Source organism: Schistocerca piceifrons, chromosome 2, assembly GCF_021461385.2.
Source record: "Schistocerca piceifrons isolate TAMUIC-IGC-003096 chromosome 2, iqSchPice1.1, whole genome shotgun sequence".
NCBI classification, from domain to species: Eukaryota; Metazoa; Arthropoda; class Insecta; order Orthoptera; family Acrididae; genus Schistocerca; species Schistocerca piceifrons.
The window spans coordinates 137,113,449-138,017,709 of NC_060139.1; the positions used below are offsets into that span (position 1 = coordinate 137,113,449).

The window sequence follows — 904,261 nt, forward strand, 5'->3', positions numbered from 1 at the left end:
GCCCAGATTGAAGACATGACACAGGCTGCACCGCTTCCATGGAGCAACAGGCGGCTCCAACTCAACGATTTTCTGAATGACCGCACCCCAGTGGTTCATGGAAACGCATCCACATTTAATTTGCTCTACTGTTCTGGAACATACGATGACTTGTTGTATTGGATGCCTTCAATCATTTTCTCTTTGCAGTTCCAATGAACTCTAGGACATCGGCCAGTGCTATCAGAACACTTACTTCAATGTTTTGCATTGAGGGTCTGCCGAAAGTGTTAGCGTCTGATAATAGACTGCAGTTCACCTCATAGAAATTTGAGCAGTTTTGCACGACCAGTGGTGCTGAACATGGGACCACAGCACCATTCCACCCACAACCAAATGGCGAAGCTGAATGTTTCGTGCAAACATTCAAAGTGCAGATGAGTGAATTCTGTGGAACTCACTCACTGTGGCAGGCCTTGCAACTATTCTTGTCCACATACTGTGCGATGCCTTGAGATACATCTATTGATACGTAATTAGCATGGTTTCAGAAAACATCGTTCCTGTGCAACACAGCTAGCTCTTTATTCGCACGAAGTAATTGCCGCTATCGACAGGGGATCTCAAGTTGATTCCGTATTTCTAGATTTCCGGAAAGCTTTTGACACCGTTCCTCACAAGCGACTTCTAATCAGGCTGCGGGCCTATGGGGTACCGTCTCAGTTGTGTGACTGGATTCGTGATTTCCTGTCAGGAAGGTCGCAGTTCGTAGTAACAGACAGCAAATCATCGAGTACAACTGAAGTGATATCAGGTGTTCCCCTGGGAAGCGTCCTAGGACCTCTGCTGTTCCTGATCTATATAAATGACCTGGGTGACAATCTGAGCAGTTCTCTTAGGTCGTTTGCAGATGATGCTGTAATTTACCATCTAGTAAGGTCATCCGAAGACCAGTATCAGTTGCAAAGCGATTTAGAAAAGATTGCTGTATGGTGTGGCAGGTGGCAGTTGACGCTAAATAACGAAAAGTGTGAAGTGATCCACATGAGTTCCAAAAGAAATCCGTTGGAATTCGGTTACTCGATAAATAGTACAATTCTCAAGGCTATCAATTCAGCTAAGTTCCTGGGTGTTAAAATTACGAACAATTTCAGTTGGAAAGACCACATAGATAATATTGTGGGGAAGGTGAGCCAAAGGTTGCGTTTCATTGTCAGGACACTTAGAAGATGCAAGTCCACTAAAGAGACAGCTTACACTACACTCGTTTGTCCTCTGTTAGAATATTGCTGCGCGGCGTGGGATCCTTACCAGGTGGGATTGACGGAGGACATCGAAAGGGTGGAAAAAAAAGGCAGCTCGTTTTGTATTGTCACGTAATAGGGGAGAGAGTGTGGCAGATATGATACGCAAGTTGGGATGGAAGTCATTAAAGCAAAGACGTTTTTCGTAGCGGCGAGATCTATTTACGAAATTTCAGTCACCAACTTTCTCTTCCGATTGCGAAAATATTTTGTTGAGCCCAACCTACATAGGTAGGAATGATCATCAAAATAAAATAAGAGAAATCAGAGCTAGAACAGAAAGGTTTCGGTGTTCGTTTTTCCCACGCGCTGTTCGGGAGTGAAATGGTAGAGAGATAGTATGATTGTGGTTCGATGAACCCTCTGCCAAGCACTTAATGTGAATTCCAGAGTAATCATGTAGATGTAGATGTAGATGGACCTTCCCCAGCCAAACACATGCATGGCTGCCAGCATTGCTACCAGCTTCATCTACTGCACCCATCAACTAGTAGTACTGGTCAGTGAGGGGGGGGGGGGGCCTCCTCCAGTGTACGAGACTCCAATTCTGGGTGTAGGCATGAACCCTCCTGTGGATTTCCAGGCGTTTCCGTGGGGGCTCAGGGCAAATGGCCAGGTGTGAACAGGAGCTGGTCGCTGGCTCCAGTCCCAGTTCCTGTCCCATCTGGCCCCACACCCAGCCGCAAGAAGTTGCAGCGGTGGCACCACCAAAGAAGTGATACTTGCCAGCACCACAGCAGAGAGAGCAGTTCCAAGTCAGCTCAACAACTGAGAAGACCGCCTTTTACTTGTGTACTGCGCGCCATATCACTGCTTGTAGCTAGTCCACACCAGTCAGTCTTCAGTGAACATTCTAATGGGACAAGAACTGTTTGCCAACCAGCCTTCGCTTCTGAATAGTGGTTGAACTTCAGGATCTGCTGTCTGAGCCCATTTATGCAAAGTTCAGTATTCGTCAATAAATGTGGTGCACTTGTCACTAATTATTATCAATGTTTCAGTGTTCTCCTCGTTTTCCTCTTATAGTGTTCCCCATCAACCCACTATAAATAGTTGAGAGAGGTGACGAGTAAAATCTCCTTCTGTGGTTGTATCAGAAGTATGATCCAACCGCTGTGGTTTCTTTACTTTCCATTGACGTATGGTATGTTCGAAGAATTATGGTTTAAAAATGTCTTGGAGTACTGTAATTAGGCCAATTTTGTCCTTGTGATCCATATGGAACCGATAAGTGGAGGCTTGCAGTTTTTCCTAGATTCATCGTTTACAGCTACGTCTTGACATTTTTTATGCAGGCTTTCTCGGAATAGTCTGCTTCTATCTTCAAGCATCTGCCAGAGCAGTTTTTTCAGCTTCTGTTTCGGAGATTGCAGTAGCTCAGAGTCAGCTTGAGTCAGTTCTTTTCATTCAGTTATGTGTTATATCATAATATACTGGGACAATATGGAATAAAAAATCCGCAACGCATATAAGAGCACTTTGAAACATGAGTGTGCCCCTTCCTCCCCATCCTCCTCCCCTGTCTAACCGAAACTCATACTGTAATCTCTCCATACGACTCAGTATAATAGCTACAGCATATCAGCATATATATGCACTGCACTGTTCTATTATAAACAACTCAGCTCAGTATGAAACAGATTGCCAGTATCATGACCATAACACAAGAAGGAAGGACGGTCTCTACTCTTAGCTGAAGAATATGGTACTCATAAGAGCACAAAATGTGCTGGTGCTAAAATTTTCAATTCACTAGAAAATAATATCAATGGTACAAGAAATAACATATCTTTACTTAAAACTGAAGTACCAATATTTTCTGAGATATTTCAATCACATGTGTATGGCCAATTAAGCAGCTATTTTCAGGCACATAACCTTCAGAGCAACAGTCAGTCTGGATTCGAACAGGGCAGAAATACCACTGCGGCGTATTGGAAACTATTGACCAGACATTAACAGCTTCCGAAAATCCGAATATGGTGTCACTTGTCTTACTTGAGCTAAACAAAGCATTTCACTGCATTCCCCTTGACATCCTGACAACAAAACTAGAATTTTATGGGGTATGTAATCCAGCATTAGCAATAACAGATTCATATCTTCACAATAGAAGATCTTTTGTCACAATTAAAAATAAACAGCCCCCTATAGCAGTATTTAGTACTGGTGTTTCATAGAGCTCAATTCTTGGACCATTCTTATTCATCGTCACTATCAATTACTTACCTCATTGCATAAATTGTACTGTCATGTGCTGTGCTGATGACACAACACTGCTCACCTTACATCAGAACATATCAGCTTTGGATAACAGTACACAGGAATCACTCATAACTATTCTCCACTGGTTCTCATCAAATAAATTACTCCATAGAAAACACAACACCTTTTTTTGGGTTGTCCAAAACAATAGAAAGCAAATCTTTAAAACTGCTAGAAATATTTTTGATTCCAAACTCAACTGGGAAGAATATGTAAGTCTGTGAATAACCACTGACCGCTTGTTGGCTCACGCAGGGTGCGTCACGTCAGTAGCGCAGAAAAAGTAACTGACTGTCATCGTTCGTTGTGTGCATTATACAATTGTGATTCTCAATGTATGGTGTTATTTCACGACTTCATAAATGCATAACTATGCCGAAACCACAAGATACACAAAACATAAAGAATTTCAGTACAATAGTTTGCACATTATAATAGACGTAAAACAGGTTTTGACAATATGTAACTTACATTTATTAAGTGTAATAGTTAGCGTATGAAGTTTTAACATTTTTGTGAAATTTCTATTTTTTGCAAATTCATATAACATGGCCGAAAAATATATGTCCATGCGCCAAGATGGCGTAGAATTTCGAGATCGGACAATTGAAGTTCAGGCGCCATGCATGCCTACTGCAGAAAGTTTAAGTAGATCAGAGATGAGTGTGGCAGGAGTGACAAATGATAGCAATGCTCCACAACAGAATAAACTTGATGACACAATGTTTACAATTGACAATACAATGTCACTCATCTCCCAGAGCGACATACCGCTCATGAATGAAAGGTCAGAGAGCGATCTAAATATCAATCTTGACAACTTATTACAAGCACCACTTGGTCACAACACAAACATTAACTTGCGAAGTACAACAAGCAGCAACCACAGTAGAAAAACTGACGCACTGCTATGGCAGTTATTACATAACATAAATACCAGTCTCAGTGATATGATACAAGATATGAATACCAAAATTGATAGTTTGACACAAAATCTCAACTCCATCACACAAGATATGAACACAGTAAAACAGCAACAAAACACTGTTACACAAGATCTAAATACAATGATGCAAGAACAAAAACAACTATTCAACGATTTGCAAGACATGGTCTCACAGAAATTCGATGACTTAGCGAAACATTTTCGCACTGAAATCGACGAAAAATGATAAGAAAACACAGGTAAAGCATGAAGTACTTTCTGAAGTTAACAGTAAAATTACAGAAGTAAAACAGAAGGTAGATTCTTTTAATGACCATCACGATATAGCTGAACAACAGATAAAGAAAATCACAGAAGCAAACACAAAGCATGAAGCCACACAAAACCAGTTGTTTTGGACAGTAAAATAGGTAACCACTGTCGTTAACAAACCAAATAATGACTATGAAGGTGTACTTTTAGCTGTAAAAGACCTCACTTTAAGGGTGTTGACATTAGAAGTTGGCTCAGCATGTGCTAAGAAGGAGAGAAACAGGAAAAATTTATTTTTGAAGCTATTACTGCTACATTTTGTTTCATCTGGTAATTTGTCAAAAAATTTTATAGCAGCATCTGTGCGATATCAGTTAGTTAGATTGGTAGTTGGTTGCATGTTCCATTGACCAATCACACAGTACAGAAGCCATTTTGATGTGGAACATGTCAAGTGCACAAGAAATGCATATACGATACAAGATATATATATATATATATATATATATATATATATATATATATATATATATATTACAGTACAGTGTTAAAGATTAATATTTCCATTATTTACCCCATGCCCTTAAATGGCGCAACATGCATATACTATACTAATAGATTTATTTATTTCTATTCAAGAATTCATCTATGACATAGAAGGAGTTGTCAAGGAGATATGATTTGAATTTATTTTTTAAGCTATTACTGCTACAGTTTGTTTCAATGGTAATTTGTCAAAAAAATTTATAGCAGCATATTTTACCCTTTTCTGTGCCAAAGATAGGTTGAGTAAGGGATAGTGTAAGTCTTTCTTTTTTCTGGTATTATAATCATGAAAGTCACTGTTTTTTTTAAACTGGTCCATGTTATTGAGAACAAATTTCATTAGTGAGTAAATGTACTGCTAGGCTGTTGTAAGAATTCCCAATCTTTTAAAAAGATGCCTACAAGATATGTGACTATGTATCCCAAATATTATTCTAACCACTTTCTTTGGAGCAGGGAATACTTTCCGTCTAAGTGTTGAGGTACCCCAAAATATTATTCTTTATGACATCAGAGAGTGAAAGTATGCAAAGTATGTTAGCTTACTAATATCTACATCCTCAAAATTGGCAGTTATTCTGATTTCAAGAGTTACTGAACCTAATATGAATTTTCCAATTAAGATTCTCATCTATATGTTCACCAAAAAACTTAGTCTGCTCTGCCCTGTCTACTGACTTCTGTTGATATGTTATATTTATTGAGGGAACTGTACTTTTCAATTGGAGTTTCTTTAACTGGATTAATAACGATTCTTGTATCATCAGCAAACAGTGTCAGTTCAGCTTCTTGATTCAGATAAGTAGGCAGATTGTTCACATATATCAAGAACAGAAGGGAACCCATGATTGAACCCTGTGGAACCCCTAATGTAATTTCACCCCAGTTAGATGAAGTGGCAAACTTACTTAAATCACTTGACCTATTGGAAGAAACTTTTTGTTTCCTGTTCTGTAGATATGACTTAAACCACTCACATGCTATTCCATTTATACCACAGAATTGTAATTTCTGTAACATCGTAAGGTGACTATAATTTCGCACCTTACAAGCACTCATCTACATACTTTGGCGTGATTTGCAACCGGAATTTGGTATCATTTGGTAGGTTGTACATCGAATATAGGAGTATTTAAAGAAGACTGACATTGTCACGTGCACCTTGTAAGTAGTTGTAACACTTATTGCATGAAAGGTGATGGAGTGTATTTATTATCAGAATGGTGTAATGAATGATTACCTATACTAATAGAGATTGGAACATCAATGGAAATGAAACAGCAGGCGTAACTCAAGCCCCGGGTGGAAAATCCCTCACAGGTGTGTTGGTCCTGCTTCACACAGGAAGTGCCAAGACGGACAGTATGGGTACCTGAGCGTGGAAGCACAATACAGCGGCGGCCAGCCGGTATTGTAGTGGGGCTAGAAGGCTAACCAGATAATACTTCAGAAACTCTGAAAATGTTGGAAGCAGCAGAGAGGAACGAGGAAGCATTAGCTCGGGAATCACAGGGTAGGTTATTTCCAAGGATTTTTACTCTGAGAAGCATACCATTCTATGCGTATAGGTATTTCCTCGCAAACTTTCAGCACTGGACGACAAAAGACTAAAATATGGTTGGTCTGCGTACGGAAGAATCTGTAGAGAGCGTATGCTGTGGTTTCAGGTACAGGGTTATTACAAATGATTGAAGCGATTTCACAGCTCTACAATAACTTTATTATTTGAGATATTTTCACAATGCTTTGCACACACATACAAAAACTCAAGAAGTTTTTTTAGGCATTCAAAAATGTTCGATATGTGCCCCTTTAGTCATTCGGCAGACATCAAGCCGATAATAAAGTTCCTCCCACACTCGGCGCAGCATGTCCCCATCAATGAGTTCGAAAGCATCGTTGATGCGAGCTCGCAGTTCTGGCACGTTTCTTGGTAGAGGAGGTTTAAACACTGAATCTTTCACATAACCCCACAGAAAGAAATCGCATGGGGTTAAGTTGGGAGAGCGTGGAGGCCATGACATGAATTGCTGATCATGATCTCCACCACAACCGATCCATCGGTTTTCCAATCTCCTGTTTAAGAAATGCCGAACATCATGATGGAAGTGCGGTGGAGCACCATCCTGTTGAAAGATGAAGTCGGTGCTGTCGGTCTCCAGTTGTGGCATGAGCCAATTTTCCAGCATGTCCAGATACACGTGTCCTGTAACGTTTTTTTCGCAGAAGAAAAAGGGGCCGTAAACTTTAAACCGTGAGATTGCACAAAACATGTTAACTTTTGGTGAATTGCGAATTTGCTGCTCGAATGCGTGAGGATTCTGTACCGCCCAGATTCGCACATTGTGTCTGTTCACTTCACCATTAAGAAAAAATGTTGCTTCATCACTGAAAACAAGTTTCGCACTGAACGCATCCTCTTCCATGAGCTGTTGCAACCGCGCCGAAAATTCAAAGCGTTTGACTTTGTCATTGGGTGTCAGGGCTTGTAGCAATTGTAAACGGTAAGGCTTCTGCTTTAGCCTTTTCCGTAAGATTTTCCAAACCGACGGCTGTGGTACGTTTAGCTCCCTGCTTGCTTTATTCGTCGACTTCCGCGGGCTACGCGTGAAACTTGCCCGCACGCGTTCAACCGTTTCCTCGCTCACTGCAGGCCGACCCGTTGATTTCCCCTTACAGAGGTATCCAGAAGCTTTAAACTGCGCATACCATCGCCGAATGGAGTTAGCAGTTGGTGGATCTTTGTTGAACTTCGTCCTGAAGTGTCGTTACACTGTTATGACTGACTGATGTGAGTGCATTTCAAGCACGACATACACTTTCTCGGCTCCTGTCGCCATTTTGTCTCACTGCGCTCTCGAGCGCTCTGGCGGCAGAAACCTGAAGTGCGGCTTCAGCCGAACAAAACTTTACGAGTTTTTCTACGTATCTGTAGTGTGTCGTGACCATATGTCAATGAATGGAGCTACAGTGAATTTATGAAATCGCTTCAATCATTTGTAATAGCCCTGTATTGTTTCCCCTTCTGAGTTACGAGTGAGGGGACCTGAGCTTTGCTGAGAAGCCAGCGGTGGAGAGAAGATGTATTCTGTTTTGAGCGCCCGTGTTTGATGGTCGCTCAGTATCAGCGTTTGTAGGTACAGACGGACTTACTGTCTGCTCTCAGGAGATTCTATAGTTAGAATGGTTAGGCACTGTACTGTTGCGAACTTATACGATTCTGGACTTCGCCTCTGGGCAGGGAGTCGTCGTTGAGTATGCAGCGTTCAGTGTTTGATAGCACTTCTTCTGTTCATACTCATGTACAGACGTTATCTGAATACCATCCTTATGGCTGTGAGTTGGTGTTTCTTGTCTATAGAACACAGAGAGGAGAAGACAGTACTAAATTATAATAGTCAGAGGACCGCCTTCTGCTGACGTAGTGTTTGAAAGAGTTTTATTTTGTGGCTGGGGTCCTTCAATCGTCGCAGACGTGTACAAGAACCATCAGCCCGACACACCGGATGCAGTATATGCGGTGATATTGCTAATTGCTTCACCTTATTAGGGCTATAAAGCTAAACAGCTGTGATCACGTATTTCCACAGTGGTTGCACACCACTGTAGATGATCTTTGAAAGTAGTGTCTTCTAGTGTTTGGTACACAGATGATGTCAGTCGTCTCATGTTATTTATATTAGATCGCGTAGCCATAAAAAGGGGCAGATTTGGGCAATTGGTCAATTGTATTAGTTAGGAAATTCATTTGTATCTCTTTATGCCCATTTGACATTGACATATAATCATTTGTAATATAAAGGGGTTTTAATCTACAATAAATGTATAAGGGGAAACAGCATTTATCATTTAGTATTTACTAGTTACCTTAAACATTCATTTATGTTTATGTTGTAATTCATATATTAAAGACCAAGAAGGAGATAATCACCATTAACAGATCCTATGATCTGCTTCAGGAGTTGGTCAAACAGGGCCAAATCTTCATTTTCACGTTCAATATTTCCGTTGCGCACATTCATTTTACACCTGCCTGGAGTAGCATCGTGGAACATAATGTCATGTTTCACGCAATCAAATGCTTTGGAGAAGGCACAGAAAATTCCTATTGGTGACATTTTACTGTTTAAAGACTCTATTATGTGGACAGTAAAATTGTATATTGCTGTCTCAGAGGAACAGCATTTTTGAAATCCGAACTGTGATTTACTAAGTTTCCAATTACTGTTGAAGTGGCTAACCACTCTTACATACATCATATTGTATATTGCTGTCTCAGAGGAACAGCATTTTTGAAATCCGAACTGTGATTTACTAAGTTTCCAATTACTGTTGAAGTGGCTAACCACTCTTACATACATCATTTTCTCGAAGATTTTTGAAAATGGTGTAAGCAAGGATACTGGCCGATAATTATTGACATCTGTGGTGTCCCCCTTTTTATAGAGAGGCCTGACAAAGATATATTTGAACCTGTCTGGGAAAATACCTTGAGCTAGTGATGCATTACATATGTGACTCAGAATATCAGCTGTAATTGCTCCACATTGTTTTAATATCTTATTAGAGATGTCATCCACTCCAACAGAACATTTACTTTTCAGAGGTTTAATAATTTTACTTATTTCACAAGAGGTTGTTAGGTGAAACTTAAACTGACTAAAATTTTTCAAAACTGACCCTTCCATGTACTGCCTTGCTCTTTCTTTTGAACTATTCCCACCAATTTTTTCTCCTGCAATTAATAAATGGTTGCTATTACATTAGCTACTTGTGTACTGTTGGTTACGATATTTTCATTCACTTTAATAGTAATACTTCCTACCCCAGTGGTCACTTTTCCTGTCCCACTTCTAACAACATTCCATACTGATTTGATTTTATTGCCAGAGTTGTTAATTTCTTCTCTGACATAAATATTTCTTGATTTCCTTACAACTTTTCTCGGTATGTTACTATAATTTTTATAGTGTAAAACTACTTCTAGATCTTTACTAGTTCTTGCTGTCTCATAGGTTTTCTTCTTCTTTCTGAAGACACTTTAATACCTGTGATAATCCAAGGTTTCTTTGAAAAATGTGTGGTATTACATTTAATAATTTTCTTTGGGAAACATTGTTCAAAAAAAGGGTATAAATTTATCAAGAAATATGTTGCATTTATTATTAGCATTTCGCTCATTACATACATCTCCCCTTTTAGCATTTCTTAAACTTTCTCTGAAGTGCTCTATAGACACTGAACTGTACACCCTGTTAGGTATTGTAAGTTAATCTGTTGTGCATCATGTTCTGACAATCTGCTTACCACAGGCAAAGCATCCTCTTTCTGTACAAATACATTATCTTTTAGACTGCTGTTCTCTTGAGCTATACATGTAGGGAAATTGACCACTGATTCTAAGTTATATGTTGTTAATAACACATCTAGTTCACCTTTCCTATCAGAATTACTTAGAAAGTTTGCATTGAAATCGCCACAGATTAATAACATCTATTTTTTGTCTGACAGATGGCATAATAGGACGTCAAACTTTTTTTATGAATAGCTCCCAGTCTCCTAATGGGGACCTGTACACTGTTGCTAATATCAATACTGCATTATTTAGCTGAAGTTCACACGCACAAACTTCAAAGTGCTGATCAACACAAAATTTGCTTACTTCTACAATTTTGTATTTATACCCTTGTTTTATGAAAGTGGCAACTGTCTCTTTACCTATCCTAGATCACAAGTGTCAGATACTAAATTATAGCCATTTATACTGACACTATCCATCTCCACAGTTACATGGTGTTCAGATAGACAGAGTATATCAATCTCATTTTCATTTTTGAGATCATCCAAACACACTAATAGCTCATCTACTTTATTTTTTATGCCCGTGATATTTTGATGAAGTAAGTTGAAACTGTCCTTAGCTTTGCCCTTATTTTCTGTACATGAAGTTTGTTTTATTCTATTTATCTTGATTGTTGTCTGTCTGGACTTTGGCTTTAACCTAAAAAACCTGTCAGCCTGGATCCATTAACCACATTAGTCAAGCTCAAGCTGGTATGCTAGATAAGTGTAACACCAGTGCAGAGAAGTTGGTAAACGATTATAAAAATAGTTCAAATGGCTCTGAGCACTATGGGGCTTAACAGCTGTGGTCATCAGTCCCCTAGAACTTAGAACTACTTAAACCTAACTAACCTAAGGGCATCAAACACATCCATGCCCGAGGCAGGATTCGAAACTACGACTGCAGCAGTGACACGGTCCGGACTGCGCGCCCAGAAACGCGAGACCACCACGGCCGGCGTAACCGATTATAAGTTATACACATATGTAGTAGACAAAGCTATTCAGAAAACGAAAAAGAAATCATGAACGAGGTAAACATTGACATACAACCCATAGAAGATAGGATCTGCAATCTTTTAGAAGAAAATATTACTGGATCTCGAAATATGCATGTAAATAGTAAAAAGCTTACAGTGAACAAACCACAAGTTGTTGGTATCTATTTACAAATTGTCACGAGTCCAACAGCAGGTATCAGTGACAGTTATAGGTTGCAAAATGTAAACATACACACAACTCCAATACCTGAACAAATACTAGCCGGAATTACAGGTAACTACAATAACAACATAAATACGATCAAAAATGCCACGAGACTATCAACTATTTTTGCAGACGAGGCTTTGCTGACACATCGACAGTTTCCTACATTCACTACCTGAGGCAAAAGAATGAATAGGGTAGTATGTATCTCTGCTTTTCGCCATGTATTTCCATGCAACTAGCTGGAAGCACAGAAAATCAAATTTGTCGTGGGGTACAAGCAAGGTGCTGAACTTATATGTGCAACTGAAGTGGCCGAACGTTGCAGCACTTACATCCAATGTGAACGAGCTTTCCTCGACAAATACTGGTCTGAATCAGTTTAAGAATGACTCAGATGCGAGGTTTTCAACCATGCAATGGCAAATATGGTAGTCTACGTGGATACTTTAAAAATACCTGAACCAGACGCGCTACTGGATAAACAGGAAGACGTGTTAAAAATTTTGAAAAGTCGTTTGGCATCGCACATTAGAGAAAAATCAGTCACAATGCCCAAGTATGACACTGAATATTTTTTGTCAGTACTTGATTCTATCGACTTAAACTATGAGGAAAGTCCTGTACCCCATAGAGCAACAGAAAATCAGGAGCTACGACAATATCACTACATAAATCAGTCAGTAAAACGTGATTTAAACACACAGCAAGGCTGGTACACACAGCAGCAAAATTACATACCCAGAGGAAATGAGTACGGTAACGTGAATGAAGAAAACAAACCATTTAAAGGAAATTTCCAGAACAACAGAGGTAATTTCAAAGCATGAGTGAATTACAATTCACTGTCACAAGGCCCTGCGACGAACATGAATAGAAACAGTCAGCCGCAGCAGTGGCCAACGCGTGGCAACAATGTCATGCCTAACGTTGTACCGGAGCCGACCTTTGGGCAACAATATAACTGCACAGCAGCTACCGACACAAATTGGCGAAGTACACACACAGTGCAACTGACTGAAATTTCTCCAGGTAATGAACTAAGTCACGCTACGCCGTCGGAAAAACACTAACCAGTTGTAGTTAAACCACAGGCTATTGACCTCTCAGGGAGTGGGGGGAGGCAGAACTACAAACATGTTTCATAAGATTTGACAAACGAGGTGACATCAAGGATGATTTGTATCAGCATGCGTTAGATATAGTAGATAAAGTCAAGGAAGAACAAGAACAAGCAATTATTAAGGTGAAAATATTTAACATTGACACACAGGTAATTTTAGATACAGGTTCAACTATCAACCTAATGTTAAAGAATTTTTTTGTGAATTGAAGAAGAGAGGCAAGTTCTCAACATTTCCTGTACAAAAAAGGCAAGGTGGAAACTGCGACAGGCAGTAAGACTAGATTGGTTGAGCGTCAGACACTTATTCCAGTACAAGTTGAACACTTTATAGTGGAGTGCAACTTTCTAATAACTGACAAACTTATTGTTAATTTTGTTATTGTCATGGATACATTTAGAACGTACAAAACACAGATTGACATAGGTAATGGTAAATGCCAGTTTTATGTAAAGGGTCAGATCTTTTCTATTGATTTAGTCAAAACACCTGATGAAAGTAAGAAAACAAACCAGCGTCAAATGTCGTAGTGCAATATTTTGTGTGTTTCACAAACAAGAAGCGAACTCTGAGGTTAGTTACGAAATGGTAGAGCAGAAACCAAGTGAATTACAGGTAGTAAATGAGATGCAACGACAAGAACTTTCTAACTTGTTGTTTAAGTATGCCAATGTTTTCAGTAAGGAGTCAGGAGTAATCAAAGACTATGAATATAAATTTGAAGTCTATCCACATGAGACATTTTGCGTAATATCATATCCTATTCCATGGGCAAAACGAGAGGCAGTAAGGGAAGAGATCAATCTCATGATGAAGTGGGGAATTATACAACCTTCATTTTCACCCATTTGTAGTCCAATATTACCAGTAAGCAAATTAGAGGGTTCTGTAAGATTGGTTCTCGATGCTAGAGGTGTCAATAAGATTATAGTACCAGCACCCATAAGGCCAGACAATTTGGACGAACAGCTTCTAAAGTTTTACAATACAAGATATTTCAGTATACTCGATCTCAAAATGTCCTACTCGCAAATAAAGCTCCACAAGGAAACTCGAAAATATATTGCATTTGTTTGTGGGGGTTGTGGGGCAGAAGTTACGAATTCTGTGTTCTACCTTTTGGACTGAACATTAGCGCAGGAGTGTTTATATCTGCATTGGAGAAGGTTTTAGATCCAGAATTGCTTAGCAAAGTCACTGTCTATGTAGACGACCTGCTAATAGCCACACTTACTAGGTTAGAACATATGAGGCTCTTTGAACAGGTGCTTCAACGATCTGTAGATTACGGAGTAACAGCCAATAAAAAAAAGTCTAGTTTTGGTAAGGAGTAAGTAAAATTTTTAGGACGTGTTGTGTCAGAACAAGGTATATTACCTGATCCGAAAAAACTTGATGCCATACGCAGTTGTCCAGCTCTAGTGAATAAATAACAACTAAAAGCATTTTTAGGACTAGCTCTGTATTCTCGTAAATTCGTACCACAACAACTGATGAACAGTAATGCATTGCTCAACTTGTTACGAAAAAATAGGCTTTGGTTATGGGATGATAAGTATCAAGAGATCTTTAATAACATTAAGCAGGCATTGGTAAATGCAAACATTCTTAGCCACCGTGACATGTCCAAGGGTTTTTGTCTATGCACAGATGCCTCATCTCAAGGGCTGGGGGCATGCTTATTCCAGATACGAGAGGAAGAAGGTAAGGAAGTATTGGGTCATCAATTTTGCTAGTCGCAAGTTATCAGAAGGAGAAAGTTCTTACTCAGTGTCAGAATTGGAAAGTTTAGCGGTAATATGGCATTTAAAAAGTTTAAATATTTTTTGTAGGGAAAGAATACCAAAGTTTACTGTGATCACCAATCACTGTCATTTCTTTTAACATGTAAACTATTGCACCATAGATTAACTAGGTGGTGTCTATATTTACAAGAATTCAATTTTGAGACAATTTATATTAAAGAAAGTCAGAACATTATTGCAGACGCCTTGTCTAGGTTACCACAGGATTAGATGAATTTAGTGAAATAACAGAGCAAGATGCAGAAATCAAAACGTTATTAATGCAGGGTACAACACAACAGTCTGATTATCATGAGTTTTGTAAGCAAATGAAAATTATACAACAGCAAGGTCACAGATGTAGAAAAGTCATGCAAAACCTTAAGCAGGATGAAGGTGGAAAGGTAAGTAAATGGTATCAGGAGTTCAAGGGCGTTTTGTTTCATAGGAAGCATGAAAAATCTGATCATTGGTGTGTGTGTGCGCGTGTGTGCGTGCTTGTGTGTGTGTGTGTGTGTGTGTGTGTGTGTGTGTGTGTGTGTGTATGTGTGTGTGTGTGTGTGTGTATTCCTGAAGATTATATCGACGAATTTATAAGACACACACATGAAGGTTGGTTGGTCGGTTGGTTTGGCGAAGGAGACCAGACAGCGTGGTCATCGGTCTCATCGGATTAGGGAAGGATTGGGAAGGAAGTCGGCCGTGCCCTTTCAGAGGAACCATCCCGGCATTTGCCTGGAGTAATTTAGGGAAATCACGGAAAACCTAAATCAGGATGGCCGGACGCGGGATTGAACCGTCGTCCTCCCGACACACATGAAGTATGGGGGCTTTATGGAGTAGGCAAATGTACTGAAAAATTTGCAACACTTGGTTATTTTCCAAATTTGAGAAGGCGATTCCTACAGGTATTACGAAAGTGTGAAATATGTCGAAAGTCAAATCAGTCCAATGTGTCAAAATATACTGAACTACAACCAATACTCAAAAGAACCCTCTAGATATTGTATCCCTGGACATAGCTGGTCCATATCCATGAAATCAAGGAGGAGTAAGAAACGTAGTAGCAGTATAAGATATTTTTTCGAATCATACGAAAACGTATGTCATTAAAAATGCAACAGCTACAAATATTAGAAAAAGAACTGAGGGAAACTATTTGAGAAGAGTAGGTAAACCAAAGGTACTACTAACTGATAATGCTTCATATTTAATTTATGCAAAAGTGGAATCAATTTATGACCTCAAAGGGCTTAAAGCACATATTAGTAAGCCGTTTTCACCCAGAAGTAATCTCAGTTGATCGAGTCTTTAAAGATTAGGGCACACACCCCTCACAAACACATCCGATGGGTAGAATACGTAACTCCTCTCATGCAAGTTGTAAATAACCTTCCACATTCTTCAACAGGTTTCACACATAATGAATTGATGTTCCACACAAAACAAATGAATGAGTGGGAGCAGCTCATACCAAAGGTACCCACTGCAGGAATGACACTACAAGACAAAATCAAACAAGCCATAGTTACACTAGAAAACTGGGCCGAGTTTAAAAGGAAAATTTATAGCAAGAAACTGAAACATGTTACACAACTTTTTGAAGGCCAACGAGTCCTCTTACGGATGCATCCTAAATCGTCACAAATTGGCAATCTAAATAAGAAATGGCAGTTACTCCAGTCAGGACCATATGTAATTTTCAAAATACCATACCCAGGGATGTAGAGATAAGCCTATGAGAAAAGAGGGAGAGACAAGGGTCTCCACCCTCACAAAGATGTAAAAGCCTTTATAAAATGATGAAGCATGGTAACATTTATTTTTTATCGCAAGATAATTGTACATAGTGTACATAATTCTAAGTGTAACTTTTCTTCTGGCGTTTATTTTAAGATAAAGTAATGTGTATGGGCATAAGTAATTCTTTTCATTTGTACATGTAGGCATAAAATTAACAGCAATGAGAAGTGATACAGTGCTTCATGTGAAGCGAAAGTATAAACAGAATTAGCTTATGGTTCAGTTGTCACGCGCTCAACAATACGCACTGACCTCAGTAGCAGGACAGGAGACATTGACCTGTGCACATATGTGACAGACTGGCAGAAGGTGCAATCAAAATAGGAGTGCAATGTGTACTTAACTTAAATACAAAGTAAATGGGAATACTACGCAAATACATCTAGTGTCTAAGAACTAGGGAACCTATTGATATATGTAAACAGAGATTTAATTAAATACCAAGCTATATACAACATATTTACAACTAAACGGAAGCATTATGAAAACCTGTATGAGACATGTATGCTATGGACTAATGACAAAATACTGTAAGAAATGTCAGATAATTTTCTTTGCGGGGTAAATGATCATAAAGCGTAACATAATAAACGAATGTCTACGAATTTAAACAAAGTATGGATGTATCTGCAGACGAATGTAATGACCAAATGTATCAGTGGCCACCGAGTTATGAAATGCAATTAGTTTTCAGTTTTTTCTTTCAGCGACCAGTGCATCGTCTCGGCACAGAAGAAGAGAATTATGCCGAGAGTAGCTGGTACCAAATGAAGGAACAGGCTGCACCTCCACTAAACAATTTAGTTATAAGGATAATTATACAAAGGTCATAAGGCAAATGAAATATGCATTGTTGCAGTGTGTCTCCCTGACATACCTACTCGCTGCAGAGTACAGATAAGCATTGAAGCATGAGATTATTAAAAAACCGATTAAATTTTTTTATTGTGTCACATGAAAGCATGAATAATGGCATGTCTAGGTATTTGAGAAAGATAAGTATACACACGTGAACTGAAGTAAACAGCACTAGCACATGAGGAAAGAACATGACACTTCGTTAGTGATTAGTTGGTACGCATTATTTCAATGAACCAAAGTTTCTTAGCAACTAATCCATGATTGTATGAGTAACATTTCCACATAAATCCTTGAACCAGTAGATGAGTATTTCTCTTTTTCCCTCCCAAACAAAAGATATGGCTCCGAGCACAGTTAGGCCAGCCATGCACAATGTTTTAGTCCTATTTCGAATGTTTTTCTTCCTCCTCTACTTAAGATAGAAATGAGCTCCCATAAGTGATAAAGACCTATCTATAAAATGAAGCAAAAATGTATCATATGCTTGTTTTGTGTTATAAAAATGTGATATGTAATTAATTTGTGTATGTGATGTGAAGAAGATAAGTTGAAGCTAACGAACAAGGCGCTACAGTCTGGAACCGTGCGACCGCTACGGTCGCAGGTTCGAATCCTGCCTCGGGCATGGATGTGTGTGATGTCCTTAGGTTTACGTAGTTCTAAGTTCCGGGGGACTGATGACCTCAGAAGTTAAGTCCCATAGTGCTCAGAGCCATTTGAACCATTTTTTTTAACAAACAAACTGTAGTAACAGGACCCAGTTAATGAAAATTTTATTACTTTTTAAAACTTAAGGAATTTACGTTCCTAATATAAACAATGGATGGAATGTCAGCCATAGGTATAAGCTGTCATGTTATGTATACTGTTGTTACTCAACACTTGTATGAATTTTCATTGGAAACCAAACACTATATGAAGAAATGAACTTCAAAGATAAGCAGTTTCTGCAATGTCTTGGACGACTTTATGTGTATTTCAACAAGTGCACTCTCAAGTGTGGTGACATGAACATGTGTGTGCAACGAAATAACTTCTGAGTATCGTGGCTCACAGCACTTGATACATTGACAGGTGAACTATAGCCAGCCGGTGAGGCCAAGCGGTTCTAGGCGCTTCAGTCTGGAACCGCGCGACCGCTACGGTCGCAGGTTCGAATCCTGCCTCGGGCATGGATGTGTGTGATGTCCTTAGGTTAATTAGGTTTACGTAGTTATAAATTCTAGAGGACTGATGAGCTCAGATGTTAAGTCTCATAGTGCTCAGAGCCATTTTTTTGGTGATCTTTAGTTGTTCTGGCAGGTAATCGCCTCATCGAAGGATGCTGTTGGTCAGGGTTCTCTCTGCTGAAAATGCGAGTACGACGGGTAGTAAAGACTCCTGGACCGTAAAAATGGAGATCTTCTGACACAGCTTCGCATTTTGAACAATAAGCACACACCCATTGCACCCAGCATGAAGACGAACGACACAGCAATTCTTAAGTATGTGACACTCGGGTGAAAGTGTGACACTCAATGTGACATAAACACTAAGAAAACGCACACACCCACTGCACCCAGAATGAAGACAAACGACACAGCAATTCTTTATATGGGAAAACAGTATAAAGTATTTTTTATTTATTGAAGTAAGTGAAGAGGAAAACTACAAGAAGAAGGTCTTCGTAATTACGACAAACACCGGTGTTCCCGGAGTCCGCTGCCGCCTGCAGCTTCAACTAGAAGGTCAGCGAAGTCCGATTGCCAAGAAAAATTAAGATAAGCACAGACATTTTAACAACGTAATTCATTTAAAAATTTTATGGGAGTAGGGGCATTTTCATTAGTGGTTTCCTGATGGTTTTTGCACTTGAAACTGGTGGGGAGCCCATTTTACCCATTGGCAACCCTGCATATGACTTGCGGCCTTCTCATTTGGGGTCAAACTTCTTACGCTACCAAAAATTTGAAAAGAACATTACACATAATGTCCAAAACAGGCCCCAGGGAGCACTGTCGTCCTCTACTTACCAGGCTCAGAATATTGCCTGTTGTAAACTTGTACATATACGTCAGTGTACTATACGTTAAAAAAAAAAGTAGCATGAAAACTGCTGTTACGGAAGAAATCCACTCCTATAATACTAGAAAGAAGGAAGTTTGTGACACACCAAGGTGAGTACTTCAAAAATCTTCAACAAACTATGACAAACTGTTCAGACCACACCATTAGTATTTCGTGGACTATGCAACTGGTTATTTGACAACGAATTTTACTTTAAAAAAGGTTTATGATATGAGTAGTGCTGAGATCAGTTTCTCTTTATGACATCCTATCATTTAACAAAATGGTGTATATTGGTTATTAGCATGTAAGATAATAGCTATATTCACTTGTCTAAATAATGTCGTGCATCAGTTACATGAATTACTAATTGTATTTAAACATTGTGTTCACTGTATGAATATACTTTGTTTGTGTTCACCAAGTTAGTAAGTGTAGTGTGGACTAAACACTTTATTCACTGTCTTAATATTATGGAATTTACAAATTTCTTGTTCATCAACTCTGTCTGTTCAATATAAGTTGTGTCAGTATGTATTGACTCGTTCCACATCCAAGCGGCTTGCACGCACTTAGTGATTAATGGAAGACAATCAGTACAGCGTAAATAAACTTTATTTCACTTGAAAACCTCTGTCCTGTCATGTGGATGTTTTTACAAAATAATAACTCCATTTATTATTCCGTTGCTAGCAGAATTCTATGGTTTACGGCCACATATCCCAATTCCTATTTGTTAGAAAAAATGTTATGAGAAGTGTGGTGTCGAAATTGCGATTAATCGAATCTTCAATCGATTAATGCAATTTCCCGCCAAATGCAATTCTGGCGCGCGGAGGGTGTGTTTACAACTTGTGTGTGGTGACAGGTTTTGTTGGTGTGTCAGTAAGTGGAGTTTCGCCGAATTTAAATACCACAGTGAAAGTGCGAATGGCAGATACAACACGTAAGAAAGAAAAAGCTATAAGGTTTTACGTTTATTGTGATTTGTTTATGTGTAAACTTTAGTGAGATTCTACGCTAAATGCAACTGGAAGGTTTGCTCTACACTGAAGAATTATTCAAGTGCAAACACGGCGATTGTGATTTTACTTGCAAACTCCACCCCATTCCTTGTCAGTAGACATTTTTCACGCTACTATTTAATGCTATGAAGTGATGATTCAATTTTTCATCCGTTGTCACAGAACGATGATCCACATAATGCCAACTCGTTTCTTAGCCATTTCACGTGCCACGTTTCGTTCTTTCTAATCAAACAGAGCTATGTATTGTAAGGCAGATAGGAACTGATTGTAGTAGATCTGTTGTCAAGTAGAAATGGTACTTCAGTTAATATCAACGAATTTAAATATTCTTTGTTTTTAAAAGTAATATGCAGATGAAAATCATTTGGCGGAGAACTGATGCTAATTCAAAACATTCACTGCCAGCGTGTTTTCAGAGAGAACTCTCGTCAGAACTCTGAAATTTTAGGTACGACATCCTATACATCGAAAGTAGCATATGATAATTTGGCCAGGGCCATGCCTTGGAAGTAGATTTATGTTTCCCCTTATGAGCAGCCTTACAAACTATTAGGCTTTCAAAATGTGGATGGGCCCAAATTCACACTGTCATTTAGTGACTTCCTCATTCTCAAACCCCTATGTGCAGTGATCTCCCACCATTGTAAGTGCAGCCAAGAAACTAGCAGTAGAATAAACTCCCAGATAAAAGTTTCATAGGACTAATAATGAATTGCAAGCAGCCATAATTGCGTTGAATAGTTCATATCCTCCCAAAGGCTTAAGATCTCATGAAAAGTGGTCAAAATAAGTAAGATGTAAGAATTTTTTCTAGTTCTTTTTCTGTGCAATGTGTTAAACATGATACGAGCGCCTAAGTATTGATTTCAGTGATATTTTACCATTGATTTTGATAACATTTCTAATTCACATCAATATAAAGTATTGGAAAGAACGTTTTTGCGTGTATTTTGCTTATTGTGGGTTTCCTATATTTACTGGTGGTATGATGGATATTTTTATCATTTAGCTTCTGACAAGAATAAGGAAACATGGACCCTCATCTTTTCCCCAGTCCTCCGCATGTTGCAATATTTTACCTGTCGTGTCCTTTCTCTCTCACCACTATCTTGTGATTTTTTTCCTTGTTTGACTATTTGTCATTGATCTCTTTTACCATCAGCTCGTTGTTAATACTGTTGAAATTAAATTTTTAGATATTAGTCCATTGATAAAGTCTTATTCCTATACTTCTATACTTAACATCTATACTCTGCAAACCATTGTGCAGTATATGGCAGAGCGTATTTCCCAGTGTGCCGGTTGTTAAGGCTCATTTCCATTCTGTTCAGGTATGGAGTGTGGGAAGAATAATTACTTAAACATGTCTGTAAGTGCCGTAATTGCTCTGCTCTCATCTTGGCAATCCCTACAGGAGCTGTAGGTTGGAGGTTGTAGTGTATTCCTTGGTTTCTCACTTACAGATGGCTCTTGATACTTTGTAAGTAGGCTTTCATGGGAAAGTTTGTGTAAATCTTAAAAGTGTGTGCTGTTCACATTCGTGCTGACCCTCTTAGTGGACATTCAATATCCTGTTTTAGTTCTAGTACAAATCACACACTTCAGCAATATTCTAGGATGGGTCAGATGAGTCTTTTGTAAGCAGTCTCCTGTGCAGATTGACTGCTTTTTCCTAGTATCCTACCAGTGAACTGACATCTGCCGTGTGGTTTCTCTCTGAGTGAATGTATATTATATATAAGAACTTTCCAACAGCATTTTTTGTAATAATTCCATTTCACACCCCTAAAGACTGTTAAACCCAGATATTAATATGAGTTGACCGATTCCAACTGTGCCTTTTTGATATTGTTGTCATAGGATACTACATTTTACTATGTTGTTAAGTACACTATTTTACACTAACTTAAAACAATTTACCAATTTTTGAACAACTCTGAAATCTTATCAAGATCTGATTGAATATTTGCGTAGCTTTTTTAAAACAGTAAGTCTACGTCATTATAGATAACTATAGCAACTAGAAAAAAAAATTAATGTGTGTGGAAGAAGGTCATTCTGTTTGGGAGATTTTATTATGTTTTAACTGAGAATATGTTATGTAATATTCTGTTATAGGTGGGTGCCAGGGATATTGGACGATGATTTAGTGGATCACATCTGCTGCACTACTTATATACAAATGTGACCTGTGCTTTCTTCCAACTACTGGGCACAGCTCTTTTGTTTGTGGGATTTATAGTACATTATACTTAAAATAAGAGCTACTTCGAAGAGTAATTTCTATATAGAGTAAGACAGTAGTTACTTCAGTTCCTGGGGCCTGTTAGCTATTTCACACTACCACTGTAACCAATATCTACACCACTCCTCTTTGTAAGGTGTGAGAAGTAACCTAGGGCGGTTCACCTGTATCTTCATAGTAAAGGAGCATTTGAAAATAGAGCTCAGCATTTCATCTTTTGCTTTGCTATTCTCAGTTTCAAGTACTGTGTCATCCGTGAGTGTCCAGTTACTAATTTTGTGGCCACTGTCACCCTTTACTTACGACCAGAATTTCTTTGGGTTTTCTATGTACTTGCAGAGACATTTGAATTTTTGTAGTGATCACTTGATCAGGTCTTTGTTGAACTAGATCAGCAGCTGATGAACAGTTTTCAATCCTATCAATATGTCTCAGAATCATAAGGCATTTAGCAAACAGTACTGCTCCTGCATTAACATGTAAGCATATTCCAGACTCGTGTGCATAAAATGACAGTTGTTTCGCCTACACTGTTTTTGATATATTGCTGTTTGTAAAATGTAACACACCATAACTTTTTTCTCAACTGTTGTGGTGGTGATTCATTAAGCTATTGTCACATTTTATCTTGGCTGCTATCAGTTCGCTGTATGCCTACTACATATTGTTAATGGATTATTATTGAGACAGTCACAACAGTCCATGCATTGTGTGATTTTAGTGTTATACTTCAGACTTCCAATTTTCTCTATCTTTGCGCTTGTTTATGCACGTGTCCTCACTTTCCATCTTGACGTTTTTTTTCCCCTTTTTTGTAATGTGGCACAATCATATATAGGCTAGATTTTTGTTATGCATGCAATACTTACTTTTCACATAATATTATTTATGTTCCTTTCAGAATCATTAACCTATTGGAAGTAGAATTGTGTGTCAGCAAATAATACCTAAGATACAGTTGAACTTGGATATTAATTATTAAGAGTTGCACAAGCACTGCAGGAACAACATACAAACAGACTGACTGTTCACACAAGTGTAAAACACACATGCACAAACAAAATAGGATCACCAACACAGCACAAATGATATCACTGAATTAATGCTGAAATGAGTTTGTGTTTGTTTCAAATATTTTAACAGTTGTTAAGGCAGTTTCTGACAGCTGCTTCACTTTGGCTCATTCTACATCACTAAAGATCTCCTTTATCGTGGGATCCATGGATTACAGTGATATAAAATGGTTGTGTTCTATACTGTTCCTTCTGAATTCCTCATAACACATCATAATGTTGTTAGATGGTATGCCACTTCAGAATTCACATAAATATAGGCTGCACCAGCGTAGTGACCCAGATAATGCCACATTATTGAGTGATCCTGGTAGCGCCACATTCTTGAGTGACCCTGATAGTGCTGTGTTCTTGAGGCATGCCCAAACTCCCGAGATCCTTGTCATAGATCACACCATGACCAATCCTTACCACAGATTGTAGTTGATGACGCAAAGGAAGCAGCTCACATCCCACATTTCAACCTTCCTACAAGAAATTGGATATTACTACTTTATTCAAAACACTAATTTTAGTAGTTTTAGTTGTGGATATCATTTCATTTCCCTTAGCATCCTAGTTCTTTGTGTGTGTGTGTGGGGGGGGGGGGGAGGGGGGGGTCTCCCTTCATGCTTGCTCCTACTGATCTAACTTTGTCCATGCACGTCTTACATTTTATTTTATTGATATTCTCAGTTCACTGTTCTCCATAAGTCATTTCTTCTGTGTTACTGCAAAACTCTTATATTGTCTTGTTGATTGTGAGGTATCACACTGTTGGGTTCTTTGTAAAACTCATTCATCACCTTCATAATTAGAAAACGTTTTGTGTTTCAAATCATAGTCACCTTGTAGGTTAGGGAAGCATATCTGTGAATAAATTCTCAAACAAATCAATGTAATGTATACTTGTGATGTTAGGAAAAGGATAGATTGCTATTACTGTAAAGGTGACCTGCTGAGTTGCAGATGGGCATAGTGGAAAAACTGTTACACATTATATCTTTCAGCCAAAGCCTTCTTCTTGTGTTCTTTGCTGTGCTACTGTGTAAGTGTCTTTTTGTTGTGCTAGTCTGCAACGCGATGGGTCATCTTTATGGTAAGTAGTAGTCGTATCCTCCTAACATTGTTGATATTCCAAACTAAAGTTTCCATTGTTTCATGTAGATTTGTTGTAGAAAAGTTCTGGTAAAATGCAAATGTATATTTGATAGTTGTGACACAGACAGTGGTTTGCACTGCTGCTTGTGAAGCTACTAGGTAATATGTAAATATATATTTGATAGTTGTGACACAGATGGTGGGTTGCAGTGCTGCTTGTTAAACTATTGGATCCTGCCCCATGCCCTGCAAACATTCGTCTTCGGTCTGTAAACTCTGACTATTTAGAAAAAAACTTCCATATATAATACTTTACCAGGGCATGTCAAGTGCATGCTACCACATATTATGTTAGGATTTCTTCCTATTCCAATTGTGTATGGACTGTGGGAACATGACTGCATAAATGCCTCATCTTCACGGCCCCTGTGGGGACGTTGTTTACGGGGGCAAGGAATATCTCTTAAATTCCTCAGTTAATGCTTGTTCTTGAATCTCAAAGTAGATTTACTCAGGATATTTGGTGACTTTCTTCAAGAGGCCACCAAATCAGGTTTTCCAACATATCTGTGACACACATTCATGAGTCAGACTAACCTGTGATCATTTGTATTGCTCTTCTTTGTATACATTCAGTATCTCCTATTAGTCCTGTGAGGTATGGATCCCTCACGCCTGAGCATCGTTCTGAGGTGGGAAAAACAAGTTAATTATAAACTGTCTCTTTTGTTGACTGCATTTTCCCAGTCGACATCTACATGATTACTCTGCAGTTCACAGTTAAGTGCCAGGCAAAGGGTGCATCGAACTACCTTCAGACTATTTCTCAATGACCCCACTCTCAAACAGTGCTTCGGAAAATGAACAATTAAATCTTTCCTTTCGATCTCTGATTTCTCTTGTTTTATTACAATGATCATTTCTACTTACGTACATGGGTGCGAAAAAAATATTTTTGCGTTCAGAGCGGGAAGTTGGTGATAGAAATTTCATGAGAAGATCATGCTGCAATGAAAAACATCTTTGTTTTAATGATTTCCACCACAATCTGCATATCATATTCGTGGAACTCAGTCTCCTATATTGCGATAATACAGGGTGACACAGAAAAATGGGAACATTCTGACAATACAGTAAAACTAGAAGTGATGAAGGAAAGAAAATGCATTCATAGTAATTGAAACCTTATAGCTTTGCCATTTACGAAACACTGATGGCATTTATCATTTTAAAAAAATTACATCCTTTAGATGGCATCCTCCTGTACCAATACATTCGTGAAATCTGCTGTTGAGATTCCTCATTGACTACAGCAAGATCTCAGCTGGGATACTGTGAATTGGACCCCAAATTCTCTGTTTTAACTCGTTCAGGGTTCTTGGTTGAGTAATGTAGATTTGATCTTGAGGTAGCTCCCCACAAGAAAAAAATCGCAAATGGATAAATCTGTCGATCTAGGGGCCAGAGAACAATTCTCGCACATATGCCATTGATTGCCCTGGAGTGTGTGATGTTGCTCCATCCTGTTGAAACCAGGCTTTGTGAACATTTGGAAAGTTGTCCAATGCAGGTGTAATGAAAGTTCGTAACATCTCCACGTAACAATCGACATTGACAGTTATTGTGTTTCCCTGTCTATTTGTGAAAAAATATGGTTTGATAATCCCATATGATGAAACACCACACCATACTGTCACTTTACTAGCGTGTAAATGGTGGTCATTAATGTCATTAGGATTTGTGTTTGCCCAGTAACAGTAGTTCTGTTTGTCCACATAACCTGTGAGGTGAAAATGTGCCTCATCTGACATACACAACTTGTTTAGAAATTCATTGTCATTGTTTATTTTAGTTATCATCTGTTGACAGAATCCTGGTCATAACCGGTAATCACTGTCCTTCAATTGGTGCACCATCTGTAGTTTGTACAGATGGCATTTTAAATCAAGATGAAGAATTCTGCAAACACTCTCCCGGGACATTCCAACCACTGCTGCTTTCTTACGAATTGAACGCTGTGGGCTCCGTAAGACGGACTCGCGTACAACATCAATGTTCGCTAGAGAACGTACACTTCTTGGTTGTCATGTTGGTTTCTTCTTGACGGCAGATCCAGTCTCTTCAATGTTATTAATCCAACATTTTATCGCATGTTTCGACAGAATATCATGACGTCCTAAATTGTAAAAACATCGAAACTCCCTCTGCGCTGCTACCAAACTATCTTTGTTTTTGTAAAACATTTTTGTGGCTAATGCACACTGTTGCCTGTTCCACTGATCCATGATTACTGAAATGGCGGACTGTTTATTCACGAACTGTCATGAACCTGCAGTGCTGCCACCTGCCCATGGCTGCCACTACTCGTTTCAAACATACCCATTATTCTGTGTCACCCTGTACTAAATGAACTGCCCTTCTTTGACCTTTTATGGTATCCTCCATTAGTTCTACCTGTTGCAGATCCCACACTGTGTAGCAATACTCTAGAAGAGGATGGAATACTGTAGTGTAGGCAGTATGCATCATCTTAGTGTTCTGGCAATAATTCCCAGTCTTTGGTTTGCTTTCTCACAACATTATCTATGGCATCATTCCAATTGAAGTTTTATGTAATTGTTATTTCTTGAGTATTTAGTGGAATTCACAGCCTTTAAATTTATATGATTTATTGTGTAGCTGAAATTTAGCAAACTCCTTTAAGTACTCATGTGACAGTCTTCATACTTCATTTAGAGTCAATAGCCACTTTTTGCACCATGCAGACATTTGTCTAAATCATTTTGCATTTGGTTTTGATCCTCTGATGACTTTATGAGATAAGTGACAGCATCATTTGCAAACACTCTATCCTATCAATGAACAGAAGTATACTACCTACAACTGAGCCTATATCACAAAATATTAAATTTTTTAATTATGTGAAGTGCACAATATTTCATTTCTGAACATTTTAAACAAGTTGCCAGTCTTTGCACCACTTTAGACCATTGTCAAGACCTGACTGGGTATTTGTGTTGTTTTATTCAGATAGTATGGTAGATCATTACAGATACCTGCGTTATCTTAAAAAAAAAAAGAGGATTACATGTGGCATCCTCCATACCGAGAGATCCTCAATCGAGCCACAAATTTTGTGTGATACCCCCTATAACTGTACTTTTGATAATAAGTGTAGGTGTGGTACTAGCACAAATGCTTTTCGGAAGTCAAGAAATACTGTATCCATATGATTTCTTTGATCCGTAGTTTCTTGGGGAGTTATTTGTAGAAAGTGCAGGTTGGGTTGCACATGACCAATGTTTTTAGAACCCACAATGTTTAGTGTGGAGGAGATAATGCTGTTTGAGATCAGTAAGTTTTGGGATTCTATAATGGGTGTCTGTCAGGGAGATTGGACTATAGTTTTATGGATCCTATCTGCTATCCTCCTTGTACCCAAGTGTGACTGGTACTGTCTTTCAAGTACTGGACACAGATTTTTGTTAGAGGTATCTACAGTATGTTATAATTAAAATGAGAGCTAAATTCAACTGAAATTCTGTATAGAACTATCAGGGAGTTCATCAGGCCCTGGACTCTCATTTAGTGTTTGCTGTTTCTCAATGCAACTATAACCAATATCTGTACCACTCATCCTTACAGTAGTATGGAAAGTAAACTGAGGCAATACATCTGTCCCATGCTTAATAAAGGAACATCTGAAAATGGAGCCCAGCATTCCTGAGTTTTGTTTTTCTACCTTCAGTTTCACTACCTGTTTCATTCTTAAGTCTCTGGTGTCTTTGACATTCATTTGACCAGAATTTCTTTGGGTTTTGTGAGAGATCTTTCAATAAGGTACTGATGGGGTGGCCGTTAAAGGCTTCACATGTTCCTTTTCTGTTAGCCAATCATGTTTCATTCAGCATCTATCTATAGCCCTATGTTTTGGTTTACACCTATTTTACAGAAGTCAGTGTTTCATTAGAAGTTTCCTTATAATGGTTATATACCTTGGAGTATTTCTCCCATCGTAAATGTGAATTATTGTAGCACCCCCACTGGCAAATGTTTTGAGTTCCTGTATTAGGTAAGACATGATTGCCTCTTTATTTAGCCTATTGAACATGTAAATATTCCTACTAGTTTTAGATATTCCTTGTACTTTAGTAATCAGTATTCCTACTTGTTTTGGATGTTGTGCTTTAGTATCAGCAAGAGAGCTAGTATTCCTAATTGTTTTAGGTGTTCTGTGTGTTTTAGTAATCATTGTTGTGACAACTACCTGTGTCACTGATATCAGTTTCATTAGGGGCATCCTCAGAGGTCTGATCTATTTGTTGCAATTATGTCTGTTATATTCCCATCATGAGCAGGCTTCGTAGCTATATGTTCTAGGTGGTTCCCAGAGAAGGTGTTTAGTAATTCTTTTGTGGAAAGTCATGTCACATCCACAACACAAAACTGTAACAATTGATTATTGAATTATTAATGTCTTCTCCAGTTTGATAGAGAAACATGTGTACTAACAAACTGAGATTTTCTGTAAACTACTTGGTTGTATCTGGGGGTGACTCTGGTGATCGGTAGAAAGACCCAGTTTTAACTTTATGCCCACTCTTGATACTGATTATGGGCCAAACAGTATCACATGCAACTACTCTTTGTTGGTCAATTTGAGTTGATTATCTATTGTGGCAAATCCATCACCCATTTTGCATAAGCCAATCCTTCCACATGAACTTAGACTTTCCCAAAGAATCTCACTTCTGTTGATTTAGATTTTTAGCCATCTCTCTCTAATTAGTGTTGTATGACCTCCACCTCCTTTTAGGATTGCTTCTAAGTCTGAGACTTCGTTGCATATGCTTAGTAACTGTTGCTTATTCCACTGTGACCATTATTTTGCTCGTGAGAAGCTAGATTAAGAATTAACACAGTCATCTGAATGTTACTAAATGTCTAATCAAATTTAAATGTTGGACTTACTAATTATATCTTCACTTCTAGCTCACAGGTCCCGGCGACAAAAAGCGGATCGTAATGGTCGTCTCGCTGCACTTGAAAAACTGAAACAGTTGAAAGGAAGCAAAAACAAATATGAAGTGGAGGACTTTGAAAATGTGTATGAGGAAGTGGATGAAAAAGAATATTCGAAGAAAGTGCTGGAACGTCAGGTTGATGACTGGATTGTTGATGACGGTAATATTTATGTAAAAATCTCACGTAAGGACTTCTGAATTTCAGTCATTGTGTTCTACTTCTTAACGAGATTGTTCTTATCACGTATGGTAATGTGTTTTTTTTTTTTTTTTTTAATAACGTATGGTATGTTTTTTTTACTTAAAAGCTCTTTCTTTGTAGATGGCAGTGGATATGTTGAGGATGGTCGTGAAATATTTGATGATGACCTTGATGATGAATCAATTACTTCAGCTTCACGACAGAAAAACAGCTACAGTGGGAAACACGTTAAGAAATCAAATAGTAAAAATGATGCGAAGAAAAACGGTGATGGGTCAGCGAGTATTCGCAATATGCTTATGAACATGCCATCACGGAAGAGGAAAAGAGAAGCAAATGTGAAATTGGATGATGATGATATCCTAGGTGACATTATGCAGGAGTTACATGGTAATAACAGCATCAGCAAGAAACAATCATTAGACACAGGATTATCTCCACAGTAAGTAATTTTATTACCGATCATATATTAAAGGTTCTTAAGATATATCTTGTAACTAATTTGATTAAATCCAACGTTTCTTTTATGGTGGCAAAAGAGTTCATTACATGTCTTTAGTAATGGGAAGTTGTAATTTTAATAAGAATCCAAATTTTGAAATCAGAATTTCAATCGTTTAGGAGTGAAGGAGACCACTTGCTGAATAGTAGAAGCATTGAGTTGTCAACAGGCACTCCAAGCAAAAAAAGAATAAAAACACGGAACACACAGCAGGAAATCTATTTGCAGACTATAATTTGGGTCATAGTGTCTGCCTGTGAAGATCTATGTGAGACCTTGAGCATACTGGGCAAACTTATAAATCTGTATTCTCGAGTAAACCAACAGCCTTTTTATATGGTCACGAGAACCTTTTTATATGGTCACCAGAAACTGAATTAGTGACATCTGTTGCATTGGAGAGTAAGTGCTCCTGCCACTGTGGCAAATGAAGTCGTTCAGTATGTTGTGTCTGTGAAACCTTGTACTTCTGTTGTCATTACAGAAGAATGCATCACTACTGGTTTGCAGGCATTGGGTTATTCATGGACATGTGTCAAAGGTGTACTTGCGTGCCTTGATTTGGGGAAACTGCTTCTGCCAGTCTACTGCTCTGGAGAGAGATAGGTATTCTCATGTGGGTGGTGGTGGTGGTGGTGGTGTGGGATGAAATGGATCTGTGATAATGTCTGCCATCACCCCTCACTGGAAAGTCATATGTGAATCCATTGTCTGATTTGCTGTATCCACTTGCTTGCCTACAACATTGTGCAGGTGAGTAGGATGCTTACAAAATTGAATGGTGACAGGATCACCAGATGTGGGGTTACTTTGCTCTTTTCCCTCCCACTCCATCTATGATTCTGTGATCTTGTTCCTAATGAGCTCATCTGGGATGTAATTGAGTAAGTTGTGTGCTCACTGGACCTAGATTTTGCCAGTCCCATTAAGTTGTGGGTGGCAGTTGAATGATGACAGATAAAGATGGGTCCTTATTCCTTACAGTACTTTTGAACCCATGCAGTGATCCATCACCGCTTGTACTAGAGCAAAGGAGTTGGTGTGTGTTATTAGGTAGATGTTTAATTAAATTGGTCATGGGTCCATGCTAACAGCAATTTGAAGACATAATGTAAATTATTCAAATTAGAATATTCCCTTAAATCAACATAAAAATCTTTTATTGTGCACTATTCTTTTCTTTCTTTTAATGTTTGTTTTCCTTGTACCCATTCATATCGACTCACGGTTATCCATATTTTCTCCACCTGTATGTAATTAAGTGTGTATTTATTTATTTTATTTTTACAGTTATCCACCACTTCAAACATCATTCCCACTTTGAGGCAATTATCATGTCTAGAAACAAACAGTTTATGAGTCAGATATAATATTCCCCCACGAATAGTGGACCTTTGTGTGTTGGGATGAGTTGACTTCCCTCAGAGATAGAGATGTCCGTAGCACAGATACAACTTCATACATCTGTGGAGAGGCCACATTTAATGTGTGTCTTCTGAAGATGAATTGTTATAGGAAAGACAGTATGTAAAATTAATCTATCCAGAAGGGGGGGGGGGGTTAACATAAGAAAATATGGCCTTGCTACGTCAGTACTATTGAAAGCAAGTGGACTGTAGCCATTATATTTTGCCATGGACATATAGCTCTGTTGTATGATTGTGGGTAAAACATTCCAGAAGTAAAATAGTCCCTCAATTGGGTGTCTGGGCGATGACTACTCACAGCGATTTTATCATTAGTAGAAACAAATATGGCAAACTTCAGGTCAGTGTGTGGTATGTTGCATTCCTTAACCCTTTAACTGCTCTGGACGTGTTAACGTGTGCTCCTTTGTACCTGTCCCTATGTGCTTTGAACGTGTTTATGCGCGCCACCAGTCCTTCTACATGGTACTCTGAACGTGTCTAAACGTAGACACATTCAGAGTACCAGGTAGAAGGACTGGTTGCGTGCGTAAACACATTCAGAGCACACAGGGACAGGTACAAAGGCACACATGTTAACATGTCCATAGCAATTAAAGGGTTAATTGTGTACATGGTTTAGAGAAACTGAAAAGGTAAGTAGGTAGGTTGAAGTTACATTTAATGGGGATTTGTGAAGTGTGATGGCAAGAATACAGGACTTCTATCCAGGTGAGTATAGAATTATCAATACAAAATCAAATAGGAATAATGAAGTATGGAGGTGCTGGTCTAATAACAAACGAGAAAATAGGGCCACAGGTAAACTACTGCGAACAGCATACTGAACAGATCATTCTAGAAAGATAGATTCAAAGACAAGTACCACTACAGTACCCCCCAGGGGGGCTCACGGTTCTTTCATCAGTACGTGCGTGGCGAACATGGGGCCCCGAGCTATTGCAGCCCTCCTTCTTTCCAGGGCTGCATTTCCTTGCCCTTCCCCCTCCTTTCCTCTCCTTGCTCCTTCCCCCTTGCCTTCTCCTGTCCCTCTCTTGGTGTTGGTGTCCTTGCTTATGTTGACCCCGCTGTCCTCCTGGTTATGTTGGTTTTGTAATTTAGTTTTGTTGCGTAATCACCTCCTCCTTTTGGCACTCCCTGGTCTCCCTCTGGGGTTTGACCTCCACTACTAAATTTCTCTTCCGTAGTGTGAGCCATTTGGGGAAGAGCACCTTACCTTGTGTCTCCAACGTGTGCCCTCCTAGTTCATTCCATCTTTTCTTTCACGTCATTGTCTGACAACAGGGTGCATAACCAGCACGTTAGCCAGCCCGTGTGGTGGGGTCACTATGTACCCTTTTGGTTGAGCCCCCTGAACATATAGGGATCACACTTCTGATACCTGAGCTGTGACCACCTCATGTAAGCCTACGAGTGGTTGCTTGTCATCCTGGAGCATCGGAACTCCTGGCAATGGCCGTCATGCCAGACGACCCTTGCTGTGGCTGGGTGGCGCCCGTGAGGAAAGCCCCTGATCAGAGTGGGTAATATCAGGGCGGACACTATGCAAATGAAACGTATATGGGTCCAGAACTCTGGGCGTTCTCCTGTGGCTGTCTCTCTGTGTGGAACTGATTCTTTTAGTGCTACTTCTCCTGCCCCTTCGGCCTTCCCTTCCATGGCTACCCTGGGAGGAGGGTCAGGCACGTCGGCTAGGGGCGAAACCTTTCCCCCCTATCTGGTTTGCACCAGGACTGATGGGGATACTTTCACCAATACCAAAACCTTTATTCTTTGTGGAACACATTGAAGACAAGTTTGGCGAAGTGGACTCCCTGAGCAAGATGTGGTAGGGTTTGTTGTTGATGAAAACTGCTTCAGCTGCCCAGTCTGCGGCCCTTCGTGCCTGTAACCATCTTGGCACAATTCCTGTGTCCATTACCCCCCACCAGTCTTTAAATATGGTTCAAGGTGTGATTTTTCACAGGGACCTCATCCTTCACACTGATGAGGAACTTCGGGACAATCTCAGACAGTGGGGTGTTCACTTTGTTCGGCGTGTTCAGAAGGGTCCGAAGGACAATCACAGTGATACTGGAGCCTTTATCCTGGCCTTTGAAGGGGATACACTCGCTGAGAAAGTAAAGATTATGGTTTATCGAAGAGATGTGAAGCCATACATCCCACCCCCTATGAGGTGTTTTAAGTGCTTGTGTTTTGGACACGTCTTCCCGCTGTTCCAGGCCACTCCATGAGGGGAGTTCCTGTGTTCCCCCTCCTGTGTGTATTAATTGTCATGGCAATCATCACTCATTCTCCACGTTCACCAGATTGCCCAGTATATAAGAAGGAAAAGAAGATACAGGAGTATGAGTCCCTTGATCCTTTAACCTACACTGAGGCTCGTAAGAAGTATGCAAGTCTTCACCCTGTGTCCATGACGTCTAGTTATGCTTTAGTTACATCTTCACCCCTTCCTCTCCCTTCCTTACCCCAGTCCCAGGCCCCTCTCCTCCCCCCCTTTCCTGCAGCTCCCCCACCTTCTCCTCCGGGTGCTGCTCCCCCTCCCCAGCCATAGAAGTGTCCCACTCCTTCGGCGTCTGCCTGTCAAGGGCGCCCCTCCCGGGATGCCTCTTCCCGGCGCCTTCCAGGCCAAAGGTCTGCTGCCACACGAGAACCGTGGTCTGTCAGCCCCCAGGTCGCACAATCTCTTTCTGTTCCCGACCTTGCTGCAGCTGGCTGCTTTATGCCACACAGCCCTCCTCGATCTCAAACAGAAAAGAAGAAAAAACATAAGTCCCGGGACAAGGAGCCTCTGGTGTCCCCAGAGGTCCCATCCCCGGCTTCACAACCAGATTCTGACCTGTTGTTCATGGATGTCGCCCCCTCCTTGTCGGTGACGGGTGGTGACCCGGCGGTATGACTGGCTTTAGCCTGTTCAACCCCCATTTGAATCATTGTTCTGTGGTTATCCAGTGGAATTGTAATGGATACTACCTTCACCTTCTGGAATTGAAATCCCTTTATTTCGTCTTATTCAGCAGCTTGTGTGGTTCTACAGGAATCTCATTTTACTGATGATCACTCACTGACCCTCTGTGGGTTCCGTTTTTCTGTTGAAATCGGGTCGGACCCCTGCGGGCTTCTGGTGGCGTTTGTGCGTTGGTTCATACAGACGTTGCTAGCACGTGGATTCCTCTTCAAACTACACTGGAAGTGGTTGCTGTTAGGGTCCACCTGGATTTTGAGGTCACAGTTTGCAATCTTTATCTCCCTCCTGATAGGACACTTACACCTGCTGCCTTAACTGCCCTTCTTCAGCAACTTCCTCCTCCCTTCCTCCTCCTCGGGGATTTTAATGCTCATCACCCCTTGTGGGGCCTTCTTAATGATGGCTCCCCTCCTCATTTCAGTGCCGGTCATGGTACCTTTTCTGCCATTGATCTTTCTCTTTCTTCTCCCTCCCTCCTCCCTTCATTACACTGGTTGCCACACGACGACCTTTGTGATAGTGACTATTTCCCATTGATTCTCTCGCTCCCATCCCACTCCCCGTTGGACAGGTTACCCCGTTGGTCTTTCCAATGCCCTGATTGGCCTCTATACACTGCACAGGTCGTGTTTCACCCCTCTTTCTCGGGTTGTATTGATGACGTCCTACGTGACGTGTCTGACGTGATTGTTCTCGCTGCTAGCCTTGCTGTACTGCGCTCTTCTGGACCATTTCGTCGCCGGCAAGTCCCGTGGTGGAGTACGGCCATTGCCATCTGTGATCGCCGTCGAGCTTTGCAACCCCTTAAGAGGCACCCATCCGTTGCCAACCTTATTACCATTAAACGCCTTCACGCTAAAGCCCATTATTTAAACAAACAGAGCAAATTGATATGTTGGGAATAATTTGCTTCTTCCCTCGGTTCTACTGTCCCTATGTTACGGGTATGGGCTACACTTCGCTCTCTCCAAGGTTGCCATTGGCAGTCCACCCTTCCAGGCCTTCAACTCCCAGATGGCCTTTTTACGGACCCGTTGATTCTTGCGGAACATCTTGTGATCCATTTTGCAATGGCATCAGCGTCCTATCTGGCTGCTTTCCTTCACCGGAAACAGTGGGCCGAAGCTTCCACCTTATGTTTCACCCCTTGTCAGTCAGAATCTTACAACGAACCTTTTACTGAATGGGAATTTCTTTCCGCACTTTATTCTTCTCATGATACAGCCCCTGGCCCAACTCCATTCATAACCAACTGCTTCAACATCTCGGTGCTCCACAACAGCAACATCTTCTCCAGGTGTTTAACTGTATTTGGCTCCAGGGTGACTTCCCTTCTCAGGGGAGGGATAGCATCGTGGTTCCTGTCCTTAAGCCTTGTAAGAACCCCCTATTTGTTGAAAGCTGTCAGCCAATTAGTCTGACAAATGTTGTTTGCAAGTTACTTGAATGGATGGTAGCCTGTCGCCTCAATTGGGTCCTCGAATCTTGGGACCTATTGTCCCCTTACCAGTGTGGCTTCTGAGAGGGACAGTCTCTGATCGATCATTTACTTCGCTTGGAATCTGCAGTTCGGCAGGCTTTTTCCCAGCGCCGCTATTTGGTTGCAGTTGTTTTTTGACCTTGGCAAGGCCTATGACACGGCTTGGTGCCATCACATCTTGCTTACACTTCATCAGTGGGGTCTTAGAGGCCCACTCCAGATTTGTATCTGCCAGTTCCTGTTCCATCGGTCATTCAGGGTTCGGGTTGGTACTGTTTTTAGTTCTCCACGGACCCAGTAGATGGGCATCCCACAGGGTTCTGTATTGAGTGTACTTCTTTCCCTCATTGCTATCGATGCACTTGTGGCCTCTGTCGGTCCTTTGGTCTCCCCTGCTGTGTATGTGGATGATTTCTGCATTTGGGTTCCTCTTCGATGGCCTCTGCAGAGCGGCAGCTCCAGGGAGCTATACGGTGTGCCTTTGAATGGACCCTCTCACACGGGTTTCAATTCTCTCCTTTAAAATCGCGGGTGGTCCACTTCTGTTGCCATACTACGATCCACCCTGATCTAGAGCTCTATCTCGATGCACAATGATTGCCTGTGGTCCCACAGTTTTGTTTCCTGGGTCTTCTTTTCGACAAGCTCACTTGGCTGCCCCATATCAGACTTCTGAAGGTAGGATGTTTCTGTAAACTCAATGTCCATCGCTTCCTTGCCCACGCCTCTTGGGGTGCGGACCGCTCCCTCCTCCTCCGCCTTTATCGTGCTTTAGTTCTGTCTCGCTTGGACTATGGTTGTCAAGTTTATGGTTCAGCTGCTCCTTCCACACTGCATGTGCTGGATCCAGTCCACCATTGTGGTATCCATTTGGCCACCGGTGCCTTCCCTACTAGCCCTGTTGATAGTCTCCTGGTTGAAGCTGGGATCCCCCCCCCCCCCCCTTTCTGTTCGGTGGTCCCATCTTCTGGTATCTTATGCAATCACTGTCCGTTCCTCTCCCACTCATCCTTCCTATTCTATCCTTTTCCAAGACCATGGACGTTGCCCACCTGATTCCCACCCTCGGGCGGGTTTACCAGTTGTGCTCCTGCCTTGCATCTCTTCGCTGTGATTTTCAGCTTCCTTCTTTGTCCTGTCTTCCACACTCCCCCCCCCCCCCCCCCAGACACACACACACACACACACACACACACACACACACACACACACACACACTCCCCCCAGTTAGTTCCTCAGCCCTGAATTCGGGTGGATCTCCACCGAGGTCCGAAAGATTCCATCCCCCCGATGGTGTTCCGTTCCTTTTTCCACCGAATTTTATGGGAGTTTTGGGATGCTGTTGTTTTTTACACTGATGGCTCTAAATCTGCTGATCATGTGGGATATGCCTTTACGTCCTCTGTTGGAATGGAAAATCATCTGCCGCCACCTGCATGTGGGGTGTTTACTGTGGAATTGATGGCAATTTCCCAGGCCCTTGCCTTTATTACAGTCCCAACACAACCGCGTTTTGTTATGTATGGACTCAATGAGTGGCCTTTCGGCTATTGACCAGTGTTTTTCGCACCATCCCTTGGTCTCTGCCATCCATGACCATCTCGTTGATATTCACCATGCTGCTTGTTCCATTGACTTCCTTTGGTTCCCTGGCCATGTGGGTATCCCAGGTAATGAGCTCGCTGATCGTTTGGCTGGGGGAACAGTCTTTTACCCCCGTTTTCTGTAACCCCTCCTGCAGCGGATTTACGGCTTCACATCAAATCCCACTTCGCACAATCATGGGCCAACTCTTGGGAGGCTACTTCCCTGTCTAATAAACTTCGTGTGATTAAGGTGACACCAGGCCCGTGGCATTCTTCCTTTCACCTCTCCCGAAAGGACTCAACCACACTGTGTCGTCCTCTGCATTGGCCGTACCAGGCTGACCCATGGTTTTCTTTTGCGTGATGAGCCCCCCCCCCCCCCCCCCACTTTGTGGTTGTGGAGCCTTCCAGTCAGTAGCGCACATTTTGGTTGAATGCCCCCTTCTTTTGGCTCTGCATGCTGAGTACAGACTCCCCCCCACTTTACCTCTGATGTTGGCTGACGATTCCCAGATGGTCTAACTGGGGTGGTTTTTATTCTCAGTTTTAAGATTTTTAATCTTTCTCTGATGTTGGGGCAGGGCGGTGAGTGTTGGGGTATCTCCCACTGTAAGCCGTGTTTGGAGATTCCCGACTCCCCTCCCTGGCCGAGATCCTCTTTTCTTCCCCTTTTACTCTGTTTTTATCACTTTTTAGGATTGGTTAGTCTTCTTTTCCCATACACACTTCTACATCCTAGCAGTTGCACGCTTTTAAGTCGCAGGTGGTCTTGCCTCTACTGCTTCAGAGGTGGGATATTTCCTGTCTCTTGCATAGCGTGGGGTTCGCTCTCTTGCTGACTTACCTCATTTTGTTTTTACCATTGATGTCATGACTGCACTTTTACATTTTTTTAGCCTTTTCCCTTTTGTTGTTCTGACTTGTCTGAGATGTCACACTATTGGAATGGACCACATTTGAAACAAGGGGCTGATGACCTTGCTGTTTGGTCCCTTAAACCCCAATCAACCAACCACTACAGTAGTAAAAGTTTATATGTTTACTAGTCCAGTGCTCTGTCTTGCTTATTGGGCCAGCACTACCATAACTAACTTTCATAATGCAGTTACAGATTGTTACTTTGTGATCTAGTTTCCATTGATCCGATTTTTACTGAATAGTCTCAGTGTGTTAGCTATTTTTAGTTTTTTTGGGAAGATTTTTAGTCTTTTTCCTTATTTTAAACCTTAAATATTGATATGCAGTCTGTATTGTGTTATAAATTATACTTGTGTCCTAAAATGCTTGGTAACTTTCATTTCTGACCCTTATAAATAATCATGGCTTAAGTCATATATATAATTTCAACTTTCTCTCTGCCTGTAGAAGTTACCTGAAATCGTTGGCAGAAGCTGCTCCTGCAAGGTGTTTGAAGGCTCCAGAGGAAAAACAACAGTCTCCTGTGTGAGTATGCATCAAAAGAAGAAACATTTCTTGAAACATTTTTTAATTTTGTATGTTATAGTTAAGAGCTCTAACTGTGTTACTTTTGTAAAGTATAGAAGAAACATTTACCTTATATTGTTATTTCATTCAAGATGCAATTTGAGCCCTAGAGGGTTATTCACCATCAAAGAAGAAGTCTCCTAAGAAACAGGAGCCTGCAGTGGCCCCTGCCCCACCAGTCCCCCACGGCTCTGTGTCCAAGCACGAGGTGGAGATCCTGGCCTTCCCTGAGGACCTAGGTCTTGCTGACGCTTCGGATGCAATGGTACTTGATACCAACACTCAGCGGGTGGCAGCAGATGATGCTGAGGCCTAATTTGTCTCCTTGGTCACTTCATGCCTTCCACATGACAGAAAGTGTCATTTTCCAAGGGAACTGCGGTCGTTTATTCTAAGTGTTACACCTGCTTTTTGCTTTGTCCTTCAGGAAAGCTGGTTTCCCGCAGTACAGACCCCCACCCTTCATGGCTATCGGGGTTACTGCAAAAACTGTCTTGCCTGTGACAGACCATCAGATGGAGTTTGCATCTTTGTCCTTACCTATGTCTGTAGCGAACCTGTGCCCCTTCAGACACCTTTAGAAGCCATGGCTGACAGAGTGAGACAACGCAGGAAACTACCATCTGTAACATCCACCTCCTTCCAGATGGTGATGCACCATCCCATGTATTGGCTGCACTCACCTGACAACTCTCCCCACCTTTTCGTCTTCTGGGTGATTTTAACGCTCATAACCTTTGGTGGGGTGGATCTGAGGTTACTGGCTGTGGCAAAGATGTTGAGGATCAACTAACTCAATTTGACCTTTGCCTTCTAAATGCAGGTGCCTACACACATTTCAGCATTCCAGTGTGGCACATGGCACATATTCAGCCATTCATCTCTCTGCCTGCAGTCCTGGCCTTCTCCCATCTATCTACTGGAGAGCACATGACGACATGTGTGGTAGTGACCACTTTGCACTCTTCCTGTCCCTACCCCAGCATCCCTCATCTCGACGCTAGCCCATGCGGGCTCTTCCCAAGCCTGACTGGGACACTTTCACCTCAGTTACCATTGTTGAATCTCTGTTGCATGCCACCATCGATCAGGTGATTCACACCATCACTAATACCATTATTACCACAGCTGAATTGGCAATCCCTTGTTCCTCCGGTTGTGACCTGCGGAAGTCAGTGGCGTGGGGGTTACCAGAAATTGCTGTGACCATTAGAGACCATAGGTGGGCCCTCCGTCATAAGTGCCACACCTCCCTGGAGAACCTTACTGCCTTCAAATGGCTCCATGTCCAGGTTCGCCTCCTCGTCAAATGAAGGAAGCAGAGTGTTGGGAACGATATGTCCCCACCAGGTTTGGACCAAGTTCCGCCGAGTTTATGGCTATGAGTCCCCTGCAGGTGTACCTGGAATAGCCAAAAATGAAGCTGTATCTGCTGATCCAGACATAATTGCAGAATGTCTTGCTGAGCATTATGCTCACATCTCTGCGTCTGAGAATTACCACCCCACCATTAGTCTCCTCCAACACCAGGTAGAATGAGAACACCTCTCTTTTGCTTCACGCCACCCTGATTCACATAATGCTCCTTTCAGTGAGTGGGAATTTGTCAGTGCCCTTGCTGACTGTCCTGACAGAGCCCCTGGCCCGGACCACATCCATTTCCAAATGCTCAAACATCTGTCAGCGGATTCCCAGTGCCAGTTCCTTGCCATTTCCAACCGCATCTGGAGTGATGGTGAATTCCTATCGCAATGGCAGGAAAGTATTATCATCCCAGTGCTAAAGCCTGGTAAGAACCCACTAGATGTTGATAGCTATTATCCTATCAGCCTCACCACCATTCTGTGCAAGCTGCTTGAAGGTATGGTGAGCCGGCGGTTGTGTTGACTCCTTGAGTCACAGGGCCTTCTGGCTCTGTCCCAGGGCGGTTTTCACCAAGGGTGCTCGACAATCGACAACTTGCTCCACCTGCAGTCTGTCATTCAGTCGGCCTTTTCCCGGCGACAACACCTTATTGGCATCTTTTTCGACTGACGAAGGCTTACGATACCACTTGGTAACACCATATTCTCACTACTCTGCGTGAGTGCGGTCTCCAGGGCCCGCTCCCGATTTTTATACAGAACTTTTTGTCGCTCCGCACTTTCAGATTTCTCGTCGGTGCTTCCCACAGTGCACCCCATGTACAAGAGAATGGGGTACTGCAGGGCTGTGTCCTGAGGATCCCACTCTTTTTAATTGCTGTCGATGGTCTAGCATTAGTAGTTGGGTTGTCAGTCTCTTCTCTCCTACATGCTGACGATTTTTGTATTTCCTTCTGCTCCTCTTCTGTTGGTGTGGCTGAACAGTGGCTGCAGGGAACTATACGGAATGCACAGTCATGGGCCTTCACTCACAGCTTTGTTTTCGGCCACCAAGACTTGAGTCATGCACTTCTGTCGTCGTCGTACTGTCCACCCCCATCCAGAACTTTACCTCAATGACCAACTACTAAATGTAGTGGAGGCTTACTGCTTTTCAGGACTGGTCTTTGATGTCCGCTTAACTTGGCTTCCCCATCTTCGTCAGCTTAAGGCCATTTGCTGGTGGCATCTTAATATTATTCAATGCCTGAGCCACACTGACTGGGGTGTTGATTATCCTACACTGCTGCAGCTGTACAAAGCCCTCGTGCAGTCCTTTATTAACTGGGAGCCTGGTGTATGGTTCAGAATCACCCTCACACTGCATCTGCTGGGCCTATCTACCACTGCGGAGTTAGGCTCGCGATGGGAGCCTTCCGAATGAGACCCGTAAACAGCCTCCTTGTGGAGCTGGTGTTACTCCACTGCGGCTCCAGTGGCAATTGCTGCTTGCAAATTATACCACCAACATTCATAATTCCTCATCCAAATTAATGTCTCCTTTTTCCTAACATGGCGATCCATCTCCCACAATGGTGGCCCAGAACTGGGAATCCACTCGCTGTCTGTGCCTGGTCCCTTCTTACAGAACTCAAAGCTTCCCTTCTACCATCTTTTCTGAGAGTCCACTTATGTACACCCGTACCTCAGCCACAGCTTCGGCTGGACGTACCACAAGGCCCAAAAGGCTCTGTTTCTACATAGGCCCTCTGCCAGCAATTTCTCTTTCTTCTTGGCGTTTTCGAGGGTTCAGAAATAGTCTACACAAATGGATCAGTGGTTGACAGTCCTGTTGGCTTCGCTTACACTTATGTTGGCCATACTGAACAGTGCTCCTTGTTGGATGGCTCTAGTGTTTTCACTGCAGAGTTAGTGGCCATCTATTGTGTTCTTGAGCATATCCGCTCCTGCACTGGTGAGTCCTTCGTTATCTGTAGTGACTTCTTAAACAGCCTCCAAGCTCTCGACCAGTGTTTCCCTCGACATCATATCCTTTGGTAATGGCTACCCAGGGATCTCTTTATGTCCTCAGGAACAGTGGACATTAAGTGGCCTTCATTTGGACCCTAGGACGTTTCAAGATACTGGACAATGAACTTGCTGACTGCCTACCTAAACAGGCCACCAGTAAACCAACTGTGGAGATTAGCCTGCTGGAGATGGATTTGTGATTGGTCTTCCACCGCAAAGTTTTCGGGATTTGGGATACTGACTGGTGCACCTTTAGTGCACCAAATAAACTCCATGTTATCAAGGAGATAATGAATGTATGGTGCTCGTACATGGGTGCCACTCGCAGGGGAGTGTTGTCCTTAGCTGGCTCCGCATGAGGCGTGGGTTTTTTATCATGCAATCAAAGGGTGGGTGTCTGGCCTTCTCTCCAAGGCCTCCACCCTCTCTAAATTTTAACTCGTTTTCACCTTTTCATTGCACTTTGTTTGCCATGGTGTTCATCTTTTCCCTATGTGTGTTCATCTCTCCTTGACTTTTAGGCTAGACATTTTAGTGTGCTGCAGAGTGGCTGGCTCATCCTTTCTTATTCCTGTGAACAGCCGGCCCAGACCATCTGCTCTGTCATTTGCATAACTTCCTGTACTTTTGCTTGTGGTGTACATTTTCCCCTTTTTTGTTTGTTTCTTTCATTTTCTCTTTCGGTGTGGTTCCCCATTCCTTTTATGCCCTTTTACTTTCCCAGACTAATTGCGGTAGTCGTTTTACCTTGAGCCTTGTTTGCGTGAGGAGAAAGGAATTGATGTAGTTTGGTCCCTTTATACCCCCAACCAACCAATCATTCATTTGCAACTTGTGTACCATATATGCCATTATGAAGGAGAGCCAGCTGCTGTTTTTGTTAATATTTCAAACTTCTAAGACATGCGGAACACACTGGGCTGTCTGTGTACTGGAGAGGTAATAACATTGTTTAATGTGAACATTTGTGTTAACTAAAATTCAAATCTCCTATTCCAAACATAGGTCTCCACAAGAGGGACCATTCCCCCCCACCCACCCTCCATCTCCCATAAATGCCCCCCCCCCCCCCCCCCCCCCCCAATAATCTGTAGTACAGAGTTTTTGTCACAGAATTCTCACACACTTAAATTAGTAGATAAACATCAGTTCTTTGGGATATTTCGTATCACTTCCTTCGGCATGAATGTCTCGAAATTGACCAACCCATTTATACCAAATAGGGCAGTGTTAGTGTCTTGCCATCTTATCTCCATTCCCCTCCTGCATGAATTTTTGCAGATGTATATGAGACTGAACATTCTGATTAATTATAGAAGGCATCCCCCCATGAACCATGGACCTTGCTGTTGGTGGGGAGGCTTGCATGCCTCAGCGATACAGATAGCCGTACCGTAGATGCAACCACAACGGAGGGGTATCTGTTGAGAGGCCAGACAAATGTGTGGTTCCTGAAGAGGGGCAGCAGCCTTTTCAGTAGTTGCAGGTGCAACAGTCCAGATGATTGACGATTCTGGTCTTGTAACACTAACCAAAACGGTCTTGCTGTGCTTTTACTGCGAACGGCTGAAAGCAGGGGGAAACTACAGCCATAATTTTTCCCGAGAGCATGCAGCTTTACTGTATGGTTAAATGATGATCTCGTTCTCTTGTGTAAAATATTCTGGTGGTAAAATAGTCCCCCATTCGGATCTCCGGGCGGGGACTCCTCAGGAGAAAGAAAACTGGTGTTCTGCAGATCAGAGCGTGGAATGTCGGATACCTTAATCGGGCAGGTGGGTTAGAAAATTTAAAAAGGGAAATGGATAGGTTAAAGTTAGATATAGTGGGAATTAGCGAAATTCAGTGGCAGGAGGAACAAGACTTCTGGTCAGGTGACTACAGGGCTATAAATACGAAATCAAATAGGGGTGATGCAGGAGTAGGTTTAATAATCAATAAAAAAATAGGAATGCGGGTAAGCTACTACAAACAGCACAGTGCACACATTATTGTGGCCAAGATTGACACGAAGCCCTTGTCCACCACAGTAGTACAAGTTTATATGCCAACTAGGTCCGCAGATGACGAAGAGATTGAAGAAATGTATGATGAGATAAAAGAAATTATTCAGATAGTTAAGGGAGACGAACATTTAATAGTCATAGGTGACTGGAATTCGATAGTAATAAAAGGAAGAGAAGGAAATGTAGTAGGTGAACATAGAATGGGGGTAAGGAATGAAAGACGAAGCCACCTGGTAGAATTTTCCAGAGCATAACTTAGTCATAGCTAACACTTGGTTCAAGAATCATGTAATGGTAAGGCAGAAATTTAGGAACCAGCTTTTAAATTGTAAGACATTTCCAGGGGCAGATGTGGAATCTGACCAAAATCTGTTGGTTATGAACTGTAGATTAAAACTGAAGAAACTGCAAAAAGGTGGGAATTTTAAGGAGATGGGACGTGGATAAACTGACAGAACCAGAGGTTGCAGGGAGTTTCAGGGAGAGCATTAGAGAACGACAAGAATGAGGGAAAGAAATACAGTAGATGCAGAGTGGGTAGCTTTGAGAGACGAAATAGCGAAGGCAGCAGAGGATCAAGTAGATAAGAAGATGAGGCCTTGTATAAATCCTTGGCTAACAGAATAAATATTGAATTTAATTGATGAAAGGAGAAAATATAAAAATGCAGTAAATGAAGCTGGCAAAAAGGACTACAAACGTCTCAAAAATGAGATCAACAGGAAGTGCAAAATGGCTAAGCAGGGATGGCTAGAGGACAAATGTAAGGATGTAGAGGCTTATCTCACTAGGGGTAAGATAGATACTGCCTACAGGAAAATTAAAGAGACCTTTGGAGAAAAGAGAACCACTTGTATGAATATCAAGAGCTCAGATGGAAACCCAGTAATAAGCAAAGAAGGGGAAGCAGAAGGATGGAAGGAGTATACAGAGGGTCTATACAAGGGCGATGTACTTGAGGACAATATTATTTAAATTTGAGAGCATGTCCTTGCTTTTAAATGTCTCAGTGGTAAGGCTTGTTACATTATTAACCAGAGTAAAAAGGAATAGTGGGGACATATGCCTTTTCATCACAGGTTTGGTTCAAGCTCCGTAGTCTTCTGAGCCACCAGCGTCAGTCAGCTGTCCAGGGTCTTAATCTCCAAGATGCTCTATGCACTGATTCATTGGTCCTTGCAGAACACCTTGCAATACACTTTGTGACGGCCTCAGCGTCCTCTTCCTGTCCTACTACCTTCCTCCAGCAAAAACCCCGAGTTGAGCAGACTCCCCTCTGTTTCACCCCACACCATGCTGAACCATATAATGAACCCTTCACTGAATGGGAATTCTTGCTGGCTCTTACCTCTTGATGTTACACAGCCCCAGGCCTGGATTTTATCCACGACCAGATGCTCCAACACTTTGACATTCCCCAGAGTCAACATCTCCTCTTCAACTGCATTTGGCTCATGGGTGCTTTTCCGTCACAATGCTGAGCTAGTATAGTTATCCCCGTCTTTAAGCCCGATAAAACCCAATGTCTCTCAACAGCTACCGCCCAGTTCGCCTGATGAATGTACTTTCTAAACTGCTCGAGATGGTTAGCTTCAGATTATGTTGGATACTTGAATCTCGAGTCCTTTTGTCCCCATATCAGTGTGGCTTCTGGGAAGGACGATCTCCGACTGACAATGTGTTCAGATTAGAAACAGCAATTCGATAGGCTTTTACTAACTGCCGGCACCTTGTTGCGGTTTTCTTTGATGTGCGTAACATACGTGGCATGGCTTGGTGCCATCACATTTTAATTACCATCTGCGACTGGGGCTTCCATGGTCCCTTTCAGATTTTTGTCCACGAGTTTTCATCTCACCGGCCCTTCTGGGTTCCAGTTGGCACTTTACTCAGCACTCGTCGGATTCAGAAGAATGGTATCTCACAGGGTTCTATGTTAAGTGTCACACTCTTCTTCATAGCCATCAATGGGTTTGTAACCTCTGTTGGGCCTGTGGTTACCCCGGCATTGTATGTCGACAATTTTTGCGTCTTGTGCAGCTCTCCCCCCATAGCATCTGCTGAGTGCCTGCTCCAAGGTACCATCCGATGGGCCTCTGTGTGGGTCTTCTCCCACGGCTTTCAGTTTTCTCCCTCCATATGTAGGTTATGCATTTTTGTCATCTACCCACTGTATACCCCAATCCAGAACTTCATTTAGGTGACCTGCTTCTCGATGTTTCAGCACAGTCCCATTTCTTGGACCTCATTTTTAATAAAAAGCTGACGTGGCTGCCCCATATTCACCACCTAAAGATTACATCCTTGTGGAAGCTTAATGCTCTGCGCCTCCATGCCCATACATCTTAGGCTGAAGACCATACTCTCTTCTCCATCTTTACCGTGCACAAGTCTTGTCCAGGCCTGATTATGGTAGTCAGGTTTATGGCTAGCAGCTCTTTCCACTCTGCAGATACTTGACCCTGTTCACCATTGTGAGGTGTGTCTGGCTATTGGTTCCTTTCGCACTAGTCCCATTGGCAGTCTCTTCGCAGAAGCAGGAATTCCTCCTCTACAAATACGACGCAGCCAACTCCTGGTTTCTTATGCAATCGCCATTCACCAAGTCCCTGACCATCCTGTGTTTGAGAGATGTCTCCCTCCTGACAACCACCAATGGGTGGGATTGCCTGTTGGAATGCGTCTCACTTCCCTCTATCAGGATCTCCATCTCCATTCACTGGAATGCGCCCCATGTGTTTCTTTCCACCCCCACTTCCCCCCTCTCTTGGACACCGCCTAAACCATGGATTAAAGACATTCCAGGGTCCTAAGGTCTTCTATCGCCCCTATAGTTTTCAAGTGTCTCATACGTGCCATCCTTGCATAGTTCTAGGTTAATACCATATTAAAACTTATGCTTCTAAGACAATAGATAAGGTGGGATACGCTTTCACGTCTCCTACTTTGGTAGAACACCATTTATTGTAGGGGTCATGTAGTGTATTCACAGTAGATCTCCTAGCCATTCATAGAACCCTCCATTTTGTTTCTCAGCCCTCTCTCCACAATGTTTTAATTTGTACCGACTTCATGAGTAGCCTGCAGGCTGTCGAACTGATGCTACTCTCATCACCCTTTGGTCTTTGCTATCCATGACCTCTGCCCTTGGCCGTGCCGCCTGCTCAGTTGTCTTTCTCTCTGTCCCAAGTCTTGGGCATCATGGGGAATAAACTGGCTGACCATTTGGCTAGAGAAGCAGGTACTTAAACCCCATTCCCTTCCATGATTCCAGTTGTGTATATGTGGACCTCTGTCAAATCTCTCTTTGCCCAAAAGTGGAATGACGTCTGGTGCACTACTGCTCACAGTAATAAATGCTGTACAATCACGGAGTCTATTGCAGTGTGGCACGCTTCCTTCCGCTCCTCACAGAAGGACAGAAGGAGTCTACTGTTTCATGCCACTTATGCATTGCTTATATCAGGCTCACCTGTTGTTTCCTTCTGTGTAATGAACCAACCAACCACAATGTGGTTGTAGAGCCAGACTGTGACCGTATCCCACGTATTGGTGGAATGTCCCCTTCTTTTGGCCCTTCGTGCTTCTAGATTCCTTAATTTTAATACTAGCAGACAATTCACGGACAGTTTTACTGGTCCCCAGTTTGCTCTGTGAAAGTGGTTTTTATTTACAGATATAAGGTTTTGCTTTCCTCCTGGACCAGGGCAAGGTGGTTGTGGTTGGGACCTCTCTTCATGTCTTCTCAGTCTGGTCCCCCATGACCACTCCCCCATGAAAGAATGCTCTTTTTTCAGGTTTTTTAATTTGGTCTCACTTTTATGCCTTTTACTGTGTGTTTTAACTTCATTATTATATAATTTGACTCACCTGACTGGACCCATTCATTTTTAGCCGAAGCTCTTTCTTCTGTTAATAACTTCAGAATTGCGAGACTGATGACCTTGCCATTTGGTCCCATAAACCTTCTCAATTAATCAATCAATCAAAATTTTTATCTTTGCCTAGGCCATTTTGGAAAAGTCACTAAATTCATCACAAAGTTCACCTACCCAGTCTTTAGGCATAGTGAGTTTCACAGAGAGAATATTGTCTTGAATGTGCAAGCCAAACAGATCAAAGGAGTCCATACCAAAATATTTTCACTTCCACATGAGCACAAAACTGGGAACAAAACTGTCTTTGTCATGTTATGAAATGTGACAGGTAGGCTGCAAATGTCCACTGTAACAAGAAAGAGTTGACTATGACTTATGTAGCTTGGGGCTTGGCTGATATTTCTTATGGGCCTCTGTTGAACAAAGTCACTGACACACCACTGCTCATGTGCAAGCATATTTTGTGCTTGGCAATCTGCAGAGTGAAAAACAGCTGGGCAGTGAAACACTAGTCTGTTGCCTAACACACTGATTGTTTACATCACTACCCTTGCTGGGATTTTGGGTGCTGTGTATTCCTGAACTGTTATCCAAGTACTGAAGCTCCACTAATTCCAAAACTTCTTTTACATCCCAAACTCTGCCCGGGACATATTTGCCCCACTCTTTTTTTCCCTACAATTAGATCACCCTAGCTTGGCAACTGATGTAGATTTTCGTTGACTCGGACAATGACTGATTGAGTATAAGTTATTTCTTTTCTTTTGAATGATGTTGTTTATATCAGGACAATGGACAAAGCTTTCAGAAAACAACAGGACGACCATTAATTATGTGTATTTGTTTACCTTCTTACAAAATTTGAACTAGTTTGCACAAGTTTGAAATGTAGAAATGATTCATATTAAAAAACACTCAAAATGCATTTTTTTGCACTAGAATATGAGTAAAGCTGAATTTTTGAAACCAAGTTTTCAATGTTGTTGTAGTAACCCATATTTTATTTATTTTATTTGATTCATTTTAAATGGTTTTCACGCATTCAATTCACATAAGATGAATTTTATGTGCTACATTTAGCTTGACTTTAAACCATTATATCTCGACAACAGATAAAGATTATTGGATAAAAAGAATTCGTTTTGACTTTATCCATTTATCTACCTTTGTGAAAAGTTTGAACTGATTTCGTACAAGTTTGAAGTATACAAGTGATGTGCTTCAAAAACCTCCCATAAAAAAGGTGTTTTTTAATTGCACGGAAACTCCAAATGCAGCACAGCTTTTTCAAACTGTCAAAACTTATCTGATTTTGATACCCCCATTGGTTACCGTCATGTGACAGTGCTGCACACCTCCTCCATGCTCTGCCACGAGTGCTTCACTGTATCATTACATTTGAGTGAGTGAGAGGAGCAGATCTGCATACTGACTAGTAGAAAACTGCACAGAAAAGTGCTAACAATAAAATGACAAGTGTTCATTGTAAAGTGTTATGCAAAGCACAATTCTTGGAAAACGTGTGTGGGATTTTTTGCACAAACAGAGTAATATGGAAGTGTTTTGGCGATACCTCCAGCAAAGCCTGTAATGCAAAAGTTAGTGGCAAAATGGCATAAAACCAGCTCTGTAGCAAATAAAAATTGTTAACTCTCTGGAAAGTGTTTAAACACCATGTCAGTCTTGTAAATATTTCCTGTGTCAGTTTTATTTGACCCACCTAATACATTTTATATTGAATTTATAGTGAAACTGGTATCTCAGATGGAAACTGTAATATAAATTATTTGGTAGATCATACTGTTTGATGGGGAATAGGTTTAAATTGTTACAGTTTTTATTAATTAAGTCATAGAATAGGTGTGGAGAACTATAGGGTCTTATTACTGCTGTTGATTAGTAGTATTAGGACTTTAGTTGTGTATTTGTAATATTACCTTACTGTCCTTCAAGATGTAACAGTCTGCTTGTTGTAGGCATGAATATGCTAATTTGAACCCATTTAAACATATTTTATGAGTAATCTGAACTTTCTATGTGCCTTTAGGAGCCATTTGAAATCATTTTCTGAAGCTGATTCCACAAGACGCCTGAAGTGTCCAGAGGGAAAAAAGCAATCTCCTAAGTGAGTATCGTTCAAGATCATGAAAACATGTATTTTTTGTGGGTTATCCATATATAAGTGTTTTATATACAAAAATGTCAGTTATTTAGAGAGTAATTTTTTTCGCTTCTGCTTGCTGATACTTCCTCTATAATTCCATTTGTGTTAAGATTATTGGTCGTAGGACATGATATTAAATTGTATCCAAACTTTAGGCCCAGATGTTTACTGCATTAACTCCTTGAGTTTACAGTTCTGTTCAAGTGAGTATTTTTTTCACTGAATAAACAGCTGTGATTCCTCATAGAACCAACTTGTATGTTACACGTAGGGACCGGAAAAAATCGCATTTTGTTATAAATGCGAAATACATGCGAGTTCTGCCTCAAAATGCGGAGATGTGAAATTACTTAATACATGGTTTCATAGCAAATTGTATCTAGATGAGCTATTTATCAGAGATAGTTTGAAACTGCTTTATTATCTGCGTACAATATTGAAAATGTAAGCATTTACTGGCATCGTACATCATCTGGCGAAGCACAATTTGGAAAGATAATATGTGCCAGAACCTACTTGCAAAATAAAGTGTATGAATGCAATGATGTATCAGTGTGCTCAATGCTATAGTGCCATGCCAATTTGGATGATTGACTGGTCTGTTTAAGTTACATATCACATGATGCAACTTAGTACTTAACCATGAGACCTAGCATTTTATAAGAAGGAAACACAGATGTTTGTTAGCTAAAGCTCAAAAGATTGTGTAATATGGTCAGTTTTAACGTAGTAAATTAGGTAGTGGATGTTTTGTTCTGCAGTGCATAGAATACGGCTAGAAGTCGGGTCGTAACTGTGTTGTTAACAATACTCTGCTAACTTCAACAAGCAGTTGCACGGCACCTATCCCAGAATGCTTTGTGTTGTGTGTTGCTCGTTGTTTTCTTTTCTTCTTTTGAAATAAGAGAAGTGACTAGTCCTGGTCCGTCAAGGATTTCATTTATGACTTACAACACCAGAAGAGATTGGTGATTCCTGTGACAGTGTGTCAGTTCCTCTCTGGGCTGCTCCCCAGCAAAATGGAGGTGGGGTTTGTTTCCCTGCACTGCATCTTCCTCTGTGCTTGTCAAAATTCTAGTCTGTTTACTCTTGTGGCCACTTGCAACTGTAGCCTATAACGCTAGCTGTCTGTACTATAGCGACTGGAAAACAAACTGTGACATTTTTCAACGGTGCCGAAATTCTTCCCCTAACGTTAAAATCTAGTTGCCATATGTTCCGTCCTACTTGTATGCTAAGTGCCACATCAGTTCTGTCTGTAGCGTTGTGAAGCATGTGTCATAGGGCTATGAATGCCCATTAAAGGTTGAAATTAGTAGTCTGCAGGCTTTTTAATCTTCAAATACGGTGGGAAAAGACAAATAATGCTCAGAAACACCTTATATCGGAGACGCAGTCACTTAAATGGAGGGAAAATGCTGCTGCTTTTCAGCATAACAATCATTTTCGAAAGCTTAAATGCAGCCAAAGGAAGAAAAGAAAGGCCATTTTGGAAGAAATAGGTGTTGAAGTTTTAGCAAATGCACACATTCCAGCAAAAAGTTCCCAATCAGCACTTTTTTTAACATTTTCAAAGAACTAGTAATTTGTTTGTCTTCCACTCATCTAGAGTGACAACCTTTTAAATTTGTGCATCTAATCATTTACAAAGAAAGAAAACATGTGAATTTGACAAAAATAGAATTTTGCAAAAAAATAGAGACGAATTTTTGTCAAAAATATATGTTATGTTTTCTGGTCCCTAGCCATCAGCAAACCCAGTTTAGAATAAATTGTCCTTTTAAAGTATAGATATTTGCAATAGGTAGTCTTGAAATTTTGTCTGTGGTGCATTTTAATTATAAAAATGTCATTAGGGAAGGCATAATGTGGACAGAGAGTTGGTATGCAAACAAAAATGAATTTCAGTCCTGTAGGCATGTGCTCGACACACACACACACACACACACACACACACACACACACACACAGTAAGGGGCAGAGGAGCAGTTTTTAAGTCCACATTTAATAATCCCTATTATAGATGCAGCGTCAAGATGTGTCCCACGCTTTTTTCCTGCACATTCTGTTACATTCCAGACATGGTGTACACTGCACCATTTATAGCAGCCCCATGATTACAAAAACCCTGATGTAGCAACTGTGTAATCTTTTATGTGATTATCACCCATCAACCTTCTATTTCCTCATTTGGTCATCAGTAAACAATAACACATTTAATGGTCCACTGGCAGAACACGGTGAGCTTCATTGGTCCTGCCTTTCTTCTGACCTCAGTCTCCACTTCTTCCAGACATCACATCTCTGTGAATAATGTTTTACTTGTTGTTCACATTCCAACCAAGAGTATCTGGTAGCATTCTATAAATGCAATTGACTAATAATTTTATTTCCTTTTTTTTCCAGGAAAGCTCGTGTTATAATTCCAGCCACACCTCCTGTGCATGAAAGGACTGACAGGATTAATCCTCAGTTGTTAGAGAAGATGACAGATGAAGAAATTGATGATTTTGATGATGTGAGTGTTTTGTGCTGTTTGAGTTACAAGCTTTACATGAATGAAACTAAAGCAAAATTAAACCTAAAAAAGATATGTATCCATTAAGTGTAACTGGAAAGGGAGAGGGTGGCAGGCTGTTCTGTATATTTGTGAATTCTGGTTAAGACATGGCTTTCTCCAATAGTGTTGAAACCTAGAGTCTGCTAAGTTAATCACGTATCACAAATGCAAATCAATGACATTCTCAGCTGAGTAACCCTTTTGAATTCTTAGCTATGGTTTGCCATGTTGTTGTTGTATTATAAAAAACACAGATTCAACACTAAAAAGTTAAAGTTCAATGAATCAGTATTGCATGATACATTCCAGGAATCAATTCATATTTAGTTATTTATTAACTAAGTAATTTGGACTGGTATCTGTCTGAATGTTGTTTTTACTTTGGTTTAGTTATTTTAGTACCTGTTGTATGAAAACTGGAACAGTTGTACAAAAACCATAACAATTGTAGATGTGCCAGTGCTATGGTTAAAATTTAGTGCTACTGCATCAGCTGATACCTTTCCAGTCAAGTTTTCATGTTGGGGTGTGATTGACGTATTCCAAAATCCTTTGAAAATATCTGTGAGTGCCACTGATCAAAATGTTTTACCTTTTCAAAATACAATGTTGGAAATTAGAACACACACACACACACACACACTTTTCAAAATACAATGTTGGAAATTAGAACACACACACACACACACACACACACACACACACACACACACACACACACACACACACACACACTTGTGCTGCTACATTGTGTGGGCCGAAAACACTGTGCTGGGATGAGTAGTTCTGTCAGTTGGATGGGATGACGGGACAGAGGAGGCGGTGAGCAGCAGAGAAGGTTGGCTTATGGTTGTGATGACTGATAGATAGTCATTAGGTGCAGGGGATAGAATGTGGCGTGTACACAGGATACGAATGGAACATGGCCCTGGCACTGGTGTGTTCATTTAGCACACGATGAATATGACATGATGATGTGGAAGAGTGAATTGGGAGGGGGGTGACGAATGGAAGGGAAGAGGGTATGGGTGCAGGATGAGTGAAGTTAGGGTTCTGGGGCAGGGTAGATGTAGGGCAGGCAGCTAACAAAGCTTGAGCCCAGGTGATTTACAGGAATGTTCCCTCAATCTCTGCTAATAGCCTGCCCAACACCCTCTACTTTGCCCCAAGACCCTAACTTCACTCATCCTGTACTCACACCCCTTCCTAGCAGCCTCTCCTTGCTCTGTTCTGTCATTTTCATGGTTTCTTGTGACAGTGTATTAAAAAATCTACTTATTTGAGCCTGCCTTACAGAATATGATGATGAACTCTGTGCAGTGTTAAGAAGATGCCAAAGACGTCATATGTACGGCCAAAAATTTTAGTGTAAAACATGTACTATGGAGAGGAGTAGAAATCAAAAGATTGCCACAACAGGACTCCACTAAATGGCTAAGTACCTATTAATTTTTTTCAGGACACTACAATTGTTGATGCTTCCCAACTAGAGTCACAGCAAGAACAACAAATGCAGTCACAGATTATTGAAGACTTTGATTCAAATGATGGTTTCCCTGACAGCAGTGCACTTGCTGTAAGTATTTTTCACATACAAATATGTGTATAATTTTTGGTTGGATGTGTTGTTGTTGTGGTCTTCGGTCCTGAGACTGGTTTGATGCAGCTCTCCATGCTACTCTATCCTGTGCAAGCTTCTTCATCTCCCAGTACCTACTGCAACCTACATCCTTCTGAATCTGCTTAGTGTATTCATCTCTTGGTCTCCCCCTACGATTTTTACCCTCCACGCTGCCCTCCAATACTAAATTGGTGATCCCTTGATGCCTCAGAACATGTCCTACCAACCGATCCCTTCTTCTGGTCAAGTTGTTCCACAAACTTCTCTTTTCCCCAATCCTATTCAATACTTCCTCATTAGTTATGTGATCTACCCATCTAATCTTCAGCATTCTTCTGTAGCACCACATTTCGAAAGCTTCTATTCTCTTCTTGTCCAAACTATTTATTGTCCATGTTTCACTTCCATACAAGGCTACACTCCATACAAATACTTTCAGAAATGACTTCCTGACACTTAAATCTATACTCGATGTTAACAAATTTCTCTTCTTCAGAAACGCTTTCCTTGCCATTGCCAGTCTACATTTTATATCCTCTCTACTTCGACCATCATCAGTTATTTTGCTCTCCAAATAGCAAAACTCCTTTACTACTTTAAGTGTCTCATTTCCTAATCTAATACCCTCAACATCACCCAACTTAATTCGACTACATTCCATTATCCTCGTTTTGCTTTTGTTGATGTTCATCTTATATCCTCCCTTCAAGACACCATCCATTCCATTCAACTGCTCTTCCAAGTCCTTTGCTGTCTCTGACAGAATTACAATGTCATTGGCGAACCTCAAAGTTTTTATTTCTTCTCCATGGATTTTAATACCTACTCCGAATTTTTCATTTGTTTCCTTTACTGCTTGCTCAATATACAGATTGAACAACATCGGGGAGAGGCTACAACCCTGTCTTACTCCCTTCCCAACCACTGCTTCCCTTTCATGTCCCTCGACTCTTATAACTGCCATCAGGTTTCTGTACAAATTGTAAATAGCCTTTCGCTCCCTGTATTTTACCCCTGCCACCTTTAGAATTTGAAAGAGAGTATTCCAGTCAACATTGTCAAAAGCTTTCTCTAAGTCTACAAATGCTAGAAACGTAGGTTTGCCTTTCCTTAATCTTTCTTCTAAGATAAGTCGTAAGGTCAGTATTGCCTCACGTGTTCCAGTATTTCTACAGAATCCAAACTGATCTTCCCCGAGGTTGGCTTCTACTAGTTTTTCCATTCGTCTGTAAAGAATTCGTGTTAGTATTTTGCAGCTGTGGCTTATTAAACTGATAGTTAGGTAATTTTCACATCTGTCAACACCTGCTTTCTTTGGGATTGGAATTATTATATTCTTCTTGAAATCTGAGGGTATTTCGCCTGTTTCATACATCTTGCTCACCACATGGTAGAGTTTTATCAGGACTGGCTCTCCCAAGGCCGTCAGTAGTTCCAATGGAATGTTGTCTACTCCAGGGGCCTTGTTTCCACTCAGGTCTTTCAGTGCTCTGTCAAACTCTTCACGCAGTATCGTATCTCCCATTTCATCTTCATCTACATCCTCTTCCATTTCCATAATATTGTCCTCAAGTACATCGCCCTTGTATAGACCCTCTATATACTCCTTCCACCTTTCTGCTTTCCCTTCTTTGCTTAGAACTGGGTTTCCATCTGAGCTCTTGATGTTCATACAAGTGGTTCTCTTATCTCCAAAGGTCTCTTTAATTTTCCTGTAGGCAGTATCGATCTTACCCCTAGTGAGATAAGCCTCTACATCCTTACATTTGTCCTCTAGCCATCCCTGCTTAGCCATTTTGCACTTCCTGTCGATCTCATTTTTGAGACGTTTGTATTCCTTTTTGCCTGCTTCATTTACTGCATTTTTATATTTTCTCCTTTCATCAATTAAATTCAATATTTCTTCTGTTACCCAAGGATTTCTACTAGCCCTCGTCTTTTTACCTACTTGATCTTCTGCTGCCTTCACTACTTCATCCCTCAAAGCTACCCATTCTTCTTCTACTGTATTTCTTTCCCCCATTCCTGTCAATTGTTCCCTTATGCTCTCCCTGAAACTCTGTACAACCTCTGGTTCTTTCAGTTTATCCAGGTCCCATCTCCTTAAATTCCCGCCTTTTCACAAGTAAAAGACCAAATGTGATTATTAATATAATTTGGTTCGCTAATAAATTCAGATCACCCAAAAAATCACTCTATTCAGACGTTAAATTTTTGAATGTAAGTGGAACGTTCTATTTTGTTATTCAGTGTGTGTACATTGTAGCTCATTGCAGCGATTTTTTTCCCTTTAAATACAGTTGGTAAAATGGAGAATCCTGATTGTATTTTTATTTCCAGCCACTCTAATCTGCTGGAAGGGGATGTGATCCGCAATGTTGACAGGGCACTGAACACCTATTTCCGTTCTCCTACTCTGTTTTCCTTACTTTAATGCTCCTCTTGATGCTTTTCCTCATTCCTTTTGTTCATATTGTTTCATTTAAATAGAAGTGGTGGTAGGGTAACAACCTGCTGCAGTGGCCTTATATAGCCCACAGGCGGCACTTGATTGATTAGTAATTAGGTAATGCCATTGCAGAGGGTGTCAGTGTCTGGGCTGCTGGTACCACCACTTCAGTTGTCGCGTAAACATTGCAACGAATGTCTGTGGCTCTTCTCTACATCGAGAACTTGCTTCCATGCAGCGCCAAGATTATATGTGCTGTCATGGTTGAAAATCTTTTCACACATTCTTATTCTACAGCCTCTTTAATTAATAATTCCAGTTTGTAGAAGCCTGGGACAAAATGACTGTTTCATCAAAAAGTATTTTATATTTGTTAGTGAGCCTATTTCAGCAACTGCAGATTTTTCCAGTTCTCAATTTCTGATAAGCTGCACAGCAGTCAGAAATGGTGTTTGTTGACTAACCAGTGTAATTGCATTCGTACTCTTAAGGGATGTTGTGAATCCCAGGGGTCTCAAGGCTGACAACATCACTTGTGAATGTGGAAGCAATTATATCGGTCAGTTCATCCGCACCATTTCTGACTGCTGTGCAGGACATCAACAGCATATCAAAAATTGAGAACTGGAGAAATCTGCAGTTGGTGAGCACAGCCTCACAAACAAACATAAAATACTAATTAATGAAACAAAAGTTTTGTCCCGGGCTTCTACGTACTGGGACTCTGTCGTTAAGAGGCTGTAGAAATAAGATCTTCAACCATAATAGTGGATCAATCTAGTGGTACATGGAAGTGAGCTCCCAATGCAGAGAATAGCCAGAGAAATTAGTTGCAATGTTCACACTATGGCTGGAGTGATGGCACTACCAGCACAGATGTTGATACCATCTGCTATGGCATTACGTAATTACAACCAATCAGAAACCACCTATGGGCTATATAAGCAGTTTTGACAGTCAGTTGCTCGTGACGAAGACGATGGAGGTATTGTTGAAACCTTGAAGTTTACACTGTATTGATGCAGCAAGAAGTCTGAGAATGTGTTATAAAACATTGATATTGCTGCAATCTCTTAAATCAGTCAGTCAGGATCTTAATAATGCTGATAGACACACAGAGGATTACATAGCATAATCCCACTTTTTGAAATTATTATTTCCTTTCTTAATGATTGTAGTTATGCGGGCATTACAGTATAGACTAAGAAATATTTTTGTCTCCTAATACCGAAGATATTGTCAGAGGCTATAAATACCTTTTTTGTTGGTTTTTGAACTTGACAAGCTGACCTGTTTTTATGTAGACATGGAATAGTGGGATCATTAGATTACGGTGTTGGCATTGGCATGTGTTATGGAGCTGGAAGTGTTGCTCTTTGTTATATTTAGTAGTAAAGCCCATATAAGTAAATTCAGTCCAAGGATGTAAATACTGTTCATGAAAGCCTGCAGTTGCATTTGTACTTTACTTGAGGAGGAGAGACAAATAGGTATGGGGACAGGTATATTCTTCCCTTAGGCTTCATTGGGGTAGTGACAAATTCAGAACTGAAAGAGGACTCTGGCAAGAAAATTACTTATCACTAAAACTGTTATCAGAAATCTTTGAGAAAATTATCAAATTATTAAACAAGGCAGTTGTAGGTTGGGCCATATATGAACCACTTCCATTTCACTAATGATGTTATATTGTTTGCCTGTAATGGAGATAAACTTAAGCAATAAATGGAAAAACTTAGTAGTGCAAGTTTGCTGAAAGCAGGCCTTAAAACCATTAATAACAAGAATAAATAATGTAGAATGAACACATTAAAAGTGAAATATTACAAATTAATGGTGAAGTCATAGAACCAGTCAATGAATTACGTATTTAAGGCATTTGAAGACAAGCACTAGATGAACTGCAAAAGAAATTAACAGCTGTAGGAAACTGACAGGGAGTTCTTTGTGGTAAACCAAGTCTTTTCAAAACCAAGCTTGTGATCAGTGTGTATTACCACTTTTTATTTATGCAATTTACAAATGTTACCCTCTTATGTGAAAATTAAAATGTATTTCTTTCAATGGTTTATTCTTTATTTCTCTTCTACATGTCCTTGCAAATGTTTCCATGAAGTGTCATTGCCCTATGATCAATTGTTTTTCATGGGTCCCTCTTAGTGAAAGTTTGATTATGACCAAGATGTACATTGTGAGAATTACTAGGGCAGACAGCAAAAAACATATTCCACACAATGTAGAACCTAGTTTAATGACCTATCACAAAGCTCATAATATGTGTTTTATGTCTTAATGCCACTCAAACATATGATGGTAGCAACACTTTCAAATGGTAGTGAAAAGATGAAACTACTGACTCAGTCATATTGCTTGCTAGTAGCTGACCTACAGAGGTAGGGGTGGTAATGCTTGTTGCACTCAGGGTGTTTTTGATGAAGCCAAATGCGTGCACCCCTCTCACCCCTGTGACCCCCTCTGACGCGGCCCCACCCCTCTGACGCGGCCCCACCCCTCTGACGCGGCCCCACCCCTCTGACGCGGCCCCACCCCTCTGACGCGGCCCCACCCCTCTGACGCGGCCCCACCCCTCTGACGCGGCCCCACCCCTCTGACGCGGCCCCACCCCCTCTGACGCGGCCCCACCCCTCTGACGCGGCCCCACCCCTCTGACGCGGCCCCACCCCTCCGACGGCCCTCTGTCTTTCTAAATGGCAACCACCCTATGGAGCTAAGCCTTTGTTTGCTGGGGCGTGCTTCAGCGATGATAGTTTGGCGTGGCGGTGAAAAGTTGTATGTCACCAGGTGCAAGAATCTTGGCTTAACCGCTCGGATCATGAGGTTGGCAAAAACCTGTGTTGAGGAGGTGCATGGCTGTTGAGGCTGAACAGTAGTTAGCAGTCAACTTCCGGCGAACCTGCCACATCTCAGTTATATAAGGTGTACCCAAGCAAGTATGGCTCTAAGTGGACCGTTATTTGCCTAGCTGCTCGTGGAACTGAGATGGACCCCTCAAACTTAAACTTACCAACTCCTAGTGATATAGGTGTACTGCTTGTGGGTATCAACAACAAACCTAAAAAGGACTATTGTAGCCAGTTGTCCTGACACAGAGATTCTTCGAATACTTCTGTTAATAGTAATATTTGGTAGAATGTAGAGAGCATTGCTGGAACTTTAAAATCCATAAATCAATTAAAAATAGGACATTGTTGGTTGGAACTTGTAGTTCCCAACAATCAACAGACCTTAGTTCCCAACAAGCAACAGACCTTCAGACTGCTAAATGCCTCGGGGAATATGCCATTGGAATAGAGCTGCATGACACCTTGAACTAAAGCAAAGATGTCGTATTGTTCGGAGATCTACAGATAGTACCAAAGAAGAAATGAAAGATGAGTTGACTCAGGAAGAAGATGTCACTGACATGCAACATGTAATGAAATGGGTAGATGATGAACTGAAGTGGTCACACCAAATTCCTTTATTCTTATGTCAGTAGAACAACAATTTAGAGCATATAAAGGCAGGTTTCTTTCACTTAAATGTGAGGCCTTGTATGCACTGTTTCAAATGCCAGCTCTTTGGGCACACTTTTCTGGTATGTAAGGGAGAAGCCACGTCTGACAAATGTGGTGAGGCAGCCCATGAAGGAGTCATTTGTTCATCTCTGTGCTCTGTGTAAGTGTGTGGGGATCACATGGTCTGGAGTAGAGACAGCAGTATCTACCTCAAAGAAATGAAGATACAAGAGCTAAAAACAACAAAGCATATTCTGTAAGGTGAGGCAAAAATGTAGAGCATGCTACCTCTCCCTTTCAATTTTTTTTTCCCCCTTGATTCAGATCTCAAAAAGCCTATTGCGGAAGTTGATGCCTCTATTCAAATGGAGGTTAATAGTGATGTGTCCTGTAGCTATGTGTGGGTTCTAAATGCAAAAAGAAGAAATGGGACAACAACAGTTATTTGAAATGCATTTGTGTAACTCAGTGAGCTGTCGCATACAATTTCAGCCAGATCCCAAGTGAATTTTGTAGAGTGTCCTGTTCCATAACCAAGTCCATTATATTGTAGTCACTGATAGAGATAGTAGCAGTGTGAGCTGTGCTGGCATGAATATATATATCTGTGTGTGTGTGTGTGTGTGTGTGTGTGTGTGTGTGTGTGTGTGTGTGTGTGTGAGAGAGAGAGAGAGAGAGAGAGAGAGAGAGAGAGAGAGAGAGAGAGAGCACGTGCACAATTTCAGGAGAAGGACTTAATTATATGAAAGCTTACATGATTAGTAGTCTTTTTATTGTGCCTGTCTGCAACCTTATGCCTCTTCAAAGTGATTAGCAATCTGTCCTTTTCATATTGTTGTTATTCCATCCTGGACTTTTCATTGTTTGATTAAATTTAACAATTGTTTTGTTACAGATGATTGATGATGGTGATTCCTTTAATATAAAAGAAAATGGCACTGAGAAAGGTTTTGAAGACAATATAACAAGTAATATTGCAGCATGTGAACCTAAAGTCCCTGAGCTACCTTTGGAAAAACCGGATTCAACAGACAAGAATTTCAGGTTTGTGGCTGATGTACCTTTTGTTGCAAAATGGACTTTTGAAGCATACAATTAAAGGTATTAATTACATAAAAAACGAAAAGAAGTGTCCGTGTAACTTGTTGTGAACGTGCAATGGAAAAATTGGTAATGATGGAAGATGAGCAACTTACAGCTCATATATGCAGCAGGCTTTGACTGTAATTTGTGTTTAAAATACCATTCATAAGCATGGCTTCACGTTTGTACTCGGTTGTGTTTTATTACGGAATATTTTAACAGTGAAACATGCTGAAGTTAAACAGTGCTTGGTTAGTCAAAATTTATGGCTTTTAATTTATTCCTCACTTTGTTTCTACACGGGGCATGTATTTTACATAAAAAATAATTAGAGTAATTTTTTTTGGAGTTTTGGTTTAAGGGATCTGGTGTGTTAATCCATGCATCTGTGTTGAATGCTTAATATTTATCTGCCTCTACTTCTCCGGATCCCATTTCACGTACCGAAGGGCCCACCTGAAGTTATTTTAACATATGTTGATTACTCTCCATCAAAGGTAACATGTTGTGTCATCCCTACCAAGAAACCCTCAATCCATTTACAGATTTTATCACGCGTCTTTCCTTCTCGTCCGTATGATAAAGTCTCCCTGACATTGGATTCTGGGCAACTTTTCTCATCTCTCCCCATTTCGTAAATCTTATTGATCCTTTTCCTCCTCCTCTTCTTTCTCCTTCAACCCTGCTGCCAGAAGAAGAAGAAGAAGCCACTGTCTTTGGAAGCTTGTTAATTGTAGTTTTTTTTACCCCTCTATCCAGTTACATTATATTTTCTGTCACAAATCTTGTTTGGTACCCCATACAATTATTATTTTGTTAGTAAATACTAGTGTGGTACTCAGATTATTTTTGGAAGGCAAGAAATACTGCATCCACTTAATTGCCGTGACCTGTGGTGTTGCCTGAAAAAGAATGAGTTGGTCTTCACATGATTGGTGTTCTTGAAATCCATTCTCGTTGGTGTGAAGGAGGTCATTTTCTTTGAGATATCTTAATGCACTGGAACCCAGAATATTATCTCAGATTTTACACCACATGGATGTCAGTGATGTTGGATAATAGTTTTGTGGATCAATTCTGCTACCCTTATTATAGACAAGTGTGACATGCGCTTTCTTTCAACGGTGGGGCACAGTTTTTTTTTTTTTTTTTTAAGGGATCTATAGTATATTTGGTTAACTTCTGTGTTGAATTTGATAGGAATTAAGTCAGGACCGTGGCCCATGTTCAATTTTAGTGATTTCAGCTTTTTCTTAGCGCCACTGACAGTAATATCTGTACAGCTTATTTCTTTAATGGTACAAGAATTAAACCAGGGCAGTGGTACTTCTGTATCTTCTTCTGTAAAGGAACATTTGAAAACAGAGTTCAGAATTTCTGCTTTTGCTTTGCTATCGTCATTGTCAGTTTCTGTATAATCCGAGAGTGTCAGGACAATAAGTTTTGTGTCTAGCCTTCACATGTGACCATAATTTCATTGGTTTTTGTGAGATCTCTTTATAAGATTGTGCTATGTTAGTCATCGAAGGATTCGTGCGTTGCCCTTCTGACAACTAAATATGTTCCATTCAGTGTTTCTCTGTTTATAGTCTTGTTTTTTGTTTTACAACTCTTGTTAAGTAATCATTGTTTCTGTAGAAGTTTACTGAACACGCCAATCTTTCAATTTCTTTTAGTTATCCCTTTGTACCGTGATAATCATTGTTGCTACAGCTGCCTCACGGTCACCGATACCAGTTTAAAACATCGAAAGGATCGGGTCTTTTTGCTGCCATTAAGTGTAATATACTTCATTTGTGAGTGGGCTTCTGAACTATTGTTCCAAATAATTTTCAGAGAAAGCATTTAGTTAACTGATTCCACACCACATCTTGGTAGAGCAACTTCTTAATTATAAATGAAAGTCATTCAGTCTTATTTCACAGGATATTGTCGTGCCCACCTCTTACAAACTACAATTATCTTCACTGATCTTTCAACGTTTAAAGTCTCCTACAATAATGGCAATATGATTGAGGAACATACGTCCTAGCAAACTGAGGCATTCTCTAAAGCTTTTGGTTACATTTTTGGAGTGAGCGATGGTCAATAGAAGGACCCAGTCGTATATTTAAGGTCACCATTTCTTGGCCAAAAGGTCTGCATATAGTTTCAATTTGTGTCTCTTGTGTATTTGAGTTACTTGCCCAACACTGCAAATACACCACTTCAGTTTCCCATTTGTATATACTTTGATTTATCCCATAAATCTCACTACTGTCAATTTGGGTTTTAGCATCATTTTTGAGTTTTATGTGAACTACACTGCTTTTTAGGAGCGCTTTGAACTGGGGCACTCAGCCGTGAATGCTTCAAGAGTTAAGAACTTGGATTTTAATAGTCTCATCTATGTGTGCCATTACTTTGAGTCTTACTCTGATGCTAATACAAATTCTTATTTTTCATAATGGTGTATAATATAATTGTCTGTAGGTGCAGTTTTGTGATTCAATTATGATTCGAGGTTGGTTTATATATAACACAGAGCTTCCCATTTTAACTTTTTCAGAGGAATATCATGAAAAATAAACCTTAGACAAAACTGTTTTTATACTTATTGCAGATTTGGGGGGCATGCAGGTTACTAAATTATTTCATGCTATATGGATCTGTAATGTGTGAAAATGGGTCACATTTATTTTTTTAAAATGGGAAGCCCCTTTTCTATTTCATGTTATGATTCTATGCTAGAAAGCAATTAACTTTTTTGGAAACTTGTTTTCGTTATTACCATATTACTCCATAATCAATAAAAATGGAGTATATTTAAATTTTATATAGAGGCCCATACTTTATGTTGCACATAGTGATTCTGTCAATACAAAATTGTATGGAACTGCACCTCTTTTACACTGATGTTCTTTGGACTTAGCTTTACATGATGATGTCCATTATGAGGAACATCATGGGGACTTTTCTAAAGACATAACTATTTTTGACTATGTGAGCCTTCTTCTGCACATTATTACTGGTTATTAAGATGAGTATGTGCTGCAATGACATCAGCAGTGTAGTAAGAAATTGGCAGAAAATTTTGTAGGGGGACTATGTTTGTTCCGCATTAAATTATGTGTAATGCAGCAAAATATAGCATTTATTCTGATGAATATGAAACTGAAGTCTTATTTTATCATGGCAGCATGTGTTAAATGTGATTAATTAATTATCCTGACGTTATGATTAAATATTAATAATTGGTGAAACTGTTTGTACTGAGTTATTTTGACCTCCTGCTTTACCTGAGAGATAGCTGTATTACTTCAGGAAGCTGCTTATAGAAAGTGATATTAAGTTTGCAGCGCTTTTGCGTTTTAGGTTTGTTGGGATTTGCTTATGGAAGCTGACTACTACAAACTGTATTACCTTACTTTCAATTAATGGTGGCCTTGACTGTCACTATATAATAGCAATTTCGGGTGTAAATTCAAAAAAGGAACCAGTTAACTGATATTGCATGCATAAGTGGATACCGTATTTACTCGAATCTAAGCCGCACCTTTTTCCGGTTTTTGTAATCCAAAAAACCGCCTGCGGCTTAGAATCGAGTGCAAAGCAAGCGGGAGTTCTGAAAAATGTTGGTGGATACCGCCACAACTAACTTCTGCCGTCGAATATATGTAGCGCCACACAGGCATGCTTTGTAGGCACAAGATAAATACTGGCACCAAAATCTCTGCGTCAGTAAATAAATTAAAAAAAAAAAAAAAAAAAAGTGGAAGACGAGCCTTTTTCCTCCGCCCAGAATTTCGACCACTGCATTTTTTGTACATTATCCAACGAAGTAAATACAAATTCTGTATTGTTGATCTTCGAATGTAGCAGCATTTCAATGTACTACGAAAATCCGACTGGCAAGGCTGTTTGGGATGTTTGTCAATATGGCCAACTCTACATTCTGAATTTTTTCCTACCTGTGAGAAGAGATGGTTGTTAATAGGAGCTTTTATGAATTGTGAATCACATGTAGTATTCTCTTCGCCATAAGATTAATACGAATATAAACATTTTGCCATGCATTGTTTCGTGTTTGCTACTATCTCATTTAAATCCTGTCTGCCTAATAAACTACGAAACTAGAGTGAGACAACAGCAAACGCGGAAGAATATACATATCATGTCGTGTTTATATTCGTATTATTCTTATGCCTGATAGTGATACAGTCAGAAATGAAGCACGGCAACTGACTAGATTTTTAAATCTAAGATGACTCTAATTTCTGTGCAGAATGTAATGAACTAAAGAGGCGCCTGCAAAGATTTTGGCACGGAGAAAAATTTTCGCTAAAATTTCGTTCAGAACATCATCTATCATACGCAATCTGTTATTTGGTTCTTGTTGATCATTATCAAAGAAAGCAGTAGTGTAAGTAACAACAAATGTTTCGCTAATGAGACGACTCCTCTCTATTTTTTATTTGTAAAAGGCGGTAGCGCGCACAAAAGCAAGCCACGCCGCGAGCGGCAACAGGCCGTAAACACGCACTATCAGAATGCGACAAACAATGCATGACACAGTGCAGTAATGCATTTTCAGCTTGGAGTGACGTAAACACCTATAACAAAGAGAACGGGCTTATCAGATCAAAGAAAAATAAGTAATCAATTCAAACCACACAAAGCACGTAAAAAAGGAAGGATATCCGTATAAATACGGACGGAGCGCGTGACGCGTAGCAATGGCTACCTGGTAAACCGTAACTGCTAAGCTTACGACTCAAACCAAACTACTGCTGCTGTATCGTCATTCATTCGACCTAAATTGTGTCTCATATTACAACTAGACGAGCTTTGTTTCGATTTGGAGGTGCGACCTAAAACTTTTCTCTCCGCTTGAATTCGAGTCTCAATTTCAGGTGCGGCTTAGATTCGGGAAAATTTTTTTCCTTGATTTCGAGTCCCATTTTTCAGGTGCGGCTTAGATTCGAGTGCGGCTTAGATTCGAGTAAATACGGTAATTGTGTAAGTAAATGTATGTTTCGAATAGAAGTTGATTGTATCATACCATACAGTTTCAAGTCATTGACTTAATGTACAGGAGACCACTCAAAAAAAACCTGGTTACCAATTTTCCTTATATCAGTAATGTAATACACAGTGCTGAATAATTAATTAATCAATTGTTAATTCTTTGTCAAAAGTAACAAACTTTTTACTAATTAACAATCCTAAGTACTTGCTCATTCCTGCTCAAATTTTCAGATTGTTATTCATGAATTCTTCTACTGAATAGTAACTTTTCTTTGCTAGTTTCTCATACAAGTTTTTTTTCAGTTTTTTCTAAATTTATGCTGAGCAAGTCTCTTCCTTTCACTTTGTTATTAATTTTCATAGGAGTACACTGTGGAGTTTGAGCATGAAGTTTGAAGCGGTGAGTGGGCAGCATAAAATTATTTTCATTTCTGGTGTTGTAATCCTGTTGAAAATAATGTGCTACAAATAAATTAAGATTACTATGTATAAAGATAATTAGGTCATAGATATGAGGGAACACTTTATATACTTAGATTTTATAGGACTGGGCGACATGATTTTATTTGCCCTACATTGTCCATATTTCCTAGGATGGTTTCCATGAATGGTTTTCTGAAGTTTTAATATTCGACACACATGGTTTGAGTTACCCCAAAATTCAATTCCATGCCTTATTATAAGTCCATATGTGTAGCATTGCACAATATCCTCACTGCAAATGCTAGGCTATTTAATTTATTTGCAAGGTACTGTATATGTGAGCCCCATGATAGATTTTTATCAAATTACATTCTTGGGAATTTCACACAGCTAGCTTCCTGGAAATCCTGGTTTCTGTGACTGATCTGAATACCTTTCAATTTTGCTTGTTTTGTTTTAAGCTGCATTAACTGAGTCATTTCCATTTTTAATTTTTACCTGTTTAAATCAAACTAGGTATCTAATTATTCTATATTATTTAATACAGTTTGGGTAATTTTGTCAGTGCTGTTACTTTCAATGATTACAGATGTCATCTGCAAATAAAACTGAGTGACAGACAGTATTAAGTGGTAGATCATTTACGTAAAACAGAAACAGAATGGGACCTAAGACAGAACCTTTTGAAATGATTTTCTGTTTTGAAGCGTAATTTCCTCTTTCTGACGATATAATCACTCTTTGTCTTTGGTTGGTTAGGTAGGACTTGAAACCATTCTAATACTGTGCCCCTAATTTCATACTTTTCCAGTTCACAAATTAGGTAGGAGTGGTTCACACTATCAAGGTCCTTTGATAGGTCACAAAAAATACCTGTGGCTTGCAGTACGTTGTCTAGAGGAGAGTTACTTTTATCTATAAATTGGTGTGTAGCAGATACTGTGGTTTTGTTTTTTGCAATCCATACTGATTTTTTGATATTATTGTAAATTTTTCTGTGAAATTTTGAGTATGTATGGTGACTACCTTTTCAAATAGTTTTGACAGTGATGGAAGAAGAGAGGCTGTTCTTTTGTGCCTTTTTTGAATAGTGGCTTAACTTCTGCCTACTTAAGTGTGTCTGGAAAGTAACCTTCTTGAAGGAACTGGTTAACTATTGTAGATAGTGGCTGTGCAATTATTTTAGAGACTGTTTTTAACACTTTTGTTGGTGGCCCATCCCATCGCATCCTGCTGTTGTTTTACTTTTTAATGATTGTATTACATTTTCTATATCTTTCACAGTAGCTTTGGTAAATGTACTGAAAAGTTCACCATCAGATTGATCTCTTTTAAAGAAAATTACCCTGTTGGGAAGGTACGTGCAGTCAGGAGGTTAGATGCAGAAGGGGGGCGGGGGTGGGGGGGGGGGGGGGGTGTAACACGGAAAAGGAGAGAAGAAAAAGATGGGTGCATTGGTGTATGGATAAGGATAATGACTAACAAAGGTTAAGGCTAAGCAGTAGACGTGCAACCCACATAAAAAAATTATATGTTTTCTTTGACCACTTAGTGGATTCGCACAAATTTCATTTGGTTTTTGCCTTTCACTATCAATGTACTCCGTCAGATTTCATCTCGTTTCCTCTTATTTCATTTGTTTCATCCTTTTCGTGATTTTTCCCATGTATTTGGGTGTATTTTTGTGAATCTTTTCGGATGTAATTCTGTGTTATTTGAGTTCCCCCCCCCCCCCCCCCCTACCACCTTGGATCCTTGAACCTTCCATCTACATCATGGGGGTGGCTAACATTGCTATACGCACCTCTGTCAGCAAAGGGACTTACGGAGTTAATCAGACTCCTTATTTGTTGTGGAGAGTCAAATAACAATTCAGGAAATACAGAAATGTTCCCTTATCCCTAACCATAAACCAGTCCTTCATACTGTTCCTGCATTTTCGTTTGGCTCATGGAGTCCCCCCAAATGGCCTTACTGTCAAATACCCATCTCCGGCTGCCACCCTTCCTTCCACGATGACCTCCATCTGTTCAGAATCCATCAGTCCTTAGCCATCACCAACATGGTCCTGAAAAACCGGATCAGTTCAGTGCAAACCTCCTTGCAGTATCTTCTCTCCATCCATAAAATTCTTCTGCTATGCAATCCCAAATTTCTGGATCCCATAACATACACTGAAACTCTTTCCCTCCTGGAACTAGAGCAACATGCACAATGGCACCTCAAAAAACTCTTCCTAATCCCGCCTTGGACTGAAAGTGTCCACCGCCTCTACAACAACCACTAAACCTCCCCCACATCCCCTCATAACTGACAAATCCTGGCTTGCAGACCTGCTACATTTACCTCACCCTCCAAAACTCACTCCCACCACCACACACAATCCAGAACCTAAACAGACCCGAAACACAGTCAAGAAATTTCCCTCCAAAAGTTTTAGCCTTGCAGAAATATCAGTCCTTTCCTAAGGCCTCACCTTTTGCCTCACTCCCAAATTTAATCATACAGGACTTGTTAAAGACCTTCTCTCTTTCTTCTGGCCCCTACAGAGGAAGCTCTTTTTTCGCCACCAACCCTACAAATCAGACTCAAAACCAAAGACCAACCCTGCCTAACTCGGTTGCTCCTTCATCCGAGCATGATCGACCCCCCCCCCCCCCCCCCTTGCCCTCAAATCACCTTCCGTTAATTTTCCAGAATTTATTAACCTCAAACCTTGCCTCACCGTCATTCACCAAATCCCTCAACATGCAAACTAACCTTACTTCCGCAGAAAGAACCGTAGTGCACCATCTTAAAGCTGATCCTGGTCTTATAATCCTGCCTGCGAATAAAGGCTCCCACCATTGTTGTTTTGAATCGCAAAGATTATCTGAAAGAAGGACTCTGTCTGCTGTCGGATACATCCACCATACAAACCTTGCCACAGTGACCCCATTCCAGAAATCCAGCAGGATCTCCAGTCACTCCTCAAATCCTTAGGCCCTTCCCAGAATCTCTGCCCGGAATCCATCTTTCTCCTCACCCCTACCACTCCCTGCACTCCTACCTGCTACATGCTACATGCTTCCTAAAGTCCATAAATCCAACCACACAGGATGCCCCATTGTGGCTGGTTACTGTGCCCCTACTGAGAGAATCTCTACTCTCGTAGACCAACATCTTCAGCCTATTACCCACAACCTGCTCTCCTATATAAAAGATACCAACCATTTCCTCCATTGACTCTCCACAATTCTCCATCTACATCTATACTCTGCAAACCTCTGTGAGGTACATGGTACAGGGTAGCGTAAGGAGTACAGGAATTGTTGGAATACCTCTGTGCATGCAATAATTATTCTAACCTTATCCTCAAGACCCCTGTATGGGCGATATCTAGGGGGTTATAGCATATCCTTAGGGTAATCATTGAAAGCTGGTTCTTGAAACTTTATTAATAGACTTTCTTGGGATGGTTCAAGAGTCTGCCATTTCAGTTCCTTCAGTACCTCTGTGACACTCTCCCATGGATTAAGCAAACCTGTGACCATTCATGCTCCCCTTCTTGGTATACTTTCAATATCCACTGTTAGTCCTATCTGATTTGGGTCCCAGACACTAAGTAATATTCTAGGATGGGTGACCCTAGTGATTTGTAAAGAATCTCTTTTTGCACTTCTCCAGTATTCTACCAATAAACCGAAGTCTACCATCTGCTTTACCCATGACCAAACCTATGTGATCATTCCATTTCATATCCCTACAGACTATCACACTCAGGTATTTGCATGAGCTGCCAGATTCGAACAGCGACTCACTGATATTACATTCATAGGACACTACATTTTTTGCATTTTTTGAAGTGCACAGTTTCACATTTGTGAACATTTAGAGCAAGTTGCCGATATCTGCACCATGTTGAAATCTTCTGATTGAATATTTATGTAGCTTTTCACAGCTAGTACTTCATTATAATACTGCATCATCTGCAAAAAGCCTGACTTTTTACTATTAACGTTGCCTGCGAGGTATTAATACACAACATGAACAGGATGGGTCCTATAACACTTCCCTGGGGCACACCCAAAGTTACTTTTACATCTGACGATGACTCTCCATCCAAGATAACGTGTTGTGTTCTCCCTACCAAAACGTCCTCAGTCCAGACACAAATTTCACTTGGTACCCCATATGATTATACTTATGACAATAAGTGTAGGCGCGGTACTGAGTCAAATGCTTTTTGGAAGTCGAGAATCACGGATCTACTTGGTTGCTTTGATCCAAAGCTTTCAGTATGTTATGTAAGAAAACTGCGAGCTGGGTTTCACATGATGGATGTTTTCGAAAACCATGCTGGTTGGCTTTGAGGAGGTCATTCTGTTCCTTTACCTCATGGTGCCCTGCTCATCGCTACTGTTGCCACCTCTCTTTATACTAACATCCCTAATGCTCATGGCTTTACCTGTATTGCTCACTATCTTTTCCCAATGCCCGATAGATTCCTGTCCGACAACCGCCTACCTAGTTGCCATGACCAGCTGTATTCTCGCCCACAATTACTTCTCCTATGAAAGCATTACCTACAAACTAATCTGGGGAACGGCTACAGGCAGCCGCATGGCATCATCCTAAGCCAACCTATTCATGGGCCGTGTAGAGGAATCCTTCCTAAACACCCAGAGTCTTAAACCCCTCACCTGGTTCAGATTCATCGATGACATCCTTGTGGTCTGGATCGAGGGTGAGGACACCCTACCTACATTCCTCCAGAACCTCAACCGCTTCTCCCCATTTACTTCACCTGGTCCCACTCTACATCTACATCTATACTCCACAAGCCACCCAACAGTGTGTGGCGGAAGGCACTTTACGTGCCACTGTCATTACCTCCCTTTCCTGTTCCAGTTGCGTATGGTTCGCGGGAAGAAAGACTGCCGGAAAGCCTCCATGCGCGCTCGAATCTCTCTAATTTTACATACTCAACCCAATAAGCCTCCTTCCTAGATGACCTCCACCTCAAAGATGGCTACATCAATACTTCCGTCCATATCAAATTGACTAACCACCAGCAGTACCTCCACTTCAACAGCTGCCACCCATTCCATACCAAGAAGTCCCTTCCACACCGCCCAGCCACCTGTGGTCATCGCATCTGCAATGACAAGCGGTCCCTCTCAAAATATGCTAAGGCTCTCACTGAGGACTTTACAAACCATAATTACCTTCCCAACCTCATACAAAAACAATTCTTCTGTGCTTTTTCTATCCAGTCACGCACTACCTCCCAAAGTCCAACTATCTGGCCACAGAGGAGCATTCCCCTCGTGACTCAGTACCACCCAGGACTGGAGCAATTGAATCACATTCTCCGCCATGGTTTCAACTACCTTTCATTGTGCCCTGAAATGAAAAATGTCCTACCCCCTATCCTTCCCAGCACTGCGCAGTGCGCAAGTAGCAGCAAGTGGCTTATTTAGCGTTCATGTAAGTGTAGTAGTCAAGTTGTAAATTTGTTTGAGTGTTCTTAGTGAACTTGTTTATTTAAATCCATCAAATCATTGTGCAGTTGTGCAATTAGCAGGGGCAGATTTGCATTTTAATATCTGTGACTTGTAAAGTCGGGTAGTCGTTTGTCATTTGTTTATTTCTTTCAAATAGTCTTTGTACGTTACTGACAGTACAGTTAGCCTTCTGCCGCCGAGCAGTGTATCAGCAGTGCGCAAGTAGCAGCATTACTGCATTTACTAGGCAGTCTTGTATTTTAATAACAGTTTAAATTTTGTGTCGCGTTGTTTGTGCTCTCTGTAGATTAGTTCAGACATTCTTTGCACAACAGTATTTAGCATGGATAAGGACTGCAACTGCTGTGTTCGGATGCGGGCTGAGTTGGCCTCCCTTCGCTCCCAGCTTCAGGCAGTGTTGGCTTCGGTCACACAGCTTGAGGCTGTTGCCAATGGGCATCGCTGTGTGGGTCCGTACGGGGGTTTGTCGGGGACGGCCAGCTCGTCCCACGCATCTCCCGATCGGACTACGGCTGTGGCTGCCCGGGATACTGCCTACATTAAGGCTGACACCTCACCCATGGTAGAGTGGGAGGTCGTCTCGAGGTATGGCAGGAGGCGAAACACATTCCTGAGGGCTCAACGGAAGGCCTCTCCAGTTTTTCTGACGAACCGGTTTCAGCTCTGTCTCTGGCTGATACTGATCTTTGGCCGGAAATGGCTGCTTGTCCTGTTCCAGAGGTTGCCCCTCAGTCTGCAAGATTCGGGTGGTCGCAGAGGGTGGGCTTACTGGTAGTCGGGAGTTCCAACGTCAGGTGTGTAATGGGGTCCCTGAGGGATATGCCTGCAAGGGAGGGGAAGAAAACCAATATGCACTCCGTGTACATAGCGGGGGAAGTCATTCCAGATGCGGAAAGGGTCCTTCCGAATGCCATGAAGGGTACAGGGTGCACCCATCTGCAGGTGGTCGCTCATGTCAGCACCAATGATGTGTGTCACTATGGATCGGAGGAAATCCTCTCTGGCTTCTGGCGGCTATCTGATTTGGTGAAGACTGCCAGTCTCACCAGCGGGATGAAAGCAGAGCTCACCATCTGCAGCATCGTTGACAGGACTGACTGCGGGCCTTTGGTACGGAGCCTAGTGGAGGGTCTGAATCAGAGGCTGAGACAGTTCTGCGACCGTGTGGGTTGCAGATTCCTCGACTTGCGCCATAGGGTGGTGGGGTTTCGGGTTCTGCTGGATAGGTCGGAGTCCACTACACACAGCAGGTGGCTACATGGGTAGCAGGAGTTGTGTGGCATGGACTGGTCGGTTTTTTAGGTTAGATGGCCTCGGGCAAATACAGAAAGGGCAACAGCCTCAAAGGGTGCGGGTCAAAGTCAGGACATGCAGGGACCAAACAGCAATCGTTATTGTAATTGTAAACTGTCAAAGCTGCATTGGTAAAGTACTGGAACCTCAAGGGCTGATAGAAAGCACCGAAGCTGAAATCGTTTTAGGTATGGAAAGCTGGCTAGGTACTGGAACCTCAAGCGCTGATAGAAAGCAAAGCTGAAATCGTTTTAGGTATGGAAAGCTGGCTGAAGCCAAAGATAAATTCTGCCAAAATTTTTACAAAGGCACAGACGGTGTTTAGAAAGGATAGATTGCATGCAACCGGTGGTGGCGTGTTTGTCGCTGTTAGTAGTATTGCATGTTTGTCGCTGTTAGTATTAGTTTATCCTGCAGTGAAATAGAGGTGGATAGTTCCTGTGAATTATTATGGGTGGAGGCTATACTCAACAACCGAGCTAGGTTAATAATTGGCTCCTTTTACCAACCTCCCGACTCAGCAGCATTAGTGGCAGAACAACTGAGAGAAAATCTGGAATACATTTCACATAAATTTCCTCAGCATGTTATAGTCTTAGGTGGAGATTTCAATTTACCAGATATAGACTGAGACACTCGGATGTTTAGGACGGGTGGTAGGGACAGAGCATCGAGTGACATACTGAGTGCACTATCCGAAAATTACCTCGAGCAATTAAACAGAGAACTGACTCGTGGAGATAACGTCTTGGACCTACTGATAACAAACAGACCTGAACTTTTTGACTCTGTAAGCGCAGAACAGGGAATCAGTGATCATAAGGCCATTGCAGCATCCCTGAATATGGAAGTAAATAGGAATATAAAAAAAGGGAGGAAGGTTTATCTGTTTAGCAAGAGTAATAGAAGGCAGATTGCAGACTACCTAACAGATTAAAACAAAAATTTCTGTTCCGACGCTGACAATGTTAAGTGTTTCTGGAAAAAGTTCAAGGCAATCATAAAATGCGTTTTAGATAGGTATGTGCTGAGTAAAACTGTGAGGGACGGGAAAAACCCACCGTGGTTCAACAACAAAGTTAGGAAACTACTGCGAAAGCAAAGAGAGCTTCACTGCAAATTTAAACGCAGCCGAATCCTCCCAGACAAACAGAAGCTAAATGATGTTAAAGTTGGCACAAGGAGGGCTATGCGTGAAGCGTTCAGTGAATTCGAAAGTAAAATTCTATGTACCGACTTGACAGAAAATCCTACGAAGTTCTGGTCTTACGTTAAATCAGTAAGTGGATCAAAGCAGCATATCCAGACACTCTGGGATGATAATGGCATTGAAACAGAGGATGACACGCGTAAAGCTGAAATACTAAACACCTTTTTCCAAAGCTGTTTCACAGAGGAAGACCACACTGCAGTTCCTTCTCTAAATCCTCGCTTGAACGAAAAAATGGCTGACGTCGAAATAAGTTTCCAAGGAATAGAAAAGCAACTGGAATCACTCAACAGAGGAAAGTCCACTGGACCTGACGGGATACCAATTCGATTCTACGCATAGTACGCGAAAGAACGTGCCGCCCTTCTAACAGCCGTGTACCGCAAGTCTCTAGAGGAACGGAGGGTTTCAGATGATTGGAAAAGAGCACAGGTAGTTCCAGTTTTCAAGAAGGGTCGTCGAGCAGAACGCGCAAAACTATACGGCTATATCTCTGACATCGATCTGTTGTAGAATTTTAGAACATGTTTTTTGCTCACGTATCATGTCATTTCTGGAAACCCAGAATCTACTCTGTAGGAATCCACATGGATCCCGGAAACAGCGATCGTGAGGGACCCAACTTGCTTTATTTGTTCATGAGACCCAGAAAATATTAGATACAGGCTCCCAGGTAGATGCCATTTTCCTTGATTTATGGAAGGCGTTTGGTACAGTTCCGCACTGTCGCCTGGTAAACAAAGTAAGAGCCTACGGAATATCAGACCAGCTTTGTGGCTGGATTGAAGAGTTTTAGCAAACAGAACACAGCATGTTGTTATCAATGGAGAGACGTCTACAGACGTTAAAGTAACCTCTGGCGTGCCACAGGGGAGTGTTATGGGACCATTGCTTTTCACGATATATATAAGTGACCTAGTAGATAGTGTCGGAAGTTCCATGTGGCTTTTCGCGGATGATGCTGTAGTATACAGAGAAGTTGCAGCATTAGAAAATTGTAGCGAAATGCAGGAAGATCTGCAGCGGATAGGCACTTGGTGCAGGGAGTGTCAAATGACCCTTAACATAGACAAATGTAATGTATTGCGAATACATAGAAAGAAGGATCCTTTATTGTATGATTATATGATAGCGGAACAAACACTGGTAGCAGTTACTTCTGTAAAATATCTGGGAGTATGCGTACGGAACGATTTGAAGTGGAATGATCATATAAAATAAAATTAATTGTTGGTAAGGTGGGTGCCAGGTTGAGATTCATTGGGAGAGTGCTTAGAAAATGTAGTCCATCAACAAAGGAGGTGGCTTACAAAACACTCGTTCGAGCTATACTTGAGTATTGCTCATCAGTGTGGGATCCGTACCAGGTCGGGTTGACAGAGGAGATAGAAAAGATCCGAAGAAGAGCGGCGCATTTCGTCACAGGGTTATTTGGTAAGCGTGATAGCGTTACGGAGATGTTTAGCAAACTCAAGTGGCAGGCTCTGCAAGAGAGGCGCTCTGCATCGCAGTGTAGCTTGCTGTCCAGGTTTCGAGAGGGTGCATTTCCGGATGAGGTATCGAATATATTGCTTCCCCCTACTTACCTCCTGAGGAGATCACGAATGTAAAAATTAGAGAGATTCAAATGCACACGGAGGCTTTCCGGCAGATGTTCTTCCTGCGAACCGTACTCAACTGGAGCAGGAAAAGGAAGTAATGACAGTGGCACGTAAAGTGCCCTCTGCCAAACACCGTTGGGTGGCTTGGGGAGTATAAATGTTCATGTACCACAGTGGTATTCTGATGCCCACTGTACCTACACAATAATCTCGTCCATCCGTACACAACCTCTGCTCACAACCCCTTGCTCATATCACTGTAATAGACCTAGATGCAAGGCCTGTCCCATACATCCTCTCACCACCATCTAGTCCATTCCGGTGACAAACATATCCTATCCCATCAAAGGCAGGGGTATCTGTGAAACCAGTCGTGATCTACAAGCTAAGCTGCAATCGCTGAGCTGCTTTCTATTTGGGCATGAGAACCAACAAGCTGTCTGTCTGCATGAATGGCTACCAACAAACTGTGGCCAAAACTGGACCACCCTGTTGCTGAGCACACCGCTCAACACAGCGTTCTACATTTCAATGACTGCTTCACAACATGTGCCATCTGGATCCTTCCCACCAACACCAGCTTTTCTGAATTGTGCAGGTGGAAACTCTCCCTGCAATATTTCCTATCTTCCTGTAACCCTCCTGGCCTCAATCTCTGTTAGTTATTGTTCTTACCCATCTAGCCCCCATTCCTGTTCCCATTCCAGCACTACACGGCCCTCTGTATCTCACTAGTGCACCCAGTCTTTTTGCTTGTCTGCTTTTCCACTAACCCTCCCCCCCCCCCCCCTCCATCTAACCCCCCGACTGCACCTATCTGCCCTACCTTCTTTCTCTCCATTTTATCCCCTTCCTTGCTATCCCTCCCTTTCCCTGTCCCTGCCTCCTTCTTACCCCCATCCGGTTGCCTCTGATCATACACACCTGCTCATAGTGTGACTTCAGGTGCCATAGACTGTGGTCATTTGTGTGCGAGCTACATATGTATTTGCTTTGTGTGTGTGTGTGTGTGTGTGTGTGTGTGTGTGTGTGTGTGTGTGTATTGTCTACTTTCTTTGAAGGCCTTGTTGGGCGGAAGTTTATTTTGTGAGAGTCTTTTTGTTGTGCCAGTCTGCGACTCAGCATCTCCAGTATATGCTGAGCAGCAACTATTCTTTTCATAATAATGTTACTTTCCATCCTGGAGTTTCCTTTGTTTTATTTTACAATAGACTTATATGTATAGTAATGAAAAGTAGGCAAAACAAAGTTTCCTTTGTTTTATTTTACAATAGACTTATGTGTATAGTAATGAAAAGTAGGCAAAACAAAAACTTTAATGTTATCTTTGACTTTCACGCAGTAATTGTATAGTTCTCTGTTTATCATTGGCGTAAATTTAATTTTAGTTACATGATAGTTTAAGTATATACAAAGAGGGTACTGTTAAAATTTTATTTATATAGTACACCTTTTACTGTGTATCTGCATCCCCTGCGTGGGACATTTTCTTCGTTACAAATACATTGCTGCTTACTTTTGAGCAGATTATTTCCATATGATTTTCCCAAATCATAAGTCTTGTCTGTCAATGCCAAGAATGTGCTACTGTCAGTTTCTGTTAGAGGCACATTGCGAAGTTTCATGTTTAGTTCTTCTACATGTGTTGTTCTCTTTGCATTTATTTCCATGTAAGTTGTTCTCTTTTCATTTATAAATAGACTGTATTCACTAAAATATTCATTTGCCCTTTCTATGTCCATGATAGTTCTTGTTTCTAAATTGTTTTTTGAGCTACTACTTGCAATGAGGGACAGGCGTATCATCTGCATACATGATGAGTTTTCTTTTACTGAGGCTGCCATGTTATTCACATACTATATAAACATTTGCAGATCAAATATTGAGTCTTGTACTATGCTACACTTTACCACACGAAAATCAGAGTGAAAAAATTTCCTACATATTGTTTCCCGTGTATCTTAATTCTACTTTTTGTTTCCTGCAGATGATTTTAATACACTGGCTGCATTCCCTTGACACCATATTAGTGCAACTTACTGAACACAGTACTATGGCACACACATAGAGATCATGAAATATGGTACAGACATTATTCTGTTCTTCCAAACTCTGACTGTGTGTCATGGAAATTGCTGCTGCTGTTTTTTTTGTACATTTCTCTTTCCTGAACCCATGCTCTGCTTGATCCAGGATAGCTTATTTTTCTATGAATTTTATTACAATGTTTTTAATAGCTGTTTCTACAGTTTTCAGTAAGGTGGGTGCAATTGTTATAGGTCCATAGTATCCAGGATCCCCTTGTCACCATCCTTATAAAGTGACATTAATTTACTCTTTTTCAGTCATGCTGGAGGCAGACCCTTCTCCATTACCAGTTTCGCTGTGAATGTCAGAGGCATAGTTAGATACTGTGTGCAATGTTAGATTATTTTTGGAGATGTTTCACATATGCCATATGTGTCTTGGTTTCATAGTGATCTGATCACATTTGTAAGTTCAATTTAATAGGAGTGCTTATTCTGTTGTTTCTGGCGAAACTATATGTTTTTTGAAGTCAGTGCTTCAATTTATTTTATTGGCTTCTGTACTATATTTACATGATTGTGATTTAAAGTGGAACATACTTCACATGAGCCAGTCAGTTCGTCCCCTTGTGCTTTAAGAACTCTGTTCCTACTTCCTGTCTTATTTGATTCATTCCTATTTGTATATATGTCTTAGAAATATTTGATGAAATTCTAGTTTGATGTTTGTAATATCTAGTTTTTGCATGCATTATCATTTTGCTATATTCTTTTCTCTTGTGTCTGTATATTCTACCATCTGCTTGACTATTACATTTCCTACATCTTTTAAACAAGTCTTTTAATGTTACTCTTCAGGCTTTCCCTGCAAGATCTTGAAATGCGGAGTAATCGGGTCTACTGCCAGATGTTTGTGTCACTTTGGCACCGTATTTTGGTCACATAACTCATTGCCTTCTTCAGGTGCTACCTGAGACTGCCGTATTGGAGGATCTTGTCCAGTATTTATGCCCAGAGAGTGCTGGGCGCTCTGTTTGCCGTCCGTGCCCGCCTGGCACTGCTTGTAAGGTGTTTTCTCTTCCCCAGTGCTCCCTCGGATGTCCGCACCCGACTTGGTCCTCATCTGTGTCAGCTTTCTGAGGCTCGTCCTGTGTTGGGCATTCTGTTTGCGGTCCGTGCCCGCCTAGTGCTGCTCCTGAGGTTTTGGCCCTTCCCTGGTGCTCCCACGGATGTCCGCGCCCGGCTTGTCCACCATCTGTGGTCGTGGCAGCTCTTTTGGGCTGGATCTGCGTTTGGCATTCCATTCGTGGTCTGCGTCTGCTTGGCGCTGTTCCTGAGGTGTTGACACTTCCCTGGTGCTCCGACAGATGTCCGCACCCCCCTTGTCCACCATCTGCAGGTGTGGCAGCTGTTTGAGGCCCGTCTCGCATCGGGCACTCCGTTCGCGGTCCGCGCCCGCCTGGTGCTGCTTGTAAGGTGTTGTCTCTTCTCTGGTGCTCAGTCAGACGTCTGCGCCCGATTCTGTCATCATCTGTGGTTGTGGCAGCTGTCTGAGGCCTGTGCCGCGTTGGGTGCTCCCTTTGCGGTCCGCACCCGCCTGGCGCTGCTCCTGAGGTGTTGGCACTTCCCTGGTGCTCAGACGGTCATCCGCGCCTGGCACGTCCATCATCTCCAGTCGTGGCGGCTGTCAGAGGCCTGTCCCGTGTTGGGAGTTGTGTTCGCAGTCTGCATCCGCCTGGTGCTGCCCCTGCGGTGTTACTACTTCTTGAGGAGTTTCTTGGTTCCTTTCGTTGGGCCCTGATAAGCTCCAGAGCCAGACTCCACGCCGAGCTGAGCTGGTAACCGCTGTCTCGGTTTATTATGTTGTCTGTGACCTTGATCTCGATGGCCTCCTTTATGACACTGTCCCAAAATCTTGGCGTCTGTGTCACAATTTTGGTGTTGTTGTAGTCCATTGAGTGACTGAGCTCCAGACAGTGCTCCGCTATGGCAGATAACGCGGGTCCGGCCCCAGACAGCTTCCACGACCACAGATAGTGGACGAGCTTGGTGTGGACGTCCGTGGGAGCACCAGGAAAGGGCCAAAACCTCAGGAGCAGCACTAGGCGGGCGCGGACCGCGAACGGAATGCCCGATGCAGGACGGGCCTCAGAGAGTTGCTACAGATGACGACCAAGTCGGACGCGGACGTCTGAGGGAGAACCGGGGAAGAGAGAACACCTTACAAGCAGCGCCAGGCGGGCGCGGATGGCAAACAGAGCTCCCAGCACTCTCTGAGCATAAATACTGGACAAGATCCTCCAATACGGCAGTCTCAGGTAGCATCTTAAGAAGGCAACGAGTTATGTGGCCGAAATATTGTTCCAGAGTGACACAAACATCCGGCAGTAGACCCGATTATTCCGTATGTCAAGTCTTTTAATTCTTCTTTGCCATTTACGATTTCTTTCGTGATCCATTTCCTAATATGTATTACATTTATCTCTCTGCGGACCTCTAGACAAGCAGTGTTTAGGTGAGTTAAGGTTGAACTGAAAGTTTTCCTGATATCTTTTCCATCTTTGCTTATCTGAGAAACATTTCCAGTGTGTTGAAATTTTTAGTGTTGTGACCAGACAAAGCTACTTCGTCCGGCCATAATTGTGTGTTCTATGATTCTTGGAGAAGTGCTCATCTAGAACAGATGAAACATTAGTTCACTTTGTTACGTAACTGAATAAAATATTTACTTAATTTTCACACACTTATTTGCCACAGTAGGACTGGATCATTTACAACTGTCATGGGCTAGCAAAGCATCACTTGATGCACTAATTAACAATCTGTTCTCTTGCAGTACAAAATGCGAAATTTACCAAAGTTCGTCAGAAACTTCAACTGTCACTGTCCTACACGATGATGTTGACTGCTATAGTTTAGGTCTTGAACATTGGGGCTGAGCTCCTCCAAGCTCGGCTCTGTATTGACCTCAGTGCAGGGCACTAAAGTGCTGGGGAACAGGCATGGACTTCAGGAGCACTTCCCATACGCCATTGTGGATTGCCGTGAGCCCCATCTAATGCCTGTGGTATCTATGCATTGCTGACTTTTGTGTGGCACTGTGATCTTTGGATGATACCACAGCCAGCATTTGTCAGTCAACAGTCTACAATTACATTTCCAGTTTCAGTATTCTTTTTTTGTGTTTCAGTTAACTGACGTTGGTGATCTGAAGTGAACTACTATTAAGCATGGGAATTCTTTAATATCTTTGCTAGGTAGTGTTTCAAGTTGTATTAGGAAATCTTTTATCCTAGATCTTGGAGAGCAATATATACCTAACACTAAATGTTTCTCCTCCTGAAAATTTGAACTGCTGCTGCTTCAAAACACTTTTTTCTATGGTTCGCAACGGCCACAGAACACATTTGCTTGTACTGCTATCCACATACAGTGCTACCCTACCACTTATGTATGTTCAGTTCTATAAAAATATGGCTTTTTATGATAACACTGACAATTGTACGTTTTTATTTCATTTTCAGTCAGTTCATGCTCAATCATTATGAAGGTGTTTGGTAACTTTGTATAAGTGTTCAAGACATCAGGCATGAGTCAATAAGCTCACAATTAGTGACACTGTCTTCACTTGTATATGTAGTGATCTTTATAAGCTGTGAATGGACATTCAGTGTGGTTTTTTTTCCCCCCCTTCTATTATAGGAATAAGCAATTTGACAACAGAGATGATAACATATTAGCAGCATGGGCATCAATGACAGATAATATAAAACAAGAATCAGAAGCAGCTGCAGTCAGCATTTCAGGCTCTGAATTACCAGTTGTTGGAAATGGCAGCAACAAAGAGGTAAGTTTTGTGAAGTACCAGAGATAAATATCTTTTGAAGAATGTTTATTGTGATGAGATGGGAGTACAAGCTGTGGAGCCTCTGGAGATAACTGTGTTTATTGTTGTAGATCACAGAATTTAAGGAAGAGTTTTTTAAAATATGTTTTACTGGTTTTATATTCCCAAATGTTTATAAACTCACAGCATCTCAAATTCTCTGTCACATTTGCCAGTATTTAGTAAGTCCCTAAGCCCCTTTAAACTATAAAATTTGTTCTTACATGATAAACTAAATTCTGAAAACGGATTTGTTTTAAATACATTGTTTAATTTGCAGGTACTTCGTTTCTTTTGGCTGGATGCCTATGAAGAACCATTCAAACAACCAGGTGTAGTGTATCTCTTTGGAAAAGTGTTCATACAGTCTGCAAAGACATATGTGAGCTGCTGTGTCAGTGTCAAGAATATAGAAAGAAAAATATATCTCTTACCTCGAGAAGAAGTTAGTAGTATTTATGAATGGCATTTCTGTTTTATTTGTTTAAAAATTCCTCCTCATCACATAAGATACAAGACTGCTTCAGTTTCTAAGGAATTATTTGTTGTAAAATATAAGTGTGGAGCTGCTACCTGAGCTTGAACTGTCATTACATGTGACATGTTTGATTAAAATTTATCAACTCAATGTCAGTTGACAAGCAGCCAGAATGCAGAAACTGCACAGCCCATATGGAGCCCCATGGAAAGGACATTCATAATTGTTTTTGAAAAGTGGGAGGAACAAATGCAGAAGTCTGTGGACTCAAATGATGCTTGCTTTGGGGGTAATTGCCACCAACTGAACTGATGTTGTAAGTACACTACTCTAATTTGTGGCACCAGTCTTGTTTCATTTGTCGGATGCTCTAGAGAACATTTTTAAACAGAGCGTGAGACTATCTCCGTAGTAAAATGCCTTGTATTGCCACTGAACTGACTGAGTAGTGTAAAACATGTTAAAGCATAAAGACCGGTTTAAAAAGTGCCTTGACAAACAGTAACTTAATAATGTGAGCAGTCATGTTCCTTTTGTGTTGAGGTGACATCTCATGATGATGCTTAATTTATTTTGTGTGGTAAACTGATTCTGAATTGAACTGTCACAAAAAATTAAATCATTGTGTAACTTTGTGTTTGTGTGGTTGTTAAAATGTAAAAGAAATAATGCATCCGTTATTGAACTTCGATAAGGACATCAATGTTGTGCCACAATATAAAACATTTCTGTGGTCTCAGTGACACTTCATGTTCCATATACCATCATAAATCATCTTTTTACTGGTCTGTGTAGGTAGGAAGGGAGGGCATATGGAACTGGATGTCTTTCAGCTGAAAGGGATGTGACATTTTGGGGAAGTTGTTTCATAATGTATACATAGAACATGTTCATGAACTGATTTAAGTATTCCTCTTCAATTGGCATGCTAACTACATTCACCCTAATTCCTACCAAAACCTCCAAATTAGAAGATGTCTCATTGCCTGTTCCGTACAGATAGCATGCTTTCTGCAAATTTGTACTGATTAAAATTCTGGGCTATTATGCCATGGCTGGTTGAATTTCTTGATGAAACCCAACCTTTCATATTCGTCCATTAGGGAACTCTTGAAGAGTGTACCCATTTTAGAAGATTTAATGCACATCATGGCTTCCAGTACTCCCGCACAGAAGCACAATGTCAAATGTTTTGAATACTCCAGTGTGCTTGGCCAGTATTGAATGCTGTTGCTGCTACCCCATGGTGAAAGAATGGTACATTTCTTCTTCCGCACCAGTATCCAGATGCCATTTAGTTTCAGACGATGCTTTTGATAGAAATTGTGTAGGTGTTTAGTAATCTCAGGGGCTCTCTGTATCGCTTTTCATAGTGTTCACATACAGCCGCCAGTACCTTAAGTCTTATTGAATCAGATCCCTTGGTCTCCTGGCTGCAAAGCATGTCCCGTAACAGCTGATCAGTCTGTTTCTCTGTTTCTACAGTTGCTTTTGTGTTCTAAGTCATTTTTTGGCAGTTCTTACAGTAGTACGCAAGTACACCTCCCCCCAGAGGACTCACCATTTTTTGGTGAGTTCATACTTAGCTACCACGGGGCCCCAGCTTTTGCAGCACTTTCTCCTTTTCCATGTGTCTTGTCTCTCCTCCTGCTGTTCTTTCTCCCCTCCCATGGGGAATATGTCTGGGATGTTTCTGGGAATGTGTTCCGCATTTTCAGTAACTGACATTAGAACAGTCTAACCATTGTTTTTGTCCCTTTTTTCTTTCTTTGTTCATCTTCTCCGGTTCTTTCTCCGCTTCAGCATTGAGGTTCCTCATTTTCTTCTTCCTGCCTCTGTGCTCCTGAAGGCAGGCCCATGCGTTTGATGCATGACAGGTGGCTGGGTAACGCATAATTCCCAGCCCAGGCTGACAGGTAGGTAGGGTATAGGGCAGGACCATGGAGGGGTGATTGCCTGAGCTGTTATATCCCTAAATTGGCAATTGGTCCGCTTGTCAGGAGTTCAGGAGGTGTGACCTGAAGCATAAACGATAACCTAAGAAGGGTGGCCCCCCTCTGTGGGGACCCTCAGTTGGGAGGAGCATGCCATCGGATCCACTGGCAATCCTGGGGGATTTTTTCGTAATGAGCTAATCACCATCTCAGTCTACATCTACTAAATGTAAATGGAATGAGGCTAAAGATTCCAAGAATATCCCAGTTGCCCTCGGTTCCTTGTGGTATCATGTACTGAAAAGGTCAGTCCTTTGCAGCATTAATCTGCTTATTATTCAGAAAGGTGTTGAAGGAATTGCAGGCCCTGTGAAATAATGATCTCGTTTACATGATGGCACTTTGCCTTTGGAGACCAGTTGTGATTTTCAAGTCCAGCAACAGCTTGCAACTTTGCTCCACCATGACTGTTTGTCTGTGTTGAGACCCATCGAATGCCGAATTCTTTGCATGGTGTTATTTACACAAGACTGCTCAATGGTCTGACGAGGGAAAAATCCAAACTAACCTCTCTTACCAGGGCGTTGCTTTAGTCCATCGGCTAATGAAAAAGATTGATGCAATCTTAGCGCCTACAGTATTTTTTTTCCCTCATGTTTGACACAGTAGTGCTTCCATCAAATATCAAAGGAGGCTATGAAGTCATCACAGTCTGACCGTACATTCCAAACCCAATGTACTGCCACCAGTATCAGTGTTATGATGACACTCGCATGTCCTGTTGAAACTAGGCCAAATGAGTTAGTTGTGATAGGTATGCTCACGAGGGGGATTGCCTACCTCCTCCTCCCCACAGTATAAATTGCAATAGTGGCTGTGCAGCCTCATCCCGAGAATCTTTCATGTATCTCAATGAGTGGGCTGTCCAGGTGAAGGAAAAAGTGTCTTACCCTGTCGTTCGCAAGTTGTTGGCTGATCGAAAGCCCTGCATTTTACAATCTGGCACATACAGTACTGTTCTTGCTATGCCTCGCTCCACTAAGGAGATGCCTACCCAGACTTGGGACATCAAATTCAGCACTGTAGTTGTAAAATCACAGAGCATCACGGTAACATCCCTGTCTTCTTCTCCTCCAGCTGTGCAACAAGCCAACAAATCTTTGCCTCCAGTGGCAAATCCACCTGCTACACAATTGGCAGGCCAGAAAGAACAGAAGGAGTACTCCTACGAAGACTTTTTAGATCCCTCTAGCCAACAAACATCTGAGTCTTCACCTGCCAATTGCAAAGGCTCTAAGAAATCAAGCAAAGGAAATGGTCTTCTCCTTTCCCAACTTAGAAATGCTCTTCAAGCGTGGCACTGCGTGATCCCCTCACCTGGCTGACCTCCATTTTGCCGGTGCACATCGCCTACCATTTTCCTGCATTGGATTCCGCAGGCTCACCCAGTGAGAATACCGATGCCTCTGTAGATCTTCCAGCCTCTGCGCTCTGTGGCAATGAGTCTTCGAAGGCTGACACTTGGCAGCTGCTGACATGACTACCCTTCCTTTGTTTCCTCCTCCCCAATTGCCTTATGACACCTCTCAAATGGTATGTTTGTGGCATTAGATCCAATAAGGGGAAATTATGGCTGGTCGTGGAATTGCAGTGACCACTTGTTATCTGCCTCCAAGAAACAAATTTGTGCCCTATTGACCGCTTTGACGTCTCATATTTCCTTCTGGTCTACTTTGACCCCTCCCCTCCAGGATGGCATTCCATCTCGTGGTGGAGTCATGCTGCTGATCAGGGATGATGTTCATAGCTAATCCATCTCATTTAACATGCAAGTGCAAGCTATTGCAGTCCGCATTATCCTTCCTCACTTCACCCTCTACGTCCGTCCATCATTCAGTGTTGCCAGGGCAGACTTCTTCCAGCTTAGAGATCAACCCCCTCACCCCTATGCTGCTCGGTGACTTTAACGTCCACCATCCCCTTTGGGGCTCTTTGAGGACCTATCCCAGAGGTATCTTCTTAGCTGACCTTCTCAGTCAACTCAACCCCTTTTGTCGTAACACTGGAACACCCACACTCCTATTTGGACCTCTCATTCTGCACTGCCCAGCTTGCCTGTCGTTTCTAGAGTGGTCCGTTCTCTCTCTCTCTCTCTCTCTCTCTCTCTCTCTCTCTTGAGTGACAATTTCCTGTGTGCTATACATTTGCTGACCCCACCTATGTGCATACCCAATTGGCAGTTTTCTAAGACTGACTGGAGATTTTATTCCTCGCTGGTGACCTTCGGCGAACATCATTTCCCCAGTCATGATGACCAGGTAGGATACCTCACAAACGTTATCCTTGCTACCGCAGAATGTTTCATACTTCGCACTTTATCTTTACTGCACTGTGTCCAAGTCCCATAGGAGACTGGGGCTTGCCACGATGCGAATCACGTGAGGGGATGTGTTGTCCACATTTTTAATCGTCTCCCTATGATGGGAAACTGTATTTGTTATAAACAGTTGAGTGCACAGTGTCTTTGTGATAACAAAAAAAAAGTTGGATTTCGTTTACTAGTTCTATCAACAGTTCCACTCCCTCTCTTCCATTGTGTGGGGCAACCCCTGTCAGCTCTCGGGGACCAAGGTCCATTCCCCGATTTCCGGCCTGACCATAGCAGATGATGTCATTGTGGACTCTGTAAATTGTCCAACATCTTGGGCCACAATTTTGCTGAGATTTCAAGTTCCACCCACTATCACTCTGCCTTCCTCCCTCGCAAATGAGTGAAGGAGGCTCGGGTACTACCCTTCTCTCGGAATCGCAAATGCTACAGTGCTGCTTTTACTATGAAGGAACTAGATCATGCTCTCAGTTCATCCCGATCTTCCATTTCAGGGCCAGACAGTGTTCACATTCAGATGTTGCAGAACCTTTCTCTTACAGCAAGCACTTTGTCCTTGATATGTACAATCACTTTTGGACAGATGGTATGTTTCCCAGACTGGTGTGAAGCAACTGTCGTACCTGTACCTAAGCCCAGCCAGGAAAATGTCTTCCTTCTAGCTACTGCGTCATTTTTTTCACTAGCTGTGTTTGCAAGGTGATGGAACATATGATTTATAGCCGGTTGGTATGGTGGCTAGAACCTCTGTCTACTAACCACTGCACAGTGTGGATTTCGAACATGCTGTTCTACAGTTGACCACCTCATCACTTTGTCAACTCATATCATGAATAGTTTTCTGCAGAAATACCAGAATGAGATCGTGTTTTTTGATTTCTAGAAAGCCTATGACACCTGCTGGAAGACTGGTATCCTCCATACTCTATGTAGGTGAGGCTTCCCAGGTCACGTGCCTCGTTTCATTCAGGAATTTTTAAAAGACTGAGTTTTCAACGTACGTATGTATTCAGCCTTGTTGGACAGCAAGAAAGGGTGTCTCAAGGCTCTGTCCTGAGTGTCATCCTCTTTGCTATAACCATTAGCCTGTTATGGTCTGTCTCCTGCCAGACATCTCCAGCTCTCTTTTCATGGGCAACTTTGTTATCTGTTGCAGTTCTCCATGGACTTGTGTACTTGAACAGCGTCTTCAGTGATGGGCCGATCATTTGTGTACTGACAATGGCTTTTCCACTGACAAAACAGTTTGTATGAATTTCTGGCCGGGTCAATCAGTTTTTTCCTCCATCTTTACATCTTGGGTCTGTTGCTCTTCCCTTCACTGAAACTGTGAAATTACTGGGGCTCATGTTTGATAGAAAGCCTAGTTGGTCCTCTCGCATGTCTTACCCGGCTGCATGCTGTACCCAGTCTCTGTGTCTCCTGCATGTTCTAAGCAGTACTTCCTGGGGAGCGAATCGGATCACCCTCCTCTGTTTGTAATGATCACTTGTCTGTTCAAAACTAGGCTATGGGGTGTTTTGTTTGTGCATCTGCACGTCCATCTTGTGCTGTCTTAATACAATCCTCCATTGTGGAATCCGTTTGGCTACTATCACCTTTTACATTATTCCCATGATAGTCTCTATGCAGAGGCTACAAAAATACTGCTGTTGTACTGGCATGATGTTCTCCTCAGTGGATATGCATGCTGTTTTGTCTGCTATGCCTGCCCACCCATCCTATGCCTCATTCTTCGATGACTCCTTTGACCTCCAGTATGGGGCTCATCCTTCTTCTGTTTTCTCCTGGAGTTCGCTTTCGGTTATTGCTCCAGTGGCCTAACTTCAAGCTACCTGCCACATTCCCGATGGGAACACTTCATAACCATGGCTTTCTTTGGCGGCAAATGTTCGTCTTGGACTTTATTCACTTCCTAAGGAAACTAGTCTGCATTCGATCTATTGCTGTAAGTTTCTCGACCTTCCCATTGAACTTAGCGATAGTACCTTTGTGTACACTGATTGCTCGAAGGCTGACAGTGGTGTCGGGTGTGTTTCCATCATTGGTGCAGACCATTTTTGGTCTCAGTTTCTAGAACACTGCTTAGTATTTACGGCGAAGCTCTTTGCTATCAGACTACCCAGTACATCTGGCAACACAGGTTTTTTAATTGTCATATGCCCCAGTTCTCTCAATGCTCTTCAGAGCCTCTGTGTGCTGTATCCAGTCCATCCCTTAGCGCAATGGGTCCAAGAAAACTTCAATTTTCTCGCCGTTGAGGAAACCACTGTGATGTTGTCGGTACCTGGTCACTTCAGTTTTATGGGAAATGAGGCTGCTGCCAAGGCTGCAGTCCTCCTACCTTGGTGCACTAGCACTTCCTTCCTTTCAGATGGTCTTTTTGTTGTTGTCTGTAGGCACGTGGCATCACCTGTGGTCTTCTCTTCACGGGAACAAACTCTGCGAAATTAAACCTTTCCCAGTGGCTTGGCCGACCTCATCTCAGCCTTGTCGCTGCGAGGAGATCAGTTTAGCTAGATTTCATACTGGGCGTTGTCGTTTTAACCGTTGCCATTTGGTGGTCTCCTGCTGCCTTGTGTTCATTGTCATCAACCTTTGACTGTTTGTCACTTCCTGACCAAATGCCCTTTTCTTTTAACTACTTAAGTTCTCAGGTATGTTTGCCATCTGAGTTGCTGGGTGTTTTAGAGAACGACACGTGGGCTGTCAACCATGTTTTAATTTTTATCCATCTTAGCAGTATGGCAAAAGGACATTTAATCTTTGATTTGGGAATTCCACTGTCTCTACAGCATATTTCGTGGATCTTCCTCCATGAGGGAGTCCTTGTTCTTTGCTTACTTTCCTTCCATCAGTTTGACTTAACATATAGTCTTTTGGCTTAATGTATAGTTGCTTTTAAGTTCTTTTACTTATTGGTGATCTAAGGTTGTGATATGGGTGCTTATGACCTTAGTTGGTGTTTTGTTTCATCTAGATTTTTGTGTGCAGCCACTAACATCTTTAATGAATGACAGGAAAACCCTTGATTTTGCAGGCACCTGTACATCACCAAGATCTTTTTGTGACTGTCTTCACGTCACTTTTATCTCAGTGGGCAAATATCAATTCTTTAGGAGCACATTGGTGTGGTACTCCAGTTCCATGTTGAGCATCTCCGGTTCATAGATGTTCTTTGTTATATTTGTGTACATTTTTATAATATCTCACTTTTGTTGTTGGTGGTAATATGAACCCGATGTAGGTAATGTTCCTAGCGTGTGGGTCTTTGATATACCATGTAGCCCAAGCCAGCATCTTCAAGGAAATGTTATCTGCTGTGTACTTCCACTTTTGTAGTGAATTATATCATTGGTTTAATCTCACTGAGATATTCATAAAAATGACCTAATTCACCTCTTTCATGTCTCCACAACACAAACATATCATCTGTGTAATAGTTCTTTGTTGGCAGTTCTTAACGCCTGTTTTTTTGAATTTTTCCATTAAAAAAAATTGCTTTCACTAGGCTTAAGGGGCTCCCCATAGCCATACCATTCACCTGTTTGTGTAAGTCCATTTGAAGCACATGACAGTGAGACAATTTGGCAAGTAGTTCTGCAACATTGACAGAAGGTGTCCTTTGCGGACAACAAGACATTCATTTGACTATGGCATAATAATGAAATATTTTAATGAGTGTAACATTTCCAGGCATGAAAGTTTACTTGTTGATGTTTATTTACCTTTGTGACAATCACTTCAATTGCCTGGCTACTTATGCATTTTTCCACAGCAGTATGATTTTGTAAGTGTTCAAGGTGCATTTAGTATGGCATTAACTTGAATAGATGGAGTTAAGGCCAGAATTTAAATGTGATAATCTTCATGTGAGCTCAAATTATGTAGCCCAGTGTTCAGTTGTTAGAGACCTTTTTCACACCTCTAGGTTTTTCACCTTTTTTGTGACAGTCTCATGAGGTTCAAACAAACATGTCATCATTTGTGTTTCCCTTCTTTGTATATATTCAAAAATCCTGTTAGACCTATTTGTTATGTGTCTCACAGACTTAAGCAATATTCTGGGATGGGTCAGGCCAGTATTTTATAAGCAATCTTCTTTGTAGACCAATTATTTTCTCATTATCCTGCTAGTGAACTGTAGTCTATCACCTGCTTTATCTTTACACTAAAGCTAACGAAATCAACCCATTTCATAGTCTTTCCTTCCAGTGCCCAATGTCCAGCCACTGCTGGGTTGGGACTGGTATAGGACTAATCCAGCATCTGCATATAGGCTATTATTATGATAGGGTCACCACTCCAAGGGAATTTTAAAGCTGCTGCCAGCTCTCCCCCACAACACCCCCCCCCCCCCCCTTCCTCCCAGGAAGAAGTCAGTGTACCCCATCTGTGTGCTTCTAGTGTACCCCACATGGTCAAATGTGACATAGTTTTCCAAAATGTTTGCACATTGTTTAACTGAGATTGGTATGTACCTAGATGAATGTGCTTGGCTGTATGGATGGATCAGTCGTTTCATATCGTTATAAGTTGTTACACACAGATATGTCCGCCCCCTGGAAGCTGAATGGTCAGTGTGATGAATTGTCAATCCTCTGGGCCTGGGTTTGATTCCCAGCTGGGCTGGGGATTTTTCTCCGCCCAGGGACTGGGTGTTCTACGGTCATCATCATCATCATCATCATCATCATCCTATCATCTTCATCGACTGCAAGTCGCCGAAGTGGTGTCAAATTGTGAGACTGGCACCCGGCGAATGGTCTGCCCGGCAGGGGGCCCTAGCCATACGATTAAATAAATTTACAAATATGAGTTGACTTGTTTCAGTTGTGGTTTGCTGATATTGTAGTCATCAGATACTATGTTTTTGAATTATGTTAAGTGCCCAGCTTTACATTTCTGAACATATAAATCAAATTGCCGATCTTTGCACCACTTTGACTTCATTTGAAGATTTGACTGGATATTCATGCAGCTTTCTTCAGGTAGTAATTAATTGTAGATAACTGTATACTTCAGTAGATATGAGGGTCGTATTAATATTGTCTGACAGATCAGTAATATGCAACGCACTTCTCTGGGGCACACGTGAAGCTACTTCTACATCTGTAGATGAATCCCCATCCAATATAACATTGTCCATCCTCACTAGCAAGAAATCCTCAGTCCAGTCACAAATTTCAACTGATACCACTTTGCAAACTGAAATCCAATTATAATGAAATTCCTGATATTTTAAAATTAGTTCCATTAAATTACTGATAAAGAAAAATATCAGTAATTCACAATCAGTGGGCAGGTCATAGCATCTGGTTAATAAGTTCGAACTCATGCCAATTTCCACATGCGACAGGATGTCATAGAAAACTTTGCCTTGAGGTCCTAGTGTAAAAATTGATTATATTGTGTTGTTTATAAAACAGCTGAATTTTGTACAGTTAAAGTTGTCTAGTTATGGATAGCAAAAGAAACAAATTCAGCAGAGGCTGACAGTTACTTGTTATGCTGAAGACAATTGAAATGTTAAACTCTTTGACATAGCAAAGGAATATAATTTGGTGCCATCTCCTTTGTGCAATACATACTGAAAAGTAAACAGGCATTTGCAAATGTTGAAAATCATTATACTTCCGAATTGAAAAGAGAGAACATTTGTGCTTCATTGTGTAAAGACACCTACACACCATCCAATTTAATGCTCAGTTATCCAAACAAGTCAAAATCTGAACAGTTATTTAACTGGAACTGTGTAGGCTATATTCAGTTGTCTTGCCAGGTCTCTTAATTCTGTTATTCCTGAGGATAAAGTGACAATGGGGAACAGAGAAAGTAGATCTGTAGTTTACTATGTGGCAGCAGCTATGTTGCTTCTTTAATTCTTTCAAAAAAGAAAAGTGGATCAAAAATTATTTATTTGCTTCTCTCCATGACAAGTTGTGTCATACCCCAGAAAGTTTCAGAGATTGAGGGACACAATATTGTGGTATTAAGAAACATTTGCCTTAGCTTATTTGGACGCTCTTCATGTTTCTTAAAACACTTCAACCCCGTTGCTTCCTTATTGGACATAACATTTTCTAGCAGGACAATTATCCAATCCCTATGACTAGAATCATGATCTTCTGTATTGAGGAGTATGACTATGAATTGGATAGTGCCCTGATCACCTGATTTACACAATACCAGCGGTATCAATTGCCTGTTAAGAGTTGAAAAACCACCCTCTTGTAAACTTTTGAAATGTGGTACCTACTGATGGAAACTGGCAACCTCTGCCTCTACATGTATCAAAACTAACAGAATTCATGAAATAACTTAGTAGCAAATTGTGCCGACTTTCAAGTCAGAGATAGCCAAACATACTATTAGGTAAGTAGCAGTGGCTGATTTAATGAAAATCTGTGATTTTATAATTGTAAACGGTCCTTCTAAAATTATTTCTTCCATATTTGGTGCTCGACAAAACCATGTGCTATATATCCAAGTAAAATATACATTTGGTTGCTTGCAGATTTTCACAGTGAATTAGTCTATGTCTTTAATGTACAGGATGTAATTTATCTTGTGCTATACATACGTAATACATACGTAAAAGAAAACCTCCTACTCAGTGACATTGTATGGTCCAATTGTCTAAACGATTTGTAGAATAATACTTGTGTTTTGAATATGCAGCGGTGGGACCTTGAAGGAAATGTCAGCACAGGGCAAGAAGTAAAGTTTCCAGATGTTTATGAGGAATTTAACAAGAAAATAGCAGAGAAGAACAAGATTCTGCAGTTTAAATGCCGGAAGGTTGAACGTTCATACTGTTTCAGTGAGCCAGGGGTCCCATTGGTGTCAGAATATTTGGAGGTGAAATATCCTGTAAGTAATTTATGTATTTTGTAACTTTTAATTTACTGTATTTATAATTTCTTAATTAATTTAGTTTTTTACACAGGTTTTATTGTAATGACGATGTTAATATCGATTAAAGGACAGAAATATTTTTTATAATTCGGAGTAATATCTCTAACAAATTGAGAAGTATTTCATTATACAGTGCATGTTTTTTAATGATCTCTGTATAGGTCATTGATACACAAGTTGACTCAGAAACTGAACTGAGACCTAATTTCTAGATCTGGCAGTGTAACTTATACTCGTTGACCAGTTGGATAACTGTTGTCTTCAATTTCCATTTTTGTGCTTTTCTTGACACACATTGGGGGAAACAGAACTGTGTGAAATGATGATCCCAAATTGATTCTTGTTTGAAATCTGTTAACTGAACTATCCCCTATACATTTTATTATACATGGGTTTAGGGGTATAAGTGCAGATATTTCTGCTGATAACTAAGAACATTGTACTGAACAACATTGCATTATTATTTACTTCATTTGCAGACCAATAGTTACAGCTATTACGAGTAGTATGTTTTTAGGGGCAGCCTGATTCTGCTCCAGCATGAATGGGCAACCTGACACCATTGGCACCTGCTGGGATTATATGTGGATGCTCAGACCTTCATAATCTCAGTGGTCAAATGTGCTCCTGTCATGTGATTACTGTTTGTGTACTAATATTCTTGTTGTCACTCTGTGACCCAGTAAACCTAACAGTTAGTTATTTAAGACTTTGTGTTTCCTCGTGTCCCTAGTTAGAACAACTTGATGGTAGGAAGATTGTCTGTTACTGTAGAATTACTAATGACAGAGAGCAATGTTTATGCAAAGAAGCACTGTGATGCAACTGACACGTCTCCATGGATGACAGCTGATTAACTGAGTCAAGGCTGCGCGGGGTAGCCGCGTGGTCTGAGGCGTCTTGCCACAGAGTGCATGTCTGCACCTATCAGCAGGTTCGAGTCCTCCCTCGGGCATGTGTGTGTGTGTGTGTGTGTGTGTGTGTGTGTGTGTGTGTGTGTGTGTGTTGTCCTTAGCATAAATTAGTTTAATTTAGAGTAAGTAGTATGTAAGCTTAGGGACTGATGACCTCAGCAGTTTGGTCCCATAGAACTTACCACCAAACTGATAAAACCATTGTACTAAAAGCATCTCCTTTGCCAGCTGGAAAGGACAGTGGTTTTGTATTACTGATTTCAGTAAGATGGGTATACGAAAGAACAGTGCAGTCAAAGATCAGCAAGTCTGTCTTCCAAGAGGATGTTGCTAGCACTTCGATGTCATATGGTGAATCTAAGAAAGAATCAGAAAATTTGGAGAGGAGATTATTGATAGCTTCTAATTAAGATAAAATGTTCTGTTGGAATAAAATGTTCTGTTGGACTAATATTTCTTTGTGAGTGGAATATTTCCTCTTTTAAAGACCAAGAGTGAGTGGCAGTACTCTTTATCCATATGTAGATGAAATTCATGAAATTGCATGATGATCAGTAAATGTAGACATTGTGTGAGGCATTATTTGGGGCAGTGGCGGGGTAATTTTTGGAAAGGAACTAATCTGAGGACATCATCAGTTTCTCTGTATTGTTTGTTCTTATTTATGAAAAATATCTTATTTGGTGGAAGAAATACAAAGCTGGATTATTGCTTTATTTTTATTGTTTGCAAATTGTATATATGCAGTATAATGACAAACTAATTTAGTGGAAGGGAATTTTCAGGCCCAGTATCCACCGCTGCCATCTGATCTGAAAGGTGAAACATTTAGCCATGTATTTGGTACTCGTACATCATCACTGGAACTGCTATTACTAGACAGGAAGATACGAGGACCATGTTGGTTGGATATCCACGAACCACAACCTGTAGCAAACCCAATTAGTTGGTGCAAAATAGAGGTTTGGGAATAAAAATTGTTTTCTTTAATTTGTTAATAGAAAGTATGAATTGCCTTTCAAGGCATGTATGTGCTCACACCCAATTACTAAAATATGCTGGGTTGGTTTACATTTTGAATGAAACAGTTCCTTCGTAGAAGCAAGAATAATGAGGCAAATGGACTTAATTATGTATGGTTGCAGTAGTGTGTGGCAGCTAGCACATGTTTTTCAGTCCACAGATATAACTTTTAAATTAAAAAAAATAGAAAAAGAAAAGAAAATGCCTGCATTCAATAAGCTCAGCTCAACATTCATAGTTTCATTCAGAATGTGCCGACAGTCCGATTCCTGGTGTACATGTTTGTCGTTATTGTCCTCTCTCTCTCTCTCTCTCTCTCTCTCTCTCTCTCTCTCTCTCTCTCTCTCCACACCTGTGAGTGAAAATTTCATGATCACTGAGACTTGTTTTCAGTGTGCATTCTCAAAGCGCGCGCGCGCACACACACACACACACACACACACACACATACACACACACACACACACACACACACACACACGCGCGCGCACACACCTGCGTGCACATCCTGACAGCACAGCACAATATTCAGGAAATTTCCACCATTGCCAGGAACACATTTCAAACAAAGTACAAGAAAATTAAAAATTCTGCAATGTCATCACTGTATACCCATATAGTCTCATACTTAGGTGACAGATGTACATTTGTGTACTACTCGTGCATAACTATGTACAAAGACTTTGTGATGATTTTATTTTTTTCAGATACATACACTTGTAAAGGTGTTCTACTCCATGTGTACGTGGCACTGATGCAAATGCTGATATTCATTGGTAGTGCAGAATAAAATATAAATATATATTCTAGCTCAAAAGCCTTTGTGGATATGATGTCCTGAAAGCTTATTGGCACTGTGGTGTCTGACTGCAAGAAAACAATTAAGCGTAGTCGGAACCCATGTGTAGGTTGTGGTTGAGTTGTTTCAGTCGAGGGTGACATTTAACAGTGAGGATCTGTTCATTTTCAGTTGGTTCATGAGCTGGTTGAAGGATTAGGAGTATCTGTGGATATGGCAATGGAGATCTGTTATGGATTAGGTTTTGTCTTTTAATGCTGTGTGATGTTCGATGGATCACTTGGCATAATCACGCCAATGTCTGGCGAAGTTGTTAGGCGTGACATGGTAGGATGATTGTGCCGGTGCCATTCATGGCAGATTTAAGGACTCACGTGGACTGCCATATTCTCACTTGTCAACCACGCGCTGTTTACATCAAGCTCTCAGGTGCACCTTTCAACAACCACCTTCCAGGACTGTGGTTTGAAATTTATCTGATGACAATATTTGATTTGCACACAGATTTGTTCAAGTGTGATTTGAACTTTGTTGCTACATAATGGCAACATTTGGTTCCTTTCTTATTAATGTGGGGCTGTCTTGATTCAATGTGCAACTGACTGCTGTGTTCCCAGTGAAGTGACTGCGTGTGGGATGCACTGAGAGCATGAATTGTATCTACTCTCAGTCGAACCTACAGCAGGGTTTTAACAGTTTGGTAAAGGCCATAATAAAATCGTCAGCCTATTGATCAAGGAATTACTCATCATTGCTAGTGTGCTATGCATAGGTTGTAACTTACCAGGCTTACCTGCACAGATATCCTTGGTAACAGCACCTCCGTTGAAAACTGGCTGAAAGTAGGCTACTGTCAATAATGTAGTCCACACAAAACTGATTTTCAAACACTCTAATTGCACTTGAAGCTTGTCAGAACTCATGTTTATGGCCAGTTTGTCTCTCACATACTTCAGTTTCGTGCAGATAAATGGATAATTACATACTACCTTCAGTTGATGTTCTAAAATGTAGTTCAAGTGTAATAACCTAACATCTGCATAGTCAAACAGTTCAAGTGTGAAAAATAACAGTCACTTAAGATATCACCCAATACACTGTCCTTCCACTTGTATAGAATTATTAATGTTACATGTGCACAGCAATACTCTGTTCTCATTAATCAACTCTGTTATTATAAGTCATTGTTAAGAATTAAGTCTTTTGTGTCATGTATATGATCACACATGTAATTATAAAGAATTGCCTATGAATTATTGACTTATGACCTAAGATGTTGAGTCCCATAGTGCTCAGAGCCATTTGAACCAACCTATGAATTATTGAGTCATAAACACTAGAACATGGAACATGTCACAAACATAGGCTATTTTTGGGGATAATATATCCACAGGATCCTTCATACAGATGGGCTTAGATGTTTCTCCATTGCAATCTCACTGCAGACTTAAGTATTTCATGGTAGAAGTGGATCTCGTAAATGGTGATGCCGACGCAAACTCTTATTTTGAAAACTACATAATGGTGGAAAATTTGGCTTGGCTCGAATTTACTGTTTTTAATGGACTACAAGAACCATTAAAATCGGGTTATAAAAAATGTTGCTAGTTACAAATTTAGAAAAATGCACAGTTGTGAAGAAGCCCCTTATTTACATGAAAGAGCACCATATTACAGTGAATTATGTATTTTGTCTTCATTGTTTTTTGGCCTGTTTCTTCTGCACTTACAGTGACCACTGAAAATACTTTAGAATAAAGCAAAATGCATTTGAACTTAATATGACTTTCATTGCAGTTGCAAAAGACACTATTTAACCTATGCAACTTAAAGTGAATTACATGTAATTATTAATTAGTGGATTAATGAGTCACTGCTGTATGTCATTTTGTATAGAAAAATTGAACCAACGAAACTTTGTAGTCAGTCTAGAAGCTCACAGTAGTTTTGACAGAATTTACAATGAGAAGTTTCAGCCTCTCTGAACTGGAAAGTCAATTAATACACAACATAATTAATTTCAGATAAAATAAAATGCATTACAATGAAGCTCGATTCTTGTACTGTTGGATAGCATAGGTCCCAGTCTCCTAATCTCATCTCAAATTTGCATGTTCATACTGCATTAATATTTTCAGTAAATGATATTTTCTAATTAACATGCCCTCTAGCCATACTAATTATACTGATGGATTCAGAGTGATTGAAAGAGTGCACTGAGTGAAAATGCTTTGTTAAATCAAATAGTATCTATATGGAAGTTTAATAAAATTTAGTTCCTAATGCACTAAGGATTGTTTCTAAAAAGTCTCTTATTGGTGATTATCATGACTAGTTCCACATTCCGAAATTTTCTCTCATGATGGAATCTATGAAAAAAGATGAAAGTGATTAAATGCATGTGACATTGTTAATAGTAATAACTGTGTTTTGGTATTTGCAGGCTGTATGCAGTAAAATGGGACATTTGGAAGTGAGCCCTGTAGATCAAAAGCCACCACCACCACTTGTTATTCTTGCATTGAATATACGCACAGTGGCTAATGTTCGTACATCTCAGTCAGAAGTGGTAATGGTTGGCTGTCTTGTTCACAATAGCTTTCCCCTTGACCGTGGTGCACCACAACCACCATTCCAGCAACACTTTTGTGGTGAGTATAGTAGAGCTTAAAAATCTGTTACAACAAAATGAAGCTAATTCCAGAGAAGTAAAGAATGATCTATGGGTTCTACTCCCTTTATGCACATCACGCATTTTAATCATAAATGCAATAGTGTGTAGTAGGTCTGTAAGAAAATTACTAGTTGTACCTGGAAATATTGTATTTGGTCTTAATGCAGTTGGTAGTCCTGAAACACACTAGCCCTGTATTAATTCTGTCCTGACAAAGGTAAGTCATTATCATGACAGTAATGGTTTCTTAAGGGAATATTAATGTATTTGGTACATGTATTACTAACTGTAACGGTCAGGCACAACAGAAAGACTGTCACAAAATAAGTGTTGGGCCAAAAGGTCTTTGTCAAAAATAGACCACACACACACACACACACACACACACACACACACACACACACACACACTCCAGGTAGTCGGCTTCAGCTGCCAGAAGAGTCTGTGGTCATGTGTGTGCAAGTTGTATTAGTATATATATATGTGTGTGTGTGTGTGTGTGTGTGTGTGTGTGTGTGTGGTCTATTTTTGACAAAGACCTTTTGGCCGAAAGCTTATTTTGTGACTGTCGTTTTGCAGTGTTTGTCTGTGATCAGCATCTCCGCTACATGGTGAGCAGCAACTATCCTTTTCATAATATTGTTACTTCCATCCTGGATTTTCTATCATTTGATTTTAACTATTCCAGTCCTCTTTGTTTAAATATTTCATGACAGCTTGCTCAAGACCCGAAGTTGTGTAGTCAAGGGATAAATTTGTTTCAGTTTTAGTTAAAACAAACCAGTTCATTACTACTCTAATTCCAAGGTAAGTGGGTAGTCCTTCATCATTTTATGTAGAACAAACAGTAACATGTTTCTTAGGAACCCTACTGCTCCTTGCACTTTTTATTCAGAGACAATAAATTGCAGAACTTAAGAATCCAGCAATAGACAATGGCACCATGCCTCTACAAAAAGCTACAGAACTGATAACTAACAGCAAATCCCAATAGCAAATTGGTACAGAAGATGGATGGCAAGAACAAAATGGGACTAGAAATCGTAATCCTCCTAGCCGGCCAATTTCTGACTCACAGTTATTTCATTTTTGAATACCAAATCTGTAAACAAATTCGTGATACTATCAGGGGTGTTCACTTGGCAGTGTCTGACACCAACTTATTTATGGGCCATCTGGAGGAATCCTTCCTATCCACTCATCACCTGTAACACCTTGTCTAGTTGAGATTCATTGACAACATTTTTATGATGTGACCTCATGGCAAGGACAATATTTGCTCTTTCCTCCATAACATCAACACCTACTCCCAAATCCACTTCACCCAGTCCTCCTCAACTCAGTGAGCCACCTTTCTAGATGCCGAACTTCACCTCTCAGATGGTTCCATCAATATGTGTGTTATATTAAGCACACCAATAACCAATAGTACCTCCACTTCGACAAATATTATCTTTTCCATGTCAGGAAGCTACAGTCTCATTTCCAATGGTCGTTGCATGTGCAGTGGAAAGCAGCAATTGTTGAAATATACTTTTAACCTTGCCAGAGCTTTTGTTAACTGACAGAATTCTAACCAGCTCATCCACGAACGGAACTCCCATGCCATCTCGTCTTCTGACACCAGTAACCCTTTTAACCAGCTACCAACCAACACTTCTCTAATAACCCAGTATTACCCTGGCCTCTAAAAGTTCAACCACGCCCTTCACCAGGGCGTCAACTATCTCTTGTTGTACCCAGGGGCGAATTTAGCTGTTTGCTGCCCCAAGGCAGAGAAAAATACTTCCACTCCTCATTTTGACGTTAATATACCACCAAGTAACTTACATCTGTACGTAACTGAATACTACAATTGCTGCTGCTAACAGTAGTAGTAGTAGTAGTAGTAGTAATTATTATTATAATTATTATTATGATAAATACATGCATATTGAACGTAGCACACTCAAATCAGGCAGAGCTATTTACAATGTGGTTTCTTTGTAGCAAATTAATCGATCATATCTTCCTCTAGTTACTTTGTCATATCAGAATTCAGGACTGTTGACTCGGTCCTGCGACGTGGGTGATCTCAAATAGCTCGAGTCTTTCGAGGAGAAGTAAAGAGCACTTGGATGAAAAGTTGGTTGCTGCGATTGACAAAAATATTCATAGTTCAATCTGCAAATTTGGAAACAGTTTTTGAACGATGTTTTCTTGCAACACACTATACAAAATAGTTAGGGAGTAGGTGTTTATTTTGTTGCTCTATATGTATGCTATAAAATCAACAACCTCATCACTAAAAAAAAAAGTTATGTTGCAGTTTTTAGCACATTACAATAGTTCAGTGTTTTCTTGTCCAGGAAAATTGATTTTTTTCTTTTCTCCAATTCAGTTATCGATCTGACCATAAAACCAGAAATGTATTCAACTGAAAATCTTCCTTTCTTTCAAAAGTAATGTCAAGCTTGGCTATTTTGTCCACTTTCAGTTTTCATGACTTTTTACTTTTTGTGACTGTTTTGTACATATTTATCTTCCTCTTTTCAGTGTCAGCTTTTTCATATGTGTCATACATACACTGATTCCTCAAATATATTCAAGTAAAGAATTGTTCAACTTTATTACTGTCTCATTATCATCATCAACTTTTTCCAATAGTTTATTTGTAGCATTAAATCTCTTCAACATCACTAATCACAGAGATGTCAGTATCACAGTTTCCAGACCCTGCAGACTGCTCAGCATTCCAGTCACCTTGCATCTTATTAAAGCCTTTTGAGTTTCATCATCCTGAACAACTTCGAAGCTAATATTATTTTTGCCAAGTGCATATTGAGACTATAGCAGGAACTGTGACACCCTGACCAGTTTGTTTTTGAAGTTCATTTTATGGAATCTGAAGTATTTCATTTTAACGCCAAAATATTCTAACCGCTCATCAAAGCAGAGAAGAAAGCATAAAATTGTTTCAACAAATGGAAAAATAATGCCTGCTGAGGAATTGCGTCACAAGCAGCCTTCAGTTGGCTTGAGGCAACTGACATTGCATACTTCAGCATCGGCTATAACACGACGGCAGCACTTGTATTGAATTTACACACGCCGTGTTGGGAGGTGCTCTGCCCTCCTGCCCACCACCGTTCTTCACCATCTGTTGTACTGCAGTGATGGTTGCCTTGTAGCAGTGAAGTTCGACGAAATTGGCCTGCCATCCAGATAGGGCCTATTCACTCCGCTGGAATGTCAGGTGCACTGGTGTCCTATCCTGGTGGGAAGGAAAGACTTCCACTTCCTCCCACCTGCGACAGAGGTAGACCGGTGTTGAACTCTGCGACTGTTGATTATGGCAAGGAAGCCATCTCTTCCTGTAGCGGTTATTGTTGTGTGTAGCATGCAGGAAACCTACAACAGACTTACGCCAGACGTCACTTCGCTGCAATCACGGAATTAAGTGCGATTGTCATTTTCGCCATTGATCCGTCCGACTGACTGCCTTACGAGCTAAACTACTGGGGTATTTATGGAGTGAAGTAATAGCTAACATTTACCTGACATCACTTGTCATGACTGCATAGATCTTGCCATTGCAAAGGTATCAGTGGTTTTCCTTTTGCTGTGCTTGCTTAACGAGTTTGTTATAGTGTAGAACTGGTTCGTAAAAGCTGTTGATACTGTTTGTTGCACTTTGCTTTAGCTTTTCTTTTGTCACAGAATGAAGTTGACGTGACCCTGTTTTGGTACTCTCACCCACTACATTGTGCTGAAGTCTGCAGCCTGGCTCAGCAGAAACGCCAATATTGAGTTTTGCTCTGATCCAGTCTTGGTGGCAAGACATTTCCATCGCGGGTGCCTAGTTTCGAAATTGCTGGAATGTAGTGAGATAGCATTGCTCTGGAACATAAAAATTTTTACCCATTTTACTGCACCATATGAGGTTGGTACGCAACATACGTATCTTCTTAAAAAAAAATTGGCCTGTATTTTTAGAAAAAACAAACAAACAAAAATCGTAATCTTTAATACAATAATCGTACTCCATTTATAAAATTCTTTATCAACTGTAACTATGTTACTATTTCTACCCCCCACTATATCGTAACGACCTCCTTATACTTTGGTGCATTCATATTTCCCAAGAATAGTTGTATCTCACATGATCAGTTATCCTTTTGAACTACTCATTCAGGACGAATAGTAATACAGTGTTTCAAAAAGGACTGTACAACTTTGAAAATTCGTATAAATTAATTCATAGTATCTACAGAGCATTTGCATTAAAGATGGCTGCCTTCACTGGACCCAAGTGTGCTAGCTGTTTGTTTTGGTTTGAGGAATCAGTCGGTGACAACAGTTCAGTGTAATTTCCGTACTGAGTATGCTAAAGGTCCTGCTAGGAAGAGGAAAATGACTAGAGAGGTCTTCTCCAGTCCTTTTTCCTTCAACCCTCTTCCTTTCCTTCAACCCTTCTGGCTGAAGAAGGAGCCACTGGCTCTGAAAACTTGCCAATTAAACCAAATATTGTGTGTGTTTTCTGCCGCCATTTGATGAGGAGATTTTTTATCTGCCCAATTAATTAGTGAACCAGATTTATAAAAAGGGTGAAAAGTTAATGTAGAAAATTACTGGCCAGCATTTCCAAAAGTTTTTGAGAAAGCATTGTGTAGGAGAGCAGTGGTACATCTCAGTACACACAATTTGCTGTCAAACTCTCCTCTGACTTCAGGAAATGAATTCACAGAAAGGACTATTTGTTCTTTCATGTGAGAGGCAGTAGCAGGGCTAGAAAATGGATTGAGGACAGTAGGTATTTTCCTCGATTTAACCCGCGACAAGCTCATTTCAAAGCTAATGAACTGATGATGTAGAAATGCTTTCTTTCATATCCCGTGCTTCAATTAATCTGTGACTTGACAGTTGATTTCAACAATAGCTTGCTAGTTGTGCCATTATTTGAAGTGGTGTGCAGTGTTAGATTTTTTTCTAACACGGGAGTCTTTATATAACAATTACTTCTCCTTCCGTGGAATACCGCCTTGCTTAGTCTTTACGTAACAATTACTTCTCCTTTCATGGAATACCGCCTTGCTTCACTTTTAGTCTGTTTCTTGTACTTGTAATATGCAGCTGTGTTAGTTTGTTTTCTTCTGAAAGTGTTCAGCATATGTTAAATCTTTTGTAAGAGAAGTCAGTATTCTTATTGGGTTTTACGAATTGAATGAAGCAATTGTTTATACAGAGTACATGACATTCTCTGTCGGATATGGAAACATGTAAAACTTGATGTGGCTGGATGAACCACTAGACTAGGGTATTTAAATAAAGGGTCTGTCATCAGATAATGACGCACACTCTGAGCATGAAGTGATCAATACCATAATAGATCAGTCAGACAGCGAATATGATGCTTCTGATACAGCTGTTTCTCAATATACAGATCGTGAAACCTTTCTTGGTAAGGATGGAATAACAGAATGGTTGAAGCAACACACTCCTCCATCAAAAACTGCCTGTCAGAATATTGTAACACAGCCTCCAGATGTGAAGGGTGTTGCAAAAAATTCGAAAACAGTTTTGGAATGCTGAAAATTATTTTTTCCAGGTAGTGTAATGGGTCGCATTGTGGAATACACAAACCAAGAACTTGACAAAATGGCAGTATCTTACGCACGTAGTGTTCATTACTGCCCACAGACATATTTTGAAGATTTTTTTTGCTTTATTTGGTGTATTATATCTCGCAGGAGTGAAAAAGGCACAGCATCTCAATACTGATGAGCTATGGGCCACTGATGGGACTGCACTGGATTTCTTTATTGCATTGATGAGCAAACGGAGGTTCCACACATTTCTCCAAGCTATATGTTTTGATGACAAATCTACGAGAGCTCAGAGAAAGGAAACAGATAATCTGGCACCTATTAGAGAAATATTTGACGAATTTGTGGATGTTTGCTAGAAGAGATATAGTTCTGGTGCATTGACAATGATAGATGAGATGTTAGAACCGTTGTGTATATGTTAAGTCAGGCAGTATATAGCAAACAAGCCTGAAAAATATGGCCTCAAGGTATATGTATTCTGTGATGCCAGAATGTTTTATACGCTAAATGTGGAAATATATGCAGGCAAACAGCTACTGGGCCATATCAAGCAGCCAATGATGCTGAGCATGTGGTGTTAAGATTGATTCGACCGATTGACAAAACAGGCAGAAATGTGACGATGGACAATTATATTTCATATATACCATTGGCTAACCTAATGTATGACATTCATCGACTCACAGTAGTAGGTACTCTATGGAAAAATGAAAGACAGATTCCACCGGGACTTCTGGGCGTAAAGTGTAGGCAACTAAACAGCAGCCTATTCGTATTTTGAGAAAAACCAAGCAACAACTGCCTGATTTACTCATGCACAGTGACGATGCTATTGACACTGACAGTGGCAAAGTGAACATACCTGAAGTCATTACATTTTACAATGTCACAAAAGGAGGTGTAGATGTTGTCGACTGTTTGAAATCAGAATAGTCTGTTTCAAGAATATGCAACTGCTGGCCTCTTACACTGTTTTTCAGCTTTTTGAACATCGGAGCAATAAATGCTCAAATAATGTATAAGGTGAACACAGATGACTTAATTCCACGGAGAAGATTCATCACAGAATTGAGTATGATGCTTACAAATGCCCACATGATCAAATGCCTGTCGATTACGAGGATATCACTTCGCTTGAAGGAGAAAAATAAAAGGTGTTGTACACATTTTTGTAAACTGCCATTAGCAAAAGAAGAAAATGAATCGAGAAAAAACAAGATGTCACTACTGCCCTAAAAGGAAAAACAGATTCACACAGCATCTCTGCCATGGTCTGTAAAGAACATACAGCATTGAGTGTTCTTAATTTACCAGGAGTGTATGTCACAAGAAGCCATATCTGAATCTGATGAGTAAAAGGAGTGTGGTTAATTCATCACTTGCTATAAATATTACAAACTGCTGTCCTATAAATATTATGAACTGCTATTCACACAGATGTGTGCAGGGACTGCAACTGCTGTGTTCGGATGCAGGCTGAGTTGGCATCCCTTCGCTCCCAGCTTCAGGCAGTGTTGGCTTCGGTCACACAGCTTGAGGCTGTTGCCAATGGGCATCACTGTGGGGGTCCGGATGGGGGTTTGTCGGGGACGGCCAGCTCGTCCCACGCATCCGCTGATCGGACTACGACTGTGGTTGCCCGGGATACTGCCCGCATTGAGGCTGATCCCTCACCTGTGGTAGAGTGGGAGGTCGTTTCAAGGTGTGGCAGGGGGCGAAAGACATTCCGGAGGGCTGAACGGAAAGCCTCTCCAGTTTGTCTGACGAACCGGTTTCAGGCTCTGTCTCAGGCTGATACTGATCTTCGGCCTGACATGGCTGCTTGTCCTGTTCCAGAGGTTGCCCCTCAGTCTGCAAGATCCAGGCAGTTGCAGAGGGTGGGCTTACTGGTAGTTGGGAGCTCCAACGTCAGGCGCGTAATGGGGCCCCTTAGGGAAATGGCAGCAAGAGAGGGGAAGAAAACCAATGTGCACTCCGTGTGCATACCGGGGGGAGTCATTCCAGATGTGGAAAGGGTCCTTCCGGATGCCATGAAGGGTACAGGGTGCACCCATCTGCAGGTGGTCGCTCATGTCGGCACCAATGATGTGTGTCGCTATGGATCGGAGGAAATCCTCTCTGGCTTCCGGCGGCTATCTGATTTGGTGAAGACTGCCAGTCTCGCTAGCGGGATGAAAGCAGAGCTCACCATCTGCAGCATCGTCGACAGGACTGACTGCGGACCTTTGGTACAGAGCCGAGTGGAGGGTCTGAATCGGAGGCCGAGACGGTTCTGCGACCGTGTGGGCTGCAGATTCCTCGACTTGCGCCATAGGGTGGTGGAGTTTCGGGTTCCGCTGGATAGGTCAGGAGTCCACTACACGCAACATGCGGCTACACGGGTAGCAGGGGTGGTGTGGCGTGGGCTGGGCGGTTTTTTAGGTTAGATGGCCTCGGGCAAGTACAGAAAGGGCAACAGCCTCAACGGGTGCGGGGCAAAGTCAGGACATGCGGGGACCAAGCAGCAATCGGTATTGTAATTGTAAACTGTCGAAGCTGCATTGGTAAAGTACCGGAACTTAAAGCGCTGATAGAAAGCACCGAAGCTGAAATCGTTATAGGTACGGAAAGCTGGCTGAAGCCAGAGATAAATTCTGCCGAAATTTTTACAAAGGCACAGATGGTGTTAAGAAAGGATAGATTGCATGCAACCGGTGTTGGCATGTTTGTCGCTGTTAATAGTAGTTTATCCTGTAGTGAAGTAGAAGTGGATAGTTCCTGTGAATTATTATGGGTGGAGGTTACACTAAACAACCGAACTAGGTAAATAATTGGCTCCTTTTACCGACCTCCCGACTCAGCAGCATTAGTGGCAGAACAACTGAGAGAAAATTTGGAATACATTTCACATAAATTTTCTCAGCATGTTATAGTCTTAGGTGGAGATTTCAATTTACCAGATATAGACTGGGACACTCAGATGTTTAGGACGGGTGTTAGGGACAGAGCATCGAGTGACATACTGAGTGCACTACCTCGAGCAATTAAACAGAGAACCGACTCGTGGAGATAACATCTTGGACCTATTGATAACAAACAGACCCGAACTTTTCGACTCTGTATGTACAGAACAGGGAATCAGTGATCATAAGGCCGTTGCAGCATCCCTGAATATGGAAGTTAATAGGAATATAAAAAAAGGGAGGAAGGTTTATCTGTTTAGCAAGAGTAATAGAAGGCAGATTTCAGACTACCTAACAGATCAAAACGAAAATTTCTGTTCCGACACTGACAATGTTGAGTGTTTATGGAAAAAGTTCAAGGCAATCGTAAAATGCGTTTTAGACAGGTACGTGCCGAGTAAAACTGTGAGGGACGGGAAAACCCACCGTGGTTCAACAACAAAGTTGGGAAACTACTGCGAAAGCAAAGAGAGCTCCACTCCAAGTTTAAACGCAGCCAAATCCTCTCAGACAAACAAAAGCTAAACGATGTCAAAGTTAGCGTAAGGAGGGCTATGCGTGAAGCGTTCATTGAATTCGAAAGTGAAATTCTATGTACCGACTTGACAGAAAATCCTAGGAAGTTCTGGTCTTACGTTAAATCAGTAAGTGGCTCGAAACAGCATATCCAGACACTACGGGATGATGATGGCATTGAAACAGAGAATGACACGCGTAAAGCTGAAATACTAAACACCTTTTTCCAAAGCTGTTTCACAGAGGAAGACCGCACTGCAGTTCCTTCCCTAAATCCTCGCACAAACGAAAAAATGGCTGACATCGAAATAAGTTTCCAAGGAATAGAAAAGCAACTGGAATCACTCAGTAGAGGAAAGTCCACTGGACCTGACGGGATACCAATTCGATTCTACACAGAGTACGCGAAAGAACTTGCCCCCCTTCTAACAGCCGTGTACCGCAAGTCTCTAGAGGAACGGAGGGTTCCAAATGATTGGAAAAGAGCACAGATAGTCCCAGTCTTCAAGAAGGGTCGTCGAGCAGATGCGCAAAACTATAGACCTATATCTCTTACGTCGATCTCTTGTAGAATTTTAGAACATGTTTTTAGCTCGCGTATCATGTCATTTCTGGAAACCCAGAATCTACTATGTAGGAATCAACATGGATTCCGGAAACAGCGATCGTGTGAGACCCAACTTGCTTTATTTGTTCATGAGACCCAGAAAATATTAGATACAGGCTCCCAGGTAGATGCTATTTTTCTTGACTTCCGGAAGGCGTTCAATACAGTTCCGCACTGTCGCCTGATAAACAAAGTAAGAGCCTACGGAATATCAGACCAGCTGTGTGGCTGGATTGAAGAGTTTTTAGCAAACAGAACACAGCATGTTGTTATCAATGGAGAGACGTCTACAGACGTTAAAGTAACCTCTGGCGTGCCACAGGGGAGTGTTATGGGACCATTGCTTTTCACAATATATATAAATGACTTAGTAGATAGTGTCGGAAGTTCCATGCGGCTTTTCGCGGATGATGCTGTAGTATACAGAGAAGTTGCAGCATTAGAAAATTGTAGCGAAATGCAGGAAGATCTGCAGCGGATAGGCACTTGGTGCAGGGAGTGTCAACTGACCCTTAACATAGACAAATGTAATGTATTGCGAATACATAGAAAGAAGGATCCTTTATTGTATGATTATATGATAGCGGAACAAACACTGGTAGCAGTTACTTCTGTATGATATCTGGGAGTATGCGTGCGGAACGATTTGAAGTGGAATGATCATATAAAATTAATTGTTGGTAAGGCGGGTACCAGGTTGAGATTCATTGGGAGAGTGCTTAGAAAATGTAGTCCATCAACAAAGGAGGTGGCTTACAAAACACTCGTTCGACCTATACTTGAATATTGCTCATCAGTGTGGGATCCGTACCAGATCGGTCTGACGGAGGAGATAGAGAAGATCCAAAGAAGAGCGGCGCGTTTCGTCACAGGGTTATTTGGTAACCGTGATAGCGTTACGGAGATGTTTAATAAACTCAAGTGGCAGACTCTGCAAGAGAGGCGCTCTGCATCGCGGTGTAGCTTGCTCGCCAGGTTTCGAGAGGGTGCGTTTCTGGATGAGGTATCGAATATATTGCTTCCCCCTACTTATACCTCCCGAGGAGATCACGAATGTAAAATTAGAGAGATTAGAGCGCGCACGGAGGCTTTCAGACAGTCGTTCTTCCCGCGAACCATACGCGACTGGAACAGGAAAGGGAGGTAATGACAGTGGCACGTAAAGTGCCCTCCGCCACACACCGTTGGGTGGCTTGCGGAGTATCAATGTAGATGTAGATGTAGTTGTTGTAATTGTAATCAAAAAAGTTTGTGAAATCTTTGCATGTTGAAATATTTTTAAGTTTAGCAAATTACATGTTCCACACCATGTTTATACTAATTTATAAGGCTTTGGTAATAATAAAGAAATTATTTGTTGTATAAATGTGTCTTTGTTGGGCATAAAGGGATAAAAAAGGAGCAAGATCTCATTGTTAGAAAAATGTAACACCGTAGTTATTGCGTGACAACAATATACCCGAGTGACCGCAGGTTAACACAAGAATTTGACTGTGTGGAACTACAATATTTTTGCATAAGTTGGAACACTATGGGATTAGGGAGAAAGCTCGACCATTGTTCACTTCATATCTGGAAGGTAGAAAGCAGAAGGTTGTCCTCTAGTTCCAATGAACAAGGAAGAGGTTCAAACCTGGCTGGGTTCGTGTAAAGTGAGTGATTGAGTGAGTGTGTGTGTGTGTGTGTGTGTGTGTGTGTGTGTGTGTGTTTTTTGGGGGGGGGGGGGGGGAGAGGGGTGGTTGTTACAGGTTACTGTGCTGGGTCCATTGTGTCCCTTGATGTGTATCAATGATCTGCCACTCAACATGAGAGAATATTAAAACATTTTTTACTTTGCTGATGGACACAAGGGTTGCTGTGAAAGACATTGGACATATATTAATGATGTCGCTAACAGGATAGTCAGTTACAACAGCATATGGCTTTCAGAAAACAGATAATGCTTAACTGTAACAAAGCACAATATGTATAGTTTTTGAATTGCAACTTGTCCAGAAAGGGAAATTTTATTGGCAAAAATGGTGAAACAGTCAGTGAAGTTAATCATTTCAAGTTCCTATGCCTGAGGGCAGATGGAATGCTTTATTGGGAGTATCATGTGCAACGTCTTGAACAGAAACTGAATGATCTCCACTGTCTGTCACACTGAAACACAGGGGCTTGTTTAGTTTGCTTATTTTCACTCTAAAATTTCATGTGGTGTTATGTTTTGGGCCAACTCTGTTTGCAGTCTAAGAATGTTCTTAGCCCAGAAGCTGGTAGCCAGCCTGATCAGAGGTGCCAGTTTGTGAACTTCATGTAGATCATTGTCAGGTGTGTCTGAATTCTAATTCTGCCACCTTTATACATGTATTTCACCATGGAATTTGTTGTTGACATTATCAACTCATTTGTAAGAAATTGCAACATTCATTCAATGAACACTAGGCAGAAAAACAACATGCAGTTGGACAACATTTCCTTGAGCACTGTATGGAAAGGCATGCACTGTTGAGCAGGTAGTGTCAAACCCAAGTTAAAAGGTTCTCTTGTGGCGTTCTGTAGAGGAGTTCCTTGCACTAATTGAGATTTTGTGTTTTATTTCCTTTATATGTTGTTTATAAGTTTTCTATACAACATTCTGTAAACTATGCACAGACTCATTCCATGGCCAAGGAGCTTTGGCTCACATGGTCCCACAGAATCTGATAGATGAAATAAATAAATAAATAAATAAATAAATAAATAAATAAATAAAAAATAACTCAGCTGACAAATTTTGAGACTCTGAGATAACATGGTCCCTATGGACCGAGGTACTGAGCACCCTTTCGCTCTAAGCCATATGATGACGACTAACAGCCTGATGTTACAGGTCAGTGTGGATTGGTTTCCTGTAAATTGCATGTTCAACATACCACATTTGCTGCTGACCGTGTCAAGGAAGGGAAAGCAGCCATCCTTTTCCTCCTCCATAGTGAACGAATATTCTGGTGGATTGAATTCAGATGTTCTAAAAAGCTGCTGAAACTTTTGCTTACGAGAAGCCAAACAAAAAAGGTATCATCTAAGAAAGCACACGGGTTTCAGTCGTGCAGACTCCAGGACACATTCCTCAAAATATTCCATAAAAAGATTGGCAATAGTGGTTGACAGAGCACTCCTCATTGCAACTATGTCTGCTAATAGAACTGGTCACTGAATAAAAGTAAGTGAAAGTCAATAGGTGTTGGAAGAGGTTAGTTATTTCAGTACCAAAGCTAACCTCAATTTACCATAATGAATCAGACAGTTGAACACTAGGGAGGAATGAGATTACATCAAAAGTTACTAACTTATGAGAATCACTCAAAGGCAGTCACTGTAATTGATGTAAGAAATCTACCAAGTTCCTAGTGTGATGTACACACATACCTACTATTGGGTGCAACAGAGTAACAAAGTGATTCGCTACTGACAATAAGCGTCAGAGGAAGCCCTTCTTGTGGATATTTGGAAGGCTATACAATCTAGGAGGGACAGCACAATAAGAGTTAAGATTCTTAATATTCCCGTGTGAGAGATCTTTTATGCAGAGGATTGTTAGCCTTCTTCTGAACCTTTTATGTTGGATCAGCTCTGTGTCTGTGATACACTGAATCGGATAGTAAACATGGTATCTTTTGAGCATAATCCTGCTTGTCCAACACAGCACTGTCCTTGTCTGCAGGTAAGATAAGAATATCAGAATCTACCCTGAGTGAACACAGAGCAGCCTTTTCATCTGTTGTAATATTACTGTTGGGTGAAAATGTGTAGCTCAGGATGAATGTTGAGAGGCCAACTCCCCCTGCTTTGTATTTTCAGGCTGATAGTTGTCACCATCCAGTTAAGAGTGAAGAGGTACTTTGTACCATGGTTCATAGGACGTATATCAACTTAGATGTGAAAGCTTGTCAGCTGAGTTAGCCCACGTCAAAGTCACGTATCACTAGAAGGGTTACAGTGAAAGGCAGATTGGACACAGGTTGCACAGTCAAGTAAATGCGAATCAAGTGAGTGCCAAAAATAAAGCCTATGGCACTATTTCCTTATGCAGGAAGCGGTTTTAACAGGAATGGTCATATTCTGCGGAAAACATGATGTGAAGTGTGTATTTTCAACCACCATATAATAACCCTTCTTGGGCCTGTAAAAGATAATCTTGATATGTGTAAAATGGATGTTTAACATAGCCCATGCAGTTGTGGCATGTTGTACATCGCTCAGAGCATCAGGACTATGGAGGGCACACACACACTTACAGCAGCATTACCTTGGTACCAGTCATTCCATAGAATGTAACAACACAGTGATTGTATTGTGTGTTTCCAGCTGTTGGGATAGTATTATTAAGGAAGCGGTTGAGGAGGTTAAATTAATAAGTGTCATTTTAAATACAGCGGGAGATATTTCCTTAAATTCTGCATGGAATCCTGCTCTCTCCCTGGTCAAACAAAGGAGGGGTGGAGTTAATGCTACCTCATCCATTGACTGTTGATATTCACTATTGATAGTTTCTGATGTTGGTCATTTTTGGTTGTTTGATGGTGCTAGTTGTTTACTCTCTCTCTCTCTCTCTCTCTCTCTCTCTCTCTCTCTCTCTCTCTCTCGTGTGTGCGGGTGTGTGTTTCTGTATATGATGTATTCTGGTTCTTGGTCTGCTTTGAGCCATTTCCCAAGGGTTCAAATATTCTTGTGCAACGGCATCTATTTGCATCTGTGCTTAGGAAGTAACAGTGTGTTCATCTGTCAAAACGCCAGCAGTTGTGAAAGATATCAGCCAGCTGCTTTTCTCCGTGTAGTTTGAATATTGTGTTTGCTGAGAGATGTCTCAATTTCACAGATAAAGAATGTGTGTAGGATAGGATACCCCTAAACCAATTTAAAATTGTTAGTGATCATAGACTTGTAAGTCACAGACTAAGAAGAGATTAAAACAATGGTAGAATGGGGGGGGATCCTCAAGTGGTGGGAAGTCAGAAACGTAGTTTCCATTATTTAAGAAAATGGGTATGTACCTTATTAAATTCAATAATTCAACAAAAAGTTCAAAAGGAAGTGTATGCAGGCATGGATGCGTGGGATACTTAGTTAACAGAGGTACCTACACAAACAGACAGAGATGTTGCAGGTATGAAGAAAACAAAATAAAAGATGATCTGGAATGGAGCAAGGTAACTGTTAGAGAGATGGAAGAAGTTACAGTTTGATGATAACTGGAAATGACCGAATATTCTGAATCCATCAAAACTGTTCAAAATTGCTATAGAGAGAATGTGAGAGCAATAAAAGCATGTAGAATATAAAACACGAGCGTAACGTTGCGTAGGCCTTATATTTCATAAGTTAACATGGCATAGTAACTTACAACAGATGAAAAATATTAACAAGCATTAAATGTTTGTGTGGTTGAGGAGGTGAATCAAAAACACAGTAAATAATGATGTTAATGACATTTCGGAAGAATCGCCATTGGATTGGATTGAGATTTTTCTGTGTTTACTTTTGGACATTTAGTTGAGCCTCTGCTCCTGTGGATATACTTACGTTAGTTTTCTTTTCATCTAGAGACACTGGTCGACAGCTTAATCTGGTACCTGAGATTGTATTGTGGTTTGAATAACAAAGAAAAACTTTTTGGAATATTTGTTTACTCTTTTCTTCCAGCGTAAGTATAGTATTCCCCCCCCCCCCCCCATCCCCCATCAACCATGGACCTTGCCGTTGGTGGGGAGGCTTACATGCCTCAGCGATACAGATAGCTGTACCGTAGGTACAACCACAACGGAGGGATATCTGTTGAGAGGCCAGACAAACGTGTGGTTCCTGAACAGGGGCAGCAGCCTTTTCAGTAGTTGCAAGGGCAACAGTCTGGATGATTGACTGATCTAGCCTTGTAACAATAACCAAAATGGCCTTGCTGTGCTGGTACTGCGAACGGCTGAAAGCAAGGGGAAACTATGGCCGTAATTTTTCCCGAGGGCATGCAGCTTTACTGTATGATTAAATGATGATGGCGTCCTCTTGGGTAAAATATTCCGGAGGTAAAATAGTCCCCCATTCGGATCTCCGGGCGGGGACTACTCAAGAGGATGTCGTTATCAGGAGATAGAAAACTGGCGTTCTACGAATTGGAGCATGGAATGTCAGATCTCTTAATCGGGCAGGTAGGTTAGAAAATTTAAAAAGGGAAATGGATAGGTTAAAGTTAGATATAGTGGGAATTAGTGAAGTTCGGTGGCAGGAGGAACAAGACTTCTGGTCAGGCGAATACAGGGTTATAAATACAAAGTCAAATAGGGGTAATGCAGGAGTAGGTTTAATAATGAACAGGAAAATAGGAATGCGGGTAAGCTACTACAAACAGCATAGTAAACGCATTATTGTGGCCAAGATAGATACGAAGCCAACACCTACTACAGTAGTACAAGTTTATATGCCAACTAGCTCTGCAGATGACGAAGAAATTGAAGAAATGTATGATGAAATAAAAGAAGTTATTCAGATAGTGAAGGGAGACGAAAATTTAATAGTCGTGGGTGACTGGGATTCGAGTGTAGGAAAAGGGAGAGAAGGAAACGTAGTAGGTGAATATGGATTGGGGCTAAGAAATGAAAGAGGAAGCCGCCTGGTAGAATTTTGCACAGAGCACAACTTAATCATAGCTAACACTTGGTTTAAGAATCATGATAGAAGGTTGTATACATGGAAGAACCCTGGAGATACTAAAAGGTATCAGATAGATTATATAATGGTAAGACAGGGATTTAGGAACCAGGTTTTAAATTGTAAGACATTTCCAGGGGCAGATGTGGACTCCGACCACAATCTATTGGTTATGAGCTGTAGATTAAAACTGAAGAAACTGCAAAAAGGTGGGAATTTAAGGAGATGGGACCTGGATAAACTGAAAGAACCAGAGGTTGTACAGAGTTTCAGGGAGAGCATAAGGGAACAATTGACAGGAATGGGGGAAAGAAATACAGTAGAAGAAGAATGGGTAGCTTTGAGGGATGAAGTAGTGAAGGCAGCAGAGGATCAAGTAGGTAAAAAGACGAGGGCTAGTAGAAATCCTTGGGTAACAGAAGAAATATTGAATTTAATTGATGAAAGGAGAAAATATAAAAATGCAGTAAATGAAGCAGGCAAAAAGGAATACAAACATCTCAAAAATGAGATAGACAGGAAGTGCAAAATGGCTAAGCAGGGATGGCTAGAGGACAAATGTAAGGATGTAGAGGCTTATCTCACTAGGGGTAAGATAGATACTGCCTACAGGAAAATTAAAGAGACCTTTGCAGATAAGATAACCACTTGTGTGAACATCAAGAGCTCAGATGGAAACCCAGTTCTAAGCAAAGAAGGGAAAGCAGAAAGGTGGAAGGAGTATATAGAGGGTCTATACAAGGGCGATGTACTTGAGGACAATATTATGGAAATGGAAGAGGATGTAGATGAAGATGAAATGGGAGATACGATACTGCGTGAAGAGTTTGACAGAGCACTGAAAGACCTGAGTCGAAACAAGGCCCCCGGAGTAGACAACATTCCATTGTGATTCTTGAGTTTCTCCCGGCGTATTTAATAATCAAAATATCCAGCTGTTGCGCCACCGTAGATGTTGTTTGCTAAGTACTCTTGCCTTTCTAAAGAGATGTCGTTCCGAGAATGTTGTTCCAAATTTTGCTAAGGTTCTGCATCACATCGATTCTGCAGCAGCTAAGAGAATCAAGAAACGAGCCAGCCTCGCATTGGTACGTGAGAGAGTGCAATTCACCCGCCGGAGCCTTGAGTTTATCTCACAGGAATTACTCAAACTACATTTGCAACTGGCTAGTAAGCTCACTTCTTGTTCCTGGGATTGGATTGATGGTGTCACCTGGGTGTCAGCTGATTCCGCCCATAAGAAGGCTATGGGACGTCAAACAGCTAAGTTCTCATGTCTCCTTGACAAACCATCTCTGCAGGTTCTGTGCAAGACTGTCATCAATTTGAGTGACATAGTGTTGAGTGATGATGCGGTCTCGGTTTTGCAGAAAGGTCTCAACTTCGCTCCCACCCCCAAGTTCTCTCCGGTCGCAGAAATTGTTAGTGCTGTTGAACAGGTTGCAGCTCGACTACCGCCAGAATCAGCCGAGGAAATACGTCGTGAAACTTGTCGTGCGTTGACGAAATCCAAGCCGATGAAGTCAAATATCAACAGTAAAGAGAGGGCGGCCATTCGTGATCTGAGGGAGCGCTCTGAAATTGTTGTCTTACCGGCTGACAAAGGCAATGCGACAGTTGTTGTCTCCCATAAGGACTACACTGATAAGATGCAGAGCCTGCTAAATGACGATTCCTACCGTAAGATCAGCGTTGACCCTACAAAGAAGGTGGAGAACAAGATGAGGGCGCTTCTCAAGGACGCAGATTTACCGGAGGGCGACGCTAAGAAATTGTTACCCCAAGGTCCGGTACCGCCTAGACTATATGGACTCCCGAAGGTTCACAAAGAGGGGGTACCATTACGCCCCATTGTCAGCAACATCAGGGCACCTACATATTTGTTGGCCAAATACCTGACGGGAATATTAAGTCCTTATGTAGGTAAATGCCCTCATCACATCCGTAATTCCGTGGATTTTGTTAAACGCCTTGATAGCTTCAGGTTGGATGAGTCAGATATCATGGTGAGTTTTGACGTCGTTTCCTTGTTTACGAGGGTACCCCTGCGAGAGTCACTAGAATTGATTAGTCAGAAGTTTGATGAGAAGACCACTGAACTTTTTAGGCATGTCTTGACTTCCACGTATTTTCTTTTTAATGGAGAATACTACGAACAAACGGAGGGAGTCGCCATGGGTAGCCCACTCTCACTGGTGGTAGCGAATTTGTACATGGAGAACTTAGAGGAGGAAGCCGTGTCGTCATCCGTATGGAAACCTACTTGCTTTTTCCGTTACGTGGACGACACGTTCGTCATCTGGCCACGTGGTATGGATAAACTCCTTGACTTCCTTACACATCTAAACTCCATACACCCCAACATCAAATTCACTATGGAGACTGAGACAGGGTAAATTACCTTTCCTTGACGTCTTGGTCAAGAGAAGGGCTGACGGCACCCTAGGTCATGGGGTGTATCAGAAGACAACGCACACTGATCTGTATTTGCACGCAGACAGCTGCCACCACCCTTCACAGAGGAATGGGGTACTTAAAACTCTAGTACATAGGGCACGCACTATCTCTGACGCAGAGGAACTACCCCAGGAATTGGAACATCTGAGAACTGTATTTCGAAAAAATGGGTACTCAGAGTGGCAGATTCAACGTGCTCTCCGCCCAACCACTGCAGCGCAACCTGTTGAGATGGATGAAGTCACGAGGGAGGAGGTAGGCACTGCATTTATTCCATACACAGGCGCACTCTCGGGGAAAATTGCCCGCATTCTGAAGAAACACCGGGTCGGAACTGTGTTTTGTCCTCCAAATAAAACTCGTGCACTGGTGGGGAGCGCCAAAGATGACCTCGGTTTGAGGAAGGCCGGCGTGTACCAGATTCCGTGTCAATGTGGCAAGTCGTATATTGGTCAAACGATGCGTACCGTCGAGGATCGATGGCGTGAACACCAGAGGCACACTCAACTGATGTATCCGAGCAAGTCGGCGGTCGCTGAACATTGTTTGTCGGACAATCACGCCATGGAGTATGACCGCACGAGGATTCTGGTACAGACGTCGAGATACTGGGACAGCGTTGTTAGAGAGGCCATCGAAATTCGCACCAATGACGACCTCATAAACCGTGACTGTGGCTATAATCTTAGCAAGGCTTGGGAACCAGCGATCGGGTTAATCAAGAGTAAATCGAGCAAACGTATAGTTGTGACGACCACGGCAGACAGAGCCATCACACCGACGTCATCTCAGACGCCGTCGCAATCTGTTACACCGCGCGACCGTGGCGCGGGGCGCGGACGGCGGAGGGAGCGCGCTGCGACCGAACCCAGTTCCCTCTCAGCAGCTATAGCGTACGGATCTCCGTGCCGGCACGTTCACAGGAGCTCAGTCCGTCAGTTCACCTGATGATGGCGACATGTATGATCGCCGAAATATTGTGCCCGTTGGACACTATAGACCGGCAGCACACCCGTAGATACACTCCTGGAAATTGAAATAAGAACACCGTGAATTCATTGTCCCAGGAAGGGGAAACTTTATTGACACATTCCTGGGGTCAGATACATCACATGATCACACTGACAGAACCACAGGCACATAGACACAGGCAACAGAGCATGCACAATGTCGGCACTAGTACAGTGTATATCCACCTTTCGCAGCAATGCAGGCTGCTATTCTCCCATGGAGACGATCGTAGAGATGTTGGATGTAGTCCTGTGGAATGGCTTGCCATGCCATTTCCACCTGGCGCCTCAGTTGGACCAGCGTTCGTGCTGGATGTGCAGACCGCGTGAGACGACGCTTGATCCAGTCCCAAACATGTTCAATGGGGGACAGATCCGGAGATCTTGCTGGCCAGGGTAGTTGACTTACACCTTCTAGAGCACGTTGGGTGGCACGGGATACATGCGGACGTGCATTGTCCTGTTGGAAAAGCAAGTTACCTTGCCGGTCTAGGAATGGTAGAACGATGGGTTCGATGACGGTTTGGATGTACCGTGCACTATTCAGTGTCCCCTCGACGATCACCAGTGGTGTACGGCCAGTGTAGGAGATCGCTCCCCACACCATGATGCCGGGTGTTGGCCCTGTGTGCCTCGGTCGTATGCAGTCCTGATTGTGGCGCTCACCTGCACGGCGCCAAACACGCATACGACCATCATTGGCACCAAGGCAGAAGCGACTCTCATCGCTGAAGACGACACGTCTCCATTCGTCCTGTCGCGACACCACTGGAGGCGGGCTGCACAATGTTGGGGCGTGAGCGGAAGACGGCCTAACGGTGTGCGGGACCGTAGCCCAGCTTCATGGAGACGGTTGCGAATGGTCCTCGCTGATACTCCAGGAGCAACAGTGTCCCTAATTTGGTGGGAAGTGGCGGTGCGGTCCCCTACGGCACTGCGTAGGATCCTACGGTCTTGGCGTGCATCCGTGCGTTGCTGCGGTCCGGTCCCAGGTCGACGGGCACGTGCACCTTCCGCCGACCACTGGCGACAACATCAATGTACTGTGGAGACCTCACGCCCCACGTGTTGAGCAATTCGGCGGTACGTCCACCCGGCCTCCCGCATGCCCACTATATGCCCTCGCTCAAAGTCCGTCAACTGCACATACGGTTCACGTCCACGCTGTCGCGGCATGCTACCAGTGTTAAAGACTGCGATGGAGCTCCGCGTATGCCACGGCAAACTGGCTGACACTGACAGCGGCGGTGCACAAATGCTGTGCAGCTAGCGCCATTCGACGGCCAACACCGCGGTTCCTGGTGTGCTGGTGTGTCCGCTGTGCCGTGCGTGTGATCATTGCTTGTACAGCCCTCTCGCAGTGTCCGGAGCAAGTATGGTGGATCTGACACACCGGTGTCAATGTGTTCTTTTTTCCATTTCCAGGAGTGTATTTTGATTAACATTCCATTGGGACTACTCACGGCCTTGGGAGAGCCAGTCCTGACAAAACTCTACCATCTGGTGAGCAAGATGTATGAAACAGGCGAAATACCCTCAGACTTCAAGAACAATATAATAATTCCAATCCCAAAGAAAGCAGGTGCTGAGAGATGTGAAAATTACCGAACAATCAGTTTAATAAGCCACAGCTGCAGAATACTAACACGAATTCTTTACAGACGAATGGAAAAACTAGTAGAAGCCGACCTCGGGGAAGATCAGTTTGGATTCCGTGGAAATACTGGAACACCTGAGGCAATACTGACTTTATGACTTACCTTAGAAGAAAGATTAAGGAAAGGCAAACCTACATTTCTAGCATTTGTAGACTTAGAGAAAGCTTTTGAAAATGTTGACTGGAATACTCTCTTTCAAATTCTAAAGGTAGCAGGGGTAAAATACAGGGAGCGAAAGGCTATTTACAATTTGTACAGAAACCAGGTGGCAGTTATAAGAGTCGAGGGACATGAAAGGGAAGCAGTGGTTGGGAAGGGAGTAAGACAGGGTTGTAGCCCATCCCCGATGTTATTCAATGTGTATATTGAACAAACAGTAAAGGAAACAAAAGAAAAATTCGTAGTAGGTATCAAAATCCATGGAGAAGAAATAAAAACTTTGAGGTTCGCCGATGACATTGTAATTCTGTCAGAGACAGCAAAGGACTTGAAAGAGCAGTTGAATGGAATGGATGGTGTCTTGAAGGGAGGATATAAGATGAACATCAACAAAAGCAAAACGAGGATAATGGAATGTAGTCGAATTAAGTCGGGTGATGTTGAGGGTATTAGATTAGGAAATGAGACACTTAAAGTAGAAAAGGAGTTTTGCTATTTGGGGAGCAAAATAACTGATGATGGTCGAAGTAGAGAGGATATAAAATGTAGACTGGCAATGGCAAGGAAAGCGTTTCTGAAGAAGAGAAATTTGTTAACATCGAGTATAGATTTAAGTGTCAGGAAGTCATTTCTGAAAGTATTTGTATGGAGTGTAGCCATGTATAGAAGTGAAACATGGACAGTAAATAGTTTGGACAAGAAGAGAATAGAAGCTTTCGAAATGTGGTGCTACAGAAGAATGCTGAAGATTAGATGGGTAGATCACATAACTAATGAGGAAGTATTGAATAGGATTGGGGAGAAGAGAAGTTTGTGGCACAACTTGACACGAAGAAGGGATCGGTTGGTAGGAGATGTTCTGAGGCATCAAGGGATCACCAATTTAGTATTGGAGGGCAGCGTGGAGGGTAAAAATCGTAGGGGGAGACCAAGAGATGAATACACTAAGCAGATTCAGAAGGATGTAGGTTGCAGTAGGTACTGGGAGATGAAGAAGCTTGCACAGGATAGAGTAGCATGGAGAGCTGCATCAAACCAGTCTCAGGACTGAAGACCACAACAGCAACAACAACAACAAGTATAGTATATCAAAATAGCTTCAATATGTTTGTCATCAGTGTTGCCACCACACCATTAACCAAAAGGAAAATACAGTGCCTATCCCCTCCCTTAAGTGACACACAGCATGTACATTTTAAGGGGAAAAAAGCGCCATGAAGGAATTATCCCAATGGAATGGAAATTGAAAGATGTCATTTACATTTGCAGACAAACAAATGTTTACAATTTCAGAAAAATTGTATGATTTATTCAAGGGAAGTGCTTCATAAATTGGGCAAGTCAATAAGCCATTGGTCCATCTCTGGCCCTCCATGCAAGCAGTTATTCAGCTTGACACTGATTGATAAAGTTGTTGGTGTCCTCCAGAGGGATATCGTCAAAAGCCCAAGCTGGTTGGAGGGCCCTGCCCATTATACTCGAAACGTTCTCAATTTGGGGGAGAGCCAGTGACATTGCTGGCCAAAATAGGGTTTACCAAGCACTAAGGCAAGCCGTAGAAACTCTGGCTTTGTGCGAGTAGGCATTATCTTGCTGAAATGTAAGACCTGGATGGCATGCTGTGAAGGCCAACAAAATAGCGTAGAATATCGTCGACATACTGCTGTACTGTAAGGGTGCCATCATGACAACCATAGAGGTTCTGCTATAAAATGAAAAGACACCCCAGACCATTACTACTGGTTGTCGGACCATATAGCGGACGACAGTGAGGTTGGTATCCCATTGCTGTCCGGGGCATCTCCAGAAACGTCTGTGGTCTAGAATTTTACTTATTGGAGCAGAATTGTCTGCATTGATGAGTCCCGCTTTGAATTGAGCCCTGAATACCAGCAAAGACGTGTCTGGAGATGCCCTAGACAGAGTGCCATTTCATTTTATAGCAGAACCCCTTTGGTTGTCATCCGTGGAGGTCTTACATAAGAGTCGTATGTCAACGATATTCTGCATCCTGTTTTGTTGTCTTTCGTGGCAAGCCATCCTGGGGTTGCATTTCAGCAAAATAATGCCAGCCCGTGCGTGGTCTACTGCTTGTCTTTGTACTTGCCAAACCCTACCTTGGCCAGTAACATTGTCAGATCTCTCCCCAACAGAGAACATTTGGAGCGTAAAGGGTCAGGCCCTGCAACCAGCTCGGGATTTTGATAATCTAATGCACTGGTCAGGAGCACATCGGACATTTCTATCAACCAATGCCAAGCCGAATAATTGCTTGCATAAGGGCCATAGGTGGGCCAATGATTTGACTTGCACAATTTGTAGACTACTTTCTCTTGAATAAACCATTCAGTGTTTCTGAAATTGTAATTTATCTCTCCTGTTGCTAAGAGACCAATCACATAACCTGTCTGTCGCTGTCTGATACTCTCTCCCCACCTTCAGCTGAGGCAGCTACCATTGTAACGGTGATTGTGATGTCATTGTTATAGCACTGACTAAGCTATATGTCATAACTACGAAAGGTCTTTTAATTAAAAATATTTATAATAAGATTTCAAATTAAGTGAAGACCAATTCAGCAGAATGTCAAAATAAAAGTCTGAGTCCTCTCACAGATAGCTGATTATGATCGTATGCAAATCCTTTTTATCATACGTTAATTGCTCTGGGTTGACATTCAGGTTTAGAACATTTAACAAAATCAAAAATCATAATAAAAATTCAACAGAATGTTTTTGTTATGTTTCAAATGACTGCGTTTGATAAGGGGAGTATGTGAAATCGGATTTTGCCAAGGAAAAGTATTTTGGAAGTTATCAGTACATTTTTATCACTGCTTCAATTAATTAACATTAATTACAACAGGGTCTTTGAAGTGAAACTTAAGTCTGATTTAAACTAGTTGGCACAAAACATTTGAGGTCCAAAGTTGCAACGTTGTTGCATGAAGTACTGTCTGGAGGCAGCCACCACAGCACATTGCTATTCGCAGCAATAGAAAATTGCTTTCAACCCCTCTGTCATGCACAAAAACCAAGTAGATACATCTGAAATTAAAATAAGATATAGATCTCTATAATGTGTCTCATAATAAATAAAAAAATTTTTCTTAATTTTAATTAGGGCAGTCTTTTGTTAATTTTAATTAGAGCCAGTGTTATGTTGGTTAATGAAATAGGAGAAATGTTCATGTCCGTAAAAGTTTCCTACTTTATCATTGCATATCTCAAACACTATTACAAACTGAAATAAGATCTTGGTGTGTCTGCACAAAATGAAATATATTTAGAATGCAGTCTAACTTACCATAAGGAGATAATGGGAGCTTACTGAACAGTATTCTCGAGCTGGATCTTGCTGAACAGTATTCTCAAGCTACACAACAGGAAAGTGAAATCGTTTAAAACAAATTCACAAACACAAGATTTAATTGAAGCAAGAGGTCAATTAAAGTGCACTGTACACTAGTCAGACAGTGGGAAAACACTGCGTAATTCAAAGTTGGTGGAACTGTCCGTTTCGCTGCTCACGGTGACAGGTATTATAAAGTCTTCAATACACTGTTGTAACACACTTTCATTATTCCATGTTTCCTGTATCATTCATTTCACATGATTCGGTAGCTTTTGCCAATCTTATGGTGTCACTTTTTTAATTGCCTCCTTCAAAAGGTGTCCCACTTCACTCAATGTATTTAGTTATTTTTATTTTTTTGGCAGTGTGATGTTTAACTTAGCACAAATCACTTCTGTTGTGTTGAAATTGCAGTGGTGGGGAGGCACTCTGCGCACTTTGTACCTGTATTTTTGATGTTGTTTCATCCACTATGTAAACTGGGTTCTTTGGTTTGTCTTGAGAGACAAGATGTAATAATTCTGCCCTTGTCAAGCTACTGTTAATACATATCTTAGGTTTCACTAGACATAAATGTCTCTTTCTTCATTGCCATTGTGGGTGCCTTATCTTGTAAAACAGAATGATATGGCATGTTATCCAGAACAATAGTGGAGTTTTTCATTAAGTTTTGAAGCATAGAGTATTGTGGTTTGTCTGTCTGTGGTATTTGGAGGTCTTGCTTAAACTGAATAACAGCAGATGATTAGAAACGAAACCTTTTGAATTCCTGGCATTTACTACAATTACTCTTTTCCCAATTGGAGCTGCCAAACTACGGCTTGTCCAGCATTTTTTTCCCTTCTTCTTCTTCTTTTTTTTTTACCTGTGTCATACACACTCATGTTTCATCAAGCCAAATTATATCATCAAAATTTGCCCTACCAATTCCGTAAGAATGCTGCAATATCTTCATGTTCCGTTAATAATTTGTGACCAGAAATAAATTTATTGCTGAATCTTAACTTTTCACAATTCATGGCAATGATGATTTCCTACCCTGAAACAGGCTGCTGCTACAAAGGTAGCATGTAACTTTTTAAGTGTTGGACACTCCTTCCTGGAGTAATACATTGAGGTGACCAAAATCACGGGATACCTCATAGTACAGCAACTTGACGTGGCATGTACTCAACAAGTCATTGGAAGTCCACTGCCGAAATAACAAGCCATGCAGGCACTGTAGGCATCCATAATTGCAAAGGTGTTAGCAGTGCAGGATTTTGTGCATGAACTGACACCTCAGTTATGTCCCATAAATGTTCGATGGAATTCATGTTAGGTGATCTGGGAGGGTAAATCATTCACTTGTTGTGGCCTGGTGACATGGCATATTGTCATCCATAAAAGTTCCATTGTTATTAGGGAACAAGTAGCTGAACATGGCCATTTCCAGTTAATGATTAGTTCTGTTGTACCAGAGGATCCAGTCCATTCCATGTAAACACAACCAGCTTGCTCAGTGCATTGTTAACAGTTTGGATCCATGTCTTTGTGGGGTCTGTGTCACACTCAAACTCTACCATCAGTTCTTACCAACTGAAACTGGGACTTATCTGCTCAGGCCACAGTTTTCCAGTCATCTAGGGTCCAACTGATATGATCATGATCTCAGGAGAGGTGCTGCAGTCAATATTATGCTGTTAGCAGAGGCACTTGCATTGGTCACTGCTGACATAGCACATTAATGTAAAATTTCGTTGCACTGCCCTAATGTATACATTTGTTGTTTGGCCCACATTGATTTATGCTGTTATTTCATGCAGTGTTATTCATCCGTTAGCACTGACTGGTCTACGCAATCGTGGTTGCTCTCGGTCATTAAGTGAAGGTCACTCCATTGCCTGTGGTGAGAGGTAATGCCTGAAATTTGGTATTCTCAGCATAGTTTTGACTCTGTGGATCTCAGAATATTGAATCCTCTAATGATTTCCGAAATGGAGTGTCCCATGTGTCTAACTCCGATTATCATTCCACGTCCAGAGTCTGTTAATTCCCGTCATGCAGCCATAATCAAGTCAGAAATCTTTTCGAACGAATCACCTTGAGTACAAATGACAGCTCCACCAATACACTGCCCTTTAAAAATACCTTGCGTAAGCGATTCTGCCACCTTTTGTATATGTGCTTATTGCTATCCCATGACTTTCGTCACCTCAGTGTATGTTTATAGCTCACACGACAAATCGCATTTCATGAAAAGAGTCAAGTTTTGTGACACTATTGTTGATGTGCCTCCTCTTCCCCAGTGTCACCAGTGTAGATGACTCGCCTGATACCTTCATGAAATTCTCCTTCCAAATTATCATTCACTGGTTTGTTGAGCAGCTGCAGTTCACTCCTCTGCTGTATCCAATCGAAAAAGATGTTCTCCAGCATCTCTCTCTCTCTCTCTCTCTCTCTCTCTCTCTCTCTCTCTCTCTCTCTCTCTCTCTCGCTCCCTCCCCCTCCCCCTCACCCTCCCCTGTCCCTCCTTCTCCCCCTCCCCCTCCCCTGTCCCTCCTTCTCCCCCTCCCCCTCCCCTGTCCCTCCTTCTCCCCCTCCCCTGTCCCTCCTTCTCCCCCTCCCCTCCCCTGTCCCTCCTTCTCCCCCTCCCCTCACCTGTCCCTCCTTCTCCCCCTCCCCTGTCCCTCCTCCCCAGCTCCCCTGTCCCTCCTCCCGCTCCCCTGTCCCTCCTCCCCCTCCCCTGTCCCTCCTTCTCCCCCTCCCCTGTCCCTCCTCCTCCCTTTTCCCTGTCCCTCCTTCTCCCACCTCCCCTGTCCCTCCTTCTCCCACCTCCCCTGTCCCTCCTTCTCCCACCTCCCCTGTCCCTCCTTCTCCCACCTCCCCTGTCCCTCCTTCTCCCACCTCCCCTGTCCCTCCTTCTCCCCCTCCCCTGTCCCTCCTTCTCCCCCTCCCCTCCCCTGTCCCTCCTTCTCCCCCTCCCCTCCCCTGTCCCTCCTTCTCCCCCTCCCCTGTCCCTCCTTCTCCCCCTCCCCTCCCCTCCCCTCCCCTGTCCCTCCTTCTCCCCCTCCCCTCCCCTGTCCCTCCTCCCCCCCTCCCCTGTCCCTCTTCCCCCCCTCCCCTGTCCCTCTTCCCCCCTCCCCTGTCCCTCTTCCCCCCTCCCCTGTCCCTCTTCCCCCCTCCCCTGTCCCTCCTTCCCCCTCCCCTGTCCCTCCTCCCCCCTCCCCTGTCCCTCCTTCTCCCCCTCCCCTGTCCCTCCTTCTCCCCCTCCCCTGTCCCTCCTTCTCCCCCTCCCCTGTCCCTCCTTCTCCCCCTCCCCTGTCCCTCCTTCTCCCCCTCCCCTGTCCCTCCTTCTCCCCCTCCCCTGTCCCTCCTTCTCCCCCTCCCCTGTCCCTCCTTCTCCCCCTCCCCTGTCCCTCCTCCCCCCCTCCCCTGTCCCTCCTCCCCCTCCCCTGTCCCTCCTCCCCCTCCCCTGTCCCTCCTTCTCCCCCTCCCCTGTCCCTCCTTCTCCCCCTCCCTGCTCCCCTCTCCCTGCTCCCCTCTCCCTGCTCCCCCCTCCCTGCTCCCCTCTCCCTGCTCCCCTCTCCCTGCTCCCCTCTCCCTGCTCCCCTCTCCCTGCTCCCCTCTCCCTGCTCCCCTCTCCCTGCTCCCCTCTCCCTGCTCCCCTCTCCCTGCTCCCCTCTCCCTGCTCCCCTCTCCCTGCTCCCCTCTCCCTGCTCCCCTCTCCCTCTTCCCCTCTCCCTCTTCCCCTCTCCCTCCTCCCCTCCGCCCCTCTCCCCATCTCCTATCCCTCCGCCCCTCTCCCCATCTCCTCTCCCTCCGCCCCTCCCCCATCTCCTCTCCCTCCGCCCCTCCCCCATCTCCTCTCCCTCCGCCCCTCCCCCATCTCCTCTCCCTCCGCCCCTCCCCCATCTCCTCTCCCTCCGCCCCTCCCCCATCTCCTCTCCCTCCGCCCCTCCCCCATCTCCTCTCCCTCCGCCCCTCCCTCATCTCCTCTCCCTCCTCCCCCCATCTCCTCCTCCCCTCCTCCTCTCCCTCCTCCCATCCCCTCTCCCCCTCCCCTCCCCCTTCCCTCCCCTCCTCCTCCTCCTCCTCCTCCTCCTCCTCCTCCTCCTCCTCCTCCTCCTCCTCCTCCTCCTCCTCCTCCCATCCCTCCCTTCTGCCCTGGCCCCTCCCTTCCCTTCTCCCCCTCCCCTCTCCTCTCCCTCTCCTCTCCCACCCCTCTCCCACCCCTCTCCCACCCCTCTCCCCATACCAAATATTCTCCCAAATTCATGCAACTGGCTGTGTATGATCACGCCATGTCTGACTCCTTGTGAAAGTTTCCTAGAAGTGTGCAAGTCTGCTCCTCATTTGACAACTGTCATCACACATCTTCAGGCATGCAAAGCTAAAATTCACCCAAATGTCACACTATGATGTCTCTCTGAGGACTGGCAGACACATTGCTTTAGGTAGCACAGCACAGCGGAAGTGGCAACACAATGAGAGCCGACTGTGCCAAACTCCCATTGGCATATTGGTGACTGTAGCCATGCAGTCTGCTACCTGTCAAATGACAAGAAGTGTAAATGCAACTATAGTTATCTGGGCCATGTTATTTTGACTTGCTTCAACTGAGGTTTCCTCAGTTGTACAGGGTGTGGTAGATAAGTAATGAGACCGGCCGCCGCGCGGCGGCCCAGTCGCTCGCAGGGCAGTCTCCACCTGTACGTCACGTGCTGGGGGATCTGAGCTAACAATAGAACCGGTTCGCAGTCGCGTCGGATCTCTGGTGCAGTGAGGGTCGAGCTTCGCGTATTACATTGTTTGTGTGCCCATGACACTTGTGAAAACGCTGAAGATGGATCGCTCGATAGAACAGCGGTATGCAATCAAATTTTGCTTTCGCTTGGGCAAAACTGCTTCGGAAACTTTTGCTATGATTACGGAGGCCTACAAAGAAGACTCCCTATCAAGAGCTCAAGTGTTCCGGTGGTTTAATGAATTTAAATACGGGAGGGAATCTGTTGAAGACATGGAACGATCTGGACGCCCTTCAACGAGTTGTGTGGATGAAACGGTGGCCAAAGTGAAAGAACTCCTGGACTCCGACCGTTGTTTAAGTCTCAAAATGATCGCCGATGAGGTCTCCGTGAATAAATTTACGGTTCACCAAATTGTTACGCAAGATTTGATGATGAGGAAAGTTTGCGCAAAATTGGTTCCCCGAGTGCTCACCGCCAAACAAAAGCAACAACGAGTGGACGTTTGCCGTGAGATGTTGAATGATTTGGAAAATAATCCACACTTTTTAGACTACGTAGTAACAGGCGACGAATCGTGGACATTCCAGTACGACCCGGAGACGAAAGCCCAGAGCTCGGAGTGGCACACACCGGCATCCCCGCGGCCAAAGAAAGCAAGAATGTCAAAGTCCCGCATCAAGACAATGCTAATTGTGTTTTTCGACAAGCGGGGGTTAATTCACAAAGAGTATGTCCCTCAGGGGAAGACTGTCAGTGTCGAATTCTACAAAGAAGTCCTTCAGCGATTGCACAGAGCCGTCAAACGGAAGCGACAGGACCTTGCTCAACGCTGGCGTCTCCACCACGACAACGCTCCGGCGCACCCAGCGTTCCTCGTGACCTCCTACTTGACCCGAATTGGAGTTGAAGTTTTGCCACAGCCACCATACAGCCCTGACTTGAGTCCTCCTGATTTCTTCCTATTTCCGAAGGTCAAAAGATGCCTGAAGGGTCATCGTTTCGACGATATTCCGAACATCCAACGTGCTGTCACGAAGGCACTAACTGGGATAACTCAAACGGACTACAGTGGGGCCTATGAAGCTTGGAAGACGCGCTGGCAACGTTGTGTCGACGCCCAAGGGGAGTACTTTGAAGAATATTAACGTTTTGTACAAATTGGATCAATAAATTTGTTTTTCTAGACTGAGTCTCATTACTTATCTACCACACCCTGTATGACAGGGTGTTCCGAAAGCGTTGAAAAGTAAGTTGACTGTCATTCATGTCGGGCCCGGTGAGTCCATGAGAGGTGATTCTGTCATTTCAATAAATGTCAAGCATAATTTCCAAATCAGAAACCAAATGCGAATATTTGAATCACTCTTGGAGAGCTGAAAGAATAAATATAATATCAGAAGAGGAGGACAATTTCAAGCCATTTTGTGTCACAGCTGAAAGTCTCTCTTATGTTACATCAGAAGCAAGTTTTAGTAAATGAAAATTTAGGTGATTGTGAAAAAAGAGCTTAACAGTTGAAACAGCCAGTCAGATCTAGATTCAGTGCTTGCTGCCGTATACTGCTACTAGTTTATGTGAATGGGAGTAAGCTCAGTGTACTGTCATTGCGTGCATGTACTTAAATCAACTGCCAATTGTATCAGGGCAGGCTGGTCAGTAGAGGCTGCCAGTAGGAAGCATGCACAAAGCAAGATCTCCACCACGCCATCCACTGGTGACTCGTGCCTATATACGTGCGGAGCAGCGGTGACTCACTGCCACTACGTTCTTTTAGCTTGTACCGCTCACATCTGTTGTCCTGTGTATTGCCTATGTTGCACCCTATGTATGATTCTTTTGTCTTGCAATGTGTGAAGTTACGTGAGGCTTATTTCCATTATTGTTCAGTGGTTTATGAATAAAGCCATATTTATGTTACAAGGATTAGTTTCGTGTATTACTCGGTTGCTTCACTTGCAGTTGATCTTAGACTGATGAAAACTGTGGAGAATTCAACAGAATTATATAACAATAAGTCTGCTTCTGTGGTATTTCTGTTTTCTTACAAGATATTGACCATTTGCTTTCCGCTTTCTTCTTTCCCATGCCTCTTCATTAGTCTGCTGGTAACTGTCCACTTTTTATGTCACCCAGAATTCAAAGTCGTTTTCTTCTTCTTCTTCTTCTTCTTCTTCTTCTTCTTCTTCTTCCTGTCCTTCCCTTCCTGCAATCTTTCTTTCAGTGACTCCTCTTGTATGCAATTTGCTTACAGTATACGTCCCAGTGAAGATATTTTCACCCTGTTTGTCATTTATACTAGTTTTCTTTCTGTTTTTATTTTATTTTTATTTTGGGAAGGATTTATTTATTCATCTCACTTTTAATATTTTCCCTCACAAGCTCATTTCAAAACTAGCCGAGTATTTTTATGTCCACTGACACACCTATAGCTTTTAAAAGTGGGACGACCATTACTTCACTTTAGGAAGGTAAACAAGACTCTGCCCATAACTTGGCTGGCTCATACCATAAAATGACACTGTTGTTTTCCGCCAATAAAATCAATCAATTGGAAATTAAAAATCCCATAAGCACATGAGACTCCACATCACGTACAAGTAAAGCTGCATGTAAGCACTAATTAATCTAGGCACCTTGAAATAAAAAATATGTAATGTATGTAATAAGGTACTTCTGGATGACAAAAGAAATAAATCTAAAATTGTAGGTATTTATATAATATTAAATTATATGATTAAAATTACAATATTATTACAGCATTTTTTGTTTATATTTAGGTTTGTGAAACTTTGTTATTTGGCTGTAACTTCAGCTCATAAGTTACTGTAACTTATTAAATAACAAAAATGACTTTAAAAGTATTATATTTAGCCTTTTACATCTTATTGTCACCTTATTTACAATTTGTTTGGAATCTAATTGCACTGCCAGATCGCAATGAACACTCATTAGAGGAAGACTAGTAAGTCTGTCATTTCCCATTTTATTTCTGATGTATGTTTTTAGCCCCTTTAGAGCAGAGAAACATCTTTCTGGCATCATCATAGATACTGGAAGTGTGGCTATGATGAGGAGCTTTTTTTATGAAAGGGAGAAACTGTTCATTGCACTGACCAATAGCTTCTATTTCAGCGGCATGTTTATGATCTAGAGTTTTCCAGTGATTGTGCCACATCTCATATTCACCCAGAAATACTGTGCCTTCATTTTCACCCAGAAATATTTGTGCTGTCTTTGTGAGACTTTTTTGTCCTGGAGTCATTATTATTATTTTTTTTTTTAGGCAAGAGCATCTGAATTCCTTTGATCATTTCTTCATGTGGTTTAAAATGAGCATGGAGTACTGTAATCACGTGTTCAGTAAAAGGGTAAATCACATGTTCAGTAAAAAGGTAAAATACGTTTCTGCAGTGATATATTTTGGCAGTGTCTCCTGGTACATTGTTGCACTGGGTTTGCCTTCCAGTCATTCTTGGAACAACTATGTCACTTGGCCTCATCTGTTTTGCCTGCTCAAAAAGGAATGAGAATTTACTTTCGTTCCAAATATTTTGCAAAGTAATTTTTATTGTTTTCGCATAGTTGCAAGTGTTGGTAAAGTCCATATAGACCTTCTGCTTTGCTTTGTCTAGTTTCACTAGCTATGAAAAAACTTTTCTTACTCTAACTAGGGACACAATAAAGTGGCTGTTTTCTAAAGTGGTCTGCAGTTGGTATGCTTGAGTGTTGATATAGCAGCGCCTTGAAGAGTCTCAAGTGTTGCTTGTACTACAGGCAGCATTTCTGCAAATTTTTCAACAGCCATAAGCTTTTCTGTCCACCATGTCTCACAAAGGGAGATAAGCATCAAATGATAAGAGTTAATTAGTTCTGCAATTTTCTTCAAAAGGTTGTCCCGAATTGGAAATTGTCCAAAAAGGTTTACTGTAATTTTTATAGTTCTGATCCATTTCCGTATCATAGCTATCTCACATGAAGGCACTAGAACTAAATTAAGAATGTGTGCCACACAGTTTATGGTATCGTTCTGCAATATTTGTTCTCACACCTCGTAACTGGCTGCTCATCACTGCAGCACCATCAGAGCCTTGTCCAATAAATTTATTCATATCCAAATGAGATGCATTATAATTGTTGTTGGCAGTCCTTGAGCTGAAACATCTTCTACACAGATAAATTCAAGAAAATCCTCCCTGATGATTGATTTTCCAGATGACGAATCTACCTATCGTAAAAATAACGTTGGTTGCTCTTGCCATGATATGTCTTCTGTATTGTCAACCAGTACAGTAAAAAAAACCTGCTTCTTTTACTCTTTTAAGTTCTTTCGGTTGAATGGCATTACCACACAGTTTGATAATTTTATTTTGAGTTCTGGAAGAGGTATACATGGCCTTATTGTGACTATTTTGTGTAAGCAAGTGATTCTTACGTGTTTTATGGCTGGATCGAGAACAAAAATGAAGTAGTGCTCTAAAATTACCGTCTTATCTGCAGGTTCTTATAACTTCTCCAGAATCATGGGATCCTCTGAGGGTAGTTTCCTGTCTTCCGCACAAAAGAATTGTTTCCGTAACAGATTTTAATCTTTTTCTGTTCTCTTAAGCAATTTTACTATTTTCCATATTGATTTACTCAGTAAAATCAAATACTGCGCCTTCTGCAACTTTACAAAACCTCCTGTCTGCTCGGCAGCAGATTTATGATATTTCGTATCTGAATGGTGATCAAAGCTCTCTAAAGCTTTCATCCAGTTAGGAAATGGCTTGCTAACAAAGGCCCAGTGTTCTTGATGACCGTGACCACCTTGTATTTTTCCAAGGAAAATACATACTTTCCAAAATGCTCCCTGCATGACATTTGAATACACAAACCATGAGTGCCTGGTAGTCCAATGACGTTGAAAAGAAAGGTTTTGGAAACTTGAAGATACCTGATGGGGTCCAAGGCTCTTTTAGAGCTCTCAGCTTTTCCTCATCGTTGGTTGGAGGATGACCAATATACTTCCCAGTATCATAATCCATGGATGGAGACACAGATAAATTCACCCTGGTTGAGTGAAAGAAAGGTATGAATTAAAATCAAACACTAGAATAACACATCCATTTTTGCCGATGTACAGCTAGCTAGAGGAATGGTCGATAAACCACAGCATGCTGCTTCGTCCTGGATATTTTTGTGTATCGAATATGTCTGCAACACACTTCCTGAAATGCGTGCAGCTCTTTCACAGCATAGTGCATAGCTGTTACAGGATGGCCTGTGTCAAAAATAAAGCCTGTGACTGAGTGGTGACCAGTTGTAAATGTGACGGTCGTACAAGTCCTCCATTAACATCCACCATTAATGTGCTTTTGAGTTTTATTGTGAAGATCACCCAGAGTAATCTCCACAAAACTGATAATGCAAATGGCTGTTGAGCTCCTCTTAAAGAAATAACAATGATGGTATTACGATTTTTTATATATATATATATACTGAAAATTTACATTCCTAGCTTTCGGAACTTTGTTCTTTCATCAGGGAGGAGAGAGGGGGAAAAATGGGAAGAAGGGAAAGTGGATTCAGTTACTCACAACCCAGGTTATGAAGCAACAGGGAAAGGTAAACAGGGAGGGTAGCAAGGATGGAGGCATGGTTGTCAGAGGGTATTCATTTTTCTGTAAAGTATTGAAGTAATTTGTTTGAATGAGTGTTATTAATTGTTCATGATTCCCTATTCAACAAAAAAGAGAAAGTCTGCTTTCTTTCTTATGTACAAGGATTGCAACAAAATTATGTGAAAGGGCAACATTAAAATTTTGGTAATGTTGGCTTTAAAAAAAATTTTAATTAGTTTTTATACAGTGTGAATTAAATAAAAATAAAATTTTACATAAACATATCAGAATTTTAGTAACTTCCTCCTACCAATGCTGTAGATTCCTAGATCTCAAAACAGGCATTTTAGAGAGAACATACATGGAGAATCAACGCAAAATCAGTAAATTTTCTTTCTGTGTTGCTTAAGATTAAACTGTGTTAAATACGGTCGTATCATCTACAAGCAGTATTGCTGACGTATTGTGTGATCCATATTTATTAAGGCCTGAGCTCCATAGTACTGCTCAGGCTTCACCAATACAATTCAGAAGCTTTCTTGAGTTCTACTGCTATCAATCTACACTTAGTGGTGCGGTGTAGCCATTATGCAGTGAACTCTTACTGTCTGATTTTTTTACTGTGGCCTTAATTTAATTTAATTCCAGATTTAATCTTCACTGAAACGACTATAGCATGTTGTAGGTGAATGTTCCACTAAGGACTTGTTTGGCTCTGTGCCTGAGGGGTGAATGCCACCTTGCTTCTTGCCCTAGTCACAGCATCCGCTGTTTAATCAATAGGTTTTACAGGCAAGCACCAATCACACGTAAATAAAGTCAGGTAATAAATGGCTCTGAGCACTATGGGACATAACATCTGTGCTCATCAGTCCCCTAGAACTTAGAACTACTTAAACCTAACTAACCTAAGGACATCACACACATCCATGCCCGAGGCAGGATTCGAACCTGCGACTGTAGCGGTCGCGCAGTTCCGGACTGAAGCGCCTAGTACCACTCAGCCACACTGGCTGGCAAAGTCGGATAATAATGCAAATAAATAAATAATTGATAAAACACTTCTAATAAACTTGAAAAAATAAATGGACACATGTTTGAATAACATAGTCAGCACAATACAAAAATTGATTAAAATTGGAGTACTGTATTGCCAAAAAAAATTCCACCCTAAGTTGAATGATGAAAGCTGTAGTGAGTGTTGTTATGTCACGTAAGATAGCAAACTATGTGGCAGAGCCCCCATACATTGCAATTCCACTAACCCAGCTGTAATCTCAAAGTCTAGATTCCAGTGAAATGCTACAGGGAACCTGCCTCACTTATCTGCACTACTATTAGTAAATCTTCATTACGATATACAACCCAACATACGAAAGATGTGTGATAACGACACCATCCAGTGTTGGAAGGGTGCAGCTGTACTGCTTAGGAAAACCAAATCCTACTCCCATCAGAACACTATTCAGACTGTGTGTCAGTGTTCTGCATCTCCATTGTATGCTGACAAACAAAAAGACCCAGAGGCACTCCATTGCTGCCTATTTCAAAGCTTGGAAACCAGATCACACTGGTCATATTCACGATTTGTTACTGAACTGTTAGAATTATTGTCATCAATTATTACATTGATTTCATTTTCCATAAAACATATCATCGTGGGCATCTTCTCAAGCTTATTACTCTCACCTTGCAGATCAATCTAACATGAACATCATAAGAGTTATCAACGAAAACACTGATGATGGTGGATTCGTGTGGCAACAGCCTTTTGAGTCGTGCCATCATACATTAATTTAGAATGAATAGAACATAAAGAAATATGTGCATGTAAAAGATCATGCCACATCAAAAACGAAGACATTCTGATATTCAATATTGAGATACACTCAATTTGTAGGTAACATACAGATTTGAATTATTCATTGTAAGTTCTCAAAGAGATTCTAGAACAATACGTATCTGAAAATGGTTTTAAGTTTATTTGTCAGTCTGCTCTTTCATTACAGTTGCTGATGTACCTCATTACTTCCAACTTGAGCTGATAGATTTAGAGTGTAACACCCCACTCAACGACCAGTTGTCCAGTCCAGGAGTTTACAAGACTTTTATAAAATGATGCCCCAGGAGCAATATCCTAGACTGCACAGACTATCTGCTAAAGTGTATTCAATGTTTCATTCAATACATTTGTTAAAATTTTTTTCTGTTATGAAATTGAGATAGTCCCACCAGCATTTGGGTTTATAGGGGTTAACAGATTTTTAGCTTGCCTAATTCCATGCGTTTGACTTTATCACTAACCACAGTTACTGATGATGTATTGCATATTCCAAAATGGAAAATGTATAAATTAATGAATATCATAACTTTATGTTAAATGCCTGTATGTAAAGCTTTCCACAGCTTGATCTTAAATGCTTGTATGTAAAACTTTTTATAATTTTGCTTACCATATTGGTTAATATTTAGTCACGTAATAAATGTTACTGCTTTGGTAGAAAAATAAAAAGATGAAAATAAATACGCATGATAAAATCCTGCTTATAACAGTGTGCTGCAATGTTCACCTCTTAGAAGTAGTGTTGCAAGCACATCTGCCCTAGTTTCCTGCATGCGCAGCCTTCGGCATGTGGGCATCTCAATCACACATCTGCCCAGAATAGTGCAGTGGGGGGAGCTGGGGGTGCTTAGCAGACTCAGCTGCACTTGCAGCTCTTAGAATGAAACACATCCTGATGTCATGCTACGAGTTTCTGTGAATTACTTTGAGCCTTGATTCTATTTAATCATATTAATTAAAGTCATCTTTATTCTCATATCTTTTGAGTTTCATATAAACCAAGTTATAGTGTATTCACAGGATCTAAGTGTTACAATATGGCTTATCAGGGAAGGCTGTTGCTGTACTGGTTTGCCAGTATGTATTTACAGGATCTAAGTGCTACAATATGGCTTATCAGGGAAGGCTGTTGCTGTACTGGTTTGTCAGTAGTTCAACTTAAAATGTTTGTCAAACCATAGTTTAAAAAAGCTGTGTTACTCGTGAACTAGATGTACAGCTGTGCGATGCTGTAATGAACTTGTGAATTCAAGATGCGTAGCTTGTTATGTGTCATGAATGATTCCGTACAACTCTTGGCTTCAGTTGTAAAGTTTTTTACCTCTGCAAACTAATGCTGTGGCTGTGGCAGTAAGCCGTCGCACGATTACCCTTTCGTGGAAGGTATAAGATTTTTGTTGCTGAAACAGTGTTGATTACTGTTGCTGTTCTGTCTTTCTCCACCAACTAGCCTCCTCTCAAGCAGGGGTGGCTGTTTTCTCTGTTCTGGCTCTCCTCACCAATCGGGCCAGCCGTTCCCACCTCCCATGCAGGCTGTCTATCCTGATGTCTTACAGTGAACATTGTTGCAATGCACTGTCAAGAAACCTTGTTATTTCCACTCATCATTCTTAACATAGCAAGTGGTCAGGGCGTATCACCAGCTTCAGAACTGAGGAAGATACTCCCTGACCCCACCACAACATTCATAGCTCTAAAATTTCTTATCACTCCCCTCTCCACAAAGTGCACAGCTTATGTGTCATCTCAAGAAAAGTTGAATTGACTCTCACTTAACCAGCCTGTAACTTTGTCACAGATATTCGGCATTCTTGTGCAGAGGCCTTGTCGTAGAAAGCACGGACCTGCTTTAACACGTTCCAGTGTTCACACGATGACTCTTCAATATTACTTTTCACTTCAATATTACTTTTCATGTAATCCGTATCACACTGTACAGTCTTAGTCATTGTAATTTTCAGATTACCACGAAAAAGCATTTCAAAGCAAAACCATGCCTTCTGTTATACCTTTGTACTGGGCTGGGAAAAGGTTGCTTTAGAAAAATTATAAAAGCTGTTTCAGACGGCCGAAAAAGTCTGTAAGTGAAGATTTGCACTACCAATACATGTGCTTATAACCTATTAAAGTTTCATTGACACCAGACTAATACTTTAGAAGATTTCAGAGTGAGAAGCTACATTCGTAGTTGCCAAAAACCTACACTGTCCTTGCAACAATCATACATTGAATATGAAAATCAGGTTGTCTCATACAGCCTAATGCAGAAGTATAAAAGAAAAATATTGCTGTAACTCATTTGCTCATAATTAAAGCCTAAATTCCAGTGTCCATATCTGTAATACAACAATTCAACAGTAGACAGCAAACCTCCTTAACACAACCAAACTGCAAATGCAGAACAACTACTCTGTAAAGCACTCAAAAAATTAGTCACAACTGGCAATACCTATAAACAACAGATCAGATGAAAAGGTAATGGAGAAATAAGCTTTTTTCTTACAAAATTACTGTGCAAAATGAAATAAACCTCTTCTACACTTGATCCTCAGGTTTTCTGGAAGGGCCTGCTGCCACTAATTCTTCATGGTGTGAAATTCTGCACCAAGTAGAACCACACCACAGTCTTCTGAAGCAAGTTCATTAGAATCCAGTCGCTCTCTCTCTCTCTCTCTCTCTCTCGGAAAAAAAAAGCCTAAGCTTGGTTGATTCATGCCACCCTAAACTCTCACCTTTAATAGTTGACTGCCCAAAGTGAAGCTACACATCTGACTGGCTTTAGTTTGCGACGCGCATAGCAATGGGGATGGGGAGGGGTGTACGGGAGAACGGTAGGGGGGGGGGGGGGGAGGGAGACAAACCCCAATTCAGAGCACAGCTATCGATGTTTATGTCCCATTTCAAAATTATGTTGTACAAACTGACAAGGAAGTTGGACACTTTTGTTTAAAGACAGACAAAATTCAGAACAAAGCTTGGTGTTTCAAACCTGAGTGAAGAGTGCACTGTTTCATCTCTCATCCACTGTCAAAGTCAGATATTGGCCTGTAAAACAGCTACGTGTATATGCCTTTAATTTATTTTATAAGTAATTGGGCTGTCCATGATTTGCTGTCGTATAATTACTGTCCAGACAAACGTGATGAATCTATTTCTTATTTCTGCAAATGTAGTATGTGGACATGTTTCACAGAGTTCGTACTTATTTTGAGCATTTAACCTGTTAGTCAGCCTTCAGTTCATCCTTAACATTGAAGTTGAGGCTACACGATTTTCTAAGTTCATGTAATTATTTCAGTTTTTTTGTTTTCAACAGTTGTTACGAGACCTTCTGATGGTGCTTTCCCTATGGATGTGAAACAGTCCCTGTCTCGATTCCGAGCCACAAGAGTGGAACACGTTGACTCAGAGCGGGCTTTGCTTTGTTACTTGGTGGCGAAGGTTTCGAAGATTGATCCCGATTTAATTGTTGGGCATGATTTACATGGATTTGCACTGGAGTTATTGGTGCATCGCCTGCAGGTGCACAAAGTTCCACACTGGTCAAAGCTTGGACGACTGCGACGTGCAAATCTCCTATCTATTAAGGTAGATTATTTTTTTATTTTAAGGTGATTATTTTTTTGGTACGAAGTGCCATTACATGTTTTTTGTCTGGGTTCCCAAAACGTAAGAAGTTTGATTGCCTCTGTTAATTTGATTGACAGTATATGTGGATTGTTGGCTGTACAGTTATATGGCAGAGTACAGATCAAGAGGTATGAGTTTCAAATTCCCAATTTGTGCTAGGATTTTTCTGCCATTTAACGTATTGTGCACTTTTGGCACTGCTGTGTGTAATAAAATTTGGCGTGGATTCAACATTAAACTGTACGCGAAATTTCTAACGTGGCTAGATGAGAGGGCTACCAGATTAGAGGAATAGTGACTTGGTAAAGTCATCACTTCTATGTGAGAATAAAACTTGACATAGGAGCAGTGTCCCCTAGTTAAATGCTTGGTGTAAACTTGTCTAAGATATGTAATTATAGTCATTGCCTTCAGTAAAATGGGAGGGGGCAGGCAGTTTTGGATAATTAAAATTTAACTTTAGATGGATTAGGGTCCTACGGTAGCTTGCAAAAAAAGTGTTCCCACATTAGGTCTTCGCATTTCAGTGTAAATTTGTTCACCATTTGGTGCTGAGTGGTCCATATCTGTGTGTAGTATAGGGTTGTTATAGTTAAACTTTTGCTATTTGAGCCAGTGTAGACAGAAAACTATTTACCATATGGGTATTCAACTTTATATGAATGATGTTCAGACTGTGCACTGCAGGATCTGTGTAGTTAGAAATATATGTCACAACTTGCCGTTAAGTGCCAGTACTGGTACAGTGACGGAGGATTGAAACACAAGCCTCAGCATGCATTACAGTTGCAGAACATCAACATGGGTCTGGACAACATGAGTATGGCTGCACTTGTAATGATGTTTTATCAAAACAACAGCACTAGTGCTGCTGCTCTTCACAAGCACTGTCAGATTGAAGGAACACGGGGAGGTCCTCCTTCTCACATCATTGAAGAATATGATTTAGAAGTTTGAATTAACTAATGTCTTGGAAATTGCTCCTGGGAGAGGTGGACAAACAATGGTGCCACAAATTTTTGAAGAAGTTGCTGTTGCCATGGCTGAGAATGCTAGACGCAATGTGCAATTTTTAAGCAGTGCGTGAACTGTGTGGTGACAGCTGAACATTACATAGTCCACTTTTTGAAAAGTGCTACAAACAGTTGTGAAATGGCATCTTTACTGCGGTTTCAGGCTGTCATGGATGCAGATTGTCTTCTCATTGAGCAGCATTCATAAACTAGAACATAAACGTGATACACAATTTGCAAATATTATCCTCTCATGTGGAAATTAAAATGTGTTTCTTTCAATGGGTTATTCATTATTTCTCTTTTGTATGTCCTTAAAAATGTTTGCACCAAGTTTGTGTCCTATGATCATTTGTTTTTCATGGGATCACTCTCGGTTAGTGAAATTTTAATTATAACCACCCTGTACATGATGAGAATTACTATCTAGGGGAGACAGCACAAAAAACAGAAAGACATTTTGCACCCATTCAAGGCGATTTCACTTGAAATACAATTATTGTTTTTGTATTAGTCTTGTCCAGGTCTGAGTATCTTTTGCATAAACTAAATTCCCTTCTGGAACCTTGTTCATTGAAATATGACAAAACTCATAATATGTGTTTTGTCTCCAAACACCACTAAAACTTATATAGTGCCAACACTTTTTAAAGGTAATGAAAGGCTGAAACTACTGGCTCAGTCACATGTGCTTGGTCAGTCACATGTGCTTGGTCAGTCACATGTGCTTGGTCAGTCACATGTGCTTGGTCAGTCACATGTGCTTGGTCAGTCACATGTGCTTGGTCAGTCACATGTGCTTGGTCAGTCATATTGCTTATTGATAGCTGGCCTTCAGAGGTAGAGGCAGTAATGATTGCTGCACCCATGGGGTTTTCAATAAAGCCACATGTGCTCCTCCCCCCCCCCCCCCCCCCCCCCCACTCTCCCTTTTGTCTTTATAAATGGCATGGAGACAAGCCTTCATTTGCTGGGCTATTCTTCAGCAACCATAGTTTAGTGCAGTGGTGGAAAGTAGTCAACTTCCAACAGTATGGATGTACTTATTTTGGGTATTAACACTGATCCTAAAAAGAGGTATCCTGTAGTCCTCTCAGACAGTGAAGATTTAATTATAATCACCCTGTAGTATTTCCTCAGGCCTTTGTGAAGGGAACATCAAAAACTAAAATATTTCGGGAACAATGGTGCACACTGTGCAAGCAATTATACTCTCTGTAAGTCTGTTAGACAAATTTCCAACAGTCATATTTTTATTAGAAAAGTCAATGTTTTCAAATATTATGAGACATTTGTGAAATTACTGTTGGTTATTCTATAGACTTGGCATTCTGACTGTCAAAGGAGGCAGAACATGTAAACTCAATTAATACATCAAAATCTGAGCATAGAGCCCATAGAAGAATTTTGGCACAAAATATATATGTGTGTATGAAACATTTCAGTTTAATACAACAATTAAACATAATTAAAAGTTAAGAAACATAGACCTTTCTAATTATTTACAGGTTTAATTAATTACACAACTAATGTTACTCTATCTATTCACTTCCCATCATCAGTAATTACACACATTGCACTCTATGCACACATTACATTCTCATCCTTGTGGCTGAGATCTGGACCATATCTTTGTATGGCAAAATCCTTCCATAATCAAGATGTTGATCTCAGGAAGGTGAGAGAAGTCCGGCATCTGACATCACAGTTCTAAAAACCTACAGTTGTCCATGCACATGGCATACATACTACAAGTGTATTCTGAAATGATAGAGATCTTTTATTTTGTAATTTTTACCAATCCCAACTTTTTTAATCAATCCCCTGCTTTGCATCATTTAAATAATATTTTGGTGTATAGCATGTAGTATTTAAGAAGTAAACATGTCGATTTTAGTTATATGTTTCATTCCTTGGGCAATTTATTACAGATTTATGATTCCCGGGTAGAAAATACTGTTTCAGTCTTCTGTTTAATTTTTCTTGGTATACAGAAGTAAATCTAGCTCTTGTTCCATGATTATTAATAGATCTGTTAGTAAGATAATTACTAGAGACTGGATTATATGCATCATAAAAACCCTAAAATATTCATGAATAGTGAAGATCATCCTTTCTCCTAGTATTGTAGTTATGCACACTGCTATTACTTTTGAATTGGGTTTGGTTGTTAACAACAAATTTCATAAGAGAGTATATATACTGAGAAGCTACTGTGAATATCCCTAGATCCTTAAATAAATGTCTGCAGGATGATCTTGGGTGGACTCCATCTATTATTCTGATTACACGCTTTTGTGCAATAAATACTTTATTCCTCAGTGATGAATTATCCCAAAATATGATGCCATATGAAAGCAACGAGTGAAAATAGGCGTAGTAAGCTAATTTACTAAGATGTTTATCACCAAAATTTGCAATGACCCTTATTGCATAAGTAGCTGAACTCAAACGTTTCAGCAGATCATCAATGTGTTTCTTTCAATTTAATCTCTCATCAATGGACACACCTAAAAATTTGGAATATTCTACCTTAGCTTTATGCTTCTGATTAAGGTCTATATTTATTAATGGCGTCATACCATTCACTGTACGGAACTGTATGTACTGTGTCTTATCAAAATTCAGTGAGAGTCCGTTTACAAGGAACCACTTAGTAATTTTCTGAAAGACAGTATTGACAATTTCATCAGTTAAGTCTTGTTTGTCAGGTGTGATTACTATACTTGTATCATCAGCAAAGAGAACTAACTTTGCCTCTTCATGAATATAGAATGGCAAGTCATTAATATATATTAAGAACAACAAAGGACCCAAGACTGACTCTTGTGGAACCCCATTCTTGATAGTTCCCCAGTTTGAGGAATGTGCTGATCTTTGCATATTATGAGAACTACTTATTTCAACTTTCTGCACTCTTCCAGTTAGGTACGAATTAAACCATTTGTGCACTGTCCCACTCATGCCACAATACTTGAGCTTGTCTAGCAGAATTTCATGATTTACACAATCAAAAGCCTTTGAGAGATCACAAAAAATCCCAATGGGTGGTGTTCGGTTATTCAGATCATTCAAAATTTGATTGGTGAAAGCATATATGGCATTTTCTGTTGAAAAACCTTTCTGGAAACCAAGCTGACATTTTGTTAGTACTTCATTGTTACAGATATGTGAAGCTACTCTTGAATACATTACTTTCTCAAAAATTTTGGATAAAGCTGTTAGAAGGGAGATTGGACGGTAATTGTTGACATCAGATCCATCCCCTTTTTTATGCAAAGGTATAACAATAGCATATGTCAGTGTATCAGGGAAAATGCCCTGTTCCAGAGAGCTATTACACAGGTGGCTGAGAATCTTACTTATCTGTTGAGAACAAGCTTTTAGTATTTTGCTGGAAATGCCATCAATTCCATGTGAGTTTTTGCTTTTAAGCAAGTTTATTATTTTCCTAATTTCAGAGGGAGAAGTGGGTGAGATTTCAATTGTATCAAATTGCATAGGTATGGCCTCTTCCATTAACAGCCTAGCATCTTCTAATGAACACCTGGATCCTACTATATCCACAACATTTAGAAAATGATTATTAAAAATATTTTCAACTTCTGACTTTTTGTTCGTAAAGTTTTCATTCAATTTGATGGTAATACTGTCTTCCTGTGCTCTTGGTTGACCTGTTTCTCTTTTAATAATATTCCAAATTGTTTTAATTTTATTATCAGAGTTGCTGATTTCAGACATGATACACATACTTCTGGATTTTTTAATAACTTTTCTTAATATAACACAGTAGTTTTTATAATGTTTGATAGTTTCTGGGTCACTACTCTTTCTTGCTGTCAGATACATTTCCCTTTCCCGGTTACAAGATATTTTTATACCCTTAGTAAGCCATGGTTTGTTACAAGGTTTCTTACGAGTATATTTAACTATTTTCTTGGGGAAGCAGTTTTCAAATGCATTTACAAAAATGTCATGAAATAAATTATATTTTAAATTGGCATCAGGTTCACGGTACACCTCATCCCAGTCTAACTGCTGTTGGCTTTCCCTGAAATTTGCAATTGTTGAATCGTTGACTGAACGTACTACTTTGGAGGACTGTTTAGTATTGCTGAATGGAGCTATGTCATATATTGTAACTAGCTGTGCACCATGATCAGAAAGACCATTCTCAACAGGCTGAGCATTTATCTGGTTAAACTTATCTTGGTCTATAAAGAAATTATCTATCAGTGAGCTGCTATCCTTTATCACCCGAGTAGGAAAATCAATACGGGTGTCAAATTGAAAGAACCGAGTAATACTTCAAGGTCATTTTTCCTATTACCCTCTTTCACAGAATCTACATTGAAGTCCCCACAAATAATAATTTGCTTCCCCCTGTCTGACAGATAGCACAACAAGGAGTCCAAATTTTTCAGAAATAGATGAAAATTTCCTGATGGGGACCTATATACAGTTACAATTATAAATGTGCCTTTATTTAATTTAACCTCACAGGCACATGCTTCTATATGTTTCTCTACACAAAACTTTTTTGTTTCTATACTTTTTGCACAATGATAACTTTTGACATATATGGCAACTCCTCCTTTCTCCATATTTTCTCTCATTACATGTGCAGAGAGCTTATATCCACTTACATTTACCTTATCCATATCAGTAACAATGTGATGCTCAGACAGGCATAGTATATCTATTTCATCCTCAGCTTCTAAATCTTCTAAACAAACCAGAAGCTCATCTATTTTATTCTTTAAACTTCCAATATTTTGATGAAATATACTTACATTATTTTTAATTATACTTTTATGAGAACCTTTCCTTATTCTAACATTTGCAGTACTCTCCTGTCTGAGTTTCTCATTGTGCTTAGGCCTAGTTGCTATACCAGTGGTCACATGGTGTTCAGAGAGGCAGATTATATCAACTGGGTTGGGTGACTTTAATTCATCAATGCAATTACCTAGGACTGAGATACAACTTGGTGGAGATAAAATTTCTGGTGATTGGTGAAAATTTATAATTGACAGCTGTGATTGGTGATCCAATGTGCTAGAATTGTGCTGTTTAATTTCTTTCCTAAACTGAAGATTTGTTTCAATCATGACCTCTCGTAGAACTTGACATCTTTCTGTCTTACCTATCCTAAAAAAGGTGCTGCTCCAACACCTGTAACCACTGGTATTTTACCATTCATGGCAGTGCCTCCCCCCCTTAAATTTCCTGCTATTACCCCAGCCAGTTTCCCCTTCCCTTTCCTGTTGAGATGTAGGCCGTGCCTGGTATAGTCCCACCTACTGAGAGAATCAACAGGAACCACACCGATATGAGCCCCCGCACCCGACCCAAGCAGCCGTTCCAACTCCAAATTAACTCTCCCAACAGAAGAGTTCAAATGAGGCCGGTCATGGCGTCTCAGGACAGATACAAACTCAACATTGGTGTGTCTCGATGCCGACGCAATCTTTACCAGGTCACACTCTATACTGTACCCAGGATCTCTGTCGATGCTGTTCCCTGGCTCTCCCACAATAACCACGGTGTCTTCCCTGGTAAAACCTCTACAGAGTGAACCTAAATCCTATGTCAGCTGATCCAGACTAGCACTTGGTTTGAAAAAATTTGTGACCTGGTATTCTGGTCCTAATTCCTCCTGCAGAAGTTGGCCTACACCTCTGGCATGAGAACTGCCTAACAACAAAACTTTCTTCCTTTTCAATTGCTTTCCTACATTCTTTTTCAATTTCCTATTGAAAGTTTGTTGAGTCTTTTCTACACCTACCTCTGCTTGAGGCTCATCAGTTTCTAACTGAAGCAACAGGTCAAACTTATTTTTGACATTCACCACAAAACTGTCAGACTTAGTTCTAGGCCTGTTCCTTCTGCTACCTGTTGCCACTTCCCACCTCTCTTTGCCCTTCTCCCTCCTTAACCTATCCAGATCTTCCCTAGCCTGATCTAGCTCAGCCTGAAGGGCAGCAATTTTCGCCTCCTGTTCCACTATCTTCCTATCTCTGCTGCAAATCCTACATAACCACTGATGAGCCTGATCCACTTTCCCGACACCCACGCCACTGCAGTCCCCCCCAATGAAAAAAATTACTGCATCCATCACACCAAACCCCGGAACTAACAATTCTACGGCAAGTCAGACACTTCTCACTCATGGCTAAAATAATACTTTAGCTACAATAAATCAATTAAATTACCGAAAATCAAAAAAGACGTTACAAGAATTAAGCCTATTCACAAATGTATATAAGCAAGTTTCTGATTTAAAATTCCGCTGTTTTTCTGAGATCTGTATTAAAACAATGAAGGTATATGCTATTTATTTTATATTTCACTCGATGGAATGAAAAAAGGACAATTAAACGAGATACTTTAACGTTGATTCTCCAAAAACGTTACGAGAATTAGGCCTATAAACAAATGTATATAAGCAAGTTTCTGATATAAAGTTACGCTGTTTTTCTGAAATCTTTCTTTGTGGATGAAATCATGTGCATGTGGTCAAATAATTCACAAATGTGGAACGTGCTTCTTCAGCAGGGTGATGTACTCCATGAGCAAAGCATGTCACACAAATCAAATTGGGATAAAATACTCAGAGGGCTTTGCCTGCTTTGATCATATAGGATGCAGCATCTGAAATAAACGCAAACATCCTTTCATCTGCAGAACATTCTGGAAATATTTTTCTAATACCATCATTCACAAATCTGGCGATCATAGAATGATTTACTTTTTTAGGTTCTTTGCAAGCCGTCAAATAGGAAGAAGAAGGCTCTTCTTTTAAAGCACCAACAATTAAATTTGCATCGCATTCGGGAGGACGACGGTTCAATCCCGCGTCCGGCCATCCTGATTTAGGTTTTCCGTGATTTCCCTAAATCACTCCAGGCAAATGCCGGGATGGTTCCTCTGAAAGGGCACGGCCGACTTCCTTCCCCATCCTTCCCTAATCCGATGAGACCGATGACCACGCTGTCTGGTCTCCTTCCCCAAACCAACCAACCAACCAATTAAATTTGCAGTGTAGCGGCCACTAGAGTGTAGTTTCGTCAACTGAAGTACAGATAACACTGTCCTTGAGTTCATTGCATATTTCTTCCAGAACATTTACGTAAATTGTCGGTTTGTAATTTTTACACATTGTTGATTTGTCTGGTATATTTTGATTTAAGCAATATTTGCACAGGAAGCCTTTGATGATAGGGACTGTTAAGTGTGTAAAGAGGAATATTGCTTGCAATGAATGCTTGACATAGATCCATGCTAAACTGACTTTTTTGGTTACCTTTGGGCAAATTCCTGCTACTGCAACTTGCTGTTGTCAGAAGCTGTGATCCTTTCTTCTGCATTCCTGTGATATGAAGACTTGTCTGGATATACTGGTCTATTTGAAACATTTCTTGCATGAAATGTTTTTCTTGCAAACTTGACAGTATAAAACAATTCCGTCATATGTAAATGTTCCAGGATGGTCAGCTATCCATGAAACATTTCTTTTTTTGGGTGGTATGGCACATGAGACTTTACACACTATACGTCGTAAACATGTTCATACATGTTCAACTGTGTTCAGGTACACAGTTCTCTAGAGAACCCCAATGGCAGTGCGGAGAATTTCAGCGATGTTCCTCCCAAAGTTAGAGAAGCTAAACTCACACATTTTGGAGAAACTAAAGCAATGGATAAACGAATCCTTTGGAAACAAACTATTGACGATAATTCTGACTTGTTCGTTCTAGAACTTTTTGTGTTGTAAAGGAAAATATACTCCATTCTTAACAAAGTTAACTATGGATGGTATTTATGCATGTGTTGTGACTCGCCGATCTTTGAAAGTGCCGCTGCGCAGTTACGCGTGTCCTCTACATGCGGCACTGTCTGCCAGCCATGCAGCAGCAGCGCCACCTAAGCGGCCAGCTAGCCAACGGCCGCTAGGCTTGGACTCAGTTATGATTTGACTGTTAAAGTGACACACGACTTACTCTGTTTACTTGATCTATGACTTTCATGTATTGCGTCGTCCGTGAAATATATTTGTTCAACTTGAAGCTATAATAGCATGTAAGGCTTTTCTATTTGGCATTGTATGCTTGTCAAAGTTGTTGACATGATTAAGACAGTTTTGTGTATTAAAGACAACATGCAGCATGAGTAACTAAGAGCTCTCTGTTTGAGAGCCAGTTAACAGATTTAAAAACTGTCTGAGGGCATGGAATTTTCTTTCCAATCTTTAAGTGCCCAGGCTTTATATATTTTCATCTTCTTTAATGACATAATTAGCTTATGGTTTGAGTCTCCTTTCCTGTAACTTCAAAAGGGTACAAGTGGTCTATGTCCATGTCCTTTACTAGACAAAGCTGTTAATCCGAAGGTTAACATTCCTGTTAGTAAAACTTGCTATACATCATCGTGCCTGGCACAACGCAAGCAGTTTACCATAATTGTGTTTTTTGAACTGGGTTGTCTGTTTTGTTCCATTCTCTGATGTTAAATTACTTTATTTCTTGCCAAGTGTTAATGCTGACTATTAATATGATTTAACTCACGTACAGGGCAAACAAGTAGGGCTTGAGCGGCAAGTAACGAGTGGCCGACTTATATGTGATGTAAAACTGTCAGCAAAGGAACTGATTAGAGCTCGTAGCTATGATCTTGGAACACTGTGCAAGCAGGTAAGTTTTTGCATTTGAATATTTCTTCAGGTTTATTTTACCGATTAGATTCATGTGTATCATTGTTACATAAATGGCATGTAACTGTGCTGACCCGTGAACATTTTTGTGTTTTATAATCATAACTACTTAGAGTATAAAATAGAGGTATGGCAGCATTGGTGTTTCCATCAATCTATGTGCTATTGCACACATGAGAAATAACTTAGTGTAGTCAGTGCCAAAGTCTGTCAGAACTATAACACTGTTAACTGGAAACTTATCCACTTACACAAAAATCCTTAACTTTAAGTTCATATAAATGCAGTAAGGGCACTGTAAGAGTGAAGACAGGATGTTTCACTAATCCTGTTACAGACTTCTAGGGGTTGTAGAGAGGACTTACTGGATGTAGTTTTCATAAGGAACCTATGTCTTGAAATGCACCATTTGTATATAAAATAAGTTTGAAGATTAGATCACTTTCAAATCTCCTGCTTCATGGTAAATAGTTAAATTGAGAAGAGGGTGCCATCATCTATCTCTGTTGTAGTTATGACATCACATACCATTTTCATTTGACAACAACAACAGCTGCGAGACTCTCATATGCTCACAAGTGGAAGGGTTGGCGGCGGTGCTCCGCAGACATGCCATACTGTTGACTTGGAGGATAGGACATCCTTTGTCATGTAGAAGAGAAATTGGCAAGTTACTCAAAACAGTGTCCATGCTATGGGCATAGGTTCCTTATCACAACTTCATCTGTTATGTTCCCTTTACAACCTCTAGAAGCCTGTATTAGGGACAGTGAAACACAATTATTTGTATACGTCTTTCAAAGGCAAGTGCTCTACCAACTGAGCTTCCCAAGCATGACTCTTGACCCATCCTCACAGCTTTACTTCTGCCAGTACCTCACCTCCCACCTTCCAGACTTCACAGAAGTTCTCTGCAGAATTTGCGGGGCTAGCACTCCTGCAAGAAAGAATATTGTGAAAACAGGGCTTAGCCACAGTTGGGGGGGATGAATTTTTTACACCGCAGCTGTGTGTGCACTGATATGAAACTTTTTGCTGGATTAAAACTGTGTGGGAGACTGAGACTCATTCAGCCCTTCAGCCCTTGTGAGGCAAATGAGGAGCTGCTTGAATAAACAAACAATGGCATCATCATGATTCATCTACCAGCAATAACAGCTGGAGGGTTTAGTGACAAGGCCCATGACCATAGATCGCTCCTTGTACTGCTTTGTAGGCAGCAGCCTGTCAGTCAGAACTGGATTAAGGCCAAAGCTGTGAGTGGTGTTTGTTTTCACATTTTATGTTATCTCGTTGAGGTTTAAGGCTGATTTCAGAATCCCCTTATTCGTCCTTTGGACAATGTTGTAAGTCCTCAGAATTTGAATGCGTACTTCTCATTTCCAGAAAATGGGAGGGTGATTGCTCCATGGGCTAGAAACTTTTACAAAATACATTGCTTTATGTGATCAGAGAAAATTTTCAGCTATACATCTGATGAACAGATATTAACCACTTTGTGTCTTCCTACAGAAGCGAAATGGATTTTGCAGGATCTCTTTTGCCAGCTCTGCCATATTGATGCTCTCCATCTCTGCCTTCATTGCCATTGGGCATCCCACATTATAGGCTAGCTCACTTTCCCTCACCTATTTCAAGGCAGCAAGCAATTCTTCTCTCTTTCATTTGGATCACTGGGGTTCTGAGCCACCCTGCCACTGGCAGGCCTAATCCATCATGGTGAGGTGGGGGGTGGGTGGGGGTGGAGGGGGGGGGGGGGAGGAGATGCTATTGTGTTGGAAGAACAACAGTTTTTTAAACTGATTTGATAGGGGTTGGTTCTGCTTGCATTTAATCACAGTGACCAAAGGGTTTGCTTGTACGAAGCCTTATTTTGGTGGCAGTCGCAGGATAAAACATAGCAAAATTCTTATACTTTTACTGAGAGAATCTGTTATAATAAATCCGATTCCTGTGTGGTTCAAGGTTATATAAGAGAATGCTTAACTTGAAACGAGTGGCACCTGTCAGTTGATGATACGGCTTCTTAAGGGGACATGTATGTCCTATGCCGCCAATGTTAAATTATCGAATTTTGTGACCCATTGTCTTGGAAACTTTTTAAGACACCAATTTACAATTTTCCATAATTATTGAATGTGCCTTTCTGGAGACACTGAGCTGGAATTATTACTAAAATTGCATTGTGGGGCATGTTAGATTATTTTTTATTCAAACACTCAATTTTTTGACAGAATTTTGTAAATAAATGTACATAAAAACTAAACAACTCAGGATATTTTAATTATTCTAGTTCCATATGTGTTGAATCTCACACTTGTCATGCTGTGAAAATTTCATGTCTCAACCATCAGTACTTTTTTAGAAATCGAGTCATTTATTGCAAAAAATGTAGTTCAGAATTATTGAGGTTTCAAACTTTTTTATTACAAATTCTTATACAGACCTATATTTCAGCAACTTTTATGAACTAGAATTGCCCTGGCCCATAGTCTGTGTCTTCTTCAGTGTCACAACAGCCCAGTGCTTGCCGCCTCCTTTTCTTTCTTGCGTCTTTTGTCATTTGTTGAGCAGCTAACTCTGCTCATCCAGTTCCTGCAGTCCTTTAGCTGTGTTCTGTCCAGATCTTACCTTTAACTTCTCCAGAACCAGAACGCTTAGTCATTTTATTTATGTATAAAAGGCAATAGAAGTTAGCTTACTACAAAAATAGCTTTCAACGAAAACTATATCGCAAACAAAGGGCTGATTTGTTGATTCATAATGCCAACTTTTGAGACGTAGCAGTAGACACAAAACAAAGCAATTCACAGCCTTCTAGACTGTGTAGTTCCAAGATTGCCAAGATATGACTGCTCAACTGTGGCAGTATAGGTGTGGCTGCAAAATTTGACAGTCACACATCAACATTCAAAATACTATTTGAAGATCTCACATTTGTCTGATTTTAATGTATTATATGCCAAAATGTTCAGGAAAGTCCAAAGTTCATTATGGAGTAGAAAACAGAAAATGTCAAATCTCACGTACAATGTCCCCTTAATGTGTTTAACGTGAACATAATTTGATGTGACCAACGTGAGAAATAGTGAGAGATTCGAAGAAAACCTTTGTACAATTAGAAGAGAGGAGGGAATTAGCAGTCTCTGATAATTTAGTAAATGACATTTGTTACGAGTGTAGATGGCAAAGAGGATGATTATGAATGTGAACCACATCTCAGGCCATGATAACTTTAGAAAGCACCGTATAAACTGTCAGTCTGATTCTCATGATTGAAACCTGAAAAGTGAAATAAAATTAGTCAAAATGATGTTGCTTATCATCAAGAAATGTCTTGGGCTTGCTATCAGAGATACATGAGGAAACAGTTACTTGGTAGCAGGCATTCCGTAGCAGGCATTCCATTCTAAAACCAAAGGATAAAACAGTAAAAAGAATGGAGTCATTGACAGGCACACAAAACAGAATGAAAACTTATTGGGGGGGGGGGGGGGGGGGGGGATGTGCACACGGTAGCTCATCAAAGGATTTGAATTTGGGCGAAACCCAGCAAAGTTTACATTCTTTTTGTGTGCCTGTCAGTGACCCAACATGTCAAGTACTCGGCGAGTGTTCTCCTTTACCCTAAATTATTTACATTCTGTCATAACTTTCCTTACCAGATTTGTGCTATTTACTTTGTTATTTGGTTCCCAAGTAGCTGGCCTTTGTCATTGGAGATCAATTTTCATGTGTGCACCAATTCCATAGACAGGTAGCAGAGTGTACATGTCTTTTTGAAATTTATTGACAGGAAATATTGACATTTACAGGCAACTTGGTATGCATGGTCACAATTTACATATTTTTATGAATTTAGTTATTGCCTATGTGCTATTTTATGTGCATGTGAAACAGTTGTATTTGTATTTGTAATATTTGGCTTGATTTATAAGTAACACACCATATTTTGCCTATGATTAGGAGTTTTGGAAGAATTGTAATTTACAATTAAAGCAGTTGTTATACTATATTTTATTTTTTGCATTTTATGATGTGTTACCAATAACACAATTGAAATACAGGTTCTAAATGTTGATGAAAGTAAACGTTGGGACTTGACTGCTAATGAAGTGCGTAATCAGTATAATTCATCGGAGTCACTGGTACGCCTTATATCTCTCACAATGCAGGATGCTGCTTTCATCCTAAGGCTCATGTGTGACCTAAATGTTTTGCCCTTGGCACTTCAAATAACCAATATTGCTGGTAAGTACTGTGAAAAAAATTATTATATTTTGTGGACTCTGGAACTGAAGTTTTAGTCAGAATAATCCGTGAAATAAATTGTACTTCAAATGCTTAGCTTTATAAGAAAAGTTGTATGTGGCTGTCTTACATCTTACAAATATTCAGCCACAAATATTAGTTGTGAAAATAATCATTAAAAAAGGGATGCTGTTAAACATTGGAAACGCTAATTCAGACTTTTGTTCCTTTATTTATGTCATACACAGTTTCGTTTTATTTGAAATTATTTACAGTGAAACTAGTTCCCTAGTATCATAAGTCAGCAGTTTAATTACCAAAAGTATTTGATTCTGTCTGTCCAAAGGACGTTTTGTTGAAGAGACTTACACTGCTGGAGGAGCTTTCGTGTAACCTTAAAAATCTTTATTTGAAACAACCTTGAACTGGTTCATCTCAATGATTAGAACACTTGCTACAACTGATGATGATGATCAATGATAGGAATTTTGGGAAGGCAAAGGTTGATCGCTCACTAGACAAATGGGTCTTTGATATTGACAAAATACTGTAAGTGTTCAAAAAAAATTATTGTTGTTTCTTGCCACAACAGTTAGTGCTGTGATTAAAATTAAAATATTTTGCCGTGTGCTATTTGTCGTCTGCGGTGGTGCAGCAGTTGCAGTCACTGGCTGTCAAACAGGCCATAGTTTGATTCCCACCTTATGCAGTTATTTATCATTTGAAATTTATGGTTTAAGGAGGTTTTTGAGACTTTGTTATTCACGGAACATTGGAATTTGCTAGAACTTTCTTCCGTGTGAAGTGTTAGTTCTTGTTGACAGCCCTGGCGTCATAAGTGGTGGTCAGTTCTGGATTCTATGCGAAAATATAAAACATTAAAGGTAAAACTCTAAAGCTAACAAATCTCCATAGATTGGGGGCCAAAGAGCAGTAGACAGACACATAGTTACAAATGCTAAATCTGCTTTGTGCAGCAGTATACCGCTAAATCCTCAACTAAATGGTGAATGATTATCTTACCTGTTTTCATTTTTTGTGTTCCTCCCACGTTACACTTTACAAATGCTGTGAGCACGCGTAACAGCATAACTGGTAGAACCGGAAGAAAAAAGATTATTTGGTCAGTTCTCTAAATGTTGTGCAAAAATGGAAATAAAAACTTGCCTGAACGCCCGTAAGTACAACAATAATCAATTGCACTGAGAAAACCATGGATTAATGGGTGCCATATCCATGGAATTCGATAAGCCACTTGTGCTCCCCTGGCCGTGCTAAATGGTGAGCACTTCAGGGAGCTCAGTGTTCATTTGCTGGGTATGGGTTTAGCAAACCAGAGTTGCATTACCTGGGGACTGGCAAACCCTGCCAGTCCTCCGTAATCGTGAGCTGTGTGCGTACTTCAGCGACTGCCACGCAGTGCGGCAGTGGGACATTATGCGTCACAGCGATTGAGGATCTCGACTTCACCTCCCAGATCGCGATGATGGTATAATTGTCTTTAATATATGTAAAAATGAACCTCAGTCTCAAGGTATGCTGCACACTAATGAGATGCATTGCTGTTGAGGAGGAACATTCATTCCTGGGCAAACTCTGGGGATGTGCCTCACCTCTGTTTTGTAAGGCGTACCCTGCCAAGCTGGGCTCTGTCTGGGTGGATCTTCATATCCGTAGATGCTCGTGGGAATACCATGATGAATCCCCAACTTAAAAACCTTCCCAACACAATGGGTGCACCATTGGGAGTACTCGCAGTCATTCTTCCAAGAGACTGTGGAAGGCTAGTCCTTCCGATTCTCTGGTTGTCTGTAGTAACAGGGCTCAAGAAGTCATAAATCAGTATCTTTTTCTAATGATCAACAGGAAGACGGGGTCATTTAAGAAAGTGCCCCTTTCTATATCCATAAATGTTTAGAAACATTAAGTGGTACCTTAAAATCCATTAAAACGTCACCAAGTGGTTCCTTCTTCATTGAAACCAACAGATCAAAGCAGGTGGAACTCCTAATGAATTGGGGGGGGGGGGGGGGGGGAATTGGGTGATTATGATACGGTTGTTGAGATGCACATCTTTCTCACCAAGGATGTAGTCATATGACGTACTGTTGTGGACAGGGATACCTAATCCTATGTGATGGTGCAAGTGCCAGTGATTTGGCCACACAGTACTGAGCTGGAGACGCGAAGCAACTTGTAGGAAATGTAGGAAGGCAACCCATGAATCTGGCACAGACTGCCTGTGCCCAGCTGTATACATCAACTGCTTTGGGAGTCAGTCAGCCTGTGGAGCCAAGCCTGGGCAACATTTGCTGAAGAGCGTAAAATATAGGAAATACAAACTGCCAGCTTAAATGGTTTACCCTTAAAATGTATGGAAATTGCAGCATTTTACGGTTTTACAGATGGACGGTGTCATTTTGCAACTTCACAAAAAAAAATATGAAAAGTTAACATTCGATGTCACCCCACTTCCATACAATTGATTATTTGCTTGGGTTAAAGGCAAGTCTACGATAGTTGACAACTCGTTGTTTGTAACGATTGGTACTTATAACTGTGTGATGTTTGTGTCTTCATTGGAAAGGAATTTAAAGCCTGGATAACAGTTCTTCCATGTGAATCTTATGTGTCTACAGGCTCTGCGCTGCAAATTCTTTGTTCCGCTCCATTTGCTTATTGTTATTTAATCCATATTCTTTGACCACATATGGACTAATTACATTCATTTCACATGTGTGTGTGTGTTTGTCTGTGTGTGTCTGTGTGTGTGTGTGTGTGTGTGTGTGTGTGTGTGTGTGTGTGTGTGTGAGAGAGAGAGAGAGAGAGAGAGAGAGAGAGAGAGAGAGAGAGAGAGAGGGGGGGGGGGGGCGGGGTACCATGTGCATATTCTTTGTTCACAAGGTTGACGTCACGTTTTAACCTTTTCGTGACCAAACTATTTTTTGCTCAGTTTTTTAAATGTTTGTTTTGTATTTTGCTTAAGGAATAGCTTCTAAAGTGAAATGTATAAAAAGTGTATGATTGCTATGACCAGTTTTTTTAAAATATTTTAAGTAGGACTTACATGTCCCATTGGTCATTAGGTGGGAGTATTGCATAGGTTTGAATAAAAACAGAGCATAAGAGAGAACATTTAATTTCAGCTGCAACTTTTACAAAAAAATAATTAATTTTTGTGACAGTTTAAACAAATACAAGGGTTATATTACAAATGATGTTTGATGTTAATTTTACCAATGCCGATATCAGGAACATTTATTTTCTATGAAATTTTTCGAAGCAGGGATGTGCACGTAGAGGATCTTTGCAGTGTATGCACATCATGTTGGTTCGTACTTCCTTCTGCTTTGTGCTGCAGAACCTGCAGCGTTTCCTCGTGTCTTTTACTGGGAAATGTTTTACAGCTTGACACCTGACTTGTTTCTTCTTAGAAAATTCGGTGTTCCTCTTCTTTTGATTTCATGACCCGCTGTTAGTTGTCTGATAAGCGAACTGTGAAAGGATAACTGGTTATGACCTCCTCCGTGCTTACAGTTCCACATTATGAAACTGTTAACAATTGCCAGGTCAATTACGAAAAAGAAAAGACGATGCCACCACTTTAGAGATCGTCTTCTAATTGCATATCTCCCACACATCTGATCAAAGCGATCCACACCTCCCTTAAGTGTATTATACTCGGCAACTGCTTTAGGACAGAATACCTCTGATGAAGTACCATCTCTGTTTTTCCTATTGAGGAACGTTACAACTTTTGGGCTATGATAAGTGCGTAGTATTGTCACAGTCTTGTCTTGCCATTTTATTGCTGAGACACATCCCTTTGTTTTGAACTTAAACTGCCCCCATTGCAATTTGTCTTGTTTCTTCATCATGCCTGGAAGTCCCTTCCTGTTTGTCCTCTTTTCATTTGGTGACTTCATCAGGTTGTATGATATGAAAAAGTTATCAAACACAATTAGTCGGTGAGACTGCAGGTGTGATTCAGTAAGATGGAGCACAACATTTTTTCCCAAAATGAACAATAGTCTTGGGTGTGCTTCTTTCCGGTATACACCTCGAACTGGGTTATGAAACCTGTTTTTGAATTGGTGAGACACCAAATTTTGTAACCTCGTTTTACATACTTCATTGGAAGCTACTGCTTTATAGAAAAGCGCCCTTTGAATGGGACCATACTTTCATCAAAAGCCATGATACTTATGGAGTGTGTACTTTTTTCAAATTGTTATTGATAGTGTCACTTATTGGGCGTAATTTGTGTAGTCCATCATAACAAGCTCCACCTCTTGGTACTGCTGTAGCATTGTCATTGCAATGAATCTTTTCAGTCAGTTTTTTTAAACCTAGTTTTACTCATTAGTTGAGAAATTGCACTTACACCTAAAAGTGGTCGGTGGACGGATAGTGACTTGGCTCAGGCAGCCTATGTATTCCCATTAGAATGTGAATGGCAATAAAATATTTTATCTCTTCAACATCAGTGTCTTTACAATTGCAGCTGGCCTGTCTTACCCTTTTACCTATAGTAATGTTGTCACAAATTTGAGTTGCATAGAGGTTAGTTTCATCTTTGATCTTCCTCAAACAATCATCAGTAAAAATTGTAAAAAAATAATCTATTTCTTTATCATTTTGTCCAAAATCAAACTTCATATCTGCACTTCCATAAAGAGATGCTGATAAGCTTTCAAAATAAGTTATGGTGTCAGTCCACTCTGTTTCAGTTTCATTGGCATGTTTGGCCCCATTCTCTTGTTCTGCACACACAATAACTTCCTTTGCAGTGTCATTGGTAACTTTGACGACATTTTCTTTTACTGCACACGCGATACCATCATTTTCTGCCACCTCCAGTCTAGCACTGTCACCATTGTTGTGACGACCATAGCTAGGTGGCTCAGCCAATGTCGTATGCGGTGTAGTATCAATAGATGTACTATTGGATGCATCAAGATGGGTGAGTTCATCTGCAGCTTCATCCTCACTTGCTTCGTCTGAAAATTCTTCATTATCAGGAAGCGAAAAGTAATACTCAAGAAGTCCTTCATCTTTCAGACGTGACATTTCTAAAAAGAAAACGGAAGTAAGGTCTGCATTGTTGTTGTTGTTGTTGTTGTTGTTGTTATTTGTATTATTATTGTATGAATACTTTACTGTGCCAAGTGATGTAGCATTGCACAGAGAAAGAAATAAAGCCAAAATGTCGAATGTATAACGAAATTATAAATAATATGTGGGACAAATATGTCCCACTGACCACGTGATTGATATTTCATGCAGTCAAAAACTAAAACCTATTTACCAAGTCACTGAAATACATTTTACACTGAAATTCCATATAATATTTACAAATAAATGATAAGAAACACAATAATTACAGTTATTATGCTTACCTTGCTTATTTACAAAAGAAAAGTTGAAAAATATGCAAAAACTTTCACAGAAGTGATCAAACAAGTTCACTGCATCAAACAACTTCCAGCAGAATGCAGCTGTTTGGCGGGAAGAAGTCTATAATGGTTTCAGATAGTAGCAAAGGCTTCCAGTAGATGGTAGCACACCACAGATGTGGGTTTCTGTTGTCCCGTTGGTTATGAAGCACGAAAAAGTGAAGTGGGACACAAATGTCCCATGGGTCATGAGAGGGTTAATGGTTTAAGACTTTGTTTGCTTTGACATGTTTCTTTTGATATTAATATTGCACATGGTCGAAGAAACAATTTAAGTAGTCATGTGAAGTGCGGTTAACAAGTAAATTATGTTAATCAAAGAAAGATAACAAGAAAGTCAACACCTCTTTTGCCAGGTCTGGAAACATTGACAGTGATGTAATTAGGACTGAGTGTCTGGTTTTACTTCCTTTTTGATGGAACACAGTGGCCCTCAAGTCGGGTGATCATGCTGGTGCTTTATTTCAGATGATATTTCCCACATAAGAAGTTGTAAAGAAATATAGGTGTGGTTGCATGAAAATTATATGTGTTGTGAATAAAATGACCAAAAAGGCGTCATCTGAAGTTGTTAATTGCCTTCGGAACAGACCATTTTCTTTGGCAGTGGCTGGGAGCAATTATACAAATGCCAAGTTGTATCCTGTTATTACATCCTGTGATATCCCGCGGGACCAAACAGTGAGCACTGTGCTATCCATACCAACATTAGATGGGGCTCAACAAGGCAAAAGATAGGTTACATGATCTTACCACAGCTGATTTCTCATAACATACCAATTGAAAACTTCGGTTTTCTGCTCTGACAATGCTCCTGTTATGATAGGACACAAAAATGGGGTTTCAGCAGTTCTGAAGGACGTTAAACCAGGTATTGCCATCATAGGTTGCATTTCCCACCTGATTAATCTAGCAGCTGGGAAAGATGCTGGAAGATTACTTGTGAAGTGGATGAGATCCTTGGTGATATATTTTATTTCTTAGAGAAGAGTATCAAGAGGAAAAAACACCTTCAGAAATTTCAGAACTTGCACAATAAAGAGGCAAAGAAAAATCTGAAGTATGTGCATACTAGGTGGTTATCTTTAGGCAGAAGTTTGTATAGACTTTTGGACCACTGTGATCTGCATCTTTGTTTTTTCAAGGAGGAAGTAATATTAAGGACCCAAAACATTTCCACAAGCTTGACGTCTTTCAGAATACCTAGAGTTCAACAAAGTGGGTCCAAAGAGTATCAGAAGAATAGAATTCTTGATTCTGCTACTACTCATGCACCTAAAAGAAAAATATATTCTTCCAAATGTGTCGAACCTATCCTAAAAAGTAAGACTTCTGCTGCAGCATGTGATGAAAAATTATTTATGTTCCTTTACTCAGACTTGGACAAGGCCTTTTGCCCTTTGCTTCTTGTGACTATTCCTGTATTTGACAAATTGAATATTGCCCTTCAGACTTGTTCCCCACAAGATCACTTTTTATTACAGCTCCTAATGGATTTGCTGAAGCAGTTGTTCACCAGGTTTGTGAAGCCCAAAATCGTCAAAATCTCGTCATTGCTTGAAGTTGAGTGCAACTTGATTCAAAATGAAAGAACTCATGACATCAAAACATAGTGAATGATCTCCAGGATACAGATATATTCCTTTTCTTTTCATCAGTGAGATACTACTTTTGTACTGCCTGTAACTATGTCATCAACAAGTTTCCACTCAAGGATGATGTGTTAAGCACACTCAAGCTACTTGGTTAGAAAAATTGAAAATGTACAGTTTTCTTCCATTTATGTTTTCTTGGGATAGTTTCCTATCATGTTATGCAAGGAAGAGAATGAAACTGCAGATGAGGTGGTGAATGGGCTTCAAAGGAAGTTAGAGCTATTCAGGTAGGTGACAATTTGGTTACTTATCAAGGTGATACAAGTGATTCCAGTTGGGAACTTGGAGAGCGGATGAACTTCATAAGTATAACCAAATTTTTAGAGTAATGCTCTCTATTTTCACCACACTCCATAGCAATGCAAGATCTGGACGCATTTTCAGCCTTGTGAAGAAAAAGAGAACAGAGTTCAGATCACCCATGTCCATTGACTCTCTTGAGTGTATTTCTGTTTTCAAGACCAGGAATTCTGGTCCCTGTTATGATAAATCATTTTCTCAAGACTTTTTGCAAGAAACGAAAAAGGCCATGACTATGACTTAAAAGTCGAACTAGCATGCGATTTGCAGCGTCCATTATATTATTTCTTGCCCATTTTACATTAAACAAGTTTTATTGTGTAAAGCCTCTTTCAGTTTTCATAGATCTGCTTAATTTATAAAGGAAGTTCTGTTGTGTATGCTCCAAACCAATATTCACCATGCCTGCTGCTGTTTAACACGGATTCCTTCTTGATTGTTATGTCCATCTACAAATCATTGGCCTGTGATGTAAGTAAATGTGATTTCATTGAGGTATCCTGTTTAAAACATGAGTTATTGTATTTTGTAGCACAGAACTATTACTATTTTCATCAACCCGGGGTATGTCAAAAATCATTAGATTTTTGGCCGTGCGTGAATTTTACTGATAGTCCAAGAAGTTGGCAGGTATGGAAATAAATGTGGCAATGTCCGTCTCTTATGCAGAAGCCAAGAAAAAATACAAGGCATATAAACACCCGGTCTTTGCCACTTATTTTGCTGTTCCACCATGTTCTCTGACTTCGTTCTTAGGATTGGGCTCCCAGAGCAGTTTACAGATTCTTATGCAGAATTGTTTGCTATCAACAGAGCACTGGAGTAGGCGAGAAGCATCATGGCAAGAAATTCCTTATCTGCTCAGATTCCCTAAGTGCCCTTCTTGCTATGCACTCATCAGATAGCTTGTGCAAGAAGTCAAGGACGTTCTCCTCTTTTTGCGGGATGAAAAAGGAAATTATTTGCTGCTGGGTTCCAGGGCACATCGGGATCCGGGGAAATAAACTTGCTGATGCCAAGCACACATGTTCCTTTTTACCTTCTAATCACTGTTCAGTTCTCGTGCAGGCTGTTACCACATATATGACTGAGAAGACAATGAGTTACTGGAAGGCTCAATGACTGGAAGTACAGAGTAATATACTGTGTGCAGCGAAACCTTCAGAGTGACCGTGGTTTACTTCCTTCCATCCATGACGAGCTGAAGAAGTAGCCCTTGCAAGGCTTCAAGTGGAACATTTCCCATTGACACACCTTTCTTTTGCACTGTGAGGGACTACCAGTGTCTCACAGATGTGGAACACAGTTATTGATATTTAACTGCTTGTGCATGACAACGTTAGGACAAATGTGGGTCTCGCTCAGGATCTGCCCTATATTTTATCTAATAATGAAATGAGTTTGGTTTGTGTTTTAAGTTTCTGTGCGATTCCAGGACTCCTTCCCGAAATATTGGGAGATTTTAATGTGTTGCAGAATGGCTTTGTCATCCATTATTTCTAAGTAGATACCACACCACAATAATCAGGGCCCCTTTTGATGTGCCTGTACTGGAATTTTACCCTTGATCTTATTTTGTTATTCTGGTGTGATTTATCTGCATTTTATGGTTGCTTTTTTATTAATCCCAAAATGTCAGTGTTGTAATTTAAAATCATGCTTGTTGATGTAGCTGGTTTAAAACATAGTGTTCTTTTTTAGTTTATAGTCATCAACTTCATCCCTCTTTATTTCATTTTGGATGCTGGTGACCTTGCCATTAAGGGCCTTACAACACAAATAATGATGATGATAATCCTCATCCTCATCACACCCGCCACTGAGAAAATGTGAGAGATCATGTAGCATTGATAATGCTTTCAATTTAATGCATTAAGAGTGACGCTATTTTCATCAGTTAGAGAATACTGACTACATGAAATTTTGTTGTCTTTTCAGTACAAAGTTTCTGCAGTGAACCACATGTGCTGTGGCCTCCCTACCCACCACTACCTTTTTTATAACTGTTTATTACAGATACTGTAGTTTTATTGTTACATTCTACACAAAACATGATTTTAACACTTTTGTTATGTGCTTGTGTAAATACTTTGGTATTCGCTTGTTGTAGGAAATGTCATGTCTCGAACTTTGCTTGGTGGTCGATCTGAACGGAATGAATTTCTCCTACTCCATGCCTTCTCAGAGAAGGATTACATTGTTCCGGATAAAGAGTATGGCAGGAAAAAGGTTGCACATGTAAGTATTTCACAGTTAAACAAAAACTATAGGAGTTCATTGTTATAAAGTTAATACTCTTATTTGTAATGTGGATTTAGTTAAGAAATCATGTTCGTATAATCATTTGCTCAGAAATTCCCTAGATCTTCTATTTCTGAAACTCTGTTCCAGTTTTCATGTATTTTTGGCTGTGACTTTTCCAATGTGAAATACATGCTAGTCATATTTACATAAAGACTTCTTAACTTCATCCTCTGTTTGAAAGCTGTGTTGACTGATGTGAAAACTTCACCAAAAGTCTCCTCAATTTGGTGTATTCTATAAATTTGATAGTATGTCATTACAGAAAGTAATAAATCTTTGGGTAAATAATTGCATTGTTTTATTTTCTGAAAACATAGATGTTAATTTCTAAATAAATTGTAACTTAGTCACATTCAAGTGAAATTAAACAACTGAATGAAATACACAAAATGAAAAAGAAATCGAGAAGCATAAAATTAACTTGCGACATCCATCCCTCCATATTGTAGAGCCTGGGGTAGATAGCCTCTACAATGGTAGTGTTGATGATCAACAGACACACATTTTATTAGAAAACAAACTGCAGCACTCATGGCATTGTTCCATTGTGCCAATGCCCCTTTGATGTGTGATGACAGCAGTGAGCATGGTGTGCTGCTGCAGCGGATACTCAGTGGCCTGCTGGTAGCTGCTTCGGAATGCTGATACATGGCATGATTCTTCAGTTTCTTATGGTGTATTTGTTGATTGAACAGTCCACGGATGTACTGCCATCTCACAGTGTCCAAAGGGCACAATATTTTGGCAGTCAGACATGTTGCCATCATCAGGTGCGCTGATGAACTGAGTTTTTGAGGGCAAGTAGCTGACTCACATCCCCTGCCTCCATGAGCTGCTCCCTCCAGTCTGTGCCCGCGGGTCGCATGTCAGCAGTTGTTGAGACGATTGCATTGCCATCTATGATAGCGTTAATGCCAGTTCTCTGTCCACCGTGGTCACCAGATCATGTTGTTTTCTGAGAGTCTTCTTAATTAAATTCACTGCTGTTTCCCAAGACTTGCGAAGATCTTAGCTGCGATCATGGTCGATGAGATCATCCCTGGTGTGAATTTCTGACTCCTCTAGAAATTCGCATCAGGGATGATCTCATTAGCCAAGATTGCAGCTATAATCTTAGCAATGCTTGGGAAGCAGCACTGATTTCAATTAAGAAGACTCTCAGCAAACAAAATGATCTGGCGACCATGGTGGACAGAAAACTTTCATAAGTGCTGTCACAGTCATCAACGATAGTGTATCCATGACTCTCCACGTGTGGCCATGGGCACAGACCACCGAGGGACTAGCTTTTGGGGCAGGAGATATCAGTTGACCACACACCCTCAGGAGTTGAGTTTGTTAGCGCACCTGACGATGACGACATGTCTGATTACCAAAATATTCTGCACATTTGACACCCATGGCAGTACACCCATGGACTATTCTGATAGGTGATGTCCGTTCGCCAGTGCAACTCAGGGCAGGGCGCCCCAGATGCAGAAGACTGTCATAATTCTTGTATAGGAAGACAGCTACCAGTGGTGGTGTCCACCTTTGCTAGTAGAGGCATACATCAACAGTTTGCTGCACAAGTGCAGGCGGTGAAATAGCTGCACTGTGCTGATCACAAATGGTTGCTCTCCAGGGTGGGAAGCTGGCTGCAGCTGAAGTAAGCCCAGAGGTTGCCCGCCAGCTGGGAGAACCAGCAATAGGCTTGTCGGTGGTGGAGCCCATGTCTCGTAGTGGCTGCAGGCGGAACAATGTCACTTGATCATCTGGTGTAGTCCTCCCCTTGTTGGTCGTGCTACCATACTGTGCTGCTTTTGCTGGGCTATTTGTACAGGTTCGGTGCCAACTTGTTGTGCCAGGGCACCGCTTCCAACGACACACACCAAAACATGGCGGTGGCTAGAAGGTTTAGCAATTGCCCTGTTGTTCCTTTGCCTTTTTGCAGTGTTGTCGGCACTGTGGGTGCTGGCCCCTGGTCTGCAAAGTGGAAACAGGCTGGTGGTATTGCTGCATCTGACATGTAAGTGTTTTGCTCAGTTCTGTGCTCAATGACAATCAGGGCCCTTTTGCAACAGCTGTGGCAGCACTGCTATTTCGTTACTTAGAGCTGAAAAATAGTAGCGGTGCTACATATCTCCCCTCTGATAGATCCAATCCTTGGATCATAGCTCAGAGCAATTCTGCAAAGACACAGAATGCATATGTTTGTCAACTGCATGTTAAGTCTTAAGACACTAGGCCAGTATATTTCCATTTATGTATGATCTGCAGTTTCCGTAAGTGACTACTTATCAATGAAATCATATGACTTTTCCCAATTTTTTCCCTCTTTATGACGGGGTATGAGGGTCTAAAAAATATTTATATTTTCTTGGGCATTTCATTTGCTATACCAAGAATGGCAGAATTTGACACTACTGTAATATCTTTTCTGAATACATGTAAATAATCCAACTAAGAGTTGTAAATGATCACCAATCACACAGACTTACTGCTGTCCATTGTTGTGTCCTGTCACTTGCACATTCCAATCTACCAAAGTTTATATCGTCAATAGACACTGAAGTGCCAAAGAAACTGGTATAGGCATGTGTGTTCAAATACAGAGATATGTAAATGCGGTGCTGTGTTGGTAGCACCTATATAAGACAGCAAGTGTCTGTTGCAGTTGTTAGATCGGTTACTGCTGCTACAGTGGCAGGTTATCAACATTTAAGGGAATTTGAACGCGGTGTTATAGTCGGCGCACGAGCGATGGGACACGGCATCTCTGAGGTAGCAGTGAAGTTGGGATTTTCCCATACGACAATTTCACAAGTGTACCTGAATATCCGGAATCCGGTAAGACATCAAATCTCTTACATCACTGTGAGTGGAGAAAGATCCTGCAAGAATGGGACCAGCAACAACTGAAGAGAATTGTTCAATGTGACAGAAGTATAACCCTTCCGCAAATTCCTGTGGATATCAGTGCCAGACCATCAACAAGTGTCGGCATGTGAACCATTCAACGAAATGTGGTCAATATGGGCTTTCGGAGCCGAAGGGCCACTTGTGTACCTTTAATGACTGCACAACACAAAGCTTAATGCCTCGCCTGCGCCCATCAACACAGACATTGGATGCTGATGACTGGATACATATTGCCTGGTCGGACAAGTCTCATTTCAAATTGTATTTGTCAGCAGGGGACTGTTCAAGCTGGTGGAGGCTCTGTAATAGTGTGGGGCATGTGCAGTTGAGTGATATGGGACTCCTGATACATCTAGATGTGACTCTTACAGGTGACATGTATGTATGCATCCTGTATAATCATGTACATCCATTCATATCCATTGTGAATTCCGACAGATTTGGCCACTTCCAGCAGAAAAGTGTGTCACCCCACATGTCCAGAATTGCTACAGAGTGGCTCCAGGAACACTCTTCTGAGTTTAAATACTTCAGCTGGCCATTAGATTCAGAAGAACTCCCCCCCCCCCCCCCCTCCCCCCCTCCCTCCTCCTCCGTACTCTTACAGATTTATTGTTTATTGACAGCCCTACAAGGAATCATGATGTCAGTTCCCTCCAGCACTACTTCAGACATTAGTTGAGTCCATGCCACGTCGTGTTGCGGCAGTACCGCGTGCTGGTGGGCGCCTTACATGATATTAGGCAGGTGTACCAGTTCCTTTGGCTCCTCGGTCTAATGTAAATGGATAGATAGAAAAATCTGCTCACCAAGTGGCAGCAGAACACGCACGCAAACAGGTTTAAATTTTATATTCTTTTGGAGCCAGTGGCTCTTTCTTCTGGTAGAAGAATTGAAGGGGAAGGAAGAGGGGTAAGGAAAAGGACTGGAGAGGTTAAGGGAAAGGGGTAAAGTTCAGAACTCCAAGGGAGGCTTGCAGGATGGGATGAGAAGGAAATACTGATTTTCGGGGACTTATTTTCAGTAACGGTTGATAGGCAGTCCGTTTAGTAACACCCAAACCATATGATCTTTCTGTTCATAATGATCACTTCAACTTTCATTATGCACTGTGATGGTAAGCCCAATCTTCAGCCTTTAAGTTCCATGATTCGCAGTCCCGACAAGTTCTTTTTCATCTCAAATCAACAAACGCATGTCTTGCCACATTGTTGTACAAGCACTCACTAACTTTCCCTCACTGTACAAGGAGCGTTTTAATAGTTCATGCAAAGTCCCAGAGACGGCACCACCGGCCCGTATCAAGGTCATGTTTAGTTAGTAGCATCTTTGGAAAGAATGTACACCAAATTTCAGCCATATTGGTCTATTTCTTTGTGTTTGGCATTCGTGTGAATCAAGGAAGTCGAGTGCTTGTCAAAAAATGGATGGAAAAGAATTTCGTGTGGTGATTAAATATTACTTTATGAAAGGCAAAACACCTCAGGAGACTAAAGAGAAGCTTGATAAACATTACAGTGACTCTGCACCTTTGATTAGAACAGTTTATAAGTGGTTTCCAAAATTTCAAAGTGGCCATATGGGCACAAGTGATGCTGAACGTTCTGGACGCCCTGTGGAGGTTAATACTCCAGAAATCATTGATAAAATCCATAATATGGTTATGGATGACAGAAGAGTTAAGGTGTGTGAGATTGCTAGAGCTGTGGGCATCTCGAATGAATGGGTACATAATATTTTGTATAAACATCTGGACATGAGAAAGCTATCCGCAAGATGGGATCCGCGATTGCTCACGCTTGAGCAAAAACGGAATCGTGTGAAGTGTTGCGAGGATGATTTGCAGCTGTTCAGGAAGAATCTACAGGACTTTAAACGTAGTTTCGTCACTGTGGACGAAACATGGGTACATTACTATACTCCTAAGACCAAACAACAATCTAAACAATAGGTTACCAAGGGAGAATCTGCACCAAAAAAGGCGAAGACCATTCCTTTGGCTGGAAAGATTATGGCGACTGTCTTTTGGGATTCACAAGGGATAATCCTCATCGACTATCTGGAAAAGGGTAAAACTATTACAAGTGCATGTTATTCATCGTTATTGGACCATTTGAAAACCGAGCTGCAGGAAAAAACGCCAGCAATTGGACCGCAAAAAATTCCTTTTCCATCATGACAATGCACCAACACACATCTGCAGCTGTGGTCGCAAAATTATTGGAAATAGGATTGCAACTCGTTTCACATCCCCCCTATTCTCCAGACTTGGCTCCCTCGGACTACTATTTGTTCTCCAATTTGAAGAAATGGCTGGCAGGACAAAGATTTTATTCAAATGAGGGGGTGATTGCAGCATTTAATAGATATTTTGCAGACTTGGACAGTTCCTATTATTCGGAAGGGGTCAACAAATTAGAACAGAGTTGGACAAAGTGTATAAGTCTAAAATGAGGCTATGTCGAAAAATAAAAAAAGGTTTACCCCAAACACGTAAGTAGTTTTTATTTTTGCACAGACTTTTCAAATACCCCTTGTATATCACTGCTCAACTGTGTTTCTGATATTGCTGTGTGCGCTTTCATGTCTACGATTTACCTACCAGTTCATCACTTCATGGTTAATATAGCAGATGCAAATAAAATAAGCAAAAAAATTTAAAGCTTTTTCATATTCAGGTAATAATAAGAAAACAGATTTATCCTTTAGAGAAAAAGAAATATGTTTTAACATTATTATCGATCATAACTATGCTACACCATCTAAGATAAGAATACTAAAATCAAAAAAAGTGAAAGAAATGACAGAAAAAAAGACAAAAAATTACCTATCACTAATGGCTTTATCTTAACAAGTTCCATTTTTATCGTCCCTGTAATCTCCCTTCCTCATAGTAGTTCAGTGCTACTACTACTTTAGCAATGTTACCATTGTATTGGAGTAGATCCAATGCAGCCTTGCCCACTGAAAATACGGCTGTGACTCAAAGATACCCTTTGAGCATCTCTTACTGTCTGCTTTACCTACAAATAACTGTACCTCACCTGTGTCTGGCAGTCTGGACCACATGGGTTGGGTATATGGCCACTTTTCCCCTCTGACAGTGACAGAATTCTTATGCTGATATTACCATGTATCTTCACTCATCCTCAGAGATTAGCACATATAGGGTGGGACAAATAAGTGTCTCAGAGGGTACAAAAAAATGTAACTTTGGAAAGGAAATACAGTACTAACCTGACTGTAACAGATGTTAAGAGACCGTTCGTCTCTCAGAACTTTTGGGCCCTGGTCAGCAAGTTGCTGAAGGTGGATCAAAGCTGGACTGTTTTAATTGCTGCAACACAATTTTCCAGAGCCCAAAATGATCTTCCCCAAGGTCACCTTCTATCAGTAAATAATTTGAATATACATTTTGTAACTATGACTTATCAATACCGCCGCCCTCTGGAATAGCAATTCTTGAAGTCTGAGGGTAATTCATCTGTCTTAAAAAAATATTTAGTTTGCAGTCAGGACTAATTAATCTGACGATTCTGTAATATTCAATCATCAGCACCTACATTTTTAGAAGATGGAATTATTTAGTTAGAACTCATTACTGTCGTGTATTCCAGAAATATGGCAAAATGTTTTATGTCATTCACATTCTCTATGACAGCTGCAGCCCCATGCAGCAGCTTTTCAGGTTTCTAATAGGTTATTAGCATATCTATTGACATCAGTAAACTCTGTGCCACAATTTATGTATTTCTATACCAGTAAGAAGGTCCACTGAAAGTAGCCACACTTAACGATGTTTACATGTGGCGCAATGACATGCCACACATCGGGTCTACGGTAGGTGAGTGGTTGCTTTTCCCATAGTTTTGCATAGAGTTCCATCCGAGAGGTTCCAATAATGGTTATGATGGTTATGGCCAATTGTAATGTATCTTACTTCTCATTAGTTTATAGTTCAAGAGCCATTAAGTTCTTAAGCCATCATGAACATCTAACTTTCTCTGTTTCCCTTATGATGCAAAAGTTGGTTCCAAACCTATTGAGAAACTTTATGGCAGTGTTATCTTCATCTTTGTACTTTCCTTCCTTTTGTAGGTACAAAAAAGGAGCCAACATTTAGTTAGTAAAAGAATTTTTAGTGGTCAGTTAGACAGAACACAAAAAATCAAAGGAAATAGCTTTTGAAACTATGTGCTTCATTTTGAAATACATTTGTTCTAATAGAAGGATACATTACCAGTTTGCTCTGTATATACTTTTTAAGTTTTTGTTTAATCTTACCCTGAATAAATATGAATTAATATCAATACAGGAGGATTTTGATGGTGATAATGAAGAAGATGGAGACGGGACAATTCGTAAAAGCCGAAAGAAGGCACAGTATGCTGGTGGCCTTGTTTTGGAACCCAAAAAGGGCTTTTACGATAAACTGGTGCTTCTGATGGACTTCAACTCCTTGTATCCAAGCATTATACAGGAGTACAATATATGCTTCACAACAGTCAAACATTCCAACTTGAGTCATGAGGTACGGTTATTTATATCCTTGTCAGAAATAAGCACTTATGTGGCACATATACTTTTGATAAAGAAAAAGATATACTTGTGTGCTGAACAGCACACATCATGCATTCTATAACATATTAATGGAAATTTCAGGCTGAAAACAACAAACAAGAAATTGGAAAAATACACTTAAAAATCCCCTCCCCCCATCCCACACTGCCCCCAACTCCCCCCCCCCCCCCCTCCCCCGCCACACACACACACACACACACACACACACACACACACCTGCGCCTCTGTGGCCAAGAAAGAAGGGCGAATGGGTAGTATATATGTAAGGAAAAGGGATAAAAAAAAGTCCTTTTGTCAAAACAGCTTTGTGTTTGTTGTTCTTAATTTTCTCCAGCATATTTGTTGATAGAATGATAGAATAGTCTGCGGAGTGTTGTCGGTTCATGGTGTCCAACAGGCACAATATTTCGGTGGTCAGACATGTTATCATTATTTTTAGGTATTAAGTTGAATTTACAGCCTTTATATTTGTGTGATTTATTGTGTAACCAAAATTTAACGGATTTCATTTAGTATTCATGTGCATGACTTCACATCTTCATAATTATGAGCTCAATTGCCAGTTTTCTTGTGGAATAAAACAACAAATTAGCCAGTGTTTCACCCCAGGCCAGATTCTATCTAACATTGGCAGTTTCTTGGATTCAGTCTCAGAAAAGTAAATTTCTTACTCAACACGGGCAAAGCGAAATGAAGCAACACTGCACAACTATGCTTGATGAATAGAGAAACAAGTTGCAGTCATATTGCCACACATCTCTGCTAACCGGAAAGGCAGCCATCCTGCACAAATCACGTGTGGTTCATCAGATTGCCTGGATTTCCACGTGACCAGCGATCAGTGACTGACTGCTGTGATTTGTCCATACATGCTATCTATGAAGCGATTGGTTGCCCATATAATGGATTCCTGTGAAGCGATGCTTGTCTGTGGGGCCTTTTGGAAATGTAAACAGTTGCGATTTCACACTCATCAAAACGAGGCCCACAAGAAAGACGCAATAAAATCAAATCAATATGGAATGTTGTTAGAAGGGAGACAGGAAAAGTAACCACTGAGGTAGGTAGTATTACTATTGAAGAGAACGAGACCATCTTAACCAACAGTACACAAGTAGCTAATGTATTTAACAACCATTTCTTAGCTTTAGGAGAAAAAATTGCTGAGAACAGTTCAAAAGAAAAAGCCAGGTACCACATGGAAGGGGGGGGGGGAGGGGGGGGGGGAAACAGTACATCCAATTTTCTGCTGCAAAAAGTACAGTTCCTTTAATAAATGTAACACATCAACAGAAGTCAGTAGACAGGGTAGAGCATACTAAGTTTTTGGGTGTACATATAGATGAGAATTTTAATTGGAAAATTCATATTTTGGATCTTCTAAAGCGACTAAGTTCAGCAACTTTTTCAATCAGAATAATAATAATAAGCGGTTAGAATAATGTGTGGGGTTCATAGTCGCACATCTTGTAGGCATCTTTTTAAAAGATTGAGAATTATTACAACAGCCTCACAGTACATTTACTCACTAATGAACTTTGTTCTCAACAACATGGACCAGTTTAAAAACAACAGTGACATTCACGAGTATAAATCTATAAATATACTATATGCATTTTGTGCCATTTAAGGGAATGGGATAAATAATAGAAATATTAATCTTTATCTCTGTGTTGTAAGATCTTGTTTCATATGTGCATTTCTTGTGCACTTGACATGTTCCCCATCATAACGGCTACCGTACTGTACAATTGATCAGTGGAACATGCAACCAACTAACTAACTAGAAGTGAATCAGGAACAAAACCACTATAAGAACCTGCGTGGACCACATCTAGCTTCTTTTCCTGTCGGCTGATGACCCCTACTGCTTGGAGTGTCATCCATCCAGCATTTACTGACAACTTTCCTGGCATTAATCCACATTTCATCTAGGTATATTATGGAATGAATTCCCTTGCCCACAATTTCGTACAAGAATATGCTTCGATTCTGTACGGTATGTGCCTTTTCTGACAGGACTTCCCGTCCATCTAGAGCTTCGTAATGGAAAACCATACTTTTGTGTATAATTTTCAGTGATGCTTTCCCACCCATGGAAAGTTCACTTTTTTTAACAACACTAGCAACTTTGCTACAGTAGGATACTCTTTCCTGCAGTAGTAAGCATAATTGTTCCTGCAAATAGCATCACTCTGGAAATAATCTTAAGTCGGTGATGGGGTGAGACTGCTTTTTCTTCTTTCTGGGAGTTGCTAAAATGACATTATCTGATCCAAACACCTCGGAATCATTATGGTTCACATCTACATCTTTCAAATTTTGCAGTAAGACTCTCTTACTTCCTGGTGTTCTTGCACTAAGTCCAAGAATTTTTTATGTGTGTTCCACTACTTTATCGGCAGGAACCGATGGCTCTCCATGAATACTCTTACATTCTTTCTCTTGTTCGTAAAACTCAAGATTTCTCTGTAATAACTCCAGTGCCTGACTGCTTAGCAGCACACGTCGAAGCAGCATTGTCAATAGGCGAACTAACTCTTTTTCTGTGACATTTTTCACGTATCAGAATTTCCAGAAGCACAGAACAATGCAAGTGCATGGTGGAAACTGACCACAAAGCACATTGTTTATGTCAAAAAAAAAAAAAAAACAAAGCCAGCGATGCAGGAGCTTTGACATCACGACCGGGAGCAATTATTGCACTGTGATTGGTTTGTGCCACACGCTTGGTGCCCCACACTTCTCATTCTTCACTTGTCAAATGGTTCTGCTGCCAACTTGAAACTCATGCATCGAGTACAATGTATTACAGGCCCTTGTATTAGAAGTGTGTGTTGATCAAACCTACGAGTAACAAAATCTAGCAGTCTGCCCCTGTATTGCTTCGATGTCTTCCTTTAATCTGTCCTGGCGGCAATCCCAAACACTAAAGCAGTACTCAAGAATGGGGTAGCACTAGTGTCCTATATGTGATATCCTTTACAGGGGATCCATACTTCCCTAAAATTCTCACAATAAACCAGAGTCGACTATTTGCATATCCTACTACAGTCCTTACATGCGCATTGCATTTCATATCATTTTGCAACGTTATGCCTAGATATTTAATCAATGTGACTGTGTCAAGCTGCAGATTACTAATACTGTATTCGAGCATTATAGGATTGTTTTTCCTCCCTAACCAGGGCATGTGTCACAGTGTTGGCCTGTTGATTTCAAAAGAACTATGATTTCTGTGTAATGCGAAAAGTGATGTATTATCATTACCACATAATGATTCCTTGCCGTGTCTTCCCAAAAGGACCTAAGATATCGAAACCAATCTGCTCAAATGATGTGCTGGCCTTTGGTTATCTCTGCAGCGGAATATGCTCGTGACTCAATTTGACTTAAGTGTATGGTACATTCTTCTTTAAAGATTGTTCTATGTCCTGCATATATGTTCACCACCAATATTATTGAGATATGTCATTCTGTTGTTCTACAACTATCAAGCCTTGCTAATGCATGATCAAGCACCTGTTTAAATACTTCATTTTGTAACACAGTTAGTACCACAATTTGAGATACAAGTGCATGACAATTTTTGGTTGTGTTACAAATAGCGTGCAGTATGCATCAGCTGCTAATGCCTTCTGCCACACTGCACAGATGGACCCCACTCATTGCATCACACTAACTTTCTGACTCAGATTGTTGACATTTCTGTTTGACTTGCCAGGGTTTATGAATCACCTCAGAATTGAACTCACTGAATACTAGCACCTAGCATGTTAACCGGATTGTCATCCTGAATTTTCTCTAATGCAAATAACATCAAAAACATGTTATACAATATATGAGACACAGAATTTCTTTCCTTCTCTGTTCAGGTGTGCTGATGCATAGGCAACCAGATGTTTTGCCCCATCCATTTCCTTACTTAATACACAGCTGCGGATAGCTCGCTTCAAATGAAGGACAAATTCCTCCTCCTAATTTATGAAAACTAGTATCAGTTTAGTTGTTAACAATTCTTTCAGCCAAATGAATGAATCTTTGCATTTTGGTGACCAGTGAAACTTCATTGGTGTTTTCAGTAGGTGAGTTAGTGGCTGTGCTGTTTCCACAAATTTTGGATTCAAACTTCCAGTAATCATTTGCCAGGTCCAAGAAATACTGCAATTCTTTTTCCATGCATGGAGCCAGAAAATTCTCTATACTTTTGTTATCCTGGGGTCTGTCTGGATTCCTTTATGACTAATTATATGCCCAGAGTACTGTACTAGTTCTAACACAAAATAGCACGTTTCTAAACTGAATGTTAGGTGTGTGCCACAAGCAGCCGATTAAACATCTCCCTTATCCATATTGCATCCTATTCCATGTTCTTCACAAAGATAAGTATATCATTTAAGTACTCCATACGTCCCCACAATACCTTGATGGTGCTGAAATGTGGACGGTGCATTTTTCAATTCAAACAACAAATGCTGATACTGATAATGTTCTTATGCTGTCTTGGGTGATCCTCTGGTGCTACCTGTATCTGGTGGTATTCATTCCATAGATCTGTGGTAGAAAAATATCTGCATTGCCCCAGATTATCCAGAGTATCCGTATATTCAGGGTTGGATAAGCCTGTGATGGTACCGATACAACACAAACAATACTCCTTTGTCCATCTGCACTTATCTTCAGGTTGGTTAACACTGGTGCTCCCCAGGTACCTTCCTCAATAACACTATCTCATAGCTGTTGGTTAATAAATTCTTCCATCACCATTAGCAGGTAATGAGGTATAAATACGGCTTACAATAAACAGGCAGTTTGTTCCCATTTGGGATTCTCTGTCATGTCACTAGCAAAGATGCACAAGAAGTAAACAGTTCAGTATTCTAGCAATATTCTATACTCCTGCAGAGTCGCTACTTTCTCCTGTTATGCAGCTAAACTGGCAGCTTACTTAAGCTTAGGGTGCGAATTTGCTGTGCCTAAATCATCTTCATGCAAGATCTTCAAATTTGCGACTGTCAATCCCTGAGACAGTTCGACATTCGCGGTCCCAAAATTCTTATGTAGTTCCTCATTTTCCTTTGGTGGCTCTGCTACGTGCAATAAGTTTATTGGCTAGTTATTTCATATGCTCACTCACAGTAGTTTCCTCATACCTTGTGGCACATTGTAGCACAAATTGATACTTGGTGGCCATGCACACATTCTTAAATGGTTCCTCTTGCACCAGTGATGAACCTTGCATTATCTAGCTTTGTCGGCATTTTCACCCAGATGGAAATACATGCTGTCAAGTTCTATCATGCTCTGATCAAGCTCAATTTTCGCTTGACATTCAAGCAAGAAATCAAACCTTAAGATTGTGCAGGAAGCATCACCTAAATGGAACAACAGTTCCATACAAACCTGAACAGTTTTTGCCCCAACCCGCAAGCTCAACACAGCTGAACCTAGCAAACACGCATCATTTACACCAACTCCACTTAATCTACGTTGTGGCTTTGGCTAAGTTCTTAGGGAACCCTGATTGTACTTTTCTTAATATGTTGGGTGGCAACATCTATAGGAATGTATGTAATGTACTCTATTCTGCTTCTTGCAGAAGGACTGTGTTGGAATCATTATTTCTGTCATCTTGTTTGTGCCAAAATTTAATTTTCTAACCCTCTCCACAAGTTTTCTATAGACACTCTTGAGTTTTTGTGTTACATAAAACCTAGTTAGTTTTTTGTGTGTTTCTGCACCAAGTCCAGCCTCAGAATTTCAAATGTCCATGCATAACTTAACTGCTCATGAACCAACATTGTGTAAGCCTTTCCATCGCCACCAGATGTAATTTGGCCATCAGTATATGCTGTTCACATTTATTGAATTCAGAAAAAGTCCTTTGTTTGTCAAGATCACAATTTATTATTTTACCAATAAAGGATTTCTTCCTGAATCCAAGAAAAGTAAACAATTACAGATCGTGTATCTCCAATTTGACCGTATCAGGTAACAACATAGAAACTGTTTTGCTGACCAACATTCCAGCTTAGAACCTGTTAACAGGTTGTCTATGAATGCTAAGAAATCCTCTTATGTCTTACTAGAAAAAGGAAAGACCAGGGTGGCATCACTACCACCTTGGACACACAGTGACATCCTGATTGAGGATTGATCCCTCCTGTCCTCCCTCAGTGCATCTAACTGCTTGTGTGGCTGTGTGTTATCTTCTTGCATTTACTCAATCTGATTCAATGAGCTCTGCAAAGCCTTTGTTGTCAATAAAAGGAAAAATTCAAAAGGAAAGTCATCAACACAAACACCTCAATTGTATTTCCTGCCACTGGGCACACCTAATTCTTACATCTGAGTGCTAATCATGAGCATTCTTTACATTCCCTGGCGTAATATTCAGGCCTCCCATTCTTGGAGATTTCGGATAGCGGAGCACTTGCCCACAAAAGACAAAGGCCTCAGGTTTGAGTTCCAATCCAGCACACAGTTTTATTGTGCCATGATGTTTCGTGTCAACAGTGGTGAGTGAAGAACTGCGACAAGTGAGATGCTGATTAACCGTATCCCTGTGTAACATAGACTTAATGTGCATATCAGGCAAAAATTTGTACTTGTCATATTTCAAAGAGGGCTAACATTTATCTCTTCCCATGTGGCTGAGCATTGAAAGCTGGCTTCTGTAGTTGTCTTTAAGATGATCAGTATCTTGAGATTTAAAAAGTCCCTGATGTTAAATTTGCTGTTCAGTGTTCCCCTCAACACTACGCACTAAGGTAACATGTTCTGTTCGATGCTTCCAAAAACTTATATTTGGCATTCATTTGTTATGCCACTCAAGAATGCAGTCAGTTATATTGCATTATCATGGTACTATGTAACTCATTTATGTCATCACCACCATAAGACAATTTAAAGTAGTATTCATTCGGAAGCACCAGGTATTTCCACTCTGCATTCCAGTGATGATGGTATTCTGTGCTATTTTGCTGCCTGAGGTGTTTATGTAGTTTCTTGGCAAAAGAAGCCAACTAAGTGGTGTACAGTGCACTGTTCCAACCTGTGGCTGACTGCACTAATGGTTTGAGATTTTTGCCCCAGTGTAGATCAAACTGTGTAATCAGTTACGGTCATGCGTACAAGAATTCTGTAATCCTGTGCCATGGTCTCATTGTGTGATCAAGTATTGACTCTTGATTTTCACATCCTTTGGTTCAACGCACACCTGTCTCCCACAACACACTCTATACAAGACAAAATGTCTCAGTGTATCAAACCCATTTCATGGAGACTCATTAGTCTGGTGCATTTGATCTCACAAATTGATATTATGCCGTTTCATGTCAGAAAGTATACTGGCACTTGGTTTTACATTCCACTTTATATGATTTATATGACAGCCCTTTCTTGAGTAAGTTTGGTGTTACATTAAATTTTCCGTGACTTGAGAGGGTTTCGCTGGGACACTACAGTCTTAATTATTTACTCCTGGTACCGAACTGTACATATCCTCCAAAATTAGACTCATTGGGCCATTCTCTTTTGGAATTAAGTATTGGGTACATTGGCACCCTTAATATGTATGAGTTTTCCATATAATTCCTAATAAAGCTTTCCCTTGACCATTTCCTAATCAGTACATTTTATTTATCTTTCACTTTTTTGAAGTACATATAGTGGAAATAAAGTAGCATGCTAAGAGAGAAGGCCTGTTGCAAGTCCTGTTTATTCATTACTGATTGTTAGTAACAAATATGCCATAGGACATGTAGTACCAATTCAGTACTTCCTAAAATGCTTTGTTTCTCTTATCTTATATGTCCTTATTGCTAATACATGCTTGGTTTGGTTGAGTCTGTAAGTTTTTGTGTTCCCTCAGTTCGTCTCAGTGAGCCAAGCCAGTACTAAGCAAGAACACATCACATGCTGTTTGTGCCCAATTCCAGTCAAGTTGTAAGCAACATGGAGTAATGAGTGTGTCTTCCATGTTGTTACTCTTGATGAATTTCTGTACTCTTGTGACTACTCTAGCCATGTGTACACCTTGCCATCAAAATGAGGGTGTTGTATGGGTCAATGTGTTCATGTAATATGGCAAAGTATTGTTCCAAAATTGAATCTCATTTCTTTTCTACACACTGTAAATAGCAACAGTGTTGACACATTAATCATAATGTGGTTTTAAAGAATCAGCAATCTTAATGCAATTGTCAAATTCAACAAGTAATATATGCATTATATATACAGGGTGAAGAAAAAATGACACACTTGATGACCGGCCTGTGATTCCTCATCCCAGTTCGAAGAACAAAGTGTATCCAGCAAAACTTAGTCCCACCGATAAGTTTAATACAAATGCAATTTAAAAAATGGACTCTGTCAATGCTGTAAATGCCTGCAGCCTGGGCAAGAATAGATAGCGTGAACTTTGCAGTGTTGTGGGGCTGTCTATTTGCTCAATGAGATGAGGCAAGTCCATGGGGAATGGATATCCAGACTCGCTGATGTTTGAGTCACGTTCATGCAAAACGTCCCCCCAGCCAGTTAAAGCATCGAACTGTATCCAGTTTACACCTCGCCGATGTAGTATTTGCATCTTTCTTTCTGTTGTTGTTACCTTTATTTAAAGATTGAGAAGTAACATGAACGTCTTACACGTGTAAACAATCACTTTGTTTCATCCATGACATAAATAAAGCCATTAGAACATAATGGTGGATACTGTAACGTCACATGCATCCATTGAGGTACAAAAAAACACAATAGGCTACACTAAATTGTACACCATGCCACATATGGTAATTTCATTCTGTACATTTGATGTCCAGGCTTATCTTCACGGAACCGATACATACACCTACGAGCAAAATTCACTTTAGAGATGATGATCAAAGCAACCACCCAGTTGCCTAAGCGGCATGCACGCTGGCTATTAGGTCATGTTTATCCATGAATAGAATACTATAAATTTGTTCCCTTAAATATCCCCTTAAATAAAATCTAGCGGGTTAAGGTCTGGGGGCACGTGGAGGCCAGAACAGTGGATGTCCATGACCAATACATTTCCTTGGAAACACTTCATTTAAGTAGTTACATACATTCATTCCAAAGTGTGGCAGTGCACCATCATGCTGAAACCATAGCTGTCACCAAAAACCAAGAGGGATATTTTCTATTGCTTCAGGCAAAGTATTGCAAAGAAATGTATGCTAGAGGGCCGCATTCAACTAGTCTGGCAGTAGGTAAAGGGCCCTAAAGCACTCCTCCCTACAGGTTTATCGAAAGCATACCTGAAAGCCACATTCATGGTTGATGTGGGTTGTTGGGGAGGGTGAAAATAACTTCACTAGTGAAGCTAGTGCGTAATGATATGCATGCAGTTTTTTATCTTGAAATACTTCAAAACCCAGTTTTTGAGATATGATGAATACTTTGCCAAGGTGATGGTGAACAGTTTCAAGAATTGCGACCTCTGTTTGTGGAGTAAGTCTAGTCCTTGGATGCCTCTGTCCGTTACTTGTGGATGAAGATTACCTGTTTCTCGACGGTGTTGTTCCAGCCAATGAAAAACATTCTTATCAGGATGGCACCTTTGAGAGAACCATACAGCATATGTACGAACCGCAGGAGCAGCTTGATTATCGGATACACCCCGCAAAAAATGCATATTGATGTATTCATCGCATGTGTACTCCATTGGGAAGCCGCCCATACATGAACGTAACAGGATCAGTTATGGTTGTGCAGTGCACGGTTGGTAGACACATGCATGCAATTTAATGGATCCTACTGGCATGTGACAAAATGATGTCCGGCATATAAACAATGAAAACCAGGAAACACGTCTAAAAAATAAAAAAGGAACCTGGTGGTTCGAAAAATAGCTCCATGGTGTGTGTGTGTTTCATGTCCCAGCAGTCTATTGAGTGAGCTATGACGGCTGGTATGATAGTGCAGGGTGCTTCTCTGTACATTCCAGTACACTACACGATGTGACAGTGTTGCCATCTCCCCGTTTTCATGCATGTGTTTTTAAAATGCACCCAATCTGATTTTGCTAGATAAACTTTTGTCTTGAAACTGGATGAGGACTTGCATGCTGACTTCCAAATGGGGCATTTTTTTTCCACCGTATGGGAACAGAGGTGTCTAGAATGAAAATATTGGACATTTACACAACAGATGTAAAAGTTAAATTTGATAATATCATTAATGTTTTCCAACAGTGTCAGCTATTTACAGGTGGATCTTTGCTTCTGAAGAAAAAAAATGAGCGTGTAGCTTTGAACCAGTGACAAGAAGTCTGTGAACTACCAAGTCATCCTTATTGTAAGAAGTATTAATATAAAAATAATTACACAGAACTATTTGAATGTGTGGTAAAATATAATATACAAAGCAATAGCTTATCTCACATTATAAAATTTAACCCCCAATCTACAGCAGAAGAAATTTTCCATAAATTGAACTGTTATTGAAACTTGACTTAAAACTTTATTGGTTTAATTGCAAATTGAAATACACACCCAACAGGTCACTGATTTTTCTCATTGTTTACATTATGGTAGTACATCCTTAGACGTAACACAATTACTGCTTTAGTCGGAGCACTTTTCACAAGTTTTTGAGAAATCAGGTTCAGAGGTTTACAAGCCTGCCGAATATTATACATGAGCATAAGCCACCAAGCAGTGCTGTTAGCACAGCCAGATAAGACAGCAGGTTAGAAGACTGCCTGCGCTATGTTCAAGTCACATCATTTCCTATTCATGACTGATGCTCTTGTGTGGTATTCAGAGTCTTATAAAACTTTTAACCTTGTTTTCTCAAATAATGATGCTGCAGTCACGCAAAAGATGGGTAATATTGGTTAACCCTTGCATATATGCCAGCAGAATGTTGTGCAGACATCACATTATTTTAGGTTTTTTTTTCACTGGGCTACACCGCTTGCATCAGTTAGTAGCAGAAGAAATAAAGCTTTGAATTTTGCCTAGTGTAACCACGTAGCATATTAGTTCATACTTGCATAGGCACTTCCTTACAATTCTGGTTTTAATAGAGCCTTGCAATATTTCATGTGTGGCGTACGTCGGCCCAACATAATGCCACCCCCAAAACAGCAGGGAACCTCCACCTTGCTGCACTCGCTGGACAGTGTGTCTAAGGCGTTCAGCCTGGATAGGTTGCCTCCAAACACGTCTCCGATGATTGTCTGGTTGAAGGCATATGCAACACTCATCGGTGAAGAGAATGTGATGCCAATCCTGAGTGGTCCACTCGGCATGTGATTAGGCCCATCTGTATCACGCTGCATAGTGTCGTGGTTGCAAAGATGGATCTCGCCATGGACTTCGGGAGTGAAGCTGCGCATCGTGCAGCCTATTGCACTAAGTTTGAGTCGTAATACGACGTCCTGTAGCTGCATGAAAAGCATTATTCAACATGGTGGAGTTGCTGTCAGGATTCCTCAGAGCCATAATCCATAGGTAGTGGCTATCCATTGCAGTTGTAGCCCTTGGGCGGCCTAAGCGAGGCATTTCATCAACAGTTCCTGTCTCTCTGTATCTGCTCCTTGTCCGAGCAGTATCACTTTAGTTCACTCAGAGACGCCTGGACACTTCCCTTGTTGAGAGCCCTTCCTGGCACAAAGTAACAATGCGGATGCGATCGAACTGTGGTATTGACCGTCTAGGCATGGTTGAGCTACAGACAACACGAGCCGTGTTCCTCCTTCCTGGTGGAATGACGAACTGTTTGCTGCCGGACCCCCTCCATCTAATAGGCACTGCTCATGCGTGATTGTTTACATCTTTGGGCGGGTTTAGTGAACAGTCAAAGGGACTGTGTCTGTGATATGATATCCACAGTCAACGTCTATCTCCAGTAGTTCTGGGAACTGGGATGATGCAACTATTTTTGATGTGTGTAAAAAGGGTGAAACTGTCCTCAGCCCAAAGGTTGGTTTGCATACCACAGTGATTCAGTAGACATGGTACTTTTGTAGGTGATGTGCTGTTGCCTTCCTCCAACCTTTGAACTAACTTGCAAAGCCAGTTGAAAGTGGCCCAGCAGTATAGTGTGAACTCCGAATCATGGTGCAGCTTGACATTTCTCACATTAACAGTACATCTGGTGTGATGAAAGGTGTAATAATGAAAAGAGAAAGGAAAACAAAGTGACTAAAAACAGTCTTTGAAAGACAGGTAATGGAAGCCGTGACGTCTGAATTTGTAACCGCACATTTACTCATTAAGCTACTGTGTAACCTAGTGGTATGCATATTATTTTGTGAAATTCTACTGTAACTGTGGTGCAATCCCTAAGATACCACAGTGGAATGTTGTGTATAGAGTCATTTTATTTTAACAAATTGTAGTAAAGAGCCATTGTTTTGATGGTTCAGTAGTGTGTCTGTGGCTAGAAAGATTTATTTATTTATTTTATTTTATTTTTTATTTTTTTTATAATTTCAGGAAATTTTATTAAAAGACCAAAATTAGAACACTTTGTTTTCAGAATATGAAATTAAATATGGAGCATGTACTGTCTGTTCTTCATCAACCAGTCAAAGCACAGTGGTAATGGCTTGTCCGTGGTTAGATGCAATTAGTAATGAATACTTTGTCACGGAAAGGTAGCTCAACAGTTCTGAATATGTAGGTTTTAAATTTACTTTTATAGGACCATAAGAGAATTTGCCATTGTTCTTTTTGTTTTGGCTGTCTGAGGACCACACTAATTTCCCATCAGTTTCACTTCTTCTGGTATTCATCCTTGTCCAGTATTCTTTCATTCTCATACTTTGCAACGTTTCTTTCTCTTCTGTCCAAAATGATAGTGTCCTCGGTCTAAACCTGCCCTGGAAATGTGTGAAAGCCTCAATTTTTTAAATGAAAATCATTGTGTTAGAAATCCTTGGTTTCTGTCTTCCCATTTCTTCCAACTCTCTTTGTACCTTTTGTATCCAGTGTACTTTGGTTCTCGTACAAGAAACTGTATCATTTGCTGTATCACACTCCCTGGTCCATGCTAAGGTTATGTTTGGGGAACATGCTTCGTCTTTTACTGATTATGTCCATCCTTTATTCAGGTCATGAACAGTTTTTATGCCTTGCATGTGTATGATTTTATTTTGTGTTGCAGTTGCATCTGGTTCAACTAACTGACCTATCTTGAATTTTAAAAATAATTTTGTTGTTGACCAATTGTGTGTTCTGTTATACATGGCCTGATATTTGGCTACAATTGGTCAGTGTTAATACATAATATTTCAGTTCATTCTTTTTTAGAAACTCGTACCTATAGTCCATTTTAAACTAGTTTCACCTTGTCAGTGGTAGCAAACTGGAGAGCTCCTGCCACCAATACACCAATGGGTGTCTGGCTCTGTTAGCGCCCACTGTGTTGCCATATCCACTGTGCTATCCTGCATAAAGCATTGTGCTAGCGAGTCCTCTTTGTGCTTGTGAGTCCTCAGAGGTCAGCTGTTGTAAGAAATTCGAGTTACTTTTAGCTTTGCATACTTTATAGTACATGGTGATAGTAGTTGAAAAATGGGCAGATCAAGGCTGCATACTCCTAGGACACTCAGTGTGACTATACAGTCAGTTGAGTCTGTTCCTTGAGCGAATATTTTGAGGCGGAGAGGAATCCAGGCAGGTTTCGTGTTCCTTTGGACAAAGTGGTGTAAAATGCAGCTGCTCTGCAAATCGGTGATCAGTAATAAGAATTATCAAGGAGAAATTCGCAGAACAGCGATTAGGCAAGTCATCTAAATTGGGGAGACCAAGTAACAAGAAGCGCTGCAACAGGACAGTTACAAATCATGACTCTTTCCAGGAAGATGTGATTGGTTGGGTAATATATGCATATTATTCGAGGAAGGAGAATCCAACACTTAAAAATCTACAAACCACTCTTGTAGAAGTGGACTTGCTCAGCGTAGTAAATCATCCTTGCTACAAGATGTGAAAAGTCATGATTCCACTATAAATCTATTTGAGGCCAAAAGTTATTAATGGCAAGCCAAGCTGTAGCTGTGTAGTGCAACAGTCTTCTGAGGGGATTGTTATGGACAAATTTGATAATACTGTTTGGCTTGATGAAACATGGCTCACTGTGGAACACTGCTTAGAAAAGGCTCGACAGATGATACCGCCACTGGTAATAATGGGATCTACAGTCAGCAGAAAGGAAGATAATAATTGTAGCACAAGGCAGATCTTCAAAAGGATTCATTCCTAATTGTCTGCTCTTATTCATTTTAAAGGAGATTTGCTACTACCACAAAGAGATGAGCTACAGTACTTAAATGAATTTATGTGTGATTGCAAGCTTTCTCAGCGTATTTCAGCTCTGAAATCTTCACGGGTTATCAGCCGAGTGGCGTCGTCTTCGAGTCACAACATTTCAATGGATTGCGTATCTGTCATCTTTAGGCGAAGTGTCAGGATGCCGTCTGTCATGCGCCTTTGTAGACTCTGGACTGTTATCAGATTCTGGCCGCCGACCAATCGCATGCCAACGGAATCGCACCGGGCACTTGGTGCCACTGGTGGTGGTGGGGGATGCGCGTGCTGCCGTCGATTCCTGGTGTCTGTTCATATCAGCACTGGCCGCAGTCCCCTTCAGACTGGGGCGTTCTTGCTAAATTTTCCTAATTGCGGGATCCCAAGCTGTACTGAGATGGTAACCACTGTCTCGATTAATTAAATTTTGGTGCAAACGAATCTCTACTGCTTCCTTTATCACCGAATCCCAAAATATGCTGGCGCTGCATAACTTCTTTGTTTCTTCAAATTCGAAGGTATGCTTTTCGTTGATGCTGTGTTCCACCACTGCGGACTTGTCAACCTGTACAAATCGCATGTTTCTTATATATCCTGTACGGTGCTGTGTAATGCAACGTTGCGTCAGTCCTATGTATTGCATTCCAAATTTACATCTAATTCTATAAGCACCCTGTGTCATTAGTCCTAGTGGGTCTTTGGTCGATCCAAGAGTATCCTTGATTTTCTTTGGTGCGTGAAAGATGGCCTTCACTTGGTGCTTCTTAAGGGTTCTGGCTATCTTCGCCATTGGTGGTCCCGCATACGGCAGGAATGCACAACCTATTGCGTCGTCCTCTTCTGGTCTCTCTCCTCCTCTCTTCTTATTGTTCCTCAAAGCTCTTCCTATTAATTTCTTGCTGTAGCTGTTGCTTCTGAAGGTTTCCTTTAGATGTTGTAATTCACTCAGTAAGCTCTTCTTGTCACAAATGGACTTCGCCATGTGTACCAAGGTGTTGAGTACAGAGCTGCATTGTGCTGGATGGTGACAGCTCCCAGCATTGACATATAGGTCTGTATGTGTTTCCTTCCTATATACTGAATGTCCCAGCGTGCTCCTGCATTTCTAGTAACCAGGATGTCAAGGAAGGGTAGGCTGCTGTTTTTCTCTATCTCCACAGTAAACTTGATGCTTTCATGTATACTGTTGAGGTGCTGCAGGAACTCAAGTAGTTTATCTTTACCATGTGGCCATACCACAAAGGTGTCATCCACATATCTGTAAAATGCTTTCGGTTTCAGTGGAGCCGTGTCCAATGCTCCCTCCTCAAAGTATTCCATGTACAAGTTAGCCATGCTTAGTGCTAAGGGGGAATCCGTAGCAACTGCATCTATTTGCTCATAGAATTTCCCACCATATTTGAAGTAGGTGGTGGTTAGTACATGCTGAAAGAGTTTGACTAAGTGTACCTCGAGCAGTGCTAGAGAATCTTCAAGTGGCACCCGTGTGATTAATGACGTCACATCAAAGCTGACTAATAGATCTTCTTCATCCAAGCGCACTTCTTGCAGTGCCTTGACGAATGCACCTAGTTTTTCACAAGGTGGGGACAGTTCCGTATGAGTGGTTTTGGTAGCTGTGCCAGATGTTTGGCAAGGCCGTATGTCAGCTCGTTTATCATGTTTAAAATTGCACGTAATGGAAGCTCTGTCTTGTGAATTTTTGGTAGGCCATACAGGCGTGGTGGTGCTGGTGCCCTCAGATACAGTCTTCTGATAGTGTTCTTTTCTAGTCCTGAGTTATTGAGCAACTCGATGGTCTTGTATGTCACTGATGCAGTCGCATCTTTTCCCACTTGTTTGTAAGCAGGATCTTGCAGGAGGTGTTGATTTTCTGCCAATAATCTTCTGACTTCATCAGCACCATTGCATTCCTGTTGTCCACTGCTAAGAAGACCACTATATCAGTCCCCTTCATACTGGAGCGTTCTTGCCGAATTTTCCTAATTGCAGGACCCCAAGCTGTACTGAGATGGTAACCACTATCTCAATTAATCAAGAAGAAGGCCACCGAAAAGCAGTGCAACAAGTTCCTTCGCCTTCCAGGTGTGCGACAACAAGAAGATAAACTTGTACTGACAAGGTGGTTATAAATGTGATGGAAAGAGAACTGGATGAGTGAACTGTTTCGGTGCTGTCAAAAGGCGTAAACTTCGCCCTGGTTCCAAAGACGTTGCCAAAACACGAAATCATCAGTGGTGTGGAACAGGCCATAACAGGACTCCCCTCAGAGGCGGCAGAAGAAGTAAGAAGAGACATTTGTAAAGTACTTGAGAGAAGGCAAAATTGCCGAAGAACAACATTTCGGCTGCAGAGCACAAGGCACTATGGGCACTGTGCTGTGTCTGTCGTCTATTTTCGACAAAGTTCTTGTTGGCCGAAAGCTTATACAGGGTGAAAAGTATTTAAACCGACAAACTCTGGGAGGTTGTAGGGGAAATCAAAACAAATATTTTTTCCTAATGTCATTTTTTTCCTATGAGGAGTATTTAAACCGATAGTGGATGATTTATCTGGTGGCAAATTAATTAAACTAACAAACACTTTTCCATTTTTTTATGACCAAGAGACAACACATTAACGCAACCCAATTTCAATTACAGTAGATTTTCAAAAATGCCTCCGGTGACACGCAAACAAAGGTTACACCGTCGGATCATGTTCTGTCTGACACGGGCAAAAACCCCAGGAGTATCCTGAACTGTTCCTGCTGCTGTTACTATCCGGGCAACCAGATCCTCTTCTGATGCAACAGTAGATGCGTAAACAAGGTTGCACATCTCTCCCCACACAAAAAAGTCCAGAGGTGACACATCTGGGGATCGAGCAGGCCATGGTACAGGACCACCTCTGCCAGTCCACGTTTGTGGGAACCGTTGGTCCAGGAATCGACGCACACAACGACTGAAATGTGCCGGTGCCCTGTCATGTTGGAACCACATGCGTTGTCTTGTAGGGAGTGGGACGTCTTCCAGCAATTCTGGCAATGCTCTGGCGAGAAAATTGTAATAGTGCCTGCCATTTAATGGCCTAGGTAGCAGATAAGGCCCAGTTAAACAGTCCCCAACAACACTGAGCCACACATTAACGAAGAACCGCAGTTGATGAGCGCTAGTGACTGTGGCATGTGGGTTATCCTCACTCCAAACATGCGAATTGTGCATGTTGAAGGCTCCATCACACCTGAACGTTGCTTCATCGGTAAACAATACAGAGGATGGAAATGTAGGATGCATTTCGCACTGTTCCAGGAACCACTGTGAAAACTGTGCTCTGGGTGGATAATCAACTGGTTCCCGATTGTGGACACACTGTAAGTGAAATAGACGTAACAATTGATCTTGAAGGACTGTTCTTACATTCTACATTCGTCTGATTCGTCCCTATGTTATGTGCAATTGGACGAGTGCTGATTGAAGGATCCTGCTCCATATGCTGCAAGACAGCTTCCTCAAATTGCAGCGTTCTTACTGTGTGACGGCGTCCCTGTCCAGGTAGTCTGCTAAATGACCCGGTCTCACGCAGACATTGGTACACAGCAGCAAAGGTCGTATGATGTGGGATACGGCGATTAGGATATTGTTGTTGATAAACCCGCTGTGCAGCTCATCTGTTGTGGTGTGCTACGTAGTACGCACCAGCCATATCAGTGTACTCACTCCAGGTGTATCGATCCATTAGTAAACAGAGACAGTGCACTACTACACTGGTGGACAGCAGTTGTCTACAACTGAAGAGTGTATGTAATACGCCCTCTGAGAACTGAAGAGCATAATATGGCCTCCACTGGTTTAAATAATCCTCATAGGAAAAATGACATAAGGGAAAAATATTTTTTTTGATGTCCCCTACAACCTCCCAGAGTTTGTCGGTTTAAATACTTTTCACCCTGTGTTGTGACAGTCTCTTTGTTGTGCCTATCTGCAACTCAGCATTTCTGCTATATGGTGAGTAGCGGCTTCCCTTGTCATAAGATAGGTAGTATCCTATGACAATAATATCAATAAGTCACTGTTGGAATCAGGCAACTCATATGAATACCTGGGTGTAGCACTTTGTAGGGATATGAAATGGAATGAGTACATAGGCTCCGTCTTAGGTAAAGCAGGTGGTAGACTTATGTTTATTGGTAGAATACTGAGAAAGTACAATCAGTCTACAAAGGGGATCACTTACAAATCACTCATGTGATCAGTTCTAGAATATTGCTTGAGTCTGTGAGACCCGTATTAAATACGACTAACAGGGGATGTTGAACATATACAGAGAAGGGCAGCATGAATGGTCACAGATTTGTTTGATCCATGGGAGAGTGTCACAGAGATACTGAAGGAACTGAAGTGGTACACTTGGAAATACACACAAACTATCTCGAGGAAGTCTATTAACTAAATTTCGAGAACTGGCTTTAAATGATGACTCTAGGAATATACTACAATCCACTATTGCTCAACAAGGAATCATGAAGATAAGATTAGAATAATTACAGCATGCACAGAGACATTCAAACAATCGTTCTTCCAGCACCCCATGTGTGTATGGAACAGGAAGAAACCATAATAACTGGTACAGTTTGATGTATCCTCTGCCATGCGCCTCATGGTGGTTTGCAGATTATTATTTGCTGATTAAAGAAATGTGATATACTGGTTGAAAGTAATTTGGGAAAAAAAACAGATTAATTAGACCTTGTGTTACAGTACGAATTAAAGTATACAATTTACTGTACAGATAAAATTGCAAAAAATATGGGCATACAATGCTCAGACTGTATCCTCCCCATTGCCAATTTAATCCAGCAGAAGGCAGTGGAAAAAGTGATGCCAGAAGAGTGTCAAAATGTAGTGAAAAGAGTGACACATGAAGTACACAATAGTGAACGTATATTACCATAAAGTGTTGAGGTATTGATTGTATCTGTGACTATGAGCTATGACATTGATAGGTACACTGACTCTGGTTCTGAATTAAGTTTTGTTTTCGCATTGTCATAGTACACTTTGATTTCTCTTTCCTGTTTTGATATTAAGAAATACTGTTGAGCCAGCTGGCATATCTCCTTACGGTAAGTTAGATTCCGTTTTAAATATATTTCATTTTGCGTAGACATCAAGATGTTTTTCACTGGATGTAATAGTTTTAGAAATATGAAGTGATAAGGAGGAAACTTTTCTGGCTGCCTAAACTTCACCCTTTCAGTAACAAGCATAAAACTTCTCCTTATAAAAATTGAGAACTATTATTGACACGTTTAGAGGCACTATAATGATCTATACTATTTGTGAATTTGAAACTGTTTTTCTTAATTTTTGTCAGAAATAGAAGCTTATTTTCTATGACCATGGAGAGCAATGTGCTGTAGTGGCTGCCAACGGGTGTAAGTGATGTGGTACTGTCACAGCTTTGGACCTTAAATGTTTGGTGCCAATTAGTTTAAACCAGACTAGAGATGTTAGGTACTTACAGTCTACCTTCCTTGTCTAACAAGGAAAATAAAAGGCAAAAAAATATAAGTATCATAAATTAAAGAATACCACAGAAATCTGAAAAAAAGTGTAATGGAAGGAAGAATTTAAAGGCAGCAGAGAAATCATTAGAACCTACATAGCAGAGATGAATTAAAGAAACAGTAACAATGGGTAACATTGTGACATTTGCATGGCCTCATAATGGTGACTTGGTTATGTCATCACTTTTATGGGGGAGGGGGGGGGGGGGGAGACACAGACATAGATTATGTTTGCCAAAGGAAGGAGAGCAGTGGTGGTTTAATCAGAGTCCATTGTTGGTTGAAGTGAGAGACTGTGTGCAATCATTATTACGCTCATCAGTCCAGTATGAGATAATGCTATGGTCACAGGTTCGAATCCTGCATCGAGCAGGGATGTGTGTGATGTCCTTAGGTTAGTTAGGTTTAAGTAGTTCTAGGTTCTAGGGGACTGATGACCTCAGATGTTAAGTCCCATAGTACTCAGAGCCATTTGAACCAAAGATGAATGCAAATTGTGAAAATATTTGTAACTGGTTAGATCAAGGTTTTTCTTTCACAGTAGGTTAGATTTGCAGCTTCAAATTTTTTCGTTTGATTTTCTTGAATTCAGATGAGAACACTGTTTGTTTCTAACTTCATCTAAAGTATAGTAATCCTAAAATTAACTCCCATAGACTGCATAAAATTGATGATGGTAATGATGATGATCATTATGAGACACTGTTTGTCCACTGGAACAAGTTTTGAATAAATTGTTTCAGCTGTACAGAGAAATACTTTTTTTTTGTTGCTTCTAGTGTTTGACTTACAACTATACTTATAATGTAGCTACAATCTGGTTAACATTTTCTTCTTAAAACATTGGTTAACTATACTTATAATGTAGCTACAATCCGATTAACATTCTCTTCTTAAAGCATTGGTTTCCAATACAGGATATGATGGCTGATGTACCTGACAGCAATCAGAATGCAGGAATACTTCCAACTGAAATCCGCAAACTCGTGGAGAGTAGGCGAGCTGTGAAGAAACTTATGAAAGCCAGTGATCTCTCACCAGATTTGAAGATGCAGGTAATTTTAGTGTTGTGAATATATTTGTTATTTTGAAGTCTTACAATGAAACACAAAAATAATTATTTTCTTAATAACTGTGATTATTGTAATTCACATGAAATGGAAACACCTTTTGTCATTTTAATGTGCTACATGCTAGCCGAAAAGTTTTACAATTGCAATAGAGTCCTTGGGACTGGTTGAACTAATTAGTTCTAATGTCAGTATTTGCAGCAGCAATTATTAATTTCTCCCTAAGCATCTGCATGTATGTATATAGTCATTGCAGGACTGATAAGTGGTGCTGAAATATTGCAGTGTAGTGTTGATCAAATTATTGTCTATCCAAACTGATTTAGGGAGTTCTGTATTTAACCAACTAACTGCAGTTTGCTGGATGATGTTACGTCATACTCCAGGGCCACTTGCTTCCACAGAGTTAAAACATATTTGAGGCACATTGTAAACATGGGCATGCATTTTACACCAAGTTGAACTGTAGGGTATGGCAAATAATGGTGCTGTTCCGAAACTAGTTGGAGCAGAATAAAGGACAATTTAATATCAGATTTTTGCAGTATAAAAATATTTCATACAACATATTGAATCTGTATTTAAAGTGTTTTCTGCTTCTCCTGAAGTACATTTGTAGTTGTACTGTACTTCACTTGTGAAAACTATGTATATCAAAACTATGTAAATCAAATACTAAGTGCCAGCAGGAAAACACACACACACACACACACACACACACACACACACACACACACACACTCTCAGGGGCTCATTCTTCTGGCGGAAAGGTTGAAGGAGAAGGAAAAGGACTGGAGTGGTTTAAGAAAAGAGTCCGAGTTTGGAAAAGTCACCCAGAACCTGGGTCAGGGAAGACTTACCAGATGGCATGAAAGGAAAGAGTGATGATTGTGGACTGCATCGGATGAGATGTGAGGATTTGAGAGCTTAAAGGTGGAAAACAGGGTAATATGCAAGACAGAGATTACTGATAAAACCTTGTGCACGAGTTAAAAAGAGTGGAAAGCTAAGTGCATTGTGTGCAACAGAGGTGGCAAGAGTATGGCAAAAAACACGTCAGGAAATAAAAGATGTAGAAAACTGAAACAGAGTCAAGAAAGGAGTCATTACTGTGAAGAAAGTTCCTAGCAATCAGTCATTCCTTCTCATCCCACCTGGTTCGTATCCCCTGACCTGGGTGACTGTTCCACACTCTAAGCCATTTTGTAAATCTCTCCAGTCCTTTTCCTTCACCCCTCTTCCTTTCCCTTCAGTCCTTTTGCTGAAAGGAGGAGCCATTGGATCAGAAATCTTGCATACGTAAAACATTTTTTTTATATGTGTGTTCTCCTGCTGCCGCTTGGTGAGTAGATTTTTTGTCTATCCAATTACATTATATCGTCAAAAATCCTCCCGCACCTCTCCCCACTCCCCCAGCACCCCCCCTCCCCCAGCACCCCCCCTCCCCCAGCACGACCCCCTCCCCCAGCATACCCCCCTCCCCAGCATACCCCCCTCCCCCAGCATGCCCCCCTCCCCCAGCTCTCCCCCCTCCCCCAGCTCTCCCCCCTCCCCCAGCTCCCCCCCTCCCCCAGCTCTCCCCCCTCCCCCAGCTCTCCCCCCTCCCCCAGCTCTCCCCCCTCCCCCAGCTCTCCCCCCTCCCCCAGCTCTCCCCCTCCCCCAGCTCTCCCCCCTCCCCCAGCTCTCCCCCCTCCCCCAGCTCTCCCCCCTCCCCAGCTCTCCCCCCTCCCCCAGCTTTCCCCCCTCCCCCAGCTCTCCCCCCTCCCCCAGCTCTCCCCCCTCCCCCAGCTCTCCCCCCTCCCCCAGCTCTCCTCCCTCCCCCAGCTCTCCTCCCTCCCCCAGCTCTCCCCCAGCTCTCCCCCCTCTCTCCCCCAGCTCTCCCCCCTCTCTCCCCCAGCTCTCCCCCCCTCCCCCTGCTCTCCCCCCCTCCCCCTGCTCTCCCCCCTCCCCCTGCTCTCCCCCCTCCCCCTGCTCTCCCCCCTCCCCCTGCTCTCCCCCCTCCCCCTGCTCTCCCCCCTCCCCCCCTGCTCTCCCCCCTCCCCCTGCTCTCCCCCCTCCCCCTGCTCTCCCCCCTTCCCCTGCTCTCCCTCCTTCCCCTGCTCTCCCCCCTTCCCCTGCTATCCCCCCTTCCCCTGCTATCCCCCCTTCCCCTGCTATCCCCCCTTCCCCTGCTATCCCCCCTTCCCCTGCTATCCCCCCTTCCCCTGCTATCCCCCCTTCCCCTGCTATCCCACCTTCCCCTGCTATCCCCCCTTCCCCTGCTATCCCCCCTTCCCCTGCTCTCCCCCCTTCCCCTGCTATCCCCCCTTCCCCTGCTATCCCCCCTTCCCCTGCTCTCCCCCCTTCCCCTGCTCTCCCCCCTTCCCCTGCTCTCCCCCCTTCCCCTGCTCTCCCCCCTTCCCCTGCTCTCCCCCCTTCCCCTGCTCTCCCCCCTTCCCCTGCTCTCGCCCCCTCCCCCTGCTCTCGCCCCTCCCCCTGCTCTCGCCCCTCCCCCTGCTCTCGCCCCTCCCCCTGCTCTCGCCCCTCCCCCTGCTCTCGCCCCTCCCCCTGCTCTCGCCCCTCCCCCTGCTCTCGCCCCTCCCCCTGCTCTCGCCCCTCCCCCTGCTCTCGCCCCTCCCCCTGCTCTCGCCCCTCCCCCTGCTCTCGCCCCTCCCCCTGCTCTCGCCCCTCCCCCCTGCTCTCGCCACTCCCCCCCTGCTCTCGCCACTCCCCCCTGCTCTCGCCACTCCCCCCTGCTCTCGCCACTCCCCCCCTGCTCCCGACCCTCCCCCCCCTGCTCCCGACCCTCCCCCCCCCCTGCTCCCGACCCTCCCCCCTGCTCCCGACCCTCCCCCCTGCTCCCGACCCTCCCCCCCTGCTCCCGTCCCTCCCCCCCTGCTCCCGTCCCTCCCCCCCCCCTCTCCCGTCCCTCCCCCCCTGCTCCCGACCCTCCCCCCCCCTGCTCCCGGCCCTCCCCCCTGCTCCCGGCCCTCCCCCCTGCTCCCGGCCCTCCCCCCCCTGCTCCCGGCCCTCCCCCCCCTTGCTCCCGGCCCTCCCCCCCTTGCTCCCGGCCCTCCCCCCCCCCCCTGCTCCCGGCCCTCCCCCCCCCCTGCTCCCGGCCCTCCCCCCCCCCCCCTGCTCCCGGCCCTCCCCCCCCCTGCTCCCGGCCCTCCCCCCCCCTGCTCCCGGCCCTCCCCCCCCTGCTCCCGGCCCTTCCCTCCCCTGCTCCCGGCCCTCCCCTCCCCTGCTCCCGGCCCTTCCCCCCCCTGCTCCCGACCCTTCCCCCCCCCCCCTGCTCCCGACCCTTCCCCCCCCCTGCTCCCGACCCTTCCCCCCCCCTGCTCCCGACCCTTCCCCCCCCTGCTCCCGACCCTTCCCCCCCCTGCTCCCGACCCTCCCCCCCCCCTGCTCCCGACCCTCCCCCTGCTCCCGACCCTCCCCCTGCTCCCGACCCTCCCCCTGCTCCCGACCCTCCCCCCCTGCTCCCGACCCCCCCCCCCCCTGCTCCCGACCCTCCCCCCCTGCTCCCGGCCCTCCCCCCTGCTCCCGGCCCTCCCCCCTGCTCCCGGCCCTCCCCCCTGCTCCCGGCCCCCCCCTCTCCCGACCCCCCCCCCCCCCGCTCCCGACGCTCCCCCCCCTGCTCCCGACCCTCCCCCTGCTCCCGACCCCCTCCCCCCCTGCTCTCGACCCCCCCCCCCCCCACCCTCGACCCTGACCCTTCTCTCGACCCTCCCCTCCTTCAGCTCTCCACCTCCCCTCCTTCAGCTCTCCCCCTGCTATCCCCCACCCCCTGATCTCCCCCTCTCCCCCCTTCTCTCTCCCCCCTCCCTCCCTGTCTTTCTGTTCTGGATTTGAAAAATGTCTCAGTGGCAGGATGATAATAAATGGGAAGAATAGGTCTCCTGGACAAAGGAAATGGAAAAAAAAACTGTTGTAACAGTGTTTTGAAGGACCTACCATGGTGTTTACCTAAAGAGAATTAAGATAATTAAATTAGGAATGTTGGATAAGGATTTGAAACTCTATGACACATCATTTAGCAAATTGTTTCATACCGATTTAGTTGTCTGACATGTCCGTGTGACAAATTCATCCTATCTTTGTTTCCTAATGTTTCTTTGTTCTCTTACTTTCCTTGGTTCTAACTGCTTCTGTGACCTTCGTTTTATTCTTGCTGTCACTTTATATATTTTTTCCCACACTTCTCTCTCTCTCTCTCTCTCTCTCTCTCTCTCTCTCTCTCTCTCTCCTGGACCTACTCTGTATTGCTGTGTATGGACATCTTTGTCCTATTTCTTTTGTTTTTCAATTTTTCTGGGCTTCTTTTGTTCCCCATGAAGCTTGTATCGTTCCGTTTTGTTGGTAGACATGCCTGCATATGTAGAAGAATAATGATGGTAATCATTATTATTAGATAATATATTTCTTTCTATTCCAGCAAATGTATTCTTTAACTTTTCTGATGATTTTTGACAGAAGTGCTAATGTACTCTTTAAGATGTGGAAGTGTCAGCCATATAAGAGTTCCTTCATTTAATGAACGTGGCCATGTTTATGGTGTGCATTTAGTAAGTTAAGAGAAGTGCAATTGATTTTTAAAATTAAGAACCATTTACTCATGTGTGCCTTTGTCTGTAAAATGAAGAGGTGTATTCCATACTGTTTTAAGACTGTGTGACCATTATTGAATTTGATTTTTGTTCCTTTGATTGTGAAGCTATGAGAGACATTTTTTCTATGTGTGCATTCAGTCATCCCCTATTCCTCTCTTCCTCAGCACTACTCCTGCCTTTTCTCAAGCATCTTCTTCACCAACAGGTTTTTATCTTTCTGTTTCTATTACATTGCACTGAGATAATGTGTAGAATTTGTTGACAGTATACTTTGTAACTTTGCAGTATAACATTCGTCAGATGGCTCTGAAGCTGACAGCAAACAGTATGTATGGTTGCCTGGGATTTTCACATTCACGATTCTATGCCAGACCAATAGCAGCGCTTGTAACAGGTAACATGGTGTACTGAAAACTATAAACAACTTTATTTATTGTATTGACAGGTGTGTTTACATAGTTACCTTTATTATTTTTAGCTAAAGGGAGAGAGATCTTAATTAACACCAAGGACCTTGTGGAGAAAATGAATTACGAGGTTATTTATGGGGATACAGATTCCTTAATGATCAACACAAAGTGTCTTGATTACGACGAAGTATTTAAAATTGGAAGTAAGGTGAGTAGATGATTAATGATATCAGCCTGTCAACATAATAATAATAATAATAATAAGGCAGGGTTTAATTTAAGGAATAAAGGTAATAACTTGCCAAACAGTAGAGGCACTGATTCGTCAACAAAACCCCACCTCCACTAGTCAGTGAGTTGTTGCCTTTCAGACAGTGTTTTTGTTGTGCCTATCTGCAACTCAGCATCTTTGCTGTATGGTGAGTAGCAGCTATCCTCTTCATACATTGTTACTCCTTACTTATTTACATTCCTCTAGGACTTCCCATAATACAGCATTTGGTGTGAAATGGGATCACTGCTAACTACCTTTGAGTGGTGGTTCCCTGGTAAGAAATTAATGCGTTGGTTGTTTATTTTTAGCTCTTAAATGTATAGATTTCTACAGAGTAAAACTTGGAGGTTATTGTTGTTGGAAACTGTGTGTGTCAGATTCAAATGACTAAAGAACTACCAAGTCAAAACTCAGTTTTTCTGATAATGTTTAAGCAGACCACCCATATTACAGACACGTTTATTAGTCAGCACTTTACAAGAAATTGAAAATTTCTCAGATTACATGTTTAATAATTCCAGGCACTTTTAATCCTTCTTTGGCTCCACTTTTTAATCCTTTGTTGGGTGTTTAGCTACTTGATGATACTTAAAGCAACTGAAGGAAAGTTATTTACTGAAGTGGACTTAGTGAACTTCCTTCTTTGTGTATCTGCATTACCTTTTTATCAAAGTGAATATTTACAGATTTATGGTATGTATAATTTTGAGTGAATCTGAATGGAGTCTAGAAGGAATAATGACAATCTTATGAGAATCTGAATTCATAGACAGGCGGTTGCGGGATCTCAGCTGTTCTATATGTTGAATCAAAACTCCTTCAGCCCTTTAAATTTCCAGTTGTTATTTTATTGAGCAACCCATTTCAACAATACACTACACCATCTTCAGGCTCCCTGACCGCCATGCAGGAGGAATCCCAACTCTGGTCCAGTCAGAATAGGGGTAACATTCTGTGATTGGTATCCAGAGATTTTTGACACAGTGATCCCATCAATCATATTTTGCCAGCCAAGTGATTATCGAAGGTGTTGCTTTGTCGAAAAATCTGCGCGTACCGGTCACTGAATCCTGGCCCCTATTTTGACTGGACCAGAGGTGGGACTCTTCCTACACAGCTGTCAGGAGGCCTGCAGATGGCGTAATGTAGTGCTGAAATGGGTTGCTCAATAAAACAATAACTGGAAATTTAAGTGGCTGAAGGTGTTTTGAATCAACATTCTCTCTCTCTCTCTCTCTCTCTCTCTCTCTCTCTCTCTCTCTCTCTCTCTCTTTTTAAATTCCTATAAGATGTTGGCGCTCTTAAGTCATTTTTCAGGCGTGCTTGACTAGCACAATTGTGGACACTGTGTCTGTGTGTACTGCACAATTGAAGATTTACTCATAAACAGATTGATGCTGATGTTGACTGGGAAGATATTTCAGGGATCAAAAATTCCCCAATTATTGTATATTGTGGTAAAAAAGAAAATTGTAGTAACCATGTAATAAACAAAACCGATTCAAGTAACACAAATATGGCTTTATTCATAAACCTCTGAACAATAACGGAAGTAAGCCTCCTGTAACTCCACACATATCAAGACAAAGAATCATATAGAAGGTGCAACATAAGCGATGCAGAGAACAACTGATGTGAGTGGTGCCAACTAAAAGAACATAGTGAGTGCGAGTCAGAACTGCTCTGTGTGTGTATATAGGTGCAAGTTGTTGGCAGACAGCATGGTGGAGACAGTGTCATGTGCATGTCTCCTACAGGCGGCCTCTAGTGGCCGGCCCGCACTGATCCCGTTAGCAGTTGATTTAAGTACACTAGTGTGGCGACACTACCTTCAGTACAGTCACCTGCACTAGTATCAGGATACAGCACCCCTCTCCCTCGTGCAAACAGTTTGCCCAGCCAATGGAGTAGACGCCGATAGCCTGACGAGACACAAATCCATTTCATTAATCTCACTCCTGCACGTCTGTTGACTTGTACCCAACGTACTTGAAGAAAAACACCTAACTCGGTCTGCTCGGTGCTGGGCCCACATGTTTACTGCCACCATTGCCGTTCTCTCCTGCAAGCTATCTGTTGTCCTAGTGGGCACATCTTGTGACACTACTGTCACATTGCCCCACGCCTCAGTTTGGTCACCTGTTGCCCAAGAAACTTCCAAAGATTGTGCTATTTGCAAAACTTTGCCTACAGGGGTTTTCACAGAGTAAAGCCTTCCGATACAGTTGCTCGTCCAGAGCTAAACAGACAATTGCGTTGTGCATCGTACAGTCTGTATGAGAATAATTAAGGGCATTAGTAATGAACTGGCAATAACGGCTAAGACTGTGAAGTTCAGCAGCCCAGGCCCTGTTGACTGGTTTGCTTTCTTGGGCACCAATAGAGTTCAACTCGTGCTACTATGGCATGCATTTGTTTGCGATGGTAGTTAGACAGTAAACGGCACGTGTAATCAAAAGTAAGAGGTGCTGGTTCTTGTAAAGGGTCAAGCCGACTCGGTAATTGATACCCCTTAGGTGGAAGTCAGGAGAGGAATAAGACTTACCACAAATACAAGTCTTTCACACTGAAATCCAAAAAATGCTATCCGAGCTGAATCATCACACAGAGAAAAAATGGATGGATGGAACTGTGGTACGGTGCCCTGTCTGTTAATGGAAACCAACAAAGTGGTCACTGCCAAAGTAAGCTGTTTAATTAGAGCCGTTAGCATGGCGTCCAAAATGCCTAAAACTGATGAAACCGCACTTAAAGACTGCAGATGCAGAAAACATTCCATCCCCATCGCCAGTTGTGTAACACACGAAACCGATCCAAATAACACAAATAATCCTTTATTCATAAACCTCTGAACACTAATGGAAATAAGCCTCTTGTGACTCCAAATGTAACAAGAAAAAGAATCGTACAGAAGGTTAACGTAAGCGATAAGCAGAACAACTGATGTGAGTGGAACAAACTAAAAGATCGTGGTGAGAGTGAGTCAGTGTTGCTCTGCGGATGTATAGGCACGAGTCGCCAGTAGATGGCTTGGCAGAGACCATGCCTTGTGCACGCTTCCTACAGGCAGCCTCTAGCAGCCGGCCGATGCTGATACAGTTGGCAGTTGATTGTTTGGAAAAAGAGCTTGATTTAAACAACAGTACCCTGCACCCTTGAGCCTAGTGTCCATGACATTATGTTCCTCATCCTTAGCAAAGGGGACAAGAAAAAGTAATTTTACCACTACCCCAGAAAGGGGAAGTGATGCCTGGTGTACTGAACTTGTGGCATAAAATGTTCTGTTTCACATCATGATGAGATAGGAGCAACCATTTTATCAATTGATCTGTCACCTGTTTTATCTTGTAATGAAAAGAAAGTGGTGCGAGTTTTAAGCTTCTGTGTATCTGATCTGATATATCAATTGTTAGGAGGTGGCATTGTGGTCTTCAGTCTAAAGATAGATTGGATGCAGTTCTCCATGCCCATTTATCACTTATCACTCATCTCTTTATAAGTACATCACTCTACATATATTTGAACTTGCTTACTGTGCTCAGACCTCGCTCCCCCTCTGCAATTTTTACCCTCCCACACTTCCGTCCATTAGCAAACTGACTGTACCCTGACGGCTCAAGATGTGTCTTATCAACCAATCTCTTCGTTTAGACAACTTATGTAATAAACTTTGTATCTGTTCAATTTAATTAATTACCTGTTCATTAGTTTCCCCACCTACCCACCTAATTTTCAAGCACCACATTTCCAAAGTTTCTGTTATCTTGCCTGCACTGTTTGGCACCCATGTTTCACTTCTGTATGGGGCTACACTCCAGACAAATACAATCCAAAAAGACTCTAGCACTTAAATTTATGTTAAATATTTCTGAAGTTCTCTTTTTCAGAAGCACATTTCTCACTATTGCCAGTCTGCATTTTATATCCTCTCTACTTGGACCATCATCAGGTTTTTGCTGCCAAATAGCAAAACTCATCTACTACATTTAATCTCTCATTTCCTGATCTAATTCCTTCAGCATTGGCTGATATAATTCAGCTACATTCCATTACCATTGTTCTATTTTTGTTGTTGATTTTATAGACTCTTTTTGAGACTTGTTCCATTCCGTTCAACCGCTCTTCCAAGCAGTTTGCTATCTATGACAGAATTATAGCATTGTTGGCAAATCTGTGAGTTTTTATTTCTTCTCCCTGAAGTTTGATTCCATGTCCAAATTTCTCCATGGTTTCCTTTTCTGGTTTATCAATAAACAGATTGAATAACATTGGGGATAGGCTAGAATCCTGTCTCACTTCGTTCTCAACTACTCCTTACCTTTCATGACCTTCAATTGTGTTTATCTCTGATACGTGAAGAATTTCTAAGAGATTACTACAGTCTACATTGCAAAAATGTTTCTCTAAATCTTTAACTACTATGAACATAGGTTTACCTTTTTTCATTGTGTCTTCTGAGGTGAGGTGTAGAGTCATTGTTACCCAGATTGTCTCCTGGAAGTCGGCTGCTAGCAGTCTTTCATTCATATCGGTCTCCGTCACTATTAAATTTTCATCTTCCCTAATGTACTGATGATATCTCATATCTCATCATACGTTTTCCCCCGTTATCTCCACCATTTGTAAAGTAGGCATCTTTACTTGTACTAATGTGATGTTTTTTGTACTTGTTTCTATTTTAGCTGTGACAATGTATTCACTGTGCTGTTTATAGTAGTTTGCTGGCATTCCTAATTTCTTATTAATTTTTTGAACTACTACTGCATTACTCCTACCTGATTTTGTGCTGATGGCTCTTTACTCACCTGACCAGAAATACTGTCATCTCCGCCACAACACTTTGCTAATTCTCACCATACCCAGCTTCAGTCTATCCATTTATGTCCCCAAATTCTATAAAGTACATACCCGATTAAGGATCTAACACACCATGCTCCAGTCCACAAAATGCCGGATTTGTTTCTCCTGGAGACAGTATTCTCTTCACCAAGTCCCAGACTGGGGAGATCTGAATGGGTAACTATCGTACCTCCGAAGTATTTTGCAGCGTTAAACCTTGCAGTAGAGCTTCATGTCCTCAGAGAGTATAACATCTGTAGTTTTCCTTTGCTTTGTGCTAGTAGAAGTACCAACATAGCGTGATCATGTGGACTAATGTTACAAGGCCAGAACAATCACCCAAACTGTTTCCTCTTTTGAAAACCACACCAATTCCTCTTCAGAAACCATATATTTGTGTTACTTCTCCACTGATACCACTCTGATATTATTTCACCTATGTTAATTTCTCAAATAAGCCCTGTAATGAGATTATCTCCCTTACACCCTAGCCCCCACCACTCAATGTTGCCTGTAGTGCACTAGGACATTCCCAAACCATTACTCCTATTTATATGTTCCTACACCTGTAGCCCTTTCTGCTGTAAAACTTACCCTATGCACCCACCCATTCACTTAGTCGTCCCACCACTTGTAAAGCCATGCTGTAGGCCATACAGAATGACTCAAGAAATCTTTGTGCCACATTCTTTTGGAAACTCTCACAATGGGAGCTAGGTCTTCAACACATCTTTTCATATCCTGCACATGTTATTCATTAGCACTCCCATTTTTCAATGGTAGAAGTTCATTATCTACTCAATTAGTTATTACTATTTTAATTTGTACTCCCTCCATCTCTCACTCCTTCATGATCTTCCCCTCTCTGTTCTTTTTTTATGTACTTATTCATTGCACTTGCTATTCTTCTTCCTTTTTAATCCTTCTTTTAATTTTCACCCTTCCCTTCTGCCATCTCAAAACAGCAACTGGCACAATGCTTACCAGTATACGATCTTTGACCTCCTCCTCTCTCTAATGTCTTTTATCTTCATCCTTTCCTCCGCTTGTCCTCAGGAGTGACGAGCTCAACACCCCCACCCCCTCCCCCTCCCCCAAACCACCCCCAAATCCAAAAAAAGAGTGCTTTTTCATTTCCAACTGTCTGTGTCCAATTTCTCTTTCTTCTCGGAAAAAGGAATGTATAAGTTCCTTGATAAAGTATTTTTAGTGGTAATATTGAGAATTTCGCCTCCTGAAGGTAAGTTGTGACCATCTGTTAATTCTAATAGTTTTCTCTGTTGAATTTACCTTTCGACATAAAGAATAACTTTTTAAAAAATTGTGTTTTTAATTCAGATCAAACAAGAAATAAACAAGCTGTATAAGCTTATTGAATTGGATGTGGATGGTGTATTCAAGTACCTCTTGCTTCTGAAAAAGAAAAAGTATGCAGCTGTTACACTAACCCGATTACCAAATGGTGAATTATTGGAGCAACAGGAACATAAAGGTCTTGACATTGTTCGTCGAGATTGGTCACAGTTATCTGCTGCGGTGGGAAGGTAGGAGTTTGCTGTTTTACTTTGCTTCCATTTTGGAATACCTTGTAATTGTATATACAATGTAGGAAAAGACAGATTAATACTCACTGTAAAAAAGACATGTCAAGTTGCAGACAGGCACAATTAAAGCCTTCATCAGATGAGAGAGAGAGAGAGAGACACACACACACACACACACACACACACACACACACACACACACACACACACCAACTCCAATGTCTTGGGCTGGAATTTTCATTTTTTGTAATTTCTGTTGTTTTATAATTGTATATATTAACATGTCATTGTACAGTGTCTTCTAGAACCTCTGAAAATTTTCACTTAATAGAATCTGGAAGTTATAATAATTCAGTTTCAAGTCTTTCTTGAATTAAGGGTCTCTTGACATACTTAATGTCTTGGAAATATCAAAATCAAATGTGACATTCTCAGAGAGTGGTAAATCAAATATTCATATTCATCAAACAAACAAAAATTGTAATGCGATGAAGCCCCACCTTCACACTTTTCGAGGGACTTTAAAATAATGGTTTAAAATGTGGGAAATTTCTGTTTAGTGATATAAAGGTATGTGTAGGATTCCCCCTCCCCTTGCATTTTCATAATATATTTGATATATATACATCTAATAAAGGTTATCTGAATTCTATAAAACTTTTAGCTATTGATTTAACTGCAACTGGTAACTATCTGGGAAGCAGAAACATTTGAGTTATTTTCTTTTATCATAACTGATGTTTTTGGAAAGTCAGCAACTGTGCCATTCATTATTTAACTAATGCAGCATTGCACTGGTTACATAATTTTTGATGCCTAGCATGACACATTTTAGAATTTATTCTCTTTGTCAGGCACAAATAATTACATAAGTATTTTGTCATGGTGTTTGCGTATGTGTCATTCCACCTCTGTTGTACTGTGTAGTCATCTTTTTGAGATTATACGGTTATGTGCCACCTCCATTATGCAGAAGCCCATGGATGTGCAAACCACCACTCACATTGTTGGTTTGTTGAACAAAAGAAAAAATATTTGCATACGTATTTGCAGTTGACAACAAGAATAAATTTTCGAAACGCGTCTTGCTCAGCATGAAAAAGTATGTAACTGGTGCAGTGTTTCATTATTAAACCAGAAACATTTGAGCAATGCAAAGAGAGCAAAGCTGACAACTAACACTACAAGTGGCCAAACAGTGAAACACTTGAAATATGCATTTGAGTAACATGTCATGATGATCACAACAATTAAGAATTTGCGCTTGCACAGTAGAAACAAAGTGGTTGTGATTGGTCACAATACCTTTATTCAAACAAACCTGGTTACTCCTATCAGCCACCATGCCAGCGTTGGACAGCAGCAGGAGACAAAACTTGATTTGTTGTCACTTTTGTCAATTCAGATACGTGGAGTAGAGTGCTCTGGTGACAAGAAACTTAAATATGATGCCTTTAAACATTACTTGAAGGCCAATGCCATACCAGCATTATTTTATGTCAGTTTAGGTCAGTTTTTTTCTCGGCCATAATTGCTTCCTAAAGACTGTATGAAAATTATAAAGATGTTAACACAAAACTGGGTTCAGATTAACATTGTGAACATAGTAAATTTGCTGGAAGTGATAAAAAATGTTGTAAATGGCGGGAAAACATTTATTCTGAGTGGGATTTTACTGTATGACAAATGTAAATACAAAACAACTGTTGCAGCTTGATTACTGTTTGATTATGCTGTCAGCAAAAATCACTGGCCACTTCTAGCATCCATCTGGAGTGACCTAAAGTGAAAAAGCCACATTTTTACTATTATTACCCATTACCGTGTACAATTCCTTCTCCTTCCATGAGAGCCGGTTACAGGTCTTTGATTGTTACAGTGGTTAAACTAATCCATCTTAACGACCAATTAATACAAAAAGTTTTTTTTTTTTTATGTACATGGAAGGCGACTGACATTTAGTGTTTTTTATTTAAAAAACGGTCTTAGAACTAATGGAGAGTTGAATTCCCGTATTAAAAAATTGATCATAAAATTTGTGATAGGGGTAGGGGCAGACAGTTTTTGTTACACTTTACACTTTAATATAATAGAGGGACACATTCCACGTGGGAAAAATATATCTAAAAACAAAGATGATTAGACTTACCAAACAAAAGCGCTGGCAGGTCTATAGACACACAAACAAACACAAACATACACACAAAATTCAAGCTTTCACAACAAACGGTTGCTTCGTCAGGAAAGAGGGAAGGAGAGGGAAAGACGAAAGGATGTGGGTTTTAAGGGAGAGGGTAAGGAGTCATTCCAATCCCGGGAGCGGAAAGACTTACCTTGTGTCTGTGTATGTGCGGATGGATATGTGTGTATGTGCGAGTGTATACCTGTCCTTTTTTCCCCCTAAGGTAAGTCTTTCCGCTCCCGGGATTGGAATGACTCCTTACCCTCTCCCTTAAAACCCACATCCTTTCGTCTTTCCCTCTCCTTCCCTCTTTCCTGACGAAGCAACCGTTTGTTGCGAAAGCTTGAATTTTGTGTGTATGTTTGTGTTTGTTTTGTGTGTCTATCGACCTGCCAGCGCTTTTGTTTGGTAAGTCTCATCATCTTTGTTTTTAGATATACTTTACATTTTAATAATTTTTTGCCAATTTGGGATAAGAAAAAGTGTTTTATGAAGGGAATTAATCTTCCTGTATACTCTGGTTAGTACCGAAACACGCGTGTGCAGGTCAAACAACACGCGGCCTCTTGGCTGGACAGCTGAGCGCCGTACTATGTCAAAGCGATGGCCGCTGCTTGGTGATCATTTTGAGCGGGAGAATGGTGTCCCTCAAAGCATTGTTTTAAGTGTTGCCCAATTTACCATTGCCCTAAACAGTATCAGATCTATGGTAAGGAATCCTTACAGTGCTCCTCATTTGTGGATGATACTGCTATTCTGTGTTCCTCCTCCAGTGTTGCAACAGTAAGCAGTCAGTTGCAACTTAATGTGCAGAGGTCAGAGGAGTGGGCTGCAAAGAAAGGTTTTCAATTTTCTGCGGATAAGTGTGTGTGTGTGTGTGTGTGTGTGTGTGTGTGTGTGTGTGTGTGTGTGTGTGTGTTTTAATCATTCTCGTCATGTTTTTAATTTATCTGCCTTGCATATGGGGGACTCTGTGCTACATTTTAAAGACTCACTGCGGTTTCTGGGCCTCATTTTTGACTCGAAATTGCCATGGTTGCCACACCTGAGAGACCTGAAAGCCAGAACCCTGATGGCACTGAATCTCGTAAAGTGCCTTAGCCACAGGTCTTGGGGAGCAGGTAGAGCATGTCTCCTCCAGTTTTATGGGACTTTCGTGCATTCGCAGCTGGGTTATTTGTGCACAGTGTATGGATCAGCGAGGCCTACTTATCTGAAGATGATTGACGCTGTTCACCATGAGGGTATTTGACTGGCCACGGGTGCTTATAGGACCAGTCCCATACCCAGCCTCTGTGCTGAGGCTGGGGAACTGCCATTTACCATGTGGTGGCAGCTCCTTGTGGTGCATCAGGCATGAAAGATCCTTGCAGCTCCAACTTCACCCGCACACAATACTGTTGCTCTTCCGCCTCTGGAACGCCTTTTCTTCAACCATCCACGAGCAACAATGCTGTTTGAGATCCGCGTACAAAACCCAAATCCAGGGTCTGCCACCCTGGTTACTGCAGAGACCCAGCATCATTTTAGATTTAGTGCAGTACAGGAGAGATTGCACTCCTGCTTCTGTTTTTAATTCAATATTTACAGATATTTTATATGGGCACTGCAGTTATGTAGCTGTCTTTATGGATTGGTCTAAGCAGGGACTCTGGTGATTGCTCTGTCATTTTCCTGGATTGTGTCCTCAAGGCCCAACTGCCTCGAGAATTTACTGTCTTCGACACACAGTTATATATGTTCTTCCGGTGCTAAATTTCTTGTCTGTTCGGATTCTTTGAGCACCCTTTATTCTCTCCAACGTTTGTACCCAGCAGCTAGTCATCCAGAATGTCCAGGATGTCCTTCTCCAACTAAAACGACTGAGGAAGGAGATGTATTTCTGCTGGGTACCTGGGAACATGGAAATTGCGGGGAATGAAAGGGCGGACCACGCAACCAAGGAGGCATGTCATCATACTCAGGTATTTCAGTATGCCATCCCCTGCGTGCTATCGTCTCGCTGTTGAGGTGCATCAATGGGAAAAAGAGTGGCTGGAAGTGACTGACAACAAACTCCATGTCGTAAAGCCCACAACTTGCCTGTGGCGTACTTCCTTCCAGCCATGTCGACGGGACGAGGTCTTTCTTACTTGTCTTCACATGGGCCACAGCCCCATGACACACTGATTATTATTCTGGCAAAAGGACCCTCCAATGTGTGATGCTTGTGACAACAGATCACTGTGTGCCACATTTTATTGGACTGCGTTTATTTGCCAACCAGCGAACTGTGGCGGATTTGCTGACAGATTTGCCCTGTGTTTTAAGCAGTATTTAAACGAATGTAGTTCAAGTTTTAAAGGTTTGTGAATTGTCCAACATTTTTAACAAGATTTTAGGGAGATGTTTTTAACTTGTCTATAGGGTGACTGGCTCATTCCAGTTTTTTGTAAGTGGTCAGGCAGTCACATTTCTCTGGGCGTTTCTTTTGGCTCTCCTGTGTTTTGGTTTCTCCATGTTTTAATTTCATGTATAGCTGCTTTCTCTCATAACTGGTTTTGGTGCATGTGAAATAGTGACTGTGTGGTCATTTCAAATGCATGAGTTTCCAACAATTTTAGCTTCTCTGCACATTCGTTTGTTTTGATGTGTCCCCCCCCCCCCCTCTCCACCCCCCTCCCACCACTGCTGATGATGACCTTGACATTGGGTTCCCATAAGATCCAAACACACACACACACACACACACACACACACACACACACACACACACACACACACACTTAAATTGTTAATTTGTAGTTATATCACACGCAAAAAAAAAAATAAAAAAAAAATAAAAAAATAAAAAAATTAAAAAAACTTTTGTCATTTGTCATCCAACTTCAAACTCGAAATTAAAACATTCTTGAAAGTCTTGGAACCCCTGGGACCTATATCTAGACAGCATCAATGTCAATAACAGGTAAAACTTGTCACGATCCTCGATTCCTGGAATGGATGAGCTGTCTATATACATATTTCAGTTTTTACGGAACCCTCAGTGTGTGTGTCTTACTAGCATCTGGCGTATTTTTTAGTTGATTTGTCACTGTGGTAATGTTGTCCACCACTGTATTGAACATAACCCTTGCAGAAATGGAATGTATTGAACTTAAACCTTCTCGAATGTGTGTGAGAGCAGTTTTCCTTGACTGTTGGCATACAGTAGAAGTCCTTTACTGCATACTTATTTCGGAAAGTGAAGTTCTGAAATTTTTTGGTCAATGTTTTTTTGTTTGAATATGTTGGTTGTATTACCACAATCAGAACCTAGTATTGAAAATTTATTTGATTTCAAAGTGTGGGTATGCTAAGAAGAACATCTGATCGTATTACGCTTATGTTGTCTTTGAGTTAACGAGGTGAAAAAAGGTTTTATTGGTCTGCTAATCCTAATTCCTTACATATTCTAGTCGTATTACTGTAACCTGTTATCAACAGATGACAATCGCTCAGATTCCAAAGGGTGATTGCTTACCAGAATGAAAGTAGCCTGTTGAGACTAATGTTACAACTTAATGTGTATGAAAACATACATATCAGAGGATTTTAAAGTGTTAATAACTTGAGGGTTTTGGATAGCTGTTCATAATGTTATTAGATTGATCTCTGAACTCAGCAGACCAAAAATAATTTAAAATTGTTTTTCTACAGTTTAATGTAATAAAATGTCAGCGAGGTGTGTGGACTGTCTTCTTTTCAAGATTTGCAGTTATGCAAAAATAGGTGCCTCCTTCCCACAGAGCCTCCCAAAGTGTAAAATTAGATCTTTCTGATCTCATACAAAACAGTTTAAGCTACTACAGATTTGATCCAAAAGATACAGGTCACAACTCGAGAAACTCATCAGTTTTCTTCAAAACGTTTCCATTAGTATACATTGTAGAAGGTTAATGTTGAACAAAGTTTAAGGAGATGTATAAAACTACACCATAAAGCAGAGAAAATGAAAAATCTCCTGCTAAAATATAGTGTAGAGTCATGTGAACTTTTGTTTTTTCTCTATTGTAATATTGTGGAAGCTCGTTTCCCATCTGGGGAAAGAACGATAATTTGTACACAGTCAATTAAAAAATATTCTGGACCATTATTGTGAATTTAAAAATGCAGAAATGTTGTGTAATTTATACATATTGCCTTGTGATATGGTTTTATGAAACCAGTAGACTTAGCTGCAACATTCAATGTGAGTTCATGTGATACTGTTGAACAGTTGATGACCTGACACAGCTGGAGGCAGCAGTACAAATAAAATTGTGACAATTAGCATAATACTGCCATGTCAACAGATGAGCAAATGTGTATTACCTTCTACAATTGTAACCAAAACTTCCATAAATTATAGTAACCAGATTCTTACTTCTTCAGTAGATAGCAACATGTTGTTTATCACTCTAATATTATACAAAGTTATCAAAGTTCTCTAAATTCTCATTTTGACTGGGATTCATTATTTCTTGCAGAAACATATTGGACCAGATTTTATCAGATCAGTCAGCAGATGAACGTGTGGAGAAAATCCACACTCAGTTAATGAAGGTCCGTGATGATCTACATGCTGGAGTTGTTCCACTAGACTTGCTTGCTATTACAAAGCAGCTGACTAAAGCTGTAGATGAATATGCTGACAAGAAAAGTCTTCCTCATGTGCAAGTGGCAATGCGGCTCAACTCACAGTCTGGTGGCAAACATGTAAAGGCAGGGGACACGGTATCATATGTTATATGTGATGTAAGTTTGTGATAGTTATTACATAGTTTTAACAAGAAATGATATTGCTATACAAGAATTTTTGTGTGCTTTGTAAATAAATATATGCATCCATACAGAGAAAGAGAACTGCAATATTGTTGCTGTCCAATAGCATTAAATGCAAGAGTTGTTTTAAGATGCTCTAATTTGCAGGATGGAAGTAGCTTGCCAGCTTCCCAACGAGCTTATCATGTGGATGAACTGAAGGAGAATGATAAACTGAAGGTGGATGTAAATTATTATCTATCACAGCAGATTCATCCTGTTGTTTCACGTCTCTGTGATCCTGTTGAAGGAACAGATGCTGCTCGAATAGCAGAATGCCTCGGTCAGTACTATTTCTTACTCATTCTTTTCAGCCTAAGATTAGTAACAGAATTTTTGTTGTAATATAATGACACTGGAGTCAGGGTAGAGGAAGGTGATGGCATTGCTGAACATAGTAAGGCATCACATATGCTAAGACAATGGATTTCCATTCATTGTCTCTTTCTTTTCTCTTGATCTCCTTCCCCCTTCTCAGTTATTTTGTTCACATTATTTCATATTAAGATGTAAATTACTAAAATAGGAAAACTGAATTAAAATTATTATTAAGTCACTAATAATATTTGTTACAAAGAAAGACTGAAGGGCATGCTAAATCACAAGTCATCAGGAACCTCAGCTAGCTTTGCTGGGTTTGGTGTGGATAAGATTTGTACAATTAGAAGTGTCTTTATTTGGTCATCTCAACAATTTTTCGCTGCAGAGAATGTCATATAACTGTTCATAATGTTTAGTGGACAGGATGTCCATAATTAGTGTTGCAGTTTCAAAATACTGTAGAAAGATTTATAGAGGTGGATCCCCTCCACGCCCGCACCGGCATGATGGCCAACTCAATAGGTCTACTGCCATCTCTGCATAAGGGTTAGTTTCCACTAAAGTGAGGTGTTGCAGGATGTGGGTACTGCAATGTTTGTGTACGTCTGGTTAAGGTTAACCATTAATACGCACTCATCTGGTGATAGATTGGGTTGAGAGTCGAACGAAGGATAGTGACTTGAAGGACAGAGGGGGAAAAAGTGCCAAGGCAAGAGCCAAGGGGAAAAAACCTCTGCTCTATCGAAAGAGAACCACAGCTCAGAATGATGTCAAATTTGAACTGCATATTATTGATGCAGGGGGAAACATAATGGGAAAAAAATTAATGAAAATTTGACCTTAGGTGGAGCTATAAGAGTCAGAATATGCAAATCAGCGGAAGTGCAGCATACAGCTGTTCCATAGTTTGCCTCTGAGATGCCCAACATCATCGTCTCCATGAAGGATCACTCGCTGTTGGCAAAGCACTTTTATAAGAACAGTGACTGTGCACCAGTAGCCGTGCAGGAGTTCTATACACACAAGGGTATGAAAAAAGGCATTGATTTGATGTTTTTGGAGAAAATTTTTACAGAATTCAAAAATACAGATTCTTTTCAAGTGCAGTATGGAAGAGGGAGGAAAACAATTGATCAAATGTCAGTAGATGACGTGGCCGTAGCATTGGAGCAGAAGTTGAGTGATGGTATGTGAACGTGCAGTACATGGAGAATTGCCCAGTGTTTAGACATGCCTGTGAGCACTGTGCATAAAATTATAAAATTCTATGTAACATTCCACATTGCTCTCTACACACAACTACCCATGTTCAAGAGTTTCTTCATGCTGACCTGTCAGTAAGACAAACATGAGCTCTAGAATTTCTTGTTCAGATGGAACATTCTGTGGACGGATGAAGCCCCTTTCCATCTCCAAGGCCATGTCAGTACACAGAATTGCAGAATGTTGGTAACGGAAAAGCTGCACAAACATCAACTGGTACCACTTCATTCTGCAAAGGTGACTGTGTGGAGTGGGTTGATTGCATTGTATTTTTTCGAGGAGATGAGTCATACAGGTCATATAACCTGTTCTGTCAGTGATAAAAGGTGTGAAAGTTTTTTGTGCATCTACATGATTCCTACCCTTCAACAGCTTGGGTGTGTGGGTAGAATCATTTTCATGCAAGATGGCACTCTTTGGTACATAGCACAGTCAGGGAACTGGCTGCAGCAGAGACATTTAGGAAATGCTGGAATCATCAGTCGTCATTTCCCTCCAGTCTGGCTGTGCAGATCACCTGATCTTAATTGGTGTAACTTATGGCTGAAGGGTTTTCTGAAAGATGATGTGTTCAGTGCTTCAGTTATGAACATAGCTGGATTAAATTGAAGGCACACATTGTGCTATGCATTCTGTATGTATTCCCGAGGCACTCCAACCTGTTATCAGATGTGATGTTTCTCGAATCAACTTGTGGCAGAAAACACTGGACAGCACATTGAACATGTCTTGCACCAGTTTCACAATTAGAAACCAATCTCATTTTGCTTTTTATGCAGTTTTTGTCCTGAGTACAATCAAAAACGACTTACCTAATAGGGCCACAACTGGTGACTGCCAAACTTGTGCAATAACGTACGTTGAACAGTGCGAATGGTGTAATGTGCAACTCATACCTTAGTTGTTGTCGTGTTATTCATCTGTCATTTGTAGCCAACCCCATTTACGTAATAAGTTGTTCATATTTGAAATCATTCTGAGCAGTGGTTCTCTTTCTACAGCATTTTGAACTGGAGCTTTAATTGATTGTGAATGCCCTCTACTTGAAGGAGTTTATATTAAAATGGCCAGCTAAAGAAATTTCTCTATTTTTATATTTCCTGTGTACAGTAACAATGATTTTTTGAACATTTTGTTAGAAATCATCAAATTTATTTTTAAGACATCTGTACAGCACTGTAACTAGCTTTATTGCTGATATCTTAGATGCCATTTCTGTTATGTGATGAAATCTAATTTTGTGCACTGTAGATGATCTTTAATACATATGTTCCTCCTCTGTCTATGTCCTGCTATCTACTAAATTTTTGATTAGTGCATGGTTATCAAAGGTTTATCATTGTAGTAGAGTTATTAGAAGAATCATGTTCTGTGAGAAAGATCTCATCAACCTTCTCCTCATTTACTGTATGCTGTGATTGTATGCACTTGTTGCGTAAGTACTGAAAATTTTTATGTGGAACTCTTAAGATATGTTTTATTTTTTTGCTTCTTTGGGACTTTCCTTTTGGGGACTATATTTTCAAAGCTTTTCTGTGATAGGTAAGGTTTCAGTGTATTTACAGTATAACTTAAGTACACAATACTACCAGAGACCACAGTGAATGGGAGTTTAAGTGATATGGATCTTAATTCTGTTCTTCCTTTTCAATATTATGTTCAACAGTTTATCCCTGAAACCAGTTTTTTAAATATTACCATCTTTGCAAGAACAGTGTCCATAATACGTCACAGTCCAGTTCTCCTTATTGATAGTTTTTTTATTTTTATTCTAATTTTCTCAGAGCAGACAAAAAGCTTGCTTTAAGTTCAAGACAAAAAAATCTGCAGTTTTTTTCTCTTTCATGTAGTGCACTTTCATATATGCTGAAGTTCAGAGATTTTGCTTTGTTAGGTACTCAACTGAAAGTATTTAACAAAGAGAGGATAATTACCTTAAATGGTTATTATCTAATCAATTAACACTTCAGGAAATTGCAAAATAATCTGTAAAGGAATACAAGCTGTTACTCATCCTGCATTTGAAACCTAATACAGCAAAGATGCTGTGTGGCATGGATTTGACAAGCCCTTGTTAGGTTACTGACAATTTGTGGGCGAGGAACTGGTGTGTGGTAGTTTCCAGATGTGTTTGATCCAGTTCAGATTGGGCGGATTTGATGGCAAAACCGGCAGTGGGAGCTTACTATCACACTCTTCAAACAACTCTAACCAAATTCCAAGACGGACAGGTATGCTACTGGAAGATGCCATCAGTCTGAGAAGATTTCAGGCATGAAGGGATGCAGGTGGTCCACAATTATGTTCATGAAATCCACAGCTATCGTGGTGCCTTCAGTTACTACCATATGTCCCATGGAAGCCCAGGTTAATGACCCCCAGAGTGTAGTATTGTCCCCACTGGCTTGCATCCATAGTATGGCGCATGTTTTAGTATCTGTCCACCTGGATGGCAGAGTATCTGCACTCAGATGCATCCACCTGGTATAATAAAAAATGAGATTCATCCGCTGACACATTTTCATTAATCCTCAATCCAGTCTGAATGATCTCATACCCACTGCAGTTGTAAAGGTCACTGTCGTTGCATCAGCATGGGAACATGTAGAATTGTCTGCTTACAGAGCCCCATATTCAGCAATGTACACTAAAATGTGTGCTCATTTCGTGATGAGCACGGTTGTGAAACACCTACACATCTTCTAATCCACTACCTATGGTTTCACCATCCTTCGACCACGTTCCATAGAGGATCACTACAGTAGTACATGAACAGTCAACCAACTTCACCATTCCCGAGATGCTGGTTTCCGGGCCCCACTCCGTAACAATTTGTCCTTTGTCAAAGTCACTTATGTTACTGGATTTCCCCTTTCATCTCTGCTCTGCTTATATGCTTTCCTTACTGTGTCGCACCACCACCCTGTGGTATTCAGTTCCATGGTGGGCAGTAGTCATAGTGTTTTCACTCATCAGCATACATAAGTACACCACAAACTAGTATAGACAACTAAACTTATTTGTGTAATTGATGAGAGGTTAAAACAGAGTGGTTGTGTCTGCAATTCAGTATTTTCATTCTTTTAATTTCAACTTTCATCTTATGGCGTCAGTGAAGGAGTAGTTTAGCCATGAAATACTATGTAATGCTTTTTTTATTGAAAAACTTTCAGAAACAGTGTCACCTTCTTCTGGCAGAAGGGTTGAAGGGGAAGGAGGAGAGGTAACATAAAATGACTTTATATACCTTTGAGTTAAAATTTGTGCATCATGGTCTCATAGGCCATTCACCCTTTTACTAATAGAATGCCCATATAGTAATGAACAATGAATAAAAATATTGTCTATGGCTGTGCTACTGTTCCTATATGCCTGAACAAAACACAGTCTGCATCAGATCATATGAATGTAGGAGATCTTCCAATAGTCTTTTGCTTCATAATCACATACAAAATTATTGTTGAAGTCACCACATATTCCGTATTTACTCGAATGTAAGCCGCACTCGAATATAAGCTGCACCTGAAAAATGAGACTCGAAATCAAGGAAAAAAAAATTTCACAAATCTAAGCCGCACCTGATATTTGAGACTCGAAATTCAAGGGGAGAGAAAAGTTTTAGACCACACCTCGAAGTCGAAACAAAGTTGGTTCATTGTAACATGAGACACAATTTAGGTTGAATGGATGAAGATAAAGCTACAGTAGTTTGGTTCGAGTCATAATCTTAACAGCTAAGCTTTACCAAATAGCTATTGCTGTGTGTCAGGTGCTCCGTCTGTATTGATATGGGTACCCTTCCTTTTTCAGGTGCTTCTTCTGGTTTGAATCGATTGCTTATTTTGCTTTGATCTGATAAGTGCCGTTCTCTTTGTTATAGGTGTTTACGTCACTCTAAGCTGAAAATGCATTATTGTATTGTGTCATGAATTTTTTGCCACATTCTGTCCGCAGCTCGTGGTCTCACGGTAGCGTTCTCGCTTCCCGAGCATGGGGTCCCGGGTTCGATTCCCGGCGGGGTCAGGGATTTTTCCTGCCTCGAGATGACTGGGTGTTGTGTCATATTTATCATCATCATTCATCCCCATTACGGTCGGAGGAAGTCAATCGCAAACCACCTCCACTAGGACCTTGCCTAGTAAGGCGCCGCGGGTCTCCCGCGTCGCTCCCCTAAGCTCTGTAAAGAAGCATGGGACTCACCATCACCATTCTGATAATGAGTGTTTATGACCTGTCACCGCTCGCGGCATGGCTTGCTTTTGAGTGCACTACTGCCGCTTAAAATTAAAAAGGAGAGGAATTGTCTCATTAGCGAAACAATGGCAAGAGACTGCTATTTGTTGTTACTCACACTGCTGCTTTCTTTGATAATGATCAACAAGAACCAAATAATAGACTGTGTATGATAGATGATGTTGTGAACGAGAGTTTAGCGAAAATTTTTCTCCATTTGAAAATCTTTGCAGACTCTTCTTTAGTACATTACATTCTGCACAGAAATTAGAGTAACCTTAGATTTAAAAATCTAGTCAGTTGCTGTGCTTCATTTCTGACAGTATGACTATTGAGCATGTCCACCCCCGGTAGCTGAGTGGTCAGCGCGACAGACTGTCAATCCAATGGGCCCGGGTTAGATTCCTCGCTGGGTCCAGATTTTCTCCGCTTAGGGACAGCGTGTTGTGTTGTCCTAATCCTCATCATTTCATCCTCATCGATGTGCAAGTCGTCGAAGTGGCATTAAATTGAAAGACTTGCACCAGGCGAGTGGTCTACCTGATGGGAGGCCCTCGTCACACGACATTATTATTATTACTATTGAGCATAAGAATAACACGAATATAAACATGACATGATATGTATGTTGTTCCATGTTTGCTGTTGTCTCACTCTAGTTTCGTAGTTTATTAGGCGACAGGATTTAAATGAGATAGCAGCAAACACGAAAGAATACATGGCATAATTTTTACATTCTTCTACCTTTTCTTTTAATTTATTTACTGATGCAGACGGTTTTGGCGCCAGTATTTATTTTTGTGCCTGCAAAGCATGCCTGTGTAGCGGTGCATATATTCGACGGCAGAAGTTAGTTGTGGCAGCACCTACCAACATTTTTCAGAATTTCCGCTTACTTTGCACTTGATTCTAAGCCGCAGGCGGTTTTTTGGATTACAAAAACCAGAAAAAAAGTGCGGCTTAGATTCGAGTAAATACGGTAACTAATTTTTGGTACTTCCTATAAAGTGAACCAAGAACCCTCTCTAGCTTGTGTTATTAGGAAAGAGACATGTATTAAGTTATAAGGCATCATCCATCTGGGAAATAATTACATGTGGGTCCCACAAGGTTTCGTTTTAGGGTCCTTATTTTTTCTTGTGTATATCAGTGACCTTTCATCAGTAACGTTACCAGATGCCGAGTTCGTTTTGTTTGTGTGTAATCTAATTTCTGCACCACTTCAGTGCAGTAATGTGTTCATTGTAAATAAGTATTATAGTAGTTCTATTACATGTTTATTACCTTATATACCAATTATTACCTTATATACCAATTGGAATGAATGTGAATCTAATCTAATCTCTAGCTTGAGAAGAAATACTCTGAAGTCAGAGTAACAACAGTTAGAAGTTAAGTAACATTAAATTCAACTGTCTCTGCACAATATTCAAATACCTGTTCAGTACAGTGCCTAATATGTCTATGGACTCAAATAGAATACTGTTTATTATGTACGTGGCCACTCCCCCACTCTGCAAAGGACTCAAATAGAATACTATTTTTTACGTACGTGGCCACTCCCTGACTCTGCAAAGAACTCCTTGAAAATCAGCCATCTAATCTGTATCCTGGTAAAGGAAACCTCTGAATTGTCAAATTATTTAAGTGGTGCTCCAGTATACCAATAATGTCAGAGTGAACATCTATAAGCAGTTCACTAACTTTATCTCTAATATCTCTTATATTTTGATGAAATATGCCAATTCCTTCACTACCTGGGTACCTGACCTCCTTTGATTGGAATTCCTTTGTTGGAGGGACTTCCTTTAAGTAGGGATACCTATCAGCTGACTTCAATCAAAAAAAGGTGCGGCTGTAACACCAACTACTACAGTAATTTTTCCATGAGTGATCCCACCACCACACACTACACAGTCACCTACAAGCTTTGACAGACTCCCATTTCCATATCTATTGAGGCGCAGGCTATGCCTAGATGAGCTACGCTCTCTGAGAGTTCCCTCTGTAAATCAAGGTTGACTATTTGCCTTCCCTACTACCAACCATATGTGCTCATTCTTTTTCATATCACATTACGGTGTTATAGCTATGATATTTAATTGACATGACTGTGTCAAGCAGTGCACCAGTAATACTGTAGTCAAACATTATAGGATTGTTTTTCCTTCTCCTCTGCATTTAACCTTTTTTCTATATTCCGAGCAAGTTTCCATTCATCACTCACAACAGAAATTCTTTGTACACCATCCTGTATCCTCCTACAGTCACTTTATGATGACTCATCCAAAGTATATTATGAAATGTTCTCAGATTGGGATGACTTCAGCTATACTATTTGTTGGTGACATATGTCACAAATAAATAGTACATCTGAAGTCAGTCTAGATTTAAAATTTGTGAATAAAATTTTGTAATATTTAGTGAGCAGCTTTGGATCATGCTGCGGTGTCTGAAGGAGCATCACATAACGCGAATTGTCAACACAGACTTTGTATAATAACATAACAAACACTTCCAGTCAGTCACAGATGGCTGCTCACCCTATCCATCAGATAATTTATGTATGTATATAGTGGACAAGAGCAGTTGTATCGCACTTCTGTGAGGCAGCCCGGATGATACCCTTGCCTCCAATGAACATTGACTGTCCAGGACAGTGTCCTGAGTTCTGTTACTTAAACAGTCTGTGAGTGACTCTCATACCTGATAACATATTCCGATTGCTCAGACCTTTGTTAGCAGGCTGCAGTGGGGCACAATGTTGAATACTTTCCTGAAGTCTAGTAATTCACAGGATGTTCACCAAAATAAGGGCAAGCTGAGTTTTACAGGGTGATACTTTCTAAATCCATGCTGAGTTATAGACAGAATTTTCTGTGTAATTTTTTTTTATTTTGTGCATAAAAATATTATTAATTATTATATTATATTTAGAATAAGCTCAAATAATTCTGCAGAAAACCAGTGTAAAGAATACTGGGCTTTAATTTTGTGGGTCCGTTCTTCTACCGCTCTTATACAGGGTGTCCCAGGAGAATGGTCAATATTCAGATATATGATATGAATAGTCATTCAGAGCAAAAAGGCTTTAAAATGCTTTCTGTAAGAGATATGAACACTTACTTAACTTTGCTACTGTAAAACAAATCTCTTCTCGTGAACAAGTGCTTATAGCTTTTAAGGTATGGATTTTAGAGCCCAAGTTTACTGTAGTTTTTTCTTTTGTTTTGGTCCATACTACCTTCTCCCATAATACAGAAGGCAAAGACCTAGCTCTAGAAGAGATTTGCTTTACAGTATTGTGTATCACAGTTTCAGCATCAGTATCACAGATCGTGTAGTAGTGCTCACAGCTCTTAAGGTGTGCATTTTAGGTCCCATGTTTATTAGGTTTCTTTGCTTCCAATTTGCTTCCAATGATTGTTTCCATCATGTCCCTGAATATTGACCATTCTTCATGGACACCCAGTATACTGGAGTTGCCTGCACTATTTTCTAGTTCCTTGGGCCTTAGCCAGAATCGAGACATATGTGATAAATTCACCCTAAGTAAGTGGATAATGTCGAAGAGTACTCCATATGGGAGGCTGTGCGATAGTGTAGATGGTTTGTCTGTACAGTCCTGTTACATGAAAGATTTTTTAAAAGCAAAATTTAAAGCATAAGCTTTTTCTTTTGCTGGCTTCTATTGCAACATCAGACTGCTTGACAAGTGACTGAACAGAAGCTTTCGACCCACTTAAAGTTTTTAATAGGACCAGCATTTTCTTGGGTTCTCAACAAAATCTTTATCTACTGAATGATGGTGGAAGTTGTTGTGTGTGTGGTGTCATCAATGCCTGCACCATGCCACCTGCTGCCACGAAGCCACAAGTCACAAGTAAGACAGTCTCCAAGGCTAGCAGTTTTCGGCTCAGCATAGTACCGCTCAGCCAGACAGTTTTGGTGTAGCCACAGTGCATAGTTGCTGTATCATAGCAACATCAGCTGGTGTTCCCTTCCAAAACAGCTGTATGTCGACAATGCTCTAATCACTCTGTACCATGCCAAAGCAGACTCATTGTTGCCGCCAGTGCTCTGTAAGTGCGTGTAGCACGAAGCTCCAGCAGTCTTGGCTACTACCTTAAAACCACTGCCTTAATGCCTCACCACTCAGATCGATCTCATCTGGATGTCTACTCTGTTAGGTGCTGGACTTTCTTGGTATTTCTACTATACGGCATCCCGTTCTCCCGATTTGTCCGTGGGCTTTGCTGCTCGCCATGCCAGTTGCAGTACTCAGCTCGGCCACTGGAGTTTCCTTTTCCTGTCTTCGCTTGTGGAGAAGTAAACTGTTCTGCTTACTCATGCTTTCTGTTATTTGTTGTAACTACATTCACTGATGCAACAGTATGATTTGTGCATCAGTCTTATAGATACATGAAAGTGTCAGCGAGATGAGTGACATCTCAATTGACTGCTGTGAGAATTGTCATTTCCAGGTTGAAGGTAATGAATTTATCGACAGAAATGTTACAGGAGGAAAAACCCTTGACCCACTATCACTAATGTGAAACAAAAAGGTAGCACAGGGGAATAGCTCTTTACCAGCCGAAAAAAATTCTGCACTTTGCCATCAGCAGGAATAGTCCTGCTTGCTCTCTTTGGGTCGCAAAAGGGGTAATTTTGTAGCATTTCTTGTGAAGAGGATTAACAGTGACTAGTAAATCTTACTCAGATCTGTTACAAAACCACCTTCAACTTAAAATTAAAGGATTATGATTTTTGACTGCAGATGTTAGTTGCAGCACGAAAGTACTCGTCCCATTACTGCCCATTTAACTGTAGCAACGATACGGACTGTGAATACACACACCTTACCAGACCCTGCCCAGAATGAATCCCATATGTCCAGACATGTCATAGTAGTACTGGGAGGCAAGCATTTCAGAAGCGATAAATAGATGGAAGCTGAAGTGCACAAGTTGCTGCAATCACAGCTAAATAAATTCTTCCCATGGGGATGTCATGCCCTTATGAAGCTGTGGATGTGTAGTTACATGTCAGGGTTACCATGCTGGCAAAAAAACCCTCGTATTATTTGCAGTTGTTTCAGGTTATCATCTGAAATTGAGACTTTCAATAGAAATATTGAAAGACTGAAATATAAGTGTTTTAAAAATGTGGACACTGTTCATGTTGTTTTATGAAAGCACGGATGCATAGCTTAAAAATTCAAGCTTACTGTTTTAAAAATATTACTATATGTTATTGTTAATGGACAGTATACCACTCACACTATAATTTCAATTAGTTTTTATTATATTTTACATTGTGGAATCGTTTCACATCATACACAGGTTCATGGCTGCGATTATGGCAATGTTGCTGTTCTGCCTTAATCATGTCTTGTTTACAATGGTTGTATTGTAATATGTGATTTATTTAAATCTTCTCACCAGCAGTGTCATTGCCATACTAAGCATTTTTGTAGAAATTGGTGACTAATAATAAGGAGTGATTTTGTAACGTAACCTAATTTTATTTACATTTATATCAGTGAGTTTGCAGGTGTTGAATTTTTTTCCATACTTTACTCTCATGGTGTATACCTTAGTTCTAATTTACAGGCTTACTTTCTTACGTACAGAACAAAATTTTACTTACAACAAATCTGGCACACAAAGATTGGCATGTATGTTACGTATATCACTTGCTGATGAAGAAAGAAGTGCTGTTTTATTTCCTAAGGGAATTATTTTGTATAAGTAGATTTTCATTACTGAATAACCAATTGCCACAAACAATATGTCTTGCAGGTCTTGATCCTAGTAATTATAAACATATCCAAAGGCAAGAAACCGAATCAAATACACATGATGATTTAGGTGATCAGCCCATACTATCAGATGAAGAAAGGTTTAAGCATTGTGACAGGTATGTATTCTTGTCATTTATTAGGAATATCTAAAATAATGGAAAGACAACCACTTACCTATAGTGGACTGGTGCATGGCACACAGGAACACACAATAGAAAACAGTTAACACTAACTTTCAAGCTTTTCCTCTTTTTCTAATGTACACACACACACACACACACACACACACACACACACACACCCTTGCGGCAGCCGCGAAGTTGATTACTGAATATTGAAAGCAGTTGCTTTTGTAGATGGAGGTGGGGAGAGAAGGGATGTAGTGGGGTAGTGCGAAGCAGGTCTTTCACCAGATGACTCTGCGACTGCATAACAAGATAACAAGATGAAAGGGGTTCAGTGGATAGAACATATAAGATATAGGGAGCGGGTGGGGTGAAAAGGAGGGGAAGGTGGTGATGAAAGTGGAGAGAGGGAGGGGTAGGAAAAAAGTGGGAAGGGGGAGAATGCAGGCATGTCTGGAAGGAGAGGAAGAGTGGTGGAAGAAGGCAGTATATGATTTGGATGGGTAAGGAGTGGTGTGGACGGGAGAGGAGGGAGAAGGAGAAGGTGAGGTGAGGTGAGGCATTGGGAAAAAGTTAGCAGAGGTTTGGATCAAGGGGACTGCAAGATCATGGGAAATGCTAGAGAGACAATTCCCATCTGTGTGTTTCGGAGAAATCAGTCTGTCTCTCCAGCATATCCTGCTCTCTCACAATCCCCTGGCGTGAAGCTCCTCCCCTAACTTCTTTCCCACTGCCTTACCTTTCACCTTTTTTTTCCAGTGGCATCTCTAGGCGAAACCTGAATGTTGGCGGCAAATCAGCTTTGGGAGGCCCCTTTCACTATCCAATCAGAAAGAAAATGTTAAATTAAATGCGGTAAATTATACACTAATAATAATTATACCAAATTTTATTATTATAATGTACAAGGATTAGTGCAATGACAAAAATTACATTAAACAAACTCGTGTTAAAATAAACGAAACTTCGGCTTTTCACCTCACTGAATTTTTTTTTAAGATTCCATCATAGCTAATACCAGCCGCTATTTCCACTTCAATTGATAGTACTGACAATGCAGGTAGTCTTTCTTGGCACATTGTGCTTCTTAAGTATGTCTTAGTCAATTTTAACTCTGAGAAACTTCTCTCAGTAGAAGCAGTACTGACTGGAACTGTGAGCATTATTCTGGTTGTTATGTAAAGATTTATATATACTTCTTCCAAATTATTTTCTAATATGTACTGAAAAAGTTGTTAAGCATCTTCTCAAAGTATTGTACCTAAATCATTACAATGTTTGTGAAGTTCGTCTTTGGATAAAGATTTCAAATTATTCGTATTGTAAATAAAACCAAATCATTCAAAACATTCGTTGAGCGCTTTGAATTGACATTCGGTATCTGGTATTATAGCATCAATCATTGTGTTAAAAAAAGCTAACTCTGTACTGCATTTCAGCAGATTGTATGGTTCATCAATTTGTATATAACTGAACATTCATTTTTTCTGCGCTATTCTTTTTTTATTTTATTTTTTTAAATTTTTTTTTTTGTAATCAGACTCAATTTTTGCAATTACTTCTTTCTACAAACAATTGAGCCTCTGCAACACTTGTTTCAAATCCTGTGCTACAGAATTCTTGAGTCCAGTCACGAAATGAATGTTAAATGTCAGCACCGGCTTTCAAGTTCATGTGAACTGATTGCCACAGTTTACTAATATTGTTGACATGTAGCAAAATCTCACACGCAGGATTGCCACAGGTTCTGAAAATCACGGAATTTCAAACATGTCAGGGAGATATAAGGGAAACTTGGAAAAAAAACCTGGTAAAAAAACCTGGAAAAATCTCATTTTCTTTCAGTACATTAAATGGTTTGTTTACTGAGATGTCGTGCATTGTCGCTGATTGGGTGCAGCTGAGAACGTGCTCTGCTTCCATACTCCCTCATTACTACTGCTTCTCCCCTTCCTACCTCACCCCTTAGCTTGCAGTCAGTGCTGCTACCACTTCTTGCCACTAGCCTAGCAGCTGCCGACGAGAAGCAGGGAGGCGTGGGGAGTGGTTTGTTTGTATCTGATTCTCAGAGACTAGCTGCAGCGGCAGGAGACAGCAGTCGTGCATGAGTCGTGTCTGAGTGATTGTGTGAATGAGTGTGTGCTCTCATTTTCTCACAAAGGTTATGGCCCAAAATTTAGTTCAGAGAGTGTGACTGTCTTTTCTATGTGCCTGTCTGTGGCTCAGCGATCATCTTCTATGGTGAGTTGCTACCATCCGCATTATTATTGATTCTCAGGATAATTGAACAAGTTATCTGTTACATTGATTGATCACCAGGGTCTCATTCCATCAACGTGCTGTCTGTGGCTCGTGAGTAGCTGGCCACACAAATAGATTTCAGCGACGGACCAAAATGGCAGGCCATTTCTGCGGGTATCCGTAATGGTTTGGGCCTGCCAATTTGAAGGTCATTTGGTTCCCACTAATGTGCAGGAGCTACCCGTCGGATCTAGTCTCACCGATCTGCCCACATACCACGTCTGTTTGTGTGTGGCATAATGCAGTAGATTTTTGTGGTTTATCCATGGACCCAGGACTGCAGTGCTCCTCAGCAAGCCAGAGGCTCTAGGTGATAGATTTCAGGAATTGCGACTGTCTCATTGCAAGTATGTTGTACTGTGTGGTATTTTATAGACATTTTTGTGTGTTCTAGTACATTTTGATACTTCAAAAGTAGTTTATATGTTAGAAAGTATGGATGACAAGAAGGAGAAAATTGTCAACTGCTGGTAGTTTGTACTCTATGTACTCATATACATTGAAGCACCAAAGAAATTGATATAGGCACATGTATTCAAATACAGAGATGTGTAAACAGGCAGAGTACAGCGCTTCAGTCGGCAATACCTATACAAGACAACAACTGTCTGATGCAGTTGTTAGATCAGTTACTACTGCTGCAATGGCAGGTTATCAAGTTTTAAGTGAATTTGAATATGGTGTTATAGTCAGCACAATAGCAATGGGACACAGCATCTCCAAGGTAGCGATGAAGTGGGGATTTTACCATACAACAATTTCACAAGTGTACTGTGAATATCAGGAATCCGGTAAGACATCAAATCCCTGATATCGTTGTGGCCGGAAAAAAAAATCCTGCAAGAATGGGACCGACGACGACTGAAGAGAATCGCTCAGTGTGACAGAAGTGCAATCCTTCTGCAAATTGCTGCAGATTTCAATGCTGGGTCACCAACACCCTCGATAACTGCATGACGCAAAGCTTTACGCCTCGCCTGGACCCATAAACACCAACATAGGACTGTTGATGACAGGAAAATGTTGCGTGGTCGGACGAGGCTTGTTTCAAATTGCATCGAGCAGATGGACATGGACCATGTACGTCAACAAGGGACTGTTCAAGCTGGTGGAGGCTCTGTAGTGGTGTGGGGCGTGTGCAGTTGGAGTGATGTGGGACCCCTGATATGTCTAGATACGATTCTGACAGGTAACACGTATGTAAGCATCCTGCCTGATGACCTGCATCCATTCATGTCCATTGTGCATTCTGGACTTGTCCGTTGTGAACTTGGGCAATTACAGCAGGACAAGGAGACACTCAACATGTCCAGAATTGCTACAGAGTGGCTCCAGGAACACTCTTCGAGTTTAAACACTTCAGCTGGTCACCAAACTCCTTAAGACATGAACGTTATTGAGCACAAGCAGCAGCATCAGTGACGGCCAGAAGCACCTTATTCTCATCCTCTCCGTTTAGTTATAGCACCTGAAGCCCATTGTTCACAAACTGTGCTATTGTTTGTTGGTTACTTTTTACAAGCTGTTTTGAGTATACCAAATGAGCCCTGGATGGAGCATCTGGATCTAGCTTGCCAGTAATCAGGTTTGCAATATAACGGCCAAGACTGTCAGTAGTTTCATCCATAGAAATCCATATACAAGATTCTCAAACATCTTCTCGGATTCTGTGCAATGCAGCATTGTAAGCTGAATCCACATAATTCTTACGTAAAGTTTACTCTGCAGGAATAGACTGATGGAAGTACTTCTCAAGAAAACCTCTGAAAATAGGGTTTTTTAGTTTCCGAAAGGGGATGTTTGCTGCCACAAGTGCATGACACAAATCACTGCCGAACTTGTTTCTGTCAGAGGATTCACCAGATTTATTGATTAAAAGAATTTGCTCCAATTTAACCTAAAGATCCGTGATCTATTTTTTACATATGAATAATAATACACCTATAAAGAGTATTTGGTATTAACAGGGATAGCGATATAAAAAAATAAAAAAAGACCGAAGTGTTAGGCAAATACGAAGCATGAGCGCATATCAACTAGCCACCTTGCTGCACACAGGGCAGAAAATATTTATTTTCCATCTGTTGTATAGTGCGGAAAACTTGAAGCCACTGTCTTATTATGAAATAGGCACTTTTTAGGATATTAAAGCCGAAATATGCAAAAATAGGCACTAACGTCGAAATAGGCTTTTTTAGGTCATATAGATTTAACGCTATTAAGTGTAAATAGTCATGAAATGCATAAATACAAAATTTTATGCAAATAGGAACTCAGGAACAAAATAGGTTTTTACCTAAAATCTGCGGTCTAGTAATAACCGACAATAATGAACATAGTAGAACCAACATTTTATTTGCAGTCACCTACCCTGTTGGCTTGCATAATTCTTCCCCCCCCCCCCCCCCCCCCCTCTCCCCCCTTTCTACACTTCTTTCAAGAGGCCTAATTCAGGAGGACGACGGTTCAATCCTGCGTCCGGCCATCCTGATTTAGGTTTTCCGTGATTTCCCTAAAATCGATCCAGGCAAATGCCGGGATGATTCCTTTGAAAGGGCACGGCCGACTTCCTTCCCTAATCTGATGAGACCGATGATCTCGCTGTTTGGTCTTTTCCCCCAACTCCACAGGGGGGCAAGGCCATCAGCGGTCACTGATGTCTAACGCTGCCACTGTCCTTCTCTTCTGCCTTTGATCCACTACACTCCTTCCCAATCACGATTGTGTAATGCCTTCTCCCATCACTCTTCCTCCCTCCCCTTCCTCCTATATCATCTCTCTGTCTCTGTCTCTCTCTCTCTCTCTCTCTCTCTCTCTCTCTCTCTCTCTCTCTCTCTCTCTCTCTCCCCCCTCTCCCCCCCCTCCCTCTCCTTCTACCTTTCACTCACCCTCCCTCCCTTTCCTCCTTCCTACCCCCTCTTTCATTCCACCTCTCTCCCTTACTCGCTCTGCTCCCTTTCTTCCTCTTTATCACCAACTTTCCTTCATTCTGCTCCCTCACCTTTTTCTATCTAAGGCTACCTTCGGAACTCCTGCAGCCACTGACTCATCTGCAAAAGCCATTTCGAAACATCACAACAACCAGACTGGATGAAATTTCCGTATGCTATTTTGGTATAGTGTAGTGTGACATCGAGGGACACAAATATAGTGTCCGGCATGGTTGTGCACATGCGACGGGCCCGTGACGCTGGAGGGGAGGAGGCAGTTGTGTGTTCCATCCATTTGACATGGCAGTGCATGTGAGGACATTATGGATTTACATTGCAAAATTCAACAGTTAAGGAGCAACAAGATGTTAGATTTCTGACTGCAGAAGGGGTTAAACTGGCCAATATTCATCTCTGGATGATGACCGTATACAGGGCAGACTGTCCAGCAAGTTAGTGAAAAAAATGGAGTGCCTGTTTTCTTGAAGGCTGGGAGTTTTTGAGTGATGACCCGAGACCAGGTGGGGCATACTTGGTAATCATGGTCGAACTCGATGACTAGGTGCACAACCTGGTGAAAAGTGTTTGGCATGTCACAGTGCAAAAATTGGCAGTGATGATGGGATCCAGTGTTGGAACAGTGTGGTCAACTGTGCCCGACAGTTTGGGTTACCAAAAGTTTCATGTGCAGTGGGTTCCAAAAAAACTCTGCGAACTGCAAAAGGAACTGTGTATGACGCTAGCGTTGTAGTACCTGTTACAGTATCACGAAGACACTGCTTTCCAGGAGCGGATGGTCACCGCGGACGAGAGCTGCTGTTATCACTTTGAGCCAGAGTCAAAGCAGGACAGCGTGCAATTGAAGCATGTGTCATAATCTCCCCCTAAAAAATTCAAAGCAGCCCCCTCAGCAGGCAAGGTGATGCTTACCATCTTTTTCAGTGTCTGAGACCCAATACTCACCAAATTACTTGAACACGGAAAAAACATTAACAGTGACGTGTACTTTGAGACACTCTATAGCCTATGCATGTCCATCAGAAGCAAACGGGCTGGGCTGTTCACAGATGGAATGATTTTGCTTCACAATAAATGAAGTTTACATATCTCCAAGGTCACACATGGTTCAAGTTCAATTGGGAGCAGTTTGAGCATCCAGCCTACAGCCTGGACATGTCACACCACAACTATCAGGTGTTTGGTCTGCTAAAAAACATCTCGAAGGAGAGTGCTTCATCTCTGGCAATGAACTGAAGGACACAGCTACAGGAATTCTGGGATTTGACATCTTCCAGGGGAACACGAACTGTTCCCCTGGAAGATGACAGATTAACGCTCTGCAATCAGCATGATGAAGTATGTGTCGGGATTCATCAGACCATGCAACACTCTGTTACTGCGCCAGCAACCAGTGCCGATGGTCACGTGCCCATTTCAGTTGCAGTTGCTGATGTTGTGGTGTTAACTTTGGCACATACACAGCTTGTCAGCTGTGGAGGCCTATCGTTTGGAGTGTTCGGTGCACTGTGTGTTTAAGGTACACTTGTACTCTGTCCAATATTAAAGTCTGAGGTTAGTTCTTCCACAGTTCACTGCCTGTCCTGCTTTACCAGTCTTCCCAGCCTACGATGTCTGACATCTGTAATGAGTGGTAGTTGCCCAACCTGTACTGTGGGATGGAGACAAGCTGGCAGCATCTCCATTACGCTCTGAGGGACGTTCATGAAGGAATCCATGGGTCCAGTGGCAATTGTGCAAGTCACCACGATAGCCATGGAGTATCATACACTGGGTGTAGACCACTTACACCCATTCATGACAGTTGTGTTTCCCAACAGCAGTGGCATTTTTCAACAAGATAATGCGCCGTGTCACAAAGCCAGGAGAATGGAGAAGTGGTTCAAGGAACGCAGTGACGAATTTGATGTACTGGCCCCCAACTCACCAGATGTAAACCCAATCGAACACATCCTACCAAGGCCTCATTAATTACATTGCATGACGCATTGCTGCTGTAATGCATGCCCAAGACTGACATACCAGCTATTATATAGGTGATCATAGTGTTCCGGTTGATCAGTGTAATTCTGCTTGTTGTATATTAGGTGGAAGATAGATTACACGTATGAGGAGCAATAGCGGAACTAAGATTGAGCCTTGGAAACCCCATATGTGATTCCTCTCATCAGAATTATGTCCCTGACTATATTGATTGAATTATCGAGTGCAACTTTCTGCATTCTTTCTGTTAGCTATTACATCACCCATTGTTTGGCTATACCAGAAATCCTATAGAACTTGAGTTTGTCTGGGAGAATACTGTGGTTCACACAGTCAAATGTGTTGGATTGCTTGCAGAAAATACCATCTGGTGCTATTTTATGCTTGCAGAAACTGGTGAGTGGACATGAAAATGGCATTCTCAGTAGAGCAACCCTTCTAAAACTGAAACTGAGATTTGCTGAGGATACTACTGTGTGGGTAATGTTCTAAAAAAATTTGGGAAATGATGTCAGCAGTGAAACAGGTGGTATTTATTGACATCTGTTGAAGTGTTTTATGCTGTTGTTGGCTTGCTCCTTGAATCAGAACACTTCATGAGACCTGTCACCTGATGTAATATCTGACTATTTACCCCTCGTCTTTTTTTAAATCCAGTCGCTGCAGTTCATTCTCTTGAAGTAGAGGTCCTGCTAATTGGTGCCTCTGGAATCCCATGTGTAGCCGAGGAAATGCTTGACTTGTTCACATTCTGCAGCTGTTATTGGAGCAAAATAAGATAACTTCCATTCATGTCACAAAAAAGCCCATCCACTACTTTGCTTTTAGAAACGTATATTTCCTTGAGTGCTGTACAGATCAATAGAGCAGTTCATAAATTAAAGTAGAACACAACGTTTCATGTGGCATATATCTCAAAAGCTCAACATGACATCCAAGATTACAACACATTTTATTTGTTACAAACCATCGTGTCTTTTGTCTTCATTCATGAAGAGTGTGGTTGCTCCTTGACTGTCAAGTCACCACCAAGCCGCGACACCAAAAAGGTCCTGCCCAAAGCAGAAAGCCATTTACTTGTCATCACACCTTGCCATTTTCTCATATTCCATACCTGCTGTTTAATGTCTGCACATGCAAAAACAAACACTCGCATCCAGTGTACGTTCTGCAACTCGCTTCGTACTCAGTGTTATTCTGTCAAGACCACTTCCCTTGTACTACACAAGGAATGTGAAATGTCATTTGCCTAAACAGCATGTAACATTTAACTGTCTTATCACCTTTCTGAAAGATGTGTTTGACAACGGCATATTTGAATCTCTCTGGAAAAATGCCACCAGTCAGTGATGCATTGTGTATTTCAGGTAATAAGCGGCTTATTATATGGGAAAAAATCTTGGGTACTCTGTTGGAAACACCATCAAAACCAAATGAGCTTTTATTTTTGAGAGAATGCATAATTAATTTAAGAACAAGAAGTTGAAGTTGGTGATACTTTCAGATGATTCAATATAATGAGAGTTGTTTTTAAACATACTACTGTGATTTTTTTCTTGAGCTGTTTATCCCTATCCTTTCTACTGTATTTTTATCCTTATGATTCCTACTATATTTAAGCAATGATTATTAAATACATTTGTTTCCTGTGACTCATCATTTATAGCTCTTCCATTCAGGTCAGTACTGAGATTATCCTGTTCCGTGAGTGATTGGTCTGTCTCATTTCACTACTTTCCATATAGCCTTAAGTGTGTTGTCCATATAGCCTTAAGTGTGTTGTCCATATAGCCTTAAGTGTGTTGTCCATATAGCCTTAAGTGTGTTGTCCATATAGCCTTAAGTGTGTTGCCCATATAGCCTTAAGTGTGTTGTTGAAATGACTGATTTCTGACATGAAATGCATGTTCCTTAATTTTTTCATAACATTTCTTAGTCATTTTGAGTACTTTTTGTAGTGTGCAACTACTGCAGGATCTCTACTTGTTCTTGCCAAAAGATATATTCCCCATTTTCATTTCACAAGATTCTGTAATCTCTTTGGCTGTTTAATGTTCTTTCTGATTAGCTTATGTCAAAAGCTATTTTTCAAACAATGATATCAATCTTCTCGTGTAAACTATTCTTAAAATCTCTTGTCCTAGAGTCATTAATTATTCTGATTTCCACTGAGGATTATCCGTACTGTAAAGCTCTCTGTTATTTATCCTAATTAATTGCGCATCGTGATCAGAGAGCATTTATTCGTGGGTAACACTTATTTTCTTGTTTTGAGCTTCAGCATTTGCTACTTGATAACAGGTATTTTCCTATTTTGAGCTTCAACAAAAGAAAACATTATCAGTGAGGATCCTGCTGTCTTTATCCACCCGTTTAGGAAAGTTAATTTCTGATATCAAATTGTAGGGGCCAAATGAGGTTTCCAGATCATTGTTCCTTTCTGAATCCTTTAGAAAATCTACATTGAAGTCACAAAAGACTGCTTGCTGGTGTGACAGATAGCACAGTAAGGAAACGAGATTGCTCATAAACATTTCAAAACTTCCCACTGGGGATCTGTACAGGATCACAGTTAAAAGTGAACTATTTTTCAGTATTAATTCAAAAGCACACCCTGCTGTGTTCTTATCACTACAAAATTTACTTGTCTTGATGTTTATGAACTTGTGTTCTGTTTTAATTTATGTAACAACTCCTGCTCTTCCCATATTAATTCTGCATGAGTAAACTGCTAGAGTGTAATCTTTTATATGTAACTAATCTAACCCTGTGGCTAGGTGGTGCTCAAACGGGCACAGGATGTCTTATCTTTACAGTGCTTTCTAAATTTGCCAAACAGGCAAGAAACTCTTCTACCTTACTACTCAGTTCTCTACTATTGTGATGAAATGAGCTAATCTTACTTTTCTGTGCATTCCTAAGCATTTTGTGGGGCTCTTCTATTGTTTTGACTTCTTTTAAAACAAAATCTTGATTCTGACCTAAAAATGTGTGTTTCTGATACTAACCACAGGGATCTTACTGTGTGTGATGGTGGCTGAAAGCAATGAACCTTAGTGCTCACATCTGTTTAAAAGTCTGAGCAGGAAGGAGGACTGTCCATAGCAGCGATCCCAACCAGTTGTCACTGAAAGATACACTTTGTGGTGACTGCAAGCCTAGAACTAATCTTGATGGCTTTACCTGTAGCCAATGTGAGATTTTTTTACATCTGAATACAGTAGTTTTAGCTATAAACAAATCCTTGCTGTTGTCCTGTTGATAAAAAAAAAAGATAGCATCATTTTATTTTGTTAGTCAAACCTGTAAAATGAATCACCCAGATTGTAGTGAAATGAAGATGTGAAACCACTTGTATTTTGTGAAAATGAAATGGATGTGTGACTGCTGAACTTCAGCTATTATGTGATTGCTGTAGAATGTGTGTGCGATTGATTGAGTCCTATTGCATGGTTCTCCATTGTATCTTTCCAACATGTTCAACTCAAATACTGGTGTGCTTAGCAGCTGCCATAATTTGCACTGTGTATGCCATTGTTCAAAGCCTCTTTTATCCAAATGCTGATGAATTACAACACATTTGGAGTAGTGTAGTTGAGCTGAGCCAATTTAGTTGTTTGTATGTGGAATCCACAGCTGTGATACGTATTATGTAAACTGAAGGTGGAGGGAAAGGAATGGAAGGGACTATCGATGTAAGCTGCATCAGGGCTTTATGTGGGATCAGCAGCTACGAGTGAAAATATATACTGGAGCAGGACCTGAACACGGGATTTCCTGCTTACTAGGCAGTTGTGTTAACCACTGCACCATCCGGACACAGTGTTTATGGCATTTGTGCAGATTATCTTGGCACGTCTCCAGGCCGACCCAAATTCCCATCTAGCATCACCTATCCGCATTCCCCCTCCCTGTCCTCCGTGCTCACTACCTGGAGATTATCACATAAGGTTAGACATAATTGTGCATACGCTCTGAAGGTGTTGGATTCATTGCCCACCATGGAGGACATGGACGAGGACTGCGGACAGGTGGTGCTAGACGGGAATGTGAGTCGGACGGAGGTGTGCCGAGATAGTCTGTACAATTGTGATAAACTCTGTGTCTCTATGGTGCAGTGGTTAATGCAAACTGTCTAGTAAACTGGAGCACCCTGGTGTGAGTCAAAGTCCGGCTCATATTTTCATTTGTTCCTGCTGATTCTGCATAAAGTCCTGATGCAAGGACATCAATAGTTCCTTACCTTACCTTTCCTTTCCTTTCTCTCCCCTCTACCTTCAGTTTACATAATAATACAGATACGTTTGTGAGTAGCTGTGTGAAGAAATATGTCCATTTCCCCTTATAAACAAAATTAGTGTCATGTTAGCTAGACCTAATGAAGCACTCCATGGTGCATAGATTATCCTTCGCCAAACTGTGGAGTGCTGTACTTGCAGTGTAGCCCATTCTGTCTGCAAATTTACTCACTCATCCCAAGCCACATGTACAAAAATTGCAGCTTCTGTGTGTACTACTTCGCTATTAGTGTCAAGTGTATAGCCTGCTGGCAGATGTTGACCCATGTTTCTCATGTTAGAAATCGTGGGTTGTCATTTGACATTATTGTATGGGGGTTTTACTGACACATGGCCATAATGCTGTTAATTGCACATAATCCAAGAACATATTTGCTGTATCCCTCCTACAAGACAGCAACCTGCAAACTTGTAACACCCTCACATCCCACAGGTGGCGAAGCTTCAGGCATTGTTTGCCACAACAGGCACAAATACCTGCAAGCAAAATACCAATTTGCATCGTCTCACATATTGGTAAGTGTTCCGGACAACGACGACGACGACACACCCATTTGTTGTCCACCATGTCTCGGGCAGCCGCCAAGAGAGACACCAAGTCTGCTGCCAACAGAGTGCATTTCCATGACCGTGGCACCATTATTACAAACATTATTTTCCTACAGCATGTCATGTGGCCACCAGAAGCTTGCACTGTATCCACGAGCATGACAGCATTTAGGCCAGTGTTCAGCCACAGATCAGCAGATTGGTCTCAGCTATTGAACCAGTTACTTTTTGAGCTCTCCCGGCCAGGCACCAGCTGCATTCAAAGCCCATCAATTGGAGATTCACCAAGGAATCATTGTCAGACAGTCATTTTGTAATGTGTATCTCCAAATTTCTACCGAACTCTGCAGTGTTTATCTTCTAATTTCTTCCAAGTTTAGGGCAGTGACTTCCCTTCTTCAGACTTTGACTTTACATCTATTAAGTTCTGATTGTGTGATTGATTTCAGATCATTCCAGATGGTAACTTGTACTGAATTTAAACTTGTTTGTCATGTGTGAATCTAGACTGTACTTTTGGACCAGGTTGTCCTAGGCAAGGTGGAATGATTTCAAAGGAAACCAAGTGAAGTTCAAGTATGAGAGGCACCAAATATCGTAAGCAATGAAAGGAAAGATAGTCAAAAGCATTTATAAAATGGTACCCAAAAATTGAAAGGTACAGTTCGAAACATTCATTACAAATGTTGCACTATGTAAAATAAGGCTGTACATATGAGGTCTGTTCAAAAAATTCCAGAACTTTGACCACAAAATTTTTCTACGCTTATCTTTTACTTATTGTGCAAGGTCTCCTTTGAAATACTCTCCTCCACAGTCGATACATCACTCCCAGTGCTGTTTCCACTTCCGGAAGCAGTATTGGTACACCTCTTGCTTGATCGTGTGAAGTGCCGTCTGCGTATTTTCTTTTACCTCATCTACCTTTACAAAGCTTAAGACAAAGCTTTGCAATGGCAGATGAGGTAAAAGAACACAGGAGAGTGGAGAGGATGAGGCAGCATAGTGATTTCATTTTTTGTGCAATAGTCACGCCCCAACAGGGAGGAATGTATGGGTGCAATATCGTAATGCAAGAACCATGAATTGTCTTGGAGCATTCAGGCATTTCCCTACTTACATTTTCTCGCAATTGTCGCAACACATCCTTATAGTCCCGTTGATTAACAGTTGGTCCCTGTGGCATATCAGCATGGCCTTGACATTTTTTGGTCATGGAGACCCTTTCCCAACCCATAGTGAAGACTGAACTTTAGTCTCAACATCATAACCATAAACCCATGTCTCATCAGCATTTATGATTCTCTTAAGGAACACCTCGTTTTCATTTGCGTGATCCAAAAGCTCTTTACAGATTGTGAGGTGAACGTCTTTCTGGTCTTGACTCATGAGCTGTGGGACGAACTTGGCGGCAACTCAATGCATTCCAAGATACTGTGTCAGGATTTCGTGATGTCATCCAACTGAAACTGGCAAACACAATTTCGTTGACGTTCCTTGCTTGAGTGTCGTCGGTAGACGTAGAAGGGCATCCTGAACGAGCAGTACCTTTAATTTCCATTCAGCCATTTTTAAACCGTTTGAACTATTCTTAACACCGAGTACAGCTTAAGCATTCACCAGTGTAGGATTCCTGCATCATTTGGTGCGTCTCTGTAAAGGTTTTCTTGAGTTTCACACAAAATTTAACGTTCTACTCCAAAGAGTACTGAATTATAACTGACTGACATACAACAATGAAGCTTCCAGCAGTTACACATTAACCACCGATATGTGCTGGGATGCCAACTGCATTTTGCTCCAACACACCATTGACATGAAATTATGAATGTTCCGGGATTTTTTGAACAGTCCTCGTACACCGGAGGTCAGCTGCTGCTCATTCCCACTACTTTGATGGTGTTTATCACAGATTACCTCCATGTAACCTCCTCCAACAGTTGTGCAGCATATTGTGATTGCGGCATGTATTTGGCACACACTTTCTCAGGCAGATCTGTGATTTCGTATTTGCAGTTTATCAGGATGCAATAGCTTCCTACCTTCAGTTTGTGCCACCAGACAGAATTCAAATATTTTCTATATTATTTTGTTGCACCATTAATATTTGACATTGTTTCATCATTTTTATTTCCAGATTCAGATTTACATGTATGAATGAGAAGTGTCAACAAGTAATAGTTATGGATGGACCTTACAGGAAAACTGTAAGTATTACTAATAGGGTGTTAAAATATTATTGTTTAGATCATTCAGTTGCTTAATTGTCAACATAAAAGCAGTTAACTGTGAGTGTCCAGCAAGTTGTAGTTAAACTGAGTTTGGTATTTACTAGAAATCCTTAGTGAGTTAATATTGCAATATGCAAACTACATGAGCAGCAATTAATAATAATAATAATAATAATAATAATAATAATAATAAACCCCGTGGAGGCCCGGGAAAAGAATAGGCCTCCGGTATGTTCTGCCAGTCGTAAAAGGCGACGAAAAGAACAAACCACTAATAGGGCTAACCCCCCTTTTAGTGTGATTACTTGGTTCAGGACAGAACTAAAGAAGCTTCGGACAAGCGCCGTCATGGTCGGGGACAACGCTTGAACCCTATGCCCGCCCACAATGGTAACGACACTGCTAGCCAACTGGAAAATAATTTAAATCCAAATAGAGGCATTTTGCAGGATATGCTTCCTGCAACCACCCTAGAAGGAAAACAAAGACAGAGGATGAGATGGTCAGATGAAGTTAATCGACACCTCATATTCTGTTATTACCAAGCAACAAACCTAGGAACCAACACAACTGGATACAGATCACAAGTATACACAACATTTATTACCAGATACCCAGAATTAAAATTTTTAACAGAACGACGACTAGCTGATCAGATCTGTGTAATAATAAAAAATAACAGGATACCCCAGTCAGAATTAGAAAACATCGAACAACAAGTACAACAAATACAGGAACAACACAATGTGCAATCAGAAGAAGAAGAAAATACAGTAATGGACTCAAACATCCCAGAGCAAACAAACAAAGACCAACACACATCTATTAAACAATCAGAGGAAAACGAAATCTTAAGACAGCCACCAGAACAAGCACAAATAGAACACGAAGTGACACACATGTTAGATATAGAATAGAAATTTCAGCTGACATATATAGAATACAAAGACACAAATACAGACATTAGACCATTCTTGCATAGACCGCCAAATAACCCACAAGTCGAAACAACAATAAAGACTATCAACACAATCATACACAACAAAGTAAATGAAAACAGAACTATGGAAGAGTTACAACTACTGGTTTATATAGGAGCACTCACTACACTAAATATACACACTAGGCAGAGATCAGAACCAACCAACACACAGAAGAAACCCACAAAACCAGCATGGCAACGCAGGCTACAGATCAGAATAGAAAAACTAAGAAAAGACATTGGACAGCTAACACAATTTATAAGAAATGAAATATCAGAAAAAAACCGAAAAAGGTTAGGTAAAATCTCACAACAAGAAGCGATACAGCAATTAGATGAAAAGAAGCAGAAATTACAAGCATTGGCCAAACGACTTAGAAGATACAAAAAAAGTGAAAAATAGAAGGAAACAAAACCAAACATTCAACACGAACCAAAAGAAATTTTACCAGACAATAGATAACACACACATTAAAATAGACAATCCACCAAGCATAACAGACATGGAACACTTCTGGAGCAACATACGGTCAAACCCGGTACAACATAACAGGCATGCACGGTGGATACAAGCAGAAACTGACACATACAAGATGATACTGCGGATGCCTGAAGTGATAATTTTGCAACATGAAGTCAACCAAGCAATTAATTCTACTCACAATTGGAAAACCCCTGGAAAAGATAAAATAGCAAATTTCTGGCTAAAGAAGTTCACCTCAACACATTCACATCTAACTAAATTATTTAACAGTTACATTGCAGACCCATACACATTCCCTGATACACTTACACATGGAATAACTTATCTGAAACCTAAAGATCAAGCAGACACAGCAAACCCAGCTAAATATTGCCACATAACATGCCTACCAACAATATTCAAAATATTAACTTCAGCCATTACACAAAAATTAATAACACATACAACACAGAACAAAATTATAAATGAAGAACAAAAAGGCTGTTGCAAAGGAGCACGAGGATGTAAAGAGCAACTGATAATAGATGCAGAGGTGACATATCAAGCTAAAACTAAACAAAGGTCGCTACACTACGCATACATTGATTACCAAAAAGGTTTTGATAGTGTACCCCACTCATGGTTACTACAGATATTGGAAATATACAAAGTAGATCCTAAATTAATACAGTTCCTAAACATAGTAATAAAAAATTGGAAAACCACACTTAATATCCAAACAAATTCAAATAATATTACATCACAGCCAATACAGATTAAGCGTGGAATATACCAAGGAGACTCATTAAGTCCTTTCTGGTTCTGCCTTGCTCTGAACCCACTATCCAACATGCTAAATAATACAAATTATGGATATAATATTACTGGAACATACCGACACAAAATCACACATTTGCTATACATGGATGATCTAAAACTACTGGTAGCAACAAATCAACAACTCAAACAATTACTAAAGATAACAGAAGTATTCAGCAATGATATAAATATGGCTTTTGGAACAGATAAATGTAAGAAAAATAGCATACTCAAGGGAAAACACACTAAACAAGAAGATTACATATTGGATAACCACAGTGACTGCATAGAAGCGATGGAAAAAACAGATGCCCATAAATATCTAGGATACAGACAAAAAATAGGAATAGATAATACAAATATTAAAGAAGAACTAAAAGAAAAATATAGACAAAGACTAACAAAAATATTGAAAACAGAATTGACAGCAAGAAACAAGACAAAAGCTATAAATACTTATGCTATACCAATATTGACCTACTCATTTGAGTAGTGAAATGGAGTAACACAGACCTAGAAGCACTCAATACACTTACACGATCACAGTGCCACAAATATAGAATACATCACATACATTCAGCAACAGAAAGATTCACATTAAGCAGAAAGGAAGGAGGAAAGGGATTTATCGACATAAAAAACCTACATTGTGGACAGGTAGACAATTTAAGAAAATTCTTTCTAGAACGAGCAGAAACTAGCAAAATACACAAAGCAATCACTCATATAAATACGTCGGCTACACCACTGCAATTTCATAACCACTTCTACAACCCTCTAGATCACATAACATCAACAGATATGAAGAAAGTAAATTGGAAAAAGAAAACACTACATGGCAAGCACCCGTATCATCTTAACACAGCCACACATCGATCAAGACGCATCCAACACATGGCTAAGGAAAGGCAATATATACAGTGAGACAGAAGGATTCATGATTGCAATACAGGATCAAACAATAAACACCAGATATTACAGCAAGCATATTATTAAAGATCCCAATACCACAACAGATAAATGCAGACTTTGCAAACAACAAATAGAAACAGTAGATCACATCACAAGCGGATGTACAATACTAGCAAATACAGAATACCCCAGAAGACGTGACTGATGTGTTGGCAAATGTGCCAACACCTTGTAGATAGAGGAGGCCGAAAGAAAGGCACGCGTACACACACGCCGACTGGCGTGATTTCTGGAACAGGATAAGTAGTGAACTCTAATAAGAAAAGTATGCAGCTCCTCGAATACTTAACTTTTATTTCTTGTTGGTTTACAACGTTCTTGATGTGTGTCTGGCGGTGACACCACAGTGACAATGTAGCAAAAATAATACATTAACAGCTTGCCTTACAACATAAACTTATAAAACAACACGTTCCCACATACAAGTATGCACCACAAAATGTTCTGGAGAATGATGAATACAAATTATACTGGAACAGAACCATTATAACAGATAAAACAACACCACATAACAAACCTGACATCATACTCACAAATAAAAAGAAGAAATTAACACAACTAATCGAAATATCCATACCCAATACAACAAATATACAAAAGAAAACAGGAGAAAAAATTGAAAAATACATCCAACTGGCTGAGGAAGTCAAGGACATGTGGCATCAGGATAAAGTTGACATTATACCAATTATACTATCAACTACAGGAGTCGTACCACGCAATATCCACCTGTACATCAATGCGATATAGCTACATCCAAACTTATATATACAACTACAGAAATCCGTAATTATTGATACATGTTCAATCACCCGAAAGTTCCTAAATGCAATATAACATATACCGTACAGTTAAAAGGAAGTCACGCTTGATCAAGGTCCACGTCACTTTCCATTTTTGACCAGACATATTGTCTGAGAAAAGAAAGAATAACAATAATAATAGAGGCAGTAATGAATATATGAAATTTCAGGTATATTGGTCTTACTAACATTGTGTTAAGCAATTTCCTTGTTATGTTCTTGTGCAATCTGGGTAATGATATCTGTCAGAAATATATGGCAACCACACAGAAGGTATTGACTTTGGAGAAAAAGTTAACTAATCAGTTGAGGAGTGATGAATAATGTTGTGAGGTTAGTAGATGAGGTAGGAGAAATAAACCAGGAGTAGATAGAAATGTGAAATGTGTGATTATTGTTTACAGTGTAACAGAAATATTAGTTTGCAGTTTAACAAAAGGAAAGCAACTGGAATGTGCCGAAAGCGAAACCACTTTGGTGACAGGTAAAGTTCTGATCTTAAGTGCAATGATTTTGGATAATACAGAATTACTGAGTAGTTTGTTCCAGAGTTGTGTGGCTGAAATGAAGGAGTTGGAGACAGGTTTAACATTATACAGAGGTATAGCTAACATTCTGGATGTACATGATCTGGCGTTGCAGTTATGGAATGATGATAGATATTTGATATGCAAGGAGAAGTATTGATGACATTAATGACTAAGCACCGATGACAAAAGCTGAGTGTGTGAAAATCAAGTCGCTTGTTTGGTTGCACCCACCCTAAGTGAGAAAAGGAAATAATGAAGTGATCAAACAACCCAATATTACATAAGTATTTATGGCTAGTTAGAGTTATCTGGTGTTTTCACTAGATAAAAGTAGAAGATAGGACTTACTTTTGTTTAATGTGTAAGCTTTCTTGTATGCTGTGACAGTTTGTTCTTACCGGTGCTTGTACAAGATTGTGCGACGATATTTTATTTTCTGGTGGTGTAATTAGACGTGATGAAGTATCGGAGGAACTGTTTAATGAAGACGTTTGCTGATCAACTTCAGGTGGGATGTGAGGAAGACATGAGACTTTTTGGAATTTAGATTAAAACCCACATTTTGTGCCCACTGGAAGGTTGAACAGTGGTTGCCATCAGCAGCTTTCTTAGGGCTGGCATTTGAAACTGGATGTCATTAACAGTAATTAAAAGAATGTAGCACATATGAAATATCATTGATATGTAGTGAAAAAATGAGTGGACCCAGGATTGAAGCCTGGGGACTCTAGAGAGCACATGCTTCTGTGATGACTTATCTATATACAGATGGCTCGTTGAATTTTTTTGGTACCTCGAACCACAGTACTTCACTGTTTGTGAAATTCAGCTGTTTCATTATCAAAGTAGTACAAAAAATAATTGAGCCTTACTGGGATCAAATAGTATTAAAATGGTTGCTTCACGCCTGTCCATGGCACTTATTGATGTTTTCATTCAATTTGATTAATTCAGCTGCCATTATGTTGTTGTTTTCAAAACCTAATTGATATTTATCATGGATGTTGTAAGATTTCGGATAGTCTATCCGTTGTTCAAGAATAACGTACTCCACTGCTTTTGGCACTGCGTGTAATATGTCGATTGGTCTGTAGTTGCTTGGTGATTTTGGGTGATCATTAACGATTTTTTTGTCCATGCTTCAGAGTATTCCTGCTTTATTTTACTGGTCCTTGAAAACCACAGCAAGTTGTGACAGTATTGTTGGTAATGCATTCATTCTAGCAGTCGAGCAAGATGGAACACGGGAATAGTGTGTGCCATTCACGAAAACCATCCAGGACTAAATGAAATAATTGACAGTCGAGCAAGATGGAACACGAGAATAGTATGTGCCATTTACGAAAACCATCCAGAACTAAATGAAAAAATTGACAGTCGGGACTCTAGTGCAACGACTACAAGAGAAGCCTGTCGTTTTACCCTCCTGCAGGGCTTTGCCTTCGTGCAACCCCTCCCACCCTCCCATTGGACAGGCTTTAGAGGAACAGTGATTGAACTATTGATGCATGTTTGTGGAAAGTGGCATCATTTATATTTGGATAATTACTATAACAGTGTAGAACCTGTGGAGTGTTTGCTTACAGAGAAAATTTGAGTTTGTGGAACACTGCAGCAAAATAGAGGAGTTCTGGAAAAGTTACAGAACACAAAACTAAATGCATTTAAAACTAAATATAACAACAAAAGAGGTGAAATACTCGCAAAATTATGGAGAGCATTTAAGATCGAAATAACACAAATGATTTCTGCCATACATAATTAATTTAGTTGAAACACAGAATTATGTAGAAAAACCAATTACACTATTCAGAAACCTGATAATGTATTGAATTATACTAAATACATGAAGGAAGTGGATTGAGTGCACCAATTCCTTGGTTACCGTCCTTGTATATAGGGCAGTAACTAAGGAATAGGAGAACTATAAAATGGTCAAAAAAAGTGGTCTCACACTTGTTTAATTGTGATTTATAAAGCGCATGCAATTAACGTTGAGTATAGATTTAAGTGTCAAGAAGCCTTTTCTGAAAGTATTTGTGTGGAGTGTAGCAAGGTGCAAGGTATGGAAGTCAAACAAGGATGATAAACAATTTAAACAAGTAGAGAATACAAGTTCTTGAAATGTGATGTTACAGAAGAATGTTAAAGATTAGGTGGGTCGATCACATAACTAATGAGTAGGTACTGAATTGAATTGGGGAGAAAAGAAATTTGTGGCACAACCTGACTAGAAGAATGGATCTCTTGATAGGACACATTCTGAGACATCAAGGGATCACCAATTTAGTACTGGAGGAAGGTGTGGGGGTACAAATTGTAGAGAGAGACCAAGAGACGAATACAGTAAGCAGCTTCAGAAGGACATCGGTTGCAGTAGTTACTTGGAGATGAAAAGGCTTGCACAGAGTATAGTAACATGGGAGCTGCATCAAACCAGTCTTCAGGCTGAAGACCACAAAACATATAATGGATTCATATTGCATCAGCATTATGATGCAGGTAGCAAATATCTTTATTTTCATGACTTTTTACTGAAAATATGTGATACATGGATCAAGGATAATTCACCTGCTACTGAAGAGAAATTCGAGGTCACTACTACATCGCATGCTCCCAATTGTGATTCAATCAACAGATGTACCAGGCAGTTCAAGCTACACCAGCCAACACACATGTCCAAAACCAACCCATGAAGAGGACAAATGTGCCATGTATGTTAAAAAAATAGGACAACAAATTTAATGTGTAAGTCTTGTAGAGTCACATTACACCTCAGAGATTGTTTTGCTTCCTACAATTGAAAGGAGAAATACTAAAGATTCAAGAAAATTTCAGTAAATAAATATACAAACAAATAAATACAAACAAATCTTGCATTTGCTTACGCACAGTGAAACTTGTTTTTGTGCAGTACATTGGGATCACAAAAACATTGGAGTAAAGAAACTATTCAGAAATTTTATAAATAACTATAACAAATAATTGTTTACAGCGTAGTAAAGAAATGCAGCAGGGAGAGACCACATGAAAAAACCTGCACAAAATAAATAGTGCAAAGAAACTAGCATAGAAAAGGACCACTCAAAAACAGTTTTGACTGTATATCTTCCAAATTTTGGGAAAATAGAGGGACAGGTTTGAGATCTAATGGGAACTGATGATGACGTTAGTAAAACTCCCAAGAACTTTGACAAACTGCTGGCGACAAGCAACATGATTGGAGGCAGTCCTACCTGCACCGAACAAAAGAATACCGATGAGACATGCAGATGACACAGTTTTAAAATTTATTTGACTGATGGTTTTGTAATCTACCAACACCCTGATTGTTGGTGGGTTGCAATTCATGAGAATTCTTCATATGAATCTGTCTGAAATGATGCATATTATCCCTGAATTATTATTAGAAAGTAAATTATTCCTGCCAGTTACAAACAACAGATGTAATGGAATGTGACTATTCAGTTTCAATTTAAAGTGCAAAGTGGAATTGTTCAGATTAATTTCTTCTCCACTTTCCAATGGTCTGCTTTTCCTTCAGTACAGTGTTACATTCCAGATATGCAGTTTCGTTATCATCTTCCATGAGACAACCTGATCCTAGAAAGAAAGTTTTGGAGTAACATGTCGCTTGGCTTTTGACATACTTTTTGCATTGTCAACCCTGAATATATCACGGAGATTATTGAGAAAATTCCCAAAGTTACATGACATGTTGTTGTCTAAGCTCTTCTTGATCAGCATTCCACCACATTCTTTAAAAAATCACAGCCACTCGAAACTGCACTGGCTAAATTATACACAAAGTGTAATTTGATTTTATAAATTGAAGAACATGCTAGTTGTATGGGTGAGGTGCTGATAATTATACGAGGCGTCTCACAGCTGTTATTACAGGCTTCTTCTAGGGGTTAAAGATGAGACTTAGTAAGTATTATTGTGGTAAGAGACCCTTGCCCAAAAATGTATCATTTGGATGTAAAGCAAGTTTCCAGATTGGATCACTTCCATATTTCCCACTTCATGATATGCACATAGCAGAGGCAACCATCTCTGACCTGTGTGCTCTACAGGAGCTGCTCCATTGGGCGACTTTGCTGTCTGTTGCACAAAGTGTATGTAAAAGTTTTTTTTGCATGTGGTCCTTGGTGAATAATTTTTGCTGCCGCCAAAACTCGTGCAAGAAGATCTTCCAACTGTACAGGAATCTCATATGCAAGACTCTCCATATGACCCAACAAGAAAAATTCGAGAAGAGTTAAATCTGACGACCACGGTGGCCAAGGAGTTGGTCCACCTCGACCTCTCCACCTTCCACGGGATTTGGCTGAGATGTTCAGATGCCACATGTAAAATGTGTGAGTCCATTGGAACCACATGTTGGAACCACATCTGCTGACAGATTGAGGGTGGCAAACCTTCCAGTAACTCCACCAGTACCTCTTGCAGGAGTGTTGAGTATAAGGGACCTGTCACGCAGTGTGGAAGATCATGGATTGATAAGACGATCTTCTATGATACCATCCCAAACATTGAAACCAAACTGTTTCTGAAATGAATATGAAATTGTGGCATGAGGATTTTTTACATCCGAAATGTGGCTATTAAGACAACTGAAGAAAGCTTCCCTGATAAAGTGAGCTTAAGGCATAAAAATAGCATGCTTTGGAAATTCAGTTGTGCATATACAGTGATGTAGAAACTACGTAAAAAAAAATGACACTTAGCAGAAAACATTCTGTCGGTGATAAGTGTGGAGTTGCTAGTCACACAGAACATCCCAGATGCTTGTTGAGTGATGCAAGTACCCAGCATGGGCAATGTTTTGAGTCCTTGGGCAGATTCTCTTCTGCCTGATGGGGGATGTCCTCCTCAAAGTTGAGAGTGCAGCATGTCTTTGGAAACAGGTTCCTTATTCAAACTTTATATATAAAGTCCCCTCTACAGCTTCTAGAAGTCCATAATATGAATTGTGAAACACTCATGTATAATTTCTTTGTGATTTATGATATCAGTGTGGTAAACATTGCTTTTCTTATGACTCTGATCACTCAGGCAATATTGCTTGGTCTGTCTGAATAAAGTTATATTAATTCCTTGAAAATGTATGTTGCAATTGATTCTCATGTCCAACTGTTTTAAATCTTGCATGACAGTTTTATGTTACGTATGCTGAACATTTTTGTTAATTTATTCTGTATCTTCTGTTTTCATTTCTGTAACATGTCTCACATTTGTGCAAATATCTGTATTTGCACATTTAAAAGTAAGTTTCATCTTGCAAAACATTTCCAGACCAGTTTCCCTATCCCACAGTTCTCTCAGTAAAACTTGCACCCACACTACATTTTACTGCATCCCCGTAACCAGACATGCCAAACTAGTCTTCGTCACTTATCAGCTTCCATCAGGTTGTCTATTGGTCATAAAAGTAATGAAAATGAACAGATGGCTATGAAACTAATGAAACCGAGTGAATGGGCTTGAATTTTGTTTTGTGTGTCACTCAGGTATGGTTCTAGAAGGGAATTACGTATTAGTGCTACCCAAGAATTGTTGTATCCAGCAGTCAATTTAATAAAAATTTTATAAAGATCCACCAAAACTCTTAAAAAGTCTTTGTTATCGGTAGGAGCTTTTATATCAATCTCTACAAGTCATGTTAGCACAGTCTCTGCTATTGCAGTGTGGAAGTTGGAGTGGCAGGTGCGGAGGGATAAATTGGAGTTGTGGCATTATTAACAAAGAGCTATAAGAGGTGTATACACATACCGGAAATGACGTGTAAACTGTAGCTCTGCCCAAGACAGTGCTGCCATTTAATGTTGTGCAGGCGTAATGTCAATTAGAACAGCTGTTTCTTTAATTCTATTCACTCTTTCTTCTATTTAAATCTCCTTAGAGGTTTTAGATGGTGAAATTTCAAGTTTTACTAAGAAATTTAACACTGCATCTCTTATTGTTAAATTTAACATTTGACATGACTTTACGAGAGCATGCTGAAAAGGAATGCGTCCGAATTATTTATGTGAAAACTCTTAAAACTTTTTAAATAAAACAATGTTACTAAAATTCAACATCTTTATTCTTCATGTCTGTGTATATGCGGTCCTGTGCTGCTACAGGGCTCCAAATTGTAGCGTGTAACACGGTGGCATGTAACGTAACTATGTCCATGTGTGAGAAACAGCTTACTGTAATCGAGTTTCGAATTTGAAGAGTTTGTCTACACATGGTGCACCATCTCCTTCACCAGAACAATGCCTGACCCCACACAAGCACTATGACGTGTGCAACAACCCATACAATTTTTATCTGTTTCTAAAACATAAAAAGAACCCCTATCATTTTGATAGTGAAGAAGTGATGCAAAGAGAGATGAGATGTTCCCGTCAACAAAGTCAAACATTGTGCAGTAATGGTGCCAACAAGCTGTCTCTCAATGGGAGAAATGTCTTCATTGCCAGGGTGAGTGTCTTGAGAAATAAATGTGGAGAATAAGGATGTTTGTAATACTTAAAACTCTTTAAGAGTTTTCAAGTAAAAAGTTCAGAGGCAGTACTTTTCAGCAGGCCCTCAAAGTTTTGTAATTGTTATATTGTCTTGAGAAAAACTGGAAGTTTTCGCTTCATTAGTATATTAAACAACTTACATTTTAAGTGATGCAATGACAAACAGAACAGAATAGAATAGAATAGAAGTTAATTATCTCGTAACATACAATTTCAAGCCATTGACTTAATGTGCAGGAGACTCATCAAAACACTAAAACTGGTTTACAGTTTTCCTTATAATATCAGTTATATAATATATGGTGCTGAATAATTAATTAATTAAGCAATTAATAATTTTTTCAAAAGTAACAAACTTTTACAACTTAACAGTCCTAAGTACTTGCTTTCTCCTGCTCAAATTTTCAGGTTGTCATTTATGAATTCTGCTACTGAATAGTAATATTTTTGCACTAGTTTCTCGTATAAGGTTTTTTTTTTTTTTTTTTTTTTTTTTTTTTTTTTTTTTTTTTTTTTTTTTTTTATTATTCTGAGTAGTTCTCATCCTTTCACTTTGTTATAAATTTTCATACCCACAATATGTGGAGTTCGGGCATCAAGTTTTAAACAGTGGGTGGGCAGCATACAGTTGTTTTGCTTTTTCAATGTTGTAATCCTGTTGAAAATGATTTGCTACAAATAAATTAGGATTACTATGAATAAAGATAATCTGGTCATAGATATATACTGAGGAAACACTTAATATACTTCGATTTTATAGGACTGGGCGACATGATTTTCTTTGCCCTACATTGTCGATATTTCCAATGATGGTTTTCTGAAGTTTTAATATTCGACACATATGGTATGACTTACCCCAAAATACAATTCCATGCCTTATTACTGACTCGAAAAAGGAGTGATGTAGTGCTTTTCTTAAGTCCATACTTGCAGCATTGCACAATATCCTCTTTGCAAATGCTAGGCTATTTAATTTATTTGCAAGGTATATGTGAATCCCATGATAGATCTTTATCCAATCGCATTCCTGGAAATCCTGGTTTCTGTGACAGACCTGAATATCTTTTAATTTTGCTTGTTTTGTTTTAAAGTGCATTAACTGAGTGTTTTCCATGTTTAATTTTAACCCATTTAAGTCAAACCAGGTATCTAATTTTTCTAAAGTATTTAATGCAGTTTGGGGGATTTGGTCAGTACTGTTATTTTAATGATTACAGATATGCCATCTTCAAATAAAACTGAGGGACACTTACTGTTAAGCGGCAGATTGTTTATGTAAAGCAGAAACAGAATGAGACCTAAGACAGAAGCCGGCCGGAGTGGCCGAGCGGTTCTAGGCGCAGGTTCGAATCCTGCCTCGGGCATTGATGTGTGTGATGTCCTTAGGTTAGTTAGGTTTGAGAGTTCTAAGTTCTAGGGGACTGATGACCTCAGCAGTTAAGTCCCATAATGCTCAGAGCCATTTGAACAATTTTAACCTAAGACAGAAACTTGGGGTACTCAATGTGAAATAGTTTTTCATTCTGAAGTATAAGTTCCTCTCTCTTACGATATAACCACTCTTTGTCTTCGGTTGGTTATATAGGATTAAACTATTCTAATGCCGTGCCCCTAGTTCCATACTTTCCCAGTTTACAGAGTAGCAAGGAGTGATTCACACCATCAAAAGCCTTTGATAGGCCACAAAAAATTCCTGTGGCATGCAGTGAGTTGTCCAGGGACCAGCTAATTTTATCAACAAATTGATTTGTAGCAGATACTGTGGTTTTGGCTTTTTGAAATCCATATTGATTTTTTTGAGATTATTTTAAATTTTTCTATAAAATTTTGAATTTGTTTGGTGACTACCTTTTTAAATATTTTTGACAGTGATGGAAGAAGAGAGACTGGGCGATAGTTTGCCGTATGTTCTTTTGTGCCTTTTTTGAATAGTGGATTAACTGTTGTGTACTTCAGTGTGTTTGGAAAATAACCTTCTTGAGACTTTTGTTGGTAGCCCATCCCATCGTTTACTGGAGTAAAATCAGTGAAATTTGCACTGAAACCTGATATTTGAATCAGATCGATGAATTTTGTTGATTTGTTGGCTTCACTGGCTAGATCTGCAGTATGTGATCAAAAGTATCTGGACACCTGGCTGAAAATGACTTAAAAGCTCATGGCACCCTCTGGAATTCAGTATAGTGTTAGCCCACCCTTAGCCTTGCTGACAGCTTCCACTCTCACAGGCATATGTTCAGTAAGGTGCTGGAAGGTTTCCTGGGGAATGGCAGCCCATTCCTCATGGAGTGCTGCATTGAGGAGAAGTATTGATGTCGGTTGGTGAGGTGTGGCATGAAGTCAACGTTTCAAAACATCCCAAAGGTGTTCTATAGGATTCAGGTCAGGAGTCCATGCAGGCCAGCCCATTACAGAGATGTTATTGTCATGTAATGACTCTGCCACAGGCCGTGCATCATGAACAGGTGCTCGATCGTGTTGAAAGGTGCAATCGCCATCCCCAAATTGCTCTTCAACAGTGGGAAGCAAGAAGGTGCTTAAAACATCAATGTAGGCCTGTGCTGTAATAGTGCCATGCGAAACAACAAGGGGTGCAAGCCCCCTCCATGAAAATCACGACCAACCATAACTCCACTGCCTCCAAATTTTACTGCTGGCACTACACGGGCTTTCGGATGACATTCACTGGGCATTCACCATACCCACACCCTGGCATCAGATCGCCACAGTGTGTACTGTGATTCGTCATTCCACACAATGTTTTTCCACTGTTCAATCGTCCAATGTTTACACTCCTTACACCAAGCAATGCGTCGTTTGGCATTTACTGACATGATGTGTGGCTTATGAGCAGCCGCTCGACCATGAAATCTAAGTTTTCTCACATCCTACCTAACTTTCGTAGTACTTGCATTGGATCCTGATGCAGTTTGGAATTCCTGTGTGATGGTCTGGATAGATGTCTGCCTATTAAACATTACAACCCTCTTCAACTGTCGGCAGTCTGTGTCAAGTCAACAGATAAGGTCATCCTGTACGCTTTTGTGCTGTACGTGTCCCTTAATATTTCCACTTCACTATCACATTGGTAACAGTAGATCTAGGAATGATTAGGCGTGTGGAAATCTCGCGTACAGATGTATGACTCAAGTGACACCCAATCACCTGACCACGTTCAAAGTCCGTGAGTTCCGAGGAGTGCCCCATTCTGCTCTCTCATGATCAGGTTGCGGATATGGAGTACCTGGCAGTAGCTTGCAGCACAGTGCACCCAATATGAAAAATGTATGTTTTTGGAGGTGTCCGGATAGTTTTGATCACATAGTGTATGGTGAAAGCAGCAGTTGTTATAATTCTCTCTCTCTCTCTCTCTCTCTCTCTCTCTCTCTCCCTCCCTCCCTCTCTCTCTCTCTCTCTCTCTCTCTCTCTCTCTCTCTCTTTTTTCTTTTTTTATAGACACTATAATTTTCAACAAAAAAGTTTTGTTATTTGTGCACCTGGAATTCTATACACAGATAAAATTACAATATTATGCTCCAGCACTATGCAGCAGCTTTGAAATATATATTTTTTTCATTAAGGGAATCAAAATCAAATCTTGCTCTGTATTCCGTTGATCTTTCTACTAGTATTACTCCTACAAAAACTACTGGCAACATAAAAGTTTTCAAGGTTATTTAAGATTTTGATACGACCCTTTGTAAGCCATTGTACATTCAAGCATACAACCTTGATATTTGGTATTTCTGACAAAATGATTTGCAAGTCGTTAAGTTTTGTTTCTCTGGCATTTGTATAGTTTGAAGTTAACCCATTTTTGTTCAAATACATTAAGAATGCATTGTTACTTTTTTGAATATTCCTAATGGCATTTGTTTTGAAATGCTGTTTGTGTATTTTCGTTTGAACTTCGTTATCAATTTTTACAACTCTATCTCTGCATACTAATTTCCTTTACTAAGTATGATCTTACAAATATCACTATACATATTGCTCTATTCCTATCCAAATGAACTCCACCATGGTGAAGTCCTGTACATAGTTACTGAGCGATACTCTTGTCATAACTCAAAGAAATGTAGCGTCTGCTGGACCACAGAGCCCAGTTGGATCATCCCAGTAGTGATGAGAACAACTGAATGAAAACAATTGATTCAGCTGGCTGTTAGAAAACAGCTGACTCATCCAGTTGTAATTTTATGTATTGGTTGGACTATTCACTCACTCTTTTGAGTGAAATCAGTCTGTGGGAGCAACTGAATGAAAACGATCAATTCAGTTGGTTGAAGTTTTGCCTATTTGGTGGATTATTACGCATTCATTTCTTTAGAGTGAAATAAGTCTGTGGGAGCAGAAATATTACATTGTTTTGTCATTGTTAATTAATTATTGTTAACTGCACTTTGTCCTCCCATGTTATCACTGTTGTTGTTCTGATATTTGCTTTTTATTGAGTTTTCATTAAGTAGCTTTCAATTCAGTTTTTAGTCCATGTTTGTGAATAGGTAATTACTTAATACTGGACTTTGTGTCTGGATCAAAATGTCGAAACATTCAGTGTTGAGGGAATGGAAGCATGATTGAATAAAAAATTACCCTCAAGATAAATTCAATGCGATATACAGTATGTGCAGGTATAATTTATGTTCTGAAACAGTGTTAATGAAAGAAGTTCAAAGAAGATTAACAGACAATGGTAAGTATTTCTTCAACAACAACAAAACAAGTGACAATATATGCGTAATAGGCAAATGATTAACCTCCCAACCAGTTAACCCCCCAAGCAATTAAAGAAATGTGTCTTATTTGGTTTCTGTTCATGTCGCTTCAGTGTTTACTGGAAGAGAATTATCGGTGACAGTGAAAACTAGCCAGAAGAGAGAGACAGATTGACATTGCCTATCTCTAAAAAAGTTAGCAATGCTAGTCATGGTTCACATATAACTGAAAGGCTGAAACAGTATGTATGAGGGTGGAATGAAAAGTAATGCCTCCACCTTCGATAATTGGATTTGGATGGGGATATTTTAATAAATCAAATGCAGAAATAATCCTTAGAAGGTGATCTTTAATTACCAGTGTTCACTTTCCGACATAATCACCAGCCAAGTGGATACATTTCTGCCAATGATGAACAAGTTTTCTGAAGCCGTCTCAGAAGAAGTTGACTATCTGTTTCTGCATCCACAGTCTCACAGTTCTCTCAGCGTCTTCATCAGAAGCATAATGATGTCCCCGCAGATTGTCTTTCGTTATTGGGAACAGATGGAAGTCAGACAATGCTAAATCTGTACTGTGTGGAGGATGCCATATGGTGGTGAGATTCAGTCTCTGAAGTTCTGCTGTGGTGGCACATGAAGTGTGTGGTGTGGCGTTGTCATGCTGCAGGAAAACATTTCCCTTTTCCTTTCGGACCCTTGTTAGCTGTCGTTTCAGCGTTCGCAGCATTGTGATGTGACACTCTGAATTTATTGTTGTTCCATGGTCAAGGAAATCAACATGAATAACACCATCTGCATCACAGAGCACTGTGGCCATGATTTTTTCAGCTAAGGGCTGCATCTTGAATTTCTTTTTCTGGGCGAGTCTTTGTGTCAATATTCCATGGACTGACATTTCGTCTCCGGGTCGTAATGGTGTACCCACGTTCCGTTATCCTGTCACAGTTGAATGGAGAAAGGCATCACCTTCATTCTCGTAACACAAGAGGAGTTCTTGGCAGATTTCAAGTTGGTGCACTTTCATTTCAGGGGTCTGTATCTGGGGTACCCATCGTGCACAGATCGTCTGATAGCCAAGCAAAGCAATAATGTGACCCACACTTTCTTGTGAAATGCCGATTGTGCTTGCAGTTTCTCTCCGAGTGATATGACGATCGCCCTGAATCAATCTGTCGACATTTTGCTTGTGAAACTCTGTGGTTGCTGTCACAAACCATCCAACTCTTTGTTTGTGACGAAGGTCAGATATTCCTGCGTCAACATCTTTAAACTTACTCACCTAATAATGCACAGTACTCACATCAACACAATCACCATAAACTGCTTTCATTCTCTGATGAATCTCCTTTGGGGTGACACCTTCTGTTGTCAAGAATTCAATGGCTGCATGTTGTTTAAATCGCATTGACTGACCGTATGCGCAGGGTTCCACACTTTACACTGTAACAACACAACTGTTCAATGGGAAGGCTTCCCGCCAACTGGAGCTGTAGAGAAGACGCTACGGAACAAGCCAGTACCTGCCGCATACCAATGCTGCCAACTGCTGAAGAGTTACGAAGGTGGAGGCATTACTTTTCAGTCAACCCTCATAAGTGAAATCATTCAGACCCAGGGACAGAGTGAAAACATTCATATAACCACCACAGACTGTGTCAGTCAATTGTCTTGCATTAAGTGAAACAAATCAAACCAAGAGAGTGAGTGAAAATCATTCATGTAACAGACATGGCTACAGAGTCTTGTTTCATTTGACTGAAAAAAATGAAGAAATGAAAAAAAAAAATTGACTACATCCTGGGCAGCATGAGTTTTGCCAAACTCTGGAAATGGATACTTGCTGTCCAATACATCCTCTCAATTTACAACCTCCCCAGATTTAAAATAATAATTTAGACAACACTACCTTTTGCCGTTAATGTTTGTTAGAAATTTTAAAATGTGAAATTCTACGAAGATTGGTACGGGGAATGCCATTCAGATTAAATGCTGAAAACATTGACAATATTTTATTTGTAATATTGCAGAGCACACATATTGTATACTGATAATATCGAAAATTAAGGAAGTCAACTGTTGGGTAACGCTCAATTCAAAGAATACTAAGTTTGACACAATAAGTTGTCACTCAGACCCAAAGTTCCAACAAATAGTTTATTTCTTCATATTCCTCCCCTTCATTTTCCCTTTTTTATTGTATATATTAAACTATACTAATTATATTCTCTCCATTTGTCATTTTTCTTCTGTATCCATCTTCACTTCTCATTCTCATTACATTCTGTGGTATCTGAAATTTAGGTGGCTTCCTTTCTCCTCAAGATAAATATCCCCCCCCCCCCCCCTTTCTGTTCAGACAAATATCTCCCCATTCCACTCCACACTTCTCAAATATGTGTCTTACTAACTGTACTGGGACCTGTCCCCAGTGAATGTAAGCAAGAATGTGTTTAATTTTGTGTAGCTTAGAAAATATAGCTCTAAATTAAATCAGTTGATTGTGTGGCAGTTGCAGACAGGTGCACACTTTAATCAGTTTGCCCATTAAAAGTCTCACATCTTTGAAAGTTTAAAGTTGATTACATTCAGCAAGTAAAAATGATGCCTACATAGCACAATTCTCTTACTATTTTCTTGCATAATAATTATTGTGTCATCTGTAATGGAGCAGTGCAGATTTATAGGAAGATACTCTCGTACCATATAAAAATTTGGTCCCTGAATTGGAAACTTGCCCACATGTATCACATGCAAGAGAACTACATACCATAAAACTGTGTTATGTTTTTCAGGAGGCAGGACCTATTTTACATCTTGAAAAGTGCCCCAACCCACAGTGTGCGGTATCTCCACTCTCCTATCTTGCAAACATACAAAACCGCTTAGCAGTTGCTATTCGTCACTACATACATCTTTATTATTTGGTAAGTGTATTACTAGTCATATTATTAAAATTAGTGTAAGCACAGCACAGTAAGTACATGCTTAAAAGCACACTGATTTTAATTGCACTATATTTAATGTACTCATAATATCTTTTCACAAGTTAAAGTTCATGTATATTGCTCTGTGGCTTTGAGATTGTTTCGGATGATAGTGGTCAGGTAAAGAAAATTATAAATGTGCTTTGAATTAGGCTCTATAATGGGATGGTGGTGCAAACCCCAATTATTTGCCAGGATACATGTCTCTTAACTGAGGGGAACAGGTCAATGGGTTGCATAACATCGACAACTTGGCTGTCGAGGAGTAGAGTTCAAATGGAAAAATACATTCTTTATTTAGGAAGATACTTGCACAGTGGTTGAAGGAGGTAACTCAAAAGTGTGCATTGACCGTAGGCAGCAGAGTCTACCTCAGCAAATCAAAATGTTGCATGTTTGGCTGTGAGTACATGTGGTCACCGTCCAGGCAAGCGGTCTTGACGAAGTCGCAGCATCAGTGCCTTTTTCGACGTGAGACTGCTGTTAGGCATTTCCGTGCGCCAGTCAGCAGGTGGCTGTGGTAGTGGGGTCAGGTGGATGGCATGCTGGAGTGCAGGCCCCAACCCAAACCCTTGGAGATGCCAAGAGACTGGTTGAAGTCACTCCAAAGATGGCTTCCTAGTGTTGGCTCTGGCTAGAGCCCCGAAATCATCAGGTCTAGCAGTTTAATTTACAGAAGCCAGTATGTTGTCTTCGACAGCAAGCATTTGTCAGAAACAAGTGTATTGTCAGGAGGGCCCCAGAGCAATGTGATAGGACAACTATTATTCTCTTATACATAAATAATCTATCAGACAGTGGGCAGCAATCTGTGGTTGTTTGTTGATAATGCTGTAATGTACGATAAGGTATCGAAGTTGAGTGACTGTAGGAGGATACAAGATCAAGATGATGTAGACAAAATTTCTAGATGGTATGATTAATGGCACCTAGCTCTAAATGTAGAAAAGTGTTAAGTTAATGCAGATGAGTAGTAAGAGGGGAAAAAAAGAAAAAAAAAAACACAAGCAGCAGCCAACCTGTGATGTTTGATGTTAGGTTACAGCGTTTGTAGTGACCTGCTTGACACAGTCACTTTGTATAAATATCTGATCATAACATTGCACAGTGATGTGAAATGGAACAAGTATGTGAGGATTACGGTAGGGAAGATGAATGGTCAACTTTGATTTATTGAGAGAACTATAGGAAAGTGTGGTTCATCTGTAAAGGAGACTGCTAGGGTGGTCTTTTCTTGTGTACTGCTTGATTGTTTGGGATCTGTACCAGTTCGGTTTGAAGGAAGACATTGAACAAATTCAGAGAGTAGCTGCTATATTTGTTACTGATAGGTTGAACAACACGCAAGTCTTACAGAGATGCTTCAGGAACTGAAATGGATATCCCAGGAGGGAGTATGACGTTCTTTTTGAGGAACATTATTGAGAAAAATTTAAGAGACCCAGTATTTGAAACTGACTGCAGCATGTAGACTAGCAGCTAGTGGATGAAGCTGCTAGATATAGACAAAGCCAGTTTGTCCACATGGGACCATTGGTCGGTGTGGAGTACGTCTGTGTCAGTAGTAGTCAGAAGACAGTATGCTGCGAAACTTGAATTTGAGTAATCAAAATATCCACGGGTGTACTGCCTGTCTACAGTGTCCAACGGGCACAATATTTCAGCGATCATACATGTCGCCATCATCAGGTGAACTGATGGACTGAGCTCCTGTGAACGTGCCGGTATGGAGATCCGTATGCTATGGCTGCTCAGGGGGAACTGGGTTCGGTTGCGGCGGCGGCCGATTTAAATACCCTCCGCCTGCGGCGCACTCCCTCTGCCGTCCGCGCCCTGCGCCATGGTCGCGTGGTGGAACAGATTGCGACGGCGTCTGATATGATGTCGGTGTAATGGCTCTGTCCACCATGGTCGTCACAACTATATGTTTGCTCAATTTACTCTTGATTAACCCAGTCGCTGGTTCCCAAGCCTTGCTAAGATTATAGCCACAGTCACGATTTATGAGGTCATCATTGGTGCAAATTTCGATGGCCTCTCTAACAACGCTGTCCCAGTATCTCAACGTCTACACCAGAATCCTCGTGTGTTCATACTCCATAGCGTGATTTTCCGACAAACAATTTTCAGTGACCGCCGACTTGCTCGGATACATCAGTCGAGTGTGCCTCTGGTGTTCACAGCATCGATCCTTGACGGTACGCATCGTCTGACCAATATACAACTTGCCACATTGACACGGAATCTGGTACACACTAGCCTTCCTCAAACTGAGGTCATCTTTGGCGCTCCCCACCAGTGCACAAGTTTTATTCGGAGGGCAAAACACAGTTCCGACCCGGTGTTTCTTCGAAATGCAGGTGATTTTCCCCGAGAGTGTGCCTGTATATGGAATAAACGCAGTACCTACCTCCTCCCTCATGATTTCATCCATCTCCACAGGTTGTGAGCTGTAGTGGTTGGGCAGAGAGCACGTTGAATCTGCCATTCTGAGTACCCATTTGTTCGAAATACAGTTCTCAGATGTTCCAATTCCTGGGGTAGTTCCTCTGCGTCAGAGATAGTGCGTGCCCTATGTACTAGAGTTTTAAGTACCCCATTCCTCTGTGAAGGGTGGTGGCAGCTGTCTGCGTGCAAATACAGATCGGTGTGCGTTGTCTTCCGATACACCCCATGACCTAGGGTGCCGTCAGCCCTTCTCTTGACCAAGACGTCAAGGAAAGGTAATTTACCCTCTGTTTCAGTCTCCATAGTGAATTTGATGTTGGGGTGTATGGAGTTTAGATGTGTAAGGAAGTCAAGGAGTTTATCCATACCATGTGGCCAGATGACGAACGTATTGTCCACGTAACGGAAAAAGCAAGTAGGTTTCCATTCGGATGACGACAGTACTGTACAGTGCCAAGCCTAGGGTGTCATTTGTGTACTGTCGGACACCTTTGGCCCCGTCAGTCTGCAAACAAAGCTTAATTCTGCATTGTACTGTTGGAAACTTTAAAATGAACAAGAGGTGATACCTAACCGAGTTTAAACATCCATCAGTTTCTTTAGTGTTCTCCCTGAATTCACTCAAATCTACTCAAGTCCACTTTCACAAATCGAACATTTAAACTGACTCTCCAATCCAACTATTTTGCTGTCGTCAATCACTTGAATAGAAAGCAGTACAAAACACTTTTTCACTCACCACTTTACGATGCTGATGCTGGATGTTGACCATTGATGTCACTAGTTGTCACGGGCTCTCTTCTGACACCATTGGCTGCCTCCATCGCTGAGTGTGCAGTACAGCAGAATGCCATGCCAGGGGCCCAGGTTTGATTTCTGGCTGGGTTGGAGATTTTCTGTGCTTGGGAACTGGATGTAGTGTTGTCTTCATCATCATTGATATGCAAGTTACCGAAGTGGCATCAACTAAAAAAGACTTACATCAGGTGACTGGTTTACCCTATAGGAGGCAATAGCCACACACACATTTCATTATTGTTATGGGTGGCTGTGCCAAACTCGATTAATTGGCAGGATGGACATCTCTTCCCTCAGGATGCAGGACAATGGACTGCGTAACACAAACATCTCTGTGTCTGTGGAATCGGTGGAATTCAAATGGAAAAATGCATTTTTCATTTAGAAAGATGCTCATACAGTGGTTGAAGGTGGCATCTCAGAGGTGTGCATTGACTCCACGCAGGAGTCTGCCTAAGCAAAGTACAAAACGATGTGTTTGGCTGTGAGGGCACATGGTCACCACCCAGACAAGCGGCCTCTGCAAAGTAGCAGCATCAGCGGTCTTGAGGATGCAACACGAGAGTGGCAACAAGTGTTTCTTCAGCAGCAGGATGCTTGTCTGCCAGACAGACAGTGGTTCTGGCAGTGGGTCAGGTCAGTTGCAATGCTTGCTGGAGTGCAGACCCCAAACCCAAGACCCCTTGGAGATGTAAACAGATGTGAAGTGACCTTATAAGAGCATTCTAAGCAAGAACAGGCTCCTAGATACACATAAAACAAGAAACACGTAATTTAGTATAACGTAAAAGAGAAGCTTCTCATTTCACAATGGCTGCAGCTGTTCAATCACGTGATCACCACAAAAATGTATAGGTTGAAAAGAATCCGGACTACTGTCATCACAGCTTGACAGTCAGTGACAAGCGAGAATCACATGCCCAAAGTGGACTACAATCACTGCGAGTTTAAACAGTATAAATTTTATGTCCAAACGGATCACAATTAAAACGGTGTCTGAAAATCACAGTCATGAAAGTCTGTGAATCAGTGAATACAAAGTCCTGACACCTGCTCCCAAAGTTGGTGAGCGTTGCTAATAACAGATGGCTGACGCCTCATAGAAGGCTTCGAAAGTGATGGTGTCCAGGATGGTGCGTCTGCTTCAACTGACTTCGCTGTGGCCATGTGGCGGCCTAAACAAAGTGTCTGTGGAGTAATATGACATTGCAGATGCAAGAAGTGCTGTGATCATCGCGCCACCTAGTGGCAATGTGGTTGCTGGCGGATGGGGAAGCAGGTGCCGCTAGCCACAGCGGCCTACCTTGTTATAATGGTGGACTACGTGTTCCGATACGGCAAGACCAGATGAAGTTACTTCGTACGTGTTACCTCATAGTGGCTGCAGCATAAGTACCAGAATCATCAGATCTAGCAGCAGCATGTAGACCAGCAGCTAACGGATAAAGTGAAGCCTGTTGAGCTACATGGGTCCATTGGCTCTCGTAAAGTATGTGTTGGTGTTGGCAGTAGTCAGAGGCAGGGTACTGCTAGCTACGAGTGGTGAATATTTATAGCCACTCTGGCTGGCTCTGTTTTTATCACCACCTTCAGTAATGTAGGGGAATAAGGCAGTGCAGCATCACGGCATGGCATGCCATGACATAATTTAGCTTGTCACGACAGTGGATTGGTGCCTTGCACCATGCCGCCTGAGAAATTTTCCAGCCCTAGTAACAATATTTCACAGACAGCTTGTTTACCCCCTTGTCACAGGTTGTGAAACCTGCTTGGAAGAGTGTTTCTACAGCAGCTCAAGTAAAGTGCCTGACAAAAAAGTGAAGCCTCCAGAAGAAATGATCAGATGTCAATGGAACTTTGTACAAATACACGCCATTGGCAGGTGTGTAAATTATTAGAGTTTTAATTCTTTGTGACAAATAGAATGGCCGCCAGTGTGCATTAGTATTGTTCATATATAGTATTTTTACCATTCTTAGTAGGGTATATAAGTGGCACGAATTATCATCAAATGTTGAGTGATCACTGTGCAGGACACAGAGGTTCCTCACACTCATGTGATAATTTATCAGCACCAGACAGAGTTTGAAAGGACCCCTGTTATGGGCTGTCCATATGTCCAGATAGTCAAATTGAGAAATACCCGGAGTTGTGGGGCATTCAGATATGACAGTGGCCCGGTGTTCGACTGCGTGGGAAGGTTAGGGCAGGCATACTCATCAGGGTTCCAGGAAACCACATCTGACCACCACAAGGAGAGTCCACATGGAGAAGCACATTGTAATCCCTTCAAATCTGCGCTTGCCATCTGACAACAAGCAATGGTCTCCCTGCAACATTCCGTGTCATGATGTAGCAGTGGATAGAAACTAGCAGCAACTGGACTAGGGAATTTCCATCCACGTATTGGTTGCTGTTAACACAATACAAATGGCTGAATATGGAATATTGCAGTGACCAGGAAGCATGGACTGCTGATGAATGGCATTGCATTGTGTGCAGTGATGAATTGTGGTTCTGCACTACCATGCATCATCAGTGAGTATGATGGTGAACTGGGAAGAGGTCCCCTCCTCCTAATGTTTTGGATAGGCACAGCAGTGTTACCGGGCATCATGATGTAGGAAGCCATCAGGTATGACTTCAGATCATAGCTGTTTGCAGTTGAGGGACCTCTTGATGGCACAATGGCACATCTTGAGCATCCTGCGTCCTCATATGTTACCTATAAAATGATGAAAATTCCTGGATGGAGCAGTATGAAAATACGGGAAGGTAACCACTCACCCACAGTGGATCTATTTGTGGATCACTGAAACACACAGTAGAAAATGGCATTCACACTAACTTCCAAGCACTGGCTCTTTTTCTAGTAATACCATACACATTCACATGCACAGACACCCAAATGCACAATCCTGTGGCCAGGGCAAGACTAATTATTGATACTTGATGATTGGAAGCAGTTGCCTGAGCTGATAAGAGATAGGGAGGGTGTAGGCAAGGATACAAGGAGGGGTAGTGGAAAAGAGGCAGGTCTCTGGGCAGATGACTTCATGGCTGTGCAACAAGATGAAAAGAGTACGGAGGGCACAACAAAAAGAGATGTAAGGAGAGGGAGAGGGGGTGAATCTGAGAGCAGAAAAGATTGAGGGGAAGGGAAGGAAAAAAGATAAAGAGGGAGAAAGGGAGGGAGAGAGAAGGGAGTGTGGTTAAGGAGGAGGGAGAGGGATGATGATGATGATGATGATGATGATGATGATGATGATCGGTTTGTGGGGCACTCAGTTGTGCGGTCATCAGTGCCCGTACAAATTCCCAATTGTTACACAGTCCAATCTAGCCACTTCACTAATGATGATGCTGCTGATGATGATGAAATGATGAGGACAGCACAAACACCCAGGCCCCGGGCAAATAAAATCCCCAACCCGGCCCCGGGAATCGAACCCTGGGACCCCATCATCCAGAGGCAGCAACGCTAGCCACTACACCATGAGCTGCAGACAGAGGTAGAGGTAGGATGCCTGCATGGGGGGGGGGGGTTTATGGAACATGGTAGTACATGATCTGGATGGAGGAGGAGTGGTGTAGACACAGGAGATTAGGAAAAGACAAGAGTGAGACATTGGGAACAGATTAGCGGAGGTATAGGGCGAGGTGGGAGGGGGGGGGGGGGGGGGACTGTGAGAATGCAGGATGTGTTAAAAAGACAATTCCCATCTGTGTAGTTCAGAGAAACTTTTCTGAAGTGTGTTTCCAGGTGCCATGCCTAGTGAAGCAAAGCGAGTTTACAGATGGGGTTGCAGCATATTTAGCAATTGGATTGTTGTCAAGTTTGCAGTTTGCCATAGGCCATTCATGCCAGGATCGATCACAAGGGAACAATACAAAGGATGCAGGATTGGGAGAGGAGTGGAGTAAGGATGGACAAGGATATTCTGTAGGTTGGGTGGGTGGCGGAACACTACTTTGGGGGACATGTGTAGGATGTGAGTCCTGATCATTACGCGGACCACTTGGATACTTCAAGCACAAGTTTCTCTTAACGGTGCCTGTGGGAACTGTCTCTTCACCACATACTGCACTCTCGCAATCCCCTTGGCCTAATTCAATAGTGCCATTTTTCTACAAGACAATGCTCATCCACATGTGGCACGTGTCCCTGTTTACATGATATTGTACTCATTTTTGTATCAGGATCCTCAGATTTGTCGCCGATCAAACGTTTGTAACCAGCTCAGACATCGACTCCACAGTTATGAGCCAGGTACCCTCAGGAGAGGATACAACGGCTTTGACACCCTTCCCAAATGAATTAGTGCATGCATCCAGGCCAGAGGAGGTGTGATATCAGACTGATACATGAGCTCGTTCTGTTAAATTCTTTGTAAATTCATCTTGATGTTCTTAATCATTGAAATAACGTCCCGTACCTTCTTAACTTATGAAATTTCATTTCGTTTCCTTCTCCTCTTCTGGGTGCTTCATTTTTTTCTCTGTCTGCATAGATAAAAACTTAAACAGCAGCATTAGAAATAGAAAGGCCAACAATAGTAGTTGAAAAAGAATGTGATTGCAAGGACTTAGTTTTTTGTGTTAAAAGCTAAACAGGGAATTGGAGACGAGCATAAATGCAGAAATTGAGCAGAAGATTCACTCTGAATCACAAATGGGGGAGCAAAATGCAAAGTAAGGTAATACTTCCAGATATTTGGCTCCTAATGATCCTCTTTTTGATGGGTATATATTTGTTAATGTAACATTTGTATTATTTTTTATTTTATGTTTCATTTTATTATATCCTCATTATAAATACTGTTGTTAATTTGTTTCCTAGAACTGGCTCGTGTGTGAAGATCCTGCGTGCACAAATCGCACTCGCAGGCTGCCACTGTGGTTTGGCCGTGGCTACCCAGTGTGTAACTTGTGTGGCAAAGGACTGATGTATCGTGAGGTGAGTGTATAAAATGTGATACTTCCATGTGTACCAATCCATAGATATAAGTAATAGAATTAATGTTGTTATACACAAACAAATGTTCAAATGTTTTGTAATATTTCAGCTGTAAAAGATTTATTTAAATAATGAAATGTTTGAATGCCCCTGTTTAATATTCAGTACTGGAATTGGGAGCTGACAATATTTGACACATATTCATTCAAAGATGCACATCTGGAGTAGGGCTGACACAAGACAGTTTCATCTGCTTTTCATATCTTTTATATAAATTCTTCTTAGGAGAAAAATAGGGTTTTATATAAATCAGTCTTAGGAGTAAAACAGGGATACAAAGTTAATGAATGTGAACATGTGCTGTAAAGAATGAAACCCCACTAGATGCTGACTAGAATAGAAAGAGGATGCAGGGCAAGAGAGACAAGTTAGTGCTATGTTTGTCTGATCTCCCTTACTCATATACTCTTAAAATTAAATGTGATATAAAAGAGCTGAAAGGAGTACTGCAAATGAGCGGTGTTGTGGATTAATTCCCTGCAATGAAAGGTCTTGTGGATGCCAGGCAGGTCATTAATATTGCCCTTCCAGAGTGTTATTCAAATCTGGTGGCGATGGACAAATGACTCAATACCAGCTATGAAATACACCACAACCAGAGGATGTGCATATAGCAGACACAAGAACAAGGATGGTGTTGTGGGTGTTTGAGAAAACAATTCCTTTATTCCCACATACATTTAGCAATAACTGAACACTACACACATGAATGAATTGTGTAGACATGAACAGCACGGAATAACTAACTAAAGCTAAGTCAAAGGATAACTATATCACTGCACGTAAATTAACACTTCACGGAATGTTTATGAAGCACTGTACACTTGTAGGGATTGATTGTCAGAAATAGGTCACTACATGATTCCCCCCTTTAATGCTAACGATACCACAGATTAAATTTCACACGCCGTCCAGCTCTTGTAACTACTTCTTTCTTGAAACCGGGCAGTGCGTTACGCGTGTCAGTGGTTTGAAGGGAATTCAGTGCAGGCAAAATAGTATAGAAGAAACACCGAAAACAACTCGGGATCAGACAGTTGTCACTTTGCCCGTTAACACAGAATGTTAATGTCCCTGGGAGACAGATGTGACTCCGCCCGGATCCCATGGATCTGACATTAACCTCATTCAGTTGCTTACGGACCAATACTTCTCGTTAAGTTTTGTGTGAAAGCCTCCCCACAACTACCACTTTACTAGGTAACACAACATCAGGTAAAATTATTCTATTTTGTAGTGGTTAATAAAAAAGAAAGGAAAACGTTGTAAATGTGGGAAGAAATGGTGAATAAAAAAGGTTTATTTTTTATTTATTTATTTTTTTTTTTTTTTAAATAGTTAATGATCGTGAAAAAGGGAAAGAATGAAATGCAAATCGGATTTCGTATTACAGAAAAGTTATCGGACTTCATGATTGGAAAAGCTATTGCTGGGGTGGTCCTTGTGACGTTCCTGAGCAAAAGTCAAACCAATTTCCACTACAAAAATTATTGAAAAAGAACAGAGAATAACAAAATGTAACTGACAGGGGGAAATGGCGTAGATAAGAGTTCATCCTTTACCATGTTAACATGTCTTCTTTTTTGCGGCGTCCATGTCTTCAAAAATCTCCTACTTCATTTCTGCGTGAAAAGTCTGCTCCGAAATCTTGCAATAAGTTTCATCGTCCAGGAATTTCTAATGTATACGAAACCGTCTTGATATTAAATGCAATTTATTTTATGTTGCTTCCCTCCTCCAAATGTCATAACAACTTCCACAATATGTCTTTACATTAAAATCAGAGCAAGACTAACTAAAAGTTTTTTACGTTTGAATTAAGCTTCTGCTCTCGAGAGACAAAAAAGAAATGGATAGAAAAAAGGAAAACGACAACAAAAAAGAGTTACAATTTTACTATTTTCTCTGCCGTCGAGCGCTCATACTGCTGCGACGGTATAATTTATATCTGAGGGAACGAGTGTAGCGCGGTGAAATTCAGAGTCCCGCTACTATATTCTACTCTGTCATGGACAAGTTGGAATTCTTCGAACAAGTTGTCTAAAACATTGCTATTATCATTAAGTTTCAAAAAAAGCAACTGACAAAATGTTTCCGGAGATTGTCCTCGCGGCAATTTTTCGAGCGTTTTATTTCCTCTACTTGTTCCTCCAGAATACTTATATTTATTAAGTCTGAAGTGACTAGTTTCTCTTTAAAGTGACGGTCCACATTATCTACTCGCGTGTTAACGCCTACAATTTGCGATTGGACTGTAGAAATAGTTTGTCTTGCTTTTAAACATTTTCCTTTAAAGTTTGTAACCTTTGTTTTACAGCATCAAATGCAGCATTACATACACTTTGAAATGATCGTAGTTTTTTCAGTCAGTTCAGACTCTACACTATTACATTTATCTTCGGTATCAAGTTCTAGTTTCTTTACCAATTCCTGGAATTGGTTACTCTGTGTATGACTAGTCAGTGAACAGCTGCTTGACGTGACTACTTAAAGAGCTAGTTAATTCACCTTTCATATCTACCTAAAAAATTTCCACTTTGGTGGTTAAAATATCAAATTCAGTCTTCAAATATCCCATACCTTCACGCAACTGGCTAAATTCCTTGTTTTGTTCTTATATTTTTGCGCTTAACGATCCTAAAGTCTTATTCTGAATGTCCAATTTATCATTTACTTGAATATTTACTGTTTCTACTTCTCTACTTAAATTAGCGCTCTGTGCATCTAGCTTTTCACTTAAAGTTACACTTCGTGCTTCTAGTTTTTCACTTGAATTCACACTCAGTTCATCTCTCAAGGAAGCTTTCTGAGCATTTAAAGTTTTACTTAGAGTAGTAATTTGACCATTTGACTCTGTTTTTTTGTTCTTTGATTATTAGACTTAGTTCTTTGATTAAATTTGCTACTTCAGCCCAGTCTGGCGTTTCCTTATTCACTGTCATAGCCATGGCTGGTTCTGCTAGTTGCTGTTCTTGATGCATCACGTTATTGATTTTAAACCTAGTAATCATCTAAAAGAAAATTCACCACTGAGTACAATAACTACACTAACAGTTTATCATTAAACAGTTCTATCAACTTCACCAAACAATTATTGTTTCTCACTCACTCGGCGTAGAGTTCTAGTTGCGTTAGTGAGCGGATGTGCAATCAGCGCCGGTGGACAGCACTGGCGCCACCAACGTCGAATGTTGGTTTCAGCGTCGTCGTTGGCAAGTGGACACGGAGTCAGCACCAGTGAGCAACAGCTGGTGCAGTCGGCGTCAGTCGCTGGTTACTGTGTCGGTGCGATGTCGTGTGTGAAAACGGCTTACTCTCCATGCCCAATCTTCTTAGTTGAAAAGTTGAGGGCCTTCTATCCGGTCCCTCCCCCCACTATTACTTTCTCATGTCTTTTACTGCATTGCACTCGCAACTTTCTTCCATTGGTTTATTGGACTCAATACAATTACTGGAAACAGTCCTCATATCTTGTTAGGCCTGGTTGCTATGGCAACACCTAATATCTTCTTCCCATTTCTGTTGTAGGCGACTTGCCTACAACAAATAATTGCATAGCCGTTCGGTATAATGTGTTAACGAAAAAATATTTATTTGCAAAAACTCACAATGAGAAGAAACTAAAAAAACAACAGAGAAGTAACAAAAACTAGGAGACTCTGTAGTCTTATGGGAAAGACAAAAAAACAACACATGACCAGAAAAAAACTCTCACGCACTTTTGATATCACTTTGCACCAGACATGAAAAATATCTTCTCTGGCAGAGGCAATATACCTTCTGATGACACAGTATGGCCGAGGAAAGTGACTTGGTTCTTGTGCATGACGCATTTATTTTTGTTTAAAACAACTCCGTAGTCAGATAGACGCTTACGAAGTTAACACAGATGCAGTTCATGTGTTTGACCAGCGGGAGAGAAAACAAAGATGTCATCAAGATAAGCAAAGCAAAATGTTAATCCCTTTATCACTTCGATAAAATGCTGGCAAGTCTGTGCTGCATTCTTAAGGCCAAAGGCATAAATAAAAACTCGAATAATCCAAATGGTGTAATCACTGCTGTCTTCTGAACATCTCTTGGAGCCACCAGTATCTGGTTGTATGCTTTCTTGCAATCGAGGACGCTAAAAATTTTCGCGCCGGCCAAAGCACATGTGAAGTCCTGTATATTAGGTACTGGGTATCTATCTGGAATGGTTCTTGAGTTTAATGCTCGGTAATCCCCACATGGTCTCCATGATCCATCTTTCTTACGTACTAAGTGTAGGGGTGAAGACCACGGACTGTCTGACAGGCGAATTATTCCCGACTGTAACATTTCCTCGAATAACGCCTTTGTTTCTGTCAATCTCTACATCTACATCTACATCTACATCCATACTCCGCAAGCAACCTGACGGTGTGTGGCGGAGGGTACCCTGAGTACTTCTATCGGTTCTCCCTTCTATTCCAGTCTCGTATTGTTCGTGGAAAGAAGGATTGTCCGGTGCGATTCTACGTCCTCGTCATGAAACGGGTTGTCCTGGCGTGGTACGAATATAGTGAACCGTACTGTGTTTAACTTCTTTTGTCTGTCTGTCAGAACATCTCCGATTCTTCTCTTCGTCATGTAGCTCTTTGGCTACAGAGTTGCAAATCGCCTATAGCTTCTCACAAGTTGTATGCCCTTTAGTGCTTGTTATTGCACTGTTGTCTGTCAGATTTAACAAACGCTTTCCTTGTAAGTCGACCGCCAACTCGAAATGTGCCAGAAAATCAGCGCTCAAAATAGGTTCTGTTATACCAGCTATCACAAAAGACCAAGTAAACTGTTTGGAAAAACCCACATCAATCTTGCACACTTTACATCCGTACATGTTAATCACAGAGTTATTCACTGCCTTCAAATGTGGCTGTATGTCTTTTTCGTTGTGTGGCACATGGCTGACAGGAAGCGAACTAATGTCTGACCCGGTATCCATCAAAAACCTTGTACCCGTAAGTACGTCTGATACATACAATCTTTTCGAAGCAGGAGGCATATGTATTGATGATTGCTGTCACTGACATGAAAACACTGCACTGTTTCTGTACATACTTTGGTTGTCTGAGTAGGCGCACGGTGATGTACATCTTGTAGCATCTCTCCCAAAATGTTTATGGTACCAACACACCTTAGCTCTTCCTCTTGTTGACTTCGTGTTTCACACCCAGCCCAGTCTCTCTTGCACTTAAAGATAACTTGTGGTCACTGTAGCGTGCGTAGCTGCGTTCGCAAATCCTCTATTGCAGTTTTTAAATCTCTAATTTTGTTTGAACTTTTTGTTGTTTGTCGCGTTTCGACCGCGGCACAGTTTACTGTTATATCGTCAGTTTGGTCTTGCTGGTAATGGTAGTTATCGTACGTGGCATCTGTTGACGTCATTGTGACTGTTGCAGTAGGCTCGTGCGTCTCGTAGATTCTGTCTGCGGCGAGCAGCAGTTCGTCTACTGATCTTTCGTCATATGTAGCTAGTGTAGTTCTTACTTGCGTTGGTAGCTGTTGTTGCCATACGTGGAGTAACAGTCTATCAGAGACTGTCGAGCTATCTACCAGGCTGCGTAAATGACGCCAGTATTCTGACGGGTCCTATCTCCCCCGTTTCTCTTGGTACAGTACTTGTTTGACTCTGATGTCGACTGACTTCACACACCGAGAAATTAATTCTTCTTTCAGACTACAGTATGCCAGACTACAGTATGCTCCTTCTGTAGGCAAGTTCACTATAATGTCAAATATCAAAGCCAAATTACTTATCACCAAGGTCAACTTCTCGTGATCACTGACTATTCTTTGTTGTAGAAATATATTTTCCATTACCGCGAACCATGAGTGTGGCTGAGAAGGCATGAATGGGGGCGCTCGTAATTGCAACCGTTGAGTCGGTGAAGCGTTCAAACCAGCGGGTAGTTCCATTGCTGTTACTTGCTGTGATTGTGCTGCAGTAGTCCCAGTTTCCGATGATGTTGCCTTGTTGGTATGTGCCATGGTTGTTGAACCAATGTCATTCCTTTGGTCCAGTATATGCTTGAAGTTCGTATCTTTCGAAATATGCAACTGTAAAGTTTCTATCTCGTTCTGAAGCCTATGAATTTCTTCTGTTATCGAACTGTATCGTTTGCCATCGTCGTTCATTGCTTTTGCAGTTAATGTTCGACGTAGCTAACGAAAGGTTTAAAGTTCCTTAATCGGAGGTCACCAATTATGTAGGTGACTTGCCTACAGCAAATAATTGCATAGCCGTCCGGTATAATGTGTTACGAAAAAGTATTTATTCACAAAAACTCACAATGAGAAGAAACTAAAAAAACAACAGAGAAGTAACAAAAACTAGGAGACTCTATAGTCTTACGGCAAAGATAAAAAACAACACATGACCAGAAAAAAACTCTTGCGCACTTTTGATATCACTTTGCACCAGACATGAAAAATATCACTGCCACACTGTCTTGAAATTCCCATTTTCTTCGGGTCCTGACTTGGGTGCCACGTTCTTACGTTTTTCACCACAGAAAATAATATCTTCTCATTTCTGTAATCTATTGATCACATATATGAACTTAAGTGTCAATGTACTCGTTGATTAACGATGTACTAGAACTGCTGTGCGAACAAAATTCTCTTCTTAGACATAAATATCTTCATCTTCTCACTCGTATCTCGAGCTTTAGAAATAATTAAGTACATTAAGACATAAGAGTTGGTTTAAAAACCATATGAAAATATGAACATGCGTCTTGACTTCTCAGAGTCCAATACGTGAAGTAAGTTAAAAGTCTCTAGTCTCAAGCGAGTCCAATACATGAATGTACATAGAAATCCATATTCAATTGTTCATTAGTCTTTTTGAAATCATCACAGACACCAAAGAGCACAGAATACTTCATAAACTTTTCTTTTTCTTCTCTACCGTACAAACTCTATAGAGCATACAGCAGGTACATGTCTACCGCCATTCGGCCACCGGGTCCATCTTTTTCTCATAACTGTTTTTTGACCTGCACATACAAATAGGTGATGCGCAGTAGGGTGTATTCAATTTTCCCACTCACCTCTAAAATATCAGGTATTCGAAACGGTGGAAGGCCAAGTGGTTCTAGAATTTACTTCGATATTCTCAAAGCACTACACAGTGTACCATATGTTTCGTGCCAATTCATGGAACAACGTTTTTAATAACCATTTGTGCACAGTAAAACTGTCTAAGATTGCAACAAAGACACAGGTTTGGCAGATATCAATGTTGGAGAAAACCACTAGCTCTGATTCTTACGAGGCGCAGAGTTATGTTTGCTTTAACAGTTCTTCGAAATGAAAGCACTCCTAAAGTAGTTTAAAAGTGTCCTGATTTTGTAGTGGAAGGGAGTAGTATTTTTCTGATTACTAGGTCACCGAGTAAGCTGACATACGAGCAAGGAACTGACGTATGATCAAGGAAGTTTATTGAAGAGACACCATGGTAAATGGTCCTTTGTCTCTTTGAGAGATTGCCTCGAAGTTCAGCCAGCAGGTCTAGTTCAATTAAGAGGGAAAATGGCTGGAAATGAAGGACAGTAAGATGTGGTTGGTGAAATAAACTTCTTTTTCTGTGCATTTGGAGGGAACAAAGTAATAAAAGTCTCCATTAAGGGCATGGCCATCTTACCTTTGGCTATTTATTCTGTTGAGACGAATTGCATACCTGTCATGATTATGTATGTGTGTTTCAGTATGCCACATGTTAATATAATGTGTCTCATATTCTGAAGAAGAGGATTCTGTATGTTTTAAGTAGGAGATCTATCCTCTATTTTAGCTGGCAATGGGAAGACTGTGGTGTGTGTGTGTGTGTGTGTGTGTGTGTGTGTGTGATTTTGTTAATTGTTTGGGCTGCAGTCTAAATTTTATAATATTTTATTTTACTTTAAGCATCATGTCCTGTTCAGATTTAATAGTAGTTAAACTTTAAACAAGAAGTTCATAAGTTAATGCTTTTCCCATCAACCGCCACTAATTCCATGGTATTTATGTTAGTACATTACAGTCATAGCACTGCTCTTTTTTGTAAGGATTAATAGAGCACTATAGAAATATATTCACCAATATTACTGACAATGAACTTGTTAACGTGATTTACGTGTGTTTCTTAGTACAATTTGCTGATGGACAGTGGGAGACGACATGTTCCGAGGTGAAAGCTATTCTTATGAACACTAGAACAACGTGAAAAACTGAGGTCTTAATTCTAAGAATAGGTACTGGATAGACACCACTTTAATAAGACCAACTTAATATAGGGAGCTACAGTGTGATGGAGCAAAATACAATGAAGGTGGCTGCTGAGGAGCTTGGCAAGGTGCAGAGACTGGCCTGCTTAGCCATAACAGGCAGAATTAGCAGCACATCCACTACTGGGATGGAGACCATGCAGGACATGTGCTCATTACACTTGTGGGTTATAATGGAAGCAGAACTAGAGCATATAGGATGATAACTGGAAATATTGGGTATCTTTAGGGTATCCTGAATCCACACCAATATGGGATGTGTTATATATAGGAATGGTCAGGGAAATGCCAGCTACCATATAGCAACTTGCAGTTGCTCCAACAAACCTTCCATGTAACAGTTGGAAGTAGAGAGCAGTGGAAGAACAAACCACAACACCATTAGGAGGCATAATCTGCTTCACTGATGGGGTCAAAATCACAAGGGCCTTGGGATGGGTGTATGGGATGCAGCCTAGACTAGAGAGAACAGTCTCTGTAGGAAAGTTGGCCACATTGTTCCAGGCAGAAATAAATGCTATCAGGGTGTACATGGAGGAGAATCTGCATATCATTCAGACAGTCAAACAGCTGTGAAATCACCATCAGGCACTGCAGTGAGATCAAAGATCATTGCAGAATGCTACAAAGCCCTTTTGGGAAAACAAGAGGGTACACCTGCAGTGGGTTGCTGGTTACTCTGGAATCAGTGGCAATGTGGAAGCTGATAGGCTAGAAAGGACAGCTGTTAAGACTCCATTTATTGGATGGGAACCAGTCCTAAGCACAACTAAAGTGACGATTAAATAGAAAATACAAAACTGGATCAGAAGACAGCATGCTGAATATTGGACTGTGACCCAAAAACAAAAATATGGCAAGCTAATTATACCAGAGCCATGATTTAAGAGTAGTTCTGTAATCGTGGGCTTGAACAGGAAACAGACTAAACTCATGGTAGGACTAATGCCAGGCTGTTGAAACTTTAAGAAACACCTACACATGATAGATGTAAAGAAGCCTCTATGTGCAGGCCATGTGGTGAGGATGATGAAACACAACCTCACCTAATCATCCAGTGCAAAGTGTTGCGTGATCAAAAGAGAGAATATTTGTTTGATAAAGTCCTGAAGAAATTATGCCTAATAAAGAACTAGCAAATGGCCTACTACTGTATAAGGGTACTGGTTGGCTTTACTGGAACCATAGGTAGCAAAATGGTGCAGCAATTGTGGGATAGGATGTTTTTTGTTTTTATCTTCCTGACCAAATAAAATAAAATCAAATAATAAGAAGTATGTAAGTTTATGCTTTTCCCATCAGCCACCACTAACTCCACAATACTACTGTCAGTACATTACAGTCAGAGCACAATTCTTTTGTGTTAGGACTAATAGAATGGTAGAGAAATATATTCACCAATATTAGTGACAGTGAACTGTCAATTTGATGTACATGTATTTCTCAAAACTATTTGCTGATAGAGAATGGGAGACAAGGTGCCTCTTGATATATTTTTTGTATTTAACACTTTCTAAAATATGTGCCCTGATGTAAGATTTAAAGAGTTACATATTTTGGTAAGAAGAGAATAATTTGGGCTAGAAATACAAAAAAAAAGTCAAGAGGCACCTTGTCTCCCATTCTCTATCAGCAAATAGTTTTGAGATATACATGTACATCACATTGACAGTTCACTGTCATTAATATTGGTGAATGTATTTCTCTACTATTTTATTAGTCCTTACACAAAAGAATTGTGCTCTGACTGTAATGTACTGACAGTAGTATTGTGGAGTTAGTGGTGGCTGATGGGAAAAGCATAAACTTACATACTTCTTATTATTTGATTTGATTTTATTTGATCAGGAAGATAAAAACAAAAAGCTGGCTCTGGTCAGTATTCCCGTCCCCTTGTTATTGACAAATAAATGCCTATGCTGTTCATACACTGTTACATTTCACACATTGTTGACTGTGACACTTTGCCTTGGAGAAAGATGGTGAGAGATGGCACAGTGGTTAAGACACTGGACTTTAATTTAATTTGAAGGATGGTGCTTCAAATACTTACCTAGCCATTTAGATTTAGGTGTATGTGGTTTCAGTAAATCACTTAACAGTAAGTTCTAGAATAGTTACTTTGAAAAGAATGGTGCTGATGTCCTTCATTATCCTCCAATCTGAGTTTGTGCTCAGTCTCTTAATGAGATCATCATCATCATCCCCTGCAGATAGTGTTTTTTTCCTGTTTGGCACAGTGAGAGCCTTGTACAATGTCTGGTGAGAGGCAGAGTCAGTCAAGCTTTAGAGATTAAGTGCCCCACTCTGTGGTCTGGAGCATTGTGATCTTGCTCCTAAACCTGTATCATATTGTAATAGTCACAAGCTTATTGCAGTATCAGTTCCCATCAGTTATATGTTGTGTCTGCCACCATATGTTTAGCTAACAGTTTCTCTTCAGCATGTGTGCTACAATGGATGCCATCCCCCAATGACATCCAAAAGGCATTTTCACTAATCTCACTGAATCACGTCTGTTATACATTTATATTGCTGTTTAATGAAATATTTACTCATCGTCTTTCTGTAAACAGATGGAAAGAGATTTTATTTTCCTTTTCCTTTTTCTTTCAGTATACCGACAGTGAGCTGTACAACCAGCTGTCGTATTTTCGGCACATATTTGATTTGACAAAAGCTCCCGAGCACAGTAAGTAAACATTATATGAATGCATTTACTTCCAATTAATATTAAAATTTCTAATTAATATACATCTCTCATTCTGGTGATTTGAATGCTGGGGTGCTGGCTTATTTTGCACATTCTGTTTTCTGTCAGTTCAAGAAAGCTAAAATATTTTATAGTGTTGATTTCTGGACGCCTTCTACACTCAGTTTAAAAATAAGGTTATAAGAATTTGTTACTCTCAGTATTTTAGTGATAGCAAACAGTCATGAATAAGTAGTTTGTTTTTAACAGCAAAAAAATAAATTTTATTGTCCACAGAACCAGGTGCTGTACGAGTACAAAATGATGTTGATATGGCATACGTAAAATTACAGAAGCAGGTGGACTTGATACTAAGTTCTAGTGCCTACTGCTCCATAGATCTTCACAGATTATTTGCAGATATGGGTTTTGGGATATCCGAAACTCCAGGAATACAGGAACTTCCCAGCTCAAGCTGATTTCCCATCAAATGTTTTTTACTGTTGCTTTTATATGTATAGATTGTCTTTTATTAGAAAAAAACTTTGTACAAAATTTAGTTGCATGTATTTTCAGGAGTTATTTTAATTTATATTTGTAAATATTTTTAGCTGTACAGTTATTCTGCAGTGTTCATATAACTGTCTTTCTCACTTCTTTATTGTACATACAGAATGAACTATTTACATTTGGCACATACTTTTATATTTCAGACAGTTAAATAAATGTAAAAGTTTGGTCCTATATTTCCAAGTGCCTACTTCAAGAATTTATTTTTTGTTAACCAAAATTATACTATATCTGAAAGTTCATTACCTGCTCAAGTAACAGTATCCTTTTATGACAGATAATGCACATTTTTATGACTTTGGACAAACTTAAGGGACACACTTTGGGAAATATTACCAGTAGATAGAATACCAGCACACCTTGCTAATCCAACAAAAAATTATATGACTTATACTAATCCTATGCTTATGCTTCACAATGTACGTTAAAGAAGAACCTCTTGTATAAGTCAATAAGTCAACTTTTTAAGGGAACTCGTGTCATAAGCAGACAGCAGGTAAAGCAGTATACATATGAATCTATGTAAATACAAAGAACAAATGCAAAAATTAAAACTATTTATGACATATTCAGCAGTGTTTTATGTCTCCAGAGTGTGCCCTTACCTTGTTCCATTACTAGCCTGGTGTATGTTTATTTGCTATGTAAAATCACTTCTGTGTTGCATGAACTGTGGAACAGAATTTTTAACACCATTTCATATCTAGTTTATCTGTTCAAAGGTTCAGTTTTGAAATGCTTTTTCATTGGCTGGCTTTGGTATGTCACAAATGTTTTTGAGACAGTGGTTTTCTATGTCGGGCACCTCAGATTTGATCTGTGAAGGGGTCTCCCTCCTTCATAAATTACTTTCTGGCACTTCGTCACTGTTGTTGTTGTTGTGTGTGTGTGTGTGTGTGTGTGTGTGTGTGTGTGTGTGTGTGTGTGTGTTCGTTCGTGTTCGTGTTCAATTCTCCTCCTCCTTCATACTGCTGAATTTCTGTGTTTGTTTCTTCTCTAAACCTTCAATGCTCGAAGACTGATTCACAGTTAGTGCGTTGTTTCCTTCTTTCTCAGTGTTCATGTCTCGAACAGCCTCACAGTTGTCTTGTAAACACAGTGTTTCGATGTTTTTGTTAGCAGTTTAATACTGAATTGTTTATTAATTTCAGACAAGAATCACTCTCTACAGGCTTGATAGGACTCATTATTTCCTGTTCCCTTTTGTTACTCCAATTAACAGTGCTTCCTAGGTGTTTTAAAGATCCATTGTTCTTAAGGTACAAGTTGCTTATCTCCAGTGTTTCCCTGCTTATTATTTGTCTTGTTATTACCATACACTTTGATCAGTTTTCAAATCCACTTCTTGCTTCTCTTATTATTTAGTCTTCCTCTGTTACACTTCAGCTAAAATAACTCAGTGACTGGCAGATTGCAGTGGGGGGAGGCATTATTGGGTGGCATGCAGCTAGCCAAGTTTGTGCATGCTCCTAAAGAACAGGCAATACTGTGAGTCACATAGCACTTGAGAAAGGGATATAATTGGCTGGCATCTACAACTCAGCTCTTTGAAATGTCAGTCACAATGATATTTCAGTGGAAGTATATAAAAACTATTTTATCTGCAGAGTCTAACAAGTTCACATCTCTGCCAACTGATGATGTCTATTTTAGTGCCTTCTTCAATGTCAGGTACTTTGAGACCTGTCATGAGTGTGTGTAAAAAAAAAAAAAAAAAAAAAAATGCAGATTCTCTGTCTTCAGTCCTTACTTTACATTTAGCAGCCTCAAAGCACATTCTAGTCAGTCTGGTTGATTTAATAAGATTTCTTTATTATTCCATTATCTTTCATATGCCTTCATAGCCTACATTAAAGTTTGTAAATAGACAGTGGTTTTAGAAGATGATTGTTTGAGAACAAGATATACAGGAAAAAGAAATATCAGTGGGTAGAGCATCTCTCAGTTTCATTTCATGTACTCGCATAGTTGCAGAGCACACCACTAGAAGTTTGTCTTCGTCTGCTATACTTTGATTAAAGTAACTTTGTGACTGACTGCCATGGTGGCTGGCAATGTTGCGAAGTGGAGCACTAGGAGGCAGGTGTGCCACAACGTGGTGAATAATGGAGAGACATGTGCATTTTGTACCCTTGAATTCACTAAATGTGAATCAGTTGTGACAGTCCAACAATGATTTCACACCAAATACCAGGTAAAAGCTCCATCAGACAAAGGAATCAATGGGGGTCACAACACATTCCGTAAGAGTAGCTGCTTACAAAGTGCAAAGAAAACAAGCCAGCTGGGATCATCTCTAGACAATGTGGAGCATGTGAAGGAATCATTTGTGCAGATACTGCAGTCAACTGTCTCGTGCATCCTTTGCAAATGCATGCTTGTAAGATCATATTGGCTGCATTTGTTAAATCTGCAGACTAATCAAGACAATAAACTTCATTATTACTTTTGCTATGACTTGCACTGTCTATAGGAGAAAGATAGTTTTCCATAGAAGTTGGTTTTCAGTGACGAAGCCATGTTTCATGTGTCTGGAAAGGTGAAATGTCATACTGTGCATGTTTAGGGCTCAAAACATCCACATAAGATTGTAGAACACGTTCATAATTTATCTAAAATTAATGTCCTGTCAGTGGAGTCTTCATTTTCAAGAAGACTGTGCTCCACCACACTTTCTTTCTGGCATCTGTGATTACCTCTTTGTCTTAGCATTGGATTGAATGTGCTTCCCATCATGACTCGGTTTATCAGGGCCCCATGATCACCTGACTTCACTGCATGTGATTTCTTCTTATTGGGGTTATGTCAGAGACTGTGTTTTCCTGTCTCCACTGCCACGTAATCTGGGAGAGTTGCAAGGAAGGATAATTAATGTGGCCGTGGGTATCAACCATGGCGTATTGGTATGTGTATGGGAAGAGTCTTACTATCACAATTACTTTGCCTATATCACAAATAATGCCCATATCAAGTGCGTGTAATACGAGTTAAAACTTTAGAACAAAGCTCCATCCACATATGTGTGTCTGTGTCTATTTTCTGCATGTCTTTCAGTTTTCCATACTGTTGTCTTCTGAAATACTTTGCACAGCTTTCTTTTGAAACATCGGCAGTACTTAATGAATAATGCTGTGTACCTTATTAACAAATTCCTACTTTTTCTCAATCAGTCATTTGTCTGAGTGTGAATATTGGTCTGCCAATGACATGCTACTCCAAAAACAAGCCTGTTGTTCCAAGGTTTTCCTCCATACCAGAGAGTAACTTTTGTAAGACAATGCTAATGAAGATCTTGTATGTACTACATAGTTCACCTCCCTAAAAATCTCATATTTGGACCTTTTCTGTGTGTTATGTATACAGTGAAACTACTATTTTATGTGTTCGTGCAGTCCAGACTTAATGCACAACTGAGAAAAATGTTAAAACCCTTCAAAATACGAGCAAAAAGATGTGGAATTGGCACATATGATGAAAAATCGCAATCCTCTCCAATACATTGTATAAAATATGCATAAGTGAAGGAAATTAAATTACAGTTCTAAGTTTATATAATAATTTGCTGTGATGAATTTCATCAGTGTGTAACAGCAAGTAAAAACTCGTCAAAAAATTGAAAATGGAATTTGGGCACAAGGTAATCGAGCAACTTTCTGACATGCTACGACCACAGATCATACGTCAAAACACACGTTTTTGAGAGATCTTTCCTCTGTGCTCATAAAAAAAAGCAAAAACTGATGAACATGGTAAATTAAAACAAAAATATCACACCAGTTAAGTGGTTAAACCATAGGCATAGATGCAGACATCTGCTTAGTGACAAAATTTGTCAGCATTGCTGTTACTGTTTAACGCTTTTCTTACGAGCCACATTATAGATGCTTGCCACTGTCAAAATGTTATTTTAGGCTCAATGAGAGAAACAGACACAGGAAAGCTCAGTGAATTTGTGTATACTGTGTAAAATGTAAATTTGAAAGAAAGCTCAAGGCGTTACTGTTTTGCTTCATGTCCTCTGTCACTGCTGCCAATCGTTACGGTCTACTGTGTGTGGTGCAAAGCATATGTGTGAGTAGTCTATGTAATTGTTGCAATGGTATTGCATCAGAGTTGAACACAAAAATCTTTAAAATGTGCTATAGCGTGTAGCACATGATCTGCATAAAAAGTAATTTTCAGCATTTCACAAAATGCTTTCACCCCTACCTGCACTCCTGTTGTTGAAGGGCCACTCCCTCTCTCCACACCTCTAGCAGGTGAGCTCATTTTGTGTGTGTTAGTGTGGTGTGATGGATGCACTGGATGTTAAGTGACTTAAACAAGTCACCAGCAAATAAAAGCCCACTAGCTGGAAATAGCCAATGTTTCCTCGAATATGAGAGGATATTCAAGACTTAGTGTTTGGATTTAAAAGGTTAACAATTGATATTGTTGCTGAATACAGTACATCAGAAATATATGTAAAAAGATGAGACTGAATGTAAGTGGAATAAGAAAAGTTGGTGACTGGTCCCCTTTGTCACCTATTGGCTGGGTCTGAAACACTTTGCGTCAACTGTTTTGCTTTTCCATTGTTGCTGCAGTCTAGCAGTAGTTGTATCATAATTTCGTGGTGAAGCTAAACTTTGCAGGTTGTACTGGCAACACTGATTGTGGATTATGTCAGCATTTCCTTTCTCATGTCTCCCCTCTCCACAATGGACTAAAATATTCCCTCAACTCTGCCACCACCTGCGGACCAAACCATCTCTTTGTGCCATTTATAACTTGTTCAGTCACTTTAAATGTCAATAGGAAGAAAACGGTATGAAGTCAAGCAAGACTTCGAGTAAGAACTTACTAGGAGGAAATGTAAAATCAGGGAATTTTTAGTATTCGTCTTACGGGTTTTTTGCAAGTGTTATGAATTATGGTGTAGAATTGCGAAAAACATAACATCGGAGAATGTAAAATTGAAGTTCCGCTGTATTAAGAATTCCGAGAATTAACAACGTGAATATAAAAGAGTGCACTTGAGTGATAACATACCACAGCAGCATATTTGCAGATGACCGACACAGTGGGATATCAAAGTGAAAGCTGGAACAATGGCCTTCAAGTTATTCTACTGTCAGAAATTTTGAGGCTTTACTTAAGGTATCGAAAGGCTTACATTGCACAGGTGTTTATGTTCCCGAGGGTGTTTTCATTCCGTCATCACACCAACAAGAAAATGTGTGTTTTTGTCACCAGGCGTGTTTGCTTTATTGAGGCAAACCATCATCAGTGGTATGTAGCTAAAGATATTTACAATTTGGTTTTGTTTACAATTTGTTGGATTTGCTTACGGTAATTTCTGCTTGGTTTTTACGTGCTTTTTGGAAACAGCACAATGTATGATTAACTAAAAAGTAGGAATAGATATTTAATAATACTAGTACATAATGAAAGCTGAACCTGTAATATCAACCAATACTGCAGCAAACACAGGCTCCCTAAAATGAAGTTCTTGTAATAGTAGCAGATAGTTCATTTCACTTGGAATTTACTAGTGGGCTACTATCTCTTAAAAAATCCATGATTATTTTGCAAGCTATGTATGATGGGATAAAGTAAATCATTCAGATAGTTAAGGGAGATGAAAATTTAATTGTGGTGGGGGACTGAAATTTGATAGCAAGAAAACAAAACTAATGACAAATAATAGGACAACGACAGGGGTTAGCACACTGGACTCGCATTCGGGAGGACGACGTTTCAATCCCGCGTCCGGCCATCCTGATTTAGGTTTCCCGTGATTTCCCTAAATCGCTTCAGGTAAATGCCAGGATGGTTCCTTTCAAAGGGCACGACCGACTTCCTTCCCTGTCCTTCCCTAATCTGATGAGACCGATGACATCGCTGTCTGGTCTCCTCCCCCAAACAACCAACCAACCAACAAACTGCAGATCAAAAGTGAAGAAATTGAAGAAAGGCTAGATACTAAGGAAATAGGACCTGCATAAATTGCAAGAAACAGAGATTATTGGAGTTTCAAAGGGAGCATTAGGAAATGATTAATCGAAATTGGGAAATGAATATAACAGAAGATGAATGGTTAGCTTTGAGAAATCAAAAAGCAGCAAAGGATTAACAGCCAAAATGACAAGGTCCTGAATAAATCCTTGGATGAAACATGAACTACTGACTACTTATTTAATTGACAAAAGGATAATATATAAAATGCTGTAGGCAAAAGGAAATGCAGACGTATACAAAAGTTTGACATAAATTGTACAATGCCAAACCAAGAATGGTTAGAGGAGAAGTGGAAAGCTTTAGAAGCACGCACTACTGTGAGAAAGATAGATACGGCCTGTAGGAAAATTAAGAACACCTTTCAAGAAAAAAGAAGAATATGAATACCAAGACCTTGGGTAGCAAAGCCACTGTGAACCAAAGAAGGGAGAACTGAAAAGAGGAAGGAATATACAGAACTATACAAGGAAAACAAATGTGAAACAGAATTGACAAAATTTTAAAAGTAGAGAGAAGAATTGCTAGAACATGCATAAATAAGAAATATCAAAAAGCTGGGCAATGGCGGATAGTTCCAAATGAAGTGGTATACAGAGAACTGGAGCCCACCACTGATACTATACGAAAGAAAAGGATCTCTTTTTGTGGTCACATTCTGAGGACACCAGAAACCAGATTATCAAGGAAAATTATTGAGAAACTCTGGAATTTGAAACAACAAGGAGGATGGCTTAAGGAAATAAGAGAGGATATGGAAGAACTGGAAATAACTGTGGATGATTTGCAGAACAAAACGCCAAATTTAAAGAAGTTGAGGGACACAGAAATAAGATTTAAACCAAAAATTGACAAACGACATACAATGAAAAGGGTATTTACAGATAAGGAACGACGAAAAGCATCGGAACGAATGAAGAGATACTGGGCCACTCGGAAGGGGAAAATACCAAAGAAGAGGACCAGAAATGATTGACTGAAGTGGTCCAATGAGGCCGTAAAAGCAGAAGAAGAAGAAGAAGAAAGGAAAGAGGAAGTGAGATGGGAGATGTGATAACACAAGAAGAATTTGACTGAGTATTGAAGGGGTTAGTCAAGAAAAGTTCCTGGAGTACACAACATTCCCTCAGAATTAATGAGATCCTTGAGAAAAGCAACCATGACAAAACTATTCCAGTTGGTATGCAAGATATATGAATCAAGCCAAATACTCCAAACTTCAGGAAGAAAGACAAAGTATCGTAGGCAAAAGAGTGAAGTAAAGGAAATATTTGTAGATTTAGAGAAAACATATGACAATTTTGGCGGTACACACCTTTTTTAAGTTCTGAAGACAGTAGGAATAAAATACAAAGAATGAAAAGTTATCTACAACTTGTACAGAAACCAGACTGAAGTTACGGGGAGTAAAGAATTTGAAATGGAAGCAGTAGTTGATAAGGAAGTTAAACAGGTTTGTAACGCGTCTCTGATGTTATTCAATCTGTACATTGAGCAAGCTATGATGAAAACCAAGGAGAAATTTAGAAAGGGAATTAATGTTCAAGGTGATGAAAGAAATCTTTGTGGATTGCTGATGACATTGTAATTCTGTCGACAGTTATGGTCTTGGAAGATTAGTTGAACAGAATGGATAATGTTTGTAAATAGGGTATGAGATCAACATCAACAAAGTAAAATAAAGGTAATGAAATGTAGTCCAGTTATATCAGATGATGTTCAGAGAATTACGTTAGGAAATGAGACACTGAAAGCAGTCAATGAGTAACTTTATTTGGGCAGCAAAATAACTGACAATGTCTGAAGTAAAGAGGATATAAAATGCAGACTTGATAACAAGAAAAGCATTCCTGAAAAAGATAAATTTGGCAACAGAAAATATAAATTTAAATGTTAGAAGATCTTTTCTGAAGGTGTTCGTCTGGAGTCTAATCGTGTACGGAAGTGAAATGTGGACAGTGAACAGGCGGGACAGCAAGAAAACAGAAGTTTTGAAATTTGGTGATGCAGAAGAATGTGGAAGATTAGATGGGTAGATGAGGAGATAAAAAAGAAACTTGTGACAGAACTTGACAAAAAGAAGGGGTGAGTTGAAAAGACACGTCCTGAGGTGTGAAGTAATAGTCAATTTTTTTATAGAAGGGGGGGGGGGTGCACGCGTGTGCGGGTGTTGGGGGGTATAGAAGTTCCAGAAAGAGACCATGGCTTGGCTACAATAAGCAGATTCAAAAGGATGTTTCTTGCAGCAGTTACGCAGAGATGAAGGGACTTGCACAGGATAGACTGGTGTGGTGAGCTGCATCAAACCATTCTTCAGACTTAAGAAGACCATGACAAAGATGACATTAGCTCAAGGACAGGACATCTCTGCTTCAGTTTCGTAAATTTGAGTCCATGGTGCTCCTATGTGTCACTGTATGGCATAATATCATGTATAGATTCTTTTTCTTGCCTCCATAAGTCTGGTCACAGTCACAACAGATGCTACCTTTGTATGTGTTTTATGGTAATATGAGAGGGTAATCCTTCACAAATTGTATATGTTGTTCTCACTTTCTACATCTGTGTGCATCCATTTTACATATAATCCCACAGTGCTTACGATGTTAGATATTTGGCACATGCTTGTTCTGTATTAATAAGTGATGGCATTACAGAACTGCTTCAAAATGGCTGCAGACCGAAACCGATAGTGGAATTTACTGAATTTCATATATCAGACAGTTGCCTGGTGAAAATGTTCTCTTTACGCGAAAGGCAGGTAGTTGGACTTCGCCTGGCTGTAGATATACTTTTCTTGTTGTGGTCTTCAGTCCAGAGATTGGTTTGATGCAGCTCCACATGTTACTCTATCCTGTGCAAGCTTCTTTATCTCCCAGTACCTACTGCAACCTACATCCTTCTGAATCTGCGTAGTGTATTCATCTCTTGGTCTCCCTCTACGATTTTTACCCTCCACGCTGCCCTCCAATACTAAATTGGTGATCCCTTGATGCCTCAGAATATGTCCTACGAACTGATCCCTTGTTCTAGTCAAGTTGTGCCACAAATTCCTCTTCTCCCCAATTCTATTCAGTACCTCCTCATTAGTTACATGATCTAACCGTCTCATCTTTAGCATTCTTCTGTAGCACCACATTTCGAAAGCCTCTATTCTCTTCTTGTCTAAACTATTTATTGTCCACGTTTCACTTCATAGAAATACTTTCAGAAATGACTTCCTGATGCTTAAATCTATACTCGATGTTAACAAATTTCTCTTCTTCAGATTTTTTCCTTGCCATTGCCAGTCTACATTTTGTATCCTCTCTACTTTGACCATCATCAGTTATTTTGCTCCACAAATAGCAAAACTCATCTACTGCCTTAAGTGTCATTTCGTAATCTAATTCCTTCAGCATCACCTGATTTAATTCGAATACATTCCATTATCCTCGTTTTGCTTTTGCGTATGTTCATCTTGTCTCATCCTTTCAAGATACTGTCTATTCCGTTCAACTGTTCTTCAAAATCCTTAGCTATCTCTGACAGAATTACAATGTCATTGGCAAACCTCAAAGTTTTTATTTCTTCTCCATGGATTTTAATTCCTACTAAAAACTTTTCTTTTGTTTCCTTTACTACTTGCTCTATATACAAATCAAATAACATTGGGGATAGGCTACAACCACTGCTTCCCTTTCATGCCCCTCAACTCATATAACTGCCATCTGGTTTCTGTACAAATTGTAAATAGCCTTTCATTCCCTGTATTTGACCCCTGCCACTTTCAGTATTTGAAAGAGAGTATTCCAGTCAACATTGTCAAAAGCCTTCTGTAAGTCTACAAATGCTAAAAACATAGGTTTGCCTTTCCTTAATTTATCTTCTAAGATAAGTCGTAGGGTCAGTATTGCCTCACATGTTCCAAACTGATCTTCCCCCAGGTCGGTTTCTACCAGTTTTTCCATTCGTCTGTAAAGAATTTGTGTTAGTATTTTGCAGCTGTGACTTATTAAACTGATATTTCAATAATTTTCACACCTGTCAACACCTGCTTTCTTTGGGATTGGAATTATTATATTCTTCTTTGAGTCTGAGGGTATTTTGCCTGTCTCATACATCTTGCTCACCAGATGGTAGAGTTTTGTCAGGGTTGGCTTTCCCAAGGCTATTAGTAGTTCTAATGGAATGTTGTCTACTCTCGGGCCCTTGTTTCGACTCAGGTCTTTCAAAGCGCTGTCAAACTTTTCACACAGTATCATATCTCCCATTTCATCTTCGTCTATATCCTCTTTCATTTCCATAATATTGCCCTCCAGTACATAGACCCTCTATGTACTCCTTCCACCTTTCACTTCTTTGCTTAGAACTGGTTTTCCATCTGAGCTCTTGATATTTATACAAGTGGTTCTCTTTTCTCCAAAGGTCTCTTTAATTTTCCTGTAGGCAGTACCTATCTTACCCCCTAGTGATATATGCCTCTACATCCTTACATTTGTCCTCTAGCCATCCCTTCTTAGCCATTTTGCACTTCCTGTTGATTTCATTTTTGAGACATTTGTATTCCTTTTTGCCTGCTTCATTTGCTGCATTTTTATATTTTCTCCTTTCATCAATTAAATTCAATGTCTCTTCTGTTGCAATACACATTAAGGATCAAATGAAACAGACCCACTTAATAAGTAGCACTTAGCAGTGCCTTAACCCAGACGATAGCAACAACACTTTGTGACATGAACTCCAAGAAAATCCTTGCAGGTAACCATGATTGCTAAGCCACCATTCACATTAACAGATTGATAATAGCAGAGTCCAAGGTGCCATGCCAGATGCGCCCAATATATTCTTAAGAGCCTGACTTAACCCAACCCTCTCTCAAGTTTTCTAATAAAATGTATATTTTTATACAAGGTAAAAATATATTTAAAAAAAAATGGTGTGACTTACCAAACGGGAAGTGCTGGTAGAGAGACACAATAAAAAACACACAAACACACACACAAATATCAAGCTTTCGCAACCCACGGTTGCTTCATCAGGAAAGAGGGAAGGAGAGGGAAAGACGAAAGGATGTGGGTTTTAAGGGAGAGGGTAAGGAGTCATTCCAATCCCGGGATATGTCTGTATATGTGAGGATGGATATGTGTGTGTGCGAATGTATACCTGTCCCTTTTTCCCCCTAAGGTAACTCTTTCCGCTCCCGGGATTGGGAAGGGAGTAAGACAGGGTTGTAGCCTGTCCCCGATGTTGTTCAATCTGTATATTGAGCAAGCAGTAAAGGAAACAAAAGAAAAATTCGGAATAGGTATTAAATTCCATGGAGAAGACATAAAAACGTTGAGGTTCGCCAATGACATTGTAATTCTGTCAGAGACAGCAAAGGACTTGGAAGAGCAGTTGAACGGAATGGACAGTGTCGTGAAAGGAGGGTATAAGATGAATATCAACAAAAGCAAAACGAGGATGATGGAATGTAGTCGAATTTAAAGTCGAGTGATGCTGAGGGTATTAGATTAGGAAATGAAACACTTAAAGTAGTAAAGGATCTTTGCTATTTGGGGAGCAAAATAACTGATGATGATCGAAGTAGAAAAGAGATAAAATGTAGACTGGCAATGGCAAGGAAAGCGTTTCTGAAGAAGAGAAATTTGTTAACCACCGAGTATAGATTTAAGTGTCAGGAAGTCGTTTCTGAAAGTATTTGTATGGAGTGTAGCCATGTATGGAAGTGATTTAAGTGTCAGGAAGTCGTTTCTGAAAGTATTTGTATGGAGTGTAGCCATGTATGGAAGTGAAACATGGACGATAAATAGTTTAGACAAGAAGAGAATAGAAGCTTTTGAAATGTGGTGCTACACAAGCATGCTGATGATTAGATGGGTAGATCACATAACTAATGAGGAGGTATTTAACAGAATTGGGGAGAAGAGGAGTTTATGGCACAACTTGACAAGACGAAGGGACCGGTTGGTAGGACATGTTCTGAGGCATCAAGAAATCACAAATTTAGCATTGGAGGACAGTGTGGAGGGTAAAAATCGTAGAGGGAGACCAAGAGATGAATACACTAAGCAGATTCTAAAGGATATAGGCTGCAGTAAGTACTGGGAGATGAAGAAGCTTGCACAGGATAGAGTAGCATGGAGAGCTGCATCAAACCACTCTCAGGACTGAAGACAACGACAACAACATCATGCATTAACAAAATGAAAATGGCGTGTCAACTGATTATAGGAGTCTACAATAAGATATCGATATCTGTAAATACCAAAATTGAGCACTACCTGCCCTGATGCTCTACTGGACGCCCTTTATGTGGCAGAGGCTGTTAAAGTGAACAAGAATGTCTAATGGAGAAACTTGAGGCCAAATGAAGGAAGATACTGAGAAAAATCCTGGGCACCATCAAAGAAAGCATCACAACCATGAACTATACAAACACATGGAGAAGATAAGTGAAAGGTAGATTGCCTTTTATGTGAATGTGACACAAACGAGTCAAGGAACAGTATCTAAAAGAATATTAACCTACTTTTGAGATAAGAAAACCAGAGGGGCATGGTTCACAGCAGTGAAGTCAAATAGATCTACGGGAACTGAAATTAATTCTAAGGATATCCGGGAGCATGATCCGCTTAAGGCAAAATTACAAATTCACTGACATTTCCCAGGAAAGCTGAATACAGGGAAGGCATAGACCAAAGAGTGAAAAGAACACCAACGGAGAGAAATGTAGGAGCATTGGGCGGCAGGTAAAGTTTGGGAAAAGAGGCAATTGAACTGACATGAACCCTAGTTTGTAGAGATGAAGACATGTGGAAAATGTTTTATGGTGTTTGAAACTTACTGTCAAGTGCTTTGTGTTTTGAAGCATGCAATAATTTCCACTGTATAAATGTACAATATTCACTTACCTCTCAAATTTTATGTAATTTATTTACAAAAGGGGATTAATAAATATGAGTGAAAGAAAATAATACTTTAAAAACCAATTATTATGTTTGTTATAATAGAAACAATTTATCATAGAATTTAAAATACAAAGAGTTCATATGCTATTGTTATTCAGAAGTCGATGGATCACAAATTGCAGTACTGAGGAATTTTCACCATTATTTTCCCTGTCTATAACTTGTAAAATTTCATCAATTTGCAAGGGTATTGGGTCCCCGAAGAAGCCTCGAGCTTTTAAATAGCCATCCATGTATCATCCCGAAAATTCAGGCTGTAGTTTTGCAAAGAAACAGTTGATAGCATTAAGCCGCGTTGATTTTAAATTTATTGGCGCAAAGTTTTTTGTTTTAACAATTTTCATTTTGCTGGAACAGAAGCCAATAATTTTTTTTTGTAAAGTGCTCATTTTCTTTCTTGGCTGAATCACTCATTTGAAAAGTACGAAATCTTGCATCATTAAAACATGTGCACTGCTTTGTGCTGTAATTATATAGAGCAATAAGCTCTTGAACCACCTCAGTTTTTTTGCTGATGAGAAATCACCACCACCTGTTCGCGATGCAAAAGTTCTTTTATATGTTCCGTTCTTTGAAAAAATCTTAGGTCTGACTCATCCTTTATTAGAGAAAGCAACAGCGTAATCACAGCCTGTAAATGTGTGAAATTCTGGTAGACTTAGGTACAATGAGTATCATGTAATTGATGTAGTTAAAGGCTTTATTATTTTTTGTCCTAATTGCTGAACGTGGCAACTAAATTTCAGATTCAGAACATTAAGCATATTGGCCAGCAAAATTATTATACATCAGTATAGGATGCTTTTTCTAAATGTTTAAAGTTGATGGCACTTTGCTAACATGACACATACATTGCATATCCATTTCTTCATGTTGACATTCATAATCTTTACATCAGTTGCATTTAGTTAATACGAGTAGCACTGACTCCCAATGGTTATACAGACTTTGTTTGCTAAGTTGATGCCAAAGTGGTCATTCACAATAATCATTAAAGCCTAAATTGTAGAGGGCCTGTAATTCTATACGGAATATCAAACCATTGATGTCATTCAAAATCCTTGACTGTAGACAATAATTAGCTATCAAATATAATATGTATCTCTGCAACATTACTTGAACAAAGTTTAATTAGAACCAATTGAGCTAACTTACCAAAGATTTGTAGCAAGGAAAATCCAATCTGGCATAAGAAGTAAAATCCATTATTATTTCGACATTAATTTCTGTTGGCTGCTAATGTGGACTTGTCTGCTTTTAACATTTCACTGGTACCCCAGGAAAGAGCAGGCGGCATTGGTGCTAGTGTAAATGTCAGTGTTCAACTTGGCTAATTGCGAGTTGCCGACCAAAGACGTCTTGTTCCATTTTTAGTGCTGCTTGTTTATCTTTATTCAGCTTAACTGTGGAGGTGCACTGTGCAAAATTAAGAATTTTGTTTTGTGATATCAGTATCTCAAATATTCCACTAACAAATTCCATTAACTCCTTCTGCTTTCCCACTGACTTAACAATAAGCAGGGAATCAGTAATATTCTGTATTCATGTCAGCTACATAGGGACTTCAAGCAGCACCAGTGGCAATGAGGGAAAAGGTGTGCCAGAATGGGGTTCGAACCTGAGATCTACAGCTTACTAACCGGTTGTGTTAACTACTGTACCACCAGGACACAGGGTTTATTGCAATTCCATGGACTATCTCTGTATCTCCCTTCCCACCCAGTGTCACCTATCCCCAGTCCCCGTCCAAGTCCTCCACGTTCGTTACTTTGAAATTTCTGCAGGAGCTCAAATGTAATAGTACATCTGCGCTGAAGTTGGGGAATTAATTATTTTAATGCGTGGTGTCTGTTTTTTCGGATGTAGCCAAAAAAACATTTCGGACGTGTCTGGAAGAACAGTCACCACACATTCAAATACCAAACTGAATCCACATAGAGAAGCAATGTGCCTATCAGTGATCCTTCTAAACAACTCTGCCAACTCCAGTACAGTACTGCGTAACAATGAATTGGAAAGTTACTCCATAGAGTACAATAAAATCAAAACCTTGGCATTCCTGTCATATTGTATTGGAACTCGAGTTATCCAAAAAGATGTGAAAATATGTATGGAAGATGATCTGATTTACCATGGCAATAGATTCTGCCTTAATAAAAGCTAAATTTGGTTTTTAGATACCATGGAAACTGTAACTACTTTGAACACACACACTATTTGTTGCAGACTTTGCAACAAAAGATTGGACTTTTAAGACATTTTTCTCTAATCATTAACAAGCCTGAACTTTTGATATATGTTATCAAACACAGACTCAATGATAGATAATAAAAAGTGAACGCCTATACAACATGGACAGTCATCAGACTCCACCGGTAGATGGCTTCAAAATCCACAGTTGAAATGTTAGTTGATGAAGCCAACTAAATCTTATTGCAGGCCTGAAATATGAGTATTAGTAGCCTGGGGCAATCTGAAAAGCTGTAATTAATGTACTCTAAAGCATATTGTAGTGTTTGTACTGTAAAGGATGAAAAGAAACAAGGCTACAAGTTACTGTATAAAATTTATATTCACTGTACACTCTTCACTCCTAAGTGGCACAGCAGAAACATCTGGTATTTAACGTACTGTGCTGATACACATTCTGACAAATAGAAACTGTACACTTTTATTCCATATTGACAAGCACCAAAACTGTATTGCTATATGATGAAACAAAATTTTACACTTCTGTTTAGGAATAAACAAGTTACGGATGACGTATCTCAAATTTTGACTTGAAGATGAGCCATATTTGTTCCTCAGAGTGACTTTCACTTCATTTGATGTATTGTTTAGATTAGATTAGATTTACTTTCATTCCAATTGATCCGTAGTGAGGAGGTCCTCCAGGATGTGGAACATGTCAGAAAAACAACAATACATGACAAATATTTACAACTAAAACAAATAAGCTAATGTACCATTCCACAGGTCCCAAGTGGAATGATCGTCATTTTTTAATGAACACTAAGAGTCATTTTACAAATACTATTGCACTGAATTTAAAATAAAAAAGTTTTTTATTTATTTATAAGGTAAGAAACATGTAATACAACTACTGTAATACTTATTTACAATGAACACATTACTGCACTGAAATGGTGCAGAAGTTAGATTATACTTACACACTTACACACACACAAGCACACACACACACACACACACACAAATTTTCAGTGAACACATTACTGCACTGAAATTGTGCAGAAGTTATGTTGTACTTATATACAAATCAGTTGGTTTTCCTAAGAAATTCATCAATGGAGTAGAAGGAGTTGGCCACCAATAAATCCTTTAGGCTTCTCTTAAACTGAATTTCATTGGTTGTTAAGCTTTTTATGGCTGCTGGCAAGTTATTGAAAATGTGTGTTCCTGAATAATGCACACCTTTTTGTACAAGACTAAGTGACTTTAAATCCTTGTGAAGATTATTCTTATTTCTAGTATTGATTCCATGAATTGAGCTGTTGGTTTGAAAAAGTGATATATTTTTAATGACAAATTTCATTAAGGAATAAATATATTGGGAAGCTGCAGTTAGTATCCCTAGTTCCCTAAACAGGCTTCTGCAGGATGTTCTTGAGTTCACACCACATATAATTCTTACTGCACGTTTTTGTGCCCGGAAAACTTTAGCTTGGCTTGATGAATTACCCCAGAAAATAATCCCATATGACATTATGGAATGAAAGTAAGCATAGTATGCCAGCTTTTTCATTTTTATATCCCCTATGTCTGACAAAATTCGCATTGCAAACAGAGATTTGTTAAGACGCTTCAGCAGTTCTGTGGTGTGCTCCTCCCAGTTGAATTTATTATCAAGCTGTAATCCCAAGAATTTAACACCGTCCACTTCTTCTATCTTCTTGTCATCATATGTTAGACATATACTCTTGGGACACCCCTTACAAGTTCTGAACTGCATGTAGTGTGTTTTTTCAAAGTTTAGTGACAAAGAATTGGCTAGGAACCAGTGATTAATGTCCACAAATATTTTATTGGCTGATCTTTCTAAGACTACACTTGATTTGCTATTTATTGCAATGTTTGTATCATCAGCAAACAAAACAAACTTGGCATCTGGTGATGTTACTGATGAAAGGTCACTTATATACACAAGAAAAAGTAAGGGCCCCAAAATGGAACCTTGTGGGACCCCACATGTAATTAGTTCCCAGTTGGATGATGCCTGATAGCTTGATACATGTCTCTTTCCTAATAACACCCTTTGTTTCCTGCCAGAGATATAAGATTTGAACCATTTTGCAGCATTTCCTGTTACACTATAATATTCTAGTTTACTTAAAAGGATATTGTGATTTACACAGTCAAATGCCTTTGACAGATCACAAAATATACCAGTTGCCTGCAATTTTTTGTCTAATGAATTAAGTACATTTTCACTGTAAGTGTAGATAGCCTTCTCAATATCAGAACCTTTTAGAAATCCAAACTGTGACTTTGACAGTATGTTATTTGAGATAAGATGGTTATAAAGACGACTGTACATTACTTTTTCGAAAATTTTTGAGAATGCTGGCAACAGTGAAATTGGACGGAAATTTGATGCTATTTCTTTATCTCCCTTCTTAAACAGTGGCTTAACTTCAGCATATTTCAGCCATTCGGGAAATATTCCACTGATAAACGACTGGTTACACAGATAGCTTAATATGTTACTTAGCTCAGAATCACATTCTTTAATTAACTTTGTTGATATTTCATCATACCCACTAGATGTTTTTGATTTTAAAGATTTTATGATGGACGTTATTTCTGTTGGGGTAGTGAGGGTCAAATTCATATTATGGAAGTTACTTGAAATGTCTGGTCTAAGGTAATCCATAGCAGCATCTACCGAACCTGACAACCCCATCTTTTCAGTAACAGTTATAAAATGTTTGTTAAAAAGTTCTGCAACACTATACACATCTGTCACCAATGCATCATTTACTCTTAATGCTATTTGTTGCTCTTCATGTCTGGTTCTACCGGTCTCCTCCTTCACTATATCCCATATTGTCTTTATTTTGTTATCTGATATGACTATCTTTTCCTTGTAATATATTTGCTTTGACATCCGTATTACAGTCTTTAATATTTTGCAGTATTTCTTATAATGTGCTATAGCATCAACATTGGAAATGTTTCGGATTGACAGATACAGTTTTCTTTTTGTTTTACAAGATACCCCTATTCCTCGAGTAATCCATGGCTTCTTTGTAGACTTTGCTCTAACCTTGGTAAGTTTTGGGGGAAAGCAGTGTTCAAATAAGGTAAGCACTTTATTAGCAAAAATGTTATATTTTTCATTCATGCCATGAGCACTGTAAACATCAGTCCAGTGAATGTCTCTGAGGAGTGTCCTAAAATAATCAATTTTTGGCTTACTGATTACCCTCTTGAGCTCAGATTTAACAGATTTTATATCCTGTTCAGTATTAACATTTAACAGAAGGAACTGCATGTCATGGTCTGAGAGGCCATTGACTATTGGTTTTGTAATATAATTTTGTTCATTTGACTTTTCTATAAAGATATTATCAATGGCTGTTTGTGAGCAAGTGGTTATCCTAGTGGGGAACTTTACTGTGGGAATTAAGTTGAATGATAGTGTTACTAACTCAAATAGGTTCTTGTTGGGAGAGTCTTTAAGGAAATCTACATTGAAATCACCAGCAACCACTATTTCTTTGTTTTTGGTTGTTAAATGGGCCAGTACAGCTTCAAGGTGGTTTACAAACAGATTAAAGTTACCTGCAGGTGCTCGATATACACTTAATATTATGAAAGATTTTTTGTGAAAATCTAATTCTGTTGCACATGCTTCCATATGCTGTTCTAGGCAAAATTTATGAATGTCTATGTTCTTAAATTTATGACAGTTCCTGATGAATGTGGCAACTCCTCCTTTCTCCATTTCTGATCTACAAAAATGAGATGCTAACCTAAACCCTGTAACACTTAAAAGTTCTATACCAGTGGTCACATGATGTTCAGAGAGGCAGATTATGTCAGCTGGGTTTGAAGACTCTAATTCATCTATGCAGATAGTTAATTCATTAATTTTATTTCTCAGTCCTCGAATATTTTGATGCAATAAAGATAGCTGACATTTCACATTGACTGACTTAAAATTGGGTGGAGTTAAAATATCTGCTGACAGTTGAAAATTCTTAACCAATGGCTGTTTATGTTGATGTAATAAGCTGGAATTATGTTTTTTGATTTCTTTCTCAAACTGAAGGTTTGTCTCAGTTCTAACCTCTCTTAAAATTTGTTTTCTTTCTGTCCTCCCTACCCTAAAAAAGGGTCTTTTCTGAATCCTATAACCACTGGTATTTTACCACTCATGACAGTGCCTCCCCCCTTTAACTTTCTTGCTATTTCCCCAGCCAATTTACCCTTCCCCTTCCTGTTGAGGTGAAGGCCATGCCTAGTATAATCCCACCTACTGATAGAATCAACATGAACCACACCAATGTGTGACCCCGCACCCGACATGAGCAGCCGTTCCAGCTCCAAATTAGCTCTCTTGACAGAAGAGTTCAAATGAGGTCGGTCATGGCGCCCAAGAACAGATACAAACTCAACACTGGTATGCCTCGATGCTGATGCAATCTTCGCCAGGTCACACTCTACGCTGTACCCAGGATCTCTGTCAATACTGTTACCTGCCCCTCCCACTATAACCACGGTGTCTTCCTTAGTGAAATCTTTGCAAAGTGATCCTAAATCCTCTGTCACCTGCTCCAGACCAGCACTAGGTTTAAAAAAATTGGTGACCTGGTATTCTGATCCTAGTTCATCCTGCAAGAGTTGGCCAACACCTCTTCCATGGGAACTACCTAACAACAACACTTTCTTTCTCTTTACTGATTTCCCTACATTCTTACTTTTCAATTTGCTGCTGAAAGTTTGTTGTGCCCTGTCTACACCTGTAACTGCTTGAGGCTCACCAGCTTCTAACTGAAGCAACAGGTCAAATCTATTTTCCACATTCACCATAAAGCTGTCAGACAAAGTTCTAGGCCTGTTCCTCCTGTTGCCTGTTGCCACTTCCCACCTCTCTTTACCCTTCTCCCTCCTTAACCTGTCAAGATCCCCCCTGGCCTTGTCTAACTCAGCCTGAAGGGCAGCAATTTTCCCCTCCTGTTCCAGTATCTTCCTATCTCTACTACAAATCCTACAAAACCACTGATGAGTCTCATTTACTTCCCCTATTCCCACGCCACTACAGTCACCCACATGGAAAAAACTACAGCACCCATCACACCAAAGCCCCGACCTAACAATTCTACGGCAAGTTGTTGGACACAATACTGGATGAAATAATAAAACCAAAGTTGAACCACCAGTTTTTAGTTTTTTTTACTTTTATTTTTATTATTATTTACATGAAATATATAACGCTTCATACAAATTAATTCTTATGCTGTGGATGTAGACTCACATCATTTCCTCTGTTTTGTGTTTGGCATCTCAGATGTGTCGAAGTGGCTCAGTATAAGTGGTTCCAACTGTTTATGACACTGTCTAGATATATCATCAAATTTCAATGCCTATTTTTTTAACTAACAAAAATGATGAAAGGTAACTAGTTGCCTGCAAATAATTGATAGACGACACATATGTGAGTGCACAGAAAGTTGACTAACTTTTGAGGCATCATGGTTTTCCGGGTTAAGTACACACAGACATTCAAATGCATGTAGGAACACACACACTCACAGCCACAGTGGGGTGGCACTGTGTGACAGAATGTAAATTTAAAAAAATAAAAATAAATTAAAAAAAAGAGTGGCAACTTGAAGGTGTGTGTGTGTGTGTGTGTGTGTGCGTGTGTGTGTGTGTGTGTCAGACACTCATATCAACCAAACCTCCGATTTCGTTCGTGCTATGTGCTCTCATCCAGCATCTGTGAATAATTAATAGATTTGGCTACTGACTGTTTGGAGTTTACAGCAGTGTCCTCTTGGCAGTCTGTTTTTGCTTTGTTTATTTGAAAGTAGTAAATATATAGGGCACATCTGGAGTTTCACAGAATACACAATCGGAACAGAGAAATAAAGAAGCAGTTGCATCACACATGTGGAAGTAATAGTAATACACACAATAAAATTAATAATCGTAATAATAAACAAAATAATAAGTACATAATGTTCAAAAATCAAGAACAGTGTCCCCTCACGCTCACACACACACAGTGTCATTCATTCAGGAGCAAAGGCTTCACAATAATGGTTGCATATGAAGAAGTGTGACATTTGATGAATCCTACATTTGTGCATCCATCCTATAGATTGCAGAATGATAGCTTGTGTTTAAAACAGAACTTTGTCAAAGGATCTGGGTTCATCAGTAAGTTCAGCCATTACTCACGTGCAATGGTGAGAATTATAGAAACATGGAGAACTCAACTGATTGTATGTGACGGACTGCAGCTTAAGAAGATTATTCTGTTGTTGCAAACTAATCTCTTTCAAAGAATCTCAAGCAGCATCAGATATTTTACATATCATATGCTTGTACATTCTGAAGAAATGAAGATCAAGGGGTTGGCAAATTGAGGTTGTGTTTGCTGCAATTATGTGAGTCATGGTTTTGTCTTCTGGCAAGTTATTCTGTACATGCAGGTCATGCACACTTGCGTCTTTGTGGGGTTCGTAAGAATCTAGTATTAGCACAAGTTTCTCTCCACTGATTTGTTCCACTACGGTTTCTTGTAAAAATGTCCTGAACTGTTCTTTGGTCATTTTGCCAGAAGACTGAGAGTAGATGATTACATTGCCCATCGATGAAAGCAAGGGGATAAATGTATACGTATGGGCTATTGTGTGAACAGACTGTACAAACCCTACAATATCTTTAGAACCTCTAGTTGCAAGAGTGCGACCAACAGGCATCTTATTGAATCTGCTTTCACTGGCATTGTAGATATTTTCTCCTGTGTAGGCTGTCATGAGTGCTCGAGTTGCTCGTTGCCAGTCCTCTACCATTTTCTGGATGTTATTCCTGTTGTGGTACATTTTCACTGTAACAAAAGATTTGTCTTTGTGGTTTACAATATTGTTTTTGCGCTTACTGGTGTCAAATCTTAGGAAATTAAACTGTCTTGCTTTTGTTTTCACCCACAATTGACATTATGAATACATCAACCTGCCTGGTGGTGGTGTTCGAATGTCTCCATCACAAGCATTGTGATATGCTTGTACTTCTCCTTCACAGACATTAACTCTCCACTTTCCCACTCCCGTTTCCGTTCATACAACGTACACTATGCAGAACATCTAGTGTGAAATCTGTTTTTCATTGCAGATGTCATGCGATATGCAAATGTTTGGTTTGGCTTCGGCTGCTTTTTGACATTAAGTCAATATTTGAGGAGTCCAATTTTCTCGTTTCTTGAGTAAAACACTACCCTGTTCTCCTTCTGTGGTATTTCATTATTTACATCACTTGGAAACCCTTCTGGCAATGATATCAAAGAGGTCGACTCTAGTCCATTCACTTGGTAACAAACAAACTATTCCACTCCAACTGTGTTTTCAACAGATTCCATTATTGATCAATTACGTCTAATATGAATGCTGCACACTTTTCTCACCTTCAGTTATTTCTGTTGTTGTACGTACACACCAGTCACTATGCAACAGTTCGATGAAAATGTCATGTCAATAATGTTCCACGGATTCATGTTCCACAACAGCAGTACCTGTACCTTGAAGACTGAACAGCAACTGCAGACCCATTTGTCTGTGTATGCACAAACACAAAACTCTAGCCACAGCTCGCACATTTAATGTACACAGCATTGCCATCTGTAGTCAATAATTATTATTATTGTTAAAATCAAACAGTCGAAAATCCAGGATGGAATGTAACAATATTATGAGAAGGAAAGTTGCTACTCATCATATAGTGGAGATGCTGAGCTGCAAATAGGCACAACAAAAATACTCACAATTAAAGCTTTCGGCCATTAAGGCCTTCGTCAACAATAGACACACAAGCATGTGCACCTACACACACACACACACACACACACACACACACACACACACACACACACACACACAATTCACACACATGACTGCAGTCTATTATTGCTACTATTAATTCCGCAGCTGTGATGTAACTGTTTCTTTATTCTATTCTCTCATTATTTAAGTTTATTCTGTGAAACTAGAAATGCACTAGCTGCTTCATCATGAGTGGTGTCCATTCTGTTGCACATATCTGACTAAACACCACACCTACGTATACAAATGTACTCTATAGGTTTGCTATTTCAACTAACGAAGCAAAAGCAGACTGCCAGAAGAACATTCCTACAAATTCCGAGAAACCGTTTTACATGTCAGGAAAATGTTCTCCTATATAACAGTTCCACGCCTAAACAATTAAAAAAAATTGTCATTAGGATTTGAACCCATGAGTGTTGGTACGATGATCTAACACTCTACCAACTCACCCATAGTAGCCACATCTCCCAATGTCTAACAGATGTGCTTTTCCCATGCTCTGGTAGTTCTGGTGTTACTTTTGTCTAAATTGGAGTTTTCATTGATACTCTATCGACATACAATGTTTGATACCGATCTGTGTGTCTGACATTTGGAGGTTTTATTATGGCACCTTGAAGAAGCAGTTTTTAAGAAATATTATCGAACTACCACTATCTTTCCCACAAGTTCTCACACACATCTGTGGTGACAGTGGCTATTTGCAACTGGCAGCCACAGCTAACAAGTACAAAGAGGAAAGGAGTGAGGCAACTTCTTAGAAAAGGCTTGTGACTTGTTACCTTCTAATCAATTGCTCCCCCTCCTTCCCATTAGTCTGGACAACTACTGCGTGCATACATGTATTTGTGCGCGCCCGATTGGGGTGGCAGGGGTGGGTGCGCAGGCACACACATGTGGGTCCATTGCCAAACGTCATTTAGCTGCATATGAGTGGTAGCCTATCCTCATACATAGCCTACCAATGAAACAAGATAATTTCAGAAAGTAACTGTTCTTGAGGAATTATTTCTTATATTTTATTAGGTATAAATTCAAATAACAAGAACAGCTTATGTGTAAATTGAAATAACAAGAACAGCTGGTGTACAATACCAAGAAAATTATTTTCTGAACATTGCGTCTGACAAACATACTCCAACGTCAGTAAAGCTTTACCTCTTGCAGCATATGATGGGATTCCACAATCTCATGTACAAAATGTTGTCAGTACACCAGCCTAAAATACTTTTTTTTTGTTTTTACACCCAGAACAAAAGTCAGGGAGTTAAATCAGGAGAACAAACAGGGGCCAATGAATATCCACATTGTCAGAAATGACAATTCAGGAACAAAGAATTTATTCAGGTTGGTGTGCCATGGCTTGTAGCCTCATCTTGCTGGAAAATTATGCTCTCATTTGCTGAAAAAATGTCAAGTTATGGTGTGAGAACATTACACATCATTTCACCTCATCACTAACAGTGACTGAATTATGATGAACACACTATACTAAAAAAGAAAAAGAAATATTGCAAGAAGACAGGATTTTTCAAAGAAAAGCAATTGATGTGTGCAGACCTGGTAGATCATCAAAGAAACGGAACAAAATTTGTCACTGTTTCTTTATAGTAGTAAAACCTGGCGAAGACAAAGGAATGAAAGCTCTACAAACACTTTTTCTTAATCTATCATTGAAAAGATATTCATTGCTGGTTAAGACATGAAAGAAAGTAGTAAGGAAAAAGTTAAAAGGGTTCATCATCAATAGAGAAGAGATGACGGAAGAAATTGTACAGAGGGTCTGAATCCTGTTAAGTTTGCCAGTATGTGTCAGTAATGGAAATGTCAGTACTTGTACAGCATTGGAAAGATTAGGTTAGATTCAGTTTTCATTCCATAAAACCAAAAAAATGATATGATTCTTGTGGGTGTGGAACATGTCAGAAAGAATAACATAAAATCATAAAACATTTGAATATAATACTTACTACCATGATCATTTGTCAGGAGATAGTCAAAATAGGTTAATACAATGCAGTAAACTGGAACAGCTAACATTTACAGAATTAACACACTGTCAGAATGAAACACTGTTATGCTCTATTAATAAATTTATCATACACAAAGTACCTAATCTTCACTGATGTGACCAAGTGTTGTCAAAACCGAAATCTAACAGATTACTTAAGCTGGCTTAACAGTCTCCGCTAAGGTATTCATCTATGGAGTAGAAGGTGTTGCCTATCAAAAAGTCTTTCAAACTCTGTTTAAACCGTGCTTTATGTGAAACTAAGTTTGTAATGGTTGCTGACAATTTATTGAAAATGTGCGTTCCTGAATAGTGGACCCCTTTTTGGACCTAGGTAAGTGATTTTAGGTCTTTATGTAGATTGCTCTTATTCCTAGTATTGATACTATGTATTGAACTATTGGTTGGAAATAAAGAGTATTACTTGCAACAAATTTCATTAGGGAATAAATTTACTGAGAAGCATTGCTTAGAATACAAAGTTTCTTGAACAGGTTTCTACAATACATTCTTGAATTCACACCACAAATGATTCATATCAGACACATTTCCACCCTAAAAACTTTTGCTCAGTTTGCTCATGAGAGTTGGAAGTTCACAGTTAGGAGGACATTAAAATAAAGTCCATATGTTAATGGTCAGTTTGGTATAATGTCACACTCTTTACAAATTTGAGTACAGGGATACACACATTTATTTCAGTCACTTCATCTCATATATAAAGGCTGCCTGTGTCTAAAATGTTATACAGTTGATAAGAGTTAGCTTGGAGAGAGAGAGAGAGAGAGAGAGAGAGAGAGAGAGAGAGAGAGAGAGAGAGAGAGAGAGAAAGTCATCCTATCATTCATTGCCTACAGTATACCACATGAATGTTTCTCTTTTTCTGCCTTGCTCATCCTGACCCCTTCCTTATTCCCAAGGAAGGGTGCTCTGTTATGGAACATAAAAAGGTTGTCTTATTTCATTTCATTTTTGCTGCTATTCTGCATTGTTGTAGGTTTCATTTCAAATTTTGTAGTTCTAGTGGCCAGTACTTAATATATAATTACATACTCTGATATAACACTTCAGAGTTTGTACAAAGATTACACTAGTCAAAATCTTCCAAGTCCTCAATGTCCCATTCTGATAAGGGTAACTGCTTCATACTCATTGTACTTGAATGAGTTTGTTGTTTCATCTGTGTATACCCTACAAGAGCTTGAGCAGCAGAAGTAGTGGACACAGGTAAGTAACTCAAAGTATCTACTCCTCCTGTTGGCTTTTCCCCTCTAGCAGATATCTGAAAGGCAGAAAAACAAATCTGTATAACAAGCTTCAGAAGTGAGCTGTCTGTAATAACACATAATCACCATTAATAGTACCATGTAATGCCTACAAAGTGTAACTTACTTAAAAAAGAAACAAACCATTATTTATCATCATGAAAGTAGCCCCATTAATTGTTTTAGAAACATCTTTTAATACTATCAAATCAATACCGTGATGTAACCCTTAAGTACTTGCATGATATTATGATACAAAAACTCACATTTGGTCTATTTGACCTGAATCTAAAAGACAAAGAAGAAGACAATACTCCATCATTCTATGAAAGACTTTAATTATTTTAAATATAAATATGGTGTGGAAAGTTCTGGCAGAATGTAAATAATTAGGAATAAAGGAGACAACTAACTATATAGTAGAAGCATTGAGTCACTGACAGATTCACAATAAACAATAAAAACAGGTGTGTGTGTGTGTGTGTGTGTGTGTGTGTGTGTGTGTGTGTGTGTGTTTATTTAAAATATACATTTTTATTCCCTAATTTGGAAATAACTGACGATGCAGATATCCCTGCTATATTATGACTAATGTCAACCCTTTTTCCAATGGAGTTGCTGCATGATCCATGCTCATGACCCAGTTGTCAGTAGTCACATTTCTGCTAGTACCTACAAGAGGAATAGTAAGGCATTGCACAATTTCTGAAAGCTTTATATATTTTTTTTTCTTCTTCACCTGGCTGTGTGCCAACATAAATTTCAAAGTTCATAAAATAATGTGCTCTGGAGCCCAACAGAGCAAAACCTTTGTGCCGTATTTCCTGGCTTGGCTTTTTTGGCAGGTATTATCAGAAGTAACATTGTGTTCAGAATGGAAAGAGTCAATTGTCAGTTGTCACATACTCTCCAAGAGCATACAACTTCAAATGCATGTCTTGCAATGGAGTGGTAAGGTCATGCACAGAAGCTTTCTAGTCAGTTTTGTTTCCTCTTGTCTCTCAATGTTTTTACCATTGAAGCAAATACAATGATATAAAAACAGGATACAATGATACAAAACCAGGACTCTACTATATGGCATAGTAACTGTGAATACACCATGCTCATGCCCATCTACATAGATGGGAAGCTTTGCAAGTTCTGCATATAGCAGGAGGCTCAGGAAGGCATTCACATCCACATGATCTGTATCGTGTGAAAGATTACTCTCCCTTCATTCACTTACACAGGAACAGAATGTACAGAAAAATGATATATTGGACAGCTTTGATGTAATGTCTCCTTCACGAATGTAACAACAGAAGAGACAATCAACATCATTCAGGACCTGATATCTGTAACCTGGTGCCATTATGTTTATCATCAAACTATTTCACCTGGCATGGTAAATATTGTGTAAATGTTATGAACAAATGAACGGAATGGCAACTGTATACCATCTCCCTCCATCTCTACAGACTACGCTGAGAACACCCGAGAGCACCATGAGAGATATAACTAAAACTATTCAATATTGGAAAGGCAACAGTTCTTGATGGCATACAATAAGGATTCTACAAAGAGTATGTGAACTATTAGGTCACTGGAGGAAAGTTCTTTGAACAGATACACAAAACTATAATCCTGTATCAGTGACATGAATCTGTTGTACAATTTTGAAACATGTTTTAAGGTCCCATATTAAGATTTTTCTAGAAACCAAAGATCTCCTTTGTAGGAATCAATATGGACTCAACACAGGCAGTACAAACCAACACCCAGATTGATGCTGTGCTCCTTGATTTCTGGAATGCAGCTGATACAGTTACGCATGAATTAACAGACCACTTTTGTGACTAAATTATAAAGTTCCTGGCAAAAACAGAACACAGACATACACAGATCTGATAAACAGTGGAGCTGGACAAGCTCATTATTCCACTTCTGAGAGGAAAAGAGAGAGAGAGTTGGTAATTGTCATGTGACAGTAAATATGGTCATAATAAAGCATCCCAGTGTCTGTGAGATTAATCAATGTGCTACACTTTGCTTTGACATTTTGTTTTGAGAAACACAAATTAAAAAGTAATAAAAACACCTATGATTCATTACCAATGATATGACTGAAGAAAATGGGGGAGGGGAGGGATCATTTTTCATTTGATCAAGAAAGTTAAGCTACATATTCTTCTAACAATTTTTTTTTTTTTTTTTTTTTTTTTTTTTTTTTTTTTTTTTTTTGTGAAGGTTTCTGGGGTCATTTTGGTTCATGTATTTATCTTAAGGCTAGCATGACGTAAATGTAATTTGACATCCATATTAAATGATGATCTTTCCTCATAAGATTCCTCATTCATTCCACATTTTATCAGTTTTCAATAGTGAAGGCATCCCTGAACAAAAGTTTGACTTCCATTGAAAACCTTTACTCTTGGTAATAAATATTTCCCATTAACTAGTTGCAACATTTTGTAAATCAAACTTCCAGGTTCTTCAAACTTCACAGAAATTTTGATGGCACACTACTGCTTAAAATGCTTTTTTGTAATACATTACAAAACCACATTGTCATTTACACTATGTGATTGTCATTTACACTATGTGATCAAAAGTATTCGGCCACCTGGCTGAAAATGACTTGCAAGTTCGTGGTGCCCCTCCATCGGTAATGCTGGAAATCAATATGGTGTTAGCCCACTCTAAGCCTTTATGAAGCTTCCACTCTCGCAGGCATACGTTCAAGCAGGTGCTGGAAAGTTTCTTGGGGAATAGCAGCCCATACTTCATGGAGTGCTGCACTGAGGAGAGGTATCGATATCAGTCGATGAGGCCTGGCACGAAGTCTGCATTCCAAAACATCCCAAAGGTGTTCTATAGGATTCGGGTCAGGACTCTGTGCTAGCCAGTTCATTACAGGGATGTTATTGTCTTGTAACCACTCCGCCACAGACCATGCATTATGAACAAGGGCTTGATCGTGTTGAGAGATGCAATCGCTATCCCCGAATTGCTTTTCAACTGTGGGAAGCAAGAAGGTACTTAAACATCAATGTAGGCTTGTGCTGTGATAGTGCTACACAAAACAACAAGGGGTGCAAGCCCCCTCCATTAAAAACATACCGTAATACCACCGCCTCCAAATTTTACTGTTGGCACTGCACATGCTGGCAGATGATGTTCACCCGGCATTTGCCATACCCACACCCTGGGTCTGTGGCGGAGTGGTTACAAGACAATAACATCCCTGTAATGAACTGGCTAGCACAGAGTCCTGACCTGAATCCTATAGAACACCTTTGGGATGTTTTGGAATGCAGACTTCGTGCCAGGCCTCATCGACTGATATCGATACCTCTCCTCAGTGCAGCACTCCATGAAGAATGGGCTGCTATTCCCCAAGAAACTTTCCAGCACCTGCATCGCCACATTGTGTACTGTGCTTCATCACTCCACACAACATTTTCCCACTATTCAATCGTCCAATGTTTACGCTCCTGACTCCAAGCAGGGCGCCGTTTGGCATTTACTGGCATGATGTTTGGCTTATGAGCAGCTGCTCGACCATGATATCCAAGTTTCCTCACCTCCCACCTAACTGTCATACACTTGCAGTGGATCCTGAAGCAATTTGGAATTCCTGTGTGATCGTCTGGATAGATGTCTGCCTATTACACATTACAACCCTCTTCAACTGTCAGTGGTCTCTGCCAAGTCAACAAGTGACACCCAATCACCTGACTACGTTTGAAGCCTGTGAGTTCTGCGGAGTGCCCCATTCCGCTCTCTCAAGATGTCTAATGACTACTGAGGTCGCTGATATGGAGTATCTGGCAGTAGGTGGTAGCACAATGTGCCTAATATGAAAAATGTATGTTTTTGGGGAGTCTGGATACTTTTGATCACATAGTGTATGTGCTACACTGTTCTGAAGGAAAAAGATAAATCTTGTACTGCGTAGCATATCAATAAAGGATTGACTTCGAAATGTGTGAAAGGGAAAGTCTGCTGTGCTGCCACATGTTTCATAACTTTTCTACCATGTAATTTGCACTCCTATAGTTTGGAATCTTAACAAAGAGACTACTTACAGATCTCTGAAGTGACCCATGTTGGAATATGGCTCAAACGTGTGGGATCCATGCCACATAGGACAAACAGGGTGTACTGAACATATAAAAGGAAGGGCAGCTAGTGGTGATGGCATGTTAGACTCAAGGGAGAGTGACACAAAAATGCTATAACACCCGAACTTTGTGCACATTGTGTAACTACAAATTATTTTCATCATTCATGAGCTTAAATAAAGCCCTGACATCCTTTTCTTTTTCTGGTCTCGCTATATTAGTGGTAAATTCCACTGTTGATAGTCTCAGGTTTTTCAATACTCCATTACGGTATTTCTGTTTCCAAAGTCAGAATATTGTATACAGATGTTTGTATGTTAGTGAGCCTAGTACTGAACCACGTGGTTTTTCTTTTTATTTCAGAACAAAATAGTTCTAAATTTTATACACACAGTTTCCTCCGTGATACGTTTCTTGAAAACATCTTTGTCATGACCTTGTTTCCACTGCTTTATTAGTTTCTATCCATAAGAACAATAAAGGGTGATGGACAACTTCTGCACATCATCATTACTTGTAAAGAAGGCTTCGTTGCTTTCATGCTGCCCAAAGGAATGTCCCCTAGTTGTGAAAAGATGAGTAACCTCCATGTGGAACACTCATGCTATCCATAGCAAAAATGACACTACCTTCAAGTTCTTATTCAGACCACCTCGTGAACGGAGAGCAGAATAATATGCTTAACGTGTGGAAAGTCTTTCAATTTGATTTCTAGAACATTATGTATGAATGATCCAATTATGTTGGGGACATTTTTAGCTTGCATTTCCATGAAGCATTACATATATGAGGAGTTGTCATGATGTAGATGAGCACTGAAAGCATATGACCATAACAGACATTTGTAAAAGTGGCGGGTCACATTCAGTTTTGGTACAGGCAAGTTCAATGAATAATCAAACTCAATCACAAGATGCGCAGAGTCAGATTTGGCTTCGTGAATAAAGAATTTCTTAAGTGGGAGGTATGTCTAAGCATTACTTTTATGACTTAAGTACTCTGCTAATCTGGGGTCATTTTTATTAGCTTGAAGGTTTTTTTTCAGAAGCAGTGCAAAAGGCCCAGACATATGCTTTAGGTTTTATGAAGCTGTAGTCACAGTTTAGCTTGAAATACTTAAAATGGGTTACATAACTCATTTTAAGCTTTTCACCTGTAGTTTTAGAGAATCAAGTGAGGGATTTTTTTAAGAAATACATACAAAATATTCCCAGGTGTCTTCCATGAATTGTTCTTGATTTACTGTCAGCTCCTTGTTAAGCAAACTAGATTACTTCACTATACATCGACATGAGATAAGACACCACCTTGTACTGCTTTACCTTGATCTGCGTAGGAATTGTCAAAGAGTTCTTCTTGGTGACTACCATTACTTGAACATAACACTTTTTTTGACAACATGATGACATAAATGAAGTTTCTTTCCTTTAATGCGAATGCTGCTGGCAGAAATGTAGCTGTCACTTCTCTGCCATTTTATTTTCCTATTGTCTTTCTCCATATTCAACTGTCATAGGATTGTCATTATTCCCTACCCATTACTACTACTTATTGTTGCACAACTTTGAAATGGGTTTCTTCATAATGTAAACACAATACCAACTGCTGGTACTCCAAGCAAGCTCACCTGCAAATAAACCCTCTATACATTAAACTGAATGAGAAGTATTGCACTCATGCATCAATAAAATGCTGCTTTGACCTCAAGCACTGGGATAATGAAACAAAACCTACATAGATTATTCTTCATAATCTGCTCTTTAATTTTAAACAATTTCCCAAAAAAAGGGCACACAGACCAATGGACCGTTCTTTCGGAAAATACCTCAACTGTCTGTATGCATCATACAAACATTACTGCATTGTTCTTAAAGGCAGATTAATGTGAAATCTGAAATTCATGGTTACTGATCCACTGCCTGAAATGTACGGGAAATGCAGTTGTGAACAAGGCTGATGGTGTATTTCAAGAAGGTGGGGGGTGGGGGGGGGGGGGGGGGGGGAGGGGGGGGGAGGGGGGGGCCAAGCAGGCTGGCTGCATATTTTTGTAGGATACCAGTATACCAAAGCTGTAATGAGAACATATGGAAATGACACTAACAGTTACTGTCTGCTGGTGCATACTTATTGAAGTATACAGCTGGCTATCAAATGATTGTCAACATAAAAAAAGAACACGTTGAAATTTCTTTCTGAAAACGATTGATGTGTTCTAAGAAGTCTATCACTTCATAACCATCATTCCAAACTGAAAATAGAACCATGGGAATCCATAGACACTAGGAGTGTCCTCTTTATGGAACTGACAATAAATATCACATAAGATGGTGCCTTCGTCTTTTCCACAGTTGTACCAATGACTTGTTTGCATGCCTGCCTTTCAAAGATGAAGAAGTTATTACTGAATGGGAAACTAATTTATAGCTTTTTATTCCCTGTCAACAATTAGGGGTTATTTACTAATGTACTATTTTTCATCTTTTACGGTTATGTTTTTATGATTGTGGTAAGCTTTAAACTATCTGCAGAACATGAACAATCCTTATCTCTATATGGAACTGAACCAGCATATATCACCGAGAGCTCTGTGCCATCAGCGCGGTGTAGCAGTTAAAGTCACTGGCTGGTATGCTGCTGGCCGCCAGTTCAAACCTGACCACCAGCAATTGTTATTTTGAATTTATCATTTCTGGACATTTCTTGAAATATTTTATTTTTTAATGTTTGTACATTTGGAACATTTGATGTTTCTTACACATACTAGCTTCCTGGAATACCAGATGTCTGTATAAATAAATGCACTCTACTTCCAGGAGATTATTTCTGTTCTGGCTGTAAACTGGTGTTAAGTGTTCTACGAGAGCTGTTCAATAAGGAATGATGATAATTTTTTTTGACAACATACCTATAATCATCCTCATAATTTTGATGGTCCTTCTCAAAGTAGTCTCCCATGAATGTGATGCACTTGTCCCAGTATTTCTGGCAGTCTTCAAATACATGCTGGAAACCATTTTTTGAAAGGTCCTTCAAAATTGCCTCTGCAGCCATCACCACTGCTTCTGATGATTGATAGTGCCTCCCACAAAGGCATTTCTTCATGTTAGTGAACAGAAAAAAGTCACATGGGGCTTAATTCAGACTATATGGAGGGTGAGGGATGTATTCACTTTGATTTTTGCAAGATATTCAGCAACATCATTGGCAATATGCAGCCGCGCATTATCCAGGCTACTTCACAGAAATGTGGTCTTTTGTGCCAGATATGTTTTCATGACATCCCTGCAATACTGTCCAGTTACTGATGTTTGTGCAGGTACTACATGCTAATAAACCACTCCATGAATATCAGAGATTGCGATTACCCAACTTTCTCAGCAGAAGCAGCCACTTTTGCTTCTTTGAGGGTTGGTGATGAAGGAGATTTCCACATTGAGTTTGCTGTTTGCTCTCAGGATCAAAATGTTGTAGCCAAGTTTCATCAGCAGTGATTACATTTGAAAGAAAATCTGGATCTTCCTCTAACATCAATTTTAACTGCATGCAGACCTACACGCGAATGTCCTTTTGTTCGGGAAGCAACAGTCTTGGAACCCATCACGCACAAACACGTGTCATGTGTAATTTTTCTGTCACCAACATGTCGGTGGCACCCAATGAAATGTTCAGTATTTCAGAAGGTGATCTTAAAGTAATTCATCGATCCTCTCTCACAATGACAGCGGCAGTGTTCATGTTTTCTTCCATAACAGCAGTAACTGGAGCACCAGGTCCACCTTCCTTTGAAATTCATTGTCTTCCCTCTTTAAACATTTTAAACCACTTTCGAGCTGTGCTGTAGGGAAGAACAGACTCTCCAGAGGCCTCCTGTAACACTGTATAGGCCTCAACTGAAGATTTGTTGAGACGAAAGCAGAATTTCAAACCCATATATTGTTCCTCGCGTGTTACCTCCATTGCAGCAGTAGGCGATACTGAACATGTATGACCTTGCCTGCCTCTCACAGTTGGGAACCAGGAGTCCCAACAATGAAACTACTATGGCATGTTTGTTGCACCTTAAGCTATTAGAATATCATAAGATTAAATTTTAGTGCAAGAAATTATGACCATAAAAAAATTATGATCATTCCTTACTGAACAGCCCTTGTATTTCACAGATGACCCAGCTTTCAAGTCTGGATGACATAACATTGTTTAGTGGAGACACAGGGTGTTTCAAAACATCTACATCACCGAGTCTCCAATTAGGCAACATAAAAGCCTTCACCTGCAAGGATAGGTACCAGAATACGAACAGTACAGTGTTCCCACGGTCCATATATTCAGGAGGCCAAAAGGTTTCAAGCCAGCAGTAAGTCAGCTCTACATCAGGCATCCATCAGTGTTCTCCAGAGATGCTGGTCAACACACAACAAAATGGCTGAAAAGATTTGACCAAATCACCAAATATAACAGGTGGTATGACATAATGTATTTAGCTAATGTGTACTTCTACTTGGATGGCGCAGCCTAGCAATGGTTTCAGAACAACGAAGAGAAGCTCAATAACTGGGATCAATTCCAGGTCAAATGAAGAAAATGTTTTGTGACCATCAGACAAATATGGTTGAAATTGCATGTGTTTCTCGTAACCACTTGGCCAAAATGCTACACAAAGACAGATTTGAACGCATGCAAAAAACTGAATCTTTTAACATGAGACATAGTGAAACAAAGTGCAAAATGGGAGAACCCTGGACAGGCACATTATTTTTGCACGTATCTCCTTGTACAGGGTGGGGACATCTATGCGCCTAAGCACAGTGACCAGTGTGCACAATTCAGAGGCATGCATGACTGCACCGGTGCATGCATCTTCTTGCCTCTTTATGCAGTGGTCACATTCACCTAGTGTGCACAGAAAGTTGCACATGTGAAAATGCACCTTAGCTAATACCAATGACAGAAGCATATACTGCAGTTACCTCTGGAGCATCTGGTACCCATACTGCCTGAAGCAGTGTCATTCCACCAATCAACCTCTCGGGAAGGTTCCCGAAGTCAACAAACAGGAATCAATGGATAATAGTCTGCAATGCCACCTCATCTGATTTGCTGTCACTAAAGCTGTACCAAATGCTACGGCTCAGGAAATTTCAAAGTTCCTTGTAGAAGACATCATTTTGAAGCACAGAGCACCCTATGTGATGATCTCTGATCATAGAAAAGTTTTCCATTCGATATAGTATCACAGATAATTTCATATTGTGACACCCACAGCGTGACACTTACTATCTACAGACGAATGGTCTCCCAGTACACATCAATAAGACATTTGCAGATATGCTCTTGATGTACGATGAAGTCAAACAGAGAGATTGGACATTCACATACAACACAGCAAAGCAAGACAATACAGGCTTCATACCGTTCTTTCTGTCCCACGATCATAAGACCAAAAGGACAATGGATACACAGCTCCCATTTTACCCACATGATATGCAAGACGAATACATGAAACACCTCATCACAAAGACTGACAATGCCATGCAGCTGGCTCACATACGAACCCTGGACGCCCAGGAGAAAGACTGAGAGCGCTATAACACCAAGCACAGCCAGTTAGATTGTAACATTACGTGTATACAAGTGAGCTGATTGGTTGCCTAGAATTGGCATGAGGTAATACGAATTTGTTGAATGGCTGAACATTAGAAGGCCCAGGGCTCTGGGCAAGCTGCAGCCAGCCAGGCTAGTTGATCTTTCTGGCAAGCCAGGTGCCAGAGACGAGCAGCGTCAATGGAAACAGGAAACTCCTGGTATGGCGAATTTGGATGATGTGTCAGTCACTTAAGAGGGCCAACTATGTTCTCAGTAATGGCAGGCTCTGAGACAAACTGAAAGATAGCTTGTTACAGCTCTTCAAGAGTCTATAATAATTCACATGAAGTACTAAAGCAAATTTGATTACATCAGCAATCTGAGATAAATGAGGTGCATCCAATGATACAACAACATTTCAATATCTTTACAATTACAGAAGTTAATGTTTTGCAGTGAATACACATTTACACAATGAACCTCTGAACTAACATCTTTTAACTGATTCATGTGATTACAACAAACAATATCTCAAGGATAGCATTGTACTACACCTATCATCTCTGAAAGCTACTTATCTGTATCTATTTTATTTATTGGTTTACAGCACCTTTTATATCTTTTTCATTATGCAGATGTTTGTCAGAACATTATATTCTTCACATTTACACAGCAAATGAACACAGCATCAACACCTCATATTTTGTCATACTTGTGTGTTTATTTAATGAGCACTTTATTATTTTGCCAGAAATTTTATTCAAATGTTGATTGCAAGTGCCATTAAAAAACTGTGCTAATTTAAAAGTGGTCAACTGCGTGTGTCAGTAGACTCCTCAGTTTTAAAGAGAACCAAAAGATGCCTCTGTCAAAATGCAAATAACTGTTTAAATAATATATAACAAAAATTTGTTATCATTTATAGTGAGTCCACCTGCACAAGAATACTGCCTTATTTATTTATGGTCAAACCTTTATTTATTATCATTGTAAATTATCTGAGGGTGACAGAATATTTATAACATTTCTTCACTTAAATATTGTTATAATATATTAATTTAGTAAGGAAAAGTGGTCATGTTGAATCAAATCATGTCTTTAGAGTTGAAGAAAGATGTATTTTTGGTGAGGATGAAGTAGACACTAGCAGAACACTACGAGAGTCAAGTGGAGCTCAAGGCAGCCATTCTGGACACTTTTCTGTGAGTTCTGGAGGGAGGCAGACCTGCTCGTGGTAACAAGTGGTATTCGGTTGTGGAGATGATTAATTCTGGGCAGTGAACGACTGCTACCACACTTTAACTTTTGAAGGGACTTACATTTTGTGAAGTCTGGATGTGCCCCAGCGTAAGACTCTAACTTTTGCCACTTGATTTAGAGAAATGAGAATAGACAAAGTATGAGTTACTACTGTTCATATCACATGCATTAATTTGTGAATCATCATGTTGAACTCTGAGCTTTTTGAGCTGGTGAATATTTCGTGTGTCGTGACTGCAATATGGACTTAGTTTTTGCATATTGTTGGTGACTATTTAGTTTGAGGAATTTGCTACCATTCTTGTAACACTCTCAACATAAGGGTATTTTCTGTCTGTATTTTAAATGAATATTGTAGGACCACTTCTCATTCATTTGGGAAGTGATTTGTCATCTACAGTGGTTACAGATGATAAGATACAACCCTTTCTATTAAATTATTTATTTAACTTTATTTTTTATTTTTGTGTATTTTATTTACTCGCAATTCTAGCCAATGCATAGACTATTTGGCTATACAATCACAGTTGCAAGTTATTTTTGCAGTGAATCAGCTGCAGGGCATGAAAGCAGACACGCGCGGCTCGATTCCGTGAGTACATCGAGTTATTCTTTTTAAACAGAGCCATGCATAGCCCATCTGCCTAGAGTATGAGCAACTGCAGGTAAAGACGCAACTGCTTTGCATGTATGGTCTGCTGTTAGAAAGAGCAACTGCTCAGCAGTAACCATTAGGTACAATTGCAAGACACAGCCTGGGAGACTTGATACAGCTTTTTATGCCTATGTGGGAAGTGGGAATATCAGAAAAGTTACTAAAACATATATCCTTCATCACTTGTCAGATGTAACATATGAAGTCAAGGATTATAATCATCGAGGAGACGAAAGTACAGAAACATCATTGATGTCCTCTGTATGAAACCCTACTTCAATCTAGAGGCTCAGATTGATGATGGGAGCTTCCAGGAAAACGTTGAATCACTCAACTACCGTGAAGCTTCAATAGGAGGACTTGGCTGTGATGGGAGGAGCTCTTTTCAATTCCCGTCATAGCGAAGAGAACATAACAACATAATCAGAAAATGAGTATTCACCTGCATTGCCATACAGAGGATCAGTGACAAGATATACCTGGTTCAGTGCTTGGCTCCAGTGAGGACTTCTGAAACTGCACGTTACTATTTTTACAGGAGAGGGAGCAATGCTGCAAGCTCAGGTGTCATCAGTGTGGTGTAGTGGTTAGCGTTGCTGGCTGGTGTGGTGTGGGTCGCTGGTTCAAACCCGATCACCAGCAATTATTTGTTGTTTTGTATTTATCACTTCTGGAAGGTTTTGTAATGTCTATATGTCAGAATATTTGATAGTTGTATAAATACTAGCTTTCTGCAATACTTGATGTTAGTATAAATAACTGCCCTCTCTGTCCAGGAGTCAGTTCTGTTCTGACTGTAAGTTGGTGTTCTTAATAAACGGACCTTCAGTGCTAAGAGTTCTGTTTCACTGATGAGACAACATCTGGATTTAGACTCGAATGTGGCTACAGTGTGACAATATTCTCTCAATACCCATATCTTTTGCATCTGAGCTACTATTTTTTTAATACTATAGGCAGGAGGCAAGATATTAAAAATATGATAGTGACAGGTTAAACTCTTAAAAGTATATGATTAATACACTCATTTTTTGGAGAACAAAGAAAAGTGCCTATGTTGGATCAAAGTTGTTACGATAGTATGACTGAGGATAAAAACAGGACTAAACTTCAAGTATGCTTCTGCTGTCAGTCACTAACTTTGAGTTTTCAGAATTTATTAAATAATACTATGTTTACTGGATGAAAAATGCAAAAAGGAATATGAAAGGATGAAGGAAATATTCATTAGTGATAGAGGAAGAAACTCCACTGTCTCATTATCATACTTTCAAGAAGTCCAATATAATAAATAACAAGTGGCTTGTTTGTGTTTCATATCATACCTTTTGTTGTATTTCTCTGCTTTTCTGAGCAACTATGTTTCCAGGAGAATTACCCTTTTGCTTTGCTGTCTGTAGCTCTGTAGCCATTTTTTCCTGAGGTTTCTTAATGAGCTCTAGTGCTTCATCATCACTAAACAAAAGGGAAAAAATGTCAAGTGCCATGCAGTTTTTAAAGCATAGCAGACATTGTTTCATTAGTCTCTTAATTTATCATAGTGGTTTTGCAAGTATTAATTGAAACATACCATTTACTGCATGCACAATTCATTCAAACTTTTTCAATGTTTCCCTTGTCAAATATATAATGAAACATATAGTTTACCAGGTCATTGCTTCATTCTTTACCATGCAGCAGGGTATCACCACAAAAACAAAAACTACAAAACTCATAAGGTTTGAGAACTTTGAATTCCCTCACCTGAAAGAAAAAGGCTGCAGGCAGTTTGGAAAGATAATAGAGCTAGGAGGAAATTTGACCTTTTAAAGCATTACAATTCTAGAATGAGATTTTCACTCTGCAGCGGAGTGTGCGCTGATATGAAACTTCCTGGCAGATTAAAACTGTGTGCCTGACCGAGACTCGAACTCGGGACCTTTGCCTTTCATGGGCAAGTGCTCTACCAACTGAGCTACCGAAGCACGACTCACGCCCGGTACTCACAGCTTTACTTCTGCCAGTACCTCGTCTCCTACTTTCCAAACTTTACAGAAGCTCTCCTGCGAATCTTGAAGAACTAGCACTCCTGAAACTAGCACACAGTTTTAATCTGCCAGGAAGTTTCATATCAGCGCACACTCCACTGCAGAGTGAAAATCTCATTCTGGAAACATCCCCCAGGCTGTGGCTAAGCCATGTCTCCGCTATATCCTTTCTTTCAGGAGTGCTAGTTCTGCAAGGTTTGCAGGAGAGCTTCTCTAAAGTTTGGAAGGTAGGAGACGAGGTACTGGCAGAAGTAAAGCTGTGAGTACCGGGTGTGAGTCGTGCTTCAGTAGCTCAGTTGGTAGAGCATTTGCCCGCGAAAGGCAAAGGTCCCGAGTTCGAGTCTCGGTCGGGCACACAGTTTTAATCTGCCAGGAAGTTTCATTACAATTCTGTATAAATTCTGTGCACATTACACTTAGGTGAGAGCTGGCAAATAATGATACATCAATCAACAAAAACACAGTTTGTTTAAAAGACTTTCAGTTTCATGTGTTCGAGTTTGCTACTACCTGTTAAGCAGTTACTCATTCTGTAACTATTTGTTAATTGCTAATACATAAGTAACTATGTTAATTTCAAATTCATACACTACTGGCTATTAAAATTGCTACACCAAGAAGAAATGCAGATGATAAACAGGTATTTATTGGACAAATATATTATACTAGAACTGACATGTGATTACATTTTCACGCAATTTGGGTGCATAGATCCCGAGAAATCAGTACCTAGAATAACCACCTCTGGCCGGCCTTGATGCGCCTGTGCATTGAGTCAAAGAGAGCTTGGATGTCGTGTACAGGTACAGCTGCCCATGCTGCTTCAACACGATACCACAGATCATCAAGAGTAGTGACTGGCGTATTGTGATGAGCCAGTTGCTCGGCCACCATTGACCAGAAGTTTTCAATTGGTGAGAGATCTGGAGAATGTGCTGGCCAGGCCAGCAGTCAAACATTTTCTGCATCCAGAAAGGCCCGTACAGGACCTGCAACATGTGGTCATGCATTATCCTGCTGAAATGTAGGGTTTTGCAGGGATTGAATGAACGGTAGAGCCATGGGTCGTAACACATCTGAAATGTAACGTCCACTGTTCAAAGTGCCGTCAATGCGAACAAGAGGTGACCGAGACGTGTAACCAATGGGACTCCATACCATCACGCCGGGTGATACGCCAGTATGGCGATGTCGAATACATGCTTCCAATGTGCGTTCACCGCGATGTTGCCAAACACAGATGCAACCATCATGATGCTGTAAACGAAACCTGGAATCATCCGAAAAAATGAAGTTTTGCCATTCGTGCACCCACGTTCATCGTTGAGTACACCATCGCAGGCGCTCCTGTCTGTGATGCAGCATCAAGGGTAACCACAGCCATGGTCTCCGTGCTGACAGTCCATGCTGCCGCAAACGTCATCAAACTGTTCGTGCAGATGGTTGTCGTTTTGCAAACGTCCCCATCTGTTGACTCAGGGATTGAGATATGGCTGCACGATCCATTACAGCCATGCAGATAAGATGCCTGTCATCTCAACTGCTAGTGATACGAGGCTGTTAGGATCCAGCACGGTGTTCCGTATTGCCCTCCTGAACCCACCGATTCCATATTCTGCTAACAGTCACTGGATCTCGACAATGCGAGCAGCAAAGTCGCGATACGATAAACCACAATCGCGACAGGCTACAATCCAACCTTCATCAAAGTCGGAAACGTGGTGGTACGCATTTCTCCTCCTTACACGAGGCATCACAACAATGTTTCACCACGTAACGCCGGTCAACTGCTGTTTGTGTATGAGAAACTGGTTGGAAACTTTCCTCATGTCAGCACGTTGTAGGTGTCACCACCGGTGCCAACCTTGTGTGAATGCTCTGAAAAGCTAATCATTTGCATATCACAGCATCTTCTTCCTGTCGGTTAAATTTCGCATCTGTAGCATGTCATCTTCATGGTGTAGCAATTTTAATGGCCAATAGTGTAAATAACTAAAATACCTTCTAAAATATTATGAACAAATTAGAACAGGCCAAAACATAAATTTCTGCATTATGTTATAACACTGTTAGATGTAGGGCATTGTAAATCAGTATACTTGCTGAGTTTACAAATCTTCTACTTCTATAATGACAATGAAAGTGACACTAGACATGTTAGATGTAACATCACTGGTTATACTGTAAGACTACAACAAACGAAGTAGAGGATTCCTGATATAATGAAAACTAGAGAGCTAGCTACAATGCAATAATCACACCATATATTTCAGTTTAAGAAGTAACAAATGTGTGAATTAAAGCAAACTCTGCTGTTAAACTTTTCCTGGAACAGTTAAACATTATTTTTAAAAAAATTGTATCAGATTAAAATTCTCAAATATCATTCTTTCAATCAACCAACAAAATAAACTTATTATTTTATTCAAGGCTGTAATTTTCAGTGACTTTAGTATACATTTTTCAGAAAATATTCAGTTGTCAGTTGCAAACATATTTTTATTATACTTTACTAGTTTCAACAAATTAATTTGTCATCTTCAGGCACTTAGTATTGATTTAGCAGGTGTCGATATCTTCATCATAGGTGCGTAATGCCATAAAATGTCCAGAATCACATAGATTTGATCCAGTTTAGGAAATTATCAATCTGTGTTTACAATAATCACACACAATATGTACATTTCTGGACATATCATGGAATTATGCTTCTATGAAGAAGATACTGACATCTGCTAAATTAATAGGGTTGTGGGTTGTTTTTGGGGAAGGAGACCAGACAGCAAGGTCATTGGTCTCATTGGATTAGGGAAGGATGGGGAAGGAAGTCGGCCGTGCCCTTTCAGAGGAACCATCCCAGCATTTGCCTGGAGCGATTTAGGGAAATCACAGAAAACCTAAATCAGGATGGCCGGACGCGGGATTGAACCGTCGTCCTCCCGAATGCGAGTCCAGTGCCTAATGCTAAATTGATACTCAGCTTCTGAAGATGATGAATTAATTTGCCACAAGTGGTAAAGCATAGTAAAAATACCATCTTATTTTCCGTTTTCTGTTTTTCCTTCAAAATTCACACATATATAAATGCATTATGTAGTAGTTACAAGTATGTTACATTTTCTCTTTTTTTTCTAGTTTCTTATGTTAGAAACACCTTTCGCAGCAAAGTTTTGTGAAGTTAACCAAGTCTATTCTGGAAATCTTGCTGTTTGTGCTACCAAAGGGTTGTTTCTGAATTTTGTGTTAATATAATGTGGAATTACATTATTTATTTGTCAAGACTAATTGAACCTGATATGTTGGATGGTCTTGTCGAGTCTGATGTGGGTAGTCTTGAAACTGTTGCATAACATGATGGGAAATGCCTGTCATGGCTGTATTATCACTATTTTTTTCCACTTCCCATCACTTCTTTGCTGCTTCAAAAGTCATGCAGACATGTTCTGCCTTTGCAACTAAATGAAAGGCAGTTTGTTATTTGCATATACATTTCACTTTTTTTCATTTATCAAGCATCTTCAGTGGCCTGTAATACATGTTTAAATCAGTTTTGCAAAATAAATAATGTAATTCAACATTATATTGATGTTAAGGTTAGAAACAACTCTTTGGTAGCATGGAGAACTAAATCATTTGCAGAAAAAATTGGTTATCCTCATGAAATTTGTGCTGCAGAAGTTGTTTCTAACCACAATAAAATGAGAGAAAAACATGAGAAAATGTAATGTAGTAACATATTTGTATGTACTAAATAATGCATTTACTATATACATAGGAACAAACATGTATAATAGGCCACTGAATATGCCTCATAAGTAAAAGAAATGAAACGGATGTTGCAAAAAACAAACTGCCTTTAATTTAGTTACAAAGAGGAAACATAACTCCATGAGCAATAAAAAATATTTGTGTCCGATGACCACATTTTATTCTGGAAAACAAAATAAACCTTAAAATTTTCACATAATGTTATTTCATTTTTTAACATACCTGCTGTCCCAGGTGGCACTATGCCTTTCCTGTTGTTTCTCTGATGGAGTACTGGAGTATTTAACAGCTGAAAGCAGAAGTAGAGAAATTGAGCACTCTGCACATTATCGTACCATTTATATCAATGAAGCTGGCATTCATAAACTTAATATTTTTGTTCAGTGCTCTAACCCAATTGTTTATAAATGGTACTGCACATATTTTTGAATAAGTGCAGTACAATTATCCAAAAATACTAAGTAATAAGGAGAACTTTACAGAACACAACACTGATAAATTATCTTGGTAAAGCATAGTTTGTAAGAGTGAAGTATGGGCATTTGTTTCAGCTTATAGGTTTATAGCTACTTGTAATAAGACATTTTCAGTGATCTGTCTGGTGGTCAATCAAATTTACTCATTTACAGAGGAAGGAGAGCTGAGAGGGTACAAAAAGTATGTAAATACAATACCGGATATAAAACGCAAAAGGCTGTTGATATTTTCACATGAAAATTAAAGAAGGAAGTACATACAAACCAAATTAATAACATGTCGTTATATACTGTATTTATTAGTATTCTGTATTTTGTGCTGTTTTTGGTAGTCACAGGCTCTGAAGCATTGTTCCACAGCCTGACAGACTGAACAAAGCAACCATCCATCAAATACATCACCTAGTATAACTTTACTACTACTCTCACAAGAAGTAATAATCCTATGAAAGAATGACAGATTATTTTCTCGGAACGTCGATCTAGGATTAGCCAAGTTTAGGTCAGACGCACATCATCTCACATTGTCATGTGAACAGCATCAGTGTAAGGCATGTTATTGTGTAACTCAAAACGATAGTAACCACACTAAGGAGGCACTGGATAAAAAAAGCTTACTACATATAATCAGCTATGAACTAAATCTCTCTTCAGATGCAGATCTCTCTCTCTCTCTCTCTCTCTCTCTCTCTCTCTCTCTCTCTCTCTCTCACACACACACACACACACACACACACACACACACACACAAACACTGTTGTCTTTGGTTGCTAAAATCCAACTGCAACTGTGTTGGACATTAGTACAGAAGAGGTGGGGGATGGGAAGGGGTAAGGATAGCAAGGTAGGAGTGGAAGAAGATACTAGTGCTGCCTGTGGGAGCATGCTGGTATGTAATAGGGACAGGATAGTGGACTGCTAGGTGCAGCATTGACCACTGGAGAGCTGTTCTGTGGTGGAGGTGGAGGGGAAGGGGAAGGGGAGGGGGGTGGGGTGTCAAATGGGAAAGGAAAGAAAAAAAGAAAGAAAGAAATATAGAAGGATAAAGGGCTAATGCAGGTGCTCTGGCAGGAAAGAAGGCATGTTTAGAGCTGAACTGGGAGCAAAGAAGGTGATAGACAGGTGGAGGGCAAAGACTACCAAAGGTTCAGGCTAGGGGTTATGAGAACAAAGGATATGTTGCAAGTGGAGTTCCCACTTCCCCGATATAGAAAAGCTGGTGTTATTGAGAAGAAAATCAAGTTGTGTGGTGAGAAACTGGACTCTTGGCCACAGCTTAGTGATGGCCATTCATGTGGACAAATAGCTTGTTAGATGTCAAGTCCACATAGAATGTGGCACATTGGTAGCAGCCAAGTTGATAGATCACATGCCTGCCTTTGATATGGTAGCAGATGCCTGTGATAGGACTGAGTAGGTGGTAGTGGGAGGATATATGGGACAGGTCTTGCATCTATGTCTATAGTGGATTTGAGCCCTGTGACAAGGGACTGGGAGCAGAGGTGAAACAGGGACAGACAAAGCTACTGTGTAGGTTGGGTGGGTAGCAGAATACCACTGTGGGAGAGGTGGGGAGGATATTGCTCACTCCAGTGCATGACAAGAGGTGGTGGAACACTGGCAGGGGATTCAGTTTTTCTAGTCCTGGGTGGTACCTGAGTTATGAGGAGGACGATCCTTTGTGGCCAGACAGTGGGTATGTGGGAAATGGTATGTGACCAGGGAGACAAGCACCACAAATCTGTTTCTGGTCATGATGGGAAGCATAATTTCGGTCTGTGAAGGCCTCAGTGATAGCCTTGGCATATTTGGAAAGATGCAATTGGAGAAGGTGTTATGGTTCTAGAGGAATGTGAGGATAAAGTGTCTTCATCCTCCATCCAGATCTTGAAGATGTCATCAGTGAATCTGAACCAGGTGAGGGGTCTGGGATTGTGGATGGTTAGGGAGAATTACTCTAGATAGTTCATGAATGAATTGGTATAAGAAAGTGCCATACAGGTGTCCATTGTTGTGCCATGAATTAGTGACAGGTAATGCCTTCAAAGGAGAAGTAATTGTGGGTGGGCATACAGCTGGTCATGGTGACCAGAAAGGACAAACTTGCGTCCGACCATCCTGATTTAGGTTTTCCATGATTTCCCTAAATGTCTTCCTTTGAAAGGGCATGGCTGACTTCCTTACCCTTCCTGCCCTAATCCAATGGGACCAATGACCTCACTGTTTGGTCCCCACCTCCAAATCAACCAATCAACCATCTAGGAAGGAAGTTGTAAGTCTGGTGTCAGTCAGGTGCTGAGAAAGGCAGTGTTCCATAGCAACAAGAATGGGGATGTTAGTGCAGAGGGAAGTGTGGCATCGATAGTGATCAGCAGGGTGCCAGGTGGTAAAGGGAGAGGAAGTGTGGAGAGTTGGTAGATGAAATGATTGGCGTCCCACAATGGGCATACTGTGAGGTTGGATTTACATACTTTGGGAATTACGTAGAAGGTAGGAGTACGGGGAGTGGCAGGTGTGAGGAGGAAGACAGATTCAAGGGAGAAGTTCTGGGATGGACCTAGAGATTTGAAACGTTACTGGAGATCCAGCTGGACTTCTGGTATGTATCGCTGTGGTAGGTCTTGTAGATGGACACATATGACCAATGGCAGAGTTCCTGTGTCAGTTAAACCCTTTGGTTCAAAACTACCATGGTGGAGCCTATGTAGGCAAATAGGATTATAAGGCTAGGATCAGTTTTTAGATGGAGGGTTGAAAGTTCCCTCTATGCATGTGAGGTTGGTGTCCATTTTGAGGGATTTGGGGATTGATAGTGAGGCAAGGTTTGGGGTTAAGAAATTCTGGGAACTTAACAGGGGATGTTTTGAGGGCAGTGGGAATGGATCAGTGGATCACAGTTAGGTGGAGGAGTAAACTGAGTAACTTTGGGTCTCTCATTCACTAATATTCTTTTATTTGCTGACTCATCATCATCAACATTTATTCTGAGGATTCTCTTCATGTTCTTGTTTTCCCTTTGGACAGAATCACATCTCCATTATTTTTGCTCTGAACCACCACTTTTCTCATATCCTCTTTACTGATTCCACACTACCCTAATCCTTTATTTCTGTTACTCATGGGACTCTTGTCTTTCTAGTTTCCTGGTAAGCCGATATCTTACTTGCAACATTTCTGGTTTCATGCTTTTAATGGATCTATTGACCGGGATCTCATCCCACAAGCAATGATGATGAGGAGTATGCGGATTGTGAATCTCATTAAAAAAACAGGGCCCAGATGGTCTCAATTTGTTACAGATCCCTGTCTAGAGATACTAATTCAAGATGGTCAATGGTCTCTATGGTGGGGGAGGAAGTATTTCCCTGTGAGTTGAAAGTGCATAGAGAGCAAACCCTGAAGAAACACAATAAAACTAAGTCAGTCTGTTTCCATTTTATGTGACTTCCTAATCAATGGTTGCTCCCATGTAACAAACAGATATTCTTTTACAGCTCCAGGTCTTACAACTCAGTTTATGGGACCTACTGCTATCCCATAAATGCAATCACACACAGTTATCTTGCTGACTATGTAGAAAGAGTTGGATATAATTTTCATTTGGTTAATGAATGACATCTAATTTGGTCTGGGTGCAGAAATGCATTCTCATTCTCAGCACTGGGTGAGTCCATCCCTCTACTCCAAATGGGCATCCACCTCGGTTTGCTGTTGCCTACTGAGCTGTGAGCTTCACCCATTACAAACAAAACATTCTCTACCAGTTTTGGTTACACAACATTATTGGAGGCTTGCACACACTTGCGTTTCTACAGTCTCTCTGAAATGATTTTACAGAAACTATTTGGTAACAAAATTTGATTCTTTTGCCTGTCACAGGCTCTTTCACTAACTTCATGAGGAACTGCCCCCCCCCCTTTTTTTTTTTTTTAATCATCAGTCTTTTGACAGGTCTTATGTGGCTCACCACGAATTCCCTCTTGTGCCAACCTCTTCACTCAAAGTAGCACTTTGAACCTACATCCTCAATTATTTGCCGGATGTATTCCAATCTCTGTCTTCCTCTACAGGTTTTGTTCTCTACAGCTCCCTCTAGTACTATGGAAGTCATTCCCTGATGCCTTAACAAATGTCATATCATCCTTTCCCTTTTCCTTGTCAGCGTTTTCCACATATTCCTTTCCTCTGCGATACTGCGTAGAACCTCCGTGTTCCTTACCGTATCAGTCCACCTAATTTTCAACATTCATCTGTAGCACCACATCTCAAATGCTTTGATTTACTTCTGTTATGGTTTTCCCACAGTCCTTGTTTCACTACCATACAATGCTGGTACTCCAGATGTACATTCTTAGAAATTTCTTCCTCAAATTAAGGCTTATGCCTGATACCAGTAGACTTCTTTTGGCCAGGAATGCCCTTTCTGCCAGTGTTAGTCTGATTTTGATGTCCTCCTTGCTCTGTCCGTCATGTTAAGTTTCTCACTTTTCTCATTTCTGCTACTTCTCATTACTTTCGTCTCTCTTTGATTTACTCTCAGTCCATATTCTGTACTCATTAGATTGTTCATTCCATTCAGTAGACCATATAGTTCTTCTTCACTTTCACTCAGGATAGCAATACCATCAGCAAATCATATCATTGATATTCTTTCACCTTGAATTTTAATTCCATCCTGAAACTTACTTTTATTTCGATCACTGCTTCTTCAATGTACAGATTGAATAGTAGGGCAAAAGACTACAGCCCTGTCTTACAAGCTTTTTAATCTGAGCACTTCGTTCTTGGTCATTCACTCTTATTATTCCTCCCTACAGCTCACCCCCACTTTTCTCAGAATTTCAATCTTCTTGCACCATTTTACATTGCCGAATGCTTTTTCCAGGTCAACAAATGCTATGAACGTGTCTTGATTTTTCTTTAGTCTTGCTTCCATTGTCAACTGCAACATCAGAATTGCCTCTCTGGTGCCTTTACCTTTTCTAACGCCAAACTGATCATCATTTAGCACATCCTCAATTTTCCTTTCCATTCTTCTATACATTATTCTTGTTAGCATCTTGGATGCATGAGCTGTTAAGCTGATGTGCAATAATTGTCAAAATTGTCAGCTCTTGCAGTCTTCAGAATTGTGTGCATATTTTTCCAAAAGTCAGATGGTATGTTGCCAGACAGTCAACACACCAAAGTGAGTAATTGTTTTGTTGCCACTTCCTGCAATGATTTTAGAAATTCTAATGGAATGTTATTCATCCCTTCTGCCTTATTTGACCATAAGTCCTCCAAGCCTCTTTTAAATTCTGATTCTAATACTGGATCCCCCACCTCTTCTAAATCTTCTCCTGTTTCTTTTTCTATCACATCAGGCAAAAATCTTCCCCCTCATAGAAGCTTTCAGTGTATTCTTTCCATGTATCCGCTCTCTCCGCTGCATTTAACAGTGGAATTCCCATTGCACTCTTAATGTTACCACCCTTGCTTTTAATGTCACCGAAGATTGTTTTGACTTTCCTGTATACCGAGTCTGTTCTGCCGACGATCATTTCTTTTTCGATTTCTTGACGTTTTTCATGCAGTCATTTCATCTTAGCGTCCCTGCAATTCCTCTTTATTTCATTCCTCAGTGACTTGTATTTGTGCATTCCTCAGTTTCCTGGAACATTTTTGTGCTTCTTCCTTTCATCGATCAACCAAAGTATTTCCTCTGTTACCCATAATTTCTTTGCAGTTAAGTTCTTTGTATCTATGTTTTTCTTTCCAACTTCTATGAAGGTCATTTTTAGAGATGCCCATTCCTCTTCAACTGTACTGACTACTGAGTTATTCCTTATTGTTGTATCTATAGCCTTAGAGACTTCAAGCATATCTCTTAACTCCTTAGTATTTTTATATCCCACTTCTTTGCATATTGATTCTTCCTGACTAATGTCTTAAAACTTCAGCCAACTCTTCATCACTGCTACAGTGTGATCTGAGTCTATATCTACTTATGGGTATGCCTTACAATCCAGTATCTGATTTTGGAATCTCGGTCTGACAATGATGCAATCTAACTGAAATCTTCCCACATCACCCGGTCTTTTCCGAGTATACCTCCTCATGTTGTGATTTCTGAACAGAGTATTCACTATTACTAGCTGACATTTATTACAGAACTCAATTAGTCTTTCTCCTCTCTCATTCCTTGTCCCAAGCCCATATTCCTATATTTTGTTAATGGTCATAGTTATTTTAATATTCTGACATTATTTAAGGTGCTTCAAAAAATACAAATAGTTTGCAATGGAAAATATGGGTCACAATGAATTTGCATTTGGTGCATGTTAGGTCATATATTTCTGTGTACAAAATGGAGTTAATAATTTGAATTTTTCTTTAACTTGAGATGAGATCTGTACCTGTCTCCAGCTTCTAGAACATGGAATGTATGTAGTGAACTCATTTCTGATCACCTGCACAAGTAACAGAGTGAAAGTGAAATATTCGTAACATCTCTCTTATCTCATACACAGGGTAGGATACCAAAACAAATTATTGCCTAACTATCTCCTGTGACAGATGAGTGACCATAGATTTTTTTTCCAATTGAATACTGCAATTATTTTCAGGGCCACCAGCAGCTAGTGAGATAACAATTAGTATGTGTTTGTAACAACATAAGTGAAGGATTTTTTTATTTTTATTCCCAGCAAGCGCTTTTCTTAAGCTATTGGCCTTACTTGCCGTCAACTTATTGTTGAATTGTAGACTGTTTCAGGATCCTGTCGCAACTGCAACTGCATTAGCATGTTAGCAAGGTGAAACTGTGTAAACCCCACAGTGCTTTGACAAAAGAAGCTAATTTTAACATGAGAACAACAAGAAAAAAAGAAGGTGTACAAGAAATGTGAAAATAAATTGCTGCAGTTTCAGTATAATCCTGTGCACATAACTGGTTGACTTGTCGAATTATTGATTGTACTGGCATAACCTGTTAATAAAATCATTTGCAGATTTTCTAGCTGTAACTTACAAATTCTGCATGGTAGGTGTTTGTGTGTGTCATTCAGCGATAGAACTATGCCTCCCTTACAGTGCTGTCTCATCACAAGGAAGTCCCCACCACTACCATCGTCTCTTCCCCTAACCCATCATCTGGGACACTAGGGACCAAGTAATTTTATACCTACTCTACTAAAAAACTGGGACCCAGCTTGAAGTCCTATGATTAAACATGTCTGTATCTTACCATTTTTGGTTGAGCCCCTTGGGTGTGTCTGCTATATTTTTACTGCTGATATTTACTCATTCCAGTGTTCACATTTACAAAATTCCACATAATCTACCCTCAGAAATTGCACGCCTAGCAGACAGATAAAAAGATATTTAAAATACAGATTAAAGTTGTTTCTTAGGAGCCTCACCTATATCATGCCCAAATCATTGAGCAAATATCTGTCAAGAGAGAGAGAGAGAGAGAGAGAGAGAGAGAGAGAGAGAGAGAGAGCACTGAAATATATTGACATCTAGTGTTAGTTTAGTGAACATTCCAACACTGGAAAATGAGAGGGTTATTGATATTTGGTAAAGAACATATTTTTTGGGTCATAAGATCTAATGTTTCAACCCCTTGAACACAATTAAATATATGTAGCATTTAAAGATTGCTGTATCAAAACTGCTGCCAACAGAGGGAACAAAATAATTGTCAGAAGAGCAGTGGAAAATAGCAGAAAGTTAATGAAGGCAACTACTGGATTAGAAAACTGATATATCCAGCTTACATAGTACTGTAGAGCAATGAACCACTCTATACACGCCTGATTTGACACAGCAACAAAAATGTTAAGCCTATTCCACAAAATTTCCATTACTGCTATGCCTCACATCATTTCACCAGTAGAAATGACAGCTCTGTTGTCATATGCATGCTAACTACACTGCCTGATAAAAAAGTGAGCCACCCAGAAGAGATGGTTGGATGTCAATGCAACTTCATATACATCTAAAAACAAAGATGATGTGACTTACCGAACGAAAGCGCTGGCAGGTCGATAGACACACAAACAAACACAAACACACACACAAAATTCAAGCTTTCGCAATAAACTGTTGCCTCATCAGGAAAGAGGGGAAGGAGAGGGAAAGACGAAAGGATGTAGGTTTTAAGGGAGAGGGTAAGGAGTCATTCCAATCCCGGGAGCAGAAAGACTTACCTTGGGGGAAAAAAGGACAGGTACACACTTGCACACACACACATATCCATCCACACATATACAGACACAAGCAGACTTTCTAGTTCATAAACAGTTCCATGTCTGCTTGTGTCTGTATATGTGTGGATGTGTGTGTGTGTGTGCGCGAGTGTGTACCTGTCCTTTTTTCCTCCAAGGTAAGTCTTTCCACTCCCGGGATTGGAATGACTCCTTACCCTCTCCCTTAAAACCTACATCCTTTCGTCTTTCCCTCTCCTTCCCCTCTTTCCTGATGAGGCAACAGTTTGTTGCGAAAGCTTGAATTTTGTGTGTGTGTTTGCGTTTGTTTGTGTGTCTATCGACCTGCCAGCGCTTTCGTTCGGTAAGTCACATCATCTTTGTTTTTAGATATATTTTTCCCGCGTGGAATGTTTCCCTCTATTATATTGATATCAGTAATTTGAACCCAACAATTACGTTTTTTATTGTCACTGTTGCATTTCGAATTCTTTTCTGTTGTCTTATTTTCTCTTTCTGTTTTTGCCAGTAGTTTCACTTTGTACTCACCTTCTCCTTTTTACCGTAATCTGCTATACAATTTTATCCCGCCTATATATACTTAATAATACGTAACCCACTTCCAAACCATAACCAAAAAAATTTTTTTACCGCTTTCAACACTACCGCCGCTATAAAATCCACCATTTCTAGTTCACAAACAGTTCCATGTCTGCTTGTGTCTGTATATGTGTGTGCGTGCGAGTGTGTACCTGTCCTTTTTTCCCCCAAGGTAAGTCTTTCCGCTCCCGGGATTGGAATGACTCCTTACCCTCTCCCTTAAAACCTACATCCTTTCGTCTTTCCCTCTCCTTCCCCTCTTTCCTGATGAGGCAACAGTTTGTTGCGAAAGCTTGAATTTTGTGTGTATGTATGTGTCTGTTTGTGTTTCTATTGACCTGCCAGCGCTTTCGTATGGTAAGTCACACCATCTTTGTTTTTAAATATATTTTTCCCGCGTGGAATGTTTCCCTCTATTATATCAACTTCATATACATACGCACTACCAGTGAGTATGAAATGATTACAGTTGCAATCCTCTGTGACAGGCAGAAAAGCCATCGGAGTGCATTAGTGTTGTTACCAACCATGGTACGGTATACAAGGGATGTGACCAGCATCAGATGTTGAGTGAGATCACTGTGAAGGACACGAAGATGCTGCATATTTGGTGAGACAGCATTATCAGCACCAACCAGAGTTTGGAAGAGGCCTCATTGTGCGTCTCCATTTGGTCGGCCGGTCGTATTGTGCAATATCTAAATTTGTGTGGCATTCAGATGTGAAAGTGGCCGAATGTTGGACTGCATTGAAATGTGAATGCAAGCAGGTTCACTTTCATTGTGCCTGCCGTCCAAGAACAAGTAATGGGTTCTGCAATGTTTTGTGTCATCCCGCATCATTGGTCACAAACTAGCAGCACCCTAACTAGGAAATTACTGTCCCATGCATAGATTGTTGTTACTTTCTTCTGTTGTAGTTCTACAACTCATTGTGAGCATTGGCTTCTTCAACAATATTTTGCCATTTATCTCACTCTGTTGCTAAAACTCTCCAATATCTATAACCCATTTTCTAGACATCCTCAATGACTCCATCCACCCATCTGATTCTTGGATGACCATGCCCTCTTGTCCTCCTGGACTTCCTTGTACATAATACCTTTTTGGGTACTTCCGCATCATTCACCCATGCTAGATGCCCAGCCTTCCTCAATAAGTAAGATTTCACTAATCTTGTGAGAGGTGGGTCTTTATAAATGATGTAAAACTCATGACTGTATCTTTTCCTCCACATTTCTCTTTCACAAATTGGGCTGACAACTCTCTGAAGAATCCTCCTTTCAAATGCATCCAGTATTTCATGGTCTTTTGCTATTAGGGCCAAAGTTTCGGAGTGATAACTGGTTCTATAACCGTTATGCAGATAAGTAACTTGGTGGTGCAGGTCAGAAGCCTTGATGATTACAGGCCTGATAGAGCAAAATAGCTTCTATTGGCTGCTATTAGTCTCTGATTTAATACAAAGTGTTGTTTAAGCAGATGACTATCGAACCTAGATACCTGAACTGCTCAGCTCTCTCGAAGGTATAGTTTCCCACTGTTATTGAGGCTGACATGTTCTCCTTGTGTGACTTTCTGGCAGCAATGTATTTTGTTTTTTGTTGGTTAGTGTTTAATCTCATGTTCCTGATAGCCTCTTCAAGAGTGATAAATGTCACTTTCACTGCATTTCAGGTTCTTGCCACTATATCTATGTCATATGCATACATTAGTACTAGGACTGATTTCTGAAAGATCATCCCCCCACTGAAAAGATTTGCATCCCTCACTGTCTTCTCCAGGCTGACATTAAAAAGGAGGCAAACTAATACATGGCCTTACAGTACCCCATTTTCAATGTTTAGTGTATCAGACACACGTGTCTCGTTCATTCTCATTCTCATGAGACTTACCAATTTTCCAGTGACTCCCAGTTCAGCTAAGGCATGATATAATTACTCTGTATCTATACTATCATATCCTGCTTTTAAACTCTAGAAAGAGGTGATGTGTGCCAATCCTGAATTTGAGTTTCTTCTCGAGAATTTGCCTTAGAGTATAGATCTGGCCCGCAGTTGATTTTCCTGGGAGAAATCCACACTGTTACACTCCTGTCCGTTTTTGAATTATTGGGAGGAGATGGTGAAACAGCACATTGGAGAATAGTTTAAATCCCAAGTTAATTAATACAGTTATCACATCCGTATCACTAAGTGACTGTCTCTGAACCCAGAACGAAGGTTGTCTAATGGCCTCCAGAGGCAACAAAAATTTGATTTTCAATATTTCACTTAATTATTGAACAAATTTAAAATGCTACCACAAACTATTCATTAAATGATATAATCTTAGGTAAAAGTTTAACACAATAAGACAAAGATTACAGTTAGAAACTGTATTTGTCTTGAGGCAGCGAAACTGCAGAGGCCCGGGCTTTATTCACTCAGTATTTCAGAATGAGAGCACTTCATGGCTTAAAACAAAATTTACACATAATTTCAAATCTTTATAAAACTTTTTCTCATTGACACCCCACAAAATGATGAGAGGAAAAAAGTTTGTTGCTTCTATATTTTTGCTGTTCATGCAGTAAAACTTCAGCATCAGACATGACATTTTAATCAGTACTTTTTTTTTACTACCACTATATTTGCAGTGCTGTACCTGCAAAATTATATAGTAGCATGAAAACTGTTCAGGGGATTATGACATCATAGACAATTAGATGAGAGAAAAACAAGCTTTAGTTTAAAATGGCACACAGTAAGACTTCAGCGTTGGGTTGGTTGGTTGATTTTAAAGGGGGGGGGGGACCAAACTACGAGGTCATTCGATCCCTTGTTCTTCATAAAAAAAATGCCACAAGTGTGAGACTAGAACAGACAAGAGATATAACACAAAACGGAAAGAAAGGAAAAACCACAAGAATGAAGGAAAGGCAACTAACACTAAAAGGAAAAAAGGAGGACAAGAAAACAACAGAGATATGCTAGAAACAGAAGAGAATGAAACAAGAAAGCAGATTACAGTGGCTGGCCAACCATGAGAATAAAAAGGCGAAGCCAGTCACTCTGCAACACATCAAAACCTCCACCCTAAAAGCACTAGAGTGGAGAACACAGAGCGACAAAGGACATGTGCTAAAACTTAGATCAAATGATAAAACTCACCCTCGCGAATAAAACATAGAACTAAATCAGCCAATGAGGCATTGTCAGATAAAATGAGTGGCATTGAATCCGGTAACCCATGATTGCTGGGCAGTCAAAGTGGGTCAGTACACCAGAATATGGGCCACTGTCAGCTGGGTGCCACACCAACACAGAGGCAGGTCTTCAAGGCGCAAGAGGTAACCGAGCGTCGCCCAAGCATGGCCAATGCAGAGCCAGCAGAAGAAAACTGATTCCCTGCGAGGGGCCCGCATGGAAGACTTCTACACATTTGAAGTCTCCTTAATGACACGCAGTTTGTTGTGTATACTGTTACGCCATTTCGTCTCCCAAAGCCGAAAAACCCTACGGCGTAGGTCAGAATGCAGGTCAGGTTCAAAGAGGCCCATCTCCAGAAGCGGTTTCCACATAGCCTGTTTGTCCAGCCTGTTAGCAAGTTTGTTGCCTGGGATCCTGACACGTCCTGGGGTCCACACAAACACCACTGAATGGCAGGACCAGTCCAGGGCATAGATGGACTCCTGGAGAGACGCCACCAAAGGATGGTGAGGGTAGCACTGGTCGATACCTTGTATGTTGTTCAAGGAGTCAGTACACAGAATAAACGATTCCTCGGGGCATGAACAGATATATTGAAGTGCACAAGATACAGCCACCAGCTCTGCAGTGAATACACTGCAGCCACCAGGCAAGGAATGCTATTCAATATATCCTCCATGGACATACGTGAAGCCGACGTAAGCATCAACCATTGAGCCATTTGTGTAAACCACTTTGTGGCCTCCGTACTTGTCAACAATCTAGAGTAAGAGGCAGAGGAGATCCGCGGGTTAACTGAGTCCTTAGGGCCATGTGAAAGGTCCAGGTGAAGCTGCGGCCCAGGTGTACACCATAGAGGTGTACGTGAATGGACCTCAAGTATAGGTGGTAAAGGCAAGGACTCCAGTTCAGAAAGAAGGGATCGGACATGAACTGCAATTGGAAGCCCTGACCTGGGCCAGCGATTCGGGAGATAAACCGCCGTGGGTGGGAAAAGGAGACGGTAATTTGGATGCTCAGGAGAACTACGAATGTGTGCAACGTAACTGGCGAGCAGTTGTGCATGCCCAACCTTCAATGGAGGGACTCCGGCCTCCACCAGGATGCTGGTCACCAGACTCATTCTAAAAGTTCCAGTCGCTAGGCAAACGGCACAGTGGTGCACTGGGTCGAGTAAACGCAACGCTGAGGATGCCGCCGAACCATAAACCAGACTCCCATAGTCAAGGCGGGATTGAACAAGGTTGCTGCAGAGCTGCAGCAGCGTAGAGCTATCTGCAGTCCAGTTGGTGTTGCTCGGGCTGTGGAGGGTATTGAGGTGCTGCTTAAGTTGACGAAGGTGAGGAAGCTAAGCCAATCTGACATTGGTAACCAGTCCTAAGAAATGATATGTCTCCACTACAGTGAGTGGATCGTCATTAAAGTACAGTTCTGGTTCTGGATGAATGGTATGACACAGACAGAAGTGCATAACAAACGCTTTGCGGTGGGAAACTGGAAACCGTGGGCTAGAGACCATGACTGTGCCTTGTGGATGGCTCCCTGTACATGCTGCTCAGCAACACCAGTACTGGTGGAGCAGTATGAAATGCAGAAGTCCTCTGCATACAGAGAAGGTGAGACGGACGGCCCTACAGCTGCTGCTAGACCATTAATGGCCAGTAAAAATAGAGAGACACTCAATACAGAACCCTGCAGAACCCATTCTCCTGGATATGGGTGGGAACTATGGGATGCACCAACTTGGACACAGAAAGTACGAAGTGACAGGAAATTCTGGATAAAAATATGGAGTGGGCCTCGGAGACCCCACTCGTATAATGTGGCAACGATATGCTGTCGCCAGGTCATGTCATATTCTTTTTATATATCAAAAAAAGATGGCAACCAGGTGTTGGTGTCTGAAAGACACTGTTCAGATGGCAGGCTCTGGGACACAAGATTATCAGTGGTAGAGCGACCCTGGCGGAAGCCGCCCTGACATGGAGCCAGTAGGCCACGTGACTCCAGGACCCAACCCAACTGCCAACTCATACGTTCCAGCAGCTTACAAAGAACATTGGTGAGGCTGATGGGCCGATATCTATCCACATAAAGTGGGTTTTTACTGGGTTTGAGCACTGGAATGATGGTGCTCTCCCACCACTGCGATGGAAAGATGCCATCGCACCACATCTGGTTGAAGATGACGAGGAGATGTTACTTGTAGTCAGATGAGAGATGTTTAATCATCTCACTGTGGATCCGATCTGGTCCAGGAGCTCTGTCGGGGCTTTCCCTTCCGGCTGGCGTTTGAGAGGGTGAAAGGCTGGGGGGTAATTCTCCAATGCAGAGGCTCGAGCACAGTGCTCAGCAAAGTGCTTGGCAATCACATTTGTGTCAGTAGATAACACACCATTTACGTTAACACCGGGTTCACCTGTTGGGGTCTGGTACCCGAAAACACGTTTGATCTTTGCCCAGACTAGGGAAGGTGACATATGGCACCCAATGGTCGAGACATCTCTCTCCCAACACTCCTGCTTCCATCGTCTGATAAGATGTCAAACGCGAGCACAGAGCCATTTAAAGGCTATGAGGTGCTCCAGGGAAGGGTGCCACTTATGCTGCTGCAGAGCTTGCCGATGCTCCTTATTTGCTTCAGCAACTTCCAGCGGCCACCAAGGAACTGTCTTTTGCCGGGGGCACCCTAAAGAGCGAGGGATCGTGTTTTCTGCCACAGAAATGATTGATGTAGTCACCTGCTCAACCATCACATCGATGTTCCCGTGTGGGGTAGAATAAAAGGTGACAGCAGAGGTGAAAGTTTCCCAGTCCGCCCATCTGGGCAGGAATCCGTAGGCTTGATTCTGGGACAGTGACAGGAAGATGGGGAAGTGGTCACTACCACACAGGTCGTAATGTGCTCTCCAGTGGATAGATGGGAGAAGTCCTAGGCTGCAAATTGATAATCAATGGCTGAGTAACTACCTCAAGCCACACTGAAATGTGTGGCGGCCCCAGTATTTAAGAGACAGCTAGTAAGCACAGTGCCACCCCACAAGGAGTTATGGGCATTTAAATCTCCTAAAAGTAAGAAGGGTTTAGGGAGTTGATAAGTAAGTGCAGTTAATACATTCAGGGATACTACACCATCTGGTGGAAGATATACACTGAAGACGGTTATTTATTGTGTTGTCCTTATTCTGACAGCCACCGCTTCAAGAGGGGTTTGAAGGGGCAAAGGTTCATGACAGACTGCGTTTAGGACATAAACGCAAACTCCACCTGACACTCGATTATAGTCGCTATGGTTCCTGTAGTATCCCTTATAGCCATGGAGGCAGAGGTCCATTTCCGGGAACCAGGTTTCCTGGAGGGCAATGCAGAAAGCAGGTGTAAAGCTTAACATTTGCCGCAGCTCAGCCAGGCGGTGTTAATAACTGCTGCAATTCCACTGGAGGATAACATCATTGTGAGACTGGGAAGGCATAGAACATTCAATGAGGCAGTTTACGCCTCAGTGTCCTCTGCTGCCACCGACTTTTTGCCTGAGTAGTCTATATCCATTTTGTCTGAGGGTCCGGCAAGATCTAGGTCCTCATTGGACACCAAAATCTCTACCTCATCCGCAGACGCAGAGCTTGAATGTAGAGGTGGTTTGGGTGCCACCCCAATTCCTTTGGTCCTGGGGACCTTCTTTTTGGATTTCTATTGCTGTTCCTTGGGTTTCCCTGGCTGGGAGGACTTCACTGATTCAGTCTCCAGGACTGAGGATGAGTGTGAAGCCCTGCAACCAGCTGCTTCTGAGCTCTTCTACCACAGGCAGGTGTCATCTTTCACACTAGCAGAAACCTGTGAAGGGAGTGAGCCAAGGGACCCCTTCCTAGCGAGAGCAGCTAGCAGCAGAAGAAGTTGTACTCTTCTCTCGCTCAGAAATGAGGACGGACGTCCTCGATGTTTGGGCGGGGAGGGGGGGGGGGGGGTTGCTTCTGAAGTAGGTGGTGCAGGAGCAACAGGGAGGGAAGTGCCCCTCACCATCAAAGTGGCAGGTGTAGTCTTCTGTCTCTGAGAGGTGACTGGGGTTGGTGGAGCTGATGGGGCTAGAACTGTTGTAGCGGGGGTGTAAGAGGATGTCATGCGTACAGGATGTAGGCGTTCAAATTTCCTCTTAGCCTCAGTGTAGGTCAGTTAGTCCAGGGTCTTGTACTCCATGATTTTCCTTTCTTTCTGGAGAATCCTGCAGTCTGGCAAGCAAGGCGGATGGTGATCTCACAGTTGACACAGATGGGAGGTGGGGCACATGGAGTATTGGGATATGCATCTGCAATCTCGACATGTGACGCTGGAAGTACAGCGGGAAGACATATGACCGAACTTCCAACATTTAAAGCACCGCATTGGGGGAGAGATATAGGGTTTTACATCACAGCGGTAGACCATCACCTTGACCTTCTTGGGTAATGTATCACCATCGAAGGCCAAGATGAAGGCACTGGTGGTAACCTGATTATCCCTTGGACCCTGTGGTGGACACACCAAACGAAATGTACACCTCAATGTTCTAAATTGGCACGCAACTCATCGCCGGACTGCAAAAGAAGATCCCTGTGAAACATGATACCCTGGACCATATTTAAGGTCTTATGGGGCATGATGGTTACAGAAACATCCCCCAGCTTGTCACAAGTGAGTAACGCCCGTGACTGGGCAGAGGGTGCTGTTTCAATCAAGACTGACCCTGATCTCATTTTGGACAAGCCCTCCACCTCCCCAAACTTGTCCTCTAAATGCTCAACAAAACACTGGAGCTTCATCATTGTGAAAGATTCCCCATCAGCTCTCGAACATACAAGGTACTGGGGTGAATAAGAGCCTTTCGCCATCCTTAGCCTGTCGTCCTCCCACGATGTGGCCAAGGAGGGAACGATTTAGGGTCGTACTTCTGTGCACTGAATTGAGCCCATGAACGCCTAGAGACTGCTGGTGTTTGGCTCGCTCTTTGGGAAAATTTTGAAAAATGCAGGTCAAACCCTATAGGGGACCATCACATAAAGGCCAAAACGTGTGAGACTCCTTTTAGTCGCCTCTTATGACAGGCCACCTGGCAGGATGGCCATTGCCAGGAGTCCCGATGCCCTAGGGAGATGGGGATCTGTTCCTTGGCATACACGGGGGGTTAACGGTGCAGGTATCAGCAGAGCGATCCCTGTGTGGTCGGGGGCTACAACCAACAGGGTACATGGCAGCCCCACTACAACGGCCTGGCTACCGTGCTGGATATCAGGTGCAACCAAGCAAATAAGTCCATTATCATTGTGAGTGCAGAAAACGATATTGCACAGTTGATGGAAAAATACACACCCAGGAGGGTGACCTCACCCAACAGTTGGAGAATGAGCAGAAGTGCAGATCCGCGTTTACGAAGGATGCGATAGGTCTCGGTGCATGATGGACACAATGCACCATGTAAGGCGCCCTTTCCCAATTGGCTCACTCTTTGGGAACATTTTGAAAAATGCAGGTCAAACCCTATAGGGGACCATCACGTAAAGGCCAAAACGTGAGAGACTCCTTTTAGTCGCCTCTTATGACAGGCAGGAATACCTCGGGCCTATTCTAATCCATGAACACACAGGGGGCTCTGCGTCAGGCACAATTTTTCAGTGCAATACTTCTTTACTACTTACTCTATTTACAGCAAACTTTGCAGACAGTATCTACATATCTCACTGAATGTACCTGAAAAATTATTTCATTGTAAAACATATAGTTCTAGAGATACGACATCATAAACAATGAGATGCTTGAAAGACTTGCTTTTGCTTAAAATGGAGTGAAATTTTCCAGACTCTCTTCAACTAGTGTTCCATAATGATAACACTTAGAGACTTCCAACAAACTTTAAATATTATTTCAAACCTTCTCTAAACTTTTTCTTGCTTAATGTCAAACATTTAACACATTAACTCATTTGTAAAGTAATCAGATGTTTGCAGCTGTTTTGTACATGTAAGTTCACATCTTTAAATAATTAGGAGCTTATTGATTCTAACTAACCTTCCTCATATATGGGGCATATTATTTCTTTCCATTGGTGGGCATTTTCCCCCCTTTCCACATCAAAGTAATTGTCTTTAAAGAGATCCCTTGAAGTTCGATCCTCCTGGCTTAAGCAGCTGTGCCGAGATACAGTCTCTTCCTGCTTCCTTGTTGTTTTTTCAGTTTCTTCATGGCAGTTCTCATTTCTTTTAGGTTTGGTGGACCTATCTCCTTCATGTAACCCTGATGAGTCTGTTATTCTGGGGTACAGGTATTTGTCAAAGTGTTGGTGCCATCTTCAACGTATCTCTTTCCCCATACATATTTTATAAGGCTTGTTTTACCACTGAAGGGTTTCAATGTTGCATTCATTCCTCTCTAAAATTTCCTTGCCTCATCCTTACTCTTCAGAAGGCCCATCAATTCATTTTGCTTCCACACACTCTCTCTTTCTTCTTCAGTTGGCCCTTTTTTCAATCTTCTTTCTTTATAGTCTCTCATCATGCTTCTTGCACACTGTGACTGTAGGATCTTTTTTATGCCTTGTTCTTTTCTATTTCACACTCTGCATCAAACCATGGAGACCTCATATGCCTTAGTTCACTTTCTAGCATTTCATTTGTTGATTTCCCCACTGCTTCTTTAATTATTTCCCACTGGTATTCAATGTTTATGCATTCTCCAGCTTTTTTGAGTAGTTGTGTTATCCTCTCATGGCACTGTTCTCTAATTTTAGTTGATTCTAAACATACTACAGTATATTTAGTCATACTGGGTTGTGTTCCTTGCACTGCACTGGAGATCCTAACCTTCATTCAAACCCAAATCAGAAAATGATCAAAATCTATACTTGGGCCTCTAAGGCTTCTCACACCCAATAGATCTGATCTGTGCCTTGCATGGTCAGTTTGACGATGTCAGTGTTCCTTTGTGTATTTCTTTACATGAGAACAGTGTTGAACCCATCACTATATTTCTGGGTGCTGCAATTTATATAAGCCTTGTTCTGTTATCATTACTTATAATATGTTTCCTCTAAAGTCCTAGTGTTGATCTAAAGATCTGTTCTTTCACCGCTTCAGCATTTGGGGCACCAGCTGTTATTCTAATGCCATAACATATTCTTTCCTTAAGTTCATAGAGTGCTACTTCTCTTCTTCCTCTGATTTTTTCATTAATGCATTGACATCAATTATAGAGTAATTAAAGAATTTCCCCTTTACCCTAAGAGTTAATAATCTTGGATTAGTATGTGTAAAGCCAATTACCAAATGTTTTAGTTGGTGATGTACCATGAACCTGTGACAAACTTGTACTTCCTCTCATTGTAGCTGTAAAATATATTAGCTTATCTCGTTTCGAGAATCCCACTTCCACACCACCTTAGTTCTTGCAGCACTATGACACCATACTTCAATTTTGTTATTTGATCCAGCAGCATTCTCACGGCTCCCAGGCAGTACATAAGTCCCACATTCCAAGTTACAATCAATAAATCTAGCTTACTCTCTATGTTTTCTCCCCCCCCCCTCCCCCTATTTATTTGTCCATTACCATCAATTATTTCCATGCAAAGTCCATCTTGATTGATCTGTCTGGTATCCCTTTTCTGAAGTTTCACAACAGATGTTTTTCTGTGGGTGGGTTGTCAGCCTTACATACAACCTCTGCTGGAGGACGTGTGATTTTTAAGTAGGATTTTCTTCCTTAGCCTTCACAGAGCCAACCCAATCAGCTAAAATGCAGCAACTTCCCTCTTAATTAACCCCGAGACAGAGAGAGAGAGAGTGCCTCTTCTACCAGCTATGCCTCCAAAGGACTCGTTTTCTGCCACAGCTGTCACTGTGACCTTTATCATATTCTTGGTTAGGAGCCCTTACATGGTGCTATTACCCAGGCTAGGTGATCTAAGATTTTTTTAACAAGGTGTTACTCCTCTGATTCCTCCTATACCACACCTTGTGGGACCCCAGACTTACCACCAGTTTAGTGGAGTTAGGCTGCTGTTAATACCACAGCACTAACAGCTGTGTTTCAATGAATAATGATGATTCAAGATTCTGCATTATCCCAGATTACCACTGTTGGCAAGTATGGCAGCAAACTGGGTGGAGGTCCCATTCTTCCAATGTTTTGGAGAGGCACTGTGGTGTTACTTCTGGCATCAAGGTGTGGGGCATATCAGGCATGACTTCATGTCATGGTCAGTACTGACTGAGGAAATCTTAAGGCACAACAGTATACATTGTCACCCTGTGTCGCCATGCGTTACCTCTCACGCAACAGATTCATGGTGCCATTTTCCAACAGGATAATGCTTGTCCACAAACTGCACACATATCTATGAACTGGCTGTGTGATGTTGGCATGCACTCAGAAATTCAGGCATACAGATAGGTGGGGTCATACAGTGAAATTATCTGCAAATTTGACTTGATTTTTTAATCACTGAAATAACATCTAAAACAGCCTCTCAACCCATAGAGTTTCATTTTGTTTTCTTCTTCTGTTCTGGAAACTTTACTTCTTTTATGGGGCAGTGTGTATGGTTGATGAAGAAAATGGTGTTTCTGTAGTGAGCCACCACTGTTCCTGCAGTCAACTCCACTCCACTCTGCAACTGCATGTGTGTGTGTTTGGCATCAACAATATAAGGCTAACCGTCCATCGTACCCTGTGTCAACAGTTTGGGTCAGTGACACCAGCAGTCATGGTGTGGTGAGAAGAAATTGAATATCTATAACTACATCTACATCTACATCTATACTCTGCAAACCACCATGAGGTGCATGGCAGAGGATATGTCCCATTGTAACAATTATTAGGGTTTCTTCCTGCTCCATTCATGCACGCAGCATAGGAAGAATGATTCTTTGATTGCCTCAGAGTGTGCAGTAAGTATTCTAATCTTATCCTCAAGATCCCTAAATGAGCGATACATAGGGGGTTGTAGTATATTCCTAGAATAATAATTTGAAACTAGTTCTTGAAACATTGTTAACAGATTTTCTCGGGATAGTTTATGTCTATCTTCAAGAATCTTCCAGTTCAGTTTCTTTAGTATCTCTGTGACACTCTCCCACTGAGTAAACAAATCTGTGACCATTCATTCTGCCCTTCTCTGTATACGTACAACATGCTCAGTTAGTCCTATCTGGTATGGGTCCCACACACTTGAGCAATATTCTAGAATCAGTGACACGGGTGATTTGTAAGCAATCTCCTCTGTAGACTGATTTCACTTCCCCACTATTCTACCAATAAAACGAAGTCTACCACCTGCTTTGGCCACAACTGAATCTAAGTGATCATTTCATTTCATGTCCCTACAAGGCATTACACCCAGGTATTTATTTATAGCAACGAAAACAAACAATTACTGGCAACATTATTTAATTGGATAGACAAAAAATCTACTCACCAAACAGCAGCAGAACACACACATAAAAGACAGTTGTAATTGGCAAGCTTCCGTAGCCAGTGGCTCTTTCTTCAGGCAGAACAAATGAAGGGGAAGGAAGATAGGTGACGGAAAAGGACCGGAGAGGTCTAGGAAAAGGGCTAGATTTCAGGAAAGTCACCCAGAACCATGGGTCAGGAGAGACTTACCGTACGGGAAAGACTGACTGTTGGGGACTGCATTGGATGAGATTTGAAAACCTGAGAGCTTAAAGATGGAAGACAGGGTAATATGCATACAGACATTACTACTTAAATATCACGCATTAATAAGAGTGAAAACCTAAGTGCATTGTACATAACAGAGGTGGAAGGGGGACGGTGAAAAATTGATGGGAAAGACAATGAAAGATGTGGAAAACTAAAACGGAGTGAAGCAAAGAGTAGTTCCAGTAAAGAAATGCTGAGACAGAAGAAATTAACATAAATTAAGGTCAGGTGGAAGGTGAGAACCAAGGATATTTTGTAGTGCTAGTTCCCACCTGTGGAGTTTTGAGAAACTGGTGTCTGGGGAAAGAATCCAGATGGCACATGTGGTGAAACAGGTGCCGAGGTCACGAATGTCTTGTTGTAGAGCATGCTCTACAACAGGGTATTGTAAGTTGCCAGTATACACCCCCCTGCCTATGTCTATTCATCCTAATTGATAATTTGGTGGTAGTCATGGCGATATAGAAGGCCAAACAGTGTTTACCTAACAGCTGGTATATGACATGTCATTTCGCAGGTGGCTCTCCCTTAGGTAGTACCTGTTTTGCCAGTTACAGGAGTGTTATAGGTGGTGGTAGGAGGGCGCACAGGCCAAGTCTCACAGTGGGGGCGGTCACAGGGGTAGGAGCCATAGGTTAGGGAGGTGGGTGCAGAAGGAACATAGGGTCTGACAAGCTATTCTAGATGTGGTGAGCAAAATTTCAGACACGATGGATTTCATTTCAGGGGATATTTTAGGAAGTCATGTCGCTGTTGAAGTAGCTGATTAACACATTCCAGACCAGGATAATACTGAGTCACCAATGGTGTGCTCTGAAGTTGTTTTTTGGAGGGATCAGCAGTACCAGGATTGCATGTGATGGCCTAGGAAATCCACTTTTTAACTAGATTGGTGGGGTAATTATGTGCAGTGAAGGCTGAGGTGAGAATGGTGGTGTATTGCTGTAAAGGGTCTGCATCCAACAAATACATTTGCCTTGGATGCCATGGTTGTATGGGTGGGAATGTTTGACATGGAAAGGATGGCAACTGTCAAAATGTAGGTACTGTTGTTTGTTGGTATGCTTAATGTGGATGGAAGAGAGTAGGTGGCCTTCGGTGAGGACAAGATCAACATCAAGAAAAGTGGCATGGGACTCAAGTGTAGTACCATCTGAAATTTAATAGGGAGAAGGTATTCAGATATTCTAGGAATTTTAGCAGGTCAGCCGCACCATGAGTCCACATGGTAAAGTCATCATCAATGTATCTAAACCAAACCAGTGACTAAAGACATGGATTCAAGGAAAGCCTCCTCAAAGCAACCCATGAAAAGGTTGTTGGCAAACTGCTCTGATCGACTTTTATCGCTGTCTGTTACGTCACTTTAATTGCCAAGCTAAGTAGTTTACATTTTCTCCTATGACTTTCACTTCTGTTTACACAGTTCTTAAAATTACACCTGTTTCATGACTTTCCCAATTGATTTTTCCTTTTTTCTTTTCCAATCACTTTTTTTTTCATATCATGTAGACCACACACTCCTTACCTCTTATTAATGATTTTCATATGAATTTTTCCAATTTTTCCAACTTTTTTCCTGGCTATTCTTCCATTTTTCTATTTTTTCCACCCCCTTGCTTATTTATTTGTCACTCCCAAGATTTCTAACTCTCCAAACTGTCCTCTCTTGCAATGATGAATCCCACCTCATATTACATCTGTTCTTTTTGAAAACATGCTCTTTTACTATCAAAACTAAGGTCCCACATTCTGTTTCTTGAAATCTGCCTGTTCCTTGGAGTTACTCCGAAAGACCTAACATTGTAAGTCCATGTTTCTGGATGCAATACTACACTACACCAGGCTCTTTTACAGTTTCAAATATACCAATCTCTTGGTCTTACCTGGCTGATCTGTGACCTATATGCCTCATCTGCCAATTTACATTCTACCAGACTTCTCTCCTTCTACAAAATCCTGCAGTTATCTGCCCCTCATGTTTCCTTGAATGGTATCATCCACCTAGCCAACTTCAAACTGCAACAACACGCCAGACTTTATCTCAAAAAGTTATCTCACCTCCTCCTAAACTATCTGAACTGTAGTGTTTCCCTTCCTGTCCCTCTGCAGCTTCCTATACAGCCACAACATCAACCAACACTTCTCTCCTACAAACTGAGCTTGCCCAACCTCCTTAACATCCCACAGCCTTCACCACTACCTCCCAGACCAAGAATAACCCGTAACCCCAAGAAACAGTCTCAACAGTACAGTGCCCTTAACCTCTCATCTAAAGCACTCTCCCCTCCTGAATTATGCGTATTATCTAAGGGCTCACTTTCAGCCCTAAACCTGCATTTGAAGATGCTCCTTTGGTGAAGGAGCTACTTTCCTTCACATGTAATATCCATAGGAAATATCACTTTGCAACCCAATCCAAAAACCTTTCCAACAGCAAACCTGGCACTGCACCCTGCCTTGAACAGTTCAGACCACAATCCCAACTTGATCCACCACCACTACCTCAAAATCATCTGTTACATGCCTTCCAAGAATTCCTCACATCCAGCACTGTTTCACAGCCCTTCCACAGATCCCTACAACATGACCCTACCCTGTCCTCTGCAGAACTCCAGGCTCTATGTTCCATAAAAGCTGACAACTCCATCATGAACCTCCCAGCAGACAAAGGATCTACCACTGTAGTACTTGGCCAAAAGGAGTATGTTAGTGAAGGTCTAAGCCAGCTGTCTGACACATACAGTGTCTGCCATCAACATCCCATCTCTGTGATTCAACCTGCCCTGCAGTTCCTTCTTAAAGCCTCAGGCCCCTCACAAGGACTAACACCTCAATCCACAGAACTTCTCACCCCACCCAAAACATGCACCACCATCTTTACCTTCTTCCTTAGACCCACAAACCCAATCATCCTGGCCATCCTATAGCTGCTGGCTTCAAAGCACCCACCGGACGTATATCTGCCTTAGTTGATCAACACCTGCAACCCATAGTATAAATATTCCCCTCCTACATCAAAGATACCAATCATTTCCTAGATCGTCTGAAATCCTTGCCCATCCCACTCCCAAAACACACTTTGCTTGTTACCATTGACGCCAAGTCACTCTATACCAACATCCCCTACATACATGGTCTGTCTGCTGCTGAACATTTCCTAAGTCAGTGCCCACATGATTCAAGACCTGTGCCATCCTTCGTACTCAACTTTGAGAGGCAGACATACAAACAGATCAGGGGCACGGCTGCAGGGATCAGGATGGCTCCTTCCTATGCCAATCATTTCATGGGTCACTCTGAGGGGGCTTTCCTGGGATTCATAAGTCTTAAGCCCCTGGTTTGTTTTAGATACATTGATGACATCTTTAGCATATGGACTCATGATGAGGCTGACCTGCTAAAATTCCTGGAATCTCTGAATACCTTCTCCCTATTAAATTTCACATGGTACTATTCCGAATCCCATGCCACTTTCCTTGATGTTGATCTTGTCCTCACTGAAGGCCACCTATTCTCTTCCATCCACATTAAACCTACCAACAAACAACAGTACCTACATTTTGACAGTTGCCATCCTTTCCATGTCAAATGTTCCCTCCCGTACAGCCTTGGCATCCAAGGCAAACATATTTGTGCGGATGCAGACTCTTTACAACTGTACACCACCATTCTCACCTCAGCCTTCACTGCATGTAATTACCCCACTAGCCTAGTTACAAAGCAGATTTCCCTGGCCATCACACTGAATCCTGCTACTGCTGATTCCTCCAAAAAACCACTTCGGAGCACACCCATTTGTGACACAGTATTATCCTGGTCTGGAATGTGTTAATCAGCTACTTCAACATGGCCATGAATTCCTATAATATGCCCTGAAATGAGATCCATTGTGTCTGAAATTTTGCCCACCACATCTAGAATAGTTTTTCGTTGCCCTCTCAACCTCCGCAATATTCTTGGTCAGAACCTATGCTCTATCTGCAATCATCTCCCTACCCTGTGCTCCTACCCCTGTGAGTGTCCCCACTGCAAGACTTGCCCTATGCACCTTCATACCACCACCTATAGCAGCCCTGTAACTGGCAAAACATATACTATTAAAGGGAGAACCATCTGTGAAACAACACGTAATTATACCAGTTGTTATGTAAACATGTTCGGCCTTCTACATCGGCACGACTACCAACAAATTATCAATCAGGATGAATGGGTATAGGCAGGGGGTGTATTATGGCAACTTGCAATATCCTTCCATGTAGGCTTTCACGGCCGGCGTCTTTATCAGTAAACTCTTCCGGGCTAAGTTGCCGTGGTCGATCTGTAGAACTTCTTCTCCCTGACATTTCGTTCTCAACTACGGAGAACATCTTCCGAGGTGAGTCGACGACTGGCTGCTAGGAGCTGGGGCCGCCGCTTATATAGAGATCATAGGGGGCGCCACCACAATATCCTGTTGCAGAGCACGCTCTACAACATGACATTCATGACATCGGCGCCTGTTTCACCACACACATCTGGATTCTTCCCCCAGACACGTTTCTCAGAACTCCGCAGGTGGTAACTAGCACTACAACGAGTCCTTGGTTCTTGCCACCCACCTCGCCTAAATTTATGTTAATTTCTTTGGTCTCAGTATTTCTTCACTGTAACTACTCTTTGCCTCACTATGTTTTCGTTTTCTACATCTTTCATTGTCCTTCTCAATTTTTCATTGCCCCCTCCCACCTCTGTTATGTTCAATGCACTTAGCTTTTCACTCTCATTAACTCATGATGATGTTTAAGCAGTAACGTCTGTATGCATATTGCCCTTTCTTCCACCTTCAAACTCTCAGCTTTGCAAATCTCGTCCAATGAAGTCTTTGCTGACCTGCAGGTCTGGATGACTTTCCCAAAATCTGCCCCTTTTCTTAGACCTCTCCACTCCTTTTCCTTCACCCATCTTCTCTTCCCTTCAACCTTTCTGCCTGAAGAAGGAGCCACTGGTTCCGAAAGCTTGCCAGTTACAAATGTCTTATGTGTGTGTTCTGCCACTGCTTAGTGAGTAGATTTTTTATCTGTCCAGTTATTTGTTTGTATGAGTTGGCCAATTCCAACAGTGAATCACTGATATGATTGTCATAGGACACTACATTTTTTTCATTTTGTGAAGTGGAAAATTTTACAGTTCTGAACATTAAAACAAGTTGCCAATCTCTGCATCAAGTTGAAATCGTATCAAGATCTGACTGAATATTTATGCAGCTTCTTTCAGACAGTACTTCATTAGAGATAACTGTGTCACCTATAAAAAGCCTGTTTTTAATATAATATTGTCTACAAGGTAATTAATATACAATATGAACAGCAAGGGTTCCATCGTATTTCCCTGGGGCACATCTGATGACTCTCCATCCAAGATAACATGCTGTGTCCTCCCTACCAAGAAGGTCACAATCCAGTCACAAATTTCACTTGATACCCCCATATGATCGCACTTCTGACAGTAAGCATAGGTGCGGTACCGAGTCAAATGCTTTTCGGAAATCAAGACATACTGCATCTACCTGGTTGCCTTGATCCAAAGCTTTCAGTATAGCATGTGAGAATAGTGTGATTTGGGTTTCACATGATTGATGTTTTCAAATCCCATGCTGGTTGGCACTGAGGAGGTCATTCTGTTCAAGGTACCTCATTATGTTTGAGTTCAGAATATGTTCTAAGATTCTACAACAAATTGATATCAAGAATATTGGACAGTAGTTTTGAGGATCGCTTCTACTACCCTTCTTGTAGATAGGTGTGACCTGTGCCTTTTTCCAAGAACTGGGTATGGTTTTTTTGTTTGAGCGATTTACAACAGTATGTAGTTAGAAGAGGGGCTAACTCAGCCGCAAATTTGGTATAGAATCTGATTGGGATTCCATTGGGGCCAGGAGCTTTGTTCAATTTTAATGATTTCAGCTGTTTCTCAACACCACTGTCACTCCTCTCATATGAAAGGAGAGATGTACAAGTGGTTTCTGTTATTGCAGCCTTCTTAAAGTTGAATGAGTTTGTCATGTGTAAGTGGGTGTTAATGATGAGCTTCTGCCAGTTACTGAATAACAGGTTATTGAAAATCCCTGCAGTTCACAGAGAGATGCATCATTTCACACAAACCAAGCATTATGATTTACATATCACAACATAGTAAAATTGCACTTAACAAGGAAAATATTCCCAAAATGTGAGGCACAACAGGACAACTTAAATACAAAAATACTTAAGACTGCTAGCAGTAAGAGTTTTTGATGATAAAAAAGGTGCTATACAATGCAAACTTTCAGGGCCAGTATTTGTGTCCATGGTGATTTTTATTTTATGGGCATCAATCCATATTCCATAGCATGTTTCTGTCCCTAGCATTTCATCTCTTGATGCTGGAGACATTATCAGAGACTGTAACAGCTCAAATAGCACTTTCAAACTTAAACAAGCTCAGCTTTATTTATTTATTTATTTTTACTTATTTTGTGTTCTTTAGGTCCAGATAGTGAGTAAATCACAAGGATATGAAATGGTTCAAATTGTATATAGCTCAGAGGTAACTTACACAAGTACAATACAAGATATAATGTAAATAAAATATCAGGTTACAAACATACACTCAATTAACGTAAAGTTGTGCCACACTGAGGAAGAATCAGTAATATATACAGGAAGCAAAGTTAAGTATTACAATCAATAAATAAACACATGAATTCCAAAACCCAGATTTTTAATGGCTATGATAGTGCTCAAAATGAGTTTTTGTAAAACAATTGTGAGTTTAGTAGTGGTATTTATTTTATCTCAAAAATTAATGAACTGTATAAAAAGATTTCTCTGTTAGGTACTCTTTCAGAACTTGGTTGAATTTTGGCAATTGTTTATGAAGGCATTTGATATGTGGTGGGAGCGCATTAAACAGCTTACTGCTGGAGTAATAAACTCCTTTTTGAACCACAGACTTCTATTTAATGTGCAAACTGTTTTTCATTCTTGTATTGTGGTCATGATATTTGCTGTTGTCATGGTACAGAGAAAAGTTATTACACACAAAAGTCTGCAAGAAAAAACTTTTATGGGACAAACTAAAGACTGAAATGCCAAAAATTAACAAAAGTGAAAGCTAACAAATATTTATAATTGTAACAAACCACTGTCACTTATATTTTATGCTTGCATTTCAAATGGAAAACAGTAATAAAACTGGTATGGTATGACCTCTCTGTTTCATTGTTACAGTAGTCAGTCTATATTTAAAAACACATTTACAACTGTCATACTTACATAAGTCTTGGAAGGCTACATGCTTTTTAGGGAGACTACTGCTGCTGGAAGAATGTTTCAAAGCACTGTTGGGTTTATTGGTGTCTGCTATCTCACACTGATTATCAGTATCATTTATTCTGCTTGGCAGGTGAGAGTTTTCACTCCTGCAAATAATATTCATCATATTCAGTTGCTTCTGAAGAGTTAATCAAATGGACTGAAATAATGAGCCTCTGATGGAATACTTTTTAAAAATATAACAATTTGAGAAACACAAATGTTGCTTTCTCTTTTACCACGTAATTATATAATGGTATTAACATTAATTAAATTTATATTTGTAGTCACAAACACTTCATGATTAAAAAACATAGAATTACATGCCAAAACGAATTTGTGCCAAGGCAATAACAAAAACACAATGGAAATGGTATCAGAGAGTTAGTCCTATTTATGCCTTTCACAGGTACTGAGATACTTGAGGTCTTAGAATCATTTAATAAAAGAAAACTTCTAAGTCAAGTAGCGAATCCATTGAAAGGCATTTTCTATGAATTGTCATGCTCTTTTGCAAATACAGGAAAATATTTTTTATTAAATTTGCAAATTAGTGACTAGAAAAATATTTCTACAGTAAATAAAATGAGTCAAGCTTTTTGCTGTACTTAACCAAAGAAAATAATGGCAGGAGGCCTGAAAGCTATATAATCATTACTTTTCCTCAAAAATCCTATTTAGTTTACTGCCATTTTTGTTCTTCCCTTTGTTTTTTTTTTTTGCAGTTCATTGTCATTCTCCTCAACTGTTCTAAATACAAACACTCGTCTACCAGTTCAATAACGATAACGTCAATTTGTACTATTTTATTTTCAGTATGTTGGTTATAAATTACTTTAGTCTCATTGTAGCTGATTTTTTAACTTCTTTCAGATCTACTCTATTACATTCTTCTATTTGTACTTGATGTTTATTGGCACTAGAGGCAAACAGTACAACGTCATCTGCAAAACAAATGTTGTTCAGGTATGTTCCATTAACATTTTTTTTTTTACTTTCCCAATTCAAGGATTTATCACTATTCTGAAGAAGTCTAGGGTGGTGTGCAGGAAAGAAGGCAGCTGAGCATTGGTTCTGTACACACACACACACACACACACACACACACACACACACACACACACACACACACAGTGAGAGAGAGAGAGAGAGAGAGAGAGAGAGAGAGAGAGTTCTGTTTGCTGTCTGTGTGCTGACATTTCAGCCTAGGCAGATGGCTGAATGGGATGCACATGCTTAGCAATACTATTATACATTAGATTTTAGAGACCCCAATTAAAATGCTGTGCACATAGTAGGCAATATACTACTGCTTTGGTAGACAGTGCAATTGTCTGGTACCGTGACAGAAATATCATAGGACACAACAAGAAAAATAGACTTAGAAATGATTTTTGGACATGAAAATTAAGAAATTGATGGACAACCAAAGATGACAACAATGAGATCAAATGTTATTCCATCTTGTAGAAAAATATACATAATTACTTATCATAAAGATGACACACTGAGTTGCAGACAGGCACAATTAAAAGACACTCACATAAAAAGCTTTTGACCAGAGCCTTCATCAGCAAAAGAGAAATACACACTATTCTTACACACAAGCAAGCACACCTCATGCACACATGACCACCAACTCAGCAGCTCAGGCCGGAATTCGTTTTTACTATTATTAGCTGGAGATATTCTTTTGTGTATAATAAATAAATCAACAGCAAAAAAAAGCACACATAATGAAAATTCATCACAGTAGTTATGTCCACAACTGTAAATGTCATCCACAGCAACAAACACAACAGAAGATGTGACCAAGTTCATACTCTGATATGCTACTGCTATGGTAGCTCTTCCGTAGACCTCTACCTGTCAATCACTTTTTTTAATCTGATTAGGGTAAGTGTGTGTGTAGTAACACTGATATATGCCAGGGGCCAAAATAAAAATAATAAACTATGTGCTGCTAAAAGAGGTTTATTTATCTATATAAACACAATCACTGTTCCAAAGATGGAGCCTTGGCTAGTAATAATTTGCAGTCCAACCACAGATTTAACAGCCACAGTTTAATAAATTCACTTCATCATCTTCATAGTTTGATTAAGATTAGTATGTTTCATAAAGATTTATGATGAAAGGCTCCATAACAGAATTCTTGCTAATTTCTCATTATTAATCTTCGAGTTGCATGTCTTTATCAGTCTGCCCAAGCAGAGAATTTTGTACTTTTGAGAGCTTCATTTCTAAGATTCTCAACATCGCCAATTTTAAATATACTGTTTTTCTCTGCAATGTATGATTGTATCAGTGCCTATTTAACCTCTGCAGGACTGTAATGACTTGGTCTCCATGTTGTTTTGCATTCTTGTCTGATTCACAACAAACGGTTGCAGACTTGTGGGCACTGACAAACAGCAGCACCAATCGCACTTTCTGATAAGTTGTGGGAGAAGCCACTGCTCTATAACTGATGATGATATTTGTTTTCCCAGTATTTGCAGTATGGACTTTGCTGGTTTTCACTGAATGGATTATGGCATTGGCCATCAGAGAGACACAACCACACAAACTCACAATTATCAGAGTGTCATGCCCCCAGTTCATTTAAATCATATTGATCTTATGTCAGTCTGATTTACACGTGTTCATCACTGTAACAAATGTGAGAATTTCCATGTTTCGGATATTTTGTGCTGTTCTTTGCAGTCACATGATCGCTCCTATTCACAAATACATCATTGTACAATGACTGAAGTCCACATCCTTTAATATTCATATTACCCATCATGTTTCGTTAACAGCTGCAGCTTCATTCTCACAGAAAACAACATTTTCTGCAATATGGTATCAACCTTTATAATACACATTAAATATTATGTGAAGGATGATTTTTTTTTTTAGTGACAGTATCACTTCCCTCATTATGATATAAAAGACGGGCACCCACCAATTTTAATGCAAACATTTACTTAGCTCAGCATCCACTGCACAGTCCTCACACACTTCAGTTGCTCTCACCCGGGAATTTACAATACATGGGAATATCTTTTCTGTTTGTGACTACTGAAGAAATCCATACATAGCCCTGTATTATAAAAACAGATGTATGTTTGTGTGTTCCATATCTTCTTCTAAACCATTGGACCTATTTCAATCAAACTTGGTACATGTATCCCTTACTGTCGGGCAACAAGTGCTGTGGGGGTAAGAACCACCTACCTATCATAGTTCAGGAGAGAAAAAAATCATAAACAATGAGATGCGTGAAAAACTGCCAAATCATGCATGGCATTTAAATTTATTACTTCTGAGCTACTAACTCTATTTGCAATATATTTCACAGACAGTATACACGTATGCTGCTAAATGCACCTACAAAATTATATCATTGTGTGACATGTATAGCACATAGATTAGGAGATATGATGCCATAAACATTGAGATATTTGAAAAACTGCTGCATTATGCATGACATTTAAATTTATTACTTCTTTGCTACTAATTTTATTAGCAACATATTTCACAGACAGTATCCACATATGCTGCAGAATGTAACTCCAGAATTATATCATTGTATGACATACAGATTGGGAGATATGATGTCGTGAACACTGAGATGCATGAAAAACTGATGTATCACACATGACATTTAAATTTATTACTTCCTTGTTACTAACTTTATTCGCAACTTATTTCACAAACAGTATCCACATATACCGCTGAATGTACCTACAAAATATATCATTGTGTGACCCATAGTTCAAGAGTTATGACACCATAAACACCGAGATGCATGTAAACATGCTGTATCATGCATGCATTTTTAATACATTTATTCTTTACTACTAAATACTTCTACACTGGAGTCAACTTAAGGAAATCCGTGATACCTGGCAGTGCTTTTGACAGCTTTCAACTGCAAAGCACAAATGGCTGTAGGCCAAAACAATAGTTGTCTATAGAGTTACGAAGAAGTGTTGCCACAGAAATGTTTACAAAACTGCATTGCAGACATGTGAAGCAGCTGCACCCAACATACAGAAACTGTCCTGGATCAACTCAAACCAAGTCTACTGCAGGGGTACATATATGGTTTCATTTCTATTAGAAAATTGGTAAAATGAATACGCGATAAATGCGGGATTTGCCAGCTAGTTATACATACAAAATACTATAACTCTAGCCTGCTAGTGTAACAATGGGTTTATTTATTTTCTGTCATTCTAACAAACATTACCAGAATGATATAGCTGTCAACAAAGGTAGACTCAAGTGATAATCACCAGTGGCGATTCAAAGCAAACTCAGTCACATCTGAAATTAACAGGAATGGAGGAACAACAATACTGGCTGCAGCATTACATGGTTTACAGGTTCTTGTTACTGTGGATCCTCGCATCACCTGTCCTCTAAAAGAAGCAGTAGCATATAAACTCAGTTACTTTTCTATAGATACAGAAAGTACAGATAATTTGCAGACAAAAATTTCTCTTCCTCTCTCTCTCTTTTTGGCTTGGGCAATGGGTTAGACAGTAGACAATAGTTAATGTAAAAAGTTTTTGTTTATACATGATGTGTCTAAAAAGTTTGGTGAATGGTGCCATAACTGAACGGCAACTTGGAGCATGTGTGCGTGCATGCGCAGTGGTCTTCAGAGACTTGAGGAGAATCGATACACAGCATGCACTGCATGTGATTGGCTCTGTAAACAGATTGCAATCAGCTGACTGTAGTCAGTGTGAGAGGAAGTGTCACGGCACAATAGAGCAATGTGTAAACATCTAGTTCTGTTACAAACTGGGGAAGACTGCAACAGAGGCACATGGAATGTTGGTGCAGGTGTACGGGAGGGCAGCTGGGGCAGAAAATGTGTTTACAAATGGTTTAAACAATTCCATGAAGGGAAGGAAACAACTGAGGATGAGCCACGTTCCAGTCAGCCATCGACAATCAGAACCTCAAAAAAGATCGAGAAAGTGTGACAAATGCTGGCACAAGAACGGCATCGGACTCTCACATTGATTGCGGAGGCACTGGGCATTAGCAAGTACATGATGAACACCATCAGCCACGATGATTTGAGTAAGCGGAAGATCTGCTCCTGATTTGTGCCACACAAGCTCACAGATGAGAAGAAAGCAAAACGGATGGAAACTGCTGGTGATTTCATTTCCATGTGTGACCAGGATCCATTGCTCCTGAGCACCATCATCACGGGAGATGAGATTTGGTGCTACCAGTTTGATCCAGAATCAAAACGGCAACTGATGTCATGGTGCTCACAATCTTCCTCATGACCAAAAAAAACCTGTCTGCAAAAATCCAACGTGAAAACACTGTTGATCGCCTTCTTCGACAACAACAGCATCATTCACAAGGAATTTGTTGCTGTAGGTCAGACCATTAATGCTGTGTTTTACCAGTCCATTTTGAACTGATTGTTACATATCCAGCGTTTGGTCCGAGTTGCACAGGACCGGAAAATGGATGCTGCTCCATGACAACACACCTGCACACTGCGCGATCCATGTGCGCCAATTCCTGGCGCAGAAGATGGTAACTGTTCTTGAACACCCTCCATAATCCCCTGATCTGGCTCCTGCCAACTTCTGTTTCCCCACTTGAAGGTGGCCATGAAATGTAAACGTTGTGCGGACGTGAATGCCATCAAACGTCTTGTGGCAGCTGTTCTGTGATCGATTCCACAGGAGGCCTTTGCTGATAGATTTCAGAAGCTGTACGAGTGTTGGCAAAAGTGTGTTGTAGTGGGTAGCGACTATTTTGAAGGGCAATAAAGAACATTTGATGTACGAGGGTGATTTGAAAAGTTCTCAGAACTGAACAGAAAAAAAGTACTTACAACACTGAAATTTTTTTAATTTTTCAATGTAGTCTCCTTGTAGATTAATGCACTTGGTCCAACGATGTTCCACTGCCTTGATCCCATCTCGAAAATGAGTTTCCTCCCGGCCTTCAAAAATAGTTGTCAACTCCGGCTATCAATTTTCGTTTGAAGTGAATCTTCATCCAACAAGAAAAATTTTCAGTTTTGGGATGAGATGGAAGTCTGATGGAGCCATATCAGTTGAATAAGGTGGGTGTGGCGACAATTCATACCTTAGTTCGTGTAATTTTGCCAAGGTGACAGGACACGTGTGCATCGCTTCACGTCAAGAGCCATGGCAACCATTTTGCAGACAATTTTTTCCATTTCTAATTCTTCAGTTAAAATGTGATATACCCTTTCAGATGACATTTGGCAAGCGTGAGCAATTTCACACACTTTCAATCGGCAATCCTCCATGACCATTTTGTGCACTTTTGCAATGATTTCTGGAGTAGTGACACACCTTGGCCAACCACTATGCGGATCATCATCTAATCTCCCCCAACCAAATTTAAATTCTTTTTTCCACTTGGCAACAGTTGAATATTAAGGAGCAGAGTCCCCCTGTGTATTCTGGGAATCAGCATGAATGTCCTTTGCTTTCATACCTTTCTTTACGAAGCACTTAATCACTGATTGAATATTGATTTTTTCCATTTTCGCAAATCACTATGCTGGAACAACAACAGAGCCAGGTCTCCACCACAGCTTTCTTCCAAGAGCACTAACATGGCACATGTTTACACGCAACAGTCCAATGAATATCACGTGAACAACTCATTGTGCTAGCGCTGACCTCTCTTGGCGATTCCGAGAACCTTTCAAACCACCCTCCTATCATTTGTTTCGTTTGTTGTCTGATAGAGTTCACCGGACTTTTTAGACACATCACATATGAATGAGCTTCAGGCACTCCCAGTGGCCAAATAGGAAGCTGTGCACAAATGCCAGAACAAGAAGCTATGGGTGAGACTTCCTGGTTTGGGTTGAAAATATGTAACAGATCTGTACAAGCGAAAGTGTGTCACATTTGCTAGAAGACCCACACCAGTGAATGCCAGAAAAAGTAGGGTTTCCCCAAGTCATGGCCTTCTTTTGCTTCTTGCACATGTTTCATTTAGATAAAGCACCTTGAAATCTTTGTAATGTGTTCATTCTAGATAATTAATTTTATGATCTTACAACTTCTTTTTCATGACCTGCAGAAAAGTAGTGATAGCTCTGTAAATACTGGTTTGTGTTAAAAATAGTACAAACTTTTCAACTGCTTACAGCATTATCTATACACCATTTGATTACCCATATACATAGAAAAGTTAATATATACAGGGAGTTCCCAAGAAACACTGACACACTTTAGGGATCCTTACACCAGAACAAGAAAGAAATATCTGGTAAACAAGGGCTCTAAAGTGCATACCTTAAGAGATATGAGCACTTGTTCATCTTTAATACTATGAAACACATCTCTTTTACTGCAAACTATTTGCTTTTCACAAATATCCCCCAGGCTGTGGCTAAGCCATGTCTCTGCAATATCCTTTCTTTCAGGAGTGCTAGTTCTGCATGGTTCGCAGAAGAGCTTCTGTAAAGTTTGGAAGGTAGGAGACGAGATACTGCAGAAGTAAAGCTGTGATGACAGGGCGTGAGTCGTGCTTGGGTAGCTCAGATGGTAGAGCACTTGCCCGCGAAAGGAAAACGTCCCGAGTGTGAGTCTCGGTCCGGCACACAGTTTTAATCTGCCAGGAAGTTTCATATAAGTTTAAGTTTTGTTTTCTTCATACCTTTTTATGTTTCTCTACTCAATTTTTCATTGTACTTTCTCACAGTCTACTGAAAATATCTACAAGCGCAGTTTTATTTAATTCAACACATTTTATCATATTACTATTATGATTTCCTTTAAATTTTCACCCTCTCTTTAACCCTCGAGCAGGTGCATTGTTTTTCACAACACCAGCAAGGGCACGGCACACATTGCACACATGTAAGGAATTGCTGTATTTATATTACCGAGATAAATGTGAATGAGTAAAATTACAGCTTAATCATATTTTAATTAAATTACAATAAAATAAACTAAAATTATTTGAGCTAAATCACTGTTTAATTAAAAATTACAAAATAAACCTTTGATTGTATGACTCTGTTGCTGCACACATCACCCAACCATAATAACATACTCAAAGCATTAAACACTACAGTTGCATCAGATCCCTTATTTGATTCCTAATTATCTCATAGATAATTCCCTCACTGTGAGATTGTGCTGCTAGCTTAGAACCTGGGTTATTTTCTTGCGTGGATCATAAATTTTTTCCTCACTTTATTTGCTGTTTATTTTGTATTACTGTTGATCACTCGGACATCTGAGAACACATTACTGTGGTAACTGAAGCAGTAATGAAGGAATAGGTATGGGCTCACAACTGTAAAACAACTATGAAACTGTACATAACAACATTATTTTTATATTTATATATAATGGAAGGAAACATTCCACGTGGGAAAAATTATATATAAAAACAAAGATGAGGTGACTTACCGAACAAAAGCGCTGGCAGGTCGATAGACACACAAACAAACACAAACATACACACAAAATTCAAGCTTTCGCAACAAACTGTTGCCTCATCAGGAAAGAGGGAAGGAGAGGGGAAGACGAAAGGAAGTGGGTTTTAAGGGAGAGGGTAAGGAGTCATTCCAATCCCGGGAGCGGAAAGACTTACCTTAGGGGGAAAAAAGGACAGGTATACACTCGCACACACGCACATATGGATATGTTTGTGTGTCTATCGACCTGCCAGCGCTTTTGTTCGGTAAGTCACCTCATCTTTGTTTATATATATAATTTAAAACAAGCTGTAACTTACCAAATGAAAGCGTTGGTATGTTGATAGAGACAATAAACACACAAATTTCAAGCTTTTGCAACCCAAGGTTGCTTCATCAGGAAAGAGGGAAGGAGAGGGAAAGACGAAAGGATGTGGGTTTTAAGGGAGGGGTAAGGAGTCATTCCAATCCTTGGAGCGGAAAGACTTACCTTAGGCGGGGAAAAGGGACAGGTATACACACACACACACATATCCATCCGCACATATACAGACACAAGCAGAGATTTGTAAATGCAAAGAGGTTGGGCAGAGATGTCAGTCGAGGCGGAAGTACAGAGGCAAAGATGTTGTTGAATGAAAGGTGAGGTACAAGCGGCGGCAACTAGAAATTAGCGTAACGTGTTACCCACCAGGCCTCAACCTCCGCTAATTTCTAATTGCCGCTGCTCTTACCTCACCTGTCATTCAACAACATCTTTGCCTCACTACTTCCGCTTCGACTGACATCTCTGCCCAACCTCTTTGCATTTACAAATATCTACCTGTGTCTGTATATGTGCGGATGGATGTGTGTGTGTGTGTGTGTGTGTGTGTGTGTGTGTGTGTGTGTGCGTGCGAGTGTATACCTGTCCCGTTTTTCCCCCTAAGGTAAGTCTTTCCGCTCCCGGAATTGGAATGACTCTTTACCCCTCCCTTAAAACCCACATCCTTTCATCTTTCCCTCTCCTTCCCTCTTTCCTGATGAAGCAACCATGGGTTGCGAAAGCTTGAAATTTGTGTGTTTATTGACAGCATCTTTGTTTTTAGATATATTTTTCCCACGTGGAATGTTTCCCTCTATTATATTATTAACAACATTATTTGTGAGACTGGCTCACTTTATACACAGGCGAACCCACTCAAGAGTTAATAAATGGGTTTTTAATTTGATATTTAACCAAACAAATTTGAAAGTTTTGAATTTTTCACTATACAGTGTCGTCAAAACATATAAATTGTACAATACATATTGATTTGCATTACTTTTCTTTGGGTACTGTACTCTGGTTTCCAGAGCTTCTGCTGCTGATCACTGTTGAGTCTTGTAACAGGATTCCATTCTGTGAAGTCTGTGACTTCTCCTCATCCCGCGTTGTAGACAAACCAGTTGAAGGAAATGTCAAGCCAGATAAAGAATGCCTCTCCTTGGACCTCCTTGGACTAACAACTGTTGTCACTGATGACTCAGTGCTAGAGTCATCACTCTCACCATTCATGGTAAGTTTTGGCTCTGTTTCTGGCTTTGTCAATTTAGCATTTCCTTCTTTGACACTGGAAGCCTATAAATTAATAGAAACACAGATATGAATTCCAAATACACAGTAAAAATCAAGGTTCTTGCTATTAGTAAGACAAAGAAAAATTTGTGATGAATATACACACTAGTAAAAGAAAAAACAAGCAGTCATCCCAAAAAAGAAGTATAATACACTCATGTTTTTACAGAGTCTGGGGAACTACATATTTAGCACGGCAACATACAACTCTTCATTCCACAACTATAGCAATTTGAAAAAACACTCAAAGGATGTGGGGACATTTGGGTCACTTGATCTCAGTTCTACCGAGCATGTCAAACTCTATGTGAGAGATTGCAATGGCTCATGGGTGGCTGAGGGAAAAAATATGTGAATGTCATTGGGCTGCTAATTACAATCCGTAGGCTCTTCTTGTCATTACTGGGGATGATAAATTTAGATTCCCTTTCCTGCATTAGTAATTATAATGATGAGATAAAACTGCTCCTGATGATATTAACTAGTAAGATAATCACTAGGATTAGCCAATCCAGGTGCAAACTACGTGAAATGATGAACTGCATTACAATGTTTCAAAAGTTTATTGTCTTTAAAATGATCACACAATCTCGAAGAATGGTGACACCAACTATTTCACTGAGTGGTTAAAAGGAACTTGAACCCACAATATTGCGGCTGGTAAGCTCATTATATAAAATTTTATAAATTGAAAAACTGCTGAAAACATTAATGAAGATCACTGCTAATTATTAAAGGAGAATAAATCACACACTAACTTGCACCTAATTACAGTCAAACTGCACATGACAGGAAATTCTATGTGCTGATAGGTAAAACTGAGACAAAGTTCAAATTTAGTGTTCAGAAATAGTCTGAAACCCACTTAACATAAGAATCACAGTTCCAGACAGTCACCTGGCAGAAAATAATCAGACAGCTAACTAGATCCTGAGTTTTCTAAGTTCACCTACTAAACTAACTGTAAAAACTTTTCTCTTCCTAAAGCATATGCAGCAGGAATCACCTCTCAGCCTGACCAAGATCTTGCTTCAATGAGCTCACACCAAACACTCCCTGACCAGCATAGGTCCATCTCCAACCAGGTCGTACAGAACTCTTCCCACGTCATGATGGCCATCACCCTCACATAGCTCAGTCTATGTGCCTCCACAAAATTCTCCTTTATGTCACTTAACAAGGTTCACAGTTTTCACTAGCATCACTTACATCTTTTTATACAGGGTACTTATGAATGATTTGACTGCGCCATTAACTGTGCACTGAAATTCTAGTCTAAAATGATACATAAAGTTGTATGTGTAATAATTCACCCAATAATTAAAGTTGAATAACTGCAAACTTTGTTGCAGTGCTCAAAAAGGGTTCTTTCACCTTGTACCATTAATGTTATTACAATTATTAATTTGGCACCAATTTCATAATGAAATTTTACAGCTCTTTTTGTTGTATTACTCAGAATTTACATATCTTTAATAGCTCACTAGTTACTAATGAAAATACGCAAAACAACAAACAAACATACAATAACAATTATAAATCTTAAGAACTAATGATTGTAAATTATGTTACAATCTCTGCCAATGTGTATTGCATTGCTGTATGTTAACATATTTTGTAGTAGTTTTTATATCAATTTTCAATTAATTCCAATTAAAATGTGCCTCACTCACTGCTGAATTAATTACACTACAAGCCATGTTAATGTAATAGTTGAAGTGCCTCACTGAGAGCTACAAATTGATTGTCTGATCTTCATTGTACATTAATTAGTAAAGAAATTATTATACTTTTGCACAGGAAAATGTCTCACTGCTGTATCTTTTTATATACAATGGTTACAGATAATATTTATTCATTGGCAGAATTTTAATGCTCCCCTCTTTCACATGATGTATCATCCATCATTGTATGACTAACCATTTGCTTCCTATGAGCACAAATGTGAATAATAGTCAGCCGCCATTGTGCAATCAATGACTGAGCTGATGCCACGTCCATAGTATTTCAACTTTGACAGATAAGCATGGCGCAGCCATTTTACAGTTGTCAGCACGCATGGAAATGGGACCAACACAAGTTAGCGCATGGACCAAATACAGCACTGCATCTGACTACGCATACAAGCCCAGCTGGCAACATGGCTGACCTGTAAGTCATGAAGCATGTGCCATTCAAATGCCACTCACAACCAAATGTCTCTTTCATACATAAACACAGAGTCATGTCACAAGATACATCATGACTATCCTCCAATCAGTATCAGAGAACTTGTGTAGTAAACAGCTAAGTGATCATACTTCTGTACAGCTTCCTATTATTGTCATTGTTCTGTGATGATCTAATGATGAGATCAGAGAGAGTTGAAGTTCAGACACGACTAAAGAGAGATCTCTAATTCAGTAGCTCACAGCGTACATAGACAATGTGCAAAATAAAAATGGTCTGTAAAGTGTTTGTAAAGCTGATCTGGGACTGTCCCTTGTTAATGTACAGGTAAACTGCCCATCAGAGAAAATGCTGGAAACCATGATAGCAATGCACCATTCGGTTGCTGCCACGTATCTGTGCATATGCATTTCCTGCATGCTATGTCCTGAGTATTTCACTGTGTCATTATGTATGAATGAGTGAGAGGAGCAGACACGTTTAGTGACTTATTGAATTCAGCACAAAATGATGCTTACCATAAAATAGCTTCCAAATTTTTTTTTTCTTCTCCCCAAAATTATTAGTTTTTTCCTTCAAATTTTATGATATATTCAATCTGTCGATTTTTGTGAAATGTGCACATTCCCTAAAAATTTCAAATATTGACCCAGGGCTTATTCAACTTAACATGAATATGTATTACATGCCTTTGATTATTAGGAGTTAATGAGCTAACTAGTTTGCCCAAAAACTGTGCTAACTACATCAGTAATTGCAGATGTCATTATCATACTTCATATGTAAACATACACTTGATTACTGACTTCCTGATAAAGCATATGGCAAAGATGTAGAACTCAGTAAACCACCCATCCAATGATGAAAATATGTTAGCAATTCTTGGAATCACTTAGTTTCAGAGTAATTAAAATTCTTAGTTAAATCATTGTTACTGAAATAGAATCCCATATTTAGACAAACAAGCCAGTATAATTCAATAGAAATTATTTATGTAAATTGTAATTTATGAAAATCCAGCAAACAACAATAGCTAAATTCAGTTCTAATTAATGTGAACTTATAACTGAGGCATATTGGAAGCTTTCTTAAGTCAGGCTGCAGTGAGTTTGAAAAGAGCAAGTCCTATGTCCACCAATATGGGGAATGTACCACAGTCAATGTGGTATAAATTACAAGTTAGAAAATGTAGGATTTCTTGTCTGAGAGTTTATTCAATAATTCAGTGACCGTTTTAAATGATTAATCGGACTGTGAATGTGCTAACTAGTATCATGCACTGTATCAGATTTCAATAATGATCATCATCACTGTTACAATAAGGTCAGATTGTGAACTGCTTTGTTTCCAATAGTTATTTACTGTGCACATCGCTTTCCTTTCAAGAAAAATGACTTACGAACTTTAATCAATGATTGTGTTAATTATTTGTTTGCCATCTGTGTACTTTTGTGAATAATCACTTCAGTGTTGGGTTATTGCACTCAAACAATCACATCATGCGATATGAACCGAATGTAGTATATACCTATCTGTTTATCAGTGCGTAAATTAAAAATAGATGCTACACGAACTGGCCATAAACATTAGTTCCTTCAGTGATCAATGTGCAATTATGGTGTCTGAACTGTAATCTCAGTGTAGACTAGTTTATTGACAACAGCCTACTTTCAACACCAACTTTTCAGCCAGTTTCAATGGACGCGCAGTTACCAAGGCCAAATTTCTACAGGTAACAGAAAGGCTACAGGGTCAACCATATATCATTCTTATTGTAAATATTTTCTGGGCCAGTTTTATTCTGCCCATCCCATACAAGAATAAACAGAAATATTTGTATCACATTAATAGAAAAAGAAGGAAACATTGGCACAGGTATTTACAGCAAAATTTTCTCTTTCTATCAAAATTTATGACCATGCCGCTCAAATTTTAAAGGGGAAGCTGAAGCCATCAGATTGTAACAAGTCAGCTAAACAACTTTTCACACACATTCAACAGAGTAGTAATATATTTGGATTACAGAGCAGCAGTATCCACAATTATCAATATACGAGATCAAAGAATAATTAAAACACTACAACAGAAGAACAAGATAACTGAAGTTCAGTGGATACCATCTCACTGTCGCTTAGATGGGAACAAAAAGCACATTTTCTAGCCAATAATAGAACAAAAATCAAACAGATTGAGATAGACCACTATTAACAACATATTTCAAGAAGAATTAAAATGATCCAACAAAATTTTATTTGAGGGAAAGATCTGGAAAAACCTCATGTATGACTTGTTAGTACCAGACCAAGAAGAGAAGCAGTAACCATCTTCCACTAGGCTACTGGACATGATTGTTTGCCCGCCCACCTGCATAAGATGTACAGAATGTTTTCTATGTCACAAGATTGGTTCAATCATGAACAAACAACATTTAAAAGAGCATACAAAATTAAAAGACTGTAATTTAAGCCTCAAGACATTGTATTGCGAATCATAGACCCAAATGACAATAAGTCAAGTGCAGGACACTAAAATAATAATAATAGTAATTATTATTATTATTATTATTATTATTATTACTACAACAGCTGACAGCTAATATCACATATAGAGAGATCCTTTTATAACGATTGTTGCTGAAATAGTGTCTCTCTATTCCATATCTGCAAAAGTTCTCTTTCATACAACTGAAGTTGGTTGGTACTACAGGCTACTGAGGAACATGGTCTGCTTCCTAACTGCTGTTTATGATAATGTGCTTAAGATATTACTGAAAAATGATAAAGGAGTGCGATGGTGTTAGCATATCAATGTGCTATGTGGCCAATGCTGACTAACAATTAAGCAAAATAACTATGTACCCTTCAAATAGCTTCTAATATCTATGAGGCTCCCTGGGTCTTACTCCAGGGCTCCAAATAAGGTAAAATCAAAACACAGGTCTTCTAAGAGGTGAATGATGTGATGTGATGACTTTTTAGTCATGAACACAGGAGAATGGAGGTTTTTCTTCATACTGGGATTTAGAAAATACAATGAGATTGGGAAAAATCTGAATCCAAAGTATCACATGTCACAGTTAGTATGACTAAGAAAAAAGAAAACAGGATCACAGGCGAAGAGAGAGAAGTGAAGAAGAAAGCAGGAATGAATAAATCTACGAGGGACATAATATGAGGTTTTATTTTTTATTTTATTTTACACGTCTAGTTCCTTAGGAACAAATTGAGGAGCAAATCTCGAAGGTCATGGAATATGTCAGTACATGAAATTACAACAAAAAAGTAATAACAGGTAAAATAAAATGTTTATGACCCCAAAAAAGATAAGCCATAAATTTATGCAAACACAATCAACAATACAACACAGGAATCATCTTAATTTTTAAGGACCTCCTCGACAGAATAGAAGGAAGGGGGCTCCTTGACAGAATAGGAGGAATGCATTCAACAGTATAACACAATAATCATCTTAATTTTTCAAGGAACTCCTCGACAGAACAGAAGGAGTGACCCATGAGGAAACATTTCTACTTCAATTTGAAGCATGTGGAATATTGCTAAGATTTTTTAATTCTTGTGGTAGATTATTGAAAATGGGTGCAGCAGTATACTGCACACCTTTCTGCACGAGAGTCAAGGTAGTGCGATCCAAATGCAGACTGGATTTCTGTCTAGTCCTAACTGAGTGAATGCTGCTAATTCTTGGGAATAAGCTGATATCATTAACAAGAAAAAACAGTAAAAAAAATATGTATCGAGAGCTCAATTTCTGAATACCCAGACTAGTGAAGAGGGGTCGACAAGAGGCTCATGAGCCTAAACAGCTTATTGCCCGAACTGCCCATTTCTGAGCCAAAAATATCCTTTCAGAATGGGAAGAGTTACACCAAAATATAATACCGTAAGTCAGAAGCAAATGAAAATAAGCAAAGTGGATTAAATTTTGTGTCAAACTATCACATACTTCAGATACCGTTCCGATAGCAAAAATGGCAGCGTTAAGTCTTTGAACAAGATCCTGAATGTGGGCTTTCCACGACAGTTTACTATCTATCTATTTGAACTGATCAGTTTCACTAATCATATGTCCATCCTGTGATATTAAAATGTCGGTTTTGTTGAATTGTGTGTTTAAAAACGTAAATACTGAGTCTTACTGTGATTTACCATTAACTTATTTTCTACAAGCCGTGAAGTCAAGTCATGAACTGCACTATTTGAAACAGTACCAATGTTGCACACAACATCCTTTACTACCAAGCTAGTGTCATCAGTAAACAGAAATATTTTAGACTCACCTATAATACTAGAGGACATATCAATTACATAAACAAGGAACACGAGAGGCCCCAGCACTGATCCCTGGGGCACATATCTCTCTCTCTCTCTCTCTCTCTCTCTCTCCCCCCCCCCCCCCCCTCAACCCATGTGACTATGCCCCACTCAGACCCCACATCCCACATCATAGCCATTCACAATGCTGTGTAAATGACCTTTTATTGCTGCCTTGTAACTACTCTCCTTATTCCATAACGGTGCAACCTCTGGATCAATATTTTGTGATCAACACAATCAAATGCCTTAGTTATATAAAAAATTTGCTTAGTGTTTGAAACCTTTTGTTTAATCCATCCACTACCTCACAGGGAAAAGAGAATATAGCATTTTCTGTTGTTAAACCACTTCAAAAACCAAACTGTACATTTGATAGCAAATTATGTGAAATAAAATGATCAATTATTCTTATATACACAGCCTTTCCAATAATTTTAGCAAACACTGATGGCATAGATATAGGTCAACAACTGTCTACATTATCTCTTTCTCCCTTTTTATAAAGTGGCTTTACTATGGAGTACTTTAATCGTTCAGGAAACTAACCATTCTTACAAATATGGCTAAGTAAAGGGCTAACATGTGCAGTGCAGTACTTTAATATTCTGCTAGGTACTCCATCATATCTATGAGAGTCATTAGTCTTCAGTGATTTAATTATTGATTCCATATCCCCCTTGTCAGTATCACAGAGGAGTACATGGTGTATCAAAAAGAACCATCTGATTTGGCACATCTGTATTTCTGAAACTAATAAAAATATTCAATGGATTTTGTTTTTTGATGAATGGGAAACTCAAGAAGTCTTTTTTTTTTTTTCGTACCTTTTCATAGGTGTTCAATATGCCCCCCTTGAGATGCACAGCATATATCAATGCAGTATTCAAACTGTTCAGTGAGCATGTCTTGAATTACAGCTTCCACAGCTGCTGTTATGCGATGTCTCAATTCATTCGCTGTTTCTGGTAACAGAGGCACATAAACAGAGTTTTTTATAAACCCCCACAAGAAATAATCACATACAGTCAGGTCTGGTAACCTTGGAAGCCAGTAATATAAGGCTGAATCATTTGGTCCAGTGCAAACGATCCATCGTTCAGTAACCCTGTGATTCATAAATTCCTGCACTTCCAGATGCCAGCAGGAACCATGTAAAACTCGAGAGTTTGTTCTTTCCAACAGTATGTTTTTCATGCACATATCTCAAATAACATAATAGTTATGATGTTTTTGAATCAGATGATTCTTTTTGATACAACCTGTAATACACTCTGTATTTCAGACATCAGTCTTGGTAAGGCATTTTCCAAGAGAGTTATACGATTCCCTGTAGAAACTAAATTTTTATTTAATTCACCAGCAATTCTCAGAAAGTGATTGTTAAATACTATAAATATATCTGACTTATCAGTAACAGAAATATTTTTACTACGAACTGATTTTATATTGTCGACTTTATGCTGCTGACCAGACACCTCCTTCTATTCTATTCTATCACTTGAGCCTTGTCCCGCAGTTACACAGGGTCAGCCATCGTTAATCGGATTTGACATGTTAATGGTTAAGGGGTGGCAGGATGCCCTTCCTGCCGCCACCCCGTACCCCCCAGGACGGAAGTAGTGTACCCCAACTGTCTGTGTCGAGTGTAATCCACGGAATAGTGCGAAAGTGTTCAGATGTCTGCAAGCCACATAACTGAGGCGGAACATGGGGACCAGCCCGGTATTGACCTAGTGGGATGTGGAAAACTGCCTAAAAAACACATCGAGGCTGGTCAGCACATCGGCCCTCATCATTAACCCACCAGGCAGATTCGATCCAGGGCTGGCGCACCTACTCGAGTCCAGGAAGCAGCACGTTAGCGCTCTCAGCTACTCTGGCAGGTGACCAGACACTTCCTTTGTGACTGATCATATGGTTTTAACTTTAATTGTACATTAGCTAATCTATTTGTGCACCACATACTCTTTGCCTTCCTAATAATATTTTTAGCACCTTACAATACCTTTTGTAATGGGCTACTGTAGCTTGATTGTAACTACTTGGGACCGATGACCTCAGCAGTTTGGTCCCTTAGAAATTCACACACACACACACACACACACACACACACACTTTTTTTAACTAATTCTAAAATTTTGATATAATTCCCACTTTTTTCTACATGATATCCTTATCCCAATAGTCAGCTACCTAGGCTGGCTTTTACTGCTAGTACCTCGCTTAGAATGTTCTAATGGAAAGCAACTCTCAAAGAGCATGAGAATTGTGTTAAGGAAAGCATTATATTTGTCATCTATGTTACTGGCACTATAAACATACTGCTACTCTTGTTCCTTAACGAGGTTAAAAAAAACTCTCTATTGCCATTGGATAAGCTTTCCTACATAGTTTGTAATTATATGTAACTGTTGTTTGAGTACAAAAGCAAGCATTCTGAAGCAGAGGTGGTAATGGTCTTGATGGTTGTGTAAATCGCCTTCCTCCCTCTTCCCATCCTCAATTGTACAGTGCACTAACTAGTATTCATCCTTTAATACAGAGTCTTAATTGCTTTCACATTGGTCACTATTTTCAGCAAAGTTTCCTCACAACAAATATTCTCTGCTTCCTACTCTTCTGCACTCAACATGCTTTCCTCAACTTCTTCACTTTTGTGTTAGGCAAACATACCCAAGCTTGAACCTCTCTGCTTTCTCAAGTCTCCGATCTGTCTGTTTCACTCTGTGGGCCCCTTCCCCCCATGGGCCCCTCCCTCCCACCCCTTTCACATCCCATTCCCGTTAGAGATGTGGTTGAAGCTCTCTCTTCCAGCTCTCCAGCTCTGTAAATCTTGGTGGTTATGTTTTTCTGAGACATGACAGATATAACAGATTAGACAGTCGAGTAGCTGTGTGTGTGTGTGTGTGTGTGTGTGTGTGTGTGTGTTTTCACTGAAAGTAAGGCTCTCAACAAAAATTGTCTTATCTGTGTAATATACAATCCACCCAAAGTTGGACTGATCTCCAACTTTGAATCCACACTCTCAGTTGTTTAATCTTTGTATGAGCACACAATTGTACCCAGAGATATAAACATAATTTTTCTAAATAACAGTCCTTCCACAACAAAATTTACTTGTACACTTTCCTGCACAAACCTTACATTGCTTCCAATTGAAAAAACTTGTCATACAACACTCATACCTCTATCAATACAGTTGCAACCAAGTCTCTAAATACAATAATTTGCACTGATCAGATCTCTGTACCTGGCTTGTCTGCTTATGATGTAATATTCATGACTTACTCATTGTGATGTTCAAAGAACAAATCGCAAGTGGTGACTTTTAAAGATTTTAATCACGTGAATATGTCTGAACATACAGCTGCTGCTCATGATATTTCTTGGCAGACAATAACTTTGACATGAATTATGGAGTATCTTATTTCACTGAGAGACTCAATAATTTATATGATAAACATGCTCCTATAAAAGCTGTAAGAGATAGAACCTGCACCATGGCTTACCAATCAACTCAAATGTCTTATGGGTATCAGGGAAACAGCACACACTAAATATAAATGACACCCCATCTCTGAGAATCATCTTGCTTACAAGCAACTACATTACTCAGTTTGCGAGAAATGCAAAACTCAGGTTCACCTGCTCGTTAACTGAGGACTTTCATAGGCTCTCCATCTTGCGAAAAAATCTAACGAGGTCTTGGGATCACCAGACCCAAATCCACAGCTCACAGCTGCACCTCTATTTCTTATTCAGGATCTAAATGAATATTTCACCAAGCCAACACCTTTACTTGACCAAGACAAAAAGAGTGCAAACCATCAATTCCCTTAAAGAATCGGGGGTTGGTAGAAATGAAAAATTTATTCTGCATCTGGTAAGCTTTAATATGCCACGAAGTCAATCGCACAAATTCATTTGGCAGTGGCAGGACACAACAATACTACAGTGGACATGACCAGTTTCCTCACTGATCCACTTCTGCCCAAGATAACAGACTTTTCAACAATTCTCAGGCCTCCACCATCTTTCCATCAGCCTGGTAGCAGGGGCTCATAAAACCAATACCCAAAAAAGAATCTGCCAAAGAACCCTCCGATTACACGTTCAGTTGCATTCTGCCAGCATTATCTAAGGCTTCAGAATACACAGCTCACAATCGGCTTACAAACTGCTTAACATCAAGTAACCCTCTAGATGAACACCAGTCTGGTTTCTGGAAAGAAATGCAGCTCGATCACTGCTCTTATAAAAGTCACTGTTGACCTGAAGCTAGCTATGGACTAACAAGAGGCAACTGTTATGTGCTTTTCGGATTTCAGCGAATCTTTCAACCCTCTCGACTTTGATATTCAACTTGCTAAACTCAAAATTTTCCTTCAAATGCTGTACAATGGTTTCACTAATACCTTACACATGAAAAACAGTGTGTAATGATTGGAACAAAGAGGTCACAATGGTGGGGTTTTATTTCAGGGGTGTCACAAGACCAGTATTGGATCTGCTACTTTTCTGATCATATTTGTCATATTATCTTCCACTGAAAAATTATACATACACTGGTGACCTACAGTTATACCTAAGAGCTAGTCCCACAAACCTGTGCACAACCATCCAGCATGTAAATGTTGACTTACTCGCTTTAAACCCATCTAAAATGCAAGAAATCTTCATCACTTACAAAAGACATTACCTGTCAGTGCAGAGAGTCTCTTCCACCTTTAGTTCCAAACAGCACAGAAATAACTTTTTCTTCTTCTGTAAGAAAATTGGGGTAATTTTAGACCATCATTTGGGTTCGACTCAACACAACCCACAGACTGAAAGATGTCAGCGTCACTTCGTTCATTACAGAAATATAAAAAAAGTATTTCCTCTCAAGCTTAAAAAGAAACTTGTACAGTCACTAACACACTCCATTCTTGATTATGATTCTCCGAGTGCCCCCGCCCCCCCAAAACCATGGACCACGCCATTGGTGGGGAGGCTTGCGTGCCTCAGCGATACAGATAGCCCATTGTAGGTACAACCACAACAGAGGGGTATCTCTTGAGAGGCCAGACAAACTTGTGCTTCCTGAAGAGCGGCAGCAGCCTTTTCGGTAGTTGCAGGAGCAACAGTCTGGATGATTGACTGATCTGGCTTTGTAACATTAACCAAAACGGCCTTGCTGTGCTGGTACTGCGAGTGGCTGAAAGCAAGGGGAAATGACAGCCATAATTTTTCCTGAGGACATGCAGCTTTACTGTATGGTACAACCATAGGGTCCTCTTGGGTAAAATATTCAAGAGGTAAAATAGTCGTCATTTGGATCACCAGGTGGGGACTACTCAAGAGGATGTCGTTATCAGGAGAAAGAAAACTGCTATTCTACAGATCAGAGCGTGGAATGTCAGATTCCTTAATTGGTTAGGTAGTTTAGAAAATTTAAAAAGGTAAGTAGATAGGTTAAAGTTAGATATAGCGGGAATCGGTGAAGTTCAGTGGCAGGAGGAAGAAGACTTCTGGTCAGGGGAATATAGGGTTATAAATAAAAAAAACAAATAGGGGTAGTGCAGGAGTAGGTTTAGTAATGAATAAAAAAATAGGAGTGTGGTAAGCTACGACAAACAGCTAGTGAACACATTATTGTAGCCAAGTAAGACACGAAGCCGACACCTACCACAGTAGTAAAAGTTTATGTGCCAACTAGCTCCTCAAACAACAAAGAGATTGAAGAAATGTATAATGAGGCAAAAGAAATTATTCAGATAGTGATGATGATGAGGTCTCACACTCCAAGAAGTGTAGGGGACGATGCGGGAGACCCTCACTGCCATACTAGGCAAGGTCCTAGTGGAGGTGGTTTGCCATTGCCTTCCTCTGACCGAATGGGGATGAATAATGATGATGCAGACAACACAACAACACCCAGTCATCTCGAGGCAGGAAAAACCCCTGACCCCACCAGAAATCGAATCCGGGACCCCATGGGCAGGAAGTGAGAACACTACCGCAAGACCATGAGCTGCAGACAGGGAGACAAAAATTTAATAGTCATGGGGGGACTGGAATTCGATAATAGCAAAAAGGAAGAGAAGGAAAAGTTGTAGGTGAATATGGAATGAGGATAAGGAATGAAAGAGGAAGTCACCTGGTAGAATTGTGCACAGAGCATAACTTAATCATAGCTAACACTAGGTTTAAAAATCATGAAAGGAGGTTGTATACATGGAAGAGGCCTGGAAACACTGGAAAGTTTCAGACAGATTATATAATGGTAAGATAGAGATTTAGGAACCAGGTTTTAAATTCCAGGGGCAGATGTGGACTCTGACCACAATATATTGGTTATGAATTGTAGATTAAAATTGAAGGAACTGCTAAAAGGTGGTAATTTAAGGAAATGGGACCTGGGTAAACTGAAAGAACGAGAGGTTGTAGAGAATTTGAGAGAGAGCATTAGGGAACAATTGACAAGAACGGGGAACAATTGACAAGAACGGGGGAAAGAAATACAGTATAAGAAGAATGGGTAGCTTTGAGAGATCAAATAGTAAAGGCAGCAGAGAATCAAGTAAGTAAAAAGAATAAGGCTAGTAGAAATCCTCGGGTAACAGAAGAAATATTGAATTTAATTGATGAAAGGAGAAAATATAAAAATGCAGCAAATGAAGCAGGCAAAAAGGAATACAATGTCTCAAAAATAAGATCAACAAGAAGTGCAAGATGGCTAAGCAGGGATGGCTAGAGGATAAATTTAAGGATGTAGAGACATCTATCACTAGGGGTAAGATAGATACTGCCTATAGGAAAATTAAAGAGACCTTTGGAGAAATGAGAACCTCGTGTATGGATATCAAGAGATCAGACAGAGAAACAGTTCCAAGCAAAGAAGGGAAAGCTGAAAGGTGGAAGGAGAACATAGAGAGTCTATACATGGGCGATGTACTTGAGAGCAATGTTGTGGAAATGGAAGAGGATGTAGATGAAGATGAAATGGGAGATATGATACTGCGTGACGAGTTTGACAGAACACTGAAAGACCTAAGACAAAACAAGGCCCCAGGAGTAGACAACATTCCATTAGAGGTACTGAGATCCTTGGGAGAGCCAGCCTGACAAAACTCTACCATCTGGTGAGCAATATGTTTGAGACATGCGAAATACCATCACACTTCAAGAAGAATATAATAATTCCAATCCCAAAGAAAGCAGATGTTGACAGGTGTGAAAATTATCGAAGTATTGGTTTAATAAGTCATGGCTGCAAAATACTAACACGAATTCTTTACACATGAATGGATAAACTAGTAGAAGGCGACCTCGGGGAAGATCAGTTTGGATTCTATAGAAATGTTGGAACGCGTGAGGCAATATTAACCCTATGACTTATCTTAGAAGATAGATTAAGGAAAGGTAAACCTAAATTTCTAGCATTTGTGGACTTTGAGAAAGTTTTTGATGATGTTGACTGGAATACTCTCTTTCAAATTCTGAAGATGGCAGGGGTAAAATACAGGGAGCGAAAGGCTATTTACAATTTTTACAGAAACCAGATGGCAGTTATAAGAGTCGAGGGGCATGAAAGGAAAGCAGTGGTCAGAAGGGAGTGAGATAGGGTTGTAGCATATCCCCAAAGTTATTCAATTTGTATACTTGTATACTGAGCAAGCAGTAAAAGAAACAAGAAATAAAAACTGTGAGGTTCACCGATGACGTTGTAATTCTGTCAGAGACAGCAAAGGATCTGGAAGAGCAGCTGAACGGAATGGACAATGTCTTGAAAGGAGGATATAAGATGAACATCAACAAAAGCAACACGATGGAATGTAGTCGAATTAAATCGGGTGCTGCTCAGGGAATTAGATTAGGAAATGAGACGCTTAAAGTAGTAAATGAGTTTTGCTATTTGGGGAGCAAAATAACTGATGATGATGGTCGAAGTAGAGAGCATATAAAATGTAGACTGGCAATGGCAAGGAAAGCGTTTTTGAAGAAGAAAAATTTGTTAACATCGAGTATAGATTCAAGTGTCAGGAAGTCTTTTCTGAAAGCATTTTTATGGAATGTAGTCGTGTGTGGATGTGAAACATGGATGATAAATAGTTTAGACAAGAAGAGAATAGAAGCTTTCAAAATGTGGTGTTACAGAAGAATGCTGAAGATTAGATGGGAAGATCATGTAACTAATGAGGAGGTCGGGAATGGAATGGGGAGAAGAGAAATTTGTGGCACAACTTGATTAGAGGAACAGATCGGTTGGTATGACATGTTCTGAGGCATCAAGGGGATACCAATTTAGTATTGGAGGGTAGCGTGGAGGGTAAAAATCATAGAGGGAGAGCAAGAGATGAATACACTAAGCAGATTCAGAAGGATGTAGGTTGCAGTAGGTACTTGGTGATGAAGAAGCTTGTACAGGATAGAGTAGCATGGAGAGCTGCATCAAACCAGTCTCTGGACTGAAGACCACAACAACAACAAAAACAAACAACAAGAACAACAACAATTCTCCAAGGACTTTGCTACAAAAGCTCACGTCTCATAAACTGCTACTGGTCATGAATGCTTGTGAGATACATTTGGAAGAACAGTGTTGATAAGTGAACAAATTGTCTTCCCTTGTGACAGCTATAATGTCTTCTCAATCATTGCACTCCCTCTTATTTATCTTGAACCTTTACATTACTATCTGAACAGCATACAAGAAATACACCTTCACAACAACGTAAAATCCCCTCTGTGCCTCTACACAACACTGCTATGTCCTCTAAATCATTTTCTTTATCAGGAACTCAACCTTGGAATAATTTTTTTCAAAGTATTAGAGAAAGTAAAATCCTTTCGAACTTCAAAAGACAGCTAATGGTCAACCTTCTATCACAAAGCTGTCTCTTTCGTATACTTGTCTGCAGCTCACTCTCATCAACCATCCCTCCCCCACCATTTTTCCTCCCCCTTATCTACAGAATCCTCTATTGAAATTCTGTTTTTTTCCTAACAGCTGTTGTCAGTTTCACTGCAATCTTCTTTTCTTTCACTATCCCTTCCACTTCTTATAATACTGAAAATGGTTTCACAAGTGCTAAACTAATAAATATCATTCTTAATGCCTTTATTTTATTTTTATTATTATTATAACTGAAAACAGTCTACATTAGCTTTTAACTGCCTGCAGGTATGTATTTTTGTGCACCATGCACCAACCCTCTGTAGGTAAATGGTGCCCTCCTTTTATTTTATTTATTTTTCCATTCAGGAATTTCCATTATTATTATTATTATTATTATTATTATTATTATTATTATTTCCAATGATTATTTTTATCATTACTGTGATTGTGACATAATACTGTTTCGGTATGTATTGTTCCTGGTCAGATGTTAAGAGAGGCTCTTAAAGTTCTAGCTGGTCTTGGTAAATAACCAATAAATAAATAAAATAATGTGTTCATCAGTATATTTATACAAGACTTTGTTAAAATAAATCTTGACTAGTGTCACTGAAACATAACATTCATATGTCATCATAATAAATTGATATTATAATTAAGAGGGGCAAAGGTAGAAAAATGTGATTGTTGACAACTTCACAAATAAAATGAAAGGGCCAGCCACTCTGAAACGTTAATAAAACCTTATCCCCAGCAACTTAGTAAAGAAAGTACTCATTGACTGCAACCAGGCAACTTGAGCTGTTTTACAGTGACAACGATCAGGCATATAATTATAAAAGTTGCACCACATTAACCATCAGCTAAATCAGAGGACAATACAACATTATGCCTGCCATGTGTCCTCCCAGTCAGCCATAATTCAACAAAAAAATTTGTGATTGACATTCCAATGAGTGGAATGGTGGTGCCAAGCCACCAGTCAGTCACAGTTCTTTTTTAAGTTCCTTGTGTTGAGTGTGCTGCATGTTTTGTAAGCACATGTAGAATCTTGTGAAGTGTGGCTGGCCGCAGATTGGCAACACCGCAGCCCTCCTCTCCCTCCTACTTTGGTCACTACAATCTGTCACTCATTAAATTATTTTATTCGGGCTATATACTAGTAGCATATTACTTGATACGTGCAATACATGAATACGTTACAAAGTCAATAATCTGAGACATCCTTGAGGTACATCTACAAGTATATTCACAAATTTTTGTACTCCAGCGTCACGAATGCACTGAAGGTAAAACAAGTGGACCGGAAAAACAGATGAAACTCATCTATACCTGAAGTGATAGGTTTCATTAAGACTTGAATGTGAGGATATCAATGCGATAGAATCAGACAACATGTTAGAGAAGATTGTTGTCCACTGGCTTACACATATTTTGAGAAGATGTGATGAAACATTGTTTACTGGTGTAACAAGTGGTGGGCAAAGAATATGGTGTTTGAGATTCACAGAAAAACTGTAAAATTTGATGGAATGAAAATAAACATAAATAAAATGAAAATAATAAAAGCAAGAGGAGGTGAAAGGTATACATTCATGCTGGATGGAGAGAAACTGAAAACTGTGCAAGATTTCACGCACCTGGGAAACAGAATGTAAAGCAACTGGAGGTGCATCTCAGACATTAAATTAATTAAAACAATTCAAAAAATGGCCTTCTCTAATAGAATGGGGATTTTCTGCAAGAAATGGATTAAGGTAAAGAATGATGAAACACAGGAAGCAGTAGGAGGCTTCTGAAATATGGTTACTGAGGAGAATAGAAAAAATAAAATGGGTAGAGAGAGTGACAAAGAAAGAAGTTCCAGGAAGGACAGGACAAGAAAGGCATTACTACTTTAAATGCAGAAAAAAGTTGTACAGCACATGTACTGAATAAGAAGGAAGGGATTTAAAAAAAAATGTTTTGAAAACTTATGTAGCAGAGAGACAAGTGAAAGGCAGAAGACATCTCAGATCCTGGGTGACCTACTAAACTGATATCAACAAAAGAACTGAAGAACAAAGTGATTGACTGTGAATAATCAAAACAACAACAACTTTCTCAAAGACCAGAAAGCTGCTGCTCCTGCTGCTGCTGCTGATGATGATGATGACATGATATCACAGCTATAGCTTTTTGTCTTATGATTACGATAAACTGAAAAAAAGAGGTAAATACGAAATTTGGGAAACAGTCTGAAAGATGAAATATGAGGTCTGTTCAAAAAATTGTGGAACTCTGTCTACAAAACATTTCCTTGCAATCCCAAAGACATTTTCTCTTCCGGAAGCAGTCTTGGTACGCTTCTTGGTGGATTGTGTGAAGTACCATCTGTGAATTTTCTTTTATCTCATCTACTGTTGCAAATCTTCATCATTTCAATGGTAATTTCAACTTTGGAAATTAAAAAAAAAAGTCCGCAGGGCCCAGGTCTGGGGAGTATGGAGGCTGAGGCAGGGATGAATGTGCAGGTGCATTATCACAATGCAAATGCCACAAATTGTCTCACCATGTTTCAGGCCGTTTCCTTCTAACATTTTCTTGATGGTGTCACAACATGTCCCGATAGTACCATCAATTAACAGTTTGTTCTTGTCACACTAATCCTTCAAAGTCAAAGAAAACTATCACCATGACTCTGAGATTTGACCTAACCTGATGAACCTCTTTTGGTCCTGGAGAACCTTTCCCAACCCATTGTGAAGACAGAACCTTGATCTCAACATCATAACGTAGACCTACGTCTCATCACCAGTTATGATTCTCTTAAGGAACATCTTGTTCTATTTTGGTTGGTTTGTGGGATTAAAGGGACCAGACTGCTATGGCATTGGTCCCCTTTTCCAAAACTTCAAACACCCACACAGAATAAAAACGAACAATGGACATGACAACAGACGACATAGGACAAGAAAGACGCAGACTGAGACCAGACAAAAGGAATTAAAATCACACAGAGTGTGACAGTGGTTGGTCGACCATAGAGCCAAAAATGAGAAGCCAACCACCTAGAAACACACTAAAAAATAACCCAGTCAAAAATCGTAGGCCAAAGGCCAGACTCATAACAAAAAAATGACAAACACTCAGATTAAGTGATAAAAACCCCTGCCCGAATAAAAGGCAAAACTAAGCCTGCCATGGCACAGTGTCATCTGTTAAAAGGGTAGGGAGCATATCAGGCAGCACAAATGTCTGCCTGAGCACAGTTAAAAGCGGACAGGCCAACAAAATGTGGACCACTGTCAAAGCCGCCCCGCAGCGACTGAGATAGGGGTCCTCGCGGTGCAGTAAATATCTGTGCGTCAGCTGCGTGTGGCCAATGAGGAGCTGACAAAGGACAACTGAGTCCCTACGAATGGCTCGCATGGATGACCGCCACACAGTCGTAGTCTCCTTGACAGCACGGAGTTTATTGGGTGTGGTCAAAAGAGACAGCACAGAGTTCATTGGGTGTGCTCAGATCACGCCATTCAGCGTCGCAAAGCGCCAAAACTTTGCGGCGTAAGACTGCTCACAAATCAGTCTCCGGGAGGCCAATGTCCAGAATTGGTTCACTGGTGGCCTGTTTGGCCAGGTGGTCAACACGTTCATTGCCCGGGATGCCGACATGACCAGGGGTCCACACAAAGACCACAGAGCGGCCGCAAAGGGCAAGCGTATGGAGGAACTCCTGGACAGCCCTCACCAGATGAGAGCGAGGGAAACACTGGTTGATAGCTCATAATCCGCTTAGGGAGTCACTACAGATAACGAAGGACTCACCTGAGCAGGAGCGGATATAATCTAGGGCACGAAAGATGGCAACCAGCTCAGCAGTGAAAACGCCGCAGCCAGCCAGCAGTGAGTGTTGTTCGTAATGGTCCCCTAGAGTGAGAGCATAACCGACACGACCAGCAACCATCGAACCATCAGTGTAAACAATGCCAGAGCCCTGATACGTGGCAAGGATGGAAAGAAAGCGGCGGCGGAAGGCCTCCGGAGGGACTGAGTCCTTCAGGCCCTCTGCCAATTTGAGCCGAAGGCAAGGGCGGGGCACACACCACGGGGGTGTATGCAGGGGGGCCCGGAAAGGAGGTGGAAGAAGTAAAACCCCAAGCCCGGAGCGAAGCTCTCTGACGCGGACCGCGATCGTACAACCCGACCGGGGCCGACATTCTGTGAGATGGACGACCAACTGAGGGAACAGGAGACGTTAATTAGGATGCCCGGGCAAGCTGCAAACATGTGTAGCATAAGTGGCCAGTAAACATTGGCGCCGTAACTGCAGTGGAGGGACACCTGCCTCCACAAGTATGCTGTTCACAGGGCTGGTCCGGAAAGCTCCAGTGGCAAGTTGGATCCCGCTGTGAAGACTTGGGTCCAGCACCTGCAATGCAGAAGGGGATGCTGAACCATAAGCCAGGCTCCCATAATCCAGACGCGACTGGATTAACATCTGGCAGAGCCGTAAGAGGGTAGATCGGTCAGTGCCCCAGCTGGTGTGGCTCAAGCATCGCAGAGCATTAAGATGCCGCCAACACATCTGTTTAAGCTGCCGAATATGTGGGAGCCAAGTCAACCGGGCATCAAAAACCACACCCAAAAACCGATGTGTCTCCACCACAGCAAGAAGTTTGCCAGCAAGATAAAGCCGTGGCTCAGGGTGAATTGTGCGTCGCCAGCAGAAATGCATAACGCAGGTCTTGGCAGCCGAAAACTGGAAGCCATGTGGTACAGCCCAAGACTCTGCCTTGCGGATAGCGCCCTGCAGCTGACGTTCAGCAGCTGCAATGCCCTTGGAGCTATAGTAGAGGCAGAAGTCGTCAGCATACAACGAAGCCGAGACAGACGTTCCCACCACCGCAGCGAGCCCATTAATTGCAATTAAAAACACGCAGACACTTAGGACAGATCCCTGTGGAATCCCATTCTCCTGAACTCAGGGGGAACTATGGGAGGCTGCAACTTGCACATGGAAGATACGATGTGACAGAAAATTTCGTATGAAAATCGGCAGCAGACCCCGAAGACCACAACCCTGAAGCGTAGAGAGGATGTGATGGCCCCATGTCATATCGTACGCCTTCCGCATGTCAAAAAAGACAGCGACGAGGTGCTGACGGCGGGCAAATGCCGTACGGATGGCTGACTCCAGGCTCACCAGATTGTCGGCGGCAGAGCGGCCTTTACAGAACCCACCCTGAGACGGAGCCAGACTCAACCGCCGGCTCACCATGCATTCGAGCAACTTGCAAAGAACATTGGTGAGGCTAAAGGGGCAGTAGCTGTCCACCTCCAATGGGTTCTTGCCAGGTTTCAAAATGGGAATAACAATGCTTTCCTCCCATTGTGAAGGAAACTCACCCTTGACCCAGATACGGTTGTAAAGGTCGAGGAGGCGTCGCTGACAGACCACTGAGAGGTGTTTCAGCATCTGACAGTGGATGCGATCTGGCCCGGGAGCTGTATCAGGGCAGGCGGCTAGGGCACTATGGAATTCCCACTCAATGAATGGAACATTGTAGGATTCAGGATGGCAGGTGTGAAATGAAAGGCTCCAACGTTCCAAGCGCTCTTTAATGGAGCCGAACGCCAGTGGGTAATTCACAGAAGCGGAACTGACCCACCCCACAGAGGGTTATGGGCGTTTAAGTCACCCAGTATCAGGAAAGGCGGCGGCAATTGGGCTATCAGTGCAGCCAGGACATGCAGCGGGGCATCACCATCTGCTGGAAGATACAGACTGCAGACAGCCTGTGGTGTCCACACCCGAACAGCGACAGCCTTTAAAGATGTTTGGAGAGGGACAAACTCGCTGTGAAGAGAGTGAAGGACATAGATGCAGACGCCACCAGATACCCTTTCATAAGCTGCCCGGTTCTTATAATAACCCTGATAGCCACGGAGGGCGGGGGTTCGCATCACTGGAAACAAAGTCTCTTGAAGAGCAATGCAGACGAAAGGATGAAGGCTGAGAAGTTGTCGGAGCTCAGCAAGATGATGGAAGAAACCACCGCAGTTCCACTGGAGAATGACATTGTCCATTGCTGAGAAAGGCGTGAAGGGACTGGGGAGGCAGATTACGCCGCTGGGTCACTTGCTGCTACCGATTCTGTACCCACGCAAGTGATATCCATTGCATCCGAGGGTCTGGCGAGATCCAGGTCTTCAGCAGACGCCAGAATCTCGACCTCATCCTCAGACGCTGAGCTTGTAGGAAGCGTGGGATGGGTGCCACTGATATGGCTGGATTCTTGGGGACCTTTTTCTTTTTCAGCTTTTTGCGCTGCGCCTTCAGTGGTTCTGGCTGGGAGGGCTTCACCGGGTTAGTCTCAGGGACGGACGAGGACAGTGAAGCCCTACGACCAGCACACTGTGGTTGCTTCAGCAAACTGTGGTTGCTTCAGCCACTGGCGGGTGTCTGATTTTCCACTGGTCTGAACTTGCGAAGGCAGGTCCCCAAGAGACCCCTTCCTGGCAAGAGGAGCCAAAGAAGTCTTACGCTTCTCCGACTGGGAAGTGGGAACTGATGTCCCCGATGGTTTGGAGGGGGGGAGGGGGGAGGGGGGGAGGTGTTGCTCCTGAAGTAGATGGAGCAGAAGCAACAGGGAGTGAAGTACCCCCCACAATCAAGTGGGCAGGTGGATTCTGTCGGATCATACAGCCAACTGTACATGACGACACGGGAGATGGGAGAACCGTTGTTGCAGCAGCGGTGTAGGTTGACGTCATTGGCACAGGATGTAGCCTCTCATATTTCTGCTTAGCCTCAGTGTAGGTCAGGTGGTCCAGGGTCTTATATTCCATGATCTTCCATTCTTTCTGGAATACCCTACAGTCCGCCGAGCAGGTGGAATGGTGTTCTCCACAGTTAACACAGATGGGAGGTGGGGCACATGGAGTATTGGGATGCGAAGGATGTCCACAATCTCAACACGTGATGCCGGAAGTTCATCGGGATGACATGCTCAAACTTCCAGCATTTAAAACACCACATCAGAGGAGGGATATATGGCTTCACATCACAGCGGTAAACCATCACCTTGACATTTTCGGGTAAGACATCACCCTCGAAGGCCAAGATGAAGGCACCGGTGACTACCTGATTATCCCGTGGACCCTGATGGACGCGCCGGGCGAAGTGAACACCTCGTCATTCTAGGTTGGCGCATAGTTCATCGTCTGATGGCAGAAGAAGATCCCTGTGGAATATATAGAACCCTGGACCTTGTTTAAACTCTTATGGGGCCTGATGGTAACTGAAACATCCCCCAACTTGTCAAAAGCAAGCAACCTTCGTGACTGCGCAGAGGATGCTGTTTTGATTAGAACTGATCCAGAGTGCATTTTGGACAAGTCCTCCACCTCCCCGAACTTGTCCTCTAAATGCTCCACAAAAAACTGAGGCTTCATCGACATAAACGATTCACCATCAACTCGCATACAGACGAGGTACCGGGGTGAATAATCTGCACTGCCATCTTGAGCCATATGTTCCTCACATGGAGTGGCCAGGGAGGGAAATGATCTTGGATCATATTTCTTGCCACTGAGGTTAGACCTTGATCCCTTAGAGACTGCTGGTGGAGGCCCACCAGCGAGAGATGATGTACCATGCTTCATTGCAGGTCATCCGTCCTGATGCCACCCACTCCGACCAGGGGCTCTCCCCACAGGTGCCACCCAGCCACAGCAAAGACCACCTGGCAGGATGGCCTTTGCTGGGAGTCCTGATGCCCCAGAGGGATAGGCATCAACTCCTCAACATACATGGGGAGGTAGCAGCTCAGGCATCAGTAGTGCGATCCCTGTGTAGTCAGAGGGCTACCACCAAGATGGTACATGACGACCCCAGCAACACGGACTGGTTACCGTGCTGGATGTCGGGTGTTGAATATCCATGTATATCACGAGGGCGAAGATGGAAGTGCACAATGGAGGGCATGTATGCTACCTGTAACACACTGCAGCTGATGTGGCCGGAAGCTCAGTGAAAGTCCAACTACAAGACAATATCGGGTGTGCCAGATCTTGGGGCAAGATGGATTTAAGATGCACCACGTAAGGCGTCCTTCCCCAAATGGTATGCACTAATGGAAAATTTAGAAATGTAGTGGTCAAACCCCTTAGGGGACCATCACATTAAAGGCCGAAACATTTGAGGCTCCTTTTATTCACCTTTTACGGCAGGCAGGAATACTGCGGGCCTATTCTTACCCCCAAACCTGCAGGGGGGTGTTCTAATTTGTGTGATACAAAAGCTCTTCACAGATTGTGAGGCGAAGGTCTTTCTGGTCTTGACTCATGAGCGATGGGGCAAACTTAGTGGCAATATGATGCATTCCAAGATGCTATGTCAGGATTTAGTGACATCATCCAACTGAAATGTTACGTTCTTCTGCAACCTCTCGGACAGTCAATTTTTGATTGGCATGCACAGTTTGATTAATGTTCCTGACATGAACATCGGCGGTAGATGTTGAATGGCATCCTCAACAAGGATCATCTTTAACTTCCATCTGGCCAGTCTTAAACCATATGAACCATTCGTAACACCGAGTATGGCTTAAGTACTCATCACTGTAGGCTTCCTCCATCATTTGGTGTGTCTCTGTAAGAGTTTTCTTGAGTTTCAAGCAAACTTTAATGGTCAGTTGGTTGGTTGATTGATTCAGGGGAGGGGACCAAACAGCAGGGTCATCAGTCACATCAGATTAGGAAAGGAAGTCAGCCGTGGACTTTCAAATGAACCACCCTGGCATTTGCCTGAGGCAATTTAGAGAAAACCTAAATCTGGATGGCCGGACATGGGTTTGAACCGTTCTCCTCCCAAATGCGAGTTGAGTGTTCCAACCACTGTGCCACCTTGCTCGGTGTAAATTTAATGCAGATGCATTGCTCCTCGAATTTAGCCATCTTGAAATTCGCAAACTACGTGACACAATGTTCTATTCAATGTAGTAGTGAAAAATAACTAACAGAGGTGCAACAATGAAACTCCCAGCAGTTACAATTAAACACATGCATGTGCAGGGATGCCAATCACATTTCGCTCCAACACACCACTGGCGCGAAATTACGAATGTTCTGGAATTTTTTGAACAGAGCTCGTATAGAAGACATTGACATAACTAAAGTATAGTTGGTTAGATAGCCAAGTATATACCAGAAAAATCCATGCCATTTCCAATGTTAAAATGCACTAGTGTTAGATTCAGAGAAGCAAATGATAAGGATGTAGCAGTGACTAGTGTTGAACTGAAAATATTAATGTTACTGGACTTAAAGGAAACAGAAGTATGAAGACACAGAGACAGGACTCAACACCAAGGAATGCCATATGAGGTTTAAATAATTTTGCAATAAATTTTACAGAAGGAAAATAATTAAACACTACAATAAATGAGTTCATCCAGCAAAGATGCCATCATAAGCCACTAATAAAATATATTACTGTAAGAGAGAGCCATACACTAATCTTTCGTCATGATTGGCACCTCTATTGAATCATATTACTTTTTAGTTCTTTTCTTTTCTTATATTTGTGCTATACGTAAACTGAATGAGTTATAAAACACCGACAAAGGTACATTAACGAGTTTTTTGTGGCAAGGATTTTTGTGGTGTCACCGCCAGACACCACACTTGCTAGGTGGTAGCCTTTAAATCGGCCGCAGTCCGCTAGCATACGTCGGACCCGCGTGTCGCCACTGTCAGTGATAGCAGATCGAGCGCCACCACACGGCAGGTCTAGAGAGACCTACTAGCACTCGTCCCAGTTGTACAGCCGACTTTGCCAGAGATGGATGACGGACCAATAAGCTCTCTTTAGCCGAGACGATAGTTAGCCTAGCCTTCAGCTAAGTCATTTGCTACGACCTAGCAAGGCGCCATTATCCTTTGTTATTATTGCTATTATACTTCTGTATCATCAAGAGCGATGTTCTACAATTATGAATTAAAGTTAAGTATTCCAGAAGCTATGTACTATTTTTGGCTACTCTAATTCCTTGTAATGTTCCAGACCTCACGCCAGTCTGCGTGAGCGTAAATGCGTGCATTTCGGCTTCCTCGCATAGTGACTTGGCTGTCTTGCCAAGTCACAACATATTTGGCGACGAGTCTCAAAAGAGGCTTTAGCGTTCGTATTGCCCTAATTTCCTTGTGTCATGGCTTCGCCACAATCTCCAGATGTACTGTCCGAATTTTATCGCTTGCAGAATCAGCAGACGCAGGCGTTATTGGATGCCCTTGGACAGCTCGTCCAGGGTCAACGTGCTATGCAAAACGATGCGGCAGCCGCCGCTCCACTACTACAGCAGCCACAACACGCAGCTGCACCACCTTTTCGTTATTTTGATGCGGAAATGGAAAGCTGGACGGAGTGGTCATGCCAATTTGGATCCCATCTCGCTGCCTACAGAATTCAAGGTAACGAGTGGCAGCCTCATCTCCTTTCTTGTGTAGGTGTGTCCACCTACCGTGTGATAGTGAAATTGTTTCCCCGACGCGACGTAGCAACTCTGTCCTACGAAGAAATTTTGTCTGCTTTAGATGCCTATTTCAAAGAATCAGTCAATGTAGTTGCAAAAAGGTATACTTTCTTTCGTACCAAACGTACGGCCGGTCAGACTAATCGGGAGTGGGTTGCAACTTTGCAAGGCCTTACAAGGGATTGTGCTTTTGAGTGTGAATGTGGACTCCCTTATTCAGATACTATGGTGCGTGATGCAATTGCACAGAACGTTTCTGATGTTCGCATACGGGAACAGATTTTGAAACTAGTCAATCCCTCCCTTCAACAAGTGATGGACATATTGGATATGCAAGACACACTTGACTTTGCTCAGGAATCATTTGAAACTTCGCCAGCCGTGTGTCACATTAACCGGCCCGCTGGGCAAGCTGCCCTTCCGCGCAGCCACGTGTGCCGCGCAAGCACGCAAACGCAGTGAAATCATGCCCGCGGTGTGCAACTAGACATTCGCGTGAGAATTGCCCGTCACGCCAAGCTATTTGCTTTTTCTGTAATAAAAAAGGACATGTTCAAAGTGTTTGCCAGAAAAAGCTCCGAACGGACACTACCAACCATTCCAGGCCCTTTGCTTCGCGCCGGAATCGAACCAAGGATACTCAGGCTCATGGACCTTCGCCCATGGAAATTCATGTAGTTAATTCCACTCCGCCCAGTGCCACTCTCTCTAACAGTGACTGTGTTCGTCCCACAAAAAGTGTGCATCGACATCGACGGAAATCACGTCAAGTCGCAAGTGATTGTGTACCAGTGTCAGTCCATGTTGCAAGAGACAGTCGCTCTTGTCATCAACAGGACAATAAACTTTTTGTAGACTTGGACATTAATGGCAAGGTGATCCCATTCCAGCTCGATACCAGAGCTGCAGTTTCATTGATCAATAAAGACACGTACAAACAACTGGGCACACCTCCGTTGCGTGCCGCAAATGTTAAGTTACATAGTTATTCCGGACAAGCTATCCCTGTGTTAGGACAGTGCAGCCTTCTTGCAACATACAAGGGACAAACAAAACTTGTGTCATTTTACGTCCTTCGTTCTTCTTCTGCAGTGAACTTGTTTGGTTTAGATTTATTTCAGTTGTTTAAGTTGTCTATCGTAAATCAGGTCCTCTCAGTGAACCAGACTGTGCCTTCAGCCAGTGTTTCTCGTCTATGTGAAGAATTTGCAGACATTTTTGCACCGGGCCTTGGTTGCGCTAAGAACTATGAAGCACATTTGGAACTGAAAGTAAACGCGCAACCGAAATTTTTCAGAGCGCGCAATGTTCCCCACGCATTGCGTGATGAGGTCGCAAGAACATTAAATGATTTGGAATAACAAGGTGTAATTGAACGTGTGCAGGCTTCTCTCTGGGCTTCACCCTTAGTCATTTTGCAAAAACCTTCCGGAAAGTTGAGACTTTGCGTGGACTTCAAGGCAACAGTGAATCCACAACTTGTGACTGCTACTTTTCCTTTACCCTGCCCGGAAGATCTTTTTGACAAACTGTGCCCGGGTAAATATTTTTCGAAGTTGGACCTAGCAGATGCGTACTTGCAAATACCGGTGGACGAAGAATCCCAGCGCATATTGGTGGTTAACACGCATCTTGGATTGTACCGATTCAAAAGACTGTCATTCGGGTGTGCATCCGCCCCTGTATTGTTTCAGCAATATCTGCAAACTGTTTGTGCGTCGGTCCCTACTGCAGCAAACTATCTGGACGATATTGTGATCTCCGGGAAGACGGAAGAAGAACATTTAGCCAACTTCAGAACATTATTTCAGGTCTTGCGACAAAATGGTCTTCGCTTGCGGAAGGAAAAATGTGTGTTTTTTGCTCGTGAATTGCCATATCTGGGACATGTACTCAATGCCCAAGGCATACATCCCAGTCCAGAGCACCTCCGTGCCATACAAGACTTGCCTTCACTGCAGAATTTGAAGCAGCTACTGAGTGTGCTGGGAAAAATTAATTATTACCATAAATATATCCCCCATGCCTCCTCCATTTCAGCTCCGCTTCATCGCTTACGCCGTAAAGGTATTCCGTTCGTCTGGACGACGGAATGCGAATGCGCCTTTCGCCAGTTGAAATCGGCGTTGCTTTCCAATACTTGCCTTACGCCCTTCGATCCCCAGAAACCCCTTTTGTTGATGGTAGAAGCATCGGAATTCGGGATCGGTGCTGTGCTTGCGCACAAAGATGGTTCGCATGATCGCCCTATTGCCTTTGGGTCCAAATTGCTCTCGTCAGCACAAAGAAATTATTCACAGATCGAGAAAGAAGCTTTGGCTCTCGTATTTGGTGTTACAAAGTTTCATGATTTCTTGTATGGTTGTCACTTTACCATCATCACAGACCACAAACCTTTGACATCGCTTTTTAATCCGCCCAAGCATCCGCCCAAGCCTGTACCTCCACGTACAGCGCAGAAATTCATTCGCTGATCTATTTTCCTCTCGCAGTACCGCTACGATATCTTGTATCGGTCCACTGCTAAGCATGGAAACGCCCATGCGTTGTCCCGTTTGCCTGTTGCTGAGGATAGAGCATTCGATTCCTCCGAACTTGCTTGCATGTTCATTGATGCGGAAACTGATGATGTGGTCGAATCGTTTCCAATTGATTTTCGTCGTGTAGCTACAGCCACAGCTGCCGACCCTGTCCTTGCTACCGTTTTGCGTTTTGTTGCTACGCAATGGCCCTTGTCAAAGTCACGGATCGAGGATCCGTTGGTTCACCGATTTTTTGCTCACAAGGAGAGACTTTTTGTACGACGTGGTGTTTTGTTGTTGCGTTCTGATAATGATCAGTCCCGTGTCGTGGTCCCACATTTGTTACAGTCCTCTGTCTTACGGCTTCTCCACCAAGGACATTGGGGTATAGTGTGAACGAAACAACTTGCTCGTCAGCACTGTACTTGGTTCGGAATCGATGCTGCGATTACGCGTATGTGCTCTTCTTGCATGGCATGTGCCGAACAACAATTCGCACCACCACGGAAATTCTTTGCAGGGCCAAAAGCCACTTCCCCTTGGCAACGCTTACACATCGATTTTGCCGGTCCATTCTGGAATGCTCAATGGTTGGTTGTTGTTGATTCATTCAGTAATTTTCCTTTTGTTGTCCGGATGTCTTCCACTATGTCTTCTGCCACCATCCAAGCGTTGTCCGCTATCTTTTGCATTGAAGGTCTTCCACAGACTATTGTTTCCGACAATGGCCCACAATTCATGTCCGCAGAATTTCAGTCATTCTGCAAGGCCAATGGTATTCAACATCTGACGTCCGCGCCATTTTCGCCACAGTCAAACGGTGCCGCTGAACGTTTGGTCCGGACTTTCAAGTCCCAGATGTTGAAATTGAAAGGGTCGCATTCTCGGGAGGACGCGTTATTGCTCTTTTTGTCTTCGTATCGCTCTCAGCCCCGAGATGGTCGCTCGCCGGCTGAGCTGCTTCACGGTCGCCCTCATCGAACCTTGATGTCTTTGCTACATCCGCCGCATCAGGTTCCTGTGCAGCGGCAGACACCTGCTTTTGCTCCAGGCGACGTTGTATACTATCGCGGTTCACGGCGTTGGCTCGCAGGGCGCATTCTTCGCTGCCTCGGCCGCGCTATGTATCTGGTTTTGGGGGCCTCTGGTGAGGTGCATTGGCATCTCAATCAGCTGCGCCTGTCGTCGCATGGGTTCTGCCGCTCCCCGTCTGCTTTCAGCGATGGTGCCATCCAGTCAGCGCCCTGGGGACCCATCTACTGGCTCGCCTCATCCCTAGGTGTTACCGACGATGCCTTCCATTTTGCCCCATGGCGACATGCCGCCACCGCCGGCGGTCCTCCCGCCGGCGCCGCCCTCAGTGGACGCATCGCTGCAGCCGCCAAGCGCCTCCCTGGGTCACGGGCCGCCGATCGCTTCCCGTGACCAGCTGTCCTCCGACATGGACCTCTTGCCCGCTCCGGACCAGATGTCGTCTTCGCCCGTCGGGTACCCCGACGCGATGGAGGTCGACCCTTCGGCCCCTCCTGTCTCTCTACGGGCGCATACACCGCATGTTGGCGTGCACCCTGGACTAGGTTTTCAGGCGTTTCCTAGCTCCCCTCGGACCGAATGGCCGGGTGCGGGTGGCACAGCCTCGCCTGTTGTTGAGCTCCCCACCTCGTCGCATACGTCAACATGGGGTCCTCCCCACAGCGGGCGGAAGCCTTATAACACAACCGTTCGCCGATTTGTGGGGGAGGAATGTGGTGTCACCGCCAGACACCACACTTGCTAGGTGGTAGCATTTAAATCGGCCGCGGTCCGCTAGTATACGTCGGACCCGCGTGTCGCCACTGTCAGTGATAGCAGATCGAGCGCCACCACACGGCAGGTCTAGAGAGACCTACTAGCACTCGCCCCAGTTGTACAGCCGACTTTGCCACAGATGGATGACGGACCAATAAGCTCTCATTAGCCGAGACGATAGTTAGCATAGCCTTCAGCTAAGTCATTTGCTACGACCTAGCAAGGCGCAATTATCCTTTGTTATTATTGCTATTATACTTCTGTATCATCAAGAGCGATGTTCTACAATTATGAATTAAAGTTAAGTATTCCAGAAGCTATGTACTATTTTTGGCTACTCTAACTCCTTGTAATGTTCCAGACCTCACACCAGTCTGCGTGAGCGTAAACGCGTGCATTTCGGCTTCCTCGCATAGTGACTTGGCTGTCTTGCCAAGTCACAACAGTTTTGATACATCATTAAATATCTGTATGCTTGGGTCAGTTCATTAAAAGTTATTGGAAAAGCAATATTTATTCAGATGGTTAAGAGGTCAACTCATATCTGTTCATCATTACACTCGCAGCCGAGATCATACATCATGAGGTTTGGTGCAGAGAAGAAGAATTTACGCGGTATCCGCAGGAGCGTTCCTGCATCGACACTGCCACAATCAATACTAAGCATAATGGAATTAACGTGAAGCAGTACATAATGCAAATTATGTTTATTGACCTTTAATGTATTGATATTAAAGGTCTGTTGATACTGGTATCAGTTGAACTTCACTCTGGTTCATAAATTACCTTCAAATTTCTTTCAACGATTCTGTTGAATCAATTTTTCCATATTATTCAAGCAATTATAAATCAATTTCCATTCCCACATCCCTATTCAATGTCGACAGTTTAATGAACTGTGTTGAGTGAAATATGAACAGACCGTTCAATTGTTGAGATAAAAATTTTCAAGATAAATGACTCATACTATTGTTACAAGAAACTAATGAAACTTTCATCGTATTTGTTATATGTCCACAGAATTGGAAATGTTAAAAACATTGAAGGAGCAAATTAAAATTAAATTCTGCCTAAAAATGAGATGAGCTGGGAATGCTGATTTCAATGGTAAAGGTAGGCAGCTACTACGCTGTATGCTTATATGGCTGCACTTGGCACCGCCTGTCTGGCAGTAGATAATCTCTTTTCCTTCCAAATAATATCCTTTACAGAAAGTACATTTCTACAGAAAAGACGAAAATTTGTACAAAGTCATCATCAAAGAGCAAGATAAGTCATTCAAATTCCATAAGACTATGTCAGATAATATTCAGGTTCATTAGTAAATACACAGTTAAACCTACTTTAATTTAAAAGTGCCGACACAGACAAAAATTCATTTTTGAAAAATTTTGTCCATTATTTTGTTAAAAACTGTTCACAATGGAATCAAAGGAAATGACCATTGTTGAAAATTCATTACAAAATGCATTATGCCAAGATGTCGGAAATCCAAGCTTGGCAAAAGCTGAATGTAACACGCCAACTTGTAAACTTGCTGATGGCAACCAAAACAATGAGGACGGTGTCCCACTATCAATAAATGATGATGACACTGGTAATATAACTAATTACGATGTCACTTTTATGAAGGTTGATGAGACAATTTCTCAGTTCTACACTGGTAAACATTCTTTGAATAGTGAAACTGAAGAGCACAACAGCAAAAATTCCTTTGATTACTTGCTCACGACATTTCGAATGCAAGAAAAGGAAAGAGTTCATAAAAACAATGTAAATACTAGTGAGACATACAATACAATACAACTCGTGCAACAAACAACACAACAGTTTACAAAACAACAGGAATTTCAGGAAAGCGTAACACAACTACTTAAGGGTACAGGACAACAGTTTACACAGCAAAACGGGCATTTAATGATTTCCAGAATAATATTAGTCAACAGTGAGGTGAGGTGAGCAAAACTATACGCACTGAATTATCTGATGAACTATCAGGGACGTTGACAGAGCAGGATAAGCAACTGAAACAAGAAATAATTATCGACATATCCCACAATATAAATACATTAACGGACAGAGAGTCAACCGTAGATGATAAACAGGAACAACTAGCAGGTGAGCTACAAAACCTCAGTGAAGCATATTCCCAAATTCAGGAGAGACAATCCCAAGTCCATGTATCGGTATAAAATGTGACAAATGCAGTCAGTGAGCTGCAAGACATAATGCAAAAACTTACTTAGAGAAGTACAAAACTTAAGTCTAAGAGTGAACCAGTTAAGTTTAGAGTCAAAATTTGCCAAAAAAAACACAGAGAGGCAAGATATTTGCGGGTGTAAAGGAAATAATGGAAAAGCTGAAGCTGGGTTGCTGGATAAGGGCAACACCCTTGCTAAAAATGTAGCGTCAGAGTGCAGGATTTGTGTAGATATAGTAGAAGCAGCTCTAAGAGAGAAAGAAAGTCAATTTCTAACTACAATAGGTTCCGGTTTAAAAGAAGCAGAGGAAAGGTTACGAGGCAGTATTGTTAAAACTACTGATATTCTGAAACAACATTTGATAGAAAACAAACCCATGCTTTTAGAGAAGTTAGATACTTTCATTGGTTACCCACAATACCTGGCTAGCCTGCCGAAGGAAAATAGCAAAGGTTTCAGAATGCAGCAACACTTGCTGGCAGCTGTACCTGTCAAGTAAGTGCAATTGACATGCACTACACCACAAGCGAACATAAACATGCCTGTCAATGACAGCGCAGCATTTTTGTCAACATAACTTGCAGACAAGGGATTACTTAGGCATCGACAATTTCCAGTATTTACCTCTGAAGGGAAAGGAATAAACCTCGTGGGTGATCTTCGTCAGAGCATTTCGAAATGTCTTACCTCGTACCTGGATCCAATCCCACAAAATTAGATTTGTTGTTGGATACACACAGGGTGACATTCTGCTATGGGCTACGGACATGACGGAACACAGCCACTACTATGAACAGTTTGAGAAAGCCTTTCTGGAGAAATATTGGACTGAGGCCGTATAAGAGAGGCTCAGATGTGAAGTACTCAATCCAGCTCTGTTCAATAGCAAACATGAAAGCTTAAGGGGTTATTCTGAAAAATATTTGAATAAAACCAGATACTGGACAAACCCGGTATCTCAAGTAGGCGTGCTGAAAATTTTAAAGTGCCGTCTTCCTGCTCACATTAGGGGAAAACTCATCACCATTCCAGAATATGACACAAAATACTTTCTGTCTGTACTGGACTCAATAGATTTGATATATGAAGAGAGACCAGTACAAACCAACCCTGTTAACCTGCAGATAGTGCCACAGAGATTTACGGACCAACAAGTGAACAGTGGATTCATAGTACAACATGGATGGCAACCTTACCCCACACAGACCTAATGTAACAGTACTGGTAATCACAATGACAATGGCAAAAGATGTAAATTCAAGGGCAGATGTAAGAGAAATGGGCAAAAATTTAACAAAAACAACTACAACGGACAAGTAGAGTATGGCCAGCCTGTACAATATGTACGGACACGAGCTACCAGCAATACCCCCAATCGCTTGGCAAACACAAAACAATACCAAACATTCAAATAATCCACAGACAGTGGAATTCGGCCAGCAAAGGAATGCACATATGCTGAATAACATGCCAAGGCAAAGAGAAATTCAGTTGATAGCCTCACAGGATACTAACCGGCATAATCAAACACCAACAGTCCATATAGTTGAAGTTACCCTAACCCACAGACTAATGCAAACACGATGCCGGATAACTTGAACCGGTCATGGTAGGCCCCCATTCTGTGACTTGGGAGGAGAGCTGGGGCATGTGTTTGATCAACTCTTGCTTTATCAGATACAATCAAGGTAGTGATGTGAAAGATGATCTGTATCAAAATAATGAGTGTAAATTGGAAAACAGAACTGTACGTGGCAACTACTACACACCGGACCATACATAATTACTAAAACCCTTACCTGGGAGAATACAGATTGGTACACAAGAACATGGGTAAAGACGAGGGTGTTTACCCACAAAAAGACTTGAGAACGTTTATATATTTTGTAGAAGAGCTATGTAACCTGTAAGTTGTATATATGTATAATTATATTAGATTTAGGATGCTGGAAAGTCACATTCCAGAATTTATCTTTTTAGTTGTTAAGGAAAATTTCTGTTCGTGTTTTTTCTTATATGTTAAATGTGTAAACGATGAGATGAGTGGTTGTAACAAGGAATAATTTTACTTTAATGTGTCTAGAGACGATGATACTCTAAATACAACGCTTTGCCTTGCGTGTAGCCCAGTTGTAAACAAATGAATGAACTTGTGAAACACACGGTAGTAAGCAATGCAATAAGCAACTTGCCGTGATGCAAGTGGTATCAGGACAACACAGCGCATGCACAGCTGGATGTGCTACAGCCCGCACTAGCAGTTGTAAAGCCCACTCAATAAACAGGGACATAGAAAATTAAGAGACAGTCTATACTACAACTATGACTATCTACACAATACACAAACACACATAGATATTAGGTAAGGGATTATATACACAGGAAAGGGAAGATAAACTACGAGATATTTATTTAAGGCATGCTACTATATACATTATATCTATATATGTTCAATATTTACAAATTTAAGTGTTGAAAGTGCATGTACTAATTATATTTGATGGACAAGAAAAGTCTTATTGCAGGTAAACAAGCGAGTACAGTATAAGTGGCAAACTGAATAAGAGGTCACACCATGTCTCTAATACATTTTATCTTTCAGATTTATAAAGTAAGTAGCGATGCACATATGACATTAAATAAGTTTTGTGATAGCATGACTGTACATTGAAGTGAATGAGTACATGGTTGACTGCATGAAAGAGGTATTAGTAGCCATCGAGCCAGTATACACGTATCTATGAAGAATTAGTTTTAAGTTAGTATTATGTTTTTTCTTCCAGGGGAACGATGAATCGACACGTCCTAAAGTGAAGAAAAATAAATGCTTGTAGAGTGTTAAGTACCATATAAACACAAGAAAGGACCACACTACAAGTAAATACAGTTGTAAGTTTATGATATGTATAAATGTGTTAGTGTGAAAGTATGTGAAGAAGCAAAGAGTTGCAGTAAATCACATATCACGATGATGAACTAAGGTTGAGTACTACCAAATAATAAAGGGGTTGAAACCCAACTACTTTGAGTGTCGACTACCCATGAAAGCGTCAAAAACCTGAATTACGTTGAAATTTTTATGCACATTTGTTACTTACATGCCCATTGTTTACGCTCATTATATGTAACATACAACATTTGTGATACAATTCTGTAAACCTCAGCACATGAAGTGGTTATCCTTTATACAATGAACATAACAAGTAAATACTGAGCTGCCCTTTATACACTGAATAAATATTTGATATGATTGGTATCATCAAATTTGAGTTGTGTTTATAAACAACAAATTATTTTCTTCTTGGGATCACAGTTAAGTCCATTAATGAGACATAACTGAGCACATAAATGCCTTTCCATGGAATTTCCACAACCCTGTAGTGTGTAGGTCCTTTCTAGAGATTGCTATAGAGGCAAGGCCATGTGTAGTTATCTGAGCGGCGCGTAGTATCAATTGTAGTGATTACGGTTTGCTTCTCTGATTCTTTTGAATTTATAAATATGCTCCGACAAGAAGTCACTGTAAATTGAAATGAAATGTATGTCAATTTATGCTATAAATGAAAATAGACTCTATTATTGTATGAATGTTATATGAACCATGTATAACCAAATGAGAGTAAAATGTGTACTCATGTAATTGGAATCGAATAATGTAACGAAAAAAAAATCAAACAAAATGACAAGTAATGACCCTACATATAAATAGGGGAGAGCATGTGTTACAGACTATAATGTATATGAGCGACGATAATGGCATGTCAACAAATGAATAGGGTAAATGTATTTTGTAATTGAATTTGTATTTTATTATGTTATGTTATGTGTACAGTATGTGGAAAGGACACTATAGAAACTTTATGTAATGCAACTGTATGAAAGACACTCAAAAACAAAGTGCAAAGACATATGAAACCTGGCTCCAAAGTGTAAGCGTACGTGTGTTACGACAATACATGGATGTGCACGTGGTAAACTAAAATTGGCAACACTTCATGTAGCATGAATTTTTTGTGCTCGGCAACTGCATAAAAGCAGCAACGAACTTACCTTGTCGATGGATGTCAGATGTAAAGCTGGTCTCCCCACCGAATAAGTGAGAGCAACAACATGAAATAAATTCCTCAGGCCGCTGATACGGAAACCAGTTGGCACGACATCGATGATTTCACAAAGGATTATGCTGTTGAACACAAGCTTCACGAATCTGTGCAGAGTAAGCTACTGTAAATCCACGTCATGGACACTCTGGCCTTGTACTGATCATGTGTGCACAGACTGTGACAATACTGGACGTTGGACTGCGCATGCATACTTCTCAAGCTAAACACTGTGCAGATGCTGACTGACAATAATGGGACTATGCAGTTACATCAAGCACTTTGTTAGGAGAGAAAACTTTTACATATATGGGTTAAAAGAAGCTAACATACCCATATAAATTGATAACAACTCAGGATAACTCCAACGTCTGAAGATAAAGGCTATGCCCATACCGGCTAGGATTACCAACCTTCAAAAAAGGAAATAAGCTCAGACACTGTGCACCTCCGTATGAAGTCATTGCACAGTGAGGGCAACTGCATTGAATCACATTATTTTTTCATTCTTTTCTTTTCTTATACGTGAGCTATAGGTAAAATGCAAGAGTTATAAACACGGCCAAAGGTAAATTAATGAGTTGTTTTGTGGCAAGGATACATAATTAAATATCTGTATGAAACGAAATAAGAAATATGATCTCCAATTTATTATTTCCTGTATCTTCACATTCTCATTTTGAGAAGTGGTAGCGTACGGACGTTGCTTGGATCCGTCATACCAGCATTGTTAAAAATGCGTACTTCAACCGCATTCATTAAATGTGTTATACATAAAAAGTTACTGGAAAAGCTATATTTATTCGCATGTTTAAGAGGTCAACTCCTATCTGTTCATCATTTCACTTGCCGCTGAGATTCTGCATCAAGAGGTTCGGTGCAGACACGAAGAATTTATGCGGTATCCAGAGGAGCATTCCTGCATTGACATTGTCACAATCAAGACTAAACACAATGGAATTAAAGCAAAGCAGTTTATTGACCTAGACTGTATTGATATTGGTATCAGTTAAGCTTCACCCAAGATTGTGCACAGATTCATAAATCACCTTCAAATTTCTTTCAACTATTTTTCCCAATCAATTTTTCCAATTATTCAAGCAATTATGAAACAATTTCTATTCCCACATACCCATTCATGCCATAAAAGTGAGACAATTATTGGTCAGACAAAGGGAACAGGAATCACAGTGAATGAGATCAAGGTCTGAAATCAAAGGAGTGGTAAGCAGTTTACACTCTGTGTGTATGAGTGCAGGCAGATTCGACATCGTATTGATAAGTGTAATGCCTGATGGCATTATGTTTATGTGTGAAGGTTTCAGATCACTGAAAAAGTAAAATAGTGGAGGTGGATTTAGTATGGAACTTAAAATAGCCAACAAAAAAATGGTCCGGTTTAATTTAAGATGAAAGTTTCTCTCTGTAGTAGAATATGTACTGAATAAACCATTATAGCAGATTAAAACTGTACCAACCTAAAGCTTTGCTCTCTATAAGCAGGTCTTTATCAAGGAAAATGAAAGGATCAATTTCCCATCAACAACAAAATCGTCAGAGATAAAGCACAGCCTAGACTGGATAACAATAGCGAAGGAAAGTGGTCCTTTTCAGGAAAACCTACATCTGAATGAGCGGATGGGGATTTTAGCTCCACTGACATCAACTGTGAAGTATTCATATTTCCAACATTGACATAATGTGTTAAGTTATTGATTTCTGTAACTTCAAAGTTGGTGATAATCATTACAACAAAAATATGTAGACCTAAATATTTCAACAGATCTGTGATTTTCATCAATTTATTTGACCAAGATCTTATAACTTTCTACTCTATTTATTCTTTTTGATGGCAGACCACATTGAATGAAGGATAACAAACAATGAAATGAGTAAAGGTAACAACTCATAATATCATGGAGACACATGGTAATTGTATAGCTATATAAAAAAAAAAAAGAGTTCAGATTGCAATCTTGTGTTCTTCAGACTACACAGACACATACAGCTGTGTTCTTCTGAAAAGGATGTGCTGGCTTATTCTGGGCCTTTAGCATGTATGATATAGCACTTGAGGAGTGGTTGCCCGTGAAAGCAGCCATATTGTAAAAAAATTTGTTCCAATAACTATACGACCACTAACCAGTTAACGAAGGTAAGTTCACTACCAGTGGCAGAGCCTGTTATTAAAGACAGCACGTTGGACTTGAATGGTTGCTTCACACACACACACACACACACACACACACACACACACACACACACACACACTAGCAATTCAGAATTGTAAAGCTGAAAGGTATCCCTCCAACACATTCCATATATGCTTTATTCCCACAGACCATGTTCTAATTCTATGCATGTTTCTACCTGGCTTACACCCCTACACAGCTTTTCTGTTAGCACATGGTCTACACCTATCTACACAGCTGTTCCCATTCCTAATTCCCCCCCCCCCCCCCCCCCCCCTCAATCAACCATTGTATTTTTTGAAAGTGGAAAGTTTTACACTTTTTCTTAGCTTGATAATTATAATTTTAACAAAAGCAGAAAAAGTGCTCCTACCACAACTGTCCAACGAGACTCCTGAACCTTGTTCTGGCCATTGGCTGACAGTTGAGTGCAGGATGGGCATTATATGTGATTTTGGTGCATTTGATGATGGCCAAATCATGGATGGCTTAAGCATGGGACACTCCATCTCTGAGATCATGTAGGTTTTGGGTTCTTTACGTTCTACCATGACAATGTGTATATGGAGTACCTCAATTCAGGGAACATTCTTACCTCCAGAGTTTAACAGCCATGGTAACTGTGGTAACACCATAGCACCTACCACCACATGACCACAAGTCACACGTCACACAGCCTACGGCTGGCTTTTCCTGACTCATGCACAGTGCCACCCAGCTGTACAATGCAGGAGTGGCCCTGCACATAGCTGCCTCCACAGTAACTTAGCAACACCTGGATGGTATACCCACATCAAATAGCTGCACAATGGTACTACACCAATAGCACTATGCCACATCTTTGTAGACTCAGCAAAGGTGAGCATATCTCTCAGCCGCCAGGGCTTTATAAGCGCATGCAGCACACCACTTTGCAGTCTTATCTTGTACTTCATTGTTACTTCGCCACTGCTGATACCTCAATGCCACAACAATTGGTCTTCCCTCATCTAGACTATCGACTACAGCTGGAATTGGACTATTCAGGGATTTCTGCTTCTCGGCACTTAAGTCATAGAGTTCTTCCACGGACTTAGTTGATTGCCGTCCCAGGGACAGTGCTTGCTCAGTTACTAAACTGATGGCAACACAGCAGGTTGAATCTCCAGACTGATGTACAAATTTGCAGTCAGGGTGCACGGGATAACCACAAGCGTGCTCCTGCTGTCACATGCAATCATATCCCAAACCATATTTCCAAGTGTAGGTCCAGTATGTTTGGCACACAGATAGGTTGATTGCTGGCCCGCAACTGGCCTCCTTGCCAACACATGGCCATCACTGCCATCAAGGCAGAACCAGCTTTCATCAGAATACACAACACACTTTTACTCTACCCTTCAATGAGCTCTCACTCGATGCCACTGAAGTCGCAAATGGCAGTGTTTGGGGGTCAGTGGAATGCATGCTACAGGGCATCTTGCTCAGAGCTATCCTTGAAGTAACCAACCTGTAACAGTTCGTTGTGTCATTGTACTGCCAACTGATGCTCACATTGCTGCTGCATACAAAGTATAATGTGCCATTATGCTGAACACGATGGTCTTCCCTCTCAGTAATAGCACTTGGCCATCCAAAGCTTGGTCTTCTTGTGACCATACATTCCAGTGATCACCGCTGCCAGCAATCATGTACCATAGCTACATTCCTGCAAATATTTCCGCAGTATTGCAGAAGGAATATCCAGCTTTTCCTGGCCCTATTACATGATCTCATTCGAACTCAGTGAGTTGTTGATAATGGCATCTTTGTGACCTTAGTCATTCTTAAGTAACGTTAACTCACTACATCTCATTTCTAAGGTAACATGCTCACAACCGTAAGAGCATGTATTTAAAACAAACCCGATTTGCAGCCTCATAGGGCACTACTAGTGACACTCTTATGCAACTGGCGCAAAATGTGAACAGTCACCATCTTTCAGGTGTAGAAACATGCCTACCAACTTTTGTTTATGTTGGACAACTCCTCCTTGGTGTAGCAATTTTCTTCCCTCTGTGTATTACTATTTAGGTAGTTGCTGAAGTAATTCATGTATTGGGGGATATTTACACAACACAAAATGAGACCCTTTTATCTGCCATATCTCTCACTGATCGTGTGCCTCCATTTGTTCGCATTTTGAACTTCGGGAAAACAATCTACCACCCACTGCTCTCGAATCATGTCAAAATGATCTGAAGAACATAGCTGTAAGTATGCTAGTGTGACCCCATTCAACCCACCCCTCCGCAAAGATGCCTCATCTCAATTCTATTGAACACTGTAATGGACTTTACTACAGAGACCTGGCCACCCCACACCCAGTCACCGGCCTCCTCTGTAGGAGGCACGCATGTGCCAACTGACTGAAGAGTGATCGCCCCATACCAGACATAAACATTATTGTAAGTGAGAATGTTTTTCTGTGTTTTTGAGTAGAAGGAACACATTAACAGATTAAAGTATGGAAGGGACTACTGAATGCCTCTACAGGACATGAGATGCCACTGTGACGATATGCAGTTTTCCGATTGCTATGAATGCCTTTTAACATTTGCGTGTTCTCTGTTGGTGAGAGATGTAGGCGAAAGTTAGCTGAGGAAGAGGAGATGGTGACAAATGGATGAGACACAGGATATTTATACTTAACTGGCAACCAAGAGTTTCCCCACTGAAGGAATCCCACCTACAATAAAGTCAGTGTGTGGTCTTCCTGTGTGAACTCACTGAACGCTGATGTCAAATTCATTAATTGGAGCTCGAACTCCCACACTGACTGGCAAGCTGCTGTGCGGTGTCCTTTGAAGACATACTTGTATCACGTGGCCTGCAGAGGCAAGCTGCTGCTTGCCAACACATGGCCCTGTAATGTTCCCATATACTGCAGTGGCTGACAACCTACGGAGTAGATGATGGACCACTCAGCTCCCCCTTTATGTAGTCAGCAGCTGCAGCATAGGTGACAGCCAAGGATGCAGCATCCCTTTCCTCCACAGAGGAGATGGCTCCACCATCCCTCTGGAATTGGTCAGCTATGACAAACATGACACTGCAGATGCAGCAAACCTTCTTTCCCAAGGGAGAGATGGCAAAGCCATCACAGGGAAGTGCCTCCTCGAGGAAGGCAGTGTCCCAGTGTGGAACTGCAGAGCCAAAATCATGGCAAAGATCTGGACTGGAAGCAGGGAGAAGAAAATATGAGACACCTGTGTGACAGAAAACAGAGAGTAGCAGACCTAGAAAGTAAGACACACAATTCTGTCATCAAAACAGGGTGACCAAACCACTGAATGTGCTGTGACCTTGCGAGACCATGCTTGCACCAAAACTTCCACGATCGGCACATACTGGCGCACTGGGGAAGTCCAACTGAAGACTCATGGAGAGTGTCCTGAAGAGAATAGACATGCACTCTGCTGAGACTGGAGGATACAGGAGATGACTATGACCGAATATGTCCAAGACAGGAAACCTGAGTGCTGGGATGCAGAGCAGGGCCCAGGAGAAAGTGTGTTGTGTTTCACAAAGGAGGAGAAAACAAGTACCTGAGGCAAATGGGAACCACATGCTGAAGGAAAAAACCCTAGGAGAGGATGCAGGGCTTTGAGGATGTGAACTAAATGTCTGGAACAGGCAGAAGAGGGGGGGCAAACTAAGGGCAACATGTCCAGAGGGGACAAAGTGTGGTCGGCAGAGTCACCAGTGGACAGAGCATTGTTGCCACCAGATCAAGATGCTGAGGTCACAAAGAGGACAGGACTTGAAGGCACTGGAAGCAGAAGTGCAGGGCCAATGGAGGAAAGCATTTAGTGTGCTGGCAGCATGCAGGACAGTGGCATATGGGCTGGTGGTGCGCAGGACGGCAACGTGTGGGCTGGCAGCAAGGAGGATGCCAGTGGAGCTAGAACAGAAGAGAGGCTTGGACCAGTGGCAAGCGTGGTGGCCATCTTGGAACCAAGAGAGACAATGCTGTGGGTGGTGGTGCCAGGGCTGCAGGGCTGGAGGTCATGGGGTGGGAGATGTCAGAGCTGGAGATGTTGGAGTGGGGCAGCACAAGAGCAGGTGGCACTGGAGTGGGCAGTGCAGCACCAGAATTGGTGACACTGAATTAGGCAGCACCAGAGTGGGTGGCACTGTTATGGGCGGCATTGGAGCATGAGGTGTCAGGAGTTGCAGGCAGAAGGGGGGGGGGGGGGGGGGGGGCACGGCACAGGCAGGAACCAGTGGGGGTCGTGGCTCAGAAGCTAGCAGGCACCATGGCAGTACAGGATCTGGTGACACTGAACTGTTGGTGCAGGAACTGGTAGCATTTGAGCAGGAGGTGTCAGAGCAGGAGGGACCCACTGCAGAGGAGCCAGTCAGGCCCTTGACTCAGGAGATAGTGGGACTCATAGCTGAGGAGACAGTGGGGCCCATGGTGCAGGAACAAGCAGGGCTTGTGGCTTAGGGACCAGATAGGCTCATGGTTCAGGATCTGACAGGGCTCATTGTGCAGGAATCTGCAGAGCCCATGCTGCAGGAACCAACAAAGCACTATGTGCAGTAACCAATGGAGTGCTAGGTGCAGGAGCAGGCAGAGCCTGAGGTGCACGAACCAGTAGCCTCAAAAGCAGAGCCTGAGGCACAGAAGTGAGTGCTCGGTGGAACCAGTGGCATGGAGCCAGTGGTGCTGGAGCCTGCAGAGGCGCCAGGGCCATCACCGAGTGTGTCAGCAATGTCAGAACCTGAAGAGGTGGTCTCAGTGCAGTGGTGTTGGGGAAGGTCAAGGGAGGCAATGCTGGGGGCAGGTATGCTAAGCAAGGGGAAATAGCAGAAAGATGAAGGAGGTGATCCAGTGCAGCAAGGAAGGCAGGCCATGAAATCAATGTGTTGCTGAACTTCAGAGGGAGTGGGAGCAGCACAGCTGACTCCTGGGCAAGGGTAAATTGAGACAGGCAAGGCACTGTACAAGTAGTTTGGTGGCGTGCAGGAAGTGTTGTGCATGATGTAGAAGCTGTGCTGTTGCATCAGTTGCACATAATGGCAGCACCAGCAAAAAATGCAGTCAAGCAACTGGTGTTGGTGCAACTACTGACATATAACTGCTTCAGAATGAATGCAATAGAAAGATAGTCCAAATCTGATGTCAAACTGGAATACTCAATAACATTTCTTGAAGGTAAAGTTTGAGTACACAGTCTGCACCATAAGGAAACATTACTGTAGATAGTATCTATATCTGCTACGCTACTGACATCCTGGTTCTGACTGGCATGCACTGCACTATGACAAATGGAGCTCAATGAGCAAACCGTAACTCGCAGCCTGAATGGCAAGCTGCTAGGCAACATCTTATAAAGCCACCTAGCAGAGGAGTACTGGAAAGTCATACTTGTGTCATGTGGCCCGTGGATATGGGCTGGTACCAGTAACTTCAGTGCTATGGCATCCACTTGATACCACAGCAGCTGTCACAGGTATGATGAGCTGCAGCTCGGTTGTGTGCGTCTTAGCAGCATAGCAACCTGTGGCACTCTGTTATGCGGCTGGTGACTGGATTGTAAGGTGCCAGTCAAGATGCCACATATCTCTTTACTATGGAGGAGATGGCAGTCATCTCACTGCATAGTTCAGAACTGTGATGTAGGTGACAGCTGAGGGAGTGGCAATCTCAATATACTACTGTTAAAATTTGTATAGTGTACTGCAATTCCAGTACAATTAGGCTTATTTTCCATTAGCAAACAAATGGATATTTTTACATGCAATATTAAGAACAGGACCCACAAAAATTCGTAATGCACTGATACTTTAATTTAATCCAGTGATGCAGTTCAAACACTTGCGGATGTCAAACATGTGCTCATAGATGCATTTTTTTTTTACTCTAAATATGAATTAAAGTATATGCACAAACACAGAGTGAAACACGTAAAACTCGCACAGAAAATATTTCAGAAATGGGAAGTGCTGTTGATGTGCAGTTTTCACAGAATGAGTTGTTAGTCAGGGGCTTGTACTGTTAGTCGATAAATGGATAGCAATAAAACTTAGAAAGCATATTTTTTGTGCAAACATACACCATATAATGTTATTTATATCAAACATACCCATTGTGCTGGCTCAATGTAGACTTTACTTTGTGAGGGAACATTCGAATTTGTGTGAGAGTTCTTCATAGAAGTTCGTGGGCGATTTCCTTGGAGTGAGGTATTTTTATTATCAAAAGCTCTGGTTTCTAGCCTGTGCTTTGAAGTTGCATTCCTTTCACCAGAAAATCTTTTACCTATGAGAGACTGTGCCAGTAATCCTGCAAACACAAAAATAATTATACATCTCTACAACTCAGTACTCCAAATGCAGCTCATGATGAACAAAATGTGAAAATTTGAGATACTAAATTAACCTCCCATTAATACAGAAAATCTGAAAGTAATCACAGAATTAATACAATGAAAGGATCGTTCTACTATTGAAGAGTAAAACTGGTAAATGAGATGAAGCAGTCACTTGCATTTAATTGTAACTGTCAGATTTTAAAGTAGCAAAATAAATCCCCCCCTTACAATCTGATTTTTAGAAACTAGCTGTAAAATGGAGAACTGTGGTTTTTGCTTTCTTCCCAATGACAGGAGTTCTTATTTAAATTAATGAGGAAAATTGGAAAATTCAAAGCTATAAAGTGTAGCATTCCTAATCTCATTGCAGAAAAAACCTGTCCAACATGCTGAGCAACCCAGTGGCCTATGAGAGAAATAGACAATGCAAAGCATTTCTCATATCATTTGTTGATCTAAACATGACAGCACTCAGTGACTTGCAACAAAATTTACATATAATTTCAAGTCTTTATGGAACTTTTTATCACTGATACCAACCACAAAATGCCAAAACAAAAATGAAGTTTATCACTTATTACATTTTCACTGTTCATGCAGTAAAACTGCTGTATCAAACATGACATTTTTTAATTAATTACTTCTTTACTACTCACCATATTTGCCACACAACTTACATACCACTGAATATACCTACAAAATTACGTACCTGTGCGATACATAGTTTACGAGATATGATGTCATGAACTTTGAGATGAGTGAAAAACTAACTTTTACTTAAAATGGTTCACAAATCATGCAGTGTTTGACAATGAGACCACATAGCGAATTCTGACAAACTTTAAACATATTTTCAAACTTTACATTAGATTTTTCTTGCTTGCATGCTTTATATCAAATATTTGAATACATTAACTTATTCATAAAGTAATCAGGAGTTTGAAGTTGTTTTATACATGGTGTGCTCCGTACACTGGCACCAGCACACCATGTGGCATAGAGGTTACTAGAATATCGAAAGAATCCAACAACAAGACTCGCTGGAAACACACCGCCAATGCCCTCTCAGCTGCCAGTATTTAGGATTACTGCCGTGGACCAGAGGGCTGTTGAGTTACATCAGTTCATTCCAGTTAGTTCGAATCTGTAAGCCATGGAGTTCCAGCATGTCACCAAGACGGAGGCGCAGACTTAGCCTCTAGCACAGAGACACGTAGCACATAGAAACCTCATAGTGAACGTAGTGGACTTCTATTTCAACAGCATTGAGGCTACATGGACTATACAGAAGAGAGCTTGTACCACAGCACATGGAAACTTATGTTAAGTAACTCTTTGTTTATGAATAAAGAACCCAGTTATTAATTGCATGCTGTTTGTGTTATAGGAGGAGGATACCAGCCACTAACCAACATCCCCTCCTAGCTTCCCAAGGCAGAGCTCTACAGAGACAACATAAAAGTGGCTAATGAGAATACAACACATGGGAGTTAAATTATTAAGGAATTGGGGGTTTAGTGGTAATATTAAATAACAAATATTTGCTGGTGATCAGATCTAAACTGACGATACACGGCACCCCAGCCAGCGATACTAACTGCTGCTTCACCATGTGAGAAGCACAACCTGTAGCATTGCTCCCTCTCATGGAGAAAGTTAGATCCACAGTTTCAGAAACTTTCATTCGAGCCAACAACAGCATCCTACATCTAGATCTTGTCAATGGTCCTCTGCATGACAACACTGGAGGACCCTTGCATTCAGGTCATTTTGTAATATCTTCATCTTCTTCATTACGATGAGCATCAAGTAGCCCTCCATGACCATCAAGTAGGCCTTCTGTTCCCTTGGACAAGAGGTCTCCATCACCAATCTGCACCTTAGGACTGTAGTAGGGCTACATCAGGGGACATAGACAAGGTATCTGCATGTTTTGTCTTCCTGATGAAGGGCCATAATCCTCAACTTTGTATATGATATCTGACAAGCCACAAAGGATATGACACAGCCCAAAGTAACATTTTAGAAACCATCTCATTTTAGAAACCATCTCAACAGTATCTTTTTCCACTCAGGACTAAAAATTCATACCAGGTCTCCCAGGATGTATCTCATAGGTGGGTGCTTGGTGTTACAGTGGTACTGGTCAATCTGTTGGGCATCCAGGGGCCGTAAGTGAGCCACCTGTCTTGTTTCATCAGTCCTGGTTATGAGGTGTTGCACATAGTCACTCTGATTACTGTCTGGTGGAAATGGGAACAATGCATCCACTGTTGTTTCAGCCTTGTGACTGTGGAGTAGAAAGAACACTGTGGAGGCTGTAGTGTGCAGCTTCACGGTGTTATATGTGAATGTCACACAAGACAGTATTGTACCCCAATGTCTTATATTAAAGCATTCAGTGAGGCCATTCGGGTGTGGGCAGTATGCATATGTCATCCACTGAGAGAAGTCGCAACATTAAATTACCTCTGATACTAGTCTCGACAGAAAAACTTTCCAATGATTAAAGAACATCACATGGAGTGCTCCATGCTTGAGACTGATCTCTTTTACATGGAACCTTGCATTTTCTGGAGCTTCAGCACTTGGCACAGCTCTGGTGGCAGCTTAGTGGGTGGAATAATTTTGATTCCTCAGTGGATGGTGCTGCTGCAGGTGACATTTATATCAGATGCCACAGAAGTAACTGTGCCATATGCTTCTGCTGCTGGCACTCTTTACAGTGGCTCATAAAGCATCTAACAGAACAATAGAGACCTGGTCACTGATACCTAGGTCTGATTCTGTTTGAAATCTTCCAGAATACCAAGTGACCAGATGTTGGAGCATCATCAAAATACTTCAAGATAGTCTGCCGTAGATGGACTGAGGCAAAGCCTGAATACCAAGTGACCAGATGTTGGAGCATCATCAAAATACTTCAAGATAGTCTGCCGTAGATGGACTGAGGCAAAGAGCAACCATTCATGCCCATTAGATCACAGTTACTCTTATCCAATTTCCACTTAATAAGTGGCACTCTCCTTTGGTCAGTTCCTCCTTATTCAGTGTTTGATGATTTTCAGCGGTGTTGAATCTTTCAATATAACACATATGGTGGCGAGCTATCAGCAACCGAAAGTTATTGAAATCTTATAGTTGTCAGTAACAGGTTGGTTAAGGAGCTGAGGCAAGGTATGGAGGTGCTGAGTCGGGCTGCGGCCAGCCACAGTGACGAGGGTCAAGCGGTCGCCAGCCATGGCGAACAATTTAGAGGAATGGAAGTGGGCTTTACCAAGGCTTGGAAGGGGTGAGATGAGCATTGGCTTGCGTACCAGCACATGGATGAAAGTACTGGAACTGAAGATGGCGGCTGTTGCAATATGGTAGATTGGGGTTACTTACAATGAATCACATCAGAGTAATCTCGGCACTGAGGTGCACATATTGAGACATTAATATCATGTATACCACAAAAACTACAAAAGTTACATCATAACAGTAAGTGACTACTCTTATGAAAATCATTAAAAATTAATAACAATTACAATGGTTCAAAATAAAAATGCCTTTTACATGTTGCACATTAAGCTTTTTATTTAAATTGTGCACAAGATAAATAAAAAAACTTAATGTGCAGCATCAGAAGGCATTTTTCTTTCAGCCACTGTAATTTATATACAGCTGCTGCGAAAATGGCCAGCAGAAGAAACTTGGAATTAATAATTATTCAACACTTATTGTGATCTTGACAAACAAGGTATTACATAATAGCGGAGGATACCAGCTATACCTTTTTAGTTATATAAATGTGCAAGATCATCGTATTCTCCTCGCTGACAGAACATGAATACAGCACGGCATTCCTCATACCTTACCCTTTGTAACTATGTATTATATGTATGACTTAGTATGTGAGTCCTAGTTTATTTAATTAAATATTAAATTTGGGCTATAATAAAGACTCTCAACACTTTACAGTGCTAATTTTAATGTAATATTTTATACCAACACTGAATAAAGCACAAAGGTATGCTTCTATTGAACAGGCAACCTTTATTTTTGATTATGCTTTAATGACAATTTCTTTGTCATTATCATAAGCACATGTGCACAGATTTCATGTTTTATTTTATAGTACATAAACTATTATACATAGGATAATGTATATGATCTGAGGGGGACTGGGAGAGAAAGACTTTTAACATATATGTTGTAATTGTAGTTCGTATAGCATGTATGTATTTTAAATGATGGTCCCTTTTCCGTACTTTATGTTCGTTGTAAATTTTGGCAGGACAACAAAAGACTTGTAAGTGTGAGCTAATGACAGCTCCAGATCATTCTGGCTGGACAGTCATACAATGCAAATCAGTCTTGGAGGTAACATGAATGTTCAGGAGCTTATAGCACGAGTTTAGGACTTGGAAAGTGATAGGTTTAGGGTTGCAAGTGGCCACTTGAATACTTTCAACATTTTGAGTCGAATGGGACTAAGTCAACTGGAACTTTAACCCTTTGTGAATAGTAGGCAGTGTCGAGTGTTGAACTTTGATTATTTTTGGCTGCAAATCTAGAATTATTATTGAATAGACTGTGGGCATCAACTCATGATCACTAGATTTCTGATATGTTGATTGCCATAATGAACTTTACTTATTTATGGGCTGGTGAATATTTTGTGTTTAGTTTAACGGAATGGGACTGGGCTTTTTTTCACCGATGTTGTTTAAATAGTAATTGGGGGATCTACTACCACTTTAAATACTCAATCAAGAAATCTGATATTTTTTTAAAATTTTGTTTCTTAGTTAAATGGAATGCTCGTATGGCTTTTATTGGCCGGGGTACCCCCTTCGGGGTTCAGCCGCCGTATTGCAAGCCTTTTTAGTTGATGCCACTTCGGCAACTTGCGTGTCAGTGATGATGAAAGACACCACTTCGGCGACTTGCATATCAATGACGATGAAAATGACGATGGACACACAACACCCAATCCCCTGCCGGGAATCAAACCCAGCCCCTTTGCATGGTTGGTGGTAACGCTACTGGTGCGCTATGGAGGCAGAATGTTTCATGGTCAAACAATATCTGTAGGACCACCATTTTGATATGTGTATTCTTTACCTGATCAAATAAATCATCAGTGTCAACTACATCAATTTTTCTTATTTCTATTAATTTCTGCTTTTACTGCAACTTGTATTTATTTAAATTCACATTACTTGCTGATGCTTGGATAAATCTGAATAAAATATCACAGGATAGTAATATTTCTACAGCAAATTTAGCTGCTGGGCATGAAAGCAGACTATGTACAGCTCAACCTTACAATGATAACAAGCCAATATTACAAATACAGCCATGCATTGCCTAACTGTCTCTCGTGTTTAATCACATCACAGCGATTTCTACAGGAAGCAGCATTAGGTGAGTTGGAGTTTCAGCAGAAATGTCATTTAATACTTATACTGATGCTTGTAATGTCATTTAATGCAGTGAGGAGCGAGATTTCATCTACACTGCTGTGTTCCACTAGAGGATTCACTGAAAGGCGGAAAATGTCCTTATGTTTGTGTGCACTTTTGTATATCATTGTGACATTATATTCCTGAGCCCTCCACACCCATCTCGCATGTCAACCCGACAGCTCCTAAGTTAGCCAGGATAAGGAATACTGGTCCATCAAAATGATGAATGGTTTTCCAAATAAATAAGGAAGGAACTTGTTGATGGCCCATCAACTGCAAGGCAATTTTTCATGGTTTGCCAAATAAATATGGATGGAACTTGTTAATGGCACATCAACTGCAAGGCAATTTTTCTCGGTTGTCCAGTTGTTCATCTTGGACTTGAAGAATACTCTTTAAGCATTGGTAGTAGAACTGCAACTACCCCATAATCATGTATGTGTGTGTGTGTGTGTGTGTGTGTGTGTGTGTGTGTGTGTGTGTGTGTGTTTTATGAGTGCTCAGCGGTGAAGCTGTCTGTACCCTTATAAAAATTAGTAGAAACAAATGTAGCTGTAACTTCAAAAATTTGATAAAAGAAGTGAGAAGCAAGAGGATACAGAACTGCACTCTCTCTTTCCCAATCTCAACTCCGGTCATCAGCGCACTCTCACTGGCTCACATCCTGTAACAGAATGCTAAATGATCAGGTGCTCTAAAAGTGTTAATTAAAACACATGAAACACGAGAAGATACAAAGGAGTATGTGGTTGGCTGATCACTAACAAAAAATATGGATGAGCCAGCCACCCGATAGTACATTAAAAACTTCACCCTAAAGTTTTAGGGAAAAGTACAGCATTTCACAAAATATTAAAACATGTACCACATTTGTCTGATTGTCAATTAAAGTAGAGGGAAAACCTGTTGGCAACTAATTTTCTTCCCTACTGTCAGGCTATAAAATAAAGTCCACTAAAATGTAGCACACCATGATCTGTATGTCACAAGCATTACACATCAGAGAGCCCTCTCACCAGAAAAAGAAGGCGTGCGTCATAGGGCTGTGTTGTATGCCAAGAAAAGTGAGAAGAACCTCATGGCTCGGAGCACTATGGGACTTAACATCTATGGTCATCAGTCCCCTAGAACTTAGAACTACTTAAACCTAACTAACCTAAGGACAGCACACAACACCCAGCCATCATGAGGCAGAGAAAATCCCTGACCCCGCTGGGAATCGAACCCGGGAACCCGGGCGTGGGAAGCGAGAACGCTACCGCACGACCACAAGATGCGGAGAAGAACCTCATTCTGTCTGCATGGATGGAAGGAGGTACACCATGAGTGAGTAGTTAACTTAATCATTTGCAGCTAATTGTCAATTCTAGCCATTCTTCTTCCCATCGACACATGACTCTACACTGCAACACAGAAAGACACCTGCTTCCCCAGTCTTTGTAGGCGGAGAAGGACATCCTGGATAGTCTATATTAACTTTATCTGCTCGGTACAAATGTTGTAGAGAGGTAAGGGCACTCTGAAAGGTGGAACAGACACAGAATTTTGCATGTCATCTGCTCCATTGCCCTCAAGATCAGTACAATTCTGCATCAAACACAGTGGATTCTTGAGGCAATCAGATCTTGAGGAGTCCATCTGTGAAAACAACAGAGCAACCAACAGCGTCCCCCTGTTTCCTCCCATTTGTGAATACAGCTATATAGCTGTGGGACTCTTTTAAAATGTTGCAAAAGATGGTATTAAGAACACATGCGGGAGTGCAGCCTCTCCCGTACTACACTAAACATAAAATTACTCTGGTCAATTGCAGTAACCAAGGTAGCAGTCAGTTAAAACCGTGGATTTGTGTTTGTACTTGCTCCACACTAAGTGACTACTGTACATGCTTCATGCAAATGCGAAATGACCTTGATGCCTTTAGACAACTGGAGATAAGGTGTTCCATACCTGGACAAACATTACCATACACTGGGAAAATGGAAGCATTGAGTATCTTATATGCTTTACACACCATGAGGTGTTGCCACCAGATGGTGAGTGGCACAGAGAAAGGGGTATGGGGCTGGTCCTGTAAAGCACCTGCATACAGTCTGATACCCTCATAATGGTCTCATTGATCCACACACTGAGCACCCACAGCATCATCACACAAAAGCCCTATAAAACTGGAGCACACACACTCTGACAGAACTCCCCCCCCCCCCCCCCCCCCAGAGATCTGTGGCTAAGACATTTTAAAGACATTGTGCTTTCTGGGTCCTCACCTTCAAGTTCTTTAGGTGTGGTTACCTCAACAGTTTGGAATCAAAAAATGTGGCCCAGAAACACTGATGATGAAATGAAGTCCCATGCTTCTTTACAGAGCGTAGGGGAACTTTAAGAAGTAGAATGGTGTTTCTCATAGGCAAATCAGGAAAATTAAAAATATTATGATGATGGTTAAAATGAACACGCTCACACACACACACACACACACACACACACACACACACACACACACACACAGAGAGAGAGAGAGAGAGAGAGAGAGAGAGAGAGGCAGGCTTATCTGCAGAAAATGTAAAACCCTTCTTTGCGGCCCACTCCTCCGACCTCATCACCTTAAGTCGTAACTGACAAGTTACTGTTGCGGAGTTGGAGGAGGAACAAAAGAAACTGCAAAATCATCCACAGATAAGGAGCACTGCACAGGACTCCTTACCACAGGCATTACGCAGTTTATGGCTATAACAAAGAGGGTGACACTTTAAACATTTCCCAAGGGGACACCATCCTCCACCTAAAAACTATATGACAGCATGTCACCAACTCGGTACAGAAAAAGTATGTTTAGATAAGAAGGACCAAATAAATATGTGCAGGTGGCTGTGAAAGCCTCATTGGTAGAGCTCTCCCAAAATATTGTCTCTCTAAGTAATGCGTACATCTTATTGATGTCAAAAAATATCCCTACACAACGCTGTCTATGGTAAGAAAGCCTGCTGGATAGCTGCCTCTAGCAGGATCACATTGTTGATCAGAAACCAACATCTCTAATATCGAAACTGAGAGCAGCTAAGGAGCAGTCTCATCTCTAAAATCCACACCAGATGCTGGTTGACAATTCATGCCAACGTATTTCCTATACAGATCACGAAGGTGATGCTCCATTAACTACTGGGACACATTTGTTCCTTTTTCTTTTGATTTGAGGAGAGGTATCAAAATTGCCTCCCTCTATGAATTACAAAATTGTCCTTCTGCAACAATGAATTAAAACATTCCAGTAGGACCGGATTCGATGCTGTCTGCAAGTGTTACAGGATGCTGTATCGGATTTGGTCATGACACGCAGAAAGAGCAGTAGTAATACTCAGAATAGTTGACTCATGCTTCCCAATGGTTGCACAGCAGTGGAGGAATGGCTGGTAATGTCAATAATCATCTCAAAATGATCCGCCAGAGTCTGGGAGATGGGCTGTTTGGCACCGCCCCTGCTTCAGTACCACTGCTATAGTTACATGACAGTGTTAAGTATAAAACCTACTGAAGGCTTCCCCAAAATTTTTAGAACAAATGGAGCAGGAATGCATGCAATGATCTTTTCTTACTCTCTCTAAGCATTCATTGAGCTTTGGCTCTTGCAACATGAAAGACTGTGAGGTTTACTGCTGTTGGGCTGCAGCTAAACTGTCAAACAGCTGCATGCCTAACCCAAATTGCTGAGCAGCACTCTTCAGTTCACAATTGCAGGACTTCAGAGTGGATAAGTTTGTGGCATGATGGATTGTACGTGTGATGTCGTCCACCCACTCTTGGACACTGCCTCAGTACTCAAACATAGCCAGGTGGTTGAAAAGCATCAACTTAGCTGTGATTACCATCCATCTTGATAGCTTCCTTTCAAGAATTATGTGGACCTAGAGTGGGACATGATCAATGGAATTGCGTCATTAGTAACCTCTCACTAAGCAAAACCTGTGAGGGCTGAGTAGCAGAAAGAGAGATATATGGCTGATAATGATCCAGTAACAATACTGAAATAAGTTGGATTGCATGTGTTGAACATGCACAGCCCTTGACACATCATGAGGCTCTCTAAAACTCAACCACTAGGGCATGTAAAGGTTGAGCCCTCTAATACATTATGGGAATTGAAATTTCCCAGTAGGAGAAATGGTTAGCGAAGTTGATCTCTAAGAACCGTGAAAGCCTCAGGATCTAATGCTTTCTGTAGCAGTCAATACAGGAAGCATATTGTGACCCTGTGACCCACACGAACTTCAATGGCAACTGCTTGCAGGTCAGGAATGAGGATAGAACAGAGGAGTGGTGTGTGTTATTGACAAACACAGCCACCCCTCTCCTGGCCTTTCCCCAGTCAGGTCATCCTTGTGGTGGAGGGTAAAGCACTGTAGCACAGGGGCATCAATAAGCGTAAATCAGTGAGATTTTTCTTTTGCCCTTGCTCTCTGCCTTACTAACCAGTCACTTTTGTTAGTCGATTGCTGGGCTGTGACAAGTCCAAGTTGGCAGAGCCCATTCTTCAGGGCCCATTGAACTGGTGACAAAGATTGGTGCTAAAAATTGATACATCTCTTTTTCAACATTCTCTATTACCTACTGATGTGTGGGTTTAATTCATGGCTGCTAGCTCTCATGTACTCAGTCCAACATTTCTGGCTGCCATAAACTGTTGTATCTCTCCTCATGCCACCCATGTATGAGAAAGGCAAGGTCATGGAGGTTGTCCACAACAGCCCTAGGAAAAACATTCAGGAGTCAGTCATACTTCTCTTGTCCGACTCTTTTCTGTTGGATTTCCTTGATGTCCTAGCATGACTTGAATTCCTCTGCTGTTATGACATCCGTTACCGGAAGAGCTTGGTGGCTGTCTTCTGCAACATCTGAGATTTTGTCAGCTTCTGAACTGTCCTTTGACCAAACAGAATTGCTGCTGATTGTCACCAAATATTTTTCAGTACAGTCTGGAATGTGTCTCTGCTATTGAACTTCTCTTCATGTTCTCAGACCACTGTTTGGCTGTGCCATCCATGTGAAAGTATACATTTACCAAAAACATAATATCATCCCACCAGTCATATTTGGCAATTTGGTTGAATCCTTTGAGCCATTTTGACAGGTCTTGTCCAGCATCTTCGGAAAAAAATTGATGGATGCCAAATGTGCAGCTGACTTACTGCTGTTTTAGTATCCATTGGTCTCATGAACACACAAACCTTAGGAATGAAATACTTCTTGTATTCTGTTCTCTGTCCATGTAGGTGACAGCTTTTACATCACCTAATTGGAGTCTCTGTGATGTAGAGGTTTTGAAGTACCCAACGTCTTCGCCATGCAATGTCATGTCATAACCACAACCAAGTCCAAATCCAAAAGCAGGATCAGCAATATACAAGGTGCATTCAATTTCTAAGGCCTCCGATTTTTTTTCTAATTAACTACTCACCCGAAATCGATGAAACTGGCGTTACTTCTCGACGTAATCGCCCTGCAGACGTACACATTTTCACATCGCTGATGCCATGATTCCATGGCAGCGGCAAAGGCTTCTTTAGGAGTCTGTTTTGACCACTGGAAAATCGCTCAGGCAATAGCAGCACGGCTGGTGAATGTGCGGCCACGGAGAGTGTCTTTCATTGTCGGAAAAAGCCAAAAGTCACTAGGAGCCAGGTCAGGTGAGTAGGGAACATGAGGAATCACTTCAAAGTTGTTATCACGAAGAAACTGTTGCGTAACGTTAGCTCGATGTGCGGGTGCGTTGTCTTGGTGAAACAGCACACGCGCAGCCCTTCCCGGACGTTTTCATTGCAGTGCAGGAAGGAATTTGTTCTTCAAAACATTTTCGTAGGATGCACCTGTTACCATAGTGCCCTTTGGAACGCAATGGGTAAGGATTACGCCCTCGCTGTCCCAGAACATGGACACCATCATTTTTTCAGCACTGGCGGTTACCCGAAATTTTTTTGGTGGCGGTGAATCTGTGTGCTTCCATTGAGCTGACTGGTGCTTTGTTTCTGGATTGAAAAATGGCATCCACGTCTCATCCATTGTCACAACCGACGAAAAGAAAGTCCCATTCATGCTGTCGTTGCGCATCAACATTGCTTGGCAACATGCCACACAGGCAGCCCTGTGGTCGTCCGTCAGCATTTGTGGCACCCACCTGGATGACACTTTTCGCATTTTCAGGTCGTCATGCAGGGTTGTGTGCACAGAACCCACAGAAATGCCAACTCTGGAGGCGATCTGTTCAACAGTCATTCGGCGATCCCCCAAAACAATTCTCTCCACTTTCTCGATCATGTCGTCAGACCGGCTTGTGCGAGCCCGAGGTTGTTTTGGTTTGTTGCCACACGATGTTCTGCCTTCATTAAACTGTTGCACCCACGAATGCACTTTCGACACATCCATAACTCCATCACCACATGTCTCCTTCAACTGTCAATGAATTTCAATTGGTTTCACACCACGCAAATTCAGAAAACAAATGATTGCACGCTGTTCAAGTAAGGAAAAACGTCGTCATTTTAAGTATTTAAAACAGTTCTCATTCTCGCCGCTGGCGGTAAAATTCCATCTGCCGTATGGTGCTGCCATCTCTGGGACATATTGACAATGAACGCGGCCTCATTTTAAAACAATGCGCATGTTTCTATCTATTTCCAGTCGAGAGAAAAAAAATCGGAGGACTTCGAACTTGAATGCACCTCGTAGTACACCACTTAGCACAGGAAGAATGTTTATTAAGGACACTGGAGGGAGACTGCTGCTATTTAGGCAAACACTGAGTATGCAAACATTACATGTATAACATATTTATAAGATCTCTTCGTCAGGAAAGAGGGAAGGAGAGGAAAAGACGAAAGGATGTGGGTTTTAAGGGAGAGGGTAAGGAGTCATTCCAATCCCGGGAGCGGAAAGACTTACCTAAGGGGGAAAAAAGGACAGGTATACACTCGCACACACACCCATATCCAACCGCACATACACAGACACAAGCAGACATTTGTAAAGGCAAAGAGTTTCCTAATGTCTGCTTGTGTTTGTGTATGTGCGGTTGGATACGGGTGTGTGTGCGAGTGTATACCTGTCCTTTTTTCCCCCTAAGGTAAGTCTTTCCACTCCCGGGATTGGAATGACTCCTTACCCTCTCCCTTAAAACCCGCATCCTTTCGTCTTTTCCTCTCCTTCCCTCTTTCCTGACGAAGCAACCGTTGGTTGCGAAAGCTTGAATTTTGTGTGTATGTTTGTGTTTGTCTGTGTGTCTATCGACCTGCCAGCGCTTTCGTTTGGTAAGTCACATCATCTTTGTTTTTAGATATATTTTTCCCATGTGGAATGTTTCCCTTTATTATATCCATATTTATAAGATCTTCTAGAAATGATAAATACTAGATAACAAATAAATGTCAGCAATCAGATTTGAAATGGACATCTGCAACATACGAGCCAGTGACACCTACTTGTCTATAAAACACTAGTGCAAATAATGCCACGGCAACATTTAGGCAATTTATAATTAGGGTATAGAAAACACATACAATTTTTCAATTCAATTTTCAGTATATTTGGTATAATCAATCCATGAACTATGAAGAACAGCAAAGCTTTTTTTCATGTTGTCTACTGTACATGCATGTTACCAAATTACTGAGTGAATTAAAATGACACTAGAAAATATGTAGAAAATACTTCATGTGTAAGAACTCCACAGTTTAGTGAAAAAACATAAAGCATATACGGTAGTGCATAAACTATTATTTTTGTGACATTTTACATAAAAATATGATAACATAAATATCTTAATAAAACTTTTAATAGTGCATAATTTCCAAAAGCAGTAGGCAATCACTCAGTGTTGCATGAGAGTGAGTGCCTGATGTGGAGAGACTGGAGAGCACACTTGTCTTACATTCTGAATTCCAAAACTCATAACAACATTAACGCATCAAACACAAACTGACTTTTCAGTACAAAATCAGATGTCAGCTGTCTTTTCACCAATCAGTTTTCAATTCTGATGAGGACAATGCAGTTAATCACCAAAAGCAAAACTGTCAACTGTATAAGGCATGGCAAGGAATGTGAAACCCACACGGTAAGGTAACTTCCCCAAACTTTTTATTTCAAAATTATCATTAACATGCACAGCAAAAATTTCTAAACTGCTGTGTTTCAGAAGATCTGCAAAACTGTATATCTGATTAATCCTTGACATAAGGAAGGTGATAAAATGGTTTCTAACAACTAATGCTGCATTTAATTGTCTTCATAACATACAAAGTACTATCCAAAGCATGGTGCATGAGGTTAGTGGAGCAGATATATCATCAGCTTGTAGAATACCAAGTGCACTTCAAGAACAAAGATCGCAGAGACTGGAGTGTGACCGAGCGAGGTGGCGCAGTGTTAGCACACTGGACTCGCATTCGGGAGGACGACGGTTCAATCCCACGTTCGGCCATCCTGATTTAGGTTTTCTGTCATTTTCCTAAATCGCTCCAGGCAAATGCCAGGATGGTTCCTTTGAAAGGGCACGGCCAACCTTCTTCCCCATCCTTCCCTAATCCAATGAGACCGATGACCTCGCTGTTTGGTCTCTTCACCCAAACAACCCAACCCAATCCTGGAGTGTGAAAGTAGCACTGGAAATCAATCTCTGCAAAAATCTAGTAAGAATCTTGATGATGAGGATTGGTGGTGTTGGTGCATGACACCAAGGTCTTTAGCACAATACAAAAAATATTGATAAAAAGCAACTCATGGAATTATAAAATTTCAACTACAATAAAAAAAAAAGGATGCAGCAAAACGTGTGTGCGTGCGCACACACACACACACACACACACACACACACAGAGACAAAAGTACAAAAATTATGGTGGTATCTAAACCTTAAGACTAAAAAAGGAAAAACTGATGGAAAGCACTAAAATAGCATTAACATATAGTTGTGGTTGGTTAATGCTGGAATAAGAAGGATGAGCCAGCCACTCTGCAAAACACTAAAATGTCCAGTATTAAAAGCTTGACCATAATCATCTCAACATCAGGTAAAACAGAGGCAGACCTCCACTTAAAACTGCTTCTGCACACTTATCAAAATTTAAAATGCACTCATTTAATATGTGACATACAGTGATTTGCACCAAGCCACAGGTAGCACAGACTGGGAGGGGGGTTCTTCTTGCTGGCATAAAAAGCCATGTTTTAGGAGACTGCCCAATTGAGAGACAGGTGAGGGCCATTCATCGAGCCTGAATGATCAACATGTGGAACACCACAGCTGGACGGATGGCTTTACCTGCTGCAGCTATTTGTCCCTCTCTGTTAGTCACTCCTTCTCCCACAACTGCATGGATCTCCAATTCACGAGCAAACTGACAGCCTGCATATTGGACCATTTTCTAAGCTGGGTACATAAGCTGCCATGATTGTAAGGCACTAAGGGAATCAAAGTAGATGAGAAACCTTTTGCCTTGACACCTGAGGTAGTCCCATATTGGGATTCATCAGTGTACACAACTTCCAAACTGAAACGTTTATCTCAAAAGTTAAAAAAACAGAGATTTAAATTTAAATCTGCAGTCCACGCTTTCTTGAATTTTGTCAAGTCTTAAATAACTTTGGGCCTCTTTAGTACCCAAGTTAGAGATCTGCTCCAACCTTGGTGTAAAACAACCAGCCACACCCACCTCTAAAAGTTAGCCCTTCATGCAAAGTCCATAGGGCCTCATCACCTATTGTCAATAACAATAAAGCTCTTCCATTCGTGGTCAAGTAAGGGTATGGTGCATAGGTGTGTATGGCATGAAAAGTGTTTCACACACCTTTCATACCATGAGGAGATGTCACCTGATGTGAATGTTCACTGGCCTCAGTGCAAAGGCTCAATATCTGGCTGTTTCTGAAGGCACCAGTAGCCAGCTGAATTCCTGCATAGTGTACATGTCAGATATTTTCAAATAAGAGGGTTGTGGAGATCCTTAAACTGTACGCCCATAATCAGGCCAAGATCACACGAATGGACTGTGAAACTGGAGCTGAAAAATTCAGTCTAGTCCCCTTGAATTGTGACCAAGACATTTTCAAATACTAAGTGCTTTTAGGAACAGTCTATTAGGTGCCTAAGGAGTAGCAACCATGTAAGTTTAGAGTCAAAGGTGAGGCCCAAAAACCACAGCATGTTTTTAAAATTGGAAACAGTATTCCTCATCCTCAACTCAGGAAAGTTTAAAACAGAAAGTGAATAGTTAAAAATAACATTCACAGATTTCTTGGTGGAGAAATTTAAACTCTTCTTCACTGCCCATTCCTCCAACCATCGAATAGTCAGTTACAACTGACAAGTTGTTGCAAGGCTCAAGGAGGGAAAAAAAGGCAGTGAAGTCCTCAACAAATAAAAATCATTGGACAGGACATTTAACAACTGATGTGACACTATTAACATCTATGACAAAGACAGTCACACTTAAAACACTACCTTCAGGGAGATCGTTGTCCTTCTCAAAGCAATCTGAGAGGACACCACCAGTTCAAAACTAAACTAGTGTGGTAAGAGGAAGGACCATATACAGGAGGGAAGACATCATCTAAAACCCCACTCATGGAGCTGCCTGAGCATAATATGCCTCCAATTATTATCCTCAGCCTTCTTAGTGCCAAAAGATACATCCAGTAAGTGATTCTGGTACAAGAAAGCTTGTTGTATAGTCACTTCCATTAGGGTCACGTTATCGAAGGTGGAGCAATATTCTGGGGATCTACAAGGTGTATGATGAAAGTAATGAGACTGAGAAAACTATGAGCAATGTGGCAACATGTGTTGTTGTTCTTGAGTACACTGGTGTGTTCATCCCTTCCAGAGGCTCAGTCCAAGTTTCATCTCCGTACAATTATCACGAGTTTTGAGAGCACCATCAGTGATGCTGTTACGCCATAATGTTTTGTGTTAAACTTGGGGAATCCATGAGTGTTACCTGTGAAAAGTTTAAACAGGGCTTTGGGGAATGTTTCTTATTAAGAGCACAAGCTTTTTGCTGGAACAGATCATTTTTAGAAGGCCAAGAGCACATTGAAGATGAACCTTGTACAGCAAGATCTTTAACTTCGAAAACCAAGGAAAACATCAACCCTGTGCATGCTCTTGTGAGATCAGACTGATGTATGGTGAGTGATTAGTTAAATTTAAACACTTTCACCATACAGCAAATTTTGACCAAAGATTTACACATGTGAAAAGTTTGTGCCAAAATGGTTCCGAGAAACTTTACAACTGATTACAAGACTAACTGATGAAACCTGTGCTTTGATCTTCTTAATAAGATTGCCAATGACTACAAAATGTTTTGTCATGTGATCACAGGTGATGAATCCTGGATTTTTGAGTACAATTCTGAGACAAGGTGACAAAGTGAGGAGTAGTACACTGAGACGTCTCCTTGACCGAAAAAAGCTCAAATGAGAAAATAAAAAATCAAAGCAATTCTGATTTGCTTTTGTTTTTGGCAGTACGGGTATCGCACATAAAGAATTTCTTCCTCTAGGACAAACTGTTAATCAAGTGTTTTACACAGATCTTCTTGAAAGGGTCAAGAAAAATATGAACTGTGTGAGACCAGACACTGCAAACAAGTGGATGCTGCATCATGACAATGTCCCACGTCACACAGCCTCTTCCATGACAAAATTCTTGACCTCAAAAGGCATTCCTGTTGGTCCACAGCAGCACCCAATTCACCTGATCTTAGTCGTTGTGACTTTTTTCTTTTCCTAAAATTGAAAAATGTCTTAAAATAACATCAGTTTGAGACCCTGGAGAACATTCAAAGGAATGTGGCCAGTATGTTAAAAGGTCCCACCAGATGAAGCCTTTCCGTGCTGCTACCGAGACTTGGAACAATATCTTCGCTGGTGTATAGCTGTTGAAGGGAACTACTTTGAAGAAGATGATGATGACTGGTTTGTGAGGTGCTCAACTGCACAGTCATCAGTGCCTGTAAAAAGTCCCAATTTGTTCAAAGTCCAATTTCTTTCTTTTCACAGTCTAATCTAGCCACTGTCACAAATGAGGATGAAATGATGAGGACAACACAAACAGCCAGTCCTCGAGCAGAGAAAAATCCCCAACATGACAAGGAATCGAACCCAGGACCCCATGATCCAGAGGTAGCAATGCTAGCCACTAGGCCACGAGCTGCAGACGGAACTACTTTGAAGGGAACAATGTTGCTGTCTGAAAAAAATAATAACTTTTAGATAAAAAAATCAGTTTCAATACCCTTCTCACACGCCTTGAATACTGAAAGTAACAGAAGCTGCCTGGATTCTATGATCCCGACAAGGTGACTGACCATCCACTTCAAGTTCTTTCCCAAGCAGCTAACAAGGTAACACCACAATAACTACTCAGGCATGTGCAGTCCTTCCCAAGTTTTAAAAGTGGAATTAAAATTGCCTCTTGCCATGAGTTGGGAAAGTGTCCTGTAGCCCAAATGACGTTAAAAAGCATGAGGAGGATTTCTTTGCTCCACCCTGTGTGGTGCCATAACATATTACAATGGATCCTGTCATGACAAGGTGATGTGTCACAAGCCACAAATAATGGAGAGTCCACCTCCCACAGGGAGAAGGGACTATTGTATTCTTCATCAGTAGAGGAATTGAAGTCCCTACTGCCTGCCCTCTGCAGCCACTCAGTAGCATCAGAAACCTGAATCCTGATTGGAATTTGTTGTAACTGTGGAAAAATAGGCTGCCATAGTCTGGGCAATGTCTTGTGGGTTGGTCTGTAGTCTTCCACTCCTCACTACAGCAGCCACTGTGTGGTGGTCCCACCTGCTTTATTTATTTCGTAGAACATTTGTTGTTCTTGGTGTCGGCATACTGCATTGCTACACTGGCTGAAAAATGGAGTTTGTAATTTGGACAATGACTACTGTAAATAATGTAGCTGACATACGCACAGTTGTGTTTCACTGTCTTTTATTTTCACTGTTTACAACTGCCCCAATATTACACAGTTATATGACCAGTGCACTATTGTTCAACTTTCCATAAGCCTCATTAATAGTGTGCAGGCAAACCTCCACGTACTGCTACAATAGTTTACTATTGAACATCTACAAGCAGTAAAAACCTAACCACAAAGTTCACAATTCTTGAAGAATAGAAAGGTACATATGGAACAGACACTGTCATTGTTTTTACACATGGCCTAACTGTTTAACACTTATTCCACTGTTAATCTGAAGCATTGTTGTTGTCCTAACCAACACAGATTTCTCGTCTGAAACTTGGATGTGGACTGACTGTCTTATGACCAAAAATCGGGCCCTTATATATCATCACAATAATAGGCCCAAAAACTACACACTGTTTCAAGATAAATTTAAATAAATTACAATTTAAACTTAACTCATTAAATTAACTGATCGCATCAAAAAATTCCGTCTTTTTAACAGTTTCTTCTACAACAAGGTTTAGGCCGAATTATTTGTTTAAATGATGAAATTAACATACATCATTATGTGAACAATGCTTCTGAAAAACTGTTAATTACTTTGGAATTAATGAAGGGCTGGCTTTGCTAACACGTTTTCGAATAGAGACAAATAAATACTTTAAGATTACTAATATTTCGTCTTCCAAATGTTTATAATTAGTACATAGCTTATATTTGTTTATCAGTCAACAATAGAATTTAAGTTATGAAACAATTACTGATTTTGTCCTATAATGAAAGATACTAACTAAGAGTAGTCAAAATAAATTATAAAATCAGTTACAAACATAAAACTAGGTACAAAATTAGGCCTGGTGTTATATTTTTTAAAACTACGGGCCAATCTTACTCTTTTATGACAATGCAGATTATATTCACATATGTTAATGGTAACTAGTTAAACATGAAAAATGAAATTAAGGAGGCAGAAGGCAAAACAAGAGGGTTATTACAATTATCCCAGCCTGCTTCGTCACAACTGGGCACCTACCTCCTCTTCCAGAAATCTGCCTGATGGTCTCCCATACAATTAATGGAATGATTGATAGGGCTCAGGAACTGTTGCCACAATCTCCCTTTACTGTCCCTAACAATTCAGCAACATTTCGCATCACTACCGAGAGACTATGAGGTTCTCTGCTGTTGCCCAGGGCTTGAAGCTATGCGCAGAGGGCCCTCTTGTTCCTGCTTGCAGAGCAGCATTTGTCCAGCCACCAAGGAACAGGCTGCCTTTTCAACTGACCCGAACACTGCAGAATGGATGCCTCATTGGTGTGGTGGATTATTTTGATAATATAATCCACCCATTCCTGGACACTGTCACAATGATCGAACACAGAATGTGGGCTGAAAAGTGGCCAGTCTATGCTACAGAGCACCCAATGCAGTGGCTTTCTTTCAGGTGCCACTCTGTCTGGCAGGTGAATTCAGATCAGGAACTTATGTCTCACAAAATGACCACAATGACAATATTTGAGAAATCAGAGTTAATACTGAGACTTACCAACTATCATTCTTTCCATGCACCACTCGCAAGTGAAACAGAGAATCAAGGATCAGTCAGTGGTAACAGAAGTACCCCTGCCACACACCATCAGGTGCCTTTGCAGTATTGATGTAGATGTAGGAAGTGATCGCTTGAGCAAAAGTCTTCAACCATTTCCCACTGAGCAGCGTGTCCAGTGGCTAGAGAGCATACCGACAGATCGAGTACAATGAACGACCATGTTGCATTGCTGAGGTGTGTGTGCTCTATTCCATCTTCAACAAATACACACACACGAGAACATGAGAATGCTCTCAATTGCTCTGCCCCAGGGGCAGCTGACTTAGAGCACCAAAGCAAATTGTGTGTGTTAAAATTACCACAGAGAAGGAAAGGTCAAGGGAGCTGAGTAAGGAATCCACTGGGAGCCCCTCTGTCAAGCACATCATAACGGAAAGGAAGAGTGAATATAGTGTTAACTTATGAAGCACATGTACTGATACAGTGACTGATTCTGGCTGGTTGTGAGGGAGAGAAGTGAGGAGGGTAGTTGTTTCTTACGAAAAAAGCCTCTCCTCCTTAGCTCTCCTCCACTAAGATCACCCTTTTCTTGGAGAATGTAGCCACATATCTTGCAGGTATCAGACAATTTAAAATGTGTCTCTTCAAGACAGATACACATTGATTTACTCTGAGCTAATAGATGCAGTTCCTCTAAATGTGTCCTATACCTCTTAACTATAGAAGCCATCTTAATGGTGAGGTTTTCTTCTGTCTTTTCTTCCCCCTGTCGTTTCTCTTTGGTCGAGAGGTTGCAGCAGAGGAGGGAGGGAGGGAGGGAGGGAGGGAGGGAGGGAGGGTGGTGTTACTTGAGGGACTTGCTGGTTTTCTCAGGCAGATGTCAATGTTCGTAGCATTGATGATATGGTTAGCATCTGATCTGTCAGACAGGACCACGGTCATATGGTCTGATGGCTTCAGACTTCATCATCTTAGCCTGTTGGTTTTTGTCCTCAGTTTGGAGCTGGTGGCAAGGCCATTTTAACAAAGATATTTTGCTGTCTCTCTTTTATTGTCTACCATGAGAGTTTGCTATTCTTTCTGATATTAGATTCATTAGCCATCATTACTTCAGTGGTATGAGAGGTTGGTTGTGGGACTAGTGATGCAGGCTTGCAGCTGCACTGACAGGTTCATGCGCTCTGCTCAGCTGTCAAAGTCTGAGTACCAACACTAGTCTTCTCTACAGTCCGCTTTAATACTGAGGTAACTGGATACATGAAAGCAGGTGACTGTGTGGCCTTAAATGCCCCCCCCCCCCCCTTTTTTTGCAGGTTAGGAGATTTGTTGGGTGACTTTAATCTAATGTATTTTCTTCTCTTTCATGAAGACAGGACATTCCTTGCTCCAAAGCAGAACAGACTGGGAGCAATTGACATACACACTGGAGGGGCATTACATTAAATACTTGATTTATGGACAACGGGGCAGTGCATTTTTCACATGTGTTACACAGCCTATGGCGGTGTAACCCAGGCATTGAAATGTAAAGCAGCATACTGGATTAGGTACATAGGGCTTGACTTTCCACTTTCCACAATATATACAGGCAACTCTGGTAGATTGAATGTTGAATGACTTTGGTTGCTCATCATAAACACTTTTTACGAAATTCTGTTTTTTGGTGACACATTCGTTTTCCTGTTCCTGTTGGAGTTCCATGGTATCTATATCATTTTATCAAGTTGTAGCACATCACAACTCTTTTATAACACTTTAGCCCAGCGTGCAGTAACTGTTGCTGTTGATAGCATATTCTCCACGTAGTTTAGCGTTCAAGAATTTGTTCACGTGGGAAACTTTCAGTGTCTCCCGCTGGAGTATATGATTATGCAGCTTCTTGAAGACTTAACTTGTCCTGGAACCCCTTCACGAGCTCTCCTTTTTTGAGTCATCCGTCTTCTGATTGGTTTGATGCAACCTGCCAGAATTCCTCTCCTGTGCCATCCTTTTCATCACAGAGTGGCATTTACAATCTATATCCTCAATTATTTGCTGGATGTATTTCAAATCTCTGTTTGCCTCTTCAGTTCATATCCTCTGGAGCTCCCTCTAGTACCAAGGAAGTTTTTCTGTGATGTCTTCACAGATGTCCTACCATCTTGTCCCTTCTTTTTGTCTGTGTTTACCATACAGTTCTTTCCTCCAATTCTCTGGAGGACTTCCTCATTTCTTACTTTAACAGTCCACCTGATTTTCAACATTCTTCTGTAGCATGACATCTCAAATGCTTCAATTCTCTTCTTTTCCAGTTTGTCCACAGTCCATGTTTAACTAACATAGAAGGCTGTGCTCCAAACATACATTCTTAGAAATTTCTTCCTCAAATTAAGGCCTAAGTTTGATACTAGCAGACTCCCCCTGGCCAGGAATGCCCTTTCTGCCAGCATCAGTTTGCCTTTTTTGCCCTCCCCACTCTTACAGTCATGGGATACTTTGCTGTCTAGGTAGCTGAATTCCTTAACTCCATCTACTTCATGATCAATAATTCAGATGTTAACTTTCTTGCTGTTCTCAATTCTGCTACTTCTCATTACTTTCATCTTTCTTTGATTTATTCTCAGTCAATATTCTGCACTTATTACCAAATCTGTAATTCTTCTTCACTCCCACTGAGGATAACAATATCACAAGAAAATCTTATCACTGATATCCTTCCACCTCGAATTTTGATTCCACTTTTTAACCTTTATTTTATTTCTGTCATTGCTTCTTTGATGTATATAATTGACAGTAGGGGTGAAAGACTACATCTCTGTCTTACAAACTTTTTAATCTGGGAACTTTACTCTTGGTCTTTCACTCTTATTATTCCCTCTTGGCTCTTGTACATATTGTATATTAGCCATCTTTCCCTACAGCTCATCCCTATTTTTCTCAGAATTTCGAACATCTTGACATTGCCAAATGCTATTTCGAGGTCAACAAATCCTATGAAGATGTTTTGATGTTTCTTTAGTATTACACCCATTATCAATCGCAAAGTCAGAACTGCATCTCTGGTGCCTCTCTCTTTCTTTTCTAAAGTCAAACTGGTCATCATTTAACACATCCTCAATTTTCTTTTCCATTTTTCTGTATTTTATTCTTGTCAGCAACTTGGATGCATGTGCTGTTAAGCTAAATGTGTGATAATTCTCACACGTGTTGGCTCTTGCAATCTTTGGAATTGTGTGCATAATGTTTTTCCAAAAGTTTGATGATATATCACCAGTCTCATAGAATCTACACATCAATGTGAATAGTCATTTTGTTGCCACTTCTCCCAATGATTTTAGAAATTCTGATTGCATCACTTCTACCTTATTCATTCTTAAACTCATCCAATGCTCTTTTAAATTCTGATTCTAATACTGGTCACCTATCTCTTTCCTGTTAACTTCTGTTTCTTCTTCTGTCACAGCAGACAAATTTTGCCTCTCACAGAGGCCATAAATATACTCTTTCCAATTATTCACTCTCTCCTCTGCATTTAACAGTGGAATCCCAGTGTTACCACCCTTGCCTTCAGTTTCACCAAAGATTGTTTTGCCTTTTGTATAAGCTGAGTCAATCCTTCCGACGATCATTTCTTTTTCAATTTCTCCACACTTTTCTTGTAGCCATTCTGCTCTAGCTTCCCTACACTTCCTATTTATGTTGTTCCTAAGTGACTTGTATTTCTGTATTCTTGAATTTCCATGAACATTTTTGTGCTTCCTTCTTTCATTGACCAACTGAAATATTTCTTCTGTTACTCATGGTTTCTTTGCAGTGACCATTTTTGTACGTATGTTTTTCTTTCCAGCTTCTGTGAAGGTCCTTCTTAGAGCTGTCTATTCCTCTTCAATTGAACTGCCTACTGAGCTATTTCTTATTGCAGTATGTATAGCCTCAGAGAATGAATCTTCCTTACTAGTCTCTTTCAACATTTGCCTACTCTTCATCATTACTAAATTGTGATCTGAGTCTATAGCTGCTCCTGTGTAGGTTTTACAATCCAGTATCTAATTTTGGAGTCTCTGCCTGGACATGATGTAATCTAACTGAAATCTTCCCATATCTCCTGGTCTTCTCCAAGTATACCTTGTCCTCTTGTGATTCTTGAACAGAGTATTCACTATTATTAGCTGAAATTTATTGCAGAATTCAATTAGTCTTTCTCCTCTGTCACTCCTAGTTGTTGTTGTTGTTGTTGTCTTCAGTCCTGAGACTGGTTTGATGCAGCTCTCCATGCTACCCTATCCTGTGCAAGCTTCTTCATCTCCCAGTACTTACTGCCTCCTACATCCTTCTGAATCTGCTTAGTGTATTCACCTCTTGGTCTCCCTCTATGATTTTTACCCTCCATGCTGCCCTCCAATGCTAAATTTGTGATCCCTTGATGCCTCAGAACATGTCCTACCAACCAATCCCTTCTTCTTGTCAAGTTGTGCCACAAACTCCTCTTCTCCCCAATTCTATTCAATACCTCCTCATTAGTTATGTGATCTGCCCATCTGATCTTCAGCATTTATCTGTAGCACCACATTTCGAAAGCTTCTATTCTCTTCTTGTCCAAACTATTTATCGTCCATGTTTCACTTCCATACATGGCTACACTCCATACAAATACTTTCAGAAACGACTTCCTGACACTTAAATCTATACTCAATGTTAACAAATTTCTCTTCTTCAGAAACGCTTCCTTGCCATTGCCAGTCTACACTTTATATCCTCTCTACTTCGACCATTATCAGTTATTTTGCTCCCCAAATAGCGAAACTCATTTACTACTTTAAGCGTCTCATTTTTCTAATCTAATTCCCTCAGCATCACCCGATTTAATTCGACTACACTCCATTATCCTCGTCTTGCTTTTGTTGGTGTTCATCTTATATCCTCCTTTCAAGACACTGTCCATTCCATTCAACTGCTCTTCCAAGTCCTTTGCTGTGTCTGACAGAATTGCAATGTCATCGGCAAACCTCAAAGTTTTTATTTCTTCTCCATGGATTTTAATTCCTACTCCAGTTTTTTCTTTTGTTTCCTTTACTGCTTGCTCAATATACAGATTGAATAATATCGGGGATAGGCTACAACCCTGTCTCACTCCCTTCCCAACCACTGCTTCCCTTTCATGTCCCTCGACTCTTATAACTGCCATCTGGTTTCTGTACAAATTGTAAATAGCCTTTCACTCCCTGTATTTTACCCCTGCCACCTTCAGAATTTGAAAGAGCGTATTCCAGTCAACATTGTCAAAAGCTTTCTCTAAGTCTACAAACGCTAGAAACATAGGTTTGCCTTTCCTTAATCTAGCTTCTAAGATAAGTCGTAGGGTCAGTATTGCCTCACGTGTTCCGATATTTCTACGGAATTCAAACTGATCTTCCCCGAGGTCAGCTTCTACTCGTAGTACCAAGCCCATATTCTCCCTTAAACGTTTCTTCTACTCCTTCCCCTACAACAATATCCCTGTCCCCCATGACTATTAGATTTTCATCTCCCTTTATGTACTGAATTAACCATTCAATATCCTCACACACTTTCTCTGTCTCTTCATCGTCACCTTGTAACATTGGCATGTGCACCTGAACTAATGTTGTAGGTGTTGGTTTGCTGTCGATTCTGATGACAACAGCCATATCACTGAACTGTTCACAGTAACTCACTCTCTGCCCTACCTTCTTATTTATGACAAATCCTAGTCCCATAATACTATTTTCTGCTGCTGTTGATATTACCCTATACTCATCTAGAAATCCTTGACTTCTTTTCTTTCAGTTCAATGACCCCCCCACCCTACGTCTAGTCTGAGCCTTAGCATTTTCCTTTTCAGATTTTCTGGTTTCCCTACCACATTCAAACTTCTGAGATTCCACACCCCGACTCATAGAATGTTATCTCTTCACTGGGTATTCAATCTTTTTCTCATGATCACCTTCCCCTTTGCAGTCCCTTCCTGGAGATCCAATGAGGGACAAGTCTCGAATCTTTTGCAAATGGAGAGATCATCATGACACTTTTCTATTACAGACCACTTGTCCTGCAGATACACCTTATGCATCTTTAATGCAGTGGTTTCCATTCCTTTCACAATCTCATGCCGTTGATCACTGCTGATTCTTTGGTCTTTAGGGGCAGTTTCCCACCTCAAGGGCAAGAGTGTGCTCTGAACCTCTCTCCACTCCTCTGCTCTCTGTGACAAGCCCATTGGCTGAATGGGGTGACTTCGTATCATGGAAGTCTTTGGCCACCCTTGTAGGTGAATTTTATTCAGAATTTCAGCAGTGGCAGGGTTCAAACCCAGGACCGAGGATGTGTTGATTATTAATCAAAGACACTACCTATAGACCACAGTCGCCAAGAGCTTTGCAAATGTAGAAAGCTGACAACTTTTCAGAGGAACCTTTTACTCATTTAAGAACAGTATGGACATTATCTACCAAAGAGTGTGGTCTGCTTCACTGCTCTGTTGTACATCCACCAACATACCAGGTGGACTAGCGACACATGGTCTTTTAGGAGTTGGGGTGTTAATACTGCCCAATGGACCACCAAAACAACAGGGAGTAGAAAAAATGATTTAGGGTTCATGGAAATCCCACGCGTAACTAGGGAATTAAGTGTATACCCAGACAGAGCCTGTTTCTCTGCGTAGGCCTGGTGTGTGTGTGTGTGTGTGTGTGTGTGTGTGTGTGTGTGTCCCAGTTTGGCAAAATAGGGACGAAGTGCCAATTTCAATTTCTTCCCATCTTTTCTTTTCTTTTCCTTCAATATTCTTTCACTATTTTATCATGTCTCTTTTTTTCTTTCTTCAGACCACTTCAGACCTATTCCCTAACTGCTCCTGCCCTTAACACTTTCTTTCCAAAAATGTTTTTTTCTGGTGCTTCTGTCTTTACATTGCGTACATCTAAAACTTTTTTAACTTCTCAAATACAGCTTCTTGTTAATTTTTTTTCCCACAGACACTTGAATATATGTTTTATCGGCATATTGTCATTTATACTATATAAATGTCCAAATATTATCAGTCTTCTGTTCCTCATTTTTTCTATATTTTGTAAATATGTATTACAGTTTATTTTCTTTTCTTTTCTGACATGTTCTACACTAGTAATCTCCTCACTATTGGTCTACAAAATAAACTGTATATCTAAGCTAATTTTACGAGAGGGAAATGGCTAGGAAGATGATAATGATGAATATTTGAGAAAAGTTGGTTTGAAAATGCCATAAATATTAAAAATAAAATTACAGAGTCATCATATAACTACATGAATACTATTTCTTCTGTATGTTTCTATTAATGAAATATTTATTAATAAGAAAACTATACACAAATAAGTCATTAAATTAAAGATAATTTACTTGAATTTCCAATGTCCTCTGATTGGTTCAAACCATGTGCTTTTCTTTTCACACGGTTTATGATGCTGTCAACTTGCAAAGACCTGGGATTCCTCACAGCAGCTGTCTTCTTTGTTGAAATATCATCTCTCAATGTTTTTGTGCCATTAAGGGTAATGAGTCTCTGTCTGACCTTATTTAGTAAAAATTCTCTGACTTTGAAGTAATCCACATACCTCTGTAAAATAAATCATCATTTTCATCAGCATCACAATCATGTAGGCACAGAAACATATACACACAAGGTTAATGAAGCATATTTTGAATTTCTCTTTTCTTGTGATACTATTTAACTATTCAAGAAGTATTTTGATAAAGGTATATACGATAATTCAGTAATTATATTTTGAGTTTGAAGAATGATTCATTCACACATTGCACTCCATATAGCCATATAGAGAGGATCCTCAACTATGAAGAAAGGGACAAAATATACATTATCATAGAGGTGAAATTATGATGAAGTGTGTCTGTTGATTCCATTAAAAACTACAATGCTTGGAGAAAAATCTATCTATACACTCTCAAAGCCACCTTATGGCAAGTAGTGGACAGTACTTCGAGATTCATTTTTCCTGTCACGATCATCATGTGATATGTTTGTTGGGGGAGTATTGTGTTGCCCGATTCTTCTTGTAGTGTAAATCCTCAGAATATTACAGTAAACCTTTCATAGCACACAATACTTCTCTTGCAGCATCTGCCACTGGAGTTTAATGAACATCTCTGCATTGCTCTGCCGCTGTCTGACAAGACACTGATGAAACATTCTACTAGTCTTTAGATCTTCTCTGTCTCCTTTCCTTCTCTGTTCACTGTTATTCCCACTGCAACTGAAAATGCCAAATGGTTCTTGGTTCTAAAAGCTTTCAGCAGTGATGTACCTTCGATTTATGATTTTTTTCTGGTACTAGCAGTCAATATCAAAAACTACTAGCGGATAGGCGAATGCCTCCTAGATATAGGTGGTACCGAAGAAATGAAATACTCGGGGCGGACCAAAACTACTAGTAGCGTCTGTTCCCACAGTGGGCGGCTACAAAAGGCGTCTGCTCCACATGTCAGTGGCGGCCTCAACCAATCTCCTGATCTGGAAAGTCAGGTTGTAGTCGGCAGCATGCCATACATCCAACTACTAAACATTATGATGGTACAACGAGAAAAATCTCATTACCCCGGGCCCCAGTCAATAGACTGGGATTGTCGTGAGCATCGGATTCCGGGGGCTCACGGACATCATGAGAAGAATCGGAGCTTCTCAAACTCCCTCAAGACCAAATGCAAACACTACATCGGCACACTCAACGTGAACACACTGATGAAGACAGGAAAGATGAAACAACTGACAGACACTCTCGAAAAATTTCAAATCAAAATATGTGCACTGCAAGAAACACGATTCACAGACGAAGACCATTTCAACACGGAGAATTTCAGAATATACAAAGGAAAACCATCGAGACAACTGAAATACCTAAGGCTTTTTGGCACAGGATTTGCAGTACACAGGTCCATCACAGACAGCATAATCGACTTTTCGTCACCAAACGAAAGAATCAGCACCATCACAGTGAAATCAGCCAATAAATCCTACACAATAATCAACGCACATGCACCAACTAATGACTACAACAGGAAAAACCCGGACGAAATTGATGACTTCTGGACGACAATGGAAGAAACTATCAGAAAAATTCCTGCACATAGAGTCAAAATAATACTGGGAGATTTCAACGCCAAACTCGGAAAAGAAAAGATATACAGACATATCACAGGAAAACATACTCCACACAAGGACACCAAAAAGAACAGAAAACATCTGATAGACTTTTGCAAAAGCCACGACCTCGCCATTATGTCAACAAAATTCAAGAAACCAACACGAAAACTTACCACATGGAAATTCCCCAGCGGAAAGCAAGAACTACAAATCAACCTCGTAATAGTGCAGAAAGACTCACAAAAAGAAATTTTGAACATAGACACCCGTAAAGGCTACTTCGACTCAGACCACCACCTACTACAGATCAAGATTCGTCTTTTGCCCAAGAAAAAGCTCCAGAAGAACAAAATTGTTAGACCAGATCCAGAATACGTTACTTTAAACCAGACACAAATATTACACAAAATTAAAATGGAGAAAACGACAGACTGGACACAACTTTCACGAAGAATCCGAGAGGCCATGAAACTAGCACAAGCACCACGCACACGGAAACACTGTTGGTGGAACCACACATGTGACCAAGCTACTGACCAACGAATCCGTGCATGGAAAAACTTTAGTAGCCATAAATCGCAAGAGAATTGGATGAACTTCTTGAAAACACAGAAGCAATCAAGCACAACCATTCGCAGTGAAAAACGACAGTATGACAAATGGCGACTGACAGAGATCGAATCGGACTTCATGAAGAACAATACAAGAAACTTCTACAGAACGTTCAGAGAAAATATGACTGGATATCAACCACCCAACTTGTGCTTCAGAAGACTTGATGGAACCCTAGAAACCAATACCAAAAACAATTGTGACATTCTGGCAAAGTACTTTGAAAAACTGCTCAACACGGACACCCCCCCCCCCCCCCCATGGAAGAAATGATGACAGAAACGAGCACATACAATCCAGATAGTGAACCTCCAACTCTAGAAGAAGTTAAAGAAATAATAAAGTCACTCAAGAATCGTAGAGCACCAGGAGACTATGGCATCATCGCGGAAATCTGGAAGTTACAAGACCCAGAACTCACCAAAGACATCCACAGGATCTTGGAAGACATCAGGAAGACCATGAAAATTCCTGACGACTGGAAAACTGCCCTGATACACCCACTACACAAAAAAGGTGACAAGACTGATCCAAACGACTACAGAGGAATATCCCTACTACCGGTCACATACAAGATCCTCTCTAAAGCTTTACTGAACAGACTAGAATGCCAGACCGACCACTTGATTGGGGAATACCAAGCAGGCTTCCGTAAAGGGCGGTCTTGTGCAGAACAAATTTGGAACCTGAAAATAATTTTACAACACAAACAGAACCTGATCATTACCTTTGTTGACTTCAAAAAGGTGTACGACTCTATCGACCGGAAAACTCTCTTCAAAATTCTAGCAGAATACAAAGTAGACAACAAAACACGGGCTATCATAGAGCAAACTTTAACCAACACAACCTCCAAAGTAAAGTTCTGTGGGGAACTATCAGAGCCCTTTGAAATTCGCACAGGTGTCCGACAAGGCGATGGCCTCTCACCTCTCCTTTTCAATCTGGTGTTAGATAAGGTCATAAAAGAATGGGAAACATCACAACAGGGGATAACCTTAGGAAACCTACATATTAAATGCCTGGCTTTTGCAGACGATTTGGCGATTGTCACGAAAGGTATAAAGGAAACAAAAGACGCTATTGAAAAACTGCACGAAATCGCTTCCAAAACTGGACTACAGATCTCTTACGAAAAGACACAGTTTATGAACACAAAGAAACTCTCATCTCGGAACACAAAGTATGGCACGATTTACAAAACGGCAAACTTCAAATACCTCGGTGAAAAACTACAAATGAGTGGACATAACAGAGACTCAAACGAAGAAAGAAAGACTAAACAGGACAAGGCATACAAAGTAGTGTGGAATCATTACAACAAGAAGTCTATCTCACAAAAAGCCAAATTACGCCATTACGACACGTTGGTGCTCCCCGAGGCACTATATGCAGAAGAGACCACACTAATCCTAGGGCATACACGTATCAGACAACTAGAAAAAGTAGAACGGAAAATACTTAGGAAAATATTTGGCGCAACTAACAACAATGGAATTTGGATCAAGAAACCTACAGAGGAGCTGTACAAACATACGGAGACAATCACAGAAAAGATTAGAAAACGCAGACTACAATTCTATGGGCACCTATACAGAATGCCACCACACAGGCTGACCAAACAGATCTTTGACTGGGTAACCACTAGAAACAACAAATGGGTGGCAGAGGTAGAAAACGACCTGAACCAACTCAACATAACAGCAGACACAATAAACGACAGAATAAAGTTCAGAAACATCATTAAGAAAAGTAAACTACATGAGATACAATGTGACAAACAAACAGGCATTAAATGGACCGAAGAACGCAAGCAAGATCACAGCCAGAAGATGAAAGAAATATGGGCAACCAAAAAGGCAGTCAAGATGAAGCCGAAGACACAAAGCCGACAAGAAGCATGGACAGAGGACCGGAAACAGAAACACAGCAAGCAAATGAGGGAAGTTTGGGCAGCAAGGAAGGCAGCAAAAGGAACTGGCCATGTAGTTTAGTCAAAATGCGCTCTTTAAGGGCAAAACACCAATAATATATATATATAAGGTAAGTCTTTATATATATAAGGTAAGTCTTTCCGCTCCCGGGATTGGAATGACTCCTTACCCTCTCCGTTAAAACCCACATCCTTTCATAGTATGAAGGCTTTCACGACCGAATGACATATCTTCTGGTAAACCTTCTGGGATGTAAGGTCATGGTTCATGAAACTCTTCAGCTCCTAACATTTCGTCCAGAGCTGCGCTGGACATCTTCAGAGGGGTGTTTCTCCTCCGGTGAGTCTTGCCGGCTGATGGGTCGGATGTCTGAGAGCGACTTATATATCGTAGAAAGTGGGCGTGGCCAGAGTTATACGTGATATGCAGAGATAATCTTTGTCAGAGATAAAACTTAACTATCGATCGTAATCTCGTCACGGATAAAACTGTCTAGCAATTCTGTAGTGCTAATGTCCAAATATCACTAAGTTTCATGGTCTCTTCTTTCCGATTAAAATTATCCCTATGTTTATCCCTTTACTTACTATGATTCCAGTTAATGAAGTTATGGATTTTATAACGGATATTTTTCCAGAAGATCTGACTACTCTTTTCAGACATTGTCTTACTTCCTGTCAGTTCCAGTGGAATAATGAATTTTATGAGCAACTTAAAGGCGTAGCAATGGGTAACCCATTGGGTCCTGCAGTAGCTAATTTCTACATGGAGAAATTCGAGCAGTCAGCCTTGGAAAAAGCAGATAAGAAACCATCTCGCTGGTATCGGTATGTAGACGATACATTTGTGGTCTGGCCACATGGTAGAGAAGCCTTAAACGAATTTTTTGATTACCTTAATAATATAAATCCAAGAATACAGTTTACCATGGAGAGAGAAAATGACAACAAAATACCGTTTTTGGATGTTTTAGTTATGAGACAGACAGATGGAAGATTGAAACAACAGATTTTTAGAAAAATAACGCACACAGACAGATACTTACATAAAAACTCTAACCACCATCCACAACAAAAGAGAGATGTGATTAAAAGTCTCGTTGACAGAGCCAGACGGATTTGCACGCCGGAGTATCTAGACACCGAATTAAAACATCTGAAGCACGCTTTTGAGAAAAATGGCTACTCAAAGAAAGAAGTAAGCAGAATTCTGCACCCAAACAACAAAAAGCTTAAGGACAAGCCCGAAAAACGATGGAAGAATACAGTCTCTCTCCCTTTTATAAAGAAAGTAACGGATCAGATTGGAAAGATTTTAAGTAAACATGATATTAGACCTGTTTTTAGACCAACGAAGAAAATTTGTGGCCGGTCTGTAAAAGATAAACGTGCTCCTCTATCAGCCAGAGGCATGTATAAAATTCCGTGTACATGTGGTAAAGTTTATATTGGAACAACAAAAAGAAGTGTAAATACACGGTTAAAAGAACACAGAAGTCTTTGCCGATTAGGAAAAACAGATAAATCGGCTGTAGCAGAACACGCTTTTCAGCCAGGAAATCATCAAGTAAGTTTTCCGAAACAAAAATTTTATCTACGACGATGAACTATTACCCACGGCTTTGTAGAGAAGCAATTGAAATATATATACATAGGGATCATTTTAATCGGAAAGAAGAGACCATGAAGCTTAGTGATATTTGGACAGTAGCACTACAGAATTGCTAGACAGTTTTATCTGTGACAAGATTACGATCGAGAGTTAAGTTTCATCTCTGACAAAGATTATCTCTGCATATCACGTGTAACTCTGGCCACGCCCACTTTCTACGCTATATAAGTCGCTCTCAGACGTCCGACCCGTCAGTCGGCAAGACTCACCGGAGGAGAAACACCCCTCTGAAGATTTCCAGTGCAGCTCTGGACGAAACGTTAGGAGCTGAAGAGTTTCATGGACCATGACCTTACATCCCAGAAGGTTTACCAGAAGATATACCACATCCTTTCGTCTTTCCCTCTCCTTCCCTCTTTCCTGATGAAGCAACCGTTGGTTGCGAAAGCTTGAATTTTGTGTGTATGTTTGTGTGTCTATCAACCTGCCAGCGCTTTCGTTTGGTAAGTCACATCATCTTTGTTTTTAGATATATATCCCGTGTATCTTCTCCCCTTTCCATGAAACTGAATTGTCCAATCCCACCCTGCTGTTCAGATACTGGATGCAGTTTTGTTGAATCCTCCTTGGAACCAATGCACTGAATCCCGAGTGATATGCAATTACAATATCATTCCCTTTAGCAAAGAAATAGCTCCATTTTTAAGTTTCTTTTTAAAAAATTGTTGAGATGAAATGAATGTGGTTAATGGACTCTTAATAGTTTGTTCATCAGACTACAATACCCTAATTGCACCCAAAACCAGAAGTTACAGAAGCCAGGGTGCAGTTTTATCCGCAAGCTCAGCAAGCTGATATTGAACATTTCAAGCAGTGTGAGTGGAAGCATCATCAACTTGGAAGATGCAGTTCCCAGCTAGGAATTGTTCTCACAGTAATGAATGACATAATGACCGAGTCATGAAAGTTTGCCAGAACAATCAAAAATTGTCTAAGTGCCAATTTTAGCAGTAAGCTTTGTGGCTTTGGTTGAGACTTACAGCACCAAGAGACAAAACCAGTCACTTTCACCAGTTCGGTATGTGACTATATGCATTCAACAACTCCCAATGTTATGATCACTGATTGCAAACTGGACACAATAGGTGACTCAGTCACGAGCCATTTGTAAGGCCAATTATAGCAACAGTAACTGGCTTCTTTCACGATTCATGATTTAAATACCATATTTAGATGTTACTTTGGGTACCCTAATCATTATACAGTGTCAGGCCACTGTGGCAATTTGGTCTGGTAATTGGCTGAATCATCTATTAATAGCTTGAAGATACAAGCCTCGTCCATCTTTTATACTTATGTTAAGTGGATCCCAGATTCAAGTAATAAACCAGTGTGTGTGTTTTCGGCATAACTGTGTAAACTTGTGAAGAACAAATAAAAGAAACATGTGAAGAACAATTAAAAGCAGACCAGAAGCCAACGCAGAGTCTCAGTTCCATATCAACACCATATCTACCTCACTGGCCTGACATCTAAGTCATTTTGTACTGTCTCTCACCACAGAGACCTAAAACATCTCAGCCTGACCTTTGTCTCCATCCCAACTCTGCATATATCTACTCCCATGCCAAAGATGGCAGACCTAAAATCCTACATCACCTTCAATCTAATTTTGGGATTCAAATTTTGCAAAGCATGTCGGGTTACGAGAATGAAGATGGTATGTTAAAATTCATTTGATATGTACTACAAGTAAATCTTCCTCCCAGTGTAACTACATGACCCAATTTTAGTACTCCTTGTACTATTAATGTCTCTACTTTGTATTACTTTGATTTACAAGAGTTTAGACAGCAGCTTCTCTACCACGAATCTTGTGGCACTGTCACAGCAGACTCAAACAAAATGTTTCCATTGTTTGGCAACAGAGTTTTATGCTCCTTGTCCAACTAAATTCTCCTCTTTTATTTATGTTTTACTAGTGAGCTGACAAGAAAAACCCTATTGTGAATATTTTCTTCATGCAACTCCCATCAAATCATTTACTCAAAAACACATACATTCCTCTGTCACTTCTGTAGCAGTAGTCTTCTAATATTAGAGGTAACAATCATCCCCAATATCCTGTCCTTATCAGCAGGTAATGTTTTCCTTCTATTACTGTATTTAGTAGATCAACTTTACTAATGAACTCTGTAGTCTGATGAATTCTTCAATCAGTTGAATATCTTGTTTGATGTGTAACAATGTTTTGACAAGTTTCGTATTTGCCATCTTCAGGATATGCCTAGTAACAAACTTTGTGCAGCACTGCTGTATGTTGTCCAATTTATCACATTTAATTCTAAAGTGATGAGCCAAAACTTTATGACCACTGCCCACCACAAGACTGAATGTCACCTGGTGGAGTTGTGACTATGTAAAGCAGTAAGAAAAGTCTACAAGTGGAGCAGAGAGAAACGGGGAATCATTCTAGTGATGATACGGACCACACATGGGGAAGTCACCCAACATAGCAACTTTGACAAGTGGCTGATTATTGTGGTCCAGTGTCTGGGAATGAGCATTTCAGAAATGTCATACCTGGCTGGCTGCTCATGTGCTATGGTTGTGAGCATCTGTGGAAACTGGTGGAAGCATGGTGAAATCACAAATAGAAACCAGGTGTTGGTTGTCATTACCTCATCACAGACTGTAGAATTCGGAGGCTTGCCGACTTTGTAAAGCAGGGTAGACAGTGATATGTGGCAGATCAGAAGACAGAGTATAATGTTGGTACTGAAGCAAGTGTTCCTTAGCACACTGTTCAGTGCACAGTGTTAAACTACGCAGCAGTCAACCACTATGGGACCCCATGTTGATTCGACATTGTCAATTACAATTGCAGCACACACAGTATCAATGAGATTAGACCATGTATCAATGGAAATGTGTTGCCAGGTCAATAAATCATGTTTTCTATTACATCAGGTCAATGTCTGAGTCTGGATATGCTGTCATCCAGGCGAGTGGCTGCTCGACTCTTGCACATTGTCATTGACACAGGTTAGTGGGGGCAATATTATGCTACTGGAACATGAACCTGGTCTTCCATGCAGTCTGTGGTAGTAATCAAAGTCACCACGACAGCTGTGGATCATAAGAGCATTACTGTAGACTGCCTGCATACCTTCATGCTATATGTTTTTCTCAACAGCAAAGGTATCTTATAGCAGGTAAATATCAACGTCACAAGGCCAGAATCGTACTACAGTGGATTGAGGAGCATGCTGTGTATTCATACTATGCCTTTGCCACCAAATTTACCTGATATGAACCCTATGGAAAACATCTGGGATGTTATCATGCACCAGCTCCACACCCACAAACAATCAGCCTGTAATTTACACGATATGCATAATTTGTGTGTAGACATCTGGTGCCACATACCTCTGGAAATCTACCATGGATTTATTGACTCTACGCTATATAAAAACACATCTGGGTTGCATTCCAAGAAAGCTGACCAACATACAAGTGGTCATAACATTTTGACTCAGAAGTGTATATGTTGCCATGACTAACAGAGTCTCTGACTGTAACACTTTTTGGTTATGGGTTGTTGTACATTTGAGATACTGGGCAGCACTGATGCCTGCTTGCTTACTTGGTTTAAGGCATTATTAAGCTGGTCAGCACAGTCATGGGTGAGTTGACAGTTCCCTGACGTGCATAAGGGAGAGACCAAAACTGTACACATGTGTCAATGTGTAGGAGTTGGTGCACGAAACACAAATATTATTTATGAAAGGTGAATGCAATGAGGAAGTGTGTTCAGCAAATGAAACATAAAATATAAAAGCAGAATCTGTTTGAATGATCATTAACCATTTAGTGGGTGCACTGGTTTTCATAATCTGAGTGGGCGCATGGTGTGCTTTGTACACATGTAAAGGGTAGCTGTCTTTATGTTACCAAAGTAAACATGTACGAGCAAAATCACAATTTAATCTTGATTTAATTAAATAATGGTAAAATAAACTTATATTGTTTGAGCTATATCATAGTTTAACTAAACAATAATAAAACAAATTTCCATTATATCACTCTTGCAGTCTCTTGCACAGTAATGACCCAATCGGAGCATTAAACCGGGCAGTTACATCAGACCTCCACCAAACATTTATTCCATTACTAATTATCTGATAGGTAACTGATTAATTGGCGATTTGTGCTGCTAGCTCACAATCTGGGTCATTTTCTTACCACGATCGTGAATTTTTTTCTCACCTGGTTCGCTGTTTATTTTATATTACAGCTCCTCACTTGGATGTAGAACAACAAGCTTATCACTGTCTTAGAAGAAGCAATAATGAAGGAATAAAAGCAGGTTTGAAATTGTAAAACAGCAATGTAACAGTGAGAAACAATGTTATTTGTGGTTGGTGCACTTTATACGTAAGTGCACCCCCTCGAGGGTTAATAGTTAAATGGTATGTGTGTGACAATGCCCGTTGTGATTGTTACTGAGTGTGACAGTAACTTGCAAGCTAGATTATTCTAAAGCTGGCTATAACAAATACTATTTATTTTTTAAAGAGACCAGTAATTAAAGCAGTAACTTGTTTGGAAGTAAATGTCAGAAAATGTGAATAATCTGTGTGAATTAGACTACAACTTGATAAATACATACCAATGATCTAACTGACAATAAATGCAGGATTCTTTGACCTTTATCACTTGTTTTACATCTGATAACGATTTGTTAATACAAAAGATAACCAAGTTGCACTGTAGTTCAGAGTACGTATTAAACAATAGCTCACACTATAACTGGCCATGAAAGTTACTTCAAAAGGTCAGAGGAAAGTAATGCATATTATTATTAAAATCATTCCTAGTAAAACACTGTGGTGTTCAAATCAACCTTTACGGTGAGCACAGCTTTACTTTACTAACTGAGCTTCATGTTTTCAGTTGCAGCTTTTGCATCTGAAATGCAAAACAAATGTTAGAGGCAGTGAGATATATCAGAGAAAAACAATGAATGACTATTAGAAGGTGACACTAACAGGGGTATATAATGACAATGTTATGAAAAGACTGCTACTCACCATATAGCGGAGATGTTGAATCGCAGACAGTCACAACAAAAAGACTACTACATACGTACAGTGGCAAACCGATCCTTCCAAAAATAGCAGATGCAACTTTACATGTTTAGTAGTCTTCTTGTTGTGCCTGTTTGCAATTTAACGTCTCTGCTATATGGTGAGTAGCAATGCTTTCACAATTTTGTCATTATTCCATCCTGGATTTTCCAGTTCTGATTTTGTCCAACAGCATTATATATGAAAGCAAATGTGGACAGGTGCTATGTGACGTGAACAAACTGAATTACAGTGAAGAATTATAGACCCTGAAAATGGAATGCAAGCTATCAAACTTCAATTTACCATCAGATTCACATTGGAGGAAGTCCACCACTCACCAGCAGAAGATAATGCATCAGTCTACACTTTCAATGTTGCACATGAAGTAAGGGTTGCAAAAATACCACATGCATTTGGAACAGTTTTGATGAAATACCTCCTCTCCACATGAGCAGTGCGCTAGTGCAAAACATGAGAGATGTGAAACAGTTAACAGAAATGAAACAGAATCAAGAAGCCACAGAAAACTGATAAGTACAACTAATAATGGGCATACAAATGCTGGTGTCTTATCACATTCCTGATTGGTCTGGATCCAGAGTTTCATAAAGAGGAATTACTTTGTTTTCACCTAGACATGGAAGTTCAAAATCTTTTTGATGCTGGCTGGACAAACCTTTGGGTCAAGCTTGTCATCCTTTGAGAAATTATTTTGCATTACAAAATCAGGCATTGTTGGGGAAATAGCTCACGTTGTTGCAGTCTGCCCACAGTGTGCCAACTATCAGGTGCCTCCTCGTACTTCTTTGTCACTGTGGCTGGATCCACAGCAGCCTTGGGAATCAACTCTCATAAATATTTGCACCAGAAGGGCTTCCATATATCCTAGTTACTGACAATTGCTCCTAGTTCATATTTCACAAATTTGAAGTTTTTTGTAAAAAAAAAAAAAAAAAATTAAAAAAAAAAAATTGTGTTCGTCATGCCATGGTTCCTCCTTTCCGCCCTCAACAAACAGGGATGCAAAATGACTAGTGCGAACATTTAACACTATGCCATCCGGCGACACCACAGTGGAGTCGTGTGGATGGTATTGCTCAGTGGCCGGTGACACCATAGACGTGTCGTGCGCAAAATAGAGGTCAAGAGCTGGTGACACCACAGTGGTGTCATGTGCATAGTATCGCTCAGTGGCCGGCGACACCACAGTGGTGTCATGAACACAGTATTGCACAGTGGCCGGCGACAACACTTTTGTACCTTTTGCATTCTGTTGGTGTTTTGTTTAGGTAACAGTAAGTTACACACGTCATCAAGTTTTTTGCTTCTATAAGTACTTGTGGCCTTTCATCATGGCAGACGAAAGAGACGATATGATTATTTACGACGAATGCGTGAGCATCTTGTCTGAAGTTCCGGACAACTTGGCCGATTGGGAAGAAAAGACTGGATACAGAAAAAATGAAAGTGAAGCAAAATCATCACAAGATAGTGAAATACATCGAAGAAGAATTTGGTGAACGCCACGGTTGGCAACTGATTTGGATGAATTGGATGAAGAAGACAATACGCAGTGGTCGGACTTTGATTTACCGAGGACCAATAATGAATTTGAAGGATCTCCGGGTCCAAACATATTTCCCAAAGATACATAGAGTGTAGAGGATATTGTAGAATTATACATTAGGAAGAATCTATCTGAATATATTAGCAACGAAACCAACAAGTACTACAGTCAAAATTGCAATATAAGGAAACTGGATTTAAAAAATGTCAAATTTGTCGATGTTACGGGACCCGAACTTAGAAAATGGTTTGGGCTTGCTATCCTTATTGGAACTGTAAAAAAAGCAAGGATCGATGATTATTGGTCAATGAATTCATTGATAGACACACTGATATTTTGCAAAACGATGTCCCATATCCGATACAGACAAATATTATCACTTTTTACATTTTTCCAACAACAACAATAAACGGGATAATACCGACTGGCTTTTCAAAGTGCAATTTGTAACTGATTATTTTTCCAAAAAGTTTAAAGAACTTTTAATCTAAGTCAAAACACTGATGAAGGAATGTTACCGTGGCGTGGACGATTAAATTTTAAAGTTTACAATCTGTCAAAAATTACAAAATATGGCATACTCATTCGGATGCTGTGTGATTCGAGAATGGGGTACATCTCCTCATTGAAAATATATTCCGGTGCTGGACAGCCTTTAGCAAAAACAGTGGTGGAATTATTGACACCTTCTTATCGAAAGTGGCATCACCTCTACATGGATAATTATTATAACAGTGTAGAACTTGCAGAGAAGTTACTTGAAAAGAAAATTTGAATTTATGGAACGATATGAAAAAATACAAGATTTCCGAAAAAATTAAAGCGCACAAAAGTCAATGTGTGTGCAGATTGTCATCAATGGAAAGGTGAAGTACTTCCACGGGTATGGAGAGCTTTGAAAACTAAAATGATACAAATGATCTCTACAAAACATAATGCCACTTTGACTGACACTCAAATAAAATGTAGAAAAACCAATTACACAATAAAAAAACCTGAAAGTGTATTTGACTACAACAAATACATGAAGGAGTGGTTCAGGCAAACCAATATTTGAGTTGTTACCCCATATACAGAAAAACTATAAAATGGTCAAAAAAGGTTTGCATGTAACTCTTTACTTGTTCATTATTTAATGCATTCTGTACATGTCAGTATTTCAATACACAACACAAGAGTCTCTCCGATTTCATGATTTTTTATTAAAAGTGTCCGATTCCTGGATAAAACACCATGTACCTGCATCTGAGCAAAACTTTGAGGTTGCCACTACATTGTGTACGTCTCATCATGATCCAGTTGACAGATTTCCAGCCACATAAACCAACACCAACTAATACTTATTTCCAAAACGAAAACAAAGAAACTGCCATTTATGTTCCAAATACAAAAAAATAAGAACAACAAACTTAATGTGCAAGTCTTGTGGAGTTGCATTACATCTTGGAGACTTTTGCTGCATATTATATGAAACAAAATACTAAGTACTATATATAAAAACAAAGATGAGGTGACTTACCGAACAAAAGCGCTGGCAGGTCGATAGACACACAAACAAACACAAACATACACACAAAATTCAAGCTTTCGCAACAAACTGTTGCCTCATCAGGAAAGAGGGAAGGAGAGGGGAAGACGAAAGGAAGTGGGTTTTAAGGGAGAGGGTAAGGAGTCATTCCAATCCCGGGAGCGGAAAGACTTACCTTAGGGGGAAAAAAGGACAGGTATACACTCGCACACACGCACATATCCATCCACACATACAGACACAAGCAGACATATTTAAAGACAAAGAGTTTGGGCAGAGATGTCAGTCGAGGCAGAAGTGTAGAGGCAAAGAAGTTGTTGAAAGACAGGTGAGGTATGAGTGGCGGCAACTTGAAATTAGCGGAGATTGAGGCCTGGCGGATGACGAGAAGAGAGGATATACTGAAGGGCAAGTTCCCATCTCCGGAGTTCGGATAGGTTGGTGTTGGTGGGAAGTATCCAGATAACCCGGACGGTGTAACACTGAGCCAAGATGTGCTGGCTGTATACCCCTGCCATCTTCAGAATTTGAAAGAGAGTATTCCAGTCAACATTGTCAAAAGCTTTCTCTAAGTCTACAAATGCTAGAAACGTAAGATTGCCTTTCCTTAATCTATTTTTTTAAGATAAGTCGTAGGGTCAGCAGGGCCTCACGTTTTACAACATTTCTACGGAATCCAAACTGATCTTCCCCAAGGTCAGCTTCTGTCAGTTTTTCCATTCATCTGTAAAGAATTCGTGCTAGTATTTTGCAGCTGTGGCTTATTAAACTGACAGTTTGGTAATTTTCACATCTGTCAACACCTGCTTTCTTTGGGATTGTAATTATTATATTCTTCTTGAAGTCTGAGGGTATTTCGCCTGTCTCGTACATCTTGCTCACCATATGGTAGAGTTTTGTCAGGGCTGGCTTTCCCAAGGCTATCAGTGGTTCTAATGAAATGTTGTCTACTCGAGAGGCCTTGTTTTGGCTTAGGTCTTCCAGTGCTCTGTCAAACTCTTCATGCAGTATCATATCTCGCATTTCATCTTCACCTACATCCTCTTCCATTTCCATAATATTGTCCTCAAGTACATCACCCTTGTACAGACCCTCTATATACTGCTTCCAATTTTTCTGCTTTCCCTTCTTTGCTTAGAACTGGGTTTCCATCTGAGCTCTTGATATTCATATAAGTAGTTCTCTTTTCTCCAAAAGTCTCTTTAATTTTCCTGTAGGCAGTATCTATCTTACCCCCTAGTGATATATGCCTCTACATCCTTACATTAGTCCTCTAGCCACCCCCACTTAGCCATTTTGCACTTACCTGTCGAGACATTTGTATTCCTTTTTGCCTGCTTCATTTGCTGCATTTTTATATTTTCTCATTTCATCAATTAAATTCAGTATATCTTCTGTTACCCAAGGATTTCTACTAGCCCTCATCTTTTTACGTCCTTGATCCACTGCTGCCTTGACTATTTCATCCTTCAAAGCTGTATTTCTTTCCCCCATTCCTGTCAATCGTTCCCTAATGTTCTCCCTGAAACTCTCTACAACCTCCGGTTCTTTCAGTTTATCCAGGTCCCATCTCTTTAAACTCCCACCTTTTTGCAGTTTCTTCAGTTTTAATCTACAGTTCATAACCAATAGATTGTGGTCAGAGTCCACATCTGCCCCTGGAAATGTCTTAGAATTTAAAATGTGGTTTCTAAAACTCTGTCTTACCATTATATAATCTATCTGAAACCTTCGAGTATCTCCAGGCCTCTTCCATGTATACAACCTTATTTTATGATTCTTGAACCAAGTGTTAGCTATGATTAAGTTATGCTCTGTGCAAAATTCTACCAGGTGGCTCCCTCTTTCATTTCTTACCCCCATTCCATTTTCACCTACTACGTCTCTTTCTCTTCCTTTTCCTACTATCAAATTCCAGCCACCCATGATTACATATGTATATCTTCGAAATTTCATGAAAGTAGGGGAACAGGATTGAGAACTTATGAGAACTAATGATGAGATTAGTAAAACTTAACAATTTATAATCTCCTGATGTCCGCCCCGGTAGCTGAGTGGTCAGCGTGACAGACTGTCAATCCTAAGGGCCCGGGTTCGAGTCCCGGCTGGGTTGGAGATTTTCTCCGCTCAGGGACTGGGTGTTGTGTTGTCTTAATCATCATCATTTCATCCCCACCGATGCGCAGGTCGCCGAAGTGGCATCAAATCGAAAGCCCTGCACCAAGCGAACGGTCTACCCGAGGGGACGCCCTAGCCACACGACATTTCCATCTCCTGATTATGTCAAGAATGGCTGACAACAAGCCAAGTAATCTGAATTAGATCTTCTGATGCCAGCAGATAAATTTGTTTGAGACATGTGGACGACAAAGTGTTAAGACTTGGAGCAAAAAATACGTTTTGGTTGTGTCACCAGAAGCAGCTCTTCATCGGTTCCTCAGTTCTTATAGGTTCACCCCTGTTGGTGAAAAGTGTTCAGCAGGGTTGTTGCACAGTCATCAGCCCCAGACTCTGCTGCATCTGCTACCACTGTCCATCAGCACTGGCACCACGATGTTTCTTGTTTGGCACAGCTGTTTGGGCATCATCCACATGGCTGAGCGGAGAGTGTCGTGACGTGTCAACCAGCTATGACCTCGCAAGGGTGGCTGCATACCAGGTGTGCCTCCGCTGCTCCCACATCCTCCGTCTGCCCAAGAGTCTTCCACATAGTGATTAGTGCCCTCGCCATCTCCACTACTGCTGCTGACATTTTCAAAACTGTCCCCTCTGTTGTGGGTGCCCCCTTCAGCTGCCAGGGGCCATGGCAGTCGCCCAGCTCCTGTGGTGTCGCCGCCATGCCTCCGCTGCAGCTGCCGCCATCATCACAGCCGGTGCCACCAGTACCATCACCTTCACCACAACCTCCTTCCCTGGGGTAAACTTCTTAAGTGATGCATTTAATTAATTATAAATCTCAGGTCAAAGGAAAGAAAGGGTACACCACCTTACATGGCTAGTAACAAACTGTGGTACTCAAACTAACATTTGAGGAAGACCAGTTTTAATTTCGACATATGTATAAGAGAGTGATGTGACTCCCATGATGCCTTGTTGCAAATCATACTATCAGTTTAAGCATGGTTCATAAGGACACTCTGACAGCTGTGTAGTTCGGTGTTGCCACCCACTATGGCTTGTACCACTGGTGGTCACTAGTCCGATGCAGAAGAAATACAAGTCGACAGAAAAATCTAATGCAGGGGGCAGTTGATTATTTGGTTGCTTTTGATGATGATTATAGTGAATAAAGAAGTATGGAAGCAATTCATCATCTAATCATTCACAATATAATGGTCAATACGTTTTATATAAATTTATTTGTGCTCAATATTTATATTTAAATTTTTTTTTAAATTTGTATGTTTTTATGTCTCTGTAACAGTCCACAGCTGGAAATGGTAGTGAAGCTCACTACTGTTTCCCTCTTCAAGGCAGATTAACCTAAATGGGCCTGTATGATGTTACTTCTTCATGACTTCCTTTGTTCCTTTTCGTATTTAACAAAAATGAATCTTTTAAGTTGAGGCCCATAAAAGTCAATCTATACTTATAGAATGATATACCTTAGCAGCAATATGTTGATGATGTTTCAGAGTTGTCATCTTGTGCTGCAAAGAAGCTCGGGGTAAATGAGACCAGTCTGGATCAACACCCATTTCCCGTAGCCGACGATCTAGAATTAGCTGCAGTTCTTTACGCAGGTCAGCTTGCAATTGTTTGCTTGTAGTATGAAACTTTCTCCTGTGTTAGCAAATGACAAAATTACATTACAATCAAGCAAGTAGCAAAAAAATTATCAACTGTTTTCATTCAGATTAAGAGCTCTTGTCAGATTAAAAAATCAATACACATGACAGGTACAGGGAAAGACCAGCTACAAATAGCAAATAAAATTTTATGCAATTTTTAATGCACATGAAAATGAGTTCCACAAACTGTATCTGTTATCAACCATAACTATGCATTTAGGACTCTACTGAAACGATCTTTCAGTCTTCTTACATTAATTTGATATTCATTGCTTCACATCTTCGTTAGAACACTATCATGTTATAATTCATCAAAACAAAGTTAAATGTCTGCTGCAATTATACGTACATAATTAAGTCTAACGACATTTACCCAGGGTTTTCAAAGTACCAGAAAGACTGGAAACCACTATCACATTTATGGAATTGTGAGCCAGAAAGTGAAAAGGGACCTCTTGTGAGACCTTAGTGTCTCCCAGCATATACACTGTTCAAACAATGTTCAAACAACTTACAGAAATGCAGCCAGGTGACTTCTTCAACAAATGCTGATATTTTGAAGGCAAAATTGCAGCAAGTATGGACTGTGCAACAGAATTTAATACATCAGTTTTCACAGAAACTCTGTAAAGAATACACACGCATGCACGCATGCACGCACACACACACACACACACACACACACACACACACACACACACACACACACACACACACAATGTAAACGCTGCCACCATCAACAACCAAAAACAATTATGTCAGAAACTATCAACATTGAAATTAAAAAATCAAAGGGTGAGGTAGCATAAACTCTGTCGCTCTGTTTTTTGACACGCGAAAGAGCAGGATTCCATGCAGAATCTAAAGAAAAACCACCATCTCTATATTTGTAAAGTTACTTGCTAATTTAATTCCACCATCTTCCTTAATAACACTATCCCAACAGCTGGAAGTGCAGGCCAGAATCTCGATGTTGTTACATTCCATAGGATGACCAGTGCCGAGACAATGTTCTGCAAAGGCAGATTAGCTCGGTTGATGTAAGCATGTGTGTTGCTTATGCTCAGTATACCAGTCCGCCACAGTCCTAATAGTCTGGCCAATATATGCCAAGCCACAACTGCAAGGAATACAATAGACACTCACCTTACGCAAACCAAGATCATCCTTTAAGGAACCTAAAAGGACCCTGATCTTAGATGGTGGTCGAGAAACACACTTCACATTATATTTGCACAAAATACAACCAGTCCTGCTTGAAATGTTCCCTGCGTAAGGCAAGATGGCTATAGACTTTGGTGCTACTTTGGTATTATTATCACTCACCCACTGCATAGCACAACGCATGTCTGACCTGTTTTTCACTATAACCATTCTGACGAAAAGTGGTAGTGAGAATTTGAATAACTTTTTAGAACACCTGAATTTAATCCACTTGAATATTTGTTTTACAATGAAGGTGGAAAGGGACAGCTTTCTTCCCTTCCTTGATGTGTTGGTCAGAAGGAAGGTGGATGGCATGTTGTATTTGCAGGCTGACAGTTGTCACCACCTGGCTCAACATGAAGAGGTACTTCATACCTAGGTTCAGAGGGCTCATGTCACTCAGACCCTGCGAGTTTGTCAGCTGACCCAGCCTATTTTGAAGTCACCTTTCATCAGAATGATTATAGTGAAAGACATATTAGTCATGTGCTGCCCTTTCGACCAACTGTGCACCAGGTGAGTAACGATAATACCGAGGTGGCAACAAAGTCTACAGCCTTTTGCCTCACGCAGGGAGCATTTCAAACAGAACTGGTTGTTTTTCAGTTGTGGCATGTCATATATTGGCCAGACTATCAGGACTGTGTAGGACTGGCATATTGAGCATAAGTAACGCACATGCTTACAACAGCTGAGCAAATCTGCCATTGCAGAACATTGTCTTGGCACTGGTCATCCTACGGAATATAACAGACGTTGGTTTTTGTTTAAATTCTGCATGGAATCCTGTTTTCTCACTTGTCAAATAACAGAGGGACCGAGTTTATGGTGACACACCGTTGATTATAATGTCACTTTGGTTTGTGATGGCACTAGTGTTTACAGTGTGTGTGTGTGTGTGTGTGTGTGTGTGTGTGTGTGTGTGTGTGTGTGTGTGTGTGTGCGTGCGTACGTTACCTTTATGAAGTTTCTGTGAAAACCGAGGTATTAAATTTGCTTGCACTGTGCTTGCTTGCTTGAAAAGGCAGGGTCGAAATATCAGCAGTTGTTGACGATATCACCCAGCTGCATTTCCATAAGTGTTTTGAATAAAGGACCTCTTGTCGAAAATTTTGGATTTTGTGCTATTGTAATTTTTACATTCAGGATTAAATTCTGAATAATCTGAAAAAAAAACCTCTGACCCTAAATTTGATTGAATTATAACTGGTTGAATATTGATGATGGAAAATAGGTGTATTGAGATAATGTATTTTAAAGTTTCACTATATTGTCATTGTTTAATTTGACATATTTAAGATACAAATTCTGCATATATTACCCTTAAAATGTCTTTTATAAAATGGTACACAGTTTTTTAAATTATAACAACATATTAAGTGGTTAAACCTTTCAGACCTATAGCACACTGTAGTGTACAAAAATTTAAAACCAAATAAATTGGCCTCAAAGTGAGAAAAATTAGCATACCCAGCACAGATTTTTTTAATGTTTGTTTTTAATATTTATTTATTTATTTTGGGAGGAGAGGCAAAGTATTGGTATTTTTACTTTGTGTTATGTCATCTTTCTGACAAAATTTTGATTACTGATAGAGCATATTTTATAGTGGCCACAGGAGTTGATTTTCTACTTCTAAAATACTTGTGTCTGAAGGGGTTCAAGATCGTTCATGAACATTATTTTTGCCTCTTCCTGTTTGTTTCTGGAATATCTGGCTGGTAAGATTCTTCCTCAGGATCCTCATTCTCACTAACTTGAGATTCTGGTTCAGTTTCTGTTTCCACTTCAGGACATACAACATATTTTTATTCCTCTTTGCAATAGGTCATGATGTTTTTAAAAAGATAATCTTTTCATTGTTTTGTCATCCCTGTTTATAATTACTGCACCAGGAAACTCAACAGATCCACTTGCTTCATGAAAAATGTGGTGCACAAATTCATTTCCATCAATGTCTATTTTGCAATGTACACTATCTTTGTAGCTACCAATCAATTCAAAGTGGATACATTTAGTTATGTGAGGCACTTTTTTAGAGTTAGTATTCTTCAAGAGATTTAGCCAGTCATATGTTTCCACAGCAACTTCCCCCTTTTCATTTTTAGCAGCAATAGCAGAGTTAACATGTTGTAGGTGTATGTTTTTGTTACTGCAGTAATGTAAGCTATTAGCTGGTGTTTTGGGGTGGGTGGTGACAGCTTTCCTGTGGCCTATCCTGTGTGTAGGCATCTAGTGGATTAAGCAAGATGACTGATCAAGCACGGAGGAGGTCAGCTTGATGTACTGTCACCCAAACGCGACGGCCAAACGCATTGCTGCCTTGTAGCATAACCAGATGAGTAGTAAGAATAGCAAGAAGAAGAATACTTGGGATAAAAGGAAGAAGGCCCCCTGTCAGCTGAGTTTTCATCTGAAACATGAACTGTGGGCATCCCAGATTAATGTCGAGTGTTTTAGCAGACCCAAAGGAGAAATCCTCACTAGACTGGCTACTGACAAAGGTGTTGACATACTGGCTCTCACGAGACATACCTACAAAATATTAACAGTCAGAAAGCACATGGATTCACTGTAGTTAATTGTATTAACACAAAAAATTTGGAATCGCCATACTTGTAAGAAATGGGTTGGAAAATATGACAGATAATCTAACACAAGTACATGAACATGCAGTTGGAGTAAAAATAAATAGAATAGCTATCTACAAACCAACCATCTACATATGTGGCTTTAACTCGCGTCATGATAGATGGGCCTATGCAACATGCAGCGAAGATGGCCTGAAACTAATGGACTGTGCAGACTTGAACAACTGCCACTTAGTATACACTGGCAAAAATAAATGAACCTTCCCGTCAAAGACTTATGGCACAACAACATCACCCAAACTGTGCTTTATAACAAAGTCAACATCCGGCATAGCTCAACCAATCACAATAGCTCAACCAATCACAAGAAAAGTCTTAGCTCAATTCCCAAAATGTGCAATCATCTCAAGACTCAAAACTACGGCTACAATTACACATTGTAAGAAGTAAACCACTTCAGAAGTGAAAGCTCAGGAAAGCCAACTGGCAACTATTTTCACAGACTGCTGGGAAAACAGCAGAACTACATATGATTTGTGAACTGATACTAAAATCAGCACAAATGTCCATACCTCGATGATGCCAACTGGCAACTGTTTTCATAGACTGTTGGGAAAACAGCAGAGCTACATATGATTTGTGAACTGATACTAAAATCAGCACAAATGTCCATACCTCGATGATGCTATAAGAAATAAGTTACTTCCCGGACTAAATAATGCACAGCCCTACTGAAATAGAATAACAAAACTCAAGCCACAAAAGTTGGCGACTCCTAAGAAAGCTGGGACAAGCCACCCACCAACCCAGATGAATGGGCAAAGTCACTCCAAACAATATTAGTTCTAACATACTTCGGACCTAAAAAATATCTGTGGCTACAAAACAAAAGGAAATAATGGCGGAGAACATGAAAGAAGCAATGAATAACTGTGAAGATGAGAATACGGTGACATAAGGCAGAGAAATAGAAAATGCACTAAAATGCACCAAAAATTGGAAAGCAGCTGGTGTGGATGAATTGCTCCCCGAATTCTTGAAGAATATTGGTGAGGATGGAGTGAAATGGCTAACACAATTGTTTACAATCATGATAAACAATTGTAAGATCAAAAAATATGGAAGGAATCTACAGTCATTGCTATCCAAAAGCTTGGAAATACTGGAGGTCACCCGAAACACTACAGGCCAATTTCACTGCTGTGCACTATCTGTAAACTGTTTGAGAGAGTATTAATGGGCAGAACAGGACCAATTATCGATCAGATACTACCAGCAACACAGGGAGGGTTGAGACAGAACAGAAGCCGCTGTGACCAGGTCCTAGTGCTCACAACCTACTATATGTAGAGCAAGGTTTTCAAAATAATTTGAAGACTAGAGAGGTGCTGCTTGACCTCACATCTGCTTATGACCCAGTCTGGATGCAAGATCTTATCTATAAATTAATGAAGGCTCTCAAGTGCAAGAATACTGTGAAACTGCTAATGAATATGTTAAAGAGAATGGAAATTTACAATAGAACTAAATGGGAGAATAAGCAAACACAAGGTTCGGAAAAATGGAACACCACAAGGATCAGTACTGGGACCAGCTCTGTTCAATCTTTATATATCTCACATCCCATTTTTAAATTCACAGGTATTTGCATGTGCCAATGACTTTGCAGTAGCTGCACAAGCAATGTTTTTCAAGAGATTAGGAGAACTAGTTAACATGATATGAAAACCCTTGCAAAATACTACAGTGAGTGGCATTTAATCTCCAGCCCAACAAAAACTGTAAGTACCGTGATGCACCTGAACAATAGGGAAGCAAACAGAGAACTAAAGCTAAATGTAATGGGCCAAGCATTAGACATGAGAGAACCCCCAAATACCTGGGAATAAAACTGGACCATATACTAACATACAAGTACCACTTGGAAGAAGAAGCCCAGAAAATGAAAACAAAAAATAATGTAACAGGAAAGCAAGCAGAACAACTTGGGGCAGTTCAGCAGTGGCATTATGCCCTTCAGCACTGGTTCTTGTGTAGTGTTTGTGACTACTGTGCCTCAGTAAGGGATGGGCCAGGAGCATCCACACAATAAACATTGACATCCAATTCCATGAAAACACAAGGATAATCTCAGGAACAGTATGATCAATCCCCTTTCCCTGGTTTCCAGTCCTAGTACATATTGAATCTCCACACATCTGAAGATGAGCAGCAGCTCAGCTGTTAGCTGACTCGATCAGACACACCCATCCAACAAAATATTCCCACCAACGACCATCTCAAATCCCAAAAGCCCTTCATGATGTATGAAGTAACACCCAAGGATGCAAAGACTACACGGAGAGAAAAATGGCAGCAGATAGTCGTGAAAAACAGCAGCCTGATGACTGACCTAACAGCGCAAGTGCCAGACTTCGACCTGCCACAGGGGCAGTGGACTGCGGTGAACAGACTGCAAACTGGATCTGGGTGATGCAGACAATTAATGATGGAGTGGGCACTTACCATAGATGCCAAGTATGAATGTGGAATGGAACACACCGAGCACCATATTTTAAGTTGTGATGTGTATGGTTTTCCTGGTGGGTGTCTTAATGACATTCACATACTTACAGACAGCACCAAAGATTTGCAACAAAATTCCATGTTTGTAATGTAATAAAGTATATTTTTGTGCTTTGTTGTTTCTGGTTTAGTTTAAAACTTATTTTAGTAGTCTGAATGTTGAACACAAAATAAATAGTTGGTGTTTTCAGGCTGCCAATTGCAAATTGGAAACATCAATAGCCATTTATAACTCCCACATAAAAAGGGACCACTTACTTGTCTTTTTTAGCATTACTATATTCACAAAACATTCTTCACCTACACAAAGCAACTCTGAGGTCCTCAAAATGCCTGTAAAATTTAGGAGATACTATTCTGATTTCAGGTGTTACGCAGGGAAGTGTCGTAGGACCGTTGCTATTCACAATATATATGACTGACCTTCTGGATAACATCAGAAGTTCACTGAGGCTTTTTGCAAATGATGCTGTAGTATATCATGAGGTTATAACAATGGAAAATTGTACTGAAATGCTGGAGGATCTGCAACGAATTGACCCATGGTGCAGGGAATGGCAATTGAATCTCAATGTAGACAAGTGTAATGTGCTGCGAATACATAGAAAGAAAGATCCTTTATCATTCAGCTACAATATAGCAGGTCAGTAACTGACAGCAGTTAATTCCATAAATTATCTGGGAGTAGGCATTAGGAGTGATTTAAAATGGAATGACCATATAAAATTAACAGTCAGTAAAGCAGATGCCAGACTGAGATTCATTGGAAGAATCCTAAGGAAATGCAATTCGAAAACAAAGGAAGTAGGTTACAGTACACTTGTTCGCCCACTGCTTGAATACTGCTCACCGGTGTGGGTTCCGTACCAGATGGGGTTGATAGAAGAGATAGCACACTTTGTTATAGGATCATTTAGTAATTGCGAAAGCATTATGGAGATAGTGGATAAATTCCAGTGGGAGACTCTGCAAGAGAGACGCTCAGTAGCTTGGTACGGGCTTTTGTTGAAGTTTCGAGAACATACCTTCACCAAGGAGTCAAGCAGTATATTGCCCCCTCCTACGTATATCTCGCAAAGAGACCATAAGGATAAACTCAGAGAGATTAGAGCCCACACAGAGGCTTACCGACAATCTTTCTTTCCACGAACAATACAAGACTGGAATAGAAGGGAGAACCGATAGAGGTACTCAAAGTACCCTCCGCCACACACCGTCGGGTGGCTTGCGAAGTATGGATGTAGATGTAGATGGAGGGATACAGCACGGGAGATCTGTTTTTGTACAAGGTTGGCGGAGGGGGGGGGGGGGGGAGGAGGGGGAGAGCTACAGTTTGTGAAGGTCTCAGTGAGACGCTCAGCATATTTAAAGAGGGACTGCTCATCAATACGTAAGCAGCAGCCACGGGTGGTTAGGCTGTGTAGAAGGGACTTCTTCAAATGGGACGTGTGGCAGCTGTCAAAATGGAGGTTTTGCTAATGGTTGGTAGGTTTGATGGAGATACTGATGTAGCCACCTTTAAGGTGGAGGTTGACATCGTGAAAGGTGGCTTGTTGTGTTGCATAGGAATGGAAGAGAAGGTAATGAGGTTCTGGAGGAATGTGGATAGAATGTCCTCACCATCGATCTAGATCATGAAGATGCCATCAATGAATCTGAACCAGATTCCTTTACACTAACATCCCTATGACCATGGTCTTACCTCTATTGAACACTACACCTCCCAACACCTGACAGTTTCCAAACCTACAACCTCCTTCCAAGTCCCCATGACCAATTATAGCCTCACCCAAAATTACTTATCCTTTGGAGGCATTACCTAAAAACAAATCCAGGGTACGGCTATGGGCACCTCATAGCACCATCCTATGCCAACCTATTCATGGGCCATCTAGATGAATCCTTCCTAAACATCCAGAATCCCAAACCCATCAGATACACCGATGACAAATTACAGAGACTGTCTGCTGGCTGGCAGCAATGGGCATGATCTTCTTTGCAAAACATCACAATGTTGTTGGGCATCTTTGCCGGAAATGCTGACAAGTTGTAAGTTTAGCATTGAAGTGACATTGGTGATGGAAGTCCGGAGCACTTGGTTGTCCTGCTGAGCCTGGGCCTGTTCCAGAAAATCGATAGGTCTTGAAACATTGCTGATGCTTGATAGAGTCAGCCACTACATTATTAATGCTAGAAATGTGTTAAATGTCTGTACTAAATTGGCTTATAAACTCAAGAGTATTGTATGATGGAGGGGAGCAGTTTTGCTATTCTGCTTGAAGGTGTAGATTAGGAGGTTTGTGATCCATGTAGATCATAAATTCTCTCTCTTCTGTCTGTGAGCCGAAGCATTTAACTGTCTCATACACAGCCAGGAGTTCACAGTTGTAGGCACTCCACTTCTGCTGTAACAGTGGCAATTTATATGGGAAGTGTGCAAGCGGTTGCCGTGAACCATCCAACAACTGCTACAAAGCCACACTGATGGCTTGAAATGATTACTAAGATCAAGGGTGCGTCAAGTTAGAGGTGTACAAGCAGTGCTGCATTTGGCAAACTTTGCTTTGAGACATTGGAAGCGAGCACACTGCCTCTGTCCACTGCAGTGGGGTGCTGTCTCTGACCTTTGGGCTGGTGAGTGCCATACTTAATGGTTCCTGCAGGTGGTAGATGGTGGCAGTAAAAGTTCAACATCCCCAGGAACCAGCATAATTCCTTAATTGTTGACATCCTTGGAATCTGCAGGATGGCTTCGACTTTCTCAGTTAATGGTAGGGAGCCTGCAGATGATATCTGGTGGCCTAGGAATATGAATTCGGATTGTCCAAACATGCACTTGGCCATGTTTAACATCACACCATACTGTTCCAAATGACTGAATACTTTGTTAAGGAGCTGGTGATGTTGCTCCTTGTTGGCTGAAAACACATGGAAGTCATTGAGGTATGCAAACCAAAACGGCAGGCCTTGCAGGACAGCATCGATAAATCTTTGCCAGGTTTGAACAGCATTCTGTGACCAAAATAAATTAAAAAGCTTTCACATATTAAAAACAGAGTAATAATTGCCATTTTCAAGATGTCTTTCTGCATCACAGGAATCTGCGTGTAAGCTTTGGCGCAGTCCAAAATTCTGAATATTGTTGCTCCATGTAATGTGTAATTGTAGTCTAGCAACAAGAGCACAGGATAGAAACTGGGCACAGTTCTAGAGTTGAGCATATAAAAATCACCATATGGAGCGAGGTATAGAGCAGATGACCAAGGGCTAATTGTTGGTTGGATTATTCCTTCTCTAAGCATTGTGTTGAATTCAGCTTTAGCAATGGCCATGTAATTTGGTGCAAACACCTAGGCCTGGAAGACACTGGCAGACCATCTGTGGTTTCTATGTGATGCACCTATTGTGTAGAGCTTTCTCAAGTTCACCTGGAGGTTTGTAATAATTAGGGCATTGTCTTGGCAGAGAGGTGTACTCCTCATCACACACCTGCACCAGTTTAGCACTGTGCACAGTTGCATTGTGATGAAATCCTGCAGCCATCAGTCCAGTAATGCTGTCAACCAGGCGAATGTTGGCTACATTCAGCAAGAGGTGGTAATGTTCCAAGAGATCCGCTGCTATAATTGCCTCTTTGATGTCCACGATAGTAAAGTGCCAGGTGAATGAGCGGCATAATTCCAAATTCAATTTGATCTGCTGTGTTCCATATATCAAGACGGACAAGTTTTAAACAGAATGCTGTCAGTGGTGATGCATCCCTATCGATTTCTCTGTGGGCGCAATTGACTCCATCAACATCGATGGCGGAAAGCTGGAGCAGACATGCTCTGTGGCAAGGAAAAGGCTTCTAAGCAGTGCTCTGGACGAGAGGTGGGGTTGAATAGAGTTGGAGGTTGGTGAGTGGGACACGAAGTGGCATGGAAGACTTTGGTGCTCACAGTAGCTCTCCATGTGGCAGTCACAAGAGACTGATGTGGATGATGGAACTGAGCAAGCAGTGCAGGCTGAATAAGACACCTCATTTTGACGTGCTGCAATGTGCAGACATCCTGTGGGGTGTGAGGTGTCCAGTAGCAATGTTGGACAGCTGTTTCTATGGTGATCTGGTGCTCTGAACTTTGGAGTACTGTGTTGGCATTGCGAGTCATTAGACATGTTATACAGTGCCTGCAGTGCTTTAATTGCTAGTATTAATCTCACCTCTATTCAAGTGGCTGCTTGTATATGTCTTTACTGGAGGTTTAAAATTGCAAAAGAAGCTCTTTTAGATAGTTGACACATTTCACCGCCAAGTAAAACATTTTTCAAAGAACCATTTTGGTTTGCTGTGCTTGTTGATTGTGCACGTTGGTTTGCTGTATTGCCTCTAGGAATTTAATTTTGTGAATGACTCCAGAAGCTTACAGCTAATCATTTAATAAGGACCCTCCTGCACAATTTTTCTGATTTATGGGTATTACCTTGCACTTATCCATTTTGAAAGAGAGCTGATATTCATTACACCAAATGGAAACAATAAATGCATCACTAGTACAGACTATTTTTCCAGATAGATTACAGTAGGACATTGTGAAACCCCTTACAAGAAAAGGTGACATAAGAGGTATCAATTAGTGATGTTTTTCATTGCTTACATGCTTTTATGGAATGTCTTCTATAAAAATCGAAATCTTATGGAGTTAATAATGTAGCACATGTCAGACACACACACACACACACACACACACACACACACACACACACACACACTATTTAACCAAAAGAATGAAGATAGCAGGGCTAAATAACTCAGCAAAAGGAGAAAGGGTAACTTTTTGGACTTGCTTGAGAAAATTGGAATTTCACAGTGTTTTACCTTGGATGGGCTGAAGCATGCACAGATACTCACTTCTGCTGAAGGTCATCAGGATCTGTTGCCTTCTTTACCAATTCAGAGGTAATAGATGTTTCAGAGTTATCACCTTCTTCTTCTTCTTCTTCTTCTTCCTCCTCCTCCTCATCCTCCTCCTCCTCATCACCATCCACCTCTTCCTTTTTTTGTTCTCCATCTTTCTCTGTTACATATTCCTCTATTGTCTTTTCTTTCTCATGTATTTCATGCCTTTTCTTAAATTTTGTTGCCACAGGGGATGCATTCAATTTGTTATCTTGATCCTTCCCCTTAACCTGGGATGTGTAGGGAAGAAAATGAAGCTGTTGAATGTATATAGTGTTACTACGAAACAAAAGACAGCACATTTCTGTTTAGGTGTAGATCATATTTTAAACTTAATCTGCATGTAACTATATGGCTTTCTAAAATAAAGCACAACATATATGATCTATACAAGACACATATTAATACATTTTGAATGATCACATAGAATATCTGTTACAAGAGAACACTGTGTGTGTGTGTGTGTGTGTGTGTGTGTGTGTGTGTGTGTGTGTGTGTGTGTGTGTGTCAAACTTGATGAATTCTACATGAAATATTACTATCTTGCCTGATCTATAAATTCTGTAACAATGATGTCTTGCATAATGTTCTGTCAAATCAACTAATTATTCACACAGAGTTGTCTGTGTAAGGAGGAGTTCATTTAATACACTTGACTGTAACTAATCAGTATTAGCTTCTGTGCACCAGCTGTTAGGAAATGATAACAACATTATAAGAGATACAAAATTTCATTTTAATAGTTCTATGATCACCACAGAAAGCAAAAACCTAACTTAAGAATGTTCAACTACAACTTGTCATTGCCAAGTCTTCTTCAGTAAATATGAAACCAACTGTAAGTACCCTACATGAGAGCAATTTGATAACAAGCCTCCATTAGGCTATTTATAAGATACTGGAATTTAAAGCTAATTTATTAGAAAAATATTAAAACTACAGCTTCATATTACCTCTTTACATATCAATCAAATTTTAATATTTATCATATCTCTTTGAAGTTGACAAGCTCCCTCTATATAAATTTCTGCTGTCTGTGACTGCAGACCGCTTGTGACATCATCTTGAAGTTCTTTATCAGAGCAAAAAGTTGGTAACAAAGCAACATTAGCATATGCTCGTACAGGTGGAAATCATTTAGGAACAAGGCCAGGTGATAGTCTAGAAGTTAAAAAATTCTTTTGTTTGCCACACAAAAAGTGACTGAGTACTACACACAAAACATGACACTGGTAGTCAAAAAGATGCATTGCTTGTTTTGAATGGCTCTTCTCAGTTTTTTAAAAATCTCGCAGGAAGTTACTGAATTGATTGACCTTCAATATTCCATAAAAATTACAAACAAGATTCCTTTAGTGTACCAAGAAACTGAAGCAATAATCTTTCTGGCTGGCATGGTTTGGCATGGTTTTATTATTATTATTATTATTATTATTATTACGAGGCAGTTTGACGTCTAAATTTGAGCACCCATTTGTCTCTCCATTAGCATTTGAAACCTACATCTCATTACTGGCCACGATTCTGTTCAGTAAGCCTTCTCCTAGAGCATCATAAAAAAAAAGGTCCAGAGAAACAGTAATTTGATACATTTTGGGATATTCATGAAAACCCAACAACCCAGAATTTGTGGAACCCTTCTTAGAAGAAGACTTGCACTCATCACCCATGTGACTCGGCATTGTTGTGTTCAAATGTGGCATGTAGAGTTGCTAAACAGAGAGGGGAGGGCAGTACCTAAAACTTCATTAATGTGATAGTTCATATTCACACTGATTTCAATACATACGAGACAAGATCACATATTCTATCTACTAGCACACCAAAACATCACACTTCAAGTTTGTCTACTGTATCACACAGAAATGTAGGGTGGCAGATTATGGTCATTATGATAGTGTTTAACACAAAATGAACCATCACTGTAGTGAGCATCACATTTTGCCACAAGATACACCAACAATGGCACTCACATGCCAATTGCAGTCAGAAGTGTGTTTGACCAATGGAAACCTATGCAATGACAAAAATTTCACAATTCTGCGGTAGCTGGAGTTGTACAATCAATAGTTTGATCCATCCCCACTGCAGTGCTCCAGTGCCAAGCCACCACTGTGGCAAAAGCTATTTGGTCTGTTACTACTATGTCGACAAGAAAGTGATCATCCAGTGGCTCTGTAACATTACACGGTCCACTATCCATTTGTCACTTCATACAGCCTTCTTCTACGAACTGGTTCTACATGCCCATAGTAGCATGCCCTGTACGGTCAGAGTGTAACATTATACCAAACCCATTTACTGGGGATCTATCATTCTGCCCCAGTAAAACTCACTGATGGTTACATTGGGCCCTTTCATTTCAATGAAGCACCCTGGCATTTGCTGTCAGGTTTGAAATTCATTTGATGCCTCTGCATTGGGTGAGATTGGCATAACACTGACTTTCCTACTCAAACAAGGGGGGAATCACAGGTGCCAACTCCATGGGGCCTGAGGGGGCTCGAGCCCCCTCAAAAACTCGTTTCAGGTGATGGAGCCCTCCAATAATTTAAGAAAATTATTAGTTATATTATGCTTAGTAAAATCACAAAATTACGTTGGAATTTTTTATTTTCCTTGTTTGACGATAGCTACCTTTTAAAATACATTCAGTAATGAGTTAAAACAAATAATTATTATGGTAGTAAGCAAGTTAACTAAAAATGAGTGGTGCGAATCATGACAGTGTTACGGTGCTGTGGGAAAACTTAGAATTTGTCCCCTTTTGTGAACCTTCGGGTAAAGTCTGGCGCAGGCACGCCAGCACTGCAGCCACAGCATCATCAAAAGGACTGGAGCAGAAGCACCTGGAACCCTCCCCCTCACGTCACCTTGATGCTTCGAGAGATTACGACGACGCGGCAATATAAAGCTCACCCTGCTGTCACAGTCATTCAGTGTGGAGAGTTTCATTCAGTTCATGCTGAAGATATGTTTAGTGTTCCAAATTTAGTGTCTAGTGGACTATTTTATATGACTATTTTTATTCATTTACTTTAGTCTCTTAGTGTATTGAGAATTAAGTTTGCAATGGATAAATTTGTTACCAAAAATGCACGCTTGGAAGGTGATGATACTGCAAGTCAACCTCCTACAATTATTCCGTCATCAATTGCTTCGTCGTCTTCAGGCGAGAACCATTCACAGCCAAAATCTGGACAATCTGATAAGGGAAGATCATTTCAGAAGTCTTGGTTGATCAAATACACATGGCTAGAATATGAAGCATCTACCGAAAAAGTTTTTTGCATAACCTGCACAGAGGCAAATGCTAAAAATCTATTACAATTTCCTTCAAAAAAAGAAGATGCATTTGTTTTCTAACTGCAAAAAGGCTTTGGAAAAATTCCGTCTTCGTGAAAATATGTTTACGCCTAAAGAAGGTGTTCTGAAACTAAATTCTATCACAAACGAAGTGTGGCCTCCCAATTGAATTAACAGTTAGATAGTGATATGAAGAAAGGCCGTTTAGCTCTTGAGACAATTTTTACAACCGTGCAATTTCTATGCCGACAAGGACTAGCAATTAGAGGACACAAAGATGTAAATTCAAATTTTTTCAATTGTTGGAACTCCGAAAGAATGACATACCTAAGTTTAAAGATTGGTTAGGGCGTTCGGGGTATAAGTAGATGTTCCACGATATTCAAAACGAGATCAATGATCTAATAGGAAAGTCTGTGTTGAGAAAGGTATTGGCTTCAATCAAGAAGACTGAACATTTTTCTATTATGGTTGACGAAACAAGGGATTCTTCGATTCATGAACAAGTGTCATTTTGTATTCGTACTGTCGATGATTCCTTAATCATCAATGAAGAATTTATTGGCTTATACGAGACCCCCAACACTGAATCACAAAATCTGTTTAGTATTTTAAAAGACTTTTTACTCGTCTTCATTTGTCAATGTATAACTTATGAGGACAGTGTCTCAAATATGAGAGGTAAGTTCAAAGGACTAAAAAAGTTAGTTTTGGATATACAACCAAAAGTACGATATGTGCACTGCACTGCTCACAATTTAGACTCAGCAGTTTTAGACAGTCTCCGCCATCTTATGTCTATGAGTAATACTATAGCTTTAGCCAAGAACTTAATAAACACTGAAAGCGAATCCAACAAAAGGATGGGACTTTTCAGAAGCATGCGCCATGGCAGCGCCAACAACCAAGCTGGTCTACGACCCCTTTACCCGAATCGATGGACTATGCGAGCTTCTAGTATCTTGAGAATATTGAAAAACTTTGAAGAACTTGTAGAGTTTTTTGGAACATTTTCTGCCGATGACAAAACAGAGCATGCAATGAACCCAGTAGAGGATGTCAATGAAAAAATTCAATGCCCTCATCTAAGTGTTGCTGATTTGGAAAAAATATATGAAGGCTTGAATTGTATATTGAATGGAAGGCGTGATAGTGTTGAACACTTTTGGGAATTGTGTTTAAAAGAAAACCTTCACAAGTTGATGATCCTTCGGTTCCACAGAATCAAAGTATACCAAAGAAGTATGAAAACAACGAAGCCAGCTCACCTCACACCTTCAAAACCCCAAACTACAAAGCTATTTACATTGAAGCTTGTGAAACAGTGCAATCTTGCATTACTGAGCGGTTTGCTTCAACTGGATTCGCACAGGTCATTGCAGTTGAACAAGGGTGCTTGCTTTTAGTAAACAGAGGTGAACCAAATTTGGAAAAATCAACTGAGTTTTTCAAAAATGACCTAGACATTGAGAGACTGCACTTACACTTGAATATATTAGCCGATATCACTAATAAAAAACAACTGGTCTTAAAAAAAGTGTGTGATGTACAAAAGTACATTACACAAGAGCCTGCAGTTAGAGAAACGTTATGTGAAGTGCATTAAGCTTCTCTAAGTAGTTCCAATCATGACAGCAACAACAGAACAGTCATTTAGAGCCCTTAGATGTCTGAAGTCATGTCTCCAGTCAACAATGGGACAGAAGCGATTGAACAACTTGGCTATTCTTCATGCCCACTGAGATGTTTTGGATGAATTGGATATCCGACCAGTCATCAATGACTTCATATTCAGTAATCCAGTCAGACAGTCAACATTTGCATCTTTCTAAAGACACTCTAGCGCTAATAATGGCGTTTAGAGCAATATTAAAAATCTTTATAAAATAGAGAATTAAATACACACAAAATGTTAAATTTTCATTTTTAAAATATTAGTACTAGTTTAGTACTGTATTACTATGTTACTATAAAACTGTATTAGTTATTTTCAAATACTTAAATATTCTTAGGGTGTAAGACCCAATTAAAACCCGCTATTTACATACTTTTTGACTGAAAGTATTAGGCATACTGTATTGACTTCATTAACTGTATTAAAGCATTAACTTTGAGATATTGTTTTTATTTAATGAATCCAGGGCCTTATTCAAATGAAGCTTGAATTAGCTATTTCACTTATTAATCAAAGTTCTATTGCTGTGCGACAGCAATATTTTATGTTTTGTTGTTTTAATGATAGTTTACGATTTATTTAAATATAATTTCAGTCTTTTCAGAGCTATACATTCACTGCTTTGTAATAGTCTATAAGCATGATTATTAGTGTAAATTAAATTAGATTTTTATGAAAATATTGTGCATATTTATGTTTTGTTTCTTTTTTCGAAGCCAAAAAATGTGACAGGCTTGTCAAGTTTTCTGGAGTGAGGAGTTATCGAGAGTCCAGTTTTCGGGGTTCTAATGTTGATCATATGACTCTAAAATACTTTTAAAAAAACTTTAAAACTCACTATTTTTCATCTAAAATTTAGAAAATTTCCCAGGGCAAGACCCCCAGTATGGGTCCCTCCAATATTTTTTATAAGTCAATGCCCCTGGGGGGAATACATCTAAGACTGTAATTTTGTCTTAATTTCAAGATGCTGATACACTGTTCTACACATATTCTCCAAGCATGGATTCATTTGGGTCATTATTTTTGGGTACTGCAGTTTCACAGCCATCAGAGTTGTTCAATTGATTCTCAAGATTGATGTTATTGTGACACATTTATATGAGGATAACAAAAGAAAAATTCGGAGTAGGTATTAAAATTCATGGAGAAGAAGTAAAAACTTTGAGGTTCGCCAATGACATTGTAATTCTGTCAGAGACAGCAAAGGACTTGGAAGGGCAGTTGAACGGAATGGACAGTGTCTTGAAAGGAGGATATAAGATGAACATCAACAAAAGCAAAACGAGGATAATGGAATGTAGTCAAATTAAATCGGGTGATTCTGAGGGAATTAGATTAGGAAATGAGACTCTTAAAGTAGTAAAAGAGTTTTTCTATTTAGGGAGTAAAATAACTGATGATGGTCGAAGTAGAGAGGATATAAAATGTAGACTGGCAATGGCAAGGAAATCGTTTCTGAAGAAGAGAAATTTGTTAACATTGAGTATAGATTTAAGTGTCAGGAAGTCGTTTCTGAAAGTATTTGTATGGAGTATAGCCAGGTATGGAAGTGAAACATGGACGATAACTAGTTTGGACAAGAAGAGAATAGAAGCTTTTGAAATGTGGTGCTACAGAAGAATGCTGAAGATAAGGTGGGTAGATCACGTAACTAATGAGGAGGTATTGAATAGGATTGGGGAGAAGAGAAGTTTGTGGCACAACTTGACTAGAAGAAGGGATCGGTTGGTAGGGCATGTTTTGAGGCATCAAGGGATCACAAATTTAGCATTGGAGGGCAGCATGGAGGGTAAAAATCGTAGAGGGAGACCAAGAGATGAATACACTAAGCAGATTCAGAAGGATGTAGGTTGCAGTAGGTACTGGGAGATGAAGAAGCTTGCACAGGATAGAGTAGCATGAAGAGCTGCATCAAACCAGTCTCAGGACTGAAGACCACAACAACAGCAACAACAACAACCACTTCATACATGTCATATAGAATACACTAAAACTACAGCCCAATCTGATCTTGTTGAGGGTGCAGTCTTATGGTGGAAGGTTGTAGATTACTAATTCTATACTTGAAATATTAAGTACATTCATAAGGTACAAGATAGAGTTTCATGGCGGTTGAAGAATGCTAGAAGGGATTCTGTAATAGGTAAACATGTTTGTATATATATTACCATGTAAATAGATACAGATCTCTCTGGAGAGCTGAGACATGAACCCTTAGATCCTGGAAAACTGGAAAATTTTCCAGGCATGTGAGCGGTATTCAAGGTGGAGCTAGATGATGAACTTGATGATGTACTCATATGCTGCTCAGTGGCAGTATTAACATACATTTGAACATCAGACTCATTAGATTTAACTTTGTGCATGGATGTTGCATCTAAAAGAGCCTTTTTCATTAACTCCAGTTCACTAGATTGTTGTTGGAGCTGATTTTCTTGTTGTAAAGATACTTGATGCAACTGGTTAAGACGGGCTTCATAAGTGAGAAAATTTATTTTGTCTGAATGCCCTGCAAATAAAAGAAAACATTGTCTTACTGTATGTCACTATTCAAATGCAAGTGAGGTACAAATACATCAAATTTGGAAGTTCATGTGGAAATTTTAAAGTTCATTAAATAATTTTGAAACAGCAAAACTTGTATCATTTAAAAAATGAGAAAATCACCAAGATATAGTTATAAAGTAACCTGATCATTCAAATCACTTAATATGACTGTGGAAAATTCATATGGAATGTAACAATGTTATGAAAACGATAGTTGCTACTCAGATAGGCACTACAAAAAGACTGTCACAAAGTAAGCTTTTGGCCAACAAGGCCTCTGTCAAAAAAGACCCCACACACACACACACACACACACACACACACACACACAAACGACCACAGTCTCCGGTGCTGAAGCCATACTGTGTTTGTCAGTGAATGTGGCTTCAGCTGCCAGAGACTGTTGTCATGTGTGTGTGAGTTGCATTTGCGTGTGTGTGTGTGTGTGTGTGTGTGTGTGTGTGTGTGTTTTCGTCCCTGTTGGCCATAAGCTTATTTTGTGACAGTCTTTTTTTGTGCCTATCTGTGACTCAGCATATCCACTATATGGTGAGCGACTATCTTTTTCATAACATTGTAACATGGTGGGATGTATGTAACAGCCATTAAGTTACAACAGACATGTAGAACTTTGGATATGATTTATATGTCTTATACAAACTACGTATTTACACCAGAAAGATGGCAGGTACGACACTGGGTTCAGTTTCTTACCCCCAGTAAAAATGTCAGGTTTCTTGAGGTATAAAAATGAGTTGAAACCACACTGGTATATTCATTAACATTCAAAACAAGAAATCAATTACCTTCAGCAATGCATGAAAAAAAACCAGCGATATCACCGAGGTATGAATCTTCTTGGCTCTGTGTTAGATACTCACTTTTGATGCATAGTGAACTGGAGAAAACCTTCATTCAGATTTTGTTAAGGCCGATGGAAATAACAAAATGTAACTTGTGGGCACATGCAATTGCTGCAAATGCTCTTGAAGGAGAGATGCTTCTTAATCATATTCACTGTTAGTTTTATAACAAAAGTGACACTCTGTAATGTTGTTGGAATACAATTAAAACCACTGTCTGGGTGTCACCATCTGTGTGTCATATATGCACTGCAGACTGGCACTGAAGCAAGTCTTGATGGTACCTGTGATACCATCGCATGGACCTTTATCATTTAATATGGCGAAGAAATGCCACTCTACACAGACACTGAAATCATTCTGATAAAAAGATATGTTTGCAAAATTTTTGAAGTTTTTATACAGAGCTACAGCATCATCTGAGAAGTAATAAATGTACTTGCATGTTTAATGGAAACAGGATATCATGGAGTTAACCAAGTGACACTGGAAAATACGAATACTCATCATGTCATATTTATGGCATTCTGATAGGATAACAAATAAAATGTGATCTATTCTATAGGTTTCTGGTTGTTTCTAATAAACAACAAAAGGATGAATAGTAATCTGTGCATTGTTCCAGTGAAATCACTGGATCTAATCGTGCAGGCCAAATTCATAATTCTCTGCAAAATCACATATAACCACATACTCATTGCCAAAAAGTGTCTCTTTCAGATGTTGCAGAAATTCAAACAGTTAGATGGCTATGAAGGAGTGGAGCAAGAACTTTTTTAATTTGTTGATGAGGTTTTCCAAGAAGTATTCCACAGAAGGCAGGTGAGTCTGGAGAGTTGTTCTATTTGTAGACATCCACAGTTTAAATATTATTTCATCAATTCCATTTTTCTGCACAAGGCAGTAAAGTCTGGAGTGCTGTTATGCTTGTAGATGTTCACAGCTTGTAGATGTTCACAGCTTGTAGATGTTCACAGTTTCATCAATTCCATTTTTGTCAAACAACTCTCCCACGTATGTCAAAAAAGACTGTGTACCTAGGCCGTTCTCATGTGCTGATATAATTACAACACTTCAGCTTGGCGAGATTACAAATGATATGAGCAGGACAGTGTTTGTATGTGTTAAGTCGAGAGTTGGATCACATGTTTACTACTTCAGTCTGGAACCTCCCGACATGAGCTTCACATTTTGGAGAATACTGCACACAAATGAACAATTAGAACTGGTTGCATCAGCCAGAACTCAGTTCTTGGCTTGTAACTGGCAGAATTTGAATAATCCTACTTTCAGTCCTGGGTGTTTATCTTTGAATGCTTGATGCAGCTCATTCAGGTTTCCCAACATCACTCATTTCTTTTATGAACCCTGGAACCATTTTCCTTGACAAAAACAAAATCCTTCTTCCCAGGCAAACAGCGGCTTATGAGATATCTTCTCTGTGGAGAATTCTACGACATACTTCACAATATGTTTACTAAGGACACGCCCAGGTCTCGGATTAGGAGTTACTAAGATATCACAATATGTGACTCATTATCTTGCCTTCCTCATTAAATAGTTTGAGGCACCAAATTCATTTGCAGTCTTTCAAATTCTCCAAAATTTTGGAAAAAGTGTCAACATTTGGATCTTATGGTGGTAGATCTAAATTTCCATTTCAGTTACATTATAATTTCAGTTTCCACATTTGTTTCATCCTCAGCATTTTCTCATATTTACTTTGGAATACTTCAAACATTTCCTTGACATTTTTCTGAGCATATGTTTTCTGTGTCTTCTTTTCCACCAACCACTGTCCAAGGGATACAAGATTATCATTTAATGCAACTAAATTGATACCTTAGGCTACAGATGTGCCTGTATTATCCTTTCTCAGCTAAGTGCCTTTTTCACAAAACATAAACTGCTTGTAGATTCACAGCATGGCTTCAGAAAAGAGCTAAGTACAACCACAGCAGTTACTCAGTTCATCCATGAAGTTTACTATCTGTTGGACCAGAAGATGCAGACTGCAGGTATATTTGTGGACCTGACAAGAGCATAGGGTACTTCTGAAAAAGCTAAAATCTTATAGTATTGGGGATCAAGCCATGAATCTTCTAACCACATACCTGCTGAATCGTAAGCAAAGCCCTAAATTGTCATACGAACTACATAATAAAATCATGAACTCCCAGTCCACCAGTGAACCTGTATAACAAGGTGTACCACAGGGCTCAATCCTTGGACCCTTTCTCTTCCTTATATACACTCCTGGAAATTGAAATAAGAACACCGTGAATTCATTGTCCCAGGAAGGGGAAACTTTATTGACACATTCCTGGGGTCAGGTACATCACATGATCACACTGACAGATCCACAGGCACATAGACACAGGCAACAGAGCATGCACAATGTCGGCACTAGTACAGTGTATATCCACCTTTCGCAGCAATGCAGGCTGCTATTCTCCCATGGAGACGATCGTAGAGATGCTGGATGTAGTCCTGTGGAACGGCTTGCCATGCCATTTCCACCTGGCGCCTCAGTTGGACCAGCGTTCGTGCTGGACGTGCAGACCGCGTGAGACGATGCTTCATCCAGTCCCAAACATGCTCAATGGGGGACAGATCCGGAGATCTTGCTGGCCAGGGTAGTTGACTTACACCTTCTAGAGCACGTTGGGTGGCACGGGATACATGCGGACGTGCATTGTCCTGTTGGAACAGCAAGTTCCCTTGCCGGTCTAGGAATGGTAGAACGATGGCTTCGATGACGGTTTGGATGTACCGTGCACTATTCAGTGTCCCCTCGACGATCACCAGTGGTGTACGGCCAGTGTAGGAGATCGCTCCCCACACCATGATGCCGGGTGTTGGCCCTGTGTGCCGCGGTCGTATGCAGTCCTGATTGTGGCGCTCACCTGCACGGCGCCAAACACGCATACGACCATCATTGGCACCAAGGCAGAAGCGACTCTCATCGCTGAAGACGACACGTCTCCATTCGTCCCTCCATTCACGCCTGTTGCGACACCACTGGAGGCGGGCTGCACGATGTTGGGGCGTGAGCGGAAGACGGCCTAACAGTGTGCGGGACCGTAGCCCAGCTTCATGGAGACGGTTGCGAATGGTTCTCGCCGATACCCCAGGAGCAACAGTGTCCCTAATTTGCTGGGAAGTGGCGGTGCGGTCCCCTACGGCACTGCGTAGGATCCTACGGTCTTGGCGTGCATCCGTGCGTCGCTGCGGTCCGGTCCCAGGTCGACGGGCACGTGCACCTTCCGCCGACCACTGGCGACAACATCGATGTACTGTGGAGACCTCACGCACCACGTGTTGAGCAATTCGGCAGTACGTCCACCCGGCCTCCCGCATGCCCACTATACGCCCTCGCTCAAAGTCCGTCAACTGCACATACGGTTCACGTCCACGCTGTCGCGGCATGCTACCAGTGTTAAAGACTGCGATGGAGCTCCGTATGCCACGGCAAACTGGCTGACACTGACGGCGGCGGTGCACAAATGCTGCGCAGCTAGCGCCATTCGACGGCCAACACCGCGGTTCCTGGTGTGTCCGCTGTGCCGTGCGTGTGATCATTGCTTGTACAGCCCTCTCGCAGTGTCCGGAGCAAGTATGGTGGGTCTGACACACCGGTGTCAATGTGTTCTTTTTTCCATTTCCAGGAGTGTATATTAACGACATTGCACAAACCATTAACTCCTATATTGTAAGCCATGCAGATGACACATCAGTCTTATTCTATGGGAGGGAATCTAATGAGCTAGTATCTCTTGCTACTAGTGGTGTAACAGAAATAACAAAATACCTCAATGATCAGGGACTCTAGGTAAATGTCACCAAATCTCAACTAGTGACATTTAAAACAGGCAGTTCTCACCACAACAATATGAATAGTGTGTGTAATATCTCTGCAACAGAAAATGGTAACTGTAAATTCCTGGGTGTGTATGTTGATGAAAATTTGCAGTGGACATACCACATTAATTTCGTATGTGGAAAAGTCAGTAGTGCCGTATATCTCCACAGCTAGCTCGCAAAGATAGTTCCTAGCCAAGCACTGAAATTAGTATATTATGGAACACTTTAGCCCTTTCTCAAATATAGAATTGAACTAAGGGGCTGTGCAGCTGATGTACATTTGAAAAGGATACTGCTACTACAGAAAAGAGCACTAAGACATACACATGGGATGGGACATAGAGATTCATGTCGTGAAGTGTTTGTGCAGTACAAATATCTAACAATATATTCTCTGTACATCTTCAAAATAGTTGCATTTTTTATAAGTCAACCAACAGAAGCTATCAAGGGCAGTGATGTACATGATTTCAACACTGAAACAAAGTGTATCTATTTCCGTAACAGAACAACGTTAAAGATGACTGGTAGAAGTCCACATATCAGTGGTTTGATTTGGTATAACAAGCTACCAAACGCTCTAACAACGTACACGGGAAATGTTTTTAAAACAAAATTAAAATCTTTTCTAATAGAAAAATGTTTATATTCTTTCAATGAATTTTAAGATAGTGATTGTAACATGAGGCATTAGCATTTCAGTTGTAATGTGATAAATGTAAAAAATAGACATAAGAAGCAACAGCTACAATGTAGTGTATTTTAAAAGTGTAAATATAACCATAGTATTAAGTCTGACATTTGCAAAAGCCATCAATTTCCTACATATATCACATATTTTGTGGTCTGTCATTATGTCACTGATAATATCAATCATCCTCATTTGCACTTTGTATATTACAATTGACTGCTAATGGCCTGTTCATATTGTTACCTTACTGTGAACTGCTATAACACCATCTTTTTAACAGTTTTTCAGTACTTTATGTCATTCTGTTACAGTTTGCATTCAACTGGTATTGCTTTACTGTATCACATTGCTGTAGATATTAATTTATATCTTCTGTTCCAAATGCCATCTCACCTTGATTTTTTACTATGTTATGTAATGTACCATAAAGAAGCAAATACATTTTTTCAGAAATTCTGAAGGTGACATGTTTTGAGATATTCAAGGTAAGAGGTCAAGGTCACTGACCTTAATTACACACATTAATGAATATGGCTATGTTGGATGTCTTCTGAAAGCTTGTTATTAATCCTTTCCTAAATTATCTGTTTCACAGCTATATCTCTATTAGAATAGATGTTAAAGCCATTTTTGTCACCAATGTTTGTCAAATTTTCCGCACATTTTTTAGAACTTTGGGCAGCTATATTTTTGTTTTGCTTGTGCTACAATTCTGAAATTTGGCATTTTCACTCCCTTGACATGTGCAATGAACACATCAAATTAGAGGAAATTTGGACTTGATTGAGTCAAAAATGGTACTTTTCTGTATTGATCTGTCATGGAATGACTCACAAGTATGTACACTTATTCACTTTCATAAGGGGCTTTCTTTTCTTTGTTGAAATCCTTACCAATACAACAGCAAAAAGTCTCATATCCTCTCAGTATCCAGAAGATATGGTCAGACATCAATGTAACTTTGTGCACATGCACACCATTGGGAGTATATAAACGATTAGAGCTGCAATTCTCTGTAACAGGTGGAATGGCCACCAAAGTGTGTTACTGTTGTTCACACTTAGTTTTGTTATTAATCTCAGTAGACTGTATAAGGGGCATGAAGAGTCATATCTTGAGTAATCATTGAGTGCTGACTTGTTTTCTCTCTGGCACTTTTGAAATCACTTCACAGCCATTGATTCAGTAGTTCCTCTGCTGCTTCACCTACCATGCATGCACTGCTATTGAGAGGCACTGCTGATGCCTGGAGTGTTCAAGAGGATGGAGTGCTTTCTGGGAGGCTCTGAGTTGCTTGTTGTCAATGATTACAAAAAGAATATTGTTTAAGGACTCTAAGCGTATATGTCGAGTTTTGGTGTTTGCCGTAGTCCTGGTATTCTATTTGGTTCAGCAGAACATGGTTGTAATTCGGATGCCTCGAGATGGTAAAAGGTGTCATTGCTTGTATAGATTAACCACTGCTGATTGGTATGTTTAGTTGCTTGGTCACAGTGAAGGTATGGGCCAGTGTAATCGCCAATAGAGTGGTGCTGTTGGTTCCAAGTGTTCGCTGCCTTGTTTGCAGATCGTTACACTGTTATTGGCAAAGTTGATAATGGTATTTTTAATTTACTGAGTTATGGCTCAGTCACCATTCACATCAATTTACATGAAAGTAAGCAGCAGCCGGCACACAGCCATGAAGGATACCCCTGTTTACATTGCTGCTGTATATTTCAGTAAAACTTGATAGCAACAACAATGTCAGTTTGTGTCAAATAGTTTTTCCTTGCCACAGTGTGTTGATTAATGCTTAATTCATGAAGTTGAGAATCCGAGGCGAGTGTAGCTATGTTTGTGAACACCTACAAGTTAAAATGGCTTTATGCTTTTGACTTCCTTAATCTGGCCATTTTCTGCAATTGATTATTTGAGTAAGTGTTGCGGAGTGTTGACAATTGATCTATGTCTGGTTATGCACCAGCAAACCTTGTAATGAGGAAGGAATGCTGTGGATCTGAATTATGTTGTTGGATGGTCAAGCAATTCCGGGAGCAGACTCATGTTTTGAAATGATTTCATTCTGGCCATTTTTTTATTTAATGGTATGGCTAGGGCCCCCCCGTCAGGCAGACCATTCACAGGGTGGCGGTCTTTCAAATTGCTGCCACTTCAGCTACCTGCAGTCAATGAGGATGATAGGATGATGATGATGAGGACAGCACAACATCCAGTCCCTGGGCAGAGAAAATTCCCCGACCCAGCCAGGAATCAAACCCGGGCCCAGAGGATTGGCAATCCGTCACGCTGACCATTCAGCTGCTGGGGGCAAACATTCTGGCCATGACTGAGTGTCATACACAGTCTTTATTGACTAAAAAGGATCTTGTGGAAGTTATTCTGTGTGGTACGTTATCAAGAAGTAGTTGTACAATTCCTTGGTTAATCTAGTAGTGGTGAACCACTGTAGTTATCTGTTTCATTTAAGTTATTGATTTGACTGTAATTATTGATCTGGGTGCAGTTGCACTGCCTGGTGGTTAACCCATACAACATAGCTAGTCTGATTATTCAAGGGTACACACAGTGGACTGGCATCATACACCTGAAAACGTGTTGTTGTGAGATGTATTTAGTCAAGGCAGCAAAGCCAACCTGTTATCCAGTGGGTCTGCTGTGTGGCCACATTGCACTGACAGAGTGTAGTGTGTCAATTGAGAGATTCTGTGCACCCCTTCTGAAGTTACCATTATCACCTTGATGTTTTGTTATACTCCTATTTTAAAATCACATTGCACTGGCAGTGTGTAGTGTGTCCATTGAGAAATTCTGCACACCCATTCTGAAGTTACCATTATCACCTTGATGTTTTGTTACACTCCTATTTTAAAATACACTTAGCAGGTATATTTGGACAGTATTTCAGTAGAGTTGCATATTTAATTGCTTATTAGGGGCCTTTGTAACTAGTTTGCCAAAGCAGCTTTGGTTATTTTTAAGGTTGTCTAATAACTGACAATTACATAATTCTTTTCTAAATTTCATTGGTAAAGTCTTATTCCAGCTTTAAAATGACTAGTTCTAGTTAAATTTATTGCTGAGATATGATGAGCTTGTTGTATCTGTAATTTTAAGGGCCGCTCTTAAATAGTACTCTTGGTTATACAGATTATTAGATTTAAGATGGGTTGCATAGTTCTCGTTATGCACACACAAAGCAACTGTTTTGACTGAAGGAATGATTTCATTAAATATCCTCAGCTTTGAATGGGAGTGCATTCAAGGGCAAATTAAATTGCTCTTAAAGGATTTTCTTTAATGTCATATTGGTCATCAGAGTCTGTACTAAGCTATCACCAATGCTGCTGTAGTGATTTATGGTGATGGTTTCAGGCTCTACCAGGGCACTACATTGGAAATTCTGCTGTGCACAAGTCTCTGCAACCAGGGTGCTGAAGATGCCTCCATGCAGCCTGAGTAACAAGTGGACATAATGTGCCAGTCACCGTTGAGAGCTTCAGCTCTTCTGTCTCAATCTTTAATTAATAAAATCAGGATACAATCAACCTCATCAGAATTAATATCCAGCCCTCCACTCCCACTGTGTGATCATATCCCGGTTCAACTGTGAAGGACATGGAGATGCTGCACACCCATGTGAGATAGTGTCATCACACCTGATACTAGTTTGAAAGGGGCCACATTGTGGGTTTCCATTTAGTCAGCTGGATGAATAGTGCAATATCCAGATTTGATGGTCATTTGGATGTGACAGTGACCCAATGTTGTAATGCTTGAGTACAGGCCTACTCATCATCAACATCTGATTAACTATGTCTGGCCACTACAAGAAAGGATCATTACATTGTGCTCTAAACACATTATAACCCCTTCACATCTGCATCTGCCTCAGAACAAGTAATGGACTCCCTGCAACATTCTGTGTCATCTAGCACCAATGGTAATTCATCCAGCACCATTGGTCAAAGACTAGCAACAGCTGCATAAATGAATTACCGTCCCACTCGTAGGCTACCTTTAACACTACAACACAAACGGCTGTGTTTGGAATTGTGCCATAACTGGGGAGCATGGACTGCTGATGAATGGCATCACACTGTGTTCAGTGATGAATTGCAGTTCTGCACTACCCTAGATAACAATAGAGGTCCCATTTTCCTAATGTTTTGGAAAGTCATAGTGAGCTTACTTACAGTGTCATGGTGTGGGAGCCAACTGTGTATTACTTAAGGTCACGACTGCTAGTTATTGAGGGAACTTTGATGGCAACAACTGTCTGTTAAGGACATCCTGTGACCATATATGTTACCTTTCATGCAACAGTATCGTGGTGCCATTTTTCAACAGGACAGTGCTTGGTCACTCCTGGCAGGTGTCCCGGTGACCTGTCTGCATAATGTTTAGGCACTCTCAAGACAATCAAGTTTACCAGATCTGTCCCCAGTGTGTGGGACCAGCTCAGATGCCGACTCTATCCCAGTTGCAGTATTTGTGATATTAAGGACCAATTACAACAGTTGTGGACCAGCTTACTTCAGGAGAGCATACTATGGTTTTACGTCATCCTTCTCAACCAAATCAGTGTGTTAAACCAGGTCAGAGGGGGTGCAACATCATACTGACAAGCAGACTCATATTGACAAGTTCTTGGTAAATTTGCATCGATTTTGTAATCACTGAAATAACATCACATACCCTCTTCAATGGTGAAGTTTCATTTTGTTTTCTCCTCCTCTTCTGGGTGATTTTTTTCCAGGCAGTGGAGATACAGCATAACCTCCTAGGGAACCAATGATCAGAATATCCACACAGACTTAAAAAAAGTCGACCTGTCTGGCATAGTGGTAATTTTGTTTACAGGCCATTGTGTAGAGTTTTGCATAAAATTCAGAGAACAATGTTAGGTAACTGAATATCATCACTTACATACAACTCAAAAAAAAATTCAAGCAGTCCATGACAGGAAAGTTTTTAGGAACCAGGATTGTTATCTCTTCCATATTTAATTGGTGTTTGGTGTGACATCTCATGGCAATGACTGGAGCTAATCATGATTTTATTAACACTTAGGCGCCGACGCCCATAAAAATACGGGCGTGCGCGACCTGCCCAAAAGTCCGGCGCCTGTAATTTTATGGGCGCGTGTTCTCATTCTTCCCCTTCTTTCCTTTGTGTGTTCTTACGGCTCCCGCTTGTCTGGGAGGCGCTGCATGGACTGTAGTTCGAGTATTGGTCACTAGATAGTGTGGGCATGATGTGAAAGAGTGTGCTTCCCTTTTTATTTGTCGGGTTTTGTGAGCGGCGATCTTTTCCCGCGCGGTGTCAGTAGCGTCGACATGGTGAAGCGTGGCTTGACGGTCGAAGAAATTGCTCGCGAGTTATATCGTGATTTAGAAGAAATTGACGTTGATTTGTCAGAGGAAAATATTGTAGATGACTCTGATGATGATGATGTGGACTATGTTCAAGAAGAAGATTCTGGCAGTTCAGGTAAAGAATTCTGACAACAAAACATCTATAATTTTTGTTCAGATTTTCACTGAAAAAACTCTCAGTACATAATTATGATTTTATTTGCAAATACTACTCTTCTGATAGACTCAGAAGAGGAGAGCAGGTGTCCAAGCACTTCAGCAGCAAGTAATCCCGTCGATATTGTGCCTGAAGAAAGAGTGAGACTAACAGCGAGAAAGAGTGAGACTAACAGCGAGGGGGAAGCCGAGACATGCGCGCCAAACCGATTCTGAGGAAGGTTGGACGACTACTGATTGTGCACCGGATATCAATCTATTCTCAGGACAATTTGGAATTTGCAATGTTGTCAGTTTAGACCAGAACAGTGCACCTCTAGAATTTTTTTTATATTTCCTGACAGACAGTATGATGAAACAGATAAAGGAACAAACTAATCTGTATGCTCAACAATGCATCAGGAAATTATGAAGCACAAATTCCCTTTCACCCACCTGCTCATTATCAAACTGGAAAGGAGTTACACTTATGAAAATAAGGAAGTTTCTGGCAAAGTGTGGCGAAAAGACACAAGCTACCAGTGTAGTGAATGTAAAGTAGCATAGTGCAAAATACCGCGCATCAAAATTTACCACACAAAGAGCAAAATTGCATCCTAAAAGAGTTACAGGAGGTTACTGTAGATAAGACATACTGTATCCATCATAATTACAATTTTTGTGTAAAAAAAAAAAAAAAAATTCCTTCTAGAAAATACAGTGAATATACCATTGATCAATTTTTCCTTTTTTCAAAAACAATGTTATAATAATAACACTTGTCAAAAGTATGTATTAATTCAAGAGAAAGGTATTATATATGGTTTTAAACAAGAAAGTCTAGGTTTTTCATTAAGAGTAATTTTATTGCTATAACTGAAACCTTTAATGAGTTGTAGTAGTTTAAAATACGTTAAAATCAGCCAGTCTTTATGGTAGACACCCGCGCGCAATGGCTCAGGACCCAAAGTGTTAATATGTTTACAAACAATGTGAACATTCTATGCAAAGAGTGTGCGTGTGTGTGTGTGTGTGTGTGTGTGTGTGTGTGTGTGTGTGTGTGTGTGTGTGTGGGCGCATGCGCGCGTGTGTGCGTGAGAGAGAGAGAGAGAGAGAGAGAGAGGGAGGGAGAGTGTGTGTGTGTGTGTGTGTGTGTGTGTGTGTGTGGGCGCGCACGTGAGAGAGAGAGAGAGAGAGAGAGAGAGAGAGAGAGAGAGAGAGAGTGTTTAATTTATAGCATATCATGTATTGGAGGCACGTGCGCGTGTGAGAGAGAGAGAGAGAGAGAGAGAGAGAGAGAGAGAGAGAGTGTTTAATTTATAGCATATCATGTATTGGAGGCTGGGTGAGTAGGTCATGCCTGAGAACCATAAATAAGACAAAATAGAAATGAAAAAAATCATGCTCGATCTAAATGTTTAGCATATGACAACACTCCCCTCGTAAAACTTGGTAAGCATTAATTCATTGTTCAGACTCACTGCTCCAATTCTTTGTCATGTATGTTTTGTGGTAGACTTTTTCACTTTGCCACATAAAGAACTGAGTCCACATTCAGGTTTGATTCAAGGAAATCAGAAAGCTGAAAGCTTAGTCATCTGCTGCACCACTGAAAACACTTCCTTTATGAAAATGAAGCAAAGTAGCATCACAAAAGTTTTACTTTTTCCATAAAAAATTAAAAACCATAAATTTTGGATTCATGTGTATTTCACCATGCAATTGTTCTCATATGATAGCTTATAATGCTTTAAGATTAAGTAATTCACTGCCCACTGTTCAAAAAACGTGCAGTGAATTGGGTGTGCAAAGTGTGATTGCTAATCTGAGAGGATTATAAATCAACAGTCTGAAATTGTCACCTTTTTTCGAAATGCATCCTCCAAAAATACACAAAAATTTTTCAAAATCGTCTGTAGTCAACCACAAGGAATTTCTGAATCCCATTATAACCTCTATATTTGAGGTGTCGAGAATATCATGCCCATGTCTGTTTCTTCTTTAAGCAGATCACGAATTCACCAACATTTATGAGCATGCTGCTACTTTTTGGTTGCCACACTTTAGGTTATAAAGTACACTGCTGTTCATAAAATGTAGCTAAAACACTTTTTTTAAAAAAAAAAAAAAAAAAAAAAAAAAAAGGGTCATAAAATGCTTATAATTTGTTCTCGCTAGTGGAGATTTGTTTACTGGTCTTATGCATAACTTCACAGCATCCAAACAGCTAGTATCTGAATATGTTAACGTATGTCCACACTGATTGCACAGAGTCGAACATATTCTGCCTGTTGTTGGTACCTCAAAGGGAGTGGAGCATTTGCTGGTTTTCAGTTAGGCTGGAGCTGCACAGAGCTGTGCTTACAAGGAGTTCTGTCAGTCACTGTTAAATCAGCAAGGGCAACATTTTCAAACCAGCAATGTACTTTTATTCATCTTAGCCCCAATCAATTTGCATGAAATATGTATAAATAATATACACAAACTTTCCTTGAGAATCAGTCTATCTGCTAGTAAAAAATGTATTAAAATCCCTACAGTAGTTTCTGAGATTAGCCTGAACATACAGACAGAAAATGTGGTAGGGGATTTTTATTTAAATATATATGGATCAATGTATGATGGATTTAATTGAAATATGTATGGATGGATGGATGGAAGTAGCAAGAGAATTCACTGCATTACATTGTTTACAGCTATTGGACTCTTGATAAGTCCATGTGAATACATCTTGCAAGCAGTTATCCACAGAAAGAAAAACATTGTTCAGTATACACCGAACACGTCTCCTCTACAGATGAGCATTGAACAGATCCAGCCACCACAACAAAAACAAAAACCCAGATTAGTTTACTACATAAGGGAATTAAAAAACAACCAACTTCCACAACTGACCGAAAATAATGGAGAAACACCCTAAAAAATTATCTGTTAGAAAAGAATTTTTGTAATAATATTGTGAAATGGGAAGTTGTCACTCAACATATAGCAAAGATGCTGAGCCACACATAGGCACAATAAAAAACCTGTCCCAAAAGTTTTCGGTCAGTAAGGCCCTCGTCAGAATTAGACGGCAAACACACACATACACACTCACGCAAACACAACTCACACACACGACTGCAGTCTCAGGCACTGAGGCCACACTGCAAGCAGTAGCACTGGTGCATGATTGGAGTGGCGACTGGTTGGAAGTAAGGAGGAGGCTGAGGTGGGGCGGGGAGAGGGAGGGACAGTAGGGTAGGCATGGCAGACAGTGACGTGCTGTTGGGGAGCACGGAAGAACGAGCTGGAAAGAGGGTAGAGCAGCTACATGCAGTTGGGAGGTTACACAGAGGGAGCAGAGAGGTGGGGAGGTGGGGGTGAGGGATAGCAGAAAAGGAGAGAAGTAAAAAGACTGGGTGTGAGGGAGGAATGAGGACTGTGTAGTGCTGGAATGGGAATGGAGAAAGGGCTGGATGGGAGAGGACAATGACTAACGAAGGTTGAGACCAGAAGGTTCAAAATGTTCAAATGTGTGTGAAATCTTATGGGACTTAACTGCTAAGGTCATCAGTCCCTAAGCTTACACACTACTTAACCTAAATTATCCTAAGGACAAACACACACACCCATGCCCGAGGGAGTACTCGAACCTCCGCCGGGACCAGCCGCACAGTCCATGACCGTAGCACCTTAGACCGCTTGGCTAATCCCGCATGGCAGACCAGAAGGGTTGTGGGGATGTAGGACATATTGCACGGAAAGTCCCCCACCTGTGCAATTCAGAAAAGTTGGTGTGGTGGGAAGGATCCATATGGCACAGGTTGTGAAGAGTCATTGAAATGAAGGATGTATGTTTGGCAGCGTGATCAGCAACAAGGAGGTCCACTTGTTTCTTGGTCACAGTTTGTCGGTGGCCATTCATGCGGACAGACAGCTTGTTGAGTGTCATGCCCACATAGAATGCAGCACATTGGTTGCAGCTTAGTTTTAGCATCACATGACTGGTCTCACGGCCCTTTGATGGCATACGTGATGTTTGTGACTGGACTGCAGTAGGTGGTGGTGGGAGGATGTATAGGACAGGTCTTGCACCTAGGTCTTATACAGAGGTATGAGCCATGAGCTAAGGACTTGGGAGCAGGGGTTGTGATGATGAAGTTTGGTTTGTGGGGCACTCAACAGTGCAGTCATCAGCGCCCATACAAAGTCCCAGTTTTTACACAGTCCATTTTCTTTTCACAATCCAATCTAGTCACTCTCACAAACGATGATGATGAAGATATGATGAGGACAACACAAACATCCAGTCCCCAGGCAGAGAAAATCCCAACTCAGCAAGTAGGGGTTGTGTAGGGATGGATGACTGTATTGTATCAATTCAGTGGATGGCGGAATACCACTGTGGGAGGGGTGGGTAGGATAGTAGGCAGGACATTTCTCATTTCAGGGCACAATGAGAGGTAGTCAAAACCCTGGCAGAGAATGTAATTCAGTTGCTCCAGTCCTCAGTGGTAGTGGGTTACGAGGGGAATGCTCCTCTGTGGCCATACAGTGGGACTTTGTGAGGTGGTGGGAGACCGGAAAGATAAGGCATGGGAGATTTGTTTTTGTACAAGGTTGGGAGGATAATTACTGTTTGTAAAGGCTTCAGTGAGACCTCAGTATATTTCAAAATGGACCGCTCGTCGCTGCAGGTGCAAGGACCATGGGTGGCTAGGCTGTATGGATGGGACTTCTTGGTATGGAATGGGTGGCAGCTATCAAAGTGGACACACAGAATCCAGAACCTAAACAGACCTGAAACACAATCAAGAACCTTTGTAGCAGAAGCCTTAGCCCCACAGAAATATCAGTTCTGTCCAAAGATTGCACTTTTTGCCCCACTCCCAAATTCAATCCCTTTACACTAACATCCCTAATGGCCATGGCCTTACTACTACTGAACATTGCCTTTCCCAATGCCTGACAGATTCCAAACCAACTACTTCCTCCCTAGTCACCATGACCAGCTATATCCTCAACCACAATTACTTCTCCTTTGAAGGCTTAACTACAAACAACTCCACAGTAGGGACAAGGGCACCAGCATGGCACCAACCTATGCCAACCCATTCATGGGCCATCTAGAGGAATCATTCCTGAACATCCAGAATCCTAAACCCCTCGCCTGGTTCAGATTCACTGATGATATCTTCATGATTTGGATCGAGGATGAGGACACTTTATCCACATTCCTCCAGAACCTCAACAACTTTCCCTCCATTTACTTCACCTGGTCCTACTCAACCTAACAAGCCACCTTCCTAGATGTTGACCTCCACCTGAAAGATAGCTACATCAGTACCTCAATCCATATCATACATACTAACCACCAACAATACCTCCACTTTGACAGCCGCTACCCATTCCATAGTTCCATAGCAAGAAGTCCCTTCCATACAGCCTAGCCACCCATGGTCATCACATCTGCAGTGACGAGCGATCTCTCTCGAAATATACTGAGGGTCTCACTAAAGCCTTCACAAACCGTAATTATCCTCCCAACCTTCTACAAAAACAAATCTCCTGTGGCTTATCTTTCCAGTCTCCCACCAACTCACAAAGCCCCACCAGCCGGCCACAGAGAAGCATTTTCCTTGTAACTTAGTACCATCCAAGCCTGTAGCAACTGAATTACATTCTCTGCCAGGGTTTCAACTACCTCTCATCACGCCCTGAAATGAGAAATGTCCTGCCCACTATCCTTCCCACCCCTCCCACAGTGGTATTCCGCTGTCCACCGAATCTACTCAGTATACTCACCCATCCCTACACAACCCCTGCTCCCAACCCCTTACCTCATGGCTCATACCCCTGTAATAGACCTAGATGCAAGACCTGTCCTATACCTCCTCCCACCACCTTCTACCCCAGTCCACTCACAAACATCACCTATCCCACCAAAAGCAGAGCTGCCAGTGAAGCCAGTCAAGTGATCTACAAGCGAAGCTGCAACTACTGTGCTGCATTCTATGTGGGCACGACAGCCAACAAGCTGTCTGTCCGCATGAATGGCCACCGACAAACTGTGGCCAAGAAACAAGTGGACAACCCTGTTGCTAAGCACGCTGTCAAACATGACATCCTTCATTTCACTGACTGCTTCACCGCCTGTGCCATATGGATCCTTCCAACCACACCAGCTTTTCTGAGCTGCACAGGTGGGAACTTTACCTGCAATACATTCTACGCTTCCGTAACAATCCTGGTTTCAAGCTTCGTTTGTCATTGTCCTCTCCCATGTAGCCCCTTCTCCATTCCCATTCCAGCACTACACAGTCCTCATTCCTCCATCACACCCAGTCTTTTTACTTCTCTCCTTTTCTGCTATCCCTCACCCCCACCTCCCCACCTCTCTGGTCCTTCCGTCTAACCTCCTGACTGCACATAGCTGCCCTACCCTCTTTCCAGCTCATCCCTCAGTGCTCCCCAACAGCATGTCACTGTCTGCCATGCCTACCCTACTGTCCCTCCCTCTCCCCACCCCAGCCTCCTCCTTACTTCCACCCAGTCGCCACTCCCATCATGCACCAGTGCTACTGCTCGCAGTGTGGCTTCAGTTGCCTGAGACTGCAGTCATGTGTGAGTGTGCTGAATTTTCGTGAGTGTGTATGTGTGTGTTTGCCATCTAATGCTGATGAAGGCCTTACTGGCTGAAAGCTATATTTGTGACAGTCTATCTGTGACTTAGCATCTCCGCTGTATTGTGAGTAGCAACTTTTCATTTAACAATATTGTTACATTCCATCCTGGATTTTCCTTTGTTTGAGAAAATCATTTCTGTACTGTCAAGGTTTACCTGAAATGATATTAAAATATGTTGACAATAATGCTAATGATTAACTGCTATTATTAAGAGTAATTTTACAATATGTTCAATAGAATAGTGAAGTAAGTGTGTAAACATGTATTAACATATTAAGCACATAACTCAAATAGCTGTACATGTATGCATTGAAGTATTTATACCTTAGTGTTGAATACATTTATTTTTTAACAATATGCTTCAACAATACTGTCTATGAATGGCTAAATTAATAAATAAATAAAATTATTGGTATATGAGGGGTAGTAAAAAAACCACTGCTGTGGGTGGAGCTTGTGTAGTATGCATTTCTGCCATTAGGCATATCTAGTACAACTCACTGCCAGTTAAGAAATACCTGTCCCTTTTTCCCCCTAATGTTAGTCTTTCCGCTCCCTGGATTGGAATGACTCCTTACCCTCTCCCTTAAAACCCACATCCTTTCGTCTTTCCCTCTCCTTCCCTCTTTCCTGATGAAGCAACCATTGGTACAGAAGCAAATAACCAGAGCCACTTCCTCATCCCCCCAAACCCAGAGCCTCCCACAGAAGAATCCCAAAAGTGCCCCACTTGTGACAGGATACTTTCCGGGACTGGATCAGACTCTGAATGTGGCTCTCCAGCAGGGATACGACTTCCTCAAATCCTGCCCTGAAATGAGATCCATCCTTCACGAAATCCTCCCCACTCCACCAAGAGTGTCTTTCCGCCATCCACCTAACCTTTGTAACCTCTTGGTTCATCCCTATGAAATCCCCAAACCACCTTCCCTACCCTCTGGCTCCTACCCTTGTAACTGCCCCCGGTGTAAAACCTGTCCCGTGCACCCTCCCACCACCACCTTCTCCAGTCCTTTAACCCGGAAGGTATACACAATCAAAGGCAGAGCCACGTGTGACAGCACCCACGTGATTTACCAACTGACCTGCCTACACTGTGAAGCTTTCTATGTGGGAATGACCAGCAACAAACTGTCCATTCGCATGAACGGACACAGGCAGACAGTGTTTGTTGGTAATGAGGATCACCCTATGGCTAAACATGCCTTGGTGCACAGCCAGCACATCTGGGCACAGTGCTACACCGTCCAGGTTATCTGGATACTTCCCACTGACACCAACCTATCAGAACTCCGGAGATGGGAACTTGCTCTTCAGTATATCCTCTCTTCTCATTACCCACCAGGCCTCAATCTCCGCTAATTTCAAGTTGCCGCCGCTCATACCTCACCTGTCATTCAACATCTTTGCCTCTGTACTTCCGCCTCGACTGACATCTCTACCCAAACTCTTTGCCTTTACATATGTCTGCTTGTGTCTGTTATGTGCGGATGGATGTGTGTGTGTGTGTGTGTGTGTGTGTGTGTGTGTGTGTGTGTGTGTGTGTGTGCGCGCGCGCGAGTGTATACCTGTCCCTTTTCCCCCCCACGGTAAGTCTTTCCGCTCCTGGGATTGGAATGACTCCTTATCCTCTCCCTTAAAACCCACATCATTTCGTCTTTCCCTCTCCTTCCCTCTTTCCTGATGAGGCAACAGTGTATACCCGTCCTTTTTTCCCCCTAAGGTAAGTCTTTCCACTCCCGGGATTGGAATGACTCCTTACCCTCTCCCTTAAAACCCACATCCTTTCGTCTTTCCCTCTCCTTCCCTCTTTCCTGATGAGGCAACAGTTTGTTGCGAAAGCTTGAATTTTGTGTGTATGTTTGTGTTTGTTTGTGTGTCTGTCGACCTGCCAGCACTTTCATTTGGTAAGTCACATCATCTTTGTTTCTAGATATATTTTTCCTACGTGGAATGTTTCCCTCCATTGTAATCATATATATATAATAGAAGGAAACATTCCACGTGGGGAAAAATATGCCTTTTAATATGTCTGCTTGTGTCTGTATATGTGTGGATGGATATGTGTGTGTGTGCGAGTGTATACCCGTCCTTTTTTCCCCCTAAGGTAAGTCTTTCCGCTCCCGGGATTGGAATGACTCCTTACCCTCTCCCTTAAAACCCACATCCTTTCGTCTTTCCCTCTCCTTCCCTCTTTCCTGACGAAGCAGCCGTTGGTTGCGAAAACTAGAATTTTGTGTTTGTTTGTGTGTCTATCGACCTGCCACAAACTGAGCTGCTAGTTTGAAAAAGTGATATATTTTTAATGACAAATTTCATTAAGGTATAAATATATTGGGAAGCAGTAGTTAGTATCCCTAGTTCCTTAAACAGGCTTCTGCAGGATGTTCTTGAGTTCACACCACATGTAACTCTTATTGCACGTTTTTGTGCCCGGAAAATTTTAGCTTGGCTTGATGAATTACTCCAAAACATAATCCCATTCGACATTATGGAATGAAAGTAAGCATAGTATGCCAGCTTTTTCATTTTTATATCCCCTATATCTGACAAAATTCGCATTGCAAATAGAGATTTGTTAAGACGCTTTAGCAGTTCTGTGGTGTGCTCCTCCCAGTTGAATTTATTATCAACTGTAATCCCAAGTATTTAACACTGTCCACTTCTTCTATCTGCTTGTCATTGTATGTTTGGTATATACTCGTGGGACATCCCTTACAAGTTCTGAACTGCGTGTAGTGTGTTTTTTCAATTTTTAGTGACAAAGAATTGGCTAGGAACCAGGGATTAATATTCACAAATATTTTATTAGCTGATATTTCTAAGACTACACTTGATTTGCTATTTATTACAATGTTTTTATCATCGGCAAACAAAACGAACTTTGCATCTGGTAATGTTACTGATGAAAGGTCACTGATATACACAAGAAAGAGTAAGGGCCCCAAAATGTAACCTTGTGGGACCCCAGATGTAATTAATTCCCAGTTGGATGATGCCTGATAGCTTGATACATGTCTCTTTCCTAGTAACATCCTTTGTCTCCTGCCAGAGATATAAGATGTGAACCATTTTGCAGCATTTCCTGTTACACTATAATATTCTAATTTATTCAAAAGGATATTGAGATTTACACAGTCAAATGCCTTTGACAGATCACAAAATACACCAGTTGCCTGCAATTTTTTGTCTAATGAATTAAGCACATTTTCACGGTAAGTGTAGATAGCCTTCTCAATATCAGAACCATTTAGAAATCCAAACTGTGACTTTGACAGTATGGTATTTGAGATAAGATGGTTATAAAGCCGACTGTACATTACTTTTTCTAAATCTTTTGAGAACGGTGGTAACAGTGAAATTGGACAGAAATTTGATGCTATTTCTTTATCTACCTTCTTAAACAGTGGCTTAACTTCAACATATTTCAACCATTCAGGAAATATTCCACTGATAAACGACTGGTTACACAGACAGCTTAATATGTTAGTTAGTTCAGAATCACATTCTTTAATTAACTTTATTGATATTTCATCATACCCACTAGACGTTTTTGATTTTAAAGATTTTATGATGGACATTATTTCTGATGGGGTAGTGAGGGTCAAATTCATATTATGGAAGTTTCTTGAAATGTCTGGTCTGAGGTATTCTATAGCAGCATCTACCAAACCTGACAACCCCATCTTTTCAGTAACAGTTATAAAATGTTTGTTAAAAACTTCTGCAACACTATACACATCTGTCACCAATGTATCATTTACTCTTAATGTTATTTGTTCCTCTTCGTGTCTGGTTCTACCGGTCTCCTCCTTCACTATATCCCATACTGTCTTTATTTTGTTATCTGATATTACTATCTTTTCCTTGTAATATATTTGCTTTGATGTCTGTATTACAGTATTTAATATTTTGCAGTATTTCTTGTAATGTGCTGTAGCATCAACATCAGAACTTTTTCGGATTGACAGATACAGTTTTCTTTTTGTTTTACAAGATATTCCTATTCCTTAAGTAATCCAGGGCTTCTTTGTAGACTTTGCTCTAACCTTGGTAAGTTTTGGGGGAAAAACAGTGTTCGAATAAGGTAAGCACTTTATTAGCAAAAGTGTTATATTTTTCATTCATGCTGTGAGCACTGTAAACATCAGTCCAGTTAATGTCTCTGAGGAGTGTCCTAAAATAATCAATTTTTGGCTTATTGATTACCCTCTTGAGCTCAGATTTAACAGATTTTATATCCTGTTTAGTATTAACATTTAACAGAAGGAACTGCATGTCATGGTCTGAGAGGCCATTGACTATTGGTTTTGTAATGTAATTTTGTTCATTGGACTTTTCTATAAAGATATTATCAATGACTGTTTGTGAGCATTTGGCTACCCTAGTGGGAACTTTACAGTGGGAATTAAGTTGAATAATAGTGTTACTACCTCAAATAAGTTCTTATTGGGAGAGTCTTTAAGGAAATCTACACTGAAATCACCAGCAACCACTGTTTCTTTGTTTTTGGTTGTTAAATGGGCCAGTACAGCGTCAAGGTGGTTTACGAAGAGATTAAAGTTACCTGCATGTGCTCGATATACACATAATATTATGAAGGATTTTTTGTGAAATTCTACTTCTGTTGCGCATGCTTCCATATGCTGTTCTAGGCAAAATTTATGAATGTCTATGTTCTTAAATTTATGACAGTTCCTGATGAATGTGTCAACTCCTCCTTTCTCCATTTCTGATCTACAAAAGTGAGATGCTAACCTAAACCCTGTAACACTTAAAGTTCTATACCAGTGGTCACATGATGTTCAGAGAGGCAGAGTATGTCAGCTGGGTTTTAAGACTCTAATTCATCTATACAAATGCATCTACATCTACATCCATACTCCGCAATCCACCATACGGTGTGTGGCGGAGGGTACCTCGTACCATAACTAGCATCTTCTCTCCCTGTTCCACTCCCAAACATAACGAGGGAAAAATGACTGCCTATATGCCTCTGTACGAGCCTTAATCTCAGTTATCTTATCTTTGTGGTCTTTCCACGAAATGTAAGTTGGTGGCAGTAAAATTGTACTGTAGTCAGGTTCAAATGCTGGTTCTCTAAATTTCCTCAGTTGCGATTCACGAAAAGAACGCCTCCTTTCCTCTAGAGACTCCCACCCGAGTTCCTGAAGCATTTCCGTAACACTCACGTGATGATCAAACCTACCAGTAACAAATCTAGCAGCCTGCCTCTGAATTGCTTCTATGTCCTCCCTCAATCCGACCAGATAGGGATCCCAAATGCTCGAGCAGTACTCAAGAATAGGTCGTATTAGTGTTTTATAAGCGGTCTCCTTTACAGATGAACCAAATCTTCCCAAAATTCTACCAATGAACCGAAGACGACTATCCACCTTTCCCACAACTGCCATTACATGCTTGTCCCACTTCATATCGCTTTGCAATGTTACGCCCAAATATTTAATAGACGTGACTGTGTCAAGCGCTACACTACTAATGGAGTATTCAAACATTAAGGGATTCTTTTTCCTATTCATCTGCATTAATTTACATTAATCTATATTTAGAGTTAGCTGCCATTCTTTACACCAATCACAAATCCTGTCCAAGTCATCTTGTATCCTGCTACAGTCACTCAATGACGACATCTTCCCGTACACCACAGCATCATCAGCAAACAGCCGCACATTGCTATCCACCCTATCCGAAAGATCATTTATGTAGATAGAAACAACAGCGGACCTACCACACTTCCCTGGGGCACTCCAGATGATACCCTCACCTCCAATGAACACTCACCATCGAGGACAACATACTGGGTTCTATTACTTAAGAAGTCTTCGAGTCACTCACATACTTGGGAACCAATCCCATACACTCGTACCTTAGTTAGCAGTCTGCAGTGGGGCACCAAGTCAAACCCTTTCCAGAAGTCATGGAATATGGCATCCGTGTGATACCCTTCATCCATGGTTCGCAAGATATCATGTGAAAAAAGGGCGAGTTGTGTTTCACAGGAGCGATGCTTTCTAATGCTGTGTTGATGCATGGACAGCAACTTCTCTGTCTCAAGGAAATTCATTACATTCAAACTGAGAATATGTTCGATAATCCTGCAACAAACTGATGTTAAGGATACTGGTCTGTAATTTTGAGGATCCGTCCTTCTACTCTTCTGATATACAGGTGTCACCTGCGCTTTTTTCCAGTCGCTTGGGACTTTATGTTGGGCAAGAGATTCACGATAAATGCAAGCTAAGTAAGGAGCCAATGCAGTAGAGTACTCTCTGTAAAATCGAATTGGAATCCCATCAGGACCTGGCGATTTATTTACTTTCAACCCATTCAGCTGCTTCACAACCCCAGGGATGTCTATCACTATGTCCTCCATACGGGAATCTGTACAAGACTCGAACGGCGGTATGTTTGTACGATCCTCCTGCGTGAAAGATTTCTCAAATGCTAAATTTAAAATTTCAGCTTTCGTTCTGCTGTCTTCCATTGCCAGGCCAGACTGATCAGTGAGTGACCGGATGGAAGCCTTCGGCCCCTCTTTACCGATTTTACGTAGGACCAGAAATTCCTTCGGTTTTCAGCAACATCTTCTGCTAAGGTATGACGGTGGTAGTGGTTGAATGCTTCGCGCATCGCTCTTTTTACAGCAGCACGAATCTCTACTAACTTTTGCCTGTCCTCATTCTCCCCATCTTTCTTGTACCGCGAGTGCAACTGTCTTTGCTTCCTGAGCATCCTCGGAATTGCGCTGTTAAACCATGGTGGGTCTTTTCCGGCCGTAACCCACTTTTTCGGCACATACTTGTCCAATGCGTGATTTACAATGCGTTTAAAATTTGCCCATAATTCTTCCACATCCCTCATACCGGAAGTAAATGAAGTCGATTCATGTACTAAGTGGGATGCTAACAACTGCTTATCTGCTCTTTCTAGTAAGAATACTCTCCTAACCTTCTTGACTGACTTTTCAACTCACATAACCATAGTCATAATGACAACATCATGATCACTAATCCCTGTCTCAACACTGACACCGTCGACGAGGTCTGGTCTGTTCATGGCTACCAGATCTAAAATATTTCCATTACGCGTTGGCTGTCGATTTAGGTGCTCAAGACAGTTTTCGAATTATGTGTTCAAAAGTAATTCACACAACGGCTTGTCTGTACCACCTGTAATGAATCCATAGACATCCCAGTCTAATACTAGGTAGGTTGAAGTCGCCTCCGACTAATATAGCATGATCCGGGTACTTCTGCGATACAGAATGTAGACTCCCTTTGAATGATTCTAGAACTGTCATGGTGGAACCTGGTGGCCGGTAATAACACCCAACAATTAACTTTATTTCCCCTAGCCTTATTAAACGTGTCCAGATAACTTCACAATCACACTCTACTTTGACCTCAGTAGACACAATATTTTTGTCAACTGCAATGAAGACACCACCCCTACGGTGTCTAATCTGTCTTTCCGATACACGTTCCAACCCTCACTAAATATTTTAGAACTTCCTGTCTCAGGGTTCAGCCAGGTCTCAGTCCCGAGAATAATTTGCGCACCACATGCTTCCTGCAGGGCAGTAAATTCAGGAACTTTATTCCGAACACTCTGAAAATTTACTGCGAATATCTTGATAGCTGAAGTGTCTTTACACTGAGCACGTCCTGATTTCCCTGCATGCACGTCGACTGGTGAGTGTTCATCAGAACACCTCGCACTACTGCCTAGCCTAAAAAGCTCCCATGTGCATGCCACAAGTACTCTGCTACCCGAGTAGCCACTTCCTTTGTGAAGTGCACCCCTGACCTATCTAGGGGCATCCTCAAATTCCCCACCCAATAGCGCAAGTCTAGAAATCTGCAGCCAAGACCGTCACAAGAGTCGACGAAGCCATTAGACCCTCCACTCGGCTCCAAACCAAAGGACCGCGATCCACTCTTGGAACAATGCTGCATATAGAGAGCTCTGCTTGCACCCCGAGTTTAAGGCCAGCGGTCTTCACCAAATCCGCCAGCCGCCTGTACGAACTGAGGATCGCCTCAGAACCCAAGGCATCACTGGTGCCGACGTAAGCAACTACTTGCAGACGACTGCACCCTGTACGCTCGATAGCCACAGACAAGGCCACCTCCACATCTTGGAATGAGGCCCCCCGGCAGACAAACCGAGTGCACGTTGGAATTCTTTCCAGCCCTGTACGCTATTTCCCTAAGGGGCTCCATCACCCACCTAACGTTGGATCTCCCAATAACCAGCAAGCCTTTGCCCCTGTGTGCCTGCTCAGGTCCTGCTGAATGAGTGGCCACCTGCCCACTGACAGGACAAACGGGCGAGGCCAGCCGGCCAGCCTCCACATTGACCCTCCGCCTCGAGCGACGTGAACGCATTGCAGTCCACCACTCACCCTGAGGTGAGGGCGGCCCTAATGCACCAGGTACACTAGAAGGTGTCAGCAGACACAGCAAGCGACACCTGGGGTGTCTCAAGCGACGCGCCACATCCTCCGCCGTCGCTGAACCTTGAGGCAGCAGCCTGAAGGCGGCTGACCATGGCCAACAGCACGCTCAGCTGCTCGCGAACTGCAGCCAGTTCCTCCTGTGCCTGCACACAGCACGCACACACCCTATCCATCCTACTGCTAATACCTAAGGACTCCGCGAATTTATACTCTATGGCTATAAATAAGCAATATTACTCCTCTCAAATACGAGAATACACAAGGATTTTATGTAATTAAATATGCAAGCACACAAATAGTTAATTCATTAATTTTATTTCTCAGTCCTTGAATATTTTGATGCAATAAAGACAGGTGACATTTCACACCGACTGAGTTAAAATTGGGTAGAGTTAAAATATCTGCTGACTTGAAAATTCTTAACCAATAGCTGTTTATGCTGATGTAATAAGCTAGAATTATGTTTTTTTTTGTTTCTTTCTCAAACTGAAGGTTTGACTCAATTCTAACCTCTCTTAAAATTTGGTTTCTTTCTGTCCTCCCTACCCTAAAAAAGGGTCTTTTCTGAACCCTATAACCACTGGTATTTTACCACTCATGACAGTGCCTCCCCCTTTAACTTTCCTGCTATTTTCCCAGCCAATCTACCCGTCCCCTTCCTGTTGAGGTGAAGGCCATGCCTAGTATAATCCCACCTATTGAGAGAATCAACAGGAACCACACCAATGTGTGACCCTGCACCTGACATAAGCAGCCGTTTCAGCTCCAAATTAACTCTCTTAACAGAAGAGTTCAAATGAGGTCGGTCATGGTGCCCAAGAACAGATACAAACTCAACACTAGTATGCTTCGATGCTGATGTAATCTTTGCCAGGTCACACACTATACTATACCCAGGATCTCTGTCAATACTGTTACCTGCCCCATCTACTATAATCATGGTGTCTTCCTTAGTGAAATCTTTGCAAAGTGATCCTAAATCCTCTGTCACCTGCTCCAGACCAGCACTAGGTTTAAAAAAAATGGTGACCTGGTATTCTGATCCTAGTTCATCCTGCAAAAGTTGGCCAACACCTCTTCCATTGGAACTACCTAACAACAACACTTTCTTTCTCTTTACTGATTTCCCTACATTCTTACTTTTCAATTTGCTGCTGAAAGTTTGTTGTGCCCTGTCTACACCTGCAACTGCTTGAGGCTCACCAGCTTCTAACTGAAGCAACAGGTCAAATCTGTTTTCCACGATCATCACGAAGCTGTCAGACAAAGTTCTAGGCCTGTTCCTCCTGTTGCCTGTTGCCACTTCCCACCTCTCTTTACCCTTCTCCCTCTTTAACCTGTCAAGATCTCCCCTAGCCTTGTCTAACTCAGCCTGAAGGGCAGCAATTTTCCCCTCCTGTTCTAGTATCTTCCTATCTCTACTGCAAATCCTACAAAACCACTGATGAGTCTCATTTACTTCCCCTATTCCCACGCCACTACAGTCACCCACATGGAAAAACCACAGCACCCATCACACCAAAGCCCCGACCTAACAATACTATGGCAAGTCATGCACTTTTCACTCATGATAAATGTAACAGTTTATTAAGAATAAGTCAGTTAAATTACAGATAAACACGAAAATATGGTTCCATAAATTTGGCCTACACTCAAATGTGTGTAAACAAAAACAACAGTGCAAAGTTTCTGAAACAACAACTTAAACTTTACGCTACTATCTGGAAATGCTAGTTCTACATCTACATCTCCATCCATACTCCGCAAGCCACCTGGCGGTGTGTAGCGGAGGGTACCTTGAGTACCTCTATCGCTTCACCCTTCTATTCCAGTCTCGTATTGTTTGTGGAAAGAAGGATTGTCGGTATGCCTCTGTGTGGGCTCTAATCTCTCTGATTTTATCCTCATGGTCTCTTCTTGAGATACACGTAGGAGGGAGCAATACACTGCTTGACTCCTCGGTGAAGGTATGTCCTCGAAACTTCAACAAAAGCCCGTACCGAGCTACTGAGCGTCTCTCCTGCAGAGTCTTCCACTGGAGTTTATCTACCATCACCGTAACGCTTTCACGATTACTAAATGATCCTGTAATGAAGCGGGCTGCTCTCCGTTGTATCGGCTCTATCTCTTCTATCAACCCTATCTGGTACGCATCCCACACTGGTGAGCAGTATTCAAGCAGTGGGCGAACAAGTGTACCGTAACCTACTTCCTTTGTTTTCGAATTGCATTTCCTTATGATTCTTCCAATGAATCTCAGTCGGGCATCAGCTTTACCGACGATCAACTTTATATGATCATTCCATTCTAAATCACTCCTAATGTGTACTCACAGATAATTTATGGAATTAACTGCTTCCAGTTGCTGACCTACTATATTGTAACTAAATGATAAGGGATCTTTCTTTCTATGTATTCGCAGCACATTACACTTGTCTACATTGAGATTCAATTGCCATACCCTGCACCATGCGTCAATTTGCTGCAGATCCTCCTGCATTTCAGTACAATTTTCCATTGTTACAACCTCTCGATACACCACAGCATCATTTGCAAAAAGCCTCAGTGAACTTCTGATGTCATCCATAAGGTCATTTATGTATATTGTGAATAGCAATGGTCCTACGACACTCCCCTGCGGCACACCTGAAATCACTCTTACTTCGGAAGACTTCTCTCCATTGAGAATGACATGCATTCTGTTATCTAGGAACTCTTCAATCCAATCAATCTAGTAACTCTTCAATCCAATCACACAATTAGTCTGATAGTCCATATGCTCGTACTTTGTTCATTAAATGGCTGTGGGGAACTGTACGAACACCTTGCGCAAGTAAAGAAACACGGCATCTACCTGGGAACCCGTGTCTATTGCCCTCTGAGTCTCGTGGACAAATAGCGCGAGCTGGGTTTCACACGATCGTATTTTTTGAAACCCATGCTGATTCCTGCAGAGTAGATTTCTAGTCTCCAGAAAAGTCATTATACTCGAACATAATACGTGTTCCAAAATTCTATAACTGATCGACGTTAGAGATATTGGTCTATAGGTCTGCAGATCTGTTCGACGTCCCATCTTGAAAACGGGGATGACCTGTGCCCTTTTCCAATCTTCTGGAACGCTATGTTCTTCTAGAGACCTACGGTACACTGCTGCAAGAAGGGGGCAAGTCCCTTTGCGTACTTTGCGTAAATTCAAACTAGTATTCCACCAGGTCCAGCAGCCTTTCCTCTTTTGAGCAATTTTAATTGTTTCTCTATCCCTCTGTCATCTATTTCGATATCTACCATTTTGTCATCTGTGCAACAATCTAGAGAAGGAACTACAGTGAAGTCTTCTTCTGTGAAACAGCTTTGGAGAAAAAGACATTTAGTATTTCGGCCTTTAGTCTGTCACCCTCTGTTTCAGTAACATTTTGATCACAGAGTGTCTGGACATTTTGTTTTGATCCACCTACCGCTTTGACATAAGACCAAAATTTCTTAGGATTTTCTGCCAAGTCAGTACATAGAACTTTGCTTTTGAATCCATTGAACGCCTCTAGCATAGCCCTCCTCACACTACATTTTGCTTCGCGTAATTTTTGTTTGTCTGCAAGGCTTTGGCTACATTTATGTTTGCAGTGAAGTTCCCTTTGCTTCTGCAGCAGTTTTCTAATTAGGTTGTTGTACCACGGTGGGTCTTTTCCATATCTTACGATCTTGCTTGGCACATACTCATCTAATGCATATTGTACGATGGTTTTGAACTTTGTCCACTGATCCTCAACACTATCTGTACTTGAGACAAAACTTTTGTGTTGAGCCGTCAAGTACTCTGAAATCTGCTTTTTGTCACTTTTGCTAAACAGAAAAATCTTCCTACCTTTTTTAATATTTCTATTTACGGCTGAAATCATCGATGCAGTAACCGCTTTATGATCGCTGATTCCCTGTTCTGCGTTAACTGTTTCAAATAGTTCGGGTCTGTTTGTCACGAGAAGGTCTAATATGTTATTGCCACGAGTCGGTTCTCTGTTTAACTGCTCAAGGTAGTTTTCAGATAAAGTTAAATAATGAAGAGGTACGCTAAGTTAAATTTCTGGAGAGAGCAAAGAACAACTAAACGAAAATCTATAAATTTGCTGTGGCAAAATGTAAACAGAAAATACGTCTGTACGATCTTTTCGCGTTTTCTGCTATATTACGTAAAGAAAAATGAAACCTTTAATGGTACACTTAAAAGGCACACTAATGCACCTATTTACCACGTAATCAATACTAAACTATATGTTTTATAATCTAAAATGACTTATCTTTACGAGAACACCAAAACTCATGCTAGTCGCCTGGCTGCAGGGTATATCTGGTTCAGTCGAAATTGCTGAAGGCATTCCAGAGTTATACCGGAATGTACACATACATTTTCACACAGTAATATGGTATGGAAAGTTCTGCCAGCATGTAAACAGACCATTAGACCTGTGCAAGTTGACAACCTACTGTCTCTGCTATTTGGTGAGTTGTTACTTCTTACCTTTACCTCTAAATTATTCTCACACATTAATATACACAAATTTCCTGCGACTGTATCAGCTGTGGAGAGCTGCATTACAGGAACAGTTATGAATACAGTCAGTATTTCAACGGAACTAGCACTGCTGAAGTGTTTATACCTTCTAAAGCCCCTGTACGATTCATCAATTGCTGCGTTAACTCCTCCACCTTTTTAAGAGCTACAGCGTGTTGTTGCTCTAACTCTTGCAAATGGTTCTGCCATTCTTTTTCTTGTGAATCCAACTGTTCTTTGACTGTTTTTTGTGCATTCTCTGCCTGGAAAAAAGTAAGACATTTTAGTGATAGGGGGCTTCTAGTGCAGAAAGAACTGTATCATCATAAAAATAACTGCTAAATCCTTTGTCTTTTCTAGGACAAGTGAGTCAGATGCAAACAATTGTTTTTGGGCTGAAAATTAATATAAATGCATCAAATACAGTACATAGACTCATGACAAGTCCATGACAGTTTTCTGCTTAGGCCTCTGCATAGTAAGATAATACTATCTACACAATACTGTGATGCTAACTCAACCATTAGTTCTTTTTCCTGGAAGAACTGTGATACAAAGTGCTGTGTTAGTATGGGTAATATTTTTAACCAGGCATTAGTCTACAGTCTTCCAGTTAATCTTGCTGGTTCCCCTTTTCTTAGATGTAGTGGTTCTCTAAGCATAGGCTGGTTTGATGTTTTTTAAAGGTTTATTTCTAATCATTTTTCTGCAAATCATGATGATCCAACACATCACATATATCTCTCTAATCAGCAACACTTCTGTGGAAAGTATTTTGGGAGTTGCCCACATATTATGCTACCCCTAAAAGAGTGCACCTACCTCTGCTTATTGCTCTGATTTAGAATTATTGGATGACTGATATTCCAGCCTCGATTACCTCCAAATCATTGAACACGAAAATCATCAACTAGAGAATCAATGGGTGAAAAGTACTGGCAGTCACTGCTAGTGGGTTTCATTCATAAATGTGTTGTTCTGAAGTACATGCAGTCTCACAATGGCATTAGTGAATTACCACCATTAAAAAACATTAGTCAATTCTGGCAGAACATTTGTAGGAATCTGATCTCTTGTAACTTACCAGATTCTTCAAACACTCATGTGAATGTATTAGTGCTCCATGAGTTATTTCCTCAAGCTAGAAAATTAATTGCAATTTCCAATTGACTAAGTGCATTGAACTCCTGTTAATCAGAAAAATGTAGCAGTAACAATTTTTGATATTTTTACATTCTGCTGCAGTAGCATTCTGATGCAGTTATTCAGTGTATTTGACAGAAGGGGCTGCAACACATAACAGCCTTACATTCACAGCAACTACTAATAACAAGCCTTTGAAATCTATTCATCATCAGCTACCATATATTAAAGTCTACCACCCTGCTTTCCTCCAGAATATTTTTAGCTCACAGCAATACTTTTGTATCAGTCCTCAATTATGGTAAGTGAAATATCAAGAATGGCTCTACCTATTCTGTTCTCCTCACCATCCCTTTTATTTTGCAAGTTAATAATCTGAAACTAAGAATCAAGTAGACATGATAGTATAGATTTCTCTTGATAATGTAGTGGTCCGAGACAAAAATATTCAGGCAAAACTATTTAAATTTAAACATTCAAATAGAAAATATGTTGTCATAACTGAAAATCTGTGCTAGGCAAGGTCTCAAATGCAAATTTCTGCTTTTTACAATCATTAGAATATCTGAATATGCCACTAACTAGACTCAAACTATTACTGTCATTAGTGTTCAACATAACTAAACTGTTTTATGTAAAATGAAGGTGGGGAGGTGGGAGGGGGGGGGGAGGAGGGGACGAGGAGGAGGGGGAGGGAGGAGGGGGAAGGGGGGAAGTGGGAAGGAAAGGGAAGGGAAGAAACTATTGACGTCAGCTGTATTGGCACTTCATGCAGAATCAGCAGCGATGAGATTTGAACCTGGGTTATCCTGCTTACTATGCAGTTGCGTTAACCACTGCGCCACCCGACATAGTATTTATTGCAATTGCGCAGACCTTCTCAGCTTGCTTGCCAGTCACCTCAAATTACCACCTATGCCACCCACGCATAGCCCCAGTCTCTGTCCTTCATGCTCGCTGCTTTGAGGTTCCCACAGGAGGTTGAACATGTTATGCATCCACACTGAAAGCAGTGGGTTCATTACTCGTGGAGGCAAATTAATTATATGAATATGCAGTGTCTGTTCATTTGGACATGTCCAGAAGAACAGACAACATGCATGCATATAAAAACTGAACTGATTCCACTAATATTACATGTGTCACTGTACTTAATTCAATTTTTTTTCATTTATTTATATTTATCTTCAAATGTATGTATCTTTTATTATGAAAAATTCAATACTTGTCTGTTCTGTTCAGTAGTTTCCTTAAAGCTCAGTTAATATCAAAGAAAATAGTACAGCAATCTTAAGTTTATAACTGCTCCTCTTCCCTATCAGATTTTCCTTTAATTCTGAACTTTCCTTTCACTTCTTTATAAGAACTGAAATGTTGTTCAACATGCATCAGCAAAATTAGAAGGGAAAGAATTAGTAATGTCCAGTAGGCTATCTAATACTTTATCATGAATGAATTGCCTACAGAACTAGAAATGACTAATATAGTCCTCCCAAAGGAGAGTGTAAAACTAATCAGAGAGGATTCCTGAAGCAGCAGAAATAAAAATAATATTTCAGGGAGAGTAAAGGACTAAACTAACACTAAACTGATCACTCTCTCTAATATAAATAGTTTACAATAGGAATTGGGAGTAATTTTACGTTAAATAATCAAGATATTCTGACACACAGTGGCAGGTGATCTAAATATATGTACACTGAAAGACAATTGTCATATAAAAACCATTTGTAGTTTAATCAGTTATTACAATCTGATATTTGCAGTACAAAGCCTCATAAGAATTAATGTGCCTCAGAGTAGGCAATCCGCAAGTTAAAAATAAAGCGTAGAAAGATGAGCTTGCAAAAAATATTCGTGAAGTTTAGGCAAACAAAACCAGAAAATTTAAATGAGCTACACACCTCACTGAAGTTAGAAAGCTGGAGAGCAATTGACTCATGTGAGAATATAGAGAACAGATGGGAAGATTTATGCTCAACAATAAGTTGTTATTTAAATCTAGCATGCCCCATTGAACACAAGAATAAAAAGTTAACAAATTAGCATACAAATACTGACAGGCAGACAAAATCCAGGATGATTCTGACATCTAAGAGAAAAAGAAATCAATACAGTAAATTAATAAGGGATACCAAATTTAGAGTTCATCAAAAAATACTTACAGTTTCAAATAGTTTTCTGAAAACTATATCGCAAATACAAATAAAAGCAAGATAAAAATCAAACAATGAAAAATCCAGGATGGAATGTAACAATATTATGAGATGGAAAGTTGCTACTCACCATATAGCGGAGATGTGGTAGGCACAACAAAAAGATTTTCGCACTCAAAGTTTGCGGCCAATGGCCTTTGTCAACAATAGGCACACATGCGCAGGCACACACATGCATGCAAACGCAACTCACACACACGACTGCAGTCTCAGGCAACTGAAACCACACTGTGTCTCAGCTATATGGTGAGTAGCAACTTTACTTCTCATAATATTGTTAAAAACAAGATAAGTTTTCATATCAAATTTTCTCAGTGTTCATGCCATGTCAAATGAGTCAAAGCTGCAGCTTTCAACAGTAACCTCTGTTCACGTTGTCAGGAGCAATTGAAACTCCTCAGCTGTTTTTCTCCTGTATGACAGAGTTGGATCATGGTTTGGAACCTGTATGTATTGTTCTCCAACAGCAATTACATTTTGCTATGATACTCTGCAACATTAAGAAAGACAATGACATTTTTCCCCTCAGCTGGCTGAAACAATTATATCTTTATCTAATCTGAGGTTTTCCTGGTGTATTTCTAATTTATAGAAAACTTGAGTGTCCAGCAGGATCACATCATAATTCCTCTACAATATTTTGGCAAACAGACACGTTGCAATTATCAGGTGGTCCCTGATGAAAGCTGCACTCCTCCCCTCAGCATCCTCAATATGCTGGCCATTACCCCCTCCCCCACCTTGCTTTGCTTGTGGCTGACATGATGGATTGTGGGGGAAGCAGTGTCTCAGTTCGTGCTCAGGTCGGCAGTGTCCGCACTATCTTGGAAAGCGAGCACAGCGAGGTGGTGGAGCGTACAAAAGCCAGCACATATAGGAAGCAGAGAGGAGCAGCGCAGCATTCATCAGGGACCACCTGAAGATGGCAACATGTCTGATTGCCAAAATATTGTAGAGGAGTTACATGACCCAGCCAGACACTTGAGAATTATATAAATATCTTCATCCCTCCACAAAGCACCGAGATGTTCTCTCTCTGCTCTGCTGAAGTTCAACTTGGGAGGAGAGGCTTGACTGCTACTAAAATGTGACATGTGACAAGCCTTATCTCATTGGTAATGTCCTGTGAGTGCCATCGCATCACCTGGTCCACTCCACTAGTAATGTCCACAGTAGACTCTGTAAGTAATGTAAAAGTGATATTCAAACATGTATTCTTGGCAGAAAGGCTCTTTCATGAAGATTTCTAGCTGATTGATTGATGACTTACATAGGTCTTACTAAATCATCCCAGGCCTAGGGTAGTACAGGGTAAATTTTTGCATTAGTTTTGCTGAGGTGTAGCTAACAGTAACTCTGCTGCTGCTATTGCCTTATTCTTCTTCTTCTTCTACTACTACTACTACTGCTACTACCACTACTATTATTATTAATATTAGTGAATATGCCCAATTGGAGTACACAAAGTACTTCCTTTGTGCCCATATATTTTTTTTTTTGCATTCTCTTCCTGTGGGCTTCCTTCTTCTTCTCAGACCACATTGTTCAAATCTTCTTTTGCTTTTCCTGTTGGTCAACTTACCATGTGTGAATTTTGGAACTGTACGCTTAAGCTTCTGGACAAAAAAGTGCTTCTTCAAAAATAGGAGAAAAAAAAAAAAACCACACATTTACACAAGCACAACTCACACACACACAGCCACTGTCTTTACATATTCAGGTAATAGTAGCTGGAGACAGTGGCTGTGTGTGTGTGTGTGTGTGTGTGTGTGTGTGTTGTGCTTGCATAAATGAGTGTGTTTTCTACTTACAAAGAACTATTTTGCCCAAAAGCTTAAATGTTTAGCAGTCTTTTTCATTATGCCTGTCTGCAACTCAATGCCTCCTCCATGTGATGAGTAGCAGTCTATCCTTCTCATAACATCATTGTTATTCCAGCCTGGACCTTCCACTGTTTGATTTTGGACCTGAAGGTTTCGCGGTTATGGACCATTTCTGGAGTAACTACTGCCAATTTCATATCAGTTTTGATCTTGGCAACCAATCCATCATGTCCATTTTGGCTGTACACTTATTGTCAAAACAATAAATAACTGTTCTACAACTGGTGGCGCTACTGTATCCTGATGTCATGGTGCCAGAAATGACTTTGGTGTTAATGATGCCACTGCTTCTGTGAATTTCTCAGTAATCTCTCGGTGTTAAGAACTCACTTTCATGCACCACTAATGTTACAGCCATAGTCTTGATTACAGCATTTGTTGCAAATCCTGTTCGCTACAGGTTTTTGCTGGCAGACACCCATTAGAGGGCAGCTGTAAGGAAATTGTCCAAATGTGATGTTCAAAATAAACATCAAATAAGATCTCATGAAAGCAACAAGATTACGGAGGACAAGACCAGTCATCATTAAAGAAGGGATAGGGCATATCAGTTATAAATGGGATACTAACTGTCTATGTTCTTGAAATAAATTAAAACAAACTCCAATCCCCCCCAGTTACAATCCAGGTTTTTGGGAGTGTTCCCTTAGTTGTAAGGCATATGCAAGTTCTCGTTATCCCTTCCCAAACATTACCAATGAATATCCCCATTTTCCCACTATCATCTACCCTGGTATTTGGCTGAGAACTGGATTCTACAATAAGTCTGATCTCAAACAACCTGCTCTAGCCTTTAGGGAATACAATGAAATGTTAAAAACAGAAAGATCTGCTTTGTAGAATTGAATAACCTAGTACTTTAATCAAATTTCGGAATCTGCCTAGACAGCCACCATACAGTCAATTTTGTAATTCTTTGGTTTTTAACATTTCAAAATTAAACAAGAGATACAAAGTTTGCTAAACGGAATCTTGCTGTACATCATGTAAAAATATTTAACTGCTAGGCCAGTATTTGGACAGTATTGCAGTAGCATTACTTATGTCTATATCATGTAACATGTCTCTTTATGATGTCAAAATTGATGTGGGCCTCTTGGTATGCAGGTTGTCATGTGTACACAGTCTGTCAAATGCTAAATGGCCAACTTCTTTGTCGTATTGAACACTACTGTCACTAGTAGAAAATATGGATACAAAGTTACCTAAATAAATTTATTAAAGTATAAATTTTCACACAGTGTTTACCACAAAAAGTGGATAACATGAAGAATAATCCGCAGGATACCACAGTACTCTATTTGGAAATTCAGTATAAATTGATATGATTTTTAATATTGTATAGGTTCTTTAAACGGGAAGTGTAAACCTAATTAAAATTATATTACAAATTCCTGAATAATAACAGCTTTCCAATCTTTCAAACTAGGAGCAGGTTGATATTACCACATCATTTCACCAAAGACCTACTCTCAGCTACACCACAGCAAAATGAACATTTCAGGCTCAGCTTTTTCAGTAACATTTACTTAACACCGAAAGACTGAAATCTAAATTTAACATCAAAAAAAGATTATGCCCTTGGACCTGGAGGTAGATACTTCCACAAGTAGCAGTGGGCCCCCACTCCTTCCTTTATAGATTTTGTTTTCTATCCAGACAATTTCCCTTTCCCATTCCTATCAAGACATAGGCTTGTCTCGTAAAATCTCCTGTAAAACTTCACCTGTCGATGTCATCAACAGAACCCAAATCTATTTTGAACTCTGCAACTGACAGTAGCAATCAATCCAACTCCATATTTACCTGATTTTCAAAGATCTTCAACAGGGGCTAATCACAACTGATTTTTACAGGAACATATTCAATGTTTGCTTGGTTCATTTCCAAAGCTATCTTTATCAGGCTACACTCAATAACATAGGGTTGATACCTCTCAATACTGTTTCCTATCTACCCATTATCACACAATTTTCATTTCCAAAATCCTTGTACAAAGAACCTGTATCCTCTGTCCCTTGGCGAAGACGTGGAGCTGGTTGAAAACATTTGCAACCCTGTACTTGTTTCCCAATTCTTTCTGCAACAACTGGCCCACATCTCTTACATGAACACAGTGTAATAGCAGGACCTCATTAGTTGCTTTGTTCCCTATTGAATGTTTGCCTTTACTTCAGTACACTTGTATCTACTAAAAACTATATACTGATTGTACCTTCACTCTGTGTCTATGACACAATCCTAATCTTGAAGAATAACGGCTAAGTTTAGTTCAATAGAGGCTTATATAATAATAATAATAATAATAATAATAATAATAAAAGAAATATGGGTGATCATCATCTTTAAATGCAATGGCTTAAATTAACCAAAAATGATCCTACAGTTGCTGAACCAAGGGTATTAATGACAATTTATGTAACGGGGGTCGGGGGTGTGGGAAGATTCTAAAATTGCAATTGTTTATATAACTGGTTGGTATTTTACAAAATGTGTTGTGCCCCATGAAATAACTTTAAAAGAAAATACATATTTCCAGAATGAGACTTTCACTCTGCAGCAGAGTGTGCGCTGCCAGGAAGTTTCGAAATACATATTGTATCACAAATGTCTGATGATTATCCAACAACATTTTTTTGAAGGTAGATATCTAGAAGGTAACTATATTCCATTAGTATATGCTGGAAACCATTTTTTGAGAGGTCCAAAATCGCCTCTGCAGCCTTCACCACTGCTTCTGATGATTGATAATGCCTCTTACGAAGGCATTTCTTCATGTTAGGTAACAGAAAAAAGTCAGATGGGGCTAAATCTGGACTATAGGGAGGGTGTGGGATGCACTTCACGTTGATTTTTGCAAGATATTCAGCAACAACATCGGCAATATACGGCCATGCATTATTGTGGTGCATCATCCAGCCTGCTTCACAGAAATGTGGTTTTGTGCCTGATATGGACTTGCAATGTTTTCAGAACATCCCTATAGTATTGTCCAGATACTGATGTGTGTGCAGGTACAACGTGCTGATAAATCATTCCATGAATATCGAAGAATGAGATGACTATAACTTTCTCAGTAGAAGCAACCACTTTTGCTTTTTTGGGGGTTGGTTATGAATGAGATTTCCACACTGAGCTTTGCTGTTTGCTCTCAGGATCAAAATGATGTAACCAAGTTTCATCACGAGTGATTACATTTGAAAGAAACTCCGGATCTTCCTCTAACATCAACTTTAACTGCATGCAGAACTGCACACGAATGTCCTTTTGTTCGGGAATCAACAGCCTTGGAAACCATCGCGCACAAACACATGTCATGTGTAATTTTTCTCTCACCAACGGGTTGGTGGCACCCAATGAAATGTTCAGTATTTCAGAAAGTGATCTTAAGGTAATTCGTTGATCCTCTCTCACAATGACAGCAGCAGTTTTGATGTTTTCTTCCCTGACAGCAGTAACTGGAGCACCGGGTCCACCTTCCATTGAAACTGATTGTCTCCCCTCTTTAAACATTTTAAACCAGCTTCGAGCTGAGCTGTAGGGAAGAACAGACTCTCCATAGGCCTCATAACATTATATAGGCCTCAACTGGAGATTTGTTGAGACGAAAGCAGAATTTCAAAGCTGCATATTGTTCCTCATGCATTACCTCCATTGCAGCAGTAGGCGATACTGAATATGCCTGACCTCGCCTGCCTCTCACAGGCAGCAACCACGAGTCCCAACAATGAAACTACAACGGCGTGTTTGTTGCATATTAAGCTAACAGACTACCATAAGATTAAATTTTAGTGCAAGAAACTATGGCCACATAAAAATTATGATCATTCTTTATTGAACAGGCCTCATATTATTATGCAAAACAGATCTTCCTATCTTTCTTTGTTATTAATATGAATATGGATGTAATCTTTTGGTTTAAGAATCAATATCCTCATATGCTGCAAGGAGTTCACTGTGAAAGAGAGGAGTTGCCATTTATGACTCGTGTAAAGTTTCACTCAAAAGAATTGATGTACCAAAACATTGTGAAGAACAAATATCTGTGTTGTGCAGTAGGGAAAATAATTTCAGTATAGACCTCTACAGACCCCCAGTTAAGAACACTGGGTTTTACTTTCCATTTTTGGTGCTGTGCTACATTCTATTCTCAAGAAAGATGTGTGAAGTTGACTTTGTGTGAGGATTTAATACTCATTTTCTGACCGATTCTCCAAATATAAAAATGTTAATGCATTTATTTAAGTCTTTCAACCTGGTACAGACGGTGTGCTTTCCACAAAATGCAAGGAAACAGCAGCACAACATACACAAATTTTCGCGGATTATGATTTTTATTATTACTTATATTGGTCCCATGTATTACCTTTTGTGCAGTTATGTACTTGTAACATAGGCCACAAAATTATTCTTACAATCTAGACAATGTATACATATAATAATATATATAAAAAATACAATGATTTATAATAATGATGTTACCCAATAAAAATGATTTACATTACCAGAGTTTAAACAATATAATTTTTGGATAAAATATTATCTTTGATAGTACATGATAAGTATAAGACTACACTGGGTCTAATGCTAGTTCATTTTCTCTTAATATGGCACATAAAATTTATTCTTCACAGAATGAGCATGTAACTTTAGGTCACTACCTATTCATCTCCGAAGGAAACATTCCACGTGGGAAAAATTATATATAAAAACAAAGATGAGGTGACTTACTGAACAAAAGCGCTGGCAGGTCGATAGACACACAAACAAACACAAACATACACACAAAATTCAAGCTTTCGCAACAAACTGTTGCCTCATCAGGAAAGAGGGAAGGAGAGGGGAAGACGAAAGGAAGTGGGTTTTAAGAGAGAGGGTAAGGAGTCATTCCAATCCCGGGAGCGGAAAGACTTACCTTAGGGGGAAAAAAGGACAGGTATACACTCGCACACACGCACATATCCATCCACACATACAGACATATTTCAGTGTATACCTGTCCTTTTTTCCCCCTAAGGTAAGTCTTTCCGCTCCCGGGATTGGAATGACTCCTTACCCTCTCCCTTAAAAACCCACATCCTTTTGTCTTTCCCTCTCCTTCCCTCTTTCCTGACGAAGCAACCGTTTGTTGCGAAAGCTTGAATTTTGTGTTTATGTTTGTGTTTGTTGGTGTGTCTATCGACCTGCCAGTGCTTTTGTTTGGTCGATAGACACACAAACAAACACAAACATACACACAAAATTCGAGCTTTCGCAACCCCTGGTTGCTTCGTCAGGAAAGAGGGAAGGAGAAGGAAAGATGAAAGGATGTGAGTTTTAAGGGAGAGGGTAAGGAGTCATTCCAGTCCCGGGAGCAGAAAGACTTACCTTAGGGGGAAAAAAAAGGACAGGTATACACTCGCACACACACACATATCCATCCGCACATACACAGACACAAGCAGACATTTGTAAAGGCAAAGAGTTTGGGCAGAGATGTCAGTCGAGGTGGAAGTAAAGAGGCAAAGATGTTGAAAGACAGGTGAGGTATGAGTGGCGGCAACTTGAAATTAGCGGAGGTTGAGGCCTGGCGGATAACGAGAAGAGAGGATATACTGAAGAGCAAGTTCCCATCTTCGGAGTTCTGACAGGTTGGTGTTAGTGGGAAGTATCCAGATCACCCGGACGGTGTAACACTGTGCCAAGATGTGCTGGCCGTGCACCAAGGCATGTTTAGCCACAGGGTGATCCCCATTACCAACAAACACTGTCTGCCTGTGTCCATTCATGCGAATGGACAGTTTGTTGCTGGTCATTCCCACATAGAACACTTCACAGTGTAGGCAGGTCAGTTGGTAAATCACGTGGGTGCTTTCACACGTGGCTCTGCCTTTGATCGTGTACACCTTCCGGGTTACAGGACTGGAGTAGGTGGTGGTGGGAGGGTGCATGGGACAGGTTTTACACCGGGAGCAGTTACAAGGGTAGGAGCCAGAGGGTAGGGAAGGCGGTTTGGGGATTTCATAGGGATGAACTAAGAGGTTACGAAGGTTAGGTGGACGGCGGAAAGACACTCTTGGTGGAGGGGGGAGGATTTCATGAAGGATGGATCTCATTTCAGGGCAGGATTTGAGGAAGTCGTATCCCTGCTGGAGAGCCACATTCAGAGTCTGGTCCAGTCCCGGAAAGTATCCTATCACAAGTGGGGCACTTTTGGGGTTCTTCTGTGGGAGGTTCTGGGTTTGAAGGAATGAGGAAGTGCCTCTGGTTATTTGCTTCTGTACCAGGTCGAGAGGGTAGTTGCGGGATGCGAAAGCTGTTTTCAAGTTGTTGGTGTAATGGTTCAGGGATTCCGGACTGGAGCAGATTCGTTTGCCACGAAGACCTAGGCTGTAGGGAAGGGACCATTTGATGTGGAATGGGTGGCAGCTGTCATAATGGAGGTACTGTTGCTTGTTGGTGGGTTTGATGTGGACGGACGTGTGAAGCTGGCCATTGGACAGACGGAGGTCAACGTCAAGGAAAGTGGCATGGGATTTAGAGTAGGACCAGGTGAATCTGATGGAACCAAAGGAGTTGAGGTTGGCAAGGAAATTCTGGAGTTCTTCTTCACTGTGAGTCCAGATCATGAAGATTTCATAAATAAATCTGTACCAAACTTTGGGTTTGCAGGCCTGGGTAACCAACAAGGCTTCCTCTAAGCGACCCATGTATAGGTATGCGTACGAGGGTGCCATCCTGGTACCCATGGCTGTTCCCTTTAATTGTTGGTAGGTCTGGCCTTCAAAAGTGAAGAAGTTGTGGGTCAGGATGAAGCTGGCTAAGGTAATGAGGAAAGAGGTTTTAGGTAGGGTGGCAGGTGATCGGCGTGAAAGGAAGTGCTCCATCGCAGCGAGGCCCTGGATGTGTGGAATATTTGTGTATAATGAAGTGGCATCAATGGTTACAAGGATGGTTTCCGGGGGTAACAGACTGGGTAAGGATTCCAGGCGTTTGAGAAAGTGGTTGGTGTCTTTGATGAAGGCTGGGAGACTGCATGTAATAGGTTGAAGGTGTTGATCTACGTAGGCAGAGATACGTTCTGTGGGGGCTTGGTAACCAGCTACAATGGGGCGGCCGGGATGATTGGGTTTGTGAATTTTAGGAAGAAGGTAGAAGGTCGGGGTGTGGGGTGTCGGTGGGGTCAGGAGGTTGATGGAGTCAGGTGAAAGGTTTTGTAGGGGGCCTAAGGTTCTGAGGATTCCTTGAAGCTCCGCCTGGACATCAGGAATGGGGTTACCTTGGCAAACTTTGTATGTGGTGTTGTCTGAAAGCTGACGCAGTCCCTCAGCCACATACTCCCGGCGATCAAGTACCACTGTCGTGGAACCCTTGTCCGCCGGAAGAATGACGATGGAACGGTCAGCCTACAGATCACGGATAGCTTGGGCTTCAGCAGTGGTGATGTTGGGAGTCCCAACTCCTTTGGTTCCATCAGATTCACCTGGTCCTACTCTAAATCCCATGCCACTTTCCTTGACGTTGACCTCCATCTGTCCAATGGCCAGCTTCACACGTCCGTCCACATCAAACCCACCAACAAGCAACAGTACCTCCATTATGACAGCTTCCACCCATTCCACATCAAACGGTCCCTTCCCTACAGCCTAGGTCTTCGTGGCAAACGATTCTGCTCCAGTCCGGAATCCCTGAACCATTACACCAACAACCTGAAAACAGCTTTCGCATCCTGCAACTACCCTCCCGACCTGGTACAGAAGCAAATAACCAGAGGCACTTCCTCATCCCTTCAAATTCAGAACCTCCCACAGAAGAACCCCAAAAGTGCCCCACTTGTGACAGGATACTTTCCGGGACTGGATCAGACTCTGAATGTGGCTCTCCAGCAGGGATACGACTTCCTCAAATCCTGCCCTGAAATGAGATCCATCCTTCATGAAATCCTCCCCACTCCACCAAGAGTGTCTTTCCGCCGTCCACCTAACCTTCGTAACCTCTTAGTTCATCCCTATGAAATCCCCAAACCACCTTCCCTACCCTCTGGCTCCTACCATGGTAACTGCCCCCGGTGTAAAACCTGTCCCATGCACCCTCCCACCACCACCTACTCCAGTCCTGTAACCCGGAAGGTGTACACTATCAAAGGCAGAGCCACGTGTGAAAGCATCCACGTGATTTACCAACTGACCTGCCTACACTGTGAAGCGTTCTATGTGGGACTGACCAGCAACAAACTGTCCATTCGCACGAATGGACACAGGCAGACAGTGTTTGTTGGTAATGAGGATCACCCTGTGGCTAAACATGCCTTGGTGCACGGCCAGCACATCTTGGCACAGTGTTACACCATCCGGGTTATCTGGATACTTCCCACTAACACCAACCTGTCAGGACTCCGGAGATGGGAACTTGCCCTTCAGTATATCCTCTCTTCTCGTTATCCGCACATCTTGGCACAGTGTTACACCATCCGGGTTATCTGGATACTTCCCACTAACACCAACCTGTCAGGACTCCGGAGATGGGAACTTGCCCTTCAGTATATCCTCTCTTCTCGTTATCCGCCAGGCCTCAACCTCCGCTAATTTCAAGTTGTCGCCACTCATACCTCACCTGTCTTTCAACATCTCTGCCTCTTTACTTCCACCTCGACTGACATCTCTGCCCAAACTCTTTGCCTTTACAAATGTCTGCTTGTGTCTGTGTATGTGCGGGTGGATATGTGTGTGTGTGCGAGTGTATACCTGTCCTTTTTTCCCCCTAAGGTAAGTCTTTCTGCTCCCGGGACTGGAATGACTCCTTACCCTCTCCCTTAAAACTCACATCCTTTCATCTTTCCTTCTCCTTCCCTCTTTCCTGGCGAAGCAACCAGGGGTTGCGAAAGCTCGAATTTTGTGTGTATGTTTGTGTTTGTTTGTGTGTCTATCGACCTGCCAGTGCTTTTGTTTGGCAAGTCTCATCATCTTTGTTTTTAGATATATTTTTCCCACGTGGAATGTTTCCCTCTATTATATATATAACAAATTTTTCACAGTTGCAGGGAAAGTTTTCTCAGTTTCAAGGTGTTGTAAAGCTCTTTGCATTGCTTTCATCAATCCAATACTGGAGTGCTGAGATCCTTTTTCAAAAATCTATAGGCTATATGAAAGGCACCATAATTGTTGTGTGTTTCTTGTTTTGCACGGATGAACTGGCTCATTAGTTTCCAGTTTTGTGATATCTTATAATGCAGTCAAAATGAACTTGAATATACATAGCAAAGGAAATGTTAAAATATTACAGTCTTTGAAACAACTTTTACAAGGGTCTCTTCGCTCTTTTTTCAATATGGCTTTTTTCTTTATACTGGTATCAATATTCTTTTCATTCCTATGATGGTAGGGTTTCTTCACACTGTGATTCCATATTACACATATGGCTCAAAAAGTCCATGACAGTGCACAAGAGGTCTTAATGTACATACTGAGCCAGTTGTTTCACTACAATTGTTATTATGCCTAACTTACTGTTTATCTGCCATTTCCAGTTTAGCTCACTGTCTATCAATATATGAGCGTTGGAACTTAAATAGTGGTAACTGTTTATTCACAACTGATACAAAAGAGTTACATGTTTGCATCTGTTACTGTCTTTGAAAGTAGTCATGAGCGTTTTGTAGAACCCATTGCTAGCGATGTGGAAGGTGTAGTATATTGTTAGCAGACCCTGTTCTGTTGATGGTGCGAATGGAGCGGTCTAAAGTTAAGGTGAGTCTTCTTTATTACTGTGACGGTGTTATCCTAACGCATTACGTTCCTGCACGGCAGACCATCAGTGCACAGTATTACTGTTCGTTTTTGGAGCATCACCTGTCACCAGCTTTGCAAAAGAAGCAGCGACACTTCCTGCGCAACCCACCCTTACACAACAATGTGTGGGCGCATACAGTGCAAGCTGTGGCTGCTCTGTTCAGTCAATGGGACTGAGAAGTACTGTACCATCCACCATACTCTCCGAACTTATGTCCTTGTGACTAAGATTTGATTCTGAAGATGAAGGAACCTCTTCGGTGCATTTGCTTCAGAACTGTTCCAGAGATTCAACAGGCAGCAGACCACTCCATTCACACCCTCAACAGAACAGGCTCTACTAACAGTATACCACGCCTTCCACATCGCTGACAATGGGTTCTACAAAACACTGGTGACTACTTTGAAGGATAGTAACAGGTGCAAATATTTAACTCTTTTGTATCGGTTGTGAATAAATAGTTGCCGCTATTTAAGTTCTAACCCTCATATATAGCTAAAAATTTAGCTGAAGCTATTTCTTCCAGTCCTTTTTCACCTACAGGTATATCCATGTGTTACTCTATTTATTTATTTATTTATTTATTGTTGAAAACCACATAAATAGTTCATTTTTTTCAGGTTAATAATCAGCTCATTTTCCATTAACTACTGTGCTGTATTAATGACAGGTATTAAAATATTTTTCTCAAGTACCTCAAAATTGCTGGCCATGTTCAGACAATCATCTTATTTTCATTTTCATGTGTTTGTACACTGTTTACACGTAAACTGAACAGGATCATATCCAGCAGATTCTCTGCCTTTAGCTTTTTTATTTACTCATCTATTACGTTCTGTGAAACCACAAGCACCAAAGCAACATGGTCAGGGAATGAGTCATTACATAGTTTGTGGAATGCTCATTAAAAAATTTATAAACAAAATAATACAACATGAAAAAACTTTTAAGGGTCTACATGAATTAACAACACATCGCATAGAAAAGGTCTCAACTACTGTGAGGAGCTCCTGAACAGAATAGAAATAGTGTGCCACAAAGAAACCCTTCAATCCTGATTCGAATAACTGAGGTTTATTCACTCAGTTTTTTCTGTTCTGGTGCCTATTGAAAATGAAACTGGCTCAATAGTGTATTATGTTTAAGGAAATGTTATCCAGCTGCAAATCATTTTTTCGTCTAGTTTCCAGTGATGAATGTTGCAGTTTCTACCAAAAATGTCAATATTGTTAACTGATGGTATATATGTACAGGGATGTCAGATCAGAATTCCAAGACACATATAAAAACAGCCTACACAAAATTATGAACTGACACTGAAAATCAATCTGCCTGCCTTTTTCTGAGCTAAGAATGCAATTGTGAGAGCACAAATCACCATACAAGGTAAAAGAGTGAAAGTAAGCAAAGAAATGCAGCATTTGCATTTCAGTGTCAGAGACAGTCGAGGCCATCCTTACATTTAAGATAGCAGTGTTCAGTTTCTGTACAAGTCTTCCACCTACCCTCTCTGACCGCCTTGAGACAGTAAAATTTTACTTTTCCAAGATTTTCATGACAGAAACTGTGTCCATTGTAGTTTGTTGCTGTTAAACATTAATCTGTTGCCTGAAAGTCGTGTGCGGACGTTAGACACTATCCTGTCAGATATATCATTTACATTGCCTTCCATGTCTTTGACAATAACATTTGTTTCACCTTCAAAAGAGAAATATTTTTGAGTCATTGGTCGTGATTAGTGGCAAATCACTGATACATATCCAGAAAAGCCACGGACACAATAGAAACTCATGGCACCCAACACTTTACATGATCCCAGATAGATTCAAACCTCTTCCCTCTTTCTTTGTGTCATTACAAAAATGTTATAAACAATTTAGTTCATTTTAAGTAAATACTGCCATAACTATAAGATCCTCCACAGATATATAATTATTATTAGCATGAATATCTCTTACCAATCCAACAATTTTGACGAACTCAAACAATCGAAAATCCAGAATGGAATGTAACAATATAATGAAAAGGATAGTTGCTACTCACCTTATAGCAGAGATGCTGAGTCACAAAGGCACAACAAAAAGACTGTTAACGAGTTAGCTTTCGGCCTACAAGGCCTTTGTCAAAAGTAGACAAAACACACACACACACACACACACACACAGTCTCTGGAAGCAGACCAGACAGATGTGGCAAAATATATATTTAAGAGCTGTCTGAAATTACTGAAATGATGCACAAATGGTTTTTTTTAAAAGGTAGCAAACTGACTGCAAAGATTTATAAAATGTTGTATCATATGTATTAGACTGGTGCATAAGTTCATATCATTTTTCTGTAAGTTTAATAAACACAACAGATACACATAACAGAGACCTAGTCATGAATAATATATTCTCTTTCACTATTTACAACAGTCTGCCAATGCTGGGGTAACTTTTTGAGTGTGCAATTGTAGAAATAATTATGCTTTTGAGGCGAAGAACTTGTCAAACCATGTTCAGAGCGGATTTTGATCTGGAAAGGAAGTTCCCTGAAGGTTGTTTGATAGAGAGCTGGAAAGGTAGAATCTGACAGCACAAGAACAGGTGAATAAGGTGGATGCAGAACGACTTCCCAACCCAACTCCTGTATAGCATTTTTTGTCAGTCTAGCAGAGTGTGGAGTAGCATCACTTCGCGCAGCCTTCCTGGTGGTTGTTCTTGTATTGTGTCTGCAAGACATCTCAGCCGTTGACAATAAATCTCAGCAGTAATGGTTACAAGTTGGGAAAGGAATTTGTAGTACACCACATCATTGCTGTTCCACCACATGCATAACATTCTCATTTGTGGATGCACACAGGTCTTTGTATGGAGAGTTGCTGCTTTGTTTGGGCTCAATCATTCCTTTCTTTTCCTTATGTTAGTGTAAAGATACCATTTCTTGTCACCATTAATGATACAGGATAGGAATGCTCAGCGCTGTTCATAAACCAGTCGACAATGAGCTAGTGGAGATACACATATGGCCACCCACTGATTTTTGTGATTTAGGCTTAGAGTTTGCCATTTCCGTACACCCCATTGTAAAATCTTCCTCACTGCATACAAATGTTGCATGATGGTGGAACGATCATAGTTCATCACCAGTTCTAGATTACACTGATGTGGATTGCTGTGGGTTAATGCATTTAAACAATCTTCATCAAACCCCAAAAATATTCCTGAATGTAGAGAGTCACTTAAGTCAAAACGATCCTCCTTAAAATGAGGAAACCATTTTCTTGCTGTGCTCTGTCCCACAGAATCCGGCCCCCCCCCCCCCCCCCCCACACACACACACACACACACACACACACACACAGCGCAAATGTTTCTGGCTGCCTCCACTGCCGTCATCCCTTTATTGAACTCAAACAGAAGAATATGTCGGGAATTTTCCGATTTCTCCACTTGGCACACCATTTTCTAGACTCCACAGCTCCACTCAGTGCCTCCAAATGACAATATGCAAACTCAAATAGCATCAGTGAATTACAAATAAAAAATGACAATCAATATACAAACCAGAATGCCAACATGCAAAACACGAATGCTACAAACCTATGTACCAACCTAACACCATTTTGTCAGGATTCTTTTTCTACTTCATTTTTCCTACACCAGCTCCTCACAATGAAGAATAAATTGGGCCATCTGGCCATAGCGCCAGAGCTCTTAGAACAAAATTAAAACTATATTGTCAATTATAAAAGAGCTATTAGAGCAGAATGTGGATACTCCAACATATCACAACTCTCTTATGTGAGAATGAAACTGTCAGCTATCCACCAAAGGTGTGTACAATAAATAACAATCACTTCTTGTCAGTATTCAGGGGTGAAGATAGCCTGAAGACCCTGCACCAAAATATCATACCAGCAAGTTACTGACATCCAGCAGTTCTGAAATTTTTTTGAACAATTCTTCTCCACAGTTGGCAAGTTAAATCAAAATTTTACTGATGTAGATAAATACGCAGAACTCTTGAAACTGGTGTTATGATGCAACTACGTCACATCCAACAACTCAAAAACAAGCAACAATGAAACTGAGTCAACAATTACATCATTAAAGAGTGAAGATTCTCATGGCCATGACCAGATTTCAAGTACAATTATGAAGACCAATGCACCATAAATCAGTTCTGTATTTGTTCAACTTTGCAATTTGTCTTTCAGGAGTGGTCAGCTTCCTAACTGACTGAAATACTAGTTAGTAAAACAATTTTATAAAAATGATGAGAGTGAGGATGTGCACAATTAACGGCAGTTTCTCTGTTACCAGAGTTTTCACACATTTTTGACAAAGCAATGTGCAGGAGAGCAGTGGCACATCTCAATACACATAACTTGTTGTCAGAATTGAATCACAGTTTGGTTTCAGGAAAGAGATTGACATCGAAAATGCAATTTATTCATTTGTGTGTAAGACACTAGGAGGACTAAACAAGAGGCTGAGGACAATAGGCATTTTCCCTAACAAAGGTATTTGGTCATGTGGACCATGCAGCGCTTTTGCCAGTGTTGGAACATCATGGAATTATGGGAAAAGCTCAATAATGGTTCACTTCGTATCTAGAAAACAGGAAACAGAAGGTTGTCCTCCAGTGTTAACAAACAAGGAAGAGGTTTGCAACTGACAAGACTTACTGTGAAAGACAAAGAACATAATATAACAGATGTAGCTAATAGGATAGTCATTAACATCAGCATGTGGCATTCAGAGAACAGATTAACATTTAATTGTAACAAAATATATGCATACAGTTTCTGACAGGCAACTCTTGTAGAAGCAAAACTTTGTTCTCCCAAGGTGATTAGCCAATGAAATTGTCCATTTTAAATTCACAAGACTGAGGGGAGATGGTTGGCTTTCTTGGAAGTATAACATTCAAGGTATTTTTCAGAAACTAAATGCTACTATTGTCATTATGAAAATGATCTCCACTGTGTCTGATACTGAAATGTAAAGTATTGTTTACTTTGCTTACTTTTACTCATTATCTCATATGATGTTATATTTTGGGATAACTCTGTATACTCACCAAGAATGTTCTTAGCCCACAAAAGGGCAGCCGAACTGATTTGTGGCTGTAGTTCGCAAACTTCCTGTAGGCAGGTGTTCAGGTGTTTCAGAATTCTAACTTTGTCATCCGTGTACATACACTGCTCTGTAAAACTTAACACAGTAACTACTTGGTGGAAATGAGCAAGATTATGGGAGCTTGTTGTTAGAGGTCTCCCAGTCACATACAGAAAGCTTGTCATCACATGGCACGAGGTCAGCATGAGTAGTAGTGCCAAAAGGGGCTGGCCCTGAGGCATAAGGCAGTTGAAGGAACAGGAAAGAGATAGTGTATCATCAACGAGCAGTTACCATGCACTGTGGTGGTGGTCTTCGTTCTGGCCTGGGGACATCATTCAGATGACTTCACACTGGGGAAAATTGGGAAACTGAAAGGAGGACAAAGTGTAGAAAACTGTAGCCCAACAGTTTGGTGCTACTCAGAGCAAAGATCCACATGCATGGGGAACTTTCCAAACAACAGTTACTGCTGCCTGAGAGAGAGGTGGTGGTCAGCCACAGTCAGCTACAGCAGTAGATGATCGAGATGATGGCTACATTTTGGAAAGGCAAGAAGGGACACACATCAAACAGCGGGTACAATTGAAATCAAAACAGGACTGCAAGGCAGTTAATCTCACGATCCACAGTGACGCAGCAACTACATTGTAGTGGTCCCTCTGCCCAACAACCAGTATGTTGCATTCTGCTGACACCCGCACATCACTGCAATGTGGCAAGGGACTGGATCAACGAGGAGTGGTGCCACTTGCCCTTCTCATATGAAAGCAGTTGCAGTTTGAGTAATTATTCTGGTTGCACACTCAAAGGACGAGAGTTGGGTATAAATAATGCACACAAGAACATTGTTGAACATGACTGTTTTGGTGGTCCATGTATTATAGTGTAGGGGGGGGGGGGGGGGGGGTACAATGCCACATGGGCATACTGACCTCCAAATCTTTCATCATGGTACACTCACTGCTCAATGTATTGCAAAACTGTATCTCCCCACATAGCTCTTTTCAGGGGTGCATTCAGCCCTGACTTCATTTTTATGGATGGTAACACATGACCGCATCAAATATCACAGATAGTGAGGCACTTGGAAGCACAGCATATTTAGCAAATAGACTGGCCTATCTGTTTCTTCCTGACTTAAATCCCACTGAGCACCTGTGGGAGGCATGGGGGGGGGGGGGGGGGCATATTGCAGCACACCCACACACACCAACAACCATCCAGCCACATTACCAACTTTGTAGCCAGTGAGGAAGCACATTGGAGAGCATGCACTGCTTGTATGGTGATCACACACACTGTTGAGAAGCTTTTTTAATGTCCAGGGGACCATCATAAATTTCATTGATTTCAGTGTAATTACTGTCTTCAAATAAAAGTGTCATTCTTGTTCATCTGCATCTTTGGTTACCTTCTGTGTTATAACTTAGCAGTTCTTTCTATGTATGGTCCAAGTTTCATCAAGCTATGTTACTTGACAATAACACATCATGCAAAAGTTACTTTCATCCTAAAGTATTGCACATCAGTGTATATACCATAATGTGATTTGTTACAGACAATATTGACTTATTCAGGAGAAACTGCAACATTCATTCTCTGAACACTAAACAGAAAAACAATGTGCATTTGGACAACAATTACTTAAGCACTGTACAGAAAGGTGTGCACTATTCAGCAAGTTTAATCTTCAGTAGATGTCCAGCAGAACTTAAAAAATTGAGTCTTAAACCTCAAGTATTCAAATATAAGCCGAAAGTTTTACTTGTGGCATTCTCCTATTCGGTATCCTTGCAGTTGTTCAAAACTTTGCTCTTTAATGTGTTATTTAGTTGCATGTCCTGTAATGCCGGAAATTCATATCCTCCTATTTCCATCTATTGTGCTATAATTTTTTTTCCTTGTTTTGGTACCTCAAGATATGACATTTCTGTGTTTTTATATATTGTAATTGTTTTACTATTTGTATACATATGCATTTATGTCAATGTATAATTGGTTTGTTTTGTGAATATTATTTGTATTTATACGCTGGGTCTGGCCTAGGGAAAACTATGCTATCGAACGAATACATCGATAGGTTGTGTAGAGAACCAAAGTGTTTAGCATCTTTGGTAGGGTTAACTCTGTCGCGTGGAGCGCGGGCAGAGCAGAGGGAGTTTGGCTGAAGTAGTGCAGTGGAGCAGGTGTGTTGTGTGACGCTCCCGCGAGTTGCTGCGCTTTCGGGGTTTGGCAGCATGTAATTGCGCTCGACTTGCTATGTTAGTTTCTGACATGGTGTCGCGGACGGGAAGCATTAGCTGGCGCACATCAAAAGCCTGTTTCGCCTGGTGACCGTGTCGAGAAGAAGGCGCGCCAACATCCAGCTTCTGCAACAGCGACGGCCGACAATGAGTGACTGTCGCCACCTCCTCGATCGACGGCTTCAAACCTTCAATCAACCAACAAGGAAGACTGGAAGCACGTAAAGTTTTAGAACTGTATGGCAGACCTCAGCTTTTCAAACTGTTCCATTTGCATCACAAAAATACAGCAACGTAGCATGAACCTTTGTTGTTTATTGTCCAAATTGCATTACCAAGCAGGGTCCCTTCCTTTTCCGGAACGAACCCGAGTGTCGTTGAAATTCAAATGCCAGCATCATTCGATTTCACTGCTTTAATTTCAAAGTTCAGTTAAGGTAATCATAGCTGGCTACAATATTTAGATTACACAAGCACAAATTAAGAGTGCGAGTTTTGTTACTGTGTTTTAGCTTACCTGTGACTGCAGCTCAGCTTGGTACATACTAAATTTTACTATTGTTAATTGTTCAGAATAATTTAAATCAAGTTCAAAGTTAAATCTCTTATTTCTAAATTGCGTAGATTCAAGTAGCTTTTGAAATGATTGTTGAGGTAGTCCAAGACTAACCGTATTTTACTGAATTTCGATGTGCTTCAAAAAGAAAGCTCACTATTAACTTTAGTCACTAAATTAACTTTCGATTTTCCGGTTTTATTAATTCTTTTGCTAAATTAAGTCAGAGTGTAGCGAAATTTATTACTTCTGACAAACTTTCAGTTTTCACACTACACGTGTCAACCTTCAGTTGCCACGCTTCTAGTCCTAATTATATGTGTAATAACCTTTCCTTTTCAGTTACTATAGTAATTGTCCTTAGGACTGGCGACCGTAATTTCCCCAAATCTCAAATATCTAATTACCGCTAGTTAACTGTTAACGTAACGGCCGAACATTTACTTTCTTTATTAACTTTACCCCTTTTCAAAATTAATTTCCACCAGTTTCATTTGCATTTTTCCTTTCATTTAGATGTAACCCTTTCCTCCCTCTTTACCGACAAATTAACTTCGGTGACGATTGCTTTTCCCAAATTTCCATTAGGTACACGCGGTTTAATTTTTCACTGTCATTAAGGTCGTTAAGTGAGGGGGAGGTTACAGTCCTCTCACAATTTACTTTGTGTTTTTTTTAATTCTTTTGTCCATAAATATGTTAATCTGCATTTTGAGAACTAAGTTCTGAATATTCCATGATTACGTAGCTTTTGGCACCATGACACCTGATTAATGAAAGAATGACTGAATGAATAAGTAAACAAATAAATAAATCCAACAAGCTTACCGTGTGAGGTGGCACGGTGATAAGAGACTCTTAATTGTTAACTGCGAGGACAGTGGTTCAAATCCCCATTCAGCCACCTAGATTTGTATTTAGTATTATTTCTCGTAATGGATTAAGGTGAGTGCCCACATGGTTCCTTTGAAAGGGAGAGCTTATTTCCATTCTCCATCTTTCCATCTGTCTCTAATGACCTTATTATTGACCTCATATAAAATCCTAATATCTGTTCCTTCTTATTTTCTCAGAAAAGGAAGCTTACCATCCAGACTGTTCCACTCTTATAGGAGCTTGATACACTAAGCTTCCTTCATTTCTACCTTAAGAGTTACACAAAATGAAGCCAAAAATTTATGTCAGCCAATTATGTTTGGTTGACACTAAAATTAAAAATATGAAATAGAAAAAATAAAATAATTCTGATAATTGAGGAAATTGTTTTTCATATCAACAAAAATAACCAGCAAAACATGTCACTAATTAATATTGCTCAAATGGGAGAAATGAAATAAACCTTAAAATACAACTGTAACACATTTTTTCTAGATTAGATTAGATTCAGTTTTCGTTCAACAGACCCAAATAATGAGATGATTGGTGTGGGTGTGGAACATGTCAGAAAGTATAACATAAAACATTGAATATAAATACTTACTACCCTGTCAGGAGATAGTCGAAATAGGTTAATACAATGCAGTAAACTGGAACAGCCAATATTTACAGAATTAACATGCTGTCAGAATGAAACACCGTTATGCACTATTAATAAATTTATCATACACAAAATACCTAATCTTGAATGTCATGACCAAGTGTTGTCAAAACTGAAATCTAACAGATATTTTTACTTCAGCTGGCTTAACAGTCTCTGTTAAGATATTCATCTATTGAGTAGAAGGAGTTGCCTATCAAGAAGTCTTTCAAACTCTGTTTCAACCGTGCTCTATCTGAAACCAAGTTTTTAATGGTTGCTGGCAATTTATTGAAAATGTGTGTTCCTGAATATTGGACCCCTTTTTGGACCAAGGTAAGTGATGTTAGGTCTTTAAGTAGATTATTCTTATTCTTAGTACTGACTCTACATATTGAGCTATTGGTTGGAAACAGAGATGTATTGTATTACTTGCAATAAATTTCATTAAGGAATAAATATGCTGAGAAGCAGTGGTTATAATATAAAGTTCCTTGAACAGGTTTCTACAAGATGTTCTTGAATTTAAACCACAAATGATTTTTATCACACGCTTTTGCACCCTTAGATTTTTTCTCAGTTTTATGAGTTGCCCCAGAACATGATCCCATATGACATAACAGAATGAAAGTAAGCAAAGTATGCAAGTTTTTTTATATTTATATCTCCTACATCTGACATCATTCTCACGGCAAATACAGACTTGTTTAGGTGCTTAAGCAATTCTGTGGTATGCCCTTCCCAAATGAATTTTTTACCGAGTTGTAATCCCAGAAATTTAACACTGTCAACCTCTTCAATCTGCATGTCTTCATATGTTATACTCATGCTGGAAGGAAATCTCTTACAGGTTCTGAACTGCATATAGTGGGTCTTCTCAAAGTTAATGACAGTGAATTAGCTTTAAACCACTTACTAATGTCAGTGAAAATTTGATTAGCAGCTATTTCTAAATCTGTACTTGACTTGCTAGTTATTGCAAAGTTTTTATCATCTGAAAACAAAACAAACTTAGCATCTGGCAATGTAACAGATGAGAGGTCATTAATATACACAAGAAACAGCAATGGAACCTTGAGGAACACCACATGTTATTAATTCCCAGTCAGATGAAGACTGGCTGCTTACTCCACAGGTATTTCCAACAACACCCTTTGTTTCCTGTTGGATAGATAACATTCAAACCATTTCGCAGCACTGCCGGTGACACTATGACAGAATTTCAGATCTGATCAACTTCATTAATATATTTCATTACTTTAATGCTTATCATTTACAATGTTGATTAATATAACAAAAGCTGAACAAAAGTGTTGAAAACTTTTGGGTAGGCCCTAATGCAGGGCCAGTATTCCACAAGATGAACACTGGTAACCAGCCAAAGCAACACTCAAATCGACTGGTACTATTGACTGAACAGCCAAGGACTGATTGTTGTCATTCAGTGTTTGACACACAATTGTGCAGTTATACTAACAGGAAAGTAGAATTCATTTGTATACTACATGTCAATTTAATTGTGCAGCAGGGAAAGAGACTGTCTGTATGAGTATTGGGGACGAAAGTCAGGCAGGTATTACTCAACAAAATGAACTGTAGACCTGGCAATAGCAGGAACCAGGTTCATGATGTGACCAGGCACAGACCCATTTCTGAACAAAGTATAAGTGTTGTAACCTTGCCGTGAAAACAAGGAAGGAGATTATGTACAATACTTTTGCAGGCAGCCATGGTGGTTTGCTGTTAATGTTATTACACTTATTAATAATAAGAAGGAGAACGGAGAGTAAGTGCTGATGGAAAATGTGATGGAACTTCAAACCTCCCTACTTATTTCTCAAGATTAAATTTACTGTAAAAGTGGCAAACCCTTCTTTGTGTCTGTTTGTATGATGATTGTTGTGCCACTTAGAACAAATATGAGTGGAAGATGACTTATTTATAAAATTATGTTTGTGTACTTTGACATCTTTGTTGGCTTGTCCAATGGAATGATATCTGCCTGCACTACAACATTTAGGTTTAGCTTTAAAATTAGTACAAAAAATGAGCTGTTGCAGGCAATATGAAATCTTGAGATGGTACAGCTTCAATTTCCCAATGTAACAAAACTCCACAGTAAAATATTTCCAACAGTACAGCACAGACTCCGGACTACTACTTATAATAACACATGCCAAAAAACATGTTAGATAAAGAAGGACAAAGATATAAAAATGAGTCAAGATGCAAATTTCACAGTGCAGAGATGATGATGTTTGCTTATTGATTTTTTAGTCACAGAATGCAAACATAACACATCATTTACTTTACAAACATTTTCATGTTGTTAGCTAGGGTAAAATACAGAAATAACAATTGTGTTGTTGTTGTTGTGGTCTTCAGTCCTGAGACTGGTTTGATGCAGCTCTCCATGCTACTCTATCCTGTGCAAGCTTTTTCATCTCCCAGTACTTACTGCAACCTACATCCTTCTGAATCCGCTTAGTGTATTCATCTCTTGGTCTCCCTCTACGATTTTTACCCTCCACGCTGCCCTCCAATACTAAATTGGTGATCCCTTGATGCCTCAGAACATGTCCTACCAACCGATCCCTTCTTCTGGTCAAGTTGTGCCATAAACTTCTCTTCTCCCCAATCCTATTCAATACTTCCTCATTAGTTATGTGATCTACCCATCTAATCTTCAGCATTCTTCTGTAGCACCACATTTCGAAAGCTTCTATTCTCTTCTTGTCCAAACTATTTATCGTCCATGTTTCACTTCCATACATGGCTACACTCCATACGAATACTTTCATAAATGACTTCCTGACACTTAAATCAATACTGGATGTTAACAAATTTCTCTTCTTCAGAAACGCTTTCCTTGCCATTGCCAGCCTACATTTTATATCCTCTCTACTTCGACCATAATCAGTTATTTTGCTCCCCAAATAGCAAAACTCCTTTACTACTTTAAGTGTCTCATTTCCTAATCTAATTCCCTCAGCATCACCCGACTTAATTAGACTACATTCAATTATCCTTGTTTTGCTTTTGTTGATGTTCATCTTATATCCTCCTTTCAAGACACTGTCCATTCCGTTCAACTGCTCTTCCAAGTCCTTTGCTGTCTCTGACAGAATTACAATGTCATCGGCGAACCTCAAAGTTTTTATTTCTTCTCCATGAATTTTAATACCTACTCCGAATTTTTCTTTTGTTTCCTTTACTGCTTGCTCAATATACAGATTGAACAACATTGGGGAGAGGCTACAACCCTGTCTTACTCCCTTCCCAACCACTGCTTCCCTTTCATGTCCCTCGACTCTTATAACTGCCATCTGGTTTCTGTACAAATTGTAAATAGCCTTTCGCTCCCTGTATTTTACTCCTGCCACCTTTAGAATTTGAAAGAGAGTATTCCAGTAAACATTGTCAAAAGCTTTCTCTAAGTCTACAAATGCTAGAAATAACAATAATGTCAATAATTTCAAATGTAATTACAATTTTGAGTTATTTCAAAAATATGAAAATTAATTATAGTATCATCATTTTTTCTATTTATATTATTTGGAAAAAAATCATGTCCATGTATGTGTCACATACATTGTTTGAACATCAATTTTTTAATTAATGTCACTTCCATTGTTAGAACACCAATTTTTTAATTTGGATATCAATAAAATAATACGCTCCTGTCTCAGGTTCTTCGGCCGACGTTCATCTGACGATTTTACTGGCATTTTTCCAGCACGAGTGGCTGGCATTGTCAAAGCTTCACCTCCACTGCCGGTGGTGAACTGGAGCCGTGCTTGTGGACACAGACTATATGTACCTGGCACGCCAATGTCTGAGGGCTTCTCCGCGGTCATTTACGGTGCAGTCCTGCTCTTGCTACCAGCAATGGTCATCGCTGCAGTATGTTTACATTAAGGCTTTCTTCTTTCTTGTTGAAGCTATTCCCATGTTTGTGTATTTCTACAGCTTCTCTGAACAAGCGGGTGTGATAGTGTTTCTCTAGAGCCAGCACTTCCGTGTTGGTGAATTTTATTACATGGTTGGTCTCATTCAGCATGTGCTCTGCCACAGCGAATTTCTCCACCGGCCCCAACCTGCAATGTCACTTATGTTCTTTGATCTTGGTGTGGACTGATTGTCCAGTCATTCGGACATAAACTTTTCCGCATGTGCATGGTATACAGTATATTCTTGACATTACAAGTGGGCCCCTTTTATCCATTGATGATCTAAGACATTGTTTGATCTTCCTTGTTGGTTTGAAAATTGTCTGTACGCCATGTTTGTGCAATATTCGGCTGATTCTGTCCGTCACTCTGGAAATGTATGGCACAAAGGCCATACCCGACATTTCTTTTTCCGATTTCTTACTTCGTCGAGTGTTTGGCTCCGTTACACTTCTAATATAATTTGTAGAGTACCCACTGCTCCTCAGAACACCTTCCTGGTGTTGCATTTCAGGTGCTGCAGCTCCCATATTCACCCTGATCACGTTATGAGCGTATGAATCATGGCTCTTTTCTGGCTTGGGTGGTGCTTTGATAGTTTGTGCAGGTATTAGTCCGTGTGTGTCAGTTTTCAGTACATATTACGTCCCAAGTTTTCGCCATCCCTTGTGACCAGCACATCTAGAAACAGTAGTTTTTTGTCCTTTTCTACTTCTATGGAAATATTTATGTTGGCATGGAGGCTGTTCAAGTGGTTGGCATGTTCAAGTGTCTCAGGAAGTCACTGAGCTGTTCTTCACCATGGCTCCACACAACAAAGTATCATCGACGTATGTGTACCACACCTTAGGTTTACAAGTAGCTGAATCCAGTGCCTGTGCTTCGAAATGTTCCATGAAGAAGTTGGCCACCACTGGACTGAGAGGATTACCCATACCAACGCCTTCCAGCTGTTCACAGAAATTGCCATTCCATGTGAAATAGCTTGTGGTGTGACATGCATGGAAGAGCTTTATGATGTCTTGCGGGAAAATGGAACCAATGTGCTCCAGAGCATCACTGAGTGGCACTTTCATAAACAAAGAAACAATATCCGAGCTGCCCAGGATGTTGTTTGATGCAAGTTTTAGTTTCTTCAGCTTCTCAATGAAATGTCCTGAGTCCTTTATGTATGTGTCAGTCTTCCCCACATGCGGTTGGAGCACAGAGGCCAAGTGTTTTGCCAGTTTATACTTCAGTGTGCCAGGAGCGCTAACAATTGGTAGTAGTGGAACATAGTTCTTATGGACCTTAGGTAATCCACACAGCTGAGGTGGTAGGGCTTCTGTGTTGTGCAGGTTTCTCTGTATGTCCGCCGGCAGAAAAGACCCCTTGATTAACTGATTTGTATTCTGTGTGATACACAGCATTGGATCTATGCTTAGTTTTTGGTATGTCATTGGATCTAATAGGTATCAGATCTTTTGCTCACAATCTTCGGTCTTCATTCAGGGCGTATATGAGGACAAGAAAAAAAATTCCCGGATTTTCCCCGGATTTCCTGTTTAAAATTACACTTTCTCCCGGGTGAAAATACACTTTTTAAGTGACAGTATACTTTTCCTCGGAACTGTAAAACTTATCAATCCTTTGAATGGTTATGGTTTTATACACCAGCATAGTACTTCTCGACCCTTTAGAAAACAAAACTCAGAAAAAAAAAACCGTTTAGGAAACATGTACGCTGCATACTTTCGTATTATGAAAGTGTAAATTTAAATTCCACCAAACGCCACATGTCACTTTCCGAAGCATTGAAATCAAGATTGCAAATGCGCTTTTGTACCCAGTCATAGTTCATGTCACGTGATCTCACCAGCGGATATTCGAGCATAGGACACATGATGTAGTCAGCCAATAGCAATGTCACTGTTAAGTAGCGCGTACACACAAATAGGAAACGTTAATGGTTTAAATTAATGTACCTACTGTTACTACAGGAAAAGCAGAGCTTTCACATATAATATTGGTCTCTAAGATTAATAAGCTGCAAGAGAAGCAAAGCTTGCACCTGTAATGTTGATCTTTTTTGCGTGTGTTACACTTTAAGATACGTCCCACAAATGTGACAGTAAAATTTTTAATAAAGACATAAATGTCTGATCTTCTGGGCTTGAAAGTTTTCTAAATGTTCATACTCAAAGACTTGATTTTTAAATGAGTGCCAAACGCTCTGTGATTTAAGAAATTCATCCTACATTCTCAAACATAGTTCATCTTACATAAAAGGAAATTTACTTTGAAAGTAACGCTTTTCAAACAACCATTCCCAATATTATCCCGTGACCTGTTAGAAATAGGCTCGTTTCAGTAGTTAGATAACAGGCGTCACCGCACTTGCGCAGCTACTAGGATGCTGGAAGCGCGTATGTTTGTAGGTGTAAGACATTAGAAGATCTTACAGTGTCATAAAAGAAACAAGACATCAGAGGATACTCCAAGAGCAGGCGCGGCTCGTGGTTTCTATACTGGGGAAGGCTGCGGCATTTATCAATCGGAGCCAATATAGACCTCTGGTTACGTTACAGACAAGTCTGACATAAACAACTAAGAATTCAGGGGGAGGGGGGTGGGCATATCACGCTCTACCCATAATTTTACGTACTGTGTCTTCTATAATCAGGTATTAATTTATTAAATATCATTAGAAACTAACTTCGAGTTAAAATCTTTGGTTAGTGTTTTTATACGTCATCATTACATTTTCTGACACTTTGCAGCAAATCATATGAAAAGACGCGTTTCGGAGAGATCTTTAATGCGATGAATGTTAACTTTGCGGTTGCGTAATATTTTTGGTGTTTTCAGTTCTAAATTTAAGGCGTTTATTGTAGTTTACCTCCAAAGCTCGAAGTTAAATGTTTTTCGCTGGAATTATGTTTTTTCACCTTTGCGTGAAAATTCTTTAAGTGGGTGATTCCAGTTTCAGTCCAGGCACTATCAGTACTATTTGTACGAAGACAGGTGAAACAGAAAAATGCATTTTTCACTTCACAACCACACAAGCACTCAGCTGCATCGTACATTGCTCTATTAAAACTGCGTTTGTATACTTGCCTAGATTTGCACTGTTTCTGTTCTTGATTGATCGTTAGATCGGGTCTGGGTGCACCAAGTTCTTTCACTTGCATCCTACGGCCGTGTTCCAAGTTTGTACCTTTTGAATTGCACACTGAATTCATATTGCGCTGGTTTCACACTCGCGGTATGGCGCAGATATTCACAAGCAAGTAAAACTCACTAAAATCTTGCAAAATACACTCCGAAAAAGAAACTTGCCAATATCACACGATATCAACAAAAGCAGTCAGCATCAGCAAGCAAGGAAAGTAAAGTCACGGGACAAATTTCGCGCGCTTTGTCCTCCAATCACTTATGAAACTCTCGCTAGATGGCAGTACTGTTGTTACGGTTAGAGAGCCTGTAGTTACTGTAGTCTAGTGCACTCTGGCGGGATATTTGCAAACTTATTGTAAATGTGGATAAAATAGCCAATGGTAGAAACAAAACAACTATCTAAAACATTATCAAAACAATAATACTAAACGTCGATTAATGACGCATCGAAGCGTAGTAGAGATGTGCAGAGACAGAGATTGGATAGCGAAGTTTCGGCCACTCTGCATTCCTTTATTACATAGATAGTGGAACGTGAAAAACGTGTGGTGGTTGGTATGACACCCTTAGGCTGCAAGCTCTGAGCCTTCGGGTCGCCCATAAAGAGCAGTACTATGTAGAAGCCACGCCCCCATACCGCTACTACGTGCAGCTTACGGACGTTCCAAGGCGCAGCCTAAACACTACTAACCGTTCGCAAAACATCTATCGATACAAACAGTTCCAAAAACGTTAACCGTCGTTACTTTAATCGGAATGTGAAATGTGCGAAATTCGTCCTGATAATTTAAAGTTTGTGATATGTTCTTGCGAAATTTACTTTAACATATATTTTGGGGCGGCTCCGCCTCAGAGCCTTTAATTGCGAGCCGCGCCTGTCCAAGAGCATCGAAATTTCGTGGCCCATACTAAAAAGCATAATTCAGCTTAAAGTACACATTCATAAGTCCAGATTTGGATGTAAATTTTATTGGAGTACCAGTATTGTATTATCTCGTGTTTGGTTCTTGATAATGGCATAATGTCATACGTGCTAGAAGATGAAAAACATGCACTTTTGAAATGCATCGAACAGTTGAAACTAGCCAATAGTGTGGAATTAAACACTTCGTTTCAAATAAATTGACTGCCTCAGCGGAAAAGATTAACAAAAGCCAAATTTCTTTAGCAAATTGACAAAAAGAACTTCATTGTTGTGCAAGGTGATTAATGCTTGACTGTCAGAAAGGTGGAAATAAAATAAAATCTGAAACTAATAACATATTTTAGCCTTCCGTACTCACGTCAATGCATGTTAATTCACTTGATAGCTCCCAGCCACAGAAATCCATTTTGTTTTCACTTGACGTGAGAGCAATAAACGAAGTGGAAACAGCAAAATCACTAAACGTGAACGCTAGTCACATGGAGATTATCCACTTTCCCACTATAACTCAGACTGCTCTGTGCATCAGGGGGGGGGGGGGGGGGGGGGGAACTCGCAATCAATATTGGATGGGACAATTTGTAACCAGGAGAACAAGAACTCTTCAGAAAATTTGCATTATTTACTGCCTACAGCTAATAACCTGCTTTTTTGTGTGACATAAACTTAAATATAGGATACATGAAACCAGCAGAAGAGACAAGCAAGACAGTACACATTCCTTCAATCCTTAAGTCCTAGCATTTTTTCTCTCCGTTCCAGCTTTACATGATGTGCTTTCCTTTCTGGGAAAGAATCTATTACCTCATCAAAGATCATCAAATGTTTTGCTACACAAAAAAAGAAATGTCTTTGTCTAATACTGAAACAGCTAGAATGAAATTTTCACTCTTCAGCGAAGTGTGCGCTGACATGAAACTTCCTGGCAGATTAAAACTGTGTGCTGGACTGAGATTCGAACTCAGGACCTTTGCCTTTCGCGGGCAAGTGCTCTACCAACTGAGCTACCCAAGCATGACTCCGCTCTATCCTCACGGTTTTAATTCCACCAGTACTTCATCTCCTACCTTCCAAACTTTGCAGAAGCTCTCCTGCATACCTTGCAGAATGAGCACTCCTGGAAGAAAGGATATTGCAGAGACATGGCTTAGCCACAGCCTAGGGGATGTTTCCAGAATGAAATTTTCACTCTGTAGTGGAGTCTGAGCTGATATGAAACATCCTGGCAGATTAAAACTGTGTGCCGGACTGAGACTCAAACTCAGCACCTTTGCCTTTTGCGGGCAAGTGCTCTACCAACTAAGCTACCCAAGCACAACTCACGCCCCACCTCACAGCTTTAATTCCACCAGTACCTCGTCTCCTACCTTCCAAACTTCGCAGAAGCTCTCCTGCATACCTTGCAGAACTAGCACTCCTGGAAGAAAGGATATTGCGGAGACATGGCTTAGTCACAGCTTAGGGGATGTTGCCAGAATGAGTCGTGCTTGGGTAGCTCAGTTGGTAGAGCACTTGCCCCAAAAGGCAAAGGTCCCCGGTTCGAGTTTCGGTTCGTCACACAGTTTTAATCTGCCCGGAAGTTTCACTGAAAAAGCTGTTAATGCAGACAGTACCCAAGACTTGTGTGGTTTCTCAATCTGATTACATGTTTTTGTCACTGTCTGCTATGTAAAACAAAATAGGCCTGTCTAATATTGCAGCTATTGTAACAAACACCAAATAAACGAGACTGTTTTGGCACAAATGGTCATTTTTATAACACGAGAAAATATAATTCATGAAGTACCAATATCAAACGCTTATCAGGCCTACTACAAGCAAAAGGTTTTATGTTCGGAAATAGTTTCATACTTCATTCATACGCTCCAGCTTCTCAAGCATGAGATCGAAAAGTATTACTATGAAATTTTTATATAAATTTGGAATCGTCTTATTCTTCCCTAATTTGTGTGATGTCCCTGTTTCTTCTCCTTCCTCATTCTAACAAACAATCTTGTCATCACTAATTACGTAACTTATTCTCCAGTTAACTTCACTAACCCTGCCACAATCAACGGTTCAGTTATCCCGCGTTTATTCTCCGGTTAGGCGTTATTACTTAATCATACAATGCGTTTTCTGCGCTACTCCCAGAATAGAACTCGGGCAGCTGCTACCGGGGACGGTAGAACTGGTTCTTACTAGTGTAGCGGTCTGGCCTAAAATTTTCTATCAAAATTTCATTTTCTTGGATACACCAAGAAGAAAATACGAAATCTTTCTTACCTATCAATCCTGTGTCGTTTACTTCCACTCTGGCAATCTGAATCTATGGATTCTGCTGGTAATTATAACAACGCTGATCATTTGCAAACCCAGTCAACCACATAAACAAACAGCGATTGCCATTCACCCGTTCGGGTTTATTTTGCTCAGTTCGTAGCGCCCCGTCCCCTTCTGTCTGCAGGAAAGTTTATTTCTAGATGCAAAGGGGATACCCCTGGGAGATACATGACGTACACTATACACACATTCAAAATTTGTCTTATGATTCACTCAGAAATAAACTTAGAATATGCTCAAAAATGTTCAAAAACCAACAGGGATGCGTTTCAAAATCATATGACTAATCAACAGACCAATGTGCGCTGGATATAGGCGCTTTGTGAAACAAGGGTTTTTTCCTCTATGAATTTGGCGGCCCCCTCCCATTCCCTGAAATTGCCGCCCGGGGTAGATTCCCCGGTTTGCCCCCAGTGAATGTGGCAACTTGCACACGCCAGTAAAATTTTGCCAGGTAACATCTTGCTGCTTGTTGCTGCTGCTGCTTATACAGCTAACAGCCACACTTCTGCAGCCAGAAGCGGGGAGAAAGTACTACACATGCGCGACTCAACAGCGCATGCGCATGAGACCACCCACAACTGCTCAAATGAATCTAAAGTAAACAATTGTGACATCATGCTCATTGGAGACGGAGGCAATTTGTTGTTACGAAGCATTGCACAGTCTTCCTAAGGCCTTTAACACCTTTTGCTGTTGGCAGACGCTTGTATGAGCACCGTGTTTTGTTGTTTTATATGGCGCATTTCCTTTGCAACATAGGATTTTTTTTTTCTCATTCATGTTTCATTGCTGAAGTATTATTCTGCAGAAGTGGGATACATAATATCTTTTGTTAGAGTACTGTTTCTTACCAGTCAAAATTACAAAAATTTAACTGAAAGCCAAAACAAAAAAAATTCCTGAAATTCCAAAAAATTTACTGGTTTATCCCCGTTTTTTCCCAGATGAAAAAATTCCCGGGTTTTCCCCGGATCTCCAGGTAGTCCTGGGTCATAGACACATAATTACGACGGTCGCATTCCCCTCATTGGCAGGCAGTACCAATATACTCTTGTCAATGTTAAGATTCTTAATAGCTTGTACCTCTTCTTTCTTCAGATTACAAGCTGGTGGTTTAGCACAGCGCAGTATCCTGGATGTTTCAGTGTGTATTTCCTCAGTCCTTTCATAAGGAAGGGTCCGAATCACTGCTTCAGTGTTAGCAATGATGTCCTCAATAGGTATAGTTCACAGGATGATATCGAAATTCCCTCCTTTTTGAAGGACAGACACTTCCTTGTGATAGTGCACAGGAAGTACCAACAAACAGCCAGGATACAGCACCGATCTAAACCACCAACTTGCAATCTGAAGAAAGAAGAGGTACAAGCTTTTAAGAATCTTAACGCTGACATGAGTATATTAGTACTGCCTGCCGATGAGGGGAATGTGACTGTCGTAATGAAGACTGAAGATTATGCGCAGAAGATCCTAGACCTATTAGATCCGACAGCATACGGAAAACTAAGCGCAGATCCGGCGCAGCATATCGTATGGAATACGAATCAGTTAATCAAGGTGTCTTCTCTGCCGGCAGACATACAGAGAAACCTGCGCAACACAGAAGCCGTAACACCTCAGCTGTATGGATTACCTAAGATCCATAAGAACTGTGTTCCAATACTACCGATTGTTAGCGCTCCTAGCACGCTGAAGTATAAACTGGCAAAACACTTGGCCTCTGTACTCCAACCACACGTGTGGAAGATCAACTCATACACAAAGAACTCAGGACATTTCATTGAGAAGCTGAAGAAACTAAAACTTGCACCAAACGACATCCTGGTCAGCTCGGATATTGTTTCTTTGTTTATGAAAGTGCCACTCAGTGACGCTCTGAAGCACATTGGTTCCATTTTCCCGCAAGACATCACAAAGCTCTTCCATGCATGTCACACCACTAGCTATTTCACGTGGAATGGCGATTTCTACGAACAGCTCAAAGGCGTCACCATGGGTAGTCCTCTTAGTCCAGTGGTGGCCAACTTCTTCATGGAACAATTCGAAGCACAGGCACTGGACTTGGCGACTTGCAAACCTAAGGTGTGGTATAGATACGTCGATGATACTTTCGTTGTGTGGAGCCATGGTGAAGAACAGCTCGCTGACTTCCTAAGACACTTGAACAGCGTCCATACAAATATAAAATTTACCATGGAAGTAGAAAAGGACAAAAAACTGCCATTTCTAGATGTGCTGGTCACAAGGGATGGCAAAAACCTGGGACACAGCGTGTGTAGAAAACTGATACACACGGACCGATACCTGCACAAATTACCAAACCACCACCCAAGCCAGAAAAGAGGCATGATTAATACGCTCGTAACGCAAGCAGGACGAATATGTGAGCCGCAACACCTCAGATGCGAAATTCAACACCTGGGAAGTGTTCTGAGGAGCAATGGGTACTCCACAAATTCTATTAGAAGTGTAATAGAGCCAAACACTCAGCGAAGTAACGAATCAGAAAAAGAAATGTCGGGTATGGCCTTTCTGCCATACATTCCCAGAGTGACGTACAGAATCGGCCGTATATTGAGCAAACGTGGCGTAAAGACAATTTTCAAACCGACAAGAAAGATCAAAGAGTGTCTTAGATCGGCAAAGGAGGAAAGGGACCCACTTGCAATGTCGGGAATATACCGTATACCACGCACAAGCGGAAAAATTTGTCGGAATGACTGGACGATCAATCAACACCAGGATCAAAGAACATAAGCCACATTGCAGGCTGGGGCAGGTGGAGAAATCGGCCGTGGCAGAGCACGCACTGAATGAGACTGACCACGTAATAAAATTCGCCAACACAGAAGTTCTGGCTGTACAGAAACACTATCACACCTGCTTGTTCAGAGAAGCTGTAGAAATACACAAACACGGGAATAGCTTCACCAAGAAAGAAGAAAGCTTTAAGGTAAACGGATCCTGGCTTCCCGTACTGCAGCGAACAACCATCGCAGGTAGCAAGAGGAGAACCACACTGGGAATGACCGCGGAGAAGCCCTCTGACATTGGCGTGCCAGGTAAATATAGTCTGCGTCCATGAGCTCGGCTCCAGTTCATCACCAGCAATGGAGGGTGAAGCTTTGACAATGCCAGCCACTCGTGCTGGCGAAACGTCAGCAAAATCATCAGATGAATGTCGGCCAAAGAACTCGAGACAGATGCAAATAGGTAGTTTGTCAACAAGTGGCCACGAAGGCCTTAACAATTTTGTTATAAAATAATATTTCACTATTTGTTTCTTCAACAGCTAAAATTTACATTATTTCAGGAAAATTTCTCTGTACTGTGTGATCCAGCTGTTTTACTGTATCGGGTACTCCAGGTATTTGTACTTACCAAGTATTCAGCTTGTTTGTGGGTATCATAAAATACAAAAACATTTCAAAAATGGCTACAAATCAGTTCCATCACAAACTTATAAGCAACATGTTAATGTTAAGTAAGTTGATGGTGCGCAGATTGTTGGAAGAGGAACACAATGCTGGAAGGAGCAGGATTCAAGTGTGTACCCCAAAGAAGAAGAGGCAAAAAGAAAACATCTCATTAATGATGCGGATACATGTGTTTCTGGATGAAAGTAGCTACAGTACTATGGACAGTACAAATAAATATGAACTATACGAAAAATTAACAAGTTTTGTCACACAGAATTTGTCTTCAAGACTTCCAAGAAAGTTACGTGAAAAAATTTCCTGTCAGTGGGATATGGTTTTACAAGTGCTGGAATAAATGACTCATTATGTGCAAATGAGATGACATAATTTTAAAAATGGCCAGATTACATCAGAATTTCATGAAAAAATATTCAGAATCATGGGGGCCAGTGGTTTATTCAGGAAAAACATTGATTCATACACATCAGATAGTGAATAAATGTTTTCGAAATTACAGTTTGCAGGAAGTTTAGTTAAACAAAAGTGTCAGGCAATATTTAATTTTTGGGCTTTGCAGTGCAAAGACGTGTGACTGTGCTTCAGTTGTAAGAATACTGGGGTGTAACTGTTGCTAACATCCTCCCCCCTTGTCTCCCTCCTTATTTCTCTGAGAGAAACACAATGATCCTGTCATTCTGATCTTCAGTTCACTGCTGGATATTATATTGTAGCCAAGCTTTACTTCACACTGGCTACTGAAACTACAGCTTGATAATGGCTATACTACAAAGCAACAAACGAAAGACTGGGGACTCCATTTTAGCAATGTTAACACCTGTCGTGACTGTGAACTGTGATATAGTACCAAAATTACTGACTTGCCCCAGAAGCAGCATAATTTACTTTCATCAGGCTCACAACAAAATGAACCCATGCGATGTACTGGTTGTTAAGGCCCATTGCATTCAGCAGTGCTAAATATGCAGTTTAGGTAGTCATTCTTTGGGGTGAGTGGGAAGTCTGTAATGAGTAAACAGTCTGTACTCTATGTTCTAGGATAATTTAATTCCCCCCCCCCCCCCCCCCCCCCTCTCACAAGTCCTGCATATTTTTTTTTCTATTTAACTTTACACATTTAGTTCTGCAGGACTAAACTGAGGAGCAAAATTCCATGACCATGTAACGAGTCAGTACTCGAAAATAACACCAGAAAAGTTAATAACATGTAAAATACGTATTTTCTGTTTCCCAGCATTGACCCCCGAGACACTGACAACTTAACTGTAGCCCAGTCAGACACCATGTCATATCCCTTATCATTACATTTACTGTCTTATCTTAAACTAGTTTTATCTAATATGGGAAAAGGAGGAATCAATCAGACACAACACAAGTTCAAAAACATTGAGACAAGTAGATTTGTAGTGATTAGTGATGAGCACACAGAAGTGTGCACTTGTGAATTAATACTGAAAACTAGCTCACTTGCAATAGTAACTGTATACAGATCCCCACTAGGAAATTTTGAACTGTCTATGATGAATCTGGATTCTTTATTATGCAATCTAAATTAATTGGATAGACAAAAAGACTACTCACCAAGTGGCGGCAGATCACACATACAAAAGGAGGTTATAATTAGGCTCATTTTAACCTTATTTTATGTGTGTGTTCCGCCACCACTTGGTGAGTAGATTTTTTATCTATCCAATTAATTTATTTAGTCAAAAATTGATTGTTTTTGTTGTTTTACTATGCTATCTGTCAAACACCAGCAAGCATTTAAGGGTCTGTGGTGCCTTCAATATAGATTATCTAAAGGACTCTGATAGGAAAAATGATCTGGGAACCTTATTTGGATCCTACAATTTAATCTCAGTAATTAACTTTCCAATATGGGTGGATAAAGATAGTTGGACCCTAATAGATAATGTTTTCTTTGGTGATACACAAAGTAAGAAAACATACGTCTACCCAGTGACAAATGCTCTCTCTGACCATGATACACAATTAATTAGGACAGATAAGATAGGGTCTTACAGTATGGATACTCCTCAGTGGAAATCAGTCAGAATAATTGATGACTCCAGGACAAATGATTTTGAGAGCAGTTTACATGAGATGACCTGGGATGAAATTTATAATGAACCAAATGCTAACATAAAATTTAATCTATCTCGTGTTGTTATTGTGGTGCAGAGACTGGTTTGATGCAACTCTCCATACTACTCTATACTGTGCAAGCTTCTCCATCTCCAAGTAACTACTGCAACCTACATCCTTCTGAATCTGCTTAGTGTTTTCATCTCTTGGTCTCTCTCTACGATTTTTACCCTCTATGCTGTCCTCCAATACTAAATTGGTGATCCCTTGATGCCTCAGAACATGTCTTACCTACTGATCCCTTCTTCTAATCAAGTTGTGCCACAAATTTCTCTTCTCCCTAATTCTATTCAATACCTCCTCATTAGTTATGTGATCTACCCATCTAATCTTCAGCAATCCTCTGTAGCACCACATTTCGAAAGCTTCTATTCTCTTCTTGTCCAAACTATTTATCGTCCATGTTTCACTTCCACGCATGGCTACACTCCACACAAATAATTTCAGAAAAGACTTCCTGACACTTGCATCTATACTCAATGTCAACAAATTTCTGTTCTTCAGAAGCACTTTCCTTGCCATTGCCAGTCTACATTTTATATCTTCTCTACTTCAACCATCATCAGTTTTTTTGCTTCCCAAATAGCAAAACTCATTTACCACTTTAAATGCCTCATTTCCTAATCTAATGCCCTCAGCATCACTTGATTTAATTTGACTGCATTCCATTCTCCTCATTTTGCTTTTGTTAATGTTCATCTTATATCCTCCTTTCAAGACACCATCAATGCCATTCAACTGCTCTCCCAGGTCCTTTACTGTCTCTGACAGAATTACAATGCCATCGGCGAACCTCAAAGTTTTTATTTCTTCTCCATGGATTTTAATTCCTACTCCAAATTTTTCTTCTGTTTCCTTTACTGCTTGCTCAATATACAGATTGAATAACATTGGGGATACGCTACAACCCTGTCTCACTCCCTTCCCAACCACTGCTTCCCTTTCATGCACTAGACTCTTGCAACTGCCATCTGGTTTCTGCACAAATTGTAAATAGCCTTACGCTCCCTGTATTTTACCCCTGCCACCATCAGAATTTGAAAGAGATCCCATGATAAATTTATATAATTATCTGAAAATAGCTTTCTGTGTAAGCTAATCAGAAAAGACATCAAAAACAGCCATGCAAAAAACTATTGATCACTAGAAGGGATTAAAGTATTGTGAAAGAAAAGGGGAAATGTATCTGTTCTCAAGAACAAGTAGAGATCCTGGAGTAGCTGCATGCTACAAAAACTTCTCCAAATTGCTAAGAAAACTTGCCAAAAAAAGCAAGAAACAAGCAGTAATGTCAGAAATCAGTAATCAAGACAACAGACTTAAAAGACTATATGGAATGTAGTGAATCAAGACACACGATAACTAGCCACAGAGCAAGACAACATCACTATTGAACTGAATTGAAGGGCTACAAACGATGAGTCACAGGTAGCAAACATATTTAATAATCATTTCTCAAATATAACAGAGAGGATAAGGATGAACAGTTCTTGAGAAAAATCCCAGCAATAAGTTGAAGAAACAAATCTCATAAAATTCAATTACATGACTGTATCACCAACTTCTTGTATGGCTAACGGAGTCAAATGCCTTTTCAAAGTCAACAAAGGCAATGCAGAGAGGCAGTTGGTATTCATTCGCTCTGCTTATCACTTCACTAATGGTCAGAATGTGGTCAATAGCGCTAAAATTGCTTCGGAATCCTGCTTGTTCTATAGGTTGGGCTGAGTCTAGGGTGGAACTAATTCGGTTTAACAAGATCTTTGTGAAAATTTTGTACAAAATTGAGAGCAAGCTGACAGGACGGTAGTTTTTAATATTGTGAATACTTCCTTTCTTGTGTATCAATATAATCTTAGCCTTGTTCCACGATAATGGGATTGAAGCATAGTGCAGGCAGGAAGTAAATACTTTTGCCAAGTGATTTATTGTTACCTCTCCTGCCAGTTTTAAGATGTCAACACTGAGCTCATCATCACCCGGCACTGTTCCCTTCTTCATGGTATCTAGAGCACACTTGACTTCCGATGGGAGTATATCTGGAACACTAGGTACATCATTTAATTTAGATACACTCAAATTTTCCCTTGGATTGCTATACAAATTGCTATAAAAGTCTCTGATGAACTTCAAAACCTCCTCCTTTTCAGTGATTCGACTGTCATTTCCATCGAGTGCGATGATCTGCTTATTACCGATTGTAAGTTTGCATTTGGCTGACTTTAAACTTGTGTTGTTCTCCAAGCTTGCTCGTAAGGTGTCTTCAGTGAATTTCTGTATGTCAGTTTTCATTTCTCTTCTCACTGCCTTACATAGTTCAGAATACGATACCATGTCACGATCGGTTTGGATTTTCATTTCTCTCCTCTGTTGTAAAAGGGTTTCAGTTTTGGCACTGAATTTCTTTGGTTGTTTATTTTTTTGGCATAGGCCACCGACTTCTTGTGCACTTGAAACAATCATTTCCACCAAATCACCATCTTTAGTTATGTGGAACTTGCTTTGGAGGACTTCTTGGAATTTCGAGGAACGTTCTTCCAGATTTTTGAGGTTGATTACCCTTCTCTTCCCCTTTCATAAGTTTATTCCTTTCATTTCTTACATTGAGTTCGACCCTTGCTCTCACAAGACAGTGATCACTGCCAGTGTTGAACTGATTTAGCACTGATACGTCTTTTACAATCTGTGGAATGTTTGACAGAATAAAGTCTATCTCATTTTTGACACTGAAATTTGGGCTCCTCCAAGTCCATTTTCGGTCAGGGTGCTTGTTAAAGAACGTGTTCATGATGGACACACTGGTGTACTCAGCGTACTGGACTAATCTCTCACCTCTATCATTTCAGTCGTCAATCCCATAGTTGCCCACCACTGTGTCGCCTTGTTTCTTGGTGCCAACTTTTGCATTGAAATCGCCAATGACCATCTGGAAGTGACAATCGCTACCTTTTTTACAGGTGCTATCCAGACTTTCATAAAAGGATTCAATTTCTTCGTCATGGTGACTTGAGGTGGGAGCATACACCTGAACAATCTGTATTTTGTACCTATTCGACACCTTCAGGACCATTCGAGCTGTCCTGCTGGAAGTTCCTCCTAAGACAGATACTCTATCAGCAATATTCTTGTTGATTAAGAACCCAACTCCATTGAGTTTTCCTTCTGGGTCGCCACAAAAGTAAAACAAGTTGCCAGACTGCAAACTGAGACAGTCTTCCCCTTTTCGGCGTACTTCGCTTAAACCGACAATACTCCAGTTGATTTTTGTAAGCTCTTTGTCAATCTCTTCTAGTCTGTCGTTGCCTATTAGAGAGCGATAGTTATATGTACAGACTTGAAGAGTCTGTATCTTCTTCTCAGCACCACTGAGATCCGACTGTGGGGCTATTACTTTGGAAAATTTAACATTAATGTCACACAACATAACTCGAAGGTGAGAAGGGAAACTTAGGACAGCACAGAGAACCATGGAGAGATCAATGCTGGGCTATACAAGAAAGGACAGGAAAAGGGCAGATGACATCCGGTCTGTGACGAAGGTTAATGACATCTTAGAGACAGTAGGTTCCTTGAAATGGCAGTGGGCTGGGCATGTCGCAAGAAGAAAAGACAACAGATGGACGAAGCTAGTACTGGAGTGGAGTCCGAGAGAGCACCGGAGGCCTAGAGGAAGACCACCAGACAGATGGGACAAAGACATCAAGAAGATCGCTGGCAACACCTGGCAGAGAACTGCCCAAGACCGTCCCACTTGGAGAAGACTGCTGAAAGCCTACCTGAATCCACGACTCGAAGAGGCCACATTATTTAATGATCGAATTGGCTGATGATGATGATGATGATGATGATCACCAACGTCTCCTGCTGAAATTAAGAATATATATATCCTCTCAAAATAAAAACTCATCTGATTTTGTCAGTGTTTCCAATTTATGACTTTGATCTGTTACACCGCTGACATCATTTTCGAACGGTTTGAGAGAGTTAAGCATTCTATAATAGTAGCTCACCTGAGCAACAATAATATTCTCAGCAAATCACAATTTGGATTTCAGAAGATTTACTCCACTGAAAATGTCATTTACACGTTAACTCACCAATTTTTACAAGCTTTAAATTATGAAATAGTGCTGGTTCATACTTTCTGTGATTTACCTAAGGCAGATAACTGTGTGAATAACAGCATTCTCCCACATAAACTGAAGTTTTATTGGACTGATTGTATAGCCAACCAATGAATAACATCATATCTAACAAAAAGAATGCAGAAAGTTGTTCTTAGTAACTCAACCAATGAAGACATTATTGTCACTTGTGAGAAATCACATATGGGGTTCCCCAAATAATCTTCCATCTAACATACAACAATCAAAATTAGTTATTTTTGCAGATGAGATGGCATTGTAATCAATCCAAGCATACATACAGAAATGGAAGAAATGGTAAACAAAGTTCTTAAAAGTATCATTGAGTGGCATTCTGCAAATGGTATCCCCCTCAATTTTAAAATGAAAGAATATATTCAATTCTGCACATAAAGAGATACTACACCAATGATAAGCATAACACAGAGTGAGGAAATAATAAAATGGTAAAAGCTTTAAAAAATTCTTGTGTGTCCATATTGATGATAATTTAAACTGGAAAAAGTGCATTCTGGAACTCCTAAAACAACTTAGTTCAGTCACATTTGCACTTAGGATCATTGCAAATCTTGGGATGAGTGTTGGGCTAACATGCTATCACAGTGCTTTAGTACCTTACTAGATACCCTGTCATATCCACGAGTCTTTAGTCTTCAACAATTTAATTACTGACTCAATCTCCCCCTTGTACAACAGTTTATCACAATGAATAAAAAACATGTGTGTGTGTGTGTGTGTGTGTGTGTGTGTGTGTGTGTGTGTGTGTGTGTGTGCGCGCGCGCGCGCAGGACTATTGCTGTAAAATATTTTACTTCTAAATTATACATATTTAATTATTGTCATCCTCAATACACTCTCCTCCTCTATCCATACGGAACTCCATGCAAATCTTCCATTGATAGAAAAAGTATTGGAAGTCTCTATCCGTGTGCTCCTGGAAGACACATGCCGCTGTTTCTTTCAATGCTTCAATGGACTGATATTCTGTTTAATGCGGTACACGCAAGTGCGTTGTCTTGATGCAGAACCCAAGACTTATTCTTACACAATTCAAGTCTTTTTTTCTTATTTTCTCAGAGTTGAGCACGGACCTCAAGGCAGTAATGTTGGTTAATAGTTTGATCTTCAGGAACCCAGTGAAGATACACAAATCCATAAAAAAATCTTCATTGCTTTGAATCTTGGATTGCCTCATTCAAACTTTTTTCGCTCTTGGTGAAGTTGAGCACTTCCAATGCATGAATCGGCACTCAAAACATGGATCATATATGAAAAACCAAGATCAATCATGTTTTCAATTTTTCCAAGGAATTAGGATCATTTCTGATGGTAATCGAAGTGTCAGTACAATAATTTTCACAAGGTTCATTTTGTTCAACCTTGAGAATTTTTGGCACCAGTTTCACATCCAATTTTCTCATGTTACACTCGTTATGTAAAATATGCTTTATGTATTCTTTCTCAATTCCTACAGTTTCAGCATTTGACTTAATACTCAATCATTGGTCAGATCGAACCACGTTACCTTTTCTATACTTTTCATATGTTTTGATTTTAAGGGCATCCAGAGTGTAAGCCATTTTCAATGTATTCTCAGCTGTATTGGAAACCCATGAGACAGTCAAAAACTTGTGTGCGCGATAAACAGTCTTTGCCACGCACTTCTTTTAGTAAAATATAGTTTTCAGTAGCAGTTTTTAAAAGTTTCATATGAAACTTCATGACAATTCATTGATCTATTATTACACTTATCATTTTCCTGGTAAAAGGAAACAACAGCTCTTACACAAATGAAAGCTATGGCCACACTGATTTGTCTACAGAAACCAGAGTTACTGCATTCAACTGAGAAAGCTTCATGCTTCACAGCTACTGGTTGTTCATTTTTGGTGCAAGCATACTACTTCTGTGACAGCATCAATCCCATCATTTTATAGCCGCACTTTGTACACTGATCAGCTAAAACATAATGAACATTTGCTTAGTAGCATACTGATTCCACTTTGGAATGCAAGACAGCAGTGATTCTAGCTAATATGGATTTGACAAGCCCTTGGTAGATTTCCAAGGGCATCAGATGTCTACACAAGTCACGTAATTTATGGACTGAAGGTCAGTTGGTGCAGAGTTGATCCCCAATATATGCCACGTTTTCCAATCAGTTTCAAATGATTGAAAGTTGGTGGCCAAGAAATCAATGTGAGTTTATCATCACATTACTCAAACCACTTTAGCACAATTCTGGCATATGTGGAGTTATCTTGCTGGACGATGCTGTTGCTGTTGGGGAAGAATCCTTCATGAATGCATGCAGGTGGTCCATAATGTCCATGCAATCCACATTTGTCATGGTGCCTTTGATTACCACAACAAGTCCAATGGAACCCCACGTCAATCTCCCACACACTCTAATACTGCTTCCACTTGCCTATGTGCATGGCAGGCATTTACCTAGATGATGACTTAACCACACAAAACCAGTTAACTGGTGTAACAAGTAATGGTATTCACCCGACCAGACATGTTTCCACTGATGCACAGTCCAATCTTGATGATTCTGTATCCTCTACAATCATCACTGACAGTGTCATAAGGTCAACATGGGAACACTTAGGAGCCAATGTTGAACTTGAGCCTGCATCAGCACTGTGCCTGCACCATCATTATACTCAGCCACAAGTCGTTGCCTATCCTTCTTCCAGAGCTCGCAAATGCCCGACCTCTACGATATGTGACAAGGTGTGGATGCCCAATAATGTGTCAACCACTCGTGGTTTCACCACCCTTTAATCACTTACAAGACTCTTTCCCTCTTGTTCGTGCGGTAAGTCTCCCCTGAACTGCGGTTCTGGGTGACTTTCCCCTAATCTACCCCTCTTTTTAGACCTCTGCAGTCCCTTTCCTTTACCCCTCTTCCTTCCCCTTCAACCCTTCTGCCTGACGAAGGAGCCACTGGCTGCGAAAGCTTGCCTAATTACAACCCTCTTTTATGTGTGTTTTCTGCCACCATTTGGTGAGCAGACCTTTTATCTATCCAATTAAATTATTTTGCAATTATATTGTAGAAAATTGATTAATAGAGTTGACAGCATAGTCATGTTACCAAATTTTATCAGTACCTACTCACCTCTAATGTAGATGCTGTCTTACAGTTAGAGATACAACATACAAATGTGATGATGACAAGCATATTATGTTACATTATTTTTAGGGTTTGACATGTATTAAAGCACAATTAGTTCCATTTTATAATAGCCAAATTGTCAAAACTGCAATAGTGGGTTGTTAAAATAAAGAATTTTACCATCAAAGGTAAATGTGATGTTATTTTACAAAGTTTTGCTTGACTGTGAAACCCAGCTATGAGAAGCTAATATTTCTATTAACATTAATTGCTGTGTAGGATAGCCCACTATCCTACATCCATTCATACACTAGGTCCTTTCTTGCCCTAACTAAAGCAAAACATATGTGGTCAGTGAGAATTTTAATAGAAATGTAGATCTCTCATACAACGCCAACAAGTTTATAGGACTTATATCTTTTGTGTTCCCTTTCCTATTATTAATTAAAGGTATTACAATCTTTTTTACAATCACATACAATTTTCTTAAACAAACACTATGTAAATAATTCTCCAAGTATTACATTCACCATATTATACTGTCTTTCTTGTTATTCCATTTTTCCGAGATGTTTCCATTGTTCGGTGTTCTGAACTGGGGGAACTATGCAGAAGTTTTTAGATTCTTTTAATTTCTTTATGTCTTCCATAGGATCACTGGCACCATCTGCCTTCCTCCAACCTATGAACTGTCTTACCCAGACAGTTATAGAGGGAGTTGCAGTTTATTAGACTGCAAATAATGATACAACTTCAGATTTTTCACATACAGAAAGAAATAATAACAGACAAAATCCTGGAACTGATTGATACTGAACCTTCAACCTCTAGGTTTGTAGTCCAGTACTGAGCAAACAACATTAATGTTCTTATTTTTACATGCTTTTGGAAGTAGAGGTACAGTATAAAATCACAGAATAAAATGTAGTTCCCTGTAATACCAATTTTGTACAAAATCTGGTTATAAACAAAGTTTTAAGCTACCCCTCCAGCAGCAAGACTAAAAAACTATCAAATGAAACCAGTCCCCTGAGTGTGCCACAAAAAGCTGTCTGTGGGAGAAACTTAGTGATCTCAAATCCACACCACAGTATTTAAGAACAGGTTAGTTTGTAAGAAAAAAAATTACTACATCAAGAAAGGGTTTAAAGTCATGAGCTGGACAGTACAGATATTTTAAATGACAAAAAAGAACCTATCTGGGAGGGTTAGCCACTAACAACTTTCATACTTATATGACATTAGTACTGCATAATTCTGAGGAACGTGATGCAGATAGCCAAGCAAATTTATTATGATAGACACACCAGGCTACAAAAGAAAATAGCATGTGGTATATTGAAAGAGGAGACAGGTAAAACCGAAATGGAGAAGCAGCACACCACTTCAAGAATAAATCACTCACTGGCAACATGTGTAGTGGAAAAATTAATTTTAATAAATACTTTATCTCTGGTACTAATAACACAAAGTTGCCAACTTCAATAAATAATGCTGAGAAAATCTCAACTCACCATTACAATAACTTTATCACCATCAGTATGACACACTTCATGAGAAAAAGAAAAATCTGCCTTCAAATCTTTTGATCTTAACTACTGTAGCTATTCTGATAAATATTAACAAAATTAATTAAAGGGTGTGCCTGTGAGTTTAACAAGATCTTAAGTTATTTATGTAACCAATCATTTATATAAGCAGAACATTACCTGATAAGCCAAGTCACACAGCAGTTAAGCTTCTGTAAAAGGAAAGATATATACCACTAAACTTTTGCCTGCATCTCAAAAATTTTAGAAAAGATTATGCCAAAGTAGTTTCTTAAGCACCTGAAAAGAGGTACTGTACTTTCAATTTCATATTTTGGATTTTGAAGAGTTCTTATATTGAGAACACTATTTCATGAAATGAGAATTTTTTCAACTCATCAAATAAAAAATTAAAAGCTATCAGTATTTTCTGTGACTTGTCAAAGGTGTTTGACTGCATAATTACAAAAAATAATTCATTTTTACTATATTAGAATAGCATGCCATGATAGACATTTTGCAGAATGGTTCAAGATTTTTCTAACAAAAAAAGGGCATTAATATGAAAGAGCAATAAGTATGTTATGTTGTCATCTGACTGGAACGTAATTGTGTGTGGTGCACCCATGCTTCAATCTTGGTACCTCTAACCATTGTGTCTATTAATGATCTTTCAAAAATTGCTCTGCAAAATTTCAAATTTGGTTTACCTGAAGACAACAAATGTATCCTCAGAAACATTAAGTGAAATGCAGATTTAAAAAGGACAGCTTATTAAATTTCAAAAAGAATTAGATCCTGCAAGAGATCTCCAACCAATGTAAGCACCAAATGGAAAGAGATCCAAAGTATTCACATCATGGGATTACAGCTTGACAATAAATTCAGTTCCCAGATCTCCCCATTATTGGTTTATGGAATAACGCAAACATCTAACGACCTGAAGTGTTGGTGAAAATAGCACACCTTTATCAGCAGGCAAGGTTGCAGTAATTATAGAAAATAATTAATTTGCTAGTAAAAACACACTGCTGACAGCTTGTTCAAAATTTTTAAGTCTTTAAATGACATATTTTTTTCTTAACAATAATCAAGGAGCAAATGGGTAAACAAGTCCCTTGTAAAGTTAGGGTTAATTGCAGCTTTTTTAAGTGGATGGTGTTCAAACAGAAAAGTATAATTTATACGCTCTAATAATAAAACAAGCTGAAAAATATAGGTAATAACACCTTTGATAAGAAGTTGTAATGCAGTAAAAAAAGGCACACACCTGTGCATTAAGTAAATCTTCCAGATATTTAATTTTTTTCTCTTGTTCCTGTGTTACCTCATGAAGTGCCTTAATTTCCATAGGAGATGCTGCAGTTGTTTTCTGTGAACAACAAAAGTTTTACATGAGACTAATTCCAAGTCAAGAAGGTTGCTATCTAACCAACACATGTCTATCTATTGCAGCAGCAGTCTGGGGGAAAAAAAAAACTTCAGTAACTTTGATATCCTATTTTGTGTTGGGCTTCTATCATTATCAAACTGTGCATCTCCACAACAAAGTGTTTTGTAAAATAAACAGTTGCTAGATAAAATAAAGTTATGTCAAAATAATGAATATTATTTAGTCCAGGAAAGTAAGAGAGAGGTAGAGGAAAGGCAATTTGTGAGGTGTCAAAAAGCAGCTCATGTAATTAAAGTTATACTGTTCTGATTTAATGAATCTAAAAGTATAAAACAGAATATAATTATTTTTTGTTATTTTTTATTACAGCTTATCATATCTATTCCATTTCAACTGTAGCTTCCTACAATTATATTCTAGTGTTCATGCAAATAGATAATTTGACACACATTTCACAGAAATGACACTAATACTCAAGAGACACCTATACAAACAAACAAAAAACACCATTACTAATACTACCGAAAACACTTAAGTTGGCAGTCTGGAGGAAATCAATGTTTTTATGCAGGGCAATACACTGATACTTTCACCAGATGTTGGCCACTGCTCCAAGCTGTGAAGCAGTCAGAGGAGTCTCCTTAACTGTACAAGCAATGGAAATTTCCTCAAGCTTAAGAAAAATTTTTTCTTCCAGTATATTAAGTTAGAAGTAAATACAAGAAATCATAACCTCTGTATGACAAAATTCATAGCAAGCTACAAATCTGGATTAATGAACACTCCACACCTAAAATAATGTTTACTGTGCTCACATACCTCTAAGAATAGTATCTATTCAAACAGCAAACCTGGGTAAATAACTTCAAAAGTAATTTCAAAGGCATTAGAATTAGGTATTAAACAGCCTAACTGAACTAAATGTTTTTAAGATGAGTAGTACACCAGGACTTTGCCACATAGTAAATGTGAGAAACCAGTTATGTAACTGATTCACATGGCAGTCCCAAACAGGCTGGAAGTGTAGATTCTCAACAAGATTTGGAAGCCTTTATATCAACTGAGAAACATTTATTCCCAGCTGAAGAAAGTAACAGAAAATTAACTGGAAAAAATTACAGATTAAGAAGAGAGAAAATTAGAGCAGGTAAGCATCCTGTATAAAAATAATATTTGCCAAAAGTAAATAACTAATTTTGGAATGAAAACAAATTAATTATAAGATTATTAACAATAATTAAACTACTTGGCTTGTTTATCATACAACTCTATTAATAAATACAATGAAATAATTTATCAGTACAAGTGAGGCCTCTGAATAAATAATGAAATTTGTATTTTTGTTAACAATGACATTTAAATAACTGTGAATTCTCAAATATAGTGTTACATATTAAGTGAGATGCTGTGAGTCATAAAAATTTGACTGAACACAATGACAGAAATACTTTCACAAGTATAATAAACTAAGTACATATTACACATTTCCTATGCCTACAGGATATTACACTAATATTTTGTCACATGTTTTTCACAGACATACAGAAGTTTTGTCACCATCAGCATCAATATGGAGAAATCTGTTAAGTTAGACCTTATAGCAGCTGCTGATAGAAATATGGGTATTGGACAAAAGAATATGCTTCCATGGAAGCTCACTTCTGAGTTCAAGTATTTTCTCAAAATTACAAAACCACCACAAGGACAAAGGAATGTCATAATAGTTGGGCACAGAACATGGGAAACAATGGGAGAAGTGGCTACACGTCCCTTTCCTGGTGCAATGAACATAGTTATTAGCAGGTCCATGACTACTGTTCCTTCTGATATATCTGACACAGTAGTGTGCAGTTCATTGGACAATGCAATTAATTTCATCAAGAACCTCCAGCCTCAACCATACAGAGTGTGGGTATTGGGTGGAGCTCAGATATACAAACTTTGCTTGCTGTCACCTTATTTTCATCGTCTGTATCTCACACGAATCAATCGAGTACATCATTGTGATGCATTTTTCCCTGAAGAATTCAAAGTGGAAGAATATGTGAGGGTTCAGGATCCAGATGTCCCACAAGGTATGCAGACTGATGAGTTTGATGGAACACAGTTTGAAATTTATGTTTATGAAAGACGTATACAAGAACATCTAGCAAAAAAGAAATTGTGACAGAAATAACAACGTGAAAAGTAAAATCACAGCCTCTATCAACCAAAAACCACAAATAAATTTACTTTCTCACATTATATGTGCATTTTTGATTATCAAACAGAAAAACTGAAAGAAATAACACTTTCTGTCAGAATATACTTCATAATTATTGTATAAGTTTGTATTATATCATAATTATTGTGTAAGTTTGTATTATAGTTTTCCAGTATAATATGTTGTATCCACCTGTTAGTGCTTAAGATGTTATAAGTACCAACAATAGAAACACCAAGAACACAGTCTTTAATTCTGGTTGGAGTATTTTGCATCTTTACAACTGATTACTACTCGCCAAATAGTAGAGGCACTCAGCAACAGACAGACATGTAGGAAGGTTGAGAAACTGTCCTCCTCCTGACATAACTAAAACAAACACACACACACACACACACACACAACTTTGAAATGTTAGAAATTTATTGTTCTTTCTACACATCTGTTCACTGGTCAGCATTTCCTCCTATATTTGAGGAGTGTAATCTAGCCTTGCACAAGCATTTATTCTATCCTCGATTTCTTATCAATATACACTTTTAATTTAGGAATGTAACATCAAATGTAGTGTACATTTTTATACACAATGGTTAAAACAGTCTTGTCCAAACAAATATTTTGTTCTTTCCTAGAGAACAATTGGTGATTGCTGTAGTACAATTGGAAATAATCTATGCTTTTTAACCACAAATCATATACTGGTACGTATACCGTGACAGTAGAGATAGAATTCTGACAAAAAGGTTGCAAATGGATGCCCCAAAATTTTTCAGTTTATTATTATCTAGATAAGAATATCTTTAAATTTCATGTTTAAAAAAAATGATTCAATAGTTCTATTCCTGGCATTCCCTAAACCCATATTCCTGGTACAGTACAATGAAATGTGTTACTTCTCCTTACAGCACACACAGTCTGCATTACATACAGAAAGTTGGCTGAAATTGATAGCAGCATAATTTTTGGGTAAAATGTAAGTGTGCTGAAATGATACACTAATGGCAAATGGAGGTGGTGTATTTGTCACAGCAGACAAGACGCTCAAATCCACCAAAACAGAAATTGAAGCAGCATGCAAGATTGTTTCAAGTGTATCAGGTGTGGGCATAAAATGGTAATTGGATCCTTCTATCACCCACAAGACTACCCTCCTAATGTAACTGGAAACTTTAGAGAAAACCTCAGTTCACTTGCATGTAAATTTCCCAATCATACTGTAATCATCAGTGGAAACTTAAATAATCCAAAAATCAAATGGGAAAACTACAGTTTTGTTAGTGGCATGCTTGACAAGACATCCTGTGAAACATTACTAAATGCTTTCTCTGAAAACTAACTAGAACAGATAGTTCAGAGCCCCATTCATCATGAAAATACAGCGGCCCTAACAGCAACAGACAGACCTGACCTTTCCAAGGATGTCCTTATCAAAGTGACCATGACACAATTGTGGCAACAATGATTACCAAAGCACAAAGGACAAACAGAAGGGACAGACATATAAAAACAGATCAGGGGTACGGCCATGGAAATCAGGATGACTCCTTCCTATGCCAAACCTTTTCATGGGTTACTAGGAGAGGGCTTTCCTGGGATCCATAAGTCTTCAGCCCCTGGTTTGGTTTAGATAAATCAATGACATTTTTACCATATGGACTCATGCTGAGTCTGAACTGTTAAAATTCCTCAACACTCTGAATACCATCTCCCAATTAAATTTCACACGGTCCTATTCCGAATCCCATGCCACTTTCCTTGATGTTGATCTCGTTCTCACCAAAGCCCAACTAGACACTTCCGTCCACATAAAACTTACCAACAAACAACAGTGCTTACATTGTGACAGTTGCCATACTTTCCATGTCAGACATTCCCTCCCATACAGCCTTGGCAATCTAGGTAAACATATTTGTTCGGATGCAGATTCTTTACAGCAATACACCACCATTCTCATCTCAGCCTTCACTGCACGTAATTAGCACATCAGCCTAGTACAAAAACAGAATTCCTGGGCCATTACATCCAATCCTGGTAATACTGATCCCAACAAAAACCATCTTCAGAGCACACTGCTGGTAACTCAGTATTATCCTGGTATGGAATGTATTGATCAGTTACTTTGACAGGTCCATGACTTCCTAAAATCATGCGTTGAAATGAGATCCATTCTATCTGAAATTTTGCCCACAAAACCTACAACAGCTTTTTGTTGCCCTTCCAATCTTCGCAATATTGTTGTCAAACCCTATACTCCTCGTTCACCCATCTCCCTACCCTATGGCTCCTACCCCTGCGACCATCCCCGCTGCAACACTTGACCTACGCACCCTCCTACCACCGCTTATAGGAGACCTGTAACTGGCAAAACATATACTATCAAAGGAAGGGCCATCTGTGAAACAACACGTCATACCAGCTGATATGTAAACACTGTTCAGCCTTTTACATCGGCATGACTACCACCAAATTGTCAATTAGGATGAATGGACATAGGCAGAGGGTGTATACTAGCAACACACAATATCCAGTTGCAGAGCATGCTATACAACATAAGAATCATCATCTCAGCACCTGATTCACCACACATGCAGTCTGGATTCTTCCCCCAGACACCAGTTTCTCAGAACTTTGCAGGGGGGAGCTAGTGCTACAACATGTCCTTGGTTCTCGTCACCCACCTGGCCTTAATTTATGTTAATTTCTTCTGTCTCAGCATTTCTTTACATTAACTACTCTTTGCTTCACTCCCTTTTTTGTTTTCTACATCTTTCATTGTCTTACCCACCCATGTTTTACTGCCCCTCTCCCACCTCTGTTACATAGAATGCACTCTGCTTTTAACTTCTAGTAATTCATGCATGATGTTTAAGCAGTAATCTCTGTGTTGAATATTACCCTGTCTTCCACCTTTAAGCTCCCAGGTTTTCAAATCTTTCTGATGCAGTCCCCAACAATCAGTTTTTCACTTCTCATACTGGGTGGTAAGTCTCCCCTGACCCACAGTTCTGAGTGACTTTCCCAAAACTTACCCCTTTTCCTAGACCTCTCCAGTCCATTTCCTTACCCCTCTTCCTTCCCCTTCAACCCTTTTGCCTGAAGATGGAGCCACTAGCTCCGAATACTTGCCTAGTTACAACCTTCTTTTACATGTGTGTTCTGCTGCTGCTTGGTGAGTAGCTTTTTATCTATCCAATTAAATTATTTTGTCAAAACAAGAAGAAAGATGTATATATTCAGTAAACTAGATAAAAAAGCAGTACTGTCATATCTCAACACAAAACTTGAGACTTTCAGTACAGGACATGAGCATATACTGGAACTATGGCTCAAGTTCAAATAAGTAGTCGTCCATGCATGGAGAGATAATTGCCCAGTAGAACAGCTCATGTTGGGAAGAACCCTCCACATGGTATACAATCACCATAAAAAGCTTCTAAAGAAAGAGAGACTACTGCATAATAGGTGTAGGACAAAGCATAGAGCTGTAGATAGAGAGATGCTGAATGAAATGTGTTTGGCTGTCAAGAGAGCAATGTATAAGGCCTTAAATGACAACAATAGCAGAATATAATCAAATGATCTCTCACAAAACCCAAGAAATTCTGGTCATGTGTAAAGGCTGTTAGTGGCACCAAAGTTAGTGGCCAGTCACTCATGAACCAGACAGAAATGAACTTCAGGGTAACAAAGCAAATGCAGAAATGTTTAACTCTGTTTTCAAATGTTTCTGTACACAGGAAAAAAAACAGGAGAATTGCCCCAATTTAATTCCTCATACCACTGAAGACATGAGTGAAATCAATATTAGTGTCAGTGTGTTGAGAAACAATTGAATTCATTAAAATTGAACAGAGCTCTCCAGGATATAATGGGATCCCTATCAGATTCTACACCCAACTCGAGGCTGAATTAGCCACTGTTCTAACTGTAATCTAACATACATCCCTTGAACAAGAAACAATGCCCACTAGAAGAAGGATGAAAGCACATGTCTCACCAGTTTACAAGAAGGACAGTAGAAGTGATCCACAAAATTATCATCCAATATTCTTGACACTGATTTATTGTAGAATCTTAAAACTTATTCTGAACTCAAACATAATGAGGCATCTTGAAGAGAATTACCTCCTCCATGCTAACCAGCATGGATTCTGAAAACATCAATCATGCAGAAGTCAACTCACACTTTTCTCACATGACATACTGAAAGCTTTGGATCAAGGCAACAGGTAGATGCTGAATTTCTTGTTTTATGAAAACATTTGACACAGTACCACATCTATGCTTATTGCAATCAAGCAAAATTTGTGACTGGATTGAGAACTTTTTGGTAGGGAGAATGCAGCATGTTTATCTTGGTTGCAGAGTCATCATCAGATGCAGAAGTAACTTCGCGTGTGCCCCAGGGAAGTGTGTTGGGACCCTTGCCATTCATTTTTTACATTACTGACCTAGGAGATAATATTAATAGTAACCTCACACTTTTGCAGATAATGCAGTTATCTACAGTGAAGTACTGTCTCAAAAAAAGGTGCATAAATGTTGTCCAATCTTGATAAGATTTCAAAACGGTGCAAAGACTGACAACTTGCTTAAAATGTTCAGAAATGTTACACTGTGCACTTCACAAAATGAAGAACAGTACCATCTGATTATAATATCAACCTGTCACCGATGGAATTGGCCAACTCCCACAAATATCTGGGTGTAACACTTTCTAGGGATATGAAACACAATGATCACATAGAGTCAGTTGTGGGCAAAGCAGGTGATAGACTTTGGTTTTCGGTAGAATCCTGGAGAAGTGCAATCAGTTTACAAATGAGATTGCTTACATGTCACTCGTGTGACCTGTTCTGGAATATTGCTCAATGTATGGGACTCAAACCAAATAGGACTAACAGGGGATACTGAACATATACAAAGAAGGGCAGCACGGATGGTCACAGGTTTGTTTGACACAGGGCAGAGTGTCACAGAGATTCCGAAGAAACTGAACTGACAGACTCTTGAAGATAGATGTAAACTATCTCGAGAAAGCTACTTACAAAGTTTCAAGAACTGACTTTAAATGATGATTCTATGAATACACTGCAACGCCTGACTTATCACTCACACGGGCTCTGTGAGGACAAGATTTGATTAATTAGAGCATGCAAAGAGGCATTTAAAGAATCATTCTTTCTGCACTCAATACATGAATGGAACAGGAAGAAACCCTAATAACTGGTACAATGTGGCGTATCCTCCGTCAAGCACTTCACAGTAGTTTGCAGAGTACAGATATAGGTGTAGAAACCTTTAAACTAGGAAGAAAATGGGTTTTTTATTGTTTACATATTTTCTTTGTTTTCAAACTATTTTAGTTTCACAAATGACAGCATCGGATAGACACATTGTACTGGTGAGTTGCTGGGACCCTGATGTATGGTACACACACATATTCATAAACATATGTCTGCTTGTGTCTGTATGTGTGGATGGATATGTGCGTGTGTGCGAGTGTATACCTGTCCTTTTTTCCCCCTAAGGTAAGTCTTTCCGCTCCCGGGATTGGAATGACTCCTTACCCTCTCCTTTAAAACCCACTTCCTTTCGTCTTCCCCTCTCCTTCCCTCTTTCCTGATGAGCCAACAGTTTGTTGCGAAAGCTTGAATTTTGTGTGTATGTTTGTGTTTGTTTGTGTGTCTATCGACCTGCCAGCGCTTTTGTTCGGTAAGTCACCTCATCTTTGTTTTTATACATAAACATATTTAGTATTTCATCAAGGTCATGTGAGTTTTTACAAATAGTATTTCCTTTGTGTGTATGTGTGTGTGTCTATATTATATATAGTATCCATCAAGCTTTTGTTTATCACCTTCACACAGCAAAGGAAGCACAAAAATTGCAATTTAATACTGCAGAGTCACTGTTATGATTTCTCCCCAGGTCAATGCAGTTGTTTCACTGTGTAGATGTGTGAAAATTCATTGCCTGGCATACATTATAAAAGGGCAAGTCTATTGATTACCCTCTTGTTTTAAAAGAAATCTGATTAATTATAATAAGGTTAAAAGACATTCCATCAGGAGCAGCTTTCTTGAACTGAAATCACAACTCCATTAATTAGCAGTAACAACTGTCCAGCCACCTGTTTCAAATTGTTCTTAGAACAATATGTAAATGGATGACTACGCAGAATATTTGGCATTTGCGATATTAAACAGATGGCTTAAGCTAAGACAGAGCATTTCTCTGAAAGTCAAATGTAGCTACTACTGTGTTGTAACCTGACACAAAAGAAGCAGGTAGTTACTGTGAATCACAGCATGTCGAAAACAATGTCATTGCTAAATCAATGGTTAAAGAAACAGACAAGAGAAAATGTTATGACTGCAAGTAACATGAACTCAATTTATTACAGGTATCAAAACCAGAATTGCCTTAAACAGCAACACAATCACACATATCTCAAAGTCAGAATCCAGGTTCAGAAAAGTGAGTTCTCTGATACGAGATACAAACTGCAACAGCATCCACAGGGCTGGGTATTTATTTCCTGAAGAGGGTCAACGACCACCCCATATGATGTATTTGCTATAAACCCTGGAGGTTTGTCAGTCGTAAGCAGAACTTTGTGCTACACAAATAACACCACTACCACTCTCCAAATCTGTCTCCATATCGCTGGGGTGGTGGGATATTAGAACAACAACCACAAAAATGTTCCTTACTTCATAGCATACATCCCAAATTTCACTTTATCCATTTTATAACACAGTGGCGTACACCATTTAAAATTTTAACATGTGTAACTGTCTATGAAGAAATCAATCTCAAAATTAAAATGAAACCAAATACCTAATTACACACTTGTGAACTGATCGGCACAATTGCTCAACAAATATCATAGAAATGAATGGGAAGTTCAGTCTGCTTTCCCAACTACACAATGAGGACCACAGATCCAAATGCAGTGCCATCAACTTAACAGCAAGAGAGACACTGGTGCCATTTTGGCAATTAATAAACGAGTTAATCGTACACCTTTGCTGCTGGACTTCCCTCTCTTTGAAATGATATGTGGCATTAAATGAGCAGTTCACAAGTTAACCAGAAAAACAGTGGACAAAATACATGTGAAACAAGTCATATTCCCACTTAAACAAAACCACCAATACCCAAAGTGAACAGGGGTAAGCATAATAACCTGATTGCACTATGCAATGAACAACATAGTGTGGTTCTTTCTGCTGATGAGAGTAGTGCAGTTGTAGTTACAGAACACAATATGAAGATCTGCACGCTACTGGATGAGGATGCCTACCACATGCTTCCATGTGAGCCAACACTGTGAATAATGAAAATGACATCCAAATTTCGTGCTAATCACGGGAAGAAAGTATCGTCAAGAACCTTCTTTCTCAGTGTCTACAACCTAATATGGCTTACACTTTACTTAAGATCCACGAGGATTTTACATCCTTCCACCACCAATGGTTCACCAATGTACAAATTTGTGAAATACTTCACTAGCCTTCTCATTCACATGTGGATTTCTTCATGCATAATATAAATAACTCTGAGGAATTACCAATCTTTGGCAAAGTAGTACATTTCATTTAGTCTGCCATTGCTAATGAGATCACTCATTACACACACTTGGTACAAGTTAAAGAGAGAATAAGGTATTACTTTATAAGGTTCAATTTGAATTTGGACGAACTACGGGGTGTTTATAAATTATATATACAAAAGTGGCCTTTAACTGTGACAAGGGTATATCACTTACAGACAAGTTTGATACAGCATTGAATGCAATATATGTTGAAGTTTTACTCCAACCAAACACCGTTATGTCCTGACATTCCCACTAGGCAACATGTGCAATTGAGTTATTTCAGTGGTCATAATGGAGTCATATAATGGTGCAGACAGTGTGCTGTGGTATTTATGGCTGCATGGACCAAATCTGCTACTACAGCTCAGGGACAATTCAGGACTAAATATCGCAAGCCACCACTTCAAAAACAAACTGTTATTAATTGGTACAACTGTTTCACAACAATGGGCCATGTAGCACATAGGATGCTGGGTCTGCATCAGCCAGCAGTCAAGTTTGGCAGTCTTACATTCTTAGTCCAGGTAAATCAATGAGATGTGCTGCTTAGAACTGAATATGCCTAGTGTTACAGTGTGGGAGGTATTATGGAAACACTTGTCATTCAAACCTTACAACTGGAACAGCTGCAAGCTTTAACAGAAAGTGACAAAGGAAAACAACCCGAGTTTTGTGTAGAAATGTTTAACAAAATGCAGACTGAAGATGATTTTCTTAATAAAACTGTGTTCAGTGATGAAGCCATCTTTCAATATCTGTGGTAAAGTGAATCGGCATAATGTTCGAATATGGAGTGGGAAGAAACCGCATCACATAACTGAACACGTACAGGACTCACTAAGGTAATCGTTTTTTGTGTAGTAAACTGTAACAAGGTCACAGTCCTCTCTCTCTCTCTCTCTCTCTCTCTCTCTCTCTCTCTCTCTCTCTCTCTTGCCAAGTCAAGTTCTGTAAATAGCATGTCGTACCTGGACAAGCTAGAACATTATCTGATGCCTCAATTACAACAGGATATGGGCATAGAATTTATTTTCCAGCAAGATGGCATGCCACCACATTATCATCATGTAGTTGTCACGAATCTCAGTAGGAATGTGTCAGGTTGGATTGTATGTGGTGAAACAATGTCCTGGGCACCATGATCACCTGATTTAACCGCATTGGGCTTCTGTGTATGAAGTTACATTAAAGACGGAATGTTTGTCCCTCTGCTTCCATGAAACGTTGACAAGCTACAAGAACAGACAACAAACAATTGCCATCATATATCTAGACTCGTTTCATAGGGTTTGGAAGCAAACTGATTACAGATGGGACATTTGTCGTGTTCCAAATGGTGGCCACACTGAACATTTGTAAATAAAACTTGAGGATATTCTGCAGTCAGTGCGGTATCAAACATTTCTATAAGTTATTTACCTTTTTCACAATTAAATGTTACTTTTGTATAACTAATTTATAAACACCCTGTATATTACTTATATCTCAAATAGCAATTAGGTTCCCTTCTATTTCCTGGGAGTGGCCTGGTGGTATAACTTAACCATGCACTGTTATTGTATAGTGTATATTGTTTATCCTATGTAGCTTTTGCCAAACTGATGAGAAATTTCATAAATATCTGCTTTCTGTGAAAGTAGCTCATGTTTCAGAGATCCCAAAAGAGCTGCCACCCTGTTTGATGTGTGGAAGATGCACAGCTCAGTGCATTATTTAAGCATGCACCAACTTCCACCAAGTTCAGTATTATAAACATATTGAAGGTGTCATCAAGGATAGCCCTATCTCTCTCACACTGTAGCTAATTTATTTATGCAGGATTTTGAAGAAAAAGCTCTCAACTCTGCAATTTTAAAACCATCAGTGTCATGGAGATTTGTCGATGGTACAGTCATAGTTTGGTCTCACTGTGAGGATAAATTAGTGGTGTTTCTTGACCATCACAAGTCCACCCATAAGAACATCAGGTTTGCCATGGAATGGTTTTGGGTGCATCAGTTCGCCATAAGGAGGACAGGTTTTTAAAGCACTGTGTGTACTTTAAGTCCACCCATACCAGTTTGCATTTGGAGGTGTCCAGCTGCTACCATCCCTCACAAATTACGAGGGTACTTAAAACTTCATCCGTTAAGGCCCACATAGTGTCCAATATTAACAGCCTACAGGATGTACCAGTACAAATGGAAGAGGTATTTAGTAAAAATGGATATACAAAACATCAGATTAAGAGAGCTATGCATGCAAAAATGCCACATCAACCAAAGGGAGAGCAGGAAGAAAGAAATTTAAAGACTGCAGCCTTTCTACCATATGTGGGAAATGTTTCTTCAAATATTGCAAGAATAACAAAGAAGCACATAACAGATGTGATCTTCCACACACCAGACAGGGTGGCAGCTCTTTTGGGATCTCTGAAACATGAGCTACTTTCACAGAAAGCAGATATTTATGAAATTTCTCATCAGTTTGGCAAAAGCTACATAGGATAAACAATATACACTATACAATAATAGTGCATCGAACACCAGTGACACAGTGGCCTTCTACAGCTCAACAGATCTGGAGTGGCTGAAAATTACATTTCCACAGGCTAGTCCTTGGATTACGGAAAAGTCAAAATTGTGGCCACAGCCTTATCCTATTGGGATTCATTGGTCAAGGAAGCAGTGAAATTACAAACAGAGGACAACCTGCTCAACCAAGGCGAGGGTTTCCTCTTCAACAAATCATGGAAAACACTCATTTCACATCTGCACTCCCAGGGGAATTATTGTTCTGCATCTAGGGTGTCAAGCATTCCAACATCTTCCCTCCATTTTAATAATCAATCACATAATTTGTAAGCACTATGGATTTGCTGACTTGGAACTTGCTGTTTTATTCTTAGATGCATAAAGTTTCATGGATGACTTATGCTCTTGTGACAGTTGTCTTATCTATGACACAAACACATTAACTCCACACTATGTTTGCATCAAGTGTTTTTAATTCAGACACCAACACACATTTAAAATAGCTGTATGTGTATCAGCTAAAATATTGGAAAAAGAAACAATTATGTCTCAGATGCATGCCCACAAGATGATGATATATTCAGTCAACTGGGAAAATAGCATGAAACACATCTTATTATCAATTTACTTATTAAATGCAAACATACACTGTCTCCACTAATTTTTAATGATAAAAGTGCTCATTTATGTGTCATATAGCCGGAAAACTATTAAGAAGGAAACCAGAGCAAAACTTATGTTTTGTTATTGGTACCTCAATTTCAGCTTGCAAAATTTGTTGCAATTTTGCAAGTTCTTGTTTCTTGCTAGTTTGGTTAACTTCTGCTAATTTATCTTCAATTGCTTTTTCAAACTGTTTCACCATTCCATGGTACAAGACATTTTCTTCCTGTAAAAATAAAAAAAAATACTTTGTATATTTATGGAAAAGACACACACACACACACACACACACACACACACACACACACAGAGAGAGAGAGAGAGAGAAAGAGAGAGAGAGAGAGAGAGAGAGAGAGAGAGTCTGGCTGCTGAGGCCACACTGCAAGCAGCAGTGCGTGATAGGAGAAGCACTCAGGTGTTAGAAGATGGGGCAGCGAGGGGAAGGGATAGCAGTGTAGGGGTGGGGAATGGTAAAGTGCTGGTTGTGGGAGCACACAGAAACGAGGTGAAGAGAGTGCAGGGTAGCTAAGTGCAGTCACGAGTTTAGATGGAGGTTGGGATAGTTAGTAGAAAATGAGAGAAGTAAAAAGACTGTGGGTGCATTGGTGGGAAGGATCCAGATGGAACAGGCTGTAAGGCATCCACAGAAATGAAGAACATCATGCTGGGTGCCATGCTAAGCAACTGTGTGATCCAGGTGTTTCTTGTTGGTGACCATTCATCCAGACAAACAGCTTGTTAGTTGTCATGCCCACATAGTATGTACCGAGTGGTTGCAGCTTAGCTTGTAGATCATGACTGCCATCACAGGCAGCCCTGTCTTTGATGGGATTGGTGACGCTTGTGACCAGACTGAAGAATTATTACAGGGATGTGAGCTGTGAGGCAAGGGGTTGGCAGCAGGGGTTGTGAAGGGAGGGACTAGAACATTGTCTAGGTTCAGTAGATGACAGAATACCACTATGAGAGCGGTGGAAAGAATAGTGGGTAGGACATTTCTCATTTCAGGGGATGACGAGAGGTAGTCAAAACCCTGGCGAAGAATGTGACTCAGTTGCTCCAGTCCTGGGTGGTAGAGTGTGGGAATTTGGGAGGTGGCAGGTGGCTGTAAAGATAAGGCAAGGGAGATCTCTTTTTTACAAGGCTGGGAGGGTAATTATGGTCTGTAAAGGCCTCAGTGAGACACTCTGTATATTTTGAGTGGGACTGCTCATCACTGCAGATGCAACAGACACAGGTGGCTAGGCTGTATGGAAGGGAAGGGAAGGGAATTCTTGGTATGGAAAAGGGGGCAGCTGCCATAGTGGAGATATTGCTGATGGTTGGTAGGTTTGATATGAATAGAGGTACTGATGTAGCCATCAAGGAAGGTGGCTTGTTAGGTTGAATAGGACCAGGTGAAGCAAATGTCGGAGAAGACTCTGAGGTTCTGGAGGAATGTGGATATGGTATCTTCACCCTCGATCGAGATCACAAAGATGACATCATTGAATTTCAGCCAGGTGAGGGGTTTAGGAAGAATGTAGAAGGTAAGAGTGTGGGGAGTGTTAAGGGTGAGGAGAGAGATGTAGGTTCTGGGATGGGCCAAAGGATTTGAGAAGAGACTGCAGATCCTCCTTGATTTCTGGAATGGGGTCACTGTTGTAGCATTTGTAGGTAGATGAATCTGACAGCTGGCAGAGTCCTTCTGCCAGATAATCGCTGTGGTTCAAAACAACAGTATTGGAGATTCAATGATGACATTTTTGTGATCTGGATCGAGGGTGAGGGCATCCTATCCACACTGCTCCAGAACCTTCTGCCCCATTGCTTCACATGGTCGTGTTTAACCCAACAAACACCTTCCTTGATGTTAAACTCCACTTCAAAGATGGCTACATCAGTACCTAGTCCATATCAAACCTACCAACCACCAGCAATATCTCCACTTCAACACCTACCACCCATTCCATAGCAAGAAGTCCCTTCTATAAAGCCTAGCCAACCATGGCCGTCACATCTGTAGTGGTGAGCAGTCCCTCTCGAAATGTACCAAGGGTCACACTGATGCCTTCCCAGACTGTAATTACCCCCCCCCCCCCCTCCACAACCTCATACAAAAACAGATTTAACAGATTTCCTGTGCCTCAACTCTCCAGTCACCTGCCACCTCCCAAAGCCTCACCATCCGACCACTGAGGAAAATTCTCCTCGTGACTCAGTACCACCCAGAACGGGAACAGCTGAATCACACTCTCCACCAAGATTTCGACTGCCTCTTGTCATGCCCTGAAATGAGGAATGTCCTACCCACTATCCTTCTAACCCATCCAACAGCAGTATTCTTGTCACCCACTGAACCTACACAATATCCTCGCCCATTTCTACACAACCCCTGCTGTCAACCCCTTGCCTCACAGCTCATATCCCTATAACTGGCCTAGATGCAAGACCCGTCCCATACATCCTCCCACCATCACCTACTTCAGTCTCGTCAGTAACATCACCTATCCCATCAAAGACAGGGCTACCTGTGAAGCCAGTCATGTGATCTACAAACTCGCATGAATGGGCATCGACAAACTGTGGCCAAGAAACAACAGGACCACCCTGTTGCTTAGCAGGCACCCGACACAATGTTCTTCATTTCAGTGACTGCTTCACAGCCTGTGCCATATGGATGCTTCCCACCAACACCAGCTTTTCTAAATTGTGCAGGTGAGAACTCTCCCTGCAATATACCCTATATTCCCATAACCCTCCTGATATCAGCCTTCGTTAGGCATTGTCCTTATCCATCAGCCCTTTCCCTGTTCCCATTCCAGCAATGCACAGCCCTCTATTCCACCAACACACCCACAGTATTCTTACTTCTCTCGTTCTCCACTAACCACCCCACCCTCCGTCTAACCTCTTGACTGCACCTAGCTGTCCTACCCTTTCTCCACCTCGCTTCTGTGTGCTCCCACAAGCAGCACTTTACCATCCCCACCCCTACCCTGAGATCCCTCCCCCTCATTGCCCCAGCCACCTCCTTATTCCCATTAACCAAGTGCTTCTCTCATCATGCACTGCTGTTCACAGTCTGGCCTCAGCAGCCTCATGTATATGAGAGGTGCATTTGCATGTGCATGAGTGGGTGTACGTTTTCTGTTTCCCTTGAAGAACTTGTTAGCCGAAAGCTTACTTTCTGACAGTCTTTTTGTTGTGCCTATCTCTGCTACATGGTGAGTAACAACTATCCTTTTCATAATATTGTTTTATAGGATTTATACTGTTGTTGTTGTTGTGGTCTTCAGTCCTGAGACTGGTTTGATGCAGCTCTCCATGCTACTCTATCCTGTGCAAGCTTCTTCATCTCTCAGTACCTACTGCAACCTACATCCTTATGAATCTGTTTACTGTAGTCATTTCTTAGTCTCCCTCTACAATTTTTACCCTCCACACTGCCCTCCAATACTAAACTGGTGATCCCTTGATGCCTCAGAATACGCCCTATCAAGCGATCCCTTCTTCTAGTCAAGTTGTGCCACAAATTTCTCTTCTCTCCAATTCTACTCAATACCTCCTCATTAGTTATGTGATCTACCCATCTAATCTTCAGCAATCTTCTGTAGCACCACATTTCGAAAGCTTCTATTCTCTTCTTGTCCAAACTATTTATTGTCCACGTTTCACTTCCATACATGGCTACACTCCATACAAATACTTTCAGAAACTACTTCCTGACACTTAAATCTATACTCGATGTTAACAAATTTCTCTTCTTCAAAAATGCTTTCCTTGCCATTGCCAGTCTACATGTTATATCCTCTCTACTTCTACCATCATCAGTTATTTTGCTGCCCAAATATCAAAACTCCTTTACTACTTTAAGCGTCTCATTTCCTAATTTCATTCCCGCAGCATCATCCGATTTAATTCGACAACATTCCATTATCCTCGTTTTGCTTTTGTTGATGTTCATCTTATATCCTCCTTTCAAGACACTGTCCATTCCGTTCAGCTGCTCTTCCAGGTCCTTTGCTGTCTCTGACAGAATTACAATGTCATCGGCGAACCTCAAAGTTTTTATTTCTTCTCCATGGATTTTAATACCTACTCCGAATTTTTCGTTTGTTTCCTTTACTGCTTGCTCAATATACAGATTGAATAACATCGGGGATAGGGTTGTAGCCTGTCTTACTCCCTTCCCAACCGCTGCTTCCTTTTCATGCCCCTCAACTATTATAACTGCCATCTGGTTTCTGTACAAATTGTAAATAGCCTTTCGCTCCATGTATTTTACCGCTGCCACCTTCAGAATTTGAAAGAGAGTATTCCAAAAGCTTTCTCTAAGTCTACAAATGCTAGAAACATAAGTTTGCCTTTCCTTAATCTAGCTTCCAAGATAAGTCGCAGGGTCAGTATTGCCTCACGTCTTCCAACATTTCTACGGAATCCAAACTGATCTTCCCCAAGGTCGGCTTCTACCAGGTTTTCCATTCGTCTGTAACGAATTCGCAGTAGTATTTTCCAGCTGTGACTTATTAAATTGATAGTTAGGTAATTTTCACATCTATCAACACCTGCTTTCTTTGAGATTGGAATTATTATATTCTTCTTGAAGTCTGAGGGTATTTCACCTGTCTCATACATCTTGCTCACCAGATAGTAGAGTTTTGTCAGGACTTGCTCTCCCAAGGCCGTCTGTAGTTCTAATGGAATGTTGTCTACTCCCGGGGCCTTGTTTCGACTCAGGTCTTTCAGTGCTCTATCAAACTCTTTACACAGTATCATATCTCCCAATTCATCCTCATCTACATCCTCTTCCATTTCCATAATATTGTCCTCAAGTACATCGCCCTTGTTAGACCCTCTATATACTCCTTCCACCTTTCTGCTCTCCCTTCTTTGCTTAGAACTGGGTTTCCATCTGAGCTCTTGATATTCATACAAGTGGCTCTCTTTTCTCCAAATGTCTCTTTAATTTTCCTGTAGGCAGTATCTATCTTACCCCTAGTGAGATAAACCTCTACATCCTTACATTTATCCTCTAGCCATGCCTGCTTAGTCATTTTGCACTTCCTGTCGATCTCATTTTTGAGACGTTTGTATTCCTTTTTTGCCTGCTTCATCTGCTTCATTTACAGCATTCTTATATTTTCTCCTTTCATCAATTAAATTCAATATTTCTTCTGTTACCCAAGGATTTCTACTAGCCCTCGTCTTTTTACCTACTTGATCCTCTGCTGCCTTCACTACTTAATCCCTCAGAGCTACCCATTCTTCTTCTACTGTATTTCTTTCCCCCATTCGTAACAATTGTTCCCTTATGCTCTCCCTGAAACTCTCTACAACCTCTGGTTTAGTCAGTTTATCCAGTTCCCATCTCCTTAAATTCCCACCTTTTTGCAGTTTCTTCAGTTTTAATCTACAGTTCATAACCAATAGATTGTGGTCAAAGTCCACATCTGCCCCTGGAAATGTCTTACAATTTAAAACCTGGTTCCTAAATCTCTGTCTTACCATTATATAATCCATCTGATACCTTCTAGTATCTCCAGGATTCTTCCATGTATACAACCTTCTTTTATGATTTTTGAACCAAGTGTTAGCTATGATTAAGTTATGCTCTGTGCAAAATTCTATCAGACGGCTTCCTCTTTCATTTCTTACCCCCAATCCATATTCACCTACTATGTTTCCTTCTCTCCCTTTTCCTATTCTCGAATTCCAGTCACCCATGACTATTAAATTTTCGCCTCCCTTCACTATCTGAATAATTTCTTTTATCTCATCATACATTTCATCAATTTCTTCATCATCTGCAGAGCTAGTTGGCATATAAACTTGTACTATTGTAGTAGGCATGGGCTTCATGTCTATCTTGGTCACAATAATGCGTTCACTATGCTGTTTGTAGTAGCTAACCCGCACTCCTATTTTTTTTTATTCATTATTAAACCTGCTCCTGCATTACCCCTATTTGATTATGTATTTATAACCCTGTATTCACCTGACCAAAAGCCTTGTTCCTCCTGCCACCGAATTTCACTAATTCCCACTATATCTAACTTTAACCTACCCATTTCCCTTTTTAAATTTTCTTACCTACCTGCCCAATTGAGGGATCTGACATTACATGCTCCGATCCGTAGAATGCCAGTTTTCTTTCTCCTGATGACGACGACCTCTTGAGTAGTCCCCACCTGGAGATCCAAATGGGGGACTATTTTACCTCCAGAATATTTCACCCAAGAGGACGCCATCATCATTTAACCATACAGCAAAGCTGCATGCCCTCGGGAAAATTTACGGCTGTAGTTTCCCCTTGCTTTCAGCTGTTCACAGTACCAGCACAGCAAGGCCGTTTTGGTTAGTGTTACAAGGCCAGATCAGTCAATCATCCAGACTGTTGCCCCTGCAACTACTGAAAAGGCTCTGCCCCTCTTCAGGAACCACACGTTTGTCTGGCCTCTCAACAGCTACCCCTCCATTGTGGCTGCACCTATGGTACGGCTATCTGTATCGCTGAGGCACGAAAGCCTCCCCACCAACGGCAAGGTCCATGGTTCATCATCTAAAATATTTACTATGTGAATTTATGTATTCTATTTGAGGCAGATACTTCAGTCCTGCTCCACTTGGCATTGTGCTCATCCTTCCATAATTTGCACACCAGTGACTTACTTAACTTCTGATTTAAATTTCTGTCAAACTTTTTATCAGCACCATTGCACCTTTCTCATTCTCACTGTTAATACCAATAAAATTAATGATGTTAATAGCAAGTTTTTTTTTGCCATCCATGATCACTTTCTGTGCTTGTGCTGCGAGGTAACAATGCACATTACTTTGAATTGAATCGTAATTATCCCTAGACATGTGACCAGATTAGTTCCCACTTTGGCTGGGTAGCCTCACCAAGTTATACATTCAGAGTTAGTAGCAGTAGTAGTAGTAGTAGTAGTAGTTGTTGTTGTTGTTGTTGTGGTCTTCAGTCCTGAGACTGGTTTGATGCAGCTCTCCATGCTACCCTATCCTGTGCAAGTTTCTTCATCTCCCAGTACCTACTGCAACCTACATCCTTATGAATGTGCGTAGTGTATTCATCTCTTGGTCTCCCTCTACAATTTTTACCCTCCACGCTGCCCTCCAATGCTAAATTTGTGATCCCTTGGTGCCTCAGAACATGTCCTACCAACCGGTCTCTTCTTCTCGTCAAGTTGTGCCACAGGCTCCTCTTCTTCCCAATTCTATTCAATACCTCTTCATTAGTTATGTGATCTACCCATCTAATCTTCAGCATTCTTCTGTAGCACCACATTTCGAAAGCTTCTATTCTCTTCTTGTCTAAACTATTTGTCGTCCATGTTTCACTTCCATACATGGCTACACTCCATACAAATACTTTCAGAAATGACTTCCTGACACTTAAATCTATACTCGATGTTAACAAATTTCTCTTCTTCAGAAACGCTTTCCCTGCCATTGCCATTCTACATTTTATATCCTCTCTACTTCGACCATCATCAGTTATTTTGCTCCCCAAATAGCAAAACTCCTTTACTACTTTAAGAGTCTCATTTCCTAATCTAATTCCCTCAGCATCACCCGATTTAATTCGACTACATTCCATTATTCTCGTTTTGCTTTTGTTGATGTTCATCTTATATCCTCCTTTCAAGACACTGTCCATTCCGTTCAACTGCTCTTCCAGGTCCTTTGCTGTCTCTGACAGAATTACAATGTCATCGGCGAACCTCAAAGTTTTTATTTCTTCTCCATGGATTTTAATACCTACTCCGAATTTTTCTTTTGTTTCCTTTACTGCTTGCTCAATATACAGATTGAATAACATTGGGGAGAGGCTACAATCCTGTCTCACTCCCTTCCCAACCACTGCTTCCCTTTCATGTCCCTCGTCTCTTATAACTGCCATCTGGTTTCTGTACAAATTGTAAATAGCCTTTAGCCCTGTATTTTACCCCTGCCACCTTTAGAATTTGAAAGAGAGTGTTCCAGTCAACATCGTCAAAAGCTTTCTCTAAGTCTACAAATGCTAAAAATGTAGGTTTGCCTTTCCTTAATCTTTCTTCTAAGATAAGTCGTAAGGTCAGTATTGCCTCACGTGTTCCAATATTTCTACGGAATCCAAACTGATCTTCCCCGACGTCGGCTTCTACTGGTAGAAGTAGTAGTAGTAGTAGTAGTAGTAGTAGTAATGGTAGTACCTCAGCCTTATGTAGAAGTTGTTCAGCAGCTTGCAGACGGTCCTTCAGTTCATGGATTTCAGTAAACAATGCCACCGTTTCCCTATTATCTTCTTTAGATTGTTTTTGTACTTGTTGTTCAGGGTCTTTAGGATGACGACGAGCAAGATGTGCATCCAAGAATGTCCCATTCAAGAAAGATTTGTCACAATACATGCACTGTAACAAAAATTTGCACTATTTAGATACATACATCACATAAATAATGTCCAAATGCATATAAGGTATAAGCAATAAGAAGGAACACAGGGTAAGAACTAAATTAAAAGTACTCGCAAACACACAGCTCATCAGAGAAACTGATACAATACCCTTTGCATTTAACAATGACCAGCATGTATACTTAATGAAAGCACACTAAAGTTTTACATCATTCAGTGAATGTAGGTGATATCTTCTTTACTTTTATTTACTTCCCGTCTCCTTGCCCCTCCCGCCACCACCACCACCCTCCCTACGGATAAGTCATTACTGAAGGCCAGAAAACTGACTAAGGTCCAGTATCAATTATCATACATATCACGAGTTAAAACAGCCCTAATGTAGCTCATTCACTGTAGCAATTGAGGTATTCAGTGTAACATTTTAACACCTTCCTTTCATAAGGACTGCTAAATGAAATTTAGCCAGATGTCAGTGGCTTGATGCAACTATACTCAGTACAGAGAATTCTGGCAATATTCACTTATATACTGGCAAAAGTGCTAATCACACACTTTAACTTGGCTCCCATGCAGACGATTTTGAGAGTCAAAAATTGCGATCAGCTCATAGCCTGGCTCATAGTGCAATGGCTGCTAGGATAAGTGCTGCCTCTGCCTCCTCCTCCATGCCACAGCTTGTGAAGAAAATGAACAAGCAATGGGCTAATGCATCACAGATGTGACTCAAAATTACGCATCACGTAAACAGAAAATGGGTCTTACTGCTATGTAAATGTGGTTGGCAGAGGTCCCTTTGGCTGATGGCCTTGCATGGGATGTATGCAGAGTTCACAATCTGTAGAATTGTTTCCAAAGTTGATACGGGTCCTGTGATTTCGAACTCAGTGGAGGGTCTCAACAAAAAGCTTCATCAACTTTGACGATCTTGGATGGGTTATGATTTGGGAAATTATGGACTCCCCTTGACAGGGGTCAATCCATACCAAGCGGTCCAAGAAAAAAATAACTGGTTGCTTGACCATCTCAGAAAAATTTTATATTTTCTGGGTGAATTCCCCAATGTTTAGTAGTCACAAAAACATTTTTTTTAAATTTATTGTTTATTATTTTGAAATGGAGGCCATATTTGTTCCAGGCCGCATGCATTTTTTTTCTTATTTGCAAGCATCTACATTTTTTACAATTATTCAGTAGTGGATTGTCCTAAGCCTTTCAGATAAAATGCATTTAGTTCAACACACTCTGGGCTACAAATTAACACCATTATCACTTAGCTGAATGTATTCTTTAATACATTTTTTAATAGTTCCAAGTTATCAGCCACAAATTAAAAAAAACTCAATTCTTGAACAGTAGTTTTCCAAAGAAAGATTAATTTCTCAGCTTCAATATGTTTTCTGCTATTACACTGTATAGTATATTTACTTTTTAAAGAATATCAATGGTGAGCAGCTTACACTTAAAAAATACACTATTTTAAAAAATGGATTTTTTTTAATTTTTCCATTTTGTGGCCTGCAATATCTTTTTTGAGGGACCAGATAAAAATCTGAAAATTTCACAGTTTATAGACCTTTATGATATCAAACTTCAGTATAAATTTCAACTTTGAGATTCAATTGGAAGTTACGGAAAAAAATTACAAACACGAGTCAAAAATACGTTTTTTAACATCTGCAATATCTAAGCTTATGGAATAAAATATATCAGTTACAGTATATAATTTAACCAAACCTATGATTACTTACTTTTTTTATTGAAAATAAGCTTACTAATTACATTATTTGTTCTCTTGTTATTTGTTTTTAGTAAATCGCTCACTGAACATCTGAGACATTTGTTCACTCAGTTTGGGTGTTAGATTATAAGTTCGCCCAGTCAACATTGTAAATTCCATGAGAGACAGTTTCCTTAGTACATTTTTAAGCGGCATCCAAACTTGATCCTTCTCAATTTTTTTAAAAGATGTCCTTGGTCCTGGAGGGTGATAAAATACATCATGTACATCTTGGTTTTGACTCTCAATATTATCAACTTCGCCAATCCACCACTGTTGATCATAAACACAAGCCACTATGTTTTTATTTTGAAGAAATAGTTGTACAAGTTTTCCACACTGACAAAGTTCACTATCAGGAGAAGCTGATGTGATCTTACACTTTAGTAAGTTGTGTAAATACGGAACAAAACAATGAAAAGATCGAGTGCCTTTAATCTTCTGAGAAGAGTTGTACCCTTCCTTCAAGACACTGTCATAGACTTCTTGTATTTCCTCTCATTGTACAAAAACATAGGTAACTCCTTTGATATGTTTTTTTTTTTACAGAATTCAAACATTTCTTGAGGTGTTATGATATGATTGTCATCGGTCCACTGCAGACTTGCTTTTATGACAGCTCACTTTGTTGTACCCCCGACACCATCATAAGCATTCTTCCCATGGGATGAAGTGAAAAAGTGTCATTCTACATCAAACCCAAAATCTTCTTTATGATGTTAATAACTTTTTTTTTATTGACTTGCCGCCCCATCTGAAAAGTACATCAGTTTTTTTATGGAAGGGTGGTGCTGTTTAATGTAGTTTGTAAATTTTAGTTGAAAAATGTGCACTGCTGTAGTGTTGTGTTCAAGGAAGTCACTTATGACACAAAAGCTGTGGCTCATTAGTTTATCTTCATCTTTATAATAGAATACAAATGGATGAACTGTGGCCTGTTTGTTTACCCACTGGTGCCCTTGTACTTCATCTTGAACAACGAAGGAATAATTTTCCGAAAAGTCAGCAAGAACTATGCATTCATCAGCTGCCAAGGTTTGATTTTTGTCTTTCAAAAATTTACTTTGAGCTTTTGCAATAAAATGATACATTTTGAGATTTTCTAAGGTTAGCCACCAACACTTCAAAAAATTCTTCTTGTGATTTTATGACTGTCACCATTTCAGTTCTGTCTTGTGTCACCCATTGTTTGTATTTTATATTGTCAGGCATCAAATCGTCTTCTTCGGATTCTTCAAACGTGTCAAGTAACACTTGTTTGCCTGGACAATCTTCACATTTTCCCTTGATCATACAATTTTAACCGTCAATATTGCATACCATAACTTCCAAAAGGTCTTTATAGTCAATTGTAAGATTGGCCCCACCTATCATCAACTTTACGTTGTGATGATACAAACAAACACAAATATTATGGGTGCCAGATGCCCCTGCAACAATACACCATCTTGGTCTCAACTCACAAAACTTTGATCTTCCAATTTTCATGTTAGGATTTTCTTTTTTAAAATTCAGTGAATATTTCATTTAAATTACACAATATTAACTTTTTTTGTCTTTGAATCTCATAACCATTTTCTTTCACAGAAACATAGTCTTTTTTGCCAGACATCAAACAGCTGTTATTGTCATCGTCATAATACTTAATAACTTTATTGTGTTTTCATCGACCAAATTAGATGCACTTTTCTTAGTAATGCTGGAAAAATTCCCTGTTCTTTTACTAATTGTCTTGTTAACTTAACAAGACATTCTGACATATTACATTCATCACTAACTTTTGCTCGACTCCAAGAATTTGACAGTAAACTGATAATCTTAATTTTATCCTCTCTGTTTGAAATACTGCATTGAGTTTTTAGTTTTTCTATCAAATCATCATATTCGGTTGGTGAAGTTTTAGAACTTCCATCTGTTTTAGTACAAATTGTATTTTGAAATGAAACTTCCAAATTCTTTCTGACTGTAGCTGCCACTTTCTCAATTTTTGTATTCAAGCACTTGGTCTTTTACCTTGACTTAGTTTCCTAATTTTACTCGCAGGCGATACACTCAGGATTTCACAAGCTGTATCTACTTTTTTAATGGTTGCTGATAAGTCACAAAATTCTGTATCTGAGGTTTCACTATCCTCTCTCTTGTGATTTTATGAGACTGACAAAAGGGCTTTTATTTTTAGAATAATGATCAAATGTTATTTCTCGCAAACCTTTTGTTATAGTTTTCTTATGTTTCTCAAAAGGGTCTGTGCAAGACTGACCAAACAGGTGATGAAATTTTTTTAAGTATTTCATTTCATGGTACTTGCATGTTGATTTGACCATTGGGCCGACTTGTAAGTAAAACAACCCTTTTTCTTCTTCACTGTGATCTTCGATTAAAGTAATGTCTTTAGGATACACTCTATACACACTTTTATGACATGTTTCATTAATAATAACACCAACAGAACACAGACACCATTTTTCAACTGCACACTTCAAGAACTTCTTGCTAAATAAGTGTGAGTAGACAATTGTTGGTGTAAGGGGTAAGACAATAATCAGACTTGTATAGGCTTGCAGATGCAATTGTTAGCCTGCTGAAACAATTACCAGAGCATTGTTTCGACAAAAAATCATTACCTAGTGTAACATGGTGTGTTACATTATGCAATTGGTATACTTTATTTGATTAGCCTACCAGGTATCGCAGATGTTAAAAAACGTATTTTTGACTCATGTTTGTAATCTTTTTTTCCATAACTTCCAATTGAATCTCAAAGTTGAAATTTATACTGAAGTTTGATATCATAAAGGTCTATTAACTGTGAAATTTTCAGATATTTATCTGGTCCTCCAACAAAGTATTGCAGGCCACAAAATGGAAAAACTAAAAAACATTTTTTAAAATAGTGCTTTTTTACGTGTAAGCTGCTCACCATTGACACTCTATAAAAAGTAGCTATACCATACAGCATAACAGCAAAACAAATATTAAAGCTGATAAATTAATCTTTCTTTGGAAAGCTACTGTTCAAAAATTGTGTTTCTTAATTAGACTGATAACTTTGAACTATTAAAAATACATTAAAGAATACATTCAGCTAAGCAATAATGATGTTAATTTGTAGCCCAGAGTGAGTTGTAATAAATGCATTTTATCTGAAAGGGTTACGACAATCCATTTCTGAATAATTGTGAAAAATGTAGATGCTTGCAAATACAAAACCACAGCATGTGGCCTGGAACAAATATGGCCGCCATTTCAAAATAATAAACAATAATTTTTTTAAAAAAATATTTGTATGATTACTAAACATTGGGGAATTCAGCCAGCAAATATAAAATTTTTCTGAGATGGTCAAGCAACCACTGCTGGACCACTTGGTATGGATTGACCCATAGGTCAGTCATGCACTACAAAAAAGGAAACAGCTACCCAGGTAGCAGAGCACTTTTGGAGTGCACATGGGAGCTTTTCAGGAAGTAGAAAGCTCTGAGATATTTGGCGAGACATGGAACCTATATTGGAAAGACAGAACAGGCACCATAAATGGGAGAGTGTTCATTGTAGTTGACAGAAATACTGTCTCTATTGATGCTGAATCTGAGTGTGACACTGAAGTTATCTGGTCGTATACAATGAGGTCCAGGTGGAAATCAAATTAATTACCGTTTCCACAGTGGCAGTTTTAGTCATTCGAAGAAAGTCTGCGGTTAGTAATGTAGAATACCCAGATCATACAATATTAGTTGGAGGTGACTTTAACCTACCAAGTATAAACTGGGACATTCATTGATTCAGTGCATGGAGTAGAGAAAAATGGTACTGCCAAGTACTTACGAACACTTTTTCTGAAAATTGTCTTGAGCAGCTTGTCAACAGCACACGTGCAGTGGAAATATTTTAGACCTTGCTGCTTTAGCAGGTATGACATTATTGACAATGTCAGTAGAGGGACAGGATTAGTGAGCATGATATCATAGTGACTACTGTTACTAAAGTTAATAAATCAGTCAAAAAGGACAGGAGAGTATCTCTTCTAGAGAGAACAGATAAGCAGCAGTTAACATCTCACTTGGACAGTGAATTGGCATTATTTAGTTCTAGTATGTTGCATGTAGAGGAATTATGATCAAATTTTAAATGGATTATCAATTGTGCTCTGAAGAAGTATGTGCCTAGTAAGTGGATTACAGACAGGAAAGATTCGTGAATCTGTGAAAAGATCTATGTTCGAAGCATACAGCTACAGCTGTCATATCTTATGAAAGATCTGTCAAAGAAGTCGAGAAAATTCTGGTCCTGTCCCACGTCAAATTGCTAAGCAGGTCTAAAATTTCTATTCAATCACTCGTTGTCAAGTCTGTTGTGTCAGTAGAAGATAGCAAAAGGAAAGTTGAAGTTTTAAATTAAGTATTTAAGAAATTTGAGCAGGGGAATCATATAAATATGCCATCATTTGACCATCACTCAGACTCAGTTACAGATGACACAGTAATAGGTAGCGTTGACATAGAGAAACAACTGAAAGAGTTGAAAACAAATAAATCATCAGGTCCGGACAGAAACCCAGTTTCGTTTTACAAAGAATACTCTGTAGCATTTGCCTCCTACTTAGCTTGCATTTATTGTGAATCACTCATCCACTACAAAGTTCCAAGTGACTGGAAAAAAGTGCAGGTGAGACCTATATATAAGAAGGGTAAAAGAACAGACCTGTAGAATTACAGACCAATATCCTTAGCACTGGTGTGCTGCAGAACTCTTGGACTTATTTTCAATTCAAATACAATAAATTTCCTTCAGACAGAAAAGCTGTTCATGAATCAGCACTGCTTTAGAAACTTGGCTTGCCCTTTTCTCACAATATACTATGAACTATGGATGAAGTTCAACAGACAGATTCTATATTTATTGATTTCCAAAATGCGTTTGACCTTATGCCCCACTGCAGACCGTTCTCAAAGGTGGAATAGGTTTCCAGATACGTAAGTGGCTCAAAGACTTCTTAAGTAGCAGAACCTAATATGTTGTCATCGATGGTAAATGTTTATCAGGGACAAGGGTACCATCAGGAGTACCCCAGGGATGTGTGACAGGACCATTATTATTTTCTATATACATAAATGATCTGGCAGGTAGGTTGGGCAGCAATTCACAGCTGTTTGCTGATGACGCTGTGGTGTACAGGAAAGTGTCATCGTCGAGTGTTTGTGGAAAGATACAAAATGACTTGGACAAAATTTTTAGTGGTTGTGATGAATGACAGCTAGTTTTAAATGTAGAGAAATGTAAGTTAATGCAGATGAGTAGGAAAAACAAACCTGTAATGTTCGAATATAGCATTAGGACTGTTCTCCTTGACACAGTCATGTCATTCAAACATCTGGGCATGATGTTGCAAAGTGATATGAAATGGAACAAGCTTGTAAGGACTATACAAGAGAAGGGGAATTGCTCAACTTTAGTTTATGGGCAGAATTTTGGGAAAGTGTGGTTCAGCTGTAAAGGAGACCACATACAGAACACTACAGTGCAACCTATTCTTGAGTACTGCTTGAGTGTTTGGGATCCCCACCAGGTAGGATTAAAGGAAGACACCAATGCATTTCAGACACAGGGTTCTAGTTTTGTTACTGGTAGATTTGAACAGCATTCAGGTATCAGGGAGATGCTTCGGGAACTGAAATGGGAATCTCTGGAGGGAAGGTGATATTCTTTTTGAGCAACACTATTGAAAAACTTTAGAGAACCGTCATTGGAAGCTGACTGCAGGATACTCCTACTGCCAACGTACATTTCGCACAAGGATCATGAAGATATGATAAGATAAATTAGGGCTCATACGGAGGCATTTAGACAGTAGTTTTTCTCTTGTTCCATTTTGAGTGAAGCTGGAAAGTAGTGGTACAGGGTACCCTCCAACACACAATGTACAGTGGCTGGCAGGGTATGTTCATTTAGATGTAGATTTTATGCTGAGGTATTTGAAATTAAATTTCTAATAAGCTTTCACAGACTGTCCATTGTAGTGCTACAAATATTGATGGTAACACTGATGTCTTCCCCACATTAATTCTGTCAGGTAAATATTTATAAATCTTTCCTTCAATATATTTACATTAGCTTTATTCCAAAATAGTCACCCAGTTTTGTTTGTTTTCTGTTTCATGTAGAGTTTGTGAGATTATGACTGCATAGTATTTCTCTTTAGACAGTGATTTGCTGTGCTGGTCATCGTGACATACTAGCTTACAGCCAGCGACCATGAGAAAATGGGATTTGTGTTGTCTCGAGCCTTGATGCACACTGTTGTACTGTTGTTGTGGTCTTCAGTCCAGCAACTGGTTTGATGCAGCTCTCCATGCTACTCTATCCTGTGCACACCCCTTCATATTCGAGTAACTGCTGCAACCTCCTTTCTTTCTGTATCTGTTTACTCTATTCATCTCTTGGTCTCCCTCTACAATTTTTACCCTCCATGCCTCCAATATCAAATTGATGATCCCTTGATACCTCAGAATGTGCCCTACCAACCGATCCCTTCTTGTAGTCAAGTTGTGCCACCAATTCCTCTTCTCCCCAGTTCTATTCAGTACCTCCTCAATAGTTACATGATCTATCCATCTAATCTTCAGCATTCTTCTGTAGCACCACATTTCGAAAGCTTCTATTCTCTTCTTGTCTAAAATATTTCACTTCCGTACATGGATATACTCCATACAAATACTTTCAGAAAAGACTTCCTGACACTTAAAGCAATACTCAATGTTAACAAATTTCTCTTCTTCAGAAACACTTTTCTTGCCATTGCCAGTCTACATTTTATATCCTCTCTACTTCGACCATCATCAGTTATTTTGCTCCCCAAATAGCAAAACTCCTTTACTACTTTAAGTGTCTCATTTCCTAATCTAATTCCCTCAGCATCACCTGATTTACCGGTAATTCGCCTACATTCGATTATCCTTGTTTTGCTTTTGTTGATATTCATCTTATATCCTCCTTTCAAGACACTGTCCATTCCGTTCAGCTGCTCTTCCAGGTCGTTTGCTGCCTCTGACAGTATTACAATGTCATCAGCAAACCTCAAAGTTTTTATTTCTTCATCATGGATTTTAATTCCAACTACAAATTTTTCTTCTGTTTCCTTTACTACTTGCTCAATATATACGCTGAATAATGTAAGGGATAGGCTACAACACTGTCTCACTCCCTTCTCAACCACTGCTTCCCTTTCACACTCCTTGACTCTTATAACTACCATCTGGTTTCTGTACAAACTATAGATAGCCTTTCGCTCCCTGTATTTTACCCATGTCACAGTCAGAATTTGAAAGAAAGTATTCCAGTCAGAATCATCAAAAAGCTTTCTCTAAGTCTCAAACCCTAGAAATGTAAGTGTGCCTTTACTTAACCTATCTTCTAAGATAAGTCCTAGAGCAGTATTGCCTCGTGTGTTCCCAACATTTATATGGAATCCAAACTGATCCTCCCCAAGATCGGCTTCTACCAGTTTTTCCATTAGTCTGTAAAGAACTCGTGTTAGTATTTTGCAACAATGACTTATTAAACTGACAGCTCAGTAATTTTCACACCTGTCAACACCTGCTTTCTTTGGGATTGGAATTATCATATTCTTCTTGAAGTCTGAGGGTATTTCGCCTGTCTCATACATTTTGCTCACCACGTGGTAGAGTTTTGTCAGGACTGGCTCTCCCAAGGCTATCAGTAGTTCTAATGGAATGTTGTCTACTCCTGGGGCCTTGTTTCGACTGAGGTCTTTCAGTGCCCTGTCAAATTCTTAATGTAGTATCATATCTGCCATTTCATCTTCATCTACATCCTCTGCCATTTCCATAATATTGCCCTCAAGTACATCACCATCGTATGGACCCTCTATATACTCCTTCCACCTTTCTGCTTTCCTTTCTATGCTTAGGACTGGTTTTCGATCTGAGCTCTTGATATTCATACAGGTGGTTCTCTTTCCTCCAAAGGTTTCTAATTTTCCTGTAGGCAGTAACTATCTAACCCCTAGTGATATATGCCTCTACATCCTCACACTTGTCCTCTAGCCGTCCCTGCTTAGCCATTTTGCACTTCCTATCACTCTCATTTTTGAGACTTTGTTGTGCTAATAAGATAAATAACTAAATGAAAACACTGTAATAAAGCTAAGTATTTAATGCTGGTTAAGTGCCCAGTAAAATTATGAGCTGGCTGACAGCAGACATGGTCTGTTCATATTGATGATATTTTTATTGTTTACTGTTGTAGATACCCTTAGCACCATGTGTGTAACACATAGCACTTTCTACAAATAAATGGTGTTTTAAGCATTAAACAAAGTGTTTTGTATTCAGCCCACTCAAGATCAAATTATTAACTCAAGCATTACCGATTAGAGAAATTAAACCAATGGAGGTGTTACTTCGGATTCCATTGGCAAAATGCGAAAACCATGAACTTCAAATCTGAAAAATACACACCATGAATATAATGAAGTAAATTAATTACTATGAGAGTAAAATCAACATTAATCATTATTTTAAATGATGGTTTTGGTATCATTCACCTCTTATTTGTGTTATGCAATAATGCAGCAGTATTCTACTATAATAAGAATAAACATAAGTATCTCATAACCTCACTTACAACAAAAAGACTCGATACCCTTCTTGCTTTGAACTTTCTTTTATTATCTTTGGGGCACGAGCATTATAATCAATCCTGATAGACATACAGCATCAGAAGAAATTGTAAATATGATATTTAACACTAAAGTGCAAAATTTTTATGGTCAAGATAGAGCGATCCAGATGCTTGAAGCTGAAGAATTTATACTAGTCATTGATAACACCTGGATAGCAATAATTTCTAGATGAACAAACTGACAACAATTTGAAGTGGAAAGAAAAAATTCTCGAGTTGTTCAATCAACTCAGCTTCCAAAATTTCAGAGGGAAATAATATTTTCAGTTAACATAGTTTATTTCCCCTCAATAATATCCTGCAATATTATATTCTGGGCAAACTTATTTTTATGATCAGTCATTTGTTATGACACTCTGCAACGAGTGCTGTCTATTTGGTGTGTTCTGGATGTTAATGGGTGTCACAGCAACGTTAATCTATTACTGGTCACTAGATGTTTTCATTACTGGATTATTGCTTTGAACTTAAATGTGCACAATGGTAGGCTGTTTTTCAGTTTACAGTAATATGGAAGAAGTGACCCATACGTTGAGGCAGAGAACAGTTTGGCTAAAATGCTCTTACAGTGTACCATGGATTTTCCATTGTGTGCTGCTGTCGGCAATTCATTGTTGTTGTTGTTTGTAGCCAATCAGGTGGTAGTACATGGCAGCCAACGAGAATCTCTCAATCTAATGACTTGTTTCAGCGGAAGATATGAATTGATTACTTTTGTTTTCAACATGAAGAGTGCAAGATCAACAATTATTGATTCAGTTGTTCTGTATTATAAGACTTGTTGGTGATTTGTGTATTTACTTCTTGCATTGTATATTTCTTGGCATCTGACATGATTCCTTGGCCTAGTATTTCGTATTCCAATGTTATAGTTTTGTTGAGACTTGGTGACGCCAATTAACATGACTACATGACTGAAGTAAAATTGGCTGTGGTGACTGACTGATGCACAGAGTACCCTGATGATCCTTACACAAACTTCATTGCGTGTTTTCAGAAGGCCCCAATTTCCATGGTGGTGGCTATACCGGAACCTAAGAGGACAGTTTAGATTTTACAGAACATTCTGTTTCATACAACAGCATTCTGCACAATTATTCCATTAACGTGCCACATACTTTCATACATTTGACAGCACGACATTTATTGAAAGCTATTTGCTCATTGGGTCCACCATCTTGTCTTATCATTCATCTCTTGATCCGTCATGTCCATTTCCCCTCATTCACCACACCAATAGGCATCAACTGCAGTATGCAAGAGAAAAGCTGTGGTACACTGTAAGGTGCACTTTTACTGATATTTTGATTCCCTCTGTAAAAGGGTGATTAGAAACATGAGCTATCGCCACCTGTGTGTTGACTGAAGTAATGTGTGGTATTCTTTCCCAATATTGATTGGTGCTTGTTAGCTACATAGAAATGATGATGCTCCCAGAAAACAAGTGAGGACAGATATGTCAGTCTGCAAGAAATATGATAGAGAGAAAGATAATAGCATATGTGAAAGGAAGCTACTGTTGATGTAGAGCTGCAGACTGCTTGGTGTTCAATGTTCTCTGGTTTGAAAGAAGCACTAATCGTGTATTAGTCAGCGAGAAAAGGTTTAACTAGAAACACAGCAACATCTGCAAAATTACTGAATAATACAGTACTTGAAAGCCAGCAAGTGTGACAGTAAGCAGACTAACTTGGAGACACTGCTGAAGAAGGTGTGAAATTCTGTGAATGGGCGGTAGTGTGATCAGGCAGAACAAAGGGATACAAGTTGGTGAATTTAAAGTAAGATGAGGACTTTTTTGTAGAAATAAGCATTTTTAAGTCTGTTACTTTGCATGAGCAAGTATGTCGAGTTGATTATTTAAATATATTTAAATATGGAGGGCCACATAATAAGAGCACGACTCTGAAAATGTACAGCTGTCAGTTAAAGTATGTTGCCCATTTTATGATGAATAACATAACAACTGACTGAGCAACCACCACCTTTGATCTATATGAAGGATGACTGAAATACATATCCACTTGCTTTATTAAACTAAACATTATTTAGCACCAAACACCCATTTTGTAAATGGTCAGCAAGCAATCATATTTAAATATGAATCACTCTGGACAGCGCTTATTCCAATTCACTTCTCACGTTTACTGTACAAATGATACATGGAACACTGTACACTAAACTGAAAACTTCATAAAATGACATAGCCTTCCTGATTTGTCAGATCATGACAGACCTGAGCTTTCTAAGAACAGCTTCTGGGTCATTTGAAAGCTTCTTTCTTCTCTTCCAAATTGTAGAGACGCTGCTGTTAAATCAAACAGAGCTCTCTACGAACTACTTACGGGTCACTTGGAAGCTTCTATTACTATCTATGTGATTTCTTCTCTTGCAAACTGCAAAGACTCTCCTGCTACCTCCTTTGGAGAAAAGCCTCATTGGATTGGATTCAATAAAGAAAGATTACTGATATACAAGTGTTTGAATTATGGCACAGCAACTCCAATAACTTACGAGATGTTTTAAAAATCATACTGCAGTGGACATTTCACAAAGATATAGTCCTTTGTTGAGAACTAAAAGCACCAGTTAGTAGAGCTAGCACAGGTGAAGTTTGAGTTTCTCACTACTTCATACAAGAGTCTCTCAAAGCATACAATTAGTGGCACATCTTGTGTGAATGAACAGCACAAATCTGAAAAAGCTCTTACAGCCACCAATTAAGAGACTAATTCTGAGAAAGTATATGGTACAAGGAAATAGCAAACAAATAATGAAACATGCTGTTCAAAGCAGTTGTCAGACAAACCTGTGGCTAGCATGAGGCAGACATCCAACCGGAACTAAAACATAGCTTGCATATAGACTCAACTGCAACTTTACAAGTCACGTTTAAGGATGGTTGGTAACTTACCTACCTTGAAACATTGCGAAATAAAATTCATATAGTACTGAGTCTTGTGGTACTGATCCAGAACTTTTTTCATATTTTCCCTCTCTTTCAAGCTTTTCTTCATATACTTTAATTCTTCATTTCTTCTCCTGCATTCATTCTTAAGCTTCTCATTTTCCTGTAACACAATACAATGGTACATCTGTTACACTCCTACTGGTACTTAGAACACACTCCTTAAGCATTTTCATAGTAGCAAGATAAAGAGACTAGTGTCTTCCTCTTCTTCTTAGTGGCTTTATTCCCATATCTTCACAGGGTTGGCACATTACTCTGGATCTGTCAGCGTCAGGGGCAGGGTACTCTCAAGTGCCGAAAGATGGTCAGGTGCCAAACTAAGAGACTAGTTTATCACCTGGCAACTACATGAAAGACACAGTTACGCTTCACCAGCTCTCAACCAAACTGCCACCTTTCAGCCTAAGCTTGAGCTAGACTAGACAGCAGTCTGTCACCCTACATGCATTGCAAAAAATATAAACACAGAAAAAGAGATTGTCAGTTTTCTGTTCTCCTCCTGTTAGCACATGTATGATGTCACATGCCTCATCATCGTGTCATGATACAAAATGTACATCTGGTATCAATTGACTCACATAATTTGTAAAAGGCTAACAAGGAAATAACAAATTAACAATGCCTACTGAAGGAATCAGCACAAATGACAAAACATACACTCTGCTGTGGACCATTACCTTAAATAACCTTTCCTGACACGAAGCTTCACACCACGAATTGAACCCTGATCATCTTTCTTCTGATAGCTGTAATCAACCAAGAATTTTTTTAACAGAGCATGTGTGGAATTTGGAGATTTAGGAGCAAGCTCTAAAAAAATGAAGCTTTGTGTCAGAGTGTTAAAATGTTCCCTGAAAACAGAAATTGTCCTGATCTGAGTTCCCGCCCAGCACATTGTTTTAATGCAGTATGTCAAGAATACCATAAACTTCCATAAGCACATTACTTGATGAATGTTGAAGACCTATGTTCAGTTCCTTATCATATTGTTAGTCATTGTGTGTTGGCAGTTCATTTTTTTCTTTTTTTTTTGCATTTATAACATGTTTAATTTAAACAATATGTTTGAGATTGCATTCATAATTATTTCTCAACCACTCATTCAAATATCTTTACCTACATCTACACAAATAATCAGCAAGCCACGATACGGTGAATAGCAGAGTGTACCCTGACAACTGCTAATCGTTCCCTTTCCGTTTCAAATAGCAAATGGACTGAGGGGAAAGCTACTTTCTATAACATAGGGCAGTACGTGAAAGTAAAAATAAGTTAGCCTATGTCTACTATCTTAGTGAATTGTATAATTGTCATCAACATAATGAAGAAAGAGATTATGATTACTTTAGGAAAATACATACAATTTCTATCCTTCGGTTTTCCTGTATCAATTAACTGCTAGTATAGATATTATTTCTATACCTCTTAACTGTCATTACAAAACAGCGACAACGATAAACCAATGTGTATTCATTTGTCCTTTACACTTTACTCGAGGAGTGACAGGCCATGTTTATGTCAATCACAATCCATTTAGCCACAGACATCAGTTGGTCTGATACACAGGTTTTTTGACCAATTGAGATATACAAAATTCAATAATAGTTACACTATGGGACCTCCCCTCCATTACTTCTTGTAGCTTACGTATAATATTTGTACAGAATATGTATCAAACTAGTGACTGGAGTCTTGTCCTTTATCTAATATATGTTTTTTGTTGTTTTAGCTCTTACAGCAAAAACTGGGTTAAGTGTGGGACAAAAGTAGCCTGATGGCTATGCTACAAATCATTGTTACTACAGCAAACACAGTTTACAGATCTGTCTAAAATCTCCAAGGAACTCTGAAACAACAGAGCAGAATCAGTTCATAACATTACTTGGCTGACAGACTAACAGCAGCTTTTCGCTATTCCACGTCTTTTACTGTTAAATAACACTGCTGTACAGTGTATTTCTATTCTTCTGGCTGCATTACAATCTGAAGTGATGTGTTGCAGGTCTAAACCCATTGACTATTACTATTTTGAAGCAAGCTCCACTTTCTAACTGTCTGCATAGGAACTGTGGTTTAGGCCTACTGTATGAAACACTGTTTTATTGTTACTGCGACCTCTGTCTACATGTGGAATGAGTCACTTTTACAATGCTCATATACTTTCTCACTGGAAAAATTGGCAACAGGCTGAACATTTACAGAAGTTTTTAAGTTGCAGCTCTTTGCTCTTAGACACTGCTACTGTGTTACATTTATTTTTTCACATATTAAATTGTTCACATCACTGGATATGAGACCAAAGATTTTTATGGCTCAATACCCTCACTCTTTTCTATGCTACACTAAGGGTGAGTAATTGACAGTGTACATCATTTCTCCTTCTGGTGTTATGCTTATGAATATTACTTTGGTTTCCTAATTGTGACTCATTATTAACAATAAGGTTTACATTGGTGTAGATGCACTGTGAAGATGTCAATACTGTCAACTGTTTAATGAGCTGTCCACAAGAGCTTATAGTGGGCACACCACCTATTATTCATATTACATACTTGTGTGTAATTAAGAAAACGTTATTTCCCTTAATTGTTAAAACATAAATCATGCTCTCTCTTTCTATATGACAATTCCTACAATATGTAAATGATAAAATGCATGATAATAAATTGAAGTGTGTGACAATTTTTTTCCTTCAGTGACAAATTGCCCTAGAATATGAAATCATAAGACATTAATGAATGAAAACTGCAAAAGTGCACGTTACTGGTAGGCATTTAAGTCAACAATCACGAATACCCAGTAGCTACTATGAACTATCTGCCATCTGGTGCTCTGCTAATCCTCGATATTTTCGTATCAATCTTTTACAACTAGGACCTTTCCAGCTCTGGAAACGATATGTGGAGACAAATACCGACAAACCAACTACTGCTAAATGCCTTTAACTTACCTCCAACGCCGTATTCAGTTGAGCTTGAATTTTAATCATTTGCTTACTCGTATATTCTTCCATAAACCCGAGATAATCAACTGACAGCTGCGCCAATTTAAAAAGCTTCACAAAACTCGGATCCAATACCCTAACATCATATTCTGCTTCCAAACTGTAATTCGTTATGTTGAAAAGATTGGCTCGTATTGTAACTATATCTCTCTCTTGTACTACTCGGTCGATGTCGATCGCATCTGTAAAGAAGTATGAGCAAAACAGGCATAATTTGGAATCTAAATCAACTCCATTCATCTGATTATGTCACAAGACCCTTACTTATTTTATTCCAGTCAATACGTCCTTGCTTCAAACAAAAGTAAAAACCTGCGTCTCTTGCGATTTTGGCATAATATTCAGGTGTCCTAGAAACCTCATCCATCGTCAGTATTTCAGCTTTTAATATCATCTCTCTTATTTTGGCCTTTACGAAAGACGAAATAACCTTGCCATTATACAAAAGAGGTACATATCTATTCAATTGTACTGGTATATCATTGATTTGTATCTTTTCTATTACGCTGAATAACACCTCAGCTATTAAATTATCTACAGCATACAACTTATTTAGTTATTAGACAATACACATTGAGTTCCTAACTTCATTCAAATTGGCGTCCACCTCGAAATGCCACTAATCGATATAACTCGATTACCGACGTGTGTGTCCCACTTGAAATATCCATCTGGTGCTGACTGAAGACGCGAAGAATGCGTTGTACACACATCTTTGTACTCGTTGATATATTTAATTTTATTTTAAACATTAATACAGTTCAGTGACCGACTTGAATATTATGAATACTTTTGTACTGCCTGATTTGATGTTTATCTTAAGAAGTGCACTCACTGTGAGTGCCAAACAACAGACACAGGTTTACATCGACTGTAATATTTGAAATGACGTTGTCACTACGAAAAATTTTCTAGCTTCAAAAGAAAGATGATTACTTCTTTAATGGATCAATCTGGTCCCAATTCTTTTAAGATTTTTTTTCATATTCGTAGACGTCATTCACTTCAATAATGTTGCGGTGGAGAACAATTAATGAACAAGATTGTTACTTTACGTGACACAGTAAGGTGTTGTTTATTGATGTGACATCTCTTCGCTCCACTAGAGATATGTTTCCGCCTTTGTATATTTACAGTTTGGTTGTTATGGCAACAGTAGTAATATCGTAGCTACAGCAAACTTAGCACTAAATTACGCCGCTTCGGGAAACTGATATTCCGGTTGTTTCACAAAACTCACTTTTATATACATTATAACATTTCGTCTTTCAAAATGCTAAGGAGTATGCCTCTACCCTTCCTTCCAGGATTTACATTCACTAACACGGTAAGTCATATTACGTACAATTTTCACGATTGGTCTCGTCAGTTGCATCTAGAACGATCACTGCTACTACCGATACTAGTAGTAGTAGTAGCAGTAGTTGCGTTTACTTTGAAATCGTAATCTACGCACTCATTCGAAACAAAATATTTTCAGATTGGGCAGACTAGATTTCATAAACCACATCATTTCGAACTCTACAACAAACTCCCGATTTTATCGGTTAGAGAAAAGCCTGGAATAGGAGGAGAATCTGTAACAAAATCAGAATCAGAAAAGCGCATAAATCTACCAAAGCCAGCTGAAGCTCCAGAACTTCCGGCATGGATTGCATATGACAAACAGGTAACGTAGTTTAAGATATTTCCAATTTTCCTTGCACTTGATATGTAATGTTATTTCTTACTGAATCATCCGACTTGACACGAGCAAAGTTTGCCACCCTCTACTACGGAAACAGCGGGGAAAGGGTACTAAAGATCTTACCGCTTGACTTAAAACAGTTTTAATATTTGATATTTACCAAGTGTGGTAAGTAACAGTGACGAAATCCCTCCCTCATGGCAAGTGGTATGTAGTATTTACTGTAAATTTGTAGTGATTCAGTTGGTCCACAGCTTAAGAAATCAGCGAGTATTCTTGATAATACGAAGTTATCCAGATTGTGAAAAATCCTAAGACATGCTATGGTACTAACGATATCCTTACGCAAGAATTCAGTGTTGTTCTGGAAGAGGTCCAGTGCTTTACCGAGTGGCTGGCGAGAGGCCCCCATGAAGGGTGCACGCACAATAGGAGCGCAAAAGCTGACCAAAAAACAAACAAGTCAGAAAGTCGATTTAAGAATCAATCGGGAGAGGTACCCGATGTTCGTCTATTCTGTGTGCAACAATAGCGGGTTGATTCGTGCAAACAGCACCCTAAGAAATCTACTTACATAGCTCGCTCAGGTGCAATAGCGGAGTTCTTGCTACTGCTTCGTTACGGTATTACAGGATCTCAATGGCTTGTGACTGGAGCGAGACGCGACGATGGCAGAAACAAGAAAAATAGGTGAAAGGGGTATGTAATTTATCCTCCTCCAGACAATATATTTGTTGCCCCTGAGTTGTAGGTGGTACGATCTACTGGATAAATAAAGAAAGATCGAAGAATAAATCTTCTGTGACTGACAATAACGTTACAGGAGCTGTTATACTTTGATTACAATAATCAAATAATTTTGCGATTGATGTTTCAGCGAGTGACGTGGCACCAACGTCGCCGTCACCGAATTATTATTACTGCTTTCTTCTATTCTTTTTATGCCAGTGTGGTAGTGATTCTGTTATATGAGGTGGTTTGCAGATGTGATGTATGTATTTACACTTTTCAGTGCTTTGAGTGCTCACAGTAGCTTATTCTACAAATTTACAGGTATTCTAACCTCCTCCCCTCAACCCCTCCAGAGCCATGAGGTCGATTTTTTTCTAATTTTTTTGTTTTTTTTTTTTGGGGGGGGGGGAGGGGGGGAGGTGTGCCTTAAAGTCGTTTGGGTTGAAATATAATAGTTATTAGTTGTAATAAGTTAGATTAAATTTTGCATCTTGAACACTTACTACTTTTAGATAGCAAAGTTTGGCAGCAGCGAGAAGTGGGCATGATGTCTTAAGGTTCGTTCGAGTGAGGTTATCACAACCGAGTGCGATAGTTTTCAAAACTGCCTCTATTGCGCATGCGCAGTCTCGCGATCGTTTCGACAGTTCGATCCCTTAAGGTTTCCACGGTCGCGTATTTCGCGTTTTTTGTTGGATGACTACCAGTGGCGCTAGTTGACACCTGTGCTGCCTTGGCATTGCACAAATGTTTATGCTTTAAATAATGATACAGTGCACCGGGTACATATTTTTTTCATACTTAGCCTTACGCATTTCGAGAATTCGTTCTCATCGTCAATCGAAAATACTTGCGTAAGTATTTTGTGTGCTTATGTTTTTGGATGGGGTCTGCCTTTAGCAAAACACAATTTTGTTTTTTGTCCCAAACATGTTTCAGTGCAGTTGCAGCATCATCAGTGGGTTTTTTTATTTTATGGCTGTTAAACATAAGGAATGTTCTTTACTGTTTATATACATGTCAGTAGTACTTTTTAAATTGTAGTTACAGATTTTTGAAGAGCACGTAAAATTATGTATTTTTACCTTCTTACCACATAGTGTGGTTTTCCCGCTGTACTACATTTTTACGATGTCTGTTTTTCTTTAAAGTTTGTCATCTGCAACCATATACAACTTAATATAGACAAAACATTTACGCAAAAATTACGATTTCTAAATTGTTGTGGCTATCTCTGAAATTAATTAATTTTATGTGAATAATTTTGTGTGTGTGTGTCTACTTATTGTTTTTATTTGTGTTTCTGTGATTTTTTTACTGTATTCATTATAACATGAAATATATCATAGATTTGGGACCAAAAACAAAATTGTGCTTTGCTAAAGGCGGACCCCATCCAAAAACGTGTGTATGGTTGAAGCAAACACAGACAAAAGAGCTTCAACCTCAAGATGATTTTGTGGGCTGTTTGTCAATTTTGCCAATTTATTTGTTTCCCAATTAGATCCTTTTTTTTTTTTAAAAAAAAAAAGGCCATCTGGTTGGGAAATTTAAGATCTGCTTGCTAGTGGGAGATTTAGTCTTTTTAAAACATTATCTGGTTGAATTCTAGTCTTTCTAATATTATATTCTTCGAAAAGTTTATTTTGTTCGTTCTGGTTCATTTCAGTATGCTCAACAGGTTATAGAAGAAATTACTTTCTTGTAACTGCTTATACTATAAAATCTGTTAAACATAAAACGTTCGTTCGAAAGGCTGCTTTCTGGCTACCGCGCATGCGCAGAGCGGAAGTCTCGTTCGAAGCGCGTCTGGTCCCAAATTTGGCTACTTGAAGTGGGGCGCCAGCTGTTTGAAGAGCAACTGGCAAGTAGCATCAAGTAGCCAAATGCTACCTGAGGAAAATTTTCTGGTTCTGTCAAGCTGTCAGTTTCGCGCATGCGTGTAATTAAGTGATTTGTAGTCAGGGTACGTGGCCGCGTTTTTCCAATTGTTTTTCAATTGCTGGACTATTTCTGTATCTACGATAATTGCAAGGTAAGCACTTTATTTGTTCTTATGTTTTATTTTTATTTATTGTTATAAAGTCACCTGTAGAAGTTCAGCTGTTCGTCACTCGGTGACAGTCGATCAGTAAAATGCGTTTGAAGAGGCCAGACGCGAAGCACGGGCTCTTGACGTCAACGTTGATCCGTATGCGCAGTAGCGCCTGTTTGCTGGTTCTTCAAGTAGGTTCCTGGCAACTCTTCGAACGAACCTAAGCTTAATTGCTACAGTTACTCGACAATGTAAATAACGAGTGCAAGAAGTATTTAAGTACAGAACTCTCATACTTTATTTTTGTAAAATTATTTTAAATGTAAGAAAAACTGAAGTGGTAATGCATGATACGTTATAATATTTCTATTATATATTCCTACTGTCGAGGACCGAGCAGCTGGACGAAACGCAAACTGCTTGTTATTATCCAGTTATTGTCGAGTTCGAGTCAGAAGTGGCTGTGCTTAGTGCTTGTTCTTCTCGTCATAGTGATTGATTATAGTCCTGTTAAAATGGGTAAAGTTAAACCTCAATGCACCCAAAAGTTTAGGGAAGAATGGTTAAAAAAACCGAAATTTGTGCAATGGTTATCACAATCTTTAGGAGATAACACAAAGGCATTCTGTAAAGAGCGTCACTGTTATGTAAGAGCTTGGTTAGCAGATATAGAAAATAATGCAGAAAAAAAAAACATAAATCTGCAGTTTCTTCCTTTTCCTCCCAAAGACAGACAAAAAGTTCATTTTAAACCAGTTCAGGATTCCGTACAACGTTACGAAGCTGAAGGGTCACTCGCCCTCTGTATGTCTGCACATTGTGCTATAATGTCCTGTGATGAGTTAGGAGAAATGTGTAAAAAAAGGTTCAAAGAAAGTCTTATTGCAAGTCAGATTAAGTTACGTCGTACAACGTGTAGTGCTACTGTCAAGAATGTTCTTGGGCCCTATTTTACGAACGGTCTGAGAAGTGATGTTGATGGTGGTATGTTCAGTACTTTAATTGACGAATCAACTGATATTAGTGTCACTAAACTTCTAGCAATGGCTATAATTTATCATAGTAAAACATCTCACAAGAAGATAATTTAGATTTAAAGAAATTGCAGGAAATAGGAACAGAAGCACTTTAGAGGGAGATTCTGCATTTGGTACTTATAAGGTGTGTCTCTCGTTCTATGCAGTTGGCAACCTCTGCAGCAACTGCTGAATGTCTCCCAAGAAATTTGGACTTTTTGATTAGGGAAACTTACAACTGATTTTCTCGATCTTCTTCATGACAGCTCTTTTACCACCAGATTTTCTCAGTCCTAAATGATGGGGAGGAGCCACTGAAAATCTCCCACACTTGTGACTCAATATGGTTATCTATTGAACATTCAGTATGTGGAATAATTCATCAATGGCTCGAGTTAAAAACTCATTTTGAAATTGTTAGGCAAAGCGAAAAATGCTACACAGCTGGACTGCTCTATTTGATGTTCAGTGACAAACTTAATTTAGTAAATTCGCTATTTTTGAAACCTATCCTTTCAAGTCTTCAGAGAGTCAATAAGGAGTTCGAGTCAAATGTTATGGATCCATGCAAGTTATTAGATGACCTGGTAATTCTTATTCAATCTTTTCTTAAGCAAGTTGTCATTCCCAACTATCCAATTCAGAGAAAATATTTTGACAATGATTTCGAAAATCTAGATCCAATGCCATACCTTGGATACCCGTTTGAAAAAAAATTCAGAAATTAGAAACAAAATAACCGAAGGTGAAGAAAAAAAATATTAGAGAAAGATGTGTAAAATTTGTTTCTTCACTTGTTAAACAATTACAGCAAAGATTGCCTGATAATATTGAAGTATTGAGGAAATTATCTCTTCTTGCAGTTTCAAAGAGGCTTGTAGCGGTAAAAGAACCCTTAAATCCCCTGTTAGAAAGCTCTCACTTGGATAATGATACAATTACAGCAACTGAATTACAGTGGCAAAAAATGACCGTCGGCCAATGGGATAATGTTAACAGTTCTGTCGTTTCTGGCGTGAGGCTTTCAGTTACCATGATGCCAGTGCTGAAAATCCTTTTAGAACTTGCAGAATTTGCGTTATCTAGGCTCATATTTTCTTGGTCCAACGGCGAGGTCGTAAGAATATTCAGCCATTTGAATCTCGTCAAAACGAAGATAAGGAATCGAATGCGTACAGATATGGTAAATGCCATATTAGAGATTCATGTAAGTCTTCGCGGAAAGAATCAGTGCAGCCATAATTACAAATTTCCTGAGTCAGTTCTCAGAACAATTGGGACAACTGAAGCATATAAATCGAGACCATCAGCTTCTACTGCACCTTCTCTTTTCCATAAGGACGATGGCGATAATGATGTAGACGATGTTCTTATCCAGATTTAGGTAAGTTTAGTAAGAAATATGTTATTTGTGTAGTGTATATCTCGAGTGAGTGGCGTTTCATTGTCATTTCTATGCTTCTGAATAAAAATTTAAACTCTAGTTCTTTTAAGGCATTTTTTAGTCTTTTTTACTCTCAATCTGGTTGGAAAAGGTTGTATACTGTTGGCAACACTGCTGTTTGTATGTGTGTTGTGCTCTCTTACACTGTATTGTACCGTCTTTTTGAAGTTAAGATACCGTACTGTGCCAATTGTATTAAGCAGAAAAACGAACTTTGTGAAATTTCACAAACAGTATGAATGATGGTTTTCGTGTGTCTTTTTTCTGCTTGATGGAGATGGCACAGTGTCTTATATCGACAAAGAGACGGCTACAGTGTAAGACAGGCAACACAACACACACGTACATATGTAAATATTTGATCATGACGATGAGAAATTCTCGAAATGCGTCGTGCAGAGCACGAAAAAACACGTAAGTGGTGCAATGTTTCATTACCATATTTAAAGAATTAACGACAATTGAAGGATTTCCAAAAACATCGATTATGACGAACGAAATTGAATCAAACGTTTCCGCTTTTCACTTGTGGTCGGCACTTCTTGGAGAACCAGTGATATAAAGTGTTAACTGATGACGTTCTTCATTATTCCTGACACCACTTTCCTCATCAACATCCTGTTTTCCTTCACATATTTTGCTTATATGCATATGGTGAAAAAATTTGATCAGCTTGCCTCATTGGTTTTGGTAACACAAATTTTATTGCTGATTCGCAATACATAGCAGATAATTAGTATCAGTGTTAATAAACAACAAGATAGTAAGTGCCGAAGCATTAAAAGTGTCAGACATTATCTAACTCGAAGAAAAATTATCATTGGTGGGGAGTGACCGCAATGTGTTCACTGATGAGGAATGTGGTATACAGCTTAATTTCACAGGATGCTTATCTCTACTTATTCCACCTCCCCTCTAAATGAGCCACACTAATGTGCGCGTGTCATTTATAGCAATGAGTATAGTATGTGACCCCCCATTTCGCCTCTTATGATCGGATCTTTGTATGTAAGAAAATAATTTGCTCGTTTGCAAAGTGACATTAAAAGATAGTGAGATCCTTTTGCTTTTGACTCCCCAGGCTTTATATATGCAACACATTTCTACAGAAAAACTCCTCAAAGGAATAACATTACACGAGGATGTACGGTATTAAATTTTACGAAGTTTGAGATATACAGTTGCTTTAAAAGTGTAGCAGTAATTTGAAACTTCTTATCTTCAACGTGAATACTACGAGACTGAACAGTAAAAAGCTCTGCACATGCGGGCGCTGATATCTTTGCAGCAGGCTCAGTAAAAGCTTTGGAGCCAATCAGAAGAATTTCCTATGATCGGTCGAAATTGTTTGCAACTGTGCATTGCCCACAATTCGAACAGCTTTCACTCAGTCACAAACCATGGGACCTTGGAGAATGCCTGCGTCAGCCGCATTCGCGTAGTTGCAACGATTGCAGCTGTATCTGGAACGAACCAATTTTTTAAGTTGTCGATTCTAAGTTGACCTTTGGCTCCAAACCTGTTGCCGGTACATGTTGATATATTATGTGTCGACTATCTTAAGTTTATTACTGCTGCGAACTGCAGTGATCTAACAGCTATAGCATCGTAGAAGAACGACAAAGAAGTGTTGTGCGTGTCAACTGTAAAATAAATAGCGTGACGAACGTGTTCGAACAAGAAAAACTTAACGATATTCTTTCACATAACATTATAACTTCCGTGTGTAATTTACATCATAGCTGCTGATTATCAGTGCACATGCAAGCCTAAAGATGCATCATTGTGCAGCAGACATTTCCCCTCTCTTACGCCCCTCCACAAGTTGCGACGAAGTTCTCCTTCCACCTCACACATTACGTTTATGTACGACACATCTTCCGAACGACTAAAACCGAATTTCGGGAACCGTTTTGCGCTGTCGTGCTTACATGTTAAGGTCTGCAGCGGATTTGCTAGCCCAGTTATATATGGCTCCCGGGAAACAGCTGTTGCAGTTTATGATTTAGTCAGCACAATCGCTACCTCTCTTCAATTAGACGAGGTGCAAAGAGCTTCAGTCTAATATCCTGCTTCTCCTTCACTGTACAAAAGCCACTCCGTCCATATTAGCCAAAAATTTGGTTACGAAATCTGGTTTTGGGAGCCCCATGCACCCCACTTTATATGGGGCCCGCAACACCAGATTACGGAAACCGGTTTCCCAATACCGCTTCTGGGTGGTCATATAAACACTTCAGAATCAGTTCTCGAAATCCGCTTCTAGCTGCATGCGTTCAAATTTCGCAATCGATTTTTTTCTTGACATGCTTTGGTTCTCAAGCTACATCTTGTTTTCAGAATGTTCGGTTAATATGGACTAATCGTGAGGTGAAGTAGGATCAGAAATACCAAACTGAGCATGAAGCTGTCTACCTATAATATTTAAGTGAAGAAAAATAACGATTGTGTCGTGTGATCGGAGGCTTTCCCAGCATACGTGTTGTTTGCAAGGCTCTCGGGTGTCCAGCCGGATGTGATAGTTGAAGTCCCATGATATTTCGGCGAATAACCTTTCCGCCATCATCATGTGGTTCAGATGGACTGGTCTGTCTGCTCCTTCCTTGTTCTCTGTGAATGACAGCCTCCCAGAGGTTGCCTAAAATGTGAAGTCTTTGTCATTTGACATTTACTCCAAAAATAATGGGGTGGAGATTGTATCTGGGACAAGAGGAAAGACTGGACTTGCCTGAGCAAGTCAGGATTAAATAACTGGTATGTGCTAGTAGGACTAGCGGTTTTTTTCCTTAATCCTCGCTCTTGGTACCACATCGATGATGCATTGCCAATCACAGGGCGTGAAGATGGGACGAGAATTGATCAAGGCTAGGTCTTTTTTGGAGACGAAGTTGTGCAGGTTTGCGGCTGCCCAACCAAAGACATATGGTTGGTGGGTAAATGGAGGTTTGAGAACACTGGGAGGGGTAAAAGGGATATGGATGGTATAGGTACAAATATGTACCATCTCACAGCGAATATGCTAGCATGTCCATCACCATCTTAGCAGCTTGCGGGTTGTCTGGCAGTGATAGGTGGTTGTGTTAGGCAGCCTCTTCTTGAACCACAGCAGTGATGGCAGCGACTTGTGCTGCTTCTTCCGGCTTCTGTGCCGCCTCCGCCAGCTCCTCGACCACCTCTCCAGAAACTTGCGTTTCTGCGTCAGCCAGTGAGGCGGTCGTCTGGGTTTCCACATCTACCCCCATCCTAGTGGGGTTCAGCGCCTCTTCTTTGTGAGTTACAAGGATCAAGGCATTCGTCAGTTGCCACATCTGATGCCGTGCCTCTTCCGGTTCCGCCCTCAGGGACGCCCTATCCTCCGCCATGGCGGATTTGAGTGCAGCGATGGTTACATCCGTGGCTTTCTGTAACGATTCATGGAAATTATCATAGTTGTCTTCTTCGCGGCGGGGCGGCACGCTTTCCATTCTTGGATAGGGGGGTGGGGTGGCTGCCTTGTCTTGTTGGGCCACTTCTTCAGATTTAGCGGCCTCAGTTTTCTTATTCTGCTTGCTCCAATTCTTGATATAGCTGCAGCGACGATGATTTGCAGCATGTGCGCCACCGCAGTTGATGCACTTCAGAGCAGCATCTCATGGCTTATTGCACTTGGGTGTATCATGCGCCTTTACACACGTCATGTACCTGACCGTGTTGCCACAGGACTCTGCTACATGGCCAAACTGTTGGCACTTGTAGCACTGCTGTGTCTTCTTCTTCTCGCTCTTCTTTCTGCTTCACACTTCATCGGCCAGGTGCTCCAGTAGGATGGCAAGAAGGCGGCATCTTGACTTCTCCTTGGCTTTGCTTCCCTTGCCACGACCAGCCATGTCTGCAACGTACACCAATGGCAACAGCGACAGTGACAGTGACGAAGTGAACTGCAGTGAGTCCAGCAGCTGAGTCCCAGTCTGTCTGCTCTCTCTCTCTCTCTCTCTCTCTCACCTTTTACTTTTCCCTCCTTGGGGAAGTGTATGGAGGAGTTTATAGTCTGTTGGCTTTTACTCCATAATGTATGTTGTGTATATGTGATTATCTTTGATTGTTTTGGTTGTCTGTGTATTGTGGTGGTGTTCGGGTGGTGTCTTGTACTTGCCTAAGGTTGGCGAGATGTTGGGTATCTTAAGGATTAAGGATTGGTATTAGGAATTGGAGATTTTGGGATTTTTCTCTTCGGAAAGACAGATTAGACACCGTAGGAGGTGGTGTCTTCATTGCAGTTGACAAAAATATTGTGTCTACTGAGGTCGAAGTAGAGTGTGATTGTGAAGTTATCTGGACACGTTTAACAGGGCTAGGAGAAATAAAGTTAATTGTTGGATGTTATTACTGGCCACCAGGTTCCACCGTGACAGTTCTAGAATCATTCAAAGGGAGTCTACACTCTGTATCGCAGAAGTACCCGGATCATGCTATATTAGTCGGAGGCGACTTCAACTTACCTAGTATAGACTGGGATGTCTATGGATTCATTACAGGTGGTACAGGCAAGACGTCGTGTGGATTACTTTTGAACACATTATCCGAAAACTGTCTTGAGCAGCTAAATCGACAGCCAACGCGTAATGGAAATATTTTAGATCTGGTAGCCATGAACAGACCAGACCTCATCGACGGCGTAAGTGTTGAGACAGGGATTAGTGATCATGATGTTGTCATTACGTCTATGGTTACGAAAGTTAAAAAGTCGGTCAAGAAGGCTAGGAGAGTATTACCAGAAGGAGCAGATAAGCAGTTGTTAGCATCCGACTTAGTAAATGAATCGACTTCATTTACTTCCGGTACGATGGTCGTGGAAGAATTATGGGCAAATTTTAAACACATTGTAAATCACGCATTGGACAAGTATGTGCCGAAAAAGTGGGTTACGGCCGGAAAAGACCCACCGTGGTTTAACAGCGCAATTCCGAGGATGCTCAGGAAGCAAAGACAGTTGCACTCGCGATACAAGAAAGATCGGGAGAATGAGGACAGGCAAAAGTTAGTAGAGATTCGTGCTGCTGTAAAAAGAGCGATGCGCGAAGCATACAACCACTACCACCATCATACCTTAGCAAAAGATCTTCCTGAAAACCCAAGGAAATTCTGATCTTAAGTAAAATCGGCAAGCGGGTCGAAGGCTTCCATCCAGTCACTCACTGATCAGTCTGGCCTGACAACGGAAGACAGCAAAACGAAAGCTGAAATTTTAAATTTAGCATTTGAGAAATCTTTCACGCAGGAAGATCGTACAAACATACCGCCGTTTGAGTGTCGTACAGATTCCCGTATGGAGGACATAGTGATAGACATCCTTGGGGTTGTGAAGCAGCTGAATGGGTTGAAAATAAATAAATCGCCAGGTCCTGATGGGATTCCAATTCGGTTTGACAGAGAGTACTCTACTGAATTGGCTTCTTACTTAGCTTGCATTTATCGCGGGACGGATCCTCAAAATTACAGACCAATATCCTTAACATTGGTTTGTTGCAGGATTCTCGAACATATTCTCAGTTCGAATATAATTAATTTCCTTGAGACAGAGAAGTTGCTGTCCATGCATCAGCACGGCTTTAGAAAGCATCGCTCCTGCGAAACGTAACTCGCCCTTTTTCACATGATATCTTGCGAACCATGGATGAAGAGTATCAGACGGATGCCCTATTCCTTGACTTCCGGAAAGCGTTTGACTCGATGACCCACTGCAGACTCCTAACTAAGGTATGAGCATATGGAATTGGTTCCCAAATATGTGAGTGGCTCGAAGACTTCTTAAGTAATAGAATCCAGTACCTTGTCCTCGATGGTGAGTGTTCATCGGCGGTGAGGGTATCATCTGGAGTGCCCCAGGGAAGTGTGGTAGGTCCGCTGTTGTTTTCTATCTACATAAATGATCTTTCGGATGGGGTGGATAGCAATGTGCGGCTGTTCGCTGATGCTGTGGCGTACGGGAAGGTGTCGTCGTTGAGTGACTGTAGGAGGATACAAGATGACTTGGACAGGATTTGTGATTTGTGTAAAGAATGGCAGCTAACTCTAAATATAGATAAATGTAAATTAATACAGATGAGTAGGAAAAAGAATCCCGTAATGTTCGAATACTCCATTAGTAGTGTAGCACTTGACACAGTCACGTCGATTAAATATTTGCACGTAACATTGCAGAGCGATATGAAGCGGGTCAAGCATGTAATGGCAGTTGTGGGGAAGGCGGATAGTCGTCTTCGGTTCATTGGTAGAATTTTGGGAAGATGTGGTTCATCTGTAAAGGAGACCGCTTATAAAACACTAATACGACCTATTCTTGAGTACTGCTCGAGCGTTTGGTATCCCTATCAGGTCGGATTGAGGGAGGACATAGAAGCAATTCAGAGGCAGGCTGCTAGATTTGTTACTGGTAGGTTTGATCATCACGCGAGTGTTACGGAAATGCTTCAGGAGCTCCGGTGGGAGTCTCTTGAAGGAAAGGAGGCGTTCTTTTCGTGAATCGGTACTGAGGAAATTTAGAGAACCAGCATTTGAGGCTGACTGCAGTACAATTTTACTGCCGCCAACTTATATTTCGCGGAAAGAGCACAAAGATAAGAGAGATTAGGGCTCATACAGATGTTTATAGGCAGTTCCCTCTTTTTGTTTAGGAGTGGAACAGGGAGTGAAGATGCTAGTTATGGTATGAGGTACCCTCCGCCACGCACCGTATGGTGGATTGCGGAGTATGTATGTAGATGTAGATGTAGACTTAGCTGTCGGAGATCGTCATAGGGCGTTTGTGCTTATCATGGGACATGTCATACCGACCTAAGGAGTGGTTGAGGTTACTTACAGATCTGGAAGAGCTCATGTAGAAAGCCCTTGCTAGATCTTGGAATCTATCCTTGAGGAGGAGGATTTCGGCAGCAGCGTGCAGATTGTTGGTGGGGAATCCCATGGGTAGATGCAGAGCTCCCCTGAGGGTGCGGTTCTGCAGCCTCTGGAGTTTGTTCAGATGCTGCTTCGCCGCATATCCCGAGACAGGACACACATACTCCATTACTTTCCGTATAAGGGCCTGATAGACATTTACTCCTACAGAGCAGGGAAGGGAGCTGGTTGTGTTGAGGACTGGGTATAGGATGGACATTCTGGCACAGACCGTCCTGTGGACATCGTATATGTGGGGTTTCCACGTTAGTCTTGAGTCCAAGGTTTGCTGAGATACTTGGTGGATCTGTGCCAGGGGAATCGGGATCCATGTAGGTGTAACTGAAAGGGGGGGGGGGGTTGAGGGAGTCCACATCTCCTGAGAGTTTGGGTGATCAACATAGCTTGTGTCTTTTCAGGGTTGATGGTGATGCGCCAGCGACAGGCTCAGGAGGCGCTCATAGATCTTGCTGAAAGTTGGCAAGAGGCTAATCAGCCTATAATGCTGTGGGAATAAAGGGTCTTTCCCTGGTTTGTGTATCGTGACCACTTCCGTGTGTTTCCGGTAAGCTGGGAACTCACAGGTAAGAGTAATCTCGTTGAAGACGTTCGTGAGGTGTTCGATAGCCGAGGGTGGGAGGTTTTTGACTATCTGGTTGGTGACGCTGTTGTGTCCTGGCTCCCTTTTTGTATGGAGGGACCTAATTACTTTTGCCACGTTTTTCGGGGCGAAAAGTGGTGGTCTGTCCTCTGGGTCCTCCTCAGCATTGAGGAAGACAACCATCTGACGACAGACTACCTCTTCGTGTCGTTATCCTGGGGTTCTGCCGCTTGAAACTGCTTCTCAAAGGTGTCGGCGAGAGCGTTGGCCTTTTCAGTATGGCTGTAGGCCAGACCCCGCTCGCCGTGCAGTGGCGGCATCCTAATGCGTCTTTTGGTGAATTGCTTGGTTGCTTGCCATAGTGGGTGATCGTCCACGTTGAGGGCTATGAGGTAGTTTTGCCATTGCTGGTTTCTGTGCTTGTTGAGCGCTACCTTCAGCTCTCTCTGTAGACGATTGAGAAGCCTCCTGGTGGCCTGATTTCTGGTGATCTTCCACACTTTTGCCACCCTGTTCTTGTGTCAGATTCGAGCTAACAAATGGTCTGGGAGTTGTACTTGCGGGGGTGGACCGTCCCTTTGTGGGGGAGTGGCATCTTCCACTGCCTACAAGATGGTACCTGTTAGGTCTTGTAGCGCTTGTTCTACTGTTTCGGCAGTGGGTGGTGGAGCACGAGCGATATCAGAGGCGACAGTTTCTCGGTATCGCTCCCAGTTTGTACGTTTGTAAGACGTCTGGTACCGTGGGAGTGCTACCTATTCTCCCACATCGACCTCTAGAATCGCTGGGTTGTGGTTAGAGGACATTCTGTTGATTGTCCATGCAGCCACAAACACCGCGATCCTCCTAGTGAGGTCTATGTCTAACATGTCGAGCCTACCTCTATTTTTTGGAAAATGTGTGGGCTCGACCGGACTCCATGTTTCGAAGTGGTGGTTGCATGCTAGTTGTTGCAGTTTGGCGCCGACTCTGGAGATTACTCTAGAGTTCCAATTGCGGTATTTGGCATTGAAGTCTCCTTCTGTTATGAGTTTGCCTTCAACTTGCCCTAGAGCATCTATGTCTCCCTCGTCTATCTCGTCTTGTGGGAGGTCAGTAGATTGCAACAATTGTTAGGGGTCCTGTGGCAGTGGTTACTTCCATCGCCCCTGCTTCGATTTTATTGGCAGCTGGTAAGAATACCTGGAGGTGAGGGATCTCTCTTTTTAAGTATATGGCCACTCCTCCACCTTGGGTTGACCTGTCTTTACGGTAGCTAACGTAGTTTGGAACTGTCGCTTTTATTCCCAGTTTTAGGTGGGTTTCCCCCATCAAGCATATGTCGATGGAGAACTCCTTCATGAGTTCTCTGAACTTGACCTGTTGATTAACAATGCCATTTACGTTAAAGACGCACATTGTCAGGTCTCGGATATTTGGTCGTCTATCCATGATGGAGTTTTGAAACTACTGAGGAAGTCACAGAGGGGAGCGACTGCTGGACTGCTGCCTGAAGGACAACGAGGATCTGAGTGTTCTGCTTCTGGGCCTTCCTGAATTCCTTCATCATTTCCATGACGAGGTTCATGGTTATGGGGTGGACTGAGTGTGGGGTTCCGTAGAGCTTCCTCTGTCTTGGTGGACCTGGTCTTTGTTGTATTTTCCCACTCTGCCAACCCACCAGAGCTCTTCCAGCCTCCATCCAACTTCCACTCGATAGGATAGTAACAGAAAATTCCCCCCCCCCCCCCCTCCCAGATCCGATAGGTACATTCTTCCGAAAACGACGCCTGCACCAAGACGACAGACATCAGACAGGGGTCAGGTACCACTACATCAATCCCTAGACAGAGGAGAAGGTTCCCTCAAACGAAACAGGTATGTTAGGGAATCGGAAGAGATAGCCATGGGCTTGCTAAGAAACGTGGGGTCGGAAGACTCACTAGAGAAGTCCCCTGCAGCTAAGCGAGGCGCCCAAGAAACAGCCCCCACAAAAGCACCCTTGGACATTCCGATAATCGACGACACGGTTCCAGAGACGAACATTAGTCTACCATTCGACAGCGAGCAAGCCAACGAGAAGGGCGACGAGCCGCCCTTCGAAATGGCCAGAAGAACGGCTCACTGTGAGTCACATCCAGGAACAATCCACACCCACCTTCCCACCGAAAACAGGTTCGATGCAATTGCGCCATCTTCCATGCTGGCAACAGGCGCGCCAACACGCCCGCCACCACCAGCTAGAAAGTACAAGATCCCAGCCATAGTTGCAGGATTTCCGACCACATACTCGGACCTCAATAACATGATCAAAGAGGCCCTAGGGAACAGAGACTTTCAAGCGAAGTAAGCAGGGGTTGGGGGGGTGGGGGGTGGGGGGACAGGATCAAAATCACCCTGTCAAACAGAGAGGGCTACCTCACAGTCAAAAACGCGTTAAAAGAGCGGAACAGCTCTTTACACGTTTAGTATAATCAGAGAAAAGCCACTAAAGCCAGTCTTCAGGGGAACACATATCAAAACAGCCACTGAAGACATCAGGAAAGACCTCATCTCCCAAGGCTTTGAAGTACGCTTTGTTGGGCTACTCAGAAAACCAGGGAGGAGGAAAACAATGCCACTGTTCCTAGCGACACTCCCTGACACCCCTCAGAATAGGAGAATCTTTCAAGTCACCAGAGTAATGGCTGTAGATGTGGCTGTAGAGACACTCAGACAAAAAACAGGCTTCAGGCAGTGCTACAAATGCCAAGGGCTTTCACAAGTTGCAAAAGACTGCGACATGCCCCCCAAATACGTGCGCTGTGCAGAACACCTCCCACCACGAGACTGCCCCACGAAAGAAATGGAGATAAAGTAAAATGTGTCAGTTGCAAACAGACAGACAACCCGCTAGCTACTAAGGCTGTGAGGTAATAAAACGGGCAACAGACCGCACGAGAGGAAAAAAGCAACAAAACACCTACAAACCAAACAACCGAACAGCACACTCCCAAACAAGGACAGGGAACAACACAGCTAGGCAGGCATCCACTATACAAGCTCCAACTACCACCACAAGCGCACCAGCACGGAACAGGCAGGGAATCGCCGATCTACGTCGAAATAATGTCCCCCAGAGCCAGAACCGATCAGCCAGGAGAGGACAACAGATTAGGCGACAAACACCATTCCGTGTTCCCTGCGTCTGAACCAGTACGACAGTCTAAGGAAGCAAAAGGCATGCAAGCACGACCGCTCAGGAACGACACAATTTGTGACCTGCAACGAATAGCTGCAGTCCGTCCTGCAGCATGCAGCAGCCATTCCGACCTCCAACAGGACACGCAGGTTGCATAGTTGCCCAGTTCAATGAACACAATCATTTTAGCAGTCACCAAGACTCTCGGCATGCTGCAGGAACTAGCAAAGCAACTTGTGCAAATTTCAGCCTCTATGGCAGTCATGTCTTCGCACTTCGCTGCGACAACCCCAGTAAACACCACCTTCCACAAAAATGAATAGAACACACATCCAAGGCCTAACCTTTTGCATCTTCAATGTAAACGGTCATCAGGTTCAGGAATTCAGACAATTCCTAAAAGATGAAGACATCGACGTATGTTTGGTATCGGAAACTCACATGAAGCCAGGCATTAAAGCCTCGGTGCCAGACTAATCTAGTTACCGACAAGATAGGCCACCAAGTCCACTCCCCAGCCACTCAGCTAGAGTCAGTTGCCATAGAGATAGCCACAGCCGCAGGGCCACTGACCACCATAGCAGTATATAACAAACCCTCCTAGAGCATACGAGATGAAGACATCGCGGCACTGGGTCAGCTAAGAGGCAAACTCCTCATTGGAGGAGACCTCAATGCTAAACACCCGAACTGGCACTCCAGAACCACCAACAGAGCCGGCCGCCAGCTCCGCCGACTTGCGCGCGCACACCACTTCTATGTGTGGGTCCCAGAGGAACCCACACATTTCCCCCTCAACGGAAATCGTGAGGACACCCTAGACATAGCCATGACAAAGGGGGTACCGGGTTTTGTGGCCACAAGTTCACTGAACAGAATGTCAACCTACCACAACCCCGTAGTCCTCGAACTCGACGTAGGCGAATTGCTCCCCATAATGCAGCGTCAGTACCCATGCAAACACACCAACTGGGAGCAATTCCGTGATGACTTGGCCACGGGCACCTCTGACACACCGCTTCCCACAGCAGGAACCACAGAACAGGCGCTGCACCACCTCACCAGAGCGATCCTACAAGCAGCTCAGGAAGTCACACCCAGGCCTCCAGAAAGCGACGTCCCCTCTAAATAGGTCCCACCGCACCTGCTTGCTCAGATTAGGAACAAAAACAGGATCGTGAAGGAATTGAAACTAACAAGAAATCCAGGCACCAGAAGACTGCTTAACAGGCTCCAGAGAGAGCTGAAAGCAGCCCTCATAGAACACAGAAACCAGGAATGATCCGCACGTCTCTCCACTCTTTAAAGTGGAAGACAACCAAACAGTCTACCAAAAGACGCGCAAAAATGCCCCCTCTGCACGATGAGCGAGGCCACGCGTTCAGTGCTGCTGACAGGGCTAAAGCACTCGCGGACGTTCTCGAAAAACAACCGGCAGAGTCACAGGATAGGGGACACGACGCCATCGTCAGGAGGCAGTTGGCCGCCTTCCTCGCTATAGAAGACGACGAAGTTGACGCACTAACGCTCTTCACCGCAGAAGACGTAGTAGCAGTCATAAAATCGCTACCAACCAGCAAGGCGCCTGGCCACGACAAAGTCACAAACGAACTGGTGAAACAACTCCCCCCCGGTAGCGATTACGCACATTGCGAACATCTTCAATGAGATCACGCAGTCACGCAAGTTCCCTAAGGAATGGGAACATGCAGAAGTGATCGCGATCGCGAAACCAGGCAAAGATCCAATCTTTCCACGACATTACAGGCCAATAAGTTTGCTAACATCACTAAGCAAACTATACGGACGCCTCCTGCTTCTCCCCATACAGCAGCACATAGCAGGAGAGCAGGTACTCCCAAGGACGCAGTTTGGCTTTCAGAGAGGCCATTCTGCCCCACAACAACTAATGAGGGTGACAGAGGCCGTCACCCAAGCCCTTAACCACTGAGGCTACTTTGGAATGGTCCTACTAGACGTAGCCAAAGCTTTTGATACGATCTGGCACGAGGGACTACTAAAAACTGTACACGCAGGGTTTCCCAGGGCCCATAGTCAAACTCATAAAAAGCTACCTCTCAGGTTTAAGTTTCACAATAAAGTCGACAACACACAGTCAACAAAAAGACGCATCCGAGCGGAAGTACCGCAAGGTAGCGTCATAGGACCCATCCTACACAATTTATACACAGCAGACACCCCCACCAAACTGGCAGTAGAAACAGCGCAATACGCTGATGACACTGCCTATTTCGCACAGTGCTCAAATAGAAACCTAGTCACAAGACGATGACAAAATGTACTTCACAAAAAAGACAGATGGGCCAAGAAATCGCGCATAACCCCGAACAGTGAAAAAACTTACACAGTTATGTTTACACACAGAAAAGGAAAGAGATCTCCACGCCGCCGCCCACACCCCATCCTCCATCTCCACAGGCGCAACGTCGAGTGGTGGCCCGACGTAAAGTATCTCGGGGTGACTATGGACCAATGCCTCGCATGGCGTAGGCACATAGAAGCACTGAGGATAGAAGAAAGTGAAAGGCTCTACGTACTATACCCCATTCTAAACAGAGAAAGCAGCCTAGCAGCCAGTGTAGGAGTTAGGGTGTGCTGCAATCTAGTGCGTCCTATCCTCGAATACGCCTGCCCTGTATGGGGCTACGCTGCAAAAACCCACATAAAAAGATTGCAAGCAATATAGAACAGAGCCTTGAAAAGAGCCATACATATAGACTCACGTTTGCCCACTGCAGACTTGCAGGCTGCCGTCAACATAGAACCACTTAAAATACGTTTTAAAAATCTCGCCCAAGCATTCTACGATAGATCCAGGCAATCCTCAAATGCGCTGATACGTTCCCTTGGTAACTACAACTCAAGAGAATTCAGGATCAAAACCTCCAAATTACTACTAACATGAAAATTCACAAACTCACTACCTAGTCCCAGATAACCCAGGAAAATAAAACACATCTCTCACAAACAACAGGACCCCACAAAAAAAGCCAGGACCATTACCCTTCCCCTCCAAAAAGCAGAAACATATGTCGCAAAGACAAAACACTTCTACAAATTCAGCCTTCAAGTAAGGCTTATAGTAAGACAGAGGGAGACAGACAGACAGACAGGCAGACCATTTCATCAGAACCACCTCATGATGGCGGAAAGATTATTCGCCGAAATATCGTGGGACTTCAAAGATCGTATCCGGCTGGACACCCGAGAGCCCTGGGAACAACGATTATGTTGACTGAATCAGAAACTGGATTAGCTATTTTCCAGACGCCATATTACCTGAGGTAGCAAATCTGCTTCAGACCTTAACATGTAAACACGACAGAGAAAAACAGTTTCCGAAATTCGGTTTTCATCTTTCGGATGATGTATCGCATGTAAACATTGTGATGCAAACAAGGTGACACTCCACTGAGGTCGAAGCTTAACTTAGCAACGATAACTTATACCGACTTCTATCGATATATACAGAGTGGAACTATGGCGCCTGAGATCATTAAAATTTCAAATAAAAGAAACATGGCTTAAACAATGCAGCAAACACCAAAATCCTGAAGGCTTTTAAAACTTTTAGAGTATCTCAAAGTTTAATTTATAGTGATGTAATTACAGTGCACCTAATACTTAAGTTGGACCTGTTTCCAATAGCCCAACACCACCCAGTGGCTGTGTCCTAGGGTCACTGACCAATCACCCAACATGTGTTTCTTTGCATGAGGGTGAAAAGGCGAATAGAGACTAGGAGTCCAAACAGAGACTGTTGGAGTTTTAAGCAACAATGGAGTTGTAGTACTTGGTATGATTGAAATTCTGTTGATTGTTCAGTTCGCCTGAAGTGGTATTTCATAGGAAGATTCTTTATTTATATTTTGGAAGAGTAAAGTGTTACTAAGCCAGTTGGCGCACAAAAAAGGCAAATATGCACCTCTTGACAAATCTCTAACAGACAGACAGAGTACCACCAGCCTCAAGTCTCATTCTGCCGCCTCACCATAAACATTCCGTAATTTTCGAGCTCTTTTAATATAGAACATTCTACATCTTTTTACCCAGTCTCCTTTCCTGTAGTAAAACCTTCATACTCAGCATCTCCCTCTCACTGCCACTGTCTGCATACGTCTCTCTCTGTCTCCTTTTTCTCCCATTGTTTTCCAGTATAACCAACTGTCACTGTCTCCTACTGTCTCCTCTCTCATCACTTGCACTGTCTCGCTTTGTCTTCTTTTCACACTGCCACTGTTTCCAACATATCTCGGCAGCTCAAAAATTCTGGGGGTTTAACTTTTTTTGTACTCTATTCACCTGATTAAAATCTCAGTCCAAAATGCCCCCCCCCCCCTATACCTATGTATAAAAATTCGCCGGTCTGGGATGGTTCAGAACCCTCCTCCCCCTCCTTCCCCCAATCCTCTCACCTATATTTCATTTTGACTGTCTCCTCTCTTTTTTGTTCCCACTGCTTCTATCTCCATCTATCTCTCTATCTCTTTTACTACCTCTGACCATATTCTCACTGAACAGCAGTATATCCCCTCCCTTGCACTCTCACAGATATTGTCTTTATTTCTTCTTCTCTTTCACTGCCACTCTCTCTCTCTCTCTTATCATCACTGTGGCGTCTCCCTTTCTGTCCCACTAGCACTGTCTTCTCTCTCTTCCACAATCACTGTACCTGCTTCTCTCCTTCAGCACAAAAAGCTTGAATACGTTCCCATGCTAAAATTCTTGGTGAGGAGGATGGAATGAGGAGTGAGGCAGCTAGTTACTTTTCTGTTTTAAAGAGGAACAGATTCGCATCTTTTCCCTGCTACAACAGGGTGCACTGTTTATACAAAACGAATTCTATAAATCAGTGAAGATTGGACTGTTTATTTATCTACTTCTACACATTTATATTCTTTGACATATACAAGCAACAAACGAGTATGCATAATATAATTTTAACACAAAACTGTTTGCTTTGCACTTTTCCTGGATACTTTTCTCATCGCTTGCCATTTAGTCAAATTGCATCTTAGAAGAGAAGGAATGTTATTAGAAATAGTTTGCTGAATTTGCAGTCTTTCCAGTTTTACAAAATATCTGGTGATCATTTTAACTTCTTTTCAGGCATGTTAAGACACTTCTTAGCCCATTTTTGTCCCACTTTGGGCATATTTGTACAGGTCTGAAACGTCCATCATACGGAGACAGCGTATCAAAAAGATTAGTTGGTAAAAAAATGCTGACTAAAAACATAGTTTGGTGACCTCAGAACCGTTGCGATGACCCTAGAAGTAGTAGGACAAAGTTCGTGTCACCCCACTCTCCATTGTTTCCAAATTTATTTAAGATGTCTGATCGAAGAAGGTGACAGTAGATATGGCAATGTTGCAATGATGTCTTGATGGGAAGTTCAAATTTTGGCGGGAAAATAGGTCAATTGGGCTAATTCCATTAACCTAATCCCCTCCCCTCCCCTCTTTCCTCCTCTCCCCCAGAAAATGGCGGGAAGTTCAAATTTTGGCAGGAAAAAGGTCACTTGGGCTACTCCACTAACCTACGAAAATGGCAGGAAAAAAGGTCACTTGCGCTACCTCCACTAACCTAAGTCATCTCACCGCCACCTCTTCCTAGGAATTGGCAGGAAAAGGACTCTGTGCTGGGCTGCTGGATAAGATGGACATACGTCTTTGTTTTGTAGGCAGTTTGTATTTAAGCAATTTGAGTTGCCATGGGCAGTGTGTTCACCATGAGGTCCAGAGTCCAACTGACGTAGTACACATACTGCCACCAGAGGGTGCTGTTGTCCCTCCTGTGACATAATCCAAGATGGCGGTCTGGAGGAAAAATGGTAGGAACCAATAGGAATCCATAATCTAGTCACAAGTTAGACTTCAGCCAGTGGGATGGCTGTGTCTGGTAATGTCACTGGAGGGGGTATAGGGCAGGCACAGTAGGTCTGAGACTTCAGCCTCGCTCAGTTAGCCAGCAGCAGGAGGAGAAGAAGAACCATGAAGTGTCAACAGCAGTCGAAATCCAACACATACATGGAGAACGGGAAAAAACGGAAAAGTAAGTATTCCCTATCACGTCTTTGTCTGTGGTTAGCAGTATTATTATTATTGTTATTGGTTGTTTTGGCGTCTTGGTCCACATGTAATGCTTAATCATCTTTGTTCAGCAGTAGCCTTAGACGTGTCCAAGCCCGCAGGGTCGAGTGCCAACTTACTGACCTCTGCCACATCCAAATCTGTAGCAACCTGCACCGACCTCTGGACCTGTGGCAGCAACAGCCTCCAGCATGTCTGAACCTGTGGCGACCACGTTGGATCCTGTAGCGCACATAGTCCATTTGCTGGAGTAGGACAAGGTGCTGTTGTTTTCTGTCCCACTCATCGATTAGTGTGATGAGGACACGTGATCTGCTCCTAACACATCGAACACTTCTGGTGGTCCTAAACAACAGCAAGATGGAGGACAGTACAGGTCACCAACATATGACCCATTCCAGCAGAAAATTCCTGTGCTAGTGCAGGCACAGAGTGCAGATGCTGCGGATAAGAAGGCATCGAGTGTACCCATGCTTTTCAGTCCTACATACAACTTAAATCCCAGTGGAACGAAAAGTGTAAACGATGGTATAGAAGCATATCATATCTGGGGCTTGCATGCGAGAATAGAAATTGAAAATGCATTGAAGGGTGTTAAAGTGCCAATTTCTGAGGTCCACTGGGACGAAATATGTCGTGCAGAACACTACATCAATCAGCAGGTAACTACAGAGTATTATCCAACTCGTTCCCCCCCCCCCCCCCCAGAATTCGTCTTACTGGTGTGACACTATCTATTACAACAGTATATGATAACTCTGCACTATGTGTGAAATCAGGTGACAAGTGTGTTTATCTATGGCAAGCCTCAGTTATGAACTTATATCATCTGAATACTGTGCTACGTATTGCATTGTAGAGAGTGAATCGTTGGTTCTGAGCATAGACTCTGCATACAGTGATGCTGTAAACTCCCTACGTGTGCGTAGTGTGCATGTTGATGATTTGGAGCAGTCCTTTGTTTGCACATGAATGCTGAACTCAAAGAGAAACAGATTAAACATGTGTGTGAAATACCCGAGTACTGTGAGGTATCCATTGGCTTGAGGGAGATACACATGGAATTTATTGCATATCAAAAAGCTTTGTTTGAGAAATACTGTACAGGTGTGAAGAACAAGTTAAAGAAAGAGTCAGACGATTTTTTTTTAAATACTGCTTCCGATGTATGATATTTACATAAACAGTGTATGTATATATAATCTCAAACTGTGTTTGTGTTTTATTTCATCCCTCTCTCATTACAGTCCAAGTATTATGCCTATTAACATCATTATTTTCAGTGCTACACGTATAATGATGCAGCATCAGCAGCAGACAGTTACCCCAAAATCTCCTCACTGGTCATTGACAAAATGAGTGATCAAATTACTCTATATAGCTGATTCGTCTGTGTAGCCAGTATAGCTCAGTTGGTTAAATGATGGAGTTATAGTGGCTGCACATATTTGTACAGTCCCTGCAAGTGTATCTTTCTATATATGCCAACTACTTGTCTATACCTGGCGTAGTTAGCATCATGGCAGTGTGGGTGAAGCATCCTCATCACAAGGACTTTGTTGTTGGTGATTGGTCCTGTGAACATGCAAAACAAAACACGAAGAAGAAGAACGGAATTCTCCTTCCTGATAATATACAAGCAATTATTGTAGATCCACCCAATTGTGGCAAGACTTGTGTTCTCATAACGCTGCTAACACATGTAGATGGAGTCTGACATGAACATGTTTCTGTATTCTCAAAAACAGCCTAAGTATCAGCTGTTACGGGAGATATTGCGCGGTGTAGATGGTGTTACATACACGACATTCAATGAAACTGGTGATATCCCCCCACCTGAAAAAGCAAAGCCAAACACCGGCTTCATATTTGATGATGTTGCTGTGGAAAACCAAGACCAAATTCGAAAATATTTCTTTTTCGGTCGTCACATGGGTGCTGATGTATTTTATCTAAGCCAAACATATTCCAGAATCCCGAAACAATTGGTTAGGGTTAATGCAAACCTCATTATAGGCTTTAAACAAGACAATCTGAATTTAAAACACATGTACCAGGCACATGTAGGAACTGACATGTCGTTCAATGATTTTGTAAAGATACGTGCTGATTGCTGGAATCATTCACAGTATGGGTTTCTCGTTACTGATAAAACAAGAAAACTGAGTTATGGTAGGTACAGGCGAAATTTTCAAGAGTTTCGGTATACATAGCCGGATAGCCTTATAAAAGAGGTTTGTACATCAGTATACGCTGCTCTATTGACAAATTCATGCGCATGTCTAGCTCTCACCCCAAGAGAATGGGTGTACACAGACAGAACAATCGCCTGTACATGGATGCGAAAATTCAGGCTTTTGTGCATGAAGTTGGAGGTATGCTCAGGGAACTAGAGACATATTACCAGACTCCTCTGAGAATGGTCAATGCGTTAAATGAGTTAGTTAATAAAATCGGTAAGAAAGTAACCGACTTAACTGAAAAGGTCGAGCCTATTGAGGGGAAAATAGACGTAGAGTTCCTTGTTGAGAAGGGAGGGAGCAGGCACGTAGTAAGTGAAAGAAGAGCGGATGTATAAAGCCTCACGCTGCGGAGACGTCTGATTAATATACACTGAGATATCAACGAAGCAGTAAGTCATTCAAGCGCGGAAAGCAGTTCGAGAGAAACTACGGTTGCTAATGTTAGAGCATATGGATCGATAATAAACACAAAGAGAGACCTTTAAGCCGGTTACTAAATCTCTCAGGCAGCTCTTAGCAAAAACAAATTCACACGACAACGATGGTGTTGCCATTGACGAATTCATTATCCGTCACGCCTCTGGTCAGATAGATAGAACATCCGGCGTTAGCAGGGGGAGACCGTACATGTTAGGCATGCATCCTATAAATTTAACTGATGACACAATACAAGTTGTTGACAGGCGATTTGAGAGAACACCTGACTTAATGAATCTTATTTTCCTAAGACCTACCAAAAGACCTATAAATTATTCAGTTAATTATAGGGGAATGGGTCATGAAATACTGCATTTAACTCATGTACATAAGATCGCAAAAAGCCTGAGCAACAAGAAATATAAAACCATTATAAAAACAATACTTTATGGCGAAAACAGCAACAACAACAGTAGCAGCAGCGGCGTTGGTATTGATATTGAGCGTAAAGCAGTGAACAATAGAATCCCGCAGTATATATATTATGATGACCCCAACGAGCTAATAGATCGACTACGGCTGCTCATGGCATCAGCTGCTGCAGGTAATACGGCTCATTCGAATAAGGCTGTTTCAGTAATCTCTGAGCTAAGAGAGACAGATATCGTCGAATAAGTATGGAGACAGTAGTTCGAGAACTGCACAAACCAGCACGCAAAACATACCCCTGTAGGCATGTTATGATTAAAGGTTTGGATAACTTACGACAAGCTGATCTTATAGATATGAGGGAATATTCACATGAGAATAATGAATTCAAATATATTTTAATGGTTATTGATACATACTCCAAATTTGCCTGGGCATTACCTGTTAAAACAAAAACGGGTAGAAATGTCGAGGATGTGTTTGAGCGTTTGCTACAGACAGGGACGAATCGATACCCAGACAACCTTCAAGCCGATCACGGTGGAGAGTTTTGTAATAGGTATTTCAAGACCGTGATTCAGCGGTATGGAATACATCAGCACTCAATATTCACTCACTTGTAGGCAAGTGTTGTGGAGCGTTTGAACAGAACAATAAAAAGTCGAATGTGAATGCGTTTTAACCTTCGCGGCGCATACAAATGGACAGATGTCCTGCCTGAAATAATTGCTCAGTATAATCGAACCAAACATAGCAGAAAAAAATAGATCAATTGACGTCCACGATAATGGACTCATGGATACTGTGTGCTATCGCATTTAAATGCTGGATCCACGCAGACAGAAATTTAATGTAGGTGATTTGGTACGCATCTCAAAACAGAAGACGGCATTTGAGAAATTATACCTACCGAAATGGTCAACAGAGATATTTGCAGTTTCAAAGGTGCAAAGAACGAATCCTAGAACTTATATATTGAAGGATAGTAAAGGCGAAGAGATTGCAGGCTGCTTCTACACCGAGGGATTGCAGAAAAGCTCAGAACAGGATGTGTTTCTCGTGGAGAGAATCATAAGACGTTGGGGAAATAAAGTACTAGTCAAATGACTTGGTTTTCATGGTGCACAAAACAGCTGGATTGATGCTAACGATTTGCTATATAATGGGGGTGCACAGTCCTCAACCACCGCAGTAGCACAGTATGCGTGCTAGGAGACGCATAAGAGAAGGTGGTGGTATTCTAGACAAACTACCAGTGGAATTACACATCCCAGGGTATGACTACTGTGGACCTGGAACAAAGCTTCAGAAACACTTGGCACGAGGTGATAAGGGGGTTAATCTGATCGACAAAGCATGTATGGAACTTGACATTGTATACGCTGCAAATAAAGATCACTCAAGTCGTCACATTGTTGATAGAAGTTTAGCTGATAAGGCTAAGGCGATACGGAGAAGAAAGGATATTGGTATAGGTCAACGCATCGCAGCATTTGCAGTTGATAAAACCATGGTGGGAAAATTAAGCTGGGTTTAGGAGTGATGAATTTCAAACGAGTTATGAATGCTGCCACGTTGTGCACTAAACAAGAAGGACAAGAGCGGGAAGCAGTGCTGTTTGAAGAACTGTATCCTGACAGCGATGTACGCAGCTAATAACGTACTTGAAGCAGAAAGGTGCGGGAAGAAGAAGAAGAGGATCGGTTAAAGCACCTCGAGTTCTACCAATGCGCAAGACATCTGACAGTTTTCTTCCATTTCTCATCCCGGCCCTCTCCGCGCTCTCGGCGGTAGGGTCCCTCGCTGTTGGTACTGTAGCTATTGCTCGAACGGTCAAGAACGTGCAAAACCCTCAAGCGCAGTTAGAAGAGGCAGCCTTCGGGAAAGGACTTGATCTATTCCTAAATTTAAAAAAAAAGCCCATTAACGGTCCTACCAGATGACCACTCAAAATACTGATCATCTTAAGTTTGTTAGAAAAAAAATTCAACATTCCAAGATTCCTTGGTGTGTTTGTGCGGGATACATTACCGAAGACTGTGCGGAAAACTGGTGAATGTGATATTTAGAGTTCAGATGTTGCTGCAGGCTCCGGCATCCACTGGATATCATAGATATGAAAAATGCGGACACCGTCTACTACTTTGACTCATTTGGTGACCAGCAACCGCCAGAAGAATTACGATATTTCACTCACAGAAGACGTGTGTTCTACAGTTTTTGGAGCTATCAGGGCTTTAATACATACCTCTGCGGACATCAATGCCTTATGTTTCTCTTGACGTTTACAAAGAAGAAGAAGCATGCTATATAAGGAGGAGCTTTAAACATTCCTTCATCAGTTGAGGTTCAGATGCAATGTTGTACACCTTGACGTTAAAAGAACGATCATCTGTATTGTGTGAAAATTACTTCCCACCAATTAATTTGAGCATTGGTGAATGGAGTATTGCATTCATTGGACTGGAGACGTACAACAGCACCCCAAATATCACCGAGAATAACAGCAAACTTCACCTGGATATTAATGGTGAAAAAGATATTGTGTAAATAGAAATGGGTGCATACGATATCGACGATTTAAACGAAACCTTAAAACAGTCTAGAAAAGACATTGAGCTACGCGCAAACATCAATACGCTTAAATCTGAAATAAGGACTGTCAATGCAACGATTGACTTTAACCAGAAAGGTTCAGTAGGGCGCCTACTGGGTTTCACAAACGGCAGGTTTTGAAGAAGGATCCTAGTAAATTTTAGAAGTCAGATCAGACTGTGGACATACTGCCTGTCAGCACAATCCGAGTCGAGTGTAAAATTGCAACGAACTCCTATCTCAACGGCAGTCTGATTCATACTATTTACAAATTCTTCCCCTCAGTTGCAACGGGGTACAAGATTGTTGAGGCCCCCACCAATGCAATATACCTTCCAGTGACAGCTCAGACACTGGACTATTTCGAGCTGCGTATTGTGAACCAGAATAACCAGCTTGTTGACTTTCGTGATGAGTAAATCATTGTATAATTACATGTAAGACAGGATGGGCGTACGGTATAAAACCAGTGTACGCGATCCACAGCACATCACCTAGCTGCTGAACCCCTAAGTGATAACATGTGCTAACTACGAATTTCTTAAATCACTTGGCTTGAAGCCTCGCAATGATGTCCTCTCCCAATATTACACTTCAACCACATTTAACAAGAATGATGAAATTATAATTGTCATCCAGCAACAAGACACACTGACGCTTCCATGCAAGAGTTTCATAAAGCTAGAGGGATCCGACGGAAGTGATACAACGGGATCCAAGCTTACATATAATGCTATAGCATTCTTGTTCCAAGAGATATGCTGTGAACTCAATGGGTCTGAGATCGGCCGTACATGCAATGTCAGCATAACATTAACCCTTAAAACATATGTATCTGCATCACCCGCGGATCTGCATAGTTTAGAAAATGCGGGATGGTTCATAGACGACCCGGAAGATAGAACAGTTGCAGAGTACAAGCGATTTACTGCGTCCATACCTCTAAAAGTGCTTCTGGGCTACTTTGAGGACATGAAGGAACATTATTATGAAGGCTAAAGAGGAACTCATTCTGGTACGGAGTGCGACGGATACTAACTCATACATTCAAGGAGCTGAAGAGACGCATATGATCACAATCAGCAGGATAATATGGAAAACACCTCACATCAGTGTATCAGACGAGGAGCGTTTGAAGCTCTTAAAAGTCCTGAATTCCTGTACATTTCTATCACTGACATTTCACTCGTGGGAGGCTTTCGACTACCTAGTGTTACCGACTGCAAGCAGACAAACATGGGCTATTAAAACCTCTTCGCAGCTAGACACACCTAGATTCATCATACTTGCTTTTCAGACTTATAGAAGAGGGAATATAAAAAAATGATTCCACCATGTTCGACAACTGCAAGTTGACTAATGCCAAAGTCTACATGAATTCAGAATTCTACATATATGACGATTTACACCTGCAGTGGAATGAAAATGTATACAGTCTAGCATATGACATGTATGCAAGATTTCGTGCTTCTTCCTATGAAAGTCCATGGAAGTTCAAGGAGCTATCACTGATCATTGTAATAGATTGCTCAAAACAGAATGAGATAATTAAGTCTGGAGCTATAGATGTGCGAATTGAATTTGAATCTTCGAAAAAGTTCCGAGATCACACTACAGTGTATGCCCTAGTTCTACATGAGCATGTGATCAACTACTGCTCACTCACTGGTGTTGTGCAGCGAGCTGTATAAATGGACAGGTGCTGCACCATACCTAGAGCATTCCACAATGGCATCTCAAGGTGTGAACATCATTGCAGTCGCTCAGGGTTTCTATGATGGTAAGTGTAGACAGTTTATATTTAAAGATGTTCCATTCGTAGCATACACATATGATGAAGGAATAATAGAGACGTTCTCAGCAAACACTGCATCACCGAGGTCTTTCAAGTATGTGAAGTGTGCTAAGACACAGAAGAATGCAAAGTTGTTAACACATTTCTACCATGGAATTCATTGGGATTATCCTGGCATACCCTATAAAGATATGATGATGTCGCTTCAACTATTCGACCACATGGATACCACCATCTATGTGAAGGGGAAGGAGAAGACCACATGGATGCATCGAATCTTTAAGTTTGCTGCTATTCAGGAGCTGGAATTCTACAGTTGTTCTTCTCCCCATCGACTCAAGAACATGTGTGAAAATTGTGTTGCTGTGTCTGCTTATGAAAATGTAAAATTACTTTTAAGTTGGATGAGAAATAAATGAATTTTTACCTCACAATCTCTGTGTTCTTTTTTTTTTCAATCCTGTTCCCGCTTTGACATTGTACAGTTTTAACGACATGCTATTTCTGTGGTTTTCTTCAAGCCCAGGAGGTATAATTTTAGGCATGTCTGCTATATATCTGTGGAAGCAGACACAGTCATGTGCCTCCTGCTCCCATAACCCAATCTGTGCTGCATGATAGGTGTAATTCCATGCAACCATTCTATATATTTTGTTGTCTTCCATCTTAAACTTTACCTCTTTAATAGCACTCATCTTCAGCAAAACTAATGTCTTTTGTGAACTGCACATACTTTATATACATATACATACATAATGCAACAGGGGATAGGTTTCGTTTTTGTAAATAACAACAACAAAGACGTAAGACAAAGGATTATTTTTTCTTCGTTCATTCAGCTGACACAAATACAATATAATTCTTGAGGTACAATATAGAATTTAAGGTACAATGCAGTTTTTGAGGCTCAATATGGTATTCTTGAGGTATAAATTGAGTCTGCTATTCCAATGCAGAAATACTTTTAACTTACTCACTACAACAGTAACACTGATTGGATTTTTTTTTTTTTTACAAATCTACGCTAAAAACTTATGCGGAGTTACTTTCTTTACTACAACTAAATTCCACAGCCCCTGTAGCATAGCTTTTACGTAATTCTGATGGACTTTGCACACTTAGAATCCGATTTCAACAGCCCCGATAATAAAGGTTTTTACAATAACAATTCTGATGGTCTGTGAGGTATATATACACACTTAAAAACTATTCTGACTTGAATGGCTAGCGGCAGGTGAAAAACTTAAAAGGTATTCTATTTACAAGATGCACATGGAGCATAGACATATATATTTACAGGCTACACATACGTTGCGTATGAACAAATAAATAAATATACAACTTTTTTCTGTTTATGATTTTTAATATATATATATATATATATATATATATATATATATATATATATATCATTTTTTATCCTTATTGTGCACTTGCTCTCTAAGTGTGTATATACATGTGTACATAGTACACATAAATATTTACATGATACACACACTTACTAACTACTTACACTATGATAAAAGAGTCATACTACTACTCTGCAGGTTCACTCTCTCTCTCTCTCTCTCTCTCTCTCTCTCTCTCTCTCTCTTGTCATTAGGCGACAGGCCGATTTTAGACTGCAGCACAGTGTACACCTTATGTCCTATCGATTGGATACTGGTCTCTCATACCATATGCAGTGAATGCGGTGCAGCACTGCGAACACCACTGTACAGGCACCACAAATAGTCTTCGATAGAGAGGGCTCTCGAAGCCATATGATGCACACCCTTAGCCAATCTCTGGGTGGTACCTTCCAATGCGCGATACGCATAAATTTTTTTAGTGTAGACCTAAAACCTTCACAATCGGCAATCCATTTGCCTCGTCCCTCATAAGACTGATAACCTTTTTGTTCTGTGGAATAAAGCCATAAGGATTATTGGCCGTGTATGAGGACGTGTCGAATTCATTACTGTGCCACCTCATTACTTCATAGGGATCGCAGTTCTTCACCCAGTAGTTGAAGCTGTCTGTATCCATATAAAGTAATTTAGGATCTGCGAAATGAGTTTTCACAAACTCACAATGAAAGCGCTACATGTGGAGTTTGGATAGGTCTAGTATGCACATCCCCACATAAATAGGTTTCATAAACTCTATTGCAGTCTTCGCCATCCCCACAGCAACAAAGTTCTTATTCAGTATGGTGACACGCTTGAAATTTGGTCTGGCAATGCACTTTCTTACGCCATAATGCCCATGCCATTCAGTTCTAATCAAAATTTCATGTCATTCCATCAAATTCTTCATTGTTTTACCAAAAATTGAATTATTAATTAATTTGTAAAAATCTTTCTCAAAGTCATACGTTGCGGAAGCTCTCTGTCTCGTATTCAAATCAATATACTCCTTCAACCAGGGCGACTGCTTGAAGGAGATAGCCCGGGTGATTCTAACCAGCTCCATACAGAAGCTGAGACACTGCTGGAGATTATGGTAATGAATACTGTATCTCCGCTTATCCCCCATCGTTTTCATCAGTTTTTTCGTGGAGCCACCTCATGGAACTAGTTGCTCTGGACACAGTGGCAAATCAGCGTGCACATCATGCAAATTAATAGGGTGTGTGAGTTCTGCCTCCACCACATACCCTATGTCAGAATCAGCTGCCATATCCCCCATGATTTTTCCATCTAATCCCTTGCATTTGTCTTCAGGCACTCATCAAAACTCGCCAATCGGCGGTGATTGCTTCATGGCATGCCCGTATAAGTTATTTACAACCAGGTACATTGTGTAACTCGGATCAAGGGATGCACTGAACCTGTCACCCATCCGCAGGTTATTTGCCTTTGCGTGCCTATGGACACATTGGCAGTCCTCCACAGATGCCTCACTCAAAGGAAAGAAGCATTGGTCAACAATTCAATGCTGCACTTCGTTTTCTTGAGCATTGCGTCCCAAGACAACCCAGGTGCCATGTAATAAAAGGCAGGATCCAGAGAATATGTGGTCATGCATAGACTCCAGAATTTCTCGAAAATGTCCGCAAGCAAGCGCACATCTGTGACCATGTAAAACCCTGCATACTCTCCTAAAATGGAGATGTTAAATTCCCACCAGACATTCACGGCATGCTCATACTGTGCATATGGCATCGCCTGTAAGGTTGCTGAAGTATGCAGTTATGGTGGGTAGCCTGGTTTCGTTGAGTTTTGCCATACTATCCGCATACTCATATGTGGAAAAACCCCTTCCTAGTCACAAGTTGAAATTTTTCCCCATCGGGAAATGCAGCTCGAGTGATATCCATATCCTCCCAAGGTAGGGTTTCAATGAGTTTCTGGAATGACGCCTGCAAAAGCGTAGCGTATCAAGGAAGCAGAACATAATTCTTGGCATCATTCGTTTGGAGAATGAAATGTATTTCTCGACGCTTTCAGGTAGGACATTGACGATTTTTCTCCCAATGGAAATCATCCAAGTGCTCAACCAGAAAGTGAGCGTCATACCCGCTTAAATTATGGAAGAAAATGGGGGTAATAATACATGCAGGGTCCTTGGAAACACAGCCTACTTCAAATTGCACGCATTGTGAGCTGCACCACAGAACTTCCCCGTAAGATGACAGTGGTCCCTACGAGGAGTTTCCGCTTTTCTGTCTAATGGTAGCCCACAAATATGACAATCAACCGTATTGTTATACAAATCTTCATTCTCCTTCGATTTAGTAATGGGAACGTCGTTGCTGGAAAGCTTATCAACCTCACATGAAAGTTTTTTGAGCTCAGTGAGCAGCCAAACCACAGGATTATCCCTGACATAAGATTTTTAGCGGTTAAGACTGGAATCATAGGACAACACAATTTGGTACACTGCTGCATATGGTACATGCTTTTCTGTAAATGTGATATGTGGGGCCGCGGGTTCACCTTCACAGCAGTTCAAGGAGCGAGGAGGCACTCAAAGTCGGCATACACTACGAACAGGCATCGCTCCTGGTGGTGAGCATTCTTAAACTTTATGAATTTGTTTTCCTCTGTAGGCGTAAGAACACATACAGGGTCCTTGGAAACACAGTCTACTTCATGCGCTTGTCTGAGGAGAAATAATTCAGACACCTTAAGCAAATATTTTTAACACAATGATTAGTCAATAGTTGGTAGGAAAGGAGTCGGGACATGTCTTTGATCCAAACATAGTGATAATTATCACCTTCAGAGAAGAGCAGCATGTTTACATGCAGCTCACGCTCACCGGCAAATTTTGAGAAATGGAGGGGCCCGCCAACAATATGCTTGTCTTGCTCATTTGAATTGCTTTTCTTCTCTAGGCCATAAACATGAACCAATACTCTGGTATTCTGCACCTCAAACTTAGATATGTCCTGGATCTTGCCAGGGAAATCTATACCATCGAAGTTAAAAGACCCACGAATATTATCACATATGTGGTATGTACTGGGACGCTCAGGATGATCTCTGTAATTGTAATTTCTCTCGCAACCCAGGACTGACCCTGCAAAACAAGCCTGATCAGTCTTATTTTCGACATTAATGCTTGCCCTCTTCTTAGCTATATCTTTAGGGAGCTTCATATAGCTTGACCCTCCATTTACCGGATCATAGACATGTGTATGGATGAAACTTCCTGGCAGATTAAAACTGTGTGCCCGACCGAGACTCGAACTCGGGACCTTTGCCATTCGCGGGCAAGTGCTCTACCAACTGAGCTACCGAAGCACGACTCACGCCCGGTACTCACAGCTTTACTTCCGCCAGTACCTCGTCTCCAACCTTCCAAACTTCACAGAAACTCTCCTGCGGACCTTGCAGAACTAGCACTCCTGAAAGAAAGGATATTGCGGAGACATGGCTTAGCCACAGCCTGGGGGATGTTTCCAGAATGAGATTTTCACTCTGCAGCGGAGTGTGCGCTGATATGAAACTTCCGGGCACACAGTTTTAATCTGCCAGGAAGTTTCATATCAGCGCACACTCCGCTGCAGAGTGAAAATCTCATTATGTGTATGGATGTCCAGGTGTAGTATTCAGCTGAGTGCTTTAGCTGACCCTCTGACCTCCATCTCAGAAAACCGGGCCAGTATAGCACTCAAGGTGGATTTCGAAACCACTCAGCGATTGACGAGCTCCGTGTTATCACGCCTTCCCCCCCCCCCCCCCCTCTCCACCACCCCCTACCAAGATAATGAAGCGTTGTCTCTTCAACACCAGAGTCAACTTTGGGGGTGCTATAGTTTGATGCAGAGCACCACACTGCATTTAATGGCGGGATACTGCGGATCATTGACTACTTTGAGAAGCTCCATTTCCATGACAGGAAGGCATGCCCTTAGAAAAACAGCAAGGTCGCGGTACCCTCCAGCCAGGTTCTCGATCTTCGTGAATGAGATTCGCTCCTCAAAGGCGTTTGCAATTACCGAGTATTCTAACTGCGGTATGGTATCACTGACCTTACTTCCTTCTCTAAAAGGATGGGAGAGAGAACTTCCACTAGCCACAGGATCATCTCTATCACTATCAATGCTATTCTGAGTCCATCCCATTGATGATGGTGCTGGGGAGGGGAAAGTCGGCATGCTCCGTAGCACACACGTCTTGCATTTACACCGATTCTGACGAGGCTGATACGATGATGATGACGGAGGAGGATACTGCGATGATATTGGATCAGAGCAGTGGAACAGCCGGGCTTCAGTGATGGTTCCCGATGCTGTTGTTGCTGCTACTGTAGACCCGACCCAGTAACTTGAGGTGTGGTGGTTTGTTGCTCGGCCCACAGACGCCAGAGTTGTGGTGTCGGGGCGGCTGCGGCGGCGGCGGCGGCAGACGGCGCCCTTATAGGCGATGCATACCTTAACAGGCTCCACTTTGTGTTGTGACTGCTGTGACCCCTACAGAAGAAGAGATAAAAAATAATAGTTAAGTACACTGCTTACCGCTGCTGGTGCGGTGAAAGAAAGAATTCTCACAATCACAAGATTATAAGCAGAGTGAGTAATTACCTTTTTGGTTCTGGCTCCAAGACATTAACACTTCATCGGGCAACTTCATTACACCCTCAGAGAAGTCATCATCATCATCTTCATCTAATAGGGCCATATCACAGCGCCTTTCCTCCTCTAATTCAGTGGCCCTTTGTATGACCCACTCAGGCATGTCATTGTCCCCGTCAGAATCGACATCTGGCAGTTGGTCTGTCTCGTCTACAACAACAACAGTAAACCAATTACATAAACCTAAAAAACAAGTATGAAAAAAAAAATTTGAATCGCTACTATACAAGAACAAATTACAATAAAAATTATACTCACATGGCAATTCTGGCTGTGAACCCAACACAGGATGGTGGACTTCGAGAGTCTGCCACGGTCCTGCCCTCTCCTGCCTCTCCTCAGACTCCAAGTTAAAATCCTGGAGTTGTACTATAACAAGGAGACGGAATTAATAAGGCGAATTTAACATACACACGAAAATTTACACTCAAAATACAAATTATTTACTCACTTAGTAATCCAGAACACTATACCTCTTGCCACTACACTCTGAAGCATTGCTGCAGCAACCTCTCTTCATCTTGGGGAGAGAAAACAACAAGTACACACAGAGACAACAAGATGGGTAGTAGCGGACTGAGGACAATTGAGGTTGGTTGTGGGTTTATATATAGACCGAGGCAACCAATGGAAGAGCTTCATTTGAATGTACAGCCAATGAGAAGCTTTTATGGAACGTCACTATTTCTGGAATGGCTTGATGCGACCATCGTCTTTCTCTCTCCAAATAACAATAATGCTGTTATGATTAATGGTGTTTTTGCAAGCGTGCACATAGTTGATAAAGGCTTTTAGCGCTGAGAAGTTTACCATTTCTGAGGCGTATGTTGAAAGTAGGACATACGATTCCTGGAAGGGTAACACATGATGCCTCGTTAGGACCATCAGGAAGAATGGAATCGGTGTTATTTTGGGCTATTTTCGCGAACAGGTCCTGTTAGGACAAAAATTTCCATGCAGACAAGCTGAGACGTCACGAAAGCTCCAACAAAAGCGATGGTTAACTATTTCTGTCACACTTTACTGGACTTGGCTCTTATTTACATAGACATGTGACATCAGTATAACATTGAGAAACTTTTAACTGCACCTGTGCAGGTGAGTTGCTATGCAAACATCTTGCACTTTGCAATTAGGTCTGCACTGGACTGGCAGATATGCGTGGTGGCTGAGTAAACATGTACATGGCCAGAGGCATCTTGCATGTCCAGTTAGGAATGCTAGGGAGAATTCAGGGAAGCATTGCAACACATTTCTATAGTGCGTCCAGAGAAAGACTTGCCTGGTATTTACATAGACATGTGACGTCAATATAGCATTGAGAACCTTTTAGCTGGGTCTGTGAGGGTGAGCCATTACGCAAACATCTCTCTTGACTCTGGACCAGCAGGTATGCCTCAGCTATGGTGGTTAGCTGAATATGTGCATGCCCAGAGGGTGACTTGGCTCTTATTTACATAGACATGTGATGTCATTATAATACTCAAAGAATTATAACTGTATACCCAAAAATACATGGACTTTCACCTCCTTGCTGTAGGTGGCAGTAGCCTGAGACCAATGGCTCACACCCCTGCATTCGTCTCTCCGGTGGTGGCTCATGTCCAGAGTTGGCAGTGTCGGTGCGTGCGTGAGTTGGACCTCTCATATGTCACAGTTGAATTCTTGATGATAGGCTGAAAGCGATTTTACGTGCAATGAGTGTTTGTGCACTACATTATTTTCGGCTGTTTAAGCGTTGTGAGCGTGTTGGCAGAGTGTTATATATGCATTATTTTGACAATTTTACTTGTAGTGGACATGTCTGTTGCATTATTTTGTGAATAGGTCTGTAGGCTGTGCTATGCATTATTTCGGTAATTTACGAGTTGTTTGCATGTCTGTACATCAGTGTACTGCATTATTTCTATAATTTACAAGTAGTTTGCAGGTCTGTAGGCTGTGTATTGTGACCCCAAGCACGTCAGAGCGAGTGTTTTCTATCAGTGTAATAAATGAAGTACGTGAAATCTGTCCCTAAATAAATTGTTCCAAAATAAATAAAGTACATTTCTTCCTCTCTCCAGCAGCCCAGAACAGGCTGAGTCCTTTTCCCCTCATTTCTCCCACAGACCGCCATGTTAGATTATGTCACGGAAGGGACGACAGCACCCCTCTGGTGGCAGTACTGTGTACTAGGTCAGTAGGGCTCTGGACCTCATGATGAACACACTGGATGGAGCTACTGCCTCAAATTGTTTAAATAAAGACTGCCTGCAAAATAAAGACTAACATCCACCCTATCCAGCAGCCCAGCACAGGCTGAGTCCTTTCCCTGCCAATTCCTAGGAAGAGGTGGCAGTAGCCAGGGTGACCTTTTTTCCGCCATTTTCTTAGGTTAGTGGAGGTAGCCCAAGTGACCTTTTTCCGCCAAAATTAGAACTTCCCACCATTTTATGCGGGAGGGGTGGGTTACGTTAGTTTAGGCAGCCCAATTCACCTATTTTCCCGCCAAAATTTGAACTTCCCACCGTGACGTCTTGTGACGTTGCCATATCTACCGCCGCTGTCTTGGATCCGACATCTTGAATAAATTTGGCGACAATGCAGTGTGGGGTGACTCAAACTTTGTCTTACTACTCCTAGAACCCCTGACATCTGTGTGATACATCAGTTAGAACTACATTTACACCTCAGACCAGATGTTATTTGGATATTAATGTGCATAAGTATGGTAACTTTGAACCTCTGGGCATTGGTAATGGATAATGGTATCATAAAATTTTTGGAGTCCCCTGAGAATATCGTCTAGAACATATTATAAAAAGTTCGACGATCTTCCATGAATGAAAATTACAGAAATAACCATCCCCACAATTTTTACTTTGTGTACCCAAAAATCATGGTTTTTCTGGCTTTTCTCAGGAGTGGCTTGTGAACAAATGGTGCTTTCACAAGCCACCTAAGGGCCACCCTAGGCCATACCTAATGCAATAGAACTGACAGATTTGTTCAATTTGCGTGGGATGGAAGAAGAGTGTAATGTTTCAGTTTCAACTCTGTACTGTAGGATAGCTACAGTATACTCGTTTTTCCTATAGGTATACGAGTGATCACTATGTCAAGGACTACCCAAAGCAGTTGCCCCTTATCTCTGTGGTCAATAGAACCTGAGATATGACCCCATCAATAATCACGTTTTCGTGCAAAGATTTTTTTGTACTTATTCGTACCATGCACAGACTGATAATCGTGAGTTTAATCATACTAACATTACATGACAGTAAATGCAACTTTGTAACAGCCATTCAATATTAGTATTAGGGGGCTGCCATTTAAACAAACCACAAATACCGGTAACTTATTTTTAGTGGACTTTTAAATGCATTAAAAAATAAGGGTAATGCTCCAGAAGACATATTCGTTAGGGTCAAAACACTTTAAGAATGGAAATGTGACTTTATGAGTACTGTAAAGTACAGAATAATATTCGCAAACTAACGGAAAATGCTTCATTATTCACCAAATACATGGACATAATTACCATGACCACAAGACCTGTCGTGTGTGAGAAGAGGGGCGCCATAAAGCGATCCTCTAGTTTTGTATACCTAAATTCATACTTCTATTTTTTTATTCGTATTTCATTATGCTAATAGTTGCAAAGAGTTGCCGATCCTTTCCTTGATATGACATCTACAAGTTGTATGTGAGTGCAGGCTTTCTCGGCGAATTTCATATATGAAGTCTTCACGGGTTGTCAGCCGGGAAGCGCCGAATGTAGGATGCAATGTATAGGACAGACACAACGTTGCATCTCGCAGAGCCGCAATGAACACATCAGGTATGTATGCTTGGGTCTGACCAACAAATCTGCTGTGGCGGAACATAGTATTGACGAGAAGCACACCTTCGAATTCGAGGACACAAAGAAAATATGCAGTACAAACGGATTTTGGGACTCAGTAATCAAAGAGTCCATAGAAATACGGTTACACGACAACCTAATCAGTATTACAGTAACTGTGGAAAGAGCGTACAATACTTACTGCATTTGAATAGATTTTGTCCTCCTTGGCACAATAGATTCCAACCACCCAAGCACTCTAAAAACTGATGTAGGGGATCGGACGTACTGTGCCAAGCTGTTGGCCATTGTTATTGGACGACATCTAGAAACAATGACTAGTGACCATTGCTACTGCTTTTGCGGGCACTGCAGAATCTTGCCCGGTGAGACAGGTACACGAAGTGAAGGGGTAAATGGCAAAATGTTTCATCCAGCATAGCTATGAAATATATGTCAGTACGTACTCTTTTGGAATAGTCACCAATAAAACTGCTCAACTTACTAAGCATTTCGAAGTTCACCCTGAGTTATGGAGTGATAAATATTCATACTAATGAATCAACTGCAAAAAATCTTTTCTGAAAAAGACTGAAAACATCTGCAGGAAATTAGTAATGTCAATTTCTCTTCGTAAATATATGTCATCAGGAGGAAGAAGTTTCCCAAAGGACTGGGATTTACAACCAGATTAAGATCATGCTCATAAATCTACATTTGCAGCCACTTCAGCATCAAGTAATTTTCAAGACTTACGAAATGTTTCCTCAAGCACAAGCAGGCAGTCTACTATAGCTGTTGCGACTGTACTAGACCTTTTACGCAATGATCCACTTGGCTCGTGTTATCTAGACTACCATCATTTACTGTAATTATGTTTGAGACAGTAGAAATACAGTCACAGCTTCTGCATCTGAGTCTCCTCTAAATTCTGGCTCTTCTTTGTGTTCTATGCAGAAGTTCATTACACAATCAACCAGAACCTTATCTACCATGCAACTATGCCACCTCCATTAAGTCGTTCTTACAGATCTAAAACAAATATACATGAATGTTAGTATGACACCTCTAAATATACAAATCAACAAAAAATAACTGAATAATATTCCTATTACATTCAAGTGTTTGCATAAACTGTTTTCGTCATGTTGCTTATTTTCAGTAATCATCCTAAATGTACACTGTCAGAGGAAAAAATTTATATTATCTCAGCAGCTAACTTTTTCGAGTTAATTTTTAAAATATTACTATATGCAATGATAATTCTTCAGAAGGAAAAGGTTTTCACAGCATAAAAACAGTAAAATTGGTTGTAACTAGGAACAGGACTCACAGCTAAAATGGTTCAAATGGCTCTGAGCACTATGGGACTCAACTTCTGAGGTCATTAGTCCCCTAGAACTTAGAACTAGTTAAACCTAACTAGCCTAAGGACATCACACACATCCATGCCCGAGGCAGGATTCGAACATGCGACCGTAGCGGTCTCGCGGTTCCAGACTGCAGCGCCTAGAACCGCACGGCCACTTAGGCCGGCGGACTCACAGCCATCTGTTTGTTTCCACATACGGCGCAGAAGAAAACTGGATGTAAATGTGCTTTGGGGGCTTTCAAAATACTAAAATGATTGAAACGAGGTGGTGGTGGCCCCCAACTATGTACCCTCCGACTCAGAGTTGCGATATTAAAAGTTTTGTCTGGTTTCGTTGCCTAGGGGCTGGGACACGAAGTTGCCGCGTTACAGGCCACGAACTGTATACGATAAGAATACACACGTGAATCGAATGGTCGAAGGTTTCTATAACTCGGCAATTGTGAATTATGAATGCAATATATAAATTTATAAATGATAGATTGCAATTAAATAAAATCTGCAGTTACTTTCTTAACGACTTCAAATGATGAGTACGACAGTAGAAGTACTTTTGAGAATGCGGTATATTTCTACAAAACACTTATTGGTGTCGATGGTCCAGCAATTAAATAAAATACAAGTTGAATAACAGGGAAACGATAGACTCCTACTTTCCGTAACTGGTTATGAACAACAACATAGCTTGTGAGATATTCACTTCCAAACGCGTACTACGTCTTCACTGCAAAAGCCACGGAAATCTCACAAGAACAGAAGTCAGCATTACGAAATGTTTCTATCTCCTACGATCACGTGCAAACTGCTCCACCCCAAGTCTTTCCCGCGTCTGCCTGTCGCGCCTTTACGTCCAACACTTCCCGCGTCCTGTGCGACTGTCCCTCGCGCTGCACTCCCAAACTGCCCTCTCCCGAGCTCGCTTCCATCCGGTCTCCCCATTCACGAGCGCTGTGATTGGCTAGAACGCTCGCGCCATGTCTTCAAGCCAACGTACACTCACAAACATATTTAAGCACCTACGAAATACTGGATTTACATTTAAATACTTGGAATTAAATAAATTGTCCTACGGCTGGACCATAAACACGCTCTAACTCACATTATTAGATACATAAACAAATTAAATAAACATATCTCAAAGGAATAGAACAAAAGGTAGCCAGTAGCCTAATGTCTCTGTGTTTTTTCTAAAACACAGTAAATATTTAACCAATCTCTACGTTAATAGTAAATATCGGCTATAAACAAAGACATAGATGAATAAATATATTTATAAGCATGCTGCTACCGTTTTTTCGCGTAATTGTGGAGTACTTATGGCCTGACGCGATCGATAGTAATCGGCCACTTTGACTTCCAATAACTCATGTACTATTCAAGTTACATGCCTGTAATTCATACTAATTTAGGTTTACACTAATAGCTTTCTAAAGACACAGTGATCGACAAAATCGGATGAAGCGTTTATATTTTGGAAATTCGTTGCTGGGTGTTACTTGTATAATTTACCGTCTGATTGTTGTTGTTGTCGTGGTCTTCATTCCTGAGACTGGTGTGATGCAGTTCTCCATGGTACTCTATCCTGTGCAAGCTTCTTCATCTCCGAGTACTTACTGAAACCTACATCCTTCTAAATGAGCTTAGTGTATTCATCTCTTGGTCTCCCTCTACGATTTTTACCCTCCACGCTGCCCTCCAATGCTAAATTTGTGATCCCTTGATGCCTCAGAACATGTCCTACCAACCGGTCCCTTCTTCTTCTCAAGTTGTGCCACAAACTCCTCTTCTCCCCAATTCTATTCAGTACCTCCTCATTAGTTATGTGATCTCATCTAATCTTCAGCATTCTTCTGTAGCACCACATTTCGAAAGCTTCTATTCTCTTCTTGTACAAACTATTTATCGTCAATGTTTCACTTCCATACATGGCTACACTCCATACAAATACTTTCAGAAACGACTTCCTGACACTTAAATCTATACTCGGTGTTAACCTATTTCTCTTCTTCAGAAACGCTTTCCTTGCCATTACCAGTCTACATTTTATATCCTCTCTACTTCGACCATCATCAGTTATTTTGCTCCCCAAATAGCAAAACTCCTTTACTACTTTAAGTGTCTCATTTCCTAATCTAATGCCCTCAGCATCACCGTCAAATACTAAACTTTAAACTAATAAAGATATTGAAAATCTGATTACACCATCAGAATCGTCGAGGAAATAATAGTAATGTACATGTTTCTTTTTGAGCTATCATGATTCATCTGGCTACTATTAATTTCTATACGAACTGTGAAATGTCTGCCATTAAGGCTTCACAAAGTCCGCCATCTTTGGCTCTCCCGGCATGTCTCCCTCATTGACACAGCGTCATCATGGAATCTCCAGCCACGTGGCTGGAGCGGCAGTTGTGGGGCATCACGCGGTTGCTAAGCTAAAGTTCAGCACTACGTGGTCGCTACCGGGCCGCGGCTTTGACGAGTGTCCTGTGCGGCCGCCCCAGCTCTGAGCATATTTCCAGGGCGCCACAACTCGCCCATTACCTCACAGCTTACTAACGGCTTCTATACTGATTTTATACTTTAAAATATAGGAAATGTAGCTGTGAACTGAATTTATCGTCTTTTAGATCGGAAGTGTAAATCCACATGTAGCAAATACTAACTGAACACAAAAACAGCTCTGAAGATGAGTGCTTCAAAGGCCATCGGCAGATATTCATACCATTACTCACTCATCCACTGCTATCTCAAGACTACTGACTTAGACACGTAAAGATGGTATGCATGCTTATCACAGAAACTATTGTGAATACGCCAATATCAATAGAATAGACTGTTTACAGTAAATAAAATAAGAAAAATAGTATTTAAGACCAGTGGTATATACAGTATATTTGCCAATGTCACTCAAAAGGTCAATCACAAATTTACTTTATTCAAGGTGAAGACGTTTTACCTATTGATAGTTTTACTGTCGGCATCTAAGTTGAACACTCGTCTAAACAAACATAACGCTCTGGTACTGGTGATGATTAGTCATGTGGCTGAAAAGTGACACGACCTAGGTTTGCTGCCATTCCACTTCGGTGCTTCAAAAACTCTAATGAGGTACCTTCACTATTAAGCATCCACGAACAAGGCGCCAAACACTTTTAGACCCAAGGGGAAAGTCATGGGGACCATGATCTACCCCAAAAAACAGTTTATTAAAAGTATTTATATTTTTTGGTATATTAATAATTTCCAAATTATGGCAGGATTGCAGTCCGTTTTGCCTCCTCTACTTAAGAAGGCACCTACGAAAGACACCTGGTGAGCAACTAGCAGCAAGTTTTAATAAACTGTTTTATGGGGTGGATCATGATCCCCATGACTTCCCCCTTGGGTCTAAAAGTGTTTGACGCCTTGTTCTTGGATGCTTAATAGTGAAGGTACCTCATTAGAATTTTTGGCAACAATTTACTGCAACTTTAAGTACTACTAAAGATGCGAGCATAGTTTGCAAACATGCAATATTTCCGTAATCTTCGAGACTTTTACATTCAATAGAACAATTCGTTAGCCATATGCATAATTTTTAAGCAGGATATCAGTGTCAGATGAGGTCCTCACTGGACCACAAGTGCAGTTCCTGGAGAAAACCTTGTGCATGCGGAAATGATTAAGGAATTACTCCCAAATAAGTTTTAGGAGGAATGATCCTTGAACATCGAAGCACTGCAAACTTTCACTAATCCTTCATACACACGTATTCTTATAAGAAAATTCTGCCTCCTTTAGGTGTCACATCTCACAGACATTCACAAAGATGGAGTGGGAAAGGGGGCCACTTGCCACATCTTGAAATCTAGGGTACACACTTATCTACATCCACAGCTATACTCTGCAAACCACTGTGAATTACATGATAGAGGGTACTTGCTATTGTACTGCTTACTAAAACTTCCTCCTGATTCACACATTGAGCTTAAACCTCTCTATGCATCCTGTAATTAGTCTAAACTTGTCTTCACAATTCTTGTGGAAGTGATATGTAGGGGGTCGAAGTACATTCCTAGCCTCCTCACTCAAAGCTGATTCTTGAAACTTTGTAAGTAGGCTTTCACGGAATAGTTTGTGCCTATCTTCAAGAGTCAGCCAGTCCATGTTTTCCAGCACTGCTGCGACGCTCTGGCCTGTGATCATTTGTGTTGCTCTTCTAGTACACATTCAACATCCACTGTTAATCCTGTCTTGTAAGTGTCACACACACACACACACACACACACACACACAAACATATACACATGCACACTTGAACAATATTTCAGAATGTATCACATGAGTGTTTTGCTAGCAATCCCATTTGTAGACTGCTTGCATTTTCCTAATAGGCTGTCAGTCAACTGAAGTCTGCCACTTGCTTTAGCTACTCCTGAGCCTATGTGATCATTCCATTTCATATCCCCACAAATTGTTACATCCGGGGATTCAACTGAGCTGACTGATGCCAACTGTGAATCATTGAGATTGTATTTTTTATTAACTACAGAATTTTCGTGAATTTCTATACATGATTTTGAGTTTATTAAATGTTGGATTTGGAGTTCTCAAGCACAGTGCGTGATACTATGGCCTTTGCAATCACTACATAACTTGAGTTTATTTGGTTTGAAGGCTATTCATGGGAAACTATCGTTTCCTTGGCGCAGCAGTGGTTTCAGTGATGCCCTGCAGTGAAGTCAGATCTGAACAGAGCTGAAACAAGAGTCTCCAATATTTTCTTTGTAACTTCGTCACACAACTCTTATATAGCTGCAGAAAACCACAGGTTCAGCACCAAGGGAGTGCCATGTATCTAGGGCAGCAGAGGAGAGGGGGTGGGATGGGCTTCAGGGATGAATGCCAACACAGTTTTCATGCCAAATGATTCTAGGTTCACACTACTACTAACTAATAGTCAGTGTTCATTAACATACTGTCTTTCTTGAAACTGATGCCGAACTGATATATTTTTATGTGTGACAGGCCAGGATTCGACTTTGGTTTGTGATGATCACTTTTCGTAATTGGGAGGGGGGACGAGAAGTAGTACCCCCACACCCAATTGGATACAAAAAAGTAATGGGTCAGTGGGCACATGAGATAATCTTAACCACAACCTAGAGGCCACTCTGGGGCTCAGCCAATTGTGCTTGTTATGTTTTGCTCACATCAGCACTTTCTTATCATCAAGGCCATTCCAAAGATTATGCCAGCATCACATCTGACCATGTGTACCAAGGCCATTCTGGATATCCTAACATAAGCATCAGCACCTTTTTATTACTGAGGTCACTCCCCTCCCTCCCCAGATCCACACTCACCTTTCTGCATTTCCAACCCATGCACCCCTACCACTGCATACCCGCCCTCAGTGCCCCCGCTATCCAGCTCATCAACGACGTCATGCTGTCAGCCAGTTGCATGCAAAGCAGTTTTCCTGCTGCTTATTGTAGAGAAACTGTGATCTGGTGAAGCATGCAACTGCGAAATCACGAGAATGGCTTAATATGTAAAACGCATAGCCCCAACGTAAACACCATCATATCATTGTCTGTAAGTATGTGTAGGTCTCGAGTTCAATTGACAAGACGCTTGTGTTGAGCAAAGAGTAGTTTGAGAAGTCGAATGGTTGTAAACACCCTTCAGAGAAAGGCACATACAGTTTTCTGCATCAAGAATGAAAATGCATGATAGCAGAGGAGTGTATGACTGTAGACAAGAGATATTTTGTTCGACAAATAATGACAATGCAACAGAATGGCAAGACGACTCATTACTTGACTGGAACCACCAACCTGTCGTGGTGCATGTGCTGGAATTTAAAACATCTATCCAGTCTCCTACCATACAAGAAGAGCCAGCAATCGCAGTAAGTATTCATCCATCTATAATTAACATTAATATGTTTGTATGACGGTATATTTAGGAGTTCATTATTATTACAGTGTTAGCAGAGCTACTACGGGACCAATGCAGGTGTTGACAGCAGCAGCAATCCACAATCAGATGGAATATTGTAAAAATGTGTTGCCATGTAAACAAATATATCCTAAGAATATTTTGTTTTGCACCCAACCCGCCACATGCATGAAATTTATAAAGGGGGGGGGGTGTTCACTGATAGCCATGCTTATGATAGTGTAACAATGCCATGCAGAGTAATATTCAGTACTCAGTGTACATAGTCACAACAACCGCAGCTGCGACTGCAACACACAAACCACCTAGAATAATTTCCTAAATGTTTTTAATATTTGTATTTTAACTACTTGTACCTAGACAAGGGTAACTGCAAATTTAGTATGAAAGATAATCATAACCTTGGTGAACTGGCAGTAGAGGTCACGAATAGTAATATGTTTACTCTGATCGATAAAGAGTTTACCCAGTTGTGAGAGGATTGTCCAAGGTTAAGGATGATGAGATGTATATCAACACTCTCTGCTGTGAGGCACTGTAAATAATAACGGCAGTGGTGATGAATAGGAATGTAGTCCAATAAAGAAACAAATATGCTTAACTAATAACTCCTTTTCCTCGCGGGCGAAGTGAAGTCATTCCAGCAACAGCCATCCCTGACATGGAAATAATGGATTCAGTCAAACCTACTGTTTGGAACACCCGTGGCTGTAAGCATGCTAATGTCAGTATGAGTTCGAATTGGTAGTTCTGTCTGATGGTAGTATTTGAAAACCCTCGATTTAATGATATCAACATAATATTATTCATGGATGAGTGGCATTGACTACGCGACATATCAAAGTAGATTTTAGCCTTCTTTCACGGAATGTTCACTGTCCATCAGTGACACTGGATGATCACACAATCTCTATAAGGGACTCCACTGGAACAGTTAAAATATTTAACGACAGTAAGTGCATACATCTACAGGAGCAGACTTTTAAAAATTTAATGAATACCAGTTACGCAATACAGCATGAATTAGAGGGTCGACTGAGGTGACAACATATGTCCACAGATTCTGATTGTGGAGTAATCTACACTCTCAGAAGGAATCATAGCTCAACGCTATAACGCTTGTTGTGTGTCAATGGAGGTGCAGATGTATGATTCAACTTTGACAGATGTGGGCATAGAACTATGATCTTATTTAAGTTTGTTTGTATACTCAGCTACATGCAAGTGTTTAGGTATTAAAATAAAAGTTTAAGGGCCATGTGTGAGTTATCTATTTTCCTATAAAACTTCCTCCATCCTAATGTAAATGAACAGTTACCACCAAGACTGAGTAGATGAAACGACCTTGCCATAATGGTCTTGCAGGAAGCGACTGATCCTGCAATGATGACTCTGGAAGCTGTAGGAAGGGCAGTGGGTCGTTACTTTCTGATAACATAAGTGCTTTAATTATCGAACCTTGTGTTTGTGGGAAGATTAATCATGCTTTAATACTGTTAACATATCCTGAGGGAGTCCTCTTGAGTATGGTTCAGCTAAAATAACGGCTATTGCAAGAGATTTTGTTCAGCATTGAAAGAGTAACATACCAGACGTTCAGCAAAAGCAGTGATACTCCACCACCTGAAAAAGTAAAGCCAGACAACATATTCATATCTAATGCATCTCAATGGAAAATCAGGCTGAGATTCAGAGATATTTCTACTTTGTCTGCTGTATACAAGTCAGTATATTTTTATTTGAGCCAGACACACTCGAGGATCCTGAGGCAGTTGGTCTGGGATAATGCAAACCTTATTATCGCTTTCAATCAGGACAATCTGAATTTAAACATATTTACCAAGCATCAGTATACTGTAGACTACAGAGCAATTCACGCATGTGTTGCACTGTCGTTTGTAGTGTGCAAAGCACATGCATCTATATGTCGACAAAAATCGAGGCATTTACGCTAAATTAAAGGAACTGGAATGTCTTATCGAGTCGGTGGCTGGAAAAGGTGACGTGTTGGAGCACTCTAATGATAGAATCCAGCAATGTGGTCTATATGTCAATGAGAATATTGAAGAAGTCGACTCAGAACTAATGGACATGTGTGCATATATGAATGTGATAAGTGATAACTAAGCAGCTGACTCCCATCTTCATCATCAGTAGTCTCAGAGTATATATAAGTTGTACACTATCTCAGACACGACTTATTGTACAGCAGCACATTGTCAACTAAGTTACTGAAGCATGGAAGGCTATTCAGCAGAGATTATGATTGCTGAAATTAGGGCAGTTGCAATGAGATCAGTCGCTGACACAAATGTTTAACCAGTAGCTGAGAGTCTGAAAAGCCTATCACACACTATGGACAGAGGAAGGAAATAAGAGCAAGAAGAAGAGGAAGGAGATGCTGATGGTGTATAAGCTACCACTGATTTCATTAACTGACAGACAGAGCATATGGGGCCAGCAGGAAGAAGCCATATATCAGATATTGACTCAGTATGTTTAAATGAGAATGGAATACGAGTTGGCGATAAGGAATCTGAAAGAATGTCTGGTTTAGTAGAGTAACGTCATTAAGTATTTCCCAAAAGAACTAAAATATTACACATGAACAGGAAGCATATGAAGAGCAGCACCTCAAAAGGACGAATGAAAGCGTCAAAGAATGAAAAATACAAGAATATAATTAAACCAGGGTTAGTAGATGCACATAAGCAGGCAAAGGGCTCGAAGTTCAGCATAAAAGAATGGACACTCTACCTGTGGAGTATATATATTAAGATGATCTTAATGAAATCATAGAACACTTATGACTACCTGCCTACTTGCAGCATCAGCTGCTGCAGGAGATACAGATCACATGAAGCAAATCATACCAATCATTTCAGGGCTTTGACAAAGATGCATCATGCAGTAATTATGGAGACAGTTGTCCTTTTGATCTCGACGGGCCAGCACCGAAAATATTGCTATGCAGACATTTTAATATGAGGGCTGGATGATTTACGGCAGCCTGATCTCATAGACATGTGAGAATAGTCACGATCGAATAAAGGTTTTAGGTATCCTAATGGTCATAGATACGTATTCCAAATTCACTTGAGCTCTACTGTGAAGGTAAAGCTGGAGAAGAGTGTTGCAGAGTTGTTTGAACAATTGCTGCAAACTAGAATGAATCAATGTCCTGACAATCTTCAAACCAACCACAGAGGCTAATTTTACAATAGGTATTTCAAAGCAGTAATGGAACGATACAGAATAAACAACTGCTCAACATTTCCCCATTTGAAAGCTGGTATTGTTGAATGGTTGAACAGGATGATCAAAACCCATGGGGATGCAATTTAATCTTAGAGGGTCATACAAATGGCTAGACAATCTACCACAATTCATTGACATGTATAATCAGACTACTTGTCGTGCACTTAAGACAAGACCTATTGATGTCCATGATAATGGGCTTCTAAATACAGTATACAGTGGTATTAAGATGGTAGATCCATGGAAGTAGAAGTTCAATGTACGTGATTTGGTTTGTATTTGGAAAAAACAAAATTTTGTTGGAAAAGTCCTACCTACTGACCTGGTCAACGGAGATATTGACAATTTCCAAAGTGCAACACACAAACCCAAGCACTTACTAAAGGACAGCGATGGTGAAAATTTTGCAAAGAGTTTTTACACGGAGGCATTACAGAAAAGACGTGAACTGCACTAGTTCCTTGTAGAGTGGGTTATAAGACATTAAGGGAGCATGTCATTAGTCAAATGGCTGGGCTTCCCCATCAAAGCACAACAGTTGAGAGAACACTTATGATTCGTTGTGTAATATGACACACAAACCTCAAACCACGCAGTAGCAGGACATGAGTGTTAGGGAATGCATAACCAGAGGTGATGATTCTATTCTCAATATCCTACCAGTTGAACTTCATATTCCTGGATAGAACTTTTGTGGACCTGGTACGAAACTGTAAAAGCTCCTAGCTCGAGTGGATAAGGACGTTGATATAGTAGATGATGCGCAAAGGTGCACGGTATTGTGTAAATTGTAAATAAAGATCGTCACATTGTGGACCAAATATTAGCTGATAAAACTGAGCAGACACAAGAAAGAAGGGACCCTGGTACAGGATAACGTATTGCTACACTCGTGGTTGATAAGGCAATGCATGCTAAATTGGTTGCTGGAATGATTGTCAGCCAAATTATGAATGTAGTTCATGACACACTAAAGAATAAGATAAGACCTATGAGATGTTTAAAAATAACGTCCAATCAGCGGTGGCATCGTACCGTATTGGTGATAGAGTGGCGTATGAAGATGTGGTGTCATCGTAGAGATAGCATAGTTTACATGAAAGGTCATGACAAGATGTCCTGGTTTAAGAAAGTGCATTTATTCAGAATCTGAAGACACAAGTGTGTTCTGCATTCAAGCAGCTGAAGAAGAGACATGGACAACATGAGTTTATGAAAGCCTCAGAAAAAGTACAATTGCTATTGAATTGGTTTGCCAATAGATTGTTTCTTTTTTTTTAAGTCTTTGTATTTATTTCTTCAGTTCCTATTTCCACCTCCTCGCTTACAGGCTTGATGTAAGTATTTCAAATATGCTCTCTGTACTCCTCTTCAAGAACAGGAGAAATAATTTTGGAGACATCCTCAATACAATGATGGAAGCACCAGTGCTGATTGCTGCTTTTATCCAGGGGCATTTGCGGGCCTCCCCATATCTAGTAAAATACCAGCCATTCAATATGTGAATTGATGTACACACATTGTGCAGAAAGTTAACTCTTTTTCCAACTTCCATGTCTGAACATGGTACAGTCTTGACTGATAACGAGAAGAGGCTTATCGACTCCTCAGTTCTGAGGTTGCTCCAGCGGGCTTGGTACGTCTTGGCAGATAATGAGAAGAACCTCACAGACCGAGCTGTTGTCAGGCTGCGCCAGCAGACTCTTCTATTCTTCACCGTAGGTGTCCACACTTAGTTTGCCACACTTGTCGGAAAAATGTATTTTTTTTACCAGAGTCACTTTCTGCATGAATGTGAGAATGAATGACATCTCCTAGCCACAGAAGGATCGCAGAAATATGCATGACAATGTTGTTTTTGTCATGAGGATGAGTGACAGCTCCTGGACACAGCAGGAACGACTCGCGTCAGAAAAAAAACACCACAAAGTTATTTATGTGGAAGCGATAGCTTGCCTGACGATTTCCGTCAGTACACATATACCCACAACTGTGTGATTGCACATCCTGCCCACCACATATATATATATAGGGTGGTCAATTGATAGTGACCGGGCCAAATATCTCACGAAATAAGCATCAAACGAAAAAACTGCAAAGAACGAAACTGGTCTAGCTTGAAGGGGAAACCAGATGGCGCTAAGGGTTGGCCCGCTAGATGGCGCTGCCATAGGTCAAACGGATATCAATTGCATTTTTTTAAATAGGAACCCCCATTTTTATTACACATTCGTGTAGTACATAAAGAAATATGAATGTTTTAGTTGGACCACTTTTTTCGCTTTATTCATATATAAAAAAATAGAAAGAAAGAAACTGCGTAGAGTTTTCTTGTTTGGGAAAGCAAATAAAAGTGTCATTAATGAATATCTTAATAGTCAGCTTCAAGCATTCACCGCAGGACACAAAGATATTGAGCATCTTTGGTCGGAATTTAAAGATATTGTCCACCACATGCTAGAGAAGTATGTGCCTAGCAAAGATATAGGGGAGGGAAACGATCCACCTTCCTACAACAAACATGTTAGGAAGTTGCTGAGAAAGGAGAGAATATTGCACAGTCGTTTTAAATGTAGTCACTGCCCCACTGACAAACAGAAATTATGCGAAATGAAAGCAGCTGTCAAAAGGGCATTGAGAGATTCTTTTAACGAATTTGAAAGCAATATTTTATCTGCAGTTTCTAAAAAAACACCAGAAAATTTCAGTCGTACGTAAAATCTATGAACGCTACAAATAATTCAATACATTCTCTTGCTGACATTACAGTGTGTTAACTGTAAGACGGCTGAGTTGCGAAGGGAGTGCGGGGAGAGGAGGAAGCAAGCATTGGCTGGCGAGGGGAGAGGAGCCGTTGACGGGGGGACAAGGCACGCCTACCAGCTGCAGTGCTGGTGCGCGTCATGCTTACACGAAAGCAGACGAAAGGCTGGGAAGTAAAACTCGCTTTAAATGTTGTTCGTAAACGAAACTGAAATCGTCATATATATATGGTGAGTCACCTAACATTACCGCTGGATAGATTTCGTAAACCACATCAAATACTGACGAACCGATTCCACAGACCGAACGTGAGGAGAGGGGCTAGTGTAATTGGTTAATACAAACCATAAAAAAATGCACGGAAGTACGTTTTTTAACACAAACCTACGTTTTTTTAAATGGAACCCCGTTAGTTTTGTTAGCACATCTGAACATCTAAACAAATACATAATCAGTGCCGTTTGTTGCATTGTAAAATGTTAATTACATCCGGAGATATTGTAACCTAAAGTTGACGCTTGAGTACCACTCCTCCGCTGTTCGATCGTGTGTATCGGAGAGCACCGAATTACGTAGGGATCCAAAGGGAACGGTGATGGACCTTAGGTACAGAAGAGACTGGAACAGCACATTACGTCCACGTGCTAACACCTTTTTATTGGTCTTTTTCACTGACGCACATGTACATTACCATGAGGGGTGAGGTACACGTACACACGTGGTTTCCGTTTTCAATTACGGAGTGGAATAGAGTGTGTCCCGACATGTCAGGCCAATAGATGTTCAATGTGGTGGCCATCATTTGCTGCACACAATTGCAATCTCTGGTGTAATGAATGTCGTACACGCCGCAGTACATCTGGTGTAATGTCGCAGCAGGCTGCCACAATACGTTGTTTCATATCCTCTGGGGTTGTAGGCACATCACGGTACACATTCTCCTTTAACGTACCACACAGAAAGAAGTCCAGAGGTGTAAGATCAGGAGAACGGGCTGGCCAATTTATGCGTCCTCCACGTCCTATGAAACGCCCGTCGAACATCCTGTCAAGGGTCAGCCTAGTGTTAATTGCGGAATGTGCAGGTGCACCATCATGCTGATACCACATACGTCGACGCGTTTCCAGTGGGACATTTTCGAGCAACGTTGGCAGATCATTCTGTAGAAACGCGATGTATGTTGCAGCTGTTTGGGCCCCTGCAATGAAGTGAGGACCAATGAGGTGGTCGCCAATGATTCCGCACCATACATTTACAGTCCACGGTCGACGTCGCTCTACCTGTCTGAGCCAGCAAGGATTGTCCACGGACCAGTAATGCATGTTCCGTAGATTCACTGCCCCGTGGTTTGTGAAACCCGCTTCATCGGTAAACAAGCAGAACTGCAACGCATTCTCTGTTAATGCCCATTGACAGAATTGTACTCGATGATTAAAGTCATCACCATGTAATTGCTGATGTAGCGACACATGAAACGGGTGAAAGCGGTGACGATGCAGTATGCGCATGACACTACTTTGACTCAGTCCACCGGCTCTCGCAATGTCCCGTGTACTCGTGTGGGTTCATGGCAACAGCAGCTAACACACCAACTGCACCCGCTTCTCCTGTGACGGGCCTTTACGGACCCGTTTGCGTGCTACGACCGTACCTGTTGCATACAGTTGGCGGTAGATGTTTTGCAATGTGCGGCACGTCGGATGCTCTCTGTCCGGGTACCGTTCTGCATACACCCTGCGGGCTTCAGCTGCATTTCGTCGACACTAGCCATAGATGAGTATCATCTCCGCCTTTTCAGAGTTCGAATACACCATGGTCACAGTTCCTACAACACTACACTATCACAGACGTCTGGTAAGACGGTGTACTACAGTTGGTCTGCGTGCGGAGACGAATGCAGAATAAAAATAGCAGCAAGCGCTACATGCGGACACTGCGACAGCTAGACCAAACCACAACAGTGCACTACAGCCACACTCGTAAACACGGTCGTCATCGTAAACATGTCCCTGCAGATGCTGCTCGCCGACCGAGCCCCGTGTTTGTTACAACACGCAACTGAACGTCGGAGGTTTCAAGCGTCAACTTTAGGTTACAATGTCTCCGGATGTAATGAACATTTTACAATGCAACAAACGGCACTGATTACGTATTTGTTTATATGTTCAGATGTGCTAACAAAACTAACGTGGTTCCATTTGAAAAAACGTAGGTTTGTGTTAAAAAACATACTTCCGTGCATTTTTGTATGGTTTGTATTAACCAATTACACTAGCCCCTCTCCTCACGTTCGGTCTGTGGAATCGGTTCGTCAGTATTTGATGTGGTTTACGAAATATATCCAGCGGTAACGTTAGGTGACTCACCCTATATATATATATATATATATATATATATATATATATATATATATATATATATATATATATAAATTACAGGGTCAGTGTGGCCGAGTTTACATGGGCCTTTAACACAGGGAGATAACGCCTTATACACAGGCCTGCAGACTCCGCCACAGCGTGTTACTGAGTTCTGCAGCGCCTGGCGTTATATAAGCGAGCGATAAGCGCCTTAGCGTCATTCGCGCTGCTGCTGTCGCACACGCAACTGCATTGGACCGCTGCCAACATGCCGTATAGAAGACGCTTTTCCTTTACACCAAATAAATACAGTTTCTTTTACATTAATTTTAGCTCTCTTACGGGTATACAGGACAAAGGGTGAAGGAGACATATATGATGATTTGCCAAAGTCTTTATTAGCATTTCCTGTATATATATATATATATATATATACAGGACAATGAAACTGTGGTGTGTTGTTCTCCGAACGCCCGAAAAGAGTAATGGACAATGTTTCAACAGTTAGGTCACTGTAGCATGCTTTGTTCAAATGGCTCTGAGCACTATGGGACTCAACTGCTGAGGTCATTAGTCCCCTAGAACTTAGAACTAGTTAAACCTAACTAACCTAAGGACATCACAAACATCCATGCCCGAGGCAGGATTCGAACCTGCAACCGTAGCGGTCTTGCGGTTCCAGACTGCAGCGCCTTTAACCGCACGGCCACTTCGGCCGGCAGCATGCTTTGTCCTGTGTATGTAGCAGCTCTCACTGAAGATTTGTAAATGGGGTGAAGCAATTTTCTCTGCTCCCTTTCCCTTTCGCAGCATTCAATCACACGCAGTACAATTTTGCGAGCATCGCTACGTAATACTGGTTTCCTTCTAACCGTAGGCCTACCGGTAGGGGTTGTTGGCGACTCCCGAGATTTTGATAATGTTTAGCACAACTGCACAATAAAAACACGCAGAACAGTACAGCGCAAAACAATAACGAAGCAGACGACAATGGCTACCTTGTACAACACAGTCAGTCAGGTACGTAATGTTGTCAGCAGTCGAAACTGCGTGCCTACCGAAGCCTCCCGACGTTTACCGACTTCTACCGATTCAGGACTAGGGAGAGGTCTGCCATCTAAAAGTTTACACACTGTACAGGTAATGTAATGGATGATGATAAACAGAAGGCCGGAATTCTAAATCTAGCTTTCAGAAACTCGTGTACGGTAGAGGACTGCAGCACCATTCCCGCTATCAATTATCGAACAAACTCAAGGATGGCTGACTTAGTGTTTAGTGTATCTGGGATTGTAAAACAGTTAAGATCGTTAGATGCCAGGAAGGCATCTGGCCCAGACGGTATCCCCGTAAGATTATACGTTGACTATGCTACAAATATAGCACCATTCTTATCCATCATCTATCAGAGATCACTGGAACAGCGGAAAATTCCACGGGACTGGGAGGAGGTCCAGGTCATAGCAATCTATAAAAAGGGTAAAAATCGGATGCACATAATTACTGGCCAATTTCACTGACGTCGATTTGTTGTAGAGTCATGGAACATATTTTGTGTTCAGACATAATGACCTTTCTAGACTCTGAGAAGCTCATCTGCAGAAACCAGTACGGTTTTATGAAACAGAGGTCATGCGAGACATAGCTGACCCTCTTTGAGCATGATATACAAGAGGCTCTAGATGCCGATTCATAGGTTGATGCCACGGTCTATCCGATGACATATGCCGTCGGATAGGAAGTTTTCTAACAGACACAGAGCAGTATGTCGTCCTGAATGGGGTGACTTCAACAGAAACAAGCGTAACTTCAGGTGTGCCCCAGGGCAGCGTAATAGGTCCGCTGCTTTTTAAGATTTACGTAAACGATCTGGTTGATGGTATTGACAGCGGCGTTAGACTGTTTGCCGGTGATGCTGTAGTCTCCAGGAAAGTAATATCACACGAAAGTTGTGAACGAATCAGTGAGGATTTGCAGAAAATAAATGTGTGGTATAATGACTGGCAGTTATCTCTCAATATTAGTAAGTGTAACCTACTGTGTATAACAAGGCGAAAATCCCCATTGATGTACGAGTACAAAATAAATTCCCAGTCTTTGGAAGCAGTAGCATCCGTCAAGTATCTGGGTATGACTATTCGAAATGATCTCAAATGGAATGATCAGATTACACAAGTAACGGGCAAGGCGAACGCTAGATAGCGGTTTATTGGTAGAATCCTGAAGCGATGCAGTCCTCCAACAATGGGAATTGCTTATAATACATTAGTTCGTCCAGTCTTATTGTTCGTCTGTATGGGACCCTTACCAGTTGAGTCCGATTCAGGAGATTGAGAAGGTCCAAAAAAGAGCGGTAAGATTCGTGACTGGTACATTTAGCCATCGCGAGAGCCTTACAAATCTCACAGAAAGTTTGAAGTGGGACCCACTTGCAGATAGACGACGCGCTAAACGGAAGGGGCTGCTCACTAAATTCCAAAATCCGATCTTCGCCGAGGATTTAGAGCATATATTATTACCACCAACTTTCAAATCGAGCAATGATCACCATTCAAAGATAAGGGAAATTAGAGCTCGTACTGAGGCTTTCAGACAGTCGTTTTTCCCTCGCTCGATCCGCGAGTGGAACAGAGGGGGTGGGGGTGGGGAATATGACTTTGGCGCGAATTGTGCCCTCCGCCACACATCGCTTGGTGGCTAGCGGAGTATAGATGTAGATGCCAATTGCTGTGCAGTACTAAAGTGGTACCGTAGTGACCCTGCGGCCAAATAACAGTCGTCTCTTTTTGATGTCACAGATGGTCGGCCCTGCCCTGCTCTTCAGGATACTGTTTAAGTCTCTATAAATTGTCACCACATCCGAGAAACAATAGAACGATTCACATTAAGCCTTCGGGCCACATCAGTTTGCGACTGTCCTGCTTCTATTCTTCTTATGGCCCTCCACTGCAGAGAGTCTGGTAGGCGTGTTCTTTTTGCTATACTGCACCGTCTGTGACTATATACACAGCGATTGTGGATGTGGGACTATCTGGCAAACACTACACCGTTTGATAGGTGTCCTGACGTCGTCACTAACTGGTCCATTTACCAGAATGTCATCTTTCATGCTGAACACGATTGTACGGACATCTGTTTACATTTTGTATGATTATACAATGCATTAGACCCAACACAGGGAAACAGCGGTTTGTTGCTTTAATTTTTGACACAAGTGTATTTTTCCCTCTACTTCACTAGTTTTTTTTTTTCAAATTTCAGAATCCGTCGGTCTTAATCCATAATTCCTGATACTGTGAATCAGATGGACAGTGTGTGGAGATAACTCCACATGTTGATATGTTAGCCATACCATCTCAGATATCTACCAATAATGATGAAATCATCATCACCACCTCATCTGGGCCCATTTGGCCACCATCCACAACCTAGAAGTAGCAGGACAGACCTATTATTGATTCAGCTACTGAATTCTCCCTCGTGATCATCATCTCGTCCAGGCCCATGTGGCAATTGTCCTACACCTAGCCGTAGCAGGGCAGACCCATTGTTGATACAGCCATTGACATCTACATCATTGTCATGTATCGTCTGGACCTGTCTGGCTACCACCACGAATATAGCATTAGCAGAATGGAACTGTTGTTGCTGCCGCTAATGACATGTATGTCATTGTCATCACCTCGTCCCCAGTCTAACAATAGAAGCCCACAGCCCGCCTTGTTCACCAACGCCCGGTAAATCACACTGCCATATTAGACTACTCATTGGTTGCTGGGGCTTTCATCGATAGGATCTCGCAATCCTGCTTTCATAATGCCAACGTGGGGTATCGAGATCCAGCTACAGTTCTTTATGCATGCCAAGCAGCGTTGGAAAGGGAGATCCTTGAAATCATCAACACTCAGTGGCATCCTGCCATCAGTTTCAAAGCAGTTCTTTGTTGCAAGCTGAGGCACCTTCCTAAAGAAGACAGTAACTATACTGCAGAGAATAGTATCGTCAGACTTTGGGGGCAGGATGACATGATATTGTGAGGCTAGTCAATTCCAGAGTGGTGTGGAACTTTTCCCGAGAACGTCATCCTGAGGTGTTTTTTCGATACGAATGGAAGAGGCTCTGATTAGGCGCCCAGATGTGCACTCCATCTTGATGTGTACTCACATGTTTGAGATCCAGTCAATGCGGGCTCCAATTTCCTCCCTCTTGCAGACGATATAGCCATTAAACAGTCATGTATTAATGTCCAGGCTCTAGATCAGAAGGATGAATGCTGCTTCGAATGGTCACTTCTGACTTGTGACATAAATTACTCAGAAAATGCAAGTACATGCAAGTACATACAAGACATCCAACGCCTTTGGACGTTATAAATTCGAAGGTATCTCATTCCCCATCACAATCCGATACCTGCCAAAATTCGAGAAGCAGAACCCTAATTATTCCGTTCATATTTGTAGTCTGTGTTTAGATGAAAAAAGATGCAAGCCAGGCGATGTGAAGCGTAATGTAGCTGTCCCCTCTACTTTTTCAACGTAGCATGTCATTATCCTAAACACGTAGAATTACTGCTATTCTTTAAAGGTATGGAGCATCACTACTTCTGAAGCAAGAACACGCCTTGCCTACTTTCCACTCAATTGTCCAAACATCATGAGGCAAAAGCATCTGCCAGGAAGTTTCATATCAGCGCACACTCCGCTGCAGAGTGAAAATCTCATTCTGGAAACATCCCCCATGCTGTGGCTGAGCCATGTCTCCGCAATACCCTTTCTTCTAGGAGTGCTAGTTCTGCAAGGTTCCTAGGAGAGCTTCTGTGAAGTTTGGAAAGTAGTAGTATGTGTGTGGAATAGGTAGACGAAGCATTTGTCATGGTTGTGTATGTCTGTGTGTGTGTCAATGATTGCATATGATGTTTGCTTGCAAATTGTACACTCCTGGAAATTGAAATTAGAACACCGTGAATTCATTGTCCCAGGAAGGGGAAACTTTATTGACACATTCCTGGGGTCAGATACATCACATGATCACACTGACAGAACCACAGGCACATAGACACAGGCAACAGAGCATGCACAATGTCGGCACTAGTACAGTGTATATCCACCTTTCGCAGCAATGCAGGCTGCTATTCTCCCATGGAGACGATCGTAGAGATGCTGGATGTAGTCCTGTGGAACGGCTTGCCATGCCATTTCCACCTGGCGCCTCAGTTGGACCAGCGTTCGTGCTGGACGTGCAGACCGCGTGAGACGACGCTTCATCCAGTCCCAAACATGCTCAATGGGGGACAGATCCGGAGATCTTGCTGGCCAGGGTAGTTGACTTACACCTTCTAGAGCACGTTGGGTGGCACGGGATACATGCGGACGTGCATTGTCCTGTTGGAACAGCAAGTTCCCTTGCCGGTCTAGGAATGGTAGAACGATGGGTTCGATGACGGTTTGGATGTACCGTGCGCTATTCAGTGTCCCCTCGACGATCACCAGTGGTGTACGGCCAGTGTAGGAGATCGCTCCCCACACCATGATGCCGGGTGTTGGCCCTGTGTGCCTCGGTCGTATGCAGTCCTGATTGTGGCGCTCACCTGCACGGCGCCAAACACGCATACGACCATCATTGGCACCAAGGCAGAAGCGACTCTCATCGCTGAAGACGACACGTCTCCATTCGTCCCTCCATTCACGCCTGTCGCGACACCACTGGAGGCGGGCTGCACGATGTTGGGGCGTGAGCGGAAGACGGCCTAACGGTGTGCGGGACCGTAGCCCAGCTTCATGGAGACGGTTGCGAATGGTCCTCGCCGATACCCCAGGAGCAACAGTGTCCCTAATTTGCTGGGAAGTGGCGGTGCGGTCCCCTACGGCACTGCGTAGGATCCTACGGTCTTAGCGTGCATCCGTGCGTCGCTGCGGTCCGGTCCCAGGTCGACGGGCACGTGCACCTTCCGCCGACCACTGGCGACAACATCGATGTACTGTGGAGACCTCACGCCCCACGTGTTGAGCAATTCGGCGGTACGTCCACCCGGCCTCCCGCATGCCCACTATACGCCCTCGCTCAAAGTCCGTCAACTGCACATACGGTTCACGTCCACGCTGTCGCGGCATGCTACCAGTGTTAAAGACTGCGATGGAGCTCCGTATGCCACGGCAAACTGGCTGACACTGACGGCGGCGGTGCACAAATGCTGCGCAGCTAGCGCCATTCGACGGCCAACACCGCGGTTCCTGGTGTGTCCGCTGTGCCGTGCGTGTGATCATTGCTTGTACAGCCCTCTCGCAGTGTCCGGAGCAAGTATGGTGGGTCTGACACACCGGTGTCAATGTGTTCTTTTTTCCATTTCCAGGAGTGTATATTATTACGTGTACCATGTACACTTTTTTCCTTGCACACTTTGTATGTGGGGTTCTTCATTGCTGCTGCTAGCTGAAATACACTACAAATATGGTATACAAGACAATTCTGTGGTAGTTGATCAGTTGCCGATATGTAAATATTGTGAGTTTTGTCAATAAAAACTCACTCTCCTCCTCTCTCAGTATAATGCATGTTTGCTAGTCATATATAGTGTATGGAATATTGTATATAAAAAATCGATAGTAGTTGGTCAGTTACTGTTACACACATATTGTGTATAAAATCATTTTCCTCGTCTCTTAGCATGATGTACCTCTGCAATTATGATGTGTCTCTCCAATTATTTCTTTGAAAAATGTACTGTTACCGATAATAAACCAGAAGTTAATTTGCTAAATCTGTGTTATTATTTGAGCCTCCCACCAATTAAAGTTATTGTAGAGAAATAGCATATACACTGCAAGAAAAAGATTAGTACATCCTTTTAGAAGTTTCCAGTCTACTCAAGATTTATTGTTGCAACAGTGCATAAGGAGTAAATGAAATGATAACATTTACAGATCAATAACATGAGTGGTTCTGAGGTAGCAGGTATTGACTCATACTGAAACACACATATCGGTATGTGGTGCAGCCTCCACATTCAGCAATGCAGGGGCTGACTCTGGTATCCAGTTAATCATATGATAGTGGATAATGTCCTGGAGTATGTTTTCCGCCCCTGCTCGACCTATTCATGTAGTTCTGTAAGACATGTTGGTTGACAAGTCGCATGAGTCACTTATCGTCCCTTCATATCCCACACATGCCTGACTGGAGACAACAACGGAGATGGTGTTGGCCAGGGAAGTTGCTGCATATCTTGCAGAGTGAGTTCAGTTTTACAGGCAGTGTGTGGGCTAGCATTATCCTCTTGGAACAACACATCACCTTCCTGTAGCAAGAATGGATCTAACATCATTCAGCATATACCGAGCAGTGGTTAGCATCCCTTCCAGAAACACCAAAGGTGAACAAGAGTTGAAGTTCGTCACATCCCAGACCATTAGATCTGGTTGGGATCAGTGTGTCTTGCATGAATTCCTCTATGAGACAGAACTCACTAGGTCTACATCGTACACGCAAATGACCATCACTTGCATGCAGGTAGAATCTGCTTTCATCTCTGAGGATCACAGCGCACCATTCCAGCTCCAAGGGATCGTCTGTTGGCACAAGTTGAGTCATGCACGTCGATGCTGTGGCGTGAGTGGAAGACGGGCTAGAGGTGTGTGCGCCCGCAGTCCCACTGCTAATAATCAGTTTGCAACAGTTCGTGTGGACACATCTGGTCTCACAAGCCCAGTTATCCGTGTTGTGGTAGCTGTACAATCTGCCACTGCTGTCCTTACAACACGACGATCCTGGCGGGCATCTGTGCTGTGTTGGCGTCTAGAACCTAATTTATGGATGTGAGAATGTTCACGTGACCGTTGATACCACCTTTGTTACACAACCGACGCAGCACGCCCAACTGTGTGGCAGTTCTCCGAAAGGACCGTCCCACCACTCGTAAGGCCACAATTTTACCCCTTTAAAACTTGCTCATTTGGCTGTAGGAAGCACGAGTGCATCTTCATGGCATGGTTGCCTGCTTCCTTCACACGTTTGCACCACATTGAGCCTTCTGACTGTGAGCATTCCCTGTGAGCATTCTCTATTAAAGGGTAGACACAGATGGTGCTGTCTTAGCTATACCACTTCGCCATCTGCTGACATGCGATGCTGATACTATTACCAGCACATCTCCCATCTCCAGGTGGCATATGCTGTCACCAGATAAAACTGATGTCGTCTTTCCAGGCGTAATACTTTTTTATCTGGCAGTATAAAAACAATTTTTCAGAACTTTTTTATTTACACAGATATATACATACACACAATCACTTGGTTTTACAATACTGTCAAAATAATTGTTTTCTATAGCCCCTAAATTCGGCCTGAATCATACACAAGCCTATAGGCGCAATCATGTATACATGGGCATTCCTTCAGTAAATTCAGACTACACTAATTTTGTAGTTACAGTTTCAACACTTACACACTTTGGTACAGAGGGAATATAGGCACTGATGCATTACTTCAGTTGGTCTATATTGACGCTGTTGCTGCGCAAATACTTAACAAATTCATAGTATGTATGAGGGGGGAGGGGGTAGGAGTGGGGAGGGGGGTGACCTTGATGACAAAAAGGTTCTGACCATGATGTCAGGATTCCTGGAATGGCCTTAGTGTACATTGCCAGACGTGATGATGGTGGACTTCTGGGAAAGGCTTGGATGATAAATGGTTTTTGCTGTCAGCGAACTATAGCAAGCACAACTGCCTGACCACTGGAATGACCTGTATGTTGGGATCAAGCTTATTTCCTGTGCCCACTGACCCACTAACAGCCCATGTTCAACACTCTGACACACCAAACCTGGTGCTAACTCCCATCACACCATAAACTTCACTCCTGTATACCTCCTTAATATGTGTTGTGATTCCAGAAGCCCCCTTCCCAACAGTTACCATCATTTATTGCACAGTATAATCACATAACTGAAATACACTCCTGGAAATGGAAAAAAGAACACATTGACACCGGTGTGTCAGACCCACCATACTTGCTCCAAACACTGCGAGAGGGCTGTACAAGCAATAATCACACGCACGGCACAGCGGACACACCAGGAACCGCGGTGTTGGCCGTCGAATGGCGCTAGCTGCGCAGCATTTGTGCACCGCCGCCGTCAGTGTCAGCCAGTTTGCCGTGGCATACGGAGCTCCATCGCAGTCTTTAACACTGGTAGCATGCCGCGACAGCGTGGACGTGAACCGTATGTGCAGTTGACGGACTTTGAGCGAGGGCGTATAGTGGGCATGCGGGAGGCCGGGTGGACGTACCGCCGAATTGCTCAACACGTGGGGCGTGAGGTCTCCACAGTACATCGATTTTGTCGCCAGTGGTCGGCGGAAGGTGCACGTACCCGTTGACCTGGGACCAGACCGCAGCGACGCACGGATGCACGCCAAGACCGTAGGATCCTACGCAGTGCCGTAGGGGACCGCACCGCCACTTCCCAGCAAATTAGGGACACTGTTGCTCCTGGGGTATCGGCGAGGACCATTCGCAACCGTCTCCATGAAGCTGGGCTACGGTCCCGCACACCGTTAGGCCGTCTTCCGCTCACGCCCCAACATCGTGCAGCCCGCCTCCAGTGGTGTCGCGACAGACGTGAATGGAGGGACGAATGGAGACGTGTCGTCTTCAGCGATGAGAGTCGCTTCTGCCTTGGTGCCAATGATGGTCGTATGCGTGTTTGGCGCCGTGCAGGTGAGCGCCACAATCAGGACTGCATACGACCGAGGCACACAGGGCCAACACCCGGCATCATGGTGTGGGGAGCGATCTCCTACACTGGCCGTACACCACTGGTGATCGTCGAGGGGACACTGAATAGCGCACGGTACATCCAAACCGTCATCGAACCCATCGTTCTACCATTCCTAGACCGGCAAGGGAACTTGCTGTTCCAACAGGACAATGCACGTCCGCATGTATCCCGTGCCACCCAACGTGCTCTAGAAGGTGTAAGTCAACTACCCTGGCCAGCAAGATCTCCGGATCTGTCCCCCATTGAGCATGTTTGGGACTGGATGAAGCGTCGTCTCACGCGGTCTGCACGTCCAGCACGAACGCTGGTCCAACTGAGGCGCCAGGTGGAAATGGCATGGCAAGCCGTTCCACAGGACTACATCCAGCATCTCTACGATCGTCTCCATTGGAGAATAGCAGCCTGCATTGCTGCGAAAGGTGGATATACACTGTACTAGTGCCGACATTGTGCATGCTCTGTTGCCTGTGTCCATGTGCCTGTGGTTCTGTCAGTGTGATCATGTGATGTATCTGACCCCAGGAATGCGTCAATAAAGTTTCCCCTTCCTGGGACAATGAATTCACGGTGTTCTTATTTCAATTTCCAGGAGTGTACTTTTTGTATGTGGACAAAGCAGGTCCACTTCCTGAGATTACATTCAGTTTTGTGTAGTAGAGCTATTGTTACTGTAGGCTATGATGAACATGACCATGTCATACTGTAGGTGTGTTCATCTATATTTCATTTATGGACTTAAATTCATATGACAAAATGAAATATTAGCATTGAAAGTAAGTTTTGTCTAACTCTATGATAGTCAACAATTAAATAATCCATCTCATTTTCGTGTCTGTTTAGATTTTTCAATTTCATTGTCAATTTAACATTTTTGGTACATGACTACAAATATTGTTAGTATTTGGATTTAACAGTATATGATGATGATAATTTCAGACTGTGCAAAGAAAAATAATCATTTACAGATATGTAGAGTATAGCGGGATATATAAACATAAATATAAACTTAGCAAATGTGGATGAAAAATGGTTACCTTTTATGTATCAAAATCGTGTATCTTTTAAAAACGTGTTGAGTGGATAATAATCAATCATTTGATATATAATAAGATTTGCGTATTTCCTGTCAAATTGCAGTGTACAATACATCGTCACTGGTAGTGGACGTTTTTACCTATCAGTTTTTGTTATAGTCTTCAGTCCAAAGAGTGGTTTGTACGGCTTTCCCCAGGCCAGTTTAAGGTGACACGAGGTCCGTGGCACCAACCATCTGCAGGGTCTTCTATTCATTAATATGTATAGTTTGTTCATAAAGTTCTGAACGAGGGCTCCCTAGTTCTGGATCGTTTGAAGCTGGTAGAAGTCGGTCGACTTCGGGCCACGTTGCCAGCACTGGCAATCGAACAATGCAGTAGTTGTGTCTAGCGTAGCTCTGGGGAACTTAGTAACCAGTGAGCAGAACCAAACACATTTCTGCTATTGCGCACTTGACATCACTGAGTAACCCTGGGGCACCCAAACTGGTAGTTGGTTGCTGTATGATTTCAATATGCTCACAATCGTAGCACGAAAGGAACTGAAGTAATGCTTCACCTTGCGATACAAGTTCACAAAATATTTTGATGTTGAAATGCTATAGGAAAGGCCCTGCGAATGTTGCAAGCGCTAGACTGTCTTACAATGTATTTATCGACAATGGTTTCAATCACTGATCGTATCCACAGTGGAAAAATATTGTGAGAACTTCACGTGTTGTACATGCTATTTAACCAGAAAAGCTGCCATAGCTGACTTGCAAACACTAGAAAATATATAAGACAGCTCAGTGTTTACCATGCATTTCTCCAAGTATGTCGATGCTGTTGGCAGTCACCTGAAAAAATTTTTGAGCTAGACTGTGCTGTCGACATTTCGAAGAAACTGACTGTGTGGGAGACTTGCGTCGGGAACTGCCAAATTCACGGAAACGAGTGCTTAAGTCTGATGCATTACCGTCGTCTTATTTGCCTTGTAGCAGCGCGAGTGACAGCACACCATGTGCAACAGAAGAAACTTAGATTACTGCCAGAGGCTAACCGTCAGCAGTTCAAACATTTGGCGAGTGATGGTACCCCTTATGAAAATAGCAGCAAGGGACAGGAAAGCATAACAGGTGCACTGAGTTGAAGACGCTACTCCGGCAGCCACTGAGGGAACAGGATGCAAGCAGCTGCAGATTGTGGCGCACGTTGAAACAAATGATGCCTGTCGTCTGGGCTCCGAGGTCATATTTGGATCATTCCAGTGACTGGCAGAGAAGATTAAGAAGACCAGCCTCGCACACCGAGTTTCAACGAAGCTTACAATTTTCAGCAGTGTCACCAAAAGTGATCGTGACCCTTTGGTTCTGAATCGAGTGGAAGAACTGAACCAGAGACTTCGGAAGTTCTGTGACAAGCTAGGCTGCGAATTTCTGGATTTGAGCTATATGGTTGAAAACTGTAGGGTGCCCCTAAATGGGTTAGGTGTGCACTACACATCAGAGGCTGCTACCTAGATGGTTGATTTTGTGTGTGTGGGGGGGGGGGGGATATTAGGCACAGAAAGTTGGTTGAAACCTGAAATTGGTTACAGTGACATTTTTGGGAAAAGGATAGACTGATGGGAAATGGAGGTGGAGTATTTGTCGCCATAGACAAGAAACTCGGATCCACTGGGATAGAAATTGAAGCTACATGTAGGATTGTTTGGGCAAGACTCTGTATCAGGGGTTGGCATAAAGTGATAATTGCATTCTTCTGTCGCCCACCAGACTCATCTCCTAATGTAACGGAGAACCTTAGAGAAACCCCAGTTCGCTTGTATGTAAGTACCCAGTCATACTGTAATCATCGGTGGAGACTTCAATCATCCAACTATCAACTGAGAAAGTCACAGTTTTGTTAGTGGCGAGCATGATAAGACATCCTGTGAAACGTTACTAAAAGCCATCTTTGAAATCTACCTGGAAAAAATACCACTTATGATGGAAACATATTGGATCTAATAGCAACAAACAGACCTGACCTCTTTGAAGATGTCCACATCGAAACTGATATCAGTGATCATGACGCAGTTGTGGCAACAATGATTACCAAAGTACAAAGGGCAACTAAAACAAGCAGTAAATACATATGTTCAGTAAACTAGATAAAAAATCAGTAGTGTTACATCTCAGTAAAGAACTTGAAACTTTCAGCACAGGGCAGGAGCATGTTGAGGAACTATGGTTTAAGTTTAAAGGAATAGTTGACCATACACTGGATGGAATTAACCCAGCAGAACAGTTCAAAATGGAAGGGACGCCCAGTGGTATACAGTGACTGTAAAGAAGCTTCTAAAGAAACAGAGATTACTGCATACTAGATGTAAAACAAAGCATAAGGCTATAGATAGTGAGCCAAATGATCTTTCGCAAAACTAAAATAAATTCTGCTCACATGTAAAGGCTGCTAGTGGCACCTTAGTTAGTGTCCAGTCCATAGCGAATAGAACAGGAACTGAAATGGTGGGTAGCAGAGCAAATTCATAAACGTGTAACTCTGTTTTCAAATGTTCCTTTACAAAGGAAAACCCCAGAGAAATGTCACAATTGGATCCTCATACCACTGAAAAGATGGATGAAATGAATATTGTATTGTATAGGAGAGGCTCTGTCCCCGTTGCAGCCACAGTGGTCCACAACCCCACGACGACTACCACAGTCCACTTCACTCCTCCGCCGCCCCACACCGAACCCATGGTTATTGTGCGGTTCGGCCCCTGGTGGACCCCCCAGGGAATGTCTCACACCAGACGAGTGTAGCCCTTATGTTTGCGTGGTAGAGTAATGATTGTGTACGCGTACGTGGAGAACTTGTTTGCGCAGCAATCGCCGACATAGTGTAACTGAGGCGGAATAAGGGGAACCAGCCCGCATTCGCCGGATCAGATGGAAAACCGCCTAAAAACCATCCACAGACTGGCTGGTTCACCAGACCTCAACACAAATCCGCCGGGGACCAGGCGCTCCTTCCCGCCCGGAAAGCCGTGCGTTAGACCGCACGGCCAACCGGGCGGGCGAAATGAATATTAGTGTCAGTGGTGTTGAGGAACAGCTGAAATCGTTAAAACTGAACATAGCTCAAGGGCCTGACTGAATTCCGATCAGCTTCTCATTGAATCTAGGGCTGAGGTAGCCCCTCTTATAACTACAATCTACCGTAGATCCCTCGAACAAAAAACCGTGCCTAGTTTTTCGGAAAAAGGCACAGGTCACACCCGTCTACTAGAAGGGTAATAGAAGCACTCTACAAAATTGTCATCCAATATCTTTGACACAGATTTGCTGTAGAATCTTAGAACATATTCTAAGTTCAGACATAATGAGGTATGTTGAACAGAATAACCTTATCATTGCCAACCAGCGTGGATTCCGAAAACATCGATCATGTGAAACCCAACTCGCATAATTCTAACACGACATACTGAAAGCTTTGGATCAAGGCAGTCAAGTAAATGCAGTATTTCTTTACTTTCGAAAAGCATTTTACTCAGTACAACGCCTAAACTTACTGTCAAAAATTCGATCATATGGGGTATCAAGTGAAATTTGTGACGGGACTGAAGATTTTTTGGTAGGGAGGACACAGCATGTTATCTTGAATGGTGAGTCATTGTCAGATAAGTAAGTAACTTCGGGTGTGCCCCAGGTAAGTGTGTTGGGACCCTTGTTGTTTATGTTCTCTATAAATGACCTTGCGGACAATATTAATAATAACTTCAGACGTTTTACAGATAATGCAGTTATCTATAATGAAATGCTGTCTGAAAGAAGCTACATAAATATTTAGTAAAATCTTGTTAAGATTTCGAAGTGCTGCGAAGGCTGGCAGCTTTCTTTGCATCTTCATAAATGTAAAATTGTGCATTTCATAAAATGAAAAAAACGTAGTATCCTATGACTATAATATCAATGAGTCACAAGTAGAATCGGCCAACTCATACAAATACCTCGGTGTAACACTGTGTGAATGTGAAATGGAATAATCATATAGGCTCAGTTGCGAGTAAAGCAGGTGGCAGACTTCGGTTTATTGGTAGAATACTGAGAGAGTGCAATCACTACAAACGAGATTGCTTACAAAGAACTCATGTGACCGATTCTGGAACATTGTTCAAGTGTGTGGGACTCATACCAGATGTGACTAGCAGGGGATATTGAACGTATACAGAGAAGGGCACCACGAATCGTCGCAGGTTTGTTTGTCCCATGGGAGAGTGTCACAAAGATACAGAAGCAACTGAACTAGAAGACTCTTGAAGATAGACGTAAACTATTCCGAGAAAGTCTATTAACAAATATTCAAGAAGAGGCTTTAAATGACGACTGTAGGAATATACTACAACCTCCTACGTATCACTCACATACGGATCAGGAGGGTAAGATTAGAATAATTACTGCACGCACAGAGACATCAAACAATCATTCTTCCCGCGGTCCATAAGGGAATGGAACGGGAAGCAACCCTAATAAATGGTGCAGTGGGACGTCCCCTCTGCCGTGCACTTGCAGACTATGGGTGTAGATGTAGATGTAGAATTGAAGCCCCTGACAATGTTTGTGTGACGACATTGGAACTCCAACTACCTAGCAAGATTCCAAGATAAAAAGTGTCAAGGTCCGGCTAATTTTCCACATCCCATCCCAGTGCTGTGCAGAAGAGAAGGCATAGCAAGTGAACTCGGTTATTTTTCCTGTAAATCATATTTTGCTGCGGTGGTTTTCGACCTAATGTCGTTTTTATGGATGAATTTCGACAACATTCCCACTTTGACAGAAAATCCAAAGGGCTGTGGTGTGACTGAAAGTGTAAAAATCTATGCAGCAGGTAGATTAGCTGATAGAAATGTTTTCCAGAACTAAGGCATTTGAAGAATAACCTGAGTGAAAGCGGCGGCGTCTATAAGTTGAAGGTTTTTTTCCCTACTTATGATGCATACAAAATGAAAATAGTGTCCTGCTTAAATCTTGTTTTCTCATTAAAACTTTCCTCAGGGCCAACTTAGAAAATTGCATGCCTATTTCCAACTTTGACAGAAAACTGCACAGACAGGCTATGTTTTGCGCTTTCTGAGAGCTATACGTGTTCCCAAGGGCCAGTTGCATGAACGTTTTTAAGTCAACTGTGTCTGTTTAAAGGCAGAGTACGTTACAGAATGTAGCACTAAGGTTTTAGCAATAGCAGAATAGGGATTTACGTTTCATTATTTCAGTAGAATCTGAAGCATTCCATAAAAACAGGGTGAGCCTGGGGCTGTTCCTCAGTTACGTCACAGTGTCAGGTAATAGTATCTCAGAACGCTTATTGCTAAGCCTTATTTTTTCTATGGACCCTGTAGTAGCCGTTACGAAGGGATTGACGTACTGTGCCGTGCCGAACCAGTAAGCAAACATGCAATGCCAGAACTGCTAGAGGAAAGTACGGCCTGTTTCCCCTGAACCGCCACTCTCTCCGCAACAGTCAATGTACATCTACATCTGCGTGATTACTCTGCTATTCACAATAAATTGCCTGCCAGAGGGTTCAATGATCCACCTTCAAGCTGTCTGCTACCGTTCCACTCACGAACGGCGTGCGGGAAAAACGAGCACTTATGCGAAGCTTGCTTCCTGTGGTACTCGCCCTCAACTGAAAACTCGATCAGTACGTCATGAATAAACTATACTTATTTCAAATGTTTTATTTTACTTCCGCATAATAGGCAAAGATAAGGTGAAGATAAGAAGATAACATTTTAGCTCGTCAATAAGGGCACTAATAATTGGTATACAACTTGATTTTTTTATTACACTGCACAATACATTTAAAGCATCACTTTTTGAATTGTCGTAATCGTTTCCCGTTGCGACGTGTAATGCTGAAATTTAGCTCAAAGGTCCCTGCAACCCTCCTCTGTTATGATGCAAACCGTGACGCCCTGCGACGTCATCATCGGGCTTCAAATAGCTAGATCTCAATACATGTGGAAAAAAAAGGTCAGAGTTCAGAAGTACATGTGAACTGCAAGGTTGGTTAATGGCGTCACATTGGCACCAAATTTCACCACAACTCTGCCCAACGCCACCACGGACGTGTCACACGATTGGAAGGCCGTCACATCCCCTCTTAAAATTATTTTACCGCTTCTTTTAACGTCTCTACGATGGAGATCAGAACCGCGACGCTCATCGTTGGAATCACGTGGTCTTCTTATGTGTGGACGAGGAAAGCTTATCAGACACACCGTTGCTCAGAATCGACAAGAAAAGGCCTAAGAGAGTGGCATAAAGAGCGTCAATGAAACCACCCCTTCCCTTGACGCTTGAATTCCCACACATGTTGCGGTCTAAAACCACAGTCCACACTGCGATGAGCAACAACACGACGTTGTTGACAATTTTTGACACTGATGACACTCCCACTTCGAGTCAACCCTTCTCTAATTGCATCATGGTCTAGCAACCCCACTAAATGTGATCGCACCCATTTGGAATGCAGCACGACTGCAGTACACTCTGGTGTACTGTATATTTAACCACAAGCGACCGTTCAAAACCAGTCAACGAAACCTGAATGCGATCAGAAGTAGTAAAGGTTGCTTACACCTTTCCAGCCCTCCTGTGGCATGATCACAGAGGGGTCGGCAGTGACACAAGCGTGAATAAAACGGCAGAGGGTCCCTCTAAGATCCCTCAGTTCGGCAATACTGTCAGAGCAATCCGTCCACATTGGTTTAGCACTTTGAAAATATAACTGCACAGAGAAAGCCCATGGGAGAGTCCCAGCCTCCTGCTAGTAGACATGCCAAAATGGAGATGTGTCAAGTGGTTGAACACCTGCAGGCGCCTAAAACTCTCATCACGACTTTTCTCCATACAAGTACATTTTTAAAGTGTTCAACAAAAGTAGACAGGTGACACTGAGGGTGCTGCCAAACTCGGGGGTTTTCGAGCAATCCTTTACCGTTTTATTCACTCATATGACAATGTCACACCCCTTCATGATCGCGGCACTGGACAGTGTAAAGCAGGAGGGCTAAAAACGCACAATAAACCTTTGCTGCTTCGGATCACGTTCAGATTTTGTCGAATGGTTTTGAACTGTTGCCGGCCGGAGTGGCCGATCGGTTCTAGGTGCTTCACTCTGGAATGGCGCGACCGCTGCGGTCGCAGGTTCGAATCCTGCCTCGGGCATGGATGTGTGTGATGTCCTTAGGTTAGTTAGGTTTAAGTAGTTCTAAGTTCTAGGGGACTGATGACCTCACCTGTTAAGTCCCATAGTGCTCAGACCCATTTGAACCATTTTTTGAACTGTTGCTTGCAGTTCATAATGTACACCAGAGTGAAAAATGCTATCACACTGCACACTAAAGGGGTGTGATCACATTCAGTGGGGTTCATGGCCTGCGATGTCTTTAGAAAAGGGTTGAAGCGTCCATGGGATGTATGCAGTATCGAAGATTGTCCAGAACGTCGTCCTGTTGCACATCGCACTGTGAACTGTTGTTTTAGACGGCAAGATGTTTAGGAATCAACGCCTCAAAGTGGTTTCATTCACACCCTTTATGCCACCCGTTGAGGCTTTTCGTACTCATTCTGAGCAGTGGTGTGTTTGAAGTGTTTTCCTCTGCCGCACATAGCAAAACTGCGTGATTTCAAAGGTAGGCGTCGCCATTATAACCTCTATCGCGAAGGCGTCAAAAGAAGGGGCGAAATCTAAGAGGGGGTGCGACGACCTTCCAATCATGTGACACGTCCAGAGTGCCGGTGGACAAAATTGTGATGAAGTTTGGTGGCAATGTGACATCATTAACCCACCTTACACCTCACATGAACTTCTGCACTCTGGCCTTTTCTGCATGTGTCGAAACCTTGCTGTTTGAGGTGTCGCCACGCTTTTGCATCGTTACAGAGAAAGGCTGCAGACACCTCTGAGCCAAATTTCAAATTTATACGTCGCAATGGTAAATAATTACGGGGTTTAGAAAAGTGATCCTTTTAATTTTGTTGCACAGTGTATTATCTGACCATTATGATCATCGAAAGACAGCTAAATGACATTCTTTGGCTATTATCTACTTAGTCCAGAATTAAATTGACTACATGGGGAAGGTGTGGTTACTCTTGTATTTTCTAAGTGAGGAGAATACAGTAACCACTTCAGAAATGCCATTACATAATACCCTAACCTGCTGTGTAAGTTATTCCTTAATTTAAACAACAACTTACAGTAGTACACAGGGTGAACATTAATAAAACTGACAAACTGCAGGGACGGTTTCCTGACTGGAAATGGAGGAAAAAAGGTCCTATGAACATGTGTCTGGAAATGGACGGTGTACGTGCAAGGATAACAAATCAACCCAGATACAGTACAGTGCTGCATCACATCCACGTCATAACAGATATTTCAAAGTGGGCTCAATGGGATTGCAGATGATACGGATAGTAGAAGTTGTCATGCAGGATACACATAATCGTACTTTGTCTTACATCATGTTGGTGGGCCATGTGCCTGGAGCTTGTACTAGTGTAGTCTCAGTATCATGTAGAACCCGGTCCTCCAAATTTGGTGTATGTGAAGTCCGCTGCCTCTCTGCATGTTCGTCTGTTTGGAAGAATCCATGATCGCAAACTCCCAAAAAGAGCTTGAAATGTTGTGTGATGTGGTTGGCGTCTGTGAGGGTACTTGTTGTTTTGGCATAACCGTGCTGCCTCTCGACCGTGTTCATCTACTCGGCTGTACACCATCTCGGCTTGTTCCCGACATGAATACCGGACCATTTTGCTGCTTTACAGTACGCTGTGTCAATCACACGACTGCAACACGCAAAGAACACACGGCACGTGGTCAGAGGAACTGTCATTCGTCAGTGCCGTCTACTGTGGCCACCGTCCATTTCCAGACGCATGTCCATAGAATGTTTTTCCTCCATTTCCTATAATGTCATTTCTAAAGTTTATCGAAGCAGTGGAACACACAAGGTGACCAGTGTTCCAGGTTTTTACCATCTCTCGAATTACCAGCACGCAGAACTGACTTTGGACACCTATGATGGTGCCGGCCTGTGCATACTGTGTCGAAATGGATTACACATTACTACAGCTCACGTGGTGAGGGGGTTAAGAGATACAGTAAGCTGTATTATAAATTATGTAGAGTATAGCTCTGGACAGAACAAAATTTTGACAAAACTCCATAATTCTGTGCTACAAAGCAAAACATTGCGACACACTGACTTAGTGGTGGAAGGTGAAGACGTTTATCAGAAGAGAATGAGAACACTAGCGTATCTGAATAGGTTAAACATTAGAGCAAGCATGGAAACTTAAAAAAAAAAAATCATTCAGACTTGGGAGACAAATGTGGTCTAAAGGCACATTGCGGCTGAATTAAAAAGTAGAGAACGGAAGGTAAAACACAGTAGCTGAAACAGCACCACGTGAGGTAATTTACCACTAACCTACTGGCAAAATTTAAAACGAAAAAAATGGGGCGCTTGCAATGGGTAATATTAGGGAGGTGAACTACTCATGAAACAAGAATGTTTTGCATGCATTCCACGTTTTTTTTTTTCGTTTTAAATCTTACAAATATTTTCGCAGCTGTCAATAACTAACAATCACAAATTTTCCCAAGAATGTGTAGGGCGTTAGGAAATTGTATGGGGCTAGGAGAAATTGTGTTATGCTTTGAAGCCAATTCTAAAGCATGGTATATTAAAAACAAATTTTTTATTAAAATAACTATTTTCTGCTTTTTAGTCTTGTGTGTATGAAATTTCTTAATCGAATTCGAACATTTTGATGAGGTTGCTGTAGCGATATGTGATGAATTCCTGGATTATTTCAGTTTCTCTTCACTTGAATCAGTCAATATATTTTTTCCTCATGTGTATCTTTCGTGAAAATACCATTTTTATTTCACACAACGGTTTATCAGCAATCGTTCTTCCTGTGAACCATCTGTGACTGGAACAGAAAACGGTTGACATGGCAGTCCTACGCAAATCACCCTCTGACACACGCCAGACAAGAAAGCGAATTAACATTACTATGTTACTTTGTCGTCCAATTTTGAGCTATGTTGAAGGTTTGAATTCTTTAGCTCATAGGGAAGGTAGGTTAAAATCAACAGCGGATTTCTACCTAAGAGTCAAACAGACAGACAAGAAAGCAATCTAATAAAAACATGTTTGTAAGAAGTAAGCTGCAGAATGGGGTCAGCTGAACCTACCTTTGTTTTGTACCCAATGGTAGTAGTAGATCAATGTATGTCGTACAAAATTTATGGGATAACTAGCTGGGGTACCAGGCTTCACTCAGGGAGTTGATATGAGATTGTGTAGTAGTTGGAACAAAAGCATAAACTTTAAAGTATAAGAGGTAAAAAAAAATATTGAGAACACATTCTAACTATTTACAATACTTGTTAGAGTATAAGAGGTAAAATTTTTTATTGAAAACATATTCTAACTATTTACAATACTTGTTTATAAACAACAACTTTCATTTTGTTATCTGGGGTATATATGTACAATTTTTCGAATTTCCTACTCGAGAGCAAGCTAAATATAGCTGACTGTGAGAGAAGCAGGAGTCTTTGAGGTTGATGCTGCAGTATTGCAGCTTTGTTAGTTATAAGACTTCAGGCTAATTTGATTGTAAATTGCAATCCTTTGAATTGGAATGACAGTTCAGTAGAGATCAGTGGTGCTCTGTCGATAAATAATGCATGTCCTTGGTACTTTCCACTCATAATTTTAGCTTCGATGATGTTATTTAATAGCTGTTTGAAGATTATCTTTGTTCCATTAAATAATTTTGGTGAGCTGTGATTTCTGCGTAGTATGATCGGAGATCCAATTTTAAGTCAAAGGCAACTTAATGACGTTACTGGTACTTAAAAGAGTTTAGAAGCACTGTAGGGAAGTTCACACTTTCTTCAATGTGTACCATCGTCTTGATCGACTTGCATATCATTTCTTCACAGGGAATTTTCTTTTGAATATTAAAGTCGATATCGTCGACAATATTATTTTTAGTTGCCAATACTGCCCTTTCAAATAGCCAGTCCAGATTGGTACAGTCGTGAAAAATGTTTGGATAAATTTGGTTGATGAGTTCGTTTTCAACAGTGGCAAAATTGCTGTTGAGGTTAATGAGGCCGGTCGTCTGTTCAGTAGGATATGTGCCTTCGGCTATTTGTAAAAGTTGTTGAGCAAAATGTGGTGTTGTTCCGTCTTTCGATAGTGCAACTCTCATATTTTTTGTTAGTCGCAGTATTTGTATGTGTGGACAGAGATGTGATTGAGCATACATTGATCTCGTCTGCTGGTATTGGCTTGGGGGTAACTGTAAGTGTCCGTCGAAAATCTGCTGAGAGTATGAGTAGGGTTTCCTCGTAAGTCTTGTAACGTTTTGTCCATGGTTTCGAGTGGTTTTTTTTATGTGCCATTGTGCATTCGTCCCAGAAGATAATTTTATCTTGCTTTAGCAGTTCACCCCGTCCAGATGCTGTTGAGATTTTACATAGCGGGTCAGTGCTAGGTGTAGGGCGGAATTGGCAGTTCGTCCTCCTTCCACAACTGTGGATGCAATGACGGATGGTGCCAGTGCAAGCGCGATGTGTTGTTTAGCACGTATTTCCGCCAGCAATAGATTTATCAGAAACGTTTTTCCGGTACCGCGTAGTGCGACCAAGTAAATAATTCCACCAGTGTTGTCCACGATGATGTAAATTTGCTTGTGAGTGTCGTTGAGGAGTGTTTTTTGTGAGCAAGTATTGAAGTAGTAGTTTGTTGATGTTATAGCATTTTTCCTTTGTAATTTCGAAGTTCAGCACACTGATAGCATCTTCCAAAGTTGTACTTAAGTCTGGTTTTTTATTGTTAAACATTTTGCTTCTAGCCAAATGATAGTTTCATTGAAGATGACGTCGTTAAATTCAACGGTCAGTTCAGGATGAGCCTCTAGGGTTTGGTACAGTATTTCAACACTCATACTCTCTTTGAAGGAGTCCCAAAGCTGTTTTGGATTCGATGGGTTACATGTTGTTAGAATTATGGCGAGTAAGTCTCTCATTTGTTCAGCTGAGGCTGTGAGTGAGGCTTCGTGAAGTGTTAATTCCCAGTGGTTGTCGTTTTCCAGTAGTTCTAAGTGTTGGCATGGTTATATGTATGTCTGACATACAACCTAGGTAACCATAAACAGTCTTGAGATCTGTGAAACTTGTTGGTCCCAGCATTTCGTGTAGCAACATCCGGAGATAGAAACATTCAGGGTTGTTCGGATGTACGGTGTATGCTCGGACTAGTGCGCCAGTTTTCATGATTCCTGGATGATTTTCTAGTGGAATAACTTGTTTGCGTCGTTGTAAAATTTTTCTTCCTGTGTTCCATGTATAATAGGTAGGGACGTCGACAGTCAGTAATGTTTTCGAGAATTGATCGTTTGGAACAGTTGGCAAAAAAGCTGTTAATATTGTGTTCTGAGGTGGCTCGCATGCAATTTTTCTGGTGGTGATTTTTGTGAAGTACACTGTCTATCCAATCTCCAAATGTACTGCTAGACGTTGCACAGCTAGTTCGCGTTAGTGTATGGAAAAACTGAAAATCCGTTACGCTGTTTCGTTAGTGTTGATGTTTCTTCCCATTTGGTACATGAAGATGTCGTCGTTTCTGTTTTATTGTTCGCTGTCTTTGGCTATTTGAAATACTACCATGTCACTGCCTTTGTTCACATACTTACAGACATATTTGATGGATTTCACTGAACTGCAGTATTCTAAGTTTATGTGTGCCTGAAACATTTTGGAAAGCAGTCTGTTATATGGCGCTACTCATTAATTATCCATGTCCAGGTCGTCGCTGGCTCGTATTCGTATTTTTGCTGTGAAGCCACCGTTTTTAGGTGATCGTCTTCTGTATTTGGGATAGCCATCAACGGCGGTTTGTGTGTCGTCCAGGTATGGTTTTGGATATTTTTGACATTTTTCTTCCATCAGTCATAAATGGTGAATTCCGGTTTAATGGCCCTCATGGTCCGTGAATCATGTTTTTCACTACTATGTCGTACAGTTCCGGATCTCCTTGTCCATTGAGAAGTTCAGCTTGGATGATTTTGTCGATATCCGCGGAGTGAATTCTGGCGTGTAGCCAATGAGACTGTGTGAGTGTTGCAGCCCTCGTTTGTGCCATTCGATTGCGTACATCCAGCATCTAACGGTTTCAAAAATGTGGTATTTTGTGCTGGCTTCAATAAATCTCATTTCTTTTCGTGAGAAAACTCGGGCCATTACGTCGTGTCGATGCGTGGGGGCTTGTCCGTATCTTAGTTGTTCTCTGATTTCTGGTCATGACGTGTTGCATGTGAACATTACGAAGAGATCGTGTCATCCATATTTTCTTACATAGATCATGGCATTTTGAGTGTATTCGTGCTTATGTCTCGGACTTCCTATTATGATGACGGTAAGATTACCATTGTTCCAATGTCCTCATTATGATGGCGTCCCGAAGGTCGATGTTTTCTTCTGTGGGTAGTTTCTTCTGGTTCAGTCTTATGTAAGGTGCCCGTTCCGCCTCTAGTTTTGCATACATATCTATCAGGAATTGGGATAAACGGCGAGTGCTGCCGAGGTGATTGTATATTTCATTGTCTCTGATCAAAAATGGCTCTGAGCACTATGGGACTCAACTGCTGAGGTCATTAGTCCCCTAGAACTTAGAACTAGTTAAACCTAACTAACCTAAGGACATCACAAACATCCATGCCCGAGGCAGGATTCGAACCTGTAACCGTAGCGGTCTTGCGGTTCCAGACTGCAGCGCCTTTAACCGCACGGCCACCTCGGCCGGCTGTCTCTGATCATTAAGCGGTGAGCGTAGAACTCCTTGGAAGGGAGTTTTTTGTTTGTTTCTACGCCTTTTTCAGGTTGAATTTGTTTTCACATTAAAATTATTTCCATCCTCTCCGTGCAGAAATATTAACGGCTATTGGAGGGCATCATATGAACGTAAAGCGCTATAGTCCTTCTTTCTCCGCTGTACAGTTATTTCACAGCTTGCATTTTCGCTGTCCACAATTACGATGATGATTTCGTGTATCTGAGGTGCGTTAAATCGACGTTCGTCTTCTCCACGCGGTCCTTTGTCGGCTCGAGTTATAACTTTACAGTCGTCAGAAGTGCTGTTTTGTACACGTGAATCAGTTGACTATATTTGTGTAGGATCCTCTGCACATCCTGGAATACTACTAGTCGCCTGCGTTCGAGAAGACCACCAACAAGAGATGGCATGAATTTGAAGAACAGCAACTACAAAACTACCATTGAGTGGCAGAAGAGACTTAACGACAAATGCTGCCCAACAATGCCTCCTGTGAAGAAGACGCCGCCACCTGGTTTCAATCTCCTTCGCAGACAATGGTCCACACTAAACAGAATCCAAACCAACCATGGGAATTGTGAAGCCTACCACTTCCAGTGGAACATAACTTCAACCCTTGAGTGTGACTGTGGTGCTACACAACAAACGATCCAGCACATCATCGACTGTAGGACGAGAAAGTATAATGGCAGTGCTAGTGACTTTTCTCTCGCGACTCCACAAACTATAGACAACATTCGTTATCTAGACATACAAATGTAAATTTCAGTCATAATAGATGTCGTATCTCTAGACATACGCTAGATAAATAATTGGTAATAATGATCCCATGTTGTGACAGATTTGTCCATGGACAGAAAAAAACATAATCGATTTCATCTATGTTAATGTTGATCGAAGTGACAACGAAAGAAGACATTTGGAAGCAGGCGTTGTACACTCTTATATATACTATGTGATCAAAAGTATCTGGACACCCACAAAAAATACATTTTTTATATTGGGTTCTCTGTGCTGCCACCTACTGCCAGGTACTCCACATCAGCGACCTCAGTAGTCAGACATCGTGAGAGAGCAGAATGGGGTGCTCCGCGGAACTCATGGACTTCGAACGTGGTCAGGTGATTGGGTGTCACTTGCGTCATACGTCTGTACGTGAGATTTCCACACTTCTAAACACCCCTGTGTCCACTTTTTCCGATATGATAGTGAAGTGGAAATGTGGAGGGACACATACAGCACAAAAGCGTACAGGCCGACTTCGTCTTTTGACTGACAGAGACCGCCGACAGCTGAAGAGGGTCGTAATGTGTAATAGGCAGACATCTATCCAGACCATCGCACGGGTAGTCCAAACTGCATCGGAATGCACTGCAAGTACTATGACAATTAGGCGGTAGGTGAGAAAACTTGGATTTCGTGGTCGAGCGGCTCCTCATAAGCCACACATCACGCCAGTAAATGCCAAACGACGCCTCGCTTGGTGTAAGGAGCGTAAACATTGGACGAATGAACAATGGTTAAACGTTGTATGGGGTGACGAATCACGGTACACAATGTGGCGATCCGATGGCAGGGTGTGGATATGGCTAATGCCCGGTGAGCGTCATCCGCCAGCGTGTGTAGTGCCAACAGTAAAATTCAGAGACGGTGGTATTATGGTGTGGTCGTGTTTTCCATGGAGGGGGCTTGCACTTCTTGTTGTTTTGCGTAGCACTATCAACAGCACAGACCTACATTGATGTTTTAAGCACCTTCTTGCTTCTCACTGTTGAAGGGCAATTCGGCGATGGCGATTGCATCTTTCAGCACGATCGAGCACCTGTTAATAATGCACGGCCTGTGGTGGAGTGGCTACACGACAATAACATCCCTGTAATGGACTGACCTGCACAGAGTCCTGACCTGAATCCTATAGAACACCTTTGGCATGTTTTGGAATGCCGACTTCATGCCAGGCCTCACCGATCCACATCGATACCTCTCCTCAGTACAGCACTCCGTGAAGAATGGGCTGCCATTCCCCAAGAAGCATTCCAGCACCTGACGGAACGCATTCCTGCGAGAGTGGAAGCTGTCATCAAGGCTAAGGGTGGGCCAACACCATACCGAATTCCTGTATTAGCGAAGGAGGGCGCCACAAACTTGTAAGTCCCCGGATACTTTTAATCACTTAGTGTAAGTGTTTTGATTCTGGAGTTTCCCCGGTTACGTAATGTAAAAATTCCTGCGGAGGTGCTTCTAGTGGAGGTAATCGAATTTTTCCATTCATGTAACAGAGTACTTCGTTTCTCTACTGAATTTTTTCGTGTTGCAAAATTGGCAGATGTTATCCATTTTTCCGATTACGACGTGTTTGTGTTTGTTATTTTCTTTCGTCGGGTCGTAGTGGAATACTTCTTTTGTTAGGTTGTACTGTTTACTTGTCCTCGTCCGTGCTTCTCGGAATGTGGTATTTTCATGGCTGGCTTGATTTCGCAGTCTTTTATTCTAACATTGTGTCGCAGTTATTGATTCTTCAATCCGTTCACTTCGTTGTCCTTCGGTTTCTCTGCTTCTCAGAGTACTCATTCTCGTTCGTTGGGAATTTAAACATGCTTCGCGCTCTTTGTCTGTTTCGTTTTTTCGCTGTTCTTTTTGTTTTCGCCGTTTTGCTTCAGAACTGACAAGATCTCTGCTTTTACGTTTGGGCCTAGTCTAAAATATAAATCAAATCAACTTTTTATAAATAAACACGTTAAGTACATCTACATACATACTACGCAATCCACCATACGGTGCGTGGCGGGGGTTACCTCGTACCACAACTAGCATCTTCTCTCCCTGTTCCACTCCCAAACAGTACGAGGGAAAAATGACTGCCTATATGCCTCCGTACGAACCCTAATATCTCTTATCTTATCTTTGTTGTCTTTCCGCGAAATGTAAGTTGGCGGCAGTAAAATTGTACTGCAGTCAGCCTCAAATGCTGGTTCTCTAAATTTCCTCAGTAGCGATTCACGAAAAGAACGCCTCCTTTCCTCTAGAGACTCCCACCCGAGTTCCAGAAGCATTTCCGTAACACTCGCATGATGATCAAACCTACCAGTAACAAATCTGGCAGCCCGCCTCTGAATTGCTTCTATATCCTCCCTCAATCCGACCTGATAGGGATCCCAAACGCTCGAGCAGTACTCAAGAATAGGACGTATTAGTGTTTTATAAGCGGTCTCCTTTACAGATGAACCACATCTTCCCAAAATTCTACCAATGAACCGAAGACGACTATCCGCCTTCCCCACAACTGCCATTACATGCTTGTCCCACTTCGTATCGCTCTGCAATATTACACCCAAATATTTAATCGACGTGACTGTGTCAAGCGTTACACTACTAATGGAGTATTCAAACATGACGGGATTATTTTTCCTATTCATCTGCATTAATTTACATTTATCTATATTTAGAGTTAGCTGCCATTCTTTACACCAATCACAAATCCTGTCCAACTCATCTTGTATCCTCCTACAGTCACTCAACGACGACACCTTCCCGTACACCACAGAATCATCAGCAAACAGCCGCATATTGCTATCCACCCTATCCAAAAGATCATTTATGTAGACAGAAAACTACAGCGGACCTACCACACTTCCCTGGGGCTCTCCAGATGATACCCTCACCTCCGATGAACACTCACCATCGAGGACAACGTACACTTTATACACTTTTGACACTTTATTTTAGATTTATATTCAGCCACTGTATCACTTTGACAACTCACGCGTCTCTGTTCGTTTTTATTCACTCACTGCACTATCTTTTCGGTTTCTCACTTCGTCACTGTTAAGAAATTGACATTCGAATCCACGACGGGTCTTGCTTTATACATACCTACCAATGGGTAGCCCAACCAGAGTCGAATTCGAGAACGTACCAGAAAGGCTTAAAATGGTCCACAATGTTCCAGAACATTCCACAACATTTGAGAGTGTTCTGGAATGTTCTACAATGATCTGGGATGCTCTGGGATGTTCTTGAACATTCTGGAATCTTTCCGAATGTTCGAGACAATTCCCGAATATTCCAGAACATCCCGTATCATTGTGGAATGTTCTAGAAACTTCTAGAGGGCGAAACTTCCCAGCCCTTACATCTTCAAAAGCACACCTTTCAGGTAAATCCCGTCATTTCGTGGGTGTGGAATCTAGGGATACCACACCATATAACTCCCTTGAGTGTACCGAAACTCGTTTCTGAGTTCTAGCAGCATGCACACTGTACACTTACTTTATAATATATATTGATACTGATTACGCAAATGAGGTTTTACTTTCAGGAGAGAGAGAGTCGTACTGCAACACATGGTTAGCGCAACCTTCACCCACCCCTCGCCAGTACTTGATATGCAGCAAGAAAAACACGCCACTCACGTTGATTCAATTTTCGTCAGAAGCTGATAGCCTACAGCTCAGGGACGCAGATGCGGATTGTGGCCGCAGATGGCAGCCTGTGTATGGTAGCCTTGAATCAGTTATCACAAGTATGCCAGCCACAGTCAGACATTACTCTGGACACGTTCAAGGGAGGCAGGGACCCCAAAGTGTACCTTAATTCAATTAACACATTGCCATCATCCTGCAAGCAGATGGCAGGGCATTGCGCTGTCACCTGGAAGCACTGCGGCATGTTGGAATGGATAAAATAGCATCACTATTTGAGGGTGAGCTCCGTCGGATTTAAGACCTAAAAAAGTCTGAATTCCCTCGAAAATAGTTGTTCAAATTTCCGTAAACAATGGAAAATTCAAAAATGGTGGGAAAATCTATGATATCTGGATTATTCCAAGAGAAAATTCAAAAATCTCACTTAAGCTTGCTTGTTCCAAGTGCTGCATCCCAGAAAAGTTCAGCGTGTGCAGTGTGAATTTTTACAGTTTTATCTTTACCACGACCGGGCAGTAGAGGCCAGCCCAGCCAATGTGCTAATTAGGTACGTCACTGGACAGTATTTTTGGCATTATGATAAAACACTCTGGCAGGTGGGGGTTTGTGACATCGGTCACAGGTCGAGTGTGTGGAACAGCTAACAAAGACCAAGAGTGAAGTATTATTTTGTAATTCAGGCACTTGTATGCTAGAAAGAGCCTCACTCGTTGAAAATTTAACTGCACCTGGCGACGCATGCTCTGTGCCAAACGAGCCAAGAAAAGCTGACACGACAAGCAATATAAAGCAGATGTACTCATCCCATTTCAGAACAGCTGCTTCAGAAGCATAGTTACAAGGGTATAAATAATCGAGCTTAGAGGCTGAATGCATTCAATCGTCCTGTCATTCTGTCTGTGTCTTGAACTGGAGAGGATGATGGGCTCTTGAATTTCAGAGAAACCATGACTCATCCTTAGTGCTGAAGATCGGCTGACTACCTACTCACTGAATGACTCATCAAGTTCTGGTGAGGCATGCCTACATGTTGCTTAGCGGCAGCGGAAGTTGGGAAACTTCACCAATGCATGGAGCTGGGGTGCAGGGATTTTGGCCAGTGGACTGCAAACTGTTTATGATCCAACTTGAGGAGGTGTGCCCTCACAGCCCACCTAGATGTCATCATCGACCATCATCCTGACCGGTCCCTGGAGGGGAAGGGGGTTGACCATGGCACCACCGTTCACCAGTGTGCATGTGGTATTGACTACTGCATTCGAGCACACGACATGGGGACCATGAGTAGGTGTGGAGGTGTGTAGCTGGCAAGACTCGAGAGGAACTGGGCAGGTCACACTCATTCTTCACCACTGTTTGCACACATGGTGTCGCCCGCTTGTGGGCTGCTTGGCATTGCAGGAGCTGCTGTCAATGACCCACGCCAACAGGTCACTGATGCATTGGGGCGTCAGCGCATTCTGCAGTCGTCTGCATTTGCAAGCACCCAGTGCAGCCATGAGGACGGCCATAAAGCTGTACAAGGCTGCTTGAATAAGCACCTGTCAATACTATGACTGTTTAACTGTACGCCCTAGTGTAAATCGTCCCTCTCTCTCACCATTTCTCTTCCCCATACTGATGCTTAGTGCCCTGACATACGCTGGGTCTTTACAATTGGTGTCAGTGAATGGTCCTTATTCTCCACAACACAGGTTGTGTCGGGAAGTGTTTATCCAACGTCTAAAAGCTAAGGTCTGCTGAGAGAAGTGCTTGTATGGTAATTTTTGATGTATTGTTTATAACACAAGAACTGACTGCGACAGCTTTTCTCAGCCACTCAATTTCGTGAAAGACGTAGGGGTGGAGGAGGGCTGTGGGGAGAGTGTAGTCGGATTACAGGGGAGCACGGGAGAAGGTAATCACGAAAGTGACAGCTCACATGCATAAACTGTGCCATGACATAAATTGCTCCACTATTGATGATACTGTGGTGTGATGTAATACATGCACTTGCAAAAAGACAACAGAACACTGCGGATATTTGTTTTACGTGTGTATTATTTTTTTGGGATATGTAGGTTATGGTGACAGAGTGGCTTGTAGTGTAGCCTAAAGTCTTGGCTAGGTTGAAAGGTGACAGACTGGTTGAGGTGAAAATGAAATCTTAGTGGGGTCACGAGCAGATCTCGGCTTGGGTTTTGAAATGTGAGGTGTCATAGTTTCTTAGTTTATTCTTCTTGACCCCTCCCCCAAATATAATTTACTGTCATCCTCATTTCTAACGGACCACAGATAACTACGATTTTAATAATAACAATAAATATATAAAATGTTTTAATATAATAATAATTTCTTTATATTAGTACTCAATACATCACTTTAGTACGGTTTGCAGTTCTGAAAATTACACTATTTTAAAAATATTTGACCGAAAATTTTGGAACTTACTAGGTCATGCACTTAAGTTAAGAATTATAATAGCAACAAACTCTCACAAGTTTGACAGTGTCGTAATTTACACAACACTACATCGTAGTATGCACTCCCATTATAAGTATTTCACTTAACACTACGACTGCCTACACATTGTGGCTATGTGAGAGTGTAGACGGGGCGGGGGGAATATCGTCCCTCTCTTCATCTTCTCCACTTACTTTCGGGAAACGCAGTCTTCCTGATGTATATTTTTTTCTTTCTGATGTACAGGCGTAAGAGAAGAGGAGCCTGGTCAGGATGGAAGAGGGGCCGTGGGAAGGGAGGTTGCTTGAAATTAAAGAGCGAAGTTTACTGTACCCTCTGTACACTGTACAGAAGAACTTAAGGGTCACTTTTATGAAACCCTGTCATTTTCACTCACAGCGAGACAGAAGTATAAAATTTGGGTCAAAGGTCACTGCAATGGTCCTCTGAAATAGTGCAAACGTATGGCAGCCTGCGACCTCACCACATGGCACAGCGACGTTTCAGACTACAAGGTGTCGATACACACGAAAAAAGGCCAGAGCTGAGAAGTCTATCTGAGATGTACAATGGGTTAATGATGGCACACTGACACCAAATTTCACGACAGTTTTGCTCTACACTACCGTGAACGCTTCTCACGATTGGTAAGTCGTCACCTCCTACACTCCATTATCCACATCTCACCCTTCCTCTTGACCCCTCTGCGATGGAGATCAGAACCGCGGCGCTCAGTGTTGAAGTGAGGTGGTTTTCTTATTAGTGGCAGAGGAAAACGTTTCACACACAGTGCCGTTCAGAAGCAACACGAAAAGGCCTCAAGAGGCAGCATAAATGGTGTCAATGAAACCATCCCTTCCCTTGAGGCGTTCATTTACACACATTTCGCGGTCAAAAACGGCAATTTGCCGTACGACGTGGAACAGAATGACGTTTTTGACAACATTTGACGCTGTTGACATTCCCTGTACGATTCACCCATTCTCAGTGGCCATAGTATGGCTGTAGCCTCATTAAACCCACATTGAAGTGTAACGCGACTGCAGTTTTTACTCTGGTATAGAGGGTGGAATCACTATGGAGCGTTCAAAATTATTCGACCAAAGTTGGACGTGATGCGAAGCAGAAAAGGATGTTTATGGATTTGCAATCCTCCTGTTTCGCGTCCTCCGATGCAGTCATCACTAGGGGTTGCGATATTGACAAGTGCATGAATAAAACGGTAAGGAGTCCCTCTAAGACCCCTACTTCGGCAACACCCCCTTGGTGGCACCTTTGGCACTCTACACCTTAGTGACACTCCACTGCTGCCCTAGTGCCTGCTCGTGGTCATGCAGAATGTGAATGACACCCTCTATGCCCCCTTCTGGTGCCTCTTCGGGTCGTATCTGAACGGTGTGTCAGAAATGTTTTGCTTGGACGCCCACAATAAAGTCGCATGATTTCAATGCTGACCGACGGCGTTCTGATCTCCATCGCAGGTGCATTAAGGGAAGGGGTGGAACATGGGTAAGCACACATCCACCGTGGCGGTGGGCAGAATTCTCTGAAATTTGGTGCCAGTGTGATATCATTAACTCATTTTACACCTCACATGAACTTCTGAGCCCTATCATTTGATTTTCATTGTCGACACCTTGCTGTTTGAAGCGTCGCCGAGCCCGACGTTGACGTCGCACGGCGACTCTCCTTTGTGCTCTTACTAAGGAAGGATGAGCCAGATTTCACACTTCTGTGACGCATTGGGGGAAAATGACGGGATTTCCAAAAAGTGACCCTTTAATTCTCTTGCAAAGGGTATATTCTGAAATTACGCTATACAGAAGGGCTCACTTGGGGCGGCAGTGAAGGATAACTGCCAGTCTACGTGTAGAAAGGGAGCTTGAGAGGAGGCTGTGCACGTTCCTCTGGCTAGTAGGTGGTCCCGGTGAACAGGACCGGAGATAAACGCTGTGAGCTTTCCGCTCTAGCAGAAAGCTGAAGTACAAAAGAGCGGCTTCGCTGCTCCCTGCCCTTCAAGACATTCCGCCAACCACACACTTGATTCGTCTCCCATGTTTCCTCTTTGTCGTCTGGGTAGCGCATGTAGATAGTTTTGTCTGCACGGAAAGGGTGGCACGGTGTTTACGTATACAGCAACAACAAAAAGAGTGATATGGTGCTGACGTTTACACATTCCACCAGGTATGTACGCCACTGAGAAAGTGTTTGAAAGACGCCGCTGGTAACTTTTGACATAAACATTTTGTAACCAATTCCCAAAATATTCCCAACTGGCTGGCGATCCTGTGCAGTGTCTTTCCTTATGCAACTTCAAATGGTTTGCAGGTCCTACCTATGTACTGCCAGCTTGTGAATGGGGGTCTTTTGCTGGATGGAATACTTTCCTCATCCAGACGAACCACAACTTGATATGTGTCCAGAGCCTCATGCAAGCAACTGAAACACATGCCGCATAGAGTAAAGCTTGTAGTTCCATGCGATTTTCGAGATTCGGTTTTCTGATGTTAAGTGAGAAACTTAGGAACTGATACATGTAAAAATATACATGCGTATAGGAAAATTGTCTTGTTTTGGGACGGGCGGAGTCATGGGCCCTATGACCTCCAATGGGAATTTAAATTAACAAGCATGGAGAACATGGGCGGGGACTGTGAACAGGTGGCGCTAGGAGGGAATGTGAGTCGGACAGGGAGCGAGCCGGGGTAGTTCTCGCATTTGCGATAAACCATGTGTGCAGTTGCCGCAGTGGGTAATGCAGCTGCCTATTAAGCACGAGGTTCTGCATTCGAGTCCCGGTACGGCAAGTATTTTCACTCGTCACCGCTGATTCCGCACCAAAGTCCCGATGCAGCTGACGTCATTAGTTCCTTTCCTTTCCTTTCTTCTCTCTCCCCCTCCAATTTACATAGTAAAATGATTCGGTTACTTAGTAATCTCTACGGCCTTCCTGTGCAGCCTTTCATAGTATCAGCTTGTGGCTGCTATTGTAAGTGTTATCAACTCGAATCCGGTGATCTGTCTGCAAAGCGTGTTTGGTAAATCTGAGCTCTCCGTTTTTCCCATTTTACAGTTGCTCTTGTGTTAGTCATTTTTCGATCTTTCTTTTAGTAGTAGCCACGTACACGTCTCCACTACAACACGGAATCCCGTAAATTGCTGCGTTTTTCAGCGCTTTCCTACTCTAGGTAGCGCCTTTAATGAACATGAGGAAAACCCTGTGTTTTACACACTTTCATTTTTGTGGTTTTCTTAATGCTCTCCCTGTCTAACAGACTAATACCCATTCTTCAGCAACCCTCGGTAAGATATTCAATTCCGCGCCGAGCAGCTGCATTTCACAAATGTTTCTCGCTCTGTCCTCTGTTGTTATTATAGCACCTCGTTTTGTCGTGGGGCGTGATTGGTATCCAGTTGTGGGTAACGGCCCATGTGCCCAGGCGGACGCAGAAACAGAATTTTGCTTCAGTCAGTAAGTCAGTTGCAACCCAAGGTGTGCATTGGACCTCCGAAAAAGGTACCACAGCCCCCCCCCCTTCCCCCCCCCCCCCCTCTTTGAAGATGTTCGCCGCAGGAGGCGACGAAACGTTGGGTTGCAAGAAGGTTTTCATCCTGCATCGGAATAATAGCGCGGAATATTTTAATAAGTCCGACACTTGCTACTGAATTAACACGTGCTCTTGCCGAGGCAAGCTGTGAGATATGCGTTCGGTTTGGCAACTCATTGGGCACACCCTTGGCTCCTTGTCTTTTATTACATACGCTGAAGTGACAAAAGTCATGGGATACCTCCTAATATCGTGTTGGATCTCCTTTTTCCCGACGTAGTGTAGCAACTCGGCGTGGCATGGACTCAGCAAGTCGTTGGAAGTCCCCTGCAGAAATATTGAGTCATGCTGCCCCTGTAGCCGTCCATAATTGCCAAAGCTTGGTGATGCAGAATTTTCTGCATGAACTGACCTCGCTATTATGTCCCTTGAATGTTTGATGATATTCCTATCGGGAGATCTGGGTCGGCAGTTCACTCACGCGAACTGTCCAAAAAGTTCTTCAAGCCAATTGGGAAAAATTGTAGTCTGCTGACGTGGCGCATTGTCACCCCTAAAAATTTCATCTTTGTTTGGAAACATAATGTCTATGAATGGCTGCAAATGGTCTCCAAGCAGCCGAACATAACAATTTTCTGATAACCATTTTCAGTCAACGATCACTTCAGTTGGACCAGACACCCAGCCCAAACGATTTTGGCGCCACCACCAGCTTGAACAGCCCATTGTTGACAACCTTGGTCCATGGCTATGTGGGGTCTCCGGTTAGTTGTTGCCAACCGAAATCTGGACTCATGTGACCAGCCCACGATTTTCCAGTCGTCTAGGCTCCAACCGATCTGGCCAGGAAACAAGGAGAGGCACTGTAGAATATGGTTTGCCGTTAGCAAAGGCACTCGCATAGGTTGTCTGCTTCCATAGCTCATTAACGCCAGATTTCGCCGTACTGTCCTAACGGATACGTTCGTCATACGTTCCACATTGATTTCTGCGGTTATTTCACGCGTTGTTGCTTGTCTGTTAGCACTGACATTTCTACGCAGTGCCGCTGCTCTCTGTTGTTAAGTGAAGGTCGTCGGCCACTGCGTTGTAGATGATTAAGAGGTAACACCTGATACTTGGTATTCATTGGAGGCTCTTGACACTGTGGATCACGGTATATTGAATTTCCTATTTCCGAAATGGAAAGCCCCATGCGTCTAGCTCCAACTATCTTCCCCCGTTCAAAGTCTGTTAATTTCCATTGTGCGGCCACAATGACGTCGGAATCGTTTTCACACGAATCACCTGAGTACAAATGACAGCTACACCAACGCACTGTCCTTTTATACTTTGTGTACGCGATACTACCGCCATCTGTATATATTCATATCGCTAACGAATGACTTTTGTCACTTCCGTGTATTAAGAAGCTTACAGATGTGCAAGTAGAACAAATATTTGTTACAGTTCATAACTGCATTCTTGTCTTTTTAATTCAGTTACCATTCATCAGGTGGAAAGTGGTAGAAATTGCAAGAGACTACCCTGTAGCAACACTTTTGATAACTATAATATTCAACCAAATACGTCAGGGATATGGTAACTGGCCACCGTATCACGCGTGTAGGGGAAATTTACGTTGGCTATAAATATGAAACATGGTGCAGTGTAAATTATTCACTGTAAATATATACTAATAGTAACTGTTTTCTGTACTGATCTGTAAAATCGGATGTAGTAGTGGCACTTGTTCTCGAAACTGTTTAAAAAACTACAGCGATCCTGTTATTTTTCAGGTTCTCTGTTTCGATGGCTTCTTTCAAGAGTCTGTTGAAGAAACGAAAGGATACGCCTACCAAATACGAAAGTGCAGAATATATTTTTATCTTGAAGATGGTACTGTGCAAGTTATTGAGCCAAAAGTGGTCAACAGTGGAATTCCGCAAGGTAAGTGCATCTCTCCGCCTTTGAGAACTTCGAACACATCTCATCATCACTCAGTACATCAGTATGCCACTTCTTGCCACATTGATTCATCCTGGACGATACTCTTGAACTTCAGTCTGCCTTTCATCATTACTAAATTGTGAGTTGGTACTGCATATGCTCCTGGATACACCTTATGATCCAGTATAAGATTCGGAATGTCTGTCTGAGCATGATTTCTCCCAGTTGGTACCTACTTTTGTGTCCAGATCTTTTCCAAATATATGGTTCAAATGGCTCTGAGCACTATGGGACTCAACTGCTGAGGTCATTAGTCCCCTAGAACTTAGAACTAGTTAAACCTAACTAACCTAAGGACATCACAAACATCCATGCCCGAGGCAGGATTCGAACCTGCGACCGTAGCGGTCTTGCGGTTCCAGACTGCAGCGCCTTTAACCGCACGGCCACTTCGGCCGGCTCCAAATAAATGTCCTCCTCTTTTGATTTTTGAACAGTGTATTCGCCATTACTAGCTGAAATTTATTGCGTCCTAATAACGTGCTGTAACTCATCAGGTGTCATGTCTGTCTTTTGTCATCATGGTATTAACTTGGCAAGAAATCAGAATCATTGGGAAACCGTTTAAAACAATAATTGACCATGCATTTGACTGATATGAGTGGTACAGCTGTGTGAGTTCGATCGCTGGGGCAAGGTAGGTGGCCAACCTGCTCCATGCATTGACAGGGACTTCAGATAGAAGTATAGCTGTGCGGGTTCTGAAACAAAGGGAACTACCACCACTCTGTCCCACCTCCAATGACGACATCGATGATATTGTGCATTGTTGCCAGCTTCCTCCCTCTCTGACAATGACCTGTGTATAAAATGGTGTAAAATTCAAAAAATTCAGAGAAATTCAAAACAACCCAATTGTTTTACATGTTGGCTCCCCCCTCTCTCCTTACGATTTCACTCAGGAATAGGACTGTTGTCTTGACTATAAATCGGGAGGAAATCCAAGATAGTGCATTTTTCTGTTGGTATGAAATTCAAGAACAGTTTGTATGACGTCAGAGTCTAAAATGGCGATCCAAAAACGCGACCTTTGCATGCTAAGACAGTCTGTACGACGCCAGAATGCAATGTATCAATCTAAGATAACACCAGCCGCTTACCAATACAGCCTGTATCATGTCAGAATCCAAGATAGCGATCCAAGATGATGGACAAAACATTGCAAATGTCAGTCATGACCACACAGTGCTCTGTGTAGTTATGAGTGCATTATGCTGGAGCTAAGTGACTTCGAACATGGGTAAATTCTTGGTACTCATATGATGGTGCTTCCATAACGAAGATAGACAAAGTGTTTGGTGTTTCTAGAGCCACTATTTCGAAAATTTATACCGCGCACAAGGAAAACTGAAAAACGTCATCTGCTAAGTCGCATTGTGTACGAAAGTGTGTACTGAGTGTTTGTGACCGACGGTTATTGAAGGAAATTGTGACGAAAAGAAAAAGGACAACTGCTGCAAAAGTCACTACAGAACTGCGTGTTGCACTCACGAAACCTACCAACACCAAAACCACACGACTGGAACTCCATAAACAGGGAACTACAGGGCAAGCTAGAATTCAAAAGCATAAATCTGTGATGTGAATGTCCGTCGGAGGTAAATGTGATGCCAGAGCCATAAAACTTGGGCTGTGGAGCAATAGAAGAAAATCATTTGGTTGGATGAGCCTTGTTGCACAGTATTTCCAATTATGACTGAGTTTACGTCCCAGGAGAGAAACATTGCGGAGGTTCAGTAATGATCCAGGCAGCCACATCGTGGTATTCCATGTGCCCCATGGTTATTCTGCAAGGCGTCATTACTGTCAAGGATTGTGTGATTATGTGATAATTTTGGGTAGTCTGGTCCATCCCACAGTACAATGTTCGTTCCCCTATGGTGATGCTGTGTTCCAAGACGACAAGGTTCCTGATCATACATACATCGTCCACAATAGTTTTATGAGCACGACGAAGAACTGTCACATCTCCCCTGGCCACCTAAGCCCCCAAATACAGCATTTGCTATACCCTCCCTATGTGTTTCACTATTTTGTGGATTTAATCACAAAAGGTTTTGTTTAGAACCTGTAGATGAAATAAATTATATTAAAAGACTTGACAACTGCTGTCGATAAAGCAGAAACCACTTTAAAATCTTTTTTAAAATCTTTGACTTGCTGGCTGGTTATATTAGAAGACATTTTGATAGTTGTAACTTTCACTGTTTTAACAGACAGCGGTAACTTTTTTTTTTTTTTTTTTTTTTTTGAAGAGCCACACTCAGTGGGCCAAAGAGCCGTATATCACTCACGAACTGTGGTTTGCCGACCATTGATCTAGAGGAACTATTCAGTGCCAAGCATAAAATGACCTGAAAGAGGCCAGAGTGTTTCCAGCATAACATCGCTCTCTACAAGTTATGCTAACTTACCGATGTGCAGAGACATTTTTGCTTCTCTCACAATCGGTCTCTCTAGTACTGGGATGTCTTGATGCACATGATCTGCTGCACATTGCCAATAAACTTGGAGTCTTGTGTCAGCTTGCTCTGACTGTTTGGCATGTGAAGTCTTTGTGTGAACAAGCTCTCTCCTGGTGGTCGCTGAAGTATGAGAACCTGTCTCACAGGAGCGGATCCAGTGGGAGTCATGACGCTTCCCCTCAAAATACACTTAAATAGAAGCATTTACATTTTGGCATAGGCCAGTTACCTAATAAAGGTTTCTCGGGCTTCCAGTCGCGTCAAGTGGTTTAAAATGCACCAGCTTTCGGCCGAGTACTCCTCGGCCGTTGTCAAGTGGTGTTATCTTCTTGTTGCTGCTGCCATCCTTATATAGCCGCGCTGACTTCTGTGACGTCACTGGTACCCGCTCCGGCACCATATATGGTAATGTTTGCGTGTTGCGGCCGCTGCGCCCGCTTCAACCGTCCGATGGCCGGGTCCCGCGCTGTGCTTAGCTGCAGGCCGCCGCCTTTATTGAGCGTGTTGTCACAAATTTTTATTTCGATCGCTTCTTTTATTATGCTATCCCAAAAACTGTTAGTCCGTGTGATAATAGATGTCTCGTCGAATGCAACACTCCGGCCGCGGTGGCCGTGCGGTTCTAGGCGCTCCAGTCCGGAGGTCGCAGGTTCGAATCCTGCCTCGGGCATGGGTGTATGTGATGTCCTTAGGTTAGTTAGGTTTAAGTAGTTCTAAGTTCTAGGGGACTGATGACCACAGCAGTTGAGTCCCATAGTGCTCAGAGCCATTTGAACCATTTTTGAATGCAACACGATAACCGTTTCCTAATGCGTGCTCTGCTACCGCTGATTTCTCTGGGTACCGTCGTCAAGAACATCTCTCGTGTTCTACATAGCGCTCTTCAATGGTACGCACAGTCTGGTCGATATAGAACCGTCCACATCCACATGGTATTTTATATACTCCTGGCGTTCTGAGGCCTACGTCGTATTTCACAGGCCTCAAGAGTTGTCGAATTTTTGCTGGAGCCCTGAAGAACAAATCGATTTTATGCCTCTTTAGGAGCCAGCTTATCTTTCCTGTTATTGAACCACAGAACGGCAAGAACGCAAACTTCTTAAAGTCTTTCTTGGAGTCTTTCTGCTTACGTATTTTCGGAAAGGTAGTTTGCGAAATCTGGTGGTTGTTGTAGCCGTTTTCCTTGAATACTTTCCGCATGTGGCTCTGTTCCTTCTGAAAGTTTTCAGAGTATGAGACGGTTTCGGCTCGATGCACTAAGGTCCTCCGAACAGAACTTTTCTGCGAAGGATAGTATAGCTGGTAGCGTGCAGATATCAGTTTGTGTGGGTGGGTTTCCGGTAAACGCTGTGGCTGAGACACCCATTTGCTTTGCTGCGGACGAGGACATTAAGGAATGGCAACGCACCATCTGTCTCTATCTCCATCGTGAAATTGATGTTGTCATGGATGTTGTTGATGTGGTCCAAGAATTCTACCAGCTTTTCACGTCCATGAGACCAGACCACGAACGTGTCGGCGACGTAACGATAGAAACAACTAGGCTTTCAGGAACCGTGTCCATGGTGATGTTATCAAAGTACTGCATGAACAGATTGGCTACAACTGGAGCTAATGGGCTCCCATCGCAACACCGTCCGTCTGGTTGAAATTTTCACCATATGGAGAAACCTTTGTTAGTACATATCGCCGTGAAACTATGCACTTCTATGCCAGTTACCTTTCGGAGAATAAACTACCACGAAAACTTAGAATCTAGAAAATGGCAAGGAAGTCTATAAATTAGAAGCACTAATAACTTTTTATAATACTTTTAATGAACGGTGAAAATACACATTTCTTACAATGCTGGTACGACGGATCCAAACATACATCCCTACGCTACCACTTCCCGAAAGAAAAGGGTGAAGATACATGAATTAATAAATTGAAGAGCGAATTTCTTACTTTGTTTCATACAGAAATTTAAGGATGTATCAAAACATTATCGTTGCCAAAAAGCAACTCCTTTTGCGGTGTCCTTGGTTTATAGTTCATTCAGTTTACATATATCTCATATATCATGAAAAAAGAAAAGAAAGACAAATAATGTGATTCAATACACGGTGTAACATATATGATTGTCAAATACTTGTCTATGTTATGTAGTAGATAGGATCGAGAGAGATGTGCATTATCATAATTAGGATCGAGAGAGATGTGCATTATCATAATTATGTAATCACCATGTTGTGCCATGCCAGGGGATTGTAGAACTCCTCGTGATGACTGGGTGTTGTGTGATGTCCTTAGGTTAGTTAGCTTTAAGTAGTTCTAAGTTCTAGGGGACTGATGACCATAGATGTTAAGTCCCATAGTGCTCAGAGCCATTTGAACCATTTTTTTGATTGTAGAACTGACACCACATCACTCTAAGTCCATCAGCCACTTTGTCTGCAAAGAGCTGTCGCCATTAGGAGTGGCCCCCATGTTAGTAACTGGATGCTCAATAGGTTGCCGGCCGACCACACGCTCGGGAGCCTAGTGTGGAATAACTGCAAGGATACAAGAGCAGCTGACACATCATTTGATGTCATACAGTGTTTCTGTACCCACCCATCTGGCCAGAGCCTGCCTGTACTGACATGTCTATATGATGTTTGGAGTGCAGGTAAACATCTAGTGTTTGGAACAGTCTGTGTGCCCCACTATAGCCAGCTACATGATTTCACACTTTAGAATGGCGTTGTCTTGTGATGCACGCTGGTCCTCCTCATCTACTGCGGCTAGAACACACGCTCTGCACCTCTTTCTCTTCCCGAGTTCATCGGGCATAATAACACAATGTTTATCTTAGCCGTATTGAAGCATAAAGTACATTTCATCACAGGGCCCCACATAACAGGTGTTCACACAGGGGCATTCCTAAGGTCTTAATCAAAATGGCTCTGAGCACTATGGGACTTAACTGCTGAGGTCATCAGTCCCCTAGAACTTAGAACTACTTAAACCTAACTAACCTAAGGACATCACAAACATCCATGCCCGAGGCAGGATTCGAACCTGCGACCGTAGCGGTCGCGCGATTCCAGACTGTAGCGCCTACAACCGCTCGGCCACTCCGGCCGGCTAGGTCTTAATCAATCCTTAATTTTAGAACTGAACAGTACCCTATTATGTCGACGAACGTCCATCCTGAACACTCAATAAAATTGCCTCGGTTTCAACTGTTGGGGAGGAAAGTATGACCAGCGTGAGAAATAGGTCTGATGCTTGTAAAAAAAAAAAAAAATCATGAGATAGTTACTTCCCATTGCTTTGTGTGCACACGTTTCCAGAAGAAATTCGCAAAGTCATGAAGTTGGTGATGAAGACTGTTAACTCCGTAATAACTAAAGCTGTTAATCATCGCTAATTTAAGGAATTTTTAACTGAAATGGAGAGTGAGTACATAGCTCTTCTGCTGCATAAGAAGGTATAAGGGGCTTTCAAAAAGAAACGAGCCGGAGTCTGGAATGCGCAAACCGGTGACAGGAGGGTAATATCGTGGCGTGTGTAACGAGGTGTGGTTCCAACCAGACCGTGGAAGCTCACAGCCCATCGCTAGAGGGCACACGTGCACGTCAAGTGACTACACAGAGCTAGCAGCAGCATGCATCAATCGTCCAATGCTGCCGGTCGCATTGCAAACAGTGGCATGGAGGCGTCAAAATAAGAACAGAGAGGTGCTGTTCGTTTTCTGACAGCGGAAGGAGTAGGAGGAACGGACATTCATCGACGAATGTCACAAGTGTACAGCGAACACTGCATGTCCCTTGCAAGGGTTAAGGTTTGGCACAACCGCTTCAGGGAAGGACCGATGTCGTTATCCGATGATGCACGGTGGATGCACTGATTACCCAGGACCGCCGAATACCAGTGAAAGCCATAGCCGCCATGGTCGGATTGAGCGTCGGAAGTGTTCACACCATCATGAAGGAACGACTGTACATGCGCAAAGTGTGTGTCAAGTGGGAGCCCCACAGCCTTCAACCACACGAGGAAGCATGTCGAATAGTCCACTGTATTGCTCACCTGCAGCGCTACGCTCGGGAAGGGAATGCGTTTCTGACACGAGTGGTGGCTGGAGATGAGTCATGCTGTCATCACTTCGAACCAGAATCAAAACGACAAAGTCTCCAATGGAAGCGTCCAGGGTCACCACCACCAAAAAAATCCAAAGCCATCCACACGAGTGCAGGAAAGGTTATGCTGACGTTCTTCTTTGACCAAATGGCCCCCTACTGATTCACTTCCTGCGGCACGGGACAACAGTGAATGCCCAGCGTTACTCGCAAACCTTGATCACCCTTCGGCAAACGATCAAATCAAAAAGACCAGGCAATCTCACCCACTGGGTCATTCTGCTCCATGGCAATGCAAAGCATCGTACGGCCAACACAGTCGCAGCACTCCTGCAGAAATTCAAATAGGAGGTTCTCGGCCACCCTCCATACAGTCCGGACCTCTCTCCCTGTGATTAAGTCATTTTTGGTCCCCTTAAAAAGGCTCTAAGGGGCAAACGATTCATCTCGGACGACGACGTCCAGCTGTACATGCGGAACTGGTTAACATCACAGCCCCGAGAATTTTATGAGACAGCCATTCTCCGCCTTGTGTCACAGTGGGCCAAGAGTCTCAACAGCCAGGGTCAGTACTTCTAACATACAGGTACTGGTTTCTGTAATTATACCTCCGGCTGATTTCTTTTTGAACGCCCCTTATAATTGATCTTCAAGAGGACATGTTTTGAAACGTTTCGTTTCCTTATTTAAAAAATTAAAGCATTTCTCCTTGGGAACAATCTTCATTATCCGATACTAATGAACGATCACTGCAACCAAAAAGTTTATTTCATGGTAGAAACTACGTCTGATTTAAATCGACTAAATCGTAAACTACACGGGAATTTTTAAATGTTAGAGCAAGCTGTTTTATTTGAAAACTTATTATCTCTTTTTGTTTAAGACTCTGAAAGAGAAACTTTGATTCACTTTCGAAGCCTGTTAAAACATCGCCAAGAAAAGAATTCTGATATCGACATTTGCACTTTTAAATAGGAGGGAAGCTTTTTCTCAACAGATTTCAGCACTGTAGAAATAACAAAGCAACATTAGCCTTTGTTAGAAAACGTTTAATGTTGTTGTAACGGAATTCAATTTTTCTCCTTTTAATAATGGCAATGGCAACTTTGAAATGCAATTGCTCCATATAAAAAAAAACTAATTCTGTAGCTCGAAATTTGAACGTCTTCGTTATGATATAGAAATACTGGAGAAAAAAAAACGTGGACTTACTTCACAGCCTTGGTGGTCTGCTTTGAAAGACCTGGAGAAGGAAAATACATTGATTTTTAACATCTGGAATAATATTATTGTCACATATAGTCAAGAAAACAGTCATGTAAAAGCATGAACCTTATCTAGAGTAAACTGAGGAAAAAAAAAAAAAAAAAGACACACATACACAAACACACACACACACACACACACACACACACACACACACACATACACATACACACAGCATACACATTTGACCTTCGCACACTTTTCCAGGAGATACAAGACCATTGTTCACATAAATGTTTCTATCAGTGTCATGATTTAATTGTATGGATACCTCTGAATTTAATTTTATCAATAAATAATATCATTAATAAGTACGATATCGAGTTTTATTCACCGTATCTTCAGTTTAATGAAGACTTAAAACATTAAGTAAACGTTATTACTTTAATTTTAGGGATTGTTGTGGAATGAAAGAAGAGGTAGTATCGAGTTCTGAGAAAGGTATGTTGAGGTGGGTTGGACATGTAGGGAGGATGAACGAAAGGAGATAGACGAAACAAGTATACAATGTGAGTGTGGATGGGAGAGTTGGAGAGGGTGGGCCTCAGCTAACGTAAGTCAGTCAGACTGAGGGCACTGCTAGCAAAGGCCGGTTGAAGAATACTCTAATTAAGTTAATAACAATGTACCTACCTGTATACTTTAAATCTAAAAATTTAGGCTATCAAAATAAATTTCAGTCGTTCTACTGTTGAAATTTGGCTCAACTGACTAATGGATCTATGTATCGAATTCGATGTAAGTAAGCTGACAACAACCTTCACGCCACGTGAACTTAATGCTCCAGGGACGCTCATCAACCGACAGCGCATCCCGCGGCCGCCGCCGCACAGCGACGAGTTCTACGACATTCTCGACTTCAACGTCGGCCGCGAAATTGAGCTGTTCGGGCGCGTCTTCAAGCTCACCAGCTGCGACGCCTTCACCCGCGCCTTCCTCAGCCGAATGGGCGTTCCCGTTCCAGAGGCCATCGCTCAACCCATAGATCCGTACACCAACATCAGAGAGCAGGTCAGTAACACGTAAGGAATGAGTCACCTCCACTCAAACATAGAGGAAATGATTATCAAGTACTTATCAGAATGGAACAGTGACCCATTTCCTTTTCATTGGTGTAGTGCTGGCAACTTCCCAGTACAGACAGTAAAGAAACGCTCATAGCTAAAGAGCAGAGGAGTTAAAGGAAAAGTATTTATGACTAAGTTTTAGCAGAAAGAAATTAAAAAAAGTAGTCCAAATAATTCATACACCAATACTCTGTCCGTAAAACCTTATTCTTTTAAGTAAGACATAGTTACTGGAGCAAGTGTACACCTTTACACCTTTACTTGGTATAATATGGTCCATATGTACACTACTGTTTGGAAAAAGTGAAACACAAAGACCGAGAGATGTCATCGCAATGAAATTTGTTCCACCGATTAGGGACATGACACTACACAAATGATTACCATTGCAGACCTGTATGTGCACTGTGACTCGAAATTCAGTATGGAGTAGCGCCACTACGTGCTGCAATCAGAGTCGCTACACTTCATGTCGTGGAATCAAAGAGTGCCCGAATGTGCTGCTGGGGAATACTCTGCCATGTGGTTTGTAAGCGTGTCCACAAAACATCAACTGTGGCTGCAGAAGGACCTGAAGGAAAAAGTTGCTGACCGACCGTATCCCAGACATGTTCGATGGGTGACATGTCAGGCGAACGGGCAAGGCGAGGAATGCAGTGCTACCATCATTCTTTGAAGGAGGCTTGCACATCCCTCACCACATGCAACTGGGCGTTGTCTTGCTGAAATATGGCATTGGAACAGCCTGCAGGAGGGGTAGTTGTAGAACCTCATGTAGCGGCAGCTGTTCAGATTGCTCTCAAGACGTAAAGGCGAGATGTGTGTTACAGGCAATGGTACCCCAACCAACACACTTCGCATTTGTCCGCCATATCGCCCAGCTATACAGTCTACTGGATTGCGTCTACAACGACGGCGGTGAATAATTATGTAGCCATCACTGTGGGACAAGTTGAAGGAAGACACACCCGAAAACGTTACTTTTTTCCACTCAGCACGGCAGTGTCGGCGTTCACTTGCCCATCGTAGTCTGCAATGTTGGTGGGTTCTGGTCATCGGAAGCCGCCGCAATCGCATGCATGCAACCAGTCCAGCCCACAGAATGCGGCGTCTAACCATCAATGCAGACTTGTCCACACCAGCTGCAGTGCCCCACTGTCACATCAACACTGTGGATGAAGCTGTCTGTCTGTTACCCAGGATGACAAGATGGCCTTCATCTCGGGCTGTGGTCATATTGGGTCGTCCAATATCCTGTTGGCGCTATGTACGTCCTTCTTCTATCCATTGGTTCCACGTACGGCTCGCTGTTGAAGCAGCATGCCCTGCACAAGCTGCAGCGTTATGGAACGACAGATCCACTTCCCAGAGACCAATCATTCCGCTCCGTTCAAAAGCACTCACATGCCGATATTCCACCCTGTGATGTCTGCGAGGCATAGTGGCACCTGGTTACACGTTTGCACTACGTACGAGAGTGCTGTTGGACCGAGGTGCACGCCACCACTCTGCTGTTTCAGTCACTTATTGTGGCTGCGCTGTTCTATTTGTTCTCTAATCATGGTGTAGTGCAGACCATTGGTTCTGAGTGTTTCACATTCTGCAAAAAGCAGTGTATCGTGAAACTGGATGTGTCTATATTGCACATCTCCTAAACCATTGGACCAATTTCAACCAAAGTCGGTACACATATCCCTTACTGTCAGGCAACAGTCGCTGTGGGGGTAAGAAAAACCTACCTGTCATAGTTCATAAGATATGACGTCATAAACAATGGGATGGGTTAAAAACTGACTCATCATGCATGACTGTTAAATTGATTACCTCTGTTCTATTATTACTATTCGCAATAAATTTCGCTGACAGTATCCACATTAGCCGATAAACGCACCTACAAAATTGTATCATGACCCCACGCATAGTTCAGGAAATATGACGCCATAAACGCTGAGATGCGTGAAAAATTGCCAGATTGTGATGACGTTTAAATTTATTACTTCTTTGCTACTAAGTCTGTTCGCAACGCATTTTTCAGACACTATTCACATATGCCGCTGAGTGTACCTACACAACTATACCACTGTACGACAACACATAGTTCCAGAGGTATGACGTCATAAATAATGAGATACATGAAAAAAATTACATTGCATTTATTTTTAAACTAACGAAGAGAACACGGCAAGTGTCATAGCCCGATTTTCCAGAAACTTCGCTCGGTGAAAGAGGGGTCAAAATAAGAGAACATGTGTCTCGGCTTATCAATAGATAACTGACCGTTTCTGAGAAAACGACGGTCAAAGTTTCCGAGGTATTTTCCAAGTAGTTTATGTGCCTTTTTTCAGCCATACTCTCAGAGGAAACGGTGGCACAGTGATAAGTGTCGCGGCTTATTAATTTTGCGCCCCTTGTTTGAAACGCGATTGCTACTTTTGTTTTTGTTTTTCATTTATATGTCCATGTCTCTAGAAAATTATTAAATGAATGTTTTCCAGTATATACTGATTAACATTGTCATTCATCTGCTAATTGTATGTCAGATGAATGAATTTAAAAAACAAGAATGAGAAATTATTTGTAATTGTTTTTGGTGAAATTCCTGTTATATATCTTGAATCATAATCAGTTGTAAGCGCGTTTTCAGAAAAAATGCATGGTTTGCCGCTAAATTATTTCGAGTGTGCGAAATCTTCACCAATTTTAACGACATATCTTTCCCGACTAAGAATCGTATGAAGAAATGTCACTGCGGGGAAACTGCCTTCGCACGATGATCGAGGTGTTCGGAATATCTATGTTTCGAATGTTTCTAGGACCGCTATTATCCAAGGAAATGCACCAAATCTTCCTGAACAACAAACGTGTGAATAAAATACAAAAATTAATTTAAAAATTTATATGAGTATGAAATATCGTAATATGAGGCTTTAAAAAGATTGTAGCCCCTCAACATACTATACACAGACATGTATAATATAATAAATGTGTGACACTGTGAAATCCAGTTGTATCCTCTAATTTGATAAGAAACATTCGTGTAGCTATCTTTTACCGACGTGGGTAGATAACTGAAAACAATAACCGCTGAGCCACCATTTCGTCTATGGATATCGTGCGGTAAAACGCATACTTAGAAAACCCTGACCGTCATTTTCTTTTTAGAAATGGTCGAGTTTCTACGGATAAGCCGAAACAAGCGTTCGCTTATTTCGACTGCTCTTCCACGGAGCGAATTTCCTGGGAAACTGGCTGATGGCACTTGCCGCCTTCACCTCGTAAGACACTCCAACAGTCGAGTCAACTTAAGAAAAATCCCTGACCGTTGGAAGCGCTTTTGAGAGCTTTCAGCTGCGCAGAGCAAACAGCCGTAGATGAAAACACTAGCCGCCCGCCTCTGTATTTGCACTGTCAGCGCAGCCGGATTGTTATCCTAAGGGGCTTGGGTTCGGTTCCAGACCGGATTGGAGGTTTTCTCCGCTCGTGGACTGGGTGTTGTGATGCCCTTACGTTTGTATCGTCGAAACTGATATTCCACCGTTGAGAGGGCTATGTAGGCACGTCCAGAAAGCCACTAAATAAATTATAAAAAATCTGTAATTGATGCTTAGGGTAAATGGAATACCCTGATACTACGGAAAATGATTAATGATTTTCTTAATTTTTTCCAGTTTTTAAAGGACTGTTCGTCAGAGCAGTCTTTTTTTTTATGGCCGGCCGTTGTGGTCGAGCGGCTCTAGGCGCTTCAATCTGGAACCGCGCTGCTACTATGGTCGCAGGTTCGAATCCTGCCTCGGGCATGGACGTGTGTGATGTCCTTAGGTTAGTTAGGTTTAAGTAGTTCTAAGTCTAGGGGACTGATGACCTCAGATGTTAAGTCCCATAGTGCTCAGAGCCATTTGAATCTTTTTTTTTTTTTTTTCACAGCTCAGGAGGCTCTATTCTGTGAAGCTTACGTTTTTGACGCGGTTGCTTGCTTGCAGACGGACACGCGGCTGGCGAAGAAACCGAACCGCACGATAGACACTCGCGGGCAGTTCCTGTCCCTGGACCGCAAGGTGCTGCGCTTCTACGGCTACTGGGACGACAGGGAGAGCGAGCACGGCATGCTACACCGGCTCGAGCTGCAGTACTTCCTGGCGGACGACACGATCGCCATCAAGGAGCACGTGCCGCCCAACTCCGGCCGCGACTCGGGCTTCATGTTCTGCCGCCGGGGGAAGCTGCCCAAGGTGTGCCCAGTTCTCTGCGCTACACGCCACTAGTTTGTCCCATGCCGTACCGTTTAATTCGACGATGTCCGTGCCCCAGCAGTTCGAGACAACTCACTACAAGCTGACATGTAGATGCTATGACGTAGCTGTACGATATTTTTTCACGGGATACTGCTCTTGTGGCTATATATACAGGGTGGTCCGTTGATCGTGACCAGGCCAAATATCTCACGAAATAAGCTTCAAACGAAAAAACTACAAAAAACGAAACTTGTCTAGCTTGAAGGGGGAAACCAGATGGCACTATGGTTGGCTCGCTGGATGGCGCTGCCATAGTACAAACGGTTATTAACTGCGTTTTTTTTTAAATAGGAACCCTCATTTTTTATTACATATTCGTGTAGTATGTAAAGAAATATGAATGTTTAAGTTGGAAAACTTTTTTCGCTTTGTGATACATGGCGCTGTAACAGTCACAAACATATGGCTCACAATTTTAGACGAACACTTGGTAACAGGTAGGTTTTTTTAAATTAAAATACAGAACGTAGATACGTTTGAACATTTTATTTCGGTTGTTCCAATGTGATACATGTACCTTTGTGAACTTATCATTTCTGAGAACGCATGCTGCTACAGCCTGATTACCTGTATATACCACATTAATGCAATAAATGCTCAAAATGATGTCCGTCAACCTCAATGCATTTGGCAATACGTGTAACGACATTCCTCTCAACAGCGAGTAATTCGCCTTCCGTAATGTTCGCATATGCACTGACAATGCGCTGACGCATGTTGTCAGGCGTTGTCGGTGGATCACGATAGCAAATATCCTTCAACTCTCCCCGCAGAAAGAAATCCGGGGATGTCAGATCCTGTGAACATGCGGGCCATGGTATGGTGCTTCGACGACCAATCCACCTTTCATGAAATATGCTATTCAATACCGCTTCAACCGCATGCGAGCTATGTGCCGGACATCCATCATGTTGGAAGTACATCGCCATTCTGTCATGCAGTGAAACATCTTGTAGTAACATCGGTAGAACATTACGTAGGAAATCAGCATACATTGCACCATTTAGATTGTCATCGATAAAATGGGGGCCAATTATCCTTCCTCCCATAATGCCGCTCCATACATTAACCCGCCAAGGTCGCTGATGTTCCACTTGTCGCAGCCATCGTGGATTTTCCGTTGCCCAATAGTGCATATTATGCCGGTTTACGTTAACGCTGTTGGTGAATGACGCTTCGTCGCTAAATAGAACGCGTGCAGAAAATCTGTCAGCCTCCCGTAATTTCTCTTGTGCCCAGTGGCAGAACAGTACAGGACGTTCAAAGTCGTCGCCATGCAATTCCTGGTGCATAGAAATATGGTACAGGTGCAATCGATGTTGATGTACCATTCTCAATACCGACGTTTTTGAGATTGCCGATTCTCGCGCAGTTTGTCTCCTAATGATGTGCGGATTAGCCGCGACAGCAGCTAAAACACCTACTTGGGCATCATAATTTGTTGCAGGTCGTGGTTGACGTTTCACATGTGGCTGAACACTTCCTGTTTCCTTAAATAACGTAACTACCCGGCGAACGGTCCGGACACTTCGATGATGTCGTCCAGGATACCGAGCAGCATACATAGAACACGCCCGTTGGGCATTTTGATCACAATAGCCATACATCAACACGAATCGACCTTTTCCGCAATTGTTAAACGGTCCACTTTAACACAGGTAATGTATCACGAAGCAAATACCGTCCGCATTGGCTGAATGTTACGTGATACCACGTACTTATACGTTTGTGACTATTACAGTGCCATCTATCATAAAGCGAAAAAAGTGGTCCAACTAAAACATTCATATTTCTTTACGTACTACACGAATATGTAATAAAAATGTGGGTTCCTATACACAAACAGAAATTATAGTTTTCTTGGGCATCTTCAGGTGTGACTCCTGGAGAAGGAATGTAATAGCACCACTCCTGAACGTATATACTGTCAACAAAAAATTTAATTGCGGGAAGAAATACTCAATCCCATGTTGTTTCATGCAAATTCGCACATCCTTGTAGAGTGCTTTTTTTTTCTTAGGCACCGGATAGACATGTTTGGTGAATGGGCCCAATATTTCGCTTGGAATTGAAGAAGGTTTTCCACGTTTTTCGCAGTCCGGTAGTTTGACATATTTTTTAAATTACCTCTACCATATTTATTCGGTAGTCAACATGTTTTTCCTTTCTTTGACAGTGTATTTTTTTACAGATAATATAAATAATAATTTTGACAATAAATTCCACCCATTCCCTTATTGTATTCGAGGACGCATTTGGGCTTCACTGGTTTCCTAAACTGTTCGTCTATGTGTTGAACCCTTTCTACCTTCGTGCTTTGTTGATCTCATGTACACGTCACGATTGTCTTTCCATCTTAGAGCCAACAAATTATTACAGCTACTACATAAATATTTTCCTTTCTTTAAAATTTGTTTTTGAATATTTTTGGCATATTTTGCTTATCGCTTTGTACTGACCCGATATCTGTCTTTTCCTGCTGTAATATTAAAAAAGAGGTCGAGGGAGTAGTACCACTTGTCAAGAAACAAAGCATATTGTTCAGTATGGATTATGACAAGTCCATGACAACATTCGGTGATGCTCTATTATTCCTATCAGTTCTATCCTGGCCAGTGTATATTTTGAAACCGCGACAATAATCGCGTTCTTTTCGACCGATTAAGTTGTTTGTATGCTAAACGCCCTTTATATTTCAGTAAGAATTCGTCTATAGTGATATTTTCATCTGGTATGTAAATTTCTGATTCCAAAAGTTCATGAAAAGTCTTACCTTTCGAAGTCGGTCAGTACTGTTAGCAGTTTTCTTGTTACCAATATGCAAGATTCTGGAAATTTGTTTAAATCTTTTACATAGGATTTGGATATTTAGTTTTCTGATTTACACCATTAAAATGCACGGTGCATAGTAGGCCATTTCGTCAAAAGTAACAGGATTACAAGTGTCGTTCACTTTCCGTTTCTTCCTTTCGCTGTCTGTCATCTGACAGGCGAAGAGATTTGTTTCCATAACAAGCATTTCCCACAATTTGTCATCAAACATAATAGAAAAGAGTTCTAATAATCCTGGGTGATTACTTAAATAATTTGAAACAGGTACTTTTACGGCACGAGTGTCAGAATACATCCAAATGATTGGTGTGTTTTTCGCTTCCTGCTAAATGCATGATTTAGATATTGCATTTTCCTCTCCACTTTCGTCGTCTATATTTAAATGTTTTGCATGCTTTTCCCCTCGTACAGTCACATCAATATTTTCACGTAAACGCCCGTCTATTGACGGTATGTAAGTGTTTATTAAATATTTCTCCAAAAACGAAGGTCTAAAACCACTAGCATCCTTGCTTTATAACATAGATTTAACGAGTGGTGGCCAATTCTTGCGGCTTAATGGTAAGAACTAAAGCAGGATTATAAGTAACAGGTGTTTGTTTCTTCGGTTTCACTTGTAACGTTTGGGTTTGGCCCGACTTTCGTTCCTGCGACTGTGACTCGTGACGTTTACGTTTGGCCCAAATTTTTTTCCACGAATCGAGAAGTTCGTATTTGGCCCAAAATTGTTATCACGATTCAGACTCGTCGAAGTATGGGAAGGATTTAATTAAATGTCTACAAACGAGAAAATCGTAACTGGGTGAGTGCGCTTTCACACACAATTTGGTGGTCAATGTCGACTGCTGTGTCGTGTGTATTGTAGACAGCTCTGAAGAATGTCTGCGAAAGGTGAGGTGGAGAGCAAAGAAACACTCCTTCCCACTGCTCTCTTCCGTCCGTGGATGCCTATGGTATACGATATTTTCCGTCTAGCAAACCTCATTGTCAGGTTTCCTGTAGGCCCACTGTGTTCCACTGTTCGCTATTTGTTCTCTCAATTTTTTTTTTATAACGGCGTTTCAGAAGGCTCTTACGAAGAATTTTACCTGTATTATTCCCGAAGTCTCAGTGTACTGGAAAAATGTGACTACTTAATACGCTGCCTGACAAAAACGGCGAAACACCCAGAAAGGGAGGATAAACTAAATGAAATTTTGTGAGATGAGAGGGTATTTGATGTTATTTCAGTGATTTACAATATCGAGTCAAATATGCAAAAAACTTGACTGTCTATCAATATGACGTTCACACCCTCTAGCCTGTTTCCACACATATTCCATGGGGGACAGATAGGGGTACCTTGCTGGCCGTAAGAGTACCTCAACATGATGCAAACCAATTAGTTCATAGAGGCACGTGCTATATATGGACGAGGATTGTCCTTATGCAGGACCTGACCATCATTTTGCAGGACAATGCTCAAGCACGTACAGTGCAAGCTGTTACTGATTTGTTTGACTGATGGGTCTGCTAAGTGCTATACCACCTACTGCACTCCCCTGACTTAAGCCCTCGTGAGTTCACCTCGGTTTCTAAACTGAAGGAAACATTTCACGACATTCGCTTCAGAACTGCTACAAATTCGTCGGGCAATAGACCGCGCCACTCGAACTGTCAACACAACTGGCACTGCTAAGAGTACCGTACGACTTCCACATCGCTGGCAACGGGTTATACACAATGCTGGTGACTACTTTGAAGGTCAGTAAAACTTTGAAACACGTATCTATTTTTCACGAGCTGTAAATAAATAGTTGCCACTATTAAAGTTCCATTGAGCAGAAGGAGACGTCAAGCAGATATGATTTGCATTTGTATCTGAAGTTAACTTTATTATCCATTAAATCCTTTACACCATTGCGTAGATTGTCAAAGATTTTCATGGCCGAATATCTCACTCCTTTCTACAGAACTAGCAAATTGCGGGTATGTTGATTTCTACGTTTCACCTACGTCCCAAGTAATCTCAGTCATTTTGTGTGGGATTAAGATCAGGTGATTTACTAGGCTAGTGTAGGTGGCGGTAGGATGCCTGAGTGTTCATCTAATCAGAAACGTATGCTTAGAGCCCTGTGAAACGAGTGCTTTTATCCTGGAAGACGGGACTGTCTACAACTTACTTATCATGAAGATGTCGAAGAAGGGGCAACACTTAGTCACCAACGATTTTGAAATAAAAGTCCTGGTACGTGCTCACGGTAACCTGAATAAGTGATCTCAAGTCATGGTTCAAAAACCACTACCAAAACATCACTAAACTACCCCAACCTGACATACACCATCCACATACTTCAGGTTGAACGCCTGAGTAGACCTTCAGTGTTCTCTACACGTCGTATCATCTGAAACGAGGCAAAATCGCAACTTGTCTCAACCCACAGTACATACTTGAAGTCAGCTTCTATCTAGTTTCTATGCTGTTTGGCCCATCGCAGCGTGCACCTTCGATTTTTTGTGTTTAGTCAGAGAAAAGATGGAATGCTAGATTGCATTGTGCCTCAGAATACTACCGTTCTGAAACGGAGAAAATCGCAAGACAGTGAAAATAATTCTGTTTAATTTTGGATTAAGGTATGATTTGAATAATCTCCCTCTATAGCTGACTCTGCGTGCATTACTATTATTTTTCCTGCTGTGATGAAACCACGTGCAGAAATCGCTATAGGAGAGCAGTAATTTGTGTGATGGCTAACAGTGTTGAAATGCAGTACCTTGCAATGAAATATATCGCAGAGAGCAGCAAGAGTATTCGGACTTCGAATAACAAACGATTTAGACTGCAGATTGTAAGATAAAGGCTGCAGATATGCATATGATAGCAAGCTGGTGGCGTGTAATAGTCATATTACCGAACTCAGGCCTCCCAGCGGAATTAGATAGTTGTAACGTGCACGGTGCAACATGTATGAGTGCAGATACTTTTATTTGTGGTGTCTTAATACGTACACACAATACTGTGTTGGTTCTTTTTTCTCTTGGCCGGCCGCGGTGGCCGTGCGGTTCTAGGCGCTCCAGTCCGGAGCCGCGCTGTTGCTACGGTCGCAGTTTCGAATCCTGCCTCGGGCACGGGTGTATGTGATGTCCTTAGGTTAGTTAGGTTTAAGTAGTTCTAAGTTCTAGGGGACTGATGACCTCAGATGTTAAGTCCCATAGTGCTCAGAGCCATTTGAACCATTTTTTTTCTTTTTTCTCTGCATTGAACAGCCTTTCCACAAACAAGGCTCGATCGTATATGTAGCAGTAAACGCACTACGCCTGTCAGTATAGACTAACCATTTTGCGTCCAACACCTGACCTTCTGTTCAAGGGAAAACAGGCATTAATGGCTTGCTCTTGCCACATGTACTTGGAGGCACTAACCAACGTAAAAACATACGACTTGTAATGGACCTAATTATTACTCTGTAAATGACGTAAATACTGATCTAATGTTGTTCAGTACAGCGTCCTCAGTCACCAACAGAAATCTCTTCGCTTATACCCATCACGCTTTGTATAAGAAATTTGCACAGACGATTAGTGACATTTAAAATATCTAATCAATAAATAATAAGTCACTTTTAGCTCAAAAATATGATTATTCTTCACAATTACTTTAAAGACATAAAAATGGCGTTCCTACACGTATCAGTATAAAAGTGGGAGCGGGAAGTAGTAGGACTCTAGTGAACTTCGTTTGCTTCGTACAAAAGAAGAAAGAAAATAATCTATTGACACTAATAGACGAAGATAAAGGATATACACATATCTCTTCATAGTACTCAATTAAACGACAAAAATTAATCTACACTGAAGCAGCAAAGAAACTGGTATAGTCATGCTTATTCAAATACAGAGATACCAAACAGGCAGAATACGGCGCTGCAGCCGGCAACAAGTGTCTGACGCAGTTGTTAGATCGGTTACTGCTGCTACAATGGCAGGTTATCAAGTGGTTTTATGGTCGGCGCACGAGCGTTGGGACACAGCACTTCCGAGGTAGCGATGGACTGGCAATTTTCCCTTACGACCACTTCACGAATGTACCGTGAATATCAGGAATCTGGTAAAACATGAAATCTATAACATCGCTGCGGCTGGAAAAAGATCCTGCAACAACGGGGCCAAAGAGGACTGAAGAGAAAAAAATGGTTCAAATGGCTCTGAGCACTATGGGACTCAACTGCTGAGGTCATTAGTCCCCTAGAACTTAGAACTAGTTAAACCTAACTAACCTAAGGACATCACAAACATCCATGCCCGAGGCAGGATTCGAACCTGCGACCGTAGCGGTCTTGCGGTTCCAGACTGCAGCGCCTTTAACCGCACGGCCACTTCGGCCGGCTGAAGAGAATCGTTCAACGTAACAGAAGTGCAACCCTTCCGCAAATTGCTGCAGATTTCAATGCTGGGCCATCAATAAGTGTCAGCGTACGAACCATTCAACGAAACGTTTTCGATATGAGCTTTCGGAGCCGAAGGCCCAGTCGTGTACCTTTGATGACTGCACGACACGAAGCTTTACGCCTCGCCTGGGCCCATCAACACCGACACTGAACTGTTGATGACTGGAAACATGTTGCCTGGTCGGACGAGACTCGTTTCAAATTGTATCGGGCGGATGGACGTGTATGTGTATGGAGACAGCCTCATGAATCCATGGACCCTGCATGTCAGCAGGGGACTGTTCAAGCTGGTGGAGCTCTGTAATGATGTGGGACATGTGCAGTTGGGGTGATATGGACCCCTGACACGTTTAGATACGACTCTGACAGGTGAAGCGTCTGATCACCTGCATCCATTCATGTCCATAGTACATTCCGACGGACTTGGGCAATTCCAGCAGGACAATGCGGCACCCTACACGTCCAGAATTGCTACAGAGTGGCTCCAGGAACACTCTTCTGAGTTTAAACACTTCCGCTGGCCATCAAGCTCCCCAGACATGAACATTCTTGAGTATATCTGGCATGCCTTGCAACGTGCAGTTCAGAAGAGATCTCCGCCCCCTCGTACTCTAACGGATTTGTGGACAGTCCTTCACGATTCATCGTGTCAGTTCCCTCCAGCACGACGTCAGACGTTAGTCGAGTCCACGTCACGTCGCGTTGCGGCACTTCTGCGTGCTCGCTGGGACCGTACACGATATTAGATAGGTGTACCAGTTTCTTTGGCTCTTCAGTGTATTACAAGCTTTATATGGCCGTGTGAGAAATGGCCTTTCACGAATCCGCACAATTCACTCGGAAAATGGATGAGATGGACCTGGATTCATTGACAATTCCTGTAGAGTTTGAAACCGATTCTCGTTGACTAGGCATGGCACTCGTATCCTGCCGCTGCAGATTTTCATGCCACTGTTTGTATACTGTGTTATAGGCGTACGAATAGTACACAATTCCTTCTAAACACGTTGGTTAGCGCATTGATAAACCAGCGAATGGGGTAACTTCTTTCATGGTGTGATCACGGACACGTTGAAACACGATGGCTCCTTTCTGCCATTCTGTCACCTGTCCATGGCGACTTGTCTTACTGCACCGATTCCTCACAGTCGAATGGCACATACACATCACATCAATGGCATGACACCGAGGGAAGTGCAGCACACTGGACTCGCATTCGGGTCGAACACTGTTCAAATTCGTGTACAGCCATCTAGATTTAAGTTTTCCGTTTTTCCTTAAATTGCTCCAAGCAAATACTAAGATGCTTCCTTCGAAAGGGCACGGCCGATCTCCGTCCCCATCCTTCAATCAGTGCGAGCTTGTGCTCCGTCTCTAACGGCCTCTATGTCGATGGGACGTTAAGGGGACGCGGTCGTGAGCGAATATCCTTTGATTCACCATACTAACGTTACATTTATCTCAAAAACTATTTGTTCAAACCAAACCAAATTTGAAACATACTTAAGTTTTCGTATTTTTTTTTTTTCAAGTTGTTTTACTTCTATGACAGTAGCATTGCTATCACAGCAGATATTCGAAAATATCTTTGTTACCTAAAAAACTGGCATTTAAAAAAATAATTTCTAAATATTTGTCAAACCGTTTACTCGAATGCCGTAACTCTATTACATTTTATTTAAAGTGATGTAGTTAATCTCTGTACCAAGTTCCATGAATAAAGATGTATTACTTTCAGAGAAAATTGTACCTATGTCATACCTCAAGGAAAATGCACTTAAAGTTTTTGATACAAATCTTTTCAGCCTACATTCAAAGTTTAGACTAGACAGGTCCATAGTTGTCATCGTTGAGGGTTTCTGTATCCTGCAATTTACGTCTGGAGGTCCTCGTTTGAATTCTGGCCTCTTTTATTATTTGTAGTGCACTTTTCTCAGCCTCCTGCACTCTCAGCTGCTCAATTGACAGAAGCGCATTCTTCATGTTCACCCTAGGTTCTATGCCCATATGAATGAAAACTTTCAGCCTGCTGTCTGACCCATCACTGAAACTCAACACTGCATCCATGACACCAGTTTTTAGCGGCTTGAGGCTCACAAATACAGTTTTAGGCAAGCGTTCGCACACACAGTTATTGAAACATTCGATGGGATTTTGTGTTCTCCCGTGGATGCATTTAGCAAGCAAGGTTTTGCTAGCTAACTCTCTCTAGATAGGTGTCAGAACATTTGCTACTGACATTGGTACGGAATTGTTATGTTCATATACATCACCAGTTACACTAGCTCTCTGATACTTACACCATGACTCGTAGCCCGTTGAACCGAAAGAATGATAGGGATCGTCTTTTACCTTTAACCTTATTTCTACTGTTGAAATTCCTATTCTGCCAATATTTACGATCTGCATAGATAAAACAAAACTATCAACACAGGAAGATTCCCTTCTAAAATCAAGTACTATTTCAAATCACGACTACGAGTGTAACGAAAACAGAACGGTGAACTGATTTTAGCTGTTACCTACATTCGCTTAGCGCCAAGTTGACCAACTTTCGACGTAGTGGTTACAGAATAAAGGCAAGGAACGTCTGCTCCAGCTGGGATAAACACAACTCAATTGACAGCCGACAGAAGGGAGAAGGGGCATGTTGTTTAGAAAATGCTCTTTCTGTCCTGTTAATACAACGTATAAAAGCCATACACATTCTGGTTCAGGAAGGAGTGGAGTGTAACTTATCAGTAAAAAAGAATTCATTTTATCCATTGTTTTTCAGTGTGTCGTCCGCGACTGTTTTACTTTCGTAAAATGAAGAACAAACCGCCTTCAGTCACAAGTTGTGTTTATTTACTGCACTATGCATTTCGAGCCCTCGAGGCTCATCTTCAGGTGCTTTTTAGTGATTTACATCAGGTTTTTTAGTTGTTTGCCTGTTGATATTACATTTTTGTGTTACAACATGGTATATTGTAGATGATGGCACTAAAGATGAACTTGAAGAACTCCTCACATCATTCAACTCACTCCACAACAAAATAAAGTTCACAAAAGAACATGAAACAAATCAATCCATAAATTTCTTAGACCTCACAATTGTGAATGAACAACAAGAGCATAACTTGTACATTTACCGAAAACCAACCTACAATGACATCACAATACATGAATCTTCACACCACCCGAACACGCATAAGTATGCTGCATGTAGATCAATGTTGAACAGGGCACATACATTACCTTTAAAACCCAAAGCACTAACACAAGAAATAGATACTATCAAAACAATTTCAGTAAATAATGGTTACTCTGTGAAATCAATTGATAAACTATCTAGAAAAATGCAGACCAACATCACTCACAAAAACACTGAAAAGAAAACTACCGACACAAAACAAATCTTCACAAGCATTCCATACTTCGGCACAGTATCACAAAAAATAGCTAACTTATTAAAAAAAACGAGTATTAAAATATCTTTCTCCACAAACAGCAAACTTGGATACCACTTACCTCACACAGTGAACACAAACAAGCCAATAACACAACACAGTGGAATATATAAATTACAATGTAACAGTTGCCCTGCATTTTACATAGGAAAAACTGGAAGAACCTTCCACACACGGTATAAAGAACACACCGACGCCTTTCGACTAAACCATTTTCAAAAATCTACAATAGCTAACCACATGTATATTAATAAACACATACTTGACGACATCCACAACAGCCTAACTGTACTTCACACATAACCCAACAGTAAAAAACTTAATCTACTAGAACAGTTAGAAATAATGCTACACAAAGAAAAATATTCCGAAAACTTGTTGACTGAACAAACAGAGTTTAACAGCCACAATTTTTTCTACACCTTTAAAAGTTTATTTTTTCCTGAGGAATCAAATCTATAATAATACAAACAGCTGACAACCTACAACATGTTGCCAAATAATTATTTTAATAATACCTGTGTGCTAGTAATACTATATCATATTATCTTCTGTGAAACAAGAAAATCGATTATATTTAGAAGTAGAACATCTATATGAACGAGAATCTTTGGCATGTTTACGTTCTGCTACTACAATGTGCGAAAAAGTGTGTGACGTTATATATATCCCAGTATGTACTGCAAAATTAAAGAAGTGTATTATGTATACCAACTGCACAACAGAAGCAGACATCATACAATGTTAAACTGTAAGTTAGTTTCATATTATTAACGCTGTTAAACTTATATCTACAATATACCATGTTGTAACACAAAAATGTAATATCAACAGGCAAACAACTAAAAAACCTGATGTAAATCACTAAAATGCACCTGAAGATGAGCCTCGAGGGCTCGAAATGCATAGTGCAGTAAATAAACGCAACTTGTGACTAAAGGCGGTTTGTCCTTCATTTTTAAAAAAGAATTCCTTATTTCAATGGATTTTTAATTCCTGTTACCCTTAAACTGCAATCTTCCTCTCTTTCTTCACTGCATGACCTATGCCAGTGGAAGAGGCGTTATGGCAGTCTGGTTACAGATCTATGCTATCTACAACGCTCCGCGACCAGTGTGCTCTGTTAACGAGGTAAATAATATTTTGTCCGGTGTGGCTCCTTGTTACTCAGAGTGGGGTATCTTATTAAGGTTAATTCGTTCCACGGTGAACGCCAGTTCAGAGAAACATTGTGCATACCTCACATGTTGTTGTTGTGGTCTTCAGTCCTGAGACTGGTTTGATGCAGCTCTCCATGCTACTCTATCCTGCGCAAGCTTCTTCATCTCCCAGTACCTACTGCAACCTACATCCTTCTGAATCCGCTTGGTGTATTCATCTCTTGGTCTCCCTCTACGATTTTTACCCTCCACGCTGCCCTCCAATACTAAATTGGTGATCCCTTGATGCCTCAGAACATGTCCTACCAACCGATCCCTTCTTCTAGTCAAGTCGTGCCACAAACATCTCTTCTCCCCAATCCTATTCAACACCTTCTCATTAGTTATGTGATATACCCATTTAATTTTCAGCATTCTACTGTAGCACCACATTTCGAAAGCTTCTATTCTCTTCTTGTCTAAACCATTTATCGTCCATGTTTCACTTCCATACATGGCTACACTCCATACAAATACTTTCAGAAACGACTTCCTGACACTTAAATCTATACTCGATGTTAACAAATTTCTCTTCTTCAGAAACGCTTTCCTTGCCATTGCCAGCCTACATTTTATATCCTCTCTACTTCGACCATCATCAGTTATTTTGCTCCCCAAACAGCAAAACTCCTTTTCTACTTTAAGTGTCTCATTTCCTAATCTAATACCCTCAACATCACCCGACTTAATTCGACTACATTCCATTATCCTCGTTTTGCTTTTGTTGATGTTCATCGTATTCCTCCCTTCAAGACACTATCCAGTCCGTTTAATCGCTCTTCCAAGTCCTTTGCTGTCTCTGACAGAATTACAATGTCATCGGCGAACCTCAAAGTTTTTATTTCTTCTTTTTGTTTCCTTCACTGCTCGCTCAGTATACAGATTGAATAACATCGGGGATAGGCTACAACCCTGTCTCCCTGCCATCCCTTTCACGCTTCCCTTTCATGCCCCTCAACTCTTATAACTGCCATTTGGTTTCTATACAAATTGTAAATAGCCTTTCGCTCCCTGTATGTTACCCCTGCCACCTTCAGAATTTGAAAGAGAGCATTCCAATCAACATTGTCAAAAGCTTTCTCTAAGTCTACAAATGCTAGAAACGTAGGTTTGCCTTTCCTTAATCTAGCCTCTGAGATAAGTCGTAGGGTCAGTATTGCCTCACGTGTTCCAATATTTCTACGGAATCCAAACTGATCTTCACCAAGGCCAGCTTCTACTAGTTTTTCCATTCGTCTGTAAAGAATTCGCGTTAGTATTTTGCAGCCGTGATTTATTAAACCGATAGTTCGGTAATTTTCACATCTGTCAACACCTGCTTTCTTTGGGATTGGGATTATTATATTCTTCTTGAAGTCTGAGGGTATTTCGCCTGTCTCATACATCTTGCTCACCCGATGGTAGAGTTTTGTCAGGACTGACTCTCCAAAGGCCGTCAGTAGTTCTAATGGAATGTTGTCTACTCCCGGGGCCTTGTTTCGACTCAGGTCTTTCAGTGCTCTGTCAAACTCTTCACGCAATATCATATCTCCCATTTCATCTTCATCTACATCCTCTTCCATTTCAATAATATTATCCTCAAGTACATCGCCCTTGTATAGACCCTCTATCTACTCTTTCCACCTTCCTGCTTTCCCTTCTTTGCTTGGAACTGGGTTTCCATCTCAGCTCTTGATATTCATACAAGTGGCTCTCTTTTCTCCAAAGGTCTCTTTAATTTTCCTGTAGGCAGTATCTATCTTACCACTAGTGAGATAAGCCTCTACATCCTTACATTTATCCTCTAGCCATCCCTGCTTAGCCATTTTGCACTTCCTGTCGATCTCATTTTTGAGACGTTTGTATTCCTTTTTGCCTGCTTCATTTACTGCATTTTTGTATTTTCTCCTTTCATCAATTAAATTCAATATTTCTTCTGTTACCCAAGGATTTCTACTAGCCCTCGTCTTTTTACCTACTTGATCCTCTGCTGCCTTCACTACTTCGTCCCTCAACGCTACCCATTCTTCTTCTACTGTATTTCTTTCCCCCATTCCTGCCATTTGTTCCCTTACGCTCTCCCTGAAACTCTGTACAACCTCTGGTTTAGTCAGTTTATCCAGGTCCCATCTCCTTAAATTCTCACTTTTTTGCAGTTTCTTCAGTTTCAATCTACAGTTCATAACCAATAGATTGTGGTCAGAGTCCACATCTGCCCCTGGAAATGTCTTACAATTTAAAACCTGGTTCCTAAATCTCTGTCTTACCATTATATAATCTATCTGAAATCTGTCAGTATCTCCAGGCTTCTTCCATGTATAAAACCTTCTTTTATGATTCTTGAACCAAGTGTTAGCTATGATTAAGTTGTGCTCTGTGCAAAATTCTACCAGGCGGCTTCCTCTTTCATTTCTTAGCCCCAGTCCATATTCATCTACTACGTTTCCTTCTCTCCCTTTTCCTACTACCGAATTCCAGTCACCCATACCTCACATAAGCTGTTAAATTTTGAAGAGTGTGATTTGTGACTTACTGAACTATTTTTTTTAATTACTGTGCCGCTTTTGCATGTGCGTGATTAATAGTGAACCCAGTAGGTGAGTAAGTGGTAGAAGCAAACTGTGTGGTGTGAAGACGTTCGAGGCGCTGCCGCCGGTGGGGTCGGAGTCTCCGCTGACGCTGCTGAACGTGCTGTCGAGCGCGGGCAAGGGCGAGGGGCCGACCAACTACCGCTACGTGGCCGACGCCCTCGGCTGCGCCGCCGCCAGGCCGCACAACTTCTACCGCGACTCCGACCTGGCCATCGGCGCCTGCATCAACTGCTTCGGCCGCAAGGTCGTGCTCACCGACTGCGACGACTTCACCAAGGCCTACTACCACGCCAAGTACGGAGTCGGTAAGAACTGCGGCCGGGCCATTTCTGTCCGTCAGTGCTGCATCGTAAAGTCTTGGCAGTAAGTCGAGAGATCCTCGAGGTCTACGAAACAATGTTAAGCCGTAGGCACAGGGGCTGTGCATCCGAACGTTGAGCGTTGAGCGTGCCGAGTTTCTGACGTCAAAGCGTGGAAACAGCACGTTGGGGAATCTTTACGAACGTGCAGAGCAAAATCTAGTATGTCAGATATTCTGAACGTGCTTTTGAACGTAGTCCAATGAGGTGGCAGGACGCCATCTACGTCACATGCGTGTCATCTCCCTTCGGTACAGAGTTGTGAGGCGCCATATTGGCTCCCAGTTGAAGCCCGTAAGTATGAGCACAAACAAACTGCAGAGCTCTCGAAAACCCTCCGTTAATTGTGTCATTCGTTGTGATAAAATGACGAGAAACGACATATTCGTGTAAAAGAATTATTGTAACTGGCGTATTATAGGAGTATCCCATTTGAAATCAACAGCATGTTGAGAATTCATTAACAGCGCATTGTTCATGGTACAATTCGTTATTATTAAATCTCTATTAGTAATGTAACTGTAATTAAAGTATTCTACAAATAGTAACCTTTTTGTCTCTTATCATCCGCCGTTGTGTAGCGCAAGTTTCGTAACGAAATTCTGAAGTGATGGTGGTTCCCGTCCAACTGCACCTAATTTTTTTTCCTAATCTTCGCGTTTTTAACAGGTTCTGATACCTTCTTATTAGTTTAATACGAGAATATACTATAATATTCAATGTTATATAAATATAAGTGCGTTCTTTCTGAGGGGTGAGTTTGTTCTATTGTCTTAATCTACAGGACACCTTACACAACTTGCAGTAAGATATTTTGCCCTTTTCTCCCTTTAAGTTTTGCAACTCACATGTAGATATTCTGCTGCTGGGCATGCATTGTAATCAAGTAAGAATGACCTTAGGGTTTTACTAAAAAGTGAGCATGATGAAATAATTTTTATCTTATGTGAAGAACTATTGTAAATTTGTATTGCACTGTTTGTAATGGAACTTTTATAAGCCGATCTCCTTACTGACCGGATATGGTACTTTCCTTTTTACCTTACAATATTTTCACGGACATAGAACTTTTTATTTTTGTATACTACAGACAGATCAACCTAATTAGCATATGGACAAGGAAGTAAAAAGTACATTTTAACAGAGCTAATATGGCAATTCTGCGCTCGTCCATTTCGTTAAGAGCGTGATCTAAGAGCCAGATGCAGCCGACGACTGCCATTGGAGCGTGTTGCGATCACGTATACCACGTTGGGGCCCACGTACCGTCTGCACAAGTCGCATCATTTCTGAGCGTTCACCGGCACGTTGAACTCGCCACGCCGGCCGGTGTGGCCGAGCGGTTCTAGGCGCTTCAGTCTGGAACCGCGCGACCGCTACGGTCGCAGGTTCGAATCCTGCCTCGGGCATGGATGTGTGTGATGTCCTTAGGTTAGTTAGGTTTAAGTAGTTCTAAGTTCTAGGGGATTGATGACCTCAGTTGTCAAGTCCCATAGTGCTCAGAGCCATTTGAACCATTTTTGAACTCGACACGCTCAACGTTAACGTTCGACAGCACGGTCCGTGTGCCAACGGGTTTAGGTACGATAGTAGTGTTTACACTAAATGGTGCCCTAGCAATATAGTGACACGTGATACAGTCACAAAGAGACTAGATATACTGGAAAACCGACCATTAAGCGTGAGTGGAAATTAATACGTGTTGTATTCACTGACAGTGGCATACAAAACGTCAATTCGGAGTTTCATGCCTTCGGAAAAAGTGATACAGGGTACGTAACATCTCCAAATACGAGGGGAATTTAATAAGTAATGTCACGCATTTTTTCTCGGCCAATTTCGATTGGAAAAATACGGAATTTGTTGTGGGACATCATGGAATATTCCCTCTTCAGCCCCTATAGTTTCATGAAGTTCCGATAGGTTGCGACGCTATACGTGGCCTTCAAAATGGCGTCTGTAGTGTAGACGCGTTCCAAGCAGTTAGCTGTCATTTGAGTTCCTTTTGGCGGAAAACCGGAGTATCTCAGGTATTCATAGACGCTTGCAGAATGTCTACGGAGACCTGGCAGTGAACAAAACACGGTACGTTGTTTGGCGAGGCGTCTGTCATCATCGCAACAAGGTCGTGCAAACCAGTCCAATCTCCCGCGTGTCGGCTGGCCGCACACAGCTGTATCTCCTGCAGAGTTGACACGTGCCACAAAAATGCAAACGAACTTCTCTGTGACAATGCACGGCCTCATACATGTCTGTGTAGCAGCGAGGAGCTCACTAAACTTCATTGGACTGTTCATCCTTATCCTCCCTGTAGCCCGGATCTCTTATCTTCCGATTTCCATCTCTTTGGCGCAATGAAAGATGTACTCCACGGAGAACAGTACGTGTATGATGGGTAGGTTATCGACAAAGCAAGACGTTGGCTCCGATATCGCCCAGTAGAGTGGTACCATGCGGGCATTGCGAGCTTTCAAAATAATAAAATGAAATGATGAGTGTGGTGGGGTGGCCCTGAACTACGTACCCTCCGACTCACAGTTGAAATATTAAAAGTTTTGACTGGTTTCGGTGTCTAGGGGCTGGGATACGTAGATGCCGCATTACAAGCCAAATACTGCTGAGTCTACAGTATATAATATGAATATACACATGAATCGAATGGTCGAAGGTTCCTATCACTCGGCAATTGCGAATGTAACGTAGAAATTTATAAATGAAAGATTCCAATTACATAAAATCTGTAGGTACTATCTTAACGACCTTAAATGATGAGTACGATAGCAGAAGTACTTTTGAGAATGTGGTATATTTCTGCAAAACACTTATTGGTGTCGATGGTCCAGCAATTAAATAAATTGTAACTTGAATAACAGGGAAACAAGAGATTCCTACTGCACGTAATTAGTTATGAACAACAATACAGCTCGTGAGATATTCACTTCTAAACGCACACTACGTCTTCACTTGCAGAAGCCACGGATATCTCACAAGTGCACCCGTCGGCACTCCGAAGTATTTCTATCTCTCGCGACCACGTGCAAATCACTCCACTCTCCAAGTCTTTGCGTGCGTCCGAGGCCCCGTCACGTCCAGCGCCTCACTTGTCCTGTGCTGTGCCCTTCCCCTACTTCCATCCAGTCTCCCGATTCACGAGCGCTGTGATTGGCTAAAGCGCTCCCCCCATGTCTTCAAGCCAACGCACATTCGTAAACATAATGAAACACATACGAAATACTGGAGTTACATTTACATAACTAGAAATTAAATAAATATTCCTACGGCTGGACCATAAACACGCTCTAACACACATCATTAAATACATAAACAAATTAAATAAAATATATCAAAGGAATAGCAGCAAAAGGTGGCCAGCAGCCTAATGTCTCTGTGCTTTCTAAAACACAGTAAATAGTTAACCAATTTCTTCATGAATAGCATATATCGGATATTAACAAAGACGTAGATGAATGAATATATTTATAAGCATGCTGCTATCGTTTTTTTCGTGTAACTGTGGAGTACTTATGGCCTGACGCGATTGATAGTAATCCACCACTTTGACCTCCAATAACTCATGTACTATTCAAGTTAAATGCCTGTAATTTATACCAATTTATTACAATTACAGTAATAGCTTGCTAAAGACTAGTCGATCGAGAAAATCGGATTAAGCGTTTAGATTTTGGAAATTCGTTGCTGGGTATTACTTGTATAATTTACAGTCAGATACTAAACTTTGCCGGCCTGTGTGGCCGTGCGGTTCTAGGCGCTTGAGTCTGGAACTGCGTGACCGCTACGGTCGCAGGTTCGAATCCTGCCTCGGGCATGGATGTGTGTGATGTCCTTAGGTTAATTAGGTTTAAGTAGTTCTAAGTTCTAGGGGACTGATGACCTTAGATGTTAAGTCCCATAGTGCTCAGAGCCATTTGAACCATTTGAACTAAACTTTAAACTAATAAAGATATTGAAAATCTGATTACACCATCAGAACCATCGTGCAAATAATAGTAATGTACATGTTTCTTTTTGAGGTATCATGATTCCTCTGGCTACTATTAATTTAAGGTTCCACAAAGTCCGCCATCTTTGGCCCTCCCGATGCACAAGTCTCTTTCATCGACACAGCATCACCAAGGAATTCCCAGCCACGTGCTCAATGGGCCACACGCTGGGGCTCCCCTCATGCTCAGCTTACGTCCGGCACCGCGCGGTTGCTGCCGGGCCGCGGCTTTGACGAGCGACCTGTGCGGCCGCCCCAACAATGAACACAGAATATTTCCAGGCCGCCACAACTCGCCCGTCACCTCACAGCATACAGGTCCCCCCAGTTAGGTGGTGTGAGACAGTCGCATTGAACAGAGACTATGTTTAAAAATAAGATTTTGCAGCCAGAGGAGTAGGGAATAATATTGTGTATTAGAATCCTCAATACAACAAACTTTCAGAAAAAACATGTTGCATTACTTACAGAACATCCCTTGTACTTTACATCAGCTCATCCAGCATGACCAGAGATAGCGCCTTCCTTTGCTAGCGAAGTGTTCTCCAGAGATTACCAGTGATTCCTGATGGCCGTATTAGAGCTTCTGTATTTTGATCTAGAGTGTTCCATATATTTTCAGTCATAGGTAAGTCTGCTCCCCAGAATGAGGTGGTCACTACAGATCTGTGATGTCCTTTGGTTGGATTGTCGTCCATCGGTTCCAAAAAAGGTACTCGTACTTGGTGATTAATCAAACCTACATCAGCTGTACAATTATACTTTTGTTACGATTAGTTTCATTGTTAGAACATCTCCAGGTTGCCCGAAGTTAAATAAAACAGAAAATTAGCTAAAGCAACAGCATCTTAACGAATGAAATAAGCAACTCACACTGACAGCAGTATTATGCTAAATTCTCTCTGCATTGTGCCAAAACAATGATAAAGTGGTCCGATTGTCGAAGGACCAAATCCAGAAACAATGATCACAAACATTTTGCCGACTACCTGGCAGAAGTAGGCGAACAGCCACGGCATGCTGTGTATAGTAAACTGCGCAGACAGAGCAGCTCCACGAGAGAGATAAACGTCTCAACGTAGTACGTTACTTGGCCTCTGTCCAGTGGTATAGTAGATCGTGCGATCATAATACGTTACAAGCAATGAAAAAACCGTGTAATAGCAATAAGAAAACCAAAAATCTGAAAGCTTTAAGTACAGAATTGATATTGGAGAGTAAAATGCTACCACATATTTAATGAAAACAATTAAAAAATAGATGCGAATGAAGGTTAAAAAAGGTGCTACATAAGTAAGATAAAAAGTGTTTAAATGATTAACAGTAATGTATACCAGCCATACATACCATAAAATAATCCGATGTAGTATCAACGTCAAACCAAACATGTAAGACATAGTAAGTGCTGACGATGATCGGAATGCGTCTGGTATTTATACAAAAAGCGTTATGTCTTCAATTGATAAGTCTACCATGTAGCCACAATAATGGCTGTTTACGGCAACAGGGAGCGGGTCGGCAGGTAGGCAATGGTGAGCACAGCATGAGGCTACGGAGCGTAGTTGAACTGGTTAGTCGACAAGTAACTGACAACAGTGCTACAATGCTAGTGGTACTGATACAAATCAGAGCAATGGCAACGATAGGCAAAACAAACATTGCATTATGTCTACGACAACTGTTGTCGAAGTTCATGTTTAGTCATAAAGAAACCCAAGGAATTTCGCACAGGAGAAAGAAGTGGCAGATGAAATATTAGCGTTACTGCAAGATCAGTCAGTGGAATGTATGGTGTCGTACACGCTCGACTGTGCGGACAACGTACATGAGATTTACAATGATGACGATACGTGCTTAACAACCGAAAGCGATATTGAAACAGCTGTCGAGTCATGTAGTTCATCGTCCTTGTCGGACAGGAAGCCACAAATCTCATCTACAGTAAAACGTAGTAAAGGACAATTGTTGTCGGAGGGGAGGATACTAAACATAATTACGTACATAAAAGATCATCCACAGCACAGTTTTAAAAAAGAAAAAAAAACAGTTATGAACAGATGTCGAATAAGTCCACAGCGATATGACGTGTAATGCATAAGAAAAACTACGGATATTCAAGGGAGGACAAGGTACACTTGTTACAGAAACTGGTGTTTGTGGATTTCAAGGATGTTAGATACAGTTTACAGATGCGCATGGTAGTGACCTACTACGTTATATTCATCAAAATGCGCACGACATATATTACAGTGATTTCAAAGGATGCACAGAATGGCTGCATAATTTCAAACAGTGCTACAGAATTGGAAGACGTAAAATAACGGAATTTCACCCAAAACGTCAATTTAACGATACATAGCAAACTACGGAATAGGGCTGAAAATTTGTAGATGAGACAAACAAATTTATCGCATCGTTCAGTATGGAATTTGCTTTCAACTCCCACCGCTCGGGATTTGAAGAGGAAATGCAAATTAAAGGAACCCTGGAAATTAGAGGTATAGAGAGTTGTAACAAGATCAACGAACATCAATGCCTTAACGCATTCGTATACAATTATGCCGACTGGATGGTAAATTGGCTGGGAAGTTATTTATTGTGCTGCGAGAAGTTGGAGATGCCCTGCTGCCTTCGATTCTTTCATGTGTGCGTGGTCTTGCAAGGACAGTAGGGAATATTTATGTCACAGCAAGCAAGAGTGTGAAAATGAGTGTAAGAGAACTACGACTATGGTATGAGTGGTGCTTTTGGCCAACAGCTGGTCAAAATAATTTTCTTTTGCTGATTCGTGGTCTGTGTGTAAAAATCGTACTCCTTTAGAGCAAAATATCCTTCCCGAAAAGTGTGTGAATTGCAGTTCATACCCTCTGGAACTACTGGACCAATTCAGCTTCTGGATGTTTGTTTGGTTGTTTTTTCTGTGCCTATAAAACATATTATCTCACTATCTGCAGCTACGCCTTTAAGACAAGCCAGTTTCACGATAAGCTCCACAACAGACTGTTTCGCATTCGATTGCATGCCATCACATTCCATCAGTTCTCATCACGCATTATACCAATATGATTCTATATGCATTCTTTAAGAGTGAATACCTAACTGAACGTCCTGCACGATTTGTAACTCCCAACGAATTCGCCTTCATCTTGATGATCACTGTGGCGCACCGCTTTTCGTTCGGTGTTCCTGGTGTAAGTTAACAGTTTGTTTTGAACATATCTTGAATATCGAAGATGTCCTTTTTTGTGAAGGATAATACACAAGGCTCATATGAGACTAAACTCTGCTCCTTCCAGACATTCATTTTCTGTCGCTCTCCTGATGCACTTGGTGAGTCACTAGCAGCTAATATTTTTCCTATCACAATTGTTAACACAACATTTTGAAATGAGACTTACTAATGATTGAATTTGCGACCTTGCACTCCAGTGAGATATCGGATCACGCAGTTCGTCTGAAGTGACTAGCTGTAGCCACTGACGATGTGTTACATCAAGGTTATCGTCAATATAGTGACCTGAGGGTAGAAGGCGGCCGGGGCGAGGGAGGACCCTAGGGAGGCCCACCCCTCCGTCTCGTCGTAGTACCGCAGTGGATAGAAGGGCTGTAGTCAGACAGATGGTCTGGCAGGTCTGGCTTTACCTTACCTTGCCCTGTCAGGCATTCTGAGCGGTCTCTTGCCGGTATGCTGTATGTCTTAAATATATTAAATACACTACTGGCCATTAAAATTGCTACACCAAGAAGAAATGCAGATGATAAACGGATATTCATTGGACAAATATACTAGAACTGACATGTGATTATGCAATTTGCGTGCATAGATCCTGATAAATCTGTACCCAGAACAACCACCTCAGCCGTACTAACGGCCTTGATACGCCTGGGAATTGGGTCAAACAGAGCTTGGATGGCGTGTACAGCTACAGCTGCCCATGCAGCTTCAACACGATACCACAGTTCATCAAGTGTAGTGACTGGCGTATTGTGACGAGCCAGTTGCTCGGTCACCATTGACCAGACGTTTTCACTTGGTGAGAGGTCTGGAGAATGTGCTGGCCAGGGCAGCAGTCGAACATTTTCTGTATCTAGAAAGGCCCGTACAGGACATGCAACATGCGGTCGTGCATTATCTTGCTGAAATGTAGGGTTTCGCAGGGATCGAATGAAGGGTAGAGCCACAGGTCGTAACACATCTGAAATGTATCGTCCACTGTTCAAAGTGCCATCAATGGGAACAAGAGGTGACCGAGACGTGTAAGCAATGTCACCCCATACCATCACGCCGAGTGATACGCCAGCATGGCGATGACGAATACACGCTTCCAATGTGCGTTCACCGCGATGTCGCCAAACACGAATGCGACCATCATCATGCTGTAAACAGGACCTGGATTCATCCGAAAAAATTCGTGCACCCAGGTTCGTCGTTGAGTACACCATCGCAGGCGCTCCTGGCTGTGATGCAGCGTCAAGGGTAACTGCAGCCGTGGTCTTCGAGCTGATAGTCCATTCCGCTGCAAACGTAGTAGAACTGTTCGTGCAGATCGTTGTTGTCTTGCAAACGTCCCCCTCTATTGACTCAGGGATCGAGACGTGACTGCACGATCCGTTACAGCCATGCGGATAAGATTCCTGTCATTTCGACTGCTAGTGAAAGGAGGCCGTTGCTCCTGAACCCACCGATTCCATATTCTGCTAACAGTCATTGGATCTCGACCACAGCGAGCAGAAATGTCGCGATACGATAAAACGGAATAACGATAGGCTACAATCCGACCTTTATCAAAGTCGGAAACGTGATGGTACGCATTTCTTCTCCTCCTTGCACGAGGCATCACAACAACGTATCACCAGGCAACGCCGGTCAACTGCTGTTTGTGTATGAGAAATCGGTTGGAAACTTTCCTCATGTCAGCACGTTGTAGGTGTCGCCACCGGCGCCAACCTTGTGTGAATGCTCTGAAAAGCTAATCATTTGCATATCACAGCATCTTCTTCCTGTCGGTTAAATTTCGCGTCTGTAGCACGTCATCTTTGTGGTGTAGCAATTTTAATGGCCAGTAGTGTACTTGTTAAATGGACTATGAAAATCTCTTAACTTACGAACAACAGTGCCATTGCTGTCGTCATAAAGTTCTGAAATTATTGCTATGACATTGGTTAATTCTTTTGTGCCAGTTTGATTTTGTCTTAATTTTACGTTTCCTTGTACTGCCTTATCCCAACTTCTAGTCGGAGGTGGCTAATGCGCACTGGTATAGTGGTTCTTGGTTTGCGGATAAATATTTCGAATCCGGTCATCAAAAGAATTTGGCCAACATACAACAAACACATCGGTTACACAGTGATCGACGGAAGGCACTGCTTTAAAATCTGGAACTGAGCAACTCTTTACTTTTTAAGTCGACGGGGCATAGTGATCCCACAAACAATGTTTATTTTATCACTGGCAGGCACAGTGCCCACCATTCAGCCCTTCCCGATTTTTTTTTCATTCATTTTAGTTCGTAACATGGCGATGTGCTGACAGCATCTACGTTGCTACTCAGCACCCTGTTATAAGTTAATATAGAAAAACAGGTTGCTACAGCACAATCGTTGAAGTCCATCAGATTAAAACACAATACAGAATGCACTACATTAAAGAAATATGATGGTGAGACGTTGATAATATGGAATCCTTAGATAATTTCAGTTTCAGCGAGCTGCTCTTTTCCTAAAGCCGACACATCTCTCTGTCGTGCTTCGGGCAAACTATCTTGTTTAATGGCCAATTTAGACGAGCTCTAGTGTAATTAGTTTGTGCAGGGAAATTACAGTAACTGATGCTAGACTTTTTCAAATGTTTGTAATATCCCCTAATACTTCCAAATTCGTAGACCACGTTCAAAGAGTGCCACAGCAAGACGATTTATATCATCATTTGAATTTTGAGGACTCATCTGTTGATTAAGAACAGAACCACTACGGAATAAATATATGGTCTTTTATTAAACTTTTTCGTTACACATGTCCGTATCATGTACCTCTAACAACTGCTTCAGAGAAAAACAATTTTCATGCGAATATTTGCAAGCAGCAAGCTACAGAAAGCTATTCAAACCTTAAATCTTGAGCATACCAGGCCAAGAAAACATTCGACGGAAGTTCACACAAACGGCCTCGAAATGAAAAGTGCCGCTAGTATGTACCGCCAGTTGCCACCTGTACACTATTTGCCGGCCGGAGTGGCCGAGCGGTTCTAGGCGCTACAGTCTGGAACCGCGCGGCCGCTACGGTCACAGGTTCGAATCCTGCCTCGGTCATGGATGTAAGTGATGTCCTTAGGGTAGTTAGGTGTAAGTAGTTCTAAGTTCTAGGGGACTGATGACCACAGCAGTTAAGTCCCATAGTGCTCAGAGCCATTTGAACCATTTGTACACTATCTGACCAGAAGTGTCTGGACAACTGTTAGTGGACATTAATAACCCTTTACAACATCTTTAATTCTGTTGGGGACCCTGTCAGCGAGGTATCTGCAGAGGAATGACAGTCCATTATTCCTCGACAGACGAAACCACAGAAGCTAATGATCTTTGACGATGAGTGCTGGAGCAAAGTCGACTTTCTAACTCATCCGAAACGTTAATCAGTCACGCTGAGAAAATCTGGGATATCACAACAACCCAGAGGTGTTCTACTGGGTACAGGTTGGGACTCGAAACAGGCCAGTCCATTTCAGGAATGTTATTGTCCACAAGCCATTACCTCACAGATGACATGGAGCACTGTAATGCTGATACAATCAGCATGAGCGAGCTGTTCCTCTACCGTACGCAGCACACAATGTTGTAAAATGTGTTAGTATCCTTCAGCATCTAGGATTTTCTTAAGCGCAATAAGAGAACCACACTCTAATCAAGAAAAACACCCCGATACCATAATACCACCTCTTCTGTATTTTACTGTTGACACCACGCGTGATGTGTAAGTTCTCTCTTCCATCGGACTGCCACAGAGTATACCACAATGCATCACTACAATTCACTCGTTTTTAGTCACCGACTGTCCAATGGCGTCGCTCTTTGCAACCTCTCAAATGTCACTTAGCAGTGACTATAGAAATGTGGAGTTTATGAGGAGCTGCTCGACCATGGTAGCCCTTATTTTTAACTCTCTACGTACAATCATTGTACTAACTGGCCTGCTGATAGCACAAGCGGTTCCTTTCGTTAATTTCAACCGATTTTTTAAAACTACCCTCCCCAACGTTCGACGGTTCTAGTCCGTGAGGTCTTCCTGGTCTTAATTTAGCTGTAATTCTTCCTTTCGCGTTTCCACTTCATATTCACATCATCAACAGTTATCTTGGGCAGCTCCTGAACGGCTGGAATTTTCCTGATGGATTTGTTACTGATGAGGTATCCAGTCACTGAGTGGCCCGTTCTGCTGTTATTGCTTTTCTAATTACGACATAATACTCGCCGCCTCCTTTTATACATGTTGGTCCACCTCCCGTGGCATCTAGTGGTCAGTTTCGTATTACATAGGGTATCCGGATACCTTTGATTAGAGAGTGTATATTTCAACGTTAACACAGTCAGTTAGTTCCAAAATCGCTCATACAACTGAATATGCCCTCCTGTAGTATAATACGACTATGGAGATTAAGCTACACTACTGGCCACTAAAATTGCTACATCTACAGACGCGAAATTTAACCGACAGGAAGAAGATGCTGTGATATGCAAATGATTAGCTTTTCAGAGCATTCACACAAGGTTGGCGCTGGAGGCGACACCTACAACTAGAGGTGTACATGTCTCGCTTTTAACCCGCCCATGCTTGCCCGGTGGCCAGGCGGGCAGGCCGCCGCTCGTTGTCAACAGAACGGGCAGGCTGCTTCACTCCCAGCCAAGCCAAGCAGAACCCAACCCGGGCAGGCTGCGGGAAACTTGCTTGCCTGCCCATATTACTGCTTAGCTGCGCTACGCAGCCGTTTAGTCTGCGCGCGTCATTGTCGTATTATGAACGTTAATCAAAAGTTTTTATTTTACCTGAGCACCAAAAGACAAACCCCAACATTATATATATATGTATGTATTAATTTCAGGTAAAAAAAATATTGGTTTTATTTGTATATTCTTCCTTTACGCGTATATTTCGGGCTTCTTATCTATATAAATAAAAATTAATTGCCAAATGTGTTGATAAGCGTAAAACTCGAGAACGCCTGGACCAGTTCGGCTAAATTTTTTTTGCTGTGTTCGTAATTCTCAGGACAAGGTTTTTATGAAATAAAATTTTTCGAAAATCGACCGAAAAATTGGAAAATTTGACAAAAACTGAAAGTGCGTTTTCATTGTGTCCGTGTGTTTGTATTGCATACAATCTTGATGAAATTTTGCACACTATACCTTGAAACCAAGAGGAAGGTCACAGTCTACATAAAATTTCATATGGTGCATGGCAGAGGTTCCTTTACATAACGGAACTCGACAAATTGTACGTATTTATTCCGATCTTGATGAAATTTGGCACACTTGATATTCAAAGCAGGATGAAGGGCGCTGCCTGCTTAAAATTCTGAATGGTGCATGGCGGAGGGTACTTTACGTACACACTTCTACACCAACCTACAATTTTATTCCGATCTTGAAGAAATTTTGCACACTTTACCATCAAGAGGAACATCACTGTCTACATAATATTTCGGACAGTACATTGAAGAGAGTACCTTACAAAAGATTTTGACATCGTTTGCAGGTTACCATGAAAGTTCACTATGTACGCATGTTTCCATGGAGAAGGTTTTTGAATATTTACATGTATATATATATATATATATATATATATATATATATATATATATGTTTATGTATATATATGTTTATGTATATATATGTATATGTATATGCGTATATATATGTATATATGTATGTATATGTATATATGTATGTATATGTATATATATATATATGTATTTGTCTATGAGTATAGACATTTCTTTTAAACGAAATGTCTATGATCTTTTTGAAATTTGAGAGCTGTCTGACACATTCACAGTCATCGTGTTGGACAATTCGCGCACAGCAAATGTCATTTAACAGTTGCAAACCATTTTTGGTTGGGTGAACGTGTTATATTGGCTGCAAAAAACCTTGATGTTAACGAAATGAATTTTCAGATCCAAAATATGACACCTGGCGAATTGCTGACATACAAGTCGGTTTATTCCGTTACTAACCAAGATGATGTAGTCAACTATCCTACGGAATTTTTAAATTCGCTGGATTTCCCCGGATTACCGCCTCCCAATCTGTAATTAAGTCGGATCGGCAATCATGTTGCGAAAGGTAAACCAGCCACGTCTTTGTAATGGCACCCGGCTTGCGGGGAAGAAGTTAAAGAACAACGTAATCGAAGCCACAATTTTAAAAGGAAAGTACAAAGGTGAGGACAGTTTGATTCCAATATCACTAAGATTCCGACCGACATGCCATTCGACTTTAAACGGTTATAATTTCCAGTGCAGCTTACATTTGCCATGTCGATAGATAAATCGCAGGGGCAGTTGTTATATGTTTGTGGCATCAATCTTGAAAATCATGTTTTTCACATGGCTATTTGTATGTCGCATATTGCCCTGTCGGGACACCTTCAACTTCATTTGTTTACGCACCAGAAAACAAAACTATCAATGCTGCGTATCAAAAAGTACTACAATAAATGCTACCTAGCAATAAACTTTGACACTGATTCACTGATCACCACAAAAGTTGACAGATATATATGAGTTTTCATAGATAGGTGAAGAGGAGATGAACTGAGGTGGCGGAATCCAACAGAGAGAGGACGAGGAGAAGGATAGAGGGTGGGGGGGGGGGGGAGATGGGCCAAGGGATGGGTTCAAAAATGGTTCAAATGGCCCTGAGCAATATGGGACTTAACTTCTGAGGTCATCAGTCCCCTAGAACTTAGAACTACTTAAACCTAACTAACCTAAGGACATCACACACATCCATGCCCGAGGCAGGATTCGAACCTGCAACCGTAGCGGTCGCGCGGTTCCAGACTGTAGCGCCTAGAACTGCTTGGCGACTTCGGCCGGCCAAGGGATGGGGAGTGGGGGGGGGGGTGGAGGTGATCAAAGAGATAGTGGGAGAGGACTAAATGGATAGAGAGAAAATACGGGAGGGAAGATGGACTAAGAGAGTATGGAATAAATAAATGCCCAGGCAACGCAATGCAGTCTGTGCTGCACTTTTCAACACCGAAACGGATGGATATTTGTACTAAAGAAGTGAACCTCCACCCCCCAAAAAGAAGATTGGTCACCTCCCCAGAAGAATAAATTATATACGCCCCTATCAACCACTGTACTGCAATGAGAACCAAATTAAGATTTTGGAAGTCTAGATTCTTTAACTTTAGTATGTTTCAGCCAAGTATGACACCAATTACATAAATATTTAACTACGTTTCCAGGATGTATTTTACTGGTTCTGTGAATTCATTCGAAGTTGGAAAAATCATTCTAAATTGCCAAAATGCATTTTAACAAAATCGAAGGACTTGTTTCGTATCCAGTTCGTCTAAAAACTATAGTACTGGGAATACAATGGCGACCCTGAGCCATTTTTCGCGGCTCCTACGTTTGCGTCATGAGAGTCCACACTTGTAGTCTAGGTCTGCATCATGAGGGACCATATTTCGGACCATCATGATGCAGACTAAGACGACGAGTGTTTACTTGCATGATGCAAATCTAAACAACGACTCTAGACCCTCATAACACAGACCTAAACGACGAGTCTGAATCCTCATGACGCAGATATAGACGCTGTGGAGAGTGGCTCAGAGTTTCCATTGTATTCCTACTACAATACATTCATGGAAAAAGACGCTCTTCATTTTAGGAGTATTTGTAGTGTCTAGGTCCTCAGCATCTTGACTCTGCATGTGGGATTCCCCTTAATATAGAAATACAAAAATAAAATTACATTTTGCAATGTGTGTGGAACTCAACAAAATAAATTGTAATTTAAACTCATAATGTGTATTGCCTTACTCCACAAATGAATATTTTATTTTGCAGAACACTTTTCAACATAAAATCTTTACAAATTTTCCTTCAGTTCCCCTGAAAGTATTATTTAGGCCAAACCAGATACTCCTAAAAATATTTGGCTACTTTTGCAAACCCAAGTAACAGAAAATGGTTTACAAACAATAATTAATGTCACTTGGAAGGATTTAAATCAAAAAGTTTAGTCTAAAATAAAAATGAACTGTATGCATTACAAAATTTCTATCTCAGAAATTGACGCCCAGAAAGCACAAGAAAGAAATCTGCACTCTTAATTAGTAAATTTGCGCTCAAACTCATAGTTTCCCGTTTAATGTTCTACTGTATTTTCAATGTGTCTGCTGATTAGTGTTTGAATTAATTATGACGAGATTGTTAAGTCTGTCTGCATTAAGACGTGATCGTTTTTCGCTAATTAGGTTTCCAGCGCAACTAAAAATTCTCTCACTAGACGCACTAATGGCTGGTATATTTAATATTTTTCTTGCCACACACGCAAGTCGAGGAAGTCGTTGAGAGTTATTTTTCCACCACTGTAGAATATCTCCCTTGTTCACACAGTGTTCTTGCAAGTATCTGTTGACTTCATCGTGTAGGAGAGGAGGCTCTTCTGCCCAGTCCTCAAATTTCGCCATTTTGTACGGCCCTGGATTTGTTTCTTGGTTGCTGTGATTGGGCACTTGTACTGAAACTGTACAGGTTCCAATTAATATTTGCAGAATAATGTGAAGATCGTACTACACATAGTTGAAATTATAATAGGTTTTAGATGATGCTATCATTTATCGTCCTGTAAAGTCACCAGAAGATCAAAACTAACTGCAGGACGATTTAAATAAGGTATATATTTTTGGTGTGAAAATTAGCACTTGGCAATAAATAATGACAAGAGCGAGGTTATCCCTGTGTGTACTAAACTAAGTCCGTTAAACTTCGTTTACAAGATCAACCAGTCAAATCTAAAGGCTGTAGATTCTACTTAATACCTCTGATTACAATTACGACCTACTTAAATAGGACTGGACACACAGAAAATGCTGTAGGCGTTTTAATGACAAAACACTCTTTTGGAGCATTGCTACGAAGTTGGAGAGCCTTACTATTGACGGAAGAGGTCGAAAGAGTCTAAATAAGGGCAGCTGGTTTGGTATTATCGTAAAACAGGGGAAAGAGTGTCGCGGAAATTACACAAGAGTTGGGGTGGTAATCATTTCAACAATGGCGTTTTTTGACGTGGCGCGATCTATATATGAAATTTCGATCACCAACTTACACCTCCGAATTCGAAGAGATATTGTTGAGTCCCATATACATTGGAAGAAATGATCATCAGAATAAAATACAAAAAAGCAGCGCTCAGACGGAGAGCTGTAGGTGTTCTATCCCGCGCGAAATTCGAGAAAAGGAGACAAATAAGTTGAAAGTGGTTCGATGAACCCTCAACTAAGCACTTGCGTGTGTCTTGCAGAGTAACCATGTACATGTAGATGAAGAATATATGCATTATCTTAGGAGCTTACCTTCAGCACACATCTGTCGTGCTGCTTGGTAAACTTCAATTTTTTCATCCTCGGTTAACTTTCTTAATGTGCGGTAGTTAGCCACCATAAACGTTGCAATTTTATGCAACATACTAACGCACATTTTCTGTTCTAGGAAGGCATCAGCGGCTTGTTTCAAAGGTTTAATGTCCTGAAAATACATTTTCTCAACATACATATTTCACAAGTGGTTCTATAATATTCAGATGGAATAAAATTACAAACCTCTTCATCGTTATCCCGTACGGTACAGTGAGTTTTTAAGGCATAAAACCACGGTAGAACTAAATGTAGGGTTGGATCCTTGTCACTCTCTAGATCAACTGTGGCTTCTTTAAACGGCTTAAGAAATTCTATAAGCTGGCCAGTTATATGGTGGTCATAGCCCAGCATCTTATCAGAGGCACCTTCATTATGTAAAACAGCCTTCACTGAATCAATCTGAGAATGGACTGATACAAGCATGTCAAAATAACTATTCCAACGGGTTGAAACCCACTGCTTTAAAGATGAGTTCAGTCTCACACAGAGACCTCTTCTCTTGAAGTACGAAATCGTAGCCCGCACTGTATTAAGAATGGCTAATATACACTCCTGGAAATTGAAATAAGAACACCGTGAATTCATTGTCCCAGGAAGGGGAAACTTTATTGACACATTCCTGGGGTCAGATACATCACATGATCACACTGACAGAACCACAGGCACATAGACACAGGCAACAGAGCATGCACAATGTCGGCACCAGTACAGTGTATATCCACCTTTCGCAGCAATGCAGGCTGCTATTCTCCCATGGAGACGATCGTAGAGATGCTGGATGTAGTCCTGTGGAACGGCTTGCCATGCCATTTCCACCTGGCGCCACAATTGGACCAGCGTTCGTGCTGGACGTGCAGACCGCGTGAGACGACGCTTCATCCAGTCCCAAACATGCTCAATGGGGGACAGATCCGGAGATCTTGCTGGCCAGGGTAGTTGACTTACACCTTCTAGAGCACGTTGGGTGGCACGGGATACATGCGGACGTGCATTGTCCTGTTGGAACAGCAAGTTCCCTTGCCGGTCTAGGAATGGTAGAACGATGGGTTCGATGACGGTTTGGATGTACCGTGCACTATTCAGTGTCCCCTCGACGATCACCAGTGGTGTACGGCCAGTGTAGGAGATCGCTCCCCACACCATGATGCCGGGTGTTGGCCCTGTGTGCCCCGGTCGTATGCAGTCCTGATTGTGGCGCTCACCTGCACGGCGCCAAACACGCATACGACCATCATTGGCACCAAGGCAGAAGCGACTCTCATCGATGAAGACGACACGTCTCCATTCGTCCCTCCATTCACGCCTGTCGCGACACCACTGGAGGCGGGCTGCACGATGTTGGGGCGTGAGCGGAAGACGGCCTAACGGTGTGCGGGACCGTAGCCCAGCTTCATGGAGACGGTTGCGAATGGTCCTCACCGATACCCCAGGAGCAACAGTGTCCCTTATTTGCTGGGAAGTGGCGGTGCGGCCCCCTACGGCACTGCGCAGGATCCTACGGTCTTGGCGTGCATCCGTGCGTCGCTGTGGTCCGGTCCCAGGTCGACGGGCACGTGCACCTTCCGCCGACCACTGGCGACAACATCGATGTACTGTGGAGACCTCACGCCCCACGTGTTGAGCAATTCGGCGGTACGTCCACCCGGCTTCCCGCATGCCCACTATACGCCCTCGCTCAAAGTCCGTCAACTGCACATACGGTTCCCGTCCACGCTGTCGCGGCATGCTACCAGTGTTAAAGACTGCGATGGAGCTCCGTATGCCACGGCAAACTGGCTGACACTGACGGCGGCGGTGCACAAATGCTGCGCAGCTAGCGCCATTCGACGGCCAACACCGCGGTTGCTGGTGTGTCCGCTGTGCCGTGCGTGTGATCATTGCTTGTACAGCCCTCTCGCAGTGTCCGGAGCAAGTATGGTGGGTCTGACACACCGGTGTCAATGTGTTCTTTTTTCCATTTCCAGGAGTGTATTTGGAACATTTTCTTTCAAAAACTGTTCGCTCAGAACATGTTTCAAGACTGTGTTTATACTATGAGCCATGCATGGAAGACGCTGATATACTTCGAGAGCTTTGACAATGTTACTGCCCTGGTCTGTGACAAACGTAATTTTGGCAATGTCTTCACGAGAAACACCCATAGTTTCTAAGCCATCTTCCAACTCGTTTCGAATATTCGAGCCAGTTTTTGGGCAGTTAGGAAACGCAGAGCACATTAGTACATATTTATTCAAACGCCAGTCTGAATTTATGTAATACATTGTCACGGACATGTAATGCACCCCTTTGTAATTGTCTGTCCATAGATCAATTGTACTGGCACATATACCAGAACGAATCGCATGCACTATATCTGGGAGCATTTTGCTGCGCACTTTATCAGCTAAGGTTTGAACTTTCCTAGCTACTGTCACTCGGGAAGGCATAACATTTTTAATATCAACTGAGCCATATTTTTTACCTATGTCGATCAGTGTCTGCCCTAAATTAAGAAATCCTTCTCCCTCTATACTGCTAAATGGTCTCAGGTCCTTAGCACACATATCGACGCACTTTTCGGCCACTAAATCTTTGTCCTCTTTCAAGATATTTACGGAGTGAGGGAACTGCTTGTCAAATTTGCACACATGTCGTAACATACTCGAGGTTCCCGAATAAGTACTTAAGAGCTTTTTACATAGTTTGCATTGAGACACACCTACCGATTTACTTGAAGCGGCCTCATAAACACACGAAAACGTTTCCCATGCGGCACTTGTGCTCTGTTTCGTTACCAGCATGTATTCGCCAGTTGTCAATTTTTTTTCAATCTCACTAAAGTTCGACCTATTCATTGTGCTGCCTCCACCGTTGCGATAAATGAACTGCAGGCTAACTACCTGGCTACTCTAGTCACGGTAGCTTGACAGCGCAACTTGTTGTCAGGCGCAGCAAGCTGAGCGGGTCCCGTGAAGCTTGGCAGGCTTGCGGGAACCCAGGTAGCCCGGGCTTGCGGGAGCCCGTATCGCCCGCATTGCCCACTATGCCTCAGTACACGCGCACTCTTGTGTTTACATCGCGGCAGGCTGACCTGCATGAATGGTTGCAGAGGTGCTAGGGGCAAGCAGGCTGCAAGGGGAATTTGTACACCTCTGCCTACAACGTGCTGTCATGAGGAAAGTTTCCAACCGATTTCTCATACACAAACAGCAGTTGATCGGCGTTGCCTGGTGAAACGTTGTTGTGATGCCTCGTGTAAGGAGGAGAAATGCGTACCATCACGTTTCCGACTTTGATAAAGGTCGGATTGTAGCCAATCGCGATTGCGATTTATCGTATCGGGACATTGCTGCTCGCGTGGTCAATATCCAATGACTGTTAGCAGAATATGGGTTCAGGAGGGTAATACGGAACGCCGTGCTGGATCCCAACGGCCTCGTATCACTAGCTGTCGAGATGACAGATATCTTATCCGCATGGCTGTAATGGATCGTGCAGCCACATCTCGATCCCTGAGTCAACAGATGGGAACGTTTGCAAGACAACAACCATCCGCACGAACAGTTAGACGACGTCTGCAGCGGAATTGACTATCAGCTCGGAGACCTTGACGCTGCATCACAGACAGGAGCGCCTGCGATGGTGTACTCGACGGCGACGAACCTGGGTGCACGAATGGCAAAACGTCATTTTTTCGGATGAATTCAAGTTCTGTTTACAGCATCATGATGGTCGCATCCGTGTTTGGCAACATCGCGGTGAACGCACATTGGAAGCGTGTATTCGTCATCGCCATACTGGCGTATCACCCGGCGTGATGGTATGGGGTGACATTGCTTACACGTCTCGGTCACCTCTTGTTCGCGTTGACGTCACTTTCAACAGTGGACGTTACGTTTCAGATGTGTTACGACCCGTGGCTCTACCCTTCATTCGATCCCTGCGAAACCTCACATTTCAGCAGGATAATGTACGACAGCATGTTGCAGGTGCTGTACGGGCCTTTCTGGGTAAAGAAAATGTTCGACTGCTGCCCTGGCCAGCACATTCTCCAGATCTCTCACCAATTGAAAACGTCTGGTCAATGGTGGCCGAGCAACTGGCTCGTCACAATACGCCAGTCACTACTCTTGATAAACTGTGGTATCGTGTTGAAGCTGCATGGGCAGCTGTACCTGTACACGCCATCCAAGCTCTGTTTGACTCAATGCCCAGGCGTATCAAGGCCGTTATTATGGCCAGAGGTAGTTGTTCTGGGTACTGATTTTTCAGGATCTATGCACCCAAATTGTGTGAAAAAATAATCACAAGTCAGTTCTAGTATAATATATTTGTCCAATGAATAGCCGTTTATCATCTGCATTTCTTCTTGGTGTAGCAATTTTAATGGCCAGTAGTGTACATACCTTACACAATCATATTAGATTCTCTGAAAGGTTGCCACTGGGACATAGTCGAGAATAATCAAATGCGGGATAACAAAGCTACATTTATTATATCGATACTCATCAAACAATTGTTGGATATAAGAAGCCACAGTGGAATAAATCGTCACAGGTAGAGCAGATCACGCTTATGCTTTATTTGTCCCGTGATCTTAATTGTTCAAATCAAATGGTTCAAATGGCTCTGAGCACTATAGGACTTAACAGCTATGGTCATCAGTCCCCTCGAACTTAGAACTACTTAAACCTAACTAACCTAAGGACAGCACACAACACCCAGCCATCACGAGGCAGAGAAAATCCTTGACCCCGCTGGGAATCGAACCCGGGAACCCGGGCGTGGGAAGCGAGAACGCTACCGCACGACCACGAGATGCGGGCGATCTTAATTGTTATAATTATTAATAGAGTGCTTATATCAAGGAAACCACATATCAGTGTGTGAATCCATCAGCTTTGACTGCCAAAATGACTAAGTTAGAGCCTACACTTTACGCTTTCGTCCTGAATCTGGGAAACGCTCCTCTGCTTCCAGATCAGCTGGCCAAGTGGTTGCACCACTGCTTGAAACTGGCCTCTCTCTCTCTCTCTCTCTCTCTCTCTCTCTCTCTCTCTCTCTCTCTCTCTCCCCCAAAAAAAGGTGGCACTAACTGACCAGCCACGCGGCTTCACTTCTCTCACTAATTCACCTTCCTGTCCTTACTTCGATACTTATTACGACTTTTGCGATTAAATTCAGATACTTGTGGTAACTTCCGAGTTAAATGTGTGAAAACAACAGTGTCTCGTTCCACTATTGCCTTTTATCCATTTTATTAATCACGACTTTACCTTTGATTGCAGCCTCGTCCTCAGAGACAGCTGCTCAGGTTGTTGTTACCTACTGTTTCCTGCGCTTGGATGACCTCGCTTGGTGCCAGCAAGCTATGGTACCGTTACAAATATGAAAGCGAATGCAGTCTCGCCCTCCGGCTGAACAGCACCTCTCACTTCCTCTATGAAAGCATCGAGATCCCTTCTCTATCCCGACAGAATACAACCTCCAATGCCTTGAATATTATCCTGATATTTTTTGATGAAAAAGGTGAAAACAATGATCCCCAAGGCTCAAAGTCCTGTAACAGACCAATTTGCCTTCTCAATATCTTAAGGAAAGTGCTGTAAAAGTTGCTATCCGTAAATACGAGAGAAAAGATTTATTTATGAAATCAAGTCCCAACAATATGCGCTTCAGAAGTGGGAAGTCAACAGAAGGCGTTGTAAATGGGGCGGAAGGCACAAAGAAAACGCTCTGTATAAATGTGTTGCAGTCATAATGGTTGATATCGCAAAGCCCTTTCGATCACTTATGGTGGTCAGCTCTTTTTTTACCGTCAGAGGACGTGGACTGCCCATCAGCGTATGCAGTTGTTTTAGAACCGCCGTCAAAACAGAGAAGCAACTCTGTCGTGCCCAGGAGAGACCATTACAAATACTTTCCAAAAGGCTGTCCATAGGGATGTGTAAGTCTCCCTGCGTTCTGGTACTAGACCTAGTATATGGAAAAATGCAGGACAATGAAGCGCTCGTGTGAGTAGAGACACATGCCAGCACCATGACGGTCTCTGTGAAGGGGAGTTCCAGATTAATCTGAAAGAAGTGTGTGAAACAGTCCTTCAAGAAATACATCAGTGGTGCCAAGAAGTTAAAATTGTCTGTTGCACCTAATAAGAACATGTACATGTTATTAAAAGGAAATTCCTTAAGAGAGCCGGCCGCGGTGGCCGTGCGGTTCTAGGCGCTCCAGTCCGGAGCCGCGCTGCTGGTACGGTCGCAGGTTCGAATCCTGCCTCGGGCATGGGTGTGTGTGATGTCCTTAGGTTAGTTAGGTTTAAGTAGTTCTAAGTTCTAGGGGACTGATGACCACAGCAGTTGAGTCCCATAGTGCTCAGAGCCATTTGAACCAGCCTTAAGAGATCTGAACACGAAATTAAGCAACAGATCTATAAAGAGAAAGACCGTCACCTGCAGTATCCAGAAATTTGTATATCGATTGAGTTGCGCGGACTAGGTTATTCTATATGCTCCAGACAAAGAAGTTAGGTCCTTCCTCGGAAGAAGAGCCTAGAATTGCAGAAGGCTTAGAATACACTTCAAAAACTGCAGCACCTTGACAAGCATACTCTAAGGTTTCCGCCTTTTGTACGGCAGAGAGGGATAAACAAACGGTACGTCAGGCAAGGAAGCAGGCTAAAGCAAAGAATAGTTCTTGTGAACAACCAAGGTCACGAATGTGCGCTCCCGTGGAGCAAAAGAGGCAAGTAACTTCCTCACACTGTAGTTTAAGTTCAGAATCTCCATCAAGCAACTGTAGTCAGAATTCAGTGTTACGTAATTCCCGAGGTTCGTTACTTTCTTGCCTTAAGCTAAGATGGTTGTTTCTGTAGTAGCAAACGAGGACACACTAGCAGTATTTCTAATTGTCGCACTTCTCGGAAAACAAAGACGTCATGTGACCGTCTGACAGTGCATAAAATTCAAACTCTAGTTAATCCTTAATCGGAGAAACCACTCAAACTGTTGACTGATCACGTGTTTAGATAAACCGTAGTTCTTCGAGTGGATTCGAGAAATTCAGCCTCCTTTGTTAACTGGAATGCATTTACAGAACTTGGTTCACCCAATTGCTAAGAGGGTGACAACATATACACTCCTGGAAATGGAAAAAAGAACACATTGACACCGGTGTGTCAGACCCACCATACTTGCTCCGGACACTGCGAGAGGGCTGTACAAGCAATGATCACACGCACGGCACAGCGGACACACCAGCAACCGCGGTGTTGGCCGTCGAATGGCGCTAGCTGCGCAGCATTTGTGCACCGCCGCCGTCAGTGTCAGCCAGTTTGCCGTGGCATACGGAGCTCCATCGCAGTCTTTAACACTGATAGCATGCCGCGACAGCGTGGACGTGAACCGTATGTGCAGTTGACGGACTTTGAGCGAGGGCGTATAGTGGGCATGCGGGAGGCCGGGTGGACGTACCGCCGAATTGCTCAACACGTGGGGCGTGAGGTCTCCACAGTACATCGATGTTGTCGCCAGTGGTCGGCGGAAGGTGCACGTGCCCGTCGACCTGGGACCGGACCACAGCGACGCACGGATGCACGCCAAGACCGTAGGATCCTGCGCAGTGCCGTAGGGGACCGCACCGCCACTTCCCAGCAAATTAGGGACACTGTTGCTCCTGGGGTATCGGCGAGGACTATTCGCAACCGTCTCCATGAAGCTGGGCTACGGTCCCGCACACCTTTAGGCCGTCTTCCGCTCACGCCCCAACATCGTGCAGCCCGCCTCCAGTGGTGTAGCGACAGGCGTGAATGGAGGGACGAATGGAGACGTGTCGTCTTCATCGATGAGAGTCGCTTCTGCCTTGGTGCCAATGATGGTCGTATGCGTGTTTGGCGCCGTGCAGGTGAGCGCCACAATCAGGACTGCATACGATCGAGGCACACAGGGCCAACACCCGGCATCATGGTGTGGGGAGCGATCTCCTACACTGGCCGTACACCACTGGTGATCGTCGAGGGGACACTGAATAGTGCACGGTACATCCAAACCGTCATCGAACCCATCGTTCTACCATTCCTAGACCGGCAAGGGAACTTGCTGTTCCAACAGGACAATGCACGTCCGCATGTATCCCGTGCCACCCAACGTGCTCTAGAGGGTGTAAGTCAACTACCCTGGCCAGCAAGATCTCCGGATCTGTCCCCCATCGAGCATGTTTGGGACTGGATGAAGCGTCGTCTCACGCGGTCTGCACGTCCAGCACGAACGCTGGTCCAACTGAGGCGCCAGGTGGAAATGGCATGGCAAGCCGTTCCACAGGACTACATCCAGCATCTCTACGATCGTCTCCATGGGAGAATAGCAGCCTGCATTGCTGCGAAAGGTGGATATACACTGTACTAGTGCCGACATTGTGCATGCTCTGTTGCCTGTGTCTATGTGCCTGTGGTTCTGTCAGTGTGATCATGTGATGTATCTGACCCCAGGAATGTGTCAATAAAGTTTCCCCTTCCTGGGACAATGAATTCACGGTGTTCTTATTTCAATTTCCAGGAGTGTAGTAGTCATAACTTACATAAGAAACGATTTTTTCAGACTGAAGTTTTTATAAGTGTGTAGTCAGACGAATTTCTTTATTGAGGACGGCTCATGAGTCGTGGTTGGGTAGTTCAGATGGTACAGTCCCTGCCTGGGAAAGGCAAAGGTGCTATGTTCGAGTTTAGGTCCTGGACACAATTTCAATCTGCCAGAAGGTTTCATATCAACGCACGCTCTGCAACAGAGTGAAAATTTAATTCTGGAAATTTCTTTCTTGGTTATCAGTTCAATAAACACTGATGATATCTTTGTCTTATTCGTTTTCTCGAATTCAGTTTCTCAGTTAATGAAAAAATCCACTTAGTTTTCCCTGAGATTCGATCTTAAGGTGTCGATGAACTATGCACAAAGTTTCCCAATCTCTGTTCTCTGGGTCTAGGCTATGCGAGGGACATATAGGCTCAGATTCTGCCTATTTTTCAGCACCTACAACCATTGACAACATGCCTCCTGCTCACAGTCTAAAAGTACTGTATCCGGTTTGTTGTTGTGTTGTTGTGGTCTTCAGTCCTGAGTCTGGTTTGATGCAGCTCTCCATGCTAATCTATCCTGTGCAAGCCTCTTCATCTCCCAGTACCTACTGCAACCTACATCCTTCTGAATCTGCTTAGTGTATTCATCTCTTGGTCTCCCTCTACGATTTTTACCCTCCACGCTGCTCTCCAATGCTAAATTTGTGATTCCTTGATGCCTCAAAACATGTCCTACCGACCGATCCCTTCTTCTAGTCAAGTTGTGCCACAAACTTCTCTTCTCGGCAATCCTATTCAATACCTCCTCATTAGTTACGTGATCTACCCACCTTATCTTCAGCATTCTTCTGTAGCACCACATTTCAAAAGCTTCTATTCTCTTCTTGTCCAAACTAGTTATCGTCCATGTTTCACTTCCATACATGGCTACACTCCATACAAATACTTTCAGAAACGACTTCCTGACATTTAAATCTATACTCGATGTTAACAAATTTCTCTTCTTCAGAAACGATTTCCTTGCCATTGCCAGTCTACATTTTATATCCTCTCTACTTCGACCATCGTCAGTTATTTTACTCCCTAAATAGTAAAACTCCTTTACTACTTTAAGTGTCATTTCCTAATCCAATTCCCTCAGCATCACCCGATTTAATTTGACTACATTCCATTATCCTTGTTTTGCTTTTGTTGATGTTCATCTTATATCCTCCTTTCAAGACACTGTCCATTCCGTTCAACTGCTCTTCCAAGTCCTTTGCTGTCTCTGACAGAATTACAATGTCATCGGCAAACCCCAAAGTTTTTATTTCTTCTCCATGAATTTTAATACCTACTCCGAATTTTTCTTTTGTTTCCTTTACTGCTTGCTCAATATACAGATTGAATAACATCGGGGAGAGGCTACAACCCTGTCTCACTCCTTTCCCAACCACTGCTTCCCTTTCATGCCCCTCGACTCTTATAACTGCCATCTGGTTTCTGTACAAATTGTAAATAGCCTTTCGCTCCCTGTATTTTACCCCTGCCACCTTCAGAATTTGAAAGAGAGTATTCCAGTTAACATTGTCAAAAGCTTTCTCTAAGTCTACAAATGCTAGAAACGTAGGTTTGCCGTTTCTTAATCTTTCTTCTAAGGTAAGTCGTAAGGTTAGTATTGCCTCACGTGTTCCAACATTTCTACGGAATCCAAACTGATCTTCCCCGAGGTCCGCTTCTACCAGTTTTTCCATTCGTCTGTAAAGAATTCGCGTTAGTATTTTGTAGCTGTGTCTTATTAAACTGATAGTTCGGTAATTTTCACATTTGTCAACACCTGCTTTCTTTGGGATTGGAATTATTATATTCTTCTTGAAGTCGGAGGGTATTTCGCCTGTCACATACATCTTGCTCACCAGATGGTAGAGTTTTGTCATGACTGGCTCTCCCAAGGCCGTCAGTAGTTCTAATGGAATGTTGTCTACTCCCGGGGCCTTGTTTCGACTCAAGTCTTTCAGTGCTCTGTCAAACTCTTCACGCAGTATCGTATCTCCCATTTCGTCTTCATCTACATCCTCTTCCATTTCCATAATATTGTCCTCAAGTACATCGCCCTTGTATAAACCCTCCATATACTCCTTCCACCTTTCTGCCTTCCCTTCTTTGCTTAGAACTGGGTTGCCATCTGAGCTCTTGATATTCATACAAGTGGTTCTCTCCTCTCCAAAGGTCTCTTTAATTTTCCTGTAGGCAGTATCTATCTTACCCCTAGTGAGACAAGCCTCTACATCCTTACATTTGTCCTCTAGCCATCCCTGCTTAGCCAATTTGCACTTCCTGTCGATCTCATTTTTGAGATCGACAGGATCTCCGGTTTACCACTAACGTAACCCAACTTTTGCATACTCTAAATGCACTGCAAAAGATGGGAGCTAAATTTATCTGGTCTTCAGAGCGCAATAAGACATTCTGCACCCTTAAACAGGCACTCAACTCAGCACTTTCCTTAGTCCTGTACTCCTCAGGGAAACCATTAATACTAGCAACGGATGCCTTGCAGTATGAATAAAACTGGACTAAGACAGATCCGAATACCATGTCACGTTTTCTCTCGAAGAATCTGAACTCCTCTCAGCAGAACTATCGTCTGATAGAAAAGGGGGCTCTTCCTGTTGTACAAGCTGTTCACAAGTTCCATACATATCTGTAGGCCGTGAAGTTTCGTCTGGTGATTGATCACAAATACCTGCTGGCTTTGTTGGTCCCCAGTAGTCACTACCAGCCGAATCACGCAACACTTACAGTGGTGGACCCTGTTCATGTCATTATACAATTATCACACTGAATACTAACCTATTAGTCACCATGCCTACACAGATGCATTATTCAGGCTCATGCCTGGTCCAGATCCTGAGTTCGACCAACAGAACGCCATTTGTTTTAAGACACATGCTGAGACATGTCACTCTGTATAAGATTTCCCGTTTACTGCATCAGTGACTTTGCCAATGAGATTAGGCTGACCTAACGACCTACCCAGTACTGAGAATGTGCAGGCATGAATTATGTTCTAACAGCTCAGGATTTCGTGTGATTTCTTGATATGAGGAATGAGTCTCATCAGGTAGTCTTTCCATCTACACTCCGTAGCGAAGCGCATTTGATGCTTCGTGTAGGGCAATGGGATTTCACCTGCATGAAAACCTTGGCTCGCTGTCACGTGTTCTGACCAGTAGTGGACACGAAAATCGGGCACCTGGCCTACGCATGTTCAGAATGTACAACTCACTAGGCTGCCCCTCCCAGCCTTCTTAACTGATTTATTGGCTTTCGTAACCGTATTTGCTGTAATGACATCATGATCGCTAACCCACGTTTCTATACTGACATTGTCGATAAAGTGCGGCCCATTTGTAGCTACAAGATCTAATAATTTCCGTTACGAATGGGCTGCCGAGCTAGCTCCTCAACACAGTTTTCAGAAGTATTTCGCATGACTGACTGTTTAACCCCCCCACTCCCGGCAATGAATCCATAGACATCCCAGTCTATAGTTGGTAGGTTGAAGTCGCCTCCATGATCTGTGTATTTACACGCTAGTGGCCATAGTCTTTCTTTGAATGACTCTACAACTGTCACAGCGAAACAGGGTGGCCAGCAAAAACGTCCAACAATTTACTTGGTCTCACCTACACCTGTTACACGCGACCAGATAACTCCAATATCACACTCAAATTAGATCGCAATAGAGACAATAATTTTGTCAAGAGCAGTGAACACTCCACCTCCTGTGGCCTCTAATCTGTCTTTTCGATGTAGTTCCACGGCTTGATTAATATCTCAGAGCTTTCCACCTCGGATTTCAGCCAGTTTTCGGTCCAAAGAATAATGTGATTGAAAGAACTTTCCTGCAGGGCAGTAAATTCGGGAACTTCATTACGAATACTTCGACAGTTTATTGATAACATGCTGACGGTGGAAGTGTCTTTATTCTGAACTTCGTCGAACTTTTCTTGTTGTCAACCGACTGGCGAATGTTTATCAGAGCACCTCAAACTACTGTCTGTCCTAAAATACCCTCATGTGCACTCCAAAGTACTCTGCTACCCTAGTAGCTGCTTCCTTTGTGTAGTGCACCCCTGACCTATCAAGGGCAGTCCTACGAATCCCCACACTATAACGCAGATCTAGAGATCTGCAGCCAAGAACGTTACAGAGTCGACGAAGCTTGTGGTTGTGGCCCTCCACTCGGCTCCAACACAAAGGACCCTGATCAACTGTGGAAACAATGCTGAAAATTGCGGGCTCTGCTTGCGCCCAACATCCGAAGCCACTAGTCTTCACCATCTCCGCCAGCCGCCTGTATGAACTGAGGATGGCCTTAGAACAATGCGACACGCGTCGTTGAAACCGACATGAGCCACAACTTGCAGATGACTGCATCCTGCACACTGGATAGCCCCAGGCATGGCCGCCTCCACATATCGGATGAGGCCCTCCAGCAGACATACCGAGTGCACATTGGCTTTCTTTACAGCTCTGAACGCTGTCTGGCTAAGGGGCTCCATAACGCGCCTAACGTTGGCGTTGCCGATAACTAGTAAACCCCTCTCCCCGTGTGCCTGCTCGGACTCTGCTGAAAGAGCCGCCACCTGTCCACTGACAGAGTGAATGGACGAGACCACGCTGCCTGTCTCCACATTGGCCCTCCACCTCGAGCGACGCAAAAGCGTTACCACCCGCCACTCACCCTGCTCTGAGGGCGGATCCACCACATCAGTTGCACTAGGACAGGGCTTCACAACATACGTGCTCGCGGAGCAAGCCGTGAGCAGCAAGGCGCGAGCACGGAGCAACGCGGAGCACGCTACCCCCACTACCGGACCAGAGCGGAAAGTGGGGAGAGTCACGTGGGGCACACAACAGCTGCCGCCAGTCAATGTAAATCTGCGGCCACCTTGCAGGGATATCACTCACGAATTGTTACTGCGACAAATGAAACAAATAAAGGAGAATGTACACGTGTCACATAATTTTATTAGCTTAGTGTCTGCCTCTACATTCGTATTAATTTGTGAACTGTTACACAATAAAAGGTGTCACTGAAGTGTGGGATTCTCGGTTATCTTGTACTTTTTGTCCTTTACAATTGCGTTTATGTTCGGAGTAATTGTTCTTGTGCATTGTAGGCGCAGCGTGCAGTTTAAATTTCGATCAGACAATGCCTTTCTCAGGCGCGTCTTGTTACATTTCATTGCAGAGAACAGTTGTTCACAAACATACGTGGAACCGAACATTGATATTATTGTAGCCGCCAGTTTGTGCAAACGAGGAAATCTATCCTGAGGGAAGTGTCTGTAGAATTACAAAATGTTTTTCCTGTTCTGAAATTTGTCTCTATTCTCTGTCACACTGCAGGTCAATAATTTCTAGTTGCAGCTCAGGACGAATCTTTTCAATATTTGCTGAATATGGAGAGGCGAACAGATCAAAATCTCTGTCTAGTGCTGTCAGATCTTGAAAGTGTTGATCAAATTCTTCCTTAAAGGCAACTAAACTATGTGAATGATGTTCACAGTCTTTGTGAACATCTTTCATGGATGATAATTTAGGAAAATGAGCTAGATTTCCTGTTTCCAGCTGACTCACACGAAGTGTCAATTTCATTTTAAAAGCTCGTATTCGATCTATGAAATGAGTAATTAGCAGATCTTTACCTTGTAGTGAAATGTTCAAAGCATTCAGATGGCTAGTTAAATCTGCTTAGGACGCGAGATCACATGTCCATGAAGGCTCTTTCAATTCAGGAACACACATGTTATTAAACTTCCTGGCAGATTAAAACTGTGTGCCCGACCGAGACTCTAACTCGGGACCTTTGCCTTTCGCGGGCAAGTGCTCTACCAACTGAGCACACAGTTTTAATCTGCCAGGAAGTTTCATATCAGCGCACACTCCGCTGCAGAGTGAAAATCTCAGTCTGGAAACATCCCCCAGGCTGTGGCTAAGCCATGTCTCCGCAGTATCCTTTCTTTCAGGAGTGCTAGTTCTGCAAGGTTCGCAGGAGAGCTTCTGTAAAGTTTGGAAGGTAGGAGACGAGGTACTGGCAGAAGTGAAGCTGCGAGTACCGGCCGTGAGTCGTGCTTCGGTGGCTCAGTTGGTAGAGCACTTGCCCGCAAAAGGCAAAGGTCCCGAGTTCGAGTCTCGGTCGGGCACAGTTTTAATCTGCCAGGAAGTTTCATATCAGCGCACACTCCGCTGCAGAGTGAAAATCTCATTCTGGACACATGTTATTTATTTCCATGAACATATTTATCTCATCTAATAGGCAAAAAAGTCGATTTAATAATTCGCCACGACTAAGCCAGCGGACCTCGCTGTAATAAGGCAAGCTACCATACTGCCTTTCTACACCCTCAAGAAAGCTTTTAAATTGCCTGTGTTGTAGTCCATGCTTCCTTATATAATTGGTTGTACGAACAACAACAACCATCACATTTTTTAGAGTGATACTCTTTGCACAAAAGTTTTCCTGGTGGATCACACAGTGAACGCCCCTTATTTCATTCAGCACGGTCAGTTTTTGCTTTTTCTCCTTCAACAGCGCAACGAAACCTGATTTATTCCCTGCATTCGGCATGGTCAGTTTTTGCATTTTCTCCTTGAACAGCGCAACGAAACCTGATATTTTCTCTGTCATCGCTGGTGCACCGTTTGTAGACACTGCTACTAACGAATTCCACGACAATCCTATATTTTCAACACTTTATTCAACACTACTTAATATATCACCTCCGGTTGTAGTGTTCTTCATGGCTACTACATCGAGGAGCTCTTCGCTCACCTGAAGATCTCTATTAACACCTCTAATAAATATGGCAAGCTGCGCTGTTCCAGTGATAACAACACTTTCGTCCAGAGCTAGAGAATACGCCATAAAATCTTTACAGATATTTGCAAGCTGGCTCTGGACTTCGTCTGCCATGTCCTGTATGCGACGCATAATGGTCATGTTAGATAATGGCACAATCCGAAACTGTTCAATTTGAGGTGGACACATATGTTCCGCTGCAACTACCAAACATTCTTTTATTAAATCGCCATCAGTGAAGAGGCGCAGGGATTTTGCTAAAAGCAAAGCAATTTTGTAGCTCACTCTGAGAGCTGCCTCAGTTGATTTTTCTTCGTCGTCCAGATCTTCTTCAGGTAGCTTCCTTTAAAGTTTAATAACTTCCTGTGCACGATCTGGTCCATCACATTTTCCACTTCCGTAGTCTTTCGCGTGGTACGACATATAATGTCGCTGCAAATTAAATTTCCTGAAAGAATTCAGCGTTTTGTGACATACTAAACATTTTGCAACACCATCTTTTTCTGTGAACAGATACAATTCCTCCCAATGGGGGTTGAACTGCGAAAGCATGGTTGGGGTTACACAACGGCGACTTGACATGATTCTTAACCAGCACAATGACTGTTAGAGCTGATCGTAGTGCTTTAAACGTTACACAGTCGGCGCGAATTCAATAGGCACGCTGCGGCCCTATTTAAACGTGCGCGCGCATTTGCCCTCCCTCCCCTCCCTCCCTACTCTGCGACCGTGCACCTGCTCGCGAGCATGTGCCTGAGCAGACGCGAGTACTCGCGCTCAAAACAGGCCAGTTGTTAAGGCCTGCACTAGGAGGTGCCTCAGAAGCAGAACCCTTGGGCAGAACAAGCGCCAAGTGAGGTGCCCATGCGACGCGGTAGATTCTCCGCCATCGCTATACTCCGAGGCAGCAGCCTGAACGTGACTGACTGTAGCCCAAAGCACATTTAGCTGTTCGCGAACTGCGGCCAGTTCCTCCTGCATCTGCAAACAGCATGCACACATCCTAACCATCCTAGAGAGACTAACTGAAGAGGTAAACTATAAAAGCAGACAGAATCCTAGATATGCAACTTGCTACCCTCCTGATGCATTAGTGAGTTATGTATCTGGCTATTCAGCGAGAAACTACTGCGTTACAGAGTGAATGAATTTACACTTACAAAAACGCGAGATTCAATCTCCTAAATAGAAAAACACGCACGAAATTTAATAAATATAGCACCAGAAAAACACAGGAAAAGATAGCCGCTTAATTTCGCTCTGTAGATATGTATCAGCCGAGAGCTGGAACCTTGGGCCGTAACGCGCCACCCAAGGAAATAGACCTGGATTGACATGGGCTGGTCCACTCACCGACAACAGTTATGATCCTTCGAAACAAGGACTCATCCCTTGCAACCAGGTAGCCAGCAGACAAGGGAGAGGGCTATTCCACCACACGAACCCTGCAGTGCCCAAGCAATCGTCAGGATGGGCCTATGAACTAGTGAGCGACGGATGCGTTGTGAAATGTGGCAGACAGAAAAACTGGTGTCATTACATTCATAATTAGTTAATAGTGCATATTAATGACAAATAATAGGGAAACAAACTATGAGACAGTAGTAGTAATAGTAGTAGTAGGTATAGTCAGGTATAGCAGTACCTGTAGTCTTCATTACCTGAAGAAAAAGTTATTATAAGGGAAACAGTATTGTGTTAGCTTCAATAATATATTTTGTATCATTAGATGCTAATGTATTGCAAAAAATTTAACTGTTGATAGTAATAGTCTGAATACGAATGAATACAGCTTGTTTTATACTTATAGGCAACATGCTACAGTGTAATAGATAAATAAATAAATATTGTGTAATATATCACCTCGCGTAAAGTCCAAAGCACGCGAGAAATGAACGAAAGAACAAGCGATCAGACCTCCGTATGGCCTGTAAACTGACTGGTCTACGAGAAAGCTGAAGCAGAACATTTTGGGGGGCTATTAGCTACACCCGTAACAGTGCCCAACAACGAAGTCTCACGGCTCGGTCAAGTGCTCGTTCGTAGGACATTTCGGGCTTCAGGGGGGTGCTTTTGCGGACATGATCTGCAGAATTAAAAGATGTCATGAAACATGATAACTAAATTCTCGTAGGAAATGTAGTTGCAAATGGCGAATAAAGCACCACAACAGCTATAAAATTTACTGGAAACAAAAGAAAAGTTGTGCCAAACTGGGACCCGAAATCGCATTTTCCGCTTTACACTAACAGTCATCTTAACAACTTCGGGTATCCGAGCACGCTTCACGAACGGACCTAACTTCCATATGTCCCATGTCTACTTCTCATAGAGCTCGCACAATTATGTTAATAACGCACACGGAGAGACTTACTTACAAGGGAACCTCCCCATCGCACCCCCCTCAGATTTAGTTATAAGTTGGCACAGTGGATAGACCTTGACAAACTGAACACAGATCAATTGAGAAAACAGGAAGTAGTTGTGTGGAACTGTGAAAAAATAAGCAAAATATACAAACCGAGTAGTCCATGGGCCACATAGGCAACATCTTGGAGAACGGCAGCCCAGGAGCGCCGTGGTCCCGTGGTAGCGTGAGCAGCTGCAGAACGGGGGTCCTTGGTTCAAGTCTTCCCTAGAGTGAAAATTTTACTTTCTTTATTTTTGCATAGTTATTATCTGTCTGTTCGTTAATTGACGTCTCTGTTCACTGTAATAAGTTTAGTGATTAGTAGACGAAAGGACGTGCCTCTCCAATGGGAACCGAAAACATTTGATCGCAAGGTCATAGGTCAACCGATTCCTCCACAGGAAAACACATCTGATATATTCTATACGACACTGGTGACGGCATGTGCGTTACATGACAGGAATACGTTGTCGACCAACCTAACTTGTACACTTGGCGAATGGGTAAAAAGATTCTTCTACCTTGCCCGATTTACGTTTTCTTGTGAATGTGATAATCACTCCCAAAAAAAGTTATGGAAACATAAGAGTTTGTCACATATACTGAAAATAAAAAATTAAACCTTTTACTCGATGGAAGATTTGAACCAAGGTCCTTTAGTTACACAGCTACTCACGTCACCACGAGACCACGACGCTCCTGCACCTCCAGCGTCCTTGATGTTGCCTATCTTCCATGAACTACTCAGTTTGTATATTTTGCTTATTTTTTCACAGTTCCACACAACTTCTTCCTGTTTTCTCAATTGATCTGTGTTCAGTTTTTCAAGACCTATCCACTGTGCCAACTTATAACTAAATCTGAGGGGGGTGCGATGGGGAGGTTCCCTTGTTAGTTTTTTCGTCAGGTTTCCTTGTTTCTGCATGAAATACCTTAGTGCAGTCTCCGTTCACTGCTCGTCAGCATCTGTTGCTGGATAAGACAATGAATTTATATTAAAATACCTATTCTTCCGTTCAACACTATTGTAGTTCCAACACTCGAACCAAAATTTCCCTCTTATCACGAGTACCCGCCCCAACATCGTACATCTGAGCACGTCTCCAGATCTTACTCAAACTTTCATTGCCACTAACGTTCCCGTCTATGATTTCCGAGTGAGACATATACGCTCATATTGCACCGCAGGTTTACTCTTAAACGTTTATTGCGAACCTAGCTAAATTCTCTGTACTGATACATTATTAAATTAGTCTAAATAAGGGCAGCCAACCTCGCATAGATCCGTGAGACTGGGTAAAACTTCTTACTACACCAAAATAAGTAACTGAAAGCACTATAGGTATCTTAGCAACATTCAGAAAGAATCCGAGATCTGACCACTGGAGCGAAAAATGCCACCGTTAACAGATCATACCCCACCTCATCATCATCATCATCATCATCATTTAAGACTGATTATGCCTTTCAGCGTTCAGTCTGGAGCATAGCCCCCCTTATAAAATTCCTCCATGATCCCCTATTCAGTGCTAACATTGGTGCCTCTTCTGATGTTAAACCTATCACCTCAAAATAATTCTTAACCGAATCCAGGTACTTTCTCCTTGGTCTGCTCCGATTCCTCATATCCTCTACTGCTGAATCCATGAGTCTCTTGGGTAACCTTGCTTCTCCCATGCGTGTAACATGACCCCACCATCTAAGCCTGTTCGCCCTGACTGCTACATCGATAGAGTTCATTCCCAGTGTTTCTTTGATTTCCTCATTGTGGACATCCTCCTGCCATTGTTCGCATCTACAGGTACCTGCAATCATCCTAGCTACTTTCATATCCGTAACCTCAACCTCGTTGATAAGGTAACCTGAATCCACCCAGCTTTCGCTCCCATACAACAAAGTTTGTCGAAAGATTGAGCGGTGCACAGATAACTTAGACTTGGTACTGACTTCTTTCTTGCAGAAGAGAGTAGATCATAGCTGAGCGCTCACTGCATTAGCTTTGCTACACCTCGCTTCCAGTTCTTTCACTATGTTGCTATCCTGTGAGAATATGCATCCTAAGTACTTGAAACCGTCCACCTGTTCTAACTTCGTTCCTCCTATTTCGCACTCAACCGGTTTATATTTCTTTCCCACTGACATTACTTTCGTTTTGGAGATGCTAATCTTCATACCGTAGTCCTTACATTTCTGATCTAGCTCTGAAATATTACTTTGCAAACTTTCAATCGAATCTGCCATCACAACTAAGTCATCCGCATATGCAAGACTGCCTATTTTGTGTTCACATATCTTAATCTCACCCAGCCAGTCTGTTGTTTTCAACATATGATCCATAAATAATATGAACAACAGTGGAGACAGGTTGCAGCCTTGTCTTACCCCTGAAACTACTCTGAACCATGAACTCAATTTACCGTCAACTCTAACTTTTGCCTGACTATCCATGTAAAGACCTTTAATTGCTTGCAAAAGTTTGCCTCCTATTTCAAAATGGCTCTGAGCTCTATGGGACTCAACTGCTGAGGTCATTAGTCCCCTAGAACTTAGAACTAGTTAAACCTAACTAACCTAAGGACATCACAAACATCCATGCCCGAGGCAGGATTCGAACCTGCGACCGTAGCGGTCTTGCGGTTCAAGACTGCAGCGCCTTTAACCGCACGGCCACTTCGGCCTGCTCGTTTGCCTCCAATTCCATAATCTCGTAGAACAGACAATAACTTCCTCCTAGGAACCCGGTCATATGCCTTTTCTAGATCTATAACGCATAGATACAATTCCCTGTTCCACTCATAACACTTCTCCATTATTTGCCGTAAGCTAAAGATCTGGTCCTGACAACCTCTAAGAGGCCTAAACCCACACTGATTTTCATCCAATTGGTCCTCAACTAATACTCGCACTTTCCTTTCAACAATACCTGAGAAGATTTTACCCACAACGCTGATTAAAGAGATACCTCTGTAGTTGTTACAATCTTTTCTGTTCCCATGTTTAAAGATTGGTGTGATTACTGCTTTTGTCCAGTCTGATGGAACCTGTCCCGACTCCCAGGCCATTTCAGTTATCCTGTGTAGCCATTTAAGACCTGACATTCCACTGTATTTGATGAGTTCCGACTTAATTTCGTCCACCCCAGCTGCTTTATTGCACTGCAATCTATTGACCATTTTCTCCACTTCCTCAAAGGTGATCCTATTTCCATCATCATTCCTATGCCATTCTACCTCTAAATCTGAAACATTACTGATCGCATTTTCACCTACATTGAGCAACTCTTCAAAATATTCCCTCCATCTGTCCAAGGCATCCACAGGATTCACCAGCAGTTTTCCTGACCTGTCCAAAATACTTGTCATTTCCTTCTTACCTCCCTTTCGAAGACTGCTAATTACACTCCAGAATGGTTTTCCAGCAGCTTGACCCAAAGTCTCCAACCTGTTTCCAAAGTCTTCCCAAGATTTCTTCTTGGATGCTGCGATTATCTGTTTGGCTTTGTTTCTTTCTTCAACATAACTTTCTCTGCCTGAGTTCTAGTATGTAGCCATTTTTGATACGCCTTCTTTTCCCTTTTACAGGCTGCCTTGACTGTGTCATTCCACCAAGCTGTTTGCTTCATCCTACTTTTACACACTACTGTTCCAAGACATTCTTTAGCCACTTCTAGCACTGTGTCCCTGTACCTTGTCCATTCCTTTTCCAATGACTGTAATTGACTACATTCAACTAACTGGTACCTTTCTGAGATCGCTGTTATGTACTTGTGCCTGATTTCCTTATCCTGAAGTTTCTCCACTCTTATCCTCCCACATATGGACCTGACCTCCTGCACTTTCGGCCTCACAATCCCAATTTCACTGCAGATTAAATAATGATCAGTGTCATCAAAGAATCCCCTGAATACACGTGTGTCCCTCACAGCGTTCCTGAATTCCTAATCTGTTATTATATAGTCAATGACAGATCTGGTTCCCCTACCTTCCCAAGTATACCGGTGAATCATACCCCACCTGCATCTGGATAATAGAAACTTAAGCCAGTAACCGCCTGTACAACAAGAAAGGAGGTACACCACCTGACAAGGAAAACTGAAACACCCGCAAGGGGTCTGATAGGGTATGTGATGTCCTTTCATTGATTACAAAATCGACTCAGATTCACAAAGAACTTGGCAGTGTGAGCCCACTTACCAGTGCGAGGTTGCATCCTTTCTCGCCTGGATGCATGCACTGATGATGCTGGCAGGGTATCATAAGACTGATGTGTCTTCTCCTATACAATCTGGGCCACAAACTTTATAACTCCACCTTACTATCCCAGGTACTGGCCCTGGGACGGAGTTGATACCCGATCTGGCCCCACACATGTTCTATCGCGGACAGACCTGGGGATCCTGCTGGCCACAGGGGTATCCCAACATCATCCAGACAGTTTATAGACATGTCCTTTCATTGATTACAAAATCGACTCAGATTCAAAAAGAACTTGGCAGTGTGAGCCCACTTACCAGTGTGAGTTTGCATCCTTTCTCGCCTGGATGCATGCACTGATTCTGTTGGCAGGGTGTCATAAGACTGCTGTGTCTTCTCCTATACAATCTGGGCCACAAACTTTATAACTCCACCTTACTATCCCAGGTACTGGCCCTGGGACGGAGTTGATACCCGATCTGGCCCCACACATGTTCTATCGCGGACAGACCTGGGGATCTTGCTGGCCATAGGGGTACCCCGACATCATCCAGACAGATTATAGACACACATGTCATGTGTGGAAGAGCACTGTCGTGTTGAAAAATATTGTTTTGTTGTGTTAACGGCAGCCTACGAGTGGGATTGTGGTTCCCTAGTCCGGCTGCGGCTAGGCTTCCATCAGATAGTGCGGAATGACACAGAATGTTGAAAGGGTCTAGTACTTGTTTTCATACGGCAGGCACAGATATAGGTGTTAAAAAGTACTTCGAGCACAAAACGATGATCCTGCCTTGTGGTGGTCAGACGTGGTCGACCGGAACCTTGACGACGAATCTGCCGGCCCTCACGTTTCCATGCAGTCCAACTTCTGATCACCGTTATATGTGAATGTCCGAAAATTCAGGATATTGTACGATTGGACCAGCCGACCAAATGGAGGCTCTTGATTTAACCTCCATTCTAACTCTGTCAGGTGCTATCAACGCTGTCTCACATTACTAAGGGGCGTCTCCTTGTCCTTGACAGCGATCACTCAACACCTGACTTTGTTCATACCCGTTGTATTACATATCCTACCAGGTCTGGTAACAACACGAAAAATTTTCACACCTGCCGATGGTATGTACGGTTAAGAAGTTACATTGATGTCCGACTATGTCTTCAGGTTGCTCCTTTTTTTTTCTTTTTTTTTTTTTTTGAGTGGCCGTTGGTGCGGAGGCTTGCATGCCTCAGCGATACAGATAGCCGCACCGCAGGTGCAACCACAACGGAGGGGTATCTGTTGAGAGGCCAGACAAACGAGTGTTTCCTGAAGAGGAGCAGCAGCCTTTTCGGTAGTAGCAGGGGCAACAGTCTGGATGATTGACTGATCTGGCCTTGTAACACTAACCAAAACGGCCTTGCTGTGCTGGTACTGCGAACGGCTGAAAGCAAGGGGCAACTACAGCAGTAATTTTTCCCGAGGGCATACAGCTTTACTGTATGGTTAAATGATGATGGCTTCCTTTTGGATAAAATATTCTGCAGGTAAAATAGTCCCCCATTCGGGTCTCCTATCGGGGACTACTCACGAGGGCGTAATTATCAGGAGAAACAAAACTGGCGTTGTACGGATCCGAGCGTGGAATGTCAGAACCCTGAATCGGGCAGGTAGGTTATAAAATTTAAAAAGGGAAATGGATAGGTTGAAGGTAGAAATAGTGGAATTAGTGAAGTTCGGTGGCGTAAGGAACAGGAGTTCTGGTCAGTTGAAGGGTTATAAATACAAAATCAAATATGGGTAATGCAGGAGCAGGTTTAATAATGAATAAAAAAATAGGAGTATGGGTAAGCTACTACGAACAGCATAGTGAATGCATTATTGTAGCCAAGATAGACACGAAGCCCACTCCTACCACAGAAGTACAAGTTTATATGCCAACTAGCTCCGCAGATGATGAAGAGACTGAAGAAATGTATGATGCAATAAAAGAAATTATCCAGATAGTTAAGGGAGACGACAAATTAATAGTCATGGGGAACTGGAAGTCGGTAGTAGGGAAAGGAAGGGAACGAAAATAGTAAGTGAATATGGACTGGGGGTAAGGAGTGAAAGAGGTAGCCGCCTGTTATAATTTTGCACAGAGCATAACTTAATCAAATCTAACACTTGGCTTAAGAATCATGAAAGAAGTTTGTCTACGTGGAAGGAGTGTAGAAACACCACATAGGTTATATAATGGTAACACAGAGATTTAGGAACCAGGTTTTAAACTGTGAGACAGTTCCAGGGGTAGATGTGGACTCTGACCACAATTTATTGGTTATTAACTGTAGATTAAAATAGAAGAAACTGCAAAAAGGTAGGAATTTAAGGAGCTGGGACCTGGATAAATTGAAAGAACCAGAGTGTTTCAGAGAGAGCATTAAGGAACGATCGACAAGAACAGGGAAAAGAAATACAGTAGAAGAAGAATGGGTAGCTTTGAGAGATAAAATAGTGTAGGCAGCAGAGGATCAAGTAGTTAAAAGACGAAAGCTAGTAGAAATCCTTGCGTATCGGAAGTGATATTGAATTTAGTTGATGAAAGGAGAAAATATAAAAATGCGGCAAATGAACCAGGTGAAAAGGAATACAAACGTCTCAAAAATGAGATCAACAGGAAGTGCAAAATGGTTAAGCAGGAATGGCTAGAGGACAAATGTAAGGATGTAGAAGCACACATCACTAAGGATAAGATAGATACTGCCCATAGGAAGATAAAGGGGCCTTTGGAGAAAAGAGAACCACCTGTATAAATATCACGAGCTCAGATGGAAAACCAATCCTAAGCAAAGAAAAGAAAGTAGAAAAGTAGAAGGAGTATACCTATACAGGGTCTGTACAGGGGCGATGTACTTGAGGGCAATACTATGAAAATAGAAGAGGACGTAGATGAAATGGGAGATATGATACTCCATTAAGAATTGTACAGAGTACCGAAAGACTTAAGTCGAAACAAGGCCCTGCGAGTAGACAACATTCCATTAGAACTACTGATAGCCTTGGGATAGCCAGCTGTGACAAGAGCAAGATGTATGAGACAGGCGAAATACCCTCAGACTTCAAGAAGAATATAATAATTGCAACCCCAAAGGAAGCAGGTGTTGGTTTGTCTGAAAACTACCGAACCATTAGTTTAATAAGTCACAGCTGCAAAATACTAACGCGAATTCTGTACAGACGAATGGAAAAACTAGTAGAAGCCGACCTCGGGGAAGATCAGTTTGGATTCCGTAGAAATACTGGAACACGTGAGGCAATACTCACTCTACGACTTATCTCAGAAGCTAGATTAAGGAAAGGCAAAGTTACGTTCCTAGCATTTGTAGACTTAGAGAAAGCTTTTGACATTGTTAACTGGAATACTCTCTTTCAAATTCTGAAGGTGGCAGGGGTAAAATACAGGGAGCGAAAAGCTATTTACAATTTGTTCGAAACCAGATGGCAGTTACAAAAGTCGAGGGGCACGAAAGAGAGGTAGTGATGAGAAGGGAGTGAGACAGGATTGTAGCCCATCCCCGAATTTATTCAATCTGTATATTGGGCAAGCAGTACAGGTAACAAAAGAAAAAATTGGAGAAGGAATTAAAATCCGTGGAGAAGAAACAAAAACTTTGAGGTTTGCCGACGACATTTTAATGCTGCCAGAGACATCAGAGGACCTGGAAGAGCAGGTGAACGGAATGGATAATGTCTTGAGAGGAGGATTTAAGATGAACATGAACAAAGCAAAACGAGAATAATGGAATGTAGGCGAATTAAATCAGGTGATGCTGAGGAAATTGGATTAAGAAATGAGACGCTTAAAGTAGTAGGTCACTTTTGCTATTTGGGAAGAAAAGTAACTGATGATGGTCGAAGTAGAGAGGATATAAAATGTAGACAAGGAAAGCGTTTCTGAAGGATAGAAATTTGTTAACATCAAGTATAGTTTTATGCGCCAGGAAGTCGAGTCGTTTCTGAAAGTATTTGTGTAGATTGTATCCATGTATGGAAGTGAAACACGGACGATAAATAGTTCAGACAGGAAGAGAATAGAAGCTTTCGAAATGCCGTGCTACAGAAAAATGCTGAAGAGCAGATGGGTAGATCACGTAACTAATGAGGAGGTACTGAATAGAATTGGAGGAAAGAGGAATTTGTGGCACAACTTGACTGGAAGAATGGAGCGGTTAGTAGGACATACTCTGAGGCATCAAGGGATCACCAATTTAGTACTGGGGGGAAGCGTAGGGGGTAAAAGTCGTAGAAGGAGACTAAGAGATGAATACACTAAACAGATTCAGAAGGATGTAGATTGCAGTAGTTACTCGGAGATGAAGAGGCTTACTCAGGATATAGTAGCATGGAGAGCTGCATCAACCTAGTCTCTAGATTAAAGACCACAGCTGGCCGAAGTGGCCGTGCGGTTAAAGGCGCTGCAGTCTGGAGCCGCAAGACCGCTACGGTCGCAGGTTCGAATCCTGCCTCGGGCATGAATGTTTGTGATGTCCTTAGGTTAGTTAGGTTTAACTAGCTCTAAGTTCTAGGGGACTAATGACCTCAGCAGTTGAGTCCCATAGCGCTCAGAGACATTTGAACCATTTTTTTGAAGACCACAACAACAACAACCTACTCTCCCTCTCTGATTTGCGTTTTCTGTGGTTTCTATGTACAAAACACTTGAGGCGATTGCAGCGGTAGCTCCTCAAACAAGTCACTACCGCCGCTTTTCTTTATCTTTCTGCAAATGAACTAGTGTCCCGCCCCTCAGAACTCGACGATGACGAGACGGTAAACTCGAACTATCCATTTCTCTTCTTTTTGCTGTTACTGGTGACACTTATGTGATTAATTCAGCGTTGAAAAAATGATTTTGCCCGTAGTTTACCATCTTTAACACGTCTGCAATTAAGTATTGACTCTGATACCAACTTGAAATGTGAGCACACGCCTTTCTTTTTACTGATTTGGCAATGATAACGCTGCACTCCAGTTTTATAAGAAGCAGCTCTTTCCCGTCTTATTAAATCTACGTCATCAGACTCTGTTAGATCAGACTCTCTAGTGGAGGTGGTTTGCCATTGCCTTCCTCCGACCGTAATGGGGATGAATGATGATGATGTTGAAGACGACATAACAACACCCGGTCATCTCGAGGCAGGGGAAAATCCCTGACCCCGCCGGGAATCGAACCCGGGACGCCGTTCGCGGGAAACGAGAACGTTACCGCGAGACCACGAGCTGCGGACACCTCTGGATTGTGTCCCATAAATGTTCGATGGGATTCATGTCGAGCGATCTGGGTGGCCAAATCTTAAGCTCGAATTGTCCAGAACGTTCTTCAAACCAATCGCGAACAATTGTGACCTGGTGACATGATCCATAAAAATTCCATCGTTGTTTGGGAACATGAAGTCCATGAATGACTGCAGATGGTCTCCAAGTAGCCGAATATAACCATTTACTGTCAATGATCGATTCAGTTGGAACAGAGGACTCAGTGCATTCCTTGTAAACAGAGCCCACACCATTATGGAGCCACCACCAGCTTCCACAGAGCCTTGTTGACAATGGTTCAAATGGCTCTGAGCACTATGGGACTTAACTTCTGAGGTCATCGGTCCCCTAGAACTTAGAACTACTTAAACCTAACTAACCTAAGGACATCACACACATCCACGCCCGAGGCAGGATTCGAACCTGCGACCGTAGCGGTCGCGCGGTTCCACACTGCAGCGCCTAGAACCGCTCGGCCACTCCGGCCGGCCCCTTGTTGACAACCTAGGACAATGGCGTCGTGGCGGGAACCCTGAACATCAACTCTTAACAACTGAAATCGGGACTCATCTGACCAGGCCACGGGTTCCCAGTCGTCTAGGATCCAGCCGGCAAGATCACGAGCCCAGGAGAAGCGCTGCAGGCGATGTCGTGCTGTTAGGAAAGGCACTAGCGTCGGTCGTCTGCTGTCACAGCCCATTAACGCCAGATTCCTCCACACTGGCCTAATGGACACGTTCGTCGTCCGTCCAACATCGATTTCTGCCGTTATTTCAAACATTGTTGCTTGCCTGTTTCCACTGACAGCTGTACGCAATCCTTGATGCTCTCGGTCGTTAAGTGAAGGCCGCCGACTACAGCGTTGTTCTCAGAGAGAGGTTAACACTTGAAAGTGGGTACTCTCGGCATACTCTTGACGCTGTGGATCTCGCAATTTTGAATTACTTAAAGATTTACGAAATGGAATCTCTCATGCGCCTAGCTCCAAATACCATTCCGCGTTCAAAGTCTGTTCATTTCCGTCATACGGCCATGATCACGTCGGAAACCTTTTCACATGACTCGCCTGAGTAGAACTGACAGTTCCGCCAATGCACTGCCCTTTTTTATACCTTATGTACGCGTTACTACCGCCGTCTGTACATGTGGACATTTCTGTTCCATGACTTTTGTCACCTCAGTGTGTCAGTTAAATACAAACTGGGGCTATGGGATAGTAAGATTTACTCTTTGTTGTTGTTGTTGTTGTTGTGGTCTTCAATCCTGAGACTGGTTTGATGCAGCTCTCCATGCTACTCTATCCTCTGCCAGCTTCTTCTTCTCCCAGTACCTACTGCAACCTACATCCTTCTGAATCTGCTTAGTGTATTCATCTCTTGGTCTCCCTCTACGATTTTTACCCTCCACGCTGCCCTCCAATACTAAATTGGTGATCACTTGATGCCTTAGAACATGTCCTACAACCGATCCCTTCTTCTAGTCAAGTTGTGCCACAAACTCCTCTTCTCCCCAATTCTATTCAATACCTCCTCGTTAGTTATGTGATCAACCCATCTAACCTTCAGCATTCTTCTGTAGCACCACATTTCGAAAGCTTCTATTCTCTTCTTGTCCAAACTATTTATCGTCCATGTTTCACTTCCATACATGGCTACACTCCAGAAACGACTTCCTGACACTTAAATCTATACTCGATGTTAACAAATTTGTCTTCTTCAGAAACGCTTTCCTTGCCATCGTCAGTGTACATTTTATATCCTCTCTACTTCGACCATCATCAGTTATTTTGCTCCCCAAATAGCAAAACTCTTTTACTACTTTAAGTGTCTCATTTCCTAATCTAATTCCCTCAGCATCACCCGATTTAATTCGACTACATTCAATTATCCTCGTTTTGCTTTTGTTGATGTTCATCTTATATCCTCCTTTCATGACACTGTCCATTCCGTTCAACTGCTCTTACAAGTCCTTTGCTGTCTCTGACAGAATTACAATGTCATCGGTGAACCTCAAAGTTTTTATTTCTTCTCCTTGGATTTTAATACCTACTCCGAATTTTTCTTTTGTTTCCTTTACTGCTTGCTCAATATACAAATTGAATATCATCGGGGATAGGCTACAACCCTGTCTCACTCCTTTCCCAACCACTGCTTCCCTTTCATGTCCCTCGACTCTTATACCTGCCATCTGGTTTCTGCACAAATTGTAAATAACCCCTGCCACCTTCAGAATTTGAAAGAGAGTATTCCAGTCAACATTGTCAAAAGCTTTCTCTAAGTCTACAGATGCTAGAAACGTAAGTTTGGCTTTCCTTAATCTTTCTTCTAAGATCAGTCATATGGTCAGTATTGACTCACGTGTTCCAACATTTCTACGGAATCCAAACTGATCTTCCCGGAAGTCGGCTTCTACCAGTTTTTTCATTCGTCTGTAAGGAATTCGCGTTAGTATTTTGTAGCTGCGACTTATTAAACTGATAGTTCGGTAATCTTCATATCTGTCAACACCTGCTTTCTTTGGGATTGGAATTATTATATTCTTCTTGAAGTCTCTTTAACAACATCATATTGATAATATATGTTTGTATGAATCTTCTGTGAATAAGATTCCTCTTGTCTTGTCACTGTCCGCTGTTAACGCTTTTCTTGACCCAAATCTCCAGATGCCTCAAAAGAAAGAGCAATAAGGCTTTGTTGGCTGGGAGATCCCAAAGAACTGTTGTGCCGCCGAATCGGAAAGAGTTTTCTTCTTCCGCACGCGATGGCTCCTTTTCCCGCGATGTATGAAAGCTGAATCTTTGGTGAATTTGATGAATTTAGTTGACTGTAATGAGTGTGTGAATAGTGTGGTGTTGTTTGTGCCTTTGATGATGAGAGAAGGGAGATGTTTAAAACCGGTGGTGGTACATTCCCTACCGTTCTCGAACAGCAATGGGCCCGCAGAGCTTTCAAACTTCCACCCCTGACTGACCCATCACCATCAATATTTTCTCATGCTTTCACTCCGTGAGACACTTCAGAGACGTTTGGAATTTGAACCACTGCATTGATGCAAAGCCTGTTGATCAGAACTTAACGCTACCACATATCCTCCCTTTACTATTGGCACATATTTCTTTCACCGCCAGGTTTCGAACTGTCTACTTCCGAGTCGAGCGCCAGGCCAAAGGCGTGCGTTAGCGACCTCAACTGCGAAGGCTGATGAAACCAGTGTGCGACGATTGATTGATAGCAATCCCTAGCTGCACATCATCTCCTCTTCAAAGCCTCTCAGATATATCAATCGTACATTCCACATGTGACAATTCCTTAAATGAATAAATTATATCATAATATTATGAAAAGGATAGATTGCTGTCCGCCCCGGTTGCTGAGGGGTCAGCGCGGCGGTCTGTCACGCCCAAGGGGCCCGGATTCGATTCCAGGCTGGGTCGGAGATTCTTCTCCGCTCAGCGACTGAATGTTGTGTTGCCCTCATTATCATTTCACCATCATCAGTGTAAGGCAACGGGAAACCACCACTGGGATCGATCCTCTAGACGCTCATGCGGTGGACCTCTCTGACGAGGCTTTCCCCATGACAAGACCTGCCGTAAGGGAGAGCACAAAAGTTATAGATTGCTACTCACCATACAGAGGAGACGCTGAGTCGCAGACAAGAACAACAGAAAGACTGTTATACATATCAGATTCCGACCATCAGCCGTTCTTGTGTAGTAGAAAACACACACACACATTCACTCAAGCTTGCCTATTTATTGTGCACGTCTGTGACTCAGTGTCGCCTCTATATGGTGAGTAGCAGTTTGTCCTTTTCATACTATTTTTGTTCTTCCATCCTGGACTTTCCATTGTTCAAATTAAGTATATGTTTTTTATAATTCCACCTCTGTCATTATGTATCTATACAGGATGTAACTGATATAAGTGCAGACATTTCTATTGGTGACTGAGGACGGTGTACTGAACGTCATTACATCAATATTTACGTTATTAGCTGACTAATAAATATAAGTGTTACAAGTTATGTTTTTAGGGCAGAAAGTACCTCCACATAAGCGTGGCACAAGCCGGCCATTAATTCTTATTTTACCCTGGGCAGCAGGTTGAGTGTTGAAGAGTGGAGGCGTGGACACAAAACGGTTAGTTTACACTGACAGTAAAGTTTGTGACGTCTTTTTGGAAAGACTCTTCGATACAGCGAATAAACAACCAACATACTGATAAGTGTACATTTTAAGTTACCCGTTACACTCTATATATTTTATGGATTTTGGCTTACTTCGCTCGATTGTACACAACCATGACTTCATAGCTCTGGCATTGACGATGTTTTGTATTATGTCCTATTCTGTAGCCCACTACCTCTGCTTCATTTACATTGTCCATTTAATTTACCTTGAAAAATGCTAAATGCTACATGCTTCTCGTAGTTTTGATTTGCTAGGCGTTATTGTTATTTTCTTCTCGTGCCGTCATCCTTTCAGTCACTTTTTTTTATTTCCTTGAAAGTGACTGTATTTAGTTTATATTGCTAACTTTTCTGTTTACTGATCAGGAAATATCTTTAAGAAACTTAAGCAGAAATTTTCAAATTCTTTACGAATCGTTTTATATTTTCTTTTGCTCTGATGCAGGAGACATTAAGCCCATTGAACAGCCAATTTCGCTGGAGGACGCCCCGTGTGAGAAGCCACCACCACGAGAGCTACCGCCTTATAACGGTTATGGATCTTACGAAGATTCCGCTGGAAACTGCCGTACTGTCTTGCCGACTCCACCAAGACGCGACTTCGTCAAGTTCCTGCACAAAGACAGGTCCTAACGCTAGTATATTTAACGTAGAAAAACTACTGAACGTTTTGGCATTGCTGTTGTTGCATGTATAGAATGTACCTGAAATTTATAACGCATCACCATCAGGTATTTTCATACTTCAGTGGGAAATAACAGCTTCCTATGATGATGCAGTTTTGCGTGGAAATGTACATATTTTTCATGCTGTAAACTGGTGACTAAATTTTGAAATAGTGAGAGAAATGTGTAAATAACCATAAATATCAACATAATAACACTTATCTTTACTGGTATTAATTAAGAACATAAAATAATTTTGAAGACTTCTGTGCTCTTGCATACAAAGGTGAAAAAATTATTTCTGGACGTCCTCAAAGACGATCAATCCTTGAAATTTTTGCATTACTTTCACTCCTCTTTTTGTTGTATTATTTACACTTTATTTTGTGTTATTTACACTTTCAGAGACGAAAATTTTCTTTAGGGGAGGAGGAACCTTCAGTCGGTCAGCAAGAGCTGAAACAGATTTTTCTCTTTCTCGACTGGAAGTCATTCAAAGATATTCCTGAAACCAAGAATTAAATGTCTAAGCTTGGTTAAGGCAAGATTATGTATTGTAATTATTAATTACAACAACTCTTTCCCGTATGAAGGGTTTGATAGTTTTTCCTTATGAAATATAGCTCTTCCCAAGATAAAAAATTTGTCACGTTGTAAGTCTGAAACTATTCTCATTTTCGTGTGTTTATCTGGAAGTGCTAAAGCAGGAATTTCATCAGACATACCACAAGTGTTGACAGAATTTACTCGAAACTGCTTTGGAAACTGACTTCCCAATTTCCTCATGCTTCTTGAACGCTTTCAAGACAAGCACAGACATTTATACGGTGCTCTTACTCCCAAACTGCATCAAAGCTAGGCTTTATAGGATGACGCAATCAGTGAGGAAACATCTTGCAGTTCTCATCTTTCCTTTGCACTGAATAAACTGAAGTTGCAGAAAATATTTTCATAGATTAAATGGCCCTTGCACTTGTTTCGCTTGATGAATGATTTATTTTAGTGATGTAGTTTCAACGATATTAAAAGCAGATTGATAATTTGACTGTAGTCCTCTTTCACATTACGTATGCTCAGTGTGCCCCAGCAGAACTTAACGAGTTTGTTGATTTCTATATCCACTAACTGTATTTTCTCAGTGTTGTGACTTGGCAAGACAGCCAAGCCACTATGAGATAGCCGAAAGGCACGCGTTTAAGCTCACTCAGGTTGGCGTGAGGTCTGGAACAGTTAAAGGAGTTGAGTCTAGTAAAAAAAGTACGTAGCTTCTGGAATACTTAACTTTAATCCATAATTGGTGAACATCGGTCTGACGGTACATGCATCACAAGATAAATAGCAAATGATAATGGCGCCTTGCTAGGTCGTAGCAAATGACGTAGCTGAAGGCTATGCTAACTATCGTCTCCGCAAATGAGAGCGTAATTTGTCAGTGAACCATCGCTAGCAAAGTCGGCTGTACAACTGGGGCGAGTGCTAGGAAGTCTCTCTAGGCCTGCTGTGTGGCGGCGCTCGGTCTGCAATCACTGACAGTGGCGACACGCGGGTCCGACGTATACTAACGGACCGCGGCCGCTTTAAAAGGCTACCACCTAGCAAGTGTGGTGTCTGGCGGTGACACCACACTCAGAATCAGTGAATATTTGGATATAATCCATATTAACATTTCTAGTTCTCTTTAAAGTTTCTGAAAAGCAGAAAATCTGGGAAGCTAGTGACTTCATGAATTTCCGCATGAGAGGCTACTCAAAACTAGTTCGTCAAGAGGATAGTGATACGCTACATAAATGTATATACCACGCCCTCTAAAGTCCCAATTTTGGAGCACTTTAAAAATGTAGAGAACTTGCTATATTGCGGGGTAGCAACTAAAGTTACAGTTTTCACTCATAAGAACACATTGGCAGAAAAATATGTAAGTATGCAGTTCTGTGTACGAGAGAGTAAGTTGATACAGATGCACTTGTTTTTGCCCCCAACTCACCCTCTAGCCAAACAATTTGTTAGCCTCCTGTAGTGAATGGTTCTCGTTGTGCTATCAATGATATGACGTAAACCTTCTATTTAGAAACGAGCTCATCTAGATCTACTTATGCAGTCGCTCGCAGAATTACGGTCTTAGAAATTATCCCGCCAGCGTATTTTTTATGGGTGAAAACTTTAACTTTCGTTGCTTAATCTCCAAGTTGTTCTTTGTTTTTATAAGCAATAAGTTCTTCCTACGAGCTTCTTACGTCCATTCCAGGTAAAGTTATGCCGACTCAATGGATGGTCGCCATATCGCGAATATTATTCTGAAAAATTGTTTATTATAGCCTCATTGCTCCCTTCCAGGTGAACTGACGAGTTGTTTGTAGAAAGTTCTTCAATAGTGAGGCCTAATGCTTTTGTTACAACCTAAAAAATGTAAATATAATCTCTTATGCTCATCTGACATCTGTCTAAACCTGCAACTTACTTCGGAGTGAAAAAAGTACTCCTGCTTCGCTTCGTAGCAGTTTAGGACGGTGTCGGCGTGGATTCATCCGAAAAATGCTCACTTACGTCAGCCTTCCGGTACATCTACTAGACATTTTACAACACATTAGATTCTGTCTGCCACAGCATGAGCACTGCTTTGTCTAACAGGATTGTACCATGAGCGACACATGATGTTTATGCTCACATATGGATATTACATAGTACCAGTTTCTATTGTGGAACAGGCATTTCATTCCATGGAGTCCATAACAGTAACTGCTTCTGACGTTACTTTAGAATAAGTGATATGCAAGCATAGTCTCAGTGTTCACATATGTAAACTGGCTGATTTTGTCAGTGTGCGTTACACATGACGACCTTTTATTCTGACATAATTTACAACATTTTCGCACTGGACTGTATAACAAACTATCCTGCTCAAACCAGTTGTGACGGTGCGTCCTGCGATTTGGCCATTGTAAACTTGTTATGCAGACATATCGCAGGTAGCGATACTGCAGATGGAATCATGGAGACCTTAAATGCCAAGTACACTATGTGATCAAAAGCATCCGGACACCTCCAAAAACATACCTTTTCATATCAGGTGCATTGTGCTACCACCTACTGCCAGGTAATCCATATCAGCGACCTCAGTAGTCATTAGACGTCGTGAGAGAGCAGAAAGGGGCGATCCGCGGAACTCACGACTTCGACGTGGTCAGGTGATTGGGTGTCACTTGTGTCATACGTCTGTACGCGACATTTCCACACTCCTAAACATCCCTAGATCCACTGTTTCCAGTGTGAGAGTGAAGTGGAAACGTGAAGGGACACGTACAGCACAAATGCGCACAGGCCGACCTCGTCTGTTGACTGACAGAGACCAGCGACAGTTGAAGAGGGTCGTAATATGTAATAGGCATACATCTGTCCAGACGATCAGGATCCACTGCAAGTACTATGACAGTTAGGCGGGAGGTTACATAATGTGGCGATCCGATGGCAGGGTGTGGGTATTGCGAATGCCCGGTGAACGTTATCTGCCAAAATGTGTAGGGCCAACTGTAAAATTCGGAGGCGGTGGTGTTATGGTGTGGTCGTGTTTTTCATGGAGGGGACTTCCATGCCTTGTTGGTTTGCGTGGCACTATCACAGCACAGGCCTACATTGATGTTTTAAGCACCTTCTTGCTTCCCACTGTTGAAGAGAAATTCGGGGATGCGACTGCATCTTTCAACACGATCGAGCACCTGTTCATAATGCACGGCCTGTGGCGGAGTGGTTATACGACAATAACATCCCTGTAATGGACTGGCCTGCACAGAGTTCTGACCTGAATCCTACAGAACACATTTGGGATGTTTTGGAGCGCGACTTCGTGGCAGGCCTCACCGACCGACATCGATACATCTCCTCAGTGCAGAACTGTGTGAAGAATGGACTGCCATTCCCCAACGTATGCCTCCGAGAGTGGAAGTTGTCATCAAGGCTAAGGGTGGGCCAACACAATATTGAATTCCAGCATTACTGATGGAGGGCGCCACGAATTTGTAAGTCATTTTCATCCAAGTATCCGGATAGTTTTGATTATATAGTATATCTATGGTTTATAAACAGATCGAGATACACACAAAACACATGTGCTCATAAGTCTAAAGCGCCCGTCAGCAGCTGAAGGTATTAATATATAATTCTAATTTCGAGACAGAGATTGTTGCTACTCTGTAGTTGCAGTGCTGTCCAAACAACTTCCTCGTTGGAGCACTCGCTGGCATGTCGTCACAGAGCCGCCCCCCCCCCCCCACCTCTCTGGGGAGTGCAGAGCATAAGGGAGGGACGGGTCGGGGAGGATGCTGTGGCTCAACTTCACACAGGTGTGCGCGACCACCCATTCTGTGGCTGGCTGCATACACAGATGCATGGATGAACTGTTTCTCGCTTTAATAAATGCAATAAGCAGGTGGAACAGGCGTGGTCGGTAGCAGCCAAAAGAGGTGGTACTGCACGAGATGAAATGGAAGCTGATGAGGTCGTCCAAAACGAGAATGACGATTGTGGTAGGAAAGTTATGGTGGCTGAGGTGAGGGTGCGATGGGGGCGATGCAGTGAATGTGTTTTGCTCTTATGCCGGAATTGGGGCTGGGGATGACTTATAGCTACAATAACTATGAGAAACGCGTCTACAGTAAACGTGAAAGTGACAGAATCCAGATCGACCTCCGAGGAGAGGCAGTGCTGTTGGAAATGTGCAATCGTGGACATGTTGCACATCTTGTAGTCGTCAGGTAGTTTGTCTGAAACCTCCTCAGGTCAGAACTGATATAAGTTCACTAACTCTGTAATTACTTTGTCGTTTAGGTTAACTGCAAATACTTTGTATGTGATTCTCCAAGGTGGGTTGGTGATGTCACGCAGGGTCTACGTCAGTTTAAGTCTATTGAAAGTAACAGTGATCACTTTACCATGCAGCAAAATGTCAACAGTATTGTTGTCCTGTCTAATTACTTTATAAGGTCCTAAGTAGAGTGGGTGTAATGTTGGTCAGGCAGCATCATTGTGCAACATTACATGATCACAGTCCTCCAGAGCTTTGTGGCGGAAGATTTTCTGGGGTGTATGTGCTTTTACTGGCGGTATCTTTACGTGTGCAATATGTTCCCTGATTTTCCAAACAAGTTGCAGCAGTGTTTTGTCTGTAGGCAGTTGCAGCATTCCATGAAAGAGTGAGGTTTTCTCCACAAAGAAATTTACAAGAGATGTATGGAGATCATCTTTATAATCTGCACACATGCCTAGAAGATTCCATGGGAGGGTGTGTGTCCATTCCCCTCCATGGCACATGAGAGCAGTTTTTAGAATGTGTTGCCATCATTCCATAGGGCCATTAGTTTGTGAATGGTAAGCTGTTGTTCGAAAGTGTTGGATGCAGTACATGTGACAGAGTTCAGTAGAAAGTGCTGACTCGAATTGCCTACTGTGGTCTGTTGTTATTGTGATAGGGCAACCGAAACAAGATATACGTTGGCTGATAAATGCTTTTGGAGTTGTTTCAGCAGTTATGTCCAGAATTTGTGTCGCCTCAACCCACTACATTACTCTGTCAATTACTGAAAGAATATATCTATACCCATTTGGATCAGGGAGGGGCCAAAGGGGGCTAGATGAATGTGCTGAAAACAGCTCTTAGGAACTGAGTACCGACCAAGTCATAGTTGTGTGTGCTATCCTATTTTTTAACACTGGCAAGTAATACATGCTTGTGTCCAAGACTTAGAGTCTGCCTTGATATTTGGCCAGATGAAGCGGTCAGTGACAAGCTTTCTAGTTGGGCGAATTCCAGGGTGTGAAATTCTGTACAGTTTATCGAAAATAGGTCATCTCGAGGTGCATTGTAACATCTGATGAAGGGGGTTTTGGGACAAAGAACATAGTACTTATTTTGAAGAACCGAGGATGTCACAGCTTTCGATGGGCAATCCTGTTGTGTTGTTGTACAGAAATTCCTGTAACTGTGAGTTCTGTAGTTGTGATATTGTAAGTTTATCAATACCAGTATCTATTGAAATGGTTTTATACGCAAAAGGATATTATCTGCGCCATGCTGCTGTCAGATATCAATTGTGAATTGTGCAATAAAATCCACATGACCGAAGTGCCAAGGACAATTAACTTTTATGGGTTAGAATCAGCTGGGAGGGGGACGATGATTTGTATAAACTGTGATAGATCTGCCATCAGTGTTACCTTTTAAATATCGCATTGCTTCATGCACTGCCAACAGTTCTCTGTTGTAGGCTGATCACTTACATTGTGAGTCTGTCAGCATTTTGGAAAAGAAATGCAGTGGTTGTTGTGTGTCTGCTATTGAAATAAGCACAATTGTGAAATAGCTTTAAGTAAATTATGATCCAAATTGTTAAGGTAAATAACCTCTGTACAAAAGCATATCATACTCTGTGGAAGACCTATAAAGTCATCTCTGTTGACTACTTATAGGAACATCTGTGTAACTGTATTGTTTATGTAAAATGTTTTCTATGTTTAAAAGTGTACAACAAGTTGTGTGAGAGATGTTTAGTGTGTGTGAGACTCTGTAGAAATCGACCATAAGGAAACTGTAAGGACAAATTCTTCTAAATTTCACCGCTAACTTCACAAAAAGATCGACAACCAACTAAAAATCGCGTGTTTTCTTATATATTGCAGTAAAGTCAACGAAATGAAGCAGAATCTCACACATCGGAAACATCACATAGGAATGACATAACAAACACAAAAGCCCACTTGAAAATGGGAATCATTTCCCGAAACGCGTCGTGTGAAAAATAAAATAAAGAAAATCGTGACTGGTATCAGATGAGTTATTTTTAAACAAACCTATTGTTTTCACAGTCGCAGGCTTTCAGAACCGTTTATAATGGATCAAATCAGATTTGCGTAATTGTGTTATGTAACAGTATCTAAGTAATGAAGTCAGTAGCTATTCTTAAGCGTCAAAAATACATTAAAAAATCACATCTAAACTAGCCACATCGCTCCTCAAGAGTAGATAGAAACAAGAATTAATTTCTATTTATTTTCTTAATCTGGAATCTGCTGGATGTTGCAGTACTACAGACCATTAACCATGAGAGTATAGCATTATTTGAATCACATATCACTGATAATATAGAAACAATAGACATGCATTTTTAAAATGCAAACCGCTCGAAATGTGAAACTATACATGTTAATTTAAACATTAATGCCGCGCGAGATTAGCCGTGCGGTCTAGGAGGCTGCAGTCATGGACTGTGCGGCTGGTCCCGGCGAAGGTTCGCGTCCTCCCTCGCGCATGGGTGTGTGTGTTTGTCCTTAGGATAATTTAGGTTAAGTAGTGTGTAAGCTTAGGGACTGATGACCTTAGCAGTTAAGTCCCATAAGATTTCACACACATTTGAACAAACATTAATGTGTACTCACGAAACACATATTAGTAGAGCCTGCTGTGTAGCTGGTTGCATCTCTTGAGGAATTTGAAGTAAAATACTAGTCAAAATAATAATATAGGTAATTAGGAGATTCAGAATACTATAAGCGCATTTTGGAATGATTTCTGTCAAATATACGTTAGCTGCGGGAACGCAGAAATGAATCACACCAGATACGCATATGGTGACGATGGAACAGACATAGCGATAGGCAGTTAGGTGCTCCCGTAGAATCTTCTAAGTGTTCTCATTTAAATTATTAGCCTTTACCGCAAGAAGATATCAGTTGTGCTCATCAACGACAAACAATTCGATCGCAGTAGAAGTGACAACAGAAACAGCGCTTCATTTCAAATTCTTCTCGCTGTATGACATTTATACAGTTATGTGCTGCCATATGTTATATTGCATTGCGTTTTATCCTGTCTCGTGTTCTATGATAATTGTGTCTTCTACAGGCAGGGACTCGATAGCTTCGTGCTGAGATTCAAAGCCGAAATGATCAGCAAAATACCAGAAAACCGAGGACGAATATTCATCATCAGTTATTTTTTATCTGATGACACAATTTCGGTATTTGAAGCCCAACAGACAGGTGAGTGACAAAACAAAGCCTCATGCTACATACATTATGATACTGTACAATACATTTACAATGTAACATTTGAGTAATGTTTAATTTTAAGACATTGTTTAATTTTTGGCAGGTTTTAAGGGAGGTATGTTTTATGCACGTGACAAGATGTACAAACCTGGTCAAGATTTTTTTACAAATAAAGAACCAGACGCCTACACTACCCAGGATTTGTTCGTTGGGAACGTTCTCAATATCCACGAATTTCTTTTCCGACTAGTCGCCGCCGACGAATATGCTCTGCGATATATGGAGATTAATTCTAACGAGGTTAGTGATTGCTGATGATTATGTAGCTTTCGTTCCTTTTATTTCTATCTTTGATCTTAACAGATATGGAGTTAAAAAATAAATCGGACATTTATAGAACGTAGAAGTATAACACTCGGTTTGTCCACAGCTAAATTGTAAATTATAGGTTACTGTGCTTGTACAGCTCTCAAATTCATAACATAAATTTACCATGAGGGTAAGACTGTTATTCCAATTAATCACCGTTCTGCTGAGTAATCGTCACTGTTAAATCTGTAATTGCCACAACTGAGTCTGAATTACATTCGTTTTCTTGTTTACCATTAGCTGTAGTTGATGTTTAGTCGAGACCATCCTCTGCCTGAGATATGACCAAGAAAACGCCTTTAATTAATGAGCAAGCGTCACACTTAATTCGAGGTAATAACTGACTCAACCAGGAGTTTGCCGTAATCAGCACTTGCGCGCTAATGGCAGTCATTCAAGTAACTGTACTAACTGAGAAAATCAAAGTTGAATCATAAATTTATTATGTTCGTAACAGTTATTTGTCATTGTGTGTACGAAGTAGTATTTTTTGTTTTCCTAAAAAGGTATACATTTTATACTCAGTCTATAGTTCAGCGGAAGATTAGAAATCCGTGTTATGGTACCATGAAATTATTCACTTTGAACGACAGCGGTGGATATTATGTGTCATTTTACTTGATGTGGCGGGAACGCACATCATAAAGCAAGTAACCGGAATTAAAAAATACGTGACTGGTATTTTTTATGTCTGTGGCTGAAACTACTTCACTCTGCAGCGCCGTCACGCTCAATACCAGGCATTTCGTGCATGGATAATAGCTAACAGTCATTCAGTTACTACTGTTTGCTGATGAACCCATTTTCACCTTGACAGCATATCGATGACACAACGGAAGTAACATACATTATAGAGGCACATTGTTCAGCATCGCTTGTCTTTAAATGTGTGGTTTTCTGATATCGATAGTCGAATAAGAAGGTGTTATGTCTTGCCCAATCGTCCGTCTATCACAGTCCATGTGAGGATTAATTCAGCAAACCGAGTTGACACAGTAGAACCATTGTAAAAGTTCCCTTGGATTCATGGCTGGGCACGAACTTTCAGCGTCTAGGTCACCTAACAAATCTTCTATGGATCGCCCTGTTCATTGGCCACAAGAGCCGACATTATGTTACGTTATTCACTGGCTGGTGGATGAACTTCTTATTCTTACTTCTAGGCACAATCACAGAACACGTTTTTATTCGTGTCTCATTTCGACCCTGCATGGGCTATTTTTAGAAACTTCAGTGGAAAAAGGAAGAAACATTTACTTTAAAAACTTCAATATTATGTCAGCTCAACTTACAAATGACGCAAAGTAAATTTCAGGATCCGTCCAGCGCATGCCGATAGGTGTTAACTGGTATACGGCAAACAAATGATTTGTCATGCTAAACCAGTGAAAGAAAACTGGGAATCATTTAGGCATACCAAGCGCTACCTTACTTTCTTCACTCCTTGTGCTAGGTGGACGTTGTCTTCTCTATGCCAGTGCTAAATTTGGCATTAAGATACCACCCTCACAATGATACGACAGAATTTCATCAGCAGAATTGCACTTAATAAAGCATAAAGAGCCGACAATAACACTAAACTTTGTATCGGATGTTTTAAAAAGTAAGGTAAATAGTTGCTGATTACTTTTCATAAATTTCTTTTACGCCTAAATTCTAGTATATGTTACTGTACATCCACTCGAAACTGACTCTAAGTACACTGCTGGCCACCGTAAATGCAACACCCTGAAGGAAGCATCCGAATCAAGTGAAATTTACACCATGGGTTTGCAGCGATGAGATATGCAACTGATTAGAATTTCAGCGCATACGCACATCACGCGCGCCTGTGGCGCCACCTCATAGCGCCATTTAAGGCTTGGCGATTTCGACGAGTGTACGTTCGGCACGTGTGTTTACCTTGTGGTTGTTTCACAAGACGATCAGTTATGCCTCGTAGACAACAGCGAACATCGTTTGATCAAGTATCCGAGTTCGACAGAGGAAGGATAGTGGCTTACCGAGATTGTGGATTATCATACAGAGAAATCGCTAGTCGTGTTGGACGAAACCAAACAACTGTAATGCGGATATGTGACCTTTGGGTGCAGGAGGGTACGACGGACCGACGTGGTCGATCGCATTCACCTCGGTGCATCACTGCACGTGCTGATAGGCAAATTGTGCGCATGGCAGTGACGGATCGCTCAGAGACATCCCGAACCACAGCACAGCACATTGCGTCTGTAACGCATCATCCAGTGTCTGCGCGTACCATTCGACGCCGTTTACAGCAGAGTGGTCTGTCCGCAAGACGTCCATTGCTTCGTCTACCATTGACGCAGAACCACAGACGTCTCCGTCGCCAATGGTGTGATGACAGACGGATGTGGACGGCAGAATGGAATGACGTTGTCTTTACTGACGAGGCAGGCTTCTGTCTGCAGCACCACGATGGTCGGATTCGAGTGTGGAGACACCGTGGAGAGAGGATGCTGGACAGCTGCATTATGCACCGCCACACTGGTCTTGCACCGGGTATTATGGTATGGGGCGGTATTGGATATTACTCTCGCACGCCTCTAGTACGCATTGCCGGTACTTTAAATAGCCGGCGCTACATATCCGAGGTGCTGGAGCCAGTTGTCCTTCCTTACCTTCAGGGCTCGGCCACACCCATATTTCAACAGGATAATGTGCGACCACACGTGGCACGCATTGTCCAAAGGTTCGTCGTCAATAACCAGATTGAAGTGCTTCCCTGGCCGGCTCGCTCACCGGATCTTTCGCCGATAGAAAACATGTGGTCCATGGTTGCTCAACGAGTGACCCAGATTACATCCCCAGCTGCCACACCAGATGATCTTTGGCAACGTGTGGAAGCTGCTTGGGCTGCTGTACCCCAGGAACACATCCAACGTCTCTTTGACTCAATGCCGAGACGTGTGGCAGCGGTGATCTCCAACAATGGCGGCTACTCTGGCTACTGATTCTGGCAGGAACCACATGTCACAGACGTCTGTAAACGTAATCATTTGATACTTGGTCAACATGTTATCTACAAAATAAATTTTGTTGTGCTACCTCTTGTCTTTCTTGGTGTTGCATTTACGGTGGCCAGCAGTGTATATATAAGTTTTTAAAAACGCAGCTTTTCGCTCTTCGATTTCCTGAAATATTCATCATTCCGCCTTCGACATTGTAAGTTAGCTGTCTGAGCTTTTGGCTTTTATTGCATTTCGCTGATCGGTATAAACATATCTGACATGGAGGTAATAAGCTTGGAAAACACAGACGCGACTTGGATTATGCCACATAGAAAACGTATTCTGCTACTCCAGTATAGTTGGATGTTGGTTGAACAACTATTCAGTAACGTCGTTTCTCACTGTTGCGCTGTTGATGTTAACATGGCCATATTTATGCATTAGTTCGCGGTTAGCAATTTTCAAATTATTTATTACTTTCCTAAATGGCTAAAACTGATCACAAATGCTAGAAACAAGTGGAGTGATATGCTACGGCGCCCATACGATAATCTATAGGAGGGGGGGGGGCGGAAGAGGGGGAAGCTCGACTTTGGGGGTATCGAGTATTTTTAATATTTTACAAAACGTTCACTGAGAGCAAAGTGGGGGCGGGGGGGCGGGGGGAGGGGGAGACGCCCACTTGCCTCGGGTATGCTCGCCCTTGGCGATATGGAACAGAAGTGAATAATTATAGTTCGTGCTGCAATCTGCTGGTGATTGCTAAGATTAACTCCTCAGTGCCTGCTTTGACGTCATAGCATGGCTGTTGATTGGAAGAGTTTGTTGTGTAACAATGAGAACTGGAAATCCTTATCGCAGGGATTCAAAATTTGTGGAGATAAGAAACTTTTATTTGATATTCAGCAGTCTGTTATAGTGGCGCGACACTTCGCCTCGATTTTCTTGCGCGATCGTCAACACTAGAACCACCGGAACTAGTACTATACTTAGAACCGCCTATGTGGTCAAAGTGGCCACTTTCTTTGTAAGTACATGCTGTTCTGTTTACTGTAAATATTAATGACCTTGATAACAATGTATCACTTTAATTACGTTTAATAACAGTTTCATTGTATTTTACAACAACAATGGGAACATAATACTACTAATATTTAAGAACATAGTTCACAATATTTATGTGCAACCATACTAATTGTATTGCAGTAGTTTTAAAATTGATAGAAATTAATCTTACTGGATAAATGACTATGTTAAGAGAAAGACCAATCATAAAATATGACCATGTATAGTGCCTAATCCTACTTACAAGCATTACAAACTACTGTCTTTATTACTTTATATGTACACGACCCACAAGCATATCTCTTGCATTTACTGCATACTTCATTTGTCTTGTTTCTGCATTTCCTCGTTTGGCATATTTTTCTTACCTTCGCAGGAATTTCCCTTCTTCTCTTTCTTCATCACCATCGCCCTTTTCTTCCTTTTCTTTTCCATCCCTTGGCACCCTTTCCTGATTTTTGGTTTCCATATAGGCTCTACGTAATTATTCTGCTAGATTTAAGATGAAATTCCGCGTACTTATTTTGATCCCTGTCACTAGCTTATGCGTTGATGGCTGCTAAATCAAGGATATTGTGAAATACGTGTACAGGCCATCGAAGAGTACCAGAGGGGACAAAATATTTCCTCGTCATCTGGTCCAAGACATCTACAGCAAATTTTGTGCTATTGAAGAAGGTCACTGTTTCGGGAAGGTGTTTCAAATTATTTTGTATTTCAACATCTGTGTGCATGGTGCTAAACAGAAGAACATTTTTGTTCTTTTTCCCTTGGTAAACAGTCAGAGTAGCACTTCCCCTTTTCAAGAGAACAGACATATAAAGAGGAGTTTTCATTTTTTTATAGTGTTCAGAATTTCTTTCCTTGCACGGTTGATAGTGCCGACAAGGCTAGTTTTCTCTTTTTCCAGTATCTCCCCAAGTGTGACCATAGTGAAAAAATTATCAGTAGTCACATTTCGCCCCTTGTTGCGATATGGAGCTACTATCTTCATTTCTATTTGTTCTGGAAGTTTCCCATTAGGTGCCCTCTGTTCGTTCTTTCCTACGTAAGGGAACCCATTACAAAGATATTTTGTTTCTACATCCGCTAGAAGCCAGAATTTGATTCCGAATTTATCAGGTTTATTCGGCATATATTGCAAATACGGACACCTGGTGCTGCTGGGGAAAAGTTGTTCGTCCACAGAGACATTTGATCCTGGTATGTAATTCAGCTGGCAGTTTTGTATAAAATGGTTCCAAGTATTTGATATAAGTGCAAATTTGTCACTTTTCAAACTTTCCGACCGTTATTTTTTTCATCAAAACGCAGATATTTCAGAATTTCTCGGAAACTGTTTCTGCTCATTGTGTCAGTGAAAATGGGGCTCCCCACATTTTCGACCACAACTCATCTACTTCAATACATCTGGCACCTAGTGCACCACGAACATATAATGAAGCAACAAATGCATCTAATTCTTCTAAATGCAAACTCCAGGAATCATTTCCAAGAAGCCGTTGTGCCTCTGCTTCTGTGCATTTCTTTATGTGTTTCAACATTGATTGATCAAACTAAAAGGCGCCAGGCACTCGAAACACTATCATTTGAGACGTGCTGCTTTGCGTGTGGAGTAGGTCCCCGTGTTTCTTTCAATATATTCTGTTGACCTATCCTACCTGGAGTAGTAACACCGAAGTCTGCTACAGTCCACTCCGTGATCCCGTCCTTCCCCAGGAGTTAGCCACGTTCTAGAAGTGAACCCGCACTTCATTCTCCTCTTCTACGTCGATTCTGTATTAGTCCACTTACAAGAGGTGCAGTTCCTTTTTTTACCCAGGGTAGGTCCTTCTCTAGCATTGTTTATACTACTGCTTGGTACTGGTTGAGCAACTGCATGAGGAAAGAGACAATTAGAAAGCTACAACTCATTATAAAGATAACATAACACAAAATAAAATAGCAGTAACAGAAGTAGCAGTGGAAGTGTCAGCTCTATTATAATAGTGATCATTATTCATATAGTAACAATAATAATATAAGTGAATGTAAACTACCTTCATCTTCAGTCTCGGAGCTGTCACTCTCCACATTAGCTACAGGTTGGTAATCTTCATCTGTAGAATCTTCCACCAGGTCCTCAACTTCAGGATCATTTTCAGCATCTGATTCATACAAAAGTGTGACAATTTCTTCATCTGAAAGTGGCCGTGGCCGTGGTTTGTATCGCTGTGACATCTGAACCATGTCTACTGCTCTGAGATCAGTACTCAAATAATCATTCTCCTTTATGCAAAACCCAATAGCAAACAATAAATGACATATTGCATTGTTGAGCTTTTAAATTCAAACAATGCGAATAAACTTCAGTAACCAGCATATTTAGTATATTGTTCACGGGAGCTAAGAATAAATCCGGGGAGTGACGCACAACAATCTTTAAATAATCTGTTTTCAAATATACATGTAATGTGGTCAAAGTGACCACTCGGCGGTTTTAAGTATAAGTGGCCATTCAAAGAAAACTGATGAAGATAAAATAAATATTGGACTATTTATATGATGTACATAAACATTTAGGAAAAGTCATTAACTCACAACAGCATAGATTAGAAATTGACCGGATAATAACATGTTAAAATACAAATAGTGTTCAATTTGACCACTCGGCGGTCCTAGTGTTAAGGCGAGTAGTAGTTGTTTATCTTGATTTCTACAATGGGTTTTACAAGTGGGAGCGCTTGTAACGCAATAAAATTGTAGCAACAACAGGAAGAAGACACTACAGCTGTCTTTTTTTAGGTTTCATAAGGACCCCGAGACGTATATTCCATCATGTTACTAAACTGTATTGTCAGGATTCGTTTGCAAACTACATGTGTATTAATGATTGATGTTTCATTTTAGGAGCAGAAAATGGCTAGTTAACAGCAGACGAGACGACCTCATGAAAAAAGTCCCAGTTTACCTTTACAATAATATTAAGTTTTGTTTGCTAAATTTCGAACAAAACCGGTCCATGAACGCAGACAATAATAATCTCGTGTGGAATGCAGTACCCACACTGTCTGACATCCCAAATACGCCACCTCAACTGACGATGTAGAGGAAACTGCCACAAAGGTTCGACAATCCATCTAAAGTTGTAAAACAGTCCACAAACCTTTACATTCCAAAAATCTGGAAACCATTATTGAGATGTCCGTTCTGGAAACCAGATAAACCACCAACAGATGCTAGAAACTATATCATTATTGCGTCTTCCACGTAAGATCTTTGAAAAAATGTTACTGCATCGCTTGTAGCGCATGATGGAGCCAGCGTTAATTCATCAACAAGCAAGTTTCAAACTAGGAAGGAATTGTACATCTCAAATTATTAATCTGGTCTAGTATATAGGAGATGGGTTAGAAACACACACTATTGCAGGTTTTCCTATCATCTACCTGACAGCCGTTTATGATGCTGTTAATGATCATACATTGTTAAATAAGGTCAATAAAATGGAAAAACTTTTTGTAAAAGAGTTCTGTGTAGACTTTCAGGAACAACAGCAGTCGATTGTGACGTCTGAAAAACGGTGTACCACAGGAGAATGTATTTGCCTCTAATGTTTTTAACATCTATACTAATGGCTAGCCACTCCGAGACCGCACCACTAGTCTTCTTTGCGCAGATGATCAGGGTTTGGCGACTCAGGCTAAGCCGTGGATGTTCGCCTGGGAGATGCTTTGAAGAAGGTGAGCATTTATGACAATAAGAATGAGCTTCACCCAAACTCATTTTAAACCCAGCTGTTTGTTTTCCGTCTCAAACACAGATAGGCGAATCGTATACCCAGTGTCTCATGGAAGGAGTGAGATGCTGTACCATATCCTAACTTGTCATAAATAACATCCTTAAGAAAATACTTGGTAGTACATTGGGCTCTCAGCCAAGAACTTAAGAATGATAACGTTATCAGTGCTGCTCCGCAACAAAATTCCTATGCGCCGTCGGGGCACGCCAGACTTGTTGACAAGACACGGAATACACGTGGAAACTTAATACGGAATGTTTGTGGCATACGTTTGCGAAATTATATCACCTGGCAGTATTGCTACCATAGAGATCCGTCGTTATGTCGCTGCCACCGTGCAATGAAAAAAACCTTGTTACCAAACGTAGCCTTCTATTACGTGAACCAACCGTTCGAATATTGACATTCAGGAAAAAACAATGAAAAATAGCAACATTCTGCTAACGAGTACATCCGAAGCAAGAATGCAAATGCGGAAAAAAGCTGATCCTCATTGGCCTCAGATATCTGAAAATCTCTTCCCTGGCCTCAAAGAGAAATGAACTCATGCTGTCAATCGTCTATTCTCTGGAGTCACAAGATCCAGACCCTTCAAAAATGGGAATTTCAGTCGTTACAGTCAATTGCAATGCCGAAGACATACTCACCTACTCCACAGAATGTATTACAGAAACGTGGGCGTTGTGAACGTTTTCAACATATATTAGTGTTAAATGCAGCCTAGTCGTCAAATGTGGGGTATCTAGGAAACCTGCTTTCTCGGATCGCTAGACAACATTCGAACAAATTGCATTAATGAGTTTTATTACAAAGAGAAAAGATTAGAATACTTAAATTTGTGTTTCAAAGATGTGTCGCAAGCAAAGGGCGACATGCAAAATAAGCAATGTTCTTCACTATACACAATCCTAAGTCGCTGCTATAGGAGTGCCTAATCTTGAAGCTACTATGGTCGCGGCGCTTATGTCCTTTTCACATAAGGGCCGTTGCTGTCGCGTTGTCGTCCTGGAGAGGGGTCGGTCAGTGTGCAATTGGCTGACGTCTTTATATTTATTTATTTGCGCGTCCAATTCCGTAAGACCAAAAAATGGTTCAAATGGCTCTGAGCACTATGGGACTTAACATCTGAGGTCATCAGTCCCCTAGAGCTTAGACCTACTTAAACCTAACTAACCTAAGGACATCACACACATCCATGCCCGAGGCACGATTCGAACCTGCGACCTTAAGCCGTCGCGCGGTTCCAGACTGAAGCGCCTAGAACCGCTCGGCCACACTGGCCGGCCCGTAAGACCAAATTGAGCAGGAAATCTCCGAGGTCATGGAATGTATCAGTACATGAAATTACAAGACAAAAGTAATAACAGATAAAAATAAAATGTTTATGAAGCCAAAACAAAGTCAAGTAATAAATTTAAGTAAACGCGATCAACAATATAACATAAAAATGAGCTTAAGTTTTCAAGGAACTCCTCAACAGAATAGATGGAGTGACTCACGAGGAAACTATTCAGTTTAGATTTGAAAGCGCTTTGATTACTGCTAAGATTTTTGATTTCTTGTGGTAGCTTATCGAAAATGGATGCAGCAGTATACAGTACACCTTTCTGCACAAGAATTAAGGAAGTCCGATCTAAATGCTGGTTAAATTTCTGCCGAGTATTAACTGAGAGAAAGCTGCTTATTCTTGGGAATAAGCTGACATTGTTAACAAGGAACTACAGTAAAGAAAACAAATATATTGAGAGGCCAATGTGAAAATACCCAGGCTACTGAGTAGGGGTCGACGAGAAGTTCGCGAACTTACACCACTTATTGCCCGAACCGCCCGTTTCTGAGCCAAAAATATCCTTTTAGAATGGGAAGAGTTCCCCCAAAATATAATACCACACGACATAAGCGAATGGAAATAAGCAAAGTAGACTAATTTACATGTCGAACGATCACTCACTTCAGATACCGTTCTAATAGTAAAAACGGCAGCAAAGTTTCTGAACAAGATCCTGAACGTGGGCTTTACGTGACAGCTTACTATCTATCTGAACACCTTGAAATTTGAACTGTTCGGTTTCACTAATCATCCCAATTCTGTGAAATTAAAACGTCGGGTTTGGTCGAATAGTGTGTTAGAAATTGTAAAAACTGAGTCTTACTGTGATTTTTCTACAAGCCATGAACTCATGTCATGAACTACACTATTTGAAACCGAGCCAATGTTGCACACAACATATTTTACTACCAAGCTAGTGTCATCATCGAACATGAATATTTTAAAATTACCTGTAATATTAGAGGACATATCATTTATATAAAAAAGAAACAGGTGTGGCTCCAGCACTGATGCCTGCCACCCCTCCCCCACTTGACCATACCCCACTCAGACCCCACACCACAGCCATTCTAACACTGTGAATATTGACCTTTTGCTGTCTGTTGCTAAAGTAGGAGGTGAACCAATTGTGAGCTACTCCCCATATTCCGTAATGGTCCAACTTCTGGAACAATATTTTGTGATCAACACAATGAAACGCCTTAGTTGAATAAAAAAAAATTGCCTAGCGTTCGAAACCTTTTGTTTAATCCATCCAGTACCTCACAGAGAAAAGAAAATATAGCATTTTCATTTGTTAAACTACTTCTAAAGCCGAACTGTACATTTGATAGTAAATTATGTGATATAAAATGATCAATTATCCTTACATACACAGCCTTTTCAATAACTTTAGCAAACACTAATCGCATAGAAATAGGTCTAAAATTGTCTACATTACCCCTTTTTATAAAGAGGCTTTACTACTGAGTACTTTAAACGTTCAGAAAACTGACTATTCCTGAAGGAAAAATTACAAATACGGCTCAGTACAGGGCTAACATGTGCAGCACAGTACTTTAATATTCTGCTAGGCGCTGCTTCATAACCATGAGAGTCCTTAGTCTTCCCTGTCGTTCCCGGCTGGCGTGCCGGCGGTTGATTTTACGCCGTAACAGTGAGCAACAGACATGAGCTATCGGCGAGAAGAAAGGCTCTTCTCATTAATGATATCGTTTGTCGAAGACTTTATAACCATGTATAACAATGTAATTACTGTCGCCCATAAGTCGTCAAAGCACATACACAAACATTGCTCATTCATACGGACGGATGTCAAGCACGGTACCACTTGCAAAATGTAAGCGGCACTTATTATCATTTTTGAACCACGTGTTTGTTTACCCTTCGTTTGTTTTTCACCTACATAATCACTGATCATCATGTTAACCTATCTTTCCGTCTCTTCGTGGTAGAACGACTTCGTAATGGTACATAAAAAACACAGTATTGTGAGTATTCTGCAGTATACGTACTGTAGAACACACACAAGAATACAGACCGTAGAACGGACACAACTGTGCGCTTTGCCACACAAAAGTTTGCAAAGCGAATCGACACCACGGACAGTAGCGAGGGCTCTCTGCAATCCGCTCCTGAAGACCTCGCCTCCTCTCTTGGCATACCAGCGCCCTCACGCTCAGCTAGCAGGAGCTCTGCCCAGTTCGTGACCTCTTCTGAAGGAATCAGCATGTAGTACAGGGCCAACGTGATACTTAAAGTTTCTGACGGAACATTGTACCTCAAGAGAACAGTTTGTTAATTAGTGCATCAAGTGATACTGTGCTACTCCATGACAGTCGTCAGCTATCCAGTACTCCTGGGGCACAAAACAGTGTCAAAGCTGTGTAAGTCTTTTATTCATTTATGCAATAAAATGAACTAATATTTCATGTGTTATAGTTTGAAGGGCCTTCTCCCAGAGCAACCAAAGAACCCACAGTTGTGGCTGGACGAAAGTACAGGGTGATTCAAAAAGAATACTGCATGGGGGCTTAATTATTTTTAAATTTGAAAATCATTTTTAATTTTTTGATTTAATAGCTGTATGTCCGATTACGCTGTATCTCGTAAACGGTTGGCCCTGACTAGTATTATTACGCAATCTGACTGCATGGAACAACAACAAAGAATGAAATGAAAATTTCCTGTTAACACAATTAATTAATTAAGTCCCCAGCAACTATAAAACCAACGCAACAACAAGCACAAGAGTAACTGTTCTGTGTGTGGAAGTATGACTCAACGTACACATCTGGCATGGTTCTTCTTCAATAAGACAAGAAATTTCAAATGCCATTTATACTGACGTGATAAAAAAAATTAGAAATACTATAATTGCGCAAGAAAACCAGAATTACACTCTAATACAAGAACACACGCCAGATGCTTTGTTGACTGAACCTGTAATGACGCATTATTTAGGACACTGAAATAATGAGAGAGAAAAATAAAAAAAATTTTTACCTTCATTTATATTGATGGAAAGCACTCTAAACATTACAATATCTCCACACCGACTTGCTACTACCACATCTCAACAAGAACTTTTCAGTATCACATCTCAACAAACACTCTCTGCTACGAGCCCTTAACAAGCACTGAGTCCTCGGCAGGCACTGTGGAGGCGGCTGAATAATACTCTTTGGCGCAATCTCTGGCGCCGTGGCTCAGTGTAGCCACCTTTCAATACCACAACTTTAGGAATTTAAAACTCTGCAACGACAAAAGGCAGAGCTAAGCACTATCTGTCGGCGAATTAAGGGAGCTATAAAGTTTCATTTAGTTGTACATTTGTTCGCTTGAGGCGCTGTTGACTAGGCGTCAGCGTCAGTTGATGCTAAGATGGCGACCGCTCAACAGAAAGCTTTTTGTCTTATTGAGTACGGCAGAAGTGAATCGACGACAGTTGTTCAGTGTGCATTTCGAACGAAGTATGGTGTTAAACCTCCTGATAGGTGGTGTATTAAATGTTGGTATAAACAGTTTACAGAGAATGGGTGTTTGTGCAAAGGGAAAAGTTCTGGACGGCCGAGAACGAGTGATGAAAATGTAGCACGCATCCAGCAAGCATTTGTTCGCAGCCCAGGAAAATCGACTCGCAGAGCTAGCAGAGAGCTGCAAATTCCACAATCAACTGTATGGAGAGTCCTACGAAAAAGGTTAGTTATGAAACCTTATCGTCTGAAATTGGTTCAAGCACTGTCTGCAGCTGATAAGATTAAAAGAATCGATTTCTGTGATTTTATCCTTGCTCAAATGGAAACAGATGAATCTTTCGTTTCAAAGATTGTGTTTAATGATGAAGCAACTTTCCACACTAACGGGAAAGTCAACCGTCACAATATCTGTATATGGGGCACTGAGAATCCGCGGGAAACAACTCAGTATGAACGTGACTCGCCTAAGGTGAACGTTTTCTGTGCCATTTCAGCCAATAAAGTTTTTGGTCCCTTTTTCTTCGAAGGTGCTACTGTAACTGGACTACAGTATCTGGAGATGTTAGAGAATTGGCTGTTCCCTCAGCTCGAACAAGAAGCACAACAATTCATATCTCAGCAGGATGGAGCGCCACCACATTGGCACTTATCTGTCCGTAACTACCTGAACGTCAACTACCCGAGGCGATGGATCGGCCGCCAGGCAGCCCGTGACAGAGCACTTCATCACTGGCCTCCAAGAAGCCCTGATCTTACCCCCTGCAATTTTTTCTTATGGGGGTATGTTAAGGATATGGTGTTTCGGCCACCTCTCCCAGCCACCATTGATGATTTGAAACGAGAAATAACAGCAGCTATCCAAACTGTTACGCCTGATATGCTACAGAGAGTGTGGAACGAGTTGGAGTATCGGGTTGATATTGCTCGAGTGTCTGGAGGGGGCCATATTGAACATCTCTGAACTTGTTTTTGAGTGAAAAAAAACCTTTTTAAATACTCTTTGTAATGATGTACAACAGAAGGTTATATTATGTTTCTTTCATTAAATACACATTTTTAAAGTTGTGGTATTCTTTTTGAATCACCCTGTAATTTTGCCTGGTAACAACAACAATATTGTGCTTTTCATTTATAACTAATCGACATATTTACTCTATTTCTTTTCTCACCGCTGTACATTTAAGTCACAAGTGAATCAGTTCGCTGAGAGGAAGTTAGATATGGAGCATCAGGCATCATAAAGGATACCGAGGAGGTTCTCAGATTTATGTTTAAGGTGTCAGGCAAATCCAACACCTTCCATGAAAACCCTGACATGATAGTAAATCCGGCAATATGTCACATAGCTCCAAATAAATCCTGACATTAAATTAACCAAAGCAATACGATCAACGAGTGAGCAAATGGAATACCCCAGACTAACACAAGAACGCCTAAATGCATGTCATACCTTCCCACCGTGAAACAGGCGCAGTTCCGAGGGGAGAAACGAGAACAGAAGCTGAGAGCAGAGCCGTGTAGGCTAGAAGGCCTTACGATAAGGGACACCCACATCGCCAGCCGACCACCAGGCGGTTCATCCCCCAGCCCATTATAAAAGATAGAGCCCTCCAGAAGAACAGTATAGATCTTACGATTACACTAAAAGGGCCACACCAGCTGCAAGTTTTAGCGTGTGACTATACGCGTCTCTGTTATGTAGCAAACATTAAAAACATTGCCCCACCACGAAAAGTATAGCGTTTCTCATTGGATAGACAGAATTTCTGTAGGCGGAGCTTAAGGTTAACATTGAAACGCTGATTGGTCAGTTGAAAACACAGCCAGATACCTTTTTCTTAAACCAACTTCGGTAAACAGTAGTAAGGATAAGTTTGAGAGAGTTGCTACCGAGATGGTGAGGTGTGTAGAGCTCCGCCGCCCGCTGCCCCTGACGCTGCCTAACCACTGACAAGGTAATGAACGCATGCGTAAGAGCGCATAAGGCTTCACTCAGAACTGCAGAAGTCTCATCTGTTACATCCCCTTTTTACGTAATACTGGTGTCGATTGTCAATTTAACTTCGTGGTATTCACATTTGCTACTTGAAGTTAAAATCTGAAACCTGATGATTTTTCTGTCATATAATTACTAAGAAGCCACATCAGCCACTGTAATTTATGACAAGTTAAATAAGTAATTAAAGATAATTGAGGGTCACTGTAGACCATTTTTGATAATTTTCTCTTTTATGAAACTTAACTTAAATCTAGAATATAGATGTGATATGGCATAGGTCAACCTTCAATCCATTATAGAACTTGGTAACCCATTCAGGGAATATTCGTTCACATTTTTGTTGAACGCAGTTGGTTTTTATCATCCTGTATTAAAATATTGCCTTTCATCAATAGTGCAATTTATAAACAATGTTTTGTGAGTAGAATAAAAATTCCAATGGTAAACTTAACTTCTTTTTCGACGTTATTTTACCAGCTAACTAAAAATAGGAAAACCTTGAACCCCTTCCACTAAATTTAGTTAGTATTAAGATTCTTTTACAGGGAGTGCAGTGGAGCTGACGCTGAAATCATTAAGTATTTGATTATATCATCGCTAGTCTCACTGAACTCTTCTGAACTCTACATGTCATGTGTGGTCTGGCGTCTCCTTACCAGCAACAGGTCCCAAGTTCAAACTAGTCAATTCCCTAAAAAACACGCTCAGAGCGTCGTTGCGGGAAAGTGGTAGGGAGACACGACTTAGAACAAACAGACCCCACGCAGAATGTTAGAATGTCTGTGAGGCACCCCCCAGCACCAGTACTGACGGTAACTCGATCTTGTTCCATCTTTCCAGCCCTTAAACTCCTTTGCTGGCTCAGTGCATTTTTTTAAATCTAATCAGATCACGCAGATACCAGCGATTGCGAGCGTTGTCGTCTGTTCTCTGCAGCTCTGTGTCTCTGAAACAATGCCAATCTAACATCTTTCCTACCTTCCCTTCATTTTCTACGATGTCGAATATCTTCAAAAGCGCATTCCATATTTGGTAGGCAAGTGACAGTCACCATTGAAAACCTTAAATTCTAAATCAGACGAATCTCTCAGATGCCTCCCGTGTGGGAAACTGCGAAGCGATCACATCTGGCCCTAAACCTTTCTGCCTTTTGCTCTCTAGAAGGGTCCGTGACCGACTTCCAGATTTTCTAAAAAACTCCAAAAAAATGTTTAATATTTGTCACTTTAGCTAGTCAGCTCTGTGGTTGCCAGTTCATTAACCTTTGTTTGTTATGGGGTTTCCAATGGTCTTCTAGCCTCTTTCAATAATTACACCTGGTGCTGCATTCTGAGAGGACCTAAGTAGTGGATGAAGGTAGTTCCCAGTACAGTGTTGGGCCAATCTATATCAGCGTCAAAGACTAACCCCTCCCCTCCCCTTCAAGAACATACCTCATAGTCACCTTCTCCCTTTTCTAGATCTCCCCCTCATTCTCAATGTTACCCCCATCCCTACCCCCACAATTACTTCTTCCCTTCTCCTCATTACACCACAATTGCCCCACCCATCCATTCTCTCTCCACTGTCTTCGTGTGCTGAGGTTTATTATTTAAAAAAGTTCAAAGCGATATAGCTGCAAACCTGTTGTTATTATTGTTATTTTCTTATTGTGGTCTTCTGTCCAAAGATTTGTTTCATGCAGCTTTCCATGTTACTCTATCCTGTGCAAGCCTCTTCACCTCCGAGTAACAACTGCAACCTACATCATTTTCAATCTGCTCTTGGTCTGCCTCTACGATTTTTACCCTGCACGCGTCCCTCCAGTACTAACTTGGTGATCCCTTGATGCCTCAAAATGTGCCCTACCAACAGATCCTTTCTTTTAGTCAGGTTGTACCACAAAGTTCTCTTCTCCTCAATTCTGTTCAATACCTCCTCATTACTTATGTGATCTACTCATCCAGTCCTCAGCATTGTTCTATAACACCACACTTTAAAATCTTCTATTCTCTTTTTGTGTAAATTGTTTATCGTCCATGTTTCACTTCCATTCATGGCGAACTTCCATAAAAATACTTTCAGAAACGACTTCCTGACATTTAAATCTACACTCGATGTTAAAAAATTTCTCTTCTTCACAAACGCTTTTCTTACCATGGTCAGTCTACATTTTATGTCCTCCCTACTTCGACCATCATCATTTATTTTGCTCCCCAAATAGCAGAATTCGTCTACTACTGTAAGCGTTTCATTTCATAATTTAATTCCCTAGCATCACCTGATTTAATTCGACGAAATTCCATTATTCTCGCTTTGCTTTTGTTGATGTTCATCTTATACCCTCTTTCAAGACATTGTCCATTCCGTTCAACTGCTCTTCCTAGTATTTTGCAGTCTCTGACAGAATTACAATATCATCGGCAAACGTCAAAGTTTTTATTTCTTCTCCCTGTACTTTAATTCCTAATCCACATTTTTCTTTTGTTTCCTTTACTGCTTGCTCGATATACAGATTGAATAACATCGGGGATACCCTACAACCCTGTCTCACTCCCTTCCCAACCACTGCTTCCCTTTCATGCCCTTCGACTCTTATAACGGCCATCTGGTTTCTGTACAAATTGTAAATAGCCTTTCGCTCCCTGTATTTTACCCCTGCCACATTCAGAATTTGAAAGAGAGTATTCCAGTCAACATTGTCAAAAGCTTTCTCTAAGTCTACAATTGCTAAAAACGTTAGTTTGCCTTTCCTTAATTTATCTTCTATGAGAAGTCGTAGGGTCAGTATTGCCTCCCGTGTTCCTACATTTCTTTGGAATCCAAATTGATCTTCCCTGACGTCGGTTTCTATCAGTTTTTCCATTCTTCTGTAAAGAATTCGTGTTGGTATTTTGCAACCGTGACTTATTAGACTGATAGTAGCTTAATTTCCATATCTGTCAGCACATGCTTTCCTTGGAATTGGTATTATTATATTCTTCTTAAAGTCTGGGGGTATTTCGCTTGTCTCATACATCTTGCTCACCAGATGGAAGAGGTTTGTCATGGCTGGCTCTCCCAAGGCAATCAGTAGCTCTAATCGAATGTTGTCTACTCTCGGGGCCTTGTTTCGACTTAAGACTTTCAGTGCTTTGTCAAATTCTTCACGCATTATCCTATCTCCCTTCTTATCTTCATCTACGTCTTCTTCCACCTTTCTGCTTTCCCTTCTTTGCTTAGGACCAGTTTTTCATCTGAGCCCTTGATATTCATACAGGTGGTTATCTTTCCTCTAAAGGCTTTTTTCACTTTCCTCTAGGCCCTAGTGATATATGCTTCTACTCCTTACATTTGTCCTCCAGCCATTCCTGCTTAGCCATTTTGCACTTCCTATCGATTTCATTTTTTAGATGTTTGTATTCCCTTTCGCCTGTGTCATGTTTTGTATTTTTATATTTTCTCCTTTCATCGATTAAATTCAATATCTCTTGTGTTACCCAAGGATTTGTAATAGCCCTAGTCTTTTTACCTACTTGTTCCTCTGCTGCCTTCACTGTTTCATTTCTCAAAGGTACCCATTCTTCTTCTACTGTATTCCTTCCCCCTGTTCTTGTTAATCGTGTTCCCTAATGCTCCCTTTGGGTTTTTCAGTTTATCCAGGTTCCCATCTCCTTAAATTCCTGCCGTTTTGTAGTTTCTGCAGTTTTAATCTACACTTCATAAGCAATAAATCGTGGCCAGAGGCCACATCTGCCCCTGGAAATGTTTTACAATTTAAAACCTGGTTCCTAAATCTCTGCTACCATTATGTAACCTATGTGAAACCTTGCAGTGTCTTCAGCCCTCTTTGACGCATACAAACGTCTTTCACGATTCTTAAACCAAGTGTTAGCTATGACTAAGTTATGCTCTGTGGAGAATTCTACCAGGCGGCTTCCTCTTTCATTCCTTACCCCAAGTCCATATTAAACTACTACTTTTCCTTCTCTTCATTTCCCCACTATCGAATTCCAGTCCCCCAAAACCATTAAATTTTCGTCTCCCTTAACTATCTGAATAATTTCTTTTATCTCGTCATACATTTATTCAATCTCTTCATCATCTGCGGAGCTAGTTGGCATATACACTTGTACTACGGTGATAGCCGTGGGCTTCGTGTCTATCTTGGCTCACAACGCTACTCGTAGTAGCTTATCCGCGCTCCTATTTCTTTTATTCATTATCAAACCTACTTCTGCATTACCCCTATTTGATTTTGGATTTGTAAACCTGTATTCACCTGACCAGAAGTCCTGTTCCTTACGCCACCGAACTTCACTAATTCCCACTATATCTAAATTTAACCTATTCATTTCCCTTTTTAAATTTTGTAAGCTACCTGCCCGATTAAGTGATCTGACATTCCACACTCCGATCCATAGAACGCCTGTTTTGTTTCTCCTAATGACGACGTCGTCCTGAGTAGTCCCCGCACGGAGATCTTAAAGGGGGGCTATTTTACCTCCGGAATATTTTACCCAAGAGGTGCCCAAGAGGATGCCATCATCATTTAACCATGCAGTAGAGCTGCATGCGCTCGGGGAAAGTTACAACTATAGTTTCGCCTTGCTTTCAGCCATTCGCAGTACTAGCACAGCAATGTCATTTTGGTTGATTTTATAAAGCCAGATCAGTCAGTCATCAAGACTGTTGACCGTGCAACTAACGAAAAGGCCGCTTCCCCTCTTCAGGAACCAAATGCTTGTCTAGCCTCTCAACAGATACCGGTCCATCTGTATCGCTGAGGCACGTAGCCTCCCCACCAATGGCAAGGCCCATAGTTCATGGGGAGGGGGGGGGGGATGTTGTTATTTATTTATAAAGAATTTCCGAGTGAGCATTGAGTGTCCATGAACCAAACGCTTCGAGAGATGGTTCTTGACTGCACCTGTGTTTGGGGTGAGCAGAGCCACCAACTAGGGATGCTATCTGGCTGGTTTGAACAAGATTTACACTGATGCGCCAAAGAAACTGGTATAGGCATGCGTATTCAAATGCAGAGATATAAACGAGCAGAATACGGCGCTGCGGCCGACAACGCCTATATAAGACAACAAGTGTCTGCCACAGTTGTTAGATCGGTTACTGCTACTGAAATGACAGGTTATCAAGACATAAGTGAGTTTGTACTTGGTGTTATAGTCGGGCAAGAGCGATGTGACGCAGCATCTACGAGGTAGCGATGAAGTGGGGTTTTTTCCGTACGACCATTTCACGAGTGTACCGTGAATATCAGGACTCCGGTAAAACTTCAGATCTCCAACATCGCTGTGGCCGTGAAAAGATCCTGCAAGAACAGGACCAACAACAACTGAAGAGAGTCGTTGAACGTGATAGAACTGCAACCCTTCCGCAAATTGTTGCATATTTCGATACTGGGCCATCACCAAGTGTCAGCGTGCGAACCATTCAATGAAACATCATCGATATGGGCTTTTGGAGCCGAAGGCCCACTCCTTTACCCTTGCTGACAGCACGACACAAAGCTTTACGCCTCGCATGGGCCCATCAACAGCGACATGAGACTGCTGATGACTGTAACATCTTGCCTGGTCGGTCGAGTCTCGTTTCAAATTGTATCGAGCGATGGACGTGTACGGGTATGGAGACAACCTCATGAATCCATGGACCCTTCATGTCAGCAGGGGACGCTTCAAGCTGGTGGAGCTCTGTAATGGTGTGGGGCATGTGCAGTTGGAGTGATATGGGAGCCCTGGTACGTCTAGATACGACTCTGACAGGTGAAACGTGCGTAAGCATCCTGTATGGTCAACTGCATCCATTTGTGTTCATTGTGCATTCCGACGGCCTTGGGCAATTCCAGCAGGACAATGCGGCACCGCACATGTCCAGAATTGGTATAGAGTGGCTCCAGGAACAGTATTCTGTGTTTAAACACTTCCGCTGGCTACCAACTCCCCAGATATGAACATTATGAGCATATCTGGGATGTCTTTCAACGTGCTGTTCAGAAGAGATCTGCACCCCGTCGCACTCTTACGTATTTATGGACAAAAAAATGGTTCAAATGGCTTTGAGTACTATGGGATTTAACTTCTGAGGTCATCAGTCCCCTAGAACTTAGAACTACTTAAACCTAGCCAACCTAAGGACATCACACACATCAATGCCCGAGGCAGGATTCGAACCTGCGACCGTAGCGGTCGCGCGGTTCCAGACTGTAGCGCCTAGAACCGCTCGGCCACCCCGGCCGGCATTTATGGACAGCCCTGCAGGATTCATGGTGTCAGTTCCCTCCATCACTACTTCAGACTTTAGTCAAGTCCATGCCATGTCGTGTTGTGGCACTTCCGCCTGCTCGAGGGTGCCCTACACGATATTAGGCAGGTGTATCAGCTTCTTTGGCCCTTCAGTGTAGATACATGTTGCAGAACTGAATTGCGAATGTTGTGAGAGGTGTCGGATGACTGACATGCAAGAACCTATCACCAAAATAACAGTAAGAGACGCGAAGAATCAAGATGAACTAAGCCGGGGACAATGAAGTTCTCCTAGATTTATAATAAATATTCAGTAGCGTAAATTAAGGTAATTTAAGTAACTGCAGAAGGAGGTGTGTTTACGACTGCCGGATAAATCGATAGCCTACTAGCACCTTAAACAATTCTGCTTGAGGAATTGTTACCAATGCTAATTGCCAAAAACTTTCAAATTTAAGGTGAAGTATGGAAATTTTCGTAGGGCTTAGGTAAATTCTTCAGTATCATTAAGAAGATTAGTTATCTATCAGACAGATCCATCAGCAATTACAACGAAGTATAGTTAAAACGACCAGTAGACATGACTAAAAGATAGAAGACTAGGGAATTCACTCTGTTAAAAAATTATGAACGCGTTTGAGTTTGTGATAAACAGCAGATGCATGTGGTGGACAGAATCGTAAGTTAGAATTTTTTCAATGTGTCTATACCTACATGCTGTAAATACGCCATAAATGTCAAATTCATGATCTGTTCTTCAAACCAGGGCGCTGCGAGATGGAATGTGCTTTCGTTCATGCACATGAGGCAGCGAGTAATAATACTTAAATATATGATCCATCAGTATTAATGGGTTGTCTTCTAAATATGTGTAAGAGAAATGGAAGGTTTTATAACAGTAAGAACAGAAAGAGAGATACTAATGGTCATCTGGTACCATGGTTCAGTACAGTTTGGTACCAGTTCAGAAAATGATGTTACATTTCATGTATGTTTCAAATATGATTACAATGAAAAGAACTTCTGCAGTTTGGTAAATTTGTCAAAGAGAGCTCAGGCACTTCGGTTTGGAGCCATGAAGCTGAAACAGGCCTACAATGTATCTTTAAAAATTCAAAAAGAAAAATTAAAAAATCTACTACATATTTGCCGATTAGTTACCATGAAGCAGCAAAATCAACAGGTTTGCGAGTCCCTCAGGTGATCAGAGGCATCACAACTGCAAATAGGTGACCTGATTGATAAATATATCAGCAAGAAAAGACTGCACATTGCAGCCCATAGAAAAGAGTTTGTCTTTGACCTTGTTTAATGGACCTCATAACTGCAAAAATCAACAGAGATTCAGAAACTGTCAACTGTGAGTCAGCAAGCCATGTAATCTCTTTAGAATGAAACATAAATATGTCATCAACATATTTTAAAAACTGTTTGAAAATCTGTTGTTTGCTTATGCATTCTAAGAAAAAAAGTAAATTAATTGTCACTGATACTTTAAAATTATATGTATATTCAATAAAACTTAATCATTCCGTGCTGCTAATTATTTTGTAAACACAGTTATCTGCAATTTTTTGATTCTGCTGGAAATTGTAAGTTATACAGTAGATACGATCCTTTAACATTACACCCTCACAGTATATGTGTGATTAGGGATAAATAATATTTTTATTAATTGGTTAACGACATAAAAGCTTATGTTTCTCTGCATACTACTTTTGTAAGGAGTGCACGCTGATAATAAGAATTAGTATGTAGAAAAATGTTTATCTGTGTACATATTACTAAAATTAAACAATTTACAGTGCTGTCTCCTAAGCTGTAAGACGTTTTTAATAACAGATTTCACATTTTCAGTTTCCATGGAGCAATATTCACTTTGTCATGGGAAAAGTTCGAGAAGCATTGAAACCTGTGTACAAGGACTTCGTATGTAAATACCTAATTTCCAAAGAGGATAGCGCACAGTCTCGATTAATAACGTTTAATGAACTGAGGTAGGTTCATTGTAAGTCTTCAGTGACATAATCTGTACGATTTTCATTGGATGTAATGTTGGCTTGCTACAACATACTTCTTATCATGAGCCATCACAGATAGACCCATTTACAAAGCATTATGCCGCCATAATTAATGAGCTTGTTAAGTTTGCTGTAACAAAGTACTGAAGCCTGATATCGCTGTGTACCATGTCCCACATTAGTTGAATGGCTTGTGAATCAGGCTAATTGAGTAGAATATTAACAGGTGAACTCAGGAAGAATAATGTCAGACTCAGCATATTAACAACACTAACATTCTTAAAAAACACAACATCAGAAATAATGTTCCCAGAGAATCCAACTCATGGGATGTAGAACGGTGTGCCAGTAATAAGTCATTAAGGGATACACAGAAGCTAAGTGGTACCATCTCTTGCATGACCGAAAGCGTCAGTGTTGCCGCAAGCTCACTGAGTAAAAGGCCACCTAACCAAGTGGAAACTTTAAAGCATGTGTCATTATGATTCTTCGACCTTAAAGAAGGTAACAACATCAGCTGAGTGAGTTTGAATATGGCAGAACAATTGGTCTATCCATAGCTTGTATCGAAGTCATTCCAAGCCTCACGTCTTCGTCTTTGATATGTTTTTCTTACAACAGGCATACACTTCATGTTTGCAGTGGATCAAAATGGCTTCTGAATCAATAAAGACCATTGTTCTCCTTATCTCTAAGGTCAAAGGTCAGTGTCCTTATCTCCAAGGTCAGTGTCCTCCATTCTAAGGAAGTTGTGTGGCTTATCTCCTAGCTCAATATCCTCCCCTTCCCCCTCTGCTCTGGGATGGTTGTATGACCTTAAATTTGAAAAATTGCGAGAGATTTAAAAAAATGGCAGAGGACTCACTTGACACTTGCGTGATTTAAAAATGATGACCTATCACTTTTATCAATGATGAATTATGTTACTACTATAATTTATGAGTGCCACCATTAGTTATTACCCAATTATAATGATTTCATGAGGCGCTTGTGTTTTCTCTCTCATCCTATTTACAATCCTGTCATCCAATAGAACTGCGTTTTACATTTAGATGATGGTGTTCTATGGTTGAAAGTATGGTTGTAAATAATAAGAAAGAAACAGAGTAACAAAGTTTCTTGACTTATTCATAATATTTTTTGACAGCATTTTAGCACGTTTTTATTAGAACTCTTTCTTGTCTATTTGTTCAGTGCATATTTTGAAGTTGATTTTAAACTAACTTGCCAATGAGATAAAGGCTTGAAACTTCCAACATAGCTATGAACTCGACGACAATGCAATATTATCTCATTTTCTTGTCTGGTGTATGGTGGAGGGTAGTATGTTTTTCTTTCTGTCTGCTCAGTACAAATTGTGCAATTAATTTTAAGCCAACTTCCCAATGAGCTACAGACTTGAAACTTTCAACATAGCTAATTAAAGTTCAGAAGCACAAATTTTCAGTACTGTCTGTATCGGGTTAGGAATCTTTAATTGACTAGGAAAAATTATTTTAATTTTTAGTAAATTTTAAAAATGTGATATGTTAAAACACCTTTTATTTAAGTAATTATTTTTTGTACAGTGTCCTTTTGGTTAATATATATAATACTTTTCGACATCTTTTTTTCTTTAGTAGCAACATGGTCAGAGGTATTTTGATAATAATGACTAGAAACACACACACACACACATATCTATTTACTCTATGAGAAAGAGTCCATAATATTCTGTGCACAAACGTACATTTTCACTTTATTTACATCAAATAAACACATCCACTGTTTTTTTCTCTATCATCTGAGTGAATACTGTGAGTATGAAAGGGTTCTCAGTGCCGTTCTCAAAATTTACCTGTTTGGCACCATGGGGCGACAGACCGACTTTCAGTTCTGATACAATGCACTACATCCACATCTATATCTTCATCAGTAATCCACGAGCCACCTGACTGTGTGACGGAGGGTACTTCTGGCGCCAATAACCCCCTTCCCTTTTCGACTCGCGAATGGCGCGTAGTAAGAATGATTGTCGGTAAACCACTGTATCAGCTTTAATTTTTCGAATTTTCTCATCGTGGTCATTTCGTGAGACGTATGTGGAAGGAAATAATATGTTATCCGACTCTTCCCAGCAAGCGCTGACTCGAAATTTCAACAGCAGACATCACTTTAATGCACAACACCTCTCTTTAGTGTCTGCCACTGGAGTTTGTTGAGCATTTCTACAACGCTCTCGCTCCGATTAAACGATTCACAAGGGGAGGCCACAACGTTTGGAACGCGGGTTTACTGTTAATTTCGTACACTCGTAGTACTCCATGAGGACAACAAAATGTGTAAGCAGTAGCGCGTACTTCTCAAGCGTTACTGAGAAAATCGCAAGATAATTTCGGTCGTCAAATATATATATATATATATATCAACGAAGAAGTTGAACGGGTGTCATCGGACGTACGCCCTGAACAAGTTCAACGAACAATATAGAACAAAATGATTTTTTTTAATGGTTGGCGTTCAAGCTGCTGGATCCCTGGATCGAGTTCAATTCGTCAGTTTTTTTATTTTCAACACAGTCATTTTCTTTGCTATTTATATTACAATTAGAATAAAGGGAAAATACGTGTAATCGGATGTACTGTTATTAAATTTACAATTTTATTTGGCAGTCTACTAATTTTTATTATCACAAATAATATAACATTCATAACTATCGACTAGTAAACGATCAAACGCATAAAGTGATACTGAAAATGTATGCTTGTCCGAGTCTTCAAAACTGTTCGTATTTAATTGAAAGAGAAATTGCTTCTTGGAAGACGCTATTGAAATACACTCGACACTGCATAACCAATTATTAGCGCCGATTTTTAAGGAAATACTGCGTTATGCATGGTTTGCTTCCAAATTATCGTCTGAAACAGAGGTTTTTGAAAATGTTAACGAGGTTTGTTTTTCCACGGAAAACGTCAAAAGACCTTGCGTATACGGAAACATAGCATTTATTCAATGCAGCTGGTGCCGTTTAACTTTATGTTTTCCATGTTTTTACGAAAAATACCATCCTGCAACTTGTACTCGTAATGTCGAAAGCGACGATTAATTGTACATCTTTCGAAAAACGTCTGCGCCGGTCAAAACTTGGGGGTAACAAGTCGTTTCGGGCTCCTTCCAGGTATAAGGGATTTCTCAAATCACGGACAAACACATTTTCAGTATCACTTTATGCGTTTGGTCGTTTACTAGTCGATAGTTATGAATATTACATTATTTGTGATAATAAAAATTAGTATACTGCCAAATAACGTGGTAAATTTAATAAAAGTTCATCCGATTACACGTATTTTCCCCATTATATTAATTGTAATATAAATAGTAAAGAAAATGACTGTGTTGAAAATAAAAAAAGCAGACGAACGGGACTCGATCCAGTTACTACGCGGTAGCAGAAAAGACAATGGTGTTTCTTATCAGGAAAATTAGGAAGGCTCCACATCACTGCATTGCAGAGCATCTCCAAGCTACATACAGGTATTGCAGTCTGAAGATGATCTGCATCTGTCAGGGTGTAGTCATGTCTATCACCCAAACATTCTATTCCTCCTCATTATTTTGTACCATCCAACAGAGGAACCATAAAAGCTCTACTAACGTCACCCAGTAGAGAACTTGATAAGATATTACCACATCCCAGTCTTCCAATATATCAAAAACAAATACCATCTGATTCTGCCATCGATCATTTGTGGTGATCCTATTAAATACACAGGTATTGCTTCACTGGAGCAGGTGGCCTGTGATCGAAGTTGCTTCCACAGACCAGTGTAAAGTTTCGTCATCTGTACTGTAGGACTACTACATCCCACAAACTGTCAATCACAAGAGAGGGTCCCTATGTTTATCTTTCATAAACAATGTGATGTATTGTTTTTTTATGCTGTAACATATCCATGCAATGTGTGACTGCAGCTTTGTACACTGCCTTCATTTTGTTTTTTTCCACCACAACTTGGAGATCGCATGATGTAAACAATGCTGCTCTCATAACACAGGATGCTTGAAATAAAAGACAGAGGCAGCGTTCCTTATTGACAAAAAATGTGGAAAATATCGCAACATATGGAAACTGGACGAGTGGGGCATTTCCAAACAGCTGCCAAAAGGTGGCTGATGAACTCTACATTTAAAGTCATCTTCCACAGTGACGTGGTAGCAGATGTCTAGGTGTTGCATTTCGATTGATTTCTCATATTGCAATCATGTACATGATCACTGTTTCGTGCAGGCCATCCTTAGGAGGTACTGCTCCCACCAAGACTTCCTCCATATCAAACAAGTGGCATCACTCAATCATTGTGTGGTAATCAACAGCATATCAGTGGACAGATAAGATGGAAAAGCCATTGTTGATATGGGGTGATGTACGGTAACAAGCACCACATTTGATACTGCAATCAATTTTAGCTATTTTACCAATTTTTCTGCAGTTTCAACGCCGACCAGTGGCACAACAGCATGCTTCTCAGTTTCTGTATCATTGCTAAACCACCCATCCACTACTTTGCGTGAGCCATATAGTAGATTGCCAATGTAGATAGATGGCTGTGCAGTATGTCCATTTATTGTTAATTCTCTAACAAATACACCAAAATATACCAGACAGCACCCTGTAATGATGCAGATAGGTTATCTACATATTTCTAGCACTTCGATTATAGTGCGTAATTTACGAATACTATTGCCCATCTTTCCATATGTGGATGGGAGTCACGGAGCATTCTCCTATTCTTCAGATAAAATTGGGCATTGAAAGATCTCCCCACATTGTCTTCAACCAACCCTCCCTACAACGATGTCCTCGATTTAATTTGCAACTGATCAGAAGTAGGAAAGTGCTATACCCACTACGTTCCACATCTTGAGAAGGAACAGAGCGAGCCAAATCCAAAACTTTGTTTAGGGTGGACTGTTCTTACTCATGGTTCCCATCCATTTGCACAAGATCTTTCGAAATGAGTCCTTGTCGAGGAGGTTAGCACACATTATTGGTGTGTAGTAGATATAAGAGTGTTGTGATGATGGGGCTCCAGACGCGTGCAGTTTGAAACAGTTTACATAAATCAACTGTGCTATCAGTTCTGAAGTATTGTTCCAGTGTTTGGTGTCCACACCAAGAAGATATAGGAAACAGAGAAATGATTGTGAAACATAAACACATTTCAAAGGCTAAATGGTTCTGCACTTAAACATGCTATAACGTTAGAGCTGTGCGGTTTCTGACCTATTAGTCATGTGGAATGCAACGCTGTCAGTATTCCAATAAAAGAATTTCCAGCGTATGACATACATTCTCCCTGCATGTTTCTCTATAATAAACTATGGTGACAAACTGTAAAGTGATAGAACTAGTACCCAGGACACCAAAGAAAACACCGATTCTTTGTAACACAAGCACATCATAGGTTTCTATGGGCATATGATGCCTGCTGTTTACAAAGCTCTTACCTGATTATGGTTCAGAAAGTACGATATGTTCACAACAGTCCTATAAAATGATCGGCGGCAGCCGAAAATGCATACAAAGAAATAGTGACGTCTTACAAGGAAAATAAACACCATGATCAGTAGCCAGAGGAGATGTAAGAGTCTTATCACAGTTTACCACCGCTCCTGGTAACCTGCCTCTTGCACACAGAAGTCATGGTCTGGTGTTATGTTATATTGCTCATGTGCAGGATAATGTTACTGTTTTGCCTTGACACCACATTTCTAGAAGCCTTTTCTTTCCACTATTAAGCTATGTATATATAGCATCAGTCTACTCTCCTCCTCAAGAACACGCAGTTTTATTGATTTTGCTCGCACTCATTTTATGGTATTTCTCTCTAATTTTATGCATTCTCAGTCAATTTCCATAATTTTACTAGGATTATATATATTTCATTGTTTTTCTCCCAATTTTTACTATTTCAGATCAATTTTTCGTGGTTATACCATGTTTTCCTCGAATTTTATCGATTTTATGTCATTTTTCATATTTTTTCCGCAGTTTTCCATATGTATATGGTTATGTTGCTGACATACCCGTATACTCTATGATTTTCTACAAGAATATTTACGCATATGATACACTAACCTACTAAAAATCCTAAGACTTGCCCTCTCCCCGATGATCCACATACATGTATTTTCGATAGGACAGACATGAAAAGTATAGTAACAGTAACTTTGTACCTATATGAAACTGAAGGCACGATTTGTGTCTAAGATGTGACAGAGAAATGGAGTACTTCACATATGTCTTCGTTGGTCTAGAAGAGGGTTTTGAAACAGGTTTTCCATTGATGAACATGATTCATCACACATGCTTTGGATGCTCTCTGCTCACATTGGTGTGGAGACATTTGTTGTTATCGATTGCAGGTAGATTGCGCTCTAAGTCACACACAGAATACACCATTGTATACAAGTCGACCGCAAGTTGTACTACACAACCGGTGAATCCCGAGAGATCAACGGAAAAAATGGTTAAGTGTGTGATAAATGACCTGGAGCAGCATCTCCCTGTTTTTACAATGCATCACCAGTCTCTCATTAAGTCATACCTCGTTACAACCCCTCTCATCCGATCACTCCATCTACTTTCTATCATCCTTTAATGCAGATACATGTCAAATTACAGGCAGTTCGTTCTCTTTTCCAGGAAATAATCAAAGACAGCAGTCAGCTTGTATGTATCACTATTAACTCAATAGAAATGGATCTGCATTGGATCTGTATTAAAGGATGATAGAAAGTAGATGGAGTGATCGGCTGAGAGGGGTTGTAACAGGGCATGACTTACTGGTAAATTGTGATGCATTCTAGGAGATGTTGCAACAGGTCATTTGTCATGCATTTAACCATTTTTTCTGCTGTTTTCTTGGGGTGCACAAGTTGCGTGGTAAAACTTGCGGTCGACTTGTATACAATTGCGTGTTCTGTGTGTGGCTTAGCGCTATCTACCTGTAATCGTTAACAGTAAACATCCCCACATCAATGGGACCGATGGCCTTTGTAGTCCGGTCCCTTCAACCCACCACAAACAAACAAACCACCCACACCACTGTCAGCAGAGCGCTACCAATGTGTGTGTGATGAATCATGTTCATCAATGGAAAACCCATTTCAAAACCGTCCTCTAGATGAACGAACATGTACGTGAAGCACTCCATTTCTCTGCCATATCCTTCATGTATCACCATTACCTCAATAGACATACAGTAAAATGTTGTTAAAACCATACAGCAGCTGTTCTGTAAAGTATTTGTTAGCTGACACAGTATGATGGTGAACCAAGTGCTGAAAAAAAAATTACTCGCCATGCAAAGTGGTGGCTCTCATGATCAGTTTAATTTATTGGCTTATGAATTTGATATTAATGATGTGCCACCTGCAGGTACAAGCGATGACTGGGGTACCACGGATATGATTCTTGAGTTGGAGTGGTAATAAGGCCTTTTTTATTGTGATGATATCTTTCAACAAAATTTCAGAATCTCAGCTACACAGGGTGAGATGACCATCGTAATAAAATCAGATATAATTCCGAATTTATGAAGTGATATGTAGTATAAACCTCATATTTACAATTTCTCTCTTCTGTTACCTTAAGAGACTTCATATGCGGTCAGGCATTTGTTTACATCAAGGGAGGTCGTAAGTGAGGGGGCATCTTGTGACAGAGGTCTTAACACTCCGTCATGAGTCAAAAATGAGTTTAATGTTGTAGTCTGCGATACATTACGTAACAGATATTAAGCCGATTAGGACAGATGTCTTTCTACCTGATGAGAAAATACTTAGAGGAAATATAGCCTATGTCATATTGCTACAGGATTTCTACAACGAGTAACGATACTTTAGCGATGTGAAAATGCGTGCACACCCCAATTTCTGCTGTCTTCGAAAATAACTTGTATAAAAGGGAGAAATCCACATTTTGCATGAGAATTTCGAGGTGTACAGTCAACAACATCGTTATCTTGGATTGGATAAAGTGGACGTTTTTAAATTGGAGTATTCGTCGGTGTGAAATTGGTTAGAACTACTGTGTATATCCAAGCTCCAGCTGTTTGTTTTGCAGTGTACCGCGGCTGGCGGCATGGGAGTTCATGAGGAGTCGGCGACCACAAGTAACAGATTAGTTCGGCCTGTGACGGGCAGCTGGGTACAAAGAATGAACTGACGTGTCTACTGTTGCCTGTGGCAGCAGGGGCTAGTGAAGTTACCAGCGTGCTGCATGAGCGGCGATAGAAGGAGACGTGTGTGTTGCGTGAGAAGATTGAAAATGACGGGTGTTTACGCTGGACGGTTATTCCACCCATCTAAATTGATCAATTGACTGCTTGGTGACAGTCTATCTCCAATCTCTGAGCATTCGGTACAGGGGTGCGTGGATGCCGTGGTATGGGCGTGCGGCTACTGTCATTCCCGATATTTGTGAGGGTCTCTCCTCACCTGTGCTCGCGAGACGATGCGATGCCCCCTGTTGGTGGAGGATGGCGCGACCACGGCTCCTGGCAGTCGGTGGACGCACTCTTCGCGATCGCGACTTTATGTGATCAGCTGGATTTTTTTCGCCTGATATGTTTAAAGAAAACGTTGTGGAGGCGGAGGGTGTTTGTTTTCTCAAATGTTAGTGCATACAAGACCTCGGATATATTTAGTGCTACGATCTATTTGTGGCGAAAATTTCATTACTTGATGTGTGTGATACTCAAACACTGAAAATATTTTTTACTACGAAGCAGGATCATTGTAAGATGGAGGTGAATGTTTTAAGCGATCTATTTGACTTCTGTAAATTGTTAAACAATTAATTTGATAGAATAGTGCAAATGGATTATTTAACTCTATTTTTGATATCGAAATTGCGTCAGCTCTCAGCTTGTGTCCAGCATTAGCCAGCAGGATCACAGTATTCTGAGGATAATGCATGTTTAGAGACGTTGGTTCACACAGACAAACAGGAAGTGGGCTCTTGAGAGAGACAGAAACAGGAAGCAGGTCTGGAATTTTCCGATCAACAGAATGCCGTCACTTGACGCTTTGTTTTTGTTTGGGGGGGGGGAGGGGGAATGAGATCAAAGGAGGCCGATATGCGGTCCCTGTTCGGTGGTCTTTAGTAACGTGATCTGCAATTAGGACATTGAGCGGTTTTTATCTTCATGTTAGCGCCCTGACGATAGACACTGACGCGAGAGACCCCCAAACGCTACTATACTGCACATCATTCCATTCATGATCTGTAGACCACTTTTGCAGAGTTTAATTGTCAGTGCAATATGACTGCTGTATGTTTCTTGAGCTGTACAAAATAGTATGGTGCTGAAATTCTCATAATTTTTGTGTCTGCAGAAAGTACTTTCACACCAGCAGCAGCAATTTGGTAGGTAAATTCAGAAAGAACCAATTAGAATGCTACCATCTCAGGAAGTTCCATGATGTCAGAGAGTCACAAGACATCCTTTGTGGGAGGGCATAGGAGTCTCTAGAGACTGGTTCGACAAGATGGGGGCAGAGGAAGTTTAGTGACGTTGGAAACAGGTAGAATTCTGTCCGCCCCCCCCCCCCCCCCCGGCCGCCAACTGCCATTGTGGCTTTAGAGCATCTCTGGACCAGTATATGTAGGACATCGAAAATTCACCGAAATTCCTGCCATTTTTCTCGTATGCGGGACAGCATTTCGAATTCTGTTCTTTTTTCTTTCTTTCGCATTCTGTTGTGGGTTTCCAAACATGCCATGATTTTTTAGATATGTAATTGTTCTGATTTTCCTGTCTGTGCTTAGATACCAGTGAGCTTCGAAAAGTGAGGAAAATAAAAAGTAAATGCCTCAACATCCCTGACTGCAGCAGCCCACTCTGCGTTTCTATGTGCGATTAGAATAAAAAAAGCGCCAAAATTGTTTAAGTATTCCTTATTGCCTACTCATCCACAAACTGTTTAAATAAACAGTATTCCATACACTGCGGTCAATTTCCTGACAAATTCTTTATTTAACTAAATAAACTATATCCAGAATGAGATTTTCACTCTGCAGCGGAGTGTGCGCTGATATGAAACTTCCTGGCAGATTAAAACTGTGTGCCCAACCGAGACTCGAACTCGGGACCTTTGCCTTTCCCAGGCAAGTGCTCTACCAACTGAGCTACCGTAGCACGACTCACGGCCGGTACTCACAGCTTTACTTCTGCCAGTTCCTCGTCTCCTACCTTCCAAACTTTACAGAAGCTCTCCTGCGAACCTTGCAGAACTAGCACTCCTGAAAGAAAGGATATTGCGGAGACATGGCTTAGCCACAGCCTGGGGGATGTTTCCAGAATGAGAGCACTTGCCCGCGAAAGGCAAAGGTCCCGAGTTCGAGTCTCGGTCGGGCACACAGTTTTAATCTGCCAGGAAGTTTCATATCAGCGCACACTCCGCTGCAGAGTGAAAATCTCATTCTGGAAACATCCCCCAGGCTGTGGCTAAGCCATGTCTCCGCAATATCCTTTCTTTCAGGAGTACTAGTTCTGCAAGGTTCGCAGGAGAGCTTCTGTAAAGTTTGGAAGGTAGGAGACGAGGAACTGGCAGAAGTAAAGCTGTGAGTACCGGGCATGAGTCGTGCTTCGGTAGCTCAGTTGGTAGAGCACTTGCCCGCGAAAGGCAAAGGTCCCGAGTTCGAGTCTCGGTCGGGCACACAGTTTTAATCTGCCAGGAAGTTTCAAATAAACTATACTTCAAACACTGCCGTGTATCCCATAAATTGTTTAAATAAACAACATGCCACAAATTGCCTTGTCTACCAGAAATTGTTTAAACAATATTCCATACAGTGCAATCGATTTCCTGGCAAATAGCTAATGAGCTGATCCTCTTTTCCGCCAATTTCTAGGTGAGGTATGGGTGGGGATGGGCTAGGAGGTTTCCCAGAGAGGAAGGAGTTAAGTAATTGATCAATATAATTAATTAGTCACTTAATTTGATATCAAAAGTGTGCTTGTATCAGCGAGGGGAATTCCCAGAGGGGTGCAGTGAGGAGGAGGGGGAGGGAGGAGGAGTGGAAGGGGAGGGTGGGGAGGTTTCTTGGAAGGACAGATTAGTCTTAATCCACTTAGCAGAACAATACGTTAAGGATCTGTCAATCAAAAGAGAAAATAGGTGTGGCCCAGAATGTATGTTTGCCCCTGATGCAGGCAATCCACACTAGCAAAATGTGCTCGTAGCACCCTTACCTTACTACTTTCGAATCTTGCGTCCAGCAGACTGTCCTATTTTTCATTATGTTAAACACTTATGTGTTTAAAAGTAGGATTTACTATCTTATTTAAATGTCTCACGTCCTTCTCTGGTTTATTGCAAAGCACATTACTTACCATATTGCAACACAGGTAAATGAGTATTGGCTTCCGAATTTCGTTGTTACAAATAAAAGACCTCATTTTCTTTATTAAATAACGTCTGTAAACAAAAAAAAAAGAAAGAAGAAAAGAAAAGAAACACAAAATAAGAACAGATTTTACTTGGTTACAGCGAGGATAAAAATTTTGTAGCTTTTGTGTTTACAAAAGGCTACATTTAAAACAGGTGTTCGAAAATTGTATCGTTTGCTTGAATACAAGTATTGCATCACTCAATCGTCCCTTCACACCCATGCCCAACCGCTTCATTCATGTGTGGCGAGGTACGTCATCTGGTGACATCACATGTTCAACATTTCTTATCCTCTTATCCGTTTTCGGTGTATTTCCCGACATTTGCGACTCCATGTGTCTTATATTAAATTAATTGTCTCAGCGTCATCTACGTGGCTGCGAAGGTCTTTAAAACTTAGTAAGAACCACCCTGTATGTTTCATACTTTCACTAGGATTCGTGGGGTCTGTAGCCCCACTACTAAGCATTTCGTTTCATAAGAATGTCGGTGGATCGAATATCGCTGCCGGTACTTTTTTTTTCATTACCACGTACTCAGTCAACAGATACGCGGGATAAACCATGAAATTGTGTGATGACCGACGACAACCGTTTATTAATGTAAACCAAGTCTGTTTTTCATTAGACCCTCTGTGTACTGATGTAAGCTGTCGCCAGCACACCAGTCGGCAAAGATGTAGCACGAACTCGATAGTAGGCGCACGTACAAGTTCGCCTATCACAAGACAGGCCAGAGAGAGTCTCACAAGCAACAAGCCGCCAACGTCCTCTTGACAGCAAGTATTCAGGCCGCCGCCACTGACCAGAGGAGTTTAGTCACTAGTCACTCAGTCACTAACTCGCACCCCAGTTGCCATCTGTCAGTTCACATCACTGGCTACAACAGTAAATACCATCAGATTATAGTAAGATTACCGAGATTGTCTGCAAGAGGATTATTTCTGACGAGCTTGTACCACAACACATGGACTCTATTCCAGTTAAGTACAATCGCCAGTTCCTGTAAATAAAAAACCATATTAATCCACATGTGCATTTGTGTTGTAGAAAGAGGATACTGGCCTGAAATAATAACATCCTCTTCCTTGCGTCCTCGGTACAAGACTCTACAGTGGCGACGAGTACACTACAGTGGCGGCAGGGACACTGCACTCTGAAAAAACCATACAGATGCAAAAATTCGGCGTTCGTTGAGAACAGTTTGTGAATGTAAACCAAGTCTGTTTTTCAATAGACACACTGAAAAAAACCATACACATGCAATAATTCGGCATGCATTACAAGTGCTGTATGTTGCAATAACTGTTTTTTATGTTTCCGAGATCATTATCATCCTGATTCGTGCAGTGCTCCATAGGTTACACATTATACTTGTCACAAAACTAGGTAAAATAATATAAATAAAATAATAACACTTATTTGAGTGAAAGTTTGGGTATCCTTTCTTTCCAGTCTCCTTACGACATATTAAAAATTTGCTTGGTCATAATAAATCTGTTACTAGAATTACGTGCGAATGGAAAAAAAACGAAGTGTCAGTAGGGAGATTCGATCCAAAGACCTTGCACTTCTGAAACTAAGCGCTAACTCGCTCAGCTGAGATCTCTTTATAACACTAGCGACAGTTTAAAACTTGATTTTCTCGAAAATGTTTGAGAGTTGGCTCTTCCTGATTGCATATGCTGAAAGTCCTTAGTCACGCCCTACACATCCTATCAGTATGAATCTAATTGGTGAGGGCAAGTTCGTACGGTTCCGTAGTTAGCATCGTATAAACGGAAATTTCTGAAACTTCTTAATCAACACAAATAGGAACTCTGACCACTGTCTCAATCAGGTGCTACTATGAAATATTTCCTATGATCAATTTTTAGAGCATCTGTTCTCATATGAGTTAAAATAATTTTTAACATAATTATTTGTGTGCTTGTAGTTTCTCAGTAAGTTCTTAATTTTTTATGTTTCTTTTTCAACAGAAGCGCTATTAAGGAAGTACTGGGTGATACCATCAAAGAACATGAAATAATAACTCTGGCGCGTCATTACGGCGTGCGCTGCAAACGAGAAAAAATAACAAAAGATCAATTAAGGTAAGCTGATCTGCTTCTTAGTAAGCTCAGTGTGTTCTTAACTTTCCAATAGACGGAAAATTACATATGACTCCTGCTGTTGCGAATGCTGTTTTCCTCATAGAATGGCATGCATACTGTTCATCGTATGATCAATAAGAATACCAAGTTCCATATCTGTTCCAGATTATACTCGTTATTTATTTTCTTTAGGTTGTAAAACAGAATTTGAACTAATTCTTCATACGAGGAATCATTCTGCACTTTTGACAAGTTATTATGCTATCTTTGAAAAATGAGCCACCATATTTACCATTACTTACATTTATTGAGACCTAATGTACTATTTTTTTAGAGTTCCGTACCTCAGCCGGTAAAAACAGAATCACTTAATTATCCACCAGTCTATGCATCTGTTTAAGACCCCTTTTTCTCAGGAATAGATAGAGGTAACTAGCTGAAATTTCTGTCAAATACTAATTTTAAGCTCTACAGTATTATGGTGGTATAAAAAATTTAAGCTTATAAGTCAGTACATTCAGAATATACGGATATTTATCTCACATATTTTAATTCTAGCCAACTCACTCATCAAAACCCATAGATGAAATATCTACATACATTAACTAAGTTCGTACTGAATCCTTAGACGACGAGTCGTGCTTACACTTCTTTTTTTTCTCTTGTTAACTGGCTTTCAGATCTGGAACGTTCCTCGACAAAGAAATGACACTCCAAGAGAAAGTCTCTTGAAAGTTTACTTATCGTTAGGGACAACTCGCCCCGAAAAGGAAATAACCAGTAGCATTTCAGGGTAGCGAGAGCCAATAGGATTTCTTCATTTTGGAAGAGCCTGTGTGCGGTCTGGCGTTGCACCTTTTATGTTCGGTGTTCTGTGGGCGCTGTGGCAGACATTACGAAAGGACAATGTTTACATGTGAAATATTTCTGGAATAATTTGTAGCAAATGATTCATGGAATAGTGTATTTTGTCACTGCGGTTATCTTTGGGAAAAAGAGAAGGAAATAAAACTTGGTCCATATTTTCAATACATTATTGGCTTCTGCCTCAGGTACATTCACGTATTGTACAGATTTACCGAAAACTATATTGTAATTTGTAGCAGTCAGTGTATTGAATTGTTGTCTTGGCGAATAGTGTTGCTTGTTATAGTGAGAGTATAGTTTACCCTTAAACATTTAGCGAGAACTGAAATGGGGAGTACGGAATTTGTGGTACAAAACACAGTTGGACACCATAACCTCAATCAGATGAAGAGGAATATTCGACAGGAGTCGTTGGCTTTGAACTAGTTGCCCAGGAAAAATGCGACAAACGTCATAAACAATATGGTGACTATAGCGTGATGTTATTGGCGATTTTTTTCAAACGAGATAAGCTGCAGATCAGTCTGTCACCAAAACTACCTTTCTTTTTTTTTTTTTTTTTTTTAATATGACATTCGTTGGCCTCTCCAACTCACAACCAAACTGTCACCTTCGAATCTAACCGAGACCTCGGGCGAAGCTACACATCATTCTGTCACTACAACTAGGTGTATGCAGTTTCACAATCAAACAATCAAATTGTCATCTTCCCACCTAGTGTATACCTCGGGTAAAGCTCCAGATTAATTTGTCACCACAACCAACTTTTTTTCCTTGCTTTCAAATTCGTGGGTTTACTCAACTAACAACAAAACTGTGAATAAACTCTATACAAAACAAAAGCGACGCACCACAAATGAATTATCCGAATGGGACGGAAGTCGGTAGAACCCATGTACATTTACAGACAAATAAATGATTACAATTTCATAAAAAATAGGATGATTTATTCAGGAGAGAGAGCTTCACAAACCGAGCAAGTCAATAACGCTTTGGTCCACCTATGGGCCTTACGCAAGCAGTTATTCGACTTGGCAAACATTGACAGCGTTTCTGGATGTCATGCTGAGAGATATTGTGCCAAATTCTGTCCAATTAGCGCATTAGATCGGCAAAATCCCGAGCTGGTTGGAGGCCCTGCCCAGAATGCTCCAAACGTTCTCAGTTGAGGAGAGATTCGGCAACCTTGCTGGCCAAGGTAGAATTTGGCAAGCGCGAAGACAAGTAGTAGAAACTATTGCTGTGTGTGGATGGACATTACCTTACTGAAGTGTGAGCCCAGGATGGGTTGCCATGAAAGGCAACAAAACAGGGCGTGGAATATCGCTGTAAGGGTGCCGCAGATGACCATTGAAGGGGTCCTGCTGTGAAATGAACTGGCACCCCAGCCTGTCACTCATGACTGTTGGGCTGTGTAGTGGGCTTGTATTCCACCTCTGTCTGGAGCAACTCCAGACACGTCTTCGCAGTCATCGGCGCTCGGTTCGAAGCGGGACTCATCACGAAAGACATTTCTACTCATGTCAATGAGATTCCAGGCCGAAGATGTGTGATGATCTGGTGTACCATTTCTTTTCACAGTAGGGCCCCCTTGGTTGTCATCCAGTGCTCCCTTACAGCAATTCTATCCCCCATTTTGTTCCCCTTCACGGCAAGCCACCCTGGACCCACATTTCAGCAAGATAATGCCCGCCCGCACACAGCAAGAGTTTCTATTACTTCTCTTCGTGCTTGCCAAACCGTACCTTGGCAAGCAAGGTCGCCGGATCTCTACCCAATTGAGAACGTTTAGAGCATTACGGGCTGGGCTCCCCAAATAGCTCCGGATTCTGACCATATAACCGGCCATTTGGACATAATTTGGCACATCCCTCAGCAAGACATCCAGTAACTCTATCAACGAATACCAAGCGTATAACTGCTTGCATAAGTGCCAGAAGTGGACCAACATATTATTGACTTGCTCAATTTGTGAAGGTGTTTCTCTTGAATAAATCATCCAATTTTTCTGAAATTGTAATCATTTGTTTGTCTGTATACGTGTACCACACCTACCGATTTCCATTGTATTCGGAAATGCCTTCTTGGCGCGTCGATTTTTTTGGTCTTAAGAGAGTATATGCACCAAAAGGTAACGTGACAGCAGCCATTAACATTACGTCACTGGCCAAAACCGACGACTCGTATCGAACACTCCTTTTGAACCACTTCAGTGTCTATTCTCTTTTTCGGTATAAAGTTCATTTTCAATCGCGGTGTGGTGCGACCTTTGTCTTGATCGCTGAATTCACGAAAGTGAATTTAACAATTCGATCGGCGCAATTTAAGCTGTGCCCTTAGGTTCGTGCCTCATCACACCCTCAGAAGTCCCGACATATTCGGAATAAACAGCAAAGTATTTCTGACAAACAACGTTAGAAATATGAATTCTGCTCGTTTCAAACGCAGCAATTTAATCTGTCCTCTTAGATTCCTGCACATCCACATCATCAGATATTGCGACGTATTCGGATTAAACAGAAAAATTATTAGTAACAAGCTACAGTACAAATGTTACTGCTGATCGTTACACTTACAAGAGTTTCGTCTCTTTCTTAAATCAGACTGACGTCAAAAAATCGAAGAAACTCGTTCCTGGGAGAGCACACTCTTATATGCAAATAACGTCTAATATTACAGAACATGCTTCTATTAGGTGAATAGGAAACAAACAGAATTCTTTACGAATGCGAAAATGGAAAAGAAAGTTAGCATGTAACAGGACACGAAAGTGCTTACTCTGATACCATAACCACATGTTTCTAGGTCTAATCACAGGACCACGCCCTTCACATACAGCTCTGTCCATTAGTATATCTTAGGATCTCATAAAGGATTTTTTTTCGCTGGTGTGCTGTTAACTGACAGCTGCTTGTAATAAATCGTCCCATGAGTGACGCTTGTGATAAATCTTCAATGCGCTATTGCCTTGAAACGGCTTGCTGTCATAACACGCATGTTATAATACGAAAACAACAGAAGGCAATGAAATCCAATATCGAGTCTCCAAAGTAGCAAGCGAGGTACATCACGTGACCCAACCAGAATGCCGTGAAATGCTATTAGTTATTGTTGTTTCGGACCGAACTGTCCCTAACAATAAGTGAAAGTGTAAGTTTTCTTTAGTGTCGTTCCAGCTGGTTTCATACGCCCCACAAAAATGTCCTGTCGTACATAATTCTCTTCATTACATAATAGCACTTACACTCTACAGCATTGATTATTTGTTATATATATTCCAATCTCTGACTTTCCCTAAGGTTCTGATCTCTACGATTCCCTCTAGTAGTCTATTATGAAAGTTAATCCCTGCAGAGCCGGTTTGAGGCCACGCGGAACCAGTGTCACTGATGCCCTCCCGCCCGCCTTTCATATTATCCTAAACGTATTGTCTTACTTCCCTATGAAATGCGGAGATAACGTCTAACAAAATTTTATTTCACCAACTTAAGCACCAGCGTGCTTTTTACTAACAAATCTAAATCAAAAACCGAATAAAATTTTTGGACCACCATTTACTTCTTTTATACATTGACGCTGGTAAAATGTTATAGGTCTTACTTTCACAAGACGGAAAGACAGCCTTCCACTGTTGCAGGTTCTTACCATCGCTCGAATTACCAACGCGGCGACGAGTACAGGCTGTCTTGAAATTGATTATAAATTATTACAGCTTATGTTAAACAGTGAAATGCGGCGTATTATAAGGCCTAGACTTCTCGCTTCTGGTACAACAATATTCCACGACACGCTCCACAGGAATACGCCACACAGTAAATTATCTTGACACACCGTATGGGAAAGCCTGACCTTCATTCGTGTTTAACGGTCGATACCGCTACATATGGTGGGAGAGAATGAACACACTGGCATACCTGAATGAATTAAATATTAAAACAAGTACGAAAACTTTATAAAATTGCACTGGAACACAGCAGACAAAATTTCTGTAAAGGAATAGTGGCTGCACAAATTAATGGAAGGGACGTGGAACAGGATGAGAAAAGCAGCACTATGTGAGCTACATTATCACTAATCTTAATACAAATGAATTTTTGTCATCCCACTGTTTTGCTTAGTGGCCGACGTCGTTTGGTGTGATGATATGATTTGTTAACTGTTTAGAACAAACAATCTCTGCTGACAGTTTTGTGACACTATTTCATAATAATGCGCAGAAGACTAGAGCGGAACAAAACAAACATTTTTGATAATTTGTGATACATAAAATGGGGTTTAATAAAGCAGGAGTATGACGATTTTATTGTTAAGTATACGGACTGTGTTATGCCGATTATATATTATTTCCATTGCTGCACAACCACAAACCACACGCACGTAATTAACTCCTAGTTCAAAACTAAGCGAGCCCCTGACAGCGCACGTGCTATTACGATAGAGCACCTCTGAATTCTTACAAGTCACTTGTTCTAGACAGTGTGTTCCACGTACACAGAGTGTCACAGATAAAAGGAACACGTGCAAGAATGAAGGAAAAAACGAGGTAACTACAGAAACGAAGGGCTGAAATGGACCTACCATTTATTTACAGTGAAAAATACAGTGAAAAACACATGTATAGAAGATGTTGAAAAATGACACCCTGCAACATCAATACACACCTGCGTACGTCTAAGCATATTCAGATATATCCAGAGTAAAGTTCCGACATCGATGTGTAACTTCTCCCTTCCTAATCGGTCTACTGGACTGCGATATAATTGACCGCGATCGCATACGCCTAATAAAATGTTACAGTGAGTAATGCTATTGCTACCGAAGGAAAATAATACGGGTTAGTAGGAGGAAAGTGTACAACAGACCATTCTGGAGGAATAATCTGTTATAAACTTAGTCTAAACACTGATGATAATTTTGAAGTGGGTGGAATATAGTGCAATCGCTCACGAACCACACTGGGAGGAAATAGGTACCACGTAATATTTAATACAAAAAATTCTGATGATACAAAAAATGGTTTAGCTGAAAAGGGAATAATTAAAAGGTCGCCAGACCGCCAGGTCAATGAAACCCAGACTCTTGAGAAAGGTAATGGCAAAGATATTTAACAAAGTAATGGCTGTCGCGGCAACAAAAGGTAATCACGCTTTTCCACAACACAACAGTTCACGAGAAAACAACTGAATCAGAAAGCACTGAGTTTGCGGTAACTTATTCTGAAATACTAAATTTTGAAAGTAAAGTTTCATCAAGTTACCGATTAAATATACGTAATTAAAACTTTGTTATGTAAAAAATGACTTTCAGTAACCTCCGTGTAACGTAAAGCAAAACTTAGAAAAAAGCAAGGAATTTACTTTTGATTATTGAAAGACTGAATTGAATTTACTTTAAGCAAATAAGCAACTGATTTTACTTTTAAAATAACGACAATAAAATGCATAGCAAGCCAGCGGAAGTCACTCGCTAAGCTCCATAATGAATAAATGACATTGCCCACTCTTTTAATTTGTGCTGTATCTTTAGTTATCAGTTTTGCCAGTGAAATTTTACGTTACTTTAAGTGAATGAAGCTAATACTCAAAACTGCAAATTCGTTAAACCTGTTATGAAATACAAGAATGAATAGTTACTGAGGCAGAAAATTTAGACTGAAACTGGACATTACCAAACAAAACTGGTAGTAAATTGTTAATCAATTTTCATATTCTTACGACACTCGGTGACTGTATGGAAAGGAAAGGGACCCTGCTTAATAATACGAGGACTGGTTCCAATGGCTCTGAGCACTATGGGACTTAACATCTGAGGTCATCAGTCCCCTAGACTTATAACTACTTCAACCTAGCTAACCTAAGGACATCACACACATCCATGAGCGAGGCAGGATTCGAACCTGCGACCGTAGCAGCAGCGCGGTTCCGGACTGAAGCGCCTAAAACCGCTCAGTCACAGCAGCCGGCAATAAGCGGGCAATGACAACTCAGGTGCCCTAGAAGTTTTAACTATCGCAGGTTATTATTCAAGTTAACTCATACCCTGTGAAAGAAATGTCTCCTGGCAATGCTTCTACAATACTATATCAGTCACTTTACGGTCTTACGATGTTATAGCTGCGCGAGCGACTAAGAACGTAGCCAACGACAATTCTGAACTGCCGCTATTGCTGTTGCTGCTGGGTGAGAACCCGAGTGGTCTGCAGAACCACGCATAATTATGAGACTGGCAACAGTCAGAATTGCAGCTTCCTCCGCCTGTCCACTCTTACCGTGTTCTCAGTGCTCGCGAGTTAACGGACTTGGTGCGCCTACACTGGCGCTGTCTTAGCTGCACATCACGTCTGCGGGAGCGCCCAACAAACACTTCCGCACTCTTTCGTGACTCTAGCTACTCTGCTTCCCCTGCTCGCAGCGCGACAGACGCTCCATACGCAGAGATAAACAATGACACAGCTACTGCCATTTCGTCGTTGCTATCGATACATTAAAAATAAACTGTCCTTGGCTATTACCCAGCAATTTACAATATTTACATTATAATTACAATCAATTATATACAGTCAGAAATAAATACACAATTACATCCATTACATATTAACTACAGTTTCTGTAAGAAAGCTTACATATTCAGAATCAGAAGTTCACTAGAAGTTATCAACAGATATTAAACGCCGAAAAATTTTGGATGATGCAAAAGGTATTTTATCTGCCTTTTCGGTGTTATAAAAGTTGACGACTTCACGGCTAATGTTGTCTTTCATTACCCGTATTGGTCCAAAAAAATGGCTCTGAGCACTATGGGATTTAACATCTGAGTTCATCAGTCCCCTAGAACTTAGAACTACTTAAACCAAACTAACCTAAGGACATCACACACACCCATGCCCGAGGCAGGATTCGAACCTGCGACCGTAGCGATCGCGCGGTTCCGGACTGAAGCGCCTAGAACCGCGTGGCCACACCGGCCGGCTTCCCGTATTGTGTGTGGATTTGTTAAATAGACCTTGCCCTTCAAGTACCCCACAGGAAAAAATGCATGTTGTTAGATCCGGCGAACGTAGTGGTCATAAATGTTGCCGACAGTTCGTCCCTCAGTGGCATGTTGCTCCATCTTGCTGGAAGAAGCAGTATTGTCTTTCATATTCAGTGAGCTGAATACAAAACGTATCAAAAATTTACATGTATGCAACCGTGTTAAGGGTAGCCTCAAAAAATATCGGTCCAATGACGCAGGTTCCTGTAACGCTGAAATAAACGCCGATTTTTTCATCATGGAGTGGTTGCTGGCGCACAGGGTTCTCTGTTGGCCAGTGCCTCGTGTTCTGTAATTCACATGGATGAAACCATGCTTCATCACTCATGATGTAATGGAAAGGGTCTACTTGAACTAACGTAAACTAACTTAACGCTAAGGACAACATACACACCCGTACCCGAGGGAGGACTCGAACCTACGGCGAAGGGAGCCGCGAGGGGCCGCGACAACCCGCCGTAGACCGCGCGGCCATCCTCCGGCAATCGCAGCTGAACCGTCACACGATATGGCTTCAGATTAATACTTTTCAATATCCGCTGGCATCTTCTACTACTTACATGCGCCTGTTGGGCCAATTTATGTGTAGTCTTCCTTGCGCCCCGAATAATTCTTCTGCGAATGTCTGCAACAAATTCGGGTGTGCGAACTGCAGGAATTCTTTGTGGTTTTACATTTTGCACAGATCCGTAGGTGCGCCAGTTTTTATACAGACTCTGTATTGCTCTCTTTGCAGGAAGTCTTCTATCCAGATACCTGCCCCAGAAAATTTCTTGAGTTTCCTTAATCGAAGCTATTTGCACCTATGCCTCCACAATTTCACTTCTTTCTACTATCGAAAGTAATTTTGCAAACCGCAAAGAGAAGCGTCTAACTTCGCTAATGAAATAAACTGAAATGCTGAAAGAGGAATGCTAACAATGGATTTTAGCATAAAACTGTCCATTGTTGTAGCCGTTTATTCGAGAAGTCGAAATATTGCATTCCCTTTCAAAGGGGAGGTAGCCTACTTTTGACTGCGCCACCCTTTACCTTCTCTCACCGATTCTGAAGAGAAACTCCACATTTTTTATCTTATCAGGTCAAGTCGAAGCAGTGACAACACTCAGGAAACGAGTGCATTGCAGCAGATGCAGGAATCCTGCATCCCGCTCCTGGCAAGAACCAAGTTGAGATGGTTTGCCGTTGCCTTGCACAGACCTATTATTAAGTGTCAGCTGTGTATCTGTATCGTGTAAATGACTGTGGTGAATGCACACACAGACAGTGTAGAGTATGTGTTGCTATAAATGAAGGACAGGGAGAACGTGAAAGCCGGTGCCGACGCATAGTTTACTCATCTACATCTACCTGGATACTCTGCAAATCACACTTAAGTGCCTGGCAGAGGGTCCATCGACCTACCTTCACAATAATTCTCTGTTATTTTATTCTCGAAAAGGGCGCGGAAAAAACGAACACCTATACCTTTCCGTACGAGCTCCGATTTACCTGATTTTATTGTGATGATCGTTTCTCCCTATGTAAGTCGGCCTCAACAAAATATTATCGCATACGTAGGAGAAAGTTGGTGATTGAAAATTTGTGAGAAGATCCCGTCGCAAGGAAACTCCTTTGTTTTAATGATGTCCACCCCAAACCCGGTATCATGTCACTGACTCTCTTCTCTATTTCTCGATAATACAAAAGTGCTGCTCCTCTTTGAACCTTCTCGATGTACGCCGTTAATCCTATCTGGTAAGGATCCTACAATGCACAGCAGTATTCCAAAAGAGGACGGGCATGCGTAGTAAAGGCAGTCTCTTTAGTAGATCTGTTGCATCGTCCATGTATTCTACAAATAAACCGCAGTCTTTGGTTCGCCTTCCCCCCCCCCCCCCCCAACATTTTTTATGTGTTCTTTCCGACTGATGATGTTCGTAATTTTTATTCCCAAGTATTTTGTAGAATTTACGGCCCTTAGATTTGATTTATCGTGTAACCGGAGTTTAACGGATTCCTTTTAGCACTGCCGTGGATGACCTCACACTTTTCATTATTTAGGGCCAACTTCCAATTGTCGCACCGTAGAGATACCTTTGTTTTGATCTTCTGATGACTTTACTAGACAATAAACGACAGCGTCATCCGCAAACAACCTAAGGCGACTGCTCAGGATTGTTTCCTAAGTCGTGTACACGACTAAGAAAAACCAGAGGGCCTATAATACTACCTTGCGGAACCTGAAACAAACCGACATCGTAATAAAGGGGGCTTCTAATAAAGGCACTATATAACATTGTTTAGAGGTGGCAGTGAACACGTGCGCATACGTGTCAGCTATCCACATCTTTCCAACAAGTGGTGTAGTTTCAGGCTATAATGAATTAGTGAGCGAGGAAAGTAGCACAATGAGCGTCACGAAGAGAGCAGAAGTACATGGAAAAGAATTTTCATGTTGCTCAGAGCTGACAACACACGGACGGTTTGCATTCGAAGGCCAAATTATCATGTGGTATGGTAGAGGTGATAAAGTGAGTTCAATGTTTTACCTATCTTCGACAGCTGTGGTAATAGTAACTTGGGGGGAAGGAAGCAGCGGTGACGTCGCAAGGAACCATCCCGCCATTCTCCTAGATTGAACTGGAAGACCACGGAATATCCGAATCTGGGATTGAACTCGGGTCTTCCTAATGCTAGGGCATTAGGCACTAAGCCGTCCCTCTCAGTGCTGTGTTAGAAATAACAGACGAAAATTGTAACGTTTCGCGATAGCGCAGAATAGGAACGTGTATCTGTGGTACCTGTCCCTAGTAATGGATTTAAAATTAAGCATGTTCTAACATAAGGTGGCTAACGTTTGCAATAGCTGGCTATTGCAAGAAGTTTACCGACTTTTGCCGACACATAGTCCTACTGATTTCACTACAGCTTGTAAAAGTTTTCTTTTCAGTTCCAACCCCTTTTTCTCATCGATACTTGTCGTCGTACCGTTTGTGTTCTGTTTGAGGTTGCTGCCAAACTTAGCGATTAACTGAATAAATGTGTTGGAACACTATTAATTTAGTTCCATCCTCATTAATACAAATAAGCACTACATTTCAATGTGAACGTATCTATAGCGTGCTTTCATGAAACATTGTTACTACCTCACTTGTTCAGAAAACGCTAGTTTATCAACTTCCGATAAACACTTGTTTCGTCGCCATAAAAGTGCAGTATCTGAGAGTTCGCCAATTTGACGAAAAAACTTCCAGAAGGAAAGTTGTGGAGCAATAAGCTGTTTTCAGAAAGTCAAACAGAGTGTCGGAAAACCTTGTTGGTTAGTAAATATCACTATTTATCAGTTTTCTGGACATAATTTGGTAAATGAAATCAATTTTTAGTTTCCATTCAGTGGTTTCTTCCAGTATTCACTCCGGTTTCATTTAGTTGCCAGTACAATAATTCTCTGTAGTTTGTTGTCCCTCTGTTGGAAACCTGTACTTTCTGCCGGGTCTTTTACTGGGCTCTGCTAAATCTGGCAGTGGAGATGGCGTCAGTTAGTTACGTTCGCCAGAGGAAGCCACCGTGACATCTGAATGTCTTTTCTGCAGTGAAAGTGTTGTGTCTAGGAATCCTACCTACTCGGTTCACTACACAAACAATCAAGCAACTTGTATTAATGAATTTTATTACAATTAATCAAATACAATTGGAGGTCGGTCAGCGTGCGATTGGCTGACTTCCTCTCACAGCCTTCTCTTCCCTGTCGTTCCCGACTGGCGTGCCAGCGCTGACGTTATGCCATAACAGAAAGTGTTTTGGATGGGGCAGATCTGACACGGTGAGGAAACAAGGCATACAAACGTTTATTGAGATGATTAAGACAAGAAAGGATAGTAAACATATTCTGTTGTTCATGAGAAGTGCAAGAAATCGTATTAGAAGGACCAATGCTGGAACGGATACAATGTAAAACGAATCCCGCATTTATCGATCGTCAGTTCAAAATGTTGAGCTTAAACCAATCTGCTTATTTGTGGGGAAGGCGTATCACAGGATTATGTGAAAAATATGGTGGTGAAACCGATTTTTTGTTTAATATTGTTCGTGACCATTACAAAGCCATTCTCAAAATCGACACTGGAAATAGTGACAGAACAGAATAATGACTGGGGAACTCAAGTAAAATGCCGAGTAGGGCATATTGAAGATCTTCTTGTAGCTGAAGGTAAATAACATAGTAATTGTGCGATTAGGTCTTTCAAATCTGATGCTGCAATTCACAGCAGCGGTGGGCGACCAAAAGATGATGTCTGCCTGGGTGAACTTCATATGTGAACGTTAGGAACCAAATGAAGATGAAGGACACTTCGCACTCCAAGACGTTCTGAAGGATTATTAATTCATATTTCCCAAAGACCGAGGTGATACAAAATCGGGTGTTCTATAAGTTATATAAAGATCTGTTATTCGTTGGGACAATAGATCAGCACAAGGAAATCACGATATGTTTTCGAAACACGATAGTCCATCCTATTGACTTGCAGTACTAGTCCAGAAGCAAAGACTAAAAAGAGGAACCAACTGAATCGGTGAAAGTGCTGCTATAATTATGGAGGACATTAGATCATGAGTTTATGAAGTGGAGACGTTCGTCCCTTCAGATATGCCCCTGGATGAAGTTTAAAGTGATATTCAGAGTCACCGGAATTGCTTCTTACTTGTTAGAATGACTTTGTCCAAAGAAGAAAGGAGACCGTTCAAAGATAAAAAGAACAATAAACTGCATTTCACCTTCTGTTGTTTCAACTGCAAGATCGAGATCCTTTGTTTTTAATACACAATTAGGACTTGGGAAAACTTTATATAAATATATTAAAAAATAACTCACCACGATAGTAAAAATTTGTTCAATTTCCAGGAAGCGCGGCCACGACGGTACTTATAAGCTGTTGCCACGTGAATGGATGTTTTCTCACTACACCCAGCCTCAGCATCTGTGACAATTGGTATATGTGGTGTATGGGCTTATCATGAACGAATATAAACTGTGTTTTTTTCTGCTACAGCTACTACTGTTTCCAATATTTATATGACAGTTATTTCTAAATGCTGAATTCTATATGCGAGATGTAAGAAAATGGATGCAATGTAAAACATGTAGTGCCTTGTTAGCTGTAAGAGAAAGCTTGATGGCTCTAATCATGCCACAATAAGTAAAACAATATTAAATAAATAAATCAAATCAAGTTGTGTCATTGATATCGATAAATTTTTCACGAAACGTTTTTACACAGAGGTAACAAAATTCATGGGATAGCGATATGTACATACACAAATGGCGGTTGTATCGCTTACCCAAGGTATGAAAGGGCAGCATACAGTGGAGCTGACATTTATACTCAGGTGATTTGTGTGAAAAGATGTCTAACGTGATTATGGCCGCACGAGGGGAGTTAACAGAGTTTGAATGCGGAATGGTAGTTGGAGGTTGACGCATGGGACATTCCATTTCGGAAATCGTTAGGGAATTCAATATTCCGAAATCCGCAGTGTCAAGAGAGCGCAGAGAATACCAAATTTCAGGCACTATCTCTCGCCACGGACAACGCAGCGACGGCTTTCACTTAACGACCGAGAACAGTGACGTTCCCATAGACTTCCAGTGCTAACAGACAAACAACACTGCTTGAAATAACCACAGAAATCAATGTGGGACGTATGACTAACGTATCTTTTAGGACAGTGCGACGAAATTGGGCGTAAATGGGCTATGACAGCAGACGACCGACGTGAGTGCCTTTGCTAACAGCGTGACATCGCCTGCAGCACCGCTCCTAGGCTCCTGACCATATCGGCTGGGCCCTAGGCTAACGGAAAACACAGATGAGCTCTGATTTCAGTTGATAGGAGGTGATGGTAGGGTTCGAGTGTGCCGTAGTCCCCACGAAGCCATGGACCCAAGTTATGAACAAGGTACTGTGCAAGCTGCTGGTGGCTGCATAAAGTGTGGGCTGTGTTTATGTGGATTGGATTTTGTCCTCTGGTCCAACTGAACTGATCGTTGACAGGAAATGGTTATGTTCGATTACTTGGAGATCATTTGCGGCCATTTAGAGATTTCATGTTCCTAAACAACGATGGAATTTTTATGAATGGTAATGTGCCATGTCACCAGGCTGCAACTGTTCACAACTGGTTTGGAGAACATTCTGAACAATTCGAGCGAATCATCTGACCAATCAGATCGCCCGACATGAATCCCATCGAACATTTATGGGACTTAATCGAGAGGTCAGTTGGCGCACAAAATCCGGCACCGGCAGCACTTTCGCAATTATGGATGGCTATAGAGGCAGTTGGCTCAATATTTCTGCAGGGGACATCCAACGACTTGTTGACTCCATGCAACATCGAGTTGCTGTACTATGCCGGGCTAAAAGAGGTCCGACACGTTCTCAGAAGGTACCCTATGACTCTGGTCACATCAGTGAATGTAGATTGCGATTTATAACGACTTTCAGTGCAATCTCTACGTCTGTAGTATCTGAACTATATATTCTCAGCTGGTCTTTTAATTAGACTGTTAATAACTAAGTTCGATCATTTCATTTAAATCACCATTCTGTCAGCAACAAAATTACTTCCCTATGAAGTGGAGTATGCAATCTTCACAGAATTTCAGGGAACCACACAGGATGCAAACCTCCTGAAACCATATCACCAGTGCACTCTGGAAAGACGGGGTTTCATGATCTCCTGGAGAAAAGCACAACGCAGAATAAGGACTGACCGCCTGGTCTTGCATAATTGACATCATTGGAGTGGATTTTGTAATTGGACGATATTATGCTCAATTGCAGCTATTCTGATCTCATTCCCGTGGAGCTGCCTTCTATCTTAACCCAAGACTTGCACCATCCTATGAGTCCCACAAGTAGGTAGGTATTCCTTCGACAATAGTATGCAGAACAGTTGGACTCCTGCTGGATGACTCACGGTACTTCCCAATATCACTTCGCAACTTTTTATAACGACGATACAGTTCCTGTAGTAGTAGGAAAATGTAATCAATACTATATCCATAAAACGCCCGAAACAAGTAAATCTATCTACGGGAAAGCTGGTAAACTGCTTTAATATGATCTTAGCCTTGCTAAGGGATGGATCTTAATTCTTGAAAGCCCTTTATTTATTCCTAAAAGCGTTCTAACATCACCAGAAACACAGTTTTCATTATACAGGGTTACCCAAGAGTAATGGTCGGTATTCATGGATATGACAGAAACGCTCTTAAGCAGAAAATATCATTTGGACATGTGCCCTAATCCGAATGGCTTCCGAGACAGAACGCATTTAATGTAGGTACATTTGTTTTTGGGCCAGTGGTGCGCATACATGTGTCTTTTCCAGCCAAGCTCTTAAACCTTTCACTGTGTATCAACCTGCCGCGTTGCTTTCAGTTTCTTTGCTCGGGATGTGTTACTGCCATTAAACTAGTCCGTTGAACGTGTAATTGTCCATGGTGCGTTGTGAATGTAGTAGTGCGAGGGATTGGGAGTGTATCAAAGATAAGCATCGGTAAACTGTGCTTCTACACGTGCTACTGAAAATGTCACACATCTACACTAACTAAGAACATGCAGATACGGTGTATGTTTACGGCTTTTGCGATTGTGGTGCTCCTGCTGCTGGCGAATACCGTCGACCCTTTCCGACATGTCGAATTCCTAATCGTAGGATGTCTACCAGAGTTTTCAGCACATTGCAGGATACTTTGTAAAATGCATGTTGTAATGTTTGCAACTTTTGCACTTGTGCACACGTGTCAACCAGACAACGTATTGAACAATACAGAAAATAAATAACAGTGTACATTAAATGTGGTCGATCTTGGAAACGATTAGGAATAGGGCATATATCCGTATGAAGTTTTTGGCTTCAACTGATCGTTTCTGGCACATTCGTGGATATTGAACACTCCTCTAGAGACACCCTGTATGTAATGTTGAACGTGAGAGTGGTCTTTATCGCCTTATTTGGAGGAAGCCAGCAGCTGTCAAAGTGCTCTGCATCATGAGCAAAACATTTTTATTTTTAATGAAACGTAGAATTTTTTTCGTTACAGTAATGGAGCAAACGAGAAGACTTTCTGAATTATCCTAACAGTCTTCATTTTTTACAGGTCCATAGTCCATACGGAACTTCGCCGGTATCTCTTCTGTGCACTTGACAGAATGATGGAAACATTTCGCCACCTGGATGTAGAACGGACTGGTTTTCTGCCCAAAGATAAAGTTTACCTCACGTGTCGCGCGAGCTGCGTCCCTCTGGACAAGGACGTGCTAGCGGCTGTGTTGGAAAGGTGAGAGAAAGCTCGAAGTACCCAGCCTTATTCTGAAAATCTCGGCAGTAACTAAGCTAACAGTCCGAAGATGAATACAACTCATTCACATTTACGGTTAGGAACTGGCATTCCACAACTTATAAAGATGTTTTTAATTAATATAGAATCAAAAGTCACTGTATGAAGCGGGAAATTATTCCCTTGGTTGAAAGCTTCCCGAGCACTCTCAATTTATCCTTTTCCAATTAAGTTATCTCGTAAAATGTTGAACAGAGTCTCTTGTCTTCATATTTAAGAAAACTGACCACACTCTGCACATAGATATTTCTCTCGATCTTAAGGATGGTCCACATACTACAATAGCGCACATCAGGTCGTAGCGTGTAGATCGTAAATCGGCGCAAATCTGGTGCCCGACTTGTGTCTGAGTAAGCTGTTTATTCAATCTAGTGCTTCTCGTCTGTGCATGCACGCTGAAATATAAAGTGGTTGTATGTTTCAGTGCTCTAGATAGTTTATTGCCAAGTTTATTGAATTATATAGAAGCCTTATATTTTTGCTTAAAGTTAAGAGCGAGGAATATAACGATCGAGATGAGAAGGCAGCTGCTTATAATTCTAAAAGTCATTAACAGGTTGTTAGTGCATTTAACTCAGGGAATTGAAAATATCCAGCTACTCAGAAACAAAGTATAAGATATCTCACTGACCACTCCAATAATTTATTGCAATAATATATGAACTTCCAAATACATCTAAAAATAACAAATTTGTTTGCGTGGCCATCCTCCGCAGGAAGCATAGAAATACTTGTTAACAAGTACATTGAAAAATATTAAAAGCACCGGGAACCTTTCACAAATGATATAATAAAAATTTAGTTACTTTATTTCATGAAATATGCATATAGCTTCGCATATGTTATACATCATTTTGTTCAATACTTGCTTGGACACTGCAGTCTGAATTTTTAATCTTTATAACGTCTTCCTGTTTATAGCAATCGTAATGGCTGTGTAAGCCGTTCATGACCTGAATTACTTCTCTCATGTAAGAATGTTGTCGTACAATGTGACGAGTACAAGCGACAATAGGTATTTGTATGTCTCCATGCCCACCCACAAATAATTTCACCAGTCTTCGACGTTGGCTCGCTACTCGCAAAGTAACTTAATGTATGAAAACTGCAGTGGCGTAAGGAGTCACTGTGTTGACCATTTAGATCGTTTTTCCGCCTGACGCTTTGTTTGAAACGTTTTTACAAGAGAAGATGCGATGAATGTTTTTCTGTTGCGAGTCTGTGTTCTGAAGTGAAATGTTCTTTACAGAGCGTAGCAGCTAGCCACTGAATTTTCTTTCGTAAGCCAACAGATGTCAGGCCAGCTGCAGATTGAAACTGTGTCGTGAGGACGCACGGGATTTGCATCGATTTATTGCAAGCATGGGTATCAACGAAGACAGATGAAAATTAACTGAATCTTTCTTCAACCGTATGAAAAACGATTCGATACACAGCAATAAACAGAGCAATTGCGGGGAGTAAAGATTAACAATTTGCACTTTCTCAATAGTGTGTTCAGAAAGCGAAATAACAGTGTAGTTATTGATTGAATGTGGTACACTTATATCGATAGTACCGCCTGTGTCGAGAGTGCTCTCACCAGTGAGTGTAGCTATATGTTCGTACAATAAAGTCAGTTAATTCCGTGCTGTGAATGTGTTCACTGTGTAAATAGAGATATAAACTGTATTTAACTTCCCATTAATAAATATTCTTCACAGCAGCATAATTGTGAAATTCCTGTATTCTTTATTAATGAATCTTCACAGCAGCATAATTGTGAAATTCCTGTATTCTTTATTAATGAATGTCTGTCAATCCAAGACAATAATTTGTAATCATTAAATTTTACCTGACTAAGTGGGTCTGGTTTTCTGGTTATAATGATATGAGTAGGATTGAAACCTAAATTATCTTAGGTGGTTGGATTACATTAAAAGGCATAAATCAGACCAAAAGTTTGGACAATAAGTTCTTTATCTTAAAAATAAACAGTAATAATAATAACTAGTTACTGATTCACAGAATACGTTGAAATTTTCGGAACTCGTAGAAGGTTAATGGCAAAAGCCTGAGAATGAGTTGAAAGTATTTTACACTGTTGCATCTAGCATGGTATCCCAACTGTTAATTGTGCATAAGGAATAGCTTCTATGAGTCAAACCTACAAACCTGTGCTTGGTGTGTGTTTAGAAAGATTGTATATGACACATGACAGTAGTCTTTGGTTGCTGATCGCATGTGGCAGTGAAACAATAACTACCAAACTTTCATTACGTATCATAGAATACAATTTAAGAAATTGGTACTGGTGCTGTAGGTACAATCAACTGTAGAAGATCATAGAAACAAATGTAGTAAAACTGATGGTTTCTCAAGTACCTAAAGGTACTTGAAACTATTAGAAGCATAAATGATACAAGTGACAATAATTTAACAGATCCCAACTCGCTGAGTATTATTCCCAATTTTCCCTTATGAATAAGAAAACCTCGAATCAGTCCATATATTATGAAACAGATGTTTTGTTACCAACTGGAACCAATGGTTGGTTGGTTGTTTTGGGGAAGCAGACCAGACAGTGAGGTCATCGGTCTCATCGGAGTAGGGAAGGATGGGGAAGGAAGTTGGCCGTGCCCTTTCAGAGGAACCATCCTGGCATTTACCTGGAGTGATTTAGGGAAATCACGGAAAACCTAAATCAGGATGGCCGGACGCTGGATTGAACCGTCGTCCTCCCGAATGCGAGTCCAGGAACCAATGCCTGTCAAATACTTTAACATATTCATACATACTTACGATTTGAGAGGATGGCTCCTTCTGTCTCTGTATCTTTTGCCTGTTATTTAATCTAAGGCTAAACCCATAAAAAAAGTCCAGTGGAGAAAACTTAAACAATGTTGGTGGTCTTTCAACAACGTTACCATGTCTTATCCAGCGGCTTGGATAGGTTTTATTCAGGCACTGACAGATGACTATAAGGTGTACTGCACTGAATTAAAATTATTAATCCAGAATTAACAGTAAAAAGCAACTATCTATGAAATTCATGGTGATTATTGTGAATGACTCTTGTGTTTGTGTAATTTTTGCTGTAGTGTGGTCCAAATTATCATCTTTTAACATAAATATTTTCCCTACTGAAACACTCTGTATAGTTAACAACAACATGGTGATAGATTTAGACAGATGTGAATACTGAAAATAACAGTGAGAACGAAATTTATTGGGGATATTGATCCTCTTATGCTTGTTTGAACATTATTAACTATAAAGCAAGACATTAGTACTGTTTTTCTTTTTTGTTCACAAATTCATGTCAAAATAAGAGTACAAGACCCACAGTAATATTCCAGAATAGAAAGGTAAACTTATTTCATTAATTAAAAAAACATATAACTTTAACTTCATTTTAGTACTTCACTTACATTTCTCTGGTTCGTTTCATTGTTTCACTGGTTACAGGATGGAGCATAATGAACGTGGTCACATTTCTTATCTAGAACTGGGTGATTTTCTGAACACAAAGAAGGAGAAAGCGGCTCCTTGTTTACCAGATGACTATAGGGTAAGAAGAGTATTGGAAATAATATAGTTCAGTAACTAAATATAGTGTGATGTAGTAAGTGATAAAGTATTAGGCATGTATGTGGTATATTTGAGACCTATACAAAAATAAGACATAAAAATGAAGACCAATGAATAGTCATCATCAGTTGTAAATAGCTTTTCACACAGTTGTGTCACTGTAAGAGACTGTTGAAATAATTCTAGAACAGAGACTGTCTTGAGAATTCTAGAACAGAGACTCCCTTGAGTCTGCATTGCTCATATTAGTTTGTCAATGCATGCTTGGGACAGATAGCATCCATGCATTTTCAGTTGAGTGCATGTGTGAAAAATATCTTAAAAATATGGAAGATATTGTGACCATTATGAGCAACATCTGGATAGATATCATTCTGTTGAAATACCAAGTCACAATAATGTTGAGAGTTAGGCATGATCAGTGGCAGTGAAAGAGTTGCACTATATTAATTGAGACTGAGAGGTCTGGAGCTGCAACCTTAAATGATCAGAAGAGACACACTTTGACAGTGATAAATATATTCTTTAAACTTGTAGGTACTTCTGTGTGTCTTTTATGCTGTAAAACTGGATCATATGAATGAGCTACTTCGTTCTGATAACTCACAAGGTAGCCATTCATTAGACACATTCTGAATTTTGTTCTCAGAAAGCATGACTGGACATGCATAAAAATGAACATGCATGGCTGTGCACATAGAGGAATAATGTTGTTTGAAGCTGGATATGAAGGTAGTGCTTTTGATTCGAAGTAAACCATCAGATCTCTTAATCTTTCTGAAATTCAAACAAATGTTGCTTATCTTGTTCACCATGTGAGTAGTTCGTTTATATACACTCCTGGAAATGGAAAAAAGAACACATTGACACCGGTGTGTCAGACCCACCATATTTGCTCCGGACACTGCGAGAGGGCTGTACAAGCAATGATCACACGCACGGCACAGCGGACACACCAGGAACCGCGGTGTTGGCCGTCGAATGGCGCTAGCTGCGCAGCATTTGTGCACCGCCGCCGTCAGTGTCAGCCAGTTTGCCGTGGCATACGGAGCTCCATCGCAGTCTTTAACACTGGTAGCATGCCGCGACAGCGTGGACGTGAACCGTATGTGCAGTTGACGGACTTTGAGCGAGGGCGTACAGTGGGCATGCAGGAGGCCGGGTGGACGTACCGCCGAATTGCTCAACACGTGGGGCGTGAGGTCTCCACAGTACATCGATGTTGTCGCCAGTGGTCGGCGGAAGGTGCACGTGCCCGTCGACCTGGGACCGGACCGCAGCGACGCACGGATGCACGCCAAGACCGTAGGATCCTACGCAGTGCCGTAGGGGACCGCACCGCCACTTCCCAGCAAATTAGGGACACTGTTGCTCCTGGGGTATCAGCGAGGACCATTCGCAACCGTCTCCATGAAGCTGGACTACGGTCCCGCACACCGTTAGGCCGTCTTCCGCTCACGCCCCAACATCGTGCAGCCCGCCTCCAGTGGTGTCGCGACAGGCGTGAATGGAGGGACGAATGGAGACGTGTCGTCTTCAGCGATGAGAGTCGCTTCTGCCTTGGTGCCAATGATGGTCGTATGCGTGTTTGGCGCCGTGCAGGTGAGCGCCACAATCAGGACTGCATACGACCGAGGCACACAGGGCCAACACCCGGCATCATGGTGTGGGGAGCGATCTCCTACACTGGCCGTACACCACTGGTGATCGTCGAGGGGACACTGAATAGTGCACGGTACATCCAAACCGTCATTGAACCCATCGTTCTACCATTCCTAGACCGGCAAGGGAACTTGCTGTTCCAACAGGACAATGCACGTCCGCATGTATCCCGTGCCACCCAACGTGCTCTAGAAGGTGTAAGTCAACTACCCTGGCCAGCAAGATCTCCGGATCTGTCCCCCAATGAGCATGTTTGGGACTGGATGAAGCGTCGTCTCACGCGGTCTGCACGTCCAGCACGAACGCTGGTCCAACTGAGGCGCCAGGTGGAAATGGCATGGCAAGCCGTTCCACAGGACTACATCCAGCATCTCTACGATCGTCTCCATGGGAGAATAGCAGCCTGCATTGCTGCGAAAGGTGGATATACACTGTACTAGTGCCGACATTGTGCATGCTCTGTTGCCTGTGTATATGTGCCTGTGGTTTTGTCAGTGTGATCATGTGATGTATCTGACCCCAGGAATGTGTCAATAAAGTTTCCCCTTCCTGGGACAATGAATTCACGGTGTTCTTATTTCAATTTCCAGGAGTGTAGTAGCAATTACCATACATTTTAATGGAAATATTTGGAGGAGATTTACATCATGAAAAGTATTTTTACTACCATAGTATTCCTGCTGTAAGACTGGCCTGAGAAACGGTACACAATGTTTTATTTTGATTAATGGTGTAATAGGAAGCAGAATAACAAAAAAATTCAACTAAACTGATGTTTGAAGTGTTTGATATCTGGTGCATAAAACTGTGGTCCAACTAGGATCTAATAAGGGGAATAAGAAAAGAAACTATGCCTGAAGCTGTTGCTAATATAGCTATATAAATATAAACAAGGAGAAGAAAGAATAACTCCGAATAGTTAATCAGATTGGAGTACTGATAATAAAATTAAGATTGGAGCTAGTAATTCACTAACAGAAACAGTGGTGTTCATCAGTATATGTTCTGCTAGGCTGTTAATTATTGTCAAAACATATCCATGAATTAACTGCTATGCAACAGTAATTTGTTTTAGTCACTCCCATCAGTCCTTTCATTTCTCAACATTATTAATCTATATTTGTCAGGTGCAGGAACTGTCTAATTAAAAATGTTTTATCTTGCAGAGAGACCTGAGTTTTGTGTACGCCAAACTCGAGCCAGCCGTTTCTGTTATTGATTTTGATTCTTTTCTGAAGGACCTTGACCTCGAGAAGACTATTGTCAATCAGAGCAGTTGAAAACTTCCATTATGAATGATTGTATATAAATCTGATGTACAACTTTGAATCACATACTTTGTATTCCAATGTTAGTTAAGTACTAACTTGAGTTAAACTGCAAAATTATTGTAATTTCAAGTAAGTAATGTTTTTGGATATGGTACTGAATTTTTGATTATTTTTTGAGGTTTGTTAATTTTTTACAGTGTTTTTGATACTTCTATATCCTTGGAATTAAATTTACTTTTTGGGCATATGATCTACAGTTATTTTAAACACTGAGCAGGCTACTTTTTTTAGCTGTGTAAATGTTCATACTAAAGATTATATCATTTACATTTGTGGAATATATCCATCAAAACAATTATGTAATTTGTATAAGGTGACCATTTATGTTATTTAAATAAATAATTCATTATTATGTCCCTACTTCTTCTGTTTCTTTATTTCACACTCTCAGTGTTATATTACTGTTTCTCCTGTTTCTTTATTTGACGCTCTCAACTTTAACTAAAGAAGAAAAAAATATGGTTTGCTTTTTCATCTCATCATTTGCTGAGAAAAGTGAAACTTTTATTCTGGTGAGTGGCAGTATGTACTGTGAAGTTTGTACAACAAAACTGTAGAAGTGGTGTACTGTTCTCATTCTTCTGTTTTGATGATCCAGTTTGTTCATCCAGTTCCTTGTTTTTATATTTTGGATGACCAGTGACAAACATGCAGATCTGTGATGGTGTGTTCACTTCTAGTGTTTAAGTCAAACTAAGTCAGATGCCAATAAATATCATATGCCATTATAATATTTTTGTTTATTTGGTCCTCACGAATCAAATGAGATGTCTTCCTGATCAGGAATATCAGTTTTGACTTCAAGAAGCGGAATGGGCAATTTCAGAACCTCATATGATTATTTTCAGCGCTGTATATGCTATAACTACGAGGATTCTTGACTTTCTCTTTATATGTTGATAATTCTGTGACTCTATAGAGGATGTGATCTGATTTGTACTTAGTTATCAGTTCATCAGTTCTTAAACACACAGAGAAAAATGAAATGATTGTATGATATTGTTAGCCGGGAGGCTCCATTCAGATTTGGCCACCGAGTGCAACTCTTATTTCAGTTGACACCACATTGGACGACTTGCTTGCTGGTGATGAGGATGTAATGATGATGAGGACAACTCAACACACAGTTCACGAGCAGAGAAAATCTCCAACCCCATCTGGGAATCGAACACAGGCCTGCTGTATGGGAGGCAAGCATATTACCACTCAGCTAAGTAGGCGGCCTAAGATTATAACAGGAAATGGTAAACCTTAATTGAAAGCTATTTGATATTTGACAGTGACCAAAATACATAAATTCTCAAATTAAAGATACATTCTCAAAGATAAATTAAGAAAGCTGATAAAATTTTTCCACTATGATAAGGAATAAGGTTAATTTTAGTCCCCACAAATGCTTGACAGTTATGTGTTATGCTTATTATGGAGATGCCATTGCTGAAGAAGAGCTTCTAATAATAAGGCAAACCCTTGACAGATATTGACAACCTGCTGTTTGTCTTATAAATGTATTTCAGATATTTCAAATGAGCCTTAGATCCAGATGCCTCCTTCGCCAGTCCAGAGACGTCACTTCCACCAGAAAAGTTGGAAGTGGTTGGGCTGTATCACCATTGAAAAGAAATTCTGGTTGAGCCGCATCTCCTTAAAGTTGCACATATGACCTAATATCTTATCTCTCTGCTATGGCTGTTAACAGTGTTTCTTTGACTACCAACGAAGATATGAACTTCCTTAGGCCTGTCCAACATAATGCCTCTCCACAGAAGGGCTCTTTGCATAATTTTTCTGTGGTTTTATCACTTATTATATTCCCTCCTTGCGAATGTGCAAGCTGCAAACTCAAATGGAGTACGTGTGTCTAGAGGTCGCTCCATCATTTATTTATGGTCCAATGTTTAGTCTGCCATGATAAAGACAGGAAGTTCCAGATGTATGGGATGAAGACCAACTGCTCTGATCCATCACTACTTAATTAGTCAAGGTGCTACAACTTGTAAGGCAGTTGCTACGTTTACAGAAATTTCTCTTGAAGAAGCATCCTAATTTCACCATGGAATTAAGGTCGGATACTGGAAGTACTGTTGAGTATTTATTCTTTGTCGACCTGGTACAGGAATACATTTCCAAGTTGCCTAAGTCTTGAAAGGTAGGTGTATTCAACACTGCTGTGACTGTGGGGTATGTATGGACCTACTTCAAGGTATCTGATGATTCTACCCTGAATAATTTAGCGAAAATGGCCCCTTTCTAGTATTATGTTGAAATTTTCTCAATAATCTACACATTGCCCACAACATAACGTGTAAGTGTAGCTGTCACATCAAATTTGTTGCACTACTCTTCATTGTCGTCGAATCACGTGAATCTCTGAAGCAGGCAGCACCCCTTACCTTTACAGGTAGGACAATGCCAGTTTTTGGACAACTCTTCTAGCTGGTTGGTGGGTGTTTCATCAGTTTTCATTGTCAGTCTTATTCTGTGGTGGTATAAAATGATGGTTCTTAGAGGAGAGAGTGCAGAGCAGTGAAACTGAAATTATAAGAGGCATTATCCAAGGAAGTGTGATTTAGTAGGCAATCTGAGCAGCCCCTTTCACTCAATCGACTTTCTAGTCTCAATTGGTTTACGTTATATTTGGAAAACCATATTTCTAAAAGACTAGCAGCAAAACACTTATCGGATCCGAAATATATTAATATAGGCGTCCCCCAGGGAAGTGTATTTAGCCCAATCCTCTTCCTTATACATATAAATGATTTCCCACAAAGTGTCAGGTATGCAGAAATAATACTATTTGCTGATGACAGCACCATAGTCAGTGCAGAAAAAAAACAACTCAGTTAGCAGAAAAAGCCAATGAAGTTCTCAGAGACGCCCAAAACTGGTCACTAAGGAATAGAGTAACTTTAAAAGTGAAAAAGACAAACTGTATAAACTTCTGACTAAATAAAAAACCCAGTCATATTATTGTTGTTGTTGTGGTCTTCAGCCCAGAGACTGGTTTGATGCAGCGCTCCATGCTATTCTATCCTGTGTAAGCTTCTTCATCTCTCAGTACCTACTGCAACCTACATCCTTGTGAAACTGTTTAGTGTATTCATCTCTTCGTCTCCCTCTACGACTTTTACCCTCCACGCTGCCCTCCAATACTAAATTGGTGATCCCTTGATGCCTCAGAACATGTCCTACCAATCGATCCCTTCTTCTAGACAAGTTGTGTCACAAATTTCTCTTCTCTCCAATTATATTCAATATCTTCTTCTGTAGTACCACAATTCGAAAGCTTCTATTCTCTTCTTGTCTAAACTATTTATCGCCCATGTTTCGCTTCCATATATGGCTACACTCCATACAAATACTTGTTTTGCTTTTGTTGATGTTCATCTTATACCCTCCTTTCAAGACACTGTCCATTCCGTTCAGCTGCCCTTCCAGGTCCTTTGCTGTCTCTGCAGAATTACAATGTCATCGGCGAACCTCAAAGTTTTTATTTCTTCTCCATGGATTTTAATTCCTACTCGGAATTATTCTTTTGTTTCCTTTACTGCTTGCACAATATACAGATTGAATAACATCAGGGGTAGGCTATAACCCTGTCTCACTCCCTTCCCAACCACTGCTTCCCTTTCATGCCCCTCGACTCTTATAACTGCCATTTGGTTTCTATACAAATTGTAAATAGCCTTTCGCTCCCTGTATTTTACCCCTGCCACCTTCAGAATTTGAAAGAGAGTATTCCAGTCAACATTGTCAAAAGTTTTTCTAAGTCTACAAATGCTTGAAACATAGGTTTGCCTTCCCTTAATCTATTTTCTAAGATATGTCGTAGGGTTAGTATTGCCTCACGTGTTCCAACATTTTTGCAGAATCCAAACTGATCTTCCCAAAGGTCGGCTTCTACCAGTTTTTCCATTCGTCTGTAAACAATTCGTGTAAGTATTTTGCAGCTGTGGCTTGTTAAACTGGTAGTTCGGTAATTTTCACATCTGTCAACACCTTCTTTCTTTGGGATTGGAATTATTACATTCTTCTTGAAGTCTGAAGGTATTTCGCCTGTCTCATTCGTCTTGCTCAGTAGATGGTAGAGTTTTGTTAGGCCTGGCTCTTCCAAGGCTGTCAGTAGTTCTAATGGAATGTTGTCTACTCCCAGGGCCCGGTTTCGACTTAGGTCTTTCAGTGCTTTGTCAAACTCTTCACGCAGTATCATATCGCCTATTTCATCTTCATCTACATTCTCTTCCACTTCTACAATATTGTACTCAAGGACATCGCCCTTGTATAGACCCTCCATATACTCCTACCACCTTTCTGCTTTCCCTTCTTTGCTTAGAACTAGGTTTCCACCTGAGCTCTTGATATTCATGCAAGTGGTTCTCTTTTCTCCAAAGGTCTCTTTAATTTTCCTGTAGGCAGTATCTATCTTACCCCTAGTGATATGCGCCTCTACATCCTTACATTTGTCCTCTAGCCATCCCTGCTTAGTCATATTGCACTTTCTGTCGATCTCATTTTTGAGACGTTTGTATTCCTCTTTGCCTGCTACATTTTTATATTTTCTCCTTTCATCAACTAAATTCAATATCTCTTCTGTTACCCATGGATTTCTATTAGGCCTCGCCTTTTTACCTACTTGATCCTCTGCTACCTTCACTATTTCATCTCTCAAAGCTACCCATTCTTCTTCTACTGTATTTCTTTCCCCCATTCTTGTCAATCGTTCCCTAATGCTCTCCCTGAAGCTCTCTACAACCTCTGGTTCTTTCAGTTTATCCAGGTCCCATCTCCTCAAATTCCCACCTTTTTGCAGGTTCTTCAGTTTTAACCTACAGTTCATAGCCAGTAGATTGTGGTCAGAGTCCACATCTGCCCCTGGAAATGTCTTACAATTTAAAACCTGGTTCCTGAATCTCTGTCATATCATTATATATTCTAACTGATACCTTCCAGTATCTCCAGGCATCTTCCATGTATACAGCCTTCTTTTATGATTCTTGAACCAAGTGTTAGCTACAATTACGTTATGCTCTGTGCAAAATTCTACCAGGTGGCTTCCTCTGTCATTCTTTACTCCCATTCCATATTCACCTACTACGTTTCCTTCTCTTCCTTTTCCTACCATCGACTTCCAGTCACCCATGACTATTAAATTTTCGTCTCCCTTCACTATCTGAATAATTTCTTTCATCTCATCATACGTTTCATCAATCTCTTCGTCATCTGCAGAGCTAGTTGGCCTATAAACTTGTACCACTGTAGTTGGTGTGGGCTTCGTATCTATCTTGGCCTCAATAATGCATTCACTAAGCTGTTTGTAGTAGCTCACCCGCATTCCTATTTTCCTATTCATTATTAACCCTACTCCTGTATTACCCCTATTTGATTTTGTATTGATAACCCTGCATTCACATGACCAAAAGTCATTTTTCTCCTGCCACCGAACTTCCTAATTCCCACCATATCTAACTTTAACCTATCCATTTCCCTTTTTAAATTTTCTGACCTACCTGCCCAATTAAGGGATCTGACATTACATACTCTGATCCATAGAACACCTGTTTTCTTTCTCCTGATAGTAATGTCCTCCTGAGTAGTCCCCACCCGGAGATCCGAATTGGGGGACTATTTTACCTCGAATATTTTACCCAAGAGGATGCCATTATCATTTAACCATACGATAAAGCTGCATGCCTCCGGGAAAAGTTACGGGTGCTGGTTCCCCTTGCTTTCAGCCATTTGCAGTACCAGCACAGCAAGGACATTTTGGTTAGTGTTACAAGGCCAGATGCCAATCATCCAGACTGTTGCCCCTGCAACTACTGAAAATGTTGCTGCCCCTCTTCAGGAACCGCATATTTGTCTCACCTCTCAACAGATACCCCTCCACTGTGGTTGCACCTATGCTACGGATTTCTGTATCGATGAGGCATGCAAGCCTCCCCACCAATGGCAAGGTCCATGGTTCATGGGGATGGGGGGGGGGGGGGGTGGGGGAGAGAACGATATTATATTAAAAGTAAATGATGATATACTAGATTGTGTAACTGATACCAAATTCTTGGGAATGAATGACGACTTTCAGTTGAAATGGACAGAACATGTGAGAATTTTGACAAAGAAGGTCTCCTCAGCATGTTATGCACTGCGAATTCTTGCACCTGTGTGCAGTATTTCCTGCACCAAAGAAGCCTACTTTGGATACATGCATTCAATCCTTACTTATGGGGATAACGTTTTGGGGAATAAGTGCTGGGAACATACAGACTACGTTCAACATATGGAGAAGAGCCATATAAATAGTAACAAATAGCTGTAACAGGGCACACTGTGAAGTTTTATTCAAAAAACTAGAAATTCTGACCGTTCTGTCTGAATACATCTTTCAAAACATCATGTATATAAGAAAAATCTTAATCTGTATACCACAAACAGCACAATACATGACCATGGAACCAAATCCAGACAGTGTTTACATTCAAACAGAAAAAACAAGTCAAAAACGCAATATTGTGTATTATACTATGGAATAAAATTGTACAACAGACTGCCACAAGAAATAAAAGGTGTACATGAACCCCACACCTTTATCCAAAGCCTAAAAAACTATATACTAAATAACAGCCACTACACTTTAAATGAATATTTGAAATAATTATAGATCGTAACTTAATGTCATAAACATTGTACTATGTAACAATTTTGTGACTTGATTAGAAAAGGAGAACTAATAAAAATATTGTAAGAGAATTGTTTACATTAATAAGAAATATTGTACAAACATTTGACGTCATCCATACAAGAATCAATAAATCAATAAGAGACAAGTGAGTCTACTGCAGCGCCCCTGGTGTTTCATTCCTGTACCGAGTCTCGTCTGTTTCGAGTGGTCATTTTCGTTTACACGTCAGTGCAAAAACTGTGTATGCATCTAAATAGTGCAAGGTGCAAGTGAGGTTTTGAGGGACTGTCCTCTTTATGAAACACAGTAACAAAATACAGGAACAAGCAATGATGATACGCTACAGTTTTTTAATGACCAAAGCAGCATTCATAGTGGAAGTTTTCATCAGAATTCTTGTGGTAAATTCTTTATGTCCATGATAACTGAAAAATAGGAAAAGTGTCATCCAGACATTTCAGAACTCATGGGCCTACATTTATGTGCTCGAAAAAATATGTGTGGTATTAGCAAACACGTGAAACAAATTCTACAACGCAGTTAATAGCACTTTTTTCTTTATACTTTTTGTCTTGTTTCCATGCTAAGTGCTAAGTAACATCGAAAATTATTTTTCTCATCACATAAGTCTGCCATTTTTGCTGCTGAAATAATTTTCATTAAAACAGATGAGTTTATTTATGTTTTTATTTATGCATAATGAAGACTTGCCTCTATAAAACGAAAAACGTTTTTGTTTTTAGATATTTTGCCTCTCGTGTATGAGAACACTAGTAGGAAAAATACCGGGAACTTGAGTACCTTTCCAGTGTGTGTCAAAAACAAAACAAACAACATAATAAAGATTAAGAAGACACAACAACTTAATATCCATTTTTACAATAGATATGAGCTCAGCCAGAATAAGTTAATTTTGGATCATTGTTGGCAATTCAGCCGATTTTCTGATGATTCTGGCAGGTTTGTATTCCTTAAAGCCAGAAAATGTTATTCACAGCCAACAGCTGAAAATCTACCATACTTCACATACTAATTAATTAAATTCAATTATATAATTTAATTAAGTAATTAACTCATGTTGTTATTAAAATATTAACGTTCAAACAAGAAATTCCATATAGTTAATAATGGTATTAGTATTTTGGATGGACTTCCAGAATAGATAGCGTAATACACAGTTAAATAATCAATATTCTGCTTATTATTGCCCACTCTGTGACATCTGATGCAATAACAGACTGCAGCGGGATGACAGTGGGTTGGTTGAATAAACAATCGCACTTCTCAATACAGATTGCAGTGTTATTACAGTCATTATTATTATCACGGATACACAGACAGCAGACTAATAGTTGTTATGCATTTACTTAATTCTTTCACTTTGAATAAGAAGTCAGTTTTATTGGTTGTATATACATTTTTAAAAGATGCCAAAGAAACTCCCACATATGCAAAAATTTTGAAAAGAGTGGTTAAATGGTGAGGAGTTAAAATACTTGACTCAAAAGGTGCCAACAATAATACAAAAGAGCGAAGTCATTTTTGTCAATGTCTTCTCAACTGCAAGTATCTAAGACTGAGAGATCATTCAATCCGACAAACATGTTAAAGCGGCTAAACCATTTTCTGGTGCTAGACAGACTAAACTGAATTTTCAGCCTAAAGTTTTGTTGCATGCCAGCTTTGTATAGGCAATAAAACGGGTAAAAATTTTAATGTCCCAGAGAGGAGCTATCGTGCTTCGTTATGGCAATGTGAACATAAGTCGGCCACAATGCACACATTTCGCCGCCGAGAGTGGATCAGGGCAAAACACAACACTGGCGTTTCTGTCGTGCCAGGCAGCAGACTTCAGCAGAATGTAGTGGGTCAGGGCAGCCAAACAGGGTCATGTCACCTTCGTTATGTGACTAAAGAAAGATAAGGCGAATACAACAAAGAGTACCAAGAGCTCTTACGAACCATTTCTGTAGTATGACAAACTCTTTAAGCAAGCACAACAGAAGGAAAACCGCTGATACCTTCATAATAGTAAGCCCTATTCTGTCATCACAAATGACTTCAGGTAAACATTAGCCCCTACTTTGCTTCATAAATACCCTAGCAGTTTAACTCCTGAAGGAGTTGGTCAGGCGGATCGATGGCATACATGATGTTCACACTTGACTCCCTGATATCGCAAAGTGAGATCTGGTACAAGTCTGTTGTAGATTATCTGCATGCTACCGACAACAACAGCCGCTACTGGGAGAATGGCTACCTCACCATAATCACCAGTTGTAGAGTTCAACACCATAATCTGCCTCTGTCGATGATGGGAGGACCTGGAGGTCTTTCTTTCCCACCAGGATTAGGACACCATCGTTCCTGACATTCTGGCAGACTGAATAGGGCCTACCTGTACGGCAGGCCAATATCGTCGATCTTCACGGCTGTAAGGCAAGCAGCATCGTAATACGACGGATGATGAAGAAGGGCAGTGAGCTGGAGGGGACGGAGCACCTCCCAAGTCGGCGTTTGTAAGTTCGGTACAAGTATTACCTTCACTCCTGCTGCAGCATCACGTTAAACCCGTACTGGGGCCACCACAAACCACGAATCGCCAGTGCAGCAGCTAGCTGGAACAAAGTATGCAGCGTCAGCTGCCTTGAACGGACTGAAGGCCGCTTTCGACGTGATTCCTTAGCGGGAATTGACAGACAATGCCAACTTCGAGGCAAGACGCTACCTGTTGGGTTGGGTTGGTTTGGGGAAGGAGACCAGACAGCGAGGTCATCGGTCTCATCGGATTAGGGAAGGACGGGGAAGGAAGTCGGCCGTGCCCTTTGAAAGGAACCATCCCGGCATTAGCCTGGAGCGATTTAGGGAAATCACGGAAAACCTAAATCAGGATGGCCGGACGCGGGATTGAACCGTCGTCCTCCCGAATGCGAGTCCAGTGTCTAACCACTGCGCCACCTCGCTCGGTGCTACCTGTATTTTTATGGAAATAAATAACTAATTCTGAATCCTCTTTCACTCTGCCTGCCGGCGACCACAGATCACTACCATCATTCCGAGGAAAACTGACAAGGAGCGGACTGGGAGACAGCCTCCTGACACAAAACCAATTCTACTTAAGACCTCCCAATAGTCGCCTCTTGCAAAATTGGCGTCAAGAAGTGATCGTGCTTCTGACACTTACAGAATCTACATCAGAAGACTATATGAAGCGTTTCGTACAGAGCCACACCAGAAGTTAACAACAGTTGTGGGGTGAGTCGCTGAAAAGCTTTGTTCCTCGCACAAATAAGTTTTTGTGGTGATCATGTCCAGAATAACACACAGTGGGCTTAGAGTTACTTTTTGCAAATCCTAGTATCTGAATTTAAGGGGAATCATGGTAAAGTGTATTTTGTACCAGTAGACTGTAAAATTTGTAATTTATTTATGCACAGGCCGCTTTGTGATAGGTTTATTCCCATACTATACTCGACTTGCAGTATGGTCCTGCAAAAGAGAGCTTTGTTAAGTGTCACAGGGTGCCGATGAGACGAAGAAATAAGTAAATTTTGATACTCATTATGGTGTATATTGTGAGTGATGTTTAAGGATTACTGTGACAGGAATGGAAACTGCACAAATACAACACAAACGCGAGCTGCTACTACAGCGAACACGGTATCAGCTCTGACAACAGGTTAAATTATTAAAAGAACAGCAGTTACACTGTCAAAATGGAGATCCTTGACAAACAGGCCCTAGTGAAGTTAAATTAATATTTGGCAGACCTACCCCATTCGTGGAACCACATGTCTTGTTTCGTTTTTTTCTGACATAACGTCGGAAGATGTCACTATTTTTATTCAGGTTGTGTTACCCGCAGCCAGCTTGTGCAACTGGTCGGAACAAACATCATTGCAAATGACCACAGTGAGCTTGTCGGGTGAGACTAAGACGAACAACATGTACCATGAGGTTTTGAGTAAAGCAACTACATTTACAGAGATGGCAAATGCCTTAAAGCAACGGTATACAGAAAACAAAATAGTGTCCGCTTCTTTTGAGAAAAGTTAACTAATTTGAGGCAGTTGCCAAATGAGACTGTCGAAACGTTTTTGAGCAGGGTATGCAAGTCGAATGGCAAAACTTATGAGATGACTAATAAAGCGGACGCTGATGCAGAGGGTGAGGACAGGGAACTGGACGTGTTCCTAAGAGGCATTTCTCCAGAATTTTCTCACAGAATGAGAATGTAAAATCCACAAGATTTAGCAGCAGCGATACAGGTAGCCAATTATCTGAAAGAGATAAATACTGCTAGTAAGTATCGGAATGACCAGAAAATGTTTGTGTCGAACAAAGATTGTTATCACTGCAGAAGAAAGGGTCATTTTAAAGCACAGTGTCGCCAAACACAGTGTTTTAATTGTCAACAGACTGGGAATAAGGTACAGGAGTCTAGGTCAAAGAAACAGAGTAACTACATTATAATGGGAAAAGACAATGAGAACCTTCCATCCATCGAGAAGCGCTCTCATCAAACTGAAGTGCATTCAGTGCACATACAGAGACGTATTGTTCGTTCGTGGCTTGTTTGAAATGGAAACAATATCAGTTTTTGGTAGATAGAGGGGCACACGTATCGTTTGTCAATCTGAACCTCGTGGATAAGAGCAGACTAAAACGGCAAAGGTATAGGTTGCATGCAATAGGCAGCACTGCAGTTGATTCAATCAGGACAACACGGCTCAGGTTTAAAACATAAAACACAAGGTTTCATGAGCAAATGGAAGTGTTGCCAGCTGTGGGACAAGATTTCGCTGCGACACTAGGGGTACATTTTCTGGTTAGCCATCGGACGATTAAACTCGACGGTAAGTTATTTCTGTTCGGTACAATGGTTACAAATGTTTCTATATCACAAGAAGTACCCATTGCACAGGAGGCATCGAATAAACTGTGTAAAAGAACATTAAAAGTTGTTTTGCATAACAGAGTACCAGCAGGTACAGGAAAACTGATCTGGGTACCAGCAGATAGTAACATTCCATACGGTATTGTGTGTTTGGTAGAACCACTAACAAGTAATGACATGTTTATGAGCAACATTGTTTTGTGCATAAGTGTAGAAAGCATACGAGCAAAGTTTATGGTCAGGTTATGGTGCCCATAAGTCTGAATAATTTTGGGGGAGACGAAGCGAGTCTTCCAAAGGGATTACTAATATCCACATTAGAGGTTCTCAAAGAGGAAGATATTGAGGATTCTAAGGCACAAGGTAGAACAGAGTGAGCCATCGACAAACCTGCATTGCGAGGAAAATTTGAACACCTTCAGGGTGAAGATAGGTCATTAATGGAATCATTGTTAATAAATATAAGGTTTTTTTAAATGCAGAAGAAGTGTTACCTGTTACATCAATCAAACAACATAGAATACTAACAGACACTTATCTGCCAGTATTTAGAAAGTAGTATCGGCTACCTAAGCATTTACGGCCTTTAGTAGAGGAGATGGTGAATCAGCCTTATCAGATGGGATTGTAGAACATAGTGATAGTCCATGGTCAGCGAGTACCATGACTGTGGATAATAAATCACCAGAGGGACAAAGAAATATTGGTTTTGTTGCGACTACAGATTCTTAAATGAAAAAACAGTAAGAGACAAATACCCAATCCCTAACATTACTGACACATTAGATAATTTGGGTCAGCGCAAGTTCTTTTCAGTCCTAGATTTAAAAAGTGGTTATCATCAAACTGAGGCACACCCTGAGCATAGAATTAAAACAGCTTTTACCATGACTTCTAGTAATTACCAATATTTTAGTATACCTTTTGGGCTGAAAAACGCACCAACTACATTTCAAAGTTTATTAGATGGATTTCTCAGAGGTTTAAAACCAAACAAACGCATGCTGTATCTCGATTCGCAAAAAGCCTGGAAGAGCATGTGCAGCATTTGGAGATGGTATTTGACAGGTTGAGAAAGGCTCGACTTACGCTTAACGCTGATAAGTGTTACTTTGCACAATCACAGGTAAACTATACGGCGCACACAAATAGCCAAGATGGAGTAAGGACAGACCTGTGCCTTACATCAGGAGCACATGACTGTCCAGTGCCTCAGACAGTTAAACAATTATAATTTGTTCTTGGATTAGCAAACTGCTGTAGAAAATTCGTGAAGGGACGGCACAACCAGTGACAAAATTATTGCAGAAAGGTCTTATGCTTAGCTGAATACCTGAGAGTCAGACAACATTTCAAAATTTAAATGTATATAAACTTCAAACCCAGTTTTGATTTTTCCAGGTATTATAATTCACAACATCATGAGATGCAAGTGGTACAGCCTTGTGAGAGATTTTAAGACAAATCATTAATGGGAAAGAACACCCAATTGAATATGCATCTTGTCAGCCTAATAAGGCTAAACAAAATTATTCTACCACAAAAAGGAGATATTAGCATTAATGTACGGAATTTTTATTTTATATGTTATCGAGATAGAAGTAAGTGGATTTGAAATTAAGAGAATTTCAATACAATGTGATTCAGAAACCGAGTGCTAAACAAACAAATGCAGATACGCCCAGCAGGAAGATTGGGACATTGCAAGTCTCTCGATTTTATCTGTGTATGAACTTTGAAAGATCTGAAGAAAGCACAGACAAAGGATAAAGAGTGTCAGGTGTATTTCAAACAGCCATAGTTTGTCATATGAGATGGGGTTTGTTTAGATCAACCAAATGTGGACGACATGTTGTAGTTCTAGCAGATTTGCAGACAGAAGCACAATGGCAAGTGCATGATCGTATGTTTTCAGGTCATGGGGATAAGAGAACAACAGATACAGGAGTGGCAGAAAGGTTCTTGAGGAGAACAAGATACACTGATATTCAACAGTACATCAAGAACTGTATTCTGTGTGCACAATGTGCTGACTTTTGCCATCAAAATATACAATTACAAAGATTATCAGGGTCTCACTACCCATTCTAAATGATGGGAGCAAACATTTTGGGACCGTTTCACAAGAGTCAATCAGGTAACGAGTACTGTTAACAACTGTCAATCACTTCTCAACGTATCCAGTAACGGTAGCAATACTCGATAAGAAAGCAAGTGCAGTAGCTCACGCTATTCATTGGATACTTAAATCTGGAGTGCTAAAAGCGACAGTTGTGTCACTTACTGAAAATTAAGAAATTACATACATCTCCATTCCACCCAAGGCAAATGGTCTTACAGAAAGAGTTAATAGGACTATATCTAAGACGCTAAGCCGTTATGTGAATTCTCAACACTTAGACTAGGATGTATATTTACATTTTGTAATTTGGGCCTACAATTCAAAAACTCACACAGGAACAGGGTTATCACCTTAGGAGATGGTATATGGATGCAAAATGCCTACTCTGTTTGATCTGATTGAACCAAAGTTGGGAAAAGAAGGTGAACACATTATGGTATTCGAAAAAAACTCAAAAGGAAGCCTGGCAAAAGGTCAAATGGGCTATCACAAAAGAGCCACAATATCAAGAGCCTGTGGACTTAAGTAAAAGGACCTTACCACGGTATCGGATAGGTCAATGGTTATTACTTGAAAGCCTTACACTCCCAAGGGTAAGACAAGGACGTTTTTGACGATGTTTCAGGGCCCTTACCGGGTGATCGAGGTAAAGTCGCCTGTAAATGTAAAGTTACAGTTACCAGGACGAACTTCAGTAATACATATCAGTAGAATCTAATCAAGGGGACAAAGATACCTTTCCTCAAGTACCAGCAGAGATGCCACATGCTATAATTAAGAAGCAAAAGAGTAAAGAAATACCACAGAACAGGCCATATGTATTGAGACCAAGGAATATGTAGTTGTGGATGTAGAGATACATGGGTAGCAGTAGGATTTTTTCTCTGTTTTCATTGATTCATATAATTTACATAGGAACATAGGTATTTTGTTGTATTCCCACTTTTTCGAAGGAGGAAGGGAGTCCATATAAATTATTTCTCCTAGGTGATGGCGCGGATGACGCCTAGATGGAGTACAGCGAGTGTTATAATCTTGCTCTTCGTTGGAGTAAAAGGACTTGTCAGCTAGCCTTTACAGAATGGAGTTTTCTTTGGGCAGCAGCCAGATGTAGTCCTCACGTATCACAGACTGTCGTTGAGACTGATATTCGACATCTTGAAGGTGAGAGACGAAGTGAGACGATAGCAAGATATGTTCTTAGAAATACTAGAGAAGCGAAATGTGGCAGTGTGATAGGGGATACACGAAATGAATATTATGGACTCCAGTTCTACGTGACAGTCTGAGAGAGCAGTTCTAGCAAGTGACAGGTACCATTCCACATTCTCTTGTAAAGAGAAAGCTGAATGCTGGTGGGAAACTACTAAAAACCGTGTCTAGCACAGCAGATAGATAGTGATGATATTTGAAGTTTCAATAGTACAATAGGCCAAGTGCAAGAAGCAGCGAGACACACAGAAATAATAGTGGATTGGCATACAATGGAAATTATGGGTATGGAACAAGGATTTTTAATCATAACTAGAACAATGCATAAAATAACAATGGAATTATATCAGTATGCGAATGATAGAATGATTACTGTAAATAAGGATTTAGGTGTAATACTGAATCATCTAAGAACATTAGACAGCAAAATAGGCATAGTGAAGCTATTGAGGAAATTAGCAAACTGTGTAAGTGATGCTAGAATAGAACTGGGAAGAATTCAAAAAGCTATCTATCATGCTATGCATAAACAATTAAGCACTGCTGACACCGCAAAAGTTTTTGCAGGGGCTATTGCAAGTGAAAAAGGAATTTCCCACAGGTATGCAGCATGTTATTTTCACAAATGAAAGCAGTATAGCAGTTCACTATCAACTTTTCATAGTTGAAGCTTATGCTGATGAAGCACGTATGTATATTAACATCCAGTTCCCTATAACCAGCTTTAAGTCACAATTTGAGTGTTATTCATGCATATGCAATTGGATGGAGTCTTATTAACAGACGGATTAAATTTTGAGTTAATGAAATATTAATTACATCTAAAAAAAACGTGAAGTGCATGTAGTTCTATCAATAGAAGAGCTCGATAAGTGTATTAATGAAATTATTCTTCAGATGGATAACCAATCATGTGAAATACAACTATTCTTGGGGAATATGAATGCACTAGAGTGTAAGAAAGTAGTTATGAAACCATGGACAAATTTTCCGCGAGTCAGGAAACATTGGATTTATTCTGTATACAAGCAACAAACAGTAATAGTGAATTGTTATAAAAACAAGACTTTTACAGGAATGGCAAGAGTAAAATTACAGCTTAGCGGTATATTAATCAATGGAACTGAATGTGATATAGTGGGAGCAGACTTTCATCTACCAGTAACCATCTTGGATACTACAGTAATTGTTAATGTATGACTGACATTGTATTGGCCAGAAAATCCCTTCACCATTTTACCAATTCGGAATATTTCCTTTCTAAATTACACACTAGTTGCTATGGTACTACAGAGCATAGATAAATTGATTGTTGCAGAAAAGAGGCAAATAGCTGTCGATTAAATGTTAAGATATATTCAGGAATATCACTGTGGGCGAATGGAGAACACGGTTATCGTCATTGTACCAACCACTAGTATAACTGCAGTACTAGCAGTCTTTTGTGCACTATATCTTTTCTTAAGGAGTAAAATAACGAAAACAGAGTTAAAGCCCAACACAAAATCCCTCTTGAATGGGTTGGAGAAGAGAAATTGTAACATAGGTTAACTTGATAAAGAATTTTATAAGTGGAGAAAGATTTTTATATTAAAGATTATGTTTTTTTGCTTTTCCTAAAAATTAGAGATTTATTATTATTATTATTTAGAAAAGAGGGATATGTTGTCTGCCAGCCTTGTTCGGCAGCAAAACAGGTAAGATCTCCAAAGTCCCAGAGTGAAGCTATCTTGATACATTATGGCAACATTGGCACGAGGCAGTTGCAATGAAAACATTAATGTCACCACCAGGACTGGGTCAGGGCAAGACAAAAGTTCGGCATTTCTGGCAAAGCAGGCAGCAGACTTCAGCAGAAGGTAGTGGGTCAGAGCAGCCAAACAGGGTCACGTCATCTTCGTTATGTGATGAAAGAAAGGCTAAAGCGAATACAATAAACACTACCAAGAGCCTTTATGAACCAGTTCTATACTATAATAAACTCATTAAGCAAGCACAGAAGAATAAAAACCGCTGATACCTTCGTCATGACAAATGATGTCAGGTAAATATTAGCCACTACTTCAATTTATAAATACTTCAGCAGTTTAGCTCATAAGGCAGTTGGTCAGATGGGTCGATGACATACACGATGTACACACTCGATTCCCTGATTCCACGAAGTGACATTGGACACAAGTCCATTGTGTAGGAGGACCTGGAGATCTTTTGTTCACACCAGGATCAGGACCCAAGCGTTCCTGGCACTCTGGCTGACCTACTTGGAAGGCAGGCCAATATCATCGTACTTCACAGCCATACAACAACCATACAACTTCCTTAACACTGAGCTTTGTTTTTTTCCAGTTTAACATGAATTCACGTATGCTATAGTATTACTAAAAACAGATTATCTGACACATTCATACAGTTTCAGTTAACGTTATTTCCATCATCGGATCTTTTAGCGTTAGAATTGGGCATACTGCCAGTGTAAAGATTAAGGTCACTTGCTACTGAATCTGACTCCAAAGGGTTTGAAAATGCGTTGGAAAATATGCATTATGGAAGAACTGTAAAAAGTGAAAAGTTAGAGTGTGTTGGTCATGTCCAAAAGAGGATGGGCACACGTTTACATAAGTTAATAAAAGATATGAAGGGGAAAAAGCTCAGTGATGGTAAACCAATTGGTGGTCGGGGTCATCTTATTAAGGAAGAGGTGGACAAACTGCAGCTCTATTATGGTTTAGCCACAAGAAGGAATCGAGACAATATTGAGCCACGAAGAAAGCCATATGGGCTACCTTTTTCCATAAAGCTTCTACAGATGACCATCCACAGCATGCTCTTTACGACAGTGGTGTAGACACAAGGTGTGGATACAAAAAAGGAATAGCAAATGGTGAGACTTACGCACACCATCACTCCCTGCCATTTGAGGTATTGGAAGCAATTAAGCCCATATACAGGGACCTAAGTGACACTAAACTATTGTCATGGTGCTTACATATAGCGACACAAAATGTTAATGAATGTTTCAACCATGTGTTATGGCAAAACCTGCCTAAAGCTGTGTTTATTGGTTTAAATACCATGCGATTAGGTGTATTAGATGCAGATATTTGCTTTAATGATGGGGCAGTTGGCAGATGTGATGTTTTAGAGTTGTTCAGACTAACTCCTGTTTTCAATATGAGACAAGCACCGATGGCAATTGATTCCTTGAGAGTGGTCGAAGGCGAAAAATGGGTCCTTGAGGCAACTAAAGAGGCCAGAATAGCAAAGAGGAGCAAGAAAAGGAAGGGAGAAGATGAGGAACACACAAACCAAGAATATTATGCAACTGGAGGGTTTTAAGAACAACAGAGGTGAGTGACAGATGAAATGTACCCTTAAACTGAATTTCCCAAGAATCAAATTTTCTGACATGTTTACTTTATGGAAAAGAAAACTATTTGAGATAGAAGTTTGAAACTTTTTGTGATATTTCAGGCTAACATTTGGAGAAAAGTAGACTACAGAACCAGCTTACTATCATCATGAGGAAAAATATACCCTTATTAATTATAAAAAAATACCTTAATTTTGACTGTCTAATTTATGTATTTATAGTATAAAAACTATTGATTGAAATCATTTTATTGTGACCTACTTTTTAGATAGAAAACGTCATAAATGTGTTCACAAAGTTTTAAGCATCTAAGAAAAGTAGTTAATAAGTCTATAGACTTCAAACGTAAACTGGCAGGAAAAATTTTAATTACAGAGCGACATAAATGTTTACATAATAATGTTTATATCAAAGCTATTCAGATTATTCTTCTACCAAAATCTTCATCCTTAAAACACTTTCATTGTCCTAAAATTTCTTTGTATTCAGGGTTCACATTATGTAGTTAGAGCCTCATAAGCTTTATGAAAATTCTTACTGTTTTTCCAACCATTCACTGGCAAGTTACCTTAAAAACTTGTCGATAACACAGAGTCCTGCAATAGCCCTTCATTCAGCCTTCGGGGAACAACTAGAACCGCTGTTGCTAAATGTACTATTCATTAGATTAATAAGTATTTTGCATGTTATGATTTCTGAAAATTTAAGTAGCAGACCATGGCACCATATGGTGTCAAATGTACTCATAAGATCAACAAATGCAGTCTTTAGTTTATGCTGGCACTCTGTCTTTATAAAAGATGTTAACATCATTACCTGATAACAGCAACTGCGATTCTTTCTGAAACAAGTTTGCTGGAGTAGAGGAACAATTAATGGTTGGATTAGATTTCGCAACATTCTTTCTAGCAGTTTATAAACTGCACTAAGTCATGATAGAGGTCTATAATATGATACTTTGTTGTTGTCTTTACCAAGGTTTTTTGGCAGCTATTGCTTTTGCAACTCTAAATTTAATTGGTGGTTTTCCAGGAAGTAGGGCCAGTTAAACAGTTGTAAGAACCACTTCTTAGTTTCCAGTACTTTGTTTTTCAGGAACTGGTGGGAGGAGCCGGTATTTCAAGCAGCAAAAACTCAGAATAGAAATTCCTGTGAGAATGTAGATTAGATATAAGTGGATTCCATGAACTGCCTAAATAATATACCTGGTCCTAACCGATTAGGTTGTCTGCCAGATGGTAGATCATTCTCTAGCATATTGCTGTAGCCTCAAGAAATAAATATGATGAATTTATGCTCAAAAGTATGTCACAGCACTTGGAATGTATCAGATTAATTATCCAAAATAGAGTTAACTTTGTCACAGTTAGATGCCCATAAAGGAATACAAAAAAGATAGATGATATTTTGTGGAGTTGTGGTGAATGACAAATAACGACTGGGGAAAAAACATTTCAATCAGTAAACATATTGTGACACAGCTGAGGCAATTCTTTGGTGTTACTAAGAGGTTCATACACAAGCATAGAGACTCGAAGAACTACCGTATACCAACAGAAATCAGTGATGAATATGAAAATGACAATTTATATGGAGAACTAATTGGATCCTCCGCAACAGAAAATCGGTGGAGCACAGCACAGGCTGAAAGGATTCATCCTGGAGGGAAAAGTAATGGATATTTTATGAAAAGTTCACAGCTAAGATGAGAGAGGAGATATCTGTAGATGTACAACAGGAAACGGAAAATTTACCATTAGAGATAAATAACGTTAAATATATTTCGACGACTATGGTTTCAGAAACACACAAGTTATTGCTTTTTTCTTCATTCATAAATGTTTCGGTGATTTTACCTTGTTATCACTGTGTTATCCTTTACTTTTACTTAACATCACATTTTGTTGTTCATGTCGGTCTGTATCCTGCAATACACGTGCTGTTTCAGTACAGTTAGTCATTTGCAATTTTATTATTGGTGGTTATAGTTCCCATATTGTTAAAGTTTTATGAATTGTATTCACAACATATACAGCCCATTGAAACAGCACTGAGGTGACAAAAGCAATGGGATAGCGAAGTGCACATATATAGATGGCACTAGTATTGCGTGCATAAGGTATAAAAGGGCAGTGCATCGGTGGAGCTGTCATTTCGACGCAGGTGATCCATGAAAAGGTGTCCGACGTGATTACAGCCGCACTATGGGAATTAACAGACTTCGAACGCACAATGGTAGTAGGAACTAGACACATGTGAATTCCATTTCGGAAACCGTTACGGAATTCAGTATTCTGCGATCCACAGTGAGAACACTGTCCCGAGAATACTGTATTTTAAGCGTTACCATTCATCTCGAACAACGCAGCGGCCGACGGCAGAGATCAGCGGGGTTTGCGTAGAGTTGTCACTTCTAACAGACAAGTTACACTGGGTGAATAACCGCAGAACTCAGTGTTTGACGTATGAAGAATTTTCCGTTAGAAGGGTGTAGCAAAATTCGGCATTAATGGGCTGTAGAAGCAGACGACTGATGCAGGTAAGTCGGATTATATCAGTGTGAGGTATTTTTGTTGGTCAATATTGGGGAAGGGACCTAACAGTGAGGCCATTGGTCCCATCGGATGAGGGAAGGATGGGGAAGAAAATCGGCCATGTCCTTTCAAAGGAGCCGTCCCGGCATTTGCCTGAAGTGATTTAGGGAAATCATGGGAAACCTAAATCAGGATGGCCGGATGTGGGTTTGAACCGTGCCCCCCCCCCCTCCCGAATCAGAGTCCAATGTGCTGTCCACTACGCCACCTCGCCCGTTGTGTGTTATTTTAATGAATTTTATGTACACAACAGTATAATGAAATAAAGAACCCTCATGGCTGCTTTGAAAATTTTATTGATGTTATTTACTTCTAAAACGAATTCTGCAAAATAAAAAGCCATTAAGCAAATGGCACCATTGAAAGGTAACTGCAATGGATTTCAAATGTTACCTTTCTCTGTCTAAGTGAACTATATAGACGATAAGTAACTTACTTGTGCATATGAGATAACGTGCTATAATAGACACTTATTTCCTCACACATCATTTTCAACAATCTGAACATTCACACTCACTACTTTACAGATACCTTTACTGTGCTGCCTACATACCTACATCTTTGAGTGCTACATTTTCTACAAATACGGTAATGGAACATCTTTAATTTTTTGTAGTCCTCTCTTCCTCAGTTACGTCTAATATTACGGCGTACTGATAATTTTTACTTTATGGACCGTCTAACTACAACTGAATGAAACATAGTTTTCATGCCATACACATTACAGCTTGCAGAAAATAAAGGCAAAACGCGTATGGCACGAAATTGTGTTTCATTCAGTGGTGGTCAAACGGTCCATAAAGCAAAAATTATCAGTATACCGTAACGATAATGGAATTATGGTAGGCAACTCCCAAAATACTGAAGCTATTACTTCCTATCAAAATTTAAAATCACTAAACAGCCTAGACAGATCTGACAGTACCGTAACACACAAAAATAGCCAGGGAAAGTCAACATTATCTCATATACATTAACAGGAGAATCATACCACTTCCATTACAGCCAGAGACTACTTCACAATACTGGCACTATCTTTGACTCTATGCAGAGATGACATATCAATGTTGGTGAATTTAGTCAACAACCTATATAAACGACACAGACAAGCCAAGGCAATGCCATATTTGAAGCCAATTGAAAATTTAGCCGCCATGTTTTGTAATGTCGATTTGGGAAATACTAGTCACCTGCTAGCACAGAACCATATGTTTGTTTTTGTTATACCAAAAGCATTTGCAGCTGCTAGTTAACAGAAACGATGTGTTTCGAGAGACGATCCTGATACTGAAGTATGTTTGCCGTACACAATGTCACCTTATGTGTGATATTTGCGATGTGTGAACTGCTGCATTATTTTGGTAACTTCACTATAATTTAAACAAGCATATATTTGTAATTGCCGATATATCTTTCTGTGCAGATACAGGCGCATATGTTTGTAGCTTTTACATTTGGTTGTCTTACTTGTACTCAGTGATATTTCACCCTTAGAAATGGACCTCCTGCCTTGCATATTTATCAGAAATACATTCACCAGATCGTTTGTACTGGTATTTACAGTGAAAGCGAATGATGAGTACACAAAAATTACAAACGTGATTCGAATGTTTAATTATCGTTGCTCTTGAGGAGAATTAGACATATGCAGATAGGACTTGATGTTGTTGTTGTTGTAGAATTAAGACCAATTCACACTGGCCGTCATGTTGCATCCCGTCCCATCAATACACTCTGCAACGCCTTTCAAATGGCAGCTTCCATCACATCATCGCACTGTCAAGTTTTCTTGGGAAAGGAAGTTTTGCCGGCTGATGCCATGTGTCTATTGTTGATCACATGACCCCCACCCCATTCTTCTCAATACATGGCCATTCACAGATCTCCATATTTCATTTCGATGAGATTTTCTTGGTTAACATCAGTTTTTTGTTCGTTGTTTGCTATAAATTGTTTCGTCTCATTATTTGTTTAATTGAAATTTTGCCCTCTACCACATTTAAATTGGATTTTTTTAATACATATCAGTACAATATTTAACATCTTACAATGAAATGCACTGCAATATGGCTCCAGCTTGGAAGTGGAAAAAGTACTCTGGGTAGAATCTAATTGATTAATAGGTGGAATTTAGTTATATGTTTTCAGGCTTTTGTACCATTTCATAAGGAAATGGACTGAAACATTTAGACTCTGCAAGTTATTTGTTTCAATATATGTTTGTGGCAAGCTTATCTATCATGAAGTAGCTCTCTGGATTGCGTGTGAAACAATTTAGCAAGCGTCAGTGATCTACATTTATGTGGTTCCACTAGCTAACCTCAGTACAAATAAGGCACTTGAACTATTAAAGACAAGGCGAAAAGGAAACCTACAAATCTTGAAGGGAAAGATAGTGAGACAGAATGCGTAACTAAACTTAGTCTTAAACAAACCAGTTTTTCGTGAGATGTGATGGCAGCTCACAACACTGTGTTCCTTTTAGTAATTTTGGTTCCAATTTGACATAGCAAATGAAAAAACTAATGTTTCGACTTCCTAAAATATAAAATGAAGATTCCTCTTTCTCGAACTCTTTGTATAGAGTGTGAAATTCCACTTCTCTACCACTTGACGACTTTTATTTTGGACCAACATTCTTTTTTGTGTTGTTTTGCACTTGTCTTCCATCTCTAATATACACGCTATCCCTGCAAGGTGTAAATCATTTGAGACCAAAATATGCCATTTTCGTGCACATGTGGACTCCTGCGTCCATGTACAAGAGCTACAATGTTGTGTATGTGTATTTCGGGTCTAAAAACTGTTCAAAACCACCTTGCAAAGATAGCAATTCCCGCGAAAAGAACAGTTGAGGACAGTCATGCGAGTTGAGATCATGTGACTTGAACTGACTTCACGTGCCGTGACGTGACAGACATTGTGAACACATCTTCACGCGATGGTCCCATGACGTGACAGTGCTGTGACACCCAGTGTGAATTGGTCTTTATAATGTTTTTGGGTGGCTTTGAACTGTTGCAATGGAAGCCAGGACTGTCATGTTTTATGCCATACTGCATTAGGACATTCGTTTCTCAAAAAAGGGCACTAATGGAAGCCCCTTTGATCAAGGCATTTAGGTTGAATATTCATACAGTTGTGTAACCTGCTGCATGTTTTAACATCCTACTGGCCACCATAAATCTATTTTCTACATGCTGCTGTCATCGTATAAAAGCACATATTACTGTTTAACAAACAATAGCATTGATATTTTAGTGGTAGGTTTGAAGGACCATTTGATAATGGATAAAATGAAACTGAATCATTTTATTGTATGTATGAGCTAAAAAACGGATCTTTACTGACAAACTAATCTTGCTGTTGTAAGGATAATAGGGAAAAACGAAATGAAATAAAACATGTTTATGGTGTACACTAATTGACAAGTACAATAAAAAATAGTGCTTTGTTTAGGTCTACAGATATTTGATACAGAAATGCACCTGAGATTTATATTTCTACATTAAGTAAGTCAATCTACAAGAAAGACCTATCATTGCCCTTTAAATAATATTAGCTTCATGTACAGTCGTACTCAAAAGTATCCGAACGACCTGAATTGCATTTCGCCTGATTCACATACAACCCTCACAACGCAGCTGTCTAGCAGGTTCTCTAATCGCTCCTCACTACATTCGTTTGACTATTGAAAATGGTTCCAACGAATAACAACTAGAAAACACTGCTCGGTATCGCAATAACTCAAGATGTAAAGTAGTAACACGATACTACAAATGTTATGGAACACCTTATCACAGATAAGACTGTCCTTAAGGCTTGTAAGCCCACATTTATTACAATAAATGACGTACCCGAAATGTTACCACTGTCATTATTATATTGGATAGGTAGTGCACGTAATAAGTTCGTCATATTCATGATTTTCTCTTCAAAGTAACATACCGTACTTATTATTTAACACAAAATTACATCAAAAATTTAAGTTATTCACGAGCTGCTAGTTGAGAATATGTATGAACTTCAAATGACACGATGAACCGCACGTTCTGCATATGGACTCTAACCCAGGTCATGCAGACTAAGCAAAGATTTCGTGACTGACGGAAACTAACAGTCATTCCTGACTAGGCATACAGAGAGTGATATACTTCGATGTTAGACAGTATCAGTTAGGAAATATCAACTTTAAATTACATAACGTAAACATTTTTAACGGACGCGAATTCCTACCCAGCATCAATTGTCCCAGTTAACGAACTACGAGAGATGTTAAATATTGCTTCTTCACAAGTAACTTACTTGAAACGCCGTGAGGTAAAGCTTTATGTTGGACAGGGTTTCGAACCCAGAGCATAATCGGTATTTTATCGAAGCACAATCAACTGTGACATATAGGATTTTCTCGGCAATAGCCAGATGTTTTAACTGAAATGACGAGACGAAACACAAATTTTTTTCTGCGCAGGACTCCAAACCGGCACCTATCGCTGTTACATTCTAGAGAAAACGAACGTTAAATATGGGTTTGTTACACCAGTAGCGACATGGGAGCATGTTTGAACTAGAAATAATACAACGAAGAGTTCAGTGCTGACTGGCAACGAACCCCACACATATCGTTGTTGACTACACACAAAGAGACGTCAGCTACCAAATTTTTCTCCACCAGCAGCACGGAATAACATCCTTGAACTTACAGTGATCTCGCAAATAGTTCTGTCTCACTGGGAGTCAAAAACAACTGATACCGTTAGTGTTGACAAGAATGACAATACACTAAAAATCAATATTCTTATCCACCAGCAGATAGCTGTTCTCATACCAGAGCTTGATAATACATAATGAAAACTTTGGTGTCGGGCCAGGATTCGAACCGATTCAGGCGCAATATGTGGAGATGTTGAGGAATCTGCAGTTTTGAACAAACAACAAATTGTAGTCGAGCTGTATTGTCACAAAGGAATCAAATTCCGTGTTAAGGGCGGTCTGAGTTGCATTCCCAGTTCAGAACCAATTTTATCGACATACAGAAGCTCAAATAAAAGATGGAATAAGTGTCCTGTGACCCCAAAAGCGTTTGTTTCGTCACTAGAAATAAATAACTAGTATAAGAAAAGTTACTGGTGATAGAGTTTCTACATGTCGCCACTCCTTACTTTATTGTGGTTCAACCTAATGTCTACTTGGTAAAGAGGGAATATCATGTTTAATGTGTATTTCAGACCACAATGCCATTATACCTTCTTCACTTGGCGTAGCCAGAAGACAATAGAATCTGTCTCTCGTTATCAAAAATCATCAGCAGAAGTTGGAATTGAACACAGACTTTGAATATACGGACCTCTCAGCAACCCAACAGTCCACCAGACACTCATCTCTGTGACTCATTTTTCTATTGTAAGGCCGTTGCGACATACTGGATGAGAATTCTGAGACACAGGCTCCCTGAGGTGGTTTGCAGCATGTTCAGTACATTCATTAACTTGCTTGACCAAATTGCCATGAACTAGCTGCCTCGGCTACCCAGTGCATACATTCGACTCTATTTTTTAATCACCAAAACTAAATCACGTAACTGCCACTTACAGAGAACTGCCAACAGTGTAGGATACAGAAATTTAAATAGGAAGTGTTCCTCTCTATTTGAGCAACTCTATTGCGCTATCTGTTTGTTGAAAGCGTCGTGCAGTGCAAAAGAAAAGCTTTAACTGTCTATCTCTCACAAGTCTACATCCGCCCATATCCATTATCTCACAACACTGTGGAATGCGGAAGTTCTGTAGGGTTTGTTGTTGACTTCTTGAGCAGGTGTAGCTACGATTCAGCTAGTAGTGTAGCAGTAAGTATAATGCACTGTAGACAAATCGTCGCGAGTTCAAATACATTCACTGCCACATTTTTAAAACAGAATTCTGCTGTCTGCTGAAGTTATCAGTCTAATGGAACTTTGAACATAATTCCCTTCACTTCTCAACTCAAAACATTCGCATTTGGAAAAAGGGCTAACTACTGCGACATTTTGTTCTTTTCAGGTTTAGTAGACAGCCAGGCCGCAGATGCATCTCGAAACTTTCGTATTATGTTTGGGGAGAGCGCATCGTGCCAAAATATGTCAGAAAAGTATTTTCTACATTAGCTGTCGTGTGGTAGTGGCATTTTATTCTTCATGAAACCTTGTTTGACAGTTTTAATTCAGAACAAGTTTTCTACATGCATGTAATCAATAAACTGCATGTGCATTGTCAGATTGTTATACCTGATGTCAGAGAATTCGCATATATCGTTGACGATTAATTTCTCTCTCATATTTACTATTGTTTAAACAACACTAAAAAAAACCCTACGAAAATTGTGCACTGTAATATAAGAAATGAAATAAAACTGCCCACCGTAACCGTGCGACGAAAGTCTGTTTTAATAAAGCTGAGTATCTGTACACAAGCGTGCCTCTATCGAACCGAATTAGTAAAATACTACTCACTTTGATTTCGACTGAGTCTGTGTTTAATTGGTATGCTGCGTCATACTCAAGAGGTATGCATATAAAGCATTCATGAATAAAGTTATGTATCCCTAGAAACCCAAAATTTGCTTGTCAGGAACGGAAGAGGCATTACCTGTTGTGCAGCATTGTAAGTTTTTCATCATTGCACTACGAGCCGAAAGTATTTTCTTGCGTTTTCCTTATCGATGTTTATCTGACTGCTCTTAGCTCTTTCACAGAAGGGAGAAAAACTTCGCAGTCAGCGAGACTGTAACCACGACCCAGGACAGACGCTTTTTTAGAGAGCAACATGTTACCACAGAGCTAGCAAAGAGGTATACATTTGGGATTCCTATTACGAGGCCAATAGTGACTAGAACTCGTAAATCGCTATTTAAAGGACAAGATTAGTAGCGATTTCCACGTGCAACGACTTTCCTGGGCTGAAAACCGTAAATGTACAGACTTTTGTTACACCTCAAGCGATAATAACTCAGATTATGGAAATGACAGAAAAAATCAAGTGAACTTTGGGGTTTAATTCCGTGCACACCAGGAAGTAACTCGTCGATCACAGAGTTGCCAAACATACCTTGCCTTGTTGCCAAATCTCAGTTACATTACCAGCAGCAAAAGACGAACCATTTTGTTCCTACAGAGGGCTGGGAAGTGACCATAGCTGGCATCTCAAGGACGCGGCTGGCACGGCCTGGATAGCGTCTGATTTGCATTTCTGTAACTAGGTTGAGGGACTGGAGTGTAGTTACTAATAATAATCAGAACTGACTGTAAACTAAGCACCATAAATCAGTAACTCTCATAGTTGTTTATATATTCCTTTCCTAAGTGTACTCAAAACTAAGATATTCATTCATGGACGTTTTCGTGCCTGGCCGATAGCCGAGCACAACAAACAAGAAAAATAAAAAACAATGTGTGTGTGAGAGAGAGAGAGAAAGAGAGAGAGAGATAAATACAAAAAAGAATGAGAGAGAGAGTAAATATTGTTGTAAAGAAATTGCATCATGGTATGTAAAGAAATCTTTCATTAAAATGAAATGCTCCACATTATTACGATATTTCGTATTCATGATCTATGGAACAAATATTAATCGAATCAAATCAAATCTAATCTTATCATATTGCTGACTAGTCATGAAGAATCATGAATTACCGAAATATTCGCCAATATCGGTAACCAAATCTAAACATGAAAATAAAAGACCACATTTTTTGTAATAAATCGGGACGCCTATCAAGACCATTTCGTCTCTGTTAACTAACCACGAAAGATGTCTGATATACCTCCATTCAGAAGTCACAAAATGTGCATGCATTTAAAGACGAGCGCATGATGTGAAGTTCTGTGACGAAGATACCAAATCTACACGTAATCGGATTGTTAAATAAGTAAAATCAAATGTTATGTATCGGTTTTTCTTACCAGCTGCTAGGTGTTTGAATCTGAAATAAGGATACAAATTTTTGTACTTGAGCGACAATCGAACTGCACACCTACCGTCCTTCTTTATCATCCACGAATATGGCTTAAGTATCAATTGGTTAGTCACCAACAGTAAGATGTGTGCGTGTCTGACCAGAAATAACGATACTGGTTGCGAATGTTGGCAACACACGAACAGACATTAAAAGTGCATATTAATTTTCACTAGCAGGCCGGTATGCACGTGATAGGGCTTGAAATGAAATTATGAATATTTTTGTACTGGATCAGTATTCAGACCCACATACTTACCTTTGGAGTAGACCTAGAGGAGACTGCAGTCTTGGGGAAAGGAACGATATGACTGAACTATACTGTTCCGAGAAATTCAGATCCTCGAGAAAGGAGATACGAATTCAAATCACAGTCCAGCACCAAATTTTTCTACGTCTGCAGTTCAATCAAGTACAAGTGATATAAGAGCCCTGTCCCTTTGAATGGCTATCGGTTCATCAAATAAAATAAAATTTTCTAACGTAAGTAAGTTTACTGGCGGCAGTGTTACTGTTTACCATTTCTTCCGCCTATGCCATTTCCCAACGTAAACTGGCTCTGTCCAGTTGGTAATGAAGGAACGTGATGTTTAATGTGGATTATGAATTATAACGTCTTTCTCTTGAGGTTACCGGAGGTAAAGTAAATCTGTTTGTGCTTCTTAAAAGTAAATGCCTGAACCCACGCATTGCACCTGAGATAGTTCCTTCCACCAGACCATTGTGGCCTCATTTCCCAGCCCCAGGAGTGTGCTGGAACGGATGATATGCTTAGCTTACAAAATTAGTCACGGTGGAAAACATACGAGTCTATTAAAAGGTTATGTAGAAGCAATCTTCTGACACAGAGATTATGCTATTCTCATGTCAGCAGGATGTAAAGACTCTTCTAGGCATCATATCCTCGATGTGAAGCCATTTTGAAATTTTCACTAATTCAGCAAATTTCATAGTTCGAGAAAATCCACTGTGATGTGCGAAGATACCGGATAATTCGAATATTACCGTCATTATTACTATCATTTTCTTCATACCGCTGCTGGAATACACGCGCTTGAACATCATTTAATGCCTTTTGGTCATTATAGAAGTAGTTGCCAGGAACAGATTCTTTTCCTGTCTACGGAATTCTATTCATGGCTCTGAGCACTGTGGGACCTAACTTCTGAAGTCATAAGTCCTCTAGAACTTAGACCAACTTAAACCTAACTAACCTAAAGACGTCACAAACATCCATGCCCGAGGCAGGATTCGAACATGCGACCGTAGCGGTCGCGTGGTTCCAATCTGAAGCGCCTAAAACCGCTCGGCCACTTCGGCCGGCTATTCTTTTCATGTTAATATCAAATATCAGCAATTACTCGTAGATTACATAAAAACTGAAGTAATTGCTAAAGACGTCACTTGATAACACAAACGCACTGTCTTTCTTCATTTACTTGCGCCTAGAAATGGCTGTCGAATACTGCCAAACCAAAAGCCAAGGGATCTTACTGCCTTCCGATATACGCCGCTGTCAGTTCTTCCATATGATTTGGTCGACGTGACCTGTTTCAAGGTTTGTATGACAGAGAATGTTGTAGAAAATCAATTATTTTCTTTTGCAATAAACAAAAAGATTTTCAGTCTAAACTACCGAAGTTCAAAATTGTCGCAATATCAGTTCAAATTTAATATTCGCTTCTGTAATGTGGGAAAGTATTTCACAGTTGCAAAACCTGCATCCGACCCATTGACCTTACACTTAGTCGCTGACCATAAATTCTAGCTCAGAGTGACACCAGTTTAAGTAACCTAATGTAGCGAAGACTGTTTGCCGGTGCTTTTTCTCACCGGAAAATACGCAATTAACCCATTGGGCTCCATAAGTACACTGTAACAGTAATTTCTGTGTGTGTGCAATGCATACGGATTGTAAAATTTAGTGGTGCTCTCTCTTCCACTTCTATATACAATATGCCTGATCCAGATGGGCCTTTTATCATCACAGGCCCTGGGCAGTGCAACATTATACTGAAAACAGTAATGTGAAACTTCCTGGCAGATTAAAACTGTGTGCCGGACCGAGACTCGAACTCGGGACCTTTGCCTTTCGCGGGCAAGTGCTCTACCAGCTGAGCTACCCAAGCACGACAGTAAAGTGCTTTTACTGACAGCCTCACTGTTCGTTTTACCTGATTTTGTAATCTTTTAAATAAAACAACATGACCTTCCAGTGGGAGACATTTCGTCCCCCTTTTCCCGCTGTGAAATTTGTCAGTAAGCTTTTTGCCTTCCAACCAGCGAAATGCGGCAGAGTACGGTTGGTAGACGATTCACAAACCACGATTTAGTGCCGTTAAGACGATTTCTTTAAACATTGTCGTAGCTGAAGGAATTTAGTTTCTTCTTAAATCGTCCTATGCAGCTACGTTCACAGATATCTCAAATAGGAAAAGCTCTTTATCCATGTACGAAGGTTGTAAAACAAACTTCCCACAGTTTGTGTCAGGTTGATCTTTTCGTCTGATAGCACTGTGTAAGTATTTTGTGTAAGAGGTATCACAAGCAGTGTTCATATAGCTGTGGGAACCATTGGTTGAAAACGAGTTTAACACCAATGGGTGAAAAATGCCGAGTTGCACTGTGGTCCGAAAGCCACGTTAAACTGTTAGTTCCCCTATTAACTGTCTAGGCAAGTCGACTCAAAGGTCGGAGGAAAGCTACGGCATACCGCCTCCAACAGGTCTGTGCCTATTAAAGCCCTGTGGTGTTTAAACCAATCTTCTAACTGATGACCACTTTACTTTACTATGGGTTCCAAAGTTAATTATCTTCAGGCTATTAACATTTTTGTGTTTTCATGCTGTAGCTTTGATACCAGTAAAAGTAAGTAATTGACCAAGCTCTGTCACCGTTCGAGTTGTCATGGTGGTAGACGTCGATGCTGTCGACCCCTGTTACAATCTTGTTCATGGCTGTGTTTCAGTCGAATACCCTTTGTGCCTTTCTGTGTATTTCAAAATATACTTTTATACGCTTGGTACGCATCCACATTGATATCTGATAGAGCTGTATTTAGCAACATGAATCAGATATGTTTTCCAAGCAATACATCAGACAACACGTCAGAACAGCGAGATTTCGTTTGTGTGTTGCGCATGGTGCAAGAAATATTTGTGTTTTGCTTGCTTTTGTCACCTTAAATCCAAATGAATATTTTAAATATCACTTTTGAACAGCGTTCACTTCTTCATTAATTAATGTATGGACCTCAAAACAAGTAATTTGCCTGAGTAGCTATAGAGGATGTTCTGAAAGGTATTGACACAATGTTTTGCATCCATTTACCATAGGGAATCAAAGGAACTAACCAAACGCATTGCATTGCGTTTACTCTCTGTGTCTTGACTAACACATATGAATCCATGACAAAAATAAATTATCTGAAGAATCTCCTGTGAAAGGAAAAAGAACAGGATATGACACTTTAATTATAGCACACTGGATCAGGAACAATGAAATTAATTCTGTGCCTCATTCATGTATTGCATACCAGTGAAATAAAATACTCATCAAATAAAAACGGTTTTGTACCTCCGTTGCTAACGAGTGTGAGACACAAATCGTAGAGAGATTTTATGGGTCACCACTCAACAACATTAAAGCATGTTACACTGTCCAGAGTGAGGAGTGGAGCAGACGTTGTCAGCAGAAGGCGAGGCAGCGCAGTGCCTCAGGCCCCATCGGTAGGCAGCAAATGGGCTCCAGAGAACTCAGACGCATGCGGTGTTCAGAGGCAGATGGCCAGCCAAGAAATCTCTCCCTAAAATAGTGTTGAACCTAACTGTTATTACTAATGTGACAGAAAGCGAAATATATTATAGATTCGCTTGAATAAACTCATAGCTTCAGCACCGAGAGGAAAGGGTCAGTGAAAGTTTTGTTGCCGTATGCTCTCTGTTGCCAGATGTCGTATTACCTAGTCTCGTGTTTTACCTCAAGACGACGGTTGTAGTCAAGAATGATGTACTCAGACTGCAGTCAAGACTTCCTCTGGGAAGTGCTGCAGTCTTCAATGTTGCCAGACCGAGCATATTGCCGGACATAGAGTTCTGAGGGGAGCACGACTGTATTGTTTACCTTACGTGAATGACACGGCGGTCACTTTCTTTGCCTAAGACTGTATCTGCAACACATATTGCACATTGAAGACCCAGAAGAATTAAAAAAACAAAATTAGTTTGAGAGCAACGTTAACTATAGCGTTGGCAGTATTCATAGTATTGTATACGTGTGTGTAAATGTCTTCCAATGCCTACTCAAGGAAGACAAGGATACTCATTCTAGCTGCAATATTACAAATACGCCACAGTTTCTGAATGAACTAAGTCTTAGATTGATAATCATTTTGAATATGTAGCAGTATTGTACCATTTGGTGTTAAACTCGTTTTTAACCAATGGTTCCCACAGCTACATGAACACTACTTGTGATAATTCTTAGACAAAATACTTACACAGTGCTATCAGACGAAAAGATCAACCTGACACAAACTGTGGGAAGTTTGTTTTACAACCTCCGTACATGGATAAAGAGCTTTTCCTATTTGAGATATCTGTGAACGTAGCTGCATAGGACGATTTAAGAAGAAACTAAATTCCTTCAGCTACCACAAAGTTTAAAGAAATCGTCTTAACGGCACTAAATCGTGGTTTGTGAATCGTTTACCAACCGTACTCTGCCGCATTTCGCTGGTTGGAAGACAAAAAGCTTACTGACAAATTTCACAGAAGGGAAAGGGGGACGAAATGTCTCCCACTGGAAGGTCATGTTGTTTTATTTAAAAGATTACAGAATCAGGTAAAACGAACATTGAGGTTGTGAGTAAAAGCACATTACTGTTGTCAGTATAATGTTGCACTGCCCAGGGCCTGTGATGATAAAAGGCCTGTTTAGATCAGGCATATTGTATATAGAAGTGGAAGAGAGAGCACCACTAAATTTTACGATCTGTATGCATTGCATACACACAGAAATTACTGTTATAGTGTACTGATGGAGCCCAATGGGTTAATTGCGTATTTTCCGGTGAGAAAAAGCACCGGCAAACAGTCTTCGCTATATTAGGTTACTTAAACTGGTGTCACTCTGAGCTAGAATTTATGGTCAGCAACTAAGCGTAAGGTCAATGGGTCGGACGCGGGTTTTGCAACTGTGAAATACTTTCCCACATTACAGAAGCGAATATTAAATTTGAACTGATATTGCGAAAATTTTGAACTTCGGTGGATTAGAATGAAAATCTTTCTGTTTATTGCAAAGGAAAATAATTGATTTTCTACAATCAAAATATCCACGGGTGCACTGCCGGTCTACAGTCTCCAACTGATGATGCCGACATGTATGATCGCCGAAATATTGTGCCCGTTGGAGACTGCAGACCGGCAGTACACCTGTGGATATTTTGATCATCAAATACGCCGGGAGAAACTCAAGAATCACTTCTACAACATTCTCTGTCAGACACAACTTACAACAGGTCACGTCGACCAAATCATATGGAAGAACTGACAGCGACGTATATCGGAAGGCAGTAAGATCCCTTGGCTTTTGGTTTGGCACTATTCGACAGCCGTTTCTGTAAATGCAGAGTCTTTACATCCACCTGACATGAGAATAGTCTCTGTGTCAGAAGATTGCTTCTACTTACCCATTTAATAGACTCGCATGTTTTCCACTGTGACTAATTTTGTAAGCTAAGCATATCATCCGTTACAGCACACTCCTGGGGCTGGAAAAAGTGGCCACAATGGTCTGGTGGAACGAACTATCTCAAGGGCAATGCACGGGTTCAGGCATTTACTTTTAAGAGGCACAAACAGATTTACTTTACATCTGGTAACCTCAAGAGAAAGACGTTATAATTCATAATCCACATTAAACATCACGTTCCTTCACTACCAACTGGGCAGAGTCAGTTTACGTTGGAAAATGACATAGGCGTGGGTTCAGGCATTTACTTTTAAGAGGCACAAACAGATTTACTTTAGCTCTGGTAACCTCAAGAGAAAGACGTTATAATTCATAATCCACATTAAACATCACGTTCCTTCATTATCAACTGGGCAGAGCCATTTTACGTTGGGAAATGACATAGGTGTGGGTTCAGGCATTTACTTTTAAGAGGCACAAACAGATTTACTTTAGCTCTGGCAACCTCAAGAGAAAGACGTTATAATTCATAATCCACATTAAACATCACGTTCCTTCATTACCAACTGGACAGAGCCAGTTTACGTTGGGAAATGACATAGGCGGAAGAAATGGTAAACAGTAACACTGCCGCCAGTAAACTTACTTACGTTAGAAAATTTTATTTTATTTGATGAACCGATAGCCATTCAAAGGGACAGGGCTCTTATATCACTTCTACTTGATTCAATTGCAGACGTAGAAAAATTTGGTGCTGGACTGTGATTTGAATTCGTATCTCCTCTCTCGAGGATCTGAATCTCTCGGAACAGTATAGTTCAGTCATATCGTTCCTTTCCCCAAGACTGCAGTCTCCTCTAGGTCTACTCCAAAGGTAAGTATGTGGGTCTGAATACTGATCCAGTACAAAAATATTCATAATTTCATTTCAAGCCCTATCACGTGCATACCGGCCTGCTAGTGAAAATTAATATGCACTTTTAATGTCTGTTCATGTGTTGCCAACATTCGCAACAGGTGTCGATATTTTTGGTCAGACACGCACGCATCTTACTGTCGGTAAGTAACCAATTGATACTTAAGCCATATTCGTGGATGATAAAGAAGGACGGTAGGTGTGCAGTTCGATTGTCGCTCAGGTACAAAAATTTGTCTCCTTATTTCAGATTCAAACACCTAGCAGCTGGTAAGAAAAACCGATACATAACATTTGATTTTACTTAGTTAACAATCCGATTACGTGTTGGTTTCGTATCTCCGTCACAGAACTTCTCATCATGCGCTCCACCTTTAAATGCATGCACACTTTGTTACTTCTGAATGAAGGTATATCAGACATCTTTCGTGGTTAGTTAGCAGAGACGAAAGGGTCTTGATAGGCGTCCCGGTTTACTACAAAAATGTGGTCTTTTATTTTCACGTTTTGATTTGGTTACCGATATTGGCGAATATTTCGGTAATTCATGACTCTTCATGGCTAGTCAGCAATATGATTAGATTTGATTAGATCTGATTTGATTCAATTAATATTTGTTCCATGGATCATGAATACGAAATATCGTAATAATGTGGAACATGTCATTTTAATGAAAGATTTCTTTACGTACCATCATGCAATTTCTTTACATACCACGATGCAATTTCTTTACAACAATATTTACTCTCTCTCTCATTTTTTTAAATATTTCTCTCTCTCTCTTTCTTTCCTCTCTCTCCCTCTCTCTGTCTCTCTCTCTTTCACACACACACACACACACACACACACACACACACATACACACATTGTTTTTTATTTTTCTTGTTTGTTGTGCTCGGCTATCGGCCAGGCACGAAAACGTCCATGAATGAATATCTTAGTTTTGAGTACACTTAGGAAAGGAATATATAAACAACTATGAGAGTTACTGATTTATGATGCTTAGTTTACAGTCAGTTCTGATTATTATTAGTAACTACGCTCCAGTCCCTAACCCTAGTTACAGAAATGCAAATCAGACGCATTCCAGACCGTGCCAGTCGTGTCGTTGAGATGCCAGCTATGGTCACTTCCCAGCCCTCTGTAGGAACAAATTGGTTCGTCTTTTGCTGCTGGTAATGTAACTGAGATTTGGCAACAAGGCAAGGTATGTTTGGCAACTCTGTGATCGACTAGCTACTTCCTGGTGTGCACGGAATTAAGCCTCAAAGTTCACTTGATTTTTTTCTGTCATTTCCATTGATTAATCTGAGTTATTATCGCTTGAGGTGTAACAAAAGTCTGTACATTTACGGTTTCAGCCCAGGAAAGTCGTTGCACGTGGAAATCGCAACTAATCTTGTCCTTTAAATAGCGATTTACGAGTTCTAGTCACTATTGGCCTCGTAATAGGAATCCCAAACGTGTATCTCTTTGCTAGCTCGGTGGTAACATGCTGCTCTCTAAAAAAGCGTCTGTCCTGGGTCGCGGTTACAGTCTTGCTGACTGCGAAGTTTTTATCCCTCCTGTGAAAGAGCTAAGAGCAGTCAGATCAAATATCGATAAGGAAAACGCAAAAAAATACTTTCGGCTCATAGTGCAATGGCGAAAAACTTACAATGCTGCACAACAGGTAATGCCTCTTCCGTTGCTGACAAGCAAATTTTGGGTTTCTAGGGATACATAACTTTATTCATGAATTCTTTATATGCATACCTCTTGAGTATGACACAGCATACCAATTAAACACAGACCCAATCGAAATCAAAGTGAGTAGTATTTTACTATTTCGGTTCGATAGAGGCACGCTTGTGTACAGATACCCAGCTTTATTAAAACAGACTTTCGTCGTAAGGTTATCGTGGGCTGTTTTATTTCATTTATTATATTACAGCGCACAATTTTCGTAGGGTTTCTTTTAGTGTTGTTTAAACAATAGTAAATATGAGAGAGAAATTAATCGTCAACAATATATGCGAATTCTCAAGGTTTGAAGAAGTATAAAATGGCACTACCACACGACAGATAATGTAGAAAATACTTTTCTGACGTATTTTGGCAGAATGCGCTCTCCCCAAACATAATACGAAAGTTTCGAGATGCATCTGCTGCCTGGCCGTCTATTAACCTGAAAAGCACAAAATGTTGCAGTAGTTAGCCCTTTTTCCAAATGCGAATGTTTTGAGTTGAGAAGTGAAGGGAATTATGTTCAAAGTTCCATTAGACTGATAACTTCAGCAGACAGCAGAATTCTGTTTTAAAAATGTGGCAGTGAATGTATTTGAACTCGCGACGATTTGTCTACAGTGCATTATACTTACTGCTACACTACTAGCTGAATCGTAGCTACACCTGCTCAAGAAGTCAACAACAAACCCTACAGAACTTCCGCATTCCACAGTGTTGTGAGATAATGGATATGGGCGGATGTAGACTTGTGAGAGATAGACAGTTACAGCTTTTCTTTTGCACTGCACGACGCTTTCAACAAACAGATAGCGCAATAGAGTTGCTCAAATAGAGAGGAACACTTCCTATTTAAATTTCTGTATCCTACACTGTTGGCAGTTCTCTGTAAGTGGCAGTTACGTGATTTAGTTTTGGTGATTAAAAAATAGAGTCGAATGTATGCACTGGGTAGCCGAGGCAGCTAGTTCATGGCGATTCAGTCAAGCAAGTTAATGAATGTACTGAACATGCTGCAAACCACCTCAGGGAGCCTGTGTCTCAGAATTCTCATCCGGTGTGACGCAAGGGCGTTACAATAGAAAAACGAGCCACAAAGATGCTTGTCTGGTGAACTGTTGGGTTGCTGAGAAGTTCATATACTCATGGTCTGGGTTCGATTCGAACTTCTGCCGATGATTTTTGATAGGGAGAGACAGATTCTATTGTCTTCTGGCTACGCCAAGTGAAGAAGGTATAATGGCATTGTGGTCTGAAATTCACATTAAACATGATATTCCTTCTCTACCAAGTAGTCATTAGGTTGAACCACAATAAAGTCAGGAGGGCGACATGTAGAAACTCTTATCACCAGTAACCTTTCTTATACTAGTTATTGATTTCTAGTGACGAAACAAACGCTTTTAGGGTCACAGGACACTTATTCCATCTTTTATTTGAGCTTCTGTATGTCGATAAAACTGGTTCTGAACTGGGAATGCAACTCAGACCGTCCTTAACACGGAATTTGATTCCTTTGTGACAATACAGCTCGACTACAATTTGTTGTTTGTTCAAAACTGCAGATTCCTCAACATCTCCACATATTGCGCCTGAATGGGTTCGAATCCCGGCCCGACACCAAAGTTTTTATTATGTATTATCAAGCTCTGGCATGAGAACACCTATCTGCTGGTGGATGATAATTTGGTTTTTAGTGTATTTTCGTTCATAGTCTACACTAACGGCATCTGATGTTTTTGACTCCCAGTGAGACACAGAACTATTTGCGAGATCACTGTAAGTTCAAGGATGTTATTCCGTGCTGCTGGTGGAGAAAAATTCGGTAGCTGACGTCTCTTTGTGTGTAGTCAACAACGATATGTGTGGGGTTCGATTCCCAGTCAGCACTGAACTCTTCGTCATATTATTTCTAGTTCAAACATGCTCCCATGTCGCTGCTGGTGTAACAAACCCATATTTAACGTTCGTTTTCTCCAGAATGTAACAGCGATAGGTGCCGGGTTGGAGTCCTGGGCAGGAAAAAATTAATGTTTCGTCTCGTCATTTCAGTTAAAACATCTGGCTATTGCCGAGCAAATCCTGTATGTCACAGTTGATTGTGCTTCGATAAAATACCGATTATGTTCTGGGTTCGAATCCCTGTCCAACACAAAGCTTTACCTCACGGCATTTCATGTAAGTTACTTGTGAAGAAGCAATATTTAATATCTCTCGTAGTTCGTTAACAGGGACATCTGTTGCTGGGTAGGAATTCGCGTCCGTTAAAAATGTTTACGTTATGTAATTTAAAGTTGATATTTCCTAACTGATACTGTCTAAAATAGAGGTATATCACTTTCTGTATGCCTAGTCAGGAATGACTGTTAGTTTCCGTCAGTCACGAAATCTTTGCTTAGTCTGCGTGACCTGGGTTTGAGTCCATATGCAAAACGAGAAGGTTCGTCGTGTCATTTGAAGTTCATACATATTCTCAACTAGCAGCTCGTGAAAAACTTAAATTTTTGATGTAATTTTGTGTTAAATAATAAGTACGGTATGTTACTTTGAAGAGGAAATCATGAATATGACGAAGTAATTACATTCGTTACCTATCTGATGTAATAATGACAGTGGTAACATTTCAGGCACGCCATTTATTGTAATAAATGTGAGCTTAAAAGCCTTAAGGACAGTCTTATCTGTGATAAGGTGTTCCATAATATTTGTAGTATCGTGTTACTACTTTACATCTTGAGTTATTGCGATACAGAGCAGTGTTTTCTATTGGTTATTTGTTGAAACCATTTTCAGTAGTCAAACGACTGTACCGAGGAGCGTTTAGAGAACCTGCTAGACAGCTGCGTTATGAGGGTTGTATGCGAATCAGGCGAAATGGAATTCAGGTCGTTCGGATGCTTTTGAGCACGACTGTACCTCGATCAACACTGCATCGTGTAGTTCACCAGCGTCTTCGTATGTGTGCTTACAAAGTGCAAATTCTGCAACATCTGACGCTAAACGACAAACCACGCCGACAACAATTTGCTGTGGATAAGTTGCAGCGTATTGATGAAGATGCCAGTTTCATGGAAATATGTTTATTCTCAGATGAGGTAACCTTTCATCTATCAGGAAGGGTTAATAGGCATAATGTTCGGATTTGGGGTTCGCAAAATCCCTACATTGTCATTGAACATGTTCGTGATAGCCCTAAACTAAATGTGTGGTGTGGGCTAATGCATGACAGGAGTTTTGGACCGTTCTTCTTTGCGGAACAAACATTGAATGGGTCAGTGTAGCTGTACGTGTTGGAGCAGTTTGTGTGCCCTCAGATACAAGACTTCCAACACAACATTATTTTTCAACAACATGGAGCTTCGCCACATTGGTCAATAGCTGTTCGCAAGTTCCTGGATAGGAAATTTCCCAGTCGTTGGATCTGACGCGGTGGAACCATTGCCTGGCCACCACGTTCGTGAAGAACCGACTGTATGCGACCAAAGTGGACGATATTCCTACGTTGCGACATCGTATCACTAATGGGATTGCAACAATAACAGAGGAAATAATGTTACAAAGAACTTGGCAAGAAATTGAATATAGACTCGATATTCTTTGTGCTACAGATGGTTTACTTGTAGACGTGTATTGATGATAAATAAATAAATTCTTTGCGATGCTCTACAATGTGGCACATTTTTCATTGTCGTATCTACTGTGATTTTTTTTCCTTGGTCTTTGAAATCAAGGCGGTTTGAGTGGTACACCCTGTACTTTATAGAGGCGTGGAGGGCTAACAATTCGCTCCCACGCGCCTGTATTGTTGCTGCCTTGCCATCAGCTTCAAGGAGAAAAGAGCGAGAGGCAGCCAAGCATCGTTTACGTATTATAGTAGTAGGGCGCCGTTTACTGATTGGCTCGCGTCAACGACAGTGGCTCGCGTCAACAACAAGCGCGAGAGGAGCGTCCAAAGCAGGAAGTGCTAGTAGTACCGCCTCAACTACGACCACATAAAACAAATAGTGGGACAAGCAGATGCCATATTCAGATTCATAGGAAGAATCTTAAGGAAATGTAACTCATCCACGAAAGAAGTGGCTTATAAGGCGCTTGTTCGACACATTCTTGAGTATTGTTCATGTATCTGTGTTACGTGTCAGATAGGACTGATAGAAGAGATAGAGAAGATCCGACGAAGAGCGGCAGGTTTCGTCACGGGATCGTTTAGTCGGCACGAGAGCGTTACGGAGATGCTCAACGAACTCCATTGGCAGACGTTACAAGAGAGGCGTTGTACACCACAGAGAGACTTATTATTGAAATTTCGAGAGAGCACTTTCCGGGAAGAGTCAGACAACACATTACTTTCCCCCACACGCGTCTCGCAAAAGGAGAAAATTCGAGAAATTAGAGCCAATACTGAGGCTTACCGACTGTCATTCTTCCCACACGCTATTCGCTAGTGGAACAGGGTTGGAGGGGTCAATTAGTGGTACAAAAAGTACCCTCCGCCACAGACCATTAGGTGGCTTGCGGAATATGATGTAGATGTAGATGCTTCGCTTCGCTGTTAGAGTTTTTAGATCCCTGCTGCATGGGGCAAGTGGCAACGATAAAAGTTGAGGATCCCTAAGAACCGGCGCAATTCCATGGCTATTTCTGATCGAGCTATGCTGGGGATAGCCTCTATCTTTTCTGGCAGCGAGCGTGAGCTCTCGAAGGAAATAAAGTATCCCAAGAATGTAATTTCTGCCCTACCGAACACGCACTTCGATATATTCAAAACGATTCCAAACTCGCCCTTGTCAAAACCGTTCAAACTTCTTAACTGATACAGATCCCATACCGCGCTGCAGTACGGAGCTTTACCGACGATCATTTCTTTCACGTACGTTTTGTCAATGGAACAGAAAAAGGAGAGGGGAGAGGCAGTGGCAGTGGTGCAAAAAGTACCCTCCACCACGTACCGCAAGACGTATTGTGGTATGTCGAAGTGGGTGGATATGTAGACTGTTGAACAAGCTTTCGTATTAGTTTTATATCGTGGTGATCGCGAACCAGCATAATATTCTTCTAAACTGGTTGAGAAACTTCCAGGTTCGGTACGCGGCTTAGTTGAAATGCAACGATCAATAATACTACGTTCTTATTCGATTCAAGATAGTGTCATTTTCTTGTTTCGCATGGCAAATTTTTTATTCTATAAGAGCAACGGATTCTGTAACTGAACAGCAGTGGCTCACGATAGTGAGCTCATTTTGTCGTCTTGGTACTGCACACTGTAACTGGCCTCTGACTATGTTACACATGTCGCAGTAAGTGTTTTTTTTTTCTTTTAGCTGTTATAAGTAAATGTAAGATGCATACATAATACATAACATAGAGTATTGTACTGAGACAATGAATGTAGGGGAGTAGATGTAGCATCGCCGTCCTGGACAAGCTTCTAATGGTGGTGGTTTGCCAATGCCTTCCTCTGACCTGTTATGAAGTGCCAAGTGTGCAGCTCTACAGCGTTGATGACTGTGATGGGTACTTATACAGTGCGGTGTTGGGTTTGTGTTGTTAACGACGAAGGGAAGGGAGAGAGGCTCAAACTCCACGGCGTCACGTAGCCTACTCCTCCCGAAGAGCATGAAGGGGTGCCTCTGACTCTTTATGACCCTACGGCGGACTGATCACAACAGTGCCACATGCCCTCACTTCATCAGACACTGCGGAGAGTTTTGGAATTTAATTCAGGACACTGGCGCAAAGACTGGCGATTCGGGAACTTCACGCCGCCACCTCTCCTCTCCGCCGGCCAAATATTCTAACAGGATTCTAACACAACAGCTTGGCCCGAGTCGAGCGCCATCACATTCTAACACAACAGCTTGGCCCGAGTCGAGCGCCATCACAGAAGCATGCGTTAGCGATCTCTGTTACGGTGAACACTAAGCTAAATGGAGAGATTGCGGTTTTTCGAAGCATCCAAATTAATTGGTTTACGGAGACTGAATAAGGTGGTGGTGGTTGTTAGTGTTCATCGTCCCGTCGACAACGAGGTCATTAAAGACGGAGCGCAAGCTCGGGTTAGGGAATGATTGGGAAGGAAATCGGCCGTGCCCTTTCAAAGGAACCATGCCGGCATTTGCCTGAAACGATTTAGGGAAATCACGGAAAACCTAAATCAGGATCCCCGGAGACACTGAATAAGGCTTACCGGCTCCACCGGGAACATAGTTTACTGTGTTCACAATGGAGACACACGTTTGCTTAGCTCCAGTGGGAATCTACACGTACCGTCAGCATAACACGTTCTGAAACAGAAAATGCTTGCTGTCGTCGGTACATTAAGACACAACGCAAAGTTTTTTCTGGTGCGGCATCTCACCAGTAAAAACCGGACTGTCAGAGATTGTTATAAATAGGTTACACTTGAAGCTTCTATACGCTCTGAACAGTGGAGTATTACGAAACTGTTATCACTGTTCGTTAAGAAAGCAGAGTCGTATGTCTCTCAATGCTACGCTGACGTTACGTTGGCGAGGAAGATAGTAAGTGGCAATCAATTTTAAGACATAGTAATTTTGCTGCACTTTTCTCTCTCTCGCTCTCGTGCGATTTGTATGTGTGTGTCTTTCGAAAGCTGTTTGCTCCCCTATTGTGGCGTCGACGATCTCTCTTCGTGTACCACAGCTTCATGCAATGCTGTCGGATAGCCATTCACCGTAATCACAGGCGCAGTAATGGGACTGTCATGTCAAAATTCAGTAAAAAAAAAACAAGACAAAGTAAGGTCGTAGTATTTATTTTGCAATTTGTTGTGTACATGATTTATCTCTGTATCGATGGGAGGGGGTAAGCAGTTCCGGCATTTGCCTTACAACCAAGGAAAACCTCCCGAAAACCCTGGTCGGAACTGAGTGTCCGTAGTCAGCTGGACGCACTGGATGGGGCGGCGACGCTAAGCATCTGTCATGTAGAGGCGTCTTGCGTGACACAGGCGCGAAGAGTCGGTAGAGTCCCTCTCTGCGTAGGGTGGCCGACACGTAGCAGACCATCACCGGCCCGCAGCGTAGTGTCGCACTGTCCGTGGAAAACAGTCCGGTTCGTTCCAGCAGGAGAGGGCAGCACGGAGCGACGGCAGCTTTACACAACGAGAATTTTTCACGTGAGTGCAGATAAGTTCGTGACACCACAGACCTGCCGACGAATATGCCTCTGCGACTCACGTCTGCGGCTCACGTCTGCGGCTCTTACATCTGCGAATCACACGCGTGCTCGACTACACATTGGCAGGTATACCTTTCTGTGGTTCAGCACGTCTGGAACTACTCTTCTGCGATTCCTACTTGTATGGGGCAGTACATCTGGGAGACACAATTTTTGCACGAGGGGTTGTGACTCACGTATTTAGGACTACATACCTGACCCTCCTACGAGTCTGTGCTGTTACATCCGCGAATCGAGTTGTCGGGGACGCTAAGCTGCGCATCTGAGAACCTTCGCAATGAGTCCGCGCTCTGCGAGTCTATACTTGGCATCCAAGAGTCTAAGCGTCAGCGACTCTACATTGCACGGCCAAGAATCTACGCAAGCAGCTTACTCTACACGTACACGAGACTACACTTTGTGCTCACTCGCCAACGGTCAGCCCCGACAGTCTGAAGCACTAACCGTAAAGACCCTCCTGCGAAAGACCGACGAACGGTCCAGCAAGGCAACGCATGGCCTATAAGGTCCAGCGCAAGGTCTTCTGGGTATTACACGTGGTAGCAACAGGACTGGCATCGCGGCTATAAGGCGTTTGCCACTGCCCTTGCAGTGTTCTTCTCCTGACCGAAGCATCGCGTAAGCTCGAGGACACACAGTGTAGGCTCGTGGACGTTTAGTGTAGATGCATAGCGCAGATTCACGAGCGCGTAACTACTTAAGAGTAGCAGATGCGTAGACTTGTGGAGGCACAGCACAGACTCGCAGACCACGTACTGCTGGAAAGATTCTCAGACGCGCGGCGTGGAGTCGTCGACGGCTTCGTTCACAGACGAGCAACGTACAAAAACGCAGCAGTCCTAGATGTGGAGTCCCAAATTCGTCCGAGTCACAGTCCTGTACGCACAAATGGTGAAGAGTCCCACACGTACTTTCACACACATGTAGGTGTCACAGAAGAGTAGTCCCGCACAGATATGGTGAACCACAGAGGCGTACAGTCGCCAGCGCGTATCGTGCAGGCGTGCAACTCGCAGATGTGAAGAGTCGCAGACGCCAAGACCTATAGAGGCGTAGTCGCCGAACAACCTGTCGAGTCACAGACTTGGCTACACTCAGGTGAAAACTCGCAGCTGCCGTCACCCCGTGTTGCCCTCACCTGCTGCTGAACTGCGCTAAATTTTATGCACAGGGAGCCTCCTTATATAGCCATCGCGGCTCTGTTGAGCTGCTGTTTCCGAGGAAACCCGTAGCGACATTGTTGCCTCGCCGCCCTGGTTCTAATGTTACAACAATCGGTAGCATATTTCACGTGTATACTCCTTATAATACCTATTAAGACACAGTGAGCCAGATCTTTCCGAGAATGTTGCTTTTAGCAGTTCTGGCGTATATTATTACTGGTTCCGATTTGGAACCTCTAAGCAACTGAAGAAACGTGTTCTCTAATCTCGATCTCCACCAACATCCGTTAGGATTTTCACTCCGAAAACAGCAGACTTCTGTCCAAGCTTCTTTTTTTAGGTCATCGGTCTTCTGACTGGTTTGACGCGGCCTGCTACGAATTCCTATCCTGTGCCAAATTCTTCATCTCAGAGTAGCACTTGTAACCTACGTCCTCATTTATTTGTTGAATGTATTCCAATCTCTGTCTTCCTCTACAGTTTTTGTCTTCCACAGCTGCGTCCAGCCCCTTCTCCTTCTCAGTGTCTTCCACATATTCCTTTCTTCTCCGATAAAGACGCCATTGTCTGCACCTCAGTGGGTTTGAACGAAGTCGTATAATAAGGTATGAGAAGCTGGATGTTCCTTCTGCAATATTGTAGACAGACTTAGCCACTGTACATGATTGCTAGCAGCGGTAGCCACGGGAACGTATGGTCGCAGGATGACCGGCCTCCGGACGGCCACGCAGCACTTTTTTTTCTGAGTGGTTAGATGCGACCTCCCACGAATTCCTCTCCTGTGCCAACCTCTTCATCTCAGAGTAGCACTTGAAACATACGTCCTCAATTATTTGCTGGACATATACCAGTCTCTCTCTTCTTCTACAGTTTTAGCTCTCTACAGCTCCCGCTAGTCCCATGGAAGTTATTCCCTGTTGTCTTAACAGATGATCTTATCATCTTGCCCCTTATCCTTGTCAGTGTTTCCCACATATTCCTATCCTGTGCGATTCTGCGCAGAACCTCCTCATACCTCACCTTATCAGTCCAGCTAATTTTCAACATTCGCCAGTAGCACCACATCTCAAATGCTTCGATTCTCTTCTGTTCCGATTTTCCCACAGTCCATGTTTCACTACCATACAATGCTCTGCTCCAAACGTACATTCTCAGAAATTTCTTCCTCAAATTAAGACCTATGTTTGATACTAGTAGACTTCTCTTGGCCAGGAATGCACTTTTTGCCAGTGCTAGTCTTTTTTTTATGCCCTTCTTGCTCCGTCCGTCATTGGTTACTTTGCTGCATGGGTAGTAGAATTCCTTAATTACATATACTTTGTGGCCATCAATCCTAATGTTAAGTTTCTTTCTGTTCTCATTTCTGCTACTTCTCATTACTTTTGTCTTTCTTCGATTTACTCTCAGTCCATATTCTGTACTCTTTAGATTGTTCATTCCATTCAGCGTATCAAGTGATTCTTCTTCACTTTCATTCAGGATACCAGTGTAATCAACGAATTGTATCACTGATATCTTTCCCCTTGAGTTTTAATTCCACTCCTGAAACTTTCTTTTATTTCCATCATTGCTTCTTCGATGTACAGGTTGAACAGTGTTGGTGTCTTACACACTTTTTAATGCGAACACCTAGCTCTTGGTCGTCACAGAGCGAGGTGGGCCAGTGGTTAGCACACTGCACTCGCATTCGGGAGGACGATGGTTCAAACCGGCTTCCGACCATCCAGATTTAGGTTTTCCGTGATTTCCGTAAATCGGTTCAGGCAAATACCGGGATGGTTCGTTCCGCAATTCGAGCTTGTGCTCCGTATGTAATAACCACGATGTCGACGGGACGTTAAACACTGATCTCCTCCTCCTCTTGGTCGTCCACTCTTATTATTCCATCTTGGCTCTTGTACGTATTGTATGTTACCCCTCTCTCCCTATAGCTTACCCCTATTTTTCTCAGAATTTCAAACATCTTGCACCATTTCACATTTCCGAATGCTTTTTCCAGGTCGACAAGTCCTATGAACGTATCTTGATTTTTCTTTAGTCGTTCTTCCATTATCAACCACAACGTCAGAATTCCGCCTCTAGTGCCATTACCATTTCTAAATTCAAACTAATCGTCATCTAGCACATCCTCAATTTTCTTTTCCATTATCATGTATATTATTATTGACAGCAACTTGGATGCAAGAGCTTGTTAATTCTCGTTATAATTCTCGCACTTGTCAGCTCTTGCAGCCTTCAATTTGTATGGATGATATTTTCTCCGAAAGTCAGATAGTATGTCACCAAACTCATACATTCTACACAACAACGTGAATAATCGTTTTGTTGCTGCTTCGATGTACTCTTTCCACCTATACGCTCTCTCCTCTGCATTTAACAGTGGAACTCCCGTTGCAGTCTTTAATGTTACCTCCCTGGCTTTTAATGTCACCGAAGGTTGTTTTGACTCTACTATATGCTGAGTCAGTCCTTCCGACAATCATTTCTATTTCGATTTTTTCACATTTTTCATGCAGCCACTTCGTCTTAGCTTCTCTACACTTCCTGTTTATTTCATTGCTCAGCGACTTATATTTCTGTAGTACTGAATTTCCCTGAAAATTTTTGTACTTCCTTCTCTCATCGATCAGCAAACGTATTTCTTCTGTTACCCATGGTTTCTTCGCAGTTACCTTCTTTGTACCTATGCTTTTCTTCCCAATTTCTGTGATTGCTCTTTTTTGAGACGTCCATTCCTCTTCAAATGTACTGCCTACCGAGCTATTCCTTATCACTCTACTATGGCATTAGCGAACTTCAAGGGTGTCTCGTCATCCCTTAGTACTTCTCTATCCCACTTCTTTGCGTATTGATTCTTCCTGACTAATGTCTTAAACTTCAGCCCACTCTTCATCACTACTATGTTGTGATCTGAGTCAGTATGTGCTCCTGGGTACGCCTTACAATCCAGTATCTGATTTCGGAATCTCTGTTCGACCTGATGTAATCTAACTGAAATCTTCCCGAATCACCTGGTCTTTTCCAAGTATCCTTTCTCCTCTTGTGATTCTTGAACAGAGTATTCGCTATTACTAGCTGAAATTTATTACAGAACTCAATCAGTCTTTCTCCTCTCTCATTCCTTGTCCCAGTTCCACATTCTCCTGTAACCTTTTCTTCCACTCCTTTCCTTACAACTACATTCTAGTCCCCCATGACTATTAGATTTTCATCTCCCTTTACGTCCTGTATTATCCTTTCAATGCCCTCATATACTTTCTCTGTCTCTAAAAAAATCCTTATTATTTGGATGTTTTAAATGAAAAAGAAATACATCATTCGATCTGCAATCTTTTTGAAGTGAAATACCCCATCTTAATTAAGAATGTTTGCACCTGCTTTCATTTCGTTACACACGAAAAAATGAATACTTTTTTAGACACTTAGAAATTCATCAATAGTTACATAGCGAACACAAAGCCAATATAAACACGTATTTCTGTCAAATCTTCGGGAACCTTTATAGATATTTCGGTGTGTGAGATGATGACTGTGTAACACGTCAGAACATGGAGTCCAACGCTCTACCACAAAAATGAATTCCTGTAGACAATGTACAGGGAATGTGACGGGGTACAACAACAATACAACAACGCCGAAGCTACAGACCAATCATTGGACAGATAACAGGAGCAGAGAGTGGCAGAAGATGTTGTTCTTCGTAACTTTTGTCTTAGGACTTGATGTTGTGATGGCTCTTAGGAGTACCATAGAAACCGCGATGGAGTTCTGATATTGTCAGCTGTTTCCTGTAGCGCCTTACGAAAGTGGTGGAATATCTGTGAAATAACTAATGTCGAAAAGGTGTTACATGTCCGCAACACATCGATGAAAATGGAGTCGTAGTTGTTACCGTTGTGTGATGCAGAACATGTAGCAATTTGAGGCTGAACTGATAGAGAGTTACAATTCTAGAGGCAGAAAATTCGGTTTTGGATAGTGAATCATGGAATCTGTTAAACCAGTAACTGGCCGTATCGGAATACCACGGCTTCTACGACGTTGCCTATTCGAGAAATGTATCTTGGGGCAAACTCCGATGGCTGCAGTGTTACCCTATGGGAAACATTGAAATGTGATACTATCAGAATGCAGCATAGAAGACATAGACAGAAGTAATATTATCTCTAACCTTTTGAATCCATTAATGAATTATGTCGTTCCCCGAGGGCGCTGCATTTTCCAGAAACTACTGTGATTATTTTTGTTTCCGAATTTGAGGAGCGTCTACAGAATCCAATACGTCCAGGACGCCACAAGATTCTAAAGGCTATGCCAAACGGCTTTCAGTTCTTTTGAACACCAGAGGCAGGGCAACATACATTGGGTATCTGATAACATCGTGGCAAAACACCGTAAAGAGTTCTTCTATTTACAGCAAGTACTTGAAGTTAGGCCAGCCTTCCGATAGTCACCCACAAGGACAGAATAACCGTAACCGTATTCTGAATAAGTCTGAAAAGTAGTCGAGAAGTACTGGCAGAAATGAAGGTCTGGTGCTTGTTGTGAAACGTACCAGGATAGCTAATTTAGGAAGAAAACTGGCCACGAAACGGAAGGTTCCGTTTGGAGATCTGGACCAGCACATAGTTTCAATCCGTAAGCAAGTTTCGTAACAGTGCTCTGAAATGTAGGCATATTTCCTAAGGTTGCGAGACAGGTGTCACTGTAATTAACGGATTACAAAGGAAGGTAAATTACCGTTTTCACCTCATTGACTTTACGACTCATACATCTGGACAAATGTTCTAATTTTAACAAGAACAGGCTTGACAAACATTTATAGATAGTCACATCTCTTAGGAAAGGTATCTATTCAGATGGCAGGTAAGGTAGTTTCCTTTGCTTTCTTATTGACTTTTTATTTTTACTGTCACGACAATTCATTGACAGTATCCAGGATTAGGATTTAACGGCTTTGTTGAAGAAGCACCAGCTTGCACAGGGCATGGACTGGTCAGTGTCTTTACCTCTGCGCCAGTGTAGTTGTCCTCAGAGTTACCTATCCGTATTTTCCTTATCACAAAATCATGTAGTTGTCCTCAGAGTTACCTATCCGTATTTTCCTTATCACAAAATCATGTAAGAAAAGCAATAAATAGTTTTCAATTCATGATTATTTCTGATTTCCTTACTCAATTTGGCTCTACAGCTTTACCAAATAATATTTCTCCGAAAAAGTTTTAGACAATTCATGACAATGACGTTATCATAAAAGACATTATTATAAAAGACGTTATTACAAATCTTTCCGATACGACTACGAACACAGGAAAATATTACTCAGGTGTGAGACAGTTTTGCAAAAAATTCCAGCAAAATCGAAACCCCGGTTTACAGAGCAAGTGGGAATTGAATGATCATCATGTCAGAACGTTATCAAATAGGATCTGGGCATTTACTCCCACATGTTTCCTGCTGCACATGAGCTAATGTTCCACACCAACAGTGCGTGTTTAGTTCTCACCGTGGTTTCTGAATGGAAAGCTATCGAGGCATCTCGACCCTTATGCTTTCATTTCTTTAGATAAGGATGGGTTCAGTGCGTTCGGGTATGTGAACTCACCGATTACATTCCTCCATGCAAATCCTCGTGAAGACTTTGATAAACCGCTGCATATTGTTGAGATTAGTGTTTGTAGCGCAACATTCCGGTCAGTTTCAGTTTGCCCGTTAAGTATCTATTGTAATAATAATTTTAAAAAACTTTGATACATTGTATTACCGTAAGCTACTTTCTTCTGGATTTATCTACGGTTCAGACATTACCAGTTTACATCAATTTCGGCGGTTCTCTCAGTTACGAGGGGACCAAATCCCTGTCTTCTCCGGTCAACCGCATTGAGATTCTGTTTTTTTTGTGTCGAGTAGGGGTCGCCAGTTTAGAGAGCATCAGTCCACACCAGGCATGTGGATGTGGTCTTAATTGAGTCAGACCGCTTGGTTACGGAATGCCTGTCACCAACTCCAATCCCAAAGATCTATCCCTTGACTGGTATTGCACCTCCTCCTGTAAGACGCGGAGTGATTCGTAACGCGAGTGCTGCAAATTAGTCTGAAAGTCACTTCAGGTTCGTGTATGGTCGTTCAAGAGAGCAGTGATAAGAGCTGAATGAGAGGATCACTTATCTAGTGACACGGCTTCACCACAAGGCACTAATTCATTTTACAAGCTACGGCGAAATTACGAGTATTTCGGTAAAAAACCTATCAGTCGAATAACACTTCCCAGGTTCTCTTCTCACACCGTCAGTATTGTAACGACAAGAGTAAATCCACACGCGCAAGAAAGATTCCTATGTAGTACTTATAAATAATACTTTATTACAAAAAGTAGAAAATGAACTCATTCGCAACCAATGTCTTCGGGGACGCAACTCCATACGGCGTGAACGCACAATTTGTAATCTCCCTGATTTTTTTGATACAAAAGAAATTGTAAATCTCTGAGGTTGTCGTTCGCTAACGCTAAGCAATAACTCTGAAATTATTGTTTGGTCGGAAGTCTATCACTGATGAACCACTATCACAAAATCAAAACTTCACCGCCGTATACCGTCCAAGGAACACGCTTTCACACTGAGGTCGAGATCAGTAGAGGAGATGGTGTAACACCGATAGGTTAATGTATAATCTATGCAAGGTCTCTGCTGACATTGTAGTCTAGTGTATCGGCATAGTCAAGATTATTGGTTGTGTAAATACACTGAAGAGCCAAAGAAACTGGTACACCTGCCTAATATTGTGTAAGGCCACCGCGAGCACTCAAAAAAGCCGCAACACGAAGTGGCAAGGACTCGACTCAGGTTTAAAGTAGCACTGGAGGGAATTGACACCATGAATCCTGCAGAGCTGTCCATAAATCCATAAGGGTACGAACGGGTGGAGATCGCTTCTGTACAGCACGTTGCAAGGCATCCCAGATATCCTCAATAACGTTCGTGTCTGTCGAGTTTGGTGGTCAGCGGAAGTGTTTAAAGTCAGAAGGGTGCTCCTGGAGCCACTCTGTAGCAATTCTGGATGTGTGGGGTGTCACAGTGTCCTGCTGGAGTTGCCCAAGTCCATCGAAATGCACAACGGACATGAATGGATGCAGGTGACCAGACAGGATGCTTACGTACGTGTCACCTGTCACAGTCGTATCTAGACGTACCCGGGGTCCAATATCACTCCAACTGCACACGCCCCGCCCCATATCATTACAGAGCCTCCACCAGCTTGAACAGCCCCTGATGACAGACGGGGTCCATAGATTCATGAAGTTGTCTCCATACCCATACACGTCCATCCGCTTGATACAATTTGAAACGAGACTCGTCCGACCAGGCAACATGTTTCCAGTCATAAACAGTAAAATGTCGGTGTTCACGGGCCCAGGCGAGATGTAAAGCTTTGTGTTGTGAAGTCATCAAGTACATGACTGGGCATTCGGTTCCGGAAGCCCATATCGATGATGTTTCGTTGAAAGGTCCGCGCGCTGACTCTTGTTAATGGCCCAGCATTGAACTCTGCAGCGATTTGCAGAAGGCTTACACTTCTGTCACGTTAAACGCTTCTCTGCAGTCGTCGTTGGTCCCGTACTTGCAGGATCTTTTTCCTACCGGAGCGATGTCGGAGATCTGATGTTTTATCGGATTTCTAATTTTCAAGATGGTCGTACGGAAAAATCACCACTTCATCACTACCTCGTTAATGCTGTGTTCCATTGCTCGTGCTCCGACTATAGCACCACGTTCAAACTCATTTACATCTTGATAACCTGCCACTGTAACAGCAGGAACCGATCCAACAATTGCGCCAGACACTTGCTGTGTTATATAGGCGTTGCCGACCGCAACGCCGTATTCTGCCTGTTTCATATCTCTGTATTTGAATACGCATGTCTATACCAGTTTCTTTGGCGCTTCAATGTATGTAATAATCATGATAATTATTTTGGCGTTTTAAGAAATTATGTTGCAATTGCACCTCTGGTTTTATGTGTAATAGTCTGTGAACGTAATAATTTGTAAAAACTCTGTATATTTTACTGGTCCATAAGTAGGGAAGCTAAATAAAAAACCTGTAGCAAAGCCCCGCCGCTACGGAAGTAGTTCGACGAGACTGGAAAAGGTGGACTTGACAAGCAAGGCTTTGATATCTTTGTGGCGAGTTAGTCGAGTTCTGACTGTGTTACCGAGTGGTCAGAGACAGTCTTGGTCAGCTATTGTGGCATAAATTGAGGTATGAAGAGCTTGCGAGCATGTAAATTAGCCTCGGATGGAACGTAAAGAGGTCTATCGACCATGGTTTCATTGTTTACCACGTTTGGTTAAATTTACGGTGCCAAGAAGAGCTATATCGCCTTGGCTAACATCAAGACCCATGGTTGCTATACCGACAATTTGATAGCCACTGTAGTTTGCCACATGCGCTGCCAGTTCCAGCAGAATTGTCATCTAATTATGTACAGTCGTGCTCAAAAGTATCTGAACGACTTGAATTGCATTTCGCCTGATTCGCATGCAACCCACATAACGCAGCTGTCTAGCAGGTCCTCTAATCGCTCCTCGGTACAGTCGTTCGACTATTGAAAATGGTTCCAACAAGTCACCACTGGAAAACACTGCTCTGTATCGCAATAACTCAAGATGTAAAGTAATACCAAGGTACTATAAATATCAGAGAACTCCTTATCACAGATAAGATTGCCCTTAAGGCTTGTAAGCCCACATTTATTACAATAAATGACATACCTGAAATGTTACCACTCTCATTATTACGTCAGATACGTAATGCACGTATTAAGCTCGTCGTATTCATGATTTCCTCTTCAAAGTAACATACCGTACTTATTGATTAACACAAAATGACATTAAAAATTTAAGTTATTCACGAGCAGCTAGTTGAGAATATGTATGAACTTCAAATGACACGGCATATGGATTCAAACCCAGGACACGCAGACTAAGCAGAGACTTCGTGACTGACGGAAACTAACAGTAATTCCTGACTAGGCATACAGAGAGTGATATACTTCGATTTTAGACAGTATCAGATAGCAAATATCAACTTTAAATTATATAACATAAACATTTTTAACGGACGCGAATTCCTACCCAGCATCAATTGTATCAGTTAACGAACTACGAGAGATGTTAAATATTGCTTCTTTATAAGTAACGTGCCGTGAGATACAGCTTTGTGTTGGACAGGGATTCGAACCCAGAATCTAATAGGATTGTTATCAAAGCACAATCAACTGTGACATATCGGATTTTCTCGGCAGTAGCCAGATGTTTTAACTGAAATGACGAGACGAAACATTAATTTCTTCCTTCCCAGAACTCCAACCTGGCACCTATCGCTGTTATATTCTAGAGAAAACGAACGTTAAATATGGGTTTGTTACACCATCAGAGACATGTGAGCATGTTTGAACTAGAAATAATATGATGAAGAGTTCAGTGCTGACTGGGCATCGAACCCCACACATATCGTTGTTGGCTGCACACAAAGAGACGTCAGCTGCCGAATTTTTCTCCACCAGCAGCTCGGAATAACATCCTTGAGCTTACAGTGATCTCGCAAATAGTTCTGTGTCTCACTGGGCATCAAAAACGTCAGATATCGTTAGTGTTGACAACGAATGAAAATACATTAAAAATCTAAATTGTTATCCACCAGCAGATATGTGTTCTCACGCTAGAGCTTGAAAATACATAATGAAAACTTTAGTGCCGGGCCAGGATTCGACCCCTTCACGCGCAGTATGTGGAGATGTTGAGGAACCTGCAGTTTTGAACAAACAACAAATTGTAGTCGAGCTCTATTGTCACGAAGGGATCGAATTCCGCGTTAAGGGCGGTCTGAGATGCATTCCTAGTTCAGAACCAATTTTATTGACATACAGAAGCTCAAATAAAAGATAGCTTAGTGTCCTGTGACCCTACATAGCGTTTGCTTCGTTTCTAGAAATAAATAACTAGTATAAGAAAGATTACTGCTGATAGAGTTTCAACGTGACGCGACTCCTGGCTTCATTGTGGTTCTACCTAACGTCTACTTGCTGGAGAAAGAATATGATGTTTAACGTGAATTTCAGACCACAATGCCATTATACTTTCTTCACTTGGCGTAGCCAGAAGAGAGTAGAATCAGTCTCTCGTTATCAAAAATCATCAGCAGAAGTTGGAATCGAACCCAGACCATAAGTATATGAACCTATCTTCAAGCCAATAGACCACCAAATCCTCTTCTCTGTGACTCATCTTTCTATCATAACAACGTTGCGCCAGACTGGATGAGAATTCTGACACACAGGGTCCCTGAGGTGGTTTGCAGCATGTTTAGTACATCATTTACTTGGTTGACCGAATCGCGATGAACTAGCTGCCTCGGCTACCCCGTGCATACATTCGACTCTATTTTGTAATCACCGAAATAAAATCACGTAACTGCCACCTACACAGAACTGCCAACAGTGTAGAATGCCGAAATTTAAATAGGAAGTGTTTCTTTCCATTTGAGCTACTCTGTTGTGCTATCTGTTTGTTGAAAACGTCGTGCAATGCATGAGAAAAGCTGTAACTGTCTGTCTCTCAGAAGTTATCAATCTAATGGAACTTTGAACATAATTCCCTTCACTTCTCACCCCAAAATATTCTCATGTGGAAAAAGGGCTAACTTCTGCGACATTTTGTTCTTTTCACGTTTAATAGACGGTCAGGCAGTAGATGCATCTCGAAACTTTTGTTTTATGTATGGGGAGGGAGCATCATGCCAAAATATGTCAGAAAGGTATTTTCTACGCTAACTGTGGTGTGGTAGTGGCACTTTATTCTTCATCAAACCTTGTTTGACAGATTTAATTCAGAACAAGTTTTCTACGTGCACGTAATCAATAAATCGCATGTGCATTGTCAAACTGTTATAGATAACATCAGAGAATTCGCATATATCGTTGATGATTAATTTCTCTCTCATCTTTACTATTGTTTTAACAACACTGATAGAAACCTTACGAAAATTATGCACTGTATTATAAGAAATGAAATAAAACTGCCCACGATAACTGTACGATGAAACTCTGTTTCAATAAAACTGAGAATCTGTATACAAGCGTGCCTCTATCGGCACGAATTAGTAAAAAACTATTCACTTGGATTTCGATTGGGTCTTTGTTTGATTCGTATTCTGTGTCATACTCAAGTAGTATGCAAATGTGGCATTTCATAGATAAAGTAATGTATCCCTAGAAACCCAAAATTTGCTTGTTAGCAGCAGAAAGTGGCGTTACCTGTTGGGCAGCATTGTAAGTTTTTCACCATTGCACTATGAGCCGAAAGTATTTTCTTACGATTTCCTTATCGATGGCTGATCTGACTGCTTGTATCTCTTTCACAGAAGCGATAAAAACGTTACAGTCAGCAAGAATGGAACAGCAAACTATAACAGAAGCTTTTTCACAGGTCAGCACGTTACCACAGGGCTAGGGAAGATGCATGTGTCTTCATATCGATTTAAGGGGCCAATAAAAGCTAAAACTCGTAAACCGCTATTTAAAGGACGAGATCAGTTGCGATTTTCACGTGCAACGACTTTCCTGGGCTGAAAACCATAAATTTACAACCTTTTGTTACACCTCAAGCGATAATAACTCAGATTATTCAATGGAAATGACAGGAAAAATCAAGTGAACTTTGAGGCTTAATTCCTTGCACAGCAGGAAGTAACTCGTCGATCACAGAGTTGCCAAGCATACCTTGCCTTGTTGTCAAATCTCAGTTACATTACCAGCAGGAAGAAAACGAACCGATGTGATCCTACAGCAGGCTGGGAAATGACCATAGCTGGATTCGCAAAGACGTGGCTGCTACGGCCTTGAAAACGTAATCTGTCTGATTCACATTTCTGTAACTAGTTTTAGGGACTGGAGCGTAGTTACTAATAATACTCAGAACTGACTGAAAATTAAGCTTCATAAATCAGTAACTCTCATAGTTGTTTTCATATTCCGTAAGTGTACTCAAAACTGAGAAACTCATTGATGGACGTTTTCGTGCCTCGCCGATAGTCGAGCACAACATTCAAATAAAAATACAAAAAGAATGTGTGTGTGTGTGTGTGTGTGTGCGTGTGTGTGTGTGTGTGTGTGTGTATGTGAGGGGGAGAGAGAGAGAGAGAGAGAGAGAGAGAGAGAGAGAAATAAAAAAGAAAGAGAGAGAGAGAGAGTAAAATATTGTTGTAAAGAAATTGAATCATGGTATGTAAAGAAATCTTTCATTAAAATGACACTTTCATAATCTGTGGAACAAGTACTAATCTATTCAAATCTAATCATATCATATTGCTGACTAGCCACGAAGAGGCATGAACTACCGAAATTTTCGCCAATATCAGTAACGAAATCTGAACTTGAAATTACAGACGACAGTTTTTGTAATAAACCGGGACTCCTATCAAGACCCTTTCGTCCCTGTTAACTGACCACGAAAGATGTCTGATATACCTCCATTCACAAATAACAAAGTGTGCATGCATTTAAAGATGAAGTGCATGATGTGAAGTTCTGTGACAGAGATACGGACCCAACACATAATGGGATTGTTAACTAAGTAAAATCAAATGTCATGTATCGGCTTCTCTTACCATCTGATAGGTTTTTCAGTCTAAAATAAGGATACAAATTTTTGTGCCTGAGCGACAATTGTTCTTCTTTATCATCCACGAATGAAGCTTAAGTATCAATTGCTTATTCAGCAACAGTAAGATATGTGTGTGTATGACCAGAAATAACGACACCTATTGCGATTGTTGGCAACACATGAACAGACATTAAAAATGCATGTCAATTTTCACTAGCAGGCCGGTGTTCACGTGATAGGGCTTGAAATGATATGAATATTTTTGCACTGGATCAGGATTCGGACCTACATACTTACTTTTGGAGTAGACCTAGACTAGACTGCAGTCTTGGGAAAAGGAACGAAATGATTGAACTGTACTGTTCCGAGATATTCAGATCCTCGAAAGAGGAGATACGAATTCGATTCACAGTCCAGCACCAAATTTTTCAGCGTCTCTAGTTCAATCAAGTACAAGTAAAATAAGAGCCCTGTTCCTTTAAATGGCTATCAGTTCATCAAATAAAATAAAATTTTCTAATGTAAGTAAGTTTACTGGCGAAAGTAGTTTTGTTTATCATCAAATAAAATAAAATTTTCTAATGTAAGTAAGTTTACTGGCGACAGTAGTTTTGTTTACTGTGACTTCTGCCTATGTCATTTCCCTACGTAAACCGGCTCTGTCCAGTTGGTAATGAAGGAACGTTATGTTTAATGCGGATTCTGGATTATAACGTCATTCTTTTGAGGTTACCAGAGGTAAAGGAAATCTGTTTCTGCCTCTTAAAAGTAAATGTCTGAGCCCATGCGTTGCACCTGTGATAGTTCGTTCCACCACACCATTGTGGTCACATTTGCCAGCCCCAGGAGTGTGCTGTAATGGATGATGCGCTTAGCTTACAAAATTAGTCACTGTGGAAAAAATGCGAGTCTATTAAATGGTTAATTAGAAGCAAGCTTCTGATGCGGAGATTATGCTACTCTCATGTCAGCAGGATCTAAAGACTCTTCTAGACATCACAGCCTCGATGTGAAGCAATTTTGAAATTTTCACTAATTCAGCAAATTTCATAGTTCGAGAAAGTCCACTATGAAGTGTGAAGTTACCGGATAATTCAGTTATTACCGTCATAATTACTATGCCTTTTTGTCATTGTAGAATTAGTTGCCCAAAAGAGTTTCTTTCCCTGTCTACAGAATCCTTTTCATGTTAATATCAAACATCAGCAATTACTTGTAGATTACATTAAAACTAAAGTAATTGATGAAGACGTCACTTGATAACAAAAACGCGCTGACTTTCTTCATTTACTTGCGCCTATAAATGGCTGGCGAATACTGACAAACCAAAAGGCAACTGATCTTACTGCCTTTCGATATACGTCGCTGTCAGTTCTTCCATATGATTTGGTCGACGTGACCTGTTTCATGTTGTGTATGTAATGTAGCGAAGACTATTTGCCAGTGCTCTTTCTCACCGAAAAATATGCAATTCACTCTTTGGGCTCCATTAGTACACTGTAACAGTAATTTCTGTGTGTATGCAATGCATACGGATTGTAGAATTTAGTGGTGCTCTGTCTTCTCTTCTGTATACAATATGCCTGACATAACGGGCCCTTTATCATTACAGGCCCTGGACAGTGCAACAGCATACTGACAACGGTATGATGTTGCACGCTGACAACCTAACTGTTCGTTTTAGCTGATTTTGTAATCATGTAAATAAAACAACATGACCTTCCAGTGGGAGACATTTCGTCCCCCTCTTCCTTCTGTGAAATTTGTCAGTAAGCTTTTTGTCTTCCAACCAGCGAAATGCGGCAGAGTACGGTTGGTAAACGATTCACAAACCACGATTTAGTGCCGTTAAGACGATTTCTTTAAACATTGTCGTAGCCGAAGGAATTTAGTTTCTTCGTAAATCGTCCTATGCAGCAACGTTCACAGATATCTAAAGCAGGAAAAGCTTTTTATCCAGGTACAAAGGTTATTAATCAAACTTCCCACATTTTGTGTCAGGTTGATCTTTTCTTCTGATAGCACTGCGTAAGTATTTTGAGTAAGAGGTTATAAAATAAATAAAATAAAATAAAATAAAATATTAATTATTTTATCTGTATGATTGTCTCTCCTATGAGTCGTCAGGTTTTAATTATTCGGTATCAGACGCTTGACAATGTCTTTTTCGTAAAGGCAATGTTACTCGTAGTTGACCGTGAAATAAAACTGAAATAATCGGACTTCGTAATTAAATCGATTCCAAAGACTGCTGCGGTAGGTGCGGACTCATAATCTAAATCTCAATATTCAATAATTTGCCAGCCATGCCAAAACGTCGTACAGAGGTGATTGTCTACTAAACAAAAAAATTACACAGTTAGTTAAATCAGATATATTCAATGAATAAGCCTACAGTTCATAATCCTACTTACTTTTATAAATATAAATTCTTTTCAGAATCGAGTGCCTAGTATGGTTGCAACTCACAGTAATTTTCTATAACATGAAATATGGCGGTGTGCCAGAAAATAAACTAAAATACGTGCTTCTCGCACCACTTCAACCAGAGCTCTCCTTTCTTAATCAAACATACGAGTAACGTAATTGTGCTTTTGTTTTATCAGCGACACAGCGCTGCAGTTGTGTGCCATAGGCTTTATTTATTTGTCACTGATTATTTATTTAATTAATATCTCGCGTTTCCGAGGAAACTCACGCTCGGCATGCAAATGTGCCTTTATATTGCCCCCTGAATTGCGAGGCGAAAGGACACACCTGCAGGCGAGCAATTCACCTAAAGGCACAAGAAAATCTAAGTTATCTACAACTATTTACATGACCTACATTATACACATTATATACAAACTTTGAATGACGCGGGTGCGCCGTAAAAGTTCTTATGTTGGCAGATAGAGTGCGTGCATGCGCAGAAGCGTATGTGTGACTGCCGTTATGTCGTACAGTTAGATCACGCGGCACAGTATTGCAGTTCATATTGTTCGTGTGCGCGCGTTTCTCAGTCGTTGCACAAAGAAAATATTCAACCGAGATTACATATGAAGACTACATTCTATGACAGGTAACTTAGTTTTAAATTTACAATATTCGTTATAACACAATACAACTTAGATTGTTGAATGTTCTTAGTTACATAGTATTGTTTTGAAATACTTCAAAGAAAAATGTCCGTATGTTTCAGGTGCGTTGACCTATACACATCGTGTCGTTATCACAGTTCATATTCATCTGCTGCACAATAATTTTTTACAGGTTAGTATCGTCGTGGTAAAGTTTTTTTTGATCAGAGTAACATCGTTGTATAACAACGTGATTAATACATAAGCGTGTCCATTTCCTATTTCCATTATAGTCGTTGTGATGCAGTTCGATGTGAGTAAAAGCATTGCTTATTACAGATCAGACGTGACCCGTCGAGTAATTGGTCCACGTGCAGTTCGTTTTTTACATTCCGTGGAAGCTTGGTTGCAGAACCTCGGACGGCACATAGCTGGCGTCGATCCTTGGACAGTCCAGGTAAGAGTGTCCGTCACATTTCGAGAACATTTCATTCCCTGAAGTTCCAACCAAAATTCTTCCACCCGTCGTGTTGTTTTCTGGACAGGCACTTTGTGTCCATTTAATCCAGTTAACATCTTGAAGTTGGGTACTGTAGTAATGTCACTAGACGATGCACGAATTATGCACTTCACATTTTCGGTTTTTTTGCTGAATATAGCTCACCTAAATGTTCGTAGTTATTAATCAAGGAAATCGTTCATCGCGTTTACATAGGTACGATGCATAATGAATGGCATTAACCGTTTCCTTCACATAGGTTTCTGCATAGTTGCAGAGTTAGTAATGTTCGTTAATGTCCGTGAACAGAGGTTCACTATGCAATGTCTTTTTGGCACTCGTTTTGTTCAAATTTTTACATGATACATCAGTTAAAAAAAATAAGTAATTATACATACACACGTCACATATTTTCTTAGTATAAACATAATACAGTTGCACATAAACATGTTTACATCGCTATAGGTTATTACATTGTGTCACATTTGATTACATGAATTGCAGATATTTACGTCCTCTTTATCGGTTTTGTGATGTCATCTGAAATTAAGATAGGTTAGACACAACATTCATTACATCAGTAGGCAAGACCAGGCGTTTTCACTACTCAATAAATATTCAAAATAGTAAGAGAGAGAAAATGTTCGATTCCTCGCGTTTTGTGCGTGTGTGTAGAGTGTCTGTGTGGCCTTGACTACTGATAGATGCTTTTCGTGTTGAGAGATGTGCGTCTAATCTATTTCTCAAAGTAAAAGATCGCTTCACAGATGACGTCTGTCAGTTCGTCAGGTGTCATACCAAGTCAGTGGTACCTACAATAACAAATGTTCCGTGAAAAATTAATATGTCATTCGCTGCTACGTAATCATAAATTTTACTTTAATATTCAGTCTTCTCGGTGGAGCCGCAGCGTTGAAAGAAAAGTTCTTCCGTCTTCAGCTGCGACTCTGGAATGCTGAAATGAAAATTTCTATACTACTTATTATCTGTGTTGTAGCAACAGAGTTTTTCGAGTTGCTTAGCAATATTTTGATGGGTATGACTTTGACATTATTCAGCATGAAATGCTCTAAGATCTCGGTGTGCGTATAGCCCAATAATTTTGTTAGTTCTACGATGTTGTAACAGATACGCACCAGGGTGCGGTATGTTAACAATTATATAAGGTCCTTCATATAGCAGACGCCACTTAGCGTTGCGTCGTTTGAGTGCAACAGATTTATGATGAGTACGAAGTAGTACAAGCATTCCTACCTCGAATTTTTGTTTTCTTTTTATTATGTTTCTGTGATGTTTGTTTCGTATTTGTGCGTGATGTGTCAATGTAGTCAATACTTCTTTTATTTTCTGTTCAGGTGTGATTTCCTTGTCTGACAACTTAGGTAATGGTTCTATCCACTGATCGTTCTGTTTGCAATTGAACATGATCTCGTTAGGTGTGTAATTTGTATCGTAAATATTTAAGTTATTGTGTACGTCTTCGAAAAGACTTAGGTAGGACACCCAATTAGTATGTTTTGATGAAATATAGGTCCTCATGAAACGATTTAATTCTCGGAAAAGTCTCTCAGTCGCGTTACATTGTGGACTATACCTCGAAATAAATATACTTTTAATGTTATTGTCCTTCAAGAAATTTCTCCATTTGTACCCAGAGTAGTATGCTGCATTATCTGATAGAATTGCTTTAGGTTTTCCCACGTGCGTCAGGTAATCACTTGAGAATCTTCGTATTATAGCACTTGCAGTGGCGGATTTTAAAGCATAAAGTTTAACATGTTTAGAAAATATATCGTAAAAAGCTAAGATATATTTGACGCCTCCAGAGCTAGCTGGATGCGGTCCACTGATGTCAGTACACAGAATTTCCAGGGGTTTACTAGGTAAAATAGAATGTAAATCTGTTTTTGTGGATAAATTCTGAGGTTTTGATTTTTGACATATGACACATGTTTTCAGTTCCCTGTAAATTTTTCTTCTCATATTGCTAAAATAACAGTATGTACTGAGCTTCGCTAAACACTTTTTTGTCCCATAATGACCCCAAACTAAGTGTGTGTGCCAAATTAAATTACGTTCAGACTCTTTGGGAATGTATACACACCAGTTAGTAGCATTTGGATGTCGGCGGTAAAATAGCACATCATTGTGTAACTTGTAATACTTAGTCAAAGGATGATTGTGTTTTTCTACCAGTAATGTTATTATTTTATACCAGTGAGGATCAGATTTTTGTAATTCAGCCATGTTTCTGCACATATCAATATAATATTGGTGATACTGCTTATCTTGCATTAAGAGAATCCTGTAGTCATTTATATTTTCTAAGTCACTGTTGGTATCATTCATACCTTGTGGAAGTCTAGACAAAGTGTCTGCAATGGTGTTGTCCTTACCTCTTATGTACTTAATTTCAAAAGAGTAGTTCTGAAGTGTAACTGCCCATCGTGATAGTCTAGGATGTACAAGTTTACAAGTTAACGAAAGTGTCAGGGCCTGGTGATCGGTGTAAATTACTGTATGTTTTCCAAATAAATAATAATTGAATTTCTTGAATGCCCATACTATGGAAAGTGTTTCTAACTCAGTAGTGGAGTATGTACGCTCACATTCAGTTAGAGTGCGACTCGCAAACCCAATAATTCTTATCTGTTCCTCCTCTTTATTCTTTAGAACTTGAAATAAGCAACAGCCCAAGCCAGTACGTGAAGCGTCACAAGTCATACAAAAATCTAAATTGAAATCTGGATGGCTCAAAATGTTAGCATTCACTAAAGCATGTTTAATTGTATTAAAGTCATTCTGGCACTGTTCCGACCAGATCCAAACTTGATTCTTTCTGAGTAGATTTAGCAGATGTTTACTGTTCAAAAGTGGTTGTGGCAAAAAACGTCTGAAAAATGAACATAGCCCAAGGAATGATTTTAACTGCTTTTTAGTTCGAGGGCTAGGAAAGTTTCTGATAGCATCTAATTTACTGGGATCCGGACGTATGCCCTGTGAATTAATGATATGTCCTAAATACTTTATCTCACTGCAACCAAACTTTGATTTTCTAAGACTGGCTGTGACTCCAGCTTGTGCAAATTTTTCTAAAATTCTTTGAAGTGTGTCAACATGTTCATTCCAGGATTGTGTAGCTATCAGTATATCATCTACGTAGTGTGTGACTGTCTCAACTAAATCGTCGCCAAGCACGGTATCCAGGGCTGTAATGAATACCCCAGAGCTGATATTCAGTCCGAAGGGTAGAACACAAAACTGATAGGTCCGCCCCCCGAACATAAATGCAGTATATTTCCGAGAATCAGGAGTGATACCCACCTGCCAAAACGAATTAGCGAGATCTATTGTGCATCTAGAAATTTCTGTAATTGCTCTTCTAAATTTTCAGGTTTTGTGTGAACCGGTAAAATTATTTCATTAATAGCTCGTGCGTCTAACACTAACCTAATGCTTCCATTTGATTTTTTGACAACAAGTAGAGGACTACAGTAAGGTGAGGTGGATGGTTCAATGACCTTCCAGTCTAACATTTGTTTTAATTCTTGCCACACAGCAGGTCGTTGCGATAACGGTACGTTATATGTCTTATGGTAGAAGATCTTGTGAGGCTTAACTTCAATCTTGTACACATACGTGTTGATAACACCCAATCGTTTGGTAAAAACTTGTAAATATTTGGATAACACTTCCTGTAGTTTTATACGTTCATGTACACTGAGAGCTGTAGCTTCACTTATCTTATGATCAAGCAATGTTTTCAAGTCCATTAGCTCTGCGTCAGATGAGTGTGTTTGCATGTCTTGAATGTCTTTGTCAAGTACTAACTGAACCTTGTACCCTGTACAGTGTTTGTCATGCTTTAGAGTTCTCCTGTCCAAATCAATAATAATTACCCTGCTTTTATCATTTAAAATACATTTACCTTTGGAGAAGTCTATAATGCAGTCCTTCTCGCTCATAATATCTATTCCTAATATGCAATTAGTCACAAGGTTTTGTACAACCAGGAATGGCCATTGTACGGTTCCATTACCTATTTTAACGTTTACAAAAACTTGCTTCGTAACCCTACATGACTTATTACCTAGTGCAGTAGTTATTTTACAGTTTTGGGCAGGAAACTCAGGCACAGGTTCCAATTCACACATCTTTTTATAAAAATTAAAAGATATAACGCTCACAGCTGCACCTGTATCTAGGATAATAGTAGTTGGAATCCCACCTACTACACCAGTAGTGGATGCTAAAACAATTTCATTTGTGTTTAAACGACATTGTGTACTGTCTTGTAAAAGTTCATCTGATATATTGTTATTGTGGTTGTATCTTATAAATAAAACAGGTAGTTTTTGTTTAGAATTACTCGGCATATCATTATTCTGTTGTTCAAGTGTGGTGTCAAATAACTGATTAACATTGAAGCCGCCCCCCAAGAATTCTTCAGCCACGACCTGGGGCAAAGTAGTGACTGTTTCTAGTTTGTTGGATTAGCATTTGTACTAGGTACTGACACAGATTGAGGTTGTGCATCAGGTGTCATTTCTATTATATTCACATTCGGATATTGCCTATTATGATCTCCAAACTTTTGCGGTTGTTGTTGCTGTTGCGCATTATAACTTACCTGTCGGTCGTAAGGTATGCTCCAATTTTGACCTGGTGGCTGCTGTGGTAAAGCAGAGTTTGAATGAAAGTACTGATCGTTACGAGTCCAACCTTGATGCTGTCTTGGCTCGTAGTTATTATTATTTCTATTTCTGTTTGTGTTTTTGTTATTACCTTTGTATCCGTTGTTACCGTTGTAGTTATTACCGCGGTGCCTTTTGCATGGATTGCCGCATGAAATGTTATTACTGTTGTAACTATTGTTTGTATTGGAATACGCGTGTTGATTTTGATTTCTGTACTGAGACGGCATGTGAGTTTGCTGTTTTTGTTGTACCGCGTATCCAACTGTGGGCGCGCCAGAATTGTGTTGGCAAGCCTGCATGTTTTGCATACCACTAGTGTAAACATTGTGGCTGCTGTTTTGCCGCGCGGAGCGCTGATCTTCAAGTAACATGTCAACCGAATCTAAAGCTGTTAAAAAATAATCTGAATCGTCATCCGGGATATGTAGGAGTTTTTCTTTAATGTTGAAAGGCAATTTGGCCTTCAACGCACGGAGTATATCTCGCGTTGCGACTGGTTCGTCTAAAAAGTGTCCCATGTTCAAGTATTTTTCAAAATATCTGCGTAAGTTACCATTTTTACTGTTAAAAGTTTCAGGTTCTAGAATTTGTCTTCTGAGTCGCTCCTGAATGGATTGCGACCAGAATTTGTTCAGAAAAGCACGCTCAAACTCACTGTACGTGGTACATACGTCAGCTTGACTGTATGCCCAGACAGCTGCATCGCCTTGGATGTAACCGACAATATATGAAATCTTTTTCCGGTCACTCCAAGTGCGTGGAAATGCGTTACTAAAAGATTTGAGAAAAATCACCGGATGAATGGTTTGTTTTTCTGGGATAAAAATCTGAAATTGCCTGTGTTTCATTAAGCTTTCGTCTTCCTTTGCATTATGATATGGATTTGTCCCACTGTAATTACTGCTATGTCCAGCTGGCGAGTAATTACGATAATGTTGCTGTGGTTTACCATGATAATAGCTTGTGTTTGTGTTTGCACATCGTGGTATGTGTTGTAGTCGTGGTGTGTTTTGTTCTTGTGTGTTTGTCGTGTGCGGTATGCGTGTGTCATACTCGAATGTATATTGGTTCCTGAACTGTGCATTTTGACTGATATTTTCGTTACATTCAGACTGTGGTCGATCGGTGAATTGTCTCATGGGTGCAGTGACGGATTGTACTGCGTCACTGATCAGCTGTTTGTTGTTAGTAATGTATTGCGCTACGGAGTCGTGCACAATTGTTGGTAAATTTTCACGTAAGCATCTATCAAAATGTTTGTCTTTGTTGACTACCCAATCATGAAATTCTTTATTAATATTTTGAAAATGAGCTGTGGCATCAGATTGTAAGATGTCAGTCAGGTGTTGTTCAACATTGTCAAATTTATTCTGTACGTCAGTAATTCGTTTTTCAAGGTTGTCATGTACTGAAGGATATGTTTGAATTTGTTCAGTAAGAACTTCACACGTGACATTAAGGTTTTTTTACTTGTGTCTGTAAAAGTGCTACGTCAGTTGTAGTCTTTTCTTGTCTCGTATTAAGCTGGGAAAATTTAGCACTGAGTTCAGTCATCTGTTTGGTCAGTGTGGCGTCTATAAGTTCCACACGCTTACATAAAGTGTCATTACCTGTCTTGAGTGCTATGAGATCAGATTTGATTCCGTCATTTTGTGTCTTTAACTGTTCATTTTGCGTCTGTAAGGTTGCCATGTTTTCGGCGTTTTGTTTCATTAGCATTTGTAACATGTCGGCAATGTTTGCCGTTTGCAAGGTCTCTGCCCCCGCCGCGTCATTAGACGTGACGTCATGCATTAACATGGGCTCTGATTGAGACTTTGAATTTTTGTGGTGGAAGGCCTATTGTCAAAATTTTCGTCAACACTTGCGTCAATGTTTGATGAATCGTCACTACCGGTTGCTGTCGTAAAGTCATTTTCTAACATTTGTCTCTCGTCCGAGTCGGATTGCGTCTGAATAGTACGTCTTTGCTGTTCCATTTTTGCGTATTGTTTTCTAGTTATTACCATGCCACACGTGAAATATGTTTCAAGAAAATATTTGACACTGATTTTAAAATAAAATGCAGTTGAGCATGAATCGGTCGTAGCAACAATGGCTGTCTGTTAATTTAAAAATATAAACTGAATTTGAGATTATTGGTAATGGCTGCTGGCCATGTTACATGATATCGTACAGAAGTCGGCCATATTGTACACTCGTGTATTGGTATTGTTGCATACGTTATTGTTTAGGGAAAAGTACTGAGAATGAAATTTATCACTGAAACTGTTATGCAGAAAAGAAACACTACAGAATTTTACTGAAAAGCTAATACACTGAATTATACGTCTGGTCTAGCCTGCTAATGCAAAGATGCTGCGTCTTACCTTATTTTGCTGGAAGCTTCTTTGCGTCTTCCCGCAAAATTTTATAATTGGCAAATATCTTCTGATTTTTGTTATTTCTCATATAGTCAAGTCCAGGTCCAGAAAGTTGATTTTTCACATGAAACAAAGAGAACAATGTAACAAATGACAAAATAACAAGTCCTGTCACGGTCGCCAATATAAAATAAATAAAATAAAATATTAATTATTTTATCTGTATGATTGTCTCTCCTATGAGTCGTCAGGTTTTAATTATTCGGTATCAGACGCTTGACAATGTCTTTTTCGTAAAGGCAATGTTACTCGTAGTTGACCGTGAAATAAAACTGAAATAATCGGACTTCGTAATTAAATCGTTTCCAAAGACTGCTGCGGTAGGTGCGGACTCATAATCTAAATCTCAATATTCAATAATTTGCCAGCCATGCCAAAACGTCGTACAGAGGTGATTGTCTACTAAACAAAAAAATTACACAGTTAGTTAAATCAGATATATTCAATGAATAAGCCTACAGCTCATAATCCTACTTACTTTTATAAATATAAATTCTTTTCAGAATCGAGTGCCTAGTATGGTTGCAACTCGCAGTAATTTTCTATAACATGAAATATGGCGGTGTGCCAGACAATAAACTAAAATACGTGCTTCTCGCACCACTTCAACCAGAGCTCTCCTTTCTTAATCAAACATACGAGTAACGTAACTGTGCTTTTGTTTTATCAGCGACACAGCGCTGCAGTTGTGTGCCATAGGCTTTATTTATTTGTCACTGATTATTTATTTAATTAATATCTCGCGTTTCCGAGGAAACTCACGCTCGGCATGCAAATGTGCCTTTATAAGGTATCACAGGTAGCGTTCCTGTAGCTGTGGCAGTCATTGGTTGAAAACGAGTTTAACACCAATGGGTACAGTACTGCCAAATATTCAAAATGATTATCCCCCTAAGTCTGAGTTCATCTACAAACTGAGGCGTATTTGTAATACTGAAGCTAGACTGTGTATCCTTGTCTTCCTTGAGTGGGCATTGGAAGACATTTACATACATGTATACAATACTATGAATACTTCGAATTATATAGTTACAGTTGCTCTCATAAACTAATTTTGTTTTGTTAATTCCTCTGGATCTTCAGCGAGCAATATGTGTTGTAGATACAGACTTAGAGAAAAAAATTGACCCCCGAGTCGTTCTCGTAAAGTGGACAATACAGTCGTGCTCCCCTAAGAATTCTGTGTCCAGCAATATGCTCGATCTGGCAATATTGTAGACTGTGGAACTTCTACGATTCCACTCCCGAACAGCGCGCGGGAAAAACGAACACCTATACCTTTCTGTTCGAGATCTGATTTCTCTTATTTTATTTTGATGATCATTCCTACCTATGTAGGTTGGCCTGTTCGTGGCTAATCAACAACATGATATGATTAGATTAGTACTTGTTCCATATATTATGAATACAACATTTCGTAATGATGTGGAAAGTGTCATTTTAATGAAAGATTTCTTTACATACCATGATTCAATATCTTTACAACAATATTTTACTCTCTCTCTCTCTCTCTTTCTTTTCTTTCTCTCTCTCTCTCTCTTTCTCTCTCTCTCTCTCTCTCTCTCTCTCTCTCTCTCTCTCTCTCACATACACACACACACACACACACACATATTCTATTTGTATTTTTATTTGTTTGTTGTGCTCGACTATCGGCGAGGCACGAAAACGTCCATCAATGAGTTTCTTAGTTTTGAGTACACTTACGGAATATGAAAACAACTATGAGAGTTACTGATTTATGAAGCTTAATTTTCAGTCAGTTCTGAGTATTATTAGTAACTACGCTCCAGTCCCTAAAACTAGTTACATAAACGTGAATCAGACGGATTACGTTTTCCAGACCATAGCAGCCGTGTCTTTGAGAATCCAGTTATGGTCACTTCCCGGCCTGCTGTAGGATCACATCGGTTCGTCTTCTTCGTGCTGGTAATGTAACTGAGATTTGGCAACAAGGCAAGGTGTGTTTGGCAACTCTGTGATCGACGAGTTACTTCCTGGTGTGCACGGAATTAAGCCTCAAAGTTCATTTGATTTTTCCTGCCATTTCCATTGAATAATCTGAGTTATTATCGCTTGAGTGTAACAAAAGATTGTAAATTTACGGTTTTCAGCCCAGGAAAGTCGTTGCACGTGAAAATTGCAACTAATCTCGTCCTTTAAATAGCGGTTAACGAGTTCCAGCTTTTATTGGCCTCGTAAAAGGATGTGAAGACACATGCATCTTCCCTAGCTCTGTGGTAATGTGGTGACCTCTGAAAAAGCGTCTGTTATGGTTTGCTGTTCCATTCTTGCTGACTGTAACGTTTTTATCGCTTCTGTGAAAGAGATACAAGCAGTCAGATCAAACATCGATAAGGAAATCGTAAGAAAATACTTTCGGCTCATAGTGCAATGGTGAAAAACTTACAATGCTGCCCAACAGGTAACGCCACTTTCCGTTGCTAACAAGCAAATTTTGGGTTTCTAGGGATACATTACTTTATCTATGAAATGCCACATTTGCATACTACTTGAGTATGACACAGCATATGAATCAAACACAGACCCAATCGAAATGCAAGTGAATAGTATTTTACTAATTCGTGCCGATAGAGGCACGCTTGTATACAGATTCTCAGGTTTATTGAAACAGAGTTTCATTGTATGGTTATCGTGGGCAGTTTTATTTCATTTCTTATAATACAGTGCATAATTTTCGTAAGGTTCCTATTAGTGTTGTTAAAACAATAGTAAAGATGAGAGAGAAATTAATCATCAACGATATATACGAATTCTCTGATGTTATCTATAACAGGTTGACAATGCACATGCGGTTTATTGATTACGTGCACGTAGAAAACTTGTTCTGAATTAAATCTGTCAAACAAGGTTTGATGAAGAATAAAGTGCCACTACCACACCACAGTTAGTGTAGAAAATACCTTTCTGACATATTTTGGCATGATGCTCCCTCCCCATACATAAAACAAAAGTTTCGAGATGCATCTACTGCCTGTCCGTCTATTAAACCTGAAAAGAACAAAATGTCGCAGAAGTTAGCCCTTTTTCCACATGAGAATATTTTGGGGTGAGAAGTGAAGGGAATTATGTTCAAAGTTCCATTAGACTGACAACTTCTGAGAGACAGACAGTTACAGCTTTTCTTATGCATTGCACGACGTTTTCAACAAACAGATAGCACAACAGAGTAGCTCAAATGGAAAGAAACACTTCCTATTTAAATTTCGGCATTCTACACTGTTGGCAGTTCTGTGTAGGTGGCAGTTACGTGATTTTATTTCGGTGATTACAAAATAGAGTCGAATGTATGCACGGGGTAGCCGAGGCAGCTAGTTCATCGCGATTCGGTCAACCAAGTAAATGATGTACTAAACATGCTGCAAACCACCTCAGGGACCCTGTGTGTCAGAATTCTCATCCAGTCTGGCGCAACGTTGTTATGATTGAAAGATGAGTCACAGAGAAGAGGATTTGGTGGTCTATTGGCTTGAAGATAGGTTCATATACTTATGGTCTGGGTTCGATTCCAACTTCTGCTGATGATTTTTGATAACGAGAGACAAATTCTACTCTCTTCTGGCTATGCCAAGTGAAGAAAGTATAATGGCATGGGGGTCTGAAATTCACGTTAGACATGATATTCCTTCTCCAGCAAGTAGACGTTGGGTTGAACCACAATGAAGTCAGGAGTCACGTCACATTGAAAGTCTATCAGTAGTAATCTTTCTTACACTAGTTATTTATTTCTAGAAACGAAACAAACGCTATGTAGTGTCACAGGACACTTATTCCATCTTCTATTTGAGATTCTGTATGTCAATAAAATTGGTTCTGAACTAGGAATGCAACTCAGACCGCCCTTAACGCGGAATTCAATCCCTTCGTGACAATACAGCTCGACTACAATTTGTTGTTTGTTCAAAACTGCAGATTCCTCAACATCTCCACATACTGCGTGTGAATGGGTTGAATCCTGGCCCGGCACTAAATTATTCATTATGTATTATCAAGCTCTAGCATGAGAACGGCTATCTGCTGGTGGATAATAATTTAGATTTTTAATGTATTTTCACTCGTTGTCAACACTAACGATATCAGACGTTTTTGATGCCCAGTGAGACACAGAACGATTTGCGAGATCACTGTAAGCTCAAGGATGTTATTCCGAGCTGCTGGTGGAGAAAACTTCGGTAGCTGACGTCTCTTTGTGTGTAGTCAACAACGATATGTGTGGGGTTCGATTCCCAGTCAGCACTGAACTCTTCATCATATTATTTCTAGTTCAAACATGCTCACATGTCGCTGCTGGTGTAATAAACCCATATTTAACGTTCGTTTTCTCTAGAATATAACAGCGATAGGTGCCAGGTTGGAGTTCTGGGAAGGAAAAAATTAATGTTTCGTCTCGTCATTTCAGTTAAAACATCTGGCTACTGCCGAGAAAATCCGATATGTCACAGTTGATTGTGCTTCGATAACAATCCGATTAGGTTCTGGGTTCGAATCCCTGTCCAACACAAAGCTGTACCTCCCGGCACGTTACTTGTGAACGAGCAATATTTAACATCTCTCGTAGTTCGTTAACAAGGATAATAGATGCCGGGTAGGAATTCGAGTCCGTTAAAAATGTTTACGTTATGTAATTTAAAGTTGATATTTGCTAACTGATACTGTCTAACATCGAAGTATATCACTCGCTGTATGCCTGGTCAGGAATGACTGTTAATTTCCGTCAATTACGATGTCTTTGCTTAGTCTGCATGTCCTGGGTTTGAATCCATATGCAGAACGAGACGGTTCGCCATGTCATTTGAAGTTCATACATAATCTCAGCTAGCGTCTCGTGAATATCTTAAATTTTTAATGTCATTTTGTGTTAAATAATAAGTACGGTATGTTACTTTGAAGATGAAATCATGAATACGACGAACTTAATACGTGCATTACGTATCTGACGTAATAATTAGAGTGGTAACATTTCAGGTATGTCATTTGTTGTAATAAATGTGAGCTTACAAGCCTTAAGGACAGGCTTATGTGTGATAAGGGGTTCCCTGGTATTTATAGTACCTTGGTATTACTTTACGTCTCGAGTTATTGCGATACAGAGCAGTGTTTTCTAGTAGTGAATGTTGGAACCATTTTCAATAGTCAAACGACTGTACCGAAGAGCGATTAGAGGACCTACTAGGCAGTTGCATTATGTGGGTTGTATGCGAATCAGGCGAAATCCAATGCAGGTCGTTCGGATACTTTTGAGAATGACTGTACATTTGCCTGATCTATTTTCCTCCATCCTTCATTGATTTAGTTTTGCACAAATGATGTAACCTACAAGTGAAAGTACTGTTTTAACAGCAGTATTATCGGCATACACTAATAGTACTGAATTTTATTTTATCCTGTAGGATTACATGGTGTACAGTGAATGTGCATATAATATAGGACACATCAAAAATAGAAAACATGCGTTGTCACATACTTCCTAACGATTTTTCTAACATTCTAACATCACTGAGTATGAATTACAATAGGAGACTGATGACCTGAGATGTTAAGTCCCATAGTGCTCAGAGCCATTTTGAATTACAATGTATACAAATTCAATTACATTCCTCTCCAAATTCAGAGGAAACTATTAGGTGATCAAACCCAGTAAACAAACTTGGTCTGTGTCTCAACGTTCTGAATAGATCGAGATATAAACTTATGAGAAAATTGTTCTATTCTACTGATGTTTGACAATTCCTAAATACCTTTTCTGTAACTTTGAACACACACTGCACATGATTTGTGATTCAGAAAAAATACTTTTTGTATTTGTTTTCGATCACAAAACAGAGCTTCTGTTGCATGAAGGAGATATAAATGTTTGTGTAGGTTGTTGTGTGACATCCACCTCGCCGATACGCCATGTGTGTTGATGTTACAAGATATGGTGGCCAGTGTTGCTTGTTGCTGCCATCCAGAGCGTTGTTCACGCATAGATATTCTCTATACGTTGATTACACACCTCTTTGGATTTAGCTGTTTTGTATTATAACTTCCAGTATGCTGTTTCAAGGCAATAGCGCACTGAAGATTTATTATGTATAAATTCAGTTACAATTAAATATCAGTTAATGATGCATCAACAATATAAGCCTTCAAAGATACTACGATAGCTGACACAAAAGCCGAAATTTGCTTGTTTTCAGTGTAACATAATAGATGTGGACCTGGACTACAGAGTTGAAGGAAGTAGGTACACATTCTGTTATATGCTAAATATTTATCTTGTTAGCGTTTCCAATACATTCTTTGACTTCCTTACAAATGTAATACAAGGGTCAGCTGCAATTTGCATGAAAATGCTTTGAGACGACAAGGTAATTTGGATAAATTCTCTTATGTTTTAACCACACTTCTATTTTTCCAACAACACCTTACAGTTTTCGAATTTCCATCATTTTCTAATGCAAAACTGGTTTAAGAAGATATGAAAGTATGATACATTTCACCACTGATAAGATACCTAATACAACAACTAAAATATGATATGTCAGCCATATAGAATTGGTCATTAGATACATTTATCATGTCAGCATTCTCAATCACAATACAAGTGAAAACTGCTACCAAGGGAAAATTTTGGAAGGCAAGTGAGCTAAGCTGCTAGGTGGTGCTGGTTACTTGGTACACTCTGCAACATTACATCAGATAAGACAATTTCACCAGCAAATGTGGATCACTTTACAATGTTTTACAAGAAGGTATTACTTTACAATACAATGTGTAACAGATCTTTTTCTCTCTTTTTTTTTGAGTGGTCGAAACTAATAGAGGAGAAGGCACTGATTGGCGCTGGACCAACTGCCTATTAACAAACTAATCTCACTTTTTTGGACAACTTACAGCACATAAATTACTATCATCGGTAAAAGTTCATAAAAATTTGATAAAAGTTAAAATTATAGAGATTACTAGAGTGTTGGTTAAAGTTGGCACACATGAGATAACGTACATTAAGATCTTCTGTAGTTGTGTGACAATATAACTGTTTTCTGTGAATAACAAACATTGCAGAGCGCCATGACGCAATTAAAGACGGGTGGGAGAGGTGAAGGGGTACACAATATTATTCTTGACATATTAAAATAACCTGTAAAACTGTTTGCAATGCTGTGACTACAAATGTTTATGAAATGACAACATTAAATACAATAACGCGAAAGCATTGTGGAACAGTTAGCCGTTGTCAACAGTTTTCAACTTTTGTCATGCAGTGTGAGGCGTGAAGCGCTGAGTGACCACTTATGAATATGATGATGTTGATGTTTGGTATGTGAGGCTCTCAACTGCTCAGTCATCAGCACCCGTACAAAGCACCAATTTTTCCACAGTCCAAATTTTTTACACAGTCCAGTCTAGCAACTGCACGAATGATGATGATGATCATGGAATGATGGGAACAATACAAACACGTAGTTCCTGGGCAGAGAAAATCCCCAACCCGGCCGGGAATTGAACCCAGGACCCCATGATCCAGAGGCAGCAATGCTAGCCATTAGACCACCAGTTGCAGGTGCACTTATGAATACTCTGGTGGCCTATGACCAATCTGTGCGAAAGACATTCTAAAATAATTAAACTTATACTCATCTTGTGCTCAAAACAAATCAAAGGAGAAATCCACACAAAGGTGCATAGTCGGAGGAAAAATATAGAATTGTACACCATTTATCGCAAAAAGAATACTGCGTAGCCATGGACTGTAGCACATCACAATCTACCGAAGCCCCAGGATGGTGGAAGAACTGTAAGTGCTGCATAAATAGACTGAAAAACTAGTTCTTTGTGAAATTATTGTTTGTTTAGTATATCTGAAGAAAATTTTGTTTTACTCTGAAAAATCTCCAATTCATAGAGCGCATTTAATAGCAACCCTTTTGGGGTGTTGCGCAGAATTTTAAGATTAATTTGAATTTCGCCCAAAAAAATTTTATTTCTTTGGAAAAGATCCCCTTTGCTGCCATACATATGCTCTCTAAAACGTTTTTCGGGGTACCTACCAGTCTGTCCTATATAAAATATTTCACAGTCACCATATTTAACCTCTGCTCTCATAATTATTAAGCCTGACATCAGTCAAGTGTCACAATTTGTTCCCTATTTTACTGTTAGTTTTGTGCCCTAAACTAATATTATGGTTCCTGAATCTATTTACTACTCGCTCAGTGAATGTTCTGTTATATGGAATACTCATCCTTATTCCTTGCTGTTTTTTTTACTGTTGAATGCTTCTGTTATTTATAAGCTTAATATACAGAGACCTAACTTCTTTACTATTACAACGATTCGACCTTGCTATCTGTTCTAAAACATGCAGTTCTTTCTCAACGCCATTCTCATTTAAGGGCAGCTTTATTAACTACGTAGCATAGCCCAAAAATAGGCCCATTTATGCACTTTTGGGAGGCATGAGTCCGCTGGTAAAATGACGTCTGTAAATGTTGGCTTCCTAAAAATGCCAAATGTCAGTTCGTCAGTGGATCTATTTATAGAAAAATGGAGAAAATTTATAGTTTGTTCAGTTTCGTGTTCAACTGTAAAGACTATGTTGGAGTGCACACTATTAAATTAATAAAGTTGTCATTTTATACACATTTGTAGTCACAGCATTAAAACAGTTTTACAGGATTTTCGAATATCTCAAAAGTAATTTTGTGTACCCCTTCACCACTCCTGCTCTTCTTTCATTGCGTCAAGGTGCTCCATAATGTTTGTTATGCATAGAAAACAGTTGTTGTAATATGACTACAGAAGATCTTAAGTACATTATCTTCAGTGAGCCAACTTTAAACAATTCCAACCCTCTAGTAATCTCTATAATTTTAACTTTTATTAAATATTTATAAACCTTTACTTATGATAGTAATTGATGCACTGTAAGTTTTCAAAGAAAAAGAGAGGTTTGTTTGTTAACGAACAGTTGGCCCCAGTACCAATCAGTGCCTTCTTCCAATGAATTAGTTTTGCCCACTCAAAAAAACGGATAATTAGATATGCTACACATTGTATTGTAAAGTAACACCTTTTTGTAAAGCATCATAAAGTGATTTTCATGTTTACTGATGAAATTGTCTTATACGATGTATTGATGAAAATTGTTGATTCAAAC

At 41.0% G+C, this 904,261-nt stretch overlaps 4 protein-coding genes and 2 non-coding genes across 7 annotated transcripts; 4 read left to right on the forward strand and 2 right to left on the reverse strand.

Annotated features, from left to right (window-relative positions):
* Positions 1 to 20,282: 20,282 nt before the first annotated feature.
* On the forward strand, positions 20,283 to 277,006 carry LOC124775038 (DNA polymerase alpha catalytic subunit). The gene is made up of 30 exons (XM_047249816.1): positions 20,283 to 20,405; positions 29,878 to 30,069; positions 30,232 to 30,553; positions 39,443 to 39,520; positions 50,868 to 50,945; positions 53,391 to 53,502; positions 55,004 to 55,120; positions 62,028 to 62,176; positions 82,986 to 83,130; positions 83,450 to 83,614; positions 94,652 to 94,843; positions 96,588 to 96,764; positions 100,068 to 100,275; positions 140,745 to 141,016; positions 150,645 to 150,764; positions 154,852 to 155,035; positions 164,557 to 164,684; positions 171,967 to 172,182; positions 192,983 to 193,120; positions 198,013 to 198,121; positions 198,206 to 198,345; positions 204,589 to 204,794; positions 211,464 to 211,731; positions 211,906 to 212,080; positions 223,416 to 223,533; positions 237,759 to 237,828; positions 256,450 to 256,581; positions 264,728 to 264,844; positions 275,809 to 275,884; positions 276,182 to 277,006. The coding sequence occupies exons 1-30, from the start codon at positions 20,390 to 20,392 to the stop codon at positions 276,361 to 276,363; spliced, it is 4,602 nt and encodes a 1,533-aa protein (XP_047105772.1). The 5' UTR covers positions 20,283 to 20,389; the 3' UTR covers positions 276,364 to 277,006.
* Positions 277,007 to 302,116: 25,110 nt separating this feature from the next.
* On the reverse strand, positions 302,117 to 588,455 carry LOC124777442 (cilium assembly protein DZIP1-like). 2 transcript variants are annotated; one of them, XM_047252852.1, is made up of 18 exons: positions 588,428 to 588,455; positions 588,106 to 588,250; positions 587,788 to 588,023; positions 584,785 to 584,937; positions 571,187 to 571,384; positions 563,083 to 563,217; positions 549,887 to 549,988; positions 499,554 to 499,710; positions 468,441 to 468,781; positions 461,241 to 461,518; positions 449,802 to 449,979; positions 432,054 to 432,270; positions 404,483 to 404,682; positions 359,376 to 359,671; positions 349,593 to 349,738; positions 320,372 to 320,438; positions 315,680 to 315,809; positions 302,117 to 302,767 (listed from the first exon to the last, which is right to left on the reverse strand). In XM_047252852.1, exons 2-18 carry the CDS (start codon positions 588,233 to 588,235, stop codon positions 302,576 to 302,578), a joined length of 3,156 nt encoding a protein of 1,051 aa, XP_047108808.1. In that variant the 5' UTR covers positions 588,236 to 588,250; positions 588,428 to 588,455; the 3' UTR covers positions 302,117 to 302,575. The 2 variants fall into 2 exon arrangements, with proteins under 2 accessions (XP_047108808.1, XP_047108809.1); XM_047252853.1 differs by lacking the exons at positions 587,788 to 588,023; positions 588,106 to 588,250; positions 588,428 to 588,455 and having other exon boundaries at positions 584,781 to 584,884.
* Positions 532,852 to 532,926, reverse strand: Trnas-cga. The gene has a single exon. It is a non-coding gene; the product is annotated as a tRNA-Ser (tRNA).
* LOC124777443 (dihydrofolate reductase-like) lies at positions 551,013 to 552,253 on the forward strand. The gene is made up of 2 exons (XM_047252854.1): positions 551,013 to 551,156; positions 551,547 to 552,253. Exon 2 carries the CDS (start codon positions 551,580 to 551,582, stop codon positions 552,174 to 552,176), a length of 597 nt encoding a protein of 198 aa, XP_047108810.1. The 5' UTR covers positions 551,013 to 551,156; positions 551,547 to 551,579; the 3' UTR covers positions 552,177 to 552,253.
* Positions 588,456 to 589,126: 671 nt separating the features above from the next.
* On the forward strand, positions 589,127 to 826,145 carry LOC124775193 (EF-hand domain-containing family member C2-like). Its single transcript, XM_047250033.1, has 14 exons — positions 589,127 to 589,168; positions 589,322 to 589,510; positions 681,512 to 681,662; positions 690,344 to 690,567; positions 694,604 to 694,852; positions 709,436 to 709,697; positions 758,324 to 758,504; positions 766,435 to 766,571; positions 766,684 to 766,880; positions 789,651 to 789,790; positions 803,232 to 803,345; positions 819,394 to 819,573; positions 823,081 to 823,183; positions 826,032 to 826,145. The coding sequence occupies exons 1-14, from the start codon at positions 589,127 to 589,129 to the stop codon at positions 826,143 to 826,145; spliced, it is 2,283 nt and encodes a 760-aa protein (XP_047105989.1).
* Trnal-caa lies at positions 741,071 to 741,145 on the forward strand. Its single transcript has one exon. It is a non-coding gene; the product is annotated as a tRNA-Leu (tRNA).
* Positions 826,146 to 904,261: the final 78,116 nt, after the last annotated feature.

Bases quoted from the DNA above. Each gene is read 5' to 3' on its own strand.
- LOC124777442 (XM_047252852.1), bottom strand. From the start codon at position 588,235: ATGATATTAAAAGCTGAAATACTGACGATGGATGAGGTTTCTAGGACA. The intron at 432,271-449,801 runs GTATATCATTCT...TTTATTTTACAG, and splicing joins ATCAACATATTGCTGCTAAG to AGGTATGTGGATTACTTCAA. The intron at 320,439-349,592 runs GTAAGTATGACA...TTCTGCTTTCAG, and splicing joins TGTAGCCTTCCAAGACTTAT to CTGTTAAATACTCCAGTACT.
- LOC124775193 (XM_047250033.1), top strand. From the start codon at position 589,127: ATGCCTCTACCCTTCCTTCCAGGATTTACATTCACTAACACG. The intron at 758,505-766,434 runs GTCCTAACGCTA...TGTCTTCTACAG, and splicing joins AAGTTCCTGCACAAAGACAG to GCAGGGACTCGATAGCTTCG. The intron at 803,346-819,393 runs GTAAGCTGATCT...CATTTTTTACAG, and splicing joins ATAACAAAAGATCAATTAAG to GTCCATAGTCCATACGGAAC.
- LOC124777443 (XM_047252854.1), top strand. From the start codon at position 551,580: ATGGAGAAATCTGTTAAGTTAGACCTTATAGCAGCTGCTGATAGAAAT.
- LOC124775038 (XM_047249816.1), top strand. The intron at 83,615-94,651 runs GTTAGTAGTATT...TTGAATATGCAG, and splicing joins ATCTCTTACCTCGAGAAGAA to CGGTGGGACCTTGAAGGAAA. The intron at 155,036-164,556 runs GTAAGTACTGTG...CGCTTGTTGTAG, and splicing joins TCAAATAACCAATATTGCTG to GAAATGTCATGTCTCGAACT.